The following is a 1,153,433-nucleotide window of genomic DNA, read 5'->3' on the forward strand; positions in this document are numbered from 1 at the left end:
GCACTCATTCCTGCTTCTCCTGAATGTGCATAAAGTATTGCTACTTTCTATACGGCATAGAGAAGGCTTTAGTTAATCAAGTTTCTTTTTCCACTTCCAGTCAGGTAGAGAATGCTCATGGTTTTATGTATAAGTAGGTTATCTCATCTTTGTTGGAGTAAGAGTACAACTATTATAAGGGAACTGAATTCCAGTGGAATTGAAAATGCAAAAATAAAGTCAAGCTGAAATCAAGAGCAATCAGCATTTGGATAAATGTCCCCCAAAATGTGGATAAGACTGTTTGAAATTTCAAATTTTCCTGTGATGACCTTCAATGTTTTGAGTAAAATATTGCTGCTGTTACAGTGGGCAGCAAATCTAGCAGAATGTTGTGAAAAGGCAAACTCCCCATCTAAGGAGACTGCATTATGGAAAGAGATTATTAAATCACAGCAACACCTTAATTAGAATGCAAAAACATTCCGAAAGACATTTGAAAAGTTGAAAGCAACCCTTGGAAAGGTCAATGAAAGCCAAGAAGGGAATCTATAAACATATGCAGTGTGCAAATAAAATAAATGTTTCATAAAAAGCAATCATAGCTATGTTGATCTAAGAAAATAAAATCCACAGTTGGACAAAACATTAATAGGACCAAAGGAAATAATTCAAAAGAATATGCAAACTTCTGCATTCTCATTCCATCAAACAAAAAAAACACAGGATGGGGAATAAGCAAGACAATCCCCAAATTAATCAGACGTTATGGATATGACATTTGCAGTTTTCCATCAATTTGAGAATGGTGGTAATAGAAACCTGGACTGGTGGTGTGCAGGCATCCCTTTTGCAGCCCCAGAACTCACGCAGAATGGTGGTAGGGAGGACAATTTGATCCTTTTTGTATGCAGGGAAATTTAAGGGGCTTTAAAGGGGACAGTGAGTTTTTAAGCCTTGCAAATGTTTAAGGCATTCATTTCAACCTGTCATCCTTTTGAAACTCCTAATCCCTGCTCCCAAAACTGGTCCTATCGTGCCTCCTTAATGGGTGTGGCCTTCAAAATGCCACCCCAAATCAAGTGCAGCACTCAGGTTGACAGATATTTTGCACCCCTTTGGAAGACTGAATGCATTTGTTAGAGGAAAGCATAATTGGTGCCAAGTTTGAACTAGTATTCAAGAACAAAGAAAATGTAGGTCTCTTGCCCTCCCCCTGAGCTTTGAAAATGCAAAGGCTATTATTTGTCAAACCATTTCTTGATTAGAATTTGACCAAAGGTCTTCTCAAGCAGTAATCAGGAACAAAACTACTTGAATGGAAAATAGATAGATTTATCTTTTTAAGTGTACCATGTTTCATTCCTAGGGAAATAATGGCAAGAAGTATGAATTCAATTATTTCACGTTATGATTCCTTTCACAGTCTGCTCTGGAGAGGAATAACAGGCTACTTTGTGTTTTCAGATCAATGTTATTACATAGTGAAGGACGAAGCAATCACACTAAAACTAGCTACCACATGACTCCTACACAGTTTACCACTACCCAAAGATTGCTCAGTCTTTATTACAAGCTAGATTAAATTAGATATTTTTGCACTAAAAGCCAAGTAAAAATTGCTTTATTTAATACTGCTAAAGAGGTTCAGATTCAATTGACATCCCAAAACGTAAGGTTTTGTGGCTAAAGTGCATACACACACACACACTATTGATTGGTAGAGTGCTCTGTGTAAGAGAATTTGTCACATCAATAGCAACTGAAAAATACTCAGGAGCTGTAATGTGGTTTAAATGAGCAGTTACTGCATCAATATAACAAGCATTTTCTGTGTTAGGCAGTAGGAACCTTTTTGCAAGCTGGTATTTGTTCTATGATAAAGAATTACAACTATTTTACAATGAATTTTGTCTTTTTAAGCAATCTCAGTATGGCTTAAAACTACCTTAAACACAGTAAAATCCCTGGCGAAAGCAGACATAGAAGTCAAAAACATGCCTGCACGCACAGACCATTTTGATATATAATTTTCATCCAAAATCTATTTATCCTTGGAATAGAGCTGGATAAAAGGCCCCGGTTAATATTTCTCACTTGGTTCATAAGTTTTTTGATGGGAGCAATTAAAAGAAAGGATGCTGATTCTAGATATGATTTTCAACATGGTGAGTAAACTTTGGTGCCTTAGTCTTTCGGTTTCCAAGGGGTCAGGCTGGTGATCATTTCTTACAGTTAGAGAAAAACTACCCAGGTCCCTTGTGCCTCATCTCATGGAAACAGCCTCAACCACACTCTCTGCCATAGCTTCCAAAAAGCATTGGGTTGCCTTGGTAGTTGCTATATATAGCAATGATTTGTAAGATAGCTTCAGGACAGCATGGCAACATTAGACTGTGTGTATCTCTCTCTCTCTGCATGTGAGGAAGGGAGGGAGGGAAGGAGGAATAGCTATTACAAAATTTATATAACAAATAGCAATATATTAAGGAGCCAATATAGTCAAGGCAGCTGTAAACATCTGTCTAGAAATAATTACATCATTTGTAGGCTATCAAGGAGCTTCTTCAGGGTTAGTCCTAAACTTTGGAAATCCCTATTCAAAAGATTAGGTTACATCTCTTTCCCTTATTTTTTTCACAAAATAAAAGCAAAAGATCCATTTAGATAGGTGTATGATGTATTTTTAATAGGGTGTTTTCATGTGATTCATGTTTTTAGTTGTGTTTTAATTTTATCACTTAACCTTTTCCTTGTTAGCCACTTGAGCTCCATCTGTTGGTGGAAAGATACTCTGCACATTTCTTTTCTTTCTTTTTTAATTATGTTGGAACAACAGCTGAATTTTTCCTTGGCTGTTAACTTTTAGAAGTTTTCTAAAAGTTTCCATTACTTTTAGAACTAATGGAAATAAATATATGTAAAGCAATAGCTGAAGGCAACTTCTGCTCACATCTTCTGCATGTAAACTTCTAAGAAGAATCTCGTTGACTGCTATAGGAAACAGAATGTGAAAGCACATCAGCTTTTTCTCTAAACCCACAGGATTTTTTAAAATTAATTATCAGTATTAATTTCTATAGACAATTCAATTCTTAAAGTAGACCAGACTGCTCTAGCCTCATGCCCTCTATATCTAACAGTCTGCAACTCTTATAGTTCTATGACTAGCGTGGTTAAGGATCACTCTGGAATAGCTGGAAGGCACCAGCTTGAGAAGGCTTGTTTAGAAACACACCACAAATTTGTGATGTTTATAGTTCAGTTTGTTGGTTACAGTGTCCCTGGATTGGCCTACCAATCCCAATGTTGTCCCCATCCCCATGGATCCAAGTTGACCTCATTCCCAGACCATGATTTATGCAGCTTTAGTCATCCTGATAAATCTAGCACTGGTTACTAAAACAATCCACAGATGCAGACTGCCCCACCTTCCTAAAAGAGACCCTTTGCATGAGAAAATAGATAAGAGTTTGCTGTATTAGATTACTTCTATATAGGTTTCTTATTTGAGAGTAGAGTACTTGCTAGAATTCTTCTATTGCACTTAACCTCTCTTCTAATAAATATTACTAACTGAAGCCCAAGGAAACTTGATCTTTATTTTTTCAGTCCAGATTATTAGGAGGAAAATCTGACATTTCGTTTGCTTTTTTCCATCTCTCAAAATACTCTAAAACATATATTGGAATGAAGTGGTTCAGGATAATCCATACTTAATACTGGCAGATCTTTCTATTGCCATAGCAAGGACTGGATTCTATTAAAGAAAGGCTTGTCAATACTATGGCTGAGACACAGGAAGCTTAATAGGACTTCCCACAGCTCAACTGGGTGCTTATCCAGTGTTTCCCATGTCTAAATATAATGCTTTATCCATAGTATGACCTCCTCTCCCCATGTTGCCTTTTCTTCAAATAACTGATTTTCATTCACATTCTGGAAAAGCAAATGGGGCCAGTGTGTGCCCTACTAAATTCTGAAAAAAACAAAGTGAAATTTCAGAGTATCAAGATATCTTTAAGATAACTGATTATTTTCTGATGACTAATAGGCAATTACTATGGTAATTCAGCTATACATGAGCAAGGTATCAGAATGAGAAATTATAGGTAGCTATTCCAGACTCATTTCTATGGTAACAAAAAGAAATGGACATTAAATAGCAGTTATACTGTGCCTGTACTTGGTAATTATAGATTTTTTATGCTCAGAAAATGTAAATGCATTTATTCACCGTCTTGTGATTATTTAGCTTTACACACTAAGGTGCTACATAAATAATGATAGTATATATACTGACAAATGCCTAATAGAAAAAGAGGTCCATCAAGAGCTTTGTTTTGTCATCCTTACCTGGCTATTCTCTTTTCTAAATATAAATTATTGCTCGTACATGAAATGAAATGAAACTAAAACTTGGATTAAACAGAGAAAAAGGCTTGCTATAGAGCTGAGTGTCCATCCTCAGCAATGGGAGCCCATTGGATGCTTTTGGCCCAGTCACTCTCTTACAGCCTAATTGAACTTGACGGGTGGGTCTTGTTGAGGTTTTTCCTACTAACGATTAAGACTGCTATTGTGCCTAATCATTTTGGCCGGGTTAAAAGGTTGTATTAGATTGTCTCCTCTCACGTGCTTCATGCAAAATAGCCTGGGGGGAGGAAACCTGCCCGGACTTGTTCTTACTTCCTTTTTTCTCTCTGCCGGCAATGTAGGCAAGCAAGGCTTGCTCCAAAGGGAGCTAAGTCCTTTAAATGTTTTGCTTTTGTTTTTGCTTTCTGTAAATAAATTATTTTTATAGAAATGCTTGGTGTGTGACTTTTTTGACCTCTCCTGGGCTAAAGCTTTCCCAGCATCTGCCAACAGGTCTTATGAGAATAAAATGAAAGGTGATCCCCATCTGAGTTGCCTTGAGATTCTGAAGACAAGGCGGAAACTAAATCCAATACAATAAAATAGAATACTAAGTCTGCCAATACTTTGCTATGATATTCATGGCACATTGTGATGGGATCTGGATGCATCAGTAACTGGATTACAGGTAGTCCTCACTTAACGTCCATTCATTCAGTGACCATTCAAAGTTACAAGGGTGTTGAAAAAATAGACTTGCCACCGATCCTTGAACTTGCCACCATCACATGACCTGCTGCCATGTGATAAAAAACTGAGTCAGCCCACATTTATGACCACCTCCCACTGCCCCCAGCTGACCTTTGGCATCTTCGCTTGCCTTCCCTCCCAGGCTCACCATCCCAGCCACATGCAGGGAGGCGCTACAACTCTGGGCCTTCTTGCTACCTGCAGCTCTGGGGCTGCTTGCACTCTCACACACCCTCCCACACCTGACAGCAGCCATCCCCACCCTGCCACAGCTCGCCAGCTACCCACACACCCTTGCGCACCTTCCCCAGCCCCACTGCAATCACACCCCCCACACTAGTCACCTGTGCACCCTCACACACCCTCCTCCAGCCCCACTGCATTTGCGCTGCACCAGCTACCTCTGCACCCTCACAAACCCTCCCCCAGATCCGCTGTATTTGCCCCACGCCTTGCCGGCCACCCGCACACACCCTCCCCCACCTGACACCAGGCACTTACCTCCCTGCCAGCCTGCTTGTGAGCCACCTGGGAGTTGCAGCTTCCTGCTGGCTTCCCCACTGACTTTGGTTGTTGGAAGGTGTCAGGAAGTTGCAAGAAGGTCCTCACTTAATGATCCATGATCCTCGCTTAATGATGGCAATGGGGACTGCAGGGATTGCCGTCACTAAGTGGTGTGGTCATACGACTGCATCGCTTAGCGATAGAAATTCTGGTCCCAATTACCATTGTTAACAGAGGACTACTTGTAGAAACAAAACAGAATTTTCTGGAGCCATTAAAGTGATAATTTTATATCTTCATACTTGGGACTCAGCTCTGGGAACATAATGCAACTGATTTCTGAATACATTTACACAAGATTGCACTTTAAATATCTAAAGCTTTCTAAACCAATGTTCAGGACGTGTTATTGCTTCTTTAAGGTAAAGGAAAATGGAAAGATGAAGTTTGCATGCTGATGATGGGTAACTCCAGATATCAAATTTTTCCTTCTCCCAACTCTTCTGATTCCATCTGAAAAATCAGTGTGGACTGGTTTGTTTTGATTGTTTGCAGATACTGGCATGCTCTAGGAACTGGGATATTTATATTTGTAAGTCTATAGAACTTTTTGAAGATTGGCAACCATTCAGCACATGCTCTCCCTGGCATTTTGAGCATAGAATATGGTCAGAAAATTCATGATTGCTTGCTGACCAGACACTGAATCCCTCACCGCTCACCCCTCACCTTTTCACCTTAAGATACATCCAAGTGCCTGCCATCATATTAAAGTATTGACTAAAAGAGAAATGGTGGGTTTGATGTGCAGAGAAGGAGAAGGAGAAAGAGAAGAATAGGGGCTTGGATTGTAGCTAGCAATGATTAGTTTTAAGGTCAATGCAGCAACTGTAATGTGAGTTATAAAGTAAAGGGGCTAGTAGCAGGAAAGAGAAGATGGGATATCTAAGCCTGTAACATGCTTCCAATCTTCTAGCTACAACCTTCTTAGATTTGCTTTTAGCAACTGTCAAATTTCCTATGTAATTCCATTTGAACTTAGAAATAAAACCAAATTGCCTTTCCAAAATCACAGCCCCTAGATTCCAATAAAAGCAAAAATTAAAAATGGATCCAATTCCATACAACAGAGGTAAAAACAAAGGCACTTCTCTTGTAAAGTAAGAAGTTGAATTTGTTAACACTGGTTCTCCATCATTTCTCCCCAACTAATTGGGCACATTGAGTACTTCCTAAGAATAAGTCTAGCAAATGACTGCCTGGAGCAACCTCCTAGCAGGGCATTTGCTCATCAGTATTCACTGTCTCTACCAGAATGTAAAGAAAGAGAAAGCACATTCTCCCAAGAGCATGTAAAGAACAGATAAAAGGGGAACAGTGACTCAGAAAGAAAGGAAAGGCTCACAACTCCACAGAAGGTTTTATCTCTTGCAGATTCCTCACCTAAGAATTGTATTATTTCCACATACAAGCAAGAGGATTCTGAATTATCATTATCATTATCATTATCATTATTATCATTATTATTTTAGTTATCTCCATCTACTAGGCTTACTACCCAATAGCAAATTCACTGCTAGCTAGAAAAAGATTGGACTCCTTCTGTTTTCTTTTTCTTCTTCCTTTTTGCTGAAGGTTTCAGGTTGGACACGAAGGGCATTATTATTCTCCCTTTGTGAAGCTGCCTTTAGAGGAACAAAATCTCTGAGCAACATACCATACTGACTATGGTAATACTGATTTATTTGCAGGCTTATTCCCCAGACTTGGCTGACATTGTTTCCATGCTTACTGCCCTGGAAAAAAACAGTTTTTTCTGCCTAGGAAAAAATAAAATAGACCAAGCTTAAAACAAAAGTGAGCTAGATCTTAAATTGGATGACTGAAAGGTTGTACTCCAAATTAGGTGGGATGGCTAACTTTGCTAAAGACAAAAATAAAATTCAAAATGATCTATGATAGATCAGATAACTGGGTTAAAAATTCCTTCTTTTCCCTTGCTTGCAACCACATATGCACGTTCATTGGTAAATGAAATCAACCAGATTTAGTTAGGAACAGAGAAGCTGAAATTTGTTTTCATTTTTCTAATAGAGAAAGTTCCCAAGCAACTGAAGTTCCCCCTTTATTTTAGCAAGAGAAACCAGCTGTGCAAAGGGCTAGGCCACTTCTTTTCCCTTTGTGGTTTGGATTCTGCCTTCCCCTGCCCCAGACTTGTCAGTCGTCTTGAAAAGGAAGTTCCCCATCCACATATACAGTGGGGGTGTATAAATATTTACTCATTTATAAGTCTTTCCCCATGACATTGTTTCAGAACCAAGGGAGTTCATTCACACCAGTTCCAGGACAAAAGTTTGTCTAATAACTCCTGAAAAACGATAAAGCATTCTTCAAACACCTAAAGGTTTGCTCAACAGAAGAAAGCCATGATCTGTGCATTACTTCTCCCTGAATGCTGGATATGGACTAATAGTCTTAAATAATAGGAAAGCAAATTCTGGCTGATCTTAGAAAAACATTTTAACAGAGCACTTTGACTGAGGCACATACTACCTGGAGAGATGGCAGGCTTCACTTTTTTTACCTTCAAGAAAAACATGCGTTGGGGATGCTTTAATTTGAATTCCTGTGCTGAGTGGCTAGTGTAACTTGATTGTCTAAATGACCCCTTCCAGCTCTGTGATTCCTGGTAAATCCATACAAAATCAAATGCCCTTTGCTCCATTTCCTTGCGTTCATCCCCTCCACTATTTTTCTGTATCTAATTGCCTCCCACCTCAGAGACTTTTTCCCATTTATTCTGTTCTAATATGGTTATTGGGCAAATATTGTCTATGACTAAGTGGATGAAAAAGGTGCTTAGAAAAGTTAGGATCCTCCGTTGCTGTTGTTTGAGATCAACTGCTGAGCACTGGGTTTTTTCCCAGCCCCACGACCTCTGACTGCCATGTTAGCATATACAGTAGAGATACACAGAAACCGAACTTCCCCTACCAGCAGATATTCTTAAGAAGTTTCAGGCTTGATATATGACAAGCCTATGTGCTATAATTAATACATATATTTTACTTCCCCAGTGTGTATCACTGTCACAGGAAATAAGTGAAAGCAATAATGAAAGAGTCTGGAACATAGCAGGAGCTGCTAACTGTTGATTCGGACTATAAAAGCTTTCAGAAGGAATAGAGGCTTTTTTTTTTTTTTTGCTACTGCCTTGACACAGAATTTCAAGGGTGCTTCGGCAGAGATCTGCCACTATTAAGAAGCACATTACCTTCCATGCCATCTGGGGGTCTCTCTTCTCTGCAAGGTGAGAATGACAAACTGGAACTAATCTAAGCTGAAGATGGCACCATTACAGCCATCTTGCTTGCAGGAACAGATGTCACTCCTTCAGCTACGTGGTGACAAGTTTAGAGCAAGCTTGGGATAAAGGAGAGTTCAACCCTGGCCCCAAGATGTGCAGCTTTTAAATCAAGGGTATTTTGTTGTGTTTCTTTGGCTTATCTTTTGTTGCTGTAGGTATCACAAAATATCCAGAAGGTATTAAAGCTAAACTGCTAGGAAATGTTGAAAGAGAAAGTCTGAGGAAAGCAACTTTCTTTCTTGAAGTAGCAGTCATGAAGGATTATGGAAAGATGTTTATTTGAGTATTTCACTGGTAGAAACACCTTTCATCAATCTGATCAGTTTAAGCCTATTTTCATAATTATATGTGGTCCATTACAAATCATAGATTGCACTTTCCCTTCAGTGGTTCAGGCCTGAGCCATGCACATAGCTTCATGTATGGTAAGACATGACTGCTAAGATGTGACCGGTATTGCTCTGTTAAATGTGAACATAAGTTAGACAACAGATGCGGTATATTGTCCCTTAATTCTCCCTTTAAATATGAGTGTGTGTTAGTTAATAGCCGTAGTATTATTTTCCTTCCATTTTCTTTCTTTCTTGATTGTATAGTTTTAGTAAATAACATTATTACTTTACTATTGTTTATTTTTGATGTTATGTAAATATATTGAGAGCTCTTGCACCGGTCAAATTCCTTGTATGTCTAATCATACTTGGCCAATAAAGTATTCTATTCTATTCTATTCTATTCTATTCTATTCTACTCTATTCTATTCTATTCTATTCTATTCTATTCTATTCCCAATGGTCTCAAATTAAGTTCCTTTTTTTGCTTTTTTGAGCCCAGATCACAAAATGCATTATATATTACATTGTAATTTGTTGTTTCTTAAATGGTCAGTTCTCATTCTTTGGGTGTCCAACAGAGTCAGCCTTCGATCATTGGTACAGGTGTGTCATTTATCATTTTCCAGTTTCAGCAAATGCCACAAAAGATGATAGGGTTATTCACAAACTGAATTTTCTATTTAGAAAAAGCAAAACAAAAGTTTGCCCTAAACAACCATCCCAACAGTTGGCTCAGTGCTCTCAGCATTAAGACTTTACACTTGCATTATTAAACTCATGTCTTTCAGATTATCTTACAAGACTTCTATCACTGGGAAATCCTTATAAAATAATATGCCTTTTGCTCCATTTCTTTGAGGATCATTTTTTTGGCATGAACCAATTCTCAGTAATACTGCAAGTACTGGTGTTCATTATTGTTATTATATTCAATTGTTCATTGTGCATTAGCACTGAATCAAATTATTTTTTCTTCTGTATTACAAAAAGCCTTCCTATGCAATACACTCAAAAACAGAGAAATGGGCATAGAATTGATAGAATTCTGTTTCTATGCAAGAATTGGCACTCCCAAGAATCTCCCAAAAGTAATAATTTCATAGTACAGGGATGTCCATTAAATGTAAGAACAGCATGAAAATTTGCCATGAATGACATTATAAATGATGCTCCTATCAACTCCATAACTGCTAGAAATGGTGTAACTGACTGACTTTGCCACAAATGGTGTTGTTATGTAATTTAGTTTAGTGAGGATACTTCTCACACAAAAAAATGATAAATCTAGGAACAGTGGAATTATGAACTGTAAATCACACTGAAACCCCATTTTAGCTGAGTTTTATAAGTAAGTAAAGTTTATTGTTGTAACCAGAGGTCGTAACATAAGAATGCAATAAAATACAATAACATATAATAACAATAAAACATTTTATCTGAGTTTTAGAATTCAGATTTCAAATTTTGACTCTCAAACAAAGTAAAAAGTCACCTTCAAGTGACACCTGATGCTTGAGACTTCAGAGACTTCATTGCAGTTATCCTAGCAAGGGTGTGGAGGCATTTTACCATTTCCTTCTTCTGGGATGTTTTAAATTTCCTAACCTGGCCTACAACCCTGGAATTCGCAGGTCATCTCCAGTCCTGTATGAATCAGGCTCAGTGTTGAGTGGCTTCTAAGCCAAGACAAAGTCAGCAGATGCTGCCACCTGCTGAGAACTGATTTTAAAATCATTCTTACCATCACAAAATTCAACAAATGAGTCCTTGCTGTGAATTAGTTAATAGCAATGGAATACTCACATTATCAAGATTGTAATATCCTTCTTCCAGTAATAGGCAGCATGGTGTACTATATTCATTTTAAGTTATTAACTGCATTAGGCATTTCTGTAAATGATATGGTAGAAATCAAGCAAATCTAATAATTTCCCATCCACTTCATTAGCAGTCCTTGTAGTTCAGAATGGCAGAATTTCCAGCATCTGATAAACAGGCTAAAATTATGAAGTGCTATTGGTTCAATAATTAAGAAAGTGATATAATTTCCTTTCTGTGACACCTTGTCTCCCCAGAGTCATTGACAACGATGGGCCAGATATATTTGACACATTTTGGGCTTTTTACTTGCAGTTCCCCATTAATTATTATAATCCTGAATACAAAGCAAGACAGAGAGAGATAGCAAAAGCTGTAAAGAACATGGGAATGGCATATAGGAAAGAAAATTGCTTGCCTACCTTTACAAATATTGACACAACATTATTTTCCATTATTCTATTCTATTCTATTCTATTCTATTCTATTCTATTCTATTCTATTCTATTCTATTCTATTCCAAGAGAATAATAGGCCCATCTCAGAGGCATTTGAGAATATAGAGATCAGAAATAAGAAACTGACCAATTAGCTGAAAGTCAATCTCACCTCTTCTTCAAAACCTTATATAGGCCTCATGCTATTTCAAAATGAGAGTCTGTGACTGAAACAATCAATGCTTCTTTCACATTTAAAGGTAATCTGTGCAAAAGGTTCTAGCCAAGCCTTTTCTTCAAGGTGTTAGATTTGATTTACAGGTGTGTTCTAGATGGCATGACAATTAGGTGGATTCATAACTGGCTCAAAAAATATACTCAAACAAGGTTCCTCAGTGATGTGTCACCAAACTGGAGAAATGTATCAAAATTCAGTCATGGGCTGGCTTATTTATTTATTTATGGCTAGGATGAAGAAGTAGAGGGAATGCTTATCCAATCTGCAGATAACACCAAAGTGAGTGGGATAGCTAATATGCTACAAGGCAGAAATAAATGGGTTTGGTCCACATCAAGAATGACTGGAAAAAAAAAATCCTCATGCTTTCTGAGAGATACTACGTCTTTTTCTTGAACATCTGAAGCTATCCCTTGTACTCATGCAGTAATCAGAACCATATGCTGAGTAACCAGCTTTGTTCAAGTAGAAGTTTTTATGACAAAATTTTTCTTTTGCCTTCCCTGTACACTTTAATAGCTTACAAGAGTTCAGATTCAGCTCAGTTTCCAGATCTTTCCCGTTTGGTGAGTTTATCCATTCACTTTAACTGAACCATGCAATGTTAATTGAGAACTTAGATTTAAAATGAAGAACTGTAGGTCAAATAACACAGAGTATCTGTATATGCTATTTCAGATGAAATGCTTATGATAATGTTCAGCCAAATTATCAAGTTATCAATAATTTGAGTCATATGATGTCATATGATGAAGATAGAGTGTTAATCATGCCTTGCAGTGTAAAAATTACTGAACTTTTTAGTAGCAGTTATTTCACTCTTATAGAAAGGTAATTAGGAAAACATATAGAATGCCATTTTGAGTAACTAGGAAAAATAAAAACTGAACAAAAGATGACTGGTTAGGATAAGGAAACTTGCAAACTGCAACACAGGATAGAAAAAAATGAGGAAAAAAAAGCATTTCTGATATTGATTTTTGCCCTACCTTTTGACATCATTCACCTCATTGATTACATTATATTATTTATGATCTGTGTTGATGTGAGGCAAATTTCCAAAACTGCTGACCTCTCACCACCTTTGGAAAATTGATTTGCATTTTTTCTGCCTGATTTCAGAGATGGATGAAATTTGCATTTTAACAATTTCATTCTGTGTTTGTAAGCATTTGTTTTCCCATTAGAGGAACCATCTGCCATGGCTCCTGTCTCCTGCAAGCTCAGTGATTGCCCAGTTTGAAACAGAAAGAGTAACTACTGTTTAGCTGAAATTCTTTGCACCCAACTAGTGCCTAGCTTGGATTAAACACTGATTGGCTGAAGGTGCTCTCTGCAATATCTAGACTCTCATAGTCAACACTAGGCTGAAGGTGTTCAAGGTCTGCAGATGATGAGGACAATATGAAGAAATCATGACTAACTTTTAAAGTATTTTAAATGGAATGATGATGAGGCAGACAACAAATTCTTATATTTAAAAAATCTAAACAGAAACTTAATCCTTTAGATTCATAGACTTGATCTATGACTTGACCTGGCATTTTCTTATGTCTCTTACATCAGCCTTTTAAAAACCTCTTTCCTATTTTCTGGCACTGCAAATAACTGCTATATAAGTTAAAAAAACTCAAGTATATCAGTAATCCTATACTAGATATCCATACCTGTAATTGCCAAGATAAACTCCATCTGGATTAAGCATAGGAGCGATCTTGAAGACCAAATGATCACGCAGAACTTTGGCAATTGGATGTGGGCTCACAAGAAAATCAATGATACCTAGGGGGAAAAGTATATTAATTTTTTCTTTATAAACACAAAAATAATGTATGTTTTTCAAATTATATTGAAATTCCATCATAATAGTTTACTAGATTTCATACAACTGAAAGGGCAATTTCCAGTTATCTTTATTAAAGATGTGCAAATTGGGTCTAATTCAATTCAAACATTTGAATGGCTTCAAAAAATCAATTGGAAAATCAGTCTCTCTTAATTCAGATGTCTGAATCAATTTAGACTAAATCTCTGAATTGAACCTGATTGGATTTAGATTGATCCATTAAAGCACAGTGCACATACATGGTGTTTGAATCCACTTGGATACATTCAGTTCAATGAACTAATCTGTCAAAGTGATTCATTACTACAAATCAGTCAAAAAGGTTATGCTTGCACACAGGTTTATACCAATTAAATACAAACATATTTTCCATACACTTTAACAGCTCATTTCTTACCACTGATACAAAGTAAGTAGTAATTGGCAAATTGACCACATTAAGTACTTCTGCATGTCAAACAGGTGGCTTGAGTTTTTACAAATGGATTTGTCTCTCAATCTATCAAGTTATATCATGGCACCCAGCAAGGATGTCCCTTGTCTCCTTTAATCTTTAATTTGGTTATTGAACCATTGGTGCCTTCTATTAGACAGTCTCAAAATATTAAGGGTGTGGTGGCACTTAACTCTAAATATAAGTTGTTCTTATATGCTAGTAATATTATAACTCTCCTTGATAATTATGCAATGTCATTACCAATGCTTATTGAAGTTGTACAGCAATATGGTTTTGCCATTAACTGGCAAAAGTCTAATGTGCTGTCTTTAGGATCTGTAGATTACTGTAAGAAATTGTTATTTGTAATTTGTACAGACTTTATAAAATACTTGGGTTTATATATTTCCTGAAATATATCACAAAACTTGAATCTAAAAGTATAGAGAAAATTGTAGTAAATATAATGCCCATTAAATCTTTGGGGCAAGATTAATGTTATCAAAATGAATATTACAACAAGATTAATGTATATTTTAAGAGGGATTCCTATGTTAAAGCCTATTAAATACTTTACACAGATGTATTAATGAGAATTTTGGGGGGCAGACTAAAGCCCCTTAAATATCCTTGGCCAAACTGAGGTTACCTAACACTGAAATTTACTAGATTTTCAATCATATCATTTGGCTTTTATTTTGACATCTATATTCTTTTGTAATGAGATCTTCTATGAATATTCTCTTTCTGGGACCTATTTGGAGACCATGTGTATAACACCTCTGAAATCTTGGCAACTTTTAGGGTCCACTAAACAGGGATCTTCACTTCCTGTCTTGAAAGCTGCCAGGCATATTTGGTTATTAATAGATAAGTAGTTATGTTTTGATCCCAAATCACAGGAGAAATTGATGTTGTGGAATAATGCAAATTTGAAAATAACAGGGAAATCATTTTCTGGAATGCTTGAACTAAATAAGGGATCAACACTTTTAATAGTTGTTTTTTAATGGTTGTTTTAAAGACTTGGAGAAGTTGTATGTGACTAACCCACAATATTCCCTTGCGAGGGTATACAAATAAAACATATACCAACAGTATGGCTGGACACTCTAGCAACCCCTAAAGTATCTGTAACTTTAAGATCTGTAAGAGGTGTGGATTCACTTGAATAGAACCCAACAATTCAATGCTATAAGGAATATTTATTTATTTATTTATTTATCCAATTTATATAACCGCCTGTAGATGATAAGGAAGATGATCTTGACAGACATAGGCCAGGTCCTAGGGCCTTCTTAAAGGCCATTAAGTTTGGGGTCATCCAAATCTCAGGAGAGAGGCTATTCCATTAGGCAGGTACACTGATAACATCCTACCAAATGACATTGTCTCACTGAGAGGACCACCCCACCAGATCTGGAGAGAGAAGCTGAAATCAGAGTGACAGGCTGTCCACCGTAACTTGACCCCATGCCATGTAGGGCATTAAAGACAACAATCAGAACTTGAATTGCATCTGGAAGTCTACTGCGAGCCACTGCAGCCAGGTAACAGTGGTTAAAAAGTAAAATGAAAGCTATTATTAACTATATATCTTAATTTTAGAATGAAGAATTAGAATATCCAATTCTGGAGAATCAGTGGAGCTAGTTGGTAAGAAACAATGAATATACTGCTTACAATTTAAAAATAAAAATAATTCATCAAAAATAGTTTGTGCTTATTGGATCCCTCAAAGAATTTTGAAAATGGAAGGGTATTGGATTTTTTAATGTTGGCATTGTAAGAAATTTGAAAGTTATTTAAGTCATATGTTCAGGTCTTGTCCAGCTATAGCCTTATTACAAATGTCAGTATAATTTTTGGAAGAAACATAGTTAAAGTTCTTAATGTGATATTGAACTATATTCCAAAAACATGAATTTGTTATCTCATGAAGAGCTTTGGTTCTGTTGAGCCTGGGGTGTGGCAAAGAGGAAAGAAACTTACCACCATGATTTTAAGGAATGGATCCAACATATGAGTCTGTTATATACAGTATTTTTGAAAAATGAGAAGATGAAGCAATAGGTTTGTTTATGGTCTACATTTAATAATAAATTAAGAATTACATTAATTTAGTGTCACTATCTATACTTAATGTATGATTTATTTTCTCTTTTTTCTATTAGTTTTCATTTTTTGTGACATAAAATTTATTTTAATCATTATATCTAGGGGTTCTTTTTACTGTTTAATCATTACTTTCTTTTTTCTTTGGTAGGTTTTTATATTTCGCTATTAATATTTTTTAAAGGCATAGTACATCTCTTTCATTCTTACCTTCCCATTATTAGGCAAACTTTAGATGTGTTAGATCCACTGGGTTTTATTACTGTTAGTGCCAGTGGATAATAGCTCCAGGAAAGTGATTTTTATGAGAATTATTTTGTAAGTGGAAGGAGGTAATTGCCCTCCTTGTCTGCCATGCTCATATATTCACACAATTAGCTTTCATTGATCCTGAATGAAATTGTGGAGACTTCTAGCCTTCATTCAGTCAACAATGAGAGTATTGAGAGAAACAAAGTCCAGAGTGAACAAAGGAAAAACAGAAACTTTTTCCAATCAAAAGCAAAGATAGCATGATGGCTAGACTCCTAGACTTGGATCAAGGAGACCAACTCTTATCTCTGCCATGCAGCTCACAAGTATGCACTGTGTCTCCAGCTTTCTCTCTTCCAAATTTATATTAGAAGTTTCATGAGTCAATACAATGACATAGATGCAACCTGGGCTATTTTGAAGAGTAGAATGCAAATGTAGAAGGTAATATTTATGCAGAAGTTGAACTTCTATCAATTTTTCATCCATAAATAAATGTATTGCTAAATTTTTGAAATAGATTGAATTAAAGAAGTCTGAATATGATTAACTTAATTTCCTTAGTGATGTTACTACGCAGAATATTCCCTCCTGGAAAGAAATAATGGAAGTTCCATTATATTAATAGTTTAAAATTAGAATGAAAAAGACCCAGGATACAAAAATGGGTATGACTAAATGGATTTCTTGGAAAGCTTTCCAACCTTCTTTTTTATAAGAAACAACAGTTGGTGCTAAATTAATCTGGACTGTATGACAGCATATTCAGAGACCCTTTGGCAGAACTATAGCATATGGTGGTGGAAAAGATTCAAAGCATCACTCTTGAAAAATTGACCAGTTTGGGCATAATGAGCACAAAATGAACTACTGCTGTGGCAGAAATAGAAGAAACTTCAGAACAACCTTTGTGAGCTTACTGCCTAAGCCATAAGCCATAATGTAGTTTGTCTGATTTTAGTTTAGCATGTGAAATCAGGCATTGTGGTTTGTAAATCATAATTTGTATCTTACTATGCTTATTCAACAAACCGTAACTAAATTTGACCCATTACTTAACACAACTGATGTAACTCACAACAGGTTTTTTTGACAACACATGCAGATAGAAAATGCTTACATATCTGTGTTAAGAACTATAGCCACATATAACTTCATATTATTTTTACTGCATTTTACAGATTTTTTTCTTTTTAACTTTCCTGTTTTGTTAATAGCAAAGTTGATAACTGTTTCTCAGAAAAAAAAATAGAATTCTCAAAAAGTCATTCTTTTAGAACAGCCTCATTATCAGTATAGGCAGACTTCAAGGTCATTAGATCTACTGTTTTGTTTTGTTTCGTTTTGACTAGAACCCTAACATTCGAAAAGAGACTGTAGGTTGAGTCATGGCAACTGGATTTCTTTCTTTTTGGTAGAAACATTTCGCTGCTTGGACAAGCAGCGAAACGTTTCAACCAAAAGGAAAGAAATCCAGTTGCCATGACTCAACCTACAGACAATTCCACCTGGATGACTGAGAATCATCGATATTCGAAAAGAGAATAAGAAAAACCACTCTGCTGAAAAACTGATGCACCGAAACAGGCAGTAAAATGTAAATAATGGGTTTTGAATTTCCTGCACAGGTCTCCAGTTCACTTATCCATTCAGTCCGTTTTTCCCTTATTTGTTTCCACAGTCTAATTTGGGAAGGGCTAGAACCATCTTGACTATATTAATATATCCACTGAAACCTGTGGGGTTAAGTAAATAAAGCATCTAATGCATTGGAACTGTCCAACCAAGGGCCAAAAGCTACTGGACAAAATATTTTAAAAAATTTAAAAAATCAGTTCTAAGAACTAGGAGAAAAAGAGATGATGATGATGATGATGGCGACTTTAAAAAAGAAAAACACCATGCAACGGCTTTTACTGAAGATGTCATCTTAAAATGCTTACAACAAAAATCAAGACTCAAATCCCAATTCTAAACCAAGATATAAGAGTGTCTATTAATCATCATCATAATGCATAATCTATATTTTCTGTATGTGCATACTTTGCATAAAATCAGCCAATCAGTAAAATTATTTTAATGGTTTTCTGTCAAGAGAAGATAATGACCTACCGACCAATAAGATGTATGTTTTTTTTTCGTTTGTAAAAGCTAGAGGAATTTGTTCTTTATGTTCATAAATCAATGCAAACTAAAATTTACATCTTCTATAATCAGCAGGAGGCATATCTTATATTTCATAAGACCAAGGTTAAATATCTGGTGAAAGCTAAGTCCAATTAATATAATTTGCTTGAAGGCAGATAGCGTGATAATATGGGAGCTTTAATTTTTAGTTGGTCCTTGTATTAAAATAACAGTTTGCTGGTAAACAGGAAGACTAATGATGCCAGTTGCTGTTCTTAGTGGCTAATAATTGTTTAATTTGTCCACTAATTGACCTATGCTACTATAGAGGCATTGAACCATGCTGCATGGCTGGAAGAAAACAAGGCCAGTATAACACTACCTCTGAGAATGACTTCTGGAAATGGAACTACTTGTTACAATATATTTTCCTTTCACAGATGAGCAGATTAATTAGCATGCCAATTAGTACGCTATTAAAGAAAATAACTATGTTCCTATGGATATGTTGTATTTTGGAATTATTGCTTTGTCCTGGGTCAAATGGAATGAACCAGCTGACTCAATGTGAAATATAAATAACTTATTTGGGTGGAGAAAGAAAGAAAGAAACAATATGTGTTCACAGACCAGTGTCTCAGAACAGCATATAGTTCTAGATGTAGACATTCTGATACTGGGCCAGCCTTGTTATACAGCATGGGTAAGAGAAATGCTTCAGTCATAACCATTAGCAGACAAGTGGATCAAACATTTGGGCTCTGCTTCAAGCAAGCAAAGGTCTTTGGCCAGTGTTGCACTGACATACAGTATAAAAACTCTCTCTACACAACTGTTTCCGCATTCTCCTGAGCAGAAAAACTGTATCTATATGCAAATTCCTTTTTGTACATAGAAGATTCCTCCTTTGGACTAAATGAAAAAATGCACACATGAAAGATACCAATGTACACGTACAAAATCTAAACTTAGATCAAAATTAGACTAAGCTGATGGGAGTTGAGAAAAGAAAATAGTTGTCCCTTGCATTGTATAGAATCAAGTATTAATATGTATTGGTCTAAATTCAGGAAGGATTTGTTATAGAAAAGTATTAATATAACTTATTCTTCTGTGTCTGTACCTAATTCCTTCTCTGGAGGCCAAATATTGAAGACGGTTCTTACCTTTCCAGTAGAAAGCAACAATACCAATCAAGTAATGATGGAGAAGACAAATAGTTGATCATTTCAACAAGTTTATGTCTAATAAACTGTTTTGTTAACTACCTGAGGTAATGAAGATTTTAAAATTAGTATTATATTTGGCCATTATATGGGTATCTGTATATCATGCTTGGAAGACACTTGGAGTCTGTCTCTCTCTTTTATCAACCTTTTTTACCACACTGAAATAAACTACAAATAACCTAAGGCCTGTATTATTGGTTGTGTATTATTTCACACCACAGCTTTTCTACCTAAACAGTAGAGTTACTTTGTCAGCCGCCACACCTTGCAATAATACTGACACTGGCAAAGACACTGAAAGACAGCCTTAAAAATATACATAAATATAATTCATCAGTACTAACACAGAAGAAAAATTTCAGAGAAATTCAGAGTGAGAAGACTGGCAAATTTCTTAAGCCAAGAGTATAATATGCTAGAGAAGAAATGGATATAGTTAGGTGATCCCAGAATGAATACTCTTTCATTCTGCTCTCTTTGTTTGGATTTAATTTGTATCATGGATATTGCCATCGCTGCTATTGTTTATTCAAACAATAGTTCAGTATGAATTGCTGCTAATTTCTTTCCCCACACGAATTTCAAGTTTGTCCTTGCTGTTTGTTTATACCACTAAAACAATGGAGTTTTGTGATATTTCAGGTTGGCTAAGTGGCTTTCTTCTCTAGCAGTCCTTTGTTTGTTGTTCCCTGATCTCTGCAACCTGCCCATGTCAAACTTCTCTGTTTTTTCTATTCTCTTCACAGTGTGAATGCCTCCTTATAATGTCTACACACCCTTTCCCTCAAGTGCCTCTCCAAGCCATCCACACAGCCTTCCATAAAGGTTTCCCCATCACACTTAAACTGTGTGCTGTGTGGAATTGCTTCTGTTCTCCTATTTATGCTTTAACCATTATCTCTTTATTCTTTTGTCTTTCCCTCTTGTACATTTCCCAGAGCAGAGTCCATGGCTTAGTTCCTATAAAGCACCATAGAAACTGGCAGGCTCATTACTAATTAAATATTCAGTGTGTGCAGATTTATTCTGGAGAGCTGTATGAATTTACAACTATGAAATGGTTTACCTTCACCTTAACTATTTGGAAAGCACGCTTTTGTACTGAAGACAAATATATATGCATAAAGCCAGGATTAAACACATTTCTCCCAAACATTTTTTTTTTCAAATGCAAATAAGCAAAGTGCTGTCCACTCAAATTACTCAATAAAGCTCTTTGCTGAAGTATTGCTGGTACTCATTCAAAACGAATGTTGATAAATGAGCCGTGTTGCCTTGTATAATGGATATTGACAAGTTCAAGCGTTATGCTGTCTTGGGAATTTTCTCTTGAAAGGATGATTACCTAAAAGAATCCATAATGAACAGTCAATATGGATGCTGACACTGCTTATTTCTGGGCTGAGAGGGGGAGGGCTGCCATCAAAATTGTATTTGAAATTACAGTTGAAACAATAGAGGTATAAATAAAAAATCAGGAGGAAATTTATAGAAGGAGGTGGAACAGAAGCTGAAATTCAATGTCAGTGTTTAACAGTATAATTCTATAATGTCTACTGAGAAATATGTCTTACTGAGTTCACTCCGACCTTAAGTATATTAAGCATGGCAATCAAAAAATCTTTCAGAGGGTTTCTTCACTTATCAAAGAAAGCACTATTTTTTAACACTGTAAGGGATATATTGTCTCACACGCCTTTCAGCTAGCAGGTTGTAACTGGTATGCAGGAACAGGTATTTACTTTCAGACTGCCATTTTCTTGGAGAAGGGGCTATTTCCTCAGTCTTTTTTAACTGTACATAGGTGGAATTCCATAGGTGAAATGAATGGGGTATATTCTTTAGCCTTCCCCCATCTGATGTCCTCTGGATTTGTTGACAATGTTCAGCCAATTTGGTGTCCTTTCAGAATTCCCCACCAGCACAGGGACTGATGTGCAAGATATCCAATCAGGGAAGGATTATGCTAACTAAGGGGGGAGAGCTTTTCAGTGTGGATAAAAATACATGGGGCAAAATGATGGTCTACCAGAAAAAGGGAAAAACTGTGAATTCAGGCACTTCAGAAACTCCAAGAGAAAAAGAAGAGCTTCTTAAGTGTGTTCTGGTTTTGTGATGCCATGGCACTTGTTTGTGTGTGAAAGCAGAGAAACAAAGAGCTATGTAGTTGGCAATAAATGTAATGCAAATACCTTGAAATCATAGGCAAGGCCAAGTAAACTAAGTTCATGTAAGTTTGCAACATGTAATCAGCTAATAAAAATTGGAATCAATTGGGAGTAAATATATTTTTAAGAAATAATTTATTATTTTTAGTATGAGTATTTCAAGTACATAACAGATTCTATTTAAAAATATTTCATCATTATTACGGAGGAGTGAATCTCTCTTTTGACAATGACATGTTTGTACATGGATAAAAAAAGGATAATATATGAGAACTAATTATTTTCGTTTAATGAAAATTTGGGATTATTTCTATTTATTTATTTACTAAGGCTTCTGTGACACTAAATTCCCACAGGCTCTAAGCAGCTTACAAAAATCCAAAGCATAGGGTTAAAAGTATCTGTCATATAAAACACTTAACCAAAGTACTGTGAAAGTGCTGCCTATGGGTGGGGGTAGCTAAATCTTACTTCCCCAAATCCAAGTTTTTACTGCTTTTCAGAAGCCAAATAAGGTAGCAGAGGATCATATATGTATATATGTATATAGGCGAACAGTTCCATAGAAGGGGTCCATAACTGAAAAGGCTTACCCCCAGGGTCCCTGTAAGTGTCATTCTCCCAAAGATGGGACCCTCAGCAAGTCCTCTCTTCTGGATCTCACTGAACAAATTTGGCAAATGACTATTTAATCAATTAAAATTCATGCAATTAATTGGCTACAATATTTACAGACATAAAAAAACGCACAAACCCATTACACATTCCCTTTGAAGTTAAACAACATTATGCAGAGAGCAGAAAAGAAGTAAGAAAATGAATGAAATTACAGGCAAGAGATAAGAAAAAGAAAAGGAGCCATATTTAAAACTAGATACACCAATAACATTCACTACACCTCTCCATATCCTTCTATCATTAAATACTACCTTTATTTCCATATTCCATATTTTGCTCTTAAAAGTTCTTTTTCAGCATCTCATCAACTCTATCCAACCACAACTTTCTTGGTCTTCCCTCTCCTATCAATACATTCACCCTTCCTTCAAACCTTTGTTTTTCTGTCTGACCCTCATTCATTCTCTCAGACCACTTCAGTGTACAGTACTTCCGGTCATTCAGTTTTATTTTCAGTCCACTTTCATTTGGTACCCACTGGTGATGACCACTGGCTAGTGGCCACATTTGTAACTTTATATTTCCTACAGCAGGTAACTTTTACATCATCAGAGGCAGGTGGAACTCAGTCTACCAGAGACCAACATAGGGGAGAAAACTTTTAAGCTGGCAGGTAAGAATAAGAAAAGAGTTATCTTCTTGTAAGAAAAAAGGAGACAGACAAGATAATTACATATGACAGGATGGATGATAGTCAGTCAAGGGCATATCAAGAAGCAAAGACAAATCATATGCTTCATGATCTATATTTTATTCATGACTTTGCTAGAATCTAATAAACTTTTTAAAAATATAAATACATAAACCAAGTGACTAAAGTCTTATAAAAAGATGATGCAAACTAAAAGTTTCCATGAGTAAGTCAGTATTTCTATATTATTCTTAAAACAATGTTAAAATGCTTCCCCCCTTATCTTCCCCAGGAACATTGTGATGCTATTTCATTATCATGTTTGGAAGAGATATCCATGTATGAAATATAAAAACACAGCTTGTCAGTTTTGAGAAGGACACACACACAGAGCTTAAAACTTGTAGGGCCTTTCATATGCTTCCGGGCAATGAGCAAGAAAGGATTAGGATCACAGCTACATATGCATGTCAGTATTAAAGGGCTAGATCACAGTAGCATTTTTTACATATATATCTAGTCTTAATTTCTTTATTTAAATTAAATACACTAAAATGTCCTGTGAAGCTTCCATTGAGGAAAACTCAGTATCTTTGCCTCATTCTTCCTTCCCATGAAGGGATCTGAGAGGGTGCAGAATATCCATAAAAATGTCACATTCCCTTTTTCTAGGGTATTTACATTGTTATTGTGCATTATTGTACACTACTTAATGACTGAGATGTTTTATTTGTTTAGTTGTTATTAAGCTATCTTGATGTCTCTTTGAGCCATGTTGTTATTTTTTTCTTTTTTTAATATATTTTCATTAAGAATTTTAATTACAGTAGTAAAAACTAACACAGACCAAACTTAGAGAAAGAAAATAGAATGGAAAGAATAAAAAGTGCAGTAAAAAAAGAAAAAGAAAAAAAGGAAAGAAAGAATATAATAAAGAAAAAGAAAAGAAATATATAAAGAAGTGACTTCCAACCTTCGTTACAACAAGTACAATTTTAATAACTCTTCACCTCTTATAAAGTTAAACAGATTTCTCTCCCTCCCATATCCCATCCCTTTATAAGCAAATCCATTAAACATTAACTTTTCAGTCCTGGTGTCAGCAAAAAGTTCATAAAGGGTTGCCAGACTATTGCAAAAAAAAAGGTATTATTTTAATCTGGGTCAAATAAAGCAATTTTATATTCCTTCCTTTTACTTCTAACAGTCTTAATCTTTAATTCAATCAAATATTGTCATAGGATTTTCTTCTTTTATCATATCTCACAGATTCCTTCAGGCTTTAACAAGCCTCTTTTGTAGATCCAATAAGAAAACATTTTCCAGGTCATTCTCTTGGTTCATCATTTGTATGTCCCTTTTAAGTTTTAAAATTTCAGCCAGTTTCTTTTGTATATTCAGTAAAGCATCCTTTTCCAAATCATTATCTTGGTCTGTTATTTGTAATTCCACATTCTGTCCTTTTTCTATCTTGTCAGGTAAAATTTGTTCCACATCTGTCATTCCTTCATTAACATCTTTTAGATGTAGTCTATCCATAGAAGCAGACATCATTACTGACAGGATTGCTACTGTAGTTACTAACTTCTGGCTCCATTCTTCAAAAATCTTCTTTAATATTTCCAGTGTTACAATGTTTTGTGTCATTTTGTAAGTCCCAGTATTAACTGACATCAGAGGTGTATTTTTTTTTCCTTCTGCTTAAAATCTTTAGTCTCCTCTAAAGGGATCGTTTTAATCAAAAGATGAAATTGCAGTCACTTGCTGACTTTATGCTGTCTACCAAGGAAAAGGAAGTTGATTGATTTAGATGTGTTCTGAGCTTTATTACAGTAGATCTATTATTTTTCATACCTGAGATGTCTACATTTCCAGTAAAACTAAAGGTGTTCCCTAAAGAACTAGATTAAAAGCAAAGGAAATGTGAAATAATGGGATAAAATAAACATATAGAGAATAAATATCTGAATTAGGTGACCAAAGATGGAAGAGTAATCTAGTGTAAAATAGAAGGATTTAAGGTAATTTCTTAGGACAGTACACTGAGAAATGTCCATAGTCTTGAATGCCTTTTTTAAATTTTGCAATCTGTTACAACTTTGATGACAGACTTGTTTTCTAATAAAGCAATATTTTAATCTGAGATTAAAACACTCAGATGTCAAAGTGGACAGAGCATGATAGGGATGATTAATTCCAGAACAATTGCTACTGTTTCACCCCCATGGAAATTTGATCAAGGCCAGAATTGTATCATTAGCATGGTGTATATAATCAATCCTAACCATTGTCCTTTTCTATATCTAAAATGGAGACTTTGCTAAACCCAAGTTATGAAGGACTGGTACCCAGGCCTAGGACAATCTAGTCTAAACAGGACAGAATGGATGTGGCAAATAAAATCCAGACTGACTGAGGCTAGCCAACAAGATTATTTAACACTGAGACAGTGGATACCTTGCTTACATCTGGGAATAGCAGTTAACATTGGGTGGGATTAGGTAAATCCACTGATTTTCTAATCTTTGAAAACCCTCTTTAAACATGTAACTTTTGTGAGATTACAATCTGCTGCCAAATTTTGGCATCATATTGCACTATCATCTGTGGCAACTTGATGATGGGCTGCAAGGTCCATCCCACAGACTGCAGTGGGCTGAATAGGTGGGCCATGGATTGACATTTCTTGACCTAAGTTTTTATAGTAAGTTCTATTTGTCTTCCACAAAAGATATTGGAGTAGTAAAAGTCTCCATCTTTTCAGTGGGCAGCAAGCTAGAGTACCAATTGAAAACAGATCTGGTTATTCCTAGATACAGAAAGTTACAGATACTCATAAGTTGACAGTGATTTTCCCAGTGAATTTAGGGCTTTTCCAAATGTTCACTGAGTGAATTGATGCCTCTCTGTGTATTCATATGGACCAGAGTTGTGTAGCCATGCTCAGGAGAATGCAGTGGCAATAAGAGGAGAGAAGTGTGAGTGGTGAAGTTATTTCTGCCAACTGCTATGAAATATTTTTGAGAATCTTTAAAGATAAAATTCCTTATATTTGCTTTGATCTTCATATCTTTTGGGCAGAATCTAATGTGATGACTGGGGAAATGCAAACTTGCAATTTTGTCTGAGATTCTCTCAAACTAGTGGAGTCTGAGGATGTGGACAGCATTCTCAGTAATATAAGCTCTGCCACCTATGGGCTGGATCCATGCCACTTGGCTCCTTTGGTGATCAAGAATGTGAATGGTTATATCTGGTGATCAATGCCTCTTAAAGGAAGAACGTACTTCACCCCTTTCTGAAGAGGCCATCTCTTGGTCCAGCCATTTTGGACAACTTCCAAACAGACACCAAAATCTTCTCTTCCTGGGGCAAACTCTGGAGGAGCTGATAGGGCTGCAGCTACAGAGGGACCTAGATGAAACAGTTTAACTAGACCCCTTCCAGTCAGCATTCAGACCTGGGTATAAGATTCAACTGGATTTGGTTATTCTGGTGGATTACCTGTAACAGGGCCTCAAGGAGAGAGAGTGTCCCTCCTGGGCTAACTGACCTCTTAGCAACATTCATGGTACCTTTTTGACCTCCCTGCAAGAGTTGTGGGTTGGAGGCATCATGTTATAGTTATTTCTCTCCTTTCTGAATGGGCAGTTACAGCTGAAGGTGATGGGGGAGGAGTGGTTGAACCTGTGATTGTCCCATTATGGAATGCAGCAAGACTCAGCCCTTTCCCCCAAAATATTTAAGATGGGGGAATAATATGTTGGTTTGGAATGAGATATACTCACTGTCACTCACACCTGTCTCTCTATTGGCCTACTGCAGTGCACTCTACATGAGGTTGAATAGCATTTGGAAGGTACAGTTGGTCCAGAATGCTGTGGCCCAAAAAAGTGGGGTGCATCTCAAGGCAACCCCCTAATACTTTTACCCTGAGAGCTATATGGATTGCCAGTTGGCTTTCAGGGACAATTTCAGGTGCTGTTTGTCACCTTTAAAGACCTACATGGATTGGGGCCTAGCTATTTGTGGTCTTCCTTTACATCTTTACATCCAATAACATCTAATTTTGTGGGCTTACTACATGTTCCCCTCAGTTAGAGGCTGTTACTCTTTGGGGCCATGTAAGTATGCCTCTTTGGTTGCTGCCTCCTTCCTCTGTGATTGGCCTCTTCCCTTCTGGCTTTTAGGAAGCTGGTGAAAACTTGGTTGTTCCATCAAGAGATTGGTTTGTTGTAATCGCTTCTTGGTCAGGAGACTGGGTCTCTTTTGATTATTGCTCATGTTTTTGATCATGGCTCCCAATTCCATAGGAATATTTCTAATGGTTGCCATAATTGTATGATTTTAATCCCAATGAAGTAGTGGGGAGTTGTATGCCACCCTGAGTCAGCAGATTGCATTGAACTGTGAGTCCCCCCCCCAAATGAATAAATAATCAAGAATGAATCAGTTCAACAATATATCACAGCGCTCCAGTTCCTGCACTGGTTACCAATTGATTTTTAAATTCAAGTCAGTACAGGACTTTCTCTCCTGAATGGATGTGGCCCGTCCAGTATGTTCCGCCTGAGAGAAGATGTTGAGTGTCCCCCCTCCATATTAAATGAATGGGATGAGGGGTCAGAAGGTAAGCCTTCTTGGTAGTTGTCCCTATTCCATGGAGTGGCATGTCACCAACGAGCCACAAATGTTTAGCCTTCTGGAAGGCAGTGAAGACAATCCTGTTCTGTAATTGGTGACACTGGACAGCCTTTTCACTGCCTCTGATTTGATGTGATTTGGTCTGTCTGGTTGGAGGGATTGTGACTATTTCCATGAAGTTGTTCTATACATCTGAATATATAACTACTGTATATTCATTGTAAACCATCTGAAGTCTCAGAAGTAGGTAGTATATAAATGACTTGCTAAATAAATAAGCAAGCCAATTGGCATCTATTAATGCACAAAAGTCATGACAAACAGAGAAGAAAAACCACTGCAATATCATACTGGATTTGTGATTTTGTCATGTATAATATAGTAAAAAAATATACAGTCATCTGAGTTTGTTTCCCATTTATTCTGGTGTCCATGTGAACAAATTTAAAATGCTCATTTTAAGAGAATTAGCTAGTGTTAAAGATAGTGTTATTTTCCAAGGATCTTTAGAAATATGGTAGTTTGGACTTTTATCCTTCATATTGTTTCAAATAATCCAATTATAACCTCAATCCTTACTCTGATCAATGTTTGTGGGCTTGTAGAAGGAAAGAACTCAGGAGCTACAGTATATGAAGAACTCCTAGTCTGAGAACTAATAAGACAATTAGCAGGAAACCCAGTTATTGCAGAACCTATAAAAAAGGAGTATACAGTAGACACTGGCACAAATTATTGTTGTATTATAAGCAGCTTCTGCCTCACCCCCAATAATTCCAGTTCTCTGTGGACTGGCTGATGCTCATTCTTTCCTTCAGTGGTTTGAGATTATGGATTATACAAATGGCTGTAAAGAGAGAGGCTGATTCTAACCTTTAAATAAGAGGCAAATCGTTTTTGAGGGGTTAACTGCTCACTGGGTCTTTGACTGGTATGCTGAGGGCACTCTCCAAAAAATACAGTGGGCAAGACAAAAATATAATTGATTTAATTTAATTTATATTTAAATGTTGTTCCAACTGAGTTAATTAAATGCAGTTAATCCAGTTTCTTCCCTTATATTTGATAATATTCATCTTCCGTACCATTAAAAATTCGGTAACAACTTTTGAAAAGGCTCTGCAGGCTGTACTATGGCTTTTGGAGAACATATATGGTTCTCGGTCACAGTACATCCCTAATTTAAATGGTGAATGATCACAGAATTATAGAATGTGTGAATTTGAAGGGATCTTTGGGGTCATCTAGGCCAACACTTGCTCAGTATAGGAATCTCCTCATTCATCCCTGACTGGTGATCACCCTGCCATATTTGAAAATGTTAAGTGAGAGGGACTCCACCATTATTTCAAGGTAAAAATGCCAAAAGCAGCACTGTGCTAATGTGATGCAAGCTCTGTCCATTTTGTACATGTAATGCAACTTCATACACAAATACAAAAGGAGTGGAGCTTGCATTGTGAGGGAACAACACTGCTTTCATCATTTTGATGAAAGAGCTGGATCCTGCAGATGCGTCTAATAGATAGCTATCATATCTTTCTTTAGTGTTCTTTTGCAACCTAAATGTGCAAAACTCCTTTATCTTCCTTGTCCTACATTCTAGTGTGGGACAAGTTGTCCCCTCACATAGAATGGTGGATTTCTGAAACTATATTATTGTTGTAGCAATATAAGGAAATGTTAAGACAACTTAAAGTATGGTTTGTGAACTGAGAATCCGAAAGTATTTCAGCCCAACATAAGGAACATTCCTGTCTTATACTCCAGTATGATCCCTGAATAACAACTTAGATCCTCCTTTGAACACCCTAATATGCATCTGATGCAGAAAAGATCTGCAGATCTATCTATCTATCATTTATCTTTATCTATCATCTAAGAGAATTCTGTTATCCTGTATATCCCAAGGGATACCTCCCAGGAAAGATCAATTTGATTGGCTTAAAAAAAACTGAGCTTGGACTAAATTAGCTGAAAGGTAGGTTTATTGTTTTCTAGTCAGAAATACACACACACACACACACACACACTGTATATATACATGCACACATGGAGTTAGACAGGCATTCATACACAGAAATGAGCATGAAAAATCCCACAGTATTTGAAAATGGATCTTGCCACTAATTTAATTTACTTAGCAACTACACATATACATAATGGGACGCGGTGGCGCTGCAGGTTAAACTGCTGAGCTGCCGATCGGAAGGTCGGCAGTTCGAAACCGCGCGGCGGGGTGAGCTCCCGTTGCTCGTCCCAGCTCCTGCTCACCTAGCAGTTCGAAAACATGCAAATGTGATAGATCAATAGGTACCGCTTCGGCGGGAAGGTAACGGCGTTCCGTGTCGTCATGCTGGCCACATGACCCGGAAGTGTCCTATGGACAACGCCGGCTCCAAGGCTTAGAAATGGAGATGAGCACCACCCCCTAGAGTCGGACACGACTGGACTTTACGTCAAGGGAAACCTTTACCTTTACCTTACACATATACATACATCAGAGTGGAATTTATATCCAGGAAAAGACTATATAATTATAGCTTGAAAGAACATGTCAGTCTCAGTGATACAAACTATATGAGGAGAGTGATACAAACTATATGAGGAGAAGTACAATCCTGTTGCTCCAAGACTTCATTAGTTCTTTTGCTTGCTCTGGTTTAAGTGGTAAATTTGGTTGTGTGAATTTTTGTTTTCTTAAATTTTCCAAATGCATAGAAATGTGCTTAGATAATTTCCCCCATCCATGTGAAATCTGTTGCTGTCCTTTTTCTCTTTTTTTGGCAGCAACTTTATTTTTTCCATGTGGAGCAAACAAAAAAGGAGTCCTTAGAGGACTATAGGATATAGGTTTTAAGGAATTAGGCAGGATTTATCTGAATCACTCTCAGGATGCCATGCACAGAATGGCAAGTTTGTTCATTATTATTCAAAGTTAGTCCCTCTAGTGACTTTTTGTGCTTCAGACAGCAGTAAATTTTTGCTGGATTATGATGCTCATTTTAACAGAATTAGCTAGTGTTAAAGACAGCCAAGATATTAACTTGGTAGAAATGAATAAGAATATGGATTAAATTCTACTTTTCTGTGCTATATAATATGGAAGGGTCACAACCTTGAGAAAATTAGTGTCTACATGATGGGAAGTAGTACATACGTTTTGAGTGAAAGGACTATCATGGCCTTGATACTATAGAAATATTGCATATCACCTCACCATGAGAATCAGCAATGTTCTTTTTTAATTTTTTTTTAGATTTTTTATCCTGCCTTTATTATTTTTATAAATAATTCAAGGCAACAAACATACCTAATACTCCTTCCTCCTCCTATTTTCCCCACAACAGCAACCTTGTGAGGTGAGTTGGGCTGAGAGAGAGGGACTGGCCCAAGGTCACCCAGCCGGCTTTCATGTCTAAGGCGGGACTAGAACTCACAGACTCCTGGTTCCTAGCCTGGAGCCTTAATCACTAGACCAAACTGGCTCTCATACAGTGCAAAGGCCAATATCAGCAAGCAATAGTCTTTAAATGTGTTGTGAATGCTTCCCATATATGCTCACATTCTTTGGATAAATTTTCCTATTCCTGCAGATCTTTTCTTGTTAAGTTACATGCCATGAAGAATCACTAAAGATAACCTATGGATTATTATTTGGGATGTTTGTTAAATAGATGTTGGTGTTCAGTGACATATATTTATTTCATTTTCTTTTATTTATTCATTTCTTTCACTTTTGTTTCTTTAATTTCTTCACAAGGCATTTTGAGGATAAAACCTCTTGAACTTGGCAACCACTCTTTGTCAACCCATGTCACTTTGATTCTTTAGTTTCCTTTTTTCAATGTTCCTTGGAGTACTTATTTATTTCCAATTGGTACCCTGTTTTCTACCTACTTCAAATGCAAGTATGTACCCAAGAGATGACCCACAACCCACCCTTTTTAGATAGACAGAATAAAAGCTTTGGCATTTTTGGAATCCTGCTTCCAGAAGGGAGGGGAAGAAGAGTTTTGCCCAACCAAAACCAGGAGATTTTCCAGCCTCTTCTCTTCTCTTCTCTTCTCTTCTCCTCTTCTCTTCTCTTCTCTTCTCTTTGTTTGTTTGTTTTACTTTGTCTTGAGACAAATGGGAGGGAGATAGCAGAGAAATGTGAAAGGGAAGCAAATCCCTTAGCAGAGGGTCAAGAAGAAAGAACACCTGGAAGAGAGAGTGTTGAAAGTTGTATGGAGACAAGAAATGATCACATGGATTTTGTGAGCTAGTTTCCATGAGAAGCAATGCTTGGCAGAGAAGAACTGTGGAAGGAATGGAGATGAACTTCTCTGAGGTTAGAGGTGAGGAGAGTTTGACTTGGAACCAAGAAAATATTGGAACCAAAAGCAGAAAGGCTACCTTGGGCAAAGAGGGGGAACTCTAGGTAGAAGAATGGCCTGTTTGGGGCCCAAAGTAAGCTAAGTGCTCCAGTCTAGAGGTTAAGAGATGTGACCAAGAAATCCCTAGGGAGTCAAGAAAAGCTAAGAGGAAGTGCTCCTAAAATTTGGATTGCAGATGACAATCTGTGTGAGCCAGGGATCAGACAGGACAAGCCAACTAGAGAAGTGAGCTGAGGAAATCCTATGCTAGTCTCCATGGCATCAATATTTTAAAAGTGTTTGCTGTTTCAACAAATTTGCCTCAGATGTTTGTATCAGAAGTGTATTGTCTGTGTGCAAACTCCATTCATGCATATTGCCCTGTAGTAACCTGTTTGAATTCCATATTCTGCCCATCTCAATTTGTGTCCAGGTTCCCCATATCTTTCTATGGGAGACTGGTATTTGAAGTGCTATTTGTGATCTTATCAGTGTTAAATGCCTTATTTCACCCAATTCTAATTGCTTGTGCATTTGACTACTTCAGGCTAAAGTAAAGTTTTTCTTTTTTTCCTTATTTTTAGTAAAATTCATTTTAAAATCATAAAATTTATGTGTTCATTTTCACCTCTTCAGAAGGAGACAGGCTGCTGTTCTCAGAGCTACAAGGGACTGGAGATGACACTACTTTAATCTTCCTTGGTCACCATTATTATTAGCACCATTACCATTATCATCATTATTACCTTCATCATCATCACCATAACCATCACCACCATCATCATCATGCCTAGTTTATAGGAGAGTAAGTTGGTATGAAACAGAAAGACCCTGGTTAAGGCATCAGAAGAGGAGTGGTGGCAGCAGGAAACTACATAAATCATAATCAGAAGTTACGTCATGAATCTAAACAGGAGGCTGGTGGGACTGAAGGGCCGTAGGTAGAAGGGTAGAGACCTCTTTTTCCACCATGACCCCTCACTGGCCATCCTCTACAGATTCAAACTAAGGGTGGCTGATGAGGTAAGGCTTCCTGTTTCTTTAAAGTTGGAGTGGCCATTTCCTTGCAAGAGAGAATAGTTTCCCTGCACCTGAGATACCTTTTAAAAAACTAGTTTAAAAATATAACAGCAAGGTGTTTAGATGCTAAGGTATTGAGATTCTAAGCACTAGCTAGTCTCCAATATGCCATTTGGATGAAAGATACTTGAATGTTATAGTGGTAACTGACTTCCTAGCAATCCTGAGTAACACTGACATTATATGCACATCATTTTGACTTTTTCCCCCAACTCTGGATCCTGTCAGATCAGCTCTTCTGATAAATGACACGTTTGGATATAATAGAGGTAGAAACTAAAAAAGCAGAGAAACCTACTGAATCTTTACATGGCACACATTGCTGGATTATGTAAGACATTTTGAATCAAATCATTTCAAATTCAAGACATCCTATTTTGAATGCAAAAGGGCTGTTTTGAGTGTGGAATAGGCTGACTTGAGCATTTTGGAAGTGTTTCAATGTGAAAGTTGCAAAATGGCTTTGACTTTGAAATTGAGTTCCAAACCCTTCCATAATATTCAAAACAACCTTTTTTACACACAGACACTATAACAAAAGAGTGTTTCAAATTCAAGAGAGTTGGATTTAGAAATGTTTTGTAAGCTATTAATGTTTTGATATATTCTCATCTTTAGGGGGAGCAGAAAAAAATGAAAGTGAAAAAAATGCCCTAATGCAATCATTCTTATTTGGACAACCCCCCCCCCTCTCTCAATTGAATGCCATAGTTCTGGTGCCTATTCCCATTTTGCTGGAAGCCTGTTACATCTAGGGAAAGAATACTGCTGACCTTTGCAGAATATATTTTAAAAACCACTGAGCACCTACAGTATACACATGAGCATGTATCCATCGGCTGTTCTTGACTCTAGTGCTCTAACTGTATAGCCGACTGTCTGACAATAACAGTGGTAAACTACTATAATTATCTACATGTGTCCTAAACAGCAATACGTTGCTGAATATCAGATACTTGCATACCAAGTCAGGCTATCCTGCAAGGAACAAAGGCTACTTCTCCTGGCCCTGGGGCCAGCTCCCACAATGGGCCTGGCAGCAAATAAATAAACACATCAATAAATCACTGAAATAAGACTGTAACTTTCTTATGCAAAGAGATCTTGGGAGATTTTAATTATATTCCGGGAGGCTTGAGAGAGAGGGAAGTTTGGATGCTCTTGGAGAGCAGCAGATCCCTGGTATCTGTTAGATACATGAAGTAGCTTCAGTAACAGAACATTTCCTCTTTGCTAGATCTTTGAAAGCATAATTTGTTACTGAATATTTTTATTCATGTTAATAGTTCTTAACATTGCGCTGTGCTATATTTTATTTGTCAACCACTTTGAGAGCATCAGTTGAAAGACGGAACAATGGTAGGCTGATATCAGTGGTTAAAGAATTGGGAGAATCTGCAGGCAGGAGGGCATAGAATTACTGCCAATCCTTGGGGGGAAATTGAACCTCTGAATACAGACTTCCAGAGTGAATTTATTGTGTTTTTCTTGCCCAAAGATATAGAATGCTAAGTGAGCAGAAAATACTCAGATTGTCCACTGCAGTCTGATATTAAACATCTGTCAACCAATGAAACTGGGAAGGCCTATGGTTCTTCAAGACGGGTCAAGGAATACTCCAGACAAAGGAGAAAGAGAAGTGATTTATTTAACAAAAGGCTAAACCTCAGAAGGCTTCTATGTCCACAGAATGCTGCCTGCATTAGAGATCTTTTCACCTGAAATTCAGATGAAAGTCACCCATGGAGGTTGCTCTAGCTGAGAGACTTTGCTGGTTGCCATATCAACTGGACTTCTTCATAGAAAAGATTTGCTTCTCACTGTCTAAGATGCATATTAGAATAAAGTATTGCTGCCGATCAGCTGTGCCCTTGTCAGCAGGGTTGAGTTTGTTCTTTTATTTACATGCTACAGTTCTGAGTTTAATAGAAATAAGGACTTGGTTGCCTTTTCTTTCTCTTTCTTTCTTCCTTTCTTTCTTTCTTTCTTTCTTTCTTTCTTGATATATTTTTATTGTTAATGGAATACAAAACAAGGTAAGAAAAAGAGTAAAATAGAACAAAAGAATAACTACTAAATATAGATTTTTAAAAAGCATGATAAGAAAATTTTCTAGTAACACATTCTCTCTGTCCCTTCTATTTGTGTCCCCAGCTGCTAACCACAGTTTAAATATTTATTCTTTACACTGAACATTAATGATTATTGTTGGTGTCTGCTTAAGTCCTAGAAATCGTATTCCAAATGTCTATAATTGCCTTGCTGGGTAATGTGTTGTATATAAGGAAGACATTCCTGCTTGAATTTCATTAAACTTCTGTTATGGATATATACTGTCAATTTTGCCATTGCGGCATACTCTCCAATTATGACCTCCAAGTCTGATATTGTCAGCAAAGTTTCTCTTTTCCAGTATTGTGCCAGATTTGTTCTTGCTGCTATCAACATACATGTTAGCAAATTATGGTATTTTTCATTTATGTTTTCTGGAATTATACTTGATAAAATATACATGGTTCCAGTTCAAATTTTATTTTTGGCATTTTTTTTAAAAAACAAATTTGATGTATTTCTTTCCAATACTTTTGAGGGTTTTTGCCAGGATGCCAATATATTATGCTACAAGCTATAAAGCGCAGAATATATATTTGCTATAAAAATAGTGTTTCATCGCAAGCCAGAGAACTCATTATGTTATGCCTTTCCTCAACTTGGTGACCTGGTCAGATCTACCAGACAATAATTCCCATAATTTCCAAAGTTTATATAGGTTGGAATTCTTGGAGATTATAATTTTACACATCTGGTAATCACAAGGTTGTAACAAAGGACACCAAACAGTTCTTAGATGATGAAGTAATTTCCCTTAAATTCTATATACAAGAACTCATCTACTATGGCATTCTTTCATTTATGTCATAAGAGGGCAATGTAGGACCTGGATGTTCTAAGTGATATAGGCAGTGACCCAAAAAATCCCCTTAGTCAGGCTGTGATGCGTTAGTCTCAGGAATGTCTTTTCAATGCACTCAGCGAATTAAATATTATTATAAGATTAATAATTTTATTTCTGTTGCATGTAATTTTAGTGCTAATTTAGCTCCTGCTAACAGTATAAACTGTTGACTTTTCAGGGGCCTTTAATGTATTTTTTTTTTTAAAAAAATGTGTATTTCACTGTTTGTTTTTTCCCATTTTACTAATTTTTTCTTACAAGCTTGGTATTACAATTTTCAAGGAGGAATATATATATATATATATATATATATATATAAAATAAGGGACGCGGTGGCGCTGTGGGTTAAACCACTGAGCTGCCAATCGGAAGGTCGGCGGTTCGAAACCGCGCAGCGGGGTGAGCTCCCGTTGCTCGTCCCAGCTCCTGCCAACCTAGCAGTTCAAAAACATGCAAATGTGAGTAGATCAATAGGTACCGCTTCGGCGGGAAGGTAACGGCGTTCCGAGTCGTCATGCTGGCCACATGACCCGGAAGTGTCTATGACAACGCCGGCTCCAAGGCTTAGAAACGGAGATGAGCACCGCCCCCTAGAGTCGGACACGACTGGACTTTACGTCAAGGGAAACCTTTACCTTTACTATATATATAATACTAATACAAGTACAAGTTTAAAAGAATATAGAAAAAAGATAGCAGAGATAATAATTATAATATATATTTTTTAAAATATAAGCAATAAAATAGGGGCAGATAGCCAACAAATCTCATATAACCAAACATTTCTTGTTTGGTGGAAACACTTTGCTTGTGGCTCCGCTGCTGAGATATATGGTACGACAACTCTCAGACTTCCCAACCAATATGTTAACATCTGCAAATTTTAATTCAAAAGATTCAGAGGGTAGACAATAAGCCCAGATTTCTGGAACAACAAAGTGGAAGTAGTCCTGGAAGGTTTTGGACTCATCCAACAGAAAAAAAAATCTATCTCCAAGGCACTCTTGTTCCTATTATTGAGGCTTCTTTGCTGGTCTATAAATAGAGATGTTATATACACATGGCCTCCCAAAGAGACAACCGTTTCCAGTGGTTGGGTCATAGTCACACATGAATGCTAGCTTCTCAATACACTGAAAAGAGATATAGGGAGAGCAGGATGCATGTGTAGGGCAATTAAAAAGAAAAGAATGAAGCAAACTAAAAATCAATTCAGCCGAACTCTGCCGGGGCAGGCCAGAAACAGAGGGTCAAAAGATAAAGTAAGAAAATAGTGTGACTGACATCAGTTGCAGGGAGGCTCTAGAAGACTATTGAAGGTGAATGGGAATAAAAATTCTCAGAAGAGAGCAACTGTCTAAGCTACCAGTATCATCAAGCCAGCTCATTCCACTTTACCGTACCATATGGGGCTTATCAAATCTAGGAGTGATTATATTAATGAAGACTATTATATGACAACATTGAAAGTTATGCATCAGTTGAAATGCTTTTAAGAAGTCCTGCAGAGGGTACCAAATGAGCAAGAAATTGAGCATGAAGGTTAAAATTGTTTTCCTTTGTGAGGCCAGAAAAGTAGCTTGGACATTCTTACAGCATACAGTCCAAAAGAAGGCAGTTTTTCTAATATCTCACTGAAGCCTCAGTAAAACAAAGTGCTGCATATATTACTGTTCAGACATTCAACATGCATAAATGTAGAGACCGGAGCGTATGAGTTCTGGGAATATAGCTGTTCCTTCCTGGAAGTGATTCCTACAATCGTGCAGCTGAAAGAGATGCTGTCCTGAACATGCATTCTCTAGCAAGAACCACCCAGTTGAATTGATGTCATCTTCACTGCAAACATCTCAGTAGAGCTAGTCCTTCTACAGAACATGAGGAAGTGATAACTTTAGGAAGCAACACAGAAAGCTAGGGGAGGGAGGTAAGGACGATGACTGAACAGTACAACAAAAATTTCTAGGGCTGGCCCAAGGAATATGTAACTCGACAAGATAGGAAGTCACAATAGCTGAGGTAACAATTTTGAATATTAATATCTTCTCTCATTATATTAGACATGCAAATGTATTCACAATGCAGATTTGACAGAGTAAAATCACTCTGTAACTTTACAAGGATAATGCCTTTTATAGTTGTTCTTCTTAGGCATTGGCCTGATTGTGTGAGGATTTTAAATCAAGGAAACAAGTAGATTTGCTCTGCCCCCTAACATACTCTGGATGTTCCACCACATCCCCATACCAGTGACCTTGTGATTGTGGCCCTTGATTTATCAGGGATGGGGATGTGAGGAGATCCTTCTCTTGGCCAAAAAGCAGCATTATCAAAGAATAAATTAATAAAAATAAGTTTATTGAATGGCAAAGTCCAAAAGAAGTTTCTGCTCAAATAAACAAGCAAATATTCATTCCAGATTTTGCTACTCACTAAGAAAAGGTCCTGGCACTAAGATATAGGATAGACACAGTCATAGGGCATTAGGAGACAGGCCCTGTGTACAGGATGAGTATGAGTATTTGGAGCCTCTTGGAGCTTCAAGCAAATGCCTGAGAACACCTTATATTATGAATCTCAGTCTTCTGCTGCTGGAGGTTTGAACATAGGATTAAGAAGGGCTAGTTATGTGTCCCTTTAGCAACAACTTTCTCCTAAACAGTCCATCAAGACTAGAACTATCCAATCTGGGATGCAATAATCTACATGCTTGCTACTAGAAAGGTATGAATGGAAGATCTCAGACAGCAACTTTTAAAAGGAGGTGCAACAATATGGGAAAGTTATACTAAGAAGCTGGCTGTCATTTATAGAATAAATGGATCCATTCTGCCAGCTATCTTGTGCATGTTGTGAAAAACAAAAAAAAGCAAAACAAAACCCAAGTTAACAGCAGAAGTTTATAGACTGATTTGGTTCTGAATATCTTTAACGCTGCTTTAAGCAAGATCTCTTGGTGATGGTGTCACTGGATAAAGGCAAAAACACACTTTCTGCATTTTTGTGGGCGTTTGGGGTCAAAGAGCTACACAGAGGGAACTGAGCCCAATTTACTTTCATATCCCAATCTGGAGATGCTATCATTTGAAGATTACAGCAGAGCCCACAGGTAGACAAATAATTAATTCAGTTCTTTTTTCCCCCACAGGGGACTTTCTAATCCCCTAGAGAAATGGAAATAGTTCTCAAAAATTAAATCTAAATCTGCACTGATCCTATCTCTCCCGTCAAAGCCCTATCACCTCTTGCCATCTTTTGTGTGACCTATTTGCTGGGGTTGCTTATAGAAAGGTAGCTACTGGACTGTGTTAGAACTTACTATTCAATCCCAGTGCTATTCCTGCTGTTGAACACAGATAAGAGGCATTTCTTAAAAGTAGCAAAGGTGGGGAATTGAATGACAGTTTTTGATCAGACTGATCACATTGCTGCAGGGGTTTGGAGGGAATTTTTGTTAGCTTTAGCAAATGACAAGAAAGTTTTCCTTAAATTTCTCTTTAATTGGCTATTAATTCAAAGGCTGCGACGTCTTCATTTAGAGCAGAGACCTGTACTCACCAAGCCAGGGACTTCAGGTTTTGTCAATTTCCCTGTATACTATAATACCTTGAAATGCAATGCCACTGTGATAGGTAGAGACTGAACTATGCATACTGCACTATGCATGGTTTGCTAACTATGATTTATGCAATAAACCAGAATTGGATGGATTCATAAAACACCCAATGCTAAACTAAATAAACCTCAACATGATTTAGGGCAACATATGCCATTGGTCAGAGTTCCATCGAAAGAGATATTTTATTGGTGAAACTTCATGACGGAGCAGCTAAAATGGACAGGGGTTTTGGTGGGAAAATCAGTGCCACAAGCCTTATCAACTGCACAATATTATGCCAGACCCAAACCCAGTAGAAGAAATTCCTAAGCATAACTTAAATGAGAAGAAAAAAATCAAAAGTTCTGGCCCATGAAGAGTACTGCCACAGTGAGCAAGACAGGTGAAGAGGAGAAAAAAAGGGGAGAAGAATAGAGATAAGGCAAAAAAAGAGACAATAGACATGCTAAAATTGTGATATCATCCAAGGCCATCAGTCAACAAAGAAGGGAGAATTAGTCAATTAGGGGGCTAAAAGAAAATTAAAACAGCCAGCTAGCCCCATCTATTGGCCCATGCACTGCTCCTCTTGCTTGAGGGTATGGTTCTTTTCCTTTTGCCTATTACCGGACTTCCAATACGCAAAACATAAAGTATCCCAATAGATCAGGGCTTTTTGCTTTTTCATGGGATGTTGGGAAGGGAAATTGGGAATGGTGATATTTTTTTATGCCAGTTTGCTGCTGAGAATGAAACGGTTCTGTGGAACTTGCAATGTAGGCTTGTCTCCTGGGATCAGTCTCTGAAGCTTTCCTGGAAGACTTTTGGGTTAGAGCAGAGAATGATGATAAATTCTTATTTATACTTCTGAGAATTTTTTTTTGTCTGCCCCTAAAAAATTTCTCTGAAAAGTGATCTGGAAAACCATTACCTTTATAAGAAGCTATACTAGAAAGTGGAAACGAAAACACTGAGAAAATGAAGCATTTTATTCACCTGCACTTCAGTGAAAACTTTCATATGAGATAGACTTTGAAGTTACATAATGTGAGATCCATTAAATATCACTTCTTTAACACGATGTTCTTCAGATATCTTGGACATCAACTCCCATAATTCTAAGTCAGTATACAAAAGGGCATCTGGAGAACATCTGGTTGGGAAAAAGTGATCTGTTAGATGATACTGTCCATCCTCCAGGTGGATCCAAACTTAATTTCAGGTTTTTTCCCTACCAGGTGGAATGAGGATATGTGCTAAAAATACACTAAACCCGCATGCTGTTTAGCAAAGAATAAATTTTCATTTCACGCCACTTGATTTAACTTGCTGTTGTGCAAAAGTGTAATGAAAAGCTATCTAAAAGTCACTTTGGGATTCTATTTCTTTATGATATGAGGTGTCTGCTTTGCTGTTCTCTTGCTCATTTGAACTGATGCTTGCTTTTCAATTAGATTATGATTAGCTGAAAGTGATCTATAATCATCCAGCTATAGTATATTTTATTTCCCCACCATCAACACATCCATCTAGATGTCAAAATATGTCCTAAAGTTATAAGAAGGTAAATATTATAGCCTCACAAAATATATTATAGTAGAAAATTAGGGTGTAAAGGTGATATTCCTTTCAGAAGAAAAGAAATAGCTAAAATATGCCATTAGGTAGTTGATTCAGCAATTCAGTGAAATTCCTAAAGATGTTGCAATTAAAAACAGTTGAAATCTCATGTTCATGTCACTAAAATGCAAGCATAGCCATACAATCAGTTCTTTAATTTGCTCTTGCTTGGTTATTTTTTTCTCCTTTGTAACATACTGTAAATAAAAAATCCAAGACTGAAAGGATTTAAAAGTAAGAAGAGACTGCTTTCAGACTTCGTCGTAGGAACTACTTCAGTTAATGTCATTGATAGGGTAAGTAATAACAACAGACTGCAACAAATAGTACTTTTAACTGGGTATTAACTACCAGAATACAGGTACAACTGAGCTGCTTACCAGCACTGAACATCTGTTCTAGCTGCTACCGCACTAGTTTTAGGTTCCTCTGCCAGCACAAGGCTATGGGTGTTAACCTATAACTCAGTCTAATAAAACTGGACTATGGGAAATATATATAAAGTTTTGCTTTATTTAAAAAAACACTAATATTTGACCATCACATAGATATTTGTACCAAACAGTCATGTCATGGCTGAAATAGAGGTGGTCCTATCAAAACAAAACAAAACTTTATTTTCTAGGCATGTTTTAGGTGCTGTCATACTGTATAACTCTTTATTTTTCTTCCCAAAGACCTGCAATATGAACACTTAGTAACTCACTTACAAAAACTGAGCTTCTTAGGACTGACCATTAACTATGCAGTCCCATGCATGCTTACTCAGAGGTCTCAATGTATTCACAAAATGTTTATCCTTCTCTCATAATAATAGAATCTGGAATCATCCAATGAAGCTGTGAATGGTCAAGAAATTAAGGGCATATTCTAAATTGAGTTTATACATCATGTTAAAGTGTGTTTTAATTACAGTTTTGTTGGACAACTACAAAATCCGGGTTAGTATTACAGTACATTAATGGATAGGTAGACAGAACACACTAAACTAGAAGCATTCAAATCTTATTATGGCTTGGTATGGACATATATAAGGGGACGCAGTGGCGCTGCGGGTTAAACCGCTGAGGTGCTGAGCTTGCCGATCGGAACGTCAGCAGTTCGAATCCGCGTGACGGGGTGAGCTCCCGTTGCTAGTCCCAGCTCCTGCCAACCTAGCAGTTCGAAAACATGCAAATGTGAGTAGATTAATAGGTACCGCTTCAGCGGGCAGGTAACGGCATTCCATGTAGTCATGCCGGCCACATGACCACAGAAGTGTTTACGGACAAACGCCGGCTCTTCAGCTTTGAAACGGAGATGAGCACCGCCCCCTAGAGTCGGACACGACTGGACTTAATGTCAAGGGAAACCTTTACCTTTACCTTATGGACATATATATTCAACTGTAGTGATGGCTTCTAACATGGGCCAAAAGTAGAGTATACAGACTGATCTGGTCCAGCTCAGTTCTTCTTAACAGAGATTACTCCTAGACAAATGTGTGAGGATTCCAATCTAAAACATTTTTTTCATGCTGCCATATATGAAAGCCTAAGTGTGTTCTGTTCAGCTAAAATAAGTGACCTATGGCTCAGAAACAAAGATTTAAGAACAGTGCTTCCAACAGCACTTAAAGCTATATGTTTCTCTAAGCTATTTTCTAAGACTCAGAATAGATATAGCAAAATATATATCATTATATACTCTGAACCTACACCTTCAGTGCAAAATTAAGTAGAAAGTCATATGTAATTGGATTTCAGTTTGGATATATGCTACCGGAATTCTATGAAAATATATCTATTCATTTTGTGCCTGTGTTAATTTTCGTGAGGAAGGTATAGATTTGCTCTGATTCTTCATCAGTCCTTAGAATGCCAATGACACACAAGGAGCAACTCCTCAAGAGACATTAAGCCCAATGGTTCATTGCCGATAGAAATCCACCACCTTGCGTTCATAAACAAGTCAAGCATGCAGTATTGTTGCTGACAAGCAAGTTTCTAATACACTTCTCCATGCTCATTTTTATTTCTCTTGTAAGAATTCTATGCTTTAGTTAAAAAAAAAACTTGCAATGACTACTCTCAGCCAATTTTCCTCCACATTCAACATAATGGATATGAAAAGCTTTGTCCTGTCATTCCACAATAATTCCCAAAATCAGCATAAAAATAATTATCCACATCTTCTCTGATACTTAAAGACAGATTGACTTCTAAATGGAAGATCCATTCAATTATCACAATAACAGCCCTTGACTGGTAGTGCAAACTAACAAGGCCATACTCTACCAGAATGGCTGTGTAATGTATGAGCCATTTCATATAATCTTATATAAGAGTGCCTCCCAACTCTAGCAAGGTCATATCAGCTGCAGGGTTTGTTTTGTCAGCAACAACAAAAATCCTCATTCAGTAATACGTGATTAAATACAGTTTATGCCCTATTTCCTTCCACTTGATCATATTGGTCTACCCAATACATTTTACTTTGTGGCAATGTTTGGATAGCTCAACTAGGAAGACAGAAAACTCTCTTATATGATGTCAGCTGTTGATTTATCTAGATTACAGTCATACACACTGACTGGGAACAGAATCTCCAGAATTTCAGACTGGGGTCTCTTCTAGGGCTGGTCCCGATGCCATGAGATGGCAGAAAGGTGTTTATTAGTTCCATGTCTCTTTGCTGCTATTTCCTGGTTATCTAGATTTTTGCAGCCCAAATCTTGGAGCCTTTTCCATCCCTTGCTGGAGTCTGAAACTGACACCTTCTGGATGCCAAACAGATGCCCTATTACTAAGCTACAACCCTTTCCAGTTTTAAGGAAATGTTTCTTTTGACTTTTGCTTGTATGTTGATTTAATTGTATGGATAGTTTATGGATTTTGAAGAAGCAAGACAGGAAGAAGATTGATGCTTGAAACTTTGGTGTTGAAGAATACCATGGACAGCCAAGAAAACAAACAAATGGATCAAATCAAGCCAGATTTCTCAGATGAGGCATAAATGACTAGGCTCAAATTACCCTACTTTGGACACATTATGTGAAGACCTAGCTTTCTGGAAAAGACTCTAATGCTGGGAAAGGTGGAAGGAAAGAGAAGATGACAACCAGCACAAGGTAGATGGACTCAGTTAGAATGGCTGTGGGTACACCACTGGAAGTGCTGAAGGACCAGGTTAGGGATAGATTGTCATGGAGAAAATCTACCTAGGTGGTCTCCGAGAATCAACATTGACTTGATGGCACATAATCAATCAATACTTTATAATGTGTAAGCAGGCTACCATGGAAATTATGTTAACACACTAAAATATAATTTATGATAAAAAGCAAAACAAACAGTAGAAAATTTCCTTTCAACTTCACTGTAATTAATTAGGTTGAATACCTATATATAACAGGAACATTTCAAAACTCTTCATGTGACAATTCCTTAAGATCATTTTAGTGTAACTACCAGAGGTAATATGAGTTCTCATTCTGAATGCAGACACACAGACTGTGCAATTAAGACTATAGCGATATATAAAAACCAGAAAGGAGCCTTTTAATGTTAGATATTTGTCCTTACCCCACATAAACATGTTTCTCATTCTAGGTCTTTCTAAGTCTTACATTACATATGGGCTGTGGGTATTATGAAAAGCTAGTATACACTGCTAAGAATTCTACTTACAAAGTGATTTAGATAAATAAATGTGAGGGTCATCATTTGTCAGCAATGATGATGGGATTTTTCAAGAGCCTCAAATCTCCACTGTTTAAGATTTAAAATGAAACAACCAAGCATATGATTTTAAGTAGTGGAGGCTAATAAATTTAATGGTTGGAGACAAATCCCACACAGGGATAAGAAGCTTCTGTTCCTGAATTTCATTCAAATTCTGACAGATGAAGCTATTCACCTTGGCACACAAAAGATGATGGTGTTTCCCCTGGATGGACACGCGACGTAATAAACACCACTTTCTGCTCTGCTCCAGGACGAAGATTCACTGTTGAGGAAAACAAAGAGCATTTTTAAAAATCATGAAATTGACACTTCTATGCAGGACATTCCTTTTCCCATATTTATTTGGCCTTAAAATAAGGGAGTTGAGTATTTTGAGGGGGAAAACACCCCAGTTCCTGAATGAGTTTGATTTGCGTATTTCTTGCTGCCTTGCTTCTTGCTTTTCCCTATGAGAAAGATGAAGGATAAACATCCCTGCTCCTTTGAGTCATAAGCTCTTGACTAAGACAGTTTTTTTCACCAGTTAAGTTTTTCTTCCTAGAGAAATTCAAGGAGTTCAGAAAACTATTGGTCCATAAAACCAAGGTGTAGAACTTCAGGGGGAAAATGATTTTGGCAAGCCAGATGAGAGGTTTTGTGGGCCACAAATGATCCATAACTAGAAATTCCCGACTATTGGTTTAGGCTGTCTAACTGCTGCTAAGCAATTCCTGTATATGCATGTCAGATTTCCAGGGCACCTTAGCAGACTAACAGAGCCCAGTCCTGATCCCACATCAACAGATTTGATGTGCTAATCATATTGTTTATGTGCAAAGGTGAGGCAGAAAAATAAATAGTCCTGAACCTTACTGAACAAAAGTGAGACAATATTTAATAACAATAAAGAATAATTTGCATTACAACTTTCTTTTCATTTAGTTTTTAAATATTTTTTTTCTTTCATGCTTCAGTAGGAATCATTTATGAAGGGAGATCTTTGTGAGAAAAAAAGTATTACTATATATTTAGATCCATGTTGGGAATCTTTCTCTTTTTTTAATAGTAATTTTTTAAAAGATAACTACAACAGTAAAAACTAATACAAACTGAAAAAAGAAGAATAAAAAGAAAGAGTAGAAGATACAGAAAGGAAAGGAAAAAAGAAAGAGAAAAGAAAGAAAAAATAAAAATATAGTGAAGAAAAAAAGAAATACATAAAGAAGTGACTTCCTACCTTCATCAAAATGGATAAACAATTTAAATAACTTATCACCTTCTCTTAAAATACAACAAAAGATCTCCTTTTCTAATATCCCATCTCTTATCTATTAACAAATCCATAAAGCATCATCATTTCAATCCTGATATCAGCAAAAGTCCATTAAGGGTTACCAGAGATAACAACATTTATCTTTTCCCAGTTAGTTCTGCCCATCCAATCCAGTCCAGCAGGATGGGCATGCTCTAGATCCCATCAGCCAAGGAATGTCGGCTGGCAGGGACCAGGAAGTGTGCCTTTTCTGCTGTGGTGCCTGTCCTCTGGAACATCCTCCCTCCTGATATTAGGATAGCCCTGACCCTGTTGGCTTTTCAGAAGGCCTTGAAGACCTGGCTCTGTGCCTGGGCCTGGGCCCCCGAGTGTGGGAAGGGCCCCATTTCATGGTTATGTTAACACCATGGCTTTTAAGATTGCTCAGCTGTATTTATATTTATAGTTAATTTTTGTTACTGTTTTTATTGTTTTATATTATTACTGTTTTTATTGTTGTTAGCTGCCCAGAGTCACTAGTTTGAGATGGGCGGCAATATAAATTGAATAAATAAATAAATAAACATATTTATTTTAACCTTGATAAAATAAACCAACTTTATATTCCTTCCTTTTATTTCTAACAAGCTTAATCTTTAGCCCTTCATGTAATGTCACAGAACTTGATATCTTTTCATTTTTTCTTTGTCCCTTCTCACAAAATTCTTCAAAACTTTAACAAGTCTCTTTTGTAAATCTGATATAGGAAAATTATCCCAGTCACCCTCTTGGTTTGTTATTTGTATATCCCTTTTAATTATTAAGACATCAGCTGGTTTCTTTTGTATGTCCAGTGTAACTTCTTTTTCCATGTCATTCTTGTAGAAATCCACTTTCAACTCAGGCTCACCCTTGTCAAATAGAACATCCTCCTCTTCCATAACATCTTTTAGTACATCTATCTATAGAGGCAGACACTCTTAAAATTAACTTCTGGGTCCACTGTTCAAAAATATCCTTCACTATATCCAGCGTTAAAATATTTTGCTTCATTCTGTATTGTAAATCGAGTTTAAGTGTTCTCCTCCTTTAATTGTAATCTTTAGGTCCCTCTAGTTCCCTCTAGTTCTAGTTCCCTCTAGTGTCTACAAACAGCCATCAAAAGGTTGGGAATCTTTATGATGGAATTCAAGGATATCTGGACCAGATGACATTTGTTCATCTCATTTCCCATTCAGTCTTATTTTAAAGTTTCAAAGGAAGAATATATCATTGGTTCCATGGAAACCAAAATTCAGTCCTTGCTTCCAACAAAACTCAATCACTAGTGAGCATGCAACAGGGTATTTTTGTTTTTTGAAAAACAGCCATGTAGTTAATAACACATTTTATCACCCCATACTAATAAATATACCCAAATGTATACCAACATTCCCAAGGGATTTATCTGCTTCAAAAAGTGATTTTGGATTTCTGATCAGTTTATTGTACAACTTCTGCACTCTTTTCCCAGTTTTCCAACTTTAAACATTTGAATAAATTTTATCCTTAAAAATAGTTTTCATAACAATCACTCTTTTTCATATAAAGGAAGCAAACACATTTTCACTGGCTTTTTCAATCTTTTTTGCTACCTTTAAATGAAAACAAGAAAAGGGTAAAGAACAACAAAAATATTGCTATCAAGAAATAGCATTCAGGGGAAAATAAATGATATCATATATTGTCTTGTGTTTACTGTTGCTGGCATATCGGGGTAGGACTTCATTTTCTTTATTTACTTGAGAGTTAGATAACAAATCCTTTCTATTTTGGGACAGTAGCTAGAAAGAAAGATAAGAAATGTGATAGGCAGATGCTGGATTGTACAAGATGTTTTTAAAACGTGGAAGGATTGGGGGAGAATGAAGGAGGAAAAGGGAAGATTTGTTTTGTGTCATTTCTGAAAGGAACGAAAGCTTCTGTTGAATTCATATACCTCCCCTGCACCATCACCATTCACTCTGCTAAGTAAGAAACATATCACCTCAGTAACAAACTGGTACTGAAACTGCTCTATCTGCCAGTCCTCTGAGAAGATCAGGTTGTCCACCTGCCAAAGAGAAACTGAACCATGATTGCAGGAATGACCTTTCATTAAAAGATGGAAACAGGAAGAATCATTGCATGTTATTTTCATTTAATTTATTTTTTTCTGCTAGGACATCATACAGTATGGTAGCTGAAAGATAACACTGGAGTTTTCCATCCAGTCATTTAAACAATAATATCATCCATATGCACAACCAACATTATACTAATTTTGCATTCATTATGTGCCATATCATTTGCTATCTTAGAACAAGCGTTCATACTGAATTTCTGTGGTGGCTTCTGTTTGCCACTGAAATGCTGGAAATTTAGGCTACTTTCTACCATTTCATATTAATTTGGCAGCCTGAAAATTAGAGGAGTCATTACAATGATCTAATTTAAGCTCCTGATGTGTATGAAGCTGACCTAATAGACAATTGATTTTCTTTCCTTTTGGTTCTGCTGACCGTGGGGAAAAAATGCAAATTGGGCATTGTATTTGCATGCTAATTTTATTGCACCCTTGTGTCTTCATAAGAAGATAAAGTTTGGGCTAATAAAAATAAAACATTTCTAGTTCTAATACAAGCAAATGTTTATGCAGGCAGGTAACAAATTGGTTTGTCATTTAGAAAAACATAGAGAATGCAATAACCATCTTTAGGCAAAACAGACTGGAGCTTTTGCTTAGCTTTTAGCTTTCATTTGCAAAAATCACTATAATGTAGGGCAGCATTTTCCAAACAGGGTAATAAGAAATTAGCACAACTGTTGCCTCATTCCTAACCACATACTGTACATAGTTATTAAATTCTTATGGGTGGCCAGAAGAAAAGACTATAGGAAAGCATAATCAATTTATAGAAATATATAGACATTTGCAATTTATGGATTAGGAGGCATCTTAGAAATGCATCATACCCATAGGGATCACTCTCATTTCAACATTTTGAAGTTACAGAGAATTCATCTCACAAATCTTTGTGACAATGCTGAGCACATAGCATGCATATAATTTCTTTGTTTCACTGTGTTTCCTTCCTTCTGTGCACTTGCATTGCGTAACATTTTCCAAGGGTATATAACATGGCAAACTACGATGGTGCTTTAAGTAGCTTTGTCCAGCAGCCTGAGATTTCCAGTCAAAATCAGTTGACCTGTTTTGATCCAGGAACAACAAAACAGCACCTGTACTGCTCGGCATTGTTTTACTCCCATCCTCCCTTTAACGTGGTCTGTGACTCCTCTACTCCTTCCCCTGCTGAATGTCCTTGGTGCAGAGGAGGGAAATCGTGCAAACAATTTCAGCATTAATACTTGACTGCATTTTCAGCTTAATAACCTGGAGAAGGGATGTTCTTGTCAAGCAAAAGGCCAACGATATCTTCTGCTTTTTGGCGTGTGAGTGTGTGTGAGAGAGAGAAAGAGAGAGAGAGAGACTTATCAAATATAGAAAGTCAAAAATGGCAAAGCAATTTTGAGCAAGAGGATTTTCTCCTCTTCCACTCTCGATTTGTTTGTTTTTAATCAGCATGAAGTCTTAGAAGCAAACATTTCTGCCCCTGTGCTTTCTGACACTGTCAAGCCCGATGCCCCTGCAAGGAGAGGGAATTAAGTAGCACACAAAAGCTTCTATGTTTATGCCTTCCCATCACAAACCAGCTTTTGCATTTAGATTATCCGTAGGTATCTGCATTTTTTTTTCTTAATACAGGTTCCCACAAAACGGAATAGGAAACAGGAATATGAGTGGCATGTTATTTGATTCCAAAAGGCAAGATTATAGCAACGCACAATTAAAAGAGCAGAAAGTGGTATTTAATGTCACCTGCCTGCATTCTCACTGTAGCAAGAAGTTTAGCAGACAGGTCCTTCAGCTGCTCTTTTACCTCCTTCCCTACATTGCTATTTATAAGTATAGATAAAGTATAGATAAACCTCTGTGCCCATCAGAGTGCCAATGCTAAGAATAAATGGAACATCAAATATGTCTCCTGAAAGGCATATATCATCCTGTTAAATTTGATGGATAATCCCAGAATGCTAGCAACAATTCCCAATATCCCACATATGTACGTGTCCTTCAAATAATGTGTGGTCTACACATGAGGGAGAGGGAAAATGCCTGAAAAGAAGGTTCAGGGTACACAATTCAAGCATTCCTCCCCACAGACACGATAGTTGTAAGTACCATTTTTATTGCAAATTACTCTTGCTATTAGAAACATCAATATTTTTAGGTATGCAGTTTTGCAAATTTCTTGATATTTACAATCGATTTCACTATTTCCTGTATGCTTGTTTTAGTCTTCAGCCGCTAATGTAAATTGTGTGTGTGTGTGAGAGAGACACACACAGAGAGAATTGAGTTTGTTATTATAGAATGGCTATACATTCATCAGGCAAGTGTGAAGCAACTGAAACTTGCCTCAGCAAACAACTGTATGCCACACAAGCAATGGATTTCTCTTCATTGAGATGAAGAGCTGCCACAATTTGTGTTGATGAGACGCTCAGCCTGTTTTGACCAATAAATGGCAGAGGCTCTGGGCACACAGAGAAGCCTCTTCCATCTATTGCAAGTGCCAGTCAAAGTAGGAAAAGCATTTAAACAATGGCTGCGGTGCTCTTAGCAGCAAGAGGAAAATTCTGCTTTATGAAGTACATTCACAGGGATTATTCATTTGTAGAAGAGAATCCCCTGCCTCCTTATATATCTGCATCAGAGGATGCATGTTTTGGAAGAAGTTCTTTGGACCTTGTGCAAGCCCAGCACTTCTCTGCTATTCATTAAAGTGACCTGATTTTTTAGGTTTCTGTAAAAAAAGTGCCACTACTGTAAGGAATCTACTGGTTAAAGCTCATATAACTCCTGCTCATATAACTCTTAAAGCAACAGCACCTTTTTAGCCTCCTGCAAAAGCCTGAAAAAGGTCAGGCTACTTTAATGAAAGCAGCCTTGCTCAAGGGAAGTCCAAACTGTCCATTCAGATCATTTTCAAAATGTGCACAGCTAGCTAATCTGCATAAAATGCATATGCAGGGACAGTATATTACTGAATGCCAATTTCTGAGCAGCAATAGCAGGACAGCGCAATTGCCATTAAGTCATTGTGTCATTATAGGAAACGAAACTCTGGACCTGATGGATATTTGGTTTAATATGCTTCTTCCCAGCATCTTGTGTTCTCATAGGATGATGATGATGATGGTGGTGATGGTGATGAGGATGATTTAAAACTTTATTGCAACCATATGGGTTGAGCAGCACAAAATCACACTTATCAACTATAAAAACATAATCAGAGGACTTGTTCAACCAGCAAAGGTCAGACAGGAGCCCAGCTATATATATGGTACTTAAGACATAACAATCACCAGCAGATAAAGGTTAAGCCTGATGGTAAAATACAAGCCAATACAACCAGTACAATGTTGGAACAATTCATCTCCTTCCTGAAACTGCACATCACACTGCTTTGTTTATTCCCATAGGTAAATTTGAAAAGTGGGAACCCACAACTTTGTTGATATGATGATGATTATCTGTGTCAAGATAGAAATCCCCAGAATTCCTAGCTAGCATAGACTTTATACATATGGAATGTTCAGTCATGCTGGCTGAGAATTCTGGGAAATGCAACCCAACATATCTGAAAGGGGACAGATTGGCAAAGGTTGGATTAACTAATTAGATGATATTGTGTAATAAATTTTTGACATTTCTCAGAGATGTTTCTTTCTGCTTTAGAGTTTAGTCACCAAGTCAACTCTAACACAAAATATCAAGGAAACTTAATTAGAAAGTCCATATGAAAAGGCCTTTAAAAATATAGATTCTGATGAACCCATTATCATGCACAAGCATATAAGCACACAGAAGCAGAGAATGAAAAAATATTAAATTATATGTCTTGAAAGCAAAGAAAGTATATTTCTACAAAGCAATTTTTTTTTAATGCCAGCCTAGGGAGAGCTTTTAATTAAAGTCAAAGGCAAGTTTAATTGTCTATGGGAAAAAATAATCTATCACAGCAAGGACTAAATTTATAAAATAAATGCATGTTGAAGCCCAAGGGCCTGATTCTCAACCACCATTTATTTAAGGGATGGGATAAGTTAGTAGAGAACCACTGTCAATGAGAGGTTGCACACCTCCTCTGTGAAGGCACTATCTATCCTGGCACATAGATTAGCCCTGCTGTATGTTTGTCGCCCTTGGTACAAATATTTTTTTTTTCTTCTTCAGCCACAAAGAGAGATAAGAATTTTGATACCAAGCAACTAGATTCACTGCCTGTAATCACTGTTGCTGTCTGGACTAATTTCCACTACAAAAGCATCCCCTGTTTATGTCCATGAACACCACTGGGGTAAAATGGTTGGAGTGCTGAGCAAGGACCTTGGAGAACAGGATACAAATGATTCCTACAGTCACAAATTCTTGGCTTAACCTACCTCCCTAGACTGTTGTGACAGTAAAATGGGAGAAGAAATCAGGTATACTATCTTGAACCTCTGAGAGAGAGTGTAGATTTACCTGCATTTTCAAATATAATTAATAAATGTTATTTTCTTTTGGAGGCCACTCATTCTGTGACAGTTGGCTTTATTTTATTATGCCATCTTCCTTGTTATGCCCATCAGTTCTGATGAATAAGTTGAACTGATTTGGTAAGCGGGCTAAAATGCCAGTGCCTTCTACCACCATACAATTTCCAAGAGAGAGAAAATGACAGTTGAACCAGTAACGGAAATAGCTCCAGTTTCAGCAAAGCAGACTTCTCAACACATGCCCAGTTTCTCTTTCAAGTATGCTACATGGAAATTGGCTGTGTACCAATTCAGTTGAGTTGTGTTTTACATCCAAGAAGTCTGATGAGTTGTATCCTTCTCTCTCTACCCTCATGTGACCCCCCAAATCTCTTTTGAATGACTGTGAGGCTCTGAGCAGAACTGGAATGTTTATAGGATGTCTGGACAAGGAAGCCAAATCCATGAAAGGAAGCCCTGTTTTATGAATGAAAATTCACTTCCCAGTTGTTGGGTGTAGCCTATTATTTGGTCAACAACCGAAGATCAGTTTTAGGATCAAATTTGCATAGAGGGACATAAAATCTTGCTTCCAAACCATGATATGAGTTATAGTTACAGGCAAATTGATTTATTGCAGCTTTCTCTTTGACTTACATAATCCTTTTGAAAAATGTGTGTATCCCCATTTATGAATCTTCTTATAAAACTATCATCCTACAGCTGTGTGGAGAGAAGTGTTTCTCTTAATTTTGATCTCTCTTTGTAAAGCCAATCTTGTGAGCCAAAGAAATCTGCATGCTATACAATACAGCAGAAGAATATTAATGATGTCCCTGCACATGAAAAGCTTTCTTTTTTCACAGACATAACAGCCCACCTCAGATTCACTGTAGCTTTTTGCATTGATCCAGTCTAATTTTTGGTATATTTTAAGAATATATTTCTTCAGATGATAATCACAATGCAATTTACTATTATTGGCACTGGAACATGCACAGATCTTTGGATAGTAGTATAAAAGTAGAGGTGGCACGAAACAGGCAGAAGAGGAACAACAGTACAATTTAGAACAGGAAAAGCAAGACTATTATCCTAGCCTGGAGATCAGGGACATCCAGAGAGCATGCACATACTCTGAGGAACATATCCCAAGCTCCAGAAATAGCCTGTCCTGTCAAGATCAGTCTGGAGGTAGTACATTCTGACTTGTTATCCATTCCAGGGAGTGAACTGACTCCCAGTCTCTCTGGGGCAATTATCTTTGTAGCACTTAAAAAAAAACCTGTTAGGGGTATTTTTGTTTTTCTGTTCTTTGTGGTCAGCATCCATCTGCTACTTTCCCTCCCTTCTGGACAGCCAATGTTTCAAAATTTCTATATAGGGATTTTGTACAGAGGTTCAGAACCAAGAGTACACAAATCACCTTTACCACTCAGATCTTGTCCCAAGGTTTCAGAGAGAGATGGAGTAGACTGAACATTGACACAAAGAGGGAGAAGAACATTCTTTCCCCAAAGCCCATGTTGATAGTTTCTTGGTCATCTATTCTGATGAGAATGATCCCAAAAGTTCAAGAAGCCAAAGCATGAATGTTTGAGTTTTGCATCTTGTACTTTATTTTTATTTTTCATGTCCAGACCTCTGGGTTGAAAGGAAAGGGAAGATTGAGAAAGTCATGGTTGGGTGCAGTTGATGAGATCCTTAAAAAGAGAGAGGTGAAAAGTTTAAAGAGAAACCACCAAATGGTCATGGAAGAAATGTGGGAGATTTTTTAAGGACAGAAGGGTCTGCAGTTGTGTAATGAACAGTGTTCATGAAAACTGCATTTAGTTAGATCTCCCTTTCTTTTATCTCATGACTTTGATATCCTTGGATTACTGATGTTGAAAGGGAATAGTATGATGGAGATATATGTATGAATGTATAACATACACTACTTTGAGTGAAGAAAAAACTGTCCTGATCCAGTCCACCTATGATTTAAGCTATGGAAATCTGTCACAGCACAGTCACACTTGAGATAATACATTGCCAAATACTTTCACCAAGAAAGATCTGAATACTTCTACTGTAATTATCAGTGTCAAGAGGACATGAAGCTATCATGCATGACTTCTTCTTAGAAGAATGCTTGAACCTTTTATTTATCTGACTAGAATGAAGAAACTAAGAATCTATTAATATTCCTTGATCCTAAGGTGTATTTTTCTTGCTTACATTTTGCTCTGAAGACCAGCCATCAGGATTTGTTCTCTGGATAGATGAAAGAACAAACATTTCTAACAGCTTTGATAAGGAGACAGGTTCTGTTGTTTTCCATTTAAACAGTGCTGGGTCATTTCTCAAGGTCATGAGGCAAAAAAAATGACCTTTGTTGGTTTGCTGCCAACGTGTCATAAAATGAAGCGCATAAAAAGCACACAGAAAATATTCCACTTTCCTATTCTTGAGTTGAAAATTCAGCACGTCAGCTGAATGTAAATAGATCAATGGCTCAGGTTTACTATGAAAATACAAGCAAAAACTGAGTATCTAGGCATCTTTATAATAAAATATAATTAATAAAATGTTATTAAATGGAGAACTTATGTATACCAACCTTATATTAGATACATGTAAACAGATTTTATCATAACAAGGCTGAAGACTGTGTTTTTAGAGGATCTAAGTTAAAAATTGCATTTTCTTCTACTAGAGCAATTTATATCTGAAGAGTGTTCTTTCCTATTGAGATCTTCATTGACTTGTATAAAAATACAGCTTTTAATCTCCAATCCCCACTGGCATTTTCATATAAGCACTGGAAGTGCTATTGGGCTTTAGAGATTCAATTTAATGAAGGAAAAAAGTATTTCTATTAAAGTGTATAATTTTTTTCCAGCACAAGATCTTTAGAGGAGCCAGAGAAACTGGATTATTTCAAGTTCTAGGGGGAAAAAAATCTGGCTACCCCATGCTCTTTCAGAGCTGCAACTTCACAAAGAAAGCTTAACACTGATGGTGCCTGCAAGGTGCAGGATAAGGAACCCTTAAATCCAGACTAATTGCAAAAAATGCCAGGCTTCTGAAGAAATTGAAATCCTATTCTGAAGGCTACGTTAGAGAACTGGAATGGTTCAGTTCCTGGTATGTGTCTGCATACGTGCACATGTAAAAGGATGAAAGGGTTAGAAATAGGTAAAATGAAACTGGCAAAGCAGGAACATGGCTGGATGCATATCTTGAGTGGTATAGAGAATACCACCCCAAGTATGCACCAAAGATCCAACAAGAAGAGAGAAGCTGTTGATCCTGTATTATTTCTAATAAATACACAATTCACTTGGGTTTAAGCGTAGCGGAGTAAGAAGATAGCTCTGAAGAAAATATGTGATAACCATTACCCAAATGGTAATCAGCTTAGCCCTAAAAGGGATAAATGAGTAAGGAAAAAACTCAGGGCTGGCCTGCCTTGATTCTCTTAGGTATAAGAGAGAAAAGAAGACTCTGTCAGACTTTAAAAGATTTTGTTCTTACACCATGTAACAATAAATAAGAGTTAAAGTAGTTTCTGTGCTGTCTGTTTCCTGACCTTACGTGCCTTGAAGGGCTGACTGTGTGGCTCAACTCCCAAAGAGCTCAAAGGAGATGGAAGCAAAGTCCTGGTCTCTAACACTTGCAGAGAAGGAGTGACATATTTGTGCCTTTATTGTATACACAAACACAAAGAGTTTAATGTTAAAAAACCTGCTTGTTTGAGCTTTGTTTCCTTTCCTAAGCCCTAGGAAGAACCTTGCCCTTTTCCTTTTGGTGCAGCTTGGAAAACTGAAGCTGTGCAGTGATAGACACTGTTGTGAAGATATTTAGCCCTGGAAGAAGAGCAGAGCATAGGAGTGGTCTGCAAACAGAGCAGGTTAGCTCACCTCTTTCTCTACTATGCCCAGGAACCATCCTCTTCTATGTCATAGGCAAAAATGCTACCTTCTAGTTCTTGAATAAGCTCTTCCCTACTTAAAAGAGAGGTTTTAACACAATGGCACACTTATGCTTTATTTATAATTTATCTCCCACCTGATTTCACAGAAACCAGATAGCTCATAAAAACAATCAGGTAAAGCGACAAACATTACAGTGGCACGTCACAGCTTTTCAAGGTCCCAAAGTTTGACCCTTCTAAACCTTGAAAATGTGGGGCCCAATTGAACCTCAAGGGCCCAATCACACAGGATAAACAGACCCTATTTGGAGAAGATGGTCCCATAGTTATAGCTATGTAGGTTTTTAGGTCAATACCAGCACCAGATTGTACTTGGAAATATACCAGCACCCAGTGCAGCATCTGAAATATAGGTGTAGCCTGTTGAAGCAGCTCTCATTCATCATATTCTGCATGAGCTGAAATTTCTGGGTAGTCTTCAAAGGCAGACCCAAGGTGAGGCATAGCAGTAATCCTGTCTTGAGGTAATGTGGGCATGAGTCACTCCAAAAGTGCTGCAATTACCATACTAGCTGAAGCTGGCCATGGCCTCCATGTCCTTGAAACTCTGAATTCAGATTTCATGAATTCATGAAACCTCAATTCATGGCCTATTGCGTCATGGGCAGTATCCAGAACTAGGCTGGTGGCTGCTGCCAGTCTTGATGGTTTATGGACAAATATCATCTCCAACTTGCTAGGATGCAATTTCAACTGGTTTTGTCCCATGCAGTTCCTTAGTGCCTCCGGATGTCAGGTGAGAATATCCATTGTATAATATATATGGCCTGGGGAGGAGATATATAATTGAGCATCATCAGCCTGAACTGATAAACAAACTGACTCAACAGTTTCATATACAATCCAAATAACATCAGTGAGCACTGGAGCTAAAGAACAACCTTATGCTGGATCTTTTTAGTGTAAGGATGTGTAAATATATCAATTTCAATTTCACTCAGTTTTCTTTTTTCAGTTCATTTTGGCCTGCTTCAATATCTTTTGGCAGATTTTTCTTTCCAGAGGAACACATTAGAGCTACATGCATTCATATAGCAGCATGTACGCTCATTTTTTTCTTTCTCTGCATGTAATATTTCAGTTATCTCTCCTTTTTGAGTTCAGCTTTGTTGCAGTGAGCTAGATAGCAAAATTACAATACATGTCTCTTTTGTTCTTGAAGTTTAAAATGTTCTTCCGTAGAACTTTTGCAAAGAAAAAAATAATACCTGTCTAAAACAAATGTCTTGAGACCTGCTCAAGGTCTCAAGGTATCAGTACAGGTTTTAAGTTGATCATGAATAACTTTCTAATAAATAATAATAATAATTCATTTCTGCTTGTGATATGTTGCATGTTTGTTTTTCAGGGTTCACATACCAAACCATCTTAATTCTCAAAGTATTATTCTCTCTAATTTGTCTCATACAGATGTCTGATACCTATGAGCATATGTGCAAAGTTCAAATAGTTTGAGGAGAACAAAGGCCCCAATGCAACATAATCAAGAATGAAAGATATATGAAAGCTCCTGGAATTTCTTCCTAAAAAGGTGGATTACGTTGAAGAAATAGCTACACTCTAAAACCTTGTATGTACAAATCTCCTGCTAAAGGTTCGGAACAATGTGGTTAATTGCATTTCTTCCCGAAGGATTCACAAGCTTTTCTAATAACTGGACACTTCTTAGATTTGACACACATGTATAATAGTTAAAAGTCCCATTAACTGGATGGTTAGAGGAATTTATCTTGGTTGTCATCCTCCACTGTTTGGTTTGCAAATCTATCAAACTGTGAGTCTTTCTTTCTTTCTTTCTTGTTTGGTAGCTGGGGTTAAGTTGTAATGTACGATTGCATGATCAGACCTAAATATCCAAATATATTCTGTGTACATTCTCCCTCCGATCTGAGAAACCTGAAAACCTAAGCTCTGTTTCTTGTCCTCATCTAAAATTGTGTGCCATTTTTCAAACCTTTTTATTGTGCCACTTACCTCTGTATTTTTGGTGGATAAGCTGCCCTTGAGTTCTTACATGTCTGTGTTTGGGTATGTCTGTGTTTACTGAGGGAACAGTTTCAGTATATTTCTCTCATAAATCAGTCAGTATGCAAATTTATGGTGGAAGGAGGATTGAGCCACCTGAAATGTTCTGAAAGCCTTACTTAGAGAAACACTGGTGCAGAATCCAAAATGAAACACACAAAAGTGCATAGCAAACACTGTAATGTAATCTAGAAAAGAAATGACTCACATAACTCAGAAAAAAGACAAGCACTATTTTGTCATTTAACCAGAGCCTTTCTATTGGTTGCAATGGTTTTATACAGCAGCGTAAGGAGAATTGGAGATCCCTTCTGCTTCATTTTCTCAAAAGTAGAGAAAAAGAGCAAAGCTGTCTTGTCTCCAGTCATCAACGTAAAAAGACGTCACCATCAAAATGTGACATGTGAAAAATAGCATTACAGAAATACAAGGGGACAGAGGACAACTGTATAAACCATGTTACTCAAGGTAAACCCTTCATATGGATAATAGTACAAAACTAGAACTAGACAAATGTTTTCAGGCAGTGTGCACTTTTGGACATTTGAATGTGCGATGAACAGCTCCCATAATAATGCTTACATGGTGGATATGACTACTTATAAAACATGAATATATTAGAGAGATAACTGATAACTTTGCTCACTGATGCCTTCCTAAATCCAACAGGTCTCTCTTGCCTTTTTTCCGGGCAAATGGGCACAATTCCCAACAGTGCCCCTTTGTATCTCTCACTGCCTCAGGATGATAGCAGACCTTAACTTTAAATTAAAACATGAGCCATGGCCACTCACAATGTCTCTGTGGTCCCTATGGACTACAGGTATATTCTTGCAAATGGAATTGATGCTGGAGGCCAGCATTTCACTTTTGCAGGATGCCACCTTCCCATTTATATATTTTGTGAATTGAAAATAATGTTTTAACAATTGAAGGAAGGTAGTACACAGATCCTGGCAGATGCCAACAGAGGGGACCATAAGACCTGAGCCTGGAACATCAGTCTATCTATTGTTATTACAGCAATGCATTGCAAAAATGTAAAAAATATATATATGCTTTTTCCTGTTTTGTCTAGACTGTTCAGACTTTCCTTTCCTTTCCTTTCCTTTCCTTTCCTTTCCTATGGCTTTGGCTTTGGCTTTGGCTTTTATTTATTTTATTTATTTATCCAATTTGTCCCCACCCATCTCCTCCCATCAGGGGACTCTGGGCAGTTTACAATAATCAATTAAAACAACAATCAGACAATAAATAAAATATACAGTATAAAATTACAGTAATAAATAATATAAATAAGAGTAAAAAATAAAGAGTCCAAGTGGCTAAAGAATCTAAAAGAGTCCAAGTGTGGGAGGAGTGGTCTATAGCAGCCATCCCCATGTAGATCTATTCCCCTCTCCACCCCAAGCGAGGTGGCAGAACCAGGTCTTCAGACTCTTCCGAAAGGCCAGGAGAGATGGGGCCAGTCTCACCTCTGGGGGCAGCATGTTCCACATGGCAGGAGCTACTGCAGAGAAGGTCCGTTTCCTGGTCCCTGCCAAATGAAGTTGTCTTAAAGACGGGGCCCGGAGCATGCCCTCTCTGCATGATCGGGTGGGACTGGCTGATATAATGGGGATGAGGCGGTCCCTCAGGTAACCTGGCCCCATGCCATGTAGGGCTTTAAAGGTGATAACCAACACCTTGAATTGGACCCAGAAGCAGACTGGTACCCAATGCAGCTCGTGCAGCAGCAGTGTTACATGTGCCCTTCTAGGGACACCAAAAACAGCTTGCGCAGCTGCATTCTGGACCAGCTTATGCTTCCAGATACTTTTCAAGGGTAGCCCCATGTAGAGAGCATTGCAATATGCTATATGAGAGATAACAAGGGTATGAGTGACTGTTCGAAGGGCCTCCTGGTCCAGGAAGGGGTGTAACTGGTGCACAGCATGTAGCTGTGCAAACGCTCTCCTGGCCACGCTGCCACCTGCTCTTCGAGCAGGAGCCGTGAGTCCCGGAGGACCCCCAGGTTACACACCGGGTCTGTGTGGGGCAGTGCAACCCCATCCAGAACCAGAGATGATAATGTCCCAGATACAGGAGAACCATTAACCCACAGGCACTCCATCTTACCAGGGCTCAGTTGAAGCCTGTTGTTCCCCATCCAGACCCCTACAGCCCCCAGACACCACGAGAGTCACAGCATCACTTACCTCACCCGGGATGGAGATGTGCAATTGAATATGATCAGCATACTGATGATACCTCACCCTTGGTGACAGATGATCTCGCCCAGCGGTTTCATGTAGATGTTGAAAAGGAGTGGAGAGAGTACTGAACCCTGTGGCACCCCACAAAGAAGGGGCCGACGGTCAGATCTCTCGCTCCCAAACACCATCAATTGAGAGCGGCCCTGGAGGAAGGAGGTGAACCAGTGCAGGACCATGCTGCCCACCCCCAACTCCCTGAGCCGCCCCAAAAGGATACCATGGTCGATGGTATCAAAAGCCACTGAAAGATCAAGGAGAGCAAGGATGGATGCACTGCCACCATCCCGCTCCCGCCATAGATCATCCATAAGTGCGACCAATGCCGTTTCTGTCCCATAACCGGGCCTGAAACCTGACTGAAAGGGGTCTAGATAATCCGTTTCCTCTAGGACCCTCTGGAGCTGCAAAGCCACCACTTTCTCAACCACCTTCCCCAAAAAGGGGAGGTGGGAGACTGGACAAAAATTGTCCAAAACAGTAGGGTCCAGCGATGGCTCCTTGAGGAGGGGGTTGTTGGCAGAGTACTAGAAAGCATTTGGCCCAGGAGAGATCAGAAAAGTCACACACCAGGCATTTCTATAAAAATAATTTTATTTACAGAAAACAAACATATTTAAAGGCTGTTTGCTGAGAGGAGAGATTTCTCTCAGCTGCATACTCTCTGCAAGCCTACACAGAAGGGAAACTGAAACTAAAAACAAGTCCAGGCAAGTTTCTCCCTTAGGCAATGCAACCATTAACATGTGAAAAGGGGACAATTAAATTCAACCTCTTTACCCGGCCAAAATGATTAGTTACCATAGTAACCTTAATCTGTAGTAGAAAACATATTAACAGGGGTGCACCAACGCCTCTTTAAAGGTAGCCAGGAACACCCCCTCTCACAAGGATGTATTAACCATTGCATGGACCCAACCACATGTCACCTCCCGGGCTGCTTTTACCAGCCAGGAGGGGCATGGGTCTAGATGACATGTGGTGGCATTTACTGTCCATAGGATCCTGTCCACTTCCTCAGGTCCAACAGGATCAAATTGCTCCCAGATAACTGGGTAAGCCCGTTCCCCTGGTATCTCTCCAGACCAAGCCTCATGCCTGGAGTCTAACTTGGAGCGGATCCGAGCGATTTTGTCCTGCAGATGCTCAGCAAACTCCTCTGCACGGCCCTGTAGGTGGGTCACTGAACCCACCTTCCCCAAAAGGGATTGAGTGATCTTAAACAGGGCCGTCAGACAGCATTCTGCAGACACAGTAAGAGTGGAGAAGTATTGACACTTTTGCTTTTTGCAAATCTGAAATAAATGGTAATGGTTTCTCAGGCTGCTGTTTGTAAATGTCACATAAGACATAAGGATCATATATATTCCATAAGTTGTTCCTGCTGTGCTTGCAAGTATTGAAGAAAAATCAAACATTTATCAAGAGTACATTGCAGCCCTCCCCTTCTTCCCTTTAAAATCAAATAGGAAAGTGATCTTTTGAATGTACTCACATGTCTAAGTGATAAGAGATAAGTCTTGACAGTCTTAGGCAGAAGATCCCATTCCATATTGGTGCACAATCTGGGAGTTGTCTTGGACTCACAGCTCCTGCACATGGGCTCATGGCAGCTGTGGCCAAGAGGACCTTCGAACAGCTCCATCTTGTGCACCAGCTGTACGTGTACCTAGATTGGGAGGCCCTTCAGACAGTCACTCATCTCTAGTTACCTCATGATTGGATTATTGCGATGGGTTCTACATATGTAGAGAGCTATGGAAATGGCCTTGCAGGAAGTATTCAGAAGCTATTACAAAAACAAAAAGGGCAGAAGAATTCCTTGAGCCCTGGCAAAGGAAGTAGTATTAGGAAGAGACTCAGGGTGCCTCCTCCCTAACTCACTGGGATTCCACAATTCATGTGGCTCCCATCCTGATGATGTTCAGGATGTCTTTAAAAACATGATTGTTCTCCCAGGCCTTCAGGTAGGGTGGTTGTGGAGCCATATTGGAGCTTTGTTATATGGGATATTGTTGTCTGGATGCTTTAGTTTTTTGTGTGTGTTTCTCTGTTTTGAATTGTAAGTCACCCAGAGTAATTTTCAAGACAGGCAGCTTTCAGATCCTATCCATCCATCCATCCATCCCAAGCCAACACAAACTGATTTTGGTTCTGGAGCTGTGCTAGGTCCAAGATCAAGTGATGTTAAAGAGTTGGTGGATTTCTATGACCATCTTCTTTATCTCTTAAGTTATTCTCAAATAAGGCCAGAACATTAGGTTTCTGTGTCCCCTCACATCAAAATCTCTCAAGGATTTTGATGTGAGGGCACATGGAGACATGGAGGAACCTAGGAGGTCTGTACCATATTCCCTTTTTAGGCATCTGACACCAGAATCCTATAAACATCTATTCAGAATATATTTTCACAAGCTCAGAAAGCCAGTGGTTGAATGTGTCACTGAAAAAGTTCAGCTTTCTGTTTGGAGACTATCAGCTTGCAAAACAGCAGTGACATATTAATGACATGCTTAGAATAAACATTTGTCCTTCACTTGCTGCTAATGTTAGCTGAAGTATTATTTTTCCTGTACATTTTTTGTAGTCTCTTCTTAAAAATGTTAATGAACCATGAAGAGGATGTGGAGACCACTGAGCCATTGCAGCTGCATGTTACCTATATTGCTTCATGATCTGAATATCCAAATGGCCAAGTGCTCTAATATTCAATTAATGACTTGAAGGAATGCAGAGAAAGAGAAAGCAAATGAAGGGGGGGGGGTGAGGATTGCACAAGATGTTGTTTCCATGAACTGTGTTAGCCTGGATGACTCACTCTGATGAAGGTTAATGAGGATAGTTCAAATGCTAGGATGTAATTAAATAGAAATAATTAAAGTAACTGACACTGTGGTAAGCAGCACAAATCAAAGAGAAAGCAAGCCTGAATTTTGTTAATCATTTCTTATTAAGACACAGAATGTAAGGATTAGAAAATGTTTCCAATTTTCAAAATAGTATGCAAGACTACCTAACTACTGTCTAAAAATAGATTTCATCCCACCTCCACCTCTTTGGATCCGTGTACAAAAATAGTAAAAAATGATGAAAAATTAAAGAGAAACTTCCATGGTATAATTATTTTAATATATTTTCCAGGAGCTATAAGATATTCTGGCCAAATAACATGCAGACCATCTTTATTCTCAATGGTGCTACCTAGGATGATCACCTGATCAGCCCAGAATATCTCAACTGTGACTGGACTATGACTTACCAGTTTGTCTACCATGATCTCCCATTTTGAAATCATATCCAGGCTAGAAAGTGGCCATCTACCCTTAGTACTCTCAGCTGGTCCACTGAAAGGCACCCCAGAAAATCTGTTTGATGCCAGTCTTATGCAAATAAGGTGGAATGACTAAGTAGATGAGGCAGATGCTAATTGGTGCAACTCTTCAGAAAGTAGTTTCTTACGCTGGGTCTTCCTAGAAAACAGTATTGTTAGGTATCTAAAGGCCAAAAATGGTTTGGATTTAACTATTCAGAAACTTCAGGAGATTGAAGTTAAGGTAGATGCCAGGCTTGAACCTTACTGCCTGCCTCGAAAGGGTGATTTGATTGTGGCATTGTGTGGCTGCCAAAAAAGAAGTGCTCAATTCAGCCATGTGCTATAAAGTGAATAAGTAACAGCTGAACTATGATCAAATCTAAGAGATATTAAAAAAACTCTATTGAAAAAGAAAGAAAAGGGCTACTTTAGCGTCAACCTGGTAACAGCTTATAACAGCTGTCAAATCCAAAGTTACTTCATCATTGCGTTGGATGACCATTGGCCATTCTGATTCTGGTCTGTCCTAGGTGGCTTGTTGTATACCTATACCAGCATGGGAGACATACTTTCATGTTCTATATGGAGAAACTCTTGCTTTACCTATCACCAAGCTATCTTCAGCATTGGCCTCCAGAGATCAAACACTTAATAAACCAATTAAAATGAGGCAAAACTCCTGGCCACAATTTCATTCTGGCAGAGCTAATGAAGGCAAACAGATTGACGGACTGGCATCGTTATTCTCTTATACAGACAATCCAGCTCACATCCCAGATAACTGGGGTACGGCTATGGTTATCTCCAGTTTTTTAAAAAGGTAGCAGAAACAATACTGCCAACTACAGATCTATAGGTCTATAGAATATAATTAACAAAACATATGCCAGATACCTGAGCTGGAAGCTCCTGCATCCAATTTGAGCTAAAGAATGTAATTGAGGATGAACAGTCAGGCTTCAGAGCAAGAAGATGTAGGCCACTGCCTGATTCTGCAGCATTTAGATGAAACATGTATATGCAACAAAAACACCCAGTTGTTTATTGCATCGATGAACTTTAGGGCAGCCTTGACTCAAGACTTCCACAATCAACAAACGGTTGCTGCTGCTGTTATATAACTGCCTGACAACATACGCCTCATAATATGATATAGTCAGCCTGAGCAAATCTCTGATCTGGTTTCAATAGCCACGGGAATCAAGCAAAGCTGCATTTTGACTCCTTTCTTGGTTAATATTTATATAAATTCCCTCATAAAATGCCAGCAGGGGATACATTTACATGTCCTCAAATTGGCAAATAAACATCTTCCTATCTTGCTTTATGTCATTTATCGTCATTAAGCCAGATCAAGCTCAGAAGGACCCTTAAAGCCCTTGTTCAACACTGCCAAGAGGAGCAGATAATTATTAAGTACCACAAGACAAAAGTCACATTTCTTCCCTATAACACCAAGATCTAGAGATGGCATACAAGACAATCATGATATAGAACAAGTTAAATGTCTAAAAAATCTCAGTCTTCCAGAAGAAAAACTGTATATGCTAATGATGCTTCATCAAGAAAAGTGTTGTAGCAATAGTAAGATTCCATAGAAAGCAGGCAGAAAATTTTATCTGAGCTGCTATAAGAACTTTTTGTTGTGCAATCAGTTATTCAGTAATTATATGGGATGCAATTAGGACTTCATTCCAAGTATAAACTCCTTGAAAATGTTCAATCAAGGTGGGGGGGGGGTTTCAGACCTGCCCCCCTTCATCCCCAAGATACATTTCAAATGTGGCACTAAGATTAGAGGCCAGGCTGCCCCAAAATAAAACTAAAATGCTGCTAGATATTCTGATAGATAGGTTTATCTTGGAATGAATTGGGATGTTGCTGCTAAACCACTGGACAATTTTAGATCTCCCGTATGGAAAAGCACCTCAATTATATTTCTATGGCCTTTCACCTGCGTATCTATTAACTCTAGAACTAGGTAAGGTTAAAATGGTCTTTAAAACTTGAAAAGGTTTAAAAAATATATTGACACCCCCCCCAAGATTTCCAGAAAAAATCATTCCAAAATCTTATCTGTATTCACTTATCCATCCTAAATATCAGTGGGCATTCCCCACAGCCTGATCAAATGCTCTGCCATAGCTCATTCAGAAGGCAGGCTTCATAAAATTTCAGTCCAGAGTTTCTGCCCATGTAAATCAGTGCAGATTAAGTCAACTGAACACATTCTACTATGCTATCTATTTCACTCTGATTTTCAGCTTAGTTTAATATAGTCTCTGTTAAAACTTTTCCAGTTTATTCAGCTGACTTTTTCATATAAATCATTTAACTGACTACACAGCATTGGTTTCTTAGTCCAGTCTACCCTATACAGCCTTCTTTTTTTTCCTTTCCTTCCCTTCCCTTTCCTTTCCTTCCCTTCCTTTTCCTTTTCCTTTCCTTTCTTCTTTTATTGCCTTCTTCTAGGTTTGTTTGTTTGTTTGCTGATAGGAGCCAACCCTACTTAGGTTCCAAGATCAGCCAAGATCAACCATCTGCTGCCATCTGCTGAGGGCTTTCAGGCTGATATTGGGGTTGAAATTCAATTCCATTGTAAAAACTGAAGGCACTTGTGTTGCTGGGGATTGGGTAGGATGGGCTGGGGGAGCAAAATTACTTTAAATGCAAGTCACAAAGGTTCTAGAATGTTGAAATTTGCTCCCTGTGAATGGGAAGGTAAAGCTGAGAAAGGGACAGTTGACACTCCTCTAAAATAAAGTTGAAATAGTTAAAAGCTGGGTTTTAATTTCATGAGTCATACTAGCTATAAAGGGAATAATCTCAAGTCAGAAGACTCTCAAGCTGTGAAAAGACTGAAAGAAAGGGAAAATAATGTCAGGATTTTTGCTCACATCCACTCAATTCTCTTTGTAGGATGACCTTTTTTCTTCATAGGAAGTCTTGGGCACTGTTAGAGTTAAAGAGAAAAACAGCTCTTAGAGATTCCATGTCAAAATCCATAAACCTGTGTCTTGTCTTGTGTACATCAAAGTGCCAGAGTATTGTACTCTATGTATTGATTATTTCAGATAAGGTATGATTCTATCCCCTCCCCCAAAGTTTTTTGTTCATTTGTTTGTAGTCTATTGTTATACAGTAGTTCTCAGAACTGTTTCATATACTGTATACATCAACCTTCCCCAGTCTGAACAATTAATTTCTAGAATGCCCTGAGAGTCTGACCAATAACATCTTCCTGATATAATTCATATTAATTGTGTACTGCCAATTATCAAAATTTCCAGTTACATGGATTGTTCAGTTGCACATATATAGTTACACCTCACAGGTAATGTTGGGTTGGGAAACTTATCATTCCCTCCTCCATTGGGAACCATGGGTGGAAGGAGGGGAAGTGCTCAATAGCACTGATTGGTGCCACATTTTGAGCAAAGGCTCAAAGCCCAATCTACAGAATGGGATGTAGAATGAGAATGAGATACTGATTTACCCTGGATTTCATTCACCCTTTTGCTGCCCATCCACTCACTTTGGAGAGGTCCTTTTAGAGCTCATCAGAATTTTCTTGCTTTTTTAGCATCTCAGTCATTCATTCTTTCATTCATTCTTGCATAGAAAATGAGAGTAAATGGGGCTGAATAGCAAAAGGAAGACCAACATATTTCAGTGCATCACCTCTGAAAAAGAGTATAATAAAGACTACCATGCATTATAGTTATTATGCAATATGCATTAGGAATACCATAAGTGCTCCCTCATGTGATATTATAATCAGAGAATATTTGAACTCTATCTAAATGAATACAGCATACAAAGGGCCTTTCCCCACTAGTGACCTGAAGCGTTCTCCACTCATGCTTGAATTTGCAGAAAATGATACAAGCATGAAATTTACTTTCCCGTTGCCAATCCCTATCTTACCTCTATTTCCTCTGTTTCCACTCCATGCCAATCACCTGACTTCCCTCCAGGGTGGCAAAGACTAACATATTTTACATACCTTGAGGCTGCCTTTGGGTGATTCTGGAATAAGGATGAAAATATTACAACTAAGGAAAACTTACATCTGTCTCAGTCATGGCAGAAAAATTATGTTGCCAAAGTAGATGCATGCTATGGTTAGGTGCAAGTAGGAAAAGGCCCCTAGACCTTTTCTTTATTAGCTTAAGGTTGGTTTGACAAATCAGAGTTCTTGCAAAACAGATCCTGCAAATAAACCGTGTATTTTCATATGTACGTATGCATATACATAATTGCATGTACCTATAGGAATATTCTTTGTACCTTCTATCTATCAAGGGACATGTTAATTTCTATTTGCATCAAGTAGGAAGAGTCTCACTTTCCCTTTCAGCTTTCCTCAAATGGCTGATATTCTGCCTGATTACTTTTCAAAGTATGCTTGTTATTTCACTTGAGGGGAGTTGCGGGGACTTTTCTGCTCAACTTATCTCTTGTCAAAGCTACTTTTCTCTAGAAAAAGTAGGTGTCAAAGATTTGCAACATTTGTTCCCGTGGAATGTATAATTCCATCCTTCATCTGATGTGATTTAATTGGGAAAGAAACACTTGGAGAAACAGGCATTGTTTTCCTTATCACTTTTAAATCCACCTGCCAAAAGATCTGCATAACTCAGTAAGAATAGAAACAGGTTTGACTTTTAAGATATATTTTTTTTAAAAAAAATGGTGGGCCCACAATTACTTGCTTATCTGGAGAAGACTGCTGCTCAGCAATCAAACACTCCAGACTGACTTAAAGGCAGGCAGTTGGACAAATATAGAAGTGTCATGAGATTTATTATTTTTCTTTATAACAATGTGCGAGAAGGAAACATAAAAGTAAACAGATTTATCATTCAAACTGTTTTAGAAAGTTCGACACAACTTTAATGACATTTTTGTCTTTCATATGAGCTTATTTTCATGGTGAAGTATAACATTTATGTCTTTGTAGCTGAAATACCCTGCTTCAGATCAAAATTCCTGACAGTATTAGAAAACTGAGAATCAGCTACAGTCTCTTAGGATGTTCCAGTCAGTCTGGGAGTGTGACTGATTTTCCAGGTTCAGAAATGGATCATGCCAGAATATATAGAAAGCAATTGTCTAAAGTCAAGTGATTTCTTTCATTGTGTCTCTTTCTTAAGAGCAGGAAAATATATACAGGACTACCTTTGCAAAGGAATCAAAAGAGTTGACAGCAAAAATGCAATCCATAATAAGAAGCTCCTAAATAAGCCATTCGATCTAATCACAGATAAACAAGATCATTTATAGGGTACTGTCAGGGAGACAGTAAAAGTATAAAGGCGAGGCAGTTGGGTTTTCTAGGTGATAAAAGAGAATGGAAAGGCTTAGCTTACTATTTGGGCAAAAGCCCTCTTTTTTTTTTAAATTCATATGGAAGGTGAAAACCAATGTAATCAAATCAAGTAACTGGCAGATCAACCCATCTACTCATTCATTTGCCAGTCTTAATCCAGACCATCTGTATCTCAAGAAGGAGAGAGTCCCATGGCTGGCATAAGTGTCTTATGCCCTATGGCTGCAATCAACCTATACTGTAGGTCTAAAGATGTATGCAACCACTCTCCTAATTTCATGCAATCCTCATCTTAAATTCAAAAGCCTGCTGCAAGACATCTTGTCAGTAGACCTCTATAGATATTCCTAGTCTGTGAGAGTCTTGGAGTCAAGTTTTCATTTTCAAATCTAGCATCCAGATAACTCGGTATCAGCTTTTCTTAAATATTTCTATTATCTCTGGAAAAAGTGGTGATAGAAAATGGAACAGTTTAGAGCATCTTTCTGCAATAGTGGACCCCCTAACTTATATTATATATTGAAACTTAGGGACAGAGAAAGGATCAGTTCACAAGCTGGTTACTGTCACAGCAAAGTTATGGTTGGAAAGATTATCAATATAAACAGCGTATCTCTATTTATGGACAGCATTTAAGGACCACATGTGAGAGCTGCTTCATTCCGATGTGGTATATACCAGTGATTACCATACTGAGTCATTAAGAAATCCTAGTATTTCCTGAGTAACAGATAACTTTCTGTACTACTGTAGCTCAGGAAAAAAAACCTGGCTATTTTCATGATAAAGATAGCTGAATATTTCATATAAAAATATGCATGTGTGTATGTATGTATATGTGTATACACACACACACACTCATACAAAAAGGAATCCCACTTATTGCAAATCACCTTTTGACACAGCAAGACATCGGTGACAGTGACCTTCCTCCTTTTTCATTGGGGTACAGTCTGTGTGATACCAAGAATATTAAAATGTTTGTTGTTATTTCATAAAAATTGAGGTGCTCTAAAAGTTCCCAATATGATATTTTCTTGTTTATTTGTTTTTGTTTTTGACAAGCTGAGCTAAGTGTCTCAAGCCTAGGACATTATTTATGGTTCAGAAGACTCTTCCCACAAAAGCCCAAGTCACAATCTGCCTAAATGTACTTCAAGCTCTGAATCTTTTAGAACTTCATTTCATGGCTATTCTATAGGGAGCTCTTGTGGCTGGTTTACAGGTTTAGGTTCTCACTCTAGTGCATCAGACTTGGCCAAATTAGTCACACTGCATTTTGTTGTTTGAGTGATAAGAGTCTTATTTGATGAGTTTCCAATATCAGAGAGACATCTGGAATGAGTTTTAAAGTTCAGTAAATACGGATTCATTGGAAAAATTACCTTGATGAGAATTAAATTCCTTTATCCAGTGATTCCTTCATTCAGGCACAATGGCTTCATATCTCACTATTAAATATACTGCATATTTAGTGAATCTGGATGCTATTATTTTCTTTTTATTCTTTCCAACCTGTTGGGATATTGGAAAGACATTACGTAAAGGGACTCATAACTCTGCCCATTTGTCTGCCCAGCAAAAGCAGAACTGAATTGGACCAAATTTGGTGAGAGAATAGACACCAACAAAATAAAGTCCAGGTTCAAAACTAAGCTGGATAAGGATAGAGACTGCTGAGAAAACCAATCACTAATGTATCCCATGGAAGAGACAGTTGGGAAATGGCTCAGAATGTTGTCAGCCAAGCCTCCTCTCTCTTCCCTTCCAGTCATACCATTTTTCAAAAGTTGAAAGATTTATAATTTTTAATTAACTTTTATTAAAGAAGTTTTTTACAAAGTATAAACAATTCAAATTTAAAGAAAAAAAGAAAGTAAAGAAAAGTAAAATAAAAGTGATCACTAAATAGGAAGGAAATGAAAGAAAAAAGAAAAGGAAAGAGAAAAAGTAACAAGATATAAAGAAGTGGCTACCAATCTTCTTTACAGCAATTACAAATGCATTTATATTCAGTATCTTCTCTCTAAGGTTGCATTATGGCTCCCTTTCCATATTCTACCCTTTCTAATCATCAAACCCATAAATCACAAGTTCATTTTTTCCATTTTCAGCAAAAAGTCCATAAAGGGTTTCCAGTCACTGACAAATGTAGTTGTCTTTTCCCTAATCAAGTAAGTCAATTTTGCCATCTCTGCAAATTCTGTCATCTTCACCAACCATCCCTTTGCCGTGGATATTTCAGAGTCTTTCCATCTTTGTGCATATAATAGTCTCACTGCGGTAACCATGTACAAAAACAATGAGAGCTGAAAGAATTCTAGAAGCTATGCTCTGCATGCTTTTCCTAACTTGTTATTTCCAACCCATCAGAATGTTGGAAAAAATTACATAAATGGACTTGGGACTCTCTCCTTCAGCAGGATAAAACTCCAAAAACTGAACAGAACAGGATCAAATTTAGTGTTGGGGGAGAAGACAGCAAAATGCTGAATTCAAAATGAGCCGGAACTGCCCAGGGATTACAGAAAAAAAAAATCTAGAATAAAATTGGTAAATGCATCCCTATGAGTGCATGAAATTCTATGCTCCTAGTCTGAAGAAAAAGATCTAGCGCAGTGTTTCTCAACCTTGCCAAATTTAAGATGTGTGGACTTCAACCCTCTGAACTCCCCAGCCAGAATGCCTAGATCCACTAGATCAGTGTTTCTCAACCTGAAGTTCAGGGGCAACAAGCTGTCACAGTCAGCATAGGTGGCTGCTGATTTGGATAGCAAGGAGAAAACCTAATCTGGGAGAGCACTAAGCCGTAAATCATAAATCATAGTACAAGCTAAAGAGAGCTGAGCAGTGTTAATTGGCATGCCTGCTCAAGAGGAGTGGGCATTAATTCCTCTAATTAGGGAAAGTCTGGCTAAATGAAATCATGTTCCACACTCCCTTCCCTTTGTTGGAAACAACTCTCCATTTACAGACCTGCAATTCTTTGGCTTCTCTTTCCTGATTTCTCCTACAAATGGATCTTTGGCATACAAGCCCTGGATTGTAACAGAACTGCTTTTCTCTTGCATTCAAGCAACAGCTCTGAGCTACAGATAAGAGACTGCAGATACAGCCCCTCAAGTCCTAGCATTATTTGCTGAGTTAATTTATTTACAATGTAGCCAATAAAACCATTGGAAATGTCCTAATGGTCTTCTGTTCCTTTGCCATTCAGCCTAGTGCAGGACAATGGGACACACGGCTGAGTATGGCTCAGAACATTCCTGATTCCTCCATTCTTAACCCCCAAACCCCCACACAAACCATTCCTTCCTGGCCATGTGATCCAAGGCAGAACTATTATTAAGGGTTTGGTAACAATTTCAGAACCCATGGTCTGTGCATTTTCTCTATCTTGTTTTAGATGGGGAACTTATATCCAGGATGATAGGATAGGTTTGCTGCCAGAAAAAGGATCCAGTTTGGCCTAGTGGTTAGGGTGGTGGGCTAGAAACCAGGAGTCTGTGAGTTCTAGTCCCGCCTTAGGCATGAAAGCCAGCTGGGTGACTTTGGGCCAGTCACTTTCTCTCAGCCCAACTCACCTCACAGGGTTGTTGCTGTGGGGAAAATAGGAGGAGGAAGGAGTATTAGGTATGTTTGCTGCCTTGAGTTATTTATAAAAATAATAAAGGTGGGATAGAAAATAAATAAAATAAATTGCAATAGCATTAGAGAAAAAGAGCATATGATCCACCATTCTTTATACGAATTGCTTGTGTAATGAAAGAAAAAGTGAAGGAGGGTTGTCTTTCATAGACACGAAGTTGAAATCTTCTCTTTTTCATGTTTAGAAGCTTTGCCAATGTTTGGCAACCACATATTTAAGTCCAAAATAACCCAAGGGGTTATAAAAGCTCTCAAAGACTTAAATCAAACAATAGGAGGGTTATTATGACAAACAGATACTGAATAACAACATTATATATTAGCAATATAACAAGAAACGTATAAAAAGGCTTGAATAGCCCTCATATATTCTGTAATGTTTGATTAACCAAATAGATTTGAAAAAGCTGCTTCAGATATACTGTATGCAATAAATAGATTGCCATGACCTTTGAAGGAACTGTTTTTAAAGCTGTTTAGCAAAGTAAACAATGGCATGTTTTTAAATTGGCATCCCTCTGCCATAAATTTTTAAACACTGTTCATAGTTCTTTTTATGGCTATGTAACATCACTGTTTATATTAGTAATGTAGTGGCTAATGCACCAGGCTAGAAAGTGGGAGACCGTGAGTTCTAGTCCTGCCTTGGGCACAAAGCCAGCTGGGTGACCTTGGGCCAGTCACTCTCTCTCAGCCCTAGGAAGGAGGCAATGGCAAACCACTTCCAAAAACTCTTGCCAAGAAAACTGTAGGGACTAGTCCAGGCAGTCGCCAGGAGCCAATAATGACTCAAAGGCATGTGCGCACATGGACACACACACAAACACACACACACACTAGGGCTGAGAAAGAATGGCCCACAGTCACCCAGCTAGTTTCCTTGCCTAAGGAAAGACTAAAACCTGGGTCTTCCTACTCCTAGTCCAGCACCTTAACTACTGCACAACACTTCCTCCTAATGTCCACAATGGGCTGTCAGGGTTTCTTGCATCTGACTGTTGTGCTGTCTGGCTATAATTAATTCATCCTGCAAGCTTTTCATCTTCCTCAGAGCTACCTCATTTTGTGCTGTGAGAAATGCCCACTTTAGGTCCCACAATGTTTTGTTCTACAGAAAGCTGTCACCTGACCTGAGCAACTTGCAAGCATGTTTCTCCTTCACAGCAGGTTCATATACCTCACAGTGTTTCTTAAACAATTGCTCCACATGGTTTAAGGTGGTAAATCCACCCATTGTAAAGCCCCTACAGAAATTGGCAAGTCACGTGCCACATCTTTTCCCATTCTGCAGTCGTCCTAGCAGCATCATATACTGGTTCAAAATCCTTCATTAGTCCAGAATCTCTGTAGGATGCCAAGTAGTATGACAGAACTGCCTACAATGTAGATTGCTCTGCAGTCAAGATATTGCTACCTGCTTAGTGGCACATACAGGTTAAAAAGTTGGATGCAGGTACTGATTGTAGATACTGGCATAGTTACTGGAGATCATAGAGTTGCTGCTGGCCTTTTTATAAAATCATACTAGGACTGAAAGTTTGCTGGCATGTTAGTACTAATATAAGATACATTACTAATTAGCTTTGCATCAGTAAAGGCAATGGCTGATTCAAGACATTTTGCCACTTCAAGGCAGAGCAACAATGTCATCCTTCCTCTCAAAATCATGGTACATAATACCAAGGCCAACTGAACTATTTTAACATTTGCAGAATAAAATTGCACACACCCTTCTCCTTGGCAGTGAAAAGATAATGGCATAACAAATACAACACTATATTGTAATGGCATCAAAACTTTGCTACCTGTAGCAGCTGCCAAAGACTGGGCCATTCCTGATGCAGATGCACAAGCCATAGTAGTAGTAGTAGTAGCAGCAGCAGCCATTATACCTGCTGAGGCTTCCTAATCCTCTGTCTCAGTTCCTCACTCCAAAGCAGATACAAAAAAATGAGAAGTAGTTTTATTGCAGAGAAGTAGTTCTGCATTTCGTAGCATACAGGAAACCTGCCCTATATACATGTCAAAGGTTCAAAGCATGGACTTCCTCCTGTCTTTTCAAACCATTGGATTTCGAAGTGTGCTTTTGTTTTATAATCTCTATTTTATTCTGTGCTAAGATAATTGGTCAATAAACTAACATGTACAGGATTAATCAACTAAGTTATGTGGCTGAATGACGGTCATAAATATAAAATTTATATAAAATATAAAGTTTAAAAAATCAGTGAACAGGAATTTAAGTTATGACTGTTTTTCATAGGATTCAAGTGGACTTTACATGCCCATCTAGCATTTTCACAGACTTCCTCCAGAAATATCTGCTATTTCTATCTGTTTTTGTGGTAATAAAGAATATGAACAGAAGGAGAGGTAGATGGACAGATTTTGATACAATATGGGAGCAGGAATGATTACATTATGATCACTGTTTTAAAACTAAGTATATACAAGATGAAACATTTTGCCTTGAGGCAGAACAATTTAATGATTAATTAATTCATTATTTCAATATTCATTATTTCATTTAATATTGTTTTGCTTTAGAGTTGTTTTGAAAGGCTTCTTTGCTGAAGCCTTTGAGGAAGTAATCTGTCCTTTTGAAGCCTTAGTACAGCCTTAGTGCAATAAAAGAGAATTCTTAAAAAGACAAAGGGAATCCAACTATTAGCTTTGTTTCATTTTTTAATAACATAAAGGAAGCATTAATTCATTCTTTACAAAGGATACTTCTGAAGCAGGGTTATTCTACCTAGGGTGCTTGTTGATAAGTTTTGTTAATGCTATCACACCTTTAGGTTATCATATTTTAGCCAAATATATGCAAAGTAGACCAACTGGAAAAAAAAAAAACAAAGCAGGCAGAAAAATGTTATTACATTCAAGAACTTTCAGATGCATTTCAGACAGATGGACTGATCTGTCCTTTTCTCACACATTTCACTTTTCCAGTCTTAACATCATTTCAACCTGCTTCCATGTCAGGTTGCATATTTTAATGCATGCATTTTCAGGTATATTTCTTCCAATATGTATTGTTTGGGTATCAATTTGCCTAATATACATATTTTTGCACATACTTCCCAGAATATAATGCATTTTTGTAATTATTTCAACAAATATATAATATTTGTTAATCTATTCAAGTAATATATGCACTGCAAAATTTGTATGTATAGGCACTGGGATTGCAAATTAAATTGGCATTAAATATAAAGTGAATTTATCAACAGTCTACTTATAACATGCACAGGTTGGTTTCTGACAATACTGTATGTCACTTTTTCAATACTGGGAGTACAGAATGAGTCAATAATTTGTAAAATGTACACATTCTCCTACTAAAGGATTGTAACTCTGGAAATCAGTGTAGGCAAAATTTCCCTGTGATTATGTCAAGCTAAACCTGAGATCCTAAATAGGGAAGAAGGATAAAACAGACAGGTTCAACTATTCCACCTCACTATATATTCATAGTTATCATGGAAGGATTGGAAGGGATTGGGGAGATCACCTAGTCCAACCTGCTGCCCAGTGTAGGAATCCATTACTACAGCATTCCTAGCAGCAGCATTTAACCTCTAGTTAAATACCTCCAGTGAATGAGAATCCACCACCTCTTGAGGCAGTCTGTTCCATTACTGTATTGAACAGCTTGTACTATTAGGTTATTTCTCATAACCTTTTTCTGTTTTCATCATTATGTTGTATTTTCACAGGTGATCAAACTGAGATTAATTTCAAAGTACTTAACTGGGTTGGTGCATGATCTAGTTATAGTAGGCAATAAAAAGAAATCTTCAGGGCAAAAATAGGGGACACAATTATTCCTCGTGGTATCCCAAAACAGTGTTTGTTTAAACAAAAGCCGTAGTGAATTTTTAATTGGAAGAACTCCATTGACTCCTCTTGTCATTGCAATTCAGCAAAAAAAGCCAATTCTCTTGAAACATCCCCAAAAATTTAAATCACTTTAACAGAAGAACAGAACTGCAATAATTAAATTTGTTATTCATTGTTTACTTTATATTCTGCCTCTGCTTAATATATATTTGGTACTGCTTACCTAATGAGAAAGAGTTCAGCTTTCTCAGCATAATTCAAGGCCTGTTTAAAAACTAGTCAACTGAGTGCTTATTAAAAGACTAATTCTCAACATCTCATGCACAAAAAGGCAAGTGTTTGCCATAGTCAGGGAATAGGGATATTATTCATGTTTACAGCCTCTCTGTGGTTGATTTTTAAAAAAACAAATAGCCGATGCAAGAGAAAAAGTCTTTCTGGGACTATAGTGTTAAAGAGAAGGTTTTAGCTCTGAGCTTTTCATGTTGAGATTTGAATCAAGCTTATACACTCCAGTATGACAACAGCTGCAGTTCACCTCACCAGCTTTCATCCCATATACAGCACAGGAAAGAGCATTTCTGATTGGGAACCTGGAAAACGGTTTCTATACTCTTCCGTCTGGTCCACAGTCCCAATTCAGCTTCTTCCTCAGTGCTATTTGTAGAAAACTCAGACATGTATTAACAGTACATGAGTTTGGGCCTCAATCTTAAATTAAAAAATCACTTGTGACTTCAAAATACACAAGCAAAGGACTGGGCTGTGTATCAAGGGGGGACAAAAAGTTTTACTTTAATTGCTCTATTTTTGAATGTATTAACATCCTTCCTAAACAAGGAATTCAAATCAGTATGGCAGTGCTTTTTTAACTTTTAAATGAGCACATATATGTACTGTATATAGATAGCTTTCTTTCCTTTCCTTTCCTTTCCTTTCCTTTCCTTTTTACAGTGCAAAATATGGTGATGGTGTTTGGAGTGACAATTGTGGAAACAGGGCTCAGGCCATAGCTTTTATGTCTGCTTTTTCTTCCCAGAAAACAATTAAACACTTATTAAGAAACATGTAAAAAAACATCCCAGGAACAAAGCATGTTTGAGGCCAGGGGCAAGCAACCTTTTCAGTCCAAAAGCCATCTCAGCTGGAAGATCAAGAGCTACCCAGGTGAATGTATCTATTCATATACAGAAATATGCATTCTCACCACTCTCCTTGCTAGAGCTCCTGTGCAGGGCTACTGATGAAAAGCAGTAACAAATCAGAAATTGAAGAGAATATTTGTAGCTCAGGGTTGAACTGTGGAGTCCTTGGTGCTTTCTGAGCCTTGTTTTCTTGCAGACAGTGGCTTGCAGTACACCCCCACCAACACAAGCAGGGCAAGCCATTGTATATCAACAGAGAGCAACCCCACTCCCTTTTCGCACTGAAGATGTTGCCTAGTCTGGCAATGTAATGTCTGCAAGAAAACTACAAGGCTCAGAGAGCACCAAGGACTCCACAAATCAGAAATTTTAAATAGCTTCCCTGAGTATATGAGGAGGAAGACTCTCTCTCTCAGAGAGTCTTTGGTGCAAAATCATTTATTTTCTATTGCTACTGCTAGCAACAAGAAACCATTATTCCTAAGCAAAATTTCCTAGGAGGAAATTAGAAATCATGAGGCTTTCGGTGCCAAATGATCTGATCTGCTTACTAGGGGTAGGGGAGTACCAGATCTGCTTCCAACCAGCTGGCTGATCAGTTGGATGGTGGGAAAAATGGAAAGGCACTTGGTGAGTTGTGTTATTTCATGCCAAAGGCCACCTATAGTTAGCAGGCCATAAGTTGCCTTCCCCCTCCCAAGTCCTAGTTACCTCAGAAATAATATAGGCAAGAATAATAGGCAAGAATACCTATTTCTAGAGGTAATATGTGTGTGTGTGTGTGTGTGTGTGTGTTTGCTCCAATGCACAGTTTGACAAATGATTTTAAAAGAAGGAGCTTGGATGTATAATGCTGTGCAGCTAGAAAGAAATGAATGTAGATTATAGCAGTGATAAAAACACATTCTGCCCATTCAGTTGAATTTAAAAAAAAAACTTTTCAAAAGCATAGTATTGATAAATTTCTCCTTATGGGAAAAGCAGACCGTTATTAATGATGTCAAGATTAAAAGCAGTCTTTTGAAGGGCAAATAAGGGTTATGATGTCTAGGTATACTTTTCTATATTTGCAAGGCATAGTATATCATTTGGAGAAAATAATCCTTTTTATAGACTATTTTCCCTTCATTTAAGCCAATAGAAAACAAAGAAAAATTTAAAAATCAATTTAAAAATCATTTAAAAAAATTATCCTTATAAAGGCATGTTGAGTACATATAAACTCAGGATTATAAAATAAGGAACATGTAGGGAAATCCAGAGGGATGCGGTGGCACTGCGGGTTAAACTGCTGAGCTGCTGAGCTTGCCGACCAGAACGTCAGCGGTTCGAATCCACGTGACAGGGTGAGCTCCCATTGCTAGTCCCAGCTCCTGCCAACCTAGCAGTTCAAAAACATGCAAATATGAGTAGATTAATAGGTACCACTTTGGCGGGCAGGTAACGGTGTTCCGTTTAGTCATGCCGGCCACATGACCATGGAAGTGTCTACGTACAAAAGCTGGCTCTTCAGCTTTGAAACGGAGATGAGCACCGCCTCCTAGAGTCGGACACGACTGGACTTAATGTCAAGGGAAACCTTTACCTTTACTTAGGGAAATCCTGGGGATAATTTTCAGGAATATATCTTTTTATTCTTGAAAATAATGTCATTTTGGCTGGGGATACTGGAGCTGAAATCTATCACATCTGGAGAACAATAGGTTGGGGGAAACAGTTCCATCCAATTATATATTCTCAAACTGCTTAGCAGGTGCATACGAAGTACCCTAATAAATTATTTGCTCCAGACACAAGAACATATCAACCAGATTTCTTCAAAATATAATAGCTTTCATGTTGAATTAAACATATAGAGGGTTTCATGGACATATATGAATGCATATATTAGTCTTGTCAGACAAAAGGGTGTTCACATACCCAGAATCAGTTTTGAATTGGAGCATAAATAAAAATTAAAAATAAATAATAAATAAAATATGCACACTGGCTCAATATATGGAAGCACTGTGTCCATTTCAGGATATACTAGGAATATTGAGTGGGTTAATTGCTTCTTGTAGTGAAATGTAGCCTTAAATATATTGCAATGTTTCACAGGACTAAGGAACATAGAAATCTACTTTATATTAAGCTAGTCTGTTTGTTCAGCTAGGTAAGTGACTATGTGATGGCTTTCCATGAACTTTGATAGGTTTCATTCTTATCGCTTCCTACAATACCTTTTGAAATGAAGATATTCAGGATCGATCTTATGATTTTCTTTGTTAAAACAGTGGGGGATATTATGTGTATCTAAAAGCAGCATATTAACCTTCAGAGTAAGAATGTCACATGAACATGTTTCTTAATTTCATCTGCCTAGCAAGATTTAGATACTTCCAAGTGAAAAAGAGCAAACATTTTAAAAAAATTGAAATAGGTATTTAAGCTCAAGTGTAGCCTTGCTGGGCTTATGTTGCACAACCAGCACTCACCTTCTTCCCTTCCTCCTTATTTTACTATAATTATAATAGGTTGCAATGACCTTGCCATCATCTAAGGGGGCATATTTTCACACACTTTAGCTACAGTGCTCTTCAACAAATTCCCCAAAGTTTATACTCAAGTGGATTTTCCTCCAGCATCTGACATGTACTTCTCTTTCTTTCATACCCTATATTTTATTTATCAATCATTTACTGCAGCCAACCACTGCAAATAAAATATCATTCTCCATGCTTGACTTGTTTTGTATAGCTTTTAGCATACAGAGGCAAGCGCATTACTTTACTATGTGGGTTAAAGAGAAAGAAACAACTGGAGGGAGGGAGAGATATCTTTTCAAAATCTTCATCAAGACCATTTGTGTAGAACTGCTAAAGTTAATTTGGTTTCAGTGAATTTTGTTTTGTAAATGAAATTGGTAAATAAGCAGTAATAAAATGAAAAACTTATATGAGTCTTCATTTTCAAAGATAAGGTGTTCTTTTTTTTTTAATCTGTTCAATTATATCTGATTCTCACAGACTGCCTGGACCAGTCCCTGCAGTTATCTTGGCAAGATTTCAGAAGTGGTTTGCCATTGCCTCCTTCCTAGGGCTGAGAGAGAATGACTGGCCCAAGGTCACTGAGCTTGCTTTGTGCCTGAGGCAGGACTAGAATTCAGGGTCTCTAGTCTGATGCCTTAACACCAAACTGGCTCTCTAGGTGTTCCGCTTAGAAGTAAATCCTACTGATTTTTTTTTAATTGTTTGATTGATGCAAGCTCCAAGCCAACTTTCTTTGGAGCAAACCTGAATGAACTCAGTAGGATTTAAATCACTCAGTTTGCACCAAAGAAAGTTGGCTTGGAGCTTGCAGCCTACAATTTAATCGCTTTGAAACCCTAAAGCAGTTTTACCTACAAAGACTGTAATCAACTCCCTGAATCCTGAGTGGAATCCTGAGTGGGCTTATTTGATACGATTTTTTTTTTTTTTAATCTGAGAAGGCATTATTATAGGCAAGCAGTTAATATTGCCAATAACATGTGACTGTACATATGTATTTACTTCAGCTTATTTATCAAATTCTTGCAAGATGATGCTGTCAAGGTAATGCATGCTATATGCCAGCAAATTTGGAAAACACAAGAATGGCCATCAGATTGGAAAAAATCAACTTATATCCCCATACCAAAAAAGGGAAACACTAAAGAATGTTCAAACTATCGAACAGTGGCACTCATTTCGCATGCCAGTAAGGTAATGCTCAAGATCCTGCAAGGTAGACTTCAGCAGTTCATGGAGCGAGAATTGCCAGATGTACAAGCTGGGTTTAGAAAAGGCAGAGGAACTGGAGACCAAATTGCCAATATCCGCTGGATAATGGAAAAAGCCAGGGAGTTTCAGAAAAACATCTATTTCTGTTTTATTGACTATTCTAAAGCCTTTGACTGTGTGGACCATAACAAATTGTGGCAAGTTCTTAGCGGTATGGGGATACCAAGTCATCTTGTATGCCTCCTGAAGAATCTGTATAACGACCAAGTAGCAACAGTAAGAACAGACCACGGAACAACTGACTGGTTTAGGATTGGGAAAGGAGTACGGCAGGGCTGTATACTCTCACCCTACCTATTCAACTTGTATGCAGAACACATCATGCGACAAGCTGGGCTTGAGGAATCCAAGGTTGGAGTTAAAATCTCTGGAAGAAACATTAACAATCTCAGATATGCAGATGATACCACTTTGATGGCTGAAAGCGAAGAGGAACTGAGGAGCCTTATGATGAAGGTGAAAGAAGAAAGTGCAAAAGCTGGTTTGCAGCTAAACCTCAAAAAAACCAAGATTATGGCAACCAGCTTGATTGATAACTGGCAAATAGAGGGAGAAAATGTAGAAGCAGTGAAAGACTTTGTATTTCTAGGTGCAAAGATTACTGCAGATGCTGACTGCAGTCAGGAAATCAGAAGACGCTTAATCCTTGGGAGAAGAGCAATGACAAATCTCGATAAAATAGTTAAGAGCAGAGACATCACACTGACAACAAAGGTCCGCATAGTTAAAGCAATGGTGTTCCCCGTAGTAACATATGGCTGCGAGAGCTGGACCATAAGGAAGGCTGAGCGAAGGAAGATCGATGCTTTTGAACTGTGGTGTTGGAGGAAAATTCTGAGAGTGCCTTGGACTGCAAGAAGATCAAACCAGTCCATCCTCCAGGAAATAAAGCCAGACTGCTCACTTGAGGGAATGATATTAAAGGCAAAACTGAAATACTTTGGCCACATAATGAGAAGACAGGACACCCTGGAGAAGATGCTGATGCTAGGAAGAGTGGAAGGCAAAAGGAAGAGGGGCCGACCAAGGGCAAGATGGATGGATGATATTCTAGAGGTGACGGACTTGTCCCTGGGGGAGCTGGGGGTGTTGACGACCGACAGGAAGCTCTGGCGTGGGCTGGTCCATGAAGTCACGAAGAGTCGGAAGCGACTAAACGAATAAACAACAATTTATCAAATAGGCTTTTTCTCTAACAGAAATGTAGGCCAATATACAGTTATTTTATTTTATAGGAGCAAATTAAGATGAATGATTAGGGTATGGTTGAGGTGTCAGACTATACCATCTTATCTTCCATTGGCATTGCTTCAAAAACAATGTGTAGCAATGTACAGTAAAATTTCTCAACAACTACAATCATAATTTAAAGTACTGCTGCAATTAAAAATTTAGGACCTATGTGTTTTCTTCTTATAGTGAACTTTCTAGAAAGTATCATTTCCTATAGTTCACCATCATGAATTGCATATAGGAATTGGGAAACCTTTGAATTGTATGCATTACTGATGTTCTGAGGAAATATACAGTATGCAGGTTATGGTATGGTCTTAAGTGGGAAATGTTGAACTAATAATATCACTTTATAATAATGAAGCATTCTGAAGAATATGTTTTCATGCATTACCTTCAAAGTGAAAGGACAATCACCATTTTCATAACTCTCCTCCATTTAACCAGCTATGAATATAAAACCCAAAATATCACTCTCCTCATTCAGGCATTATGCTTGAATACATAGAACAGTGATGGGGAACCTATGACACACATGTCGAAGGTGACATGCCATGAAGTTTTGGGTGACACCAACACCCGACAACTGCCATGACCCGGGAAGCCGCAGCCGACCCAGCCCAGTCCCGGCCGCAGTTGCTCGAGCTGCCTCCGACACCCCTGCTGCCCTGCCTTCCGCTGCCCCAGCTCACCTGGCCGTCTTATGGCTCCCTCTTGCACAAAGCCGGTTCCTGCAGAAGCTGCTTGCAATTTGTGCGCAGGGGCACCTTTGAGTGAAGAGGCGTGCTTTTGCTGGCCTCATGCAAAGCTTTCTGTTGTTGTTCAGGGGGGATGACATGCCAACAGAGTCAAGTTAGGCATTTTCTGAATTTTTGACACGCTGAGCCCAAAAGGTTCGCCATCACTGGCCTAGAAGCATGCACAGGAAGAATCTGGCTAACGTACCAAGCCAGCACTCAGTGTCCCAGACTTCTCTGGTGGAGTACAGAAGTTTGCAGGGAGTTTCTACTCACATTCACTGGAACCACCTGCATATAAGTACATTATGCAACCTACTGACTCATATTTAGCCTTATCTGTATTGATGGCCATAACAAACATCAAAGCATAGACGGCATTTCTTGTTCCTGTCCCATACTTAGGATCTTTCTTGGTGTCATTTCAAGTAGGTTAAGTAGGATTTTTCTTGGTGTCAGAATTGCACCCCAGCTCTGTCCCTAGCATGCATATATGTCTTCTACAGTATATACATTTCTGTCTCGTACAGGATCCTCCTGCACTGTAGGGCTTTCCAATACAATTGCAGTTTCCTAAACTGATCTCTGTGAATAATTTCAATCTATTTTTTTCCATCTGAGTTTGGAATGGACCCTTTAGATCATCAGTCCAACCTTCTGCTCAGAAATCCAAATTAAAGCTTCACAGGAGATAAGGTTAGTCTGGCAAGAGTTGTTCTCAACGAATTCACACTAATTTCTAACTAATTGATTGTTTTCATGATCTCATTATGATGTGCTATAGAATTTCTTGGGAACTGTTGTCATAAGCTGTAGGTCTTCAGAGCTGTAGGCCTTCTCAACAACTTTCCACAAAAAGGGCAGGCTGGAGATTGGAAAAAATTGTCCAGTATTGGTGACCTCTTGAGGAGGGAGCACACCACTAGCTCCTTCAAGCCATGCAGAATCAGCAAAGAAGCATTTACCACCAACTGGACCCAGCAACCTTCACCTCCCAGGAGGCCTTGACCAGCAGTGGCAGAATTCAACAAGGACCCTGTTCACTTCCACTTTCACTGGATCTCAAAGATAATACATAAAGGTTCAGCCAAACCAAAAGCAACATCCTTCACACCTTAGAGGATGCACTCCAACTGGCCATAAAAATAATAAATTCATTCAAAGGAAATTAGTATTTTCTGGCCATACTGCTATTATTCTCAAGCTTCAGTCCTGCCCCTTTGTCCTGGTTTTGGCTGTTGGTTGATGGGATACATATCCTTTTGTTGGAGAAGACTGAAACAAAATTTTGGAGGGCCTGAAGGAAACAATTTACTGCTCTTTCATGTAACTCAGATTGATCTGTCTTATCATAAGACTGGTCAAGAAAAAACATTTAGTAAAGATCTGAATAAGCTTTACAAAGAGGGCTTTTTCAGATATGTTAAAACAAAAGGAAGAGAAATGAATTAATATATCTCCTGTTCAGTGAAGGTGACAAAGTCTAAAAAACAAACAAACAAAAAAAGCTACTCAGCTCCTATTTTGTTTCAGTCTTCTCCAACAAAAGGATATGTATCCCATCAACCAACAGCCAAAAGCAGGACAAAGGGGCAGGACTGAAGGCTGAGAATAATAGGCCAGAAAATACTAATTTCCTTTGAATTAGTTTATTATTTTTATGGCCAGTTGGAGTGCATCCTCCACTCCAACTTTCTTCCGGCCCTCCAAAATGGTTTGAAGCGAAGCTCTGATCATCTTCTGCTAATCTTGAAACGCTAAGAACATGAAGAGATCATCATACACCCATCAGTGCTCCCTCCAGCCAACTAATTGTGCACCACAAAAATAGCAGCATTCAGTTAGCATTCCATACCCTGAATTACTGCCCCTTTCACCACTCCAAACAAAATGGAATTAATGCAAATTTCTAACATTTTTAAATCCATATTTTCAATACAGGGTTTGTTCTTTTGTTTATTTTCCAGAACATCAGAGCAATTACTAAAGGGAGAGCTACACAACTGCCAAGCATTCTTTCCTCCATTGCATTCAGCAGCCCTTGTAAGTAGTGATGCTGAAAGATAGTGTATCAGCATATTCTTCTCCTTAGGCTTTGAAAAAGCCAGATATACTTTCAAGCAACAGATCTGGGACACAGACCTTCAATCTAATCTAAGCCTAGTTTCTAGTCCTATAATTCAGGAATGTAGCAGGTCAAAATGCCTGGCCGAAGGAAAGCAGTTGTGTTGGCGAGGTCATAAGTTTTTTTAGGAAAGGCAGATGACTCAGCACAAGCACATAGGCAAAGGGGGAAAATGCTGGAAAGCACCTGTGCAGTGGCATGTATATATCCTGAATACAGAATATAAAAAGAAAAGCAGAGAAGGAGGGGGTTGTATTGCAGATGCTGCAGAACATGCTGCTGGAGAGGATGTCACCTGGGAAACATGGAGTGAAGTGGAGCCTGCAAGTCCAGAGATTCTGACCCTGAGACAAGGAGAGAGACGGGGAAGAAAATCCTGGAGCTGCTTGTGAACACATGGAGAAACTAGGAGAATGGACTGTGTTGTGTCTAAGGAGTTTCAGATACTGGACAGGGGAACTTCATGAGCTGTAAGAATACTCCAGTGCAGCAGCGCCTATGCCCATGTGCGGATGGCTCAGAAGAGTCTTTGTGCCATATGCTCCTCTGTTGTTCCCTTTACAGGGGACTCTCACTCACTCCATCCTGAAGACATTTCCATGCAGAGAGCACAACTTTTAGTTATTGTTCCTCTTATCTGATAAGAACCCAAATATATAATCCCAGGATTGCCAGTTTTGTGCCTCTATATGGACTATTTGTTTTACTTGTAGTTGAAGATCCTTACTTACTATGTTATTCTAATATTCTTGCACTTTTATCCCTGTACTTTTATATTCTATATTTCATTCTTAGTTCTTGTTATATATCTTATATCTATATATACCTGTCAATTGATGTATATGTATATTTATATTCACACTTTTTAGATTTTATGTTGCTGTTTTCTGACATTATTGCTATAATAAAGTGATTTGATTTGATTGATTTGATTTGATTTGAAAGACAGCATATTTGCAGCCAGGTGTTTTTCTCTGTAGCTGTAACCATGGTTGCATATTACTACTGTGGCTGGAATAAGGATTGGAGGATTACATTCAGAACAAGAAAGATGTTGAAGTGGGGGAGGGGCAGAAATGATTACCTTCAATCCAGGAGCCAGGAGATGGTTGAAGCAAGAATTCCTGCCAATAAAACAGATTTGCCCAGTTCCGCAAAGCTGTTGTATTGCAAAGAAAAAAAAAACAATCATGGCTTAAGTTTTAAAAAAAAAAGTTCTCAAAGCCAGCCAGTGTTGTGCAAGGGTACAACTCAGAACTGATTCAAAGTGACACAAAGCCCCAAAAAATTATTTGGCTGGTCTTGGGTCTTCTGCAGTTTGATTTGAGGAGGTTATCATTAGCTTCTCTGCCTCCAGCAGGAAAATGTCTTGGGCATTTTACAGATGGCTGACAGCACTGGCACATTAGTTCCATTAACTTAAAGATGGTATTAAGAGAGATTTAAGCATGGCTAAATCAGCTTAAATCTAGGTACTTTAACTCTACTGGATTATATACCACTGATAGAAGCTTAATGAAATCATAAGTCAAATTCCCTATAGAACACTATTGGTCACTTGCACGAACAATCCAGATCTCTGTAAGCTCTCCATAAATGAATATCTAATTAAGTTATGTGCTTCAACAAGTATGATAACTGCTAAGAATCTATTTCCCATTTTCATGTGATTTAGTTCAAGAGCTTAATGTGTACAAAATAAGTCATGAACTGCTGCCAAAACTGGATGCTAATTGAATGTACAATAAATTCAGTGATGACAATTGCTGTCCAAAGTGGTAAACAAGGCTGTAACAAAGTAGTCCATTTTTCAAAGTACCCACATTAAAACTTCCATTATAGATATCCCATTACAACAGGCCAAATGCTTGATTCAAGAAGAACAAGCATATATCAGAGTCTGTTTTGCATTCCTGTTATAAACAATTTATATAAAATATAACAAGCTGAACAAATATATGGTAACACTAACAGTTTGCACTATAGCGTGCATTAGACTCAGAAAAGCAATATACAAAGCTATAACAATGAACAAGAAAGTATGGAAAGGAATAGTGGAATAAAGTGAATACATAGATGAGAGTCAGGGTCTAGTGGCATATTAGAAACAAATACTTTATGTCCTTACTCATGACACTTTAGCTACTCTGTTAATCAGTTGTTGTTGTTGTTTATTCGTTCAGTCGCTTCCGACTCTTCATGACTTCATGGACCAGCCCACAGCAGAGCTTCCTGTCGGTTGTCAGCACCCCCAGCTCCCCCAGGGACGAGTCCGTCACCTCTAGAATATCATCCATCCACCTTGCCCTTGGTCAGCCCCTCTTCCTTCAGTTGGCTTCCCCAAATAAGAGCATGAAAGTAAGATGGTAGCCATGAAAGCTCATGCTACAATGAATTTGCTAGATTATCGAGTACTTGCAGTTTTCGTTAATTTGTCCTATGATAATTCTACATTACTTCTTCCATTTTATTCAATAACCAAATGGCAAGCAATGTTAAAGCCACATCTGCTCCAAACCTTTCCTTTGCTAAAGAGAAAATATGTTAGAAATACAGAGAGATTTGCAGTGTGAAGGATTGTATGTGTTTTTGCAATAATCTCCAATCTCTCTGGAGGCTTCTCAGCTGCATTAAGCATAGCAGGGTGTGTTTCTAATTCCTCCAAGGCAGAGTTAGGTGAACTAAAAGGCTTCTCTGGTATTAAGACAAGAAAACAATGTGTTCCAGTGGGATTGGAACGCATATTCCAGCATACACTGTGCCAAACAGCATTTTCAGTGCTGATTTACACTGCATTTATTTATTCATAAACTACATTATATACTCTATTTACTCAATTGCAAGCAATTCACAATGTGTTTTGAATCCATATGACAGTTCATCTACAAATAACATATTCCAACATGTTTTGGAAGTGCAATGTTATAGTCTCTGGAGGATTTAGGATTTTTCGTATTTCTCCCTCCAGTGGCAAAGCTCTAAGCTTGAAGGAGGAAATCCATTGTTGGGAACCTCTAAAATCAACATGAGAAGATGGATTAGGGGAGTGTCAAGAATGGCATGAATTGGCTCAGATCAGTACCACATCTGGCATGGATTCCTCTCCAAAAATTGGGGAAGTAGAAAAGGAAAAAACAAAATGTCCTCAAGTCAAACTCAACTCTTTGTGACTGTATCCATGCAGTTTTCTTGCATGGTGGTTTGCCAGCCATTGTTGCCCTCTGGGATTTTTTTCTCAAACTAACCAATAGCCCTAGAATTCCCAGAAGGCCCTAGCTGCCCATCGAGTACTAATTAGAACCAACTCTGCTTCCCTTCTGAAATGACAGAAAGCCAAGATCAGCTGTCATTCACTGAGGATAGATAGAATATGAATACACACACATACACACACACATCCCACACAAACCCGGCTATGCTACCTCAACGTGGTGCAGCAAAGTTCTTGGTAGGGATGAGTAAAGAATGAGAAGAGTATTCACTCCTAGCAGGGTCACCAAAAGCTCAGCCCAGCTGCCCAGTTAAAGTAAGCAGGCATCTGAATCAGGCAGCAGTGATATAGGAAGATGCTAGAGGTGGATGATCATTTTAGTGACAACAGCAAAGGCATCATTTCCTACCGTGCAAGAGAAGGCAATGCTAAACCACTCCTGTGTTTTACCTAGAAAAGCACATGGATAGACAAGATGAAGACAATGATGATATATTGCTGTTTGATAGATCCCTCAGGTCAGGACAAGCTCAACATTCTACTGAGGAAGAGCTGAAGATTTTTGGAGTACTGATGGAGTTTATGATGTGGCTCAGTTAAACCCTTGTGCAGTTGCTAAGGCCTTCTATCTGGTTGCTAATATTGCCATGTAGGAAAAGAAAATCCAAAGTTGCAAAGACAGAATTACAGTGGGGAATATGGAACATAAGAAGCATGAACGTGAGAAAACTCAACACAGTAAAAGATGAAATAAATCAATTTCATATTGACATCTTAGGTATCAGTGACTTGAAATGGACTGGAATTGGACACTTTCAGTTAGAAAAGTATATTGTTTACTACTCAGGATATGAAGAATAAAAGAAGAATGGTATTACTTTCATAATCACAAAGGATATGGCACACATATACAGTACAAAAGAGCCAGTGTGGTATAATGGTTAAGAAGTTGGACTAGGAGTGAGGAGACCCAGATTCTTGTCCTTCCTTAGGCACAGAAGTCAGCTGGGTAACTTTGGGCCAATCACTCTTTCTCATCCTAGACAGGGAAGTCATAAAACATCTATTTACTAATTCACATTGCAATTGGTAGATTTTGGTCCATAACTAACGAAGAGATTTATTTGGGAATAATAAGAATAATAATACACATACCAGCATATATACATTCTTGAGGATAGACACAATAAGATGTTTGCACAAGAATTCAGGAATTTCTTATATGATCATATCAGCATTTGTGGGGGCCAGAGAAAAGCCTTCTCAAATTGACTTATAGTGTTTATTATAGTATGGGGAGCTAATGTACATGCCTTTGATGAATATTGACTTGTACTAACTTTGCGTATATTTATGTTTTTCAGATCTAGCTCCTGCTAAATTAAGAGAGAAGAATAAGTGTGTATGTTTCACTTTCTGTCACTTGTGCATTTCCCCCAAAAAGATTCATTCTGTTTCCACATCAGTTTGCCAATTATTATTTATATATTTTATTAGATTTGGAAGACCACCCAACAGAATTGAAAAAGAAAAGGCCATGGTCGCCTGGACCAAATTACCAAATATATTACAAAATTCAGGGAAATACAAATAGCAAAATATAACTGTGTTCAGGGATTGTCTTGGAAAATAAAACTAAAGAATAGTTGGGGCAAGCCAAGGGAAAGCAAAAATGAGGCAGAGCTACCGGAAATAGTAGGAAACAAGATGAACTTGTACTAACTTGAAAGTCAGAACTCAGAGCTTTTTATAAATCATACTTTATGTCACTATTACAGTATTTCTAATTGTGCTTCAGATTTCCTACACAATTTTCTGAGACTTCTGGATAATATGCCATACCAAACTTGGGTTTCTTTCCTCTTTGCTTCTCTTGGTTCTGGCCACAGCCAGTATGACTCCATCATCTCTGCCCTTCTTCAGTGGTAACTCCAGTATATTTGTTTGCTATGTTTTAATAAGCTACCAGGACTTGAATCCAAAAAATACAATCCTCTTGTGTAAAACTAGCTCTTTATATAAGGAATTAAGTCCCTAAATACAGGCTGAGATACAAACGGAGAGCTCCTAGGAAAAACATTACATGGGCTGGCCAAGCTGGCTGCCTTTCCATGAGAACAGAACAGCCAGCAATAATTAGATGATGCCTTTTCTGTATAATACAGCAGAGTCAGCGGGATGATTTTGCCCACGCTTGCTTGATTGGCTTGCTGTGGCTCACAAGTTGCCAATGAACCCCAACCAAGTACCAAATAAAACCATACAATTAAACCATTGATTATGCCATACAGATAGCTTGCATCCCCAATTGCACATTTTCGGTTTATTTGCCATGTGCTCATGTACAGATGTTAAATGTTAACTTCCTGCTTGCTCCCTAATACATTACATTTGTGCAATTCAGATAAAACTCAAGAAATAGATGATGAGAGAGACTTGGAGGACTCTCCGAGCTGTTGAAGCTGTCTAGTCCCCAGTATGATAGACTGGTTTGGCAAAAGGGACTGAGAGAACATATCTTGCTGTTGCAAACCGTGGGAAATATGACACTGAAGTAATTAAGTTTTGCAACTCAGAAACAATCATTACAAATGTAATGATCTCAAGGATTCAACATATATTAAACAGCAGCAAATACAGACTTGATAAAGAAAAATATGAAACTGTAGATCACCTAATTAGTGGATGCAACAAGATGGCTCAGACTATTAGCAATATCGTGATAGTATAACCACTATGATCCATTAGAATTTCTACAAATTACAGCTTTCAAGTTTTCTGAATGTGGCATGAATCATAAAATTGAGAAAGTTGTTGAGAATGATAATGTCAAAGTTTTATGGTTTTTTTGCATACAAACTGTCATCTAGAACACAGCACATCATATATAACAATAATTGAAGAGAAATGAGTAATTTTTTTAGGTGGCTATACTAGGGGACAGCAGAACAAAAAAAATAATCAAAAAATATAAAATATAGTGTTCAAATTATCTAGATCCTAGAAAATATATTCTAAACTCATCTCTATAGTTATTGGTGCATTTGGCAGAACAACAGAAAACAAAATTTCATAGGAACTAAATATTTTGGTTACATCAACTGTGGATTTGGAAAAAAAAAACCTTACCCTTTGCTGGGCATATGTTATATTTTATGACATGAATTTCTAAGTTCTTGATTGGAGCTCAAATTTCCAAACACCAAAAATGTTATTCTTTTTGTTTCTTCTTTATACTGTGTTATTCCTTGATTGATAAAAACAAAATAACGCTGCATATTTCCAAAGCTATTCTTTGCAAGAAACCAAGACATGCATAAAGCATGTATACGTTACTTCCTGTGATAACTAGCGTTGTGGGAGAGAAAGAGACAGAGGGAGAAAAAAAAAAAACCAAGGTGTAGCTAACAGGATTTAAGTAGAGAATCAATAAAAAACAAAGCCTTTTTTTAAAAGAAAAGAAAAGTGTCATCAACTTTGCTACAAAGGGCTTCACCTTGTCAAGATTTTGGCATGTACACATTTCAGGAAACAAAGAAATCACCTGTTGCCATTCACTTTGAGAAATTTCACAACATTTCGGAAAATGTATAGAGACAAAGCATGTAATGTCACTACTGATAGACAGCACATAGAGAGAGGGCAATTTCTTGTTCTCTCTTCTGGTTTTTTGTCATGAAATAAAAATTGGTAATATTTGTGATAGTTCCTTTTTCTCAATCAAAATAGCAAAAGACTCATAGTTATCTCTGTCTTAGAGAAGAGCAATGAGAGAGGAAAATGCTTTAATTTGATTACATGTGTAATACATTTTAGCCTACTTTCTGTTAAAAGTAATGATTTCCATATTCTATAGGGGACAATATGCTACGCCTCCAGTTTTGAACAAGATGAGTGGTAACTGGATGGCAAAAGCGTATTTAAAAAGACAAAGACAACTTAGATGAAAAGAATTTAATCAGATACTGGCCTAAACGTGTATCTCTTTTATTCTGATTTTTTTATCTACCTCTAAGAGGAATTGCTAGACATCATTTACCTCATTTATATACAGAGGAATCGGCAAAATTATGTATCACCTCATACTTCCCCAACAAACCTGTCTACTTGATTTAAGACTTGGAATCTTAACTGTTGTTGAAAATGTTGATGCATGTGGCAGAGAGAACTTCAGATGCCAGAATGAGGTTGTAGGTCTAACAGGTATAAAAAGGTTTCTTGGACTGTAAAACTGAGCAAATCTTTAAAAGTAAACCACCAATAAATACAGAAGGAATACATTTCATATAGGATCTCTGAACACTGGAGGAAGATGTGTGACAGAAGGTGGAAATGCAAAAGGTTCGGTTAGATTAATGTTAGCAGAAATTGTGGTTAACAGGTAATTGTTTGCTTACATGCAACAGAAATTCAAATCTATAAAGGCACCTGAGATAATAAATTAATCAAAAGAAATGTACATATTTTAAAAATGGCCTTTAAGAATGTTCAGGTCTGTTATTTAATATTATTATAGCTATGTCATGCATTTATAGCCAGTTCTAATGTCATGGGCAGCAGTCTGGAAAGAACAAGGAACTGGGAGTCAGAAAATAAAGAGCAATCTAGATCCAAAGGAAAATGAGAAGATGGGATCAGAAAACAAGTTAAGAGTCCAGATCAAATAACAATTATCAGATAAACCAGAGAACGTACCATGAATGAGAAGTGGAGCCCTCTTGTTATGGTGTTATATTTTGTTTATAGTTCTGAATATTTTCTGAGCACCAGGGTTATGTTATGTTATTTTATTTGATGTTATGTTACTATTTGATGTTATGTTATGTTATGTTATATTATGTTATGTTATGATTTTATTTTATTTTATTTATTATGTTATTTTGTTTGCTTTTAATCTTACTATAATATGGTCTGTAAGTCACTTAGAGTCCTTTGGGACTATAACAATATAGTGTAAGCCCAATAAAATAAAATAATTACTTCTCATGAACTTCTATCATTGAAAATTATCACTCAGTTACAACTACTGAAGGGGCTCAAAGCATCATACTTGATGCTTTTGGGGGTAGAGCACCTACAGGCCTGGGGTATTAGATTGTGGACCCGGACCCAGAAAGTTATTTTCTAAGAAGATTGCCACAGCAGTGCAGTAACATACCACACAAAGGAACTCCACATGGTTCCAGAGCTACAGTCATCCTAACACATTAGCTGTTCCTTCCACAAGCAGCAGAAAGGGTATGGCTGCAGCCCAACCAGTCTTGCAGAATTAAAATAATAACATACAGACCAGAGAAGACTAAAGTTAAGCTAAGTGATTTACTGTTCCAGATTCAGTAGTTAGAACTATGTGGAAAAACAGGTTCAAACACAAGGAGAACAGAAAAGAGGCGTTATTCCTGAAGCTGCCTCGTCAAAAAGTCACATCAGAACATCCTCTGAAAGGACAACTGGAAGAAGCCACAGGTGTGGTAATTTAAAGACTTTTGGCTTCCTTCTTGTGTCTTTTCCTGGAGAACATAGTATCCAACCCAAATTTCAGAATGCTTTAAGAAGCAATCTTACAAGACAAGCTTTCCATCTTCTCAAATATGTCAAGTGTAAATTAATTTGGCCTGGCATTTCACAGTACTGTATAAAGAGGGTAACACATACTCTGAGAGGTTAATAATACACTTCCTACTAGGAAACGTACAATCATCTATAAAGTGGTGTTTGAAAGCCTCTCTTTTGGGGCTAATTAAATTGCACATTGGTATATGTGTCCTGTATCTCTGAAGGGCACAACTCCCTAAAGAATACAGCTAGGGAAGAGGAGGAAACATAATAATTAAGATCAAATAGCTTTCTTGTTTAATAGAGAGGCATGCTATATTCAGGTTAAAGTCCAATCTAGCTGCTAGACAAATATTTTCTTTAGTGCTCAGATTCATGTAAACCAGTATCAGCAGAAAAAAGATCTGTCCAATCTGTGATCCAATTCTTGTGATAAAAATTTTTTTTAACCTTCAAATCCTTACATTTGGTAACTAGAGTGGTAACTAGATATAAAAGAAACACATTTTGTGCATTCATGACTGTCATTTCCTATGTTCCAACAAAATGGTATTTTTATGCATTGGTTTCTAAGACTTGCATGACAAAAACACCAAGAAAACCCAGAAACTTCCAATTAAAAACAATAAAGTTATCAATTGGAAATACAGGTAGTCCTCATTTAGCAGCCACAGTTGGGATTGGCAAATCAGTTAAGTGAAGCAGTCACTAAGTGAAACCACGACTGTGCTTATGATTCTACTTCAGCTTTCCTTTGCTTTGCAGACCTGAAAAGGTTGTAAGTGTGAGGACTGGTTGTAAAGTTACTTTTTCATCACCGTTGTAACTGCAAACAGTTGCTAAACAAGGACTAACTGTATAACCAGAAAACAAACAGACATCTCCAGGAATGTACTATATTTTTTTAAGTAGTCTCTGAATAATGGTAGCCATCTACGGTATTCTACCTTTTATGCTAAGCAACTCAGAGCACATCAATGGATGACGATCTCAGGGTTTGAAAAGGAATCCACCTATACTCTGGCAGCAAATAAGGACAGACATTAGAGGGTAATGCTAAAGTCTGATGAGGTTTCAGAAACAATCTGGGAGGTGGTAACCATCATACAACAGTGCAATATGATTCTAATACCCAGTTCTGATTAGTATGATAGCTGTTAAAATTGGTATTAACTCAAGGTTATGACTTTGTCTTCAAATGCAGCCTTATTTACAATACAGGTTGCTTTTAACAATTATTATTCTTCAGATATATGGGACCTTCAAGCATTGCTTACTTACATACCAAAAAAAAGTATGGTACATATGGTGTACATGTGAATTCCTGAACCCACTCCCACAACAAACAATCACACACTGATCCAAAACTGCCCCCAAACAGACCCAATATGCCATCATAATCTGGTGGGATTAATAGGTTTATCACAAATACTGCATATCTGTTAGGGTATGTGTAACATTTAGAACTCAGTCCAAAAGAGAGAATACATTTCCTAAACAATGTTGTGCCCTTCAAAACAAATGTTCCCTCCTTCAGGAAATTTTTAAGAGGGGGGTCTTGCATAAGCAGTCACACTGAGACCAATCCAGTACAAAGAAAAAAAAATCATACTGACATTTACTCCAACATTCACAACTGAAACAATATGTGACAATCTTGGCCTTCTAAATATAATAAAATAGATAAATAGTCACAAACCTTCCTTCCTTGAACATACCTTTTTTTATCAAGAACTTCCATAATCTTACAGTGGAAACCTTAATTTACAAGCTCTCTCCCTGTATAACTCCCTTTAATCTGTAAGGACATTGAAAATGAAAACAGATATGGGAAAAAGGGAAATCTTCTGAAAGATCTCTGAACTCAGAAGGAGATTCCAACCTCAAATTAGTATGCCGAAGGATGCCAATAGACAGATAGTAACTGATTCAAAGAAGAAAGACCAAACAAATATGGAAGTATACAGAATTCTGTAAAGTACAGATCTCAACAACAAAGATACCTTAGAATATATTCCCTATTTACAGGAATCTCCATACTAGAAAATGAAGTTAGATCAGTGCCCTGGTCATTACCAAAATTACAGGAATTAATGGAATCTTTATAGAAATATAACAAGCAGAAAAAGAAGAATCAGTAAAGGTTCTAACCAAACTATGCCAGCAAATCTGGGAATGACAACAGTGGCTAACAGATTGGGAGAGGTCAGTCAACATACCGACACCAAAGAAAGGAGACTTAACAGATTGTGCAAACTATTGTACAGTATCTTTAATTTCACATACTAGCAAAATAATATTTAGGATTGTCAAACACAGATCAACGTCTACATGGAAAGGGAGATGCCAGATGTTCAAACTGGCTTTAACTTAGCTCTCTTGACAATATAATGTTGGGAAATGTGGAAGAAAAGAGAAGTGGGTGACCAGCAGCAAGGTGGATGGATTCAATTACAATATTGAAGCAATATCACATTCAATAGAGAAGAGAGGGTCTATCTATGTGATCACTAAGAGTCAACACTAACTTGATGGCACATAATCGATCAAAAGTTATGATATAAGTGTGAAGGCTTTGGATGACTATCTTATGGAAAGTTGCTCTTCATAAGCACATTTTCCATCTATGAGTTTTCTAACCCTTAGAAAACAGGTTGAGTTTTGGTAACCTCCTTTAGCTTTTTTTTAAATTGATTGCTCTTTTTATTGGTGATTGTATTGATCTAGAATTATACATATTTAACTGTAATTATTATCATTGCTGTCTACAGATTAAAATGTTTATATCACTCTCATTTTAGGTTCTGTCAAGCAAGGCTATTGTTTTGTCTTAGAAAGTATTCTTCTAACTTTAGGAGAAGTAATGACTAATAATTGTTCAAAGCCTCTCTTTTCATTGCTCATTTCAATATTATATTGGTTGTCTTTAAATCCAATATGAAACCTTGATAAAATGAATTTCAGCTTTTTTTGCATAAAATAATGTTACGGTCCTTTAAAATATCAGAGCAAACAATCTCCTTGGAAGCATTAATTACAAACAAGAGAATGTCATTTTCTAAGCTGTGTGTTTTAATTTTTTCTTTTACTAAAGCTTAAACAAATTCAAAATTCTCTCAGCCCTGTTATATGTAATTTCTCTCTGTGAATATGTGGTTGTATGTGTGTATCCATCCCAAAATAGAGGACAAATAAGTGGGGAAACGTTGCTAAGCGCAGCAGTAATTAGATGCTCCTTGTGTTGAGAGGAAAGGTGGTCCCTTGGATAGTTCTCTCTGTCTACATTTAGCAGACACAGCACCCACTCAGTTCGAGTCCAGGAGTGCTCAGAGTTTGCATGGAATTGACCTTAGCTGTCAGCATGGGCTGTCTTCTTCAGTGTCTGCACATTTGGCTTGAACATGTGTGGGGAGGGGGAAAAAATGTAAAAAAGCAAAGGCAGAATGAACAAGCAAATTCTCGGCCTCAGAAAATTAACAGGTGTCCAGAGATTGTCAGCCTAAAAATCGAGCATCCATGTTTAATTAAAGGGATAAGTTTAGCAGAAAATGCCACTCTAGCAACTGTCAAAATACATGATTAATTTGCTATAAAATTACTAGGAATGTCTACCAGAAGCAGACAGCTGGCAATCATGTATTTACAGAGAAGCTTGTTACTTCGAGCCACTGCCAATGACCCTGGACTTAGTGTCAGATGTTAAAAAACAAAAACAAAACTTACATCTGGTCAATTTGATGTGTTGGACTGGAAGATTATCAGAATAGCACTGAATCATAGCAGCACAAAGCAAAATAAAGCATCACAGTGGAGTTGGCTACTTTGCCACAGCGAACTGCAGCTACACACATTATCACAGCCTGCAAAAATATAGTACAGGTAGAAAGGATCACACACACAATACATTCTTCTATTTTGTGCTACCGCTCCTCCTTTTCAAATCAATTAAATTTTAATTCATAGAATTCCCTGTTATTTACTGGAATTTCATACAGAGTTTTTAATACTTCTGCCACTGAAATTTATATCAGATGAAGAAAATTATTTACCAGTTGTTATTCTCATTGTTAAAAACAAAATAGAGGATTCCTTTTAACTAGCTCCCTTAGTTTCAGTGAGATTTTTCTTCTGTTTTCTGTTTTTCAGTTAATAGTTTCTAGGCAGCTGAGAAAGAGGTCGCCCAGGTTCTGTACAGAGATAAAAAGTTGGGCTTCCTTTTTCACTGGGAAGATAATCTGCCTGTCGTGATTTCTCACTATGTTTTACTTGAATAAACTTTTCTCTGTGCCTCCTGAAAACTTGTACTGTGTTGCCTGTTTTCCATTGGCAATACATAGTTTCATAATGGGAGAAGCAGTTCAAACAAGGCAGGAAATAACTTCCTTGTACCGATCCAAATTTATCCTTTCTTGGAGCTACTCTCTACAAATGAACTCCATATGATTTGGTATATTTGTTTTTACACTGCTTTTCCATGCAACCAAATAAATAAGAAACAAATCAGTTCACAAACTGATTGTTGCTTATGGATCTATAAACGTAGTATTAAACATAATGATATGCAATAATAATAGAAAAGTTACAGTAGGAAATTAGATGGGCTTCTATTCATATATGCTGAAACATTCCATACCTGTTTCAGCTGAAACATTTATTGTCAGATCAAATCTTCCTGTTTGCCAACTAACCACAGATCATCAGTATACTATCTCTCTCCTTTGTAAATAAATTCACATTTGCATACAACTAATACTTATTTTATTGCTAAACGAGACGTGATTACCACTTTGCTCTTGCAGGGTAGATTGTGAGTTTGAACAAATGAAGGCCCTGCTTAGCTATTCCCTCTTTTTTCACTTCTTGCTCCGTCCCCCCCAGCTTTTTTTATTAAGGGAGGGAAAGCAACTATTTGTATAATTTTCGTAGAAAAACATTCATAGAGAAGAAACTAAGCAACTTACATTCTCCTTAACACAATTGCAATCTCTTCATTCTACAGTATATTTTGTTAGCTTTTTAAAAAAGTATGAGAATGATGCATTTGACTACATGTCATGTCAAGCTGGTTACCCAGATTTACTCTAATTTCAAGGAATACCTTGGTCATGGCTTTTCTAATACAATGTGTTCCTATATTTTGCATATATTCTTGCTAATGCAAAGTGCAATGATTATGAGCTAGCCACAAATATGTAGATATTCAAATAGAAGCACTTAATGAGTCCCATTAGATCTATCAGAGCGTTAGCTTTTTCCATTTGTACTTCAGTGCCATTACATTAGCATAGAAAGTAATATTCATTTGTCATACCCTCGACTTTACATTAGATAGCTCCATTTCCATAAAGGTGAAAGTTTAATAGTTCCACTCCAATGTTCTTACTTTAAGAATTTGGTGCAATCAGTGTGAATCACTTTTTAAAAAATGTTATTTTCAAGATGGCCTCTGAGCAACCAATCTGCCAGGGCTTCTATTCTCATCAACCCTATATAAGATTAATTGAGGGCAATATGAAGTGCTTCTTTGCAACTTATCATTCTTGACTATGCACAGAATTATCTATAGTGGCAAGATCTGCTTTGTGAAAAACTTGCTTGTTCCCCTTTACTGTCTAAATCATTTCAGGTTGTTAGCTCATTAGACCTCAGAGGCAAACCACTTGATTTCCATCAGTCCCAAATCCAGATCACTACGGAAGTACTGAATGATGGAGTAAGTTTCCACACATGGGCCATTTAAGAAAGGTATTGTATTTTAATATAATCCTTAAACTGATATTCTCATAAGTTCCTTGTGGACGACAATGTCTATATAGGTGAAAGGATAAAATCAGATCTCAAGAAGGAAGGAGGGATATTAAGAAAAAAGACAGATTTGAAACACTCATACAAAACCAACACCATCTGTTGGGGTGCATATATAAACTTTTACTTAGACATGATAGAGAGACAGAAAAAAACAAACTGTATGATAAAATGGATGCAAAATTTTAAAGTCATTGTATAATTAAGCAATTCTACAATGGAGACTTCAATACTACGTAACTGGCTCAAGATTGAAACCTTTATTGTACAACAAATACTTTGATGTAATCTACAGCAGTTGCTTTTTTCCTAATGTTATGCTTAATTTTGTATGAAAAAGTCAAATAATTTTATGCTTGTAGTATTGATATCCTAAGTAGTAAATACTGATAAAATATTTCTTTCTCTTTTCTTTCTTTCTTTCTAATTTTGTTGTTTATTCGTTTAGTCGCTTCCGACTCTTCGTGACTTCATGGACCAGCCCACGCCAGAGCTTCCTGTCGGTCGTCAACACCCCCAGTTCCCCCAGGGACAAGTCTGTCACCTCTAGAATAGTATCAATCCACCTTGCCCTTGGTCGGCCCCTCTTCCTTTTGCCATCCACTCTCCCTAGCATCAGCATCTTCTCCAGGGTGTCCTGTCTTCTCATTATGTGGCCAAAGTATTTCAGTTTTGCCTTTAATATCATTCCCTCAAGTGAGCAGTAATCTTTGCACCTAGGAATACAAAGTCTTTCACTGCTTCTACATTTTCTCCCTCTATTTGCCAGTTATCAATCAAGCTGGTTGCCATAATCTTGGTTTTTTTGAGGTTTAGCTGCAAGCCAGCTTTTGCACTTTCTTCTTTCACCTTCATCATAAGGCTCCTCAGTTCCTCTTCGCTTTCAGCCATCAAAGTGGTATCATCTGCATATCTGAGATTGTTAATGTTTCCTCCAGCGATTTTAATTCCAGTCTTGGATTCCTCAAGCCCAGCATGTCGCATGATGTGTTCTGTGTACAAGTTGAATAGGTAGGGTGAGAGTATACAGCCCTGCCGTACTCCTTTCCCAATCTTAAACCAGTCCGTTGTTCCGTGGTCTGTTCTTACTGTTGCTACTTGGTCGTTATACAGATTCTTCAGGAGGCAGACAAGATGACTTGGTATCCCCATACCACTAAGAACTTGCCACAATTTGTTATGGTCCACACAGTCAAAGGCTTTAGAATAGTCAATAAAACAGAAATAGATGTTTTTCTGAAACTCCCTGGCTTTTTCCATTATCCATCGGATATTGGCAATTTGGTCCCTAGTTCCTCTGCCTTTTCTAAACCCAGCTTGTACATCTGGCAATTCTCGCTCCATGAATTGCTGAAGTCTACCTTGCAGGATCTTGAGCATTACCTTACTGGCATGTGAAATAAGTGCCACTGTTCAATAGTTTGAACATTCTTTAGTGTTTCCCTTTTTTGGTATGGGGATATAAGTTGATTTTTTCCAATCTGATGGTCATTCTTGTGTTTTCCAAATTTGCTGGCATATAGCATGCATTACCTTGACAGCATCATCTTGCAAGATTTTGAACAGTTCAGCTGGGATGCCGTCGTCTCCTGCTGCCTTGTTATTAGCAATGCTTCTTAAGGCCCATTCAACCTCACTCTTCAGGATGTCTGGCTCTAGCTCACTGACCACACCGTCAAAACTATCCCCGATATTGTTATCCTTCCTATACAGGTCTTCTGTATATTCTTGCCACCTTTTCTTGATCTCTTCTTCTTCTGTTAGGTCCTTGCCATCTTTGTTTTTGATCATACCCATTTTGGCCTGGAATTTACCTCCAATGTTTCTAATTTTCTGGAAGAGGTCTCTTGTCCTTCCTATTTTATTGTCTTCTTCCACTTCTGCGCATTGCTTGTTTAAAAATAATTCCTTATCTCTTCTGGCTAACCTCTGGAATTTTGCATTTAATTGGGCATATCTCCAATTGCTTTCCTTCTTTCTTGGGCTACTTCTAGTGTCTCAGCAGACAGCCATTTTGCCTTCTTGGTTTTCTCTTTCTTTGGGATGTATTTTGTTGCCGCCTCCTGAACAATGTTGCGAACTTCTGTCCATAGTTCTTCCGGGACCCTATCTAGTAAGTCCAGTCCCTTAAATCTATTCTTCACCTCCACTGCATATTCCTTAGGAATATTAGTGAGCTCATATCCAGCTGATCTGTGGGTCTTCCCTAATCTCTTTAGTCTGATCCTAAATTGTGCAAGAAGAAGTTCGTGATCTGAACTACAGTCAGCTCCAGGTCTTGTTTTTACCGACTGTATAGATGTCCGCCACCTTTGGCTGCAAAGGATGTAGTCAATCTGATTTTGGTGTTGTCCATCTGGGGAAGTCCATGTATAAAGCCGTCTCTTAGGTTGTTCGAAGAGAGTGTTTGTTATGTAGAGTGAGTTGTCTTGGCAAAATCCTATCAGCCTATGTCCTGCTTCATTTTGTTCTCCCAGGCCATGCTTACCTGTAATTCCAGGTGTCATTTGACTGCCCACCTTAGCATTCCAGTCTCCCGTGATGAAAATAACATCTCTTTTAGGCGTGTTGTCCAGTAGGTGCTGCAGATCCTCATAGAACTGCTCTACTTCAGCTTCTTCAGCATCTGTGGTTGGGGCGTATATTTGGATCACTGTGATGTTAGATTGCTTGCCCTGAATTCAAATTGACATCATTCTATCGTTTTTTGGATTGTATCCAAGCACTGCTTTAGCCGCCTTACTATTAATTATGAAGGCTACTCCATTTCTTCTGTGGTCCTCTTGTCCACAGTAGTAGATCTGGTGGTCATTTGATGTGAAGTGGCCCATTCCAGTCCATTTCAGTTCACTGACGCCCAGAATGTCTATCTTTAATCTTGACATCTCACCAATAACCACATCCAATTTGCCCTGGCTCATAGATCTTACATTCCAGGTTCCAATGGCATGTTGATCCTTAGAACATCGGATTCGCCATTCACCACCAGCACCGTCGGCCGCTAGCCATCCTTTCAGCTTTGAGCTAGCTGCGTCATCATGTCTGGGGCTAGTTGAACTCATCCTCTGGTCCTCCCCAGTAGCATTTTGACCATCTTCCGACCTGGGGGTCTCATCTTCCGATGGTATACCTACATATCTCTGGTTGTACTGATCCATTTAGTTTTCACGGCAAGAATACTGGGGTGGGTTGCCATTACTTTCCCCAGGGATCGCATTTAATCTGACCTCTCTGTCATGACCTTCCCGTCTTGGGTGGCCCTTCACAGTTTAGCTTATGGCATCATTGAGGTGCTCAAGCTCCAGCACCACAACAAGGTAATGATCCTTTGCTGAAGTTTATTATTTCTAATACTTAGTCTTTTATCTAAACAATAGAATGTCAATAATTTTAATTAATACTGTACAAATATCATTGTATCGAAACAATATATGTATTAAGGTTATAATGTAAAACAATATAATAAGATGGGGAAAAAAATAATTTGAAGAAGAATAAACAACAAATCTTGGTTCAGCCCCCCCAAAAAACCCAACAATGATTATGTAAGAATGACTACTCTTTTTTAAAAAAAGATAATTTTGATTACAACTGGCAGATGTTATATCTTTCTCTTCAATTTCAAGTGGCATGCTATCTATTTATATATTTATCTTATCTATTTCTCACTTTTCTAATAAAATAAATTATTTTAGAGAATAACAAATTCATAGAGCCGGATGCTGGAGATTATTGGAGAGAAAAATCATGAGGGCCAGAGCTCCCTCTCCCTTCTCAGTTGTTTCTACAGCAAGGTTGATCCTCGTCCATTTGTCTATTCGGTCATGAACCCAAAACAGTCTCCAAAATAATGTATTTGTAAGGGTCTGCAGAACCTAGTCAGTCACACAGAGGACATATTAGCAATGCTCCCAAAGTGAAAGCCCCCCTACCATGGCCAAATAGAGGCTATATCTATTTTACAGAAATAAAGAGACTGAATTACAAACAGACAGACAATTACAAGGCAGATGTCCAGCAATTTCATACTTGGATACAGATGAAGTCATGGTGAGATAAGCATGCATGTTAGAAAAATATGCACTAAGGCAGTGTTTCTCAACCTCAGCCACTTTAAGATGCATGGACTTCAACTCCCAGAATCACCCAGCCAATACTGCACTAAGCAATTTCTTATCTCTAGTCTGCTATGTGCCAGGTTGTACTAAGTGCTGCTGTGCTGTGTACATAATGGCACTTAACTGTAACGAAGCAAACACAAACTTCCCTATTTTCCCACAAGTCAGAAGGGATCATTTAGGCTCTCCTGTCCAATCTCCCATTCAGTGAAGGTATCCAAATTAGAGCTTCAGTGACAGATGATTGTCCAACTTTGGGTGGAACACATCTGGTAAAAGGGATCCCAGTATCTCACTAGGCAATTTAGTACAATAGTAAACTGCTCTTAATAAACATTTTTCAACTAGTTTGCTTTTTTGTAACTTCAGGCCACTATTCCACACCCTGTACTCTGAGATGAAAGAGAATAGGCCGTGGCTTCCTTCCCAGTGGCAGGAATGTAACAAATTCCATTCACATCTTTCTTCTCAAGAATAAACTTACTAAGTTCTCCAAGTCTTTCCTGCAAGGATTTAGTTTTCAGGTCTTGGATCAATAAAGAGATTCTTGGCTCACTAGTAGTGCCTAATGGGAAGATTCCAGGCTGACCTGGAAAAACACTGCATTGGAGAGCCTCTACCAATATTGCAGCCAGACCTTCAAAGAACATGGAGAGGTTTTTTATCTTTTACAGGCAAAAGGACATCAGTGGCTTTACTGAAGCAGCAGAACTTGGACTGCTATGCTTCCTTTCCAGAATACAATTAGTGAGGAAGGATGATGGCTGCAGAAGATGCAGCTTAAAAACTTTTGTGAGGGTGAAATGTGAAAGAATTTTTAAAAAATAAGATAACCCCCCAACTTCTAAAACAAATTTTTGGGTGAATCATGGCTCCTAAAATGGTATTCTTACATTTTCAGCACATTGTGCTATTTTAAAATTTAATATTGCCCAAGCACACAGCTAATTATATCCATTCACAATTATAACAAGATAAGCTCTCCTTAGGGGTGAGATGGGCGGTGATAAAAATTTGACAAACAAACAAACAAATAAATAAAGCTTGTTTAGGAAAAAGGACTTCATATCCTATAGGTATATATCTGCAGTTTTTGAAGTTCATTTTTTATGGATATTTGCTTAGAAAACTTTAGTTCTGCTTTATTACATACAAAGCCTATCCATGTACAATATGAACATGTACAGGGAATACTGTATATCATATAATACTAAAATATATAGATAATATTTTGTTCATTGGTTGGCTGGTCTTTGGTTCTAAAAAATGAATCAATAAAAATTAGCTTATCAACAGATTACTGACATAAAGCAAATGCAATATCTTAATGAGATGCACTATTTGACTTTTTTTCTATTGTTATTAACACCAAGATTTAGAATGAATAGATGATTTATCACCTCACCTTCACTATTATCCTCATAATAATCCTACTGTAAGACCATTGCCATAATCACATGTCTGTCACCTCTTTCCTTAATTAACTGACTCGCTTTTATGTATTGCCAATGTAGGTTGATTTGGTCAGCCATGCACTAATTTTCCTGTCCTCCCAGCCACCACAAAAGAGACTAAGTGGCTTAATTTCCTTCCTTTCTTCCTCCTTCCCTCCAATTTTTTTTTTAAAAAATCATCATTTTCTTCTTTTCTAAAAGTTATTTTTGTAAAATTCTTTGGGAATATTGTAGAAAGTAAGGAAGATGACTTTGGTGGAAATATGCAAGACCTGTTGCCAGGGAGATGGGTTGTGTGTGACATATTTTAAGTCCACAACAAATAATATTCAGAAGCAGCTCAGTCAGACACCTCCCTAATTCACTGGAGTATAAGAAGAGGAAGGAGGTACAACACAATCAGACTTGCAGGATTCTGTTATTATAGCAATCTCAATAAAAGTAGTTTTAGCTTCCTGTGGAGTTGATTTCTTGGTCTGGTCTACAGATATTGATGAGGGACAAACTTTTCTCATAGAATGGTTTTGTTTATTCTTTCATTCTGTTCCATTTGGATTATATGGAAGAAATGCTAAAAATAAAATGAACATTAAGCACAGATTTTCAGAGCATTAAGATCTGTAAAACCTTGTTCAGTTTTACACAGTATATAAATCTCCTTTTATTTCTTGTTGTTCTTTTTTCATGGTTGTGCTGTTAAATATCCAATAAAACAACAACAATAATAAAAATAAAAATCATTCCATTTCCCAAGAGAAATTGGGAGAGACTCAACTATCCCTCCACATCAAGGCTTTGGTGCACTGCTGTCAAAATTGGTTTTGATGTTGTTATTAGTCGTTCCCGGTATTGCAGTAATATGTGGAACATGCTGTGAGACAAGAAAATGCTGGTGCCATTTTGCCATTTTCCAGAATTAAACTGGCACAAATACCAAAGGACCATATAGCCAAACACACAAACACAGAGTAAATGATGGACATCCCTGTCTCCTGCAAACAAGCAAATACAAGAAATGACAACAGCTGAGAAAAGGGGGGGGGGTGAGATAAATAGAAGCATAGCACCTTCAAGAAAATGAGTCTTTGTTTCTTTCTGAAGTAAAAGCATCAGATATTTGGCAGAAATCAATCTTGTTGATGGTCAAAAGTGTCTATTTAGTGGGTCAAGCATTCCAGACTGGTAGCTAAGATTATTAAGAGCAGACACACAGAAAAAAATGAAGGAGGAAGGGAGGCAGGCTTATTTGCAGGCATTTCTGTAAAGCTCCACTGTGTAATAATCACATCCCTTGCAGGCATTAATAAAATTAGTCTCATCACAGTGCTCAGAGAAAGAGTTAGGACGATTGTCTAAGAGACAAATAAAACAGGCCAAGACTGAAGGGACAAATGTTTCGTTTTCTGGCTAAAGTCTGTTACATCCATTTTGATATTAACCAAATTCACATCTATATCTTCTCTCACCTGGAGCCAAAGGATCTGGCTACAGGGACTCATGTCTTTATCCCCACATCAAGATCCACTCACCAGTTTTTTTAGTGTTTCACAGCCACAACTTCATGGATGTGTGTATGTGTGTATAAACTTTCTTAAACCTTAGCTTTCATTAGGCACCCTATAGGTGGTTGGATTTAAGTGTCCATACTGAGGATGAGTTCCAGGAAGAAGTTCGGGAGACTGCTGACACCAACAGCAAGTTTGCCTGAGCTCCTATCTCATTGCAGGATTGTTGATTGATTCGCTTAAGAATGTGGTTCTAAGGGATTTTGATCTCCATGCTCTGGGTGTTGGATCTGGAGTAGCTTAGGATTTTTTGAGTATCATAACAACCATGGGATTTTTCCAACTTGTTTCAGGCTACCCATATAGGGGGACCCACTTGTGATCTGCTTTTCATCTCAGAATTGATCCAAAGATGAGGGAAATTATAACAGTCCTCTATCACTGGCAGATTATTTCCTAGTTAGCCTATAGCTGGCCATCATTACTGACCTATGCAATGGTGGGGGGACCCATTAAGATTGTCCATCCTAGCTGCCTAATGGATCACCTTGGTCTACAGCAAGTCCTTGTGGATTTTCCCATAAATATCATAGACAGTTCATCTGCAGCCCTAGTTGATCTCTGGAATTTGGAGGCAACTAGGGCATTGGATGAAATTGCTTCTAAGTGCCCTGTCTTTGATTGCAAGTTCCAGGTTGTTTCTTCATTTACTGTGGAACTCTGGAAGACAAAGTGGCAATGTGGAGAAACTTGAGGAATGAACATAACCGAACATAGGAATGTCTATGTATCAGTACTAATGCTCTTATTGCAACTGTGGAATATTGTCCAGCAGATCTGTTTAAGATGTGTTGGATTCTTTTGTGGAAAGACAGATAAGAAGATCCACTTGTGGGTTGCTATGACAAGTTTGCTGAAAGTTTTGCTGATAAAATCATTTATTTGCATTCAGATCTTGATTCACATCACAAGAACCAAGAGCAGTAACTGGGGCAGGGTGCTGCACGGTGACCTGGGACTCCTTTAGGCTGTATTAACTAAATAGTGTAGACAGGGTTCTCTGCAGCTTGAAGGGATGGGACAAAACAATCTTGAACCCCAGCAATCACATCAGTGCCTTGAATTAGTGCTCATCCAGAAGGCTCTGGACGTGGTCACACTCCCCATGAAGGAGCAACTCTGTGGGATAAAATGAAGCAAGCAGGACAGCCTTCTACTATTTCACCAGGCAAAAATGTAGGTAGGATCAAATCATTAGTTGGAGCCTGTGACACTGTTTAATTTGTAGTAGATCGGGTTTTTTTTTTTACCTCAGCTATAGTTGGTGTTTGATGTTGAAAAAAAAAGGTGAAAGGTCTCCTATGCAAGCACGGGTCATGTCTGACCCTTTGGGGGAACGCCACTTTCGCAACGTTTTCTTGGCAGACTATAGTGGGGTGGTTTGCCATTGCCTTCCCCAGTCGTCACCTTCCCCAGCAAGCTGGGTACTCAATTTACCGACCTCGGAAGGATGGAAGGCTGAGTCGACCTGAGCCGGCTACCCGAGCGAGAATCCAGCTTCCACTGGGATCAAACTCAGGTCATGGGGAGAGTTTTGGCTGCAATACTGCCGCCTACTGCTCTGCGCCACACAAGGCTCCTGTGTTTGATGTTATGCTATTATATTATGTTTTAACTCATTGTTAGCTGCCCAGAGTTGCTATGGTGAGATGGGCAGCCATATAAATAATGATAGGAACCAGTACAATTTCAGAAGGAAATTGCTTCCTAGAGCTGGGGTGGAGTTGCCTTACCAGATGCTTCAGCTATTCCATTGAAAGCAATGTCCATCATCTCATTTATTTATGCTTGTTGCAATAAATAAATGAGTTCATGGGTTCATGACATTTGACTTGGGGTGGTGGTAGGATGGCTGACAAAGACAGTAACATCGTTGTATACTGAGCCGACAACAGGAATAAGAAAATGGGATTAGTGTAGAAGGACTACATAAACAAGAGTAGGCTTTGATATACAAAGAAGAACAGGTTGTCCGTGGGAATCCACCTGATATGGAAGGGAATGGAAAGCCAGAATATTTAGGAAATAGGAATTGGTAATTTTTAGATATTTAGGCAGTTTATTTCTATTAGAGATCATTCCCTTTTCCCAGATCAATGCTACATGGCATATCGGGCAGTAAGGGTTCTCCAACTCTTTCTTGGGCGAGTGCTTCGGCATCCTTCCATGTGATATTCAGTGCCTTCAGATCTTGTATTAGTGTTCTTTGCCATGTTATTCAAAGGCATCCTCGTTGTCATTTAGCGTCGGGGGGTGCAACTCATTGCCACTTTAGGGATCTGGTTGTTCTCCATGTGAAAAATGTTACCAGCCAGTTGGAGTCTTCTACGTGTGACAATGTTATGAAGTTTACACAAACCACTCCTTCAGAGCACCTCCTTATTGGTGATGTGGTCAAAATATCAGATCTTTAAGATTCGGCGGAGGCATCTCTGTTGGAAGACATCAGGCCTCTTGTTGATACTTGTTGATGCCTTCCAAGTCTCGCTGGCATAAGTAGCTGTCAGGATTACAATAGGTGAACATATGGAGTTTAATCTTCAGCAATATGGACGGCGAGGACCAGAACTTGTTCATCCTCTGAAAAATGGCTATCACCTTCCTAATGAGGCAGTCCCTCCAGGGGGGGGGGGAGCGGGAGCTTGCGAGTCAACAATTTCAGCCCTCCCCGCAGCCAAAGTGAGGGATCTCCCCACAACGGGAGCTTGGTAGAAACCATCCTCAAACATTAGAGTACAGGTTTTCCAATTAACGTAAGGGTTGTGCTCGGTTAGCCAGGGGATCCCCAAAACAACCAAAGGATTGCCCACTGGGGTAACTATGAACTGGATCAGTTCGATGTGTGTGCCCATTCGCAGCGTAACCTCCCCAGTAAACTGGGTGGCCGGACCTCCTCCCGCCGTGGAACCATCGAGCTGCTGAAAAATCAGCGGTTTAGGGAGAGGGGAGCAGGGCAAGTCCAAAGCAGCAACCAGGTTGGGATGGATTAAACATCTGGAACACCCTGAATCAACCAAAGTCCACACGTCAACGGTCTTGGATCAATAGGTCAACTGGATTTTTACACCTAGGATGGGGCAATCAGCACTCACCATGTTGGTATTGCGCCCATTTTCCACCACCTGCCCAGCGGCGCTGTTTAAGGCAGGTGGAAGGCGTTTCCCGCCGGCTGCTCCAGGGTGGCCAAAGCATCTCCTGTAAAGTATAGCTCATCCTCTTCGTCCGCGGTCGCCAGCGCCCCCGCCAGCCGGCAAGGGGGGTTAGGTGCCTTTTGGGGTACCTTTTGGGTTGGTTTAGAGGGACGATCCACTGCCTTAGCTTTTTGACAGTCTGCTGTGCAGTGGCCTGGTTTGCCACACTTGATGCACTGGCCCCGGGCAAAACGGTGTTGCCTTTCCTCAGCCCAGCTGGAGTCCGACTGCATCCTCGGCCCCTTTGCACTGGAGGGGGGCTTGTCTCCTTTTGTAGCTCACATAAAGGTGCACTGGGCACGCTCAGCCTTCCCAGCCAGACAGATCCAATCATGCAGGGAGTCTGGATCATCTCTCCACAGCGCCCATCACAACACCTCCCGATTGAGGCCATCCTTAAATTTCTCGATCAAGGTAGCCTCCGACCATTCGGGAACTTTCCCTGCCAAAACTTTAAATTCAAGGGCATAATCAGCAACCAATTTTTGTCCCTGGACCAGTTCATTCAGAGCATCCTTAGCCCTTTCCTTAGCCAGGGGATCCTCAAAATACCGTTTCAAAGTGGCTAGAAAGGAATCAAATGCGGTCAGTGCTGGGGCTCTTGATTTGCATAACTGGACATACCAGTCAGCTGCTCTGCCCTTCAGTTTTGTCGCAATAGCTGTAATTTTAGCCCCTTCTGAGGTAAAACAATGTCCATATTGTTGCATATAATTCATCGCATTGTTAAGGAAGAATGACAAGTTTGTGGGGTCACCATCAAACTTCACTGAAAAGTCCTTGGCTACCCCGCCGCTCAGAGGCGCCCCAACCGGTGGATGAGCCGGGGTAACTACCACCGGAGTGGAACCACGGAGAGCTGGGGAAAAGTCCCTTGGCCGGCCCCTTCCCCTCGGAGCTGGCGATGGGGTTGGTGGGATGCTGGGACCCTCTGCTGCCCCCAGACCGCCAACGACCTTTACCAGGTCACTCACTGTGGTTGAAAGTGAGCATAGCATCTACTCCATGGATTTGATCTTGGACTCAAGGACTCTGATTCTATCTGGCGTGGTAGAGTCCTCCAGCCCTGGCCCTTCAGGTCGCTGACTTCCCGACACTTTTGTGGACTCTCTTTCGGGAGTCAGTGGGCATCGCAGTTTCCATGTGGTGTGAGACATTCCCGGCCGGGGGTCTGCCAGGGCATCCCACAGGAACTGTTGGTGTTCGGCGAGCCCTTCGTCCGTCGGTTCCCTCTCCTCCGGGCTAGAGCTTGGATCTCTGGAATGGGGTGTGGGGTGGGATGGGAGGGGGCTCAAGTCCCTGCTCGGGAGCGCCGTCTCCAACAGCTGTCTGGTCGCCTCCCAAAATCCCGTCGACTCCTTCCCCAATTCTGCCTTGGCTAACTTCTTCTCTCTCAAGAAAATTCCTTGGTAGAGACTAGCGAGGTTTGTTCGTGGAATGATTCTCAGCTTTGTGTAACGATTGCCCTACTCAAATAAAAAGCTCAGACTCCAAATCTAAGTTTAAGGTCTGGTTTATTTAGAATAAGGTGCAAACAGAAAGAAAGCTGAGAATGAGAAAAGCGCGCCTAAACTCAAACTAAATAGCTCCGTTTCCAACAACGACCCCCCCCCCCCGTGCATATAGAACAATCCCACATTCCCAGGTGCTCCTAACGAGCTCTGCTGATCAACAGGCAAAAAGACCTTGACATTTAAGAGATAACCCAAACACATTCCTTCCTGGCACAGCCCTACACATCTCCCCGTACAAGGTTTATCAGCAGCACCCTCCCAGCCAGGAACACACATCAACACTCTGGCATGCGAACCGTTACGATGGAGCGAACATCGCAACGGTGATCATGACAGTCTGCCTCTGCATCACCATTCTGGGCGATCACACTACCTAGATAGGTGAACCTCTCTACTTCCTCTAACTGCTGCAGTCTGAGTACAATTCCTCGTACTGGAGCTGTGGAGCTCACATGCATGATCTTCGATTTCTTGGCACTTATCCTGAGGCCAACTTTGTTTGCCTCACCATCTAAGACACTTGTGGCATGTTGTAATTTCAACTCATCTTCCTCAAGCAAGGCTATATCATTGGCGAAATCCAAGTCGCCAAGGTGACTTTGGTCAGTCCCGTGGATGCCTGTCCCAGTGTGTGCTCCAGCTTGCTGCATGACATAATCAAGGGCCACAAGGAAGAGGAGTGGAGACAAGATACAACCTTGTCTAACCCCAGTGGTAATCTCAAAAAAGTCCGTATGACCATTCTCAGTCTTAACACAGCAGCTTGATCGTTGGTACAAATTCTTAAAGATGGTAATGAAGACTGCCGGTATGCCATATAGACACAGGATCTGCCAAAAGGATGCTATCAAAAGCTTTTGTAAAATCAACAAAGTTGATGGCTAATGGGTGCCAATACTCGATGCGCTGTTCTATGATATTCCTCAAGGTAAAGATTTGCTCACTGCAGGACCTTCCACAATGGAATCCAGCTTGTTCTTCTCTCAGGCGTTGATCAATGGCACTTCGCAGCCGCCTAAGGAGAACAGCACAAAATGCCTTCCCGGGCACTGAGAGAAAGGTAATGCCCCGCCAATAGGTACATTCAGAGATGTTACCTTTCTTGGGGACTTTAACAATGGCGCCTCTTCCCCAGTCTTCCAGGACTACACCACTTTGCCAACACTTATTGAACAGCTTTGTCAGCTCTTCCACCATGGCCTGACCACCATACTTTAGGATCTCTGCAGATATCTCATCCAAGCTAGCTGCCTTGTTGTTTTCAAGGCTTCTGATTGCAATCTTGGCTTCTTCAATAGTAATCTCACCAGTGTTCACCTGGAGCTCTTGTTGATCGTTCTCTTCATTAAAATTATATATACTGGTCAGGTCTGACTGTTATAGGTCAATATTACAGTTGTCTCATCAACAGCATAACATACTATATTGTGCCCTCATTTTAAGTTGCTTCTCCTTCCTTCCACAACTAGGAAATGAGGTTATTACAGATCTTTTTTTTTCCCCTTTCATTCTTTTGAGAACTGCCATAACATCTTTTTGGGAGAAATAATGGGGGGAAAAATGGAATCAGATTTGCATCCATTCATTTGGGAATTATTGGCCTCCATTAAGAAATGGTGGCATCTCATTTAAAGGGAAAGTCACAATATAAAGTTGTAGTGGCTAGTATATTCTCTTTTTAAATTTATGGCCATATAAAATTAGTGCTCCCTGAAGCAGTTCTCTGACTTATTTTTGTGGAATATTTGCTCATAATATTGTAAACATTAATTAAACTTATTTTGGATTTCAGTTTTGGCTACTGCATATAGTTTCCAAGTTGATTCCAACATTTCTGTAACATTCAATTAGTTTTTTTTTCCCCTAGGTTCATCAGATCACAGGCTGTCTGGTTGTTGTTTGTAATGTTATGATTGTGCAAGTGGCATTAAAGCATTTTTGATCTTTCAATTAAAAAAGGAGCTATTGAAGAGATAGACCCAGCTGCTATTTCTTGATAAGGAAGGAAAAGATTTCCAATTCAACATCAAGCTCTCTTTTTCCTTCTCCTTCACATTTTACCACTGCCCAGAGTAAAGAGAAATGCAGACAGAAAGCCACCCAGCAGTTTTGCCTTTTAAAGTTCTCCTGCCTGATAATGTGCCTTTTGAAGATAGACATTTTCAACCTGTAAAACTCACCTCTGATGGCTAATGTGACTTTACCACTGTGCTGGGTCTTAACTGCAACCCATTGCATGGTCTTGTGACCTAAAAATCCCCTCAGTGACGGCATTAACGAAAATTGGTAGGCTGTGCAGAAACTAAAATACCTAGAAGTACAACTTCCTTTTGCCTCTTAATCTCCAGGAGCTCTGCATTTAGTTATCAGATGGTTTAATCATCTGCCATGTATAATGACTGTTGGGGACACCAAGCACTTACATTAGTAGTGGCAGACTAATTTCTACCAATTTTAAAGGTTTGATTCCTCTGTTTACTTGAGAGAAAATCACTGCTATAAGAAGGGAAAGGTAAAAAGTGGGGAGAAAACAAACTTCCAAACTTCCCTGGGATTCAGGTGTGGGATTTGAATGCTATCAGTGTTGCGTCTAGACAGCAAAAAATAAAAATAAAGAGGAATATAAGAGTATTTATTTCAGTAATGGCTATCCTTCACAAATGATACTGTTTGACTGAACTGAATGTACTGATGTATTTTTTACTGGCAGTACTGTAAAGGAAGGACATGCTAATGTTAATTTATTGAGTAATTTTATTTATTTACTAACATATATATCCATCCTTGTTCCAAAGATTCCAGAAAGTTTACATAGATATGATAGGTAAAGGTAAAGGTTTCCCTTGACGTAAAGTCCAGTCGTGTCCGACTCTAGGGGGCGGTGCTCATCTCCGTTTCTAAGCCTTGGAGCCGGCGTTGTCATAGACACTTCCGGGTCATGTGGCCAGCATGACGATAATAAAAAACATCCACATCAATGTAATATAGCATAAGGAACAAATACCAAAAACTTGCACTGCAGTTCTATATTCCAAATGCCTTACTAAAATACCACCGACTGGAGTGTGGTTATGTAGTGCTGTTGGTTTTGTTAAGGAGAAATTGGATAATGGGGTGTACCTCTTTCCTTTAGGTGCATGGTACATAGAACTTTATATTCCTATGTAATGTTTGAGTATGTAATACAGAATTAAGGAAGCAATTTTTTTAATCACTAATGAGTTATACCAAAGGGTTATACTTTGTTTTGCCCTATCCTTGACATTGTGTAGAGGAGGATCATCTTTCTCACCATCAAACAAAATCCTTGAGAAACAGATACTCCTTAACTTTGAAATGGTTTCATCACCACCTGATATAAACAAATGCGCCTTAACCTTGATGGTCTCATTTTTGGCAGCATTAGACAAAGCACAGAGAGCCAATTTGGTGTAGCAGGTAAGGCATCAAGCTAGAAACCGGGAGACCATGAGTTCTAGTCCTGCCTTAGGCACAAAGCCAGCTGGGGGACCTTGAGCCAGTCACTTTCTCTCAGCCCTAGGAAGTGGGCAATAGCAAACCAGTTCTAAAATCTTGCCAAGAAAACTTCAGGGACTTGTCCAGGCAGTTGCCAGGAGTCAACCCTGATGGGAGGGAGGGAGGGAGGGAGGGAGGGAGGGAGGAAATGCGAAGCATGAGATAAGATGAACTTGCCTTTGGCAATCTTCAGTGAGGTGAGACCTTCATAAAGGGGTATGAATAATAGTGGTTGAGAACCTGTATAAGCTAGTCAAATCCTCCTGTGGGGTGGAAATTTGGTGCAGACCTAACTGGGAGGGTGCTGCATATTTGCTGGCTTTGAAGTTGTCCACCCACCATAATCTTTGGATTCCACGAGGGGCATAAGGTCTTTATTTCTTTGTTTTCTTGCATTCTTCAGTATTCCTGAATATTCTTTGATTGCTGTCTCATGTTATTTTCTTATACTGCCTGGAAATAAAGCCCTAAGTACTCATACTGTGTGGTCATTGCTTTTGAATCCAAACAAACTTGTGACCCAACCCTGCTGGGCTAGGGACAGAGCAATACAGGGGTCTCTAAATATTTCAGGTGGCAGCATATCCCAGAGGGACTGGGCTGCCAAAGGAAAGTCTTGCTTCTTTCCAGAATCCCTTTGATCTCATGTGGGGGGACACCAAAGTGATCCATTCTGGGCCTACGAAATGGAATAGATAGATTCTCCCTGGCGAAGATACTTTTTTCTCTCTCTCATATCAATTTATATAGCCACCCATTACACAATTGTAGCTCTGGGCAAGCATAGGATTTAAAAACTGTCAGCCCTTCAAGGAAGATAAGACTAGGAAGCCAATTGTCCTGACAGCCAGGAAACACACTGAGACTGGGAACTGGTCTCTAATGTTTATTGCTAATACATAACAGGAATCCTAACAAACTGAAGAAGCATGGGAAAAACCCAGACATATAAACCCCAAAGGTTAAGGCGGTCCCGATCTGTGTCTCTTTGAATGGCTGACCAATTCCTCAGTGCTACGCATGCGCTTAACAGTCTGGATGGGAGCCCCCTGCTCGCCCTCCTTACTCATTACACCAATGGCATGTACTGTAGGTCAGTACTACTTTTATTGTAAACTTATAGTAACAGAATCTTACATCTCTTAATATATTCCCCCACCCACCCACCCACCCTTTATCTTGGCGAAAACTAGGGATGGTCTTGTCTGAGACGTTTACCCGGGTTACATTCCTGACCTGGACTAACTCCTCTTTTATCTGACCATTGTCTAGGTAGCAGCTCTTCCTACTGTCCCTCAAGGCCATTCCCTCTCTCCTCTACAAAAACCAACAGATGACAAACAATAATTAATAGTAGGATGGTTCCTCAGTTAACTTGGCCCTAAATTGTTTATGGCTTTATAGGTAATTACCACCACCTTGAATTGTATCCCTGAGTCTTTAATTTGGGTTGGGCTATTTTTGAACCAATCAGCTTATTTTATTTTTACATATCTTTAGCAGGCAAGTTGGGCCAATTATGGTATACTCAAAGACTCAGCTCCAATAAAGAGTAACTGGTTAATCTTACTGCCAAAGATAGTGTCAGCCCTATAAGGTAGACCAGACTAAGAAACAGATACCAAGTGGGCCTAAAGCTACTTTTATCATAATAGCTAGAGCAACAGAATCTTGCAAATCTGAATGTGCTACCCTTCCTCCCTCTTTTATCTTCATGTGTGTGTGGCGGAGGGGGCGCTGTCTGAGGCATTTTTGTAAACCACTTTCTTGATCTGAGCTCAAGCTTCATTTATCTAAGCTTTGGTTTGGTAACACACCTGCCTTTTTGTCCTTCAAGATCATCCACTATACTCACTACAGATAGAGGGAAATTGCACCAAAAAGGGCAGGAAAACTCTGCCCTATCCCCATAAAGCAATGAATACCAGGGCTCTGATTGGTCCTCTGAGTTATGTACCCTTTCTCAGCAGGAGAAGGCAAAATCATCCCAACTATCACATATCTGCCAACAGATAGTTCCAGCTCTGCTGCTTTAAGTGGTCTATTAATGGCTTTGCATGTCTGTTATATGTCTCTATTGTGGTAGGAATTCTTTTCCTACAAAAAACAAAGCAAAACAAACCTTTTCTTGCTTTACATCCATTTCAAAGGACACCTTCTGTGAAACCTTAAGTTTAACTCCTTGCTCCTCATCCCAAATGGAAAAGAAGCCTAAATAGACATTTATACAATTCACCCTTTCTTGCTCAGATACATTTATCCTTTATTTATATTTTAGCCTTGTGCTCTCTTTTCCCATATCATTTGCTCTGATATTGCTTTCTTACTATTCTAGTCTGAATTGCAGCCTCAATGGAACAGAGGTTATCTTTGCTCTATAAAGCACCATGTCTTCTGTTGATATTAAACAAAGAGCCCTGGCATAGATTCAGAATTATTGCAGGCTTAATGTATCAACCAAAGTAGAGCACAATGTTTATTTGAAGCTGGATCAATAAAGTACAGTTGATTATTAATTGTCCACATGGGAGAGAAACTTTTGGCAAAGTTGCATACTTATTAAAAGAACAGTGCCTGGATGAATTTTGTACACAGCTACACACCTACAGATACAATCTGTGAATTGTTTCTTCTTCCATGTTCCCACATGTTATCCCTGTCTGCAGTTCAACCCTCCCATTTCGTCTATACCCCAAACAGTTAAAGACTTCCTTAGAATTTAAACTTTGCACAAACTGGTATATTCAAAGATAAGGACAGAAACACAATAACATATTTATCTGAGAGTAGCAGGATTTTAGGAAATAAAATTCACAAAGAGCATTACAGTGTGTTTGTCAACAGCTTGGCTTCTTTACAGCATTCATATTAAAGCAGAATTTTCGTAAAGCCATATTTGAAAATCTACAGCTCTTCCTTTTCCTTCTCTTTGATAGAGAGCGAATTTGTAGCAAAGAAGAATGGAGAAAAGTAGCACATTTCTCTTGTTGATAACACATCCTATTATTGTATCTTCCATCAAAAAAGGGGAGGGGGCTCTCACTCTAGGTATTTGCAGCAAGAATATTTATCAGAAAAAAAAGTAAGGTAGAAATATAGAGGTACTACCAAGTTTTGAATTTTATTTTTTTTTATACATATACTAATATACATTTAAGGATGTTACATAGAAATATAATTTTAGTTTAAAGGTTGTATTATGCTGGTAAAGAACAGGAAAAGATTATGCTGAACTGTATCTAGGAGCCTGTTTTCCATCTAATCCCGAAGGAGGGGGTCATTCTGTTTTGGTCTTTTGTTCATCCACATATCTAAAAATACATTCCAGGCCTTTGTTCTCCACTCAGTTGATGTATTCTCCAACTCTTGAACCAGCAGAAAGCTACACTGGCATGAAATTTGCTCCCCACAACCAACCGCTCTCCTGCCTCTATTGCCTGTTACATGATTTCCCTCTAAAGTAATGGGTGATAAAGTCTAACAGATATTATATCCCATGAGGCTGCCTTGGATGGGGTCAATAGTATTTCAATACCAGTATGGCTAACAAGACTTGGGGATGCAATGAGGGCATAGAGAATACAAGGAAAGTAAGTGTTGCTATGGCATGTTTGTGACATGGTTAGGTGGGGACAGAACTTAAGGCTAGGTGTGGAATAAGCTCTGTTTTTATTTATATTGGGTTGGCCCTCCTAGGGCTTAGGGATGTGTATGTGTTCTATACAATTTGGAAGTGTCGGGTGAGAGGGCAAAGGGGAGACAGACAACTAAAATGGATGTAAGCAAAAGTCTCCTGCAACCAATCTGCAGACAGAAGAGAAATGGGGATGTAGAAATGGGTGAAATAATGAAAGAGGGGTGGAAACACATTGGAAGTCATCAATTCAGTTCTCTGCAAGAGCTACCTTTGCTTCCTTCAGCAGTCACTGGGTGGGAAAGTAGAGATGAAGGAAGCTGACCTTTCAAGAAAATGCATGTTTACATTCAGTGATGGACTGAGAAAACAATTACCATCATGCAATGCTACAATATTGCAACATGAATTTGATGAAACAAATTAAAACCACCTAGTAATCCATGGCAGGACAGAAGAGATTAACACAGGAAGTTGCCTTAAATTCAGGTGGCCCAATATTGTCTCCTCTGACAGATGGGGGCTGCCCAGGCTTTTCCTATCAAATACTACCTGATTCTTTTAGTTGGATATTGAATATGGGATCTTCTACTTACAAAGCCAGTGGTCTATTCTGTATAGGACTTCTCATGAACGATTGACTGGGAACAAAGAAGCCAGAGAGATGAGCAAGTCTTCTTGCCTTCTTCAGAATCCTTTGCACATACACATTCTCTCCCCCCCCCTTCTTTATCTAAAAAGCAAACAAAAGAAATGTAAAAGAATAGAAGAGCTTTATGCTCATCAGGGTTCCTAAGAATGGGAGTTTCATTGAAGAGTTCTCAAGCTTTGGATGGATATAATTTAAAATTAAAATAACAAACTTAACTGTTTCAGGCATTTTAATTTTAAAAGTATAATTCCAAGTGCCAGACACTTTTTCATAAACACAAATAATTCAAAATGGCCATTTCTGTTTTTCTTGTGATTGTACTTTCTATCATAGATGCTCTTAATAAATTTTTGTCTGTTCATATTAAGATTTTGGTAGAAAGAAGGAATAACAAGAAAGCATCTTGCTTCTTTCCATTAGCATAATTCTAATTTTGATGTGTCTTTTAATTTAATAGCTAGACAGACTCTACATATGAACTGTGGAACTTTGGAACTGAAAATTAAAACAAGAAAACAATAGCATGGCACTCCTTATGGAGCTTTTCTGCAATATATAAAAACTGTCTTCCTAAAAGCATGTGTTCAAAAGAAGTCCAATGTATACCTTTGTTTAAGTTCCCAGTTACACTCCTCATTTTCAATTAGGCAGAAAGACAATTACAGTATGAAATACTGTGCTTTTTTTTGTAAAGAAAGGGGGCTAGCCAATGCTTGAGGGGTAAAATTAATAAAAGGTGCAGGAGAGAATAGATAGAACATCTGTCCCATTCATTCCAGCAGTTACCATTTGCAGAAGTCTTTTAAAGAAACATTGCAAGAAGTCATTCAAAAGTAGCTTTTCCCGCTGCTCCAAGTGATCATCAGTCTTCATTATTTCCAGAATTCTTGTCATCCAAAATCCAAAATTCTACTTGGATTTTGTAGTTCCAAGCTACTTAGATTTATTTCTTCAGAGAAACTGAGGAATTACAAATTCCTCATCCTTCTGGTTATGCTTATGTCCATGCAGAACATTTTATATGCGTGGTTTTCTGTAGATTCCAGATCTTAACCATTCCTGGAGGTGATCAAGACTCTGGCCAGAAGAAGGCCTTCAGAACAGAATGGCTGTCTTGTTAGTTTGGGGGGGAAAAATGAATTACCTGTTTCTAAAAGTGACTGAAAGGGCCTTTGTTTTCGTTATATAGAGTATCCACTTAATGCTTAACAGATTCCTTCTCCCCTTTTCATAGACAGATTTTTTAAAATTATTATTATGGAGCAAAGGGCATCACTGCTAGTTAAGTGAGAGGAGAATATTATAACCAGTTTGCATTTAAGACAAAGCAATAAGTTTTGGTTTTCTTTTCTCCTTGGTCTCCTTTTCTTTTAATTCGTATATAAGCAAAGGTCCCTTCTAGGAGGATTATCTTTTGTGCATGCACACAAATCATCAGGAGCCCTTAGAAGGATCCTGAAGCAATTCCTTTATTCTTGTTTCAGGAATGAATCCAAAATAATTTGCACAGCCCACCTTTGACTGTGCTTTGTATTTTTAGATATGTGGATGAACACAGACACACACACAACACACACACACACACACAGAGCATATATCCTTTAAGCTAGATTGGCAATACAGTATCCATAGGTGCCATGGCATCTGTACAACCCTTACTTCTGCCTATTTTCTATCAGAAGATGCACACAAAAATTATTCATAGGGGAAGTTATTCGGGAAAAAACTGACAGGTTGTATGCCCCATCCCCACTAAAGGAAACTAAGATATGACTACAAAAGTGGATTTTTTAAAATTTTGCAGCTATTTTCCCCTGAAAACATTAGCAGAGTATTAGACAGAATGGACTAATTCTTGCCTGCATATTGCCTTACTACAATTCTGCACAGAATGGTTATATTTCATGCCCAAAGCCCAGCACAGCTTCAGATTAGCTGTACATGAGTACTTACTGCTTTTTTTAATAAAAACTTTATTTTCAAAGTATAATTAAAATACAAAATACAGAATATAGAAAAGCTAGAGCATAGAACTAAAGAAGAAAGAAAAAACTATAAAAGTGCAAGCAGATAGAAAACAGAAACAGAAAGTGACTTCTGACTTTCTCCAATACAGATATGAATACGTTTACAAATATAATCTCTTACCATTGATTAAACTTTAGTAACATTATTTCTGTCATGAGTACTTACTGTTGGAAGAAGCACAGTTGATTAATAAATGAAATGAATCATAGGTTTCATAACGATGGTTCTGTCACCACAACATGCACCTAAATAGGCTGTGAGTTTGTTTAGTCTTTGTGTTGCGTTCTCTGCAAGGGGTTCTGCTGACTTCTAGATCACAACTGTATTTTAGATGAGCATATAATAGATAGCACTGACTATGCCCATATCCAGCAATCAAAGTTACATGCACAATGGTCTTTCCTCAATAAGGAGCAGATGACAGTGAAATAGCTTGATTTGTCAGTTTCTCTGACAGCCAAAATCACCTGTTTCAGGATATAGCATTGCTCTGCAGGCTCTCAAATTGACATGGCTGGCCTGGTTTCCTGCATCTCTGAATTATGGCCTCTGTGTGCAGATTTGATGTACATTTATTGAAATGCTCTTTCAGCCTCCATGAAATTAGAAAGCATGCATATTTCACACACACATACATGCATATGAATTATAATTATTGTCATCCTCCTTTCCAATAGAATTATGAAAAGTAACAGCTATGTTCATACCAACCAAGAAGACATTATGGAACCCCAAGCTAATAATTCTAGTTTCCTTACTGCTTTTTATTGAAAGTGAGTGACAAGAAAACCAAAAATGTCTTGAATTTTTAATTTTTATTACTATAGCAAGTCTGATCATAATTAATCTTGAGATGACTGCTGCTAATATAACTGTTGATGGAGAGTTGTATTGAGAGCGGGAAATAATAATTGCCAGAGCAGTGATCATGTTCATCTTTTAAAGAACTGCATACATTTTCCTGAAAATGTTGCATGCATAAGCATATGTTCAAGCTGGCTACAGCTTCAAGCAGGGGTGTCCACAGGGTATGGTCAAAAAAAGTCAAGATGGCAGCCGTGATAGTGGAATTGAAGCACATGCAACACACGTAAAAACAAGTAGAGTGATCCCTCCATCATGGTCACTATCCTGACTTTTTTAACCCATGGACACCCTTGGCCTCAGAATACCACAAGCCCAACAAACCCCCTTGAAGCACAGTACTAAAGGAATCATGACAGCTACTGAACAATTGGTTGGCAATGTCAGCACCAACTCTGGGAGCTGCAGCAATCTGCTCTGGAGAAGAAAGAAACCTAACTGTGGCATATGACATCAAGCTAAACAGCTCAAACTTGTCCAAACTGACAGTGTCAATAATTTATAGTCCAGGAGGAGAGGAAAGATTGTTAACAAAAAGCCTTACTTTGAGTTCTGAAGGGAGGGCACTCAAGAACAGAATGTATTAAGGAACCTTGATTTAGGAAACAATATCCAATATAAATCATAATATCACTATGTAGATTTTTTTCAGGGAAGTTTCAGAAATTCTCTTCAGAGGTAGGTTAATATGACCCATCCTGCTGAAGTACTGTTTAAGTACTGTGCACAATCAGCTATGTGAATGTCACATCTCCAGGAATTGGGAAAGATGTCATTTTGATATTGATGTATAAGTTCAAATTTAATTGAAGAACCATAAGAAGAGAGAGGGGGGATTTTGAAATGACGCATTAAAACTTTTGCATATTTAGTTCATAGTCAAAGTAAAGTAAATTATATTTGTTTTTAAACTAGTTCTAAATTTGTATCTCTTTATTTAGGAAGATGCAATTATACGAAAGAAGTTGAAAGCTACAGCAAAAAAAAAAAGACCAACAAAATAATTCCAAATTAATTTTAGAATTCTTTCCTATTTAATTTTGAATACATAGACAGAAGAACTTCAAGAGAACTCCATGGTTGTTCTTTGATCAAATGACATTGGTCTTATCTTTCTCTCAGCCTAGATTTCAACAGTCTTATGCTGAGTCTTCCCATTCCAGAAAAATAACTTGATTCCCTTGCTTAAACCACCACAACCATGAGTGCATTTCCCTACCCCCTTTGAGAGAAGTATGTGCATGTGACCAAACCAGATTTCATCAGTCATTAGTAAGTTCCCAGGGAGGTACCGGTATTTTAGGTTGGAAGGATATGGCATTGCCTATTGATCACAAAAGTATTCTCCCCCTTCTCCAATCAATGAGGACAATACATTGTGTTAGACAACCATGATAGCAACCAGAAACTAATCAGCGTATTACTATCTCAGCAAATTGTTATTTTGATACAGCCAGGGCTGAGTTTTACTAAGGATCCCTATGGAGGATTCACAGTTTCTACACAGAGAGAAGAAAAATGAAATCTTAACAAAAAAATAATAAAGCTTCTCTTCTACAACTAAAGTCATATTAGTTCCTGCCGGCTGCTGATCCTGTGACTTTTTTTCCCCAAGTGCTGCTACAATGCATGGGACTTATCTAATTACTAAAACAATACTTATTGGTTGCATTAATGCTTTTGCAATTTTAATAGCAAAATGAAAGCTGGGATTTATATTATTTTCTCTTTCTGATCAATTATTTACATAGAGACAAGTCTAGGTTATTAAGTATTTGTGAGCGTGAGAGCCCCGCTACACTGCAGACAGGGAAGATCAGAAGAAAGGCAGAGATCTTTCCTATCATCATAAGAAAACAGTGGGCAAGACAGACCTATCAACTAGATAGCCCCTCTGTATTGAACAAGGAAGAATAGATAACTTATTCCAGCCTATAGATGTAGGGCATTTCAAGATACTTCAGATTTCATGGGAATAGACCTTTCATATTGCAGAGAACATTTAAGTTAAAACAAGTGAAGGAACCAATAAAGCCAATACTATTATTACTATCACCTATCCAACCAAAGAGAAGATGTGAATGATACCTTCAAAAAGCAAACTACAGATCTTTCAAAGAGTTATGAAATAGGAATGATGAGGGACTTCAATTACTCTGACATTATTTATTTATTTATTTATTTATTATTCAAATTTCTATCACCGCCCATCTCCCCCCACACAGAGGGACTCTGGGCAGTTTACAATAAAATTAGTTGGAAGATAAACTCCACCAACATGATCATTTCAGAAGATTCCTGAGTTGTCTTGCTAACAATTTCTCCTTCAGATGGTAGAGGAAATTACAAGAAGATCAGCTATTTTTAAGTTGATATTAACAATTAGGAAAGATTTGGGGTTTGTCTGCCCTGTAGCCTTAAATTGCTTAACTTCTGTAGATGAACCAGCTGCAATTGAAGCCAGTTTAAGAAATCCTTTTCTATATTTCAACTCCTTCTTCCCCTTTGGCCATGGTGATGGCCTGGTGTTCTGTCTGGACCATGCTTACCGCAGACCCCCTAGTGGCGAATCCCTCTGCTTCTTTTACCCCTCCCACCCTTGCCAGAAAAGATGCACCAATCATTTTCCTTTCTGGGTCTGGGGGGAGGTGCCTTTACATGAGCCTTACCACTACCACCAACAAATCCTCCATGTATTTGATACCTTCTCACAATGCATCCACTAGTGGACTGGTAAAAGTAGTCATAAAAAGCACACTTTGACCAATTCTTCCTGTCACATGGGCTAGAAGGGAAAACTGGAAAATCTGTTCTCAATTTCACTTGGTGGAAGGTATAAGGGCAGGACCAGGGGAGGGAGGAAGATAGATCCAATGAATTTGTTAAAAAAGAAAAAAGAACACTGATCCAGATCCCTTCAAAAGGGGGCAGGGAAATTAAAGCTTGGTGTAGCTGAATACTTGTCTTGGATATCAAGAAAATAGAATTGAATAAAGGAACTATAGATATAATTCCAGGGCATGAGAAATGAATGCTCAAAAGAGGAATGTCTAAAAAAAGGATAAAGCTTACTTTACCTTTCTTTGTAGTTTGTAGGAATGCTATAGTTTTAATATATCTTAATTTTATGAAAGCATTTGACAAACCACAGCATTCTGATTTGCAAGCTAGTTAAGTGTGGTCAGAATGACACGGCAATTAAGTGGCTACACACCTGATTCAAAAATCATACCTGATATCATAGAAAGGAGGCAAGGAAACAAAAACTTACAAAAGGTAGGAAAGATTTTTAAAAACTGTGGGTGCACATACATATATACACAGACGTACACATGGAGGAGAAAGAAGAGGAATGGGGGAAGCTTAGCCTGGAGGCATAGATAGAAAAAAGGAGAGAAAGCTTAGCCTAGAAAGAGGCAACCCTAAGGAATTAAAAAAAAAAGAGGCAAAGCTTTTAAGATAAGGCAGATACAGTATATGAATTACTTAAGAGTAAGACAGAAAGAGAAAATATGAGACTTTTATCCCTGTAGCACTTTGTCCAGCTGGGAGGGGGAAAGGGCTAAAGGCAGCTTGAGGTGTACTGTAGAAGGAGATTTGAGGCCAGGAGATTGGCTGGCAACTTAGCCAACATGGATAAAAGAGAGGCTGGCAGTTTCACCAGTGAGGGAATTGCATTGTGGATCACCTGGGAAAAATTAAGATTTGAAGGGCCAAGAGGAGGGGAAGCAGACTTCTGCAAGCATACAAGCAGAGCTTAAGCAGACACAAAGAACAGACTGTGAAGAACTGGTTGGGTCTGAGATGCGTGCATAAAGCAAAAACCTAATGGAAAGAGCAAAGACATCGGGATGGAGGCAGTGAAGTGACTGATCTCCATCCCAATGAAACCAAATCAAGTTAGGATCTGTAACTCTGTACCTATTTTTTTTTCTTTTTACAAAAATAATATTTTGGGGGTGAAATAGTTGTTTAGAGGGCTGAGAAAAAACTGGCTGTAAGGAATACAGAAGTCTCTATGGACAGTTAATCCTTTAGCAGATCAACTGTCTTTTATTGCTAAATAAATACAGCAATAGAAAACTTTAGTATGCGTTAGCATGAGATGAGTTGACTTGGTACTAACAATAATCATAAGTATTAAACCTACTTCCGTTCCCACGGCAATATATCTGCTGTACTCAGTACTGTTACAACAGGCCATGCTGTTTAGCAGGTAAATTTATATACAGGCCCATCTCACACACGACTCTAATGCCCCTGTCTCTCCCTCTGTGCTTTTATGTGTAGGGCTGCAAACTGGTTTGAGACCAGTAAAGCTTTATGCTCTTATTTCACATGTTCTTTGTGAAGTGATAGTAATAATAAGACCAATTTGAAATCTATAGGCACTTTTTCAACAGTAGAATTTAACAGCTAACAAAGCTAAAATTATGAACAGTTCTATCAGATATTAAGGAACAACTGAAAATATAGTAAGACCATGCAGAGTTTTAAAGGGTTGCTTCAAACTGATGAAGCTTCAGACAAATCACCCATCAAAGAAGATTCATGAATCGAAGCTGAGACCAGCTTCAAAGAAGTGAATCAAATTAAGCAGCTTCAAAGCACTTTGTAGCCTTTTGAAGCACTTCACAGATTCACAGTGGCTTTTCTGCTTTATGCAGTGTTGCAACTTCACTTCCATATATGGAGAACCTGGGTGTGGGAGGAGAGGTTGTATGGTGTGATGGGCTCTTAACTTAAATAGCCAGCCAATGAGCTTAATATCTCATTCAACTCTGTGCCTCAGAACCTATGTGTGATAGTCAGGATGGCCTTGCTTGGGTTCCATTGATTTCTCAGTTCTCAACATCTTTAATGTGGCTACCTGTTGTCTCGTATGCTAAATGTTACACTTCTGTTCTGGTCCTGCAACCCAACTTGGAGTTCAACTCATCTCTCAGCATTTTGAATATAGGCTCAAAGATGGTCCAGCCAGTATGCATGATCCAATCAAATTTTACCTTTAAATTTGGCTTGATTAAGGCAGCTATAATTTGCAGCTATCTGCACCAACTGTTGTGGCACCACAGTAAACCCAGTCATGAGAGGCAGCAAAGTACCCCACCCTCAAGGGCAATCAGTGGTTATTCACTAGGATTGTGTTAAACTTGTTATTCCAGAAAAACAATCAGAAAAGTTAAAAAAAAATAGTTTTTGAACATTTTTTTTAAAAAATGGAATAGGATACTTTCTGCAATGGTTCAATAGAACTTGGGTACTATACTTTGCTGGATAATAGATGTTGCTGTGCTTTGTTTCCTAATTCCTGCCACTTCTACCTTACAAAAACTTAAAAGAGTGAGGAAAGGATATTTTTATATACTAATTTTATTAAAAGTTACAATTAAAAAGATAAAAAACTAATACAAATAAAAAGAATAAAAAGAAAAAATGGAAAGTGCGGAAATGAAAAAATAGAAGGAAAAATAGAAAGGAAAAATTAATACAGTAAAGAAAACAAAAATAATATATAAAAAAATTACTCCCCCTTTATCACAAGTGATTTTAGTAATTTTATTACAATAGACAATTTTAGTAACATATCACTTTCTCTTAAAGTACAACAAATTATCTCTTCTTTCCATATCCCATTTCTTATCTATAAACAAACCCTTAAAGCCTCATTGTTCAGTCCTGATCAGCAAAAGTCCACTAAGGGTTACCAGAGATAACATACTGTATCTATTTTAACCTTGATCAGATAAATCAACATTATATTCCTTCCTTTTGCTTTTAATAATCTTGATCTTTAGTCCCTTCAAATAATGTCCTAGAACTTGATTTCTTTTCATTTTTTATTTGTCCCTCTTTACAAAATTCTTCAAAGCTTTAACAAGCCTCTTTTGTAAATCCAGTATAGGAAAATTATCCAGGTCACTCTCTTAGTTTGTTATTTGTATATCACTTTTACTTATTAAGTCATCAGCTGGTTTCTTTTGTATGTCTAGAGTAGCATCTTTTTCCATATCATTCTTGTAGCCCATCATTTTTAAATCCACTTTCAGATCAGTCTCAATCTTGTCAGGTAAAACTTGGTCCTCTTTCATAACATCTTTGTAACAGAGTATCTATAGAGGCAGACACTCTTAAAATTAACTTGTGGGTCCATTGTTCAAAAATATCCTTCAATATATCCAATATTAAAATATTTTTCTTCATTCTGTATTAGTAAGTCAAATGTACATGTTCTTCTCCTTTAATTGTATCTTTAGTTCCTTCTGGTTCCCTCTAATGTCCAACCTTCAAAGTCTCATCCTATCATGATTTTTTACGAGAATTCAAAACAAAAGCATCTTCCCATGGGAAAGAATCTTATAATTAATTCCAAAATCTTATTTCAAATCCATCTGGACCCTTAGTCCATTTGTAACTTTCCAAAATCAAAGTTCTAATCACCATTTTGCTGTTTATTCCAAAATAATTTTTTTTTAATCCTTAAACTGGTATTTAAAACTTCTTTCACTAAGGATTGAAGGAAACTCACCCAGTGCTGTAAAACTTGTTGATCCAAAGGTTCCTAATAGCTGGAAAGCAATTTCCAAAAATAATTAGAAAAGGAAGTATGCAAACCCAGTGTCCTTTTGAAGGTGCCAACCATGGTTTGAGCAAAAAGATGGCTATTCCCTCATCTCCCAGATCTCTAAGCCCACAACAAGCAACTGTATGAGGCATTTGTGGGTGATCTCAAGTCCTCTCCTTGTCCGGAGGAGAATTATAAAGAGCCAGTCTACTTGCCAGCTCTTCATTCTGCCATGGTTGTTGGCTCCCCTTTTAGCAGAGCCATATTCAGTTTGCTATTTCTTCTTTGGAAGGAGAGTGAGGATGGGATATTTCAAAATTTATTTCAGGGAAATTGCTGAAGATATTAAGTGAAACCTGGTATAGTTAATGTTCTCCAAGCTTGCTATTGGAGAACATCTCTCCATTCTTGCTATTTTCATTTAATTTTAAATGAATTTCATTTAAATTATAAAAAAATAAAGCAGTTATAGGTGTTTTGATGCTTTCTGGATTTCAGACTTGCAAGATTGGTATCAGTCCTCCCAGGTAAACCAGACAGGAAACATGACCAGATGAGCTAATTCTACTTTATTGTAAGGCTACATTAACACAATCTTGCAAATCTGAAAGTTCAAATCTCCCACCCTCCCTATTTACTGCCTGATCAATTAGGGCAGATCCTTCCTAGGTTTCTTTCTCTTTTTCAATTATGATGATGATGAAAAAGTATTTTATGACCAATCCTCACATTTACAACCTTCTCAGGTCTGTAAAGCAAAGGAAAGCTAAAATAAGATCATACAGTAAGCATAGTTGCAGGTTCACTTAGTGACTGCTTCACTTAATGACCAAGTTGCAGGTCCCAATTGTGGTTGCTAAACAAGGACTACCTGTATACATACTGTATATATATTTCTTAGGCATGGCTCTGTAGCTGCAGGCCTGGAAAAATGGCAGTGAAAGGTCAGCCCTAGAGAACATGCTTTTCCATTGAAAGGTCAGCACTAGAGAATACTCTTTTCGATCTTTCAGCATGAGATTCATGGTAGAGTAAACTAGAAACAGCACGGAAGCCCTGGGGTGTATAAAGCTACAGAGGAGAATAAATAAGAAACCCTTTCATCACCCTGTCAGAAGAACAGGCTTCCTGGGGTTTGAAAAGAACCCTGAGCCTTAAACTATTTGCTCTTTAATATGCTTTTCATCTCTAAATCAGCAGGTGAGTTTTGGTTTGGTTGAGAGGGAAGAGACAGCTCCATGCCTCCTGATCTCAAAGCAACAGTCTCTTATCTACCTGTATATAGCCAGGCAACAATGTTACTCAGAAGAATAGGATGTTTATGCCCTCATTTTACACAGCACTCCATACTCCAAGTGACATTTTTCCCCCATTCTTGTGCTTCAAAATATAGTTCTACAGATTCCCATTGAGGAAAAAAGTAGTGCAACAGCCAACTAAATATTGATCTAACCCATTCCTTTCTAAGAGTGTATCTTCATTGTATCAATTTTTTACCCTTTTACCATTCTTTAAAATACAAATTTGATACACCTATATCAATGATAGTGAAGAATTCTCTTACAACAAGGTGTATAAATGCTGGTGGTCTAAAAGATTTGTTTAAGGAATAAAGTTCATTTTCAAGGCTCCATGTAAATTCTTTTATACAAATAAAATTCATACTTTTTTCCACTCTTTCCTATGTCATTCAAGCACATGGCATTGAACTATATTTCTATCACCTGTAACTATTTTAGCCTGTAACAGTTACAGGTAGTTCTTAAAGCCTTCTAATGCTTCTAATTAAGGTCAAAAGCATTAATGTTATCAGTGTGATTATCAGTTAATTCATCATTCATTTAAAAATAGTTTTAAAATCCAACAACCTAGTTTTCAGTTTGTTATTTATATTCCCTGATTTGTGCAATTTTTAAAAGATAACTTTCTAAAGAGAATAAAGCTTTGTTTCTTGACTTGGATATTATCTTAATCAGAACATTCACAAATATATATTGATTGGTGTGGCTTCTTTTTAAGCAATTGCTCATTTTAAAAAAGAGTTGGATAAAGTATTTTTAATCATTGAACAGATTTGGTCTTCAGCTTTTATATACTCTTCCATTTCCTACTGCTAAAGAAAAGCAGTGCAGAAAAGTCTTCAGTTTCATTTTTTTCCCCACAGCTGGCATAAATAATAGCTAGATATGTGCACAAGTGTAATCTTTTTCTAAACAAATGCCACAGTGACAAACAGGAGAGGGAGGTCGGGGAGAACAGTACAAGCTGGTGTTTTCAATTTAGAAACTATGCATTATTTACACTGCCATTATTCCACTCAATTTGAGTTCACGCTTTCATCCTAATTTCAGTATAATCAAAGTCAATGAATATTTAATCAGCACTGCTTCCAGAAATTGAGCAATTCCATTAACATAATGTTCCCAGGACTTCAATGCTGATTTTCCTCATATCAAAGGGTCTTTCACTTTGGTTCCTTATTCACTTTTTCTCCTTTAACTAGTTTTCATACAAAAAGATAATGGCAAGTCATAGCAGGTCACAAAGGAGTGGACATAAGACTAGTTTTTCTCAGCACTAATGGTGATCTAAGTCCTTTGCATGCCTCACATTCTAATCAAATTGTAGCACACAAGGATTTGGGAACATATGTGAAAGCTCCTCTTGTGTGCAACGTTTATCATGCAGATATCTTGTTACCCATGTTTATTTTTCATAAATGCAGCTTGGGTACTGCTTGGACATACTAATCCATGTCCATGCTGTCTGAAGCTTGTTGTACTATCAGGCAAACATTACAAAAAAGGTGTTTTCCCCCAAATAATTACCTGCAAATTGAAGGGTTGGTTTAGCTAATAATAACAGAATATGATGTTGAAAATCATCAGCAGGAAGTGCAAATAACTGTAGTCATGGCTGCTGAAAAGCATGGATGCCTTTGAAGATTAGAATTAAGATTAGCTTTTGCTTATGAAGCCCTCATCTTCATGGTGGTTACTTCTGCTTGAGGGAGGGGAATGTGTGCATGGGAGAGAAAGTTTGGGATATCCAGAAATCAATTTTAACTTGCACAGAGTCCCTAATTTTATAAATAAGGGACTCTGTGCAAGTTATTAATTCAAACAATTTTAGTCCTGGCTTGATCCTTCTTTTGAAATTTAACTTCTCACAAGTATATACAGGCATACTGTACTTATATGCATAGAAAGCATGGCACACAGCCACATCTACCATATAGGCGTGGAGGAAATCTCAGGATTGATTTCAGCTGGAATGGGCAACCTTAGGTTGATAAAAAGGAGAAGCTGGGTATTTCAAAGGATTGCTTTCTTCTTCTTCTGAAATGGATTGTCTTAAATTCAGAGCCAACTTCCTTTCAGGTAAATGCAGTATACCACATTTTTTTCTGTTATCATAACAAAAGGCACTTGAATATTTGGATGATATCCTAGCATATATTTGTAGGTGCTAGCTAACATAGAACACAAACTGGGAACAGTTTGTTTTTATTTTTTTATTTATTACTCATATTTAGCCACCGCCCACCTCCCTCAGAAGAGGGACTCTGGGCGGTTTACAATAAAATCCCACAGTTCCATATCTCTGAAGGGTTGAACATTTTTAATGACCCAAAATGGAATGGGAAAGGGCTGACTACAATGTATTATTGTAAACCGCCCAGAGTACTCTTTGAGTGAGATAGGCAGTGATGAAATTTGAAATATAAATAAATAAAAAAAATATACATAATTAATTTTGGTACAGGGAAATATGAAGTCCAACAAATATTTCCAACAGCTCTTATAATATGAAGGAGTCCACCCAAACAAATGTAGTCCACAAAAAGTATAACAGTAATGTGGTACTACATGCTGGTTGAACAACCTGACATTTGATGCACCTAGCACCAAAAAGCTTCCCAAAGATAAAGAGGCCATGTGTCCCGTACAATATCCAACATCCTATTGGCATTAGCATGCAGTCCTACCTAAGGAAATAGATTTGACACTCATCATTGGTCACTGCTTTATTGCCACTCTGTTAATTGTTTTCTTACTGGTTAGGTTTCATTGTATGCCTATTGATCGTATTTTTTTCACTAATTGGATGCTGACTTAATTATTATACTGAAGGGCTTTGCAAATTGTTCATTATATAGAAGTTATCTCTGAAACAAAATTAAAGCACAGACAGAACTCTCAATACCTGTAATTATTATTATTTTTATACATTCAAATATGTACATGATCAAATATACATGAATAAAACCAACTAAAATTCTCTGTACAGAAATGAATATATAGATCTCAAAGAAGGAAGATGTTTTTCTCATTATAGGAATAGATAATTCCCAGTTTACAGTGGCCTGTCTCAAGGCATGAAAAGCTCATTAATGCAGTTCTATGAGAGTTTTCACACCATGATTGCTTGAGGAATCAGTGCTTAGCGAATCCAATACGAACTGCATTTATCTGTACCTGACGGATTGATGTGCCAATTTGAAATGCAATTAGTTTCAGTTTTCACACTTCACTGAGTTTGCAGTGTAGTTTTTGCCTCAAAAATATATAAAAGAGCATATAAAAATGTGTGCTTTAGAATCAAAATACTTATAAAATGTAAATTTTGCAGAAAATGCAAATTTAGATACAAAATTTAATGCAGATTTTTACAAGACCAATGCAGAATAAGAAAGAAGGCCATATGAATGATTACTAGAGAATCAGATAGGGCCAGAAATGAGATGATCTATCTGTCTGTATTTCATACCTACAAAATCAGCAGTTACCTGGTGAAATGCAAATGATTTTGTAACAAATACATAATCTTACAAGAGATTAAAAAGAAAGTTCGAAAACCTCACAAACTTTTCCTGTGGTATGTTTGATTATCCAAACCTCATGTTATCTGTGAGAATATTTTGCCATGTGAAAGCTCAAGAAATTAAACTTTTTTATTCTTTCATTTCTAACCCAACAGATCTAATATTACTGATTCATCCTCCTTTCATATTCAGTGGTTCTTTCAAATCTGACCTAATTGAGCAGTATTGAAGTCATAGGGAATCTTTCTATGACTTTTGGATCTGAATCTGTAGGCTCAATTTCTTCCAAATATTAAAAACCTTTTTTTACCGATCTCTAAAGGATTCTTAAATTGTGAGTAATAAAAATATGAACCCAGTCTTAAAGATTCTTGAGCCCATCAGTCTGAATTTATCTCAATTTAAATTTACGAGTTTCCAATATTTAAGAACATAAAAGTTAGAACTTGGCAAAAATCCAAAGACCTCTATAAAAACCTTGAGACTTTCAAAAGCAAATTTTATTCGAAGTTTTCTATCTACTCTAAAGACATTAGGCTACAATAAGATAAAGGGAAAAAACTTATTTATCATGCTGCTTTTTTTTCCCTAACCAAATCTACAAAAACAATAAATGCATAAAATTCAATTAAATTGTTATGATGCAAATTCTCCTATTGCCATTGCATAGACATATCATAGTGTTTCATCATGATTTCTTAAGAAGTAAGGCTAGGTTAAAAATATGACTGTTATGCCTGGATCTTCGTAGGAGTTTCTTCTTTTTTAAAGTTGGGAGCAAAAACATAAATAACAGTTCATGTGAAACAAATAATTTTAATTTTTTTAAAAAAATTGTCAGTGGGGAATAACATCAGAAACCAATAAACAAAAGGTGTTAAAATATAATTATTTCTGAAAAATACAATATCTTACTAACAGAAATACAAATCAGGAATAGAATAGGAAGAAATGGGCAGAGGAAAGTTTAACAATTACTAAGTACGCAAAGCTATAATATGTGAATGGTAGAATACTCGTGGAAAATACTGACTTATTTGCTCATTTATACTTTCAGTTGAACAGACTTCATTGTCTTTTATATGCAGTTACTGGCCCCATTCAGAAGTACCTGGTTAATGATTATAATGTATGTAGTTTCAATTCATTTTGGAATACCCTTTCAAAACATCTTACACCACTTTTCATGAAAGGAAGCAAATGTTTTATTTTGACATACCTATATACCATTTTGTGTCAAGGGTATAGTCCTGCATGTTAATTAAAATGCTACTCTACAGCAAGTGAAGAGGAGGGAAAATAATTGGAATCATGAAAAACTGCTGATTCAGCCCCATCCAGTATTCTGCCACTGGAACAGCACCTGCTTCAAGCACTAATTCATTTTACCAATGTAATTACTTAAGTAATCACCCAAGCTGCTCTCCCATCACTTTATAGAAAGGTACTTCACACATATGAATAAAATAACCAATCAATTACTCTGGGGGTGGGGCATTATTTTTCTAAATTAACCTTACTAATTTAAATACACAATAGTATATAACGTACCTACAGACCTATTCAACTGAATACACTATAGAAAGAATCTAGCTGTAAACCATAATTTTCCAGATCCTACCTCTTGTCAATCTTGCTTCATTTCCTTTAAAAGGGTGAAAGAGGGCTGTTTATTGATAAAATAAAAATATGAAATGAAACTTTTGGCTATTTGCTTCGATTTTAATTTCTTAACAATTATCATGCAGCTGATGTTTTGGTTCATCCTTTTTCATACCTAAATTAAAAATAATTTCCATTTCCTTAGACAATTGAAACTGCAGATATTGGAGCAAGTACATTATTGTACTGTACAGTATGGCTGACTACAGGCAGTATCTAGGTACTGACGTAATTATTTCATCCCCTAGGGCCTCTTATCAAATCAACATGTGAGAAAAATTCCCCATGGTTTCACCTATAACATGCTTTCATCTTCCAAGAAATATTATCCACACCTGCATGTTACATTTATTTTTAAGTTACATATGCAATGAGCATGCACTGTGTGACCTATGCTTCATAGCTTCAATTTATTCACCAATAAGACATCTGGTTCAAAACACTTATGCCAATGACACTGAGTTGATCTTCTGGAACAATGCTTGGGTAAGATAATGGACTGGACAGAGAATTGGGACCATGAACTGACATTAATCCAGCCAAATCAGAGACAATTGTTGTGTATGCATTTATCTTGAAGCCAGCATTAATTTCAACTTCATTTGTTGAACAAGCAAAAAACATCATAGTATACTTATTTATTTATTATTCAATTTGTATAGCCACCCATCTCAAACCAGTGACTCTAGACCCTGCTTTCTTAGAGAGCCAGGGAGACGGCCTTGAAGCAAATATTCAGAAACAATTAATAAACAAAATACACAGAAGGATTTCTTAAGTCCTGCTAAGAGAGAGAGTATTTAGAAAAGACTCAGGCTGACTCCTCTTTGTAGTATAAGAGGAAGAAAAGGAGGATCAGATTTGCAAGAGTCTATTGTTATGGCCTATCTCAATAAAGTATACTTCTAGTCTTCCTGTGGAGTCAGTTTCCTGATCTGGTCTACCTTGTAAAGCTGACCCTTTCCTTCTATTTTTTTCTGTCATTGCTCAGCTGGTACCCCAAATGTTCTGTAAACCCTCACTGAAACAGTGCCATCTTGTAGGACCCAGGAGATGTGCATTCTCTATTGAGGGGCTGTCCTGTGGAACAGCTTCCTCCAGAGATTCAGATGGCCCCCAGATTTTTGGCCTTCTAGAAGGCCATAAAAACCTGGCTTTTCCATTAAGTGTTAGGTCCAGGTTGTTAGCACAGCCCAATATATGCATGTTTCAGATTGCAGGTGATATGTTAGATGCATTGACTTTTGTATTTATTACGTTTGTCTTTAATCATATTTTTGTTTTACATTGCTTTGTATTGCTAGGCACCCACGGGTATGTGCTTACAGTAAGCAGCCATATAGATTTTCTAAATAAATATATAACGTGTCCCTGTAAAATGATAAGGAAATCTCTTCCGTTTGTGTTTTTATTAGTTACTATAGTTATTCAATAGTTTAGAATTTTTTTAAAAAAAAGTGATGATACTGGTCACAATGCAAGATATAAAGGATCTCTTAACAATGGTATTTGCCTAATATGAAGTCACGTATTGAATCTTCACTCAATAAACAAAGCATTGCAAAAGCTTGCTTCATTATTGGCCTATGCTGTCTTGCATGCATCTGTTTCAGCCTTCTTCAATCTAGTGCTCTCCAAATGGGTTGACACAAGATGGAGAAACCCAATTTCCTCTTCAGTTTTTCCTCTCCTATTTTAGTTGCAACAACATTGTGATTATTAGGACTGCTGTGATCAAGAAAATCATGACATCCAACATCTAGAAAATACAATTTTATTTATTTATTTTATTTATTATTCAAATTTATATCACTGCCCGTCTCCCCCAAGAAGGGGGACTCTGGGCGGTTCACAATAAAATCCATAATTAAAACCATAAAAATATAATTATAATAACAGCCAGTATAAATAAAAATAAAATAAATACAATAAATGCAGAATCCAAGAAGCACAGATGTCATTCTTGGGGAGGGCTCTATGATACTAGTCAACCCCAGGAAGAACTATTGCCTCTCCCATCCCAAGCGAGGTGGCAGAACCAGGTCTTCAAGTTCTTCAGGAAGGCCAGGAGCAAAGGGGTCTGCCTCACCTCTGGGGGCAGAATGTTCCAGAGGGAGGGTGCCACTGCAGAGAAGGCCCGACTCCTGGACCCTACCAAGTGGAATTTCCTTACCAGCGGGATCCGTAGCATGCCTTTTCTGCATGACCGGGTGGGACCAGTCGATGCTATGGGGATGAGACAATCATGCAACCATCCATATTTGCTCGCATGAAGCATCATAAGATACCAAAAGATAATCACTATGCATTACTATCAAAATGTATCTCATAAATAAAACCATTAATAAAAATTATGTTGATAATATACAATCTATGCCATCAAGCCACTTAGAGTCAAAAGTAGATGAAGCAGGATAAACTTTGTATAACCAAAATACAAATCTGGTATAAATGTAAGTTGCAACCAACCTTTACAGCCATGGGTCCTTTAAAGCAGCGGTTCCCAACCTTTTTGGCACCAGGGACCAGTTTCATGGAAAACAAGTTTTCCATGGACTGGGGGGGGGGGGAATGGTTTCCGGATGATTCAAGCACTTCTTCTTTTTCCTGACCTTTTATTCTTTTTTCTTTGTGCCATTTGGAGATAGCAGCCAATGGGCTTGTTTTGTCTGACAGGAGGCAGAGCTCAGGTGGCAATGTGAGCGATGGGGAGCGGCTGTAAATATTCAGGCTGTAAATTTGCTCACTCGCCCACTGCTCACCTCCTGCTGTGCGGCCCAGTTCCTAACAGCCACGGACCGGTACTGGTCCCCAGCCCGTTGGGGACCCCTTCTGTAAAGCTAATTTTTTCATTATGAAGCAAAATTAGTTAATACTGTGTCATAAAAGAGTTACGGCAATCTCACAGTCTTAATTATTTATAAAGAGCATGAGAAATGAACTTGGTATATTTTACCTATAGAAAAGATCTGGGAAGAACCAAATGTTTCACAATTCCACCTTTCTAGGTGACTAGCAAAATTCTTTGTACTGAAATGACCTAGCTTTATTTTAAAAGCTCTGGGAATAAGGAAGCATTGGTTTGCCAGGAGCAAGTTGCATATGTTAATAACAGCAAGTTGCCAGCTTAACAAGTCTTGCTAACAGAATTTACTTCAGTCTTTGCAAGGAAACTTAAATGTAGTCATTTGCTGGGCATGTCTCAGTCTGTTTGGATTCAATTAATTGCTCAGCTGAAATGTGACCATTTTTGCCCCCTGCCAGAAACTGTTCCTTAATTACAGTGATATACAAATGTGATAAATAAATGAAGTGAGCTTCAACTTAGTTTTTCTGATATATCAGCCCAAAGGTTCAGAACTGTTGTACATGATTTATAAATTATTTTCAGCACCTATACAGGTAATCTGATTCCAGTATTTCCTGGGAGTTTATTGCACCATCAAAAGAACAAATTGCAGCACAAAAACTGATAGCAGAGAAAAAGAGAAGAACATACCAGTTTGGCATCCAGAGTCACTAAAAATACGAACATATCAACAGTTGGTTATAACTCAAGACATTAAAACCACAGATAAAAGACTTGGAAGAATGATTTAAATCTAAGTAGGAGTTTACCAGAGAATGAGTAATGACAGGGCCATGCAATCAGGTAGAGTTGTAGATTGGGTCAATGTCAAGGTTAAGAAAGGGAATATATGTTCCCTTCCCAGTGGGAGGGAACCAATACTTACTTATTTGGGGATGCACACATACCCCCAAGTTTATTTATTTATATTTATATAGCTGCCCATCTCACATAAAAGTGACTCTGGGCAATGTACAACACTTAACTAAATAACTATAGATACATAAAAAACAGTCACAATTAAAAATAACTATAAAAAGGCACACAAAACAAGAGGGGATGATATTCAGCTACTGTAAGAGAGCCATCACAAAATCTCCCTGGTTCCCTGGGACCCCAGGCCTGATAACAGCCAGGTCTTGAGGGACTTGCAGAATGTTGAGAGGGATGGAACTAATCTCATTCTGGAGGGACAAGATTCCACAAGGCGGGTGCCGCAGCAGATAAGACCTGCCTCCTGTGACCTGCCAAATGTAATTCCCTGGCAGACAGGACCTGCAGCATGCCTTCTCTGCCAGACCTCATGGGGCAGGCAGATGTAATCAGGGAGAGGCGATACCTCAGATAACCCAGGCCCATGCAATGAAGGGCTTTAAAGGTCAAAAACAGCACCTTGAATTGGACCCAAAAGCAAACTGGCAACCAATGCAGCTTGTGGAGCAGAGGTATAACGTGTACTGTTCAAGGGGCACATATAACTGCCTGCGCCACTGCATTTTGCACCAGCTGAAGCTTTTGGTTATTCTTCAAGGGCAGCCCCATGTAGGGCACATTACAGAAATCTAAATGGGAAGTGACTAGCATGAGTGACAGTGAGCAGAGCCCCCCGATCTAAGAATGGGCACAACTGGCACACAGTACAAAGCTGTGCAAAAGGTCCTCCTAGCCACGGCTGCCACCTGCTCTTTGAGCAGGAGTTGTGAGGATTGTGCACAGGGTCTGTCTGGGGCAGTGCCACCCCATTTAGCACCACAGATGGCATAGTCCTAGAACCAGAAGGCCCCAAAACCCAAAGCCACCCAGTCTTGCCAGGGTTCGGCTGAAGCCTGTTGTTCCCCATCTAGACCCTCACAGCCTCCAGGCACTGGGATAAGCCATTCACAGTATCACTTAATTTGCGTGGGGCAGAAATGTGTAATTGGGTATCATCAGCAGATGAGCTCACCTAGCAGCCTCATGTAGATGTTAAATAGGAGGGGGGAAGAGTACTGAACCCTGCAGCACTCCTCATAGCACAGGCCAAGGACAGGATCTCTCCTCCCCAGCCACCACCAACTGGAATCAGCCCTGGAGGAAGGAGGTGGACCAGCAAAATACCTCAACACATCTGAGTTCCACTGAGATTTATTGTATGTGAGGAGGCTCTAATCTGATCGCCTCAGCAATGGAGAACAGCACTAACACGCTTTCCTATCCTGAAAAGCAGGTTGGATGAATAACAGCTGTGAAAAGACACTAAACCAGAGCTGGCATTTATTTAAAATAATTACGTTAACAATAATTTATTATACATACAGTAGTATGAGAGAAGAAGCAAAGTGTAGCTTTCAGTGGTCTGTTCTGGAAGGCCATGATAACAGTGACAAGATTAAGTACGCAGTCCTAGGTATACCAACCTGGAAATAAGTTCCATTAAACTCAGGCTAACTTGCTTTTCAGTAGACATGAATAGGATACTTATATAAGGAAATGAAATTAATGAATATTTATTTATTTGTTTGTTTATTATCATATTTCTTTACCACCCATCTCATATTGCAACAACTCTGGGCAGTTTATAAGTCAAATTAGATATAAAATATTAAAATATCATTAAAACAAATACAGTATAAAATATAAATACACATAAATATAAGAAATATAAAATATAAAGTCCAAGATGGTGGAATAACGGTGTCATCATTGGCCCCAGCAAGATGCCAACCACCCCCATGATTGACTATCCCTCCTCCCACATCAAGTGAGGTGGCACAACCAGGTTTTAGCCCCCTTTCAGAAGGCTGGGATTGTGGGGGCCTGCCTCACCTCTGGGGGTAACCCCAGAGGGCGGGGTCCACGGTGGAGAAGGCCCTCTTCCTGGACCCTGCCAATCAACAATCTCTCATGGACAGGGTCCATAACATGTGGTGACCGAGTGGGATGGGTCAATGTAATGGGGGTGACTGAGTGAGATGGGTCAATGTAATGGGGGTGAGGTGGTCCCTCAGGTAACCTGGCCCCATGCCATGTAGGGCTTTAAAGGTGATAACCAACACCTTGAATTGGACCCAGAAGCAAACACGCACCCAATGCAGCTTGCATAGCTAAGGTGTTATATGTGCCCTCTTTGGAGCTCCTAAAACTGCTTGCATGGCTGCATTCTGAACCAGCTGTAGCTTCCGGATACTCTTCAAGGGTAGCCCCATGTAGAGCGCATTGCAATAGTCTATATTGGGGCATAGTTGGTGCACAACACAAAGTTGTGCAAAGGCTCCCCTGGCCACGGCTGCCACTTGCTCTTTGAGCAGGAGTCATGACTCCAGGAGAACCCCCAGGTTCCGTACTGGATCTGTCTGGGGCAGTGCAACCCCATCCAGAACCAAAGATGGTAAATTCCTGGATGCCGAGGAGCACCCAACCCACAGCCACTCCATCTTACCAGGGTTCAGCTGAAGCCTGTTGTTCCCCATCCAGATGCCCAGAGAGAGGGTGGTCACAGCATCACTTAAGTCACCTGGGATGGAGATATATAATTGAGTATCATCAGTATATTGATGATACCTCATCCCATAGTGATGGATGATCTCACCCAGTGGTTATATGTAGATGTTAAAAAGGAGTGGAAAGAGTACTGAACCCTGTGGCACCCTACAAAGGAGGGGCCATGGGCCAGATCTCTCACTCCCTATCAACACTGATTGGGACCAGCCCTGGAGGAAGGAGGTAAACCAGTGCAAAACCAAGCCACCCACCCCCAAGTCCCTGAGCCAACCCAAAAGGATATGGTCAATGGTATTGAAAGCCACTGAGAGGTCAAGAAGAGTAAGGATGGATGCACATCCTCCATCCCACTCCTGCCAGAGATCATCTAAAAATGCAACCAAACCTGTTTCCAACCAATATCCAGGCCTGAAACCCGACTGAAAAGGGTCCAGATAATCTGTTTCATCCAGGATCCTCTGGAGCTGCAATATCACCACTTTCTCAACCACCTTCCCTAAAAAGGGAAGGTGGGAGACTAGACAAAAATTGTCCACGATGGTGGGATCCAGTGACAGTTTCTTGAGGAGGGGGCACACCAGCACCTCTTTAAAGGCCAGAAACACTCCCTCCCTCAAGGATGAATTCACCACTGCCTGGACCCACCCACATGTCACCTCCTGAGCTGCCTTCACCAGCCAGGAGGGACAGGGATCTAATTGACAAGTGGTGGCATTTACAGTCCGGAGATCCCTGTCCACTTCCTCAGGCTCAACAGGGTCAATCTGTTCCCAGATAACCAGGTAAGTACACTCCCCAGGCATCTCCACAGGCCATGCTACACGCTTGGCATCCAACTTGGAATGGATCTGAGATATTTTATTTATTTATTTATTTAAATTTATCTAATTTATCCCCGCCCATCTCCTCCAGTCGGAGGCCTCTGGGCGGTTTACAACAAGTGATTAAAAAAATCAGAATAATACAAAAAATAAAATACTATAAAAATACTATAAATAGAAATAAGAATAAGAATAAAAAATCCAAGTGATGAAACATCTAAAACAGTCCAAGTGTGGAAGGAGTGGTCTATAACAACCATCCCCATGTAACTCTATTCCCCTCTCCACCCCAAGCAAGGCAGCAGAACCAGGTCTTCAGACTCCGCCAAAAGGCCAGGAGCGATGGGGCCAATCTCACCTCCGGGGGCAGCATGTTCCACAGGGTGGGAGCTACTGCGGAGAAGGCCCGCTTCCTTGACCCCGCCAGATGAAATTCTTTTACAGACGGGGTCTATAGCATGCCCTCTCTGCACGATTGGGTGGGACGGGTTGATGTAATGGGGAAGAGGCGGTCCCTCAGGTAACCTGGTCCCATGCCATGTAGGGCTTTAAAGGTGATAACCAACACCTTGAATTGGGCCCGGAAGCAAACTGGTACCCAATGCAGCTCGTGCAGCAGTGGTGTTACATGTGCCCTTCTGGGGGCACCAAAAACAGCTTGCGCAGCTGCATTCTGGACCAGCTGAAGCTTCCGGATACTTTTCAAGGGTAGCCCCATGTACAGCACATTGCAATAGTCTATCTGAGAGATAACAAGGGCATGAGTGACTGTTCGAAGGGCCTCCTGGTCCAGGAAAGGGCGTAACTGGTGCACAGCATGTAGCTGCACAAAGGCTCTCCTGGCCACGGCTGCCACCTGTTCTTCGAGCAGGAGCCATGAGTCCAGGAGGACCCCCAAGTTACGCACCGGGTCTGTCTGGGGCAGTGCAACCCCATCCAGAACTAGAGATGTTAATGTCCCGGATACAGAAGAACCATTAACCCACAGCCACTTTTATCCTCCAGATGCCCAGAAAACTCTCTGCATGGCCCTATAGATGGATTACTAGATCCCCCTTCACCAGAAGGGATTGGGTGATCCTAAACAGGGCCACCAGGCAGCATTCTGCGGATGCAATGAGAGCACAGAAATATTGACATTTTGCCACTCTTTCTGCCACAAGGTAGGCCTTAATAGTGGCTCTAGCTTGTGTTCGGTCAGGTTCAGTCCTTGTCTTCTTCCAGTGGCACTCTAGACATCTCTTAATCCTCTTCAGAACCCTCAACAACTCCGTACACCATGGTGAGTGTCAGGTTCGATGGGACAAGAGAGGTCACACAGGTGTGATCCTGTCCAAGGCCCCAGCTGCCTCCCTATTCCAGACATCAGCCAGGGCCTCTGCTGGACTGAGCAGCATATCCTCGGGTATAACCCCCAGCTCCCTCTGAAACTCCATCAGGTCCATCAGTCTCTGAGGGCAGACCAATCGAATGGGTCCTGCCTCCCTGCGGAGGAGGGTGGCATAGGAGAATCTCAAGGTCACCAGGGCATGATCTGACCATGACAAGGGGGATAGATGTAGCTCTCCCCTCAGATCACAGTGCCACTGGTCTGCAAGAAAACCAAGTCTGGTGTGAGACCACCGACTTGAGTTGGATCCTGAATAATCTGAGAATAATGGTGGCCATGAACTCCCAAGCTGCATCCGAGGCACACCCCAGGGACAGCAGGTTGAAGTTCCCCAGAATCACAAGTTTGGGAAACTCCACCGCCAACCCAAGACAGCCTCCAGGTGCTCAGGCAGAGAGACTGCTACACGGCAGGGAGGTTGGTATAGTAGCAACTATTGCAACTGTTCTCAGCAGCCCAAAATCAAAAACAGGGTCTCATAACCGGCTACTTGTGGAGCAGTGCCCCTGAAGGCCACTAGAGATTGCCAGATGACAACAGCCACCCCTCCTCCCCTGCCCTGGAGTCTCAGCTGGTGCCAAACCATGAACCCAGCCGGGCACATTTCCGAAAGGGGCACCCCACTTCAGGGCCCAGCCAGGTCTCAGCAATACCCACCAGGTCTGCCCCCTCCTCGATGATTAAATCACATATAAGGGGGACCTTGTTGTTAACCAACCTGGCGTTAAGAAGCAGCAGCCAAAAGCCAGGCCCTCCATGGATCTGCTGTCTAGGGCCTGGATCTGAGTACAGAAGGCCGGAACATGTCACCAGTACTAAACACCAGGGGCGTCTTCCCTGAAGATGGCCTGCCCTCTGATTCCCACCATGACACCCCCATCGCATCACCACCTGAATGGAACAACCCACCCTAAATCCCCCAGAGTTCCTATTTCTATTTCCCCCCAATCCTAGCCCTCCAGATTCCCTGGTTAGGGGTCCCTCCATCCAATCATACAACGGACATACACCAAACAATCACAGGTTGGTGGCAAGTTCCCCAGCACTTCAGCTTCTGCTCTCAGCACTGCAGGAACCCAACTATCACCCCCACATCCACCGCGCCCCCTTCACCAGCCTCTCTCACTAGCCAGCAGGGGCCACCCCACTCACTTCTCCTCCTCCCTGACTCTCAGTCAAGGAGAGAGGATCCCCACCTTCATACCTCATCTACTCACAGGCTCCCTCCCCATCTCTCACACCAGGGATGGAGTACCTGTAATGATTGCCTATCCTAACATACTCAGGCTTACAAGCAGGAGCTTAATAATGTCTGGTTTATTAAAGAATAGCATGCAAATACAAAGAAAGCTGAGAATGAGCAAAAGCGTGCCAAATACAAACTAAAAACCCTTGGTGCAAACGTAATCCCTCCCGTCGCCCAACTGTTTCAAATTCCCCACCCCAGGTGCTGGTAACGAGTTCTGCTGATCTCCTGGGAAGAAAACGTTGAACAGAGTAGATAACCCAAACACATTCCATTCAACTGAATACAGATAACAACCCAGGAGAATGAGTCCTCACAGCCCCTCCCAACCAGAACATGCATCAGCAACTTGACATGAGAAACGTTACGATGTACAATGCACATTGAAACAGTGAACATGACATACCGCCCCCCCAAAACAAAGTCAAAACATCAAGGAGCAGGTTTCAAAGGGTAAGCTAAATGAAAGCGCCTTACTAAAACAGGAGCGTTAACGTCGCGAGCAGACACCCACTCAGGGTGAGGAAAATGTTTCCAGTGGATCAGGTACTGGAGGGTGCCTCGAAGCCTGCGGGAATCAACAACTTCCTTGACGTCAAAGTGTTGTTGCCCATCAATCATGATCGGAGCAGAAGGAGGAGGTTGGGGATACCAGTGGGAAGATTGGTGGACAGGCTTGAGCAGGCTACAATGGAAAACCAGGTGCAAGCATTTCAAATTGTGAGGCAGATCCAACTTAAAAGTGACCAGATTTACAATGCCAATAATGGGGAAAGGACCAATAAATTTCGGGGCCAACTTTCGTGATGGCTGAGGACTTTATGAACTTGGTGGAAAGATACACCTGATCGCCCACTTTAAAATCAGGCTGCACAGCTCGTCGCTTGTCCGCATGCAATTTGTAAGCAGACTGGGCATCAGCCAAAGCCTGCTGAATCACCAGCCATGAATCAGCCAGCTGAGCAGCCCAATCAGATGCAGAACAGGGCTGGGTAGGAGGTTGTGGCAACTCAGGAATGGGCATGAAGTCCCGCCCAGAAACCACATGAAAAGGGGTGTGCCCCGTGCTTTGATGGACCGCATTGTTGTAAGCCACCTCAGCAAAAGGGAGCAAATCAACCCAATTGTCTTGTTGGTAGTTTATAAATGCCCTTAAAAATTGTTCAAGGGTCGAATTTAAAACCTCCATAGATCCGTCAGTCTCAGGATGCGAAGCAGTGGACAATGCCTGCTTGGTGCCAATCAATTTCAAAAATGATTTCCAAAATTGGGAAGTGAACTGTGTCCCGTGGTCTGTGACCAAATGGGAGGGGCTACCATGGAGCCGGTAGATGTGGATTAGAAAAAGGCATGCCAATTGTGGGGAGGAAGGAATAGAAGCACATGGAATGAAATGGGCTTGCTTGGAAAAGTAATCCTTGACCACCCAAACTACTGTCTTCTTCTGGCTGGGAGGAAGGTCAACAATAAAATCCATAGAAACCTCCTCCCAAGGGCGGGATGGGCTCGCCACTGGCTGCAGGAGTCCCTGCGGTTTACCCCCTTTTCGTTTTGACATGGCACACACAGGACAGGAAGCGACATAGTCTTTCACATCGCGCCTCAGAGTGGGCCACCAAAACTGGCGCCGAACTAGGTGCAACGTCTTCACAAACCCAAAGTGCCCAGCAACCTTATCATCGTGAGAACGGGTTAAGATTTCCGCCCACAACTGTTCAGGCACATAGAGGCAGTTTTGCCTCCAAGCTAAACCACTGTCAAAGGAAACATTGTCTCTGTTCGCCTGCAACCAAGTATCAGATTTCAGTGTCTGGAGAAACTGTTGTTGCAATTGAGAGGGAATCTGCGTCCTCCTCCCGGCCGGTGAAACCGGGGTCAGAGGCAGCTGCACACGGGTTTGGCTGCGAGTTACAGCCTGCAGACCCAGCTGTGGCTCCATCCACATAGTACCCATGATTTCAGTCGCGTGGACAGAATCTTGGGGTAAACGTGAGAGAGCATCAGCAAGGAAGTTCTTCCTGCCTGGAATAAACTTCAGCTGGAAATCGAAACGACTAAAAAATTGAGCCCAGCGAATCTGTTTAGGACTGAGTCTCTAAGGGGTGTGGAGCGCCTCTAAAATTTTATGGTCAGGCCAAACTTCAAAAGGGCATTTAGCCCCCTCTAAGAGGTGGCACCATGCTTCTAAAGCTGCCTTAACTGTAAAAGCCTCCTTCTCTCAAACATGCCACCATCGTTCGGTCTCAGAAAACTTCCTGGACAGATAAGCACAAGGCTTCAGGTGATTGTCAGAATCTTTTTGCAGCAAGAGTGCCCCAATTGAAAAATCAGAAGCATCTACCTGAACCACAAAGGGTCGAGTGGGATCGGGGTGCTGCAAAATGGGTTCAGCAGTGAAAAGGATTTTAAGTTTTTCAAAAGCTGCCTGGCATTCAGGTGTCCAATTGAGCACTGTCCCCGGGTTCTTCACCTTGCGTGTGTCTCCCAACCCCTTGGTACGTAGTAAATCAGTAAGGGGCAAGGCAATTTCAGCGAACCCCTGGATAAACTGGCGGTAATAATTGCTAAATCCGAGGAAACTTTGTAGTTGCCTCCGGGTACATGGGCGTTCCCACCCCAAGATCGCTTGAATTTTAATGGGGTCCATCTCAATGCCCTTGTCAGATATCCTATACCCCAGATAGTCAAGTCAGGTTTTGTGAAACTCACATTTAGAAAGTTTGGCATAAAGTTTGGCACTCCTCAGCTTGCTAAGCACCTGCCTAATGAGGCTTTCGTGCTCCTCCTCAGTCTCCGTGTAAATCAAAACATCATCCAGATACACCAGTACCCCTTGAAACAAATGGTCATGTAACACTTCATTAATCAGTTGCATAAACACCCCGGGTGCTCCCGCCAACCCAAAAGGTAGGACTTTGTACTGGAAAGAACCCAATGGACAATTAAAAGCAGTCTTCCACTCATCCCCCTCTTGTATGCGGATGCGGAAATAGGCTTCCTGCAAATCCAGTTTGGAGAAAACTTTGCCCTTTGACAAATGAGCTAACATGTCTTTTATTAGCGGCAAAGGGTACTTGTTTGAGATTGAGATGGCATTTAACCCCCGGTAGTCTGTACAGAGTCATAGCGTGCCATCCTTTTTGTCACGGAACAGCACGGGAGCTCCGACTGGAGAATTTGCCGGTTCGATAAACCCCCTGGCCAAGTTTTTATCAACAAAGTCCCACAGCACCGCAAGCTCTTTTTGAGTCATTGCATAAATCTTCGGCTTGGGCAGTTGAGCGTTGGGGACCAACTCTATCGCACAGTCGGTTTTCCAATGAGGAGGGAGTTGGTCCACTTCCATCCCCCCAAATACATCAGCAAACTCCTGGTATCTATCCGGTAAGTCCTCCAGAGGTGTCACACTGAAACGTGGGGTTGCCACCGCAGCCCTCCCCACCGCAGCACAAGGAACTCGGTCCGCCGTAGGGGCTTGGTAAAAACCATCTGGAAAAGTCAGAGTCCTGTGTTCCCAGTTTATGTAGGGGTTTCTTTGGACCAACCAGGGAATCCCTAGGATGACCAAGGGATGACCCACAGGTGCCACTACAAACTTTAACCCCTCACGGTGGCTACCTAATTGCAATGCCACCATTCCTGTGAAATGGGTCACCGCCCCCCCCCCTCTGCTGTTGAACCATCCAGTTGGGTGAAAGCCATGGGAATGTGAAGGTAAATCTGGGCTCCCGCACGAAGACTGTGGAGGTTTGGGCGTTAGTTGACTCGGGGTGCTCAAGGTGCTTAATGCACCCAGAACATGACAGTACCCCACTCTGTTGGCAGATGCTGGGAAAGCCTTTAGCCCAGGAGAGGTCAAAAAAGTCACACACCAAGCATTTCTATAAAAATAATTTATTTACAGAAAGCAAAACAAAAGCAAAAACATATTTAAAGGACTTAGCTCCCCTTTGGAGCAAGCCTTGCTTGGCTACATTGCCGGCAGAGAAAAAAGAGGAAGTAAGAAACAAGTCCGGGCAGGTTTCCTCCCCCCAGGCAATTTGCATGAAGCACGTGTGAGGAGACAATCAAATACAACCTCTTCACCGGGCCAAAATGATTAGGTACAATAGCAGTCTTAATCGTTAGTAGGAAAAACCTCAACACACTCATCACACTGAAGGGACCCCGACAGGGCCCTTCGCTCTTCACTCTAGGTGGCTCAGTTGCCCACTCAGGTCTTCACTCTGCTGTGATGCTTGGTTCCTTCTTCCCATGGACTGGGGGCTTGTGGGAGGCTTATAGTCAGCCTGCTCAGTCCACTGGGCCATCGTGGGGGATCACTGCATCGTTCAGTTGCCGCACTGTGCCTTTGCTGTTCCAGGGGGGTCCGTCTGGGCCCATGGGGCTGCTCTCTGGGGGACTCCATACTGGATCCGCAGGGCCACCCCAAGGATTCGCCATGCCCCCCAGGCTGCCGCATCACACCTCCTAGGTTTGCCGTGCTGCCTGGCTACCGCGCCATACCTCCACTGCTCTGGGGGGCTCCAAAACAAGTCTGCTGGGTCTCCCCCAGAGTTCTTCGCAGTGCCTGGCTCCTCTGTCACACCTCCTGTCCTTGTCACAGCCGCCCTCGCCCTCCAGCTACCATGCCATGGCTCCACTGCTCCGTGGCTCTGCGCCTCTAGGGAGCTCCATGGGGGTCCATCCGGGCTTGCTGGGCCTCCCTCCGCACTTCCACATAGGTAGAATTGGTAACAGGGTTCAATCGGAAAAGCACAAAAACTAATGGTAATAGCATGCATGATGTCAGCTTCTCCTGATGATAACCAAAGTGGAAACCCCAAAAGTAGAAAAGATGGCTGACATTCAAATTGTAGCAACTGCATTTTGTTATATACTAGAATCATAGGCCGCTCTAAGCCATTTTAACTCTGATTTGCTGAAATTACATTTGATTGAATTTATATAGCACATTAAGCCATAAATCATGATAAACCACAATGCTTAGAATGACAGAGCATGCTAAGCCACATACAAGCAAACCACATTTGGATTAGTATGATGTATGATAAGGAGTAGCCTGGAATGTGGGAGTAGGGGCAGACATTCGAAGTTCAGTAATATCAAGGGCTGAAATGTATTCCAGTTGCACAAGGATTATTTCAAAGTCTGCTTGGATGAAGAGAGAAACAACTGATGTCTGATTTTTGAAAACACAGAAGCCAACCACTGCAATTAAACTGGAATGTCAGCATAATTTTAAAAATAAGTATTTGCCTCTCTTTTAATGTAAACTATAAAAATAGTAAGCATGCAAACAGCAATTGCAACTGCTCTCATTTATATTCCTGATGCACTAACTTGGGATGGAATTGATAACATCTATTTTGATATCTTCCACTAATGTTTAATTCACCAATATGGGAAATAAATGCACTAATAGAAGATAGGACTGTTTTTAGGTCATGTTTTAGCTTAATTTGAAAACTCAGAAAAATTTATAATTGTCTAGATAATAAAGATCTATTTTGAATCAATGCCATGGTACAAAACCAATCTTTCATACTGATGTAATAAGTAATTTGTTGTTGCAATGTTGCATTTAGAATTCCTATTAATATTCCACTAAGATGCACAGTAAAAGAAAAAAAGAATGGATCTCTAGACTAATTAAAATATGTTTAATTTGCATGGAGCTCAGGGCATTGTTCTGACATTAAACATCAGTGTCAACTATATATGGAATTTCAACTGACAGTGCTTCATTTATGTGAAAATTAGCTTAAGTGTATAAAGAATGAAAAATTTATGATTATTTCTCATTTTAATAAATGCAGTGCTGTGCATTAATTTTGCCTTCTAAAACTATTTTGACAGTGATAAGGGAATCCTTAGTAAACTGCACTTCTGTTCCCAGCTTTTTCAGAATTCTCTTGCTAAAAATATTGTGCAATTTTTGTTTTAAGCTTTTAAAAATATTATACAATAAAGCTCATTTGGAGAATTTCATTTCTCCTCTTTTGCTTTCTTGCTTTCCAAGAAATGTAAAGCTTCAAAATCAGTCTAAACTATTCAGAAATGAGTAGCAACAGTATATTAAATGAAAACATTTATACTGACATTATTGATAAATGCAGAGTTCTAGCTCCTGTGGAACCCAACACAAGTACAGATTTAAGCATGATGTCTTTTCTGCGGAAGATGTTCATGTTGAAAGCATGAATATCTGCAGGAAAAAGAATCCTTGGAGTGGAAAGGCATCATGAAGAATCCTCATATAGCACTGTAAAGCATAGTCTTGTGTTATTGGCGGGGAGCGGATTTATGGGCTTGGAAGCCACTTGTTTAGTGTGTAAATGAGAAACTCCAAATATCAGGGCAGCAAGGTAGGATCAGAAGTTGAAAAAATATTTCTGGAGAAAGCAAGGCCAAGCCACTTCCGTACTGTTGCCAAGTTAAGTCACCAAGGTATAAGCTTGACTCATGGAAGACTATTTTGACTCTATTTTACAAGGTACTTAAGGCTGTAATATATTATATTATATTATATTATATTATATTATATTATATTATATTATATTATATTATATTATATTATATTATATTATATTATATTATATTATATTATATTATTATATTATATTATATTATATTATATTATATTATTATTATTCAAAAATAAGTGAACTTATTTTTAAATAGACATGAATTTAAGGGACTGATGATTATGTTCCATGGAATTAATATGGCCCACAGCTGCTCTGTACATAATGTTGTTGTTTATTTGTTTAGTCGCTTCCGACTCTTTGTGACTTCATGGACCAGCCCACGCCAGAGCTTCCTGTCAGTCGTCAACACCCCCAGCTCCCCCAGGGACGAGTCCGTCACCTCTAGAATATCATCCATCCACCTTTCCCTTGGTCGGCCCCTCTTCCTTTTGCCCTCCACTCTCCCTAGCATCAGCATCTTCTCCAGGGTGTCCTGTCTTCTCATTATGTGGCCAAAGTATTTCAGTTTTGCCTTTAATATCATTCCCTCAAGTGAGCAGTCTAGCTTTATTTCCTGGAGGATGGACTGGTTTGATCTTCTTGCAGTCCAAGGCGATCTCAGAATTTTCCTCCAACACCACAGTTCAAAAGCATCGATCTTCCTTCTCTCAGCCTTCCTTATGGTCCAGCTCTCGCAGCCATATGTTACTACGGGGAACACCATTGCTTTAACTATGCGGACCTTTGTTGTCAGTGTGATGTCTCTGCTCTTAACTATTTGATCGAGATTTGTCATTGCTCTTCTCCCAAGGATTAAGCGTCTTCTGATTTGCTGACTGCAGTCAGCATCCGCAGTAATCATTGCACGTAAAAATACAAAGTCTTTCACTGCTTCTCTATTTGCCAGTTATCAATCAATCTGGTTGCCATAATCTTGGTTTTTTTGAGGTTTAGCTGCAAGCCAGCTTTTGCACTTTCTTCTTTCACCTTCAACGTAAGGCTCCTCAGTTCCTCTTCGCTTTCAGCCATCAAAGTGGTATCATCTGCATATCTGAGATTGTTAATGTTTCTTCCAGCGATTTTAACTCCAGCCTTGGATTCCTCAAGCCCAGCATGTCACATGATGTGTTCTGCGTACAAGTTGAATAGGTAGGGTGAGAGTATACAGCCCTGCCATACTCCTTTCCCAATCTTAAACCAGTCCGTTGTTCCGTGGTCTGTTCTTACTGTTGCTACTTGGTCGTTATACAGATTCTTCAGGAGGCATACAAGATGACTTGGTATCCCCATACCACTAAGAACTTGCCACAATTTGTTATGGTCCACACAGTCAAAGGCTTTAGAATAGTCAATAAAACAGAAATAGATGTTTTTCTGAAACTCCCTGGCTTTTTCCATTATCCAGCGGATATTGGCAATTTGGTCCCGGGTTCCTCTGCCTTTTCTAAACCCAGCTTGTACATCTGGCAATTCTCACTCCATGAATTGCTGAATTCTACCTTGCAGGATCTTGAGCATTACCTTACTGGCATGTGAAATGAGTGCCACTGTTCGATAGTTTGAACATTCTTTAGTGTTTCCCTTTTTTGGTATGGGGATATAAGTTGATTTTTTCCACTCTGATGGCCATTCTTGTGTTTTCCAAATTTGCTGGCATATAGCATGCATTACCTTGACAGCATCATCTTGCAAGATTTTGAACAGTTCAGCTGGGATGCCGTCGTCTCCTGCTGCCTTGTTATTAGCAATGTTTCTTAAGGCCCATTCAACCTCACTCTTCAGGATGTCTGGCTCTAGATCACTGACCACACCATCAAAGCTATCCCCGATATTGTTATCCTTCCTATACAGGTGTTCTGTATATTCTTGCCACCTTTTCTTGATCTCTTCTTCTTCTGTTAGGTCCTTGCCATCTTTGTTTTTGATCATACCCATTTTGGCCTGGAATTTACCTCCAATGTTTCTAATTTTCTGGAAGAGGTCTCTTGTCCTTCCTATTCTATTGTCTTCTTCCACTTCTGCGCATTGCTTGTTTAAAAATAATTCCTTATCTCTTCTGGCTAACCTCTGGAATTTTGCATTTAATTGGGCATATCTCCCCCTATCACTGTTGCCTTTTGCTTTCCTTCTTTCTTGGGCTACTTCTAGTGTCTCAGCAGACAGCCATTTTGCCTTCCTGGTTTTCTCTTTCTTTGGGATGTATTTTGTTGCCGCCTCTTGGACAATGTTGCGGACTTCTGTCCATAGTTCTTCCGGGACCCTATCTACTAAGTCCAGTCCCTTAAATCTATTCTTCACCTCCACTGCATATTCCTTAGGAATATTAGTGAGCTCATATCCAGCTGATCTGTGGGTCTTCCCTAATCTCTTTAGTCTGATCCTAAATTGTGCAAGAAGAAGTTCGTGATCTGAACTACAGTCAGCTCCAGGTCTTGTTTTTACTGACTGTATAGATGTTCGCCACCTTTGGCTGCAAAGGATGTAGTCAATCTGATTTCGGTGTTGTCCATCTGGGGATGTCCATGTATAAAGCCGTCTCTTAGGTTGTTGGAAGAGAGTGTTTGTTGTGCAGAGTGAGTTGTCTTGGCAATATTCTATCAGCCTATGTCCTGCTTCATTTTGTTCTCCCAGGCCATGCTTACCTGTAATTCCAGGTGTCATTTGACTGCCCACCTTAGCATTCCAGTCTCCCGTGATGAAAATAACATCTCTTTTAGGCGTGTTGTCCAGTAGGTGCTGCAGATCCTCATAGAACTGCTCTACTTCAGCTTCTTCAGCATCTGTGGTTGGGGCGTATATTTGGATCACTGTGATGTTAGATGGCTTGCCCTGAATTCGAATTGACATCATTCTATCGTTTTTTGGATTGTATCCAAGCACTGCTTTAGCTGCCTTACTATTAATTATGAAGGCTACTCCATTTCTTCTGTGGTCCTCTTGTCCACAGTAGTAGATCTGGTGGTCATTTGATGTGAAGTGGCCCATTCCAGTCCATTTCAGTTCACTGACGCCCAGAATGTCTATCTTTAATCTTGACATCTCACCGATAACCACATCCAGTTTGCCCTGGCTCATAGATCTTACATTCCAGGTTCCAATGGTGTGTTGATCCTTAGAACATCGGATTCGCCGTTCACCACCAGCACCGTCAGCCGCTAGCCATCCTTTCAGCTTTGAGCTAGCTGTGTCATCACGTCTGGGGCTCGTTGAACTCATCCTCTGTTCCTCCCCAGTAGCATTTTGACCATCTTCCGACCTGGGGGTCTCATCTTCCGATGGTATACCGACATATCTCTGGTTGTACTGATCCATTTAGTTTTCATGGCAAGAATACTGGGGTGGGTTGCCATTACCTTCCCCAGGGATCACATTTAGTCTGACCTCTCTGTCATGACCTTCCCGTCTTGGGTGGCCCTTCACGGTTTAGCTCATGGCATCATTGAGGTGCTCAAGCTCCAGCACCATGACAAGGTAACGATCCTTTGCTGAAGTACATAACATACAAAGCCTGTATATTATGGAATTAACATAACAATTAAATAAAAAGAGAACAAGAATACATCTCTGTTTGACTCCCTTCTAAGTGAGCACGGATGCAGAAAACCATCACACTTACCTGCATGTAGGTATTCTCAGGGAGTGTTATGGGCCTGTCTAATGAATCAGACTCTGAACTGGAGGAGTGGGGCTTGACAGGTTCTGACTTTCAATAAAGAGTTTAGCACCATGCCAACATGTATGGAGCCACACATACAAGCTACTGTATGCAGGTGCTTTGGTTTACATAGAGTATTTACAATCAATCTTCTCTTACCATTAACCCTCATGGAGCTGAATTTAGAAGACTTTTCCCCCCCTTTTGCTATACAAATCCAGGTAAGTACATGTACCGTGAAGAAGCAGGGAGGAAAATGCTAGCTATTTTCTTTATGCTGCAGGAGAAATGAAGTGTGTTTTGTTAGTTCACAATCTGCTCAGGCTTGCATGTTCTGGAGCAGGGGCAGAACCTGCAGGTAGGTACAAAGAGCACACAACTATTGGGTGGTTTGCGGGCAACAAGGTAAACACTGATTAGTTGACATGCTCAGCAAGCGACGGATGTCAGCACAGATGTACAAAAGTGCAGGCAAGCTCAAGAATTAGTGCTATGAATGTTAGCTTAAAACTGCAAAGGTGCAGGGACACTGAAGTATTTCAGTTGCTACTGCAAAAGCCTGGGAAACAGATGGGTTGGTCATCTGGTGAGCCTTATTATCTCCTACAAATACAATAGGAGTGAATAGCTGCTGTTTATTTAGGCAAAATGTGGAGCTTTTACTTTCTATCAACATTATCTCAGAATAGAGGCAATCCAGGAACCTTCAAAGAGCTTTAATGGCTGGATTTACAAATCATGTCAATCCACTGTTTATTAACCTTGGGTTTGTTTAAGTATATGTAAACCCAAGGTAATAATTAACTAACTGGATGGATGGATGGATGGATGGATGGATGGATGGATGGATGGATGTTATTGCGGGTTGAGTCACAAACAAGCAAAAGTGTGAACCCCATCATTGAGCCCCATATTCCTGTAGTTTTACGTTTATCAACAGAGGGCAAGCACAGTATGTGATGGGTTTTAAGGAATGCTTGAGTATGATAGAAACATAGCTTTGTAAAAGGACAGGACAGGACAGTTTTCTATCAAAAAAGAAAGGTAGCTATTTCCAGTCAGTCAGAAATGCTCAACTGAAATTGAGTTGTTGCACAGGAGATTCTTTCTAAAACTTGTTTCTTCTACAAAACATTAAGCTTTTCCTAACATTCTGACAAAGTACATTATCCCCATTTCTTACACAGCCTCTGCCTAAGACTCCCTCCACTCCTAAATGGGGAAGCAAACTTGTACAAACCCTGGAAGGTTCTTGGTAATCCACTGGAAAGCATAAGCTTTCAAGGCATTTTCCAACGGCTGCTTTTAGCAGGGTTGTCAGGACATAAGCAGCCAGCTGCATACCCTAATGTCACCACTGCAGGTAGATGAAATGGTGGCGGGGGGGGGCTGTTGGGGGAAAATCTGTCAAGACTATAGGTAGAAAGCAGAGAAGGAAAGAATTTAATGGAAAAAGAGTTTGGGGGATAATTACAGGACAGGTATTTTTAATGGTTCTTGGCAGCCTCCCTAACTCTTGTATTTAAATGGCTTTTTTAATTAAAAAACAGCAGGGTTGGAATACTAATCTTTCTTGGCAGATAGCAGATGATGTTTCTCAAGTTTTGGAAAGTCTAAATCACCCTGAAGCCCATCCTGCATCTTAGCAGGCCAATTTTGTTGTACTGCAGTGCTATACAGCCGGGCTACGCAAAACCTGGGAGGCTTGGCTCTATGCTGTCTTGAGCAAAGCTGTTTTTCGAAGCCACTTCACAAAGCAACACAGGCCCCATTTCTAAAGAATGAGGGGAATCCGCCATGTTGCTTCCCTTTGCATGACTTGTATGGCCTCCTCTAAGGATTATTGTAGCTAGAAAAGATGGGTGCACACTTGCTGAAAATCTCTTCCGGCTGATGGAAGTGCCGAGGAGGTCATCAGAACAATGTAAAAGGGCCTCAGTGAGGAGAATCACATCCACACTACCCATGTAGAAGGCAAACAAAGTTGCCTCAGCAGCACAAAGCATCTTGTTGGGGAGACAGGAAACTGCCCAGCCTAGGCCTGTTATTTTAATCTACAAATGCTGCTTTTCACATGTTTCTCCCAAAGAGCTAGAAAGTATCAGGGTACCAAGTCTGCAAAATGTCCCTATTTCTTCTTTGTATATTAATTTACTTATTTTGCTTCTACTTATACCTTACCTGGTTTTGTTTTTGTCTGGTTGATTGGTCTGGTTTGATTTGTGGTTTTTTGGTAATTGATACAAAATCCTCTCATTAGAAATGTTTTGTGCACAGTTGCCAGCTTGAAATATGCAGTAAAACAAACACGTAACAGTCAGAATGAGGGGGAAATCCACCCCCTCCAACTGTCTTTGTAAGCTATTTAAATTGCAGATCAGAAGGCAAGGTTATCTGGCACTGTTGCATTTTCTTTGGATTCTTACATATTTCTTACATATTTGGAGGAGGAGAATACATATTTTCGTATGACAACCATTTCAAGGATGTCATATGAAGAGAACTGGGCCTTCTGCTTTATATTTATTTGGTGATTTCATGCCATTTCAAGTAACTGTATCTGTAGGCAAAGGGACTTTAAAGGAAAATTCAAACTTATTGTACTTAATGTTAACACCCATGTCGCTCTGAATTTTTTTCCTATGGCATATTTCTATGTAACACTGAGGGAAAAACAGCAGCTTCAAGAAAGGTTTCCAAAATACCTTTCCAATTATATTCAGCTTCATGTTGTGTTCTTTGTCTCAGTCTGAATTACATTTATTTAGCTCAAATGAGCAAGAAAGACTCCTAAAAGAAATCAGCAAAGAAATCAGCAAGAAAAGAAATCAGCTGGGAAATAATTTTAGACTGTCTTTCAACCAAACTAGCCCTCAAAAGGCTTTGGAAAAAAAAAAGCTAAACAAGTGATTTTATTTTTAAACAAATGATTAAGAACATTATTAATAAGAAAGCATGTTGGTGACAGTAAAGAAAAAGAGTGGGAAGGCATGCACCATTTATTAATCTAGTTGCAATGTGCAAATTCAGCAGTTCTGCTTGCTCTGTTGCTTGTTTATATTTTTCCCTCCACTTTACCCAGCAGATCTACTGCTTCCTTGTTTTTCCTCCTTTTGGTTATTTTTAACATCCCTTCTATGAGTTATAACCATCCTGATACACTTCTCATAAGCTTTGGTTATTAATCTGTACCATCCTTCATGGTTCATGTCTCATTCCATTTCTTATAGATATTTGTCCTTGGTAGAACTCTTCAGAAAGCTTTTTATGCAGCTACCCTCATTCCTTTAAATTCCTTTCATCTTTCTTATTTATTGGAGATATTTGCACTTGCACCTTCAATATCTCACTTTTAAGAAGCGGGTACCCATCTTGATATTCCTTCTCTTTGAGAGTTCTGTCCATAAGACTGGACTTAGAAATCCAGGGTGCAGATTCATTCAATTTGTTTCAGTATCTTGAACACTAAAATGACACAGAGTTTATTACTATTAGTTCTAAGATAGCTGATTTCTTTTATTCCAGGGGGTGGGGGGTAAATTCCATTTTGGTTTTAGTGATCAGCAAGATAACAGGATTCCCTTAAACCTTCAACACAAACCTGTAGTGATTGATTATTTATTTATGTGCTATTCTACTTCTTGAAGGAGTCTGAAAATAATAAAGACCCAATCTATTTATCTAATTACTTCTATGCATCTCATGCCCCTTTCCCTATTACATGGCACCTTGCTATCAATTAGAAGACAGCTTCATCTCCCACAGGATTTGGTCTAAATTTTCTTTATACTACAGCTTCTATGTCATTTCAGGTCTGACACTAAACAACTTACAGAATCAATACAACTGTGTAAATAAATAAAGCAGTACATAAACTATAACAAGCAGTACATATCATCCTCATAAAAGTTATCTTTAAAAGATTTGTAAGATGCCTGCCAAGCAACTTTTCAGTCCTAAGGAGGGGTATTCTTTTTTTTTCAGCACTGGTTCAGCTCCAAGAATTCAAACCTTTTTTAAATCATGAACTTCAATAGGAAGAAATAATAAGTATAATATCATTTCCCAAAGAGCTCTCACAGTAATGCTTTCCCACCATAATCAGCAGAAAGTAATAATTATACAGATTAAGTTGTCTTAGAAAAGTTTCTATCACAAATTGGATGTACTGTATATCAGGACAATGACACAACTCTCTTGAGGTCTTCAGAAGGTAACATTTCAGGTCTTTTTCTCGTACATATTTCCTTTATTTCCTTTCATACATTTTATTATGTTTTCTTCCATTCCTTCCACATTCCCTTTTCTGTCTAATACCTGAATTTGGATCTCTTTTATTAACCACTCATTCATTTGACATTCAAGAGTGCTGCCATAGGCAAGGCTGAGTGATGGTTTCTGTAATAGACAGTTCTTCTACAAGAAAGTTTAAAGGTATGCTGCCTTCATATTCAAGCCTCCACACATTAATCCCAAAATTAGAAAACTAAGTAATTGCTCCAATTTAAGTTGATTATCTTCAATGATGTTGTCAATCTAACTCGTTTGTCTGTCTTCCTTCTCAAGGACGTTCTTTCCTTCAGTCCAAACATATCTAAGAATAGATTCTTTCTATCCATTGAATTTAAGAGGGAAGCTTATGGGAACAATATAAAAAAAACCTCTAATTTTTAAATCTAGAAGAATATATAATAACAAGTATATAGTTTGAGCCTATGCAGACTTAGGTGATTGTTAAACTATTAAAATTAAGTTGACATGCTTAGTTTAAGGAATCAAAATAATTTGGAAGCTGCTGGTGACCAGTACATTCAGGAGGGTCCATTACCACATTCTTTTTTAATTAGAATTTTATTAGATTTAAGACAAAGATAAAAACTACAAAAAAGAAAAAAAAACTACAAAAAGAAAAAACTAAAAACTAAAAACTAAAAAAGAGTGAAAACAGAAGAGTTTTTTTTTAAATTACAAGAGGAGGTGACTTCTGACTTTTAACAGCAAGGATATACAACACATTTTCCATAATCAATCCCTTTCAGATGGACACTAGATAAGTAACTGCTTGCTGTCAGCCAGTGGACATCCAGATTTTTTAGTAAAAGTCACTTCAAAGAAGACACATTAATAAAGCTAATGTAACGAAGAAATGGTTTTACAGATAGCAAAACAGATCAAGGGAGGCTCAGGATCCATGTATAGTACGTAATGCTAAAAGTACAGGGTATTATTTTAATTATTTGCCCTCACCAGTTTACATATATATATTTGCCACCTAGTTAGGTCTGCTCCCTGAGAGACTGTTGCCCGTGCATTTTAAGGCACTAAGGAGAACTTGGCTTGAATGTCATCCCTTTTCCAACACCATCTCAACAGAGAGGAAAAAGGGAGGTGGAGTAGCAAGTTCTCCACTGGGCATTGATGAGCTCTTACTAGTCTTTAATTAAAAAAAGATAGTTTAGTATTCTTGTGCATGTTGTTTTTTTCAGCCTGTATCATGTAAAAAGCTAAGGTTCTTTCACTTATTGGAAAAAAAACCCACAGTCACTCAAAAGGGCACATTATTACATTTACGAACCTCTTCTCTAAGGCAACATAAGATGGTGTTGATTAATACAGCCCTCCTGCCCCAATTCCAATCAACTTTTCTTTCTTAATATAGCCACTAAGCAGGCCAGCATTACAACTATATCAGACAGATTCTAAAGTTTGATTTGTCACAGTCATTGAACAGCAGCATGTCGATAAAGCAATTTTGAGCAGCTTGCCATCCACCTGTTTCTCAAATGCAACCAGGCAAAAGAAAACTTTTCTGACTATTTGCAAGGAAAGTACTTCCAATTTAGAAAGAAATTACTATATACAATGCAAGTTGATGCCTTTTATACTACACCTTAAAGCCATCTAATATCCTTTAGGGATCTGTGTCTGTCAGTCACCCCAATTAAAGGGATTTTACATAAACTATCAATGCCACCTTGATTCAATCCAGAGCAGTGTCAAGGAAAATTATTTATATATCACTTTTTCCATTATACAGAAGACTTTGATCAGTAAAAGAGGACTTGTTAAACATATGATGTGGTAAGTTATGGTCCAACACATATTTAGGCATAAAGAATTTTCTTTTTTGGAAAATGAATTCAGTATTTGAGCATAAGAGAAGGGAGATGTATCAAAAATCAAAATAAAATGGTACAAAAGCTCACGGAAGTAATAAAAGTTAAGTATAAAATAAACAAATGAGGCACACCATATTTGGACTGAAAAATCTGGATGAACACTAGTTGGAAAGAAAGAGTTAAGAGTTTTCTGTAAATCTAATGTTTGCCCAGATTTATGCAGCTTAGATATGGTATGACTATACACATTAGCAGCAGTTCATAACACTAAAAGAGAAACACCATAAAATAAAAGAATATAGTTGTATACAAAGAATTACTCTGCAAGGCTGATATCATTACAGAACTCCTAAATCCAAAAAGAAAATCAATTATTTACACAATGCCTGGCATTACTATATGAATTTTTATATTTTTACAATGATGTGGAAGGAGCAAATTGTCTTTATTACTCTCTGCAGGCAGAGTCACCAACTGGGTTCACCCCTGGCATAAGCCATAATGTTGTTTGTTTGACTTCGGTTTAGCATGATGAGTAAATCAAACATTTGGGCTTGTAAACCATGAGTTAAGGCTTAGTGTAATGTGGGAATCTAATCATTGTGTCTTGATCCACATGCATATAATAATGAAAAGAAAAAGCTGATCCTCAGCTATATCTTATTTTTCAGTTTACTTGCTTTATCTCATTGAAGTACACATGGCTATTGGAGGAAGATCTGGGGGAAACTCTGCACTTCAAAGTTAAATTAAATATATGAACAAAGTAAAAGCATCAAAACGCACACTCACGTACAATATATAAAAATATTTATGTCTGGGAATACCCACCCACAGGACGGAAGGAAATTGACAATTACTTTCTTGGAACAGAGATATGGGAAGGCACTACCGAAGGGAAATTGTGCAGAAGGAGGACCTTGGAAGCTGTTGCCAAAGCATCTCAGTCTGGACAGGATTTTTTAAAACCAGCTTAGAGTCAAGCTGCCATGAGCACAGGACAGGAGCAACTTAAACAGTAAGTGTGGATATGCCCTAAGAAAGGTGCTGAAAAATTAGAGTGATTAATGAAGCTTTAACATAGTTAAGAGGCTTAGATCTAAAATGAGAATTACTGCTAAAGGATATGATTATGCTTAATCTATGATAAAAAAAGATGGCTATAAGCATGATTGTTAACTCACTGCCTCCTGTAGTAAACAATTATATTATCACCATAGAAAAAGATGTAAAGCCACTATTTCCAATCCAAAATTTATCTCACCCTTCTCCTGCATCCAAAGTTTTGTGCTTGTTAATATATGAAAAAAGCTGCATAATTAATAATACAACAGAGCGTTTCAAGATGTGACCTTGCTCTGTGCAGTTATTTACACATAATAAGGGCTGAAAATCAGTAAAGATCTGGTTCATTCATTGTGCTAAACCAAGATCACAAGTGGTTGGATTTGTACTGTACACTAAGCAGAAACTGAACAAACCTCATTAAGGCATAGTGTGATGGATGAATTTAATCAATCCTACTTTGATGGAGATTATGAAATATTATCATTTTTATCAAATGATTCGATAGCCAAGCCACATCTGTCAGTGAACAGAAAGAGTCTGTTCTGGAGTTCAAGAGATACTGATGACAGGTAAGGAAAAAGGTTTAAACATATATTGCTATCTCCCCACTCCCATGTTATTTGCATTGTAATAAATAGAGAAATACAGTTGGAAGGGGCCAATTAGACCATCAAGTTCATTTCTCTGTACACAAATTTAAGGTAAAGGATCCACAACAGATGGCTGTGCAGCCTCTGACTAAGCATATATAATATCAGTGAAGGAATAATTAAAAAAAATAGGACAAACTGTACATTTCAGATTCTATGTCCTATAATTGAAAATATGCCCAACATAATAAACACATTTGATGTACCAAATTTAATCAAGTTAGTATTGTGAAAAGTCTAACTGGAGGTGTTTTTCCCAGCTTCTCTCCCAGTTAGCAGTACCCTATCTCGATGCCAATAGAAAGGAATTAATCATTAAAACAATTTATTTATTAAATTTGTAGCAACATCTTTAACTTTGGTAGGATTGTACCCACCACTTGTGTTCTCAAACCAAATGAAGCTTTTTCTCACTTAATTTCAAGCCTACTCTAAAATTTTACATTTAAATGACCTCATACTTCATCTGCAATTTCTGTCTATCACACTCATTTAGGATAATTTTATGGACTTTAATTCATGCTGAATGGCAGTGTAATAAATTCAAAATTATTTAAATAATTTACAGCTAGTCTGGGGGGAAAAATGAAGATTTCCACTTAGCTGAAACTAGCTTAATGACAGCATTTCCTCTGCCTTAGTTGGGGGAAGACACGAAGTGTATGTTTACTAAAATAAATGACATACATTTCAGTGGCAGAAAGTGACAAGAAAGAGAAGGGATTGATCAGAGTGCTGTGTGTTATAAGGGACTGTGTATTCAGCTGTGTGTAGTCACTTGATCATCTTCTGAACAGCTACTGATTGCAAGGCTGGTGCCCTTAGAGTTGCCTAATGTGGGTGACTAAGCTGCTTCCTTTTGAGAAAGCAGAGGCTGTTGCAAATACTGTAGGAGGCATATAAGGCAGTCAGCTTTCTAAGCAAGCAACCAATCATTGAGAACTAACAAGAGGCCAGTCATGGAGTTAAGCAGAAAAATACCTAACCTGAGGGGTAGAGGGGATACAAATGTGCTACAGTATATAAAAACACAAAGAGAAAAGTCATGATAATTGGCCATTTATTTTTATGAGGAAACTAACATAAATTGAGTGGATCTGTTTGCTTGTTTGCTATATTTAATCACTTCCTTTCTTATATTGAATCATGTTCTCCCTCCCATGGATTGGGAATGTGACTTCTCAGGTCCACTGATAGTTATCCTTCCTGTCAATCCAGGTGGGGAGAAATAATATTGTTCAAAGCAGTAACAACTGTGTCACCATGAAATTTGAAGAGCTAGGCAAGAAGTTTAAGAATGGAATGAGGTCCCCTGACATCTGGATGACTTCCACCCTGTTGGCATTCCAGAAGGCCTTAAAGAACTGGCTGTTCTCCCAGGCCTTGGGGTAGGGTGGATGGGACCCCCTTGTTAAATATATTTCTCATGTATCACACATATTCTGATGTAGTTGCCTGGATTTGCCATTTTGTTTATTTCTGTTACTGTATTTCTATTTATTTTGTTGTATTTGTGTTGCTTTTGTATTTTGAGCCACCCAGAATTGGCCTGAAATTGAGTAGTGCCAAGGTGAAAGTAAACAAACATGGGAACTTGAAAGGGGAGGAATATTTTAGAAGAAAGACAGATGTCAGAAATGGTATTGATAAAAGGCAGAAGAGATATGTTTTTAGGACCATGGCCTATGTTATCTGGGTAGACTGAACTTCACAAGGTCTGGTAAGTAAGTATTTGACTGGAGCATCAGGTGGACCTTAAGCTGAATCCTATAGGACTTCAGATAAAAACTTATGCACTACAGAAGGATGTGGTCATGTTGCTGTAATGGGCCTTATTAAATTACTTAATGAGGAATAAGTAAGAACATTGGCTTATCGGGTTCATAGCCTAAATTCATGTTCGAAGTACAAAAATCAACAAGATGAACTCGAACTCTTAATAAAGATGGCAAATATGATTTAACAGGTATAATTGAAACCTGATGGGGTAAAGTCCCATGACTGAAATAAAGCAATTGAAGAATGCAGTTTTTTCAAAAAGAACAGAAACAATTGAAAGGGAGGAGTTGCACTGTATGTTAAGAGTATCTACACCTGCACAGAAATCCAAACAAATTAAATTGGCAATAGTGTATAGAGCATCTGGACTAAATTAAGTGGAGTAAATGAAAGCATAAAATTAATGGTATTGCCCTCAAACAAGGATAAGATGATCATGCTTTCCAGAATCAAGCTGCAGTTCTTTCAAAGAGACATGAAGTAGTAGTGATTGGAGACTTAAATTACCCCATCTGTTGGGAGACAAATTTTACCAAGCATAATCCTTCCAACTGCTGATAACTTTCTCTTTTCAGAGAGGGGAGATACAACACAATCAGCTGTCCTTGGCTAGATACTAACCAAAACTGGAAGACTTAGTCAATGAAGTAGAACTAGCAGGAATTCTGGGGAAAACAATCATATAATATTGGAGTTCTTCCTTTGAAAGAAAAAAAATTAAGATGATGACAAAACATATGGGCTTTAATAAACATGGAGCAATGATAAGTAGGATTCCGTAGCAGTAGAGACAAATGGAAAAAGAAACACAAGTTGTGCAAGCTTCCTAAGAATGGAATTCTAAAAACACAGATGCAAACAATTCCAGTGAAGCAATGGAGAGGAAAACAGTAGAAGGCTTAGTGAAGATCTGAAAACTCCAATGGATAGAAGGTGGTTTGAAAATCAAGCTCAAAGTATCTGTATAGAACAGTAGAAGGAAATTATATGGGTGTCACAAGGTTCTGTCTTTGGCTCTGTACTAATCAACATTTTATTCATGAGTTGAATGAAGAGGTGGAGAAAATTCAAATGACACAAAACTGAGTGGGATACTGGAAGATTGAAATAAAAATTAAACATTCTTGATAGGTTCTGGATAGGTTAGAGATACATGCAAGAAATAATAGTGAAATTTAACAAAAATGCAAAGTTCTTCACTTAGGAAACAGAATTAAATGTACAAATACCAAATAGGAGAAACCTATTTGGTAATTATTAATCAGAAAAAGATCAGGGAAGTATAATCAATCAAAGTGAATATGAGCCAGCATTATTATAGGATTGCTAAAACATTTTGCTTTACACTGCATTGGTCAGCACTGTGTCCAGTTCTGGGCATCATATTTTTAAAGGAATCTGACCAATTGGAACAAGGTTGGAGAAATGTGCAAGGTGCTCAAGGGACTAGAAATTATATCCTATTAAGAGAAATTGAAGAAAGTGGGAACATCTAGCCTTGAGAAAATTTAAGGTAGAGATAGTAATAGTCTTTTTGTCCCTGAAAGGATATCAAAAGAAGGCCAAGACAATTTTTTGTCATCCCAGAGAGAAGGAAGGATTTAAATTACAGAAAGACACATTCTGACTGAATGTTAAAGGGGATGGGGGGTGGGGAATCCTAACAGAATGTGACCGTGGGACTGTGACAGAATGGAGCAAGTAAAGACAATCTGCTATCTTGTCACATGATCTCTAAGACAGATAAATTACTCCTGTAGATTATAAATTCAGTTTTAGTAATCTAAAACTGAAACCAACAAGTTTTTTACATGCTAGAAAAGTTTATCATGGTGAGCAAGGAAGAAGAAGTTAAAACGGGCTAAGGAGCTGGCAGGAAGAGAGTTGGAGTGACAGGGAAGTAAGTAGCTAGCAAACCAAGTTGGATTTCAGCAGCTTTAGCTGTTAAAGTTCTTCAGGTTCCAGAACAGACCACAGATCACTGAAGATTCCTGCATAATCACACCAGAGAGAAGGACCAGAGATGGAGGTATCATGTTTACCCAGTGCAGAATTCCTGATGAAGATAATCTGAAGATCAATGTTCTGCTAGCCATGAGCGGTTGCTAGCAAAGTTTATCTGAAGCTCTTGATTAAGGGGAATTTAGAACTAGCTATACATACTTAGATATACCTTAAGATAAAGATACTGACAGAGCAGAAGTATTATATTGCATTCAGAGAAACAGTTAATTGTCAAGGACTTTAGACTTTGAAGAAGCAGGATAGGAAGAGTATTGACACCTTTGAACTTTGGTGTTGGAGAAGACTCCTGAGGATACTGTGGACAGCCAAGAAAACAAACCAATTGATCATCAAACAAATCAACCCAGAGTTCTCACTTGAGGTACAAATGACCAGGCTCAAATTATCCTACTTCAGACACATTTATTTTTATTTATTAATCAAACTTTATCACTGCCCATCTCCCTCTCAAGGACCCAGCTCTCTGGAAAAGGCTCTAATGCTGGGAAAGGTGGAAAGAAAAATAAGAAGAGGACAATCAGCAGCAAGGTGGATGGACTCAGTTACAGTGGCAATGAGTACACCATTGGGAGACTTGAAAGAACAAGTTAGGGATAGGTCATCATGGAGAAAATCTATCTATAGCGTTGTTAGGAGTCAAAAACAACTTGATGGCACATAATCATCAATTATATTTAAACAGCATTTCCTGCTATATCAGAACTAGGTAACTGGAATTTAATATTGTAATGGTAAAAGGTACCCCACCTCGCACATACATGTGAATTGCATTCACTGCCAACCCTGTAAGATACCCCCCTTACATGTGAACTGCTTAAAGTGCCCTTGTAATAAAACATTCTCAGCAAGATTAATTCACCTTGAGTGGTGATGAGGGGAAGAATCAGCCAGGAACCAGTGGTCCAGTAAACCAAATTGTTTATATTCACTGGACATATCTCAAAGATAGTATAACTAGCCTACTGACCTAGTACAAAGGGATAAATAATGAAAAGGCCATCTGGATAGGTTTATCAAAAACCTTCCAACATCATGCTGTAATTTCCACTGTGTCTGCCTTTTCTTGTCTTTGTAATGTAGTGGGCCAAAGGTATATAAGCTACAGTTCTGCTTTTCCTCAGGGCTGCTCAGCAAACTAACGATGCTTTACTGGTGTAGGGGTGTTTTTTTTTTTTTGCATGCTTAATAAATTTATGTTGTACCTTCAAAGTGATTTGCTTGTTTTAAGTGAGCCAGGTTTGGCCACCACAATATCAATTAACAAAATTGTCTGTCTGTGTGAGTGTGTGTAGGAGCCATATATAACAAGAGCCCTCTGCCTTGATTGATTAATGGAGCTGACACCCTTTCCTCTTAGGCAGTTGCACAGATCACTGCTTGGCTCTTTTGGACTGCCATCTTCTTTCAAGGCTGGGCATTTGGCTCAGATCTGGATCCATCTCTCCATTATCTGAGTCAGTACATATCTGTACCACTTCAATCTCATGAGACAAAAGAGCTTCCTCAGGCAGCTGCCTGCCTGCTTTTACCCCAGTGACACAGACAATCCATCAAGTTCTACTTTCAAGGCTCAGGGTCTGGAAACCCTAAGACTCTGATTTAGAGTGTGACCTTCTGTACAAAGCCCAGTGTGGTCCCCAAGCTGACAGAAGTTGTGTACTCCAGATTTAAGCCCAAATGAAGCAGAACACATTACAGCCTCCACTGTACTAACAGTGTTAGTGCTCTATAACAATAAACTATTCTCCGATTAAAAATTATTAACAACATGGGGGTTTGGGTTTAATAGTGAAATCACTTTAAAACAAGCATTGCCATCTGTCAAGATTTACACAAACAGATGCAGTAATCCATTGCCACAATATGATACGAAATGGTTTCTTTGGCCTACAAAAACTGAATATTAAGAAAACTTCTGAAGTTACACACAGCATAACCTACAACACACTCACTTAAGTATACCAGCTTAAAGAAATCTGAGTGGTCCTTCCCATCTGTGTGTCCAGTGGTTACACAAGCAAAGCTATGTACACATTACTTCACAACTTGTTCTGAAATCAAACTGAAATCACCAACACAGTTCAAATGCCTTCCTCAGCAACTAATTTGGATCCCAAAATAAATGACGCTCAGGAGTATTTAAGATGGGGATATCTAACTAAAAAAAAAAAAAAGTTTGAACAAACTGCAGAATAAAGCATTTTATTCATACCAAAACCAAGGTGAACATAGCAATATGAAATATAGCTCCCTAATGTCTTTTCAACATTAAGCACATCTCTGTGGCTTTTTTTTTAAATGTTTAGGTTGAAAAGCAAGCTGTTTGAACATAGGAACCCATCCTCAAAACAAAAGCAAAAAAACAAAGGATCTATGTACTTACAATATAACTCAGCTCCACATTTTTTCTCTTTTTCAAGAAAGTTGGCTTTCCTTGGAAGTTGGAACTTTCCCAAGAAAGTTGGCTTCCCCACTTCTGGGGAGGCATCGCAAGCCAAACACTCTCCAAAAGAGTGAAGACAATGACCGTGGCAAAGTCCGAAGAATCAGTGAGTAAACCAGTTCTTCAGAACCTCTTCAGACAAGGAGAGGACGGCAGATTACCCACATGTGCTCTGAATGGCTGCTCCTCACAAACAGGCCTCAGGACAGTGGTCTCCCACCACAGCAGAGCATTTTAAAGGACACTGGGTTCACTAACCTCACTTTCTAATCACTTCCGGAAATGGTTTGTTTAACTACCCTAAGGATATTAGAGATCTTCAGAACAATAAGTTTGAAAAGCCACCTAGTGAGTCTACCTTCCTTCCTGAACAAAAGAAAAATTAACTATAAGTTTAAGAATTTAAAGAATTGGAAGTAAACAGTAAAAAGTTAAATAAGATTTTGATCTCAGAAAGTTATAAATGAATTAAGGGTCCAGACAAATTTGGAACATTGAGACTTTTACTATAAGATTTGGAAATAATTAAATAAAATAAACAGCATTTGGTGGGAACCAAATTGTTTTGTCTATCTTAAGTTATAAGAGATTTGAGACTTTATGATTTCAGAAATTGGTCTGAAATCCAATCCCCCTCCCACTAGAGGGGGCTAAAGATTCTAGGCAGAAAAGGAAAAGGAAAAAAAAGTGCAAACTTGCCTTTGGTTTTCTTAGTATGGGGGTTTACAAGATGACACAAAATGCTATAACATTTTAAATACTTGAGATTTTCGAAGAATGGGGCCAGACATTAGTAGCTACAATGTCAGAAATGTCAGCAATGAGGCCTGCTTCTATGGATACACTGTGTCCAAAAGATGCTAAATCTGATGCTAAAATAGTAGAACCAGAAATACTGTATAACAAAAAAAGTGTGGAATACAAGATAGAGAAGGCCATTAAAGTGGAATTACAAATGACAAACCAAGAGAATGACCCTGATAAGGACTTTCTACTGGATATACAAAAAGAGTTGGTTGAAGTTTTGAAAATCAAGGTGGAAATACAAATGATAAATCTAGAGAATGAGCTGGATAATGACCTTTTTTACTGGATTTACAAAAGAGGTTTGCTAAAGCCTCAAAAAACCTTCTGTGATGGGGAAAAAAAACTGAAGAGAGACCAGATCCTATGACAACATCTGAATGAATTAAATATCAAGACTGTCAGAAGTAAAAGGAAGGAATATAAAGTTGCTTTGTTTGACGAGGGTTAACATAAAATATATTTGTATAAAGCTCTGGTAACTCTTTATGTACTTTTTGCTGACACCAGGACTGAAAAGTTGGTGATTTTTGGATCTGCATATAAATAAGGGATGGGTTATGCGAAGAAGATATATTTGTTTTTAACCTTATAGGGGGTGAAGAATTATCAAATTTGTTTTTACTTGTTGTGATGAAAATTGGACGTCACTTCTTTACATATACTTTTATTTTTCTTTATCTTACTTTTACTTTTCTTCTTTTTCTTTCTTTGCACTTTTTGCACTATTTTGCACTTTGCACTGTTTTGCACTATTTCTCCTTTTTCTGGGTATAGTTTGTATTTGCTTTTACTATTGTAAGTAAAATCTTTAATAAAAATTATGGAAAAAGAAAAAAGAAGAGGTTTAGGACCAAAATAGGCTTTTAAGTCTTGCGGGTGCTTTAAGGCACTCATTCCATCCATTTTTTTTTAAAGGAAAACATGGGCCATTTTTTCCATTATTTGTAAGTGCATCTCATTTATGACACTAAGCAAACTTTACTACTTTGGATGGAATAACTTTCTACATTTGATTTTTATTCATCTGCATACCGTACTCTCAGTAGAGTGACTGGCAAACAAAAGACTCAAAGGATAAAAATCCAAACATCCATAGCAGTAAAGTTTGCCACCCTCTCCAGAAGTACCCACTAAAGCCTGCCTCCATTTTTATCAGTTTGTGACTACGTTGTTGTCAAAGCTTGGGCATTAGATACAGCTACTAGAGCTGGGCTGCAAATATATGGGCAAGCACTAGGTGGAAACAGAGAGTTAGGATTTAATGTCTGTCTTTTCTGCCAGCTAGTGGTTTTCTGGAATCTTGCAGATAAGGTAGTCCTATATGAAAACCAAGTGCTAGTAATTTGACTAGGAAAAGTGAGACATTGTCATCATCATCAAAGCCCCTTGCTCTGATACTTGCCACCTACCTAGCACAACCATTTTGTTAAACGTCTTGAAACTGAAATCAATTTAAATAAGGCTGAATGCAGCAGTAGGAAATCAAATTTCCCTCTCTCTGGTTATCCTCCATGCCTTTGTTGTAAATCAGCCTAGTGTGCTTTCCCGAAGTTCTGTCCCCAGGCAAAAGCAGCATTTGCTTTTAACCTTTGCAAATTAAAACAAGTTTGGAGTGCACTTTGATTCAAAGCCTTGGCTCCATTTATTTTTGATTTTGTTTACTCAAGCAATTCCCACTCCATAGCATCAAAGTTTGGTATTCACAGTTAAGCACTGTTAATCTGCATGATGCATATAACAAAGCTTATGAAAGAATCCCAAATGGACAAGCATGATAAGAGATGGGACAAAGTATTTGGCAAGACTCCGAGTATATAGGATATTTTTGTATCCAGATTCTTTAATTACTTGCAGACAAAATATGACTAATAGGATGGCTTAAAAGTATTAGACTCCCCTAGTGGGATTTTTCTTCTGTGTCCTCCTCCCCACACCCCCATCCACAGACACACATTATAAAAAGAATATGGCAATAATTTATCCCATTAGTAAGAATTCCCTTTCCCTTTTTCTGTTCAACCACATTTTTTATTTGAAACTTATTTTGGCCACATTGCAACTTTTTGCAGCATTAAAGTACAGAGAAGTAGGAGCATTTCTATACCCATAAGCAGTCTAGACTTTGCATGGATTCCCTGAAAATGCCTGCAGATCCTCAAGGGCATTAAAAATTGCCTGTTGCTGATCCATCCTTTCCCCCTTCCCTTGGACAGGCAGATTCAAGGGCAAGAAGAAGTGCTGTGCTCCCAGAACTTAGTGAACACCTCTTCTTGGTGGGACCCAAGAGGCATCAGCAGGGGAGGGGTTTGGTACCTTCATTGTGCAATGAAATGAAGCCAGGGGAATTGCTTGTCCCAGATTAAATCCCAGGCTTCCCCCTGACAGAGAATGGGGCTTGAATGTTGGAGTAGTGCACTTTACACCAGCGTTCTTTACCGCCTATTCAAGGACTGAAGGAATGCACCTTAAAACAACTTGGAGGAAGAACGCTCTATGTCAGGAGTAGTTAGAACGGACAGCAAAATCAGGCTACCCAAGTGAAATGCAATGTCACAGAGACAGAAAGACCAAGAAAAAAGAAGAGCACAGAGAAAGTATTATTTGTAACTTGGCTATCCTCTGCTCTTAAGAACATTTGAGCCAGTGCCTGCAGGTCTTAGCCTGGCACCCATTCATTCATTGTTGAAGTCATGAAAAACTGGATGTATATTGGTCAGCCATGAGACCATATTCAGAGGATTGTGAATTGAGTTGAATTCCCACTTGTGTTGGTAGGAGAGGCATATCATTCCATTCATACAACACTGAGTGAAGTTACTGCTGGCCACATAAGTAGAAAGCCAAGTAAGTGAATAAAACCCAAAGAAATCCTAGTTTGGTCATCCCAAAAGAACTCTGGCTGACAAAGACTTTAATGAGGTAATAAATTATATTTTCCAGGACATATGCAGCGCCCAGCACTTCATTTGAGGCTCCAGCACTCCAACATCACGAGTCTGAAATTTGGTGACAATACAGCTGATTTTCAGGGGCAGTGGTGTCTGCAGGGGAGGCAAGGAGGGTCAGGCTGATGTCAGCAGTATTGTGGTATGGTGACATGAGCTCCACCCCTTTTCTACATGTGTTGTGACATTGCACTCAGACCTAGAAGGACTGGGTTTTATGGTATAATATCATGATGCAGTTCGAAAAGGGGGAGGGGGGGCTTGCAGCATGATGCTGATGAGGTCAATCTGATCCTGTGAGGTTTGAGTCTGACCTTGACTCTGAAAACAAAACATATCTTGAGCCAGAAGGGGAAAACGAAACTTATCGAGAAAGAGCTAGGGAAATAGAAACTAGTAGTGACTCAGCAGAGCGGGAGAATTTGGAAATGCTGATTGGGCAGAATCCAGAGGGAGGTTTGAATCCTTCAATTAGTGCACAAGAAAGGACAGCGGAGAAGCGCGTGAAGCACGTGAAGCAAAAGGCAGCCTGATTGGCTACAGAAGAGAAACAGCAGGAAAAGGATTGCATAAAAAGGCACCAGCGCCAAGAGCAAATGGCCAGAGACAACCGTTCTACTGCACCAACAGCTTCGACAGAAGAATCCTCGGCCTTGCCTGTAGCTGACATGGAATCTCTGCCAGCTCCTTCTACCAATGCGGACCTACCTCCTCTGCACCCTGATCCAGTTCCGAGTCTCGTCTTGTCGTTCCGGCCAAGCCCAGCCTTGCCTCCAGTTCCAAGTCTTGTCTTGTCACTCTAGCCAAGCCCAGCCTTGCCTCCAGTTCCAAGTCTTGTCTTGTCACTCTAGCCAAGCCCAGCCTTGCCTCCAGTTCCAAGTCTTGTCTTGTCACTCTAGCCAAGCCCAGCCTTGCCTCCAGTTCCAAGCCTGGTCTTGTCACTCCAGCAGAGTCTTGCCTAGCCTCCGTCACCAAGCCTAGCCTCGCCTCCATGCCGTGTCCTGCAATCAAACCTCAAGCTACCTCCTTGCCATGTGCTCTAGCCATGCCCAGTCTTGCTGATTCATTGAGAAAGTTAGCTGAGTTCTGTCTTGCTGTGTTGCCACAATCTCCTGCTACTCTTGATCTGGCAGCCTTGCCCCGTGTTCCTCCATTGCCTGGGTGGATTTGATTGAATTATATTGCCTATTAATAAGGACTCTTTTCTGTTGTAAATAGTTGGTTGTTAATAAAGATTTTCCTTTTATAATTCTGCCTGGCTGTCTCATAGTCTCAACAGGACAGATCCCCATCGCTACCCCCTATGGATACCATGGTTCAGTGCTGTGATTTTTAGGGATTCTCCCAAAGGAAATGGGAGGGCACTGTGACAAATTGCACCAATTTCCTAACAAATGATTGAAACTGCACTGTCAAAATGTGGTAATTTTGCCTTGAAATTTCAAAAATTAAGTCTTGGGGCTGGGATGGGTTGTAGCCTGTCCCTCCCTGTGGTATCATCACCTTTCTGTGATTTTACATGGGAAGGTTCCCAACCCTGCTATATATTTTCTGTACCAAGCAGAGGAATGCCTCAGATATGCAAATGCACAACACTTCACAACCCCACCCCATTCAGTTCACTGCACTTATCTGTCTTAATTTTGAATCACCCTCTAAAAACAATTCAGGTATTCTAAATGTTATTTATATTTATTTATCTATTATTTCATTTATACCCCACCACAATCAATTCAACTCTCAGCAGTATATCTCACCATCTAAGGAACAAGAGCTAGAATTAGAGGCTTCGGTATACACCTATCCTTTGTTACTTCCTATTTTTCATGGAGAATTTTGTAATGGGGAAGGTTGTGTGCTTTTCCCCCCCCCAATTCCATGGAGATTCTCTGCAGCAAAAAGCATAGAAGATAAAGACTCTATACTGCTCAGAGAGCCTCACTGAATAAAATCTCAGGTCTCTGCAAGAGTCGAGCTGAATAGAAAACAACTACCAATCCTCTCTTCCTTCATACAACCTGTGGACTGTCTTTTCTTTTGTGCCATAAGGTCTTAATTCAAGTTTTTAGGTCTTAGTTCAAGTTTTTCTGTTATCTTCTGATTTTGGAAAATGTATTCCTTAAAAAAAATAGTTCCTTCAAATCTGCATGTGCAGCTTTACTAATTGAAGATGTGGAACAAAATTTCTCTAATGTGGAATGATTTGTAGGATGGAATTGAAAGTATTTTATGGTTAAAATTCAACATAGATTACAAATTCATACACCTTCTTTTAATACAGTCAGATTAAAAGGAATCAGCAGATGAACCAATACATGCATTATTTCATTAACATTAATTTAAAAATATTTTTTAGGAGAAAAACAGAATATTCCTCAAACTGCAGCTTCAAAAGATCTTATTAAGTCTATGTAGACAACACCGCTTTTTCTCACTATTTCAGGTAAACAGTAAGGATGTGCTCTGGGTTGGAATAACGCCTAAATCCCAAGGCAGTTGGGGCAATTTAGAACAGATTGTCATGTACCTAAGGTGAAACAAATGACTCTATCTCGTCCTGGTACAAATCAAAACCCACTATGAAACTCTAGTGCCATCTGTTGCTTTGAAGCTCTAGTCCACTGCAAACTGTGATGGTGAAACAGCTGCATCCCCTCCCACCCAAAACTGTCAGTTGCATAAAACATCACAGAGGGTAGGAAAAGGTCTGTCCTGATGTAAGGATGACCCTTACTCTCAAATTACAATCTGTTGGAAAAATCACAATGTTATAGAACAGAAGGATGAGAAAGAACAGAGTAGTGTTAGGTCTCAGGGAGCCCCTGTTCTCAAAGGATGATTAGTGTTTTAGGGAACACTACAGGAGTAGTAGGAGCAGACAACAACATAGGTCCAGAGACCAAAAATGCAATATGAGTTGCCATCATCAGTCATGTCCAGTTAAAGAGTTGTGACCTGGTTTTGCTATCACCAGCAGAGAATCAAGTTAATGTGAGGCAGGTAAAGTTACTGTAACATCTGAGATCAAAATGCAGTTGACTTTATGAACACATGCATCTGGGATCTATTCAGTAAACTAAGGATGAGCAAATACTAGCTTAATGAGTTGTGTGAACACAGCCATGATACTATACATGCATACACACACACACACACATACATATACGTGCACACACACACTCAGACTAACTCAGAATATGTAGACTGGGTTAAAGGCAGGTTAATCTGTCTTCATAACAAGTTCTGAATTTCAGCTACTGTATTTTATTGAGGCTGCACACCCACAGAGAAAGTGGACACAATTATACAGAGTATTTTCTAGGCAGACCAGTCAGACAATTGTTTGTTTATGCAATAGGCTATGGGTTAACTATAGTTTATTAAATGAAACACAACATATTAAGCCATTGACCCTAGTTTAAAAACCAAATTGTCTAAGCTCATATAGTAGACTAAGCCACAAATAAGGTAACTACATTTAGACTCAGTATGTTATCTAAACCTAGCAAAAGGCAGATAAAGTCTGCTCAAGTTTTTCTGGGCATCAGTTAAGAAAGTCAGAAATGTGAGCAGCTCCCAAAGGCCACTGAAAGATGAGTTTCATACTTCATATTGAGGGTATTTTGGGACCTTGTTTCTCTCACTGACCTTATAACTTGTTGACTGATCTCTTATGCAGCCAAGGTGGGTAAGACAAAAGCAGACTGGCCAACATGCTCTTAAATTAATTAAAAACAATTGTGTTGATCCTTTTTGGTAAGGCTTGCTCTTGATGGTTTAGCCAGAACTAAGTGACAATGTACTGGTTTGGACCATACCTGAAAACTGTCAGGGTATTGGTCCAAGGTCTGTTAAAGATGAAGGTCTGGAAATACACTGGTGCTATAGAAGGAAATATCTCCAGGAAGAATGTGTTCTTGTGAATTAACATTGCTGGTTTGCCTGACAAAGTTGGTTAGCTCACCTGGACTGGAAGTAACCACTATAAGAATTAACACAAAACTGGATATGCACAACATAGTGGGTTAAATTGTGAGTTCATGGCTCAGTTTGGTGTACAAACTCAGCCAGGGTGGTTAATCTGCAGTTCAGTGGATTGTATGAACATAGGCCAGTGGATAAATTCAGTAAACTATAGGTTGGTATGTTGTGCAAACCCAGACATGCAGATTACAGGTGATTCTGTAACAGCTAGTGATGTGCAATTCAGAGGACTGACCAATAACAAAATGTACTACCCCAATCAGATTAAAAGTAAAGTCTCCCTTAAGTTGAATGCAGCTCCTGGTGATTTCCTGGATATGTCTGGTAGTTTGCTTGGCAACAGCATGGAATGAGTTTTTCAGAATGTTTCTAAACTTCCCAGCTGCAGTTACAGTCTGAAGATTTCCTGGTGATATGCTCTCAAGTGTTTAGCCCAGCCTGACTTTGCTTAGCTTCTCAAGCATCTAGGCTGAAGTTTGGCTGGACAGTTCCATCTGCTATAGGCAGAGTCAGGTTACCAGAATGTTAAAAAGAAATTGCATGCTCTTGGACAAAAGAGCATTAGCTTTCAAAATGAAAATAATAATAATAATGTGGAGATTTTTCATTAAAAAGGAAAGCCATTCTTGGTTGTCATATACAAAGGAGATGAAAATGACACATATGAAGCAGATAACAACCCCAAAAGTGGGAATATGTCAGTGGCTCAAAACAAAGAGCATATCTAGAAGACAGCAGGATCCCCCACAATATCTTGTATCTTTAAGACTTGTTGAAAATGGCAAATGTTACAGCATTGCCTTTCTACAAACTGCTTATTGGCAAATGTATCCCGTCTGAACAACCGAGGAGGACTTCTTTCAAAGCCAAGACAGCAGAGATTACAATTACATAGTAGACAACAAATTTCCTTAGTCTTGTTTGCAATAGTGACAGAGTTTATTAATGCAGTGGGATATTAAAGTAATACTTCCCAGTATCACTTAGGAATGTAATTGAAGGTAGATGAAGAGACCAGTGGTGCCATAGTATCCTTCCAGATCTCCACTCATTCAACAAGGTTAGTATCCCACAAGAATTCCATATGAATAGATGCTATGTCTTTTTTTGTCCCCAATAATGAAGAAGATGAAACAGAATAATCCATTCAACACAATTGCTGACATTTTTATTGGTCAAAGTGGGCAGCTCAGAAACATACAGATATAAAATATTTAACTTTTAATTTAATCCTACCTTCCAAGAATTTAGCCCAAGTGTTCCATTAGGAGAGCTCTTTCTTTTGAGTAGCTTTGGAGCTCCCAAAGAGCTTTCTGCCTTGAGTTCTTAGGTGGGAAATTATGCTAGTTGGCTGCCTGAATGCATAATCTCTAAAGCAGTATTCCTCAACCTTGGCAACTTTAAGATGTGTGGACTTCAATTCCCAGAATTCTCCAGCCAGCAGGTTGGCTGGGGAATTCTGGGAGTTGAAGTCCACATATCTTAAAGTTGTCAAAATTGAGAAACATTGCTCTAAAGCCTGCAATCCATAGGTCTTAGGAGTGGCTCAGATGCCAGATAATTTTTAGTTTTTAAATCAAGGTTACCTTTAAAAGTTAAAAGCCTTCCCAAGGCTAGCTTAGTTAGCAACTATAGCAGTGCTAACACCAGGACCTAGAATCAGGTCCACTGATAATACATGATGAAAGGGATAGAACTGGGCAACAATAATGCTTGATGATCTGAGTCTCATATTCCTTGTTTCTATACTATTGATGGTCCTCAAACCAACAAAAGTTACATTCCACGAGCATACTTAAATCATTTGCGGAATGTTGAAATCAGTGCTATGGGAAACTTGAAAATCAGAGGATATCATGATAAAGATGAACTGCACCAACTTCAGAAAAAGGATATCTGCAGGAAATGAAGAGGACACGGAAGCATGGATAATTGGACATATGAAGCCAGGAATGTCTACATTGAAAGAGTAAAAAAGAAATCAAGATGGTGGCCACAACCATGCAATCGAAGACCCGTGTGTGTGTGTGTGTGTGTGTGTGTGTGTGACATTTTACGTGCAGCCACATTTTACATGAGCTTTAATTGCATGGTCGTGGCTGTCATTTTGTCTTTTCTGACCCGTCTGTAAACACCCCTGCATGAAGCTCTACCATTAAGGGATGGTTCTCTGCTTTAATAATTATTCTCATTCACACTGCAGTAGAAGAGGCAGTTAAGGAATAATCTATGTGTTGACTGCTCTTACCAAATCCACAAGAGGCTGTTGTAAAGGATAACTCACGTTAGTGGGCATTATATGCCAACTATCCTCAGAAGGCTCCAGATTTTCCCCTTGAATCAAATTAAAGCTATCCCTCAAATCTATACCAAGCCAATTATTTAAATTGCCTTAATGTAAAGGAAGACTCAATATATTACTTGGACACAGAAGAAACAGTCCAAAGAATTCATGGAACATTTTTGTATGTTGTTTGATTGAAGGGGTTAAATTGACAACCAGCAAAAGATGCCTTATTTTGTGTCATTTTGTGGTAGTGTGGAAAGTTAAGAGAATATTATGAACTCTCCAATCTTTTCAAATTCCAGAACCTTGCAGATGTGCCCTCATTCTGACTTGTTGGAGCATCTTTCTGGGTCACAGCTTGGAAAAGTTACGATCAATATTGAATGGCACAAAAATATCTAGGGATGGGTACACTTCAAAATTGAGTGAAGATATGCTTTGGACCTAGCGTGAGCACAGCACAAGTCTGCTCTTCATTCAGACTTTTTCAGGTTTGTACTCTGGCCTGAAAAAAGATGTTGCTTTAAGGAATCTTCTCCCCAAATCTGATCCAATTCTGAAGCCTTACAAAAATACCATGACTTTAACAAATAGGAGAGAGGTGGTTTATTCCCACTTGTGTGAATCTAAAGCATTTCTTCCAAATAATGTCTTAAGTATGCAGATCTTTCTAAATATCAACATAAATATTCTTGTTTCATTTATAAACTATCCAGACTTCTAACAACTACATGATCCGAATAGTTTATTATCAAAATCTAATTCTAATGATCTCCTTTACTCAAGAACCTTAATTTCAGTAGAATAAAGACAAATTAACTTCCAACTTGATTTACAGTCTGATAGGTTTCTATTGCTAAAAGGGACTATTATAATCCAAGTTTGGCCTCTAGCATCAAAGAGCCTGAATAATTACTACATGATGGTCATAAACGTTTGTCTGAACTTGAGCCTGTCTATTGAAAGACAGCCAGCCTTAATTTAAGAACTCCATCTGATTGCAAAATCTGCTGCAACCTTTAACAAATGATTCCGCTAGCTAATTATTTGAACTCTACACATTTGCAATTCAAGCTGCCTTTTTATTTTAAGCAGTTAGGGTTTTCAGGCATTATTCCGGCAGCTTTTAAGAGTATTTCAAACACAACTGATAAATAAGATAACTTTTATTTCTCTCATCTATAAACAATAATTCCAGAAATCAGTCAGCATGCTAACATTTCATGGTCATCTATTGTAAATAACTTTCAAAGGCAAAACTGATGCAACAATTAATCTATTTGCAAAATACATTTGTACAAATTTCTGTGTCATTATCGAAATCCAGCTATTAAGAAAATCACATTATTTTAATACAAGGGAGGAATGCATGTGTGTATCCATTTTAGCAGTAAAAAATGGCTGACTGAACAAAATGGCTTCCCTTCAAATACTGTGCCAAAATGATTGTTCTGCACATTTTAAAAAGGAGACAGAGCAACAGAAGCACCTTAATAATTCTCACTGCCATTTCCAGACGTCTAATACAATGTTATATGAATAGTGCCATGATAGTGCTTAATCACTAGATGGCATAGGACTTAATTATATATGGGTACAATCAGGAGTATTCTATTTTCTATTCTGTTCTCTTCTCTTCTAGCATATGAGACTTAATAAAGTTATTTTCTCAATTGATCTACTAATCCTTTGATGGTATACAGAGTTAAGCACCATGATATCCCTGCCTTTAACAGATGCTGAAAATATGTCAAGATTGCTCCGGGATCAGCCCAAACATATTTTGACCCGAAAGTACTATCAATATCTAAGGGACCATATTATAATGATAAATAATTTGTTTAAGAAATATCTATTAGATTTTTTTTTAAAAAGAGAGAGAGAGAGATGAAATTTCTCCCACTAATCATTCTGGCTGCCATTCTCTCTTTCATACTCATTGATAAATTAAAATGGTATTTTTTCCCCCTTGAATTATCAGGTCTGCTACTGGAAATGGGGGGAAAAAACCAGATCTAATGCAAAGTAAAGACAGCCCAGTTTTGCTAATGCCATCTGCCTCAGAGATGCCAGGTTAAATACCCTGAAAGCTGTTCAAGCAGTGGTGATTTCTGCTTAGCTACTCCTTTCAGTAATGAATCCAGGTAAATAAACAATGGCCTAAGGGCATTTCTAATCATGTTGGTGATTAAACTCAAAATCATACTATTTATTTGGCTCCCTCTCAAAGTACATTGCAATCAAGCATTATGTATTTATTTGCTGTGCAGCCGTAGAATTAAAAATAAGAATGCCGTACAAGTGCCAACTGGGTTTTTAAAAAATGTGAAAAGCCATTAAGCAGTTTACAAATATTACTGCTTTAGCTTTTTAGCTGTTTGCTGACATTCTTGATTGAGAGATCTTTCCTTACCTTTCTTGCTTGACATGGAAAATGTGGGAATAGCTTTATGCAGCAGAATATGCATGCAGAATGAAATAATAATAATAAAGCAGTTAAAGGCTGTCACTTACCTTTTTAGAAAAAGAAAAAAATAATAATTAAGAAATTCAATTTAGATAGAAAGCCAAAATACCTGATCTAGCTGTAGTCTAAGTACAAGAATGAATGGCATGTAATCTAGAGAACACATATTCTGTTGCATAAAGCTAGTCTCACATCAGCCCAGCTCAAAAGGAAATGTAAAAAATATAAAGAACTCAAGTATAGGGTAGGGTTGTTGAGATTTGATCTCATTTCATTTCATTTCATTTCAGTGCTCTTAGGTGTGCAGGAGAGGCAGGTTGGTTAAAAAAGGGTCAATACCTGTGACCCAGGGAGGAAAGCTGAATAAATCAAGCTGAATAAATCAAGTGATACAAACTACAGAAGATGATCTTCTGAGTAAGAATGCCTCTGACTCTGCTGGTCCGTGTCCTAAAAGAACCAAACAAGGAAATCTAGAAAACAACAGAAGGAAGAGTATGCTGCAAACAAGAAAGTCAGGGGATATATACATCTAGCGGTCATGATATTTTATTCATATTAAAGATAAGGAAAGTGCCTGGGAAGTATGGAAAATAAGGAAAGAACTATTTCAGCAAAAGAACAGGACCTTGCAATTTTCCCTCATATTACAACTCTGTATTAAAAGTCTTAATCAGTACATACAGTACATGCATTCCATACAAACAGTAAGAGAACTGGACCAGCAAGATGTAAAATTGCCCAAGGTAGCTACAATTGCTTGTTGTTTTTGCTCCATAACCTGTCTGAGATATACACAGGAATTGTTCTCTTTTTTTTCCCAGGTTAAAGAAAATCAAGGTTGAATTTGTACAAGAATATCTACAGGATTTTAATCTCAGAAAGCAAACAAGGAACAGGAAAAAAATTCCAAATCAGGCTAATGGCATCAAAGGATTTTTTTTTAAGTACTGTAATTATTTCTCTTGTTGGAGCAATTTTATATCAAAACCAAATGCTCAGAGATAAATAACTTTTAGGTGAAAAGCACCTAACTACACAAAAATGAGTCATCAAGAGGCATGCTGATGCAAAACAAAAGAAAGTCAGAAGCCAGGGATTTACAAAGAATGAATCCTGTAAATGAAGTTATGTATTGCAAGAGATACCGTTTGCAGAATGAGTTCAACATTGACTCATACGGCTCTTAATAGGAAGTGGGGCCTCTTGTCATTTTTTGAACAATCTAGATCATTTTTCAGACATAGTTATGAGTTATAAAGCTCCAGCCTACCTCACCAATTGTGATTGCATTGTGACTGCATTCAGGCAGAGGGCAAAGGAACACTTTATTTAAACTGAAAAACCTGTTGGGAAAAAAAGTTGAAGTTCCATTCTACAAGTATATTATGTCCCCTGCTTAGAAAATAATCTTATGAGTATAAGACCATGGAAGTGATAAAGGAATATTTAATGCCTATGATCTGGGTTGCAAAGGGCATAGAATCCTTGGTTCTGCCACAGAAACTGATAAATTGCATAGTCTTGTGTACTTTGATGAAAAGCAAAACCAAGTATTAATGGAATGCCTGAAATCAATTTAAATAGTCCAACAGAGGGCAAAACAATGTAGCACCCGCAACAAGAAGAGACTGTGACCAAACAGCTGCCATAACAAGAAGACATTGTGATCTTTGACAGAACCTGGAAAAATAGGACTTGTGCAAGCTGCAAAAGAGCATTTATGGCCTGAAGCAAGCTGCAAGGGCCTGGAGTAAAATGCTAAACCAAACAGGTTTTTAAGAGAGGTTTGATGTCATGAGTACTGATGGTGAGCAGGAGGGGGCCTCTATCCAGGGGGGAAAACGCATGCGTAGTACTGAAGAATTAAGCAGCCATTCAAAGAGACACAGATCAGACCCGCCTTGACTTTTGGGGTTTATCTGTCTGGGTTTTCCCATGCTTCTTCAGTTTGTTAGGATTCTGTCTTATGTAGCAGTAATAAACACTAGAGACCTACTCCTCGTCTCAGCGTGATTCCTGACTGTTAGGACATTTACAGAAGATAAAGATAGTCCCTGCTTGTACTTCGGATGAAAGGATGAGAGATGGATACACATCTTAATTTATGCTGATGATTTCATTTTGTGTTCTGAAGATGAAGAGGATAGTGAGGAAATTATAAATACCTAAATGAAGAAATAGAGGTGAAAAAAAAATCTGGGAGACACCTCCTATTATCTCAGGACACAGAAAGAAAGAGAAGGTGGAAACTTCTTCTTTAACCAGAAACAGAAGATAACAGATCTGATGGAACATCTTGGACTGCCTGAAGCTAATGAAGTAGACAGGCCTCTAGAAGCACGTTTCCTTAAAGCAATGAAGCCAAGCAAGACTCAACAGTGCTGCAGTCAGGACAGAACCATCAGAATGCTCCTGGACACCTCAGCTGGAATATGGCCAGCAATTTGAGCAGCAGTAAGAATATTGTGCAGAAAAAGAAATATACACAAGCACACACAAAAGCTTGAACTGCAATCAAAACGGTATCTAAAAAGAACTGCAGATATGAGATTTAAGTTACTTGCAAACAATAATCCTAAACTAGTAGCTACATGGATGAAAATTGAGCCAAAGGTAAGGAAAATGGAATGACTGCCAGTGACAATCTTTTCTATTATGCAGGAGTTATCAGCTGGGCTAATAAGAAACATCCACTTGTAGCCCTCTTCGTTGAAGCTCAAGAATGTCAAGCGTTGACTTGGTTACACCAACTTCTATTGAATTTTGAAACTGATCAACCAAAACTCAACTGCAATGTATGAAAATAACAGGAGCTGCATTCTGCTTTTCCAGTCACAGAATATTATGCCAGGCCCAAAGCACACTGATGCTAAATTATCAGTAGCATGTAAGATATGTGCAACATAAAGGACTTGTTAAGCTGAAGTACAGCCTGCAGAAGAAATGGTGGCAGGTGTCCTCACTAAACCACTATTCATAAACTGGATCCAGCATCCACATGAAGTGATGGGAGTCATGAATTGGTGCATAAAAGAGATGGTTGGGAGAACCACTTCTGCATGTATTCCATGTATTCCCTTAGTTTGCTTTCTCACCCTCTTGGCCATCAGGGGCAATAGATGTAGCCAGAATTAGTATAGGGATTTTCCTCTTAAACGGACATTCTCAGGGCTATCATTATTTCAGTTCCTGCTTCTTGTTCCTGTAATCCCTCTCTCTCCCCTCTGGTAATGATATAGCTATTATGCTGGGGTGCACATAATCTAACAGACTATATGGCCTTTTATTCTTTTACTTAGCTAGTTTAAATATTTAGGTTTTCTATCTAAATTTAATTCCATAGTACATTCCTGAGAGCCAGTGTGGTATCTCCTCAGACTTGGGAGATATAGGTTCAAATTTACCCTTAGCTGTGGAAATTCACTTGGTGACTTTGAGCCAGTCAGTCTCTTTCATCCAAATCAGCCTGCAAGATTGCTATTTTGGGGGTTAATATTTGAACTTTGGGAGGAAAGCAGAATATAATCTGATAAATACAATCAACAAATCAATAAACAGAATGTATATCTTTCACCATAAATTCTCCAGAAATATTCTGTGAATTGCACTATTATTTTTTCTCTTTGCACCCATATTCTGCTTCTATGAATTGCACTATTTTTTTGTCTTTGCACACACATTCTGCTTCATAAAGCCATTCTTACAGAAATATATATTCAGTCATTATATATTCTTCTTGTCACTCAAAGCTTCCCTGTCTTTCCCTTACTATAATGGTAGCTTGTTCTGAAATAATTTGTATTTTTCCTCCTTGAAATTTTGTGAGTTTTTTCCCCCACCATTTTTTTTTATTTATCTCTTCTCATAGATTTTCTTTCACATAAGGTAAATGTCTATTCCTTACAATAATCCTGTATTCTGACTATATATCTTCAAGGTTAAATCCTGCTGGCACATCTGTTCTCTTTAATTCAAACATTTCACAGCGATAATTCATGTTCCACTCCACAAGCTGTACCTGGAAGTATCCTGGCTGGCTGGATTCTACTTTATCCAGCTTCCGTTTCCTATGATGTTGCCAATTCTATTCTGATGTCATCCAATTGATGTTATACAGCTGTAAAGTCTGTGTTTATGTTGCTTGAACAGGTGTAATATTGAACAAAGAATTCTCTTCACAAAACTGTATTAACATACCTTCTGAATATTGTGTTTATCCAATGCATGAAAAAAAGGTGAAAGGTCCCCTGTGCAAGCACCGAGTCATGTCTGACCCTTTGGGGGGATGCCGCTTTCGCAACATTTTCTTGGCAGACTATAGCGGGGTGGTTTGCCATTGCCTTCCCCAGTCGTCACCTTCCCCAGCAAGCTGGGTGCTTGTTTTACCGACCTCGGAAAGATGGAAGGCTGAGTCGACCTGAGCCGGCTACCCAAGAATCCAGCTTGCGCTGGGATCGAACTTGGGTTGTGGGGAGAGTTTCAGCTGCAATACTGCTGCCTAGCACTCTGCACCACATGAGGCTGTTAATCCAATGCATATCTTCTGGTAAGTCCAAGTCCCTCAATTTCTCCAACTTCTACATTCCAGTCATCCATTAACAGAACTATGCTCTTTCTAGATGTTGTGTTTTGCACTTTTTGTAAGCAGATATCAATCAGCATTCTCACACTGAAAGAAACCAATGACTTTGGATTAGCTGTTCATTCTGATGGCTTAGATACCTCTTGACCCCTTAGACAAACCTTGGATATTGCTTCCTCAATTCATTTTAACTTAATGAAGTAAACCTTCATTTTATTTTCTTGGTTTCTTTGAGCTCTCAGTTCACATCTTTCTAATTCACTTCTAGTAAATGTTTTATTATCAGTTTAGGATTAGTGAATGTGTTTGGCCAAAGTATGGTGAGCTTGATCAAGGAGGCTTTAAATTAAATTGTATGTGGGTTGGAGACAAAAACTCTGAATTAAATGTCTCAGATAATGATTTACACACTTCAGAAGTATGTGAAAGTGGTGCTGTAATAGGGCTTATTAAATTGTTCAGTGAAAAATCAGGAAGAACACTGGTTCATCAAGTTCATGGCCTTCATTGTTAGTGCATTAATGTCCAGCATGTGAAATAAACAACATGAGCTTGAACTCATGGTACAGGAAGTAAAATATGATTTAACAGATATTATAGACACCAGGTAGAATGAGACCCATGACTGGAATATAGCAGTTAAAGAAAACAATTTGTTAAACAGAAACAGAAGCAATAGAACCCAGGTGTTGCCCGGCATGTTAAGAGTTTTTCATCCACTCAGAAATCTTGGTTGCACTTTTAAGCATGTTAAAATAAAAAATTAACAGACAAAATATGTAATGAAAATAATATAATGAATGTATTTAATAATGATGAAGAGAATATCTAGGTTAAAAAAAAAGTGGTAAACAAATAACAATAATGTTGTTCATTTCTGTTATCTCCTGTCCAACTGATAAAATGTGGATGATGACTTTCAACAGCAAATTACAAAACTATCAAAGAGGCATAAAATAGCATTGATTACAATTACCCCATCTATTGGGAGACAAACTCTGCCAAATTGGTCTTTCCAGGAAGCTCTTGACTTGTCTTACGGTTCACTTTCTCTTTCAGAGAATGGAAGAAGATACAACAGGATCACCTATCCTTGACTTAATACGAACAAGTATATAACCAAAAAAGTGGAAGTAGCAAGAATATTGGGGAAAGTAGTATTTTAATGCTAGAGTTCTCAATTTGAAGGGTAACTAAAGCTGAATGAAGACAAAGCATATCTCAGATTTAAAAAGAGCAGATTTTAACAAACTCGAAGCAATGATAAATCGAATTCTCTTATCATCACAATGTGGTCCTGAATTTAGGATGATTCACGTGTTTACTCAGACATGTTCTTTATCTTTCCCCAGTAGCACTCAGGGAATCTCTTCTGTCATTTAAGTGGATACATAGCTGGCTTGAAAACTGTACTTAAAGTATACTACTTTTCAATATTTTTTATTAATTCCTTGGGTGAGGTTGTGAGATAATTGTGGGATAGTACCAGCTGAATATGAGTCAGCAGTGTACTGTGGCTGCAAAAAGACAAATGCTGTTTTAGGCTGGATCAACAGTATAGCTTCCAAATAACAGGAAGTAATTGTTCAACTTTATTCTGCTTTGCTCAAACCCCATTTTGAATATTGCATCACACCTGAAGAAGGATTCAGAGAAAGAGGAACAGATGATTCAAAGAAGGGCAATGGGGATGATGAGCAGACTAGAAACTGGTGAACCAAGATTGAAGAAATTAGGAATGTAGGACAGGGGACACAAGAGGGCTGTTTAGATACTTGAAAGAGTGCTACACAGAAGAAGGTCAAGATCTGTTCTGTATAATTCCAGAGTGAGGACACAGAATACTGGTTTAAAATTACATTTAGGCAGATTTCAACTGAATGTTAGAAGAAATTCCCTATCAGTAAGAACAGCTGAACAGTGAAACTGAGGTTAGCTTCCCTGCCCTGGATACATTCAAGTAGAGGCTAGACAGCAATCTATTGGGGATGATTTGGATTGCCATGTTGACAAAGTGTTTCTATGTAATGCCCTAAATGGCCCTTCTGAATTCAATGATGCTATGACTCAACAGATACTAACTTTTATCTTGTGGGACAGCTAGACCAAGTGGTTCATTCTCCTTCAATAATCCTACCTGAATCAATTGAAGTCATTCCATTTCCAATTAGGGAACTATAATCCTCTGATGGCTTACTCCCATTATCAGCTTTCCCTGCGGCATCTGCTATTCAGAGCTATAGTACCTCTGAACACAGAAACCCATTTCTTAGCGTTCTGTGTTTTGTCTTTGTTTTCCTCTGCATTTGTTGAAAGAGGGGATAGAGGAAGTGAACATGGTGTTTCAGCAAACACTGATCTAAAAGAAGGGTGGATAAACCATGAGCATAAGACCATATGCCCTCTTTCTTTCTTTCTTTCTTTCTTTCTTTCTTTCTTTCTTGCTTGCTTGCTTGCTTGCTTGCTTGCTTGCTTGCTTGTGTAGTCAATGCTTGACTGGCTGATCTATGTGAACATTTCTTCCTTTTCTTGAAGTTGAGGAATTGAATTCTTAGGAAAAAATGGTTTTTTGTTATTTTTTGAAGGTGAACGGTAGGTTAGGTTAATGTTGTTGGTACAGAGGGAGCTGATACCAGTATTAAGGGGGTTGGTAGAGATGCCAAAACCTTATTTTTAGGGTTTACTGGACTCTTTAATAGATGTTCAACAAATTATGGTTATTGTCCTTATGCTGGAGATGTACTGCAATCAAAGGAATATTAGGATACGGGTTAAACCGCTGAGCTGTCGATCGGAAGGTCGGCGGTTCGAAACCGCATGGCGGGGTGAGCTCCCGTTGTTAATCCCAGCTCCTGCTCACCTAGCAGTTCGAAAACATGCAAATGTGAGTAGATCAATAGGTACCGCTTTGGCGGGAAGGTAACAGCGTTCCGTGTCGTCATGCTGGCCACATGACCCGGAAGTGTCCTATGGACAACGCCGGCTCCAAGGCTTAGAAACGGAGATGAGCACCGCCCCCTAGAGTCGGACTCGACTGGACTTTACGTCAAGGGAAACCTTATCTCCTTTTTAGTTAGATATTATCATTGTGGTGAACCATGTCCTTGGGAGGAAATTCATCCATCCATCCATCCATCCATCCATCCATCCATCCATCCATCCATCCATCCATCCATTATAGGCCACCTAATCAAAATAACTCGAAGTGAGATGCTATAGGTTAAAACTGTCATTAAAAAGTTAAGGTTTAAAGATACTAATGTGTTGTTGAGTTATATTCCCCAAATTTGGAATTTGTCTATTTGTGAAGAAAATTGAATATGTCATGCTTGGACTATTGCAAAAGAGGCAATGTATTTTTCGAAGGCCATTTATATACCAGACTTTAAAGGTTGACTTAATAGTCAACCTGACTTAAACTCTCAGCCTTCAAACAGTCTCCTTATTGGTGGAGATGTAAGATCAGACAATATGATTCTGTAAGTCCTAGGTTAATTTGTTGTGTAAAAATTGATATATAATGATCTATCAATCTATTATTATTTTTACTGTAATAAATTCCTGACATTTAGAAACTTGTTGGAACACCTGGCTCTTTCAAAGGGCTTCTTGTGACTGGGGTGTGAGTTGGTAGAGGTACTTGGGTATGTGATGGTTCTAGGTTATGATGTCAGTCAGTCCTTTATTATAATCAATGACCAGTATTCCATGTAGAAAAGCATAAATGTTAAAATTTACCAGAATATATATATATATATAGTGTGTGTGTGTGTACTATATATAAATATGTATATATAGTATACCTTCAGTGGGATGGTAACAGCATTCCATGCCTGTCATGCTGGCCACATGACCGTGGAAGAGTCTTTGGACAGCACTGGCTCTTTGGCTAAGAAACAGAGATGAGCACCATCCCCTAGAGTCAGACACGACTGTGCAGGGAAAACACCTTTAACATACATACATACATACATATATACATACATATATACATACACATACTGTGTGTGTGTGTGATGTGTGTGTGTGTGTGTGTGTGTATGTATATATATAGTATATATATAATAAAAAAGTAAACAGACATGTTTCAATGTAATTGATGGCAACAAATTTTACAAACAATAAAACAATTTTTTCCTATACTTTCCATCAAGTACAGCTGATGGGAGTGCAATAAATAATCTAAGGTCAATGCTCTTCTAAATTTGGGAATAGTTATTTGATTTAGATAACTTGCTGGTCTAAAATAAGATTGGTTATTCCTCTACAAGAAGCCGACAAATCTAATTGCCTTTCTACATCGAACACACATTGTTTTAAACTATCCACAGACTTTTTGTAACCCATTATCTGTAATACGTCCCGTGAGAGGCCATAACTCTGTAATTTTTGGTGAACTGATCTTCTGCAAGCTGATCAAAATTATCCACAAGAATTAGGGAGGTTCTGGTAATATATGGCACTCTGGTTTTATTATAAATATTATGCCTGTTTAATTATGTTACTATTCCTAGATATGATTTATATGATTGTTTTATTATGTATCAGGCTGCTGCTGTGAGCTGCTCAGAGTATTGATGACTGAAGAGGAATAAAAGCATCTGTAATAAATTCTTATTTTATTCTTTATTTTTCTTTTAAGCTTTTTTCTTTTTCTCTTTCCCATTTTATTTTCATTTTTGTACTACTTAGCAGTCTTTTAAATATATTGTGTCTTACTGAATAGTTTGGAATGAAATCAATAGCTTCATGTTCAACTGCTATTGTTTGTATACTCTTATTAAATACAATAAAATACTTTTTCTTAAAAAATGAGAGGCTGATCTAATCAGGAAACAGATAATGGACAGATGGAAGGGCATTTTTACATATGGATCAGTTGTGAGGAGTGATTTTTCCCAAAGCAGGACCCAAACACAGGACGATGGGTTCCGTCTAGCCTGCTTCATACATTTTGAAAGTGGATGGAAATCAAGAAGGAGGCAAAGGAGACACTATGAATGGCTATCAGTCTGGAAGTAGCTTGTTGCCCTAATTTGAACTTTTAGAAAGGTGCTCAAAATGCCCTGGTCCAAAGACCTAGTGGAGAAGCAATCGAATGTGCCCCTGTGCTGAGGAACAACAATGATGGAATTTAAAAAAAAGGTTTTACATGATCAGAGGAAGGAGACAAAGGCAAATGAAAACTGAAAATGATTAAGTTTTCCCCAGCTTTGGAACTAACAGAGAGAAAGATCCCAGCCATATTATTGCATTGGTGGTCAGAAGGCAACTGAGGGGGAAGCAGGAGCCATGTCTGGGAATATGCCCAGTGTAGGGTGTGCCTCTCACTAAAACATTCCTTAGTTACACAAAATTGGGCTGTATGCCACCATTTATATGAAGCACAAAGATCACAATGAACCTGTAATATCAGCTTCAAAAGAAAGCAACAAGTTACAAATTAAAGGAAAAATCATAATCAGGCATCTAGCAAAGGGATATTAATTATATTTCAAAAAGCAGCACTCATAATTAATTTTCTTGATGTCCTTACAGATAGGAACAAGCTGAGACGGTGGTTTCACAATGTTTATAAATTACTACATTAATTAACAGTCAATCATTAGAGAGGAGATGAAGGAATATTCTTTGACATCATTCACTGCTCTCTAAGGGCAGACAGTATAAGAAAGGATTACAAGTTTTTGTTTTATACCTTGAGCTCCTCCCACCTTTCTATCAGATTTGTCCCTTAATATTTTAGCAAATAAATTTCTAACTGAAATTCTCCTTTCCATTTTATATCATAATTTTTTTCAGAGGCAGGAAGTCTATCATCAAAACAGTCCCTCTTTTGAGGGAGATGGGTGGTGACTAAATTTGATAAATAAATAAATAAATAAAATAAAATCACAATTGGGCCAAATATCCATTGATGAAGTCCAAAAATTGTATCAGCAGTCAAAGGATTTTTTTAACCATACCTCATTTGGCCTCAAAGTTTAGATCAGAAAGACTGTTAAGTAAGCATATAGAAAATACATCGAGGAAAAAGGCCCATCTTTAATTTTGTGTTAGCCTTTTCTTGCAACATAGAGCTCCAGATGTTACAAATAGGGTTCCCTGGTATCCCCTTCTATTCAAGTATTGTGAGAATTCAGACCTATGCAACCTCAGAAGGGTGGCTGTATCCTGTGTTCTTAAACCAAGTTTTATTATTTGCTCCTTGTTGCAGATGGCCAACTCCTAACTAACACAAAGCAAGTCTGGACTGGATTAAGTAATGTAACCACTATAAGGATTCTATGGGCCAGATGCATCTTCTTTCATTACAACCCCAAAATAAGCTCCGTGACAACTTCTGATTATTTTTTCCCCAAAGTTTGAATAAATATATGATTAAGATTGTAAAGATTTGTCTCCAAATCTTTATTCAGTTCTGATATACAGGTGGTCCTTGGTTAGTGACCACTCATTCAGTGACTGTTTGAACTTATAACAGTGCTGAACAAGTGATACTTATGACCAGTGCTTGAAGTTCCAGCTGTCGCAGCACCCATGTGGTCACGTGGTCACAGTTTGCAATCCTCTCTGCTGGCTTCCTACGAGCAAAGTCAATGGGGAGGCCAGCAGGAAGTCAGAAGTCACGGTTCTGTGAGGTCCTCACTTAATGACCCGCAGTGATTCGCTTAACAATGGTAACTGGGGACTGCCAGAACTGCCATTGCTAAGCAGCACAGTCACATGACGTCGCACTTTACGACTGCATCGCTTAGCAATGGAAATTCCAGTCTCAATTATCATAGTTAAGCGAGGACTATCTTTAACTTGAATAATGATGGACCAAAAATAACCAGTAAATATGAAGCTTCTCATCTAAAAGTCCTGGAGATATGAAATATTAACATAATCAAATATTAATTTCAATTCATTGCTCTATCAATATTTTCCACAAATCCTACCATTCCTGAAAACCACCACCATTCTTGTCTACCTACCCTGCCACTGTCTTAATAAAGTGTCTTTAAGCTTTCTAAAAAACATTTAATCTGAAGATTGCCAACCCCTTAAAAATGGCATTCTGAAGCAACTTTCTAATGAAGAGAGCTATTTACCTGGATATGTCCATTTATTGTGTTTTTTAAAGCCAATTAATTGGATTCAGCTACTGTGTTCATGCTATTAGTTACTACTGTCTTGGGAAAAGCCTCTTATTTGGTTCAAATCAAAATTAAAATGGGATTCAGGACCTCATGAATCATTCAATTTAATATTTAAATCTTATTTGGTTGGCTTTTGGGTCTCTTCATAAAGGATGAGTGCCCGATAGATTCATACAAGATGTGTGTATATTCAAATTTCTTTTAGCATTCAGTTCCCAACTCCAGGGAATTAAAATATGTTCTTGAATTAAAACTTTTGATTCATTTTAAATGTACTCCCAAATTAATTTTGGTAGTAGAGTAAGTATATTTTGGTAAATTTGATGAATGACCTATTAGTGTAGAAAGGCAGTGATCTGGCTCATTTCTCTTGCACTAAAGCCTGGCAAAGCTTATTGAATAACCTTATTGAATAAACCACAATTGGCTGGATACATGTTATACAATAAACCATAACCTGATATAAACCACAATGGCTAGGTTCATATAACATACTAAGCTTCATAAAACCAGACACATTATGGTTTGGTGAGATGTGTGAATTCTGCCAGAGGAACTTGTTGACTGTTGTAGACCTCTCAGTGTATTTTGATGTAAACCACCATGGTATCTTTCCAAACTACTTCCATCTCCTGAGGAAACAGTCTTCAGGAGACCTACTTCTAAGAGGACCCAGTCATGTAGTATGATTGTCTTTCCTCATGATCTCCTGGAGAGCTGTGGCTTCAGGTGACCTTCTTCTCTTCCTTCACAATCAGGCAGGGCAACTTAAGGATACCAGATAGCAGAGGAATCTGCTACCCCAGGCCAACATGATCTTTCTTAGAGGTGTGGGCCCATTTGCAGGGCCTCCTCATTATGCTGTTACTTCCAAGCTTCTTTGGGGAAGCTTAGTTCTCCTTGGATCCTTCTTTTTTCTATTTTTGCCCCCATCTTGTGGGTGGCTATCTTTGCAGTGATATTGATCAGTTTTCACATTGCTGAAATTTGATCCCCAGAAGCAATAAAATAGGTGTGTTATAGATTTCCAGGATTTAACATATCTGTTTTGCATTTTAAGATGCCCTGCAACACCACAAAAAGCAAGTCACATTGCTAGTCACTGCCCCAGACCTTTAGAAGCCAATGTATCTCTTTAAAATAAAGTGTGGCCTTCAGGTGAGAGTTGCCTATCCTTGATATAAATGATGGTACACAATGATCACTTGAATTTTATTACACAGCTGGTTTAGCTCCAGGTAATCCGCATACATGAAAATAGCTCCTGTGTACAAAATCAGTAAATTCACCTAAAAGATGGAAAGATATTTGTCTTGTTTTCAATTGCACAGTGACACACTCATTCGAAGAATGTCATAGCAGCAGCCTTTGTTAATATATACTCAGTGTAGTAGCAAGAAAAATAGATTTGATGAAGCAGAAAAGAAAACCAATTCAAAAGCAAATAAAAAAGAACCTTGCATCTATATATGAAGAGAGTGAAGTCAGTAATAGCCATGTAATTTATTTTGAGTAATTATTCCAGTTTTAAAATCCAGGTAATTTTTCTTCCTATTAGAAAGCCTGGAGGCAAAAAGCCTTTTGAAATATTGGAGAGGGTAAAATTTAAAAATTAGCTACTGAGCATGAAGTATGCAATAATTGCTCTTCATAACATTTTTATTGCCTCTATATTCTGTGAATTATTGCTCCAAATTCCTCTGTACCATTATGATGAAAAAATGGTATCAATAAAATTTGGTTGATTGATGTTAAGATTTTATCACTTAAGCCCATGAAAATCAGAGGCATGCCAAAGGGAGCCATTATTTTATGACATTTCTTTTTCCTTTTTTTTTCATTCAGAGCAGTAACAACAACGCCACTGTTCATTTCCTGGTGTACTGGTAAGTATCCTCACATCCAGGCCAAAGATTCACATGACCATGGGCTCAGGCTTTTAGGCAGAACTGTAACTATGACTCTAGGATGTCATGCACTAGTTCTCAAGTTCTTCTGATTAAAGCACTTTGAATCGGATGGGGGGAAAACGTAGATACGTGCTTAAATACTGTACATTGCCCTCCTTTCTCCCATCTGTTCTTCAGTGGAAGTGTGGGATTTTTCTTAGGACAGAGATTACTGCATGTAATGTTAGCATGGACAAAGCTAAACCAGAGATCAGCTAATCTGTGATCTAAATCTGACAGATATGCAGCAAAGCCCAGAGTATTACGATGTTTTATTTTCAGCCCCTGGCGTAGTATGCAGTCTGCCTGCACCATTACACCTTCACCATCTATATGATGTTTACCATTATTTGTTACCTGTTTTTCTCATCTGCCTGTTTTACGTAAACCAATAGCATCTATCAAAAAGAACTAGAAGTGTTAGCATGTACTTTCCAGAACATTGTATCCTATAAGAGATCAGACAAAACAAAGAACACAGGAAATTAAAAAAAAAAAAGATGAAGTCAAATTTATCTATTTATTTATTAAATTTATATCACTGCCCATCTCCCCCAGTGGGGGACTCTGGGCAGTTTACAGTAAAATAACACTAAAAACGTAGCCATCTAAATTACCATTAGGTAAAGGTAAAGGTTTCCCTTGACGTAAAGTCCAGTCGAATCCGACTCTAGGGGGCGGTGCTCATCTCTGTTTCTAAGCCTTGGAGCCGGCGTTGTCATAGACACTTCCGGGTCATGTGGCCAGCATGACGACTCGGAACGCCGTTACCTTCCCGCCGAAGCGGTACCTATTGATCTACTCACATTTGCATGTTTTCGAACTGCTAGGTGAGCAGTTACCATTAAGATATAAATAAAATAAATGAAAAATCCAAGTGGAGATGGAACACAATCACTAAGAGGTGCTATAGCGCCAGCCATCCCCAGGTGGAGCTGTTGCCCTCCCCCTCCCAAGCAAGGCGGCAGAACCAGGTCTTCAGTTTCTTCCGGAATTCTGAGAGCGAGGAAACCAGTCTCAACTCCAGGGGCAAGATGTTCCAAAGGGCGGGCGCCACTGCAGAGAAGGCTCGCCTCCGGGAGCCTGCTAGATGAAATTCCTTTACTGATGGGGTCCGTAGCATGCCCTCCCTGCCTGACCGGGTGGGATGGCTCGATGTTATGGGGGTGAGACGGTCCCTCAGGTACCCTGGTCCCATGCCATGTAGGGCTTTAAAGGTGATAACCAACACCTTGAATTGGACCCAGAAGCAGACTGGTACCCAATGCAGCTCGTGTAACAGTGGTGTCACATGGGCTGATTTTACAGCACTGGTAACTGTCCGCACAGCCGCATTCTGGACCAGCTGAAGCTTCCGAATGCTCTTCAAGGGTAGCCCCATGTGGAGCGCATTGCAGTAGTCTATATGGGAGATGACAAGGGCAAATAATGAATGGGCAACAGTGTGAAATGTAAAAAGGTTCAAACTTCTAAATAGTTTGAACTCTGGTGAACGTTACATTGGTTTATATCACATCTAGGGCTCTTGTGATAAATAAGGGGCATCCAGGGGTGTATCAAAAAATCAATAATCAGTTGCAGCTACACAGGTGAAGCCACCCCTTTATACATGCATCAACCCTGCACATGTATTCAAAGGGTTGGGACTTCAGTCATGTGGTTACAACTGCCATTTTGATTTTTTTTATCCCCTTTGTGGATGCTGCTAGCAACACAGAAACAGAAATGCCAATTCACATGCTCTCAAAATATAAAATCCAGATGTTATTTGTGCAATGGTATCTGAAATCTAGATTACATACTGTGTGAAACTGATTTAGCTAAACATGAGTTTGTTGAAAAAAATCACAATTGGCTGGCTTTGCATAGCATGGTAATACAATAGGGGTGATTAGTGCAAATGTATGCATTATCTTAATTCCCACCTTGCAGGGTTTAACCAGGATGGAGGCTTTTCTAAGTCTAAGCATGTCAGCCAAACCCCAAGTAGCCAACAATTTTGCTAAATGTAAACTGGGATTCATTCTAAAGTTAAATTCCAACATCCAGAGACTGCTTCACTTGAAATGGAGGACAATCCAAATACTAGCTATCCAACTGCAGCCCTACAAACAGAATTTACTTTATTAAAAAACCAAAAAAAAATCTATGCAAAAACACTTCATATTTAAATGAACACATTATTGAGCTACATTTTGTGCATTTAAAACAAAAACTGTCCTGAATCTTCTGTTTTTTCCGGGAAATGTTGATCTGCCTGTTTAAATGCTATTCTTCACCAGTGCAGCTCATTCATCTCATAAAATAATTAATGAAAAGAAAACCCTTCTTGTCATCTCTTATATCCCTTTCCCCCAATCCCGATAGCAATATACTTTAATATGCATCAGATAATGAATATTACAAATGATACCCAAGGTTAACTATAAAGAATTAAAGTATTTCTCCAACAAAATATCCTCCCCCAAAGAAAAGAAAAGAAATAATCATCCAGAATATATCAGAAAGCCCTTTTCCTTCACATCTTAGACTTGTGCTAATCTAATTTTATCAAATCCTACCCTGGATCTGCTAGGAAAAAGAATTTGGAATATTTATTATGTTATTTAGATGGATGTGAAAATGCCATTTACAGGAAACTTCTTCCTTGTCACAAAACTAAAATGAGCTACCTTTATGCTCAAGCTGAACTTTTTAAAAGCTGTAATAGATTTATAATTTGATAGGACTGGTTTATGCATAAGAAATGACAGTTCATAGCTTGCGCTAACTCAATACTTGTTTAAACATGGTTTAATGGATGATCCCTAATGGCTGTTTGCACAACACACTAAACAAAATCAAAGAAACCCTATTATGTCTTAGCAATCAACCTTTCTGTTCTTCAGCTGTAGGATTGTGAGATTTCCTTAGACCTTTCTCCTGAATTCTGCACCCTTGCACAACCTCCCTTTCCAAAATGAAACGAGAAACTAGAAAGTAGGTGGAGAAATGCACACTTAAAAGGGAGTGGGATCCATTTTATAATGAGGGAGGAGTTCCATTTTCAAATCCCCTATTGAAAGCATGACACCCTTAATTAATAGATTCTTCATTTCAGCATTATTTGCTTAAAAAATCACCAACATTGGCTACAATGTATTAATCCTTATTTTCATAAGCATTCTTAAGATCACTTTAGTCAAACTGATTCAGCTCCCAATGCATGTGAACTGATCTTTTCTCACAAAAGTAGGCATAAAAGCCCAGTAAAGTAGGGTTTTTTAGTCTTCTAAATTTTTCATTTGCCAAGATAGGCAAATTGTTATTCTATATCATTGTAATTATATCTAAGAACTGACAATCACTATGCATTCTTTCAGCAATGTAGAGATGGAATAATGATGTAATTTTCAAGCTTAAAATTACTACATTCATAGAAAAATCATAATTAAAGAAAAAAAACTTTTAAAGAACTAGTGATTTAATATTTAGCATCTAAAAGGTCCATGTTCAAATTTCTTGCTGTCTAAATCCAGTTTGTGATACCTTCAACAATATTTATAATTTAGAATCTTATAGAATTGTCATTAAAAGGAGCATTGACAAAAATAGTTCATGCAATAAGATTATTTTCCCCTTAAAACTCGTTTTACTTTGAAGATTATATAGAATAATAATGGCATAACATGATAGAATCATATTTTTGTACCAAATTCTGAAGGAAAATGGCAACAAAGCCATTTCAATAGTCAGAAGCACTTGTATACACTTTAGAATTGTATGACCATTTCATGGAAAATTAAGTTATTCCAGGTCAAGTCTCTTGTAAACAAACAACAAACAAGAGTTAAACTAAGAAATCACTATTCATCAGAATGGGAAGTTACCCACTGCTCTCTAATCTTTTGACTCCAGTACTTGTAGTATCTGGAAACCTGAGGAAACCAGAGTTGAATACTAACTAGCTGTAGTAACGAAAACTTTATATATGTTATCATTTCCAAAATTATATTCTGTGCTACTATTTTAACACACATGAAGCAGAATCATTTGTACAAAGTTTCCCAAACTGGTGTATGTGTATGTGTGTCGTGTGTGGGGCACAAATCTCCTACAGGGCATGAATAAATTACAACAGGGGAATGAAGATGGGATTTTTTTTTTTTTTTTAGAAAAAAGTATGAAATTATACTGAGTTTCAGATGAAGATCCAATGGATTGGGAAGAAGGATGGGAAGGAGGGAGGGAAGGCACAGCTGCAACGATCAGTGGGAATGTGGGTGGGAAGATGGACTCACAGGAAGATTGGTGGCAGACTGTGTGTAGGTGGGAGACGATGCCTGGGGTGTACCTGTATGCATGTGCAAAATGGTAGACAGATTTAGCAGGCATTTGGGAGGGGAAGTGTGCAAGTTTCTAAAAAATGAAAAAGTGGCTGCAATGCTGAAAAGTAGAAGAGATTAGCTCTTTGACATGAATCACTTTGAAAATTCAACACAAAATGAAGTGGAGGTCCTTAAAGACAGCCAATTTCAGTCTGGACAGAACTTCTTTGATTTATTTAATAGCAAGTGCCAGAACATCAGCCGAAAGATGCCAGAATGCACATACATTTACAAAGGAAAACTAATTGTGTCATCTGGTTGACTGAAAGTGTTCTCCGGTGTATCAGATGCTTATTGGCACTGGCACGGAAATAACCATCGATCCACATATCAAAAATCCTCTTTACCTTTATACTTTTCTATTTTTCTATAAAGAAGCTGAAAAGGCATTTGGATTTTTTGTGATGATCCACTTACTATTATCAAAATTGGATTTAAGGTGCAAGCTGATTCAGATTTCTGGGAGAATTCACCGTTACACGAGATATAATTTTATATAAAGGATTATATCCTATTTATACTGCACCATTGTTTTTTTGGTAATAGCAATCCCAAACTTAAAAACACTTTGTATTATAGAAGACAAGGAGTCAATCTTAGCTTTTAAAACCATGGTTTTAAACTGAGAATGAACACTGAATACTCAGATTACTTTTCTGCTTTATATTTGTTTAAATCAGTTTTCCATTATATTTGCATTATAAAATAATGGTTTTATTTCCCTCCATTAAGGAAAATACGAACCCAAAATCTGTTTCTAAATAACCCGGACTTAATTTATATATACAAACTATGAATTTATGATAAACTACCATAAACTCCATTTAGCATTTCCAATGGGAAAGAATTGTGGGACTTATGGTCCGGAATATCTGGAGAAAACCAGGTTTTCTACCATTGCTATACAATATTCAATATAAGTAACGATTTTAAAATAGCCAAATTCCTTATCTTTAATTAGTAATGCACATAAACAGATGGATGAAAATCCTACCACCCTTACTATTATCTAGCAAAACTACAGCCAAGAAAACTGCTTGAGTCAAGGTATGGCAGGCAGAAAGACGGTCTTGCGCTTGAAAGTAGTTTCACCCCATGAAGAGTCTTGAAAAGCTATCGCACTTAACGTTCTAACACATTTTTCAAAAACACTTCTCAAAAATATAATCAAATTATAACTTAAGTGTGTAGTGCCTCCCATACCAGGTTTATCATTTACATTTCCCTCTACTCAACTGAATCATTATTCAATCTAATTATAGTGTTCTGTTTAATTATCTTATTACAGGTATCTTCTCAAAATAAAGCAGTCTACCTGCATTGCTAAATAAGCCGTGTTCAGACATTGCAGGAAAAACAGCAAAAATGCAAGGCAATATGAACCCTTACTTCTCAGGTATGTGCCCTTAAGCAGATTATCAACATTCTGTAAATTCTTTTGTGGAAAGCCAATTCTAGTATGTACTTACCATGCATTGACCTTCTGCACTGACTGAATCAAAACTCCATTGCAAGCATTCAGTAAAATTGGCAAATGAGCCATTACAATAAAAATACAGTAAAAATATCAAGAGGCACTGGGGACAAAGGTACGGGTTGGGGATGCATGCAGCATACTTGGGCTATTTGGCTAGTTAGCAATGGTGGAAAAAGCAGGGTACCCCTAGTGGTTAGAGGTGGTGGTTTTTCTCCTTTGCTGGCTGCCACTAACATTCTTCCTATCTCTAGCCACCAAGACTACCAGAGCTGGTGGTATTGTAGAACCACTATTGGTCCCCTGGTTGCAGGGATGGTAGCAGCAGTTGTATTTAGCCAATAGAAAAGCACCACCACACGTTCAGCTCCATTACCAGGTGTCATAAAGAAACAATAATAAACACTGTTGAAAACACTTAGCGCTAAATAAATACAGTAAGGCACTGAAGAAATATGTGGCAATTTTCTTCTGTTGCCAACTGCAGTGGTGTGGGCAGTAGCTCCTTCAACTTGCCATGCTTTGGAATGAGAAGGGCAATTAAAGTCAGGGTACACGTCTGAGGTTCCATCTCGATCATGGAGTCAGCCCTAAGCAGAGACCATAATGGAAAGTCACCTGGGATATTTTAAGAAGTTGCCATTTTAATTGTGTGGGCTGCCCAGAGTCACATATGTGAGATGGACAGCTTGATTAATTAATGTGAAAAACTCTATAGTTGATTTATAGAAATATATGGAAGCCACTGGTATTACATTTTAGTATGTTCTATTACACAATTTTCTTGCATAAATCATTTTATTTTTCTGTTATACTACATTATGCCTTCTCCAGAGAAATTTGTCACAGGAGTATATGGTCTCCAGGGTTAACTTAAAATACATGCTAAGCAGAACCACAACTCAAACACAATTATTTTGTAATTAAAACTGGCTCTGTCTGAACTCACAACAGTGACACTGGGTACAATCTGGATCATGGGTGATTTGAACACTCACACTGCTTTTAACAGAACCTACACTAAATTAACCAAAGACAAGTATCCAAGAAAAATGTAAGAAATATGAAGGTCTTTAAATATTAAAAGCTAAGAAGTTCCATGTTCGAGAGAGGAAACAAGCTGTTTGTTAAAAATGCTGTTTGCGAAGTATGACTACAGAAGTATCTTTATTCCACGGAGCTTCACTGTACTCTACAAAATAACCCTCATACCTTTGTAAGAGCAGCAAGAGAGCTGGGACTTATAAAATCAATTGCTATGGACTCACAGTCACTTTTCTTTCTGCAACTAGTAAATGCAATGCTAAGTTACCATTAAATGGAAGTTGCAAGTTTAAGCAGATGAGTAGTTTCTTAGTAGCATTTAAAAATATTCCAGTATTTTATAATACAATTCACATTAAAAGTCAGTTTAGCCCATCGGCCCACACAAAATCAAGACCACCACCACCAGAGTAAAACACTAACACTTTATTAAAAATTCAAAATTTATTGCAAATTATATTTTGCTTCTCTCCTTTCTTCATTTTTACATGATTTATTGATATCCATGATTTTTTCACAAATATACTTGTTGACTTTGGAGAGTCTCTGTGCAATTTCCGTTTCATCCAGAGTTTCTTGTGCTATCCTGTCATACAAACATTCTGAAAAAAGAAAACATGGCATTTAGAAAGGAACTTCAACAAATTTAAAATACAACGAAAACTATTCAACAAATCATATGCCACACACAGGATGAGAGCAGAAACTTGCTGAAAGAATTAAAAAGTGAACAAGAGCGGTTACCCACATATAGCACTGATCTGAAAACTCCTCTGTAACATCAAATGCTGTGTATGTGCACCTATGGCTGATGAACTACTGTACATTTTCACTAGTGTATTTAAAATGTCTTTGCTAGACATTTTAATCATAAGCCACTCACTCTGAAGCAGCCCATGCCTCTCAGTCCAGGGAAAAACAAGCCTATAATTTAATTCTGAGAAAATACACTTTTTGTAAGAGCACTGAAAGGCCCCTAAAGAGCATTCTCTGGCCTTTCTTTAACCCATTGTTACTTGTAACACCTTACTCTTGGCAGACATTTCCACTTAATCAGAGTCATGCTAACATGAACAAGTGAGAGAGAAAAATCTATGGACCTTCTACCTCAATGTTGCTGTCTATGACAACATACTGCTTGTACACTTCATCTTATCTATCTATCTATCTATCTATCTATCTATCTATCTATCTATCTATCTATCTATCTAAAATTAATTTTCTATCCCTTTATTCTTTTTATAAATAACTCCAAGGCAGCGAACATGCCTAATACTCCTTCCTCCTCCTGTTTTTCCCCACAGCAACCACCCTGTGAGGTGAGTTGGGCTGAGAGAGAGTGACTGGCCCAAGGTCACCCAGCTGGCTTTCATGCCTAAGGCGGGACTAGAATTCTTACCTAGCCACTTTATAATTTTTAAAATATAAATAACAGTACCGAGGTTGGTAGAATAAAGTGGAACTCCAGAACTAATGTATGATCTATAGCAATTTCTTTGACAGATAAAGAAGTCCAAAAATTGTTTAATTATATGGAGATGCCCTGACACAGGATAATGTTAGGCAACAGCATCCATGTGAAAAAGTATGTGCTAGAAAGTATGGTAGAGTTTGTTCTTCCTTCCAAATTAAATGGTTCTATCAGAGGTAACAACATATTGTTGTGGTTGTCATAAAAGGGAAGACTAGGTAACTTTAGAAACTAAAACCATCGTTTGATTAGCTGACATTAAACAAATTAAGAAACAGTCTGATTTCTGAGACATGGCTTATAAAGCGATGTCTCATCATTGTCAGCTCCTTAGCACTCAACATACTATCTATTATGCTTTAATATATATTGCCTTTGTTACAGCTGTATAAAGCATGGTGAAAAGTGCAATTACTACCAGTACTAAATGGCTTCCAAAGTGATTAAACAATTTCTGCTGTTCTTAGTATTTTCACTCAGCAGCTATTTATTGCTTCATATGGTAAAAGAAATAGAGATTCACTTAATTAACGAGTTTTATAGCACTGTTAATTCACATTAAAGTTGTAACAATTAACTATTCTACATCCTTTGCATCTTCCTCTCACACCTTTCAGAAGTTTTGTAAAAGGCTATTTTTCAGTGACAAGATCTGCAATGGTTGCATGCCACATTTTTAATAACTTTTTTTAGAATAAACTGCACAATAGGGACTACTAAACAAGAAGACAGATTACATCCATTAAGACCTAACACCATCTTTTTAAGATGTATTTTATGGAAGCTATTCTAGAATCAAAAGAATAAAAACTATCTCAGCTACGGATTTTATGAGCACTTTGAAATTTGCTAGTATTTTTTAAAATGAGATTTGAAAAATAAGGAAAGAGATGACTTAAACAGTTATTTAAATTAAAACACTGAAAGATGAATTTGATTAAGGCGAAGAAGCTCCCATTCCTCTTCAGTACTACTGAATCACAGAGCGACTCAAGTCAATATAACTGGAATCCGTACATAGTAAGTTATAGCATTTTATTTCCACCATGAAGTTCCACCATACACCCACTCCATTCCAACGTACATGTATGGGATTTTGTCCAAAGCGGTGGGTGTACCGGCTTTGTAAGCAAACATTTTGTGTGTAACAAAACATCTGATTGCATCAGAATCACAACGTATCAGTAATGTTTACAGTACGTTGCAGCTTCAGGAACTTCTTTTCTTCTAATATGAAACACAACAGAAACACAGGGTGACAATTCTCCCTCTGCTTATTCTCCACAGCTAAGTGTGTACATGTTTTGAGTTTGAAACAGTTGTTTTGTATCCAGGTTGTTCCATGTAGCACTCTTCCTAACTTGTCTTATCCTTGCATGAATCTGGAATCCTCTGCATGCAAAAATATGAGCTGGTCCTGGGTTTATCCTGGAGTCTTTGTGCTCCCAGTATTTATTAGCCTTGTGGGTAGTGACCAAAATTCACCACTATGGCTATCCTTAAGTATCTGCCGAAACCAGACAGCTTGGAAGGCCTTGGCGAGCAGGTACAAAGGAGGCTGGTGTGGTGCCGATAAGAGGGTAGGGCCTGATCGCTACTTGCCTGTCTGTACCCAGTGGTGTCTGCAGGGACAGGAGGTGTCAAAAAAAGGCAAGATGTTAGAAGCCAAGTTGCGGTGCAAACCCTGAGCCTTATGTCCATAACAAAGGGGCAGGGCTTACACTGCAATGCTGCCCCATATATCTCAGCTTCTTTAACAACCCACTTCCTCAAAACTGCAGATACTGCTGTCTGTACTTGCTGGCAAGCTTTTCCAGGGATGGGTATAGTCAAACAGGAATATTTACCGTCTTGAGGAGAGTAAGGTAGTTGTTAGAAAAGTTCTGTGTCCTCTTGCATATTTGCTTGCTTTTTAGTAGGGCTATGTGAAACTCTGAAGGATTCAACAAACCCTTGGCTGACTCATCTTTTCAAAGCAGGTATGATTCCAAGCAGGGAGCTGCATGGCTCCAGCTTTCAAAGCACTTTGGAGATTCAATGACTTTTTCTGCAGCTTCTGGGATGTTTGCAGACAATATGCCATGTCAACCCCATATATAAAGAATACAGGGGCAGGGGAAAAGGGAGTGGCGATAAGCTGACATTGACATGAGTAGCTGGCCAATGAGTTTTATCACCTCATTACAGCCTGCCTATCAGAGTTTGTTTTGGGAGGGACATTCTAATGTTGTTCCATTTTTGTTCAACGCGTCTCTTCCAATAGGATTTGTTTGCTCTTATTAAATTTGGGAACGGAGAGAAGGGACAACTCTATTCTTCTTGGTTTACTTTTGTGTGCAATCCTATTTTCCCCCAAATCCCTATATAATTAAAACATTCATTCCTGTTACTTTTAATTCTCCCCACTCCCACATCCAAACAGCTCTCATCCCACATTCCTGTTTTCTGCTACTTCCTTTATCTTGAGAGGAAATAAGTGTGTGTTTGATGTTAGATTATTGTGTTGTGGTGGAATGTGGGGCTGCCACTGATTCCCAGGAAGGAGGGAATGCATTCCAAGCTAATAAGAGGGCCCACAGTCTAGAGAGTCTTGGTAGGGGTCAAAGAGAGTCCTAGACTCTCCCAGGTTATTTCCCCGTAGGTTAGTTAGGATAGTGTTAGTCTGGCAAGATTCTGTCTATATGGTGAGAACCATAAAGAACTAGAATGCAGAATACATTGACTCAGCATCATTCTTGTCCAGTCCCGACATCAATCTTGCCAGACTAACGCTATCCTAACTAACCTACGGGGAAATAACCTGGGAGAGTCTAGGGCCGGGCTACCCTGGCTCTCTCTGACCCCTGCCAAGACTCTCTAGACTGCGAGCCCTCTTATCAGCTTGGAATGAGTTCCCTCCTTCCTGCGAATCAGCGGCAGTGCCAAATTCCACATGTGTGGTGTGAAGCCTATTTTTGTATCATAGTGTATTTTTTATATAATAGTTATAATAGACGCTCCAAACGTTTACTTAATTGCATCAGTTCAATAAACTAATTTAATAAATTAATTCAATGTAAAATGAACCATGACAACAAGTATGCTCTAGGTTCATACTGGGAAAATACATTCTCTATTCTCTCAAGTGGCAGCTGTCATATGTGATATAGGCAGAGACAGCTTCTGTGTCGCCTGCATGAGAAGAGAGACTCAGAGATGGCAGCTCCCACCGGGCCAGCAGCAGCAGGTGCCACAAGTCTGTGGCGCAGAGGGAAGTAGAGAACTTTACTACTGGGAGGAGGACAATGTTGAGATGGAGAGAGCTCCTACCCATTCTTCTCTGAGCTCTCTTTCTCCATCAGCAGGAAGCAAAATTGCTCCTTCTAACTGAAACTTGCAGTGTCTGAGTTGTGGAAACTGCTCACTAAGCTCATGCAAGTAACACTACATGGGATCATCTCCAGCATGTAGACCATGATCCCCACTTTGCTATCTATAGGATTTAAGTTTGTTTCGAAATGAACGAATGAACAAACTGCAAGTTACAGGAATGGTCAGGGCAAGGATATCAAGCAGCTGAACACAACATCCATGGCTCTATGTGTAGGAAGGGAGTATCCCTTTGCCCTGGAGTTTCTGCAGGCAGTAGCATCATAGGTAAACATGAGCACTTCTCTGTACTAGCTCCAAATCAACCTTTCCTAACAGGGGAGACAGACCATCTTGCAGCATTGAGACTATAAGCAGGCAAAGGGTGGACAATCCCAAAGGGAAGTGAAATTACCCAGATGCTAGGGGAGATGCAGCCACCAGACAATGAACCCTTCAATCTAGTACAGTGTTCTCATCGAGCTAGCAGCTCTCAGGTATACCTAGTACTCACACTCCACTTCCAATTGAACAGTAGAGCCCTCTTTGTACACTGCGTGCAGGGAACAACCAAGGAAGGTGTTCAGTTGTTAATTCGATTTACAGCATATCCTGCCTTTATTTTGCTCAAATCACTGTTATTTTCCCCACAACAACTCTGTGATATAGATTGAACTGAAAAAGAGGGACTGGCCCAAAGTTACCCAGTCAGCTTTCCTGCCTAATGGAGGACTAGCATGTGTGTGTCTGTGTATAATTTTTTTAAAAAATTTAATTAAACCTACAGCACTATTGTTGTCATGGTTCATTTTATATTTAATTAAAAATTACACACACACACACAAACATATAATAACGGCAAGTACAGGAATTGTCAGGTCAAGGATATCTGACAGCTGAACACAACTTCAGTGGCACTAGAGGTGGAGGTCACATGAGGAAAAGATACACATGGCTTTGGTGGGAGAATGTTAGGATCCAGACGACGGGCCACTGTAGACACTTCTCTAACAAAGAAGTGATGGATGGGCCACACACGGCATGGGAACTGAGGTGTACCTTGAGCATTGTGAGGGTGGCTTGTAGGGCAGGATAAGCTCACCTCCATTAATGTTCAGATTTCCCATTAACCGAAGGGCATTAGGTTACCCATTCTCTCTCTCTCCACAGTTAGTCATCTTTTCATAATACTCAATGCTGCTGCTTTATGTAATCCGTACTATTGAAAATAAATTATGTTAACTGCATCATGTCCTTAATGGGGTCACTGCCTGATTGAATCCTGGATCATGACTACTGGTAGTACAGTTGGGCTTTGAATTCCTATTCCGTTTATATAGGGATCAGGGATCATGCACTATATTGTCTAAATTTCCTTTAATTAATATTTGTTTTGTATGGTTGTGGGTACATAAAAATGCTGAACATGCTGCCTAGCTGAATTAACAATACAGAATCCAATGAAATAGGGAACATGCTCTAGTATTTTTGTGCATTCACATCTGTGAGCTTAGTGTGGATATCTGTGGACCCAAGTCTATTGATTCTCTCTATGCATGGTTAGGATGTGAATTTTGTCGGCATAATTTTTAATAGATGGGCAGTTGTAGTGCTTTCAGGAAAACTGTTACATGTTGTTTTCAGTGATTTTTGTTGCATTTATTTAAAAGGTCGTCCTTGCTTAACGACCATTTGTTCAGTGATGGTTTGAAGTTATTGCGGTGCTGAACAAATGGTAGTTACTCCCGGTCCCCGAAGTTACAGCTGCTGCAGCGCCTCTGCAGTCACATGATCAAAATTTGGGCACCTGCCACCTGCCCACACTTACGACTGCAGGGATGCTTCTACTCCCCACACCTATCTCCCCCGCCCCCATCCTTGCCCTTTAGGCCACCTGCACTCTGCCACCTCTGCCGGCCCTGCATTCTGCTGTCCCTGACACCCTGGGCACTGCTGCCCTGCAGCCCTGCAAGACAGATGCTGGCAGCGCCAGGTCTTCTTCCCATGTGCAGCCTTGTTCAAATCATGTGCAGCTTTCTTGTGAGACTCTGGAATGCTTCAAAGCCTCATGAGAAGGCCACACACAATTTGGGCAAGGCCAGGCCAGGCATGCCTCATCAGCAGTGGGAGAAAGAAGACAGTGAAGGTCAGCTGGGGGTGGCAGGCCGAGCAGAGCATAGGGCTGGCAGAGGTGGCAGAATGCAGGGTGGCCAAAAGGGTAGAGATGTGGGGGAGATAGGCAGGTGGGGAAGTTGAAGAGGATGCAAAGGAGGCAATCCCTTACCTTGCCAAGGTTTGGGACTGGGAGACACCAAACCAGGAATGGCTTGGATCAGAGAAGGTCCTCGCCTAACAACCAGTGGGATTCAGTTAACAACGGCAACGGGGGGGATTGCCATCACTAAGCAATGCGGTCACCTGATATCACACTCTACGACCACATCACTTAGTGATGGAAATTCTGGTTCCAATTACCATCATAACTCAAGGACTACTTGTAGCTCCCTTCCTAAGCTGTATGCATCACTGAAGGAGCTGTGTATCCCACCTCTAGTGTAATTAGAAAACAAGACACCTTCAGACATTGCAGCCTTCTAGCAAGGCTTTGAAGCATTCCAAAGCCTCATGAGAAAGTCGCATGCGGTTTGTGGTTTGAAGAACACTCACATAATCAAAACAACCTACCTCTGACAATGCTTAACTTGTGAGGTGACAGAGGTGGCTTAGGAACAGCATCTTTCTTTTTTTTAGTGGCAACACCTGTGACACTTCTGTTTTTGAGAACATCAGTTCCCCAAATCATAACTGCTAAGTTTTTTGTATACTTTGAATCTCCTTGCGTTACTTGCAGCTGGTGCCATTTCTCCTCATCTACCCAGATGCCACTTCCAAGGTGAACCTGGAGTAGAAAGTGAAATGACAGATGGTGGTTACCTGGATAATTTGTTTCATGCTTCATAAGTAACAGACACAATGTTTAAAACTAAACATACTTATCTATAGTATCCAATGACTGAAAGTATTTAATATTAAAAACAATTTCATTTTCTAAACTTCACGGAAAAACATGAATGACATGAAATGATACAATCTTTCTGAGACTATTCTCAAACACAGGTCTGAGATACTTCTCTACATGTCCTGCTTAGAGAAGGATGTGGAAGTTTCTTCAGAACTATAGCATGTAATCAAAACCATAACCTCGTATGTGTTTTTTGGTGAAGAAATGCAAAAACCTCAGGAAAGTCCCTAGAGCATTAGCTTAAGACATTTCTCCAGGTACTCCTCGACTTATGACCATTCATTTAGTGACCATTTGAAGTTATGATAGTGCTGAACAAAGTGACTTGCGACTGGTCCTCACACTTATGGTGAAAGTGGGTATGGTCATATGAAACCTTGCTTAATAACCGCACCACTTAATGAAGAATTTTCCGGACCCTATTGTGGTCGTAAGTCGAGGACTACCTGTAGCATGGACTTATAAAAGTTCTTTCGAGTTTATATGCTTCTCATGAGATTCATCACATTACTTGATGAATATAGAGAGGAAGGCAGGCAACAATCAGCAATGAAGCTTTCCCAGTTAATATTCCTGCCTTTTCCTTATCCCATCCCCACCAATTACCCTCAAATGCACAAGTGGGAAGGATTCCTGAAAGGAGAGGAAAGAAGGCTGATCACAACCACCTCAAATGCCTGCTCAGATGGAATTCTGTTCCTCCTTAGAGGAATCTTAGAAATGACTTTCTTTTTAAATAGTATTTATTTATATTATTTATATTGCTGGTAAGTATTTCTGTAAGGATAGTTATCCTTAAAGGCAGAATATAAACATTTGCAATGAATATAATGGTAATAATAATACCTTCCCATTCTCAAGAATGTATTTGTCCATTACAGGAATAGCAGCTGGGTAGTACGTTGAAGTGTTTGCTTCCTCACTGAAAGCTGTCTGTACATCAGGCTCAGGTTCAATGGATTCTGGTGTAACCTTTTCAAGCTCTAGGGCAGGACCTGTAATATTTAAAAAAGAAGAGCAAATACACCAAGCTTTAATTTACTGTAGGATGCATTAATTCTATAGTCCATTTCACATACAGAACTTAAAATTGATTCTGATCTAACTTAAAATCCAAAGTCAGTAAAATACCACTTCTTTTTTCACAAATAAAGGATCATATTTTAGTAAAATTTTCAAAAAGATGGAACGTAAATATGAACAAGTGTTAAGGAATTGTGTATGAAAAGGAATGTGAGATTCAAAGCAAGTTCTTAAACAGAAATTGAGTTACACAGTTGTAGCTGTTTTAGATGTATTTTTTCGTGCTTACTGAATAGATGTATTATGACATATTACATATTACTACACAGATATTACATCTGTAATCAACGTTTTAGTTAATTGTTTTAAAATGAAAACGACAGAATCAACAATTGGAAATAATTGTCAAGGTCCAAAGACAAGATCAGCTATTTTCATGTGGTCAAGGAAGGTTAGGACCTGGTTACCTAATAAGTAAAGGTATACAAATATTCAAACTGAAGATTCAATTCATTGGCAATTGAATCTCCAAACTGAATCAAATTTTTGAATTGAATTGTTGACTTAGTTGTGGATACCTCCAATTTATTTAGATGTTTTGATGAGCTTTTTTGCATGTGCAAAACCCTTTTCTCTAAACTGATGATTTGACTGGCATAGGCCTACCCAAGAGTAACTTGCTTCCTATTCACTCAGAGTTCACACTGGTATTATTAACTTTTCCTGTTTGGGATAGCAGTCAATTCCATAATTGTAAAACCTGAAAAGAGACTGTCCATCCCAAAGATAGATAGGATGTATTGATGCATGAATGTTACCTTCAACTACATATACATCTTGTCACAATGAAAAATAATGCAGGCAAAAAGACAAATAAAATTGATGTAATTGTAAAATGAAAAGATTATCTCAGCTGCAACTTTAATGATAGCTTCTACTGCTTGTTGATATTTTAGTTATTTGTACATATGGAATTACAAATCTTTTTAAAACACTATGGTTAATAAATGCTACTATAATAATTCAGAGAACCACTGCAAAAACATGAGGTCCTAATAGTTAGAAGTGTCTGACCGAAGATGTTATAATACATTTTATTCTAAAGCTCAAGATATTTCACATTTCAATAATCAAAGCCTTTTCTAGGCAGCTGAACTTCACAGTTATTTCAGAAGCTACTAAGAGTTGCATTTACAGCACAGCGTGTTCAAATTAGACATGCAATTCCTTTTACTGTCTTTTTGTTAATTAGGGCTGCTTGCCTAATTTGCCATGCTTCATGCTTACTTTTAAAAGTTTCTTGCTCTGTAGTTTTTGCACTTTGATAAGCAAAAAGAAAATGTGCAGTTATGGAAGTTTTCTGAAAGTCAACACAAATGTGTTCTCTTAACACAGCAAATGCAGATGAGGGAAAACCCCTGTTTCAGTGAAAAGTTTAATTATTTTCAGTAGTGAAACTCCTGGACTAGAATTAGACAAGAAATATAAAATTTCCCTTATAGTTCTGCACTTCCAGATTTCTTTCATGTCAAAAGAACCAAAGAACCCTGCTAATTTAATAAGATGAAAAACCTATTTAATCCAGCATCCTTTGCTCCATAGCAACTGAATAGATGCCTACAGAAAGACCCCCTTTTTCTTCCCCTTTTCTAGTATGTGTTTCTGAAGCAGACTGGCTTGATGTTACTTTCCAGCTGGATTACACTCTGCTCTGAAGAATGAATAGGAAGCACCCTGCTCCTTGTGGTAGTTCTGTGTAGCTTCGAACCATGAATCAACGTTTCCCTTTCTTAAAGAAAAGGAAGCCCACATGGAAGGCATTAGTGAAGAAATATTCTTCTGCTTATGATTCCAGAGCTGGTATTGTGAATTATATTGCCTCCAGTATTTTAGGTACAGGCAGTTATCAGGACTCATAAACATTATTTTTTTTGCCTTCCTTAAGAAGAGCCTTTGCCATTTTAAAACCCTCAGACTGGAATTTCAGTATATACAGTAAGATAACTTTCAAATGCTGTATTTAAGTCAACAATAAGCTAAACTGTAGAGGATCAAGATGGTGAATTTCAATAGGCACTACATTCTATTGATTTCAATGTAATTTAGGAATATTTATCTTTAAGCACAATTCAGAGGAAAGGCATATGAACATACAGTACTTAATATATAGACTTATCCTATGCATAGCCTCCTTCACATCACCCTGAAACCCAGAACAATGCTTTACATAAATTTGGAGGTTTAACTGGATATCTGCTAATAAATAAATGCTGAGAACAGAAAGTAGCCTATGTACACTGGAATCAGCAGCTGTTACAGAGGTAGGAACTCTTAACTTTTTAATCCACTGGAATTTGCAACATGGCTCCAAAAACTAGAACACAAGTATTGTAACTTGCACAACAATGCTATTTCTCTCAGGTTAATCAGTTCTGAGAGTTTCATTCATGGTACTCAATTAATATCCCAACTCACCTCACAGGGTGGTTGTTGTGGGGAAAATAGGAGGAGGGAGGAGTATTAGGTATGTTTGCCGCCTTGAGGTATTTACAAAAATAATAAAGGTGGGATAGGAAATAAGTAAGTAAAATAAATAAAAATAAAATATTCCCTGTATTATTGTATCTGTGATTATAGATTATATAATTTTGCATCACACGTATGATTAAACCCTTGGAAAAAAGGAGATCCCAAAGGTGGAACTTTCCAGTGGGCCTAGCACAGTTAAATCAAAAGGATTAAGTAGGATATCGAGAGGATGTTCGAACAACTGGAAACAATTAAAGCAACTATCAATATATAACTAAAAAGACAAAGACTGCACCAGGTAAAACTGACCATTTATGTTCCAAATAAATGGAAAAGGTAGGAAATAGTTTAAGATATTAAATGTCAGAAGAATAAATAAAAATCCAAGGCATATTTTGGGGGGTCTGATGCTAGACAAATCTTTGAGTGTTCCTTAATCACAAATGGTAATCACTGAATCAGCAGTAACATGGTTCCCTTTTTAATGGAAAAACATTTTCTGATTTACTTATTAAACTGCCTCATTTACCTAAGAGTTAGAGTCAGGAGAAAAAAAAAACATGTATACATTGTGTACTAAAATGCAGTCATATATAAAGTGAAAATGTATCCCACCCCACTTGATTCATACTATCCTACAGAGATAGTATGAATCAAATGCCATCTTTGACACTGAAACATTCTTCTCAACAATGCCCAAAACAATTTAGGTTAATATTTTAGCCTAGGTTAATAGTTTAGTGTGAATGTTAATTTATGTAACAGTAATTATATTATTTTGAATTATTTGAAGTATATTTGAGGGACTGTCACATCTACCCATCTCACCAGATCTGGCAGGAGAGGTATGTTACGGATCCCGTCTACTAAGGAATTCATCTGATGAGACCCAGGAAGAGATTCTTTTCTGCCATGGTGCCTGCCCTTTGGAAGATAATTCCCCTGAAATTTAGATTGGTACCTACCCTTCGGGCCTTTAGGAAGGGCCTTATGACTTGGCTTTGCTATCTTGGATGGGGATCTGGTAGTGGTGGTGTAGATTTTGGTTATTTTTTGTATAGTTTTTTGTGTTTTAACTCTGTGAGCCACCTGTTCATGTATGTGAGATGGGCAGCTAGGTATATTGAACCAATAAATAAATATCTCTGTGTGCGCACTTGTGTAAATGTGTAGGTGGGTGCATACAGAGATATATGCATCCATACACATAGTATACATATATGCATCTATATGTACATATGGGAAATATTTATGTATTTTTCAAATTTCTATCACCACCCATCTCTCCCGAAAAGGGGACTCTGGGCAGTTTACAATAAAATCACAATTAAAACATATAAATTACAATATAAATAGATCTATAAAATATAAAATAGATATAAAATATAAAATCCAAGCAGCACAGATCTTGTTTGTTGGGGAGAAATCTATGATACTAGCCACCCCCAAGATGAACTGGTGCCCCTCCCACCCCAAGCAAGGCAGCAGAACCAGGTTTTTAGGTTCTTCCGGAAGTCCAGGAGCGAACGGGCCTGTCTCACTGCCGGGGGCAGAATATTCCATACCCATAATATGAAAAGTATAATATGAAACCACAAGAGGGAGCAGTAGCAAGATGATATTCCTATTTTGCAGCAGTCTATTTCGCATTGGGGCAGAACAGCAGAAACTGCTTTTGTGACAATCCCTACTTGGGGTGAATCACTGGCTACTGTACTGTATTTCTGTAATAATATCTGACACAATGGAATTAGCTATGGAACATAATAAGAGTATGATGCAGTCTTTCTACCTAATTCTAATACAACTTTTCTACCTGTTGTGCTTTACACTGCTGTAGCTAGTGCAACACTGTACAGCTGGTAGCTTTATAAATTTCTTAAATAAATAACCTATAGCAAGAAAGTGATGAACACTGTCCTGATACTTTCCTCCCATCCTCAGTCCAGTTAATGTGAAATGTGGAAACAACTTGAAAATTCTTTACAGTTCAGTATCAATGTAGCATAACCTTCTTCCTCCACCCCTGCCTTTCCAGTAGTGGCACAACTATGCTATTCAGGGGCTTTTCTTGAGTTCAGCTATAGAAGCACCAACTGTTTTTACTAGCCCAACAGAATTTTCAGTGCTACTGTAAGAGCTGAAATATGAAAAATGGCTTCCAGACTAGACTGCAATCCCAATGGAAATGTTTTCTATGCATCCACCCCTTTGAATGATCTATATTGCACACGCATGGGACCAAAGAGACTGAGTAAAGGAGATTGCAATGCCTATGCAAACTTACAATCTAAGCTTCCTATCTCACACTACACACACACTGGTAATCTGTACATACCATATATATTTGCATATAAGCCCATATACTGATAAGCCAACCCTTGAAATTTTCATATTTTTAATTTTCACAATTGGCTTAGCTGTGGGTGGCCATTTTTCATGGCATTTGGGATAAAAATTTGAGGTTAAAAAAATGTATCTGTGAGTATATACAGGATATATGGCACTTTTAAAAAGCTGAAGGAAAAACCTACCACATATACTCATGTATAAGCTCATCTGCAGATAAGCCAAAGCCAATTTTTTGGCTGTATTTGGGCATCTAAAATTCTCAACTTATCCACAAGCATATGGTACTTTCTAAAAATGTGTAGCTAGTTTTACCTTAGGAACACTTAACATTAAATGGCCCAAATTATCAATCAATCAATCAATCAATCAATCAACTTTATTCGGTCACAGACCAGCAAAGCCCAAGTTAAGTATATTCACTTCTCAATGGTATGATTTTGAAAGAGATAGGGAGAGTAGTAAAAACACAATTCTATTGACTATTCAATACTACAATAAACCAGAATGAAGAGATTTAGCAACAAAACAATTTAGGTTTCAAGATTCCTTTTGCTAAAGGATGTGAAATCACTCTTACTGTTCAGTTTGAAATGACTGCATATACAACAACATACTTGAGATTTAGCAAACTGCAAGTATCTGATTTGATACCATTTAAAAAATAATTTTAATAGTGCCTCTTATATCTAACAAAGAAGCAAAAGAAAATTAACCTTTTCATTTTACTATAACTAGACTTGCCTGATGATCAGCATTAGAAGTTTTAAGTTATAGAAAAAATATTATTTCACACAATACTAGAGAATCTCTATATTTCAAAGGGACAAATTAAAGTTTAAAAAAGAATGAAGTAGGAGATTATCCATCTAATTATCCATCTATTATGCAACATGCCATCATGTTTGGAAAGCAGACATGTAATTTGTATAATATTCCTCTGTGGGGAAAAAAATCAGGTGCTAAGAAAAAGATTTGTCTCAGTATTCAAAAAGGAAAAAATAACCCCAAAGTCACACAGGTAAGATCTGAATCATCAATAACTGATAGAAAAAGATGGTATATGAATATACATGTGCAATCTTCACAAATTGCATGTGGAAGTGCAAGGTTTAAAGCTCTATTAGAAGGCAGTATGAAATGAATGGCCCCATCCCAGGTTCCATTGGATTGGCTTAGAAAAAAAAATCAATCAATTAGTTTAGAAATGTTGTTTCTCAATCCAACTTTAGAAATAAGTAGTTCTTTGCTCAACTGGCCCAACAGCAGCGGCAATCTGGCTTCCAGGTGCTAGTTCATTCAGCTTCCCCTTTTCCCCAGATGCTTACTCTCGAATTATATCATTTAGATATTCACCTATTTTCACCTCCCACTGGACTTTTTAAGCTAAGGAACAAAGAGGATTTATGCTATTATCTGCTTCTGAACCTCGTAACAGGGGAAGGAAAGAACATAGTACTTGTGGGGAAGGCAGAGAGATACACCAAAGTTCCTAGCATCATCTAGGAAAAGTCCTGGTCTGATCATTAAGAGCCATTACTATTCAATGTTGACAGCTTTGGGCTCAACAGACCAGTGGCATGTCTCAATTGAAATCACTTTCCTTTGTTCCTGCATTCCACAAAAAAGGGAGTTCTTCTTTGTGTGCTGTGTCCTCCCCTCTGGTTGGATCAAGGTTCCCTCCTCTTTCTTTTTTATTCCACTTCTTGCCTTTGAAAGATTTATCACCCAGGAAGACAAATAAGTCAGTAGCAAATGGGAACAAAAAGAAATACATTATTTTCTTCCATTTCCACTTCCATACCATTTTGCAGCCTAGATAAAGTAAAGAAGAAGGGGTAAATAAAAATCTGCTTCCTTGGCCTGTTTTTCTTTTTTCTCCCTTACCTTTAAGAACCATTTTCTAATTCAGAAAAGTAAAGAAATGGGAGGAAGGTAAGGATAAGTAAGAGGAAATAGTCTTCATGCAAAGTGACTGTCCATACTATAGAAACAACAGATTAAATTTGCCAGTAGGATATTGTGATAGAACTTGTCTTTTCTACTTTCTACTTCTATTCAAAGGCACTCGCTGTTAAGATTAATAGCATATGAGTACAACTTAAAAAGCTCAAAACTGTTACATTATTCACACATAATGAATAAAACACTTAATCTAAATGTTTTTGAAAAAATAAATGACTTTACCTTCCTTGTTAGTCAAGTTATATTAGTAACGTATTATGCTAGTCACAGATTATCCTTAACTCTAAATATATATTAAAAATAATCAAATAACTGTTATATTTATTATGAAATATGAAGATTCACAGTTATAACTGTACTATAAAGAATAATTAAATCTATAAAAACATTCAAACTATGTTTTTCACAGTTGTAGTAACCTCTGAACATACAGTGCATGCCCTTGGCAAAATTAAGTACAGCATGCAGGTTTCCGTTATTCCTTTTTAAAAGATGCAAATGTAAAACGAGTATTAAAATTTACAAAATGGGAAATAGTAGCTTAAACAGTACACATAGGATGCAATCCACTGCAAACAGATACCTATTCGTGCAACAAGATTTTTCCCTCTCTGCTCTCCTTCATCTTTACAATCCTTAGAGCAGCTTTTAAGGGTTTATAATGAAGAGGGGGAATTTTTCCTACCCAAATTCTGTAAGTAGAAACTCACTGCGGTCATAAAAATACTTTCTGGATGCTACCAACAGCTTGATTTCTTTGTGAATATTTCAATCACCTTGAGCTAAAACAACTTTTGAACAGGTCCCACATAAACAAGCACTTACCACTGCCTAGTCTGAGAAGCAGGACATCCTGCAGCCGTCTGTTCAGATCTCTTAGCTCCTTCATTTCTAACACTAATGTCCCATACTCCTTTAACTTTTTTGCTTGTTGAACAAGCTGCCTTCTTGTTCTTTCAAGTTCTTGTTGAATGTGCCTCATTTCTTCTTGCTGTTGCTGATAGCTTCTCAGCAACTCTTCATAAAGAACTCGAGGAACTACAGCATCGTCCATATTGTTCATTCTGTCTGAAGTTTCCATAAATGTTGCCTCAGGACTGGAATTACTACTAAGACTCATTCCATTTTGTTTTTCAAGGCGCGCAACAACTGCTTCAATGCTTTTGTGCGTACCTTCGTTCTGTTTCTTTCCATCTTGTCTCTGTATGTTACAACAAAACACAGTATTAATACACTGTGTCATACAGCAATCTACAGATTTCTACAGTTAATGAAATTAGGAGGGCACTACAATCCTCAAGGGAAGAACATATAATTAATATCGGACCAACAAGTTTTAAAAAACAACAATAACCAGAAAAAGTAACTTTCATTACAAATAACCATCTAAGTGTTTAAAAATATGTTTATATGCTCATACAGATGCAGAGTTAAATGCATCTGACAGGAAATCAGCAATATTTTTCTGTACCAAAAGTGGGAATGCACTGATATATTTACCACTCCCAAGTACTATTTTTAAAATTTGTTTTACCCAAAGCCACTCTTCTTTTGGATTTTGAGAAAGCAGGAATGGCTCAGACAGCACACTGAGCTTCAAAGAGGCTCAGAAGTATTCATGACTATAACCACGGGTTATGACTTGGAAGGACGTAACGCTTATACAAACTATGGCTCAGCACTGTGAGTCTCTCTCAGTGCAGTTAAGATGAATTCCCAACCCAGTCAAATGTGGGGCAGGACTGGCAGGAAGAAAGTCAATAAAAATTTAAAATTTAAAATTAAATTAAAATTAAAGGACATACATCATTGTGCAGTTAACTAGTATGCACATAGGCAGCTTTCAGGTTTAAGAGAAAAGGGAAGAGCCTGTTTACATGAACTCTGAGCACTCTTGACTTTTTTTTTTAATTTGTACCATTTGTGTAGAGTACATTCAACATTAATCATTAAAAATGTTTAAGGTTAAATACTGTGTTGTATCACCTCGTCATCTGGAAACTCTAGATTTAGGTGACAAATAATTCCAAAACGTGTTAATAATATCCCAGAGAAGACACTGATGGAATGCATTTAAAAACACGTACCTAAAAGCAATGTTTATACCTTGCTATGTAAAGATAATTTTTACAATGATTTCCTAATTAATAGGGCATCAAGGCTTAAAATAATTAAGAATTCCACAATGTAAGGAAATTATTAGTAGAAGAAACATGGTATCTATTACTGTGCAATAATCAGCCAAACCTCTAGAAAGATATTTCCAAGTCAAATTTACCTACTCCCCTTTGCCTATCAGTACTAGTACTCGAGGCTCCTTGCAAATATAGATTGCCCCAGTTAAACATTATACAAAATAGATAGGAAATTAAATGGATATATACTTACAATACTTAGTTTTAAAATAATAACTACATGCTTTATTTGAAAACACGGTTATTTGCCTCAGGGCCATAATTATAGAGAAACAGCACATATGAAGCCAGTATATGTAAAAAGTAGCAAAGATAAGTCATGTTGTATCATTACAGTGTAAGTTTATTTTAGTTTAAAGGAAACTGAGAACATGTGGATAAATGAAGAATAAAGCTTATCTCAATACAGTGGCAATTCAATATTCAATACTGTCTTATTGCATTGTACATCTCTATATTACATATATATCTAGAGATATCATCAGTCTGGAGAACTGAACGTATTAACCTTATCAAGCTGAGCTTATTTTAGAACAGTGGGTTGAGGGAGCAGCTGATGGGGAGGGCTATAAGGAAACCATAATGCTTTAGTTTTGCCAAGCTTTCTTTCTTCTGAGAATTCTTTAGGAAAAAAATTAATTATGAGATGAGTTGGGGAATTCCTGCAACACTATACTAAGTATTAAAAGCCTGAGTTCTAAGCATGCTAAGATACCTGCAATATTCACGTTTGAATATGTTGAAGATGGGCAAGTTGAAGGTGCCTGCAATATTCAATGCAAAATTTTGTCTGGAATAGAGTCAATCTAGTTCCACAGTACATTTTGTTCTAAAAAGAAGAGATATCCATGATAACATGATATTAAATAGTAAGTGGAAGAACTAATATATACAAAGGGAAAGAATTTGTCAACATATTCATTGTGAAATGAAAAAATGCATAATTAACATTTTTGTCCATTCTTTAACACAAAACTGATTACTTCAGAGAATTTCAAAATATTCCAAACTTCTCAAAATGCAGTTATTTACTATCTACTGAAGAAAAAAGTACCAAAGGAGACACTCACTTCTTTGAGCAATTAAAAGCCTAACTCTGAAAACAACCAGCAATCTGACTGAAATAAAAGCAGTAAGTTGTTTTGCATTGCATAATGACATTCTCTGCCAACACTCTTAACAGACCACAATGTAGACTTATTTAAAAGCAATCCTTTTCTTTGAGAAGAATTTCTTCTTGCCTTGATAAAGACAATTCTTCACTTTTTCCTGTCTAGACAAAAATATTGCATTGTTGATAGTTTTCCAGAAATTGGAGTAATCAGTTTTAACAGCACAGTTTTTATCATTAAAATACAGGATGTTCCTTCATTTGGGGAGCATGATGATCAAGCTAAGCTTTTAGTGAAATACTTTGGACTTTGACATTATTCAGTATTATGCTATCAGCTGTAAATTTTGATATGAAGCAGCTGACCCTTCTCCAGTATTAAAATCCTTTAAATGTTTGAGAAACCCTCAAAAAGTCACAATTTATTAAAATTTAACTTTATTTCTGATGGCAAGAATAAATAATATTTTTACACACTATGTGGGAGAAAGATGTACATAGCTAGCACATTATAAATAATTTGAACTCTGTCACTTTCATGTCATTACATGAATTTTGAGAGATAGTCCAATGTGCCTATGACAATTTTGATGTATGGATATTGTTCCGTATGTGGTATTCTGCAGAAGATTGACATCAATTGACATTAGTCATGCCCAATACAAAGTTTTCTTTTTTGCAAAATTACGTTGATAGAAGATTGTATTTAAAGGGGTCTATCTGCCATTAGATTGGATACTACTGGAGGACCATTTTCCACCTCTTCAGACTATGCAAAGCAGTCCTGGACAGCTGAGGAATGCTTTAAAGAACATTTATGAAGGGACATGGGGTACAGAAGAAATGTAAGCTTCTTTGCTTCAAGGGAAATCTGCTCAATTGGAGCTGGAAACAGTTATTTCTCCCCCATGAAACTGAAAAGTTTTCTATATCATGTAGAGTGAATCTAGACAAAGGATAGTAATGAAATGAAAAGACATGCATAAAGTAAAACAGTAACTCAACCATAAATACGATAAATTTTTTATAATTGTACAAATGATGAATCAGTAATAATATACAACAAAGTTAATAATTTGGATAATAAAAATAATTTTGTCGTAACTGAGGAAAGGATATTTGTTTTAAAAATATAAGTTATAGTAACATGCACCAACTTCTTAGGCTTACCCAATGAATGAACTGCAGGACTGCTGAGAAGTTTCTGGTTCAATTCTGCCTATGCTGACCTTTTACTTCAGTGCATGATATTCTCAGCAATGAGAAATCCCTGCTCTTGACAAACTACTTAATAAAAAAGAAATTCCACTTTTTAGACAAATCCAGTAGCAAAATTTGGATTATAATTTGGTTTTCACCCTATGACAACAAAATATAGACTAGTACTAAAAAAGAGAAAAGCTATCCATTATGTAGCTGATCAGGAATATATTCACAAATATATTCACAAAGGTTGCTCTCATCTAGCACCATTCTCATTTGTTTGTTTTGTGTTTTAAATGTCATTAACACATACCTTGAAAAATAAAATGGCATGGCTATTAGATATTAACAAATCTAATATCTATTAGATAGATATTAACAAAGTGAAAATCCTTCTGTTGAATATTATTAGCATTTAAAAGAAAAGTTGAATGTGTAGCATCTGTATACAGAAAAAGTAAATAAACTATTACTGAGGCTTCACTAGATTGAACTGCAGAGGCTAGTATATATGCAGAAAATGTGAGTTACTGTATATATACCCAAGGCTCACAGGCCAATTCTACATCTCCCTGCTGCTTTGATACCAACCCTGCCAAAACAATGTTGCCAGGTTCTACACAGCAGCACTCAAAATTTGTTGGATGATGACCTGTGCTATAGACTAGACTTAATGAGCACCTAGTTCGCCATGTTAAGAGTGCTCTGTAACCCCCACTTATGATAGACTATGACCGTATTAACAATTTGATTCTGAAAATGTGAGAACAAAACAAAACAAAAATTCTGATGAAAATGCAGAATATTTCAAATTTGGGTGAAAAAAATCTAGTGATTGCTGAAAACAAAATTAAAAACTTAATAAATCTACTAAATATCTTATATGAAATAATTTATAATATACATTATACATATATTTTAAAGGTCTAACATGTCAATCTAGTATTTAACCAGAAATTAAAAATGACTGAATACAGTGATAGTCACCAAGTAGCTTTTTCAAGGGTGTGCAGGTTCTTTTTTCTTAAAAATAGAAATAAACATTAAAAAATTAAATTTAACCCAAACATCTCCAATTAATGCTATTTTTGTATTACTAGCTTTACATATGCTGTTTCTGTATAATGTTGCCATTAAGCTAGTAACTCTATGTTCCCTATGAAGATACAAGCAGCCATAATTTTCCATGTAAGTACTGTAGATGTGCGGATACTTACTTCCCATCCAACCTCAATGGAATTATGATGGGGCACACATATTCAAGGAACACCAAGTTCTAGTACTGATTAGACAGCTAACATTTCTCTCCTCAGTAACCTCACTTACCTCAATAGAAACATGGCTGAATATTGCACAGTGCCCGATAGCAGGCTAAATTAGGAAAGCTTTGATGTGTAATATGTAACTGATGAACCAAAACTTTGCTCTCCACAATTTTATCACATAAGCAAAACCTGGGGGGAAAAATCATATGTTATACACATTTTATACTGGCTACATCTTTTTTGTATGGTGCTTAAAAGATAATTTCATATGGAGTTCCTTGCAGTATCGTTGAGCATTCTCATCCTCACATTAGACAAAAAGTGTGAATGCTATAGCTATACAATTTTACACAAAATGGATGGAAAAAGTAGGGTTTCTCAAACTATGGGTTGGGATTCCCCAAGGGGATCCTAAGCAGCTTTGGGGAGGCTCAAACAGGAACACTCGTAATCTCATTCTGGGCTTTGCCTCTACTTTGTCTGCATCAGGCAGCTGAAGTATTGAAAAGTCTCAGAACTCCTGTGATATACACATTATTGAAACTAAGTACATGTAAATACATGTATTTCCTGCCCTAAACTTAACTGAACGAAATCGTTATTTTTATTCATATAGGGGTCACATGCATTTATCATTTAGGGAGTCGCAGCACTGCAGAGTCTGAGAACCCCTGCCATAGATACACAACTTTAAATATACGCTAATAAAAAAAACTAGAAGATATTTTGCAGGGATGTTTTCCTCAAGCTCGTGAATATGGCTATTAAATCTACTTTAAAGAAAGTTCCCAGATGGTAAAGTTAATATCCCTCTGAACAAACTATTATTATTCAATCATCTATATAATTTTCATACACAGACACACACCATTTATAATGTACTTCTTTAACTGTGTGAGGTAGCTTGTTATTCCAACCAATGATAGAGAACTTAGCCTGAGACTCAAATTCTATACAATCGTTGTGTGCCCCAGGTCTGCCTGAATCTTTTAACATTTTATGTTCATGGAGAACTAAACTGTTCTCTGATACAAGGCTACTGTTTTAGTCACTTGGTTACACTTCTGAATTCACAGAGTTCAAGTAAAGATGTAAGTTAAAGACATATGTAATGTTCTCAAATTGTTCTATATAGATAAGTGTAAAAAAAAATCCTGTCCATGTTATCTTCAGAAAATGCTTGTCCACTATAAAAATATTTACTCCTGAAAATGAAATGACATCACTACAAGAAATCTTGTTGCACAAGCTACTATAAAAACAAGTCATTGTTTCTTTAAAAAATTACACCTGTTTTAAAAATAAGTCCCAATAAGTCAATTTCACCAACCCATTAATTAACCTTTATTTGAAAAACAAATAAAGAGGGTTTGTCCAAAAACCCTCTTGGACAAAATAAAGGTATTTAATCAAACAAAAATAATTTCATAAGAATAAAAAGGAAAAAAGTAGACACTGAAACAATTCAGGACTCTTGGTTGTACAGTATTCACAACACTCCAATTTTAATCCAATATTTCAATGTATTTTTGCAAGTAAGTCCCATTGTATTTTATGGGACTTATTTTCCATTAAAAGTGCATAAAATTGCAATCTGCATTTCTGTATGCCAAAGAATGAAAGAATCCCTGACATTCTGAAATGGATTTGCTGTAGAATAAAGCACATCCAAAATTAGAAAAAAAGAAAGAACAAACCAACAAACAGGGCTTCAATACCTTACAGTGTCTAAGTTCCATATCTTCATCCCCATAATCTGTAATCTCCCCTGTTTCTTCTAGGTGATTGAGAGAGAGCTTGGGGATTTTAATTTTCTTCTGCATCACACTGTTTTCAAGGTCTGTTTTATCTTCTGCAAATTTACATAAAAATATTTTTTTTCACATTCATCAAACTGATTATTCAAATACTGTATGACTGAAGCCAGACCATTTAAAAAGTTCCCATGCTTGACTATCTTCCATGTGCAGTGAAACTCAACTGCTCCAGAAATTTTAAAAAATAGATATACTGCAGCCCTTACCTAGGAATTTGAAGAATATCTTCTAAAAAAATCAGGGCTTCCAAAGATTAAGAACATAGCTGAAATCCAAACTTAACCATACATTTTGTGGATGATATTGGACCAGTTATGCATTTTCCTTCAGTGCAACCTAATTCACAGGATTTTGAGATCTAAAAATGGAGGGAGACAGAATATTTCTCATTCTAAAAATATGCATTTTGTGATGGCTCCCACTTTTTCTCATTTCCTGCTCTTTCAAACACCATTATAGCAGGTTCCCCAAATTCAGGGATATTTGGAGTCTGGGATTTTATTTTTTTCTGCAAATGTCAGGAAAATACATTTCTCAGAAATTCTGACCCTTATAAACCTGTCATTAATAGTTCCCCTACTCCAAAGCCGGGAAGAAGGAAGAGAGACGCCTCCGTCCCTACAAACCCTCTGCTGCTAATACAGCAGCAGTAGCTATCAAGATTGTAGCAAATGTAGAGAGAAAGGATGTACAGTTCTTTCAGCCAGAAATTATGTCAACATATTTCGGTTATTAGAATTTCTTCAGTGCCATGCAACATATTGTTATTTAGGTAATGTACCTATATTAAGTATTTATATTTTTGTTTGTTGTGAGGTTCTCATTGAATTTTAATGAGTTATTCCAAGTAATCATGAATAAAAAGGACTTTCAGAAGTCCACAAATATTAAATAGCAGTCATTGTTAACTCCCCAACACAGAGTCACTAAATTAAATGTAGCTACTCTTTTTGCCAAAAAAGCCAGTCAAAATCAAACCCCAATAGTGAGGGGACAACCATCAGGAAGGCTTCTATAGAAGTTAAATTAGCAAAGCTGATCACAATTGAACTGAGAGATACAACAGGAGCAGTAAGACAGTATGTTGTTCCAGACATTAAAAGTAAGTAACTTTCTGGCTAAAGATAAATGTTTTGGGATGTCAATAGATAATACAAACATTACTTGCCCTCCTATTTGAGCACAAGATTTTCTTTTTCCCCTTCACATGTTGGCTAAGAGGAAAGCTGGGGAAAGTGTACCTGCTTTCTGAGACAAAATGTATCCTTTGGAGTTACTTGAATACATTTTGACATGCTCTTGCAGCTCAAAATATCTCAGATTATCTATATTCTAGAGGGCAAGAAATCATATTCATTGGGTATCAGTTAATCTTTTAGGAACTTTTTAAGTGTGGCTAATTCTGAAGTATTGCTGAGTGACAGGCTCTGCTACTCCAAAGATGCATGCCTATATTTAAAAATCCAGTGCAATTTATAATAATGAATTGAGAATTGCTTTGCTTTAGTATACTTTGAAAAATATTAAATACCACTAGAATAAATACATTGATCCATCTAGTTCCATGAATGTCACAATCCAAATTTACTACCAATGCACAAAAGCCTCATGGGAGACTGTAAAATAATCCAAATAGAACTGGGAATTCACATTCACCAAAATAAGGAGGAATAGTGTGACTGAATTCTTGTATATTACTGTGCTATACTACAACTACCAGTTGCAAGTTTCAATTTGTATTTTCTTATTACAACTAGTTTCAAAATTTGACCCTACAAGATCTGGAAATTATCTCAGAGCTGACATTCCTTTCCACATGGAATTTTCAACAATCACGAAATAAAGAAAATATTTAACATGGCTTTTTTTTCTTTCTTGTAAGGAAAAATGAACTACTTCTCAAAAAGTATACAGAACTTGAAAATAGGGTTGTTCAGGAAATGTAAGGGTGCGGAAAGGGATCGACAAATCATGGCCATTTACACCCTACTTTGGGAAGATGTTCAATGGAGGTGGCTCAAAGAACCTGATGTGTGAATCTCTTTTTAGACTGGTTTATGGACACAATTATATTCATCAAGTGTATCCTGATTTCCCTAAACTTATTGTGCATTAAGGAAGCTTCTTGTCTTTTACTACCCACACATCAATCAATAAGAAATGAAATTCTCCTAGATTCAGAAAGTACTCGAACTTTGGCAAAATCTATCACGAAAATCTATCATTGTACCTGTACTGATGCTTGCTTAGTTGTATTTCTTCAAGAACTTTCTGCAAGATAGCTAAGACAATTTTATTTGCATTTTTTTTGGTTCAAGTTTTCTTTAAGGGATTTTATATTTATTGTTCTACTAATCCTGATTTCTAGAACAATTGTAATTGATTGTAAGTAATCATGAATAAAATGAACCTTCAATTTTATTCCATACTATTTACTTCACATGCACTGTATTTATTACAATCACCTGTAATTAAATACAGTGGTACATTTTAGACTGTTCTGGTTTCTTTTGTGTGTCAATATTTTTTATTCTGGTCTGAAAATGCAATGTTACTATCTGAGAGATACATTTCTATCCTTGACCAAAAGGGGGGAGAAAGGATTTAATTAATCCACGTAACTTTTTTTTTCCTAATGGAGACTATGTTCCTCTTTAAACTGATTTACCCATTACTCTATACTGTCACTATTACTTATTTGTGAGTGTGCTGAAAGCTTCTGCTTCTGGAAAATTAGAATAGGTATATACTAGCAGTATCCACATGGAAGTACTTCAGAGTTCTTTATAGATATTTTTAGTAGAAGACAGGCTGTGTGGAATAGGGCTTATGTTCTTCTTCTAACACTCATAAAGGTAAGCATGATTGGTAAATATTAGTATACATTCTATGTTCTATATTGCAAGTTTAACAGCCCCTTCACAAAGATATACTTGTTGCACAGAAAAAAAAAACTCTTTTGGAAAAGGTATTTATTTCAGAAGCAGTTCATGGAGAGAGATAAACATATATCACTTCAAGTGGAAATATCTCAGTTGACATTTGCTACAAATGTAATGGCAATCAGATATAATTAAGATGACTATTCCAACTAGACTTGTACTATTAATTACAGGTCTTGTTGATTTTCCTTTGGCCTTGTAAGAAGATTCTGCTTAATACAGTTTCAAATGCAAATATTAGAACAACAGGAAGACCTTCTACTTTCTGCCTCAGTTTTTTTTAAAAAATAATCTGCTGTTTACATAAGAAACCAGGAATCAATTCCTTGAAGCAGGAGTGAAGAACCTGTAGCTTTCTATAGATGAATTGTATTTGTACCACAGTATTTCTCATTATTGAACATCCTAGCCTGAACTGTTGGAACTTAGAACATCCTGCTGTTCACCAGCATCTAGAGTCAAAGATTCCCATCTTTAGTTTGAAAAGGAAGGATTTACCCTGGAATTTTTAAAGTATATAATGCTTCTGCACTGTAATTATGGGGTTGTTTTTGTTCTGAGTGTCACTATTTCATTTTATTTCTCCGTCTGTTATCAAACAGATTGAATCCAATTTGATAAAAGGAAGCAAAACTATATTTCATACAAGTTTAGATTCCTTTACCAGATATATTTATATGGAGGTGGAATCACAAAAAAAGATGGAGTAATGCATACTATTAAAGTGGATTTCTGACTGTCTTTGCTCCTCCTATAGCCTTGTGCATGCCTCCGAATCTACTTCAGAGGGTTCCTCAACCTATTAAAGCATGTTTGCAGAACATACAAAACTGTACTAGCAGGACAGGGAAATTGTTCCACCAACAGCTTCTGCTTCCCTGGGAAACATATTCATATGGTGGCAACCTATAAGCTACTTGATTGTGTGAAAAACTCAATCCCAGAACCTCTACACTAGAACCAAAACTGAGATCTTGAACTTAATTCTAAGAGTACTATAAACCTTATACTTATGAAAGGGAAAAATAAGATTTCAAGAAAACGTTGGCATTTTTAAATAATTCAGCAAGAAACAGTAATGATTAGTGAACCTCAACTTCTACAAATTATTTTTTTAAAAAATAGTTTGGGGAAGGAAATACAAAGGATCCTTTCAAGTAATAAATCAGGAATTAATGGCAGGAAACTGAGTTTGAGAAATACAACAGAAGACTGAATGGTACATTAACTTAATACTTTAAATTAGTATTTATAAAGCTATGCAAATTAGAGTTTTATTAATATATTCTGACTGCTTTACAATGATGAAAGAAAAACATTTATACATTGGGGAAACAAGTGTGTTCCAATTATATTGTTAACTGACTGATTTCCCTCAACACCTACTTTAAACAAACTGTACCAAAGCATATATGGGAACATGCTATCAGAAAAAAAAGAGGATAAAGTAAGGGAAAATAACAGCCTACTGGGCTTTAAAGAATTTGAAACCCACCATTTATTTCATTGCTGAACAAGGCTCAATTGTTTAGTTTTCCACTTATTTATTTGTTAGACTTACATCCTGCCTTTTTTCCAAGAAAGTTTATATAGGAACTCCCTTACTTAATCCTCACAGCAACAATCTCTTTAGCAGGGTAGCCTCAGAGAGATGACCCAAACTCACCCACTGAGTTTCCATAGCTGAGGGAGACACAAAGTTCATCTCTCCAGTTTTAATCCAATGCCTTAACCATTACACTACTCTGACTTTCATTCTTCACAATGAAGAATGTTAGTATTTTAACATTTTGATAGCATAGTAAGAACGATGATCCGCCAACGGCAATCACAAATTCTGGGTAACTACTTATTCAAATTTATAGAAATCTGCTCATGAATATACTGTATGACAAGGGATGTTTGTCGTTCTGAAAGAAAATACTTGGAATGTATCAGTGGCTGCATCTTTTAAAAGCTTGGCACAGCCACTTCAAAGTCCCTTTTTAAAATTTTAGTATAAACACAGAAGACTGGGAAACAGCCTTGAAGCTGCAATATGAGTCTTGAGAAATATGCTCAAAGAAATATGCTTTGATGCTCTAAGCCAGGGTTTCTCAACCAGGGTTCCATGGAACCCTAGTGTTTTGTGAGAGGTCACTAGGGGTTCCCTGGGAGATCACAATTTATTTTTTAAAAAAATTCAAATTAGGGCAACTTCACAATAAAGAGGTGTGAAAGGTGAAAGGTCCCCTGTGCAAGCACCGAGTCATGTCTGACCCTTTGGGGGGATGCCACTTTCATGACGTTTTCTTGGCAGACTGTAGCGGGGTGGTTTGCCATTGCCTTCCCCAGTTGTCGCCTTCCCCAGTCGTCCCCTTCCCCAGCAAGCTGGGTGCTCATTTTACCGACCTTGGAAGGATGGAAGGCTGAGTCGACCTGAGCCGGTTACCCGAGAGAGAATCCAGCTTCCGCTGGGATCAAACTGAAGTTGTGGGGAGAGTTTTAGTTGCAATACTGCTGCCTACCACTCTGCACCACACGAGGCTCTGTATTAAAGAAGTTTTATTTTTTATTTTCAGTTTAAGAACACTGTTAACGCATATATACAGACCTACACGTGTAATGAATATCATTTTCTAACTTGTGGCCTATATTTGAGCCTGAATGTGCAGGGGTTCCCCGAGGCCTGAAAAATATTTCAAGGGCTCCTCCAGGGTCAAAATGTTGAGAAAGACTACTCTAAGCAATAGGTTTGGAGGGTGCTTTAAGTCATCTCAGAATGGCCCTAATCAACACCTGTATAAAGTAATATAGAGTATTGGGTGTTTAATCACAACATTTATCATAGATCAATCCCTGTATTTTAGCTCAAGTGAACATGGCTAACCTTAAATTCACTCAAGATAATTTTCAAGAATTTATACTGCATCTATTCCTGATTAGTATCAATCCATTCCATTAGAAAGTTAGTTCAAGACATATATCATCTGTACAAGAAACATTTTCTATTGAACTTTATATTAAGAACTAGAACACATGGTTAAGTGTAAAATATAAAATATATTAAAATATAAGAGAAGGTTGAACTTTTTGATTTTTATCAGATTTATAATTACATTTTAAAGTAATGAAACTAGCTTTTAGAAAGTCTTTCCAAATATTTGAATCATACTAAAGCTTTGAACAGCTCGTAAGTTAAAAGGCCATGGATATTTAATGCAATAAAACATGCTGCATATGTGCACAGTTTATAAGTGGATGCTTGAAGCCATTTAACACATTTCTTAGCAATGAAGTGAAGCTAATTCTAATTCTACAATGAATGTGACACCATATCACCAAGTTTTTCCTCATTCCCACATTACATTTTTAGAAGTATGCTAAATAGAAGATTAAATATTATCCTCATTTATCTATCACAGAATTATGATCACATACACTCCCTCCAAACCATATTTACTTCAAATTAGTATTCCTTGTCATTAGTTGGCTAAGTGTCCTTAAAAAAATAAGGCCTTAGTTGCAGATAACTTAAGCCTTACTGTTTTAATTGATTTCAGATTCAAGCCACAAGTTAAGCTATTTGCAAGGGCAAATAAAGCAACCCCTTTTTATCTAGCATCAAAAATTTGCAAGTATTCACCTGACATAGGAGCCCTCAGGAAAGTATTACACAGAGTAATGCCACACACATTTTCCAGTCAACACCCTTCTAACTACACAAGCAAGAGAACAACAAAAGCATCATTAGCAATTCTCAGTGTATGAACAGGGTTATCTTAGACAATCTCTGATATAACGTATAGGTCCATAATACGATTCAACCCTTGATAAAGAGGACTTGGTTTATCAACACAATTTGACTCAATTATTTCTGGAATCCATTGGGATCAAGACAAGTTAGGAGATGGAACATCTTGATAGATCTACCCAGTCTGCAGAAATGCGATGACACCATAAGCCCATCAACAATAAAAGATGCTTTACATATGCTTAGAGGCATAGTTCATAACTTGTGGTGATGGAGTAATATACTATAACATAAACTAGGGTTAAGTCTAAGTACTAACTCAGACTATAAGGCTGGTTTATTCTGATTTCCATGGTATATTTAATTATTTTCATATATTCTAGCTGTCAGAACTATAGGGTTTGAGATCAAACCCACTTATCCTGTGTAAAAGTAGGGGAACATAGATATGGATCTACCTAATTCAGTATTGTTGAGATGATTGGCAGCATATCTCCAGGCTTCCAGGGAGGAATATTTCCAGCCCTTCCTAAAGTTGCTGGAGATTGAATCTCAGACATTCTACATGCAAAACACAGTCATCACTGAGCAATGATTATTTAATATATGTATCTGGGGAGGAAGGGTTGTGATTATATGCATAAATACATACTCTATTTCTGAGAAGTTTATATTGTATGTGCTGTTAGAGACTTAGGTAACAACCCTATATGTATATTTGTGGGGCTGGGCCTTCCTTTTGAATAAACATGCACAAGGTTGCATTATTAATTTATAATATATTCTGGAATCTCGTGAAGACAAAAACATTTGTTTCATCAGGTGAATTCTATTTTGCAATGATAGCTAATACATTTATTTACTGTAACTTTGTTAAAGTTATCAAAACTAATGCTGCAGTTATGATCATATTTATTTCAGATCAAGGATAAATACTTGCCATTGAAGCTTGCTTACTACCTTCTCTTTTTTTCAGTGTCTAACTGTAAACAGTACTTTTCTGCCAGTAGACACCCAGTATTTTCAGTATGCAGCATTCTCATAAAAAAATGGTTGGTATATGTTAAGAACAGAGCTCATCATCAATATTTATAAGAAAATAGAAAAGTACTTTTGCCTTTTCTTGTAGTACTTAAAATTACAATCACTGAGTGTAATCTGAAAGCCCATTCAGGACAGGCAAACAAAGGGGAGGGAGTATTTCTTTATATATTTACTTTAGGAATGTTCATTTCCAAAATTATGAACAATGGTGGTGAACAATGGCTTAGATGATTTTGAAAGAGAATTATATTCACAGATCAGCTATGACAGCAATGTAGGCATTAATGTTAAGATGGAGTATGTCTTTAAATAACAATTATATAAGGTCATACTGCAGAGACTGTTACTTTCATGACCTGCTTAATGGTTTCCTGGAAACATTTGGTTCCTCATAACGGGAATAAAAGACTAGAACTTTGGACTGCTCCAAGCAGGGTTTTTCTTGTGCTCAATGCCCCCCATTTTTTTATGGCAGCCACGTCTCACCCTAACTTAATTCTGCCAATGACCATCTTGTTCTTCCTATAAAGATCACCCACACCACACACCCAAGTTAACCAAGTCCTTCCTAGGAATTCCATAGAGCTAAAGATTTTCTACTTCTTACCCAGATGACTCCTTCTTTTTCATAAATCTCCCACGTTTTACAGTCTTTGAAATAACCCCACGCCAGCATTCAGCGCCCCCCCCGTCAGCCCAGTGGTCACGTCCTCCCTTACAGCCATTTCTACTTGCACCACCCATCGCCCCTTCCCTACTCCAGCATCCGCAGCACCGAGAGAACGGGGAAAATGCCGAATAGCTACTCCCAGTATTCTCTTACGATGGAACAAGCCTATCCCTAAGGGAGAGGGATGGGGGCACTGTGAGAATCCCGGCCCACCCCCATCTAGGCCTCTGCAACATCAGGCCACCCCCGCCTGCTGCTCCCTCCTGGGGATACCAGAAACCCCTCCCTCAGTAGCAGCGGAACCAGCAGCAGCAGCAGCCACTCCAAAGGCGAGCAGGCCCCATCGTGGCGCAAGAAGCGGGGCTCCAGCCGCAGGCCCCTTCCTTCCTTCCTTGCTTTCGCAGAGGGGAAAAAAAATCTTCCCACCCCGCCCGGGTCCTCCAAAGAGCTGGGAGGTTTTAACTGGTCTGGCCTCCAGATCGCCTCCCTCCCTCCGCCCGCCGCCCGACCCCGCATCCCTCGGTGCCTCACCTGCCAGCGCCAGGATCTGGGCCTTGTGCAGCGGCGGCCGCTCTCCCCACTCGCCGGGGCTCTCGTCGCCGTCTTCGGGGTCGTGGGCCGGGCTGCGGTAGACGGTGTAAACCTTCTGGTTGTCGAAGTCGAGCCGGGATTTGGGGCTGAAGTCCTGCACGCACGACACGGGCAACGCATAACACACGTTGTCCTCCAGGAACCGCACGAAGGCATACATCATGGAGCGGGGCCGCGACGCGGGGAAAGGGAGGCTCACGGGCGAGCAGGCTAGCGGCGGGGTAAGAGAAGGGGGCCCGCCCGTCTCTGCTCCCGCAACCCCGGCTCTTCTGTTATTGTTCCTGGAAGCCTGGCTCGGCGCTCGGCTGAGCTAGTCTGGGCGGCAGAGGCTTCTCTTCCCAAGGCAGCCGGGATTCGGGCTTCCCGCAAGCAGTCGAGCGCCGAGCGAAGCGAGCCTCAGTCTGGCGTGCAGCTCCCAGAATTGCCCGACGCGGGCGAGAAATCCCGCTTAGTGCTGCCAGAAGTGGCGGCGGCGGCCCTCTCTCTTGGGCAGGCGGGGGGAGAATTTACTTTCGGGAACGTGGCTTTGGAGCTCATTGCTGCCGCTGCCGCCTTCTCCGTACCAGGCCCAATCTTTCTCAGCAAAAGAGAGCGAGAGAAGGCGGTCTGCAGACCGGTGCAGCGGCTGCTCTTCCATGCCTCCAGTTGCTGAAAGGGCCTTTCTCCCCCTCGTCTGGGTAGGCTGGCGTGGGTAGAGCCCGCCGAATCCAGTCCTCTCTGCCACACCATCCTATTTCGGGAATTGCGACAGGGAGGACTGGACAGTGAATTGGGGAAGGTCTCTCGCAGAATCTTCACCGCCATTCCCCAGGCGAAGGGAAGCAGACAGCTGTTTCTGCGAAGAGAGCCATAATAATGCCTCCTTTGGGCGATGCACTGGAGAGCATTTAGCCCTGCAGGTTGGATGGCAAGAGTGTGCAAATAACAGGAGGAGGAGAAAAGGAGGTGGAGGCGGCTTGTGAGCTCTGGGGACGACAGGAAACAAGCCACCTGACAGACTTGCCTCTGGGCAGGTGGCAAGGAAGTGTGGGCCCAGAGTGAATAGCCCTGAAAATCCCCAAGAATGGGTTTCTCTTGTCCTCTACCCTCAGCAAAGAACATTGGATCCAGGAGGGCCATCCAGTAATACAAGGAAAACTGGACTCTTGCAAATTTTGGCTACCTAGTGAAAGCAAGCAGGTAGACAAACTAGATGCTGCTTTTGCAAGTAGCAGCCATCTCCTTTCACCCAGACAATTGGGCCCAAGAAGGAGAGGCAGCAGCTGGTCTTCTCTGTCACTATAGCAGCCTTCTGCTGTCATCCCACTGCCATATAGCAAAGCTGGTTGAGTTCAGAAAAAAATGAGATAGTGGCCATGATTGTTAATACCCTGGCAAAGACACCCAACTTTCTCTGGGTGATCCAAATCTGGAGTGCATATTTTTTTCCTTGTGAGCCCACAAATCATCTCTCAGAAAAGGCTCACTTGGCCCAGTAAAGAACATTGACAGTTCATGACAATTTCACTGAAAAAAACAATAGTGCTTCATTTGCATAGCATACTTACTCATGGTTAACTGAACTATGCTTTATTTGGTGCAATTATATTGGGTCACATGACACACAAGCTGAATTTGCAGAACATACTAATGTATGCTGGCTAGTTTGTAGTTTAGTATACAGCATAAGCAGAGCTAAAAACTGCTTTCTGGACAGCCTTACTAGACCAAAGACTGCTATGCTTGAAAAACATAAGATGATGCATCTAGATCACACCAAAGACCTTTCTAATCAATATTCTTGGGCTGAATTCATGACTTTCAAAAGCCCACTGTATTGTGTGAACCCAGAAGTTGTCAGTTTTTGTCAGGAGAGGGTTAATACTAACCCCAAAGTCCTTGGGTTAATCATGATTCAAAGGCTGTGCAGTATGAACCCAGGAACCCCAATCCAACTGTTGGGCATATGCAGGGAGGAGGTCAATAGCATCACAATGATGGGACCGGGCAATTGAAGCCCTGCTCCTTCTTTACATGCTTTGCATGTATCACGTGCATCGAAAAGGGGAGCGCTTCCATCAATCTGGTCATACCCACCATTTTTACGCTGTTGACTACCCTGTGGATGCACCTACCAGCAGTAAGAGTTATGACTGATTTAGTAGCTGTTTTTGCAGATCCTTCAGGAATTCATGCTGATTATAGATGTTGAAAGGGACAATTAATCCTCAGGTAAGTAGTTCATATGATATGGGGAATTACCTTAATCCCAAAGAAGACGGCCTGGAACTAAATCTAACTTCCTGAGATTTAATTGACTAGACCATTTGATCCAATTTTCCTGTTGACCTGATGTGCTTACCATCCCACCTCCTAAGTTCCAGTTAAGTATTCTACATGGGAAAGTCAGATATAATCCTGTGGTTTTGAGTATATAGGCTCATCAGTAATCCTTACTCCTGCAATTGGGTTCACACATTACTCTAAATCAGTAGTGTGGTTTGATTAATTTTCATTTAGCATGTTGTATAAGCCCAGACAAATATGAAATGAATACTTATTACAGTTTGTGAACTAGATCTGTGAAATGTGATATTATCTCACTGGCTATGCATTCTAATCATTCATTCTAATTTGCTGACAGTCTGAAATACATACTTTAGGCCAGAATTGAATAATAGAGCCCTGAGTGAATAATGTTTAAATAAAACAATAAAAGACTACTGAAATTGGTGTGTGTGTGTATATATATATAAAGTATATGAAAGGTGAATGTCTGACCCTTTGGAGGGATGCCGCTTTTGCAACATTTTCTTGGCAGACTATAGCAGGGTGGTTTGCCATTGCCTTCCCCAGTCACCTTCCCCAGCAAGCTGGGTGCTCATTTTACTGACCACCTTCATTCCAAGGATGGAAGGTTGAGTTGACCTGAGCCAGCTACCTGAGAATCCAGCTTCTACTGGTATCAAACTTGGGTTGTGGGAAGAGTTTCAGTTGCAATACTGTCACCTACCACTCTGCGCCACACAAGGCTCTGTTTGTGTATGTGTGTGTGTCTCTCTGTGTGTGTGTGTATTCAGCATATTTTCTAGACTTTCAGAGAACTATTAAGGCATTCCTACAGTTTTGGTAAGTATTAAGGGGTACAGAGGCTATAAATGTATAATTTTCAGCAAAGCTAGAGAATTTCTGTTACGGCTAAAAAGCAAGCTTCTTCACTCACTGTGAAGAATAACAACACATCCCAGATCATTTTTATCATCATCTGTAAGGAATGTTTCATACCAAATGTGTCCCATCCCATCCCATATAGATATATTTTGCAAGTTTAAAGAAAACACTTTTTTAAAAGAATCCCACTTTTGACAAAGCTGGGAAACATCATGGCTTTGTACAACTATGGTAATAGTTACTTTGCAAAATGTTTGATTATGTAATAAAGAGTCATATATATCAATGATCTGAGCAGTTTAGATAAATTAACAACAAACAGATGGATAAACAATTGTGTGAAGAATATATGTTGACAAACAGAAATAAAATCCTTCATTTTGTAAATTAGCTCTAAATTTCCAAACTCTCAGTGGCATGAGCATAGACTACAAAATATTGTTACCTTAAATATATATATATATTTGGATAAGGACCACCAATAATTTTCTTGCCCAGATGTTTCACAATGCAATCTTTTATGCGCCTACCTATAAGCAAGTTCCTTTGGACTGCTTCCTCTGGACTTCAAGGAGAAAGATAACTCACCAGCATGTAGCATTTTATTATTCTACCTATACAATTATAATTGCAAATATGTTTCTATAGCCAACCCAGTTATATGTGAAAACAAGATATTAATATTTTGCAATATTAATTGCAACCTATAATTGGCAAGAAGTTAGAATAGGGATATAGGGGTAAAGAGGCTATCTGAATGTTAAATTTAAATCCTGAATCTGGTGGTGGGACTGCTAAGATATGACAAGAAATCAAAGAAGATGCAGTTAGTTTAATTGAGGAGGAGGAGGATCATGAATCAGTTTTTATAAAAAGGCAGACTATAAGAAGCATGATATGGCAATGGAGTGAATCCAGAACAAAGGAGTAAGGACTCTGACATAAAGCTAAGGCTTCATGCCTGCTCTGTGGAATGTATGATGATTATAACAATGGATACAATATGGAGAGTTTATGAATAGAAGAAGAAAACTTGGGAAGATAAGTGGCAAGTCTAGTTTTGGACATGGGAGTCTGCAGGAATTTTTCTGGTGGTACAAAGGTAAAGCTGCAGTGCCAAGTGTGTATAAAGAGTACTGCTTTCTATATTTGCATTTATTTTCTTTAAGTGTGATTTGTTATTTCACAGCTTTATGGGATTTGTTAGAAAGAGGATCCCATATTTTGAAATAGGGACATGGTACATCACCTTACACTGAATCAAACCGTTAGTCCACCTAGCTTGGTACTCACTATACTAACTAACAGCAGAGTCTTTGCCAGCCTCACCTGGAAAAGCAAAGTCTTAAGAGCTGCTGCATGCAAAGCAGAGGCCCTCTCAATGAGCTATAGCTTTCCTTTCATCTTGGAAACACTGATAAGCAATCAGTAGGGGTACTAATGGAGCCTATTAATGTACTTTGCCAGGGTTTGAAGCTCATTTAAAATCAGATTTTCTAATAAGAATGTCCATGAGATATACTAGAGAACACTTGAGTTCCTGCGGTGGGGTTTGTTTGAATGAGAAGAGAGCCTGACCGAAAGACCCATGGACCTCCAGCAATGGCAGAACACTGACTTGTCTGCCCAAGGAAGACAGAGGTGTAGCACTAAAGCCAGATTGGCATACATGACAGGGGGAATAGGGATATATGAAATAATTCCATACATAAATAATTCCATATGTGAAACAGCTAGTTTGGGGTTATCGATATCCAGACAGAAGGTTGTGCATTTTGTTGAGCCTGGATCTGAAACGTGTTTGGTCTAGCCATAAACTTGAGATATCTGTGTTCTAAGTAAGAGGTGTTTGGAGATAGAGCAGGTTGTGCTTTTGCCCAGATCATGACCTTGCAAATTTCTAGGCCATAATGTGTGTGTTCTGAATTCAAAACGCATTTTTCCATTTTGTTCCCTAAATGGAGAAGCCACAACTGGCTGCCTCCTGACTAGCTAAGGGAGATGAGGCTAGCTCCCTCCCCATTTGCTATGCAAGTAAGCAAAGGCATTTTTATTCAAGCACTTAATAACAGTTTGTCAGTAAATTGTAACCAATGGGGTGGGACTGTTTTTTATTGATGATTAATCATAATCTCTGTACCTTTATTTTTATTCTTGCTAACTACCTGATGCACCATTTTGGAGGGAAAGCCAAATATAAATCAAATAAATAAACAAACATCTGCCTTCCTCCATTTATATAACGTATCTTAGCTCTGTTTACAGCTTACCCTAGGTTCTATTCTCTAGAAGGCAATAGATAAGAGTTGGATGTCATTGCAGCCAAGTTCTTTACTATTCAAATCTTGATAAAATAATGTCTGAGCAATAGCATGCTATATTACTTCATCATCAAGACCTGCGCTACAGAGCCTTCACCAAGGAAAACAACGAAAGGAAATCTTGCCAACTTTCATATGGATCTCTCTCAAGCCTTAAGAAATTGCACTACAACTACAATCAACTTTAACTCCCCACCACTGCCACTCATTTTCCCTTAAACATTCCCCTTAAAAAAGATTGGATAAAAGCACTGGAATACTATGCAGAACTACCATATATTGCTCTACCCATTTCCCAAAGTGGGCTTAACAATAGTTAAATAATCCCTATTGCCAATTCTTATCCTTCCTCTGTTACCTCTGTTTCAAGTCACTGCAGACACTTGACCTCCTTCCAGGGTAATAGTGACAAAGCCTAACAAATTTTAGTTGGAGACAAGGGGAATTCAGCATACTGCTGACAAAGTACACAACAATATTGCCCAAGCATTTTTGTGCCATGATGAGGTGCTAGTGGGAAAAGAACTGAAAACACTTAAGAAAAGGCTTTTCTTACAAGACAAAAGGGGCAGTAACATTTTACTTCCTATCTCACAGTTCTCAGCTTCTAGAGGGGCTAATGAAAACTAGGGACTGGCGCTGTGTTTCCCCCACTCCCGTCCGTCTTGAATTTACTTCCCAAGCATTCAGTCTAGACTAAATGCCCGATTAGTTAGGTGGGAAGTAGAGATTTTCTTAACTACTTTGTATCTCATAACTTCTGCGATTACAAGTCCATGTGTACTGCATGGTTTTACAGGATACCTAAATGAATTCAACATCTAAAGTCCCTATTTGCACCAGGGACACTTATTTCCTATAGGCATATAGAGCATTTAAATTAGTACTGAATTATTTCCATTAGCCAGGAGTGATGTGAAAGATTTAAGAGTCTTTCTCCACTGCCGAGTTAAAGTTAGGGTTAGGGTTAGGCTGTCATAAAGAAATTTTCGTCTGCAAAACCAGACTGACTTCCCAGACAGCCAACTCTCTCAAACACTATTAGTCCCTCCCATCTACAACCTGCCAAACAGTGGATCAGTAGGCTTGGGAAGCAGGAGAGTTGGTTCTGACAAAACCTGGGACAGATCTCTGTAGTTTGGAAAGAACACTAAGCCTGCACTCAACACAACACACCAAAGAGCTGATTGGTGGCTTGGGCAGCTATGGGGTAAAGTGGGAGAACTGGCTGTCTCCAAACCCCAAGTCTGGGGAAGAACTGGTTCTTCCACTTCATTGTGTAACTCCCGTAGACAACAAACAGATTTCAGCAGGCTGTTGGGAGCTGGGGGTACACCTGTGTCATATGCTGTGGCAAGCTCTTTCCACCTGGAGAGGGGAAAAAGGTGGCAAAGGAGAGTATTTAGGACTTGAGGGGAGGGGACATCATCCTGAAGTAGTCAGAAGGCACTGGCTGGTTTCCACCACTCCACTGTCTGCCCCACTCATCACTGACAGAAAAGTTGTCAAAGCAGGTTTTATAAATCTTGAAACTGCTACAGGTTGCTACCAGCTTCAGGGAGAAAACATTAAAACTGGAACAACTAAGGGCAACGTAAGACTGCCTCACTCATGGGTTGTGGATGAAATGAAGACATAATGAGAATAAAACAGCATAGAAAAGTTGGCAGTGAGGTTTGTACCATGGTTAGATGCAAGTAGAGAAAGACCTTTATGCTCACTATTCTTTAAGAGTTAACAGAACAAATCGGAAGTGAAATTGGCCCATTATTTCTTACAAACCAATGGCTGGTCTAAGTTTGTTGTTCCTGTAACCAAGCCATAATACAGCAAATGTAAGAGCAATATTTATTTCTCTGCTGGCAAATATATCTGTTGCCATGGATATTATGATCTTTTAAAACTCTGGTCTTTTCAATACTGTAGAGTCTAGATGGTGATCGGATCTCACTGATCTTTTTCATTCAAGAAAAGTTCATAGGCATTTAAGGCTGATAATCCATTTCATTTCTAACACTTTATATAAGCATCTACAAAGCTACATTCTAGTGTTTTCAAGTTGAAATAAATGTCATTATCACAGCAGGCCAAATAACACTTCAGAATAGTTTTGATTAATATGAGAACTCCAGTGGAGAGCTTGAAGGGAGGCAGTCTGGAACATGAATAGGTTACAGTAATATTGAGAAAATCTCCTTAGAATTCAGAAATAATAGCCCTTAATAAAATTAGAATGATGTATTCTCAAATACCAATATCACCATATCACCATATACAGAATAAGGCAAAAACTTTTTAAAAACATGACATTTATTTATGTCTGCTAAAGTGAAATCAAAGACCCAATTCAGATTAGGGAATGATAAAAAAAAACAAATAAAGTGTTATTAATCAATATGTTCTTCTGCGTTATGCTGAAGGACCATAGGATTCATAGGAGTATACAAGGGATCAGGGGTATCCGGGGGTGTATGTGTCAAAAAGTCAAGATGGTGGTCTCAACCATGCAATCAAAGCCCTTCCTGGTTTCTATGTGGCTTGTGACCCACGTAGAAAAGGGGAAGGGCTTTGGTTTCATGACAAACCCACCACCTCGACTCTTTTCAGTTCCCCATGGATGCCCCTGCAAGAACTTTACATCCCTTTCTTTCACATTAGGGTCTGGTTGATTCTATCCCTTGCAGATCCCAATAAATAAATAGCTATTTCAGATCCCTGCATTGTATTATGACTTTACTCAGAAGCTATTTCATAATGCAGAGGAAGCAGAGACTGAGTGGTCCCCTGAATATTATTCAAAGAACTGTCAAAAGCAATCTGACTGACAAAACACAAAAATACAATAATGGACTGTAAGGAGAGAAAGGAAATGTTTAATTTATTTAGAGAACAGATTTCCTCACAGAAGCAAAGCAACTGACAGTAATTAACAGAACAAAATGCAAGGTGTGTATGAAATGCTCCATATATTTTCTAATGATACTCTCTTTTCACAATGGGAAAAGTAAGGAAGACAGAGTTAAATGAAGAGGGTGGGTGTTTGGATAATGGTGTGGAACTGCTGCAAATGTAAGTGGAAATTGGGATCCCTGGTTTAAATGTTCATTACTGCCTTGCATTCATTACGTAACCCTTTATCTTATTATTTTATCTTTCTGTTATTTTATTTTATTTTATTTTATTTTGTTTTGTTTTATTCCTTTATAGCTCTTCATTCAGAGGAGCTTGGAACAATTTGCTGTGGGGGCAGGGGGAGAGAAGTCTTAAAACCATGACAATAACACTAACAAGCTTAAAAAAAATAAATACAAGAATGGAAAGCAAAATTTTTTACACAAGAGAAGAGCAAAATGCCTAAGAAGCAAACAGTCTGAGTCGTTGAGTCTGACATATTACTTTAGAAAGACTTAGGAAACCAGCATGTCTTCAGTTCTCTTCCGAAAGAAGACAGTGGGAGGCCATTGAAACATAACTGAGACACCATCCATGAGATGGCTTTACTCCTGGCCATTCCACTCTCAACTGTTAGGGCCATGAACAGAATTGTCCAGATAATTTTAATGCATGAAATGAATAGTTCCTGGGAAAGCAGTCTTTTATATCTACCTCCTAAACTACTGAGAGTGTTAGCTACTAATGTCAATATCTTACATTGGCCCAGAGTTTACAAGGATCCAGTGCAGTATTTTCAGGATGTGTGTTATCTTATTTAGCCCTCTCACTTAACAACTGAACAACTAAGTCCTGCAACAGCTTCCAGATTGTCTTCAAGGGCAGCCCCACATAGAATGCTTTACAATAATGTAATCAAGTTGTTATTAGGACATAGATCACTGAAATTAGAATATCTTGTCCAGACAGGATTGTAACAGGGGTATCAGCTAAAGCTTGGCACAGGCCCTTCTTGGTGCTGAAGCCAACCGCATCTCTACCAACAGCTTAGAATCAAGAAAAATGCCAGGGTATGTGCCTGTGCTTTCAGAGGGAGCATACATCATCCAGTACAAGCCACCATCCTAATTACCAGGCAAGAGAGGAAGAAAAAGAACTGCACCTTTTAGTAGCGTGCATTTTCCATGAAACATGATTGGTTCTTCAGAGACTGATCAGGACCAAATAAAGAAATCAGAGCAGTATGTCCAAATATTCTGCATATTTAGGAATGCACTAAAAAGATGGAACAATCAGGCATGATCATGCTAGGATATATTGCACTATTTTGTTCAAAATATTGTACTGTAATATGACTTCCTATAGCTGGCATTGGGAAGGTTGCTGATAAATTGTACTTGCTACATTTTTCTAATCAATTCCCCCTCTCCTTTTTAATAACCCCTTAAAAAACAAATTGTAGTCTCTGTGCGTGTGGGTGGGTGTGAGAGTGCATATGTGTGTGAATGTGACAAAAGATTTAAAAAATGCACCAAGATAAAGCAGAAATTGGGAAGAGTTAAAACACATGGTGAAGTGTGTGTGTGTGTGAGAGAGAGACAGAGACAGAGACAGAGAGAAAGAGAGAAAGTGTAAAGAATTTTATATTTATCATTACAAAGGAGTTAGAAAATGTTGAAAAACACTTTTTGTGAAGATATAAAGGAATACATTTTTCTGTTGGCCTACGATTATATGAAGAGAAACACTTAGCATGTCACAGTCTGTAATATCTGGTGTCTTTCATGCTCATAAAATAAACAATAAAGTCCATTTAACATGGCATAATTAACTCCTTCTACCTGGTTGTATGTGCAATTAGATTTCTAATGCTTAATACAATTTGAGTACAAGTGGGCAGTAATTTATGATGTGTTCAGCAGAAAATACAGTTACCAGCCGAAAGTATTTCTACATCCACATGCCTTTTCCAGAATTAAATTAGATTCTCCTACATGAATATGCTATGTGCAACATCAGAGGTTTTGCTGATCTCTTCCAACTGGACTGAAAACTATCTGGCAATTGTTACTTCTGAGTGTATTGATTGTGGGTCATATTAGTTGCTTGGGAAGGCAGAACTAAAATGCTTGGGCAGGCAGAGTTCAGATGAGAAAAAAAAGAAAGTCCTTTTAGAATCAACTCTAGATGATATCCAGTTATTCCTACAGTAGATGAGATATTGAAATTAGGTTTGTGAAGTTCTTAATCTTACTCAGAGTTCACTAAAACCAAGTATTACAAATAATGTCAGTTATTGAACTCAGTATATATTCAGAAACAATAAAGAGAAGGTATTTCATTCACCACTGATTTAATTTGAATTTCAGGGCCACCACAACTCCGGAAATTAGACTTTTTGATAAAAGGCCATGATTTGAGTTACAGCCTATTTTTTTTTAATATGGAATAATACTTCAGCTAAAAGGCCTCCAAAACAAGGAATAGCATATTCATACAGTAAAAGGTACAAGAGAAGTACTGTAAACAATGAGCAGCCATACTGGCCATGAAAAAAGCTAGGTTGATGCCAAGACAAGATTACAAAGGGGTGTGCAAATCTTCAAGAACAGTGTGCAAACTTTCAAGTTTTCAAGTATACTTTCTCCAGGTAGGTATTTTTAAAAAACAGACAAGGGGATGAAGAAAGAAATATGACTGGTATTCAAGCTATGTCTTCATCACTTACAGTCTTAGAAATACAAAAGCAATCTATAGACATGCCAATTGGTTCCTATTAGGCAAAAAAGAAAGATTCACTGAATTAATTGCTAAAACATGGCATGACATCAAAAATCACACATCATAGTAGAACAAGAATGAAAGGAAGCCTCTTCAAGCTAGAGGATGACATATATCACATATACCTAAGTGCTAAAACCTACACAGACAACAATGCTTAGTGCAACCACATAAATTAAATGATGCTTAATAAATGCTCATATTAAAAACAAAATGTAGCTTGGAATACTGGGAAATTGCTACAATGAGAGAGAATCTTCCATTTCATCTTCTGCCTTCTCAGCAGGTACTAACCACCCAAGTGTTTGAACTAAAAAGGACATGGCTCTCATTTTTGTGCAAACTCATCAGATAAATTCCCACAAGGAGCTCTTAAGAGCAATCTGCCACTGGTGGCAACTGCCCCAAAGCTGCCACTCACAAATTACAGCTACATAGTCATTGTTGTTTAAATAAAATAAAATAAAAAAGTCCTCCAAGGCAGATCAGGTTGCCCTGCCTGTTGCTTCCACAGCACCCTTATGACAGCCTAACTGGATGGCAATGCCTCCCTTCGGACAAGGGCTCCAGCTCTTGCTCCTCTCACCATCCCCAGCCAAGCAGAATGTCCAGTCTTTGACGCATTACTCCTTCAGCAGTCAACCTAAGACAGCCATTGTGTAGACAGCACCCTTTTGTAAGAATCCTAGATGGGGGCAGTGCATCAGAACAAGTGAGTTCTCTCAGCCTATGCCGACCCATCCCAAATCTCTTCCCTCTGGCAAAGCTTTCCAGGGAAATGGGTGCAGCTGAGCAGGAAGAAAAGTCCACAAACGCCAAGTTGCTTCCCCGCAAGGTTTTTCAGGGTTGTTGTTTTTTTAACTGCTGTGTGCCTTTAGTGTGAGGGTTTTAAAAAAAATTGAAAAGATTTTAATAATTGAGGCATTTATTTTTAGCAACCTAACAGAAAAGAATGTGGCGATTTCTTTAAATAATTATGTCAAGGTTACTAGGTTTAATTATTGCTCCTATATGGAATGTCATACAGCCTTCAGTGTAAGGTTAGGCAAATGCAGCTGTGGAAACTAATCTTGTAAAATCTGCATTTTCCCATTTTGCAAGCTAAGTATCTTTAAAATCAATGATGTTAGTAAGATAGTAAGATATACTATCTTGCTCATCAGAAAAACATAGAGTATGCTGCCTGCTATTTAAATTCTCTACAAACATCAAAGACATATATTTGAATAAGCAATTTAATGTATATATTCTGATTCAACTCAGTATTCTAATCCTCTCCTACTTGGAATAGTATTCAGCAAGATGACTGAAGAGACATACACCATTCAGCGTATCAATTGGAATATTCTTGCAATATATTGTTCAGTAAGGATAGTGCAGCCCTGAAATTATGTTCTGCACATCATATTTTGATGCCTCTATGCACAGATTCTCACATACCCCTATCTCTTTCTGATGTCATATGCAAAACAGCACTCTGATATTTTGAAGTATATACCCTTTGCAGATACCATTTTGTCCACACAGATGGAAAAACAGAAATCAACAGGGAAAGGGCAAAGGAAAATACTGTTGAATGAGTTGCAACCTTATTGACATTATTAAATTCTTCTTTGCCATTTTCACTTCTTGAGAAACAGTACAGCAGCCTAAGTGTGAAGAGAGACTATATATAAATTCAATATAAATGTATAATTTGACCCCTTTTGTGGCCTAAACTTAGGAAGATTTGATTATGGGTTCATCAGATATCCACTGACACTTTACACTGTCTGATTTCTTTCTGTGTTTCTCTGATCTGAATATTTCTAGAAATAGGTATTTATAAAAAGTATGACGTTTTGATGTGAGGTTGGGCCTTTTAAATGCAATTTGTTACCATAACTGAGTGTCGGTGATTGTTGAAGGAATGTGATCACATCTCCTGAGATACAAAAATTTCTGTCAGAACCTGACAGCTCCCAAAAGCTGAGTCAGTTGTGATCAGCTAGGATGTCCTCAGAAAGGAAGGGAGACATATTTCTCCTCCCAGTTTAGCAATATGCTAGTTCCAGGAGGATTTTTTTAAAAAGTGCTTAGGCTTCTAGATCAATAGCTGTGAATGGCGCCCTACCTTTAAACTCTGCCAATACAGATGTGAGTGCATGCATCATCCCAAGCCATAACTTTAAATAAACTATGATTGCTAAACCATGATTTAACTAAAATGAAATAACTAGAGTGGGTGGCAATAATAATAGTGATAATGGTCATGATCATCATCTTCATCATCATCTTCATCATTCAGATTGGCTGTGTTTGCAAAATGCTCTAGATCTGAATATATAGTTTGCAAACCATATCATATTTAGCATATTACGTCATGGAAAATTCAGAAGTACAGGGCACAACACAGGAGAAGGAATCATACTTATTGCAAAGATCGTTGGGTGCCTGCTTTACAAGAAAGATGGTCTCTGAACAATGGGTAAACAAAGGTTTTTGTAGAAGTTGAAGGCTACAAAGCAGGAAATCCTAGTAATCTGATTTGATGGCAACTTTGGGGAAAGCTGGGCAGGTCCTTGTCCATGTACCTGGGGTTATTTCTACGGTTAGGCAAAGTGGCCCTTTCAGGAGGGCACAGAGCTGGCGAAGTCCATTGTTAAAGGAAATGGAATGTTGAGGTAAGCAGGCAGGTCCCTGACTGAGGATGGAAGGTTGGGGTTTCTCTATGCCTGTGGAGCCCTTGGGGCTCTCTGAGCTTGGCTGCTTTCTTGCAGATGTTTCATTACCCAACTAGGTAACATCATCAGTTGTTGTACCTACCTCTGTCTCTATTAGGGCACTATGTCTCTAAATAGGGCAATCTGTCATTCCCTATTTCTCTATGTTGCAATTCCCTTGTTACGGCTGCCCTTGGGATGTACTATGAGCTGCTGTGAGAGGCTTCTATTCTTTGGTTTAGAAGGAATTGAAGAGGGCTTTGTCTGAGGGCAAAGAGGGTCAATTTGGGTCTGATAGGATTAAGCAAAGATCCCTCCTTGGACATGAAAGTTGGTATTGGAAGGCATGGGGAAGACTTTTAAAAAGCTGGTCTAGCCTTGTTATTTCTTTTGCCTAGGTCAATGGCCTTTACAATATATATCAAATAAGAAACTTTTCTAAGTTTATATAATTATAAATGCTGCCATTGTAGCAAGCAGAACAAATATTAGCTATGCCAGCTTTTCTGTTTTGGGAATGGTGGCAGTGATGATGGGAAAGGCGACAAGAATTCAATTTCTTGCAGCAAATTCTATATTTATATACATAGAAATGTTTATACAAGCTATCAAATGTGGTGGGCTACAATTCTCCATGTGGCCTGGGCTTGATGATACTGTTGGAGTTCAGCACATCTATGTTATGGGAGAGAAACTGCAGTTGGGCATTTGACAACTGAAAAAGAAAAAAAAAGTCTTACTCAAAAATTCACAATCTTTTAAGAAAAAAGAAAAACAAGGATACAAACAAAACAAACATGTAAATCATTAATGAGAAGAACAGATTAAAAATCCAGCCAGAAGACATCAGACATGGGTATTTGCAAGGGATAATGGGAGCAAATGACAGGTGCAGGATGATGCCATTATGCAAATGTCACAGCTTCCACACTTGCATGAGATACCCTGACATAATTTTATTTGTAGCTCTCTTACTCTTTCCCCCTCTTCTTGATTGCTAGAATAATGTTATCTCCCGCACCACCAGTGGTGGTTTCTTCTCAGCACTATTGCACTCCCAGCAACTGCTAACATGCACATGCTGTTGGGTTAACCTGCTGCTGCTTGTCACTTTCCATCCTAATGCTGAGCTGCCATGTGAAGTCGCTAAAGAAATATCCTTTTTCAACAGTGCCAGAAACCACTCGTGGCCATTTGGATCCAAGTGGGCCACCCTGGTAAATGTTGAAATTTGCATGAAGGTTGCCTTTTTCTCTCTCTCTCCCTTTACAACTCTAATCGAATACACTTGGATATTTCTTCTTTTAGTGAAGTTTTTTTTTCTTTTGACCATTTCACAGACTTTAAAATAGACTATTATGAACATGTAGTGAATAGTCTGTACTATAAAAAACAAAGAATTCTGGCAGAAGGAAACCAATTGACCAGGGGCAAAAATAATAAAGCCAGTGCCAATAGCTAATATATTCAGTCATGCTATGATTTCCAGGGGGAGATGTAACCAGGCTTCTTCGATACATATTTACAATTTGTCAATCAATCAATCAATGTGATTTTCTTATCTAATTATGTTACAATATCTTGATGGAATTTAAAATTTTAAAATATTTTGATTTCTCTACACCAATCCTTCAATACTCTGAAAGTCAGGTAGATGTAAAATGTTGAAAAAGAATAGATTTTGCATTTTTTACTTATTTCTATTTTACTTTTTGTTGTTAAAAACATTTTCAGAATATTTAATCTTGATATGAAAGTTACGAGCCATATGAAACAAGGGTAGTCTGATATTAAGTAAAGGTAAAGGTTTCCCTTGACATTAAGTCCAGTCGTGTCCGACTCTAGGGGGCGGTGCTCATCTCCGTTTCAAAGCCGAAGAGCCGGCATTTGTCCATAGACACTTCCGTGGTCATGTGGCCGGCATGACTAAACGGAACGCCGTTACCTGCCCGCCGAAGCGGTACCTATTTATCTACTCACATTTACATGTTTTCAAACTGCTAGGTTGGCAGGAGCTGGGACTGGCAACAGGAGCTCACCCCGTCATGCGGATTCGAACTGCCGACCTTCCGATCGGCAAGCTCAGCAGCTCAGCGGTTTAACCCGCAGCGCCACCGCGTCCCTGATATTAATGTCTGATATTAATCTTGTATTAATAAAATGAACAATAATCAGTTCCTCAACAGTTTCAAAGAAGCCAGCCTCTGACAGTCTATAATGATAGTCATTATTCCATATTTAGGAAGCTTTTACTTAATGAGGGAATAACTTTGATTTTTGCTACCCTAGAGGAGGGGTAATCTGAGGGACATGCTAAGAAAGATAGAGCAAGAGCAAAAAATAGTGAAGGCAAAAAGAAAAATACAAAATGGCAGTGTAATTTAATTTAATTAATTCAATTAGTTCTTTACTGTCAATTAATTTCCCAAATCCAGCAGTGTTATAGATTTTAATCTAATCCTCAAGCACTGATTTTTTAATCATTTCTCAATTCCTATTAATTCTAATAATTTATGTAATCTATTTGATGTATTAAATTACTTGCATTAATAAATTAGTAACTTTAATGTTACTAAACTGAAATTTATGATGATATTCATTATTCTTTTAAGAATATTGTTATGATTACTCATTCAATATGTTGTTAATTATTAACACTAATTCTCAGAATAATAATATGTTAGTTTTAATGGCTTCTGATTTCTTTGCTTTCTCTCACACACCTATAGGAATTAAAAAGCTCAGAAATATAAGGCCAGACTTTAAAATTAGATTTGACCTTAGCTAGCCATGGTTGTTTTATGGTTAAAATTCCCCTTGTCAAGAATCTCCAAATGACAGATAAATTGAAGAATCAGAATTGAAACAAGTAAGTAAGCATTTATCAATAAAAATTAGCGGCAGTAGTACTTTTAATGGTGCATGAAGAAAGGGTTCCTGGGCTTGCTCTAAAGCCTAAGGGAGCCTCATGAAGCCTGCAGACTATAAACCACACACTCCTATTCTAGAAAGAAAGATCTTGAGTACAGGTAGTCCTAGATTAATGACAGTAATTGGGACTGGGAACTCCATTGCTAAGCAACGCAGTCATAAAGCGTGATGTCATGTGACCATGCTGACTTATGATGGCAGTTCCAGCAGTCCCAGTGGCTGTTGTTAGGCGAATTTTGCAGTGTCACATGAACGCCATTTGCAAGCTCCTGCTGGCTTCCCCACTGATTTTGCTTATTGGAAGCTTACAGTGAAAGTCACAAATGATGATCACATGACAGTGGGGTGCTGTGACATCATAACTGCAAGCTGGTTGCCAAGCACCCAAATCATGATCACATGACTTCAGGGACACTGCAACAGCTGCAGCTAAGAGGACTGGGCATAAGTCTCCTCATTCAGCACCATCACAACTTCGAATGGTCACTGAATGAGTGGTTGCTGAACGACGAGTACCTGTAATTACTTAAAATTAAATGTACATTTCTATAGCTATGATATCTAGATATACAGAGAAAGAGAGAGTTAGACTGAACATTATTAGAGTATTCTGATAGTATAAATGTGAACAGATTGCTAAAAAGGAAATGGATCGTTTTTGATATAAGGGTTATTTAGATTAGCAATGGCTTGTTACTGGTATAATTACCAGGGGTGTTTTAACATGAGTTTGCACTAGCTCAGAGTAGTCAATTTTGTCTCCAGGAAAGACCATAATTTTTGTAGGCCTTCAAGGGTTCTGTAAGACTTGTTTGTTTGTTTGTTTATAATGATATACCACCAAATTCAACCAACTTGCAGTAGTTTCAGTACAAATAAAACCAAACATATAACATCCAATTCAAATGTAAGACCAATAATATGAATAAGATAAAAATGCCAGGTACAGATGGTGATGATGACAATGACGATGACGAGATGATGTCAGCCTCAAGTCTATTGTGGCAACCAATTATTTATTTATTTTATTTATTAAATTTTATCACCACCCATCTCCCCCCAAAGGAGGGACTCTAGGTAGTTTACAATAAAAACGAAGTTACAATTCAATGCAGTTATAAAACCAATAAATGTAAATATAAATAGACAAAAATGTAAAATGTGATAGAATCCAGATGGACTGAAAAATTCTATAGGAATTCATGAGTCTAAAGGGCCGTTCTAGGGGGCTAGCCATCCCCAGGAATAACTATTCCCCTTCCTGCTCCAGGCATGTTGGCAAGGCCAACATGAAAGGCTAAATTACACAAGAAGAACAGAGGCGGATGAAAAGCAGTGGACCCATCCTCCCACGTTTCTATGGACGCCCCAAGATACACAAGCCGGGCATACCACTTCGGCCCATTGTATCATTACCAGGGACTCCCACATATAACATAGCTAAAGAGCTTACAAAGAAACTCAGACACCTCACAGAGGAGAGTGAACATTTGATCAACTCCCTACTACAGTGCCTCCAGAAAATCAAAAACATAAAAATAGAAGAAGATGAGATCATGGTATCATTCGACATTACAGCTCTCTTCACATCCATAGACCCGGCATTAGCGAAAGAATCTACGGCTGCAGTTCTGTGCAACACGCCAGACCTAGCCAAATACACCAAAATAGAAATACCCAGGATAATGGACCTCATCAACCTCTGCCTTACAACCTACTTTCAGTTTGATGGAGAAATATACCAACAGATCAAAGGAACACCCATGGGATCACCGATTTCAGGACTTATAGCAGAGATTGTAATGCAGCATCTGGAAAGGATAACGCTCCCACACATACAACCCAAAATATGGATCTCGTATGTAGATGACACTTTTGTCATAATACAAAAGAAACAACTGGAAGAAACCCACAAAACCATCAATAACATCTTTAATGGAATAAAATTCACAAGGGAGGAGGAAAATAACAACTCACTACCATTCCTGGACATCCTCATCAGTAGAGGAAATGATGGTAAGTTAGAAACACAAGTCTACAGGAAAGCTACCCACCAACCAAGTGATCCACTACCAAAGTAACAATCCAACCTCCCACAAGAAAAGCTGTGTAAGAACATTATTCAGATGAGCACTTACACACTGCAGCAACCCAGAACACCAGAAAAAAGAAAAAGAACATCTGCACAGCATCTTCCAACAAAATGGATAATCACTCAACTTTATCAAAAAGTGCCTCACCACCCAACCCACTACAACCCAACCAATGGAAACTATGAAAAGGATAACACTGCCATACATCAGAAACATCTCAGAAACCACCAACAGACTGTTACAACCATGTGGCATCACTGTAGCACATAAACCAACTAAAACTCTTCAAAGACCCAATAGCCCAAGAAGAAAAAACAGGAGTTATCTACAACATACAGTGCAAAGACTGTAACAGCCACTATGTAGGACAGACAGGCAGAAGACTAGCAGAGCACATCCACGACCACCAACTAGCAGTCAGAAGACACGATGAGAACTCCTTAATCTCACAACACATGGACAGACTCAACCATAGTTTCAACTGGGAAACTGTGAGCATCCTAAACCAGGCCAAATCCAAAAATGCCAGAGAATTCCTGGAAGCCTGGCACTCAAACAAAGCAGCCATCAACAGACACATAGAGGTAAACAACATTTACATACCATTCAAAAGAGACAATAGAAAAGCCAAAAGACCAGTACACTCCCTTGCCAGCAATCAACACCCAGATATGCAAAAATCAGCACTAGGATTAACACCAGATGAACCATCAAACAGCACAATACACCCTAATCAAAGAACAACTCAGGCAATCAACCAAGCAGCAAACAACAGCCCAATCAAAGAAGAGAACAACACTTCTACCAACACAAGCAGGGCAGGCCACAGTATATAAACTGAGAGCAAGGCCCACTCCCTCTTTGCACTGAAGATGTTGCCTAGTCTGGCAATGAAACATTTGCAAGAAAACAACAAGGCTCAGAGAACACCAAGGACTGCACATACTGTAGTCCTTTGTATTTTCAATAAACCATTGTTTTTGTAGTGCTAGCTCCATTACTTCACTACCTCTGATCTCATGAATTACATCTGTGTTGTATGCCTATATCAAGAGGTTGCATTCTCCACCTATTAGACTAGTTGTTCTGGTCTCCAGTATACTGTAACAAATTATTTATTTAAATTTATTGGCAATTTGTTTTATAAACTGTAATTTGTGCTTCTGATGACAGGTGTTCTGGTCTCTGTAACCATATTAAACAAACTCATGAAGGAGAAAATGTCTCCTATACCCTCACATAAAACACTGAAAAGCACATGGGGATGTCTGCTAAGTAACTATTTTTAAAGGCATCAGTTCAAACTTGCTGAAATACGGAAAAGTATAAAACAGTATAATTCACAAAGGTCTCAGTGTTGAGGCAAAGAGTGACTACACTGAAGTAAAATAGGGAAGAGCTGAATGACATTCCTGAAGTATTACAAACTTAGGTGAAATAATACATTTCTTGAAAAGAATAACAAAGAATAACAAGACATTAATGGCAGCTCTGAGTTTATTGTGAATAAGTGTAACTTTCCATTCTCTGGACAGCTGCTGAATGGGAATACACATACCTTTGTCTCAGTGCCAACATACGCCAACCAAAAAATACTCTACAGTGAATATACTCTCCATGTGACCTTTGTAATCCCATATGTTACATTCTATAATTAGAATACATGGCTATGAAAACTCTGAAGAGTCTTCATTAGGAGCTAGATTAATTTCAAATAAGTTTAACAGCACCTAGAGACATAAAAATCTGTATCTTTGGATTTTTCATCACTGTTATAGAGGGAAGAATAGTAAATATGATTTAAACTTCCTAAACGTGTTAATACATGTTGTTGATCTTTAAATTTCTAGAAATCAAAATTGAGAATTAAATCTCCCAAGTGAGAAAATGTGGAATGAAATAAAGATTTAAAATGAAGTACATTTTTATATATAGTTTTAACGAAGACCACAGGAAGCATATGAAAGCAATATATGGCATGGCAAAGTCAACAGGAAACTTGTGATGACAAGGGTGGATGAGGATATATTTGATGTATCTGTAGTTTGAAATTACTTCAGTTTTATCACCATATGTGCTTGCACCATTGTGTCCTATAAATTACAGACCGTATGTTGCCTGACATTTCATATTTTAGGGTTTTATGCAAAATACAGTATATTTAGATTATACAAAATCTACATGGGCTAATTTAAATTATGGGCAATATCTGTCAACAATTTAATTATAATGCAAACAACAACTGGACTACAATATAATTCCAAGCAAGTATGGGATTCCCATAGCACTGCAGACACTGTGAACACTGATTCCCATTATCCCTAATCATTGCCCATGCTGTCTGCAAGGCTTATGTGAGTTGGAGTCCAACAGCTTTTTCAAAGCCATACTGTTTTAGTCTGAGCTTAGGGAAAAACCGTTCAGCCCATTACATTGGATAAAAATACCTCTAGAGTATGTTTAAAGACATGCTAATTAGGAACATGTCTGCTTGGTTATTACAAAAAGGTCATGCTTTTATTGTCAGAATTATGAGCCATTTTGCTCATTCTGCCCAAAGGTGGGGCCCTATATTCCCACAAAAGTTGACTGCGTATTTTTGGTATTTCCATATATCTTACAGTGGTAAATGCTCACTTGAGATGTAATTAAAGCTGTCAAATCTATTTGGTAATATATGTTTTTCAAACATTTCCTACACATAAATGAAAAAAGGGCACCTATCAAACTCCGAAATTTAAGTATCTCATATAATACTATACTATGTGACATAGTATAGTATCCATTAGTAACCTCCCAGAGTCGCTTGCGAGATGGGCAGTGTAGAAATATGAGAAATAAATCAACAAATCAATAGATATAAAGCCACCATAATAATAATAGCGAGAAAAAAGAGAGAAAACAAACAGGGGAAATGCCAGCATCCAGAGACTGTAGTCAAGGAATCCCAATGATCTTACAGTCTAATTTCAGAACACAGAATGGGAAGGCAAGAGGCTTTAAAGAAGAGAGCTTAGAACTGGTATTGCATTTGTTCCTACTCTGCTGCAGATGCCCTCCCAAGCTGAGAAATGGTAGGTGGGTGCTAGAAGCAGCCCTTTTCAGTGGACTCACCACTGTAAACTCTGCTAGGCACATTATCATATTTTGATGCTAAACATATATATTCTCACTAGTGGGGTATCTCTTTGTGGCAACTATTCCCTGAAATGCCCTCTGCTGATATTTAGGCAGTTCCTACTGATATGTCCCTTATAAACCTACTGAAGACCCATCTCCTCACCCAACTTTTCCTTGTATGAATGTTATCCCCACACTTTTTATGTATACTGTATATGAAATGCTTTGCTGCAGTTGCACTAGTTTGTTTGCTTAATTATCCTTCTTCCTATGTTATTCTTACTGTTGGAAGTTGCTTCAATAAGTTTACATAAGAATCTATTATAAAATACTTGAAAGTACTTTAAAGCATAGGTAAATAAGTTGTAATATTTTGGTGTTATGATAACTAACACAGCCTTTACATTAATTGATTTTATTATTTAAATTAATTTATTTTATTTCTTGATATTACTTTTTCCACACTTGTATTTTTGGCTGCTATTTTTCATTTAATTTTAAAACTAATTCATACTATTTTGAAAGTGCTCGGGGGAAAACATTTTAAAGGCCACTAATATATCTATATGAATAAAATGGTCTGCTGATAGATATGTTCTATGGGTCTGTGGAGATGCCAAGGGAACGTTCTTGCCCTGTTATCTAGGAACAGTTTGATCCTGTTGGACCTGAGAAAGTGGACAGGATCCTCCGGATTGTGAATGCCACCACCTGTCATTTAGACCTATGCCCCTCCTGGCTGGTGAAGGCAGCCTGGGAGGTGACATGTGGTTGGGTCCAAGTGATGGTTAATACATCCTTGAGAGAGGGGGTGTTCCCAGCTGCCTTTAAGGACGTGCTGGTGCACCCCCTCCTCAAGAAGCCATCGCTGGACCCAACTATGCTGGACAATTTTTGTCCAGTCTCCCACCTCCCCTTTTTGGGAAGGGTGGTTGAGAAGGTGGTAGCATTGCAACTCCAGAGGATTCTGGATGAAACAGATTATCTTGATCCCTTCCAGTCAGGTTTCAGGCCAGGATATGGGACAGAAACTGCATTGGTCGCACTCATGGATGATCTCTGGTGGGAGCGGGATGGGGGAATGCATTCATCCTTGCTCTTCTTGACCTCTCTGCAGCTTTTGATACCATCGACCATGGTATCCTTTTGGGGCGGCTCAGGGAGTTGGGGGTGGGCAGCATGGTTTTGCGCTGGTTCACCTCCTTCCTCCAGGGCCTGTCCCAATTGGTGGTGATAGGGAGCGAGATACCCGACCCTCAACCCCTCCTCTGTGGGGTGCCGCAGGGTTCGGTTCTCTCCCCTCTCTTATTCAACATCTACTGTACATGAAACCACTGGGTGAGATCATCTGTCACCACGGGATGAGGTATCACCAGTATGCTGATGATACCCAATTAAACATCTCCATCCTGGGTGAGGTAAGTGATGCGGTGACTGCCCTTTCTTGATGCCTGGGGGCTATGGGGGTCTGGATGGGGAACAACAGGCTTCAGCTGAACCCTAGTAAGATGGAGTGGCTATGGGTTGATGGCTCCTCTGCATCTGGGAAATTGTCATCCTTAGTTCTGGATGGGGTCACACTACCCAGACAGACCTGGTGAGTAACCTGGGGGTCCTCCTGGTCTCATGGCTCCTGCTTGAAGTGGCAGTTGTGGCCAGGAGGGCCTTTGCTTATCTTCATGTTGTGCACCAGTTACACCCGTTCCTGGAGCGAGAAGCCCTCTGAACAGTCACTCATGCCCTTGTCATCTCCCATATAGACTACTGCAATGTGCTCTACATGGGGCTACCCTTGAAGAGTATCTGGAAGCTTCAGCTGGTCCAGGATGAAGCCGTGCAGGCTATCCTTGGTGCCCCTAGATCGGCACATATAACATCCTTGCTGCACGAGCTGCACTGGGTGCCAGTTTGCTCCCAGGTCCAATTCAAAGTGTTGGTTATCACCTTTAAAGCCCTACATGGCATGGGGCCAGGTTACCTGAGGGACCATCTCATCCCCATGACATTGACCCATCCCACCCAATCATGCAGAGAAGGTATGTTACAGACCCCGTCTGTAAGAGAATTTCATCTGGCGGGGTCCAGGAAGCAGACCTTCTCTGCAGTGGCCCCCGCCCTTTGGAACATCTTGCCCCCAGAGGTGAGGCAGGCCCCTTCACTCCTGACCTTCTGGAAGGCCCTGAAGACCTGGTTCTGCCGTCTTCCTTGGGGCGGGAAGGTGGGTAGTCATTCCTGGGAGTAGCTCATGCCTTAGAGCCCCTCCCACCAGATTGGAATTTTTATAGCCACTTGGGTGCTATATTTATTTATATTGTATTTTATATCTGTAACTTATTTCTATTTTTATGGGATTTTAATTGTTATAGTATTGATTTTATTGTAAACCGCCCAGAGTTCCTCTTTTGGGGGAGATGGGCGGAAACAAAATTTGAATAATAAATAAAATTAATAAATAAACTGTGGCAAAGTTCTCAAATTCCAGCTTATTTAGTTGGATGCTAGCTTATTCGTTTAGCACTTATTCAAATAAGCTGAAAGGAAAATAAGTATTTCACATAGAAAACTATTTGAATTGATTGAAATCCTAAATTGGGCAAAATCTCTGTGAATTATGTATGCATTCTCCATATCTGTAACACCTTTGTGCATGCATTAAAGATTCCTTCCAAATATAAGAATTAGCTTAGTTTTACTATCGGGTTTAAAATCTATACGAACAGAGAAAAGATAAAAACAGCAATCATAGGTTGGTCCATAAAAAACTCCAATTCCATACCATTGTTGGGATCAACCAAAAAGACACAGAAAAGAATGCGAGATTTTGTGTACTCCAGAATTTTTCCTCAAGCACAATGATACAAAATGCAAAAAATAAGCAATTACATTAGATATTGCAGATTTTAGGATGACATTTACAGACCTAATACACAGTGGAAATTTTGATATGTCAGTTTAAACCTTTCATTCATGGACAAGAAAAATGGTTACTTCTCTGAAGTTTGAAAACCCACAAGCCTTCCATCTCCATTTCTTTCTCTATGCAAAGAGCACAAAATCAAGAAAGCAACAGGTGCTTTCTGTTCCTTACATCCTAAGGATTTGATTTTAATCAGAAAAGGCACATTGTTATATTTTTAAAAATACAAATTGAAATATCACTCTTAACCAAAACTAATATCTGTTCACAAAAATCAGAGAATATATTGTGGCTGTTGCAGTGTGACAGGTCCAATTAATTACTTGATTATCAGCAAAACCAATATGGTATTATTTTTTTATTTTATTTTATATTATTTTATTTTTTATCCCGCCTTTATTAATTTTAGAAATAACTCAAGGCGGCGAACATACCTAAATACTCCTTCCCCCTCCTATTTTCCCCACAACAGCAACCCTGTGAGGTGAGTTGGGCTGAGAGAGAGGGACTGGCCCAAGGTCACCCAGCCGGCTTTCAGGCCTAAGGTGGGACTAGAACTCACAGTCTCCTGGTTTCCAGCCCGTTGCCTTAACCACCAGACCAAACTGGCTCTGCTAGCAAATTTCATAACTGTATGCTGCCCCCTACCTTAGGACATATCGTAATCGGAGACAAATCCAGCAGAAACATTCTTCCTTCTTTCTGTAACCTGTGTGCTGAATTCTCTCCTGCAGAGAAACCTCACTGCACTTCTCACTGGAGAAGAATAACCTATTTTCAAGTACATGCAAGGAAGTGATCTAAAATAAACTCAACTGCAGGCTGCACTTTCTCAAATACTACAGAAATCGTATTACCTAGAGAAATGTGATATTACATACGGGAAACAGAAAGGAACTAAATGCCAGGGGCTCTATAACTATATATTAACAGTTGGAATCAGTATAGATATCTATGTTCCTATAAATTGTGATCAATAGTGGGGAAACTGTTTTAAAAACCTGAGAGAATGAATCGGAAAGGATGGCTAGCACACACTTTGTTTTAAAATGGTGCAGGAAAAAAGCCAGGGTAGCTATTTATTTTTACCTTTCAAACCTCCACTTCAAAGGAAACACTTCCAGTAGCCTCAATGAGAACAATGCATGTTCCAGGAAATTAAAACAAAAACAAAAACAACTATTCTCCTGAAGCTAAAATAATCTTTGTCGACCTGCATAAAATGAACTTTTCTCTGCTGAATATTTACATCGTTGCAATTATATGTAACCATATAGCAAGATGAAGTTAGCTGGTGACCCTTCCTTCTACTCTTGCTTTTTCTCATATCTTGTATAATATTTTCCTTAGCGCTTCCTCTCCTTTTCTTTATCATACTTCTTAATAGTCCTCCTCAAACTGATGTCCTCCAAATATGATGAAGTCCAGACTACCATAATCGCCATCCAACATGGCCTGGGACTGGATGGAATTCTGAGGGTTTGAGCCCAGGTTATCTGGGATTTTCTACATTGAAAGCTTAACCTAAATGCCTGATTTTTCCCCTCTTTCTTACTGATTACCTGTATTATACAATGAAATCATGAAAATGAAAAATAAGAGAGTAATCAAATTAAATCCAATAAATTGTATAAACAAATATTAGTGACAGAGTTATAACAAACCATATTTACTTGCACTCTGTTCACAAGACTCTCTGAGAAATCTGCCTTCCATTTCAGCTAAATTTCATCATTTTGGTACACAGAGTTGGATTCAGTATAGTGCAAAGCTGAGCTTAATTCATGCTGAAACCGTGCTAAGAAAGTAATTTTCGTGATTCTCCCTTCAGCCTGTTCTGCCTCCTAGAAAAGTTTGCAGACCTGGAGTAATATGAAAGGTAGTTCTGAAGGTTTCTGAGAGGACAAACCATTATGCATTATGATAGTGAAATGGAAACACCAGAAAGTTGACAGAATTCCACAAACTTGTACAGTTGAATAGCTGAATTTCTATTTCACATGGAAATAAAAAGAAAGAAATCCATGTAACTGAGCACCTAAAGTCCCTAATGCTATGAACTTAAATAGCTTAATTATATATTTGAGATATGTTGTGTCAGAATAATTGTCTCAAGATCATTTATGTATGTTGGACCCGGGTTGCCCATTCTATGAATGATAGTTTCCTTCTGTTTATGGAAAGTGCCCAAAATGTAGTAGCAGGTCCCCACAATTTGTCTTCTTTGAAGCCTCCGGAACTACCTTGCAGAATTGCAATTTTAGTTAAAGTCTATAATAAGTCTCTAATTTGAATGACTTGAAAATACGATATATAGCATAAAAGTGAGAGCAACATATGAACCCAAATACGTTAAAAATTAAGGCATTCAGTAGTAATTTAGATGCTCATTTCCAAGGGAATGTACACCTTTTAGGCAAATGTGAGCTGAATGGAGAAATCGTATTAACACCAGCAAGGTTTCCTGTACAATTGAAGAGAAGGAAAATACAGAAGTGCTGAAAACATAAATAGTGGCAAGATGTTATCTGGGTATTTTTAACAGTTGCCTTACTAGTGTTATTGTTATTGTTGTTTCTGGGCTTTTTGTTGTTGTTGTTGTTAAACTACCCTGTTTTGATGAAATGAAAAGATATTTCAAATAAAATCAATAAACACTGGAGAGGGAAAGTAGAGAATATGAATTCATCCATGTATTTTATATTCTCCCCCTCACTTCTGCCTGTTAGAGTGCCTTACAAAAGTATTGCTTAGAGAGATGGGGGGGGGGGAGAACTTTGGAACCTCCAACTGAAGGGTATTCATATTGACAGGCAGTATGGACATTTATGTTTGGATTTACACACATTTTTCAACAACACTTGGAGGAGATAGATAGTCTGAAAAATTCCCCCAAGGGACAATACCTATCATATCTTCTGACTTTTATGGGCTATATTTATACAGCCCATACTAAACTGAAATTTTGTCATAGAATAGTTTGTAAAGAGAGTAGCTAATAAGGAGCACAATCAATCCACTTGCATGTATAAACCAGCTCCCAAATATTTTGATTACTCTCCTTCTAAACTGAGAACTCAATGCAAGCTTGAGGTATTACCAAATTGATGTGTTCCAACTCAGGAGTCGGAATCTTGCTCTTTTGCTTTCAGATCTTCAATTATTTCTGTGATGTTATTTTGTGGGGTTCAAACTGTCTACCGGGAATTGAACTCATGGATCTTTGCACTTTGGATGACTATATACAATGCATATTCCATTCTGAGAGTTTGTAGATGTCCCTTCCTACAACCATTGAGCACCAGAACCTGGACAGCTCCTAAAGCTAATGCACTGTATATAGCCACCGAAAGTGTGCAGTTCTGTGAGTTCAATTCTCAGTTGTTGTTATTGTGTATTCGTTCAGTTGCTTCTGACTCTTCATGACTTCATGGACCAGCCCACTCCAGAGATTCCTGTCAGTCGTCAACACCCCCAGCTCCCCCAGCGACAAGTTGGTCACCTCTAAAATATCATCTATCCATCTTGCCCTTGGTCGGCCCCTCTTCCTTTTGCCTTCCACTCTCCCTAGCATCAGCATCTTCTCCAGGGTGTCCTGTCTTCTCATTATGTGGCCACAGTATTTCAGTTTTGCCTTTAATATCATTCCCTCAAGTGAGCAGTCTGGCTTTATTTCCTGGAGGATGGACTGGTTTGATCTTCTTGCAGTCCAAGGCACTCTCAGAATTTTCCTCCAACACAACAGTTCCAAAGCATCTATCTTCCTTCTCTCAGCCTTCCTTATGGTCCAGCTCTCGCAGCCATATGTTACTACTGGGAAAACCATTGCTTTAACTATGCGGACCTTTGTTGTCAGTGTGATGTCTCTGCTCTTAACTATTTTATTGAGCTTTGTCATTGCTCTTCTCCCAAGGATTAAATGTCTTCTGATTTCCTGACTGCAGTCAGCATTTGCATTAATCTTTGCATCTAGAAATACAAAGTCTTCAATTCTCAGTACAAGGTTTGAATTCATAGAATAACATCTGGCTACCTGCATGTGAAGAGTGTCAACAAAGAACAAAGCTGGTCATGCACAGTGCCTCCTGGTAGGCAATCTAACTGAAAAATACCACACAGGTTATACACAGGAAATTCATTCCCCTCCAAGAAGGAATATAGTAAAACCCTGTACATCCTGGGGGATGATATAAGTATCTCTCTGCTCTGAGAACTTAAGGGAAGCCCACCTATATATACCTTTCTGAAAGCAAGTCTTTCTGTGATACATTTCAACTATTAAAAACAACTATAACATGGTAGCTTTTAATCACTTTTGCTGAGACAATCTGTTTTATAGTTCATACATGCGGTTTCTTGAAAAGCAGCCGTTTTCAATACCACATCATTAATATAATTAATATATTTCATTGCTTTTGTTCTGCCTCAGCTGCTTAAATTGAATGCAAACACAGAAGGATTTTGTTAGCTAAGTGAAGAAGAAATGTCAACTCAGAATCAAAATTTCTTCATTATGATTCTTGAATTTGATTGTGGCACTGAAGCAAAATGTATTTGTCAGGATAATGGGAAAAGAAAGGCAAAAGAAAGGAAAACAATAGGAATTCTTTGTTATTTTAAATAATTGAGTTGTTATACAATATGATAGATTTCTTCTGTTGAACCTTAATGGATAGCAGCACAATCAATAACTGGCTGTAACATTTTTGTTCTGCTTCATCCACTATAATTGAAAGGTAAGTCAAGCAGGACTTTGAAATAATTTATGATGTAACTTTTTGTTTCCTTTTTAGTTATTTAAAATTACTATTAAAATGAAGATGATGTTTGGGGGTCAAAATAAGGGTAATTGATATTATAATAACCTTTCAGCAAGATATTTTATACATCATGTAAGGCAAGTGTACAAAGACTAAAGACTGGGAGCTTCTTTTTCAGATCTGTTCAATTCAGATCAGGTTTTGTCCAAAAGAGTAAGTAGCTACTCCCAGGTTGTTAGCATATTCTCCTTTTTAGTCAAACTCAACTTCTGGTGATTTCAAAGACAATGGTTTTCTTGTCAGGTTTGACATTGCTTTCTTCCAGGATGTTGTTTCAAATTCTCAGATAAACCTATAGTCGTAGAATAGGTGATTTCCTATCCAAGTACTAACCAGATTGGACACTACTTAGGTTTTTGAGAACAGCCAGGGGTGATCAGGTGCAGTCACCTATTGTATACTAAAGGGAAAGTCCTCATCCTGGAAATGGTGTCAGATCTGAAGCCTATTTTTAGGATAAGGACATTTGTTTTTCTCTATACTAATATACTTTTGGCTAAGTTTTAAAAGGGGTTAGGCTGCCTCACTTCAGATCACTCCTGTCCCTTGCTGAGACAACATCTTTTTACGACTCAGCTAAAATAGTACACTGGAAGTAATCTAGATCTGTTCACCGAAACCTACTGAAACTATGCCCATGGCTTCCTTGAACTGAATTGAATTTCATTAATTTGATTTTTTATTTCAACCAAATTTCCTATATATTCTCATCTGCCCTTTTATAACTTCATTGACTTTAACCTAGACAATTTCTAGGTCTCACTCTGATTTGACTGAACTCATCTGAGCATACTAGCTTATGATTCATAACTAAACTTACTGATGCACACTGCTGATTACTCCTGCTTGGCTCATTTGCCAGGAGGAGTAATTTTAGGAACCAACTTTGTCTTTTGTGGCTACTTCCACATAAGCTAAGAAGTATAAGCAAACATCAAACTTGGCTTCAGAATCTGACTTGTTAAAGTAAAATAAACACAATATTTGGGTTTAATCCCAACATGGAGCTTTTTTATTCCTGGTAAATCCTGACTGTTCAAGTGCTCCTACCATGGCTGGCTCAAGACATTTGCTGCCTGAGGTGACAAAGTAACGCTCTTTTTCCTTCCATTTTTTCTACACAATTCAAGCTGATTGGCAGGTACATTATTATGGGGACACATCTGCTGAAAATTGGAACAGGCTAATGGGGGATGGAGTTCAAGCAAGCTATTGAACATGACACACGATCTCTCCTCCAACATATTGCTGCTGCTTGCAGGATTTTCTATCCGAAGCCTCACTCTGCTTAACAGAAGTGCTGGCTCTACTCCTCTTGTCAACTAACGGGACATCAAATCGCAGGCACTAGAAGCTTGTTTGTGCACGCTAAGCCATAGATGGCCTGATTAAATAGAGACTATTTAATCAGATGGATATATCAACAGTACTTATTACCAGAACAGTAGATTCTTTATCCTGACATTCCCATAATCTCCCCATCTGTTTGGAGAACTTGGTGAAATCTGAAGAAAAAAACTCTTACTTCTTTTGCACCATGTTGTGAAGTGTAAAACTGGCTGTATGAACAACACATTATGGAATGTGTTTTTGTTTTTGAGTAATTATCTCAATAGTATCCATTTAGATTTATTTATTTAGATGTGGGTGCCAGCTAATATCCTAAAAAGAGAAGAATGATTAATAGGATTGTAGAATTGGAAGGAAGGATTTAGTCTGAATTCAGCCTCCTGCTTGCATAACTTTTTCAAATGGTTTAAAATGCATACATCTCTCTCTAAAAAACAACCAACCAACCAAAGTATTTTATTTTACCCACTCCCAGATGCATCAGGTGAATTTTTTATTTATTGCTTTTCAACACAGCCTAAAATGTAACAAAAGGAGAGGTGACATATGATCAGCAGGTAATGTTAAGAAGCTCCACAGTGCTCTGAAAAACCAGATGGAAATTATTTCTGCTATAATGGATAGTGGTAGGACTCTGAGAGGCCAAAGAACAGTCCATTTGATGAGGTTTAACACCTTGGTGTGGAGAACGTTCACAGCCATCCTTTGGTGTTTTGCTCCAGCAGATAATCCCACTTGATGTGCAAAGGAAGCTTCTATCTCATAACAATAATATCCAATTGTTCAACAATTTCTAAACAAAAACCTCCAGAAGAGGATGCTACCTTTAGGGGAAATAGGAAATACAATTTCAGTGATAATGTTTGACTGCAGATAAATACATGGTCTGTATTTGTAAAGGTACCTAAACCTCCCGTTGCTAGTCCCAGCTGCTGCCAACCTAGCAGTTTGAAAACATGCAAATGTGAGTAGATTAATAGGCACCGCTTCGGCGGGCAGGTAACAGCGTTCTGTGTAGTCATGCCGGCCACATGACCACGGAAGTATCTACGGACAAACGCCGGCTCTTTGGCTTTGAAACGGAGATGAGCACCACCCCCTAGAATCAGACACAACTGGACTTGATGTCAAGGGAAACCTTTACCTTTACCTACCTAAACCTCATAGACCAAAAATGTTGATACCCAATAGCTCTAAAAACTGATATGCTGTGATAATTTATTGTAAGCAAGTGTTAAAATCGTCCTTGATCAAATCTAGGGATTCGGTGCTGCGTTATCTGTAATAACAGCAGTTCTGCTGGAACAGATTTTAATCCAGATCTTAATTCCTCATGTTGTTTCCCAAAATGGGCAACCAGATGCCTCCCGAATCCTCCCCTTAGACCAGTGTTTCTAACCTTAGCAACTTTAAGATGTGTGGACTTCACCTCCCAGAATTCCCCAGCCAGCAGTAAATGACACTTACTCATTTATTCCTATTCTTTGATTTGTGTTTTTAAATAAATTAGCAGTTCACCAGCTACTAAGATTACCCAAGAGCAATTGCCAAGACAATTTGTCAAAGGCTTCTTGAAAATCCAAGCATAACACACTGACAAGTATGCGATCTCCATCTACGTGCTTGCCAATACCCTAAACAAACTCTAAAGGTTTGGTATGCAAGATTTACTTTCTGCCACCTCTCCTGATTTTCTATTTTGGAAAGCTTGTTTCTCTGTGTGCCTGGTTAATTTTTCTTTGATTGCTGTTTCTACCAATTTGTCTGGGACAGGTGTTAATCTGACCTATAATGAGCCTATAATTTTCCCAGTTTCCCCTGAGTCCCTGTTTAAATATTGGTGTCATACAGGCTACTTTCCAGGCCTCAGGTACTGAGTCGGAACTGAGTGCTAAACTACACGCTCAGGCTAGGAAATCAGCAATTTCACATCTGAGTTCTTTAGGAACTCTCAAGTAGATGCCATCACGACCTGGTAATTTGTTACAGCATAGTCTTTTAAGACATTCTACAATATCTTCTCTTATTATCTCAGTTTGCTTTCATTGCTCCAACTCCCCCATCATTACAGGCTCAGATATCTGTTCTACATCTTCCATACTAAAGAGAGAAGCAAAGAATTCATTCAGTTTCCCTGCAATCTCCACATCCTCGAGATCCCTTTCACTCCTCTAACAGCCCATCTTCTTCTCTGCTTCAAATATATTTAAAGTTTTCATTTTTCTCATTTATGTCTCTTGCCATATGCTCTTCAAATTCTCTCTCTTGCTTTCTTAATTATTATTTATTTGCCTTACATTTTATCTAAAATACCAAATGCCTTCCACTTCAATGCCTCTGAAGTCCAGCTTCAGATAACTCCAAGGCAAACTTATAATTACCTTTTCTTTTATATGTATTGTTGCTCCATTACTAAACAGAAAACTTTTCCTATCTAAAGTCTTGGCAAGCAGTATATCTCAGTTGATTTATTATGAGTCCAAAATCAAGACGACAGAGAAAACAAAAGCTTTCCCTCTTTGATTGAGCAAGAGTAGCTTCTTGAGCTGGCAGCAGACTAGCTGACAACTTCAGCTAAATCCAGTCTGGACCCCAAAGAAAAGGAAAACCAAACTGTGCTTCTCAATGCTTCAATAATTCTCTCTCATGATCCTTCTTCAGCTTTTGGAGTGAATGAATTCATGCAGATAAAAAATATAGCGGGTAATTTGAATGAAAAAATTGGAGGATTTAAGAGTAGCTGTTGTAATTCTTATATTAAAGGCATGCAAAGTACATTCAGAAGATGTTGGGATGGAAGTTGAATTCTGATCCTTATTCACAAGATAAACTCTGAGGCAATCCAGTTTTAGAATTGTAGGGTTGTTTTTTTTAAGTCAACAGTGTTAGATAGTTGCAAAAGGAATTCGGAGTGCCTAAATTTGCAAATTGGCAATATATTTAATGAAAACAGAATTTGGCCCAGATACATAAGCAATGTCTAAAAATCCTGAATTACTGTCAGTACTGGAATGTGTTTGAGATAGTTCTAAGCTGACAGCATTTTTCTAAATAATTAAAGAATATTGCTAGGATGGAAATTAATTATTTGCAAGAACTCTGAAATAAAGAGTTGAAAAATATCTTGTATTACAAAATTGGTGTCCAAGGCTCTTAACAATATGAAGTATGGATCTAAAACTAGACTAATCTTAAGATCAGACTAATACATCAAAAGAATGTTCTTTATCTTTGTTGGACATTCCAGAGAATGTTTTAAAACAGTTGTCTATCAAGCTCACTATGCTAGAAGAACAAAATAAGTGAGGGCTCACTTCCCCATATGACATGGAATAACCACTATTGCCCTTTTCTGGTTTACTATCTATAGTTTTTTAATATGGTATCAGGAAGAACAATATGATTTAAATATGTAAATTTAATGTTTAATCATATACCTATAGTATGAATTTATCAAGTTATGAAGAATTATGGACTTACTGAGCATGAGATACAACAAAAAAGATTACCTGCAGTCTTTTTTACATTGCAACCCAAGATTTACAGTCTTTGATCAGCAATATATATTCATTAATGCTTATGGACTAGCTCTTTATCAGTGTAATGGAAATATTGAAAATTATTATTCTGTGTGGTCAAGATTTAATAATGTGTTTAAATATTGGGCTGAATGATTTTCTGCTTAGGTTATTTAATATCCACCTTTATTTTATATAACTTTTTTGTTATTTCCTCTATTTTTGGTTTCTATTTGTGTTTTTTGTTATTTTAAAATTCTTTAATTTCTTTTTCCTTTTCTCTCTGTCCTCCTCCTTTCAGTTCATTAAAGCAACCCCTCTCCCCCCCAAAAAATTACAGATAAATTATATAGGGAATAGGGAAGAAAAGGCCAGTGTGTAAGAATAAGCAGAAAATAACCTGGAAAAGATGTAGACTAAGCAAATCAGAGTAAGTCATACAGGTAGTCCTTGTTTAGTGACCACAATTGGGACTAGCAACTCGGTTGTTAAGTGAAGCAGTTGCTAAGTAAAACTGCGACTGTGCTTACAATCTTACTTCAGCTTTCCTTTGCTTTACAGACCTGCAAGGTCGTAAATGTGAGGATTGGTTGTAAAGTAGCTAAATGAGGACTACCTATACTGCTAAAGGACAATATGGTACCAGAGCATTGGATATTTAAGATAGTGCTTGATCAAATCTCATACTGTATATACAGTTTTCAACTAATGCTCTAGTACTTCGGGTTTTTTTTTAAAAAAATCAGTACTGGGTAAAGAAGAGAATCTAGAACATGACTTCCATAGTTTCCCATGTCTTGCTGATTCCTTTCAACTCAAACATGAATTGGGATAGTAGGGGTGGTGGCCTTTTTAGAATGGTATTTTCAGAGCAACTTTCTCCAATTAAAAAATGAAGCCTTTCAGTGAAATGGATTTCTAGGAGTTGAAATGATTTGCTGGCAGCTCTAAAGTTAGCATGTGTATCAGAGGACAAGGAGTGCTTTAGACCTTGTGGATTAAGAGCTTCTTTCACTCCACTTTAGGACTCCCAAATCTGGGTTGCAAAAAATCCAGATATTCCACTGTTTTTATGGCAAAGAATTTTCTGTGTTCCCTTGCTGCCTCCTAGTGGTCAGCTGGATTTCTGCAGGACATATATGGTAGTCTTAATGCACATTGAACATGCTAATATGTCCTTTCTTTCAGGACAGATCTCTTTTCTACTGGCAGAGAGGAATATCCCAGGAACTCTGGGAATTCCACCCCATATCCACAGGGCAGCAATCTCGATTATTCCTTAATTGTCTTTCATATTTTAAAATATTAATCAGTGTTTATAATAAAAGTCTTTGAAAGGTTTCTTTTAAATAAGTACAATGTGATAGTTAAACTACAATAGTTAAATTATTATTCATTCAAAAGCTGTTTTCACTGTGTAATACATTAACTTCTCAACAGTCAATTCCTAAATGGACAACACCCAAAAATCAAGCCTTGGGTGTTTAAAATACATTCAAATAATAAATGACAGGTTAGGGATTCCTTTTAAAAATACATTTATGTTTAAAGTATCTTTCGCATGTCACAAAATCAGCTTGCTATCTGATGCATGTGTTCGTGGTAATCAACAGACTATAAAATGCAAGTTTCTTTTCCTACCTTCTGACATATAAGGCTTGATTGCACTCTGATGTAGAATGTTGCAATGATCTAAAGTAAATAAAATATATTTGTTATCCTAGCTCTGCACAGTATACAGAGTTACAAAAGTGCATATTAAGCACAAGTGTTAAATCACTGTCAGTAGCTTTCTTCGACCATGTACCTTCCACAAACTATATGTTGTTATTCCAATTTCCAGAATTCCCAGTCAGATAGTTAAGGGATTCTAGGTTAATGAATCAAGGCAGAGGAGTAGGACTATATAGAAGAAGGAAGGGCAAAAACGAAGAGTAGAATGCCTACAGGCCTAGGAAACTGCATCAAAGAGTACCTTAGTATGGGCCAGTCTAGCAAAATTCTGTGAGTTGGTGAGCCTTTCAATCAATGAATCAATTAATGAATCAATCAAATTGTTATTATGCAGGGTAGAGTCATTAGATCAGTAGGGTAGAGTAATTAAAAAAAACATAGTGTGTGTGTGCATGTGTTAGCCCTTCAAGGTAGTCCAGACAAGAAGCACAGCCATGAATATTAACTCTATCTTTATTGTAAGGTTACATTAACAGAATCTTCCAAGACTGAAAGTATTTCTCCCCTCCTTTCCTTTTACTCTCCAAAGAACTAGGGAGTGTCCCTTCTGAAACATTTCCCACACCCTCCCTCCTTCTTTACGCTGAGATATCTTTTACATGCCGGTTGTCCAGTCTGCGGCTCTTCCTGTCTCCCATGGTCATTCCCACACACCATTACTTCCTCTCTCTGTGTGTGTATGTATAAATATAAAAATCTAAAAAATTGTAAAAATCTAGGAGCTATAAAAGATATATAATAATTATAATTATGATAATAAACAATCACCACTTAAATCTTGATCAGGAAATCTGAGTTTTGTGCTCCCTGTAGAAATGTGATAATATGGATTCCCCTACTCCATCTCATGGTGACACCTATCTTAGGATATCATAGAAATTAATGCAAAGTCTGTACAGTAAGTGAAAAACTCTATATAAGTAAATCATATTCATGTATTTGTATTATATTGATAGTGTAGTATTAGAAATAACAAGTTTTGCTTTCTTTTATTCTCCTAGCTACCCAGAAATGGAGCTCTCTTTCTGTTGATATAATGCAGAATAAAAACTCTTATTTAAAATCTGTAAATTGTATTAAAACTAAAAATTGAGTCTGCAAGTTACCTATGGTCATTTGAGACATCTCTTGTAGTGAGGGGGCTTGCTGATTTAATAGTACCTTACTGAAAAAAAATTGAGTATTTTTAAACGTAAAAAGGTAAGCAGGAGAAAGGCAGAAAATGTAAGTCTAAGACAGTAAATTTTTATGCTCAGCAGCTTCAGAATAGCATCAGCATAAAATATTTCATTGGGTAAATTTATGGTTCCGCAAACGTTTCTTTCCTTTAAATCATCCTCTTTGTGTCTTGATATCTGCAAATCACCTTAAAACCTTGATAAGTTGAAAGGCTAAATGTCAGAATGGGCCATCTAACATTCATTCTTCTTGATAAACATGGAAGAGGATCTATCATATTGTCACAGGGGCCTTTGGAGGAACCTAAGGTCTGGCAATTATGCATATGAACTGAGTATTTAAGTCTAATAATCAGGGAAGGGTGACGGATGGGTTATCCATTCTTGTAGGTCTAAAAATGCTTGCAAGAGCAGGATGGCCCCCAAGTGGCACCCACAAATTCTGGCCTTTCACTAATGCCCACATGTTGTGTCAGTATTATCTCAAAACCTCATTAGTTAGACAGTGACCTTTGTTGCGTGGCTATCAGGCAAAGGCCTAGAAGAGGCCAGCATTTGATTAGTACAGCAATTTGTTCATTAATTTCTGACAAGAATTTGCAAGTCTCAAAGACATTTCTTTCCTGAAAAGGTCAAGATCTAACCATGGCACAGGGCTAGATTTTGCAGTAGAGGGAAAAGCACCTATCTTGTAAATATAGCTAGAACACAAGTAACTATGTCATTACACAGCTCTTAGCTTGCTTTTCAATCATAGAAATATCCAAATTTGGATTTTTTTGTCTCCAAGGCAGACAAATTCTAGCAGTGCAATCATATGTGGGTGAGAGGTATGTCCCATTGAGTTCCACAGAGCTTATTCTTAGATAAGTGAGTATAGAGTTATAGCATTATATGATGAAAAATGTACCTGACAGTGAATTCCCCTAAATACTTTACATGCTGTCCTGGGAAATATGATGGTGCTTTTCAATCTTAACTCTACACAACAATGAACTTTTCTACTATATGAAGCTGAGGGCTAAGAACTAAAAGATGTAGCTGTATCTTTATGATATTAACAGACATTGCATCAACATTCACCCTTGTCTCAAACTTGTTTCCATTCTTACTAAGACAATATTTTGAAGTACTAGGAAATAACTTGGACATATCCAACACAGACCACAGAATCTGGCAATCTTCCAACAGCTCAAACTCTATATAGTTCTATAAACTCTTTATAGTTGTATAAAGTTGCACCAGAACAGGCCATAAGGCTGTTCACTAACATTTCTTCTATCTGGTGGTAGCCAGATGTCTCAGCAACCATTCAATAATTCTTTCACTTGGAAACAAAGAAAAGGACAAAGTGCCAAAACCAATACCCATTGGCTGTATTGAATGCTATTGGTAGATGTGATTACCTTGGCTGTGAATTTTATGGACTTTTATGATGATTTTTTATATGCTCTTGTATTGTTTTTTATTGTTTTAAATGTGTTGGCATTTCTTTGTTTTTTGCACGGACCAAGCCACTAGGTTACCATGGTAATTGAGTACTTTCTTAAGTATCGGCAGGGTGAAGAGGTCGAACTTAATTGTCCTCAGTTTGGGTGTTAAAAGCTGCATTGCCTGGGGAAGGAACCTGCCTGGACTTGTTTTAGTTTTGCTTTTGTAGCCTACCATCTGAGTTGCAGCCAAGTCCTCTCTGAGCGCATGTGAATGCGCAGCTTGAAAATATGTTTTTGTGCTTTCTGTAAATAAATTTATTTTTATAGAAATGCCTAGTGTGTGATTTTTCTAATCTCTTGGGCCAATTGCTTTCCAGCACTCTGACAAAATGGTTGTTTCATTTGGTTGTTTTTACATTGTCTTAACTGTATGTAAGTTGCCCACAGTCATATACATGAGATGGGTGGCTATATAAATTAGAATAATAAATAAATAAGGAAGTTTTAAGATCACATACACTTGCAGAAGGCAGGAACTAAATGATCCTTCAGGATTTCTGCAAGACTATAGAGAATACACTATGGGCCGTTTTATAAGAAGCTTTCTCTAGGTCATATACAGACAACCCACAGGCTGCACTTAGCCTACATCAGCTTCCTGTGTGATCCAAGTATTCCTGGCATCCCAACATTCAGCTGTTTAATAGGTACTAGGAGATACCACAAAACTCCATCAAAGTAACTTTTTCTGGCATCCCATAAAACAATATGTTGCTGGGTTGGTAGGAGTACTGTTCTGTTATAGCAGCACTGTGATCTCCTGCTGCTGACCAGTTAATTAAGAGGCTTCTGAGAGGTAGTAGCACTATATTGTAATAGTATGATAGCGTTCTATCAGAAATAGCTAGAGCACTGTAGAACAAAAATGCTACAATGCTTCTAGCTATCTGCAGATTAGCTGCAAAGTAGGTTTTAGAGAAACAAAAGTGCTTCCTTTTTTTCAGTATGATATGGGATGATGGGGGGAGATGCTGTATATGTATCTATAACAGTGTTTCTCAACCTTAGCAACTTTAAGATATGTGGACTTCAAATCCCAGAATTCCCCAACCAGCATGCTGGTTGCCAAGACTGAGAAACACTGGTCTATACATTCAAGTATATGCATGTATACATATGTTATCTGGACCAAAAATGTGGCAAACGGTAAACAGCTTTTTCTGAGCAACAACAGAACTCTGGTCAGGGCATAGAAGAAAACCATTAATGTACTTCTCAGGTTTTTAGCTATAACATCCACTACTGTATGAAAAACTCTTTGGATTGCTTTACCCTTCTGGCATGAGAATTACTGGTTCTTTTAACTTGCTCACTGTTTTTTGTTTGTTTTATAAACTATACATACATACTCTTCTGTGGTACATTATTCGGCTATCATATTATAATATCATGATGAAGGTGAAAGGTGAAAGGTCCCCTCTGCAAGCACCGAGTCATGTTTGACCCTTTGGGGGGACCCACTTTCGCAATGTTTTCTTGGCAGACTGTAGCGGGGTGGTTGCCACTGCCTTCCCCATAATATCATGTACTAACATGCAAATAAAGGGCTTCATAAACTTACAACAAATAAGGGATAAAACAGCAATCATTGCTAAGACATGAGGTGAATTTGATGGACAAAGGTATAAATTTTAGATCAGTCATCCTGCAAGTGGTGACAACTGAAGAAAAACAATGTGCTCAGAAAACACATACTGATTATGGTAGCTTAACAAAAAAACTTGGAGTAAAAATGGTTTTACGGGGAAAGTTCTGGGTTCCAATACAATGTAGAGCAGCTGGCTTGAAACATTATTTTCTGGAGAAACAGACCATTCAGTTACACTCTTTATTAGAATTCAAAAGCTGTAGTTATCTCTTTGGCAGGAGCTGATAAAACCTTGCTTGCTATTACAGGCATTGGGCAAAATGTCAGAAGACCAGGAGAACGTGTAGAGAAAATTTGACCCAGTTTTGTAAAATCATAAGGGTCAAAGTCTTACATTAAATCCAGTGGGAAAATCTGTACAAACCCCATTTGATGCACAATGTTTAATTCTGACTGAGATTTACTTGGCTATTATCATTTTCTAAGCTATCCCTGCTGAATGATACCCATCATTTGCTACATAAAAGGGAGTGACAATGGATCACAAAATAAATCTAGAAATTACTGTTCTAATATTTTTAGCTGACAGCTATGGTGTTTGAGAGAAATGCAAGGATAGTGACTCAGACTACATTGTGCATTAGGTTACTAATATTACGAAAGTAACAGAGCCTTATAGAAGACACTGAGCATAAAAAAAGATTTTAAAATTGTATTATTTCAGTAAAACAAAAACATAGGAGCACAGCAAATATCATAGAAATGTTACCTGCTATGGTTATTTATTTTCTGGAATGCTTATTTATATCAGGACATGTGGTATGTTTTTTATAATAGTGCCATAATGGGACAGTGTTCACTGTGGTAGAGACATGTTTGCCATTTCTCCATGATTCTATCCATTATAATAACATTGGACTTCAAGTCAACTGGAGGAAGCAGGATGACCTGGAACCAATTGCTCTAGCTTTGGATGTAGACCGGAGGAAGGAAATTAGTGTGGTTCTTTCTATAAGATCCATGTGCACAGATATAATGGTTTGGGTCCAAATTCACTGATACTAAGAATTTATTTATTAGATTTATATCCCACCTTTTCTCCAGGAGCTCATTTTATCTCTACAGTAGGGGACTGGATGCATGAGATTTGAACTATAGCCAACCAACTAAAATGGTACAATGTAGGATGGATTATCCCACTACCAGGTGGATTCACAGCTGCTTGAACAATTGTATCCAGTCTATGGTCCTTAATGGTTCTATGTCCCAACATGGTGGGAGGTATCTCTGGATTCTGTCCTGAGCCAGCGATCAACATTTTTGTAATGAAATGTATATTGATAAAATTGGGTGCTATCCACAAAATGTTATTCAGTGATCAGAAATGTACGGCTCAGCTCTTAGGTAAGAAAAAACAGGTACAAGATAGGTTATACCTGGCTTGCCAGTAGTCCTTTATTTGCTTGTTAAATTTCTGAAGCCACACAAATCAATAATGACTCTGTGTGGCATAAAGTATTAAGCACAATTTAAAAAAATCATAAGCACCAAAATTATAGATATCCAGAGAGAGCAATAAAAATTTAACCCGCAGACTCATCCACTCCATTCCCAAAAGGGCCCCACCACTCTAACCTGGGGGAAGAGCCAGACTTTGGAAGCTCACTTAAATAAGATCAAGGTAGAGGCCATTTTAATCTCTGGAGGGATGCTGTTCCAAAAGACAAGCACTATGACTGAAAACACTCACAATTTGTGAAAAGGATCTGGGCATCCTGGTAGACCACAGATTAAGCATGAGCCGCTGGTGTGCTACAGTTGCCAAAAGAAGAACAGGTAGTCCTTGTTTAGTGACTGACTCGTTTAGTGATTGTTCACAGTTACGATGGTGATGAAAAAGTAACTTGCGACCAGTTCTTGCTTTTACAACCTTCACAGCCCTGTAAAGCAAAGGAAAGCTGAAGATTGTAAAATTATAAAATTGTGATGTTTCACTTAGTGACCACTTTGCTTAATGGCTGAGTTGCCATTCCCAATTGTGGTTGCTAAATGAGGACTACCTCTAATGCAATTCAGGGCTGCATGAAAGAAGTATAGTACCAAGATCAGAGGAAATTCTATGTTGGTCAATATCCACTATACATGAAGGATGCCAAGAAACTGGAAAGAATGCAGAGAAGAACAGTGAAGCTGGTGAGGGGCTTAAAAGCTAAATACTATGAGGAAGAGTGAAAGGACTGGATATGTTTAACCTAAAAAAGAGAATGCTAAGGGGAGAATTCATTTATGCTTTATTTCTTTACATAAACCTTTGAGTTGTGGATGACATCACAACTTTCACAATTGTGTACATATGTGCAAACAATATAAGTTTACATAAAAATTGAGGTCAAGAAGGTGAAAGAAGATATGGAGGTTCTTAAAATTCCTAGTGCTAATCTACTAAAAAAGAAAAGTATAGAAACTCATGGTAAACCATTCTCCATGAAGCTGCATAGTCAGCTTCTGTCCTTAGGGTCGTTTATTTAAATGGAAAATGCTAAAGGATTATTATAAGTGAGCAAATGCAACCTGAAAGCTAATGGCATCACTTAGAATTTGAGCAAGTATTATACATGTTTTCCATCACAAAACAATTACCTCTAATTTTGCTATTTATTGCAATATTTGCTTAGAATATGCTTGTAATCCCATTATCTTTAGTTTTCAGTTTATTGATAAAGATTATTTCCTAATATAAAACAATCTCAAATATGTATAGTTGCCACTTTCTCATTCTGCTGCATGTATCATTGCAATGACTTGTGGCTATATGAACAAAGTTCGTATTCATGAAGCAGTTCAACTCGGAGTACAACTATACTTTTTGCCTGATTCCTGGTACAACTTTATGTCCATTTATGTTTTCTACAAATACATTCTATTTTGTAATGCTTATCTAATCCAGTACCCAAAAAGCAGACTGAATATTGTACAACATGTGCTAAGATTGCTTCATTCCTCTAGCTGGTTTTCCATTAGGCTAAGAAGCACAGAGTAGTAGGAACTCAAAGCTGCTCCAAAGGTTTCTTCAACTGAAGAGAAACTGGCCACAAAGCCAAACTAGTTTCTCCAGTTACATCTTCTCATAACAGCTGGAGCACTCCAGAAGTACTATTATAGGAAGAAAAAGGAGAAAAGCAGGTCTCCTTTATCAAGATAATACATTCAAACTGATTACTAGCTCTTCAGAATGCAGTTGTGTCTATGGCAAATCTGTGCTGAGAGTTTTAATCCCCTACAGGAGAAACTGTATGGAATATTCATATCAGTATAATTACACAGACATTAATGGTGCAATGCTGGTTTAAGTGGTGAATAATCTGCCTACTCAGGGTAGTCTTTGTTCATTCTGAACTATGTCACTTTAATCAATCAAATATATTTTGCTTAGCAAGACCATTAATATAAACACTCTCTCTTTTGAGGGAGATGGGTGGTGACAAAATTTGAAATATAAATAAATAAACAACAGCATAACAATAAACAGAAGAAAAACATGTGAAAGAATCCAAATTACAAAACACATAATCAATACAGCATTACTATTACTATTAATAATATAAGGCAAATGCCCAGATTCCTTTCTTACTTCATTGCAACAATGTATGACTGGCGCTATGAGTCACAGTGAAATGCTGCAGAGAACATGCTTCAAGTGGTTGAGATGCCTGTGACAGCACATGCAACTGAAGTTGTAATGGAAAGACATAGATTTGAGGTATACTATGACATTAATCTCAAATATAAGCTATAAACAGAGTGCAGATTTTTCTCTAGATGATTTGTATGCTTTGATGCTCCAGGATTGTGAGAGACTTCAAAAATCAACAACTGAGGTTCTAATCAGAACAGTGGGATACATCAAATTCGTTTACTAATGTGAAACTATTAAGCAACCTGAGTTAACTACCTCAGTGCAAATTATACACATCAAGCAGATAAGAGATGAACTTGAAAACATGACAAAGAAAAGAGATGTTCCTTTTCTGTCCGTTCAGTGTGCATAAATTAGCTGCAGTAGTATAATTATTTGCAGATAATCATATGAATTTCTCAAAAGAGCAAATGTAGCCCTTTGAAGCTGAAGGGAAGGGAGCATGTATGCCCAAGAATACAGTGGGGAAAAAAGTTGAAACATCCCAACCAATCTATCTAGAAAAAACAAATTTGTTGTTTTAGAATAGATCTGCCTTTTCTTTTTTAATACCCAACTACAGAAAGTTAGTGGAACTTCTCTATGATCTTTTGAATAGTGTAGGCCATACTGTATATATAAATAATAGAATAATACAGTTCCGCAATCAGTACTTCAAGTTAACATTCTTCAACCTTAAATATATATTCGGAGTTGAAGCTCATTAAGGAATTGAAAAGAATCCATTTATGCAAATTTGCATAAGATACAATTTACATTCCTAGTGATCCGTTCCATTTTCAGAGCAATAATGTCTGAAGCCAAAATTTCTTTCCCCTATTTAGTTAATAAGATCTAAAATTAATGGCCTGAAGCTAAAATCTAAGCCAAAAAAAATATCTTTCAGTCTGGTAAATAATTTTCCATTAGATCCACAGGGTCATTTAAGATAGCCTATTGTTTAATCAGAGTAGAAGATGATAAAGCAGCTTCTTGCAGTTAGAATTATATCCAGAGCACTCCTCATTGGGTTAGTAACATTTGCTCAAATGAATATTGTTTGAAGTTTTAGGACATAGTGGATTCATATTTTATTAATTAAAATACGCAGGTACAACTCTGAGAGGCAGTCCACAGAAACTCTCTAAATTGTACTAATTCATGTGACTGAAGGTAAACACATACATACAGACACACACAGAGAATTAAATGGGAAACAGCTGCATTAACTTGTGGCTCACACTCTGATGGAGTTCTGAAAGGCCTTGAAGATGCGGCTGTTCATGAAGGCCTTGGGTTAGGGTGAATGGGGGGCCCCCTTGTTAGATGAGTCTTTGTGCATGTTATGTATTGAGTTGTTGGATGCCATTTTGTTTATTTATATTAAATTGCACTGCACTTTTACTTTGTTATCCGTTTGATACTGCGAGCCACTCAGAGCAGTTTTTGAGTGCTATCAAATCTAATGCAATTAATAATTAATAATTAAATTAATAATTAATAAATTAATAAATAGCCTGTATTTAATCAATTTAATGTAACTTGTATTACATTTAAATTAAGTCAATTTTTTTTTTGTCCAGGCTCTTTCCTTGTTTCTTGTGGTCTCTAGGCCAAGAGCAGCTTGACCTCAAAAATATCTTTGTCATAGAAATAAACGTTCATTCCTATTTTTGTGTGACTGGCATGTTACACTGGTATCATTAGTCCTTTATCTTAGAAGCCTCGCTGTCTAACATTCACTGAACATTCGATAGTGTCCATGCCTCATTTAGGCTTCTCTGTTTGAAATGTGGTTGATTTCATAAGGGAATGCCTCTAAAAAATAATATCTTTTTTAAAAAATCCTGTTCCCCAGTGTGTTCAACTTGCAAGGATACTCTGTTTGTCTATATGCATGTCATAATAGCTCAATAATTGCTTGGCTTCCAACTGAGACAGCAGCAGTGGTTTCTAATTGTTTTCTTTGCCACCTGTTTAAATGGGAGAGGGAAGTCCAAAATGATAAGTCATGCCACACTGTTATTAAATCTGGGCTCTCTCTGGCTCCACGGAAGATCTGATTTGATGCCAGAGCTGGCAGGAGCAGAACCCCTGCTGCATTTCTTCTATCTTGAGCCTGAATCAATGAACCTGGCAATATATAAAACACATACATAAGCAGGGGCTTCTGTTTCACTGTTTTGCCATTCCTAAGCAATCCTACCATTTCCAAGGTGCTAGTAGACCTCTGTGAGCTTCTTTCTTTTGGCAGAAATATATCTGCTGAATTTGGCATTTGTTCCCACTTTTCCTTTTTCTCTGGACCTGGCAGCTGAATGACATGGATGCAGAGCTCCCCTTTTGGTTTCCAAACAGAAAATAATAATAATAATAATAATAATAATAATAATAATAATAATAATAATAATAGTAATAGTAATAATAATGTCTGACTCCAAAGATTGCAGGCAGGGCTACTGATTTTGTCTGGGTCAGCTTTGCTTTGCCAAAGTTAGCTGATTTGCCTCCTAGATACAATGGCTGTTGACCTTTACACAATTTGGGGGAAATTCAATGACATCTAGTGAGTTTGAAAAGAGAATAAAAGACACAGCAGACACAAACGTTGTCCTTTGACAATCTCACTTTGATAATATAAATAGTAATATAAATAGTTCTTTTGATTCTTATGAACTAATAATTTGATTTCTCCTGGGTGCACTAACTGAGCACAGCAGCAGGACTAATAAAATAGGCAGGCACCTTCTTTTGATGGCTAGGTTAAAGGTAAATAAGCAGAAGCATGCCAGGACCCCCAAGAAGCTTAAAATATGGCCATTGTTACCAACTATATACGACGTTTTATTTTAATTTAATTTTTTGAAAGCTAAGTTGTAGCTATTAAATATCATGGATGAGATTAAATTATCTAATTTTTCTTTTTGCTTGAATGAAAAGTTGTTAGCCTTATGTGATGAACTATTCCTGGGCAACACCTAAACAATTTCAATCTGTGGAAATATTTTTATGGAAATAAGAATTCTTTACTTTTACTTTTTTTGGACAAAAGTAAAGCAAACTATGTAACTGAAAATTATGTCCTAAAATTACCATCTTATATCTCTCTCTGTATTTGAAAGTAAAGTGGGATTACTTATAAGTAGGCACATATACGATTAGTTTAGGAATCTCTAGTCAACATCCTGGTCCTTTCATACATAGAACTCTTCCAAGTTTTTACAAATGTGTTCCTTGAAAACATATAACTAATACTGTTTTTTTAATTTTTGGCACCTTTCAGCTATTGTTTTAGTTTTTTTTTCTGTTGAACTAAAAGTATAGGATCATTTATGGATGAACTTAGAAGTTGTGTTTGACTCTGAGACAAATCAGTGGTAACTAACATAGATAAGTGTCTCCTACTTTTTATCAAACAACCTTCCCTTAAACCCCTCTACAAAGACAAAGGTAAATTTCTCTGCCTATTTAACTGAAGATATTCTGATGTAAGATGAAACAGGAATGCTTTTTGTGTCTTTACTTTCTAATTTACAGATTAATGCTTTTTGTTGATAGCTATGTGATCCACCCAGTCAGTAAGACAGAGGTTCAGAAACTTTTTGGACTTCTGAGCACATCCAGATTTTTGAGAGCATGTTGTGGGTGCCCTCCCAATTAATTGCAATGGTAGGTTTGACCCATCACAAAACACCCATATTCCAGAAGGCAAGCAAAATACTAGGTTTCAGTTACCCATCGTTTCATTTTTGTAAGAATGCCTGGGAAGAAAGCATGCTGCCAAGCAAAGCAAGGCATCAACCTCAAACATAGCCTGTATTTTCAACAGTGCTTCTAGGCACCAAATAAATTCCAGAGGCATTTATGTTTGAGGCTGGTGCTGTGCTGTGCTGTGCTGCGCTTTGCTTGGTAACATTGCCTCCTTCCCAATCATTTTCTTAATAATTATAAAAAAGCTAGAAAAAAGGGAGTGGAAGGAGCTCTATTCATATTTATTCATGCTTTTTTCTGATACTGTTACAAAATACAAGTATTTAGGTCTTCAACTGAGATAAATTTCCCACATCACCTTAAAATAACTTTCATTGTGTCAAAGGCAGTGTCTCTTTCCAATCTTTTAGTAAAGTGGAATTGGCTGTGAGATTATTAGTTTTATGCAGCATTGGGGACAACCAGTATTACTAAAAATAAATGTGCATAGCAAGTTCTCACGAAGAAGTAGCATCTCAAGAAGAAGTATCATTTTGCATTCCTTTCACAAGCTGTTCTCCAAAAAGCTACTATCGAGCACCTCCATTTTTACGTGTTCTACTTTTTTACAAAGTACAAAAAAACACTGAAAAGAAGGAACATTTTTGTTTGTATTGATTGCCACTTATTCTCAGCAATTTTCACAATCTCTGGAAATGCTCAGGAGGAAAACCACTTTTCCAAATAAAGAAAATTTTACATATTTAAACTGTTACTGCAAAAGATAGCATGCAAAAAAAAAGATTTTTTTTCTAGACTGTATTGTGGCCATCTGTGAATATTTTCAAGTTCACTCGTTTCCTTCCTTTGACAGTAGATGCTTTTACTCATTTTTTCACTTTCCAATTTCAAGCAAGATACATGACATCAAAGAAAACAAGCAAAACACAAAACTGAGACGATAGCTTCTTTATTTCTTCCAGCAAAAAGAAAGATAAAGGGAAAAGGGGGAAAAAGGCAAGAAATGATTATACCTCCTCCCTCCCCAAGGATGAGTAGACGATATTGCCGCATTACCTGCTCAAAGAGTGTGATAAGTTGAGCAATGGAAGAAGGTTCTCCAGCAGCAGAATCATGTAATGCTATTGAAATCAATGGCTGCTTCAAGTGCACAGAGATTTCTGGACTTATGAGTATACAAACCGAAAAAGAATGTTATGTTCAGTTTATGATTTCAGAAGCCCTCAAGCAGGATGTACATCAAGTAGGAGCATCATCCTTACGTTCCCCAGCAGCTGGTATTCCAAAGCATATTTCCTCCTGGACTGGAGTTAATATATAGACAACATGACTACTTTTAAAGGCACAGAACTTGACTGCCATCATTCTTGCTGCTAAGATATGGAATGCTTTCTCTTGAGAATTGCACTCTTCTTTCTGCTTTTATGCTTGAAAGTTAGAATCATAGAATTGGAAGGGAACATCAAGTCCAATCCACTGTTCAGTGCAAGAATTCAAATTAAACCAATTCATACAGATTGCCTCTGTTTGAACACATCCAATGAAGGAGAATCCACCAGCTTTCTGCGTAATTGATTCTATTCTTGAAATGGTTTTATAGTTAGCAAGGTTTTTCTAACATTCATTTCTTCTGGTAACTTAAATTCATTATTTGGTGTTCTGCACACTTTGGAATATAAAGAACAGGTCCTGATCTTCTTCTGTATTATATCCTTTCAAGTGTTTAAAGACTGTCTAATATCCCTGCTCAGCTGTCCTTTTTCAAGGCTAAACATACCCAAATTCTTCCATTTTTCTTAGAGGTCTTTGTTTCCAGTTCCCTGATCATCTTTATTGCCCTTCAATCCTGTTGCAAGTTCCCTGAATTCTTTTTAAAATGAAATGCCCTAACTGGACACTATACTTGGATGTGGTCTGCATGCTACAATTGGATTTGCCACCTTTGCAACCCTATCACCCTGCTGATTCATATTCAGTTTGCAATCAACTACTATTCCAATATCTTTTTTTAAATGTACTATTATCAGATCAGGTATCCCCCAACTTAGACCTTTTTCTGTTTCCTAAGTTTTGTTTCCTAAGTTCCTAAGTCCTCCAGGCTATGTGTTGCTTATAAAAATATATACACTAAATGTGGGAAAAATTAGAAGGTTGTTTTTTGTTTTGATTTAGTATAGTTAAAGGGTAAAACCACCCCAAACTCCAAAAATTAAAAAAAAATAAGGCTGATATTTTTGGCCTTAAGAACTCTGGGGAATGGATTCTGGGAACTATACAAAAGATGCTGATGAACCATACGTGACCCACATATGTTCTGCAAACCTGCTCTGTAGAACATGTGTGACCTGTTCTGGCAATCAAAATATTTTCATCCTCACCCCACACTGGGAAATTTTAGGCAATGTTCAGTTTCCCTTGAAAGTCAGTCTAAAATCTGTTATTTAATCTTTTTAATATTAATAGCCACCAAGCTGCTTTCATTCTGTTCATACCCCTCCATCCTCCATCGCCATCTTATCCATACACTGAGACCTGTCAACCTTGTTATGTAGATGTAATGGAAAGAAGGAGTAATCTTGAGGAACAGGAGGAAAAGCCACAACCAAAACAATGGTCAGAGAAAAGAAATCTGAGTCCAGCCTAGAATAGTAACCTGAGTAAGCGTCTCAGCCCAGTTCTCATGAAAATATAGGGAGGGAGTGGGGAAGCGTATTCAGACTTGCAAGATTCTGTTACTATAAACTTATAATAAAAGTAGTATTAGCATGCATGACTTTGGTTTCCTAGTCTGGTCTACCTTGAAGGGCTGACATTAGCTGGTAATGGGAATAACAACCTTCATTTCAATCTAGTTTTTTTTACCAGTCCAACTTAGCAGTGGGGAAAGACCCTTTATTAGATGTAGGGGGACAGCCCATTTTCTAATGATAACAAGTTCCCATTCGTAGCAGCTTATAATTATGTATCATATCCTCTGCTGTTATGTAGCCATGCCTAGGATGGCTGGAATTCTCTTAGATTATGCCTTGCTGAAAAGTTATTGGTCTTTCCCAAAGATTATTCCACCTCTACCAAACTGGACCTTGTTTTGATAAAGTTATACTACTTCTTCCCTAACTGTTCCCAATATAAATATAGAAAGGCACTAGATTTACTGTCATAATATAATTATTGTAATACAGAATAAAAGAATATCGTATGAAATTCTGCTGTCATATTCATCAGATATTTTTTTCTTGTTTGGATAACTCTAATGGAGCAACATTAATCTGAAATCCAATCATGAAGAAATTAAGGTAGAACAAATAAAATATGGAATTCAAGGTCTTTTAACAGAGGAGAAAAAGTCTTATATCCCTGGCTCCCTTTACTGTTGAGACTGCTGTCAATAAATTATTTTTCTATATTTTTAGATATACACAGATTTGGTCCATATAACCTAGGTAAAGGTAAAGGTTTCCCTTGACGTAAAGTCCAGTCGAATCCGACTCTAGGGGGCGGTGCTCATCTCCGTTTCTAAGCCTTGGAGCCGGCGTTGTCATAGACACTTCCGGGTCATGACGACTCGGAACGCCGTTACCTTCCCGCCGAAGCGGTACCTATTGATCTACTCACATTTGCATGTTTTCGAACTGCTAGGTGAGCAGGAGCTGGGATTAACAACGGGAGCTCACCCCGCTGCGCGGTTTCGAACCGCCGACCTTCCGATCAACAGCTCAGCGGTTTAACCCGCAGCGCCACCGCGTCCCATATAACCTAGATGGATATAATTACTACCAAAGAGGCAATTTTTTTTAAAAAAAAAATAGCAGATGCATATGGGGATCCACTGTGATAGCAATTGTGGAAATTATTTTGGCTCCACTTCATACATATGATGCCTTTGCTCTGTTGCAAGCCCAACAGTGATCCTCTCCTTCCAAGGACACAAACCACATCTTGGTCACAATCTAATACATTTAAGCAAAAGTACTTGAAGACAATTTACATAAATGTGTATTTGTGTTTATGTGCATGCGATTGTAAAAATATCAACCATCAGGACTCTGCTATGAATTAAGACTAAAGCACAGGAATTCTGACAAAAATGGCTGCCAAAACCGTTGTTCTGATGGAAGTTACCACCTCTAAAGCTGCTATATGACTCAGACTCTATCAAGTAGCGACTATTAAAAATATATACACATGCAAATGTGAATAAATATTTAATGTGTACTTGGCTTCTAATTCAAGGTACTGGTCACAATTATTTCTGTATGATTGGCCAGTGACATCAATGGGACTGTGTACAACTGTTGGAGTTGAATATTTTAAATCTCAGTCAATGCAGTGACACTGGGTACCTTAATTTAATTGTTTTGAATTTGAAAGCAAATTGCTATCACCAACAAAAAAACCCAAACATTAATTCTTAAGAAACGAGTTCTCTTTGTCAAGGTAGCTGCTTGAAGTAAATGCTGCCCTTCCAAGGGCTTTCAAATCAATTGTGCTACAAAGGTAGCTGCCAGGACTAATAAGACTTTTGTTTTTAATTTGCTGTGTATTTCCTCAGGATGTCACTTTTCTCATCAAGTAAACCTACAGGCAGTCAAACAGTTTCTGTCTAGAACAATACAGAATTAAATAACTGTTTTTTGTCTTGTAGAAGGATAAGTGAAATTCAGGCTGTTCTGGAATTATAATTTAAAACAAAAATCCCAAAGAGGAAACAAAACATTAACAACTGGTTAATTTACCCATGCTCATTTACCTGAATGTCATAAGCCTCTCATCCAAGCTTTTCTCTCTAGTATATTCTGTACTTAAATCCAAGATTCACTACCTCTGAGGTGACAATTTTCTTCCCAGTCTACATAAATTTTGGAACAAGTTATCTGTGGAACCACTTTTAGGTTCCAGGGGGACAAGCCACTGAAGATGATGAAGAAATATCAAGTAGAAATGCACTGGGATCATTTGATTTCAACCAAACCACTGTGAGTCTATGATTCAAGTTAATAAGCACCAGTTACTTTAAACCTTTGTTTTTATTTTAAATGCTGCAGCTTCAATCTTTAGCAACTCTTATGGCCCATGTTGTCAGTGACTCAGATTTCTATGAAACAGAAAGAGAGGAGGCGTTCTTTTAAAGAAGTAATGGTGCTCCTCTGAGTACCATAGATTTTTTGATAGAGAACATAAGGGAACCATATGAAATGAATGCTGTTGTTTTAGGAACAGCAGAACATTCAGAGACATTTGACTATGTTATTAGACTCTGGAAAGATCCAGGCAAACATTGATAACAACACATTTGTTATATTATCTATTATCCAATTATCTACTGGATGCCAATATTTGGCAAGTCTAAGGGTAAATGTGAAAAATCTGTTTCACGCTTACCCTTGGGCTTGCCTAATTATTTGCATCAATAGATGATGCAATGATCAACTACAGCTTAGAAACAGTATTTTGGGAAATGATAATCAATTCAGTAATTTAGCTTTACGGTGATATTTGCAACATTTTACTTCAGAGAATAAAACTGTAGCCCAATTTCTTGATTTCAAGGACTTCAGTATGAAATGGCTTTTTGTTTGCTATTATTTTTGTTTCTCCCTTGTTAGTTTAATTATCAAAGCTATTTCAGAAGGATCAAATGATATAGCAACACTATCTGGACAGAGAGCCTGAAGCTCTTTTCCTGCACTTCCTGAAACATCTCAGACAGGGTGCTTCTAGGTTGGAAAATCCATTTTATCTTTTACCTAATGATAATCTTTTGATGCCAGTAAGTTGTTTATAAAGAAGTGGAGGACTGGAAAGACAATGAATATAGCCTGTTATTTTATACTGTTTTTGAATTGACATTTTTGCCATCTATTTCCACAGCAAGCTCTATTGCAAGCTCTACTGCAGCAAGCTCTATTGCAGATAAAATATCTAGGCAGTTAAAACCAAAAACCAGCACTAGGACATGAAAACATTGTTTGTCTATCTGCACATGCAATTAGGATTAAGACAACTATTTGGGGACATGCATTTCATGTGTTCAGTGAGAATAATTAGTGCTATAGTGCAAAAGAATAGTGGATTAAAGCCTGGTCTAAAAGGGAGTAAACTGAATTGAAAGACAGATGCTCCCAAACTTCTTTGAAATGAACCTGAATTGACCACTGTTACGAAAACAAGAATGAAGCAATCTGTCTTAGGCAGCACTATGAGGTATAATAGAGGAAGACATAATGCGTGTGTGTGTGTGTTTTGGGGGGGGGGGTGGCAGCTTAGAATGTTGTATAAACAATTGTGGTTTGTAAATCATGGTTTATGAGTTAACATTTTGTATGAACTTAGCCAATTGTAATTGCTGCAGTAAACCATGGTGAAGAAAAGTCCTGGCTTACACAATGAATAATGGTTTGTTGATAGAGCTATAACTGGCTGAATTTAATTGATGTCTTGAGATATAAACCAATTTTATAAATCCCAGTGCTTTGGTTCACAGCATATGATCAGCCAAAACTGAACAAATAACTTCATCACTTAGCACATGTTTACCGAGACAAAAAAGTGATTATGCAGAAAAACATTTTAAAGTCATGGCCCTATCAGGCAATAACTGGCCCTAGTTTCAGGGAGCAAGCAAACATTCTTCAGCGCAAAAAAGATAAAAGATTTATCTGAGAGGAAAAGCTCATTCCCATCTTTGGGACAATAAGGCTAAAGGCCAGCTGGGTTGCAGCAGAAAAACAAGGATATATGAATTAACAATGCACCGTAAGCTGAATTTGCTGGTCTTATTTTGCTCAGTGCAGTGGCTGACGGCAAGCAGTAAAGGAACTGCTTCATGGCTGTGGCAGACTGGAGAAAGATTTTCTTCTTACATACCAGAAACCCTGATGCCAAACAATCCAGGGGTGGGGGTGGGAATAGACCTGAAAAGGGGCCAAGGCAATGAGAGGTGCCATGGTTTTGCTCAGCATAGAGCAGGTCTTCTTTTACCCATCAGTGGCAGAGAAGCATGTGATCAGCTAATTTTGAAACAACTTACAAATTTGTTATCCCTAGCACCAACCCAACCAGCTGGCTAGAAGGAATATGCAGCAAAAAAGGAAGCTGCTGATACAAGGCATTCAGATCGCAGTCTTAAGTTGCAACAAAACCTTTTGTTAGCTATAATAAAGTTGTGTCCAGTAGTTTTCTCACTTTCTAAACCAAATTATTTGGTATCCTATTTGCAATGTCTTTGCCTCTTTTCCACATGTTTCATTTAATGCTGCTGAGCAACCCCCCTTCCAGATAGTATTATTTAGAAGTGGTCCTTCTAACAGAAAGGCACAAAATAAGTAAGAAAATTACCACCCTGAGAGCAATCAATGAAACTATTGATGAAAATAGAAGTAACTCCAGAAGCTGATTTGTTCTTGGCTCACTCTGTGCTTTCGAAGGGAAAAAAATAAAGGAAAACACTGTTGTTCACACAATCCATCCATCCTTCAGAGCAATCTAAAAAACTTTGAAGGTATGAATCATCCAACATTGCTAAACTCCTGCTGGTGAAGGAGGTGTCTCCCCTTTTTTCTTCTCAAAGCTTCCTTCTAAAAATTATTTTCAACTGGGGGTGGAGAATGCCTTTATAAGTTCCTTAGAGGAAAGTAGAGATTGCTATTCAGCAGGGGTGCCAGGACCCATGAGAATGGATGCACTCATCCCACTTTTTCTGGATCATGAAGGAACATTTTCACCCTAACCTAACATCTCTTAATCTGATCTTCACCCCTCCAAAACACTTTTTTTTTGGCAGGGGGGGATCAAGTTATTAGTTATTATCAAGTTATGAACTAGTTTTCAGCTGCAACTATAAATCGTAAAACAAAGTTATCCTGCAGATATCCCTCTCTTTCAAGTACTAGAGACCTGACAAAAAGTAGAAATGAATCTACTGATTTCATCAGAATTCCAACAAATAGAAGAATCCCATTTTTGTACCCTACTATTATTAGAGACATTTATTCATGATAGCAACTCTTTCACTCTATTCAGTTTATACCCTTGAACATGTCTTGTCTCTTTTTCCTCCATATTCCATCAAAATTTAGAAGGCGATAACTGCACCAGAGTATCTTGCATTTAAATGTAAGATCTCCATGACCTGACAATATAAAGGATTAATTTTGCTTTATATAAAGATCTGAGGAGAGGAGACCAAGTATGTCATCTCAGGTGTTCCTAAAATATGCAGAATTTAAACATATCTTATATTAAACTTCATTTCCTTGTTTTAGATTGTGTCCTTTTATGTTGCTCCCATACATTTTTTGCTTAGGTTAGTCTGAAAGAAATTATCTCCTGCTTAATGAATAGACCAATTATTGTTCATAGAGGATGATACTGTCTCTTTAAAGGTTATTTGAAGGTTGATTGTTATCTTATTGCTTATATCTAGCAAATCTATTCAGGCTTATGAATGAATTTGACCTTTTTATAGTTACTGGAAGAAAAAAAAATAACAGAACAAAAGTTAATTTAGAACTGTACACTACAACACTTTTTCCCAGAGAAATGAAAGGGCATTCAAATCGATACTTGTACAATAACACTTCTGATGAATGTTTGTACCCAATTTTCTCATTTTGCGAACCTGAGATTGGAAATTTTGAATAGTTTTCAAAGACCATATTCTTTATGTGCTGTGAAGTATGTGGTATTGTGTTCAAACAATGCAAGAGGATAATCATTATAGAAGTATCACTGGGCCTGAAAAGGTCAGTTAGTTGGAAATGTCAGCTTTCAATGCAACTATGCTGGACCTTCATAGCCAAGAATCCAATTAAAGGGACATGCCAAGGTACATAGAAACGTAACAGTGACCCAGAATAATAATATGGTGTTGCCAAAAGCTTTAAGGTTTTTTTTTAAACATTGGGGTTAGCATGTACACTTCAGATTTCCTGTCTAGGGCAAATGAAAAACAATACTCAACAAAATCAAATATTACCATATCTACTATTCCCCCATCCCCATCTGTCTCTAAAATAAGACCTATAAATTCTAGCAAACATGCTAGAACTGGATTAAACTACAGTTCTTCATTTCATAGTAAAATAAGAGGAATTCAGGAAAAATAAAAGTGGACATCCAAGGATTATGTGGACTGCTATGGAAATCCCTGACCAAAGCAACAGATGGACCTATCATAATGAAAAAAATGTGTTGTATAGTTAACAACTGGAGCATCATTTTGTAGACAACCACGTGCTTTATAAAACTAATGCCCAGCAGTAAATTTCCCATGTTAAAACACACACAGACTCACAAATACACACACATGTGTGTACATTTTGCTGCTACTGTCACTTTCTCTTACACAGTTCTTTATCTGTTGGCATATTTAAGATAATCACATAAATTTTAGCTATGGCAGACACTTACCTTGTCATAAACAACTGAACAAAATGTTCCATTAAATATGGATTCCAACTTTATTCTTCCATCCAATGCAGTATCCATTGGAAGATCCCTTTCTATATTTATAGCCTCATTGCACCTTCTCAACTTAATGGGCTTCTCTGACATTTCCTAGCATACCTTTTACTGATTAGGCTGATATTTTCAGTCTTGTCATCACTTCCAGTTCCTACTTGGTGTTATCTACACACACACAAACACACACACCTCCCTCTCCCTCTCCCTCTCTCATATAATTTTATTGAACGTTTTAAAAACAAGAGTAAAAATTAATACAAACTAAAATACAGTAAGAAGGAAAAAAGAAAAAGGAAGAAATAAAGGACAGAAGTAAAGTTCAAAAAGAAAAAAGGGGAAAAAAGGTAGAAGAAAAATAGAAAACAAAGAGGAAAGATATAAAATGTGGCTTCCAATCTTCTTTACAGCAGTTATAAGCACAATTGTAGATTTACAGTACCTCTTTCTCTAAAGTTACATCATGACTCCCTTCTTTCTGTAATCTATTCTATTTAATCATCAAAACCATAGATCACAAGTTCATTTTTTTCTGTTTTACGCAAAAGGTCCATAAGGGGTTTCCAGTCAGCAATAAATGTAAATATTGTCTTTTCTCTAATGAAACCAGTCCCCTCTTTCTCTGGTAAACTAGTAGATAACATGCCAGAGTCTCCATGATACAGAGCCTTTCATCCCTTTATTTAGAGTACAGCTAAATCAGCTATTCAGATTTTCTAGCTAAATGTAATTTATTTAAAGAAGTTTTTCTTCTTAAAAAAAAAAGCATCAGTCTCCCGAAATCCTTTCGTAAATTGCTTTATTATTTTTATTTTTCTCTGCATGCTTATCTGCTATAAACTATTCCCACAAAATCTTCATAACCATTCCAATCATTTAGGCCAAATGAGTAACTGCCTCGGGCAGTAAGTGCTAAAGAGCAGAGATTAGGTGCTGCAGGTCTTCTACCAGATTGTGCCATGCTGTTTATGCTAACCTGCTGCACTCAAAAGCAGTGTTGGATGATTTCCTGTCATGAATGTTAAAGTAAGAGTGGGATGTGCATCATGAATTTTGCTTCAAGCAGCAAAATATTTCAGGCCAGCCCTGACTATCAAAATCCATGACCCATGTTTTCAGTGTAAGAATCTGATTTTCTATGATGCCTCATACAAAAAACAGACACTGTATGCCATGAATATTCATATACTTAAAATCCAAATATCAATTGATATTTGAGCTTTGATCACCCACTAAACCTTTCCTCCCTGTCCAATCATTCATATGCCCAGAATCAGTTGACTTATTTAACTGAATTAATCAGTTCATTAAATGCATAGCTTACCCTTTCACCAAGTGTTCAGTGTGTGCATTATACTATTTTTGTACACCCAAAAAAGTAAATTAATCATTAATCTTGCACGTTTCCTCAATTTCAAGGAAAGAAGTATTTAAAACTAAGGCTGAGCCAAAGGGATTTGTTTTTTTGTAAATATTTCTTTTGAGGTTGGGATCATGACCATGATCCACTATCTTGCCTGTTTTGACCACCTATGGACACTACTGGGAAGACATATTTTTAGAACTCATTAGAAAAATGGGAATCCCAGAACATATTATTGTTTCATGCAAAACCTATATACAGTTAGGAAGCCACAGTACAGACAGAACACAGTGAAACAGACTGGCTCCAGGTTGGCAACTGAGTGAGACAAGGCTGTACAACTCTCCCCTTATTTATTTAACCTGTATGCTGAATATATATTAAGGGATGCTGGACTGAAAGAAGATGAGCATGATTTTAAAACTGGAGCAAGAAATATCAATAACCTGAACTATGACGCTACTCTAATAACCAAAAATGCAAAGGATCTGCATGCTCTAGCAATAAAAATCAGTGGGACTAAAATTAAATATGAATACCAAACTAATGACAACAGGCACAACAGCTAGCCTTTGAACTGATAATGAAGATTTTGAAGTGGTGGATAGCTTCTGCCTTTTAGGATCAACCATCAACAGTAAAGGAACAAGCAGTCAAGAAATATGCCACAGGATAGAACTTAGTAAGGCAACCATGAAACCTTTGGAAAAATTCTTGGATATTCAGATGCCATAATATAAATATACAGTACCTACAAAGATCAGAATAGAACAAGCAACTGTATTCCCTGTGACACTCTATGGAAATGAAAGTTGGGCTCTCTTGAGAAGGTTCTAATGCTGGGAAAGGTGGAAGGAAAGAGAAGAGGATAACCAGCAGCAAGATGGATGGACTCAGTTAGAGTGGCAATGAGTGTACCATTGGAAGACCTGAAACACCAGGTTAGGGACGGATCGTCATGGAGAAAATCCATGTCGTCACTAAGAGTCAAAACTGACTTGACAGCACATAATCAATCAATCATGTATCTTCAGTCCAGACTTACTAGCACCAATGAGAAGCAATGTTACAACAGAATAAACATTTAGAATAGAATTATTGACCAAATATTATGAACAGAGTATTATTTGTCAAGATACATTTGGATTTATCATATGAAACAATTGAACAAAAAGTTGCTGTATTTGTAACAGAGTATTTAGGTCACAGCTAAGTTACTGTTTTTTAAAAATGGGGGGGGGAATCAACCATTGTTACTTTTTTTTCATCAAAGCAGAGCAGCAGGTAATGGGGCTGGTGATCACAAACAAGCCTTTGACCATCATCTAGGCATGACAGAACTCACTGAGCACTTCCTTTAACACTGGCAGTTCTTGTAACAGAATTAAAAATAAAACTGAATAGTGCTTATTCCTGTATGTTTAGCAGTACAGAAAGCAGGGGGAAAAAATTAAATGACATAAATTTGCTGTAAGACAGTAATCCTGGTGCAAGGATTCATGAGATACAAGGCAGCATTTGTATTCCGCAAAATAATGGTCTCTGACCAGATTAGTGTGACCCTAGAATCAACAGTAAGAAGTTATGATGGGTTGATGGCTGACTGCATTAAGTGTGTTGCATGAACCCAACCAGTGAGTACTGATTCATTAGTACTAAAGCAGTAGTCCTATGGGCACTTTTCAAAGAGTGAAACGTAAGTCCTTTTTTACTTGGTGTGACTTGCTTCTGTGTAAATATACACAATATCAGTGTTAACCATCCACTAGCCTTGATAACTAATCTCTTCTCCCAACTGACAATAGGTTGAGCAAAGAACATTGTCTCCAGAATTGCTGTTTTAAACCTTGCAAACAGATTAACATAACTCCCCACTCACTAATTTATTTGCTGTCTTGCTCAGGGCATTCTCCTTTTTTTCCTTCATTGGAGACAGCCTTTATTAAGAAGATATTTAGGGGTCCATTTTTAAACACAACAGGCTGTGAAGCTTTCACCAACAAACATGAACAGTAATAACTCAAGACGGTTTGAAAACCCAGTCAGGATCCCTTGACGTATACTTTGATCAGAATCAATGTAGTATTAATTAGCATGGATTATCAAGAAGAGTTAGAGCATGAGTTTCAGTAGAGAACAACTTTCTGTCACATTTTATTACCCTGTATCATTTTTACTAATAGGTATATTATAGCTTCATGACTTTGAGTTCATATTATTTTCATGCTTCAATTAGTAAGAAGCAGACAGAACAATCAAGACAGTAATGGGAATGGCTTTTCAGAAAATGTAAGTTACTTTTTTTTTGTTCAGACCACATTTTAAAGCACTTCTTATCTAATTTTATATGGCAGTTTCCAAAGCAATGATATTATGTGGCAAAGCAACCTTCAATCAACACAGTAGTACAGTACAGCCCTCATACCATCTCATTTTAGTCTAAGAGGGTGAGCTTATTATTTTCTAACCAGTGAAAATTAACTGAGCAATGCAGAAGAACAATATCTGTAACATAATTTAACAGGTCAAAATCAGAACTTAAAGCCAGCTGAGAGTTATCCATTTGTGAGCTACAAATTAATAAAATAGAGGTGATCTCTTAACTTCAACTTCAATTTTTTTAAGGAAGTGCACTAGATGTTCAAAATGTTACAGATATATTACTGTAAAAGCCTATCCATGGACTCCCTTTCATAGACCTGAATAAGAGTATCTGGAAAAATCATCACAAACTGAATGAAGCTCCAATCCAGCAGTCAGCTCCCCAAATTAAGTATTTGGCAATGATCCTGTTGAAGAAGCCCCAGAAAATAAATAACTTGTGGTGCTACTTACCTAAGAACCTACATTAAATTCAGTGATAACAAACAAACAAACAAACAAACAAACCATAAGACACAAGGTAATTCTATACTTCTTGCAGTAACCATTGTTTTCCTTGTCCATTCTGAGACAACTTCAATCAAAAACAATAGCTTCTGGATAAAGCAGAAGTATTTCTTCAGTGAGTCCAAAACCTATTCCTTCTGCCACATTCTGAATCCATTTCAGTGGTAGATGAGAAGTAGGTGTGGTTACCTCTCATGCTAAAGCTTATTTCTTGATATTTTCAAGACAAAAGAACATCTGATGTAACTCTAGGAATCTTCCCTGGAAAGCATTGGGCTTTCTTTTGTGTTGGAGAGGAGACCTCAGACATGAATGTAAAGTGGTCCTTAAGCCATGGAATATCTCCCTTTATCCCCTACAAAATTGCTGCCCTCTCATTGTTTCAAAGGCCTTAGACCGTGAAGAAATATAGCACTTCCGTATATCACAGAACAAAATGGTATATATAAAGAAAGAAAAAACAAACAGGCAGAACAGTATTGGAAATGAAAAAAAGTCTGCTTCTCATTGCTAGAATATTAAAAACTGGGGAGAAGCAGTTTGACTGCAACTTATTTGTAAAACAGATTGCCCACTAAAGGCAGAGAAGCAATGTGAATGTTAAGCACTTTACAGTGCTTGGGTCTGAAGTAAGCTTATGTTCCAATAAATAAAGGGGCGAACTAGACTGTAGATGTGATGAATATATATTTATTGGTTATACGATGAGCTGCAGAGGATACAGAATCCTTGATCCTGCCACACATATAGTTAAATTACATAGTACTTTGATAACCAAGTACTAACAGAATACCAGAAATCAGTCGAGGTATTTCAGCAGCAGAGGAAACAGTGCCCAAGCCTCAGTAAAAGAAAGTGATTCTGCAGTTGCCACCAAAGAAGTCATTATGATCTTTGACAGAAGTGGAGGACCCGAATGAGAAGGGGGTACAGAAATTGGGCCAGAGGTAAGATTCAAGCAGAACTACAAAGGGGTAGGACCCAAAAAGATCCTCTTATCTCCTCTCCAGAATAAAAGGACATACCAGAGCTTTCTACAAACAGAGAATATTGTGTTTTGGGACTGAGCAAACACATTGCTCAATTTATAAGTCGTTTTTTCATAAATAGTACTTTAGTCAAGGTGAAAGGCTGGCAGAGAGCTCACCGCGCAGACAAGTGCACGCTCTGGAAAATACAGGGAGAGGTCTTGGCTAATAGCTGGATACAGCCTAGGCAGTTTTGAGTTCAATCCAGAGTCAAACCACAGGAGATAAACTGAAACAAAAACACATTAAGAGACTGTTCAAATGGGGTGAGGGGGTGGGAGAATTCCCTGAAGTAGGCAGCCAGGAGTTAACCAGCCAAGCTCCTAAGGCAGTGATACATCAGTCACAGTTGGTTAGTTGGTCGCAGCATTCTTTTGGCCTTTCTCCACCTGCACCTCACTACGGCCTAGGCATGACTCGGCAACATCCTTTTACCACCATGTCCCCACAACACTGCCTTAATCTCTTTACAGTTTTAAGTCATTCTGAGCTGTACCAGCATTAAAGTAGTGTTTTCCCCCCTCCCAAGAGCAGTCTCGAGATACATAAAATCTGTTAAGTTTTATCACCCATTACTGTGGAGGTGACTGACTTTGACTGGAAAGAAACAATAGAGGCAAGATAGGGGTTAGATGGGGACAGCAAATCTCATGCTGCTATTGTTTTCTGCAGACTCAAGCATGAATGGAGAGCAGTATAACTTAGCAATGGGGAAAGACTCTTTGCTTTCTCTCCCCAGGAGCAGTACAGAATCCAAGATGGCTGTTTGGTCCCTGAGTCATGTGTTTACAAAACTGCTGGCTTCTCCTCCCTACACCACCCCTACGTCATATCATCCAGTCTAAGTTAATAGCAGGAGGGATATCCTGTAAGTCTTTGTTTGCTATTCTTGTCTGGAAGAAAAAACACGCCCGCGCACATACACACAAAGCCCCATTACGAGGCACCAGAAATAGCCCAACAGAGCCAGAACACTTTAAATAATACTGCTCAATATAACCAGTTTTTGTTCAAGAATGGGGGGAAATGTTCTCACTTTGAAAACAGCTCTTAGAACATTAGTGCTTTGTTCTGAGGTCCCAACACACAAAATGGCTGTTCTGTTGTACATTTCTACTATTTGCTCTTTCTTTGCGAATATATATATATATATATATATAATCTAAAAATAACTTAAATGAAGCCAAACTCTGTCCACTTAGTAGAGCAGTGAATATCCTGACTTGCTGTATCTTTCCTAAGAATTGGGAGACCTGCATTCTGTTCTTTCCTGTAATTCTCATGACTGATCTCTGGACATGGCAGAGAATGAAACTAGAACTTGCTGTATGCATAGTTGACACTCTGTCACTGAGCTATGTCCTCAACTATAGGTTTAAACAATGCTCTCTTAAATCTTAATAATGATGATTTATAATAAACCATCATCACATTTTCCCAGATTCTGATTGCAAACTGGGTATTTTTAGAGAAGAGAAAAAGCAATTCCTTCTACTGTTTCATTATCTGACTACAGCATCAATAGTTTGAATTCTCATAAACATTTTAGCATGAATTTGTTCCTCTGTTCTAATATAATAGAGCTGACAGTAGAATCTGAGCTGCAGGAATTACCTAGATAAAGGAACAAAAATTATATATTCAGTACTTAGTAGCTAAGTAGTTCCTAGTCTATCTAACATATTTATACTAGTACATATGGACTAGAGGTGGGAAATCTATTGTGCTCCAAATGTTGCTGAATGACAACTCCCAGAATCCCTAACCAGTATGACCAGTGGTTCATGATTACACCATTCACACATGACCAGCTGTAACTTTTCTTTTTTGAAGTATCTGCATTAGATATTTGAAACAGGATTTAAATTCCAACACTGACATATACCACACATGCAATTATTACACCTTTAAAGAACAGTCTCAATCCAGAGAACTCAAGAACCCATTGTCACACATCTGATCCATTTTGAAACTGAAAATTAATTCAAAATAGTTGTGATCTGGCACATATGCTTGGTCTCACCTAAAAGAGATCTCTCGATCTTAGCCTTAGTATCCAATTAAGAGCTATCAGTGTTGACTTCAGTATCAACATTTAAGTCCACACAGTTCCTTAGCTACAATGACAATAACAACTTGGAACCATTGCATTTACAGTAACTGCTGGATGACAAGAGTCATCCTACCTTGATCCCACAAAAATCATTCTGCTCCTTTGAGCACTTGCCAGAAAACCAAGAAATAGCTACACCAGAACAGTTAGTAACTTGATTAAACTCACCATATTAAATAAGTAATATTTAACAAAAGCCATATATCCCACTATGGGATTTTGGAAGCTTTTTTTTTTAAACAAAGTTAAAGTATCTTCCAAATCATGCTAGAAATTCTCCCTTGCCAACAGTATGGAAAAGTAATATAGGCTCCCTCTGATTTCTAGTAAATATTGAAGATTACTGTTGCAGAAAGTTAAACAGAATGTTTCTGTGATAGTTGAACATACCTTGTGAATTATAGTGTATCTACCCTGCAGACATACCACTAAGATAACCCTGGGAGGTTTACAGAAATATCAACACTCAAATTCACAGAGTAAAGGTCTGAAGAGGCAGCTCTGTGAAAGGATAACTGCCCCCGGCTTTACCAAGCACAATATAGCTGTCAGTTGTTATTATGTTAAAGATTTTCTGGGGAACAGTGCTTTTCATTTTGCATGTCAGGGAAGGGATAAAGAGACACATTCAGACAACCATCTCTTTAAGAAAACAGAAAAAAGACTGAGCCTTGTTCCTTACTCACCAGGGTTGGTTATAGTCAAGAGGTCAAGTTGCCGCTGTTGCTGAAAAACAAAAGATAAAAGGAGTTGCTGAAAGATAACTAATTTTACTAGGTCAGCTTAGACGTACAAAGGCACTGTTCTGACATTTGCAATAGAATTACTTACGAGTTACATGGTTCAACATTATGAAAGCCATGTGTGTCTAGCATAGATTTTTGAATGCTTTCTGGTTTGTGTTTTTAGAGTATTAGTAACTAAGTTGGTGAGGAACGTACACACATGCACCTCTGTTTAGATTTGTTCCTGCTTCAAACAAAGGAAGCATTTAACACATCAACAAAGGAGTAATGTGGAATGACTTACAGAATGGAATTGATGTGAAGGATTCTGTGGCCCTGTTCAAGTAGCCTTAATTAACACTCTTATTTTGAACTCTCTTTAATTTTAGCTGTATTTTCTGTATGTACAGTATATCTATATACGAGCATCTCTGTAGAATGAATGAAATGAAGTGAATTAAAAAGTGAAGGAAAGAAGCACTTGCTGCTTTCCCAGATTACTTATTTTGCAAATTTTATTGCAGCTCTTCCTGCAAATTGGTGATGTTGATTAGAAACAATTCCTGACAGGTGATTATTGTTATTATACTTCAGCCAAAAATTTTACATTCATTCATTCATTCATTCATTCATTCATTCATTCATTCATTCATTCATTTATTTATTTGATTCATTATGCCAAAATGCATATTCTAACCCTATCTAGATTTCCTGGGTAGCTATACATTACCTCATACCTATTTATGATAGTAGCACGCATGTCAAAGTAATCTGATGCAAATTATCAATTTTTTTACTACAAATTCAAAGCAGTTAATGTAGTCTGACTTCTACAATGATGAATAACGTAGTCTCCACTGCCACAACAATCCAATAGGGTCAACTCCTTACAAGTACTGAGTGCCAAAAATTATGCAGTTCTCACATACTAATAATTGTTTTAAACAAAGCAGAATTATTTTTTTTCAAGTCTTCATATATATCACAATTCTTACAGCTTTTTTAGCCTTAGACAGTTTCCAGCAAGCCATAGGACTACTCTCCAAGGATACCCCAACTGCATATAGGATAAATGCTGGGTTTTGTTTGGAATTTGAGGGATCCTTAGTTTCCCACCTCTCTGTACAGCCCCCAGGCCAGAAATACAGGGAGAGAAAATGTTTTAATATTTATTATTAGCTGCCTTGCAGAAATATTTGTTTCAAAATACGGCATAGAAACCCACAAATAAACAAATAAATAATCAACAATTAAAAACTTTATATACTTGTTTCTCCCCTTTTTATATTATCATATTAATGTTTAATTGCCATTTACTATTCTCTGTTAGGCCTCCTAATACTTACTGTTCTTTCTAAACTCTCTTGGTCCTACATTTATGTAGCACTGGCATTATAGAATACACCGTCCACTTTAATTTATCTTTCCTCATCTGTTCAATAATGTCTGTGTTGCTTTCATTTATTGTCAGGCCTATTGATCCTCTTCTAATCTAATTCTCATCATTATGCTGTCTCTATTCTTTTAGTGACACTTGGAAGTCCCTCAGGATGGAAAGCATGCCTTCATGAACACTAAACTAAAAAGTTCTCCTTTTGCCAAATTCTGCTCATTCTCAGTTTCATCTATGCAGATTGAAAGTTGCAGTATTTGTGCAATCAAAATGCTATCCAGTGAATGAACATAATTCTCAGATGCTATAAGAAAGCCATTGACAAGGTAGAGGGCTATGCAGCACTTCAGACTCAAAGGCAAAAAGGTGCAACCTGTCTGCAACTCCTAAAGCCAACTATGTCCTTTCCCAGGATCACATGGTAGCTGTGGAGGGCAGTCGCACAATCCAGAGAAAAGGTGCAGCTGCTTTCAGCAGTTGCACACAAGTGCAACATTTGCACCTACGTGAACTCCAAACCACCCTTTTGCCTTTGAATCCCAAGTCCTGCACAGCATTAGGACTCAGTCCCCACTTACAATAACAATAATATATAATTCATTGACTTGTTTTCTTCTGTAATGAAAACTCTGCCGTCACCTTGCTGACACTATCAGCACTAGGATTAACTTGCTGGTGTTATCAGCACTAGGCAAATTATAAACCAGTATTGATTGATTGCCATCAAGCTGGTGTTGGTCTCAGCAGCCACACAGATTTTCTCCAGGAATAAACCAATATAATATCTAATGTACTGCAAAATAAATCCAAGGTCCTTTCCCCACTGCCACTGCTTTCCCTAACTTTTCAAAAACACTTTCAATTTACCACAGTCTTCTTCATTTATGCTGACCTGAAAACACAGACAATGCCACAAGAGGCTGTTGGTTCTGTTAGAGATGTGGATCCAACAGCACTGACTCTTCAGGACCTCATGACTCACTGAGAACAAGGGAGCAGTAGGGTATAGATAGAGAGTTAAGGATTATAGATCTGAGTTCTTTGTCTGTCTATCACTCTGCCTGCTCTTTGGCTCAGAGATGGTTAATATAATTCTTTCTCCCTTTGTGCCAAGGCTAACACATGGAGCACATGCTCTTGGACTGTCCTCCTGATAGGATATAGTTAGGTGCTAGGCTTTGCCTATCCCTATAATGTATTTCCTGTAAATAAATCTCCTCTCTCTTATAATAATAGAACCTGCTTCATTGCTGAAGTCAGGCTCTCACTCTCAGGGCACTCACACAAATGCATCCTCTAGCTGATCTACTGAAAAGTGCCAAAGTCAACATCTGACTACTGCCCTGCCCTCCACCCATTATCTGTTTTGTTTGCATTTAAAATCTGTGTTCTGAGTTAGCACCATAGCCACCAGGAGTCACACTATCCAATTTACTGAAATAGAAATAATAACCAAAGCTATGTTGGCTCGAGCCAGTTTGGCTAAGGCACTGGGCTAGAAACCGAGAGACTGTGAGTTCTAGTCCCACCTTAGACACAAAGCCAGCTGGGTGACCTTGGGCCAGTCACTCTTTTGACTCTCCCCCACTCTCTAAATTCTGAGAATTAGGGGTCTACTGTTAAGTTCTTCACAATGCATTTGTGTCAAAGAATATTATATATATCAAATACCAGGGTTTACAGCTTCTTCTTTGGGGCAAGGGATAGATTAGACAGACTTCTATTCATTGTGAGTTCAGAGGGATAGTTCCAATATTGGTTAATAGCTTCATGCAGAGAATCCCAACAGACCTTGAAATGCATCTAAGTAGTAGAATATAAATCTGAAACAGCAGACTTAGATATAATTTAGTTTACATAAATCAATCACTGAATGCAATAGACAGCCTTCTGGACTTTTCAAAACACTTCATTATAGGTAAATCTCTGCAGTTTCTTGGGCAATTTCATACGGCACATTTATGAAACCAGAATAAGTACAAAGATGTGAAGCTATCAAATACAGAGAAATTAAGTTCAGCTAATTATGACATTATTTTATCTCTTTCAGTAAATATTTATGAGAGAGCATAGTTAATTCTTTCTAAAGTGAAATTTGGATTTATGCTTTGACCAAGAAAAAAAAGGCTGTATCAATCCCCCTTTAAAGCAGATAATCTGGTAATTTAAAACATAAAATATCACACTCAAGTCACCAACTAATCTTCTTTTTCAGTTTAAAAAAAATACAATTCTTTGTTCATGTAATGCAGCACCAATTCACACTTTCCTTTCTCTTTCTTATTAGTTGCAACTATATAATTTCATCATCTAAAATAAAGTAATAATGTTGTTAACACTTATCTGGGTTAAAACTTTTCACTAGTCTTCATTCTGTATTTTATTTAAACAGCACAGACACTTTAATTATTTACTATTAGGAGGGGATAGAGTTGAGAACTAACTACAAGATACATAGAGACTACTCATATAGGTACATCAAGCTCAACTCCTCCTGAATGTATGGACAAATATTTGGTGTCCTGCTCTGTTTCTGTAACAAATTTGTACCACCTCCAAGGATATTCTGATAATCTCTTTGATCATATCCATCCATCTAATCCATTGTCTTTCCCATCTACTTCTCTCAACCTTGCCAAGCATAATAATTTTTCCAGTCCATTATCCACTCGTGTCACATGTGCAAAGTATGTGAGTTTTTGCTTGTTGATTATTCCATCAAGGTACCAGTCAGCTTTCATTTCATCCAACTGTGATTGATTGGTCCTTCTTTAAGTGAAGGTAAAGGTTTCCCTTGACATTAAGTCCAGTCGTGTCTGACTCTAGGGGGCAGTGCTCATCTCCATTTCAAAGCCAAAAAGCCGGACAAGTGCCCTTAATAATCCTCTTCAAATCCATAATTTGAAGGCCTCTACCTTACTCTTTCTTGGTGTTCATTATCACCATTTCTTTAATTATTTTGAACTTTGATGTGATTAAAATATCCTTATCCTGTATGATCTTGGCTAGGTTTGTTATTCCCTTCCTCCCTAAAATTAATCCACTCTAGCATGCTAACCCTCTTTATCTGTTTTGAGCTCAAGAAAACAAACGGTCTACTATGTTAATTTCTTTACCATCATCCTTAAATTCACTAAGCATGTAGGTTGGTCTTATCTTTATCTTAGAAGTACTTATCATTATCAGGGATTCTTTTCACAATGATTGCTCTCTTGCATCTTTACTTCTAATTTTAAAAATGGTGTCATCTATATAACTTATATTATCAGTGTTTCAGCCTTCAGTTTTGATTCGAGCTTTCACGTCTTGAAATATTGATATTCTTGTAATATATTTCTTGTATATATTAAACAAATACATAATCCCATTTGTCAGGAGTTGTATATACTCATTCCATCTTCCTTTAACCTCATTAGCCTCTATCAGAAGTCTTCCACAATTATTTTTTGGTATTCTAACCTTAGCTGCAAAATTCCTGTGATTTCTCTGATTCAAAAAACCCCAAATAAACGAACAAACAAACCCCTCTCATTTTTCTTTTGTTGTATTTTTCTATTGGTTGATGTTCTTGGAGATATTGCTTGACGTCAGAAGTTTGTGTTCACTCATAATATATCCTGTTCATTGTGCAATGCTTTCACTCTCCATCATGATAGCTTGCTGTGAAAGCCACTTGGATATTCTGCACTGAAATTTCAGGAATAGTATATTATGCAATCATCTGAGTTGTATAATATACTATTTATATGTGCACCTGCTATTCCAACAAATATTAAAATAGTATTCAGAGAGAAAGAAATCACACTCTGCCAGAGACAGTAATGATTCACTGGTTTTTTAAAATACGTTTTAAAATAAGTAATCAGAGTCAAATTCTCCCTAAATGTATAAGGTTTTTTTGTTTGTTTAGATGGAATTGGAGAAATACCATATACACAGATAACTTGTTCTTAAACATCAAAGCGGACTTATTCTTGCAGTTTGTTTGGGAATTTCAGGGGCAGATAACTTTTTGTGTTTGGGGACTGCAACTGATATATTTCCCAGCCTCTGAAGTATTGTAACATGTTGATGTATTAAGCTGAACATTTCTTTTGGCTTTTTTTAATGAGTTCAGAGGGGGGACCATGCAAACCAATGTGTTTTGCTTTGCAGAGGCGTAACATGTCATTTTCTATCAATATTTTGACTAAATACTAAAATAATAAACAGCAAAATGTTATAGCGCCCCAAAGAGATCACTTTGCCACCAAATTTCAGGAGTGCAATCTGGGATTGCAACAGAGCAACAAAACAGGGGCTGGAACCACATGCCATGGGCCACTCAGCCTACAGTAGGCCAAGCTTTTCTTCGCTTTGAATATCTTTCTGGCCCATTCAAGAGTAACCCCAAAGAATAATTACTGACATTGAAAGAGTTCACTATATGAAGCCTGCTATAAGGAATAGCAAGTTTATGGTGGAGGACGAATTGGGAATGACTCATTACCACAGTGGTGGTATAACTCTCAAATAAGACAAATTTGCTGAAGTAAATGATTCTTAACAGACTGTGGAGAAGGGGGCTGTGATAATCTGGCTTAAATTATAAATATATTGTGGTAAGAGAAAATGCTTCAGTTATTTTTCTTAATAAGAGTAAATGAATATTTAATTCCTTACTTCAATGTGACTTTTGAATTTGCTTTAAGCAACCGTGCATGCTGAATCCTGGTACTTGGTGAGAAGAGAGAAAAACACTAAATTGTTTTTGTATATGGCACTTCAGAAACAAGATCAGTAAAGAATGTTAAAAGATAGCAGAAAACTACAAGATAGCAATTTATGTGGAAACATTAAAACAGCTGAGCAAATACAGGCTGGCAAAGAAACCATGAAGAGAAAGGGTAAACTTAGAAGCAGACTTTTTTCATCAGAATGGTATTTGTTTCTCTATGGGAGACAAATGGTTTAGTTCAAGCATAAATGTATATTACTACAGTCTACAGTGGAATATCACTCTCAGATTCAACAGCTTCCAAATATGAAGTATGTTGATGAAGTATGTTTTTGAAGAATTCTAGAGCGCACAGTTCTAATGGCTGTTGCCACTGCAATGTTTCTCATGCTGGCTGGGGAATCCTGGGAGTTGAAGTCCACACATCTTAAAGTAGCTGAGGTTGAGAAACACTGTGCTACTGTATATGATTAAATGTGAATTATAAGGCTCATGCTGTATTACCTGGGCAAAAATGTTCCTCTAGTACCTAGAGTCCTTTTTTTCCCCATTGGAATAACATGATGGCCCACTTATTCTTGAATCAGAATTTCCAGAAAAGCTGTCAGTGTGATTAAACTATGAATAATTTGTTTTATCACACTGACAGCTTTTCTGGAAATTCTGACTGAATTATGAATAATTGGCACTTTTAAAGTAGATGTTCAATTGCGTTACAATGAGATATTTCTTTTAGGAAAGTCTGTTCCATGGTGATGGTATCCATAATATAGGCTCTGTCCATTCTTCTGTTAGGCAACTGTCCTAATGCAAAGAAACTAGATTCATAAGCTCCAACTGATAACAATGAGATATCACTGTTAATCACTGATACTTTCACATGGGACTATGCATGCTACTTTCAATCAGTTGGACCCATGTCTTTCTAACCTTATATTTTTCCTTTACGTTGTTTACCCAAGTGAAACCATTATCTTACTGAAGTGGTTTCACTGGACTGAGTTACTGTCCTCTTTTTAAAAAAAAATGTTTTATCTTGTAAAGCAATTATAACTAAGGCAATTCCATTTCAAACCAGCTTTTAACCATCTGGCAGGCCTATGCAAGATGAAGTTCTACTTCTTATAGAGTTACTTTAAAAACATTAAAAGCTTTATTTTGGTGCCTTTAACATACATATTTTCCCACAGCCTGGAGTTTTATGAGATAAAATTACTAAGTCACAGTGTTATTGCTGTGTTTGTGACATCAATTACTATAATACCAATACAGATAACTCTAGTGACACAAACAGAATTAGACGTAAATGTGAGGAATAAGCAGTGGGAGCTAATAATGTCTGTGTTAAACAGCTATTTATTTCAAAGAAATAATAAACAGAATAAAAACAACAAGGGCCACATGTGGCGCTATTAACATTATAAAAAGAATCTATATAAGATATAGATTACTACCTCAGTGTGGAAGAACTGCTTCTCAGTTGTCAGCCTCTGTGTTATATTAAGTAATGCTAAATAACAGGAAAAGCATTCTGACAGAAAATATATAGATTAGGGAAGGCAATTATTAACCATTTAGAGCCTGCCCTTTCTTGGGAAGAGCGGGTATACTATTCAATGAATTTCTAATTAGAAACAAATTGCATCTGTCCATAGCAGTAATAGGATATTGACTCACCAACTGTTTGTTTATGGGTGTATTGATAATAGAAATAGGGATATTTGCACCATTTTGAAATCAATAGTTCAGATCAATTTATCTAAAACCAACAGAGGGCACTTTCTTCAAGCAAGGAGAAGGCAATCATTTTCTTGACTTCCTTCTCATCTGCACAGAAAATTTTTAAAGGTGTATTGACTCTGTACTTGTTACTTTAAGAGTTGTTTTTTACTGATATGAACCTACAATTTTCTCTCCCCATCCCCAGAATGATGCCCTGGGCACATCAGAATGATTATATAGGGAAGAATCACTCTCCATATGATGTTCAGGAAACTTTTTCTGTTATTTGCTTGGGTAAGACAAATAATTTTTTCTTCATCTATGTCTCATCAGACAACTATGTTAAAAGGGCATAACAAAATGTGTTCAGTCCCGGTGGGAACCACACATGTGAAAAAAAATGTTTTGCAGAAAAAAAAGTTGTCAACCCTTTGAGATAGGCCAGATCTGGAAACAGACGCTGCAAAGACTATTGGAACATGACTTCACTGTGCTGGTAAATTACGGAATCTTAAAAGCCTTAAAAGCAAAGTTTCCCTCTGCTACTTTTGTACTACGGAGAATCAAGGTGGGGTAATCTTACGTTTCTTTCTCACCCCCTCCTCTTTCTCAGGACTGAGCTGATCTTTACTTGACTGTTCTTACATTCCTTCTTCAAGATTATCTCCATACTCCTCTACAATAATTTGGCAAGTTACATAGAAAAATATGTTTTATTTTATTTATTTGGTGCCTTCAGGTCTGTGCTGACTCCTGGCAACTGCCTGGATAAGTTTTCTTGGCAAGATTTCAGAAGTGGCTTGCCATCACCTCCTTCCTGGACTGAGAGAGAGGGACTGGCCCAAGGTCAGTCGGTTGGCTGGCTTTGTGGCTAAGGCGGGACTAGAATTCATGGTCTCCCGGTTTCTAGCCTGGTGCCTTATCCACTACACCAAACTAGCTCTTAGAAAAATACATACACACTATATATTTTGAGGAAAAATGCATACAAAATTCACATGATCACATTTGTGGCTGTAAGGCTATTTAAAATGAATGAATAAAGATTATCTATCTATCTATCTATCTATCTATCTATCTATCAATCATGGGGGGGCAGGGAGAGAGAAACTATTAAATGGAAAAATGTCCAAGTACATGTGGAACTGAAATGAATCAGATTTATCTCTATATTCTGCCCACAGTCTCCTTGCATAACATTACTGGCAGAATTATTTCTGGTATAGCTTGATGTGTTCTACTGGTATATTTTTAGTGGTAATATCATCTCTGGCATTCAGCCAAATCCATATATTCTCTCAGCTGGTACGTCTTGAATACAGTATTGTTGTTATTTTATTGTCGTCAGAAAAAAACACCCAGAGCAGTAAGATTGGTTCCATCCTGTTTACCATTAGCTTTCTTTGTTCCTTACTTCTTCCGTTAAGTGGAATCATTTCTGAAACAAAGGCAATCAAGACGTTTGTCCAAAGTGTCTGCCTTATGTCCATTTACCACGAACGGGTCTGGACATATTCTATAGTGCTACAGCTGCATCACAGATTGGTTACTGGTGCTCTTCAATCACATTTGGTATATGGCAGATTTTAATTTGGCCTATCTTGATACTGCCATTTACTTTTGTAAAATGATATGCATATATCAAAAACAGGTGTCTGATCTATTTAAATTATTCAATATGGAATAGAAACATGGGAATGGAGTGTAGGGTGGGGGGACCACCATAGGCCTCAGCAGACAGTGTTTTTAAAAAAAAGGAGGAAGCAGATATTTGTGCCTTGACAGAAGGGGGGCAGCTCCAACCCTCCTTTCAGTAATTTGCTGTAAAAGGCAACAATGTATCCAGTTAATCAGGGTGCCTCAAAGGAACAGTTTTACACAGCATTCTAGCTTTTTAATTTTGAGAGATTAATCTATTGAGCAATCTTGTCTTGTACCATTTTGTCATAACATTGATTCGCTCACTGTGAAGCTACTAAGTTTCTGTATGTAAGACAATGTGATTGAAATAACTGCATAACGAAAGCCACAGAACAAGCAAAAAGTACATCTTCTTGCATACATATATTTGAGTATTTGTGGAAAGAGTAAAAAGAGGGTGAATTTGCTTTTTTACTCTTTGTAACTGTAATGAGCTTTGGGGAATTTCTTGAGCCTAGGAAGTTACAGCAGCAGGAAGACACATGCAAGTCTATTTGACAAACAGAACATCATACCTGTGGTTCTTAGTCTCCAAACTGTGGTTGATCAACAACTCAACAGCAGCCTGTGCTAGAATTAGAGTGTTATTAGCATTTATTTGCTAAAAAGCCCATACTGAAATTATAGCAGGGACAATTAAGTTCCTGAAGGAGATTAGAAATATACCAATTTGCCAATTTAGGTTTCTCCTTTACCTGATCATTTTTAATCCCTTTTTTTTTCTCCCTCATCTTTGGTCTATGACCATATATTTTAATAAAGTTAACCTTTCTGAAGATACCCTGGAGAATAAAAATAAACACAAACAATGATATTAATAACAAATGGGTTATATAACAGTTTCATATAGCACTGTTATTTCCATTCTCACTTGCCATAAATTTCCTTTAAATCCACAGTTGATTTATGGATTACATCAGGATGAAAAACATTTTAATATTTGAGTGGGAGAAGAATACAGTTTATAGCTGATGTAGTCATGATATAAAGTGAGAATGGCCTTAACAAACGAACAGACAAGGTAGGATGATTTTCTAGTCTTCTGGAATAGGAGAGGTTTGGGGAGCTCCCTTTCTTTTTTAACTGTGTTATGTTTATTTTATGGCTTACACAACTTTATGTGTTTTCTGTTTCAAAGCAGCAAAAAGCTTCAGTACCAAATTGCAACAATCACAGTCACGGGGCCCTCTGAGGGACATAAAAAGAGGGTCAGGATCCAAAAGTGGCTTTGGGGCCACAGGTGGCCCACTTGTTGTTTAAATATGCATTTCCATTGGTTTCTTGATTGATTACAATGGCTTTCAGGAGTGTTCCTGATCTTTCAGTTTAAAAACTTGATGGAAATACTTTTACCTCACTTGCTTGCTTTCAAGTATTGCAGATATATTTTATATTCTCAACCATTCTGGGGCCAGTTTCTAATTCTAACATTTTAAAATCTGATCCACAGTTGTTTATTTTACCTTACTCATGTTATATAGGCAGAGCTATTCTGCTGATAGTTTGTTTTGCCCAGGTCACTCTGCATTTTTTAAACAGAATAAATTCTGCAAGAGTGATAAAGCGTCAACGAGACAAATATAATCCAACCAAGGAGCTTTGGGGTGCACCAGATGACATGAACCTATCTCCCTTCTGCATTTGGGGGGGAGGCGAATACCTGAAGTGGTGTTTTAAGAATTGTCAGGGAGAACATTCCCGTCAATATAGATGAGTGATAATCTTCCATTTTTGTGCCAGGATCTAGTACCATCTTCAAGACTAGTACAGTGGCAGACATAAGTCATTGTGTTCCTATTAGCACTGTGGTATTGTCAACTGGATTCTTTCAGTAGCATAGGAGTTATCCAACCTTTTATGGTTTCCAAAACATCACCACAACAGCTCTATCTTCCAGCGCCATTTATTCATATTATTTTTTTTTTTAAAAAAAAGGTGTGTGTAAATTAAACCAGCAATAACTGGCTCTATCTAAAACAGGATGTTATTTCAGCTGTTGTAGCATAAAACTCTTGTTCCCTAGAACTGAGCTTCTCATTTATTTTACACCTATCAGATATACATGATTAATGCTGTGATTATTACAGTTTGCAAACCATTATTCTTCCCTCCCCCCCTTTTAAATAACCCTGCCCCTATATGGTAATTTTTCCCTATGTTTTTGCATGTGAGGTTGCTTGAATGGCTTCTGGGTTAAAATTGGATTTATCTGCATTCTGATGTAGTTGTACCAAAATAATGGGACAAAGAGGAAACACTGGCATGCAGTAGGTAGGCGCTGAGATATTTGCCAGTCAGTATACTAATACATATTCATTGCTGATTTTCCTATCACTTGAAGCCATTTTTCATCCTGTGCATTCAATAGAGCCATATAGAAATGCTGGCTTAAACTCAGGCTTCAGTACCCTTTGGTACAAGAACAACCTGAAATATTTTTCCATTGTTCCTCCCACCAATAGTTTGCAGGCTGCTTCTGATCCCATAGAAAAGCACATGCAGTCTGAAGAACAGTTTACAAATTACTGAAGAATAGTTTACAAATTACTGTTTGGAAGTACACTAAAATCTAGTTTATTTATTTCCCTAAAGATCTGTTGTGCTTTCATTTTTCTAATCTCAAAAATCAGGAATTTTTTTAAAATTGTACTTGATTGCCCTAAAAACAATCTTGTATGTTTAAGGATCCTAGATTCATTTACACATACTTTTACTCAGATGAAAAATCCAATGTGATTTTCTGGTCATGTAGTTCCAATAGGAAATGAGAGAAAAATCCAGCCACAGAGGCTCCCATGGGAAGTATATAGCCTATTACTTCATATTTATAGGGAATCATGTCAGTCACTTTTATATCTATTATTGATAATCATCTTCTGAAGGATTTTTTTTAAACCTCTAATAGTTCCTTTCTTTGGCAGAACTCAATGGAAACCAAAAGCATTTATGTTTATGTTCACATTTAAAAACTAATAGTTTATGCAGCGAAGACACACTACATTTCATCATGAAATTTCTGTGATTACTACCACAGAATGAAAAACTTCCAGAATGAAGCATATCTCTTTGCTGGCTGGTAGTTTTTAGGCTCATAAAATACTGTAAGTTGTCTCCATACATACCGGATGAATATCAACTTTAACTGAATACAAGCAGCAACAAAGTTCACCATTTTACACAGGAAGCAGCTGACTGCTCCCCTGAGGACAGCATGTTTTGTAGTTAGTAAAAATAGCTCTGATGTGTAAAGAGTAACTCGTGAAGTAATATCAGTCCATCATTTCAAACCAATTTCACAGCTGCAGGAAGGGTGAACAAAGTTTCCATACGTGAGTGAGCAAGGAAAATTTATCCTCATTCTGTTCATGAATTCCATTGTACCAGATATCTATATCTGGGATTTTATTATGAGAAAGAGAAGCAACACATAAGAACACAGTATACAATGTAAATGCTCCAATTTATAGAGTAAAAATAAGTGACAGATTTCTTTGTATTCCTATCAAGCTTAAATTGCTGTTCTGGATACTAAAGAGAAAGATTGATTTTCTTATCAAATGGAGCCCTGGCATATTACTTTAGGCTATAAATTCTGGGTGCTGACAACATGGGTCAATGCATTCATGACATAGACTGAAGGGAACAAAAACCATCAAAATCACTAGTCTGTGTTTTAGAGATTACTTAAAAGCCTGTCCCTTTTATTGATAATGTCATAGCAATACTATAGTAACACTGCCACAAATGATAACAATAAAGGGATGAAAAACATTCTGAAATACGCAGAAAATTTAATGTGAGCAGTATATCACAGCTGGGCATTTTCTATAGAGTGTCAATATGTTTCTACACAGAATGCCATTGGACCAAACATTATAAACTGAGCTTACATGAGGCTTGTGTAATGGTATGTGGGAATGACCTTGGGAGTCAGGGCAAGGAAACACAGCCAAGGGAGTGGTCAGATAAAAGGCAGCTTAGCCCGCAGTAGGACTATGGGTAGGGCAAGAGGCTCAGAAGAAACCCTCCTAGTTTTTTGGGCTCTAAAGGTGATGGGGTAGGGGGAGAGAAGTACTTTCAGACTTGCAAGATTCTGTTAATGTACCCTTACAATAAAGTAGAATTAGCTCATCTGGTCATGTTTCCTGTCTGGTCTACCTTGTAAGGCTGACAGCTAGCAATCGACAGTGAAGTACCACACTGTAATCTAGACTGCAGCACAGCCAATACAGCACTTACGTTTTTTAGGGGAAAAAAAAGATTGCTTACTATATATTTCTAATTAGTTAAAAAGTATGTGTGTCTTTATTGCTATGATTACTTGCCAAAAGTAGTTGACATGGCAGATATTTGGGCTCCAGTTGCCAGGTCTGTGATGGGGGAAAGTGCACTTTTATCACCTTACTCCAGTATGAACAGAGAGATCAGGTATAATTGAATTGTAACTGGCAGCTGCTCCATATATGACATATTTTCAGCATGGATGTAATTTTTAGCAGTGGTGTCCATGGGTGGAGGTCAAAGTAGGCAAGGTAGCAGATGTAGCATCACAATCCAAGCCCTTCCCCTTTTGTACATGCGTGTGACATAAACATATATACAAAAGATGTGAGGATTGCATCACAATACCTCATCTGTCACCTTCCCTGTTTTGATCCCCACTTCTCCCCACAGATACAGGTGATTGCTGGGCAGTCAAGTTTTCCTCCCACCAGCATGGCTGAATATCACAGATTTGCAGAATCTAATTCCTTATCCAGTATTTGGTTAACTTGGAAATAAACTTATAGATACAATGAAGAGAAGATATGCCTATGGCAGTATACAGAAGTCAAAGCCTATATATAGGCCTATCTTCCATAGTTTAAATTCTAGGTTTTTTATTCATGCCTTTTTGAATTAATGGCTACTTTAGCCATTCTCTTAACCATCTTCCAATTGAGAGGCACTGATCAATGTCGATATAGTGGTTCCTTAGGGCCTGGAAACTGCTATTTCCTACTTTATCAGCTTCATTCCTTACACTATGCATATGCTGAAAAATGGATATGATCATCTCACATATATCCAACTGCATGCCTTTACCTTCAAATAAGTAACTGTATATAAATGAAAAGTAAAAGCCAGATTCAGATGCTTTAGAGCTAAGAGAATGAGAATAACCTGGGCTCAGAGGAAGTCCATTCATCCTTTGGCATTTTGGTGAAGTGATCTACAGCAGGGGCAGTCATAACACAGAGCTTGCTGTCTCATTCCTGGCACTGAGGTTCTTCTTATTTGGGCTTCTAGAAAGAATACATCTAGACTCAGAACTGCAATACCTCAGGCTAGTCAGACTTTATAGAAAATGACACTAATGCACATACAGGGTCAAAGGCAGCCTTTCTCTCTTAAATGTCAGAAAATGTTCTATAGATATTTCTCTGATAGGGAGCATGGCCCATGATAATGGAGATTCATCTATGTTCTGGAGCAACTATATCAAGGGATAAATAGCTCTGACAAGTTAAATAAGATTTTAAATACGATTAAACCAAAACAAACAAGGCAGAGCCATAGCTTGGTGATAGGATATACATTTTGCATGAACTACACCCCAGACAATTCTCGGCATAGACTGATAAACTAAGGTGAAGGCCTAGTTTTGGTGGCTGAGGGCCACATTTTTGTTTGTTTGCCTGTTTGTTAAAATTAATTTAGGACTTACTGTACAGTTTTCATGTGGTTCTTGCCTCAGAATTACAGGAAACCACTCCACAAATTTTTAGTCAGTATCAGTCAATCATTTTATTTCAGTCATTGACCAGCAAAACAAAACAAAAGGGTCACAATTGATTAAAGTACAACAAGCTATAAAATCATGTAATAGTACAAGTAAAATTGTAAGTTAAAGTTTAAGAATTTGGGGCATAAAAATTATTATAGTAAAGTATGATACAGTTTATCTAAGGCAACTAAATAATTGTTTAAAATAACAGAATAGTAAAATTACCAATCTGAAATATATAGAACCATTACATTACTAAAAGCTATGGAAAAGTTGTAATTAATATTATTATTGTATCTAGAAAAAATGTAGTGATGTAATGTATAAGGAAGAATAATACATAAGGAGTGATTATGATTTCAAAACTAAACGTTAAAGTACAATTATAGTGACTATTTATCTATATTGCTTCAATTCAATTCAAATCTTTATTACAGTCATAGACCAACATAACAAGAAAGCTGTCAAAGGAGACTCAGAGATTGCATCTGGATCTGGGACTGCAGGTTCCCCCCATGAAATAAAAAGTCTGAGATCAAGATAGAGAAAAAAAAAGTGTTGAAGAATCTGTGCCAGTCTGATTGGGCAGCACTGGGTTAGGTTGGCTAATGACCTGACTGATAATATCAGGTATTTATATGATCTGAATAAGGGTGGACCAGCCAGTCACAGAGATCAGCTACATTAGACAAAACTGGGATTCAGTAGCTTGGAATAAACCAAATTGGCTTTGCCATCATTTTTACTCTCTGTTCCTTTCTATTGCTGAGCTATTTGGGGGAAAAAAAACCTATCAGGAAATACCAGATTTCCAAAAATTTGGTGATATGAAGCTGTAGTTGAAAACATGTGGTGGCAATGGAATGAAAGGGAAAAACAGGCAAAAATGAAACATATATCAGACCATCTTTACAAGTCAAACGGGGCAGGTAATTCTTAGACAGGACCCAACCATTCATGGAAGCACTTTTCCTAACAGAAGCATTTTTCCAAACAGTTTTTCTTAATATAATGTGGTTTTCTGCATGTTTCCATTTATATTCCATTTTCAGTTGTGCACTGTATTTTAATACCCAGAAATGGATGGATATTTTATTGATGTAATTTAATTTAAACCCTATCTTTTCGTTTTGGTGAATACTCAAGACATTTTGGTTCAGATATATATTTTGTCAAATTGAAATGAAAACTTCACATTATTTTTTTTTTACTTATCTGTATCTACAGTTCACATTGTAATGAATGCTGTATTATTAAGTTTATTGGGAAAAAGATTGTTCTAGAAGTAAGCTCAGTTAAAGTACAGGATACAGTTAATCATCTCAATTAGCATTTCTAAGAATTAAAACATATTTTATTTGGATACATTCTGAGATCAATTTGCTATCAAGTCACATAATGATTTCTTCTTGTGCAATTTTACATGTCCTCTCAGGCACAAACTTTTTGGCTCTGAAAAAGCCATTAAAGCTCTAATGTAAATAAAGCAATGACAGCAGGTTCAGTTAAATGCTTTTGTTTGTCTTGTAAAACAATAATTATAGGAGATGTATTGGACTTACTATGCAGATTTCTATTAGGGCTCCCTCTTTTGACAATAAAAATGCTTCACAAACTCAGCTGAAGCTAATCAGGGGGTTGTCATCTGCAGAATAAATACAATAGCGTCATATTTTGCTAATGGTTGTGGAAAAAGGCACTCAGACTGCATATGATTCTCCTTGTATCTATTCAAAAGCAGAGAATCTCTATTCAGAAAGGCAGAGAAGAGAATTTCCCACATCATTTTTCTTATGTCTGGATTTCTGAGATTAAAGGCACCAGTAGTGGAAAAGGGAAAAGACTCTAATAGCAGGGCTGGCTGTATCATTCAGTCATATCTTCATAGTGTGATGAATACTATGCACAGAATTTGTAGGAATTCCTCTTTTGTTTGGCATTTGCTCTGTTCCCTGATACAGATAAAAAAAGAGCTGATATGTGCAAACATTTTGGCAACCTGTTTTCATCGTAGCTGATAGAATTTGGTGGGTATAGCCATTGAAAGGAAGATGGACAAACTTGGGTAGGTTTTTTTAGAAGTTTTTTTTTAGTTCTTTTTTAATCTAATACATTTATATAGTACTGGAATTTATTTATTTATTTATATTTATATTTCAAATTTCGTCACCACCTATCTCGCATGAAGCGACTCTGGGTGGTTTACAATAAAACTAAAAAATAAATACAGATTAAAGTACACTAAAAAAATCATAGTCCTTAAATATTAATATAAATATAAAATATAAATATAATTCTTTTTTGGAAGGAGAAATAATAAATAGGCTTGCAGTTTATAGAGTTTTGTATGCATTTGTTAGAATGCATGCTATTTAATGTCTGTTGTTACCTATCATGCAGTATGCAGTTTATTAATATATTGCAAAATCCTGAGAAGGGTGAAGCCTGAAGAACCAGGCTTGAGTTCCAGTTCATGCATTCTTTTGAAAAACGCAAATTAATTGATTTGTCTTAAAAAGTGACTAAAATTACTTTTTCCCATCTCTGCTCTGACTTTATCCTATTTTCCTTTTACTGTAGCTTACAAAGTAGGAAACAGCGAATTTGCCAATTGATAATAGAGATGAACTCTGGAAAAACTCTGGATTTTTCACCTTACAGTGAAGAGCAAAGGAAGAAAGCCATGTAATCAGGTCATTTTTGTCAGCCCTTCTAAAATAGCTGTTTAGTTTTATTAGTTTAGTCACTTGCTATGATAACCTCTGAATAACGGAACCTTCTCTCAGATGAGAACTTGGCTGCAATGAGAAGGAAGAGATTAAAATGACTAGACAGAAAACTAGATATATTCTGTCCTTTTTATTGGGTCAAACCTGATCAACAAATTTGAAAAACACGTAACTAATTTATAGATTTTTGTCACAGGATTTAGTTATTGCCATTGGTTTGTATGGTTTAAACCTAGTCACACAGTTGGAGAGCAAACCTATTAAGAAATCTTAGCTGTGACAGATAAAACGAACCTGCTAGGGAGGGGGCAGGGACAACCTCCTCTAGATCAAAAGTAATTGGTCTAAATAGCAGGGCTGTGGAAAGCATTAAAAAACACTTTATTAATTAGTGGAGCTACCCTCAAAACATTTTAAATGGTGCCCTGATTTCACATGTGTGAATGAAAAATTGAAGTGGGATTGGCATAAACAGCACCCACTGGAGCAAGACTGAAGAAACTACTTCGTTTGTGGCCCAAATCTCACTCTTTTAGTACATGTTCACCACCACAGGATAATTGCAAAGGTTGAAGCTTGCTAGACAGCAAAGTTCCAGCTTCAGTCAAATTGAAATACCTAGGAGTGAGGAGTGATTGTTTCCTTTTTTTCTCTTGTCTTCTATCAATAAAACAATAAAACATTGTGGAAACTTAATAAGCTGATTAAAATTAATTTTATTAAGCTTGCCAACACAGTTCTGCCTCCTCTTTTAGGCTCAAAGGAATCGTTCTTGTTTATAATTAAAACTCTGAATGGATTGTAGATTTAATATCATCAATTTCTCAATCAGGGGACTTCATCACTGAAATTTATTCTTATAAATCAACCTCTGATTCATTCAGCTCACAGGACTAGTTAACTTTTTGATTCACTGAACCATATGAATTACAGTTTCCTCTTCCAAATGTCTCTTTCAACTAAAAGGGGTTGAGAACATCTTTGCTGATCAAGATGAAACAACCAGGAAACTAAACCGATTATTCTAAAGCCATTCTTGCTCAGTGCTTGCAAACAGTTGTACAATACTGTGCAACTATTCCTTTGGAAGGGAGGGAGGGAGGAAGGAAATGGAAGATGATGGCATCAGTTTTCTTCCTAAATACCATAATTAGGTAGGGGGTGTATAATAAAAACCTTATTTAAAAATTAACCATCTGTGATTAAAGTCTATCTTAGGATATATGGCTTAGAAGAGGAAACAAGATTATATAACTTTTTTTTTCTTTTTCTGCCCTGTCCCACAACAAAATCTTAAAAGGGAAAAGCTGTGTCCAAGTAGCATTTATATACCTTTCAATTAATATTCAAAATGATTGTAATTTGTTTAAACACCATTATATTCTTGCACTTTTGATAACACTAATGAGCATTTCACCAAATAAAATTATATAAAGTTGCATATGCTAGATCCATAACTCCCCAAGAGACATCTGAATTAAACCCCTAAACTACACCAGCCAAGTGTAGCTAATTCCCCCATTCATTTTAGTTGCAATGGGAAAAATTCCAAATAAATAGGCTCCATCCAATTAAAAGACCTGGGAACCAGTTCCCCACAACCTTCTGCCTTTACCAGCATGGCCCAACTTTGTAAGTAATGGCATGGAGAATGTGCCATTCCTCTGCCCTCCCTGCCCCACTTGGGATTGCACAGGTAAAAGTCATCTGTGTTTTAGATATCAATTGTTTCTGAGCTTCCATGCAGAGTAACAGTTAACAATGAAGGCCTGAGAGGGAGACATTTAGTCTCTGCAAAAGGAATCAAGAAAATAGATGCCAGAGAAAAGCTAATATAGTACATGTGTTTCCAGAAAGCTATTATAGAATGCTACTATCCAGTCTGATAAACCAAGAGAATGAACAGCTCCCTTCTCCCAAAGATTTTTCAATTGTCTGAGTTGGCCACAATTCCTTGCCACTTAGTCCTTAGTCCTCACCAAGTCATGCCTTGTGTTCTTCTGGAAATTGTTGAAAAGTCATCCCTCCATTTCTTGCAGCTGAATTTCAGTGGAATATTCTTCGGGGCCTCCAAAGGCTACCAAAATGGCGGTTGGGGTGTGTGTACAGAAGCAGAACAAGGAATTTGACTGATTCTAAATCCTCCTCTCATTCTGCCAAGCTGAAGATTCAAAGATCTGTCCCTCAGCACACATTTTACTATGCAATACTAGCAAGTGAAGATCTCTGCTATTATTGATGATGAATCCTTCTGAGACAAATGCTTAGTAGATGAAAAAAATTAGCACTGGCATAGACCCGACATCCTTTCAGGGAAGGGAGAGAAAGGTCTATTGGCTTGTGAGAATATTCTATTTTCCTGATGATTTTCACTGGTAGAAAACAAAGAAACAAACAAACTGAAGTCTCATTTTAGATGCTCATATTATTTGAGGTTTTTTGGAGTTGTCACTCTTTGTCTCTCCAAGATGAGCAAAATTAATGGAATGCTTTGAGTATCAGTGTAGCTTCTAACTAGGAAAATGCTCATATACAGTATATGAAAAGATCTGGCACAAAAGCATCAATAATCTTGAAATCCTCTCCAAAAGAATTAAATGCAATCTGGTTATTCAAGGAATATATTTATAAAAAAAGAAGCCAGCCTATTACCAGAACCTTAAAATTAGAAAAAAAATGTGTCTTTATTTGTACATTTTTAGCCTATTTATGTCCACTGTGTTTTCTGTACCTTTGTTTTACAGACAGTTCCTTACAACAGATAAACTACATGTGGCAAACGCTAAGAATACATTATATAGTCCAGCTTTTACAGGAGGTGAGCTACATAAATCATACAGTATATGAAGCTTATGGCATGCTTCCTGTAGTTATCTGAGCATACCTTGTAGTTATTAGGCTATACTATTCTTAATATGAAAAAATAAATTGAAATTTGATTTCTGTAGGAGTCTATATACCGTAGCATTTATTTCAGATATTAGCATAATACTAAAAAAATATAGTTCCCCTAGAAAAACTAAACCATACCCTTCATACTGTAGTTTTGATATGAACCTTTTGCAACATAATTGAAATATATTATATTCCTAGATTCACATGTAGACTTGAAAAGTAAATAAATGTGGATTTAGTTAAGGAAGAAATCAGAGAACCAAATGTTTATAATATTAGCTATAAATGAAACATATTTAATTAGGTTTCCCAGCTTTTGTCATCTATAGGCTTTTCTATTTTCTTCAGTGTTTTTCCTCCCAGCCTAGTTAATAAAAGATTAAAAATAGAAAAGCAAACATAAGGGAAAAAAATCATACAGCAGTAGATAGAGAGGGCAGCTTTGTGCCACCTTCCATTACACTGAAAAAATGACACCAATAAATCTAGTACAGAGCAAGGACAGCAAAAAGCTTGTGTTAGTATTGGTCTTGGCCTATTTATGTGCTCTGGGAAAAAGAAGAATGGTATGTGTTTCACTTGAGAATCATAAAACATATTGATAGTAGGAAATGAACTCTGGGCTTATGGGGCATCAATGCTAGTAGAAGAGTTAGTTTGATGCTCGTCAGCAAGAACAATGTCTGGGCTTCTGAGCATCACAATATTTTACTAAAATGCTTTTGGAATGTATACTTACATCATTAGCAACACTGAGTAGAAGAAAATCCACATCCAGTTATCAGCTCACTTTATTATTTCAGTCAGGTTAAAGATATAGTATTATTATTTCAAGGCAGACAAAAGGGACTTCGAGGTAAGCTTATATGTAAAAAGTTTCTGTGAGAGCATGTACTGAATGTATTATTGAGAAGCTGAAAAGATTATATAAATCACAGAGTTGGAGATTCATTATTTTTTCTGGCATCAAAGTTAGGGCTCTGGACCTCATCCTTGCTTGACGTTGTAGGAAGTGACCCATCTTAGACTAGGGTAGCCTTATGCTATACTTAAGAGACACTACAGACTTCCTAAGAGAATTGAAATCCACTGGCAACTTCCCTGACAATATCATTTTAGCTATTATGGATGTTGAGGCACTACCCACCAACATCTCCCACAAACATGGATTTCAAGCCATCAAGAATGTAAGTGATGTCAACGCAACACACCTTGCCATCAGACTGTGTGACTTTGTACTCACACAGAACTACATATCACTTATATGGGCCTTCTTATTAATATACTATACGTGAGTCTAATGTGAAGGCAGTAACAAGTACAATAAGTAAAATACAACCATTGCAAAGGGAAAGACAGATAGTATACATCTCAGGCTGGTTCTTGCAAATAGATATTTGCATATGTATAGTATATTGGAGGGACCATTAACTTCCATGATAACGCAGAGTTGTTTCCTCTCTACAAAGATTATTTCCTCAGCTTTCAGAATAATTCGAAGAGAGTTACATGTTCTTTGTAATTAAAAGTACTGTAGAACTGTTTGAAATCATTGCAATTTATTTATGCATTTGTGCCCACAAACATATATATCCATCACATTATGTTATGCAAAGTGCCAAAAAAAGTGCAAGAAATAGTGAGCAAAAAAATCAAAGCCAGGAGATGATGAGAGAAAACAAGAAATTTAATTAAATCTAGTTTACCTCAACACCATGCACTATATCTCTTCATACGTTTCTGTCCTTAAAAATCAGGTTCTCACACCTATTCATACTTGCTTTTTAAATGTCTTATCCCTCTCTTTCTGAGGATCTCCTCAATACTACTGAACCAAAAGTTTCTTGGTTTTTTTCTTCCTCTCAACCTATTCACTCTTTCTTTATATATTTGTTTTCCAACTTGATCTCCATTCAGTTTCCTGTCTATAACTAACCCACCATAATATACTTCTTTCATGCTAATCATTAATTATTCCATTCAATTGGCCTTCATTCAGCACCCATTCATTCTTTATTCTTTGGTAGCCTGTTCCTCCTGCATTCAACTTACTTTTTATCCCCTGGTTTTATTTTTTATTGATTAGGTAAAACAAACAATAAAAAAGCAAAAATGAAGAAAAGGGAAAGTAATAAATGTTCAGAGTGTACCAAAATCAGACCCCATAGACAAAGCCAGACCACAGAGACAATTTATTATATAATATACATGAAATATTTGAAATGGTTGCCATTATAAACACTTCCTTGCTTATTTACTGCATGACCTTTGAACATTCCTAAGTATAGTAACATTTTCTCTGAAAAAAAATTAATAAAACATATTGTGATTGGTCTATTAGACCTGACGTTTGATATACCCTGTATAGTTATAATCCAAAAATGTTTTCCAAGTTGAGTCAAAGCTTGTAGCAGATTTACTTTTGAAATATAATGTTATTTTGGACATTGAAGCATACTCCCACTTAGCCATTCTTCTGCAGAAGGTATGTGCTGACTTTCCAATAGGAAGCATATAGTATCCTTGCAGCAGTTATATACAAAGCTAGTTCCATACACTTTGTCTGAATGTAAGGTCTAGCAATATTTAACTTAAAAGTTAGATTGCAAAAGAAACTCAGCTTTTAGAATTAATTTCATTCTGTTATAAGTCACTTCCCAAAATTGTTGAGTTTTACAAACCCACTACCAAATATGGGGAAACATAAAACCTGATTGTTACATTTCCAACAATTTTTAGAAAATGAACTGTCCATTTAATAACCAATAGTGGAGTAATATACCAGCAGTAAAACATCTTGTACCAGTTTTCTCAAGTATGCTGCTTGGTGTGAATTTGACTTTTTTCTATTGAAATTCCTATTATTGGATATCAGTTACTGTATCTAAATTCTGCATCCATTTAATCATAGAGTTCTTAACTTGTTTGGTTTCTGAGTCATGTTTGACTAACAGTTTATAAATAAGACCCAAGAAATGCTTCAGATTTTCTGTTGTCACCTCGATCACCTCGACTGACCAGACTGTCGCTGGACAGAGTCCTGCTGGTTGCAACTTGCTTTCCATTCGTCTCAATTCCTGGCTTTTCTTCTCCAGGTTCGGCCAAAGTCCTTGACTATTGGATCTTCCCATCTCTTTGGAGGTTGGCCGATAGGTCTTTTTACTATTCTTGGATACCATTCAGCAACTGCTGTTGTCCAATGGCCATCCAACAGGCATGCAACCTGTTTTCGATATTCAACAATGACATCATTTATTCCACTTTGTGTTCTAATCTGGCTGCCTGGGATGTGGTCTCAGAGAGAAACTTTCAGCATGGATCTTTCCATAGCCCTTACTACTCTTGAAAGCTCTTCCTCTTCTGCCTTTGTTAACGATTATGTTTCACTTCCATATAGCACTGCCGATAAGACAGTCGAATTAAAAAGATTAGCACACAGTTTTCCGTTGATCTTCATATTCTGTAAGACTTCCTTAATGGAGTTGTATCTAGCCCATCCAGCTTTCTTTCTTCTAACCAGTTCTTCTCTTTGATTGTTGTTCATTTTGATTAGCCATCCCAGATAGACATAGTGGTAAGTTCATTCTGAAGCCTCATTTGGAAATTTGGAAGGTTCCCTGTCTGCATATATTTTGTTTTAGTGTGATTCATCTTTAGACCCACCTTTCTGCTTTTGGCATCAAGTTGTCGAAGCATTTTTTGCAGCTTTCAAGCATCCTTTGTATCAGTACATCGTCCAAAAATCTGAGATGGTTTATCTTCTCTCCATTTATATCAATTCCATATTCCCAGTTTATTTTGTGCATGATATTTTCCAAGCAAGCGTTGAAAAGCTTAGGTGAGATCGTATCGCCCTGCTTTACAACTTTCTCCACTGGTATTCGTATTTCGGTTTCAAAGAGAGTAATATTTGTGAAGCCGTTGGTATTTGCTTCTTTGAGCAGCGTGATGGAATCAGAGTTGATTCCTTGTTCATTGATTGCTTGCATTACTTCAAAGTTCATTGACTTTGACACTGTCAGACGTTTTTTCATAATTCACAAACGTGATTGCAAGTGGAAATTTATATTCTCTTGACCGTTCGATGAGCTGAGTAAGAGTGGATATATGATCAGTAGTGCTGTACTTGCTTCTGAAGCTGGCCTGCTTTCACAGTTGTTGCTCATCTAAAGTTCTTGTAAGATGGTTTGTAATCACTTTCGTGAATAACTTGTAGACAGTCAATAATAAGCAAATTGGCCTATAATTTTTGAGATCTTTGCGATCTCCCTTCTTGTACAGCAGGGCTGTAGTCGATTCCTTCAAACAGTCAGGAATTTTTTGCATCTCTACATACCTGGTGAAGCACTTCACCAGTGCTTTCCATATTTCATGACCTCCAGCCCTCAGTATTTCCGTTGTGATTCCATCTTTTCCTGGAGCTTTCCCCAGTGTCATCTGATGGATGGTGTGCCAAACTTCACTTACTAGAACAGGCGGTATATGCTCGGTGGCACTGGAATGTCCAAACAGGATGCAAACAGGGCCGTGTAGAATTCTTTGCAGATTTGCTCGATGTCTTGCTTTCCTGTCTTTTCCCTTCTGTTTTTATCTTTTAATGCTGCTATTGTTGTTTTACACCGTGCTATTTCCCGTTTGCACTTTCTGATGCCGCTTCACTTATTTGCTGCCTCAAGAAGTTTCTGCTCTCGGAAGTTCTCCAGATCTTCTTTCAGTTTCCTCCGTATTTTCTGTTGTAAGGTTTTCAAATCAGTCAAGCATCTAAGTTTTCCTTCTCCTTTTTGCAGTTCTTTTAAAGATATGCCACTTATTCCAAGATATTGCAACCAGCTGGTTAATTCTGGCCATTCCAAAGAGGACGTCTCAAAAGATTTAATCTTCGTTTATTAATAGTTAAATCTACACACACACACACACACATGAATTGAGCCAAACCACTTTCCTCTTCCTCTGCTCAAAACTTTCTTTTCTACAACACATAGTATTAAAAAAAAAACCCTTGCAGAATAACTACTGGCAGTCATAGAGATAATCTGAAAAGAAAAGAAAAGAAATCAAGCCTTTAAATATGCCCAGTTTCATTATTTCTCTGAAGGTTTAACTTATGTACTCCATAATAATATTGTGCTACAATTTATCTCAAAATGCCAAAGCCCTTTGTATCTCTAAAAAGCAAACATAAAAGAAACACCCTGTACATAAACAGTTTCTCTTGAGAAGAATGATAACATGGACAATGCTAAAAAGGAAAACCTTCACGGCTGAATTCAACATTTTCAGGCTAATCTATCCATTATATTTCAAGAGGAAAAATTCATAGGTTTCTACTCAAGGAGAAAATATTCCCAATTGGCCACATAATGAGAAGACAGGACAGCCTGGAGAAGATGCTGATGCTAGGGAGAGTGGAAAGCAAAAGGAAGAGGGGCCAACCAAGGGCAAGGTGGATGTATGATATTCTAGAGGTGACGGACTCGTCCCTGGGGGAGCTGGGGGTGTTGACGACCAACAGGAAGCTCTGCCGTGGGCTGGTCCATGAAGTCACAAAGAGTCGGAAGCCATTAAACGAATAAACAACAACAAAACCCTACTATAACAGAACCCTGTCATATTGGGAGTCCAATGGCACTGTTTAATTTATTTATTAAAATAAATTCTTCTATATGTCTCCTTCATAAAGTGCTATGGCATTCAAAGCATTATGACGTAGGTTTTGTGCTTACACAATATGACTTACTGTTTGATAATTATGTTTTTGAAAAGGAAGGCACATCTCTCCTGTTTATCAAGGCACTTCAAGCCCTTATAAGCATCCCATTGTGCCTTTAGTAATACTTCACTGCTGTATGCAAGTGTGTGTGTGTGTGTGTGTGTGTGTGTGTGTGTAGATGGGTGGGTTGGTGGGTCAGTCTACTGCTTTTTCTCTAATAAAGAGTGATGGATTCTGTAACAAACCTACCCTTTTCTTCAGAAGCCTCCATTATCCAGTTCACTAAACACAAGGGTATTTTGAAACAGTTTTGTTGTATGGCAGTGGAAAGACGTGGGGGAGAAAAAACATCTGATAATAGGCTGTTTTTACACAAAGAGTCGGGAGGTAAAAGTTCTGATTGAATTTTATCTTGATTTCACTAAATATTCATAAAGGCCAATTAGAAGAGCAGCAAAGTAGGCCACGAGGCCCCTTTCCATCATGCTGTCAAAGAGTGTCAAGCGGCAACTATTTGCCTTCGAACCCAGCAGTCAATATCTTCATTTAATCTTTATGTACTGTCCCTCTAAATCACTACCCCCTCCCAGTGGCTAGTTGGAGACAAGGGTTTTATAGCTTTTGTAAGTTTTATAGCTAGATGAAGACAAGGGGAGGGACAGGAAAGCCTAATAATTCTGAAAGCAGGATCCTTAACTTGTTGAAAGCCAAATGCAAATGAGAAATAACACCCTGAATCAAACCCTGGAATGAAAATATTTTCTTTAATGAGAAATGACATTGGAGGAACACTGATTACCATGAAGAAAAACTGCTTAAAATTCATAATCAAGCAAGCAAGTTTATTTTAACCTTTCATGACTAAACTGCTGGGTTACCATTTCATTTATTGATGATGCTTATCTTTTCTTCCAACCACTAATTTTAAAATTATAACTCTGAGAGAATACTCCATATTGGGTTGTAATTATGGGTTTCTCTGTGTATATGTGTACCCACCCAGAGACATACCCACATACCCAAAAGAGGAATACTGATGTTTACATTGAAAGGTTCCCAGGATTGTAAAATATTTAAGGAAAACTTAAATTATATTCTACAGATATTGTACACATATGGTCTATTGATATCATCTTTCTCTTTGCAACAGCACTCTTTGCTTGCTTTACTAAGTAATGCCTATTTTTTTCCTTTGAAAGCCACAGTGTTGAATTTAATTTAAAAATCCAATCAACCTTCTCTGATAACTCAAACAATGTCATTGCCATATGGAAGTCCTGTGACTTTCTAGTAACAGACACTACTGGAAAAGATGTTAGGAAGTTCTGACTATACTGATCATAAATATAATGAAGCAAAAAAGACTGAATAAAGCACCAATTAATATGCATAGCAACTTGCATAGGAGGGAGACCAGAAGATGGTATTTCAGTTTTGACCTGGCGGTATATGAAGTCTGAATTTTAAAATTATCACTTTTTTTTCATGTATTGCAGATGCTGTACAAGTGCAAACTAAGAGGTGAAAGACTAAACCAACACTATTATGAAAATAATGAAAACCTTTTTAGACACATGGCATCCAGCAATATTATGGCTGATGACGTTATTCCATATCAAAGGTTACAATTTCCCCTATCCCTGGTACAATAAAGTTATTGAATTACCAAGAATATAACCTACATGTCATGAGCACTGATGGTGAGCAGGAAGGGGCCCCTATCCAGGGGGGAAAACGCATGCGTAGTAGTGAGGAGTTGAGCAGCCATTCAAAGAGACACAGAACAGACCCGCCTTGACTTCTGGGGTTTATCTGTCTGGGTTTTCCCATGCTTCTTCAGTTTGTTAGGATTTTCTGTCTAATGTAGCAGTAATGAACACTAGAGACCTACTCCTTGTCTCAGTGTGGTTCCTGACTGTTAGGACATTACATATTTATTAATGATTATGTATTACATACTTATTTATTAAATTTATATCCTGCCTTTCCTCTAGTAGATCAAGGCAATGAGCATAGCATTCCCTCTTCCATTTTTTCCCACAAAACCCTGTGAGGTAGATTGGGTTGAGAAAGAGTAGCTGACCCAAAGTCACCTAGTGATTTTGTTTTTTATGGCTCAGGGTAGATTAGTATCTGGAACTCTATGGTCTTAATCCAATACTATAAATGCATAACCCAAAAGCCTATGGAATTTTCTAGATAATTTTTTTTTTTAAAGTTAAGATTTGGAAAGATTTCTCTGTAATAAAGCCACTTTCAGTAATTCCAAATAGTTCCTGTTCTCTACTGTGCTGCTTTGGATGACCAATAAGCAATTGAATCCCCTAGATCTCCTCTTCCATCCAGATGTAGCCCCAAATTTGCTGAAGGAAAAGCCAGACACTATCAACAGAACTGGATTACATGGTGCCATTTCTATAACTATTCTGAGAGGCAGTATGGTATACCAGTGAAGGTGCTGGATTGGTACTGGGGAAACCCAGGTTCTAGTCTACTGATGACCACAGAATCTCATTGGATGACTTTGGGCCAGGCATTCTCTCTCAGCCCAACCTTCCTCACAGGATTGTTGTTGCGGGGAAATAGGAGGAAAGGACAATATGTGCATCATCTTGAGCTCCTGTGAAAAGCAGGATGTAAGTCAAATAAATAAAGAATAAATATTGCTAGTTCTGCTGTCGCTGCCCACTCTACCTTAAGTATTCAAGTATTCACACTGGCACAATGAGTAGCAAGCTCTGAAGTTATTTTTTGTGCTGCTACTCAGCATGGAAAAGTGGGATTTCTGATCATCCTATGACACAAATTGTTGCTATTATCTATCTTTTATATTCCCTTTTTTATTTCTTTTTACCAGTATTTGGTCTCGGTTTGATAGTGGACTCAATGGATGGCTGTCCCATTCTCAGCATACTTCAAGGAGTGGCACATATGTTGGGGCCTAAGGTTGCAGAGATCTGATCTGAGCAGTCAGTAACAAGTAAAAATAAAGTAGTAACAACCATGAATTGGTGGTGGTTGTTTCAATTTTGTGGATTTTCTTTCAGTAATTTACACAAAGATGCATACTTATTTATATAATTTATAATTCTTACTATCAATTCATTCTGAATTCTTTATTTTCATAATATTGTGATCTTTGATTATTCTTATTTGTCTCTTATGTTTATAGATTATTAAAAACTTATATTATCATTACATTGATTCAAATCATGTTTTCTTAACTAGATTCTGGGTCCAGACCACAGAGAGTAGGAGCTATATTATGTGCAGCACCTGAACAATGTACACACAAAAAGTGTGGCAGTGGAAGAACTTCTCCAGAGTATGAATCTTCAGAAGAAGTAAGAGGAAAAGAAAACTGGATGCTCAGTTTGCTGTTTTCTACCTGAAATTGGAAAGGATTGTGCCAACCACATTTTTATTCTCTCTTGGCTTTCAGTCAAGCACATTAGCGTTGCTAATCTTTTGTTGCTTTTTTCCACCTCTTTTATCTTTCTCTTTTGACCCCTAAGAAAATTTTTCAAGGCCACTGCAGGCTTTTTTCCTCCTGATGCCTTTAACTTTATGCAGAAATAAATGCTGATGGAGCTTTGAGGGAATGAGGGATTTATAAAGCTCTTCCTAAAATTAGAGACTGATGTAATTCTTGAATAGTGCCAGTTTGGAATACAAGAAGGTTAGGTAGGTAAAGGTAAACATCAGTGTAGTAGGGTAGGAAAAGTCTGGAAGCATGTCAATCCTGAAATCTTATATCTGCTTCCTCTAAGTAAACTTTTATATTTAGTGGGATTTGTTCACAGGAAAGTAGGCATAGGGTTAGGGTTAAAACATAAATTCATGATTTTCATAGAAGCAGGATCCAACACTAGAGAAAAATACATTCTCTGCTACTTAAGCATATATCTTACTAACATAGATTTTGGTATGACAGTTTTTAAAAGCACAGTAGAAAATAAAGTGGCAATACTAGGGCACTGCTCTGCAACATTGCTGCCTTTTAAACTCACTGTGTTTCAATGTGATTCAGTCATCAATGAAATGGGTGCCTTGATTCTTCAGCTGAGACCTGAGGAAATTTAATAAATTAGATTCAGCTGCAAGGTTTCTTTCTTGCCTAACATGATGCTCACAGTGGATACTGCCTTCAAATCTTGAGTATCTTTTGCAAAGCAAAGACGAACGCTCAACTTTTCTCTTTGACATACTGTTAAAGAATTTTATATTCTCTCAATACCAAAACATACTTCAGAAGACATCTTGCAACTGGATACATCAAGGTTTTTCATTGCAGATTCAGGCAGAATTCTACTTCCACAGCAATTCGTTCTGTTGTCCAGTTTGTAGATGTTCTTCTGGCCACTAGAGGCCACTATGCCACCTGCCAAGGGTGAATGCACAGGTTTCAAGTGCCCTCCCTATTCAGTCCAACAAGGAAATAATGCTGTAATTAAGGGGAGGGGGAAAAAAACAGAAAAGGAAATGGCAGCTGAAGCAGTTTCATTGTGCCATTTATTATCTTCACAACAGCTGAGTAACCCAGATCAATGGAAGATTCATTTTTATATGGTGTGTGTATGGAACATTTATTTTCTGTCACTTTTCCTTCCCTGAAAATGCTGCCCCTTTCTATACAATGATGCAAAAAGTATTGTGGACTAACATCATGATGAAACCAGAATTATTCCTCCTGGGTTTTCTAGACAAGAAATTAGAAATACAGTAAATACGAAAAATTAATACTATGTATGGTAACTGCAGCAGATTATTGTATGCAAAAAGTTGGAAAAACAATGTAATACATACAGTGGAAGATTGGATTATAAAATTAACTGAACGTGTTTGGTCAAAGAAGAAAAATGACAAAGGATTTTTTTTAAAGACTGGGAAACTTATATGGACTTTTTGTTGAAAAAAGAAGAGACTGAATTGATGATTTTGGGATTTGGGTATTGAAAAGGGACAAAGAGGATGGGGAAAAGGTTAAGATGAGAATTACTCGACAGAAAAAAGGTCAGAAGGCATAATTGTATGTTTCCTTTTTTTCATTCCTTTCTTTTTTTGGTTTATTTGTTTTGTATACTTTTACTGTACTGAAAAATGCTAATGTATGTGTGTGTTTCTCTCTCTCTCTCTCTCTCTCTCTATATATATATATATATATATATATCTGCCTCTCAAAAAAAAATTTTTTTTAACAACCTTAGATGGACAGTTACCAGAGTTCTATCCATGTCATTCTGATTGCAGCTGTTCAGGGCCACCCTTTTCTCAGATTCAGAAAGTCTGCTGCTTTTGCTAATATTTCAGTTGATTTGGCAACTCCAAATTACCCTATGATGGTCCATAGCCTCCTTTCTCCAGAACATCTCCGGAGAAGGCTTGGATTAGAATACCCTTTAATATGCCACATTCTCTCCTACTGAGCCATAAAGGGCTTATTTGACTGGGCTAGCACAACTGGCTAGCTAGAACCCTGAATAGGGACAATTCACATTACAGTAAATTATTAATTCCAAGTCTAAAATTCTGGTTGACCAGAACCTTAACAGGTTAACCTTTTACTTGGTTTTACTTGGACGTACCACCATATTGTAAAGCTTATCAATAAAAAAACTTTGTTTTTAATTCAGACTGACTCACAATTTACATCAGCATCACATTAAGACCCATTTTTCCAGATTACTTTAATTCGCAGGGTAGAGAGAAAATGCAGTGAGCAAGCACTGCCTAAAATTAACTAGAATCATACACTCACATATTTTATATCTCATTCCATCCCATAGACTTTCTTCCTGGGAACATCCTTAAAGTGTTTCCCCAAACAGAGAAGTGGGTGTCATTGCCACATTATACACTAGGCCATAGCTTGCAAGAGGAAATTGTTTCAAGCAATAACTAAAGGGTTAAATGACATAGCAACCTAGAACAGGGCTAGACAGACGAAAAATCTATATGACCACTAGAATACCCAAGGAGAGGTTTTTTAAAAATTTCTTTACTGCTATCTAAGGATTATGAGAGCCAGTTTGGTGTAGTAGTTAAGGCATCAGGCTAGAAACCAGGAGGCCATAGCAAACCACGTCTGAAAAACCTTGCCAAGAAAACTGCAGGGACTTGTCCAGACAGTCTCCAAGAATCTGACACAATTGAATGGGTTTTTTAAAAAAAATCTAATCTAAGGATTATCTGAATTCTTGCCACCCAGGTATTGTATCCCTAGCCTAGCATCAAAAGGGAATTTCAGAATAATGGCCTGGTACATACGCACTATGCCACCAAGTTTGCAGAAGTTTTTCTTCCTCTTCATTAATTTAAACTTGGTGGCATTTTTCTTCATGACCATAACTAGGTTGCAATGGAAACAGCCATTTTTCTTAGCAAATTGTTGTTTTCACCAGTATCAAGGCCTACACCTAGAAGTTGACAATGAACAATAATTAGATTGAGGTAAATGGCAGGATTGCACAGGGCACATCTAACAATATTAGATGCTACTTTTTTTCCTTTGAGATATGGTTTTATAGTTGCTAATGGCAATCTAGTCAGGCATATTTGTTTTCAGTTGTCAACAAAGAGCTCTGTAAATAAGAAATGTTCTCTGAGCTTGGTTGTTTGCTTGCAGACATTTCATTACCCAACTAGGTAACATCATTAGTGTTGGGTAATGAAACATTTGCAAGTTAACTACCAAGGAGAAAAACCACACCCTGACCAAAACTGGCAGGGCAAGCTACTGTATATAAACAGGGAGCAAACCCTACACTGAGTCTCACTGATGATGTTACCTAGTTGGGTAATGAAACATCTGCAAGCAAACAACTAAGCTCAGAGAGCACCAAGGACTCCACAGTTCAACCCTGAACTGCATATAGTTTCTTCTATTGGAAGAGGTCCAGTAAGGCAAGGATGGACACAGCCACCATCCTGCCCTCACCAGAGACCATCCGAAAGTGTGACCAATGCCATTTCCATACCATACCCAGGTCTGAATCCTGACTGAAAAGAGTACAGATAATCCGTTTCATCCAAAGGCCTCTGAAGCTGCTGCACAGCCACCTTCTCAATTGCCTTCATGAAAGAGGGGAGGTTAGATACTGGATGAAAATTGTCCAGTATTGTGGGGTCCAGTGATGCCTTATTTGTTGGCTTAAAAGCAGAACCTAAAACATTATGCAAATATTACCAAAATTCAGCTTTTCATCCAATTCTTGTCTTACATATACCAACAGATATATGGGGTGTTAAAATCATTTGACACCAAAACCAAAATTATGAGGGATGATAGGAAAGTTTAGTAACAAAGTAGGACTCTGAAACAATGTGATATGGATACCAGTTTAGATCTTCTATCTAAACACCTTCCTGGGTCTTGATAGAACGAAAACAGTGAGGTGTTAACACTCTGCAATCAGAAGTATCCAGATTCTAAATCTGAGAGAAAATCTAATAGAACTACAATGCTTACTCTATTACAGAATGAAACAGCTGGATAGGTTTCTAATATTATACATTTCAATTTTATATATAAATTATATATAACTGGGAGCTATTTAAATGTCAAGAAGCAAGGACATGCAAATTACACAGATCTATACTCACTGGCTAGTATAATAGTTTTCATTCTTTGCTACAGTAAACCTTCTACAAAGGGAAGGAAATATTTAATGTTTGCCTTTGTTTTTTTCATCTCACAATTTTTGTTGTAATAGCCTAATATTTCTAAGGGAAAAATTCTGGACTGAACTAACTCCTTACTATTACTTCTGTAATTTCTTCTCCACAGTTTCTCCTTGGACATTTTTTATTCCAGTTACTTCAGTTACGTCCCTCTTTTGGGGGAGATGGGCGGTAATTAAATTTGATAAATAAATAAATAAATAAATAAAAACAACCTTAGAAGCAGCAGTATAGCCATCAAATCTGCAACATTCTTGCTCTTTGCCAGAATCTGCTTCAAAATAGGTCCTTGCTTCGATTCAAGAATCTGCTTTAAGGGAATGATGTCAAATTTAAGCAATGCCTCAAAGCCCTATAAAATAATAAAACTGCAATGGTGAGAGTAATCAAATCCAACTGCTTTGTGGTGTAAGCAAATACTCCAGTTTATACTCATCATGCTTCATGCTTAATTTATTTGTCTGTGTCTTCCAGATATTAGTTTTCCATAAACAATCTGTGCTGCACTAGAGGTGTACGGAGAAATATATTCAACAAAGCAAACACCAGACTGATCAATTATGTGGAAAATGTGAGGCAAGTTATAGAGGATATGAAAATCTCTAAAATAACTTCTGAGCTAATAGTCAAATTACAAGAGATATGAGTGATCCATGATTAGATCTCTTAATGCCTTCTTCTTTCATCCAAAATAGCAATGGAAACTGCTATTAGTTCACCATGGAAACAAGCAAGATACTTGCATTGTGCCCCACTTCCTTTCCATCATCCCAGAAGAGCTAATAGTACTTTCCGAAGAACAATTTTGATTGGGAAAACAGCACAGCAAGAAACAATTAAATGCACATTTATTATTCAAATTCTGTTCTTTAAAATTCTTAGAGGCCATTTCTAGGGATGGAGCCTCTTATGGGAGTGGATAAACAGGGTGAACATCTTCAAATGCTTTCACAGTGGGAGAATTAAGAAGGAATACTGAAAAAAGCTGTCCAAAATTGCAATATTCTTTAGTATAATTAGCAGTTTAATTGTAAACAGAAGAGTTTTAAAGGGAGCATAAAGGACTAGAAACATCCCAATGGGCCTGATTATGTATTCCATATTTGGTGATATAGAAGGAAAGGAATGGATAATCTATGATCCTCTTGATACTGTTGAGCATCTCTCAACAGCACACAAGCTATGAAAACAAAATATGTAATCTGGTCTTAGTTTTTAATCTTGCTAATATTCACAAATGTTGGACGTAAACTATACATTAAACAGCTTGTACAAGAACGTAATCATACAGAGAAGTTTCTCCTATGAAAATTCAGAGGGGAAATGTGGTGGGTTTTTCCCTTCATAATGCATTATGTGGCTGTGTTTCCTAGGCAATGAAACTTCCTATCCCTCTTTCATGTCATTCTGACACTGAAGCAGTATTTAGGAGCAGATCAGATTGCACTGTTCTGAAAAGAATGTGCTCAAGATTTGGGAGTCCTCTTGGACTCAAGGCTCCTGCTTAAACAACAGGTGGAAAGCATGGGCATGGGAGTCTTTGCACAGCTTCAGATGTGCACCAGTTACAGCAATATCTACTGTATACATAGATGCTCTGGCAATGATAGCTTACATCCTGATCATCATTCAGCTAGATGACTCCAATACACATTATGAGGGACTGCCCTTTGGAGATAATCCAGAAGTTGCTGTTGGCACAAAACATGAATACTAGTCCTCTGACAAGTCAATCCACCCTTGAGAATAACATCTATTTTACATTTGCTGCACTGATTGTCAATAGATCTTTCCTGATAATTTATATTATTTGTATGCAGGGTTTTTTTTCATTTTTGTTTTCCACCCAGAGTCCATTTAGATTGGGGTAGGCTATAAACATTGTTAAGTAGGTAAACAAGTAAGTAAATAGTACATTTTCTTTTCTGTCATTGTTGGGCTTTTGGAGGTAGGTTGATAGAAATGGTCACCACAGAATATTGTCTCTAGGAGTTACCTTTTTATGGTCAGATGTGACCATAAAGTGTTATGTTCATTTTAAGGTTATGATGTTTTATGATGTGTTTTGTTACTGTGAGCTGCCCAGGCTCTTGCCATGGGACAGCATACAAATGCTGATAAATTAAATGTGGGTGGATGGATGGATGAATGGATGGATGGACAGACAGAAAGAAAGATGAGACAAGCTCAGAAGTTGCATAAAGGCAATTCCAGGCTTCTCTCTGTGTGTGTGTGTGTGTTGATTTAAGAGCAGAACCTAAAACTTTATGCAAGTATTACCAAAGTCCAGTTTTCTTGTCAAATTCTTGGATTCAAATTATTATTTAATCTGAGTTGCCCAATTAATAATAATAATAATAATTTATTAAATTTATTTGCTGCCTGACTCCCAGCAACTCTGGGTGGTATATAAGGGATATATGAGATGTTAAAATAATTTGAGGGATAATAGAAAAGTTTAGTAACAAAGTAGTACTCTGAAACAGTGTGAGACAGACAGTTCTATCTTTTATCTCAATGCTTTCCTGGGTCTTGATAGAATGAAAATAGTAAGTATTTATCACTCTGTGATCCTCAGTGAAGTGGAGACTTGTCTAGGTCTTCCTGATCAAATCCCACAACTTAAGTATGCAACCTTAACTGTGTATGTCTCTGTGTATGCATATATGTATGTTGTGTGTGTTGTATTCAATGGTATCTATCTACTGCTAGTCCACTTAACTAAATGAAATTTGCTTCCTAGTAAATGTGCTTAGGGTTGGAGCCCACCTCCCTTAAGTTGTACCATGAAGCCTTTGAATAAAAAACTCTTTTCCACAAAACCATCTAAATCTGCATATGAGGATTTCCTACAATCAAACAGGGCTAAATTCGACATTCTATTGCAATTCCGACATCTGTAGGATACTGGCCTTTGTGGCCTATTTCCTGTATCAATATCATCCCTCTATTCTTCCTGCCCTTCTTTTCCTTTTGCTGTCAATTATCTCATGTCTGCCTGCTGCCCATCTGAGCAAGAGAGGAGGACCCCTGTGCCCGCCAGACTGTCTCATTCAGCAAACTCTCCAGTGTTAATGTCATCTTTATTTATTACTCAACACTTGCTATATAGCCTGAGTGCCTGAGCCCATCAACCTAACTCCAAATCCTCCCACCAAGGCCATAATTAGTAGTATGTTGCAAACAGGGAAGGGAATCTGCTATGAGTTGCTACAGAGACAAAGGGAGCATTGTACATTTCCAAGAATATATAACCAGGCGCTTGTCAATTGGTAGTTATTAATGGAGAGGCTCATTCATTTTTAACAAGCTTTATCATATGTACAATGTGCTTAGAAACATTTATATCAGCCAAGGATAGCATTTGTAACAATGTATAGCCAGGATAACATTTAAAAAAACAAAAAATGTGTCATTTTTAAGTATAGACATGATAAATTTGGAGCTACCCACAAATAAGCAAACTGAAAAATGAAGATACTGAAACATTGTACTTATTTCTCAGTTAGAACACAACTCTGGATTGTCAGACTTCATAGCTTGCTTTTTCAAAAAACACTGAAGTCCCCCATTATTGACAGAGAAGGCAATTTTTGGAGCAATGCCAGTCAGAAATGGAAGGAAGGAAGGAAGGAAGGAAGGAAGGAAGGAAGGAAGGAAGGAAGGAAGGAAGGAAGGAAGGAAGGAAGGAAGGAAGGAAACTTGTTACAATTGAGACTGTGAGTTCTAGTCCCTCCTTAGGCACAAAGCCAGCTGGGTGGCCTTGGGCCAGTCACTCTCTCTCAGCCCTAGGAAGGAGGCAATGGCAAGCCACTTCTGAAAAACCTTGCCAAGAAAACTGATTTTTTTTAAAAAGAGGACTATAATTTAAACAATAGGGCATGCAGAAAGGAGTTCTCACCCTTCTCCTTGAGTTGTGAATGCTTATAACACAGAAGAAAATACCTGTGGGAGAGAAACTGTCATGAAAAGATAGTAATTTGCAGAAACTGCTCGTCTCCTGAACATACAGGGAAAGTTGAGCTTGGTATAATTTATCAGGATTAGAATTTTTATAAGTACCTCACTTTAGGCCTTCAGACTCAAACTTTACACACTCTCCCATTGTGCTTCAATTATTAGGTAAGCAAGGGAAGTTGTAATGGGTAGAGCTACTGTGACTGTCTCCCATGTCTCTCCTTCACTTTATCACTGGTGATTATTGTGCCCTACACAAATAATATTGGTAGAACAGTTTTTCCAAGCAACTCTGAAAAGCAATGTTTATGTGGAAACACTGTCTTCATGTGCAGGGTAAGTTCTAGTTTTTTATAAGTGAAGAGCATATACACCTTTCCAAGGATGATTGGTCAAACTCTCACAAGAACGTTTCCATTGCAAAATCAGAGATCATGCTCCTGCTGCCAAACAAGCTCATCTTATGCAGGATTTCTAATGCAAATTCTAAAGGAGAAGAAATAATGTGGCTGGAGTAACTACTCTCTCCTTCTCTTCCCATGGGAAGGAGGCTAAGTCTCCTGTACTGGAAAAACACTGAGGTGACACCACTCATTCTTTCGTCTTCTGCTTTGTATTTTTTAAAAAATTATCTTGACACTTTTCAAATTGGAGATTTGAATCCACAGATTCAGCTGTGGAGCTGAAACTGCCTTGGTCAACCTGTTGACCAATTTTTGTTTGGGAATCATCAGGGAATTGTGATTGGTTTAATTGACCATGATATCTTTCAGGATGACCTGAGAGATTTGTGAACAGAAGGCACAGTTTGGCAGTGAATCCATTTCTTTCACTCATATAAATGTCAGATGGCATCACTTGAAGATATCTACTCCTCAAACAAGAGTTATTATATGGTGTCTGTCAATGTCCCATTTTGCATCCAGTATCTGCATAATATTTAATACCTTTTTTATATCTACATGAAACACTGGAAAAGATAATCAGGAACTTTGGACCCACATAATATCAGTACACTGATGACTCTGACATTTATTTTTCTGTAGCATCATCAGGTAATGGTGTGGTTTACCAGAATGTTGGCAGTTGACAGTGATTTAGATAAGAGATAATACTTTAAAACTAAATCAAGACAGAAGTGCTAATTGTTGGGATTCACAATTCCAGACAGTTGATAGGTCTTCCTATGCTGAGTGGAAATACATTCTCCAAAAGGGAGAGGATAAACAGTATGGAGTTGCTTTTAGATTCAAAAATCCTTTTAGTTTCCCATGCTGAGGCAACAACCTGAGGAGCTTTTTATCAGCTTTGATAGATAACATTGATTTCATCCTTTCTTTCCAAAAAAGAAAGGGAAAATATGAATTTAAAATTGTAATATAGGTGCTGTTTGACTACTGCAATGTTTTCTATCTTTGTGTCTATTGTGTAAAGTTCAACTGGTACAAAATTCAGCAGTCAAGTTGGCCTCTGGATTAGTTCAAAGAGACTATTTTACATCTATCTGTGCATTTCACTAGCTACAGTACAAATTTGTTTCTGGGCAAAAATAATAATAATTAAAAAAATGCTGGCTATTATCTTCAAAGCCCATATGGATTAGGTCTAGTACTTGAGAGTATCTCTTTTTTGATATGATTCCCAAATTCATGTCATTGAGATCATCTGAGGAGGTTAGTCTATTCTTGTTGAAAACTTCTCCTGTGGTGACACAGAGTCAAACTTTATTTGTAACAGCCTCCGTTTTTTGTAATGTAGCTTCATTTCCCTTATTTCTGCATCATTACGGAATCATCTTTATTAAAAGACTACCCCAAAATCCACATACAAACATACATTTTTCCCTAACAAATTTATTTTTGGATACAATTGTTTCTACCTGATTTAGCTACAGTAGTAGAATGCATTTGCATATATATTATTACACTACTTTTTCATTTATATATAATGAAGGCTATGTGCCCTTTTTGTGGACATCCTCCTGTTGCTAATGTATTCTGTGGGTTCTTCTCGCCTCATTTTGTGTATGATTTTTTTTAAAGTCATTCTGAGCATTATATATACTATATATATATAGATGGAGGAGGGAGGGTTTCAAACTCATATATGTATGGGTACCCTGGATTAGGGAAACTCATTGCCACATGTACTGTAAGAGCAGGAGCAGGGTATAGAGTGGAGAAGAAACCCATGGGATGTGGGTTCTCATTAATATGAATGTATTGGCTCTCTCTGTATCTATGTAGTACAAGGCACTGTCCAAAGGAAGCTTTGTGGCTGTTTTAATTGTGTGGGATCTCCTTTTTTCCTTTCCTGGTAGGACTCAAAAACAGTGCATGTTTTTAGTGTATGAAGTAATCTGCAAGGATCATGGAAAACCTGTAGTAGTAGTAGTAGTATTGCTGCCTGTGCTACAAGAGCTCATTCAATAGGGGCACTGGGTTATTGTTATGTGTACTGTGATGTGATGCAAGATGACATTCTTGAGGCATGTCGCCTTTGACACAAGCTCTCTGTCTCTTTTCATGTGTGGTGCCATATGGGCATCATTGCCAATGATTGGTAGGCACTGGTAATAGATTCATGGGTGCTGGGGTGATATATTTGTGCTATTCTGCTGTTCTTACTTATGTGTAATAATAAATAATAAATTGTAATAATAAATAATAAATTTTATTTATGGTCAAAGAACAAACATTTGTATGTTTCTCCCACTTCTCCTGGCCTGAACATGTATAGCAGCACATTAACTTATCTCCATAGTAATTGGCTTAGTCTCACTTCAGTTTGGCACTCAGTAAGACATGCTGATGTTACTGCAACTTACAAATACATAACTGTATCCTGGTTTATAACGTAAATGGGAAAATGTGTCAAAACAGGCCAATTTTCAGATGCTCACATTTCTAACGTAGTTTAAATTTAAATGAAAAAAAAAACCCAACGGTTTTATTCTTTCTCTGTATACGGCATTTATCCACTTATCCACTCTTGTAAATATTGACACCATCCTTTCTCTTAGTGAAACACTGTAATCTTTAACAATATTATATGCAGGATCCAGATAGTTTGGTTGGAATACAGTCAAACAGTTTGCTTAAAAACAAAAGAGAAATCTCATTAAAACCCCGCTTGGAAGACCTTGCTGCTGGATTTGTTTGCAGTGCTTTGCTTACGGTTTAATTCTATTGATTACACATTCCATTCCAAAGTGCCATTTGCCTGAAGGAGCAGGTGGTGTTTGCTGTTTCCATTTAACTGATATATTAGCCATGTGGTGCACTGCATCAGTGGGCAGTATTAATCAATTTATAGCAAGATGACAGAAAGAATCACTCAGGCAGCAGAACTGTTAGGGGGAGAAAAAGGACAAAGGCAAGATATGATGACCAGTAATGAAGAACTTGAGAACAGTGGGAAAACTCTGGGGATTTGAATAGCTAGTCCTTTCAGATGTCTACCTTTTCTTTCAAAAGTTGGAAAGAAATATCTCTAATAACCCTAAGCATCCACACACAGAAGGAGTCTCATGAAGTTTTAAAAGCACTGGAAAATGCTTAGATTTCTGAGGAAATTTGAGCAATGCTTTGGGTGCAGAGGGAGCCATACTTTTCTTTTTACAACTGTGTATAAGATCTCATAGAACAAAAGGTATGGTGTATCAAAATGGCTGCTCTCCTCTGTAGACTTTACTTAGGCCTAGACCTACAAGATGCAATCTTGTGAGAAAAGAAAATGTGTTTCATTATCTGAGTTCGTTATATGTCCAGCAAGTTACTCTTCTTTCAGCAGTTGTAATGATTGCCTTATCCCAACGAAGTCAGTCTCACTAGGGTTTAGTGATTAAAACTGATTTATTGAAAAGGATAGTATGCAAATACAAAGAAAGCTGAGAATAAGCAAAAGCGTGCCAAATACAAACTAAAAACCCTCGCCTCCAAGCCGATCCCGCCCCCACCCCACCATCGCAACCACCCCCTCCCGGGCCTGGCCAGCGTCACACATCTGCCTGGGAAAGTAACCTTGAATGCATGTCCTAACCCAAACACACATTCCTTCAGGGCAGCAGAAAGATAACAGCCTGGCAGAGCTGAAATTCCCCACCCCGCAGGTGATCGACACGGATTAGAAACATGACATGTGAAACGTTACGATGTATGCAAACCATTGGAACGATAAACATGACAGCAGTGCTCATGGGCTGTAGCTGTTTTACAAGACCATAAAGTCTGATGCGGTTACACAAAACAAAGCAAACCTTTTTTGCACAGTTATACTATCATGTAATGGTACTGTAAATCCCTATGGCAGCTAATAAAATCTGATTGGTAATGGCACAGCATGATGTCATAATGTTTAATAAATGATCCGTGATTAAATGGAATTAGGTGGTGAAGAAAAAACTTATTACGGCACTAATACAGCAGGAGAAAGGAGATTTTTGAAGATTCAATATATTTATATTGAAAGTCAAACCTTACAAAAATTCAGCATTGCCCCAAACAAGCATATACTTTGTACTGTATTTAAGGCTTATTTCTGTGTATATTAGTGTTTGTTTTGATTATTTACTAAACTATCTCACTTCAGTATAGTGAAGTGCCACAGTAAATGGAAGCCACACTGTATAAATAAAAAAATAACATCATGAGGAGCCTGTCCAAATGATGTAATAGTAAAGTGAATCAAGCACTTAATGAGAGCCAGGGAGTCATAATGAAATGGAGGACTATGTTGCATAACTCAGCACAATTAAGTTTGGACGGTTTTCATAGCTGCATTTTATAATATTTTTTTTTCAATTAGAAACCATTTCCTAACCATATAGCTGCCCTGGGTGCATATGCGTTTTTTGTGTGCATGTGTATGTGTGTGTGTGTGTGTAAGTATATGGGGTGTAGCAAAAGTCAGGCCCCATAGACAATTTATTATATAAATCACATCAAACATTTGAATTGGTTGCCATTTTCTTCTAAGCATTTTCTTACTCATTTGACACATGATTGTTCAACACTCCTAAGCGCAGTAATATTTTCTCTGGAAAAAAAAATAAAAACATACTGTGATTGGCCTATGGGGCCTGTCTTTCAGTAGACCGTGTGTGTGTGTGTTTGTGACTCTGTTATAAAACATAAACAAGCCCAAAGGCTGGGATCCAGGGATGTCTGGAACAGAAATAAGCTCATCATATATTTGTGTATAGTCAGTGTTGATTTTGGGAAAGTCTGAGGGCAGAATTTCCATTTAATCTGAGAAAAAAAACATAAACTGTCATCTTTACATATAATTTAACATACACAAATATAATAAAATTCTATGTGTTATTTTGTTTTTTCTTGGTGATATATAAGCAGCTAGCCTAATTCTACCATATCAGTAAGCAGAAAGGGCAGAAGACCATCCAGCTCAATAGAACTAGCTTATAATTAGTTGAAACAGTGAAGCACATTACTCTCCAAGGAGGCCCACTAAGCTCAATAATTATTTAATTGCATCACTGTATAAAATACTGGCGGGTGCAACTGGGGTTCTACTGAGTATAATTAATATATGGGAAAGGATAATTTTTCTTCATCTCTCTTTCACTCGGTCATCACAAAATTCCCAAACTAAAATGCATAAAATCTAAAACATACAATAGAGATGGATTTTCAAAATGAGTAACTGCAAGAGCCATAACTTAATAAAGCATACAAATCATGCATCAGTGGGTGAAATGTCTATGAAATCAAAACGCCTTCCATGATGGTGAACAGAACTGTGAGAAGAGAACTAGTGAGCTTTATATAATGATCACATGAAATCAAAATTTAACCAGAGACAGTCAAAACAATAGCAAACAACAATTAAAAGTCTTTATAAAAAGGCTTGTTTCAGGGCCCTTTCAATAGCTAACGAAGAAGGCAGGCCTCTCATTGAGGTGGCTACGGGATGTGTGGGTAACTCTCTTCAGATGATCTGAAATGGAATTACATCCCAAAAGAGGTGTTATCTTAATCTAGCCCCAACCACAGAAGTCTTTTAAAAAATAAGCTAACCTTCTATATTTTGCTTGGGAACAAACTGGTAGCCTGTTTTATGTCTATATGTGTAATATGGTCTCTCTGGGTTCTTCCAAAGACCTACTTGGCTACTGAGTTTTAAAAGTAACTGAAATTTTTGGACTAGACAAAAACTAGACAAAATTTGCATAAATACTAATTCATGAATAATGAAGCACCCACCTCCAATAATTCTGATTATCTCTCCCAATGGTTTCAAGCAGATACTGAAAAACACTGGAGATAGTACAGCCTTGTGGGACACAGATTATACAGTATATCTTGTTTCTTGTATGTGTAATTGTGTTAATAGATACAAGATATGGAGTGTCAGTTACAGGTACCAGATATATTGGTGCATATTTATAATTATTATCATAGCAGGGATTTTTAAAGGGGTGTGTTTTGCTACATTCACCTATAGCACTGTGGAATCTCTACAACGTGCTATGCAGACAAATATTGGTTGCCAAAAAATTATTCCAGGAATTCAATGCATAGTGTCACAATCAAAACTGTGAACTTCATTAATTGTAGGCAATGAATTCCATTTTTCTTTTTCTTTTTTAATCTTACATTAAAACATGGACAAAAGCATCACGTAGTTGTTATTTCTTCATATTACTGTTTCTTGATACTGTAGGGGTAAAGTACTAAAAAGAATGTAATGCTTACAAGATAAAGTTTAAAAAAACAACAACTGACATACTCTATTGCCGGAGTTAATCAATTTTCCTTTCCTTCAGGAAATAGGTGTGTCTGCAATATATGTTTGCTTAGTGTTGATATACTTACATGACACAAACACGAATAAACAATACAGGTTACTTGACTAAAACAATGACGGTTAATAATAGAGAAAACTTTTAAGCTCCATGCTGGGATACTTACATTCCCTTGTTATAAACAGTTACAGTTAACAGACATAATGCCCATTGGGATAATTACAATAGTAAAGACCAGGGAAGACAAATTCCAAGTGACTCTCAAAAGTATACTTATGTATCTCAAAATAGCCTAGAATAACTTATCCAAAATATATCCCCTCACAAACCATTTCCATGCACTACTCCTGAGTTGGAGTTCTTTCCCACTCGGTGTGTGTGTGTAACCAGTGCATGATAGGATTAATAATGGCTATAACTAGCCTAATATGCGTAAAGGAAAAACTGATTTCTCTTAGCAAATAAACAGGACATTTTGACCCAAAGAAGACACCAGAGAGAGCTTTACTACCTATCTATGTTACTACCAGCATGTTGGAAGAAAGATGAAATACAGAAACATAGGTATACTAAAGGTACACATTTCAGAAAAGATTATAAAAGAGATATGGAATAAAATCTAAATATTACCTTTAACTGGACAAAATGTAGACTTATGTGAATTATGATAAAATCTATAAAAAACTTATCTCGTGACAACCTTAAGTGTAAAATGAAAGGCAACTGAAAGGAAAGACATATTGCAGCTGGCTTCAATATATGGCAACAACATGCTGAAGATATGAACTTTTATCACAAGAACATATAGGTCTTTATCACAAGGTGGTGCACCTTAACTATTAGGCCTATGGGCTGCCAACCTCAAGGGTAAACGAAAATCTTACAGATCTTTGAACTGAAATCAGAATAGTCCAAAAGAACAGAAAACTGGCACATCCCAGACCTCTTATACAGATGCTGATAGCACTGAGCGAGAAGAGGAACAAAGGAACCCAGCAAAGATGGGGATGGAAATCAAGCTAAGCTCAGGCACCAAATGCAAAGCTGAAAGCAGGGATACACAACTGTATATAATAAATCTGTACCAGAGTTACCTCAAGCTTGAGGAGAGGTTAGATTGGAAGAAAGCAAACAAATATTTTCACATTTGCCAGCAACTGTCTCATACTGCTTAGTGCAGTACTGTAAAGAAAACCAGCTACTATTTCTGAGAAGACTCAGATGATGATGGTTTTTGCAAAAAAAAAAGGAAGCTGAGTGGGATGCTAGAGGGGTAGGAGATTGCACTGTGAGAAGCTTTAAATACTTTGGTTCAGTGTTTCAGGATTCAGGGTCATGGAAAACATACATGGACTTTGTGGTCCTATAGACTCAAACAAGCTCTTCATCAACTTTAAAATTATATACCATTCAAAATGCAGAGAATGCATTCCTGCAATTCTGAAACTATTTATTTATTTATTTATGGCTGCCCAACTCACTGACCATGACTCTGAAAGGCATACAACCAAAAATTAAAGCAATATCACAACTGTTAAAACAAAAAGTTTAAAACATAAATAAAAGCAAGATTGTGGGAGAAGAACATTCATCTCAACACAATTTGATGCTAGATGTTAAGCTCAGCTGCTTTGTAATATGGGTTTTTACCCCTTTTACAAGGGACGCGATGGCGCTGCGGGTTAAACCGCTGAGCTGTCGATCGGAAGGTCGGCGGTTCGAAACCGCGCGGCGGGGTGAGCTCCCGTTGTTAATCCCAGCTCCTGCTCACCTAGCAGTTCGAAAGCATGCAAATGTGAGTAGATCAATAGGTACCGCTTCGGCGGGAAGGTAACGGCGTTCCGTGTCGTCATGCTGGCCACATGACCCGGAAGTGTCCTATGGACAACGCCGGCTCCAAGGCTTAGAAACGGAGATGAGCACCGCCCCCTAGAGTCGGATTCGACTGGACTTTACGTCAAGGGAAACCTTACCCCATTTACAAGTACCTCCAAGTATTGTACTTGGAAATAGTGCAAGCTAAGTTCATAGCAGCTATGTTTTGACCACCACCTTGAGATAACAAATCGGTCAGTTGAAGAGTGAGGTGACAGCATGGTTGCTAATATTTAATTATGGGCCTATATGTCATTATTTCCCTACCAGTTTCAGTTATTTAAATGTCATTTTATTTTGCTGTCTGTTTTGTTTTGTTTCTGATCCTAGATCAAATAAATTGAATTGATTAAACAAAAACCAGAGCACTTGGAATCATCTGAGTATGGGTTGTACAAGCTTGCTATGTACTGTAGTAGATTTTCCTTTACGTTGATCTGTGGCCCTATCAATAATGTTGAATGCCCATACCTATCAGTCCTAGTTAACATTTTTGATATTTTTGATGGCAATATATGATGGAAGTTGCAGTCATACAACATATAAAACATGTTTATCCAAATCAGCAGCAAAGCAAACTTGCTTATTCTTCTCATAGAAAATGTATCTCAGGATGAAGTGAAGTAGATAAGGAGGGAGCTGTGAATATGTGTGCGACTGAGTACAGGCATGCGTAGTGTCTATACATGCCTGTTTGTAATGCAGAGTGGGAATGTGAAGGAATATGTTGTCCCAATTCCATATTTTTAATAGAAAACAATCAACCTTTCCACTGATTCTCAAACACCGATGTCTTTCTAACAAGTTGGTGAAACAAATAAATGCCAAAAGAGAAAACGAAAAGAATTCTTTTTTAATCCGTTCAATCATGTATGATTCTAGGAGACTGCTTGGACCAGTCCCTGCTGTTTTCTTGGCAAGGTTTTCAGAATTGGTTTGCCATTGCCTCCTTCCTAGGGCTAAGAGAAAGTATCTGGCCCCTCAGCTGGCTTTGTGCCTAAGGCAGGACTAGAACTCACAGTCTCCCAGTTTCTAGCCTGGTGCCTTAACCACTACACCAAATTGGCTCTCAGAAAATATGTAAATATATGTTAAAAGGCCATAAAAGTGCAAAGGTGCAAGAGAAATAATTAATTAGATGTATACAAACACACACACACTTTAGTAATCTCCTCACTCATCATCTAATCTTTGAAAATATACATGGCTTTGTAAGACTGTTGGGATTTATAAGAGTAGTAAAGAATGGATTCTAATTAAGAGATTTATCAGTAGAATAGAACTTTGTCACAGGATAATGAACTCCTGCTGTGAGATAAATGCAGAAGCAAAACTCATGTGGTTTATGAAAGTAAATAGTGAGGTGTTGCCAAGATGTTCATATTCCAAGTGGGAAAATATTTTCCTAATAGCAGTATTTTTATTTCAAACCTTTCAATTGTTGGGATTTTTTTTTACCTTGTGTGTTTCAAAAATTCTTCCAGTATAAATACTTAACAATCTTGGTTCTCATCTAATTCAAGTACCTATTTTAGTATCCATTTTATTTTTTACATTTATATCTTCTGGTTTAGCTTCTTAAATTTTGACAGCCACCTAAAGTATGCACCAGAATAATGAGTATAAGTGAAACAAACAAATATTTTGGCTTTTGGCTGGAATATGGGAGATATGTTCCATTCACTTCTACAGAAGGGGTAGAACAATTTCTAATATATAAATAGTTCATATAGTGGTGTGGCCAATGCACAAGGAGTACTATTAGAACATTTACTTCAGAAAAACTCAGTATAGAAAGGACTGGGGCTAGATTTTATGTTTCTGCCAGTCTTTGATTTCCATTAGTTCTAACTTTTTTTTTTCAGTCATTCAGTATTTGTCAGCTGCAATTACAAATTTCTGCCAGTCCATGTTTATTATAAACAATTGAAAATGCTTTGACAGCTTACCCCTGGAGCCCACATTATAATCCAACACTTGAACACTGCAGCAGATTCTGTGTTCTCTCATTCTGTAATTAACTTTAGACATTCTCCTTCATAAATTGGTATTCAAGAAAAGTGGAGCCATACTTTACAGAAATCTTTTAAAGAGAGAGAAGGTAGGCTTATAAAATGAACATGAAGATCCCCAGCCAATATTATCTTGACAGAGCTTCCTTCTATCACATCATGGCGAGCAGTTTAATGTCTCTGAAAGAGTACGTATATGTTCCACATATTGTTTTAGTGCTTCACAACAATTGTTTAAAATGGGCCTAATGTGAATTGTGGGTTGGGAGGACTAATTACTAGAAAGCTTCATGCTTGGGTGATTATTTAATCCTTGCTTCTTGAAATTGGTTGTAATGTAATCTAAAGAGTTAATAGATGAGTCATATTTTGAAATGGGAAATTTCTTCTCATATACAGTAGTTCATAAGGTATACAAATTCTTTGAAAATTTGATAGAGCGACCAGAATGGTTACTTCCATATACATATAGGCGGGGTTTGCTTAGTAAGCTAAACCAGGCTAAAATAGGATTGAATAACTTTTGGTTCAGGAGTCTTAGCTGTTATTTTAGCTTGTTGGGTAACCACGTAATCAACATTTATTTCAAAGGGAGGGGGAAGAATGTTGAGTTTTGTTTGGATTTTAAGTAAAAATCTTTTTATTTGGCAGGCTTGGGCATTAATAACTACACCGAAACATACACACATATAATATGTAACCTAAACATTTGTTGTTGTAGAGCAATATTTTAAATACATAATTCCTTTCCAAATATAACCTTAAGCTTTTTTTTTCTGCTTTAAAGTCAGTCTTGATTCTTGGCAGCTGCCTGGATAAGTCCCTGCAGTCTTCCTGGCAACATTTTCTAAAGTGTTTGCCATTGCCTCCTTCCTACAGCTGAGAGACAGTGACTGGCCCAAAGTCACCCAATTGGCTTTGTGCCTAAGGCAGGATTAGAACTCAAGGTCTTCTAGTTTCTAGCCTGGTGCCTTTAAGCACTACCCCAAACTGGCTCTTTTCATATTATGATCTGCATATTCAGTGAACCCCTGTTAGGATAGCTTCTGCTCTCTTGGTCTACACGTGTTCACAAAATGACAAAACATGGACCTTCTTATAAAGTTGGGCATAAAATTAAGGAGTTTAATGAATGTATGTAGATCATACATACAATTGTGGCAAGTTCTTAGCAGCATGGGGATACCAAGTCATCTTGTATGCCTCCTGAAGAATCTGTATAACAACCAAGTAGTAACAGTAAGAACAGACCACGGAACAACGGACTGGTTTAAGATTGGGAAAGGAGTACGGCAGGGCTGTATACTCTCACCCTACCTATTCAACTTGTACGCAGAACACATCATGCGACAAGCTGGGCTTGAGGAATCCAACGCTGGGGTTAAAATCGCTGGAAGAAACATTAACCATCTCAGATATGCAGATGATACCACGTTGATGGCTGAAAGCGAAGAGGAACTGAGGAGCCTTATGATGAAGGTGAAAGAAGAAAGTGCAAAAGCTGGCTTGCAGCTAAACCTCAAAAAAACCAAGATTATGGCAACCAGCTTGATTGAGAACTGGCAAATAGAGGGAGAAAATGTAGAGGCAGTGAAAGACTTTGTATTTCTAGGTGAGAAGATTACTGCAGATGCTGACTGCAGTCAGGAAATCAGAAGACGCTTAATCCTTGGGAGAAGAGCAATGACAAATCTTGATAAAATAGTTAAGAGCAGAGACATCACACTGACAACAAAGGTCCGCATAGTTAAAGCAATGGTATTCCCAGTAGTAACATATGGCTGCGAGAGCTGGACCATAAGGAAGGCTGAGAGAAGGAAGATAGATGCTTTGGAACTGTTGTGTTGGAGGAAAATTCTGAGAGTGCCTTGGACTGCCAGAAGAACCAACCAGTCCATCCTCCAGGAAATAAAGCCAGACTGCTCACTTGAGGGAATGATATTAAAGGCCAAACTGAAATGCTTTGGCCACATAATGAGAAGACAGGACACCCTGGAGAAGATGCTGATGCTAGGAAGAGCAGAAGGCAAAAGGAAGAGGGGCCGACCAAGGGCAAGATGGATGGATGATATTCTAGAGGTGACGGACTCGTCCCTGGGGGAGCTGGGGGTGTTGACGACTGACCAGAAGCTCTGCAGTGGGCTGGTCCATGAAGTCATGAAGAGTCGGAAGTGACTGAACGAATAAACAACAACAACAACAGATCAGGCAACAGATACCCTTGATATCTATGCATGTTTGTTGGACATATAGTACTGAAAAGATTCTGATCTCCAAGCAGATAAGAAAATCAAAATACTTGCTTTGGATCAAATTATTTCACAGCCATGTCTGAGGGCAAATATTGACTCATGAATACAGTTTAAATAGTTTATGTCTACATCTCGTTGGCGTAGTTCTTGGCTGAAAACTCCTGTTTAGTAAAAATCAACAACAATATTGTTTACATTTCATTTATTATCATTGTATGATATTACTTGCTCTCATTAAGACATTTCAAATTGTGAGCTCCCTATGTGGCCCATAAATCTGTCATTCAGAATGCCTGTATCTATTCCATTGTCATCACAAGGTTATACAAAATCAGCTGCCCTAAAAAAACAAAAGACTCTGACAGACTTTGCACACAGCAAGGCCTCCGTGACATCTTAGTGTCTGCCAACTCCTTTCGTGCTTGATTAGCTCTTGGTTACCACAGTGATAATGTCTGGAGGCGCTGATTAATGTACAATAATGGTACATCTTACTGGAAAGATAAGCTTATAGAAGATCAATTAAACACTAGCAATTTCACAGACTACAATTGGGAAGAAGATGGCTTGGAGCATTTTCTTGCAGGTATTTCTTTAATCAGTTTTGCTTTCCTGTTCTAGAATTTTCATGTAAAACAGCTGGAATTATACCAGAAGGAAGGAGGAATAAAATTCCAAAGAAGGGAAAGACGATGGTACCCTATTAAATTACAAGGTGAAATGGAGATGAATAGTGGCTAAAATTTTGTTTAAGCCAGTCTTCTACAATTGTCATTGACTGGGTGGGAATTCTGGGAGCTGTAGGGCCCCAGAATGAGAATGCTTCTTTAAGCTGTAAAAAGAGTACAAATTCTACTTTTCTGATAGTAAGGGCGTTTTTTTTAGTATATGCTCTGAATACTGTTGGTCCCAAATTAGGAATTAGCTAGATTTTGTCTGGCGTGATTCCCAATAACACAGGACACAAGAATTTTTCAGCAGCTACTCGTTTATTTCAGACAGTTTGTAATGAAGGAGGACCTCTCTTGAAGGCAGAACAACAACTTACATAGGGTTTTACACCAGGAAGCAAAGGTTTTCTCCCATTGGTTAGTCTCTCTTGCACCTGCACAGAAAGCTTACATACTGCATGTTATCACATAATAATCCTTAACATGTTGCATGTTTTTCTAAAATCTCCTCCCCTGGGCATGTTCCTTAATACTATAATGAAATTTTAGGTTACACTATGTTAAATGGTGGTCTCATTACTATGGTGATTGACTTCTCGATTAATTAGAAATTTATATCATCACTTTCCAAGTAAACCAGTGTCATTAGACCACTTTGGGACTTTCCATCCTGACAGGTACAATGTACAATAATACCGCAGAACATTTCAGGGCTTTCCACCTGACCCAGGTGCAACGCTCCACTTTATATCAGATTTACCACATTCTCTAGAAGCTTTGCTTGCATGCATTATTGCTTGGCTCTGCTCAACATATTTCCTAGCATATTTCTTAAGCTTTTATGTCCTAAATTATCCTGGACAGGCCATAAGCTATAAATGTCTTGTTCCCAAAAGGACAACAGGTCCACTTGCAAATGTTCCTAGCCTGTCCTAGGAGCTGGAGTTGCTTAGCCAACTAAGGTTAGGTCTGGTGTTCAGGTTCAGTTGTGACAGGCTGAACACTTGCACCCTGACTGACCCCTATTGCAGACCATCTCCACATATTCCCCTTCATCTTTAGCGGAAGTGTCAGTGTTCTGAGCCCCCATTGGGCTCCTCAATACATAGCTGACATGCATGGTACATTAAAAAACAACCCACAACATTGTTTCATGAAATTGCACTGTTGCCAGGGCTACAAAAGGACGAAAGTTAACATAGAATTTCTAAAACTGAATTCTTCATTTGGCCATTCAGAACAGAAAATTGTCTGCAGGAAAACATTGTGACCTTAGTGCAGCAGATTTCTTTAGTAATGGATTATAACAGTAAGTTTAGCTGCAAGAAAAGTAGCAGAAAGTTGTTCCTCTTCCCATTCCATTGACATAGGCCTCTTCTAGACTGAAGAGGCAACCCTTAGTTTTTCATGTGTAAAGACAGAAATGAGTTTACTAAAATGAAATGATTTACTATATTGTTGGTTAGATAAAGTCAGCCTGTATGATTTGTGAATTTTGAAGATTCATCTACTGCTTCTATATAATACTTTTAGCAAATTATGAAGTTAGGCAGGGCTTATAGATACTGCCCAGAAGGACTCCTTTTATAATGAGACCTGTGGACTAGTGTTGGAATGGATATGGGGGCATAAAAGTATGGGATATAATAACAATTATAGAGTTTGGCCAACATTCCTGTAACCTATTAAATTGCTGTGGACTGTTTGTAGATACCAATCTATTACTAACTATTTGCAGATATTTATAAAAAGGAGAATATAATATTCCCCTCCCTCCTCAAAATTATGAAGTGGGATCCAACCTCCATATTAGCATATCAGCATTAGAAATCCATCCAGCCTTCCATCTTGGCCTTCTCTACATCATGTTGAAACTTCTCTAGTCAAGGCTTTTAACAGGTGTTCATAGCTAGATTTATCCATCCTCTATTATTGTCCAAAGGCCAATCTTGGCAAAAGGATGTGGAACAGGTTAGGCCATTCATTTTATTCAGTTATCTTGGAAATGTTGCTTTTTTACCCATGGATTCCCTTTGAGAAGAGATACATTGCTTTAATATAGCAGAATATAAACACCTGACTACATTTAATATGGTGAGTGTGAACAGTAACTAACCCTAACCCTAACGCTTTAAACAATACTTAATATAAGCTTACTGTGGGGCATGAAGAATCCATGAAACTAACAGAAGTTTCAGAATGTTAAATGCTGGAATTCCATGGGACATACTAGTCCTAAAAACTCTTGTCCTATTATATCTGAACCAGCTTTTGTACGTTCCACTTGAAAGAGAACACTGAACTGTGGAGCTGAATTGACACCTCAGTGTAAGTTGTTTCCATCAATGTTTAATTTTCTACAAAGTGGAAAGATCATCCTAGCTGAACAGACAATAGGATAACATTTGTCTACAACAGTTATTTGTTTATGACACATTATTTATTTATTATTCAAATTTCTATTACTGCCCATCCCCCCATTATGACATGAAGGGCATTATGATGCTCTTGGTTAGTGATTGGAGGGTCCTCTATTTCTATGCAAGGAGTAGAACACCATCTCCTCATGGATGAAATGTCTTGTAGAAGGTACATATTACATATTTTTTATTGCAGCCTAATTGCTATAAATTAAAGGCACATGCCTGTTAAATGTCAATTAGATGGTAAAAACCAAAATAAATATACTGAATTATTGTTCCTGTTTCTTTATTATTTGCTTCCCATTAACTAAAAAAAAATTCAATACTGTCTGTGCTTCCTAATCATTCTCCATCCAGTTACTGGTAAGGTCTCATAACATTAAAAAAAAACCAAATAGTCTGTTTTTAATCACAAAATACAAAAATAAATATAAATATAAATGCTCAGTTATTTCAAAATATGTATTTTTAAAAACTGTCAGAAAAAACAAGAAATAAGGTGGGCCTAGTGAAGAGTTTTGCAACTTCAGAAGTGCTGGAGGTTTTTATTCAGAGGGGCTTTAATTTGTTTTCACAGCAGTTTGAACAAATTGAATTTGTTAATTAAAGTGGTGAAATGAAATGCTGAACATTATTGACTAGATGCTAATTACATTAGCAGAGATATGGAGGGAGGGAGGAGCTCTTCTTTTCAATAGCCAGGACAAATCATATTAAAAGAGACAAGTGATTGGTGTGAGACCAAATTCTGTGGGGAGAAAATGATTTACATATTGAGATCAAAATGTTCATCACTTGAGACTGTCATTGTACAATGCCAATGGAAACATGATTACTATAGTTTACTGCTGCACCTCTGTCTGCTGCTTGGAGCATTCATTGAGCAGAGATCATTACCTAATTAATTGTCATGATACATACTGTGCTAATCAACAGGGGCATTATTTTGAACCTACTGTCAAGAAAACCTGTAGCTTGCAGTCTAGGTCTGAAAAAAAATCAGGAATAGTAACAACCGTCTAGAAAGGCTCATGTGTTCTTTAATCTGGATCAAACTGAAAGTGCCAATACTGCTTTGCATCTGAGAGCAGTTCCTTTTTTTCATTTTTTGCAAACTATGAAAAATGGTAAAATGATAAAACAGTAGTGCTAAGAATTAAATAGTAAGGATTATAACTGCATACACTTATCAGATTTATAAAAGGGTTTATACCATAAGGTACAGGAAATTTAAGTCATTCACTGATTTCCAAAGCTGGCCAAGAAAACTCAGTAGTGCAACTATATTGTATTTTTAATTATCATAGCTAATGAAAAAACCCATATTTAAAATAAACAAACAAACAAACAAACAATCTTTTTCTGATATTTAGTTGCACTTGTTTGGACAACTTTTTTGCAAAGGTAATGGAACTTACTCATTCTGTCAATATAATTTTATACTATAAAGCACATGTGCACGAAATCATTCCTGAATTATCATGGTTTCACTGCAAAATAAAAAATTAATGTGGAAATTATTATGCCTCTACTTAACAGCTGTTGTGCAGGCAACAATCTGTTATTTTTTATCTATTCAGTCAAATGAATTTTTGAAAGTTGCCATATATTTTTTTTAGCTGAGTTCACTTTGATTTCTGAGACAGGAACTGCCTGTCTCAGCGAGTTATTCATTGAACTATTCATTCTGACCAAGATATTCCTCTGTGGGGTTTAGAAAGCATTGGGGTAGTTTCAAACTTTTCTACCTGAGCACTCCCAGAAACAGGTGCTGGTTGAATACTACTTTGCAATATACAGTAGCAATGGAGCTATGAAATTATTTTATTTATTTATTTATCATATTTTTATGGCTTTATTTTATCTCCTGTTTTATTTCATTTATTTATTTACTTTCATCAGCTACATGAAACCTTAGGAGAACCATCCAGCATTCTAGCATTGGGTCTCACTGTTATGTTGGTGATACCCACTTCTCTTTTTCAACCAGTTTCAAGAGGCTATGCAAATACTGAATCATTGGCTAAAAGTTACTGCATTTTCTGCAAAATCAGGTTTGCAGCTTTGAGCACTTACGGACATTTTTTTGCCTGTGGAGGATCAGGTGACCGTTATAGCCAAAACTGCTTTTTGCCCAGCTTCGTCTAGCATGTCTCTTTCAAACCCAAAACTATTCACATTGAATTTAAGCAATAGCAAAAACTTATTAGTATGCAATAAGTGCTAAATTCTGGAAGGATAGATGGATGGAGAGAGATACACACACACACGAACACGCACACACAGACACACACATAACATACATAAACCAAGAACTGTAGCACACATCAATTGATTTGAAGAGAAAGGATATCTTTCTCACGTCTTATGTTTAAAGGAAAGAAGAGATTTATTGCTGAATTCTGAAGTGTATATTTCACTTAGGAACTTGCAGCACACTACTACCTAGTTTGCTGCATCCATCCGGTTTGTAAACACAAAAAAGCTACAAGCAAAACCATAGAGTTAATCAATTAAAGGTTTTAAACACTCTCACGTGTTGATACTTGATGGGGATGATCATGGGAATAAAGAGACACATATATTTGCTTGTTACAAAGGGACCTATATTTTCTCTCTTCGTAGCATCTTCATATTTTCTTCCCTAGCACTGGAACATTTAATTTCTTCTCTTTTCTTTTTTTTACGAAATGCTATACATCCATGTCCCTGAAAAAGGCTCTCATATTGTAAATCAGAAAATGTGATATTCTGTAATCTGTTAATAAGATCAGCAAGATCACAATACATTGTACCACTTTTTTGCTTGGAGGGAAAGAAATAAATAGCTAAAAAGAGTACATTTAATAGCCTTTATTCCATTGAAAGAGCACAGTTTATACTTTTATTATTTTGCTGATAAACATGAAGAGTTCTACCAACTCTCTAAGGGGCTTGACTGTGGACTTACTCATATACAGATAGTATGGATTATTTATATAGCCCTTCTAACATATGAATAAAACATATCTTCTATCTTTGCATCCCCTATTTTTCAGACAAAGAACCAAAGCTGGAAAATAGCTGCTGGCCTGAAGCCCAGTAGAGTCTATCACTGATCTAGAATCAAAGTCCAAGAGCTGTATCTCCATATCCAATATTGTATGATATGTGATAATGACACTCAACTTTGTTTTATGGACACATCAAAGACCCTAGATAGGAATAAAAAAAGTTAGCACAAAAATGTCTTTACTGTAAATTTTAGATTAAAATGGATACAGTGAATCTTGTGTTTTAATCACATGTCCTCATCTTTATGTGTGTACAGTAATACAGGTAAACCAACCAATAAGTACTTTATCCTTAAGCTATGATGTGCTATGGCAATGATTATGGAAGGTAGCTGGAGAAAGACTGAAATTCCACCAAACAGTATAGCATTCTTATTCTTTAACTTCTGATTCAAATTCTTTTTTGGGTTCTGCTATGATCAAGGAGTTCACATTTGAGAGTTGGATGCCAAAATTGCATAGGTTGTTCCCTACAGGTGATTGATGTGAAATTAGTTTGGTTCTTAGATAACAGACTATGCTTTTTTATCAACAACCCTGAAGAAGTTAGTGATTGGGAATGCAGGATGCTGAGTCTTTATAGATTTCCTTGAGCCCATTCAGGGGTGTCCACAGGTAGGGTGGAACAAAAGGCCAAGATGGTGGGAGAGATCATGAGATTGAAGCCCCACCCCTTATAAAGGCAAGTGACATTGCACCATCTTAGCCTTTTCCCTCCTGTCCCCCCCCCCATAGTTGCCCCTGAATCCATTATAAAACAAAGATAAAAAGCAAAAGAAAACCTAGGTTTCCTTCAACTCTTTAAAAAGACATAGAAACAGGTATGTTAAATAAAAAGCAAAAGGTGAATTTTGGTTGCTAAGTTGGTGTGAAAATGTAAGAAGCTGATCTACAATAAAATCACTTGGAAGCGGGGGATGAAGCTAGCTGAATTGGCAAACAAACTTCTTATTTCTATGGAGGTGCTGGCTCTGCCAACCAATTATCCCTGGACTTTCCAATTCACTGCCAGACTCTTAGGAATGAGTATAGAAGCTATTCCAACACAGAGTTCCTTCCTAAAAACTTTGGTTTGAGAATAGGTTTGCATCTAATATCAAAGAAAAGAGGGGAAAGCAGAAAACTCTGATGGAACGTTAGTTTTCTTGCTATGCATATCTAGCCAGAAACAGTATTATTTTTATAAGTAAATGATCAATTAACTCTTTACTTCCATTTTATTAATGCAGCAATCTACTGCAGTGTCTAAACATGAGGAATTTAAATGATTTGTTAAATATCTATGATGGATTTTCTAGTGTTTCATGGAAAGACTTCATCTTGTCTGAAGATATAAATAAGATTATTGGATAGGTTTGACTGAGTGACCTGATTATGAAAAAGAGATCTTCATATTTTGGAAGTCCCTAGCCTGCTTACCAGAGGATGGGAACACTCCCATTTTCAGTGGGAGATAGCTGATATGCATTTGCTGTATGATTAAACCTCAGGCTAGCATATTTTCCTGGGGAAAAAAAGACCTTTTTGGAGTTGAAGTATGGGATAAAGATTCATTGTGACAAGCTTGGTCTCTTAGTAGCAGTGCAGAGACTCTACCAACATCTAGACAAGTGTTTCTCAACCTTGGCAACGTGTGGACTTCAACTCCCAGAGTTCCCCAGCCAGCCTTGGGAATTCCCCTCCTGGCTGGGGAATTCTGGGAGTTGAAGCCCACACATTTTAAAGTTGCCAAGGTTGAGAAACACTGATCTAGAGCAGCCTCCCTGTCAGGATACTGCTTGTGCATACTTTTTAAGAAAAGAAGGAAATGATAAGCAGAAGAAAAGAGGGTTACTAGGTATAGCAGGAATAAAATTATCTGTTTGATTCTAAAAAACCCTCTCTGTAATGTTTTCTTGCATTTCTTTGGATTCATAATGTATATGCTGTTCATTGTCCAGATAGATGAAGCACCTAGTTGACCTTAGATGATCTAGAAAGGCTTAACAGGATTGGAAATAACCAGGAAACACCTGGGCTGAACCACGAAGTCAGAAAGCATTGTGGAAGAAGGCTTAGCAAACCACTTCGGTGTTGCTGCCAAGAAAGGCTTCCTGGGTATCTCCAAGAAGTCACCAAGAGATGAGCTCAACTCAAAGGAGACTCTATATTTAAATCAATGTACAGGTATATGCCTTTGGTCTACTACACGAAAAAAGTAAAAAAAAAGTGCAATCTAAAAGTACAGTAAACTGTAAAGGTGCCTAACCTGTAAATAATAGTGAAATTTTATGCATATTTACTTCAATTTAAATTTTACTCTGTCCAGTGGATCTTACTTCCTAGTAAGTGTAAATACGATTGCAGCCTAATTTTAGCCCCTCCTCCCCAAAACTGGAAATTGGGCATATGAAAAGTCAACACATGGAACAATAACAACATAGAAAAACAGAATGGATAATATCCACTAATCCCAATTCTGTACATGCCTCCACTGAAGACCAAAATGACATAATTTAATCCTGTTTTTCTTTAAGAGGAGCACTATATCTAATTCAGACAAGAAATTGGAATTCCATAGGTACTGCATCTCTCCATTTGAAGTATGCTGACAATTGAGAACACAATTTACAGATGACATACAGAAAAAAAGAAGTTCAAGACCTAATTAAAAGCTATGGGTTTTAAAAATAAAGCATTAAGGATCTGCTACCTTCTTTTAAGCTAGGTTTAATTATACAAACCATTTAATAAACAATTGAAAGTACTCCATAATTTAAAGAGGCTATGATATAAGCATGCTTTTTTTTTTTTTTTGGCTGACCAATACTGGTTAAACTCCTTATTTTCAAAAGCTATCAGGATTACAACTACTGAAAGATAACAATGGCATCCTCTTAGTAAAGATTATTAATTTTTTACTAAAGGCATACAGACTGAATGTTCATGCCTGGCTTACTCAGGGTTAATTTCGCTTTGATTTACTCGATTAACACAATTGTCTGATTAGTATACTGTGCCAAATCACAAACAAACCATATAGTTGGCACAACACTCTAATTCAAAATGTGAATGGCTAGTTTGTGAGGCAGTTTTATGCTAACAAACCCAGAGAAAAAAAGAAAGCTAAAAATCCAGTAATACAGTATCAGACAAGTATATTGCTAATTTGAGCTTTCAGACTCCTTTGTTCATATCCCCAAGTACAGCTGGAAAAGACACTTTTCTAAAAACGTTACAGAGCCACTGCTAGTCATCTTCAACCATCCCAAGTTATCAAACTTGCTTAAGCAAAATTCTTATGTTCACAATGCTGTTTCATATGCTTCATATGCTGGAATAGCCACCAGCTATGAAATATTAAATTAAATATTAAATAATATTAAATGTCATAAACAGCATCCTCTGTTTATTCTTTTCTATATCCATGTTATGATGGTACTATTTTTTTTCCTTAAAAAAAATCCACAGAAAAATCTATTTAGACCAATAGGCAGAGCCATTGCAAAAAGTGGATTACAAAAGAGGGCTTATATTGTGTGACACTGCAAGGAGTTTTTTTCCATTAAGGAAGACCTCTTTGTAAAACGTCTTTATTCCCTGGACCACTTTCCATTCCTGATATTTGTTTTAGTAAACGACAACATTCTTAGTAGGATCCATTTGCTTACCACTTATATTATTATCGAAGTTAACAGTTTCTTCAACCACAAATCTGTGTTTAAAATAAGAAGCAACGTCAGGGCCATAACTAACATCTACATTTAATTAACTTGCTAGATAACTGCCTGCCATCCTTCTACATTTTAATGATTAATTTCAAGATAAGGACAATAATAAAATATTTTAAGAGTTGGAGGAAGTTCCTAAATTAAGATATACATGACTTTTAACACACATCACTGTTCTAAGGTTTGCTATAACTGAGTTTATTATCTGGTTCTTGTTGCTACATCCTACAACAAATACACCACTTTTTCCATTATAATCTATATCGGTACTAGAATTTACCTTGCCCTATGTACGATGTACTGTGACAACTAGGGAAGGCAATGGCAAACCACTCCGCTATAGTCTGCCAAGAAAACATCGCGAAAGCGGCATCCCCCCATAGGGTCAGACATGACTCGGTGCTTGCACAGGGGACCTTTCACCATGTACTGTGTCACACAGTGATCAACAGATGCTTATCAGAAGTTCAGAAAAATGGGCAGGAGGCTAAGAGGCCTGTTCCAATGCTGTTCCCCAGCAGAGGCTATTAAAAGTATGCCTCCTTTACTCAGCCATCAAGACAACCAATTAGCAATAGCCCCATTTTCCCCAAATCTCACTAGTCCTCTTTTTAAAACCATCTAAATTGGTGACAATTACAACCACCTAATTAACAGCCATCACACAATGGTAGCAGTAAATTCCGTGATTTAACTATGTGTTGTGTACAGTGATAGGTTCTTTTATTGGTCTTTTATCTCTTTGCATTCCATTTCAACTGATGACTGGAAGGTCTGACATTGTGAAAGAATAATTTAAAAAAACCCCTCTTTGTCCACATTTTCCACACCATATAAGATCTCATATAGTTCCATCATATTTCCCCTTAGATACTTCCTTTCTAACCTAAAAACAAACAAGCCTATATTTCCCCATAGGAAAGCTATTACAGCCTCCAAATCATTTGGTTGTCCGGTTCTGTAAAATTTCCACATTTACAATATGTGAAAACAGGATGGAATAAACTTTAACTGAATTATCCATCTCATTCTGTACACATAATTGTAGATAGCCAGATTTTGTTCTAAATGTGGAATACCTTTGTATTGCTGGCACACAGATCAAAGCAGTTTTAAAGAAGTAGTATTAATTGGCTGTTTGGTTTGCTATTCATATATTATGAGGTCTAAGGTTACTTAAATGCAAAATTCCAGAGGTTAGCCAGAAGAGATAAGGAATTATTTTTAAACAAGCAATGCGCGGAAGTGGAAGAAGACAATAGAATAGGAAGGACAAGAGACCTCTTCCAGAAAATTAGAAACATCGGAGGTAAATTCCAGGCCAAAATGGGTATGATCAAAAACAAAGATGGCAAGGACCTAACAGAAGAAGAAGAGATCAAGAAAAGGTGGCAAGAATATACAGAAGACCTGTATAGGAAGGATAACAATATCGGGGATAGCTTTGACGGTGTGGTCAGTGAGCTAGAGCCAGACATCCTGAAGAGTGAGGTTGAGTGGGCCTTAAGAAGCATTGCTAATAACAAGGCAGCAGGAGATGACGGCATCCCAGCTGAACTGTTCAAAATCTTGCAAGATGATGCTGTCAAGGTAATGCATGCTATATGCCAGCAAATTTGGAAAACACAAGAATGGCCATCGGATTGGAAAAAATCAACTTATATCCCCATACCAAAAAAGGGAAACACTAAAGAATGTTCAAACTATCGAACAGTGGCACTCATTTCACATGCCAGTAAGGTAATGCTCAAGATCCTGCAAGGTAGACTTCAGCAGTTCATGGAGCGAGAATTGCCAGATGTACAAGCTGGGTTTAGAAAAGGCAGAGGAACTAGAGACCAAATTGCCAATATCCGCTGGATAATGGAAAAAGCCCGGGAGTTTCAGAAAAACATCTATTTCTGTTTTATTGACTATTCTAAAGCCTTTGACTGTGTGGACCATAACAAATTGTGGCAAGTTCTTAGTGGTATGGGGATACCAAGTCATCTTGTATGCCTCCTGAAGAATCTGTATAACGGCCAAGTAGCAACAGTAAGAACAGACCACGGAACAATGGACTGGTTTAAGATTGGGAAAGGAGTACGGCAGGGCTGTATACTCTCACCCTACCTATTCAACTTGTATGCAGAACACATCATGCGACAAGCTGGGCTTGAGGAATCCAAGGCTGGAGTTAAAATCTCTGGAAGAAACATTAACAATCTCAGATACGCAGATGATACCACTTTGATGGCTGAAAGTGAAGAGGAACTGAGGAGCCTTATGATGAAGGTGAAAGAAGAAAGTGCAAAAGCTGGTTTGCAGCTAAACCTCAAAAAAACCAAGATTATGGCAACCAGCTTGATTGATAACTGGCAAATAGAGGGAGAAAATGTAGAAGCAGTGAAAGACTTTGTATTCCTAGGTGCAAAGATTACTGCAGATGCTGACTGCAGTCAGGAAATCAGAAGACGCTTAATCCTTGGGAGAAGAGCAATGACAAATCTCGATAAAATAGTTAAGAGCAGAGACATCACACTGACAACAAAGGCCCGCATAGTTAAAGCAATGGTGTTCCCTGTAGTAACATATGGCTGCGAGAGCTGGACCATAAGGAAGGCTGAGCGAAGGAAGATTGATGCTTTTGAACTGTGGTGTTGGAGGAAAATTCTGAGAGTGCCTTGGACTGCAAGAAGATCCAACCAGTCCATCCTCCAGGAAATAAAGCCAGACTGCTCACTTGAGGGAATGATATTAAAGGCAAAACTGAAATACTTTGGCCACATAATGAGAAGACAGGACACCCTGGAGAAGATGCTGATGCTAGGGAGAGTGGAAGGCAAAAGGAAGAGGGGCCGACCAAGGGCAAGATGGATGGATGATATTCTAGAGGTGACGGACTTGTCCCTGGGGGAGCTGGGGGTGTTGACAACTGACAGGAAGCTCTGGCGTGGGCTGGTCCATGAAGTCACGAAGAGTCGGAAGCGACTAAACGAATAAACAACAACAACAAGGTTACTTCAAAGCTGATATGTATAAACATTCACAGCAGTTAAAATGAAGCTTCTCCTTTCTCTTTCACACATGTCCACAGCTTATACTACAACTGCTTTTTCAAAGCTGTAACAGTATACTGCAAATGGTTATTATAATGGTATTCACTCACTTCCATGCAATAGAGGGAAACGAAAGTAATCGCAAAAAAAAATAATAGTAAAAATATATTATATAGTGTTATGAAAATTAGCTACTGCACACTAATCCTCCATACCTGGATTGCTTTAATTTTTAAGTATAAATAGATATGTTTCAGTAGCTTCTAAAATTACACATACCAAAACATCCTACATATTTTATTTAAAAAGGAAAAAATCCTTTAATATGTCCTCTGTGAGTCTGATTTTCAACTGTTACATTTATCATGAGGAGTGTGGAGAACTATTTTTTAATGTTTTCCAATTCACTGAATTTAAAGACACCAACATGTGTTCTGTGCCACCTTTATCATAAATGTATCTGTCAAACTTTCTTTGGGCAAAGATACAAGAGGTATGGAACTTTCTTACAGGAACATTAGCATCCTTAAGATCCAAAGATGAGCCAATCTGTTAGTTCTGTGCAAGATACAGATCCAAACAACCCATTTCCATTGCTAGGCTAACACTGCTACTGAGATCCAAATTTATATTGCATGACAGGAATAATCTCCAGGAAATGCTTGACTGTTACGTTCTCCAGGGGTTAAATCTTCTCAGAGCAACTTCTACAGAGCCAAGGCTACTGAAATTTGTTACTGTCTCACTTGAGACATGAATACTTTGGAATGCAAGCCTCTGTTATAAATCAAAAACCATCATCCTTAGAACTCTTGGAAAATATTACTCCAAATCAAGTTGAAGAACTTCACCCACAACTATTATATAACACTTAGGAAGAGAGAAAATTAAAGGAAGGGTCCTACAGCTCAGTGTGACCTTTATTAATCCAATTTATTAATGTCTTTGCAACTCAATTGCAATGAATCATATTATGCAGATTCTTGCTTGCAGTCCTTGAATTTTAAATGGACAGCTGCTAGGCTTGCAACTGGACAGCCCCTTCTAATTTGCTTGATCTGGCTCTTTCTTGGCCCTTAAAACCTTTTCTAACCCGTTATGCTAACATATGCTTTATAGATTATGAATATGGACAAAATAATGCTCCTACAAAATCAAACACTAAAGTTTACATAAACATATCGTTTTATTATAGTATACTGTTCTTTATAAATGAGGCCTCCTTACAGTACTTCCATTACTAAATTGTAGGAAAGACACAGAGATCAAATCTGTCATTATGTCAGCCTCATAAAAGACTCTCTGAAGTTCAAAATTCTAGTAGAAACTGAAAATAGGAATACTAGTTCCCTGATTTGTAACTATTAGATGACTAAGCACAGAACTCAAGTAGTATGCAACAGGATTCCTTATAACCTGAAGACAATACTATTTCCCTAAGATTTCAATATAAAAAAAATCATTATGTAGAAAACATGGAACAAACAATTAGCCTTTCCCTATATAAATAGGTGAACTTCCTTGTCAATGTTAAGATATCCCAAGACTGTTTTGTTGGCAAAAGTAATTCTTAACTGATGTTATTTACAGCAGTGTCTAATCTTAAATGTATGTGTAGTTATTTTTCAGCCATTTTAGTAATTCATATCAGAGAAAAAATTGTTTCAAAAATCGACAGTTCATGGTAAGTAAACTATGCCTAAATGAATACAGATCTCTATTTATATGTATTTGCTGAATTGTAAAAAATGCAGTAACAAAGCCAATACTGTAATATTGCATTTTCTGTTATTAAAGGTCAACAAGTTTATATGTACATTGACAACTGCAAGCAACTATACAAGTAAAAATGTTTTGCTTTTTGGTTTTAATCACAAATGCAGAGGCTTTATACCACAATTGAGATTATAATCCTATCTTCATTTACCTTCCAAGTAGATATGTACAGGCTTGTGGCATAATCTAACCTCTGGATTCAGTTAACTCCTCCATGGGATCCCAAGCCTTTCATAATGAGGACCTATGGTACTGTGGAAAGTTGGAAGGAGGTTATCATACAGTAAGTTTGATAGGGCAGGGGCTGGCTGCAGTGGGACCCCCAGGCTTCTGTCTCTCTCCCTCTCTCTCTCACACATACACAAAGCATTTTCAGCTTGACTTCAGGATGGGACATGGCAGACTGAACAGCTGTGCCCACAGGCTCAGCGGGCAAAACTGACAATGTGGCAGTTTTTTCGGGCTCAGGCATGGTTTTCCTGAAGCCCAGGAGTGTTTTTCCGGAAAAAGGAAAACACCTGGAACCACCCCATCTGTCCTCCGGACGACCGCTTGCAGCCAGAAGATTGCAAACAGTGTTCGCGTTCCACTGGTAAGAGCAGCTGGGAGGCTGGGACATCACCATTTCCAAGCCACGCTGTAGCCTTAAAGGGACATTAAGACTGGCCACCCCATTTCTAATTCACTGTACCCTACGAGAGGCTTTCTACAGCAAGGAGAAGCAGGTTCTCTTGGTGCTTATCATTATTTTTGGGATTTTTTAAAAAAAAATCTTTTTAAGTTTTGGACTTTGTTTTCCCTCCAAATATTAAGGAGAATTGAGAGTAAATAATTGTCTACCTGTTATTATTTTTGTACAAAATTTGAAGATATTACCATTTTCCTACATGTTGAATTGGCTGTTTTGAACCTTCAGTTTTCTGCTTCTACTTTCCCTGGGGAACTGTCTGCATATCTCACTTTTGCTTATGTGAACACATTTTGGAATTCTTTCATATCGACTTTCGCTGGTTAAGCTCCTAGGGGGCGCCATAATTTATCACGTGAGACATGGAGGATTTTAAACAGATTTTCTCTGACTTCCACCAAGATTTTAAACAGATGTTGTCTGATTCTTATCAAGTTTTTATGCAAGGCATTCAGGACATTGTGGAAAATATGAGGTCTAAAATGTGTAATCTGGCTGGGGATGTCATGGATGAAACTGAGGAATTTAACAGCGACAGAAATGTCTCTTCTAAGAGTGAGATCGGGACTTCTGTTGAAATGCTGGATGAAGATCAGATAGTCGAGCTGGAGAAATTTAAGGGAGAAAGTGAGTTGCAAGCCACAAGTGAAATTGATCTTCTGGTGGAAAGCCATGGAAAATAAAGGGTTATTATGTATGGGAAGTCTCCTGAGGAGAAGTCTGAGTTTCTCAGGGGGGCAGTTGGGCAGTTCGATTTTTTTAAGAAAAAAGCTTTGTGTGCATTGTGGGGATATGTAAATGCCCTGGCTTATTTTGAAGTGGGATAAGGGTTTAAGAATATTTATCTGGATTGCTTTTAGGGTTTGGCTGAGTTCATTTATCTTTAACGATTTGGATTAAGATGATTAAGTTATAATAAAAATAATAAATGTCTGGTTTTGGGTTTAATATGATTAAGATTATTAAAATTGTTGTATTATCAAGTACAAGGCAGACAATTTATATGCTTTTAGTTTATTATGGTAGACAGAAATGTATAGAATAGTAGTAGGAAGGAAATAATTAAATAAATGTTATCAGGAGGCTTGATTAGGGGAGATATATATATATACATACGTACATACACACACATACATGCATACACATACACATATACATACACACACATACATACACACACAAACATACATACATACACTCTCTTAATAAAAGGGGAGGGAATAACTGTATTTAGTGATTTTTACAATGTGCCAATGGAATGATTTATAGAAATAATGTGATTTTGGTTTAATATAGAGTAAGGGATTGATTATGGAATTTTTTCTATATCCTTGCTGTTAAAAGTCAGAAGTCACCTCTTTTTCTAACTTGGAAAAAAAATTCTCATGTTTCCTCACTTTTTTAGTTTTTTCTTTTTTCTTTGTAGTTTTTTGTTCTTCTGTAGCATTTATCTTTGCTTGAAACTTAATAAAATTCTTATATATATGTATATTAAAAAAAAGCATTCTCAGCTTCTGAGAACATATATTAACATTATTGCCTGGAGTGGGATTCCATGTGTTTTGAAAACAGCAATAACTTGTTTTGAGGAAAGTAAGTGCTAATATGGACAAACATTATTAAGATTACTTTATAGGACCATAGAAGTTTCCACTTCAAAATAATCCTTGGCACAACACTTTAATGCCAACCTCAAATACTGAATCCATAATGAAAGTCAGGTTAATTAAGAGCTGGTCTATAATTCCAGAACACATTTATATTCATATTGCAAGGGCTCTGATACTGCATACTGACATGCAATAAAATCTACATTTTCTGCAGGGATCTTTTTTGTAGGGCTGACTTTCTTATCAGCTTTCTAGCATAACTGGAAATGCACCCCTTAACAAGAAACAACACTAGTTTCTGAGTTCTTATGCTTATTTTGGCAAGTAAGATTCCTCATTTTGGCAGAGCTAACAACATATTATTTTTAATGCTGTTCTGAAATCTGTCTTGCAATTTCTCAAATTCTCTTCCACTCTGTAAGAGGCTCCTGTTTTTCTATCATATTTATTTCAAATTTCTCCTGTTCTTATTTTTGATAAGAGGGGGGTGCTACTACTAGTGTAACTACATTCCATGTCACTCTGAAGTTTCTGGGCCACACATACTTCCCAATCAGAAAAAGACTCATGAAATATTGGGGGGGGGGGGATTTAATTTAAGTATGGGAAGCCAAAGGAAGCTCTGGAGAGATGAGGGAGATATGATTATAAAATGAAAGAGCACTGAAACTCACATCCTTGGCCAGCTCATAACTGAACAAGTTCAGGAATACTACACTTCACCCCTGAGAATTTCATCTAACTTGTCTTCTCTTTTGAATCAATTTTTGAAAGCTAATACTATTTCATCAAACTGAATGAGAATTGTAGGGCAACCCATAATAATTTTTCTACACAACAAAATTATTTTGTGATACTGCAAGTGGTCTTAAATGTGCTTATTGTTTAGGCAGGACAATCTTGCCCCACCTATCACTTCAAAAAACATTGAGATATTCTTATCTCTAATTGCTTGGATTTCTTGAGGTGAAAACATATAACCCAATGACACAATTGCTAAATGAAATTATTTACAATTCTATTTGATTTTTTCATATTGTTTTTACCCAGTAAATCACTGGCAGAGTCACCCAGGAGAGTAGGAGTGGAATGGGTTGCAATACAACACAAATAATTTCATATGAAATTATGTCTATCATATAGGACAGCTGCATGTGATTTGTTGTCCCCTATTTTTGCATCTGCAGCTCATCCACGTGGAAAAACATTTCTATATTTAAGCTGGAAACTCTTTATTAGGCTGGCCTTATGTAATTTAAACCCTTACATGCTTGGTTTCATCATTAAATATTTAAATGAGTAAGTGCCTGCACCCAATATGACAAACTGAATTGGAAATGTTACTTTTTCATTATGACTACTTTTATTCACCAGAATATAAAACTTAATATAATTAGAGCTTCATAGCTAGGGGTGACAGACAATTTCACTTCACCTCAGCTAGCCACTGATTTATAAAATAGCAAATTATAATTAGGCATATCACATCCAGTTGTAAGAATCATTGTACTCCAAAAAAATGTTTAAACTTGTCAGGAAAATCTTGAAGAATAAAAACAAAAAACAAAATCTGGATAATAAATGTGCTTCCTAAACCAACTGCAAAGAAAACAAAGTAATTTCTGTTCTCTATATGGCTTGTATTTTTCTATTTAGCTATGCTCTGAGTGTGCCAATTACCAATGAGTTAGTTGCAGACTTGACTATCTTCCTAATTTTCAAGAGCTCTATTCCACTGATAAGAATCTTTGGTATATACAGTCCAGATCATCCACTGCTGCTCCATCCACTGATACTGAGTTAAAAGGACAATAAATCCTATTTGGCAACCTGGTCTCCTAAAATAATGGAGAGCATTTGGCAGCAAAGGCTGAACTGTAATTCAAGCTCATCTCCTCTGACAACTGGAGAGGGACACACATGGCTGCAAAGCTCATTTTGGAGTTTGAAAGCCATTAAACATCTTTGGCTGACTCTGACACCACGTAGTACAATGCCAGAACTTCAGTGCCAAGGGATACCCAAAGCGAGGGCATATGGTCTGACTTCAATTCTGCTGAAGAATTCAATCACATTAAAAAAAAAAAAAGAATGCATGTTTTCTTTATTAAAATTGCCAGCTCGTTTCGAAGGAAGGTTGATGATGCAAATATCACTTAAGGTATGTAGCAATAAGCTACAGTAAACTACTACAAGCATTGAGGTCTATGCATCAAGCAAAAGCAGACTGGGGACATTTTCCAACAGCCCTCACAGTGTATTTCTAGCTCTTTGAGTTATATCTCCTTCTTAATTCCATCATGAAATAATTTTGGTTCCCTGGATTTTTTTTCGCCTAGTATACATGCAGGCACAGATGGGCTTAAATTGAGGACCATGAGATAAGTACTATAACTTTACCAGGATAGGTTAGTTAGCCTTAGTTTATACTTTCCCAACTTAGCACCCTCCAGAAGTGCTGGAGTTGTACTATAAGGTTAGGACTGTTACAACTGTTCAGCAAAAATACCAACAGCCCTAGACAGCAGAAAAAAGATACAGCAGATTTTTTACTGTTCACACCTAGTACATATCCAGATTTCTGTATCCCACATCTGGTAAAACTAGGAAATATCCTGTATAGGTGATAAGCAAAATCAGTAAAATTGTAAAATTCAGGAACGTTTTATTTGAAATGGCAAGTTTTAACTTTCAAAAATGAAGCATATTGCTAAATTGTAAAAAAAACAAAAACAAAATACAGAGATTTCTTGAAGTGCATTAGAGGTTTAAAATAATATACAAAATAATTGGAATGAAAGAATTACTGAAAAAGAATAGTGAGACTGTAACAAAACTCAGTTATTTGCATTGGTTCATGTATGGACATCCAAAGAGCTAAGGAAACAGAACAAATACAATTTGGCACTGAGCCATTATAAGATGTCTGTATGTACTCATGTATAAGCCATCCGTGGATAAGCCAACCCTCAGATTTTTAACCAAAATACCATGAAAAATGTTGGTTAAAAATCTGAGGGTCAACATATCTGCGGATGGGCTTATCCACGAGTATATACAGTATATACTGTATATTTAGAAATATATCACCATATATACTTGTGGATAAGCCCATCTACAGATAAGCTGGTCATTCTTCAGCCCTAGGAAGGAGGCAATGGCAAACCACGTCCAAAAAACCTTGCCAAGAAAATTGCAGAGACTAGTCCAGGCCGTTGCGAGGAGTCAAAAACTGACTCAAAGGCAGTATTATCTACCTACCTACCTACCTATCTGGACCCTAAGATACAGTTCTATATTTGAGTTATGTAACTCTAAAGGGCTACATGATACGGCAGAAGATAGACCAATGTTTTGTGCCAGCGAAACACTAGCCTATATATCTAATCTGCTGGTGCAGTACTGATAAGTAAAACATAAGATGAAATGGTCTATGTCATATTCTTCAAGGCCTGAATACAATCCCAACAATGGTGAAACTTTATTCCAACAACATAGTGGGAAGAAAGAGAATCTTTACCAATAAACCCATCACAAAGGGGAAAAATTCTAGGAGCCACAGCATCCCTACAACGTATTTTTCCACCCACTTCAAAACCCAGTAAGAGAAAAAACAAATATTTTCCAAGCAGGAAAACAGGGAATCACCAGAATACATTTACATTTACATTCTATAGTAAGCTCCCATAGCTGTCATTTTTAATTTCTCTAAGGAGAATTAGTATGAGCTGTTTTCTGCTTTAGACTAGGTGCTATCAACTAGGAGACGGCAGGAGCAGAGGCAGACGTTTGGAGAACAGCTTAAATTTTTTGCAATATGTTGCCAGGCTCAATTATAGAATGCAAACTAGTAGTGATGGCACTTAGTCAAGTGAACTAATACCTCTGTCTTTCAAGACACTCTTTTCCTTATGGTTCTTATAAATGCTTTCAAATGGTACACTCCCCACCTAATGGGGGAAATGTAAATGGAAACTATTTCTTTATACCATATAAATGGTGTAAAGTTTCATTTAAGGCTTCTCCAAATGCAGTTTCAAATGGTGAGAGAGCAGGAGAGAGAAATTAGCTTTTTTAAGCAACCCCCCCATACCAATTTTTATCATCTCAGTCTAGAATCTCAAGGCAGAGCCATTTATTCCATTTATACAGAGGAAACATATATTTTGTATACCTATTTATAATTACACATGATTTCCCAATGTTCATTAGATTCTCCCAATGAATGCTTGCTTTGTATCTCATAACTGTTGCTTAAAATGGCAATAAGACCATTTCACATTCAGTATAAGGGGAAGATGCTTGTGCCTATTTCAACTAGAAGATAGTTCCTTATTTAGTAAACCTTCTTAGCTATAACCTTAAATTTAATATCAGTATCATGTATGTGTAAATGTTTTATAACACCACCAGTAATATGCATAGTAATTTATGCACCTATACAATTACAGAATCTCTGAAGTGCTAAAGGAAAAACAAAGGATGAAAAACTTCAGATATTTTCTTTTGAATGCCTGTATCAATAGCCCAAGATTACCTAAGTAATTTTATGATTCATTTATCCCCATCAAAAACACTACAGGCAGTCCTCAGTTAACAACCACCTTGTTCAGTGAGCAAACTTATGATGGTGCTGAAAAAGTAGATTTACAACCTACAAGTTCTCAAACTTATGGCTGTTGCAGCATCCCCACAGTCACATGATGCTGATTTGGGTACTTACAACTAGAGCACATTTATGACGGTCTCAGTGTTCTGAGGTCACATGATTGCCATTTGTGACCTTCACAGCTGGCTTCCAACAAGCAAAGTCAATAGGGAAGCCAGCAGTAAGTTGCAAGTTGTGGTTCTGTGACTTTGTGCTTAACAACTGCAGGTGATTCACTTAATGACCACAGTAGAACTGATGTTGTAAGTCAGGCGCAGTCATGTGATGTTTCACTTAATGACCATGTCACTTAGCAATGGAGTTGCCAGTCCCAATTGTGGTTGTTAAGTGAGGATGACCTCTATTTGTCTGCCTTAAACTACAAGGACCAAAAACTTGCTCTGTCTCTCTTCAAGCATTTCCTTCCACTTCCTACTTACAAAGGAATCCACTTCAGTCCTATCAAATAAAAGGAATCTCTATGCTGCCAACCACACATAACTTACTGTGACATCTGAACATAGGAACCAGAGATCACTTCCTCCCCTTCCTCCCCTTTCCCACTTTCCGCCCAAATTCTCCCATCTCTTTTATCAACAAGTCACTTGACAAGGAGTCAGGCAAACTGAATCTCACTGAAAGTTTCATATACTTAGGGGAAAAAGTCAAATTATGACGAAATATACCAGCAACAATTACTTTTCCCTCAAAATAAGGCTCTATTTATGTTCCATTTGTGGTGACATGTATAGGAATATTTTTAACAGCAAACAGTAGAACTTTTTATCATGTTGCTTCCATCTCGTGGTTGCCCTGTATAATAATGAAGTAAGTAATTTAATGTGTGTATCATTGCAGCCTAAAAAGCTGCCATGATAAGCATTAATTTTTCATTTTTTGACTGTAGATCTTGTAAAACTCTCATTTCATTTTCTCACATATAAGAATTTTTGAACTGGCTTGTGATCTAAAAGAATGACATACTTGGTACCCTGCCCATCACTGTGACAGTGTGAAATACCGTGGAAACATTGTTTACTAGGATTATATCAAAATATAGAATTCTAGGTGTAATTGCTCCACTAATAAGGAAAATGGGCCTTTGGACCAATGATCTAAAAACTCCAACAAATCTAGGAAACTCAATTCAGCTTTGGAAAACCTCTGAGGCCTTCTGAAGAATCGCAATAAGAATCGCGATAATGGTGCACATGATTTGGAGAATGGTGGGTGCAGCCACCTCATAAGGTTTCAGAAGGTCTCAGAAGCCTTCCAAAGGCTTTCCAAAGAGTTGCAAGAATGGTGCATGTGATTTGGAGAACGGCTCATGCTATTTGGAGAATGATGTGAGTGGCCTCGGAAAGAAGGCCTGGTGTGGCCAGCAGCTGCCTCGCATAGGGCCAGGCCAGGCCCACCTCGTCAGCAGCAGAGGAAGTCAGCGAAGATCAGTTGGGCATGGCAGGACCTGTGGAGGGCAGGGCAGTGGGGGTGGCTGAGGTTTTGTGCTGTTTGTTCAGCACACCGTAACTTTGAACAGTCACTGAACGAATGGTCATTAAGCAGGACTACCTGTAATCCTACTGTACAGGAAGGCGAAATAATCTGTTTAGCAGGTACATACAGGAGGGATATGCAAGAACAGGAGTGACATGTGCCATTGCTGCAACCTCTTCTGATGGTCTTGGGAGAAATACTTTTAAGCATTTTGGCATTTTTTTCAATAGTATCCAAAGTATATTATTTTCTCAATAATATCCAATGTATATGGAACTAACAATATAGAACTAAGTGAATCTTTGCAACATATCCAATCATTCATTTCATTCATTTATTCAATTTACAGTCATAGACCAAACTACAAAAAAATAAATAGAAGGGAGAAAAATTGTTTTGTTTAAAAGCTGACTAAAAGGAAATATAGGAAGCAATTAGTTTTTTTTAAAAAAAATCCAAGGGCCAAGTATTTCTCTTGCTGGATCAGAAGTGAATGTGGCTTCTTAAAGGCAGCAAAGCAAAATCTGGCCACAGCCAGCTATATAAGATTGTACTGATCAGCCAGTAGTTGAATATAAAAAAGGTCTGTTCATCCTGTGAAGTCCAGTAAAAGAGGTGCAACCATATAGCCAAAAGTCCAAGGGAGTGGCAGTTACAAAATATGATCATGTTCCAACTTGCTCACGATTAATTCATAAGCCTACCTCTCCAGGGCAGTGTTCTTACCAGTATATTATTACTGGATCTTGCCCAACTCTTTATTTGGCACAGAACATTATTAATTGTGTAGATCCATGCTCATTAATGTAATATAATTTATTTTATTGTTGTTGCGAAAGACAAAACAGCCTGGGCTTCATGAAACACATTTCTGGAAATAATCTCCAGTACTAGTATAAGTTCCAACCATATCCAGAAAGGTATAAAGGGGTTCTTAAGACGTTTTGTCTTACTTAGGTAAGTCAGAACCAGCAGATTTTACTAAGTCAGTGAAAGCTGTGTCTGTTTTATGCAGCACCACTACAGACTACACAACATATAAATAAGGAAAAGTATTTAAAAGAGATCCCAAATTACCAACTCCTGCCAAGTGGAAGTTGGAGAAAAGAGATGGATTTCAACTATATTCAGAGTTGCCCAGTCATGGCAAAGTCCTGAGAAAGTGTTGTGAACAGACAAATGTGCTATAACTCAAAGAGGCAGCAGAAGTTGACACAAGAGCTACAACATTTACTACCATTAAAGGACATTGCACTTTGCTGCTGTGAAGGAAACGATTTCATTACGGCTTTCACTTGAACAGCAGTACTGAGATTAGGTTCTTCAGAATAAGTGTATGCCTTAAACAGAATAAATCTATAGAAAATAAGTTTATATTTAGGACTTCAGTTCATAATGAATTTCATATATGTCTCCTGTCAAATGCTCAAAAATATTACTGCTTTTTTTTTCCTGACAGGATTGAAAAATGCTGTATTAAATACCCTTAGTGACACCCTCAAGAGGTATCCAGCCCAGTCTTGGTAATTTGAAACACTAAAATCAATATCACTTACTACAGGGCAAACATGCATACTGTAGGTTGATATTCTTCCTGCTGAGCTTTCTGAAATCTATTTCCTTTTCTTCTCTGTCCATCTCCCCTTTCCCCTCGCCTCTGTCCCACTGTGTTTATTCCTTTCCTAGTGCAAGTATCATTATGTGAACTGGTCTTTTCTGCAACTGCTGATGGACAAGGGAGATCTGTCAGTATGTGTGTTTGTGTGTGTGTGAGAGAGAGAGAGAGATTTTGTTTGACAGGATGATTTTTTTTGTGTATATGAAGATAGGAATCCATGAATCTTCTAAATGGGGTACCTTACATTACAGTTAGTTAATTTTAATCAATAGTTATTAATTCAATCAAATAAATTGACTCTTTCATCTGATTCCTATTTTTTTGAAGTATAGCCTCTGGCTATTATATACTCAAGTAAAATCTTGATGTAGCCATCTTCAGATGCAACAGACAACATTTCTGTCCAAACATCCCCCAAAATAGCTGACAAATCTATTGTACCCAACATAGTCCAGACAGGACTATGAATTCCTGTTTAACTGCATTAATTTGCATCATCTATATCAATGCATGTCATTTACATAATGATGTCATCAAGCAAATGGCACAAAATTGAGGCAAATAACACGCTTCTGGATTTAACAGTCATTCAGGAATAACAAGCATTGTTCCCCTGTTGGGTACTCTGTTTAACTGAGGTTTCACTGCAAATGCCTGTATTTCTAATGTTGATCCCATGGTAGTCCAATTCACTTCTGAAGTAGAGTTTTGCTTCTCAGGAAAGATCCTTTCCTCCGTGCACAAGTTTTAGGACCAGCTTAGGTATTTTTAGAGAAGTAGGTTTACATGTTCTTCCCAATCGTAATCTTTTCTACAGAGGCACTTGTTTAATAATTAGACAGTATTATCTGCACATTTTTCTGTCTCTCTTTCCTTTCCTCTCATCTCCTTATACTTCTATAGGTTTAAGAAAGAACCGCAGTCACAAGTGAATATTAAAAAATAATTTCCTTTTTTTAAAGCTATATCCCAAATACCTTAAACTTTCACTGACCGACTCATACTTTTTCCCTCACCTTGGCATAATTACTTGGTTGGAACATGTTACGATTTTCAGTTAGAAACCTTTACATATGTTTAGATTATGCATATGTGCTTAATAGGATTCACAGACAGACAAGGATATATATATATATATATATATATATATATTTGTTGTTTACTTGTTTACTATATTTGTTGTTTACTCGAGTCGCTTCCTACTCTTTGTGACTTCATGGACCAGCCCACGCCAGAGCTTCCTGTTGGTCGTTGCCACACCCAGCTCCCCCAGGGACGAGTCCGTCACCTCTAGAATATCATCCATCCACCTTGCCCTTGGTCAGACCCTCTTCCTTTTGCCTTCCACTCTCCCCAGCATCAGCATCTTCTCCAGGGTGTCCTGTCTTCTCATTATGTGGCCAAAGTACTTCAGTTTTGCCTTTAATATCATTCCCTCAAGTGAGCAGTCTATGTATACAGTATTTACAATGTACATTTTCTTTGGTGCAGGTCAAACTATGCTGTACTGAATAGCTGCTATACTATTATCCTAAGAATTGTTTGGAAGAGCTTAAGGGTCACAGCTGGATCCACAGCCTGTGCTTTCACCTTTATTATGGCTACTGTGAATGTATCAAGACACCGGTCTGATGGGCCACAGCAAAAGGGATAATAATAGGTACAATTGAGGGTTGCTGCTGTTTCGTAACAGTAGATGGATTTAGGTCCTATCTTTAGCATTAAATACTATCACTGACCTTGCCCCAGTGTGTACTTTTTTAGCATGCATTGCTGTGCAAGTGCATCAGCCTGTAGGAAAGTGAAATAAGGTTTTCAAAGTGATTTATGCATTAAGGGCTCAATCATGAATAATGCTGAATACATCCCTTGACTTTTATGAGATGTTTTAAATTTCACAGGTTCATGCATTTACTACAGTTCACTATGGTTAGTTATTAGAAATATTCGGTTAGGTTGGCCTGCTAGGTCATTATACAACAGTAATGCCTAGTATCTTTAAATAGTGTGATCACCACTGAACAAGCCTTCTCTAGGCACAGACAATTATGACAACTGCCATCTGGTTACAAATACTGCATTTGGTGCCAAGGAGTTTGACAACTGGTGAGAATAGATATGTGAGTGTCTTGCAGGTCTCGGTTTATTAGGGGCCATTCTAGGACAGGTTAAGCCCTGCTTTTGCAATGAAATCTGTCTTGCTACTACTTTTTCTAGTCCAGGCAAGCTCTCACCCAGAAAGGCAGCTTCTGGGAACTCAGGACCAAAATGAATGAACAAACAGGAAAATTTTACACAGGAATTTGACTAGGGGAGTCAGTGGGGAGACTTGAAGCAACATGAACAGCAAGGGAAGCATCTTTGTCATTTGTAAAGTGTCCATGAAATTTGTCTTTCTGCCTGAAGAGGGCCCAAACTACACCTGCTACAAGGGCAACCTTGTTTTCTTACTGGAAGAGGAAGTAAAGGGGCTTGAGGAGAGAATTTCTACACTATTAGGTATCCAGAAAAATGAGGACAGCTAAAGCTCTCCAGGAGGAAAGGAGAAATGAAAGAATACCATGGAACATGGAAAAAAAACCCCTCCCTTTGGCTGAGGGAAACACAGAGAAGCATGTAACCCAAAGAGGCAGAAGAATCAGGAGGCAACCAGTACCAGTGGAGCTCAGGATCTAGTTGCAGGCTCACCTTCTAGAGGATGATCCACAGCCACCTAGGCAAACCTTGTCAGGTAACACTGTAGAGGGACCCCATGGATTGAAGAAACCCAAGAGATACTTTAAGAAAAAAAAGAGGCCTGTCAAGGTGGTGGGTGATTCCCTGCTGAGAGGAACTGAGGAAACAGTGTTCAGACATTATATGACATCATGAAAAGTATCTATAACCTGAATGTGACAGAGAGGTACTGAGAGTATTTAAAACCACTTGTGCTATTTTTTTCCCTTCTGATTCATGCGGGAATGAATAACCCTGCCAGAAGAGACCTGAAAAGATATCTGGAAACTATAAAGTTTGGGCAAGAAAATGAAGGAACTGGGACCACAGGTAGTTTTTTCATTAATCTTAAATACTCTCAGTAACCTCTCTGTCACATTCAGGATATTGATACTTTTCCAGTTGAGGATCATAGTGCAAAAAAAGAAAACAGTACCTGAAAGTCAAACAACTGGCTACTACAAGATGGGTTTGGATACTAGGAAAAGGGTCTATGCTATCTTCAGAAAGTTCTCTGGGAAGAGACAGGATGCATCCTATAAAAACTGGGAAGGAAGTATTTATTAAGCAGCTCACCAATCTCATCAGGAGAACATTAAACTAGAACAAAAGAGAGAATGTAGCAAAAGACCAGAACTGAATATGCAGCCAAGGACTAAGGAAGGAAAGCAGAATACAAAAGGAGAAGCAGGAGGTCAGGATGGGGGTGCATAATTTTGCAGGACATCTCAACAGATGTCAGTAGGTAGTACTCAAAACCTCAGATGCTTCTGCACTAAAGCAAAGTATGGGAAATAAACAAGGAGAAGTAGACATCCTCTTCTGAAGACAAATATGATGTAATAGGCATCACTGAAGTTTGGTAGGTTGATATTAATGATTAGCACATAGCATGGGAAGCCCACAAAGAATTTGAAAAGCATACACCCAACAGAAAGGGTGGAAATGTTCTAAAGGATATAAAGAAAATACATACCTGCACTGAAATTCAGTGCTTGAACATCCTGTTCAAAATGTTTGAGTACAAAAAAGAAAAAGGAAAAATAAACAAAAGTGAGATATCATAAGAGTTTATCATAGACAGACTACAGAGGCAGAATGAAGCTCTTCTTTGTTAGATGACTGGTCTTTCAAAGAGTCTGTGACGGCCCAGTACCAGGATCTTAACTTGAGAAATTCTCCAGACAGTCCATTAGGAAGCTTAAAGAATTCATTTATTAAAATCTGATTACACAGGACAGTTGCAAAACTCTGAATAATGGTTTGGCGCCATTCAAATTAAATTATTCCCTCTGACATAGTCTCCCCTCCCTGTCTCACAAACAAGCCTGTTCTCACTCCTGATTTCCCCTCTCCTAGTTCCTTAGACTTAATTAGAATCCAGGTGTCTTATCAGCCCATCCCTGGCTCCAATGGCTCGGGAAGGAATGTGATTAACAATCCTCTCTGTCTGCAAAGCTGCAAAACCTGACACAGGTTTGCTATCACCTTGGCTGATGTGTGTAGCGATAGTTTCATGGCAGGCATGCAAAGCGAGCCTGACATTGTCATGCAATAGTAATAATGGAAGATTTTGGTTATGCTGAATCTTCTGAGAATCTAACTCTGCCAAGAATCAGAGGTCTAACAAATTCTTGTCCTCTCTTCCTGACCACCTCATTTGCCAGAAGGAGGAAGAAAGAATAAGGGGGTTTGTTATATGGACTTAATCCTTACCAACAGGGAGGAATTTATTGATGACAGTGTACCTTGGGGGAAAATTATAATGTTTTGAATGTATAATATCTAGTGGAAAGGGTTGAGAAGAGTCAAACCTACATACTGAACTTCAAAGAACAGATTTTTAAGAACTTAGAAAGTAGACTGGATCCAATGGCTTGAAATTCTGAAGGAGAAATGTATCCATGAAGGATGGAAAACCCTACAAAATGAGATATTAAGGGTAGAATCACAAACAATTCCTACAAGAAAAAATGAGAGAAGTTTAAAGAGGCCAACATGGATACATGCCAAATACTCTAAAATTCTGGAGAAAAAAAAGAGACAAGTATAGGAAATGGAAGAAGGGGAGCATAGCTAAAGAAAAAAAATGCAAGGTAATCAACTATAGGATCTGTGTCAGAAAGGTTAAAGCTCCAAATAAGCCAAGGCTTCTGAGAGATTCCAAACACAACATAAAAGGCTTCTTTGGATACATTAGAAACAAAAGGAAAGCCAAAGAAGTATAAGCATTGCAAAGAAAAACTGGTGAATTGGTAATGGATGATGGTCAGAAGGCAGAACTTCCTCACTGTTATTTTTTGTTTGATTTCTCTGAGAAGTGAAATGGAGTTCCAGGTGGCCATCATTGCTGAAAGAGGAATATGCATCATAAGATAGCCTAGGAGAAGATAAGAAAGAACTTAGTTAATTCAAGTCTACAGAGTCAGATGGATAACATCCTAGAGTACTGAAGGAACTAATGGAAATAACTGCAGAACCATTTTTGTAATCTTTGAAAATTCCTGGACAACTGACAAGGTGTCAGAAGACTGGAAAAGAACAAATGTCATTCCATCTTTAAAAAAGGGAAGGAGATCTCAGGAAATTACAGATCTATCAGCCTGATGTCTATACTAGGGTAGGACCTTCCACAAACTATCAAACAGTAAGTTTTTCTTGGGTTCTTGGTGTTCTCTGACCTTGGTTGTTTTCCTGAAAACGTTTCACTACCAGGCTAGGTAGCATCATCAATTCATTCATTCATTTATTCTTTACACTGCCCAACTCCCAGCAACTCTGGGCAGTTCACAATAAAAACACAGAGAATAATGAAATAATACAATGATAAGAACAAATATGGCACTAACCGGACAACAACTAAAGTAAACCCATGTTACCAGAAGGAGGATTCAATCACCCTTGCCAAAGGTTTGCTGGTTGTTTGTATATAGTAGCTTGCCCTGCCAGTCTTGGGTGGCTTCCAATAATTGTCCCACTCTACTCTGCCTTGATCAAACCCTATTTGAAATACTGTTGAAAAAGAACTATGACTAATAGGAGTTGAAAAAGAACTATGACTAATAGGAGTGAACTCAGAGGACAGCTACTGAGATGATGATGTGTCTGGAAACCAAACCTTATGAAAAATGGTTAAAGTATCAGGACATGTTTGTTTGTTTGGTTTATATAGCCGCCAATCTCATGTATGTGACACTGGATGGCTTATAGAATTAAAAATACAAAAAAAAAATAATCAAAATCATAACGACACCATTAAAACATTCAAACAATAAAAACTATTAAAACCATTAAAAACACATAACCTGTGGAAGAGTGCAATCAGTCTTGCTAACAGTACAGCCATTTTGCAGGCGCCACACCACTACTACCAGATCCCCAGGCCAGATGGTAAAGCCAAATCTTCAGGCCCTTTCAGAAGGCCAGTAAGGTTGAGGCCAGTCTGACCTCAGGGGGAATTATGTTTTCTTTCTTTCTTTCTTTCTTTCTTTCTTTCTTTCTTTCTTTCATTCATTCATTCATTCATTCATTCATTTTTATTGAGGATTTTACATAAAGTAAAATACAAATTTAAAGAAAGAAAAAAAGAGAAATGCAAGAAAAGAAAGAAAAAAGAAAACTAAAATTAATATTATGACTTCTGACCTTCTCTTCAACAGATATTAACAAACCTATAATCTCCCCTCCCTCTTATCTCTTCCAGACATCCCTTCAACACCATATTAAATTCTCATCTTTTTCAATCATTAAATTTAGAAATCATTATTTCACTTTTTTCTTCTTTTAGCAAAAAGCCCATAAAAGGTTTCCAGTCTTTTAAAAAAGCACTTGTTGTTTTCTCCCTGACCAAACTGGTCAGTTTTGCCATTTCTGCTCATTCTAACAGTTTTATGACCCATTCCTCCATTGTGGGAATTTTAATACTCTTCTAACTTCATGCATATAACAATCTTGCTGCCATTACCATATATACAACCAGTCTTCCATGAGTCTTTTCTAATTCAATATCCATAAGTCCCAATAAAAAAGGGGTTTTCTTATTCTGGTTTATTTATTTTTATCAAATTTCATCACCGCCCATCTCCCCCAGAAGTGGGACTCTGGTTGCTTTTTTTATTCTGGTTTACAAAAATCTCTTGCCTTTTGTACAGAGTTCAGCCTATACCTCTGTTAATCAAATGTCAGAATTATTCCTTCCAATTTGTCCCAATGAAATGGTATTCTCTTTTGCTTAAGTCTGTCTGTTAAATAGTTATATTTCTTTCTTTTTGGTAATATTCTGATTTGTATCTCTTTCAACAATACTACACCTGTGTTGTTAACCTGTAATTTGTTATTGAAATGTTGTTGAAGTACCTGGTCCCATGTCTTCTTTCTTACAAAGTGCACCAATATATCCCTTGGGACCTTTCTCATTTTTGCAATTGTAATATTAATTCTGTACACTTTGTCCAAATCTGCTTCCATATCTTCTTCATCCCAGTCCAAAAATTTTGATAAGTACTCCACAGCTTTCTGTCTAATATCTTCACCAGGCTCATCTGGCACTGCTCTCAACCTTAAACAAAATTCTTTCTCTCTTAATTTTACAAGAGCCACATCTAGATGTCATCACATTACCTAGCTTGGACTCTGACGAGGAGACTGATGATGCACAGCCAGTTCCAGAGTTGCTGGACAAACCACTGCCTGAGCAGCTGCAGGAAGAGGAGGCTGTAACCAGGAGACCCATCAGCCACCAGTCTCAGAAGATGAGGAATCTGAGCTGCCACCCCCTTCCTGTGCAAGGGTTCACCGTGCAGAGAGAAGCAGAGCAGAGGCGCTCTGCAAGTCTCCTTGCGAGAAAGGAATCTTGCCCTTGCAAATGAGCAACACTGGGGTTGCTTCTGTTTAAGAAGAACAGCGAGCTCAAGTCTCTCCATTGGCAACAACTGTTCCTTTACCCAGACTCCATGTGCCTTGACTCCCAACTTGAAATCTCATGACTTTGACTGTGGACCTCGACCAGCTGACAACCCTTCTACAACATTTGGACCCTTGGACTTCGCTTGACCACTCTTTTTGGATTCTGAACTATTTTGGATTCTGAACTCTCTCAAGGCAAGCTTGCTAGACTTTGGGGGGCTTGTTTTCCGTAGTATGTGTGTGTGTACGTGCACACATTTGCACTCACGTTTCCTTTGCCACTTGTTTATTTGCTTCACAAATTTCTCAGTAAAGTTTGCAACCGTCTCTCTCTGTGTTTGTGGGTACATCACCTGGAACAGGACACTAGAGCCCTTTTCATTTCTTTATTATTTTTCCTTTATTTTCCAGAATTTCTATTTTTTTCTTTATGCCCTTTAACTTCTCCAGTTATTCTTTAAAAGAGTCCTCAAGTTTTTTATCCATATTTTTTCCTTATTTGTAAATCTCTTTTCCGTTTTCTCTTCCAAATTATCCAACTTTTATTCCACTCCTTTAACAGTTACAACAAGCTTCTCCAATTCTTCCAACATTTTTGAAATCTCTTAATTAATTCCTTTTTCCATTTGTTGACTTTCTAAGCTCGGCTCCTTGATGTAGTCAATTCTGTAACTTTTACTACTTTCTTTGTAATTGCCATTATTCATGTAAAAAAAATTGTATGAGAAAAGAGATAGTAAAAAATATTTAAAAAATAGACTCACAATCAGCAATTTTATACTTCTCTAAGAACTGTATCTTTATGGTATTCCCCAAAAATTTGTAACGTCCTGTTTCGTTTCTCTATCAACTCTGTCATCCCTTTGTTTATCAAAGGCAGCCAATTCTCCTGTCTCAGCAATCCAAAACAACACTTTCTCCCAGAGGTATGTTTTATTTATTTACTTTGGCTCCTTTTAGCAAAAGTCTCAAATTAAGCCAGCACCTCAGCCCATTTTTAACTTGTTTAGTTCAAGCTCTCAGACAGCTTTTCTGCTTTCAGTTTCTTTTTTTACTATTTTGAGCCTTTAAGTCTTATTTCTTTCCATGGGTTGAAGGTTCACTCACTGGGCTGGTATTAGCCTCTCTGTTGAATTGAAGGTCTCTTTTTTCAGTAGATTCTTTTGCTTAACAAAAAAGGTGCTTAAGAAAGTAGACTCGGTGAGCCCAATGTCTGTTAATGGTCTCTGACTGAGGTTGGGAGCTTGCTCTCTGCCGCAGCTCCCAGCACTCTACTTAAGAGATGCTGGCAGCAACCCTTCAGTTCCGACCAGCTTTCTCTCAAGGAGCAACCTTCCATAGCACGTTAGGCAAAGGTGTGTTAGCTCACCATTGTTCTGCCCAGAAGTCAAGAGGAATGATGTTCCAGAGGGTAGATGTTGCAGCAGAAAAGGTTTCCTTCTTTTGTCAGATGACATTCCTTAGTGGATGGGACCCACACAGGTCCCTTCTGCTGGACTTAATGGGATGGGTAGATGTGATTGGGGAGAGGTGTTATAAGTTATGTCAGAATATTATGATAATACAATTATGGCACATAGCCTTTAAAATAATATAGCAAAAATTTCACAAGGTAGCTTTTGATTACATGCATATATATAATTCTTCAACAGTATATGGAAGTATTCATAGTTTTGTGACTGGTCTTTATCTTTATCTTTTTATCTTCTTGTTGGCCAATTATGTAAAAAACAGAAGAATGGATTTTCACAAGGTAAGATGTCCTTGGTTTTTACAGGAGAAACATTACATTTTGATATATGATATTACATTCAAAAGGTACGGAAATTACATAATTTCATTGTGATCAGACTAATATTATCAACACAGCAGGAAGTAACAATAACTAAGCTTTTTAATACCTTTCCTTTTCCCCTCCCCCCACCCCTTGCAAGTGATTAATTAAAAGAAAAAAAAAGTTAATCAAGATAAACTTCTGCACCTGGTGAACATAGGACTGAAAGTTTATCATGTCTAAATATGTTTCTCATACATTTACTGCAAATTAGTTTTTGAAAGTGAATTTCAAGGTCTAGTGACTCCGAGGTTCACTAACTCAGTTTTCATTAAGTTTTCACAAATGATCTACTGTAGCATTATTCTTTTATCGTGCTGCAGATTTAGGACCCACTATGAAAAGCAATTATGCTGTCAGAAAAGTGTATTTTGACTTATTAAAAAATTGAAAGGTTTCAGAAAACTATTTATTTTGGTTCTCATTGGATGTGCATGTTGACAGTATAGTGAAAGAAAACATTTTTCTGCAGCCCTCTTTTATTGGTTGATTTGAATCATACATCTAAGAGGAACTTAGAAAGCACTGATAGACAAATATTTGGGAAGAAAAAAGTACCAAAACTGAGACAAACAAATTGTGTTCCAAAAGTACTTTGCAACACTAAGTGATTGTAAGTGGCCTGAATTTTCAAAAAGGAGCAATATTGCCCCCAGAGATGTAAGGTAAGTTTTTATGGAACAATTCCTGTTTTTGACACTGCCTGATAAACATTTGTCAGCAAAGTATCTATATTATAGATTGAGATAATAATTGGTGAGATTTGAGCAAGGCAGGATCTTCTGTTTCAATCCGCAATTCTTTTCAACTTATGGAACATTAGGAAGTGGATAGGGATCTCAGCAGTATGACCCCAGTCAGCTTTTGGGTTGGATATCATGCCTCTCCTGGGTCTCAGCAGGGTGGGCAGGGCATGTGTGATTAAATTAGGGAGAGTGTTCACCACTGAAAGAGATAGTGGGGTACCATCTCATAAAGGATCTCCTTTCAGTTTGACTGCATTGGTCACTAGTTATCTACTGGATTACTTTTGGGGGGATCTGGATAGTGAAATTGTATACCTCCTGGTCCTTTTGGACCTCTTGGCAGCCTTGGTACTATTAACCATTGAATCCTTCTGGACTCCCTGGACTCCCATATTGTGATGGTTCCTCTCTGACCTGAATGAATAGTTCCAATCAATAATCATGGCAGCAAAATGGCTGAGTGACTGGTTGTTCCAATGTGGGACACAGCAGGGCTTGGTACTCTCTCCCATGTTATTTAACATATATGGAAGCTGCTAGGAGAAGTCATCTGTTAGTTTGGGATGAGAAATCATCAATATGCTGACAGTACTCAGCTGTACATCACTACCCCAGGCCAGCTGGAGATCCTATAGACAACTTGGTTTCTGGAGGTTGTTAGGATTTGGATGGAGAGAAATAAACTCAGACTAAACCCTAGCAAGACAGAATGTTGTATGCCTGTCAAGATCAGGGGTATTCATTAATATTGGTCCTGGTAGTTTTGCTTCTTCTGAAAGAACTGGTCCATAACTTGGGGATCCTTCTGGACTCATGGCTCTTACATGATCAACAAATGAAGAAGGTAGCCAGGGGACTTTGCCTACAGTAACTTCAGTTGGGGTACCAGTTGTGGCCTAACAGGTTCAAACCTAACAACATAAGTAGGTTGTTCACGTAATTGAATAGACTTTGCTGTCCTCTCAGCTTGTATTTGTTTTAACTTTTATGATACTGGATTGTAGTAACTTTGGGATACGTTACCTTTGATGTCTTGGCAACAATAACTCATGCCCTGATCATAAGGTACAATGTGCTCTACATGGGCTATATTTGAAGGTGACTCAGAAGCCACCTCTCTGATGAGCAAATGTCTTTATGACACACTTAAATCAAATGGTGCTCTATTATATTATTATAGATATGCTGATGGTATCTTTATTAACTGGACTTATAGAAAGAAAATCATACAGAGTTTCACAAACACCCTTCACACAGACTTTGGCTCAATCCTAACAAGACTGAGTGGCTGTGGCTGTATGGACCCCCTGGGTCAGGGATGTTAATCATCCTTGGTCTTGGAGGGGTCTGCACTCCCCCGTTCAAGACTGGTATACAACTTGGGGGTCTTTCTGGACTCACAGCTATTGCTCAAAGAGCAGGTGGCAGCTGTGGCCAGGAGGGCCTTTGCACAGGTTCATCTTGTGCACTAGCTGTGCCCTTTCTTTGATTGGGAGGCCCTCCAGTCCCTCATGCCCTGGTCACCTCACAATTGGATTATTGCAATGTGCTCTACATGGAGCTGCCCTTGAAGACCACCTGAAAGCTTCAGCTGGTTCAAAATGCAGCGGTGAGAGCAGTAATGGACACCTCTTGGTATGCCCATGTGTCACCACTGCTACACGAGCTGCATTGGCTGCCAGTTGGCCTCCAAGTGCAATTCAAGTGGTTATTACCTATAAAGCCCTGTATGGCAGAGGGCCTGGATATCTGAGAGACCACTTGTCTATAATATAATTATTATAATAATATGGCCCCTGTTTCATTTTGCTGATTTTTCTATTTAATTATTTTAGTCTGTGCTGTCTGTTTGATTTAATGTTTTAAGCTGTTTTTATGTTTTCTCTAGTTTTGTATGCCACCCAGAGTCCACTGGAGTTGGGCAGCCAATAAATTTAAATAAAAATAAATAAATAAATCCAAGAGCCAATGGAGGAACAGGAAAGAACACACATAGGACATTTTAAAGGCTTAAAAAAAAACCTGCAAGGGATCTCCCAGCCACTGCATACGTTAGAATAAAAAAAATACAGTTCCACAGGCCTTCTTTCTCTCTGGGAATTTGGTAGGGGACATAAAGCACTATTAATTATACGTCTTAACCCACATATCCTTCAGAATCCTGACCCAAAAATAATCTAAGTGAAATTCTTTTACATTATTAGTTCAAAGAATGCCAAAGATTATCATGGGATTAGAAAGTTAATTATATGAGAAGAGACCGAAGGATCTGAGTATTTGTACATTGAAAAAGAGGAAGTTGAGTGGGGAAGATATGATAGCATTCCACAACTATCTAAAGTTTTACGATATAGAAAAATGCTTGAACCTGTTCTCTCTTATCTCAGAATATAATATCATTTACCCATCAACCAATAATGATTGATAACCTTGTTTCCTCAAGCAGAAGTTAACAAAAGCAGATGTGAAATACTCTCCATGACAAACCAAAGACTGTGCCAAGATGCTATTTACCCCATTTTTCTCATGACATGTTTATAAAGTTAGAGAGAGTTTTATCTCCAACAAGATCAAGATGATGTGGAAAAAATTGGACCCTAATACTTCCTCTTAAAAAAAAAAAAAAAGAAATTTACATTCCAGAAAAAAAAATGAGCCCAACTGCTGTATAACAGGGGGTCAAGTTGACCTTTTGATGAATAAATAAGGAACGGGGGATCAAAGAGAATAGGAAAAAAAAACCAGACTTGGCATTTTGCTTATGTACCATAATGATGAACATATTTTCTCTGAAAGATTAATGAACAGAACAAGTGGCTTTTATTTTGCAAACTATTATTTCATTCATTATAGTTTTCTTTCTTATTGATTTGCTTTTCCAAAGTTTTCATTGGTAATAACATTGTAATAAAAATGAAGGAAAGGGTTGGATAAATTCTCTTGAGCACAATTTCCATCCTGACAGGGAATCTGTCACCATGAATAAGGTAAGAGTGCACCCTGTCAGGTTTTGTGATACAACTTAAATTCAGAACAAAACAAATTTGGGTACAGTTGGGCTTCAAATCTATGACAGCAGGACATGGAATAATAAGCTTAAGTGATTCCAGTTGAACATCATGAATTGTAACAACAGTTCAACAGTGAACGGACAACAGGGATTGCAGTCAGTTGCCCAAATTGCCTCTTTCAATTCCATGATTCCAACAAAAATTTCTTTTAACAAAAGACTTTTACTAATTGCCTTGAATGAGTTAAAATTGTTTCAAGGTTAGTGAGAGATTCACTGGCAAAAGATTGATGCAAAATGAGGGCTGCTGAACTTCAACAGCTGACACAGGCTTCTGCAGGTGCAAAATCACAGATGGTTGCATGTCATTACAGCTATTGAATTCACAAAACTTTGCCAGGTTATAAAAAGTACCATACGTGCAAAGTGCTAGAATAAGGACAGCTCTAGATTCCACACGCACCCCACACACACACACAAGTAAGTGTAATTTGACCATAAAAGTGAAGGTTCAGGAGAAAAAGTTGCTTTCCAAATCAAATATTTCACTCTGTTTATCCTGAAAGAAAATAAGGTATTTAAACAATCTTCTGATTTCATGAATGGTAAACAGGTCAGCTCACAGTTTCTGTGCAAATAAGTACATAAATGTTTACGGAAGGGCCATATTAAGATATAAAGATCACATATATCAAGCTTGTAGCACTTTCTTCTAGAAAACCAGCAGCTTATAGGATGGCTTAGTATTTCAACATGGCTTTGTTGTTATTTATTTGCTTCCAACTCTTCACTGACCCGATGAACTAGGCTTGTGTGTTCAGCTTCTTCTGATTTACTGTAAGTTCATGTCTGTGTCATCAGTAACAGTATCTTCCTTGTGTCTTCGTTTAGCAACTTCTAAAGCCATCCACTTGCCAACACCTCTGCGCATCTTACAAGGGTTAACAGCACTTAAACCAACATTAAAAAATATTATCATACTGAGGAGGAAAAAACTAAATCAGAACCACTGCACCTACTCCCAAATTAGCAGGATTGCTCACCATCCCAGCCTAGAGCCTGCAGGAAAACAGCAGAGCTGTACAGACTTTCAGGGAGATATTAATCCAAAGGGCAGTGTGGCAACATCTAGCCACCTTATCTTCCGTTGGCCTCTTTTGATTCCTCTCAATTTTTCTAAGCATCTGTGTATTCTCCAGTTATTCTTGCCTTCATATGGTGTCCAAAATATTCAGCTTTAGCTTGATTATAAATGCTTTGAATAAGCTGTCTGGTTTTAATTTATCTAGTATTAAAGGATTAGTTCTCCTGGCCATCCAAGATATTGATTCCAGCTTCACAAGTCAAAGGGATCAGTTTTTCTTCATTCAGCTTTTCTGATGCGTCAACTTTCACAGCCATATGTCAGGAAACCAATGGCCTTGAGGAAACATACTGTACCATTTTTGCCAGTGTTATGAGTCTGCGCTTCCACTGTTTTCTCTAGGTCAGCTATAAACTTTCTCCCAAATAGCAGATGTTTCATTATTTTACAGCTACAGTCTCCATCCTGGTAAATTTTTGAGCCTAAGAAGACTGTCTGTTACTACTTCAAATTCTTCTTTGCCTATTTGCTTTGGGTTGGCATTATCTCTTGACATAATCTTGGGCCTTTTTTTATTATTATTACTGAGAAGTAGAGTAGTTTTTGCATTTTTTTTTACCTTCAATAAGAGTTTCCTTAAGTCTTCCTTGCTTCCAGTCAGCAAAGTGGAAATCAGCATATCTGAAGTTGTTGATGTTTCTCCCAGAAATGTTAATTCCAGATAATAAATAAACGAAGAGAGGGAGAGGGAGAGAGAAATGGAATGTGTATTTTGGCTTTGATCTGATCTGATAGTTGATTTAATGATTTGATATGAGTGATGGTTTGAATGATTAGGAGATGCTGATGACATTCAATTCTATCTCTCCTTTCCACTTGAATAACAAAAGGCTATGAAAGTATCTGACAGTTGCCTACATATAGTGATTGACTGAGGGCTAACAAACTCAAGCTGAATTCAGAAAAGGTAGAGAAAATGTAGATAGGACCAGAGAATGAAGGAGGTAGTCTATTTTGGAGAGCAGTTAACAATACTTCTGAGGGAACAGGTATATGGTTGGTTGGTTGGTTGGTTTTTGGTTGATTCCAGTCAATAGAAACAAAAATTATTTTAATGGCAAGGAAGGTATATGCTGAGCTTCAACTAATGCCTCAGCTACAATCCTACCTAGACTGGGTTAGTGTGATTTCAGTGACCCATCTCCTAATAATCTCACAATTGGTTTATGGCAATGTGTTCTATATGGAGCTATTCTCGAACATGGTTTGGAAGCTGCACTAGTACAGACTATTAAGTGAGACTGATAATATAACACTGGTCCTGATAGCACACCTTGTTAAGTATTGTACCCACTTTATTTCTTTCCCTTTTGCAACAAAAATTGTATTAAGTTTGAAATAAAGATAAAAACTACAAAAACAACTACAAAAACAAAACAAAAAAAGTGCAAAACACAAGAAAAAAGAATTTTGGAGATTACATAAAGTGACTTCCAACTTTCAACAAGAATATACAGCAATTTCCATATTCAATCCCATACTCTATATGAAAACAAAATCCCATTATTTCTATAAATCCTTCCATTAGCACATATACAAATCACTATAACAATTGTTCCTTTCCCTTACAGAAAAAAAAAAGAAATATATAAATCTCTAAATCAACTTCCCTCCCCACCAAAAAGCAACATTTATTTAATTATTTCCTTCCTACCACTATTCTATATATTTCTGTCCACTATAACAAAAATCAAATTATAAAAACATATAAATTGTCTACTTCTGTAATTAATAATACTACTACAAACTTAACCCTATTAAACCTAAAAACCAAACAATTATTATTATATGTTATAAATACCTTATAAATCTTATAGATTGAACAAACCTTTAAAAAATCCAGTCAAATCATTAAAGAAAAATGGAATCATATAAGCCTTAATATCAAACCAAATACATATTCTTAATTTTTTATCCCACATTGAAATATACCAGAACATTTACTTGTCTCCATATTACACATAAGGCATTTTTCATAAAAAAATCAAACAGCCCAACTGCCCCCCTTAAAAAGTCAGACTTCTCAGCAGAAAGCCTCCCACAGAACAGAGCCATTTCATTCCCAAAACAATCCCTAAGAAAAACAAGCCAGTCCATATCTTGCAAGTCCTTAACCCCTTCATCACCAAAGTGTGTTTGCCACCTGGCATTTCTTCAGAGAGTCCAATCTGACTGTCGGTAATGAACTCTTCTTCTTCCTCCAGAATATCCTCAGCCCGTTGACAGATTTTAAAACTCATATTTTCTGCAATATCCTGAATATCTTGCAGAATAACTTGAAGGGTGTCATGGAAAATCTGTTCGAAATCACAACGAAGCTCAGAACAAAGCTTTGAGAAAATCTCCTTGAAATCCTCTATGTTTCAGGCAGTAGATTATGGTGCCCCTGGATACTTGACTAGGGCAGATAGGAGCTAATGGGTTAATGAAAGGCTTCGGAGAGTAACTGACAAAAAGGAAAGTATGCTAACCAGCAGCTGGGGCTCCCAAGGAAATTGGAACAGAAAACTAAAGACTCAAAATGGCAGCTTCAACATGTAGGAAAATGTTAAATCCTTCAAATTAGATACAAAAATAATAGCGGGAAGGTGATTATTTATTCTCAGTCTTCCTTAATGTTTAAATGGGAAATAAGCCAAAGTTTAAAAAAAGATTTTGAAATTAATCAAGAAATAACGATAAGCACCAAGAGATTTCGCTTCTTCTTGCTGTAGAAAGCCTCTCTTGGGGTACATAAGCATCCAATAAAAGAATTGGGTGGTTTAGAAATGGGGTGGCTTGACCTAGTGTCCTTTTAAGGATGGAGCGGAGCTTGGAAATGATGATGTCCCTGCCTCCCGTCATCTCTTACTAGATCATCACAAATGTTGTTTGCGATTCTCTGGCTGCAAGATGGCATCCTGAAGAATGAATGGGATGATTCCAAGCGATTTCTTTGTCATGAAAATGCTCTTGGGCTTCAGGAAGAAACCTGCCCTTGCCCCCCCGCCCCCAAAAGCCTCTGCTGTCAGTTCTTTCCACAGACCTTGCGGACAGCTGTTCAGTCGGCCATATTCCCACCAGAAGTCCCCCAAAGTATTGTACCACTTTAAATGGTTGACATTACTCTGTAAAGCTTTTAATAGTTTAGTACATAAGTATGTAAAACATGGTTGACTAATACTGTCAAGCCCCACACAGTTGGCAAATCATAGAAGCACAGATTTCAGAAAGGCATCTTTAATGATAGTCAGGATCTTGAAAATGGTAAGAGTAAGTCCCAAGTAGTTTTATAATGAGCCAATTAAGGCAGAAAGATCTGGGTTATGCTGCATCTTCTCACACAAAGTGAACTCCTCTTTTCCACCTGCTTCCCACAGTTTCTCACAAGTACCCCCTACCCCACGCACTGATTAGATGGGAAGAGTCTTCTCATAGTCCCACTGATGTGTATGATGGGAAGTGCAGTAGCCAGTAGTACAGCCTTTTTGGTGCCAGTCTCCCAAATCTCCCAGCCTTTTAATGAGCATTGGTACTAGCTTTCCCTTAGACTTAAGTTCTTACCTTGATAGTGTATTTTATAATTTTCAATAGTTAGATCCCAGGCAATATGGGGGTGTGGGGTGCCTTTGAGTCTGGACTAATCCCTGCAGTTTTCTTGGCAAGGTTTTTCAGAAGTGGTTTGCCATTGCCTCCTTCCCACGGCTGAGAGAGATTGACCGGCCCAAGGGCACCCAGCTGGCTTTGTGCCTACGGCAGGACTAGAATTCACAGTCTCCCAGTTTCTAGCTTGTGCCTTAACCACTACACCAAACTGGGTCTACATACTTGACAATTAATTATTAAAGTCACCATAGCCAAGTGGATAACAATCAGACACATTTTAAACTATAATATATTACTGCTACTGAAGTGACAAATTGTCTACATTGCAAGAAAACCTAAAAAGTTATAACAACTTTATCTGAGAATAAAAATATCAGCAAACACAGATTTTTAAAATTATTCTCACTTCTCCTACCAAGTGATTTATTGAAATTAAAATAGAGCACACATCAAGGACAAAGAAATATTGTGAAAATTATTGTGAGTTAGATGCTCACAATAGAGAACAGCCATTAAAAATCTAGTCATGCAGAGGCTAAACTCTGGCCTTTTGTTCTGATCAGAATCTTTGAAAAATGGAGAAATCGATGTATATACAAATGACAATGTGATTCTCTTCAAATAGTTGCACAGAAATGATAGGAAAATGAATCACCTATATTTATTAATAGGTCTGAAACAGAGCTATTATGGTTCCCAACCAAACACATAAGCACAAATTACAATCCCTGTAGTTTAATCAGATATTGTAAAGCTAACCATTAGTTTTCTTTTTGGAAGTGATGTAAATCTCTAGGGATTCTCTACTTCTCCAGGCTGCCTAATAACACTGTAATGCTGACAGCATACTGGGATTGGTGTATTCAATGAAGCAGCTTTTCTGAAGGATGTATAGATTTAGATTTGCTACCTTAAGCAGCAAATCAGTGGGCTAGTTTTTCATCCCCATTTTTTTTTACTTCCACATAGGATATCCTATATTGCTTGTATCTAAAAAATGGAATTATTCAAATTCAAAGTAAATTGATGTCCTTTCATAGGATATTGATAAATTTAGTTTATTTGTTATTGTGGCTAGCAATTATATCAAAAATTGAAAGAAAATAACATGGCTTCAATGATTAATAAATTAATAGGTTATCAAAATATTTTGAAGAATATATTTTATTTCTAATGTTTATTTTTAATTAAATTTAAATTTTACATGATGCTAATACATTTTAACTTTCCCATAACTTCTGATATAAACTGTTACCAGGACTGTTATCTTGCCATTCCTCATAGAATAATGATTTGCTACTTTTCATTGTCAAGTAATGGAAAATATCACAACCCTTCTCAAGCATTGCTGTAGACCAGATCTTATCATACCATCTATCCATTGAGATCCTATCTAGAGATTTGCATTTAGTAATAATTTATGTGGCTGCTAAGGATAAAAATTAGTTTTTTACTTTGCAGTGTTTTGTTCTGACCATGAAATATAAGCAGCAACCTAGCTTTAGATAAACCTCAACCTTCTCTTTAGTTACATATAACATCTTTTTAAAAGTTTCTTCCAAAAATCTGAAACTTTATCATATTCCCATGAAAGTTTTAAAAAATGTTTCCTTCAGTTTACAGACTCATCAACCATTGAATATTTACAAGATATGTCTGAGATTCTTATAAGAGTTTCATGCCACCAATGTAGGTGCTTAAGGTGCACTTCCTATGTATGAGCTGATAAGAATCCCTCATGCTGCTATACAGACTAACAGGTAGTATCTTCTCATTTTTCCCCTAAATTCCAAGTTTTTTTTTACCCCTATGGTAGATTTACCAAAATCGAATTCAGATAGGATCTGATATAGTTTGGACATTTAAGTTTTATGGTGTAAGGAAAAAATGACACAAATTTTTCTAAATTATATAAATGTCTATTTCCAATCTCCATCACTTTTTTATTTTATAATATGGAATTATCTGACAACACAAAAGTTGTGGCTTGCCTCCTTCCTTCCTTCCTTCCTTCCTTCCTTCCTTCCTTCCTTCCTATATTTATATTTATATTTATATTTATATTTATATTTATATTTATATTTATATTTATATTTATATTATATTATAGAAACAACCCTGGGCAGTGCACAAAACTGTAAAAACAACATAAACACCCAAACTGTAAAATGAAAAATTTAAAAACTGTACAACGACTCATGGCATCCTGGGGCAGCACTCTCTCTGTAATGGTATGCGGGAATGACCTTGGAAGACAGGAGGAAGAGCCGTAGACTGAACAACCAGCATGGAAAAGATGTCTCAACTCACAGAAGGGGGGTGACATGGGAAGTGTTTCAGAAGGGCCTCTCCCTTGTTTTCCAGAGAATAAAAGGAAAGGAGGGGAGAAATATGTTCACTCTCGTAAGATTTTGTTAATGTAACCTTACAATAAAGATAGAACTAGTACTCCTGGTTGTTCTTCTTGTCTGGACTACCTCACAGGGCTAACACTCCCATACTTCTACCAACCATCTTTCTAGGCTCCAGCTTCATCCTACCCCAATGCTTGTGGAAAGAGCTAGCTCTTCAAAGCCTTCCAGAAGACAAAGAGGATGGGGCAGCTACAGAGAAGGTCCCACTAGATGACAACATTTAAGGGAAGGGAACTGGTGGGATGGGAAGATACCCTTAGGGAGAGGCGGACCTGAAAATAGCCTGGTCCCATGCCATTTAGGGCTTTAAAGGTGAAAACCAGCACCTTGAATTGCACCCAGAAACTGGAAGCCAATGCAGGTCACATAGCAGTGGTATAATATGGGCAAAAACCCATGTACTAATTATTGTTCATCTTGCTCTAGACTGTATGGTGCTGACTTTTTACAAACATCCTTTATCACCATAATCCCCATAATTTCATCTGTTTGGCTCTGATTTGATTGACATTTGGATATACGATCCATGGTGTCAAAGAAGAGTTATGTTTCTCCACATTTGGTACATTACTTGTGTGAAATCATTATTGAGTTCACTTGTTTTATGAAGGTCTGATTGGAATAAAAAGGACAGGCTAAATTCTTACCAAGAACTGAGTATTTCCCACCTTTACCCATTGTTATGTTGGATCTTCCATTATAAAAGGAATAATGTACTAACTGAGCTGTTTGATAATATATAATAAGGGAGGATGCTACATTGTACATTGATCTAAAGCAAAATAATAAAATTTGCTTTTGCCAGTTAATAATAATGTTAACAGGAATATCTATCAGAAGAGTTTCAATTTTGGGAGTAACATCATCTTAAATGGTATATGGCCTAAATTACTAGAATAACTTTTGCTCCATCTTTCCATATCCTTTTTTTTTAAAGGAAATTTAGGAATTTTTAAATTGAGGAAATGATGAATTTAGATATTGAGTATCTTGTATTGATTACACTAGTAACTCCAATTTAATTAATTCTTAATTCCTGGTGTTGAATTATCAGTTGTAACAATTTTGATATAATGGTAACTATTTCAAGTAATTGGCTGGCAGATCCAGCAGATCCTGCTTGGGGAAGTGGTGCTTTGTGAAGAGTAACATCCATCCTAAATGGCATATTGTAATTTTGGAAATGCTTGTAGATCCAGTTTTTCCACTATTGGTATGAAGGGGCTCTCTCAGGGAATACTTTCCGTAAGTCATGCATCAACCACATAAGGGATCGAGAGACTATGGTGATCCATACAGATTTTTATAATATTTTGAAGTTTGTTAAGAAATGACAAACTATGGTTGTTAACTGAGCCTGAATGATGAGAAAGCATCTCCTGACACAGAAAAAAATGCAGTAACTTCTAGACCACTCCAGATAAAACAAAAGAGCTACAACTAACCTCTGAAGTCCAATAAATGTTTTCTCGGAACAACGTAAGTGGTTAAGAGGGAAAGGTATATATTCTCTAACTCACCCTTGAACATCAGGGAAAAGTGCTTAATATTGGAATAATCTGGGGGATATCTTTAGCTGCCTTTAAGGAGGAGGAGGGACTCTCAGTTACCACAGGGATATGAGATTTTGTGTTGTATTTGCACTCCTCTACTGAAGGTTGCCACATCTTGCTCTTTGCCATTTCCTGTCTGTATTATGCCTTGCAGTTAAGTTATTATTTTGCTTGGTTTGCTTAATAAACTAATTCAGCTTTTGCCTCATTTGTGTGGTCATTGCTTTCAAATTCACAAACCTTCTGCCTATATTTCAGTGTGGCAAAATACATCCTTATCTGATCAGACTCTGAACTGACCACTATCAGTCTTCGACAGCAGTCTGTATCAAAAGTTACAGATAAGGTTGTCTGCCAGCAATATTCCCTGTGTGCTTTAACTGAATTGTACTCTTGGCAATCACTAGTAGAAGCACCTGTACAATTGTGGAACTCCACTTGCTGTGACGGGATCCTCATCAATGTTTGGGTTCTGCTTTACAAATCATTATGTGTAATGGAAAAGAGGAATAGCTGTCTTCTCTATTCTTTTCTAATAACTCAAAGATTTGTTGATCTAATTCAAATCTTAAGCATGGGAATACTTTACTTGGATATCCCAGCAAATTACAGCTGATATTGTTATTCTCTATGAATATGTCAAAGTACATAATTTCATTTTTGCTCTATTTAAAATATACAGTATCAACTAGCCAGATAAATTAGTTATGATTATTATTTGCTGTTCCTGAAAGAAATGCAAAATTACCTATGTTTCTTAATGCCCTGATCCTGCTCTGACTGAAGATAATGAAAACAATTTAATGATTTCTAATGAATACAAGCTCATGATCTTTACAAATCTTCTTTCACCTAAAAGGTAATATTCCCATGAGTCAGGGCCCACCATTATACATATGGCAGGGCCATAAAATAGTTGAATCTGTACAAGAGGTGATTTACACAATAATTGGGTTTATGATAGCCGCTTGAAATATGTGCACATACAATATCCCTGCTCATGCACAGCCAATGACATGTGCAGAATTAATCTTTTTTGCCTCTCCATGCAAACTTTTGTGCTGGCATGCAGAAATCTCGCCACTGTCAGTAGTTGAAAAAGTCCAGCAGTCCATGTCCAGGAACTCCAATGGACATGTCAATTGGTCCTTAATTTAACAGTATCAGCACCATAAAAATTATTCAGGGAGAACAATGCTATCAGATCAATTTCTCCAACTTTAAAATATGCTATTTTTTGCTTTGCCCCTTTATATTTGATAAATGTCACAGCTTTTTCTAAAGCAGCTATGCAGCAGCAGGGACCATTATCCTATGATAATGAATGTTTAATATCACTGGTATACCAGTGGCATAGTGGTTATTATTTTTTTAACCATTGATTGGGTATGCATATCAAACAGTCCGTGAAGCAAAACATTTGAATTACTGAGGAAGTAATTGATGACCAGTCCAAATTATGACTTGGAATCTTTTGACAAAAAATAGACAAACACAAGAGAAGATATTATCAGGCCACAGGAATTTTTTTTCTTTTGAATCGAAACAGCATTTTCAACAAATTGCTTTATTGAAGTAAATTCCATGCTTAAATTATAAACTGATTTGCTCTTTCATGCCATCCACTTAAACAGAAGCCAGAGAAAAGCTTCAAAGCATACGAGGAACGACTCACCCTGGACTGTTCTCTTGTCAGTTCTGAAGCTTGTAATATATTATTCTGAACATGTGCAGAAAAATACCAATTAATAAGTACAACCAACCTCCACATATTGGAGATTAATCTTCATAAAGATTTTGATACAGGGATCCAGTGGGATCCAAAGATCGTGGTCATAAAAGTCAGGACAGTGTCATCAAAGCTCCTCCTGGTTCCTAATGTGCATTATGACCACCATCTTGACTTTTTGATCCACACTCTACAAACAACCCTTATGGGATCTCTTATGATATCCAGTCATCTGTTCTTCCATTGCTAAAGAAGCAAAATATTAGGGTCAGTCAATTATTAGAGCTGAAAATCAGCCTAATAAAATATATAAATACATACATACATACATAAGACAGCAAGCATAGTAAAATCAGTGTGACACTGGGGAAACCATTTCTTTGTAGCACTGTTAGGAGAATATTATGTGAAAGTAAATCTGAGAATTGTAGAAAAAATACAACTTTTTGCACTAATGCACTATTTTTTCTGTGTCAGCAAGACTTCTGATACAGAAGTCTGAGATGTTTTAAATGCAACCTTTGAATGATATTGACTAGAATAGAGGGCATGTGTAAACAGTGATTTCCCCCAAAATCTGATAATCTAGTCACCAACTAGAATGTCCACTCATGTTTTAGCTTTCCTATGAATTTCATCCTGTAGAATTGAAAGACAAAAATATTATCAGCACTTAAATCACCCACATGGTTAATAACAGTAATTCAAAAACCTGTGCACCAATTTTAGTGAAATTTTGCAAGCTTTGTCCTCTGTTGCTAGTGTGACTTTCCTAAAATTTTGTCCATTGCTATTAAAAAAAAAACCTGAAAATTTGGTTCATTCCCATCATATCCATTAGGCATTTGTTTTTCCCATGAGAAGGTAGAGCTGAGGTTTTTCCAAATCAGAAATGAGATGGATCATCAGTATTTTTGCAGTTTGACCATTTGGGTTAGACAATTTTCTCAGGAAACGCCTTTGAAACTGGGCAAAGCCTGCTCAATTCTAATAAACTATTTTATAGAAATTTCATGATGTGATTTGTTGCCCTGCATTACTTGGTTCTAAGGCTGGGGTATGTAAAGAAGAACACTCTAGTCCTGGGCTTGAAACAAAGGCAAAACTAAATCCTCCCCCACTTTTTTTTCATGAAACACGGAGATGAGGTTGAAAGGAGGAAAATCTGTTGTTTGTTGGAATATGTTGCCTAAAGTGATAGTTTCATGTTCCTTTATGGTAATATTGCCCCTGTAGGTTACCACATGGAGCATAATATTCAAGGCAGTAAAAAGAAAGTAGTGGAGAAAAAGAGGGTGACATTTATATTAATAGCATAAAAAGAAATGAATGCAAATGACATTATTGGTATTACCACTGAAGGGTGATCATATTTGTGTGCTTACAGTATATGTCTTCAGAATGAGATTATCATTAAAATGCAGTCAGTTAATAACACAGAAACGCTTTGCATTAAAAGGAAAGAAATAAATACTTGATGTTTAGGATTAAGTCAGCAATGGCTAAAATAGTCGAGTGCTCATTAACACACTTAGTGGTAAGGATGGTAAGATTTTAAGTGTTGCATCTCAATTTTTCTTGGAAAGGCATGCAAAATATTTTAAATCTGAAATGCATTGAGCTTGAAATGGTCCTCTTCACTCTAGCAGTCCATTCTGCTCCATTCTAAGTGTTGTTGCAAGTTCAGAATGATTTGTTCAACTCAAGTGTTCCAAAACTCAAAATGTTTTGCACAGCTTTATTTTGAAAATGACATGGGAAACCAATTAGAAGATAAAATAAGTGGGGAACAGATCAAAAGCCTACTTAATACAGAATACTGTTTCCATCTGAAGCAACCAGGTGTCTCTTCAGATAGCTACTGATAGAATAGTGACATATTGCTTCCAAATCAGTATATTATTTATTTCCACCATGATTAATCATTACTGCTACTTCTTTTCTCCCTGTATTTGCACAACTGCCCTTTAAAGTTTTCTAAAAACTTCATGCTGCATGAAATAATGCTTCCTTTTACTGTATTGTCTTTCATGAATTAGCTTCACTGAATGTCTCCAAATCCCAGTATTAGGAAGATGATGCTGAATTCCAGTATTGTATGAATGGGAAAAAAAACCCTTTTATTTATGTTCTCCATGTAATGCAAACCTTTATAAATCACAGATATTTTACCTTATGAATGTTTAGGGGCAAGGAGTTTTTAGAATTTTGTGTAAAGTAAGTTTCTGCATACAGATTCACAAATTTGATTGAAGTTGCATCAGCACATGAATAACATTGCTATGGCTCAATTTAGTCTTTCTGAAATATCGTCATTAATCCAGCTACCTAAATCTGTAAGCATCTGTGCACAAAGAGGATATTCTGCTCTCTGACCACTTGCTGAGTCAGGAAGTACAGTACATGCATACATAGCATGCACAGAAGAGAAAGTGCCAATCACCTGCATCACTTTCAGTGGGATTTTAATCTTCACTTTTAGGCTATAATCATGCATGTCATGTTGTTTTCATTATTTTTATAGAAGCAACTATGAATTCAGCTGCTTCTGGAAGGTATTAACTTTATTATATAAAGGTGCTGTGTTTCAGGATCAAATTCTGAAATACAGGCATTGCATGAAGATCCTAGCCTTCAGACAACATAATATTAGTTAATGAATTAAATGTATGCATGCATGCATGCATGCATGCATGTATGTATTGTTGGTATATTGTTTTTCTGCTACAGAGATTAAGGTTACTGTGGTAACAAATGATTTTGGCCGGGTGAAGAGGTTGAATTTAACTGTCCTCTTTTTAGGTGATAATAGTTACATTGCCTGAGGCAAGGGCGGCTTGCTTGTTACTTAGTTCCTTCTTTTTAGGCTTGCAGAGAGTATGCAGCTGAGAGAGATCTCTCCTCTCAGCACAAAGCCTGTAAATATGTTTTTGTGCTTTCTGTAAATAAATTTATTTTTAAAGAAATGCCTGGTGTGTGACTTTTCTGATCTCTCCTGGGCCAAATGCTTTCCAGCACTCTGCCAACATGTATGTATGTATGTAGTAATCTGGAAATGGAAAAGCATGCAGACTTTTAAAATTTTGCTATAAATAAGAAGGAATAGTCGGTGGTACCCATAGCAAACTATGATGATGTTGACAGGCATGTGTTGACTTCATGATGAAAAAAACACTGCCTTTTTGTACTGTATGTCACAAAGTCTGATTCAAGTATCAGACTGTTTGGTGCAGTGGCCAAAACTGGTAAAAGTTTTTTACTATCACCCTTATCAGAATCGTGTCATTGGTCCTCCAGTGACAAAAATGAATCAAGAAGGCCTCTACCTATGAACCTATGGATTGGTGATATTTGTACTATTAGGATTTTGCAAGGGTGTATGACTTACAGTGCTGATTAGAAAAAAAGTGATGCCACTAAATGCTTAGGGAAGTCTGGATTTTTAAGAGTAACAGCACAATGCCACAAGATGACCACTGTCAGATATCTGAAGAAAATTCTATGGTGTATTCAGAAGGCATTAATTCTGTATCTGTATTCTGTAACTTTATCAGGGAGGATTAAGAACAGTTATTATCTTACATAGTCAATACATTAAGGTGGCTGCAGAACTCTGTATAGACAGCTTCAAAAAAACTATTGAACTGGTTCAGTAACCATCCAAATTAAGAGAACTCCATGCAAACAGAGAAGGGAAAAGGAGAATGTATGTACGTATGTATGTATGTATGTGAGCAGCTGGAGACTGGGGTTCAAATCCCGGCTGTACCTACCTTACCAGTAGGGGTCCTTGGGCAAAGACCCCCTAACGCTTCACCTGCCTACCTCAAAAATATGAGAGTGACATGAACTAAGAGAGTTGTGCTGGCTCAGATGTCGCCCGGATTAACAAGGTCCACATCAGATGTTGGGGAACCAGGACAATCTGACGATAAGTGGGCTACTGGAACAAACCATACATGGACAAGACAAGAGAACCTGGAATTGATGGAATGCTACTACAACAGCAGACCTAATGAGAGGGGATATATGAAACACATGAGGGAACTATGGATGGACAGAAGACCCGCATCCACAGTAACTGAGAAACAGCTAGTTATCCAACGCTTCAACATAGTGAAGAGGAAGCTGCTCTCACAACTTGAGATAGACCAGCTACACATTATATACCAGACTCTAGAAGACCCGGAAGAATAGCTGGAGGTGCAGCCAACACCTGAAGCTGGAACATCACTGGCACTCCCTCCATTACAGAATACAGCAGCTGATATGAGGTAAAAGATCATGGATAAACTAGCTGCAGTCAACTCTTGAGACCAATTACCAAGGCTCAGTGGAGAAGTACCATCAGATAATATGCTAGAAGATGCCAACAGAGCCCTCATGACAATCCCTACTACCACTATAACTCAAGCCAATGAACTAGTATATGCTACAGCCGTTGCAATCCTGGAGATGCTTGGCTACATGATCCAGAAGAACAGGAGTACATACCCCACCTGGAAAATGAGGTTGGAGGCTAAGATCAAGGCAACTCGGAGAGAAGTTAGGCAGCTGGTGGAACTACAGAAGGGTATGGAAATTAAGGATAAGACTTGGCTACTGAAAAAATACAAGGGCCTGGCTCCATCTGAAGTCCTAGAGACTGCTAAACAAAGGCTCACAGCACTGGCTACCAGACTAAGGAGATACACTAGAGAAGCAGAGGCCAAGAAGATTAATGCCCTGTTTGCCAAAGAACCATCCAAGTATACTCCCAACTGCAGTGCAACAACACAGTAACAGCACAGCCATCAACAGCAGAAACTGAACAGTACTGGAAGAACATATGGGAGAAAAAGAAGACACATAACACCAGTGCAAAGTGGCTGCAGGACCTGAGAGCAGACCACAGAAATCTCCCAGAGCAGGAACCAGTCACCATCACAGTAGCAAACATCCAACAGTGGATCAAGAACATGAAGAGCTGGATAGCACCTGGGCCAGACATGATCCACGCCTACTGGCTAAAGAAACTAACAGCAGTGCATGAACACCTAGCAACACAGATGAATCAGCTGCTAGCAGCAGGCTCCCACCCAGATTGTCTAACACAAGGTAGGACAGTGCTGATCATAAAAGCCCCAAAAAGGGAACAACACCATCCACCTACCAGCCAATAACCTGCCTCCCCACAACATGGAAAGTCCTATCAGGCATCATAGCTGCCAAGCTGCAGGACCATATAGGCCAGTACATGAGCTCAGCTCAGAAGGGCATTGGGAAAAACACAACACTGGAAGCCAACTCAAGGCTGCTTGCACAAATGGCCATCAAGTGTGGCATATACCAAGGTGATGCACTGTCCCCACTGCTGTTCTGCATGGGCTTGAACCCCCTCAGCCAGATTATCACAAGAACTGGATATGGATACAAGTTCAAGAGTGGAACTACCATCAGCCACCTCCTCTACATGGATGACATCAAGCTGTATGTTAAGAGTGAACCAGACATCAACTCACTGATCCACCTGACACGGATCTACAGTGAGGACATTGGGATGTCATTCGGACTGGAGAAGTGTGGCCAGATGGTAGTAAAAAGAGGGAAGGTAGTTAAGACTGATGGGGTGGAATTACCAGCAGGCTGCACAGCAGACATACAGACCAGCTACAAGTACTTGGTATCCCACAGACACATGGGAAACACGATGAGGAGGCAAGGAAGACAGCAACAACCAAGTACCACCAAAGGATAAGACAGGTCCTGAAGAGTCAGCTCAGTGGGAAGAACAAGTTCTGTCCTAACTGCCAGGAAACACGCTGAGACAAGGAACTGGTCTCTAATGTTTTATTGTTTGTACATAACAGGAATCCTAACAAACTGAAGAAGCGTGGGAAAACCCCAGCCATATAAACCCCAAAGGTTAAGGCGGTCCCGATCTGTGTCTCTTTGAATGGCTACCTAATTCCTCAGTGCTACGCATGCGCTTAACAGTCTGGATGGGAGCCCCCTGCTCGCCATCCTTACTCATGACAAGTTCCATGCCATCAACATGTATGCCTTGCCAGTCATCAGATACCCTGCCAGTATAGTGAGCTGGCCAAAGGAAGACATGGAGGCTGCGATGTGAAGACACGCAATGTATGGAGGCTTCCACCCCAAGTCCAACACCTAGAGACTGTATACCAGGCAGAAAGAGGGAGGGCGGGGTCTGGTGAGTGTCCAAGCCACTGTCCTGGATGAGACCCAGAGCATCCAGGAGTACATCAGTAAGATGGCACCTAAAGATGAGCTGGTGAGAGAATGCCTGAGGCAGCAGCAGACATGGAAGGAAGATCAAGCAGAGGAAGTGCCATGGCAAGACAAGACCCTGCATGGGATGTACCATCGACAGATAGCTAAGGTGGCTGACCTTGGGAAATCCTACCAGTGGCTGGAAAGGGCTGGACTAAAAGACCATAGCATAAGAACAGGCACTAAGCACCAGATCCATAGAAGCAGGGATCTACCACACTAGACAGGACCCAAGGTGCAGACTGTGCAGAGAGGCCTCAGAGACAGTCCAACATATAGTGGCAGGGTGTAAGATGCAGGCAGGAACAGCATACACTGAACGGCGCAACCAACCCATTGTATACAGGAACATCTGCACAGTGTATGAGCTAGACCCTCCCAAGTGCAGATGGGAGATTCCACAGAAGGTCATGGAGAATGACAGGGCTAAGATCCTGAGGGACTTCCAGATCCAGACAGACAGGCAGGTACTGGCCAATCAACTGGACATTGTGGTAGTAGACTAGGACCAGAAGACAGCGGTGGTGATAGATGTAGCAGTGCCAAGTGACAGCAACATCAAGAAGAAGGAATATGAGAAGCTGGAGAAGTACCAGGGCCTGAAGGAAGAACTAGAGAGGATGTGGAAAGTGAAGACCAAAGTGGTCCCAGTGGTGGTAGGGGCACTCGGGGCTGTGACCCCCAAGCTGGGAGAGTGGCTCCAACAGATCCCAGGAACAACATCAGAGCTCCCTGTCCAGAAGAGTGCAGTGCTAGGAACAGCTAAGATCTTGCACAGAACCCTCAAACTCCCAGGCCTCTAGTAGAGGACCTGAGGTTGAGGAAGACACATACCACCCATATGGGTGAGAAGGGAATTTTTAATATATTCTTATGGTTTCTGATGTCATGCTTTCCATAGAGGAATAGGTAATAATAATAATAATAATAAAAAAAAAACAGACTACCAGCCTGCTTCAATGGTTGCAAGCTATTTGAACTGAAGACGTAAAGGAACTTATTTGGGTTAGGCTTGATAATACAGAGCTAAAAGTTTAAATATAAGTGGATAAAAAAGACAAGAAAGCAATAGAGTATTTCCAGCATAGGACCATAGACTCAACCCCCACAATCTACTTCTCAGCAATGATCAGCCTGTTGCTATTCAGAACAACAAGTAAATTATCACACATCACTCTAGACTGAGAACATCTCAGAACTGGAGGCTGTTCTTACTGCTGCCAGTTGGGCTCTGCCCGCACATCAACTAATATGTTGGAATTGCTAGTCCACCTCCACGATCCTGGTAAGAAGCCAGAACTTGACTTTGGCAGGGAACTTTGAAGAAAATATGTCTTGGCAAGCTGGAAAAAAAACAAGTTTCCTGGGGCATTATCATGAATCCATTGCATTACAAGTCTAGAGAAGCTTCAAACAGCTTTTCTTCCCACTCCTCAACCCTTATGCACAAGCTCGGAGGTTGGAGCATATTCTTCCCATATATTTTAATTGGCAGCCTGCTCCCCACCAACCACCATCACATGAGCAATATAGGCATGATCATCTTCTCTGTTTTTCTTGACCAGTGTTCCAAGATTCCTGACAAGGCACCATCAATCCCATACAAGATGTTAAACTGAATAACCACGTGGGAGCATGAATAAAAGCGATATGACTTATGTTTTCAGCATTTTGGCTTTCATAGGGAATAGTACTAAAGTTTCCTATGTACTAAAGAATTTTAAAAAGCTACCAGTCCTAGACCATAACCTATGAGTTTGGTATAGCTGAGTAAAAGTGAATATTGGAGAAGTCGTAGGCACTGATGCCTGAGAATTTCAATAGGTCAGCATTTTTAAGCAAACCAATTTGACTTATACTTCTGCAAACTTAGCAATTTCAGTTCTTAGTGCTGTCTCTCTCTCCCTCTCTCTTCAGTATCAGAATGCCTAAACAGTGCTGTTTTAGATTAAAAGCCATACAAAACGGTTTGAATTAATCTGAAAGCATGATTGGACAGATTTATGGATGAACATATGCAACATTGAAATGTATGGTAGTTTCCATCTCCAGCAGCAGCTGCAGCTTGCTTACTTGCCACTAAGTAACTTTTTTTTCTGGTCTGTTTAATTAAATAAAGGCTTCAAAATAGTTTTCTAATATGGAACATGGGGGCTTTTTGAATAGGAGATATTAAACATGACTGTCAAATATTTGGTTTTAAAAACAAAACAGTATTTTACATATTACAAACAGGGGGCAGTACCTAGCCAACTTTGGCTGCTCTTGGAAGCTAATCCATGATGACTTTGGACAGGACCTGGATTGCAGACTACCTGGGAATTCCAGGGCTTTTGGCAAAACTGGAAAGTCAAAAGAATCCTAGAAAAAGGCAAAACCAACCCACTTTCTGCCAAGAAAACAACATGGATGCAGTCCCCAGGACTGAGGCTCCACTTCAGGGTTCTTGCTCTTCCCTTAAATGTACTACCCTTGTCATGGGTTACTGCAGATGGGTTGTATCTACAGTAGACATCTACAACTATGTGATTTTGTAACTAACAAGTATTTTTTAACAGCTCTAAAGCACTAGGACAAAGTTGTTAGGTAAACTAAAATGGAATACTTTGCTGCATCTGTTCATAGAGGCTATTACACTCTATTCCTATCATGGATAGTAGCTGATATCCTAACACTCATAGACCTTCAAAGCAATCTGGGGGGGGGGGGGAGAGAGGGAGAGAGAGAGGGGGGGGAGGGTTATACACAGATACATGCATACACTGAGAGCCCACATGATGTAGCAGTTAAGCTGTTGGACTTGCATCAGTGAGGCCCAGGTTCTAGTTTAACTTGAGCTCAGAGTGACCATGGGAGCTGGCACTCTCTCAAAACAATCTGCTCCACAGAGTTGTTGTTGTAGGGGAAAATAGAAAGAGGGACCACTGTGTATGCTACCTTTAGCTTCTGTAAGAAGGGCAGGATATACTGTAAATGAACAAACAAAGCACTTCAATATTTTTAAAAAGCCTTCCAGATTTTGGATATGAAAATTATAATCAATCATGCATTGGTTCTGGTTCTTCTTTTGTTGCTCTCCCTGAAGACAAAAATACTAGTTTAGTATTTACTAGCCAAACAGATTAAATGCATGCAGAAAATCCCATACTTTTACAAATTTGCATAAACAATTTGGCTTTAAAAAAAGCATCCATAATTTTCAAATTCATTCAATGCTGGGTAGTATTTGTTGGGAACAAATGAAGCTACTGCATAACTTCATCAGGCTATGAAATTTCAAAATTACAGTACTGAAAAGCAGTGAGGAGCAAGAGTCGATTTAAAGAAGAGTTATAACTTTCAGTTAAGGACTGCATACCTGAAGGTCAAAACAAAGAGTGTGAGAAATTAGATGAGCATCAATCCACTTTTGTTTGGGGATGTCCTTGGAGGTTTGTGTATAATTTATTCTCTCAAGGGAAATTTTGCTCAAGTGCAGCAATTCTTCATTTCATTTGCCTGATGGACTAAGAGATTCTTAGGTGAGGGTAAGATGTTTTAGACATCATTTACATAGTATAGCATATGTTATTTTACTCATAAAGGATCAAATGTTGATAGCAGTGCTAGATTTATGCACATCTGTATGTACAAACATACAATTTTTATCTTACTAACTTAATGTTAGCAATAACATGGGTCAATCATCTTCATTTAGAAGCAGTCTTGTTATTAAATTAAGTGAAACTGCAATGGTATGTGGGAATGACCTTGAGGGATGAAGGGAAGAGATGTTGCTTAGGGAACAATAAGATAAAAGGGGGAGGAATCTGCAACTGGGTAACGGGCAGAGAAAGAAACTTAGAAAGGAGCCGCCCTAATGTATCAGGCTCTTAAAAGTGACGGTGGGAGGTTTGTATTTTCAGACTTGCAAGATTCTGTTAATGTAGCCTTATGATAAAGTAGAATTAGCTCATCTGGTTGTGTTCCCTGTCTGGTTTACCTGGGAGGACTGACAGAAAAACAGTAAACCCTGAAATAATAGAAAATTACAGAGCCACATTCAGTATCCAGATAAGGAAAGAAGTATATTTCGTTCATTAGAGCCACAAAGCAGAATACAAACCAAAGAACATGCATGATTAGACTCCCTGAGCTGCCCAACTTACGGACTCAGATTTGCTGTTTGTAGCAGTTATAATTACATAGCATCAATGCTGTAACTGTTCTCAGGTCCAGTTCAAAGTACCCCACGCGGCTTCAGTCTTAGGTACTTGCAAGACCTTCTCTCTGAAAAGTCACCCCATATGTACCTGTGGGGTTGGCTTGCTGAGGATACCCACCCCATATGAGAATAAGGATGGGAACCAAGAATGTGCTTTCTTGGTTGTAGTCCCCATACTCTGAAACTCCTGAGGTACAGAATGCCCCAACCTCCTAGCCTTTAGGAAGCTACTTAAAACTAGACTCTTCTGTAGAGCATTTGGGCCCTGATGGTATGCAGGATGCCTCATAGATAATTATTTAATTGCACCTTGGTTTTATAGTATTGTCTTTTTGGCTGTTTGTAACCATCTTGAGGCCACAGAAGTAGGCAATCTATAAATCTGTATAATAAATAAATAAGACAAAATTTGAAGAATTCTTATTGTTAGAGTCACACCAACCCAGTGATTTAGACTATACCAAGAAGTTTTCAGTTCAGATAAATGATGTGTTTTAAAGAAAAATGTTTGGTTAAAAATTAGTCATACGGTATAAAGTCTTCTTTGGACAGAATTTATTTATTTATTTATTTATTTATTTATTCATTCATTCATTCAATTTATATAGCCACCCATCTCAAGCCAGTGACTCTGGGTGGCGAATATCTGGATTGGTTCCATAAAATCTGCAACACCTATATGTATTTTTGCAGCTGCTTAGAGTTTTGCTAGGTGACTTCTGTATTGCATGAACCTCACTTCAAGAAGTTGTAAGCAAGCAGGTAGAAGTCAGTATACACTATTAAGACCTGAATGCTTACATAGGAGTTATAGTTTGCCATGGATCTGAGTGCTTCTTAATTCACTGCACATAAATGGAAGAGTCTTGGTGAAGCTGCAGTACAAAGCAGTGGTAGACTCATCTTTTTTCCCTGAAATGCTACATTTCCAAAGCTTTTCTAGGCTTCAGGGACTGAGATTGAGGCTCAGCATCTGAAGATTATATAGAGTTCATGTGAACTTCCTTGTGTGTTGAAAGAATGGCAGAACAGACTGCGGGTTCTCGCTGTATAGCAGTGCCCTATGTGCACATTCACTATGATCCCCTTCTGCCAGATCCATTGGACTGTCCATAGCAAGGAGCACTGTATGCCCAACAAGCTGCTGGCACAGATATTGAAGGTGGGATTGACAGGGGAAAAAAAGGGAAATAAGTGTTAATCTTGCATTCACAAGAGAAGCACTGAGCTAAGCAACAATAGCAGATGCCATCATATTTATTACCTCAGAATGTTTCTGAGTCCATTTATTGTGCCCTGGAGGCATTTGGGGATAATAAATATGGCTGCAAAATAGTTTTATAGCATGACAGTTAAATAATTCTAAAAGCATCTGAAACTAACAGTTTAAAAGTTCCTCAGAAATTTGGTTATTACTGAAATGCTACTGAGATCCTATGCTTAATATATGACAGAGTAATGGAAATTTGACTCATTTTACTGGAGAATAATGAAACCAGGATTTAAATGCATAATCTACATGATGCTTAGAAGAAATTACACATAATTATACAAATCTTCATACAGATGTTTAGACTAAATTTGACTTTTGCTCTACCACAATAACCTTGTATTTTTTCAAGAAGCATAATCTTCCCATTTTTAAAATTAAAGTCTGAAAGCTAGCATTCCTCCACATACCTATTTTGTCATTATTTCAGGCTAATCCTCAAATGCAGGACAAGAACAGTACTCAAATACAGAGCAATATATATTTAGCCTGCGGTGTTATATAACCTGTCAGTGAACAAGTGCACGACATAAAGTAAAGCCATGTAACCCAATTGAAACCGTTTGAATGGGAGGGTGATTTCCCTTGGGAACAGCCAACAGCAAGCAAGAAACTCAGCCTGTTAACTCTAACCTTTTCAAAGGGCAAAATAAATAAATAATAAAAATCAAAGGTAATCAAGGATTTTCCTTTAGAAGGGTATTCATAATCATATTTTGCACTTAAGAAGCCTTTTTAATGGTACTACAAAAGGATTCTATGTAAAGAAACTTTGCTTTATATAACAGGATTCTATCCCCCAAGTCCTTTTTATATGCAAAGCACTCTTGACACAAGTTAAACACTGATAGAGGAATATTCCCTTTCAGATCTCAAAGCTTCCTTTTTCAAAGTAGCACATGACAGTTTAGCCATATGTCTCTTATTAACAACAGAGTTTTTTTTAAAAAGAAAAGCATGAACATTCATTTTTTCATTCTAGAGTGATGATTGTTGCTTTTAAAATTCCATTAGTCCAAGTGCTTATCGCATAATCAGTTAGATGCCACCTTACTGTATATAGCTTATGCTGCTCCACAAATATTCACCTTCAAGAGATTAATTCTATCTTTACCATGAACCACCAAATTAAATCCAGCAATACTATTCAGATAACAATTGTGTCACAGGCTCAAAACAAAAATTAAAAGTGCACACAAAGCAGAAATGTCAAGCAGATGAACCCAGTCACTGTACAGTTCATCAAATCACATGCATAATTCATTTATCCATTCATTCATTTTGTACTTTACCTATCTGCCCAGAAGACACTCAAGTATTATTAAAGCATTATTATTTGGAATATATTCATACATAATCATTTTACACATGGGATACAGTAACGTTGAAACAGTTCTGAAGGACAGATGAATGTGTCCATGGCGCAGGATTCAGATATTCAAGGATATTTTCGTAAATCAAATGAGACTACAGGTGAAACCACACATATACTTTATGATAAAATAATTAAGTGCTCCATAAAATATTTTCTTTTCTTTTCTTTTCTCTCTGTCTTTTCCATGTAGGCCAGGTCAGGAAATACACTCCACAAGAAACACTGGAATGCTACTTCATAGATATAGGTTACAATAACATAATCTTCAAAGCCTGACACCATTTCCCTTCTCTTATACCAAAGAGAGTTAAGGCAGGGCAACTTTAAGTTTTCTTGTCCCATAATCTTGTTTTCCCAGACTGAGTTCGTGTTTTGCAAATGGTCTTCACATCTCTGCAGTTGTCTACACTATCCCTTTTTATACATATGAGTATCACATATAGGATAAGGAAGTATTATGTATGTTGCCCTGAACTCCTGAGGGAAAAATAGTTTATAAATCTAACAAATAAATCCAGTGCATATTCTCATGTATGCACACTGAGTAGAAATATACAGACTTTTACACAAACCATCAGTATCCTTCTCATACACAAAAGGGAGATGCTGGCAGTAACCTACTGTACTTAATGCTATTTGAATGAATTATAGAAACCAGCACCAGTCACTGATCCATTCAGTTCTGGAGGAATGTATTGTGTTCTGTAACACTTCCTGAATGCTCAAAAATCTGTCAGTTGTAAGGTAGCTGAGAAGGCAACTTCTGACTATCAAAAGAGGAACCATCCAAGCTCCTGCAATTTTCTTCTCTCATCCCACTCTCATAAACTTGAACTTACTCGACAAAAGCAAAAATACTCCTATACAGTTTTAGTTGAAATGTACTTTCTAAGCTTCTATGCACACAGAACAGAGTTGGCAGCTGTCTGCCAGTTCTAGACCAAGCATCCAAAGGAAGAGTTTAGTGGGAAAGAGAAAAACTCCCAGTCAATGAAGCTAAAACCCGCTCATCATGTGTGTAGTAAATGATACTTTTTGATAAATGGGAAACTCTAGAAATAAAAGCTACAGCAAAGTCTATATTCAAGATGAAGAAGTGAGGAATGTAAGAATTCCAAAGCATTTAGTGTTTTAAAGTGCTACAGTATGGAAGCCAATACAAATTTATGAGGAGTTACATGTGCATTTAGTTTGTAATTGAAAACGGTAGAATAAAAAGAAGCCAATTCACCAAGTTGCCAGGGTTATCCATAAGGAAAGCAGTCCTGATTTTAACATGATATTCCATGTCCACCAAAACAAAAAGAAAATTAGAACCCCTCTCTCAAAAAGAACACATACATTTCTTACTATAAAAGGAAGCTCGTTGAGGAAAAAGAATTAGCCCACCTTTCAGATAAAGACAGTATCTCTGTCTCTTTCTGTGTGTATAGGTGTTCAGTAAATAGGACAATGTGTGATACGGGTATTAATTCTGGAATTGAAATATTGAAAAGTTCAATTGTTAACTGGAAGGAGAAAAAGAAACCCTATCACAGTAGTTTAAAAACCGAACGAGCTCTGTGGTTGGTTTTATTGAAGAATGTGCCATACTTATTTTCCTTTAATGTTATTTTATGATGCTGGCTTGTAGAGAATGCAATTTATATTTATATTTATACACATATTCACACACATAAAAACATTGTAAATTTTGATATATTTTGATTTAATCTATGACTCCTGGATGAATCCACACTGGTTAATTATCCATTAGCTTTGACATTTCTCAAAAGTGAGGCACTGTAAAAACAAATTGATCAAAATACATTTTAAAATGCATAATTTAACATAAAATGCATTTATAAATAAACATATTGATAGAAAAAGAATAAAATATGTGGTTAAGTATGTAACCAAATGCAAATGTTTTTGAAAACATTATTTTAAAGAGATCAGTGCAAATATAGGATGAATTAATTTATGGAAAATTATATACAAAAGTGACATGGATTGGAGATCTATAAAAAAATCTTCCTGTTCCAATAGCTCAAAAGAATATGGTGAATAGCTGGTTTCATTCATGGGTTAAATCTGAACATTCTTATGAACAAAATAGCAACCATACCCATAATGTAGTTAAAAAGTTAGGGGTAGCCAAAATTTTGCCACATAATTTTACAGCACAAAAGACATTCTGCAAATCTAGGATACCATGCCAGAAGTAATATAGTTTTCCTTTCTCCCCTCTCAGCAGTGACTGAGCCATTGAGACACCAGATAATTCAGAATAAGTGGCAATGTGGTCTAAAAGTTGTTGGTTATCAATCACAGCTGTTCTCTTGCTAACAGAATATTTTGGTAAAGTAAAATATAAGTGAAGTAGTGGTATCTTCAGTAGTCATATCTTTATTACGGTCACTGACCAGCATTTTGTACCAATTTCATTACAAAAAGTTACAAGGTTCAGATTTAGATATATAGACAACATTTTTTTTTCATCCACATGCCTTTCATCTACATATCCTAGATAATTAATAGAAATAAATAAAATGGTTCAAACTACTAACTAATTAAGCACTTTTCTTCCTGAAAGCACTACTTTATTTTCAAAAACTGCTTAAGCTGGGGCTTTGCTTATCCAGCACAGTATGTTACTTCCAAAATCTTACTGTTCTATTATGCTTAAGCACAAACCCAAGCAAAAATATTATGAAATCACATTTATTTCTTCATATTATGCTGAGAAAATGGAAAAATCTATTTTGAAACATGCACCGTTGTTTGCAATAACTCATGGTGGGGTCCTTGATGTAAACAGGCATATCAGAACCAGCCAGCATAGTGCAAGTGCATAAAATCAAAAAGGTCTTAAAATCTCCCAAGGGTGCGAAGCTTTTTGTCCAATCCACACAAACCAGTGACAGAGCAGAATTTATATATCTACTTTTAAAGTTTTTTCTCTCCTTTATTTGTCATTTATATGAATGACAGGTTCAATAAACTGGTAAGCAGAATGTTTCCAGACAGCGAAATAGCTAAGAAATATGCATGCAGATGCACAAAAGCCAATAATCTTAATCAGTGCATTAATTTGCTAAACATTCTTCATTCAGTTACAAATATAATAGTATATAATAGTATAGGAAATGAAAGCGGGGGTTGATAACTATGGAGGACTGCAAACCGGTAGTTCAGGTCTGTAAGAATGGAGTCAGGACGGCTTAAGCGTGAGAAAAATAATAACGCTCAGGAAGTACATATTTCCAAAGACAGTGCGTGTCAAACGAGCATAGGAGTGAAAATAGTACCCAATGGATAACAACCAGTCTACCAAGCTTGGAGGACACTTCTTTTCCTAGACTATTTGGCAAATTTCTGATGCCCAGAAACCCTCAGGGGATATACTTTAATCATAAAACATGAGATCTATTTATCTTCATGCTTATAAAATCTTTGTCATTTCACTCAGCATCCACCATCTTAATAGCAGTGCAGGTCTATATTGTCACTTCAGGTCTGATTTTCATACAATTTCAGGAAGTATTTATTGATTTAACTGTAGGACTTCTCAAAGAGAGAGAGAGAGTAAAAAACCAAATATGATAAGCCTGAAAATATGTGTGCAGAATGATGAACGAGTTAGCAGTTTTTGAATACAATAACCTTAGCATGTCTTCTTTATATTTGTAATATAGTAAACTCAATGGACTGTTTTGCTTTGAAAGCATTATTTATTTATTTAGTTAGTTTATTGCCAGTCCCTTTAAACCAGATTTAAGCAACAAAATATTAAAATGTTTCTAATATTATTCATAAGATATTGTAAGAAAATGTTATATTGAGAAAAACCAAGTTTTGAAACGATTCGATTATATGTAAGGATCTGACAACGTATCTTCTGTTTCATGCATATTTTGTAATGGGGGAGTGATAACAGAATTACTTTTTTGTGTCATAACTGTGGAACATGTCTGTAGTTGTAAGAGCCAAGTTTCAAAAATCAGACGTGCAAGGTTGATGTCAGCCACCAGGAAATCAACTCCACAGGACAGCTAAACCTACTTTCATTGAGATTGGCTCTTATAACAGAATCCTGCAAGTCTGATTGTGCTGTACCTCCTCCCCCTTCTTATACTCCAGTGAATTAGGGAGGCGTCTGAGCCACTTCCGATGCAATCTCATTCTGGATTTAAAAAATGCAACAGTTCCTGCATATCTCCATGAAGGCAACCTCCCAGCTGTCTACATTATATTGAAACCTTCGTATGTGTTGATTCCCAAGCAAGCTCCCAGTGCATTTTTGGGTCCTGAGCCCCTAAAGAAAGCCCCAGTCAAAAATAGTTCTGCATACTAGCAGAATATTAGCTAAGTATTTGTTTGAATTCAAAATTAAAGGTGGAAATGGGAGATTCCCATATTTAAACTTCCTTTTTCAAACCCAAAGCATGGACAATTTAAGCCAATTTTGGCTCCTTTTTTCGTGAGAATGGAAGCATGAGGCCCCTGGGGGACAAGACATTCCCATGCTGAACTGCTACACTATTCTGTAACAACTAGGAGGCTGAGCTGCAGTTTCTGAGCCCTTCAACACTCTTCAGCCCTATTTTGTCTACTGGCTGTTTTTACTGGGTTGGTCTTTAGGGTGTGTGTGTGTGTGTTTTCTGTATTTTTCTTTTTCTTTAATTGTCCTATAACTACAGAAAACATTTTTCTAGGTATCTTAAAAGTGTGAATAATAAAGAATTGTAATTTTTAGAATATGACTATCTTCTCTTCTTTCAATCTGACGTCAAATGAGAACACATCTCCAGAGATCTCTGCACCTCCATAGGAAATGCTAAAATTTTTTACATAAGTTACATAAGTTTTACAGTTCCACAGAATTGCTCTAGCATAACCTTGACCAAAGACATCCTACTGGCAACTAATGCCAGTGAAAGCTCTGTTTTTTGTTATTAGACTCAGGAAGCCCTGACAAAGCTGAGGAAAAGCAAGTCTACGTGTTATTTATTCATATCTGTCTTCAGTACAGAGTCTTATAGATTTGGGTGGTCTCCTAAGACCAATAAATAAATAAATCCTATATGGATGAAGGGTACCACATGCAGGTATCTTTTACATAAAGCCATGTAAAATGAATCCAATTATAAAGAAGCACATAGTCTTTTGAACAAAATATTGGGGAATATTTTGCTGTATTTTCTCATATAATAAATATGGAAACAAATTCATGCTAATCTTTTCTGCATTGTTCCAATGTTAGTATACGTGCTGCAAATTCATACCATTCAACATATCTGTGTCAAAACTGGGCTTTTATATGAAGTTATACCGGCATTTGTATATATTTCATTAAGCAACTAAGCTATGTGTCATATCTCTGGCAGTAGCAAATAAATATATTCATCGTTCCATTAGCTGAGATGATTAATTGCTCTTCATGTTTCACCACCAAGACCCAGATATCCATAAGAAAACATTATGAGTGGTAAATGTTACTACTACTCACCACACTAAGTCCTAGAAACTCTCTGCAGTAATAGTCCATGTTCCTCTTCTCTAAGTTATCCAGATAATGCTGAAGACGAGTATAAGTATAAGGGTAGCAGTACGCAAACTGATATATGTCATCTTCTCGGTCAAAACAAAAAGCAAATGACATTACATAGTTCTTCCTGTGATCAGGGCAGCGGTAATAATACACATTTTTGGGTGGAAGTCTTTGCCTGAAAAATAAAATAAGACAAACTAGCTATCAGGGAGAATACATATCAGAAAATACATTAATTAAAATGCAACAATAAAGGCAAATGGAAACAAGATAATGACGTCCATAGATTCTGTAAGGCCAAACTTTGTGCAAATCCTGTGTTTATTTTGCATATGTTATTAAGAAGGTTACTAATTAAAAAGAGACCATCAGACAAGGGCTATGTCATTCGGAAGAACTTATTCAGCCTATTCTTAAATACTTGGTAATGGCTTTGAAAATAAGTTCCTTTCTTTTTCCCCAATCACAGAAAGACTTTATGACATAAAGTCCTCTAATATATTCAACTCTGATACAAAGAGAAGGACATTCCCCACAGATCCATGATTTGATTTACCAGCCTTGTCTCAGAATTAACGTCATGTAAGTGAATAGCTATGGAAAAAGCAGTTGTCATAGTGTAAAAATGACTACAGAACAAGACTAAATATGTTCTAAACCATATCATTTAGGCATGATGGAACCTCATGGGAATATGGAAAATTCAACTCATTTAAGGCAAAATAAAAGCAGTCTTACAAAATTATCATGTTACTTCGTATCTTGCTAAATAAGTAGTTTAGATGTGCTTTATTAAATAGTTATAAAAAGAGAGAAAAACATACTATTTCTTGAAATAGTATGTTGAAACAATGGGGAAATCAGTTATGGGATAACAGAAAAAAGTCACAGCAAGGAGATGAGCAAAGGTACATTTTCCGAACATGAAATTTGCATGAGAGAACCTTGTAATGGACAACATATTTAAATTTGTACCAGAATTCAGGATGATTATATATGGCTATCTTGGGTGTATGAGTCAAAATTTAATTCTCTAGGCAAGCTGGATGGAGGCATAAGCTTTCAACTTTTATCTGCCTGGACAGACTCCACAAGAGTCTTGGTAATCAAATACAACAAATTCTCCAGCCCTCTGGCAAAAGAATACTATTATCCTGTAGGCACTAGCTTATTCAATTAAGCAATATAATAAACAGGTCCTCTGTAATGATAACTTCTTTATCAGAAGTTCACTACTATGAGGCAATGATGGTGAAGAAAATATAATATGATTTGCAGAACACAGCAATACTAATGTCTTTTGCTGTAATGGTTCCAAGAAACCAGGCAACTGCAGAAGATCAGTTTTGGCCTTTCATTACTAATATGAAATGGAAACAAGAAATTTCCCATTGTAGACAATCACATATTTTATAATTAGCTGCAGTTAAGGACCAACCAAAGCAAAACTAAAATCTTCCTGACAAAATATAATAAAATATTATATTTTATTCAATGGAGATGAAATAAAATCCATTTCCTCTTGTTATTGCTCTGGCTTGTCAACCCAAAAGGATGAAAGAGTTAATTATTTATTATATTGATGTAGTACAGTCTAAGCATTCTGAAATTATACAACCTCTAATTCTCTCATTATTATTTAGGATCATAGAGACAAAAGGATTGAGGAAATTAATTTTCTATTTAGGTGATAGTAGTAGTAGTTATGTGTGTGTGTATGTGCAAGAGAGAAAGAAAGAGAGAGAGAGAGAAAGTGTGGGGTGGGGGGAGTTCTGATATTTGAGACCAAAGGCCTATCCAGTCTACTGTTCTGTTCTCACAGTAGCCAGCCAAATGCTCCTGGGGAGTTCATAAGTAAAGAGTACAATAGTTTCCCTTGATACTAAAATATATTGAGTTATCACCATAACCCATCCTTTGAAAAAAAAGGACAGGAGAAAAATCATTGCCAATAAGCAGTAGATATGGATCAGATCAAAGGCCTATCCAGATGAACATTTTTCCCCCTGCGGTGACTAACCAGATGCTTCTGGGGAGTCTAAAGGCAGAATATGAATGTAATTGCTGCCTCTGATTCTAACTAGCAATTAGCATGACACATTCAGTACTAACAGGTTTGTGAAATATCTTGTTTTTCTTACCAAATTTTAGGGCACTACCAAACACAGAGTCAGATCTGTGCAGGAAACCTTGCACAAAATGTCAACATCACAGCAGGGGGAAGTCAGGTTCTGGTGCAATGGAAAATGTCCAGGGACACTATCAACCAATCAGTGGGAAACAGCAGAGAAACAATTTGTTCCTCCCATGGACATGAAGCCACATCTAGTACTGCTCTTACCTTAATACAGTATATTATCAAATACTTCTAAGTGGCCTTCAAATCAAACAGACTGGACCTCAACAATCATTAGAAGTTTAACTGCAACCTCACTTCTAAAGCAATCTCTCACCTTCCTTTCACCATCCTCCCTTCCCCTCCCTACCAACAATGCCTTTACTGAAATAACGTTGGGATGGAAGGTATTATTCCATTCAGACACCATTCAGAGCTGAGCCCGACTCAATGACAGTTCAATGAACTGTATGCCATGCACCTGATTAGATGTACTGCAAACTACAAAAGCTTATGCAATTGTACTTCTGTTGGTCTTCAAGGTGCCACAAGACTCTTTGATGTTTCTACACTATTAGTTTACTATCCAATGATTTCTACAGGAGGAAGACCTGTTCTCTCTCAAGCGATATAAACCCCTATTCACAGAAATGGTTCATTTTAAGAGATCTTCAGTCTTAAAATAACTGTAATGGAACTCTAGAGGGTTAATCTATTCTTACCATTGTTTGTCAGGGCTAATCTGTTTCCAGATCAAATGTAGGAGGAAGGGTATTACAATATCAACAAGATATCTTTACATACAGCCTTGAAGATTTCTCTGCGATGGGACAAAGAAGAAATGAAGAGAAATCAAATCCTATCACAATATTTGAACTAAATATTAAAACTGTTAGAAGTAAAAGGAAGGAATATAAAGTTGGTTTATTTGATCAAGGTTAAAATAAGATATGTTGTTACGTCTGGACTTTCTGCTGACACCAGGACTGAAAAGATAATGTTTTATGGATTTGTTTATAAATAAGAGATGGGATATGGGATGAAGAGATAAATGTTTGTAACTTTATAGAGTGTGATTTGTTTATACTTCTAAATTTGTTTATACTTCTCATGATAAAGATTGGAAGTCACTTCTTTATATATTTCTTTTTTCTTTATTTTTACTGTTCCTTTTCTCTTATTTCTTTTTCCTTGCACTTTTTATTCCTTCTCTCTATTCTCCTTTCTTTAAGTTTAGTTTGTTTTAGATTTTACTATTACAATAAAAATTCTTAATAAAAATTACAGAGAGAAAGAAGAAAGAAAGAAAGCAGGCCTTACTATTGGGCAGAATGAGACATTTCTCTTAAGCATCAGCAAAGTTGTGGAGGAGAGAACTATATGCCCTAAGCTACCCCAATGCCTGTAGCTGTGGTGGAGGACACTGTCCAGTCCAATCAGACCTACAGTTGTACTAGGATTGGAAGCACATCCTTTCATCTCCTCAAGCAGTGAAATACCTGGTTGTTTTGTTTTGTTAGTAATGTACCAGATGGTTCTATTTACCAACTAATATAAGTGTACATTTCATTATTTCACTTACCAAGAAATCTTTATCATTTCATGGTAGATGCTTTGCATGCAAAAAAAGTTTCAGAGTAATTTGCTGGCATCTCCAAAAAAGTTGAAGAAAAATGCGTTTTTGAAACTCTGGAGAGTCATAATCAGTCAGTGCTTAGATATTGATCTAGATGGGTTAATAGTCTGACTCAGGAAAGGGCAGCTTTTTGTGTTTCCTATTACAATAAATGAATTAACTGCTAAAATATTTTTTAAAGCCAGTTGCTTTAGAAGTGAAAAAGTTAAGGATAGTTCGAGGTGATCTGTTGAAAAGCAGGGGAAAGAACTATCTTAGGTTGCTGTTGCATACTGGTAGCTACCCTGGAGGTGGTTTATGCCAGCAAACCCATGAATTGAGATTGGGATTGAGCTTACATGGGGCTCTGCAGCTGCTGTCTGAAGTCCTCTTTCTCCCTCCTTCCCTGAGCCAACTGTCAATGAACTGCCCCCTTTGCTACCCATTGCCAAGCGAGGTTCCAGAGGCAGGTCAGATCCCACAGAGCCTATCTCCTCCTCCTCATCTAGTGGTGCTTCAGGGACTGGTGTTCCCATACCAGTTCCTCCTAGTTTGACAGAACTCCTTCGCAATATGTCATAGTCAGACTCTTCTTCCAGGTTGCTGCCCCTGTCTCCATCGGGACTACCATTGCCATCATATGAGAGAGAGAAAAAAAGAGCCTTCCATGTGCCTCTTTCTGAAGACATATTAATAACAACACTGTGGAGACATCAGTTTTCAGGCTGACATACTTTTCTCCCATGTCAAGGATAGGAAAACATCCTCAGGGCTGTGTGGATTAGTCTTTAGAAAATTGTTCCAAACCATTGGATCCCAGAATTAGCTTACTGGAAGGGGTAAGGACTAGGTAGATGGAGCCCTCCACTGCAGATGTGACGGGAAGATCCCCAAGCAGAGCATGTTTTAGGGTGAACAGTGACTAGATCTGAGACCTATAGCTTCACAGTTTACAAAGGCCCTGGGTTTCTCAGCTATGCAGCCTGGAAACAGTACAATTAAAAAAAAAAAAAAGGAAGACTACCTCAGCCCATTCTGTCTTATTTAACTACTAAGGCTTGGGAAGCAGTGGTGGATGGATCTACTGTATCTATATCTTTCATCCCACATTTGATTACCAAATTAGAAATTACCAAACCAATGTAGCTTTATTCCAGCTGTGTTGCATTTTAAAAGTTCTGGAAAACATGCAAAGTGACATTCCTTATGATTAAAATCCATTCAGAAGGTACAGTTGCTTGGATAAGAAACTGCTGCCTTGCTTGTTGTTCTTCATTAAAAGGAAGGAAAACTGTGGACAAACTTTCTAATCAGACTATATGACTTGTGTGCATTTTTGCAAGCCAAGTAGCCAAAACAAGGGTACCTACTTTACTAAATGCTAAGCACTGGTCTCCCTCTCCCTAGCAATACTCTGAAATCAATGAAATGTCAAATGCTTATAGAATTTGGAATACTTCTGATTAAATAAGTAGTCATAGAGAAATATCTGTAACTTGGAACATTTCTAGCCATATGTTTCCTGGAAATTTTCTGCCATAATAAATATTCTCCAGTGTGATTTCCTAACTTTAGCTGCCACAGACTGTGTAGCTGCTAGAATAAAAAGGTTGGGCATTTCTGCAAGTCTGTGACAAGACGGGTGTGTGTGTGTGTGTGTGTGTGTGTGATATAGTCTCAGAAATGCACAATTAAGTTTTGCATTCTGAATCTGTCCCTGCTGGCCTAAGAGGCATTAGTATTCTACTGGCAGCTGCCTATAGGTAGTAATATTATTTTGTCCATAACCAGAGGGAACAATCAGACTAAGCCATTCTCTGACTATAAACCAGCCAAAGTAATTGGGTTTAATTTTAATTTTTGTAATAGCTTTAAATTAATAGAAGCAGCTGCTGCCACAGTGTGTGGGTGTCCTTTTCCAGCAGGCATAGAACTTAAAGAGGAAAAGAGTAAACAATGGTGTGCCTAGGACACAGAGGTTAATGCAAGAACTGAACAATGTCTTTGTTTAATCAAAAACTCCACTGGCCATAACTGTTGTGCCTTCTCTCTCTTGTTTCTCTGTCTTTCTATCCTCTTTCCTTTTTTAATTCACAGATAATCTCAGTCTGATTTTTTTTGTAAATCCAGCAGGAAAAAATTATCCAGGTTACTCTCTTGGTTTGTCATTTGTATTTCCCTTTTAACTTTTGACACCTCAGCCAATTTCTTTTGTAGAGCCAGAGAAACTTTTCAAAATCATTCTCTTGGTCTGTAAGTTGTAAATTCACTTTCAATAACATCTCTATCTTGTTAGATCAAATTTATTCTGCATCTGACATTTCTTCAATGACATCTTTTGGACATAGTCTATCCATAGAAGCAGATATCATTACTGACATTCTTAATATTATGCCTACTATTTTCAGATTCCATTCTTCAAAAGTCTCCTTTAGTATTTTTATTGTTAGAATGTTTTGCACCATCTTGCAGGCCTGTATATCTTCCCTCTACCTAAAACCTTTAGTGTCCAGTTTTTGAAATCATTAATTTTTTTTATCTATGTTATGTCTTGCAAGAACCAAAACAGGAACTAGTTCCCACAAGAAGCTATTTGTACTTTATAATTAATTCCAAATTCTTATTGTAAAAGTTTCAATATTCAGTATTTTATCTGAACCCTTAGTCTGTTTGTAACTTGTTTAGCTTTTTGCTGTTTATTTCAGGTTCTTTAAATTCTTAAGCTTATGATTAAAATTTTCTTTCATTCAGGATTAAAGGCAGACCCAACTGGCATTTTCAAACTGGTCATTCCAAAGGTCTCTAATAGCTTAGAAATAGTTAATGAGCAATTTCTGGAAGCTATTACAAAGTGAAGTTTGCAAACTTAGTGTCCTTTAGAAGTCTCCACTACAGTTACGAGCAAGATATCCCATTGTCTCCTGACACTCAAACTCGTGGAAAACTGCTGTCCTAAAGTCTCCTCATGGGGAACAGCCATCCAGAGCACATGTGGGCAATCTCCCATCCTCTCTTTATCTGGAGTGGTTCCAAGGTACTGGTCTACTCACCAGTTCCTTGTTTTTTTTGCCGTGGTCATCAGCTCCGCTTTCGCAGAGCTGTCTTAAGTTTGCCATGCCTCTCACGGAAGTTCTAGAATGGCCACATTTCAATAAACGCTGCATGATGAAATAGAATGGCTCACGCATGCAAAGGACACATGCTACTAAGAATGATGGGTCAGATATTGTTGCACGTAAGTCCCACAGATGTCCCTATGACAGATTCATTACACTTAAGCTTATGTTCCATTGATTTAGAGGGAACAAGGTACACCTTGAAATTATTTTTATTTATTTATAATTGTCCTTAAGAATTGTATTGGGAAGTAGTACAAAAATAATGCTAAAGGAACATAGAATATATCTAGCCTAACAAGTCCAACTTCAGCAAAGGATCGTTACCTTGTCTTGGTGCTGGAGCTTGAGCACCTCAATGATGCCATGAGCTAAACCGTGAAGGGCCACCCAAGACGGGAAGGTCATGACAGAGAGGTCAGACTAAATGCGATCCCTGGGGAAGGTAATGGCAACCCCACCCCAGTATTCTTGCCATGAAAACTAAATGGATCAGTACAACCAGAGATATGTTGGTATACCATCGGAAGATGAGACCCCCAGGTCAGAAGATGGTCAAAATGCTACTGGGGAGGAACAGAGGATGAGTTCAACTAGCCCCAGACATGATGACGCAGCTAGCTCAAAGCCGAAAGGACGGCTAGCGGCCAACGGTGCTGGTGGTGAACGGCGAATCCGATGTTCTAAGGATCAACACACCATTGGAACCTGGAATATAAGATCTATGAGCCAGGGCAAATTGGATGTGGTTATTGGTGAGATGTCAAGATTAAAGATACACATTTTGGGCGTCAGTGAACTGAAATGGACTGGAATGGGCCACTTCACATCAAATGACCACCAGATCTACTACTGTGGACAAGAGGACCACAGAAGAAATAGAGTAGCCTTCATAATTAATAGTCAAGTGGCTAAAGCAGTGCTTGGATACAACCCAAAAAAGGACAGAATGATCTCAATTCAAATTCAGGGCACGCCATCTAGCATCACAGTGATCCAAATATATGCCCCAACCACAGATGCTGAAGAAGCTGAAGTAGAGCAGTTCTATGAGGATCTGCAGCACCTACTGGACAACATGCCTAAAAGAGATGTTATTTTCATCACAGGAGACTGGAATGCTAAGGTGGGCAGTCAAATGACACCTGGAATTACAGGTAAGGATGGCCTGGGAGAACAAAACGAAGCAGGACATAGGCTGATAGAATTTTGCCAAGACAACTCACTCTGCATAACAAACACTCTCTTCCAACAACCTAAGAGACGGCTTTATACATGGACTTCACCAGATGGACAACACCGAAATCAGACTGACTACATCCTTTGCAGCCAAAGGTGGCGGACATCTATACAGTCGGTAAAAACAAGACCTGGAGCTGACTGTAGTTCAGATCACGAGCTCCTTATTACACAATTTAGGATCAGACTAAAGAGATTAGGGAAGACCCACAGATCAGCTAGATATGAGCTCACTAATATTCCTAAGGAATATGCAGTGGAGGTGAAGAATCGATTTAAGGGACTGGACTTAGTAGATAAGGTCCCAGAAGAACTATGGACAGAGGTTTGCAACATTGTTCAGGAGGTGGCAACAAAATACATCCCAAAGAAAGAGAAAACCAAGAAGGCAAAATGGCTGTCTGCTGAGACACTAGAAGTAGCCCAAGAAAGAAGGAAAGCAAAAGGCAACAGTGATAGGGGGAGATATGCCCAATTAAATGCAAAATTCCAGAGGTTAGCCAGAAGAGATAAGGAATTATTTTTAAACAAGCAATGCGCGGAAGTGGAAGAAGACAATAGAATAGGAAGGACAAGAGACCTCTTCCAGAAAATTAGAAACATCGGAGGTAAATTCCAGGCCAAAATGGGTATGATCAAAAACAAAGATGGCAAGGACCTAACAAAAGAAGAAGAGATCAAGAAAAGGTGGCAAGAATATACAGAAGACCTGTATAGGAAAGATAACAATATTGGGGATAGCTTTGAGGGTGTGGTCAGTGAGCTAGAGCCAGACATCCTGAAGACAGAGGTTGAATGGGCCTTAAGAAGCATTGCTAATAACAAGGCAGCAGGAGATGACGGCATCCCAGCTGAACTGTTCAAAATCTTGCAAGATGATGCTGTCAAGGTAATGCATGCTATATGCCAGCAAATTTGGAAAACACAAGAATGGCCATCAGAGTGGAAAAAATCAACTTATATCCCCATACCAAAGAAGGGGAACACTAAAGAATGTTCAAACTATCGAACAGTGGCACTCATTTCACATGCCAGTAAGGTAATGCTCAAGATCCTGCAAGGTAGACTTCAGCAATAAATGGAGCAAGAACTGCCAGATGCACAAGCTGGGTTTAGAAAAGGCAGAGGAACTAGGGACCAAATTGCCAATATCTGCTGGATAATGGAAAAAGCCCGGGAGTTTCAGAAAAACATCTATTTCTGTTTTATTGACTATTCTAAAGCCTTTGACTGTGTGGACCATAACAAATTGTGGCAAGTTCTTAGTGGTATGGGGATACCAAGTCATCTTGTATGCCTCCTGAAGAATCTGTATAACGACCAAATAGCAACAGTAAGAACAGACCACGGAACAACGGACTGGTTTAAGATTGGGAAAGGAGTACGGCAGGGCTGTATACTCTCACCCTACCTATTCAACTTGTATGCAGAACACATCATGCGACATGCTAGGCTTGAGGAATCCAAGGCTGGAGTTAAAATCTCTGGAAGAAACATTAACAATCTCAGATATGCAGATGATACCACTTTGATGGCTGAAAGCGAAGAGGAACTGAGGAGCCTTATGATGAAGGTGAAAGAAGAAAGTGCAAAAGCTGGCTTGCAGCTAAACCTCAAAAAAACCAAGATTATGGCAACCAGCTTGATTGATAACTGGCAAATAGGGGGAGAAAATGTAGAAGCAGTGAAAGACTTTGTATTTCTAGGTGCGAAGATTACTGCAGATGCTGACTGCAGTCAGGAAATCAGAAGACACTTAATCCTTGGGAGAAGAGCAATGACCAATCTCGATAAAATAGTTAAGAGCAGAGACATCACACTGACAACAAAAGTCTGCATAGTTAAAGCAATGGTGTTTCCCGTAGTAACATATGGCTGTGAGAGCTGGAACATAAGGAAGGCTGAGAGAAGGGACATAGATGCTTTTGAACTGTGGTGTTGGAGGAAAATTCTGAGAGTGCCTTGGACTGCAAGAAGATCAAACCAGTCCATCCTCCAGGAAATAAAGCCAGACTGCTCACTTGAGGGAATGATATTAAAGGCAAAACGGAAGTAGTTTGGCCACATAATGAGAAGACAGGACACCCTGGAGAAGATGCTGATGCTAGGGACAGTGGAAGGCAAAAGGAAGAGGGGCTGACCAAGGGCAAGGTGGATGGATGATATTCTAGAGGTGACGGACTCGTCCCTGGGGGAGCTGGGGCTGTTGACGACCGACAGGAAGCTCTGATGTGGGCTGGTCCATGAAGTCACGAAGAGTCGGAAGCGACTAAACAAATAAACAACAAGTCCAAATGAGAATCTGCGTATTTCTTTTAATTCCCTATTATAGTTAATTGTTTCCATTCTAAAAGAATTATTTCAGAGTAATTTTAATCAAGAAAGTCATATGCTGTATGACTATCATAAACATAACTATTATCATCATCCCCCCATGGATTTGTTCTCTGAGGAACATCAGATACAAAATAAATAGTAAATGAATCTGAACTCATTTGCGAAAATAGGAGAAAACCATTTAAGTCTTAAAGCATCTTGACTGTTCCAGGATGTAATTAAAAAAATAGTTTATGCTAATATTCAATTATCATGCACTCCTCATATGTTACATGTATCATCATATGTCTTTTTCTCCAGATTTTTTTTTCCCTTTTAACCAAAAACAGCCTTCTGGGTCTGCATGATTTAAATTCCAGTAACTGGGAAGCATGAATGAGAAAGTACTGTTACCCTCATTATTGCTTGTGGACCTCTCTAGACACCTAGTTGATTACCCAAACACTGGACTAGACAAGTCTTTCGTGTGATCCAGCAGGACCCGTTATATTTGTGTCCTTAGTTTAAGTTACTAATTTAAAAATTGCCTAAGGTTGTTTGTTGTTTAAAGTGTTTGAAAGATGTTGTAGCTGGACATCATACATAATTTGAACTTTATTCCCTGTCTTTTCCTTCATCACTCTTTTAAGACATTTTTGAATGTCATATATATACAGTACTAAATTATCATAGTCAAGTGCAATTTCTGGAGGAAACTGTATTTTGAGTATTTCTCATGGCAAATGTTTGTGGGGAAAAAGAGGCCAACTCTAGGCTTGCTCTCCTGTCTCTCTATGGTATACTGCCAGTACACAGTAGGGTCAGCTTTAATAGCCTCTAAGCTTCAATTAGACAATTAGACTTTTTCTCTTGTTTCTCATCTCCCTTATCCATCTGTTCATCTATTCCCATTCCCCTATTTTCTGCAAAAATAACATTTAATATCCATGTGAACTTCATTTAGGGTCCTCTCAGGTATATCTCTGGCAAATAAGACTGAGAAATCTCCCAAGATTGCAAAAAACTATGGCAATAATTTCATTATGCCTGAATTGCAGATGCTGATTTCACACACATCTGCATCGATATACTAGCATTATGGGGATTTTTGTAATATAAAAATTTTACTGCGAGGATCAAAAACTATCTACTGTTTAAGAAAGTGCAGAGTATTAAAAAAAATCCTTTTTATTAGAGCAGAATTGTATTCTGTATGATACAAATAGACCAGTATGTTCAGAGGGATGCACTGCAGTACTATAACATCTAGAAAACATTGACAATGTTTTTCCTCTATTAACAACTTTGAATTCTCATCATTTTCTTTTCAGAATGTCAGAAGGTGGGTCAGGATGGGAGCTGATACAGACACACGCACAAACAGCACTTAAGCAAATGAGAGAGTTTATTCTAACCACTAAGGTATTTATACTAATACAATAGTATGAGCTAATATATACAAGTGAAAATAGAATTTACAAATCTTAGTATGTACATAACTCTCTTCCTCTCTCTCTCTCTCTCTCTGTGTGTGTACACACACACACATACATGCACACACTTCTCAACCTTTCTCTTTCCCTTACTTTAGCTTGTGCTCTATTTTGGCTTTTTCTTCCCCTCCTTATCTCAGCCTATGAGTTCTCCTGGTTGTTTTGTTGCCAAACAAAGCCTTTATCTCACAAAGTTCCACTGTCTAGTATCTGAATCTCCTTAAACATGACACAGTCCATTCTCCAAGTCTCTCTATGTGTTCATAAGCGGCTCCAGGATTTTCTTCCCCGTCTCTCTCCTTCATCTCAGGGTCAGAATCTCTGGACTTGCAGGCTCCACTTCACTCCACATTTCCCAGGTGACATCCTCTCCAGCAGCATGTCCTGCAGCATCTGCAATACAACCCCCCCACCACGCTCCACTCTTCCCACCTCTTTTTATATTCTCTACCCAGAACATATTTGTGACACCGTACAGGCACTTTCCAGCATTTTCCCATTTTTGCCTACGTGCTCGTGGTCTTCTGCTAAGTCATCTGCCTTCCCTTAAAAAAAAAAATGACCTTGGCACAGATCCAACCACTTTCCTTTGGCTTGACACTGCCACAGTATTAATGCCATATGTTCATTTTTTGCTCATTTGTTAGTCTTACTAACAAGATCTGGTCAGTTAAGCTGGGATAAATCTTTGGGCCAAGCCCCAAGGTTCTCCGAAGTCAAGGAATTGGCTTATTTTTTATTTTTATAAATGAAGTTTCTTTTGCATGCTCTTAAAAACAGTGCTGCACTGATTGTGTCCTAAGGCTATTTGAAGCCTCCCAAGTTCAGGATTGCAGAGAAGTTGCTTGACTTGCCTAAAGGCTATATCAGAAACTGTGGAAACAGCATAAGCTGCTGCATCTTGGTCCAGAGGTAGCTGGGCCAATTGTAGAGCAAAGTTCAAGAAAAACAGAGCTCTTTTCTCCTATCAGCTATCACGTGAAAAGCAGGAGTGGGGGTGGATGGTCTAAAAATAAAAAGAGACATAATTTGCAGGAATGTTAGGGCACTGTAAAGGAAAGAAATGCATCAGGGTTTGGGATATTTATATTTCTTAAACAACATGGTTTATTGAAGTGCCCTTAATGTACTGTACTTGCTTTCAAGATGAAATTTACAGGACAGTTAAAGCAGGATGAAGGGATGAAGAGTGCCATATTTCACAGGAGTCAGCCCAAAGTTTTCAAGTGATGTGGTCTGCCTGTTTGAACTGATCAAACAGGGTCAATTCTCTCCAGGTCCCTTCTACACAAGATTGTCACCTAAAAGGAGCTTGGAAATAGGCACTTTCAGTCATCATCCCTGGGGTTTCAGGAGAGCTGTTAAGACCTGATTGTTCAATCTAGAGTGGAAGAGAGCATGCTGTGACTCAAGGTGATAATCTGGTGGGCATATGACTTGGTATATTTGATGTTAATCAATTTTGTTTAAATCATGATTAGGTTTATTATTTTTATTTTATGCTAATATTGATAGCTGTCCACAGCCTTCAGGAATGGGTGGCATACAACATAAATAATAGAATAATAGAATAAAATGTTTATAGTGTAAAAATAGGGAAGAACGGAAGAAAAGGAAAGAGAAAAGAGTAGAAAAACTGACAAACTGAAGAACGATCAAGCAAGAATGGGAAAGAGAATGCTGAAAAATGCATAACCTGGGTCAGACATCTAAGACACAACAAAAAATCTCAGCTGTCTGGAAACTGTATATTCTGTAGCTAGCTAAAAGCAGAAATTTCAAGGAATCAATACAGATAGCTGCTATACTGCAGAAAAGAATGACCATTATACATCCACAGAAAGTCTGCCTACTACAGAACACAGGAATAAAGACCTATCATGGTTTAAATCCTAGGCCTTTTCCTTCTGCCTTTTTGAGGCAATGGATTTTTGGCTATTCTTTTTCCAGTCTTTAAAGTTAGGACATCTCTTCCTAACTTTATGTAATTGTTTACATAACAACTGTATCTGTGCCGAGAATGGTAGTTTCCCACCTCACCAGCTTCAGCCCTTACAAGTTGGTTGCAATTTGTTCACCAGAAAGTATGCCATCCATTACTCAAAACTAGAACCAGGGCATCAGTAAGATGCAAATGTAAGTAAAATGCTATTTTTTAATCTCTACTTCCACCTCTATATCTTCTCACAGTCTCATCTATCTAAAAGGCTGTTAGACATTTAGTGTGATTGCAGTGGTACTTTTTAGTTCAGGATTGATATATATCATTGATTCCAGTGTTCCCCCTTCCTCCCAACTCCACGAAGAAAGCAACAAAAGTTTGCCTGATAATGATATCATCAACACAATGAAGGCCTGACCTCTGCAGCGTGGTAGAGCTCCTGAAGGGCATTTTGAAAACAAATGTTTGCAGAGAATTAGAAATCTGGAACAGGGCAGTTTAAGAGATGACTGTCCCTCTGAATTATTAAAAACCACTGCAAATTGCCCCATTCTGTGTTTGGTTCTATAACGAACAAATGGTTAAGCTGATATGGAAATGAATGAGAATAATATAAATAAAAAACCAACAAAAATAAATATGACTTTAACAATGTCAAGAAAAGTAAGTTACTGCATGAATATTTTCAGATGTATCCTGCTTTACTGATTCAATTTTCCCTGTAGCAGGTAAACAGTCTCTCGCTCCATCACATTCCTTTTCATAGAGTGTTACAACATCGCAGAAGGATACATGGATGCAATTACCTGCCAGTCCTACACTTACTCACACTTTTTAATTTGGATGTTCCCACAGGCTTTTTTGCTCAGCATTGTACTTAATGCTTTTGCATTTTTCCCCTTTATAATTATGGTTACTTCTTATCCTCACTGCAATTAACAGTTCTTTGTCACTAACCTGCACAAAGGATGACCTTAATTATAAAGAGCATTTACATGAGCAATTGGTATTTGTTAATTTTTAAATAGTGGCCTATTTATTCAGGTCTCAAATGGCAAATAATGAAAAGTTGCCATGTTTACTCAATACATCTGTATTTTTTCAGTGAGAATAATTATGAATAGCAAAGCTGTTTTTCTTCTTCCTTCTTTTAGAATTAAGTGAACAATGGATGGGAAGAGGGAAGAAAAATATGATGGTGTGTAGGACTGCCTGTTCTGAGGCTTGTGATATTATGGCTAGTTATGCCATCAGCTGGGGAGGCCTGTTCTACTTTCAAAGATTTCAGGACTGGAAAAGTAGAGGAGAATGACTACAGAAACAACCCAGATACAGCTCAATATAGGATAAGCTGGAGTATATTCCCTGTAAATTGGAAAGCCTCTATGAAGCGTTTAATGCAGTGTTTCTCAACATCAGCAATTTTAAAAGGTATGGACTTCAACTCCCAGAATTCCCCAGCCAGTTGCTGAGATTAAGAAATACGTCTTAATGGGATTGGGCTAATTCTTACTGTTTTAAGAAGATTAACCACTAATTATCTCCCATGGCTGGTGACAACTGAGAGTGAGAATTGCACAAAATATATGGTTTGAGTTCTTCTCTAGATGCCTAGCAAATGTTCTCTGATCATTTTGTCAATAAGTAACAATTGTCAACAATATTGCAACATTCATACCTATTTCATGTCAAATTCCATTCTAACTGTAAATAGTAAGACTATGCCAAGCCTCAACCCAACACTGACTTTGTCTTCCTGCCTCCCCCACTTATCTCTGCTTGTAAGGAAAGGAAAGAGAAATAAAAAGGAGAATCTTACTTTGGGTCTTTTTTTTTCTTTTTTTGTCTAGGAAAAAATATGCACTAATAAAAATTACAATGGAGGTTCCCTCATCAGGACTAACCAACATCTTGAATAGGTTTGAGTATGAGTTTTTTTTTATCTTCAATTTTTGTAAACTGCCTTGAAAAGATGAATAAAGCATTTGAAATTAATTTAATCAGTAATGTGCTTTCCCTGGAGTTCAAGGAAGAGAGACAGGAGACCAAAATGGTCTGGTAATGCCTCTACTCAACCCCTACTGCCCATACCAAGTGGCAGCAGTCTTAGCTGCTACTGGCTGATCTTGTCTGCACGTCCAAGCTAAGCAGGATCAGCCATTGTGGATGACAAAATATCAGGGAACACCATTGCTATAGGCTAGTTAAAGGAATTTAAAAAGAAACCACTGTTGTACTTAGCCAAGAAAACTGCATGGTCCCTGGGGTTAAGAACAGACAAACTAAACCTGAAACTATACTTTTATTGTAAACCTAGCCTTTCACATCCTAAACTCAATTTGGCATTGAGTATAATAAATATTAAATAAGAAGAATACAATATCTTGATTCTAGCATTTCAGATGGGCCTGAATAGTTCTGAGCCTTGAATATTATTTTTTTTAAAATTTTGGATTTTGTTGTTGTTGATTTGTACATACTCCCACAGAAAATACATTCTGAGTCAGAGAATGGCAGAAAAAATAAGTGTCCTTCTTGCACAAAATTGTCACTATTTGCATGGAGATACTGTAATGAATTCTGAGGGACGCGGTGGCGCTGCGGGTTAAACCGCTGAGCTGCCGATCGGAAGGTCGGCGGTTCGAAACCGCGCGGCGGGGTGAGCTCCCGTTGCTCGTCCCAGCTCCTGCTCACCTAGCAGTTCGAAAACATGCAAATGTGAGTAGATCAATAGGTACCGCTTCGGCGGGAAGGTAACGGCGTTCCGTGTCGTCATGCTGGCCACATGACCCGGAAGTGTCTGACAACGCCGGCTCTAAGGCTTAGAAACAGAGATGAGCACCGCCCCCTAGAGTCAGACACGACTGGACTTTACGTCAAGGGAAACCTTTACCTTTACCTTACTGTAATGAATTACCCATCCATGCTATAAAGCTTCATTGTGTTGTTATGATCAGTTTTTGGGAAGTCTCTATGGTACTTCAGATTTAGGCAAAAATATCCAAACTATGATCCTATTGAAATTATTTGCACTTAAGCCCTAAGGAAGTTAATGGAGCTTAGGTTCCTAACCTACCTTCAGTATATTATCAGAGTGATGTGGGGGAAGTGTTTGTTTCCTACAAGCAATAACTATCTTCCATCCACACTATCTTAATGACTAGATCTATAAACAGACAATCAGATTCAAAAGAGGGAAGCTTTTCTGCAAGTGGCTTGAAGTCCAACAACTGCTTTTGTTAGGACAAAGTCCAAAGGAGCCTTTTGTATAATGTAACTTTCAAGGTTTGCTAACACACAGCATGCATAAATTGTACCATTAGCCTTTCTTTGCATCCTAGTCTCCCAATCCCAAGGAAATAGAAATGGGCTGCAAACGTATATTTCAAGGACCATGTGCATTGTTCTGGTCTATTTCCAAACTGTACTGATACAGTGATTTTATGACTAATACAGCATTTCAATGTTGTTCTGTGGGTTTTTGAGAAAGATTCATAAATGTTTGTGTTTCACTAAATAAAAAGGCAGATGCAATGAAAGAAAAGTAACATATGGGATAAAAATGTAGAAGTAATGTTTTAAAAACTGTTATAGTGCTACTATGTATTTTATCAAGAGCAAGAGGACATTTGTCAGTACACTCACAAAAATGTTTGACAAAGTACTTGATGTATAATTCATACTACCATCAAGTAAAATATAGAGACATCTAAACTGTGGGCTGTAATATTTCAGTATGTGAAAGCTTCCCAAAACATACAAAATCCCATATTTGTTGCTGTTGTGAGCTACAAATGTGTATATCAAACTTTCCCTCCAGACATGTATTGTGACAGAATTTCTTGAAATATTTTCTCAGTTAACTACCAAGATGGAATTTCAGTAACAACGACTTCTTTTTATTATGCTGTGTTCTGGTTCCTGTCTACTGTGTTTACAATAAGACATCTATTATTTATTGTTATTATTCTGAAGGCTAACATAAAGCACAAGCATTGCATACATGTGTGTATACACATATACCATTACTCTAATGGCTTTTTTCACAAAACAGAAAACTACTATAGCTACGATTACAATCAGAAATGTGGCTGGGGGGAGGGGGAATAAAATGGATATTCAGCTATCATTTCTCTACTGCCTAGTTAAAAATCTTTTCCACTTCCCTTCACGCACACAAACACCTATATTTCTCTTTCTAGGTATTTCAAATCATTATATATTATTTCAAGGAAAGTAAGAGAATGCATTTGAATAAGTGAAATGGTAGCTCCTCTTGTATATTTCCACTTATTTCCTGAATTGGTGAACGTCATTTAGTTTCAAGTGCATATTTATCAAGGCAAACATGCACTAAAAATTGTGTGGGGGTGAAACCCCCCCCCCCAAAATATGTGATTTGGAATAATGAAAGTCTGTCAAGACAGTACGTATGCAGTAGCAGTGGGAAGGTTAGTCTTTTGACTCTTCATCCCCCTTAAATCCAATACTGAGTACTACCACAGGTTGCAAAGTATCTGTGCCTGCTCCTGAAGGCCCCTGCAACTTTCACTGAGTCAGCAATTTGCCAGTGATTCTAGTGGCTGTTGGCAGATGCTGGGAAAGCCTTTAGCCCAGGAGAGGTCAAAAAAGTCACACACCAAGCATTTCTATAAAAATAATTTATTTACAGAAAGCAAAAACAAAAGCAAAACACATTTAAAGGACTTAGCTCCCTTTGGAGCAAGCCTCGCTTGCCTACATTGCCGGCAGAGAAAAAACAAAAAAAGGGGAAGTAAGAACAAGTCCGGGCAGGTTTCCTCCCCCCATGCTATTTTGCATGAAGCATGTGAGAGGAGACAATCTAATACAACCTTTTAACCCGGCCAAAATGATTAGGCACATATAGCAGTCTTAATCTATTAGTAGGAAAACCTCAACACTCCCCTTTTTACACTACAGATTAAGATGCATAACCAATCTTCTCTGACAACTTTATATGTCTTTCCATTCACATTACTTTACCATTATCTCCCCTTTGGTTTAACAGAAAGCTACCATTCTTCTTCCTGTGTTTTTCCAAACCTAGGTTGTTATAATTCCAAGGCTTTTTAATGTGAAATGCCTTTTCATGCAGGCTTCAAAATCAAGCCTTTGTTTTTCTGTTGGTGTGAACAGCAACAAATCATCAACATAAATGCACAGATACATACAGCCTTGTTTGTCCTTCTTCATATATACACAGGGATCTGCTTTTCCTTTTTCAAAACCAAAATTCTGCAGTTTTTCATCTACTTTTTGGTTCCAGGATCTAGCAGCTTGTTTTAACCCATAGATTGACTTCTGCAGTTCACAGACTAGATTCTCCCCTTTTTCATAACCAGGGGGTTGCTGCATGTATAATCTGTGGTCTAAATCACCATAGAGAAATGCAGTTTGAATGTCATAGTGGTTAACTGACATTCCCTTGAGTGCAGCAACGTTTAACAGTAATCTAATTGATTCACCTTTAGTAACTGGTGCAAAAGTCTTGTCAAAGTCTAAATCTTTCCTTTGAGTGAACCCTTTTGCAACCAACCTTGCTTTATATTTTTGGATTTTGCCATCAGCATCCCTTTTCTGTTTGAAAACCCACCTACAACCCAGACAGCGTTCATTGGGAGGTAGATTTACCAGTTTCCATGTTTTATTTTCTTTCAAGGATGCTAATTCCTGTTGCATGGCAGAATGCCAATTTTGTGCAATCTCAGGTGGTAAAGCATTCACTTGTTCTAAAGACTCAGGTTCTGTGAATATGTGAAAAGCCTTTACTGTTTCAGCCTGAAAACGTGATGGAGGAATGCCTTTATTACTCCTCTGAGATCTGCGAGGTAATACAGGGCTTAAATTTTGACTCCTATCACTTTCCTGAGAAGCATCTATCTCATCAGACAGATCTTCAGTTTGCTTTTCTGGTTTAATGTCCCCATCAGGCAAAAGATCACTATCAGCAAGTCCTTGCTGTTCTCTTGTGGTGGTCAAATCAACTGGAGAGCTAGAATTTAATCTCCCCCAGTTTTGTTCAGCAAAAGAAGCGCTTTTGCTAATTATTAATTTCTCTCCCATTATGAACCTGTAGCTCCTTTGGCTTTGTTCATAGCCAACAAAGATGGCTTTCTTTGTTGTGGGGCCTCCTTTCCTTCTCTGCTGTTTTGGAATGTGAACCCATGCAGTGCTACCAAACACTCTAAGATGGCTTACCTTTGGTTTCACACCATAAAACAAATGGAATGGAGTGTCCTGAATCACAGAGTTATACAACCTGTTCTGTACATAAGTGGCAGTAGATATTGCCTCTCCCCAGTACTTAAAACATAATCGTGAATCTTTTAACATGCATTCCATCGCATTTTGCAAGGTTCTGCCCTTTCTTTCAGCAACACCATTTTGCTGAGGGGTGTACGGGTTAGAAAGAATTTGTTCTATCCCCTTTTCCACTAGGAACCTTCTGAATTTGTGAGAAAGGTATTCTCCTCCTCTATCACATTGGAGTGCAGATACAGGCCTAGGGAATTTTCCATTTGCCTATGTCACAAAACTTTTAAATTTCTCAAATGCCTCATCTTTATGTTTTAAGATGTAGATAAATGTGTATCTTGAGAAATCATCAATGATGGTCATTGCATACCTTGTTTGTCCAAGACCTGGAGCAAAAGGACCAATAATGTCAGAGTGTACAATTTCCAAAGGTCTAGTTGTAACTCTGTCACTGTGCTTACTCACAGGAGCTTTTAGTGTTTTGCATTCTTTGCAAACTACAGTCTAAGTATTTATCACAGGGTTTTATCTTTAGGTCAGCACACAGCTGTGGCATTTGTGCTATATACTTGAAATTAGCATGACCAAATCTCCTGTGCATCAGGTGTACACATTGGTCATGATATGGCGTGTTGCCAACTGCAGCCTTGCAGCTTGGCTTCCTTGCATTTTGCACAATGTACAAGGAGTCTTTTAACATACCAGTAGCACACAATTTCCCATTTTTTTGTATCTCACAACCATTTTTCTTAAATGTTATGATATACCCTGTTGCAGCCAATTGTGCCACAGATAAAAAGTTTGATTGTAAATTTGGCACATACAACACACCTTTTACAGTTTCTCCTAAGCAGGATAAATACAAGTCACCTTGTCCCATAATTTTGGTCACAGACCCATCAGCCAAAGATACACTTTGTCTTTCAGTTGTAGACAGTGACACAAAAGAGCTTTTACAATTACATAAATGACAACTGGCCCCAGAATCTAACACCCATACATCAGAATTACCCTTCTCAGCAACCTGTGCAATTTGGGTTGTCTGAAGAGCCTTCTTCTGTGTTGCCCTTGTGTTCTTCTTCTCTGTCTTTCTACTCTTGGGTCTCATGGCACAGTCTCTTTGCAAATGTCCAGCTGAACCACAAGTGAAGCATCGCTGGCTTGCTAGTGCTGTGGCCTCAGGTTCCTTTCCCTTCTTTTCCCTCATTTTCTGGTATTGCAGCTTTCCAGATGAGATGGGGGGGGGGATCTTTCCTCTCTCTTCTCCCATTCAGCGAGTAAGCACTGTGTAACATACGATGGGGTGAGGTCTGCTTCAGGCATAGCCTCCAGGGTACAAATCAGCATGTCCCACGTTGCATTTAGTGAGGACAGGAGGATATAGGATTTTGTAAGAGGTGTAAATTCCATTCCTCTCTCCTGCAACTCAACAAACAGCTGCTGAATATAATGCAGGTGCTCAGGAAGGCTATCTCCTTCTGCAAGGTAGGCTCTGTACAGCTTTTTCATCAGAGTAACTTTACTCCCTGCTGTTGCCTTTACATATAAGTCTCTCAAAGCGTCCCAAAGTTGCTTTGCAGACTGCATGCCTCGCACGTGGACTAGCTGATTGTCCTCAACTCCCAAGATAATGGTGGCTCTAGCCCGCTCATCCTGTCTCAGCCATTCAGCACTGGGATTTTGGGGGGTTTGCTCACCAATTGGCAGCCAAAGATTCTCTCTGCGAAGATACATCTCCATCTTCAGGGCCCGATTCAAATAGTTGGTCTCTGATAGGCGCTCCAGAGGCATCGCTGAGGGCTGGGAGGTAGCCATGGCTTCTTCCTTCTTTTGCAAGTCACCTCAGCTGGCTTCTTTGTCCTGCAGACCGGCAGTTGCTGGAAAATCTCTAGGTGGCTCCAAAGAAAATCTTCACAGGTCTTTGCTACCTGCCTTTAAATTGTGCATGAGGTGTGGAGTTGATCTCTCTTTTCTCTCTGGGTTTTACTGGGCTGTTTTACTGGGCACATAACCTGTTGGCAGATGCTGGGAAAGCCTTTAGCCCAGGAGAGGTCAAAAAAGTCACACACCAAGCATTTCTATAAAAATAATTTATTTACAGAAAGCAAAAACAAAAGCAAAACACATTTAAAGGACTTAGCTCCCTTTGGAGCAAGCCTCGCTTGCCTACATTGCCAGCAGAGAAAAAAAAAGGGGAAGTAAGAACAAGTCCGGGCAGGTTTCCTCCCCCCAGGCTATTTTGCATGAAGCACGTGAGAGGAGACAATCTAATACAACCTTTTAACCCGGCCAAAATGATTAGGCACATATAGCAGTCTTAATCTATTAGTAGGAAAACCTCAACAGTGGCATCCACCTGGGGGAGTCACAAAGGTAAGATGATGGCTACACCAGCATGATTGAAGCCCCGCCCCTTTCTATAGGCATGCAACATCAACACATGTATAAAAAAGGTGGGGCTTCATTTGTGTTGCTGCTAGGTTTTTTATGCACACAGCTTTCTGCAGACAGCCAAATATTCTGGCTGCTCCTTGATCCTCATAATTTTTGTTCTTTTCCTCCTGCTTGCCTGTGTGAGTTTCCAGTCCTTTGCACTGTAACTGGAAATACTGGTTCCCATAAAACACCCCTTATTCCCAAACTGCAGTTTTACAAAGTAACATAGAGGAACAATGTAGAGATTGTGGGCCTCATTGTTTTCCATTGGGAAGGCTTGTGTCCCAATAAGTTGCAGTCAATAAGGCTCAGTCAGTCCTGGTATTAAAAATCATCTGGCATTCAGAGATATCAGAATAATGTTTCATCAATCAAAATATGTTTAGCTTGTTTTTTGTTCTTTATACATTGTTCTGTAATGTTCAGTTAATAATAATAGCTTCTCTCAGTCCTTAGTCTACTTTTCATAGTATTTATTTAAAAGATTTGACTGTCTTAGTCCCAAGGAACTCTAGGTAGTAGTAAAGACCTCACTCTTTAACACCCACACACAAATTACTAGTAGTAAAGTCAGTGTTAACTCCTGGCGACTGCCTGGACTAGTCTCGGCATTTTCCTTGGCAGCATTTTCAGACGTGGTTTGCCATTGACTCCTTCCTGGAATGAGAGAAAGGGACTGGCCCAAGGTCACCCAGCTCACTTTGTGCCTAAGGGAGGACTAAAACACACAGCCTCCTGGTTTTTAATCTGGTGCCTTTAACTACTACTCTAAGCTGGCTCTCCTGCTAGTGATTTTTATTTATTTATTTTATTTATTGCTCACATTTATACAACCACGCATCTCATACAAGGAGACTCTTGGCGGTGTACAACAATTACAGATCAGGAGTAATTACTCCTCCTATGTTTTCTTGATTCTTCCTTGCCATGTAAAGTATTGCTCCTTCTTTTATTCACCGAATAGGATCGTATTTCCCTTTCCTTGAGTTATAAATTGTATATCATTCATAAATATACAGTAAGTAACTAACACTTTCAGTTCCTAATTCTAAGGTGAATAGAATAAATACACAGTGACTTCTGATAGACAACCATACTGTGGAATTGAATAATTTCCAAAAAATACTCAGTTACACAGTATGGTTGCTATTTCTACCTTCACAATGTAGTCTCTATATCATGTAGACTTTCAGATTATACTACTCTAGAATTCACAGGTTCTGTATTTGAGGATGAGAAACACAAATCTCCTAATTGTCACTGGATGCTGTTACTGGAATTAATGGGTTATGGTATGTATAGCGATGGAAATATTTTAGACCATAAAGGCACTTTGAGAATAGCTCACATGCTTATATTATTGTGAGGCTCTTTTTCAATTTGGCTATACTGAGCTTGCTATTCCATAAATGTTCTACAGTATCAGAATACTGTATTAGACTCAGATTTCCTTCACACTCTGGCAAAAAAGAAGCTGTTGTGGGAAATGAAGAGGCGAATAAAATGGCTGGCAATGTTCCAAGATATATGGAAAACCTGAAGGTTCCTCAGTGATGAGAGGTCCCCAAACTTGGAGGAGGACCATGCTTTGAGAGATGTCTGCTCAATGCAGGGGGAGGGAGAAGAGGTTTCAAAGACCAACGAAGTTGAAAGTTCTGCTAGCCAGGAGAGATTGCCAGCTAAGTTTATGTGAAGCCATTAATTAACTCTAAGGGAACTTAATTATGGCTTTACACATGGCTAAATTTTAAAATAGACACACATACTGACTTCAAAAGAAAGATTACTTTGCAGGCAGGAAAAAAGTTAATTGCTAAACATCAAAATAATTAGAGTCATAAAGTGATTTACTGCTTTTACTCTGTCATTTTATGGCAGTAAGTAAAAAGAGAAGGAAGGGGTAAACTGCAGTTTTATTTTTTTCTATTTGCTTCATTGGCACACTGCTTACAGGGCCATCTAGGTCACTTGCTGAGATGGGCAGCTATAGCAATTAAATAAATAAATAAATAAATAAAAGTCAAACTTCCAGAGAAACAAAGCCTTTTATATTTTGCAATGTTATGAAGAGGGGGAAAAAATGAACTGGTTCACAAGGCGGACCTTGGATGTGGCATTTTGTCAGTATACTCATGAGAACCCACACACATGACCCCATTCCCAAATGATGTCTGATTTAACTAATTCATTTAAAAGACCCAGGACCTCTGTCAATTCTTTACAGAATATTTCAATTATTCCACATTGGACCATCCACTCTACTACTGCTTTTACATGGAAGATAATGGGACTGACATCATTCTGTCTATATGCATATAGAACAGTTTCTTCCTGAAGCTTTATTTTTACTGAATAAAGTTAAATTTAAAGTTTATATTAAGTTTATATTTAAATTTAAAGTTTATATTTCATTGTTAGGCTCTGCTAGAGTTGAGTGCACTAGATTCATTATGCCGTATGTCCCTTGGCCCAAAAGTCTGCTTATTTGAAGTTGCATACCTACTTTAAGCTTGTATTTTATGCATCTGTACTTGGTGCTGGTAATAGTGTACCCTAGGCAATGAAAATCTCATGCCAGGGCCAGCAGTAGTCTATTGGCAACAAAACAGTGTTTGGAAGCTTCTATAGACAAACTGTGAAAATACAATTATATCAGTTCTTACATCAGTTTTGAAGCACTCTATAGAGCCACTGATTTGCAAAAACACTTTCCCTAACTTGGCAGATTCATCAGAATACAACACTGACTGCCCAAATAAATGGTAATTAGTATTGCTATGTTTTGCAACATCTTTTACATTTCAGGCAGCTACAGACATAGGTTTTTACATTTATAGTATTCAATAGTAATAGAAGAACATTCTGCCCTCTGCGCATGTCCCTTCCAAGTGCAAGTATACCTAAAGTTTGTCGGCTTCTTTGGTGCAGATTGCCCTGATCATAAAGCCAGGCCTCTCTGACCAGGCTTCCTCTAAGTTTTCTCTGTATGGGATTGTTTGGGTGGCTGGGTTTTTTTTAACCATTTTCTTGTTGTTTATTCGTTTAGTCGCTTCCAACTCTTCATGACTTCATGGACCAGCCCATGCCAGAGCTTCCTGTTGGTCGTCAACACCCCCAGCTCCCTCAGGGACGAATCCATCACCTCTAGAATATCATCTATCCGTCTTGCCCTTGGTCGGCCCCTCTTCCTTTTGCCTTCCACTCTCCCTAGCATCAGCATCTTCTCCAGGGTGTCCTGTCTTCTCATTATGTGGCCAACCATTTTCTACAGCCCCATTAAGATTCATTCTTCCTCAACCTGGCTCTCAAGCAGTATAGATTTTCTGAGTGTATGCATAGCTCTTCTGAGGTTAAAGCATTTTCCATCCCTTGGTCTTAAGATAAAGCTTGGTTTAAAATGCCCCAAACCAATCTACCCCTCTTACTTTCCTTTCTGCCATCTGCAGCCACCTGATACAGACCTCAGAAGATTCCCCAGGCTTCTATGAAAGGAAGCCTTCTCACTTCTCAGATTTTGTGGGGCACAAAATATTACTTGATCTGTTTCAGCAGCAGCTGAGATGAATTTTAAAATTCACTCTGCCTATGTCCCAATGACATAAATAAGGCAAGATACTTGATTTTTTCCTTTTGAATTCTGTTGTTGTTGTTGTTTATTCATTTAGTCGCTTCCGACTCTTCGTGACTTCATGGACCAGCCCACGCCAGAGCTTCCTGTCGGTCGTCAACGCCCCCAGCTCCCCCAGGGACGAGTCCGTCACCTCTAGAATATCATCCAATCACCTTGCCCTTGGTCGGTCCGTCTTCCTTTTGCCCTCCACTCTCCCTAGCATCAGCATCTTCTCCAGGGTGTCCTGTCTTCTCATTCTGTGGCCAAAGTATTTCAGTTTTGCCTTGAATATCATTCCCTCAAGTGAGCAGTCTGGCTTTATTTCCTGGAGGATGGACTGGTTTGATCTTCTTGCAGTCCAAGGCACTCTCAGAATTTTCCTCCAACACCACAGTTCAAAAGCATCTATCTTCCTTCTCTCAGCCTTCCTTATGCTCCAGCTCTCGCAGCCATATGTTACTATGGGGAACACCATTGCTTTAACTATGCGGACTTTTGTTGTCAGTGTGATGTCTCTGCTCTTAACTATTTGATCGAGATTTGTCATTGCTCTTCTTCCAAGGATTAAGCGTCTTCTGTTTTCCTGACTGCAGTCACCATCTGCAGTAATCTTCGCACCTAGAAATACAAAGTCTTTCACTGCTTCTACATTTTCTCCCCCTATTTGCCAGGTATCAATCAAGCTGGTTGCCATAATCTTGGTTTTTTTGAGGTTTAGCTGCAAGCCAGCTTTTGCACTTTCTTCTTTCACCTTCATCATAAGGCTCCTCAGTTCCTCTTCGCTTTCAGCCATCAAAGTGGTATCATCTGCATATCTGAGATTGTTAATGTTTCTTCCAGAGATTTTAACTCCAGCCTTGGATTCCTCAAGCCCAGCATGTCGCATGATGTGTTCTGCGTACAAGTTGAATAGGTAGGGTGAGAGTATACAGCCCTGCCGTACTCCTTTCCCAATCTTAAACCAGTCCGTTGTTCCGTGGTCTGTTCTTACTGTTGCTACTTGGTCATTATACAGATTCTTCAGGAGGCATACAAGATGACTTGGTATCCCCATACCGCTAAGAACTTGCCACAATTTGTTATGGTCCACACAGTCAAAGGCTTTAGAATAGTCAATAAAACAGAAATAGATGTTTTTCTGAAACTTCCGGGCTTTTTCCATTATCCAGCGGATATTGGCAATTTGGTCCCGAGTTCCTCTGCCTTTTCTATACCCAGCTTGTACATCTGGCAATTCTTGCTCCATGAAATGCTGAAGTCTACCTTGCAGGATCTTGAGCATTACCTTACTGGCATGTGAAATGAGTGCCACTGTTCGATAGTTTCAACATTCTTTAGTGTTTCCCTTTTTTGGTATGGGGATATAAGTTGATTTTTTCCACTCTGATGGCCATTCTTGTGTTTTCCAAATTTGCTGGCATATAGCATGCATTACCTTGACAGCATCATCTTGCAAGATTTTGAACAGTTCAGCTGGGATGCCGTCGTCTCCTGCTGCCTTGTTATTAGCAATGCTTCTTAAGGCCCATTCAACCTCACTCTTCAGGATGTCTGGCTCTAGCTCACTGACCACACCGTCAAAGCTATCCCCGATACTGTTATCCTTCCTATACAGGTCTTCTGTATATTCTTGCCACCTTTTCTTGATCTCTTCTTCTTCTGTTAGGTCCTTGCCATCTTTGTTTTTGATCATACCCATTTTGGCCTGGAATTTACCTCCAATGTTTCTAATTTTCTGGAAGAGGTCTCTTGTCCTTCCTATTCTGTTGTCTTCTTCCACTTCCACACATTGTTTGTTTAAAAATAATTCCTTATCTCTTCTGGCTAACCTCTGGAATTTTGCATTTAATTGGGCATTAAAAATTCAGTTGAATTCAGTTAGGTTGTAGGATAACCTGTGCTTCCATTTACACCATCCAGTATGGCTGCTAAAAATCAGACTTCTGATGATAAGTTTTTCCCATATTAACAATAAAACAATAGGATTTAAGGCTTTAGATGCGATTTTCTATTTACTCACAGGAATCTCTAATGCTGCTAGGTGATTTCAGATATTGAACACAATGTTTGTTTGTTTTTATAAAATATCCCAAGCCTTATAGTTGAACAAAATTAGCTTAACTTATTGCCACTTACAAAATTAATTAAACTGCTTACAGTCTATAGCCTGCTTATGCTAGTAAAATATCATTCTCCTGCTAACACCTCCTTCTGTGCTATTTTGGTTTTTCTTTGCCATATAGAGTAAAATAATGTTTCCTCCTCCTCCTCCTATTCCCTGGTAGGATTTCACTTCATTTCTCCCTATAGGTTTGTGCAGATGTATTTATTTGTAAAAAAATTATATACTGCATCATTAAGAATAATATTAAAATATCAAAGTTAAGAAGCACAGGGTAATACAGAACTTTGTGGACTTAATACACTTTCTAGAGGCCAGAATAGAAACTGCCAGAACATAATGGAACTGGCCATCCAAGTAGGAGTGGAACATGAGAAAATGCCCTTACATCCGATGTTTAATGATATGGAAAGATGCCAAGAAGTCCAAAAGAACCAGTAATGGTGCAGTTCCCTTTCCCTTTCCCAGCACAACTGATGCCACAGTGTGACTCAACTATTTCCAGTTCCAATCTGATCTAATCCCAATAAGAAAGTAGACTGAAAAAGATCAAGAAAATCAGATCTAGAAAATCAGTAGAAATCTACTTCCTGAAGCATCTTTCCAGTGTGAAATGCTGGAAACCAGCCTGTAATATATTTCATCTTCTGAATCCAACGTTGGTTTCTTCAGAAGCAATCCAATCATTTTCTCTTTTAAAGTGGCTGATACTGAAGGAAGAATTCACAGCCTCCTGGATTCAGCTATATATCCCCTTTTATTGGTTTAATAAGTCATGAAGGGCAAAGATCAAGCATACAAAACCAGTGTTCTTATCCTCAGCCTCAACAACAAAACTTCATCCAGTAACAGTAGACCAGACCATGCTTTGGAGTACTGGAAATGCCCTTAGTGCAGAGTCTACCTTGCAACAAATATAAATGACTTTATTTCAAAATATACTTGCCACAGTATGTTGTCACCTCCTCTCTAGATTGAAACAGTCCCCTAATAATCTATAAACATTATTCTGGACAATATCTATGTATTAATTCAATTTACATTGCAACTTTCTACTGAAACAACTACTTAAGATGACTAATACAGACCATAAAAAGAGAAGAAACTTACATTAAAATTGGTATAAAGTTTTTAAAGGTTAACACCAACACTTCACACTGTGACTGGTAAACAACTAGCAACCAGCATAGAAGCTTCAGTATAGGTATCATTATATCCTTTTATATTATATCAGTTAGCATCTAACACATTTTGTAGCTACAGCAGCTTTCCAATATTTTTCAAGAGTATCTTTTTGCAACAGAACCAAGAATCAGTGGAGAGAGAAAAGAAACCCAGCCATGTAGACTTATTAATGAAATCTCATCTATGTTTATTTAAATTTGGCATTCATTTTCACTCCAAAAAAGTGATTCCTCTACCATCAAAAGTTCAAGTAAATTATGAATCCATAATATATGATAAAGAAAAATGTAAAGTTACTATAAGCTAGGATGCTTATGAAATTATACCTTTGCTGAATTCTTTCAGCAAATAGTGTAGTTTTAAAAAATATATTTTATCTCATCTGAACACATTTGTTCTGATATGTGTGATCCTTCTCATTTCAGAAAATGTATGTTTATATAGAATAAGATAAACATTAAACTAAAAAGACAGTTCTCTGTTGATAAGTAAAATTATTTCTTTTATTTTAGAAATAAAATTTAAACAGGGATTCACAGAAATACAATTGTACAATTCTGTTCTTGACATTTTTCAAATATCATGCATTAGGTAATACATTTACTGGCATGGGACTTGTTCTTTTTCTTTGCCTTGTAACAGGAGCAAATATAACCAATTCTATGAGGGTGTTCAAATTGGATGAACAGTACTAGTAGAGCTTTCCTCCTCCACCACTCTGTCAAACTTTTATTACGGTGGTTTGAAACAACCCAGTTTAAAAGCTGGGTTTTGAAACTAGCTATTTATAGCATTGAAATATATATAAAAATAAGCTTAGGAGAGGTCAAGAGATCTGAGGGTATGCTACAGTCATTCCTGCCTCTGTAAATAATTGTTTATCATACAGTCCAAATCCCATTTGAAATGCTGATCACCTAACCTAGTAAATAAGAATATTAGCAAATAAGTTTTCCAAGTGCTAGATGTAATAAGCATATCTAGACTTCAATTTTGTAAGAATTTTATCATCATAAAACATTTGATATTAATTGCACTATACAAGTACAGGGTTTTTGTGTTTTTTGCATAATTGTATTTCATTGCAGCCATGCCTTCTGTTTGCCTACTCTCTTTTGCCAATTCTCTAAAATTATGATGATCATCATCACCATCTTAACGTACAATGTACCTACAAGCAAAATAGAGCAAATCAGGGAGTATTTTTGTTCTGGAAGCCTCATTTTGGTACAATATTTTTACTAACTTTAAATGAGTGTGTGCAGGCCTACTATATGTGAAGGACTAACACTGTAAAGACTAAGTAAAATTTTATTGATTTTTTCCCAAACTAGTATCTTGTTCTAGATTATCCTCAGGCCTCACACAGTTATCTTGGTGTTAATCAGGAATGCTAGCACTCTTACCATTTCCCTTGTGAAATAAATACAGTTTTACATACGTAACAAAAGCAATAAAAAGTTGATTAATTTATTTTGATTTTTCAGCAATATGCTACCCAACAGTTTTATGTTATGCTATGTGACATTTTGCTATTGATTTTAATTATTCACTTTAATTTAGTTTATGCCAACACAAAGCTGTCTACTCTTACATGCCAAAAATGTTGCTGCAGTCTCTCAGAGGAAGATAAAATGAGATAAATATATATGTTTCATTTATCACATGCTTCATATTATTAAAAACTCTTAGTACATTCACTTCTCATAAATGTCAACATTCTAGAACTTTATAACCAAATATACCAAACATACAAATAGACATTATGTTGGCAAGGGATTTAAATACAAAACCTGATATTATGAAAGGTTATGGCATGAAGCAATTTATATTTTTAGTTTTAATCTCTTCCCAATGATTAGGGAAGATAGACCATATGTTCCCTTCTCTAAAATGCATGGATAGAAAAAGGATGTTGTATGTCTCTTAAAATTCTACTTTTTAAAAAAAGGAAATTCAAGGTAAGGATAACAATTCAGGACAACAGTCTCTTTTAGAAAGGAACCATGATGCTGTTCAGTTCCTTGACTGGTGGGGCAAGGAAGAATTGGAAAAGTGGAAAAAGACATAGGAGAAGTTTCAAGTGATATTCTACAATTTGATTGTCAATTGATTTCATCCACAGATTTCATACACCTAAGTTTGGTTTCTGGTTCCCACTCTGTCAAAGTCTTGAGGTCCTTTGGTCATTTTTTGAGTGTTCAGAAAAGTTTTAATCTATGTGTTTGTTCTTCCACATACCTAGGACATTCATGCAGAATCCTGCTACTTATTTTGGAGTGGCATCTCTTTATAGCAACTACATAACACTTCTTAATCCTTCATATTATCTTATATGCATGGTTAGAAATATTGTAAAGGTTCCCTTAACAACCTTTGTTTACTTCTGTTTGGTGAAGTAATATGGACACTGGTAGAAAAAAGAAAAAAAATATCTTTATAAGGATAGATCTATAAAAATACTTAACAACTGTTTTATTTATGTTCACCATTTGTCTCTTTAAAGATGTAATAGCTCCATTGCCAGAATAGCACAGAAGAATACCATTACTGGAAGAAAGCAAAAAGAAACAATACTGTGTAAATTAGAAAGGACAAATAAATAAACCCCCACACACTTACTTTGCCTCTGGTGCAGTATCATTTGCTGCTAATAGCAAACTATGATAGTGTTGTTTTTTCAAAAAAAATGTTTAATCAGAGTGCTGTTTCTGCTTTATCATAGCATTTCAGTGAAGTGTGCTAAGATCTCTTCCCATAGGCAGGTCTGGTGGCTGTACAGCTCATCAGCTCATTTAGCCTGGGTGAGTAATGTCAGTTCAGGAAAAGAGAAAGGTTTCTGTCTTCAAACTTTCAATCTGCCTCCATTATCTGTGATCAAGGTGGAACCACAGGGGAGTGGAATTACTGGCAGGTCTAGGACAAGTGAAGAGGCAGTGAATCTATAAGACATATTAATCATCTTTCCCTTCGCTTTTCTGGCGCCAGCCTGTGCCTCCGACTCCCTGGCGCCAGGCAAATGGATTTGCTGTCCCCACAGGTACAAGCAAGTGCCTTTCAGGGGGCAAGTCATCAGAATAATAATTACTGACACTGCTGAGATCAACCCAAGCCAATACAGAAGGGAAAAGAAAAATATTATGAGAATAATGGATTTCCTGACTGTGGATATATAGCAGTAGGCTTTACAAGCATTGTGCTCCAATTAAGAATGCCTTTAAAACGAGATGACCCTAAGTATGTGCTGTGAAACAACGTTTACAGTATAGTTTGTATGGAGGATGTGAATATTTAAGTTCTTTAGTCTGTCATCTTAAATAAAATGCAACTTGGCTATCTCCTAAGATGAGAAGGCAAAAAGAGCAATTCTGCATCATTTCATATTCCTTTTCTGCTTTCACCAGCTGATATTATTAAGAACTTGACACAGAGGCTGGCTTTAGAGAGTGATGTTGGATTTAGGTTACCAGCCTACACATACTTACCAGGGACTAAGCTCTACTGAATTCAATTCAGTTTACGCATGAGTAGTCATATGTAGAATCCGTTTGGTGTAGTGGTTAAGGCACCAGGCTAGGAACTGGGAGACTGTGAGTTCTAGTCCCACCTTAGGCACAAAGCCAGCTGGGTGACCTTGGGCCAGTCACTCTCTCTCAGCCCTAGGAAGGAGGCAATGGCAAACTACTTCAGAGAAAAAACCTTCCCAAGAAAACTGCAGGGACTAGTGTAGGCAGTCGCCAGGAGTCAACAATGAGTCAAAGGCAGCCCACAAAAAGTCACATGTAGGTTGTACTACACAATAACCTTTGCTTATATCTCAGCAAGTTGCATTCAGGCAAACATTATCCATGTTTGCTTGGAAGTGCATCCCCCCCCAAAAAAATGAGATTCCACCAATACAATAGTAACAGTTTCCCTTAAAATCAGTCTTTAAGTATTATTATTTAGATGAACTTTTTTGCCATATCATCTTTAAAAACTCCCCAATACACAGCAACAGTCAGACAAGTGCACTTTATGAATTATATAACATTTATGTTAAATTTGTATCACAGACTCAGAATCAAATTTGCTAAGGGCCATTTTGACCATTAGTCCAACTCCCAACCCAGATCATGAATTAAAATTAAACCATTCCATGGCTATGTTTCTATGAACTGTGAACTGGAATCCTGCTGTTTGAACCAGCTCTTTATAATTGTCAGGTGGAATGCATATCATCTTCATAGAGAAGATTGAGTCAAAATATAAAATAGAGTAGTTTTGCTCATTCTTGTTTTCCTTTTGCCATTTTCTCTGAGAAGAAGCTAGCACATGAATTCTTTTATATTTCTTTTATCCTGAATGTATCTAAAGAATTCATTCCCTGGATAAAATCTATCTATGTAGTTGCTAAGAGTTATTACCAACTTCATCATCAGTCAATCAAAAAATTCCTTGTTGCTGTTCTTTGCCTCCTTCACTGTCCTCAGCACATTCTCAGCTTCAGCTTTCTTGATAGCACCTTTACATATCCAGGCTATTCATATGTACTCTCCCTTGCTGATCCCTCTCTTTCTACATCCTATATTTGAACATTCAATTTTCAGATTTTCATAAAGATAATCCTACTGCATGATCCCATGTCTTACCATATTAATGAGATGTAGCCCAAGGTATAAAATGCAAGTATTTTTCTATAATTCAAAATACAGCTCAAAATCAATATAAACCTTATTTATTTATTAGGCTGGTGCAAATCTGGATCTACTGTGCAGCCACTCAAAGGTTCAGCACAGTTGCTCCATGGTCCTCCTGTGCCTAGGAATAACTGGATGACTCATGTTTACTGGAACAATCTCAATTTGGGGGGAAGTATCTTGGCTTCAGGCACACCCCTAGAATCCAAGAAAATATCCCAATGTTCACTAGCTCATCCTGGCCAGGCAGCACCAAGATGAGCAGCAGGAGCTCACTTTGTGCAAGCAGCCACTTCTTTCATTCATGAAGTCTCAATATGCCTTCTGGTGGAATAGGAAATGGCCTCAGAAGAGAAGATCTATTCCATTCTCCATTTCCTGAGAGATAGAGGGTTCTATTGCTTAGGAGTATGTATGTATTTAATTTGTCACTGCCCATCTCCTCCCACCAGACCTGGAAATCATTTTGCACACAAGGTAAGATCACAATTAGGAATATGAAGTTCTGGCATTTACTGAAATTCCCATATAGAGATGCCTTTCCAAACATTAACTTCCAGCATTTGTGGGAGAGGGGTGGTGGTTATTTTTGCCTAAGATTATTAATGTTAATCCATAACTCAAAAATATGTAAATTTATACAAATTAATGTATCCTGGTATTGACTGTTGGAAATCTATCCACCCTTTTCGTTCACGCATGTGCATTCTTAGAAGACATTTTTGTTGTTTTCACAGCTTTCAGCAATTCTAGATCGACACAGGCCTAATATTTATTAGGAGTGTGCAAGGCAGCCACTATTTACCTTGACGAGATATTCTGTTCCACAAAAGCAACACCATTCACACTTCTGAGGGTGCAGGTGATGCTACTTGCCTTACCAAGACACTTTGCCTCAGCCTGAGGCTTCCTTGGCCAGTTTAATTTGCTGGAAGAAGCCTCAGAGTGATGTAGAGCTTTCTTTCTACTGAATGAAAGGGCAGCTTTGCTTCACAAAATCTCTCAGAATGAATGCTTTGCTTTACTTTGCATTTGCTTCGCCCAAGGGAAAACAAAATCATAAGTTGCTGTACAAAATTTTAAACCATAGTGTCATGGTGGGCTAAGCTTGAAGGGGGAAACATTGGAAATCTCAAATCTCTTCTCCCAGAGAACTTCTGAGTATACACCCCTGGCCCTGCCTTTCAGCCTTGAGGGAGATGTTTGGCAGCTACTGCTGGCTCCATCTATCTTCCAGAGGATGTCCTTACCTGGAGCCCTCTTCCTTAATCCCAGTGCTGGTGGAGTGGGGGGACTCCACAGGGAGGGGACTCCCACAGCCTATGCCCCTTATTGGCAAAAAGGGAAAATAAAAATGGCATTTATTCTATAGCAGTACCCCCTCAGGTCTGTAGTGGGAAGTAGACAACAAGGGAAATCAACCCCAGATTCTTTTGAAAGAGGACAATTATCACAAGTGATATATTTTAATTTTTTTTTTTAAGAAAAAAATGGAAAAAATTTTGATGCATTTTGTTGTCAACTGTAAAAGATAAAAAAAGATAACATATGGTTCTGTGGAATCACCAATGTGGAAAATAGAAAGTTGAAACTGAACAGACCATAAAGTAGTATTTGCTTTGTAAGACATGCAGTCACTGAGCTTGCACAAGAAAACTGAACATCAGAGAGGGCAGACAAATACATACAAATGAAGCATAAAACCTTAACATGGACTTCTTAATATACCTGTTGACCTATTTCTTAGACACAAGCAGATTTCCTGAAATAAATAATTCTTCTTTGCTTTCCTGGATTTCCTAATTTTTTATAGTGATGCCACCTTTAAGCAGAAGTTCAAGAGGAATTTACCTAGTTCCTTCTCCTCTTTTAGTTCCCAGATTCTCTTTTGGATTTTAAAAAGACCAAAAAAAAAAAGCTTTTTCTCTCCAAAAGGAGAGGGGCTTGGCTACACACATAGGTCCCTGCCTCAGTCAGAAAGATCATCCTTTATACCAGTGTCTCTCAACCTCAGCAACTTCAAGATGTGTGGACTTCAACTCCCAGAAATCCCAGCATGCTGACTGGGGAATTACTGGAGCTGAAGTCCACACATCTTGAAGCTGCTGAGGTTGGGAAACACTGCTTTAGACAGAAGGATGTTGATTCTATATCTGGAAAGTAGCTATTAATCTTGTGAAAGGGTGGTGGCAACACAATACATATTAATATTTGCATGTTAATATAAGAATATATTTTCTTTTCTCCAAGAAGTTCAGTTTAAAAATATTCATGTGAAATGTTTTATTGACACCATGAAAGTTGGTTTCAGCAGAAACAGTGCAAATGCATTAACTGATAAGCAGTTGATTCCATTATAAATCTTAATGGTGAAATTTAACATGAAAAAGCATCTGGCACTGATGTGAGTTTGAAAACCTGTATATTTGCAATTGTTACAAGATTAGTACTGTTTTAATGTATGTGTGTGTCTGTATCTCCATTTTTGTGATAAAGGGCCAAACCATAAACTATAAATATAGATTTGGGCACTTCAGTATCTATCGATCAGTGTGCAAATCAGTGCTTTTAAACAATGCCAAAACAAAAGATTATTTTAATGAGGATGGAGTAGACTACAATTCCAGTACTGAGTATGCACCTGTATTTAGGAGAAAGCCTGAGAAACCAACGAACAAGGCCTTTGCTGGAGTAAAGCTCTGCATGTTATTTTATATTACTAATATTCAAAACCTGGAAGGATAAATATTATGGATTTGGGCTTCCCAAAAATTTCTGTTCAAAAGAAATAAATATTTGCAATATAATGAAAATGTATTGAAAAATATTATTCTCAATAGTTTTTCCAAATAGCAGATGCTGTCAATTAACTTTAATCAGTACCAATATTTTTAAAATATATTTTGCAGTGTAATGTGTCACCTCTGGAAATGAGGGAACAAGCTGCTTTTCATTATCTTTCAATTGACCCAATCAATCTAGAAACAAGAGCACCTCCCAATTGTTTTATGTTTTCTATTTGCTGTTACATCTAAGAAAAAGGAAGAGAAATTTTGCTTAAATACAAAATCAAGAAAAAAGTACACTTATAGTTGCTACAGGAACAGACATCTGGGATAACAGCTACATTAATGGAATTAACTTCTGCTGTACGTTGCTTATTTCCTTAAGCAGAATTTACAGTATCTTTTAGAACTGCTTTCAGTATTTTATTCATCTGAATACTGGGTTGACAACTCATATCTACATTAAAAAGCTCAATGTGTAAGCAGTACACGAACATGGAGAGAACCAATTACAGTTCATGCATAAATAAATACAGATGGCCAGAATTATTCATTCTGTTTGTAAGACTCAAGTAAGTAGCAATGGCAGCTTAAAAAGGGCAGGGCTTAGTCAATAGGGAGAACAGCAGGATTAATTAATCTTCCAGATACAATTTCCCCCTCTTCCAGACAGACACTCTAGGGATACTATCTGAAATCAGATTAAGAGGCTATTTCCTCATACAGTAGTAGTTTTCATTCCCAAGTGCGTACAAAAGTAGATGCGTATTCTGAAATACGCAAACACTCTCCACAGGAAGCATGAAATAAAAACAAGTGGCACCTGCAATAAAATATTACGATACGGAGTGTTCCTGCTCAGTATTCCAACATTATCTGTGCCATCTTCTGTACTATTTAGGTCTATTCCCCTTCTGGCCAATGTTTTTGTTCTCCTGTCCCACAACATTCTCACTGGAGTGCATTCTCACTCCAGAGAACAGGTTCAATCCTCAATGAATTATTCCCCCCCCCCCCAAAGGATTTCTTTCCCAAAAATATTTGTTTGGGGATTTTTGCAACCCTCAGGATCTCCAAAAGCTATGATACTTCCTTGTGTATAGATGGTACCTGTCCTAACAGTCAGGAATCACGCTGAGACGAGGAGTAGGTCTCTAGTGTTTATTACTGCTACATAAAACAGAATCCTAACTAACTGAAGAAGCGTGGGAAAAACCCAGACAGATAAACCCCAAAAGTTAAGGTGGGTCTGATCTGTGTCTCTTTGAATGGTTGCTTAATTCCTCAGTACTACGCATGCGTTTTCCCCCCTGGATAGAGGCCCCTTCCAGCTCGCCATCAGTACTCGTGACAGTACCATATTAAAAACATATTGAAATAGGCTCCATCCAAACCCAATGGAAGGAACCTCCTAAGAAACTTCAGAAATAGACAGATGATTCTACTGTATACAAAATTAAATATAATGCAAAAATAACCCTTAGAGGGAGAAAAAGAGGTTGTTCCTATTATCTAATGTTAATCATCTTAGTCAACCCCCATTGCATGATGGCATTTAGCTGAATATTGGATGACAAGAACTACATTTTTTAAACTGAGGGCTAGTCAGCCGTCACTTTGCTTCATATTTAATTTCAGTAAAACCTGTATTGAAATTATTTTCTATTTATCAATAAAAAAGAGGCACGAGAATCAAGTCTGCCTGGAACAAATATTAAAAACAGAAAGCTTAAATGTAAAAGCATCACACTGATTATACTTTTTCTGCCCAAGTTTACTATATATATGCTTAAAAGCATTCTTACCCTTTTTTATGCAGAACTGAATTGAAATTTTATTATTGTTACCAACTGCAAAAATCTGGAGTAGATATTGTTAGAGTTGCATGATTTTCATAGCAAGATTCATAGAATTTTTTTTCATGACACTGAAAAAAGATTTCTTGATATTTTCTTTATTAACCAACTACATAGTAACTGCAGTAACATAGCAATGCTCAGAGCTAAGTCAACATGACTTGTCTACTTAGAAAATAAAAAATCTACATAAAAAGCAACAACCTCATGATACTTTGCACAAATGGCAGGTATGTCATTCCTCAAGCAAAGTCTTACCCACACCTATTCACATATTTCCTCCATATTTTCACCAATATCATATTTATTATCCAAAGCATTGATAATATGCCTAATTAAATCCCTTTTAAAGAAATAGTAAAAGTAGCGGGCAATTTCAATCAGTCTCATATAGACTGGGAAAATGCATGTTCTAGATAAGAGAAAGAGACCACATTTTTAGATATACTAAATGATTGTGCATCAAAAGCTAGTCAGAGTCACCAAGGGAAATGAAATACTGGAAATAATCCTAAATAGTATCCAGAATCTTGTCTGATCTAAAAGTTATTGAGCCAAATACTGATTGTAATACAGCTATCATGTCCCCTCTCAACCTTCTGTTCTGCAAGCCAAATGTACCTAAGTCTTTTAATCATTCCTCGTAGGACCCTGAAAATATGTGTAAAGGGATACTTATTAAGGAGGCTTCCTCCGAGTTCTCAGCCTTGCTACGAGTCTACAGTCCCTAGTATCCTGTGCAGCCCAAGTCATCAAGTCCAGTCCAGGCCTTAGATTCCAGAAGTATCCAGGGGGCTCTGGCCAGCCCCGCCCAGTGTTCCGGTGCCAGCCTAATTCAAGTGGTGTTCCAGTTTGAGATCATTCGACTTCCGCTTCAGTAGTGTCTTGCACTCCAGCTTCTCCTAGCCTGCCAGTCTCTGTTAGAGAGTCCTGCTCTGCTGCCTTGCTGCTGTCTCCTCCTGCAATCTTGCCGGTTTCCTTGTTGCTGCCCAGCTGGTCTTGATTGAACCCAGTTCTTCCTTGATTCTAAGGACTTCTTTATTGTAAATAGTTATTTAATAAAGAGTATTTTTGGTATTTAACCTGCCTGGCTGCCTCTAAGTGTGATCAGGACAGACAAGATTAGAACTGATAGGATGAAATTTCAAGGATGTGGATACAGATTAGATAATAGGAACAGCTATTTGACAGTAAGAGCTATCAATCAGTGGAACAGATTAGCACATGGAGAGATTTCTTCCCATCCACTGGAGGTTTTCAAATAGAGGCTAGATAGTCATCTTTTGGGGATTGTCATGTTCTCATTTCAATGTATCGTTAACATGGTAACGTTTCACATGTCATCTTCTGTTCCGTGTTCCTTCACCCGGGGTTTTTCCATTCCTTCACCCTCCGTTGTTTTGAGGGCTTGGAATGTATGTTTGGGTTTGCGCTCCTGCTCAAGGTTACTTTCCCAGGCGCGTCTAACGGCTTCTAGCACCTGGGAGGGGGAGCGCCCTGACGAGGGATGGGGCGGAACTTGCTCACAGGCAAGGCTTTTAAGTTTGTATTTGGCGCGCTTTTGCTCATTCTCAGCTTTCTCTGTATTTGCATACTATTCCTTAATAAATCAGTTATCTTTAAGCCCGAGCTTGTGAGACTGAGTGTTTGGGATTAGGCAACCGTTACATAAAGCTGAGAATCATTTCATCCATTTTCCGCTAGCCCCATCCAATCGTTGGATAAAAGGGAACGCTAGCGATGACAGAACCTCAGATTCGCGCAAGTGATGGAAGCGAGGAGGAGCGGGAGGCGGCCAGAATCCGGCCAGCGCTAACCTCGAGAGTGCAAAGAGCAGCACGTCGGGAGTTGCGGGATATCCAACTAGATGAGCTGCTGATATCCATGCAGGAGAGCCTCAGGAGTGAACATAGAACCGTTATGGAAAGAGCACCGGGGAGGGGGTCTCCACAATTGTCCTGGGAGCCCGAAGTCCCCTTGTCACCGAGGGTGGTGGTAACCAACCAACCCCCGGAAGAGCCGGTCACTCCAGCTCGTATGAGGGCATTAGAGGATAAAATGGATTTAATAGTGACAATCCTTAAGGATCTACCCAGAGAGGCAGAGCCCACCCCGGAGGATTGGGAGGAAGAGCCGTCACAGTACCCCAGGCATAGTACCCTATCAACCAGGGGGAGAAGCAAGACTCGATCAGCCCGTCAAGGGGGGGGGGCGAGAGGCAAGACCTCCTAGAGATCGACCACCCATGGGGGCTCGGCGTACGCTGACATTCGTGGAACCGCCACAGCCAGCTGAGCCGGCAAGAACCTTCCCACCATTTGGAGTGAAATTCGATGGGGATCCCACAACGCTCTCCTTCTTTATCACTAATGCCAAGCATTATATAGAAGATTGGGGCAGGAACTTTCGGTCAGAACATGGCAAGATCAATTTCATTGCCAACAAACTGAGAGGAAGGGCAGCTGATTGGTATGTGCAACTATGCCAGGCTGAGGCAACTGAGTTAGAGGACTTCGATGACTTTTTATGGGCACTTAAACAGCATTTCGAAGACCCTCTAGCCCAAGAAACAGCTAAAAATGACCTGCGGAAACTCTACCAAGGGTCCCTCTCAGTTGCCAATTATGCGTTGGAATTTAAAGCTTTGGCAGGGAAAGTGGAAGACTGGTCTGAGCCAACAATAATTGAAATGTTCAAACAGGGGCTAGAACCCGAAATCCTTCGCTGGGCACTAGGAAGAGATGATCCCAAAACGTTATATGGGTGGATTCAGTTGGCGGGCAGCGCAGAAAATGCCCTACAAACCTATGCCCATACCAAAGAGCTTAGACAATCGCGTCTTGCCAGAGGAGCGCGCACATCTGGACTTGCCAGCCGCCCCAAACCGAAAACCTGGGAAGAGGAAAGGGAACGACGGTTCTCCAAAGGTCAGTGCCTGAGATGTGGGAAAGAAGGGCATCGAGCCACGTCGTGCCCGAGACGCCGTCCAGAGGAACGACAGACGAAACCTACGGTAAAGTCGCCTGCTCCTGCTCCACCGCGAAAACTGAAAGCAGCCGTTGCAGAACTGGACCCCCCAGAACTACCCTTCGGAGAAGAGGAAGAAGAGTTGCAATTCGAACAGCCGGCGGGAAAAGCCTACCACCTGCCCTGAAGGGCGCCCTAGGGCAGGTGGAAGAAACCGGGCGTAACCACGATTCGGTGAGTGGAAATTTCCCCACACTGACTGTTAAAGTTAAACTGAGCTCAAAAACCAAAACTGTGGAAGTTTGGGCAATGCTAGATTCGGGTTGCTCCCATTCCCTTATGCACCCTGATGTCGTAGCAGCTCTGGAACTGCCCACGTTCCCTTTGCCAAGACCTATGATCTTCACCCAATTGGATGGAACTATGGCGGGAGGGAAAGCAGTCAATCATTCCACGGGACTGGTCGCCTTGCAGATGGGCTCCCATCAGGAAAAGCTGCCATTTGTGGTAGCTCCAGTGGGGGGGTCCTCTGGTAATCTTGGGGATGCCTTGGTTTGTGCAACAAAACCCTTTTATCAACTGGCTGCATAGAACTGTGACTTTTGCAGATGGATTTTACAAAGTACCCGAAAAGGACCTACTGGAAGACATGGAGGGTGGAGGGGTAGCGTATACTACTGTGCAAACGCTTCAACCTCTTGAGGGACTACCCAATCAGTATCAGGATTTTGCTGAGGTATTTGGGGAAGAGGAAGCAGATCGCTTGCCACCCCACCGAAAAACGGATTGTGCCATTGAATTTTTACCAAACGTGAAATTGCCTCACCCAAAAATATACCCCATGTCTCCCAAAGAACTCACTACGCTAAGGGAGTTCATTGACAAAAACCTGGCTAGGGGTTTCATTGAGCCTGCTAATTCCCCGGTAGGAGCCCCTGTCCTATTCAGGCCAAAAAAGGATGGGTCATTAAGGCTTTGTACCGATTTCCGCGGGCTCAATGCGGTCTCAATATTAAATAAATATCCTTTGCCCCTGATCAAAGATATGTTATCACATCTGGCCAGGGGTAAAATTTTCTCAAAACTGGATCTGAGAGAAGCCTATTTTCGGATTCGCATAAGGGAAGGGGATGAATGGAAAACAGCATTTAACTGTCCTCTTGGAGCTTTCCAATACAAAGTCTTACCCTTTGGGTTATCCGGAGCACCTGGGGTCTTTATGCAACTAATCAATGAGGTCTTGCATGACCACTTATTTAAGGGGGTACTGGTATACTTGGATGATGTATTGATTTATACTGAAACCATATCAGAACATATCCACTTGGTACGTCAGGTACTGGCTAAATTGAAAAAAGCGGAGTTGTACGCAAAACTGTCAAAATGTGCATTTCATCAGTCACAAATTGATTACCTAGGCTATCGAATTTCAGCTCAGGGCATTGAAATGGACCCTGCAAAAGTAGAAGCTATTGTGGCATGGGAGCCTCCCCGTACCAGGAGACAATTACAAAGTTTCCTTGGATTCGCTAATTTTTATCGGGCATTCGCCCAAAATTTTGCTGAAATTGCCCTCCCCCTTACTGAACTGTTAAAAACTAAAGGACAGGGGGATACGCGACGTTCAAAGAACCCAGGCGCGCTCCTTAAATGGACTCCTGCCTGTCAGCAAGCGTTCGAAGCGCTCAAACAAATCTTTACCACAGAACCAGTTTTACAGCATCCAAACCCCTCTAAACCCTTCGTTGTACAAGTCGATGCTTCTGATTTTTCCATAGGAGCAATTTTGTTACAATCTGACCACTCTGGCGCCTTAAAACCCTGTGCCTACCTCTCTCGCAAATTCACTGAAACTGAGAGGAGATGGCACATTTGGGAAAAAGAGGCTTTTGCTGTAAAAACGGCTTTAGAAACATGGCGACACCTATTGGAAGGCACTTCCAACCCTTTTGAAGTCTGGACTGACCATAAAAACCTGGAAGCTCTAAGCACCAGTCGAAAACTCAGTCCCAAACAGCTGCGCTGGGCTGAGTTTTTCAGCCGCTTCGACTTCACCCTTAAATTTATACCAGGCAAGAAAAACTTTTTAGCTGATGCACTCTCCCGCAGACCCCAAGATGCTGGCCCAGGGCCAACGGTCCAAGGCACCGTCTGGACCGACAAACAATTAAGTTTGGCAGCGGTGACTCGCAGCCAAACCCGAACGCAATCAACGCAACCTCCAGCCGCTCTGCCTTCCAGCCGCTCGCCGCGCTTGTCAATTCCATCCGATTTGCAACAACAGTTGCTTTTCCACCTTAAAACAGATACTTGGTTACAAACCAATAGAAACACTTTAACCTTCACTGACGATCTTGCCTGGCACAACGATCGCCTCTATATACCCGATGCTATGCGTAAAACCATACTCCAGCGTTGCCACGATGACAAGCTGGCTGGACATTTTGGCTATGTAAAAACTCTACATCTTGTTCGCCGACAATTCTGGTGGCCAACTTTACTCAAAGACCTCAAGGCATATGTTACTGCGTGCCCTGTGTGTGCCGCGATAAAGCGCAAAACAGGCAAACCCCAAGGTCTCCTTCAACCCGTTGCCACCCCATCTGTCCCCTGGCAGGACATTTCCATGGACTTTATCGTTGATTTACCCCCTAGTCAACGCAAAACTGTCATTTGGGTGGTCAAAGACTTTTTCTCCAAACAAGCCCACTTTATCCCATGCGCTTCTATCCCCACCGCACAACAGCTGGCACGCCTCTTCCTCATCCACGTGTACCGCCTCCACGGTATCCCCGCCCGTTTGGTGAGTGACAGAGGCACACAATTTACGTCACAATTCTGGCGCGCATTTTTAAAACTTTTGGGTACCAAACAGTCACTTTCCACCGCGTGGCATCCGGAAACGGACGGATCTACAGAGGCGGTTAATTCTACACTGGAACAATATCTCAGGGCTTTTGTTAACTACCAGCAGGACAATTGGGTCGACCTACTCCCATTTGCTGAGGTCGCTTACAACAATGCCGTTCATCAAACCACTGGTCAAGTTCCTTTTAAAACAGTTTTTGGACGTGAGTTTGTTCCTATTCCTGAACTTCCCCATCCACAACCGCTGCCAGCCTCCCTTGCTGACTGGGCGGACTCTCTCAAGGACTCCTGGTCTAATATTCAACAAGCTCTCCTTCATGCCCAGGCTGCTTATAAACGCCATGCCGATGCAAAGCGTTCCCCAGAACCATCCTTTGTTGTCGGGGATAAAGTCTACTTATCAACTAAGTTTATCAAATCCCCACAACCCTCTAAAAAACTTGGCCCTAAATTTGTCGGACCTTTTCCAATTATTGCTCAACTCAACCCTGTTACGTTTAAACTTGATTTGCCTCACAACCTTAAACGTTTACATCCTGTTTTCCACTGTAGTTTACTCAAGCCCTACCTGTTGTCGGACCGCTGGCATCCACAACCCATTCCACCACCTCCACTTATGATCGACAACCAGCAACACTTCGAGGTGACATCCATCCTCGACTCCCGACGCCAGCGCTCCGCTTTGCAATACCTCGTCCGCTGGAAACATTTCCCTCATCCTGAATGGGTTGCTGCTCCAGACGTGTTTTCCCCTCGTCTGGTAGCCCAATTCCACTCTGCCTATCCTGACAAACCTGCTCCATAATTTCTTTTTGGAGGGGCAATATGTCATGTTCTCATTTCAATGTATCGTTAACATGGTAACGTTTCACATGTCATCTTCTGTTCCGTGTTCCTTCACCCGGGGTTTTTCCATTCCTTCACCCTCCGTTGTTTTGAGGGCTTGGAATGTATGTTTGGGTTTGCGCTCCTGCTCAAGGTTACTTTCCCAGGCGCGTCTAACGGCTTCTAGCACCTGGGAGGGGGAGCGCCCTGACGAGGGATGGGGCGGAACTTGCTCACAGGCAAGGCTTTTAAGTTTGTATTTGGCGCGCTTTTGCTCATTCTCAGCTTTCTCTGTATTTGCATACTATTCCTTAATAAATCAGTTATCTTTAAGCCCGAGCTTGTGAGACTGAGTGTTTGGGATTAGGCAACCGTTACAGGGATGATGTAATGAACTCTGCAGTTTCCTGCAGGTCACTATGGCTTAATGAAGTCTTATAAAAATATTGCAAGTTAAAAAGGAAGTTTTACTTTTAAAATTTGTTTAATTCTAGTATAAATTTTCCAGAAATGTTAAGCTTTAGAACAGACTCTTATTTCGCAATAGCCTCATCTACCTAAATAGTTTGAGTTTTTATGAACTGCAAATGTTCTGTTCCAATCTATAATCAAATCCAAATGGAGCCATGATTGGAACAAAGACAGTGAATAGATATGTAACCTTGCCTTTATAATCATGTGATGCAGCAAATATCCACATTTTAGCTCCAAGCGATAAAGCATGCATATTATTGGCAGCAAGGAGTAAGTTTGACTAATAAAGTAATACTTTTAAATGATTCTTGAAAGCCAAAAATAATCAGTGGCTTATTTCACCAGTACATTCTAGCCAATTATGCAAATTGAAAAGGGATGTGCAATTTTAATTAATTTCCAAATATAGTTATGTACTGCCCTTCGTTGTACTGGATGCAACCAAAATAATAAGAACACTAAAGAACACTAAACTGAGAAAGAAAAATTTCATTTTTTTTTCCAGAACTGAATCATTCAGGAATGTCAGTCCTCAAAAAAGACATTCCATTACTAGTGTATCAAAACCAAAAAAAGATTTTCACTGACAGCAAATGATGCTAGAGATACATAAAAAGGACTTCAGGCACAGATAATATTAAAGAGAAGGTATGTTGATGTGGGAATACCTAAACCCTATCATGACTATGAAGTCTTCTTAGCTGAGCAGAGAATGGATACATAGGGCTGGATTACCTTGGTCCAGGAATAATTGCAGCTGGCATATCATCCAGAGGTGCTAAAAGATATTCTGTACCATGCTGGCCCCACAGCAAGATGCTTAGCAATTATAGGGAACTACAACAAACCAACTGTAGCAACTCAGGTAGCCATTAATCAGAAAATTATGATGACTGTTATGTCCACCAGATTAATGCACAATCATTATCCTTTGGATGGGAACTACAGCACACAATGGCTAGCCTGGATGTATGAACTAAAGTTAATTGGTCTATGATTCAAGTTGAACTTCCTCAGTTTGACTATGTTGAAGTGTTTAAAAATAATTATCTTTACTGTTTAAAAATAATTATCTTTACTGTTTAAAAATAATTACTATATGGTCTGTACAAACAGAATCATATGAAATGTATGCCCTGTCCAGTAATAGTAATTCAATTATATTAAATATTTAAGGAATCACAAACCTTGCAGGATCCAATAATACAGTACTTTTTAAAAATATTGGACTAACTCCAGAACATTTAAGAAGAGCTTTAAGAATGGATAGTACTTTTCCCAAATAGATCTTCCAAAATGTGAACAGAATTAAAATTGTCTTACAACCATCAGTTGGGTGTTCAGTTCTAATGTGTTCAGTGAATATTATTCCAAGAAAGTGTCATTTCTGTGCATACCAACTTTGGAAGGAGCCTACTGATTGAAGTAGGAACATATGTCCAGTTATGCATGTATAGAATAACTCAATTCATGTGATCATCCATATGCAATTCCAACATGAATCCCAGAGTAAAAGTCTCACTAATATCACTTTAAATAATTTTTAATCTTATCTTCTACATCTTTGGTCTAGATTTTTTTTTTTTTTGCTTATCCACTGCAGATTCAAAAATAGAGTACTTGCTGTTGTTTGAGCTGAAATAGAATCTAATAAATGCAATTTCACATCAAGAACCTGAGAGACAGAGTTTGATGTAGTGGTTAAAATGCTGGATTAGAAACTAGGAGACCATATGTTCTGGTCCTCCCTTAGGCACAGTTGTTGGCTGGGTGACTCTCAGTCCAACCCACCTCTCAGAGTTGTTGCTGTGGGGAAAATAGGAGGAGGGACCATAATGTACACCGCCTTAAATGGCACAAAATAAAGGCAGGATAAACATCTAGTAAATAAATAAAAAAGCAAACAGAACACGTTGCATAGTAAAATGCCTTTCATGTCAAAATAACACAGTGCTAAGATTATGATTCTTAAAACTTTAAATGGTTGTTATTTGATGCATTTCCTTTGCTAAATAATGTGGCACTTTTAATCTTAATAACAAGGGTAATGTTCTGTATGCTACAATACTGTGGAAAGATCTATTTGATAGCTAGTTTTCTGCATATTTTATATGGAAATCACCCAAATTAAATTATCTCAGATAGAAAAAGAAATTTCAGCAGAATACTATTTTCAATATAAATCATTATCCCCTCTAGTCATATTATAGGTACAGCAGTGTTTCTGTATTTATATTTTTTCATTAAACATAAAATGATTAATTCCAAAAGATAATTTACTTTTCCCCATCAAAATACCAACACGGAAATTAAATATTCTAGTGCTTAGAGATATTAAAGACTCATTTACTGAGAGAAGATTATTGTTTTGTGTGCATCATATTAAGTACATGCAGCTGGTATAGTTCTGCAATATTTTTAATGGCTTATGTATAATTGTTTGTCTTTTACCAAGTTTAACAGAGCAAGTCTCTCTCTCTCTTTCCACACAACACACATGAGTTCACAGTTATTTTAGGCATAAGTGAGTGTAGGACTGTATCCAAAACGACTTGAAACTAAGTTATGTTTGTATCTTACACAGAGCTAATCTCTGTGTAAGAGATTTCTAGCTTACATATCTAGTTAAAGTCTGAAGTATACATATTTAAATAAAGTTGCATTCCAAAAGAACTAATCCAAAATCCATATTAAAGCAAACTATTATTAGAACAACTGAAGAGTAACAAAAGAACATGTAGACCTAACAGATTCTACAAACTCTTAATTAGGTAAAATCTATTAAAAGAGGAAGGAGGAAACACCTATGATTGCTACGTACAGTGGTAGTACTAGTAATACTAAGACTACTAGTAGTATTTTTATTTTATTTGGGATGCGCTCATACCTAAGTGCAATACAAACCAACCACTGTTCAACTGCTTTTATTATTAGGAAGGTGTTTTTCCCCCAACATTCAATCAGAATGACATTAGAACTTCTCCTATGCCATTTTTATTCAGGTATCGGCTACATTCATTGCCAAATACCTATTCAAACTTTTTAATAAAATTCTCAGCAATAATATTGTATAAAAAGCAGAAGTCAAGCACAAAAACAGCCAGTGTATATTACAACCAAGTCCATAAAAATGCCAAAGTAACAAAATATAACTAACTGAAATATAACTAACTGAAATCATACCTGATATAAATGATGCTAGAAACGACTTACCTTTGCCTTTTTCACTAACATCTTTTTATTCAAATAACAGATAATTCATTGCCCAAGAGAGACTCAAATATTATTTATTTCTCACTGTTCAATTATATCTAAAAAGCCGCCCAGTATCGAAAGTCCTCCTCATCTGTCTTAAAGGACTAACAAGGAAGCTTGGCAATTCAAATTATCTCCAAAAGAAGGAAGAATTTGAGCAACGTAAAATTATATTAGAAATAATAGAAATTTGGAAAAAAATATTTTTTCATTATGATCCATATCAATTTTCAGTTGTTTGCTCTTCAGAATCAGAGGTCAGTATAACAGTTTGGTCTGTCACCAACTCAGCTCATTCCTCCAGTCAGAACTCCTACATGGCATTGCCAGAATCAGCAGAGCCAGGTAAAACTTAGTGCCAGACCTGACTCCACTATTCATGTTTTCTCTAACACCTGCATACAAACCATCACACATTTTGAGTTTTTTTGAAGAAATGCAGCTGGATGAGGTTAACATTATGAGTAAAGTTAGCATGAGCCATGTGCGTACACCTGCATATCAGAAATGAATTAGCTTCTCTTTTTCTAGTATGTGCAGTTTTCAGAAATCATTTGCAGCAAAAACAGATGGGCTTTTTGTCCCTCCCACCCCCAATTCATTTAAATACTGTAATCTAGATATTAAACATGTTTTGGCTAGCAAAGCATGCTATCCATTTTTCCACCTTGTGTTATAATACTGCACTAAAACACCAGTATATAATCCACTACAGTTCCAAAGATGGAAACAAGAAGCTGTTTTTTAAAAAAAACACTGTAGCAAAGGGAAAACTCCATAGTCTTCATGCTTTTTCCAATAGCATTTTGCTTTGTTTCTTTTCAAAGTTTTTTTTAATACCTACAAAGTTTTTAAAAAAACCTTTAATATCTATATCTCAATAAAAATGTGAATGTCACTTCGAAACAAAACCAACAATTATAAAAATATATTACTGGTAATAGTTGTTTACGTGTGTGGAACTTATCAAGCTGAGAATATAACCTAGAAGCATTTTAAAGTTTTGTTAGAGAACAATGATGGCAAATGTATAAGCATAAGTTTTTAATCTGTAAGCTCCATTATTGAGCACAATAGTTCTATTACTAGAAGCTTTTGCTCACACATTTAGAAAAGGCTCCCTCAATTCAGTCAATTGAATCTGGACATTTATGAATGGATCAAGGACAGAAATCAGACAATGGAAGCTACTCAATGCAAGGTTTTGTCATACTAAGAGAAAGAACTTCCCTTCAAGCCATCTGTTTCTCAGGGTTAAGGGAATTTGTGGTGTGACCTTCTATAATATTAGACCACGTACAGTACAATGGGCAAATATGTGTCATTCAATTAAATTACTGATAAACACAGCAGACATCTGCTCTGGTAAAGGTTACACTCTGCTTTACATATTTATGGCGTGCTGATAATTAAATCAGATACTATCATAATAAGATTATACTGTGATATTGCAATACCCCAAGTGTTTACTCATAATAGAAAATTACTTTGTCCTTATTTTACAATATGGAACTCTGCAAGTGAAAAAGGTAGAATAAACTGGGTGAATTACTTTCTAGACAGCCAAAATGCATGTAATCATTTTCATCTTCTAAACATAGTAGAAGTAATAGCAGTATTCCCTCCTACAGTATTGGTATTGTGGGATATTATAAAATATGCATGTATTGAATTTTTTAAAATGAACTTTAAATCATATCAAATGACTATCAATAAGGTTGAAAAAATGCACAATAAATGTATCAAATCGTATCAACTCAAATATAAGAAAAAATAATACACTGTGTGTTTTGGCATACATTCTCATCAGTCTTTATACAATTTCAAGTATGTCTCATAATTTCATATATCATTAAAGCATAGTCTTTAATACTTGTCCTAAACCTAGCTCTGAAATCTTTTGGATATTTTTATTTATTGGATGACAACATGGTTTTCTTCTTTATGGTTATGGAAATTAACTGCTGCAGCACCCACCCTTTGAAACATCATCCCCCTGGAAGTTAGATTGGCCCTGACCCTACGTACATTCTGAAAAGTTCGAAGATGTGGTTTTGTCATTGTGCCTGGGGATCTGGTTATGATTCAGAACCTGATAGATGGTTATATAGATTGGCACATGACTTGCACTTGCCTGCTTATTATGTTTTACAGTTTTAATTTGCTTTTAATTTGCTTTTAATGAGGTATTGTTTTTCTTGATATTTGTATTTTGTTTATTGGGAGAGGGGTTGTTGTGTGTATGTGCTTGTTTTAATTATGTGAGCCACCCAGGGTCACAAAAGTGAGATGGGCGGCTATAAAAATTGAATGAAATGAATAAATGATTGAATAAACAAAACTATTAAAAACAATTAAAATATTAATTTACTTAAACACATTTAAATATCCATTAGAGTTGATGTTATTCTAGAATAATTATTGATAATATAAATTTAAAAAAATAAGAATGATCTTTTTCAGTGCAGAGAAAGCTTTTGATAATTCGGAATGGTCTTTCATGTTTACAACTCTGAAGAAAATGAATTGTGGCTCCAACATTTTCACATGGATACAGAGTATTTATAAAGAAAAGTCAAGATAACAGTGAACAATTTTTTATCACAAAAATGTGCCATAATGAAAGGGACAAGACAAGGCTGCCCCTTTCTCCTTCCTTGTTTTTATTGGCAATAGAATCATTGGCAAAGAAGATAATACCAAGAAAAGAAAAATTCAGGAATTGAGCAACTTAGAAACTGAAATTATATTTATTCATTTATTTATTTATGAAATTTATATACTGCCCATTTCACTATAAAAGTAACTCTAGGAAGGTTACAAACAAAAGTTGTAAAAAGAATGATAAAAATACAAAAATACAAAAAATAGAAGATAAAAGAGGGAAACTAAAAAGCGGAGAGAGCATCTTTAAGCCGGCCACCCCCCCAGGGCTACCTATCACCCTGTGTTGATGATGTCACACAGTAATTCACCCAAAGGAATTTCTTGGATTGATAACAGAATACATACAGCAGTATAATTGGTGCCAGTATATTGGGTCAATAAGGATTCAACTCAAATGTTAACATGCAATTCAACTGAGGAAGAAAAGCAATAATCCTCCCAAATAATGAGGCTTAATATCACTGCTAAAAAGTTAAGTACCTGGGAATTTATTTAACTAAAACAATAAATACCTATTTAAAAATATTTTCCTGTATTCACAGATATGGAAAAATGGCAGATTTTTTTTTTAAGATGGAGAAATTATCTCCATTATTAAAATTATCCTGGTTAGGAAGAATTCAAGCCATTAAAATGAACACTCTTCCACGGTTAAATATTCTCTTCCAAATGATTCCAATAAAATTCGAAAATAAGGTGTTAAATGACTGATAGAAACAAGTAACAAATTGTACATGGTCTAATCAAAGATTAAGGATTAAATTTAAGATACTACAGGATTCAAAGAATGAGATGGTCTGGCGGCCCAAATGTTAAACTGTATTATCGATATAGCTGTCTAACTTGTATTACAGTTTGGATTATATCAGCCCATGATTGGGTTAGCTCTACTGAGGGAGTAGAATGTGGTTTGCACATATATCGTTGGACTGATACAAACAGAAAAACAGCTTGTAAGAGATTATGCAATAATAAGCAGCATATCAAAAAATTCGAGATAAATACAGGAAAAGTATCAGTCCAGATTCATCACCTCTTGGCTCATTACTGAATATTTGTTTTCATGAAGAGGAAAGCAGAATGAAATGTGTTCAATGGAAAGGTAACAAATTAAATAGATTGCAATATTTGATTATTAATAAGAAGATAAATACTTTTTCTCTTTGAAATGGACAGAAACAGTTTCAATATCTTTAAATAAGCACTATCATTTTAAAAGAATGCAAAAATAAGAAGGAATATTTAGAGACTTGACTGAATTTGAAAGCCTTATAACAAAAAATTCAGAGCATTTGCTGAGACTTATTTATAAATTGTTGGTGAAATATGACTCAGAAACTGGACAAGTTAAAGACTGTATGACTGAATGGATGCACAATTTAAATACAATAACTGATATGCAACAATGGTTATTCATACTGAATATTAGAGAAAATTGGTATATTACATTTTACTGCTGATATGTTACTTTGTTATTGATTGCTTAAATGGACAATTTGTTCTCTAAATATTATTGGAAATGTAATGACCAGGTTGGATTATATTTTCCACATTGTTGGCAATGTTGTAACAGTCAACAATTTTAGATTGATTGATTGGTAACTGGCAAGTAGAGGGAGAAAACGTAGAGGCAGTGAAAGACTTTGTATTTCTAGGTGCAAAGATTACTGCAGATGATGACTACAGACAGAAAATCAGAAGATGTTTAATCCTTGGGAGAAGAGCAATGACAAATCTTGATAAAATAGTTAAGAGCAGAGACATCACACTGACAACAACGGTCCACATAGTTAAAGCAATGGTGTTCCCCGTAGTAACATACGGCTGCGAGAGCTGGACCATAAGGAAGGCTGAGAGAAGGAAGATCGATGCTTTTGAACTGTGGTGTTGGAGGAAAATTCTGAGAGTGCCTTGGACTGCCAGAAGATCAAACCAGTCCATCCTCCAGGAAATAAAGCCAGACTGCTCACTTGAGGGAATGATATTCAAGGCAAAACTGAAATACTTTGGCCACACAATGAGAAGACAGGACACCCTGGAGAAGATGCTGATGCTAGGAAGAGTGGAGGGCAAAAGGAAGAGGGGCCGACCAAGGGCAAGGTGGATGGATGATATTCTAGAGGTGACGGACTCGTCCCTGGGGGAGCTGGGGGTGTTGACGACCGACAGGAAGCTCTGGCGTGGGCTGGTCCATGAAGTCACGAAGAGTCGGAAGCGACTGAATGAATAAACAGCAACAATCCTTTCCTAGAATTGCACAGCTGCCCTAATAATTAACATTACACTAGTTTTTTTTCCACTATTCTTATTCCTTCTAAAAAAAGCCCTTAAAAGGTTTCACAGAGTAACTTGATGCACACAATTAAACTCCTACATTCAGTTCAGCTTTAGAATATAGAGACTCTGAAATTCTAAGAGCTTCCTATGTTTCCTATATATTTAGTTTATAAGACTATTATTACTACCTCGAAATATTACTAAAGTAAAGACTTAAATTTTGTTTTTTTCTAATTTTTAATTTTTAATATTTAATTTTATTATTTTATTTTTTTATTAGGTATGTCTTATGTGCCATTGTAAAGTACAGTGAGACTACAGTGGTGAGTAAAAATCATCTTCATCATCTCTGTAACCCCCTAAAGTTGATCTTAATTCAAGATTATGATTAGGGTACTGGATGTTTTAGATTATACAGGTTTATACAAAAGTCTTACTGAAGTCATTGGGCTTACTCCTAGGTAAGCAGAAAGGAATTATTTCAGCTTCTGCAAAAAGTGTCACAGTTACAGTATGTGTACAATGTGTGACACACAGCTTTCATAAGAAGCAGAAACAACAGGATAATCATATAAAATAGTTGCCCCTGTGCTGACAGTAGATAGCAAGGGACTGGCAGTGTAATAAAAATATTAAAGAAATAAAAGAAAATACAACTTAGAAAACAATGTCTTCTTACTCAAAGCCTCTGAAGCATTTTGTCAAACAGATGCAGATATTCATGTGATATAGAGAGAGATGTGTATGTTTGTGTATATCTGTATGGAGAGGCAAATATATTTATACGTACTTTGTCAGATATATGTGCTTTTTTCATGAACCTGGAAGAAAAATGCCAATCAAGTTTTTACTCCAACATGGGATAAAGGAATTTGAAAGAATAGTCTTATTCTTAATTTCAGAGGAAGACAGCTTTGTCCTTTTAGAACAATACTGCTACAGTTAGTGTGTAGGTCTATGTGTCTGTGTGAATGTATGTGTCTGAATAATTACTTTTGAAGAAGTTTGCTATTTAGTCCAAGTGTTGATGCATCTGACCCTGGATGCCTTTGGGCAGTGTATAGAGGCAATCCAAAACAAAATATTTCCCCTATTTAAACAAACAATAAATCAGTCATCACGCTCAAAGTAATAACAAAAAAAGATAAAAACAAAACAACGCAAAAATAAAAATGGATTAGTGCCCAATTAAGGCCTAAGGCCTGCTGAAACAGAACGATTACGAGGGCCTTCCTGAACACGAGAAAAGTAGGGCTCAACTGCACTTCTGGATTTCATATAAAGGCTTGCTGAAGAATTCAGCTTGACATTGCCTTGATGCAAAACCGGTAGAATTTTGTACATCTCATTCCATAAAATCTTTCGAAAGGGATGCTTGAGAATGCACAGGAGTGCCTGCACACCAACTTTTTCCAAATTGTTAATGGAGCCACAACTTCTTCCAAGCTCACACTGCAGCTTTGGAAGCTGCTTCAGCCATGTGGAGACAGCCAGGGTCAGCTTCCCAAGCACCCAAGCAAGCCTAGAAAAGGAGTTTTACAGAAAACAGTATTCTTACAAACAGCCTATGTATATTTAGTCAACAAAAGCTTCTGCTAATTCAGTAATGCTGACTCCCAAATAAGTGTGCATAGTCTGTAGCCTTACTTCTATTATTTTTTTATTTATATAGTATTGATATAAACAAATAAATTTTGTATAATGAAAGCTAGAAATTATGCACATTTACTTGATGTCATAAATCTATTTTGAGAATTAATACTACTTGCTTCTCCATGTTGATAGGGCAATAGCATAATCTTTAAATGTAGGAAGTTATGGTAACCTCAGGAATTTATTTGCAAAGGTTAGATTAGATGAAGCCAATAAATGAAGATTTACTCTATTTCTGCCTAAATTTACAACAGATTGCAATTTAATAATTTGAGAAAACACGAAGAAACATAATTCTCCAAATGTCTCTGAAGTATGAGATACCTCAGCTTCCCCACTGACTGTTATTAGACAAAGATAGATTTCCTTTGAAATCAGCACTGCGGCCCAGTGCATTAGAGATTCAGTACATGACTGTGTGCTCAAGAACATTCCGAACAATCAACTAACATTAATTATATTATGAAGCAATTATTGTTACAAAGAGCTTAGGACTTTTTAAAATACTCATTTAGAAAGCAATTTTGCTTGTAAACCAAGGGGTAGGAGGTCATGGTAAAGCAGCAGTAGCAACACACACATACACACACAGAGTCAGTCAAATGCCTATATGTTAAGTTGGGCCATAAGGACAAGTTGGGATCCTGATGCCAAATGGCCAGCTGCCCAGCAGGATTCCTATCTATGCTCCTGGATCTAATCTTACAGCTGATGTTGGAGTCTCATTTCCTTTTTGTGTTTGCTTATTTCAGCCCAGGAAAGCTCAGAAGTTCATAGCCTCAATGGTGACTCTGAATTTGTCTCAAGTAATCTCTAGCTTGACACATTCAGGGCTTTTTCCTCAGAATAGCTGCTTGATGATTTGGATGTGGAGGGCATTACACTAAGCCCATTTCTTGGTCCACTTGAGACTGACAGCTAAATGGGGCAAAAGGGCCTATTAGAATGATCCATCCCATTTGTCCTTCTTCAGTTCTCTGGCACCACATACATCCTTCATGATTTCTCAAAGACCATAGAAAGGAGTTCCAAAATTACATCTGCAAGCTCCTTCAAAACTCTCAGATGTAATTGCCTGTCTGGTCCAGGAGACATAAACTTGTTCATGGCAGCCAGGTATTCCCTAACTATCTCTTTACTTACCTTGAATTTCTATTTCCTCCTTTTGCATGTTAGTTAGGGAGAAAATATTTTAACGTATTGATGCATTTCAATAAGATTCTTTTTTTTAAAAATCCTAAAGATCACAGAGGAAAAGAATAATATGTAAGTCCTGTTCAAACATTAACTCAATTCTGAACAGGTTTCTCTTTTCCAGCCGTATTTTACTACAGACATAAATAGTATGGAAGAGTTCATATCCTCCAAACCCTAATATGTATGCTTCCTTCCACACTATTTAATTACCATTACTACAACTTCCCCTGACCTGTTATTTGTAGGTGTTTGACCACCATAATTCCAAGTGTAGACATTGGATGTACAAGCTCATGACTCCGACGGTTGTACTCCAACACACTGAGAGATCACCAGGTTGGGCAAGGCTACTTTGTATCATTCCTACCACCATATGACTAAATGCAAAAGGAATTAAAATGATTTATAAATTCAAAAATGAGTGATGATGATGATGAGAAAGAGAATCTGAAAACTTACACTAGTACAAAGCGCAATATGGCAAAAATTATGACAGATTTGCCATGACTGTCTATTAACATGAGATCTCTCTCTCTCACACACACACACACAGACACACACACTCCTATCCTATCCTATCCTATCCTATCCATTGCTTTTTGCCATTTGCTGCTTTTCCCCCCTCTGCTTGACACTCTACTGGCAGCCATTAACCCTGACACGTGTGTTCCATTTGTTCATAGGAACAACACTTAACTGTAACGTTAATAACAATAATGGATTTTGGACTCAATGCTCTCTTTCCCTGTTATTCTGTGGCTACTGTGGTGTTCTATAATTGGCCTCTCTGCAGGGAACCAATGGCTTCCTTCTCAGATGATTTCTCTATAAACGCTCAGCTCTTGTTAACATATCTTGATAAATAACTCCCAGTACTCTAGAATTCTTGCTTTCTAATCCTCTTAAAGAACTGGGAATTATACATCTGTAACTCTGTGTAGGTGTGTGCGTATGAGAGAGAGAGAGAGAAAGAAAGAATATTTGAGAATCTGGATGAAAAACACATTGTCCCCTCTATCATCCTAGTCATGATATCCCTGAGTAGTTGTAATTTAGCTCCTAACTTGGTTGTCCAGTTATCAGCTTATTGTGGCGTCATTATATTGGAAACAATGGCACTCTGACAATTGATGGGTTTTTAAAGGAATTTAGACTAAAGGGATGGCAATATTATCAACTTCATTGTAAATCCAAGAACTGATGATTTGACCCATAATGCTAAAAAAGAGATATTAATTGTGAGCATTATGCCTTATAGTGTATGTTCATCATATAAGATGATGTTCATTAACAATATTGTACATAGCTGTAAAGCTTTATATTGTGAGCTCCTAAAACATTTTTACTTAAAAAAAAACTTGACCCTAATTTCTCTTTCAGCAACATACATGCAGGATATTCCCAGTTATCAGAAATCCTTCTAAAATTTCTGGAGGGATAGCTATGTTAGTCTTCTACAGCAAAAGCAACAAAGCATCTTAAGTTAATTTTTAAGATGCTGCAAAATACTTTGTCTCTTTTACAAATACTATACCAATTCTTTTTGTTTTTTATTTATTTATAGTATTTATATACCACCCTATTCCATACAACTCCCAGTGGCTAGAATTATCAACATTATTGTACAGAGAGAGTGAGGGAGGGAGCATAAACAGCAAGATACATATATTGTTTTTAGAAGCCCTTCTGATACAGAAGCAAAAGCCAAACTCTTCTCTTTCTTCTTAAGGGCAAGGTTGCTTTTCACTAAAGCACTGAAGTAATGTTTATTTTTTGAAAAAATACTTTTAGCACACATGGTTCAAATATTTGCAAAACACCCAGCTGCCCCAAAGTAAGTAAATTAGTACAGGAGAGGTAGGGGTGCAGATGAATACTCAAAAGCTGAGGTGTGCAAGTCCCTGTTTTAAGATGCTCTCAATTTTTTTGTAAATATTTTAATGGGGCACACTTTTTGAGTGTCTCTATTCAAACACTCACAAAGGCCAAAATAATGTGAATACACAGAGAAGGAATTGACTCAAATCTCGTTCCTCATTGGTTCTGTACCCACAGTACTGATTAACAAATGTTGAGCAGGACTGGAGGCATTATGTCCCTTTTTCCTTAATGCATGATTTCAGATCATGTGAAAAGGTTTTTAATCCTTCCAATCAACCAAGTGACAGAAGTGCAATCTTATGCATAAGCAGATGCTTATAGCATGAATCTCTCATTGTTAAGAAAATGGAACTTCCCTGCTTAAGATGAAAAATAATATGGTTAGTTCTTACCTATGGAAAAAAGGTAACTGTCTTGTAAAATTTACCTTTATTGATTGTTTACACACTATACGTTTTGTTCCAAACATAACCTGACAATCTTTCTACTATATGTGTCCTGACAAGCAGGAACCACGCCGAGACGAGGAATAAGTCTCTAGTGTTTATTACTGCTACAGTAGACAGAAAATCCTACCAAACTGAAGAAGCGTGTGAAAACCCAGACAGATAAACCCCCAAAGTCAAGGCGGGTCTGTTCTGTGTCTCTTTGAATGACAGCTCAAACTCTCTCTACTGCGCATGCGTTTTCCCCCCTGGATAGGGGCCCCCTCCTGCTCACCATCAGTACTCATGACAATATGGCTGTCAATATAAATACAACAGTTGTTCATTAAAAAAACTGATTAATATAAAAGCTGATTATAAATGCAGTTTGTTTCCTCATATGCATTCAAATTCATTTAGGACATGAATCATTTTTTAATTTACTCAGAAATATCCCCCAACCTGGATAACAATTCCCATGGCTATCAATTCTGCTAAATTTCTCGCATAAGGACATTAAACATATTCCTGACAGACTACTATAATTGTTTCTCAGCACTGTTTTCCTCAAAACTAATCATGATGGTTCAGCCCAGTTCTACGTTCTGCAGTACTCCAGTTGGAGAACTAGAGTCTGCAAGGTGGGCTTTGTGTACCAAAAAAATATCTTGTGCTCTTTGGTGATATTCCAAGATGGTCTCTCAACCCTCAGAAAGTCAGCAATTGCCAATAATGTTACCTCATGGGCACTAGGAAGTGTCCATAAACAACACAAGAATTTCAATCAGCATTACGGTTTCGTGCTCTAGGAAGGCAGAATTCACCTCTTTGGAAATCCTAGGTTTATTATCCACAGACTGTTGTGATGATCGAACATTTGTAAACCAAGTCCATGCAAGATTAACAGAAGTATTCCCCGATTTACATGGATTTTTGTAGCTCTCAAAATTATTTTCAATTAATCCATCTTTAGGAAAAGCTTTTTATATTTTATATCTATGTTGCTAAACTGAGCAAAAGCAATTCAGAGCATATTAGAGAGGGAGGAAAATATACATAATTTTTAAAGAGATTTTGTTTACTGCTTATTTTTGCTAGGTTATTTTATTTTTTATTTAAATCTCTGTGGAGGTCAAGAAAAGAGAAATACTAATTGCATATCATAGAAAAGTTTCTAATTTGTTGTTCAAGGTGTAGCTATCCTTATAGGGGGATAAAAAAAAATGTATGGCCTAATGTCTGGCCTAGCCCAAGAACGACACAGAATCAATTCAGCCAAATTCAGTTCTTTATTTGCTTACACTGTATAGACAGAATCTTGCCAGACTAAACCTGTACTACTCTTAACCTAAATGGATATACCAGAGAGGCTCTAGCGCATGGCTAATCTGAACCTTTTCTTCCTATGTTCCAACTCTGGGCTGTGCTGTCTCTTGTCTCCTCCCCTCCCCCTTGGAATGTGCTCCCTAAGGGCCAGCTGCATTACTGTAGTCCATCACCTAATGCATATTTAATTCATTATGAACTACTTTAATACTTTTGTTTACATAGAATAGACACTGATGCACAATGAAATTCTTTGTTGTCTTATCTTGTAGCTTGGTTCATAATCTGGCATAACACAATTTATGAAAGCCTACTTTGTCCTTCACTTGATTATAGAAACTTGGGTAGTCTTTGTATATAAAAAAAAAAGAAAAATGGCACCAACTTTCAAAAAAGTAAGATTATCTGAAATACAAACAAGAAGCAATATAGTTGGGAACTTCCAGTTTAAACTAGGGATATGGCCTATACAAAGACTTCATAAACAAAAAGGAGAGCATCTATCTCTATCTCTGTAACATCTATAGATATGATGAAATAATAAAATTTATCCTTCTGCCAGTGAATTCCAGATGGCACATATGGATTTCCCCACACCTCATCTTATCTACACAGCCATAACAAAGGTTAGTCTGAAAGAGAGAAACTGACTAGACTAAAATCACCAAGTAAATTCCATATCAGAGTGAGAATGAACTGGGATTTCACTGTGCCTCAATCAACACTGTAACTGGTTATACATACATATAATCAATACTGAGAGTATCATAATACAAAATTATGTTCAAAGTCTATAGACAACAGAATTATCTCCAAACCAAATTCCAAAATAATATCAATGTTCTCAAAACCTGGCAGTCACACTGTCCTGTTCAGACTGTGAGGCAGCCAGACAGGATTATTATCAAAACAACTATTATTAAGACAACTACAGTATTTACAACAAATAGTCAGTGTGATAAATGAGGTAATACTGGTTTATGATCAAGAACACCCAGGCAACAATGGAAGAACAGGCAAGGTTGCAGAATCACATTGTGGCAAAACCACAGGGCAGGATTCGCAGACCGGAGCTGCGAGACTGGATTATTCTAGAGAACGTGGCAAGGCTTGAACTGAAGGCGAGAGTCCGCAATCTGGAACACTGACCAAACTGGGCTGGCACGTGGAGGCTAGGCTGGGCTTGACTGGATATTCTAGGCAAGACTGAAAACTGGAAGCAAGGCTGGACTGGACTGGAGACTCTAGGTAAGACTGCAGGCTTGAAACAAGGCTGGACTGGACTGGAGACTCAAGGCAAGGCTGCGGGCTTGAAGCAAGACTGGACTGGACTGGACTGGAGATCCTAGGCAAGGCTGCAGGCTTGAAGCACAACTGGACTGGACTGGAGATCCTGGGCAAGGCTGGAAGCCTGGAGCACGATGAGACTGAACTGGAGATCCTGGACTAGGCTGAGAGATAGGAACAAGGCTGGGAACATGCTGGGAACGCGCTGAATGGTGACGGCAAGGTCTGGAACTGGACGTGAGGCTGAGGTTGTTAGAATTGGCAGGGAGAAGATCCTCTGTGGCAGTGTGTGCAGGAAACAGGTCCTCCACAGTAGGAAACGCAGGGGTTGATTCCCTTCTGGCTACAGACAAGGTTTCCAACGCAGGTAAGGACTCTTCTGCTGGGGCTGCAAGCTCAAAGGATTGGTTGTCTCCAGCAGCTTGCTCTTCGTGCATCTGCCTTTTATGCCAATCCCTTGCACATCTATTCCCTTCTGCAGCTAATTGGGCTGCCTTCTCCTTCGCATGCTTTTCTGCACATCTTTCGCGCACACTGATTGGAGGATTCAAATCCTCCTCCAAAGACTGGCCAATCAGCATCTGTAACTTCTCCCACACTGCTGAGTCATTTCTGGGTTTTGCTTTCCCAGTTTCTGTTTCCCCTCCTGATTCAGAAAGAGTTTCATTTTCTGAGTCAGAAGCCGGCTGAAACCTCACACACACCTTTAATATTGAATGCTTACCAATAAATGGTGTCCACAACCTATATCAAAATCTATCAATAGCAATTTCAAAACAGTTTATATGAAATCACTGAGATTAATGCATTTCAAATCCCAGGAGGTGCCCTTAGTTTAGTTCTTTTCTACTTCAGAGAATGTATGTTATCCAATAAAATTGAGCCAAATAAATCAGAGGAGTATTCCTATAGAGGCATATGCCACATTAATATCAGAGAATTTCTAGGTTTCTCAATTTGAATGCCAAAGTGGGGGAGGGATTACAGTATACTTTATTTTTTATATACTTTTTTATACCCCAGAGTTACTTGCTGAGATGGGCGGCTATAGAAATCAAATCAAATCAAATCAAAAAATAAATACTTCTAACTCCTTGATGATGATTGCTAGATAGACAGGCTTTTGTGAAGACACCCTTTCAATAGCCTTCAATAGCAGGGAAAGCACTTTGAAGTCCCCTGTTATACCATGGACAGGTTCATGGGCATAATATTACTATTAGTGGTACTAGATTATGGAAGGCCCTAAAATGGGATGTCATGAGTTGGGGAAGGTAAATCTTGGACAGATTCAGATGTGCTGCTATTCAGGTATCTCAGTTTGTAACCAAGAGATGCATAAAGTTGCTACCACTCAGATGACTGTTTTTACTATCTTTTTGTTTGGGGATAAAATAGCCCCTGCTTCTAGATTTTCTATGTTCATCAAAGGTAATGAGATAAAAAATCTTCTACAGACAAGAAGATGGTTCAATTTCAGCTAACTAATAAAAATATGAAAGGGAGAAATTACGATGATAGAGATGATGCAGCCATATGAATAGCTTCTCCGAAAGCTGGTCAGGAGAAATTACCTTAATCACATTCTGTTACACACTTTTATAATGGTTTGTAATAAAGCAGCAATGAAAATGGAATAAGCAGATTGCTGAGATTCTGATTTGTTTTAGAAGGAAAATAATCTCCATGGTATAGTCAGACATATGTGGAGCAAGAGATACAAATCAGTTCTATGTTCAGCTATTTCTTCCAGAAAAAAAAATGGAAGACCACCTGCCCTCTCAAATGATATACACCCAGATGTTTCTATGCTCTCCCCACCCCCAGCTTTATTTAGACAAGCCCATAAGATTATGTGGAACCTTTTCAGTCAGGGTTCAGACCAGATTATGGCAGCGAGATAGCACTGGTCTACTTGTAGATGACTTCCAGAAGACCCAGGATGGGGGTAGCGCACCCATCCTGGCCCTCATGTGTCTCTCAGAAGCTCTGAATACCATCAATTATTCTGGACTGCCTGAGGAGGTTAGGACTGTGGGGCACTGTTTCTTGTGGTTCTCCTCCTTCCGAGGTTTGTTCCAGTCAGTGTTGATGGGGGGGAGGTCTATCCTTAGGCCCCTTTTATGTGGGGTGCCTCAGGGCTTGGTTCTTTCTCCATTCCTATTTAACATCTACACTAAACTGCTGGCTGAGGTCATTCATTGGCATGATGTGAAATACTGTATCTCCAAATCTGGCTGGACAAGTGATGCTTTTGAGATGCTTACTGAGTGCCAGGAGGCTCTGAGGGCTTGACAAGACAAAGTAGCTTTTGGTTTTTAAGGCCTCCTGGATCTGGAGACTTTCCATCTTTAACTCTTGGTGGGGTAGCATTGCCCCAGCCAGGGCTGGTGCACAATATGAGGGTCCTCCTGGACTCATGGCTCCTACTCAAAGAGCAGGTGGCAACAATGACTAGGATTTTTCCCAGAGCCATCTTCTGTGCCAATTGTGCTCATTCCTGGACCAGGAAGCTCTGCTCATGGTCACTCATGCCTTAGTCACTTCCTGATTGGACTAGTGCAATATGCTCTACGTGGGGCTGGCCTTGAAGAACACTCAAAAGCTTCAGCTAGTCCAGGGATGCCACAGCACATGCTGTTTTGGGTGTACAAGGTTTGCCCTGGTTACACCATTAATGCACAAGCTGCACTAGCACCTAGTATGCTTCTTGGTGCAATTCAAGTGCTGGTTATCAACTTTAAAGTCCTGCACGACACACGGAAAGGTTACTTGTGAAGCTGCCTCTCCCTGATCATTTCTGGTTATCCCATCAGATCTGACAGGGAGGGTACACTCCAAGTCCCCTCTATCAAACAGTGCCATCTGCTGGGACTGAGGAGATATGCCTTCTCTGTCACAGGGCCTGTCCTATACAACAGCCTCCTTTCTGAGCTTTGAGAGGCCTCAACCCTCTTGGTCTTCTGATAAGCTGTGAAGACCTGGCTCTTCCCCCAGGTGTTGTGCTCAGATGTTTGCTGAGCCTAATCTAGATATCTGTCGCATTAGGTAGAGCAGACCACAGGAAGACTAGACCTATACTTTATTGAGAGAAGCTATACTAAAATAACCTTGCAAGTCTAATTGTGGCTTATGTCCCCTCCTTCTTATACCCCAGTGAATCAGGGAGGAGTCTGCCTGAGTCTCTTCTGAATACTATTTTGCTTCCCAGGAGCTAAAGAATGATTCAGTCCTCTTTGCTTATGTAACACTTCTTGCATATTTCTGTCAATATTGTACTCTCTATAACAGGTGCATTTGTATTTACAGTATGTTGTAATGCCTTAGCTGATGTATTATGGTTATGTTTTGCAGGATTAGTAGTAGTAGTAATAGTAGCAGCAGTAGTAGTTTGTTGTGAACCACCCAAAGTTATGCATTTAAGATGTGTGGCCACATACATTTTCTAAATACATTTACTTGAAACCATGAGGAATTTTCTACTTAGATAGATCAGTCCCACTTGTTAAACTAGTAAGCAGTGACTTTCTCATAGATTACTATCTTATCACTACTACTAAACCAGATTAGCCTATTATGTCCAGAAGGGAAATATTTGAAAAGGCAGCCATGTTATATGTATGCGGGTTTGCTTTACTTACTATATGAAATTTTAAAAAACACACACATCATGATAAAAAGACACCCTAATTGTCTGCATCTTGTGGACTTTAAAAGTGTCACAGCAATTTAGCCTTTAAAGGACTACATAAAATATTTTATCACATCTTTGCCTCAGTAACTTTAATAAACTATGCAGCCTTCAGGGACCAAGCTCCTTATAAATTAACTGCCTTCAACTTACTGAACAAGGGTCTTTATCTCCTGTCAGCTTAATTATGTGTTTAATTTTATTTTTTAACATTTTAAAAAATGACCCACACAAGGAGAAGCCTAGATTGTTTAATTAAGCAAATGAATTTAGCTACATCTAGTGTGATGAGGCACTAATTTGTCATAGCAATGTTTTATTCAAAGCTGAAATATCAGTGTATCCTTTCCTATCTTCCAACCCAATCCATATAAGTAAACTGTAAACTGGAGTGATAATTCTAGGTTTTAACTTCATTTCATGGCCTAATTATTTATAGCTTTCCCTATGTATCCTAACAGAAGAAAAGCAGAAGACAAGCAGGAGGAGGAAGATTTGGGGTATAATGCATGCAGCTCATTATTCTTACTGTAAAGGAAACAGTTGCAGGGCCAGTCCTAGCGTTAGGCAGAGTGGGACAACTGCCTCAGGCAGCAAATGGTGCAAAATGGGATAGAGTAGCAACATGTTAGAAGAGATAATTCTGTATGTCACAAGGTCTATATCTCCTAGTTTGCTACCTTTGGCTGTCATGAAGAATATCACCCTATCTCCAGTGTTGAAATTAGTCCTCAGGCAGTAAAGTATCTTGGCCAGTTCTGATAAAATGTTTAATTTCTCACATAGAGGTGTCAATACATACATGCACCAGCACAGATTGTTCAGGAATTATTTCCAATCTTTTCATCCATATGACTTCATAAGGTAGCTTACCAAAAGTTAAATTCTGATTAAATTCAATTTATTGAGAATCTACATGTTGCTAATCAAATATACATCATCCTATGAAGACTTGAATATTTAAAATAGTTTAACCTTTAGATAATGGGCAAAATCTACAACTTGTAGTGTTGTTCTTTTATGTCCTACACCTAAACCCCAAGCAAACTGGGATGCAGTTAGTTTCAATTCCAATACCAATTGTTTCCAAGTCAGATTCAGTTACCATAACTTCTGAACTGTGCAGTATCCTAATCCCAAATATATCTAGGCTTGGAAAGGCTCAGCTACCTTCTGATTGTGTCAGTACTGCAGAAATGAAAAGCCACAGAATAGTAAAGTAAAATTGCAGATTATATACTTCAACAATGAGCTATATATTCTGCTTCAGATTCAAAATGAAAGATCCTTGACTGTATACAGGCAAACAAAAATGAAGTGTTTTTTCCCTTCTTCCAGCATGGCACTCTCTAATTCTCTAAGCTTTTTCACATGTAACCTTACTACCACAAACATAAGCATTCAGTTGGTCTGTGCATAATCACAAGGCAGAGAACCAATATGACAATCAATATGGTACTAAACAAGTTTCCAGTTTATCCCTTACTATCATGAGATACAAGCAGCAAAAGATATCCTCCTTTTGTCAGACTTCTGGTTAAAGAAATTCCAGAGCTTGAAAAAGTAATCACTAAGAACATTTTTTCTTACTGTAATGAAATATGATACTAAACAGCAAAAAAAAAAAAATCAGTATCTTTTATGGCAAGGAAGAATCAGAAAGAACAGAAGGAGAGGTGGAAAATAAACTAAATTTATATTCTTTAAAAATCTCAGGCCAGTTTACAAAGCAAAAACACAGCTCACCCTAGAGTAACCCAAGAGTTTTGCTACTTCTATTTATATTTAGCATGTTTGTGTTAAATAAATGCCAAAGCTCAATTTATGATGAATTTATAATCTGCATTCTGATGGATTGGATGAAATAATTGGTAGGAGGTTTATTTACTAATTTATAATACTATATCTAGTAGTTATGAAAATTATGTACAGTATAATGCTAAACCTCCAACACCAATGTTGATGATTAGAGGAGAGATATCCCAAATATTCCCTCTGCTGGATTAAATCTGTAGGAAGAAGCTCTCCTAGTACAGCCAAGGCCCCTGCTATCTGCTATGACAGGGTAGGGCTTCAGATTTTATTTGGAAGAAACAATTCAGAACACACAGGAGCACAAATGCAGCACCTGTCTGTGACTTGTTAAAGCACCTGTATCTGTTTGCAGGGCAGTACAGCTGAATGGGAGCTTCACTCTAGCAGCTGCACCATCCCTTTTTTAAAAAGTTAATTTCAATGTTTTATTATTAAAATGCTTTATTACAACCAAATGTTCAATGCTAACCATTAGTCCAATGGATTCAACCCTTTTCTGGAGCATTATAGGAGGCTACCCCAGTGTAGATCCATCTCACTCCACATTCCATGGTCCCCACTTTCAATTTTTTTATTTATTTTCTATCCTGCCTTTATTATTTTTATAAATAACTCAAGGCGGGGAACATACCTATTACTCCTTCCTCCTCCTATTTTCCCCACAACAATAACTCTGTGAGGTGAATTGGGCTGAGAGAGAATGACTGGCCCAAGGTCACCCAGCCAGCTTTACAAATGCTTTACAAACTCAGATAATTGTTTGGCCCCTACTAAGTCCTTTATTTGTGGGTCTATCTGACTTTATCCCAGAGCAAGCTCATTAACCACTGAATAGTGGTTCCAATTTGGACATCCGTTTTTATTTGTATTAATAAAACAGCCCATATTCCTAATGATTGAGACATGGTTATCAACATCTTGATCTTTAAAGAAATTAAAAGGATGATCCTATGATCACATCAATCCACAAGCCTCCTGAGTTAAGGTATCTGCTATACAAGGCTGATATGATCAAGGGAACATTTGGCCAAGCAACAAGCAAGATTTAAAGCAGAACATTCTACTGTGAACCATACTTTGATTCTGCAACATATAGTTAAACAATATACTGATATTTTCTATAGGCAGCATTTACTGACTTTTAAGTGTACCTGTGAATCTATCGCTATAGAAATCTTATGGGGACAGCTTAAGGTTGCTCCCTAGATAAACAGTCCTATTTATAGTTTAACCTGCTCCTGCTTATTTATAAGCTGCATGCAAAACCAGGCTTGCTAGTAACATGGAACCCACAGGGACAACATATAAATTCAGGAAACGGTGCAAGCACCTTTGTTTTCAACTTTTATAACGATAGCCTCTTAGATGCTTGCAAACTCAGAATTCTTACTTTCCACAGATAGCTGGAAAAAAGGTTACAAGTACTATTTTATGTTGATGACTCTGAGTTTTTGGGAGACTCCAGCCTGCCTCAAGGGAGCCCTGTGGATCCTTTCTGTACCCATTTCTGCCCAGTGGATCTAGCTGCCCGAATAATTCTTGATAAACTTCATTTAGCCTGAAAGAAAAACCTATTGGATAAACTGCCAATTTATTAGCTTTTCCAGAACTTATGTTGCCTATGGGGCAAGATCAAGTTAGGGAGCTTCTTAAACTACAAGTCCTAGACTTTGAATGACAAAATGAATTGAATTAGTATCTAACTATGTTAGGTCCTGGAGCCTGAACATGTATCTGCAGACAGCTAAATACCTTAGCCCAAATTCCTTACCTCCCCCTCATTTTTAGACAGGAAGCCTGCTACTGCATGAATGTAGCTAAATTTTGTGTGGTGGTACATGGAATGCAACAACAGATAACAAGAAGGTGCCAAGAAAATTGGCAATCCAGTTGTAGTACATAACTTTTGTTGCTTTTGTTACTGCCTGTTTTTATATATCCTACATTCATGTTTGGAGTTCATAATTTCTGTGAAGTGTATTATGTTCCAAGCTAAAATAGTAAACATTTTCTATCTATTTATGAACAGTAGTAATATGTCACTGCAAAAAAAGAAAAATGTAATTTTAGGCTGCATCAATAGAAATAATTGCTCTAAATCACAGGAAGTAACAATTACACTTTATTCTGTACTGATCAGAATATATATTGAGTACTGTCTCCAGTTAACTGGGCGTAACACTCAAGAAGGATTGAGAGAAAGTATAAAAAGTTCAAAGAAGACCAATAAGTGCTATGAAGGGAATTGAAGAATTTGGAAATTAAACTTCACTAATAAGAATATAACAATGAATACTGTAGTTTATTTACGTCATTCCTACACATGTGGCCTAGACCTGAGCATCCCCTCATTTTTTGTTTGTTATCTATAAATGCACACATCAGGACTGTTCATTTAAATATCAAGTTTCTCCAATATTTTCTCTTTTCCTCTGTAGCTGGAAGATTGACTGGGCAGGTCCAGAGATTAGTTAATGTATGATAGAGTGCATGCATGATAGAGTGATCCCTGTTCCCTTCAAAGAGGTTACTTGTCCAGGAGGCCATTCCTGAACAAGAAAAGTCTTCTCTGAAACTCTGAATTGTGATAAATATGACCTTTGGGGGCAAAGTGCTTGAAAGGCTGAAGATATATCACAACTGTAAAACTCTGATTATCTGAACCCATTTCAGTTTATGTTTAAAACTGATTTTGGAACAGAATTGGCCTTATGATAGGTGAGAAATACAGTTTTGTTTCTCTCAACAACCTCCTCAATCAGCTCCATGAGGCTGGACTATAATATAAAAATAACATGTTGCAGTACTTCTGGTGCAAGGATCAATTTTATTGACTAGCACTAGAAGACTGTGTCTTGGCCCCTTGGGAAGCAAGACATTACTTAATTCCCAATGCTCTAACTTCCATATGAAGCTGCTGTCATTAAGAGGTTTACAATGAGATAGCAATGACATGCAGCTTTATTTCTCTGTGACATCCAAGACAGGAATAACCAGTGGCTGGATGCAGTGGTGGACTACATGAAGAAGAACAGGCTGGAGTTGAACCTTGGTAAGATTAGAGTTCAAAGAGTAGGTGCCTCCAAGTATAGACCTTCAGTGGCTTACCTGATGTGAACAGGATAGAGATGACTGGGGATGTGACAGTTAGAGAAAGACTACAAATGACCCTCCCTTTTTTTTTTGCTTGGAGAAGAAGAGAGCTTTTAACTTCATGCTGAGCTGTTTCCTATTATTAAAATTATTATTGTTGCCACAGATGCACTTAACTAGAAAGAAAATCCCACTGAAATTAGGAGGATTTGTTTCTGAGTAAACATACAAGGATTACTCAGCATATCACTCAGAACTTCATAGTGAGCCTTTTTTATTTGGGTTCTTTATCTCCAGACTATTGACAAAATTTTCCTAAACTCCACTCTATCTTTCTCCTGTCAACTGATATAAAAATCTCAAAGATGGAGTTTTTGAAGGTAAAGACCTTTGCCTCAAGCAAGCTGACAGAAGATTAGAAGAATGATTAACAGAAAAGTAATTCAAGCTTAAGATAAAAAATTGACAGTTGTTGCCATTTTCTTGCCAGTCTAGTCACTTGCATTTGCTCCTGTAGACCAAACAGAGAAAATACAGTTGAAAAAGAAAACTTGTAGAAGAGAAGGATAAATCAAATTCTAAGCTTCTGAGGCTAATTGTCAAAATACAGTACAACTATATTTCCTTCCTCATTCCCCAGAAATTTCTCATTTAAGTGATGTGGAAAATCAAATTCACAGATGTATAAAGAAACTTGCTGTTACTGTATATACAAAGTATTTACACAGAAAAATGTGTAAAGAAGCTCATAATTTTTCCAGTAGGAAGTTCTTATTTTTTTTACATGCTGTAACAATCTTTATTGCTTCTTCTGTTAGTTGAGCAGTGCTTCACATATCTCCAGATCTGTTTTGGAGTGTTCCTATATAAGTAGAAAGCAAGATAGTCTGCAGTTTAAGCTTTTAAGTACTTTGTTTGAGGTATAAAATCAGAAATAAACACCCAGGGGAACGATAAAGTTTTTATATTATTTTGATGCTTTTCTTGGTAAAAATTCAGTGATATAGCAACTAATTAGACCTGCTTAAGAACAAAGCTTTGACTTTATTTGCTATCTGGATCTTTAAGTCACAGTGGGTTTTCATTTGACATAAATGTCCTTTCATCCAAATGCTCTATACTGAATTTAGAAAACTATATATGTATGTATGTATGTATATGTATATGTATATGTATATGTGTGTGTATATATATATATATATATATATATATATATATATATATATATATAAAAAAATAAAAAATATCTTTAAGCTTGAATATAAGTAAGAAATATTCATACTTCGACTTAAATGTTGTTTCCGTGTACATACTGTATATAGTGATTAGGGGCAAATCTCTGACTTACGAATTTCAGCCAAAGCAATTACATGTTTATGTAGTAGTAAATCTTCCTATATCAGGCTCTTTCAACCAGGAGTCAACAGTAATTTACAAATCTCCTGACAATCTAGCCCATCTTTTCAGCTTGACTTGGCAGCTGACTCACAGACAGGTCTTGGCTAAATAAGAATCTTTACTGCAGACTAGAATCATGCCAAACAGATCAGCTGACAGCCCACTGCTAGTAAGAGTATGTAAATTACTTTTATACTTGTGGTACTTCAAATTAGTTTCTTCTTCCCACAAACTGCTGGAGTCTTAACATAGTATCTAATAGCCTTGAAACCAAGTGGTTGTTGTATGTTTATAAAACTGCCAGTTCTGGTGGAGAACTACTGGCTTCCCTATCCACCCTTTCATCCCATTTCAATTGGATTTATGTCTACTTTTTAGGATTAGAAGCAAACTTCCTAGGACATGCTAACATGAATAGAATCTTAGTATATACTGTTATACCATTGTAGCATGTAGCTAACTGTGGCTGATTTCAAAAAGCTGAGGACGACTGGATCTAATTAGTACTTGGGTGGGAAGGCTATGAACTAGACCAGAACGTTGAAAAAATACTCAAAAAATGGCAGTGTGAACTACTTCCATACTGTTAACAAGAAAAGTATCTTCATACTGCATATCTAAGACGTATGGAAATATGCCATATTTATTATTTATTTATTCAAATTTTAGCTAGATACACACAAAAACTGTACTGTTATTCTAAAAAAAAGTTTAATATACTTTAAAAACAAACTCCAGAAGAACGTAGAAAATTCTGAGTTGGTGCACATGTGTAACCTGACCCTGATCATTGGCATCATCTACCCCACCACTACATTAAATGCAGCTGCTATCATCAAAAGGTTGCGCATCTCCACTGCTATTCATTGCAGCATGAAAGGGAAAAGGCAAAAAAATGTCACTTCCAACAATTCCTGAAGCAATCCTATGTCATAAACCAGCAGCACTCATTCCAAAGTCATAAGAAATCTCTTATGACTACCAAAGCTAATATATTTTTGCTATTTCACTCCAAGATCTCATTAAACTCATGCAGGAATGACAACATCTGGCAAAAGTGGAAAATATTACAAGATTTTGGCCATGTTACAAATTTTAGCTACTTTCAAAATATTAAACTCTCCATATTGCCAATAATTCAGAACTGAAAAACATTTGGAATGTATAAATGAGGGAGGTTTGAATACCCTGTAACTGCTCTAAACTCAGGGTGTTTCTACTGTTCATTTAAAAAAAGAAAACAGTGAAGTGCTGAAGGAAGATTGAGGAGATCCAGGTTCAAGTCCATACCCAGCCATGGAAGCTCACTGACTTTGAGCCAATTACACTGTCTTTGCCCACCCTATGTCAAATAGTTGTTGTAGGGGGAAAAAATGGCAGGAAGGAGTGCCAAGTATGCTACCTTGAACTCCTGGAAGAAGCTGGGATATAGTTCTGACAAATAATGAATCATCATAGTGATATAAAGATTGTGTAAAGGTCAAACTCATTCTGCTCCTCCCAAAAAGCAAAGCTTTCAATTTAGGAACGGGGAGCTGAGATTACAAAGAATAAATTGTAAACTTTCTCTTCACTGCCAAGAGTCACATGACTGTGGCAGTCTGAAACTCTAATAGATTAAGGTTACAATCTTCATTCTGAACTACAAGCCTCATTATCCTAGCAAAAAGTTTTCCTCAGAATATATTTTTCCACTGAAAGGGAGGCCTGACACTCCCATCTTCGCTAAAGTCTCATCTGCCATCTAATTCCTTTCACCAAGGTATAATTTTTTCCTCCTTGGGGGAAAAAGAAGGAGCAGGCATCAAAAAGCAATGGGATGCAAGTGGAACTGTGTATGGGAAATTTTCAAAGTCAACTGCACTTGTCGAGCTTCTGTTATAACTTGCATCCCTGCTTGACTTAGATATTTAAGTATTTTTGTACTTACTATGAACTTTTATATGGCTTTTCAGTACTTTTCTATATTTTTGTTGTGCCGCACTTAGCACAGCAGCACTGTAGCTTTAAGAAAGCTATATCGGCTAACCTTTATTTTCCTTTTAAGCATCTCCTTTAATTTGATCAACCAGTATGCATTTACAATGAAGCAGATGGTGTATGTTTAAAGGAGATGGTAAAGTTTAAAACAGAGACTCTGAAAGACATCTGTTCTCTCTGTGCCAGGCTCTTCTCTCTAACAGCAACAAGACACTGTTAATGCTTCTGCACCATGCCGCCCAGATTAAAGCACTTCTAATCATTTAGATGCTTCAGAAGGTGAATCAAGGTGATATGTAAGTAGGGATAAAATAACCATGTTGATATCTGTTACACTCAGAATGGCAGAGAAGGCTATTCAGCAACAAAAATATGTCAGTACTGAGGTATGATATTCTGAGAAATATACCAGGTGACCATAGAATCTTCTCAAAAAGAAGGATCAATTGGTCCTATCCTGATTTGGCAAGGGAAGCATTAGGCACCAGGCAGACACCATGGACAACAAGTGAATGACTTGTTCCAGGAAAGTATGGGTGGCCTGGATTCTTTAATTTTTCCCAAGCCTGTGCCTCTTCGCTGAGGTCTGTAAGGCCTGAAAGCTCAGTGAGACAATCTGTGCCCTCACCAAACCTCAGCAGTCAAAGTTAACTTACGATGATTCTATACACTTCTGGGGGTCCAGTTCCAAAGTGCCACTTAAAAGCCAAGTGCAGAACCTATACCCCCCACTCGCAAAGTTGCATACCATAGGGTTAAAGGGAGATAGCTACTCCTTCTCCAGGGTTATTGTCTGGACTGTTACACTAATATGAGATGCACCTCTTTTAACTAGAAGAGAACACAGCAGGTAAAAGAAGAGTCTTGCTAGCTTCTCTTGCATTTGAAAGACCTGTCACTGTTCATTTGTCCTTTTCTTTGAGGCAAGAGGATGGGGGTGATAAATATCTGCAATAAGCTTTTCACAGCTCCATCACAATCACCCCCACTCTCTCCTCCCCGCCCCCCCTTGCAGAGTCCCAGTTCCTTATCTTCAGGTAAATTGCAACCAGCTGAAGAATAAAAGCGTCCAGAGGGAGACCTTTCAGGGAGGAAAAGACTAGTAGTGAGATGGTTAATCACTCCCTCTCCACTAGCTCTTTTCTAACTTCAGACTGCTCCCTTCAGTGGACACCCTGCAAAAGATAAGAGGCATTGATACATAAAATAAGCTTAATGTAAATGTTTTTTCTTAGACATATTAAAGCTGTGTGATTACACTACAATAGGCTGAATCCACTGTAGTATTGTATAGTTAATAAGAATAACTTCCATAAATTGTATGTTGATATTCTTTACACTTCAGTGTACTAATTATAGGAATGGGGAAATCTGTTTCTGCCCATGTCATTTTCACATCTTTTCATTCCTAACTTCATGCCATTTCTTCATTAGCCTCCATATTTCTTTCAAAAAGAACTTCTTTCAAAAAGATAGATACTTCAATGTGTGTTTAAATGTGAAACACATCTTTTAAATAAATATTTTGATACATTTAAATACTGAGAACTGCATTGCAGCATTTACGTAAGACTGAAATCCAGTGGACAGTTAATTTCTGAACTCAGAATTAATCCAAGAGGTACAGATCAGCTAATAAGGTATAGAAATTCACAAAAATTGCTCAAGCATCCCTCACAGTGCTGTTGAAGTGAAAAATTCTCTTCATGAATGCTTAGGTAATCTTGGCAATATGGCATAGAAATAACATAAGGTAAGAATTATAGAAAATTGAGGATCATAGAACTACCTAACAGTATTAATTCAACTTTATTAACAAACTGATATAAGACTATAGAGGAAATTAATCACATCCAGATGCATTAAAAAAAAAACTTCAGAAATAACAGGGCACTAATCAGATGCAGAATTCTACATACATTCCACCACTCAGAAATGCTACTGAATAGGTTAGGAGCAATGATTTGCAGACAGTTTCTAACAGAATACTACTAGTCAGAATACACATACCGGTACATTAGAGCTTTGAACCAAAAATACTTGATGGAATCTACCACATTTGATATTCTGGATCTGAACTTATCTCCTTCCTACTGAAAGTTAACTTGAATGTTCAGATAAATTATAATAATAGCAGAAGGGGCTGCTAATTGTTAGAAAATACTCTAAATACTCTAGGTTCCCAGCTCTGAAATGAGATGATTTCATAAATCCAAAAACACAGTATCAGTTCTAGAAGTCATATTTAGGCATTCCCAGGTATGTATAGATATAAAACAATATATCTGCAATGTTACTTACATTTTCACAAACTGAGGGCAACCTGGCAGCTTCAGTTAGTTTGTCCCTCTCACCTATATCCAGCTCCCTTTTCTGCCCTTTTTTCTTACTTTCTCTTTGGGTTCAATTTGATATTAATGTGAGCATAACAGAAGCTACTGATATTATTGTTCACCTTGCTGTTCTTGCTAGGGTCATGGAAGAGATACAAGAGCATTTAATATTTAGTTTCAGTGAGCAGAATCCTAAGAAATGAATGTAATGGCAATCATAAGCATCTGGTAGAACCTACAATGACATCAGAATAGTGCCATGTGTCATGACATCACGCAAATGACACAAACTATGTACCTATGTCATGACTCAAGTATATCTATTAATGTGATGATATCATGATGCACGTGACATTATTTGCCCCGGTGCTCCCCTGCAGAAATCTGTGGTGGCAATTGTGTTGCTGGTTTGGCAGTTCCCAACTTCAAAGTTTAAAGCAGTGGTGTAGAACCTGTGGCCTCCAGATGTTGGTGAACAACAGCTCCCAAAATTCTTAGCCAGCATGGTACGAACTGAGCTACATTAGGAAGAGAATGACAGATTCTCCAAGAGTAAGGATTGGATAAAAAGGAAAGACTCCCTCAAAATCAAGGCTGACATCTGTTGATTACATGGAGGTGTCCATGTTGTTTTCTTGAAAACAATAGGGAAATAGTTTGCCATTATCTTCTTCCTGGATGCTTTTTCAACTTCTCAGTCTAGCTTATAGGCTTGGAATTTGTTGGTGATCTCCTGTCCAAGTGCTAACTAGGACTGGAAGCACTTCTTTAATTCCAATTACTCCTAATAGCATTCCTGTCTAAGGTTCTATCTGTGCTCTGTTTTTAGCTCTGCCCCAATACTGGCTATACTTTGAAAAAAGTTTGCTTAATTTGTATAAATTGTCATTTTCAATTTCCAGTTCACGGTGATGTCCAGCATGTGTTTGGCAGTTATCCATCCTTTAGATCCTTTTCCAATGCAATGGACAAAGTTGGCAGTAGATGCAAGGGCTGGGTTGAAAATAACCTAGGATGCCTGATCCTGCTCTTCTTTGACCTGTGGCTAATTGCTTGGAACATAATAGGACAAATGCTTCCTTATTATGTGATATTATCACAAAACCAAATCTAATTATGAAAAATGCTGCCTCCCCTTAATTGGAGTCTTATACAGGGAAACTAGTACCTACTGCAAGCAGCATTGCAATTTCAATTGCAGTTACTGCTCAGATCTGAACAGAAGAAATTGAAAAACCTCCCATTTTCACTTTTAAAAATGTTCCGGAAATAACATTTGCTTGTCCCTGAAAGAAACTGCCGCTTCCATATGCTAAGAAGATAAGCCAGTGAATAATTGTAGCCATAGCTGTGTCCTATTTGACACTCAAGTGTCTCAAAGATGCAGCAGACAGAAGGGATGATGCGGTAGAGGATTCTCACAGGTGTAGTAAGGTCAAAGAAAATAAGCCATCATCATCTGGCAGCAAGTTTGGGGTAGTCTTGTAGGTGTTGGGCTCTTTTCCAGGGAGTGAGCTTCAGCAGCTAACCATGGTGATCCCTGACACCAGGCTTGGAATTTTTCAACAGTGATTTTTTTTTCTAGAAAGTATGTATTTGTAGTCTATTAATATCTCTTCAAACTGTACATTAATATGACAGTAACAATGCCTGCTTTCTTTCATCATATTTAAGCCATACTCTGATTTGATTGGTGTGGCATAGCAATTTGAGAGGTATCAGTACACTGAACATACCTCCTAATCCATGAGTTATGGGCAATTGTTTGTTAGCTTGCAAAGTAGTCTCCACATGCTTGGAGTAAAACTGGGCTTTGGTTGGCATTTGTGGCATACTGGCCAAAATGTGCCAGAACTGACCAATCCTATCCTTATTGTAACAGAGAATGCTGCACAGAGCACAGATACAACTACGGCTGGTAATCAATCTCTGCAGGAACATCCAGTGATGTGCATACCATATGGAGGATTGCATCTTGTAATATAGGAGAAGTAAATGGTAAAGAGCCTGAGTTAACAACACATGATCATATTTTGCTATGTTTTTTGCCATTTTCCTGCAAAAACACCCATCGGGGAAGCTGGATTCACTTAACAACTGCAGTGATTCACTCAACTACCTGGGATTCACTTAGCAACCACAGTGATTTGCTTAACAACCACCGTAAAAATGGTCACAAAATCGGGCCCGGTCACGTGGTGACTCAACTTACAACTGCAACAACTTGCAATGGAACTTCCTGTCCCAATTGTGGTCGTAAGTCAAGGACTACCTATAAGGTTATACATGTTACTTTTGCACTGAAAGGTAACATGGCATATTGGCACAGTTGGAGCAGAGGTGATGGAATCCCAAAAGTAAAGAAATGGGAACACATTTCTCCCACTCCAAAACCACTCATGGGAGTAGTGTTCCTATGACTATTATACTTCTTCAAGGAAGAAAGAATGATTAAAACAAGTCCCAAACTAGATATTTTTTTCCCCTATTCAATTGTGTCCGATTCTTGGAGAATGCCTGGACAAATCCCTGCAGTTTTCTTGGCAAGGTTTTTCAGAAGTGGTTTGCTGTTGCCTCCTTCCTAGGGCTGAGAGAAAGTGACTGGCCCAAGGGCACCCAGCTGGCTTTGTGCCTAAGGTGGGACTAGAATTCACGGTCTCCAGGTTTCTAGCCTGATGCCTTAACCACTATACCAAATTGGCTCTCTAAAGATAGAATAATGTCATCTAATAATTAGACAAATTAATCACAATAAATTTATTTTCATCTATAATAATAATAGTATGCCAGTTATTCCAAAGAAGAGAATACAACTTTAATTGTTCAAAGACAAAACTGCCCTATCTATTACTCCTCTAATCATGATTGAAAGTTTTTTACCTATATTTTTCTAGATTGTTTTAATACTGTAACAAGGACAAATATGTTCCATGCACTTTAAATTAAAGCTTAACTACATAAACCTTAAACATATCACTAAATGGATATTTTTGCCTACTGCAAAAGATTCTTTAGCTGCAAGAAATTTTATTTACTCTTGCTAGAGTTTTCTGACCAGCCACGCTATTGAATTAATCTCCCAGTGTGACAAGGTTTTACATCAGATGCCTTTTGAAGTTTAGTTTTATCTATTTTGATTTTTAGTTTTATTTTAATTTTTGTTAGTAACTGACTAACCCTTCCCTTAGAATTAACTCTTACATCTGGTAGTGGAAGGCTCTCAGGAGCAGTGAACAACAGAAATGTAAGAATGGAAAAGACAACATAGTGGACACCCTGTCCTCAGTCCATGTTACTGTGGGAAGTATTAAGGTGATGATGATACGTTGAAGGCAAAACAGGAAAACAAAAATATGTATGCCTGAAAGATATTAGATAATAAAAAATCAAATGATACAGTTAAAAGGATCATGTTACCACCAGGGATAGAACAGGATTCACACAACAGATTCTGTTGGGAGCTCTTTGGGGCATTCCTATCCCAACAGACTTTGCCGTGGTACAGACAGTACACACACTGAATACATACTAATTTTTCTCTTTCCTTAAATTAAACTTCTACAAAGAAAAAAAGGGTACTACTGAAAGTTACATAGATCAATGGTAATTAATTTAAAAAAGAATTACAAAATTTTCTTTTCTAAAAAAAGTTCTAAAAAATCAAGGAAAACAGGTGCTGGACCAGAATATTACCATTTTAAAATGTTCAATAAAATTTGCCTAAGAATGTAATTTAATATGACAAAAATAAATCTTGGGTCCATGCATTGCCACATCTTCCTTCTATTTAGACTTCAGCTTCAGTGCCTTGTTCCTGATAAGTCTGGGTGCTTCCAAATGAAGCACTACCTATCAAAAGACTTATACAGATTTCCACTTTACATCATTTATAATATTTTTTCTGGAAAGGGAACAAAGGAAGGATTGGGAAAGGAAGGATTGAGAAGAAATTATGGGAAAGATGGGGAGTTTGCAAATAGTGGCATCAGGATCCACTGTAAAATGCTATGATGGGCAGGGTGATTGCACAATAAAAGGACCTTCTAAATCAGTGTTTTTCAAACTTGGCAACTTTAAGATGTGTGGACTTCAACTCCCAGAATTCTTCAGCCAGCATGCTGGAGAATTTGGAAAATACTGTTCTAAATCAAGGTTCCTGTCAGCTCTTCACGGCAGGTCAGGTCAGGTCAGGAAACAGACTTCAGGGTTTAACTGGAGCTCTAATTTTTTGATATAGGCTGTAATAACAGAATCTTGAAAGCCTGACTCTGTTTTCCCTTCCCTCCCTCTTATACCCCAGTGAATTAGGGTGGAGCCAATCTGAGTCTCTTTCTCATGCTTTCTCTGTCCCTGGGCTTAACAAATACTTTTGTTTTCATAACCATTTCTGCATATTTTTTCAAGGTTATCTCTGGGGTTCTCCATAATTCCTTATTACTGGCTTCAGGAAACTCCAATGCCTATTATGTCAAAATGAGAGATTATAACCCAGGAATAGTTCAGGAATTCAGGTAGATATATACCCAAGAGGATCTAAATAGTTCATCTCCAAGACATTACTCAGGAACTGGGCAGATCACACTTACCAGAACAGCCATTTGGATACCTATCTATAACATAGCACAGAATATTGCTAACAGAGATTCAAACAATAAGTCAAAGTATGGACCTGTTACTTTGTGAGGTAGGAAAAGGACATTTAAAGGTACACTCAAATATGTTGCATAGACAAAGCAGCAAACTTATACTTCCAGAATCTGGGATCTCTGAATCCAATACAGCTACCTTCATCCTTTCCTGCCTTAGCCTTTCAAACAATTACATGACCCCTCTCAGGAAACCACCTTTCATATACAGCATTTTGGAACACACAGAAATGTAGCCAAATCAGGATGTGCTGTCAAATGGATATACACATCAGCTCACTAATGGAAATGTACCATATGCACTCATACTGCTTAAACCCTTCACTTAAGGACTGGATGATGCTGCAAATATTAAAACTTTTTAATAGACAAGAATCCCAATAGTTCTGCAGCTTAGGTATTGCCTTTCAAAAAAGGAATGAATAGACTGTCTCCAATCCAATTTGAATCATTGTTCTGACAGTTAATTGATTTGTTTTGATTCAGAAAAGTCAATGCAACTTGAAATTTCACTTCGATGTATCAGATTAGGTCAATCCGATTTACCAAATTGATTAGGGAAAGCTGTCTCAATCTGACTTTCCAATTTGATTTAGAAAGTCAATTCAGTTCAGAGATTTGACTGAAACAGCTTCAAGCTAAAACTCCAGATTAAAGCTTCGCACAGCACTAGTACAGATATACAGTAAGAGATACCTGTGACTCATGATGTAACTTTCATCCATTATTTGAGAATGGTCTTTTGAGTAGCAAGAAGACATCCAACTTCTCTATAAAAAATTATTTGAACCTTTTTTTAAATTCCACCTGATGGTACATGTGCAAATGTAACTGAGCAATGATTTCTATCTAGCAGTGTATTGCTTTCACTAGATTCTGCCTTGGACATGATGAATTCAAAGTCAAAGTTTAAAAGTGGATGCAAAAATCCCCAATATCTATACAACACACTAACAATCCCACTAAAGCAAAGGTAAAAAGAAAAGAAAAAGTTGTGTCCTATTATTGCAAGCAGAAGTGGTTTCTATGAAATGTCAAACCCAATTTCATGATCAAGTATCACTTGCCTCTCTCAGCCCAGGCCAATGCACATTTATTGAAGTAGAACCTTTAAGACAGATGAACACCTGTAGTTTGTCAAATATATTTCTGAATTCAGAACCCCTCAGGCTAGAAACCCCCATATTTCAAATAAATAACTCTCTCACACAGCCATGTTCTATCTCTTCAATATTTTTTTTAAAAAAAAAACAGCTACAGGAACAAAAATGACTCAAACTTTAGATGTCACAGAATGCAATAAGATACCAGCTGTGTCTTTTGCTTCCTGTGTTGGATGGCTCATTAGATTCATCACTAGGAGACAACTTAGTGATAATGTCAGTTCTACTATTCTTTGTTTTCCTCAAATCCACACCAGGAAATCAAACCAGAACTAATGAGTTAATTGTCTCCTCTGTTAAGTGTCCTGGTGCTTATCACAGAAAAATGCATGCTCTAATGCAGTCTTTGGGTTTCAGGTATCTCTTTAACCATTTTAAATGAGCCAGACCTTAGCGTTGCTTTGTAATATCCGATTATAAACTGTACTTTATAGTCTACTGAAACTAGTAATGACTTGAGGTTCACATTTCATTCTCTGTTATGAAGTGAATATTGTGAGGTTCATGAATTTAGTCTGTACTCCCAACTGCATAGCATTTTTACCATTAGTTTAAAAAATAATAACTGTTTCTGATCAATTATTTGAATTCTATCTTACAATAATAAAATAATAGAAGAATGTACACTGATATACACTTTAATAATAGTGTGTTGGATTATATGTATAACAAATTTCAACTTTCCAATATGTTGTTTAATTAAATGAAGGGGAAAAAAAACCCACTTTTATATTTTTCTGAATCAATAGATCAGCATGTTAGATGTACAATATGTAAATAGCTGTAGAGTGATGCCTTACTGATTGAGGAAACAGCAACAACTGAATTACTATTATGACATTTTTCATTAGGAATTCCCATTTATGTTTAATTGTACAATATATGGCAGGGTTTCTCAACCAGGGCTCCGTGGAACCCTAGAGTTCCGTGAGAGGTCACTAAGGGTTCCCTGGGAGGTCACAATTTATTTAAAAACTGATTTCAAATTGGGGCAACTTCACATTAAAGAGGTAAGTTTTATTTTTTATTTTTAGTTGAAGAACACTGTGAATGCATATATACAGGCCTACCCATGAAACTAGTATAACAATTTTGTAACTTGTGGCTTGTATTTGAGCCTGAATGTTCCCCAAGGCCTGAAAAGTATTTCAAGGGCTCCTCCAGGGTCAAAGTTGAGAAAGGCTGATATAAGAAATGAAAGCAAGTGCCACTGTGTATTAAAAAATGTATAGAACTCAAACCTGCAATGTAAACATTTGACTTTGTATTTATTTATTTAAGAAAAAGTATACTTTTGCTTCCCACTGTGGTCATAAAGAATGCCTTAACATTTGAATTTAGAATGAGCACTCTAGGAAAGAGCTAGCGTTTCTGAGTTAAAAGTCCTTTAAAAACCTGGGAAGACATGGCCAGCAAGTGAAGACAGCTTGTTTTACACCATTCTGATGTTATAATTTGACTGGTAATTAATCCATGTTACTATGATAATCTGAGAAACTGTTCTGGGCAGAAAAATAAGAAGCAAGTTTAAAATAAGAATATCATGTCCAGAATGTATTAACCAAATTAAATATTTGACACTTTTTGGCTTTGCTTAAGATACTATCACTAATTAAGACTGTTTTTGGCATTGTAATAGTCAATTCAAGCCTTAGATCACATTTCCAGCTAACACGCTTGTCAACAGTTAATATCCTATGGATATTAAAATCTCAATTTGGGTATTCTTTATCTGAAGATACTGTATATGTTATAACAGAAAATGCATCAGATAATTGTTAAAAAGAAGTATAAATATCCTTACCTTAGGGACTGTGAGATTTTCAGAGTACTGCTTAGTGATGAGAATGCAGTGCTAATATTTTACAATATTGAGAAATCCTTTTTAAGTATAAGCGGGCTCTAGAAAAACCTCTTGCCATCTATTCTGCTTTCAAATGCCAGAAGGCCTCTTACCCCAAGAATATCTTGAATCAGGTTATTCTGGCCCTATCCTTTTGCTTCTATCTATGGTATTTTAGTAAACCTGTATCATAGTTTAAGCGCATAAAACTCTTCCTTGATGAAGTAGATGTATCCAAAGGAACAATCAATTTTTGGTGGCTAACAAAAGCCACAAAGAAGTTGAAGTACAGCCACTCAAAAAAAAAAGCTAAGAAAACAAAGCAAAATTAAAAAGTGAAATGTATATTCCACAAAACTAATGTTGTTGCTAAATCGCATGGTTTGGGGTGATACTGTCTCTACCTTCATTCACTTATCAACACTGGTATCCAAGCTGTGCAGATTGTGCACTCAAACTTCTCTGTGTTCTCCATTTTTACAAAGGGCTGATTGCATGCTCAAAGCTTTCCACACAGAGATGTCTATGCATAAATCCTCGTGCATATGCTCTAAACAACACAATTCCATTTCACCCCCTCCAAATGCTGATTTCTATCCTATTTGACCATCTGCAGAGCTTTTGTGCAGCTGAGTCATGAGCTGCAGAGGATCTCTTTAAACAGGCAAACAGTACAAGAAAATCTCTATTTCCTGCACATTCACATCACTGTTTTAGCATTTTTTTTCACCCTGTACGTAAGACTGCTTGAAAGTTTTGACAAGCTATATTTGTTTTATGTTAGCATTCATAAAAGGTGTGAATACGATTCTGAACTTTTCAGTACAAAGCAAATCTAAACAAAGGGAATACTCAAATTAAAGCTCTTTCTTTTTTTCCAAGACACAGCAGCCTTTTCTAAGCTTTATTAGAAAATTATCATGCCAGCTGTCTCTTTTCCTTGACTGTTATTCACACAATATGCCTCTCTCTTGTTTCTTTTCAGCTTTGTACATGTATAATAATGAGTTTTTCTGGAATGGAAAGCCCAGTGGAATATTAACATTGCAAAGAGCAATTCTTCTACTTAATTTCACCAAAGTGCATCACCATACAATACAGTGTTGTAAAAATGAATATCTAATAGGGACTCATTCACAGAAATTAAAGAAAAAAGTTATTCTGAATATATGTGTCTTTCATATGTGTACCATACCAATAATTAAAAAGTTAAATATTTAGGAAATTAAGTTAAGACTATTTTGCATGTAGTCTATACCTACCTGGGAGTAAGCCAAACTGAACTCAGCAAGATTTACTTCTAAGTAGCAACAAAGGATCATGCCATTAATGGATTGCCTAATATAAAGTGAACAATACTCTCTTTTCATGAATCAGAATCTGTTTTAATTAAGAAATTTAAGCCAATGTGTTTTCCTTGATTTAGAACAATAATATAAAAGCATCACTAGTGCTATGTCTTGAAATCAAAGAAATCATTTTGTTAGTACTATGCTCATCACAAGTTGCCTTTTTTAAAAAATCAAAATGAGTTCCGTTGAGAGAAGGTTCCAGAGGAGACACAGGGTGGGTTAACTATCTCCTCCTATGCTGCTTAAGTGTTATCTCCTTGAAAATCAATCAATCAATTAATTAATTAATTTGATAAAGCTGCCCACCTCACACTTTAGACTCACTGCAAATAACGGCTTCAGGGGTAAATATCACCTGTAACGAACTGTTTTGAACAGGAAAATATCCCAAGGGAAAGTATTTAGTATCGCCAGTAATGTGATGCCAATCCCTATCCCTGCAGTTACCTTGAGGAACAAGCAAATAAGGGAAAAAAGGGCCATTAATACAATAATCTGGCCCTTTCAGATACTAGAAGGCATTGGCAGCAGATTCTACTGTTACATTTTTATCTTAACGCAGGTATATTTGTACTGCCCAGAATTAATGAGCTCCAAGAGCAGTTCCACAATTAAAATAAATCAATATAATATAATACAATTCAGCAATATATCAATGTTATCATACAGAAATTTCAATAAAACAAACCAACCATGCACAGACTATGAAACTATTATACTATGGATACCTAAGAACTCTGATGAAGATTAATATGAATCTTGGACATGTCCACTAAAACTTAGAACAAATTGCTTACCTGTAACTGCAATTTTAAAGTAGTTATCTATGCATTGACATAACTGGCCTCTGCACATGTACAGAGCATCATTTGGAATATTATTTAGCTGAGATTTTAGATGGGAAAATGTGTCCCATTGTCCCATGGTTCTAACAGTTCCTTCTACCATCTTGTCACTTCTTTGATCTAACATATGAAAGATCAAACTTAGAACAAATTTCAATTAAGAGGGAAAAATGGCTTACCCAGGGATGAAAGAAAGGATATACAAATACAAAAATTACAACTTCAAGAACCATTTTTTTGTCTCTAAGCTTCATAGAAATGAGAATCAAGTTATACTTAGCATATCCACCAACAAAAGATGGATAAGAAAACTACTCAATTGAAGGAGGCACCTGCTTGCATTTTTGTTCCAAACTGGTAATAACAGAAAAGTTGTAACCAAGTATCTGTCCAAGAGTAAAAGCTGAAAAGGTTTGCCAATTCATCCAATACATATCTTTTTAGTTCTCCTAAGTAGCCCCCTGAAGATCAGGCATCAACTCTTCAGAGCTTTCGACATACCCAATAGTTCAATGGTACTGATGGAGGGTTCTCTCCATCTCATGCCAAACTCCTGAAGAACTTACAGTGTGTTCTCCACTGATGTGGGATGCTGTCAAGAGTGTTATGAAGGGCTTGAGAGGGGAGAAGCTAGCACTTTTGAAAATCTGCCTCCTTGGATCACTACTGGAAGATCTTGACTCAGCATAAAAATTGTGCCTACAAAGTTAGTAACAGCCAGTTTGGTGTAGTGGTTAAGGCATCAGGCTAGAATCCAGGAGATCATGAGTTCCCAACTCAGGCACAAAGCCAGCTGGGTGACCTTGGGCCAGTCACTTTCTCTCAGCCCTAGGAAGGAGGCAACGGCAAACCACTTCTGAAAAACCTTGCCTAGAAAACTGCAGGGACTTGTCCAGGCAGTCTCTGAGAATTGGACACAACTGAACAGATTAAAACAAAAAACAAAGTTAGTAGGAGAAATATGTAACCAACAAAGCAACTGAAACTGAGCGGTGTACATATATATGAATGCATTGCCCATCATAGCAATCATCGTCACCATATGGTTGAGCAATTGCTTAATGTCTGTGACTATAGACGCTACGGTACAGAATGTTTATCATGCAGAAAAGTCAGGAATGCACTCCCATCCAATAAAGAAAACTCCTAGAATGGAGTCTGGAATTGACCCAATAAATTGAATAATGTGAGCCAGGACAATGGAGACTACACCTAACCAGTGTGAGAAACTGACATCGCTTTGGCTATGTTAATAGTTGTCAAGCCCCACATAGCTGGAAAAGATCAAGGAAGCAAGAACTACACAGACTTCAGCAAGGTATCTTTAACACTAGCCTTGGGATAAATATAAAATTTATTTATCTCAAAACTGTAAGAGGAAATTGTAAGAGAAAGTTCCAACCCTCAATTACAATGAATATATTAACATGAGGTTTCTTAGAATGATGTAAAACATTTCTTAAATTTCTTGCCACTTGGGCTAAGTGCTGGTTATACAAGAAGCTGCCAGTGGACTCACTTTCAATCTCTTGATTGTTTATATCTATTCTCCCTTCCAGTGCCTCCCCACAATCTATCACAATACAAACAGTAAGAGGAAGAAAAAGAACAACATGGTCTTGCCGCTTGAGGAAGCCATTGGGTTAATTTGTTTTTATTTAGACAGAACTGGATTATGCTGTTTGGAGATGGATGGATGGATGGATGGATGGATGCATGCATGCATGCATGCATGCGTGCTAAAACCATACTCGCATATATATCAGTTTTTGACATGCATGTTTATAAGCATGCTGTTGCCTAATGTGAGTAAAAGATCTTAATCTTACAAAGACATGCAGGTCATATACTTCCAGTAAGCTACAACTGAGTAAAATGTTGGAAATAAGTATTACTCAATGTACAGAGTCGGTATTTAGAACTAAAGCTCTTATCCATGACCTACCTTTCTTGCTAGGCCCATTGGAAATAAGAACTTTTCTCCAATAAGATTTTAAAACAGACTTCTCTTGGATTAGAAAAGCATTTTTAGCAAGGAGGAACTTTGATGAGGGAACAAATAGTCCTCCCTCCCCTTACTGAGGCTGTCAAACTAGACCTTAAGTATCTCCCCTCCAAAAGCAATGAGATTTAAAATATACTCAACTGATTTTCAAGATAGAGTGATGCGTGTGTGAGAGTGTGTAGGTGTGTGTGCTAATGAAGAGTATTTTCAAGCTTAATTCTGAAAGCAGGGGAGATCAGAGCAAGGGCAGGGGGGAAGTATTTGTGTGACTGATTAGAAAATGTATCATGGCCACGGGTAAGCAGATCAGAGATTGTAAACTTGCAGAGGTACGATCTTATCCACTGTTGAAATATGTTCCCTGAAGCACTTACCCAGATCCATTTTTGCCAACAGCCTAAAATAAGTTCCTCACCTTGTTTTAGTGTATGTGATACATGTGGGTGTGTGTGTATGAAAAACATAAAAGTATTTGTGTTCTCATGCAAGTCACTCTCACCAAAAATTGAAAGCTATGATTCCAATGCCAGTCATTGATATTCAGCCATACTAACAGAAATCCTTTTAATAAAAGAATTAGAATTTACATCATTTCAGCCCAAGCATGATAAGTATAACCATAATGTAGAATTCTTAAACATACTGTTTATCACATCCACTGGAATACACAGAGCAATACTTATGAAAACAAACTCAACTTGCATCTGTTGGCAAAGAGACCACAAAACAGTCACTCTTCAGTTCTCAAATGCCTTCTTAACAGACCAATAATTTCTGGATGTCATGAAAGAAGCCACTAAAACTGCACAGCATATGGACAGTTTATACTGCAAAATAAATTGGAGGGTGAAAGAACTCTGCACATAACCTCTGGAAATCATTTTTACCCTTGAATGGTTTGCCATTACAGAATTATGTGGAAGTAGACATAGATATAAACCAATTTCAGTTTATGTAGATTCTTCCTTTGAAGCATTGACTGCTACAAAAGTCTGAGTTTTTTCTAAAGAAAAAGAAAATGTTTCTCTTTAGAAGACTAAGCAGTCACATATTTTTGAACTAGTTAAAAATTCAGTGACATTTCAGACCAGTATAGAGAAGGAAAAAAATAGAAGGACACTGAATAAACCATTATCACAATCTCAGCACAGAAGTTCACTTCAATGTTCACACTTAAAACAAAATCTAATTCTATAACTCTGTTTCAATAAGTGTCCTTCAAGAGCTTTTTGCTGAGGATTCCCTGCTGCATTTCCACAAAGACTAGTTAAAATTGCAATTTAATTTCTATCACATTCCTCTGTCTTTAAATATCTGGCATTCTTCTTTAGGAGACAGGCACATAAACAGATCCTGCCTGGACCTTTTTCAGTCAGGTTTCAGACCTGGTTATAGCCTGAGACAACACAGACTGCACTGACTTTTGGTCTTTAATTCTGAATGGGGTTGCGTTCCCCCAGACAGAGTTGGTTTGTAATTTGGGGGTCCTTCTGGGCTCACAACTCCTACTTAAGGAGTGGATGGCAGCCATGGCTGGGAGTAAATCTCCACAAATCCACCCTGTGTGCCAACTGCACCCATTTCTGAACCAGGAGACCCCACACACACCTCCTGTTTGTCTATTGTAATGTGCTCTATGTGGAGCTGCCCTTGAAGAAAGCTACAACTGGTCCAGAATGCAACAGCATGGGCAATCTTGGGCATGTCAACGTATGCCAATGTAATACCACTCTTCCATGAGCTGCACTGGTTTCCAGTGACCTTCCTGGCACCATTCAAGGTGATGGTTGTCACCTATAAAGCTCCACATGTATCTGATTGTTTCTGCTCACGCCACCAAACTGGACAGTCTGTATAAGGCTTTATAACAGCCAGGACCTTGAATTGGGCCTGGAATTTTACCAATAGCTAAAGCAGCCCTCACAAAATAGGAGTTATTCTCCTGAACTGGCTACCAGCAGTCTGCAAGCCAGTACTGCATTCTGTGCAGCTGCAGCATCTGGGAATCTTAAAGGATAGCCCTATGTGAAGCACATTGTAGTAGTATAATTGAGAGATAAGGGGGTAGGGGGTGATACATCAGCAACCCTCCTTTCCCAATTGGCCCTGGCACTCAATTTCACATAGAGGACCTTACATCCAGCCACCTGAGGAACAATGCATCCAATTAGTCCAGGTTTCTTATGGAACATTAATGCCACCCCTCCTCACCTACCCTGGAGTCAACCTTGATGTACATAAGAAACCAGCTGGGCCAATTTCAGAAAGAGGCACCCTTTCATCCTTATCTAGCCAAATCTCAGTGATAAATGCCATGTCACAGAGGAACAAGGTTTTATTACAGATGGACATGGCATTTAACATAATCTGCTTGAAACCATGGTCTCTAGTACCCAGGACCTTGGGTTGAGGCTGGGGGACTGCAAGTTTCCCTGTTCTCCCTTCCCTGTAATGAACTGTATCAGACTGTTCCAATTATAGTTCCTAGCATCACTTCAACAATCATGATTAAGAAAAAAGGACAATGCCTTTTGCCATGCCCTCAGCTTAAATAATAAGCTCCCCACAATTAACAAAAACTAACAGACTGATGAAAATTGTAATACCAAGAAGCTATTTTCACACATTCATCTCAAAGCCAGTTCTACTATACTGTATATAAAACTGAAATAAAGAAATGAAACTGAAGGACATGTTAAAATCTTCAGCTTTTCAAAACAGAGGTTTTTACATATAAGTTTGTACAGTAGATAAATTGCTTGCCCCTCCTATAGATCCATCAGTACAATGGACAGTAGAACCACAAGAGGCAGTAACAGTCATAAAATTTAATGCAAAGAATGTACTACATGCAAAATAAATACAAACAAATATAAGGCAACGAAGATGAGAGGCATGTCCTCTCTCCCTAAATGACAGGACATCTTGGATCTACTTGATTTTAATTCTAAAACTATCAGGCAATAAGCTAAATTGATCTTAATGGAACTTTTGAGTAAATACGGACCCATTCGGCTAAAGAATTCTGATTGGCGGGGTCAAGGAGGAGAACCTTTTCTACTGTTGCCCACACCCTGTGGAACATCTTGCCCCCTGAGGTGAGGCTGGCCCCCACTCTTCTGGCCTTCAGGAAGAGCGTCAAGACCTGGCTCTGCCAACTAGCTTCGGGATCCAAGAGTGATAGGCAGCCCTGGGGTGGTTGGTGGCTTAAAGACGCTCTCTCCACCTTTTCGTTTCTCTTTTCTCTTTTTCTCTTTTTGTACTTTTTCTATTTTTATAATGGTTTTATAACTTCTATTTATAAGCCCCCCAGAGTCACTTTTATAGTGAGATGAGTGGTGTATAAATTTATTAAACAAACAAATAAATAAATAAATAAATGCCAGTAAATATTAGATTACCACTTCAACAAGTTAAAAAGATACTGTTGTTGCTATTGTTTTTTTTTTTCTTTCTTCTTCTCTCTCTCTATTTTAATTGTCCTTACACAATGCAAATTTCTCAGGGAGGATATAGTTTTCCTGTAGTTTCACATCACCAAAACTGCTGGGATAAAAATATACCAGGAAAAAAAAGGATACCTTGTTAATTCAGTAAATAGAAAAGGAACTTAGTAATTGACAATTAAAAAATACAATTATCTTTATCAGAAAGAGAATTATTAGGACCCAAAGTTTCACCACAGGCCACATTCAGAAATAACCATGGAGTTAGATGGGTTTGGTGCTCTCAGGAACCACTAATCACTATTGGAAATAAAGCTGGATTAGACTTCCATAGAATCACTGATGAATATAGGTCTCCAAAGATAGTTTACAGTATGTTTTATATAGATCAGCAATATCAACCGGCCACATCATACTATCCACAATGACCTACTGTAACAAACCTTATCCTGCAGGAAATAATTTGCTTTCTGAGATGACTCAGTAATCTTTATTTCACAGAAAGTTTATTTTTTTAAGAACCAGGACAAAAAAAAAATTTCAATGATTTGTGTGTGTATGCATATTGAATTTTAAAGAGGGTGTGACCATTTTTCCTTTAATATGATTGTAGGAGATATTTCGCATGTTCTACAGTATGCATTTACTGGAAGAGAAAGATTTGAAGACAATCTATTCAGAGAACAAAGACTTGAACCTCCGTGACCTCTTCCACACTAGTATGTCTGAGTTTGTGCCTGCGTATGTATTTTCAGGATATGCAAAACATTCCAAGTTCTAAATGTTCCTCCTTTTGAATGGCCATTTTGAGTGTTCCTGGCTTAAAAAAAACCCATCACCACCACCACCACCATCCTGGAACTTTGTGCCAAACTTAGAATAAAATTAGACATTTTGTTCCATGTTGTTTTGAACATTCTGATCCCATTACTGTTCCAACCCCTCCCCCCGCAAAAAGTCCTCCAGGCTATGGACACTTGGATTATACATCAGCCAATAAAATACTGCACACTCCATCCCTGCACCTATAGGCTAGACTTACAGTAGTTGAGGGGAGTAAAGGGTAAGAGCGATGATGAGTCAGAGCCATTTTAGCCACATCTGTCTGGTAGGTAAGTTTACAACTGCTTTAAAATTCTTTACTATGGAGAAGTGCATCAGCTGGGTTTTCTTTATTCAGACATGGTACATGTATTACAAACTGGTTTGTTATGTTATTGAACTTCCTGTTTGCCAAATAGAACACTATATTGGTTTATTCCTTGCTGCAATTAGCAGGCAGATCATTCCCGTGGGCAATTTTTCTGTAGGTTGCCTGGTTGGTTGGTAACACTTAGCACAGACTGTCATGCCATCTACTCTTAAGTTTTCATTCTTTTTTGCAGCAGAACATTCAAAACATGAACTTTATTCATTCAAACCATTCCAGTGGAACATTCCAGATAGGACTATTCCCTCTGAAATAAGTAACTTTTTTTCTTCTGTTCCATGCATGCTCCTTAATAAGGTACTAGTCATAGAGTAAGTTCACCTAATCCTTTGTAAAATGTGGTAGCTAATATCATTAATTTTCATACTGAACAAAAACCAGTATACTTCCTTGAACATTTTCAACAATCACACTATTTTCTTATATGCCTTGTATAAAGACATTAATTCCTAGGAAAGACCTTTAAGAATCTGAGATTTTATTTTCACATACCAACATCTGTCTGTGCAGCTGTCATCTGACAAGTTTTTCTAGTAACAGATAAATGTCACAACTTTAACTAAGAGAAGAGTGAACAAAATAAAATATCCACGAAGAACAGTGCTGAAAGCAACATTAATGTGTACAGTGTTCCTCATTTATAACCACAGTGAAATTTGTGGAACCTTGTATTAACAAGATTAAAAAAGAATACTACCACTTTAACAGTCCATTCCCGTCCATAAAGGCATTAAAAGGCATTTTCATTTTGCAGCATAAAAGCACCGTTTATTTTTCCTTTCTTGACCCTAGAGTAAATACAGAGAAAACACAAGTACTTTCAGCATGTGATAGAAAGCTGAAACTCTAATGGAACTTACACTTCAAAGTCACTAAAGTGCTTTTGAAAATGTTTCCTTGGTAGTTTGAATTAGACACTCATTGTTCTAGGGTTGTAACAGTTATTCATTGTAACCCTCCTTCCTCTCCTTGTTTTAATAGAATTCATCCCCTTACTGGGATAAAAATAAATCTTCACAGAAAACCAATCAAATGTGACAATGCTATCTGATTTTTCATAATTACATATACATTCGGCATTTGAAGTTATAACAGTAAAGTAAGACATGTTCACATGTCTCTTCAACATATCCATTTTAAACCTATTACAAACAGAAATGATTTTTCAGAAAGGGAAGATTAAAGATGACCAGATTTAACTATACAGTCAAACAGCCAAAAATGTAATTTCTCCTGAGAATCTTAAATAAGTTGTTTAAACCTCAGCAAATAGTTTATACCTCAGCAAAAAAGCAAGTAAAATATCTTGCATTTTTGTAACTAAATATATGACCCAAAGAAAAAATTAAAAATAATCAGAAATGATATATAAGACACTTTCTTAAAAACAAAAAGCTAAAAGTGTAACACTAAAATTATCTTCAGTTTTATTAATAGTTAAAAGGATCTAATATTTTCTTTTTTAATGAATCAAGCAACCTGGGTGGTACACTGAAGGAAGTAAAGTAGCCTGGGTTCCCCCCACCCCCCACCCCTGGTCAGGAATCCTTGGAACTTTCAGACTTCAATCAGATACTACTTCATCATTTTATAGGGCCTAATTTGCATATATGTGGTTTATTTTTCATGTTCTATGTCTCCAACAACACATTAAGATAGGCCAAAGAGCAGATTAGTTTTTGGTGTGCTGGGAAGGGAGGACCCAATCCCCGATGGCCTGACCAGGACAAAAACATTGACTTAAATAAAAACACTAAATCACTGTTTAAACTATGATTCCCTGTCCTAAAACAAACCATGGTTTATTTAATGACATACATTAGTATATTACACTTTCTAAGTTTGTGTAGTTACCATGCAACGGTGTGCCAGAGAAGATAGCTAAATTGCCCTGCTTTTTTAAGCCAGTATTCCATCTACTTTTAAAGTAGGTTTAAAAGTGGGTAAGTGGTTCTTCCAAATCTTCCTTTTTATTTTTATAAAAAAGAAAATACGTAATGACTGTGTGATTCCCTCCTTCCCCTTCATCTTCAATATGCTCCTTATATGCCCATGAAGACTGAATATAGAAAAAAGAAAGATACTGTGGGCTAATTCTGTGTGGGAAGCCAGAAAGAGGAATTAACTAACTGGGAAATGCCAGGATTGGGATGACATGCTATGCTATGGGTGAGTTAAACTAGCCTATAACAAACCATCTTAACTACAATCAGAACTCTGCTTGAGGTTCAGACAATGTACCACAACTAACCACAATATGGCCTTGTATGTCATGTAAACCAGTTTTTCAAAAAAAATTAACAAATCAAATTAGGGCTTAGTATAAATGTGTGAGAACCACATCATTAATTATAGTTGTGAAATAATCATCTGCCATTTTTATTTTCCCTCATTTTATTTACCATCTTTTCTCTTTAAAAAGTTCTTAAGAACTTGAAAGCTTGCATGTAATATTTTCATCTTAGATAGTAACCTAATATGGATTTTAGATGAGTGAAACATGACAGATCAACTTAAAAAAAAATATCCAACACAGTAAACTTGGATCTGATGAAAACCTGTAGCAAAAAGACTAGTACATTTGACCCAATTTTTATGTACAGAATCATTAATAAATCACTAGATTACTATATTAACAATTTTGAGATACTCAAGCAGAACTAATTTTTTTCAATAAAGTCCCTGTGATAGCTGAGGGTAGAGATACATTTAAAATGCTACAAATTTAAACCCATGTACTTTTTTTTTGTCTCTCAAGATAAAATTATTTCTGCAAACCATATTATTATCTCTTTGATATCTGAAAAGGAACCAAAAGGACTCATTCTTAGAGGGGGGGGAGTTGGGTAGTGCTAGAGAAACAATTTAACATTATCTTCTGCTGCTGCTGCTGCTGTTTTTGTTTTTGTTTTTGTTTTACTTTCACTCTCACCAAAAGCCCTGGAATTTTTGATGTTCTTCCAAGTGCAGATCTTGCCTATTTTCTGAGACCAGGTAAGGTCAGCTATATTCTGCCATCTCCTAAGGCAAGTGAAATGGTAATGATTTATTTTTAGAGCTGTAATTTTCCTGTAACTTCAGCACTATATTGACTTCAAAATCATAATGCAAGTTGTGTGTGTAGGAATCTATAAATCAGTTGGGTTAAATTTCAATTAAAGTGGTTAAATCTCTACAGCTAATCTGCATTTAGGTGGGATTTTTTTAACTAACTACCTAAACCTCCAAGGGCATTAAATCAGGAACTTTGGAGTGTTCCAAGGCCTGATTTAGTATCCACCATTTAATGCCGTTTGTGTGAGTTAAGCACACAACTCCTTACACTAGATTAAAAAAGGCATACAATATTTTAAAGAGACATTAGGTGACTATCTATTCTAACATGCCCTAGTGAGAACAGGTTAGGAATAAATCCTTCTTTCCCTGGTTTTTTAAACAAAAGAGTGAGATTGTGACTGGATTTACATATTGTACTACACCATGGTTTGTTTAGAAATAGAAATAGTGTAAGGAGTAATAGAACATAGAGATAGAAATTTATAGATTAAATAAGAATAGAAATAGAAAATAGATAGCAGAATAAGAGTTTATTTTTGTACAATAAAATAGTATAGTGTAAAAAAAGCCCATAAAGTCTGTGTTCCATACCATATTAAGAAAAACCCTAACATCCACCCATTTCTTATACCTGCTATTCATAATTAAGTGTAGACGATTCCAGGAAATGAGTTTTAAAAAATTAATCTCCATTTTCCGTATGGACAAAAGGGCTATTTTTCTTTGATATTTTACCAAGTTAAAACCTACCATGAATACACATATTATGCACATACAAAAAAAATAGAAGCCTTTAATTAGGAGACTTTGCTGAAATAAACAAAGAAGAGAAGAATTTTCCTCTGGTTAAAGCAAATTAATCCCTAGTGGATTCTAAAGGCCAATCTTTTTCTGACTTGCCCCTCTCAGGAAAAAAAAATCACTCGCTTCTGGTAAAGTGATTTTTAAACTTTGTCAATTACACATTGACAGAAAAAGTATTTAATCATATTCTTATCATCTCAAGGTAGTACTGAAATCTGACAGCTCTGAGAGTTTTTAAGTATTTATCTTAGTAGAGACACAAGAAACCCCAAATAAGGCCATTAAGTCCTCCTCCTCCTCATTTGGGACTTTTAAGCAAGAGTATGAAGGTATTTTGCCTCTCATCAACACTTTCAAAGCTCCTCAAATTAGGACCATAGAAAAGCAATGGAGAGACAAAAACAAAATTTCTAAACTGGGAAAGCATTTACTGCTGGCAGCAAGACAAAGATAACCTGTAGATTTGTCAAAAGAGTTCACGGGATTTTGCTTTACTTCTGAAGATCAACAAGACAACAAGAAAAAGAAACCCACTATCAAATGAAGGACAGTTCTGGTAAATTGAAAAGCATGTGCTATCCTGGTTCACCTAATAAATGCATTTTGATTTTATTTTTTTCTTTGGGGAGTAATACTTAGCCTGGTTGACTAGGTCAGCCGTGTAGTGTGAACATAGCCATAGAGTATCTAATGTTTCCTGAAATTCTACATCAGTTTTCACTGGTTAAAACTCACTAAACAATTTTAACAGAAAAAAAATTATGAGATTACCCCATGACCATGAAATAATTTAAACCTAGATCTGTTTTATGTAAAAGAATTCAGGCTATTTTTACTGCTATTTAAAACATTACTTTAGCTTTCTACAAGGTACTTTTTTAAACCAAACAGGTTCAAGGGAAGAAAAATACTCAAAAATTTAAAAAGGAACATTTCCCACAAAGGTACAATTACCTATCTAATGAACATTTCCTTTTGAATTGCATTTATAATTGGATCCTTAAAAGTATCTTAAGAGGTTTGACACAATCTGAACTATATTCTAACTATCCCAAGACTTGAAAAACTTATTTATGTATTTATTTATTTATTTTTGAATTTATTAGCCGCCCAACTCCAATGGACTATGGGTAGCATACAAAACTAGGAAATAAAAACAGATAAAAGCATCAAATCAGATGGACAGCCCAGATTAAAATAATCTTATAAAAACAAAATCAAACAAAACAAAACAGGGGCCCAAGACAAATACTAAAACATCAACCCCAGGCCTGGGACCAAAGCCAGGTTTTCAAAGCTTTCCAGAACCCTAGGAGAGAGGGCGCCATCCTTATCTCTCGGGGATGTTGTTCCAGAGGGTGGAGACCATGACAGAGAAGGCACACTGTCATGTTCACTGTTTCAATGTATCTTAAACATCGTAACGTTTCTCATGCCATGGCGCTGACGCGTGTTTCTGTTTGGGAGGGAGCTGCTTTGAAACCTTGTACCAAGCTCTGTATGTGGAATCAGGGGAATGGAATGTGTTTGGGTTATCTTGCCTGTTCAAGGACTTTTCCCGCAGACCATCAGGAACCATTAGGAGCACCTGTGGATATGGACTGGAGAAGATTCAAAGGGGGAGGGATTTCATTTTCACTGAGGGTTATTCGTTTGAATTTGCCCGCACTTTTAGTATTCTCAGCTTTCTTTGTGATCCTGCATGCTGTTCTTTATTAAATCAGATATCCTTGAACTTCTGCCTGTGAGTCTGATGATACTTTAGAATAGGCAATCATTACATAAAGCTGAGAATACTAAAATTTGTACCGTTAGCTCCTACCAAGATTTATTGCTTGTGAGGGAATATGGTTAACGATGGCTGAGTCAAAATCCACGGCCGGCAGACTCGAGAAGCCAACTAGCTCAATGCCCGAGTCGACGGTCAAGAGCAGAGAATCAGATGTTACTACAGAACCACTGAAACCCTGAGACCCTTTGAAGGAGGGCTCAGACTCCGAATCCGATTCGGGAGAATCCAATAATGGGGGGGAGATAAAGCAGGCACCGCAAACTGAATCGCTCACCGAATTGATTGCCTTGGATGAGGTGGGGGATCCACAACCAGGGACATCAGAGATGTCCTGGAAGTATCAGTTCCCACTGATCCCCGACAAGGAATCCACCACAGTGTTGACCGAAGGAAGATCAGGCACCCAAGGGAGAAGGGATTCTCCGACCCCTGAGAGGCTACGAGTGATGGAGGCGAAGATGGAATTGATAGAGTATTTGTTAAAAAACCTCTCTATGACAATGGAGAGTCAGGGGAGACGAGGAGATCCTATCCATCCACAACCATCCCCCATCCAGACTGCCAGCACAGCCAGGGAAGCAGAAAGTGCAAGTTCCTAGTCAATTACAAAAGGACTATCAATTACAAAAGCATCGAGCTAGTTGGCTCCTCGAGTCTGCCGGCCATGGATTCTGCCTGTGAGTCTGATGATACTTTAGAATAGGCAAACATTACACACACTTCTTTGGTCCCACAAGATGACAGTGTTTGATGAAGAGGACCTGGAGTGTACCGACTCTGCCAGAACATACTAGGCGGGCAAAAACTATTAGAGACAAGTGGTCTCTCAGATATCCAGGCCCTCTGCCATACAGAGCATTTTCATAACCAGCACCTTGAATTGTACTCAGAAGCCAACTGGCAGCCAATGCAGCTCACATAGCAGTGGTGACACATGGGCATATCGAAAGGCACCTGTTACTGCTCGCGTTTTGAAACAGCTGTAGCTTCCGGGTGGTGTTCAAGGGCAGTCCCATGTACAGCACATTGCAATAATCCAATTGTGAGGTGATCAGGGTAGGAGTAACTGTCTGAAGGGCCTCTGGCACACAAGATGAACTTGTGCAGAGGTCCTCCTGGCCACAGCTGCCATCTGCACTTAAAGCAGTAGCTGTGAGTCCAGAAATACCTCCAGTTGTGCATCAGTCTAGAATGGGGAAGTTCAGTTCCATCCAAGACTATTAATGGTAACATCCCCAACCTCGGGGGTCCAAACTGCCCCAGCCAGTTTTGTTAAGATTGAGCCGAAGTCTTTTCTACCCCATCCAGACCCAAACAGCCTCCAGACATTTGCCAAAGGGTTGAGATGTAGGGCTGGGTGGATGGTGGATGGTGTCATGTAGATGTTGAACACGACAGCTCTGAACATCAAGCTCTGAAGCATCCCACACATGAGGGGCTGCAGACACAATCTCTCCCCCCAGTAAAATAATTATAAAATAATAAAAATAATTGTGTGTGTGTGTGCATAATAATAATAATAATAATAATCAGCAGAAAATAGGCTCTATGCATTCAGAAGCTTGGTAAAATGTCAAAGTAATGATGTAAGAAACAGTGTAAACAGCAATTTAAGTTCATGCTCTGTAAAATAAATAACAGATTAAAGCAGAAGTTCACAGAAGCAAATTTAATGTGACATGCACACCACACAGGTACTGGCATCATGTTACTGTTTTAAATGTTAACTATACATGGATCAAGGAAACAATCTTTACATATTGTTATTTATTTTTCTTTATATAGAGGGAAAAGAAAAGAAGAATGTCTGCAAAGAACTGTCCATTGTTAACACTGTTTACTTAAAAGTGTATCTAGAGGCTGCAAACATATCCATAGTTACTTATGAATACACATGAACAGAAATGCTCTGATACTGTTTATTTTTTTTTAAGAGAAAGCTAAAGTGAGAGACAATAGGTTCAAATAATTTTAAAAAAACATTTTCAAGTTCTTCAGAATTTAAAGAGTTAAATCACTGCTTTAGATAGTGTTTCCAAATCAATAACAAGATACACCTTCTCTTTTTCTTTCTCTTTCCTAAGTAAATATATTTATTTCAGTAAATGAAGCCTTTATTACACAAGCTTTTGTGTAATATAAACACAAAAGCTTGTGTTTATATAAATTGGTTTATATAATTAGGGTTTGTGAGCAGGCTAGGGAGACAGAGATTGTAACGGTTGCCTATTCTAAAACACTATCAGACTCATGAACAGGAATTCACAGATATCTGATTTATTAAAGAGTAGTATGCAGGATCACAGAGAAAGCTGAGAATGATGAAAGCATGCCAAATTCAAACTAAAAACCCTTGGTGCAAATGAAATCCCTCCCCCCCGTAGAATCTTCTCAAGTTCACAATCCGAGGTGCTCCTAACAGTTTCTGATGGTCTGCGGGAAAAGGCCTTGAACAGATAACATAGCCCAAACACATTCCATTGTACTGATTTCACAGACAGAGCTTGGTACAAGGTTTCACAGCAGCTCCCTCCCAAACAGAAACGTGCGTCAGCGCCATGGCATGTGAAAGTACATTGAATCAGTGAACATGACATACTGCCCTCCCAAAAGAAAGATTACATTAAGCAGCAGGCTTTAAAGGATAAGCAAGGTGGAAATGGTTAACCAAATCAGGAGCGTTAACATGGTGAGCAGACACCCATTCAGGATGAGGAAAATGTTTCCACCTGACAAGATACTGCAGGGTGCCTCGAAGTTTGCAGGAATCAATGATGTCCTTGACTTCAGAGTGTTGTTGGCCATCAATCATGATTGGAGCAGGAGGAGGAGGTTGAGGGTGCCAGCATGAGGAGTGGTGCATAGGCTTAAGCAAGCTTCAATGGAAAACAGGGTGCAAGCATTTCAAATTGTGAGGCAGGTCCAATTTAACGGTAACTGGATTGATAAGCTGAACAATAGGAAAGGGACCAATGAATTTGGGAGCAAATTTTTTAGAGGGTTGAGGTGATTTGATAAATTTAGTAGATAGCTACACCTGATCCCCAACTTTGAAGTCGTGTTGTAAGGAACGATGCTTATCAGCTTGCAACTTGTAAGCAGCCTGAGCATCAGCCAAAGCTTGTTGAATTACCAGCCAGGAATCAGACAGTTTAACAGCCCAGTCAGATGCAGAACATGTTTGGGAAGGGGGCTGTGGCCGTTCAGGGATGGAAACAAAGTCGTGCCCAGAAACCACGGGAAAAGGGGTTTGTCCGGTACTTTGATTGACAGCATTGTTGTAAGCAACTTCAGCAAAAGGTAATAACTCCACCCAATCATCCTGATGGTAGTTAATGTATGCTCTAAGAAACTGTTCAAGAGTGGAGTTCAAAATCTCAGTAGAACCGTCAGTCTGAGGATGGGATGATGTGGACAGCGCTTGTTTGGTGCCAATCAATTTTAAAAATGATTTCCAAAACTGTGAAGTAAACTGTGTCCCGCGCTCACTGACCAAATGGGAGGCAGTAGATGTGGAGGAAAAATAGGCGCGGCAATTGTGGAGCTGACGGGATGGATCCACATGGAATAAAATGTGCTTGCTTGGAGAAAAAGTCTTTTACAACCCAAATAACAGTTTTTTTTCTGACTGGGAGGAAGATCCACAATAAAATCCATAGAAATCTCGTCCCAAGGACGGGTAGGACTGGCCACTGGCTGTAAAAGCCCCTGTGGTTTCCCTCCTTTCCGTTTTGACATGGCACAAACAGGACAGGAAGCAACATAGTCTTTTACATCACGTCTCAAGGTTGGCCACCAAAATTGGCAGTGAACTAAATGCAAGGTTTTGACAAAACCAAAGTGTCCAGCAAGTTTATCATCATGGGAATGCTGCAAAATAGCAGCCCTTAATGTTTCAGGCACATAAAGGTGATGTTGCACCCACGGCAGACCGTTTTCAAAAGAAACAGTGTCTCTATTAGCTAGCAACCAAGTGTCAGATTTCAGTGCCTGGAGAAAGTCCTTCTGTAACTGGCAAGGAACTTGCACTTTCCGCTTCCCAGACTGGGCTGGGGGCGGGGATGCCCGTGCACGGGTCTGGCTCCAAGTGACAGCAACCAAGCCCAGTTGTGGTTCAGTGAGAACAGTCCCACCACATCTGCCACCTGGTCAAGATCCTGAGGTAAACGTGACAAAGCATCAGCCAGAAAGTTCTTCTTTCCCGGGATAAATTTTAACTGGAAGTTAAAACGACTGAAAAACTGAGCCCAGTGAATTTGTTTAGGACTGAGATGCCGGGGGATGCAAAGGACTTCCAAATTCCTGTGATCTGTCCAAACCTCAAAAGGGCATTTAGCGCCTTCCAGGAGGTGACGCCAGGTTTCTAAAGGGGCTTTTACAGCAAACGCCTCCTTTTCCCAAACATGCCAATGGCGTTCAGTTTCAGAAAATTTCCTGGACAGATAAGCGCAGGGTTTTAAGTGATTTTCAGAATCCCACTGTAACAAAATAGCCCCAACTGAGGAGTCAGAAGCATCAACTTGGACCACAAAGGGGCGTTCAGGATCAGGGTGCTGTAGAATAGGTTCAGCAGTGAAAAGGGTTTTCAACTTTTCAAATGCTGCCTGGCATTCAGGCGTCCAATTCAGCACGGCTCCAGGGTGTTTTACTTTGCGTGTCTCCCCCAAGCCCTTGGTACAGAGTAAATTAGTGAGGGGCAAAGCAATCTCAGCAAACCCCTGGATAAACTGGCAATAATAATTACTGAACCCTAGGAAACTTTGCAATTGCCTCCGGGTGTGGGGACGTTCCCAACTTAGAATCGCCTGAATTTTTTCAGGGTCCATTGCAATGCCCTTGTCAGACACTCGATAGCCCAGATAGTCAAGTTGGGTTTTGTGAAATTCACATTTGGAGAGTTTGGCATAGAGTTTGGCATCTCTAAGTTTGCATAACACCTGTTTGAGGAGGTGTTCATGTTCATCCTCGGTTTCAGTGTAAATGAGAACATCATCTAAGTAAACCAGGACCCCTATAAACAAATGAGCATGTAAAACTTCATTAATCACCTTCATGAAGATTCCAGGTGCCCCTGCTAACCCAAAAGGGAGGATTTTGTACTGAAACAATCCTAGTAGGCAATTAAAAGCAGTTTTCCACCTCTCCCCAGCTCTTATGCGAACGCGGAAATAGGCTTCGCGAAGATCGAGCTTGGAGAAAATCTTGCCCTTTGACAAATGAGCTAACATTTCCTTCATGAGAGGGAGAGGGTACTTGTTGATAATAGAGATGGAATTTAACCCTCGATAGTCCGTACAGAGTCGAAGCGTGCCATCTTTCTTTTCCTGGAATAACACAGGGGCCCCAACTGGGGAATTAGCAGGTTCAGTAAATCCCCTGGACAGATTTTTGTCAAGGAAGTCCAGTAATGCCTCAAGCTCCTTCTGAGTCATCGGATAAATTTTTGGCTTGGGCAATTGAGCATTGGGAACCAACTCTATTGCACAGTCAGTCTTCCGGTGGGGGGGTAGCTGATCCGCTTCCATCTCCCCAAATATGTCTGCAAAGTCTTGGTATTGATCAGGCAAGCCTTCTACATGTGCCAAGTTAGGGCGCGGCGTGGCGATCGCAGCCCTTCCAACCCCCGCACGTGCAACTATCTCCGCTGTAGGAAATTGGTAAAATCCATCTTTAAAAGTCACAGTTCTGTGCTCCCAGTTTATATAAGGGCTTCGATAGGTCAACCAGGGGATCCCCAGGATTACCAAGGGATTGCCAACAGGTGCCACCACGAATTTCAAAGTCTCATGGTGGCTGCCCATTTGCATTGCCACAGTTCCAGTGAAATGGGTTGCACACACACCCCCGCCATTGAACCATCCAACTGTGTGAAGATCAAAGGCCGCTGGAGGGGGAAGCTAGGCAGGTCCAAAGCAGCAACCAGATCAGGGTGAATTAGACACCTGGAACACCCAGAGTCCACTAAAGCCCATACCTCTGTAGTTTTTGTGCGGGAACCCAATTTCACTTTCACTGCTAAAGTGGGACAGTCAGCACTCACCATAGCATCTTCGCGCCCATCCTCCTCCACCTGTCCACAGGCCGCTCTTCATGGCAGGTGGCTGGCGTTTCCCGCCGGCTCCTTGAAGTCGTCCTCAGCCTCTTCCGAAAAGTAGATTACTTCCTCAGCGTTGGCTGTACCTTTGGCTGCTGTCATCCGCAGCGGGGGGGGGGGGGGCAATTTGGCCGGCGGCTTCCCTGCTTGCTCTCCAGCTTTGGCTTTTGAGCAATCAGCTGCTTGGTGGCCCTCCTTTCCGCATCGGAGACACTGACCCCTCGCGTAGCACCGATCTCTCTCCTCATCCCAAGCTCTATAGCTTGGCCGGGCAGCAGTCGTAGCACTTCAGGGTCCCCTCATGGTGGCGGGTGGTCTTTCAGATTTTCTAGTTTGCATGAAGGTATGCTGAGTGTGCTTAGCCTTGCCTGCCAGACAGATCCAGTCCTACAATGACTCTGGGTCATCTCTACATAATGCCCACCGTAGGACATCCCAGTTGAGTCCCTCTTTAAACCATTCTATCAGGGTTGACTGAGACCAGTCAGGGATTTTCCCAACTAGAGCCTTAAACTCTAGGGCGTAATGAGCTACGGACATTTGGCCCTGGGTAAGATCCTTCAGCGCCCTCTTAGCTCTTGCCTTGGCCAGAGGATCCTCAAATGCAGCTTTAACCACCACATTAAATCATCGAAATAATCAAGTGCAGGGGAGTCAGTATGACTTAACTGAACATACCAATCAGCCGCTCGACCCTTCAACTTGGTGGCAATGGCAGTTATCTTAGCCTCTTCGGAAGGGAAGTATGCTCCAAACTGCCTCATGTAACTTTTAGCATTAGTTAAAAAGAAAGATAACTTGGTTGGATCCCCATCAAACTTGACAGAAAAGTCTCTCACCCCCACTCCTGTTGGAGCGGAATCGGCAGCTACTTGAGTTGGGCCCCAGGTTACAGTAGCTTTCCCTCTTTGGGGTGGGGACACTGGTGATCAAGCCCTGCGGGGTGGGGATTCATCCCGGAGCCGTCTCCGGCCCCGCTCCGCCGGCGGTCCGGATGGGAGGATGGGGGATGGTTGTGGGAAGCTGGGATCTCTGCGCCTCCCCTGCCCCTCCAATGACAGAGACAGGTTTCTTAGCATGTACTCTATCGATTCTATTTTGGCCTCCATCACTCTTAGCCTTTCAGGGATTTGAGAGTCCTCCCTCCCTCACGTGTTAGGCTTTCTCTCTGTTGACACCGTAGTAGAGTCTTTGTCTGGGGTTAGCGGGAACCGATACATCCAGGATGCCCCAACGTCCCTGGCTGGGGTTCCTCTACTTCATCCAAGGTGATCAACTCTGTGAGCAATTCGCTGGGTGCCGGTTGCTCTGGCTCTTCCCCATCGTTAGATTCCTCCACATCAGAATTGGAACTCAATCCATCCCGGGAGTCTGAAGGTTCTGGGGTGAGGCTCAGTTCTCCGCTCTTGACTGTCAACTCGGGCATCAAGCCAGCCATCTCCTCAAGTCCCCCGGTCGTGAGCTTGGACTCAGCCATCGTTAACTATTTTCCCTCGCAAGAAACTGATCTTGGTAGGAGCTAACGGTACAACTTTGGTGATTCTCAGCTTTATGTAACGGTTGCCTATTCTAAAACACTATCAGACTCATGAACAGGAATTCACAGATATCTGATTTATTAAAGAGTAGTATGCAGGATCACAGAGAAAGCTGAGAATGATGAAAGCGCGCCAAATGCAAACTAAAAACCCTTGGTGCAAATGAAATCCCTCCCCCCCCCGTAGAATCTTCTCAAGTTCACAATCCGAGGTGCTCCTACCAGTTTCTGATGGTCTGCGGGAAAAGGCCTTGAACAGATAACATAACCCAAACACATTCCATTGTACTAATTTCACATACAAGGTTTCACAGCAGCTTTCTCTCAAACAGAAACACGCATCAGCGACATGGCTTGTGAAACGTTACGATGTATAAACTACATTGAATCAGTGAACATGACAGAGATGTTTGTAGGAATGGCACAATGAAAGAACAGCTAGCCATCAAAACCATATTACCTCCCTGCCTCCTTGTCTTTTATAGTTCTCAAAAGCAAAATACTTCATTAAAAATTGTGACATCTGATGCTGTGGTCAGGAAATGAATTTCACAATGTCTTTTTTTCTTAAAAGCAACCAGGTTGGGAATCATACTGATCTCAACCATGGTTTAATTTTCTTGCAAACTGCACTGAATTCCAACAATGATACTGATATAAATATTTGAGGAGAAAATTCCAGAATATAGGGGCATTTGCAATATAAGTTCTCATTCTAGCTGTTTGGAGTAACAGACATGTCAATTATCTACATATCAAACCATGCGTGGACTTACTTAATTCACACATACTCCCTATTCCTCAACCCATATTGCATCTTAATACTGATTATATTCCTTTATTTTAAACTGTCTCCCGTTTACATGGATAGACAATACAGAGTCATGGTTCACCATGTGGCAACCAGAGTTACACATTCATTGACCAGTTCAAAACACTTGCAGCCGATATACAGTTGTGGGAAAAAGGAAGTGCACCCTCTTTGAGTTCTATGGTTTTACGTATCAAGACATTATAAAAATCACCTGGTCCTTAGCAGGTCTTAAAATTAGGTAAATACAACCTCAGATGAACAACAACATGACATATTACACTGTGTCATTATTTATTTTTACAAAAATAAAGCCAAAATGGAGAAGCCATCTGTGAAAAAGTGAGTACACCCTTACTGCTTCCATAGGTATTAAGAGGTTAAGTAGCAGCCAGGTGCCGCTAATCAAATGCCCTTGATTAATTGACCATCAGCAAGTGTGCCCACCTCTATAAAAGCCGAAGTTTTAGGAGTTTTCTGGTCTTGAGTATTCAGGTGTGTGTTAACACAATGCCAAAGAGTAAACACATCAGCAATTATCTTAGAGAAGCAATTGTTGCTGCCCATCAATCTGGGAAGGGTCATAAGGCCATTTCCAAACAATTTAAAGTCCATCATTCTACAGTGAGGACACTTATTCACAAGTGGAAAACATTCAAGACAGTTGCCAATCTTCCCAGCAGTGGACATCCCAGCAAATTCACCCCAAGGTCAGGCCGTGCAATGCTCAGAGAAATTGCAAAAAATCCAGGAGTTACATCTCAAACTCTGCAGGCCTCAGCATGTTAAATGTTGAAGTTCATGACAGTACAATTAGAAAATGTCTGTACAAGTATGTTTTGTTTGGAAGGGTTGCCATGAGAAAGCCTCTTCTCTCTAAAAAGAACATGGCAGCACAGCTTAGGTTTGCAAAGTTGCATCTGAACAAATCACAAGACTTCTGGAACAATGTCCTTCGGACAGATGAGACTAAAGTGGAGATGTTTGGCCATAATGCACAGCACCATGTTTGGTGAAAACCAAACACAGCATATCAGCACAAGCCTCTCATACCAACTGTCAAGCACAGTGGTGGAAGGGTGATGATTTGGGCTTGTTTTGCAGCCACAGGACCTGGGCACCTTGCACTCATTGAGTCAACTATGAATTCCTCTGTATACCGAAGTATTCTAGAGTCAAATGTGAGGCCATCTGTCCGACAGCTAAAGCTTGGCTGAAATTGGGTCATGTAACAGGACAATGATCCCAAGCATACCAGCAAATCTACAACAGAATGTGTCATGAGTAAGGATGGCGAGCAGGGGGCTCTCACCCAGACTGTCAAGCGCATGCGTAGCACTGAGGAACTGTTCAGCCATTCAAAGAGACACAGATCGGGACCGCCTTAACCTTTGGGGTTTATATGGCTGGGTTTTCCCACGCTTTCTCAGTTTGTTAGGATTCTTGTTAAGTACTACTAATAAATATTAGAGACCAAGTCCTCGCCTCAGTGTGTTTCCTGGTAATCAGGACAGAATGGCTGAAAAAGAAAAGAATCAAGGTGTTGCAATGGCCCAGTCAAAGTCCAGACCTCAGCCCGATTGAAATGCTGTGGCGGGACCTCAAGAGAGCTGTGCATAAACAAATGCCCGCAAACCTCAATGAACTGAAGCAATGTTGTAAAGAAGAGTGGGCCAAGGATGTGAGAGACCAATAAAGTCATACAGAAAACACTTACTTCAAGTTATTGCTGCTAAAGGTGGTTCTACAAGCTATTGAATCATAGGGTGTACTTACTTTTTCACACACAGCTTCTTTATTTTGGCTTTATTTTTGTAAAAATAAATAATGACACGGTGTAATATGTCAAGCATTGTTGTTGATCTGAGGTTGTATTTGCCTAATTTTAAGACCTGCTAAGGACCAGATGATTTTTATTATGTCCTGATACATAAAACCATAGAACTCAAAGAGGGTGTACTTTCTTTTTCCCAAGACTGTGTGCTGCAAACTCAGAATATGTTTTGTTTGTACTGTCCTTCATACACTAAACTAAACCCTGTATGCCTCTAGATTTCTTCCCCCTTTGTAAGGAATAAAGAAAATCTGCACAGAAATGACCACCTGGCAATTGCTACTACAGGGGGAAATGGAAAGTGGTATCTATGCAGCAACTATGTTTGACCTGGTCCTAACACTATGCATCCAGGGAATTATGCACCTTGGTATTGTGTAACTCAACAATTATACTTTTCCTCACCCACATTAGCCTAATATTTTCCCTAGTTTTCTTTCTCAATTACACATTTTGTTTTATTCTTTCAAGCAAGTCATTATTTCCCCATATACTGCATTTGCTGATACGCATATAGTTCTTCAGTTGATCAACAGAAACTGCATGTGTTTATATATAAAATTTATCTGTTCCAATTTTTAAAACAAACTTAATTTCTTATAAATATTAAGATGATTAATATGTAGTGTTTACATAAAATAGGTCCCATGTTGCAGGATTTCAAAACCAGCCTCACTCACATATTGAAAATTATATAGATTGTGTTGTTGTTGAGAAAATGAAATTATGCAGGCATTTTTGAGAAACAGTAGTCTTGGGGATTGCATGAACAATACTTCAAATTCTACTATTGCTGTGAAGTTGTAATTCCACATTTTAAAAGCTTTAATTGGAAAAACTTCACAGTGCAATAGTTTTATTCCTTAGCAACACGGTCTAGGGAGAAAACACACTGGGTGTTCTGCCTACCACACCTGAACTGCTTAATTGATTAATGTTAACTGTGTCAGACCTTGAAGTTGGAAATGAACTTTTAGCCAATATTTAAACATACATAGCCATGCCCTTATTTCAACTTTTGTAAGTCCTGTGTCCAACCGCTGGGCAATATTAGGCATGTGTTTTGCCACTTGGAATAGCTTTCTTAGGAATCTTAACTGTATCCTTTCCAAGTTCTGATAATTAATTCCTGGGTTTGATTAACAATTGGGATATAACAATTGGGATTGAATTCAATATTCACCAATTCAGTTCAGATCTTACATATTCGTATTATACAAAACATTCACACTTTATTCATATATGTAGGCTACTCACATATCCTTTTTATATACACAATCTTACAGGCCTTTCTTGCTTTTAGTTCCTTACAAGAGTAATTTAAATGCAGAACAATCAGAATGTTCATAAGCATTCTACTACATCTCCAGAGCAGTTCCAAGTTGTGAATGATGCTTCTGTTTGATCACTAATTAACTCCTACAAATATCTAAAGTGACATCCATAATGTGGACCACCAAGAAAATTGTGGCACCCCCCCATACTGAAGTATCCTTTTGGAGGTACCAATTAGCACAAATAATGTTTGAATGAGATCAAAGAACAGATCCATGTCTGATGTTAGACCTATATCTGCCCAAGAAAGCTGGGTTGAAGCTCCTTGCCATGTAGACTGGTATTATCTTTCCTCCTATCTTAAACATTTTACAACATTCTCGTATCACTGCTGCTCTAAAATCAGCTGAAAGACTGTATTTATGAACTGGCAAAATTGTCTTCATAAAAACAGCAAAACCAATTTCCACAATTACGATTTTTATTAATGCCTAATATTTTTGAAAAATTACTTTTTTTTCTTTAAGGCAATCTGAACTCTTCAATTAATACAAGAGCTACAAAGCATATGTATTAAGATTATCCCTGAAGGAAAGTACTGGGCTCTAGTAACATTTGGCTCTTTTTGAGAATTCATTTCTCCCTTGTTTTCATGCTTCATTCAGCGCCTACTCTCTTTGCTTTCTTCTTTACCATCTGCCCTCTTTCTCTGGGGGAAATTGCCAAGAACCTTGACTATGTCATCAACTGCCATCATGTAGAAGAGACTGCCATAAACACTTCCACATATCCCTGTGGTTAACTGGAAGACAGTTTGCAATAGATGTATTAAAGGACCACTATTTCCAAAAATGTCCTAGTATCTTTTAAATAACTGTTGGTGGATGTAACTTTTGCCAACAAATATCAGTCATCCCACGTATTTGGCAAAAATACTTTTATGGTTTTTTTTCTAATATACTAAAAAATAAAATTACTAATATTACTAAATGCTAATTATACACATACATAAGTTTTACAGTTATTATATTTCAATTTCAAAGACTGTAATTGTAGTTCAATTTAATAATTCAGCTCAAGAATTTAATTTAATTTAATTTAATGCCAAATATAAATGTGTGTTACAGCCTTTAAATCTCTCACACACACATTAAAATGCTCCCTTTTACTCATTTCCTGGCCTACCCACCTATCCTTGATGTTTTACTACTTCAGCAATGCAATTGCCCATCTTTCATTCTTTTTCATCCTATTCAGCAGGTGAAATATTGCTACATCAATAAGCATACAGAATCTTGGTATTTATTAAAACAATTCAGAGGTCGCCCAAATACCGATGACTCTGGCAGCTTACATTTAAAAAAAGAAATAAATAGAAATGATATGGATCCTAGCATCCAGAAGGCCAAGTCTACAGTATATAACAATAAAACATCCTACAGGAGCTCAACCACCACTCTGTCCCGAGGCCTTGGAGATGAGAATCCTCTTTACTTCAGTGTCTGACAAACACTAGATTCCTTACATGTCCCAGAGCTCACTGGGATAGAGAACAGCTGAGATCACACATCTCATTAAGCCATTATGTGATTTGCTTAATTTAGATTTAGCACAATGTGGTTTGTAATGATGAGGATGTTTGAATCCAGCCAATTCTAGCTTATTCCCTAAATCACGGTTTTAAAAACTCTGGTTTAGTGCAATGGTATGAACCCGATCAGTGACAGCTACCTACTTACCCCCTTCTGCTCCTCTAGGTTTTGCAGGTGCTAGAGCAGCATTTGGGCAAGTAAGAGGTGAAAGATAGGAAGTGCAGGTGCCAGTTAAGATAGCTTGGAAGCTCAAAAACATGGGGCTCATCCTAAGAATAGATTTGGGGGAGCAAATACAAGGATTTGGGTAATTTCTATAAGACCAAGTTTAAAATATAGAAGAATCCTAATGCATTCCTAATATGGAATAGTCCTTGTAGCATTATATCATTCTTTTTCTTTTTTGCCCTAATGACCAAGAAGTTCTCAAAGACAAATGGAAGCCCAATTGGCTGTCTTCCTAACTAGTCCACATATAGGAGCCTCAATCATTCATTCATTCATTCATTCATTCCCAAATTTGTACACTGCCCAACTCCCAACAACTTACAACAACTAAAACAAGGAAGTTGAAATAACATCAATTAAAAAGAAGGGAAAAAGATAAAAGATGGCAAGAATGACAGACTGGATAGGAATGAAGCAAGGGGTCTCAATCTCCCTTGCCAAAGACCTGGGTGAAGAACCAGATCTTCACAACCCTTCTAAACAACAGAAGAGTTGAGCCATCCAGATCTCGGGGGGAACCTCATTCCAGAGGGCAGGCACTGCTACAGAGAAGGAACACTTCCAGGATCCTTATAGATGGCATTGTTTAATTGAAGGAACCCAAAGAACACCAGACCTACCAGATCAAATCAGTCAGACAGACAGATACTATGGGAGACAGGCAGTTCCTCAAGTAACCAGGCCCAATGCTATGTAGTTAGTTGGTTCTCACATTTTTTTTCTCATCCTCATACCTACTTAGTGATAAGTTACAAAGCCCCAGGGATATAGAAGAATGATTCCCATCAACTCTGAGTCAATAAGGGGTTTTACGTGGGGTGGGGGGGGGAGGGTGTCATGGATATTACTGCCTTTCATCTGATTTTCCCATATATAATGACTATTAATCTCTACTTATCTCAAATAACATTTTCTACCAAATGCAAAGGCAGAAGACATACATGCTAACCACTTGCAAATGTATCAAGTCTACTCACAAAAAAGAAACTCTGAAACAAGCAGTTTACAGCTAATCAAAATTCAAATGCTGTCAAAACAGATCTGCCCTCTCCTGATCAATAAAACATGAAGAAATGCAGGTCTTTATATCTATACTGCTTTTCTATAAATCTGTCAAATAAAATGCAAACAATAACCCACCCGATGTGAAGAGAAAACAAGTTTACCGACATCTATAGAAATTAGCATCTAAGTTACTCCACAGGAAACTCTCCAGCACCCAAGATACTACAGGAAAAAATACTACAAGAATATTGCAACAGATGTAATAGATGTCAGAGTAGAACTTGACTAGAAAGACAAATCCTTATTTAACAGGCATTCTGCCAAATGAAATAAAAACGAGAAATGCTAGCGACAATTTTACCAAGGCTGCCCTGCAAATATAAAATAGAAATATAACTACACATACACACACATATGCATACACATACATATACACATGCACATGCATATGAGGTGGTACAGATTTCTTATCCAGGGCCCCAACTTTTAAAATATTAAAGTCTTTAGGAATTGGAGTTGGGGCCCTGGATAAGAAATGCATCATACCTCCTTTATTCACTACTCACATTAATGGAATAATGATGCTTCTGAAATTGCCCCCTTTCTAGAGTGAAATCCAACTAGGTATTTGCAGTTTAAATATCTCACTTGCATTTGGCAAAAGAGAGATTGTAATAACACCCTTTTATAGTTGTAGCAAACAATGGGTAGTTTTTTTTAAAAAAATTCTTCTTTGGGAAGGGGACCACTATGAAATTGAGAAAGTAAGTAAAGCACAGTGTTCACATAATTTCACTTCCACCTGCAGCTCTGATTATCTTTGCAGATACTTCTGGAATGACCAGTCATAAATTCAGTAGAATTTTAATATTCTGCTTCTAGACCAACAGAAAGCCTAACTCTGACCTCAGTCTACACTGAAAGGGTCAAGAGTTTTAGGCAGCATTCTCTAGTATCTGCAGGAGTCATTGGTGGCACATGGGCCCCGTAATTTACCCAGCTATCTCATTATCATTTCAGCAATGATGATAAGACACGCCGACCAATGAATAAACCGAACTATGTTTGCTGAACCACTCAGAGAACTCCTATTATATTATTCTGTTGTTTTAGTTTTTGAGCCCATTTTGGGGTACAGACAGAACTGCCCTGGAACAAACTAAAACCTAGCGTGGATCTCATGAGCTCAGAACATTGCAGTCACTGATGTTTGTCCTGATGATAACAATAGCATCTCACATCACATACACCAAAAGGAATACCCATTTCTGAAGCAAGTCATTATTACAGGGAGTTATCTAAAGTTCCCTGCTCCTTTTTTGTTATTTGAAATGTAAATTGTCTACTACTGCTATTAAGATATTTCTCCATTACAACTATTATTCCATAAGGAGAAGCTGCTATTCTATAGCTGCTAATTAGAGTTTTCCATAGGAACTTTGTTGGGATAACTTAAATGATGAGTAGTCAGTTGCTGCTTTGAAAAGACAAGCACAACATGAAATCTAATGTCTCCAATGAGACAAACTCTTGCTGAATATGAAGAGTTACAGCTATTCTCTACCAAGGGATAATATTTGCTGACTTTAGAAAACACATTTCTCACTGAACAAGTCATTTTTATCTCACTTTTTAAAATTTGCAAAACCTTGTAGAATCAAGGTAACGGCAATGCAGAGGTGCACAGGGCATATCAGTAGTCTACTGTGGTCTGTGCAATACAAAAACCTAATGCTTAAGAAGAGGGTTTCCATAATGCAGATATCCTGTTGCAATTATAAGTGTAGCCCAAACTTTTTCCAAAGTTCAAGACTAGCATATAATGAATTCACTACTAGGAAACTCTTATTCCTAAGGTATGCAAGCTACAGCACTTTCATAAAAGAGAAGTGGAAACCTGGTGATGGGGAAGACTAGCATTGGTTATGAGAATACGGTACATGCTTATAGGTCAGTCTCAATACTGCCATGTTACACCACCATACCAGGAGTTGCACTGATTACCACTATGTTTCCAAGTACAATTTAAGATGCTGGTTGTTTACATACCCAAATGGCTCAGGGACTGGGTACCTAAGAGACTGACTTTTCCAGATAAATTCTGCCAAAAATGCCTGTTCAGGGTCTCTACCTCTCAGGAGGTGCAACAGAAGGGGGCCCAATGGTAGCATTCTGTGTAAGCGTTCCCTATTATGGAACAGTTCACCCGCCAAGGCTGGAATGGCCCCCACTCTTATGGCCTTCCAGAAAGTTGTAAAGCTTTTCAGGAAGGCCTTTTGAGATTGATTCTGGAGTCACTGATGTCAGACTCAATTTACTGTATGATTGCATTGTTTTATATTTTACTGTATTTATTATATTATCATTACTGCATTTCACCACATCTACTATAAACTGCATAGTCTGATTGGATTGAGGTGGTGTAAGTAAAGGTAAAGGTTTCCCTTGACGTAAAGTCCAGTCGTGTCCGACTCTAGGGGGCGGTGCTCATCTCCGTTTCAAAGCCTTGGAGCCGGCGTTGTCCATAGGACACTTCCGGGTCATGTGGCCAGCATGACTCACGGAACGCCGTTACCTTCCCGCCGAAGCGGTACCAATTAATCTACTCACATTTGCATGTTTTCGAACTGCTTGGTGTGCAGAAGCTGGGACGAGCAACGGGAGCTCACCCCGCCGCGCGGTTTCGAACCGCCGACCTTCCGATCGACAGCTCAGTGGTTTAACCCGCAGCGCCACCGCGTCCCGTCAGAGGTGGTGTATACACATCATAAATATTGCAGTTTATTTTTTTCCTAAAAATGCATAGAAGCAACCGTTTTGCCAGAGTAAATGTTATATTTTCCAATTTACCTATATTTAATAAACCACAATGTTAATCTGTTTCTCTCATTTTGCTGCAGCACAGTGACAATGAGTATGGAGATAACCTTGAAAAAGGAATGCACGTTTGGTCGCATAAACATCAGCCTAGCCCTGAAAGAGAAGAAGGGGTGAGAAACAAACTCAAGATTACCCTGCCTTAACAGTTTGTGATACACTATGTTTGAAATCTTTCCAAACTTAATCAATACATGCTAACAAATCCAATAGAATTTTGGATAGAGTTAGTGAATGGCACTTAAAGAAGCTCTTGGTACCTCTGTCATCCTGGTCAGATCATGCTCTGGTGCTTTTATGCTGATCACTGATCTGAAACTAAGTAACGGGTAGAGAGTTAAAACTGTCTGTCCCAGACACCTGAATGGATCCAACTAAGGGACCAATACCTCTATACGGAGGTGTTAGATAAAGATACGTAAAATTAGGGAAAAGCAAGACACTCTGACCCCAGTGCATTGAACACTCATCTTATAGCAAGTGCATATCATTATAGCTGTCTTTCATTAAAATAAAAAGTAGAGTATTTTGCTTGGATAGGTTTTATAAGTAAAAGTGGTATTTAAATAATATGTAAATAGTACAGAATAGTCACAAGGTAAGGACCAATAATGATTTGGGAATGTTTTCATTAGAGAGTCAATGTGTAGATACAAGATTTTTCTATGACAAAATGTCATGGTTCCTGTTCCAGTATTCCTGAAACATCGTAACAAGTCTCCATGCCATGTTGGTCCTGACATGTGTTGCTGAACAGGAGGGGGCTGCTATTAGTTCGTACCAGGCAGAGATAGATGATGCGAATGCAAAGGAATTTGTGTTTGAGCTATCTTGCCTGGCCAAGGTCGTTACCGGGAAATTGCCAGCAACCGTTTGAACACCTGCAGAGGAATGAAGTTGCACTGACAATGGGGGGAGGGGTCTGGGATCGCTTGTGGTTTAATTGGGAGAAATCCCGCGTGTTTGATATTCTCAGCTATGCCTGTGTTTCTGCATACTATTCACCATTAAATTAGATTTCCATAGACCTCTATGTGAGTCTGGTTATTGATTTGAATAGGCAGTCATTACACAAAAACACTGTTCATCTGTAAACGTTTCTACGGAGTAAATGAAAGAAACTGCTCATTAACTATGACTACTTGGTTTCTATTTATTTACAAAATCACTGCTTCTTCAGGGATCAGTTTCAATGTCCTAAAAGAAAAATCTATTTTTGGATATAACAGGTAGCCATTTATTCTGCAGAAGTTAAATAAATCAAGTTATTTATCATGCCTAAAGAGGACATCGCTAGGCAGGATAACCACATATAAGTTAAGTGGAAGAGTGTGATATACTATAGTATACAAACATACATAAAGAGAGATAAAGTTACTATGGAAAGTAGATGTTTTCTTAATATTTAATGGAGCATAACATTTCTGATGCAAAGTTAAAATATGCATGAGGTGTCAATATTGCATTCCACCAAGCACAATGGCCAAAAAACTAATTTTATGTGTTTACTTTTATGTATTTATTCTATTTTCCTTATCCATGATTTTTTATTTTATTTTCATTTGCAATATTTGATATTCCCTGAGACTTCATATAATAGTAACTAGTCTGATTAAGACTGTGTTTCTACTTATTTTACTTACTTATACATACTGGAAAAATATGAAGAAGAAAATAAAATAAAATAAAATAAAAATAATAATAATAATAATAAAAAATAAAGTAAAGTAAAGTAAAGTAAAAAATGCCTATGGTTGGTACAGAATTTCTGCCTGATTTATCTATTCTTTTCTAAAATATACCCTAGTATACATATGGCCAACTTGCAAATACATGTTACTGAACAAAAGATACAAGAATGTCACTTTTAAATATACTGGAAAAGGCTGAGTTTTCACTCCCTTTTGGAGTCTTTTTTACATGGTTTATATAGATTTATATTCCAATATGGAACCACACCAAAAGAGTAACAAGGAATATACAGTGCATTCTAAAGTTAATTGGGAAATACTAGGACATACTATAGGAGCAGAAAGGTCAGAAGTTGACACACATTTGCTTAACATGTCTATACTTAATTGGGCTTGAAACTCTCATACAGGATTTGAGGAAACAAAGAGAAGAGAATACTACTTCACATACCTGCAGCTATAATAGCATACAGATTTATATAATAAATCAGTAACATTGTCTCATAGGAGAATAAAATAAAAAAAATTCTTTGCTAACTGTATCTAATAGCCCAGTTAATAAAGCTTTTGGTTTGGTTCCCATTCTCAAAACAAACCAGGTAATTGTCATGACCTCGTTGCAAGGCACAAAGAGCCTCACAACGTCGATCATGATCATTAAGAAATAGAGGAAGGAGATAATCAAACTAGGGATTAACACAAGCACCCAAAAGCACCGACACCCATGGACCCATAGGCAGCTGAAAAGAAGGGCGTCGGAGGAACGGAGATAAGCCGCACCTGGTGCCCCGGAGGACACAACCGACGCTGGGAGACAAAGGAAGACACCGGGAAAACGCCCAGGCAGCCATCAAGGGTCCCATCAAGAGGGATCAGGACAATGCAGGGTGGGGAAGCCCGGGGCAATACAAGAGGGTATAAAAGGGGCACCTCCGCACCACCAACCCTGTTCCCGTTTTTCATTCTGTCAGCCATCATTCCAATAAACCAGAAATCCTTAATACCCATTAAGTGAGTCTGTGTCTTATTGTGAAGCGAGACTGACCCTGACATAAAAACGGGAACCCCAAAATTTTTTTTACCTAGCACCTATCCAACAAGCTTGTGAGGGACCCAACTAGGTATGGAAACCCAGGAAACGAGGCGGTGCAACCCTTCGGCACCCAGCGACGAGGCCCCGCTCCCGCTGGGCGGGATGCAGCTGAGGTCCGGGAGACGTAACGCCCCGGTAAGTATGGGACCCAGCTGGGGGGAAGCGGTGGGGGAGGGACCCGCCCCGGCGCCCCGGAGCCCGCGGGGCACCGGGGGCGAGACGAGGGGACCCTCTCCAGACTCGCAGGCAACCCCGGAGGAAGCGCAAGACGAACCGCCACCCTGGGCGCACGGAGGTGAGGGCGCGCCTGGCACCGCGGAGGGACCAAGGGAAGGTCCGTCCTACACAACGGCCACCGGCGAGGACGAGCGGAGTGGCGAGCACCCCAGCGGGAAGCCGTGGACGGCGGCGAGGCTCGACGCGCTGGAGGAAGGGATGCAGGCGATGCGGCTGATGCTACAACAACTGACGGCAGCGCAGGGACCCCACGGCGGAAACAGCACAGAGGCACCCCCAGACGAGCGGCGGCGGGGCAAGCGTGGCGGCGGCGACGGCGGAACCCGGCCCAAGGAGCCCACCCGACGACCGGAGGCGCACTGGGACAAGAGATGGAGTGGATACCCAGCGGACGGTTGGGGGCCAAGGCGGAGCCTGACCCCAGGAGCCCACCCACCGATCGGAGGCGCGCCCGGACGTGAAATGGCGGGACAACCTCAGCGGCGGCGGCGGTGGCGGAGCTCGGTCCCAGGAACCCACCCAACGACTGGAGACGCACCAGGACGAGAGGCGGAGGGCCGACCCGGCGTACGGCGGCGGCGACAGCGGAGCCTGGATCCAGGAGCCCGACCGAGGGAGAACGCCCCGCCCTCCCCCCCGGATGGCGGGTCGACGGACTTGTGAGGAGACCCAGAGAGAGGCACAAACACCGCAAGAAGACTGGAGACAATCCAACCCACATCAGCCCCCGCAGAGCCCGAGACATGGCACAGAGGTCATCGGGAGCCAAACCAGGACAGCTGCCAAGGACTTTGGCATAAAGTTTGACGGGGACCCCTCTAAACTCTCCTTTTTCCTGACTAACGCGAGATACTACCTCGAGGAATGGGGTCCCTGTTTCAGAACTGAAAGGGGCAAAGTCAATGCCCTAGCCATTAAGCTAAAAGGTCGGGCCGCTGATTGGTACGTCCAGTTGTGCCAATCAGGTGCGCAGGCGCTGCAGGACAGCACAGAATTCCTGCAGGCGCTGGAGCTACACTTCAGGGACCCCCTGGAGCAAGAAAAAGCGAAAAGGGCGCTGGAAACACTCAGACAAAGCCCGCGCTTCGTAGCAGAGTATGCCATGGAGTTCCAAGACCTAGCCGGAAAAGTGGACACCTGGTCTCAATCGACTCTGATTGAGAAATTCAAACACGGGCTCAACTTAAACGTTTTCCGGTGGGCACTTGGCCGAGACAACCCCAACTCCCTGACGGGATGGATCTGGCTGGCGGGGGAAGCAGAGAACGCTCACGACATGTTCCTCCACGCAAAGAGGGAAACGCAGCAGACGGAGGCAGCGAGACCCCCACGAACTAGCGCAAGGCAGGGGAAGGTGAGACCCCAACTATGGAAGGAGGAACGGGACAGACGCTTCGCTAAAGGGCAGTGCTTCACGTGCGGCAAGGAAGATCACAAAGCAGCAGCATGCCCCAAATCGACACCCAGAGAGAGCCCGAGGAGGGCACAAACCGCACCAACCCCAGCGCCAAGAAAGCGACCAGCAGCGAAGGGGGAGTACCGACGCAGACACGTCCCCTACAGTTCAGAGGAGGAGGGAAGCAACCCCGACAAGCCGACGGGAAATGACAACCACCTGGCCTAAGGGGCGCCGAAGGGCAGGTGGAGGACAGTGACAGGCGCAATGACAAAGGGGTGAGTGAGGAATGCCCCATCCTCTACGTCCGTGTCACCCTCACCCATGGGGATAAAACTGAAAAGGTCTGGGCACTAATTGACTCGGGCTGCTCCAAAAGCCTAATGCACCCAGACCTGGCAGCCGCGCTTAACCTCTGCTGCTATCCACTTCAGCACCAATTGGTGTTCTCGCAGCTCGATGGATCTGCAGCGGGAGGGGGCCCAGTCACCCAATACACTGGAGAAACCGCGCTAAGGCTCGGCAGCCACAAGGAAAAATTGGCTTCCATCGTGGCACCGGTGGGGCAACCCCTACTCATACTGGGGATCCCATGGCTCGTGAAGCAAAACCCAGTCATCAACTGGAGAACCAGAGAGATTAAGTTTGCTGACGGGCGCTACCAAGCACCTTCGGGGAACAGGGTCCCTCGAGCGGCCATGGGGGGGGGGCAACAACGACGGCGGAGCACAGAGAAACGGCAATGCCAGAGGGACTGCCAATCAAATACACAGATTTCGCCGACGTTTTCGGCGAGAAAGAGGTGGACAAACTCCCCCCCACACAGGAAAATGGACTGTACCATTGAACTGGTCCCGGGGGTACCCCTACCCAAACCCAAAATATATGCCATGACCCAGCGGGAGCTGGCAGCATTACGGGACTTTGTGGACAAAAACTTGGCGAGAGGTTTTATCGAGCCTGCAAACTCTCCAGTAGGAGCGCCAGTCCTCTTTCGGGAGAAAAAGGACGGGTCACTGCGGCTCTGTACAGACTACCGCAGATTAAATGCAGCAAGCATTTCAAATAAATACCCCCTACCCTTAATAAAGGACATCTTGTCCCACCTGGCGAAGGGTAGGGTATTCTCTAAACTGGACATAAGGGAAGCCTATTACCGCATACGGATATGGGAGAGGGATGAGTGGAAAACTGCTTTCAACTGCCCATTGGGGGCGTTTCAATATAAGGTGCTCCCATTCGGACTGGCAGGAGCACCGGGGGTATTTATGCAGTTAATTAATGAGGTCCTGCGTGACCTCCTTTTTAAGGGGGTTTTGGTTTACCTCGACGATGTATTGATCTACACGGAAACGGAACGTGAGCACGAACGCTTGGTAAAAGAAGTGCTCAGAAAACTCCGCAAGGCAGAGCTGTTTGTTAAGCTCTCCAAGTGCGAGTTTCATAAGAAACAAATTGACTATCTAGGGTATAGGATTTCAGCTAAAGGAATAGAAATGGACCCAAGCAAGGTCCAAGCCATACTGGCGTGGGAGCACCCACGCATGAGGAGACAACTTCAAAGCCTCCTCGGATTCACTAACTTTTACAGGGGGTTCACACCAAGGCTGGCAGAGACTATTTTGCCCCTAACTAACCTGCTTAAGACTAAGGGCTTGGGAGACACGCGCAAATCAAGAAACCCGGGGGCGCTACTAAACTGGACAGCTGATTGTCAAACGGCATTCGAGAGACTGAAAAACCTCTTTACAGCTGAGCCAGTGCTACAACACCCTGACCCCACCAAGCCTTTTGTGGTGCAGGCAGATGCCTCTGACTTTTCCATCGGAGCCATCCTGCTCCAAAGGGACTCCGACAACCACCTAAAACCCTGCGCCTACCTTTCCCGTAAATTCTCCGAAACAGAGCGGAGATGGCATGTATGGGAAAAGGAGGCGTTTGCAGTAAAGACAGCTCTGGAGACATGGAGGCACCTGCTGGAAGGGGCCACTTGCCCCTTCGAGGTCTGGACAGACCACAAGAACCTGGAGGCACTCAGCACGCCAAAACGGCTCAGCCTGAAGCAGGTGCATTGGGCGCAGTTCTTCAGCCGGTTCAATTTCACGCTGAAATTCATACCGGGCAAGAAGAACTTCTTGGCAGATGCCCTCTCCCGACGGCCACAGGACGACACACAAGCCTCTGATATCGTGGGGACAGTATGGACCGAGAAACAGCTGGGCTGCCCAGCTGTCACGCGCAGCCAGACAAGGAATCAGCGCACGCCAGCACGAACGACAGGGAACGATCGGAGCCGCTGTTCAATTTCACCGAACTGGCAACAAAGACTCACACAAGCACTACAAACAGATACATGGTTGCAAAACAACCGACACCATGTATCTTTCAAGGACAGCATCGCCTGGAAAGAGAAAGCCTTGTACGTGCCAGAATCTCTGCGGGGGGAAATCTTACACAGATCGCACAATGACAAAACTGCGGGTCATTTTGGGTTCGTAAAAACCCTTCACCTAACGAGGAGGCAATTTTGGTGGCCTAACCTTAGAAAAGACGTGAAAGACTACGTGGCCAACTGCCCCACATGTGCCACCACCAAATGGAAAGGGGGGAAACCACAAGGACTGCTACAGGCAGTAGCCAGCCCCTCCCGCCCATGGGAAGAAATTTCCATGGATTTCATCGTGGACCTCCCACCCAGCCAAAGAAAAACAGTGATATGGGTGGTAAAAGACTATTTCTCAAAACAGGCACATTTCATCCCGTGCGCAACTATCCCCTCCGCACAACAACTGGCACGTTTGTTCCTAACACACATATACAGGATACACGGCGCCCCCTACAGGTTGGTGACCGACAGAGGCACACAGTTCACGTCAAAGTTTTGGCGGGAATTTTTAAAACTAATTGGGACTAAGCAAGCACTGTCCACTGCGTGGCATCCACACACGGACGGATCTACAGAGATCCTAAACTCGACCCTTGAACAGTTCCTGAGGGCATTCATAAATTACCAACAGGACAACTGGGTAGACTTACTACCTTTTGCAGAAGTGGCCTATAATAACGCGGTACACCAGAGCACTGGCCACACCCCATTTAAGGTGGTCTACGGAAGGGACTTTGTACCGATACCAGAATTGCTGCAACCTGAAACCTCGCCCTGCTCACCAGACGACTGGGCGGCACAGCTGGCAACAACCTGGCCAATCATCCAAACGGCCCTAGCAGACGCACAAACCACGTACAAAAAATATGCGGACAACCACAGGGCGGAGGCACCGAACTACAAAGTGGGAGATAGGGTCTACCTCTCCACTAAGTTCATAAAGACCTCACAACCCTCAAAAGAAATTGGCGCAAAATTCATCGGACCTTTCAAAATCACACAGGTAATCAACCCAGTTACTTTCAAACTGGAACTGCCCTACAACTTGAGACGGGTCCACCCAGTGTTTCACTGTGCACTACTGAAGCCAACAAGCACATCCAAATGGCATACAGAAGAACCTCCGCCCCCACCCATAATGATAGACAACCAACAACATTTTGAAGTAAAAGAAATACTGGACTCAAGAAAGCAAAGAGGTATGCTACAATACCTCGTGAAATGGAAACATTTCTCACCCAGAGTGGGTCCAGGCACGACACGTCATGGCAAGACAACTAGCAAGACAGTTCCACGAGGCATACCCAGAGAAACCAGCACCATAAGAACATCTTTGGGGGGCAGCATGTCATGACCTCGTTGCAAGGCACAAAGAGCCTCACAACGTCGATCATGATCATTAAGAAATAGAGGAAGGAGATAAACAAACTAGGGATTAACACAAGCACCCAAAAGCACCCACACCCATGGACCCATAGGCAGCTGAAAAGAAGGGCGTTGGAGGAACGGAGATAAGCCGCACCTGGTGCCCCGGAGGACACAACCGACGCTGGGAGACAAAGGAAGACACCGGGAAAACGCCCAGGCAGCCATCAAGGGTCCCATCAAGAGGGATCGGGACAATGCAGGGTGGGGAAGCCCGGGGCAATACAAGAGGGTATAAAAGGGGCACCTCCGCACCACCAACCCCGTTCCCGTTTTTCGTTCTGTCAGCCATCATTCCAATAAACCAGAAATCCTTAATACCCATTAAGTGAGTCTGTGTCTTATTGTGAAGCGAGACTGACCCTGACATAATATGCTATGATCTACCTGTCCTGCATTGCCTGTAAAACCAAGATCCCATGTCTACCACACAGTTCTATATATCATTTGAATTACCCCATATAATCTTAGTCAAAAATGGCTGCCTCTACTGTGATCCATCCTTTATCAGCAAAGCATTCAGTTGAGCTGAATATCCAGTGAGATGCTATGAAAACATGACAGGGAAATCACCCATCCTTGCTAGAGCCAAATACCAACACTGACTCATTCACAAGGTCAGTCCATGCTATAAGAACAAACTGCTTTAGAAGGAAAACAGTGAAGTGCATATAAAGAGAATAAAGATGACCAGAGTTTAATTAACCCCACAAAGGAAAAGGGAACAATTCCAAAATATCACAGGGAAATCCATAAAGACAATATTAACTGAATGTTAACTTACCATTTAGGCCTGCTTGTAGATTTTACCATTGGAGCCATTCCATCTCGATAGAGGCTCTTTGTTTTACTGAAGTTGACAATATTGAAAATGACCCTCTGAAAGACACAACATGAGAGAAGAATCTCAGCTGTATTGTAAACATATATTTCACATAGGTTTCTAATGTTAAATCTCCATAATTGAATAATGCCTAGCTTAAAACACAAACCATAAGGCAACCATTTACAAAACCCCTCCAGACCTGTGCTTCTACATTTAACATTTCCAGCCTTCTTCTTAGAGTACTTGGGAATCTGCTTCTGGCATCGTATCTAAATTGTCTACCCGAGGACTGAAAAACATTTTCTAGTAAGTGAGCAATTACTTAGGATGACAATGGTTCCACGTAGGAATCTTTCAAACTGCCCAAGATTGTTAGAAAATTCTGCTTTGACAGTTGCTGTTGGTATTCCACTGGTAACCATTCCAGTGGGACAGAGAAAGGGGGAGAAAATGAAGGAGAAGGAGGATGGTAAGCAAAATATCAAAAATAGAACATATATTACTATGAAGCCTCTTGTGCATTTTTCACCAGAAACAAGATAGATTAAAAAAAAAACTCATGGGAGCATATTTTGTATCTACCATATAATAGAAACACTGTGTGGATGGACCCAGGCCTTTCTCTCTAATAAGACCCCACAGATTATGACAAAAAGGGCATAATGTTCTGATCAGAAACATGCATAATTATGCAGTTACTGGATACATGAAAAAAATTAAGAACTACTGACACATTTCAGCAAGTAACCATTAGTAGGAGTAGTTTCTTCATAAGAAATGAGCAAATTCCTATTGTCTAGTAACAACTGCTAAATCAGAGATATAACCATGTGCATTAAAGTAAACTGATGACAAAGCAATCTTAGGGGAGATAATTCAGGCAGTTGAAAGGAGAAAGGAAGAATTGGCTAAGATGATGTCCTGGGTTATTTTGTATAGCAAGGAGATTGAGTGTTGATTCCAGTGATTTTTCAGTGACTTCCAAACAGCCCTTCCATTCATGAAATATTTAACTGGGATCTGACTAATGATCTGGAGGAGAAAGGAATATTTCTAATTATGTTTATTTAGTGAATTTTACCTTTTTTTATCAAATTAGATCAGAAGTAATATTTTTCATATTATGTAATATTATGTATTTCTGAAGTTTACATTCCCAGAAATAGCAGTATGGTAATCTATGATGTTTATAATCAATACTAAAATTGAATTGATTCCAAACTGACAACAGGAGCACTGGGGAGGAAGACTGCTGTTTTAATTTGACTTATATTTGTAAATGCACATTAAGTAACAGCAAAGGGTTTAGTTAAACTTCATGTTCTTCCTGAATAAATTGGGGGGACAGGATTTTCACAATAGTGACTTTATTCTTTGGATACAATTATGCATATTTTTAGAAACAATTATGAAAAAAAAGTTCTAATTCTGCTAAGTGTGAAGTGACTAACAAAAGACAGCTGGCAGAGACTGAGAATAGTCCCATCTCAATCAAGTGTTCTCCCTCCTCTACTAATAATTTGGGTAAATGCAATCAACTAGGTAAAGCAGAGTGTGTGTATTTAAAATTGTATAATGCGACAATTTCATCACTTTCATAGTGAAGTTAGCAAAATGCTGCAGTCCCTTCGATAAGCTATGTGCCACCTGAATTTTTTTTCATAGAAGTGATTAACTTTATCAAACTATGTCACAGGATTAATGGAGCACAGAAACCTGAGGCACTAAAATATTGAACTATGGAATATTCTCAGTGGAAGTTAAAATCTGCTATGTAGCCCATCCAGTGAAGTGTGTAAAATTTAATAACTTCAGTACATACCATAACCAGAAAACTATGCAGCCTACTCACTAAAGTATACAAGCATCTCTTGAAGTGAAATAGTGCAGCACAATGTTGTGATATAGTAAGCAAACATTTTCTGAGTAAGTAAATAAGCTTGGTGGTACATGTTTGTGTAACAATAAGATTGCTAATGGCTCTGTTGAAGTGTTTGTTCCAGGGCAGAACTTCCTGCTTGGCCCTTTGTCAGCATAGGCTACTCAGCGCTTCCTGATGCTGTCATTCTCCTCCCACAGCCAGCCCACTGAAGAGACACCCCAGGCCAGTGTTTTCCAGCTTTGATTCAAAACTGCAGTTCTCCGACCCAAGCTGTTTTAAGCTCATCAGAGTGGATGGTCTCTGGCATTTCGTTCCATTTTAGCGGTAGCCCCAGTTCTCATTGGCTGCACTGCTTGCACAACCCCACCCACCCAGCAGCTGGTCACTGCCTGCCCTGCCATTTCAGGTTGGGCTGCCAGACTACTCTGTTCTCTGTTGGCCAGCTGTTGTTGTCCTTTAATAATCTTGTGCTTCATCCAGTGATCGTCCATTAAGTCAGTGAACTATGGTCAGCCCAAGAATCTTCAGTCCTTAAATTTCACAGCGGGCACCCTTTGGGGTTCTACTTAGATTGGGTGAAGCATGCTGCCCTTGCTTTCTCCCCCCTTCCTCGCAGTACTGAAAAGCTTCCCTTCTCTTCCCTTTATTTTTAAACAACTTTAAGTTGCAGTGTAGGAATGGTGCTACTTTGTTTTATGAAGCTGAACTGTCAGTTCTTCCTTGCTACAATATTTCCATGGACCTACAGAGGAATGTAGGAACAAAGGAACAACCTGTTCCCCATTGCTATGATTATTTACTTCATGTTGTTTTAGTTTTTCAATGACCATCCTGCAGCTGCCTAGTTTATATGGTGTTTTTATTTTGCCTTTTATTCAAATTGTAATTTTCCATATGTGTTATTGTAAACCACCAAGAGAGACTTGGCTGTTGGGTGGTTTAATATTTTAAATAAATGAATAAATAAATAATCTGGACTGATTGCAAGCTAGCTTGGAATTTCTGAAATTGGCTTAAGAAACAGACCAAAGCAATATGAGAGACAAGCAGTTTAGGCCACAGTGCAGAATTTTCCTTAGTATGAAAAGATTGAGGACATTCTATGATATCAATCATATAATACTTATTCCATTTATCTTATATTAAGTATAAGATTCCTTTCTAATGCTGATATCTACTAAACAGTAAAGTTCTAGCCACTGAGTTCAGTAGGTAGAATGAAGAAGACAGCATTGTCGCAAATATAAGGCATAGCATTTCAACTAAAATAAACTGCAATACCCCTTGCCCTTGGTTCTTGAATATGCACATATTTAAATATCTTTGTACTAACCAAACAGATGGCTGTCCCTGAATGGAAATAAGGGTTGTCCAAAACAGTGTGATGTTAGCCATCCCCATATCTCTTTCATTATTACAGTGAAATTTCTCAAGTATTTCTTAATTCCAAAAATAATTTCTTTTTCAATTTTACTTTTCCAAAACAATCAAGAACAACCATTATTTCCATTCAGGGACAGCCATCTGTTTGGTTAGTACAAAGATATTTAAATATATGCATATTCAAGAACCAAGGGCAAGGGGTACTGCAGTTTATTTTAGTTGAAATGCTATACCTTATATTTGCAACAATGCTGTCTTCTTCATCCCACCTACTGAACTCAGTGGCTAGAACTTTACTACACAAAGAACCCTTTAAGCTGGGGACCAACTATTTATCTGGGAAAAAAATATTTTACTGTTGAAACAATGTTATCATAAAGAATGACTCTCCGTTATAGCTTTTACACTACTTCATTTTATAGTGATGCACAAAACTGTAATTGTTGGCAGCTATGAAGCTGTATTTTTCAATGGGAAACCAAAAGAACTGATATTAACTCTTCTTTGAAACAGGGCTGGAGTAAGTGATTTGCTACCCAAGAAAGAGTAGCTAATAACAATAACACCATTCTTCAGTCACTGTACATAGTAGCTAAGGGTGGCCAAAGTATTTTGACACCGGTGGCAGAACATCCAAAGCCCTGCTCTCTTATAGTAAACTTCTCCCAGATCTCAGGAAGGTCCAGCAATTCATCTGAATAATCTGAGAATCCGGCATGGGAAAAAATGTTATCAAAAATAGATTTGTTCCCAAGTGATGTGATTTAAACTTGGGTTTGGGGGTGGCAGATGAAACTGGGGAAGACTGCGGTTTGTCTTTCTGGGTATATATGTGACTTATATTGAAGTACATATTGACATATTGAAATCGCCCTTATTTTCCCTATTAAATGTAAGAGTGTATGCAGAAACACATGCTGTTTGTAGGCTTTTTAAAATTTTATGTCTCAGGAAAGAGAGAAAGAATGAGAATACAGTAAAGAAATGAGTGACTTCCAGTCACTATTTATATGATCACCTCTGCATAATTTACCAAAACTAACCTTTTCTTAACTACGTGTTTGTTAGTCTCAAAAACATAAGAGTGACAAAAAACAAGGAAAGCCAAGTGATTCTCAGCTAGAATTAACTTGTATTTTTATCTGAATACAGCATCTAAACAAACTAGTATTTGGTTTAATATGCCTGCATAAGCTGACAACAACAATTACCACAATCAACAGCACTTATCAAAGATATTTTTGCAGCATCAAAACTAGTCTGGCAGTGGGCCAGGTGTGCTTGTTTCTATACATATCTGCATATTTCACACATAAATACACCTATTTGTGCTTTATTTGATGATGAAATGGAGCTGCAGGTGCATAATAACTCTAATTGGTTAACTCAATATCCTGGTTTCTTCTTCAAGTAATAACAGCAATACAATATCACTGCTTCTTTTCTACCAACACACTTTTTTTAGGTAATGATAAAAAAGTCCAAAGTGGGCTTAACTGATAACCCCCCATAATAAATCATACAAAGGCTTTTTTAAAAAATCATAGGCTGATTGAGTTCTGCAATTCCAAAGAAAGAGGTATCTGTAATCCTATTATTCCTACTAAGTGTTCATCTATTAATCTAGATTGGCCAATGGTCTGACTGAGTACTCTGGTTCACCAGAAATGCTGTCTGTCATTACTTATGACATACTGCTGACTATACAAGAAATATTTCACATTTCTGAACAAACTTACCAATAAAGGCTTATAAATGCTTTATGTTACATTTTTCTAGTTTAAAAGTACTGATTATATTTAATGTCTAGTTTAAAAGTAGTGACTACATTTCCCCGGTTGAATACATTATAGTTTTTGAGTTTAAATACTTACAGCATGTAGTACTCTCCTATCTGTTTACAAATATTAACTGTTCATCTACTATTAATGCAAGAAAATACATTATCAATTGTCGAGGGAATTGTATCGGCTCTTAGCTGATATGTTATCAGAAACACCTGTTCCTTGTTATGTACAAGTTGCTAAAGTACTGCATAGCTACTAACTAATTTAACAAAGCAACAGAAAAGTAAAGTGCACAGATTTTTCCATTATCTGGACTTCCTATTAAATATGCTTTGAGAAAACAATCTTATAGATTTACTTCTAAGTCAATGTAGGATTACATTTTAAGAGGAAGAAAATAGTACCAAAAATACCAAAAGTATAAGATGAAGAACAATGGATACTTTTAGACCATTACCTTTTGAATTTCTACGTATCAACACACAAATCAGGTAGATTTGTGAGTTGGTATGTAGAAATTCAAAAGGTAATTTGTTTTAATAATTTGGTAATTTGATTTCCTTGAAGACATATACAACAGTCAAATGAAAAGTGATACCTCCAATATTATAAATCACCAACAGATGGTACTACTGATGTGCTAGAAGCTCTGACATGTTTTTTAGCACCTGTTATTTCACTCCAGTTGGTAGGAAGTTACTGTAAGAAACGGTTATGTTGCTATTAGTTCCTGTCAAGTGCTTTAAGCAATGTGCCATGATTGATTTTTTGACTGCCAAAGGGGTATCTCCAATTAAAATTCACTGCTAAATACAGGTTATATGTATGTGATGACTGTACTGAGTACTGTGTGTCACTGGGCCAAAAAGTATAAAGATATGAACCAGGAAGAGCTGATTTGTGCAATCAAGAACAAAGTGATAGCAACTGTTGAATTTCACATGAGAAAGGTTGAAAACTGATTAAGGACAATTGATGGATCATTCAATGGGAAACTGCTGTCTAACTTGGCATTTCTCAGGAATGAATAGGTCATGATGCCCACTTTCACCATTGTTATTCATTCTCATACTGGACATTTTGAATACAGATTTAAGACAAGATAAGAGGATTGCTAGAGTGAATGTTAAAAACAAGTATATACTAAGCTAAGGGCATTTGCTGATGACTCATTTTTAATTTTGGAAAACCCCATAGAAGGAATAGAAATATTATTGGAAAAAATAAAGGAATTTGGTGCATTGGCTGGATTTAAAATTAATAATGAGAAAACGAAGATGTTAACAAAAAAATATGAGATGGAAGATCAAAGAGAATTGATAGCAAAAAACAGTTTTCAGATTGAGAATAAAGGAAAATATCTCAGTATTACTATGACTAACATGAACTGTATGTTATTTCAAAATAATTGTGTTAGGTTATGGAATGAAATTAAGAAAGATATGTTAAGATGGGAAAAGTTACAATTATCATTGTTGGGAAGAACTTCTGTGGTAAAAATGAATACTACCTAGAACGATATTTTTATTTCTTTTTATAGTAATTTTATTAAAAATTACAATAGTAACAATAAAAGCTAATGCAAACAAAAACAAAAGAAAAAGAAAAACAGAAGGTGCAGAAAAGAAAAAAATAGAAAAATAGAAAAGTACTACTGAAAGGGGCTTCGCCCTTCATCACAACAAGTATTAACAATTTTAGTAACCTATCATCTTATCTTAAAATGCAACAAATGATCCATTCTTCCCATATCCCATATCTTATTTATAAACAAATCCTTAAAGTCTCATCATTTCGGTCCTGATGACCAAATAAACCAACTTTATATTCCTACCTTTTAACAATCTTGATCTTTAATCCCTTCAAATACTGTCCTAGAACTTGATTTTTTTTCTTCTTTTTTGTCCTTTCTCACAACTATTTATGTAGTACATGGAATTTGACATCTGGACAGCGTTAATGGATTCTCTGTGCCCTTACTATGGCCAAAAGACTGATATTGAAGGATTGGAAAGATAAATGTATGGCCCCATTTATTCAATGGACTGAAGACCTGACTGCACTTGCTACTTACGAGCGGATTGCCTAGAGACATAGATTTTGTATGGACAAATATAATGAAATACGGGACTCATTTATACAAAACACAGTAGGTCAATACACACACACACACATACATACACACAAAGAGAGACACAAACTAATTAAAAAATAATATTCAGATAAAACCAGAACTTTTTTATTAGGGCTTATGGATACCCAATTAGAAAGGACTCATGGACGATTGGTTTTATATATGGCAACTGCAGCAAGGCTGCTATATGCACAAAGATGGAACAACACAGAAGTACGCACAATGGAGGAGTGGACTGTGAAGATGGCAGAATTTGCAGAAATGGCAAAATAAACTTTTATCAAAGATTGGAAAACTTTTATGGACTTTTTGTGAAAATGGACGAAAATGAACTGGTGATTTCTTGATTTGTTGATTAAGTAGGGTTGATTATGGGAAGAAGGGATATATATAATTCTAAAGGGCAAGAAATGGTAAAAGTTTGTTTGTAACTGCGGTAAAGAAGATCGGAAGCCACTTCTTTAACTTTCTTTTTCCTTTTTTCCTTTTTCTTTCTTATCTGTACCGTTTCTAGCACTTTTATCTCTTTCGACTTTCCTTTTATATTTTATTCTTGTTTATCTCTTAATTATGTAAAAACTCTCAATAAAAATTCCCTTCTCACCCCTATGAGTGGTGTGTGTCTTCCTCAACCTCGGGTCCTCTACCAGAGGCCTGGGAGTTTGAGGATTCTATGCAGAATCTTAGCTGTTCCTAGCACTACACTCTTTTGGACAGAGAGCTCTGATGTTGTTCCTGGGATCTGTTGGAGCCACTCTCCCAGATTGGGGGTCACAGCCCCAAGTGCCCCTACCACCACTGGGACCGCTTTGGCCTTCACTTTCCACATCCTCTCTAGTTCCTCCTTCAGGCCCTGGTACTTCTGAAATTTATCTTTTAATTGTGTAAAAACTCTCAATAAAAATTATATATATGATATAATATAATATACATGTTTGTGTGTGTGTGTGTTATATATTAATTAGATACTGTATGTTATATATAACATATATATTATTATATATATATATATATATGTTTTATATATATATATAATATATGTTATATATAATATATATAATTAATAATATATTATATATATATTATATAAGATACTATACTATACTATATTATACTATATTATATATATATATATATATATATATATATATATATATGTATGTATTAAATAAGGAATGAATAGGTCACATTTTTTATGTTTTTCAATATCAGAAGATATGTTCAAGATGCATTCTTCTCCTGATGGCAGAAACAAAAGCTTCAAGAGTTTAATTTGCCAGCAACTCTTGTCAGACTATGAGATCAAAGGTAAGGAATTTCTTCAAAGCATTGTGATAGCCAATGAAACATGGGCTCATCATTATGACTGAGAAACAAAGCGTCAGTCCATGAAATATCATCACAAAGCTTCACCTTCAGGGGGAAAAAAAATCAAAACCCAGGATTTGGCAGGAAAATTCATGGCTACAGTTTTTTGTAACACTAATGTTGCTATTTATATGATTTCCTTCATCTGGCACCATTATCAACTCAGAGTGCTATACTGTAATACTCAGAACTTTGAAGCAATGATTAAGCAGAGTTCAGAAGCACAAGAAAGAAACGCTGCTGCAACACACTAGGCCTCATGCCTCACAAACCCCTCAAGATGCAACGGAAAAGTTGGATCTCACAGTTGTGTCCTTTCCATCATACAATCCAGAGGTGAAGAGGTGGAAAGGTCTGTCAGGACCTGCTTGAAGAGACAAAGCATGGAGCTCCTTTGTCATGGCTTTAAGAAGTTTGTCCATTGTTGGCAGAAGTGTGCAGTGAATGGTGATTATGGTGGTGATTATGCGGAGAATAAAGTAACAAAAGAGCTTATTTGAAGAATTATTTTTCTGTTTCATTTATTAAAATATCCCTATTTAAAATAAAGTTTTGGAAGTGAAGGCTTTACTTTTCATTCAACCCTAACATATTCAGATGATCTGCTGAACATTCTTATGTATTTTTAGAGGGAAAATATTTTTTTTTGTATTTTGGTGATAACTGCCCTATGCTTAGTACAAAAAGTCTTAGTAAAAAAAAAAAACCCTCCCAGAATGTTTAATTCCGTAATTTATATTCTAGACCTTGGCAACAGACTTTGTGACATGGTATAAGCATAGTCATACATTAAGTACAGTCATGCATTAAACTTCTGTTTCCACATAATTAGAGACAGTCTTTCTGTTTAGGCATCCATATTCTTTCCAATCAATATTACAGCTGCAGGTGGATAGTAACAGCTGGCTGCTTTAGAACTTTACTTGCACAAATCTGCTGGTATCTTACATCCTCAAGAGGAAGCAGCTGGGACTGATTTAAGTTTTCATGCTTAATGGTAAATATTATTATACAGGGAGAAGCAACACTATAAAGTTTAATAAGAAATCGCCACTAATTCAAGTATTTAATGCTTCCTTGAAAACTAGTGATCAGCAGAGTCCCATTTTTCATTTATTTATAGACAGAACTTCTATTGTACAGAAGAGAGTTTCATTGAGGTTATTTTTTCCAGTCATAATACTGCTTGGTTAGATAAGCACTTGATGCCATACTCCTTGACAGCTTTTACAGCCAAAGGTATGGCAAACATTTCATAACTTAATTTCTAACATTTTCTGACAATTCCATTTACAGTATATAGAAGTCTTGCTACTACATGCCAGTGTAGAAAATTACTACACAAGAACCCAAAGCAACCATACATATATATGAGTATGTGTATGTATGTATGTATGTATGTATGTATGTATGTATATATATATATATATATATATATATATATATATATATATATATATATATACACGTACATACACACATAATGCATATATTCTCAATCTATAGAAATGTGGGGCTTAGCACACTGAATTTGCCAGGTAGAAGTGTTTACTATAAAATTTAATTCAACAAAAACTATATAACACTTTGTATTCTTCATATATGGCACCTTTTTGTTATAATTGTTGGAAGAAAAATTGTATTTTCACTAATGATTTGCAGCAGCCTTTCTATAAAATCTCATCGATTTTTAATCAGTCAATAGTTCCCCTTTTGGTCTTTCTACTAAGAAACCAATGTCATGGCAAGCTGAGAAATGTGATACATAAATCAAAGCAAGAAATCATAATTTAATATGCCTAATTGTGTCAGTTTGTAACATGATCAATGCATGGTATAGGACTGTCATGTCTGATGTCATGCAGAAATGTTTTATCTATGAGTTTTGGAATTTACTCTTATTTTTTAATTCATCTCTATTCTTTGTGATCCCAGAACAACTGCTGTTAATAGATCTGCTTTTACCATTGCTACTTCCCAGTCTTGTCTGTTACTGTCACCACATCTGACAACTGCAAGACAGCTGCAGTCTTCTTATTCACAATGTTAACACCATGATTGCATCGGTGGACCAACAAATACTATTGCACTTGATGACAAAGTGCTGCTTAGTTCTGTCCTCCTTATATCTCTACCTTTTAACAAGAAATTATTTCCTTTATTCAGCCAAGTTAAGTAGTCCCAAATTTGAGCTAAATTGCACAAAAAGATGTTCTACAGGTAGTCCTTGGGTTACAACAGCAATTGGGACCCAAATTTCCATTGCTAAGAGATGCTGTCGTAAAGCATGACATCATATGACCGCGTTGCTTAGCTACAGCAATCCGGGCAGTCCCAGTTGCTGTTGTAACCCCAGGACCATGCAGGTTGATAAGCAGGAAGAGATGGGAGTCCCAGGCAAGCAGACTGGCAGGTGAGAGCTGCAGGTGAGAGCTACAGGAGAGGGCAGGGGGCTGCTGCGGGCAGGTACTCTGGAGCGTGGGTGTGTGCATGTGTGCCACAGGCACAGGTGAGTGAAAAAGCGGCAGGAGAGGGAGCAACTTCCAACTTCCTGCTGAATTCCCCATTGACTTTGCTTGTGGGAAGCTGGCAGGGAACGTCGGAAATCACAATCACATGACCACAGCTCACTGTGATATAATTGCAAGCCAGGCACCAAGCACCCGGATGCAATTACATGACTGTGGGGACACTGCAATGGCTGGAACTCCAAGGATCGGTCATAAGTCCCCCACATTTAGCGCTGTTGTAACTTTGAATAGTGGCTGAATGAATAGTTGTAACCCATGGACCACCTGTACCTAGGGATATGGAAAGCACTGCAAGAGTGAACCATTTTAATCTTGAAACTCTGCATCCCATGCACAAAATAGATCATGAGGAATTTGAGAGTTTTATTTCAGCCACAGAACAAAATAGTATGCTGTGTCATATTTGGAATCAAACACAACCATTTTCAGCAATACTGTTTTGAGGCTTCTGTGCAGTACCTGCCTGTCTCGTGAGTTTTAAGTAAGACATATTATGGTTCCCGTCTCTGAGGGAATGCTGTCGTGAGAGGACAAAGTCCTCAGTTATGGCTCTTCTTCTCTTGGCCACCCACCACACTCTGAATGAGAGGGCATTCACAACGATAAACAACAGAATGATAACCCATCACTCATGCCTATCCTGCCCCAGGCCAGACACACACAAACATGTGAGAGAGGTGGTTGCAGCAGGGAGCTCACACACACACACACAAGCAGGAAAGAAGTTCCAAAAGTCAGGCAAGCTTCCCTTAATAGAGTCCCAAAGTTTCCAAGTCCAAAGCAGCAGGCAAAAAAGTAATTAGGGTAAGGTCCAAGGTTCAAAGTGTCACCGAAGATTCACCAGCTGGTCTGGGGTCCAAAATCAAAGTCAAGGGATTCAAGAGTCAAGGTTCAAGGCACACAGAGTCTGGCTTAGTGAATGGTTGTTTCTAACTGAAAGGCTTGGGATTGGTGCTTTACTTGAAGAGAGCCAGCACCAGTGTTGCTCATTATAGGAGGACGCAGATACTCTAGTTACTCTCTTCTCCATGTGTCAAGCCCTTGAGCTGGGGGAGGCAACAGCTCAGACTGATCTTCAGAGGTCAACAGCGGCTGCTTCTGGTGATTGCCCACCTCAATTGCCTACAGGTCCTCAGGTAGTGGTTCATCTGGTAACTCTGGAGCAGACTGCTCATTGTTGGTCTCCTCACCTGAATCTGAACTTGCAGTGACAGTGCCTGAATAATTACTTGATGAAGGAACTTCTTTTTCTTCAAATGACTCTCCCCTTGCTGTACTTCCTTACTCTGCTACTGCATGGAGATGGAGAACTATCTCCCCTATCCTACCTCTAGAGTAGTGTTTCTCAACTTCAGTGCTGGCTGCTGCTGGGGAATTCTGGGAGTTGAAGTTCACACATGTTAAAGTTGCTGAGGTTGAGTGCTCTACAGCACTGGCAGCCACCTGCCCACTATTTACCATTTGGCTATGGCCAATAGTGGGGATGGAGTGCTCTCCCTCAGACTACAGTCCCCAATTTAGCTAAGTCAGTTGTGGAGGTTGCACACAACACACAATGGATGTGTAGATGGAGGCAATGGTGGTAGGCCAGCAATTCAAAGCCCAGTTACAATACAGAACCACTTGCCACTTCATGCCATTATCTACCAGTCCAGAAAGCAAAGCACTGTTTTTAAATATATTCTTTGCTTTGGGGAAGATAGATTTTATATATAGACTGGAAAAGAAAGTAGTTAAAGGAGGTAAATTCAGAGCTGTAAATGTGCACTGCTGTTTTTCATACACAAGAACTAGTTTAAAGACTGCAAATACAACGTTGGCTTGGATTAGTTTGCTGAGTGTGTATATGTCTTCTGTATATGGACTTTGGTCCTGGAGAAGTAAGCTTCAATCTGCATTTCAAACTAAAGTAAACCTTACATTTCAAAAGACATTCTCCACCCCATTGAGAAATTGTCCCTCTAAGGGACAATTAACATGAAATGTTCCAATGGGGCTGTGCTCAAAATAAAACATGGTTTACATTTTATCTATAGTTCTAGCTCCATCCTGACAGGGATTTAAAAGATTATTTGCTTTCACACTATCTGATCTGCCTTTCTAGCTCTTGACAAAGATATTAATGTTCAACTTCCTTGCTGCATCACAGTATGCCTTAGCCAAAATGTTACTAATTTATTTCTATTGCATAATTACTATTTCTCTATTCACTTTTGATTAAATCCTTTAAATAAAAACATTGAATTAAAGGCTAAAAGTTGAAATGAATATTATCTACTCACAAAAGTAATCCTACATTATTAATAATTTGACCACATTCCAACTTTTCAAACAGCAGTAAGAGGAAAAGAATGAATTTGGTCCTTACCTCACCAAGCTAGAGGGCTTTCCAAAATTACTCCCCTCCTCTCAAATTAATTTTCATCTCACAAATCCAACCTGCTTAGAGAGCCAGGGAAAATGCAGCAAGTAGTGAGTACCAATATGCAGGGCATATGCAATCTCCTTTCACTAGAAAGGGAGATCTGGTGTTGCATCTGGATTACATATACTGTATCTTTATCATGCTGTTCCCTTTCAATCAACAGGCATCACCCAGGGATGGCTGTACATCTCAGCATTCCAGACACTTAATATCTTACTCAGAAATTGACTTCATTGGTAGAAGGTTCATGGACACAATTCAGCAAGATTATCCTCTATATTGGGGACAAGAATGAAGTAATATATAAACATATTTGTCCATTACAGTGCACAGAAATTGAAGCCCCCCTATATAAATCTGTAGTCCTTGGTTGAAATTCTAGTTTTTTTCCTCCTACCTTTCTGAGTCAACTGATGATCACTATCTTGATGGGCTTGGAATGCATCATAAAAACTGTTCCTACAAACTGAAAAGAGACTCTGTTTAGGGCTTTTTTTTTTTGAATGAAGATTAGGAATCTGGTTTCAAAGCCTCAAAAAATAAAAAAAAACATACTTCACAGATGTGCCTAGGGCTGCTCTGAGAATCTGTCAGTTTTTCATCTTTATTAATGCAATGTACAATGCATTTTTCTATTATAGAGATAGCTAAGATAAACCCTTTTTTTTTTCATTTTTCAACAATAATAAATATAAGCCAAACTATCCATGGTTGTCAACAATATTTTAGAAATGTACCTGAAAGCTTACTGGAAGCCAGTGCATCTCATACAGCAGTGGGAAGTGTAACCCATTAAAGTTAATGATGGAAAATCACTAGACCTGTGGGGGAGGTATCCTAAAACCCACAGCCACGCAGTCTTCTCAGGGTTCAAGCCAAAGCTGAGTGCATCCTACTGAGATGCACACAGCCAACAGCCACTGGAGAGCACCTCAGCAGCATCACTTGGATGGCCCAGGACAGAAATGTACCACTGAATATCACCAGAATACTGATGATACTTAACCACATGCTGACAGATAACTTTTGCCAGAAGCAAGTCAAGCCCTGTAAGCCCACAAAGCCAGGGCCTAGGGGTGGACCTCTCCCCCTAGCACAACTGGAACTGGCCTCAGAGGAAATAGGAAGACCACTGAAAAGCAGTGCCTCCTACTCCCAACCCCCTCAATCAACCTAGAAGGATACCATGATCAGTGGCAACAAAAAACACTGACAGATCAAGGAGGGCCAAGGTAGACATACTACCACCATCATGGACCCACGAAAAGTTATCTACACGTATAATAAATATCGTCTCAGTGATATACCCCAGTCTGAAATTAAACTGCTATGGATCCAGATAATACACTTCCTCCAGAGCCCTTTGGAATTGCAGGCCTACCACCCTCTCAACAACCTCACCCAAAAAGGAAGGTTGGAGACTGGACAAACATTCCTGAGAAGGGGTGAACCACTTCAAGGCAGGTGGATTCCTTCACTCTTGCAGTGAGGCATTTACCACTGCTTGAACCCAGCCATATGTTCCAGGAGGCCATAACCAACAAGGAGGGACATAGACTTTATACACAGGTGGCAGGATTCAATATTGTAAAGACCTTGTCCATTTTCTCAGGAGCACCCAGATCGAACTCCGCCCCAGTCACCTCCACTACCAACACAGCTGGAGTTTAACTCTGAGTAGATATGAGCAACTTTATCTATCAGATGTTTGGCATAATTCTCCCAACAACCCTGCAAGGGATCCCTTGACCCCTGCTTTTCCAGAAAGGATCAGGTCACCCCAAACAGAATTTCTGGATGGCTATCTGCAAATACAATAAATACATATTGCCCTTATTGTCCTTAATGCCAACTGTTACCTGTGCTCAGTTGGACTTACTCTTTGTTTTCCTGCCTCCAGGCATTTATTGTGCTGCTTAATCTATTGAATCTCCTCTGAAAACCAGGGGGCCTTTGGGATCCATGCCCACAGAAATTCCACACAGGTGCAATGTGATCTAAGGCTGCAGTCGCCTGTTCATTCTAAGGAGAAACTAAGGCTTCAGTCAAACTCTGCACCAGAGCTTCAGGAATTACCCAACTGCCCTCTGGAAACCCATTAGGCATCTAGACAGGGCCATTTGAATAAGTCCCTCCTTCCTGCAGTGGGGAGCTGTCACAGCTAACAAGAAGTGATCTGTCCATGACAGATGACAACATTCTCCAACTCCAGATAACATCATCACTGTTCTGAGAGAGAGAGAGAGAAAAAAACCAGATCTAACTAATGACGTCCACTGTGTGTCGAGCCATTAATTATCTGAATCAGGTTCATGGTTGCCATGCTGGCCATAAACTCCCAAGCCACCGCCAACTCCAGGCCAAATGAAGGCAAGCTGAAATTCCCAGAACTATAAACCTAGGGAACTCTACCACCATTCTAGCCACAGAGCCAAGCAGCTGTGACAGGGAAGCTGCTGTGTAGCAGGAGGGGTGGTACACAAGCAGCAATCCCATCTGATCCCAATGGCTGAATTTCACAAATAGGGTTTCACATCAGGTTGTCTATGGAGCAGTGCCCATGAAAGCCTCCAGAGTCTTCTGGATGACAATGGCCACATTCCTACCCCTAACCTGGACTCTCAGCTGATACCACATCTGAAATTCAGCTGGGCACAGAGGGGAATCCTCCCACATATACCAAATCAGATCTCAATAATTCATGCCAAGTCAGCCTCTCATCCATGATTACATCATGGATGAGGGAGGCCTTATTACAGACTGACCAGGCAGTGCATGTGAAGCCCATGGCCACTGAAGCTTGAATGACCATGCCTCAGGGTAGAGCACAGGGATGGAATATGGCACCTGTAATAGACACCAAGGCCACCTTCCCCAAGAGTGCCCCCTCTCTCCCCCCTTATCTCCCCATGCCCATCGCCACCATGTTTTTCCTGCCTGCTATTCCCTTACAGAACCCATCACCCTACCTTTCATTCTCCTTGCTCCAAGTCAAAGATCCTCATCCCACAATATAAAATATGAGATGCAATATGAGATGGTGGGGATGTGTTTGTACAATCACCAGAGGTCAGGCCCAATTCAGTACCTAACTCTCAATCCATCTCAATACAATGTAATTATAAAGGCATCTTCATGATATTTTGCAATATTTATTATACAAATAAAGATAGTAGTTAATAGAATAACAAATTGAACTATTATTTTCAAAGATACATTATATTTATCAAAGTCTGAGTATATATTTTAGTTTTTCAGAAAGAAATACAAATGCATCATTTTCAAGACTAAAGTATATCAAACACTGATACACACAAAGCGCCAAAGGAACATTACATTGCATAGACATTTTTACTGTAACAAAGAACAAAGTCAATTTGGTTGCCTTTGCTTTTTCACCCCTTGGGATGACCTTTCACAATAAGAATTGTCAATGCCTTATTTATAATGGCAGATCTCAAGTTTGATTCTGGCAGGTTTTGATCACTTTATGGCCCAAAAGCTTTCAAACACAGAAGAATCTGATGCCTATTTGGCATCCTGTTGTGTGTTTAAACCTCAAAAGCAACTTTTGGTCCCAGAAGTGAATTGCTGAAGTAGTGTAAACAAAACACAAATGTCACAAAATGATGAGTATTCATACAAAATATCTTTGTCAGAGAGATGACAACTCAACATTCCCTGAAAGGCATCTGTAACAAATTCATGCTCTGAAAATAAAATTTTGATTTACAAAGCTGAAAACAAACAAGTAAGAAATATCAATAATTCAGATTATTTGTTCATGAAACACACAAAGATGCACAAAAAGAATCAAATATCAATTATTTATGTATACTCATTGTACTATGACAGTAGCAGTTTAGAAGTATACTCCTGGGCCACATTCGCATATGCAATAGAAGTGGTCACAAGAATGACAGGCTACTTTCATTAGAGTTGAATCTATTTCTGCATTTTTGCAGGTACTAACCTTACTCTTTTATGCCAATCATGGTGTTTGCTGCCATTATTGATGATCAAGTCTGATAATTACAAAACCAGTTCCTTTTATATATTTGTCGTTTTGCCTAATCATAGTGAAGTTATCATATAGCAACCCTTGCATCGTTAGCATAACAAAATTACTGAGGGGGGAAAAAGCTAGCTCAGATAAGCATTGTTCTTACTCTGAATTAAGTCCATTTACACTGATAAACCGCATTTGCTACCCAGGGGTGTCACCTAAATTAAGCCACTTCTAGTTCTAATGATCATGTGTGATGTTCTAGCAAGATCACCCATAGGTAAGCACATACACATGTATGGTCTGCACATGTAACCTCAGACACACACAAAATATGTAGAATAACACAGGAGATACTGAACCTCTTGCTGAATGAAGCAGACATGGAGATATGACACCTCTCAGAGAAAAGCCAAAACAAAATGTTAAAGTGGGTTGAATGCACTGGACTGAATCATCTAGATAACACCCTTGCTATTGTCAAAATAATTATGCTTCGTACATTGAGCTGCAGAACTGACCAGTGTTTCACAAAGAAAAGGTGTAAAAAGAATATGTTATAGTATCTGTGTATTTGAGCCATTTACAGAGCAAGAAATATAAAACATTCTAAGATGATGACCTACAGAAGCAGCAAATGCTTTTTTAGACCTGGCCCTACCATTAGGCACAGTTGAAGAGGCAGTGGCCTCAAAAAGAAGGGACACAATTGGGACACAATACTGGGTCGGTTTTCCTCTTATGGAAAAGCAAAGCTGTGTATGCTATACAACTTGTCTTTAACCCTCTCAACTATCTTGTTGCCCATAGGTATGGCGTTGATACCCTATGATCAGTAATGATGTACTATTTAATTGCCAAATTCCATTTGTTTCTGTATTAGGAACTGAGAGAAGGGTGCCATTTTATCCTTTCCCTCAATAGGTTGAAAAAATGTCTTGGGCTGGCCTTGAGCATTTCTCTGTATCGACATGCTTTAGATGAAAGAAGGGTAGGAAGCAGTCTAGAGTTCACAACTGGGTCACAGAGGAGGCTCACTGCTGGCAGAAGCTACTGGATACGGAAGGGCAGGCTAGGACTGTGGAAGTAGGGTGCTGCCTTCAGACTAGCAGTTCCTAACGCTACCTAAGCATTGCTCTTCTGCTGAAAGCTGTACTTAGCACTTGAGGTTTTACATTATGGCAAGGGGTGAGGTAACCTTTGCCTATTTCAGGCCCGTATGTTCAATTGACATGATGGGCATTAGAGTGCTATGGTGAGTTGGGGATGAGACAAATTCACTATAAGATTTTTTTTTTCTGTTACCACTGAATGTTAATATATATTTGTTTTTACATAATTACTTAAATGGCCTTCTAAAGTATTTTTGAAGTGAGAGTAAATCAGCAGATGCGCAGGAGGGAGAATCAGGAGGGAGAATCAGAGAGATAAAATTGCGCTTACTGGAACCCCTAAGGAATGCAGCATGTTGTTGCTTTAGGGTACTAGAACACTTTGTTTTAGCGCTACTGCATATATATTTCAATATCATTAGTTTTAAAAATACACAATTGAATGGGCATATCAATACAAATTAAAAGATTATTTTTAAAATGTACCTACAGGTAATTCTTGGGTTACGACCGCAATTAGGGCCAAAATTTCCATCACTAAGCAATGCAGTCGTAAAGCATGACTTCATGTGATGCATCACTTAGCAACAGCAATCCAGGTAGTACCCGTTACCATTGTTAAGCGAGGATCACACGGGCCATTAAGTGAGGACTGATGGGAAGAGGCGAGAATCCAAGCAAGCAGGCCAGTGGGCAAGAGATACAGGTGGGCAGGCGAAAACTATGGGCAGGCGCCATGGGTGGGTGCTGCGGATTATGGATGGGGTGGGTGGGTGCTGCAGGTGAGCACTACAGAATGTGGGTGGGTGGGCATGGTGGGTGGGCGTTACGGAGCACAGGCAAGCAGGTGCCGTGAGTGGGCGCTACAGAATGTGGGTGTGCAGGTGCCACAGGCAGGTACTATGGAGTGCAAGAGGATGCCATGGGCAGGCGCTATGGAGTACAGGTGAGTATTCTAGTACTTCATCTCACAATTCAGATATACAACTAATGCTAACTTTCACTTTATTTTTTAACTCTATATAAAATTGGATTGTGGGTTTCCATTTAAGTGGTGTAATGGGTTAAGGATCCAAAAAGATCTCCTGGTGTACAGGGGAAATATCAGAAGACTGAGAAGAGCTACTGATGTTCCAAACTTTAAGAAGTATAGGAAACCACAGACGCATCAGCCTGACATTAGTACCTGAAAAAATTCTACGAAAGATCATCAAACAGTAGGTTTGCGAGGACCAAGGTGATTACTAGAAGCCAGCCTGAGTTTGTTAAAATACAAGTCGTGCCAGACAAATCTTATTGCTGTTTTTGACAAAGTCGCTAGATTAATAGATTAATAGCCCAAAGGAATGCTTGAGTCTGTAATATACTTAAAGTTAAGTAAGGAGCTTGATAAAGTTGACCATGTCCTCCTTCTTGATATAATGGAACAAAGTGGGATGGTTGTTCCCAGTACCAGATTTATTTGCAATTGGTTGAACAACCATATCAGTGTGCGGTCCATAATGGATCTATGTTTACATGGAAAGAAGTATGCAGAGGAGTACCTCAGGGTTTGCTTTTCAACATTTTCATAAAGGACTTAGACGAGGGGATAGAAGGGATTTTCATCAAGTTTGAAGACAACACAAAGCTGTATTTAAAATTTGTTTTTAATTTATTAAAAAAAATGAACTAAAAAGAATGAAACAAAGATTACTACAAGAAAAAAGAAAAGTGCAAAAGTGCAAAAATACAGAAAAGGCTATTACATGGTGGCTTCCAACTTTCTACAACAAAGGTATATATAACTCATTATCAATCTCTTACTCTAATTTAAACTAAGATAAACATTATTTCCATAAAACATTTCCATCTCTATATGACATTCTCCTCTAAAACAAACTATCTCTCCCTCTTAAAAAAATAAAAAACCTTTTCTAACATAATTATTTGCCTAATAAGCAACTACTCAAATATCCTACTTTACTAAAATTTTACTCCTCTCTGCCTACTAAAATAACAAAAAAAAAAAATACCTACATTTGGTTAATGTCCTTTTACCCAAGGTAAAATCATTATCACCAAAACAAAAACATCAGTCTAAACCTTTAAGAGACCATCTTGATAAACATATTTAAACAATTGTCCGACTTCAAAATAGACTAAGGCATTTACATATCTCAGTATTACGTACAAAGCTTTCCCCCTACAAGTCTCAAATTCAGCAGCCAGCCTTGATTCTTGGTCTCTGTTTTCCAGGAACACAGCCCTTTGCACCCAAAACTCTTCTTTCTTCAGAATCAAAGTTAACTCTCCACAGTCCAATTTTTCTCCCTTCACTTGTTGACTTAGAAATGTTAATCCTCATTTTCTTCTTTAAAGAAGGAGTACTACTCTCAAAATAGTTTTCACTCTTGTCTACTTTTTCAAGTTGTTGGTAGGCTTTAGACTCCACAAGTTGTCACGATGGGCCCCCCAGGACCATCCTGACATGAGCAGCCATCAGGCCACCCCAGCCAGGCGCCAACAGGAAAGCACTTATCACCCCATAGATAGAAATCACTGGCAGAAGGAGGCTGAGGTGTGAAACGCAGCAGACAGGCTTTGTGGATTCACCAATAGGCAGACACGGCAATTCAGCACTCTGGGCAGATGAAAGCGAACAGTTGTGCTTTTACGGGATTCGCACGTAAGAGTGCAGATGGAAATAAAACATGGCATCAGGGGCTTTGGGATGGGAGGGGGTATGAAGGTACTTATACTGTTACTCATGTGTCACTAAATTACTCGAATCTTTAATGTGTTTTGGATGCTGATTCAATAAAGACACTTTTCATACACGCATTGTGTCAAGAGTGCTGTGTCATTGGGTTCAGGCTGGGACCATGACAGAAAGATTCGAGTCCCTAGCTGCGACTTCACCCAAGGCCCCAGCGCCTGCAGAGGAAGGGTCGCCGATGGAGCGACTGAGACCCGCGGAAGCCCTCCTGGCAATGGGGAGAGGTGCCGGGGAAGGCCTTCGGACCCCATTGAGTTCAATCAGAGGGGTGGAGGGAGGACAACCAGAGGAGTGAGGAAGCCAAATGGAGACTCCAACCGCCTTTGGGACCACACCGCTCCCCTGGACAATGACCAACTACACCCCCGCTTGGGCTCTAAATGTAAGAGAAGGAGAGTCGGTGAGGAGGCGGCTCACTAGTGAAAGCGGCGGTGAGTCCAGATGACTAATGGGGTGAAATGCAGAGCACTGGCATGACTGGGTGGAAGAATGCTTGGGCTGGTTGCTAGAAGGCTTTGAACAGCTCCGGCAAGAGATGAGCGCGAGAGTGGCCAGCGGAACCTCGGCAGGGAGTTGGCCAGCGGTGAGAGAGAAGGCAATCCCGAGGCGAATGGGAGGCACAGAACAGACAGGAGGGAGGACGGGGTCCCCCTCCATGACCTGACGCCTGCCAGAGCGGCAGCCCAGAACCAGAGAGTGGAGGACCAGTAGGATTCAGAGACCTGAAAGTGAAATTTGTAGGAGACCCGAAGTAGCTGGCTTGCTTCCTGACCCATGTGAAGGGCTTTATGAGGGAGCGAGGGGGCTTCTTCCCATCGAGAGAATCCAAGGTGAGGTACGTGTCTGCCTACCTCACAGGGGAAGCAGCAGACTGGCTGATTGAATTGAACAACGCCGACACACCAGGGCTCGGGGACTTTGATGGTTTCATGAGTGCCCTGAGGGAAAGATTTGAGGATCCCCTATCCAAGCTAAGGGCCCGAGCCAGCCTATTGAACATTAAGCAAGGGAACCGGTCAGTGTCAGAGTACTCCTGGAATTCAGGAGGCTGGCTGGCAAAATGACAGATTGGCTAGAGTCACTGAAAGTTTAGTGTTTCCAAGGGGGGCTACAAGGGGAAATCCTGGAATGGCTCCTGGTGAGAGGAAACCCGAGAACCCTGAAGGAGTGGATTTGCTTGGCTGGGGAGGTAGAAGACATGCAAGCTAGAGTCAAGAAGCAGCTGCGAGGCAAAACAAAGGGAAGTGAGTGACTGCACTGGCAGCTATGCCAGGGAAAGGGGGAACCCGCCAATCGTGGGAGGAGGAAATAGAACGCCGGGCATGCAAGAGGCTTTGTTTTAAATGTGGCAAGGAAGGGCACCCCATTGCAACCTGCCCCCAGCTCGCCTCCCTAGCCAGAACACTGATGGAAAGGAGTGGTCCGAAGACCCCAATTGCCAAGGGTAAGGGGGTACCAGCCACTGCCAAGAGCAGGCAACCCTGCAACACCACCTTGGAGGAGGGAGAGTCAACGGACGACAAATACCTACAGGTGGGAATCAATGGGGACCTGTTCTAACCCACACCAAGGGACAGGCTGAGCATGACCAGCGCATGGACTGGAGGGTAAGTGGAGACTGCCTAGCAATACTAGTGAAGATGAAACTGAAACCCCGGGGGGGGGGGGGAATAAAGAGGCAAGCCTTACCAGGCTCTTGGACTCAGGATGCACCCAAAGCCTCATCCACCCTGACTCAGAAGCTGAGTTGCAACTGGGGGTGAAAAAACTGAAGAAGCCCATCAATTTTGTGCATCTTGATGGGACAGAGATGAAGGGTGGCCCGGCAAAGTACTGCACTAAGCTGGGTCAGATGTGGGTGGGGGATCACTGAGAGACTCTGCTGTTCATAGTGGCCCCCATCTCCGACTAGCCGGTGGTGCTGGGGCTGGCGAGGCTGGGGGCATGGAATCCACAAGTAGACTGGACTACGGGGGTCTTGGTTTTGAAGGAAAGAGAACTGGAAGAGCCAGAACCTCCAGGGAAAGTGGCAGGGCGTGAGCCGGTGGGCAGCGCTGCCAGCGGAAAGGAGGAGACCGTGGGGTAAGGTTGAGTTCATCCCCAAACCGTATCGAGATCTCAAGGAGATATTCGGGGAAGAGGAGTCAAATCAGTTTCCGCCCCATCAAAAATCAGACTGTGCGATAGAGATAGAGGCAGGAGCGAGACAGTACCAGTGACCCATAAGGAGACAAAGACACTGCAGTTGTTTATAGAAAAAAATTTGAAACGGGCTTCATCCAGCCAGCCACTTCCCCGATGGCTGCCTCCGTTCTATTCAGGACCAAAAAGGATGGGTCGCCGAGGCTCTGCACTGATTACCGTGAGCTAAATGCCATCTGCACATCCAATAAGTACCCCTTGCCACTGCGGAAGGTTGCTAGAAGGCTTTGACATGCTAGCCCACCTCTCAAAGGGAAATATTTTTACTAAGCTGGACTTAAGCGAAGCATGTGGTTGTTCAGCAACTCATGTGGTTCCTGTCATGAGTAAGGATGGCGAGCAGGGGGCTCCCATCCAGACTGTCAAGCGCATGCGTAGCACTGAGGAATTGGTCAGCCATGCAAAGAGACACAGATCGGGACCGCCTTAACCTTTGGGGTTTATATGTCTGGGTTTTCACACGCTTCTTCAGTTTGTTAGGATTCCTGTTAAGTACTAGCAATAAACATTAGAGACCAGTTCCTTGTCTCAGTGTGTTTCCTGGCTGTTAGGACATCAATCCTAACAAACTCATACTCCCATCGAAAGAGGGAGGAACAAGAAATTAAGGAGATACGTTTGGAATGTCTTCAGAAAACCAAGAAATGCTGCTCGCCATCCTTACTCATGACAGTTCCCTATTGACTTAATCGGGAGCAGGCTGCTGGAGACGACTGATCCTACAAGCCTGCAGCATACTCAGAAGAGTCCCGACCAGCATTGGAGATGGTGTCTGTTGCTGAAGAGGAACCAGCGCCTTTGCTTTGCTCCAAAGAGGACTTGCTTCTGCTGCCATCGAGGATCATTCGCTCGCCGAGCAGTCTCATTCTTGCTTCCAGCCTTGAAACTCCATGATCTTCCAAGCAGCTTCTTTGTGCCTTGAAAACTCCAGCACTACCTTGTGTCCTCGCTCCAGTCCAACCGCTCTTCATGTGCTCAGTCATGTTCAGGTACTGCGAACCTATCTTGTCCTGGATCTGTGTTCCAGCCTGGTCCGGGGCTTCCAGCCAGGTCCAGTCTTATTCCCAGTTTCCAGTCTTGCTTCAAATTTCCAATCCAGAGAACCCAGCCTAATTCAAGGCTGCCAGCTGAGTCCAGTCTTGTTCCCAGTTTCCAGCCTTGCTCTAAATCTCTAGTCCAGAGAATCCAGTCTAGTTCAGGGCTTCCAGCCGAGTCCAGCCTTGTTCCAAGTTCCAAGCCTTGCTCCCAGACACCTGTCCAGAGAATCCAGCCTAGTCCAGGGCTTCCAGTTGAGTCCAGCCTAGATTCAAGTTCCAAGCATTGTTCCAAGAACTCCAGTCTCAAGAAACCAGCCTAGTCAGGGTCTTCCAGTCGAATCCAGCTTTGTTCCAGTTTCAAGCCTTGTCCCCAAGCCTGTAGTTCAGAGTACTCAGTCTAGCCCAGAACTCTCAGCTGGATCTAGCCTTGTTCCGAGTTTGAGTCCTGTTCCAAGTCCTCAGCTCATTCCTGTCTGCTGCTCGTAGTTCTGCTTCCACGTCCATTGAGCTAGTGATTCAGCGCCAGTACCAACCAGTTCTGTTCCAGTTCGAGAACTGTTGCCTCCAGCAGCCTTGCATTCCAGTTGGATCCAGTCAACCTGTCAGTGGAAGGTCCTGTTCCCTGCCCTGCTGTGGCCCATTTGGGTTTGTTTCACCATGTTTTGCATATCAAGGACTTAATTATTGTAAATAGTTATTTAATAAAGTGTGTTTTTAATAAGACCTTGTCTGGCTGCATAGTCTGAACAGGACAGCTGGTTGCCAAGCACCTAAATTGTAATCATGTGACATGGGGATGCTGCGACAGTCCTAAGTACAAGGAATGGTCATAAGTCATCTTTTTCAGTGCTGTCATAACTCCAGATGGTTGCTAAATGAATGGTCAGTAATCAAGGACTACCTGTATTATGGTCCCTTTCATAATTATTCTATTTTTTATTCTATTGGTTTTATTCCACACCACACAGAGTCAGTTTAGAGTTGGGTGGTACCTGAATTGAATAAATTAAATTAAGTTAAATCCAGTTAAATAAATAACCTAAAGAAACTTGCAAATTCCTAACCTCCATAAAAATAATGAGATATTGACTTGTGTTCCAATATAAACTACCTTTCTCTACCTTAAAGTGGGATCGATTTTAGACTGGGATATATCCTTGAACATCTGCATGAACTATCATTTCAATATCTTGCTCCCCTGGGAAGAGATTACCTTATGCTGTATTTTGCATTTTTCTTTCTCCCCTTGAAAACAGATGTGGGGGCTGAGCTGTAGGAGTTCAAATATAGCTTTGTGCCTCGAATATGTGTACAGAATTTCGGTCTACTATTTCAATATTCAATGGGGATCATGTTACAAACAAGCTGAGATGCTGAATACAGATAAATATCTTATCACCTGTCTTACAAAGCATGCCTATTAAGAATACAAGATTATAGAAGCAGTAAACCATCTATTAAGTCAATCAAATTAAAACACTTTCAGAAATCACACACACATACAAATCCCTTTTCTGAAAGAAACCAAAAAGAATTTTAGCTGGTAATCATTTCATGTATCCCTTATTATAGTTTTTTATAGCCTTCATTAATAAAAGCTTAATTTTACCTTTTTACTGAAGATGAAACATTCATAGGCTACTGTTTTTAGAAATTTATCATCTTCTTTGTTTTTTAAGTTTTAAAACATATATCCTAATTATTCATTCATTCAATTATCCATGTCATACAAAGGATCCCCAGATGCTGTACAGTATTAAAATGGCAAATACACCTAAACTAGGACACAGCTAATTCAAACCCAGCAAGCAAATGAGTTCTTTTCAAGGTCAAGCAGATTGTGGCCAGAAAGCTAGAAGAGTAGGAAGTTCATGTTAAAATAATGTCTCTCATGTGTTGTTCTAAAGTCCAATTCCAAAGTTACTGTTGGTTCAGCCTCTGCTTTGTTGGTTAATTTTCCCTGTTCCTAGATTATTGTCATACTGTATATAATCTCTTCAATATTCTTGAATATATGCTTATAATCAGTATCACTTTTTTCAGATAATTTCAGCCTTTTTACATACCTTTTCATTTAGCAAATTGTGTTGAATTTGGCTTGGGAATGTTAGAAGCTGCTCTGAACAAATCATTTTGTTAGTTTCATCCTGCCCCCCACATACTTTCCAAACTGATATTTGCTGATCAAACAATACAGAATAACGCTGTGTCTAGATGCAACATAGAAGCTATATTCATAGTATTTTGGGGGTTGATCACACCGAAAGTAAATACATGGGTTGGGTTTGTACAACAAGCTAGGCTATAATTTGGTTGACTGGTCAGAGTTCAATGTGTCAGAGGGTGCATCTGATCATGCTATGATTTTTTTTTCCCCTTGACTGGATAACTCGAATGTACTCTGTGTGTAGATTGCAGATAGTCCAGAATGTGGCTGCCCAGCTGCATAAAACATACTTGGAATACCAATGCTAAAGGAAATTATCTGGTTGCCAGATTAGTTTTGACTCATATCCATGTAATTTTTCTTCATTATATAATCCTCTCACTTCCATCAATTGTCTAAGATCGTATGGATGGATTGTAACCCATACTGATATTATGAAGTTTTGTGGGGCATCTCTATTCACATGTTTGTGCAAATACCCATTATGTCAATCTGCATGGCTGGATACCAAGATTTTCCTTCGTTAAAATGTGGCATGAACACAGTAGATTTATATACTATTGGGGACTAAGTTTAATACAAGAACTAGCTTAAACTCGTAAAACTCACAAATCATGGGCAATAATCAGTAGGGGTATGTGAAGGAAATGGACTCTTCCTTCTGACTTTGCTTTGTGCAGCAGAGGCAACGCACTCTGTTCTGTGAAACAATGAGTTGAAGCTAATGGTCTTGGCTCAAAAATGGTGGTGCCTGCTCATGTGCTACTTATGGGTGAAGAAGTCTCTTTGGTTGGTTGGTTGGTTGAGGCAAAGTGTCATGGATACATTTGGGAGAGGGCATTTTACTTCACAATTTTATCATGCTTTATTTCATGTTTTGTCAAAATGCCCTTTCAAAGCTGTGCACACCACTAATAATGAGTACAGATGATAATAAACATGGAAACAATTTAACACACCAATATAGCTTGCACATCACACATACAGTTCTAATTTAGGAGAAGCAATAATCTTAATTACAGAACACTAGATAAACACTGATAACTGGAACTTTAAGTAGAATACAGAGACAGAAGAAATAGTATATACCAAATAAGGGTGCAAAAAAGATATTAGGGATTCAGTTGCTAATAGGTCTGGGGAAATTTGGAGCGCTTGTGTAGAAACTGGTAAACTTAGAGGAAAAAGAAAGATAATGAAAGCAAGAGTTATTATAAAGACGAATTCCACAGATATAGTAAACATAAAAAGTTTCCCTTTCAGTGTATTTGCAGAGAATAAAGGATATAATGACTACAGGCAGCCCTGCAGATTTTTGAACTTTTGGATCTAGTTTAATCAAGATAAAACCGATCTGTCCACAAAGAGTGAAGAAAATGTCTTTCCCAAACTATCAGTACTTCTGACAATAATGAACTGATCAACTGGAAGATTAACTATCAGGGCGTTTAGAGTGGTTTAAAAGTAGAACTAAATGTACTTAAATGGTTACAATTGTTCTCAGACAAATTTTCCATGGAGTCTGGGTTTCCAGTAGACCCCAAAGCACTGGGATCAGAGCTATCAGCTTATGCAGAGGATGTGATTACCATTATGAATAATTCCGGCCCTAGAAACAGGAGTTGGGTATTGTAGTAGAGCAGAGTAAGGATGTGCCCTTGGCTTTTGTCTCAGTGTTTCGCTTTGTGCAAGGGAGGCAGTGTAGTCTGCATCATGAGAGGGCTATTAACTTTGATTAGTGGCCAATCATTAAAGAGCGGAGCTTCTGCACAGAAACTAACTTCTACTTTGCAAGGCAAAATGACACAACACTCTGCTGCTTTGCTTCACAATCCCTTTTGAAGATCCACATAATCCTATGGAAAAGAAATCTTGGGTCATTTTTGTACCAGTCAATATATTTAAGGAATCAGCATGAAAAAAAACTTGCATTTGGGATTATTTGATGCTTGTTCAATAAAAGACCAAATGCTAAACCAAAAAAATACCTCCAGACAAATCCCTTCCAACAGAAGGCTGTGTAAGATCTTTTTTTCAGAAGACTTTGACTCAAAACTAATGTTAGTATGTTGATGGCTTTTTTAAACTGCATTTATCTTCCCCAAATACCCAAAGGAACTCTATGATTCATCTGCATCAAGCCAGGCAATCAAATTAATTTATAAGTTGAGAATGGATCCAATTTTTATGCCTTGGTAAGCAAAGAATCAGAGCAAAGCCTAAAACTTCAGTTCTCAGTAGCATCAAGACTGACTCCAGTTAAACCAAAGAGGATATTAAACTCATGTATTAATGATATAATATAAGGAATAAGGATTTGGGGGCAATTTATAACACATGAAATATCATCAACATATAATAATAACTTATGTTCTGTGCACCTGACCCCCATTATTCTGATACTATTTTTATAATTATGGGGCAAGAGGTTCTAAAGCCAAATTAAAAATAAAGAGAGTATACCTTGACATAAATTAAATCAATAAGAAAAAATAATATGGGGGGGTGTTTTTTTTCCAAATTTTATTTACAGAAAAAAAATGCAAAAAAACTAAACAGACACAAAAAAACCTGTACTCCATTAACAAAACCATCTTTAAACTTAAAGAAAAATGATTAATATAAACTAAAAGAAAAAAGCAACCTCGAACAAACTAAAAAAGAGAGAAAAGGGGAAAAATCCACCTTATACGTTATATTTATCAAGTCACTGGTTTACTAATAAATATGCTATTATAATATGATCAATTCAAAGTATTAAAATAAAGTATCACACAATCTCTGCCATAGTAATACATATTTCTTCATCCTTTGATTAGTAGAAAATATTGCCTTTTCCAAAACAGATGATACATTTCTAAAAGCCATTTCTTAACACATTGAATATATCACTTTTCCAATTTCTCAGTATGATTCTTTTAGCTACCCTCCATGCTCAATACAACCATAATTCCTGATAAACAGTCAGGTTCCAAAACTTTGAGCTATAAATCAACATCACATTAACATCTTTAACATTTAAAGATTTTCACATAAACCTTATAAATATTAACACACTATTCCAAAAAGATATCAGACATGACCATATCATATGGGTCAGTGAACCCACGTATTTTTTACACCTCTACATAGAAAATCTGATGTCCATTCTTTCAAATATATTATTTGGGGAGTCTGATACAGCCTAAGTACAATTTTTTGTGAATCTCAGACCTGTGGATATATTTCACCATTTTTAAGGACATGAATCAATTCAAGGGGCATTATCAGAGATTCAGTTCTTTAGTCCTTCTTTAGAATAGAATAATAATAATAATAATAATTGATTAAATTTATATGCCATCCAACTCCCAGCAACTCTGGGCAGCAATGTTAAAACATTTAACCAATGTTAAAACATTTAAAAACAAAGAACAATAGGAAAAAAAGACACACAGAAACAGCACAAAACAGAAGAACAACAATGGCAAAGAAAATGAACCCAGAAGGAAAGAGAACGGAAGAAAGGGGCATCAGTCATCCCCTCCAAAGCCCTGGGTGAAGAGCCAAGTCTTTAAGGCCCTTTGAAACACCAGCAGGGTGGGAGTCATTTCAATTTCAGGGTGAGCTTCATTCCAGAGGGAAGATGCCTATACAGAGTGTACAGAGAAGGTGCACTTCTGGGGGCCCAATAGGTGGCATTGTTTAATCAATGGATCCCAGAGTGCACCAACCCTGCCAGAATGAACTGGCTGGGCAGATACTATGGGAAAATATGTCAGGAATGTCCACTTTAAAAATATTTTTGAGCTTTTGATAGAGATATGTTACAGGTTTTACTTCTATCATAGATTCCATCAAATAAGAGAGTCTATCAGATGCCTCTAAGACAGCCAATCATACTATTAATAATCACCTGTGATTTAGGGATTGAATAGATCATATCAAGATTAACATATACAAATTGTGAGAACCCCAAATAAATCAAAATCTGCTTCAGAAACTCCCAGGAGACCACATCAAAGGCTTTCTCAGTGTTCACAGGAAGTATAGCAACTGGCTCTTGTCTATTTTGAAGAGAATTTCTTCAAACAGAGCAATAAGCTTTATAACAGCATGTATGTCATATGCTTTAGTTTTAGATATAAAAGAATGAAAAATCAAGAAATCTAGTTAAAAATAGTTTCCATGTGCACAGGAAAGAAAAGGATTACCAGAAAGCAAAATATCTACTAAATTAAATTCAGACACTGTTGTTATTTGTTTAGTCGCTTCCGACTCTTCGTGATTTCATGGACCTGCCCATGCCAGAGCTTCCTGTCGGTCGTCAACACCCCCAGCTCCCCCAGGGATGAGGCCGTCACCTCTAGAATATCATCCATCCACCTTGCCCTTGGTCGGCCCCTCTTCCTTTTGCCCTCCACTCTCCCTAGCATCGGCATCTTCTCCAGGGTGTCCTGTCTTCTCATTATGTGGCCAAAGTATTTCAGTTTTGCCTTTAATATCGTCCCCTCAAGGGAACAGTCTGGCTTTATTTCCTGGAGGATGGACTGGTTTGATCTTCTTGCAGTCCAAGGCACTCTCAGAATTTTCCTCCAACACCACAGTTCAAAAGCATCGATCTTCCTTCTCTCAGCCTTCCTTATGGTCCAGCTCTCGCAGCCATATGGCACTACGGGGAACACCATTGCTTTAACTATGCGGACCTTTGTTGTCAGTGTGATGTCTCTGCTCTTAACTATTTTATCGAGATTTATCATTGCTCTTCTCCCAAGGATTAAGCGTCTTCTGATTTCCTGACTGCAGTCAGCATCTGCAGTAATCTTCGCACCTAGAAATACGTCTTTCACTGCCTCTACGTTTTCTCCCTCTATTTGCAAGTTATCAATCAAGCTGGTTGCCATAATCTTGGTTCTTTTGAGGTTTAGCTGCAAGCCAGCTTTTGCACTTTCTTCTTTCACCTTCATCATAAGGCTCCTCAGTTCCTCTTTGCTTTCAGCCATCAAAGTGGTAGATTGCAAACATAGAAGTTAGAAAAATAAAATAATAAAAATAACACTACTGTGATAACATTAAAAATAAAGCCTCAAAGCCTAATTAGCAGTAATCAAACATTTCAGCATACCCTGCTACCTTTACACAAATTAAGAAACTATTAGTATGATTATATATGTTATTGTTGTCAATGTTACATAAACCAATGGAAAAGAAAACAAAGAGTAATGAGGAGATCGTCTTTACAAAGTCCAATTTAAAATAGGGAAAAGGATGGGGGGAACCATAGCTGTAGAAGAGATCACAATTCATAAATTTTCTCCATATCCAAGGTCATATAGAAGAACATAAAAATGTATAATTCAGAGAAAAAGAAGAAACAAGAAGTCCCATCTGAAGACAAGTAAATGTAATAGCAAAGCACTAAAACGAATAAAAATGAACCCTTTCAATAGGAGCTTAAAGAGTAAGATATTTTTCAATTTCTGCTTCATTTTATTAAATGATTTTTGGATACCATTTGATAATTTCAGAACAAAAATGGCCCCTAACCTGATGAAGTATTGAAGTTTCTTTTCTCAAACAATATTTCTTGCATTAAATATTTTTCTGTATTGTTGGATTTCCTTTGTTAAATTAGGGAAGAGTAATATGAAGTGATTAATGTCCCCATTCTATTACACATACAGAGCCAGCTATCTTTAAAATTTTGTTTCTTGTGGAAAGTCTAAGGAACCTCACAATAAACGGCTTATCAATCTTGTGAAAAGGAGAACTTGCCACCTTCTCAACATACAGCTTATACCTTCTGATACAGCCAATACTTCCTAAATTAAAGCTTTAGTAGAGTGAGCTGACTGGCCTTTCTTAGCTTCCAACAGTATGTAGATTAGCCCAGCAACAATGGGATTCCAGAAATGTTATTTTGTCCTGAACGGTCTTAACCACTTTTAATAAATCAATTATAGATGAAACAATTGACCTCCCATAATCTTCCAACTGGGATACTGTGTTTTCATCAGCATTCACTCTTGAAGTTGTAGTATTAACAATGTCTTGTAATGATTTTATATTTTCTCTCCTCCTGAGGACAGCCTTCACGTCTTTCTCAGCAGCTGCCTGGATAAGACTGTGGTGGAACTTTCTTGGATGCCATTCAAGCAGATGACAAACAAGCTCTATTTCCAATAATCAAAACACACTGTCATCACCTGTATATAGCTCCAGTAATAGCAATTAACATAGCAAATAAACAACTATTAGAATATAAATTGTAGAGGAATATCAGAGACTGCAAATAGTTATCCGACTGCAGAACCAGCTTGATTGAGTCTAATATGCTGATGGCTTTTATCATTTTGTGATTTTTATTATTGTGATTGTTTATGAATTAGTACTGCAATCTTCTCAATTATGAATATCTTAGTGGCTATTTCATCTATTGCTATATTTATATATCTTGAGTGTTGCCTATAATCTTTTGAAACACAAAATCATAAGAAAGAAATAGGTAATTATGAAAAAGCAAATTTAAGGTGCAAATATGCTCAAGGGGAAAATTATACCAAAAAACAATAGCAACATTACAATACATAAGATATTTTAATTTTAATAAAGACTAAAATTAACTCAACAGTTAAATTTTCCATTCGTATAAAGCCCAGAACTGCACTATGCTATACAGATGCTATATAATACTGATTCTATGCCTTAATGTAATGTGTATTATTTATTATGTGGCTGATAGAAAAGTACAAAAAGTAAAATTGTATGGACAAATTATTGTATGCAGGAATATTTTTATAGAGGATATAACTACCTTGACATTCTAATTTACTACTTTTGTAGTGTCAACATCGGTTTTTAAGAACTCTGAACATGTCATATGCACATGCCAGCTTACTTGAAGGCAAATTAATACTTAAGCTGAATATTTGGAATACCTTATTTCATCAGATAAATATAGGAAATCAAGGAGATAGTAATAAACATGGAAGAAGAAAACAAGATGGAGTGGCTCTGGGCTTCAGAAACCAACTATCTGTGGGACAATGCAGGGTTCACCTATGGAAGGGTTGTAGTCCCTTGGAAATCACTGGTTGAAGATGCTGTTTGCCCAGCTTTGGCTGGTACATCAGTTGCAACTGTAGAGTAGAAGGCACTAGCTACCATCACTGATGTCCATGGTTAGCAAACTATGTGATACAGTGTCCTGGGACACTGTAACAAACCTACAGAGGCACTGCAGAATGTTTTAAATGTGGAACTATTTAATAAACAGAACTGTTAGGTATTTCTTTTGGCCCAGAGACCCCATGAAAATGTTTGAGAACCTCTGACTTAGGCCTTTGTAACCTTGCAGATGGTAACCAGGAAAGCACAGAATCACCATTTAGCACCATTATTACGGGAGTTGTGGTTGCTGGTTTGTTTCCAGGTGCAAATGAAGGTGTTGTGATCATTTAAAGTCCTGCATGGCTTGGAGCCTGGCTATCTCTGGGACTGCTTGCTTAAACAGTAACTTCCCACTGAAGAAATGCCTGTAGAGGATGCTTGATGAGACCCCCTCTCCTCACAAAGTGTAGTAAAGAAGGGTCTTGGAAGCAAAAATAGTCTGCAAGAGCTCTTCTCCTGTGGATTGCCCTCTTACAAGATATAAGAACCAGATCAGTCTTGGGGCCAGTATTATTCAGCATTTTTTTTAACGACCTAGATGATGGGATTGATGGGCTGCTTACCCAATTTTCAGATGAGACAGAATTTGAAGTTCTTGTCAACACACAAGATGTCAGAATAAGACTGCAGTCTAATATGGACAGTTTGGAAATCTCGGCTGAGAGCACAAGATTTAGGGAGAAAAAATGCAGGTCATACACATACAAGATGGGGGATTCATGGCTTAGAAATGCTACATACTATATGAGATGTAGTCTAAAAATGGCTTCCATATTAAATTAAATTCTATGTCAGATTTGCTTTTAAGATATGAAGTTATTCTAAACATTGAAGCATACCCCCACAACTTAGCCATTCTTCCATTGATGAGATAAAATATCCTTTCCAATAAGACATAAAATATCCTCATAAAAGTTAGAATATACAAAGCCAGTTCTGTACATCTTGTGAGTATATGGTTTAGTAAAATTTAGTAAGAATATCACAGACAAGAAATTCACCTCTTAAGGTTTGATTAATTCTAGTATGAATAATTTTCTAGAGTTGTTGAGTTTTGCATCATTACTAGCAAATATGAAAGAATGATCCAACCTCATCATTACATTCCCAACAATTTTTAGGAAACAAACTATCCATTTAACAATCAGGACTGGGGTAATATCCTAACAATAAAACATCTTATACCAGTTTTTATAATACTCTGTGTAAATTTAATATTCTTTTTCACTGAAATTCTCATTGTTGCATATCTATTACATTTACATTCTGCATCCTTTTAATGATACAACCTTTAACCTGTTCAGTTTCTGAGTCATATTTCACCAACGGTTTATACATATGGCCCAGGAGATGCTCTGAACTATGTGTTATAAGATTTTCTAATTCAGTCAAGACTCTAAGTATTCCCCCTTGTTTCTGCAGTTTTTTTAAAACAATACTACTTAAACCAATCAGGTGGATTAAGTCACTGTGAAGTAAGAATCTCAAAAGATTTTATTGTTGTCTTATTAATAATCAAATTTTGTAATCTATATGAATTATTATTTCTCCACTGAACAAATTTCTATGTGCTTTGCCCTTCATGAAAATAAACATTCAATAGCAAAACAAAAAGGAATAAATAGAGGCTAATTCTTTTCCTGTATTTATCCCAAACTTTCAATGCATTACTTATTATTTATTTCTTACATATTTTTGTCTCTATTTCTATCAATCCAGAGATTTCTGTAACCCATCTCATAGTAATTGTTGATTGTATTTATATTTGATTTTTTTTAATTGATAGAATTGACAGAAATAGAGAAAAAAATGTAAAACATAGATAAATAATAAGCAGAACATCTCATTGTCCTCATGAAAAACATATACAGGTCAGGAAGCCACAGTACAGACAGAACTTGGTGAAACAGACTGGCTCCAGGTTGCCAAAGGAGTGTGACAAAACTACATGATCTTCTCTTCTTTATTCAACCTATATGCTAAACATATATTAAGGGAAGCTGGATTGGAAAAAGATGAGCGTGGTTTTAAAATTGGAGGAAGAAACATCAATAACCTGTGCCATGCTGATGACACTACCCTGATAGCCGAAGATGCAAAGGATCTGCAAGACCTAGTACTAACAGTCAAAGAGCAGTGTAAAAAAATGGACTAAAATTAAATATAAAGAACAAACTAATAACAGGTAGAACAACCAGCTTTAGAATTGACAATGCAGATACTGAAGTGGTGGATAGCTTCTGCCTGTTAGGATCAACCATCAACAGTAAAGGAACAAACAGTCAAGAAATACACTGCAGACTAGCACTTGGTAGAGCAGCCATGAAGGCCTCGGAAAAGTTATTCAAATGCTGTGATGTTTCTGTACCTAAAAAGATCAGAACTGTGCAAGCCATGGTAGTCCCTGTGATATTATATGGAAGCTTTAAAGTGGCAGGATAGGAAAACAATTGACACCTTTGAACTTTGGTATTGGAGAAGACTCCTGAAAATATTGTGGACAGCCAAGAAAACAAACTGATGGATTGTTGAACAAATCAATCCAGAGTTCTCACTCGAGACATAAATAACAAGGCTCAAATTATCCTATTTCAGACACATTATGCAAAGACCTGGCTCTCTGGAAAAGGTTCTAATGCTGGGAAAGGTGGAAAGAAAGAGGAGAAGAGGATGGCCAGCAGCAAGATGGATGGACTCAGTTACACTGGTAATGAGTGCACTCATTGGGAGATTTGAAAGAACAGGTTGGGGATAGATTGTCATGGAGAAAATCTATCTATCTGGTCACTATGAGTCAAAGACTACTTGATGGCACATAATCAATCAATTAATCAATTGTAATTCTTAATTACTATATTGTTAGATATTTGCATATTGTTGCTTGTAAGATGCTTACAGTCAAATGGCTGAACAGCATAAAACCTTTCAATAAATAAATAACCTATAAGAGAATGTGAGTAAACCATCCACTCATTTCTCATTTAAAGCATAGTGGCCTCCAAATGCTGTCCAGCTCATAACTGATATTGCAAGAGCAAAAGTGGTTATAACCTTAAGATACTGACTGCTTTATTCACACTATATCCAGTGAGATCCCTTTTTAAAATTTTTATTAATGGAGATCTGAGGTTGACATGGATAATCACATTAGAACTGAAATCAGATACTGTATGCTATTGTGCATTAACAGCCAGAGTTATCCTTGCAACCAAAAAGAAAAAAAAAGGATAGTAATAAGCTTTGTTGATTACATTATTGAACCAAGCTGAGTAAGTGGGGCTGTGACTGAATACCACACTTTTTAAAAGGCCGTATCAATTAATTATTATTATTTTAGGAAATGAAAAGAAAATTAAGATTAGCTGTTCATTCTAATAATGAATGAAAAATTTTGTTAATACGCACATTTATATAAATTTAATTGAATGATTAATTGGTGGACGGGGCATGATTAATCAGCTAAGCATTCTTCAAGCAACTAGCAAATAAATAATTTCTAGAATACATAGCATTATAGCAAAGCCTAGAGGAACAAATACATTGCAAGTCCAGTAAAGTGGAACAGATATAGTACAGAAGATACAGAAACAAAACAAACAAGAACGTGATCAGACACTTCAAGCAGGTCCCACTTTGTCATCTGAAAGTCAGTTCACTCAGCTTAGCAGCATTCAATTCTCAATAACATTTTGTTCTGGGTCTCTGTCAAGTTATTCTAGGCTGTGAAATTGTCAGGCATGATGGATGACTATCATCCTTCTGCTATCTTTTTGCTTGTTCCTTAGAGATTTGCAGCTGCTGTCTGCAAGATTCTTTTCTTTGTTCCTTTCGTGCACAACATGCCAAAATGAATAACAGTAATTATGAAAGAGCCTACACTACAATTATTTTAGTACATAACTTTCTATAGACATCTGTAAAAGGCAGGATATTCAGGTTTGATTAGTAATGATAGCTCTCCCTGCTTTTATACTAATGTTCACAGATATTTATTTGTATGTAATTTTCACATAAACCATTGCCTTTGATTCCTCAGTGTTTTTGCCTTAGCTATTCTATTATGTGTGCACACCCAATTACAAACTGGGTATCTATGTTTATATCTACATCCATCGCTATCCTTTAGCCACCTGCCAGTATTAACCTACATATTATCTGTATATATACTGTATATATTTCTATAATACTGTAGAAAGAGAAAGACATTAGAAATAGGACACTCTACTGACAACAAAGTAAACATATATATTGCATGCCATGTTTCTTGAAGTAAATACTGTCCTGTTGTAACCGAATACTACAGCTTATGGTTAGGATAATTAATTAGCATTTTTAGCTCTATACCCTACTATATTACATGGTTAGGCAGCATAGCATATTGTAGATGTGGTGCACCACAAAAGTTAAAGCAGACCAAAAATATCTACAGAGCACTGGACTACCTACCTTGTCCAATGCTACTTGATCATAGGCTAGTGCAAATGACAGAATATTAAGTAAAAGACTGTCCAATAAATAGTGAGAGTTTATATGAGAAAACTACAAAGCATCAGTCAGTAAACAGATACTCCATGAACTGGCTTTTTCTATTTTCACACAGAGAAATTATTTCACCTCAAACAGTAACATTTTGACAGGACATATTCCCATATGTAAAATTGCGAACAAGAATAACTAATCGGGAAGGGCCACTGATCAGGAAGGACAATATCTGGCCCTAGAGCTACATGAAGACCCATTTGCATAGTGCCCCAAATCACAATGCTAAATTCAGTAGAAAACATTTCATTTTTAAAAAATGTATTTTTTATGTTTTTCTCCCCAAAAACAAGAGTGGGAATGAGAGGATGAAGAGACCTCTGAGAGAGAAATCACTCTCATTTCTAACCACCATCATGGCCATTTTGCCATCACATTTGAGTGGTACAACTTCAGGGATATGGGAGGAATTAATAAAGGAATGGGAAGTGTTTGTCTCCCAAAGGCCACTTTCAACTTCATCCACCCTTAAACCCCCCTCATAATATATCCCCCTCAAAAGGACTGAAAGGTTCTGGCCACACCTCCTGGTAACAACATTAGATGGTTTACTGTAGTCCTCCAGAAGGTCAGGAGCCAAGCTGAGGCTTCCAAGTGCTCAAAGTAGCCAACAACTCTCTTAGAGCAATACAATATTTTGTACAGAGAAGGTCCCAGATTTAATTCCTGCTTCTGCATTTCAATTATTTTGATTAGGATAAGGAAGAATAGATGAAACAAAGTAAAAAGCTCAGTGATGATAAAAGGATTCAGAGATTCAAACCTGGCTAAAACAAGTTTGGGCTCAAAACACTGTTTTTCACTGTCAAACCTGACACAAGTCTTGAGAAGACTATGCTGTCCAAATGTTAGGAGACTATTTCTCATTAAACCAATGATTTTTCTAATGGTCTAGGAACATCAGCTGATTTTTTAAAAATTTTATTTTCTACAAAAGGGAAATATTTTTTAAAAATTAGTACAATGAGATTGGAGTAAGCACCACTGTGGAGAGGTTTGAGAAGTCATATTCATACCATTTGTTTCTATTCCTTTTTCACCTCCCATGACCACAAAGATGATGTGCCTAGAGACTTTGGTATCACATGCTTTTCTAGGACTTATCTTGATCACAGATATTGGAAGAAATAATAAATTCTCTGTAGTAATTTGACAAAACAGGAAGAGTTACTTGACCCAGGGAGCTTAGTTCTGGGTCTTTGGGAACTCAAACTTATTTTGAGTTAACTGTGTCAGTTAACTCAAGTTTGGGATCTGCATAACCCATTACCATCCTGCTATTTGACCCAGTTATGATGTGGTACCTTAATGTGGAAGTACAGTTTGGCTAAATGTGGAATTGAGCAGACAAAAATAACATTATCAAATGCTAAAAAGAATTGCTCCACCAACATCTAAATTTATTTATAATTTATTGTAGCCTAACCAACTTATAAAAGGAAAAATGTCATTTTTCTCCCATATTCTTATCTTGTGAAACCTGCCATATATAGGTAGGGGAGGTTGGTGGGCATTCTATCATCTATAAAACTCATATTTTCAGGTAAATCTTGATATGAACTGTAAGTCTAACTATACAGACCCCCAGTTATGTATTCTTTTTGTTTATATTTTATTTTACACAAGAACAGAAGATACACCCAAATCAAAATATGGGCATATAACCAATATAAGTTTACTGTAACAATAATAAAGCTGTAAAGGGTCTTGGGTCAGATTACATTTTTCAGACTTTTAAATATGTTTCTGATACTGACATTTTTTCATTGTGTTACTCCATATAACAAATTGATACAAATTGATGTAAATTGATTTGATGACTCCTCTACTTTCTTCCATGTAATTTACAAGTCAGTGTTTCTAATATGGAAAATTTCCATACTTTATTGTACCAACTTCCTGTTTAAATACCTTCTAATAACTTGCAAAATCTAGAGATAATAGCTCTAGCAGCAGGTAATAAAAGTGTTATTAAATTTTTATGTTTTAATAATTTATCTGTGTTTAAAAGCCAACAGGGGGAGGGGAATTTAAGGATATTTATATATTTCTATAAATATTTCATACCAAAACTGACAGTATAGAATTTGCTACACCTCTAACATATCCACCTAAAAAGCTCCAAATATCAGTAACTTTCCAATGTGTTTTATAGTTCCTTTCCCATATTGTAGTTTATCATAATTTATTTCTAAGGCTTGAAGTTGTACATCCAATTGAATGCTTACGCATACTAGTTCTAATGAAGTATATGTTGGGGCAGAAGTGCATCCTATATGTACAATAAATAGCAACGTGTTTACACTGAACTGTAATACTGTTAATTATATTTTCTAAGGTACTGCATTTATGGCCACATTTTGCTTTAAATTTAAATCTGCAGCAGGAAGAGGAGGAGAGACAATTATTAAATTAACTGTAATGGAGTTATAAGCATTATAATGATAGTATCAATTCAGCTAACTACTGGCACTCCAAGACAGATTAATGGCTTATCTTTACAAATCTGCCATTTGCCCTTCCTACATAGAGTTGCTGTTCAGAAGATTTCATTCTAATGTTAGCACCAGAAGAATTTCCCTATTGCCATAAAATGTTCTTTATCAGAATTAGCAGAACCAGGATTCTAAAATATGATGAGTTGGATTCATGGAAAAGTGAGTATAGGATTCCTCACAGTATGGGGTTTTTCCAGCTACCATCAGAGTTCAGGACAGCTGCAGCTACAAATCTAACTTCTTCCTTAGAGTACATCATTCATTCTCTCCCACACATACAAACAGATACATAAACAAACAAACAAACAAAGTTTCTGATGCACGAAGTGTTGCAAGTTGGCAGCTGAAAAGGACATATGTTTGTAGTGAGGTCTGTAAGTTGTGAGTGACAGCACAGGCAGCAACAGCTTGACATGGATAGCCTCCAGTGAAGAGGGAGCTGGATCAATGCCTCTGGCCAACAAGGAGGAGTCGTCTTGGAGGCTGGCCAGCTGCACTGGGGGAAAATGGGTGGCCAGGCAAAGTGGTGTGAACACCAGTGAGCTGGTGATCAGACCTTCAGCCACTGATGAGGGACTTGAGTAGTGGGAGCAGAGTCAGGCCAGAGAATGATCTGAAAACTAATCTGAACCCTGCAGCAGCCAGAGCACAGGCTGCTGAGGTAGGCAGTATTTTTTTAATTCCCATTTGGTGTTCTATAAACTCCATCTTAGAGAGGGGATTAGTAATCATTAGGTGTTAATCACTAGGTGCTAGGACCATCTATGGGATTCTTAGCTGAGCTACTCAGACTATTTGGTTCCAGACTTACCCAGCACTGGATTTTTGTTTTTTATGTGTGATGCCTAACAGACCTTAGGAAGCAGCAGCAAGAAAGGTAAGGTAGGAAACAGACCCATTTCAGAAGAGATTCTGAAACCCAGGGTGGGGAATAAGCATGAGAAAGAAAGTAACTTTAAGTTATATAGGAAAATTATTTTTGTAGGCTTTGAGCCAGTCACTCTCACTCAGCCCAAGGAAGGAGGTAATGGCAAGCCACTTCTGAAAAACCTTGCCAAGTAAACTGCAGGGACTTGTCCAGGAAGTTTCCAGGAGTCGAAAACTGACTCAAAGGCACAAGCACGCGCACACACATACACACCAAACATATACTGTATATAATACACTCTGCCCAAAATATTCAACAAGTAAATCCCCCATCTCAAATTTCTAACAACTAAAGGCAGTAACTTCATCTTGGCTGTCTTAACTTAAGCAAAGACTCTATCACAGATGCTCTATAGTACTCAATCAGCCCCGTTTTCTGACTGCAATCTATTAGGACGGGTTCAGTCCAAGTTCCTACAATCAGCCCTCTAGGTTCTATGGCATGTTACAAATGTTCCCTTGTTTCTGAAGGCTGTTCTGATAAAATTAGAGATGAGAATATGGATAAGTATGCTTAACTACTAGTTAAAGCTATCCTGTTCTCAGCTGAAGTAGCTCCTTTAACAGGAGTGTCTGCAGGATATAGTCAAAAAAGTAAAGATAGCATGCACAACTCTGGATTAAAAATATTTTTTCCTTTCAATTGATATAGGATATTCAATTAGATATTTGCTGAATCATAATTTGTATTACCTCTGCATGTTGAAGGGGCTAGATATGTCTTTTGTAGACAGTGATGTTTTCATTATTTCTATGCCTGGGGTCTGATTTTCCAAAATATTTTTATTTGATTTAATCTTATTTTTATCCACAGGTTATGACATGCACAATAACCTCCTGCCACAGATATATTAGCTTCAGTCAAGGTTACTTTCAGATGAACATTTATATTTAATTCATTCATACTTATATGGAATCTATACATCATTACTAGCCCAGCATTGCTATTCACCTGCCTGTTTGCTAAATCAAAGCCACTGAGCATTGCTCAGAACTGCTGCTGTTCCCTCTCATTCAAGCATCTAATGTCTGGAAGAAAAATTCTTATGCTCGCATTGAGACTGAATGGGATGAGGGGGGTGGTTATAACTAACAGGAGTACTACTCAAATTGTGCTGGAGTAAGGATTGCATTGGCTTTTGAGTTGTATGCCAAGGCCCCAAATTGTAAAAATTGATAGCATCATGACAAAAAATTAAATACTAATATTAATCACTTAATAAATTAATGCAGTTAAATAACCTTTTCATATATACACTCTTGAACAAAGACATATTATGCATGTATGACTGTGCTCTGTATCTGGATGAAGCTTGAATTCCAAGGCAGAGCAGAGTAATTTAGAAAAAAATTCTGTATTTTATCCAAAGAGAGATGGATGGCTCTAATGTGCCCTGTATGAATAAGACCCTCCCTATGGCTCTAATCCTGATATGTTGCCTCAGAGTCCTCATGATAGCAGATTCATGGCAGTTATGCCTAAAACATGAAAACCTTTCAGCACTTATGTAAAATATCATGGTGGGGAACAGAAGGAAAAGGAGGAAAAATTGATTCACTTATTAACATGATTATCCTCAAATCAGAGTGCACCACAACATTCTGGATGGGAAACCAGTTCATAGGGAGAGAGCCTCTGAAATTGCATTACCCAGAAGTAAGACAAACCTGAATTTAAGATGGGATCTCCCCAAAAGGCAGAGTAGATTAGAAAAAAAATAAACATCTAGTTTCCCAACCTTGTCAACATAAGGTTGGAAACACTACCTAAGGTTGCAAACCACTCCCTAAGATTTCTCCATGCACTTACATGTTTAAATATATGCACTCTAGAAAAGCATCAGACAGGATCGAGGGAGGGAGGGAGGACTGTAAAATAAAAATGAGGCACCATATTTTTATAATTGATTCACCACCTGCCTATAGTGATTGTTTTATTCCACAAATAAATTACTTCATCTCATACATATCTTCCCTCCCTCCTATCAGAAACCACAAAAGAAGAAAACAGGATAGTGATGGGACAAGGAGGAGGACAGCTATGCTAGGAAAGAAATAAAAGAGAAAGGGAAGACTAAAAGTGGAGACCAGATGAGGGAAAGCAGGTAACAGGGAAAGAAAGAAAGAAAAGAGAAGGAAACCTTGTTTAGTCACTACAAAAAGGGTTAAGTTCAACAGGAAAGAAACCCCTTCCAAACAATAGCTCATTTTCAAAGGCAGCCTTACTCTTCAGTAGCAATGTCTATAGCCCTTTGGATCTTTTGTCTATTTCTTTCTTTTCAAGGACTTCTAATTTTATCAGCAAATGGAAAATAGCCATCCCAGTTCAGATGTACTATCTTCCTATTAGGAGATACAACCACTGACTGAACAGTGCAGAACTGGCTAGTGAGAATTCGACAAGGGCAGGATAGGGCAAGTTTCAGTCAAATTTAGAGCACAAATGACTATGGACGGTTTGGGAATACTAAGGAGATGATCTGAGCATGTGATTACTAGCATCCATAAGTGAAAACAAGACAATATGATATGTCTATAATAAGTCATTCTGGAGTCCAGCAACATCTGCAGTGGAGGGGGGAATCAAAAACAGCCAGATGGTACGTGGAATGTCATGATGCAAGCCCTACCTCTTTTGTACATGTGTTGGTATACAAATTTTGGACCCATCCCCCTGCAGATGCCACTGCTGGAATCATACAAAGGGTTGTGCTCAGACCTGGAAAATATGGAATTACTACTGCCATAAAGGACAGCCAGCAAAAAATTAAGATGACGCTGCCACAAGAGTGGCACTGAATAAGCCTCCAGTCTGCCCCTCCTAAATGTGCATGCAACATCAATGCATGAATAAAACTCTCCTTTTGCCATCTTGCTGATTCTGATATTCAGACATGTTGACAAGCAGTGAAATTAGAGGGCAAAGCAACATGCTGGCAACCAGGAGGTGACATGATGAGGGGTAAGGGAAAATGACTGCGTAAGCAAGCAGATATTCTGTGGCAGTGGGAGACCAAGATGCTGCAGACTAAGTTGTGCATGTCTTTTCTGAACTTGCATGTAGGAGGGATGAAGACGAGAAATGAACATCCATCCTGAAATCTTCACTGAAATGAATGTTCTCTGAAGTGATAATTGACAGGTTTAAAGCTTGTTGTTTCTGCCCCCCACCAACTGCTCCTTAACTCAGCCTGAGCCACCTTCTGGCAGAAATCATCATGCCCTGCCCAGGGACTCACACAGGTGCCTGTCAGAATTCATTCCAACAACATTTTTACCAAGAAATTGCTCTAAAAGTTATTAGCAAAATTGCACAAGTAACAAAATTGTTTCTCGGCTGCAAAAAGAAAGAAAAGAGTTCTACAAGGACAGTGTATTTTGCAAGCACCAATATAAATCTAAATGAACACTTTCAGGTGTCCGTGATTAATAGTCTCTTCAATTCTCTTCCTAGAAGTCTTTCTTCAGTTAACTTCTCTCTTCCCAAAGTCACTGGAAGCTGTGCATAGGTGCCAAAATTCCTGCCCATTCTGAATTACCTTAATTTCTGAATCCAAAGAATCCAAATACTATTTTTAATACTACAGATGCACGGTAGTAAAAAAAGATTAACGAGAAAAATATTTTTAAATGGCTATTAACATGAAATGTATCCCCCCCTTGCCCAAATAAAAATGGTACCATCTACTAACATAGGGAGTTCACAGGAGTTGGGCAGCCAATAAATTTAAATAAATAAATATTAATAATAATAAATGGAACAAAGCAGAATGTTTACATTAAAAAACACTTTTTCTATGATGGTTTGGAAAGTCAGCAGGAATTTGATTTGTAGTTTATAGTGTAAGAGCAATACCACTTTCTGAAACACCTGTACTTTGAAAATCAGTTAAAATCAGGAATGAGTGTTTGTAGAAATGTAGCTTTGTTCTTGATAACTGACTAAACAAAAATCTTTTCCATATGAAAATGGAAACATATAATTATACATCTTCAGCAAAGGATCGTTACCTTAAATAATTGAATAATATTATGCCAGAAAAACAAGAAAATATGCAATCTTTAACTGTTTTAGATTCCAGGTTATATCTGCACATTCTGCAGATATGTTTTTTCTGTCTGCAAGAAGATTCTTTTAAAAGCCTGTCAGAGCAGAGTACCCCAATGTTAAAGAAAACTGAAAACATGTATCTTGATCAGTAAATAACACTAATAATGGTTTTCCCTATTTATATATTAATTAGGTAAAGTATATATATATTTTCCTCAGTGAGTGATTTTTTAAGAAATAAAAGAATAAAATTAAATGGGCCAAAATAAACTGTAAAAAAGTATTATTTTAAAAAAATGTTGCATAATGCAAATATTATTTTCAAACTATAGATATTGAAACACTGCTACCAATGGGATATGTACCATGAAATTGTTCTACAGCCTACTTTTGAAAAATATTACAAATATATTTAAGGTGCAATCCAATGGTCTTTTGGAAGGGCTCCTGTCCTCAGGGTAAAACCACATCTAATCCTGGAACCTGTTCCAATTGCTCCATAAACAATTGTGGTTGCAACACAAGAGAGTATAATGGATTTCATGACTAGACAGTGTGTAGAACCCTCAGTCCCAGGATCTGTCCTCAGATTGGCAGTATAATTCAGCTAGAGGTGTCAGAATCAGTTCCAGCTCACTCAAAATATGTTCAGCTGGTCTTGGTACCAGTGGAATTTATACTGATGATCATTGTTAGAATTGTCTGGAAAAGCAAGTCCAATTGTAGAAACAAATGCATACAAAATGTTGTCAAGGAATAAAGAACATTTAAGAATTGTTTACTTCTGTCCAACTTTAAGAACACTAATAAAGTTTTTCCCTTTTCTAAGACAATTTTTTTTTACATATTAATTAGGTAAAGTATATATTTTTATCTTCAGCAAAGGATCGTTACCTTGTCATGGTGCTGGAGCTTGAGCACCTCAATGATGCCATTAGCTAAACCGTGAAGGGCCACCCAAGAAGGGAAGGTCATGACAGAGAGGTCAGACTAAATGCGATCCCTGGGGAAGGTAATGGCAATCCACCCCAGTATTATTGCCGTAAAAACTAAATGGATCAGTACAACCAGAGATATGTCGGTATACCATCGGAAGATGAGACCCCCAGGTTGGAAGATGGTCAAAATGCTACTGGGGAGGAACAGAGGATGAGTTCAACTAGCCCCAGACGTGAGGACACAGCTAGCTCAAAGCCGAAAGGACGGCTAGCGGCTGACGGTGCTGGTGGTGAATGGCGAATCCGATGTTCTAAGGATCAACACACCATTGGAACCTGGAATGTAAGATTTATGAGCCAGGCCAAATTGGATGTGGTTATTGGTGAGATGTCAAGATTAAAGATAGACATTTTGGGCGTCAGTGAACTGAAATGGACTGGAATGGGCCACTTCACATCAGATGACCACCAGATCTACTACTGTGGACAAGAGGACCACAGAAGAAATGGAGTAGCCTTCATAGTTAATAGTAAAGTGGCTAAAGCAGTGCTTGGATACAATCCCAAAAACGATAGAATGATCTCAATTCAAATTCAGGGCAAGCATCTAACATCTCAGTGATCCAAATATACGCCCCAACCACAGATGCTGAAGAAGCTGAAGTAGAGCAGTTCTAGGAGGATCTGCAGCACCTACTGGACAACACACCTAAAAGAGATGTTATTTTCATCACGGGAGACTGGAATACTAAGGTGGGCAGTCAAATGACACCTCGAATTACAGGTAAGCATGGCCTGGGAGAACAAAACGAAGCAGGACATAGGCTGATAGAATTTTGCCAAGACAACTCACTCTGCATAACAAACACTCTCTTCCAACAACCTAAGAGACGGCTTTATACATGGACTTCACCAGATGGACAACACCGAAATCAGATTGGCTACATCCTTTGCAGCCAAAGGTGGCGGACATCTATATAGTTGGTAAAAACAAGACCTGGAGCTGACTGTAGTTCAGATCACAAACTTCTTCTTGCACAATTTAGGATCAGACTAAAGAGATTAGGGAAGACCCACAGATCAGCTAGATATGAGCTCACTAATAAGGAATATGCAGTGGAGGTGAAGAATAGATTTAAGGGACTGGACTTAGTAGATAGGGTCCCGGAAGAACTATGGACAGAGGTTCGCAGCATTGTTCAGGAGGCGGCAACAAAATACATCCCAAAGAAAGAGAAAACCAAGAAGGCAAAATGGCTGTCTGCTGAGACACTAGAAGTAGCCCAAGAAAGAAGGAAAGCAAAAGGCAACAGTGATAGGGGGAGATATGCCCAATTAAATGCAAAATTCCAGAGGTTAGCCAGAAGAGATAAGGAATTATTTTTAAACAAGTAATGCGTGGAAGTGGAAGAAGACAATAGAATAGGAAGGACAAGAGACCTCTTCCAGAAAATTAGAAACATCGGAGGTAAATTCCAAGCAAAAATGAGTATGATCAAAAACAAAGATGGCAAGGACCTGACAGAAGAAGAAGAGATCAAGAAAAGGTGGCACGAATATACGGAAGACCTGTATAGGAAGGATAACAATATCAGGGATAGCTTTGATGGTGTGGTCAGTGAGTTAGAGCCAGACAACGTGAAGTGTCAGGTTGAATGGACCTTGAGAAGCATCGCTAATAACAAGGCAGCAGGAGACGACGGCATCCCAGCTGAATTGTTCAAAATCTTGTGAGATGATGCTGTCAAGGTAATGCATGCTATATGCCAGCAAATTTAGAAAACACAAGAATGCCCATCAGATTGGAAAAAATCAACTTATATCCTCATACCAAAAAAGGGAAACACTAAAGAATGTTCAAACTATCGAACAGTGGCACTTATTTCACATGCCAGTAAGGTAATGCTCAAGAGCCTGCAAAGTAGATTTCAGCAATTCATGGAGTGAGAACTGCCAGATGCACAAGCTGGGTTTAGAAAAGGCAGAGGAACTAGGGACCAAATTGCCAATACCCGCTGGATAATGGAAAAAGCCAGGGAGTTTCAGAAAAACATTTATTTCTGTTTTATTGACTATTCTAAAACCTTTGACTGTGTGGACCATAACAAATTGTGGCAAGTTCTTAGTGGTATGGGGATACCAAGTCATCTTGTATGCCTCCTGAAGAATTTGTATAATGACCAAGTAGCAACAGTAAGAACAGACCACGGAACAACGGACTGGTTTAAGATTGGGAAAGGAGTACGGCAGGGTTGTATACTCTCACCCTACCTATTCAACTTGTACGCAGAACACATCATGCGACATGCTGGGCTTGAGGAATTCAAGGCTGGGGTTAAAATCACTGGAAGAAACATTAACAATCTCAGATATGCATATGATACCACTTTGATGGCTGAAAGCGAAGAGGAACTGAGGAGCCTTATGATGAAGGTGAAAGAAGGAAGTGCAAAAGCTGGCTTGCAGCTAAACCTCAAAAAAACCAAGATTATGGCAACCAGCTTGATTGAAAACTGGCAAATAGGGGGAGAAAACGTAGAGGCAGTGAAAGACTTTGTATTTCTAGGAGCAAAGATTACTGCAGATGATGACTACAGACAGAAAATCAGAAGATGTTTAATCCTTGGGAGAAGAGCAATGACAAATCTCGATAAAATAGTTAAGAGCAGAGACATCACGCTGACAACAAAGGTCCGCATAGTTAAAGCAATGGTATTCCCAGTAGTAACATACGGCTGCGAGAGCTGGACCATAAGGAAGGCTGAGAGAAGGAAGATCGATGCTTTAGAACTGTGGTGTTGGAGGAAAATTCTGAGAGTGCCTTGGACTGCAAGAAGATCAAACCAGTCCATCCTCCAGGAAATAAAGCCAGACTGCTCACTTGAGGGAATGATATTAAAGGCCAAACTGAAATACTTTGGCCACATCATGAGAAGACAGGACACCCTGGAGAAGATGCTGATGCTAGGGAGAGTGGAAGGCAAAAGGAAGAGGGGCCGACCAAGGGCAAGATGGATAGATGATATTCTAGAGGTGATGGACTCGTCCCTGGGGGAGCTGGGGGTGGTGACGACCGACAGGAAGCTCTGGCGTGGGCTGGTCCATGAAGTCACGAAGAGTCGGAAGCGACTGAACGAACAAACAACAAAATGATTATACATTCATATACTGCATGTTTGCTCCTACTAGAAGAGAGGTTTTACAAGAAACTGAAGTCTAAAATTAAGAAATAAGAAAATACTAGGTTTATCATTCCTTTAGTTATAAATGCATTTACAAAATTTACAAACGGAAAAGCACATCAAGACAGAGTCCCTATTTCAGACAGCATTGGATTTGTATTTTTTCTTTCCTTTATTAAACAGGGATCATCCAGCAGAGACAGGTATGCAAGTGAGATCTTTTAGCTAGAGAGAATTTTAAAATTGCATCTCCCAGAACAAATACAGGTAGTCCTCACTTACCATCTGTTCAGGGACCATTCTAACTTTTATATACAGTATATATAGTAATTTTATTAAACAAATTACATCTAAGAAACAAAAAATCACATAATTTTTTAAAGATTTTATATTTCTCTGACAAAATTCTAGAGTCCACAGGGAAAACAAGGATTTCTAATTAAGGAGGAAAAGAAGCTTTCAACTGAATTATTTTTAATCCAACAGCTGTTCTCAGTACAACACATGAAAACTTCGTGTATGTTGGCAATAAACAATTTACTCTATTATCCTAATCAACACACTTCTGTTGAAATAGCTGCTGAAAGAATACCATTTTATATATATAAATGCAAAATGGAAAGAGATGAGAGAATTTTCAAAAGTTTCACAAGGTACTCAGAGTGAAACTGAGTGAGAAACTGTAGAGATAATGCTGTCAAAACGCTCTTGTATCTCAAGCTGAGTACAGGATTAACTGATCATTTTAGATTCCCAGAAATTAATATGGCTCCGGGCAGTGGAAATGAACATTTCCCTATTACCCAAGAAAAGAAACAAAAGTTCCTGTGGCAAGTACAGAAGTATTTATCTGTTATTAGGTATAAAATAATGGAAATAATACTTTCTTAATCAACCACTATCTGAAAGAGATAAAATAACTTAGTAAAGCAAGTTGGATTTATTATTTATAATTATTAGTTGCACTAATCAAATATTTGCAGCTCAACAACAGTTGAAATTGTGGTTTTAGTTTTATCAAGAAACACATAGTGTATAGCATTTATTGATTTCAAAGTAGCATTTGACAACATTTGAGCAGTACTGCTGGCAACAGAGTACCATCTAAAATACAATGAATCAACCAAGCCCTTTATCAGACTATAAACTGTTGGATTACATATGGAATCCAGCATATGGAAACCAAAGTTAAGTCTTCTCCATTTAAATTGGAATTCATCAGGGTGATATCATTTCACTACTTTTATTCAATATATGCATGGATCTTATTTTGAGAAAAACATTGGATGAAAAGGCCAATAGCATTGTTACATATCTATCCAGTTTGATCATTACAGATTTAACTTTTGCTGACAATATGGCCGTGCATCTAGACCTGCAAGACATTTTAGCAAATGAAACTGGCAAAATAAGGCTTCAAATAAATGCCACGAAAACCAAATATCTCCATGCTTCATCTAATTCACCCAGCGAAGCAATGAAGATAGGAAATGAAATGACTGAACAAGTAGATTTTTTTTACATACTTCAAAAGTGGAGTAAACAGAAGTTGTGGAACAGAACAAGAAGTTTCATCTGAACTGAAATGAGCATCCAATGTTTTTAATATTCTTTCCAGCCTCTGAAAATAAAAAGACATAGGACATAGCTCAAAAGTCCAAATATACTGTGGAACAGTACATAAGACCAACTCTTCTTTATGGCAGTGAGACCTAGCCTCCCAGAGTTGAAGACTCTAAAAAACTAAATGTTTTGGACTAAAGCTGCCAACATTGCATCCTTGATAATCAAAATTCTAATAATGATCTCAAATGAAGTTCACAGAAAGTGTAAAGTAGTGGCCATCTTGAACTTAATAAAAATCAGGTGATGGAAATGGATCAGCCATGTGTTAAGAATGCCTGACAACTGACTACCAAAATTGGCTTTCACCAGCTTCAATAAACCTACATGGAAATACCCCTGTCGTGGAGTTCACATTACAATGAAAAGACTCGTTCAAAATGAAGCAGAAGCCATTGTACTGAAGCCCCTAAACCTTGGTAGGAAAGAGTATAGTAGAAACTGGCAAACTCACTGACTTACAATCACATGCAGTGGAAACAAATAATAAAATAAATGAGAGTACCTCCCACTCCATGAAGTGCCCATACACAATAGTCATGTCTATTGACAATAAGCAGCACTCTCACTAAAAACATTAGAGACTCGCTAATCAATGTGTTCTGTGGTTTACATACCTAAAGTGAATGTGTAGGTCACTGTTTTATAGAATAGCATAATTATGGCAGGTCCTAGTTTAAAGTCACTGACACTGAAATACAAAGAATAAAAGCAAAGTATGGGGTGGGAGGCATTTCAGCTAGTCCTTCTTTAAATGAAGCTGAAAAATGTCTATTTCAAAAGATTGTGACACCCTCTTTGAATTGGTACTACGAAATTGCAATACTTAGAAGAAATGAAAATGTATTTAAAACTACTATAAAATGGTGTGCTTCATGAAGAAAATGGCTTTTAAAATAAAAGAGCCACAAAACAGCTGAGATTGAATAGAACTTTGATTAAGACAGATGCGGGGCGGATGTGTTATTGTCACCTATAAGCATAGATCTGATAAGGGGCCTTTCTTCAAAGGTACCTGAATAACATATAGAAGTTGTGTACAAAAGCAAGGATAGAGAAATAAACTAGTTCACATACCCCATTTACTTCACAGTTACCTATTAACAAGAAAAGATGCAGTGAATTCACCAGGCTGTGATCTTTCCATCTGATCACTTTATCATCTTTTACACGGATCTTAATTCCATATATATTTATTTTAATGTTTTTGTAATTGGTGACATTTCTAAACATATGGAAGTCTTTTTAGAACCTTGAATCATTTATTTATTTATTTATTTTTATCCCGCCTTTATTATTTGAGAGACGTTTATTTTCCCATAACTCTGAGAAACATTTACTTCCCCATTAAGTGAGTAAAATATTAACTGGGAAAGGAATGAGGAAATGCATTATTCTTAATAAAAAGCTATATAGAAAAAGTGTTTAAAATGACTCCCAGATTAATTTAGTGTATATTAATGATGCATTCTATAAAAACAGCAGGATATCAAATGTTATTTCAATAAAATTGCTCATACCACTATGAACTTTCATGAACAAAATGGAGACAATTTTTTTTTCATTTGAAGAATAAAAACTTGCCCTGCTTCACTGACATAGATCTTGCTGGTCACTGAAGGATAGCTAAAATAATTTCCAAAACTGGTAGAGCTATTTGGTGAAAGCTGTTGTATTCTCCCTCTGGGAATCAGCAACAACATATACAGAGAAATAAATGCACATACTTAGAATCAGGAAGTTTAATATTTACTAAGAGGTTCTACATACAAAAGCAGTGATAACAATTTTGTTCTATTTTGCAACATACAACCCACACTAGGAAATAGACTGTAGTGAGCTTCCGGTAAGGAATTATGGTGGACTGAGGCAGAGAAACATTACGACCAAGAACGCTAGCTGGAGGCTGGACGCGAAATTTATCTCGATCAAAGAGAGGTTGTGAGATAACCCACATGTACTCCAGATGGCTGCTCCTCGTAAGTAAACTGCAGAAACAGAACTTTTTGCAATCAGCTCAAGACTCTAGCAGCCAGGAGTCATAGGATTCCATCTACACTCACAACCATTACTGTAGCCTATACAGACAAAAAGTCTAGCCATCCTCATTTCTTAAACATTTTTGGAAGAAATTAATCTACAGATCAAAAGAGATTTCCTTTGTGGCAAAAGTAAGATTTCTTTCAGTGAATTTAACCTTTTTTTCTGGATTACAAAATTAAAAAGAGACTTTAAGGATTTAAAGATTCAAGAATTCTTTCCAAAAAGCTTAACAAAGAGATGATTTAAGGAAGTTTAAAATGGATAAAGGGGACAGCAATTTTTCTATTTTTATTATTTTTATTTTTGATTAAAGTACTTTTGCATAAACTTGAATTAAACTAGATAAACCAGATAAAGGGACCTTCATGAGAATGCCTTGTATTTACTATTAAAAAGTGCATGTAATTGGCAGATTCTACATAACAAAAGATAAAGGTATGTGACGCATTGTTGCTATGGTGATGTGGATTATGTCGTAGCCTGAAACTATGGAGTACCTCTAGAGATGAAAGTGTTAAAGCAGGGGTGTCCAACCCATGGCCCATGGGCCGCATGCAGCCCTGAACAGCTAGTAATGTGGCCCCAAAACATTGTACCCTCGTTTTAATGTAAGTGTCCATTTTGTCCCGTTTTTTTTAAAACCACCTATCAGCGCACACTTTTGGCAGCCTACCAGAGTGCGAGCATGGAGGGCAGAAAAAAGAGCCCAGAAGCGCAAGAGGTGATTGGCTCCCACCCGCAAGCAACGGGAGATTCAAGGCAATAAAAGGTACTCAGGAGAAGAGCTGGTTGTCTATCAAGCTCCCAGAACCACCTCAAGCCTCTGCTCTGGAATCTCCTCAGAAGTCCTACCTTGCCAATGTGATGGACCCTGGCCCTTCACCCTGCCTCATTGTTGCACCAGAAACCGCTGCTGACCTGCACCTCGCCGCTGCTGCTGCCGAGCCTGTCACCGGGGTGTGACAGGCTTGGTGCTGTCTTGCTGTTGCTGCCCCCCAGCTTGCTGCTGGTGCTTATGTCACTGTCACTGCCATCTCTGAGTCTGCTGCTGGCTTGTATCCTGCTGTTGCTGCCTCTGAGACTGCTGCCATGCGGAGTTCCACTTCAGAGCCCAGCTGTAATTCCGTGTCAGTCCTAGTGCCTGCCTCTTGCCCTCCTGTGCCAGGGAAACTCTGCTGCTGCGAGGTATCAGTCTCCCAGATCAGCCTTGCTCTGCCTTGCCTTGCTGCTGTGAGATCCCAGCCTGACTGCCCCTTGCATTGGGAAACAACACCATAGGGACTGATACAGAATATTACGTAAGTTTAACCCCATCCCGTTTTTGCAACCCAATGTCCCATTTTTGTCTCAAGGAAATCTGATCAACCTAATTTATGGCCGATCCCTTTCAGCTAGATTGGCCCTCCTTTCCTCCTTTCCAGGGCTGCCCGCACTGCAGCTGTCCAGGGAGGCAAGGCCAGGGAGGGGTCCCCACGTGGGGAAGCCAGGGCAAGCCTGCCCAGCCCTCTCCTCCCAAAGGAAGGGTTTGGGAGACACAGCGCTGGAGGTCCCCTTGGGGGAGAAAGTGTGAAAGTGTGCATATCAAAAGTAGAAAAAGGGGAACTAAGCCACATTGCACATGACAAATTTAGCTCCTCTATGTCCCTGACATGTCATTTGGTGCTAGAAAACAGCTTTTGCTGGATCTTTAGCAGTCCAAATCAAGAAGTTTCAAGGGGAGCCAATGATTTCAATACTATGGGTCTGATGTTGAAGAAGGACAATTACACAATAAACATTTAGTCATGACCACGGAACATGGTCTACGGACAAACGCCGGCTCTTCGGCTTTGAAACGGAGACAAGCACTGCCCCCTAGAGCTGGACACGACTGGACTTAATGTCAAGGGAAACCGTTACCTTTTAACAATTTACAATGGGCTTGTTGTGTTATTTCTTTAAAAACATATTTATTTATTATTTATATTTATTCCAGCATGGCTTCAATGTCATTTCAACAAAAAACGAAAAGAAAAATTGCAGATGAAGGAAGAGTATTCAATGAAAAATGGACAGATGAGTACTTTTTTGTCGAGACAAATACTAAGGCACTATGCTTAATTTGTAGGGAAAATGAGTCAGTTTTCAAAGACTACAATTTGAAACAGCATTATATGGAAAAACATGCTGCCAAATTCGACACGTATCAAGGAATTTGTCGTAGAGATAAATTAGCGGAACTGAAAAAACTTCTGTCATCTCAACGATGTTTTTTTTACAAAGTCACAACTCAAAAGGACTCTATTACAAAAGCTAGTTATTTGGTAGCAAATCTAACTGCAAAAAATTCAAAACCATTTACCGATTGTGAGTTTATTAAGCAATGTATGGAAAGTGTGGCAGATATAATTTGTCCTGATAAAAAAAAGTGATTTTCCTAAAATCAGTTTGTCTCACCAGACTATAGCCAGGTGAACTGAAGAAACAGGAAAATCTATCAAAAGAGGTTTGAAGAGTAAAGCTACTAATTTCAAATTTTATGCTTTGGTGATAGATGAAAGTACTGATGCTACAGATACAGCTCAACTTGCCATTTTTATTAGAGGTATTGATAACGAATATAATGTCACTGAAGAAATGGCTTATTTGATGCCATTAAAAGATACAACTAAATCTCTTGATTTGTATGAAGCAGTAAAAATGACAGTGAAGTGATTTTCTTTAACCATTGTCAACATGTCTGGTATATCTACTGATGGCACCCTGGCGATAGTTCGTAAAAGTGAGGGACTTACAAAATTGATAGAAGACAATGCAAGTGCCGCTGGCAACTCACATTTGATGAAGTATCACTGCATTCTACATCAAGAAAATTTATGCATGAAAGCTTTAAAAATGAATAATGTCATGCAAATTGTTATCAAAGCACTGAATTTCATAAGGGCCAAGGGACTGAATAATCACCAATTCCAATTAAGGAGTTCCTTAAAAGTATGGATGCTGATTATGGGGACATCTTTTACTTTTCTGAAGTATGATGGCTAAGTCGGGGTAAAATGCTGAAAAGTTTTATGATTTGCAAAATGAAATCAAGTCATTTATAGAATCAAAAAGAAAATTTGTGCCAGAACTTGAAGATGAAAAATGGCTCACAGGTTTAGCATTTTTGGTGGATGTGACTGCTCATGTAAATGAGTTAAATATGCTTCTTTAAGGTAAAAACCAACTTATCGCTGCAATGTTTCAAACCATAACAGCGTTTGAAATTAAACTTAAAGTATGGCAAGCTCAAGTTATGGAAAATAATTTTATACATTTTAATACATTAGCTAAACACAGTCCTGTGAACAGCGAGAAACATGCAGCCTTGCTTTTCGGTTTGATACAGGAATTTGAGAACAGGTTTCAAGATTTCCGGAAAAATCATCAATATTTTGGTATATTTTTGATTCCAATTTCAATTGACATAACTACATTACCTCCGAATTTTCAAATGGAATGCATAGAGTTGCAATCAGATATTCAACTCAAAGAAAAAAATGATCATGTCTCTTTACTAGACTTTTATAAGACCTGCCTTCCCAGAGAAAAATATCCCTTACTTCACAATCACGCCTTATTCATGACATCACTTTTTGGCAGCATGTACATTTGAGAGCAAGTATTTTCAAGGATGAAGCACACGAAGAATAAAATTAGAATTAAAATTTCTGACAAGCACCTTGAGAACTCACTGAGAATTGCAACCAGACATTGATGCATTAGTTTCACAAAAGCAAAGTCAAATATCCCACTAGTTTTAAGTTGCCCTCTTTTTAAAAATTTTATAATAAAAAATATAAAAAACAAAGTTTTATTACTTATATACATTAACTATCTTATATATTTTATGTGTGGCCCAAGACAATTCCTCTTCATTCAATGTGGCCCAGGAAAGCCAAAAGGTTGGACATCCCTGTGTTAAAGTCATAGAAAGATAAAACAGGAAAAAAAGGGGGGAAGCTTGCCTTTTACTTTCCCTTGTTTGATACACTTTCGCTTTTGGATTATAATATCATAATGACAACCAGACAAGGGCAAGACAGGGATGGAGAGGATTGCTAGAGCAACCTGTAGAGAAAACAGTTACACCAGATTAACTTCAGAAACTATTTAAACAAATAGGCAATAAATTAGAAGCTTTTGAAAAAAGAATGGATCAAAGGCTTGTAAAGATGAAAGAAGAGTTGAAAGACGTTAAAAAGGTGGAAAGTTCTATAAAACAAGTACCTGGAGAGATAAAACAAATTAATGACAAAGTGGAACTTTTAGAGAGTAAGATAGAAGTTATAGACAGTTAGAAAGAGAATTAGATAATCTGGCTCTATTGGAATTGAGAGAGAAGGAATTTTGTTTGAGATTTAGAGTCATCCCAGAGGTTTCTGATTAAGATATTAGAGAAAGAATTATTAAAGTCTTGGCAATTTTTTTGGATTGGAAGAGGAAGATAATAGAGACAGAAATTGATAAAGTTTATAGAATAAATTATAGATTTGCAGGAACAAGAAATGTTCCAAGAAATATTTTGGTGCATTTTATCAGGAAGAAAACAAGCGATCGAGAGTTGTAGCATTATTTTAATACAGGACTGAAAATGGATAATACAGATATAATTGTTTTAAAAGAAATTCCTATCCAAACTTTAAGCCATAGAAAAGAATATTCTTTTTTTACTATGTAAAGCACATTGAGTGAGGCAAAAAAGCTTTGAATTTGCCAATAAACCAAGGAAATGGCTGGCATATAAATTGCAAAAAGAAAGAGAAAAGAAAATTATATTGAAACTTCAAGAGGGAGATACTGTATTAATGGATAATGTGGCTATGCAAAAAGCATTTCATCAGTATTATTCCAATTTATATAAAGGACATCACATCTCAGTGGAGAAAATAGATGAATATCCTAGAGAACAAAATTTAGCAAGGATTATAGAGAAACAGTGACAAATTATGAATGGAACTATAACAATAAAGGAAGTGTCTGAAGCTATAAACAAGATTAAACCAGGAAAAGTGTCTGGACTAGATGGATTACTGGGTTTGTACTACGAGTGTTTTGAGGATGAACTTTTACAACCTCTACAAAACACGATGAACTCTATCTTACAAGGAAGAATGATGTCAGAGACTTGGAAAGAGGCCAATATAGCATTAATACCAAAAGAGGGACAAAACTTGACTTTAACAAACTACAGACTGCTATTACTGCTGAATAATTATTTTAAGTTGTTTACAATGATCTTAGCTGAAAGACTGAAAATAATTTTGCAATAATTTATTCATGATGGTTTTTACCTAAAAGACAGTTAATGTTAGAACTATGTTGGACACTTAGGAATATTTGGAACAACATAATGAAAAACAAGCTGCATTGACACAGAGAAAGCCTTTGACAATTTGAACTGGACTTTCCTGTTTAAAGTTCTGGAGACATGAATTTTGGAGATAATTTTAAAAATGTGTAAAATTGGTCTATACTTCACAGAAAGCACAAATAATTGTTAATGGAGATCTAACAAAACCATTTGAGATACAAAAAGGAACAAGACAAGGCTGCCCATTTTACCCTCTCCTGTTTATTCTAGTTCTTGAAATACTAAATAGAGACATAAGACAGGATGAGAGGATTTTGGGAGTAAAGATTTTAAAAGACATTTATAAGTTAAGAGCTTTTGCAGATGACTTGGTCTTGGTTTTGGAAGATCTGAAACATTAATGGGTAAATTAAAACAATTTGGTGTACGAGGTTTTAAGCTTAATAAACAGGAAACGAAGATGTTAACAAAAAATACAAAAATAGAAGATCAAACAGAACTGATGAATAAAATGGGTTTTAAGATTGAGAAGAAGGTAAAATACTTGGGTATCACTATGACAAATATGAATTATATGTTAGTTCAAAACAATTATTGGGGAGAATTTCTGTGATTAAGATGAATGTTTTACCTAGACTGTTATTCTAGGTAAGAAAAAAATGATCTTATGATTTATGGCTTTGATGATTAGAAAAAATAGATAATAGAAAAAAGAGAGCTTTTCTTTTTTGTAACCATAGAGTAAAAGGTAATTTTGTAATTGTACTTATATTTGCTGCAAAGAAAATCAGAAGCGATTTCTATTTCTTTACATTCTTTCTATTTCACTTTTTTAATCTTTTTTCTTTTCTTTCTTTACTTTCCATTAGTTCTTGTTAGTTTTACCTTTTATTCAAAACTCTTAATAAAAAAATTATACAACCCCCCCCCCCTAAGAAACAGACTGTAGTGTATAACAGAGATGAGGAAACTCAGACAAATTTAGGATTTCTGTCAATCATAAAGGGAATTTGCTTAGGGTAGCTGAAAAATATTACAGAGGATAGTAGATATTGTACCTAACTCACACACATATGAAAATTCAATAAGCATTTCCTCCACCTTTTTGCTCAATTAGGCATAAAAAGGTAGAAGAGTAATAGACAAAGCACTTAAATTTGTAGCACCTCAATAAATATCTCCAATTCACTGAGGAATCATTACTGAGCATTTTTAGTACTATATCTAGTCATATTATGTTGCCCACACTTAACAAGCTTGCTAATTAAGTTGTCACTGATACTCTGTCAAGTGCTTTTTGAGATCAAGATATATTATGCCTACAGTTTTCCCATAATCTACTAAAATTACCCCATTAAAAATTAGACTGGGAAGACTGGAATTAAGATAACATAAAAGTTAGTATGTTATATTCATAAGTTATATGTATATAATATAGAAGTTAATATGTTATATATAATGTTACAGATTTTTTTTGTATCCATTAAAATAATGTGTGGTATATTTTCTAGAAAAAATAAATCAAGGAAGTAGATTTCTTGCTCTGCTCACACATAGTTTTCTGTTTTAAACCAAAATTCTGTGACAAAAAAATACATTCAAAAAATGAATTTATTCTTCTTTCTCCCACCTTTTCCTTTATTGTTTCAACATACTGGGGACAAATGTCTCATCTAGATAATTATTTCCTCTTATAAAGGGAAGGAGAATTAAATGTTCTTTTTCATCTTAATGTACTGTTCTTTATGAAAAAGTGATTATATTTATTACTGTTCAAATAAATTGTAAAACTACTGATCCATTTATTTGAATACACAAAACCAGTTTAGGAGAAATCAGTTTAGATATCTATAGAGACAATACTTTGACTCATGGTGGCTTGTCTTTCTTAGCTTACTGCCTGGAATCCTTTTAGGTGGATTTCTAGGGACTAAAGTTGGGACATTGCATGTTTCCTAAAACTAGGTACTGTACAAGTATATTCCAGGTGTCGTTCAAGCCTGGTCCCTGCAAAGGGAATAAGGTAATAAATGAAACACTATTTGAAGCCATGATCATTTGGCATTCCCTTTAGTTTCTAAACAGTAGTATATGAAATCACATATGACAGGTACATTTTTTCTTCTACTTTTAAAGATTCTACTTTTGTTTTAACACTAGCAATAGTGAAAGATAATCTGTACAACCAGTAGGAGAATTCTGTTACTGCTTGTTCTTATCTGAATAATCACATTATAAAGTCGAGTGGTTACCAGAGTGGAACTCCCTTGCTAACAAGATTTCAGGAAATCTTGGTACATTAAAATGTTATTTTAAGTAAATTATAAGGAAGAGTGCACTTTGCAGAATTAAAAAGTACATTATCTGCTATTCCTTTGGGAATGTTTCCAAAGTATATCTAGTATAATTACTTTATTTTTTATATAAACAGCCTATATATAGGAAAGCATTCTTATACGTCAGCAAATTTGTTTCCATATCATTTCAGACTTTGACAGTTTTCCCCTACAGTGCAATTTTCTTTGGTTGCATGGCCAGAATGATAACCTTTAGAAAGAAGTTAGAAAGAAAGAGTTAATACTTATCTACCTGATGACTGGAATCAGAGAATACATTATTTTACACAAATGCTGTATTAAAATATATTCTTAAGATAGTTTAGAAGTGTGAAGTAAACGAAATATAAGCTAATTTAATTTAAAAAAATCTGTAACAACCGATTGTATGTCATGCAAAGGTTTTTTTTCTACAAAATAACATTTTTTTAAAAGATCTGACACACTCTCAGTATAGTGATAAGACTGCTGACATCTGGATGTTTGAAGCCCAGGAGTAAACATTTTTACAGACCATTATATCCTTGGCCAATCCCAGGTAACTCAATGTAATTGTGAGGAACCATGGCATATAACTGAAAAATAATGCCCAATGAACAATAAAACAAAACTATATCAACTCACAGAAGTTCATTAAGCTTTTGAACAGTGACCAGCATTTACCTTCATGGGAATATTTCAGTAAGTTACACAGAAAAGTAAGAATGCTTCCACCACATTTCTACTTCCCTTTCAATAAAAAAGAAGTTCAAAGCCAAGTTTTGGTCATCTTTACTCTGCTGATCTTGAAATACTCAGTGCTCCCTCCAGTTGACCAGTAAAAGTGTGCAAATAATGTCACTCAATTAATGACCCATTCAAATTTTTAGTTCTTCCTATGTGTGATTTACACAGAAAAAAAAATGAGTAGATGTTCTAAGTAGGAACAATGCTATGAAGGCCTTATCATTTCATAAAGACCTAAATGCATTGCCCCATTTAAGGTCCCACTGGACCTCTCCATGCATTTGTTACCACTAACTATAGTGTGCTTGATTGCCTGCAAGGGCTGGGGATTAGGTTTTTGTAACGGCGATTTCAGTTGGTAGTTAGAGAGGCCAGGCCAGTGGCCATTCATGTGGAGTACCATAAGATTTGGTTCTTACTGCCCCTTCCTTAACTACTACTCTGATTTTAATGCCTGGATATTTTATGCCTCCCACTTTAAACTTAATATGGCCTTTTATCCAAGTTTGCTTTCTTGAATACTTCCCTTATCTGTTGACAGTTTAACCACCAATCCTTAAATAGATGGGTTTATAAATGCTGCTATTGATGGGTGGGTAGATATGGACAGATTTCTTTTATAAATGAAAGATATCTGCCTTTTTTTTCTCAGATGCCTTTAGAAATCTTCCCATCATCAAGCATCATAATTATAAAAATAATAATGAGCACAATTTTATTTTCATATTTTTTAGTCTTTTCCTTCAAAATGAACATGAAGAGAATAAAATAATGACTGGAGTTTACACAATATTGACGCACAATATGAAAGACAATATGATTTCTTTGATTTTGGCTGTGTATGTTGCATACATTTAACCATTTTTGTTGTATAGTTTATTAATTAGAATTACATGTGAACAAGAAGATGACGGTTTGATTCAGGATCTACTTACTCTATATTAATGATTTGTTTGTCAATTCTGAAATTAAACAAGAATATAATATGTAGACAAGTGCTAATGCCACTCAGATATTAAAATATTGAAAAAAAGCTAAACAACTTGGCAAACTCTGGATGTTTGGAGCTAACTCACAATCTCATGTGATTTATCATGCTTCCTGGAGAGATAGGGCTTGAAGACTAATAGATATAAACAATATCAGGTTGCCTACCCTTTCCAGTGGATTTTCTAGTAGATTGCCTCCCAAGATTTTCTAGTGGATCTTGGGAGGCAGATTACAATCAGCATTGATAATGACAACAATTTACACTATGTTTAGATTTTTAGAGGCAATATGATGCACTGACTAGAGTATTGGATTAGAAGTAGATATACCCACATTGAAATCTCCGCTCAGGCATACAATTAACCTTTCACTAGACACAATAACTTGGCCTATCCTAATTCAAAGAGTTGGTTTTATAAACATAAAATGAGGAAAACTAAGCGTGCTGCTTTGAGTTCTTGAAAAAACAGCCAAATATAAATAAAATAAACAAGAAATAGATCACATCTCCAAAACACAAAGGAAAGACAAAGGAGCAACAGACATTTAAAGTAAACTAAAAATTAGTATTAGAAGCCAGCTGGGTGACCCTGGGCCAGTCACTTTCTCTCAGGCCAGGAAAGAAGGCAATAGCAAACCACTTCCAAAAAAACCTTGCCAAGAAAACTAGTCCAGGTAGTCGCCAGGAGTCAAAAACGACTTGAAAACAAAAAAAGAAAAAGAAAAATTAGAATCTCCTTTAATGCCCCATCAGTGACTAAAAGTCCTTAAAAACATTACATATGTATTAATGGATTTGAGGCTAAAATCAATTCACCAAAAAATTGAACATTGAGTTTATTGGACTCCCCAGTGTATTAGAAAAGATGGACATTATTTTTGTTGGAGATGTAAAGAAATTTAGAATTAAATGACCCATATGAATTGGTATTGGGAATTATTGGAATTCTTTTGGAATAGCATTTCAATGTAAATAAGTACATTTCATGGGGAAATCCCTAAACATTAAAGATGTTAATGTGATGCTGAATTATATTCCAAAACTCTGGAATCTGACAGTCTTTGAGAAATTATGGTTGTACTGGGCATGGGGGGAGGCAAAAAGAATTATATTGAGAAATTGGAAAAGTGGTATTATTCAGTATGTTACGGATTGGCTCCTGGAAATATATAATTTATCCATTCTGAAAAAGGCAATATTTTCAACTAATCAAAGAATAAAGCAATATGTTCTTCTTCGGTATAGACTTCATGGTATTTTACAATAATACAATGGTACTTTTAGGTACTATTTATCTTTTTGTATTTGATAAAAATATAGTATTAAAAGGTATGTTTGTAAACCAGTGATATCCATAGTATATGTTTAACATATATTTTAGATATTTAGTGTTGCAATTTCTTAAGTTTTGTTAGGGACTTTAAAAGTTTTTTTGTGTCTCTTTTTTTCCCCTTTTTCTTCCTTTTATTTCTTGGCTTAGTTTTGTTTTTATTTTCTAGTTTATTAATTGTTTTCAGTATTGCATGGCCCTTTTCTATTGGTTATCTTTTTACTCTGGTACTGGTGTTTTGTTCTTATAAGAAAATATAAAAAGAACTATTTCCAGAAAATAGGGAAATAGGGACTGACCATGATAATTAAGAATCTTCAAATCACTAAATCTTACTTATTAATTTAGATTAGTTATACCAAGTAACCTATATAGTGTTGGAGGTGTGAATATTTCTGAGAGCAGAAATGATTAGTGAAGTAGGCTAAATAACTGTAACAGAAAGGAGATTTTTTAAACAGGAAATACATTATATGGACAGGCAAAGCCTAGTACCTAGGTAGGTATACCCTACTGGAATAGAGTCAAAACAGCATATGATCTACTTGTGCATATACCTGGAAAGAAGGATGATTACCAACGATTACCAATCTGTTAGACAAAGAACAGACAAAATGATAGACAAAGAAGGGACACAGGGTAAAATTTTAACTCTGTACCACAGTCATATTGCCCCATATAATCAGTAAATTATGAAGAATCAGTGCCATTTAATTTGGCTCTCTAGCACCTAACATCATTGCTGTGAGGATAAAAGTACCTGAAGCTGAACAACTATTTATCCTGCAGTAAATCTAGGAGTTTGGGACAAAAACCATAAATTTATAAACAGTCTGGGTTCACACATCATGCTAATCCATTAATTTGACATGTATTTCAAGCCCTGCAAGGCTGGCAAACTCAGGAAACAAAAACATTTTGAATTTCTGGAAAAAACTTTATAGCTAGCAGTGTAATGTAACAATCTTGAAAGCACGTCAAAATAATCCTGCTCAGCTTATACCTAGCATAATTAAAGCCGAGTTGCTCTGAGTCTCTTTTTTATGATTCCCCCCACCTCCCCTGGGCTGAGGTATCTCTTTTGAATGGTCCTATTTCCTCACCACAATGTATGATCCCAACCTCTTGTGATTTTGTAAGTGATATGTATAATCTAGCCACATATGTTTTATGCAGCAAACAATGATTTAGCATGTATATTTATTTGATTTAGATAGTACCTGACTCCCAAATTACTCTGGACTCATATTTGCACTCTCTTGTGTTAAAACAGTCTTGCTTCCTCCAGTAGATAATAAGATTGTACTGTTGAGCAACTTGTCTCAGAGAAAGGATAACATTAGACTATATTTTCATTTAAATAGCCAGTATAGTATTAACTAATTAAGTTTCAGAACTTAGCTAATTTAATTGATAAATATTGCTATGGAACACCTTTTTTGAGTCAAATAGCCATTCTCAATTTTACAAAAGGAAATTATTCCCAAATGTTTATATTATATCAACTGTGAGATGTTTGAAGGAAAACTTTGCTTTAGGGTGGATTCAAAGGAGATACTTCCTCAAAACTGCTTTGTGAAACAATGCAGGCCCCTCACTTCTAAAAATGAAATGAAACAACTGCATTGTTTTTCTTCTTTCTCAACCAGTTATTAAGGGAGGTAAGAGGATGTGGAAATTACCAGACCATTGAACTATTTTGTCATGCAAGCAAAGTTGTGCTTAAGATTTTATAATGGAGAGAGGAATGCCAAATGAATAGGCAGGTTTCAGAAAAAACAAGGGGACAATGAGATCAGACAGCTAAGTAAAGATGGATAATGCAATGAGCAAGATAGCTCAAGAAATTATCTTTATTATATTAACTACAACATCTTTTTGGTTGTATAAATTAAGCCAGAACATGGAATACAATACTGTATTGTTAATGAATGTCCCATAACACCTGATCATTCTTCTGAAGAATCTTTACAATGAAAAAAAAAGTCACCATAAGAACTAAATTTGGGGAAACAGCATAGTTCAAAATAAGCAAGGGAGTGATAAAAGGATGCATGTTATCCTCATAGAAGCAAGTACAAGAACAGCAGGATTGCAAAAAATAACATTTGGAAACAAAATTGGAACCATTATTACGATGTCAGAACAAATTCTAGAAGCCATGCTCTGCTTACTTTTCCTACCTTGTTTTATACTGTTATGACTCAAGTTTTATTTATTTATTTATTTATTCATTCATTTGATTGATTGATTGTATTTTTATCACTGCCCATCTCCCCCATACGGGGGACTCTGGGCGGTTCACAATAAAACAACTATTGGTTGTTGTTTTACTTTTGGTTAGTTTCTTAACTGAATTGATCAGTGCAGACAAACAGACAGAATATTCATATTGTGGAGTCCTTGGTGCTCTGAGCCTTGTTGTTTTCTTGCAGACATTTCATTGCCAGACTAGGCAACATCTAGAATATTCATATGTTACAAAATTTAGGAAGACTGCAGTCATGAAAGGTATTTTAAAAACATTCTTCTCTCTCTCTCTCTCTCTCACACACACACACACACACTTGTGAGAGACAGTGATACCACATAGGGACCACCTTCCAAACCTTCCAATTACATCTATCTTAAATACACTTCATGTGATTCACTATGATGTCATATCATTTTTATCCAATAATTTGCTTTATGAAGAAAAAAATGCTATTACGTGGTTTGTGCCAGCATTGTCAGTTTTTGCTAAAGGAGTCATGGACTAAACTACTTGAACAATGTCCCACCAAAAAACTTTTCTGCCCTTAGTCACATATTCACCATCATATTGTGTAGCTGTTCTAGTTGTGTGTCCTGTCTCCCATTTACTTCTTACTGTTATTATGGGGATCAACACAGCCATCAACATTTTGTCCAAACCCCTTACCCAAAAGAAAAGGAAAGGGACCTCTGTAACACTAGAAACAAAGTTGTCTGTCAAGCTGAACCTGGTGAAGAATCCTCAGGCCTAGGATGAGCTTTTAACATGAGCAAATCTACTGTGCATAACATAATGAAAAATGCTAATAAAATGTGTAGCGCCATGATGCATTCTACCTCTTTGTCTGCCATGATAACTATGCACATTAGAAATCCAGCTGTAGAAAATATGGAGAAAATGCTTTCACTATACACAGAACAATAGACAAAGAAGAAAACATGTTTGAGTAATCTAATGCTCAAGAATAAGGTTCTAAAATTTATAAGCACATTTGTCAATGTCATGGGCCCTGTTCCAATGTTCCTAGAAAACACTGTAACGGGTTCCCATGCCATGGTGCTGACACGAGTTGCTGTACGGGAGGGGGCTGCTCCTGTTCCTTGTACCAGGCTGCGATGCGAGGAGTGAAGAATGCATGTTTGGGTTATCTCACCTTGTCAAGGACTTTTCCTGCAGACCGGCAGGAACCATTAGGGACACCTGCAGGGCATGGAATTGTGTTGACTTTGGCAGGAGGGACCGGAAGCCATTTGGGGTTTTATTGGGAGACATCCCGCGCTTTTACTATTCTCAGCTTTGCTTCTGATCCTGCATACTATTCATTATTAAATCAGATATCCATGAAAGCCTTGTGTGAGTCTGATAGTGATTTTGAATAGGCAATCATTACATAAAACTGAGAATCGTCAAAACCATTAGCTCCTACCAAGAACCACTTCTTGTGAGGGATTATAGTTAACAATGGCTGAATTGCAAAAGAGCACCGAAGGACCCGAGGAGCCCACCAGCTCAGCTCCTGAACCTGGAACTGGGAGTGAACGGCAAGACACTTCCTTGGAGCCGTCTGGTGCCCTGAACCCTCCACATGAGTCACTGGATACAGAATTGGACTCAGGGGGGTCAGAAAGCAGTGGGGTGTCGAGAGGAGGACCAGCACCCATGGAGTCCACTAGTGAACTAATTAATCTCGGATGAGGTGGATGACCTGCAGCTGGGGACGTCAGGGACATCCTGGAAATACTGAGTCCCGCTGACACCGGAGAAGGAATCCACCATGATGTCGATGGATGGGACGCCAGGAGGGCAGGTGAGAGGGGATTCCCCAACCTCCCAGAGGTTGCGAGTGCTGGAAGCAAAAATGGAATCCCTGGAGAGTTTGTTAAAGAACCTGTACATGTTGATGGAGAACCAGGGGAGACGAGGGGAGGATACCCATCAGCAGCCTTCTCCCATACCTCTAGCTGGGCTGGCAGCTGATCAGGGAAGGAAACCTACCAGGGATGGGTCCCCGCCACACAGAGCCCGGCCTTCCGTATCCCCGCCACGCAGGGCCAGACCTTCTGTCACTTGGAGTGACAGCCCACAGGCGGCTGCGGGACCGGGTCCAGCCAGGGGAGGAGTGAGAGACTTTTCAGTAAAATTTAACCCGATGAAGCTGTCGTTCTTTCTGACCAATGCAAAGAGTTATATGAGAGAATTTGGTTCATGCTTCCCCACAGAGGAATCCAAAATTAATGCAATTGCTACCAAGCTCAAGGGTAGAGCAGCAGACTGATATGTCCAACTACATGATGCCGATTCCCCTGCGCTAGATAGCTTCGATGATTTCATGTGGGTGTTGAAGCTGCACTTTGAGGACCCACTGGCTAAGGAGCGTGCCAAGAAGGTGTTAAAGGAGCTCTCCCAGGGACAGATGTCGGTGGCTGATTATGCGTTAGAATTTAAGGCACTGGCTGGCAAAATCACCGATTGGTCAGAATCAACTCTGATCTAATATTTTAAAGAGGGCCTTCACAGGGACATTCTGAGGTGGGTATTGGGTAGAGATGACCCCACCTTGCTGTACGATTGGATTTGCTTGGCTGGGAAGGCTGAGAACGCCAGGTATACCTTTTTACAAACCCGTAAACCTGAGAGAGCTCACCCAACTGCCAGAGGCCCCAGGAGTGAGGCTACAACTGTTAAATGGAGCCCCAAGCCCTGGGATGAAGAGCGCGTTGCTATGCCAGGGGCCAGTGTCTTCATTGTGGGAAGGAGGGACACCGCGCAGTTGAATGCCCGAGGGCCAGAGCTGAGTCCAAGCAGGGGAAGCCACTAGCCAAGTCACCACCAACCACACATAAAATGACAACAGTGAAGGGAGAAATAGAGGCTGAGGATTTGGTGTATTTCTCCAGAGAGTCAGAGAGCGAAATGAAGGAACCAGCAGGAAATGCCAGCCACCTACTGTGAAGGGCACCAGCAAGTAGGCAGAGGATGATGGGCACAAGGATTCCATGGTGAGTGATGATTGCCCCACTTTGATGTTGAAGGTGAAGCTAACATCCCAAACAAAATTTACCAAAGTTTGGGCTTTGGTTGACTCTCAGTGTTCCAGGTGTTTGATTCATCCCAATTTAGTCAAGGCGTTGGACCTTCCAAGCTTTCCTCTAAAGCACCCATTAATATTCACCCAGCTGGATGGCTTGGAAGCTGGAGGGGGTCCAGCCACTCATTTCACTGGGGCTGTGACAATGCAAGTGGGTAGCCACCTAGAGACTTTAAAGTTCATGGTAGCCCCAGCGGGAAGCCCTTTGGTCATATTGGGGATGCCCTGGCTGAAACATCAAAATCCATATTTTAACTGGGAGCACAGGACTCTGACTTTCAAATATAGATTTTACAATGGCCCCACCGAAATAGTGCCCACACTAGCCAGAGTTTGTAAGGTGGGGGTCAGCCAGGCACTTTCCATACCACCAGGACTGGAGGAACTGCCTCCCCAATATCGTGACTTTGCAGACATGTTTGGGGAAGTGGAGGCCGATCAGTTGCCCCCTCATCGGAGAACTGACTGTGCCATTGAATTGGACCCAAACACCCAATTGCCCAAGCCAAAAATTTACCCCATGACTCAAAAAGAATTGGATGCTCTGAGGGACTTTATTGATAAGAATTTGGCGCGTGGCTTCATTGAGCCTGCCAACTCCCCAGTGGGGACACCAATATTGTTTCAGGAAAAAAAGGATGGCGCGCTGAGACTTTGCATGGACTACCAAGGGTTAAATGCCATTTCCATTGTGAACAAATACCCTCTCCCTCTCATGAAGGACATGTTGGCCCACCTATCCAAGGGGAATTTTTTTTCCAAATTAGATTTGCAAGAGGCATACTTTCAAATTCGCATAAAGGCAGGGGATGAGTGGAAAACTGCTTTTAATTGCCCATTGAGGTCATTCCAATACAAGGTTCTTCCCTTTGGGCTCTCAGGGGCACCTGGAGTGTTCATGCAATTAATCAATGAGGTACTACATGACCATTTGTTCAAGGGGTGTTAGTCTATTTGGATGATGTCCTTCTTTACACCAAAACATAGGAAGAGCATGAACACCTCCTGAGGCAAGTGCTGAGCAAGCTTAGGGAGGCACGGCTCTATGCAAAACTGTCTAAATGTGAATTCCATAAAACACAGCTTGATTACCTCGGCTATAGGGTCTCTGCATGGGGGATTGAAATGGATCCAGCCAAGATACAAGCAATTTTGGCTTGGGAACGACCTCGCACCAGAAGGCAATTACAAAGTTTCCTGGGGTTCACCAATTTTTATAGACAGTTCATCCCGGGGTTCGCGGAGATAGTGCTGCCTCTGATTTATTAAAAACAAAAGGGCAAGGCGAAACCCGGAAAGTAAAAAATCCTGGGGCTGTGATGCACTGGACTGACAGCTGTCAAGCAGCATTCAATAGGCTCAAACTGCTTTTTACTGCTGAGCCTGTATTACAGCACCCAGATCCCGACCGCCCCTTTGTGGTGCAAGTAGATGCTTCTGACATCTCTATTGGGGCTATTCTGTTACAAAAGGACCCAGAAAACAAATTGCGGCCCTGTGCTTATTTGTCTAAGAAATTTTCCAATGCAGAGCAGTGCTGGCATGTTTGGGAGAAGGAAGCATTTGCTGTCAAGGCAGCTCTAGAGACTTGGCACCACCTGCTGGAGGGCGCCAAATTTCCTTTTGAGGTATGTACTGATCATAGAAACTTGGAGGCTCTCCGTACACACTGCAGACTTAGCCCTAAGCAAATCCGTTGGGCTCAGTTTTTCAGCCGTTTTAATTTCCAGTTAAAGTATTTCCCGGGGAGGAAAAACTTTCTGGCTGATGCTCTTTCTCATTTACCTCAACATGCTGACATTATTTACACAGTTTTAACAAAGCCTCAGCTGGGTATGGCTGCTGTAACCTGAAGCCAGTCTCGCTTCCAACAAACACCACCTCGTAGGCAGAAAGCAAAAGTACCTAGTCAATTACATGCTGAGTTCACTCAGGCTTTGAAATCTGATACTTGGTTGCAAGCTCACAGAGACAAAGTAACTTCTGCTGACAGCTTATGCTGGGTGGAAAATAGACTCTATGTGCCTGAGTTTTTACACGTGAAAATTTTACACTGTTCTCATGATGACAAAATGGCTGGCCATTTTGGATTTGTAAAAACCTTGCACCTTATTCGCCAATTTTGGTGGCCCACGCTTCGCAGGAATGTAAAGGAATATGTGGGCACTTGTCCTGTGTGTGCCATGTCTAAGCACAAGGAAGGCAAGCCACAGGGACTGTTACAAAAAGTGGCTGACCCCACCAGATCCTTGGAGCAGATTTCTATGGATTTCATCATGGATTTACCTCCCAGCCAAAAGAAAACAGTCATTTGGGTGGTTAAAGACCTTTTCTCAAAGCAAGCCCATTTCATCCCTTGTGCTTCATTGCCAACAGCCCCGCAATTGGCCAAGCTCTTCCTATATCATATCTACCGGTTACACGGTAGCCCCTCCAACTTAATTTCCTATCGCAGGACCCAGTTCATTTCTCAATTTTGGAAATCATTTTTGAAGTTGATTGGCACCAAACAGGCTTTGTCCACTGTGTCGCATCCTCAAATGGATGGTTCAACTGAGATTCTTAACGCTACCTTAGAACAGTTCCCTAGAGCTTACATTAACTACCATCAAGATGATTGGGTGGACTTACTCCCCTTTGCAGGGGTGGCATACAATAATGCTGTGCACCAAAGTAGTGGGAAAACCCCTTTTCAGGTTGTTAATGAACACGACTTTGTACCTAAGCTCGGCAGCTGACGGGGGCACCCGAATGTCGAACTCATGGCCAATCATTCAACAAGCTTTAGCTGATGCCCAGGCCGCTTATAAAAAACATGCTGACCTGCACTGCTCCCCTGAAGTATTTAAAGTTGGAGATAAAGTTTATCTGTCCACCAAATACATCAGATACTCCCAACCATCCAAAAGGTTGGCACCCAAATTTACTGGGCCCTTTCCTATCGTTGACATCATTAATCCCGTGAGTGTGAAGCTTCAACTTCCCCATAATTTAAAATGCCTCCATCCTGTCTTTCACTGAAGTTTGCTGAAGCCTTTTCATGCCTCGCACCGCTGGCACCCATCTCCACCCCCACCCCCTCCAATCATGATTGATGGACACCGGCATTTTGAATTAAAGGACATTATAGATTCCAGAAAGCTTCAAGGCTCCCAGCAGTATCTTGCCCATTGGAAACACTTCCCTCACCCTGACTGGGTGCCTGCTCGTCACATTAATGCTCCTGACTTAATCAACCACTTTCATCTTGCCTATCCTAACAAACCACATGTTTAGTTTGTTTCCTGCTATTAACCTTTTTTTTCTTTTCCTAGTCTTCTTTCTTTCAGGGGGGCATAATGTCATGGGCCCTGTTCCAATGTTCCTGGAAAATATCGTAACGGGTTCCCATGCCATGGTGCTGACACGAGTTGCTGTACGGGAGGGGGCTGCTCCTGTTCCTTGTACCAGGCTGCGATGCAAGGAGTGAAGAATGCATGTTTGGGTTATCTCACCTTGTCAAGGACTTTTCCTGCAGACTGGCAGGAACCATTAGGGACACCTGCAGGGCATGGAATTGACTTTGGCAGGAGGGACTGGAAGCCATTTGGGGTTTTATTGGGAGACATCCCGTGCTTTTACTATTCTCAGCTTTGCTTCTGATCCTGCATACTATTCATTATTAAATCAGATATCCATGAAAGCCTTGTGTGAGTCTGATAGTGATTTTGAATAGGCAATCATTACAGTCAATGCATTTGGGTTACAAAATTTGACATAAAAACCCACAACCTTTTTTCCACCAGTTCCACATCTCATGTTATGTGGGATATGGGGGATGAAACGTAACCTAGCATAAAGTGAGAACGATGCTGTATCTTTGCACCACCAGACTGTTTTGTTAAACAAACCATCCAGTTTCCCATAAGTCTTTTTAGGAAGGAAGAATATGTGGTTTGATCCTCTGGCCAGGACTAATGGAACACTATTTATTATAGTGTGCAGACAGTGATGCTTAACACAAGAAACATATGAAGGAGATTACAGTGACAATAAATAACAGGGGCAAGGAAAACACTTTTATGGTGATACAGAGGCAAGTCCTTAAATGTTTTATACAACTAGGGTTTAAAGCATCCTATAGCAAATTCTAAGCCTTGTATCAATGCAATCATGGCAAACCTGTTATTTTAAAAGGCTTCTGAAGAAATGACAAGTGTAATGAGTTTGCCCTTACAAGGTTAGATGTTTTGCAGTCACAACTAACTTTACGATGAGTCCCTGCCAGCAATCTGATCCTCAAGTGACAAAAATACCTTCCACTGCCCCAATCATATTTAGCATATGTTAAAGCCATGTCCCACTAATTTTTAACTATACAGTAACTGTAATGTTCAATAAATACATTAGTGGCATTATTAAACTGTTCATTTCCAAAGCAAGTGTGTATATGAAAAGTAATTCTGCAGCATCCCAATGCTTTAACTCCTACACACCCTATTCTTGACAGTTTCATTTTCATTGTCAAATCTCTCTGTGATATAAAAAGCCAGCCAGTGTTTCCAGCTACAGCTCTATTAAAATAAAGAGCAAAATGTGGCATAACCTGACACAATGAATCAATCCACACAATTAAATATCTGTATTATCTTTTATTTATATAAAGTATAAAGTATTTTTCATATGATTTTCTGTCCCAGGCCTCTACTTTACATCTGAATATTCTAATTATAATTTGAGCTTTGGTGAGTAAAAAAGCCCCAGTAGACTATTGATGCCTGCTTATCACATCACTAATTCTCATCTGTGTACTTACAAAGTCCCATTTGAATATGCTTTTAATATTTTTTTAAAGAGGAAAATAAAGAGAAAGAGCTTAATTAGAACTGCCTGAAAGTAAGTTTTATAACTTACAAATGAACAATCAAATGAAATCATGAATAACTAAAGATGGAGTTTAAGAAAGATAAATAGTAGATGAATATGAGAATTAAAAAGTCCAATCCAGAATTTTAGGCCAATATTAGAATCACTAAATTCACTGTTACTCTGAATTCCATGCACCTGCACTACAACACTACCCATGGGCCAGTGGAGTTACTATATTCACGTGGAAAAGAGCTAAGGGGTAAGAGAACAACTAGGAAGAATCCCAACTAGCTATAAAAATAAAATGTGTGAAGTAAAATCAGAGAAGGAAAAGAATGGAACTTTAGAAGAAAGTTGTAATTTGGAGAACGAGCTGCTTTTTCTGAGTGAGGTAGGATACATACGCGTCTGAGGAAAAAAAATGATGGGATAGAATGAAATATAGTGATCTGTGCAGTTCTACATAAATGCTTAGCATCTAATTCAAGGTTTAATCTCCTGACTGATACTCTCTGACAAAGGGACTCAGTTGATTTATTCTCATTTTACTCAGTTATGTTGGATGATATGTTAATACTTCACGGACTGCAGAGAACCTTAATTTGTTTCTGCTGGCAGTAGCATCCCCCACAATTATTTGTCTCTTTATATTTATTTTTATAAATATCTCTTAGGATATCATCAGAAGGCAGAAGCATAAGTGAAGGAAGCAATATTCCCCAATTTCTTCTTCCTCTACAGCATCCTCAGGAACAGTCCCCCTTTTAGGGGGAGATGGGTGGTGATAGAAATGTGAATAATAAATAAATAAATAAATAACAGTGATAAGAGCCACCGTTTACATATTTAAACCCAAAGAATTTAACATTAACATTTTACAAATTTCCATACATTTATCTGGATACTACCATAGTAAAGAAGATGCAAAGAAAAGAAAAAGATATCACAATCTGACTTTGCAGATGTGTTAGTAATACTTAAGAAGCGTTCAGTTTCCTGCTGTTTTCTAACAAATAAAATCTGTACTGCATTCTCCAGAGGTTGAATTTTCTATAATAGCAATTATTACAATAAGGTACAAACAGCATAGAACATTACAACTGTTTCCAGTCTTCTTTACTATTTCCATGTCAAATATAAACATGAAGAAAATGATCTTGGATACACAAAATATGAAGCCAATGTCAAAATTTATAGAAGCTACCATTAGTAGTTCATTCCAACAGATAGGAAATAAGCATGTTAGTGCTTAATCTTTTTAATACATATGTTTCTTTTTTAAAGCATTATTCATTATAAAGCTGAAATAATTGAACAATGCAAAATAGTAACTTTAAATGTTAGGGAAATGGGAGACTCAAAAAGAGCTACAATTAGCAAATATATATGGTCAGTTAACCCATCAATAATTATATTGCAGGAAACATACCACTTAGGATTGCTTAAGAATAAATATTTAATTTTTTTTTGCTGAAGATATTAATAAATCCAGAGGAGAGGTCATTTTAATTAAAGCCAATGTAGGTTTTAAAGTAGAAATGATCCAGAAAGAGGGGAGATTTATCTTTCTTAAAGAAAGGTTTGATATAAAAAATGCTAGCCTCTATTTATGTCCCAAATCAAAATCAAATTGGCTTTATAAAAAATTAAAATAAAATGTTTGGAGAAATTTGGATGGGAAAATCTAGTCTGGAGTGGGGATTTAAATATTATTGCAAGAATACCAATGACAATTCATAAGAATAAAAGACGATCTTTAGTATTCAGGAAGCTACAGACACTAGTGCAAATGTATGGCCTTACTAATATGTGGGGGACCATGAATTCATCATCATACTTCTTATTCTGATAGGCATCAATTCTTTTCAAGAATAGATTATACTTGGGTTTCCTCACCTTTAACCACTTATTGGAATTGCACACTAAGGAAAGTAGATCCAGTGTAGAATGACTCCAACTCCAAACTCTAAAAGCAGTTCAAAAGGATACTGAAGGCCCCTGGGAGCTCCAGTAGTGCAAGAAGAGGTTGTTGTTGTTTATTCATTTAGTCGCTTTCGGCTCTTCGTGACTTCTGGACCAGCCCACGCCAGAGCTTCCTGTCGGTCGTCAACACCCCCAGCTCCCCCAGGGACGAATCCATCACCTCTAGAATATCATCTATCCATCTTGCCCTTGGTTGGCCCCTCTTCCTTTTGCCTTCCACTCTCCCTAGCATCAGCATCTTCTCCAGGGTGTCCTGTCTTCTCATGATGTGGCCAAAGTATTTCACTTTTGACTTTAATATCATTCCCTCAAGTGAGCAGTCTGGCTTTATTTCCTGGAGGATGGACTGGTTTGATCTTCTGGCCATCCAAGGCACTCTCAGAATTTTCCTCCAACACCACAGTTCCAAAGCATCGATCTTCCTTCTCTCAGCCTTCCTTATGGTCCAGCTCTCGCAGCCATATGTTACTACTGGGAATACCATTGCTTTACCTATGCGGACCGTTGTTGTCAGTGTGATGTCTCTGCTCTTAACTATTTGATCGAGATTTGTCATTGCTCTTCTCCCAAGGATTAAACATCTTCTGATTTTCTGTCTGCAGTCATCATCTGCAGTAATCTTTGCACCTAGAAATACAAAGTCTTTCACTGCCTCTATGTTTTCTCCCTCTATCTGTCAGTTTTCAATCAAGCTGGTTGCCATAATCTTGGTTTTTTTGAGGTTTAGCTGCAAGCCAGCTTTTGCACTTTCTTCTTTCACCTTCATCATAAGGCTCCTCAGTTCCTCTTCGCTTTCAGCCATCAAAGTGGTATCATATGCATATCTGAGATTGTTAATGTTTCTTCCAGAGATTTTAACTCCAGCCTTGGATTCCTCAAGCCCAGCATCTTGCATGATGTGTTCTGCGTACAAGTTGAATAGGTAGGGTGAGAGTATACAGCCCTGCCGTACTCCTTTCCCAATCTTAAACCAGTCCGTTGTTCCGTGGTCTGTTCTTACTGTTGCTATTTGGTCGTTATACAGATTCTTCAGGAGGCAGACAAGATGACTTGGTATCCCCATACCACTAAGAACTTGCCACAATTTGTTATGGTCCACACAGTCAAAGGCTTTAGAATAGTCAATAAAACAGAAATAGATGTTTTTCTGAAACTCCCTGGCTTTTTCCATTATCCAGCGGATATTGGCAATTTGGTCCCGAGTTCCTCTGCCTTTTCTAAACCCAGCTTGTACATCTGGCAATTCTCGCTCCATGAATTGCTGAAGTCTACCTTGCAGGATCTTGAGCATTACCTTACTGGCATGTGAAATGAGTGCCACTGTTCGATAGTTTGAACATTCTTTAGTGTTCCCCTTCTTTGGTATGGGGATATAAGTTGATTTTTTCCACTCTGATGGGCATTCTTGTGTTTTCCAAATTTGCTGGCATATAGCATGCATTACCTTGACAGCATCATCTTGCAAGATTTTGAACAGTTCAGCTGGGATGCCGTCGTCTCCTGCTGCCTTGTTATTAGCAATGCTTCTTAAGGCCCATTCAACCTTACTCTTCAGGATGTCTGGCTCTAGCTCACTGACCACACCGTCAAAGCTATCCCCGATATTGTTATCCTTCCTATACAGGTCTTCCGTATATTCGTGCCACCTTTTCTTGATCTCTTCTTCTTCTGTTAGGTCCTTGCCATCTTTGTTTTTGATCATACCCATTTTGGCCTAGAATTTACCTCCGATGTTTCTAATTTTCTGGAAGAGGTCTCTTGTCCTTCCTATTCTATTGTCTTCTTCCACTTCCGCGCATTGCTTGTTTAAAAATAATTCCTTATCTCTTCTGGCTAACCTCTGGAATTTTGCATTTAATTGGGCATATCTCCCCCTATCACTGTTGCCTTTTGCTTTCCTTCTTTCTTGGGCTACTTCTAGTGCCAGAAGAGGACATTTGCCTAATCTAGATCTTGACAAAAATCATCCAATGCCATCCCACACCCAGGTCAAAAGCCTGACCAAAAGAGGTCCAGATAACCCACTTCCTCTAGGACACTCTATAATGAATTTCCACCACAGTCTCAGCAACCTTCTTTAAAATGGAAGGTTAGAGACCATACAATAGGTTACCAAAATTGGCCAGATCCAGAGATTCTTCCTTTCCACTGCATCCCTCTATTCCTCTCCTTTAGTCCTCAGGAATGCTTTCTGAAGAGTAAAATTAGCCAGAACTTGATTACCTAGCAGACTAGACACAAAATACATTTCCTCAAATACACTTGAATAATGCTTTGTTCAGAAAATATGGTTGATGAACATAATGTTTCCTTTCTCAGGGTCTATTAGTTATTTAAGAAAGGGACAGATTCCACTACCACAGTCCATTCATATGAAGCTATGAGAATTATCCATCCTTCTCCCCAAGAGGCTGCTGAATTAGAATTTTTAATTGATTACTTCCAGTAACTATTCTGTCACTAAATTGTTTGTCCTGGAATAAAAACTGACATTGCATATTAATACAGTATTAATTTTAAGATAGTGTATTAGGGTGTAGTCTTCAGGTCCCTAGAAGACAGTTATTGTTGTTGTTGTTTTCAACAAACAATGGACTGTGGAACAAATACGGAAGACAATGTGCAGGTGGCAAAAAAAATCTTAACTTCACATATATGATGAAAGCATACAAACTGACAAGATATTTGTAGGGAATATAAAATATAAGTTGGATTATATTACAATCATTTAACCCAAATTTGCCAGCCCTGACTGCTAGTGTTCTGCAAGGATTCAGTCAAGATTTTTTTTCTCTATTGGAAACAATCAGGCCTGAATCTGGGCTCTTCACATGGAAATCATGTGATTTAACACAAAGCTACAACCCATTGGATATGTCAATGAAAAGAGTGAAAATTAGCAGTGGCAGTAAAAAGGAAATCTCATGGTAATACATTAGGAAAGCAATTAAAGCAAGATAACTAGTATTAAAATTATTTTTTATAAATCTGAACAATGGGTACAGCTGTCTCATCTTAAAAATAGATTGTTTTAGTTAATGTCAGGTTCCCTTCCTATCCTTGCTACATACACCTGCAAACATGTCCCATTGATCTCAGTATGTGACTTACTTCTAAGTAGACAGTTATAGGATTATATTTAAGTGCAAAGAATGAAACAAAGCAAAAATAATTAGAATATAAAACTGTATCCTCATTTACTTCATTGTTCTTTATTATTTAAAATAGCTATTCTTTTCTTGCTTTTGACAAAACAATAACTTAAAGTAACAGGCACTTCAACCGGAGGAATGTTTTGGAATATACTTTAGAAATACGTTTCAATATTCAGGTTAAATAATTCCTATTTCTGAACTACGTTACCTAGTATCTTAAAAGTTTCTTTAATTCTTTACACAACCAGATATTGTAGAGCATAAAGGAATATCTGATCATTTGTGGGAACCATTTGAATCTTTTTTTCCAAATTACACATCAGAGTAAAAACATAAAATCCTGCTTTATATTCGTCTCAATCTTTTCTAGCTCTCTCAAGATATTTTTTCCTACCCAGTCCAAGAAATCCCAATTTAATCTTTGAAAAAAAAATTAAACACTTAGTTCCATGAACAAGAATTCATGCCCCCACTTTGAATATGATCCTAAAGAAAGATTTTTTTTTCCTAACTCTTTTAACTTTTTACCTCATTTCACTAAAGGATTACGCATCTATCCTTGTTCTTTACAAAAGGCCTTTAATGATGTACTGTAGAGGTCCCTAATTAAGATTCAAAGCATAAAAGTGTGCAGGAGCTGATAACCCACAAAACTTAACAGATCTTCATTAACATTCAAATGCTTCCTCCATTTGGATCAAGATTGTAAGACTTTTCCACCTCGGTGGCAGACACTAATGATACTTGCAAATATGACTAATGCCTTCATTGGTGAAATATTAATGCACTACAATAATTTTTCTACCTGAGGTTAATGAACATGTCACATGCTGAAAATGAGTTGTTTGAAAGTAAATTACTATAATCTATATTTAGAAGTCACTGCTTTTAAAAAGAAAGTCCATATTATATTTGATGACACTTAGTTTTATCATGAATTCTGTTATTCGCATAATGAGGCTTTAAATTGCGCTAATGTCACTAAGGATACTGGAGAAAAAAATAATTTCCCTAGAATATCCAATAATTCAAAGGGTGAAGGCAAAGTCTATGCCCAGTTACCATAAACAATAATAAAGTAATAGTTAAAGCTAATCCCCACCTCAATATTCTGAATTCTAACAGAAAAAGAGCCAATCTAAAAGCTTAGGAAAATATTTTCTTCAGTTGTGACCTTTTGGCTTTTTCTACACAGGCATTTCAAAACAGTGGGCTTAAATGCTTCTATAACATTTCTCCCGGAATAACAGATAGAATGATGTCCTCTGTGGACTAACCAAGGTAAGGGAAATTCAATAAATATACCTAACCAACCAAAAGGAAAAATTTGTATAATTATATTTTTGCACTACTTTTCTAGTGCACCCAATTTTGAAAGTGTAAGTAGAAAACAGTTTATAAAATATTTTTTATGGAATTTATAAAAACAGGTTTTGACTAGGTTCATACATCATGCTAAGTCATAGTATCACTGCTACAATTTATTGAATTTTATTGATGAGCAGCTCCTTGAATCCAAAATGGAAAAGGTGCTTAAGGGGGGATGTAGGGGAGATCACTGCATCCCTTAAAGAAGGTATAAATTTTCCTGGGGTTACATGGCTCTGCACGGTCCCAGGAAAACATGCATTTGAGTTCAGGAGGTGCCGCTGCTATGCAAGCTCAGGAAAAGGCACAGCTTCTTTAAGGGTATGCTGAAGGTGTAGCAAGCACACCCACGTTCTGCTGAAAGCACATTTTCTGCTTTGGGACCAAAGAGACCCATATCCTTGCTGAATTTGCACAGCAAGCTAACTTATAAACAAACCACAATGTCTAGGTTTACATAACCCACTAAGGCTTCTGTTATGTTTATTATATCACCTGCTTGTTTCATCTTACTGCACCATTGACAAAATCTGCATGTAATTAAACTAAATGATAGGCTGACCATACGTCCTGTTTTGAACAGGACAGTCCCGTTTTTTTAACATTTCCAGAACATCCCATCATTTTAATATAAATGTCCATTTTGTCCCGTTTTCTTAAAGTTCGAAGTTCCTGCGAACCTGTCAGAATGCAGTCTGATTGTGAGTGGAAGGAGGGGGAACTCAGCAGAAGCGGCAGAAAAGAGCAGCAGAGCTCAACCCGGCGGGAAACCTAAAAAGAAAAAAAAAGGATCAGCTGATGGGGGTGATCAAAGGGTGAGCCAATTGGCTCCTGCGTTGAAACAGTAGGAAGAAAAGAATGTAAAAGCACAGCCAGAGGAGGAACGGCTTGTCAGGGACAACCGTTCACTAGATTCCAGCCCAGCCTTGCCTCTTGCAAACGAAGGAATCTGAAGATCCCCAGCCCGAGAAAACTGGAGATGTTCCTGCCTGCCGATCCAGCCCATCACCCAGCCCAGCCCCGTTTTGCCATCCCAATGTCCCGTTTTGCCATCCCAATGTCCCGTTTTTGTCTCAAGGAAATATGGTCAGCCTACTAAATGAGAAACTATGTATAACCTGACATCCATGTTAGGCCAGAACAATCTGACTTCATGTCTTCATGTCTATTACAATATTTGTGTTCCAATTCTAGACAGTGAATTGGAAGAAAATATAATAAACCAACTTTTGGGTTCTTCAGCAAAATGAAAAAGCAATTTAAAGAAACAGATTATTATTATAGAAGAAATGTGTTCTTTTTCTGTTTAAAAAAAACTTGTGCATGTGATACACCCATAAAAAATAGCTTCCCCTTTCTCGGTCCTTGAATTAGTTATTGAATAATCACCTGGCCAGGCAATTAATAATCACCTGGCCAGGTGGCCTTGGAGCTTGGATGTTGGAAGCTCTTCTATGTGCAGTAAACACACTTTAAAAAAAGAACAAAACAATATCAGAAAATGAGTAACCGTGTTTTCTCCACATCCAGAATTTCAAACTAAGTTCTGTTCTTCTCCCTTTAATGTTAATTCCAGATGGTCATCACTGCTCACCAATCAAAATGATGTAAAATTGAACCAGATGGAATATTTTGTTTGACATTAGTCACACTGCCTCTTCCAGAATGCAGTGGAGCCCACAGTCAGAAGTTCAGAACAGCAAGAAATATAAGAAATAAACTAAATCCATTTTTTCGTAAAGGAAAATATAGTTTTTAAACCAGTCTAACTAAGATAAGAGCCAGTTTGGTGTAGTGGTTAAGGCACCAGGCTAGAAACCGGGAGACCGTGAGTTCTAGTCCTACCTTAGGCACAAAGCCATCTGGGTGACCTTGGGCCAGTCACTTTCTCTCAGCCCTAGGAAGGAGGCAATGGAAAACCAATTCTGAAAAACCTTGCCAAGAAAACTACAGGGACTTGTCCAGGCAGTTTCTGAGAATCAGACATGATTGAATGGATAAAAAAGAAGAAGGTAACTAAGATAACCTCTTCTCCTTCGGACAGGAGTCAGGAAAATGAAAGGAGCAAACAGCTAAAAAAGTATCCTTTGTCAAGTTCTTTCTGTACTGCCCCAAAGACAAAAGATAACAGTCTAATCATAAGGATCACTCTAATTTGAGAGCAGATTTAGAAATCATTGAATCCAAGACATCTGCTTCCTTCCCTTGCTTCCTTTCTCAGCAAAGCTTTTATAAGAGTAAATTCCAATTGATTCCCCCCACCTTTTCCCACCTTTTAAAAAAACTTTTGTTTTGGTAGGAAGAGAATTTTGTGCAACATATTAAATCAAGGACAGGACAAATTAGAAGCAGCCATTTAACTGATCTGAATAATTTAGAGAAACAACCATGCTACTCTGGATTAGGGATTTACACTGAATCAGTATTTTTAAAAAGTATCACAGATGCAATTATTTTGTGTGAGTGTAGCACCCGCACACTGGCTCTGGTGGATATGTGGATAATAATAAACTGTAAATGCTTCCACTCTGTATTTGTTTGCATGATTATCTCAGACACAAGGAAAGGCAAAAGAACAGAGGTGCAGTACTATTGTTGGAATATTTTTTAATCCCCAAAACATGAGCCAATAAGGTAGTTCAAAGATTTAGATATCTCTTGGAATTGGCAGAATTCTATACAGCCTAATATATACAAATATAAATGTGAAATGAGCATTTATTGGTAAGAAAGTACAAAGTTCAAAACCCTAAAGAGGAGTGAAAAACATGCATCCTTAAATAGAACTCAATGGCTCTGCAAGCTAAAATCTTGGGAAATGAAGATTACAACCCGTCAAGTAAGAAAATACTTTGTATTTTCTCACCATTACAAATGGATAAGCATTCAATGGCCTCTAAATATGCTCATTTAATGCTTTTTAAAAAGATACTGCTCCCATAGGTATCTTCCTTCCTTCCTTTTTCAAATAAAAAATATGCTTATATTTCTTCTTAGGCATGGGCAATACTGTTTGGGCCATATAAAGACACACACTCAGAGAATGTTTACTTTTTATATATGGAATATGTTTTCTCACTCTACTTTGTTTTAAGAGTATAAGAATAATTTGAGCCCCACATCTGTATAGTTTGGAATATAGAAAAAGGAAAATGTAAAAAGGGTCGCCCTTATAGGGTGAGTGCATATCCTCATATTAAACCCTGGGTGGTACAATTCAATCTCACTTAGCATTATTTTTAGAAAACAGACTTGAAATATACTATTACTTCTCTGCTGGCACATAAATGTACTTTTAATATGAGAATTCAATAGGGATTTGAAGCAAAGCAGCATATAGGAGTTGTGAATACATTATATATACAAAAAGAATTATTACACTGAGAATTCAAATTATAATCCAGCAGAACCGTTAAATAATTCAAGAAGGCACCTATTGTGTTATGGGACAACATGGAATGAAGACAATCCTTTAATATTCAAAATTTTAATAACAATTCATATCTCTTTTCTAACAAAGGCCTAGTGATGCACCATTTTGGAATCCTGTGAAAGAAATACTCCTGTTTATTACAATTTCCATGGAGCATTTATTATAAATCCAGATTCAATCAAGAGATACCAAGATTTAAATTTCTATCAAATGACCCACATCATTCAGAGTACAGTAGTAACAGTAGTAGTTTTAAAATTCCTCATTAATGCAAATAATTTCATTATAATTTCTGGAAAAAATATTTTAAATTAGGTACCATACACCATTGAAATAATATAACTTCAGATGTATTTGCTTTTTCTGCAGAGTTCTCTTGGTAGGAGTATGGTTCCTAGTTTTTTTTTTTGGTGCTTTTTGTTTTCAATTTGATATAACAACTTTCTGGACAATAATTAGTTTTTATTCATGGGGTGTTATAATGATATTTTGAAGCAGGATAATAAACACACAATAGAATGTTACTGCTCTTAGATGAGCTGTCTACACTGAGAAATGTTGTCACTCCACTTTGACAGATTAAGTAATAATTTTACCTATCATGGGAAAATATAAATGTACCAGTACAAGAATTATAGTGGGTACATAAGCTTTCAGCATCATAAATGGCACTTTTTCTTCCCTTTGAAAAACTTCCTAATTTATTCCATTGATTTTGAAACTGTCACTGCTTATTTTTAGTAGACATATTTTCAACTTCCCATCAGATGTGAAATACAGAATAAATTGGTATGAAATGGAGACACTCTCAATCAAATTGTCATTATTCTAAATGATTACTTATGCTCAGGTTGCTTTCGTTTAGTAAATAATTTCATTGTGTGTATATATGTGTTTGTGTGTGTCCATTCATTATAGTCACAGGAGGCAATGGAAATTCAAAACAATACCTCTTGAATTTAATATGCTAGGAAAATGCTTAATAGAATCATTTAGAGGATAATTAAAGGCCTCCTGATACACTTTATGGAAGTATGAAATAAAGTACAAAATGAATAGAACCAAATGGCAATATCTATAGGGTAAGTACTAAGTCAAAGTGGGCAAAATTTCTAATTTATACAAAGAAAATAACTAAGACTTCTCTGATATATTATTAAGCAATAAAAATATAATAGTATTCTTTTCATATAGAATTGATCAAAAGTCTGCTATATAAGTGTGAAACCAGACTCAACTTGAATATGGCTGCTTCATAGAGATTTTGATGGTTCTCCAAAGTAAAGTGAAATTTCATCTGAAGTGATTAGAATGAACCCTCCAAAGCTTTGCAGTATGAGGGCCACAGAAAGTCATGCTTCTTTTGCCAAAGTATCAAAGTACTTGGGGGTGGGGGGACGTGAGGCTACTGTATTTGGAAAACACCAGGAGACAGTAGAAAGAAGAGAGTTATGTCACAATCTTTCAAATCAAAAGTGTGGGTTATCAACTACAGTACTTTAAAAAGTGCATCATGTTTTCTACAGAATTCAACTCAGCTTAGTATTAATGTATTGTCCACCGAGCTACAATTAAAATTAATTCCTCAAAAATAATCCAGTCAAATCAATGAATCACAATTTGGCAATATAAATCACTAGACACTGTCTTCCCAATCTGGATGAAACTGCAGTAAGTAGGAAAATGTTTAAGGCTCCATTATTCTCCTTGCTGTGATCCTAAAACTGTAGGCCTCTTCCCTTATCCTTATTTTAACTTTTATCTTTTCCCAAATAAAAACAAAAAAAGTGTTAGGCTAGAAAATTGCCAGCAAAGTTGGCAGTGCAACAAAGCAAATTACAGCACTGAATTTTTGTTCCAAAGGCAACATTTTAATGATGGGGGGGGGGGGTTCTTTTTATTTAAGATTAACTGCCCAATGTTCTGGGAGTTGGTTGGCATATAAATTTAGATACTTCTTTACAAATGTTCCAATATCTTTGAATCTTTTACTTCAGCTTTCCTTTGGTTTACAGCATCAGAAGGATATGACCCCAAACAGCCAGATGAGCCCACAGGTTTCCAGAACTCAATTCACAAGGAAGCCAGGTAAAAGGGCAAATCTTATAGCCCTTTTTCCCCACTCCCCCATCCTTTGGAATGCCCACCCCAGTGCTGGGATAATAATTAGCAAGAATAGAATTGATGTTTGCATTTATATTCATTGGAGATGAAGGGATTACAAGAGTATCAGTAGGCACAGAATGGGGAATACACATCAAAAAGAATGCACTAGTGCCGGCTGCTAGCATAGTGTGCTCGCGGCTGCAAGCCACAAGCTGCTTAGGAAGGAAGCAAAAGCCTTTAGTGTGAAATTTAATAGGATCCTGTCAGTGTCAGGCAGCAGCAGCAGCCAACAGAGGGTTCTAATCAACTAATTAAGGTCACAGAGATGAGCTTGTTAAATTGTGGTTAGCACTTTTTGGGGATGCACTATGCTGCAGAGAAAAGCACCGCAGGAAGAGATAGTTTGTTTAGGCAATCTGCTCTGCAAGAGTAATGGCAGTAAAATACCAGTATCCACTGGGTTTTTCTGTAACTCAATTTCTTTTACTTTAATTTGATCCAAGATAGTTTGCATTTTTTTGTTGACGCTTCTTTTTTATATTACAGTTACGGTAAATAAAATGACTCTCATAACTGCCTTTCTGGTGTCCCAAACAGTTTTTAGGTCAGTCCCTTTTTCCAAATTGATGTCAAAAAAATCTTTTAAACTCCTCTTGCAATCAACCAAAATATTTTCTCTTTGTAAAATAGCTTTGTTCAATCTCCATCAAAAAGCCATAGAAGATCTCTTTATTTTCAAGCTTACTGGATTATGATCAGAGAAAGTCTTTGATAAAATATCAACCTTATATTTTATTGGCTAAATTATTTGAAATCTATATCATGTCAATTCTTGAAAAGGATTTATGTCTTTGTAAGTAAAACGTACATTCCCTTGCCAATCCATTTTTGTGTCGCCAGGAATCTACTAATGCCAAATTGTCTATCATGTCAAAAAGGAACTGTGGGAGTCTTCCTTGTTTAAGCTTAATTTCCTTTTCAGATGTCCTGTCCAATTGTGGGGAAGTTACACCACTCCAGACACCAGCTTTTATATGAAAAAGATGACAAATCATTCAGAAGATGTCTAAAAAATTGGGCTTCCAATAGGAATGGCAGGGGCTTCCAGTGGGAATGGCGGATTAAACAGCTGCATCCGTGGGCGGAACTGACACCATGGTAACTTTTCTTGGGCTCAGGCAGGTCTTCCTTGATTCTCCGGATCAAGGAGAATTCCAGGAATTACCCCGTCTGTCCTCTAAAATGGCTGATTGTAGCCAGAAGATTACAAACTGAGCTTCTCATTTGCCTGCTAAGATCAGCTGGGAGGCGCAGGATTTCACCATTTTCCAAGCCACACTGTAGCCTTAAAGAGACACTAAGTCAGCTACTCTATTTCTTAAACACCAATTTGCATTTTTTTTGTTTTCTTTTGTTTAAGCATATGTACTCCAAGAGAGGCTTTGTACAGCAAGGAGAAGCTGGCACTCTTGGTGCCTAACGTTATTTTTGGGTTTACTTGTTAATAAAAAAATTCTTTTAAGTTCTGGACTTCTTTCTCCTTCTAAAGGAAACTAAGACTGAGACTAAACAGTTGTCTTCGTGTTAGTATTTCTGTGTCAAATTTGAAGATATTAGCATTTTCCTACACACTGAATCGGCTGATATGAACCTTCAGTTTTCTGTTCACTTTCCCTTGAAAGCATCTTGGATTTCACTCTCACTCTGTGTAAACAAGCTGCTGACTTTTTATTTTCGTTCATTAAGCTTCTAGGGAACCTACTGCATGAAACATGGGGGATTTCAAACAGATCTTTTCTGATTTTCACCAGGACTTCAAGCAGATTTCTTCTGACTTTACTGTGCTTTTATGCAAGACATCCAGGACATTGTGGAAAATATAAGATCTAAAATGTGCCTTCAGGTTGGGGATGTGGTAAATGATATTGAAGAATTTAAGAGTGATAGAAATGTTTTCTTTAAGACCGAGAATGGAATTATTATCAAGATGCTGAATGAGGATTGGATAAAGGACTTGGAGAAAACCAAGGAAGAGAGTGATCTGCAAGCCATTTGTAAAATCGATTTTCTGGTGGAATGCCATGAAAAGAACCTGGAATTTTTGAGGGGGGCAGTGTCATGTTCACTGTTTCAATGTACAGTATACATCGTAACGTCTCACATGCCATGGCGCTGACGCATGTTTCTGTTTGGGAGGGAGCTGCTGTGCAACCTTGTACCAAGCTCTGTATCTGTGTTCATTACAATGGAATGTGTTTGGGTTATGTTCTCTGTTCAAGGCCTTTTCCCACAGAGCATCAGAAACCATTAGGAGCACCTGGGATCGTGAACTTGGGAAGATTCTATGGGGGGGAGGGATTTCATTTGCACCGAGGGTTTTTAGTTTGCATTTGGCGTGCTTCTATCATTCTCAGCTTTCTTTGTGATCCTGCATACTATTCTTTAATAAATCAGATATCTCTGAATTCCTGCTCATGAGTCTGATAGTGTTTTAGAATAGGCAACCATTACATAAAGCTGAGAATCACCAAAGTTGTACTGTTAGCTCCTACCAAGATTAGTTTCTTGCAAGGAAAAATAGTTAACAATGGCCGAGTCCAAGCTCACGACCAGGGGACTTGAGGAGATGGCTAGCTTGATGTCAAGAGCAGAGAACTGAGCCTCATCCCAGAACCTTCAGATTTCCGGGAGGAATCGAGTTCCAGTCCTGAGGTGGAGGAATCTGACGATGGGGGAGAAACAGAGCAACCAGCAACCAGCGAATCGCCCGCAGAGTTGATCACCTGGGATGAAGTGGGAGAACCCCAGCCAGGGACGTCCCAGGCGTCCTGGAAGTATCGGTTCCCGCTGACCCCAGACGTAGAATCTACCAAGGTATCAACAGAGAGACAGCCTAACACACGAGGAAGGGAGGAATCTCAAACCCCTGAAAGGCTAAGAGTGATGGAGGCCAAAATAGAATCGATGGAGTACATGCCAACAAACCTGTCTCTGTCATTGGTTGGGGGCAGGGGAGGCGCGGAGATCCCAGCTTCATGCAACCATCCCCCATGCTCCCATCCAGACCACCGGCGGAGCAGGACCGGAGACAGCTCCGGGATGAATCTCCACCCCGCAGGGCTCAACCACCAGTGTCCCCTCTCCAAAAAGGGAAAGCTACTGTAACCTGGGGCCCAACCACTCAAGCAGCTGCTGATTCCGCTCCAACAGGAGTGGGGGTGAGAGACTTTTCTGTCAAGTTTGATGGGGATCCAACAAAGTTATCTTTCTTTCTAACTAATGCTAAAAGTTACATGAGGCAGTTTGGAGCATACTTCCCTTCCGAAAAAGCTAAGATAACTGCCATTGCCCCCAAGTTGAAGGGTCGAGCGGCTGACTGGTATGTTCAGTTAAGTGACGCTGACTCCCCTGCACTTGATTATTTTGAGGACTTCATGTGGGCATTAAAGCTGCATTTTGAGGATCCTCTGGCCAAGACAAGAGCTAAGAAGGCGCTGAAGGATCTTACCCAGGGCCAACTGTCTGTAGCTGATTACGCCCTGGAGTTTAAGGCTTTAGCTGGGAAAATCCCTGACTGGTCTCAGTCAACCTTAATAGAACGGTTTAAAGAGGGACTCAACCGGGACGTCCTACAGTGGGCGTTGTGTAGAGACGACCCAGAGTCATTGTACGAATGGATCTGATTGGCCGGCAAGGCTGAGCACGCCCAGCATACCTTCATGCATGCTAGAAGATCTGAAAGACCACCAGCCACCATGAGGGGACCCCGAAGTGCTGCGACTGCTGCCCGGCCAGGCTATATAGCCTTGGAAGAGGAGAGAGACTTGCGCTATGCGAGGGGTCAGTGTCTCCGATGCGGAAAGGAAGGGCATCGAGCAGCTGATTGCCCAAAAGCCAAGGCTGAAGATCGAATGGGCAAGCTGCCGGCCAAATTGCCCCCCGCCCCGCGGCGGATGACAGCAGCCAAGGGTGCAGCCGACGCTGAGGAAGTATTCTACTTCCCGGGAGAGGCTGAAGATGACTCTAAGGAGCCGGCGGGAAATGCCAGCCACCTGCCATGAAGAGCGCCTGCGGGCAGGTGGAGGAGGATGGGCGCGAGGATGCTATGGTGAGTGCTGACTGTTCCACTTTAGCAGTAAAAGTGAAATTGGGCTCCCGCACAAAGACTACAGAAGTCTGGGCTTTAGTTGACTCTGGGTGTTCCAGGTGTTTAATTCACCCTGATCTGGTTGCTGCTTTGGACCTGCCTAGCTTCCCGCTCCAGCAGCCTTTGATCTTCACACAGTTGGATGGTTCAACGGCAGGGGGGGGGCAGCAACCCATTTCACTGGAACTGTTGCAATGCAAATGGGCAGCCACCGTGAGACTTTAAAATTCATAGTAGCACCTGTTGGCAATCCCTTCGTAATTCTGGGGATCCCCTGGTTGACCTATCGAAGCCCATATATAAACTGGGAACACAGAACTATGACTTTTAAAGATGGGTTTTACCAAGCTACTACAGCGGAGAGAGCTTCACATGTGGGGGTTGGAAGGGCTGCAATCGCCACGCTGCGCCCTAGCTTGGCACATTTAGAAGGCTTGCCCGATTGATACCAAGACTTTGCAGACGTTTTTGGGGAAATGGAAGCAGATCAGCTACCCTCCCCCCCATCAGAAAACTGACTGTGCAATAGAGTTGGTTCCCAACACTCAATTGCCCAAGCCAAAAATTTATCCAATGACTCAGAAGGAGCTTGAGGCATTATGGGACTTTATTGACAAAAATCTGTCAAGGGGGTTTATTGAACCTGCAAATTCCCCAGTTGGGGCCCCTGTGCTATTCCGGGAAAAGAAAGATGGCACGCTTCAACTCTGTACGGACTATCGGGGGTTAAATTCCGTCTCAATTTTCAACAAGTACCCTCTTCCGCTCATGAAGGACATGTTAGCTCACTTGTCTAAGGGCAAGATTTTCTCCAAGCTCGATCTTCGTGAAGCCCATTTCCGCATCCGCATACGAGCTGGAGATGAGTGGAAAACCATTTTTAATTGCCCACTGGGTTCATTTCAGTACAAAGTCCTCCTTTTTGGGTTGGCAGGGGTGCCCGGAGTCTTCATGCAATTGATTAATGAAGTATTACATGATCATTTGTTTAAAGTGGTCCTGGTTTATTTAGATGATGTTCTCATTTACACTGAAACCGAGGAGGAACACGAATGCCTCCTCAAACAGGTGTTAAGCAAGCTTAGAGATGCCAAACTCTATACCAAACTTTCCAAGTGTGAGCTTCACAAAACCCAACTTGTCTATCTGGGCTATAGGGTGTCTGACAAGGGCATTGAAATGGACCCTGCAAAAATTCAGGCGATTTTAAGTTGGGAACGTCCCCGCACCCAGAGGCAATTGCAAAGTTTCCTCGGGTTCAGTAGTTACTATTGCCAATTTATCCAGGGGTTCGCTGAGATTGCTTTGCCCCTCACTAATTTACTCTGTACCAAGGGCTTGGGGGAGACACGCAAAGTAAAAAACCCTGGAGCCGTGCTGAATTGGACGCCTGAATCCAGGCAGCATTTGAGAAGTTGAAAACCCTCTTCACTGCTGAGCCTATTCTACATCACCCCAATCCTGAACGCCCCTTTGTGGTCCAAGTTGATGCTTCTGACTCCTCAGTTGGGGCTATTTTGTTACAGAGAGATTCTGAAAATCACTTAAAACCCTGCGCTTATTTGTCCAGAAAATTTTCTGAAACTGAACGCCAGTAGCACATTTGGGAAAAGGAGGCGTTTGCTGTAAAAGCCACTTTGGAGGCCTGGCGTCACCTCCTGGAAGGCGCTAAATGCCCTTTCGAGGTTTGGACCGATCACAGGAATTTGGAAGCCCTCCACACACCCCAGCATCTCAGTCCTAAACAAATTTGCTGGGCTCACTTTTTCAGTCGCTTTAACTTCCAGTTAAAATTTATTCCAGGAAAGAAAAACTTTCTGGCCGATGCTTTGTCACGTTTACCTCAGGACCTTGACCACGTGGCAGATGTGGTTGGGACTGTTCTCACTGAACCACAACTGGGCTTAGTTGCTGTCACTCAGAGCCAGACCCGTGCGCAGGCAACCCCACCCCCAGCCCAGTCTGGGAAACGGAAAGTGCAAGTTCCTTGCCAGTTACAGAAAGACTTTCTCCAGGCGCTAAAATCTGACACTTGGTTGCTAGCTAATAAAGACACTGTTTCTTTTGAAAACGGTCTGGCATGGGTGGAACACCACCTTTACGTACCCGAAACTTTAAGACCTGACATTTTACAGCGTTCCCATGATGATAAACTTGCTGGGCATTTTGGTTTTGTTAAAACATTGCATTTGGTTCGTCGTCAATTCTGGTGGCCTACCTTGAGACGCAATGTAAAAGACTATGTCACTTCCTGTCCTGTTTGTGCAATGTCAAAACATAAGGGGGGGAAACCACATGGGCTTCTGCAGCCTGCGGCCAGCCCGACCCGTCCCTGGGACGAGATTTCTATGGATTTTATTGTGGATCTTCCTCCCAGTCAGAAGAAAACTGTCATTTGGGTTGTAAAAGATTTTTTTTTCCAGCAGGCCCATTTCATTCCATGTGCATCCATCCCATCTTCCCCGCAATTGGCATGCCTATTTCTCATCCACATCTACCGTCTCCACGGTAGCCCCTCCTGTTTGGTCAGCGACCGAGGGACACAGTTTACTTCCCAGTTTTGGAAATCATTTTTAAAATTGATTGGCACCAAACAGGCGCTGTCCACCTCGTCCCATCCTGAGACTGATGGATCTACAGAGATTTTAAACTCCACCCTTGAACAATTTCTTAGAGCATACATTAACTACCATCAGGACGATTGGGTGGAGTTACTGCCTTTTGCTGAAGTGGCTTACAAGAATGCTGTCCATGAAAGTACCGGGCAAACCCCTTTTCGTGTGGTTTCTGGTCACGACTTTGTTCCCATCCCTGAACTGCCACAACCTCCTTCCCAAACATGTTCTGCCTCTGACTGGGCTGTTAAGCTGGCTGATTCCTGGCCAGTGATTCAACAGGCTTTGGCTGATGCCCAGGCTGCTTACAAGTTTCAAGCTGATAAGCATCATTCCTTGCAACACGACTTCAAGATTGGGGATCAGGTGTATCTATCTACCAAATTTATCAAGTCACCACAACCCTCTAAAAAGCTTGCTCCCAAGTTCATTGGACCTTTCCCTATTGTTGGTCTTATCAATCCAGTTACTGTTAAATTGGACCTGCCTCACAATTTGAAATGCTTGCACCCTGTTTTCCATTGCAGCTTGCTCAAGCCTGTCCACCACTCCTCCCACTGGCATCCCCAACCTCCTCCTCCTTACTAAGTAGCCCCCACCCATCCTACAGATTAGCTCTCAACAATTAGGTTTTGACAGGTGGCTAAACCTATGAGTCTAGCCATCTATCAGAACTCATCCTTCCCAGCCCCAGCTGATCCCACACTAAGAACAATGATTGGTACTGCTTTTCCTGCCAGCAGGTGGCACATGGCAGGAGGGGGAACACAGTCATGGGAATCCAACAATCACTTTCTTTTACTTGTCCCACATTAAAACTATAAGCCCAGCACCATTTGGCTATCATATTACTGAGGCGGAATAAGGCTTGGGAATGAGGGCAATGCAAAGTATGTTGACATACTTCTCTGACATCTCAAGGACAGGCAGAAATCACTTTAAAGTGGCTGTGAGAAAGAGCTCTGAGTTTGGGGAAATACATCTTCCAGTCACAAGAGACAATATTTCTAGATACTCTAAATCTAAGAATGTGACAAATTTTGTCTAATCCAGGTCCAGACTGCTCACAAATGATGTTCTTCAAGTAGTTATTTTACATAAAGGAAAGATATTCCAAGTCTGATGTGCTTCAAGATATTCTAAATTACCCTTTTCCCTTAAGGAATGAAAGTTATAATTAGTTTTTATTCATTAAAGTGTTATGGTCCATTTATTATAGTACTTTGTAACATTTCATTAAAAAGTGTCAATTGTATGCCAACCTACAGAAACAGGAAAAGTTTGTCTCCTAAATATAATATCAGAAAATGAAACGAAGCACAAACTACTTGGGGAGATTATCTGTCAATGGCTGCATGTGAGATCAACATACAATGTTCCAATCCACTCAGACATCAGAAACTTTTAGTACTGGGGCAAACATGCAGCTTGCTTCCAGTTTATATCAGCTGGGAGGCTAGTAGCAAATATGATAGACTATCAGGGCAAAAGCAAACTGATAATGAAACAAATGCTATTAACCACAGACTAACATCTTTGTCTTTCTCTGTGCACACGTATTACTTGATTTCTATAAGGATTTATCTGGAGATCCCCTCTTTTACTCTGTATAACATATCACCTTCAGGAAAACTGTTATGTACTGTAGGTATGCTATTTGGTTGGGGCAATCATCTCATCCACTTAAGTGGCAAGCTGAAACCTCTATGTGCATTTGAAAAGAAATAAGCACCCTAAATTAAGGGGAGACAGTCTGTCTGTCTGTCTATTTCAATCATTGCCCAGCAAATTACACTTTACCATTCTAGTAGACAGCAGGTTGAAGTGCCTATCCACAACTGAAACTGTGGATATGTGACCCATAATTTCAATTTTGTCTTTTAATATCTGACCAGAGCTTTGCAAAGCATGACACAAATGAACAATGAGCAGAACAAAAAGACAGACAACTAGAAACAACACTTAATAAAATCTGTCATGTGCATATCATTTATGGATACTTCAGTTTTATTTCCCCTTCCTTTCCACTTTTTAAAATGTATATAGCTCTGTTTTATAATGCATATTTTAATTTACTGTAATTTTACATGTTACATTTTACAATACTTAAAAGTTTGTGATGGTTTAACATAGGGACGTATACATTTCATTTGTGCTACAGTCTGAAGGCAAAGTAGCAGAGAACCTAACTGGTCAAGAGTTTATACATGTGTTCTGCTCTCTGCTGTAAGTGGTGCCTCATGTCACCAGGAGGATAATAAACAAACAGGATGGGTATTTGTAGCAATTTTTCAAGAAGGGACTAAGCTTCAATATAGAATATTATGTAATTTGCATGCATATGCATACAATAGAATAAACCTCGGAATTTTGCATGTTGCTTAGCAAAAGCATATTCTTAGCATATTCTGCACAGAAACAGAGCACAGTAGTTCCAAGAATATACAGGTAGTCCTCGGGTTACGATGGCAATTCGGACCAGAATTTCTGTCGCTGAGTAATGAGGTTGTAAAGCACAACATCACATGACTGAATCACGTAGCAATGGCAATCTTGGCAGTCCTGGTTGCCGTCGTAACCCCATCATAAGCCCAGGACTGTGTGGGCTGTTAAGTGAGGAACTCCGTCATAACCCTGGCGTAACCCCATCATAACGCCTGGTTGCTGTCATAACCCCATCATAACCCCAGGACTGCACGGGCTGTTAAGCAAGGAACTCATGTGCCAGCGACATGGGAAGAGGCAGGAGTCCCAGGCAAGCAGGCCGGTGAGTTAAAGCTGCAGGTGAGAGCTACAGGAGGGCAGGCAGGTGCTGCAGATGGCGGGTGGGTGGGTGGGTGCTGCAGGGAGATGTTACGAAGCACAGGCAGGTGGATGTAATGGTTGCCTATTCTAAAACACTATCAGACTTATAAGCAGGAATTCAAAGATATCTGATTTATTAAAACCATCTTTAAAAGTCACAGTTCTGTGTTCCCAGTTTATATATGGGCTTCGATGGGTCAACCAGGGGATCCCCAGGATTACCAAGAGATTGCCAACAAGTGCTACTACGAACTTCAAAGTCTCACGGTGTCTACCCATTTGCATTGCGACAGTTCCAGTAAAATGGGTTGCTGCCCGCCCCCCGCCGTTGAACCATCCAACTGTGTGAAGATCAAAGGCTGCTGGAGGGGAAAGCTAGGCAGGTCCAAGGCAGCAACCAAATCAGGGTGAATTAAACACCTGGAACACCCAGAGTCAACTAAAGCCCAGACCTCTGCAGTTTTCGTGCGGGAGCCCAATTTCACTTTTACTGCTAAAGTGGGACAGTCAGCACTCACCATAGCATCTTCACGCCCATCCTCCTCCACCTGCCCGCAGGCGCTCTTCATGGCAGGTGGCTGGCATTTCCCGGAGGCTTCTTAGAGTCGTCTTCAGCCTCTCCCGAGAAGTAGAATACTTCCTCAGCGTCGGCTGCACCCTTGGCTGCTGTTATCCGCCATGAGGGGGGGGCAATTTGGCCAGCGGCTTCCCCACTCGATCCCCAGCCTTGGCTTTTGGGCAATCAGTTGCTCGATGCCCTTCCTTTCCGCATCGGAGACAATGATCCCTCGCGTAGCACCTATCTCTCTCCTCATCCCAGGCTCTATAGCTTGGCTGGGCAGCAGTCGCAGCACTTCGGGGTCCCCTCATGGTGGTGGGTGGTCTTTCAGATCTTCTAGCGTGCATGAAGGTATGCTGAGCATCTCAGCCTTGCCTGCCAGACAGATCCATTCATACAATGACTCTGGGTCGTCTCTACACAACGCCCACCGTAGGACGTCCCAGTTGAGTCCTTCTTTAAACTGTTCTATTAAGGTTGACTGAGACCAGTTGGGGATTTTCCCAGCTAGAGCCTTAAACTCTAGGGCGTAATCAGCTACAGACATTTGGCCCTGGGTAAGATCCTTCAGCGCCTTCTTAGCTCTTGCCTTGGCCAGAGGATCCTCAAAATGCAGCTTTAATGCCCACAGGAATTCATCAAAATGATAGAGTGCAGGGGAGTCAGCATCACTTAACTGAACATACCAGTCAGCCGCTCGACCCTTCAACTTGGGGGCAATGGCAGTTATCTTAGCCTCTTCGGAAGGGAAGTATGCTCCAAACTGCCTCATGTAACTTTTAGCATTAGTTAAAAAGAAAGATAACTTGGTTGGATCCCCATCAAACTTGACAGAAAAGTCTCTCACCCCCACTCCTGTTGGAGCGGAATCGGCAGCTACTTGAGTTGGGCCCCAGGTTACAGTAGCTTTTCCTCTTTGGGGTGGGGACACTGGTGATCAAGCCCTGCGGGGTGGGGATTCATCCCGGAGCCGTCTCCGGCCCCGCTCCACCGGCGGTCCGGATGGGAGGATGGGGGATGGTTGTGGGAAGCTGGGATCTCTGCGCCTCCCCTGCCCCTCCAATGACAGAGACAGGTTTCTTAGCATGTACTCTATCGATTCTATTTTGGCTTCCACCACTCTTAGTCTCTCAGGGGTTTGAGAGTCCTCTCTCCATCACGTGTTTGGCTTTCTCTCTGCGGACACTGTAGTAGATTCTTTGTCTGGGGTTAGCAGGAACCGATACTTCCAGGACGCCCGGGACATCCCTGGCTGGAGTTCTTCCACTTCATCCCAGGTGATCAACTCTGCGGGCGATTCACTGGTTGAGTCCCTCTTTAAACCGTTCTATTAAGGTTGACTGAGACCAGTCAGGGATTTTCCCAGCTAAAGCCTTAAACTCTCTTTTTTTTCTCCGGTCCTGCTCCGCCGGTGGTCTGGATGGGAGCATGGGGGATGGTTGCATGAAGCTGGGATCTCCGCGCCTCCCCTGCCCCCCACCAATGACAGAGACAGGTTTGTTGGCATGTACTCCATCGATTCTATTTTGGCCTCCATCACTCTTAGCCTTTCAGGGGTTTGAGATTCCTCCCTTCCTCATGTGTTAGGCTGTCTCTCTGTTGATACCTTGGTAGATTCTACATCTGGGGTCAGCGGGAACCGATACTTCCAGGACGCCTGGGACGTCCCTGGCTGGGGTTCTCCCACTTCATCCCAGGTGATCAACTCTGCGGGCGATTCGCTGGTTGCTGGTTGCTCTGTTTCTCCCCCATCGTCAGATTCCTCCACCTCAGGACTGGAACTCGATTCCTCCCGGAAATCTGAAGGTTCTGGGGTGAGGCTCAGTTCTCCGCTCTTGACCGTTGACTCGGGCATCAAGCTAGCCATCTCCTCAAGTCCCCTGGTCGTGAGCTTGGACTCGGCCATCGTTAACTATTTTCCCTCGCAAGAAACTAATCTTGGTAGGAGCTAACGGTACAACTTTGGTGATTCTCAGCTTTATATAATGGTTGCCTATTCTAAAACACTATCAGACTCATAAGCAGGAATTCAAAGATATCTGATTTATTAAAGAATAGTATGCAGGATCACAGAGAAAGCTGAGAATGATGAAAGCACGCCAAATTCAAACTAAAAACCCTCGGTGCAAGTGAAATCCCTCCCCCCATAGAGTCTTCTCAAGTTCACAATTCCAGGTGCTCCTAATGGTTTCTGATGGTCTGCGGGAAAAGGCCTTGAACAGAGAACATAACCCAAACACATTCCATTGTAATGAACACAGATACAGAGCTTGGTACAAGGTTGCACAGCAGCTCCCTCCCAAACAGAAACGCGCGTCAGCGCCATGGCATGTGAAACGTTACGATGTATACTGTACATTGAAACAGTGAACATGACAGTGGATGGATGCTGCAAGCAGGCAGGCAAAAAAGTGGCAAGAGCAGGAGCAACTTGTAACCTCCTGCCAGCTTCCCCATTAACTTTGCTTATGGGAAGCCGGCAGGGAAAGTCGCAATCACATGACCATGGGGACACTGAGACAGCTGCAATTTTGCAGACCGTTCATAAGTCCCTCTTGTTCAGTGCTATCATAACTTTGAATGGTCACTGAACAAGTGGACGTAACCCAAGGACTACCTGTATCGGATATTAGGGTTTTGCACTGCTTTGGAATCAATTCCAGAAAGATGCTTTGGAGTTTATGGGAGCACTAATATAGCACCAATCTGCAACTCTTCAAGAGGCAGCTGGCATGTGACATTCATTCTGTTACGTGCTCCATAGTACCTTTTTATAACTGAATATGAAGTGCTGCACAGTTCTATTGGATATTTCTTCACAACCCTACCTTTTCATAAGTTTCATAAATGGAAAGCTGCCTTATACTTTTAATCCATCTTGCTTAATATAGGTTTGCCTAGGAGCAATTCAGGTCTTCAGACTGGAGCCTTCCCAAAGATGAAGAACCACAGCAATTTTCTCCATCTTTGGTGAGCATTCTGTACAGAATAGCAGCAGAATGTGTCTTGTAACAGTAGGAATAAGAAGGTTGAGAACTCTCTTTACTTTCACAGTAGTGCTCAACCACATTAATAATTAAATATAACAGAACTTCTGCCTTACTTCAATTAGAAACATATATATGTTGTTGAAATGCAGATTTTTATGGGTCAATCCACATTTCATGATAATATCAATAATGAACTAGATTAAAATGAACAAATTGATGTTTAAACAAGGGGTGTTCCTGGTCAGGTAGAGGGACTGTATTTGGATGGAACTGTATTTGAATGGATTCAACCTCTGTTGGCCTACATCCTTAACACTGTTGTAGATGTCCATGTATTTTCCAGGCCTTAGGATAACTAGATTGCTAAGCAGGAGAAGGTGATGCTTGCACTGAACATGTAATATCTGCTCTGAAAAATCTGCCAATAGCTTATTTGGCACAAGTTAAGGTTAATGTTGGTGTTGACTCTGACCTTTAGTCAGACCAAACGACAGCACCTAACCAACCGTGTCTGGTCTCAGAAAGTTATCAGGATCAAACTCAGTTGCCATTTGAATGAGAGAACACCAGGAAATGCCAGGACTATAGATTAGACTGAGAAGTTAAAAAAAAAAGTTAATGGCAAACCACTTCTGTGTTCTTGCCAAGAAAACTACGTTACTGTGTAGATTCAATCACAAGGAGCTAAGTTCAGCTGAAGGAAGTCTTTATTTTTACTGACAAGACAATCTGGAGCACCAGATTTCCATTATGAACCTGCCCAACTGTTAAGAACAGCAAGAGATGGCCTTTTGAAGATACCCCCACTGTCACACTTTCTGGCACATGGGAGATGGTCTTCTCCTATACTATCCCCACTCTCTTTAGATTTAGAAAATCTATGAAGATATGTCTTTTTCACTAGGCTTTTAATTATTAAATAATTTTAGTTTCAATTTTACTGTTAAATGAATGTGTATGTTTAACTCATTGGTTTTAAATTTTATTAATTGTCATGAATATTTGCCTAGTAGAAAGCTGAAATATATTTTAAGTAAAATGTATTATTGCTATATGCTGGAAGAAAAAACAGGATATAAATCTAGTAAATGAGTAATTTATTTGACTTCCATCAACTGTGAAGTGGCTTTTAGCCTCATCTTGCAGCTTATCTCATATGCTTTGCTTTCTAAGTAATGCACAAAAAAGTACCTTCAGAACAAAATTCATTTTTACCCAAATTCTTGATAAAACACCAATTTCAGGGCAGCCAATATACTATGCTTTTTAGAGCAAAGACCTGTGCTAAAAGAAAGGAAGAGGCTCCATTCAGAAGAAAAATAAAACTTTCAGCCTTGCTTCAAATTCTATATATCTCATCACAAATACCTCTCATAATTAATAAAATGCTCTATTACATTTTCAACTCCCCTCCCCCTATATTTTCCTTAAAACAGACCAAGATGACTACTGTCCATTTATTTGCAACATTTATAATAATTAACTTGATCAACATATATTGGCAAAATATTTTTAATTGCTTAGAAGTAAAGAATAAAATAATAAAGTTACAAATATGAAGTCACATGAAATATGATATATATGTTTGTTTCTACCTTTAATTTTTGGGAAGACTCACTACTGTCAATTACCGCTGTGCTAAAAGCCTAGATTCTCGAATGATTTTTATGGGGGAGCAATCGAGGGAAAACTAAAAGACAAAAGGAACAAGAAGCTTCCTTCTACAGACAGTACGTACATTAATCATACATTTGCTATGACCAAAACCGCTGAAAAGCAAGGTCAGTCTTTTCTTACAAAATGAACAAAATAATAGCTACAATTTTGCCTTATATCTTAACTTAATAGAGTAAGGATTTGCTCTTTTTAAAAATGCAAGTTGGAAATGAGGGGATTATGGCTCATCAGGAGAGTAACTAACTACTCCTTCTCTCCCCCTTACTGGAACTCAACAATGAACTGTTTTCCAGTTCAATCGGTTTTGGAAATATGATGAAGGTGGGAATAATTCCAATCCAAAAGCAGGTTATCGGTCTAATATAAACAGTTCTTAGTCTGTTCTTTCTCCCAGTTATATAAATTTGGAATCTGTATTATCTATGATTTCTCTATTAAAAGGAATTATAATTTAAAATACGTTTTCCATTGAAAATGGAGTGAAAAATAATGCTTCCTTTTACTCTGAATATTAATCATAGAAAAGTAAATAATGTTAAGACTGCTCTTATAAATACTACAAACCAAAATTCAAAAGAAAATGTTTAACATCACTACTTAATATTTTGTTATTCCTTCTATGCTAATTATTGATGAATGGCCTTTTGATATCCACAATATTTTGAACTAATGTTTCCATGGTTTGAAACAACGGGGCTATTGTTTCAGTTTTAGCTACCTCAAAACTTAGTTAATGAGTGTCTATAACTAATTTTAAGATTCGAAACAGTCTTTGAATAGAAAGTATACTAATTTTGTTCTAAATTTAAGATATAATTTTAGGTAGCAATTTATAGATCAGTTAGACTAATGCTGTTCACTGATCTGTACCCATCAATATATGGCACTACAATCATATATGATTTGTCCATACAGGTAAGTAGCTATTTCATCACCATCAGCAATGCCAGTGGCATTAGTTGTTTAAACATAGGTTTTTGGATCTAACAAAAAGCTTTATTTGCATTCTTTAATATTAAAAAATAGTTTAACTCTTTCTCATGCAGTATGCATTTTAAAAATATATACTATTCAGATTGAGTTAAACATCTTTCTATATTTCAGCCCTTTGTTATTAATTCACAATACAATTAGCTACTGAGGACTAATTTAGAGAAATTTTTAACTTCTCTAAACATTTTTACTATATAGTAATATGATACTCTTAGTAACAGCTTAAATTTAACAGCTTAAACTGCTCATCAACATTCTAAGTGCCTTCACTTTATAAGAGAGACAAGATAAGATCTATTTAACAAATAAACAAAAATATTAGTAAAGGTTCAGAATTTTGAATGTCAATTCAATATAAATATGGCCAATCTAGGAGCAATGATTGAATGAAATTTGAAAAGAAGCTTCTGTCTACTTTAGAAATGTTTTAGGAGATTGAGATCTTCAGATTCTGTAAAGTGCAGAGTGTTTCTCAGATTAAGCAACTGGGATAAACTACCTGATCGTTACACAATGTACCACCTCATGAACTGTTTTTATGAACATTGTTGATAAATTTCCCTCAATTTCCCTATGTAATTTAAGCCTAACTATATTCCTGAAACATTACCTACAACTGATGTCAGTGAAGACTGTCAGAAGAGCCATGAAGTCCTGGATGAAGGGAGAATGAGACCCCTTGCTTCATCGTGTTGCCATCTTTTATTTTTATCTTTTATGTTTTAGTGATTTGATAATAATTTCTTCATTGATTGTTGTGAGCCACCCAGATTCATTGAGAGTTGGGCAGCATTAAGTTTAATAAATCATTATTACTACTTATGACTGATGACTTGATGATTCCAGTCTTTCTTTTAAAAAAAGGAACTTTATTTAGTCACAATGTGATTTTAGGCTAGTTGGCCCAACTTAACTTACAGGGCTGTTATGGGAAAAAATTGGAGGAAGCACTAATTTATATAATATTTTGCTTGTGAATGAAAGGTGAGATATAAATCTAATAAATCAATAACATTTCCTAAAGTAATTGTTGTTCAGTCATTAAGTCATGTCCGACTCTTTGTGACCCCATGGACCATAGCACGCCAGGCCTTCCCGTCCTCCACTGTCTCCTGGAGTTTATTCAAATTCATGTTCATTGCATTGGTGATGCTATCTAACCACCTCATCCTCTGCCGTCCCCTTCTCCTTTTGCCTTTAGTCTTTCCTAGCATCAGGGTCTTTTCCAATGAGTCCTCTCTTCGCATTAGGTGGCCAAAGTATTTGAGCTTCAGCTTCTGTATCTGTCCTTCCAATGAACAGTCAGGGTTGATTTCCTGTAGGATTGACTGATTTGACCTCCTTGCAGTCCAAGGGACTGCAAGGGTCTTTTCCAGCACCACAGTTCAAAAGCATCAATTCTTCGGTGCTCAGCCTTCCTTATGGTCCAACTCTCACAGCCATACATTACTGCTGGGGAAACCAAAGCTTTGATTATTTACTTATTTATTTTATTATTCAAATTTTGCTACCACCCATCTCCCCCAAAAGGGGGACTCTGGGCGGTTTACAATAAGATTAAGACTGTAATAATAACAATTACAATCTATAAAAACAATTACAAATATAAAATGCAATATAAATAAGTATACAATCCAAGAGGTTAAAAATTCTGATCAGGTGGGAGGGGCTCTAAGGTATGAGCCAACCCCATGGATGGTTGCCCACCTGCCCGCCCCATGCAAGATGGCAAAACCAGGTTTTCAGGGCCCTCCTGAAGGTCGGAAGTGAAGGTGCCTGCCTCGCCTCTGAGGGCAAGATGTTCCAAAGGGCGGGGGCAACTGCAGAGAAGGCCCACTTCCTGGACCCTGCCAGATGGAATTCTCTTATCGACAGGGTCCATTATACAGACCTTTGTTGGCAAGGTGATGTCTCTGCTTTTTAATATGCTGCCTAGGTTTGCCATAGCTTTCCCCCCAAGGAGCAAGGGTCTTTTAATTTCATGGCTGCAGTCACTGTCTGCGGTGATCTTGGAGCCCAAGAAAATAAAATGTGTCACTGCTTCCATTTCTTCCCCTTCTATTTGCCAAGAAGCAGTGGGACCAGATGCCATGATCTTAGTTTTTTTAATATTGAGTTTCAAGCCAGCTTTTGCACTCTCCTCTTTCACCCGCATCAAGAGGCTGTTTAGTTCCTCTTCACTTTCTGCCATTAGGGTGGTATTGTCCGCATATCTGAGGTTGTTGATATTTCTCCCAGCAATCTTAATTCCAGCTTGTGATTCATCCAGCCTGGCATTTCTCATGATGTACTCTGCATGTAAATTAAATAAGCAGAGTGACAAAATACAACCTTGTTGTACTCCTTTCCCAGTTTTGAACCAATCAGTTGTTCCATGTCTGGTTCTAACTGTTGCTTCCTGACCCGCATGCAGGTTTCTCAGGAGACAGGTAAGGTACTCCGGTACTCCCATCTCTTTAAGAATTTGCTACAGTTTGTTGTGATCCTAAAGTACTAGAGTTTATAGAGGAGTTTGTTGTGATCCTAATGTAATAGAGGAGTTAAATGTAGAAATATTATGAACTTTCAGTGAATCCATCTGGTATATTCTCAAAATTACAGAGATTGCCTATGTTATTGTAAACAACCTAGTGAATTCAATCACAATTTTGAGCTTGTTCTGATTTACATGCAGGTCGCAGCCAAAAGATTCTGAGGAGGACATCTGTTAAAGATTTGTTCTAGAAAAGCAGTGTAATATATTACATTTCCAAATTCACAATTCAGTTTTTAAAAAGCCAGTCAAAGTAAAGGCTAGGCCTCAGCAAGGCAAAGTCAAATGACTAGTGGTCAGATTTCTGATTAGATCAGATGGATCAAGCAAAGCAGAAATCACATTCAAGAGAGCCAGTTAAATGAAACAGAGTATAGATTCAGACCAGGTAAGGTAAAATAAGATAAAATAAAATAAGTGAGGTAGATAGAATTCTGGATAGCTCTGAATTGAATCAAGCTACTTAAAACTTCTTCAGGAACTGAGATTGAGCTTTGTCTCAAGTTGATGAGTGGAGCCAACTGTTTTAGGAGAAATGGACTGCAATCAGATAGGCCTGAGTTCTACTGTGGGTCAAACTGGAGACCTCCAAGTCTGAGATACGGAAAGAAACCTCTAAGGTGCTTGCAACATGAGCTCCTGTGGTACTGAAACTGCTGAGATAGTGGAATATTTGAGAACATTTCTGCCATATATGTATGTATGTATGTTTGAATTCTTCATAGAAAGGGGAATGAGATGCGTTACAGTACATCAAATTAGTTTCTCCACCTATCTATATAACCGAGATAGAAAATTAAGTTAAGAATGGGGTATATGTTCCATATGGGAATACAATGTCAACACCACAGCTACTTTTTACCTTCCCTTAGTGAGATACTATCTGACTGTATACATTACAGTTTGGTAGAATAAGACAATTAAGCAAAGCTAGGACTGACTGAATTGGACTCAATCTTAAAACAACCCTGACAGATGTATATGAAGCAATTTTCTTTTAAAATTATGAAATATATTTTGGCAGCTTGTACTACTTCTCATAATGAGGGCTTTTTTTCTAAAAATGCCAGCGTTTCTGTCATTAGAAAATCCATGGTTTAGCATCTTTTAAATAAAGACTTTAGATTAAGAAGAATTTCTTTTTCTTAATCTATTTCCTCTTGATTTCACTTTAAATATTTCAATACTTCATCATAATAATCTGAGCATACCCTTGAGTAATTTCATTTTAGTTCTGGGCATCACATTTAAAGATGGATAGCTATGAATTGAAAATAGTTATTTTCTAAACGCTGAGGCTGAAGACATCAAATACAGGCACATTTTAAAGAAAAACGACCATTAAAGAGAAAATCAATATGTACTTGTGCCCCAAATATTATCAGACAAATTCTGATGATCCTTGGAATCATTTTTATTTGGCTGAATGAATGAAAGAAACTCAAGTTAAACTATAAAACCAAGTTAGATTAGAAAAGACCACCCAACTATTTTTCCCAGTGTAGTACTAAATGAATAATTTAATATTTCAAGAAAATAAAAGCAATTCTACCTCCTACAGAATTAATTTTACCGCTGATCAGGCAAAAAGTAACTTTATTGAAATATACAACAGAAATCTAATCTACAAAGAAGAAAATACTTTACCACACATAAGATAAAGCAAAAATGTGTTTTGACAGTTCTCTAATGTGCTAAACTAACACTTATCAAGGATACTTTAATCTGTAATGACATTATGCCAACACCATATTAAATTCTGAGAAGGAGAAAAAATGTTTATGTACTTCATAATCTTCGAAGATTACCTTTATAGGTAAAGAGTGAAGATATAATTTCAGATGAGAAAAATATGGTCTATAGTATAGAATCAGATATTTTAAATTGTATTAATGGGCTTGGGGGAAAATATGTTATTTATGGAACTGTGTGATTTGTAAAATTGGCTGTATGCTCTTATTATTATTGCAATGAAAAGTCTACTGGATTATTACATATATTTAAGTGAACATTTCTGCTCCAAGGACCTTGTAGTTTTAATAAAAAGAATGCAATAAAACAAATAATGAACCTAGAATAAAAGAGAAGATTACAATATAATAGATAAAACATTTAGAAAGAAAGATGCAATATTAAGGGGAAGCTTATGGCAAATGTTCCTTTAAAAATGCTTTATTATTACTGATAATGTCAAACTTCTTGACAAAAACTTGCTTTTCTGATCTTATAATTCAAAATGTACTCATTTCTTCATAATACAAGACGACTTTATGCAACTCTGTAACCTATCATATTATAAGAATCATAATCATCACAACACTGCTATCTGAACTGTATAATTCTTTAAATTATAGCTCTAATTTATTCAATAAAAGTGGTTCTTGCCAAAATAAACCATGAAGTACTGAAAATAGTAACAAGCACCAAAACAAAAAACCTAGTGTCAGTAATAGACAATATTGGACAAATACAGTATATGGTCACCTTGTTATTGCAATGAGCTCTACATCAGGCCAATCTTGAAGACTACTCAGAAGCTGCAGCTGGCCCAGAATGCAGTGCCACAGGCAGTTATGGGAGTGCCATGGCACACCCATGTAACATCATGTACTGGTTGCCAGGAGGCTTCTGGGGCAATTCAAGGTGCTGGTTATCACCTATAAAGCCTTTCATGGCATAGGGCCTGGTTATTTGAGGGACCACCTATCCCTCACAATTTCTGCCTTCTGGGGCAATTCAAGGTGCTGGTTATCACCTATAAAGCCTTTCATGGCATAGGGCCTGGTTATTTGAGGGACCACCTATCCCTCACAATTTCTGCCTTCTGGGGCAATTCAAGGTGCTGGTTATCACCTATAAAGCCTTTCATGGCATAGGGTCTGGTTATTTGAGGGATCACCTATCCCTCATAATTTCTGCCTGCTGCACACAATTTAACAGAATTGGCATTCAACAATGCTACTTGTTGGGCTCTAAGAAGTGGGTCTTCTCTGTCATGGTGCTTGTTCTCTGGAAGACCATTTCCCCAAGATTCATATGGCCCTCATCTGGCCCTGTTTAAACAACCCTTATACTGTAAATTAGCCCTGAGTCAGAGTTGGTGATGGATCCCTTGTGTGATATTTTACTCTTTTTAATTATTGTTGATTTTCTCTGAACTTTCTCTTTGGATAATGAGATTTTTTGTTTTTTGTTTTTTAATGTTGCATTCTGTAAGCTGCCCAAAATCATAATGGATTGAAGCACCCTAAAAAATCTCATTTATAAATAAATAATATTAAAATATTAAGACTATATAGAAAAAAAGTTATTACAACATGAAATACAAAATTATCAGTATTAAGAATTTCTATAGTCTTTTGTTTGATTGATTGTTTTGTTTTCGTACAAGTTCACTGATGGAATGGTGAAATGGTGGACTTTTCCTTCTTTTTAAGAACAGGTGAAACAAGAGTCCAAACAGGTTATCCTTCTACTCCAAGATAGAGGGAGAATAGTGAAACAGTGGCTGGTGTCTTTCCATAGCCTTTTTGTATCACTGCACTGCTGGAGGCATCAGATGGGAAGGTGTCAAGTATGATAGCAGGTCAGAGCAGGGAAGGCTCCCACAAACTATGTCAGTGGAAATCTCAGTTCTTTAAAGAGCAACCCATAGAAAAAGAAGCAGTTGATGCTGGTTTTCATGGTATGGATGTGAGGGATAAAGCAGCAGGAAAATCCACCAATGCTAAATAGGATCTGGATAGAACACCAGACCATCATCGCAGCCAGTAGGGAGGAAGAGGTTTCAATCCAGAAGAGTATTTCTTATGCCAGCTTTCTTTTCAGCAGCTTAAGGTTGCAGCTGTCATGGCTCCAGTTCTAAACCCAATAAATCAGCACTCTCGACACAGACCATTTAGGCACATGAAAAAGTCTTTATTGGGCAAGTGACAGTATAAATACCTTCATCCCCCCTCCCAATCAAACCTCTGGCACTCCCATCAAAACTTCTGCCGCCCTGCTTCCTTCCCTGTCTGGCACCTCCCGGTGCAAATTTCCTGACAGCACGATCGTGCGCTTTCGGCTGTCCAGGTGCCAAACTAATACGTCTCGGTGTTGGGGATTTCACAAGGCAGGTTTGCAATGTTTTGTGCGTTTGCTCTTTCCATTGCTGATCTCTATCAGTGGGCTGATGTGAGTTTTCTTTAGCAGCGGCCACTTTATGTCCAGCTGGCTCCATGTGGTCTGGCACATTTCGTGCCCCTGCCCCTTCCTGCTGCTGACTTGCTTTTTTATGGCAGGATGGTACCCCAGGGGGGCCGTCCTGACAGTAGCACAAAAAGCCCTAAATATTATTCCCAAGAACTTTCTGCCCTGCTATTCTTCCTACTCCTTGCTCTCTCCACCCATAAAACTTGCTTTCTCTAACTATGAAAGCACTTATCAAAACAAAATAACAAAGCAGAGTTCTTTGTTTGCCTCTACAGATTAGGCACAGAGGGAATAACAGGTGAATAGAGAAGGGGCCCACAAATCAAGGAACCCACTTAGGGATTCTTACTGAAGTGTTTGAAATAAAACATACTCATCATTGTAATTTACAGTAATAGTTACTATTACAGTTTAAGCAGCAGTATTTCATGGCATAGTATAAATCACTACAACATGCCTTTTATTATGACCCTTCGAAATCAGTAGCCTAACTGATACTCAGATTTGTATTTTACAACCTATTGGATTAGCCCATTAGCATAGCATGTCAAGAATCACAGACTCAAGATTTTAATATTTTAATTATAATAAATAGGTTTGCTTTATCATTACAATGCATGGTTTTTAAAGTTGAAAGCAATATTATGAGCTTGACAGCAGAGATCAATCTTATAAAAAATCAGTAAGTAGTATTAAAAACCTATAGCAATCAATATGCCACCAAAGATTGTAACAATTTAAGAACGACACAAGAAATCATATTAGAAATACACAGGCAAAACAGCTTGAATAAGATCTTAAATTTGCACCTTTCTTCTTCCACCTTATATATTACAGGTAGCCCTGACTTAACAACTACAGTTGGGACCAGCAACTCAGTCACTAAGCCATGCAGTCATTAAATAAAACATTATGTGACTGCACCCGACTTACAATGTCAGTTCCGCAGAGGTCATTAAGTGAATCACCCATGGTCATTAAATGCAATATCACATGAACACGACTTGCAACTTACTGATGGCTTCCACCTTGACTTTGCTTGTCAGAAGCCAGCTGTGAAGGTCGCAAATGGTGATCACGGGATGCTACAACCATTGTAAATGCACGCCAGTTGCCAAGTGCCTGAATCGTGATCATGAGACCATTGTAAGTGTGACGACTGGTTGTAAACCTACTTTTTCAGTGCCGTCGTAAGTTCGAATGGTCACTAAACAAGGCAGTCATTAACTGAGGACTACCTGTAGCATGATTTTTCTAAATTACCCTACTGTGAGATACTCTACTGCCAGTAAAGTGCCTAAAGTAATTAAATTTGAATAATAGATAGATAAATAAATAAATAAAGCCCTGTTCAACAAATGCAGTAGAACAGGTATTCAGGTATTTCTGATAAAACTACACTAGAGAATTAGCAGTTGAATGGCAAATATCAAAAAGAATGAAGGAAATATAGGAAATATAGCAAAGGTAGCAACATTCAGCCATTGCATGCCACTGAGAAAATTTTTACATAGATCAGATATGGGATTAAATTTTGATTTCATAATTTATGTCAATTTTATTAAAGATGTATAACGTACATAAAGATTATATGATATGTAAAGTAGAATTATCTGTTTAGTAAGTGGGATCCTGCAAACAAAATAATGATGATTCTATATGCATCTTGAAGATTTAATGAGGGATGAGATTTCCTACTCATCATTATGATATTGTCAAATTTTTATCAACAGCCAATTCAGTTATTCAGCAAAATTCCAAAGACACGGAAGTTATGTTTTCCTCATAATTCTCATTCTTCTTACTTTAGCACGTTAGTTCTAATACTTGCAAACCCAGTGATTAAGCCGAGTGTACAAGATTACATTATAGATTAATTCTGCGACATTAAGAGTATCCTCTTCTTTCAGCTCCATATTGATTCAGTACAGGTACTGAAGATAACAGTTTAAAAATCAGGATCAAACTATTGCTTTTTAAATTCCTGTTTCCTATGCAATATTTGTGATGGAAACATTTCAATATAATTTAAACTAATAGACAGAAACATTAAAAAGCTAGAAGTAAAGGGCTTTTAATATCAGTTAATATAACTGAGACATGTATTATATATAAGTGAAAAGGATGCATATACTACAATTTATAACTAATGAGCATCACTCTCTCTCTCTAATATTCAAAATAAAACATAAAACATAAAAAAGATAAAGCCCAAAATATTTTTTTTCATAATTGGTTATATAAAAATAGTTTTAGACTTATTATTAGCTGAAGAGAGAACTATTAAGTATAAACAATTCTTCAAAAGTTACAACTTCCATATGCAATGTTATATCCATAACCTACCAACAAAAATGTGAATTGCAACATTACACTAAGTATAAGCCAGTTCCTTTTGTAACAATATTCATAAAGAGTGACTAATTTAAATGTATTGTGTTTAAGTGACAATGCAGCCATAGATATAGCTTGTCTCTGAAAGTATCTATTGATATGTAAAGCAAAGACATTAGCCAACAGCATAATGATCATCCTTCAAGTAATCATTTCTGTTTCAATTGCCCAAATAATATAATATTTCACAATGTTTTCACTTGAAATAGCTAGTGATATAATCATATTGTAAGTTTCTTACACGAAGCTCTTACAGGTAGTATACATCATGCTGAGAAAATTAGTTAAAGCAGAAGAAACTAAGTAAAATTCCAACAATCTTCTAAGGATATTTCTTAAAAGAGTGTTGTTACTTTGATTTTACTCTAAAAATATGTCCTTTATTAAAATCTTCAGTTTCATAAAATTATTTAAGGATCCTATAAGACTATTTCACACTTCTTATGAATGTTTATGTTTTGCTGCAAGCCAGCAGCAATTTCCCAATTATTTGTGGTTAAACTTTGAAAATAAATATTTTGGAACAACGCATGTTTTTTTTTAAAAAATAGCAGGGTTGTGGGGGGGCGTTTCTTCATATTTAGAGAAGTGGGAGAAATCATTTCCCATTTTTTAAAAAAATCATCTAAATCACCATGAATGCTCTATATGATCTGGAAAATAACTGTATATGAAATGTTACATCAGAAGAAAGAATGCAAAAATGTGTGCACAGCAATTTTGATTTCTTTCAACATCTACAATCTGCTGTAAAACACTCAGGTTGTTGACATAATCTGCACCAAAAGTACACATGCATTCACATCCCCAACCAATACACCTCTAAATTCGCCACAAGCATTTCTTATACATTTATCCATAAATACATTAAACAACTAAGGGCGCATCACACGTTCTTGTTTTACTCACTGTTCAATGTCAAACTATTCTCTAAACTTCACAATTGTTCTCATGCATGCTTTACTTCCATAATGTACTATTTGTTTATCAACTTAAATGGGTCCTTAATGAGCTTTATTTACTACTATAAAATTCAGCAACTAACCTTAAACTGCACAAAACTTTCAAGCCTATCTTCTGCTTTCTCTGAATCAACAAACATAAAATAAACTTTTTTTTCTCATATTCATACATTTCTCAATAAACTGCTGAACAGCGAATTCAGGTCTACACAGTCCCTGATCTGCACTTGCCAGATTTTGCTATTGCTACCTCTTGTATACTCTCAATCAGACTCTAGCATCTTCCCAGGCACATTTAACAAACTAACCCCCCTGTAAATTTTGCATTCATATGTTACCTTTTCCTTTGCATAAGGAATAATAATGCCATTCTTCCAATTGTCAGGCGCAGATTAGCCTTCAGACCCATATTAAACAAGTCACACAGTTGTTTCTTGAGCAAACTACATTTGTAATTAAACATTTCTTCAGTATGTGCTCCTGTAACTATACTTTTTTTTTTCTTAACACTCTCACACTACTTCCTTTTCAACATTGGGGGGGGAGGGCGGGGGAACATTAACATTTATAGCATTTGTTTCAATTTCATTCTTTAACATATCATTTCCATACAGATCTCTAAAATATTCCTTCCAGCAGTCCTTCACCACTTCATCCCAAATCATTTCATCACTTCTATTTTTAATTCCATTTACTCCATCCAAGACTTCTTGTTTCGCTCTTCTCACTCACTTCCAAAACAACTATTTCTATAAAAAAAACACTTTGTTTTCTGTCTTTTGTAATCTTAATTGTTCCTTGATCTCTTTGATTATATTCTTTGCAACTATCTTTTTCTCTAAATACACATTATATACTTCTCTTGTCTCATCTTTTGCAGTTTTCTCATGTGTACTTTTTCTCATACAAGCTGCATCCTTTTTCATAACTCCACATACTTCTGTGACACTTTGTAACACAATTCTTTTCACTCTCTTCTAAAGGCTTCCACATTCTCTTTCTTAAAATCTACTTTCCATTTATTCTAATCCACCTTCTATTACTTTTTTATTCAGGATTCATATTTTCTCTTCCTACAATCATTCTGTTTTCAATCTTGTTTCTTTCACTTCCTTCCATTTCTTGCATGTCTGTTTTTCCCCAAGATCTACTTATGATCAATGTTCTGCCCCACATTCAGAACATCATATCCTTGTATCTTTCATTGTTTCACACTATCTTATACCAAAAGCTATTAAATTAATTGGATTTATATTTATTCCTTTGCCATGTATACATACATATTAATAGACTAATGCTTAAACCATGTATTGAAACAAGTCTTTTTCTAAACTCAGTCAGTGGATTCCTACTTCCATGTGCTCTCACAAGTCCTAGATGATACCAATCCACAATTTCTGATACAAATTTTACCTTTTTCATGAAAAATTAAATCTATACCTTCAGTTGCCTGGACGTATTCATAAACTATTCCATAAGATCAAACTACTTTCATTCATATCTATTTCACCCTTTCCCCTTTCTCTTAGTTTTAACAGGCACATGCAACATATATATTTTTTCTTTCTTTTGTTTCATTTATTAATTTGTGCTGTCTACTATTTACTCTTCTTACATGCCAAGTCGCAATCTTTCACATGGCATGGTCATCAGCAGACAGTCCCACAGGTACTGATCTCCACCACTAATCACAGTTCTGGTAAGTTGAGACTTTCACATTATACTTTTTGATAAAATAGAGAACATATAGCAAATATTATCAGTTTCACTCATACCTGAGCCACATGCCCTCCCTAACAGTAAGAACAGCATAAGTCACTTTGGGCAGATTTGTTCAGTATATCACAAACACAATCAAAGTCCAATTTTAATCCAAGCATACCCATACTAATTTATGCAAACTAGGATCTCTAACAAAGAGACTACCTTGCATGCCAACATACTGCTGTTTATACCCCATTAAATGGGAATTTTATGCAGTATACTGACACACAACGAGGATGCGATTCTTAAAAAATATTATTACTTGCATGGAATGTACAACTGATTTTAACTAGTTTTGTGCCAACAAACAATATATTACCATTGCTTGCCATAACCTTTATCATTTTATATAGATATTTCTGCTGCATACATGTCCACCCACAAAGTAGATGTTAAAGGCTGTATTTTTAACCATTTTGTTGGTTCTAATTTTGCTCTACTTCACTCTTGTATTTTCATGCATTCTTATTCATATTCTATTTGCCTGCAAACTAAAAGAATATAAATAAAGTTTGAAATATGACTCAGTCAGTTGTCACTGAGTATGATGTCTTTTGATAAACTCCTTAACAGTATAATGTCATTTACCGAAAAGAGTCTCAGAAGAAATTTCCTGAGAGTGCTCTATTAAAATTCTATATGCATGTAGCTCTTTCCAGAAGAAAGGTAGTTTAGAATAATTAATAACACAAAGAATAAAACATAAAACTAAACACATAAAGAGTATCACAATCAGAGCTAAAGTTAAAATCAATATAATTAAAATCAGAAGTATCAAGAGGATATTTTAACCTCTTTCCTAATATAGATTATCATCTACAGGTAATCCTCGCTTAACAACCCTAACTGGGACCAGAATTTCCATCACTAAGTGAAACAGTCATTAAGCAAAATATCATGTGACTGCACCACTTAGCAATGGCAGTTCCAGTAGTCCCAGCTGTGGTTGTTAAGCGAGGACCTCACACTTCTCCTGCCCTTCATGAACTGCCAGCTCTGTCCCACTGCCTCCTCCCCAGCAGGGTTCAGCAACTCCCTTTGGCAGCTGAGGCTATGCCTCCCTGCTGTGCTTGCCTCCAGGACATACACGGTGAGCATGACAGGGTAGCAGAGACTCATCTGCCTAAAGATGCTCGTCAGACCTGGCCAGGGAGCAGGGAGCGGGATAGAGCCAGCAATGTAACATCGAAAACCGGCTGTAACTACCGTCTATTCAGTGCCATTATAACCTCAGTCTCTGAATGAATGGTCATTAAGTGAGGACTACCTGTATCAAGTGTCGAGAGTAAAGAAGATGACCTTGATGGAAATATGCAGGAACGTTATCTAGGCAAAGGGGCTGAAACATTTTTTAAGTCCAGAACCATGAGATAACATTCAAAATGGCTTAGGCCTCACTGGAGTACAAGGAGGAGGAGGATGTAGGAGGATGTATAGCACAATCAGACTTGCAAGATTCTGCTATACATCCAATAAAGAGTAGTTTTAGCCTTCCTTGATTTCCTGGTCTGGTCTATCTGGTGCGCTGACATCAGGCCACCTCTATATCAAGGTTTAACCTAAAGACAGCATTGAAAATACCTAGCTATTTCCTGTAAGAACTGCAGTGCAATGGCACCTTTATCAGTTTAGCTAAATATGCAATACTGGATACTGTTTAATAACAATGATTTGGTCCAAAGATGGATTCTTAAGCAGGAATCTCACCACTGTCTCATCTTATGGCATTTCTTCCTTCTGAAATTATTATTTATTTATTAGTTAAATTTATATTACCACCAATCTCTCCCAATGGGGGACTCTGGGCGGTTTACAATAAAAGCAATAATAAAAACATCTAAAGCTTAATCACAATCTAACAACATAAATAAGATAATTGTCCTGACAAGCAGGAACCACGCCGAGATGAGGAATAAGTTTCTAGTATTTTATTACTGCTACAGTAGACAGAAAATCCTACCAAACTGAAGAAGTGTGAGATAAACCCCAAAAGTCAAGGCGGGTCTGTTCTGCATCTCTTTGAATGACAGCTCAAATTTTCTCTACTACGCATGCGTCTTCCCCCCTGGATAGGGGCCCCCTCCTGCTCACCATCAGTGCTCATGACAATAATACATATAAAGTCCAAGAGGAGATGGAATAGCAATTGATAGGGGTACTGTGGCGCTAACCACCCCCAGGTGGAGCTGTTACCCTCCCCATCCCAAGCAAGGCGGCAGAACCAGGTCTTCAACTTCTTCCAGAAGGCCAGGAGCGAGGAAACCCGTCTCAACTCCAGGGGCAAGATATTCCAAAGGGCAGGCACCACAGCAGAGAAGGCGTTCTCTGTGGTATTAATCTCCTAGTACGTTTATAAATCAAGCCATGTAGAGATCTGATATGCAATAAATGGAGCAATGGGCTTAATAACCTTATCGACTTCATCAAAATACAAGCACTAGTAGAGACAACTGGATAGTGTGCTGAATACCTCAAGTATACAACTGCCAAAAATAGATTCAAACCCTGCATGAATCTAAGCAGTTTCATCTACAAAGATATACACAAACTGCTCACAATGGAACTCAGATTATACTAATGCAACTGCCAGGGTCTTCAAGGGCTCCAAAAAGTTTGATGATTAGGCTCTATAATGATGTCTGTCATGTGCAATCAAATCCACCCCTAAGCCTTTACTTGCTTCATCACCCCAAACTTTCTACCTATCACATAGCATAGTGGGCATCAATATTTAAGATAAAACACCTGAGAAATATCCTAAGTCCATGTATCCTGGTAGACATACAGTTATCTAGTCTATATGAGGATAATTGTTTCAAAACTTTATCTTCCCTGATTTTGTTCACCATTAAAGAGAACTCATTTTGTTTAGAGAGGCACTAGCATATCTGTAGCAATACAATTCTGTCTTCCTATAATCATTCACATACCTTTGGAAATAGAGAAGTAGCCTGGAAAGTAACACCAAATTCTTTTGGAATTATGTCACCAGGAAATTTGGCACCTATATGTATAGCTGTTTCCTTTATAGATATCAGGCTTAAAGAAATAAGAAGAAATAATAACAGCATCAGGATAAGGGCAATTTTGTATACAAAAGAGGTTATAATATCAAAGAAACTAGAAATCTTTTTAAAAAGAATCACAATACAGGTCCCAGAAATAATGTATCGTTACAGATATGCTAGTGCCTCTCTAAACAAAATGAGTTCTCTTTAATGGTAAACAAAATCAGGGAAGATAAAGTTTCGAAATAATTATCCTCATATAGACTAGATAAATGTATGTTCTAGCCATAGTAAAGAAATAGAATTTCTACATACACTAAACAAGTCTGGTCTATTAGACTTTTGTTCTCCATGTCAGTGACAGTTCAGGTTAAAATACATGATGTAACTGGCTGATACAATTTCGGGCTCCTGAATAGCTGCAAAAATCTGCCTGGCCAATTCAATCGTCAACATTTTTTACTATTTATATTTTATTTTGAATTCTAAGACATCTTGAGTGCCCTATGAGTAGAAAGGTAGGGTATACACTGAAATAATATAAATCATTAAATAATCATGACCTAACAAAAATGATTATTTTCAGAAACAAAGGAATCTAGAACACGTAATACGTAATACATAGCAGGAAAGAAAATAACTAATGTAGAGTGTGATGAAAGTGCTAAATTAGGCTTCTTAAAAGTAAAATAAAAGGTGAAAGGTGAAAGGTCCCCTGTGCAAGCACTGAATCATATCTGACCCTTTAGAGGGACGCCACTTTCGCAACATTTTCTTGGCAGACTATAGCGGGGTGGTTTGCCATTGTAAAGTAACTATTCCTTAAAAATTCAAATTTTGAATTGCAACGTCTACATAGGACCAATGAAGAATTATTTACTGCAGTACTTAACAACTGCTTATGATTTTGTCATTATAGAGTTTGTTGCTGTAAAGCAGAACATAAACATTTTAAAATTAATGCATTAAATTGAAATAGAATTAGAGCAATCTGTCATGTACAATAACAAGAGTAAAAAAAAAAGATCATGCAATACTGTCAGTACCAATCTTTTGACAGCAGAAATTTATACTCAGACTACATTTTAAAATTTCACATATTCTAGACAGCAGCGCTTAGTCATTTAGCTGATCTCAAAAAGCTAAGCAGATCTGGCTAGTATGTGGACGAAAGACCACCAGGCAATAAAGAGACTGTGGATTAGACTGGGAGGTTAAAAAACAACATGGATATACCTATAAATTAGTAATGGGTATCACCGCTTCTCCAGAGAACACCATTGACTCAAGCACTTTTGTCTACATATTTATTTAAACTTTTTAAAAAAACTTCTAAAAGGTGAATGACATGGCACGTCTTTTTGCAGAAACCATATTAATTCATATGCTATTTGTGCTGCTTATCATATGAAGCAAAGCTTTTGCTCCTCCCCATTTACTCAAATAGGGGATGCCACCGGAGGTAGATGCAAATCAGCAGAAGTATTAGGCTCTTTATAAGGCAGCTCTGCAGAGCCTTTCTTTTGTCCTGTTAATAAATGGGAAACCAGAAACTACCAGTAATTTCAGCTGAAGTAATAGGAATGATTGTGTGAGAAATATCACAAAATTCTGAATCACTGTAGGACATAATTGAATGTGGTTTTAAATCAAGAGTACTTACCTTTATTTAACATCCGAAATGTTTTATTTACATCAAGATACACAGTAAAAGTCCCCTCAAAATCTTAGCCAAAATTCTGCTGAATAAAGGTGAATTCCCATCTACCTGTGCTGGAAGAATCAGTTGATTGTTTAATCTTGAGCACTTATTTAACAGGTTATTTGTTTAATCCTGTGCATTTATACCTATGGTATAAATGGATTGGACTCATTATCATTGACTTTAAGCTGGTGGTTATGAATCAGTTATCAATTTAGCCTCAGATAAAGACTGTCATCATAAACATCAGCAAATTCAGATTGTTATAAAAATGTAATTGAACCTTTGCCAAGCAATCTATTCTGAATCCTTATGACATAGATAGGCAGGATTCAGATTAAAAATCAGAGGAACTAGTTTCATTGTAAAGCCAAGCAACTGCCTGCTTATATAAAGACTCTTCCCTTTAACACAGATATTAAATTCTATTCAACATGGCAGCAGAACTGAATAAATTTAAAGGAAGTGAGGAAACTGTATTTGCAGTTATTGTTTATGCAACTGCATCACTTCGCATATATAAAACAAGTAGGAGGAAAAGAAGGGAATGTAATCCAGAAATATAGCTACATTCCAGTGTACCACTAATTCAGTCCTCCAATATTTGAGAGGGATTATAAACAGAATTTACAATCACCTGCAGATTTTCATCTAATTTCAGAGTTCTCCACCTGGTACAATTGAAGTCCAATAAGCTTATCTAACTATTCTTATTAGCTCCTAACTGAACAGGAATTTGACTCATAATTTTCCATATTCTAGTTAACTCACTCATATAATAAGTGAATTACTGAACAATATGAAATTAGTTTAATAGGACAATGCTGCCTAACTCACTGAGTTTTAAGAGGATTTATCTTCAGATATTTGTACATAGGGTTGCAGCCTAAATGAGTCACATTTATGATGAAAATGGAATGTGACAGAAGCAAAAATAATTGAGTGCTTCTCCACAAAAAAAGTGTGAGGTATGATAGGAAAGCTGCAAAGAATTATAAGCCTGAGGCAACATGAAGTGTCAACAACACAGAACATCCCTGATACAACTGCAGCTGTACTTTTTGGCTAATTATTGGACAGTCCCATGTCAAAAACAATTTACTTGGATAGTTAAATTAAAAAGTGCTTCAACTTTTTGCATTCCCTAGTTGTATGTTAACAAAGCTAGTCCTAAAATATATGGTTTGTGTCATTTTCCAAGAGAAAAGGAGGACAATATGTTTTTAAGTTGCATAGATTTCATATATGCCATCAGTAAAAGATGGAAGAAAAAGATTGTAACATTTTTATGAAGAAATAGATCTGTAAGAGCTCAATAGCAATATTATTTATACAAGAATATGATACATATGGAAGTTTGCTTAGAACTTTTCTTAAAAATCTAGACTGAATACTTTTATAGCTTGAGAAATATATAGGCAGACAGGCAGACAGCCTGATCCATGTTTACTCTGAAGTTGCTGTTCTTATTTCAAGGAATTTATTCTAAAGTAAATGTGTTTAGAATTATCTCAATAAATATCTCAAACGAAGTATGGAGGGAGCTTGGTTTGTAGTAGTTTACTGACTGTAAATTTTAAAAAGTAGTAATTAATGCAAAGTAACAACATTCTGCTAAATTAGTATGTAATAATTGGAGAGATAAAGTATATTTTAAGGTGAAATGAAAGTTCAAACCATTGTATCTCTGTATTTGTAGTGCAAAAATTAGATAACACATTATTAACACCTAAAGTAGGGCAAGAAGCTACTTTGAGTTATACTTTAGTTCCTAATGATGTTATGAGATACTGTGAACAAGATCTTCTGAAAATATGTCTCCTCAATGAACAACTAAATCTAAATATAGTTTTAAGACTTAAGTTAAATATATACTTGCAATCTCCAATATACTTACTAGAATGTAAGCATACATGAAAAAACATTTGCAGATAAAAACTCTGAATACATAGAAATATATTTCTGAGAATAAGTTTATTTTATTTATAGAACTCCAGAACATGTATATGAAATATTCTTCACTCTAATATAATAAGCAGGATTTCAGTTATTGTAAATGTTACTCAAGTGGCTGCCTGGGGAGTTCCAAGAATTTCATTGCACATATGCAAATATAGCAGATGATCTGCCCTTACTCTACCAGACATTATGATGTTACTCAAGCTGACATAAAATTGCTAAAAATATTCCTTATTCCTTTTTTTTGCAATATAAAAAGTACAAGAAATCATGCTAGAATGCTCTTGAAAAATCTTAACACTTTTCCTTGTAGTTCCTTGTCAACTAGCTTTGACATCTTGATAATCAATAAAAAGGAATAGGAGAAGATAAGACAGGGAAGGCATTTCTCTCCCCCTGAAAATTACTGGAGAAGAATGAGCCCAGCCAACCTTAATCTGGAAACAGCTACTGTAAGTACCACGAGCTGCAGTTTCAACAGGCAACAATGGCAGCAGAAAGGATGAATGTAACAACGCTGGATTTTTAGATGTTTCTTCTGAACACTGCTTTGAAATATCTCTACCCCCTTAACTATGGGGATGCTAATCCTGGGATTGCTGGAACAAAATGGTAAAACATCTGCAGAAGTGAGCAATATAATTGACTAATGGAGCCAGGGTCATAGACTGAAGGAATGCATCTTGCTTCTGGCTAATTTTCAGCCTACCACCTCAACAGGGAGAGTAGGACAGAAGAAAGAATATAGACTCCATTCACTCACACATAGCAGTAAGCATGTATCATGGTTACAAGCCATAGCAGCTAAAACCAAACAATCCAAATTACACCTTAGCACAATGTGTCACCCAGCCAATATTTGAAATCCTCGTCCATGTGCATTAGCTATTTATAATTTTGGAAGTATAACTATAAGAAACCTACAGATGAGCAGTTGCCATGCTTAATATGCCAGGCTATCTGCATACTGAAAAGAGATCAGAAATACAGTACAGGTCCCACAATTCAGCTATCTGCCTGACTCTTTGGAAGATTCTATTTCCATAATTTTATGTAGCTATTTCTTGCAAATGTTGATTTTTCTTATATTCTACAATTATCTGTAACAGTATTCCAGATGTCTCCATTTTACTTTTACAAAATTAATAGGTGGAAAGAAAATAAATTCCAAAACGTCTCAAAGAAAGTTTTAAAAAAATATCTTGAACCTACAAAACCTGTAGCAAAACTAGTGGCAAACAGAATTTCGAAATTAAAAGCTTAATCTCTAAATTCCAAGACTTCTACAACAAAAAGACTTCCAATCAGGCTTGAAAGTATATATTCGTACAAGAAATCACGTAAAATGCAATTACCACAATCTTTGGGGGCAACAGATTCAGAATTCTCCATAATTTAAAGAGGCAAATTTAGAAAAGGAGGAATCTGTTGCTTCCCGGCCATAATCATCTGGGCCCAAACCTTCTAGCTCATAATAGTCCTGAGGGTAAATTCCTTTATTAACTTTTCTGAATCATGGAAAAAAATTTATTTGTTGATAAATAAGAACAAATCCCTATATTAAACTCAATTGAAAACTGTTATGACAACAAAGTTGGTTTTGATTACTGTACATTAATATTAAATATGTGTTTACATCCATTAGTGAGCAATGACCATATTAAGGAAGACATATTAAGAGAACTCATTATCCTTGCTTATTCCAGCACAGAAACTATTCTGGTAAAATGGTAATTAATGGAGATAATACTACTTTAAAATATTTCAAAACAAGAAAAAAGTGTTGAATGTATCATTCATGCAAAAAATTGATGTTTTAACATAACATGTAAAACATGATGCTAGTCAACTACATAAAATTAGTTCATTGGCCTTGTTACCCTCATATTTATTTCTTCCTTTTTAATGCCTACAGAATACATAGCCTTATAGTGTTCCTAAAAAGAAAAATATTTTACATTTAGATAAAATATATCTCAGTAGTGTATATCTGGAGATATATTTAAAACTGTGCTGAAACAAGTTCCTAAAATATTATCTAAATTTAAGAAAAATAGTCTGCTTTCTCAGAAACAATCAATAGTCTCTAACCACATTTGTGTGACAAACAAGGCATGGCTTAACATTAATCCTAGTTAAGGCACTCACCAAATAAATAGATTCCAGATGACACAGCAAATTACAGCTGCCCATGTTGCTTGTTTGTTTGCAAACAGCCCCCACTTTGAAAATACTCTTGGGAATTAATGGCAACCTAAACATAAGCTAACCATTAGTCAGGGTTCAGAGGATATGCTAAGCAGTGGCTGATGCTGCTTACTCAAGAACAAAACATAGTCACAGATTATGGTTAGGGGACATTCTATGGCCATAATGTGGCCATACTGCTAGGTTTGGATAAAACAATAAATCAAACTATATTACAACTTAATACAAAAATGAGGAATCTAGTGCCCCAGGAACACATGATGCATATTTTTGTAGGCTTTCCAGTTTCAACTGATCAAATTTAGCAGCATAGTATTAGTACTTATCTCTGACGCATATTCAGATATAGTAATTAATTCCTATTTCTTCATCTATTTAGTAATTAACATTAATAGTTATTAACACAACATATTAGAATGTTCAGAACAATACTTTAAATTGAATTAGTAATATTATCTCCATAATGCAGAATAGTCCAAAACTGAAAGATCATTATTTGACTTATGGAGGACTAATTTTTATGCCTTAGAAATAAGTCACATATTCTGTTAGTTTAAGTATTAAGAGGCATGTAACTCAGTGCTGTCACCCTGGAATGGAGACAGATAACCAAAATCAGACAGCTGTCCTTCCTTCCTTCCAACTGGGAATGGAATGATATAAAAGGATAAGGATACAATCAACAATATTGTTTATTGTAGGAGGTTTCCAGTGAGGAGAAATGGCGGAAGGACAATCCTAGCAAAGTTCCATCACTAGGATTTACAACATGGTGATTTATGGTGCCTCAGGGTATTATTCTGAGTCACGCAGCAAGCTCCAGGAAGGAGTAGCTGACAAATTGCTCCCTCTGTCTTCTGGACAGCTGGAAACAGCCAAGAGAGAGGATTCATGATTGGTGAGAGCCAGCTGGGAAGCGAGAGAACCATTTTGTAGGAGCTACTTTTGAAAGTCCTTATAAGGGGAAAAGAAAAAGGACAATACTTCTAACCACCTCATTTCTAAAAGTAATTTGTATTATTCTAATTGAAGAATATGAAGAGGCTATTCATTATTATAGAAAGACTTTTTCTCTTGGTGAACCTTCTATTATTTTGAGGCTTCTTTAAAATTCATATGTAATTTAAAGGACTAACAATCTGAGCAGCAACTTGAACTATCCAGTATCTCACAGAAGCCATATTTTCCTTTGCTTCTGCTTTCCTTCTTATTAGTGCAAATAGAGATATAAGTTGATATAATTAATTAAATTAAATTAAATTAAATTACAAATACTAGAAAACAGGTAAGAAGGGTGTCTGGAGAGGATTGGATGAAGGTTACGTTTGAAGAATATACTTTTAAAACCTCACAGACTATTATTCAAAATGTGAATCAAACATTGGAATTAAAATTTGCTGATTTTGAAAAAAGACCAGAAATTGGAGAAGATAGAAAAGAAAATGGAAGGAGAAATTTTAAAAAGTTAATGACAGAGTAGATGTGCTAGAGACTGAAAGAGAAAATGAACTGGATAGATTTGCATTATTAGAACTAAGAGACAAGGAATTTTGTTTAAGATTTAGAGGAATACCTGAAGGTAAAGAAGAAGAATTGAAAGAAAAGATTACACGAGTCTTGGCATCATTAATTGATTGGGAAGAAGATAGGATGTCAGAAGAGACAGAAAACTTTTTTTGTATAAACTCTAAATATGTAACTATACATAATAAATCAAGGGATGTATTAATAGAGTTTTCTAGAAAAAAAACAAGGGACTTGATTTTGCAAGCACCTTTTGATGCTAGGCTTAACATTGGGGGAGAAGATATAATTGTACTTAAAGAAGTACCAGTGAGAATTCTAAGAAAAAGAAAGGAATATGCTTTTTTGACAGATATACTGAAAAAGAATAAAGTTTCCTTTCACTGGGAAAGACTAGAGGGGTTGAGCTTTACATTTCAACAAAAAAGATTTAAATTGACCTCAATCCCTAAAGCTAAAGATTTTTTAATGAGATATGGAAAGGATTTGGAACAAGATGTAGGCAGAATTAAAAGAAAGGAAGGTGTAGTATATAGAGAATATATAGAGAAGAAATGGCCTCTACTTTTAAAGATTCTAAGGAATTACTTGCATAATATGGATTTGAAGTGTCTTACTTGGAATATGAATGGAGCAAATGCTCCACAATAAAGGAAAAAGGGTTTTCATTATTTAAATAAATTAAAACATGATGTAATTTGTTTACAGGAAACACATATAAATAAAAAAGATATTAAGTATTTAGGAAATAAAATTTTGGGGCAAGAATTTGTTTCAGCTAATTCAAAGAAAACTAATGGAGTTGTAATTTATGTTAAATCTCATTTGAAACCACATTTATTACTTGCAGATGAGCATGGCAGGTATGTAGTAATTGAAGTAGAAATATATGGAATTAAAATGATTATAGTAGGAGTATATGCACCAAACAATGACAAAAATAAGTTTTATATGAAATTATTGGATGAATTATCTGTTCTCTCATATTCAGGCTGATGTTTGATGGGAGATTGGAATGGTGTTACATCACCATTGATGGATAGGGTATCTGAAAAGCAGATTAAAGTTAAACAAGGAAAATTGCCAAAAGCTTTTTTTGATTTAATTGAAAATTTAGGATTAGTCGATTCTTGTAGACATAAAAATGAATGGCAAAAGATTCTATACTTTTTATTCGGAGAGATATAAATAATTTTCAAGAATCGATATGATATGGATTTCAAAGGATTTGGCAAATAAAATTTCTAAAGTAGATATATTACCAAGGACACTTCCTGATCACAATCTTGCAAGTATGGCAATAAAGAAAAAACCTAGATTTTTCAGATGGAGATTGAATGAAGCTATTTGGAAAAAAGAGGAGGTTGTTGAAGACTGTAAAAGGAAATTAAAAGAATTTTTTGAGATTAATTTAGTTAACGAAATAGATATTAAAACTGTATGGGATACCAGTAAATCAGTTATGAGGGGGCATTTCATTTATCTTAATCAAAACATATGGGAAAAATCCCAACAAAAATTACAAACAATTTTAGATCAGATTAAAATAAAAGTTGCAGAAAAAGCCATCTGATAATAATATTGTTTATCAACTGAAATTATTGCATCAACAAGTCTCAGTGTTAATGGAAAAAGAAACTGAAACAAAATTAAGCTATGTTAAGCAGAGATATTTTGAATTTGCCAATAAACCTGGAAGATGGTTAGCATATAAACTAAGAAAAGGAGAAGAAAATGATTACTAGAATTCAGGAAGGTAATGCAGAATTAGTGGATAATAAAAAAAATTAGAAAGCATTTTATAATTTTTTCTCTAATTTATATGAAAGCAAGAGATTTCATTGGAAAAGGTTGATTAATTTTTGAACAAACAAAAGTTACCAAAGCTCTCACAAGCACAGAAATTAATACTTAATAGCCCTATAACTACTCTTGAAATAGTAGAAGCAATAAAGAAAGTTAAGCTAGGAAAAGCACCAGGACCTGATGGAATACCAGCAAGGTATTATAAATGTTTTATAGATCAGATCCTCTTACCATTTAAAGAATTAATGAATTCGATTTTGTCAGGTTCAGCAATGCTTGATACATGGAAGGAAGCAAATATTGCACTTATACCAAAAGAAGGATAGGATTCATTATTGATAAGGAATTATAGGCCAATATCACTGTTAAATAACGATTATAAAATATTTGCATTGGTGTTAGCAGAAAGGATGAAAGTAATCTTACAGGAAAACATTCATCAGGATCAATGTGGTTTTTTAAACAAAAGACAATTAAAAGATAATGTACCAGTTGTGTTAGATATTATAGAATATGTACAATACCATATTGCACACAGGATTGATGTCCTGACTAAGCAAAGACCACGTCGAGATGAGGAGGAAGTCTCTAGTGTTTTATTTACTGCTATTGTAGACAGAATTCCTACCAAACTGAAGAAGCATGAGAAACCCAGACAGATAAACCCCAAAACTCAAGGCAGGTCTGTTCTGGGTTTCTTTGAATGACAGTTCAAAGTCTCTAAACTACGCATGTGTTTTCCCCCCTGGATAGGGGCCTCCTCCTGCTCACCATCCATGCTCATGACAAAGAACTAGAGGGAAAACATGGTAATTTGTTTCTACACATGATTACTGCAGCAAGAATACTTTATGCCCAACGGTGGAAGGAATCACAAGTACCAACAATAGAAGAATGGACAATTAAATTAATGGATATAGCACAAATGGCAAAATTAATAGACTTAATAAGAGATAAAACTGTTTCTAGATTTACAGACATATGGCGACCTTTTCTAGATAACCTGCTCGTAACAGAAAAAAATGAAGTTATGATTATGGGTTTCATTTAAAACGTTATTTATGAATAGAAATAATGGTAATATTGGATAAACTAGTGGAAAGAGATTATAGTATTTTAAATATATCTATAATGGGGATAGTCGGAAACCACCTTTTATTTTATCTTATTTTATTTTTTATCTTATGTTTGTATTTATAATCGAGGTTGTTTTTTCTTTTCTTAAATGTTGCCTTTGTTTTGTTTGTTGTTTATTGTATTTATCGTATGTAATGTTTTGTATTTATTATACTTTGACATAAAGTTTGAACTGAGAAACAATGTTGTTTATTGTACATGCTGCTACTCCTACTAGTGTGAGAAGTAACAGGGAGGTCATTCCAATCGTTTATCAAAAGGGCTTCCAGTGTAAGGGACATATTATAATTTGCAATATTCCTTTCATCTTTCTTTCTGTTGTAGAACAAACCAAATGTATATAATCTGCAGCCTTGCTATGTTCGGGGCTCTTCTGTGGTTCTTTGGCAAGGAGCCTAGTGATCACTGCTTTATTGTGCATGCCAATAAAAGTGTACTTCGTTGCATCTACAGCACCTCCAATCACTTTGGTTTCTTATTTAAAGCAGTTAATTCAGGAAATAGAAACTGTTTCTCGCATCAGACTACTGCTATATACTGAATTCAGGGCTAATTAAAGATAATTCATTTATCTACATAATTCCTGTAGCATGGAGGGAGGGAGACCCAGCATACTGAAATACAAACTGAAAATCAGTACAGTATGTATCTCTACAGCACTTAATGTTCACAAGTACAGTGAACTGTAGAGCGCATACTTAAGAACAACACTGAATGTCATCACAACTTGTCTCCTGTTTGATTTAACTGGCTTCCTGGTGTGCATGTGTACGGCATGGAGATTTCCTCTCCCAGGTGTGTATTGCAGCACCAAGTTCTTTGTCCAAAATTTAATAGGAGACAAATTTCTTCAGAAATCATTCTGAAAAATTTCTGATATTATGCAATTGCTTAAAGTATTTTTATATTAAATACATCTACAGTTTTTAATTTTTCCTTTAAATTTATAATGACACTTGAAGATAAAAAGACATCACTTGTGATCTTTTAAAGAAAAAAATGACATATAGGAACTTCAGCATTCAACTCTCCCATTCTTGAAATACTGCTTGGGTTCAAATGTTAGATTTTCAATCTTAGATTGACATTAACAGTATAGAAGGCTGCCACCATAGTTTCATACCACACACCAAAAACACTAAAGGAACACTTTTATTTAACTACCTACAATAAGTTAAGTAATAGAGTACACAGCAGTAAAACTACACTGCCACTCCTCTCATCTGTAAAAAAATAAAAAGCACCATTTTTTGAATAGGTGCTACACCTGCCATCCATATTTTTAAAAGACACTAAAATAGAAACCAAATTATAATATGGTAAATTACAGATTACATTAATATCTATTAAGTACATTTGTCCCAGCAGATTTCCATATCCCCCACAGCAAACATTTTACCTCCAACAAAAAAACAGCACTGAATAAATTTTTCTTGAAGATTGTGTTTAAGAACCTCTGAGTCCAGTAGTTCTGAGAGAGTACATCTACGGAAGCAGAAATGTCACCATTTCTCCATTTACAAATCCTAGTTTTATTGGACAAGCACACACAAATTCAGTAGAAGTCCGTCTAGACCAGCAATTTACTATTCAGATGGTTCTCACTCAGTTTTAACATGTTTCTGATTTGCATTAGTAAATATCAACCGATTTAGATAAAGACAAGGATACAAGAAATTAAATTTCCATAAATATCATCAAACACAATAATTAAATGAGTCTCTTTTTTTCCTCATTAAATCATGGAATGACAGAGTTTGAAGGGCCCTTAGACCAACAAATCCATTCCCCTGATCAATACAGGAACCCAAATTAAAGTATCCCAGGCAGATGGTTGTCTACCCTCTGCCTGATCACTTCCGATGGAGAGAAGTGATCAACCACCACTGTAACTGTCGAACCGTTCTTACTGTTGGGATTTTTTTTAATATTCATTTATTTATGCATTTATTTCATTTATTAAATGTATTCCTGGCATTGTGAAACTTTCAGGTTTACAGTAATTAAGTGAAACAAGTGTTGAATATCCATATTCAGTGCTGCTCTGGAGAAACAGTGATGATATGAGAGTCAGGCTTATATGTATGAGAATTTCTCTTCTTTATTCTGAAGATGAGTATGGGCTATGTGAGGGCACTCCCAGGTGAAAGTTGGGAAATTCTTAAAGATGGAATAAGACGCCCAGTTCAGCCTTGCTCTAATGAGAGCTAAAGTAGCAGGAGTAGTAGTGTTTGGAAAGTAGCAGGAGTAGTGGTGTTTGGTTGCTGTCTTTGGATTCATATCTGAAATATTCAGTGAGTAGCAAGGAAAAAACGTTTTTTTTCTCTGTGCCAGTATTAAAATGGAAGCAGAAAGTGGGGATTGTCCCTGGAGAGAAGGGGCACAATTTGAGGATCATCAGAGGATGTCAATGACTGCAGATCATTTTTTCTAGTCTTTCCTCCATCAATTAGGTACTTAGTGATATGACTTTTCATTTTCTTACCCCAGTGATATTGATGCTAAATGCCAAAACAAGACTTGGTTCACTCATAACTTGCATGAATTAAGGAAACAACCTCATGTTATAACTGAAACCTGGGTGGATTTGGTGAGGATTTGACCTGGCTCTGTCCACTTGGTTTCTCAATGCAGCATCAACCTTCTATTCAAGCAGTGAAGCTCCAAGATTTGAAGTGATGCTTTAAGGGCCTTTTGTACTGTCTGAGCATCTCTATGGAAGCACAGATATTTCCATTAGGATTGCCTCTAAAGTAACAGAATAAGCAAGCTAGGATAAGCTGGTGGCCAGTAGTAATGAAAGTTTTTTTCTGTGTGCTCTTGAAAAAGACCCTTGAGTCCAACATGTATCAGGCCACACAACATCATTTAGGTACTTTTGGGTCAAGTTCTGCTTGTTTATGTGTTTTGCACCTTGTGTTTGATTCTTAACTATTCAGCACATTTTCCTAGTCAAGCCAGAATTGCTTTCTGCTTAAGATTTAAGCTTTACAAAAGAATTCAAGATAGTTCCCATATGCTAGGTGACCTGCAATAAATTATTTGAAAGAACTTGGAGCCAACTAATAATTTATGTGTCTTTCTGTGTCTCATGATTCATCACCACAATACAACTAGATAGCGAACTGTGAAGCCTCAACTTGTGATAACCATAAGTTTTTTCGTATGGAATATTTTTATTAGAATTTTCAAATCTACACACACTTCACTCTTCCCTTCCAGAAGAAACAGCAAAGTGGAAGAAAAATTGTGGGAGATCAGGTTAGAGATAGTTGTGTTTGGAAGAGAAGGAAAGAATGAGTTAGGAACAAAACTAAATAAAGATGAGGATAGAGGATCAGATAACTGGAACAGGAAGAAAGAAGAGAGAAAATCCCAATCTGAGCATTACAAAGGGATAAAATTCAGCAGCCAAACAGCAAGATCAGTGGTAAATTGTAAAGTAATGCACTGTTTTCTACATTGATTCTTTTAAGAGATTTATACCATAGTTGAATACAGCTTGGAGTATAAATTTTAATCTTTGGCAATTACTGAATATTAAACTCAGGTGTGTTTTGTTTTATTTTGCAAATGAGAGTTCTTCACAAATTCAAAAAGTCAGATATCTGTAAATTTTATTTAGAAAAAGACAATATTTAATTTCTTTCAGTATTTTTTCAGTATGAATTTTTAAAGAATTTATAAGTATACTAATTCCTGTAATTCTAATATTAACATTCTTAATTAGCCCAGTAATGTGAAAACTTAAGTCAACGTTTCAAGATTCACTAATGAAGGTCCCACTAAAGAATGTATTATAAACAATTGTAGTAGGTTTCTAGCAGAAATTAAAACTGATAGATTAATGAAGAATCTGAAAAACAAATTATATGAACAGACTGCAATGACAGCTAAAGCATATTATACTGACCACAAAATAAAGGAGCCAGTGCTTCAGGTCAAATGGAATCCAACTCACTGGCAGCCATAAATATATGGCTTAAGTTCTATAGTTTTGCATAATTTCATAATCTATTATTTGACAGCAGATTGAAAACCAATAAAACTGTGTAGTGTCAGAGCTTGCATTCGCACTCAACTTTCACTGATAATTAAAATAACTTATTTGGAAGGCTGTGATTTATGTGCTTCTGGGCAATATTTGAAAGCCTATTTAATTAGTGATATTTATATTCCTCCTCCTAAACTTAAAGCTCAATTAAAGAAGGCTGGGATAAAATCTAACATTATGTATTTTGATTTATCAAAAAAAAAAAAAAAAAGGCAGGAAGCATTCTTGTTTATTGCAGGAGATCAAATGCCAGAATGGACCTAATGATCATACACTGGAAACTAAATTCCCATTAGTAATGGAACTCAATGAAAATAAATGTTTTCTTCATAGGAAATTCAAGTATCTATTTTGCAGTTTCTGCCTGGCTCAGTTAAAATAGACTGGACTGGAAATCCTGATGGAGTAGTTGCTGGAGGCTATCGTGATGAGTTCATTTTTTTAACGATTGCAGTTTAAGTATGGTAGACTATCATTTGGTTTTCAAATCAGTTTTCCATCTAGTTCACTTCTTTCATTTTGGTCTAAGAACTTACAGTGACCATCATCACATTCTGTATTGATACTACAGGTGTTAATGTAAATAACAGAAACACTTTCACTTGATTTTAAAATAGAAGAAATATTGAGGTTAATACAATATAGACAACCCATTTAACCAATAGGCTTTTAAGATTAATTATATTCCAACAGCTTAGCTGTGATCTAGTGTTTTTGGAGCAAACATTTTATTAGGAAATTATACAAGGAACTAATTGATTCCCTCCCTTGATATTGAGGCTAGATTTTATTTGTAGGAATCTAGGTCAAATCAAAATGGTAGTACCCACAGTTTACACTTATTTGCTTATTTTAAAAAATCACCCACTCCTATGTCATGACTGAGGCAGTCTGCAAACATACAAAAATGGTCACTAAAAGACTCCTTATCATATTTATAGCAAATTTGAATGGGGGATAATTTTTCTTTTAGATTTGCAGAATGTAAGCTCTCACTATCTCACAAAACACATCAAAATGAAGTTGACTGATGGTCATTGCTTCTGAAGAACTCTATATATAAAGACTCTAGAAACTTTTGGTAGTTGTTGTCCTCTTCAGGAGACAGTAGTCCTCTTAAGGAGACAGGGATTTTAATTTTCCACTGTTCTTTGCAGCAGAATACTTTAAATGTTTTAAGTGTTTGTTCTACCAGAACCCAAACCACCCCAGGCACTTTCTGCTGCACTCAGTAGAGTTTTGTAGTGCAAAAAGTTTGCTTTTAATTCAATCATTTCCTATGAGAACATTAAAAACATTTTAAATTTCTTCAATTTGGGGAAAAAATTCTTGGGAAATCTTTCTGTAGTTGAGTGTAGGAATACTTCACATGGAATACTACCCCATATATTTTTGTGACCCTATGGCAAAAAGCAAGGAGACAGGGATTTTAATTTTCCATTGTTCTTTGCAGCAGAATATTTAAAATGTTTTAAGTGTTTGTTCTACCAGAACCCAAACCACCCCAGGCACTTCTAGTTTTGTTCTGTTGAAACATATGACACTGAGGTTGAGTGGGATTGTTCTGTCCCAAGCTCAAAACAGGATGCTTTTATTGCTTCATTCATAATCTCCTCTATTCTGATTTTCCTTCTGATGTTGCATTTGCACATTTGCCAAAATGGAACCCTATTACGGCAAAAGTTGTTCTTTCACTAATCTATCAGCTCAAGATGGGGGAGGCACCCAGGATTGATTACAACTCCACTGAGCTTATTTAATTAAATCAACATTGGTGGACTCCACCATTAGTCTCTCTATTCACTAATTTACAGTTCTGGTATAATTTTCTCCAATTGGAAGAGTACAACTCTAGTGCCAGTTAACAAAAAAGGTCAACTCAATTATCCAGGAAAATATAGAATCATTAGTCTGCTGTCTGTTATGGGGAAACTTCATGCTAGGTTCTCAAGTATTCCTTTCTGGCTTTTGTAGGCTTATTTATTGATTTCCAAGTGGCATTTAGAGGGAATCTTTCTATCTCTGATCTGTCCTTGCTGCTTGTCTGCCTTACTGAAAAATACACAAGAAATATGATGGAGAAACAAAAAAAGCCCTTCTGATTTCATTCCTAGAGTCAAGCTATGGTCAAAACTAGTCCTATGTTTATTAGACAAAGTTATGTACTCCTATTTAAAAATAGTCCTGAAGATTATTATTTGGATGGGCACTGGCAGTTATGAAAAGTAGTGTTTTGTTTTATGCAGATGATGTAATTATTAGAGTAGTGTAGATCCAAAAAAGGATGTTTTGATTTGATGAAAGTTTGAGCAAACCTCCTGCTTGATAGAAGCAATGTGGCCCTATCGCTTCTAAAAGTGGAAATCACTTGGGGTTTTTTTTGCAGAAGGGGGGGGGGGAAACAAGCAATTTCTATAGGCAATCTCTCCTGTGCCTGACACATCCCCACCTCACAGAATGGAGAGATTGGAGAGGAAGGGCTTGCAAGAGAGTAAGCAGGCACACAATGGGGAATACACATAGCATGCTCGGGGCTGCTGGCACCACCGCATTCCTTTTTATGTGTATTCCCCATTGTGTGCCTGCTTACTCTCTTGCAAGCCCTTCCTCTCCAATCTCCCTGCTCTGCAAGGGGGGAAAAAAGAAAAACAACAGGTCAGGCGCAGGACAATGCATACTGACTATAATGGCAATTAAGTGATTGAGGAACACTGCGAAGGTTGTAAATGTGGACATTTATTGTAAAGTTATTCTTTCAGCACCATCGTAACTCTGAACGGTTGCTGAATGAGGCAGTTGCTAAGTGAGGACTACCTGTACTTTAATAAACAAGAGAAACAAAGAAGCCATAAGCTCAACAGTCTGGAAGGTAACTGAATTAAATATTCAATAGGGGGTCAATCTTGGAATGAGGAAATAGGTCCCATAAACAGGACATAAAATTATTGGTCATCAGGTGGGGTGGGGGGGACAGACAACCCCCATATAGGAATATGAAAGACAGAAATAATAGCCAAATACACTTTCAATGATAGGCTAAACTCTGGTATTTAACTCTGGTATGAAACAAAAACTAACATACACGTTGAATATAGCAGGAAAATGGATCCACCTATATAAAGAGGAAGAAAATGCTCGAAGGCCATAATTTAGCATGTTACATGATCCCAAAGCAGAGGGTTTTCAGGAAGCTCCAACTACTTGCTGAATCATCAAGCCAAAATTTACTGAGGTTGATCGCACTATCCCAATAACTGAAACCTGGACACAGTTGGGTGACAAAAGTGAGAGCCAGTTTGGACTAGTGGTTAAGGTGCTGGGCTAGAAACCAGGAGAATGAGAGTTCTAGTCTTTACTCTCCATTTTTAAAGGCAAAAGCAAATGGTTACAGAATAAGAAAGTTACCATTCTGTTCTTGGGGGTACTGAGACTAGATGTAGCAAAGAGCCAGTTTGGTCTGGTGGTTAAGGCAACGGGCTAGAGACCAGGCGACGGTGAATTCTAGTTCCACCTTAGGCATGAAAACTGGCTGGGTGACCTTGTGCCAGTCACGCTCTCTCAGCCCAACTCATCTCACAGGGTTGCTGTTGTGGGGAAAATAGGAGGAGGAAGGAGTATTAGGTATGTTTGCCGCCTTGAGTTATTTATAAAAATAATAAAGGCAGGATAGAAAATAAATAAATAAATAAAATGTGACCCAGATCCCTGAAACAAGCCATTGCTGGAATAAAGAAAATAATGCCAGATGAAGGATGTCTGCAAACCAAGGCTGTTACAACTACCCAGGGATCACAAAAATACATCAGCTGTGTGAAATCCTTTTACCTTAAATGGCTAGAGAAACAATGAAATGGTGCAAACATCACTTTAAAACAAAAAACAAAAAAGTCCCTCAACCACCTACAAAACCTATGTAGCTGAAGGGAAGAAAACACTAATTTTAAAAAAAATAGTTTGGGGGGTTTCAAACCAGCAGCATCTTACATACTAGGCAAAACTCTGAGTCTTTGTGCTCTTTTATCAGTAATGATAAAATGAAATTCTAGAACTTATTAGACTGCAAAAGAGATGGCAAAAAAGCCATTTTTATTTTAGTTGTGTTTAAAGCTTTAACACTGCATACATAAATTTTATTTTACTTGTATAGATATGTACATATGTTCATGTATATATGAATATATATATACATTATATATATATATATATATATGATTAAGTTTCTGTCTAGGTGTGTGTGTAAATACATATATATATAAAAGTGTATCTGTGCACTATGGAGGAAAAGATTTAGCAGTTACTTTCCAAGAACATAAAGGTAGGAATGCACAGCAGCAGGTGAATTATCCAGGAGGAGGATCTGGTAGCTTGCACACTGGACTGAATACCTTGCAAGCTGTTGCCAAAGTGTCTTATTCAACACACATTTTTCTTGAACTAGTTTAGACTGAAGCTGCCATAAACATAGGAGAGAAGCAGCTTAAACAGTTAAGCGAAAATATGCCCAGAACCAGAACTCCGTCTTCAGACTGTAAGATGCAGTCTCAGATGTTTGTTCATGTACTTTATGGAATTCTCGGAGGTCAACTCCTTGACACTGGAACTTTGAAGAGAATAACAGTGGAGAAGATGTACTTTGGGTAAGACACAGGGGTATTGTGAGAGAGATCATGGATCTATCACATTTCTCCTAGTTCTCCTATATCTACAACCCTGCAAGTAAGCTATGGCAACTGGGGAGCTGTTCAACCATTTCCAGGTCAAAAGCCACAATTACCATTGAGTATTATGCCAGGAACCACATTTCAAAAATGGGTAAGTCTGGGTCAAAAAATTTACTTGATGTAATAATTGCAATCAGAAGTCTGAAGCGTGCGCTCCTTTATTAGACATTGTCTCCTCATCTTCATTACTTCACCCAAGGAGCTGTAGCTTTTCTAAAACTCCATGGAAGCTATTTGGTTGACTGAATTCTGCTAGCTGAACCCAGAAATCAGGATGTATGCTCAGATTCCAGAAATAGGAAGCTGTTTGAAGCAGGAAGCACTGTGAATTTTTTTCTTCTTTCTTGCCAATGCAAACCAGTTGGGCAAGGAGAAAGACAATGTTATGAAAGGACAGGCATGTTTGGAACATTTATTCCTCAGCAATGCAAACTGTATTTGTGGTAGAGAAAAGAGGGCAACAAAGGATAAAGGACAAACGAGAACTGGGATTGGTTACACTGTATGCAGGTGGCATGTAACTAATTACAACCAGAAAACACATGAGTGGCAGGAGAGATCTGTAGAAAGAGGACAAGAGAAGAAAGTCAAGCTATGGAAAGGGCTAGGTAAGGTTAGGTAGGTTGGTTGGGCAGGAGTCACCTGAGGCCAGAAAATTCTAGCAGTCACTCATTCTTTACTGTTGGAATGCCAAAACAGTAGATTAATTCCTTCCTCCTAGTTTTAAAGGAAGGAAATTCTATTAGGAAAATAGAGAGGAAAGAAAAGTTGCTTCAAACTGAAACATATTCAAACTCTGGCATGTCTTTCTGAACACACAACAATGTAATTTTTTTGTCTTGTATCAGTATATGTTAGCTATAATTAGATCAGAAAATACACAGAGAGTTTCTACTGAATCACTATTTGAGAAGGGCCTTCCAACTGGTAGGAAGATAAAGCCATCAGTATTGCAATTAAATTCAGCTACTATTTCCCATCTGCGTAATATACAGTAGGAACAAGGACATTTTTGCACTCTTTTAGCTTCATTAAGCTGAATCTTTTTTTAAATTAATTTATCTAATACCATCAAGGGTAGCATTTGTTTTGCAACCCATCACATCAAAAACTGTACTCCCAAAGCTAAAAAAAAAATCATGTGAATATTAGAATCTCTGAACAATGAAAACTTAATTACTTATGACTCAGTCTGTAATTAAAATGTATCATTATAGCAGATTTACTTTTTCCCACATTTTGGACAGTAATCAGTTGTCCAATGCAAAAATGCATTCAATGATATAATATATTTGGGGGGAGTGGTATATGAAAAATCCTGCAAAATATGTTATCAGGTTGTCTGTCATAGTTCTGAATGAGAAAAAATGGACATTTAAAAATTCGCAAATAGAAATGCTTAAATTTTAGTGTTGACTTTTTACCCCCAAATTTGCAAGTACTTTATGTGTGCATTTACTTATTTGCTACACCTGTTAGTACCTTTGTAAAGAAGCCATGTCTTTTCCTGGGTTCACACCATAGCCATGCAGTCCCAGGAAGATATTGTTTTCAGGTAAGGAGATGCTAACAAGATGTAACAAGGTTGTCACACCCTGTCACCACCTGCTTAATGCCTCTTTAACTCAAACATGTACGTTCTTAGCACCTACCACCTTTCAAAGTAATATCATATAATACTCGATTTGATTTTCCAAACTCTGTTGTTTGCATTTTTAAAATCACAAAGTAATGAATAATCTGATTGTTAGTTTTGGATCTTCATCATCTTATTCTGATTCATGAAAGAGCCATATTGAAAAATAACAGGCAGTACATGACTCTGTTGGTCATAGCAATAAACCATGTTTTTCTCATTGGAAAAAGCCTAGGAAAGCCTGACATATGTGTGTCTCTTCTTCAGGTGCAGATATGAGGGGAAATTTGACTTCACTTTTATATTTATCAGTTCATATCAATTTGCTTGAATGAGGCCAAACTGTTTATGAAGGTTCTTTCAATAATTGTAGATAAGATTAATCACAGACTGGAATTCAGGTAACACATCAAAATATAATTAATCTAAAATGGAATTGGAAGTTTCTGACCTCCAGCATGCAGCTCTTTCATTAAGCAAATGATCTATTATGTGATCAACTAAATACCTCCTCTCTATTTAGTTAATCTAACAATAGTTAGATGAATGATCACAGAGGTAAGCTATGTGCATATCTTGGGACCCTCAAAAGCCTGAAAAAGGCATTGTTCAGTCTAAATTGGGCTAGATGCAAAAGAAATGGAAATAATGCTGATATTTCATATCATTTCTAGACCACCTTGGCAGATGAATAATAAATACAAATCCCTGGAATTTATTTATCTGTTTTGGCTAGAATGGAAAAGACTAAAACCTTTTCTCTGTAAACAAACCAAATGGTTTGCAATTTCAAAAAGTAAGAAGAGTTGAGATATCAAAATATAAAGTTAAGAGCTTTTAAGTAGAAATAGTCTCATGAAATGTTAAATTATTTAGCAAATTATTTAGGTAAAGGATGATGTGCAATAGACAGTTATGTTTCATTCAGAAACCTAAATGCAAATACTTCTTTTAAGTGATTATCAGTTTTGAAAGAAAGAAAATGAGGCAAAAAAAAAGGATGCTTTTCTCATTCTACAGTGAGAAAGTCTCTATATGCTCTGCTATGTAAATGAACAATCACCTCTCAAGAAACTGGAAGGTGATGGTATGGTTGATAGGGTATAATTGAAACAATATATGAGAGAGCATTTTGACATTTGTATGTAGTAGCCTTGACTAAACCTCATTTCATGGCTGTCGTAAGAAAATAAGTTAAAGGAAGAATTATAAATCTCAACCATTCATCTCACTGAAATTGCCTTCCCATCCCCCACAAGATCACAAGTGTTACAAGTTCAGCTGCTTCATCACCTCAGGGTCAATGTGGGACGGCAATTCTCTGAGAATAAAACAATACTGAAAGACAAAAGCAGTGGTCCACAGCATTTGCTCCCTGAGGAAGTGAAGAAATCCAGAAGGAGGAGGGGCACAGATTACTTTGGGCCCAGCAGTAGAACAAGTCCTTTTTCCTTTCTTGCATTCCATTCTTGCTATGCCTAAACGCTCTCTCCCCCTTATATTTGGAGACCAGACTTCTCTCTCATCAAAATCTTATCAAAATCTTCTCTCTTATTTTGTATTTATTTTATATTTTAACTGTTTTAATTGTAATTGTTTTAACTGTTTTATAGTTTTATTGTTGTAAGCCGCCCAGAGTCATTTGCTTAGATGAATGGCTATAGAAATCAATCAATCAATCAATCAATCAAATAAACAAGCAAGCAAGCAATGCCCCAAATGTAAGGGCATTATCTTTTTTTTTTCCATATCAAAATTTACTTTAGGATTTTAACTGACGATATACTTATTTCCCCCTTATTGTCACAGATCTTAGCAGCTATTTGGACAAGTTGCCCTCTTTATCAAAGTAAATTATTAAATTTCCTTTAAATGCTAAAATGGGGGGATACATTTGCAGTATTATGCAGATACTGGTTCTGAATAATTAAAAATAAAGACACTTTTGTACATTATGCCTTAATTTCCAACTGTCTAGAGAGCAAAGGAAGAGAAGTGTTTTGCATGTAGTCCTTTTGTCTAGTGCAATCTTTTATATTTAAATGGCACATTAAAATGTACTGTATTAATTGATTTAGAATCAAAATTAAGAGGAAAATGATAATGCAATGAAATGATTTCAGAACTAAAATACCAAAGTAAATCATTAAAGACTGATGGTCTTGCTGCAGATCAGCACATAGTCTAATGTGTTCTTTGCCCACCTAGAAAGAAATGTGTATTTTCCCCATTTTCAAAGCAAAGATCCCTTTAATAATTGTGAGGGCAAAGCAGCCTATTAGCTGGTTCCCAACACCCGCAAAATTTATTTTGGAATGCTCTATTTTTCTACCATATCAAAAAAAAAAAAAAGATCCTCCAATTCATTCAGGCATTAGGACTGAGATACAATTGTCAAGAGTCAAGGCACCAGGCTAGAAATCAGGAGCCATGAGCTCTAATCCCGCCTTAGGCATGAAAGCCAGTCACTCACTCTCAGCCCAACTCACCTCACAGGGTGGTTGTTGTGGAGAAAACAGGAGGAGGAAGGAGTAATAGGTATGTTTGCCGCCTTAAGTTATTTATAAAAATAATAAAGGCAGGATAAAAAAAATCTAAAAAAAAATCTCCCCTTATGACCAGATAGGTAAAGATACTCTAAATCAACTACATACTTCTCCAAGGTGTTCCATTTTCTTTTTGGTTGGTTTCTAGTTTAAAAAAATGGAAATATATATACATTTTTAAGTAGTAAACTGAGAAGTCAAAAATCAGCTAAATCAGCCTTGGCAATGTGTTTACAACTAGATAACTGTTTAAACTTAGCCTGGATATAAATCAATAAACAAATCAATATAAATCAATAAACAAAAACTGATTGTATCCAATAATTGCAATCAGTATGAATTTGAATTGATCAATCCAGTTTTTGATGTAACAGCCAAAATCCAACATAGAAGCATCATTAGCTCATATTATGGTTCAAAAAATAAAGGATGTCCTCAAGCAGATAGATTTTGAGTAACTTTCTATTTCTGAAACAGCTGAGATGACATTAGAATAAATGCAGATTATTCTATCACTTCATCTAGGGATATAAGCTGGTTCAGACAATCCTTAAATGTGAACCTTCACTATCTTTTTTAATCACTTTGCCTGACAAAGAATTCCAGGACACTAAAAAAGCTTTGCACACAATTTTAGAAACCTTCAGTAAACTTAATAAAGTTATTGCCCTAATAAGGATCAAAATAAATATGTTAAACTACACCTAACTTTCACAATGGCCTTGAAGGAATAGGAAGACTATAGAGAAGTGTCCTCAAAGTCAGTTACAATTACCCGTGGTGCTCCAGACTCTGGTCAAGCAGTATATCATTAAATCATCGGTCTCTTGCTGAAAGAAGTTACTTTGCTAGTCTCATATCTGAAGGATTCCAGCCCAGAAGTTCCTATTGTTGGTTGCTAAACTTTACTATCTTCCACTGATATGCAAGTATAGTTAAAGCTAATAATTATCTAATCCTAAAGCAACATTCAAGACTTGCTGCAGTATGAGCCAGACACTGTGTCTGAATTGCAATGTTGCAATGCATGTTTTGCCATTTTTTGGATGACAAATACTGGACATCCCTGAAAGAATATGCACACATGTTTGCTAATGTATCATTTTCTCAGTTTTACTAGTAAATATCTAAATTGCTATGCAAAATCTGCAAGTTATGTTATACAACCTATATTTTCTATAGATAAGTGTGACTATATAAAATAATAAGGCGTGCCTTTTCAGCCATAGCACCTGCCCTCTGGAATATTCTCCCCTCAGAGATCAGGATGTCCCTGACCCTGTTGGCCTTTCGTAAGGCCGTGAAGACCTGGTTATGTGCCCGGGCCTGGGGCCCCAAGTGTGGTAATCGTTCCATTTCTTGGTTGTACTAACATCTTACATTGTCTACTTGGCAGCCATGTGTGCTTATTTTGTATTGTAACTATTTTAATTGTAATTGTTTAATTGTTTTATGGTTTTTATCATTGTAAACCGCCCAGAGTCACTTGTTGAGATGGGCGGCTATAGAAATTGAATGAATGAATGAATGAATGAATGAATGAATAGTATAATCTTAAACAGTTAAAGGTTATCCAGGTCTTTTTACTTCTCTCTTTCTTTTGTAATAGGCATATGCAGCTGTTTAGCACAGTGTATAAGCATGTTCTTTCTGCTCTGAAAGTGATTCGTACTGCCTAAGTGAATAAGCCAGAAACAGATAGTAAAAACATTTACTCAGGACTAACGTATATATTACATACTCTGCTCTGCATAAAGGGCAATTTATGCCATGAAATAATAGTAAACTCATTCAAATGCAATGCTAGTTTAATACTTACAGTCTAAAGCAGCAAGAATAAGATCTTAATGTAATGAGAAAAAATACAAAGGGCATAAAGCCAAGTAGTTTGTTAACTTAAATATAGAACACTGGGTATTTACAAAAGCCAAAGCAGAGATGAAACAGATAATTGAAGTATCTTCAGAGACCACAATAAGTGTTAAATTTTACACAAATGTCTATATAATGAAAGAATGAGATTTAGCAATATTTTTAACAGGGAAAGTATACAGCTACCAGTGAACAATAGTTGACCATAAAAAAGAATGTCTTCTTAGAAAACCTATCCAAACCTGTTGGTTGACTCAGTTTAATATATTTTTAACATGGTTTGGAATACATTAAAATTTAAATAGAAAAAATATTTTTGTTTTTTTTAAAAATGAACCCAACATAAAAATGCTGAATATCTAATAAATTAAATTCTTCTACTACAAACTTACCCAAAGCATTGTTTTCCATATTCACTTCGTACAAAAACACAAACCTTTATTCACGATGTCTGAAAAATCTTGATCTATCACTAGATGGCAGCAAAATGTTAGCATTTTTTATATCTCTTTCCTGCCATCTTGCGGTCATCTGATCAGTTAGCCCAGACATTACTAATGTTAATCTATTCTCCTTGCAACAGTCTGTTTTAATGAACTATTCTGTAGCCCTATGGCAGACCAAATTGTATTTGTCTAGCAGTAAATCAATGCATCTTCAGCAAAGGATCGTTACCTTGTCGTGGTGCTGGAGCTTGAGCACCTCAATGATGCCATGAGCTAAACCGTGAAGGGCCACCCAAGACGGGAAGGTCATGACAGAGAGGTCAGACTAAATGCGATCCCTGGGGAAGGTAATGGCAACCCACCCCAGTATTCTTGCCGTGAAAACTAAATGGATCAGTACAACCAGAGATATGTCGGTATACCATCGGAAGGTGAGACCCCCAGGTCGGAAGATGGTCAAAATGCTACTGGGGAGGAACAGAGGATGAGCTCAACTAGCCCCAGACGTGATGACGCAGCTAGCTCAAAGACGAAAGGACGGCTAGCGGCCGACGGTGCTGGTGGTGAACGGCGAATCCGATGTTCTAAGGATCAACATTGGAACCTGGAATGTAAGATCTATGAGCCAGGGCAAATTGGATGTGGTTATTGGTGAGATGTCAAGATTAAAGATAGACATTCTGGGCGTCAGTGAACAGAAATGGACTGGAATGGGCCACTTCACATCAAATGACCACCAGATCTACTACTGTGGACAAGAGGACCACAGAAGAAATGGAGTAGCCTTCATAATTAATAGTAAAGTGGCTAAAGCAGTGCTTGGATACAACCCAAAAAACGACCGAATGATCTCAATTCGAATTCAGAGCAAGCCATCTAACATCACAGTGATCCAAATATACGCCCCAACCACAAATGCTGAAGAAGCTGAAGTAGAGCAGTTCTATGAGGATCTGCAGCACCTACTGGACAACACACCTAAAAGATGTTATTTTCATCACAGGAGACTGGAATGCTAAGGTGGGCAGTCAAATGACACCTCGAATTACAGGTAAGTATGGCCTGGGAGAACAAAACGAAGCAGGACACAGGCTGATAGAATTTTGCCAAGACAATTCACTCTGCATAACAAACACTCTCTTCCAACAACCTAAGAGACGGCTTTATACATGGACTTCACCAGATGGACAACACCGAAATCAGATTGATTACATCCTTTGCAGCCAAAGGTGGCGGACATCTGTACAGTCGGTAAAAACAAGGCCTGGAGCTGACTGTAGTTCAGATCATGAACTTCTTCTTGCACAATTTAGGATCAGACTAAAGAGATTAGGGAAGACCCACAGATCAGCTAGATATGAGCTCACTAATATTCCTAAGGAATATGCAGTGGAGGTGAAGAATAGATTTAAGGGACTGGACTTAGTAGATAGGGTCCCGGAAGAACTCTGGACAGAAGTTGGCAGCATTGTTCAGGAGGCAGCAACAAAATACATCCCAAAGAAAGAGAAAACCAAGAAGGCAAAATGGCTGTCTGCTGAGACACTAGAAGTAGCCCAAGAAAGAAGGAAAGCAAAAGGCAACAGTGATAGGGGGAGATATGCCCAATTAAATGCAAAATTCCAGAGGTTAGCCAGAAGAGATAAGGAATTATTTTTAAACAAGCAATGCGCGGAAGTGGAAGAAGACAATAGAATAGGAAGGACAAGAGACCTCTTCCAGAAAATTAGAAACATTGGAGGTAAATTCCAAGCAAAAATGGGTATGATCAAAAACAAAGATGGCAAGGACCTAACAGAAGAAGAAGAGATCAAGAAAAGGTGGCAAGAATATACAGAAGACCTGTATAGGAAGGATAACAATATCGGGGATAGCTTTGACGGTGTGGTCAGTGAGCTAGAGCCAGACATCCTGAAGAGTGAGGTTGAGTGGGCCTTAAGAAGCATTGCTAATAACAAGGCAACAGGAGACGACGGCATCCCAGCTGAACTGTTCAAAATCTTGCAAGATGATGCTGTCAAGGTAATGCATGCTATATGCCAGCAAATTTGGAAAACACAAGAATGGCCATCAGACTGGAAAATATCAACTTATATCCCCATACCAAAAAAGGGAAACACTAAAGAATGTTCAAACTATCGAACAGTGGCACTCATTTCACATGCCAGTAAGGTAATGCTCAAGATCCTGCAAGGTAGACTTCAGCAGTTCATGGAGCGAGAATTGCCAGATGTACAAGCTGGGTTTAGAAAAGGCAGAGGAACTAGAGACCAAATTGCCAATATCCGCTGGATAATGGAAAAAGCCAGGGAGTTTCAGAAAAACATCTATTTCTGTTTTATTGACTATTCTAAAGCCTTTGACTGTGTGGACCATAACAAATTGTGGCAAGTTCTTAGTGGTATGGGGATACCAAGTCATCTTGTCTGCCTCCTGAAGAATCTGTATAACGACCAAGTAGCAACAGTAAGAACAGATCACGGAACAACAGACTGGTTTACGATTGGGAAAGGAGTACGGCAGGGCTGTATCCTCTCACCCTACCTATTCAACTTGTATGCAGAACACATCATGCGACAAGCTGGGCTTGAGGAATCCAAGGCTGGAGTTAAAATCTCTGGAAGAAACATTAACAATCTCAGATATGCAGATGATACCACTTTGATGGCTGAAAGCGAAGAGGAACTGAGGAGCCTTATGATGAAGGTGAAAGAAGAAAGTGCAAAAGCTGGCTTGCAGCTAAACCTCAAAAAAACCAAGATTATGGCAACCAGCTTGATTGATAACTGGCAAATAGAGGGAGAAAATGTAGAAGCAGTGAAAGACTTTGTATTCCTAGGTGCGAAGATTACTGCAGATGCTGACTGCAGTCAGGAAATCAGAAGACGCTTAATCCTTGGAAGAAGAGCAATGACAAATCTCGATAAAATAGTTAAGAGCAGAGACATCACACTGACAACAAAGGCCCGCATAGTTAAAGCAATGGTGTTCCCCGTAGTAACATATGGCTGCGAGAGCTGGACCATAAGGAAGGCTGAGCGAAGGAAGATCGATGCTTTTGAACTGTGGTATTGGAGGAAAATTCTGAGAGTGCCTTGGACTGCACGAAGATCAAACCAGTCCATCCTCCAGGAAATAAAGCCAGACTGCTCACTTGAGGGAATGATATTAAAGGCCAAACTGAAATACTTTGGCCACATAATGAGAAGACAGGACACCCTGGAGAAGATGCTGATGCTCGGGAGAGTGGAGGGCAAAAGGAAGAGGGGCCGACCAAGGGCAAGGTGGATGGATGATATTCTAGAGGTGACGGACTCGTCCCTGAGGGAGCTGGGGGTGTTGACGACCGACAGGAAGCTCTGGCGTGGGCTGGTCCATGAAGTCACGAAGAGTCGGAAGCGACTAAATGAATAAACAACAACAAATCAATGCATAAGGAGACAGATACAAATTTTGCATTTTTTCCTAACATATCAACATTTTAAATTCTGTGCTTTATTAAACACAAGCCAATTTGGTGTAGTGGTTAAAGGCACCAGGCTAGAAACTGGAAGACCATGAGTTATAGTCCCACTTAGGCACAAAGCCAGTTGGGTAACCTTGGGCCAGTCACTCCTTATCAGTCCTAGGAAGGAGGCAATGGCAAACCACTTCAAAACCTTGCCAAGAAAACTGCAGGGACTTGTCTAGTTGCCAGGAGTCAAAAACTGACTTGAAGGAACCAAAAAAAAAGGTACATGCAGCTTGAATTCAAGAATTAAACATTTCTAATCAATTCAACATTTTTGTATTTCTATAATAAATCTGAATTTCTACATTTCATCCCTTTGTTTCTACCCTGTGGTTTAGAATATAATGAAAGTGGCATTATAAAGGTTCTTAAATCAAAACAATGCAGTCCTTATATTCACTAATCAAGGCTTGAAACTGTATATTAAGCAGTTCCAAAAGCATATCTTTCAAAGATCAGACTAAGCAGTTCTGCTTTACAGTTGCCTTACCTCTGAAAATATCTTATCGACTAGAGATCCTCACTGGGATGATAATGTAGTTTGTTTGAGCTAGAAAATGATTGGGTATAAATTTAGTTTGCATCCAACATACTCGCAGTTGATCCCTATCTCCAGATCAGAGCAAGAACATCCAGCACTAAGTTCAGCTAGCAAAAAAATATAGCTGGATGTTCATCTATCCTGTAATACCAGCAAACATCAAAAACAGTTAACTGACCAAAAAATGGGACAAAAGGCAAGCAAAAGCAGAAAGAGACACGAACAGGCAAGAGATAAAAGGGCAGAGGACTTTAATATCACCAAGCTACAGTATTTATAAAGACGCAGGACTTTCCAGAGGCCACCAGTATGAGTAATTAGTATGGACAATCTCAATGGGAGGGCCTTTGTTTATTCCAGCTTGAACCCTTTTACATAACAGTAGCAGAATAGAGACAGAACACTGGGTGAATCTTCCTCTATTCTGCACCATGGAAGAAACAATTTGGTGAACATGGATGATATATCCAACAGTTTGCTTTTGCCATTGCATGTTGCATGAACTGAGCCACTGTGGCTTGGATGCCATGGTTTAGGGCTTAGTGTGTTGCTTATTCAATGGATCGTGGCTTAATGTGTTATGTAAAATAAGTCATTAATTGCTGACTGTTGTATCCAATCATTCCAGAAAGATAGATTTTATTTCCAAGGCCACACTTGTGACGTACCTGACTCCATTACTGCACAGCTAGATTGCATGTCTCTCACGTAGCCTCAGGGCATGACTTGTATTTCCCTATTCTCTTTGTACTCACTCCCCCGCCCTGATAGAACTGCTGAATAAAAGGAGGTGGGGGCGTGGCACCAGGAGGCAGTACCAGCAACCTCCTGAGATGTAGCGTCACTCACCACACACAAAAGAATCCTGTGCCTACCGTTGTTTTTTCGACCTCACCCTTGCGAGGGAATCGTTGGCTCATTCCCCCCCAGGGAATCCCATAGACCGAAGGGCGAAGGACTGGTCGCGTGACGCGACAACTGGGGGCTCGTCCGGGATCCCTTCGGTCTCACGGTGTGATCTCTGTCTAGAGGTGCACTGCCTTCACTCTCGTTACTACGCACCTGGAAAAGGCTCTGCAATCGTAAGTAATGGGCTCCCCACTCTCCAAAGTTTCGTCAGTTCATAGGGACGAACTTTATGATTTAGTGAAGAAGGCTAACTCTTGTCAAAAGGCTAACGGTACGACCATCTTTCCCATTTCAAAAAAATCGGTGACTCAACTCCTACTGTACATGGACAGACACTGCCCTGTCTATCCTTCAGAGGGGTCGCTCAAAGCATCCACTTGGGAAAGGATAGGAAAATATTTTCATGATACCCCACGAGCACCCGTGCCTATTCTGACTGCCTGGAAGGCTGTTATGGCGGCCATCAACACTCTTTACCCTCCCCCGTCTTCCCCGGAAACTTGCCCTTCTCCTCCCGGCCCAAAAACCCCACCCCCTCTTGCCGCCCATCTCGATGCTGCCTCACCACCACCCCCTCCATACCCAGCCGTTCCTCCTCCCCCTTCAGCTCCAACCCCCGACTCCCCTCAACACCACCCCCTAGGAGGCGCCATCACTGAACTCCTCTCCTCCCCCCTCTCATTGGAAATGGAGAGTCCCTCTGCCTTTCCCATGACCATCGGCCTAGGGGCGGCGGGAGGAAATTTGTATAACAATATTGAACTTAAGGTTTTGAAACAAATCAAAGATGCTGTAACCACCTACGGCTTGCACTCTCCTTTTACTAGGGGAGTTTTAGACTCTTTAGTTACTGCTAACACTGTTATGTTATTGTATGATTGGAAAATGCTTTTTTCTATGCTTATGACCCCGGCGCAATACGTTGTGTGGCAATCTGAATACGACAAAGGGGTGGAAGTAGAAATTAGAAGAGGTCTTCCCGCAGGGGTGACCGCAAATCAATTATTAGGAAAGGGACAATTCGCAACCTTAGTCCAGCAACAGAACTCCCCCCGTCGTTGTTTTGCTATTATTCACATGTGCGCCATGAATGCTCTCAAGAGAGTGGATGATTCCGACTCTCAATCCACCCAAACGTTTTTGAAAATAATGCAAGAACCAAATGAACCATATGCTTCCTTCATAAGTCGCCTTCAGATTGCTTTAGACCGACAAATTGATAATGCCACGGCTAAACATGAGCTGCTAATGAAACTTGCTTTCTCTAACGCTAATCATGACTGCCAGACCATTCTGCAACCCGCAGTCAATCAACCGGGTGTAAAGCTTGCAGACTTCCTGCAACTCTGCAGAATCGTTGGTACCACCTCTCACAAAGTGAGCGCTCTCGCTGCCGCCATTACCACCTCGCTGCCTTCTACTAACCCCTCCCCTCAGCTCCATTCCCCGGAAGCCCTCGCAATCACTCGTCATGGAAATTGCTTCAATTGTGGGAAGCCGGGCCACTTTAAGAATCAATGCCGTGCACCCGGGGGAGGTGGGGCGCCCCCTTCCACTCAAAGGGGGCCGCCCCCCCCCTCCAAACCTAAAACTCCTTGTCCCAGGTGCCGCAAAGGCTATCATTGGGCCTCGCAATGTCGCAATAACTCCTCCCCTCACCAGCCTTCGGAAAACTAGATCGGGGGTTGTCAGCTAACCCCGCCCCAAAGGCTGAATTACCCATCACCAGCTTCCCTGTGGAGTTGGCAGAGGATCTTTTGTATGACGATCCGGGGGCTGTCCTTTCCCTTCCTCTTGTTGTCACGCTGCATAAACCCCTCCCTCCTCTTACCCCTGCTTTGCTTATTCCCAACTCCTCGCTTACGCTTGAGGGAATGGTTGCTGCTCCCTATTTGTATGATTCATCAGATTTGACACAAATTGCTCTGGCAGGAGTGGGAGATAGGTGCTTTTCCTTAAATAAAGGAACAATTGTCGCCACGCTCATACTTCTCCCTTCTCCTGATATGCCATCATTGTTTGCCTTGCAGCAACCAGTCCAAACCTCTAAACCCACCCTCCTTGTCACACTAAATGGTCGCTCTTTCGAAGGCTTGATTGACACCGGCGCCGACGTCTCTGTCATTCGTTCCGCTGAATGGCCCTCCTCCTGGCCTATCGCCGAAGCCTCCTCGGTGCAAGGAGTAGGCGGAGCACAGGCCGCTAAGGTCAGCTCTCATTGGCTTTCTGCTGTGACTGCTCATTCTCATATTACAGCGTATCTAAAGCCTTATATCTTGCCTTTGCACTGTAACCTATGGGGCCGTGACTTGCTTTCACAGTTCCACGCTTTTATTCAACTTCCCTAATGGCTTTACAGGACCCTTCAGGGTCTCTCTCTCTCTCTCTCAAAACCTCTGTGCCGGTATGGGTTGATCAATGGCCACTCACCAAAGAGAAACTGGACGCCTTACATATCTTGGTCCAACAGCAGTTAATTGAAGGCCATATCGAAACCTCCACCAGCCCATACAATACTCCGGTATTTGTCATCAAAAAGAAGTCTGGCAAATGGCGCCTCCTACAGGATCTTAGGGCTATCAACACCATCCTTCAGCCCATGGGACCTTTGCAGTGTGGACTTCCCAACCCCAACTTGATTCCGGAAGGACACGACCTTATTGTAATAGACCTCAAGGATTGTTTTTTTTCCATACCTTTGGCACAAAAGGACAGAATTATTTTCGCATTTACGGTACCGGAACTTAACAATTCAAAGCCTACTGCTCGGTACCAGTGGAAGGTCCTCCCACAAGGCATGTTGAACTCACCCACAATGTGCCAATTTTTTGTCGATAAAGCATTGCAACCCTATAGATCCCAATTTCCGCATTTTCTTGTGTATCATTATATGGATGACATTTTAGTCGCTGCTGAGGGCCCGAAAGGGACAGTTCAAAAAACTTTTCCTATTCTTTTAACCACCCTAGCAACGGCAGGGTTGCACGTTGCACCAGAAAAGGTCCAGTCTCGTTATCCAATGCAATATCTAGGCCACAAAGTTTTAGCCTCCACTGCTGCCCCACTTCTACCTATGCTCACGCTTCCCCAGCCGACCACCTTGGTCCAATTACAACAATGTCTGGGGGTCATTAACTGGGCCCGCGCATACCTTGCTTTAACTACACCCATGTTATCACCTTTATTCCAAGCGCTAGTGGGTTTGACAAACCCAGCTGACAAGGTATACCTTACAGAACAACAATTGCACGCCCTACAACAGGTCAATGCCGTCCTTACGACCCAATGGGTGGACCGTGCGCTCACTGACAAACCACCCTCTCTTGCCATTCTTTCAACACATCAATTATTAACTGCCATCATCGTCCAAACGTCTGATAACAAACATCTACATATTTTAGAATGGCTACACTTGCCACACACACCTAAGACATCCATCATCACCAGAGCAGCACAAATGGCCTCTCTTGTTGAGAAAGGCCGGAAGAGGATTAGAGCCCTAATGGGACTGGATGTTTCCACCCTGTACATTCCCCTTAAGGTTACTCAATGGGAACCCCTCCTACAAAACTCCACTGCACTGCAGGATGCCTTGGAGGACTGGTGTGGCCAGGTGTCATGCCATCTTCCCCCTGATCCTCGATTGCAACTGTTGCGAACAGTACCCTTCACACTAACCTCGCCGTTCGTTCAGCAGCCACTCAAGGAAGCCCTCACTGTTTTTACAGACGGCTCCAAAACCATAGGGGCTTGTACATGGCAAAATAATTGCAAATGGCATAAACGCCTAACAGGCCCACAAGCATCTGCCCAACAGGCTGAGTTAGCCGCCTTTTTGCTAGCCTTGTCTCTTTTCCCAGAACAGCCTTTGAATGTTATATTAGATAGTATGTATGTCACTCAAATGGCTGTGGCCATGTTTGATGCATATATTTCCCCTGTTACCCCCCCCTCTCTCATGACGCTTTTTTTGCAGCTTCAAACTCTCCTGAAGGACAGAACATCCCCTTTGTTTGTAGCGCATATTAGAAGCCACCAACAGCTACCCGGTTTCCTGTCCGAAGGCAACCACATGGCAGATGAGGCTTGCAAAATTATGGCCTCTTCCCCTCTTCCTCCGCCGCTTTCAGCAGGGGACAGCCATGCTTATTTCCATCAAAATAAAAAAGCCTTGGTGCGCCAATTTGGCATTACATATCAAGAAGCTACCGCCATTCTTCAACAATGTCCAACCTGCAGTTTGCAGGCAAAGTGCATCCCTGAGGGAGTTAATCCCAGGGGTGTCCAAGCTTGTGACACATGGCAGATGGATGTCACTCATTATCCCTCTTTTGCACCTTGGAAGTATATCCATGTATCTGTGGATACCTATTCGGGATTCATCCTGGCAACTTTGCAAAGAGGAGAAGCCACGAAAAACGTAATCAATCATTGTATTCGCACTTTCGTCACATCGGGATGTCCCAAAACTTTGAAAACTGACAATGGCCCTGCTTACGTCAGCACTCCCTTTGCTGAGTTTTGCCGTAAGTGGTCCATTACTCACAGATTCGGTATACCATTCAACAGCCAAGGTCAGGCTATTGTGGAAAGGGCTAACCAGACCCTAAAGAATGCCCTTGATCGGCAAACGGGGAAAAAGGCCTTAGGCCCCCCAAGCCTCCCGATGTTACAAAATATCCTTAATCTCACCTTGTTTACCTTGAATTTCCTTAATCTTACCGGTACCCCCCCTGCTACGGCTGCATCTCGACACTTTTCCAAGCCAGTAGTTCCCTCTTCCCGTCCCCTTGTTTATTTTAGGCAACTGCCCAGCCCTGAGTGGAAAGGCCCTGCGCAACTCGTCACCTGGGGAAAAGGCTACGCTGCTGTGCAACTTCCTGATCGAGTGCTCTGGGTTCCTGCTCGCTGCATCCGGCCATTTCATGGGCATCCTCCTGACAAGCACCTTCTTGACCCTCCTTCTCTGTTATCTCTCTTCCATCTCTGCTCCCCTCACAACGAACCCTAAAACAACCTCTCTCATTCGAACCCATCGTTTACGCTACCCTGCCACTATTGGCCGCAGCTCAGCATCCAACGCCATGGAATGTCTTCAACGCTCTCCCATCAAAAGAAAAGGCACCTTCTGGCGCTGGTTTCGCAACAACACTCTTCTCCAAGATGGCGATTCCTACTCCATCACTTATCACTTTCGCCAAACTACCCTTGCTATCACCAACGTACAGTTGACCGATCTAGGACAATATCACTGTGAAATAACAAAATTAATTAAGGGGTTCGCCACCTCATCTCGCCTTACGCTCACCTTATTTTTACTCTCCCTTCCTGAGCCCGCCCGTTGGCAGGGACGACGCCTACTGGCATTTGACGCCCAGGGATCGCATCGCCCTTACAATATCACCTGGACAATCCGCGATGCCTTGGGACAGATCCTGAATACCTCCTTTTGTTATAGCCCAATTATATCTTGTTTCCCTAACCTGTATTTTGACTTTTCAGAAATGCTTTTAGGAGTGACAGCCTACAGGAGGCTGGACGGCTTCCCAGAGCCCAGCCACTCCACCGTTAAAAGGTATCCCCTGTATGTGTGCCCAGGACATGACACCAGCCCTGATCACGTGCACGACTGCGGAGGCATAGCAGATTACTTTTGCAAATCTTGGTCCTGCGTTTCCACTGGCTACATCTACTGGACCCCTCCATATAAGACTGATTACATCACCCTCACTCGGTTGAGAAAGGACATTAGGTGCACCGCAACCAAAAAGAATGCGGCAGGACAGGGGGGTTGGAATAGATGTAATCCGGTTATTGTACAATTCACTGCTGCAGGAAAAGCTCAGGGGAATGCCTGGGACTCAGGTGTAAAATGGGGAGGTCGTATATATGCCGGATGGCCCGGGTATCATTACGGCAACATATTCTACATTCAACGACAGGTCACTCTCCCTCAGTCCCCACCTGTTGGGCCCAATGCCGACGACATTCACTCCACCTTTCTTAAACCCCTCACCAAACAAAAAAACCCCCTTGTCTCTCTTCTTAACTCCTCCTTTTCCCTTGTTCACACCGCTTCTAACACATCTCGATGTTGGCTTTGCTTGTCTTCCTCCCCACCATTCTATGAAGCAGTCGGTTCTCCTGACCCTATCCGAAACTCTACCTCAGCCGCCTCCTGCCGCTGGCAAAACACCACGTTGACTATCACCTCTATAATAGGGCAGGGCTGCTGCCTTGGCCGTGTTCCTGCTAACTATATTCAATATTGCCTTAATTCTTCTCATGATCACTGTGCCCTCTATCTTCCAAAAAATCGCTTGAACATCAACGGTCACACCGGCCATGGTGGCTACGGTGTACTCTACACTACCTCTGGTAATATCTCTGCCCGATTGGCAGGGCAATACTTTATCCCTGGGAACAACTCTGTTTGGGCATGTTCTTCTGGCCTCACCGCATGTGTATATGGTGATACCTTGTTACAAACTAACGCCTTTTGTATTCAGGTGCTCCTACTCCCCAAGATTTCTATCTATTCCCCTGACGAACTTCTCTCCATTTTAGAGCCCCCTCATTATCCCCTCAAGGCTAAGCGCGAAGTAGTGACTGCTGTAACTTTATCAGTCCTACTGGGCTTAGGTGCGGCCGGAGCCGCCACTGGTGTGTCCGCCCTTGTTGTCAATGATCAGAACCTGCGTCACCTTAGCGTTATCATTGACACTGACCTTCGCGCCATCGAACAATCTATTGTGGCGCTACAAGATTCCCTTACCTCTCTATCCGAAGTGGTTTTGCAAAATCGTAGGGGTCTCGACCTTCTGTTCCTCAAACAAGGGGGACTGTGTGTTGCTCTAAAGGAAGACTGCTGTTTTTATGCCGACAACTCAGGAGTAGTATTGGACTCTATGAAAGAGCTCAATTCCCGTTTAAAAACAAGGGAATTGGAGCGCCAACAATCCATGTCATGGTATCAAAATATGTTTAGCATTTCTCCATGGCTAACCACACTGTTGTCCGCTCTGTTGGGGCCCCTCCTGTTATTGATTCTCGTATGCACCATAGGCCCCTGTGTGCTGGGTCGCGTTCTCCGCTTCTTAAAGCAGAGACTTCATACATTGGACTCAGAGGTATCCGAGACAAAGCTTGCTGTTCAACACCTGGTCACTGCTGTAGGTATGGAGAAAACACCACTCTTGGGATGGTCCTCCGATAGTGAATCAGAAGTGGAAAAGGACCCCCGGTCACACTACCCCCCGAGAGAGGACGCTGGGATGGGTCTCCTTGGACTGAAGAGTCCCTGGCTCCCCGACTCAGACCCTCTGGGGGAGGAACAAAATTAAATAAAAAAGGTGGAATTGTGACGTACCTGACTCCATTACTGCACAGCTAGATTGCATGTCTCTCACGTAGCCTCAGGGCATGACTTGTATTTCCCTATTCTCTTTGTACTCACTCCCCCGCCCTGATAGAACTGCTGAATAAAAGGAGGTGGGGGCGTGGCACCAGGAGGCAGTACCAGCAACCTCCTGAGATGTAGCGTCACTCACCACACACAAAAGAATCCTGTGCCTACCGTTGTTTTTTCGACCTCACCCTTGCGAGGGAATCGTTGGCTCATTCCCCCCCAGGGAATCCCATAGACCGAAGGGCGAAGGACTGGTCGCGTGACGCGACACACACTATCCAAAAAGAATTCTGTATCTAAAAAGAGGATTTTAATAAAGAGAAAACTCAATATAAAATATAAAGAAATACAGCAATGACCGGGTTTGACCTGTGATCATTGTTGGATCCTTATTCTGAATTGCTGTATTCAGAGTCACTGGATCTGTGATTATTGTTAATGGAGTAACTGAAAGAAATGGCAGATGAGCCAGGGATGGGGTAGGATGATGATAGTGATAGCCTCCGAATGATTCCCTATTTAAGCCTTAAAAGCAGCCAAGGATAGTGTAGGAGAAGCTGATACGAATGAAATGTCAACGAGAGAGTGGGAAAAAAACCATACTATTATCAGGAATAAAGACCCTAAACTGAGATTGCCTGAAAGAGAGTAAAAGTCATGGTGAATGGGCACAACTATAAACTGCAAATATTGATGTGCCGCCCCTCCAAAGTAAGATGAGAAAATGATAGAGCAACTAAGGGTGATGGAAGAGGAAACACCACAAAATATTCTAATACTACTCAGTTCTCCTGTGCCAAGATTTTAGTGTTTTGTATACTTTGTTTGCTATTGTACATACTACAGAGCATACATGCAAGCATAAGGTTAAATAGCTTCATTGGCTTGCTATCCCATAGCGAATATTATAACTATTCATTTTTTTTAATTTAAAAAGAACTGTACCACCTGAAGTTAAACTTGAGAAGACCATCAGTAATTTAACTACTGAGGTGGAACAGAGAAAATAGCACATCAAACATCTTTCTCAATCAAACCAAAGTTCCACCTGGTCATGCTTCCTATTTCTCATAATCGACATTCAGGTATTTCTGAAAAGTTCAGAGAAGACTATAAAGATATAGGGTTAGGTTAGGGTCCCAGACTGTTCTTATCTAAAACTGGTTCCACTTAATTATCCTTCCAATAATAATGGAAAGAGGACAAAAGATTTGTCCAAAGCCATTTTAAAGCCATCTAAGCCTATGGTCAACACTACCACCTTGTGGAAATGAATTCCATAAAGTGTTTGTTATATGAATAAATATTTATTTTGTCTAAGCTGGATTTACTTTCTAATAGTTTCATTAAGTAACCATCAATTTTAATATTAAACAAAAAAGAGTTTTACTTCTCTATCTTCAACACATAATGCATAGTTTAATAAACGAGATAGGGAAGTCCTCTCCTGATCTGATACGAGAGGAGATATTATTTATCCTTCTGCTAAGAGTTCTCTCCTAAAAAAGAGTTGCAGTAAATTGCCACAAGTCGAGTTGAACCATGTGAAACATACATCTGTCCAGCTGAAAATTTCTAAAGCCTTCCGGAAGGTTTTTCCATTCAGTGGATCTCTAGGGAAATAATACAAGGAAAAGCAGTTTCCTTCTTGAAGGCTAGAATTCAGAACTGAAGAAATGGGAGATACAGAGAACACAAACATAGATGTCCTTCCTGGAGCTGAAATTTTCTGCCAGAGGTAGCAAAATCAGAGGACAGATCAATATACAGCAGCCTCTAATCAGTCCGGAAGTAAACTAAAGAGTCTCAACAGCAGATAAAATCTGAATGAGAAAAAGAAATCAAAGACACAAAGCATAATCAAAGAAGTCATATTCCAGCTAACAGAGCAAATAGCAGTGCAGATCTGAAATTCAACAGAATAGTAAGAGCTGAAGAATCAATGTAAGACCACAGTCTGGGTGAGATGTACAATGATGCTTCCAGTAAAATGAGTCTCAATAAGAAGCTTTTATAAGCAGTTTTTCTGGTCACTTTTCAAGTTTTTGTCAACTTCTCAACTTTTTCTCAAATCAAAGATCATCTTAAAGAGTTATTTTCAAGAGTCTGTCTGTTTTTGAGGGGGTGTAAGCTGCACCACTGGTTTTCTACACACAGCTTTGTGTGTTCACAGAAAAGCAGGACAGTTTGATATTCTTTTTCTGAATCAGATGCAGGATGGTTTGAGATGGTACTTACTTCATAATTAGATATTCTCAGATCATATGGTGATTCCTCCCAATCTTCTTCCTCCAAAAGGAAACAACCAACTAATTGAGGAACCAACTGTATTACTATGCATGTGATTAAGGTTTCAGCATAAGAAATTATTTTTAAACAACTTTATTTATTTAATTTATACACCACCCCATCTCACTATGGAAGTGACTCTGGGAGGCTTACAAATAAAAGGTCATAAAAAATTATAAAAGCACAAATTGTACAAGAAATATTAAAAGAGAAAAACTAAAACTAAAAGGCAGAGAGAGCGTCTTCAAACTACCAACCACTCCCAGGGCTGCTTACCACTACTGGATCCCCAAGCTAGCTGGCAGAGCCAGGTCTTGACGCTATTCCTGAAAGCCAGAAGAGTAGGGGCCAACCTCACCTCAGGGGGCAAGATGTTTCACAGGGCAGGGGCAATGGCAGAAAAGGCTCTTCTCCTAGACCCCACCAGCCAAAATTCTTTAGTCGATGGGGTCTGTTAACATGCACTTTTCTGCCAGACCAGGTGGGATGGGTTGTTGTAATTGGGATGAGACATTTCCTCAGGTAACCTGGGCTCATGCCATAAAGGGCTTAAAAGGTCATAATCAATACCTTGAATTGGACCCAGAAGCACACTGGCATCCAATGCAGCTCGCACAGCAGAGGTAATACATGTGCAGCCCTAGAGGTGCCCATAACTGCCCATGCCACCTCATTCTGCATCAGCTGCAGCTTCCAGATAGTTTTCAAGGGTAGCCCCATGTAGAGTGCATTGCAGTAGTCCATAGGGAGATGACCAAGACGTGAGTGACTGAGAGAAGGACTTCCTGATCCAGGAAAGGATATAAATTGTAAGATATAAAAATGAATTCATTTTAGAAAATGGAAAACAGGAAAAATAAACAAAGGCAACAATCGCATACATATAATTATAGATAAAATTGATATAGTCAGGCCAACTAAGTTAGCTACATGTTATCTGCTTGAACATATGTAGTTTTTTACAGAATGGATAGTTTGAAAGAGTGGACTCCTGCTTATATATAATTATTATATAGGGCATTCTTCTGTTTTTCTTATTTCTGAGAGAAATAATCTTAAGAGTATTTTAGAAAACAGATAAAATGGAAGTCAGCACCTTACAGAAGTATTGCTGCTATTTTATCCAATGAAGTGACATACTCCATTTCTGATATCAAGATTCTATCCAAGAAATTAAAAAAAATACTTACAATAGTGGCTGAACCTAGTGTCTCTAAACTTCAATGAGAAAAGACTTAACAGTTTGCATTGAATACATTATTATGTGAAAAGGGTTTATGTATCAGATTTACAGTACATATTTTTTCTTTAAGAAATTCTTGTCTTGTAGAGTTCCCAGCATTGAATCAATCTACCAGATACTTTAGGAAGCACTATTAAACTTGGGCCTTTGGCACAGTCTCACAACAAATTTAACTGGACACACTAAAGCTACTTACAAATCCTGCTTTAGGCTGGAACCTGGGATATAATGTTTTGGAAATCCAGAGTAACTGAGAAAGTACAGGGAAATGATGGTAGTAATTAGAATGTGGTTGAGGGTCTGAAGGATGCTGAGACCCCAGTACAGAATTGGAGTAACTGCAGAGATGTAGTGCTGATCAACATCCCTGATAAAATGTGGCAGCAGTGGCAGACCACAAACTGGGGAGTGCAGAAGATATTCAGAGGCCACTAGCGGTCTAGCAACAGGGGGAGGAATATGGTGCTAAATTTCCAACTCCACTTGGACCAGGAGTTTGTCTCCCCGGCACTGAAGGCCTGGTTAATTCCCACCACTGGAGGTCTGGGAAGCTTCAGGCTGGCAGTCACCACTTTGTGTTTTCCCACTTTTCTTTATGCAAGAACCTCCTTGCCAGCACAGTAGACAGGACTTCCAAAGGAATGGTTAAATTGGCTGCAGGAGGTCGTGGATGGTGGCAGCTGGTACAGGACTGGCTTGGAAATGTGACTTCTCCAGTTTGACTTTGTTACAGGGACTTTTTGCTACACTGAGATCACTCCAAAAGAGGTTTGGGAGGAATGTGGCTCCCTGAAGCTTGTCCTTCTGATATAATCTGAAAGTGTGGAAGCTGGATTCCACCAACAAGAAAACCCCTGCAGTTGCTCCTGACACAAGAACTCAGAAATTTCATTGTTTGGGACTTTGGATGGGGACCAAGTAAGCTATACCATGAGTGAGAACAACTGGGTGCCTAGAGATCCAATTTAGTGTACAGAGTAGACAAGACAGAAATATGCAGGAACCATTACCTAGGCAAAAGAGGCTGAATTTTTTTTTTAAGTCCAGCAATATCATCCAGAAACAATTCAGGCAGAATGCCTCCATACTTCACTGGATTATAAGGATTATATAAATCAGACTTGCAAGATTCTATTATTATACCCAATCTCAATAAAAGTAGTTTTGACCTTCCTGTGGAGATGATTTCTGGGTCTGGTCTACCTAGTGGGGTTGATATTTAATGAATGCCCCCTATTTCTAGTGAGAGTAGGGCAGAGCAGCAATTGGGTCAGAGGCTAGATGTGTGTGTATAGTGTGGATGGTTGCAGGGTGAATTGAGATAACTGAGCCACTGAGTTAGCCCAAAGTCACCTGGTTGACTTTTGATTTGACTATGATTTTGTGCTAGAGGATGGAGGGCTTTTCAGATCAGGGAGCCAGTGTATAAGGCGGGGTGGCAGGGGATGCTGTGAGAATGGGATTATGGTTGTAATATGGCGGGAGGCTAAGAACAAGTCAGACTTAGGGAAGAAGAGTTTGATATCTTCAAACAAACTGCCTTCCAGCTTTCCCCCCTACCAACAGCCAGGGTTCCAAATACTTGGAGCCCAGGAATTTTGGTTGTTCCTTTTAAATGCCAGGTATGTCTGCAATAAAACTATCTTTATCCACAATTTAATCATGGATGAAAAGGCAGACCTGACTTGGATCACTGAAACTTGGGTGGGAGAGGAGGGCAGTGTCTCTATCTTGGAAATCTGGCTGCTTGAATTTCAGGTTTGGCACCAGGCACGGTCACAGGGAAGGGTAGGGAGGGTTAGCTGTTGTCATCTGTAAGACTGCTGCCAGACTCTGCAGATAACTGAATGTGAGAGCTTATTTGTACATCTCCTTCTGAAAGGCCAGCAGGGTTAGCTGATTGTGTGCCAGTCGCCCTGTAGCTCAGAATCATCCCTGCCAGGGTTGTTCAACCTATTGCTGGGGTAGTGGTAGATTTCCCCAAAATGGTAGTACTCAGGGACTTCAACCTGCCTTCCCTTGGCAAGGGAACTGGAGCAGCCCAGGAGTTCATAGTCCACCCTGACAATCACGGACTTGATTCAGCTTTTGAGGACCCAACATATATGAAAGGTCACACAATACTTTTGGTTTTTGAATTAGGGCAGAAACAACTTCAATGACATAATGGGTTCTAATAACAAAGCACTCCAACTTTAATGCCCCATATTTATTTTCAGCCACTTCCCACTTATTTGACTTGCATAGCTCCAAAGACAAGAGTATTAATATAGGGGGATAGTTGGCACAACTATCTATCAGATGTGATCTCTCAGATTTAAATGGCTCAAGCTCCTGAAGACTCAGAGGAAGAGCTCACTTTCTGGAAAGGAAAAGCAGCCAGGAAAGGAAAAGCAGCCAGTACACTTGATAATGTGTTAATTACTAGCAACTTGATCATTTGCTACACAAACCTTTGTGTTTCCTCCTTCCCTGATAATGACCACTTCCCCCTACAAGGCTCTTTTACCCTTCCATTAAAAGCCATTTAGGCTTTCACCCTAAATACCTTGGAAATTTCAACAACTGAGAATTTTTTCTACCCTAAGTGTTCACACCAGAACCTGTTTATACTAAATTCCAAAATTCATCCAGAGCCCATTAACTGAAGCAGGCTATGACTGAAGCCAGTGCAACACAGATCACTTTTTATAATTTCCAAGATTGTATTAGATCATTTTTTTTAATCAGTTCAATTGTGTCCCATTCTTGGAGACTGCCTGGACAAGTCCCTGCAGTTTTCTTGGCAAGGTTTTTCAGAAGTGGTTTGCCATTGCCTGCTTCCTAGAGCTGAGAGAGAGTGACTGGCCCAAGACTAGAACTCATGGTCTCCTGGTTTCTCGCCTGATGCCTTAACCACTACACCAAACTGGCTTTCAATGTAGATTAATGTAGGAATACATAAAGTCTACTTCTGAGCTGGTGCAAAGACCCTCTAATGGGCTGTAAGAATAACCTTGGGAGACAGGAGGAGGAGGAGCTGCAGCCTAGACAACAGTCAGACAAGACATATCTCAGCCCACAGAAGAAGTGGGGATGGAGAAAGCATCTCAGAAGGGACCCTCCCTAGTTCACTGGACAGTAAAAGCAAGGGAGGGGAGAAGTGCTTTCAGACCTGCAAAACTGGTATCAGCCCTTCGAGGTAGTCCAGACAAGAAACCAAAACCATGAGTACTAACACTACCTTTATTATAAGATTACAGTAACAGAATCTTGCAAGTCTGAAAGCACTTCAGGCAGTTCATCCATCAACATGGGGTTCAACAGTGCCGGCTCAAGGGTACATGGTGCCTCTAGGCCACACTGACTGATGGTGCCACCTCCCGCTGATGCAAAGATTTGCATTTTTAGAATGATTCGGAAGGAGGGGTGATACAGGCACCCTCTAAGCTTTGGTGCCCTAGGCCAGGGTCTACTCGACCTTAGCCTAAAGCCAGCCCTGGGTTTGGTCTCATCAGTATGTTAACGAAACTCAGCTATACATTTTCCTTATTCTTACAACTCCTTGCTTAAGGATCTACACTGGTTGCCAGTTGGTTTCCAGGTAGAATTCAAGGTGCTGGTTGTCAATTGCGTGGCTCCAAACCTTGTTATCTGAGGGATCATCTTCCCCCATATTTCATCTGACCAGACTGAATAGAGTCAACTCCCTCCAGGTCACATCCTGTCATGTTTGCCATCTAAAAGAGCCTTAGAAGAAGACTTTTCAAATAGCTGTTTCCTATACTTTGCAACTCGCTTCCTGCAGCCAGCCATCCTTGGGAAAGTTGTTAAGACCTATTTGGTCCACATAGCACAGAAAGAGGGGATGTTCTGATTGATAGTGGGGTTACAAGTATATGATTGTTCATTTTTTTTAATTTTGATTAATCCTTTTTCGTATTTTTGTGTATTTTTATCAGTTTTTTTTAAATTTTATAATAAGATTGTTCATCACCTGGGGCTTTCCAGGATTGGGCAGTATATTAATCTAATTCATTGAACAGAAACATCACTGAAACATCCAGTATTTTCCTTCCATCTTGTTTCTTCTTTACATCAGGATACATACATAGAAAATTGGGGGTGGGGGGTTAATGGCTGTGCACAATGATGATATTTAACCTTCTGTCTCGAGCCAGTCTTGATATAAACTGCCCTCCTTGATGGAATCAAATTTAGAATGAAGTCTTTATGTTTGTATGTGAGTACACACATGGCTTGTAATGTACATATAGTAGATGCTTATATGCACACATCTTTTCTAAGACAAAAAGCAGTATTGGGGAACATATTTTGTTAGTGCTCCATTGAGAAAGGAAAGGGCAAATCTTGTCCAAACAGAGGCCCCTCAATAGCTATTAATTTATTTTAAGAAAAATAATATGTATTGTTGTTTATTCGTTTAGTCGCTTCCGACTCTTCGTGACTTCATGGACCAGCCCACGCCAGAGCTTCCTGTCGGTCGTCAACACCCCCAGCTCCCCCAGGGACGAATCCATCACCTCTAGAATATCATCCATCCACCTTGCCCTTGGTCGGCCCCTCTACCTTTTTGCCTTCCACTCTCCCTAGCATCAGCATCTTCTCCAGGGTGTCCTGTCTTCTCATGATGTGGCCAAAGTATTTCAGTTTGGCCTTTAATATCATTCCCTCAAGTGAGCAGTCTGGCTTTATTTCCTGGAGGATGGACTGGTTCGATCTTCTTGCAGTCCAAGGCACTCTCAGAATTCTCCTCCAACACCACAGTTCAAAAGCATCAATCTTCCTTCTCTCAGCCTTCCTTATGGTCCAGCTCTCGCAGCCATATGTTACTACGGGGAACACCATTGCTTTAACTATGCGGGCCTTTGTTGTCAGTGTGATGTCTCCGCTCTTAACTATTTTATCGAGATTTGTCATTGCTCTTCTTCCAAGGATTAAGCGTCTTCTGATTTCCTGACTGCAGTCAGCATCTGCAGTAAACTTCGCACCTAGGAATACAAAGTCTTTCACTGCTTCTACATTTTCTCCCTCTATTTGCCAGTTATCAATCAAGATGGTTGCCATAATCTTGGTTTTTTTGAGGTTTAGCTGCAAACCAGCTTTTGCACTTTCTTCTTTCACTTTCATCATAAGGCTCCTCAGTTCCTCTTCGCTTTCAGCCATCAAAGTGGTATCATCTGCATATCTGAGATTGTTAATGTTTCTTCCAGAGATTTTAACTCCAGCCTTGGATTCCTCAAGGCCAGCTTGTCGCATGATGTGTTCTGCGTACAAGTTGAATAGGTAGGGTGAGAGGATACAGCCCTGCCGTACTCCTTTCCCAATCTTAAACCAGTCCGTTGTTCCATGGTCTGTTCTTACTGTTGCTACTTGGTCGTTATACAGATTCTTCAGGAGGCATACAAGATGACTTGGTATCCCCATACCACTAAGAACTTGCCACAATTTGTTATGGTCCACACAGTCAAAGGCTTTAGAATAGTCAATAAAACAGAAATAGATGTTTTTCTGAAACTCCCTGGCTTTTTCCATTATCCAGCGGATATTGGCAATTTGGTCTCTAGTTCCTCTGCCTTTTCTAAACCCAGCTTGTACATCTGGCAATTCTCGCTCCATGAACTGCTGAAGTCTACCTTGCAGGATCTTGAGCATTACCTTACTGGCATGTGAAATGAGTGCCACTGTTCGATAGTTTGAACATTCTTTAGTGTTCCCCTTTTTTGGTATGGGGATATAAGTTGATTTTTTCCAGTCTGATGGCCATTCTTGTGTTTTCCAAATTTGCTGGCATATAGCATGCATTACCTTGACACCATCATCTTGCAAGATTTTGAACAGTTCAGCTGGGATGCCGTCGTCTCCTGTTGCCTTGTTTTTAGCAATGCTTCTTAAGGCCCACTCAACCTCACTCTTCAGGATGTCTGGCTCTAGCTCACTGACCACATCGTCAAAGCTATCCCCGATATTGTTATCCTTCCTATACAGGTCTTCTGTATATTCTTGCCACCTTTTCTTGATCTCTTCTTCTTCTGTTAGGTCCTTGCCATCTTTGTTTTTGATCATACCCATTTTTGCCTGGAATTTACCTCCAATGTTTCTAATTTTCTGGAAGAGGTCTCTTGTCCTTCCTATTCTATTGTCTTCTTCCACTTCCACACATTGCTTGTTTAAAAATAATTCCTTATCTCTTCTGGCTAACCTCTGGAATTTTGCATTTAATTGGGCATATCTCCCCCTATCACTGTTGCCTTTTGCTTTCCTTCTTTCTTGGGCTACTTCTAGTGTCTCAGCAAACAGCCATTTTGCCTTCTTGGTTTTCTCTTTCTTTGGGATGTATTTTGTCGCCGCCTCCTGAACAATGCTGCCAACTTCTGTCCAGAGTTCTTCCGGGACCCTATCTACTAAGTCCAGTCCCTTAAATCTATTCTTCACCTCCACTGCATATTCCTTAGGAATATTAGTGAGCTCATATCTAGCTGATCTGTGGGTCTTCCCTAATCTCTTTAGTCTGATCCTAAATTGTGCAAGAAGAAGTTCGTGATCTGAACTACAGTCAGCTCCAGGCCTTGTTTTTACCGACTGTACAGATGTCCGCCACCTTTGGCTGCAAAGGATGTAGTCAATCTGATTTCGGTGTTGTCCATCTGGTGAAGTCCATGTATAAAGCCGTCTCTTAGGTTGTTGGAAGAGAGTGTAAATGACAAAAAGCAGTATTGGGGAACATATTTTGTTAGTGCTCCATTGAGAAAGGAAAGGGCAAATCTTGTCCAAACAGAGGCCCCTCAATAACTATTAATTTATTTTAAGAAAAATAATATGTATAATAATATTATATTCATTATAATACAGTACATACATTAATTCCTTCCACTAGTAATGTCAGTGGAGGAGCAAACAATCCTTTAATACAAAGGGATTAAATCTGATGACAAATTTGACACAGTCTGCAGTAAACATGACTGTGCTGGCAACACATGATCATAAATCTGCCAATTAAATAGTGAACAGCTATCTTACTCAGCTCTGGTAAAACTTTTTTCTTTAAAAAAAAACTGAAGATAGATCTGTGGTGATTCAGTCAAGATTGAGCCACCATGGATAACATCAGGGGGTGTACTCTTCTACTCTTCATTCACCATTACTGCCCTCATATCTTCTTTTGTAACCACAGGGAATGAAAAGTAAAACAAAGGCCATTAGTAGTTCTTACTGTGGTCCATTTTTGCAGACCTGCTTTAGGGTTTTGCCTCTGTTCCTGCAGCTAGCTTATAATGTAAACGTCTGTCAACCTTTCATTTCTGTTCAAATGACATGGCTGACTACGGGAAGTTAGCTCAGCCCCAAATAGCACCAGGGCTTCTTAGGGCTAAAGCTAACTATTTATCCCCAGTCCTGAAAGGTTGTAGCTGTTTGCAAACCAATCTCATGACCCAATTTGGTGTATTGTGCAGACAGGACCAAATGTATTAGGATTTTTGCTTGGTTGTTTATTTTGTTCTGTTTTGTTGTTACAAACAAATAGCAGATGGGAAGAAGTGAGAACGGTGCATTTTTTAAAACTTACTAACTGTGAAGGACAACAGAGAAGCACAACTCCAGCTGTGTGGAGGGAAACTCTTGAATAATGTGCTGGGTATAGTGCTGCTATAGAGAAGATCCCTCCATCCACTAAAAGCCCAGGATATTAAGCACAAATATGAGTGCTAGGTATTGCAGACCAGTTATAAGAAGATGTAAGAATATTTATAATGTGTAAGAAGTTTCCCATCTTCTCTTTTCTGCCATATGAGTTGTAAATATTGAGAATGATTAATACAATCCAGCTTTTATTTATACAGCTATAATATGATCCTAATTTGTTTTGTCTCAATCTTGGGAATTCTGTCCCTTGAACTACAACCCCTTAACTAAAATTATTGCTTTCCATCCTGTTCCTCTATAATCTACTGTTCCAATGAAAGTAAGGAACAATTTTTAACCTTTCAGTAAGAGGACATAACCCAGTAATTAACTATTCTTCCCCCGCCCATCTCTTTATAAAAGCAAAAACAGTTAAGACTTTGCCAAAGAAGCCATAATTTACATGTTCAGGGGAAAAGAAACCAGGAAGAGAAACACTGCAAAACAGTGTAATTTTATTTAAATTAGTTCAAAATGGTTGCCTTCTTTATTCAAGCAAGGATCACCATTTAATCAGCTAAAATAGAGTTGCCATAACCCAGCCCCTAAATAAGGATAATTTGCATAACACACAAATAAATTGAGCTGATAATGGTGGTTAATTTGCATAATTTCTAACAAACATTTCAGCTTTGTTCCTTCTTCAAATAAAAAGTGATGTACATGGGACAAGAAAATGTTCTAGCTTTCCATCTATGCTGATAAGGTCTACATTGACTAACTACGTAAGGAAAGCGATCTTGGGGTCACAGTGCATACCTCAGTAAGTAGCATAGCAATGAAATGGCAAAATCCATTATTAGAATATATTAATAGACTAGATATATATTTAAGTATTATGCTGCCATTATATAAATATATAGTGTAATCATATTGTAAAATTTTGTAATAGAGAGCACAGAGCTTAAAAAGATAGAACATAATCAAGATGTTCCAGTTGGGGTGAAGCCCAATTCCAGTGCAGTTCAAGACCATTCAGGACAGATTTTTACTGAGTTAAAGCAGGACAAACTCTTGTTGTATCAGTTCAAAACCCTGTGCAAAACTCCAGTTTGTCATACTGAAGTTATGTTATGCTGCAAAGGGCAATACTGCAGCAGCCATGGCAAAAGGTGTGTGTGTGTGAACATTTTGAAAATCCTTTGGCAATTACCTTTGTAAAAAGCCTTGGGAGGAAGAGAAAATACTAGACTACGTGATCAATAGATCTGTCCTCAACTCAGAGTGTACCTTGTAATCAGACCAGTATTGATTTCCCTCCATCACAAACTTCTGGATGTGTGATGAGATCATGGGAATATGCCTCTCAGGCACTGATTGAGCAGTAATAGGGGGCCAACAAGAGAGATTATGGATGAGCAAGGTTGGGATACATCTCAGTCAAACTGCAAATACAAAGGATTATACTGTAGAATGCTGAAGAATTTGTTTGAGCAAGTAACTGATATGATCAAAAGACACCTCCCCCCAAAAAAGAAAGATACAGTATGAAATGCATTGTGCAATGATGCATAGTGCTAGACTTGGACTAAGGAATAGCTATTAGGGAGGCACAAGTGTTGCTGACACCAGAAGAGATGCCTGGGAAAGCACCAAGACAGTGCTTTTCGAAAATATTATCAATCCTTCCCTTCCTCCAAACATAATGAACCAGCTTGTTCCATCTCTGTCTAGAGACTTAAAGCAGATATTGCATAGTCACATAGTGGAAAAGGCATTTATATTCTCAGGTTGAGCCTGTATCTACTGAGTTTCTCTAGGAAATTCTGGACAAATTCTGGACAAAAAACGAGTGTTATGGCCCTGACCACTTTCTTAGTTAAAAACAGAGGAAGGAAATGCACCTTTCTGAAAGGGTGGGGTTTTTATGCTATAGGGGGAAATTCTTCCAGCAAAGACTGAGTTCCATTTTCCTAAACTATACTCTGGAGCGTGGAATGAGAGTAAGGACAGGTCAGGTGTTAGAAACATGCAGCTGCTGAACTGACTTTGAAAATGGCCATTTCCCAGCACGAGTGATCCATAGTAATGTACCATTGACATATGATTGTCATTTGTCACTGACACATAAGTAAGTTGACTGGGGAAGGCCAGATGTTAGGAGATGAAGAAGCCATTTGTGGAAGAAAGTGGTTAAAAATATAATGCCTGATCCCTTTAACGTCTTCTTCCTTTTTTTCCCCTCCCATATAGCTGGAAGATCCATAGTTTCCTATCAGTAAATGGCTGAAGAATGTTTGGTTTGTTTTTTAAAGATCTAGGTGGGGATAAATCAATATTTATTTTGTCTCTTGTCCAACATGTACAGCAGGTTGCACCACATTTATTGATATGGCTGATCTAACCACCTGCTCCCCTGGGATAACTACTACCTTTGAGTGCTGGCATTGATTAGCCATTTTTTTAATATCCTCCTAGATTTTTTTTATATCCTCCCTCCTAATTGGAGTTTGTACCACCACAGGTAGAGTTGAGGACCTTACCCACCTTTTTATCTATCTATCTATCTATCTATCTATCTATCTATCTATCTATCTATCTATCTATCTATCTATCTATCACATTTATATAACCGCCCATCTCACAAAACATGACTCTGGGAGGCATACAATAAAAACACATAATAAAAAACTAACAATTAAAAAAGCATTCTACAATTAAAAACAGCAGTCAAAGTTACCAATGACAGAGTAGCAGAGAGAGCTATCGCTATAGGCAATACAGCCAACTCACTAATTCATCACTTCCTTGAGATTCCCAAACCTGATGTCATGAGTAAGGATGGCGAGCCGAATTTCTTGGTTTTCTGAAGACATTTCCAAATGTCTCCTCTTTAAATTCTTTGTTCCTCCCTCTTTCGATGGGAGTAGGAGTTTGTTAGGATTGATGTCCTAACAGCCAGGAACCACGCTGAGACAAGGAATAGGTCTCTAGTGTTTTATTACTGCTACATAACAGAAAATCCTAACAAACTGAAGAAGCGTGGGAAAAACCCAGACATATAAACCCCAAAGGCTAAGGCGGGCCCGATCTGTGTCTCTTTGAATGGATACCTAATTCCTCAGTACTACGCATGCGCTTTACAGCCTGGATGGGAGCCCCCTGCTCGTCATCCTTACTCATGACACCTGATGACACAACCATGTTTTAAGGGGCTTCCATGAACTCCAGAGCTACCTCAGATCCCAATCCTAGAGAAGGCAGATTGAAGTTCCCCAAAACCATAAGCCTGGGGAACTCCACTGACAATACAGAAATGGAATCAAGGAGCTCAGGCAGGGAGGTAGCTACACAGCAGGGAGGCTGGTACTGTAGCAACAATCCCAGCTGATCCCTGGAAGCCCAACTTAATGAACATGGTCTCACATCCAACAGTCTTGGAGCAGCGCCCCTGAAAGCCTTTAAGAGACTCTCAAATGATGATTGCCATACCATCACAACTGCCCTGAGGTCTCGGCTGATGCTACACCCAAATCCCAACTGGGCACATTTCCAAAAGGGGAACCCTCCCTTCTGGTCTCAGTCAGGTCTCAGTAATACATGCTAGGTTGGGCCTCTCATCCATGATTAAATCACAAATGAGGGAGGCCTTATTACAGACCAATCTGGCATTTAGTAGCATCAGCCAGGAGCCAGGGCCCATGAATGTCTGCTGGCTGGCCATAGGGGTTGAGTTCTGAGCTGGAACATGGAACCAGTATAAGACACTGGGCCCACGTTCCCCAAGAAAGGCCCACTCCTAGTCTCCCACCATATCTACCCACGCACATCATCACTGTCATGTTCTGACCTGCCCCAATGTCCTCCAAGGCCCCAATATCCTCCAATCCAACCCGCCCAGTTCCCAAGGCTGAGGATCTCCATCTGTCCTCATGAACCATCCTGGGGAAGAGAAGTTGAGTCCCCTGAGGCATTTCAGCCTTCGCTCTCAGCACCATCAGGGTTATCTATAAGCACCTCCCCCACTCTCATAACGGCACAGACAAACCAGCTCTGCCCAGCTGTTTTCACCAGACTGGTCAGGGCTCCCTTTCAATTACACATACCCTAACCAATCCCCCCCATTAGCTCTCACCCAGGGAAGGGGGGATCAGTCCAATTCCCACCAGAATCACTCAGTCCACAGCTAAGACCACCTATCCGGAAAAGGAGGGACTGCATTAAGCACCTAACTGGAGTTTGCACCGCCACCAAACAGTTGAAGACTTTACCCACCTTTCTTTTATAGCTAGCATTCCTTTCAAAGTCCTGGCTGCACTGTGAAATTCAGACTTAGCCTGAGCTGATTATATTAAAATAAAACAAGAGGCAACTTTATAATAGGTGGAGGAATACATTTGCCAAGTTTGACTAAACATAGATTACAGTGCATTTTTGACCCTATCATTTGTTAGTGATGGTAGTGGCTTAGAAAGAGTTGAGATGAGATGATCACAGCATGTTTGCTATCGATGTGGTAAGTTTGCAATGGGCTTTATCTTCAAAGTAACATCTTGGATTTCACAATTAATACAATTTCAGTAGTTGAGGCATCCAGAATACCACCTTGGCATTGGTTGGTACTCAGAAATTGCCAATTTCAAGTAATTGAGGGCTGAAGATGTGGGCAAAGTGCTTGTTCAAACCTGAGGATTACTAGTCTGCCCAACTCTTGCCCTTCTTGGCTTGATATACCACTTATATTCCCTCCCTCCACAAAAAGGTAAGAGATTTACTTCAAGAAACCATTCTGTGGAAAATGTATCAAAAGTTGAAAAACTGATGGATTTGTAAAAAATGTATTTTATATTGCCTCAAATAAGAAAAAAATTACATGTCTATTTTGCTGTCCAATTGCATTTTATATTGTCACAAACAAGAAAAAATGTACATGTCTGGTGTTTTTTTCCAATTACATCAGTTTAAACTGAGGAAGGAAGGAAGGAAGGAAGGAAGGAAGGAAGGAAGGAAGGAAGGAAGGAAGGAAGGAAGGAAGGAAGGAAGGAAGGAAGGAAGGAAGGAGGCAGGCAGGCAGGCAGGCAGGCAGGCAGGCAATTTAGTCTAATACAGCAACATAAATATTACAACGGGCAATCCCAGTCATGCTTTTAATATATGATCACATACTAAAAAGACTGATTTTCTCCATGACATATTCTGCATGATATATCCAGCTTAAAATCTAAAGCTTGATAGGACCGGAGTACTTTTTAAGGAAATAAAAGCAAAAGCATTCAAAGTTGTTCAAATTTTAATTAAGCAAACCATTAGATCAGTTAAATATAAAAGAAAGTATAAAATATTAAGGTAAAACATGTATTAATGTGAGATTTGCATTTTTATGAAGTATGAATCACAACGAAATGAAAATGCTTCTAAATTTCAGTTAACTCTTCTTTTAAAAAATCTTGTTTCCATGGCAATGCCAGCAGTAAGTTTGCATGAGATGTAAGATATGGATTTTTTTTCCTTTTATAAAACAATTTAGCTGAGAACTGGCAACACCATGGCCTCTTTTCACTTTTCTAATATGCCTGAAAGGCACAAAAATAAGGCAACAGAAGTCACAGAGAAAAAAAAAATGCAGTTCAGTCCTTCCTTTTATTTTTTAGTTTGTGGTATGTAAACATTCACATTTAAATGCAAACATTTTGCCTACATTCTAAATTGTCAGATAGAGGTCTTGTCTCTTCAATATGTACTTGCATAGTTCAATTAAGGAAGCTTTTAACAACATTGAAGATCATTTCTTGCAAAAAGGATGACTATAACACAAGCATTCAAATCTTTTTTTTTCTTTTTTCAACCTAGATCTAAGAAGAATCCCTCAATTCTCTAATGAGTAATCAGAGATTGAGGTTTCTAGGCTACAAAATCTTGTTGTAGCAAAAGAAAAAAAAAAGATAGAAACCTAACACCCAAATCAATACTGTATCACTCTCTCCACAGGCAAGAGATGCTGGGTCAGGAAAATCATAAAAAATTCATAGCAAAGATAGTCAAGTCATCCATAAAGCAGAAAAAATAATGCTTTATCTAAAGATCCCTTGAGCAATCGAAGACACTTTACAGATTTCATCGTGGATAAGTGCTGGTTTGTTTCATCGATGTGCCTTAATACTGTTCCTATCTTATTTCTGACAGTAAATGAGGATGTTTTGATCTATATTTACTATCTTTCTTTTTTCCTGTATTCACTTCTCAGCTTCTATATTAGTTGCTCATGGGACAATTCCAAGTAACTGCTTTTAGCCAAAAAAGGGAATAACTCATCAGTGAGGAAGTTCTTCTCTGTAGAATTAAGCTATTGCTATATTCCTCTGTAGCAGAAGCTTGCTTACAACAGTCAAGAAGCCCTTTTCCACTGTGGGACTTAATTTTTCACACACACACACCGAACCTTTCTCCCTGATAAACTCAGTGTTCTGAACCATGAAGAAAGATTATAACATAGTTCACAGAATGATTTTAGGGTGATAGGAAATCTGCGACAGCTAATAATCTATAGAGATAATTAGACCCAGTTTTGGATTCTTCCCTTTTACTATTAAACTTAGATAAATTTACTAATTCCCTATAGTTAGCTCACAGAAAAATAATCTTACTGTAAATAAATCCCATAAAAATGAATAGAAATTTTATGAATTAGCAAAATTCTAATAATTACAATATGATCCAAAAGAATAGCTGTCCTCTCCTATAAGAGAGTTCTGAGGTACCTTATAAATTAAAAAAATATATTAATTAAAAAATTAATAAGAGTTTGTGGATTACATCCAACTTCCTCAAACTCATTGTTCATTTGAAGTGGATTTTATTTATTTATTTAATCATTAATCAAATTTATATAGCCACCCATCTCACAAGAAGTGACTCTGGGTGGCATACAAAATTAAATAAAAAACAATACATATATAAAACAAACATTTAAAAAGTATTAAAAAGTCAACAATTAAAAAATTAGAAGTTAATTAAAATTTAAAAATATATAAACCCCAGGCAGAGAGAGAATGGGTATATCCACCTCAGCAGTGGAGCCATTTAAACATGTCTCCGGCTCCCTGGGACCCCCAGGCCTGGTGACATAACCAGGTCTTGAGGGACTTCCAGAACGTCAAGAGGGATGGAGCTAACCTAATTTTGGGGGAAGGGGGGAGAATGCTGCATAAGGCAGGTGCTATAGCAAAGAAGGCCTGCTGCCTGGGACCTATCAGACATAAAGCTGTGCAAAGGCCCTCCTAGCCACGACTGCCACCTGCTCTTCAAGCAGGAGTCATGAGTCTAGGACAACCTCCAGATTGTGCACTGGATCTGTGGGGCAGTGCAACCCCAGCCAGCACCAAACATGGCATAATCCTAGAATCAGTAGCCCCCAAAACCCAGAGCCACTCAGTCTTGCCAGGGTTCAGCTAAAGCCTATGGTTCCCCATCCAGACCCTCATAGCCTCCAGGCACCGGGATAAGACATTCGCGGCATCTCTTAATTTGCCAGGGGCAGAAATGTATAATTGGGTATCATCAGCATACTGATACTTCACCCCATGGCAACGGATGAGCTCACCCAACAGCCTCATGTAGATCTTAAAAGGACAGGCAAGAGCACGAACCCTGTGGCACCCCACATACTAGGGGCTGAGGGCGGAATCAGCACAACACTGTACTGCCCACCTCCAATCCTCTGAGGCGATCCAGAAGGATACCATGATCAATGGTATCATAAGCTGCCAAGACGTCAAGTAGGGCAAGGAGGGATGCACAAATCCCGCCCATGCCAAAGATCATCCAAAAGCATGACCAATGCCATTTCCATCCATACCTGGGTCTGAATCCTGACTGAAAAGGATCCAGATAATCCACTTCATCCAAGGCCCTCTGGAGCTGTTGTGCAACCACCTTCTCAACCACCTTCCCCAAAAAGGTAGCAGATCAGGTGGTATACAACTAATTCTAGGTAGTTACTATAGCTGTGAAACTAGGCTCAGCCATTACTATGAGTAATTTAAAATAGAAATTTAAAATTAGACCATCTGAAAAGACATTTAAAAAGCAACTAAAATCTGTCTTGAATATAATCAACATTTCTATAATGTTTTCTACAATTTTCTCTTTCCATTTTGCTTTGCCTTTATCACAGTATCATTCTCTGACTGAATATGTTCTGAACAGCAATTGAAAGGGATAGTGAAGGGGGGAAAACTAAAAATGCATATTCTTCTAGCACTTCTGGTTATTCAGAAGCAGCAAAATAACATTCAGTGCAATTGCTAGAAAGAAACCTGTGTGCCAGCCTCTACTTTGCCAAAAAAGAATGTAGCAGCAGAAGTCCATTCCATTTTCAGGATGGCAGACAGGCAATATTAATTGGAAAGAATATTATAAAGAGAATGAATGGGAAAGTAAGAGAAACTGGAAGTGCTATACAGTGCGCAGTGCAGCAGTCTTTTCTCTATGCTAGGTATGTCCTGAGAAGTGTTAAGTGTGGCTTATTTATGAAATACGTTACAAGTTCCTAAAGAGAAACTAAAATAAATGCATCACATCACTGGTAATTATGAACATCACAATATAGCATTCTTTTTGTTTATAAGAATTCACTTCTGACAGACACATGTCATCGTATTGGAAATTAGATACACCTGACTATTTATATTCTATTCATCAGAGATCAGACTTACAATCAGAAATACAAAATGTGCTTATCTTTTTAATAAGTTGGCAGTTGAGATGTTCTTAAAAATATTAACAATTAAGCATATAAATTTAACACAATGTTATCTATATCTATCCACATTAATTATATTCCAAAGACTAAAATTTGTTATGGCAGTATCAGACTAGATCATATTCTTTCCCTTTTTCTGCAAAAAAAAAAAGATTAAGCAAATAAATCTAGTGTGGTTTAAAAAAAGGATAATGTAATTGTTGTTCTAAAAACCAGAAACTATACTGTAGGTATGTATGCATGTATGTAGGTGTGTAGGTACTGCATGTATGTATGTATGTATGTATGTATCTGTGTGTGTATATACACACACACACACACACACTTATGCATGCACTTTTGGTATATGAAATAAGAATTCATTCACTGACTCACAAAGGATTCAAAATTGAGTACTTTGTTAATAGTCAGATAACTAAAATGGTTATACATGTTTAAAGAAAAATTGAAATGGACACAATATTTAATGCTTAAGAATTAAAACATGATGTCTCCCTCTCAGTGAAGTATCCAGCAGATCACTAGATATGCTATGCATCAAAAGTCCCTTTTCACATAATTTTAAAATGTTTAAATTTAAAAGCAGCATTTATTAATGTATACACAAACAAAAGCATAAATTTTTGTTGATACATAACACTATAATTTACATTGTTTCTGTATGTACTCTCTTATACAGGAACTCCCTCCCTTTATATAAAGTCATTGACTTGACCAACCAATATATAAAGGCTTCGACTTGACCGAGGAGCAGTAGTGTGCAGTAGGGGGGAAAAAAATCCTTTGCATAGGTAGTAAAACATTAAAAGGTGTAAATGCACAGGATTTTACTTTCATGTGCTTTTTTCCAATTCTGCACCAACCTCACTCTCCAAAGTCCTTATGAAAACATTCAACAATTTCTATAGAAGTGATAAAGCACTAATAATCCATAGTTCCTTATCCTTCATACCCTTTGGATATTCTTCTTTTCTATACAAGTGCTTACTTCTTATGCTTAAGGTAACACAGAAACCTCAGCTTAGGACTTCTTCTGTGACACCATTATTGTTCTGGAAGGGGCAGCCTAGTAATCCGTACATGAAAAAATGCTCTAGTAAAAAAGGACCCCTTCACTGCACCTATCACCACTGAGGAATCTCTATGTATAATTGACAAATACCACTGTAATCCTCCATTGATTAAATTTTGAGGAAATTCCCTGAGGACTGATACATCATTTATATATCTAACTAAGAATTATGGCTTTACTAAAAAGCACATGCAGGGTTGAACCTAGCTAAGATGGTCCTTGAACTTTATGTTGGAGGACTATCGTAGGGAGAGATTTTTGCCATGGTAAACATCAAATCTTGCTTGCCACACTTCCCCTCATTGCTCAAGACAGTATCAGAAGTAAAAATTCACTCCTTGCATGAGTGATGGCATGTTGCATTGGGACAAATCATTCTAGAAACTAGTCCAGATACACCATCAAATAACCAAACAACCACATGAAACTTTATTTTGTAAAGCAGGCAGCTTGTAAGTAACAGTAAAGTTTCTCTCAAGTCAAGCTCACCTCCTGGTGGACTACCTGAACATGTCCATCACAAACAAGAAAAATGTAGTATTTGCATTCTTTATGCTATATCGACAACAATGCATCTAAAATAAATATGTATATTATATCAAAGTAATTTAGATCAAGTTATTTAAATCACACAATATCTAGGCCAATTGTTCATGTTTTTATATGTGCAATTATGTACACACACACACTGCCACCTACACATACATATATGGCTTTTAAGAAGGTGTGGCATGAATTGTATTGTAACTTGAATGTTGAAGAGGATTTTGAACACAGCACATGATATTTAATAATCTTAAATAATTTTCAACCATTTTATGACTTGTTCAGGATAAAGAAACCTCAAAAGTTCTTATGACACAATACAATTAATGTAAAACACATATGTGTTAATGCAATAATTTGAAATATTTGTTTAATATATCTAGAGTGCAGTGTCTGTGGATTCCCAAGCTGAGATACTGTTAAAAACTGATTACATTCATGTACAATTCATTTTAACGGATATTTGAGAGATGAAAAAAAGAGATTACATGAAGACACATTACAAAAACAGAGTTCACAAATCAAAATTAATAGTGAATCCATTTTTCATGTACACAACCGCCAAAACAAATATCCTGTGAACTCTGAATATATATTATATCTCTTCATATCTCAGTGTCAAGGAGACAAGTTCTCCTTCATTTCACAGCTGTATAATTTGATCATTGTTGACTATGGTATAAAATGGGAGAATGGCCCATCATACACCATCAGACGTTTTGATAACATATTCATTTTTTTCTTCTAACATTGATAAGATAATCATAAAATATGATATTACGAGTGTGTAAAGATGGTTTGCATGTAAGGTAGAAATGGGGGATGGCAAACTTGTTATAAAGCAATTCATTTTAATAAGTAAATATTAATTAAATTAATATACATTTATTTTATTCCTCTGACCTATTTTTTTATTATTTTATTGGTCTGCTCTGCATTGTTTTTGGAGTGCAGTTTCTGGCATACCCCCATCAACACACAAATGCACACATGAATGTAAGTCACAATCACACATTTATTGTCAAGATGGGTAAAAACAGCATTGTACAGGACTTTCCTTGCATTTATATTTTTTTACCCCTAATCTTCAGTTTGCTGAGGATCATCATAAATTTAGTGTTATCTTACTTTTGATTAAATGCAGTACATCAGGTACTTAAAAGCCTATAGATGGTAAGCAGAAAGATACAGTCTTTGGATTGGTACTATATTTATACATTAAAGAAATGTCCATTAAAAAAAATAGGAATAGAAATGTTATAAGAATAGGAAAGTTATCCATGGAGAATTTCTGACAAAACCTATAATTAAGGTATTTTAAAAAAGGAATTTAAGAAGGAAAAAGCAAACAAAAAATAGAAAGAAGTATCTCTCTTGAAAGCAATACAACCAGCAATCTATTTGCAGCTATGATTTGTACAAGCTAAGAAAACAAGTCCTTAACTACAGAGACTGAAGCATGTATGCATTTCATAAGACTAAGATTTTCACACCTCACATAAGTACCATTTTTCTTCCCTCCTACAGGAAGTTTTTGAGAAGCTCACAACAAAATAATGTGATCTTCCCATTATGTCCCAAGCTAGCCAACTAATCATCTATTTGATTGAACTTTATTATAATACGAAAGGAGACAGCTAATCTATAAATAATAATAATAATAATAATAATAATAATAATAATAATAATAATAATATGGAGTGCTGATATGCTAAATGATACTTTCTCTAAAATAAAGAACTTTATATACAAAGAAGACAGAACACTCACTGATTTATTTTATGTTCTGTTCCATTACTGAAGACTTCTTATTCTGGTAACATACATTATCTCATCAAATCCCTATATGATTCTTTTCTTACTATTTGTAGTTCCTTAGGAACCAAGTATAAAGTAAACATTGTGTCATCAAATTCTAACTATTTGGCTCTTGATAGTTCAGATAAAAGAAGACTTAACAGACATATAGTATGCTTAATTTCACATGCTAGCAAAATAATACTTAGGATCATCCAATGCAGATTAGAGCCCTACATGGAAAAAGAGATGCCAGATGTTCAAGAAAAGGCTAAGAAACATGAGACATTGCTGATGCATGCTGGATGATTGAGACAGCTAAAGATTACAAAACAGAAGTCACTATGTGCTTCACTGATTATATAAAGGCATTCGATTACATCAACCACATCAAGCTGTAGAATGTGCTCAGAAAAATGGGAATCCCAGAACATCTCATTGTCCTCATGTGAAACTTATATACAGATCAGGAAGCCACAGTAAGGGGAGAACATGATGAAGCAGACTGGCTTCAGGTTGGCAAACGAATGAGATAAAGCTGTATACTCTCCCCTTATTTATTCAACTTACATACTGAATATATATTAAGGGAAGCTGGATTGGAAAAAGATGAGTGTGGTTTTAAAACTGGAGGAAGAAACATCAATAACCTGTGCTATGCTGATGACACTATCCTGATAGCTGAAAATCCAAAAGAACTGCAAGCTCTAGTAATAAAACTCAAGGAGCACAAGAAAAAAATGGGGCTAATATTAAATATAAAGAAGACTAAATTAATGACAACAGGTAGAACAACCAACCTTAAAACTGACAATGAATATATCAAAGTGATGGATAGCTTCTGCCTTTCAGGATCAACTATCAACAGTAAAGGAACAAGCAGTCAGCAAATATGCCACAGACTAGCACTTGGTAGAGCAGCGATGAAGGCCTTTGAAAAGATATTCAAATGCCATGATGTCTCTATACCTACAAAGATGAGAATTATGCAAGCCATGGTAGTCCCTGTGACACTCTATGAAAGCAAAAGTTGGTCTTTGAAGAAGCAGGACAGGAAGAGTATTGATGCTGTTGAGCTTTGGTGTTGGAGAAGACTCCTGAGAATACCGTGGACAGTCAAGGGGGGAAAAAAAGGATCATCAAACAAATCAATGCTGAATTCTCACTCAAGGCACAAATGACCAGGCTCAAATTATCTTACTTGGGACAGATAATGTGAAGATCTAACTCTCTGGAGAAGGCTCTAATGCTGGGAAAGGTGGAAATAAAGAGAAGAAGAATATGGTGGCAGCGAGATGGATGGACTCAGTTCAGTGGCAATGAATGCACTGGAAGATCTGAAATAACAGTTTAGGGACAGTTCATCATGGAGAAAATCTATCTATATGGTCTCTAAGAGTCAGTGACAACTTGATGGCACAAAATCAAAATAAAAAAAATCAGTTCAAATACAAATTTTCCCTTATTTTCAGTCTTATGCTATGCATCTACCCTTCACATGCTTTGAAAAAAGATCATGCTACAAGAAAGTTGCAACCAGGTATCTAAAAGCCTTGATATTTTATTTTTTTTAAATTAAATATTTAGCACAAAATAGTGTAAACAGAGAAAAAACACCTCTAAATACATTGTTTAGAATTTATAGGAAGATTTGTATTTCACCTGTAACAAAATGGTTGTTTGGATGCTCCGATGAAATACTGCTTCTAAATTTTAAAATACTAAGTCAATAAAGCAGGATAAGAAAGATTCCTGAAAAGAAATTCAAATGAATTCAATACATTCCACACACTTTGTGTAAATAAGAATATCTGTTAATTATGGGGTAATCAACATGGAAACTATTATTTCAATATAAATGAACAACTAAAAGACAAAAACTAATTAAAAGAATATGCAAAGTACATATACCAAATCCTTTTGGAGTATGATAAACAAAACACTCAACAGAAGCATTTTTTTCCTCCTGAGTAACAAATGATAAGGAAACAGAGGGATCAAGAGTAGGAACTGCTTTGTAAGAAACTGGGAATAATAAGCTAATAATAGTGATAGTTTAGGCTTTCAAGGAGTTCTTTTGCCAAAGTAATCCAAGCAATCATATGAAGGAAAGACTTTTCTCAACTTAATACAGTATACATAATCTTATCAATCAATCAATCAATCAATCTTATAACACAACTATATTAAACAACCAGTAAATTAACTACTTACCTAATTTACAAATCATTCGTTATTTCTCTAACAATAATACACTTAAATCTTCATGTAGATGGTGCTTACCTGAGATTCTTTTACATTTTCAACAGTGAAGTTGAACCAGACTCGAAAACGTGGATTACATGTGTCTGGTCTGATGAACAGATCATATTCAAATTCAGTAATATGGTCCACACGTCCAAGGTTCCCTAGAAACATTTGTAATCAATTTGTGAGGTTATGGTTTTCACAAAATCCCTCTATGGTAATATCATGGTTAGTCAACTAGCTTACCAAAAGGCCTAATAAAATTGTATGGACAAAGCTAACTCAAATGTACTAGCTGACTATATGAGCACATTTCATTTTCTAAAATACAATAAATGTGTGTCTGTAGTTTTAGGGCAGATAACTGGCTTCATGACTCTAGCTGTCCAATATTTGAAATTGAAAGGCACTTCCTGTAGTTATTTTAGCAGAAAAATGACAATAATAAAAAGTTGTTTCTGGTTCATTTTTTTGAACAAAGGACATTCTTTCAAAAATGGATGTGTCATTGATAAAATAAAAGCCAAGTCAGGACTACTTGAACCAATGTGTCTTTGTATCAGTGCTTTTACTATTATTACTACTACAGTTATAAATAATAATAATTAAAAAATGGCATGCCACATTAAGTTTTTAGAATGCCTCGCAATAAACTAAAATGGGAAATGTTTTATAACCTGATTTAGAATTGGTCCAATAACTCAGTGTATAATGGGAATCAGGTGGAAAAAAACTAGCAAAATTTCTGGCTTCACATAAGATGAAATGTGCTAAAAAAAAAAAACAGGATGGGAGAGTAAGCAAAAACCAGCAAACTGCCCTGTTCCATAAACTATAAGATGCTTGACATATGGAGCTTCCCAGTGTCAGACAGCTCCCTTTCTCCAAAACTCCTGATTTTATTACAATTTCCCTACAGCCTTAATAATCCCCTTTTGCTTCCTCTGCTGGTATTAGATTGACCTTTTATTATTCAGTCACCCAACCTTATATATAGAAATTTATGGATGGGAGACAAAGTCAACTGACACTTCTTTATTTACAATTTCCCCTGTTCCCCACCCATCCCTCAAATGTTTTTCCATTGCTTCTTCCATATTTTTTCTTATCAGGAAAGAAAAGTAGCACAATATCATTCATTGACAGTGCTAGGATTTTCCAGTTTGGAAGCACCTTGGATCTTCTTGTATTATTAGTATATACTGTACGTTTTTGTCAAAAACAGACATACTAAAAACAGAATCTGTACAAATGCAGAATTCTGGAATATATCCTCAGTAGTAGCAGAATGTCTGAGAAATTACATTTATATGTCCAGGATGTGTTAGATCATTTCAAATTCTAAATTATATAATAAAAACTTGTGCAACATAACTATAATAAAGGGGTTTTTTTTCCTGTTAGGAGCAATAATACAGCATTCAAAAATGGGGATCTGCAGAACATTTCCAATCACAAATGTTTTAAGCATCAAATGCTCATTTTGAATTTGAAATGGGTTGTTCTGATCATTACAGAAGTCCCTTGATTTTCAAGCAAGTATTTTAAGCTCAAAACAGGTCCATTTCAAATTTGAAATTATTTTAAAATAATCAGCGCAATCCAGAAATGTTTTGAATTTAAATGGATTGTATACCCCTGGTCAAAATTTCCAGATGCCTGCATAGTCACAAGGTACTGCTTGAGGCACAAAGTTTTCAAGTAATTTTTAAACAAAATGCTCTTCAACTTACTCTGGGATTTTAAGCCTTTTGTCTGAGTTTTCATTTCACAATTTAGTTATAATGAGACCATAGGGAAGCTATTAGAATCATAATAAAACAGCCAGTACAGTTTTCAGCCCATGCATTCTTGAGATACATATGTGAATGCATCTGAAAAGTATTGTTTAAAAAATCATGTCATGCTTTAGAGAAGTAAACTTAAGACGACGTCTTAATCTTCTAATATAATGGAAAATCATTATTTTAAAGGATTTCTAAGATAATATTCAACAGCTAAATATTTATTTAAAAACATCTACTTTCACAAAGCAGTTATATTAATTTTTATTAAAAATCATAGAGAATGACTTTTAGCATTATTCGCTCATCAGATGCTGCTCACATTTGCATTAGCTTTCTATGTAAGATTAATGTTTTATTCCAAGTATGATTATAAACTAATGTAAAACTGGATATCATTAGAAATATGTATATAAACAAAAGAAAATAAAAAATACTACCATTTCAGTTCTCTCTCAATATATTTTCAGCACATCATAAAATATTAAAATAAAATGAATAAGAAAGATTGTATTTCAGGAACAACAAAATCCTGTTTCAGTTAAATGCTAATTGGAGTTTCTATATGTGCCAAACAATTCCCATAAAAATGCAAACAAATTAGATACATTAAGCAATCTCAAAATCTTCTTAAAACACACATTGTGCTTTTCTACAGAGAATTTTAAAATGAAAAAATAGTCCTTGAGGGTCTTAGACAAGCCTCAGGCAATATAAAGGAAAAGGTCAAATACACTGCTAAAAAGGACTGTTATCTTCAGAACAACAACTTATCAGCCAGCTTGCAGCCCTGCTTATTTACAGTTATTGGTCCCAGAGGAAGTGCACTTCAACACAGGCCACGATTACTTTGTAACGAGTTTGCCAGAAATGGTAAAGCAAACTAATTTGTAACAATGTGCTGTCCCTTATATACAAACTTTTACGGATACTATTTTTTTTTTTGTCCAGCAATGAATGACTAACTCTGGTCTCTCAATAAGCAGTGAAAACAGAATTGCACTTAAAAGACCAACTCGCAGTCACGAATGTGCTGAAATATCAGTAATTATCTCTCTCAGCTACCCATTACACTATTCATGACTATGATCAATTCCCCTGTGGTGGTTACACAGAATAGACATTTCAAAGGATGATTTGCACATGTAAATTAACACCATTTGGAAGAAAATAGGTTGCACCTGTCACAGATTAGTAAAGAAAGGTCAGATGCCCTCTTTTCTACTTAAAACACCCAAGTATTATGTGCCTTGCTTGTAGAATATAATTCTGGGTTGACTAAATATAGAAGAGTAAGCACCACAATGAACAAAATTATATAAAGAATTAAATCTTAACTAAAAAGTCTCAGTAATCTATTCTTCAAAATAAGCAGCAGTAACCAGAACATTGTCAAGTAATTTTTCAAAAGTATTATTTTTGTCAATATATTGCCAGTTTTCACTTTAAGCAATAAAAATATCAACAGCCAATAGAAAATCACTAATAACCATATACAAACTTTAAAATTAAAAAAAAAACAGAATTAATCTATGCTTTCAAATATACTTAAAATTCATTGAACTTTAATTTATATTAAATAAGAAATCCTGAATACTGGCTTTTTCATTGAAGATAATACAACAAAAAGTTATTTTAGAGATCTATAGCTCTATTCAAAGGAGCCTTCTTGGAGAGCCTCTCTCTCTTGAATACCAATCAATTTTTATTTGTATTTGATAATATAAAAAACCTATGCAAAAGGAAGAGAATCAAATATATATATCCAAAAATAAATATGGCAGGAGTGCTGCCCTTGAAGACAGTATATACATGCTTAAAATAAGTAGTTTTAAAAAAACATGACCACTGTTAAGTTTTCGATCATATCCTCTTCCGTGAGTGCCACATATTTTTGATGCATAAAGTACTTCCTATGCTGGCTCAAAAGTGCTCATTCAGACACAAATACAAAGAGGCAGTTTTATAGCACGTTGGCTGATTTCTTTTGTTTTTCTCTGACCCCGGTGATTTGTGCCTTGGTAACCGCTGAGCTGCTGAGCTTGCCGATCGGAAGGTCGGCGGTTCGAATCCGCGTGACGGGGTGAGCTCCCGTTGCTAGTCCCAGCTCCTGCCAACCTAGCAGTTCGAAAACATGCAAATGTGAGTAGATTAATAGGCACCACTTCAGCGGGCAGGTAACGGCGTTCCGTTTAGTCATGCTGGCCACATGACCACGGAAGTGTCTATGTCGGCTCTTCGGCTTTGAAACGGAGATGAGCACTGCCCCCTAGAGTTGGACACGACTGGACTTAATGTCAAGGGAAACCTTTACCTTTACCTTTTTAGGAAAGAAGTACATTCTGAAGGACACACTACTATACAAGGAATTGGTGCTGTGGAAATGTACTCCCCTGGCCAACTGAACTTTTTCCTTATTTCTCTTGTCCCATAACTGTTTTGGGAGTCTGGCAGATTAATTTTCTCATCCTTATCATATCTGATATGTGAGGGGTCCCCATCTTTGGAACAGTTTACTATTTGATATCCAGTCTTCTCCATATTATTGGGCTTTCAGAAAGCTGAAAAGACATAGTTATTTAAGAAGGTATTCGGGGATGTGGAGGTTTAGAATGACGCTGTCATGGCTTGTGGGGTGTCTATGTGTTGGATTTCTTATCTTTTTTATTTTGGGGTTTTTTTTATCCCACCTTTACTATTTTTTATAAATAACTCAAGATGGGGAACATACTTAATACTCCCTCTTCCTCCTATTTTGCCCACAAAATAACCCCGTGAGGTGAATTGGCTGAGAGAGAGTGACTAGTCCAAAGTCATCCAGCTGGTTTTCATGCCTAAGGCAGAACTAGAACCCACAGTCACCTGGTTTCTAGCCTGGTGCCTTCACAACTAGACCAAACCTTTGTTGTGGTGTTCTGCAAGCCACTCAGAACCTATTAGAATGTAATAGCATTGAAGCCTCAGTAAGTAGCTAAATAATAAATACATTTCTTATCTATCTATCTATCTTCAGCAAAGGATCGTTACCTTGTTGTGGTGCTGGAGCCTGAACACCTCAATGATGGCAGGAGCTAAACCGTGTAGGGCCACCCAAGACAGGAAGGTCATGACAGAGAGGTCAGACTAAATGCGATCCCTGGGGAAGGTAATGGCAACCCGCCCCAGTATTATTGCCATGAAAACTAAATGGATCAGTACAACCAGAGATATGTCAGTATACCATCGGAAAATGAGACTCCCAGGTCGGAAGATGGTCAAAATGCTACTGGGGAGGAACAGAGGATGAGTTCAATTAGCCCCAGACGTGATGACGCAGCTAGCTCAAAGACGAAAGGACGGCTAGCGGCCGATGGTGCTGGTGGTGAACGGCGAATTCGATGTTCTAAGGATCAACACACCATTGGAACCTGGAATGTAAGATCTATGAGCCAGGGCAAATTGGATGTGGTTATTGGTGAGATGTCAAGATTAAAGATAGACATTCTGGGTGTCAGTGAACTGAAATGGACTGGAATGGGCCACTTCACATCAGATGACCACCAGATCTACTGCTGTGGACAAGAGGACCACAGAAGAAATGGAGTAGCCTTCATAATTAATAGTCAAGTGGCTAAAGCAGTACTTGGATACAATCCAAAAAACGATAGAATGATCTCAATTTGAATTCAGGGCAAGCCACCTAACATCACAGTGATCCAAATATACGCCCCAACCACAGATGTTGAAGAAGCTGAAGTAGAGCAGTTCTAGGAGGATCTGCAGCACCTACTGGACAACACACCTAAAAGAGATGTTATTTTCATCACAGGAGACTGGAATGCTAAGGTGGGCAGTCAAATGACACCTGGAATTACAGGTAAGCATGGCCTGGGAGAACAAAATGAAGCAGGACATAGGCTGATAGGATTTTGCCAAGACAACTCACTCTGCATAACAAACACTCTCTTCCAACAACCTAAGAGACAGCTTTATACATGGACTTCACCAGATGGACAACACCGAAATCAGATTGACTACATCCTTTGCAGCCAAAGGTGGCGGACATCTATACAGTCGGTAAAAACAAGACCTGGAGCTGACTGTAGTTCCAATCACGAACTCCTTATTGCACAATTTAGGATCAGACTAAAGAGATTAGGGAAGACCCACAGATCAGCTAGATATGAGCTCGCTAATATTCCTAACGAATACGCAGCAGAGGTGAAGAACAGATTTAAGGGACTGGACTTAGTAGATAGGGCCCCGGAAGAACTATGGACAGAAGTTCGCAACATTGTTCAGGAGACGGCAACAAAATACATCCCAAAGAAAGAGAAAACCAAGAAGGCAAAATGGCTGTCTGCTGAGACACTCGAAGTAGCCCAAGAAAGAAGGAAAGCAAAAGGCAATAGTGATAGGGGGAGATATGACCAATTAAATGCAAAATTCCAGAGGTTAGCCAGAAAAGATAAGGAATTATTTTTAAACAAGTAATACGCAGAAGTGGAAGAAGACAATAGAATAGGAAGGACAAGAGACCTCTTCCAGAAAATTAGAACCATCGGAGGTAAATTCCAGGCCAAAATGGGTATGATCAAAAACAAAGATGGCAAGGACCTAACAGAAGAAGAAGAGATCAAGAAAAGGTGGCAAGAATATACAGAAGACCTGTATAGGAAGGATAACAATATCGGGGATAGCTTTGACGGTGTGGTCAGTGAGCTAGAGCCAGACATCCTGAAGAGTGAGGTTGAATGGGCCTTAAGAAGCATTGCTAATAACAAGGCAGCAGGAGACGACGGCATCCCAGCTGAACTGTTCAAAATCTTACAAGATGATGCTGTCAAGGCAATGCATGCTATATGCCAGCAAATTTGGAAAACACAAGAATGGCCATCCGATTGGAAAAAATCAACTTATATTCCCATACCAAAAAAGGGAAACACTAAAGAATGTTCAAACTATCGAACAGTGGAACTCATCTCACATGCCAGTAAGGTAATGCTCAAGATTCTGCAAAGTAGACTTCAGCAATTCATGAAGCGATAATTGCCAGATGTACAAGCTGGGTTTAGAAAAGGCAGAGGAACTAGGGACCAAATTGCCAATATCCGATGGATAATGGAAAAAGCCAGGGAGTTTCAGAAAAACATCTGTTTCTGTTTTATTAACTATTCTAAATCCTTTGACTGTGTGGACCATAACAAATTGTGGCAAATTCTTAGCGGTATGGGGATATCAAGTCATCTTGTATGCCTCCTGAAGAATCTGTATAACCACCAAGTAGCAACAGTAAGAACAGACCATGGAACAACGGACTGGTTTAAGATTGGGAGAGGAGTACGGCAGGGCTGTATACTCTCACCCTACCTATTCAACTTGTATGCAGAACACATCATGCGACAAGCTGGGCTTGAGGAATCCAAGGCTGGAATTAAAATCGCTGGAGGAAACATTAACAATCTCAGATATGCAGATGATACCACGTTGATGGCTGAAAGCAAAGAGGAACTGAGGAGCCTTATGATGAAGGTGAAAGAAGAAAGTGCAAAAGCTGGCTTGCAGCTAAACCTCAAAAAAACCAAGATTATGGCAACCAGATTGATTGATAACTGGCAAATAGAGGGAGAAAATGTAGAAGCAGTGAAAGATTTTGTATTTCTAGGTGCGAAGTTTACTGCAGATGCTGACTGCAGTCAGGAAATCAGAATATGTTTAATCCTTGGGAGAAGAGCAATGACAAATCTCGATAAAATAGTTAAGAGCAGAGACATCACACTGACAACAAAGATCCGCATAGTTAAAGCAATGGTATTCCCAGTAGTAACATATGGCTGCGAGAGCTGGACCATAAGGAAGGCTGAGAGAAGAAAGATCGATGCTTCAGAGCTGTGGTGTTGGAGGAACATTCTGAGAGTGCCTTGGACTGCAAGAAGATCAAACCAGTCCATCCTCCAGGAAATAAAGCCAGACTGCTCACTTGAAGGAATGATATTAAAGGCCAAACTGAAATACTTTGGCCACATAATGAGAAGACAGGACACCCTGGAGAAGATGCTGATGCTAGGGAGAGTGGAAGGCAAAAGGAAGAGGGGCCGACCAAGGGCAAGATGGATAGATGATATTCTAGAGGTGACGGACTCATCCCTGGGGGAGCTGGGGGTGTTGACGACCAACAGGAAGCTCTGGCGTGGGCTGGTCCATGAAGTCACGAAGAGTTGGAAGTGACTGAATGAATAAACAACAACAAACCCTAAAGTTTGTGTTTCGCACCCAACTAGGGGCTAGAATATATAAAAGATAGGTACTGGAGATTCCTGTTTAAACTCAAAATAAGCCAAGAAAGATACTACACCCACCTTCCAGAAACTCATCAATGACTGTCAGAGGTCCACAGTGACTGAAATGCCATAAGCCTGCTTTTCTATCATAATGTATACTCAGTAGTGTGTAATATGCTTAGAGATAATCTTAATGGCCTTGCACTGTCATTATCTGGAAACTATTAAGAATCTGCCTGCACAGCTGCTAGTACATGGTGACATTAATGGAATGGGAGAATGTAAGATGAACGCTTGTGAGGAAAATAAGATACAGTGCTTAATTCTAGACATAGTGAGCTTGAGACAGTGATCAAATTTCTAAGCAGGAATATAAGAAATACAGCTAGAAAAGCAGAACTGGCTTGGATGAAACTTTTTTGGTATGGAGGTAAAACTGCATGCCAACACTGGGCGGGGGCGGGGGGGTAGAACATAGGATTACATGAGTTCACCCAGAGATGATGTATTGTAGTAGAAGCTTCAGTTTATTTTATAAAGTCAACCAAAACCTTCTCTCTTGCTCCTTAGTGCTCTACTCGGATGCTTAAGATGGAAGGTTTTGCAGCGCGCTGGACCGAAACATAAATCATGCAATTATGTCTATATGGCATTCAAAAAAATCATATTAGTGATTCTTTTGACAGTAGATCACAGTTTCCACATGTTACTTTAAATGGACCACTCTGGTACCTCTCATTTATTCATTCCAACTGAAAATGCTATCTGGTTAATGTGATATTCTTCACACCCTTCATCTTGCGTAAATCCCTGGTATTTTTTTAAAGTGACATTTAAAAACATATTAATATATTTTGGTCTTATGATTAGACTGTTTTCAAGTGAATAGCCTTTCCCTGTTATTTTGCTTTACCAAATATATAAGCATTTTTTTTAAATTTCAGTGTATTTCAGGTTTTGAGGCAAATTAAACATTAATCTTTCTCTGCAAATGTCAAGTGATATTTAAATGTTTTCCTGACAGATAAATGATTATTAATATTAATGCAATAAAATTACAGTTTTGTCCTTTTTTTGATATTTACAAAAATACTAAGAATGTCAAAATAATTCTTAAGAAAAATAAGTTATCGGTTTACTATCAAGTCCCTGTTAGCATGAGAAGGAAAAAGCAAATCTTAGAAAATATATTCATTACATGGGGGGGGAAGGGGGAAGAGTGAAATTAATTTTTTTATAATTTATGTTTGTATATATAATTTTCATTGGACAAAATTGTAGTTTAACTTCAGACTTATTTTGGAAATCCTAATGTGATTAGTAAAATGAATCACTGTCATTGTCATACTTAATTGCATTAAATGAGAATAAACTGATTGTGATGGTTGCCTTAATTCCAATAAAACGCTCAGACTCAAATGACAATTCAGGTTCTGAGTTTATTTAGAAAAGGGTGCAAACAGGTAAAAAGCTGAGAATGAGAAAACCGCGCCTAAACTCAAACTAAATAGCACCTTTACAAACAGCAGCCCAGCCCCTCCCTCATATACAGTTCACCCCACATTCCCAGGTGCTCCTAACGAGCTCTGCTGCTCAACGGGCAGAGAGACCTTGACATTTCAGAGATAGTCTAAACACATTCCTCCTGGCACAGATCAGCACATTTTCAGTACAAGGCTCGCAGCAGCACCCTCCCAGCCAGGACACGTATCAGCACCATGGCAAGCGAACCGTTACAATGCAGAAACATCGAAACGGTGAACATGACACTGATCAACAATATATGTAGACAAGGCATAAATTAAAACTCCAGACTTCATATAGATTTCTACAAAATACCTAGAGATATACGAAGATTAAATTCTGATAATCAAATCCAGCTTAGAAAAAAAAGTTACCTGCCTTTCACCCACCGTTTCACCCTTTTGATAGGCTAGATTTATTTCCAATAAATAAATGGCCCTATAAAGCCAATTTACTGTTTAGGGACAAAGCAGATTTAGTATGAAGGACAACACAGGAAGGCAAATTATTGTGAAAGTAATATCATTACTTTTATAAAAGTAGAGATAAAATTAACTTAAACTAATCTAGTTTTAATTAATTGCTCTGACCCTGAGTCACAAATAAAACACTTATAGTACTTATAAAAGAAGGACCATATTATGATTTCCTATACAGGTAGTCCTGTATAGGTACACCTGTTTTGCATACTGTATGTGTGCTGTTGTGATGGATTCTGTTCAGGGGGTTGAATAATTTTGAGACTGAAGAAGTCATTATAAGTTGCATTTTCCGTTGAATCTGGGGACACCACTTGAAGCACTCATTGTGTTGAACTATTTCAATTGCTTTTGTTTGATTTGTTCATTGCAAATAGTTGAAAGTCTGTACATTTTGACAATCAACCTGATTTGCAATGGGGGTTGAATAATTTCGATTACAACTGTATATAAAGAAGTGACTTCCAACCTTCATCACAAGTATAAACAAATTTAGTGACTCTTCACCCACTTGAAGGCTACAAACATTTATCTCTTCATCCCATATCTCATCTCTCATCTATAAACAAATCCATAAACCATCGTCTTTTCAGTCCTGGTATCAGCAGAAAGTCCATAAAGGATTACCACAGAAATAACAGCATATCTTGTTTTAACCTTGATCAAATAAACCAACTTTATATTCCTTCCTTTACTTCTAACAGTCTTTTTCTTTAGTTCATTCAAATGTTGTCGTAGGATTTTATTTCTCCTCATTTCTTCTTTGTCCCATCACACAGAGTTCTTCAAGGCTTTAACAAGCCTCTTTTGTAAAACCAGTAGGAAAAAATTATCCAGGTCTACTCCAGTAGGGCTGTTTTTATGTTCTTGCCACTATACTGAGACCTGAGCAGAGACAGTCAGGAATAACATGCTACTTGGAAGTGGGTATTTACGCCCCAATAGCCCAGTTTCTCCATTCATTGCTAATGAGTATCAGCTGTATCTAAGTAAAGCTAAGAAATTCTATTGTAAATGCTTCTGACTGAGAGTCGTCAAATTTTGGAACAGCTTCTGTGACCACCTGACATTTTGCTTTAACTGAAAGCCTTGTTTGATCTTCTAAAAACATTGCCCTATGCCAGGACCTATTTCTTGCTGCTCAATCTTCTGAACTATGGTTGTCAATGCTAAACTTTTTGTCTCGGCTTCTCCAGATTTTGCACATACTTTGTTTAGTAAGTTTGCTGTAAGTACTTTTTGCTGGATTTTGCAAATTAGGCAAGAATGGGGGGTTTTTTTAACCTGAAATGCCTTGCAAATAAGTGACAACAGGTGATCCTTGACTCCAATAACCATTTATAGAGGTTAATGGCACAAATCCCTGAACCATACAAGACAGTTCTGCCAGACGGCTGTGTGGATACAATTATGCTAATGAAAAAAGCATTCTATTGATTTTATTCCATTGGAAATACTCAAATATCTCCCTACACTAAAACCAATGAGACTTGAAAGGGTTTAACAATGTCAGACTATGAGCCATGTTTTTATTTTATAATATCATATAATTTATAGATATGAAATATAATGGGTTGAATCCATGCCTCCGAAAATATAGTTAGAAATTGACTGTCTCAACCTATTTCCTTTCAGACAAGAATCTTCCAAAATATTCCCTGAACACTAGGCAACCCTGTTAAGGGAGACTAGCTGTGGTCCAGAGGGAAAAGGAGAAATAAATAGAATAGAGGTGGGATTCATTTGGACAACTCTGGGATCTGGCAGAATCAGTTACCAAATACTTTTAGTACAAGTGTAAGTTGCATAATCTAACTGATCATGAAGAGTTCTGACAAACACAGCTATATTTATTTGCATAATTCTGTAACTTGGATTGAGAATTGAATTAGATCAAGAGGCAATATGACATTCAGTAACAATTAATTTAAAACATTACTAAGCTATTGCCTTCATGCCCTATTTATTGGCTTCCTGGATACATCAAGTTGGGTCCAGTGAGAAACAAAATGTTGGACAAAGCAAATCTTTGCTTTGCAACCCCTTTGTTTTTCTTGCTTGAGCCAAAAGTACTTCTTTAATGCTGCCTAGAAAATTGGATAGACATAATCACCAAAAATTGAGCTCAGCTGAGGGTGACTTCACCTTTTATGAAATTTGAAAGCTTTAGAGAATTTATAAATGTCATCGTTTTTGAAAAAGTTCATAAAAAACAATAAACGAAGAAAATATGTATATGTGATTTGTTATTTTATTCAGGAAGAGTATGGAAACTAAATTTCAATTGTCACTCAGTGAAACATTCTACTATTAACCTCCATATCTGATGGATTCAAACTCAAGGGTAAGGTATATAGGTTGGGAACTAATGAGGTAGCTGTATTGCCTATAACACTGAATCCTCTCTGCTAATCTGTTAATTTATTTTATTTATTTATATTTCAAATTTCGTCACTGCCCATCTCCCTCAAAAGAGGGACTCTGAGTAGTTTACAATAAAACTAAAAGTAAATACAGATTAAAATACAATAAAAACAGTACCTCTTAAATATAAATATAAAATACAGGATGGCAATATTAAAAGTTCTTACTTTATTTATTTATTTATCTGATTTATCTGATTTATCCCCGCCCATCTCCTCCGGAGGCCTCTAATAGTAACACTGATGTTTTATGATAGTAAAATGCTTTAATATTGTTTACTTAAGATTTTTTATTGTATGCTGCCCAAAGTCACATTTTGTGAGACAGGCGGCTATGTAAATATGATGAAAAACTAATATGGTTTATTTTTATTATTTTGTTTGAACCAACAGAGCTTAACAGGAGGGAATAAGGGTGCTCATCCTTCAGATACTGAGGATGGAGAAAGAACTGAAAGAGGGTATAATGGTATGTTCAAAGACTGAGACATGTTCACATGTCGACCACCTGGACATTCCTCATTTATCAGTTAAAAGAACAGCCTCATCATCAATTTACACAGAGGCCATAAGTAATAGATAGAAAGTCTCCATCTTGGCAGCCTGGGAGATAAATTGGATTCTAGAGTGAAAGCAATCAATTTGCGGAGACTTCTGTCACTTTTTCTTATCTGTTAAAAGAAACTTCGGGAGAATCTTCCTCTCTACTGAAGACTTTGACAGTATTAGGAAGATCAGAACGGGTGGGCTAGAGGGATACAACACATGAGAACATAAGTTGTGGTGGCTGAGAAGAGGCAAAAAAAAAGGAGAAGGCACTGGGAAGATCAGGGGCATGTATAGCAACAGGATCTTCCATGCTGGGACCCTGAGCCTTACTGCAGAAACCATCGCAATAAAGAACAGATAAAAAGGTTAGCATAATAAAACTTCAGTTTAACAAACTAATGAGGAGTATGTCTGTTAAAGCAGAATGTTTGTTAAATATCTGTGAGACTTTGTGTGTGCGTATTTGACATATTTTATGCATGTGTAAAATAGGAATTGGATTTTATGTATTTTACTCATTATATACATGTATAAAATGGTGAGGAAGAACTAGTCCACTGCATTCAGAGTCAGATAAACTTAAGCCTATTTCTCAATATTTGAATATTTAAAGTAGGGAACATAAATGTTTCAAATAAATAAAAATATTGCCCAATGGTAACTGGAACACATTTCAACCTCCAATATGAAAACTGTATTTATATGTTCAAATATTGAGGTTAAATCCATATCTCAGGTTTTATTAAAGGATCCACTATATACCCAATGCTGATTAGAACTCATAACTACAAATTTTAATCTCCCCCACAACCACATCACTGCTATTCTTTTCAGTGATCAATTTTTGGATGTATTAAGGTCAATGGCAAAATTTCTATACATAGCTTAAGCTTTTAAAAATCGGCTCATCACGGCTTTGATTATTTTTGGTTTTCATGTAATTTTTATTATGCATTTTAATTGTATATGTTTTAATGTTTGTTGGTTTGGTCTCAGACAGTAAATTAATAAATAATAACATCAACTGCCCATCAAGCGACTCCTTCAGCCCCACCTCTCCATTCATTTGAAACCTATTCTTTTATTTTGTTATTTTTTTCCCTGAAGGCTGTATTTCCTACTGAATAGGAAAAAGAAAGTGCAAGGATAAAAAACATAAGGATGGCAGAACATATACAACTCACAATTCTAACCATATAGCACATGCACTTGAGATTTTGTTCTCTGTTCCTAGAATCTAGTATCAATTCTACCCAGTTCTGCTGGCTAGAGAGAGAAGACCTAATGGTTTAGGTCAGGGTTTCTCAACCAATGTTCCATGGAACCCTAGGGAACCCTAAGAGGTTCCTAGGTGTTCCCTGGGAGATCAAAGTTTATTTTAAAAAATTATTTCAAATTCAGGCAACTTCACATTAAAGAGGTAAGTTTCATTCTTTATTTTTAGTTTAAGAACACTGTTAATGCATATATACAGGCCTACACATGAAACGAATATAATTATTTTGTAACTAGTGGCCTATATTTGAGCCTGAACGTGCAGGAGTTCACCAAGGCCTGAAAAATATTTCAAGAGTTCCTCCAGGGCCAAAGGTTGAGAAAGGCTGGTTTAGGTTATAATTCTATGGTCACTGAGATATTCTAGGAGCAATTAATAGACATTTCTCATTCTAAGAGCAGAGGGAGAGGGAGGACAAGGAGGAATACCCCACCCCTTATAGTCCTTGCAGAAGAGACAAAATCCTAACTTCTTCAGTGATATGAGGGAAAGAAGAAATAAATGGTTCTGTGGACAATCCTTGGAAGTTCCAGGACAGCAGCATTCAGAGCATACACAACATGTGTGTCCCAATTGGCTTCTAATCTATTATGGCTCTAGAGCTTGCATACATTAATATGCTCCCATAGATTTTAATAGGATAATTTGTCACATAGATTTTTTTCTACTTTCAGGCCAGTGACATCAAGTCCTTACCAAAGAAGATTAAGATTATTCAATTAATCACATATATCAGGGAATCTATAACTCCTATCAGTGTCTGAGTTAAAAAATACCAATAGGAACTCTGGGAAATATAATTATTGAGGGATTATAGGGAGATAAACAAGTTGTAGTCTCTCTCTTTGATCTTAATAACTGACTGGTTCACAGTTCAGGATGTTATATTGATGTCATTAATTTCTTTAAACTATAACCTTTTTTCCTATCAAAAGGCATTCAAAGCTGCTACTTCTGATAGTTTAACAAAATCTCACAAAATCTAGACCCTTGGATAGATACAGGGTAATAGATTTACATAAGCATACTTTATCAGTGATGCTATAGGAGAGAGAATCAGGAATTATTCATGCCAGAGCTGGAAGCTCTTTTCTCACAAAGTAATTTGCCAGTCCAGGTCTTTATAGAAAGGTAGAATAAAAATCTCTGCTGACTGTATAATAAAACTCCACAAAAAGCTATTACACAAGGGGAAAACTGAAAATTCTAACTTGGATGTAGTCTGCCACCCAAGAAAATCAACTCAGTTGAAAAAGAGATGTTGTTGTTGTTTATTCGTTTAGTCGCTTCCGACTCTTCGTGACTTCATGGACCAGCCCACGCCAGAGCTTCCTGTCGGTCGTCAACACCCCCAGCTCCCTCAGGGATGAGTCCATCACCTCTAGAATATCATCCATCCACCTTGCCCTTGGTCGGCCCCTCTTCCTTTTGCCTTCCACTCTCCCTAGCATCAGCATCTTCTCCAGGGTGTCCTGTCTTCTCATTATGTGGCCAAAGTATTTCAGTTTGGCCTTTAATATCATTCCCTCAAGTGAGCAGTCTGGCTTTATTTCCTGGAGGATGGACTGGTTGGATCTTCTTGCAGTCCAAGGCACTCTCAGAATTTTCCTCCAACACCACAGTTCAAAAGCATCTATCTTCCTTCGCTCAGCCTTCCTTATGGTCCAGCTCTCGCAGCCATATGTTACTACGGGGAACACCATTGCTTTAACTATGCGGACCTTTGTTGTCAGTCTGATGTCTCTGCTCTTAACTATTTTATCGAGATTTGTCATTGCTCTTCTTCCAAGGATTAAGCGTCTTCTGATTTCCTGACTGCAGTCAGCATCTGCAGTAATCTTCGCACCTAGGAATACAAAGTCTTTCACTGCTTCTACATTTTCTCCCTCTATTTGCCAGTTATCAATCAAGATGGTTGCCATAATCTTGGTTTTTTTGAGGTTTAGCTGCAAACCAGCTTTTGCACTTTCTTCTTTCACCTTCATCATAAGGCTCCTCAGTTCCTCTTCGCTTTCAGCCATCAAAGTGGTATCATCTGCATATCTGAGATTGTTAATGTTTCTTCCAGAGATTTTAACTCCAGCCTTGGATTCCTCAAGGCCAGCATCTTGCATGATGTGTTCTGCGTACAAGTTGAATAGGTAGGGTGAGAGGATACAGCCCTGCCGTACTCCTTTCCCAATCTTAAACCAGTCTGTTGTTCCGTGGTCTGTTCTTACTGTTGCTACTTGGTCGTTATACAGATTCTTCAGGAGGCAGACAAGATGACTTGGTATCCCCATACCACTAAGAACTTGCCACAATTTGTTATGGTCCACACAGTCAAAGGCTTTAGAATAGTCAATAAAACAGAAATAGATGTTTTTCTGAAACTCCCTGGCTTTTTCCATTATCCAGCGGATATTGGCAATTTGGTCTCTAGTTCCTCTGCCTTTTCTAAACCCAGCTTGTACATCTGGCAATTCTCGCTCCATGAACTGCTGAAGTCTACCTTGCAGGATCTTGAGCATTACCTTACTGGCATGTGAAATGAGTGCCACTGTTCGATAGTTTGAACATTCTTTAGTGTTTCCCTTTTTTGGTATGGGGATATAAGTTGATTTTTTCCAGTCTGATGGCCATTCTTGTGTTTTCCAAATTTGCTGGCATATAGCATGCATTACCTTGACAGCATCATCTTGCAAGATTTTGAACAGTTCAGCTGGGATGCCGTCGTCTCCTGTTGCCTTGTTATTAGCAATGCTTCTTAAGGCCCATTCAACCTCACTCTTCAGGATGTCTGGCTCTAGCTCACTGACCACACCGTCAAAGCTATCCCTGATATTGTTATCCTTCCTATACAGGTCTTCTGCATATTCTTGCCACCTTTTCTTGATCTCTTCTTCTTCTGTTAGGTCCTTGCCATCTTTGTTTTTGATCATACCCATTTTTGCCTGGAATTTACCTCCAATGTTTCTAATTTTCTGGAAGAGGTCTCTTGTCCTTCCTATTCTATTGTCTTCTTCCACTTCCGCGCATTGCTTGTTTAAAAATAATTCCTTATCTCTTCTGGCTAACCTCTGGAATTTTGCATTTAATTGGGCATATCTCCCCCTGTTGCCTTTTGCTTTCCTTCTTTCTTGGGCTACTTCTAGTGTCTCAGCAGACAGCCATTTTGCCTTCTTGGTTTTCTCTTTCTTTGGGATGTATTTTGTTGCTGCCTCCTGAACAATGCTGCCAACTTCTGTCCAGAGTTCTTCCGGGACCCTATCTACTAAGTCCAGTCCCTTAAATCTATTCTTCACCTCCACTGCATATTCCTTAGGAATATTAGTGAGCTCATATCTAGCTGATCTGTGGGTCTTCCCTAATCTCTTTAGTCTGATCCTAAATTGTGCAAGAAGAAGTTCGTGATCTGAACTACAGTCAGCTCCAGGCCTTGTTTTTACCGACTGTACAGATGTCCGCCACCTTTGGCTGCAAAGGATGTAATCAATCTGATTTCGGTGTTGTCCATCTGGTGAAGTCCATGTATAAAGCCGTCTCTTAGGTTGTTGGAAGAGAGTGTTTGTTATGCAGAGTGAATTGTCTTGGCAAAATTCTATCAGCCTATGTCCTGCTTCATTTTGTTCTCCCAGGCCATACTTACCTGTAATTCGAGGTGTCATTTGACTGCCCACCTTAGCATTCCAGTCTCCTGTGATAAAAATAACATCTCTTTTAGGCGTGTTGTCCAGTAGGTGCTGCAGATCCTCATAGAACTGCTCTACTTCAGCTTCTTCAGCATTTGTGGTTGGGGCGTATATTTGAATCACTGTGATGTTAGATGGCTTGCCCTGAATTCGAATTGAGATCATTCTGTCGTTTTTTGGGTTGTATCCAAGCACTGCTTTAGCCACTTTACTATTAATTATGAAGGCTACTCCATTTCTTCTGTGGTCCTCTTGTCCACAGTAGTAGATCTGGTGGTCATTTGATGTGAAGTGGCCCATTCCAGTCCATTTCAGTTCACTGACGCCCAGAATGTCTATCTTTAATCTTGACATCTCACCAATAACCACATCCAATTTGCCCTGTTTCATAGATCTTACATTCCAGGTTCCAATGGTGTGTTGATCCTTAGAACATCGGATTCGCCGTTCACCACCAGCACCGTCGGCCGCTAGCCGTCCTTTTGGCTTTGAGCTAGCTGCGTCATCACGTCTGGGGCTAGTTGAGCTCATCCTCTGTTCTTCCCCAGTAGCATTTTGACCATCTTCCGACCTGGGGGTCTCACCTTCCGATGGTATACCGACATATCTCTGGTTGTACTGATCCATTTAGTTTTCACGGCAAGAATACTGGGGTGGGTTGCCATTACCTTCCCCAGGGATCACATTTAGTCTGACCTCTCTGTCATGACCTTCCCGTCTTGGGTGGCCCTTCACGGTTTAGCTCATGGCATCATTGAGGTGCTCAAGCTCCAGCACCACGACAAGGTAACGATCCTTTGCTGAAGAAAAAGAGATAAAGAGTTTTATCTTCAGTATGAAGAGCAATTCCTTAACAGCAGTGCCAAGCTTGTTGCAACAGACTTCGAGTGTGCGAAGGGAGACATCTGGCCTGGCTATCTTTCTTCAGAAATTCAGTAACAACTAATTTGTTCCTTGCAGTAATAATGCTCTCTATACTTTCTTTCAGGGTATCCTGATGCTGCTCGGTTGATTCCCTATCCCTTGTAGACCTTAAGATTTTTATTCTGTGAAGGTTGACACATGATTAAAGCTATTCTCCCCCTGTCCTCACCTCTACTCCTGTTTTAAGCCCTGCTACATCTTTTAAGACATTTGTTTAGCTCTACTACAGCTCCTGACTAGTGAAATGAAGGGAAGGCCCTAGACCTTCCCTGCTTCACATATTCAAACATGTCTTAAAACTTCGTGTTCTATGTTCTTCATCAAAATAACAGAAAAGTATCACATCTGTGTTTAGAACTAGTTAAAATCTCTCCTTCCCCTGATACTTATAGGGCTGGGCTCCAAAAATATATGAAATATTAATAAAAAGCAAGCAACTGTACCATTAAAAAAGTAAGCTGTTTATCCACAACACTGCTGAAACTAATCAGATGATTACTATTTACTGTTAGTGTACATACACCCAGACACATACTACCTCACTGCTTATTTATGTGAAAGTTCATAGAAGCCACAAACAAGAATTATGCAGTTGCTTGTAAATAAACTCCATAAGGTTTAAATACTACAGCAGATGTAAAGAACTGTAGGAGGTATGCCCACAGATATCTCCCTTGGTGCCCTCCAGACTACACTTTAATTTTGTTGTTGATTTAAATAATTACATGAAAAGCTGGCATACTGCAAATAAGTAACACCTCTAACATTATCTTCATTTCAAATATGCCTCTAACTCCCACATGGGACTCAGAGACAGAGTTTGCTGATAAAAATGGTTTGTGTTTTGTTCTGAGCTCTGAATAGTCAAAATTGCTGTAAATGGAATACGCTGAGCTCAGAGCATTTTCCACATCTCTAATGAAGGTATGTGCGTACATGTTTCCTTCTCTCTTGGACCTTTACTATCCATGATGAAAGGTGAAAGGTCCCCTGTGCAAGCACCGAGTCATGTCTGACCCTTTGGAGGGACACAGATTTCATGACGTTTTCCTGGCAGACTATAGTGGGGTGGTTTGCCAGTATTATCCATGTTAGCAAGACACTATTTTTACAATTCATTAAAATATTTGCATCCATTTTCACTTGCAACTTTTCTTAAGATTTATATCAAATCTTTTTTTTCCCCAAGGGAAAATGCATTATGAAGTATTTTCATTAAAGATAGACTTCAACCACTCCCATAAAACAGTGGACATATTTCTTATAAATATTTGTTATCCTAATAAAGATACTATTCTGAGAATAGTAAATACTATTCTGAGAATATGTTAAATATTATCTAATGGGCCAAAGTGACTGCAAATATTTTATAAGTAGAAAAATTCACATTCACATTTTATTTTCCTAGTATTTTTATGCTAAATAATTAGTATTGTCCAGAGTCAACTTCTTTAGCAAAGTTACACATAAAAAGACAGACTGTGGACACTTACCTTAGGTTTTGTTTTGTTTTCCTGTTTTCTGTGATTATTTTTTTGTTTTTGATATTGTACTGATTTACTTATCATGTATTTTGTTTTAGATGTTGTATGCCGCCCAGTGTCCTTTAGAATGGAGTGTCATATGTACTATAAATAAATAAAAAAGTGGCTTAATCTTTCTTGCAATATATATATATATATATATATATATATATATATATATGAAATAGAATTTGCATATTTTGAACCTGTAAATCCTTTTTTATAATAATTTTATTAAAATTTACAGTTACAAAGATAAAAAGCAATACAAGCTAAGAAAAATATAAAAGAGTAAAAATAAAAAAATAAAGTGCAGAGGAAATGTGTGTGTGTATGTGTGTGTGTGTGTGTGTAAAATAAAGAAAATAGATATATGAAGAAATAACTTTCCTCTTCATCACAAGTACAATTTCAGTAACTTATCACCTTCTCTGATACTTCAACAAAAGCTCTCTTCTTCCTATATCTCATCTCTTATTTATAAATTCTTAAAGCCTCTTCATTTAATCCTAATCAGCAAAAGTCCCTTAAGAGTTACCGGAGATAACATATATGTTTTAACCTTGATCAAATAAACCAATTTTATATCCCTTCCTTTTGCTTTTCATTTTGTCTTTGTCTCTTCTCAGAAAGTCCTTCAAAACTTTAACATATCTCTTTTGTAAATCCAAAATGAAAAAGTTATCCAAATCACTCTTCTGGTTTGTTATTTGTATATCCCTTTTAATTATTAAGACATCAGCCAGTTTCATTTGTATATCCAGTGTATCATTTTTATCCATGTCATTCTTGTAACCTTTCACTTTTAAATCCACATTCAAATCAACTTCAGTCTCAGTCTTGTCCAGTAAAACATGCTGCTCTTCTATAACCTTTTAAATCCAGTTTTATGATAGCGGACAATCTTAAAGGTAACTTCTGAATGCATTGTTCCCAAATATCCTTGAATTCATCCCAGGTTAGAATAATTTGCTCCATTCTGTATTAATGGGTTTCTTCTTCTTTAATTATAATCTTTTAGTTCTTTCTGGTTCCCTCTATTGTTCAACCTTCAAAGTCCCATCTTATGTTTTTTTGTCTGGTCAGCAGCATTTTCCCACAGGAAGATTTCTTATACTAAATTTCAAAATCTTCATTTTTAAAAAATAAAATTCCAACAACAATATATTCCCACAGGAAAGATTCTTGTAATTAGTTTCAAATTCTCATTTCAAATCCATCTGGCCCCTTAGTCCATTTATAACTTTCTCAAGTCAACCTTCTAATCACCCTTTTGCTGTTTATTCCAAAATAGTTTTTTAAGTCCTTAAACTTGCATAAAAGTTTTTTCATTAAGGATGGAAGGAGACTCGCTTGGTGTAATGGAACTTGCTGTTCTGAAGGTTCTTAATATCCAAAAAGCAAATAACAAGCAATTTTCAAAAGTGATTAAGAAAGGAAGCATGTGAACCCAGTGTCCTTTTGAAGGCACCAAACGGCAGCTTGGGCAAAGATAGCAATCCCTCAGCTCCCAGAGCTCTAAACCCATTGGAGACCACTGTCTTACAGTCTCCTCGTGGGGACCTACTGTCTGGAATGCTTGTGGGCAATCCCAAGTTCTCTCCTTGTTCAAAGAGGAATTCCAAGAAGCTGGTCCATCTTCAGTTTGCCATTGCTTCCACGGAAGTTTTGAACCTGTAAACTCTAATATATCTGGAATCAATGCCCCTCATTATTGTGCTTCATCATTCCCATTAATTAAAATAAACTCTATAGTTAGTGATTCTTGAGAGAGTATATTGTGAACAAAAGCAGAAATCTATATTTCTGAATCTACAAATCCTAGTTTAATTGTACAAGTTCAATCTCTCTTTTAGCAAAGGATGGGTTTTTTGTTTTGCATTAATACTCCTGACTTGCCTCAGCTAATCTCACACAATTTGGACAACTTTATGGATGCAGGGAAATACATGTCTTTATAGTTCTTAAACATGACCTAAACTTCAGGCTTTTTTTCCTCTCAGGACTGCAGTTTAGGCCAGTAAAGTGTTTTCTTCCCCAATTCCACCCCATGTGTTTGAGCTCTGAACATATGGAACAGAGCCCTGGTGCTATTTCTGAAAAAGAAAAGCATCTGTAGGAAACTATATTTGAAACAAGGATGGGGGTCAATTGGCAATGTTTTTGCCCTTTTGTCCTACTTCTCACTGCATTTGGCCACTCAAATAACTTTACTGATGTGGCCACAAATTAAGTTTATGATATGTATTACCTTATAAATTAAAAAGCATGTTTTAGGGACAATATCAACACTTGCTATTATGAACAAATAAAAATACTCAAGTATTCTTAATCGCTTTATTATTATACCTATAAATATTAGGAGTCGATTGAAGGCTATTATTTTAAAGCTTACAAGCTGGAGAAATATAATCACAGATATAGTAAAACTGACATTCAGAAGCAGACATTTTAAGAGAGAAAAATGACTTAAGTCCATTCCTCTTCTAGTATGTTTTTAATATTTTGTAATATTATATTAATCAACTATTGGTGAAATTATCCAAATAAAATCAACTCAAGGTTTCTTATTGGTAGAAGTCAGCATAATTATTCCAAACAATATAATTTAATGGTATTTTCCAAAAAGGCTATGACTAATCAGATATCAGACCAAAAAGATGAAGAATGTCTGTACATAAAACAAATCCAATGGCAACAGGTGCTTAGGACCTTCTCATCCTGAGAATCAAGATAGAAAAAGTTTTCATTGGAAAGAACTTCCTCTTGTATTCCTCTTGAATGGAAGTAAAACAACATCATATGAATAATCAAAATTAATTCCTAGTTTTGCAGTAACAGAAAGAATGATTATTTGTTGGTCAAAGAGCCCCATAAAGTCAAAAGTTTATCTTTTAAAAATATAGGCTTATTCTCAGCATGTATTGATTTATGTGATTAATAGTACTGAAAACACTTTCTGACTAAATTTAAAACCTAGTAGCTATCTCCAATTAATCTGATAACTAGCAGTCTACTTACCACTTTCAAAGCAGGCATCAAAAAGAAGATGACCTTTTTTTGTCTCTCCATAGTAACCTGGTGGAACAGCAGTATATTTGCTTAAGTTTCCTGTAATAGTTTCATCTATTCCTATGTCGCTACCTGTTGGAATAATAATAAGGAAGCTAATTAGATACAATTGGGAACTCAATACAAAATAAAATAAAGTGGTTCTCTTTATTAATGATTTGCAAAAGTGGCAAAATCTAAAACTCATACTTTTCAAGAATACCAGCTGAAAATTACTCTCTCCACAATGAGATCAAAGAACAAAATTTATCTGACAACAACATTAATGCTCAACACTTCCACTAATAAATCACTTGATTTTATACTTTGTATGGGATCTCATCTACTGTATCTATGTGAGTTGTATTAGTATTTGAGAAAGCCAAAGTGTATTTAAGGCAATCCACAGCCTCCCCTTATGAGGAAATTTCACAAAGCACGATGAATTTTTTGGAACTATACAATGTTGATGTATTGAATAAATCAGCCAAAAAAAACAACTGATGTTGATTTTTCAACATAATAGCTGTTCTGCTATTATGACACTATGGCATAGTATCATAATAGCACAACAGCAGAGCTCCTGTCAAGATATTTTCAAAGCATTAGTGCACTATATAATAAATAATAGTAAATGTCACTACTGTTCTAGAACAGGGAATGTTCTAATGCGCCCTACTGTTCTAGCTCACAAATGAGTGTTCATGATCCAGAGTAAAATCTTGTATAGTTACAATCAAAAATTAAAATGTTATTAAACATATGTAACATACCTTACTTTACAGTGCTGTACACTTAACCCTGTTGTAATTACCCATTGCCATATTAAATTAAATTTAGCCTGGTTGCTTTCGATTTTTTAAAAAATATATTGTTAATATCAACTCTAAAATTCTCTAAAGTTTACATTTAATTGAAATTAATGGCATTTAAATGAAGAAATCAGATATGCAATCCTACTTATTCCTGTCCACTGGTAATCCTCATTGGACATGTTTTGTATTTGGAAAAAAGGGATGGTGCTATTACTTGAAACATGGATATACTTAAATTACAGTTGATCTGAATGGAGTTTACATCTGAGTACACATCTGAGTACACATGTAAAGGATTATACTGTTAACACGATTTTAATTATTAATTATATAACACTCTTCTGTTGAGGGACCCCAGAGCAATGTACAAAAAGTATGAAAGTAATATTTTGCAAAAACAGTTCAATAAAGGGTATTAAAACTGCCATAAAGTGAACGTAACGAGAATACAACGATTTAAAAACAGAATTCAGATACAAACAGCATAAAAGACAGTATAGTCCTGCAATTGCTTCCAGAAATGGCTCAGATGGGCCCAAAATCACTGTTAAGTTGGATGTACTTAGAAATCTAAATTGTAATTAGATTAACAATGAATAGGTGAATAAACATATCTTCACTTGATATTTAAATCAAGACTGGGTTGTGGGACAACTGTACTGCTCTGGGAAAGAGTTCCATAACTGGCACTTCAGAAAAGTCTCCACTCCCAGATAATGCAATGTAAGTCACATCCACCAAATGGTCTCCAGAGCTATCTTAGTCCTTCAGTTGGTTATTAAACGAGACAAACTTTTCAAAACTACAATGCATTTTTTTTCAAAAAATTATGTAGAATTCTAGTTCCAAATGCTTATAAGTAGCTCTTGAGAAGTATTTGCACTACTTTTCAAATAGGTAAATCAAATTATTTCAATATTCTTAAAGTATCTGCAGTCATAATATATTTAAATGGGCCAACATGTAAAGAACAGAAAAGCAATATATTAATGGCAAACCACCCCGCCCTATAGTCTGCCAAGAAAACGTCGTGAAAACGGTGTCCCCCCCAAAGGGTCAGACATGACTCAGTGCTTGCACAGGGGACCGTTCACCTTTTTTTTCCAGAACCTGTAAATTCCTCTAAAGAAAAGGCAAATAAGCAAAACCAGTGAACTATTTTTTAAATAAATAACTTTAGAAGTACAATCTTTAACTGGCCCCTCAATAAAGTATACAGGTAGTCATTGAGTTATGACGTTCATTCAGCGACTGTTCGAAGTTATGGCAGTGCTGAACAAATGGTACTTAATCCCCACACCCCAAAGTTTATGTATTTATCAGATTTTTCTGCCACCCATCTCCTACCCAATGACTCTGGGTGGCTTACAGGTAAGTTGCAGCCTTTATGGCACCCCCACGGTCACGTGATCAAAATGTGAGCACTTGGCAGACCACCTGCACTTACAACCACAGGGGCACTTCAACTCCCCCACATCTCTGCCCTTTTGGCCTCTCTGCACAGTGGCATGCCTTGACAGCAGTGGCACTGGGGCTGAAGTAGAGGTCTGGGACCCTTAGCAGTCTCAGCTGGCCACCACCACCACCGTTCTCCAAATCGTGCCTGCCATTTTTGCAATGCTTTGGGAGGCCTCAGAAACTTTCTGAAGGCTTTCCCAAGCATTGCGAGAACAGCGTGCACTATTTGGAAAAAGGCATGCACTATTTGGAGAACTGTGTGAACGACCTTGGGAAGAAGGTCTGGCGCGGCCAGCAGCTACCTCACAAAGTGCATCCTGTCAGGAGGAACACAGCGAATGGCAGCAGATGGCAGCAGGGCCAGGAAGTACAGGACAGCACAGCTGGCAGGGTGGCAGGGCTAGTGAGCAAAGGGTGGCAAGGCCGCCAGGCCAGCCAGGCAAGTAGAGCACAGCCAGGCAAGTGAGCAGAATGCAGGCCAGCATGGCAGACAGAGTGGCAGGGTGAGTGGAGCACAGGCTGGCAAGGCCAGCAGAAGCGGCAGAGTACAAGGCAGACAAAAGGGCAGAGATGGGGGGAGACTGGCAGATAGAGGGAGTTGAGAAGGAAGCAGTTCCTTACTTTACCAAGGCTCGGGGCTGGAAGGGACCAAGCTGGGAGTAGCTTGGATCGGGATGGGTCCTTGCCTAAAGACCAGGGGTATTTGATTAATGACAGCAATGGGGAATGCCGAGACTGCCATTGCTAAGCAATGTGGTCACACGATGTCATGCTTTACAACTTAGCAATGGAAATTCTGGTCCTGATTACCGTTGTAACTCAAGGACTACCTGTACAGTTCTTTCAAAAAGGATCCTTTAAAAATTTGTGCATATGAAAATACAATTGATGAATTAATGTTTAAAATTAAATTGATAATGTTTAGCCTTTTAGAAATAAAAGTTCTCTATAACTTCCAACATTTAACAAATATATAACAAAGATTATTAGCATAAGATAACACTTAATGTATATTTTATATTGAAACTTTTTCACATAAATGTATTAAAATTAATATTACCCATAAATGATAAAAATGCCTTATTAGTTAAATCTGACCTCTGTATAATAAAAGGTATACATACCTTGAAGCAAATTATCTCAGTAAAAATAGTAAATTATAATTTACTAGTGATGCAGAGCAAATGGAGAGGAATAAAAGCAGGGCTATATCATTGCTTCTGCTAAGAGACCAGCTGCCTTTGGCCCTCTCTCAATCTGAACTGTTTCTCCCAGCTGGTTATTATGTAAACTGTAATTTACGGAACAGGCAACTGAGTTTGTTCTTTTTTCATACTCCCATTCCCTTTTCCCTGTGAGTTATATTTTTCAGAAGACAGAGACTATCACTTTACTGATTTATGTAAGTTCCCTCAGAGCCATTTTTGTTAAGAGTGAGCTAAATACACTGAAAACAAATAAATACTGTCATGATGACTTTCATTAGAAATCCAGATTCTACACAATCTAATAAATCCTATAATTATTATATTAACACTTGAATTAGGATCTTACAATGTGATGTTTCTGTGAATTTAGGCAAAATAAAAAACTGAACAATTACATGAACTTATGAAGTTGTATTATAAGGACCATATTACAGATTATTTAGTAACTACAGTCTAATTCTTAGTTGGCAATATAGAGCCAGTGGGCATCGAGCAGTCCTAGAATCTCACCTGCCTAAAGCTCACTGGGATTCTCTGTCCTCCTGATTTTACTTTAATTTAAAAATTATTTTTATAGTTGGCAAGCAGTAAAGCTCCAACTCCAGCAACGCTTCTCTCCTCTTTACTCTCCCCGTGTACCTCCAGAGCTCATATAGGTCAAGAACATACTTCGGAAAGGGAAGAAAAGCAAGAGAACAAAGACCAGAAGGTCAAGGTTCAGTTTGTAGCCACTCATCAAACACTCTGAAAAAAGAAAAGGAATGGCTTGATAATCTTAGATATGGGCTGTAGGGATGTACTATACCATCACTTTTGAAACTGGTGGTAGAACTGGAATCATTGTAAAATATTATCTCTCAAGCCTATTTCTGCCAGATAATCCACAGAAAATATCTTGGTCAAAGGTATTAAATTCCATTGAGTAGTCTATCAGAAGCAACTGGTACAAACATATCCTCTTTGCTAGCTCTCAGTGTAAATTGTCTTCTGTAATATTAAAGGAGTGACTCCTATATTTCCAGTAGTTTTTATTAATAATCTATCTTCAGGAATATGAAATATGATTAAAAGCTTTTCAGAATGGGCATCCAAACGGGCTTCTTCAGCTTTTCTTGGTCCTTGAGATTACAAAAAAAAACTTTTTGGGACTCACAATAGTACTACTGGATGTCTCTACTCAGATACAATAATAACAGCAAAGTACAATTTATCTGCCTCTCTCAAAGTCCTGGCATAGGACAATACAGGCTGTAGCCCATGTTTGATCAAATTCATTCCAAGTCTTCTTCCACAAGTACTCTATCAGCTTTGCTGATTTATTGCCCAGGTGGCTGTATAAGAAAGTAGTGGACACTCCAGAGCAATTGTAACAAACACAGAAATAGCTACATGTATTACATATATCCCAAAAATATATTTGTAAAAAGGCACTAATTTTTTACAGAGATACCTGCCTCTGTCAAAAGTTAAAGGTGTAAATCTTATGTACATTGAATATAAGATTAGACAAAACATGTTTAAGAGTACACAGTGGCAATAACTTCATTTGCATGCAGCGGGGCTTACTTTTACAGATATACAAAGGACTGTAGTGTTCCCAGTTAGATATTTCAAACAAGCCCTAGAAATCTATAGATTTGGCTCACATATTGTACTAAGCCATGGTTTGCCATAAGCTATATTTTGTAAACCACACCACACACAAGTACAAAACCAAGCAAATCACATTTGTGCAGTGCGTGAGTTTGGCTGAAGTATGGTTAATTAGTAATTTTACACAGGACCTTCAAGAAATACTGAGAAATCAACTGCACTTGATCAATATTAGTATCAACTGAGCCAAAATCAGCACTGAACCCTAATTTTCAAATATCCTCCTCAGTGTTCAAAAGCTGAGGTGGGAAGAAGGGAAATATGCAACTTTAAAGAGTTTGCTTGCAACTGCTGTAGAGAAGATTGGGAGTCGCTTTATATATTTTTCTTTTCTTGTTTCTATTGCATTTTCTCTCTCATACTTTTCTCACTTGACTTTTTTCTTTTTTCCTTTCCTTTATATTTATCTTTTATATCTGAGAAAATTTTTAATAAAAATCATTATAATAAAACCTTAAGGTTTCATTTTTTTTTCTCATTCGATACTAGGTTACCTCAAATCAAAGCAAACCTGGTCTTTTCTTCTGCCATAGCAAATCTGTGAAGCTTACGAGCAATTTGGTTTTCCATTGATGGAAACTTTTGTTCATCCCACCTTCTGGGCTCTGCACTTGATTAGCTTGTTCCTAGTTCTCTAAATAATAGGAAGACATTTCTCCCTTTCCCTCAACCAAAACAGCTTGCAACCATGGTTTGAGGTTTTGGGAAAATGCTTAGTTGGGAAAATGCTGACATGATTTCCTTTCACTTTTACAGTTTTGAAGAAAATGTTAAATGCATGAGGAAAAGTTACTTTGCAGTTAGAAACCTTCCTCATAGCAACTGCTCCCATTTTGTTTACAAAAGACCAGACAGATACACAGTGCGAACTAAAATGTGGCAGGGTGCAAGGTATTTTCTTTCCCTTTTATGTACACAGAGAGTAAGGGATTTTTGACTCTCTTCTTGGTCAGCTGGAAATGAGCACTGATTGGCTCATGATGTCCCCTGCTTCTTTTCAATATTCTGAGGTGAGCCAAAATGAAGATGAATACGGGTAAGCTTCATATAGTACTGCTATACAAAGAACTGGGAAGCAGAAACAGTAGTATGAGCTGCAATGATGAATATGGAGGTAGAATAACAGACGATGGAACAGAATGACAACCCCTGGAAGTGAAATAATAGAAGTAGTAGTCAAATAATGGCCTAATGGAAACAGAATGATGGAATGAGGTTCAGAGCCCCTGAGACTATAGTGATATTCAGAATGAGAGGCTGTTGTGTAGGGATGCCAGCACCTGCCTGTAAAATGACAATTTCAGATCAAGCTGGACTTTGGAAATAAAATCTTGCACCTAAAAATTCAGCACTGATGTCTTGGAGTTATTTCTATCTTTACAGAATACAAAAAATTACATTAAAAGACTAATATTAATATTCATATATATTTCTTACATCAGAATTAATAGTGAAGAAAAGATGTATTTTCCAATGTTCACCTCAGTGTATACTTAATGATAAAAATTAACATTAAAATTAATCATCTTCTGCTTGTTCTGTATTATCAATTTATTCCAGATGTACTTCAGATAAAGCTTTTATTATGCTACTCTCCTACTTCATTCATAAATTTTATGGGGGGGGGAGAAAGGGGGTGCACATGTTATCCTATTCTATGTATAAACCTTGCTTTCCCACTTTCTTCCATCTTTTTCTTTCCAGAAAGGAAAGGTAGAATTGCTGCAGAATGTTTTGATTAGCAGTAATTATGACCCTTTGTCTGAAAGCACTGAGGACCTCACATTGTCTAGCTATGATTCCAACCCCAGGCTAGTCATTCTACTCATATTAATCCCAAATTTCTGTGGCCTTTTCCAGTCCTTGGAAAAGGGTCTGGCATGACTACTCCTGTCATTTTTCCCTTTCAACACTGCTTAGGTTAGGTTACGTTATTCATCCAGATATCTATGCCACTTTTATGAATATATTCAGCAAACAAAATATGTTTCATTTCATTTTGATCCCCATGCCCTGTTTCATTCCCCTTCACTCTCCAGATACCACCCCTTGCTTTTATCTGTAGTTTTTTCATGGTCCTCGAAAAGCTCCCTAGCTTCCAAACGACATTTCCTTTGTGAGGGGCTTCAGCTCAGTATGCCCCAATATACCTGGAAGTGTAAGAGCCTTTTTCCCCCTCAAGCCAAAGAGGCCTGTTCTTCCTTTATACTGTAAGTAGATCCCTTTCTCTACCTACACGCCCAGCAAAGGGTCTGCTATATTTACGTCTGAAGAAATAACGCTTGTTTGTCTTACAGCAACAGTATTTGCACAAAATATAAGGTCATTCCTTAGCACTCAGAGGCTGAACTGCCTTTCTGATACCTATTCTGAACGCCATTCCTTCCCCCACCCATAAATGTCTATTCCCTCCCCCCTTAAAGACCCCAGGCAATTCTCCCAATTCTCGCCCCCTCCCCCCGAGAGCTACTGCAATTACTAACCCGTTTCTGCTGTACTGCTTCCCTCCGCCATGTTTGTTTTCATTCCTATTTTCTCCCCCCTCCCAGCACTAGACGCTGCTGGAACGTCACCATGGCAACCTACGTCACAGCCTGGGAAGTTCCTTATTCCGTCTCCGGAATGCGAATAGTTTGTATCAGGATTAAAAGTGCTAAGAATTGTGGAAACTGCTCTGCGCTCGTTCCAAGCTACAATACTGTAGCCTAGTATTCCTAGCTTCGTGTTAAGCGAAATTTAAGTGGCTGGAAAATATTGATAGACAAGGACATGGACATTGCAAAGCTGTAGATGGATAAGTGGCATTTTTATTCAAAAGTAAAATCAACTAACTTCAGTTAGGATGCACCCGGAAGTGGACCTCGATGGATTAAGTGATAATTATGTCCAAATAAGAACTCATGGGGCCTGGCTACCGTTTCTTTTGAGTGAAAGTTAATGTTATGAGAAGGAGCTACCTCTACCTGAAGAATGCACAGGCTTATAAAATTGAAAGTATATGCAGAAAGGTTTTGTAGTCTTAGCTATTCCTTTCTGAAATAAACAGGACATGAGAGAGAGCACAGGCAAAAGTATAAGTCTCATCTTATTGTGTTTTATTTAGACAGATGACTAAATGAAGGCTTGCTTCACACCCTTAAAAAAAATGCTCCATTTTTATTTATATTGTTAAAGTTTTCTTCAGAATGGATTATTTCCTCCTGTTCTGTGGGGATGGGAACTGTGAGAAGGAGTGAGGGGTGTTGGCTTCCATTACCAATGGCTTATTTTCCATGTGTGTTTGCACACATGCACATGTATGTTTTGCACAACATGTCCCTAAATGGTTTAAGATCTATCATCTGGCTAGCTGGTCTCTAGCTTGATTTCTGGATGGCTTGAAATAGTTTGGTTCCTGGGTGGCCTTTTCAAATTCACTCAATGGGTTCTGGGCTGCAGGTGGGGGAAGGGAGGGAGGGAGTGGAAGAAGCTGTCCTCTCATTTGCCATAAATCAGTGTTTCTCAACCTTCCCAAGTTTAAGATGTGTGGACTTCAACTCCCAAAATTCCCCAGCCAGCATTCTTCCTGTGTCTTTATTGTTCTGTTTATGCAATGACCATGAGATTGTCTAAATCTGAGTCTTCATCCTCCCCTCCAAATATGGGTATCCAAAACTTTTTTAGCAAAAGGAAAAGCAGCAAGACAGAAGACAGCAAGCAAGCTGCCTCATCTTGAGGAGGAAGTGAGTAAGAGCAGCACTGCTTACTTGTTGATGCAGCTACAGGGCCAATTACTGGGGGTCCCACCCAGGAGTAACTGATCCCCATGGACAATAATGACACTGGACTCTTTTGCCCTTCTATCAAACATAGTCCTCACCAAGGATCAAAGACAGGGCTTGCTAGAGCATCCCTGTGTATTCAGTACCTACTATGGTTTCTGGCTGGATACATCTGGCACACAGGCCTTTTGTCTGCTGTCGTTGGGACAGTACATGTCATGGCTCTGTTACTCCAGTGTCAGCCCTTTGAAATAGGCCAGGTCAGGAAACAGACTTCATAAGGATTATTGGAACTCTACTGTTGCAGTATATAATAATCTTGAAAGCCTGACAGACATTGCTCTCTCCCCCTTCCCTTTATACCAAAGCAGGGCAATTTTGAGTTTCTTTTTTACTCCCTCTTTCCTTTCAGGCTAAGCTGGTATTTATATAACAACTGTCAAATACTTTCTTTAAGGCCATCTCCACCTAAAGAATGCATTGTGCAAATGTTATGTTCTTTTTTTTACAGATGGTCTCTCACGATAAACAGGAAGCATCAAGCAAAACAAAAAGCATTGAGATTCAACCACTCCTACAAGGTTATCCAGAGGCATGCTACAGCTTCCTGGCACAGAACTGCAGTGACATCTGTGGCAGATTTTCTGCATATAAGGAGAAATCCAGAGCAGAACATCATGTGTCTTGTTGACTGCATCATGCAAAAGCAGGTTGCCAGGAACCATGCAAGGCTCTCATCTATCCTGGCCAGCATTATCTTATGAAGGACTTGTGACATGACTCTCTGTGGTGGCAGTAGCACCTCTGAGAATGTCAAGGCCCTCTCTGAGTTCCAAGCTGATGCAGTCAGTGAGATACTGGAGGAGCACTTGGAGAAAGCATTGAGCAATTCTCAATGGAGCTTCAGCTGTGGAGCATCAGCTTATCTGCATCTGTAAGCAGGTGCTCCAGGATCAGATAGTTGAGGACACTAGTAACACAGTATAGTAATACTACATTAGGTATGCAGTTTTTGGACACTGATAGAGGAAGGTACACTGCCGGTGATGAGTTCCTCAGTTTTGGCTCCATGCTGCAACAAAATATGCATACCGTTGCAACTTCCATTCCTGAAGTATGCCTGAGGTTTATCCTCAATAGGGGTAAATTTCTGAGTCGGGAATATAATGGCTGCAAAACTATGGCTAGGGAGCAGAGTGAGGTGCAGGCAATCATAACACGTGAGACTCAAACTTGTGGTACATGGTCTGAATGCCTTACCCCAGGTAAGGAATGCCATTGGCACTGTTAGGATAATTATATTCTCAGAAAATGCAAACAGGAGACAGATGGTTCCAAGCTAGAAGCAGGTTAGTGATGTTGTTGATGTGCCTATTGTGCCCTGAGCTAAGCAAACATCACAAATAAAAGGAGAAATTCATCCAGGAAAGGGATAAGACTGAAGAAGACCAGGAGGAAATAAGCATGGGATTATTCAATTGATGAGTAGCAAAGAACAAGATCCCAGCAAAACAGTAGCTGGTGAGATGCATAATTGATTTCCTGCTCTCTACAATAATTCCTGCTGCTGCAGTTTGTCATGCACTGCTGGCAGCAGAGCACACCTGACACCAGGAGGGTCAGGAAGTAACTCATAGGTGCATTGTGTGCAAATACATTAATGATGTAACCCTTTAAGCCCTCCATATCCTGGGCTTTGCCCACCTTATTCATCTTCATTGAGGACTCTGCTATCAGCTGGCACTGCAGTACTACACTGGTGAAGGGACGATGAAGGAAAGAAATTGTGACAGCCATGACAGCTTGAGTCAGATGCCATTGTTTCAATACTTCTGCAACAGCACCTGCTCTCAGCCGCCTTTGTTACAAAGGTTGAGATGGGGCAAGGCAGTAGCCCAATCAGAAAGTGCAATGACAGGACGGTAAAGTGTGCTTTTTATTGTGCCTGGGTTCTTTGGTGACCTCGTGTGATTAGTGACACAGCTGAAGTTGCATCTCGCCCTGGGACAAGAAGTCTGGGAGCAGAGACTCCGTTCTCAGGAGGATAGTTGAAGCAGTGGTGTAGCAGGACCTCTGCCTACCCCTTTTTCTTTAACATGAGAATATGACCATGGACTCTTTGCAGCCCTGCTTTTTTGCAAGTCCTGGCTGACCACAACAAGAAAGAAGAAAGTGAGGGGGAAGCAGCATAACCCTGTGGGAAAGAAGTGGGCAATGGGATATCAGTAGCTGTAACATAAAGATACTGATATAGTCATGCTGTTCATCACCCAAAGAATACAAAGATGGATGGAAGGATAAAAAATGTATATATACGGAACAGTTCTCCACTTGGTAAGATAATTTACTGTCCCTTTGAATTCAGAGATAGGGAAGAGAATCAACACAAAAGGATCAAGTAGGCCCTTAATGTACTCCCTAGTAAAAAAAATTAAGAAACTGAAGTATATGTGTGGTTTTAAGTATCTGAAACCCACTAACAACAAACATGACTAATGAAGCTGTGAGAACTGAGAAAGAATCTAGCTTCTTTGGTTGTGAGTTTTGTTAGGGGTTTGACACCACACTCAGGGAACAGCTGAGTGAAACTAGAACATTGGTCAGTCTGCATGCACAGTGACCAGAGTCCAGCCTGGATTTGCAATGGGTAAGAGATAGAGGTAGCAGACATGGCTGACCATTAACTTTTGCCTCTGAAAGGGAAATGAGAAAACATAGGGAAAGGTGAGGCATGAAGCTAATGTGAAAATGGTAAAATTGTTGTGTTTTGTAATTCCAGTATTCCAATGTAACATAAAAAGGTCTGAGTGCAGGTGTAGGTAACACATGCTGTTAAGAACTGTGGTGTTCAAGAGAATAAGCAGGGGAGGGGAAGGGGTAGAGCAAGGAATGATGATCAGCAGTCAAAGCTGTTCCCCCAAATTTATGAGAACAAAGCTCTGTGGAACTTCCCCTTTCTCACTTTCTTCCTAGATAGAGTATTCCTATTAAGATGGGCAAAACAACATATAAGAAAGAGAAAAAAAAGGAATGATAATATTTGGATTAATTTTGCAATTTGGAAGTCACCAAGTCCATTTTGGATAGAGAAAATATTTCAATAAATCATAATAACTGTATTCATATGATGTAGAATTTTGTTTGATGGGATACAAAGACTCCTTATCATTTCTGTTTCAAGTCCTCGATAAAAATTCCATATGTTAGTGCCATCCATATTAATCAATGAAATAATCTGCAAGTACATGAATACACCTATATCAATATCCATGACAGTTCTCAATATTTAAAGAAATATATAGCCTACACTTTAAGAAGAATTATTACAAAAGTATTAACAAATAGTTTTTAGAACTCATTGTCTATGTACAAGAAAAAAAACTGGAGTATATCTAAAAGATACAATAATTCTTACATCTGTAAGTTATCCACTGTATTCTAAAAGCTCTGTGAGATTTTAGCTAAGGATCTGAACCTACACTTCATGCTCTGTTAGAAAGCAATGACAGTACATTGTATGTATTATTTTAGGATTATTACTTTAAGTGGAATAAACTGAAATATATTGGATCTGTTCTATTCATATCCATCTGTTTCAGAGGTTGCAAGGTTGTTATGGTTGGATCACTGAAACTAGACAAAGAAACAGGGCGGTCTGTGGGAGGAGTAATACCAATTACATGTTCAGGTAGAGGCAATGCTGTATAACAAAACGAATGTGCAATTCATAGAATGAAACCTCAGACCCTTAGAAACTGATTAGGAGCATCATAGCATTAATTCAAGTACTGTATAGGCAACAGCTTTCTCTGAAAACAAGTAATGTAAGTTGTTATTCTAATACTAATTTTTTAGAAGTATCCATTTTGTTTCTTTTTATGTAGAAAGCATATATAATTAAATCTATTTAGTTTATATTTAGTTTATATTCATTAAATATTCCTTCCAAACTAGTAATATGACCTATCCAAGGATAATCAGAAAAATGTTATATGATTTTAATCATTTTATTTGAGTTTTGAAGCTTGATGTGAGATTCGTTGGTTCAATTTTAATCTATTATAATAATAAATTTGTCATAATATATTGACAGTGTATTAATAAAGGCGGTTACATAGCAATCCTCTAATTGTTTGTTGCTGGAATAATTCAAATAATTTTAGGTAGGTATATTACAAAAAAAATAGCCTTTAAGGACACATTCTTGCATTATAAGCCCAAAACTAATTACTAATTATTGTGATTTTTAAATCTTTCCTTTGAAATATTCCCATTACTTCAGACAAACTACTCTAAAATAAACATTTGTGCAGACTGTGATTTCAAATTCAAAATCAGAATTAAGTTACAATGGCATAACTGGATTTGTATTTTAAACATTAGCACATTTTGCTGGAAAAAAAGTTCCACTAAGTTCAGTGGATTTTAGCCCCAAATATTTATGCACTTCGTTGCAAATAATTATCAAGATTCATTATATTATAAGTAAATATTAAATATGTACATTTTGCCAAAGAAATGTAGTGTATTACAGAGTAATTCCATTAGATAAGTTTATAGCTCCACAGAATTACTTATGCTATAAATACATGTGAAACTATGGAAGATTTGGGTATATGGCTGTTATTATTTTGTAATTGAGAGAAAATTTGAATATTTTGAAATATCAATAGAAATTATTGAAATTTAAACATATCCATTTCATGCACAAAGAATGAGTATATATATAATACTTATTGTAAAAATGCACATATTTCAAACAAAGGTCCATATAAGACCTATATGTTTGATTCTTATTATTAAAACTACTTGCAGCTTTTTCTTGGGTCAAAACCAATCTGTTCAGCACATCTGGGTAACAGATCATTAATTAGAAGCTGATATTCCTTTTACCTGCTTTTCAACAAGTTTCATGCCACATTATGTTCTATGAAATTCCTAGTGATTCTTTTGCTAGTATGTTTTTTTTTTAAAGGACACTAGCATTTTTCAATCATCAAGGAGAACTATGTATATGTAAGAGGCAATCTTCTTTTCATAATGGCTGGATATTTTTTAGATAGGTTTGAACATCTATAATATTTTGCTTGCATTTATTTTAGGTAATCACGACTGTATATTCTATCTGTTTTTGTATCTCCACAGTTAATAATCACGTACATATTAATGAACTTGTATAACCTACATCATGAATTACAAATTCATGTTTGCTTTTAGTACTTTCTGTATGGTATATATTTGAAATTCTTTTCATAATGTACATTTTTAAAATGCTCTTATGCCAGGAAGATAAATTGTCCATATGGATTTTCATTCTGTACATAGGGAGTGAAATTTACATTCATAGGGGTGAAAAAAATAAATTCTTCAAGGGAAGTTACCTGGTGACTTCATGGACTCATCGTTGTAGGGTTTTTTGGTAGAATATATTTCTTACTTTCTTCTGGGAATTTTTTGCAACTTCCTGATCTGGCTTATGGTCTAAAATTTCCTCTTGGTTTCTCATCCAACTACAAATCAGGGCCAACCTTGCTTAGCGCTCTCTCAACCCTAGGAATAAGATAGTGGCCAACCAATTCCGAAAATGTTGCCTAGAAAATGGCATGACATATAACTGCCAGGAGTCAGGACTGGCTTAAAAGCACAATACAACAACAACAACATAAATAAATAAATAAATAAATAAATAAAAATGCTAGGTGTGGGTAAAAACCATGCCTTTGTTCCAGTGCGGGACAAAAAGAATATCAGAGGCACTATGAAGTATGGAAGCCAGTATGCATACGCACCATACTTACACAGTGCTCCATCACTACAGAATGACAGCAATAGCAATAATATATGTGGATGATAAAGATGTATAAGTATTAAAGAATGGGGATTCTTTTCTATATGTATGTAGGGCTAAAGGGAAGGGAATATAAAATTAGATTATATACACATTAATGGCAAAGTAAATTGTATTGCAGCAAGTAAGTAATTGTATTGCAGTACAATATATGTTCACATAATCAGTTACAGGATTACAAGTAAATCAGCTTATATTATTTGTATTTGTATGTACATGTTAGTGTTTATCATCATCACAGAAATGATGACTCTACTGAAATACCCAAGGACTCTTAAATTCCTTTTCATATTTTTAAAAATTTACAAATAGTTATTTCACTTGTTATACATGGACACTGATAATTCTGTTTTTAAAGTTTAAATAAAAGATATTTCTGCTATGAAACAATTATAGCCCATTTTTACTAGTTCTCATGGTTAACAAAAATCACACCAGCTTCTGGTAACTGTAAATGCTAAAAGTGGTTTTAAAAGAATATTAAAATGTCATTAAGTGTATTTTCTTAGTATATTAGACCCTTTGGTATACTCCCTAGTAGTTGCTGGGAGAGTTGTAAATTGATCTCTGATACTTCCATTTTCTAAACAATTGCACTATTTAGTTCTGAGTGTTAATACGAAGTGTCAAAGTAAAGGAAGAAAGAAGGGGGGAAACAACTAAAAGGGTTTCACCCCAATGGCTTCAAAAAGAGAATTATGAGAGTTTTTATGAAATACTCTCCCTTTCAGAAATTTTTGAATATCCTAAAAAGAACTGAAAACTCTTTTTTAAACCAATCTTTTCTTTTGTTTACTAAGCTGTTAAAGAAAATAATGACTTTATATTTCTATGTTCGTACATTTACTAGTTTTATACTGCAGCCATGTAGAGAAAACAAATTGAGATATCAATAGAAGAGAATATCTGTAGCTCAGGATTGAACTGTGGGGTCCTTGGTGCTCTCTGAGCTTGGTTGTTGGCTTCACAGATGTTTCACTGCCCAACTAGGCAACATCTTCAGTGCCAGCAGTTTTGTTTGCTAAACAAAACAGCTGCAAGCCAACAACCAAGCTCAGAGAGCACCAAGGACTCCACAAATTGAAATATGCTTGATGCCACTCAACCCTTACAAATGTACCTGAAAGCAAGTCCAACATTGTTCAGTGGCATATATTTACACTCAAGTATGTGAGCATCAGGCTTTAGTGTCATGTAGAGATTAGTCAAGCTTCTGCTTTTTAAAGTTCTCAAAATATTTTCTTCTAAAGCAGTGTTTCTCAGCCTTGGTAACTTGAAGATGTATAGACTTCAATTCCCAGAATTCCCCAGCCAGTGGCTGGGGAATTCTGGGAATTGAAGTCTACACATCTTCAAATTGCCAAGGTTGAAAAACACTGTGCTAAAGGCTTTTCCATATTGCAGCCTTTAACTGTTTGACTGCAGTAGGTAAACTACCTGGAAATGAAGATGCCTTAAGGATTTCAACCCCTCTTACTGCTTTTGTCCAGACTCTGCTTACCAGGGCCCCTGACTGGTGGATTGCCCTGGCTCTGTGCTCCTCCCATCCTGCAGGGACTGCAAGCCCCTATTTATTACTTCCCTATACAGGTGGGTCTTTGAGGACCTTGGTATCAACAATTTCATACCAGGGTTATCTATTGGTTGACATGTGACCACATGGCTTCCAGTCACAAGAAAGCATGCATATGAGGGTCGGTCTTATTGATTCCCTGTGTTCCACACCCTTCAACTTGCTTTTCTAGCCCCTGCACTGATACCCACTTCTTTTCCTCTCAGACTCATCACACAACTAACGAATCCCCAGAGGGTGGCAGCTGTTGTTTTGCTTGCATTACATTTTTTCATCTCGCTCGAAAGGCTTGAATAAAACCACTTCCAACAAAACCTACCGGGCTAGACAAAGAAACCCTTTTAAGGACTTCAAGAGCTTGTATTTACAGATTGTTAAATTTTGAGAATAGCTCTTCCTCACAAGCCATGACCCATCAGAGGTCCCCAGAGGAAAATCCTCCAACACTGGATTCCCCCCTCCCCGTCTCTTAGAAGGTAAATATGAGGAATGAGTCTGCAGTAGGAAAAAAAAAAGCTTGAGCACATTACGATTGTTCACAAGCTTGTCCTACTAAGATCACTAAGGCTTGACCTGGAAAAAAAAACACCCTTGCAATCCTATATACATGTATTCATCAGTAAATACAACTGATTTAAAGAGAGCTTGCTCTCAAGTAAGTCAATTCAGGACTATCACCAGCCTTTCTTCCTCTGCACTGACACACATGGCCCTGCAGAAAGATTCCCACAACCACATTATAGTTGTATTTATTGCACCTGTCCCATTCTAGGTCCTCTGCCAAATACTGTACTCACAATCACCTCTCCCGCTATGGTTGCAAATCTCCTACATTAGGAATACAGTTGGTCAATATCACTGTAGCAGGACTTCCCAGTTCCGCCTAAGAGTTACATGCTGCAAATAGGCCGTTTCTCCTCTACAATGCTCTTCAGGTGAAAACTGCCATCCCTGAAGCTCATCCTTTAACATAGTCGAAGGGGGAATAATAACACTTTTTACTACTTTTGCCTCGTGTCCCTCCTTGAACATGGGCTATCTTTCCCACTTTTCCCTCCTAGACTGGACAAACAATGCGCTCCGATTGTCCAAAACCCCCACACTTGAAACTGCTGCAATTCCTAGCTTGAAGATCCAGATCATGTGTCAACCTTCAGAAAGTTTGGTAGCCTCCGTGCGGGTGTTCTCTCTTACTCAGACATTATTACAGTGGATTGGATTCCGCTGACCTGAGCTACCTTCTCAAATCAACATCTACCTGGGGGGCGGGGGGAGTGGTTTTAACTTTGCATACATTCTCTTTATTGTCCCAAGCAAACTGAAGCCATTTAGTGGCCTGCTAGAACCACCTAATGGAACAGAGTTTAACACAGCAGAGGAGTTGCTCAAAGAAAAAGAATATTATTTTAAATAGCTTCAATGAGCATGTCAGAGAAAACACAGGTTATTGATCTTACACACTCAGCCCTCCCAAGCATAAAGAATTACATGCTTAGACAAAGTAGGTTTAAGATAAGTAAAAAGATTCTTACTGACTTTATTGTTGATTCAGTTACATCCATCTTTGGTGGAAAAATGATGTTCCTTGTATCTTCTGTTCTTTCTCAACTTAATTCACCCTAAACTCTCAGCCCTATAGCTGCCAAGAGCTGCGTGAAAGAAAATGGAGTTCCAGGCCCACCACATGGTGCCCAGAGATAAAGCAGCACACAGTCATGTGCTCTGCTCCCGGTGAAGAAGGAGGAAGAGAGAGAGAGAGGAAGTGGGAGTGGCAACAAATAGCTTCTTCAATAGCACGGAGAGTTTGCATCCTAGAGCAACCATCCATATGCTAATGAAGCATGCTGGATTTGCCAGGACTTCTAATACAAACATGAGCTTAAAAGGCAAAGCATTGGCCACCCCTCCGCATCTAGTGCAGCAAGGCCACTTTTGTCAGGACCAAAATGCAGCTAGAATCTATTCTGCTCAGGTTATAATCTTGCAGATTATGGTAGCGCTTCTGTAATATTGCTGGATTGTTTCGATTTTTCTGTTGGATGCTCTACCAAACCCAACAAGTTGTGTATAAAAGCATTAGAAATATTTATTTCCCTATTTGAGAATCAGTTCTGATCGTGCATATTTCTCTTGCCATCTTAAGCCTGCTTTCTATGTCAAATTTTAAGAAATCTGTATTTGACAATTAGCATTTTGCCAAAGCTTCCCTTTTCTCCCCACATGGTTAAGTTTTCTACTTCTGAAAATGACTAATGCAAGAGAGAAAGTAATCAGAAAAATGAAATGGGATAAGGAAACGCATCGAAGAACCATCGTTTACTCACATGTGCATATTGGGAATTGTCAACTTTTTTTTTTTTTTTTACTGTGGGGTTATCAATGTTGTAATGCAACTCTATATGAGTCTGTTCATATTCCCATATACTGTATGTTGAAGAATCTCCTTTCTGACCATCCTTTTATAAATTTTGAAAAGAGATGTTTTAGAAAGAATGGGGCCACTTAGCAGCTTAAGCTGTTAGGTCTCCTATGACTTACATGATGAGATTTCCTTCTGTGTGAATCTACTAACATAAGTACGTCTCTGGGTTCCTGGTGTTCATACCATGTGCATTAAAATGAGTGAATGTTTAATTGGCAGGTAACCGACCCTGTCAAGGGTGACTTACCTGTGTTTAGGATTACAGCCTGTTAATGTGTCCCTGCTCCTGAAGAAAGTGGAGGCATTCTTTGGAGCCCTTATGGGACTTATTTTCCTATTTCCATTTTTCTTTGCAATTACAGTTTTCATCCTTGGGTTTTAATTTTTGTAATGAACAGAGCTGAATCCAAAGATTTAGTTCTTTGTGAAGTGTTAGTTTAAATTCTGAAGTCTCCATCTCTCCTCTCAAACTTGGTCTTATTTTAAAAAGTAAACTCTTAATTTTTGTTCTTGTTTTATTTTTAACACCTCAGAGTATTGGACAGTGACAGGAAGGCGCATATTCAAACTGCCATGAAATAGGTTGTGTTTGCCTGATTCCTTGAACTATGATGAAGTTAGTCATGGGTACAGAATTCAGTTTTCTGGACTCACAGAACACATTGGACCGTAAATTATGCAGTACCTGATTGGCACAACGTGATGTGCTAAAATACAGGCAGCTAGTTTAGTAGATCATGCAGACACAGACGTTTTCTTAGTGACTTTTTGCTGGTCACTATTTGTCCATCTAGCTTACTTCATAAGGCTGTGGTGAAGATAAAATGCAAGGAGAAAACAACCTTATATGCTGCCTTGAACTCTTGGACAAAACTGAGTTATCAATGTAAGCTAAGGTAGCAAGCCTTTAAAAGTCAATTAACAGTTTCCCCAAAAGATAAATCTGTAACTTGTTGCTGTCCACCTGTCTAATTTATGAAATGTATAAGCACAGAAGATATTAACAGTCAACTTTTTAGATTAACTTCCATGGTAATTCAATTATAGAAACTATCAATTTATAGTAAGGTTTTAGAAAAATTATATTTTTAAAATACTCACTGAAAATTGTCTTTATAGCATGACTAAAGAAAGGTGCAAACCAAGTAGATACGACTTTTAGAAAGTTAATTACAGCCTTTGATTTAGAATTGATAGTATTGTATCTAGTCTACTTGTCCATTTTAATTGGTATTCCATTTATTGTGCTCATATTTCATTTTTAAGAACTTGTAGATTGTGTGCAATTATACCATTCTAAAAGTGGAAAAACTTATCAGCTCAGGTGACCCTGCCTGGATTTAGGCACTACAGACTACCTTGGAGAAGGAAAAGAATGGAGAAGTCCATTTCTGTGTCTCCTTCCTGCTAATATAACATTAGATAGACCTCCATTTCTCAAAACAGAAAAACTTCAGTTCTGTGTAACTGTTTTTCTATATTATGTATTTTACCTTACAGATTATTTTAATATTTGTTTCTATTCTAATACTTGTTTCTAAGTTCTTTTAATACTTGTTTATATTGTTGTCACTACCTGAAGTGACAACTGAAGATTAATTTATACATTTAAGTAGTATGACTATAAAGTTAAGAGTTCATTTTTCCCCACAAAATTCAGGATTCTTTGATGACAAAGCAGTTTATATGTGCAACTTTAGTATGAAGAGTCAGGATTAAGATAATTTACCATGCAGAATTTAAAGAATTTTCTTAAAAGGGGAATAGTTCTTTTTGAATGATGGCTTATCTGTTTCCCTGGCGGTATTGGCACAAGGTGAAGGAGAAAAATAAGTTACTCATTTTCTCATTACCACTTCTTATATTGGAATAAATTAATGTTATAGTGACACTGGGCCAGCCTATATAGCTGGTTATGATACAAATAATTCCATTCATGCATGTGGGCATACTGACATACATTTATCTTGCTTTAAGCAGCAGAATTATGATTTCGGTAGATTAACATGCATAACAGTTCTTTAGCAAAATAACTGTTAGAAAACAGATGCCTAAATTGGATGACTTCCCCAAAATGGATGCAATTTTAAAAATATTGGCTGCAGTCCTTGAAACACTTTTTCTCCATCAAGTTGAAATAAATTTGATATCAGTGTTTTAGCTAATAACTGCCTCTCCTTTAGTTATCAAGAGCAGTAGTTTCAACATTTCATACATATGAGGTTTGAACCATTCATGAATTTTTGTTTAATTTGAGGTAGGGTTGCCTATCCTGCATTTCTCCAAGACTTTTTGAGGAGATTCCTCATCAGCTCAGTTAGTTTTTGCTAAATAAAGTGAGTAGAGTGGATGCTGGGACAGCTTAAGATAAAAATTTTAAAATGTGTCTTTTATTTTGAACACTTCTGCTTCAACTCTGTCTGCTTCCTTCTTATCCCATGCACCTCCAAGGTCTCCAAGGGAATCCACTCCTGAGATTCTGTCGTCATTCAAAAGCTACTTCTTGATTTCTGTATTGCTATTAGGCCTGTATGCATCGGTAGGAATTGCAATTCTTAGGCTGAATTGAGACATAATATAGTTCCTTTAAATTTTGTCTAGCGTGTTTTTTTAAGCCCAGCCCCTGTGGCTATAAGGGATAGTTTATGACATAGCATGTCGTATGAACCCTACCATTTGTGGTTTATTCAATGTGTGATACAGGAAACCGTCAAAATTCTGCTCCAACCATGTTCTAAAAACAGTAGCTTTCTCTTTTTGAATAGTGGAGAAGTACAGAAGCATTAACTTCTGTATTTATTTGATAAATAAAATTTTAAAAACTTCCAATTTTTAAAGAAATGGCTTATGATTTCTGTATTTATTAGATTTATATCTTGACTTTCCTCTATTTAAGGGCACTGAAAAAACAGCTAAAACTTTAAAATGTAATTAAAAACAATTCAGAATGTATCAAAATTCAGGATATTGAATAAGGGTGGTTCATTTCAGCTAGGCCATTTTTTTTCCTTAGATTAGAATAGGTGGGCAGAAAGAAAGGAAAAATAAATAAAGAGGAAAAATGTCTGAAAATGTCCAATGTCTGAAAATGTTCAGCTTCCACAGAGATTTAGTTTGGTGACTGGAGATAGCAAAATGATTTTGTGTACTATTAAGGAGTGCCATTTTCCATCTTAACCATCCAGAGAGGTGGGCATCAGAGCCTGGTAATATGTCAGAAACATTGTTGGGATGGAGAGATGATACCACCCACCAGTAAATTAGCTACTCCTGTCATTTGTTAGTGTCTTCTTTTGCCTGACGTTGCATTGCCAAAACTCTGTCTCACTTCCACAATCTGCAGATAAAGCCCTAAGTAATACAACATTTCCAACACAATTTGAGTTTAAACTTTGATTTGAGAATACAATAAAGCCTGAAATCACTGTTTTTCCTGGTTCATTCATATTAATCAAAGTTTCACAGATTTGGATGTTGCAAGAAATATGCATTATTTATGTGGGGGGAAAGTAGCTTGTGTTCATATTTTTTAAAAGTGTTGTTGTTTATTCGTTCAGTCGCTCTTCGTGACTTCATGGACCAGCCCACACCAGAGCTTCCTGTCGTTCGTCAACACCCCCAGCTCCCCCAGGGATGAGTCCATCACCTCTAGAATATCATCCATCCACCTTGCCCTTGGTCGGCCCCTCTTCCTTTTGCCCTCCACTCTCCCTAGCATCAGCATCTTCTCCAGGGTGTCCTGTCTTCTCATTATGTGGCCAAAGTATTTCAGTTTTGCCTTTAATATCATTCCCTCAAGGGAACAGTCTGGCTTTATTTCCTGGAGGATGGACTGGTTTGATCTTCTTGCAGTCCAAGGCACTCTCAGAATTTTCCTCCAACACCACAGTTCAAAAGCATCGATCTTCCTTCTCTCAGCTTTCCTTATGGTCCAGCTCTCGCAGCCATATGTTACTACTGGGAATACCATTGCTTTAACTATGCGGACCTTTGTTGTCAGTGTGATGTCTCTGCTCTTAACTATTTTATCGAGATTTGTCATTGCTCTTCTTCCAAGGATTAAACATCTTCTGATTTCCTGACTGCAGTCAGCATCTGCAGTAATCTTCGCACCTAGAAATACAACGTCTTTCACTGCCTCTACATTTTCTCCCTCTATTTGCCAGTTATCAATCAAGCTGGTTGCCATAATCTTGGTTTTTTTGAGGTTTAGCTGCAAGCCAGCTTTTGCACTTTCTTCTTTCACCTTCATCATAAGGCTCCTCAGTTCCTCTTTGCTTTCAGCCATCAAAGGATGTAGTCAGTCTGATTTCAGTGCTGTCCATCTGGTGAAGTCCATGTATAAAGCCGTCTCTTAGGTTGTTGGAAGAGAGTGTTTGTTATGCAGAGTGAGTTGTCTTGGCAAAATTCTATCAGCCTATGTCCTGCTTCATTTTGTTCTCCCAGGCCATGCTTACCTGTAATTCCAGGTGTCATTTGACTGCCCACCTTAGCATTCCAGTCTCCTGTGATGAAAATAACATCTCTTTTAGGTGTGTTGTCCAGTAGGTGCTGCAGATCCTCCTAGAACTGCTCTACTTCAGCTTCTTCAGCATCTGTGGTTGGGGCGTATATTTGGATCACTGTGATGTTAGGTGGCTTGCCCTGAATTCGAATTGACATCATTCTATCGTTTTTTGGATTGTATCCAAGTACTGCTTTAGCCACTTGACTATTAATTATGAAGGCTACTCCATTTCTTCTGTGGTCCTCTTGTCCACAGCAGTAGATCTGGTGGTCATCTGATGTGAAGTGGCCCATTCCAGTCCATTTCAGTTCACTGACACCCAGAATGTCTATCTTTAATCTTGACATCTCACCAATCACCACATCCAATTTGTCCTAGCTCATAGATCTTACATTCCACGTTCCAATGGTGTGTTGATCCTTAGAACATCGGATTCGCTGTTCACCGCCAGCCGTCCTTTCGTCTTTGAGCTAGCTGCGTCATCACGTCTGGGGCTACTTGAACTCATCCTCTGTTGAACTCATCCTCTGTTCCTCCCCAGTAGCATTTTGACCATCGTCCGACCTGGGGGTCTCATCTTCTGATGGTATACCGATATATCTCTGGTTGTACTGATCCATTTAGTTTTCACGGCAAGAATACTGGGGTGGGTTGCCATTACCTTCCCCAGGGATCGCATTTAGTCTGACCTCTCTGTCATGACCTTCCCGTCTTGGGTGGCCCTTCATGGTTTAGTTCATGGCATCATTGAGGTGCTCAAGCTCCAGCACCACGGCAAGGTAACAATCCTTTGCTGAAGTTTTTAAAAGTACATACACATAATTCTGAATTTTTATACTCTTTTTGTGAAGTAGCTTATCTGAACATTGAAATCTTCATGCTATATCCTTTTCAGTGCTTATGTATCCTGGAGCAATAACTGAAGTTTTAAAATAGTATCTTCAATTACTGATTTTACTTTGAAAAGCTAGTTGTTCATAGCTGTCAACTTATTATGCTAAACCATAGTTTAATCTGTCAATTTATTATGCTAAACCATAGTTTGATTTGTTTGATTTTACCATTAATACAGAGGAAACTTTGGTGAAAAGGTAGGTCTTCAGTAGATAGCTAAATTATAAAATAGCAGACATTCCTTGAATATCAGGGAAGAGAAACATTCCAAAGGACACATGCATAACTGAGAAGGTTCATCTATGAGAATGACATGACAGTCCACAATTTGTGATACTCGTGTTATGATCTCCCTGGGTGAATTACTAGATATCCAGAAGCTGGTAGATACCTGATCCAGCAGTTGATTGATAAGTTGTGTAGTTGCTTCAACAAAACAGTAACATGCACAAGGAACTACTCAGCAATCTGGCCACATTTACACAGCTGCAGTTTTTGGACCACATAGAATGCATTATAGTAATGCAAAAGTGAGTTTACCAGTACATGGGCAATAATAGCTAACCTATTCCATCCTGACCAAGAATGCTTCTGATGTCTGTTTCCTTAAAATTCCTGATGACTGGCATTTGTATAGAGGTTAAAAAGTATTGGGGATAAGACAGTTGTCAGGGTGCAAAGGCACAGTCATCCAGTTTTATCCCTAAAACTAACCCTGAAAGTAGAAACAATAAAAAAACAGTGTGCTGGCTGGGGAATTCTGGGAGTTGAAGTCCACACATCTTAAAGTTGCTGAAGTTGAGAAACCCTGCCATAGTCAATAGTATTAACACCTCTCAAAAGAATCAGCAGTATTTTTTCTGCAGGAGGTTAGCCTTCTGGGCAACTAAGATTGATTCAGTCCACATACCAGGTCTGAAATGCATTAATATAATTGGCTCCTGCAGTGGTAGAGATGTATTTATATTTCATATTTCATCACCACCCATCTCACTAAGAGTGACTCTAGGCAGTTTACAATAAAATTAAAATAACTACAGATTCAAATTAAAACAAAATTCTTCATAAAAATATAAATATAAAATATAAAATCAAAGATGGTGAATCCAAAGATCTTTCCCTCATACCATTACAGTTCCATGCATGAGATGGCCTGTACTCAGACTGCTTTGCACACCCCTACTCACAAGTTAGCTGCAGAGGGATTGACAGTCATACTACATTTTCCTTCAATATATCCTTGTGAAAAGTATGTTTTTACCGTTCATTACAGTCAATTGAAATAGGCTGTTTTTTATTCTGATTCTAAGACTTCCCATAACAAATCTCACTCCAGACTTTGGTAAGTTATGCTGACACATGTAAACTCAAAATATCTTACAAAGACTTATAATCACTGTGAAAAAATGCAGAATATTATTAAAACATGGTTTATTTCAGTATATATTCCTCATTTATATAAATATAGGTAATTTGATGTTCTGTGGTCTTGAAAGGTTTAAGAAACACTTTGGACCTGTGCCTCTCAGCACTGGACTTCACTGGACTTCAATCTTTAATATAAAATACATGAGTTAATTACAGTATATCCATTTGTAGTATTTTTAATATATATATTTATTTATTCATTCTCAATTATTGTTCTATAAAAGCTAACACAGTTCTTGGTAACCTGTAGCCAGAATTGTATCATCCACACACAAGAGGTGAAGTATTGGGGGATCTTCAGGATTACAGATGTATAAAATTGTTTAGAAAAAGAAGACCTACGAGGATTGGATATGCTCAGTGAGAACAGAGTGCTGACTGAATGATTGATTTTGGGGTGGAGAGAATACATTGGCAACAAATGTGAGGAGAAAATTCTGAACAGCAGCTCAGAATTTTTTTGTTGTACCTCCTTCCTTTTTCAGCTTGGATTTTGCTTTGGAAATGTATTTAGGAGCTAAACAAATTGAATTTTGGTTGAATCACCATATTAGACATTCTTTAAAGTTGACTAATTTCTGTTTTTAAAAATCCATTTATTTTGTAGAACTCCGATATTGGCATTGTTACCAATTTGAAGATACTTCAAAAATAAAAATGGCTTTTTAACCTAGTGCAGTGGGATAATAGGTCTTCTAGTGTTACACTTTCTGGAAGAATGCTAAAAATAAAGCACTTCTAGTTTTTATTAGATGAGTTTAAAGGTCTCTTATTGTTCAATGTCAGAAGAACAATTAAGTTTTATCTGGGTAGAACAGGATGTCTCTAGACAAAGGTAACAAAGCATGCCTTGATACTACTAAGAGAGAGTGCTTGTTTTGAAGAAACCTTGTAAAATATGAGGAACATTGCCAGAAAAAAAACATAAATCTATTTCAGCAATGTGATTGTTCAAAGGAAGTTAATAGCATATAACAGTGCTGAATTTTGCAGTGGTATTTTCAGTTGGTTTCTAGTTTTCTGTAAGTAAAGATGCTAATTGTCTAAATTGCTAGAAAATTCACTTCACTGTTTGACATTTTATAAGCTTTGAAGTTCCTAGTTTACATCTTACAAAGTCTAACCTTTTTATGGTGATGGAGGCAAAATAGAAATAAGAAAATGAGCTCTGGAATTCCCCTTTCTGAGGAGCTTTCCCCCCATTTTAAAAAAAGTCTGTAATACTATTTTGATTTTGCAGTATTTTTTTTCCTCAAGTAATTCTTCTATTAACTTTTATATATGGTGTTGGTTTTGATGGGGTGTTTTTAAGTGTATGTGATACTCTTCGAACTTTAATCATATTTTAGTACTTTAATTATGTAAGGGATCCTGAAAAATGTTTATCAAACAAAATTATAGAATACTCTCTCTTCTGACAAGATGGTATTATTCTAAGGACTGTAACATTCATCCTTGGCAGGCATCTTATTAAAAAAAAATACTAGTCATATGCTCTGTTACATAATATGAGCCCCATTGTTTATATGAGTTTTTCAGCAGAAAGAGACAAATAGGAACATTTCAATATTTTGCTCTGTCAATAAGTAGTTAAGTTTTACTGATATTTTTAAGTTCTTTGATATAGGAAAGATAAACTGCATAAATTGTAGTACACTGTATATGACAATACTTCTCAACTGGTGAGATGCATATTCCTGATCGGTTATAGGAATAATCTAGGTGGGATGCAAAGTAAAGGTAAATAGTTAAAAAGTTCTTAAAACCTACTGTAAATATAGGAATGGAATGCCTGTAAATATAGAATTGTCCTTGCGAATTGTCCTTTGTTTTTTGCTTCTGTCATGGTGAAACCCAGACTTTTATGAAAGGTTGAGCACCACTGTTATATGGATGGTGCTTTCTTTTGCAGGCAGATTGCCCTTCTTAATGTAAATTAAGAGCTGCTATGCAACCAGTTTGACAAATGGAAAAACTATGCATAAGAACTATCAGTATAGGCTCTCTTTTTTTTTTGCAAGTGCTTTGCAACATGGAAGAGTGTGCTTTATCTGTTTGCTGAAACAACAACACAACAGTTGTTTGTTGACAATCATGCATGGGCATTAGGGAAAAAAAACACATGCCCAACGGTAGAGAAGTGTATGTTCGCTGTTCTTACGACATTTGTAGTCTCTGTTGTTGAACTGTATCCATCATTTCCTTTTGCTCAGTTCCCTGTGCAAGCAGGCCATGCTGGAAAAAGTATGCTTGCTTGCTTTATTTACTTTTTGCAGGGATTTTTAAAAGTTTACAATTTTAAACATTTCTCCCTTGGAATTTTCTCTGTAGTTGGGGTGATAGCATTTCAGTTCATTGCACGGTTATTTCTCCTGCATACAATTTCATGTGTTTTAAAGCAGCAGTAGATCAAGTATTACATGCTAAAAAAACTAGAGTTTAGAATTGTAAGAGTTGTGTCAGGGTGTTATTTGATTTTACTTCAAAGTAGTATTTTGGTGACTATTTTGGTACTATTTATTTGATCTCTGGTACAAATAAGCCCTCCTTCAGGACAGACAGACAGGAAGTGGAATTCTCTTCAGAAGATACAGTAATAACCACCTATTTGGATTGCTTAAATTCATGGAGGATAAGGCTGGCCATGATGGTTAATTATGATTAACTTCAAGATCAGAGGCTGGGGAACATAAGTGGGATGCTGCTGTGGCATTTGCACTCTGCTTGTGGACTATTCATTGCCACTGATTAACAACTCTGGAAAAGATTAGATTTTGTTCTGACCCCAAAAGAGCTTATAATACAGGGGAAGCTCACTTTAATGGACTAATTGGGAGAGGAGTGTTTGCTATTGAGGTTTGTCAGAATATGGCATTGCAGAATTTATGCCACATGCAATAACCTCACATAAAAATGGAAAATACATCAATTTATGTAATTTCCATGATGCTGTATGCAAATGGCATGCATTAAATTGTTGTGAATGATATAAAGGGAAATTTGGTCAATTCCACACAAAGTCCATCAAGGTCCAGTACAATGAATTTTCACTGTATGTTAAAAATGAGAATGCTGCTCTTTTGATAGAAATCTGTTGCAGTCATGTTCTACTGTGTAGAATACCATATGGTGGCACATCAGTGGGTTGTTATTGTTTGGCTATGATAGCCTTTCAATTCATTTTCTTAAATATGTGATTTCAGTCTGCCTACCTCCACACTGTTTTGGATATATTATAAAGCAGTTCTCTTAACGAACAGGAAAATGGAGATATTTTCCAAAATTGCATTCCAGCAACAGTGTTGTGTTTTTAATGTGTCACTTCAAAGTTTCTGGTTGAAGATACGTAAGTACAGAATTGGAGAAAGAGGATGCAAGTTTATTTTAAATGTGACTGGTCATAGTAATACAGGCAGTATATAGTTTACATAAAGATATAGGAGAGCCAGTTTGGTGTAATGGTTAAGGCACCAGGCTAGAAAACAGGAGACTGTGAGTTCTAGTCCCACCTTATGTACAAGCCAGCTGGGTGACCCTGGGCCAGTCACTCTCTCTCAGCCCTAGGAAGGAGGCAATGCCAAACCACTTCCAAAAAACCTTGCCAAGAAAACTGCAGGGACTTGTCCAGGCAGTCTCCAAGAATCAGACATGATTGAACAGATTTAAAGAAAAAGAAATAGGAAATGATTGGGATCTTACTTTTATTTCAATAAACACAGGTCGTTATTCACTCAAATGAGATTCTGACTCAAGTGAAACTGTAGTAGATCTGTATTTCCATCATCACATCATACCATCATACTCCCATTATTTTTATACTGGAGATTCAGAATTTTTTTAATGTAAAATACATCTTCAAATGCTCCTGAGTAATAATAAGCAGTATATAGGTAAAGGAAGAGAATACATATAGACTAAAACTAGATAAATTTCATAGGAACAGAAACCAGCCAGCAGGAATAAATGGACAGCTTTAATAAGGAAGAGAAGAAATACTACAGCAGCCCCAAGACTGTGATGACTGGAACACTTGTGCATTCATTCAATTATGACTCATATCCCCATGAAACTTAACTTGTAAGTCCCTTGGTACACCTCAGGCAGGGGGAAGACTTATGTGGCCAGATACTGGTTCATCCCAGGTCACCAATTGCCTCCTGCCTCTTCTAGTTCCATGCTGCGGAGATAGCAGTCTAGGTGAGGGTGCAGGTTGGGATCCCATGCCTCGATCAGGTGAGGATCTCCTGGAATAGGCCAGTGACCCTTCCTCCTGCAAGTCCAGCAGATGGTCCAGGGTCCATGACATATACTGCAGCATTTCTTCCATGGCCGACATCCTGGCTTCCAATCCTCAGAGCGGCTGGGGTGTAGCCCCTTTTTCACTCTCCGTCTCCTGGGAGCTAAGTCTCCGGATTCTCACTCGAGCTTCAATTGGTTGGTGCGAACCTGTTTCAATTCCTCCTTCGGCTCCTGCAGTCCAGCTTTGTTCTCTGCATGGTGACCACTCTGACTCCCTCAAGTCTGGCTGCCTCTTTGTTACGTCCCAAGGCGCCGCAGCTCGGGACACTTGGGTCATGTCCAGGGTGATGAGCTCAGTCTCTAACTCTGTAGTGTAGTCTTTTGGGGCCTCAGGGCTTTCCTCAGTTATGTTGCCCTCCAAGTCCCTGCTTGGTTCTCCCATCACTTCCTCTCCCTTGGCATAGTGGATAGTTTCATCAGCCTCTCCAGAGGGTGAGGATTCCCTCGATCTCGGTCTTGGCATCTTGGACATTTTCTTCAACTCTCAACTGGTTACGAAAGTCACCAGGTAGAGTGACAGGTTTAAAGATTCACAACTTTATGTGATGACTGGAACACTTGTGTATTCATTCAATTACGACTCATAAGCTTCTGCTTATAAATATACTTTAATGAAGCGTAGCATTCAGTACAGAGAAAAAGTTGCAAATGGAATTCCTGCACGTTTCTACATTTTAAAATCACAGTAACTTCAATTTACCCACCACTGCCCCCTTAGGTATGTTCTCCTTCTCCTGCCAGCAGATGGCTATAACGGTTCTTCGCAGATGACCTTGGTCCAAAGAGCAGCTAGCCCAAACAAGATGATTCACACTCCAACCATGTTCCCCCTCCCTGTTGGTCGACTCGCAGGTTGACACTGGTTGCTGCAAGATGGATGCGAGTCTGATAAGATGTTCTAGGAACATTTGATCGGGGAGCATGACAAAGACCTATATTAGGATTACTACTATTTAATTTCTGTATATATTATGTAGAACCAGTGGTAAGAAATATCATGGTGAAGTTTGTATATGTCACCAAATGACTCCGGGAATGAAACTAACACAGGTAATGAAGACCTCCAGGTGAACCTCTCCCAGAGTCATTCAATAAAAACGGGAAGGAGGCATCTCCTCTGTCCCATTTCTGCAGCCTTCAAATCCTGCTGAACCATCTACTCCTCTAGTTTTCAATAGATTTTTTTTTGCCCTTTGTCCATTAAAATAATAGAATAAAGATGTTTACTCCTTTACTAAACTTAATGGGAGAGACTGATAACTCATTTATAAATCTTGCTGCCTTGAGATGGTATCATAGGAATATGACTTTAAAATTAGAGGAATGGCCTGTTAATACTAGCCATGCTAGCTGAGTGGTAACTCCACTTTCAAAGGTGATATTTCTTTGAATTTCACAGGAATATTTGCTGGAGAGCTTGGCAACATAGGATGCACTGTTGGCACAACTCTCCTTGGGATTCCCAGAAGAAAATTGCTAGCCAGACTTGGAAACAAAATGCTATAACAGAGTTTTGCTTATTGTTTATAAGTAATCCTTCTTGAAATCATATCATAAATCTTCTGAATCTAATTACTGATTGAATACAGTATATATAAGTATTAGGTACACGTGACAGATTCTTTGCATATGAATATTAAAATAGTAGCAATGAAGGGCTCAGACAATTGGTTGAGTTTGATGCAGTGACATTGAACCAAATCTTAAGGAACACAATGCATCTGAAGACGAAATAGCAGAGGAAAGGAAAGATGAAAACAGGTAGACAAGAAAGCAAACAGAAATTGAGCCCAAAATATCTAATAAGAGAAAGAGAAGTATAGCTGTAATTTAGCAGATTAATTTTAATTAATGTGTAGTTCTAAGTTGAATTATTTTTGTGGAAGAATGTCTGCCTTTGACAGCATGTAGTGTAAGAGAGTTTGATACATGAACATGAAAGAGGTCTTACTCTCTTAGAATTTTTAAGACCACTGAACTGTATTCACATATGACATACAGTAACTGTGTGACTTGCTTTGTTCTGGCTTACCATGTTCTGTGAACCCAATCATTGTGATTTGTAAACTGTGATTTATGGCTTAGCTTGTGGTGCAAACCCAATCAGTTGTAACATAAATCATGCTTAAATAACCATTTGAACCCAGTATATGATCAGGTGTTTAAGTGACATTGATTGCTTACGATTAAAAACTGAAAAACAAAAACAAATTTAAAGTGACTTAATTATCTGAACTTCGAAGGTTCCTTTTGTAAGTTTGCCCTTGTTTTCAATGATCATACTTAGATTCGTGTAGTATAATTTCAAACTATTTTTAAACTATCACTAATTTGCATATGATTAATATGCAACATTTATGTAATAATATGGCATACTTCAGTGCTACATTTAGTAGACATCTACTGAACTGGAATAGAAACTGTTACCATTACAGAGAAGGAGAGCTGCAGGTATATCAGTGTGTCTTATCATAACTGAGAGTTTATACTTAGTAGACCATATGCCTGCTCCGGATTAAAATTTGATGTTATTTGCTTGATTTTTTTAACGTGTTACAAGCTGCCTAAGGAAAAATGTTTTGAAGTTAACCTGTAAGAGTTAATTCCAACTTGATGGCAGTTAATCAGTCAAATAAATCAGTATCTCAGGTTCCTCTTAGAGATCTGATTTGCCAGATGACCCCACAGATAATGCTTGGAAAATTTTCAGACTATATGTAGTGTCACCACCTTTTTGCTGACACTGAAAACCCATAGATCACATCACCAAAATACAGCTTGAAGAAACACAAATTTTGATATGTGTGGTTCCCCCCCCCTTTTTTTTTTACATAGTAGAATAACACCTATGCTTCTGTTTAACCCCCACACTAAAAATACGGAAAATGAAGCTGAAAGAATTGTATTACTTGCCCTCATAGAAGTTGCCCACCCTTGCCTTTGATTCGGAAATCATTCAGTGGACTAAAAACTCTTACCATAGATTGTGCATTGCTAAATACGTAACTATTTTCTAGTGTACATATTAAGCCTCTGACATCTTTCAAATTCTTTGACATAAAGTGTGCACAAAACAGAAGAAAAATATTGTACTGGAAAGTAACAGGTCCACATGAGAACAGTGGGCGCCCAAGGTATTTCATTTTTTATATTAGGGCCACAAAAGTCAATATGCTAAGAACCTCCTACTAGCCAATCTACAGAGGAAGGAAAGTATTTTTAATTTTAAAAACCCTAAAATTCCGATAACAAATAATGGAATCAACTGTTAAGAACATGGTTTTTGCAGCCTAATTGCTGCAGTGAAGAGTGACAGAACCGATTTGCTTTGCTTGCTCAGCAGTGGATTCATTTCAGCAGAATCTACGAATAGCCTAATAGTTCCAGAAATATACTACTATGCCAGTAAAGCTCAATAACAAGCCAGCATAGTTTCTGCATTTGCAGCCTGAAAGCTCAACAACTGAGCTGTAATATACACGCATTATACAAGGCACACTTTTGTAGCCAACCAGAGCAAAAAAAGGGCAGAATAGCATTACTTAACAGGAGCAAAGAATATAAAGACATCAGTAAACTTGCCTACCTGGCAAGTAGCACTCTTATGTTCAAAAGGCTTCTCAAACTCTAAACATGTATTTAACTGGCTCTTCCTCTCAACTAGCTCCAGCAGCTGGGAAGGAACCTATGCCTTCAGTTTTATTCGTTACCGTTTCTTCAATTCTCTGTGGCTTGGAGGAATTTGAAAGGAAACAAGTTGATTGGATGCAGAAAGAACACAAAAAGAACAAAATGCCACTGTTTTGTTCTGAGCTCAGGATAAGCAGAGTGTTTTTCTTCCAAGCTCGGAACACTTAAAATGGCTTTTTCAAGCTTGTTAAGTTTTGCACACACCTATCTTGAAGCTTTTGTCATAAACCTGTGTTCTTTCCTATTCCCTACTGAAACTAAAGCTAAGTATACATTTTTTTACCACTCCCCTTTGTTCCCTTTGTTGTTGCCACTCTGTCAAACGTTAGGTTTCAAGCTCCTTGAGGCAGGGACCTTACATTTTGTGAAGTGCTATGCTTAATAACAACGTGACAGTGCTGTAATACAGCATTTATTAATAATGATAGTAATATACCATTTCTCTAGTCCTTTGCATTATGTTTACCTCCTTGAATTAGCATACTATAATATGGCCTTGCTGTTCCACACAGAGGTATTATTTTCTGCCAGCTGCTGCAGTCTGAAAGGATTTGTTATTGTTTCATTTGGGATCACAAAGAACATAGGAAAAATGACAACTAAATTATTTTTATCTTAAATTAATATCATTTAGCCTTCAGCTATCAGTTTAATCCATGACTGTAAATGCCAAGCAAGAATTTGGAAGTAGCGTTAAAAAAGATTGGATGCCCAGTGGAACAGTACAGTGTTATGCATGCCTACTCAGTAGTAAACCTTGCTGCGTTCAGTAGGGCTTACTTCAAGGTAAGCATGCGTATGGTTGTACTCTAAATAATTTTTAAATGCCATGTATTTTCTGAGGAGGGCATGATTATATTTTAACAATATGAGAGGTAAAAGATTGCATGCTACTTCTTCATTTCGAACAACACTTTATCATTTATGTGTCTGAAGAATCAAAGCTTTATCCTATTCAACAGCAGTCTCAAGATGTTCATTTTGAATCATTCCACACTGCCCACCTGGCGGTTAGAGAGTGAACTGTTACTTTAAAGAATAGTTTAAGTAACAACCATGTTTGGGGCAGCAAGCTATTCTAGCAAAGAGCAGTACATGTTACAGGAGTGAGTCTATTCGGTATGCTAAGAGGGAAAATGCAGCTCACTGACTAGATATTTTAATGTGTTAACTCCAGGGAGAAAACATTGTTGTGTGCAGGAAAATTGACATCCCCTGTGCAGATAGAGGACTGGACTTGCAAAGGATTCTCTTTCTGTTTCTCTAAAACCAAAATCTGTGGCAAGATGTTTGAAATCACCAGGACGCTTAGTGCTGCTTTGTTAAATAATGAGGTAATATTTTGTCACATCTTCTGGGCAGTATTTTTCCTTTTTTTTTTCTTTTTTCTTTTCCTTCTCCATTTGCTTAGAAAGAATTCCATCCTCAAACTGAGATTTAAAAGAAAAGAACAAAAAAATAGATACCATCCTTCGCTTTATTTTTAAGTACACTCCCTTCAATCATTTTGGATAACAGGATTGTCTTTTATTTGTGGTTTTAATCAGCTGCTGTTGCCTAGGACATTATACCACGTAAGGCACAGAGTAGGTAGTTATTAACGCTGAATTGGCTTCAAGTGCAGTCCATCTGGGCTGTGTATGAGAAAGCTTGCTGGCGGTTCCTGATGTTAAGATACCCGCAATCTTTGGGATGTATGCATGGTGGAGAGGGACACAGTGCTATGAGATCACTTCTTTTAAGGGAAACTGTCATTAATGAGTCCAGAAACTGCTCATTTATGGTAAGAAAGAAGACAGAGGGGAAAAGCAGTCCTGTTTCATTTTATCTTGAAAATGGATTAGCATTGTGAGTCCAGTTGGGGGGGGGCTTGCATGAAATAATAGCTTTTCTTATTGATGTTTAAAAGATTTAGAGAAAATGTGGATGTTTACAAATTCTGTCACTGTTGATGATGCAGTGGGCAGCCCCCCATCCCGAAAGATGAATAGTCCTATCGGAAATGTGATAATAAGACTGCTCCCCCCTCCCCAATAGAATTATGCCTGTGTACGAGGCCTCTATAGACACTCACACATTTCTTCTTGTTTTCTTTAGCTTTATTTTTATTTTACCATTTTCTTTGTCTAGTTTTCAATCGTAGTGCACAATATATGGAACATATGGCTTTTTTAGACTGGCCAGACAGCTAATTTTTATACTTTCTAGTATTGCTGAATTTTTTCAGACAAAAAGCTGAATGTTCTTGATGTCCTAAATCATTATTTGGTGCCTAAAGAAGTATGTTGATATGGAGGAAAGGGTGAAAAAAAGATTTCTTAATTTCCTGCTTAATTTTTCTTAACCCCTCAGTGAGGTATTAATTTAAGATTAGCATTACAAATGAAACTTTCTCAGTGAACATATACAATTGGGGTGCATCTCATTATGTCCTTGAATTTATTCTTCATTTGTACTTATTGATGTTTCAGTTTTGAAAATGTTTAGTTAACTTATCTTTTATTTTAAAAAAGGAATTGAGTTTAAATCTGTGAAGGAAGGTAATGCAAGCTAGCAGTTATTTAACCTATTCACAAGTATCATATTAACTTCTACATTTTTCAGGGGGTTGACTTGATCCTTTTAAAACTCAGCTGTCTATATTTTGTTATTTTTATTATTACTATTGTGCAATAATAATATGATTTCAATGGAATATAAACTCATATTGTGGCCCATGTTAATGTTTTGCTTTAATATTTGGAAAATGTGCTTTTCACATTAAGTGCTACTTCAGACAGCATTTAAATTATATTTTTAATACATGAACATATAGAGCGTACTTTTTATATAGAATTGTTGATCCCAGTTAATATGGGTATATTATAATTAATAATCTAAGTTATATGCTCAAAGGAGGAAAATCATCTTTTTATTATCAATAAAACTTGATGAAAGCAATTTTTAATAAGTAGAATTTGTATCATGATTATAATTTGTCACTATATGGGTGGAGTTGGTGGAACAACTTGCAATTCTAGTTGTAGCTGGACTTTAAAATAGACTTAAGAGTATGTGACAGATCATTTTTACTCTTAGCCTTATATCAGATGAGAACAGTTGTACCTCTATTTTAAAAACAACATTTTCATTTTCTACGTGAGGACACTGGCCTTATGAAATACCTAGCGACCTACCTACCTATTGTAAATGTCATTTATTAAATATATGAACTGCTATTTCTATATCTGAACATACTTTATATAGTTAGTGTAAGTCAAGAATTTAGTGAATTTTAACAATTTAAAGATAGTTACAATAGACAGTAAGGGATTTTTTTCATATTTTAAGTCTAGAGACAAATAATTAAATATGCATTTGTCTGGAATTATAAGGTGGCTAAAACAGTCTAGATTTAAGATGTATATTGAGTATGAAACATGATGGAGGTGTAACATCTATAGGTCAATGTGTTCATACTCTAGGTGTGGCCTGAATTTTCCCTCTGTGTATGTTGCATGTGTGGGGAGTGGGGAGTAAAATCCATGCATTTGTAATGTTCTTCAACTGTCCCTTAATTACTAGACACAAGCTGCAGTTCAGAAATCTGGTCTCTGTTGTTGTAGAGGTCACCAAATCATTAACATTGTCAATCTGGCAGTAGCTAATTTCAATAGCACCTGATGTTGCAACGCCTCCTTTAGTTTCCCTAGCCAATCGCATCTCGCATTCGGCTGACAGATGGTCCCATAAATGGATGTAAAAAGAAGAAGCTGCTAGCCAATTTCATCAAGGCTCTATTCAGTTGCTATCTACATTCTAAATTCAGGGGGCTTGAGCACAGTGCTTGGGTTTTGCTTTTGGTTTTCTTCCTTTTGCTGCATCATACATCTTCCCTGTATATTTTGTGGATTTTTTAAAAAGATACAATAAAGCATTTAATTCCCTGAAACCATATCAGATCTTTAGAGGAACTGAAGCCTTGCAAGACCCATTATTTGCCATTAAGAATGGTTATGGTAGGTATTAGTAGTTTTTAAAATTTATTTGTTACAGCAGTCTTTCATAATTTGTGTATAGAACATATCCCTTTCCCCAAGTCTGCGTTTTGATCAGTCTGTGTTATCACATTAGTTTAGTTTGCTCCCCTTGGCTTGCTTGTTAAATGTCTTTCCCCTGTCATTTCACAGCTTCCCTTTTTTTTTTCTTTTTCACATATGTAAATACTTGCCTAGCTTTTAATAAAGGGTAGTAGTGGTGTATTTTACCATTTAATGTTGGTTATATTTTTTATTTTGAATATACCCAAGATTGCATGGGGCCAGCAGAAATGCTGAAGGAGGGGGCTGGGGTGGTTAAATTTCCCACATTCACATGCGGGTAACACATATGCAAAATGGAATCCTTCAAAAAGAAATTAAATAGGAGGCAGTGCCTTGAAACAGATACTGTTTTGGTTTGGTGTACTGTGCAGTAGACATGGTAATTTTTTAAGAGAATGATTTATAGGAGCTTCCATAAATGCTGCATATTGTATTTCAAAGAGTTTCCTGTCATGACCTCATAAAAAGAGGAGGCGGCTTGTATGTGTACCCGCGCCTAGTATATGCCGATGTGTTGCATCGTTGGGCAGGAGTTCTGTAAGAAGGAATGTCAGCTTTTACATAACATTCTTTTTGCTTTTGACACTGTGAGGGGCTGTAAGGGTCCATCTTTGTGATCACAGATGGAGTGGAATGGCTTGAAAATGGTAAGTGAATGCTAGGAACACATTGCTTTGGGGCTTCGCGTGGCTTGTGAATTGTGCTTGCTTAGGATAGCAGATTGTGAACTATAAATAAAATAGGCTATTTTGGCTTTTAATGAGGCCACTTGAGCATGCAATGTGTCTGTGCAACTATTGTATACAGACGAGTGTCATGGCACTGAGCGCTTCACCCGGTAAGCATGCATTTGGATGATCTCTGCTGACAGCCACGGTGTCTTTGTACTAAATGCCCAGCATATGATGCCCTTTAATCTTCATTTGTGCTACGCAAGTGATAAGTTGAACAGAAATCTAATGACTGCATGTACGGTTTCCTTAGAATCTTAAGGCTACCGTGAAACAAGGGTGCTTTCTTTTCCATAGAAGGAAGTTAAATCCGTTAATGTGATAGTAGTATTTCTATTTTTAGCATATTCTTCTGGCGGAAAAAAAAATCCAAAACTACATGATTTGTTCCCTGCTCCCACACCCTTTCTTGCTGTTACTGCTGTTCTTATAGATTGTGCAAAATGGCTAGATCAAATGTAGACTTTTAAATCTTGCAGAATTAAGCAAATCATGAGGATGGAGGAAAGAGTAGGAGAAAGATGGCATTAACATTCACCTCATCCCTCCTACTTCTGTTCAAATTAAATATCTTGCAGGTGCTCCCCTCCCCCCTCCCCCCGATATTTATTATAAACTCAGAAACAAAGCTATGGTCTTTTGCCTATTCTTATAGGATTTTCTTTGTCTAGCTGCTTGTTTTGATGGGTGTAAAACAAATAAGATTAGACTGAGCAGCCGAACTGAAAGCGATAGCTGGAGGAAAAGCCAGTGAAAGGTTGCCCGGGAAACAAGCACAGGGGAAGCTGAGTGGGGGAGCAGGAGGCATTCATGTGGGAATACTGCAAACAGTGAAAAAAACAAATTCTGGGTCTACCTCAATTATCTTTGCTGTTCTTTGTGGCAGTCACAACTTTAATTATTCTATATAAATAAACATTACATTTCTTTCTCTCTTTTTATATTGATATATACAGATATATAGGTATATACTCACACATACATATACACATACATATATACGCACATACAAACACGTATTGTAACATAGTATCTGTTCTTTTCCTGAGGGTAGGGGCTACTTAACCTGTTATTACTGGTACAAAATTCTGTAGGCACAAAAATACATTGAAAACAGGAAACAGTGCACTATAAAGAGTGACGCTGAATGGAACTAGTTGATCTGCAAATTCATTCTCATAGTATTCATCAAATGTCAGTTCAGGAACTGTACAAAAACTTACTTATAAGTATAGAAATATATGAAAGTGTTGTGATTTATATGCGGTATTAAATGCCATGACTTTATGGCAGAATTATCAGGTAAGGAAAAGTATGCTTTGTCATATATTTATGCACAGGACAGCATTTTTTTTAAAAAAAATGCTGAACTTTTTCTATCCCATTTAATTTTTATAGTATCACTAAACTATATCACACCCATTGTGCTTGGTAAATTTCACCTTCAACTTGGTATATCGTAATCTTGCAAGATGGACTTCAGTAAAATGCTAAAATTTGTAAAATATCCCAAATTCACATTGTTTTAAATCTGTTCTGTAGAATGCTTTTTCCTTTTTCATGGAAGAGATTGGCCTTCTGTGTCAGAAAAGAAAGTTATGAAGGTTCTGTGTATCTGATAGCTGATAATTTTTTTACAGAAATACCTAAAAAACATTTTAATTTGTCTAATTTTCATTCTGCATTTAAATTATCCAGCATGTCCCTCACTACCTTCATCTCTGAATAGTTGCAGCAAGCGGTTCTATTGTTTTCTTACTCTTCATATTGCTTTTAGCTCTCTCTCTCTCTCTCTCTCTCTCTGTCTTTTAAATCTATTTGGCAAAACTTTGCAGAGTTTGGCTTTTCCTCTTTAACCCTGCTAGTCCCAAGCTGTCATATTTTGGGGGTCCAGAAATTAACAGGTTCTGGATATTATGCAAAAAGAATTTCTTCAATACATAAAACCCTATGAAGCATCTGTTGATGCAAGAAAATTTCTATAAAATCAATGAATTATTTACTATTATTATTGCACTAAGACATTTATTGAAAAACTGAAATGGGTGAAACGTAATAGTAATTAATGTATGTTGTTGGTGAGTTAATCGGCAAATTCTTCCTATTGCTCTATATTTAACTAATGAAGTTGGGATGTGTATGTGGAGAGATGTTCTTCCTGCCAGGTAGGCATCCTTTCTACAGTTTATTTCTCCTTCCCCCAGCCCCCCCCCCCATTTTTTGTAAGCATGTTACTGTTATTTTAGCTCTGTTAAGTCAAAGAAGGACCAAATAAACCTGTATTAGAAAATTATTTTTAGAAATATACTCAAAAATAAATTGCTTCAAAGGAGTGGCATGGTTATATTCTGTTCCTCATAGGCATACAATAGTTCTGAAAATCAAACCTGAACTTCGCTAGAGAGTTTTACTCTTTGGGTATCTTAATATATAGCTCCTGGGCAATTTTCATTCCTTTTTCCATACTTGTGGCCTCCATGAATTATGCTTTTCAAACTTAGAAATACTTAGTGTAGAATCATTGTGGTGAGGAGTTACCCCATATGTTACACCGTGTCCTATCTTTGCTTGGCTTATGGAGAGGCTATGGTTCTAGGCTATCATGATGACTCATAAAGTAGCTTGATATATAGGCACTAGTAGTTAATATCTGGCATTTCATACAGATCTTGAACCACATAATGGATGAGCTACATTGAATACAGTTGTAATTAGTAACCTATATGTATAGCGTGGAACCTCTCCGTTTCCTTATTGTATGGCATTTACTATGTGATTATACGCCTTTGACTTTGGGGCATCTGACAGAATACCCTCTGATACACTGGCAAATACTGCAATGCAGTATTTTTTTCAATGTCATTGGGGTTTGTGGGGAGAAAAGTGTTACTAGAAATAATATGCTGGGCTGAATCATTGATGGGATCAATTTCTGTAAAATTGGCCAGTATGTTTTGGAAAGGGAATTATCCATCTTCTGCTTCTGCTCTTCTCTCAGAGATATGTGAAGACTGAGTGGGGTGTGTGTGCCTCTGTGTATATGTATGTGAACATGTGCACGCTGTGTTTCTATTGCTTAACTGAATAATAACGCTCAATACACTAGATTGTCTTTTAAAATGAAGCTGCATAAAATATAATTCTGTAATTTAAACAAAATGCTCAACATATTTCACCACTTTTTAGAAGGTACCAGTCCTAAAATTAATGCAATTTGCATTATCATAAAAAAACAAGTTTTTTTTTAAAAAAAACATGTATTTACTGTGCACTGGGCATGTCAGTAATACTCAAATGTATCACACGTTTACATTTTCATTTTATTTAATCTGCAAAACACTTCTGGGAGCTATAGATTTTTGTAGGTCACTAGCTATAAAGAAATCAGGGACGATACATTTATATATTATGACACAAATTGGGTTAACTTAGCTATTAGGGAAAAATAAAAGGTAAAAATGAAGAACTGTAATTGTTTAGTCCATGAAATAGAGAAGAATGAATTTTGACTTGGGTTAGAAAAGTGTGTGAAGCTTTTGCTTTTCTTACATTAAAGGACTGATCATTATTTACCCCCTTCCTTTAAATGATACCTTGAGGAAACAAAAACAATGATTGGTGAAGCATTTTGGCAACATAATGTAAATGCATTGGTTTTTTTATGAAAAAGAAAACCATGCTATATATGGAGAGGATATATTTAACATTAATTACAGTTTGAACTAATGATTCTGCAACTTGTATATTCATTAAGACTAAGGCAATTTATTTTCTTTAATAATTACAGTAGATTGCTTTAACTAGTGCACAGTTTTGTGCCTGTGGGATCCTGTAGAAGTAAAGGGGGAACTGAAAATAATACCTATCCATTGACTGAAATTTGTAACATAAAGTAGTAGTCTTAGAGCTGATAAATATTGAAAAGGAGAAACTCTAAATTAAATTAGATGAAAAGGCAGTGAGAATGTTGATGAAATAAGGTCAACTAAAGGTTTTGTGGTTTTTGTTTGTTTGTTGTTTGTTTTAGAAACATTGTGCAAAGCTGGCTTTGCCTGTATTTGGGATCAGGAAATATATAAAATCCTGAAGTGCTCCTTTCTTGGTAAGGTGAATACAATGTCTAGTACCCTACTATGATGTACAAATGAGATGTCCATGGCCAGGATTCTTAAGAGGTACTTTGATTTGAAATAATCTTGTATAAGTAAAGCAGTTTAAAAGAATGCAACCGGCATATGCATATCTACGTAACAAGGATCATTAAATTTGGTATTACCACAGTGTTTCAGGTGATATTTCAGTCAACCTAAATTTTGATAGTAAAGAGGAAGTTCTGTTGTGCTTTGACAATAATGCAAATAAATATGGAAATTGAATACTCATTAAGGCTTCAAGGAAAATCCGTGCAAAGCCTTTCTTGTGTGCGCTGAAGTCTGAGTTTTAACGCTGGACTGTGATACCAGTGGAACCTTTCCTGTTGCCAGAGAGTTTAAATTGCAGTGCCTTAGGTATAATTGTTTATGACTGACATAGTATTTAGACACTCTTTTCTTATATTACTCCACTGTGAACAGACATTGTCCAAAATATCCCAGTATGGGAAATTAGAAAATCTTCAAGTGAAATAGTTACTTCAGTTGCACTTTAGCAATCAGAATACTTCACTCTGCTTAGGGATTTAGAAATACATCGGCCATGTAAAAAAAAATTTCTCTGAAGTTTCAGAGCATGTTTATCTTATGAGTTGTATCTGAAAATTATCAAACCAGTTTCACTGAAGTATCCTCTATGATCAGGCTTAGTACTTATTAAACTCAGCTGTAACAGTCTTCTTTAAAAGCTTGTAAAGATTAATAAGTGATAAAATCTTTCCCATATCTTCTGTCCAATTTTTTTAATCTTTCTTTAGAGGCAAAGAATAAAAATTATAATTTCCCCATGCCCTGCCCCACCCCCAGTTTGTTCTAGGTCTTATTGCCTGTGGCTAAAACCCAAAATGTATTTGTTTATAGAAGATTATAGGAAGGATGAGTTTCCAAAGTCCAACGTGTCTAATAATTCCAGGTCATATAAGTTATAAAATAACTTGTTCTAAAAACAGCTTTTTCAAGATAAATGACAGTGCTTCTAGTGTTCCTGGAAAACCTGAATGTTCTTTTAAAAATGCTAAAGCATCGTGATAATTAAGGGTGGAATATAACATAAGCATAACAGATAAATATTGTTTAATTCTCATTGACCTTGATATTTACGGCATATTCTAGTCAAGACTGAATGTAAAAACAAATATGTTTCAGTGTTGTATTCACTCATAGACCTGTAATATGAATTTTAATTCCTTCTAGAGTCAGATAAAAATCCCCACTGACACCTTCAGAAATCTGTTCCAAAATCTATTTTAATCTTCAGGTTATTTTAAAATGATCAAATATCCAATGTTATGCTAATATAAAAGTAAAATGCCAAGAAAGAAGGTTGAACCATATACACTGAAATTACTGAATCACTTTTACCAGTATTTGTGATCTGAAAAAATCAGATACACATACAAAGAATTAAGTCACTATCAATACTGCTTTAGATTAACTGCCAATCTAAATTTAAAGAAATTTAAGAAATTTAAAAGAAGCTTCAGATACTACAACTTCCGTTCCCATTGTTGTATTAAAAATAGGATTTATGAATTATGTTTTTTGGTACAGATTAGAACACATGTTACGCCTGTAAGCATCATTTAATACCAAAATAATTAAAAGCAATTGTTAAAATTTCACTTCTAATTTATCTACAGATTTTTGAGATTATTTCTGCTTATCTGTATTAAGCATTATTTGTATTTTTTTCCATGTTGACTTTAGAGTTGTGTGAGCAGTTGTTTTCAAAAGCTACATCTCTTAAACTAAAGCCAACTTGAAGGTTACATATATTTGTGATATTGCAATGGTCTCCTGTTTGGCCTATACTTCTGCATAAATGCGTACACACAGATTTGTATCTGATGTTTGATTGCATACAGACTTTTTACTAATGTATGTCAGGGGTATACGCTAAGAAGTGCATATTTAGAAATATGTTCCATTGAAATCAATGAGGCTTATTATTAAGTGAAAATGAATGTAGGATTCTTGCCTTAATTTTTTTTTCTTTTTCTTCCTTTAAGAGCAGCTGTTCCATGCAATTAACTAATGGACAGATCAACACAATTAAAAACCTATAGTACTAATTGAAACAGCCATGACCGTTGAAGAAAATAATTCAAGTTCTGCCCAATATCATATGGTTTTAAAATACTTTTTTTAAAAAGTCACTACAATGTCTCCTTATATTGAAATAATTTTAGGAGTAGTTAATGATTGGACATCATATTTGAACATTCAAAAAAGCATGGTATATATCAAACTGAGAATCCTGGAAAATGAAGATATTTTAATATCCCTTTCTTCTAATCCTAGATATGATTTGTAAGTTTAATATTTTATCGACTGGAAAACAAAAATTATCATGGTGTTTGTTCTTACTCAAATTTAGTTAGATGTGGATAGATGAATTGTGAATTAGCAGCATAATGAATAGATTTAATGAAGAAGAAAACAGTGGTTTTTTAAAGTATAGTTTTACAGTTTCAGTTTGATTTCTGACATTGCTATATGTATGGAACAAAAATGAAATGAAGGAATATGAAGGAATATGCATTCTTTCACAGAAAAATAAAACAGAATTTCCTAAAAACAATAAATAGTATACAATGTGGAATGTTCTTGACCAGTTCACTCCACGTGTACATGCTGGAATCATCCACAAAGGGTGGGAGGTGACCTCGTCCAACCCATATTCTGAAATAATAAAAATGACTCTATCTATTACTGTCACATTCTGCATGCGTAGACCAGGCTTGAGTTACTTCTTAGCAGATGGAAGTGGCAAATAATGGCACTGCAATTTCCCTGCATTTTTCTTGCTATATTCCCTCTCTCTTACTTAAATAAAATGTGTAAACAACTTAAGAGAAATTAGAATAATGGACAATAAATGAATGATACTTGTAAGTTGTTTCTGATTGTCTCTAGCCAAAATTTAGTTCTGTTTTTTTACATTTTTATCTATTATTTTATGGTGTGCAGCACCATAACCTTTCAGAACACTCACACTGATGCAGAAGTTATTCTGTATTTTATTAACTCAGTTTGAAATTCTTATAGGATGAGTTACACATATGGAAGAAATTTCATATAGTTACCATTGCAATAGACTCCAGATCTGTAATTTGTACATACAATTTATCTGAAGTTAATCTTTTCAACTGTTATAGCAGTTCAGTTCCCTCAGAATTAAATATTTGCTTTGATTATGTGAACTTAATTTTTAATGTTTCAGTATTGTTAAGATTAGGGTTTATATGTCAGTTCATATATACATTTAGGACCTCTTAGGTGTGAAAATATGCAGTTTTCTACTAATCTTTATTTTGCAATAAGTGTACCTGTTTTCTTCTATTGAAAGATATATTAGAAAGCTTTATTTCTAATACAAATATCTGCCTCAGTATAATTCAGTAATGTTTAAAGTTTTTATATTTGAGGTTTTTCATGTATTGCTTTAAATGTTACAAAAAATGTACTTTACAACAGTGAACTCTTTTATTCATATGCAAACATAAGTTCCTATAGATAATACCTGCCAGTTTAGCAAAATGCAACCTATTTTGTCATTCAGAAACGAAAAAAATAATACAGTTAGTAGCAATTACAAATCTTTTGGTTTTCCTGTAAATAATTTCTGTTCTTTGTCCTTGGATTTAGAAGTTTGCTAAACTAATTTATCTTTAAGCCATACCTATTCCATAGGTCACTGTTGTTTTACCTATAGAATGAAAAAGGATTTTTAAGCTGATGCACTAATTGTACCTATTCCTGAAAAGTTCACATCTATCCATGCTGATATGACTCTCCGATTGCTAGCCTAGGTAGTAGCAGTGTGCTTTTATAGTGAAATAACCCGCCTGCTGGCTAGATGGCAACTTCTTGTGCAGTGTTTCTCAACCTTGGTAACTTGAAGGTGGATGGACCTCAACTCCCAGAAGTCCCTAGCCAGCATGCTGGCTGGAGAATTCTGGGAGTTGAGGTCCACCCATCTTCAAGTTGCCAAGGTTGAGAAACACTGTTCTAGTGAGAGGTGGGGTGGAATTCAGGGGAGGACAAGTTAGAAGGGTGGGGGTTGTTTGTTTTTTTTGTCCCCAGGCATTAATTGGTGCAGGGATTCAGAGATGCAAGGATATTAAGATCAAGTTTTCTGACTGGGCCTGACAGTCAGATCCAATCCAAAAGTTGTAGGAGAACTGGAACCATAACAGTAAAGTTGGGGGGGAAAGTATGGCAGATGCCTGGTCTTTTCACCATTGCTTTTTGGAATCTTTTACATCTGCTTTCATTCCTTGTACTTCTAATTCCCTGTTGGTTTGATCATGATTGCTAGCTTTGGTATATAAATTTAAGTCTCATATAACTTGGTGAAGCTAACCTATTTTCTCAAGTCCTTACTTTGTTGCCTTTATTAAAACATAAATCCTTTTTCTTTGTTATTCCCGTGTTAGGTTTGTAGTAGCACTATACACTTCAAAACCACTTGAATATGGTAAGCCTGGTAAAAAGGGAAAACTCTGGTTTTTAATCTTTGGGTGCAAAAGTCTCCTGTTCTGTTCTGCCCAGATTCTAAGTGAGGAGAGTATCTCTCAATTCAAGAACTGGAGGTGACAACGTAAGTACTTGGCTTCTTTCATCTGCAGAAGAAGCTACACCCAGATCCCTGGAACTCATGTAAAGTGGATGAGAAAGTTGAGGGAGCTGACAGACTTGTGTTTGAAACAGCCCTATGGCCCACTTCAGTTCACCTAGAGATAACTAAGAATCTGCAACACCTTCAGGTAGTACCGAATGTGAGAAATAAATTTCTGGTGTTTGTCCCTAGAAGCATATGACTCACATTTTATAATACCTGAATGGGTTTCTAGTTTCTGTATAAATGACAGACTGTGCGGATTCCTAGCTAGTATTGTCCAACTATCCTTATTCTACAGAACGTATGGGTAGGGTTGAATGTTTGGATAGGTTCCTCCCTTTGACTGTCCCTTTTTTAACTCATCTGTCACCATATATCATTTAGCATCTCTTGGTTACCTGGCTGTTTTGCTAGTAGAATTCTGGAAGGATAAGTCAATTGTGAAAATTAAAACATACTAAATTTTTGAGGGTCACCTTATCCATGGGTGGCACATTTTTCATAGTAATTTAGTTAAAAAGTTGAGGGTCAGCTTACCCATGGATGGGCTTATACATGAGTATATATGGTAACTTCATTCAATAGGGTTCAGTTGTTAAAAATAAAAGATATGTTCCAAGTGTCTCTATAGAAAACAAAAATACCAGTAATAGGAATGTTTGATCTCAGAAAGCATTTGATGTCATATACAGGCATCTTCTTAAGTACTTTCTTAATTTTAAGATATTGTCTTCTCTTCCTTTTAATGGAATTTCTAAAGCTTCCATCAATTCATATTTTTTCTTAAAATCTAATTTACTAAGCAAGGTAAATGTATTATACAAATTTCCACCCATCTTTTCACAGATTTCAGATTCTTTAAAAAAGTTGTTGCTGCTGTTGTTGTTGTTATTGCTAGTAAGAGGCAGCAGACATCTGAGCAGTCACTATTTTAACCACCATTTCAGAGTCTTCAGTTTCATGAATTTTAAAGAACATAATAAAATGTTCTAGTGGTCACTACTAGATAGTTTTTCTTTTACCTTTGTATTTTACTAAAACAAATTATCAGCACCTGATTGTTTATATAGTCAACAATAATTTCCTGTCCTAAGTAAATTATTTTAATCTTACGTGAAGTTAGGATTTTTTAATCTTTAAAATGATTTAATGTTTTACTATCCATTGTTGAATGCTTTTGCATTCTTTCCTCTTCCAGTTCCAGTTTATCTGTTATACTCAACTATAGATTTTTCCTCTATTTGTTCTGATACTGCAAAACTTTTATTTTGGCTCTTGTTAAGTGTTGTATACTTGAGTTAACTCATGAATGGAATCCTATTCCCATGTCAATGTGTGAACAGGTAGGATTTGTTATCGTTCAAATGCCAACTCTTTGTGACCCACTGAATATCAGTTTGCCAGGATAGTCTGTCAGTAACTGTTTCTTTGAGTTCTTATAAGCTTATTCTTGTGTCATCAAAAATAGTGTCTAGAAATTTGGTCTTCCATCAACCTCACTCTTAATTATCTTCAATTTTTCCAAGCATCAGGGTCTTCTCCAATGACTCTAGCCTTTGCTATTTGATGTCCAAATTATTAATGTTTCTAGTGAGTAATCTGGTTTTACTTCATCTGGTATTGAATGGCTTGTTCTTCTTGTAATCCAGTGTATTCTCAACAATTTTCTTGAAGGGCATCGTTTTTTCTTCCTTCAGGTTTTCTGATGTCCAGGATTCACACTCAGTATGTTGCATTTGAGAAAATCATAGCTTTGACACTGTGTACCTTTACTGTCTTTGTGATGTCTCTGTACTTCATTATTTTGGTCTCTGTTGGTCATGTTCTTTTTCCCAAATAGATATGTCTCTTTATTTCATGGCTACAAAAATATAAATCTAGTTTTTATGAAGCAATAAAATTTATCATAAAATCGTTATCAATTTCATGAAATATCTGAGGGTCTGGTTGATAGGTAAGGCTCTGACCTTGGGGGAAGGATTCTGATATTGAAAGCCCAATGATTTATGAAGAAGGAATTGGGAGAGCCCAACCTTAGCAACCAAGAGGGGTATGGTTGGGCAGGAGTGCCTTAGATTTCAATAATCCTTTGGCCCCAAACCTGTGTAAACCTTTTCAAAACAAAATGGCAGGAGATAAACAGAGTTGTAATAATTGTTTCATCTTCATTTCCATTTTGTTATACTAGAGATAGACTAGTCTGGGGATTTTTGGAACACTCAGTGCTACATTTAGTTGCTTTTCTATTTGATTGATTGATTGATTGATTGATTGATTATAATATGCCCCTCATCTAATTCATAACATTCTAATATCATTAATCCAAGTCTAGTTATTTGCCTATCTGTATGTCCATTGTCTTACTAAGTAAATAGAGTCATATTACCTTTCTTCCAAAGAGAGGTCATAGTTGCCAGAGCAATTCTACGAATCCTTAAAAATTATTATTATTATTATTATTATTATTATTATTATTCACCATATATATCCTGTGATTGCTTTAGGGATGATGTTGTTGTTGTTGTTGTTATAAGACATTTGCATTATATTAATTTGACCATACATGTGCAACTTACATATTGTACTATTTTGTAATGTTTTATGTTTGCACACCCTTTTTATAAGCATATTCCAGAGGTTTAATATGAGATTTCCATTGGAAGTAGTACAGTATTTGTTCATTTGTCATTATTTTTCTCTCCATATTTAGCACATCAACCTAGATTTAGTAATATTTCCTTTATACCTGGAACAAATATAAAAATCATCCAGTAAACTAATTATATTAGATATTGTTTCTTCTGGATCTTTCAAAGCTATCCTGACATGGAGCTGCACTCAAAAACTGCTTTATTCATTCATAACTCCTCTGATAGGGGTTGACAAGTTAAATTAGTTGCTAATATCCTGTATTATAATCAAAAGATTTGAATACATAGTGGATCTTCAGCTATCTTAAATTTAACTAAAATTTGAAAGGTCAGAATTACTCTACCAAAAGGCTTGGTTGGATCAAGAAATAAAGTGATCCCCACTTCTTTTGTAGCTTTGATTTCATGAATAATATTATTTTCATGATTTTATGGCAGTTTGTGCCTTTAATTAAAAAAACCCTGTGTCTTCATAATGTTTGTATCCTGATTAATCTCAAGAGCAGAATTTGAGGGCACATTGGGCTATGAGGGGGATAGAATCTCTTGTATACAGTTTTATTGAGAGAAACAGTTCTGCCAACAGAAAGACCTTTTAAAATTTCCTCCAGATAATATAAGGCAGAAGAGTATCAGTGACCCTAATTCTGGATTGCTTTTTAGAAATGTGTTACTTTGTGCATATAAAAATTGACCGCTGGGCTTTTGTGCTTGCATAAAGTGTGTTTTTCCAAGTTTTTCTTTTCTGCAGTTTCATTGCAATATAGTTAAGCTGGAATGGAACCTGTGCAGTTAACAAAGCCAGCTGTGTATCAATGAAATGTTAACTTTTTTTAACAATCTTTTATTGCTGCCATATTTCTGCTTCCTAAGGTTTTTTTTTTAATGAAATCTTTAACCTTGTATTTAAATACAGTAGTGTTCTGAAGTGAGAATGACCCCCTGGAACCTTTTCAGTTACTTATCCTAGTGGTTGATACAATAACTTCTGACAATAAATTCTGTGGATTTTTTTTTACAACAACTATAGAATTATGAATGAATTAAATATGAAACCTAAGTATGTCTCGTATGTTCTGCCATTGTGTTTAAAGCACATATGTCCTATTTTGTCTTGCTCTGAACACATTTTTTTCATTACTGAAGAGGCAGTTTTAGTGTTGCATCTTGCAAAAATTACAGTATAATCTAGGCATTTACATTAGAAACTTTCTCTGGTGTCTATCATTAACATGCATTCCGTGTCTTGTTCACAGCAGGAGGAAGCTCCTACCAGCTTTGGCTGATCTTGAAGAGCTAAGCAGGATCAGATGTGATACTAATAACTGAATAAGAGAACTACCAGGAAATACCAGAACTATAGGTTATCCTGGAAAGTTTAAGAATAAATGAATATGAATATGAATATAAAGGCAATAGCAAAACATATCTGTATTGCTGTTAAGAAAACAATTTGTACATGTCCACGGAGTCACCAACTATCGAGTTTTACTTTTTCTGTGACTTGCTGGTCCGATAAATGTTCATAGTCCTCAGTTGATGTAGTAAGACTCCTTACTTCAATAGTTTCCAACCTTTTCCTTTATTCAAGCCACTACTTTATTATCAGAAGGTTATGAAAAGGACCACATTTATATTTTGCCTCTCATGTGGGAATTTAAGGCAGTGTATGTAAGTGTTGCTTCCTGTCATCTCCCCTGTGAAGTAGATTGGGCTGAAAGAGAGTGACTGGCTGTATCTATAGGAAAGTCCTATGCAGTTACAAACAGCATCACAATAATAATTTGTATTGGGGGGAAAAGAGTTTTGTAGGTTGTCATAGACTGACAGATTTTTTAACTCATCAGGTTTGAAGACTCCCAATCTGTTTTACAGTATATGTGGAATAAGGTTGGAAGAGAAGGACTTGTTTGGTGAGACTTTATTGGTGGAAGAAGATAATTGAGTTAGGCTGCTGTAGCCAAAAAGAGTAGCTTCTGTTTTGTCTGTATTTTGTGTATTCTCTTGAAAGCTTCCCAGTAAACGTAGATGTGTTCAAAGTGACACATGAGAAGCAGCTTCCATGTATTTCAGAAGCATGGGAATACTCAGATCTTGTTTGCTCATAGTTCCAAAGCATCTCTTCCAAAGAATTTGCACATCCCTGATATGTCTATATTTGCGCTTGTGTGCAAGTGCACGCGCACGCACACACACACATTTTATCAGGTATGCCCTTTTATAAGCATACCTACTTAAAAATGAGACTGCTTTGTAGCAAATCAATCCATTAATCAGTCATGCTCATTATCATCTATAATGATTATAAGCAGCTGTGCAGAATTTCCCAGTGCTGTCCAAAAATGTCGGAGGTTGAACCTGGTACCATATATATGCAAAGCACCTTAACTATTGATCATATGTTACCTTCTTCTGAACAGATGTTCCAGTTCCCATAGTTTCTTTTGAAATGGTAAAATAGTAGGGCCTATGAGTGATCTTTCTGTCAACTCTAGTTTGCATTTAGAATAGGGTTAGGTTGTATCTTGCCACTTTTCTTTGATGCCAGATGTTGGGATTAATAAAGATAATACTATAATTGCTCAGAGGAAAATTCAAACTTGGACTGTATGTTGAACCTGTGTTAGTTGGGGGTATACGGTATTTATTCTGACCAACATGGATTTTCACACTGGTGTGCTCCTGGTTCAACCATTGTCCTTGAATATTTAAATGATTGCTATGTTTAGGAACAAAATGCCTCCCTGGAGAAAGCAAATTTGGCCATTGTTACATGTCTTTTTCATAGCAAGCAAAAACTATTTATTTATTTATTTTTATTCTTCAAATTTCTATCACCATCCATCTCTCCCAAAACGGGACTCTGTTGCAACACATATGTATGTGGGACTTTCCTTTTAAAAAGTGTGTGGAAGCTTTAATTTGAATAAAATGCTGTCACCAGAATAATTTCTGATGTTCAGTTTTAATCTTATTGTTGGTTGATTGATTGAGCTGCCTACTCACCAAATGACTTTTAAGAGTGTTTTTTAGAATTGGATAGTGATATATAAATGGTATAGTTAGAAATAAATTTCACTATTCCTCCTTTATACTTTAATTATTTGGATTGACTGTTAAAATATGGAAATAATTTATATTACTATAGGATTGTTTTTCTTTTTCCCCAAAAGGTGCTTTAGCAAATAAATAATTCTTGTCTTGAACTTGAAGTGGGGAATGAAAAAGATTCAGTTTTACAAACCAGTTTATTATATAAAATGTAATATTTGGGGGATATTGGATTTACCTGTAGGCAAAACTCTCTGAAACTTAGTTTTCCCTTTCATTTTGTGTTCATGATTAAATAAATAATAGCAAATGTAATTGTGCCATTTAGATGGTATAATAAAAACTGTAGTTGACAGTGTAACCTGACAGTTCTATTCTTTAAGATATATGTGCTTAGGTTCTTGATTGCTTCCAGAAAATTTTACAGATACTGGCCTAGTTTTAAATGTTATTTATTCATTCATTTATTCCTTACACTGATGCACAATATTGGCCTGGCTTTTGATAAATTATTAAAATGCAGATCAATAACTAATACAGCATACAAAGAAAATGTCACAATTCAGTAAAAAATAAACAATTTCTCCAGTGTTTTCAACAGCAGAGATTATAACTACAGAACTTTATATATATGCACTCAGAAGGATGTAGGAATTCATGAGATCTCATAGTGTTTAAACTTGACTAGATCATTAAACTTTTGAATTTATTTTGTAAGAGGTTTCATTCTTCATGCTAGTTAGGCATGAAGAAAAAGATGGAGGTAAAGAACAGCACATATACCTTTTCCCATGATTTAATTATATACTTCTTTGTGTTCCACTTTGCCTTCCACTGTTCTTGTTGTGAATGTTTTGGCACAAGATAAAAATTGTAAGATCTGTTCTTTTAATCTTGCCCCTGGATCTACCACTGATAAAGTAAAATGAATAAATACAGGTAGTCCTCTTTTAGCAACAGCCTTAGACAGTGACCAGTCATAGTTACAACAGTGATGAAAAAGTAACTTTGCAACCAATGCCCACATTTGCGACCTTCACAAGTCTGTAAAGCAAAGGAAAGCTGAAGTAAAATTGTGATGTTTCACTTAGTGATCTATTTGCTTAATGACCAAGTTGCTGGTCCCAATTGTCATCACTAAATGAGGACTACCTGTAGACAAAATGTGCAAGGAGAAGCATAGATTGCTAGCATTTTTAGCGATGTACTTTCTCAAACTCTGTTCCTGGAATAAAATAATTCCTGGTATCAAATTTCCAGGAAGAAAAAAGTATTTTATTTGGGTTTCTAAAAACTGTAGTCCTAAAGAGCTTCTTGTGATGTCACATATTCTGCAAATAAACAGAAGAAACATTTCTGTGAATATGCAGAGAACAGCTGCTTTCCAATTGTATGTTTGCCTAGGCCATGATAGTTGAAACTATTACAGGGATTAAGTTTAAAGTATGAATTGAGTTACTTAATGAATGTTCAAAATATGTAACTGAAAGTGGGGTATTTGTCAGTTAGTCGGAAAATTGGACTTGGAGTATATTTAGGATTCAGTTAATCCAAAAATTAAAATAACTGTAATGTATAAAATGTACAGCATCGATAAACCCATGAGCCTCATCCTGATACACGGCTTCAAAAGGTGGATTGAATATGAATTGGTGATCATGGTAAAGTTTTTGTGGCAGGACGGGTTATGCCATATTGCAAGCACCTGGGATTGCTTTCCTCCCTTTGTTACTCCTACATTCCTCAGAGTAAGGATGGTAGGACTGCTGTTAAAAAGCCCTGTATTGGAACAGCTGTGTGGTAGGTGGGTATGGGAGAGAAGGAGGAGGTGGTAGGAGGCAGTGAAGGAAAAAGCAGTAAAGGTTTACAGAAACGTGAGAGAGAAAGAACAGAAGATTCTGTCCTCTGAAAGGAATATTGTATTTAGGAGCAGAATTGTAGTAGAAGTGTTAGTGTGTAGTAGCTATTGCAGTAGAGTTTAGTAGTTATAGCAATAGAATATTACAGAAACAGTCATAGCTTAGTGATATACTTGTATTAGGAATGAGCACTGCTTAGAGTAGTTGTAGTAATAGAAATATACAGTAGGTCAGGAGTTAGGAAACCATATAATGTATTAGTTGGTCACTTAGATAGGCAGAGCACTTTTATACTACAAATAGTTGGTTACAGGTAAAGTAGCCCCCAATATAAAAAGGGAGAGCTGAAGTTCTCGTGTGCAGTGTCTTATTGGGGAATGTCTTGGGTGAGTCTGAATAAACAATCCCTTGGGTATCAAACAAAAGTGATAGTGACAGTTTTGATGAAACATGATTTTTATGGGAAACTCCAGAGATCAACATGGGTGTAACATTTTGTACTAGCAGAAGTTTTTGATTGACACATAAGGGCAACTTTAGATAAAATACATTTCAAAAATTAAGCTTGCAGGTAACTAGCAAATGTACCACTATGTATGTGTGTGCATGTCATTATTAATGAGGAAAAGACGCCACTAGCATATCAGCCAAGGCTAGTAAAATTGCTTCTGGATATGGACTCCACCTGAGTTGAGTAGTCCAAATTCATAATTACTCCAACTTCATACCTGAGCCTTCAGGGAGAGTGTGACCACCACAATCCTAGAATTATGACCTCCTCCTGAGAATGAATACTTCCATCTTACCTGGATTCAGTTTCCATTTAGTTTTACTTATTACTGTCTATAAAAATCAGCATGTGGAATCGTTTTGATAGATTTGAGTATCACTGCTGTATTAACACTGGTTATCTCCAAATCTCCTGATAAGATTCTGTCCCATGAGTTTCATGTATATATAAAAAAGCACTGGGGACAAAAATGGCTTTGAGGGACTCCACGTACTAGCTCCTGTTTTGCAAGGTGGAAGCGCCTGAGTTATATCATCTGAAACCTTCCTAACGAATAGGAACAGAACCACTGCATAAGCAGTATCCCCAGTTCCTAAAACAGATGGGCAGTCCATAAGGATACCATGGTGATGATACTGGAAGCTGTTGGGAATCCAGGAGAGCCAATATAGTCTGCTGCTTCTCTCTCTCTCCATCCTCATGCTGACCAGGGCAGTTTTATTCTAACACCTCATCCTAAAGCCAATTGAAACATGTCTAGTTAATCCATTTTACCTTGGGCTATCTGAAACTTGGGGAGCCACCACCATCTTGGGGCATTTTGCCCAGCCATGGAATGTTAGCAGCTGGTCTGGAATTGCCATAAAGTAAAACTCCCAGCCCTTAGTCATTAATAATAATTAACAAGCAAAGTCCCAGAGTCACTGGCTGAGATGGGTGGCTATAGAAATTGAATAAATAAATAAAATCTCAGAGCATTTGGGGCAACTGTGTCTATTGCCCTAAATATTCCTTATTTCAGGATTCATCTAGGGCATTGACAGAATTGCCTGTAGGTTCAGTATTAGCACCTTCTAAGACTGTCTGGAAACCGTTCGATCTAACAATTGTTTTTCTGCCACTGTGGAGATGAAGAGTGGCTTTAACTACAACCTTAACCATCTATAGTACATCCATGACAATAGGGGACCCACAAGCAAATTCACTTACGGGGTACCATTCCATCTACAGTAAAAGACAAAATGAGTATGTGACCAATATGCATTGGCTCTCAATTCAATCAGGATAAACTCATAGCCATGGCTGCTATGAATCTTGAGCTGCACCAAACAAGCCAGACCCATGTTTTTCAATTGTATTTAAAACTGTATCGTTGATTATGAGACAGCCAGTTTGGTGTAGTGGTTAAGGAATCAGGCTAGAAACCAGGACATTGTGAGTTCTGGTCCCACCTTAGGCATGAAAGCCAGCTGGGTGACTTTGGGCCAGTCTCTCTCTCTCTCAGCCCTAGGAAGCAGGCAATGGCAAACCACTTCTGAAATCTTGCCAAGAAAACTGCAGTCGCCAGGAGTCAACACTGACTCGAAGGCACCCCCCAAAAAAATCTTGATTATACTGTTCAGACTTGCTTTAATAACTTGGGAACTATATTTTCAGTGTATGAATATTGATTATTGTCTTATGCATGCAGTTTTAAGACTTTCATAATACTTTTCTTCATAATATAAGATACATGTAATGTATTAAAATAAAATATTAACTAGTAACAAATAAGTTTAGATGTTTACAGTTCAAGTTGTTTTTATATGCATAAACCTTTTGTTTGGTTAAAAATGAATTATTTTCTCAAAAAATGAATTATTTTCAAGTAGTTGAAGGATTTAAAGTGAACGTATCAGTGTATTATTTTCATAGATTACAATATTATCTCCTTTTAAAAAGTTGTATTTCTGATTTATGACATTTTGGAACAAGAATTCAAATGATAGTATGCTATATTTTATTATTTTAGAGGTACTTTTCAAAATGCTAACTATTTGCCCAGTCTTAACAAAGCACAACAGTTTTCTAAGTCACCACTGAGTGTCATAAATTCAGCTGTGCTAACAGGTGGAGTTCCCCATAGATTTCTTGAGGCCTTTTCCCCTAAGGTTGAATAAGTATTTGGTGCTTTTTTCAGTGAATAAATCAGATTTTTAGTTTCATTGGAGTTTTGATTTCAAATGTAGAGGAATAAAATATTACATTTCTTGGCATTTAAGAAAAAAAATCATATAACTCAAACCATAATCTTTCAAAACCTATTTTTATGGTCTCAAAATATTATGCTGCAAGCCAATGTGGGCATTCATTTTAGTTTTTTACCTCATGAAAGTGGATCTGTCCAGTTTAACTATCCAGTCTGATTACTTGAAAGTTACTAGTTTATTTATCTTAAGGGCACAATAGGGATTGGAACCTTGTTCTGTGCTTAAATGTTCTGAAGTTGAATCAAGGGAGACAGATATGTTAACACAATGGGACTATTAGTAACAAAATAGAAAGGAAAATGGGTAGATGTTCTTTAACATAGTATCACTGCAATTGACATGGGTAATTCCTCAAATTAGTCAGTATAATTAATTTGGACTGTGCCAATCAATCTAAATTCAGTAGTGATGTTGTGAGAGTATATATATTCCATTCCACTATTTTTTGCCGTTTTTTAAAAAGTCCACAGAACATTTATAACTGCTCTTAACTTTCTCAAATATGTAGAGTTTTATATATAATTTTATCTAATACACTATATGGACTTTCATACATAGCATGCATCATTTTAAATACAGTTACTTTAAATGCAGCTATTTAATTTACTTAAAAATCTACTTCTAATACACACATTTTCATATGTGACTTTCCAAAAATATTTTATTAGGAACATTTACATTTATTAAGAACATATACATCCAAAATACATACCTTTTGTGTGAATTTTTGAGCACACAGTGATCAATATTAGAATCTTCTATCTTTTGTTGCAAGTCTATGCTGTGGCAGAATCACAGCTTACAACTTGCTACCTTAGCAGTTTTATTTTTTGCAGGCTAACATCTTTCTGCACTTCCTGAAACTTCTCAAGATCACACAGATACACACTTCTTATATAGGTGAAAATGGACCAATCAGCTGACTGAAGTTTGTTACTTACTGTAACAGCATTAGCATATACCTTTCGATATGTATACGTTGGGTGGTACAGAGAATCAAGACATTTATTGATCTTTCACTCTTTTCAACCTAGAATGATAATCTTTTCAGCTGATACCTGAACTGAGAAACAGTACTGTTTTGTATTTCTCTTTACATAACAAACAAATGCCAAGCTTTTCTGAAAAACCCAAACACAAGACATTTGGTGATGCTTTCCATTTAGTTAGATGAGAAGGAAAAGCTTTGCTTGGTAAATTATGTTGAGATTGCTTCTACCTCATGTTCTATATCATTGACTTCTGTACAGCAAATGCAGAATTCGGCAACAATATTATTGATAGTTAATCTTTTAAAATTATGGGTGCATAGGAAATAGTAAATGTGCGTTGTTTCAAACTCAGAACAAACTACCACATTCCAAAGGGTCTGCTAAACAATGTTAGTTTCAGATTAAGCAAAATCCAGAAATTCTAGAGTGGTTTTACAGAATTGGGCAATCTTCTCTTCCACTTAGCAGCTCTTAGCATGGCATATCCTACCAGCCTGCCCCTTGCCCCTCCCACCAAGTCTATCCAATGGCTTTCCTTCCTTTCTTCCCCTTAGTCATTGCTGCCATTAATGTCCCAGCATGGCATATCACAGTGGATCACCTGCTCCCTGACCTTCCCACCACTTTCCCTTGCCTCCCTCCTCACAGTTGCCCCCACTGTACTAATCTGTTCACCTGTTTTACTGTCCTGCTCTCAGCAATAAAGAACAGGCCCCCAGCATAATATATTCTACCTTATGCCTGCCCACCAAACTTCCTGGTACATTCTTTTCTGTCCCCTGCCATTTCTCAGCCATTGTCAATGTCTTTATTTTCCCCTGCTCTTACCCTTCCTAAACTACTTCTGAATATCACTTCTGGGACATTTGAATTTGAAAGAGCTGTTACCATTATGTACCATCAAGTTAGTATCAACTGTTAGCAACCACATAGGTAGATCTTCTCCAGAATATGTCCCCAACTAGCCCTTCAGGTCTTCCAACAGTACATACATTCAGGCTATCCACTTTCCTGCTGGTCTTGCTCTTTCTTGTTCTCTTCCCTTCCACCTTTCCCAGCATTGTGGACTTCTCAAGGGAGGAAAGTCTTTGCATAATGTAGCCAAAATATGAACCCGGTCATCTGTGCCTTGAATGAGAACTCTGAGTTGATTTATTCTATGATCTGTTTGTTTGTTCTCTTATTTATCCATGGTATTCTCGGAGTCTTTTTCAACACCAAATTTCAAAAGCATCAATATTCTTTCTGTCCTGCTTCTTTAAAGTCCAACCTTCACTTCCATAGAATATCACAGGGAAAATCACTGCTTGTATGAGTCTTATCTTTGTAGGTAAAGACTCTATCATACCATATGAATATCTTTTCCAAGGCCTTCAGGGCTACCCTACCAATTGCTAGTTTGCAAAACATTTCAGTAGAAGAGAATATATGTAGCTGAGGGTTGAACTGTGGAGTCCTAGTGCTCTCTGAGTTTGGTTGTTGGCTTGCAGACATTTCATTACCCAACTAGGTAACATCATCAGTGCGAGTGAATGTGGGGTTTGCTCCCAGTTTATATAAAGTAGCTTGCCCAGGGCAAGGACTCCACAACACATTTCTTTGCTCTAGTTCCTTTATTGTTGATAGTCAGCCCTAAAAGGCAGAGGCTATACATCACTTTAATATCTTAATTGTGAGTTATAAGACCTGTTAGTTGCTAGACATGTTGTTTGATAGCTTGATTTTCTTTATATTTAATCATAGTCACATTTTTTCCACTGTGCTCCTTGATTTTCAGCATTAGAGTTTGCAGATCTAATAGACTGTGCATCTAATAGACTTTCCCAGCATTGTGGACTTCTCAAGGGAGGAAAGTCTTTGCATAATGTAGCCAAAATATGAACCCGGTCATCTGTGCCTTGAATGAGAACTCTGAGTTGATTTATTCTATGATCTGTTTGTTTGTTCTCTTATCTATCCATGGTATTCTCGGAGTCTTTCAGTTTCAGCCATCGGCGTAGCGAGGTTATTGATATTTCTTGCTCCAGTTTTAAAACCATACTCATCCTCTTCCAATTCAGCTTTCCTCAGTATATATTTTCAACATATAGCTGAGTAAATAAGGAGAGAGGATACACTCTTGACTTACTCCTTTGCTAACCTAGAGCCAGTCTGTTTTGCCATGTTTTGCCCAGACTGTGACTTCCTGTCCTTTGTTTAGCTTTCTCATCAGGACAATGAAATGATCTGGGATTCCCATTTTCATAAGGACATTCCAGTGCTTGACATGGTCAGTACAATCAAAGGCCTTTCTATAAAGCACATATTAACGTATTTCCGGTATTCTTTGGCTTTCCCAGTAATCCAGTGTGCATCAGCAGTAATGGTCTCATGTTCCTCAGCCTTTTCGAAAGCCAGTTTAAACATCTGGTACCTGTATCTCCCTTTCCATGTAGAGCTCTAATCTACTAACATGTGAAATTAAGGATATTGTATAACAGTTTGCACAGTCTATTAGATCTCCTTTCTTTAGTATTGGTGTATAGATTGACCTCTTTCAATCTGTTGGCTGTTATGTTGTTCTCCAGATTTGATGACATCATCCAGTACTATATCATCAATCAATCTATCCATGAGTTTTTCTTGATAAAATACAGGAGAGGTTTGCCACTGCCTTCTCATGCAGACTATGAAATGATGCCTTTGCCATTGTCACTAAAGTGATGATCTGACTCCAGCGCCTCGGTATCACTGCAGCCTGATATACGTTTATTATAATTTAATTTACTGTTAATATTGGCACCTTCAGTATTAATTATGCTTTATAGAATAAAATAAGCATCTGCAACTGCTGTTCTGTTACAAAACATTGACGAGGGAGAGAAACATGTAGGGGGCTCTATGCAGAGAAAGTATTTTTGTGAAGTGAAACGAGGCTCCCTTGCTCTATTCCTTTCTTGTTTCTTGTAAAAAGGAATATCTATTTTCTGTGCCCAAAACTTGGCAATTCTATACAGAGAACACCAAAAATGTTTCCCTTTGAGAATGGGGGACTTCTGCTTTGTAACAGCTTCTTCACTGTTTTTCTATCTCCACCAGTTTTCCATTATTTTAATTCCAACAGTCAGCCTACTACAGTATTTCACTTAGCATGTTCAGCCCTTTTTTAGGTTGTTTAGATTTGCCAACCCTTCCTGTCTTGCAGTAAAAAAATAAAAATAAAAAATATATAATTGAGGATGAGGTTGTTTTATAATTCTATAAAATTTGGTATTTTAACTATAGGTACTTCAAGAATTATTTTGCTTCTATGAGGGTAGATGGTAGCTGCTTCTTTTCTGGTATGTTTTATATAATCTTTCATTTGCAAATCACTCCAAAATAGATCCTAGAATTGCCCTAGGACAGCCTATTGAATTGTTTTCTTCTAATTTAAGAAAGTGTGATGTATATTCTAATATGTAGTCAGTCTATAAACTGGATATTCAGTTTAGATATATGGTATGTATCTTATATGAGAATATACTCTCATATGGAGGTGGGGGTGGTATCAGTATTCTGTTTAAAGGCAATGTGAAAAAAGATAGACTCTGTATTTTTTTTATCTCTCACACAAAACATTTTGGTCAGCTACCTCCTCCAAGGCAGAAGGACCTGCTGGCTGAAATTGTTCATATATAATTAATTCCAGAGCAAGGGTTTGCTTTCAAAATGTTTTAAAATAAGCCTGTTCTAAATCTGACGGCTATGCCTACCCCTAAGTTTGTCTCCATTCACCCTAATATTTTAAAAGTTACCTGCAAATTTACCCTTTTTTCTTCATTGCTGCCAAAAACAAACAAGATATGCTGCCCCTCAGAAGTTCTTTTACATTGTCAGTGCTGGGTAGCATAGATAACAAAAGAATAATCTTGAGTCAAGCACACATCTTGCTCAGCTAAACAATCCTTTTTCCATTTGAGAGTATAAAGAAAAATTGCAACAATACGTCAAACCAAAAGTTCAAATGTGCCTTTGCAGGAAAAAGCACCATGCATTGATGCAGTAACAGTGCAGTCAAGAATAAAATTACACATACCTAAGATTAGCAGGTCAAGCAGCACAGAGTTTTCCTTGTGCATTTTTAAATGCAAAACATTCCACCTGCTTTTCTTTTGAAGGCTACAGTTTTCAAAGAGTCCAGCTTCCTCACAAGAACCTTGTCCTAACAGTCAGGAACCACACTGAGACGAGGAATAGGTCTCTAGTGTTTTATTACTGCTACATTAGACAGAAAATCCTAACAAATTGAAGAAGCATGGGAAAAATCCAGACAGATAAACCCCCAAAGTCAAGGCGGGTCTGATCTGTGTCTCTTTGAATGGCTGCTTAACTCCTCAGTACTACGCATGCGTTTTCCCCCCTGGATAGGGGCCCCCTCCTGCTCACCATCAGTACTCATGACAACCTTTACAAAAAACAGCAGTAGTATATTTTCTGGGCATGATGCTGGAATGATCATGACACTGGCATGATGCGAAGGTAAAAATAGCCCTCCTTTTTTCTGTCTAAGCCATGTGATCTGCTGGCCAAAGAATAACTTCCATGGCCTTAGAGTCAGTGTATCAGAGTAGGTGGCCATAGCAGTGGAGCCAAGGGAGAGTGGAGAACATAGGAAGATGCTAGATTAATTCCACTATAGCCCCAATGGTGCTTAGTGTAAGTAAACTTACACGGAGTCTCCTGCAGTGTCAGCTTCACTCAATGGCTGTTGCCCAAGAACTGAAACAGCCATGTGAGTTATATGAAGTCTCTTCTACTGTGATCCTCACTCACCAGATGCTTTAGATGCTGTACTGGTATGAAGTTGGACTGCCAAAGCTCTGCTGCCCGCAGAGCCCTACTTCTGGAGTCCACCCAAAGACCTCTCTTAGAAAAGCTTCAAGGCAACAGAAGCAGAAAACAATGAAGGGTACTTAAGAGATTTGTTGTGAAGAATGGCCAAAGAGCAGAAACTGCCTCAGCCGTGGCTCTCAATTAGTAGGGTAAAGAAAACTTACTGATGAGTCCATGGCCATTTTGTACATCGGTGCCAACAGATTAAGCAGCTTTTCATTAGGTTATTCATTTCATCAGAGGAAGTAGAATTTCCCTGAATATGAATGTGATATTTGCATTGCACATTATATTAAACATTAACTAGTTTATGTTATGCCTATGTTTTCTTTTTTCTAAAATGCATTGTTTGTGTATGTGTGTGCATGTTCCTTCGATTCAGTGTTGACTTCTGGCAGTTGCCTGGACAAGTCCTTGCAGTTTTCTTGGCAAAATTTCAGAAGTGGTTTGCCATTGTCTTCTTCCCAGGGCTGAGAAAGAAATACTGGCCTAAGGTCACCCAGCTGGCTTCATCCCAAGGTGGGACTAGAATTCATAGTCTCCCAGTTTCTAGCCTGGTGCTTTAACCACTACACCAAACTGGCTCTCCTAAAATGCATACCCTGTACTTTTTCAAGGTTCCTAGCTCAGATTTTTGATAATTGTGTGATCAGAATGCGGATGATGAAATAGGGTCCTTGTTAAACTCAGAAGCATATTTACTGGTTATTTTTCCTCTGGTGTAAAAATGTTAATGAGAAGAATTAGATAGCAAAGTTTTGTTTCATAGCAAAATAATAATGAATATATTATAGTATATTTTGTGTATCAAGAAATGCACAATATATGGTACATACAACACCAAAAGTGGAGTTCTTATTCTTCTCTTTCTGTATGCATTCTGTTTTTTCCCTTGTGCCCATCCCCACGTATGGCCCAGATGTCTTCCACAGCATAGTTGTGGGTATGCTTTTCCAATCATCACAGTTCAAATTCATATAATCCAGTTTTCAGGAAGGAATCATGTTGTTTGAAGAGTGTGAGGTTCTTCAAAGAATTAATGTTCAAATCATAGAAATCATTTTAGAGTTGTATGTGTGTATGTATATGTGCCTGATGTAATTTTTAAATTTTAAATGCATGACAAGCTTCTGACAGATATATGTCTGGGTATTGCTTTGCCATTCTGGATCCCTTCCGGTTTGGGTTTCAGCTTAGGCACAGGGCAAAACCACTACTGGCAATTGTGCAGCTGGACTTGGATAGGTGGTGTGCCCCCCCCCCCCACCTTGTTCTGCTAGGTCTCTTGCTCTAGAATGACATACCCAAGATCAAGATAGTTTCTTCACTGATCTGATTTACAAGATCAGTGAAGATTGCTTTTCTGCAGAGCCTTTGGAGAGTAAAGTGGCACATAAGGCTGAGAGATCTTTACATGCTGTGTTGCATGTCATAGATACAAATTACAGTGTTTAATAAACTTTACCCTTTTGAGTTGTATAAAGAATACTGTGTGATTTTTAAACATACATATTCTTAAAAGACCAATAGTTTATTTATTAAGTCTTATTACTTATTGTTTGTCAATCTTGCAAAAATCAAATTCTTTTTTTTGATTCAACAGAGATGAAGTTTAATTGTGCAATATTGGCTCATATATAAATGCTGGCTTACAACAAGTCTTGCAAATTTTATGACTTTTTAAAAAAAATCTGATAATTTCTCTGATAAATTGTGGGAATACAGTAGAGGTACTGTATCTTGACTTCAGCAAAACATTTAACAGTGTATCCCATGACTTTCTGATTAGCAAATTAGTTAAGTTTGGACTACATGATAATTAAATTGATATATAGTTGAATTGAAAATCTTACTCAAACAGTGATCATCAACAGTTTCTTCATCAGACTGGAGGGAGATATTTAGTAGGTTGTCACAAGGTTTAGTCTTGGAGACTATAGTCTTCAACATTTTTAATAAATAACTTATAGAAGAGGTGGAAGGAATGCTTATCATATTTGTAGGCTGGGATAACTAATTGGCTGGGATAACTAATACCCTAGAAGACAGAAATAAAATTTGATAGGTTCAGAAATGAACCAGAATGATCAAGGAGCTAGAAACAAAGTACTGTGAAGAGAAATTGAAGGATATGGGAATTTTAGCCTTAAGAAGACTGAGTGGAGAGATGACAGCACTTTTCAAATACCTGAAAAGCTCTCATAGAAAGTATGCATCATTTCAGAGTGCAGAACAGAGTAACAGACCTAAATTACAGGAAGGCAGATTACCACTGAATGTTAGGGGGGAGGAATGCTCCTAACAGTAACAGCAATTCAGAAGTGGAATCAATTACCCGAAGAGATGCTAAGCTATCCCTCAGTAGTGGGATTAAACCAGAGCCAGAACAGCTAACTGTTGGGGATGCTTTGATTTGGTTTTTTGCATCAAATGGGGGTTGGACTTGATGGGCAAAATGTTGCCTTCCAACTCTAATACTTTGATTCTGTGATTTGTAGTTTCAGTTTTATTTAATAAAGAATCGAAAGAAACCCTTGATGGCCAAAGTAGCTGAAGAATACAGGTGTTTCAGTGATGCAAGTAAGTGCGCTTGATAAGACTAAAAGGCTGTTGCTTCAAGCTCACAACATCACAATAATAGCTTTCTTAGCTTGAATGGCCCAAATAAACCTGTCACAGTACTAGGTGTTGCAGTAATTAAACAGCTAATATATTTTTAGTTTTTCAGCTTTTATCTCTTTATGGAACTCTTCCACTTAAATAGAACTGTAATTTTAATCACAGTTATTATACCTTAGATCATAATTAAATTTGTACATTACAAATGCATCATGAAAAGAGAAATTAGCTTTGCATTAACAAAAATAAGGAGGGGAGGTTGTATTTGTCTCTGCATCTTAGTATATGCTTTCTGCCAAAGATAGCATGACCTATTTTATAACAATAGCAGAAGAAACAAGCTGATTTTGTTGTTGTTGTTGCTAACTCTCTTAAATTGGCCATGAACGCTGCCTACTTGTTCACTTGTAAGTATGTTTTTAAAATACCAACTGTATCTCTGAGGACTGAAGGGATATTTTCCACCTTTTCTTTCTGCATAGATAATTAGCACCATGGAGCCTCAGGTGTCAAATGGCCCTACATCCAATACAACCAATGGTCCTGCCAGCAACAGCCGAAATTGCCCTTCCCCTATGCAGACAGGGGCAGCTACAGATGACAGCAAAACCAACCTCATAGTCAACTATTTACCCCAGAACATGACCCAAGAAGAGTTCAGGAGCCTTTTTGGGAGCATTGGTGAAATAGAATCCTGCAAGCTTGTAAGAGATAAAATTACAGGTAAATTTATTTATTTATTTATTTGCTTGCTTGCTTGTTTCTGTTACTATATTCTCTTGTAAGATGGTTAAAAGTACATGCTACCAAATCATATTTTAGAACATAGAGATTTTGTGCCTACCATTCCTTATTATCCTTCTCTTATTTGTACAAACCTCAGTGATGTGATGTGTTGGATATCATATATGATTTAATATGTGGAAAAGGTGGAAGTGTGATCTGAAGGAACTTCTTGGGTCTATATGAAACTCTAGAGTTGAATGAAACTATAATATCCAGGTAAGCAGACAGGTAGTACAGTAACAGGTATATGATGGGAAAGTATACCTTCACTAGATACTGTGAACATTATATTGTGTAGGCTAGGTGGTGAATTTGTACCCCACAAAGCCAAAACTATATGGCCTTGATCTGAAGAAACAACTATAAAGTTGCAAACAGCAACTGACTTATCCAATGCTACCTAGTGAAGTCATGGTTTCATCTCATTTTTAAAAGATTAGCAGCATTTTAATATTTTTTTTCTTTTAATAGAGTAGGATTTGGATTCTCTTTTAAGTCATCTGGCTTCATTCTACTTATAATTGTTTTGCTTCAGATATTGTATAACTGAAAATGTGGATCCTTTGTGGATTGTCATAATTATGGATTATTGGATAAAGATGTAATATAGTCATTTCACTTTTCTTAGGTTTCATAAAAAGGTTACTCTGTTTAGTGTCACCTAGGTATAGATTGTTGAAGAGTTACGTTAATATGTTCATGTTGCCAAATTACCTGTAGCAGGAATGTACCCCAAAATTCTACAGACTTCATAAAACAGTTAGTAAATCTTATTTTTGCTCTTTTTTATTACTGTCATTTTTTTTACAGTAATCACAATTGACAATAGTAACATCTGTACTGAACCGGTGACATTTTTGTATCTAGAAAGCATAAAAGCTTCCTTAGGTAAGCAATTATAGAATTAATTATTTGGTGGGAGAGTCAGGAGAATGTCAGGTATCAGTCAAAATGCTGGTAAACTAGGATAGTTCGGAAAAGGTTTTTGTGAAAAGAAGGTGCTGTAGAGAAAGTTAAATTGTGTATAGATCTGGCTTGGTGAATATGAAAGCAATGACTATGGGAGGCAGAAATAATATTTGAAGGCACACTGTTGGAACTGAGAGCAAAGGTTAATCTGATGAATGCCAAAAGGAAGAAAGCAAAGAAATGAAGAGAAAGGGAAATACAATTTAGGATGGAAACTTTAAAAATGAAAGTTAGAAATGTGAAGTGCTTCTGAAATATGATATAGCCTGTATAAGAAGAAAGATGCAGATATGCCAAAGGAAAGACTAATTAAGGGAAACGTGATTGTGTAGATAAGAGGTATACGGGTAAAAAAAATCATGAAGTATAAACTGTGGACTAGAGAGCTGCATGTACAGAATTTCCATATGCACTGAGGCTTAAAGCTCTCTCACACAGACTCATTTCACAAACTCACACTTCACCCCAAGAAGGACTTCTGAAAATTATACCATTCATTCAGTAGTCAAGTGAAAAAAGCATAAAATGGTCCAAATTGTCCACAGCAATCTCTTAGTTCCCAGTTATAAAAACTAATTAAATATTTCTGGGGACATAAGGATATTTAAAGTTTGCTCAAATGAAGGAGGGACTCCAGCATCACCAGTGCTTGAAAAAGAGCATATAATTTTATTCATTTATTTGATTGATTGATTGATTTATGTGGCCATCAACATATTAAATTAATAAAAACTAATATTAACAAAAAAAAAATTAAAACCAACAATGGTTACCGAGGGTGAACCCAACAAAACAATATCCATGCTTTTATAAATCAGTTCAAAGTTGGTAGGAAAAACAAAGAAAGTCACCACTATATTAGTGTAAATAGTGGGGAGAGTTGTACTTTCAGACTTGCAAGATTCTGTCAGTGTAGCTTAACAATAAAGTAGAATTAGCTTATTTGGTTGTGATCCTTATCTGGTTTACACCAAAAGGTCGACATCGATCTTGCAAGTCTGAAAGTACAATTCTCCCCCCTGTTTCCTTTACAGCCTGAGAGACTAGGGAGGGTCTCTTCTGATCCTCCTTCCCTGCCCACTATCCAGCTGCAGGCTATGCTGTCTCTTATCTGACTGTTCCCTTGACAGTGTCTCTTTGCCTAGTCTCCCAAGGTCTTTCCCACATACCATTACAATGCCTTATATTGGGACCAGGAGGCATGCTTTCTCTGTTGCAGCACCTGCACTCTAGAAAGGTATCGCCCTGAGATCCATTTAGCTCCCACTCTGACCATGTTCCAGAATTCTTTAATTTCCCAAGCTTTCTTTCTCATTCCCTCACCTGATTTCGGTCTCCCTTTTCACTTCCCATTTTTGAGAAGGTGGGTATAAACAGCATCCATGGGGGTGTGAGAGCAAGAATATATGTTCTATATCTGGAAGGAGGAGTCCGTGTAAAAGGGAGAGGGACAGAGAGTCAGGTAATGATGAATATCTTCTTTTAAAGATGAGGTGTACTCTCTGAGAGGGGGATGGAAATTATGTTTTAAAAATCAGTTTTATACAGTGAATTACATAGTTAACCCTATTCATTTATTAATCTTATTGCATGGAGTTTATAAACAGTGATTTAAATGTTTATATTTTCCAGTTTGGCATAATTTTTTAAAGGAGTTGCTTATGGCCATGTCTACCTTTGGGGCCTAGATCTGTTCCCTCTTGGGATCCGATTTACCCACTTTTGGAGTGCCGTTTAGCATAATGAAAGTTGCACACCCCTGCTGTGCATAGTGCTATGGCTCAGTTTGTTCTTACACTTGAAAAGGATATCTGAAATGTCAAGATTGTAATTGGTACTTTGCAGGAAGAAACTGCCTTTTATTGTCAGACTACAGGTCCATCAAACTCACTGCTGCCTGCGTTGGCTAACAACAGCTTCAGGAGCTTCATATAGTGTTGTTTTCTTAAGCTGTACCTAGAGATGCCAGTGACTGTATATGGGACCTCTCCCATACAGTACATGTGTGAGCCACAATAAATATGAAACATGCCAAGTAGAAGCTGTTAATTTATGTAACTTAAAGATTTATTTGTTTACTTAACAAACTTATATAGCTGCCCATCTACCAGAAGGAACTCTGGATGGGGAACAGGATAAACACATAGTACACTAAAAACAAACAAAAAAAACCCATTGCTTTTCTTGACAATGAGCTGCCCAAAGCGTTTTGGTTATTGGTGTCATGAGTAAGGATGGCAAGCAGGGGGCTCCCACCCAGACTGTCAAGCGCATGCGTAGCACTGAGGAACTGTTCAGCCATTCAAAGAGACACAGATCGGGACCACCTTATCCTTTGGGGTTTATATGGCTGGGTTTTTCCCACGCTTCCTCAGTTTGTTAGGATTCTTGTTAAGTACTAGTAATAAATATTAGAGACCAAGTCATTGTCTCAGTGTGTTTCCTGGTAGTCAGGACAATTGGAACTCATTGGGCCAATGCATCTAGGTAACCAAGAGCTTCTAAAAAACCAAGGTAAGGTTGCAGTTGATGTATAGTATAAGTCAGCAGGCAGTGGGCTACAATTCTATACAGTTTGAAAAAGTCAGACTCTGGGAAAATTGGCAACGCTTTCATTGGCAGAGGTTTGAACTTGTCATGAACCATTGATTCAGCCAAATATTGGAGATTTCTGGGCGGGGAGAAGGACAGAAGTTCTTCCAGCAGTCAAGTATACTGTCAGATAACATGCTGTTCTTTTTTATATTTTTTTCCTTTTTTGCTTCTTATTATAAAGTACAGTGCAACTTGACTACTGCATGCTTTAAAATTAGAACATGAGATGTCCCAAGAACAATGATAAATGATCACTTACTGTCATTTTCATTGGAATGTAACACTCCAGTTTTTAAAGTATGAAGCTGCTAAATTATACCTCCATACATTGTACTAACATACAGTATAAAAAGTGCATTTGGCCACTTAGTTCAATAGTGACAACATATCTCAGTGAAAGAATTGCTCTTTTTATAAGCCTCTCATGATTTTTTTTTTAATACCACAAAGTTCCTATGAAATGGGAGAGGGAAAATGGGAGAATTCACACCAAACCCGAATATTAGGACTGTTGTTGTTGTTTATTCGTTTAGTCGCTTCCGACTCTTCGTGACTTCATGGACCAGCCCACGCCAGAGCTTCCTGTCGGTCGTCAACACCCCCAGCTCCCCCAGGGACGAGTCCGTCACCTCTAGAATATCATCCATCCATCTTGCCCTTGGTCGGCCCCTCTTCCTTTTGCCTTCCACTCTCCCTAGCATCAGCATCTTCTCCAGGGTGTCCTGTCTTCTCATTATGTGGCCAAAGTATTTCAGTTTGGCCTTTAATATCATTCCCTCACATGAGCAGTCTGGCTTTATTTCCTGGAGGATGGACTGGTTTGATCTTCTTGCAGTCCAAGGCACTCTCAGAATTTTCCTCCAACACCACAGTTCAAAAGCATCGATCTTCCTTCGCTCAGCCTTCCTTATGGTCCAGCTCTCGCAGCCATATGTTACTACGGGGAACACCATTGCTTTAACTATGCGGGCCTTTGTTGTCAGTGTGATGTCTCTGCTCTTAACTATTTTATCGAGATTTGTCATTGCTCTTCTCCCAAGGATTACGCGTCTTCTGATTTCCTGACTGCAGTCAGCATCTGCAGTAATCTTTGCACCTAGGAATACAAAGTCTTTCACTGCTTCTACATTTTCTCCCTCTATTTGCCAGTTATCAATCAAGCTGGTTGCCATAATCTTGGTTTTTTTGAGGTTTAGCTGCAAGCCAGCTTTTGCACTTTCTTCTTTCACCTTCATCATAAGGCTCCTCAGTTCCTCTTCGCTTTCAGCCATCAACATGGTATCATCTGCATATCTGAGATTGTTAATGTTTCCTCCAGAGATTTTAACTCCAGCCTTGGATTCCTCAAGCCCAGCTTGTCGCATGATGTGTTCTGCATACAAGTTGAATAGGTAGGGTGAGAGTATACAGCCCTGCCGTACTCCTTTCCCAATCTTAAACCAGTCTGTTGTTCCGTGGTCTGTTCTTACTGTTGCTACTTGGTCATTATACAAATTCTTCAGGAGGCATACAAGATGACTTGGTATCCCCATACCACTAAGAACTTGCCACAATTTGTTATGGTCCACACAGTCAAAGGCTTTAGAATAGTCAATAAAACAGCAATAGATGTTTTTCTGAAACTCCCTGGCCTTTTCCATTATCCAGCAGATATTGGCAATTTGGTCCCTAGTTCCTCTGCCTTTTCTAAACCCAGCTTGTATATCTGGCAATTCTCGCTCCATGAACTGCTGAAGTCTACCTTGCAGGATCTTGAGCATTACCTTACTGGCATGTGAAATGAGTGCCACTGTTCGATAGTTTGAACATTCTTTAGTGTTCCCCTTCTTTGGTATGGGGATATAAGTTGATTTTTTCCAATCTGATGGCCATTCTTGTGTTTTCCAAATTTGCTGGCATATAGCATGCATTACCTTGACAGCATCATCTTGCAAGATTTTGAACAGTTCAGCTGGGATGCCGTCGTCTCCTGCTGCCTTATTAGCAATGCTTCTTAAGGCCCACTCAACCTCATTCTTCAGGATGTCTGGCTCTAGCTCACTGACCACACCGTCAAAGCTATCCCCGATATTGTTATCCTTCCTATACAGGTCTTCCGTATATTCTTGCCACCTTTTCTTGATCTCTTCTTCTTCTGTCAGGTCCTTGCCATCTTTGTTTTTGATCATACCCATTTTGGCCTGGAATTTACCTCCGATGTTTCTAATTTTCTGGAAGAGGTCTCTTGTCTTGTCCTTCCTATTCTATTGTCTTCTTCCACTTCCGCGCATTGCTTGTTTAAAAATAATTCCTTATCTCTTCTGGCTAACCTCTGGAATTTTGCATTTAATTGGGCATATCTCCCCCTATCACTGTTGCCTTTTGCTTTCCTTCTTTCTTGGGCTACTTCTAGTGTCTCAGCAGACAGCCATTTGCCTTCTTGGTTTTCTCTTTCTTTGGGATGTATTTTGTTGCCGACTCCTGAACAATGTTGCGAACTTCTGTCCATAGTTCTTCCGGGACCCTATCTACTAAGTCCAGTCCCTTAAATCTATTCTTCACCTCCACTGCATATTCCTTAGGAATATTAGTGAGCTCATATCTAGCTGATCTGTGGGTCTTCCCTAATCTCTTTAGTCTGATCCTAAATTGTGCAAGAAGAAGTTCGTGATCTGAACTACAGTCAGCTCCAGGTCTTGTTTTTACCGACAACTGTATAGATGTCCGCCACCTTTGGCTAGAAAGGATGTAGTCAATATGATTTTGGTGTTGTCCATCTGGTGAAGTCCATGTATAAAGCCATCTCTTAGGTTGTTGGAAGAGTGTTTGTTATGCAGAGTGAATTGTCTTGGCAAAATTCTATCAGCCTATGTCCTGCTTTGTTTTGTTCTCCCAGGCCATACTTACCTGTAATTCCAGGTGTCATTTGACTGCCCACCTTAGCATTCCAGTCTCCTGTGATGAAAATAACATCTCTTTTAAGTGTGTTGTCCAGTAGGTGCTGCAGATCCTCATAGAACTGCTCTACTTCAGCTTCTTCAGCATTTGTGGTTGGGGCGTATATTTGGATCACTGTGATGTTAGATGGCTTGCCCTGAATTCGAATTGAGATCATTCTGTCGTTTTTTGGATTGTATCCAAGCACTGCTTTAGCCACTTGACTATTAATTATGAAGGCTACTCCATATCTTCTGTGGTCCTCTTGTCCACAGTAGTAGATCTGGTGGTCATTTGATGTGAAGTGGCCCATTCCAGTCCATTTCAGTTCACTGACTCCCAAAATGTCTATCTTTAATCTTGACATCTCACCAATAACCACATCCAATTTGCCCTGGCTCATAGATCTTACATTCCAGGTTCCAATGGTGTGTTGATCCTTAGAACATCGGATTCGCCGTTCACCACCAGCACCGTCGGCCGCTAGCCGTCCTTTCGGCTTTGAGCTAGCTGCGTCATCATGTCTGGGGCTAGTTGAACTCATCCTCTGTTCCTCCCCAGTAGCATTTTGACCATCTTCCGACCTGGGGGTCTCATCTTCCGATGGTATACCGACATATCTCTGGTTGTACTAATCCATTTAGTTTTCACAGCAAGAATACTGGGGTGGGTTGCCATTACCTTCCCCAGGGATCGCATTTAGTCTGACCTCTCTGTCATGACCTTCCCGTCTTGGGTGGCCCTTCACGGTTTAGCTCATGGCATCATTGAGGTGCTCAAGCTCCAGCACCACGACAAGGTAACGATCCTTTGCTGAAGTCCATTTTATTTAGAAACTTTGAAAAGTAGATAGAAAATGCTGATGCTGTACATCAGACAAATTGTAGTTATGGTAGAGGATCTGTAACATAACAAAATGTCTTAATTTCAGAATATAGGATAAAGAAAAAAAGTTAAGACAGTAGAAAGATATTTTGCTTCATTTTGCAGGAATGTTTAATAAAACTAGAAGTTCTAGTTGTAAAGTGTTTTTATTAAATTCTTCATTTACACTACCTAATTAATACTAGCATTTCAAATTAACAGTGAAACTAGTCCCGGCTGCATCATTTCATAGCTACAGTGTATTTTCTCCAATAATATAGTTGTGGATTTAATCAGCTGTTCCCTCAAAACAAAAACAAAAAAATAAAATTCTAGCTAAGGAATTACCTGGAACAGAGAAGTAGCAATGTTTGAAGAAGGCATCAGAATTCTAAATTACAGTCTGGAACCAATGACTTTAAAAGTAAATTATTTTTAAAGTTATTTTTCTATATTGATATGAATTTGTATTTCATAGTCAATGAGTCTAGCAGGATCTGAATTTGCTTACTATTAAAGCAGCCATGAAGGTATGTGTAACTCTTTGACCAATGGTGAACTATTGAGGATACTGGCAACTATAGTTCAGTAACACCCAGGGAGCCAAATTTGTCCATATAGAAGTTAGGTTTTTAATGAAAATGAATTACATACATTTCTATACACTTAGAAGAAATATATTGCTTGTTCAGATCAGTGTTTCATAATGCTTCTGTGTGAAAGGTCTGAAGCTGCCAAGGCTGGAAGTAAAAACCAGTCCTTCTGGTCCTTAAATATACTTCTCAAATGTAGAAACTTTGTCTCCAACTGGCCCCAGGAGCAAGGGAACCCTTTCAGAAATGGAAGATAAGGGCATGTAGAAGAATGACCCATGTGATATTTTCTCTCAGTTGCCCATAGGAATTCTGAGGATTGCAGATTCCTCTGCAAGTATATAGAGAGCTTCAGGTAAGGAAAGACTGTTCTAGGCAAGTAAACTTTTCAGATTGTTCTATTTAATATATTAATAAATTATTACTTAGATAGCCTAGATTGTAATGACAATGTATTATTCAGGAATATTTTCAAAATACACTAAAAAGAGTACTAAAGAAATCACTCCAGATTGGGTGAATTTGTCAAAAGATAGACTGAAAAAGTTAATTCCAGTACAAATTGGACTCAGAACAGCTTTGCTGGGCTCAGAACAGCTTTGGCTGAAGTAAAGATCTTGGGATCATAGAGATAAGATCAATGAAAGTATTTATTCAGATATGCTGTACTAGGTAAAAAAGAACAAATTCCATGTTTAATGTTATTAGGAGATAGAAAATAACTTCTATCACCTGTACGAGAGAGGTGCTGTTCTGTCAAGTGTCAAGGCAGTGGTCAGGTGCTCAGACAATTGGTTCTTTTAGATCCAGAGACAATGATTACACCAGTGAGTAAGGAGACTAAGCTTTATTATTAATTCAAGCAAACAAATTTAAACAGAAACACAATTTAGGCAGATTAAACAGAAGCACAAGAAAACATAACATGAAAAGCATAACATACCAAGCCAGATGATACCCAATCTCTCATCAGCTGTCAGAAGCTCCCAGCAAATATACCCCAGGGTGGCTTGATTTCCAGAGTACTCAGCCCTAAGCCTGTGCAGAACCTTCCCAAGCCAATTTTGCACACAGCACCCGGTACCAGGGTCTGTGGCTGAGCTCCCAACTCAAGAGGCAATCCTAAAGTTTTTATCCAAATCTCATGAACCTGTTTCCATGATACCAAGACTGCGGATCTGACCTTGACTGGATAGTTCCCAGGGTCTGGGCACCTGTTTATGACATAATTCAAGAGCCTGGGAAGCTATACAAATAAGCTAGTGCTAACATAAATAATCTTGGGGTTTTCTTTTCTCTCCCCCACTTTTCAGGCAAGAGTAAAAAACAAGCAGGTTAGACATAGCTTAAAATGAACTCTAAACTTGTATAATTTTCTTAATATGAAGGAGAAATCAAAAAGATGTCACTTCAACTCCTTGAAATATAATGGTCTTCTGCATTGCCACTACAGGTGCAGCTATTGAAATCCCAAGCAGAAAAGGTGCTTTGGAGAGTTTATGGGGAGGCTTTCTGTTCCTGGTGTCACCTTCCAGAAGAAGCCATGCCTTTTCCTGGACTCATACATATTTGAATTAATGAAGCAAGAACAAGATGCAACTCAAACACTTATTTTCTTGGGACCACACAGCTGCCAAACAAGTTCAGAATAAGGTGCAGCTTCTTTAGCAAAGTGCTGACAAATGCAGCAAGCATGCCTTTCAGAAGCACCTTTTCTGCTTTGAATCTGAATAGCTGCATATTAGTCCTTGTACTAATGTAAGTTGTAGTCATAATTGGAATGTTATGTACAGGTCTGATTGCTTTATATTTGATCTTAAAGGTTTATGTTCCACATTTTGACTTAGGGTATACATTAAAATCACCTTACATAAAATTTGTTTTACATAAAATAAAAGCATGATAAATGGATATTTACAGCTTTCCATTTAGTTCTAGCATAAGCCTTTGTCCTAAATCCTGTAAATTTATACTTCTTGTCTTACATAGCCTGTATCTTGCAGTTAGGACCCTTGCTATTGCTACTGATTATGAAGATTTGTGTGAACGTCTTCAGTGGCAGTGTTTGTCAGAATAGCTGGTTAGAAATATAAATAAAAGTAGAAATGATTAAGTATTAATAATGCAAAAAGGGAAACATAATTAAAAATAAAATAATTGTTGAATTGGAAATCCTATTTTTTTTCATAAAAATATACAACTTCTTGTTAACATCACACATGATTTCTGAGGCCTGGAAAATAGCTAATCTTATCCTGATATTTTAAAAGGGATTGGGGGTGATAAAGGAAACTGTAGTTCCTTTACCTTAACATCTGTTCTTGGCAAAGTGGTAGAACATATTACTAAAGAGAAAATAAGCAAACACATAGTAGAATGAGCTTTGCTGAAAAGGAACAAACAGCTGCTGCAAAGTTACTCTTGTCCCATTGACAAGGTAGACAAGGATGACCAACAGATACTGTATATTTGGGCTTTGAAAAAGCCTGAGACAAAGTCTATCACCAAAGGCTCCTGAACAAACTCACCTGTATTTGGGTAATAGGACAGGTCGTTAAAAAAAAAATCATGAAAATTGCAGCTGGTTAAAAAGAAAACAGCAGCAATAAACAATCAGTTCTCACACTGGGGAGATGTGCATATTGTGTTCCTCCAGGGAGTAGTGTTGGGATTGGTGCTTTTTAAAATGGATATAAATTATTTGTAGTTAGGACTGAGCAGTGCAGTATACAGTTTGCCAATGATACCAAAGTGTTCAGGGTGGTAAAATTAAAAAGGGATTGTGTAGTGCTCCAAAAGGTTAATGTTAAACTGGCTGAATGGGTTTCAAAAGGCCAATTGCAAAAAAGCATAATGTGCAGCATGCTGGCACAAAACATTCGAACTTCAGCTGAATGGGATCTGAACTGACAGTGATGATTGGGATGGGATCTTGGCATTACAGAGATAATTTGATTAAAGTGTTGAGCCAATTTGGAGCTCCTGTAAAAAGGAAGAATTCTTAGAATTTTTGGTGGGGGGGAAGTGCAATATAATACAAGGCCCTTAAACAAATCTGTGGTGAGGCCATACTTGCAGTTTCACCATAGATTTGTTTAAGGGCATTATATTGCACTTGTTTCCCTAATAATTCCAATAATTTTTCCTTGCGCTATTATGTACAGTTCTGTTCACTTCTCCTTAAGGACATTGTGGAACTAGAAAAAGTACAGAAAAGACAATTAGAAGGCTGGAGCAGCACTTCTGCAAAGAAAGACAAAGCTCTATAGCTTGGAACAAAGGTAGATAAGAGGAAACATGATGGAGATATATCAAATTCTTTTCTCATGATGTTAGAACTTAAGGTGATCCATTGAAACTAAATGCAGCAAAATTCAGGTTTGACAGGAAGTTCATTTAGTTAAACTCTAGAATTCTTTGGCAGCATCTGTGGTGATGGCAGCCAATTTAGATGGTTTTTACAGGAGGCTGGACAGGATCATGGAGAATCAGTGGCTACTAATGCTGTTTACTACCTCCTGAATCATAAACAGCATGCCTTAAATACCCATTTCTGGGAAGCAATGTAGGAAAGGGACTACCATTTTCTAGACTGGGCTTGTGAGCTTACCAAATGAATTGCCATTTGGTGAAACAGAATGGGGCACTGGGAGTTGTTTTAATGCTGGTTTTATGGTTCTTTTGTGCTTTATTTTCTCCTTGTGAGCTACTCGGGGTTATTATGTATAAGTTAGGTGGCTATATGAGCTTTTTAAAATAAATAATATAAGTAAATCAAAACTTGGATTAGATGGGCCTATAGCCTTACTTGAGAGCCAGTTCAGTGATAAAGGCACCAGGCAAGAAACTAGGGGACCATGAATTCTAGTCCTGTCTTAGGCATGAAGCCAGTTGGGTGACTTTGGGTCCTATTCTCTTAGCCCTAGGAAGAAGGCAATGGCAAACCCAAAATTGCTGCCAAGAAAATTGCATGGACTCATTATTGTAGTTGTCAGGAGTCCAGACTAACTCAAAACACTGGGGCACGGTGGAGGCCTTATGTATTTAATTAATATATTTTTAAGCCATCTCAGTCAACCAGCACTACTGTTCTGGTAGTTATAAAAATGCAAAAGTCATTGATCCATATAACCCCACTGTAAAATGCAATCCACATCAAACTTCCTTCCATTTCTGAGTCCCCATAGTACTTTTTTCCCAAATACAATTGCTACTCTGTGACTATTTGCAAATGCAGGAGCTTTCCTCTATGTTTACAATAATATCTAGTGCCTCTCGCCAGTGCATTGTGCTCCAGTGCATTGTGCTCCAGAAAAGGAGGTGCAGTTAGAAAGACCTTGTGTTTTTTTCATTGGGGTCGCAGCATGAGTATGTCCCACCATAACACTGCAGTTGCAGTAGAGCCAGAAAGCTGCCTTTTTATTCAGATAGATTTTTTTAAAGATAACTACTTGAGAGCCAGTTTAGTGTAATGATTAAAGTGCTGGGCTAGAAACCAGGAAACTGAGTTCTGGTTCTCCCTTGGGCATGGAAACCAGGTGGGTAACTGGGCTAGTCACTCTCTCAAGAAAACCCATCACACAGGGCTGTTGTTGTGGAGTAAATATGAGAAGGAAACACTACTATGCCACCATGAGTTGTACCAAAAAAAGACAGTATATAAATCTAATTAATACTCTGGTTTCTTTTCAGACCGATGAATCTAATAAATGCACCACTCTACAGTAAGCAGAAATGCACATTGCTTTATGCAGGCAGTAAAACCTGTAGGCTTAGTAATGTTACTGAAGTACTTTAGTAACTACTTTTCAAATTATCATGGCTGTGTTTGTTTCTGGAGTTCCAGCATATAGATGTACACCTCTACTGGAATGGAAGTTTGTAGAATTTTGTAATTATTTACTACTGCTCATTTGTTTTGGTACAGATAAAATATAACCTTAGAAGGAAAAGCAACTGTGGATTTCTTTCCTGCAGATTCTCTCCCCCCCACCCCATGTTAAAGAAAATGATGCAAAACAGCGTTTAGCTGTAAATCCATTCCCACCATTGTAATAATGTTACAGTGTTCAGGGTTGCTAAGTTCAGGCAAACCTAATTTGAAAGTGCAAGAAAATTTATGTCACTGAAAAGGCTACTGTAAAAGTAGGTTGGGAAAAGCAGTATAAAGTGTGAAACAGTGCAGGTGAATGCTTTGGAAGAATGCATTGTGTACGGTACCACTGAACCATTTATCACAATACAGGAATAAAACACTAGTGTGCATTCCCCTGGAGAAGATAGGCAGGAAGGAGGGCATGCAGAATTTTACAATTCTTATTATTTCAAATGCAGCTCATTTAGAAATTTTGTCTAAGTGTTCTTTCAGTATTACTGTTAGCTTAACTTTTACATTTGTTCTGAGTTTTGAGTAAGACTACACACACACACACACACACATACACGTATATACAAATATAAATTTCAAAAGGAATCATTGCAGCTCTCATTAATTTCATCAAAAACAATTCTCATTAAGTTCATACAATATTTCTGGTAGTGCTTCAGGGATTATTCTGTATCTTTCTACTGAAAGAAGCCCAAAGTTGTGTTTGTTAACCTGTTCCTTTTCAAACTTCCTCAGTTTTGGAAGTTAGTTTTTGGTCCTCCTCTCCGCCACAAAGAGAAAGGTGAACCAAAAGTATTAATAAGCAGGTAAGATTTCATTTAATAGCAGCAATTTGAGGGAAGCAGCAGTGTTTATTTTTTTGCATATTCCTCTTAATGCTTAGCTTTTTGAACTGCCAACATATAATACTAGGCTAATGACATATTTTAAGAGCTTTGATAGATTTGGGGCATGTTTCACTAACTGGAACTTATTTTGTCCTACAAGTATTTGTTCTTTTCCAGCAGAAAGTAGATCTGGTTACACATCTTTTTCCTTCCAAACTAATTGCAAGCTGCAATAATTACTTGTTGCTTCATCTTTTTCTAATATATATTTTCTGTCCTTTGTTTTTTTTCAGTCAGCTTGGACTATTACTCTCATTTGCTTACAACTTCCATTTCTTGGCTTATTTCCTTTTGGCTCTTTCTTTACTTAAATTGAAGTATCTATCCCACTCAGAATATTGCTGATAGTTTTGTCTTTTTGAGAGTCTGATGTTGTTTTTCTCTGCAGTATAACAATACACTCTATGGAGAATTTTAAGACATAAATGGAAAAAGTGATCATTCAGTGAACACTAACTGACCTTGTTTCCCTGGCAACTCCCATAGAGTCATTGGACTGTTATTCATTCTTTATTTTTCTTTTTTCTTTTTCTTTTTTTAAGAAAGTAGTGTGACTTGATGTAACTGAGGGGGAAAGTGATTAAAAGCTTCTTTTTGTTGAACAGATGGTTATTTTTAACAATACCTTCTCAGGGATAGGTAGAACATCGAAATTTAAATTACAGATCCATCACACATCAGATGTGTGCTCTCTTGCCCAGTTTTGTAAACAAGACTTGCATTTATTAATATAATCCAAAATTACAGTCATTCACTCTATCTTGGAAGTAATTAAGTTACATACCTGGTGCATTTAAAAAAGCAATCAGAGATGTTACAGACACACTTCTACTTCTCCTGGGGAAAATGTTTGTAAATGTTCAGTGATATAGTATTGGTTTAGCTAAGTCTTGATTCATAGAGAATTGTGAACCATGACACCTGTTGGTCACAAATATTCTGGCAAGTTTGAGCATCTACAGATTTCATCCTTCCCTGTTAGGGCAAACCTGGATATTATGCTAAATGTATTTTAAGCTTTTAATGTAAAGGTAGTTTCTAAACAGAATTTACTGTTGGAGTGTGTGGATGTGGATCTAGACTGCAACGCATAGGGGTTTAACCCTTCCTCCTTCTGCCCCCACAGCTCCAATTTACGTTGGGAAGGAAGTTCCCATTGGTGCCATGGAACCTTCCCACCTGAGTCAAATTGCAACCACAAGGTAGGGGGATTTTTATAAAAACCATAGCAGTGGGGAGGAAAGATCCCTGCACATGCTACTTGATTGATTTTTATCCCCTATGGCTGGTGGCAATTGCTGTTTAGAACTACACTTACACTAAGACATGTGCAATGTAAAACTAATCAAAGATGTTTCTGACTATCAGTAAGAGAAGCCAGGAATATGACTACAGTTGTATGTATGTCACAAGTTCTTAAAACAGACTTTAAGTCTTGCAGGGTTGGACTGTTTTTGTTATCAGAAGTCATCATTATAAAATAAGAAAGAAGGAATGCAACCCAAATGGCATTCCTGACTATACTGAGAACTGACAGTTGAAAAAATTAATTCATCTATTATCTGGCACCCCAATCCTATATTTTTAAAAGCATTTTAAACAAGTGTTCCAATTAGAAAATGTCTTTGGCTTTTATACACCCATCTTTTCATCTCCTGTTGTGTATCTGGCAGATGAGTAGCAGAATCTCCTATGTGCATTTGCACACAATAATCTCTAACTAGAATAAATAAATATTTATTTTCAGTTCAGGTTTCAGTAATTTGCTCCCTCCCATTTGTACTAAGAATGTTTAGGGAATATAGCTATAACTGCAATATTCAGATGCATGTAAGAAAATACAATTGCAAAAAATATATAATGTGCAGAGAAAAAGAAATTTGCAAGGAATATAGTCAAAGAGAGAAAGGAGTGGTTAAGATTAGAAGAAGCAAAGAAAACAAAGCATTTGAATGAAAATAAAAAATTGTTTTGGAAGTGGGTGAAAAGGACTAAACAAATTCCCTAAGCAGAGGAAATGGAATTAAAAGAAAGGTGGTGACATTATTTGGGATAAAAATGAAGTGAGAATGCTAGAAGAGGTATTTTAAAGATTTGTACAGAAATTATGGTGCTATATTAGTAAACAAGAAAAAAATAATGAAAAGGAAGTGACAAATGTGAAAATATTGAAATGGTGAGGCTGCAGATATACATGGTGTCACAGAAGAATGTTTAAATATGTCTGCTTATGGAGTAGCTGCATGACTTGTATCTGTATCTGTGCCTCACAATTGGAAGAATACTATTTACTCTCTGATACAAAGAGAAAAGTAACAAGAATGTCAAAATTACCGTGGGATTAACCTGTTAAGTGTGCCTGGAATCTGCAGAATTCAGATTGAAGGGGAGGTAACAATGAGCAAAATCTGAGTTGAGAATTTATGCTGGGTAGAGTAGGTAGATCAGATTTTTGTTCTTCAAAGGGTCACTGAAAAATGTATAGAGTGAGAAAGAAAGTTTGTTGTACATTTGTTGATTTAGAGAAAACATTGTCAAATAACTTGGCTTGAATTCTGAAAGGGATCTACATGAGTGTAAAGTTTAAAGGCTGATTGCTGAATGTGGTAATTGTGATATATAATGGAGCTTGCATGAGAATAAATGGTTTGCTTTGCAAACAGTTCAACACTGAACACAAAGACAAGGATGTGTAATGTTTGAGTGCACCCCTTGAGTGTTTAATGTAATTATAGGGAAATATATCAGAAATTCTTCTGCTGGAGACAGAGGTATGTTGGCCAGAAACATGAATGTGTGTGTACTTCTGTATACAGTCAGTGCTGGTATTGTTAGATGACAATCTGAATGATTTTCAGCAAATGTTAGATTATATAATGCCATGAGGGGTATGCATCTGAAAATAAATGTATCAAAACCAAGACTGTTTTGTTTGACAGAAAAAATAGAATGAATGATTGCATCTTATACATAAATAGCAGGTAGATGAATGTGTGTACCTTGGTAGAATGTTTACTAAAGATAGGAAAATGAACAGAAAAAAATAGAATGTGCAAATGCTAGTATGTGTATGTGATTAGGATTCATAAGGCCACCTCAAATGGAGTTGCAACTCTAGACAGCTTTTAAGTAATAATTAGGATTAAAATAGCTATAAAAAAGAAAAAAAGTAATAAGTGACAGTAAATTTATAAAACACATCAGGAAGAATTACATTAAGAACCCATTATAGAACATACATAGAGAAGCAGATCACAAGCCAACCCATTTGGATGTTATGTTTCATTAGAATCAAAACCTGTCATGATTTGATGGTTCCATTTCAGCCAAAGCAAAGTTTAGAAGAATCCCAGAGTGATCTTACAGGGCAAGTAGAACAGGATGATGCTTGCCGTGCCCACTGACCCTACTGCTCTAGATGGCCTGTGTGTTGACACATCGGTTCCCCAGTCTTCCCAGTTCCTTCTCCTCTCTCCATCCCCTGCCTTTTCTCAGCTCCTGGTGCCACTACTGTTGTCCACGCAGGCCAGTGCCAGTGAAATATCTCTATCTTCTTTTTTTTCCCCTTTTAGCCCCAGAAACCCCTTATGTCCAGAACAATGCTTTGGGCTGTTTCTGGAACAAAACAGTCCTGTTCCATTCCATACACACACTAACACTTTTGAAACATGCATGCTCCAGTTCAAGCACAAATTACCCAAATCCAGCGGTTTTGTACAGATGATTTGTTGCAAGGAATGAATGTTGGACAAAAGAATTTAAAATAGCTGTATATAAGAGTGAGCCTCTCCCCACCTTGTTATATGAAAGTAGCAGTTGGGTATACCAGGAAAAACATAAAAGCAAGTTGGATGCAGTGGAAGTGGTTGTTTAAGAAGTGTGTGCATGTGCTAAAACAAGAAAGAATCAAGAATGAATGAATGATAAAGTGTATTGAATACAAGACTGACCAAAAGGGGTTAGGTAATATAGAGATAATGTATGAGGATTTGCTTATTCAAAAGGAAATAGCATGATAAGGATGTACGTATGTGTGTTGAAAATGCTGAGATTAGTTGGTGAATAATTTCTCCATTGCGTTTAGCCATTGGGAAAGGATTTGTAATGACTTTTTATTCAATTGTGTCAATTGACTGTTTAAGGATTTTAACAGTTTGTCTTTATTCGGTATAAATCCTAAATATATATATAATATAGGGAGTAAAGCTGGCAGGAAAATGTTTCTGAATTGAATCTATAAAGTTGAAATTGCAAAACCTATTTTGATTTTAATTATAATGTAATTTCTTGCTGGACATTTTTGTATGCCTTTATTTCAGAAATCTAGTGAATATTTTCAAATAGAGCAATAAAACAAATATCCCAAAATACCTGAAAGCTTTTGCAGATACCAACTTGATTAGAATTGAAGAATTGAAGAAATAGGAAAGTTTCACAAAAAGACAAGTTTTCCCACAAAGCTTTTCTAAAAAGGGGGGGTTATTACATATTTCCTTTTATTATTATTTTTCAATTGTTCGTAAAACAGATAAGAAGTGAAAAATATCCTGGTTCACAATTGGATATACATCAGATCAAGAAATAACACAACCCAGAGAAAGGATAAAGAACTTCTTTGCCAAAATGGCAAATCTTAAGTTTTCTGTCCATAAAAAGAAATAAAGGTTTTTTAAAAAAAACCATAAACTGCTGAGTGACAATACTTCAGATAAAGAAACTAATGAGCTGTAGACTTTCTCCCTTCCCTTACTAACAGTACAGTCTTTCTTTCTGTAAAATTAGTATTTTCTGTAAATGTTTGTTATAGTGGAAGGTATCCACAATATGTAACTCTGCTCACTACATTGCTGATGCTTTCTTCTATTTTGAAATTGCTTATTAAACTAGCAAAACATAAGAGATACAACCCGAAGAGTTAAGCAAGTTGTAGTATTTGTAACAAAAATTGAAACATGTTAAAAGTAAACTCAATATGTTACAAACACAACCTTCTGTGATGAACAATACTTTTTGGAGTTATACAAGAAAACATACTTTTATAAATGAACTATTCTGTACATAGCCCATTTTATAAAGTAACAAAAATCTGTAAAGTATGTTAAGAATTTAACCTTACATATCTATCAGTTAAAAACTTCTGGAAATTTTATAGCTGTATTTGCCTTCTGGTTTTTGCTAAGTGAAACAAAGTATTTAATACTATTTCATGCTATTTAAAACAGAATTTTTTAGGAATTCCACAGCTGGATGTTTTTCATCGGTTCTTTTAGATAGTCCCAGAATGGTGTCATTTCTATTTATATATCAGCAATAAAATAATTCTTTTGAAGATTTTTAATCCACTGTTATTTAGGCATCTACATAGTTTTTATTCATTTTTCCTCCTATAATTTTTCTTTTCTTCTTGTTTCAGTAGAAGTAGATAAATAACATTCCAAGATAACACTAAGGGTACTATTTCTACCTGGGGACTGCCTTTTTTTTTTTAAGTGGGAGGGGGAGAATTCAGTAGGGAATGGACATTCATGATGTGAATGGAATGGACTGGGAGCCTTTAAGTATCAAAAAGTGTCACCCCTTAATTTTCCAGTGGCAAAGGTTGATGCTTTAGGAGTTTAGAAATATTAATAAGTAAAGAAAATCCCCCCCCCCAGCCCACTCCCACGGAGATCTAAATCTGCCCACTCCTGGAGTGCATTGAGATTATGAATGAGTACCAGGGACCTGATGAAGCCTGAGTTGCCCACTGCGACATAGGTGGTCTCAATATTCTTTCCATTAGCGTCTTAAGACAAATAGCATGTGTTGGAGGGAAAACTCACCTTTAAATCTTGTATCTTGAAGTTGCCTGTATTAGTAACTGCTTTAGCTTTGTTAGTTCATCTATGGATAAACAAAAGTAGCTGAAATGAATTGAGAAAATTTAGGATGTCAGCAAAATAGTGCTCACAGGGAGAAAGGTCAGCTAGGAATCCAAACAGAGAACTTTGCTTTCTAATTCTGTAGTGTGTAATTTCCTCCTTGTATGGCAGAGAATAATCCTTGCTCCTTCTTTATTAATTGTCACATATTGCATGTAGTGGTTGGTTGCTGTACTTTTTAGTTTTTTGTTTGTTTTATTGCATATTTTATGAACTTGTTAATACTTCAGTGCTACTTAACTCTGTAAGTATTTCTATAAGGAGGGGAAGAGAAGATGCTGCATATGCTGAAATCTATATTTGCTAATCTATTTTTTTAAATCCAAAATCTCACAGTTTACCAACTGTTACATGGTAAACTGTACCAACAATTACATGGGGGGGGGTCTTTTTCTTTTCTTTCTATTTATATTGGCAAGCATTTGTAGCCATGGTACATGCTTATATGTTTTTTCTCTGTGTCTTGATTTGTTTGCATTATATTCTCTTTTAAACTTAATGTGTCTAGACATGATAAGCAGGACCAGCTTTTCCATTAATTAAATAAAGCCAATTTAGATAGTTGATCTAGGTTATCATGAAATATTGATACCAGTTTAATCTATTGTTAGTCTGTCAGAAGAAAGATAATTCTTTTTTCATAATTTAGCCTTGAATATTATTTACCTAAATTTTAAAATTAGTTTTCAGTGCCTCGTACTCAATAGTAGTACCTTCTAATTTCACTGGAAACTACTTGCAAATCACAATGCCTTGGATTGCAGCTATAGTTATTTATTTCCAAGGAGAGAAGTCCTAGAGTAGCTGTACCTCTGGAAGGAATAGCTCTTACCATGTTGCTATAGTTGTGTGGATAAAATGTAAAGTGTATGGTAGCAAATGTATGTGGCAAAGAATTGTGGAAGCCTCCTGAGTTTGCACACTAGAAGATCTATCATCATCATCATCATCATCATCATCACCTTATCAAAACAGGAAAGGGAAATACACATATCTTAATGAGTGTGTTTGGAATTGTACATTCTGTATGTTTTTCTCTTAAATAATTACTGATCATATTGTGGTGAACAATCCAGCCCTAAAGCACCAACAATGGAAGAGGGTCCAAATGATTGTTTTATTAGTTCAAAGCTAGCAGGTTAAGTGAATCATTGGGTCTCTTGCACCCAGACAAGCCAAGAGCAAAAGCCTTAAGGTTGCACAGATCTTATGCTGATTAAAGTTAAGCATGCATATACCGTACACAAGCAAAAGATCCCAAATACAGAAATAATTGTTTAACTGCTGATAAAGAAATAAAATAACCACAAATGGAGATGCAGGTATCTCCATGATGTTTAAACACTATAGACCAATTCTTTGAAATGCATCATAGAAACTTTGATATACTGGAGGTGCCAATGCTCTACCTGTTGTTCTAACAAGCTGTACTGTACTGTTGTGCAGAAGGAAGAGAAATAAAGAAGTGCCTTGAACCTACTTCCTCTTTTCAAGGCTTTAAGTCTATAACCAATTAGTCACAAATAGATACAGTAAAGAAAATTCAATTCTTAAAGGTATTACAAGAGAGATACAACAAAAGGCACATATGTAATAATATGTTTGTAAGAGTAAGCATATGAGTGCATAATTGATTCAACCTGAATTCTTAGCATTTTCTTAAACTAACAGACCATTTCTTATTTTATCAGTAAAGCCAGGTCAGGTTTGATGGGTGCTCACAGTGTTCATAACATTCTGGAACCAAAATTGAAATACCAGGTTTGTCCGACTGTTTGTTGCACTTTCAAATTTTGCTTAGAGTTTTAATAGAGTAGTAGTCCTCCCATCTACAGCAGCATTGAAGTCTCCTTGTATTCAAATAAAATACCTTTAAGACTACTTTGCCATTAGTCCTACACAGTGTGGTAGCATATACTATTATGAGTGTGTTTGCCATAAAACAGTAAGCATTGTGACCAGCCATCTATACAAAGTAGATCTGAAGAGAGATTAGTACTGTGAATATTAGGTTTTATTTTCTTTTAGGTTAGCTGATGGCCTTTTACACTATTTATTCATTTAGTTACGCACTTTATGATATGTTTTAACTGTCCAGAAACAAACATTCTCTGGGGAGATGACAAGGCTCTCCCATTCATTTCCTCTCTCTCCTCTATATATGTCAATGCAACAATAAACAACACTGGGGGGGCAGGGGGAGATCTCACAGTCTCCTGGTTTGTAAGCCAGCAGCTTAGCCATTACACCAAACTGGGTCTTATATTGTTCCTTGTGCTTTTTTCACCTCTGCTAGCCTTCTGTCCTTGGCCTTTTGGCACTGAAGGAGCCATTCTACAAGTGCCGTCATTGCAGAAGCAAACTTCTGCTCAGATAGTCACTTGAAGAACTTATCTGGCCACCTATCTTATTTACATGAGTTTGTTTATTTGCTTCCTTGCCATGGGGGAGATCACAGTATTTTCCTATGACACAACCATGTTTTTACTAAACAGATTCATTGCAGTTCTTGTCCTATTTGTGAGCCAGCATTTGGAAGCAAGGTCTTAGAATACTACACTCCAAAGCTTCCGTAGCTTCTTCAGTTTTCTCTGAAGTGTCATAGAAATCACCTGGCAACTTTCTTACTTCTTCTCAAGTGCATTTGAGTTCCCCATCTCAGATAAGAAACCATCAGGTCTCTATTACTTATCCATTAGGTAAAGGTAAAGGTTTCCCTTGACGTAAAGTCCAGTCGAATCCGACTCTAGGGGGCGGTGCTCATCTCCGTTTCAAAGCCTTGGAGCCAGCGTTGTCATAGACACTTCCGGGTCATGTGGCCAGCATGACTCACGGAACGCCGTTACCTTCCCGCCGAAGCGGTACCAATTAATCTACTCACATTTGCATGTTTTCGAACTGCTTGGTGTGCAGAAGCTGGGACGAGCAACGGGAGCTCACCCCGCCGCGCGGTTTCGAACCGCCGACCTTCTGATCGACAGCTCAGCGGTTTAACCCGCAGCGCCACCGCGTCCCATTTATCCATTAGCCCTAGCAAAATTGCTCAGTAGACAGCCTAAACCTCCAGAAATACATAGTCAGAGAAGAAGGAAGAAAATTAAGCTCTTGTTGTCTTCCTGATACTAGCTATGACAACTATGGATCCCTTTCAGACTTACATTGTTGGATTGAGTCTCCGTCAGGCCCAGAAGGTAGAAACTTCTGATTGTCCCCCTCTAGGACCTCAATCTCCATTTTTCCCCAGATTTCCCAGGATTTCCCCAGCACCAGGATTTTATTTATTTATTTAGCAAATTTATATAGCTGCCCATCTCAAAAAAAGTTACTGTGGGTGGCTTACGAGCATAGTAACAATTAAAACCATATTACAGTGTAAAACACATCAAGCATAAAGAACAGCAAAAATGGAAAATAAACACCAAGATAGCAGGAGAACAACCATCATTTAGACTCATACAACCACTTTTCAGGCTTGCCATGGGATCCCCAGGGTTGATGGAAAAACCACATTTTCAAGGCTTTCCAGAAGTCTAGCAGAGATGGGGCTAACCTTACCTCAGAGGGAATGATGTTCCAGAGAGCAGGGGGAACATACCTCTTTCCCTGTCTCCGTATCCAAATCAAAGCCATCACCTTGTGATCTACTGTCTTTGTCAAATGCCTCTCCCCAATTTCTATTTGCTCCATGTTTTCTACCAGCCTTCCCTCTCTCCTAGGATTGACCATTAACTTCACAGCATCAACTTCACCAGGATCTCAGTCAGCTGTCATAATTATTCATCTAAGCATTATGCCTTTTTGCCTAATTCCGATCATGTTGGGAATGATCCCATAACTGGCAATTTCCTACAGCACTGCTCTCACATCCCCAGAAGTCTTCTGATCTTCAGGATGCCTTTTGGTACAGAAGTCTACTCCAGTCCTGCTGCATTATCCACTGTCAGAAATTATAACTATATCTTCTGATACCTGTTCCCAGAATATTACGAATTTCATCGACTCTGAGATGTTCCCCATTCACCATTCATAAGGTTCAGGTTGATCTCTCAGAATGGGACAATTATGCCTCTGACACATTTTCAGTCAGCTTATCCATTTGTTTCCTCACCTTGTGCTCAGGTTGAGAACCAGGCTTCTAGCTCTCCTTTTGAATGATACTGTCCCATTGTGTGCAGATTTGTTGAATGGTACTATGTCTTGGAGAGAATCCTCAGCTAAACTAGTCACAATGCTATCAACTTCTTACTATATGGTGAATCTCTTTAGCATGAAAGAAAGCTGTCTATTCTTTTTCCAACATTGTAGTAGAAATGCTTAAATTAGGTTCCCTCAGTCAACAACATTCTGCATCCATGGACAAGGAAGCAGGAAGTTGTAAAGTTTTCCGTCTCTGGATATATTCTTCTGGATCATTCTCTCTTCACATAGCCAACTATCAGTCATGTACTATACACTGTCATGTTTTGTGGGAGAAGGTATTTCCATCCTTATCCCTTTTCTCAGATAGCAAATTGTCCATGTTTTTCAGGCAGAGGCATCACAGTTTGCTAAATAGGAGCTTATATAAAACTAAGAAGGCTGGCAGCAGAATGAGTAACTAAAGAGGGGTTGGGCCTTAAACAAAGATATTATCTCCTTTATTTCTCTTTTTTGCCATGACTGGTTCTGTTCCACTGGGCTTATACTTGAGGCCTGGACTATGATAGAGGACTTTTGATGAAGTTGACTTGTTCAGTAACAAAACTTGAGCATGATAATACAAAAAAGGGACCTGTAGCAGTTTTACTTTATCACCTCCCACACTTATCTGTGGTCTTGCTCCCATATTTACCTAAGACCATCAGCTTTTCTAATGGAACATTCATACAGTATTGTATTTGTGCTGTTCTTGATTTATCTTAGTATTGCCCCTCCATTTGTTACAATGCAGCCATAGTCAAATGTAATGGAATGCGAGAATGACCTTGGAAGACGGGGGTGGGGGAGAAATAGGGAACAATCAGATAAAAGGGGAGGAGCCTGCAAGTGAGTAACGGGCAGAGAAAGAAACTCAGGAAGGATCCGCCCTAACTAATCAAGAGGTAAAAAGAGATGGCAAGAGATTTGTACTTTCAGACTTGCAACATTCTGTTAACGTAGCCTTACAATAAAGTAGAACTAGTCCATCTAGTCATGTTTCCTGTCTGGTCTACTTGGGCAGCTGACACCAAAGCACAAGATTCAATGTGATGTTTTTGATTTACGGTGTTCACTTATACCCCCCATTCAGGACTGCTGGGTTGCTTTCGGGGTTCATGGGCCCTGTAGGTTTTCTATTATTTCCAAAATGTATCATGTTGAATTCTGGGCTGACACCATGCTAAATCACCCACTTGGTTCTGAAACTGTGCCAAGAAATCTGCCTCTTCCCACATGTCCTTATAGAGATCTGCACTTCTGCTCTCTATTCAAGATATTCATCATTTCCAATAATGGATAATAGAGCTACAGTGGTTCTCTACCATCTTAATTTGTCTTGAGGGTCTCATGCTTCAGGGCTGATACTATTCTTCTCCTTCTGCAGCAAGGAATGTCATTTTTATTGATTGATTTGTACGATTCCTAACTTTCATATATCCATAGTGTTCTAGCCCTGACCTTTCCTTCACTTCATACTTGATAGCCTGTGCACTGGTTTCATATTTTATTATTTGGTTTCACTGGAGTCCATATAATATTTTCTAAGTGCATGGCACCAGATACAACATACTTTACCTTAAAGGTATCATTCTTCTTATCTGGATGAAAGACTTTTAGTTGGACTAGCACTGAGTTTTCTTCTCCCAACTCTCAGTGGTTTTTTTCTGCTACCTGACTGGAACTCCAGGTCAACTGTAAGGGACCCTTTCACATGACTTATTAAGTTAATAGTTCATTTAGTTCATTTAGTTGATGAATCAAGGGAGTCACCTTTCTCCCACCGTCATGGCTCTGTACAATGCAGATTTTCTTATGCAAGGTCTTTGCAAAGGAGTGAGGGCTGCCACTGTCCTCCACTACTGGGCCACATGGGAGCTGCAACTTTGTTCATTTTCCTGGCTTTGAATGCACCCTTTTAGAAGTATGGTACTTACACAACATAGAGTTCTCTGGCATCTTTATTTAAGACTATCTTTCCATCTCACTTTTATTAGGATTCATTTCACTGCTGATTAGTTACAGATAATCTCATGAAGACTGTAGCCTTTGTAAATGTTAGTGATTTGGAAGATATTCCATGCCCTGTAGGCTTCCTCCAAGATCAAACTTTCCAAATTGTACTCCAATTGTATCAGATAGGGTTCTGTTGTAATCTAGATATACTGTGAAGGAAAATGTGATTTGGTTCACATATGGGTGTAGACATAGCACTTTCTGGGAGCACCTCAAAACAAATGGGTCTACTTCCAGGATCATGCACTAGCTGCCAAGGACACCTTTTTCTCTTCAAATACAGATTGCCGCACATCAAGAGTATCAGATTAAACAATGCCACAGTTGTCAAGTACATAATCAACAAGGTGGCACAAAATCCTCTCCGCTTGTATATCTGATTTTGCAAATAGGCACTGGTGAATTGTACGTTTCATATAGATCTTGCTAGTCAGTAAGCTGGGAAACGGTGGTGTCCTGGCGATTAGCTCAGCGCTGCCCATGAATGGAAACTGTATCCCATAGTAATAATGGTGAATTTAGTGAGTACAATAACATAACAAAAGGGAAAGAGAAAAATAACAAAAGTTGACTTCGTACATGATAGGCAAAATATTTCCTTTGATGGATAGAAATACCTGCATATAAAACTTTCTCCTTGAAGCCTTGTGGTTTTGGAACTGAGCTTAAAATTCAAAGAGCGGTATGTATATTTTGTAAGTGCTTTTGTTTTTTCAGAAAGGGTCAATTGTTCCTTTTCCCGACCTCCACTGTACTGAATGCCAACATGGAGGATACATTCCCCCAAACCATATTTAAATTTCTAAAAATGTATCTGCTATTATACTGTATGTAGTCTACAGTGTCCGGGATCTTTTCAACCTTGCATTTCAATTATTTGTTGTCAAAGAGTATGTCTGATTACCTGCACATCTGGTAAAACAAAGACAGACAGTTATGTGAGAGATTATAAGAAGCTAACACAGCCTTTACTCAAAGCAAGGGCTGGTGAAGGAAGCCTTAACTCTGTTTGGGTCTTCTTAAAATTAAAAAGCAGGCTGTGGTTGGCACATAGGGAGTGAAGGTCTTTTCCTCTGCCTCATAAAAATCAAGCAGGCTGCCAGCAAAGGTATCTATCATTGCATGCTTTTGTCTTTAGCCCACAGTATTTCTGTATTGTACTGTATATGCAGAAGGTTTGCCTGCTTTATGTCCAGCACAGCGTAATGTGGGAGAAATGGAGGACTCTTTCTATCTGCTACCACCTCTCTTTAAAAAAAAAGTTTAAATTAAAATAACTGATCACAAAATTTGTACAAAAATGTTCTTAGTCCAAAGGAACAGAATGATTCCAGAATAAATCACACATTTCAAATTATAATGTGAGGGGAAGGGGACTTACATGCTGATTAAATCATACAGTTACACATACAAAATAAGAGTCCCGGGAATTTGTTCAGGTACCTTATTTAGACAAATTCTTAGTCTTGGAACATCAGTTTTCCTGTTAAAGCTATGGACCACACCCTATTCATCCAGGTTTCAAAAGAAAACATGCTGTCTGATATGCAGTACTTTATTATTTTATTTTTATCCCACCTTTATTATTTTTATAAATAACTCAAGGTGGCGAACATACCTAATACTCCTTCCTCCTCCTACTTTCCCCACAACAGGAACCCTGTGAGATATGTTGGGCTGAGAGAGAGTGACTGGCCCAAGGTCACCCAGCCGGCTTTCATGCCTAAGGCGGAACTAGAATTCACCGTCGCCTGGTCTCTAGCCCGTTGTCTTAACCACCAGACCAAACTGGCTCTTTGCTACATCTAATCTCATTACCCCCAAGAACAGAATGGTAACTTTCTTATTCTGTAACCATTTGCTTTCGCCTTTAAAAATGGAGAGTAAAAGAAATCTCCACAAATCCTTTGTCCTGTAATTTATGAAGTAACATGTAAAATCCCAGGATTGTAATTCCATAATTATATAGCCCCGCACTCACTGCAAGTCAGTAATACTACTCTAGATCTGTAGAAGGGTGAGTGGGTTTGATTTTTAGTAGTTTAGATGAAGAGAAATTCTATCTAAGCAATGCTTTCATTGTATTCTCTTTAATGTTTGTTAAAATTTAAGTATCTCCTGTGACTAAAAAACTTCAGGCCCTAAATTATCTCCCATATAATCCTTAATTAAACTGAGGTATCATCCAAACTGTTAGCTTACAGTGATAACTCCTTAAGACTCAACTCTTCCTTAGTTCTACATTCTGCTGCTGGCCGTCTTCGTTTTTACGCTAGCAGGGAGCTTCCAAGATGAAGCACACATTTAATTTCTATGCAAGAGGTTATTTCTCATTTCCTCACTCAGGAAAGAAACTCTGTGGGCTGCTGGAGGAAGTAAAGAGCACTCAGTCTTCTGAAAACTTACCTGGAGGAGACACTTTGTAGCTGATGATAATTAGACAAGAGGTTAAAAACATGGATTTTGAACTCTCAGAGTTACTTCCTCTGCAACAAAATCAGTTTGACTAGGACACAAGATGGGTACCATACAAGTCTACTTAATCATGTTCCCCAAACTGTTTTTTTCAAATACTTATGTGAATCTGAAAAAGAGAAAGAGCGAAAAGGTTATGATCTAAGGGTCATTCTGCTGCCAAGTAAAAAAAAGCAGGTGGGAAAGTTTCTGAACTACAGATTGACCCAAAAGGATAGAATTAAATACACCTCTTCTCCATTCTTGTAATCCCCATATAGTTTCATTATATCTTAATCTGGCAAAGTAAAGCTGCAATTAAATTGAGATGTTTTTGTTTTCCAGCTCAAAGAGACAAGAGTGAAGCAGTTTTGTGTGAAGCATGAGATTACTGATATATCACTAAGTTGTAATATGATAAATACTGCAGTTAGTCTATAACGGTATGCACATTGCCCTCAGATCTGTAGAAACACACACATATAAATATATATGAGTATGTGAAGAAGCTCTTTGGGAACAGCAGTTTGACTTGACAAATCATTAAGAATTAAGCAGATCTCAGTCTGACCTTTTCCCTTCAGTTATTAGATGAGGAATGAAACAACATGATAAGAAAACATTGAGTATGCTTTTCATCAATCACCAAATAATTTAGGCAAATGTATAAATAATTTAGGCAAATGTAATTGAATTATATGTTCCAAAATCAGGCTGTAACCACAAACACTTTTACAAAGAACATTAAAACTTCTGAAGCTTTTTTTGGACAGGATGGCAAACTGTCAGGCCCAAGGGGCTATATCAGCTTTCTGGATTTTTTTAAAGTTTAAGAAAATTTTCCTGACCCCGTTTTAAATATTAAATTATATAACTCATTATTTTCAGTTAGATTATTAGTAAGTATTTTTCTGGTTTGGGGCCAGTTCATTCTCTGAGTATATCAGAATATTTCGGCAGATGAGTCACAAACATATGCAAGTAAAGTACACATTGGGCTATTTCTGATATACTGTAGTGGATCTTGCAAACCTTCTGTCTTGTTTACACAATCTTTTTTAAGCAATAGCTGCATAAAAACAGACAAGTACAAATACAAAATGATTAATTTAGAAATTCTGTAGATCAGCCTACCTTGCCATTGTAACCTATGGAGGCGTTAGGAGCATTAATTTGTACCTTGTATTCTTCATAAGGTGATCATAGTTTTTAGTTTGAAATTGAAATCATGTTGTATGGTTGCTAAGTTAGTATTATTATCCCCATGTTTAAGGAAAAGGCTGAGACATGGCATTAGTTTACTAACATTTAATTTTGTATTACATATACACCAACAGATCTTCAAACAGTGGCTAAAATTGCATTTGGTGAATTGAACCCAGCTGTCACACAGACAACAATCTCTTTTAATTGTAATAGTCTTTATTGATACATATAAGCACACACATTCAGAGTATTCAGTGTACATATACTATATACATATGTGCTATTAAACAATAAATCCTAATTATTTTAGCTGGGGAACAATCAGTAAATTGATTTGGAATACAAGTTAGAGAGAAAAATGTGAAGTCGAAAATAGAAAAAATCAGGCACAGAACCAGGGGGATTGGAGTGAAAGTGTGGACAGACACCAACTTGGAGGCAGAAAGTCTGACCCTGCAAGTTCAAAGGGTTACCTTTCCCAGGGTCCTGTTGTACTAGTCTAGAAAGCTGAAAGAACCTGGCCAAGAAATAAATTAAAGCAGTGAGAATAGGTGACCACACTTAAAAGTTCTGGTGTCCTTTCTTGCCCTTCCTTATTTCAACCCTCACTGCTGTAACAGGCTTTCACATTGTTACCCCTGAGAAATTTCATGATAGTGGCCCTCCTTCAGGCAGGTGACATAAAAATTTGGCCTTTGAAGCACGAGGCAGCTATGGCTCTGGGAAAAAATAAAAATTTATCTCAGTTCTAAACTAATCTTACCTTGCTAGGGAACCACAAATAACTCCTCAAAAGCAATTGGCTGGGGCTTCTCTATATGCTTACAGTCTGTGTGCATTTCTCTGGAGTAATGGGAAGGAAGGGCAGAGTTTTAGGGTTCTGGGAAATTTACTTCTAGTTAGCTAAGAATGTAGCTAGGTTCAAATAGAATAAAAAGGTGAATATCAAATTGCTAGCCTTGGGAAACCACAGTTAAAGAACTTGAAACAAAGGCTGGCTTTAGAAAAGGGAGATCCTAGAATATTACATTATGGATGAAGTAGAAGAAGTTTATAATTCTAAAAATACTTGAGTTTAACTTGATAAACCCATTAGCTGTGAAATTCATTCATAACTGGATAGCACGTTATTAGAAATATTAATAAGGCTGATCAAATACAGCTAAGCAGCCAGGTCACTCCATGGAAGTATGTTTATCACATATAGGAATTGACTACTAGGAGTCAGAGTGACCTTTTCACCTTTTGACTGACTTTTCCAGAGTCCAAAAAGGGGAAATAACTTCTTAGAATCCATGTTTCATACTGAAATGCAATATTTTCTACACTTACAGAACTTCTTCAGAAAGAATCTTCAGCAAAAAGTTTCAAGCCAAGCTTCTTTATTTGTAGCTCCATCTCTCAGCCACTGTATTACATTGGCTCTCTTATGATGAATTATGCTGTCAGTTTGAACATGAAAACTTACCCTTTCATCTTGTCTGGATGCAATTTCTATTGCCTTGTCCACATTTAATTCCCAACAGCAGTCAGGCATTTTGTAAAATCAGACAGAAAACACAGAGGATAGTATTGGCATCTCATTCTGAATGTCATTCTCTTCCTAAAGGACTCATAAAGGAATAAAATGACAATCTTAAAGATGACATTGCACAAAAGGAGACAGTATATAATCATCTATCTCTACACAATGGACTACCTTTTCAGATTAAAAAATGCTCACTTATGACTTGGCCAGATCTGGCAAGGCACCCATATTTTATAATTAATATAATTAAAAACTGCTGAACCAAACCAAATTGTAACACATAAATATAGAATTAAAAGGACATTGGGTTTCTCTCAGAGAGGATGGACTACATGTGGATGTACAGCTATTGTCATTTTTCAAAACTGAGCATATTGAGATAACAGAAGGAAAAATTAATGTGTAAGTATGCATGTGCACATATATACTCTAAAAGAAATACGTGTGTTTGTAAGCACATGTGAGAGAACAAGCAAAGGGGAAATTATGGTGAACGAGATCAGTTTTTCTTAGTTAATTTTTCTCACTATACTACAGGGCCAAGGTGAGTCCGTATTTGTGTGAATCCTGTCATTAATTAGATCATATTACCAAACTAAGCTGTTGGTTCTGGATAAAAATGACCAGTAAAATGTAAACACAGACACTACCAATAAAACAAAAGCTGTTGAAATTGTGTTGGCTGCTAAAATCAGCTTCTACCACCCAAAAACAAAAACAATTTTACTGTTTTGCTCTTTTCTACTTCACCCCCTGAACACAGTGCAGAGAGTACAAGCTAATAAGCTACGCTGGCACATAATATTCTGATGTTTCTGATCTAAATATTTGTGTTGTCCTTGTCAAAGCAGCAGTTAATTTGTTGGCTTTTACATTTTAGTTTTTCATCTTCATACTGACTTTTGGAAATTATGTTCTGCTTTGTTTATGTAAACTGCTTTCTTGTTGAGGGGCAGTATATGAATGTTCCAAATTTTAAAAAGCCAGTGGAGGTTAAGGAAGTACAGATCTCTTAAGGGTTTTCACTGGTAAGGTTTTGGCTTTTAAAGATTGTCTGGCTTGAGCATAACATTTTTTTCATTTTCGGTTGAACTTGCATCGCTGTACAACCATTTTTTTAATTCTGTCTGCTAATTAAAATATCACACAGCTAATGAATTTATGCATGTAATCCTGCTGCTACCTGTTTCTTGTCATCTGTTCTTTTAATGTGATTCTCATAGAAAAAAGCTTTAGTAAGAGTGATCACTTAAGGGTTTTTTTTAATTTATGCAGTTTTTACAGTTTTAACTGCCCTGTGGAATCTAGAAGAATCCGCATTATCAAAAACAAAAGCTCCCATAATTTAAAAAAATGTTATTTTTTTTAGGAGTTCAGATTGTACAGGTATGCTTTCTGGATTGGGATGAAATTTTTAGGTTAAGAATCGTTACCAGAGAAAAGAATTTTAATCCCCCATTTGGAAATCGTACACATGTTCTACAAAGAATACTGAGTCCTTTTTTTTGTTTCTTATGTTTCAACAGGGCAGAGTTTAGGGTATGGATTTGTTAACTATATTGATCCAAAGGATGCAGAGAAAGCCATTAACACTTTAAATGGACTCAGACTCCAGACCAAAACCATAAAGGTAAGAGAATACCAAGAGTGTTTTGCTGAATTACGGAAGAGCGTAGTTAAGACAGTGCCTGGCTATCTCATCAAAGTTGCATTCTTCACCATTCAAAGGATGCAAACATCTCTTACTTTCAAACAAAGAAAAAGTGTACAGCAGATTTTTTTTTTCATTCTTTTCAAAACGCAGCTGTTTTCTCCTTTAAAAAAGGAAAGGAAAAATAAAACCTCTATAAATGACTATCAAAGGATTCAGGGTAGGTTGTCAAAGCATTAGAGAGTAATCTATAAATGAATCTCAGGAGATAAAACATAAAAAGGATGTTGATAAGATGGCCATTATATGGAGTTTTGTTGCCTATGCCAATTAGTGTTGATTAATAACAGGCATCCTGTTGTCTATCTGTCTGTCTGTCTGTCTATCTATCTATTTATCTAACTCTACCTGAGAATAATTGGCAGTCAACTACTAGTTTTTATAATTTATTAATTTCATATAGTGCTCTGATCATGCCCAAATATTCTTCAGAATGAGATTTCTTTTCCAGAAAGCAACAACAAAAGAAAGAGAGAGAGAGAGAGAGAGAGAGAGATCTTGATGTTAGAGTTATCTGCATGCCATTAGCTTCTCTGTACTGTGGATCTGTGTGGGAGAAACAGTAGTTGTTTACTGTAATGTCCTCCTGATTGAAGAGACTTACCCTTTATGTAAGCTGATTCATTAGAAACTTGTGTATCTATGCTGTTAAGTACAATGTAATAAATTTTATGTGTGCAGACACACAGTATTTTTACTGCACAGTTTCAGTGTAATAGTATACTAACATCAGTGTATTTTACATTTTTTGAAATTGGTTTCTATGCAATGCCCTGCATTTACAATAAGTTTTACATAAAATGAATTAAGAATATTTTGAGTTTTTTATATATTATCAGCTGAGCACCAGAGGGTAACACTGAGCTGGAATATTCCTTGTCTGCTTCCAAATGAAAGATAGAAATTGCAGAATTCACCTAGCCTGAAAGCCTACCAGCAAGAATAAATATAAACCACAAAAAGATAGATGGAAAATAAAACCAATATTTTAGCATGTGTCTTAATATTTAATCTGAAGATCAAGGTAGTGGTTTTAGAGCTGCATTCATTTTGTGCAGGAGTGTTTTTCTTGAATGCTTGGCTATTCTTTTCCTGAATTTAAAACGCTTTCTGTTTTTATTTTCAGAAAGTTATTGTTGGCAGAATCCAAGAATTTTAGAATATATTGACAAAGAAATGAAGTGAAGATATTAATACTCTTGTTGAAATCCATAGTTGCTCATAGAATCAATTTTAGTCCTGTTAATGATGACGGAGGTCAAAATTGTGTAATTATGACATGCTCTATTTTTCATGTTTTAAAATGCGATACATAACCTTGTTTGCAAGAAGCAACTCTTTCTTCAGTACTAATTGTAATTAGTTTCAGGTATATGCATACTTATGTTTTGTGGCTATAAGTATTTTAAATGAATCATAAAACTAGAAATTTGAGGTCATGTATATGTAGATTCAGGAAAATTAATAGCACTGTTTAAGTCTGAGGATTGAAATGAATTTGAAAGTAACATTGACAGCTATAGTGGGTTGCTCTGATGAGTAGTATATTAAAGATTCAGTGTTTTAACATTTCACCCAGCTTGGTCATACGTACCAGCACTGTGCTCTTATCTATTTCTGTGAAGCCTGATCTGTCTACATCTATTAGGATTATGTTCTTGCTTGTTTTTTTTTCACACATTTATAAGAGTTTTCTTGAAACTTCTTTTTAATCAGAAACAAATATAAATCCTAATGCTTTGTTTGTGGTCAGGTTTGAAATTAAGTCACAGTGAGACATTCTGAATTTGTATTCTGATTTCCAGTCTTAAATTCATCTGCAGTTCTCACATCGGTTTGAGTATCTTAATATCTGGTTTGTGAAATAACAGGCTGTCTATCTTAATATTCAGTTTTAAGTGGGCTACCATCACCCTGAAATATAACCATTTAAAAATAATTCCAGGTGTGACTTGAACTTGCTAATTCTGTGTTATACTTGTTGTTACTGCTACTTTGCTTTACACTTACTCATGCATCAAGATACTTCCCTAACAATGCACCAAATACAGGATCTTTTGGTGTTTAAAAAAAAAAAACAGGCTCTCCTCACAGAAAAATATATTATTAGGTAGAAGGAAGCTAGCCTATAACTTCTTAAAACACTAGTTGTTTATTCAACAAGAGATTAGTGTGGATTTGATTATTTTATAAATAAGCTATGTACTTAGTAATTATCCTTGATGTTTTTATTATATATTGATAAAAGTTAATAGTGCTAATACTAAAAAGTGTTTTGTTTTTATTAGTGAAACATGATTCCTTTAAGTGGTAAAGTTCTATGTAGATCAACAATTTAAAAACTGCAATGAATAAGGACTGAACACCTGCTTAGTTTATTTTATATGGTACTACACTCAGTTCAACTATGGTGGATTTAAATTAAATATTTGTTTTAAAAGGATAGTGACTCATTTGTTCATAAAGTCAGTATCCAACTATAATATCTTCATTTAAATTTATTGCTAGATGATATAAAGATTAATCGCATTATTAATCATTGTGGATATTTCATGGTTAATGCTGATCATAACTACAAATATCAGGTGATATTCAGTTGTTCTTCAATAATTAATGGTTTTAGCTTGGATTCAAATCTCTATTTTGGTGAGCAGAAGAGTTTATTCCATTCTTTGAAGGGACTGTAATCGAGCAGGCTTTCTGCTGGAGGCAGAGAAGTAAATCTTTGTGATTTTTCCTCCAGTCTTTTGCATCATGCTGCTTCAGAGAGTCCCAAATACCTCCACAGCAGCTTTTCAGAAAACTGCAGAAAGAAAAGGGAATAGCCAGGATAGAAGTTCTCACTGTACTTTTCATTTGAATTATCATCACTAGTCCTATTGCATTGTCACCAAAAAGGAAGTGCAAATAAAAAGTGCTCTTTTGAGTTGCTCTTTTTTTTTTTCAATGTTTATGAATTAATGATAGCTAAGAAGATGATGTACAAGAAGTAAAATTGGCAAAACTGAGAACATAGTTTTCAGGCATTTGAAATGTGGGCATCTGTAATCCCAACATGTTGTATAACATAAGAAAGTAATTTTTGAATAGATTTTTCTCTAACAAATTGCATCATACTTTACTTACTGAGTTGTATAATGCTTTTTTCCCTTTCCTTCTCTGTTGCTCCTTCATCATATCTCCCTTCACTTTCATCTTACTGAACTACTTAACGTGCAACTTACCTGAAAAATGACTATATCACATCTGTATATCATAAAATAATGCCTCTGGCACACACTATATTATAATAATGAGCACCCTTTTTAACATTGGTTCCTTGGCCTCTTTGTTTTTTAATAACCTCCATACGAAGGTATAATTAGATCTCCTATCTCAGGGTCAAGATTACAGTGCTAGCGGTGGACCCTGTTCTGTGTATCAGATAAGAAAAATAGTTTTAGGATTAGGTCTTGAAGCTGTGCCTAAGATATCATGCTCTATTTTTCCTTGTCAGATCTGGTGCTCAGAAAACCCTGAATTCTTCTCTGGAGATAAGTGATGGACTATATGCGGGTTAACAAATTCCTAGAAAAATGTGACATACTTTGATCAGTAGATAAACTAATCTGAGATTGGAGTACAATCTATTCTAGATGAGTTTATGCTCTTTCTGTGTATCAGATTCATGGATCAGAACAAGAGTGAGAATGCAGAATCCAACATCCTCTTGGAGTGTCAAGGGCTGCTGTTGCTAGAAACATCTTTGCTCAGCTTCAACTGATGTACTAGTTTGCACCTTTTCCTGGAGAAGAAAATTCTAGTCAGTGTTTCTTTTCTTAATAATCTTTCTCCCATTTAAATTTCTGTAATGCACTCTATATAGACTGCCTTTCAAAGAACTAGCAATGAAGGTGTTGGACTGGGACTGCTCACCTGTATGATTTTGGATCACTTACTATTTCTGAGTAGGTTGCTATGCAGGGCACAACAATGAGGGGCAACCCTGTCAGACTTTCTCCTAGTAATCTGTACAAGAAATAGTAAATCCAAAGAACAAGTCTTTCAGAGTTCTGACTAATAATATTAGAAAAAAGGTAAAAGTTACAGTAAATACAGGTAGTCCTCGCTTACCAACCACTCATTCAGTGACCATTCCAAGTTACAATGGCACTGAACAAGGAGACTTATAACCAGTCCTCAAAGTTGTGGCCATTGCAGTGTCCCCACAGTCATGTGATCATGATTTGGTTGCTTGGTAACCAGAATGCATTTATAATGGTGACAGCATCCCATGGTCAAATGATCACCAATTGCAACCTTCACAGCCAGCTTCTGACAAGCAAAATCAATGGGGAAGCAGGCAGGAAGTTGCAGATCACATGAAGTCACACTTAATGACCTGTGGTGATTCACTTAACAACAGCAGCCAAAACTGACATTGTAAGTCAGGCACAGTCACGTGACATTTCACTTTATGACAGCATCGCTTAGCAATGGAATTGCTGTGGTTGGTAAGTGAGGACTACCTGTACTTTCTTTACAAATGAGGCACAAGTATATAGATAATTTATGGTCTTTGTTGTCTGTGTGCACTATTATGATGAAGGGGGCTGAAAATCTATTACTTTTGTTGAAGGTGGGGCTCTCCACACTTGTTCATTGTTTTGATAACTGCTACTAGACATCTGATCATTATGAAAACCAACTTTCACAAAAACCATTTGCACAGTAGCCTGAGGAAAAACTGGAGGTATGAATGAACAAGTGTTTGGAAAATGCAGCTCTTACGTATCTGGAAAACTAGTTCTTCCCATATAAATATTACATAGTTTAAGATCTTCTTTGGAGTCTCTAGATTCCCTCTTAAAATCCCATCAACTGGATAGGTTAGATTATAGATAGGACCCACTCTCTGAAGGCATCCTGAGTATGAACTGTTTCTTAAAAAGTGAAACAGACACTTCTTAATTTAGTTTTCAACAGGCTGTTAAATCTTGTTTCTTTTGTCTTTAAAAATACATTTTTAAATATATTCGCCAGGCTTTTTTTGTTTCAAGTTTTAAAATTATTTTAAAGTCTTAATTTGTAAGAGGAGGGAATCACTCTTGACTGAAATGGTATTCAGGAATACTTATATGAATAAAAAAATACATGAGTGCAAGAAGTGATAATAAAGTTATCTATTTGTTTTCCTTTATAGCATACTGTCTTTTATGCTTCCATTTATCTGAATTGCATAATTTTACCCTTTTTAAACTTTTTGAAAAATATTTCTGCTATTGGTCTTGTATACTTAGTTACAAAAGGTAAATATCAAACAAGGGTGGTGGCCAGAGATTGAACTTAATTTTTTGGAACGGATGAGAGTTGTACTGTGCAGGGCTAAAATGTTCCCTTTTCTCAATTTGTGGGGGGACATTTTTTCTTAACAAGTTTTGTTATGTTTCCCACTTCAAAATGGCAGGAAGTTAACACTAATTTGTGACAATTGTACCGCTGAAATGTTACTATGCAGAGAGAAAAAAGGGACTGCAAAAAGGGGGTTGGAATAGTATTTTGGGGGTACCATGGTCAGCCGTTTAAAAAACTCTGACATTTGGTTCTTAAGGTCTTTGAGATCTCATTACTGACTAAAACAGAAGAATTACAGTAGGGTTACATTGACCGTACTGAAGTGATAGTCAATATATAGTTCCTTTTTTAAGAGCTCCCCAATGGAAATGTATTGTATAGATCAAGCAACCTGTAGCTGCAGAAAGGAAAGGAAATCTCTTTCTGTTTCTTCATTTGACAAGAAAGTGTGTGCTCCAGCTATAACTTCTAGTTCCCAAATAGTGTACCCCTTCATTAGGTCCACAGCCTGTAGTGCAGCCTTCCCCAATTGGGTGCCTTCCAGATACGTTTGACTATAAGAGACGTCATGCCCAATCCAGTTCACCTGGATGACTGTGCCATGACTTCCGTTATATTGCCACACTTTGATGCACATTTTCTGAAAGTACCGAAGCCAGTCAGTTTGCTGACATCAGAATGGAACCTTCTCTTCACTAGTTTTAGAACCAATAGGAGTCAAACCAATTATTTTGTCATAATAAGTAAATAATTAATTCAAATGCATTTATTTATTTATTTATTTCTAACAAATCTGGATGGTAACTACAAGTAAAGAACATTAACAAAAAAGCAACCACACTAGGGGGGAAAAAGCAAATTCCACTGTACTACAATTAGTGGGTTCAGTCAGCAGGGTTTGGACCACACAAACTTTAAGGGGATGCTGTACAAAAAAGCATGTACAGCTACAGAGAAGTCATGCCTCCTGGATCCCATAATATGACATTGCTTTAATGGTTTCAGAGCATGCCAACCCTGTTCAGTCTTATAGGACGGGCAAAAACAATTGAAGAAAGGCAGCCCTGCAAATACGCAGACCATGTGCCATGAAGAGCTTTACAGATAAGCATCAGCTCTTTCAGTTGCATCCAGAAGCTCACTAATAACTTAAGTTCAGTGGCTTTATGTAGATATTGAGTAGCAGTGCTGATAACTTTGAATCTTGAGGAAGTTACAGTGCAGGGGCCTTAGGCTCAATCTCTCTTCCCAGCCACTAACACTAAATGGAACCAAACCTGGAGAAAGGAGGACCATCACTGCCAGATCATGCCCCTTAAGAATGGCTGAGTAAAATTCATTTAATAAATATAGAATGACTGGTGGGAAGGTCTGTCCTACTCATCATATATATTGTGATTGCCATTTAGCTGTCTGGGAATCCTTCCTCCCAAAGACCCACACACCTTTTTTTTTCCTTTACCAATAGAAGCTACAATATCTAGGAACAAGAAGTTTTATGGACTTAAAAATCCAATTTTTTCTTTGTTCTTAGAACAACAACATACACAGCAAAGTATGGATCAATGTACTCTTGCGGGGGAGATGGGTGGTAGTAAAAATTTGAGAAATAAACAACAATGCTGCTAAAGTGATGTTACTATGCAAATGTATCCCTTACGTACTTGGTATTTTGATTTCTGATGCAAGTTTGTTTGACACAAGCATGGTATTTGCTTGATGACATCATCAAACACACTTCATTATTTGCCCCACCTCATCCCACAGACAGTCCTGGCACCAAATATAAATAAATCACTTAATTTAGTATTCAGAAGAGTTTTCCTCACAAATCTAATTGTCCAGAACTTTATACCAGCCTTTCCCAACTCAGGTGTCCTGCAGAAATTCCCCAGTCAACATGATCATTACAGAAAACTCTGGGGAAGTCCAAACATCTGGAAGAGTGTTCATCTTGGAGAAGTCTACTTTAGGTATATTCAGGCATTCTTCGTTGTGTGATGAAGGAAAGCTAAGATGCCCTTAGCAGTCCTCTCCTCTCATCATACATATGACACGACAACCTTCATACTTGAAGCTTCAAGAGTAGGGAACCTGTTGTCCCCATTTTCAAAAGTCTGTCCCATCCAGTGCATCAGGACTAGTCCATTGGGAATGCAACAAGAACAGAGAACTAGTGAGCTTACCATATATCTCAATATCTCGCCATTAGTTTAAAGATTGTCTATTATTTATAGCAGATGTTTTAAAGATTTGCAAGTATAGAACAGAATGATCATTAACAAAACACCAACATTTCAGTAACCATCTGAAATGCTGGTGTCTTTTGGAAGGGCTATTCAAAATTCAACATTTGTTGTGAATGGCATTTAAATGTAAACATGAAAAACATAATACAGAAACCATCCACAATTGTTCGACTTAAATTCCTGTAAGATGCAGTGTAAAGAAATGAATAATAAAAAAGGTGTTATACCATGATACTGTCATTCAAATAGTCTTCTATTTCATGTTACTGGTATTCAATTTGGTATGCTGTAATTTTAACTTCTCTGGATATCTCTTTCAACTATTATTCCAGGAATCTCCAAACTGTAAACAAAATAAAGTCTTTGTCATTCATGTTTTAAAATTATAGACATATTAAATTGGAAATGTGCAACTGCTTCTATGCTTTAAGTCCTTTTTTAGTCCACAACCTATTAAAATCATTAGCAGACAAGAGAACCTGAGAGGATCCAAACTGAAATTTCAGTCACTTGATACAGAAAGTTGATGTACCTTAAAACATCACTATGAATAGAAGGTCATACAAATTAAAATGGACCTGCGGCTTAGACCTTAATTATAACGTGGAGAGGGACACTCTTTCAAAGAATAAAAGACCTTGAAAAAGACCTGTGTAGTAGAAGATAGGCAGCTGAATGTCTCTCTTCAGATATACATTTTCTGTATCAGAAATTTAGGTTACAGTGCTATCTTTGAACAATGATACACGATCAATCTCTTGAAAGCCCATATATAGATTTGTAACATGAATCCATGACCTCATGAAGGTCTCCCCTAAAAAAATAGTACTAGTCTCAATTATTGTGATAATATCAGTAATTTCTACATAGGTTGGATAGATATAAGAAAAAGAAAAAGCTTCCATTCTGCTATATAAGGTCATGCTTTTGACTCAGCCAAACCCATTTTTCTCCTTGTTTGATGGAAACATTTTGATTTTAAGTTATTTTGCTAGTAAAACTTCACTGTTTTGCTGTTATTTAGAAAATGTGTACATTAATTTTCCCCCCAGTCATGCTCTGTTTTAGGGTTCATATTATTACATCATGTAAACATAATAAAATTTCATTTTGCTTCTAAAATAGTACATTTTCCAAAATAAATTAATTGTAGATACGTAATTGTTCTCATTTAAGAATATTTTGTTAACCTTCAGTCTTGAACTTCAGTTGCAAAATCAGAACAGATTGCAAGATTGTTAGTGGTTTAAAACATGACCATTTGTTAACGTAGTGAGTTTTTTTGCATTTCCCTGTTGTAAAACAGATGAAAAAGCATTCTTGTACCTTGCACCAAACTCTGTAATATTGGATACATCCTATTCCTGGTACCAAGGAAAGTCATACTCTGCACTGGCTAATAAACAAGGGGAAGCTAATTATATAATAGGCAGAGAGTTTTTCTTTTTCAGGAGCACTTGCCCTAAGAATCACTAATAATTAGGCATATCTTACCAAATACTAACATTTTCTAGGGAAAAAAAGATAGCCCTTAGCTTTACATACCTGCTCATAATGCTTTAGTCACCTCCCACCTGGATTACTGTAATGTTCTCTACATAAAGATGCCCTTGAAGAGCATTCAGAAGCCGCAACTGATCCAGAATGCAGCAGTGTGGGCAGTTTTTGGTGTTTCTCATTATGCCCACATAATCCTACTGCCCGGCAAGCTGCAGTGGCTCCCAGTGGGCTTCCAGGTGTGATTCAGGGTGATCATTGTCTCCTAGAAAGCCCTACATGGCATAGGGCCAGGCTAATTGTGGGACCGCCTCTCTCCCATGTCACTGCTCACCCTTCCAGATCTAGCCGGGTCCCTTCCATTAAATATTGTTGTTGTCTTTTTATGAGTTGGGATTGCTATTTGTGACCTCAGGCATCATGGTGGGTTTGTTAAATTGCTGGTTTTCATTCTTGTATGCCATCCAGAGTCACTTGGATAAGATAAGTGGCCATACAATTTTTAAACAAATACATTAAATAAATACACCCCACAGTATGTCTGTTTGCATCTTAGTCCAATCACCACTACTGCAGTAGGGGAGGTTGTGGCAAAAACTCCTTGTAACGCCCAGTTGTTTTCATTTGGAACAACACACTATTCTACTTTTTCTTCTGATACTGCTACTGCTTCAGGATGTAGTGAAGATTATTAGGGAAAGAACCAATAGCATACTCAACATATCACTTGACTTTCATGAACCTAGTTTGTCCTCTTCCTTTTTTATCAGTACTACTGGCATCAGTACTTCCCAATTTCACCATCCTGACTTTTCTCTACTTATTATCATAGCATGATTTTTTTTTTAATCGTATGGCATAGCATTTTAGTGTTGGTGCTGCTTTTTCTTGCTGGGAAATCCTTGTGAGGTCCAGCAGCCAGATGTGTAGACTATTTAGCCGTGACAAGTCACGTTGCCTGGGGTGCATCACAAGGAAGCTAGTCTGCATTGCACCGAGTTGGGCTGAGAGAGAGGGACTGGCCCAAGGTCACCCAGCCGGCTTTCATGCCTAAGGCGGGACTAGAACTCACAGACTCCTGGTTTCTAGCCCAGAACCTTAGCCACTAGACCAAACTGGCTGTGGCTGCTGGACCTCACAAGGATTTCCCAGCAAGAAAAAAGCAACATGAACACTGAACTGCTATGCCATACGATTAGAAAAAAAAAATCATAGCATGATAAATCCAGCTGTAAAGGTATCATTCTTACATTACTGAATTTTTTCCTGGTCACACAAATCATATACTAAGAGGCTTTTGAAATATTCTCAAATGGGGTATCAGCTGTCTTTGCTTTCCTCATATCTTTCAAGGACTTTCCCTTAACTGTTAAATGGACATTGGCAGCATTATCAGCCTTTCATGCACCAATGAAAAGTTCTTCAATATTTTCTTACTCTACAATTAAGCATTTAGTTTATTCCACACTTTTTATATCTTCGATACCTGATGCTGCTGCTGATCAGACTGACAATGCTGCTGATCAGACTGTGCATGGCACAACCAAATTTAAGACCTTGTGCCTAAATTTCCCTTCCCTGAACACATTGTTTATTTTTGGCTAAAAGTATCATGTCCTGCAAGGCAGGCAATCTCAGGAAAGAAGAACCATTAAATTTCTGGAAGAATCTTTATTGCTAGTAGGATCGAGTTATTGTCCTGTACAAATTATACCTAGTGTAATTTAGGTAAAGTTACTTTAAGTCCCTTCTCATGCTTCCCCACTCCCCTGAAGTCAGGAATCTCTTGACTGTCTTGCTGTTCCTCTGTGTTCCCAAGGTCTGTTAAGCATTCCATCACATAAAGCCATTTGTAGAGAAACATAAGAAAAGAACCAGAGCTCTGTCTAAAATCCTTTCTTTTCAAATCATAATAGGGTAAGTAAATTGCAAATATATAGTAATCCACATTACTATATATTTTGGATCAATGTGGATCAGCAAGTAAGAATTTTCTGTCTATCAGGGTCAGGATTGAAATAATGGTATCATGAGCCACACTGTTCTATATCTCTGAACAGTTTGGATCCTTATTCCATGTGCTCTGGGGTGCCTTGACTGCAAACATCCTAGAAAGTGAAATTTGTCATTTGTCATGTTGTTTGTTGTTTATTCGTTTAGTCGCTTCTGACTCTTCGTGACTTCATGGACCAGCCCACGCCAGAGCTTCCTGTCGGTCGTCAACACCCCCAGCTCCCCCAGGGACGAGTCCGTCACCTCTAGAATATCATCCATCCATCTTGCCCTTGGTCGGCCCCTCTTCCTTTTGCCTTCCACTCTCCCTAGCATCAGCATCTTCTCCAGGGTGTCCTGTCTTCTCATTATGTGGCCAAAGTATTTCAGTTTTGCCTTTAATATCATTCCCTCAAGTGAGCAGTCTGGCTTTATTTCCTGGAGGAAGGTTTGATCTTCTTGCAGTCCAAGGCACTCTCAGAATTTTCCTCCAACACCACAGTTCAAAAGCATCGATCTTCCTTCTCTCAGCCTTCCTCATGGTCCAGCTCTTGCAGCCATATGTTACTACGGAGAACACCATTGCTTTAACTATGCGGACCTTTGTTGTCAGTGTGATGTCTCTGCTCTTAACTATTTGATCGAGATTTGTCATTGCTCTTCTCCCAAGGATTAAGCGTCTTCTGATTTCCTGACTGCAGTAATCTTCACACCTAGAAATACAAAGTCTTTCACTGCTTCTACATTTTCTCCCTCTATTTGCCAGTTATCAATCAAGCTGGTTGTCATAATCTTGGGGTTTTTTTGAGGTTTAGCTGCAAGCCAGCTTTTGCACTTTCTTCTTTCACCTTCATCATAAGGCTCCTCAGTTCCTCTTCACTTTCAGCCATCAATGTGGTATCATCTGCATATCTGAGATTGTTAATGTTTCCTCCAGCGATTTTAACTCCAGCCTTGGATTCCTCAAGCCCAGCTTGTCGCATGATGTGTTCTGCATACAAGTTGAATAGGTAGGGTGAGAGTATACAGTCCTGCCATACTCCTTTCCCAATCTTAAACCAGTCCATTGTTCCGTGGTCTGTTCTTACTGTTGCTACTCGGTCATTATACAGATTCTTCAGGAGGCATACAAGATGACTTGGTATCCTCATACCACTAAGAACTTGCCACAATTTGTTATGGTCCACACAGCCAAAGGCTTTAGAATAGTCAATAAAACAGAAATAGATGTTTTTCTGAAACTCCCTGGCTTTTTCCATTATCCAGCGGATATTGGCAATTTGGTCCCCAGTTCCTCTGCCTTTTCTAAACCCAGCTTGTACATCTGGCAATTCTCGCTCCATGAATTGCTGAAGTCTACCTTGCAGGATCTTGAGCATTACCTTACTGGCATGTGAAATGAGTGCCACTGTTCGATCCTTTGAACATTCTTTAGTGTTTCCCTTTTTTGGTATGGGGATATAAGTTGATTTTTTCCAGTCTGATGGGCATTCTTGTGTTTTCTAAATTTGCTGGCATATAGCATGCATTACCTTGACAGCATCATCTTGCAAGATTTTGAACAGTTCAGCTGGGATGCCGTCATCTCCTGCTGCCTTGTTATTAGCAATGCTTCTTAAGGCCCATTCAACCTCACTCTTCAGGATGTCTGGCTCTAGCTCACTGACCACACTGTCAGAGCTATCCCCAATATTGTTATCCTTCCTATACAGGTCTTCTGTATATTCTTGCCACCTTTTCTTGATCTCTTCTTCTTCTGTTAAGTCCTTGCCATCTTTGTTTTTGATCATACCCATTTTTGCCTGGAATTTACCTCCGATGGTTCTAATTTTCTGGAAGAGGTCTCTTGTCCTTCCTATTCTATTGTCTTCTTCCACTTCCACGCATTGCTTGTTTAAAAATAATTCCTTATTTGTCATAGACTATAGCAAATCCCTCTCATTGTTCTCCTTGTTCATAAGGCAGTGTGGAATTTTTTTTTTAAATTACTTCTGTCTCAAAGGTATGAAAACATGGTATCAAATTATTTGCAGTATAAGTTCAAAAATTGCTTATCTTTTTAATAAAGACTGTGGAGATAAATGAGTCATTTTCTGTCATTTTCTGGGTTGACTCAGTATCTGTTTTTAGAAGGGAAGAAAATATATAAATCTATCAATTCTGTTTTGGAGAGAAGAATGTTACTTGTTATATTCGTGACTAAAACCTCTCCTCCCATACTGTTACATAAGTGTATAATTTATACACTTGTGAAATTGTATATAAATTATTTACAATAATTTGTATATAAGCTTGTATGGAGATACTTATTATTAGATGAACACTTGGGTTGTATATCTCAGCATTATAGTATGCCCAATGATTTCTAGGAATATAGGGAAAGTATTTTGGAACAAAGCTTTTTTAAGTTGGTTGAAGATTAAATACAAATATAATATTCAGAAACTGCATACTAGGCCTTTTTCACTGTACGCAATCATGTATTTTAAAATTTTCAATTATGAAAATGAAATAACTTTCACTAACATTTATTTCTATTTCTCTGTGTCAGTAAAAATATATGCGACACAGTACACTGATACATACATAGCTATAGATACATTAGGATTTTGCAGGCTATTCAGAGGGGCAGGCACTTGCCTTCAGTTGCAATTCCAGCTAAAAGTGGCTTTGTGTATAGGTAGTCCTTGGTTAATGATGGCAATTGGGACTGGAATTGCCATCGCTAAGTGACACGGTCATAAAGCACGTTATGTGACCACGCCACTTAGCAACAACAATTCTGGCAATCCCTGTTCCTGTAGTTAAGCGAATCACTGTGGGTTGTTATGCGAGGATGTCACAGGGTCACCATTTGTGATTAACTTTGCTTGTCAGAAGCCAGCAAAGAAGGTCACAGATGGCAAACTTGGGATGCTGTGATGTTGTAATCATGAGCCAGGCACTAAGTGCCTTGATTGCAATAACATGACTGTAGGGATGCTGCGATGGCCAGAACTACAAAGACTGGTCATAAGTACCGCTCATTCAGCACTGTTGCAAGTTTGAACAGTCACTGAATGAGTGGTCATTAAGCAGGGACCACTTGTATGTTCAGAAGATCAAAAAAGGGCCTTAACATAGCCATCTCAGTGTTCTGAGTAGTGGGTTCAGAATGGTACTTAGCTCACTCTTTGGAGAACCCATTTGAATTATTTGCCCAGCCCAGACACAGGCATATCACTAACACATACACAAGGATTTTAAATGTTTTCTGATTTGTGTAGTGCAGTAGTGAGTATAGTTTCTTGCATGTATTGTTTTACTAGTTATTATATAAAGTTGCCAGATACAGCGTGTCAGTTTAATACAAATATATGGGAAAAGATTTATCTGCAAAGAATCAGCTATGAAAAACAGTAATTCCAAACTAACGTATGCTAGGTATATTCAGATTATGCCATACACGGTAAATCTTTTAAACATCCCCAGTACATAAAGGTAAATTACAAAGCTATAAATTTCCCCCAATGTAGGAAAGTATATCTCAATCTACTCTACTTCAGTTACTTTATTTTGGTCCTTAGAGGCCCCTGTGTATGTGTTGAAATTATTTCCAACTTTCCTTTTGTTCTCAGAATTTTTTTCTTCTCAAGTTATTGTAGAAGGAGCCTGTAGAATCATGTGAAGTTGTTTTAAATAAGTGGTCAGAATACAGTTTGAAAATAGACTTTGACTTTGTGTCATTTAAAGTTTTTCTCCAAAATATAATACAGTATTTAACTGTATCTTGTTTAACTCCTAGGTTTCCTATGCCCGTCCAAGTTCAGCATCAATCAGAGATGCTAATTTGTATGTCAGCGGCCTTCCAAAAACGATGACCCAGAAAGAGCTAGAACAGCTTTTCTCGCAATATGGGCGCATCATCACCTCACGAATTCTGGTTGATCAAGTAACAGGTTGAAAACGATTTTTGGTTTATGAATGTCTAAATTTGCATTTATTTCTTTGATACGTTTACTTAACTCCTGGAAGCCATTATTTATAGTTAACAATCAAGTGCATATTTTGACTTCTCAAACTATATAAAAGTCATCACATATTTCAGTTTTATTGATAAAAGGATGTCATGTATCAGCTTTAGTCCTAGTCTACCATTTGGAATTCAGTCAGTGGTCTGAGAGATTTTACAAATGTATCATCAAATTGTGGTCACCAACTGGAGTGAAGTTTGGCTTTCAGTGAAGGGCTGGAATGAATGTGTGAATTACACTTTTAAAAGATATGGGAATATCTGATGTTCTGTCCTTATATGGTGAAAACAGCCATATAACCACATCTATTTTAAAACTTTGCATACGTTACAGCTTATATGACTATATAAATGTTCTACTATATTTGAGAATCAACTTACATAGTCAGTTGTATTATCTCTAGTAGATGAGCACTTGGAACTTTTCTTTTACCCTCCTTTGCTTATTTAAATCCCATTTTCCTATTCCAGGTGTTTCTCGTGGTGTGGGATTTATCCGTTTTGATAAGAGAATAGAGGCAGAAGAAGCCATAAAGGGACTTAATGGCCAGAAGCCAAGTGGTGCTACAGAACCGATTACTGTGAAGTTTGCTAATAACCCCAGTCAAAAAACAAGCCAAGCCCTCCTTTCCCAGCTGTACCAGTCCCCCAACAGACGCTATCCTGGACCACTCCACCATCAGGCTCAGAGATTCAGGTAATTGCCTCTTTGCATGTTTATCCTATCCTATTTATTATTGTTAAACAATTTACTTTTTCAAAAAGACTCCTGTGGAAATGGATGATTTCTCAACTGTAGCCAGAATGTAACGTTCAACCAAAGAATTACGAGATCCTTCGCATAAAAGTTTTTTTTAAAAGAAACATCCTTCCCACAAGGATCTGATTATCACAGATTGGGAAGCAAGCACTAGATTCCCCTCCCCCACCATCTAACAGATAACATTAGTATAAAAATATATTTGTTGTTTATTCGTTTAGTCACTTCTGACTCTTCGTGACTTCATGGACCAGCCCACGCCAGAGCTTCCTGTCGGTCTTCAACACCCCCAGCTCCCCCAGGGACAAGTCTGTCACCTCTAGAATATCATCCATCCATCTTGCCCTTGGTCGGCCCCTCTTCCTTTTGCCCTCCACTCTCCCTAGCATCAGCATCTTCTCCAGGGTGTCCTGTCTTCTCATTATGTGGCCAAAGTATTTCAGTTTTGCCTTTAATATCATTCCCTCAAGTGAGCAGTCTGGCTTTATTTCCTGGAGGATGGACTGGTTTGATCTTCTTGCAGTCCAAGGCACTCTCAGAATTTTCCTCCAACACCACAGTTCAAAAGTATCGATCTTCCTTCTCTCAGCCTTCCTTATGGTCCAGCTCTTGCAGCCATATGTTACTACGGAGAACATCATGGCTTTAACTATGCGAACCTTTGTTGTCAGTGTGGTGTCTCTGCTCTTAACTATTTGATCAAGATTTGTCATTGCTCTTCTCCCAAGGATTAAGCGTCTTCTGATTTCCTGACTGCAGTCAGCATCTGCAGTAAACTTCACGCCTAGAAATACAAAGTCTTTCACTGCTTCTACATTTTCTCCCCCTACTTGCCAGTTATCAGTCAAGCTGGTTGTCATAATCTTGGTTTTTTTGAGGTTTAGCTGCAAGCCAGCTTTTGCACTTTCTTCTTTCACCTTCATCATAAGGCTCCTCAGTTCCTCTTCGCTTTCAGCCATCAACGTGGTATCATTGGCATATCTGAGATTGTTAATGTTTCCTCCAGCGATATTAACTCCAGCCTTGGATTCCTCAAGCCCAGCATGATGCATGATGTGTTCTGCGTACAAGTTGAATAGGTAGGGTGAGAGTATACAGCCCTGCCGTACTCCTTTCCCAATCTTAAACCAGTCCGTTGTTCCGTGGTCTGTTCTTACTGTTGCTACTTGGTCATTATACAGATTCTTCAGGAGGCATACAAGATGACTTGGTATCCCCATACCACTAAGAACTTGCCACAATTTGTTATGGTCCACACAGTCAAAGGCTTTAGGATAGTCAATAAAACAGAAATAGATGTTTTTCTGAAACTCCCTGGCCTTTTCCATTATCCATCAGATATTAGCAATTTGGTCCCTAGTTCCTCTGCCTTTTCTAAACCCAGCTTGTACCTCTGGCAATTCTTGCTCCATGAATTGCTGAAGTCTACCTTGCAGGATCTTGAGCATTACCTTACTGGCATGTGAAATGAGTGCCACTGTTCGATAGTTTGAACATTCTTTAGTGTTTCCCTTTTTTGGTATGGGGATATAAGTTGATTTTTTCCAGTCTGATGGCCATCCTTGTGTTTTCCAAATCTGCTGGCATATAGCATGCATTACCTTGACAGCATCATCTTGCAAGATTTTGAACAGTTCAGCTAGGATGCTGTCGTCTTCTGCTGCCTTGTTATTAGCAATGCTTCTTAATTCAACCTCACTCTTCAGGATGTCTGGCTCTAGCTCACTGACCACACCGTCAAAGCTATCCCCGATATTGTTATCCTTCCTATACAGATCTTCTGTATATTCTTGCCACCTTTTCTTGATCTCTTCTTCTTCTGTTAGGTCCTTGCCATCTTTGTTTTTGATCATGCCCATTTTTGCCTGAAATTTACCTCCAATGTTTCTAATTTTCTGGAAGAGGTCCCTTGTCCTTCATATTCTATTGTCTTTTTCTACTTCCGCGCATTGCTTGTTTAAAAATAATTCCTTATCTCTTCTGGCTAACCTCTGGAATTTTGCATTTAATTGGTCATATCTCCCCCTATCACTGTTGCCTTTTGCTTTCCTTCTTTCTTGGGCTACTTCTAGTGTCTCAGCAGACAGCCATTTTGCCTTCTTTGTTTCTCTTTCTTTGGGATGTATTTTGTTGCCGCCTCCTGAACAATGTTGCAAACTTCTGTCCAGAGTTCTTCCGGGACCCTATCTACTAAGTCCAGTCCCTTAAATCGATTCTTCACCTCCACTGCATATTCCTTAGGAATATTAGTGAGCTCATATCTAGCGGATCTGTGGGTCTTCCCTAATCTCTTTAGTCTGATCCTAAATTGTGCAAGAAGAAGTTCGTGATCTGAACTACAGTTAGCTCCAGGTCTTGTTTTTACCGACAACTGTATAGATGTCCGCCACCTTTGGCTAGAAAGGATGTAGTCAATCTGATTTTGGTGTTGTCCATCTGGTGAAGTCCATGTATAAAGCTGTCTCTTAGGTTGTTGGAAGAGAGTGTTTGTTATGCAGAGTGAGTTGTCTTGGCAAAATTCTATCAGCCTATGTCCTGCTTCATTTTGTTCTCCCAGGCCATACTTACCTGTAATTCCAGGTGTCATTTGACTGCCCACCTTAGCATTCCAGTCTCCTGTGATGAAAATAACATCTCTTTTAGGCGTGTTGTCCAGTAGGTGCTGCAGATCCTCATAGAACTGCTCTACTTCAGGTTCTTCAGCATCTGTGGTTGGGGCGTATATTTGGATCACTGTGATGTTAGGTGGCTTGCCCTGAATTCGAATTGAGATCATTCTATCGTTTTTTGGATTGTATCCAAGCACTGCTTTAGTCACTTTACTATTCATTATGAAGGCTACTCCATTTCCTCTGTGGTCCTCTTGTCCACAGTAGTAGATCTGGTGGTCATTTGATGTGAAGTGGCCCATTCCAGTCCATTTCAGTTCACTGACGCCCAAAATGTCTATCTTTAATCTTGACATCTCACCAATAACCACATCCAATTTGCCCTGGCTCATAGATCTTACATTCCAGGTTCCAATGGCGTGTTGATCCTTAGAACATTGGATTTGCCGTTCACCACCAGCACCGTCGGCCGCTAGCCGTCCTTTCGGCTTTGAGCTAGCTGCATCATCATGTCTGGGGCTAGTTGAACTCATCCTCTGTTCCTCCCCAGTAGCATTTTGACCATCTTCCGACCTTGGGGTCTCATCTTCCGATGGTATACCGACATATCTCTGGTTGTACTGATCCATTTAGTTTTCACAGCAAGAATACTGGGGTGGGTTGCCACCTTCCCCAGGGATCACATTTATTCTGACCTCTGTCATGACCTTCCCATCTTGGGTGTCCCTTCACGGTTAACTCCTGGCATCATTGAGGTGCTCAAGCTCCAGCACCACGACAAGGTAACGATCCTTTGCTGAAGATAAAAATATATACTTTACCTAATTAATATGTAAAAAAAATTTGTCTTAGAAAAGGGAAAAACTTTATTAGTGTTCTTAAAGTTGGACAGAAGTAAACAATTCTTAAATGTTCTTTATTCCTTGACAACATTTTGTATGCATTTGTTTCTACAATTGGACTTGCTTTTCCAGACAATTCTAACAATGATCATCAGTATAAATTCCACTGGTACCAAGACCAGCTGACCATATTTTGAGTGAGCTGGAACTGATTCTGACACCTCTAGCTGAATTATACTGCCAATCTGAGGACAGATCCTGGGACTGAGGGTTCTACACACTGTCTAGTCATGAAATCCATTATACTCTCTTGTGTTGCAACCACAATTGTTTATGGAGCAATTGGAACAGGTTCCAGGATTAGATGTGGTTTTACCCTGAGGACAGGAGCCCTTCCAAAAGACCATTGGATTGCACCTTAAATATATTTGTAATATTTTTCAAAAGTAGGCTGTAGAACAATTTCATGGTACATATCCCATTGGTAGCAGTGTTTCAATATCTATAGTTTGAAAATAATATTTGCATTATGCAACATTTTTTTAAAACAATACTTTTTTACAGTTTATTTTGGCCCATTTAATTTTATTCTTTTATTTCTTAAAAGATCACTCACTGAGGAAAATATATATATACTTTACCTAATTAATATATAAATAGGGAAAACCATTATTAGTGTTATTTACTGATCAAGATACATGTTTTCAGTTTTCTTTAACATTGGGGTAATCTGCTCTGACAGGCTTTTAAAAGAATCTTCTTGCAGACAGAAAAACATATCTGCACAATGTACAGATATAACCTGGAATCTAAAACAGTTAAAGATAGCATATTTTCTTGTTTTTCCAGCATAATTGTATTCAGCTGTTGAATGGCAATTACATATAAATAGTTGAATAAATGATAATGGTTAAATTTTGTATTAATACAGTGTGTGAAAACAAAATGACAACAAAATTCTTCTGTGCAAGATCAAATTTTGAGATTGTAGAATGTTACTTTTCTTCATTACTAGCACATCTAAAAATGGCATTAATTGATTGTAGTTTATAGCTGCTGATTGATTAGACCCACTAGATGATGTTGAAATTCCTTCTTTGGAAATGGAGCATTATTAATAAAAGTTCCATTGAGCAATCTTGCCATCTGTGAGACATTAACCCAGGGACCCTCCTTCTCTTTTCAGGCTGGACAATTTGCTTAATATGGCCTATGGCGTAAAGAGGTAATTAGAATTCCAGATTGCCAGATGTCCATGTTGGCACAGATTGGTGCTATAATTTTTTTTAATCACTAACTTTATTTTGTTTTTAATTCCTTCTTTTTTTCCACCAGCATGCCAATGTTTTCTGTCTTTTCATTTGGACTTCAGTTGGTTTTCTTTAACAACATGCACAAGCACGTACAAAAAGTATGTGTAAACCTTTTATTTCATGTTTTCTGTTGTTACAGGTTTTTTGAGATGGTTTAGGTGCAACAGATACAAGTATTATGATTCCAAAAGTGGTCTGTTTAATGTTTAGGAGGGTGGGGTGTCACGTTTCACTGAATCAGAGTTTATTAATAGACATTTATTATAGCAGCGTACATTTATAATTGAAAATATGATTAAAATTAATATTGGCTAAATATTTTCAGGGAGCCCATAGCTTTACTTCTTACTTTTCTTAAACTGTAACTGTATGCACCTTAATCAGATCCAAGTTTTCTTTGTTACAGGTTTAACAGTGTTTCCAGTAATTTGGAGCTTGTGATTTTTCTTCTTTTGGTTAACAGTTTGCTTGTTCTGATTTTAATTTTACATTTAATTCAAATGTTTTAAGGTCATATTAGTATGATCTTTTTGTTAATAATCTATTTATATATATATATATATATATATGTATGTACATATCAGCACAGAAGTTAAAGGAATACAAATCACACAATGGAAGTTAAAGATATACAAATCACACAATTATTTCTAATATCTGCTGCTCAGAAATGCTATATATCTACTGACAATGGGCCTTACCAAACTTCTTATGATTGTATGACATTGTGTGTACAAAGCTTATGTCAAAAATGCCAATTTTCAAGATCTCTCTTGAAAAAGAAGTCTAAGTATTATGGAAATGTGAAATATTGCCCACAAAAAATACGTATGAAGTCTTCTAGCATGCTACACTGTATGTACAGTGTAGGAACATCCTTACACATAGGATGTTTTCCAGGTTGTTTGGAGAACAACAAAAATTGGTAAGTACAATTTTTAGCTACCACAGGCATGCCCCCAGATGAACACAATTCATTCAGAAAATTAGCAATATCTTTCTCATTGGTGATTGTATAAGGTTTCATAGTTCAAATTAATTGTAATTCTATAATATATAACCTGTCTGGGTTTGAACTGAGTTCTGCACCTTGCATAAAGGGAATAGTGTGGTATGTATGTATATTTATTTATTTATTTATTATTCACATTTCTATCACCGCCCATCTCCCCCTAAAAGGGGGACTCTGGGCGGTTTACAATAAAATTCACCTTAAAACCTAACATCATAAAATCACCAATATTAAAATAATAAAAATATAAAATATATAAAATATAAAAATATAAAATATATAAAATATAAAATATAAAATATATTTGCTGAACAGTTGTTTCCTAAGTGGCAAGAAATGAATGACAACATGTCTTTATAGATAGCACTTAATGGAAATAGGCAGTGGCTTAGAAAATAGGGCTGTGCTAATCTTCAGAGGGGTGATTTGATTCAAAGGAGCTTTGATGTGTTGCATCAGGTGACTTTGAAATGATTTGGAGAAGTTCAGTGGCAGTTCAAAAATTCAATGGCTTTTCTCGCTTTGTAAAATCTCAGAATATTGCTGAAACTTTTCTTCTGTATATGGATAAAGCTGAGGGAGCAGCCAGTGAATTTAGTCATCTTTCCGAACCATGGGGTTTGCTGTTTGGGTTTCATTTTAGTGCTAGAATTAGGTTAGCAGGTTGTGTGGAAGGCCAATGTTCCAGAGAAAGAGAAACTTACTCTTCTCCTTTTTAAAATCAAGATAGCTTTAAGACTTCCCTGAATCAAGCTCAGCTTGTTTTTTCTTGGCAGCAGGATGACAATTGTTTGCCATTGCTCCTTCCGGGTTTTTTGTTTTGTTTTGTTTTTACTTCTGAGTATAATCTATGGCCCTGGTATTTCCTGAAGGTCTCCTAATCAAGTACTAACCAGGTTCTACCCTGATTTTTGGGCTGATTGGCATGGTGCTGCCATCTACAACTCCTGCCTTTCCTCAAATCCATACGATTTTCCTTATCCTTTTATCACAGGTTTATCGTATACTTCCTTTCAGTCTGTATCCTGTTTGTCCGCAGGTTTTTAGCTCTTTTAGTCACCCTTTCTTTCTGTTTATTACCCAATTCCATTTTTTTAAAATACTGTATTTTCTTTGTTCCACCCCCTTTTTTTCTTGTCTTATCCTGATGAGTAAGTTTTATTATGAGATGTTGTGATTGGCATGAGACTACTGCATATAACACACATCGTGTAGAAGTGTATTATGTTCACAGTAGTGATAATTGATACACTTCTCAGCCTCTAAAAAAAATGGTTGCTCAAAGAAGATTTAATGTGTCATTCCAGAAGAGTAGAGTGCCAGGGAACCATGCCAACAAACCTGCCAGCCCAGAAAAGCATGTGGATGGAAAGTGGTGGACTCTTTGATCTTTTGTAAGAGCTTTTTCAGCAGTTTTTGAAACCTACTTTGAAGTCAGAGTAGGCATTATCTTAATTTATTCTGTATAATTTCTCTATATGTGCTTGGGTGGACAGTTTGGAAGTCCCTATGCTAATGTTTCTCAACCTTGGGAATCTTAGGTTGTGTGGACTTCAACTCCCAGAATTCCTGAGCCAGCCATGCTGGCCAGGGAATTCTGGGAGTTGAAGTCCACACATCTTAAAGTTCCTGAAGTTGAGAAACACTGCCCTAAGCTCTCCTTTTCTCACTCCCATTTTTGCCTAAAATAACATGGGGAGGGGTGGGGGATATTTAAAACTGCATTGCAATGTAGTGCTTGGAGCTTTTCCTGAAACCCCAGGGTTTCCTTTCCTTATTATTGTGATCCCATTTGGAGAAGGAGAACAAGCAGAAGTTGTTTTGCTGATCTCCATAGAGCATATGAACTAATCTTTAGACAAATGAAGTCTTGCGGCCTTCAGACCCCAAATATAAATCAAATCATATTACTCTTTGATTCAGTTGGATCATGCCTGATTTGCAATAGAAGTGAGTCCTAACAGAAATCAGTAATAAACGGCATACTTTCATTGAGTATTTATTTGTTTGTTTTATTTGCTTGTGTGTATCCCATTAATATATGAATAATTAACATTTGTAAATGTAAGCAAACATTTTATAGATGTAATTTTGTTCAATACTACAAGAAAGGGCAATAAGAGAGATATTTTGGTTCTTATCTCTTCTGATTTTTTTAATATATACTTGCAATCTCAGGACATTATTTTATGTTGACATTATTATCTGCCCAGATTGTCCAGGAATGGGTGACATGCAAGCACAATAAACAAACAAATAAATAATCTAGTGTTAGATTCATACCTTGTTGATAATTGCATGCAATTCAGCTCCCACCAAGAAATAATACATTAACCTCGTTCAGACAGCATCTTAAGACATACTTTGTTTTTAGTTTAATGCTTTAAAAGATGAATTGTTTGGATTTGGATTTGTTTTCTTTCTTTTTTGCCCTGCATCTTAGCAGTCCTTAATAAAGTTCTTCATATTGTGCTAAGAACTGCTGGGGATCTGGAATGGCCTGTGTATGTACCATTCTATGGACATTGACTCCTACAGGGCTGATAAAACTCCAAAATGGGCTGCTATGAGTGAGTGAACCATATCTGTACCTGATCATCCTGCCGTATCTGGTCATACAAATCTTTTGTGTACATATGGCAGATACCCCTTTGAAAAAAGCACTAGTAGCAGTAGCACACTAGTTTCCAGGGAGCAAACAAAAAAAAAAACTAGTCAACAGCAAAGTTCTGAAGAGGAATCTTAAGAAATTTCCCCTCTAATAAAACTATGTAGTTGGCTAATTTAAGAAGGGAACAAGACAAAATTAAGCATTTCTATTTGTGCTGCCTTGCATAGTGATGACCATTCAATTGTGACTTGCAATGCTTGTAGCATGTTTGTATTTCTGCCTGAAAATAGCCTGGCATGCATACAGCAAGGACACACTTACAATAATACTTGAAGAATATGTAAGAGAACTGGAGCTGCAAATGGCTGTAACTTAGCATCTAAAAGAAGGTAAAGATTTTTCAGATGAAAGGAGGTAACAGGAAGCAACTGTTCACAAAAAGGAAAATCAGAGGAAGGAACCAAGATAGTAATCCCCCCTCAAAAAAAAGGACATAGAAGATAGTGTGCACCATTGGAACTCAGAAATTGCTATCAATCCTTCATGGGGGAAACTAGATGAAAGCTCACAGGAGGAACAGCAGCAAAAGAGATTGGAGTGCTGTCTGCAAGACAAGAAAAAGCTGGACGAGAAAATATACTGGCTGGATCTGCTGGCTTGAGAGATATACTGTCTCACAGAAGCAGAGATTAGGGATAAGACAAAGCAGATGCCAAAATTAAATAAGCACACTGACAAGTCTCCCTGTCATAAATGCTTGAGAATGTTGAAAAACTGCAGAGCTGCAAGCATAGATGAGTTAACTGGAGAAATGTTAAAATATTGTTTATGGAGTGGCTGTACAACTTGTTTAACATGTGTGAAAACTGAATCATGATTGGAAGAATTATGTGGTTGTTTTTTGTACAAAGAGAAGGGTAACAAGACTGATTGTAAAAGCTACAAGTTGTTTGTTAGTTAAGTGTGTCTAGGGAAATTTTTGGCAGATTCTGACTGAAAGGGTACCAGAGGTGGCATTGAGCAAAAATTGGAAAGTGTACTACAATTTTATATTAGATAGGTGGTGTGCACACTTAAAAAGTGTGTGTCGTAAAACAAGAAGAGATGGGATTAAGAGCGAAGGGGCAGTTAATGAATGTGGATTGAATACAAAAATGAGTTATCAGTACCAAAGAAATATATTGATGTTATTTGGTCAAAGAGGGAGAATGATTGAAGGAATTTGACAGGCTGAGAGGAAGGGTAAGACCAAGAGTTGATGAGATCTTCAAAAGAGAGATAATAAGTTTAAAGAACAAATTGATTAGTGTGTGTTTATATTGGAAGCAAGGATGGTTTGCAAGGATAGAAATGTATGGAGAGGTACAGGGAATGCTGTTGGTGTAAATTTCTTTTATCTTATGTTGTACCTCCATTTTATTCTTTCTCTGTGCTTTGCATAACATTACTTTTCCCAAAAGGAATAGCATGGTGAATATGTATGTCAGCAAAGCACTGGACACACTTCTCAGTTACATTTGAAGTAACATGTTTACTCAGTGTGAACATGCTGGTATGTCTAGAAAATTGTGCTTAGAAAGTGCTTATCAATTATTCCTCATGAAACTGAGGACATACTACAGGGTTCAGTTTTGGGGCACCACTCTTCAACATTTTCATTGAAAGAAAACTTGTGAAATTTGCCTCTGACAACAAAACTGGGTAGGATAGCTAATACACTTAGGGGCAGAAACAAAATTCAAAATTGTTAAGTTAGAGAAGTGGGCTGGAAATAGCAATGAGAAGTTGAGTCAAGACATGTAATTTACAAAAAAAAAAAGACAAATGTGCACTGGGAACATTTGGCTTGATAGCAACATTAAAAGGATCTTAGATTTGAAGATCAGAAAATAAAAATCATGCAGTAGTAATGACATAGCAGCTAAAAGGTGATAGCAATTTTATGCTCCATCAATAGAAACAGCCAAATCAGATGATCTAATAATCACATGGTATATTATTAAGAAGGAAGCAGGGATATCCAGATCAAGTCTACCTTCAGCCATAGATGACTTTGGGCTAGCCATATCTCTCAATATTGCCTACTTACTTGGGTTTACTTGGGTTTTCCATCGTTAACCAAGTTCCACCGGTCATTAGCCGAGGACCCACACCAATCCAAGACATTCTGGGCTTGGTCCCTCCCAGCCCCGAGCCTCGGTTCTTTCAGTGTAAGGGACTGCCTCCCCTTCAACTCCCCACAATTGCCTATTCCCCCCCCCCCCATCTCTGCCCTTTTGGCTGCCCTGCACCCTTCCTTGCAGGGCGGCAAGCAGCCCCAGAACCATGCAGGTCTGGGGCTGTTTGCCACACTGCGGCTCAGGGGTTCTTGGCGCACCACGGCTCTGGGGCTGCAAGAAGCTCCTGAGCGTGGCACAGTGTGAAGCCACAGCTGCCCCGGGAAGCCTCAGCTGCCCCAGATCAGCCCAGCAGTGTGGCATGGTAAGAAGCCCCAGCTGCCCCAGGAAGCCCCAGCCTGGCCCAGCAGTGCGACACAAAGCCACAGCTGTCTCAGGAAGCCTCAGCCTCCCTAGTCCGGCCCAACAGCGTGGCATGGTGTGAAGCAGCAGCCACCCTGGGAAACCCCAGCCTAGCCCAGCCCAGCCCAGCAGTGCAGCGCAGCCACAGCTGCCCCAGGAAGCCACAGCTGCTCCAGCCCAGCTGCAGTCGCCCTTTCCACCCTGCGCTCCACCGCCCCAGCTGACCTTCGCCATCTTGCTCCCATTGTTGATGAGGCATACCTGCCCTGCCCTTCACGAGGCAGCTGCTGGCCACATGAGGCCATCTTCCCCAGGTCTTGTGAGGAAACCGCTATGTGCAACCTTGGAAAGAAAGCTTCATGCAGTCAGAAGCTCCCTCACAAAGGGCCAGGCTGGACATGCTTGGTCAGCAGCAGAAGCAAGAAGACAGTGAAGGTCGGCTAGGGGAGCAGGGACTGCGGAGTGCAGGGGCCAAAAGGGCATAGATGGGGGGGGGGAATAGGTGGCTGTGGGAAGTTGAAGCACCTCGTATGTCTGGGTGGGCTGCCAAGCACCCAGATTTTGATCACATGACCGTGGGGGCACTGCAACAACCATAACTTTGGGGACTGGTTATAAGTCCCTTCATAACTGGTTGTAAGCATCACCATAACTTTGAACAGAATCTGAACAGATGGTTGTTAAGCAAGGACTACCTGAACTTCCGTCTTCTCCATTAACTCTGCTTGTCACAAGCTGGTTGGGAACCACACAAATGGCGATCAAGTGACTGCGGAACACTGCGACAGTCATAAATGTGAGGATTGGTCACAAAGCTGTTTTTTTTTTACACCATCATAATTTTGAACAGTCACTAAATGAAGCAGTTGGTAAATGAGGACTACCTGCACAGTATCTACATTTAAAGGCAAAATCAAAATCAGAATACCTGCTATGAGCTTTCTGATGCCTTGCAGCTGATCCGTGGATAGAGTTGAGTTGAGTCTCTGAGATGTCAGGCTTAAGTGCCTTAATATCCAGACTGATGAATGTTGAACTAATACATTTTCTCCAGTTCCCAGACTGCAACAACTCAGCCATACAACAATCATACCTGATTTTTTTGTCTCCATGTGTAGCCAGCTAATACCACAGCTAAGTATAGGTAGGTTTCAATGGGAACAATTCTCGTCACTTTTTCATGCACTCTAGTTTTTTGTTATTTCTGTCATATATCCATGTTATTTGGCTTTACTCGGCCATATATTGGTTGTAGTGTATATATGATTTTGATTGCTAATTTATATCTTATTCGTTGATATTAGGCTTTACAGTTAAACTAAAAACTTAATTTTTGTTGTCACTGTGTAGTCACTCTTGAAAGATTTTGCTGGCCCATGGTTATCTATAGCACTTTATTCCCTCAACACAATATTTTTCACTTAGGTCAACATTTGATAATTATTGTTAAACTACATATGTATTAAAATATATCTAAAAGAAGCTGGTTTTGCATTAAAATAGTAAACTCTACTAAAAGTAAACTATTTAGAGGAAAATAATCTCAGTTCTCTGTCACAATGCTTATATTTACGGTTATGCTACAGGAATAAAAAGAAATCTTCTGGGGGCCATATTCACAGAATTTTTTTTCTATTTAAATATTATTCATGCCATTATTGGGGTGCTACTTCTTTAAAAAATTGCAATGTGTTTTCTAATTCTTTATACTTAGGATCACAGCAACTGTTCTCATTGATGCAAAGTAAAAAGAAGGTTATACAGCACAATTTGTAGTTAATTTGAATCATGAATGTTTGTTGTTCAGTCACAAATAAGGAAGATATTGCCAGTTTATTGTACAACACTGTAGTTACTATGAATGACTCTTCCTCTCGTAGAGGTCTGTACTGTATGGGACCAAATGTGGTATGGGACAAATGCTGAACTAGCCCTCAGGAAACCCACATATAAATTCCCATCCCATTGAAGCTAGTGTCTCTGGACCAACTGCTGTCTTTTAGCCTACTGCATTTTACCAGGAGTTTGAGTTTAAAATAGAAGAGATGAGCTCCTGGAGGAAAGACATGATATAAAGATACAAAATAAAGATACATGAATTCTGAATATGCTGGGAATGTTTTCAAGAAAAATTACACCATTATTATGCAGCAAATTTGCCACAGATAACTGTGTTGAACCTCAGAACTGACAGTGTATGTTTAAAGCTAAATTCAGATGACTAAGCTAGGTGATGACCAATTCAAAGCTTACCACATGATGCTTGAATTTATGTGGGCAACAACTGTGTTTAAATATCCCGAATACACTGTCAAGCTTTATAATTATCACTTTTTTACTCCCTTGACTTCTTGGCAGCTGTGGAGATGTTTAATTGCATGATTAGATACTATAGGTTACCTTATTCTTATGTGGTAAGTTTTGAAGTAGACAACACAGAGCTCCTGGACAGAAAAAAAAATCATCTAAAAATTATGTATGATATACCGTAGGTATCCATGAACAGCTCTTCATCACTTCAATCTAAGAGCCGTTCTAGATACTTGAAATACCAAATGTTATTATGTTGATGATATAGTAAATAATACATCTAGGATACAGTAGAAAACAAGCAAGAATCAGTTTTAGTGTATGAACACACACATGCACACATATTATTCTAAGTGGGAGAATTTCTCTGTTATATAAATTTATGCTACATTTGGTGGGCGACCAGTTGAAAAACACCATAGTTCTTTCTGGCCTCTTCATTGTTTCCAGTACAATTTACCATTGGGTAAATTTACAGTATGTGTACACAAATATGCAAATACACTTTCAGCGTGCCATTTTCACAAATAGAAAACCATTTAGTGAATTTTGTTTTATTATTTGATAACAAACTATCGTTTTGAGTAGAGGTTGTCAGTTTCACCATATTCTCCGTGGGGTGTATTTAATAATACTTGGATATCTGGGTGTTATATATGATGTCTATTATTCACAGGCTTTGGGGAAAGTTGTGGAGTTTAGTTTCATGAAAATTCATACTTGAAAACTGATCTTTAGGTTAGTATTCCTTTTTGTCTTTTTTTCTTTCTTTCTTTCTTTCTTTCTTTACGTTAATCTGGTAGGTTTTCTCCAATCACAATTGATGGGATGACAAGCCTTGTGGGAATGAATATTCCTGGCCATACTGGGACTGGATGGTGTATTTTTGTCTACAATTTATCACCCGACTCAGATGAAAGTGTGCTGTGGCAGCTGTTTGGCCCCTTTGGAGCAGTCAATAATGTCAAGGTGATCCGCGACTTCAATACCAACAAATGCAAAGGGTTTGGCTTTGTCACCATGACCAACTACGATGAAGCTGCTATGGCAATTGCCAGCCTTAATGGATACCGCTTAGGAGACAGAGTATTGCAAGTTTCCTTTAAAACCAACAAAACCCATAAATCCTGAATTTCATATCCTTAATAATAATTATTATAAATATATATAAATATATAAATATATATACAAACAAAAAAACTCTTCAAGGCTTATACTCAACCATGGACTTTTATAAGCCAGTGTTGCCTAAGTATTAAACATTGGATATCTTGTGAACAGGAAAAGGATTTTATAATGCTTAGAAAAAAAAAACAAAAATCTTTGATGCATTGAATGTTCTTTCATAGCTGTTGTTGTTGAATATAATATACATAAATAACAATGTGCAGGGATTTTTACCCGGCCAGCTAGTTTTACTACCTTCCTTGAAGGTGGATCTTTTTAAGATGACCATTCACTCATTTGAAAATAAAAAATGAAAAACCTAAAATCATTTTTACAAACCACTGGAATTAACAGATTTTGCTCTTTTTTCCAAAATGTTTGATTCAATCAGATTGGTAAACCCCCAGCATAAATTAAAGAGGAATAATAAAAATTGCAAAACAAAACAAAACATAATTTTACAACTTTTTATTTTTCCTTTTTTCTTTTATATCGTGTGAACTAAACAGTCTTCTGTTAGGGATAGGGTAAAAGGGGGGATACCTGATGACATAACAGTTTAAATAACATTAACAATGTTGCCAAAGAGGTGGTCTCTTTGCTGAAAATGGGTTTCAAGAAAAATCTATTTTTATAAAATATAAAGAATTTTTACAAGAGAACCTGGATTTGAGAAAAAAAAATATTTTGACTGGCTAATTTAGGGGAAATTGACAACTTTGTCATGTTCATACTGCACTGGTAACTTTTTAGAGATCAAGATGTGTGTTTTAAACTGGATTAAGTAGATTGTTTTTTGAAGGATGGGCTACAAACAGATGATCTTCGTACCTTTTCATAGCATGTAATAAAATATTAAGTACAGAACAGGAGAGTGTTCTTCCCAGGCACACAGTTACCCACAGTCAAAACCCAAAAGCAAGGAGATAAGTTGCAGGATGGTTTTTCTTTAAGTCATCAGTATGGGATATCAGCAGAACAAAGTTTTGGGGAAAAAAATTAATTTTAATCAAAAACTTCCTTTGTTCGAGCAGTAGGTGCTACAAATTATTTACATATCTTAGTATCATAGTTAAATGTAATGTGTTTAGAGGGAAAAAGTACATTTGCTTTACATTTGTTAAGGATTTTCAGATTCACTTTCTAGCCCATGCTGATAGAAATTGGGCTAAGTTGGCACATTCGAAACACTCTTTATGTTGCTTGAAACACTTATTTATTTAATTGCTGATGTGACGCATATGCCAAAATCAAATATTGCTAGTTTGGCTAGTCTACTTATTTGTTTACTTAACCTATGGGAAGAAGCATATTATTGTGTCATTTTGTTGTGTGTGTGTGTGTATATATAATATAAATATATATATATATATAAAGTTATTTTTTTTCTTTTGTTAACTTATTCTCAGTTGTAACACTTTGCTAGTTTTGTTTGTATATGTCTTAAAATGTTTTCTTATGATACTTAAGTGGCAAGAGGTATCAAGGTAACTTGTGTAGAAATATTGTTTGATATATTGTCATGTTTGTTGTGAATATTTTTTTTCTTACCGCACAATAGAAAAAAAAAACCCTGAGTCTTTATTTTAATGTAATTCAGATTGGGGAAAACAGAGCTAAGGGAACAAAATGACTGAGGGAGAGCTCTCCCACGTCCAGTGCACTGATCCTTTTCGTATGTTTGTGCTTTGTATGGTTCATATATTTAAAACAAAAGAAGTCATGCTCTTCCCTGAGTACTAGAAACAGTTACTCGCTATGCATAATCTAGTTGATAGTTAAATTTGCTATTGCTTTTCTTGTCTTGTTATATAAAAACTTTTCAATACCAGTTTAGTCTTAATGGTAATAAAATGTTACAGTTCTTTATAATTGGTGCTTACATTGTGTATTTTTTTCCCATGCTTATACTCCCGAACTGCATGTAGATGAAGCAGAATTCGTTTTGTTCTACAGAGAAGGGGCAAATATTTTATAGACCATCTTCAAAGCAGAGGCTGCACCCTAAGTTGCATTGCTCATTTACATTTTCAAATGAGTTTAGTTTTCAACAAGCAAGCAAACAAGAAGATACCCTCATTCAGTATGTGGGGAAAAGCCTTTCTACATCATCTGCTATGAATGAACACAGTTTGCTGGGAAACTTTTGATGCGATTTCTAAGCATTCATGGGGAAAGCATGTCCAAATCTTTTCTCTACAATATGTTTTAATCTATGAAAGAAAAAGAAATCTTTCCTAGGACCAGGCAGTTGTATTTTTTAGCTATAATGTAAGACTTCATGTTTAACTTCCCAGTTAGATCATATTTTGAGGGAAGTATTGTAAACGTTTTTTTATAGTCTTGTTGTGTTTCAATTATTTGTATTTAAATTATCCAGACAATAAACGAAGGTGTGTAGAATGGCTATGAACTTGCCAAATTTTTAAATGTGTTCCAGGTATCTTAATAACAACAGTTGCATCATATTAGTTCCTAACCCAGGAGTTTCTTGGCATTTAATTGTGATATAACAAGTAGGGCTCCCAGTATGTTGCATCATATCTGTAATTGTTTGTGTTATGACACAGAAGAATGGGTAGAATAGAGCTATGTGTGGCACTTATATCATTTTCCTCATTCCCTCCCTTCCATATCCTCTTCTGTCAGTTGGGTCTTGCATTCTCCTGTCCTCTAAATTCCCAGCTCATGGCTCTTCTCTGTTGATTGACCTTCTCTTCAGAACCTTCATAAAACTTCATTTCATGACTTTTAAGTGTTTCAGATGAGGGTGGAAAGATGGTCCTGGAAGGGAGGCCTAAGCCAAAAACTCACTATTTTTTTTTAAAAGTGTTTAGTGTACCTTGAGAAGGGGCCTGAACATCCTGAGATCCTTCCGTATCATTGTAGCGACATCCTGATCACGCACCTGCTTTTTGCAGTTAGATTTTGTTTGGTTGCAGTTTTTGAAACCAGCCCTCCTTTGCCATGTATGCAATGAACTTACAAATACTCTTAACTAAATCTATGTTCTGACCAACCATTGTAGTGAAGTACACCTGACTGCAGAACAGGAAGAAATTACTTCATAGATGTTGCTGTTGTATGACCTACTGAATGGAAACAAATATACATTAAGATTGGAAACAGTCTTTCAGGTTTGTCAAATCCAGCTGTCAACAAGGCAGAAGAAAAAGGAGGAAATATAAAAGGTGAAGTCACATAAACAAGAAATATGCTTAGATTTGGAGAATACTATATGCTGCTACCATCAGTTATGAGGTTTTATTTCTCAGCTGGCTGATCTCCCTGACTTAACCCTTTCTAGATATAGTGGGCTTTTTAAAAAAAAATTCCATAGGGCTTCTCCTTACAAAGAATCTAGGCATTGATATAGTAACTATTGAACAATGATAGGAATGCAGAATTCAGTATGATAAACTATTTTATAATCACAATACTTAAATGGCCTTAGATTCTGAATTTAAAATTCTAAAATGTAAAGTATCTCTCAAGCAAGATGGGTAACTTTTTAGTGCTCAACTGCCATAGGATTAAATTTCCCAGTGCTCATAGCACCAAGAAAACAGCATTCTCTCCTTACCACCATCTTTCACCATGAATCTGCCTACTTCTCTCACCCACTTTGCTGCTCCATTGATTTTTAAAATGTACTGTATACATTATAATAGCTGAACTGGAATTTGATCTGAAAGCATGCAATGATTAATAATAGAAACTTCTTGAACCATCTTGAAGGCTGGAGTAGCAGTTTGCAAGCCACTCCAGCAGGATTTGTTCAAGGAAACTATAGAAGAGAATACATGTAGCTGCGGGTTGAATTGTGGAGTCCTTCATGTTCTCTGAACTTATTTGTTTACTTGCAGATGTTTCATTACCCAACTAAGTAACATCATCAGTGCAAGTGGGTGTGGGGTTTGCTCCCTGTTTATATACCGTAGCTTACCCTGCCTGTTTTGGTGGGGGTGTGGTTTTCTCCTTGGTAGTTAACTTGCAAACATTTCATTACCCAATGCTGATGATGTTACCTAGTTGGGTAATGAAACGTCTGCAAGCAAACAACCAAGCTCAGAGAAACATTTCTTATTTATAGACTTCTTTGTTGACAACTGAAAACAAATCTGTCTGACTAGATTACCATTAGCAACTATAAAACCATAACCCAAAGGGGGAAAACATAGCATTTACTTGTACTAATATTGTTAGATGTGCCCTGTGCAATCCTGCCATTCACATCAAGCACCAACGGCTCCACGGGGAAACTATAACCAACCATTGAGTCATTTAATAGAGTGACTTTGACAGCTACTGTCAAAAGCCATGTTTTAATGACAACAGAGTAATTGCAGCTAACAATAAAGGAAAGAATAGTGGGCATATGTAATGGACCACAAAACAGGTTTTTGCCAGATTGCTCAACCATGTTTAAAGCTTATTTAAGGATTGGTTGGATTCCTGAATGTTTTTAAATAATGCAGTTAGATGCATTATTTGTCATAACGAAGCAGGTGTGTTCTAGAAAACAGCAAATAATCCAAAGGAGTTAGCAAATGAATATAGTTGGAATTCTTGGAGTAGAGAATGGTAACTTTAATGTTATGATCCAGTGAAAACCTAACATCCATCATAATAATTCTTAATAAATGTAATAGTCAAAATAAAGCTAAATAACACGTGAACAGATTTTGAACTGTTGACTGTATATTTTGAAAAAGTCTGAACCCCGTGAGAAAGAGCAATCCCTGGCATCATCTATTAAGCAACTCTCCAACATCAGCTGTTTACTTCTGCAAGGTAGAAATCTATCATACAAGCAGTATAAAATCTGTTATTTTCCCTTACGCCTCAGGGTCCTGTTAAAATCAATATCAGATTCCTGGTCCACAACTATAGTTGTTCAAGTATTCATCAGTGCATTCACATAATCCTAGAGACCGTACCTACATAGAACCAAATTTGGAATGTTCTGTGTCCAGGCAGTCTCCAAGAATCAGTTATAAATGAATGGATAAAAAAAAAAAAGAGCTGAGATAGTGTACTTGTGCAGGAAAGCATTTATTGTGCTTAAACAGGGCAACACTATCTCCTCCCTTACTGTGGCTGTGTTTGTATTCCACCTACTCAAACTATATAACATGGGAAGAGGAAAGAGTAATTTGTGCGAATGCACTAAAAACAACTTGAAGAATCAAGTAAGTAGCTTGCCTTTTTTCAGAGTTTCTGTACATCACTGAGATGGAAGAATCAAAATCTATTTTGGCAGACAAAAGAAGATGCATTCTGAAAATGGACAAGTCTGCATCAGAATTGGCCCACATATGAATATTAAGGATTGCACCAAGTTGTTTGTGAGGGAAAAATGCCTTACTCCTACTTGTGTGACTTCTCACCAAAGAAGAGTGAAGTAAGTTTGTTAACTGGTATGTGAGGTACTTTGTATCCTAAATACAATGTCCAGTTACTGAAACAAAACTAGAAACCAGCAAACTAGTTCATTTTCCAGAAGGCACCTGTGCATTGAATGTAAAATACTTAATATGTGACACTCCCAGAAATAAAGACAAGAATATTGCAAAATAAGAGTCTTACTCAAATACAAGCATGACATCACTAAAGTCAATATAAATTTATCTCAATGTATAAGTATAGCTGATCCAATTGTAACAAAAAGGCATGATAGGCAGAAGTGGTAGCCATGAGTCAAGTCATTTTGATAATCTAGAACCCAGGAAAATATGTAACCAAAAGTTCACAGGGTTTAAACATGGGTTTGGTAAGGAGTACCAATAAACCTACAAGCCAACTGGTAACACAGTGATGAGTAAAAGACCTTTTTAGATGGAAGGGAAAGGCATGCAGAGGTGTTCATAAAATAAACATTTGATAACAAAAACACAAGGAATCAATAGAAACAAATACAACCCTGGATTTCCTAGACACGGAAATTCAGGAAATCTAGAAGAACAGGTAGGCATAGGTGGCAACCGAGAAGAACATGTGTGTGCCCTGAACTGGAGGCAGTCCTGTTGGGAGGCCTACAAATTAGATTTGATGCCGTTCCTAGAGTCAACTATTTAGCTAACAAAAAAGAAAGATTTAATGACTCCTGGCTTGCACCATGAGACTGCCAGAGAATACTGTAAACATTACTTACAAAGGTCAGGAAAAAAAAAAAACAGAGCAAGAGAGATGTACTGCCCTAAGCATGGTAGGGTTGGTTGGGTTTTCTCTCCTAAAAGTTTTAGCCCTAGGACTTTTTTTTTTAAAGTCTTGGTAGAAGTGTTAAAATCCATATGTGTGATCTAGAGAGTCCATGAGGAAGAACAAAGGATATTCCACTGTTCTTGCAAGTGGATTTTTTTTCCAGAAACCAGTGATTTAATAATTGGATATTATTTTTAACTTTCTTTGCATTTGCCATTTCCAAAAAGCAGTACCCTATCTTGAATTTTTTTTTTTTGCTATATAAATTTATTTTTTCCCCTTTGTTTATAACTTTAGTTGCTTCTAATAAAAAGATAAATAAAAAATTTTGCTCTATTCGTGTTTTTCTCAGGTCTTTTCCTAATTGAATATGTGCACCTCATAAAACTACTTCATGGTCCAACTTCAAAAAATGGAATAGTGTGTTAGATGATGGTGTGTTGATATTCAGAACTTTTGGTAAAGATGATGTACATCTTTTTGCAAGATACCTACCATAATTGTGAGAATCATTCATTTTATGTTGGGAAATGAAGTTTTCTTTCCACAGTTTACAGCCCTATTAAATAACAATATTTGTTGCAGTGCAAAAGTAGAGAGTCAAAAATAGAAATAAGTTGTATGTAACTAATGAAGTTTTGATGTGAGTCTTTTTATGAAATAGAAACATGTCCTTTATAGAGTGCTGTCAGCAGTGATGAGACCATTGCAAGCGGTAGACTGTGTTTTTGTCCATAAATGTAGCTAATGTTCTTTTACACAGAAAAAATAAAATAAAAATAGAATTGGACTAACTGCTCCTAATAATGGTCAGTGTTCTACTCTAAACAGTAGTTCCCAACTAACTTGATTTCCTTATTCCATAGATGTCACTGAAAACTGAATCCTCTGTCTGCAGATTTCAGTCCTTGTGGTCAAACTGCATACTAGGCTTGTTTGTTTGTTTGTTTAATTTTGAAATACATGCACAGCGCTCCAGTCCAGGTCAGGACCTCACACTCACCAAGGAGAAAGATGAGCAGGTCAGTTACATACTATATACTATATTCCTCATTTCAGCTCAAATTTTCAAATCAAACACTTTTTCCTTCCTCTACCGACTCCTGCTTGCTTTCTTTTATCATTAAAAAAAATCGCACTATTTTGTTTTCTCTGCATTGCCCTATTATGGGTTAGAGTAACAAACGTTCAAATATTGGAGATCTGTGCATAAAGAGGTGTAGATGTGTAGGTTTACTCATCCTCAATGTCTTCACTGTAAAGTACGTTTAACATTAAAAAGTATTTGCAAGGTCATTGAAGACAATATTAATATAAAATTTTAATCTTTTACATGAGATGTAAATGATTTGTGAAATCTGTGAAAACAATCATTGGTAACTTGGAATAGATTATCAAATTCTCCATTTATTTCTTAAAGAAGATTCTGAGGAGGCCCTAATTTTAAGTTCTTCCATTATGAAAATACTTTGCAACTTCCTGCCACGTCAATTGCCAATCAAAACAGTCATACCTTCTTAACTTTTTAGTGAAGATCTCAGGTTGGATCCAAACATTCACTTCTTCTGGTGGAAGAAGGAAATCTTTACACTGGGATGTGGCAGTGTTTGCAGCTGAGAGCTGCCCTTCATCCTCTGAGGCTACAGAGTGTAGCTGGTGATGAAATTATTTCCGCAAAGTTTCAGCCCTAGAGAAGTTAGGTGGAATTTTAAATGGTATTTTAAGTACCATTTGGGAGGACACAAAACATTTTGGGGTTGACCATGGATAGCCAACCCCTACTTTGCATCCAACAGTTTGCCAAGGTGTTAACATTCAAAAATATGTGGTGGTGTTTCTCGAGCTGTTTCTCCATCAATCCCAAGAGAAGCAGTTCTGGTTTCTTTTGTAAATCCACTTTAAGAACCTTTTGAATATTAACACATATTTGATCCCAAAATTTTTTAGCCTTCTCACAAGTCCACCAAAGATAATAAAAAGTTCCTTCACCAAGAGAACATTTCCAACAGACATTCATTGTCTGATTCTTTGTAAGCAGGATTTATTTTATATGTTAAACAACTCTAGCCTTTAGCTATGATAAATTAAAAGTAGAGTGTTTAAAAAAGATGTGTTATAGTGCCCACCAACCAGCCTTAAACATTGCTTATAAAATATATATATTTCTGAGAAGACTGCTTGCTAATTACAATCACAGCTCACTATGTTTAGACAAATTTTTAAAAGTTCCTACTAAGTTTTAAATTAGCCTTAGAAGATTGCTAAACAAAAAGTATCTATACTGTTCTTTCTTATCTCCAGCATTGTCCAACCAGCTGCTTTATTTCCTGTCTTCCTAGTTTGTTCCACCTGAACAGATCCAGCTATTATCATTTCACATTGACTGACAATTTAGCTGCTACAAGTCTATCTCTGCTTTTCATTTTTGCTAGATATCTACTGGTCTTGTTCCTGATACTCTTTCTTAGGTAAGAACGCTGATTTTAGCAATGATACATAATTAAGTTAATAATTCAGTTATTTTATGTTTAAATGTCTTAGTTGAATGCTACCAAGTTACCGATATTTTTAAAACAGCAACAAGTACATCCTTTATCACCTGTGTTTGATTTTCTTCAAGTGTGGACATTTTCACACTTCATGCTCAAGACCCACTTCTGCACTGGAATTTCCTACCTTCATTTGGTTTTTCCTCTGTACTGTCTAATATTTTTCTATTCTCTAATCATTTTTCAATTACTTAAATATGTTGAACTATTATTAACATTTGTAGTAATGTGAGTTACTACAATTTGCCTACATTGAATTGTGTAAAATATATGCAAATCTATTATAGGATAGATAACATCCTATATTATCTATATGATTTTATAATTATAATAATTATAATATAATATATTGTTATATACTTATATACTTATCTGATGATAATGTCGTATAATATAATTATTAAATTATATTTTATAATTTTTTATATTATCTATATAATCTATATAATTTTAAAATGACAAAATAGTTTACAAAGTATCATTAGGTAGAACATAGTAGTACATTCTGAACCTGAAGATGTGTTTGTAACATTTTTTTGAGATGAAAACTGTAATTTACTGTTATATTTTCTTTAATATATTCATTGTGGGCTGCTGCTAAAGACAAAGCCATTGCAACCTTTTGGCATGATAGTGTGGCAGAATAGCTTCAAAAAGTTTGAAAGAACATTTATAATGTTTACAAAAAGCAAACAATCTACCTTTTTATTTAGTTCTGAAAGATCTCTGTGAAGGTGAAATGTCCCCTGTGCAAGCACCGAGTCATGTCTGACCCTTTGGAGGGATGTCGCTTTTGCGACATTTTCTTGGCAGACTGTAGCGGGGTGGTTTGCCATTGCCTTCCCCAATTGTCGCCTTCCCCAGTTGACACCTTCCCCAGCAAGCTGGGTACTCATTTTACCGACCTCGGAAGGATAGAAGGCTGAGTCAACCTGAGCCGGCTACCCGAGAGAGAATCCAGCTTCCCCTGGGATCAAACTCGGGTCGTGGGGAGAGTTTTGGTTGCAATACGGACGCCTACTACTGTGCACCACACAAAGCAGGTAGAAAGGTCCCCGAGTCATTTTCTGACTCTTTGGGGGATGCCGCTTTCATGACGTTTTCTTGGCAGACTATAGAGCAGGGTGGTTTGCCATTGTCTTCCCCAGTCGTAATTACCTTTCCCCCAGCGAGCTGGGTACTCATTTTACCGACCTCGGAAGAATGGAAGGCCGAGTCAACCTGAGCCAGCTAAAATTTGTGGAAAACTTGAAAAAGTTTTAGACTTCCATTATAATATGCATTATTAAAGAGTAATTTTCTTAGCAACCTTCTTCACAGCAACATCTGAAAAAAGCTAATGCTCAAGCTGAAAATATGACACTTATTTACAAGTGAATTTCAGATTTACAGCAGTAGCTTTGAGTCCTGAAGGCATGACTAAATTTATTTACTCATTAAAATAAATACTAAAAGACCAAATTTAAAATCAGGATATATAGGTGTGTGTATGTATTCGAGTTTTAAGTCTCAGTATGAGATTTTTTAATTTTGTAGGATAAGGGTTCTGTCACAAATATACAGTGTTTCACCCACCCGTCACCATCTGCTGTGGAGAATTAAATGTACAAGTAACAAATGAAATCCTACAGCGTTGATGTAAAAAGGTCTTTATTTGAATTTAAACAAGGCTGTGGAAATCAGCAAACACATTGCAAAGTATTGTAAAAACAACAACAAATGTGTTCATCTCTGGGTCATTCTAACAATGATCTTTTTCTGTACTGGATCTGCTGTAGCACTTCTGTTTGTCATGAGTACTGATGGTGAGCAGGAGGGGGCCGCTATCCAGGGGGAAAAACACATGCGTAGTTTAGAAGTTTTGAATCTCCCTTTGAAGAAACTCAGAGCAGACCTGCCTTGATTTCTGGGTTTTATCCATGAGGGTTTTCCCACCGCCTTTCAGTTTAGCAGGATTTTTGTTCTAGTAGAGTAGAACAATAAACACTAGAGACACAAGCTACCGTCTCAGCATGGTTCTTTGCTCCAAGATAGGACACTATTTGATACTAATTTTTGATGTGCAACAGACTGGTATCAGCATCTAAATACAATTTTTGCCAATGCTTTCAAATGGTATTTTCAAACATCACAAATAAACTGTATGAATGCCCCAGCAGTGTTAAAAAAGATTAAGAAGGTAATCTAGCACTTGTGATTTTAGCATTAAAATAATGAAACTTCTCACTTACTTGGGGTATTATTCAAATACAGGTGGTACTCATTATCTATAGTTTCATGTATCAGCAATTGATAAATAGAGTATAGACCTTGATGTATACATAAAGGTTAATGCCCTTATTTTTTGTTAGTTTATGATTGTGCAGGAGTAAATGGGCTTTTGCACATGTATATATTAGGGTTTTTTTTAAGGGCTAAGCATCTGCACAATATTTGCTCCCTCTCATCTAGCTGTGGTAGATCTTGTTGGGTCAGATTAATTGTGATACTGCATGTGGCTTCCTTGCAGCAGCTGGTCTTCTTTGGAGTGGCTCGATACTGGTGGTTCTTCCACAACCTTGGTGGGAGGGTCTTTCGACCATGCAGCTAGATATTAGTGCTGCCCATCCCTCCAATGAGATAACGTAAAGCTGTGTGGAATGGAAGAGGCGCATACTATTATTTCAGCAAGAGGGAAAAACATAGATGACAAATGGGATTTAACTTGGGAATACCATCTAAATAAAGCCAACTAGTATTATCTTGCAAGAGGTGAGAAAAAGTAGAGCACTTCTTTTAATTAAGTATTCTTCAAACTGTCCCTGTAATTTACAACAAATAACTTGATTTTGCTTAGCTATGTTATAATTCCTATAAAACGAAGATTAAGTATACGTGATCAAAGCTTGCATAGTTTAAAGCTAATCAGGATGAGATTCTATCTGAGATTCTAATTGTATGAAAATAATAATAATGCCACTTCATATTATCTCCCATTATATGCTGTGCTGCTTAAGCTAATAAGGCTATTAAAGTTTGTTGAATATGCCAATAATCATTTTATAGATCATGATATAGAGAAAAACAATATAATATAGAAAAAAAGAATATGACAGGGGAACTAATTACCCTGAGAAGTGATGGACTCCCCTTGATTGGATATGTTTAGGCAGAGCCTAGACTGCCATCTGTCAGGGATGCTTTAATTTGTATTTCTGCACTAAGCAGAAGTTCCATTTGCTGGCCTAATGGTCCCTTTTCGCTCTATAATTCTATGGAAAAAGCTGCCATATCATTTCAGCTATTTTTTTTTACTTTCTTCAAAATCGAATAGAATCTATACATATATCCTGATATTACTGTTGTACATATTTCCCATGTTCTTAGCAGGAAATACCACTGTTGTTGCTGAATCCTACCAAAAAAAATGGGGGGAGGGGCATTACCATCCTCAGGCCCCTTGGATTTCCACCAAATTATGGTACTGATGGTAATTATTATAGCTCCTTTTTCTTGCTCTTAATTCCTTTACCCCAGGTCATTCCCATATACCATTACTCTAACTGAAAGTTTTCCAAAGGCATTTGGATAAGCACTGTTAGAAACCAAATGTTGAGCAGGCCTATGATTTGACATAGTGAAGCAACTGTCTGGTTCTTCTGGGCTAAAATCACTATTTTAGAAACTAGGCTCACCCAGTTTTATACATTACATGATAAAAGTCAATACCTGTCACTGGGTATACACTTGATAGGGACTTAGAGCCTGTTTCAACCCTCTGGGCCAGCATAGCAAATAATATATGTCTGAGATACTAATAGGTTTGCACATACAATATTTCATAAGGTTTGTATTTATTTGTTAACAATATTTATAGCCAACCCATTATTCAGCTAATTTTGTAACCAGGTACAACCCATAAGAACAAGTCAGAGCAATAAAACCAAATAAAAGAAATAATAAATCACTCAATAACAAATAAGTAACACTAACAGAGTGACACTTCAGGGACGAGAGGCACACTTTGACTGTGATTGCTAAGTCCAAATGAAAAATGAAAATCCAGTGCCAAAAAGATTTTTGGCAGTAGATTTTGCCACATCAGGTTTAGAACTCCCACATAAAGCATTCTCCAATATTCCCACATAAAGCACCTCTCTCAGCTATGGGATGTTGAAATCCCCATTGCAGATCTTAACGTTAGAGCAGATACATTTTGGGAGAAGAACTCCCGTAGGTATCGGAGTACGAAACCGTGAAACATCTTTATTAGAACCTTGACATTCAACTGATAATATATAGGCAGCCAAGGTTCAGTTAGTGGCTGGAGTACTTGGAGAATTCACCTGAATGGAAGAACAGGAACGAAGAAAATATAAACAAGCATCCATTATCAACGGACCCTATGCTGTAGCTCTACAAGCTCTGGGATTGAATTTTTGTGTATTCAACCATAGCTGTGTTGCTGAGTTTTTCAGATATGAGATGGCGGGCAGATAAAATGTGGATCTTTCACTCCAAGAAATAGCTGTAGAATTCTACTGTGCCAAATGGGTGAGGTTTGGGGGTTTGTTTGTTTTTTTCATTTCTTAAAAATACTTTACTGATTTTTTTCAAATTTCATCATAAATATTAAAAAAAAGAATAAATATAAGTAAAAAAATCTGGAAGACCTGTCTACTCCCAAATCGTTAGAACTGAATGGGGAGAATTTAGGCATGGATCCTAGCTTCGTTCCTGTGAACGATTTGACATTTTCATGGAATAGGGTCTTCCTGGGGAGAAGTTATGGAGGAAAAACCATGTATGGAGAATAATTGACAGAAAGCACACACCCATCTGCTCTAATGTGGGATCTATTTGGATTCAACCTACGTTTGGAAGGGGAAACATCCCCTTTTATAATCCATTTCTGTTTCTCTACTTTATAAATCCTCTGAACATATTAGAACTTTCAAACCAAATGCCATCTCACTAAAAAACTCATCCAACATTTTGATTTCAGGTGTTGTGTTCATTCTTTGTGTTGGGGGACTCTTTTGCAAGACACAATGGAACCTCCTTTTCACTGGCACTACCACTTTAATCCCTTTGCCATTGGCGTCTGCAGAATCCTGAGGCATCTGCAGAATCTTATTTTTTTCAACATTCATCACGATATACATACTAAATGGGCAGAGCTTGGACTGTGACATCATAATGATCACTTCTCATATACCTCCTCTTATCTCTGCTCTCTGCCACCACCACTCTCTTCATTACCATGGCCAACTAACTGGGTAGAGAAATTGCTAATGTGAGAATGCAGGAACAGATGGTGACACCAGCTCAATCACAAAAGTACAAATATAGAATAAGACATAGCAGCCCAAAGTCAAAGCAAATTCCATAAAAAGACCAGATATCAGACATCATGGATGTAGGGTAGCAGCTACGTTGGCCAGGAGTTAGTTTAACCTAGTGTTGGTACTGTTCATTGGAAAATCGGGGAAACAGGGCCTCTTAAGGTGCAGGTAAGTCCTAGTTGTGATCAATCCAGGTTGTCTAAAAATTCTGCATGCCTATTCCAGAATACTTTAAAAGAGAGCATTTTTAGCTGAATACATATTCAGAAGATTTAATCTTCATCTTCTCCAAGACACGTGGTACTTTTATCTTAACATGAGAGCTTAAAGCATTTCCAGATATAGAGCCAACTCTCAAAACCAGCTGTTCTCCTGAGACATCTAATCTTCAGTGAAAATTCCTCTGACAGCAGGAGCCGTTGTACCACTGTTCCAAAGGAATGCATATGTTCACAAAAGCATTTTCCCCTATGGTTGCTTTGTGTCTCAGTATAGCGCTGCATAAACCACCATAAATAATACTGAATGCATTTCAGTGCCTAAGTATTGTAAGATGATCACTCTGTCCATTTAAACTATTCTGGGTGTTTCTTCTATTTCCTTGGAAAAACTGTTTTCATTCTGCCTTAATCTGAAATGGGAGCCTTAGATTTTTGCAAACATTTTAAGGAATTTACGCAAAGTTTCTGCCATAATTATCACCCTTTCAAAAAGTGATCTTACAGCCATGGTGTTTTTCGTTTGCCTTTTTATACACTCTTTTAGCTTACCTGTTGGGACCTTCATAGGTAAAATAATGTAAAACAGCACAAAAAGTAATATGAAAATAAGCATCAGGTGAAAAGAACAAGCTTAGCATGAGTAAAACAAATTAAGCCATATGGGATAGTTTTAAAAGAATGAAATGAAGTCCATTGGCACTATCCATTATGCATCACTACTACAATGTTTCTCTCATCTCTTCACAGGTAAGACAAGCAGTCTTTGCATACAGAAACAAGGATCTCTCTCTCTCACACACACACACACTGCACACTCTTGCCATGCATACCACAAGTGAGGCCTATAGCTGCAGAAACAACCTGTGAGAAATCATAGGTAGGTGTGAGATGGTGCAAGTGCCTGGGAAAGTGGGCGAATTTTCACTGAAATTGAATTGAAATTCTATCAAAATATGGAAGATGACAATGATCAAAATTTGGGAAGTGCAGTGCAGCTTTATGCCAGGCAAATGATGTGCAGACCAGGGTTTTGCTCATCAGTAAGTTACTGAGAAATGAGGACAACATGGTAAAGTGAATTTCCAAGAACTTTGGCATGTTTACACAGATATGGCATTGAAGATTGGATACTGTATCCAATAACAGCAGGATATGATGGAAGGAAGGCATACATGAGAATAAATGCAATGAAATAAATGATTTCACACTGAGTAGAGAGGAAGACAAGGTGAGAAGGAAAGACAATGTATGAAACCAGGAGACCTTGAGTTCTAGTCCCGCCTTAGGCATGAAAGCCGGCTGGGTAACTTTGGGCCAGTCACTCTCTCTCAGCCCAACTCACCTCACAGGGTTGTTGTTGTGGCAAAAGTAGGAGGAGGAAGGAGTAATAGGTATGTTCACCGCCTTGAGTTATTTATAAAAATAATAAAGGCAGAATAGAAATTAAATAAATAAATAAATTTCATAGAAGTAAGGATGGTTGGCGAGGATGGAAAGGTATGGAGATGTACAGTAAATTGAATTGGTATAAAATACTTTAAACTCTTTATTTTATGCCACCAATTTCTTTGACTTAGTATTTCTTTCTACATTTTGCAGAATGTTGCTTACCTCAAAAGATATGTAAGAATGTGTGTACTTGAATAAGTTTACTAACAGTAACTATACTTACTGTAAGCATCAAAACCTAGTAACTGCCTTCTCCTGGCTTAATGGAAATGTTCTGGTCTGAACAGGAGAGTGTCTTTGGTCTGCAGGTTAGAGAGTTGCAGTGTACTGTATATACAGGGAAAAATGACTAATCAGTCAATATCTATGGCTGCCTAACTCGCCAATTGTGACTGCGCAGCTTACATAAGGAGTAAAATAGAATAATAGAAAAATGAAAAGAATAGCCAACAAAAAATAAAAACAACAGAAAGCATAATACAACCAGGGCTGATCACTGTGATAATCACAACCATCACAAAACCCAGCAGCTTCCTGTAGATGTTGAAAAGGAGTGGAGAGCCCTGAGGAACCCACAAAGTAAGGATCTAAGGCTAGAACTCTTCCTCCCACCAACTCCAACTGGAACCAGACCCAGAGGAAGGAAAAGGATCACTACAACACTATGTTTTCCATTCCCAACCCGCTAAGCCTGGTCCAGAAGGATACCATGATCAATGGTATCAAAAGCCACTGTGAGATTGAGGAGGGCCAGCATGGATGCACCACCTCCATCTGGGTCCTGCCAGAGGTCATCAACAAGTGCTCTCAATGTCAGCCCTTCAAAGCAGACCAGAGTAGGAAACCAGAGTCATGAATGTGAATACTACTTTTATTATAGGGTTACAGTAACAGAATCTTGCAAGTTTGAATGTGCTTCCCCCCTCCCTCCTTTTATATTCATGAGAACTAGGGAGGGTCATGTCTGAGATGCTTTCTCAAATTATATTTCTGCCCTAGACTCAGATTTCTGTCACTGACCGTTGTCTTGGTTGCGGCTCTTCCTCCTGGTCCTCAAGGATATTCCTACTGCCTATTACAATATATATCCCAGCCTGAAACACAAGTGAAAAGGGTCCAGATAATCCATTTCCTCCTTCTGAAACTGGAAACTAACTACCTTCTCAGCAGCCTTCCCTAAGAATGGAAGGAGACAGGTTAAAAATTGTCCAGCACTGCTGGATCCTAGGATGGTTTCTTGGGGAGCTGATAGAATACCACCTCTTTAAGAGCCAACAGAACCACCTCATCACAATCATCACCAGCTGAATCAAGCCACACCTTGTCTCTCAGAAAGCCCTGACCCACTAGGAGAGACATGATCTAATACACAGGTGACTTCACTTAACAGCCCCAAGGACCCTGTCCACTTCTTCAGGACCAACCATGCCAGACCATGCCTGAGTCAACTTCAAAGGATCTGCACAGCTGAAGTCCATCTCGGGTCAATCCAAGCAATTTTATCTGACAGATGGATTGAATAGTCTCCACAGCAGCCCTGCATAAGTTCCTTTGGCCCTTCCCTACATTATGAATGTATAGTCATAGCAACAGAAAGCACAGAGGCACAGGTTGTTATATTTTAAACTATAAACATTTGTAGAAAGATCTGAAGTAGGCCTGCAAAATTTGTAAAGGGGAAAGGGCTACATTGATAAATTAAAAATCCTCATGGGCTGCAAAGGAGCACCTGGTGTGCCAGTCAAATGTTTGGTGGCTTGTAGAGTGGCAGCAGCACTGGAGCTGGCTGTAGCAGGGAGGCTTGGAGGCACTCAGCAGCACATCTTTCAGGGCAGCAGTGAATCTATCACTTTTTTTAAAATGCTGGTGCATCGCACAAAGCTGTTGGGCAGGCTGCATGTTGTGCAGACATGTTCTGAAGTATTAATGAATGAACATTTGATACTATCTATTGACCATGGTTCTTCCAAAGTCTCTTTCCTTTAAAAGAAGCATGTAACAACTAAAAATACATGAAATGCATTAAGAGAATTACTGATCTGTGAATATGCATTCTATCTCTTTGTACATTAGTATTAAGGCTGGTAGAAGAGGTCTGGCTTAGTAGGTGCCAGGAAAGACCCACTGGAGCACTGGTTAGGGAACACTGTCAGCTCCTGGAATACAGTAGTGTCCCTGTTACTCTTCTTCATTACTACTATAGTTTTTTCACTTGTCCTGCCTTTTTCAGGTTCGTTGGTTTGTTTATTTCAATAATTTTTTTACCACCCAATCTGAAGATTCTGCATGGTGTGCAATATAAAAGTGGCATTGTTGAATGCCTGAAGTGAGGGGGCCAGGTACACCTCTGGTGGCAGTGTATTCCGCAGTGTGGGGACAATCTCTGAGATGGAATTCTGATCCATATTCCTCTTTCCTCTTGTTAGGATGGGACCTTCAATATACCCTCTCTAGTTGTCCTACATGACAGGCAGGCAGTCCCATAGTTGTTAAAGGGGCTTCTTGTGGTTATTGGGGGGGGTGACCCTTCCTAATGTAGTTTCTGCTTCTGCTACTCTTCTTTCCCCCAAAAGGCTCTAAAAGTTGCAAATTTGCAAACTGGGTATACGACAAAGGATTTAAAAATAGAATAAAAGACTTCAGGAATGAGTGTTCAATCTGGAGAGTCAATGCAAGAACATAATATTCTCTGCAAATCTGAAATGGATAAAAATAGTACAAACTTTACTTTCACCTGCAATGCATGCAACTTTAGGAGTAGAAAAGAATGCTATTGGAAAAGAGTGCCTTGCAATAACAGAAACTGCATGTGGATGTTTGAATTGGAAGTGAAGTGTTATAAGACGCTCTATCATACAAAAGTACCGTCCTCGGGTTATTTAGATGACTTGCATATTTTGGCTGTTGAGATTTTTGAAGAAAGAATAGTATATAAGATATCTGTATATTTAATACCTCCTGGAACATTCCTTAGTTTGAAATAAGGCTACCTTTCTCAGGCTGGCATCCTTTAGATTATTGGACTACAAGAAATTGTGGGTGTTATATTCCAGCATGCAAAGTGCATTAGGCTGGGAAACCTATCTGCCTTCAAAATAAAAACCATAGGTTCTGGCATTAAGCCAAAATGTGTTCCTTATACAATGTTCCTTTATGTTCTAAGATCCTTGTGAAACAAAATCTTTGAAAAACAGAAGCCAAATCTGAAATAAGTCACTTTTTCTCAAAGTTAGGCACTCAGCTGAGATGAATTTGCCCAGCCCCAAGTACTGAAATGGAACACATTGTCTGCACAATATAGTGAAGGATGTGTCCTCCACCCACGCCTACTTCCTATACAATTAGCACCAGCCATAAATAAGACAGTTAAGTTACCTCCTCTTAATTCTTTAATTAACTCTGAAACTTCAGCATAAAAGCCATGTTCATATGACATGCTTAGAAATAAGTGCCAGCACATGTGCAATGCTAGCCTTAAGCCCCAACAGTCTGCTCTTTAAATGAGGTTTAGGATCACTCAAAATTCAACCACTTTTGAATCCCTTTAACCTATATGCAGGGATGGTGGGGTAAAAAAAATATGGCAGTTCTGACCATGAAATTGGAGCTCCCCCTTTGGTATGTGAATCAAAGTTGGGCAAACATACAAAAGGGCGGGGCTTTGTGCAGTAACAACTGTCATCTTGACCCCCATGTTCCAGGGTTGCTGTAGGTTACAACGTTCAAATAATAAGAGTGGTATAAGATCGTGGTTATGCTGAATTTAAATGATATGGTGCATGTAAAACTTCTATTAAAATAATGAAGTGTGGGAAGATGAAAAATGGCACTGAGAAGAAAAGGAATTCGCTATTTATAGCTTTATAAATAAATAAGCTTTATATTATATTATAAATAAATAAATTATAAAAAATAAGCATTGTATTATAGAGAGCCAGTTTGGTGTAGTGGTTAAGGCACTGGGTTAGAAACTGGGAGACCAAGAGTTCCAGTCCCGCTTTAGGCACAAAGCCAGCTGGGTGACCCTGGGCCAGTCACTCTCCCAGCCCTATAAAGGAGGTAATGGCAAACCCCTTCCAAAAAACCTTGCCAAGAAAACTGCAGGGACTTATCCAGGCAGTCTCCTGATTGAACAAATATCCCTATCCCTATCCCTATCCCTATCTATCTAGGGAAGCCCAAGTTTGGGACCTTGAAGAGTCTCAAGTGTGACCTACAGGATTAATTGTCTAAGCAATCTGCCTTTTACAGAAAAAAAAAAACAGGCACATTTCACCTGCTGATTTTGAAGATCTAAGGCAACAAAGGTTGTGAACTGGTGCAATTAAGGAAACTAACCATCCAAAGGTTTCATAGCCATACTTAAGGAAGACCGGCACTTTCTAAGGTGGCTGTAGATTATAAGAATAATTTGACAAAGAAGGATGATCACCATCTATCTGGAATAGAAGAGACTTCACATAGCTTGCAGGATTCAGATAGTTCTCTGGAGCTGAATTGAAAGACCAGGTAGTATCAAGCAACAGGGGAAGCAGAGCACATTTTAGTCATTCAGTCTAAGAACAGATAAATTAAAATAACTGACCAGTATTTGATATATTCCAGCCTTCAGTTTTTATTTTTCAAAATTAGAGACAAGAGATTAGCAGATACTGAGAGTTACCCAAAGGCTCAAATTAGCTTCAGCCAAGTTGATACAAAAGCTGTCTGATTTCTCTTCTGTTTTCCATTGGCCAAAGAACTATGTATTTTATGTAAGTTTCAAACAATTTTGATTAACACTTAGAATTTAAATTTCCAGAAATGTGAAATGTGGTTATCTTCCCAGCAAGCTCTGGAAGACTCCTGCTACAAACGAACACCTCTCTGCACCCAAGAAGACACAGTTTGGATGCTGGTCCAAAGATGCCTAGCCATCTTGCCTAATAAAGAGTTCTTGGAAAATCAAAGCTTGCAACTATTTTGTAAAACTTCAGATGGGCTAATACATTTATTATTTCTATAGGTTATGGATATCATTGTTCTCCTAGCCAACACAGCTGTTCCTGCTTTTTATGATTACCTGAATAACAATTTCCACCCAAGTATTGCATCTGAGATTTCTAGCATATATTATATTCAAAATATTCAAAATCCATGTATATTTTATTTTATTTTATTTTACACACATACTATCTCTCTCTCTCTCTCTTCATACATACATACATACATATATATATATAGTGTGTGTGTGTGTGTGTGTGTGTATAAACACTATAATTATAAGATTGTGATTGTTTTGAAAGCTGGAGTAGTATCATTTAAATTTAAATAAACCTATGGCCATGAAAAGTACTTGTTACAGATCTTGAACTGAATAGGATTTCAAAGTGTCTAAATATATAGCAGGTTGCTGAGTTATTAATAGTGGGACTTTCACATGCATTACTCTGTTTCTCACTTTTTGGAGTGTCTAATTAAAAGAGCGATTGAGGAATTGCTGTTCACTGTTAAAACACTGCTAGTCGAAAGGTGCAAAGTAAAAGCTCCTTTCATACCTTTGAAACTGTAATGGATTCTGTCTATCAGAAATCTCAGATGTAAATGGAATTACTACCAGTCTTTACTCACAGTCAAAAAAATAGACTAAATGAAAATTAAGCAACAGAGAATTTACACAGACGTTTTCTCAGAAAAGCCACAAAATGTATCAAGGCTAAAAAGCTAAAACAGCATTTTGCAAGGAAACAGATGCTTTTCTCCTACTTCAGCTAATTTTAGAATGTGAAGTGGTGGTTTTAAATTTCAAAAGCGGATTCAGATTTCCTTGTATTTGGCATATATCAGGATTTTATCTCTACTGGGATTCTATTCAACTCTGCATTGCAAAAAGAATGCAGGTCATTGCTCCCCGCTGATTGTATATCCCCCACCATGAACATGCAGAATCAGCAAGCTCATCTCTCGCTTATGCATATTTATGCATTGGTCAGGACCAGGTGTCACAGTTGTGCTTCCACATACCAGGCTTCTGAAGTTACTGTCTCTCTTTTATTATTATTTTGTTTTAATGTGACTGAGTGCAAGAGGGAACCTGCTGATTCTGTATGTTCACTGCTGTGGAGAGGAGGAAAAATCAATATGAGAGCCAAGTCCGGCTACAATGGTGTACTGCAAAGTGTAACATTAAGCTGTTTCTGGATGGAAACAGAGCTGATTTATTCTTAACGACTTCACTTTGCTGACTATCAGTTTTTTGTTTCATTATTCAAAGGCAAAGACTGAGCCAGCATTTTCTGAAAGTGCCAAGCCCTCTGGAGTGGGAGCAAGTGAGCACAAACTATGTCCTTCAGATGTCTCATTTATTGGATACATATGATTCAGAGAGCTCTTTGTTCTTAAAATGCATGAAGAATGGGACTCCTATAAACCTGCTTTTAAATATTTTTTTCATATTTTCAGACATTTTTCCTGTTGGTATTTCAGATTTACACTTGAATTTCTAAGCTTTTTCCTTGGATTGCAAATACCCATTAAACACACATGCATGGGCACATGCATAAACACACTATAATTCATTTCTTATGAAAAATCTCACTTTCCACAATAACCTGTACCAGCCGATTCCATATCCCAAGAGCTTGGTCCAAAGCACTTTCAGACATAGTTATGCAATTTGCAGAACCCTGCCTGCAGTCTCAGAATAAGATGCTTCGATCAAAAGCTACTATTTCTGAATTCCCATTTAATGGTGTATGTTTTGTAAGGGACTGGTTGATTCTACACAGTTTGAGAAAGCCAGACTCTTTGTTTGCAGTTTTCCCCATTTCCCACAGCTGCATCATCCCCAGGTGCCCTTTGAGAAAATAGCAGGCAATATGGATCTGGCACCTCCTCTCACCGTTGCTGTTTCCAGCTGTGCTAGATCCTTCTTCTCTTCAATGAGGCCATCAGGACGAAGTGTCTTAGGAGGCAGAGCAAGACGGCCATCTGCTCTGGATGTAACAATGTCACTTGAGAACCTGTTTCCTTCATAACTGGCCCTTATGGAAATGACAAAACATTAAGATCTGATCCCATTGTCCCATGTCCCTATAGATTAAAAGCTTAAAGGCATCAACCTCTTGATTCGTATTAGAATGTAAGATGCTCTGACTTTCATTGTGTCAGCCTTGTGAGGTAATCCAGACAGGAAGCACACTCAGATGAACTAATTCTACATTATGTTAAGGTTACATTAACAGAATCTTGCAAGTCTGAAGGTACATTTCTCCTCTGTCACCTTTTCAGCCCAAGAAACTAGGAAGGGTCCCTTCTGAGATGTTTGCCACACCCACATTCCTGCTGCGGGTTAAGCTGCCTCTTATCCAACTGTTGCCCTGGCTGCAGCTCTTACCCCTTTCTCCCAAAGTCATACCATTACACATCGACCCTGACAGGTAGAAAATTAATATAACAGACAAGTAGATACTCACAACTTTCATACTCGTATGAGTGATGAAATGCCCTCTTATGCAAAGAATATCACTTGCCTTCAATTTATTCCTATACATTGTGCTTTACTGGGGGGAGGGGGATGGAATTTAATATATTAATGCATTTAAATTCTACAGGATTAAAATTGCATCTTTTATGGCATCACGGGTATCAAGAGTGTCAGTGTGGTATTGAACCCAATCATGTCTTGGCAAATTGTCCCAGTTATCTTGAGGTTGTGCAGCTTCCTGAGATATGGTAATGTATTAAATAAAAAATATTTTCAGTGATGGAAAGAATGAATAATGATGCCATTTTGTTTCTAATGAATATTCCCTAGCTAAAGCTGCACACCTTGTAATACTTAAAGCAGATTAGCTACATTTCTGGTGTTTGACAAGGCAATTGTTTTACTGTCCAAGTACCTAGCATCCCATACATGGGACTGAATTAGAATTTGCAAAGCCATGTTTTGTCTATCTTTCCTTAGATATTCATGATAACTATTTTTCAAATGATACTGAAAGTACCTACAGTTACCTGGAAGACAATGTCTGCAACTATGCTCCAAACCTCAGCATTTCACCCAATTACACAGAACTTTGAGTATAATGGCAAGATAGAGATAAATATCTGCTGTATTTAATGCTGCTGTAATTAAAATTCAGATTTCCCAACTGGATTAGTTTATAGTGCTGTTGTTAGTGTCACTTTTAACTACGTATGAGCAGAACAGGATCTTGAGTAACTGAAATTCCACAAGCAAGTTTTATAACTTATAAAAAGAAATGATATTTCCCAATTATAATATATTTCTGAACATAGCTCAGGCCCATTAAGATTGATTATGCTAAAATTGCTTGATCATTAAGCCATAGAAGTTCTTTCAAAGGAAGAATTAAACACTAAATAAAGCAATGTTTTGATAGAATCATAGATCTGGAAAGGGCCAAAAGGTAGACTAGGATCCCAAATCAACTACAATAACCACATCAAGCCTATAACAGCATCAACACTGATGTATGCTTCACTGAGTTCTTCATACCAGGATTAGGAATTCATTGAATTACAAGTTCACATGTAAGAGAGTATCATGTTTTTGTACTTCCAGCAAGCTATTAGTCCTATAATTCATGTGTGTGTGACCAATCCACTGCAACATGAAGGCCTCTTCATTTAATGTTATAGACCATGAGCCACTATGCTGGTCTGGTGCTGGTTGGTAGATAGATGATTTTCATCTTCCCAGTCTAAGACAGGGAGAGAGTGACTAATCCAAACATGAGCGTACACACGCACACACACACACATTTAGTTACAGTATAGAAGCAGAAGTAATAAGCATGCTGATCCAGTGCTTAAAATATGCCACAGATTTCTGATTTGTTTCTAAGCAAAAATGAAGATCTGTCAGAAACAGCAGATTTTGGCTATGTTCACACAACACACTCTAAGGTTGTCAAAAACACAAAATAGGGCAAAATATTCAGCTATCTCAGTGTCCCTCAGAAGCCACGCCTGCCCTTTAGAACAGAGTTTTTTAAACTTGGCAACTTTAAGATGTGTGGACTTCAACTCCCAGAATGCTGGCTGGGGAGCTCTGGGAGTTGAAGTCCATACATCTTAAAGTTGCCAAGAAAAACACTACTTTAGAACATCATTCTTCTTAAAATCTGTATAGCTCCACCCCTACTGTCCTTTACAAAGGCCTTAAAAATCTGGGTATTCCAGTTGGCTCTGGGCCAGTGAACTCCATCAGAGTGTTATCTGATTTATGTTTTTGTCTTCCTTGGTACAATGTTTTATTTTGGTTCTTTTGTTTATTATGATGGTGTGTTTTTAATCTCCTCTGTATACCACCTTGAGTTGCTTGATGATTGGGCAGCCCTAGAAAACCCTCAGTCATCCTGTAAATCAGCCCTTCCAGTTGACAGGATAGCTGGGAATTCTGGAAATAACAGGCACAACTCATATGGGAAGCATTAAGCCTGAAAAAGATTGGGTATGTAGAAAGATAAGATGTACTTCCTATTTATTCAGTTTTGACCTCTCCTGGCTCCATGGTTAAGAAGTTATCAGTATCTCTTGGCATGGGGGGTGGAGATTTGTTTCTCCCTGCCTAAAAGAGGCACTGATAAGACTTCCACTGAAGCCCTTCCTTGACCTAGAGGTCTATGCAATTATAGGCCTACTCTCAAACATGCCACTGCTAGGAATGGTGACCGAAGAACTGATGGCCTTGCAATTATAAACCCTCCTGGAAGATAATGATTTCTGGATCCATTTTAATCAGGCTTCCTTGATGGATGACCTATGCTAGAACTTGGATGGTTCAGTGCTGAGTTGCTAGTTCTCTGGGATTTCTCATCAGCTTTTTATGTCATAGTTCTTGGTGTCCTTCTGGAGTGTCCAGTGGGATTTAACCCTTGAGGCACAGTTTTCTAGTAGTTCCATCCTGCCTGCTGAGCCACAGTAGTCTTAGAGAACTGCTCATCAACCCAGGGTCCATTAACCTATGGTGTTCCAATGGGTTCCTTCTTGCCCCCCATGCTGTTGAGCATTCATATGAAATCACTGGTGAAGACTGTTCAGAACTTTAGAGTAAAGCACCATCACAATGCTAATAACATTGAACTTGATTGCTCCTTACCACTCATCTTCAAAGAAGCAATTTCATTATGCTCAATGTGAAAAAAGCTCTTCTTCCCTCTTTGCTCACTGCTCTCTCTACACTCAGAAAGTTGGGCTTTCAATTGTTAATAAATTTTAGCACTAATTTTCATTTCTAATTCTTTTTATATGCTATATGCTATTAATTTCAATTCTATATTTTATTATATGCTTCAGTAGAAAGGTGGGATATTACACACACACGCACGCACACACACACACACACACACACACATATACATATGCATATATATGACTGCTATAGATCATTATTTCCATTGACACAAATTAGGACTATGCAGATCCTTTAAATGAGGGGCTTTGAAATGATCCAGAGTATGTACCTCTATTAATTACTGAATTCCAAATTCAGGATCATATTGATAAATTACCATGAACACCAGTTTTTTAAAAAATTGAAAATAATTTAAGTGGCATATATTAATTGCTAAGATTCTGTTCCCAAGGGGTGAGTAAAATATTTAAATTGTATTTTTCTAATCCCAATTTAATTATCTGGAACTGCATTAAATTGGTAGTGGATTGCAGCCTAACATAGCTAGTCTGATAAACCATCATTTATGATTTGTTTTATTTTTATTTTAGTTATTCTTTTAAGATATTATTTGGTTAATACAGTATCCTAAATTATCTAATCTCCTTAGTTAATAGTGGATTGGAAGTGACCATGTTGTCTCTTTACAAAATAAAGTTGTTTTATAGTAGAAAGCAGGACTAAATAGATTGTAAATCCTAGTGCAATTTATTATTCTGCCAATATGTATTACAACAATATTAAATATATGCAGCTACACTTACAGGTTTTATTTAAGTCCAAAGGAGTTGGCTTCTTGCACTTATGAGACTTAATAGTCTCATTTTACCATTGGGCCTCCTGAAAATCCCTTGAGAATTAAAATTCTCATTAAGTCCATGAGAAAGCAGAATTTAATCAAATGAATTCAAAAGCTCCCTGTTTAAAAATATGCAACTATAAATTGAATGTCTGTAGTAGCTGGCACAGCTCTTTGATGGCAGCTAAAGTCTTATTTATTACACTATGAATGCAAAACAGAAAAAATTGAATTCTACATCATCAGTAGCTGCAGTCTAGATGTGTTACTTGCCCATGAAACTTTTCTGATTTAAAAAGCGCCATCATATGTCACCTTTCCAAGTTCTAAGGAAGATCCTAAACTGAAATTGGAAGATAAATATTAGAAATGTGAGTCTTTCTGTCATGACTTAAAAATGTTACAATTGCTTTGATAGCTTATAATTTGTACGTCATACTTTTCTCAGTTCAGCAAAGACTATAAGAGAACACTTCCCATAAATATGGGATATTTTTTCCCATTTTATTACTCTATATACAATATACTTTTACTTTCAAGAAAGAAAAGGACGTTATTTGAGTGGAATGCTTGAGGCCATAAATATAACATTGAACCAGTTGTTATTGGAACAGATTGCCTGATATTAAGATATTGTTAGGAGCCAGCTGGCCAGTTCTAAACCACCTTGACCTCAGACTCTTCTTTACAGCGGACATTTTTTTAAGAGCACACAATCTTTGTGCTATTTAACACTGGTCTGTAAGGAACATAAGAAATGCACATTAGTATTGGAAAGTAACAACCCTGCTGTTTACAAAACTCTGATTAACAACTCTGACTGCCAGGCAAATGACTGCATTTTTGGTCACAGATGCTGTACATGGTTAATAGAATTTAAATTACAAATTAAAAACATGCAGCCTGTCTCCCCATAACGAAAGGGAAAGCTGCACCTGTGTTATTTTTTCCTGTCACACAGCTTTTAATGTTAGAGAACCTCAGTAGATACACAAACGCACATTAGATTTAGTTGTCAAATACGTCAACGAATTTGAAAAACTCCACAGTTTAAAGAATGATTCCATTTTGGCCCAATTAGTCTCAGAGGTATGTATCAAGTCAGCCAGTGCCAGAATGTGAAATGCATGCATCCTGAAGCCTATCTGGTTCAAGAAAGGATATACCTCTTTAGCTCATAAATTAGCTTTCTCTCTGCCTTTCAATATCTATTTTAATTTTCCTTTAATGTTTTAAAATAAAAAAGCTTCTGTATTGTCCTTAAATATTCTCTTAATTTTGGTTAGTTATCTTTTCTGCCTTGGGTATGAAATATTCATAAAATAAAGCAACTGCAAGTAATTTTTAATTTAATAGAGTTAAGTCATTTTCTCTGTTCGCTCGTCTGTATGTGAATTTTCAGAAATGTATATTTTTCAAATAAATTACTCAATACTATAATTTTTCAATTGCTCCAACACTGATGCTCCATAAAAATTTCCTGTTGAAACTGTAATTTATCTCTGATAATGAAAGCTGGGAGCTGAAAGAAGCAAGTCAGGACAATAGCTAGATTTGCACATTGTGAAAAAGCCAGGGTTTATTTAGTTGAATGAACCACAGTTCCAAGCCATAAACAACAGTGTTGCGAAGCCATAAACCTTGGCTTATAAACCACAGCAGATGGATTCACACAATGCATTAAACCAAAGTAAATCACATCAGGGCTGATACTGTTGGAAAAAGGACACTCCATATTTTAGAAACTTGCTTTCTAGTTAAACTCACAACCATATACAATATACTGTTCTCTTATCTCTCAAAGGCATATCAGGGATCACTAAATTGTTATCTTCTAGGAAAACTAGCCTTGTGTGTGGCTATAGTAGCCTCTTGTGGAGCAACCCTACATACATAGTAAATACTGCTACAAGCACTACAGTCTCATCAGGATTAGGAAATTATATCTAGCAAGGTGGGATAGGAAGTTTCCACTCTTAAGACGCCAAGAGGCGGTGAAGGAGATGTAGATTCTGCACCAGTGCCATACAAGGATGTGCTTGCTTATTATTTATGTGCTGGCTGGCTGGCAAGCTCAGCTTAGTGGGTTACTCATGATGCAGACCAGAGACACAGTAATATCCATATATGCAGGCAGTCTCTGTATTTGAGAAGCAATCTGCGCATCATGATATACAGACATTAAAATATATTGTGCATTGTAATTTTATTACTGGAATGAAATTTGAGCTAAGGGAGGAGAGTCTGAAGAGGCTTATTCTGACACTGCAGACTATTGAAGCTAAAATTAATATTCAGAGTACAGATCCATGTTCCCTTGGCTATATTTTCTGTCTGTCAGTCCGGATCTCACCGGGAAACTACAACCGCCATGCTCTTGGCAGAAAACTCTGTTTGTTTCCAATTAAGGAGATACTGGGAATGTCTTGACTACATCTACAAGTTTTTCTTGTTGCTAGCTATGTTCTCCATTTTCACTGGTAAAGATACTGTTTTTTAAAAAAAAATGTGCAAGAAGAAAAAAAGAAAATCAAAATATGGCTCATTTTCAAGTTCAAAACAAAGTTCAGAGTGGTACAAATTCATAATAGAATGTAGATTTTATATTTCAGACTTCTCCAACTGTGAATTTGCTCCTATTGTTAATAGCTAGTAGCTTGTATGTGAGATTCAGATCATACTTTACTATATTCCAGTTGTCTGCTACACTTTCAAGGGAGAAGAGAGATATGTTGTCCTACACGTTGTGATGTCTCTTTAGGTGGAAAGATGGTTCTTCCCAGGATATGGGAAGTATATTGAAATATAATTACTAGTAAGTACTACTGAACCTAGTGGGATTTTCTTTCAAACAAAACTATTTAGGGTTGAGGTCCACCAGCTAACTCTAGACCTAGATCATACAACTGGTTGATAAAAATAGACTCCTATTCTTTCTAAGCAGGGTAATATGCAGGAAGTGAGGGTCAAAAAAGATGTTAGCCACAACCATGTGATTGCAGCCCCATCCCATTTTTACATGCAGCTACTCGTAACAAAGAGGCGGGGCTTCAATTACATGGTTATGGCCAGCACCTTGACTTGTTTTGAACCCTGCAGACACTCCAGATTCTAAGGAAGAACCCATGCTTAAATAAGTAGAATTCTTATTAGAATTCTAATTGGTAGATTTCAGAGGTGTATGTTCCTCTCAGAGCATCTCCTTCTGAACTGACAGGCTTATTCTTTTCCTTGTGGGAATGTTTTGACTCCTGCTGAGACTCTGTTAGAGAGACAACAATACACTGATATGCTGTCATGCTCCCAGGAAAACTAGTGGCTGAATAGCAATGTTTAAAATGGGGGCAGGGGGAATATAGTAAAAAAGAAAGAAAGTTAGTATCAGCCCAAGGATGTGAAGTCAGCAGAGTATTGTTTAGTTATATTGAGAACATGATACTCCAAAGTTCTGTCTAGTGTTTGTTGGTTGGTTGGTTGGTCAAATTTATATAGCCACCCATCTCATAGGAAATGGCTCTGGGTGGTGTACAATAATCAAATAAAAACAGTATATATATAAAAACAAGCATTAAAAATATTAAAATCAACATTAAAAAATTAATTAAAACAGAAATGTATACAAACCCTAGGCAAAGAGAGAATGAGTACATCCACCCTCAATAGTGGAGCCATCTCAACAGATCTCCAGTTCCCTGGGACCCCCAGGCCTGATGGCACAACCAGGCCTTGAGGGACATCCAAAATGGAGCTAACCTAATATTGGGGGGAAGAATGTCCCAAAAGGCGGGCACCATGGCAGAGAAAGCCTGCCACCTGGGGCCCACCAAATGTAGGTCCCTGGCAGATGGTATCCACAACATGCCCTCTCAGCCAGAGATGGGCTGGGCTGGGCTGGTATGATGGGGGACAGGCAGTCCTTCAGATAACCCGGCCACATGCCATGAAGGCTTTAAAGGTTAAAACCAGCAACTTGAATTGGACCTGGAGGCAAACTGGCAACCAATGCAGCTCCTAGAGCAGAGGTGTAATATGTGCTATCCTGGGGGCACACATAACTGCCTGCGCTGCTGCATTCTGCACCAGCTGAAGCTTCCAAATACTCTTCAAGGGCAGCCCCAGGTACCGTACATTATAGTAGTCCAATCTGGAGGTAACTAGGGCATAAGTAACTGTGAACAGAGCCTCCTGATCTAGGAATGGAGCACATAGACCATAGATCAGGAGCACAACCCGAAGCTTTGCAAAGGCTCTCCTAGCCACAACTGCCACCTGCTCCTTGAGCAGGAGTCGGGAGTCTAGAAGGACCCCCAGATTATGCACTGGATAGATGAGGCAGTGTGACCCCATCCATTACCAAAGTTGGCATAATCCTAGAACCAGCAGGCCCCAAAACTCAGAGTCACTTAATCTTTTTGTGATGACTGCCCTACTCAGCTTACCATTAAATTCAACTCATATGTGGTTAAAGTAGAAATATCTTTAATGGAGTGTAGTGTGCAGTACAGAGAAAAAGTTTCTAATAGAAGTTCCCGCACTTTCTCCAAGTTAAACAGCCCAATGAACTCAATCCCCTTCCCTCCTTCAGCATGCAGCCCCCCTTCTCGTGCCAGTTTGTTCAGTTCTCTGCAGATGTCTCCAACAGCTTGGCAGCTTGGCCTTGTATGCCAGAGATAGCCTAAACAAGATGCTTTCACATTCCTGGCTTGTCCCCCTCCCACTTCTACCGACTCACAAGTCTTGACACGTGTTTACTTCATTCATGCATGCAAGTCTGATCAGATGTTCTGGAAACGTTTGATCTGGGAGCATGACACTTTGTTTTCTTAGTAGTAGATGAATTTGCATGAAAAGAAGCAATAGGATGATCTTAAGGTGATCATAGAAAGCTAAGCAGGGTCTAACTACCTTGTACTTGCATGGGAAACCACCAGGAAATCTTAGGGCCATAAGCTAGATGGAGATGTTGAAAAAATACCCCAGAAGGCATCCAGGGCAAACCACTGCCATATTGCTGCCAAGAAAACTACATGGATGTATCCATGGACTCCGGAGGAATCCAACCCAACTTAACTCAAGGGAGTCTTTACTTTGTTATTATCTTCAGCTGAGCTTTTGAACAACAACACCATCCTATCAGCACACTAACAGAATATTTTTACCCAGAAACATTTGTGTCTTTAAAGAAGTATGGAGAGAAATTTCAGAATGTTATGTGACATTGCACACAGGTGGTCTTAAAAACACTCAAAGTTTAGCAGAAAGTGTAGGGACACAGATAATAACAATCCTTTACACTTCAGTGGCAAATTGGAAATAATTTAATAATGAACTTGCAGACTGAATTTTTGTTCATTGTTATTGTTGTTAGTAGTTATAATTTAATGGCCACCTATCTTAAGCAAATAACTTTGGACAATAAAAAATGCATAAATGCAAACATAATGAATACCAAATACAAAAACCAAAGCCTCATACATAATCTTAAGTCTCAAATTCACTGATATCAGGCTCCTCTAACAACCTGGCCCTGATGCCTGTAGAGAATCATACAAAACCCATTATCATTTTAGAGCATCCAGGTACTCTAGCAAGGTCTTAATTGTTTTTATTTTATTTATTTAATTCACTGCTGTAGCAAATCTTTTAAAAATATTTATAGGGAAGCAGTACATTGTAAACTAGGACTCTGGTGGAACATTCAGACAACTCCCCAACATGGGGAGATCCATTGGGGGTGTTCTGTATGCGTGTGTGTATACATATATGTATGCATAAAATACAAAATGTATACCCAATATTTACTGCTCAAAAGCAATTGCGTGAATGATCCTTACTGTTTTAAACACATACAATTATCCATGATGTGATGACTCAAATGTGGCTGATCAAGAACCTTCAGGACTATCCTATCATGTCTGCTGAGAAAAAAATGCACTGTAAATTCAAAACGGCTTGTTTTCAGCAAAGTAGATTTAAAATTGCTAGCAGTATTTTCTCTATTGACTTTTATTACACTGAGATTTTTAAGGAGTGCCTTTCAACTTGTTAAAAATAAGCTAATGTAAGATGGATCCTTGTTGAGCTCCCTACTCATGATTAAATATTACAAAGTTTGAACCAATGTTCACAATAAAGTACAGATGTTTCAGCTTCTTCCCTCTCAACTTTCCTATAATTTTTAACTTGTTTTAAGACATATAGAAATTAGTATAGTTCAACAAGACCTTACTAAATGAACAAACCATGACTGCATTATCAAAGCTCTGACTTTTTTGTGACAATGCACATAAAAAGGAGCAGGGCTTCAGAGCCACTATTTTGACTTATTTGACCATCCCAAGGTCACCCTAATACCACTTATTAGATTCAAGATTTCAGTAGCATTCTTACAGACAAATTATAATTCATTTACCATATTTATTTTTAATGTAAACTTTAAAACGGGGAATAACCAAGCCAATACCAATATGCTGAATAAAGAGGTATTAAACAGGACAAGTTCTGAAGCTTTGTATAAGCCTTCCTATGATTATAAGCATAGCTTTTACTAAGTATTTGCATACTATGTTTAGAATGTATTAATACAATATGATTTTACTTATTCATATTTTATTCTTCAGATTTAATAACTTTTCTAAATTTGTGAAACATTAAATTGCAAAATGCAAAGCAACAACAACCCCAACAACAGTAATAACAACATTTCATGTTATTAAAATGTATACCCAGTAATTATTGATCTGATGCTGTTCTATATAAAGGTGGCATGCTTGGTTGCATAGAAATATTTGAAGGTCATTAATATACATGTGTTATTTTGCTGAGTCTGAATTGGAAGTGCTAGATTATTCCTATTGTCTAACAAATTAGGAAACGTGACAGCTAATGCCATGAAGCCCTGATGGATGATTTCTTTCCCCATCTTCTTATTAATTTCTGTCAAATTAAAACTAAAATACCATTGCAAACCTTGAAGAACATAATATGAAAATCAAATATGAATAGCTATTACAAAAACACAGTACTCTTGATTGCTCAAGGCAGAGAGAGAAAGAAAGAAAGAAAGTTAAAGTAAGAAAACTGTGGAACTCATATTGGATATATTGCTAACTGAAACTTGGAGCCTAATCATAACATTCATATAGTGGAAAAATTCTAATTTGGGGGGCTATTGATTCCCATTACCACTTTAAGTTTTTTCCTCAAAACAGAAACTAAAGTGATATTCAGTATGCTGCTAAATTGCCAATCCATCATTTAACTCTGAGGACAGATTAATAATTTTCTATCCTGTTTCAGACACATTTCATAACCAAGGTATCCTGAAATTTTGCACATCCTTGAGATGACCTTTCTACTGTCCTTATTTCACCAAATATCACAAGCAATGTTTTTTCCATTCCAGCCACCTTCAGGATACATAGATCTTGATATTACTTTGGAGCTGCTATGCTATAGAGGGCTCTGTAAATAATTGATGACATGTAGCCCATTCATTGTGAAATTCTGAAGAGTCTTAATACTGGGAGAGCACATACATCTTTAATGCATTTTGTATAACTCAAATTTAACCTTTAGAGAAGGTACATGCTTCTTTTGTATGAATCCCTAAATCAGCTTTTCTAATCTAACACTGGATAATCACATATCCCTCCCATAGCAGTAGCCAAACTCATGCTGTGAGTTTGACTTACAAATACAAAGCACTGCAGTACAAAGCAATTTTGGTGTAACCTGATAGAATATGCAACTAGGTTTAAATATTCTTTGTTAATGGTTTAATAATCAGTCTCAGTTACACTAGTATGGGTAATTCTTTATTTTTTGTCACAATAGGCATTCGTCAGATTACTATCGCAATATTTCACAAAATATTTGAAATGATATTGGTGTCCATAAAATATAGTTTATTCAGCTGATGAAATTCTCAGATTCTCCCATTGACAACTGAACAAATTAAACAGAGTGGCTGAATGAACTGACATGAGTAGCTGAATAAAATGAGAAAGCATATCCAAGGAAATGCAAAATCTAACCAGCTAATGCAATTACTGAGATGGATCACATCACTAGATGATTAGAAACAGGGCCAACAAGGAATCTGGATCATTTCTAAGCCATCCCACTCCTGAAATACTCTAGATGGCAAACAAAACAATAGTTAAAACAAAATTCAACTAATACAATAAAATTCAAAACCATCATGGTGCCCTACCCCCATCAGCATGAGCCAAAGGTATGATCTAATAAGACTGTTGCAACCTGGCCAAGAGGGTGTGAGCTGCATGTATCTCCAAGGGAAGAGAGTTTTATAAAATGAGAGAGAGCGCTACTGAGAAAGTCAGCCACTTCAACTCATCCCAAGTCCTCCAGAAAGGAAGAGACTCTCAGCAGGCTACCTCATGATAACCAAACTGGATGGGCATATTCTATTCTGGCAACACATTGCCTGATATAACTTGATGCTGTTTGGTGTAGAACTTCAAAGGTAACAAGCAGCATCTGAATTGGGCCTGGATGCCTACTGGTAACCAGTGTGGCTACTTTAAAATTGGTGTTATTGTACTCTGATGGGACTGAATTCCCAGTACTCTAGCCCCTGTGTTTCACAAGCTGTAGCTTCCAAATCATCTCAAAAGGCAGTCCAATACAGATTATGTTGCAGTTGTACAGCCAAGTTGTGTTTAAGCATGACTCACTGTTGACAGGACATCCTGATTCAAGTAGGGCCATAGTATGAACCCAACTGGGTGAATTTCACACAGAAATATATTCCCATCTTTGCCCACCAGAGTTTCAGTAATGCACACCAGCTCAGTCTGTTCATCCATCATCATATCATATGTGGATTTATTGCAGTCCAACCTCACATTTACTAGGAGCAACTAGAGGCCAAAGTACCCAACAATTTGCTGACTGGGACCTACCCAGTGCCCCCCCCACTACCCTCTAACCCTCATAGTCACAACTTCAGTCCTCATTTCCTCACCTAGAAGGGCTGAATTAACCTCCCAGCTCTTTCTGTCCTTGCCTGCCCCTACCTACCATACAACTTCCATGTGCAAGCATCTCTGCTGGCCTAACCTGGTAGGTACAATCAACAACACTACCTCTAATCTACCTCAGTCATTCACTCAACCACACAGCCCCCTCACACATGCTCTCTATTTCTCCACTTCACATACTATATCCCTCAGTCTTTCCTAAGGCATACAGATCTAGCTTTCATTCCTATACCACCCATCACCTATTTCCCCCTGTACTCTCACTCCAAAAGGGGTGGGGGATTCATCTTTTACCCTTACACAGTGATTGTGATCCTTTTTAGAAATGGTAAGAATCTGACTACTTTTTAAGTAGCTATGCATCATTCATTATCACAATTTAAGTACAATGTTACAATAAAATTACAGCATCAGTAAAATACAGTGGAGGTGGATTTGACAGACAGGAACAATTTTAAAATCAATTCAAATTATTTAATTGTCACAAAAGAAGGCTCTTTCCTCTCCAGGGGAAAACAGGAAGAGAGATGACTAACTTATAGTCCTTTGGTATCCTGGGCAGATGCTAACTTGTATCAGTAATATTATTTATTGCACCAAGAAACAAACTGGTAATTAACATGGCCCTACATAATAGTGCTGACTAACCCCTCGCCATCAGACTGAAGAGTCTTCAAAATGCTCCAATGTAGATATAACTAAGGCTTGCATAATCATAGCCAAATTAGTTCTCAGGGATGATGGCAGGTGATACCTTAGCCAAAGCTGGGCAAAGAATTACTGGCTACTACAGCTATTTCAACAACCAAGTGCAAATGCAAATCTGAGAATATCTTCAGACTCCCAAACTGAATACTACTCAGCTAAGATTCTAGTAGTGAACATAATTTTGTGGACTGAGAAAAATATGTAATACTTAACTGCTAATGAAATCTGGACCTACAAGTATATTGGATAACGGTAGGACCCACTGGGAAAGTACTGGGAAATTAATTAGTGTTTAGTTCTTAATGGCGATGCTAAACCCCAAACAGATAAAGGGCTCAAAATACCCTGAAGAAATTCACTGTCAAGGAATGTATGTTATGTCCTGTACGCCTGTTATCATTGATGGATATATACAGTAAGTAAAAGTAAAAGCTATAAGCATAATTGTTAATTTCCACTGAAAATTACTATGGCAGCAGAAAGGACAATGTTACAGACTTATAACTGCAATTTTATTCCTCTGTTTTTCCATCTATAGTTTCTTTATACCAGATTTCATGATCAGACTTGCCAATATGCCCAGAAAAGATAAACAGGAGGAAGGAGAAAAGCCAGGCTTATACAGAAGAGCACAATACAGTGTGTGTTTGTGTGTGTGTGTGTGTGTGTGTGTGTACAGGCATGAGCATATGCCTATATATGTGCATTTTTTCAGATCCTGCCCAATATGTTCTCCTTGCCAAAGATAAGTTGCAAAACTAATTGGCAAAGGGAGAAGGAAAACTGCAATAAATTGTATAAATATGCTCAAGGCTTCTATGACACCTCCATCTGGATTTACAACTGATAATTATGAGGAAATTTCAGGGGTCTTCAACTTTGTACTGCCAAATGCCATGGGATTTCTGCATACATGGATTAAAGTGTCACCGTTACTTTACCCATTCCTTCTCTTCTTGCTTCTGCAATTTTCAAGTTCTGAAAAACAAAGTTAATGTGTTTTGAATTTTAATTCAGTGAACTTGAGCACATCTGTATAGGGGATCCACCTGCAACATGGGAGACATTTTCACATGGGCTTATACAGTTGGAGATATTTCCCAGTGCTAAAGTGTGAATCCCACAGAAAATGCTGTACTTAAGGTGCACAGCTCTTTCATGGGCTTACAAATCCTCCGCTATCATCCATGGTCCCAATTCAGTATGACTCCAATTATGTCAAAAGAAAAAAGCAAAAACAAACAAAACAGAAAATAGCTCAGATAAGTGTAGCTTCAGTTTATACAAATCACAAGAATAACTGAACAACATTCAGCATATTATTAAGAAATGACTCATTCAAAATACATACTTGGAGGGGGAGGACAAAAATTTACACTCTGAAGGACAGTCAGTAAATTATTGTCCCATCAGTGGTGATGCTAGAGAATATGCTTCACCCAAGGAAGTGAGCCAAACCACAGATGAACACAACCTGGGAAATCTCTAATCTGTTTTCTGTTTCAATGTTTTGCTTTGTATCTCACATGCACCCTTCCCGCTCATACATCCGAGCAAATATTTTCCCTCAGCTGCCAGTGGTAGTTGTGTCTCACAATATCGCAGCTTCATACTAGATCACAAATGTACTTGGGGTATATTAAAAAATGCAGGTGAGCATTGTAATCAGCATCAATACTTCTTGGCTGGATAGGACCCAACTATAGTGGAGGGTGAAAAAATGCCTTTGGGTCCTTTGTCACCTAAGAAAAACAAAAAATAAAAATGGCAACAGCTGTTACAGTCCACATATTAAAATGGTCCATCTTAGGAAACTAAAATGGATATGAATTGAAATGAATTTCACTCAGTGTGTTTGATAACCTTGTTTCTTAAAAATTTAGGCTATTGAACATATGAGACCAGTTTAAACATGAGTTTAAAAATATGAGCCATGCTGCATTAATAACAGTAGGGCACGCAGCAAATCATTAATGAATCCAGAAAGCATTCTAGAAATTATTTTATAGATGTGTAACACTGAGGCCAGAACTATCAATGAATCCATGGTGAAATATGCAAAGCAGATCTTTTAAAGGAAGTGAATGGAGTTTTTTAAAACATTACCCCAATCCCACACTTCTTAAAATAAATATGCACATCTGGGATTCTCAGTCTAGAAAGAAAGAAAGAAGTCACACAAAATATGACAGTGATGTTAGGTGAGGCTGTTGATGTTCTCTTCTGCTGTTTACTTCTCTGATCAGTTTTCTAGGGTTGATGTGTTAGAATAAACAAGAGGCTTTTCAGATCAGTAAATAATGTCCTTAACTTTGGAAGGCTCATTTCACTTCACTTGTTCTTTTTGTGTGCCCAGGTTTTACTGGTGAAGTATCTCATTACATTACGAAGTGTGTACTCTGTCGGTTAAAGTAACAACCCAGCTGAATAAGTTTAGGATTACAGATGCTCAGTAATGAAAGAATAGAATGCCATAGGCTTACATGGAACCCACAAGCAGGATTTATGAACAAGGGATGTATTTATTAAATGCCTTACCTTAAAAATATTTCTGATCAATTGTCCAAATTCTTTTCTTTCTTTATTCTTTACATTTTATTTGTTTTACTTCTTTATTAAGGATTAGAATAAAAAAGCATTACGAAAAATGGTTTCTACAATTAGCAGTTGTTTAATAAGCTTTCTGGTAAAAAAAAAAAAAAAAAAAGAGGGAGATTATTATTTTAATCCGGACTGGCAGGATTATATCTGCTTTATGAAAGATAAAAGGGTATAATCTTGCCAGTCCTGATAACATAATGATCTCCCTCTGTTTTTTGAGCAGATGGATTTTTGTCAAAGACCTTTTTAAGCAGGACTACTGACCAAATCTTATCAAGCCATTTTTTGAATAGCAAATTAGCCCACTCTTTCCACTGCTGCACAATGATTAACGGAAAGCAGGTGGAGAATAACAGGATCTGATGCCTGATTTCTGAAGATGGGCATGAATGACAAACTAAGACTACTCCTGCTATACTGCCCGCCCAAATGAACAGCTATGCCCCTGCCCAAGTTATGGGTTGCTGATGAATTTCCCCAGAGTTATTGTGCCTTCCTTGGGGGAGGGTTTGATAGCAGCTCATGAGTTCATGAAAGTCACAGCAAACTTGGACTTGTTGCGGGTTGTTAAGGCCCAATTCATGTGGAAAGCCACACATTAGCTCTGGGTTTTCTCTCAGAGCAGATGAGATGTGATCAGAGGGTGGGGGACACTGTTGTCAATCCTACATCATGGTCAAATCACTCTCTGGTTGCCAAACAGCTAAGTGCCACTGATTTCCAGAGATGATGGATCCATGCAACTGTGGTTTCCACAGGGCACTTCAAAAGTATCCTGTAGGCCCTTCTATGTAGTGAAGCAGATATTAAGTCCCCTTCTCCTTAGAATGCTGCCACTAGGGACCTTAAGGACAAGGCAGCATACTCCCAAAGATAAGGTCAGCCCCTTCCTTGCTACTGATCTGGATGACAATAAAAATTTAGATCTTGTGGAGGTCCTGGGGGAGGGGGGAGAGGTATTGAGTTGCTCCTGAAGAAGTGGCTTCAGGCATTGAGGAATATGGCTATATAGTGGCTATGTTTGAGACTTAACTGTTATGACATTAGTGCTTTGATTATTATGATGTATATAATATTTTAAACCTAAAATTGTATAAGCCATTTGGAGTCATTTTGAGTGGAGCAGAATACAAGCCTCAATCAGCCAGTCCATGAAAGAACATTCCTACAGTTCAATGATGACAGACTACAGTATCCATGATCAGAATTTCCAATCTTTTGTTAGTCTGCTGATACCTTTTTAACTGTAATAATCCAATCATGTAAAACTTTAAAAATGTCTAAGTATTAACTAGGTCCCAATAGAAATTATGTCAAAATAAACACATTATCTTTGCTTAATACATACTTCAGATGGTTGGTTGGTTGGTTGATTTATTGGTTTATTTTGCTCTTCACTCATATTCAGTTTGGATAAGATAACATGCATTTATAAAGACTTGTCTATGCAGTCCCACAGAAAATCTTTAAATATAAGAATCATCATCTTCATGAGTAATATAAGCCAAAATTACATATAATTGTTGGCTTATCAGGAACAAATCTGGGTGGTGGTGTATGCTATTATATTGCTCCCACTTGGGTTCTTCTCAGGGATATCCACAGGGGATAAAGAAAGTCAGGATGGTGATGCTCATAAAAAGGGGCACAGCTTCAATTGCACTGTTGCATCTGCCATCTTGATTCTCTTTACACCCTCTGAGGACGCTCCTGCTTCTGCTTCTTTGACAGTATTTAAAAGGCCAAGAAGCCTCTGTTTGCGGTATGTTTAACACTACGCCTAAACTGGGATCCCTGCCTTTCTCTCTCCTAACAAACCAGAACGTTAAGCCATGAAATATTATGGAACAAAGCCTGATTTTACTATGTCTTATACTTCTCAGCAAATACAATCCTTCTCAACTTATAAAAGGATAAAATGCCATGTTTAATGACATTTTATTCTAGCTTATCTTGAAGCTTACACAGATACTACTAAGACTACAGTCAGATGACAGGATGCAAACTGTGTGGATGTTGCGTATTTAAAAAGGTATAGTTTGTATCCACCCCACTCCCCAAGTCCTGCTATGCTGCCTCATTGTGGTGCAGTGGGGGAGTCCTGATATGGATGAGCAAATAATGGCAGGATTGTACACCAAGAAAACCAGATGGTTAGAATAAAACTGTGCATGTTTATTTGGCAATAATTCCCACAGAATTCAACACTCCATATCAAATACATTCGGGATTGTATACATTCCATTTCCACAGGACAATCTGGGGACATTTTTATGCAGGGAGCCAGGGATTTCTACCCAAGACTACTGACCACTTTAGGCAATCTCATTTCATAGAATCCTTTAGGCAAAACAATGAATCCTGAACTTGCATTATCATATAAACTCATAATATACAGTACATCAGATGTAAAAAAAAGAGGAATAACTTAGTCTCAAAATAGTCTAATGATCACCCTTACTATGGACCTGAAGGCGATGTTTTCTCTCTAAATTTGTGCAACTGAGTTTTCCTAGAAATAGGTACTAAAACTACTAGCTCATATAGAGATAGTTAAAGACTGATACATACCTGGTTTTCCTTCTTACAATAATTTCCTATTTGGAGCAGTATAATAAAACAGGAAATGCATGAATGACCACTTAATACAATATACCTATCATATGTTCTTCTGGTAAAACATTTGATTCTATTATGGCTGCATTTCAAGAAGATTAAAACTATGCCCATTTTTTGCATGGAAGAGGTTTCCAGTAAAAGCTTCCATAATATATTTATGACATATCTTATACTCTCTCTAATGTGCCATCTAACTATGCAATCCCATTAAGTCCTAGAACCTGAAATGTCCATGAATTTGATTAGAGAGAGGGAAATCATGAGATTTGTACATATGCCTCTTTAATAGGATTTTCTTTGGAACTAATCAGATAGGAACTTATTACTGAAAGCTAAGATTATTTTTCCAAGAAATATGTGTACCATCAGGATCTGAAATTTCAGCCTCAATTGCATCTTTCCATCCCCTGCTTAGGTTTACACATAACTCTATTAGATTTGCTGATGACATAATGAAATGACACTGCTGTGGCCAGAACGCAGAGGGCTGTTGCTGTTTTATTACAGAATATCCCTGGTGCCTCACGTAGACAGATTCAGAATTAGAAATGTTAGACAGGAAACCTTAAATGCCACAACTGGAGGGGGAGGGGAAGTCTCTCTGTTTTTATATAGGACCTTTGTTAGCTTTGACTCAACATTTGTTCCTTGGCACTTCCATGATATTTATGTGAATCTTCTGCTTAGATGACAAAAATTTTACAGCTGCCTATAAAAGTCTTTAATGCACTCATGCCCCTCCCTTGTCCCATTCTGTGATGAGTGTCAGTCAATGCCTCTTTCATGAGTCAAATATCATATAATCATAATAATGCTTATGAATGTCATTTCTCTCTCTCTTGAGCCATGAGTGCTTAGAGTTTTATATTATCATGAAGTGCAGTTGCTTCTTTCAGGCACTACAGTCTTGAACTTGGAATTGCTAAACTGTGCCACTACCTTTCAAACCTGATACAGGCTTGATATTAATATTACCAAAGAGCTTAACTCTTATGAGATAGGAATTGCAATGTGTTTAGAATTTTTTGCTATAGTTTGATCCTATGATTTTGACTGGATTGGCTTGTTGCAAATACAAACTAAGTGAAGTTGCAGCCCAAAGAATGTATACTTGTAAGTAACACCAGTTAATTGCATAAACTTTACCTTTAAGGAGCCAGACATGTTAGTGTAAGAAGGTTTTCCTTCCTTGAGTCCCTCAGCTGTGGGCTGGCATGTCATGTTTTCACAGTCCAATTATGTCTTATGTTATGCCTCCTGTGTTTAGGCTTGCTTATGTCTATCTGTGCCTATCCATTATTTATTTTTTGGTTCTGTTCCATGAGCTAAAGTAGAATGAGAATTGGTTGATGGAAGCTATGAATCTACCTTGAAGTAGATGCAGATGTTGTAATGAGAAAATAGGCATATCTGTACAGAGACAAAAAGATATGGTTGTTTATTTCTTTATTTGTTAGACTTACATCCCTTCTTTCCTTTAGAAAGTCTAGATGGGGTATATAGCACATCCTCCTCTAATTTTTCCCCACAACAACTCTTTGGGATAGGATGGTCTGAGAGAGAGGAGGTAACCAAAGTCACACAATGAATGCCAATGGCTGTGAGTGGACTTGAAGATGGGTTTTTCTAGTTCTAATCCCTTAACTACTACACCACGCTGGCTCTCACTAATATTAGTTATTAATGTTAAAATATTGTTTTTAATTAGAAAATGCTAATTGCACAACTGGAATATTCACTGCAAGAGAACAAAATTTCATGCAGACAAAGAAGATAAAATACTATTATGCCAAAAAGGTATAATAGAGAAAAATACAAAATGTGATAAATTGGGAAGCCTGATTGTTCCTTCAAGCAGCAAAATGCTATTACCTGACAAAAAATAAATGAAGGCTATTTTTCTTTCTATTCTGTGCAAGGTATATTGCTGCACTCTTGGATCATCTACCATTTGCATATTAGTTCAAAAAGAAATATATTATCATTTTGACAATTCAGCTAGGCAGATCAAGAAATTCAGTGAAATATAAGGAAAACTTTCTCAGAATGGATAAATTCCACAGCATGGAAGCAAAAGAAGCAGCACAAATATTTAAAAAACGGGAAATCAAACACTGTAGTGAGCGCTCCTATTGTTACCTAATTCAATTTTAGCACCATCCTCTTTATAAATGGAATGGAACCTCTTCTCTGGTGAAGAGCCAGACTTGATTGTTTGCTTGCTTTGTCTGCATTTCACTACTTAGGAAGTCACCCAAGTATAGGTAGTCCTTGAGTTACAACCACAATTGGGACCAGAACTTCCATCACTAAACAATGCAGTTGTTAAGTGAGCAGCACCCAATTTTATGACCTTTTTGCCACAGTTGTTAAGTGAATCACTGTGGTTGTTAAGTGAATAACATGGTTGTTAAGTGAATCTGGCTTCCCCCATTGACTTTGCTTGTTGGAAGCCCCCTGGGAAGGTTGCAAGTGGTGATCATTTAACCCTGAGATGCTGCAACCATTGTAAAAACATGCCAGTTGCCAAGTGCCCAAATTTTGATCACATGACCAGGGGGATGCCTTGATGGTCGTAAGTGTGAGGACCGGCCATAAGTCACTTTTTTCAGCACCATTGTAACTTCGAATGGTCATTAAACGAATGGTTGTAAGTTGAGGACCTGTACCTCAAAAGGACCATTGAGCCTTGAACTAACTGACTTGAGAAATATATAGATCAGTCAATATCTAGTCCTTTCTACTGTTTGAGTTACCAGAATAATATTACATCCTGATGTTTTTATTCACTTAAAAACATTACAAAAAATTAGTAAATCAAGTACAGTCTCAGTGTTTCCTAAAACAAAGTTTCTCTGAGAGATCTGATAGCCATTTGTATTAACTGAGGCGTAGAGTATCAATCCCCAAGTAACGAAGGAAAGGGCTGGAAGTCTGCTATGTTCAGTGAGCAAGTGGCACTGAACTGTAATGGCAGAGACAGAGAGGAGAAAGGAATGGAGAAAGTGGAATCATGACTGGAAACAAATCAATTGCTAGAGCAGCTGATGGAAAGTCAATGGTGCTGGTCACTGGGGAAGATTCTGGAGCGTTTAGAGGAAGTGAAAAGCCAGTGGAGTGAGACTGACTTGGAGCTGAAGCTAGGTGGACTTTTCTAGAAGTGAGCTTGTCCCCTAGTATGCATTGGATGGGATTTCACTCATATATTCAATTTGAAATATCATAATAAAAATGCCACTGCTACTTATTACATGATATTGATTATTATAAGATGCAATGAAAAGATGGAAAAGACATTAGGCTTAATTAAAATCAATTCCACTCTAGAAACAAAAGCCTCTAATGATAATGAAATCCTACTAGCTATGAGCTGAGACCCACATTTAAACTGCAACTTTGCTGAAACGTGGAGACTTTTCTAAGAGTCCCAGCCCACTAAAATGCATGGTAATAACATTTCTTGTGCATTTTGATAGTGAAACTTTCACAATGCAGAACTGGAATGGGAACAAACGATTTAACTTCACATCCATATACATTCTATATACAATTTCTTGTAGTGTGCTTAATGTGTTGGGTGGTCCTGTATCCCACTTTATTGAAATCCACAATGCATTTTTCGTTATGATGAAATGTATCCTATTTCTGTTTAAAATATAGAAATTATCTTCATTTCCTTTGCATATGCATAGATACATATGATTTATGCATATTTATGTCCTCCTTTTTCATAATGTGTGACTAGACATTATTTAGAGCATTCTCTGTATTTATGTGTATCAAGTTTTGGTGTTCTTAGTTTAATGGGTGAAGATGTTTAAGAAGTACAGTAACAACAGTGATCTCAAAGTGCTTCTGAAACTTCACTCAAAGTGTAGGCCATGTTTCTGAAAAGTATAGTTTTCCATGTATTATCTCTTACTTTGAAATACTTTACTGTATTTTATAAACAGAGGTTGGCAACGCTGTCAGGTACCAGGAGCTATATCCTAGTAATAATAATCAGAGTTATTTTTAAGTAAAGATGGTTAATATCAGTGGCCAATACCAAACGTGGATTAATGATTAATGATCACAGTACAAGACATCTTCATCCAATTACATAAACATTAATTTGCTATGAATGGTGAATAAGTACTCAGATCTCCCAGAACTGGCTTTCAGTAAAAGGATTTCCCATACAAACAGGTTTGTTTGCATTTATCTATTAAACACTGGTTATCTTCTCTTAGTCTGCTGGTAGGAAATGATTTAAAAAAGCAATTTTCAACTAGGGGAGCAATAACTTTGACGGATGCATATATAAATGTGCTTGAAATTTTAAGGGAAAAATAGAAACATCTGTCAAATCTCAAGGAGTATACCATTGGGCTTGCACGACGTGCTAACATATATTGTGGTTAGTTTTAGCTTAATGTGTTGTATGAACCCTGCTGTTATAAGTTAACAAAAAAAGCCATGGCTTAATGTAAGTTTCTTCCCTTTGTTTTCAGTTCTGTTGTGAACTGCAAGGGTTTTCTCTGCCTCATCAAGCACCTTCTGGTTCAGGAACCTGGAAACTCTTTCAGCTGGTTTCAAAGCTGCAGACTTTGGAGAAGTAGAGGTGTGACTGGAAAGAAACAATAACTGTTTGTTTATCCTTCATTGTACTTTTGGCAAAATGATGCCATTTGGACCTAAACCTTTCTCTGCTTCCTAGTACAGGCTGGGAGAGGTACTTACTACCTACTTTTTCCTCATGCTTTTTTATCTCCTCCCTCCCAAACTAATATACACTGCAAGGCAAAGATGTTTCAGTGAAAAAAAGAAAAGTAAGTATGATTGGTTAAGCATAGAAAAATCAGTCTTTTTAGTTTAAGCTCAGACTATGCACAGTCTGATGGTGGGCAAACATTCCCCCAAAATGTAAATCCTAATTGCTGATATGTTATTTAGAAAGCACAGTTTTGGGTGTTTTTCACACAGGGAAAAATAAAGTTAAACATAATATCAGTACATTTTATGGTCTTTACACTACCCAGCCACCCCTTATTCTCTGGAATAGTTTCTTTTCTTTCAAATCAAGTTGGGCAATTTTTTGTTGTTGAAATGTTGTTATTGCATTCCAGTTCCAGCTGTAACCGCCCCACTCTCCATGCTGAAACCCAGAGGAAAAGAACATAATTTTGTTGTTTATGCTGGGAGCTGTTGAGCTGACCCACATTGAAGTATAACTTTGTCACTCTAATGAGCCCTTGTGGAAGGGAACCGTCTCCAGTACATGCAGCCCCTGAGAACTTCAATTATTTTATCTACCAATCGTACAGATTAGTGACACCCTCCAAAGGGGAAGCTGTTGTTTTAGATTAGTCAAGTCAGATCCTCCTTTGAGATGTAAAATGACTTAGCTGCTTATCCTTGGGAAACCTGGGTAATTCAAAGATTAATCAAGAAGGCCTTGCCCTTTTTAGAGCAAAAGGCCATTTTCAATAAACTATTTTCCTCATGGAAGCATCAATGCTTCCATGTCTCTTCCACCCCAGAGTAAAAGAAGCTGTAATTGTCCTAATAAAAGTACTTTCTAGCATCAAAAGACAGCAACTGTCACCATATAATTTCTTGCCCGGATACACATTTGTCCAGGGACAGGAATAGCTGCTGCATTCCTAACTCAAGAGAAGCAAGTTAATTACCACTAGTTAAACAAAGGCTCAAAGGACTTGATGGAACAGCTTTCTCGCAGATTTCCCCACAACATATTCCAGCCATCCAAATTCTCAGTGCCATATGCGACTTGGCTTTCAAGTCATTGTGGCAATGAAGTAGCACAAGTTACACCACCTGAACTGCTTCATTAGTCTGATTCTACCTCCCAGATTCCTCTTTTCAGCAGTCTGCTGCTTCGGCAAGTGTGAGAAACGTATGAATTCCCTGCAGAGTTATCCTGAGTCTTTTGTCCTTCCAATCAAAGCAGACGGCACACTTTTTGTTTGTGCTTTACTCAGGAGCTGAAGAACACAAAAATAAGTAAAATAAGCCTAATTATGAATAAACTGGGGAGGGGGCGAAGAGTTCAAAGAAAGAAAGAAAAATGCTGTTCAGATTCAATTGCTATTATAATTTTGAGAAATCCACTTGATAATATAAATCTATTGGGCAGAAAATAACCAAGGTTCTGGAGTTCAAAACTTTGTAGTTTATCATAAAAGATCCTATTTCCTCCCCTTGCCATATCCCTTAAAATGTGATTGAACAATGTCACAAAAGGGGAAACAAGGCCATTGTTGAGGAAGCAACACTTTACTGATCTGCATCCCATAAATTATGAGAATAGAATATGGTGCCTTGTAAAAACCAAAGAGTTCATTCATTATGCCTTCTTTTGATTGACTATTTGTCATCAAGCCAGTTTCAACCCTTAGTGACCACACAGATGAACCTTCACCAAAATGATCATCCCTTCTTAGCTTCGTCTTCACTTACCGACCAGCTGCTTAAAGGCCGTTCAAAATTACGAAGGTACCCAAAAGTAGATTTCTGACTGGGGCCTGAAATTATGACCGTCACAAGGCTTCTGCGTTCATGTGACCTGGATATGGCTATCCTGGAAGCGGTGGCCATTTTGGGTCACATGACTGCCCTTTGGTACCGGGAAGACCTCCGAGCTGACAACGCTGGACTTCTGAGGCAGCAGGACCAGTCATGTGGTCGCACTACTTCCTGTGATTTAGCAGAGGGAGCCTTGTGTGTAGGAAGGCTGTACAGGAGCCTTCCTATACAGGAAAGGTAAGTACTTTTTCCATGCAGTACTGTATTTATGCTTGCTTTTAATTTTTTCCCAGTTTTTGTTTAAATTAAGTAGAGATTTGTATGGTGCCATGCATGTTCTGTCCTCTGCTTGTCTCATTTTTAATTGTATTCAACAATACTGTATGCTGATTTACAGTTTTTAAAACAGCTGTTTTATAAAACTCAGATTTATATACAGTACTGTACAGTAACAAAAGCTGCAGATTTAATTACAGCAGGAAAAAAAGTTACAGTACTGTACAGTACCTTTAAACCTGTTTAGTACTGTATTGTAGAACAAAGATTCCAATGAAGACTTTACAGTAAAAGTTTTTAATAATCAACCAGTAATATTAGCTGAAAATAACAGTACTATTAACTGAAAATAATACTACTTATTAGTAGTAGCCACAGAAGCATTTCCATAGTCATGTTTTGGTGGAAAACGTATGACTATCACACTCCACCCCCCCCACAGTACTGCAAGTAACTCCTGGTTTGCTTAACAACCGTGATATTCACTTAACAACCAAAGGAAACCACAAGCCCTGATCTTGAATCACTTAATGACCGCTGTGACTCGCTTAACAACTACAGTAAAAAAGGTTGTAAAAGCAAGTCTGGACTCACTTAACAACCATTATGACTTACAACTGAAAACCTGGGCTCAACTATGGTTGTTAAGTGAAGACTACCTGTACCTAGATTCCAGATTTTAAAACATTTATTTCATCTCAATTTACAATAAAAATATAATGTCAGAGATGTTATTTCCATGGCAAAGCAGTCTGGGAAATGTAAGAATGCGAGGCAGAGAAAAAGTGCTGTCTAATGGTCTGATGCAATGTCCAGCAATGTCTGATGCAATGTCCAGCACAAAACAGTCACAAGACAATGACAGAGCAGGCTGATGCAAGGTGACATTTGATTGGCTAGCAGCCACATAAATATGGAAGCAAAGCATGGGCATTCTCTCTCTCATTTGTGAAAAGTCCTCCTGTTTCTCTGCCAGTTTGTTTGACAATTTAACTGCTGTATTTGGATATTGGATTTACTGTACACTGGACTATGTTTATTGGATTATGGACATTGGTTTCTCTATGGAATTTGTATCCTTTATATACCAACAACTTCTAGAGTGCTATGCATAAGCGTTATTGTTCTTTGCACATTTTTCTGTAAATAAACGGGTAAATAGTGCACCACAAGGACTGATACTTTTTTAACCCCAGGGACACGACGCTTAGTGGAATTCTCTCCCCAACATATAAACCTTACATTTCTTACAAGTAATTGTATTAATATTCCATTTCTGTCATAACCAAAGCAAAAAAGGCAGGACATTTTTTAATTCTGCACTTATTATCTCAACTCATGCTTCTGTAGCATGAATCTGCTGTCATGTTTGATTTAAATCTGTCAAGTTAATCTTGATAGTTCCTAACATGTGTGTTTCCTTTATACATATAGATAAGAAGGTATACACAATTTGAAAATGATTTAGAAAAATTGCTTTGGATCTCATTTGAGTCCAGCACACCTCTGCTGTTCATTAAAGTAGCCCCTCTTTTCTCAAGATTCTGCACGAACTTGAAAAGATGTGACTGTTTTAAGGATTGGATTTATGAAAGTTAATGCAACCCTTAAAGCAGCCATATCTTTTTTTTTCAGGCTTGCAAGGAACCCTGAAAAAGATAGACTTCTTTAATCAACAGCAAAGAGGTGCTGTACTTACACGAGGTCTGAAATGCTTCTTCCATATAATGTTTGAAGCATGAATAGCATTAACGCCCCAGTTTCTATGAAACCCACAGGCCCAAGTCCTCAGGTCATTATCTCTCCAAACTATTAGAAGAAAAGTCAACTATAGTAGAGATTCTCAAATTATGAGCCACAGGTGACTGGTGATGCCTGAGCTCCATTCACAGGATCTACAGAATGGTTGTAAAGAGCATTTGTAACAGCCTTGCACCTGAATCTTTTTTTTTTAATTTATTTTTTGGTGCCTTCAAGTCAGTGTCGACTCCTGGCAACTGCCTGGAAAAGTCCCTGCAGTTTTCTTGGCAAGATTTCAGAAGTGGTTTGCCACCACCTGCTTCCTAGGGCTGAGAGAGAGTGACTGGCCCAAGGTCCCCCAGCTGGCTTTGTGACTAAAGCAGGACTAAAACTCATGGTCTCCTGGTTTCTAGCCTGGTGCCTTAACAACTACCCCAGCTGGCTGTCTTGAAAAATCATTTTTAACATAATGGAAATCTAGCCATGTTAACTAGATCTGGATTATCAGACAGGTTAAGACCCTGATCTAGAACTTCTGGTTTTTATAATATGATGCTGGTGCAATCTTACTAATTTTCCCTAAAATTTAATCAGTTGAAGGAAGGCTACATTACTATGCATATATTTTTCATGTAGTTGATATGAAGAACTAAACAAAACTATTAAGTGGTCCACTAAACCACCTAATTAACAATATTTCACAAACTTTGAAGATCTAAAGAAAATGGGGTTCCCATAAAAGTTGGTGGGTTCCACAAGTCAGTAGAAGAATCTCTCTATAATTTCACCCACATGGGAGCTACCATGTATTTATCATATTGTCCATTAAATGTGTGGAAAATGGCTTGTCTAATAGATAGGTTGCTGGGCTATGAGCAAGGCAAATAAAGCCAGCTGGGTAACCTTGGGCCAGTCACTCTCTCTCAGCAAAAGGCAATGACAAACTATTCCTAAAATGCTGCCTAGAAAAGTTCATGAACTTGTCCATGTAGTCACAAGGAGTCAAGTCTGACTCCAAGATCTCCACGCCCGCCAAAATTATATAAGCAGTATTAAATATTATGAAGTTTTGGAAGTAAACTTGTAGGCATTCAGAAATATGGTTGGGAATTCTTTTGCTCTAAAGCATTCAATCTATTATGCTACTTATTCAAATAAGTCCCTTGAGGGGACTAAAACATTAGTAATTTTTCCTGATGACATATAGTTTCACCAAAGAACTGTGCCACTACCCTGATCTGAGAATAGGCTGACAAAATGGAGGAAGTATTTTATGAAAGCTAATCCTTCTAAATACAAGAACTGAATAGAAATCTGCAATTAAAGTAACAATTAAATGTAAGTGAAGTAAACATGATGTTTGCATTTAGGCACTATTATTATTACCCACAGTAATAAGCATGATTATTATTGCTGGGGAGTGTCTTAGCACTATAGTTAAGCAGTAGTTGTGTATGTATCAGCAATATATGAAATCTACCAAAGAAAAAAAGGTCTATCAATAGAGGCAAAGTAATCAAAAGCAAAAAGCAATAGTTCTACTATATTCTGGAATATTATCTCCATTTCTGAATGTTGCACTTTAAGGATAACAACCGATTGAAATGTTCAGGGGAAATATTAAAGATAGTAGTATGAAAAACAAATCCTCTGAGGAAGAAACCAATGATCCTAAGTTTGGAGACCAAAAGACTAAAGTGAGCATTGCATCATTTCTTAGTTACCCAAAAGACTGTCAGTCAGGAGACTAAGAAAAAAATGAGCTATTTCCATCCAGGCAGCACCCTTTAATCAATCCTGCATGTATTTCCATGATATTGTTGCCATTTTAGTCACCATGAAATAAATGCTGAGAAGGAAGGATGGTCTGGATCATTTGCCAGCTGCCCAACTCTGTACTCTTGTATTGGTCAGCTGGAGGAGATGCTGATTGGCTCATTAGGAGCTCTAAGAGTTGCAAGGATGACAACAGTGAGGAGACTTGCAAGCTGACTCAAAAATGTATTTGAAGGCTTGTGAGATAAAACCAGTGATATTGTGGAAGCGCTCTTGTTCTCTGAAGCTTTAGAAAGCAGGAGTAGATGGTTCCAATAGGTCTGAATTAGAGAAGGCTTTCGGGAGAAATTTATTGGCGTAGCAGTTGATAATGGAAACCATTATCTAGAGAAGTGATAGATTCTCCTCACTGGCAGTCTTCAAGCACAGTCTGGACAGCCTTCTGTTGATGACCTTTTAGCTGGGATTTCCTGCATCAAGCAAGGTGATGGACTAAATAGCCTACAAAACCCATTCCACCTCTGGTGCTGTAATGTTAATATGGAGGTGGAGAAATGTCAGTGCTAGTCAAGTGTCCTTTTTAACTGAAATCAGCTGAGTTACATTTCTGGCAGCTGCTGGGAAAACCTGAAGAGATCAACTATCAAAAAGGAGGGGCAGGGAGAGAAGAGGTAGAAAATATATTCAAACATCTATTCTGTCAAGGACATCTGTAACACAAGGCACCTGAAGTAAGCCTTGCTGTCAAAAGTGTAAGAGGCAGAAGGCCTTTCTGTTTACATTTGTTTGTATTCCATTATTGGTTTTTCCTCCACCTAAATGAATGCCCTCTGAATTTTCTCTTTTACGTGCACTGCAGTTAAATGACTTTTACCTGATAAATATGGAGAACTTGATGACTTGAAAAAAAAAATCCTTCCGTGTCAATTTGGCAGTTCATATTCATGCTGAGATTGTATCTAATTTTGAAAATCTTCACACTTGTGCCCTGCCATCATGTGTAATCTTTTATGCATGGCTACTTCCGCTGCTGCTGAGGCAGTTGCTATGCAACAGATGAACCTGCACCATAGGGCCCTGACATTAGTAAAAGCAAATTGACCACGGGAGCACTAATCTAGCATGAAAAGCAGTTGGTGCCATATATTTCCTTGAGAAGAATTACCTAATCAACAAGCAAAACCTACTTTCAAACGTGAGCTGAATTACCTGGGCTTGGAGTTCCCTCATTCACATCTTCTTTGTCGCATCACATTATTATCAAGTGCTAAAGCTTTGGGGCTAAAAAGATAGGAAGAAGCTTTTGGTGCTTCCTGGACATTATCTGTTGATTTCATGTGCTCCTCTCATGTAGCGACTGAAAACAGCTTCTTTTTCAAGGTCACCAATAGTCTCAAATCATTATGTTTAAACAGTCCTTAGGAATTTGAACACCTTTCTGCTATTAAGGATCCTCTTCCTTTCTAGCTTACTCACCTGTGAGAAACTGCTGCACTTTGCTGAGGATCACATCTGGCCCATATGGAATACTGTCTGTGCTTGTTGACAGGCCCGCAACTAGAATCTGTGTCACCCAAGGCAAACATGAATTCCACGCCCATTTTGGCGCCCCCCCAGCACTCAGTTTTGTGCCCCCCCTGCTTGGTGTCTGGGGCACATGCCCCGCTTGCCCCCCCCTAGTTGCAGCCCTGCTTGTTGAACCTCAACATCAATATCTACCGTGTTATGTGCAAGAATTATAGAGACATACCAGATTGTCTTCTAGAAAGGCTGGGTTGTTTTTTTTTAAGATCTTTGCTAAGTAATAAAAGAGCATCATTTAGCTCCAAGCAAACTTCCCTGGGCAACATTTTCCAGGTGTGATTATTGAGTTGTAAAGGCCCTCTCTCCAGTCCCAGATTTGGGGTATTTGATTATGGTTGACAGTTCCATGTCGCATTTGCATCTCACACCCTTTGGACTATTTCAGTTAAGCCCTAGTACTTTGAACTGTTTCTTGGAACAAACCAAAAGCCTTATAGTGATTTGAGAGCTGACAATATGTGATCTTTTGGCCATGCCCATTTGGGAGGCAGGAAAAAAAAGCTTAATTTTAATCTTTGGTCATGCATTTTGACAATTTGAAGTCATACAGAGTCTTTACTTTGTTATTTAATTATTTTCAAATGTTCCCCTGCCTTTCAACAGTTTCCTTAGAGCAGTTTACAAGGAGGAGAAAAACTAAAACATACTAAACAAAGTTAAATAGTTTTTGGGTTTCTAGTCAATCCATTATAATAATGTGCTATCAGAATGGTATATATGATACGGGATTCCAGTTAATGTGTAAAAAGGTAGAAGACAGGAACTTGAAATGCAAACAAGCATGGTGGATGATACAAATTTTACCTGTGCACTACAGTGCAATTGAGGCAAAACTGTTTGAAGATTCTGCTTTGGGAAAATAATTGTTTTTCATAAGCAAAGATCTACAGGGTGGCCCCAACAGGCAGGTACTTAGAGCCACTATACTTAGAGCCACTTAGTCACTATGAGCATGGCAATTGTGTACAGCACTCAGAGGTTAGGAGAACTTGTTTAGATTTTAAAATATACATTTTTGTTATATTCTGGATCACTGAAGTATTTGTTAACTTGCCTCATTTCAGTAAAGGCTGTTAAGGAAAGTATAACAATGCTCCACTGGCTCATCCCATTCTATCCACCTTCTTACTTACATATCATCAATATGTCCAGTTATTAAAAGTGTTTCTAGAGCTGTGTTTCTCAACCTTGGCAACTTTAAGATGTGTGGACTTCAAATCCCAGCATGGCTGGCTGGGGAATTCTGGGAGTTGAAGTCCACACATCTTAAAGTTGCCAAGGTTGAGAAACACAGCTCTAGAAACATTTCTCTTGACATTCATGTTATCATGGGAATGTGGCAGGAGGATGAAAACATATTTATTGGATTTATAACCTACTTTTCATTAAGGTGCTACTTAGGCCTCTGTTCTGCTATATTTCCTCACCACAAGCCTGTATGGTAGGTTGGCCAGAGAAAAAGAGGAGCCCAAATTCATTCAGGGAGTTTCTATGGCTAAGGGTAGACTAGATTCTGGGTTTCCCTACTCTAGTCCAACACCTTTACTACCATACCATTGGCTACCATTCCTAAGCCTATCTTTCTCAATCTGAAATAATGTTCTGATTGGAGAGCAGTGAAGGCTGGAGGGAGTGATAGAGGCAATTCCTTTTTTCTAGTCAAAATCAGCTATCACAGCCCCCTGCGCCCCCCCAAAATACTGAACCAAGGTAAAATTGTATTCTTAAATTCAGTTAGATGCTATGAGCTAAGAACTTGGACTACAGTGCTTAAGAGACTAAAAAGAGATGATAAAACCAGAATGATTCGCTCTCCTTACTATTGACTTTGAACTAATGTTGGTCATCCTGCCCTCCTTATCAACTTCCACAACTCAGTTTTTGATACTGAGGTGTTAGCCAGTCCAATATTTAGTTATCAAAACCAAAGGTAATGAATATGTATTAATTTTCCTTTGGCTTGCTAACAGCTTTAGTTACCAGTTATCACTTTTTATGAATATTAGGCTCTTTCTGACCATTCATTCCCCCCTGCAAAAAAAAATGGATTTAATGTTAGAGGACAACACTGACATCAGTTGGAAATTGCTGTGAAATCATTCATAGGAATTACATTATTCACTTATGAATCCAGTTCATGACATTATGTTATTTATTTAAAATCACAGGTATTGAGTTCATTTTCCCAAGTGATACTATGTCTTTTCCCAACAACAGGTTTATCTAAACAGAATAAGAAAATAATTCAGTAACTATAATATATGTTCATTTTAAAAATAACATACTTTCCCACTTCAGGAAAGCATCCACAGTTCACGCATTCAGGATAAAATAGCTATCACTTCTAGAAACTCTTTAAAAAATTGAGTCGAATTGAAATCACCACAGTTGTCAGTTTGTAAGATGGCTGCTGATAATGTGTCATTATAGGTCTGAGACTGAAGGTCAACTTCATAGTATATTAAATGTGGAGTTGGCAGTTACAAATTTTTAGAAATAATATTTGTGATCCTTGATCTGTTTTGGGACTGCGTTGGAAATGCATTAGAGCTGTTTTATGTCTGGGTCCCAGTGAAATTCATATTCCAGTGTTTTTTAGGAAATTTGTTATTGTTCCCACTAGGAATTACTTCTGAGTACATATGTACAAAATCACTTTCCATAGAAGCCAGCTCGACTTTCAGAATGTTTGTTACAAGCTGCGAAAAGAGGCAGTCTTTGCAAATCTTATGGTTTGTTTTAGTTGATATGAGTGTTTCTTTAATAGCTTCAGACAGAATGCTATTGCTGTGTTGACCTCAGAGAATGAAAGACACCAGAAAGGTAAGGAAACTGCTTTTATAGGGCTAACATCTGTTAACAAGAGAGTTCAAGCTTTTCACCTCAATGAACCCTGCATGAAGAATAGCACTTAAAAGCTTGCATATTCCCTCAGCAACAGATGCCAGTCCAGTAAAGGGCATTATTTTACCCCTCATATCTTCATGTTCCTTTAATTCTTTCATAATAAGATTACACTTGAGTCTAAAACAGAAGGCCTGCATTTCTGAGCTGGAGGATCATTACTGCTTTGGTTCTGGAGAACAGGAGAAGCAAAACTGGCAACTCAGTACATTAATTTGAATCCAGTGATATGAATGAAATACAGACGCTTATGAATCAGCTTTCCATTGCAGTGAATCTTTAGAGTAGACAAGCTATTGAATTAGAAAAGGAGCCTTTTCAAAAACAAACCTGCATAATTCCCTGTTGCTGTTGTTTTTAATTACTTGTCCTCCCCTGTGCCCAAGATTAATGAGCCTGGATTCTACACTTTTCTAGAACTCCCATCATATTTCCTCAGTATCCTAACAGCTTGGAAAGTTTTAAATCCACTTAGTGATTTTTTTTTTTTTTTTGCTAGTGGTTGCCAGGCAGGCAACAGAATGGAAGGATTTGTCTCTATAGACAGCAATAGTTTAGATACAGTTGCATCTAAGCATGTTGAAGTACAGAACTGTGGTGAACATTATGGATCTTTGTGGCTCAAAAGCAGATATCCAAAGGACTTGGGAAAATGACTAAGCATTTCCTGCCTTAATCTCTGCTCTCCTTCAGCATATTCTTAACTTCCACGTGCAAAACAAAACTAAACAAACAAAATTACTCGTTCATTTAACGCATCCAATGAACTGCCTCTCTAGCACCACTGCTGTTTATTTCTTAGATCCTGCCAAAACCAAAATAGTCAGGGTGACTGACAATTCAGCATGCTATGTTTGGGATTTAGCAGTACAATGCTCATTAAGTGTAACCGAGATTCAGGCAGCTTCATCTCCACTCTGAATATTTAACCCTGGCTATCTGTCTTTTTCAGTCAGTATAAACTGCCTTGATCAGTGAAATAAATAACAACAAAAACTCTTTGACTCTTAAAGTCAAATTTATTTTAATATATGCATCTTTAATGTATTTTGGCCCTTTGAATATTTCATTTATATCCTTCCACTGCATTTATGCTTTAATCTACTGCATGAGAACTGGGTAAGTTCAAAAGTGTTAAAATGGATTGGTCCCTTCAACTTACATGCAGAATAACATTTATTAATGCTTTCCATGGTTTGGGTATTTTAGGAATAAAACATTTCCCTGCACATGGTCAGCTAGACACATCAAGATTTGATTTAACTTTTTCTGGTGTGCTTTTTCTTATACTTTCATAGAATTTCTTTACATTTTAGAAACCTGTCGCCTGAGTTTACCACCCCATTTATGACATGTGTGTAAACAAGACATGCTATTCTAAAGAATTCCAAAACCCACTTAAGTATGACCAGTAACTACAATGGTTGTATTCATAGGACACACAGGATCACAAATTAGTCAATCACATGCTGGCTAATCACATGTTTAGCCCAACATGTGATGTGAACCCAGTGTTTGTAGCTTATGATTCCATAAAATTTGAAGATTGACTTAACCCATTGAGTAAACAGTATTTCAGATGACCATGTATATATCGTGCGAACACAGAAATAATGGGGCTGTATAAAAGTAAAACAGAGTTCTAATGACTTCATGGATAGATCCATAAAGTGTTCTTAGGAACGATACAGAAGTTATTTGTCACTCTCTTCTTCTATAACATGTTTTCAATTTTCCCGGCATCCCCAGAATTCTACGGCAGTCTCCTATCCAAGCCAAACAAACCCAACCTTGCACAGACAACAGACAAGGTTGGCCAGGTGCTAACATTTGCTATAGCCAGGTAGTAATGACATATCATATAGTACATTCGTTACTATCTGTGCATTAAATGTTCTAAAATAATATGTTTTGATTTTTTGTTGTTGTTAGTATATGTTGTTTAGTGTAAGGATTTCTTATTGCAGATTAAAATGTGTCAGAGGTCTGTGTCAGAACTCAAGGTTAAATTAAGAGTAATTTTCTCAAAAACTAAATTTTAGATGGTACCTAAAAACTAGATTGTCAGAAGAAGACTAGATTAGGAAATCCATAGGACTCAAAAATATATGATAATCTATACCTCATAGCAATCATATATCTTGGCTTAGAACAACATAAGATCAGCAGTAAAGCAAAAGCTGGAGTAAAATCATTATGTTGATAACCAGACTTGCCCTTCTACAACTGTACAGAATAATTCAGCTTGTAGATGGGCCAGGATAAACAAAGGTGCCACTAAAGGAGAGACAATTTTTATCAATATGCCCTTTGACTAACACTTCTTCACACTACTTTCTACACTTTCCATAGTGTCCCCAGAAATTAACTTCCTCCTTTCTCCTTCAGCAATGTCTTATGAATGGAGCTCCACTTATGAGTTACTTGGATCTCAGACCTTTGTTCTTAATCAGTTGTTTCATTTCCAACATCTTAATGCATGTTGCTTTGTGGGGGAGGGTTTTTCTTAAATGTTGGATAAACATGTTATAGTTATAAATACACCAATTACAAATGCATGCAAAATATAGTTAAGATACAAGAGACCCACATATTTCAGTAACTATACCTATTGTATTAATTATAGCAGATTCTAAGTCTGAATTAATTTTTTCTAAACATTTTACATATTTGTTGACAATGTAGAATCCTGATTGAAACCCCTTCTTGCCAGAAGAATAGCATGTATTAGAATAGCATTTTTCTTATTAACTGCCCCTTAACATTTTCCCTATTAACTGGGATTGAAAATCCCAGGCAGAAAAAATAACAAATGTGATTTTTATAGGATTGTACCAACCCTTTTCACCCAATCCAATACAGTCAAAAACTAACTAACCAAAATATTATCCTGGAAAGCAAACTAAGTTAAATCATCTACCATTAGACTTAATCCAAAAATGCCCAATTCCTGTGGGTGATCTGCATTCACATGCAAACAATCTTCATACAACACCTATATTTAAGTTGGTAGTATAGAGAGCCTATTCCATAGCATGAAGTTCCTGTAGAATCTCTGGACTTCAGTTGATTATTTTATTTGTATGGACTATTTTCTGTATTGCTCAGGAAATCTGATTTTAATTTGGACCAGACTTAGATTCTATATTATTTGGAAGTTACAACATCAGAATATTGTTGGATTTCAGCAGCATCTCTTTTAACTTCTGTTGAGTCTAGTGTTTGAACTCTAGGGGTGCTTTAGTGAAGTAGAAGAAAGTATCCATTGGTTATCAAGTTTAATTTCTGCCATGAATTAAGAGCCTCTTTTATGTTCAACGTAGAATTCTTCAAAATCTTTAACATTCCAAAATTGACATTAAGAAGCATCTTGCTATAAGTATCAAGGACATAACCAAGATCAGCAAGTAGAATAATTCCAAAGAAATCTCACGGAAAAGGAAGACTATTAAAGCTGTATCCAGGTTCAAAAACATGTAATATTTACTAGATTGTAGCAGAAATGTAAACATGTCATGTATTTTTATGTATCCATCCACACACAGATACATATATATTTCTGCATATGATTATTTCTTTCCATTTTCAAAACAACAATATCTAACATAATAATCACATTTCTCGTCAACTGACTAGCTATTGCACTGTATTTTAACCAAGTGTACAGTCTTTTATAATGTTTGGATGCAGCAGTCTTTGCAGGTATGGGATGAAAAAAAGCTTCAGACTGAAGCAGGGGGACGTGGCAAGGAACAAACACCATATATTCATATATCACATTTAGGCACCATTTGTTCAACCACATTTTGTTGAACAAGTCACAATTGTTAACATGCTATGCCATAAGCCATGGTTTATAAACTACAATGGCTCTAGTCACACAATGAGCTTAGTCAAAATGAAAGTTCATTATGGCTTAATGTGATATATGAACCCAGTTAGAGTCAATAGCAAACAAGACACTATTTATTTAGAAAATGTATACAGCTGCCTATCTTAAAAATGTCACTTCAGATGGCTAACAACCATTGTTCAAAAAACAATATTAACACCTCTTCTCATGACCAAGTTAAAGTGATCTAATATGACCCCAAACCTAAAAAAACCTTAGTTATAAGACTATGCAAGAACAAAAGTGAGGGATAGAAGGTTGGGTCAAGACAGTCAACACTTAGCAGACAACTTTAATAAGTCGGCTCAAGCCTCATACCTACTGCAAGGAAAATATTTTGTGCACAAATTTCTAGAGCATTGATAGAGAAAAGCTAAATAAAAAATAATTAATACCTATCAATTTCCAGTTCGAATTATGTGATGTTACTTATGATTCAGGAACAAAACTGAATCTCAGATATATAGATCTACTTTACAAAGTAAAAAAATGAACCAGCTAGAAACCAAATCTTATATGAATTATATAGGGCAGAACAGCTATAATTATAGATGGTAAAGGTATTCATCTGTCACACTTATATGCCTGGGCACATTACATTAGTTGATATTTGTTAATCAGCGTATTACATTTAATGCATTGTTTTAACTACATGCTAAACATTTAAGAGTATCACCTAATTAATTTTGTTTGGTTATTTTAATGTTGTTTCTATTGGCAAGATCTAGTAGGAAATACTCACTAATTAGACAAATATCTTTAGGGGAACTTCCTATCAACTATGTCCATTAATACAGGCATCTAAGAGTAGGTAGGTAGGAAGAATGTCCAGAAACAAAATTTTAGTTAATTAAATTGATATATAGATGCAAAACATTTTTCCCATTTCAGCAAATGTTGAATCATGTTTCCCTGACACCCATTTAAAACTTTTCTGAGTAAAAGATAATCCTAGCTCCTAATGGACAAAAGGTAGCTCCTTCCTATGAATTGTACAGCATAGTAGACAACAATTTTGTCCATTTCTGTTATTACTGTAGTTGATGCTAGTGGGTTTTCCTGAAAGTAAAAAGTCAACTATTATGACCGTAGTGAGAATTTATACATGAGAATAATTTATACACGAGAAGCTATATTCTACCTGTGTAAACATGGTGAGGTAGAAATAGTCCACCTTGGTAAGGTCTGATCCAGATTGCAACCTCATTATCATGAAAAAAAGAACATGAACTAAATTCTAGATCATTATTCATAATATTTATAAAAATATATTTCCCGTCATAAATATGCATATAGATCAGATCTTGTGAGATTTTCTGGAATTACACCACGAGCCATTTTAGAGCAGAACAATTCTGAATGGGGAATTGATGGCTCAGTCACTTTTCTAGAATATTCTTCTCTAGTAAAATTGGATTATTTGACTGAGAGTCAAATTACTAGTTCCAGAATTCCTTATGAATGAGGGAAGTCCAACTAGCAGGAATCAGAAGAACAAGAGATGAAGTCAAGTAATGATCAGTAGTTCTGGGTCCAACTGGATTAATTATCTATCATCTATCTATCTAATCTGTCTAAATTTGAGGGGAAAAGCCAAAGTTGGGGAGCAAAAAGATTATTGAGTATCAAATCTTACTTCCACCACATGTCATTTACAAAAATAAGTAGACAACCATGTGTGAAAGAGGGGCCTGAGCTGACATCTTTATAAACTAACTAATTGATGAACGATATCCTAACAAGAGGTTCCAATGGTTGATCATGGTTCAGTCTCCCACTTTAGCAGACATATGCAAAAGAATAAGCAGAGATCAAAGGCAGAGGCAAGCTTAGTTTACATCTCTTCCTTCCACTTCTAATATTCAGATTCTTTGTCACCTGTATGTTGAGAACAGAATGAGTAATGATTACCACTGTGATGGAGAAAGTGTGCTAAAACTCAGAAAGTCTGAGCTGTTATGTACAAAGCTAATACATTCAGTAATCAAGCCCCCTCCCTTTTTTCAGGAGGGCTTGGGAGCCACATTATATGTGCATGTTATAGTAGTTATAAAAATGAGTATTTTGGTATAAGCCCCACATGCAGATCAAACTGACAGGCTCCTTGGGGAATAAACCCCCATCATCTTCTGAACGCAAGACAAGCATAAAACTACTGCAGCAGCAGGAGGAAAAATATCAGCTTGAAAATAATTAAACAGCAAGTCAACCACCCATAATGATATTCAGCAGTGCACATTAGGGACAGTTTGCTGGGAATGCACAAGAGCACTCCAGTTGTTTAATTAACATTGAAACGGCAGTTCCACAAGAACTAAAAATCCTGTTAATTTATGTGTCTGTTAATGATGCTCATTTAAATACTGTCAACTTTTCTTGGGTTTAATATTCATGATTTCTAGTCATTAAAACACCAAGGCTCAGTTTGAGGATTCATCACAAAACAAATTGTTTGATACGACTGGGAAGATGACTGTATATTAAAGTTAGGGTGCTACTCTTAAGTGTAAATTTTGCAGCACTTCAGCTAAGGAAGTCCCAATGACTGTCTCTAAAGAATCCCATTGTGCTCACTTTGCAAATATAATAAAATAATGGGGGTTTCAAACAGAAGCCCAATTTATTGCATTAAAAATATTTCCATAACAAGAGTTATCTTTCCAAAATGGAATGCTTTTGCTCCATGTAAATTTGTGTATATAGTAAGATTCCATATGCAAATTTCGTTGGAATATATGACTGGTGAGTTGTGTCCAATAGTACTTTTGTAACTAGAAGGAGAGTGGAATTCTCTGCTCATGGAAGAGGGGGATGATATTTGCTCACACCTTTGACCCTTTATATCTGTTCCAGTAAGTTGTGCAGCTCTGGAAGCTGCAATGCAAAGAAAAATAATGATGTATCCAACCTTTCTATAATACATATTCAAATGAATTTGAATTTTAAAAACATGTCATTTTTCTGATCTGTGCTAATATTCCTAACATTGGAATCATAGGCATGTCTATATTTCTAAGAGTATAGAGTTTGCAGAGAATGTCAACCAATCTGTGTTCATTTTGTTGCCTTTCTGCTAGTCCTTACCTGAGCATTTGTATCTACAAACGTCCTTTGTGTCTACCTGCAGGTCCCACCCCATTCATCTGAACTTGCATGGATTGTGATTTTTTTTTTTTTAAAAAGTCTCTTCATCTCTCCTCCACAAAAGTAAACTAAAATAAAGAACTTGCTAATGTTTCCCTCTCCCCCAACCCCTGTGGTCCATGTATTTATTTACATTTGTCTGACTTTTTGCAAAACATTCCTTATATGGATAGTAGTGAGGGAAGATTAATATTTTAAAAATATAAATAAAAGCTCTAGATGTAGCAGTTATGTGCCCTTGGTGGCACAGCAACAAATCTGCAAACAGAAGCCCTTCCAGATAGCTGCAAACTTGTTGCATCATGCTACAACCACAGAAGTTCCTCCAAACAATTTGGAGGGGGGAAATGAAGAAAGTACAGTTGTAAATAATCCTCATATAAATGGATACTACATCTGGAGAAGAAAATGAATGTAGATAGCTGGAATGCCCTGGTTTCAGACAGAAATGTAATACAGATATGGGGAGGCAGAGAACATGGCAAGAAATTCTCCCACACAAAACCGACCAGCCTTATTGGCATCACAACTATGGCTGGGATTTTGGTGTAATAACAATGCAGTGCATGTTGCAGACTTTGAAGACTAAATTGGCTTTTTTTTTCTTTGTGAAATTCCAAGGGAATGAGTAACATCCATCAGACTAGAATTGGCACAGCTTCTGTGTCAAGAAAACAGGTGGCAAGCTAAGAAAGATGGTTTAAAAACTTTGTGATCTCCCCTCCTTGTCTGACAGCAGGTCCTTCACTAGATCAAAAACTAGAAGGACTCCTTCTCTTCTAAGAAGGAAAGCGAAGAATTTCACTATAGACCAGGAACTTGCATGAAAAATTAGGGCTCTGCAGGTTCAAAGGTGGGGGCACTCGAATAGCACCTGTCTGTAACTCCTTAAAATAGCTGGATCTTTTCCCAAGGCTGCTCTCTTCAGCTGCAACACCATCCCAGGAAAAGACATATTTGGATCAAGGAACTGCGGACAGACACACCCACTGCACCTCAGAAGGATCTCTTTGCATTGCATTGAATCTGAAGTGCTACAAAGCCCTATTAAGAATAATTTAGGACAACCAATGCTTTTTTTGTCTGAGCTTTGTGTACATGCAAAAGTGCTACATTTACATGTAGGAGCTCAAATAAGGACTAAAAGAAATAACCATGAAAGAGGGAAAAGAAAGGAATGATGACAACTCAAGGCAGCTTACATGAAAACAATTAAAAACAATCAGAATTTAAAAGGTATAAAAATTAAACTATTCTATGGGGAAAATAGGAGACCAATCACTCGGAAAGGACATCATGTTTGGTAAAGTCGAGGGCCAGCAGAAAAGAGGAAGACCTTCAATGCGATGGATTGATACAATCACAGCAACAATGGACGCAAACACTGGAACAGTCAGGCATATGGCGCAAGACCGAACAGCATTTCGTTCTGTTAGACATAGGGTCGCCATGAGTTGTAAATGACTCGATGGCAACTAACAACAACAATGGGAAAATATTTTTTTTTAAAAAACAGTTTCAGCTGTGCCTCCTCAATGATCTCTCAGTGGGATCACAAATGCCCAGGACCTGTTTGAAAATGTAGGTTTCCAAAGTCTGCCTGTCTGTCTATCTGTAAAATTTTTATTAAGAATTTTTATTATAATAGTGAAATCTAATACAAGCTAAACTTAAAGAAAGAAAAGAGAATATAAAGAAGGAGTAAAAAGTGCAGCGGAAAAACATGGTTTCCAAAGCCTTCCTAAAGCAAAGCAGGGATGACTTGGCTTTAGGTGGTTAAGAAATATATCAGTTCTGGGCATATTTGTTCATAGGTCAGTCTAAGATCATTCAGAGTTGCTTGTCTTTATTTTACCTGAGTAGACTCCAAAGGTATCTAGCCAGTTTGAAGGTTCTTCTGAAGCCATTCCTAGAAGTATGTCATCACAGAATAAAGACAATGTATCACACATTCTGATAGTACCATTGATATTCACATTCTGTTTTCCATTCATAATTTACATTTCATCTTTCCTGCAAAATAGCTCCAGGAGCTGCGCAGTTCTTCTTTAACTCTGGGCAGTAAGTTGACCCAAGGGCTAATTACTACTCCAAGGCCACCCAGTAAGTTTCATGTCTGAAAGAGTTTCCAAACCTAGATTTATTTTTTTCAAGGGCAAGGTCTACCTTAGCATTGCTTTCAGTTTTGAGGCACTATACTGGTCCTTTTCCAAGTGTAATCGCTGTGCAGTCGACACACCTCAACTAATGCAGTGTAGTAATTGCTGTCTTTATAACACAATCTAGCCTCACTCTCACCAGTGCATAGTATCCAATTGCAGGAGATGTGGGTGAAACTGGAAATGATAGCAATGTTTTATCATTTGTACTAATAGTATTTGCTCATGCTGCAAACCACCTGTGGCATAACAAATGTGGCAGATGCCACAAGCCACACTACCATATCAGATCATATCAGGCAATTTCATGAAGCCTAGTCACTCCATGCACAGCTGCACAGTTGTTCAATAAAGCAGGCTTAAAAATAAAAAAGTGAGGTTTTTCGCGGTTGTTCATTTGTGTAGGTGTATGATGGAAAAGTAGCTTTTTAAACCATGCTAATTCTTTCCTCTTGCCTTTAATTAACATTAATAAATAAGAGTCAGATATATGGGAATATACATAGCTTGGTAGCACAGAAATACTGCAGTCACCCCAAGGTCCACAATAAAGTAGTTGGGATAGAAGAATGAATATCGAGGGAGAGAAGAGTTGCTCTGGAGTCAGGCAGTAACAAATCAAATAAACAAATACATAAATAAATAAGGTTACCATATGTGTTATGCAAAAATCTTGACAATCACAAGATGGCAGCAAAAAGATGCAGAAAATGGTGAAACTTACCTGCTATCTTAGTCATTCAGATTTTTGCATACCTTTTATGATAGGCCTAGAACAGTATTTCCCAACCTTGGCAACTTTAAAATGTGTGGACTTCAACTCCCAGAATTCCCCAGCCAGCCTTGGCTGGGGAATTCTGGGAGCTGAAGTCCACATATCTTAAAGTTGCCAAGGTTGAGAAATACTGGCCTAGAGTAATAGCATGAGTAGTGTGAGCCATCATAGTGGCAAGATGGTACGCTTATCATCTTATCATCTATATAAATGACCATATTGTGTTTCATTCTGCAAGAATTCTGCATAATGAACCACAGAACTGCTAAAGAAGACTTCTGGTGCACCTAGATGAGTCTTTTAGTATGCAATTTGTAGGTATTTCCTGAGCTCAGTGAACATAATATTCATTTCTAACCATTTTGTGTTTTCTCTTTATTTCTTCCACCTTTTTCTTACCACATTTAGGACACTTCTACACAGCCACTTCTTGTCTCCAATCTATAAAAAGCCATTTGAAGATGGCCTATGACTGCATGTGTTCCTACTAATGGAGAAGTAAATCAGCCACAAGCTCCAGAGTTTAGCACTACTTGCTTAGGATGATCCATCTTACGGATCTGAAAGATTTCCAATGGTGCTTGCAGATTCTCCCAGCAATCTAGTAGGAGTTCTGTCAAATACCTAGTCAAATATTTGGGGCCAAAAGTGACCAGAGCACTTGACAAGATTGTTCTGTTTGATGAAGGAGGTTGCCCCAGCTGCTTTTAAGGGGGAACAATATATCCTTCTAAAAGGATCATCCCTGGACCCCGCTAACCTTTTAAGGAAAGTTTGTTGAGAAGGTGATATGTGTTAGGGTTTTTGTGATTTTTCATGGTTTGAGTAGGAATGGAAGCAGAAAGACTCTGGGGGGCAAACTCCTGCCTCCTCACCTTTCACTCTCTCACAACAGCCTAAAATCATAGCTCCCAAATTCAGCTGTTTTGCTGCTGAATTTTCACCACATGATTGGAAAGGCTGGGGTCACAAACGAGATGCTGGGAGGGGTGCATGCAATTTGTGGGCCATGGATTGTACAACCTTGATTTCAAACCTTAAATCTTAATTCTGGTGGAGTGTTAAACTACCAGCTAGTCTCCACCAATTGAAAATTTGTTTTTCCTAATAAAAAGGAAGCTGGCAACGGCTGTTCCAAAAAGAGTCAGAATTCCTGACTAACAGGGTGAAGAAAGGAGCTCCACACAGAAATCGCAAGGTTGTATTAGTACATTTTACCTACAGCCTGCACCTCAATGAAATGGAAATATATAATTAAATAAATCACTAGACTCTCCTTGATGATCTTTTGTGAAATCTTGTGTGAAAACACTGAAATATCACTAGATGTCAAGCAATTTCGAGGGAGAAGCTCAAACAATTTTGTGGAATTATCTCATCAGAAACCGAGCTGATACTTTCTAAGCCAACACTGAATGTGACCTTATCCCAAAAAACATCCATTTACCCAGTAAATATCTATTGTTGCCTCAAGGGCAAGGAATAAAATTAAAGACATCCCAAAGTAATAGAAATTAATATTGATAGAGATTTAGTATAACCATCCATCTAAAAGATTTTATTGGAACAAAGCCTTGGATATCTACAGGGAAATGTTAAACACTCCCATAGATTACTGTGTTGGGCTGAATTTGCAAAATACTTGGGAATTAAACCACTTCCTAATGAGAGATCAGCATCAAAGCAATTTACCAAACAAATTATCTTTTAGTTATTAATTTGGTGGCAGTGTTATATATTTTAATTAACCAGAGGGACCAAGAGCTGTGGATATAAATACAATGGTACTTAAAATACAAAACACAGTTTTTTAGTATTCCAAGGGATCATTGGTGGAAGCAGCTTCAGAATAAATTCAAATGTAATCTTACCTCTCTGAAAATACGTTTCTATTACAATGAAAAGTTTATTATTTATGATTATCTTAGTGAGAGTATCAGATTATGACTATTTGGAGGAGGTAAAACTTTCCTATTCCCTTGTGGCCTATATTTGCCTGTCACGCTGTTCACTTACTTGGGTTCCTTAATGTATTAGTTTACTCCAACCATTCTATACTTTATACAAACAACTGTGAATAAATTATTACTTCCATGTAACAAGTGCTTTGTCATCTGTCCAATGCATTGTGATGAGTCTGAAACAAAGTAATACTTTAGTCCTTTTTTATCTTGTCTTCTGAAATAGATTATGAAGGACATAGCATGTGAAGTTTTGTGACATAATCCTACCATCTGTTGTGGTTCTAAAATGGTGCATAGGATAGAAGACAACAAATCTGACACAAGCATGCTTTTAACCTAGCATTGGGACTTAACACAGAATATGATGCTAGTATATTCTGTTAGGATTAGTGTATTTCTTGAGATCTGTATATAATCAAGCACCATAACACAGAAAATTAGTATTGTAGCCATTTTTGATCAGTCACAATGAAGATGTCTTCTCCAAGCATCAATCAACTGTGGTGCCATTTTATAATTTATAGCAGTAAATTTCATAGAGTTGTGATATTTGGCGAGGTAAGCAGATGAATCCAGAAGCAGATGGATAAGGCATAATTTGTATATCATGTTTAGAGATAGTGTTTAGTGAGATGATATATCCAACTTCTCTCTAGGAGAAACATCCAATATTTATTATCATTATTATTTACCACCTGACTCCAAACTAACTCTAGGCTGCTCACAATATAATAAACAATAAAAGCACAATACTGAACAAAACAATATGGAATCCAGTCAGTCTACCCAACAAAGGGATCCATCCATCTTAACCCAAGATGGAACACCAATAGAGTGGGAGCCACATGGTCTTCAGGGGAAATCTCATTCTGGAAGATAGGTACTGTTTCAGAGAAGGTGTGTTTCCTGAATCCCAATAGATTGCATTGTTTAATTAAAGGAACCCAGAACCCGGAACACACCAGCTCTGTTGGCATGTACCAGCCAGGCAGAAATCATGGGATAGGTAGTCCCTCAAATAACCTGGCCCTATGCCATATAAGGCTTTGTAAGTGATGACCAGCACCTTGAATCACACCCGGAAGCATACTGGCAACCAGTGCAGCTCACAACACAGTGGTGTCACATGGACATACCAAGGCACCTCATCACTTCTGCATTCTGCATGTACTGCTGCATTCTGGACCAGCTGAAGCTTCTGAGTGGTTTCTAAAGGCAGTGCCATGTAATGCACATTGCAGTAGATAATCATGAAAAATGCCTCTATGAATCCCACTATATTCAATAATTTTCAGCCAGTTGTTGCTATTCCATTCCTGAGTGAGATATTTATATATGGCATCTCACCTCCAACTGTTTCCAGATGATGCAGTGCATAATCCATTTTAATCTCGATACCCACATAGTTATGGAACAGAAACAGGGCTAAATTTTGACAATTTCCCTAGAATATTAGAAAAACTTGTAAAATTAAAATTATAGTAATATAATTTTCTGCCATTGTATTTATGGGCAAACAGATCTTCAGTAATCAGTCCTGTCCAGCAGTACCTCAACCACCCATCTTTTGAATTAGCTGTTAGTTTGCTTATTGGCAATGTGTAATTATCAGTAAGTGAGACCTATAGCAACCATAGTTCATTCTACTTAATCACATAGTTTTACAAAGCTCCTGTAACTTTGCTTAAGACCTTTCTTCTAGTGCATGAGATGCATGTGCAGAACCTTCTGAGCATTTCAACTATGTCTGTAGCCAGACAGTGAGCCCAAGATGTGACAAACATCCTTCCAATAACTTACATTCAATTTTAAAGCATTGCTCCTCTTGAGTCCTTCAAATATCATTTTCCAATTCGTTGTGAATGTCCTACCTTTGCAACAATAAAAAATTAAACATAAATATAAAACACATATATTTTTGCACTGTGGGAAAGAATGGAGAAGCAGCAAGAGCTAGAAACAGGGATTCAGAATAAGAAAAGGCTGTGAGAACAAATCTGACACGAAGCTGCTACTTGTGGTAACTCTGGAAGCAATTGCCTTTATTTTACAACCACAGAGACGTGTGAGAAAAAGCTCTCTGTTATCACTAGCTGCATTCAGTGCTGAGCTTTTTATTTCTAGACTCTTATGAACTCAGTATCTGGCACAAGCCCAAAGAAATCCCATCTGCTTTAGCATGTGGTAGGAGGTTAATGGTGACAAAAAGTCACACTTTATGAGAGCTTTTCTCATTTCTTCAGTTTTCCTGACAAGTGGCTTTGCCAGCTTTCAAGCCTCCTTTTCTCACAAAGGGCACGGATGTTTCATTAACCCTTTTCACTCCACAAGATGGCTTATTCAATGAAGAACACTGCTGCTGCTTCTTCAACCTTCTGCTTTTACTGGCAGGGCTGTCAGGAGCTCTTAATTTAACACAGTTTGGGGAAAGACCATTTCTTTTCTTTCTTCAAATGCCAAGGTGAAGCCCAGTAAACTTCTCACACTGCTTTGTGCAATGCTATTAAGGAGGGAGAAAAAGAACTTCCATTATTGGCAGGTCAAAATTCTTTCCTGATGTCAAGCAATGTGTTTCCAGACTGTAACCATGCTGACATTTGCTGTCGGCCTTAGAAAGCCAAAGCATTGAATGGACTCATAAATGACTTTTTGACTGAGTTCAATCTTGTTCCTTGTGAATTTCATTGCTTCACTTGATACAAATTATTACTGAAGGTTTTCTGGAGCAAATATTAAACTTCAACAAGTTTCCAGTGGTATAAGTACATGCTAGGAGTAAGAAACCCATACGTATTTGTTTCAGGACATATTTTGAAATGCAGAAGTTTGTCAGGAAGGAAGCACAAGCTCCTGTATCTGTGAGCAAGAAAAGATGTGACAGAAGATTGACAACTTTTGCTGCATGCTATGAGCACCTTCCATGTGCAAAAGATGGGGGTTGTTCAAATGAAAAGAACTTCAGAGGACTTGCTTTGCAGTAGTGCTTGCAATCAGCATTGTCCATGACAGAGATAATTTTCTGAAAAAGGACATTTCATTATCAAACAATCAAAATTAGAATGAATTTACATGAGAAACAAATTAGTTTGTTTCCATTATCTGTTTCCTTTGATCCTTTACATTTAATTCAGCGGGGTTTCCTATCTTATTTTGGAATTTGCCTTTTCGGATTGTAGTAACTGATCAGTTTGGGCCTCACCACTCACAGCTTTTTCTTTGTATAAAAATGGGTTATCTTTATCAAATGGAACAGGAAAGGTTTCTTTAACCTTATCTACCACAAAGAGTGACGGAAGGAGTGTTTCCAATAAATATCTCCTTGTGTGTTTAATGGGTAAATACTAGTTGACGATGCCTTACCTATGTTGACTGGGCAAGTTACAATATAATACCTGCTGACCTTTTATAGACACCATGAACATTACATGCAGAATGTTAGGGACAGCCCCTGTTTTGATGGAACACATGATACTATATACTTTTCTGTAAGTCCTGACTCCATGCCCTAAATCTCAGTGAATACCATTCATTTTATCAACCAAGTCTAAACGTTCCTAAAATTCCCCTAGATAAGGGGTGGACGCTTTATAATATATATGCTGTATATGGCCACCAGTTCCATTTCCAGGTGAGATGTGTTAACTTCAGGCTCTATTCAGGCCCAAACACAAATAATAAATATATTTATTGGATAAAGTAGCCAACTAATAATGAAGAATAACTGTCCCTTAGTCAGCAATGGTTCCATCAGAGCAAAGGGAAAGCATCCCCTTTACAATGGATCAGTTGGTTTTGGTTTCCCAAACTGTCAACACAGGACTGTGTTGTGCAAGGTACCCGAAAAATTTCTATCCCAGTTCCTGATAATACTGGTAATCTCAACCTGGGGGCTGTCTTGCTTTTTTTATCTTCCCTCTCAATCATAATTATCATGGTGTGATATGACTTTTTTAATATAAGCCTGAGGACAGGGAATTTGAAAGTCATTTTTTTAAATAAAGAGGAAGGTAAAATTATGATAATCATAAAAATAAATAGAATCATAGGATTAGGTCATCAGGTCAAAAACCCTGCTTAGTGAAGGAATCCAAAGTCATTAGTACTAGTTCTATCTAATTTCTAATTCTAGTCCTATCTAAATTTCTAACCTAATATGACTTCCCAGATTTTTTTAACCTATGCATTTATTCTATTCACTCATTCACTCTTTCATTCAGTCTCATCCTACCTTCTTTCTGTTCTCTAACCGTACTCTTCTGACTCCATTCATCATGCCTGATGCCACTTATTTTTCCACTTCTTCACCTGTAACACGTAGCCTTGGGGAAAAAATCTTTCTTTGATCGGCCACTTTTCTGTCAGCCGGTCCCAGGGGCATCTGCAGGGGAGGGTCAAAATAGTCAAGACGGTGGCTACATCCATGCTGGTGAAGCCCACCCCTTTTTTACATGTAAAAGGGGGGCAGGACTTTGATTGCATGTGTGCAGCAACTGTTTTGACTTCTTTACCTCCCCCTGAAGATACCCCTATCTGGTCCTAACAGTGGGTAGCAATGTTAAACGGATGCATCCACTTCTTATTTAATTTCCCACAGTTTTATTCTTGCCTTCCATAGTAAACATCAAGTAAAGGGATAGCAGAGCTGCTATCAATAATGGATTCAGCCAAGGTGCTACAGTTCTGTCCAAGGATTCTCACCAGGCCTGGCACAGACAGCGGATCCCACTGGCCTGGCTCAGCAAAATCTATTAGCCTTGTATTAAATTTTACAGTGCTTCACATTCTGGTTTATATTACCATGGGCAGAATTATACTGAGCACACAGCTCAGTACAAGTTCAATCGGTGACATCTCTCCACCTTAATATAAGATAGGCCTGATAATTAGTATGCTAAAGTGAATTTTATCAGACTGTACACTTAGGATGACACTATCCGACCTTGAAGATGTTTTCGTAATCCAACCATCCTTATTCTGCTGCCCATAGATATGGTGAGACTATAATTCCCAGAATTTCCAGCCTTGCTAATAAAGGAATTCTGGAAATTGTAATCCCAGTACATCTGGACAGTAGCAGGTTGAGGAAAATGAATATAATCCAAGGGTTATCGAGGTAGACAGCAGAGCAAAGAAAGTACTATAAAGAAAGAAAAATCGTATTTACAGCACTAATAACTTGCTACAAATTGCTGGCTTCCCAAATCAGTTTCCAAGTATGTGACTGAAGCTATAAACAAAGAAAGAAGTGCATTTATAGAAATGCATCAACTTGGATCAGAAAGAGCCTCTCTCACATGTATACATATACAGAGAGCCTATCCAATTGTTGTGATCAGCAGAACTATTCATTCACTTGTTTCCTACAAATCACACTATACAGTCTAGATCAGAGGTTTTCAAACTGGGTTCTGCAGAATCCTAGGATTCCAGGAGGACATGAATGGGTCCATGGCACTAAAGGGGGAAAATGCAAATGCATTCAGCCATCCACCCCTGACTCAATACTGTACTATTAGGGGTGTCCATAGCAATTTTTCTAAAGTACAGCAGAAAGAGAGAAACTGAATGACATTGAGAAGCCCCACCTCTCTGGAACAGGAATTCCTTTTTTTTTTTTAATGAACAGGTTCTTCAGCCTGAAAAGGTTTGAAAACTCTTGATCCAAATCATAGCAAGATGATATTAAACTTGCCATAGAAATGCTTAGCATCAACTAGTCAGATCTCATGATGGAAAGGATGGTATTTTTCAATCAGTGGTTCCATTTTTGCTAGGAAAGGAGCGGACACAAAGTGCCAAACTATTTGTATCTCACGGCCCTAAGCATATGAGTATTTAGGAGCTGCCAACATTGTTGCAAATTATGAAACAACTCTGGGATTGCTGCTTGGCAGCAAAATTTAATGAAAAAGCCAAGAGACCAGCAACTGAATCTTTCAACTGCAAACCATATAGACCTGACTAGGTCATGTTCATGATGATATTACATACAACAGAAGCATCTGTCTGGGAATCCAAAAATAGGTAGTAAGAATACAACAAACCGTAGATTGAAAATATCTGTGCCTCGCCCAAGTCATTTCCTTGCCTGAGGCAAAGCAGCAAATAGCTCTCAGCCTGTATCTTGAGGTGCAAAGTACCTAAAGTCAGCCAGGTTATGTCTGCACATGAAGCAAAAGAAAACAAAAGAACACCTATAAGCAACTGCTCCTTATCTGACAGTTGCAAACAAATAATTAATATTTTGCCTCTCTTTCACTACAGCATTGCCTGAGGCAAGCGTTTGCTTCTACATGATGGGGCTGGCCCTGAATAAAGGCTTCAGAAGGAGGTTATTCTAGAGGCGTGTGACCCCCAAGGGGTGGGGCTTTGATTGTATGGGCACATCCGCCATCCTGACTTTTTGACACATCTGCCCACCCTCATGGATGCCCCATATATATGGATAGAAAAGACATATTTGCTGACCTGGACTACACAAAGTAGTAACAACTTGGGTTGTTACTACTTTGTGTAGTCCAGGTCAGCAAATATGTCTTTTCTTTCACTTATAACTGAAAGGAGCTCCAGTTTTTTTCTCAAAAGGCCTTTCATATATCTCAGTCATGATATAGTCTAATTTATGTAGAAGAAGCAATTTTGACAGTTTGTCTTGGAATTACCTTTCACCCCCTATATGATGAATTGCACCTTGAAGACAAAATCCTAGTTGATGTTGTTTATTCGTTTAGTCGCTTCTGACTCTTCGTGACTTCATGGACCAGCCCACGCCAGAGCTTCCTGTCGGTCGTCAACACCCCCAGCTCCCCCAGGGATGAGTCCGTCACCTCTAGAATATCATCCATCCATCTTGCCCTTGGTCGGCCCCTCTTCCTTTTGCCTTCCACTCTCCCTAGCATCAGCATCTTCTCCAGGGTGTCCTGTCTTCTCATTATGTGGCCAAAGTATTTCAGTTTTGCCTTTAATATCATTCCCTCAAGTGAGCAGTCTGGCTTTATTTCCTGGAGGATGGACTGGTTGGATCTTCTTGCAGTCCAAGGCACTCTCAGAATTTTCCTCCAACACCACAGTTCAAAAGCATCTATCTTCCTTCGCTCAGCCTTCCTTATGGTCCAGCTCTCGCAGCCATATGTTACTACAGGGAACACCATTGCTTTAACTATGCGGGCCTTTGTTGTCAGTGTGATGTCTCTGCTCTTAACTATTTGATCGAGATTTGTCATTGCTCTTCTCCCAAGGATTAAGCGTCTTCTGATTTCCTGACTGCAGTCAGCATCTGCAGTAACCTTTGCACCTAGGAATACAAAGTCTTTCACTGCTTCTACATTTTCTCCCTCTATTTGCCAGTTATCAATCAGGCTGGTTGCCATAATCTTGGTTTTTTTGAGGTTTAGCTGCAAGCCAGCTTTTGCACTTTCTTCTTTCACCTTCATCATAAGGCTCCTCAGTTCCTCTTCACTTTCAGCCATCAAAGTGGTATCATCTGCATATCTGAAATTGTTAATGTTTCCTCCAGCGATTTTAACTCCAGCCTTGGATTCCTCAAGCCCAGCTTGTCGCATGATGTGTTCTGCATACAAGTTGAATAGGTAGGGTGAGAGTATACAGCCCTGCCGTACTCCTTTCCCAATCTTAAACCAGTCCGTTGTTCCGTGGTCTGTTCTTACTGTTGCTACTTGGTCATTATACAGATTCTTCAGGAGGCTTACAAGATGACTTGGTATCCCCATACCACTAAGAACTTGCCACAATTTGTTATGGTCCACACAGTCAAAGGCTTTAGAATAGTCAATAAAACAGAAATAGATGTTTTTCTGAAACTCCCTGGCTTTTTCCATTATCCAGAGGATATTGGCAATTTGGTCCCTAGTTCCTCTGCCTTTTCTAAACCCAGCTTGTACATCTGGTAATTCTCGCTCCATGAACTGCTGAAGTCTACCTTGCAGGATCTTGAGCATTACCTTACTGGCATGTGAAATGAGTGCCACTGTTCGATAGTTTGAACATTCTTTAGTATTTCCCTTTTTTGGTATGGGGATATAAGTTGATTTTTTCCAATCTGATGGCCATTCTTGTGTTTTCCAAATTTGCTGGCATATAGCATGCATTACCTTGACAGCATCATCTTGCAAGATTTTGAACAGTTCAGCTGGGATGCCGTCGTCTCCTGCTGCCTTGTTATTAGCAATGCTTCTTAAGGCCCACTCAACCTCACTCTTCAGGATGTCTGGCTCTAGCTCACTGACCACACCGTCAAAGCTATCCCCGATATTGTTATCCTTCCTATACAGGTCTTCTGTATATTCTTGCCACCTTTTCTTGATCTCTTCTTCTTCTGTTAGGTCCTTGCAATCTTTGTTTTTGATCATACCCATTTTGGCCTGGAATTTACCTCCAATGTTTCTAATTTTCTGGAAGAGGTCTCTTGTCCTTCCTATTCTATTGTCTTCTTCCACTTCCGCGCATTGCTTGTTTAAAAATAATTCCTTATCTCTTCTGGCTAACCTCTGGAATTTTGCATTTAATTCGGCATATCTCCCCCTATCACTGTTGCCTTTTGCTTTCCTTCTTTCTTGGGCTACTTCTAGTGTCTCAGCAGACAGCCATTTTGCCTTCTTGGTTTTCTCTTTCTTTGGGATGTATTTTGTTGCCATCTCCTGAACAATGCTGCCAACTTCTGTCCAGAGTTCTTCCGGGACCCTGTCTACTAAGTCCAGTCCCTTAAATCTATTCTTCACCTCCACTGCATATTCCTTAGGAATATTAGTGAGCTCATATCTAGCGGATCTGTGGGTCTTCCCTAATCTCTTTAGTCTGATCCTAAATTGTGCAAGAAGAAGTTCGTGATCTGAACTACAGTCAGCTCCAGGCCTTGTTTTTACCGACTGTACAGATGTCCGCCACCTTTGGCTGCAAAGGATGTAGTCAATCTGATTTCGGTGTTGTCCATCTGGGGAAGTCCATGTATAAAGCCGTCTCTTAGGTTGTTGGAAGAGAGTGTTTGTTATGCAGAGTGAATTGTCTTGGCAAAATTCTATCAGCCTATGTCCTGCTTCATTTTGTTCTCCCAGGCCATACTTACCTGTAATTCGAGGTGTCATTTGACTGCCCACCTTAGCATTCCAGTCTCCTGTGATGAAAATAACATCTCTTTTAGGCGTGTTGTCCAGTAGGTGCTGCAGATCCTCATAGAACTGCTCTACTTCAGCTTCTTCAGCATTTGTAGTTGGGGCGTATATTTGGATCACTGTGATGTTAGATGGCTTGCCCTGAATTCGAATTGAGATCATTCTGTCGTTTTTTGGGTTGTATCCAAGCACTGCTTTAGCCACTTGACTATTAATTATGAAGGCTACTCCATTTCTTCTGTGGTCCTCTTGTCCACAGTAGTAGAGCTGGTGGTCATTTGATGTGAAGTGGCCCATTCCAGTCCATTTCAGTTCACTGACGCCCAGAATGTCTATCTTTAATCTTGACATCTCACCAATAACCACATCCAATTTGCCCTGGCTCATAGATCTTACATTCCAGGTTCCAATGGTGTGTTGATCCTTAGAACATTGGATTCGCCATTCACCACCAGCACCATCGGCCACTAGCCGTCCTTTCGGCTTTGAGCTAGCTGCGTCATCACGTCTGGGGCTAGTTGAGCTCATCCTCTGTTCCTCCCCAGTAGCATTTTGACCATCTTCCGACCTGGGGGTCTCATCTTCCGATGGTATACCGACGTATCTCTGGTTGTACTGATCCATTTAGTTTTCACGGCAAGAATACTGGGGTGGGTTGCCATTACCACTATATTAGATATAGTCTAATTTATGTAGAAGAAGCAATTTTGACAGTTTGTCTTGGAATTACCTTTCACCCCCTATATGATGAATTGCACCTTGAAGACAAAATCCTAGTTGATACAACTTTTTAAAAATTAACAATTCTGTGCTCCTTTGCAGGACCAGCACTGCAGTTCACAAGGGTAACTTGAGAGAGGAATATGCCTGACTTCCAAAAAAAAACAGATCTCCTTTCCTATATAACTAAAAGAGGCAAGCGAGGGCTGCTTTCTGAACAAAAAATGATAACCTGTGACTTGCTGCTTCTCTCACACAATCTTTTATAAAATGGAATTGAATTTTATGGGGGCATAGTCTCAGTGCAAAAGGGACATTGTTAAGGATAAAGGGATCTTGATTTTTTTTTCTCCCCAAAACAAAACACTAGGGTTTTCTTTGACTCTTCATTGTTTTGCAAAAATCTTAACTGTGTTCAGTGCCTCTTGGCAGTTTTGGGCTACATATTTTAAAGGTAGGTTTCTTTCTCTTTAGGTTTATGGCAGTGTTTTTCAAACCTGGCAACTTTAAGATGTGTAGACTTCAACTCCCAGAATTCCTCAGCTAGCACTGGCTGGAGAATTCTGGGCATTGAAGTCCACACATCTTAAAGTTGCCAAGTTTGAAAAACACTGGTCTGTGGGACCCTAACCCTAGGATCATGTAGTTAGCAAGATGAGCCACCATGGAATTGGCAATCTTGAACCACCACCCCCATGTGCTTTGGATTAAAACCCACACGTCCCTTGCCACTAAATATACCATCTGAAGTTCACATGGGCAGAAATCCAAAACATCTGTAGGGAAGTATGTTGTCTTCCCCTTGATGGAGCCAAATTTATTTGTTTTCCTGACATCATTCCGAAAGGGAAGACATTTTCACCTTATTTTTATATTATTCATTGGGCCTTTTTTAGTCCTTCCCTTCCTTCTGACACATTCAGTCTTCCTTCATGTGGGAGGAAAGCACAACACCGCTGCCCCCACAGTGTTCTTCTTGCCACACCTTCAAAACCAGGCCAGAAAATTTGTGCAGCTCTCAGAGGTTGCTGTGGGGGAAGCTTGGAGTTAAGAGCAGAGGGAGGGGAGGGGAGGGGAGGGGAGGGGAGGGGAGGGGAGCAGGATGAGCAGTGTGTCCCTCTCCTCTTAGGTTTCTGCTCTCCAGCAACGGTCTGGTTGCCAGAGAGGTTCTGTTCCATGCATTCAATTGGAACCCTGCAGATCACCTCCCTCCCTCAGGCTCCTCCTCCATGCAAATCAGAATATTTGCATAGGCGATTGGATTTCTGCTGGATCACACTGAGATGGTGGTCTGTTGTAAAAACATGTCCTCAACAAATGGGTAGCAGGTCATCTCAGCATCAGGGCAAGGAGGATGTGTAGATGAGGCCTTAGGGAGCTTCACACAGGGTCCATCCAAAACATGTTTCAGTGTTTGAAATTATTAGCTAAATCCACATTTTTCATTTGAGACAGTAAAGCTAACTGGACTAGTATTTGGGGCTCCCTATATATTCCTATTTTCTAGGATGCAGACTTCAATGGACAGATTGGTCCTTTCATTTTGGACTTTATTTTCTTGCTCTTATTCTCTTTAAAACTCATGGTCTGTTTTATCCCCCCTCCCTTACCCCTGCTCCCTGTTAGAACAACAAAGTACGTATCACTACATTGAGCTGTCTTGTCTGTAGTGGGCATTTCCTATGACGTTTTGAATTGGCTTCCTATGCTGGCTAACTTTTAGTGTGCAAAGGAACCTGGCCTCATCCTACCCACTTAAGCCATTTTGAAACCTGATCACCTCCAATGCCACATCTCCATTTAATAGATTATTCTTGGAATAGTCCTTGAAACATCATTATTTGTTAATGTGCACTTAAACAAAGGGCATGCATCAACTTTCCACTGGGTGGGGGTGGGGGGGAATGAAAAATTGGCAAGTGGGTTTAAGAATCCATTTACTCCATTAGCATATGCCATATACATAAGAATCAGGAATGAAGGATTTGGAATTTGTTCCTATCACTATGTATTTTATGCCAATCCTTTAAAAGATTCTAACTCTTTTAGCAGGCTGAAAGTATTCTGTCTTACTTTTTTAATTATTACAGTCTAATATGGAAATCATGTTTTATTCATGAGTGTTTTCATCCTCGGAAACTGAGAGCATTTTGGTCTTTTGGAGGTGACAAGAAGTCCATGTTTATGGCTTTCATTTTTCTATATGAGAGTGGAGTGGGGGGCAGCAATGAGGAGAGGGGCTCTGTGTCTGACAAATCTACTTTCAGATTGCAAAATATGATTTTACCTAGTATCCCTTGACTACTTTGAAGGAAGGATGTTGAGTTTTATAAAGTAGTTTGATGTTCTCTCATTGCTAAGAGGAGTGCTTGAAAACTTTCATGGAGTAAACAAAAGAGGATTTGTTCATGCCTTCTATACCTTCCTAATTTAATCTTCTTTCAACAAATCTCTGCTCCAGTTTCCTAGTTCTTCACACTTCCTGCTTCATTCTACACTCTAATCCAGGGTTTCTCAACCAGGATTCCATGGAACACTAGGGTTCCATGAGAGGTCCCTAGGAGTTCCCTGGGAGATCAGGATTTATTTAAAAAATTATTTCAAATTTGGGCAACTTCGTATTAAAGAGATAAGTTTCAGTCTTTATTTTTACTTTAAGAACACTGTTAATGCATATATACAGGCCTACACATGAAACAAATATAATAATGTTGTAACTTCTGGCCTATATATGAGCCTGAATGTGCAGGGGTTCCCCAGGGCCTGGGAAATATTTCAAGGGTTCCTCCAGTGTCAAAAGTTGAGAAAGTCTGCCCTAATCCCTTTTCCAGAAGTTAAATTTCAGTTATTATTATCTTTTCTATCTATTGCATTTGTTGTACAAACAATGGCACCTTCCTCACCTTCCCTCTCTTCATTTTGGTCCCTGTTCTAAGTTTTGTATTATTTTTTATAAAATAGTACCAAGCGATGCCCCTGTAACTGACCTACTGTCCCGTGCCGTCGAGGGTAACCCATTCCGGCAGCATCTCATCGGTGGGCGTCAAGGTGAGGTTGCGGCTCGGTTCCTCCCCTGCCTGGCGTCCACTGGCCCCTTCTGTGAAGGTTGGGGTGCCGACACTGGTTCTTGGGCCTCCGCCGCGTTGCGTCGGGAGATGGGTCATCGCTGCGTTCTTCCCTCACAGGAATACCTGGAAAGGTGCTAGCGAGAAAAAAAAATTTTTTTGATTCCCGTCTTTATGTGATGAGTAGCTTCTCCCCAATAAGGCGCAGACTCGAACTTAGGCTGGCTAAGGAAATCTGGTTTATTGAGAAGGATACGGTCACTAGAGAAAGACGGGAATGAGCACGTGTTGGGCTCCTTCCCTTTATATACACGTGTGTAGGCCTTGCCCCTTTCCCCCCCCCTGTCCATGTGTCCGTTCCCGGCCCTCTTGATGGGTGATTCGGGTGGGGCCGTCCAACTGCCATTATCCTCCTTCTGTGTGCACCCAGGTGAATGCCCTGGGGCCCTTTGGAGTGGCTGGTGATTATGTTGATGGCCGCCCGGCCTTGGGCGTGCCACCCGTGCAATCTGTTCTTGAGGGGGGCAGCCTATGCATGCTTCTTGCCCCTCCCTTCCAACAGGAAGGCATGATCACGTTGTAGGGCATGTATGCCTTAGAACAGGGCATGACACCTACCTTGCTATTAATGGCATGTGCTACAATACATTATTACTTACAGGCTGGTTATTCACAGTTTCTAGGGATGGCAAATCGTTGGGTGAAGGAAGAATGGTTGCTATCACTACCATTGTTCACCTTTCTTCTTGCTCCTGTCCTCAAAAACCAAACATGACTTTTTTGGTTAGATTTCTATCCCACTTTTCCTCCAGAAGATCAAGACAATATCTGTAGTTTGGCATCCAGAGTCCCTTAAAGGTTTGTGGGCTCAATAAAGTACTTCTGCTTTCTTCTGTAACTCTTGAATCACTGCTGCAACACTTCATTGTCTTTTTTTAGTTTATCTCTTCATGCCAGATCCTGTATTGCCTTCTTGTATTTTCCTTCCAAACGGCGCATAAAGATCTGAAGGAAATACACAAACACAATGAGGATTTTAAAGAATTAGTAAGCTTTTTCCCATCAGAGTACTCTTGAAAAAAGCTATTTGCAATTGCTGTAAGATGTTAGTTTAGTAGTAAGCACTTTTTATTACTCCAGGGAGATTCCACCAAAGAGTGCAGAGTTCTGCCTATGAAGTTGCTTTTTATACTCTCAGAAGCAGTCCAATTGTACTTAGAGGTTTGGATTTTTTATCTTTCTTCTGCCACAAAGTTACGTTGAAGTATCCTGCATCAGCGGTGCCACCTCAGTTATATCCCTTTCAACAAGATCCCACTTCTGACACCAAATACATTATGCACTGAAGTTGTCACTTAATTCCACACATCTGGCTGGAGAACTCTGGGAGTTAAAATCCACACATCTTAGAGTTGCCAAGTTTGAAAAACATTGGTGTATATGGTCTCTCATCTAATTCAGGAGGCCATCTCCCTAACATAACAGAATCTCTAAGGGCCAATGTTTTTCATTCAGGTATGATTGTATCTGAACACCCACTCCATTCCAGGCTTGCTTAGTATGAGCATCCAATGAGCATCTTATTAAAAATGCATGTAGCAGTTGATGAAGAAAAACAGAAAGAATGCCAGAATTTTCAGCAAGCTAGGCTAAGGGTATGATAATAGGCTAGAACAGCCCTTGACAATAAACCTCTTGTTCCTTCTAATTAGGCCAACTGATTGTCCCCAATACTCATTTCTTAGTAGAAGCAATGTCAACAGAGTTCAAATTGGACTCCATTTGACCCACATGATAGCCTGTCCTGTACAGCAGATCTTCCTAGAAGAAGGATGTAAGACAGTTGGCTCAAGTGATGGCAAAAACATTTAGCTTAGTCTACTCTCTCTTATCAGAATCCAACCAGCATATAAATCGTGGCCACTACAGTAATGTTGCCAAACTCTGCATAACTGAATGATAGAAAAGGGCAGAGAGGCAGCAAGACCATTCAGCAGCAAACAACAGCAATGGTTTGTTAAAAGACTGGAATAAAAGAGGTCTTCAAAAGGAATTAAGCAAATCAAAACAGTGGAAGGCAGCAGAAATAGATGAAAGACAACAAAACACCAAGCAAAACCATGAAAGAGACATGCCTAAAAACATAAATAATGTGTGCACAAGTATTTACCCTGCAAGGAAGGAAAACTCGGGTTTCCTTATTTAAAAAAGGAGGTGAAGTAAAACAAAAAAATATCTACAGGTAATAGAAGCCACAGAATAGAAAAAGAAATCCTTGCAAACCAGACACTCCAATGGAATCCACGTATGTGCATGTAAATCCATGCAAGTAGCAGAATGACTTTTTAAAATTTTTAAACATGTTAATACAAAAGGTAGGGATGTAATGAAACTTCACCTCTATTGTCAATGGAGGCAGTACTCAACTTTTCAAGAACAATTCTAGGAGAATGGGAAACGCATAATTAGAAGTTTACAAAAAAGGTAAAATTTGGGAAAAGCATTATGCCTTCCACAGATGAACCAGGCATGTACAGCAGGTCCTGGGTTTAAGAACAAGTTCTGTTCCTAAGTCTGTCCTTACGTCGAATTTGTATGTAAGTCGGAACAGTTATTTAGCATTGGTTAGTCAAATGTTTGTCTTAGTATATAGTATATATTTCACCTTTCTATGCATATTAAAACACTTAAGAAACACTTCCAAATACACTAAAACATCTCAAACATAATAATACACAAAGTAGTATTGTGTATTTAACCCGAAACATTGTACTTAACTCAAATTTTTAATATAATAGTCTTCATGGCAGTCCATTCTTAACCAGGAGTCATCTGTAAACTGGGACATTCTTAAACCGGAGACCACATCAAGCAATTGGAAACTTGCACCTATTGAATATCTGCATGGAGTCATATCTCCGCAGCTCAGTGTTGACTTGAATTATGAAGCAAATGTAGGCACATGGACTCTGACTTGTAAAGTCATCATGGCATATGTTATAGAGCAGTATTTCAGTTTATACACCACTGACTACAGGTAGTCCTCACTTAACAACCATTCATTTAGTGACAGTTCAGACTTACAGCGGTGCTGAAAAACCGACTTATGACTGTTCCTCACACTTATGACTGTCGCAGCATTCCCATGGTCACATGATCACGATTTGGACACTTGGCAACCGGTTCACATTTATGACCATCACAGCAACCTGTGGTCACATGATCGCCATTTTCAAACTTCCCAGCTGGCTTCTGGCAAGCAAAATCAATGGGAACCACGTGATTCACTTAGCAATCACGTGGTTCATTTAATGCCCACAGTGATTCATTTAATGACCACCACAAAAAAGATCGTAAATGGGTTGGATTTGCTTAATGACTGCGTCAATTAGCAACCAAAATTCTAGTCCTAATTGTGGTTGTTAAGCAAGGACTACCTGTATAGCATAATGTTCTTATACTGGAGTTTCCTGGGTTTTTATAATCCAGGTGGAAATTGAATTGTATTCTCACCTTTAAATAGAAAGTTGAAATATACTGTCTGTGTGTGTGTGTGCAGGTGTGGGTGTGTGTATGAATATATATATGAATGAACCAATTAGGGAAGAGTTGTTATCAGTGAATCCTGAGGCTTTAGATGTCACTACTGGAGTGTGATGGAAAGAATATTAGCCAGAAAAACCTGCTCGTGCTTTTCAGTGCACTTCTATTTTCAGCAACAATAGCTACTTCTGCTCCCCATCCCTTGCTTCTCCCATGCTAGCAATGGAATTAGCATAAGCCGAGTACAATTTCCAGCCCAACATATTGTTGTTTTAGCCATTCTTATCAGTGGGAAGCAGCCACATTAATGCAACAGTAAATAATACCTGGTGCTTGAAAGGCAGTGAAATAAAAAGCTCAAGAACATACTAAGCAAATTATTCATTGCTGAACGGGAAAGAAAATTTTCTTCCTGATTTCCACAGTTGATCAACTTATGCCTTGAAGCATTAGACTTCATTGTGCTAATCATTATTTTAGCTTACATAGCTGCAAACTTTATTAGTGTTGCCCAGTGACTTTGCTACTTTGGGAATTTAATCAAACAGTTAGAGTAAATGGAGCTATTTGCTTTATCCCTAGAGGCAGACATTTTTTATATAAAAAAGAAATCCCACTTCAAATATCATTGCAATAAATATTAGGCTCTATACTCCAGTGAATTTCAAAAGATTTATATTATTATTTTTTAAAACTTCACGTGCTTTTACACCATTTCAGCCTTTGCAATTTCCCAGCAGTTTCTTCTAAATTCTCACTCACTCAGGGGCATTGTAATATTGAAGGATACCAACCTCTGGATTTTACCATATTTCACCTTACAGTACAACGCTTATTCCATTATAATATTACAACCAAAATCAATGATCCGATGGCCAGAGCTGACCTGGATTTTAAAAACGCCATGTTTCACTTTCCATTTAATAATTAAATCCATTTTATAATTAAATCCAAAAACACACTCAGAAAGGGATAGTTCTTCCTGGGGACCTCTTAATGCAAGGCAAATATTTGGCATGGTGATTCCTTCATGGTCACATGAGCTATAGATGCTTAGAATATATTTTGAAAAATATCTGGAGATGTATGGTGATAGACTACAATGGAGCATTTGTTAGAATATTTATAAGATTTATTTATTAACTAGGGCAGGATCTACACTGAAGCCTCTTTCGTATTTGAGGCATCGCTGTGGTGATATTGATTCATAACACAGTTTGTACTCTGTGGGCAGATGACAATGAACACAAAGGAGGTCTGATGTGTACACAATAGAAGCAAGGGCCACATCATAACAGACTGTAGGCTGCAATTGTTTTTGCCACAACTATGAATAAAATGTTTAACTCCATGTATGCACAAAAGCTGAAGGTGGTGGGCAACTACTATCACTACTATCACAACTGCTGGTCAGGCCACTTTCACAGAAAACAAGAGGGGAAATGCGTAGCAGCAGTAGTGGCTGCTCATAGAAAGGCATACAATTGTGAACAAGGAAACCAGTGCAGTAGCTACGTCCAAGTGGTGTATTGATTCTACTTCTTGACTTTCAAACTCATCCTCCATTCTTGCATGTCTTCTTCATCCTTGGTTTCCCTCCCCATCTGGAATATGAATAAATTTGGGGCAGGTTGTAAAATAATAAGGGGAAATAATAGCAAAAGGAAAGGTTTGAGAGTGCATCATATGCCATGTGACTGTATCAGATGTCACTATGACAGGACAAAACACTATACTTGATGAATCATTTCTGCAGTGTTGAAGAAAGTGGATGGTATCTCACCTGGTCAATTTCCTTACAAATCTCACTGGGTAATTTTTATACTTAATGTGAGACAGAACTCTCCAGACTATTTTTACTCAGATGGGTCAATCTAGAAAAGATCAATTATAGCCAAGCAAAATTGTGAGGGTTCAGATGGGCAATGGCTAGATTAACTATTCTGCATCACTTCTCTTTGGAGATTAGCTTGTGCAAGAAAATGTATTTAAAGTGTCGGGTGGTCCAACATATGTGTCCAGCAAGCAGTGCTTTCTTTATAATTCACATTACAAACAAAGGTGTTATTCCATTTGTTGGTTCCTCTCTACAGATGCTTTTAAAAAAGTTCCCATCTAGCATGTATATAGTAATGTTCTGTACTTCTGAGCAGCTTTGGAAGCCACTTTTTAAAAAATGGTTTTGTGTTCTGTTATCTTTGCAGAATAGAGCAGGGTTGTTGTTGTTGTTGTTTTGCATGTTTGTGTGTTCGTTTCATTTGAAGCAAATCTGTCATTTCCATTATTTCCAAATTATTATTTAATTTCAGTATCTAATTCCATGCTGACATAATTCAAAGTTTCTGTCAGACTTTCAGATTCCATTATTAGACCTCAACTTTATAGAGATATGCTTAAATACGTTCTTTTTCTTCACTCTCTTCTACCTCCCATTAGTTGTTTTCCATGCTAATTTCTAGCTTTTTCATCATCTTAAGTGTGAAGTAATTATTCTGCAGAATTCACATGGCTTTGAATCGCAAATCAGCAATGTTTTAATCCCCTTCTATGTGCCACTTCATCTTGCACAGATTTATTTTTATGACCAGATCCACAAGGAGGTCAGGTACCTGATAATTATCATCCTGAACTTAGTCTGCTTTTGCTGAAGTTGATTAGTATGTTTCCAGCCTCAGTGGTAATCACTCTATCTTTGCCTTTGCTTGCCAATTCACACTGCCTTTCTGGCACAACAAATAATTTCTTAGTCCAAACTAATCCCCACTCATTCTTTTGTCTTAGTGACATAAAGCATATTTTCCTTGTTACAAAGGACTGCCAGGCACTGTTAAATGTCTTTTAGGATTTAGGGAAGGAAGGAAGGAAGGAAGGAAGGAAGGAAGGAAGGAAGGAAGGAAGGAAGGAAGGAAGGGAGGGAGGGAGGGAGGGAGGGAGGGAGGGAGGGTTTCTAACATTAAGAAATGATATCAAAGAAAGTTTTTGCAACAGTTATTTTTTTCTATCAGAGGATTACCACAAACCTACAAGCTACTCCAGGTACCCCAAATATAAAAGCCACTGAAATAATGAAAGTCAGCACAGATGCTCCTTTATATATATACATAGTGGATATACCACACTAGTAAATATCATAATGCAATCACACTCTGCAGGCTATTTCTTGGATCAGGATGAAGGAATTTAAATTGGAAGAAGGTAGGTTGACTTAGATCTTAGAGAGCGGGAGCTTTCAACTGAGGAAGAAAATAAATGTTGGCTGCCACGCTTGCTTATGTTTGTCAATTACAGTATTATATATATTGCCATCAGCTTACCTTGGCTCTCCTTTACTAAAGAACAGCAGGACTGTGAAGGCTCTTTTATGGTTGCTCAGCTATTAAAATAGTAAATATATGGGAAACAGTGTACAAATAAGAAGATTGCACAAACACTTTAAAAATCTTTTTTATTCCTGGGAGAAAAGAACTGGCATAGATCTTTGAATCTCAGATTAGTCCTGTGATGTATTACTTTACCATCCATCCTCAAAATGCCGTGATTGGAGAGTCCTAAAATTATTTACAGCTCCTGATGCTCCTGAAGCTAGGGCTTTCAGACACAAACCCACATCTCTTCTCTTCCTCTCTTCTCTCCCTCTCTGGCATTATTCTAACATGAGAGCCTTGGAGAGAAATGTATCAGATTTTTTTAAGATGCATTGTCTGCATCTCCTTAGCCTTCTGAATTGCTGAAGCACTCCAAAATTAGCAAGCACACAGATTCATATACAGGTACATGTAGTGTATGTCAGGCTTCACATTTGGGCTCAGAAGTAAATTACTGCTCTCCCAACACTTCACCTTTAACTTCTCACTTTGACTTGGCAGAAAATTTATAGGCATGACTCAGCTAGATGTAGAACCTCTATTGCAGGCAAGAATGAAGCTATATATACAACAGTTGACTGTCTACTGCAGGACAAAAATTTCTGGGAATTTGATATCTTCTCAAGGGCTTTTTCCCCACCCTTCTGAATTATTGGATACTTGTTCTGGTGCTTAATAGCTTTGAGGTTGAGCACTTGCAATATGTTTAGATAACTGCTATCTCTATCCTAGGAACCATAGGTTCTTGTCTTACTATGACCCCTTGCAGAATAAAATAGATGTTTTGCTGATATGGCTAAAATCACCCTAAACTGTGCAAGTTCTACTTAACATAAATAACTTCCTAAATGCAATTATACCCATACAGCTTACCTTCTGTTTAAGCAAATTGTGTGTTACCTCACAAAGCTGAGGAGTAAGGCAAAAAGGAATCTTGCACCAATATATTTCCTACTAGGATATGTCTTGGTGCATATTGTTGGCTCAATCATGGGAAGTCAAGATCTGAAAAGGTTAGAACACTGTGCCTGAAACCAGACTGGTTCATTATAATCACAATTTCACAGGTATCCCCCCTTCACCTGCCTATAAAGTCATCTTTATAGCTTAAGCCATCACAGTGCACAGGTAGAAGGAACAGTTGTAAGATTTGAATCTTGGTCCTGCAATATACTGTATATGGCTTGAATATTACAGTTCGCAATTGCTGTTTTTCTTTTTGTACTAGCAGCTTTTCTAGTATCTGTGATAAAATGATCATGTTTTGGCCTTGAATCTTTGCCTGCAAGCCTCCTAGTTCTGGGACTGGTCTGGCAAAGATGCTCTTCTTATCAGGTTGCTAAAGGGACTGCCAACTCATTGCCACTTTTGCCTCCAATGTGTCAATGACTTCTATAAATTAAATTTAGTTTTTTAAGGCACAAGTTATAAACTTCAGGTCACCTAATTCCTTTTTTTCCTTTATCCTAATCTAGCCATCTCCCGTTGTCTAGTCATGGCATGCAAGAGGACAGAGATATACAGGATAAGGATATAGAAGGTATACATGAACCTTCACTTTATTGACCAGCTTGACTATGTGTTGGATGTTATTCATATGCATAGACTGTAGATGTGAAAGAAACACCTGTGAGGATCCATCTGCATATGGATTTGCATCTATTTAGGGTGTTCTCCCAACAGTCATATATTGATATCCTTTTTAAAAAAACAGCATTTTCATAGGAATTAATAAATAACCTTTGATTTTTCTCATTACAAAGCAAAGTGAATTAAAGTATAAAGTCTCCTTCAACTTTTGGGATGCTTTTATGACTTCCCAGCCTAGCCTCCAGCCCTGGTATTCACTGGAGGTATCTCATCCAGTGCTAACCAGGCTCAACCCTGCTTACTTGCTGAGTTCAAACAAAGATAGCCAGGTGTTGCCACCTGCTGAGACAAAGTGGATTATCTAGGAGGATATTGCCTAGAAGGGCAGATCAGGGTGAAAGAAGGGTTCCCAAAAGTATAAAGCCATCACTTCTTTGGTGCCCTGTTTCATAGGAAACAGCTTTTCAATTAGTTCACTCCAGACAACCAGGCTTCTCCATTCTGAGAATTTGGTTAGGCAGCTGTCCCTCCTCTGCATCCTTAGAATCACAATCAATACCCTATATAGTACTTCAGAGCTGAAAAGCCATCTTAGCAGCTTGGCACTACAGTAGAAAAGTCCCTTCTTTTCCCATCAGTAATGTACATGGCATGTGACACAATATATCCTGGCAACAGAATGCACTGCTCATTTGGGGAGGTTTAGCATAATCAGTGATTTGTTCCCTGATGTGAACAAATTGTTCACCGAATTGTTTTTGTAGGTGGTGCAGAATAGAGGAAGGATCGCCTGAAGTCCTACCTTCCTTCTCTATTCCACTGCTGTTATGTACATAAAAGGGTTAAAGCTGGAATAACCACAGGCCATACACTTTGGTGCCATCCATGCTAATTACCCACAGTCCTGTTTCGGGTGGCTCTGGAAAGGTCTGACCCTTTTCATAAATAGAGAAAGAAATAATGTAAATTCTTGTCTGATGTTCTTGTGTGTGTGTGGCTTTTGCCTACCTTTTGTTTAATTTTTGCCAATTAAATGTTTTTGATGTTTGCTGATGTTCAATAAATAAACATTATGCTCTCTTTTTGGCTAGCTGGTGTGTGTGCTTGCCCAGACCTGGATATACTGTAGGAATTGACTAAGAGTGTGTTGGGTGCAAACAAAACTGGATCTTACCCAAAGTAATTTTCCAACAGGTAAAATCCATCAATCGGAAAATCCTATGATAATTTAGATATCAGCAGTGTGCAATATCAGTTTTTTTTCCTCTTGCTAATGTGGTGGAGTGTTGTGGAGTTCTATAACCATGTCTTTGTTGCATTTTGTTGCATTTTCTTTGCATGCTACGCTTTCTTGGAATACATACCAGACTAAAGGCATCACTGGAGCATAATAGGACTTTCTCCTCTCCCTTAGATTCCCCATATGGTCCTCCTAATAAGCTCTAGAGAAAATGCAGGGAGAGGGAGAATCACCCTTTCATAGCCAGAACAGTTTCTTCTGGTAAAAGCAACCCCTGGATCCACTTGAGGGAGATATTGCATCATCAAATGTTCTGATGTTTTCTGATTGGATACCATTTGATCATGAACATTTTTGCTAAAGCCACATAACAATGATGGTATGTGATAGTACAGCAGATGGCATGGATGTCTGCAGAGTATGTTCAAAAAAGTTAAGTTGGTGGCTGTGGTGGTGTGATCAAAGGTCCACCTCTTTTGTTTTATGCATCATGTGCACATAACAAACAGGTGGACCTTTGATTACACCATTATGGCTGCCATCTTGATTTTGTGGACATACCCTGCAGGTCCCCTTGGAAGGTAGCCATGCAAGGCAGCAGATCTACAAGACCTTTCTGATATTCTGGAAGTAACCTATGCATTCGAATGCTTTTATTGTACTCAGCTTGGCTATTTCTCATGCCAAGAGAGGTACCTCTTAGCAATGTCTGAAGTATTGCAATATATCCTCAACTTTGCTCTTGATTCATTGAGAAAAATATATCTATTCTGATATTTCTCTGGGGCTCTAGAGTAGTTTCCTATATAGAAAGGGCATTTTGTTCTTTGTTTCATTTTTTCTTTGTTTAAAAAGGTTGATATCATAAAAGACAGAAAAATATAAATGCATTGGAAGCCTCTTACTTGAGAAAAAGTTAACCCTGGGGAGGAATGTCCATCTATAAATTAGGCATGGAGTAGGAAAGCTAGGTATTCTTTTTTCTTCTCCCTCTCTCTAATAATACTGAAAGTTAAGAGTCCTATTTCATCATTCTATATCTAACAAAATTCAAAATGTGAAGCGCAAGAGAGCTGCTTCTATCCTCCATCCTTCCTATCTGACTTGGAAGGGCCTGTTCTAAAGTCTACTCATGTAAGCTCTCTATGTGGTTTAGAACAATGTAAAATCAGGGCCGTACATTATGCAGGAAGCCTATAACATCAGCCCCATGTGGATAAAGAAGCCTCCCTGCTGTAGAAGTTATCTCTCCAACTCATCAAGCACAATTGAACAGCAACGAGCAGTCCAGAGCCCGTGCCTCTTGTATGTTGATTAAAGACCAAATTAGAATGCCTGGACAGCATTCAAGTAATCCCGTAAAATGGATCAGCAGAGTCACAACACAGAAAAGGAAAGGTTTCTGCACAATACTTGTAAGGATATGGAATTTACTACTTCAAAATCTTATTATCATCAATAGTTGAGATGGCTTTAAATAGGGTTTAAACATGCCGGAGATACTAAGCTATTTTGGAGCAGTCATGTCTACAGAATTCCAGATTCAGAAACATTAGTAGGACACCATGGGAAACAGAATGATGAACTTGATAAGCTGCACTATATCTTTGGTCTGATCCATCAGATGTAGCCATTGTGAGAATTCTCACCCCCTGGTTTTTCCTCCTCATGCACACTTTTCATCTTTAAAGTTCATGGTAAGTCTAGCTGTGATATGCTTTCTAAATTCATCCTTTGGACAAGCAAAAGTTAGATGGTAATTTTGTGGAAAATGTTAATATCTCCATATGCCTACAGTGAAGTGAAAGGAACTGACTTTTTTTCTGTCATTGAGCAGTTATTAATAGGGCTAACAATTCACTTTTTCAAAAAAAAAATATTTAACAGAACACATTATTAATGTGTTCCATAATATTGGGCCTATTTGACTCATTGTCAGTTTATTTTAGATAAATCCAAAACCGCGAAAGGGAGGTGCCAGGAGCTGCAAACAGCTTTCATTCTCTTGATTGTTTCAACTCAGGCCATACTGGCAGTGCTACAGAAGGCACCATCTGGCACAGTTGATGCTTGAAAATAAGCCATTCTCTTCATTCAGATCCTCAAGCCTATAGTCCACAGCCCCAAAGAAGGTATTTCCTCCAGCTACTTTGAATGGCCAGAATATGGATCATTATTTGTAATTATTTATAAGATAGTTTGGTTGATAATAGGTGAGAAGAAGAGAAGTGACATAACCAAGATATAGTCTATACCATAGAAAGAAATATCTCAGTCTTGTAGATTTTCTTTGTTTTTAAATAGACACTTCAGGTCTACCTGCAGGAGCTACGTGCAAAACAATGGCAGGGTTGGGCAGGAAGTTCTAAAGATTCTAAGTGCCTAACGATTCTCTGTTCTCTATCAATGCTTTCTGCCTACCTTTCTCAAGCTTTCCTTGCTTCAGCTACCTAGCCAGGGATGGGGGAAAAGGGGGAAAAGTCCTTTTATTTCCATTCTTAAACAATTGGGAGGTAGTAAGCGTTGTGGATCTACACCAATTCATCTGGAGATCTACCAGTGAAATCAAACCATCTTCAATGATTGGTCTAATTAATCTAGAAAATTAAAAGCTCATAAATGACCTAGCTACCTCTGGCTTATCTGTGAGTGGAAAGACCTCCACAATCTTAACTAATATAGTATTTAATACTTGAATGGAGTACCCTACGGATAAGCGGGCGGTGATATTACAAGTTTGTCATAACCTACAAAAAACAAAGTTCTGCTATCTTTTGGAAAATATTGGAAAGCAAGCAACGAAGACAGTTGTAATACAATGGATTGGATCCAGAACAAAATATGGAAACAGAAGAATAAAAGAAGGGTTGCTAAACAATGCTAAAAGACTCTCTAGTCCAGCACTAGCTGATTAGATCCAACTGAGAAATTTAAAAGAAGGCCATGTGGGCAATAGCAATTTTCCCAGCAAAGTGGAATTTTAGTAACACCACTGTTGATTTTGATCACTATTAGCCCTATTTTCCGTGATTGTATTTTTGTACTACTTGAGAAATCTAAATTAATTTCCAGCACCATATTTGATGGCAGCAAATTCATTCAGATACATTTGGTGTAAAAAAGTTCTTCCATTTGTTGGTCTTGAATCTCCCTGCATTTAGCTCCAAAGGATGAACCCGCATTCTAATATTATGAGCAAGATAAATAAAAGCTTCTCTCTATCCATCTTTTCTAGGTATGGATGATTTTAGATATCAATATTATGCCAATTCCATTTTCTAAATTGGAAGCTCCAAATATTATAATGTTTCCATATAAGACAGCTAATCTATCCTCTTTCTGGCTGTTTTTTTCTGAGCTCTGGAATTTTATTTTATTTTGGTGGGGTTATAACCAGAATCAAACACAATACCACAATTTAATAGACCTATATATTGCCTACAGCTATTTTAACAGCTTTGTTTGGGATGTAGCTGTTATTGGGGCTTTCTTACTAGAAAATTATAGATAGCAAATTTCTTGGCTTGATGTCAACTGTTACTATATTGGCAGAAGTTGCACACATCTGTAATAATGTCATTATAACGTGATTGCTTATGGATGCATTTTTATTTTAATTAAGAAGTATCCGGCTGAATAATCTTCTGCATTTTAAAAGGCAGATCTAAGTAAAATCCATTGTTATTATCTGAACATTGCCTGAAAACTGAGCACCATCAACCCTGCAATGAAAATATGGTTAAAAGAACAAGTGCATTTTCTTTTAGATCTCTTGTCTACTAGTTCTCTGTTTCAAAAATATGTGCAATTTATTCATCAATAGCTTATAATATGGCATATTTTGAGACTAGTATATTATATACCATAATATACCACTATTAGTCCTGGGAAAGGATAGACCTTACAGTTTTAATAGCCTAGGAATGCTTTCATAACTTCAGCTTTAAATTTGTAAAAATTAAGTAGTGCAGACTTTGCTATAGTAGATGTCTCACATGAGCCTCCTACCTATGGTTAATTTAACTAAGGTTTACTCAATTAACCAGAGTCATCCATGGAGTCAAAAAAGTCAAGATAGCAGTTACATTCCTGCAAACAAGACTGTCATCTTGTTTATGGGCTGGATCACATAATGTGTTAAGTTAGCTTGGGTTGGTTAGTTTGTAGGTCAGTATATCATAGGAACTTATCCACTGTGGGAATGGTTCTGTTCTACCTCTCCAGCATAATTAATGAGTTTCAAAACAAAGCTTGGGTTTTGCATTTGTTTAAGGGTGAGTGCACAATTGCACACAAGTAAGACCTATTCCTTTCCATGAGACCTAACACCATTTAACTACATATGGGATTGGTGTCTACAGTTGCAAGTATGAAGAACTAATTAGTGACTCGGAGTTCACAAATTACCATCTGTGCACACCCATGTTAATGTAACCCCAGACAAATAGCTTTCCCTTTTGCATGAAGCTCAGATTATCCAAATGTGTTCAAGGTCCCCCAGGCAATTCACATATAGAAGGTTCCTACATTTCATATTTCACTCCAGGAACTGCTTTATGACAAATGACAATTCGCATTCTAGGACATTTGCATGCTGAATATAATTTACTCTTTTGTGCCCTCTAGTGGCTTCCTACCAGTTTGTCTGTTTCTGTGTATTTTTAAACCCTTTCTCTTGGTTCATTCGTGGGTGATTTGTCCTGCAGCCACTTTTGAGCAGGTTACATCTCCTTAACTTCCTTGGGAGTTATACATGGTCAGCTAAGAATAAAATAGTTTCTGAAAACCTTTTCTTTAGGGAAGCATGATCCCCTTCTAAGGAGGAATCAGTTTTTCTTAGACCTGAAATTCTTCTATCTGCTTCCGAAATGCCATGTGGTATTGGGTGACACCTTTCTTATTTACAAGGTGACTCTGGGTTTTTGCTATTTATTGATCTTTCTTCATTTGGTTCACAGAGCAGCAATTAAACTGTCTTGCTTGACGACTGGGCATTACGTTAGCCATAGTTTCTTTAGATTTGCCCATCAAACTTTACCAGATGTGCCAGAGAAAAATGGAAAGACAGAGAAAAGCATTTGGGAACAAGGTTCCTGTCTTGCCATTCGCAGCTGTACTTCTTCATTCATCAGCCGAGGCAACTTCCTGCTTTGCTGAGGTTCTGTTCCATGGGGATATGATCTTCACAACGGGCATGTGAAGGCTGTGTACATGGATCTTCCAGAATCTGTCAGAAGTGAATGCACACAGGCTGCAAGGGGGTGAAAAAGTCAAGATGGTAGCTACAATTGTACAAAGTTCCACCCCCTTTTTATATGTGTTGTGATACATTAAGGGGGGGCCTTTGACGTGTGGTCACTGTCACCATCTTGATTTTTCTGAGACCACTCTGCAGATCCCCCTGCATGCAGGTGGGACAAGGGGAAAAGGGAAAGTGGTTGAAGAGAAAAGCAAGCATGTGAATGTAAAAATCACATTCTTCTTAAGCCCCATCCATTTTTTTTTAGTATGCAGATTTCCTTCCTTCCATTTTAGTTCTAAAACAAAACTCCTGAAAGTAATGTTGATATATATTCCATAAATTGGTAGTGGCAAGGAAGTTGTTTTGAAGGTCAGAAAAACAACATGCTTCTTTCCAATAGCAGAAAAGTAGATGACCATGTCAGCTATCCTGGGAGTAAAAGTTAACTTCTTGTTTCAGCAGCACACAGTCACCAGTGACTCGGTCACATGGGGAGCAGCCCTCTTGGTTGACTCCAAGCCCCAAGTTGCAGCTTTTGCAACTTGGGAAAGTAGTCTTGGATGATGTGTCTAAAGCAACTCACCTGTGGTTGGAAGAATAAGAAAATTCATTCCAATCTTCTTTTTTTATTATTTTATTTTAAAATGTCCCTATCATCACAAAACAGTTTTGTGCTGAAATACATATGGTATTCCTTGCTAAGCCTACTAGACTTTCCTGTGAATGTCATAGAAGCCATGCTCATAGGAAGAAAGGTAAGATTTAAAACCGCAAAATACAAAAGCCAAAACAAAATAGGGCAAAATGGACAATTTTATCTTGAAGAACCCATAATGAAAGTTACATTACGATCCTTGCTATACTCTATACATGCACAATACCATTTGTCTAACAATAATTTGCATCTTTCTTTATGTATGGAAACTGCATGCTGTTTTAACAAAATCAAGTGAATATGTACACATCTACAATATGTATGTTAATGCATTTCTTTTTTGTGGAAATGAAATCTGATCAGTTGCAATTCCCTGCTAGATAATTAATGCAAATTCTGCTGACATGGTGCATTATCTAAAATATGCACAGAAAGATGTATCACCCTGTTTTCTTCTGCTGCTATGATTTAATGTACCAGGATATGCAGAGCAATCTCTGAGACTGGATGACAAGAAGAAAAAAGCAAAAAAAAAAATCTAGCTGATCTTTTGCATTTAGATGTATTTTATAACTGACTACAAAGAAAATCAATGTCCATCTCATGAATCTTGTTTGTTCCTCCTTCTAGAGGAGCTGTGTAAAAATAGCCACATGGAAGCTTTGTAAAATCCCATGTGATTCTTTACAAACATTACTGCTACATATAAAGAACTTGAAGACCTTGACAATCTACCAAAGGGTGCCTTTGCTACCTGTCCTGCCCTAGCTAGACGAAGCTTGCTAACAATGGTGCATTTATGAAAAGTATGTGACTGATGTAAATTTTATATCATTTGCCTAAATTAGGCCTTGACTAGACAAGCTGTTCATCGTGTGACACTCTTTTTAGAATATACCACTCTAACTGCCTGGGGTGGAAAACAAAATGTTGGCTCTCCTGATTCTGTATGCAGAAACCCACAAGGGAAGCAGTTCAATTTTACTTCAACAATAACACAACAGCATCCTTACTGTCACCAAATGAATATGATTGCTGCAGTAGTATCATTGCCTTGCTACTGACTAAAAGTGATTAAGGACCAGTATTATTCTGCTAGTATGTTTCAGTAGGAGTTGGAAGGCATAGCAGATACGTGGAAAGGAGTTATTATCTTCCCCTTCTAATCAACAGGCAAAGGGCATGGAAGGTCTGAATGCAATCTGTGCTGGAACTGGGTCTGTGAAATGGGTAGAACATGGATTTTTCTCCCTGCAAGGAATTCTGTGGAATTGGATCAGGGGTGTAGCATGGGCAGACCAGGAAAATATTAGAACTGCAGCCTTCAAAGCTCTTGTGGTTCCTAACAACATCCAAAGCAGCGGGGGAGAGTTACATTGGCAACTTGCAGGGAAGCATTGGGAAAGAATGGGGTCTTAGTCCTAAAAGAAAAGAAGAAAAGTAATCCTCCCTCACTCCTGCCTTGCTTACAGGGTCCACAGGACTTTCAGCAGAAGCTCCAACACCCAGACTCTCCAAAAAGACAGTTCAATTTGCCATGTGGAAGACCTGGGATTCCTTTGTCTTGTGACATAGCAGCCAAGTTCATTATCATGTTCCTTGTTAATAGAAATGCCAGGTGCCCAGATCCCAGGTGTTTTGCTGATCTGTTCTTGTCATAAATTTGACTACTGTCCTGAGCAGCAGATGAGATCAATTGTGCCTGATATCTGTATCCCATTTTTTCCTGATACTGAGTGTTCTCTATGTAGAATGTATTGATTTATTTAGCCTTTGCTTCTGGGTTTGTTTTGGTTTTGTTTTAAGAAAGAGGCAAATTTGCATGCAAACCACCTAAGGTGACATGGATCATCCTTGGAAGACTTCTTTGCTCTCATGAATGCTTTGCATGAGTTTTACATGGATGGTTTTGTTTATTTGATTAAATTGTGCCCATCTAAAAATGGCAAAGAATAAAAACATGGGGCAGGGTCCATCACTAACTGCAGGGAAAGAAAGTGTCTCTGCAGAGATTATAGCTGTGGGTGGAAGGATTAAATGCCTTCTCTTTTGTGCTTTAGACGTGATAACAATGGAATGTCCGGGGCTGCATTACTGTTAAATAAATGAACCCCACAATATGATTGGCAAAGACGCCTTTAGGATGAAATCCTACACTCTGTGGGTTGGCAACCCTGGAGCTTACAAGAGACAAGAGCTCTTCTCTTCTGAGAGTGGAATGGAGAAGATTGCTCACCCTTGTTGGCAGAGAACCTACCTCAAGTGCTTCCTCCCAGCCTTCATGGAAAGTCCTTCAGCGTCAGTAGCAACAAAATGGAAGGATTGAGAGGGAGGGAGGGGATTATTTTCAAAAGCCCTAGGAAGGGATGAAAATATTGCAGCTTACTCCTTTTTGCCCTGATGATGCAAACTGTAACAGGGCTCTAGATAATCCATCTACTGCCTGTGCCCATTAGGACTGTCCATTAATCTAGTCTGTAACTAGCCCCTAAATCTCTCTAAATCTAATGGGACTATTTTCTGAATAAAAGCAATTATGAACAGGGTGTAAGTGTATTCAGTCTAGTGGTTTAACAGTAGATGTATGGAACAGTATTGCACTGGTAACTCTCTCTCTCTCTCTATATATATATATATATAGTATACAGTATATATATATATAGTATATGTACACACAAACACACATATATCTGAAGGAGGGGCAATTTTGTTAGAAGGTAGAAACTGTTTCTAGCAACAGGGCACACTCCATCAAGGCTGTCTCCCACATAATAAATCTCGCAGGAATTATTAAGAGATGTCTGAGAATACAGATGGAGAAAGTCCTTACGGATATGCCAATTGTCTGCCCTGCAGGGGACCCGATCATTTATTTATTTACTTTTAATTCCAGCAGGCATTTAAAACATTGATTTCTTCTGCTTTAATAGATGAGAATCGTTTTACTGTGCTTTTGATGCTGCTCGTTTTATTTGTGAATATCTGTAGTATATTTTTATGGCTAGCATTGTTGAACATATGCATTGGAATAAATAGAAGACATAAATAATCGGAAATAAATATTAAGTACAGATCAAATGAAAAGAATTCCAACTTGAAGCATAATATTGCACTGCCTGTAGTTCCAAACCGCATTTTATGTGCTGTATTCATTGTATTCATCAATCATGAGCCGACTGCTAGAGAAAGACTGCTTTCTCATACATTCTCCAAAACAATCATGCTCACAGCCATAGGGATGCATCAGTGGTGAATGGAAGACTGATCTATCTGCTAGGTAGAAAGCAGCTGTTGTTCTTGCTACTGGACAACTTAAAATTAAGCCTAAAGAGATGCATAATGCCCACATAATCCCGTTTTTTCCTTTCTTCATCATCCTTGGTAACTTTCCTCAACCTGATGCTCTTCAGCTGTGTTAGAGTTCAGCCCTAGAGCCCTCCAGCAAGAGAAGGCTGTCACTGGATCACTCTCTCCAGTGTACAACTGAAGATATTTCTGAGATTTTCAAGCCTCTTAGGTTATATATTTTCTTTTGTGAAGCCCATAGCGTGTAGAGAAATGAACAGAATAAATTATCAGCAATTTCACTTGACCCATACCGAAGAACCTTGAGAACTGTTTAAGTTGTCAGCAAATTCAGGACTCATAAAGCTAATCATCTGTGCTATCTAATTCAGTCCAGTAATTCCAGGTTTGGTGTATATAATGTTAAATATTCACTTTAAAAGGAACTATTAACATATGAGTTGAATGTTTTCTCTTATTATCTTGCATAGTGTATTTGAAAGAATTGCAAAAGCATATAAGAGCTGGATCACATGAAATATAGAGAGTCTATAATCAGATGTTCCAATTATTTTGAAAAAAAAATATGCATGGGGAAGGGTATTTAATCTGATTGAAGACACAGCAGTTGTGGAAACAGTGATTAACCCTTCCCTTAATCTTCTTCCCAATTATAAATTCCCTCCCCCAAAGCAACTTTTAGATAAAAAACAAAAATAATGTACAGATTGCAGAGGACACACACACACACACTTTATTATACAAAAAATAATAAAGTTCTAATAGCCAAGCTATATTTCTGGTAATCCTTCTTTTTCTTTTAGTTGTGCCATATTCCTGGGTTTTGTTAACCTTTTCTTCTGCTCGGCTTTTTACAACCCACAAAGGGGGGAGGGCATGTAATTCCGTAAAATATCTGCATTTTTAAAAGAGAGAAGGAGCTTTCTTTGGGAAAATGTTGGTGTGTAATTTTTCCCATCTATTTTTTTAAGGCCATAAAGAAAAAAAAACACCTATTTGTTCTGCATTGCAACAATGCCAGCTGCATTCAATCAACTAAAAAGCTGCAAGCCATAAACCTTCCTCCACAGCTATAGAAGAAGCGGAAAAAAAAGGCAGGGCCATAAAAATTCATCAGGATAATGTAGAGATGAGACGCGTTTGAATCACCATCCCTGCAATCAACCAATCACTCATCTGTGGCATTTACAGCACATCTCATTCCCCTGTTCCTTAAGGACAATTGATTTTCCTGATTCCATTAGCATAACGGCAAGGAAAATGACTGCAGTGTAATATTTCTGGAAAGTTCCAACAAGTAAGCTGTGTGTTGGAGTGTGACCACAATAATAAGCTACCTAGTAGCTAGCTACTCTGTGTGCCTCTCTCACTGCAGTCACGGTATCACAACTGAGTGAAAAGGACACAACGGAAACCATTTAAGGTCCAAGCACAGAAAAAACGCTATCCACCCAAAGAAGATCAAACAGAAACCAATTTAGGCTAATGGTTTATAATGCCCTTTCCTGTGCATTAGCACTTTCACTTCCCCGTTCCTTTCAAGAGGGGGAGGGCTGCATTAAAGATAGAAAAAGCTGCACCTTCAAGAATACACATTCCGTAACAATATACAGAAATCATTTGATGGATCCCACATCCTCAAGAACATCTGTAATCCTCCAGAGAATTACTTGATTACCAGCCCTAAGCAGAGGTCTACTCATTTTTCAAATTTTCTCTTGAAAATAATAATTAGCACTCCTTTGTACAATAGGCTTATCTGCGGTGAACTGAACCATGGTTTACTCCATTAACCCAATTTCCAGGGTTTGCACAACATGCTGAATCATAAATTAGCCACATTGGCTGGTTTGTGGCTCAGCATGTCATGTAAACCCAGTCCTATTATCTTTAGTCCTTCAACATCATGAAACTTTACTGGTGATCATGCACTGCCTAATTTAAAAATCCATGTAAACAGATCTTTTTAAAAAATGTAGGTTTATGTTTGTGTTTTTTTAGCACAATTTAGGGACAGTCCTTCTTTGAGCTGCATAATGTGAAACATCCTTTAGACTTCTGAGTTCCTATCTGGTATAAATGTGTGAGTCCCTTTATGGTTGCAAACTCAGTGGGTTGCACATGTTCAAATCAATTTTTAAACTGATTTCAGAGTTGATCCAAGTGCTGCCTGTAGAAAGCCTGTTGACTGTTAAAATCAGGAAAGACCATACACTTTAACTATTGCACTGACAGTGAAAGTTGTAAAAAATGGCATTCGGTATTATTTGTTCTAGAATTACAAGAGTTTTTCTATGAGCCAAATTTATCCTCCCATTTGGTGGGGGGGCAGTTTCTTTTTCCCTTTTAGGTTGGATTACATCATACAATTTGTACTGACTCTGCTCCCTCTTTGTGCTGGCAGAACTTTGTCTTTTATTATCTTTCTGATTCCTTGCAAAATGTCTTATTTAGAACTTTTTAATTCAAAATTAATTCTTTACTAATCTCTTGCATTCCACTGTTGTAGCCCAAAGGATGTAGTACTACAAAACCTCCCTATGTATCCCTGTTACTAGAGGTCAGTGGAGTCTGTGACTGAGGCAAAGTGCTAGGCCAATTCACTGGCAGGGATTTATGGGTTTATTTTTCTGAGGTTTTTGAAGGAATGGCTCAAGTTTCTTTTTATTGGGTCAAGGCTATTTTAGGCATTGCAATTTAGTTTCCATGTGCTTCTTGCTTCAAAATGATAGAAAACTGAAATGTGCAACCACAGGCAACTCTAGAAGATACCAGATACTCTCCTGGGGCCACCAGGTATCCCCCATTCCTGTAATTCAAAGGGCATATTACTAAGTTTTCCTGTGTCCACTCAGGCCTTATATAGGTCAATCTATCTGTTTCTTTAACCAGTTCACTTGCTGACGAGGATTTTAACCTCAGTGCTGTTCCCTGAATTCAAACTTAACTATGAGGACTACCATTTGATGTGCTAATGGTGCTGAAAAAGGAATGCAGAATTCTTGACAGGATTAATAGACAATCCAGGACCAAAGTTTGTATAATAAATGAGAAAAGAATATGTTCCCCAGCTCTGTAATAACTAGAATTATTTGCAACTGAACATATTTTATTAATATTTTTATTATTGGTCTCTGGGTTCTGAAGCTTTTGCTGTTCTTGTTCAGACTATTTCAAACAAGCACAACCAATATGGAGTCTGCAGGCATCTCACCTGATATCTCGTATTGCCCAGCTATCTATCATCTGTCTGTCTGTCTGTCTGTCTATGATGTATCTATCTATCTCTTTTTCTCCCCCCCCCTTCTCTCACATGGGCATTCTTAGAAATTACAGTAGTGATTAGGAACAAAATGGTAGCAAGTACACTCTCTCAGCACTCTTTCAAACCCTTACTTTTCAATTGAGTTTTTAACTTTTTTATCTTTTACTCTTTTATCTTTTGACTCCTCTCCTAAACAATTCTTTTTACCACATTAAATACTATCCCATTTTGATATTAATAGAGCAATTACCTCTGGTCGTGAGGAAATAAATTTAACCACTTTGACTATTCCATCCTTATGTACATGAAGAAACATAAAGTTTTGCAGTGATGTTTCCTAAATGCCCAGATATGGGGAACAAACAGCTGGCTGCAAATGCTATTTCAAAACTCTCCACCATATCTGTGAATGGTCTCTCTGAATTTCTCCAGGGGAAGGAAAAATTCTCAAACAATTTTTTAAGGGCAAGACTTCCTCTTAACACTGACAGTAATTCTGCTATTGAAAAGGCCCAGTGGGAGAAATTCCCTCATGACGTATTTCGTTGGGTGTAACTGAATCATTGGAGGCTGCAAACTAAGAGATGATTGTATAGTAAAAGATAACACACACACACACACACACACACAGAGCAGCTTTTCATAAGCAAGTAACTCCAAGAATACACTCATAATTTCTCCAAAATTATTTTCTCTGAAAGAAATTCTAAAGCAAATCTTCTTCCATAAAACTGAATGAAAACTGGGAGGAAAAAAAATGGAAGAGCATTGATCTCCCCAATGTTACAATAAAAAGAGTATTTTTTTCCAAGGTTACATGTAACCAGAGAGCCAGTTTGCTATAGTGGCTAAGGCACCAGGCTAGAAACTGGGAGACTGTGAGTTCTAGTCCCACCTTAGGCACAAAGCCAGCTGGGTGATCTTGGGCCAGTCACTCTCTCTCAGCCCTGGAAAGGAGGCAATGGCAAACCACTTCTGAAAAACCTTGCCAAGAAAACTGCAGGGACTTGTCCAGGCAGTCGCCAGGAGCCAACACTGACTTGAAGGCACCAAAAAAAAAGAAAAAAAAGTGTACCCTAGAATGTTGTCATAGGGTTGGAATATACAGTTTGGTGCAAACTGCTATGATTTGCTGCAGAGGTGTGTGATGGAGTAAAGTCTGGTGCAAAGGTCTAACTGGAAGATGTTAGGGCAGGAGAAAAGAACCTCCAAAAAGAGAAAATATACTGTAGGTTAGAGATTCAGGGAAAGATAAGGCAGCTGCTGTTAGACGGTTTGAAGCCAGTGAAAAAAAAGTAGAATTAGGGACTTCCAGAAAAGGCGGGAATTTATCCCAAGGAATGAAGAGGCAGAAACCAAAGAGGAGTTAGGAAAGGTATCAAAGTAAGCCATGTACGTACGAGAAATACACGCAGGAGAGAAAAAAATAGAGCAGAAGAAATCCGATGTCATGGCTAGGAAAGAGAAGAAAAGGTTAGCCTAGCAAGGGCAGCCTTAGAGAAAAAGCTTTAAAGCCAGGGACAAATAAGGAATACTTGTGCGACAGCAAAGCTAAACAAGGAGAAAGCATAAAGGCTTTCTCCTGAAGCATTCTACATAGCTGTGGATTCATTCCCTGCAGCTGATAAAGGAAGAATTGTAGCTTGTAGGGGGCAAAAGGAACCAGGAATATCAGTCAACAAAGGTCAGCCCACAGATCACAAGAGCAAGAGAAGGTTGCCAGTTTTCACCAGCAAGGAAATCGCCCAGTGAACTGGCTAAGAGAGGACGGAGGCATGAAGAGCCAGCGAGAGAAGCAGGTGGCCTTCCTTGGCTCAGATGGGCCAGGAAGGAGAAGATCCAAACAAAAAGGAAGGATCAAGCAGCCAAGAGGAAGACAGGAAGAAAACTGCTATGTTCCCCAGGTGATGTCTGGGGGTGGTGGGGTGTTGCTTCATTTGTTTAAATATACAGGTAGTCCTCACTTAATGACCACAATTGACACAGGTTGGTAAGCAAGGACTACTGGTAGTAGGCTTGTTTAAAGTGAACTGCTTGGGGAAATTTGAGGAAGCCAGTTTCTTGAACTTAGGACAGCTTCTTTGTTAAAGCAGCAATGACATGTATGTTGTAGATAAAGGGTTTTTGAGATGGTTCAGTAGCTTTGAATCCAAAAGTGCTGCATTTCTTGAAGAGTGAAGGTGGGGATCAGGTGAGTAGGAGTAGATACAAATCAAACCCTCTTGGCCTTGTGCTTGATATGCAGAACTGGGAATGAGTTACTTTGGGTCCAAATGGAAGTACTGATTAATATCACAGCCCTAGTAGAACACATTATTAAACTAGTTACTGAAAACTGTACTGTGTAGCCAGAGATAAGTTGCTGTCAGAAAACTCAGGTGAGTTAGGAAATAAACCTAGGAATTATTTCAAAAGACCCATGAGAAGACATTGTTAGTTAAGCCTGCAATAGGAATATCTGCATTGTCAAGTTAGCATTCAGAGGCTCTGTCAAAAGCAGGCAATGCAAAGTAAGGTGTTCCATTTCGTCTACTTAAGTCATGTGGTTTGAGCCTTGGGATCTATGCCATATTGAATTATTCAGCTGGATTGAAGCTTTGCCATACTTTTAAAAAGAAAGTAAGAGCGGGTAAGCAGAAAAGCTGTAGGCTTCTAATCCTAAGTGCCAAAGCAGTGAAAAGCTTTAGCCATTTCTGGAATGACAACTTTGGCCAACAGTGAAAATGTTCTGATCTTCTTTACATTTCTTTTACTTGCTTACATTTCCTACATTTACTTTACATTTTACTGTCCTTTCTGTCACTGGGATGACACCATACCTCTGTGATTTAACTCTGAATAGAAAAGCTATTAGGGGGGTGGCAGGGAGAAGTGAGGAAAGAAGTCATTTTAAAGGGCTCTCTGGCAGACACAGTTTTCAACAGCTTTAATAAATGACTGCATGACTGCAAAGGCTTTAACCATTTTTTATTAGATGTTAAATTTGGGGCATAAATCCAATCCAATTTAGAAAAGAAAGAGGTTGGGCTACATATAACTGCGGGTAAAGGTAACTAGAAAAGAAATCCACTTTCAAAAATTCACCAGCTGATGAATTTGAAAGAAGACATTGCTACCCAGGGTTACCATGGGGAGATTAAAAACAGGTCGAGATGGTGGCCACTGCCACAGGATTGAAACCTTGCCCCTTTTTTTATGTGCATTGCTTCAGTCATGGTGATATGGCGATCATCTTGACTTTTTTGTTTTAAACCCCCATGCCCCTGGTTAGTGTTTTGCATCAGGGGATAGGAAAAGGAACAAAGAAGAACAAATTCTATGATGGATGGAAGGGACAAGAATGAAGAAAAGAAAGAGGATAAAGGTATTTTGTTGTTTACTCCAGCAGTCCTTCTCCTACTGCTACCACTGGAGATATCAAATCTGATAGTCCTATCAACACAGCTAAACTTTTAGCATGTGATAATCCTGCCCTGCCCCCAGACCATTTCAGAGAGTGCCTTCTTGAACTGTTGTTCAAGATTCTATCAGGGATGAAGCTGTTCGAGCCAGAAAGATAGAAGTTTATAGCCAGAACCACAACAAATCAATCCACTCTTACCTGATAGTTTAGAATTGAAATTTGGTATGAGCAAACTTTCATATTAAGCCATGCATCTAACCAAAGATTATTTTGCTGATATGAATTACAAATTGGCAACTATCGGGCTTAAAGGGAAACTTAACTCCTGCCTGCAACAAATTTCAGCTGGTGCCCCATTCCCAAATCTGCCAGTGGCTAATGGGTGAAGAAGCACACATTCCTCATTTGGTATTTATTATATTCCCAGACTAGCAGTCAATCATGGATTGTATCCGTACCATACATAAAACTAGATTCCTGCACACAGATGAATGTTGGTTCTCACATAAAAATGTTTTTCCCCTCTATCTTTTAGCATCACATGTTATTTCCCAGCATTGCAGACATTGTTTGGATTGTTTGGCCTTTTGTGTTTGGCAATGTATAAACAGTGTAAACCAAACTGTAAGGTTTTGTTTTTCCTCCTTTGCTGATTATGTAATTCAGACTTGCATGATCAGTCATAAATATTTTCTGTTGGGTTCAGTGAAGTATGCAGAACCTCATTAGCACTGCTTTCCCTCCCTCCCACCTCCCTCCCCCATGTTTCCATGCCTACAAAACTTGAAGCTATCCAATTCACAACTGGTGGTTTTGCATTTGTTTATTTGCAGAACATCAGAAGCATGTGAAGAGTGGGCATGTGTGAAGGGAACTGTGGAATGAGCAGCTTAAAACTGACTTTTTTTTTTAAGATAGCCATAAACTAGTAGTTACAAGAAAGTCAGAAGAAGATGGTCAAGATTTGGGAGAGGAGAGAAAGGAAGAGAATGTTATCAAAACACAAAATGATCCTAGTACTGTAAGGATTTTTAAAGCCTTTATCTCTGTTACAGTCACTGTAATCAGGCGTGCAGTACAAGCAGACTCCACACCTCCATACCCAGCCTTCCCCTCTTCTCTCTTTCTCCATTGCAGATGCAAGTAAGGTTACCCCAATCCCTTCATAACCCTATTCACATATTATACACATGGATGGCACTCACACATGGAAGGAGAAGTGGGGCTGAGCTGCTGCCTTTATTCCCAACAATCATGTCCCGCCTTAACATTCTTGTGTGTATAAAGAAACACCACAATATTGATGTAGACATACATTTGGCCTGCTTTGTTTGTTTTAATCTCCCACTTTGGTTGCAATGCAGTTTCCTTCCTGAATTTTAATGATCACAATGTACACTTTTTCCCAATAGCTTTTCCCATAGTTGCCCAAGTAGAAAGGCAGGGTGTAATTCAAATAACTGAAGGCAACTTCCAATATCATTCGTTTATCTCTTACTGTGAAGAGGTGGGGGTAAAAGTCCATTAGATAAATAAATATGGAGATGGGACCCAGTCAAGCTACAACCACAAATGTTTTGGAGTGGAAAAGCAGAACACAAATCATTACATATTGACAAGGTGAATTTGATATGCTTCCATGTGTGGCAGCCTTTACTAGTTTACTTCAGGTAAGATCATAACATATTCTATAAATATCTTCTTCCTCCTCACCACAAAGGTTCACTGATCAAGAAATATAGCTTGACAGTTATATGGAGACCTCTTGGTTCAAACAACAGCGTCTTCTATGAGACCCCTTCTCCAAACTGGCTGGAAATCTATATATAGTTTCTCTGATGCATCTATTTAAAACACTTCTTCTCTGACCATCTAAAAAAAATATAACAGATGAAGAAATGTATCTTTTCCTGTTGTTTGTGTAGTTTTGTCAAACGTTTCATGGAAACTGAACTCTATGATTTGTTAATCCTGGGTAGGTTTGGAGCTTGCCAAAGCTGTTTGGTGCTTTGTGGGCACTTCAAATAAGACTTGCCCCTCAGATACTGCTCAGATGATGTTGCTCTCAAAAATCCCACCTAGCCAGCTACTTGTGCATTGGCTTTCCCATAAACAAGGACCAAGAGTGCTCTTCACATTCTTGCTCATCTGGAAATTGCACATATGAAGGCGATCCTCCTGCAGTTATCCCACAGGGCCTTTCTAAAAGCTGGGGCTATAACAAGAAGAATTTTTGAGGGTGCTCAAATAAGCACTCTGTTCATAGCACTTATACAGTCTTAAGAAGATCCCGGCCACCTGTGCTGAATCTCAGCCTCAAAGAGGATGGCATTATTTGAGCAATTCCAGTAGGAAGCAGGGCATATGAGCAAACCTGAAAGGTCACTGCTGAATACCCCCAATTTGAGAGGACTTCAGTAGAATTCCAACCATAGATAGATGGCAACCAAATGAAGATTAACTGTTTATGCTGAATGAAGAATGAGGCATAGGACTTGGGATTTGAACTTATTTATTTTTATTTATTTATTATTCACATTTCTATCACCGCCCATCTCCCCCCTTTTGTTTCAAAAGTAAACTTTCATCAGCCAAAACAATGATAATGCTAGTGAGATATCCTTAATTTTACTAGCCTGAATTTTCTGTTGTTAAAAGCAGAGTTGAAGATCTTGGTTGGGCCATAAAGTGAGGTACAAACAGTTCTGTGATGTACCTTTGAGTACAGTTATTATATGTTTATTTATTGGAAATACCTTCTAAATTCCATTAAGGAATTTTTCTTGCTTTATTGATTTTCTCTTGCTCTAGTTTCATATTTCTCTACAAGTATGCCAACAATTTTCACTAAGTGATTTTTTTCCATTTAACATCAATTGAAAGTTACTGATTTTCTTCTCCAAACAGCAATTGTCAATTATTCTATGTAGTGCCATGCAGTGATACAGATATTTCAATTCTCACCCTAACCTCAAAACACTTTGGGGCTCTTTTTCAGTCCTTGAAAGGAGTTCCTGGATGGACTGAGGTTGTTTCTTTATGGGGTATTCAGGGTATAGAGGTATTTGCATAAAATGGTTAGATGTGTGTAATAAGAGCAGATCAGAAGTTAGAAAGGTTAGGTAAGAACCCTTTCCCTTTTATAAATGTCATAGTTTAAGATGATAGCCTGCATTTATTTTTCAGCATTGTACCTCATTTTATGGTCCAACCAAAAATTTTAAGTCTGCTTTTAGCAATAAACAGTTTAGGATTATGGAATTCAGGAAAATAGAAAAGTCAGGATTACAGTTTACTCTTAAAAATAGATTAGATAGAGATAGATTAATCAGCTGGTATCAAAATTACTTTGTTGATATAAAACACAAGATTAACAACAATACTTTGCTCTCTAATGTTTATCATTCAAAATATTAAACACCATCTAAAAATTGTGAATTCAGTTCTGAGTGAGAGCTGGTTGTCGTAGCAAAATTGCATAGATGCATAGAAGACGGATATTAATTTGAAATGAGATGGCTGCTATTTTCTGCCTACCTCAGGATCACTTATTCTCGCTAGCAGCAACAGTAGTTTTCTAAAATTTCAAATAAGCACTTCTTTTAATTCTTTTAGCCATACACATTAAGTACCAAAATAATTCAGTCTACATCGTGCTATTATATCCTAAACAATATAGAGTAATCTTATGGGATAGAGGGGAAGTGCTGAAATGGGCAACCTTTATATACCCCAGAAACACTGAGATTGATTCCCCTAGATCAGTGTTTCTCAACCTTGGCAACTTTAAGATGTGTGGACTTCAACTCCCAGAATTCCCCAGCCAGCATGCTTGCTGGGGAATTCTGGAAGTTGAAGTCCACACATCTTAAAGTTGCCAAGGTTGAGAAACACTGATCTAGAGGAATATTCCACACAGTAGACAATCTTTCTTCCTTGTCAATTAATGTAGCAATCTTGGTTTATATATAGAAAGAAAAATCGTACTATCAACAGTGGTATCAGCTGTTAAACAAAAGCATTGAAATAATTAAATATTACAATCTTTCACCCCAGAATTCTGTTAACATAGCTCCTCCATATTAAAAGAAATCAAAAGTCTATATTAGTAATTGGTGATACTGGTGATACTCTATTCTACATTTCAATCTATTGTTATACTGTAGTGTTGCTTCAATATAATTATTTGATCAGAGTTTTTTTACACAGTCATTTCTATTTACTTGTATCCTATGTTTGTTCCAAGAATCTCAGAACAATGCTCGCATCTTTATACTCATGATGCAGTCCAATCTGGACCAAAGGTTTACATATCTCTCTAATGCTGGCACAGAAGTGTTAGATGTTGTTACCATTTGACAAAAACTAGGTTGAAGAAACATAGATATGTTCTCACAGGCTAACAGTAGTCTCTCTGTCATTACAGAAGAATGTTTGTTTGTTTGTTTATCATATTCATATGTTAAAGGCCCATTGCATTATGGTTCTACCCCAGAAACCATGTTGCTAAGCAAATTTCACTATCACAGAGTTGAACTTGGAAACATTCGTACCAAGATGACAAAGCCTCAAACAGTCTCTCTCATGGCTACAATCCAAGGCCATAATTCATGAATGGTACTGAAACTTAGCCTTTACTTTTTTGTGATAAAGCTTGCTGAGCTGCTACACAAATAAAAACATACAGCTTTAAATGAATAAATCATGCAAATACATGCTAATGTATACATAAATTAACAGAACATAATAAGGAGAACCAAGAAAGCAGATTTTAATTTTTTTCCTGCACTTTCAAAATATGTGCATGATATTTGCTTTCAGAAGAACAAACTCATTTAGACAGAGTTTATACAGAGCCAAACAAACACGAATCAGCACTGAAAGCTAATTTTATGTTCAGCAAAGAAGGAAGATCTGCTTCCTGACTCAATAGGCAGAAACCAATTAAATTAGGCAAACTTGAAAACATGGAAACAAATCTGTTCCAATACAGAAAAGAAGTTTGGGGGGAACTAAACTTGTGCAAAGGGAGCCAAGGGGGGTCTGGCAAAAACAAATTCAATTCCGGAACATTATCATGGGACGTAAGATGATAGCAAGCGTGGTGTATTGTAACACCTCTGAAATGAAACACATGGCATTTACGTGTCTGGGAGTAATTTGAAACCAATTGTGCTTTAGAAATCTAATACTGTTCTCTTGGAGAACTGGAATAATAGCTGAAGACTCTATAACAGTCAAGTGAAAAAGACTCAAATGCACTCATAAAAGGGTCATAATAGGGAAATGTTGAACATCTGAACAATTCCAATTTTGTATTTGCAGATTCTGATTCCCGCTGAAATCAGCAAATTAGAATGAATGCAAAGGATGTCTATTTCACTGAAGTATTTCAAATATTTTAGAAATATTTATTAAGTTTGATACATGGTTTTGTATGGAATAGAAACAAGTCCTAGCTGAAATATGAACAGTTACAATTACATTAATTTGAGAAGTACATTTGGGACATCCAAAATACTAAGCTAAATAAAGGGTTAGTTTGTTTTTTAATATATTGGAAATCCAAACTTCAGTTCTTATGATACTATTAAATAGAACAGTGAACCTAGTATATATTATCATGCAATTTCTTAGAGGCCCCAGTTGTACAAAAGTAGGATTACCAAAACAAGAAACTACCTCTTTTTTTTTCTTTCCAAAACAATCTAATCATCAATTACTTCTCTTGCAGATCATGTTTTACATCAGACTTATTAAAATGTATGAGTTTGTTTGGGGTGCAAAATAAACAATCAAAATCACTCAACAATTTAAAATATAAACTATTATCCAATCTATCACTGCAAAAATGCTACCAATTTAACAGTCCATTTTGCGATCTCTGGAGATGTCAATAGTTATTATAAATGACTTTCCAGTTAACTACCTGTTTGGAAAATAGAGGAGACTGGAATTCCCAGCTGTTCCAGTCTGTAACTTCAATGTCTACCTCATTCCACTGAGTTTGATAAATAATATATTGTCTGCCACCCAGGCTGCTAGGCAGTGGCTCAATCAAACCCATTGGAGATCTTGATCTCTCTGCCATGTGTTAGAGGCAATGTTGAAACTAGAAGGAGAAATAAGATGGCATTTAACTTTGATTCTCTCATTCCCACTTGGAAGACCACCAGGATTTCCAGAATAGCTTCCTGGGTGCCTGGGAAAAACAACAATAGTACTAGAAGCTGGAAAGAGTAAATGGATTAAGTTGGAATATATTTTTAATTTCAAGTGTTTACTTTTATGTATACATAGATCTGTTTTTCTGTGAGCATATAAAATGGCACGCAACACACTGCTTCATAGAACTGCAGTCAATACATACACTCACACAAACATTGGACTTATATGGCATTCACCGCAATTCTATGAAACAATGTTACGTGTCATTTGCTAAAAAAATCACCTAACATTTCTACTATCTTCATTGGAGCTATTGTGTACTGTGTACTGTGTACTTTTCAATCCAACACTTTCCAGATTCATTGAAAACGCATGTTGGCTGGGAATGTGTGCAGGGGTTCTTAGGGGAAATGCTGTAGACCACCACCAGAACAACAACAACAACAACGAGACTGTTATCTTCCCTATGCTGCCAGGAAGGCTTTTATTATTAAAAAAAAAGCTTTACAAACTTATTTCTTAACCTCCAACTTAACACAAAATCACTAAACGCATACTGTATGTATACCATATGTCTATGTGGCTATACCTGTGTCCTATACTGTACTATAGACATTTCTGTTCTCCTTTGTTGCCTTTAGCCACCATTAGTTAGTTGGCTCCTGTTGCTGTCAGCTGCTGTTCTGAACTTCTGATGGAGTACTGGCAATTGCTGAAGTCTTTCAGTTTGTGTTTTTTGGGAGGTGAGGGGAAGAAGGTGGCTGATGGCTGGTTGTAGGCTCTCAGTGTCTTTGCTGGAGTGGTGAGGCTGCTGGACTCTGCTTCCCTTTCAGCTTGTCTGCTGTTGGTTTGCTAAAGTCCTGTAATGTGAGAATGACCTCGGGAGACAGGTGGAAGAGCCACAGTCTAGACCAGCGTTTCTCAACCTTGGCTACTTTAAGATGTGTGGATGCTGGCTGGTGAATTCTGGGAGTTGAAGTCCACACATCTTAAAGTAGCCAAGGTTGAGAAAAGCTGGTCCAGGCCATTGCCAGACAAGCAGCAGCTGAGTCTGCAGAAGGAATGTGGGTGTGGCAAACATCTGAGAAGGGAGCCTCCCTAGCGTCTTGGGCTATAAAGGTGAGTAGGCGGAGAGATGTACTTTCAGACTTCAAAGATTTGTTAATGTAACCTTACAATAAAGTTAGAGCTAGTACTTCTGGGTATGCTTCTTGTCTGGACTACCTCACAAGCCTGACAAGTCCACAGCCACTCCTCCTTCACCATAAGTCACCTGCAAAGCTGGCATCTGCTCCATTCTCTTGGCTGCAAAGTCTACTCTCTGCTCTCCCACACAATACCAATTGTCCTCCAACACACACCCGCAGTTAGGTGTTAATAGCATTTTCCTTTTGACACTGGAAACCAGGTGTGGTCCAGTGCTCCTCAAGCTGCCTTAAAGTCCCAGGAGGGAAAGTAAAGAGAAGGAAGAGCTCATGCTGGTCCCTGCTAGGCTTTCCTTCCATGAAATGGTAAATGCTCTTTATTTTGTCTTTTTAAAATTTTATTTATGATACTTTTAGCCATTTTCCATTCAAGTAACCTGAGTTGAAACACATCTGGAGGACAGTCATAGAAAAGGTTCAGGTGTTATGACCCCTTGAAGAAGCCAGCACCATATTTCATTCCTGTAAAGCACTGTATTTCATCTTCAAAATTCAAAAAAGGTTTATTATAGTCTTAAATGGACTACAATAAATCTTACAGCAATGGTTTTGGAGCCTCCACAATTAATAAGGAAAAATATTTTATGGCATTGCAAAGGGAAGTTCCTAACTTGGATGGGGAATTGCAGAGATGACCTTGGAGAAACTATGCAGAAGCAGTTACAGAAACAAAAGCATGTGTTAAGCCCAGGGACAGTGAAAGCAAGAGAAAAAGACTTAGATTGGCTCCACCCTAATTCACTGGAGTATAAGAGGGAGGGAAGGGAAAACAGAACCAGGCTTTCATCAGTGTTTCTCTACCTTGGCAACTTGAAGATGTGTAGCAGTTCCCCACCCATAGCTGGCTGGGGATTTCTGGGAGTTGAAGTCCACACATCTTCAGGTTGCCAAGGTTGAAAAACACTAGCCTATATCAATAAAGTACAGTTCCAGTCAAACTTATGAAGTCTGTTTCCTGACCCTGTCTACCTTGAAGGGCTGGCATCAGTCTTGAAAGCTTGACTGTGTTTTCCCCTCCCTTATACCACAGTAAATTAAAGTGGAGCCAGTACGAGCCGCTTTCTCTGTTTCCCAGGCTTGTTGTTTCTGTAACCATTTCCGATTGTTTCTCCAAAATCGTATCTGTAGCTCTCTATAAATGACACAACACAAATAAATAATCCTCCAGCTCAGTCTAGCAACAGCATGGACTCTGCAGCAAGATTTGGAACTAGTCCAGTTTTTCCAAAACTGATCCCATTTCCTGACCTCCAAGATTGAAAACAAATATGCATAATAAACCACCATTATTTGTAAGACATTGGCTTTTCAGAAATACATTGTTCCAGAGGGTCTGTATTTTGCAAGGTAGTAAAGGCAAACAGGGACAGCACTAGGGTACGTTGCCAGCCAACCTCCTAACCCCAGAGACTTGCCTGAGGCTTGTGTTCCCACAGTGTGCTAATTTACAAATAATTGAACCCTACTAAACTGAATTAATGCAATTGCCTGAGTCTGCATAATACATCACACCATAAACTAATCATACTGACTGCTTTTGCACAGCACACTAAACTAAAACTACTCTGCTACATTTTGGCCTGGTATATTGTGCAAACTGAGTTAACAGATAGATACTTCTCCCTTAACAGATTGCAAGAGAGCCAGTGTAGTGGTTAAGGCACCAGGCTAGGAAGCAGGAAAGCGTGAGTTCTAGTCCTGCCTTAGGCACAAAGCCAGCTGGGTGACCTTGGGCCAGTCACTCTCAGCCCTAGGAAGCACTAGGGTGGCAAACCACTTCTGAAAAACCTTGCCAAGAGAACTGCAGGGACTTGTCCAGGCAGTTGCCAGCAGTCAACACCAACTTGAAGGTACAAAAATAAAAAACATTGCAACCATTTCTTTATTTATTCTCTTTCTTTCTTTTATTAATTTACTTGTTATTTATTTATCTGAGATGCAAAATTATTATTATTATTTATTAAAGTTGTATGCTGCCCAATCCTCAGTGACTCTAGGCAGCTCACAACAATCAAAGAAATTATAATCAAAACAATAAAAGATAAAAATAAAAGATGGCAAGCACAATGAAGCAAGGGGTCTCAGTCTCCCTTCACCCAGGCCATCTCAGCTCTTCTAAACAACAGCAGAGTTGGGGCCATCTGGATCTCAGGGGGAACCTTGTTCCAGAGGGCAGGCATTTTATTTATTTATTTGATTGATTGATTTCTATAGCTGCCCATCTCAACAAGTGACTCTGGGCATTGCTACAGAGACGGCATGCTTCTGGGGTCCCAATAGATGACATTGCTTAATGAAGGAATCCTGAGCATGCCAACCCTGCAGGATCGAATCAGATGGGCAGATGCTGTGGGAGACAGGTGGTTCCTCAAATAACCAGGCCCTATGCCATGTAAGGCTTTATAGGTAACAACCAGCATCTTGAATCCCACCCAGAAGCAAACTGGCAACCAGTGCAACTTGTGAAGCAGAGGTGTTTCATGGGCATACTGAGGCATGCCCATTACTGCTTGCACTCTGCATTCTGAACCAGTTGAAGCTTCCAGGTGGTCTTCAAGGGCAGCCCCGTGTAGAGCATGTTGCAGTAGTCAAGCCATGAGGTGACTAGGGCCTGATTGACTGTCTGAAGGGCCACCCAATCTAGGAAAGGGTGCAACTGGAATACCTGATGGAGTTGTGCGAAGGCCTTCCTAGCCACAGCTGACACCTGCTCATCCAGCAGGAGCTGTGAGTCCAGAAAGACCCCCAGATTATGTACCAACCTTGAAGGGAGAAGTGCTACTCCATCCAAGGTCAAATCTCCACTTGACCACTAGATGGCAGCAAAGGACTAGTTTCTGTTGTTGTTGTTCAGTCATTAAGTCCAGTCCGACTCTTCGTGACCCAATGGACCATAGCACACCAGGCCTTCCTGTCCTCCACTGTCCCCCGGAGTTTACTCAAATTCATGTTCCTTTCTGTATTTCTTTGCTACCATCTAATGATACTTTTTTAGCTTCAAAATGGCAGTCCTACATTCACAATGTCTCTCAACCTCAGTGAGAGCCACGATCGACGAGCAGGATTTACTTCCATAGTTCCTTCCTCCAACCTTATTTCAGTGTCAAATGTGGCAGAATGTTTCTGGGAGAGTAAACTATTGGGAATACTGAGTATTAGTTTGTTAGAGGTTCATTTAGGCCAGATGTTAACAGGACATTTCATTACAGCTAAAAGGAGCTAAAAACAAAAATATTAGACCTGTCTGGCAGAGGCGTTGAGAGAACACATCCCAAGTGTATTTCTTTCTTCCAAATGGCTGTAGTGAATCTATAGTATTACCTAAAATACTGATTCACAATATCATCTGTTTTTAGGCACAAGTGCCATGTATTTTATTTTGCTTCATTGCGGTAGGTGTTCAGATCTACTTGAGAACATTTATGGTGCATTTTATTAGGGATCCAGAATGTAGAATTGCAGCATTTCAATTATACCCCACCCTGTTGCTATGATGTTTGCAGATAAATTCTTACTGGACACCTCATAGCTACTTCTTTTGAGTACAGTAGCCAAAAATAGATTATTTATGTATTTTGCTTTAATAGCAAATGTAAGATTTTTGGCAAGGTTGACAACATTGCCCTCCAAGTTCATAAATATTTGTCTGCACAACAGCAGCATTTATCTCACAAAGGCAGACAGACCAGTTCGGTTTTGACATGTTTCCTGTTTATTTATTACCCAAATAACAAATGGCCTGTCAGATTTGCTGGGCCTCAAAGATTATCTAGGTCTGCTGGCACAAATGATTATGAGAGCCAGTGGTTAGGGTGCTAGCCTACGATCAGGGAGGTTCAGATCCTGGTCTGTCTTGGAAGCTCACTGGGTGACTCTGGGCAAATCATTATCTCCGAACCCAGCCCAGCCCACAGGCTTCTTGTGACTGGGGGGAAGGAATAAGGGGCTCTGTGTAGAAGAGGGGGAGACATCGCACAAATAAGTAAGTTGGAAATGGTGGCAAATTACATTTTAAAACTGTGCAAGAATGCATTTTTGAAGGGAAGGAAGGAAGGAGTGCAGATTTGATTTGTCAACCTACTCTGGCTAACTTTTTATCAAAGTGCATGTCTCTAGTAATTTAGAAAAGCCATAGTTACAGAATTCAATAATAGATGTATGTTTACTACATGACCATTAGAAGGCTCTGTTTACATTTCATTTCAAGAGCACTCTAATTGTATATTAAGGCTTTTCATGCTTGGAAAATTAATTTAGAAGAAGTACTTCCAGACCTCACCCAAACATGGTACCTCTGCCCTATTCATTAAAGCAGTCTGTCTTTTATCAGGGTTCTGCATGAGCTTGAAACTCCTTAATTAAGACTTTAAGAGTTGAATTCTTAAAGCTGATGCATCTTTTCTCAGCTGATGCAGAAGCTGGGGGGGGGGTAGCTCGAATGCAAAGCAAAGTGGGGGTTTGCTCACACAAGATCTTCCATATCATTTTCCAAACATGTACAGCAGTATTGCATATTACTGAAGTTCTTCGCAGGATCAACTAAGTGGACTAAAAATATTCACTATAGTGCTTATCTTGATAGAAAATGCTTCAGGCACTCAGGAAAATTTAACAATAAAGTTCATATTTTAGTAGAAATTAAAACCGGGCCAAATACCTTCTCATGGGGCTTATATGCACTGCCTGATTGCCCCATTGCCAGAACAGGACAGCAACCCCCGAGGGCATGAATGGAGGACATTATTTTATATTCATCCCCCTTCCCATCACACATGCAACCTCCAGGTGCATTTTCCTATTGCGGTTTTAAACAATTATTCCCCCCCTTATGTCTCATCAAGCACACCTGTCCATTCCGGTTGGTGGACTTTACTTCATTACAGGTGAGCCCCAGAAATTCATTGGTTATTTCACAGAGGCAGGAACATCTCCTCAAATGAGTCAATACAGGTAGTCCTTGCTTAACAACCACAATTGGGACCAGAATTTTGGTTGCTAAGTGAAGTGGTCATTAAATCCGACCCAATTTTACAACCTTTTTTGCGGTGGTTGTTAAGTGAATCACTGTGGGCATTAAGTGAACCACATGGTCATTAAGCGAATCATGGGGTTCCCCATTGATTTTGCTTGCCAGAAGCAGGGTGGGAAGGTTGAAAATGGTGATCACATGACCATGGGACACTGCGGCAGTCATAAATGCGAACGGGTTGCCAAGCACCCAAATCGTGATCATGTGATGGTTGTAAGTCTTTTTTTCAGCACCATTGTAAGTCTGAACTATCATTAAACAAATGGTTGTTAAGTGAGAACTACCTGCAGTTACTATGGTCCCTAATATTTTCTAAAGCTTACCAGGAATCCTATTAACAGTGCAATTGTTATAACACTTGCCTTTTTAAAAGGAGATTCTGGTTTGAAACCCAGTACAAACATTTTTTTCAGTTGCCATTTTTCTTTGCCTGACCTCACTATTTCTCCCTGGGATTCCCCCTCCCCACCCCACCCCACCCCACCCCTGGTGCACTGTTTCATGGTTTTTCAGTCACTTAAGGTAGAAAAGTTTCACCCTCAGCTCCCAAACAACCTATAGATTTTTGCTCCTGGAAGAAAATGGATATAAATTGAATGAATTAATGAATAGGTACTAGAGAATTATTACTCCTGTAAATAATTCACCAAGTTTCTCAATAACCAGTATCACAGTTCTTCCTCCCTAGCATGGATCCTAGCTCTTTATAAATCATAATCTTTTTTTTTAGAGACTGGGAAAATCATGGGATTTAGTAGTTCTAGCTATACCCTTACAGTTACAGTTACTGGCCCTTAGTCTGAAATGCTTAAAAATAAATTCTCCAACAGTGCCCAAAGAACTGCATATTTTTAGCTTCTAAAAAAAAACATCAGCAGTATACTTCATATTACAACAATTTATTCTGCAGTATGATTACATGTTAGCAGCCATCCCTGATTAAGATTTTAAGCAGGAACTAGCAGCAGTTATGTTGAATATGGTTTTTACTGGATGAAGCACAATATCATTGATTGGATGCCAATTATATTCAGCATTAACTCCAACTCTTTAAAAATATCACAAAGGAAGTGGGTCTGGTAGCATCAGATATTTCTAATTGCATGGATGAACAGCGCATGTTGTGACTTTGGATTTTACAGTCTGAAAAACAAAACATAGTGGGTTGGAACAAAATCATGAATCCCATGCATTATTAAACATTTTTCTAAATGACAGTAGTGGCTTCTTTTTGACCTTGCATTGTTCAACAGGGTTAAAAACAGAATGCCACATCAAATATTTGTGGTAACCAATGATTTTCAGAGGTCTGATAAATTCTCTGGAGAGGCATATTTGCTCTTTTGCACAGAGGTGTTTCTAATACTTTTTAATTCAGTATTTGGTAAATTCAAAAACCACAGTATGGCTTTCTGATTAATAGCTTATAATTTTACTTTCATAATTGCAGGGATATGCATCTTGTTTTTGTAATATATGGTTGGCTGACTGTGGGCTCCAATTAATGAAATATGAATTAAACAGTAAGCACAAGGCATGAGTATTGCTTAGCAGTAGAAATTTTGAATAAATCCCAGTGCAGACCAACTGGACAATTGTATTTTTGCTGAATCCTTTTGATATTTCTATTTTCTGTTTCTGCCATCTGCTAGCATCATTTGGTGTTCTGCCCCATGTTACATGTTTGTAACAATATCCCTATTGTGTATATTTTTATTTGGAACATGAATACCCTAAATGCAAGTAACGCTGAGAGAAGTCCTATACAGCTCCATAGACAACACTGCCATGGGTCTGTATATACAATGGGATGCCATGTTCTAAGAGAGCCAGATTTTCCCTCATTTATTCCTGTAATTGCTTCTCTCAAGCCTTATGCCAACGTAGTCACTATTCACCTACATATTTTTCAAGCCAAGTGGGCCTTGACCTCTGTTTTGTTCTAATTTCTGTAACCATAGTGAGTAGCTTCTTTGTTTCTTTCAAGAGGAAATCATAGCTAGTCAATGATCTTGAAAAAACTAGGTTAGAAAATCTGAAATGGAACATTTCAGACAACAGCTTCTGTTTTCACAATCCTCGTATTAAGGTCAGAAACAGAAGATAAAGCAGTTTTTGCGAATAATCACTATAGATATATCTACTTACCATTTCCTACAATAGGAGAGCAAGCTGAATGCAAGACCTTACCTTTAAAACACCAAATAGCACCGTGGGACAGTTTCATGTTATTCTCACAGCAATTCTTTAAGTAGGAAAGGGTAGGAGACAGGCTCTCTGCAACATAAGCTGTGTTTGTAGGAGCTATAGTTGGTATATTTACAAGTTGGTCAAAAATTGGATCCCTGCTTGATCAGGATTCACAGTCATAGGGAAGTTTACAAGCATAGAACAATCTAGCTTGCAGGGATGTTGGGAGGAACTTTTGCCTTCAAACTCAGGTTAGCTGTCATGGGTATAATTTAAAATTCCTTCTAAAATCTATCATGCAGAAACAGGAAATGTTTTCAAGCCAGGGGGCTGCACCTTAAAGAAAAAAAAACACACATTCTGATGAGATGACATCACCGAGCAACAAGGGCCAAAGTATTAGCCTCTTTATTTCATGTTGGCTTTGGGCAGTTTTTAAAAGTAAAATAGAGGCATCAAGCTTATCAGAGACTTAACATACCCATTTTGCTTATAATTTCCTTTTTGAAAAGAGAACAGAATGTGCTGAAAAAAGAAAAGATTGGTACCAAAATTTGGTGGCTTACCACCAATTTCTATGGAACAATATTTGGGGCACAAAAGGCCTTAATTCAACCAAGTGTTTTGATGGCTGACTGGGAATTGGTATCAGAACTGTCTAGTCCTGCCTGCCTGGATGACTGATGACTAAAAAGAAGCTGGCAAATTACTAGAAGACAGTGTTTCCAGAAATTGAGTTGGACAACATGTCTAAGTTTATCATGAATCAACTCCATGTTTTACTCATAATGGGTATCATGGCAATCCTTTTGGCTCCTAAAGTTATAGACGACTTGCTTGAGCTTTCGTTATTAATATTAAGGGTGTGCATGAAATGAAAAATGTGTTTTGAAGAAGCCCCTGTGGCTCAGAAGTTGGACACTTCTAGGAAAGTTGCAGTTCTTCTGAACTGAAACCTGGGGAATCCTTTGATTGATTTTGGCTCAAACCCAAAACAATCTACAGGAGTCTTACAAGGTGATTAGAGCAAGACTGGTACATTCCACCTGCCTCTCCCTTCCTCTATAGCAGTGTTTCTCAACCTTGGCAGCTTGAAGACATTGTGGACTTCAACTCCCCAGCTATGCTGGCTGGAGAATTCTGGGAGTTGACGTCCATACATCTTCAAGCTGCCAAGGTTGAAAAACCCTGCTCTATAGCATGTCCTATGCACCTACCTGTCTACCAAGTTTCCTCCTTCCTTTTTCTTACTTTGCCTTAGACATGCTTTACCAGCACTTCCCCAAAGTGTGACTCAAACCCAACATTCCCAATCTTACCTTCTTTTATCTCTCCTTAGCTGCCCACCCTTGTTCTCTCTGCCACCACTGATGCTCAGCCAGCCACCCACCCCTCTCCTATTCTTCCTGCACATTCCTTTCCCTTATCTCTCTTTAGCCACCACCATGCACACCACCACTTCAAATGACATTCCACGTCTTTCTCTATCCTGGAACCTCTCTGCCCCAGACCAAACATGTAAATCTCAGTACCAACTCAGAACTGGCTGTTCCGTGCAGGGAATGCTCTGTGCATGGAACACTTTGCACATCCTCCTACCAAAGAATTTAAATAAGGAATTAATTTTCTATGTATATAATAATAGGCATATGCCCATTCAAATATTGCCTGAGCTCCCTTCTTGTAAAATTCCTTGAAAATATAAAGGAAATATCTTACTTTTTGTGTTGTGCCACGGTGAGTATCAATAGCAACTGTCTAAATTCTCAAATAACAGGGTAATGGAAATGTTCCCAGGTGTGTTTTAAAACTGTCAGTTCTTGACTATCTATATTGATACTGCATTGTAACTCACTTTAACAGCGTCCATGCATACGTGCATGCATATCCATCATGTTATTCCCTTTCAGGATAAGAACATAATGCTAAGTGCAGAAAGTGAATAAGAAATAGTGAGGAAAAAAAAGCAAAAGACATGAGATAAAAAAGTAAAGAAATATAGCTAAATCTAGTTCCCCCCAGCAGCATTCACAATCACTTTCCATATCAGTATGTCCTTGCACACCATCCATGCTTGGACCACATCCATGCATTGCTTTATGCACTGCATTTTGTTCCATAAACTTCTCACTCCTTTCTTTTTTTAGGATTTCATTATCTCCATCCAATGATGACTTTCTTGGTCTTTCCCTTCCTCTTGGCCCTTTTATTCTTCCTTCACAAATTTGTTCAGTAATTTGATCCTCTTTCACTCTATATTATCAAATCACCTCAGCATACTTCTTTCATTCTTATTTCATTCTTATCAAACTCATTCATTCAGCACTGATTCATTCTTCACTCAGTCTCTTCTTTTTTACTCTAGACACTTCCTAAGTCCCCCATTCCCACAGCATTCAAATTACTTCTGTGTTTCTCCCAACTGTTACTTCTATATAACAAAATGGACAGAGACAAGATCTTATACACAGCTATTTTCATTTCTTTTGACATTCTTCACTATATACCACATATTACACACTGCTTTTTTAATCAACATGGCATGCATTAAAATTTCTCCATCCATTTTTCCATCGTTAGTAAATATTCTGACAAGTTCCACAGACTCATTTTCTTGCTCTGTTTTTTTGTTTATTGTAACTTGCAGTCGTTCACTCCATTTTCCCTGTTAATTAGCTTAGTCTTTGGTACATGAATTTTCAGATCCATAACTCCTTGTTGATGTTAGATACAACCTATCTAGCTTTTACTACAAATCATTCAAGTTCTCAGCCTACAATCCAGTGTTATTTGCATAGAAAAGTACACATAAATTCATGTTTCCAATCAACACATGTCCAGTGTCACCACAAGCATTACTTATTCATTTTATCTATAAATACTATAAACAACCATGGGAACATTACACATTCTTGCTTTCTCCCTGTTCAAGGTTGAGCAATTCACTAAACATTCCATTTATTCACACACATGCTTTATATCCATGATATATTGTTCTTATTGCATTCAGCAATCGACAATCAACTCCATATTCTCACAGAATGTTCCATAATTCAACCCTGTTGACTTTATCATATGCTTTCTCTAAATTGACAGACATCATAAACTTTCTTTCTCATATTCATCCATTTCTCAATGTCTCACTGAAGAGCAAAAATCTTATCTGCACAGCCTCTGTCTGGCATAAAGCCACGCTGCATTTTCTTCATTGTTCATTGTTACCTCTCAGACCTGTTTTATTTGAATTCTGCCAAATACTTTCTCAGATATACTTAACAAACGAATACTCCTGTAGTTTTTGCACTCATTCTTTCTACCTTTCCCTTTATTTATGGGAACAGTACCAACATTCTTCCAATCATCAGGCAGAGATGCAATCTTTGCATATACATTAAAGAAGTCAAACAGCCATTCCATAAGCAAAGCACATCCAAATATTCCTCAGTTAGACCTCTACACCTGCAGCTTTACATTTTTTCAACATTCCCATAGCATACATGACTTTCTTTCTTCAATTTTTTTCTCAGACACTAATATTTGTAGTATTTGCTTCAATTCTTTGATTTATCAGCAGTTTTCCAGCAATCCTTCACTTCAGTTTCATTTCAAATCCTTTTTTCAGTTTTATTTTACTGGTGACTCTGTTCAGCCTTCACCCACTGATATTTTATTTCGGTCAAAATCTCTCTGCATTTTCTCTTTTTGTCTTAATCATGCTTTGCTCTATTTGATTACATTCTTAGCAACTATCTTTTTTCTTGTTGTGCAATACAAGCATTTATTTAACTCACTGGAAAATAAAAAAGATATAAGGAATATGCTTTAAATTCAAGGTATTTAGAACAAAGATGGGCATGAAGATACAGGAAGACTGACGCATGCTGCAAAGGAAATTACCTGAAATGCATTGTTATAAAAATAGGTCAGGTTTCATTGACACATGACATTTGGTGTTCATAGATGTACAACCTGACAATTTTCAAAGTTGAACTTCATGGAACCTCATGGAATACCCAATGAAACAGAACAGTTTTGCAGGTATGAGACCTTCTAGATGTTGTGTGTGTCAACTTCTGTAGCATATTTAGTACTCATGAATGATTTATGTTCTAGCCTAATAACACCTGAAAGCCATGGGTGCCCTACCACAGTTTTAAGGGCTATATGTTCCTTGTCTCTATACCAACTTCTCATCTCTTATTCTTTTCATTCCTCTAGCATTATAGTAATGCTCAAGCAAGGCTGGCAAAAGTGCTTGAGATGAAGGACAAGATAGCACTTTGTCCTATTCCAGGGACAGAAGCTGACCAGAGAGGAAGTTGAACCTTACTTTAGCAATACCAATGGGACAGCATCCTAAGAGAGATACAGTTTGATCCAAGTGGCTACCAACACCTCAAGGTTGATCCTGCTTCCAGGATCCATTGTCTAAGATGGCCTCACATCACCTAAAGGGTGCCCAGCCCTATAATCAGGTTCAGATTCTGTGAGTATGCATCTGGTTGTGATTTTCTTTATGTGAAAGGAATCCATGGATCACCAAAATTTTGAAGCCGTGGAAACTATTGTACAAACTCATAAGCAGTCTTTCAAGGAAGAGGGGAGAAAATGCCCTAAATCTTATGCTTCAGTAACCTCACAATATTTTAGCATTCTTATTGCAAGAATTTATTAAAAAGTGTTCCCTCCGGATGTGTGGAGATCCATTTCCAATATTTTCAGGACTGGCCATGCCAGTTGGGGAATTCTGAGAGTTGAAATTTCCATAGCTGGACAAAGCACAGCCAGGGAAGGTGATCATGAGATTTTGTTCAGGAACACTGAACCAGCACATGATTTACTACAGCAGTTCCCAACCTTTTTGGCACCAGGGACTGGTTTTGTGAAAGACAATTTTTCCATGGACTGGGGGGTGGGGGGGATGGTTTCAGGATGATTCAAGCGCTTCCTCTTTTTCCCGACCTTTTATTCTTTTTTCTTTGCGCTGTTTGGAGATAGCAGCCAATGGGCTTGCTTTCTCTGACAGGAGGCAGAGCTCAGGCGGTAATGCGAGCAATGAGGAGCAGCTATAAATACTCAGGCTGTAAATTCGCTCACTCGCCCACTGCTCACCTCCTGCTGTGCGTCCCAGTTCCTAAAAGGCCACAGACCGGTAACAATCTCTGGCCCAGGGGTTGGGGACCCCTGAGCTACTATATATTCAGCTTACTATGCAAACTTTGATCTTCTGTACCACAAAAGTGCTCAAATCCACCAAGCTAATATACAGTCAACCTGCTGATTTAATTGCATATAAATGTGAAAAACCTGCGTTTAGGCCAAGAACTCTCCTTTAAAGCAGAGAGGAAATGCCCTAAATCTCATATATCACTAAACCTCCCAACATTTTAGCTATCTTATTGCACGAAATTAGGAGAAAGCCTTTCCCAACCTGGGAACCCAAAGTGTATGGAGTTCCATTTCCAACATTTTCAGCATAGTGGGTCAGGAAGTTTGTATCATTCATTTTAGTACAGTAATAAAAGGGGTTTATTATCTAGGAAACAAACAAATCCTTGATTCTCTGTGAATGAAGCTTTCTGGAACTAAAATGCTTGGTTTAAGTCTCTAGTGTTTCAAAACATGATGAAAAATAGCAACAACTTTGCCTCCTATAGATGCAAGGCAGAAATAAATCAGAGGAGTGATTTCTTTTGTATTTACTTCTCTCCTCTCTCCTTACTGGGAGAACAAAAATGAAAATGAACACCTAAACTTGTAAAGTAATACAAAGCTGTCACCACCAGCATGCTTTTGAATGCTTCAGACCCCAGATTCACTCAGACTTTTTTGAGCACTTGGTGGATAGGTTTTTTTTATATAGAACTTTATTATTTTTTCAAGATATAGTTAAGATACAAACAAAAGAGAATATAGAACAGATAGAAAACAAAACTAAAGAAAAAAGAACAAACTATAAAAGTGTCAGTAGAAAGAAAACAGAAGAGGAAAGTGACTTCCGACTTTCTCCAATACAGATATAGATAAGTTTATAGATCTAATCTCTTACAATTAATTAACCTATCTTAACATTATTTCTATTAGAGCAAACCATTTAATCTCTAAAACCCAAAATCAAAATATATGTTTTTTTCTATTACAAGCACGTAGTCCAAAAGTGGTTGCCAAGTTGATATAAATGCAGAAACAGAATGATCTTTTATTAAAGCTGTTAATTTAGCCATTTGAGCCAAGTCCATTAGTTTAACAATCCAATCTTCAACCGTAGGTATTTGTGGATCTTTCCATCATTGTGCATATAACAATCTTGCAGCCATGATCATGTATAACAGCAACACTCCATGTTGTTTCTCTAATTCCTTTTCCATCAATCCCAAAAGAAAAAGTTCTGGTTTTCTTTGTATATTTAGCACTTGGATAGTTTTAATCCCCTGATGAACTTTTTGCTTTCAGCCATGAAGAAAGTCCTCACAACTGATTCCGATCATGGGATGTGTGATAGGTCCAGTCTTTTACATGGCTGTTCCTCAGAATGTACCTGGAAAGGTATGTTATTTCAATATATGGTCCCATACCCACTTTTTGTGCAGTAGGGTGGAGAAGGAAGCAACCAAAAGCTCCCCATTCAACTGTAGACCTGCTTCTGTTCTCACTTGCCTTCCCCTAAATGCATGCTTTATAAATTACCCTAAAAGCAGAATTTCTTCACCAAAGAACATGGGGGAAAGGAGAAGTTTAGGTGCATAACCAACCTGGAAATACTATAATTTGAATGCAAGGTATCAGTAAATTGGGAAAGACACTTATGGGGTACCCGTGTGTCTAGCCAAGGACTAAGTGTTGGCAGGAGCTTCAGTGCCTCTCTCTGCCTTTCTTTTTATGATTATTCATCCTACATCCAGAGAATGTCTCCAGACAGAAGCACCAACTGAGACAGGTGCAGTTATCCCAATTTCCTGCCCTAATCCCTTTGGAAAATTGCATTGTATTTCTATCTAAACTGTAATTGTTTTAAATACACCATTTTACCTACATTAAAATGTGCGAATCTGACTTAAATCTGTATACTCTTTTGTATTCTTTATGACAGTTTCTCTTTTGGGGTGGTATAAATAGCCATTCTAGAGGCATTTGAAGGAAAAATGATGGGGCAGATGCTCCACAGGTAACCAGCCTGGACCATTACTTTTCAGCGTTTGTAACTGAAAGGATGGGGAGAAAAAAAGAGGAGGATCCCAATGGAGGATCTACCAGAATCAGCAAGACATTTTCTTCCTATCTACATCCAGCCCATGTCAGTTTAGACATGCCAGGAAGTTCTGCAGCAGCTTCCCAATAAACTATTCCTAACACTGTACCCAACACAAACAAAAGAGGCTTTCCACAACCAAGATGGCCCTGGGGAAATTACCCCAGAATAGAAGGGAGCAAATTGTCCAGAATGGAGGATGTGAAGGAGGATTACCCAAGATAGCAGTGGGAGGAATGTTGCTCAGGAGACACTTTGCTAACCACCTAATCCAGGGAGGCATTTTGCCTGTAGATCCTTTAAATTTTGTGCTAAACCTGGTAAATTTAAATACTCAAATATTAACATTATTAACAAATAATGAAATTATTTTTAAAAATACATGTAAACAAGCTGAATGCCAACATGAAAAATGTTGCACATCCTAAATCTGCTGTTGAAGTTTCCCTGCCCTCAAAACAGCCATTGATGATTTAGAAGGAAGAACTTCCAACTGAACAGGCACAATAATCCTAGAGACTGGGAATCCTTTGTCATGTGTGTTGAATGAAAAGTGTGGGGTGAGGAAAAAACATTTCTTTTTGGATTTTGTTGAATGATAGAGCCTTGAGGAAAATGAAGTAGCATAAATGCCCTCTTATCATTGACTCTATTGGAAAAAGTGTGCATTCTATTTATAAACACATGAACACACATGAAGTCTTATTTATTTATTTTTTATTTATTTATTAAATTTATATCACCGCCCATCTCCCCCAATGGGGGACGCTTAGCAAAATTAATATATGGGTATTGTTACCCTGTTTAAAGTATACTAAGTGGAAGTGTATTTGGAGATGCTGAAAACTAGAAAGAGAAAAAGGAAATGAATTACTCAGGTTTATACACAATACAGCAGTGTTAGAGCTATAGCGTAGCCAACAAATCCTTTGATTATAATAAATGGAAAAGAACCCAAAAAAGGAAAATGTGATTGGGGGAGAATGCTGAAAATAACTAAAGATAAATCAGGTTTGGACCAGTTACTCAAGCAGCACAAGATTGCTTTGGGGAAACTAAGTTTTCAAGCACTAGCAATGAAGTAGCCCATGATCTGCAAAATACATCTCAGAACTGCAGTGATACAGAGGATGGAGAGATAAACAGGTACAATTCACCCAGTGTAGGTGTTGAGAAAAGCCAGATATCTCAGGGAGGTGGAAACTGTGTGCATTCTATTTATAAACACATGAACACACATGAAGTCTTATTTATTTTTTATTTATTTATTTATTAAATTTATATCACCACCCATCTCCCCCAATGGGGGACGCTTAGCAAAATTAATATATGGGTATTGTTACCCTGTTTAAAGTATACTAAGTGGAAGTGTATTTGGAGATGCTGAAAACTAGAAAGAGAAAAAGGAAATGAATTACTCAGGTTTATACACAATACAGCAGTGTTAGAGCTATAGCGTAGCCAACAAATCCTTTGATTATAATAAATGGAAAAGAACCCAAAAAAGGAAAATGTGATTGGGGGAGAATGCTGAAAATAACTAAAGATAAATCAGGTTTGGACCAGTTACTCAAGCAGCACAAGATTGCTTTGGGGAAACTAAGTTTTCAAGCACTAGCAATGAAGTAGCCCATGATCTGCAAAATACATCTCAGAACTGCAGTGATACAGAGGACGGAGAGATAAACAGGTACAATTCACCCAGTGTAGGTGTTGAGAAAAGCCAGATATCTCAGGGAGGTGGAAACTGTGTGCATTTGTTACTAATTTCGATTACTAAAGACAGCTGTTCCAACAGCAATAAAGATATTTATAATTAATTATTTAGAAATTGCTCTTTTTTTTTTACTATTACTCATTGTTTTGTAAAACTTGTGTGTCTTTTTCTGCAGTCAAAATGTTACATATTTGTACTACCTTTTCCAATGTACTTTTACGCAAATAGCTGCCCCTCTAATCAATAAGAATGCACTTAAGCTGCCTCACATATAAATAACTGCCTACTATCATCTCAGCAATTGAAGTCACACTGTCCCAAAGGTTTAGAAACCTTCCAGCAGGCAGGCTTAATATATGTGGGGAAGCAGGGGAGAGGGTTGGAAATAACTCTTTTTTCTCTAGGGATGGGAGAAAAGTTTAGATTATTACTTAAGACTCTAAAACTTGGTTTGGCATAAGAGACCCAAGTTTTGCAAGCAACCTGACACCAATTTTATAAGGGATGGAAATGCTGGATAAATTATTCTAATCTTAATTTAACCTACTCTTCTCTATATCTTGACCAAAAAATACCCTGCTATTTTATATAGCCTAGCAAAAGGGCTATGGGTATCAAATTGTTTTGTGTTTGATATTTTCCTAACGCAAACACTGCTTTATTGGTCCTGGGTCTTGCATCTCAGGCTGTGTGGCAATACACTAAGCTTTGCTTATCTCGTCACATGGCATTGGTGCAAGCTGCTATGGAGACAGAGCACTCCTGAAAGAGCAAGGGCCACACTGGAGAGTGGAGCAGCACCTGTCTCCACTGCAGCTGGATTGAAGAGCAGAGCCCCTTAGCTCACCAAATTGCCAGTCCTTCACTATTCAAGAAATGAAACTTCACACAACTGTGTGGAATGCACATTGTATAGACTTCAAAAGAACTAATTCTGTAGCATTGATTTAAGCAGTAGAGTCTATGTTTCTTAAACACACTTAATCAAATGCTTTCTGAATACCAAACTATACTCCTTTTTTCAGATTAAAAGCAGTTTGTAAGACAAATACTTCTAATTCTTTAGCTCATTCCTAGCGTGACTCATCCTTTGGGCTTCATTCAACAGTGAAGAGAGAATCACCAGTCTTCTCTGAGACTCCAGAAGACATTATGAATCAATAGATGAGTTTCTATGTGCATCTCTGAATGCAAGATTCAAGAAAGAATGTGCACATATAGTTGGGGTCAGTGGAGTGGGGATAAAAAGTCTTCTAGAAAATAGCACATGGCTCCTGGCATTTGGCTCCAAAGTAGGTTCCTGGCTAAGTTTGTATTTAACAGTTGCAGATAGTCAGTACTGACAGGTTTTCCTAGACAAAAATGGGAAAGCTATAGCAGCTGACTATTGCTGTTAGCATACAGGTCCACTCTTTTGAAGAAAAAACATGACAATATTAAAAAAAAGACATCCACACCCTAGATTTCTCTTGTCTTGTTTTCTAAGTGTACTTTAACAGATTTGGGCCCTCTTCCTCTTACTGCTTTGCTAAGAAACAGTGCCATGCTGGACTGTCTTTATGTCTAAAAACTATTCCTAATCTCATCCTCCCAGAGAATAAGATTATATTTTCAAAGTTCTGACAGGAAGAAGTTGACGTTACCTGGAGACATGGTCCTTAGCAGCTTCAGTACATTTCTTTATTGGGGAGAGAATCCTGCTAGCGTGTGATGGAATATTTATTTACCTTAGGATCTTTTAAGTATGTGCATGTGTGTATTTCTCATCAGCAGCAAGAAACTGTTGATCTTGAATTGAAAACTCACCAGAGGACAAGGAAAAATTGAATTAGGGGGCAGACTTTTTAGCCAAAGAAGCTAGAGTTCCTTATATCAAGGAAAAACATTTGATATATATTATTTCCTAAGAAATTGCCCACCATTATAACAGGAAGAATGTATTGATACTAGGGTAACCAGATCTGGACTGCAAAAATCCAGACAACCACCAGATGTTAGCAAAGGGGCACGTACTGTAGACCTCTCTTTGCTCCCATCTAGTGGTCATCAACATTTCTGCAGCCCAGATCCGGTAGTTCTAATTGAAGTAAAGTCTCCTGGCACTGGGTTGGAGAGAGATGAATACTGAGGTCAGTGTAGTTTAAGGACTGCCTTCCCCACACATGAAATACCCAACTGTTGAGATATTTCTTAGGGACAATTATGGAATTAATTTTTTTCAACAGTAACAGCCTGATTCTGGAATGCATTTGACAGAGAGGCTCAGCTCTTCCTGAGCTTGATGTCTCCTAGACGGAGGGGAATGACATTTCTCTTTGCCCAGGTTTTTTCAGACCTGGAATTATAATTTTGTTCCCTGCTTTTAACATGGATGCTAAATGCTAAATTTCCCTGGTATTTTGCATTGATATTTTTAATTAGTGCATTTTATTGTATTCTTTGTTTGTTGGATTTATACTCTGCCTTTTTCCTAGGAACTCAAGGCAGCTTACATGAGGTTCTCCCTTCATTTTATCCTCCCCCAAAACAACAACCTGTAGGGGTAGATTAGGCACAGAGAGAGAGAGAGAAAGAGACCTGCCCCAAGTCACCCAGCGAGTCTCCATGGCTAAGAGCAGACTCAAACCTAGTTCTCCTTAGTCCAACACTTTAACCACTACCCACACTGGCTGTTTTATTAGCTCCTTTAAAGATGCTACCTGAACATTAGCACTAGCAGTACGAATACACTGAATAAAAATGGTTTGGAAATAGGGACAGAAAGCAATTGCTTAATTAGTTACGAGGACAAAGCAACTTAAGTGTGTGTGTATTTTGTTCTTTTTAAAATTGCGATGATTTGGGACCAGCTTTCTGCAATGAATACTGGGATCATATCAGTTTGTGTAATATCTGAAGAGCAGATACAGAAAACAGAACTGTGGAGCACTTCAGATTCAAAATCAGAAATGTGCTTCAGAGCATGGGGGCAGGTGGGGTATACTACTATAGCAGCTATCTGTAACTCTTTAAATCAAAGATGTCTTTTTCTGGGGTCACATTACAGCCACGCAATCCCAGAAGGAGGTCTGTCTACTTCTAACTTCAAGAATAAAGCCATGGACAGCCTTAGTCAAAAATATACCCATATGCCCACCATTAATATCAATCAGGTAGTAGTTAAAAGAGATGGGTTTTGTGAAGGTAGCCTGTCTGATTCCAAAACGGAGTTATGTTCATGCTCCCACAATTCTTTAATAAGGCAACCATGTGTTTGCCAAGGATAATGCAGTTGCCCTCTGCAGCTGCAGTGTGATCCCAGGAAAAGGCTGCCGGTTTAACAGACAGGCACAGTTTTTCAAACCAGCAGTTCCCACCACCACATACTCCAAAGTAGCTGTTTGGAATCAAATCCAAAGTGTAGCACAATCCTAGAATTCAGTTCTGCTTGAATTTTAAAAATACTAAGAATACATTAACTGCATCCCTTCTTTATACTTAGTTGAGAACAGTCTTATGGTGCAACTATCTATATATATATAGCCTACTAGATCTGGGCTGCAAAAATCTAGATAGCAACAAATAAATACTGAGCACTGTAACTCTTTGCCACCATCTGGAGATCATCTGGAATTCTGTTACTCAGATCTGGTAGCTTTGTATATACCAAGTCAAAAAGCATTAGAACCCTGTTTTGAAACTTAATCTTCTTTGCCATCCAAAAAAGTCTGAAGATTTGGGGCCTGGGGCAGAGTTTTTCTACTGATTATTTCCTTCCAAAAATAATCTGCTTTGATTCCTACTCAAATGTTGATTCCTAGTCAAATAAATGTACGATGCTAGACCAAAGCAGGGAAACCTGTGTTCCAGTCTTGCCTTAGGCATGAAGCCAGCTGGGTGACTTTGGGCCAGTCACTCTCTCTCAGCCCTAGGAAGGAGACAATGACAAACCACTTCTGAAAATGTTGCCAAGAAAACTGCAGGGACTTGTCCATGTAGTTGCCAGAAATCATGAAACCCACCCAAAAAGACCACAAAATCTGGGGAAGTGTCAGCACTGAAAAATCTAGATTTCTGAAGTTTCTTCTTAGTATGTGTTGATCCATTCAGAGAGTCAAATTTATGCCTATTTATTTTGCTTGACACGGTTCCAAATCTGAACCCTGCATCCATGAAGCCATTCCATCTATACTCCAATATATGAGGACTTCTGAATCAATAACATAGGATTCATAGCTAAGGCAGAAGTGGAATCTAAAAGCTGTAGAGAGATGCTCTTCTCTAGCCAGTTCAATATGATATATCAAGTTGCAGACAGCAGGAATTATTTGCTACAAATAGCTTTACTACTGACATCTTCAATAATTTTGCTAGGTAGAATTTAGGGCAACAATTCATTTAGTAATATTAAAATGGAGAATAAACAAATCTTGGGGAAGAAAAAATATACATACTGTAGCTTTCCCTTAGAGTTTTAAAAGAAAAAAGTGATATTTTATTTTCTTACATTTTTAGGGATTTTTGTCACAGCTCCTAAGGTCACCTTCTTGACAGTTTCCAACAGGGGTTTATGTTGAACCATTTACTCTGACATACAGCCCAATGATTTATTATTGCTTAGTTCTTAATACTCTTCACTGCACAATCCAATCTAAAAGACACACATATTTTTCAATTCAGGGACTTTTTTATTTTATGAAAGAATCAGCTTGGCACTTGGTGAAAAATGCTAGACTTCCACTTGATCCTAATTTCTTTAAGTATGTTTTTAAGATACAATGTTTTATTTTCTGCACCATTCCTTGCCAAATGATCTTCCTCCCATTTTACTTCCATCACTTTTATTGTACTTGCATTTGAAAGGAAGATGAGTAGGAGTGCAATGCTTGATTCATTCATTCATTCATTCATCCATTCATTCACAGCCTAACTCAATGCACTGCAGGATGAAGGTCTCTTCATCTTTTTCAACTGCTTCAACATATGCAAGCCATTTCCAATTAACATCTTTGAACTGAGTTACAGTACATCATCTGCCCTGCCTGTCTTTGGGATTTTTTTGAAGGTTTAAGAACTATCCAACCAAGGACTATTGTTGCCCCTCATTGACCCATTCATCATACAATATGGCCAGCCCATTGCCATTTTCATGAGGTTGCTCACTTCATTATGTCGCATACCATGTCTGTTGGCAGATCCATATATTTTTTGTCTCATCATGCTATGTTAAGCATTTGCCATTCCATATTTTTTTGTGTAAATATTCAATTTCTGTACTGCTTTTGCATTAACATCCAAGTTTTTGCAACCATCTATCAGCACAGATAGTATACACTGATTAAATAATTTCACCTTTAAGCAGGTTTGGATGTTGTTTTTGAATAAAGCATGAAATTGTCCAAATGCTCTCCAACTTAATTTAATTTCTTCTAAGATATCATACTTCATGGTAATCTTTTGACCAAGGTAGATGTAGCTGTTGACCTTCTCTAGTTCATTATTTTCAGCTTATGGCAAAGGTTGGAAGTATTTGTTGAACATGACTTGTATCTTCTTCAAGTTCATTTTCAAGCCTGATAACTTACTGCTGTCATTTCATTCTGTTATTCATCTCTAAAGGTTTTTGGCATTGTTGGAGAAAAGGACAACATCTCTGGCAAAAGACAAGTGGATAATATATTTATCATTGACCTTTATAACTACTTTGAACCAGTTCAGTCACTTGTATGTATCTTCCAGGCTTGTTGAGAATAGTTTCAGTAAAATTGGATCACCTCCAAACTCCTTTTTGTGTACTGATGGTGGCAGCCTTTTCAGTAATGTGGATGGTTGCTGTGGCATTTCAGTATATTGATTTCAGGAGGCTGCTAAGGTTCCTTCACATCTTGTCTCTGTTGAGCTTCTAATATAGCACTCAATTTAACAGAGACAAAGACTTTTTCAAAGTCAATGAGGCCTAGGCAAAATAGTATCTCATATTTATTGCAATGTTTTGTAATGTGCTGAATCATTTGTGTATGACCTGCAATGTCAGATCCACTCCCGAAACCAGCTTCTTCTCTTGGTTAGGTAAAGTCCAGTGTTGTTTTGATCCATTTTTAAATAATTTGTGTGAGCAGCTTGTATAGAACAAAAAGAAAGTTTATAGGTCTGTTGTTTTTACAGTAATGTGTTCTTGATCATCTTCCCTGTGTATGATAATGACTCTGCCATATTCCCATAATGGTGGAGTGTTCCTTTGTTGTAAGTAGCAAATAAATAATTCTGTCGATATTGTATATGTCTTGCTACTAAATTGTATGAGAATATCTCTGATTATTCCATCCTGGCTAGCTCCTTTTCTGCTGGAATTATGTCAGGGTCATCAGCATTCAGATAATTCTTGATGTCCAGTTGACCTACACTATCAGCATATAATTTAGAACTCTTTGATTCATTCCAAGACTTCTTGCTGATTTGTTGTGATTGAGTCATCCAATTTCTTGATCTTCCACCCCCTGTAGGTTCCGGTTTCATCTTCTTCAGGCTTTTGTTCTCTTCAATGGTTGTTTATATAATCTGACAGTTGTACTTTCTAATATTTTCTTTCAATCACTTTCAAATGGTCTTGTTTAGTTCAGTACATTCTACAGTGTCTCTGGGTCACTGTTCATGTTTCCATTGTTGTTGCTTCTGCATCCTAGTCTCTTCTGATAGTTTGCTTTTTCAACTGTTTCTTGGTACTGCCAATTCCATTAGCTGTTGATAACAGAATTTCAGTTATTCAACAGGTGGCTACAGCTAAATTCCCACTGTTCAGCTCATTGGGTGTGCTGAAATGATGTGATAATTTCAGCTGGAATGCAACTTTCTGACTCTTGTGTATTTGATGCAAGTTGCTGCATTTTACATCAATTTTTCCACTCCTATTGGATGTTGATTTATAATATTATATATACTAGTCAATGATAATTTTGAAGTGATGATTCTTCTTGCTCAATAGATGCATAATCTGTTCATAGAATTCTGTGATTTCTTAATTGCCCTAATTACTTATTAGTGCATATACCTCTATTAGTTGAAGGGCATAGTGCTGAGACAATTTAACAGTTAGGCAGGCTATCTGGTCTAAAAGGCCATTGAATTCAGTGATGCTTTCCTTTAGCTTTTTGTTGATAATGAATCCAACACTTAGTCTGCTATAGATGATTATACTTGCTGTAAAGCAGTCCCACATCTTTACTTATTTCACATAATCCAACTACATTGCACTTGACTTGTTCCGGCTCATACACTAGTACTTCAGATTTTGATTTATCTTAAGAGGATCTAACATTTAGTATTCCCATTTTTAATGTCTGAAAGCATCCTGATCAAATCTGGTGATTCTTAGCCACTCTGCCATAGGAAGTGGTTATCTGTCCTCCAGAGAATGAGGGCTCTGTTTTGCCGTTGTGAATCATTGAGATTTGTGGACCATAATCTATTACATTGGTCCAGTGTGGACTGATCGATTTCATGGCTTATGTGTTGCATGAATCTAGCCTTTGTAGTTTGGAAACTATGGATTAAAACTTGGCATTTTGTATAAACCAAGTCAACTGTGGTTTATTTGCTGAACTGTGGTTAAAAAAATTAGCATTGTAAATTCAGTCAACAACCTACAAACAAACAACATTAAGGCATACTATCAGAGCTTTGCAGCACTTTGCATTCAAAAGCAAAAAGTTGCTTTGGAACAGCCTGGGTGTGAACAAAGTGCCTATCTACAACTCCTTAAACCAAATGTTTCCTTTCCACAGTCACATACTGTATATAGCAACATCACCTTAGACTTCTTTGTTTTCAAAGTACCAGCACATTCTCCATTTTCTTTTCAACTGGCTAGATAATTATTTATTTCCCAGAACAACTTCAGCCAGACCTGATGTAGCCAGACTTCAAGGGCAGCCACTTAAAGTAAGGAGGGAAGAGGGAATGTGTGAATGATCACTTTCTCAAATTATATTTTTACCAAATAATAAACAAGTGTAAGTAATAAGTTTATCTAATTAGAATTGTGAAGTAATCATGTGGGAACATTCTCAAATGTGGAACCTCAGCACAGACCAAGCCCAGGAAGGGGCTGCACACCAGCCAGTGTTCAGAGGTGTCATCTCTGTAGCAAAGAAGAGGGCATCTGGCCCCAGAAGGGACATAAAGGTATTCTTCGCCTATACCATTTTTCTTTTAACAAATTATTTAACTAAGAATTATATATTCTTATCTTGGCTGATTCAGTAAGTAAATAAATCATTTTAGTTTTCACCCCATTTGCATATTGTCTCCAAATCCCAGAACATACTGCCCACAACCCCCAGTGGCCACCTAAAGTGACAATTATGGGGGCAGCTGCATGATCCCAGGAGGAGGTGCGGCTGCCGTAAGGAGTTGCAGACAGGAGCCATATTCACAACTATGCTTACTCCCAAGCATCATTTTGCCTTAAAGTCCAAAGTGTTCCACAACTGTCCTTAGTATAATGCATGAATTAGAAATGTAAGGAGTCTTAAAATCTATGCACACCTGGATATTTACTCATTTAGCCTCTTACCCAGATTCCCAAAATGCCAAATTCTCAAGCATGAAGACAATGCTTTTTCTATGCACCCAGGAATATGAGGTACCCAAAACACACATAAAGAGCCAGTTTGGTGTAGTGGTTAAGTAGGAATTCTAGTCCTGCCTTAGGCACGAAGCCAGCTGGGTGACCTTGGGCCAGTCACTCTCACTCAGCCCTAGGAAGGAGACAATGGCAAACCACTTCTGAAAATGTTGCCAAGAAAACTGCAGGGACTTATCCAGGCAGTTGCCAGGAGTCAACACTGACCTGAAGTTGCAAACATCATTAATCACTTGCTTGCTTACATACGTACTAAAGGCCACCCAACTCCAACAATAACAATTAAGAAACAGATCATAGACATCAAAAAGAGAACAGAAACCAAACAAAGCAGCCAAAAAAATAACCCATGGGGGCTCAGCAGCCACCCTAACCCAAGGAGAGCAGCCAGGTTTTCAGAGACTTTCAGAACATCATAATATGGGAACCATACAGATCCTGGGGATACAATTGCAGGTTGCAGGCACTGCAATAGAGAAGGCACTTTTAAGTTTCTTTTAAGAATTACATGCCCAGTTAGGATCTAGAAAATTGCCTGAGTTAGATCATTCTGACTGTATTTCGACTGACAGTAGAGCCACCAGATCCAGGCTGCAAGAATCCAGGTGACTGGCCGCTGTATGCAGCGGAGAGCTACCAAAAACTTTAAGTCTTTGTTCCCATTTAGTAGATGTCCAGATTTCTGCAGTCCAGATATGGTAGCCCTAATTGATGCCACATAAGGGCTCCTGACTGCGATAAGAGAAAAATGTATAGTTAAATTAATTTATCGTAAGAACTGCCTTCTCAGCCATGAAATTGTCCAGTTGCTGATACATTTCTCAGAGGCACTTCCTGATGCCTATCCATCTGCTGAAAAGAGGCCAGTGGTGACCTACATTAAGTGTTCTCAGCAGGAAAACCCTAACTATACCATGCATTTCATAGAGAGGATCACCTTCTGCTAATAAGTCTAATGCCTTTGGGGCACCAGGTAACCACAATGCCCAAGCTTTTTCAAATGGAAGCAGAGTTAGAGATTTCTGTATCTCTTTCCTGCCATCTAGCATTGGTCTAGAGGTTTGCAGCTCAGATCTACTAACAATGATTTTCCAAGTTTCTGGATTGAGGTTTTTCCCAGCCTCACATGGCTATGCCAAGACATGAACTTAAGATCTTTTTCAGAGAAGGTATACGTGATGACCTCCCCATCCTTTTCTTTATATGCACATTCCTCAAACTTCTTTATTTTTGTAATTAGGCACAAATAAATGAAGAGAATTAGGCTTTCCTTCAGAGAAATATCTACTGCTAATGGATTTGTTTTTGTTAAGCAGTTATGCTTATGGCTGAGAAAAGTGCATGTTTTTCCCTTTCCATAAATTGCTGTGGCTGCACATATGTCAGCTTCAACCTATAATATAATGCTTTTTAAAATCTTGGTCACTACTAGAGCTTTTGTAAGCATTCCTACAGGCTGTTTAAACCATTTGGTGCCATTACCCCTCCATGTTCTTAGATCCCAGGCTGCAGCTGCTTCTTTTAAACTCTACCAGTCATTAGCTGGTACGTTAAGTAGCTAATGATGCTCTTACAGGATCTGCTGCAACACACAGGTGCCAGGGAGTAAACATTTTTAAAAGGCATTTTTGTGGCATGTCAATTAAGAGCTCAAATTTGCAAATGCTCTCCTGAGTAAGGTTAGTCACACGTCCAAGCCTGCCCTTCACTCTGTTTGAATGTTTCTTTGCAGAATTAGGTCCTTAATGAGCAGAAATCAATATCAGACATTGGACTGAAAGCTTTGGCAAGGAATCTTATAAAATCTAGCAAAGTAGAAGCATATGGTCCAGCAAGCACTTGCTGTTCTGTATTTCCTTTTGATAAGAACATTCCTCTTGCTAAAAGTGTTGATTTGCATGCTGCTGGTAGTTGGAGTTTACCCTTTGTTCTATGATCTCATTGTTTTTCCACAAATTGATTGATTTTTTTTAAAAAAGAATATGCCCAAGCACAATGCATTCTCCCTTGCTAATTAGCCACATTTAAGAAAGATTAATTAGATGTATGTAAATTATTGAAGCCTTAAGCAGCTTCTGGAGCCTCCCTTTTCTCCTGGGTCAGGTGGAAGACCCCAGAGGTGCTGATGCATAGCAAGGTTAGGTAAGCAATCCTCATCTTTCTGTCCACATCTGTCAGACACCTTTGTGGTCCTTCTGGCGCCAGGAAATCAGACACCAATCTCCAAGCATGGAACTAGAGAGACAAGGGAAGCTGCCAACTTTAAATTTGATATCACAGCAGGAGGTGCCATTTGCTATCCCATAGGAGAACAATTCAACTCCTTTGTCTTTCATGCTCATATGATAAACAAACTGAAGGTGATGTAATTCCTAAAGCTGTTGCTTTGGGATTTTTAGAAAATGGGATTTTTTAAATCTGATTTCAGTTCCACTTGCTTTTCCAAAGACCAAGCACTAAATAATTGATTCAGTGGATCACCATAAAATGTGTGCTTTAAGACTGCAACATTGCAATCCTGTACACATTTACTCAGAATTAAATGCTGCTGAGATTATTAGTATTTCACGCATGCATAAGGTTGCAGGTGTAGCCTATTCTTAATCTAGAACAAGCACAGTTCACAGAGTGCCATGGTTCAGAGCCTGCTTTTCTGTGGCGCAATTTCACGTGAGTGAGGCCCATTTAGGAAATGTTTAGCAATTTGAGTAAGGGTTTCCCTACCCACCTCCTCAACTTGGCATCACCATAGGAGGCAATAGAGTGGTTGTATAATGCTTCCTTCTCCTAAAGCATATATTTGTCACCAAGGGTACTTCGTAGTATTCACTGAATAAAAGAGAGAATAACATTAGTCTGTATGAGGCATGCATGCGGGGTACAGTATCAGTGAATCTCTGACCCTTTGAGCCACTGTTTTTCTCTGAAGTAAAAGATCATTTTGACAAAAGGCTGACCTGCAAGTCCCACACAGAAGACCTTAGTTTCATGACATAGCAAAGTCCACCATTCATGTGGTAGGTTAGGCGAAGTCTTAGACTGGAGAGGCATATTTCCTAAAGCTTTGGCAGAACATATTTCCTAATAGCTCCAGTTCTTTTGCATTTCCTAAAGCCCCAATCTGATGAGAGAATAAAATGCATGCCTTTTATCCCCTATTAATAAAAAGGAATTTTTTCACAGCATTTTTCCCTGACATTTTTTGACATGCTGATATAATGGTTTTCGAAGCACATCCATATCCTAATGGGTTAATACCAGCTTCCTTTGAAAGCTGTTCTTCTTAACTATCTGGCCAGGTTGGTGCCTTTGCTTATGTTACTGTTTTCACAATAAAATCTACCCACATTGCATTTTCATATATGAATAGCTACACTTTCCTCAGATTCCATCCTGAGGCAGTGAGCTACCAGTTGTCATACTGTTCACCTTTCTCAGCATTATAGACATCTCCAGAGAGCCCAGTCTTCACCTAATGTGTCCAGACTATGATAATTTGAGCCTGGTCATTTGTGCCTCAAGTGAGAACTCTGAGTTGATTTGTTTGATCATACATTGGTTTGTTTTCTTGGCCATCTACTGTATTCTTAGGAGTCTTCTCCAATACCAACGTTCAAAAGTGTTAATAGTCTTTCTATCCTGCTTCTTCAAAGTCCAGCTTTTGCTTCCATAGTGTCACAGGGACTGCAAGATTCTGATTTTTTTTTTTTTAGGTATAGACACAGCCCGGCATTTGAATGTCTTTTCCAAGGCCTTCATTTCTACTCTACCAAGTGCTAGTCTGTAGTATATTTCTTGACTGCTTGTTCCTTTATTGTTTATAGGTGATCCTAAAAAGCAGAAGCTATCCACCACTTCAGTATATTCACTGTCAGTTCTAAGGCTGGTTTCTGTACCTGCTGTCATTAATTTCATCTTTTTTATATTTAATTTAAGTCCAATTTTTTCACTGTGCTCCTTGACTTTTATTACTGGAGCTTGCAGATCATTTGCATTTTCAGCCACCATCAGCATAGCACAGGTTGTTGATGTTGGTTCCTCCAATTTTAAAACCATGCTCATCTAATCAAGCCTTCCTCAATATATTTTCCTCACAAGCTAAAACTAAAGAGATTTTATATATAAAGGCACACATATGTACACACAGTAAACAATGAAAAACTTAGTTACTACATAACAGATATGAATCAAGCATTAGGTAGAAGTTTAATGTTGCAGATGCAGATTATTTGTTAAGTGAATGGTTGTCCTAATGTCACCACTGGCCTTTTATCTAAGTCCAGGGGGCAGCCAAATGATATCAGCACCATGGATAGCATTTAATGTCTCAACAAACCGCCCAAGGCCTGAATAAGTGCTTTCTTATATAGGCCAGATGTTCACTCTTTCTTAGGCCAGCTTAGGGCTAAAACAAACCTTTTCAACCAGGGTTTATCAGAGTCCCTAAATTACATACTGGGAGGAAATTTAATTGGTTTAATTAAGAAAGTTTATTTCATGGTAATTCAGTTTTGTTATGCTGCAAGATTTAATGTGTCCTTTGGTAGAATGGATTTGTTATAAATATTCATAGCATTTTTTTTCTTAGCACAGCCAAAGAAACTGTATGAAGAAATTATGTATGGCTGTAAAGAAAAAGTATGGAATAATGTTTTTAAAAGTTAGGAGGATGTCTGCTCTATAATCTATAAGGTCTGCCTCCATACCGTTAAGGTTGTTTTTGCTGATACAATTATCTGTCTCAAACATTTTACTCTTACTTCATTATCTGATGGACATTCTATAGAAATAACATTGAAATGAAAGTATTCATACCTCTGAGTGCAGTTTTTGTCACCCTACACATGAAAGCCATGCTTGGACCAAAGAAAAGAATATTCTGTCATATTTCAGTGCCACAGTTAAAAACGTATCTAGCTAAAATTAGCTGGGTCCTGTTCTGACCATACAGTATTTTTTCTTTATACTGTCATATGTTTATTTTGCCAGACCTGCACATGTAGTAAAATAGATGTGTGTTGTTATATGTGTTCAATAAACCTGATAATGGAGATGTGAGGAACTGATGTTTCCCTAAAAACCTATTTGATGTTAAATGGCTCTCATAAGGGAATAAAGTTTAGAGTTTATTATAGAAAAGTTTTAGGGGATTCTATTTTAAAAATGCTTATAAAATTATACTAAATTAATCTAAATTATGTAACTTACTGTAGCTATTGAATTTTGCAGTTTGCGTTCTGCTAAGAATCAAGTGCAGCAATAATAGTGTGGGATCCTGAATCACCAACACCTGAATACTAGAAGTCTCAGGGTGGGGGCAATAGATGGAGAGAGCACCATGGATGTCATCTTAAGCTCCTATACAAAAGTGAGATATAACCCAAATCTAATAAATAAATGTAGCAAAGCAATTCACATGTTCTTCAATGATTTGCTCATGTCGTATGAATGGTATGAGGAACCCCTGGCCTCTTTACTGGAGGAAAACCTGACCTATTCTTTAAGCCAACAAGGTGTACAGTCCTCAACAACCATTCATTTAGTGATGGTTCGGACTTACAATGGTGCTGAAAAAAACACCAGTCCTCACACTTACAACTGTCGCAGCATCCACACGGTCATGTGAACATGATTTGGGCACTTGGCAACTGGTTCACATTTATGACCATTTCAGCATCCCGTGGTCATATAATTGCCATTTTCAACCTTTCCAGCCAGCTTCTGGCAAGCAAAATCAATGGGGAACTGCATGATTCGCTTAACAACCATGTGATTCACTTAACGCCCATTGTGATTCATTTAACAACCACTTCAAAAGGGTCATGAAATCGGGTTGGATTTGCTTAATGACTGCTTTGCTTAGCAACAGAGCCCATATACCCTTAGCCATGAAAGCTTATTGGGTGGCTTAGAACCAGCCACCATTTCTTGGTGCAATCTCTCTTAATAATTTGTTCTTGTGGGGAAAAAATGGAGAAAGTGCTATCTAAACTTACTTGAGCTTCTGGAAGAAAGAGAGAGCATAAAGAAATTCTTTTGCTATACACCACATACAGAGAGGGAAGCCAGGTTTTTTTTTAAAAAAAAGTTGTTGTTTTAATACCAGTGGAAGATTGATAATTAAGCACTTACACAATGGGACATTATTGGAAGGGCAGATCAATCCTCCAGATTGCTGACGCTCTCCTTCCCTCACCCCCCCCACCCCAAAAATTCTCCTCACATAACATTTGGCCTTTTCTTAAAAAAAAAAGTTTACACTGAAATAAATGGAAGGATTTTGGAGGCGGGGGGGATAGGTTTGCAAGCTTGTAATTGGAGAGGAAAACCTAAGGCCCTTCAACATAGGATTAACACTCAGAGAGAAAAACTCCTATGGGTACTAATAAGACTTTTTTTCAACACTTAGGGATATTTAAGAGATGGAATAGCTGGAAGGAAAAATGAGTTAGAGAGAAGGGAAGAGAGAGAGAATAGGGAGAAAGACAAAGGTGAGGAGGCAGACAGAGAAAAGAGGACAGCGGAAATGGCTAGTGAAGAATGTGAAAGGATGAGTAACTACATATGCCTCTCCACTTTCTGCTTGGTCTATAACCTTGTTCACTATAGAACCTGGTTCCTGGAATGTTTACTTACAGAAATGCAGCTTCCAATGTGAAGGGAAGGTTTACCACCCATAATGTAGGTCCAAGCGGGAAGATGAGACCCTGAATATGTTATTTTCAAATCATCTAACTCAGGTCTGAGGCAAGATATCCTGATGTTAGCTGATGTAAATAGCTCCATATGATGCGTATGTGATAAATTTTCCTCTAATGTTATTACTTTACAGTCTCTCACCCAAATTTTCTCCAGGGAAGATGCAGTGCTGTTTGTAATTCATGCCAAACAATACTCACTCCTGAGATGGCAGGACATTTTTTTCCCCTCAATTGGTTAAATTAAGAAGAACGATGATCTTTCCCTAGATTACTAAAATCCATAAATAAGCTGTCTTGACAAAGTATCGCTGCCAATTCATAGCAGCCAATTTGTAAGACAGGAGATTGGATTGATGCAAAACATATTTTGTTTAAATCTTTGATGCATTTATATGGGCATTTTAGGCAGCATAAAGTTAGACTGAAAATAGATGTTCCTGATACTAGGTTTGTACACCTTAACAAAAAGCAGCTCAAGCCAGCCAACCTTAAGAAGAAAATATGTATCTGATTGACAATAGACAAATAGAGCTTCCCTATTATGAGCATTCAAGAGTCAACAGGGAAGAGTAACAGTGAGGAAAAAACAACACTTTTCACATTGGGGAGAATACTTGTGGGGAAAGGAAGGCAAACTTCATGACATCAGAAACTTTAAGTGACCTTAAATGTTAGGTCACTTAATTAGAATAGAAATTCAAGATCTTTTGTCAAATCAGATACAATGGCCTTATATTATCTCCCATCTATGCAATACATTTCTTTATTGGCATTCATAATTTTATGCTTCAGAATAGTCATACTAGACCAGAGTTTCTCAACCTTGACAACTTTAAGATGTGTGGACTTCAACTCCCAGAATTCCCCACATGGCTGGCTGTGGAATTCTGGGAGTTGAAGTCCGCACATCTTAAAGTTGCCAAGGTTGAGAAAGACTGTACTAGACTGACTTACATAGGCATACTTAAAAAGCATCTCCAACACTATTATCTAAATTAATCTAGTGCTATTAGTCATTATTGTTCAGGCAAAATGTAAACAATTTTAAAAACAATAAACTTGGTAGGGGAGACAAATGGGAAGGACTAGTATTCTCCTAGAATACTACAGATCTGAAAGAATAGGAACCCATATATTTTGAAGAACTGGCATAGATATTAGCAGTGTTACATATGGGTGCACTAATGTGGTCAAAACATTATTAGATATTGACCAGGGATGCATTAGGAGCCTTTAACAAACTATGAGACAGAGGCTATGGTAGCAATTCCATAGAGTTCTCCAGCTATTTCTTACATAATTCCAAGGCAATGAAAAAAATGAAAATTAGGCTGCCATGGAAGGCATTTTCTCTTACTATGCTTGTCTTCAAGAATAATCTATTACCTCTCCTATGTAGGTCATGGCATATATGACTATATGTGATTGTCCTTCATCTCTCAACCATGAACAGAAGCAATGATTTATCCACTTTTTGTTGTTTATTCACTTAGTCGCTTCCGACTCTTCGTGACCTCATGGACCAGCCCACGCCAGAGCTTCCTGTCAGTCAACACCCCCAGCTCCCCCAGGGACGAGTCCGTCACCTCTAGAATATCATCCATCCATCTTGCCCTTGGTCGGCCCCTCTTCCTTTCGCCTTCCACTCTCCCTAGCATCAGCATCTTCTCCAGGGTGTCCTGTCTTCTCATTATGTGGCCAAACTACTTCAGTTTTGCCTTTAATATCATTCCCTCAAGTGAGCAGTCTGGCTTTATTTCCTGGAGGATGGACTGGTTGGATCTTCTTGCAGTCCAAGGCACTCTCAGAATTTTCCTCCAACACCACAGTTCCAAAGGATCAATCTTCCTTCTCTCAGCCTTCCTTATGATCCAGCTCTCGCAGCCATATGTTACTACGGGGAACATCATGGCTTTAACTATGCAGACCTTTGTTGTCAGTGTGATGTCTCTGCTCTTAACTATTTGATCGAGATTTGTCATTGCTCTTCTCCCAAGGATTAAGCGTCTTCTGATTTCCTGACTGCAGTCAGCATCTGCAGTAACCTTCGCACCTAGAAATACGAAGTTTTCACTGCTTCTACATTTTCTCCCTCTATTTGCCAGTTATCAATCAAGCTGGTTGCCATAATCTTGGTTTTTTTGAGGTTTAGCTGCAAGCCAGCTTTTGCACTTTCTTCTTTCACCTTCATCATAAGGCTCCTCAGTTCCTCTTCGCTTTCAGCCATCAACATGGTATCATCGGCATATCTGAGATTGTTAATGTTTCCTCCAGAGATTTTAACTCCAGCCTTGGATTCCTCAAGCCCAGCTTGTCGCATGATGTGTTCTGCGTACAAGTTGAATAGGTAGGGTGAGAGTATACATCCCTGCCGTACTGCTTTCCCAATCTTAAACCAGTCCGTTGTTCCGTGGTCTGTTCTTACTGTTGCTACTTGGTCGTTATACAGATTCTTCAGGAGGCATACAAGATGACTTGGTATCCCCATACCACTAAGAATTTGCCACAATTTGTTATGGTCCACACAGTCAAAGGCTTTAGAATAGTCAATAAAACAGAAATAGATGTTTTTTCTGAAACTCCCTGGCTTTTTCCATTATCCAGCAGATATTGGCAATTTGGTCCCCAGTTCCTCTGCCTTTTCTAAACCCAGCTTGTACATCTGGCAATGCTCGCTCCATGAATTGCTGAAGTCTACCTTGCAGGATCTTGAGCATTACCTTACTGGCATGTGAAATGAGTGCCACTGTTCGATAGTTTGAACATTCTTTAGTGTTCCCCTTTTTGGTTTGGGGATATAAGTTGATTTTTTCCAGTCTGATGGCCATTCTTGTGTTTTCCAAATTTGCTGGCATATAGCATGCATTACCTTGACAGCATCATCTCGCAAGATTTTGAACAGTTCAGCTGGGATGCCGTCATCTCCTGCTGCCTTGTTATTAGCAATGCTTCTTAAGGCCCATTCAACCTCACTCTTCAGGATGTCTGGCTCTAGCTCACTGACCACACCGTCAAAGCTATCCCCGATATTGTTATCCTTCCTATACAGGTCTTCTGTAAATTCTTGCCACCTTTTCTTGATCTCTTCTTCTTCTGTTAGGTCCTTGCCATCTTTGTTTTTGATCATGCCCATTTTTGCCTGGAATTTACCTCCGATGTTTCTAATTTTCTGGAAGAGGTCTCTTGTCCTTCCTATTCTATTGTCTTCTTCCACTTCCGTGCATTGCTTGTTTAAAAATAATTCCTTATCTCTTCTGGCTAACCTCTGGAATTTTGCATTTAATTGGGCACATCTCCCCCTATCACTGTTGCCTTTTGCTTTCCTTCTTTCTTGGGCTACTTCTAGTGTCTCAGCAGACAGCCATTTTGCCTTCTTGGTTTCTCTTTCTTTGGGATGTATTTTGTTGCCACCTCCTGAACAATGTTGCGAACTTCTGTCCAGAGTTCTTCCAGGACCCTATCTACTAAGTCCAGTCCCTTAAATCTATTCTTCACCTCCACTGCATATTCCTTAGGAATATTAGTGAGCTCATATCTAGCTGATCTGTGGGTCTTCCCTAATCTCTTTAGTCTGATCCTAAATTGTGCAAGAAGAAGTTCATGATCTGAACTACAGTCAGCTCCAGGTCTTGTTTTTACTGACTGTATAGATGTCTGCCACCTTTGGCTGCAAAGGATGTAGCCAATCTGATTTCGGTGTTGTCCATCTGGTGAAGTCCATGTATAAAGCTGTCTCTTAGGTTGTTGGAAGAGAGGGTTTGTTATGTAGAGTGAGTTGTCTTGGCAAAATTCTATCAGCCTATGTCCTGCTTCGTTTTGTTCTCCCAGGCCATGCTTACCTGTAATTCCAGGTGTCATTTGACTGCCCACCTTAACATTCCAGTCTCCTGTGATGAAAATAACATCTCTTTTAGGCGTGTTGTCCAGTAGGTGCTGCAGATCCTCATAGAACTGCTCTACTTCAGCTTCTTCAGCATCTGTGGTTGGGGCGTATATTTGGATCACTGTGATGTGAGATGGCTTGCCCTGAATTCGAATTGAGATCATTCTATTGTTTTTTGGATTGTATCCAAGCACTGCTTTAGCCACCTGACTATTAATTATGAAGGCTACTCCATTTCTTCTGTGGTCCTCTTGTCCGCAGTAGTAGATCTGGTGGTCATTTGATGTGAAGTGGCCCATTCCAGTCCATTTCAGTTCACTGACACACAGAATGTCTATCTTTAATCTTGACATCTCACCAATAACCACATCCAATTTGGCCTGGCTCATAGATCTTACATTCCAGGTTCCAATGGTGTGTTGATCCTTAGAACATAGGATTCGCCGTTCACCACCAGCACCACCAGCTGCTAGCTGTCCTTTCAGCTTTGAGCTAGCTGCGTCATCACGTCTGGGGCTAATTGAACTCATCCTCTGTTCCTCCCCAGTAGCATTTTGACCATCTTCCGACCTGGGGGTCTCATCTTCCGATGGTGTACTGACATATCTCTGGTTGTACTGATCCATTTAGTTTTCACGGCAAGAATACTGGGGTGGGTTGCCATTACCTTCCCCAGGGATCGTGTTTAGTCTGACCTCTCTGTCATGACCTTCCCGTCTTGGGTGGCCCTTCACGGTTTAGCTCATGGCATCATTGAGGTGCTCAAGCTCCAGCACCACGGCAAGGTAACGATCCTTTGCTGAAGGATTTATCCACTAGGTCTTCATTATTGCTCTCACTAGCAGTGGCCTTGTTTCCATGAACTATTCAAAAGCTACTCTGTGAAGCTAATTAACTATAAAATAAAATTTCTGCCTTCATTACAACTATTAAAGTAATTTTAGTATACAGAACTGCTGAGTTCAAAAACACACCATCCTTCCTGTCAATAAGGTACCATTACATGGAGGGCAACTTTTCAACAGTGAGATTGTGCAGGTTGCAAAAAAACTATATGGAAGAAATTATTCGAAGTTGAGCAAACACCTCTTTGCTATTGATTAAAGCAGCCTATCTTTTTTTTCAGGCTGTGCCATGAAAGGATATGGCAACTCTGAAGAACTGACTCAATACAGTTAATGTAGCCACATCTATTTTTCTGGCTTATGCCATCTGAAAAGTGATGCTCTGCTTTAATTAATAGAAGAAAAATGATGTGGCTCATATAAGATCCAAAGCACTTCTTCCAAATTGTTTTAGAAATATGCTCAGCCTGGAAAAGTAACACAATTTATGTCAGTATAGAAATGTATGATTATGTCAGTATAGAGACAATGGCTGCAGTTCGGAGAGACGTTCTGGCAGGATAGCTATCTATATGAATGCCAGTTGGGCCACTTCCTGTCCTATGGAATGAAGAGGGGGCAATTTATTGAGGAAGACTTATGGACAATTTCAACAAAAGAAGAGCAACAAAGGAATCTGAGGGCAGTGACATTAAATTGTAAGGCTCAAGCAGTGGTCCAGGGACATCACTGTTCTGCTGTGGAGATCAGTGCAGTTGAATTCTGGAGGAATTAGGAAAGGCTGTACTATAGGATGACACCAGTTGCTGCTTTAAACCATCAGCATTTCCAGGGACATGATTATATCCAAAGTAAGCAATAAATATGTATGTGTTAACAGCTCATTATACCACAGTGATTTTTTTCTTTTTAGTGAAGTGCCTATACACACACACACACACACACACACACACATACACACACACACATACACACACACACATATGCCTAAAATATAAATTATCTCCCCTTACCATTTGTAATCCTTTGCTTGTGGGGTAAATAATAGTTACCATTTAAAAGAAAGACATTCTACATACATCCATAGAAGCACTCTAGCCTTTCTGGCTCTGTGTGTGTGTGTGTGTGTGTGTGTTTGTGTGTGTGTTTATTCCAAGCCTAAACCCCTGTGACACAAGTAATCAGGAGAAAGCTTCAGTAGCATCCACTGATTGCTTCCTGTTCCCCCCACCCACCCACCTCCACATAGCTTTGCAGATGGCCTCTAAGTTTATAGATGTTTGTTAAGCATATTGTCACTTCTTTCCCCAGATACTTTTTCATTGTAACTGAGAACATTTTAACGTGTTGATTGTATTGATTCTCCCCTCTTTTGAAGCAGAAATAGCAGGCTGCTCTATTTCAAATGAAATTTCAAGGACATAAAGACTGCTAGAATGGAAAAAACCATTTAGTCAACAATCCTGCTCACTTTATTTTTATCTCAGCCAGGCACAGAAAGAATCAAAAAGAGTCCTAGTTTCCCTCACCCACCCTATATCCAAAGGCAGACTCCTGATACATTTCAGTGCCTGGATAAACTGAAAGGAACAGAGTTGAGAGTTCATAGATACACATGAAGCAGTCTACCCTAAAGTAATTTGATATCATTGTGTTCAGTTTCTTTGGAATACTCACCTTTTCAGCACAAAGTGTAATATTGAACTCCATACTAAGGAAATCTGAAGTCTTTATAAATTATAGGCATGCTTTCTTTGGATGTACAGTAGATTTCCCCCTATTTTCTGGAGCACTTCAGTATCATCTGTTTAGGATCAACCACCACCTTAGCCCTTGCATGCACATTCCGTACTGAATTACTGTACTCTCAAAGACTGACAGAGGCATGTGTGAACTGACCCAAGTGGAAAATTTACACCACTGCTGCAGTCAGATGTTCAGAATATTCTGTAAGTGTACATTAATGTGGGCTATCACAAATTCAACAGTATGTCCTTGACGCACAGATGGTTGCAGATGCACCATACTACATAACTGTTTGGTATAGGACTATCTCCCCTAAACCTCCAAAGTTACACTGAGGAATGATTGATTGATCAGCTGCATGATATCCAATGTAACCCAATTTTATTCCAGTTTTATAAGTTCTGGGATTGTGCTATGTTTTGGGGTGAATAAGGTACATCTGCCACATGTACATCTGCCACAGCTTCTCACCATATTTTTTGTCAAGGTAGCCCTTCCAGTGAATTAAAAAGTCTAATTTCCTCTTCTTGCTTCTAGAATCCAGAATAGACTCCACTTTGTTTTCCTCTTCCCTGTCAACCAGAACCAAGCAATAGGGAGGCAGAGTGCTAGTGATAAGGAGGTCCTTCCCTCACAAGGAGACAGTGGTGAAACAGCAGGTATATCTTCATAATAGCAGGTGATTTTAAATGAAAAGCACCAGGTTATCTGTGGGGAACTCTGCCAGCTGGCCAGCCTGCCATGAACAATTCACACTGAGTAGCAAATCTAAGGATGGTCATGTATCCCCTCCCCCCACAAAAAAAACTTCTCCATCAGAGAACAGGATATAACCAACTGGACAGCAACCTGCAGGGCTGCTCCTAGCTGAGGTAAACTCTGTTCCAAATACTGAGTTAAATGTACAATGGCATTGTGCAAGCCCCTGATCCATGATCTGGCAAACGCAAGAAACAAGAACCACTTGGATTTCTGGAAAGTTTTATTGCCAGAAAGGTAATGTGACAGAATCTTGAAAGTTTATCCAAATAATTCTGCCATATGACTTACATCGAGTCCCTTTCTCACACTTCCTCCTTTTGCTGGACACAAGAATCCCTTGTGTAATAGCCCTATTTCCTTCCTTGTCTTGCAGTCTCCTCTGTGTTCTATTAGGCATTCCCTTGCACCTATATATGCAAAAAAATCCCTACCGATGGACAAATGCTACATTTTCTTTCAGTTGTAGAGAGATTAAAGAAATCCATTTTGGCCTTCCCCCAAAATGATTGTTTATACAGGAGTGCCTGAGTCTATATAGACGACATGTAAATATGATTGCATTACCATAAGCCACATGCACCATGTGAAATGACAGAGATAAAACTTAAAACCCAGACTGCAATACTTATCCATGACCTGCTCATCTGCTTTTCTGCTATTAACAAACCAAGGGATCACCATCTTTAAATTGCAGGCCTTAGATTTATTTGTTTAAAGTGCTGAGTAGCTTTCACCAGAACTTCCTAGATCCATTATCAGCAGCTTTGCAGAAAGCAGTAAGATGTGGCTTCTGCCTTTTTCACCCCCTCTCTCAAGGATAAAATTATTCTGTGTGGAATATAACAGAAATAGTCTGAAGGGAAGCCACAAATTTAAGTGAAAAAATTATCTTAAACATTGCATGTTATGGGCCTCAAAATTCAAACTAGATGAATGGAAAGGAAGAGAGAAATAAAGACAATGAGACAAATAAATAGCTCCTGATAGTGACCAAATATTGTGGCAGAAGAAAATCTGGGTTTTCCTTTCTCTGCATCAATTCACTTGTGCAGGCCTTGGACTTGACATGGCAAAGGACATGCCTGCTCATTCCCTGTTCAGAGTCACATTGAATTGTGAGTCATTTCTTACTTCAACACATCTGAGGGCAAGTCCCACACAGTTGGGACTATTGGTATAAGCAAGGACAGCCTGGTCGACAGATCCAAAGTAGGGAAGGGGAGAGTACAGAAAAGAAAGTATATAGCTACTCAATCTGAAGAAAGAACTGTGGGGAGGAGGAGGGGTTAAAAAATTAGGGTCGCTTTACCTACCTGTAAGATGACCATCAACAGACCAGAGTTATAGCCTATGAGAAAATGTTGTTCCAGGAGTGGCTAGGTGTTGGTAGAAGAAATAGTATAAATACGAGTGGTTACTGGGGGAGGCCAGACCTCCGTCCCTCATAGATCTTAACAATCACATATAACACAATTGCTTATATAGGAATATCACACTTACAAAATTCAGTAGTTCCATTTCCTTAGGATGGCATGGTTACCAAATTTCTCTAAGAGCCAAAAATTCCCAATAAAAAAAGTTCAAGAAAGCCAGACTTTCCATCTTCCTCTAAGCACTGCATAATGGCATGAGACTGCAGTTACTTTAGCCACTACTTGAAGCCAGTGGCTGAATTAAAATTAGGTAAATTCTCTACCCTGGTCTGTTCTTTTCACTCCCATCGAACTGCTGAATGTTCCTGTTAACACTGTACCTAAAAACAAAGAATGGAGTGGTTGACCTTCTTCTAAAGAGTCCTGAGTTTCCACGTTATCAGCATATTGTCAGATATTGGCTCCTTGGAAAGCTACAGAGATTAGGGATTGTATCTAGTGGTATATTCCATTAGTAAATCCCTTCCATCCCTTGTAACAATCCCAATTCATTTTAGCCATCACAAAAGCATTTTTACAATTCATTGCAGTTTGATACACCTGATCACAGGTGTACTTGTACTTCAACTGCACTTGGCTGGGAGCCGCATTATACAGAAGTGAGGTTTGTTGTTTATTCATTTAGTCGCTTCCGACTCTTCGTGACTTCATGGAGCAGCCCACGCCAGAGCTTCCTGTCGGTCATCAACACCCCCAGCTCCCCCAGGGATGAGTCCATCACCTCTAGAATATCATCCATCCACCTTGCCCTTGGTCGGCCCCTCTTCCTTTCGCCTTCCACTCTCCCTAGCATCAGCATCTTCTCCAGGGTGTCCTGTCTTCTCATTATGTGGCCAAACTACTTCAGTTTTGCCTTTAATATCATTCCCTCAAGTGAGCAGTCTGGCTTTATTTCCTGGAGGATGGACTGGTTTGATCTTCTTGCAGTCCAAGGCACTCTCAGAATTTTCCTCCAACACCACAGTTCCAAGCATTGATCTTCCTTCTCTCAGCCTTCCTTATGGTCCAGCTCTTGCAGCCATATGGCACTACGGGGAACACCATTGCTTTAACTATGCGGACCTTTGTTGTCAGTGTGATGTCTCTGCTCTTAACTATTTGATCGAGATTTGTCATTGCTCTTCTCCCAAGGATTAAGCGTCTTCTGATTTCCTGACTGCAGTCAGCATCTGCAGTAATCTTTGCACCTAGAAATACAAAGTCTTTCACTGCTTCTACATTTTCTCCCTCTATTTGCCAGTTATCAATCAAGCTGGTTGCCATAATCTTGGTTTTTTTGAGGTTTAGCTGCAAGCCAGCTTTTGCACTTTCTTCTTTCACCTTCATCATAAGGCTCCTCAGTTCCTCTTCGCTTTCAGCCATCAAAGTGGTATAATCTGCATATCTGAGAGGTAAAACAAACATTAAGTTAAATTGAATTGAATAAAGTTAATCTTATCCCCCGTTGGGGGAGATGGGCGGTGATATAAATTTAAATAATAAATAATAAATAAAATAATAATACCCGAAGTTACTTGTCATGTATGGAATAATTTTTTACCCTTGCTTAGTGGTTTGAGGGTACCTGTATTCTTGTAATCTCAGATTGTGTTTCCTGGTATTAGATACCATGTGGTAATTTTTATGCTAGTGATTCCCCACAGTCAATGTGATACTACTTGCTTGATACTACTTGCTTTTTCCAGGTGGCTTTATACTGGATACAATCCTAGAACATTTTCTAAACTGTACAATTTTTTTTTCAAAAATCTATTCCAAGGCTATATTAAAGTACAGATTTTGGAAGAGGATATATTATACCTCTTCATTTTTTTAACAAAATTTAATTTTAATTTATATTATTTCAGTTTTGAGGCTACCCTACTGCACACTGGCTCTAGGCATCTTACAATTTAAAAATTAAAAGAAAACAACATATATCAAAGAAAAAGAATACAGCTGACTGGAAGGCAGAACCAAAAACCAAATGGGCTCAACCCCCATCCTAGCCAAGGCATGGTAGAACAACCAGGTCATCAACAATTTGCAGAAATTCAAAAGAGTGGGAACAGTATGGACCAGTACAATTACCTCAGTTAACAATGGTAATTGGAACCAGGAAATGACGATCATGTGATCCGGGGACACTGCCACCATCATAATTGCATGCCAGTTGGCAAGACCCAAATTGCAATCATGTGACCACGGGGACACAGTGACAACCCCAACTTCAAGGACCAGCTGTAAGTCTCCTTGTTCAGTGCTGTCATAACTGTCGCTGAACGAATGGTCATTAACCAAGGACTACCTTTACCAATAAAATACAATTCTTTAAAATTTAAACTCCTGTATTTTTCAAACATTTCTCAAGAACAGTAATATTTTTATTCCAACAACAATTTGCTCCATGCAATATTTGCAGTGCATAGACTGCATCTAAACTGAGAAAAAATACTTTCTTGTTTTCCTTGTTCGTTCCTTTTGCAACAGCTTTGTGTATTTACAAAGATAATTCTCATTAACATTTATCTCCTTTGTTAGACTGTATGTAACCTAAGTCGCATCACAAATGAAGACAAATGCAGGCAAATATTCTATATGAAAAGCTAGCAATTTTTAAAAGTTTCTGTCATGACCCCAGGTCCATTTTCTATAGAGAAGTTGAATTCTTATGGAAGAATATCAGCCAAACATCCTAATCTTGTTATGTTACCTACAGCAACTTCCTCTGTGTTGCTTGTTTGAGAATCCTAACTCTAAAAGACTACTACCAAATACCAAAATTGACTGGGCTGGAGCTGGACTTTAGTCAGAGCTAAAACAGCTTTATGTTGCTGCCTCATTGTTAGGTCACAGCCCACCACCTGGAAGTGCTTTTCCAAGTTCTGCCCCAGTTCATAGAATTTTGGGGCTAATTCGTATCAGTCGTGTGGCACTACCGTTTTTTTTCCCCCATGACCCAGAAGAAACCAAGAACTGTGCCAAAAGCAACAGGATATAAATATCCCTCCAGAAAAATGGTAGAAGCTTCCTATTTAAGGTCTCCTCTTCTTTCTTTTTTTCTCCCTCTTTTTAAAGGGTTACTTTTTACTTTAGAGCATGTTTCCCTCTGGTCTATAAGAGATTCCAATCTTTTAGAACACCCCTATCAACAGCACCAAATTTAATTCAATTTTCAGGGCTATGGTGTCTTTCAATCAATTGGATTTTGATCTGAGAAAAGTACTTAGAATAAAAGCTCCAAACCACATTTATGTAAAGTCCAACAGAAACAATGAATGCAGGAAATTTTAAAAATACTTTCAGGAAAAAAAAACACACTTCATTTAGAAAGACTCCCTGGAGTGAGACGCATATATTTATTTATTAGATTTATATCCCTCCTTTCAGTTAGGGACACAAGGCAGTGTACTTAATTAGTCCTCCTTCCTATATTTCCCCACAACAGCCCCCTGAGAGGTAAACAGAGACGAGAGAGAATGACTGGCTCAAAGTCACCCACTGAACTTCTAATGCTGAGGGCACACTAGAACCTGGGCATCCCATTCCTCACCCAACACTTTAACCACTATGTCTCCCTGGCGCCTGGTGACCATATGGAAACATCCATATGGCTTTCCTTGGCAGAAATATGGGAACTGTTTGCCACTGCCTTCTTTGGATCTTTTTTTTTTTTAACTTTTCTATCTAGCCTACAACCCTGGCATTTCCTGGTGGCTCACCATCCAAGTCCTAACCATGTCTATTGGCCAGGTTAACTAGATACTGCCACCTGTCTGTGGACACACTTAATGTGCATTTTTTAAATTCTACTGACTCAGTGTGCAATTGCTAAAACACCCCTGGCTTCTTCAGGATACAAAGGCATTGTTCCACATAGTTAAAGCTATTAACCATGGAAAATTTTCATATGAGTCCATCCTCAATCTTTTGCAAAATGTTTTGATATTTTTTAGGGCACATCTGGATCCAGTTTGTACCCCAAGGATCACAAATTGCATCACAAAAACTGGGTAGCAAAATGACAGAAGTGAGCCAGTTTGATGCCATTTTGAGGAGTTTAAGGTGATTGTGGGAGCTGCTTGCATTACAATTACCTCCCATCCTATTTTGTCCCAAAACATTTAATCCCGCCCCTTTCTGTGATATCATAGCATTATCACATGGCACCCTCTGGCCTTCTGGGAGATCAGGAAGCTGAGTTGTGGCTCCAGACCATCCAAGTGTTGCCCGGTTCGGATCTAAACAAATACAGCGCAGCACCAGTTGATGCAGCTAAGAATGTTTTCTCTATCCACATATTTGTCATGCTCAAACATCCCATAATAATATATTTTTTTTAATCTCAGAAAACTGCATTATTTTCAGTCTCAGTTAATTTGCAGAAATAGCTTCACCAAATCTACAGAAAGGAAATAAAACTAGGCAATATAACTCACTTTAATCCCTTTATGTTTTGCATGATTCAGTTTAAGAACAACTAAGGACATCAGGCTATTCAACCAGTTTAACATTATCCATATTGTTTTGGCTTCCAAACATGTCTTTGGGTTAAATGTTTCAAAAGTGAATACAAAGGGAGGCGACCACATTTATTAGTTTATCACAGAGCACATCTTGCTGTTTCCAAAGCACATCTTGCTGTTTCCAAAGCTGCTGCTGACATCTATTGGCAGGAGTCTAAAATAACACACTCTATGTGAATGTTGTTGTCCACTAAGTATTCTATTTTCTTGGGGCATCACATGCAGTACATTTTTCATATGTGTGTATACACATTGCACACCTTAAAACTGAAAAAAATGGGGGGGGGGAATCATTTTAAGGTTTACTACACCATAGGCACATCCAGAAATGATGAGGCTTATGTATACCCATAACTGAAATATCCCTAATAAAAACTGAAATGAACTCATATATGAAGATAGTGCAGAGGGCGAGGCACACAATAGTCCTATTTTCTTTTTTCCCTCTGGAAGAAATACAATCAATGTGCAAATAGCAACTGTCATCACTTGACCCAGCTTCAGGTACCTCTTCAAGCAACACTTACAATAAAGGAGTCTGATCTGCATCCTCAGCTTCTCACTATTTAGGCTTTTCATGAATTCATTTAAAAGAAATGTACAAAACAACTTATTGGCTTCCTGTTTGCTTCCTAGTAGAGTTTAAGGTATTGGTTCCACTGAAATGCTGGATGGCTTTCAGTCAGAGTATCAGAAAGAACCATCTCCATCAAAGTGAAGCTGCCCGGAATGTTTTTTTCATCCCTGAGACCCCGTAAGGTGCCCCATCTCCTAGAGATGGGAAGTACATAGAAAATAGAACCATCCTAATTGTGGACATCTTTCTCAGGTCCTTTGTGAGCGGTCTTTAAAGTGTTTGTAACAACTGCATTGCTGCCACTCCTTGCTTTTAAAGGACCCACCTGTTTTATTGTTGGTATAATTTATTTCATTTTTTTCAATTTAATGTCACTCTTTTTATACAATAGTACATTGCTTGGGCTTTCATTGTGTGGTAAGAAATAAAAGTATTTTCAGAAAAGCTTCATCAAATAATAGATGGGGGAAGGTCTGTCAGGCCCGCAACTAGGCTCTGTGTCACCCAGGTCAAGCATGGATTCTGCGTGCCTCCCATGGGTTGGTGAGGGAGGTGTTAGCAAGTTTTATTATTCTATTATACATTAAATTAATAAAACATTCAGTATACAAATACCATTTTGTCATTTTGGCACCCCCCCCCCCAGGTGTGAGAGAGCTTTTATTTTACACTAATGGGGTAGGTAGCACTTCCCAAAATTTTCCACCTGGCTTCTGAAGACCTGATTGGCAGTTTCTGTTCTCCATGTTGTTAAAAGATGAATGAGCCATTGGTTTCCAAAGAAGAAAGATGATCTCTTTTTTCTTTTTCTTTTTTTTTTTCATCATGCAGCACCTTCAAGAAAATTCTGGGTCACTTGAACTTCAGTTTGGAATTATTGCAGAAAGAAAGCCTGCAATAATACCAACAAAATGTGCACTTGGATAAGAAGTGTCTTTGAACATGGTTCATTAGCCCCATTCCAGAGAAAATGAAAATGTTGCCAGAAGAAAGCAATAGCTTAAAGTAGTCCCAAGGGATCTTTGCAAGATTTTGGCAGCAAGAGGATGAAGTGGAACCTTGCCAATGTGAAGATCTGTTCTCAGGAATGTTCATCAATAGTCTGGTGGCTTATTTTGTTTTACAAGAAGATAAAAGAATTATTAGACTAACAAAACAGAGAAAATGGACTAGAGACAGGCTCTTCCCCCAGGGCTTGGGTTAGAATTAGAGGCTGTCCTGTGAGTTATCTGGTTTTCAAACTGTTGGGTTTTGGTTTTTGTTTTTTAGACATTTAGGATTTTAACTGTATTTTTTTAGGATTGATTTTACTATATTTCACCCAGAGTTGTTATAGAGATGTGTGGCCTTATAAATTTAAATAAACATAAAATGTGGTAATCCTTTTTTTAAAATCCAGTCAAAAAGTACATAGAGTCAAAGACTGTCATGACAATAAAATGTCAAAACCTGAATCACACATTGATTACTAGAGGGACTGCAAAATTGTGCCAAGTACTTAAAGCCGGTGTTGTCATTGCCAGCAACATCAAAAGTTCTTACCCAAGAAAGGAACAAGTATGGGGGATATTATTGAAAACATCTCATTCTGAAGTGCTTACAAGCGCCATGGGGTACTTTCCTGCCTTTGCCGTACCCACATATTGTAAGCTACTATACTATAAGTATATCTACCAGATTGAGTTTATACAGTATGAAGTTGTCAGAATAAGCACATTATTAAGAGGATTAGCAAGCAAATGTTGGAGAATTTTGCCCTTTCATTTTTGCCTTTCCAGAATAGTGTCCAATGGGGAATGATACATGGAGAAGAAAATGCTTAGACTTCAGTACATGAACAAATCGTGCATTTTGCCATCCTAAGATGCCTTGCTGACACTTCTAATAGATCCAAAGCTGCTATTTTTTGATGTAAGACATACCTGAGTTTTAATTACACATCAACCAGATAACTGTTAAAAGGAAGGTACTGTATTTGGGGCAGGTGTTTTGAAGGATGAAAAATACATTTAGGAAATATAGGTGACTTAAACAATATGTTATCTAATATGCTCCAAAAAGATCATAAGCCAATTATTTCACAGTCCCAAATAGTTTGAGATATATAAATTTCAAATAGATTTAAAATATAATTAAAATGAATGAATTTGGGTATTGGAGAACAATGTATACTTTTTTTTTTACTTCCATTGCTTTGAAGCCAAAGAAAGTTATTTCCTTCCTTCCAGAAAAGATACTACCTGGGTGTTGTTCTTTCGATGTAGATTAATATCCACAAACTGAAAGGAAACAAAATGTGTATAAAGTTGAACAGACGGCTTTGCCAATGTTATGAATTGTAACGCAGCTTTGAAAATGTTATGAAAGGGAACGGTATGCTAACAAATTGCAGTATTCATAATCCATAAAAGAGTCTCTACAGAGAACATTAGTGCTGCAGAAATGCATTAGAGCAGATTTTTCACAACAAGCCCCGTCATTTACTTTCGTTTGCCAATGAAAATGAAACTGTAGAGCCTTGTAGAAATGTCCAGTTATATAAAACATAAAATGAAAAGTTAAATTGTTTAAGAGCCACTCATGCATTTATCCAACTTTGCCATGATTGCTTTTATGGTTACCGCTTAAAATCCAAACTAGCATTAGTTTGAAGTTGGAACTCTAGCAAGTTATATACATGGACAGGTCACATAAAAACTACCATACAATGTTCATAACAGTTTATAAAGAACCAAAGAAATACCCCAGAACAACTTGACCCCACATTGAATTTATGGTATATTTGGGATAAGTAAATATTTCTAACTTTTGAAAGATGAAACAGGAAGTCATGCACTTCAACTTACCTTCTGAAATATTAACGATCCAATGCAACTTCACCTTTCTGTGTAAAATAATAGTAGAGCACTTAGAAAAGATGCTCCCCTGCCAAGAGAAGGACTAAGTCATAGCCTTACTTTACACACTGTTTTAATCTTAATCAACTAAAGTCAAAGATGCCAAAATCCCGTATTGCACTAGGCCATAAAACATGGTTAAGAAATCATAATGGCCAGATTAACAAATCATGTTGTTTTGAACTGGGGCTCTGGTGGGTGGGGGAAGAGACATTAAAGCTTAGGGTAATTTGTGATATGGGAACCTAACCATCATAGAGTTGGATTATTTTTGTTTAGTGAAATGAGTAAATCCATTAAGGCTTGTAAATTATGGTTTATGTCTTTGTTATTTACTTACCTGGATTATAGGCTGCTTCAGTCATAGTAGATGGAGAAGCATACATACCCAATGCAATACTAATACGCAATACAAAAAACACTACATAAAAATAAAAACCAAAATAACCTGGCCACCATTAACAAACAATTCATACACAGACATTCTCCTGCAGAGAGGAACTAGATAACCTATCAAGTCACGAAGGGCTACCAAAGCAGCCAGGTCTTTTATAGCTTTTTTAATAATTCAGTAGTGTAGCAGGTGAACTCTGAAGGAATGCTATTCAAGATGGGGGAGGGCAGTGACTGAGAAAGCCTTTCTTGATGAATCCTGCAGATGACACTCCCTAAGAGAAGGGACCTGGAGACAGCCTCTCTTCCTGATCTGAACAGATAGGATGAAACCATTAGGACCAGGGGATCTCTAAGATACCTAGGTCCTAAACCATGAAGGGGCTTAAAAGCAACAACCAACACTTTGAAATGCACCTAGCAGCAAACTTACTGCTTGGAACAAGGCACTTGGAACAAGATTTTTACATGAACTCATAATTGCTGGAGAGCCTGCATTTTGGACCAGCTGAAGCTTCTAAGTGAACTTCATGGGCATCCCCATGTACAATATGTTGCAGTAATCTGAATGAGACATAATTAATGCATAAGTGAGGGTTATGCATAACTGATGCATAACATGGAGCTGTGCAAAGGGCCCCTTAGCCATAATTACCACCTGATCATCAAACAGGAGCTGTGAGTCTAGGACCTCCATATAATGAACTGATTCTGCCTAAGGAAGCACAACTCTGTCCAGAATTAGTTAACTTTATTAGGTCCCTGACCAGCATTATGTTCAGAATTAAAAAAGAGCAATGACTCCCATCTCTAACCTTCATAGGCGGTCCATAAGGTTACCTTGATCAATAATATCAGAGGTCACTGAAAGGCAAGCAGGATAAGGAGGTCAAACTTCCTCTATCCTAGTCCCTAGGGAGGTCATTCACAAGACTGATTAATATAAGCATGGCCCCATACTGGATCCAAACCAAAAAGGATCAAGAACATCTGCTTCCACCAGAGAGCTCCATGTTTGCAGACCCATCACCATCTCGACAACCTTCCCCAGAAAGGAATGGTGAAGACCAGCCAATAGTAATATAAATCTCTTGGGTCAAGCTATGGCTTATAAAGGAAAAAGCATAGCACCTTCAAGGTAGGCAACCCTACCTTCTCAACCAAAGAACTGTTCACATTGCCTGAACCCAGTCTCCTGATATCTCCCTGAAGGCTTTTACCAAACAGATATGGCAAGCATCCAAGCTGCAAACGGTGACACTGATATCCCAGATAATCCTGTCTCCTCAGGACTCACTGGCTTGAATTCATCCCAGATAAGATGAGTTTACAAAGCAAGATGCAGTCATCTCTACTGGACTTGTCCAGTTAGTGAACCTAACTTCAAATGAACCCAAGCAATTTTATCCTCTAGATTCCCATATCTGCTTAATGGTCAAGAGGGGTTTATAACAGTATCCCACCACCTCTGACTTATGTGCAAAATTACCACAGGTTTTCCACTATGGAAAAGGAGATCTTTACCCTTAAAAATTATTCAGTTACGCTTTCAGACAAACACAATATGTGAATATACAAAATACACATAAAACTAACCTACAGGTATGCAACCACAGTTCATAGTCCTAGAGCAAGCTTCTGGATCTCTGTGGAGAAGCCATTGTTGTAACAAGCCAGTACACATGTACTGCTGGAAAGCTTGCTGCATAAGAAAACAGACAAACCTAAAGGGATAACAACTTATTAGTTTACAGCAGGGGTCCCCAAACTCTTCAGCTCATCCAGCCCTTCTTTAAGTTTCAGACTGTTCATCAATTCCTAAACATTTGTTATATGAAAATAATTTAATAAATACTACTTTAACTAATAATAATAACAACAACATCAACCACTTGAATAATCCCATTGACCTTTGGGGGTCAATATTGACCACTTTGGAGAACCCTGGGTTACAGATAAAATGGTAACATAGTAGATTAAAATTCCTTACAGGTTATCTCAGGAGCTAAAAGTGGATTTGATGAAAAGGTTAATTAACTTACCTTATCTGTAACTTGCTTTTGGTGGTTAAGGCAACAGGCTAGAGACCAGGAGTCTGTGAGTTCTAGTCCCGCCTTAGGCATGAAAGCTGGCTGGGTGACCTTGGGCCAGTCTCTCTCTCTCAGCCCAACTCACCTCAAAGGGTTGCTGTTGTGGGGAAAATAGGAGGAGGAAGGAGTATTAGGTATGTTCACCTCCTTGAGTTATTTATAAAAAAATAAATAATAAAGGTGGGATATAAAACAAACAAACAAACAAATAAATACTAGCCTAAACAAAAGCTATTCATTTGAGTTAAAGGAAGGCAGGGAAATGAGGGAAGCTACAGTTAAGCAGAACATTTAAATAGATACCTGACCTACAATGTGTGAACAGTTACACAAGAGCCATGAACCTCACATTGTTTGTTGTGAAACATTATAGTAGCCTGTAAGCCCAGTTTACTGGTCCAGAGCTTCGCTGGATGTGAAAGTCATGTATTAGCATTCTGCCAATGTTTTTATTTAATTTTTGTCACATGATTGTTCCAACTTTCCTCTAAAGAGTTCAGAGTACAATATCTAGGGCAGGGTTCCTCAACCTTGGCAACTCTAAGCTGTGCATACTTCAACTCCCAGAATTCCCCCAGCCAGCATTGCCAAGGTTGAGGAACCCTGATCTAGGGCAAATCAGAATCAGTGATTATGATTGCAGATCTGGGCTGCAAAATCCAGATAACAACTAGGTGACAACATAGTTAATGTTTTCTGTATCACAGAAAAGATTTTTGCATACCAAAAGTCAAGTTATTTAATGAATTTTATGGTTGGGGTTTTCAAAAATGAGACTCCCCATTTTCATTGGCTTTGGGCGGTTCCAGAATACCAAAGTGCAGTCCATCTCGCCCTTCTGTCCTCTGAGAAATGAAAGTGATGGAGCATTTAAGATCAGCTGCAATAGGAGATGTAAATACTAATAAAATGGAGCAAATAGCCTGCAAGATTTGGAATTATGTAAGTGCAGAGCAGACCACGGAGTATTTTCTCACTGGAAATGGGTCAGAGGTCACTGTTCATTACATAGATATTACCTTCAAGATATAATCTTGGCCAGATCTGCTGAAGAAAATGATGCTTCACCTCACTGAGAACAATGGGAACCGAATGCTTAGATATGCATGGAATATACACCGCAACCCAAACTCACATAACTTTCTCTAATTTAATTTTAGACTCCAAAGCACAATGATTTTCTACCACCTCTATCCAGTTAAGCATCTAAGTAGTAGGACTCTGTTCTGAAGCACTGAATCAAAAGAACAAAAGGAGGAGGAAATTAAAATAATCCTTGCAGTACTGAACTGTTACATGCATCAAGAGATCACTGCTAGTGGCAAGTTCTATTGCAAAGAAATTTAAATGTTTATATTCTGCTCACTAAGGCCAAAGAAAAGGAGGGAAGAATGTCATCAGCTATTTCAAGGTTTTAATATTGTGGTTTTTTTAAAAAAAAAAATCATACTCTAGTGCTATCTAATTCAGGATATAATACTTGCAGGCCAAAATGTAGCAGTCACTGCTGTTAATGATGGAGAATCAAATACAGTGCAGGATTCTTTTTATCCCTTCCTCTCCAAAATGTGGAGGGACATGGGGGCCCACAGGTATGGACAGAGGTCCACGTGGGTGTCCACAGTATATGGTAAAAAAGATAGCAAGATGGCAGCCACAACAGTGTGATTGGAGCTCTGCATGTTTTTTATGTGCATCTGAGATGGCACATAAAAACAGGGAGAGTCTTGATTGCACTAACATGACCATCAACTTGACTCTTTTACCACTTCCTGCAGACAACTCTGCTAACGGATTAATTAGCATTTGGTGTTTTCCAGTTTTCCTCTATTGAAACCTTCTGCAATCATTGAACTACAACTCCATAATCCCCAGTCGTTTTGGAAGTGGTATGCAACTCACGTGGGCTGTAGTCTAACACATCTGACATAAATGAGAAAACTACAGCTGATACAGTCTTTTCTTGGTCCTGAATATAATTGAAGTGTTGAGAAGCAGACCATCTGGGAATTCTACAGCCACAGACTTGACTGGGATATTAAAAAAAAAAAAAAAAACCTTGAAGGAAGGCAGTGATAAACCATGTCCATATTACTGCCAAGGAAATTACATGGATGTGCCAATGAAATCATGAGAAGTTGAACTCAACTCAAAGGAGACCATCTTTTCTTTAACTTCTTTAATGTCTGGAGAAATCTAAGGGAAATATTGATTTCTTGAGCACAGTCTTGAAACACCAGCAACAAGCCAGAGCATCAATCCCTCAGTTCTTTAAGCCAGCTTTCCCCAGTCTGGCGCATTCCAGGTGAGACTACAGATAGCTGGGAATTTTAGGAGCTGCAATGCCAACAGATCTAGAAGGTTCCAAGATGAGGAAAACTGATGTGAGGTGTAGGCTTTTCAGCGTACTTTTTCAGTAAGAAATTGTCTTGGCTCTTCTGTTTACTGTGTATTATCCAGCCTAAATTCAAGGAGTAGGGTCATTGTAAAGCACCACAGATCATCTGTTGCCTCACATCTCAGGCTTCCTGTGATCTCACCTCCCTATCCAGGTATTAAGGTTGGTAAGTCATGAAGAGTCAGAAGCGACTGAATGAATAAACAGCAACAAACAAGCTTTCTCAATGTGCTCTACTTCAGAAAGGAACTGGGGAACAACAAATCCCAGGAGTTTCTCAACTGTGGGGTCTCCTTTAGGAGATATTCCCTTCTTTCTGTCTATTTACCATGGCTTTTAAGCACCACTTTAAAACACTATTTTATTTCAGGCTTCCACAGAGACTTATTGGGTTCAGTATAGTATGTAAGCCTTTGATGTATATTCCTGGTGTGGTAGTTATATTTTTTTTTCTTTTGATGCCTGTGATGTGTTTGTTTTTAATACTGCTCTGGGTTTTGTTAGTTTATTTCTTATTGGACTTTTAATTTTGTTGTCCCTACTTTGGGAGCTAAAGTTGAAAACTAGGATGTCAATGTTTTAAATAAATAAAATATAATTCAGTTCTAATTAGTTCTTCTGCAGGATTCCTTATTACTGAATTCAAGGAATAAGTGTCCAAGAATATCAGAGCCAGATATTGGGGAGGGGGAATCTTTATAGCACAAGAGAAAACTAAAATATACTACTTCCATAAATAATGGCAAGGAATGAAGGGTAAGTAAAGTATATTTTCACTACAAGAAATTTAATCCTCATAACATTTGTTCTAAATGATGTAAAATATGTGTGGAGGGTTATAGTGCTATGGCCTAGATTCTGTTCCCATCTGATCTTTTTCCTCTTTCACTTCATACTGCTTCCTTGCCCATCTATAGCCACAAGGTTATTATTTAAATAATTTGCTGGAAGAAATAAAAATGTTTTTTTCTATTCCAGTATTTAAAATAGAGATAGAGACCATGAAAAGCCCACATTTGGCCATACTTCTTTTTGGACATTCTGATAACACAGACTGTTTACAATATTGTCATCTACAAACGGATAGCTCTTCATGCATCCTCTGACACACACACACACGCACACACATCCGTGGCTGCAAGGAAAACTTCTTAAATGGATTCAAAGTCAAGCATCATTTAAACAGCCTTTGATACACATGTATTATAATAAGTAACCGTAAACTTGCTTTACAGAGATCAAGACAAATGCCCAAACAGAGAACATACAAAAACACCATAAGTAAAACTGTCTTATACATATTAAAGGAAAAATGGCCATAAAGTTGTTGTAGGTAGTAGAAGATATACATTAATCTTTATTGCAATAAAACAAAGGCTTTAAAGGGAGCATATAAGTTTTAAATCTTTATCGAACACTACCATTAAAGACTTACAGCCCTTTTGTTTAAATTTAAGCATCCTACACCAGAGTTGTTATTTCACATGGAGCATTCTTTTGGCATGCTCTCCTAAGGTTACCATCCATTGTTTCTTAGATCTTTTACAGCACTGAACTGCCTACCCTTCTTCAAGTCCTTGAGCATTTAAGTGACATTGGAAGCTGCTATTTTAGGCTCAGTACAGAGAGAGAGCTTTTGTAGAGGTCAAAGAAGATACATTCAGAGGCTGGAAAATAGAGTGAGTTCAGTTCAATTCTATCAGGCTGTTAACATAGATAATTTATTGTGCAGTGTCTGGTATTAAAGAAGAGTACATGCCAGATGGAGCCACCTGTCACCTGAAGTATTGAGGAAAAGTAGTCTAGTTTGGTGACAGAGATTATCAAGCGATGTATAGCAGTGTTGGCTAAACACTTACTCTCCAAGAAGATTATCAAAGTAGTGACATCTCCTTTGGGTCAAGCTTGTCTCCTGTAACTTAGTGGACAATATAAAAATGATTTGTCACGGCTTCTTTTTCTTGTTTACGTCCTAATCTAGTCCACAGCCATGGAATTTGCTGGTGATTTCCTGGTCAAACCCTTCTTAGCTTCCAAACCCAGATAAAGATGGCCAAGAATTACTACCTGCTGCAGCTCCAGTAAGATATCCTCAAGCAAGCTAGGCATATCACATCTGGGCTGCAACAATCTGGATGACCACTAGATGGCAGAAAAGAATTTAGAGTTTTCTGTACCTCTTTGCTGCCTTCTGAATAGCTCTATTTTCCATCTGGTTCTCTAATCTATCATCAGAAGGCTTTGATATAAAAATAAAAGTTGGGTAGTGGCAACCATATTCTATGAAGAACTATATTTCCAAAAGAATCCATTCATTGGGAATTATATCACATGACAGTGGTGGGAAGAGTTGAAGGTAACTGTTGGCAGGATTCAAGCCAGAAATGGATGGGGCCAAAGCCCCATTCTTTTTTTTACACACCAGGCTGCCAGAAAATGGATATATCCCTTCTGCCAGAGATCTAAATTGATTTGTTCTAAGTTTCTCTTGAAGCGCTGTTTTGTTCTATGTTTAGGCTAGAAAATGAAAAATTGGAAAGCAAGATACTGCTAAAAGTTGAGAACTGCCTATTTTTAATCCCTAAATCTAGAAATAGGTGCAATAACTAATATATAGAAATTGATACAAAAGGCATATTGTAATCCTACTACTTCTTCCAGTGGGCAATTATCTCTTTAGTTTCTTTAAATCTTGCAACTTTTCTAGGCTAATTTTACAGTAATTAATTCCTTTTCCCCTATGCCTTGAGAGAAAAAATGAAGAGATCAAAGTTTTCTGTTCAGATCATCGATCCTTCTCAATTGGCTTTTTGGTGCCTTCCTACCAAAACATGTACATTTTCCCCTCCATTAAATCAGCTGCCAATCCATCCATAACACAAACTCCAAAGTTGAATAGGTATGGAATTGCTCTCTCTACATTACCGGGAAAGGATATCAATCTTTCTCCCTCATAAAGGAATTATGCTGAACATTTATCTTAGTCTGAGTAATAAAATGTTTTTTTGCAAAAATTCACACTCCATGTTAGCCAGTGCTAGTAAGTCAATGTGACAGCTAGGGAGAATTTTGTCCTATTTTTTCCCAAGACATGGATGTTGTGCATTTAACAAAAACAAAAATAAAACTCTAACGTGGCTGAAGAAATGATGAATATCTTTGTGTGTGTGTGTGTGTGTGTGTGTGCATGCACATATATATAGTACTTCTATAATTTCAAAAGCAGATTGTTCTGTTCTGTTCTGTTCTTTTCCAAACTTTTAATTCATCACCTGCAGGTTAATGCACTAATTCAGCCAAAATCAATAGCTCGTTTATTTGAATATATTAAAAAGTCAACACTTAGGGCTTAAAGTCATGTTGAGGAAACTATCAAAATAAAGAGCAGAACACCCAGGAGAAACTGTCAGCAATCATTGGGTCCACTTTATAAAAAAGAGGACCAACAAACAAAGGAGAAGCAAGGATTTTTATACACTTTGGGGAGCTGTGAAGTGGGAAATCCAGGGGATCTGATCTACTGACACATTTAGGGGGAGTAGGACAGGTTTCTTGCTATGGAAGAAGCCTGCCTACTGTTACGTATAAACCGCTGGAGAGTTCCATTTGTAAAGGGATGGATTGTTGAGATAAGCAGGCACCTGTCCTTGATTGGGAGGGAACCTTTGTGGTTTCTCACCTTGTTAACAGGACTTCCCTTGGGATGAACTCCAGGCAGGCAGGTGAGGACTTTCTATTCTTTTTAACCTTGATAGGCTTGTAACAGGGTTTGCCTAAAGGTGGGAATGGGTGTTCCTGGGCCTGATGGGATCGTGCACAGTGCAGGGTGGGTCCTGTCCTTAGTTACATTCACAATCAGGAGAGAGGAGGGGGAAAAGACTGCTTTTCCCCCTCCCAGTCAAGGTCAAGTGCCTGCTTATCTCAACAATCCATCCCTTTAACAATTCTACTTTTTCCACCACAGTCAGTACTTTCAGAAGTCATAAGAAATGGAGCTATATGTGCAATCTGCCATCTACTCTGCCCAACCCCTCCACATTCAGCCTCCATATGTTGCAAATGCAAGAGATGGAGCATGACACTGAGGAGGAAGATCAGACTTTATTGCAAGCAATGATCATCAGGTTCCAGTTCATAGGAGAAAGAGGAACAAGAACAAAAGAAAGGGAAGGACTTTTATAGAAGTTACGACCTGGCGAGGGGGAAATTCTAAAGCTCTGATTTGCTGGTGGTTTCTCACAGCCGTAGTGAGGAGTCAGATTTTACTGCCTATAAAAGAAAAGAAGAAAAGTCGCATCTTTCAAAGGAGGGATGTTAATGAGCAGTGGAATGTCGGGAGACTAAACACATGTTCTTCACTAAGAATGGAGGGTCTGCAGTTTCTACCCAGACACAGGATTGTCTTATTCCCTTATTGGGTCTGCAGGAACTGAGTCTTTACCATCTTTCGTTGGTTTCATCCCAGTGAATAATAATCGTTTTCTTTTGGCTTGACAGGATTCAGGAGGCTTTGTTTTAGAGCAGGAGTCATCTCTTCAGGTCTGATGGGAATCTGTAAAGTGGGAGGGTGACTGAGCTGGGCCCTTATCTTGTTTGTGAAGTCCTTGGTGTGATCCTCCATTTTAGTTTGCCACAACATATACAAAGTACAAGCACAATCTCTCCACATTATCTGGAACTCCCATGAAGCAGGGTCCCAGGTTGCATGGACACCTAAAGATACAGAAGTTGGAGAGAGTGAGGGGAAGGAGCCAGAGTGCACACACCATTCTCTACTTTCTTTAAGCCTTGAATATTCTGATTCCAGAATCTAAGAACCAAGGTAGAGAATAAGTGAGATACAGTATATGGTTCCATTTTAAATATCTTTTGATTGAAAGATATTTAACACTGGCAAAGCTGTGACACCCAGACAGGTTAACCTATTCTTCTTATACCAGATGGACCCAGGGAATATTCATTCTGAACCTTCTCATGCTACTGTTCACCTCTGAAGAAAAAAACTGTTATTTGTGCCAATGGCTGCTTTCCTCTTGGTGGTGATAACTTTAAAAAGAGGGGTGTTCATCTGGATTGCAGTGCAGGAGGAACCACTGAAGAACCATCACCCTCCATGTATCACAACTCCAGTTTTCAAAACCAGCATGAAATGCGATATTGTGTTTCAACTATTGTCTACTTTGGCTGTACTTATTTATTTATTAAACAGATTTCTAAGGCCACCCAACTCACACATGGTGACTCCGGGTGGCTTATAAAATTAAAAACCATAAAAACACAATAGACACCCCCCTCCCCGAAGTGGCAGCAAACACATTCATACCAGCCATTTGATTGGCTCCAAAGCTTGGGGTCCCCAGGCCCATTGACAGAACCACATCTTCAGGGCCTTCCAGAACAGAAGCAGGGAGGGGGCAATCTTATATCTGGGGGAATGATGTTCCAAATGGAGGGAGCCACTACGGAGAAGGCTCTTTTCCTTGGTCCCACTAGACGTACCTCCCTAACTAAAAGGACCCACAACATGCCCCACCTCCCCACTCTGGTGGGCCAGGTGGATGTGACTGGGGAAAGGTGGTCCTGCAAATAACCTGGCCTCAAGACACGTAGGGCTTTAAAGGTGATAACCAGCACCTTGAATTGGACACGGAAGCAAACTGGCAACTAATGCAGCTCCCGCAAAAGAGGCGACACATGGGCAAGTCTAGGCTTGCACAAAACTATGTGGGCAGCTGCATTTTGAACCAACAGAAGCTTCTGAATACTTTTCAAGGGCAGCCCCGTGTAGAGCACATTAACAATAGTCCAAACAGGAGGTGACTAGGGTATGGGTGACTGTGAGAAGGGCCTGTTGGGTGAGGAATGGGCACAGCTGGCACACAACACACAATTGTGTGAAGTCTCTCCTGGCCACAACTGCCACCTGCTCTTCGAGCAGGAGTCATGAGTTAAGGAGAACCCCCAGGTTACTCACAGGGTCTTCCTGGGGCAGTGCAACCCCATCCAAGACCAAAGATGGTAATTATCTGGAAACCAGAAAGCCCCAAACCCATAGCCATTCCATCTTGCCAGGGTTCAACTTCAACCTCTTGCTCCCCATCCAGACCTCAAGAGCCTCCAGGCACTAGGACATTAACTCACCATGGGCAAAGATGTACAACTGAGTATCAACAGCATACTGATGATATCTCACCCCATGGTGACAGATGATCTCACCCAGCGGCTTCATGTAGATGTTAAACAGGAGCAAAGAGAGCACCAACCCCTGCAGCACCCCACAAAACAGGGACCGAGGGCAGGACCTCTCACCCTCAGTCCACACCAACTGGAAACAGCCCTGGAGGAAGGAGGTAAACCAGAACATCACAGTGCCCCCCACCCCCAAACCCCAAGGATACCATGGTCGATGGTATCAAAAGCCGCCGAGAGGTCAAGTAGAGCCAGGATGGTTGCACGCCCTCCATCCCGTTCCCTCCAGAGATCATCAAAAAGTGATGACCAATGCCATTTCCATCCCATATCCAGGCCTGAATCCTGACTGAAAGGGGTCCAAATAATCCATTTCATCCAGGATCCTCTGGAGCTGCAGTGTGACCACCTTCTCAACAACCTTCCCCAAAAAGGCGAGGTTGGAGACAGGACAAAAACTGTCCATCAGCATGGGATCCAATGATAGCTTCTTAAGGAAGGGGTGAACCACAGCCTCTTTAAAAGGCTGGGGCACAACCCCCTCCTCCAGAGATGCATTAGTCACCACCAATACCCACCCACACATCACCTCCCAGGTGGCTTTTATTAGCCAGGAGGGACATGGATCCAACACACAAGTGGCTGAGCTCACAGTCCCTAGGATCCTGTCCACTTCCTCAGGAGCAACAGGGTCAAAGTGTTCCCAGATAACTGGGCAAGAACCTACCCCAGGCATCTCCATTGGACCATTATCCATGCTGGCATCCAACTGGGAACGAATCTGAGTGATTTTACTTGTCAGAAAATCTGCAAATTCCTCAGCACACCCCTGCAGGTACACCCTTGGGTGTATGAATCCTCCTTACCCAGAAGGAGACAGGTTACCTTAAAAAGAGTTGCTGGGCAATTATCTGCAGATGCAATTCATGCAGAGAAGTATTGCCTCTTACCCGTGTTTGGTCAGATTCGTTCTTTGTCTTCCGCCAGTGACGCTCTAGACATCTCTTGATCCATTTCATCCCTCTCCATTCCTCCATATACCACAGGTCAGGAGAGGTCACATGGGCACAATCCTGTCTAGAACCTCAGTCACCCTCCTATTCCAGGCAGCGACCAAGGTCTCAGCAGGACTACACAGCAGATCCTCAGTTATAACCCCTAGCTCCCTCTGGAACCCAACTGGGTCCATCAGTCGCCAGGGGACAACTGATCTAATAGGTCCTGCCTCCCTGAGGAGGAGTGTGGCCCTAGAGAAGCTCATAGCCACCATGATCTGACCATGACAGGGGGACCAAAGATAGGTCCACCGATTCCAGATCACATAAACAATGCTCCGACAAAAGCACCAAATCAGGAGTGTGACCACTATTCCTAGTTGGGCCCTGGATGACTTGGGACAGGCCCATGTAACTCCTGAGCTAGCTCCAATCCCACTCCCAGGGAAGGCAGGTTGAAATCTCCCAGAACCATAAGCCTGGGAAACTCTACTGCCAACGCTACGGTGAGGTCAAGAAGCTTGGGCAGGGAGGCTGCTATGCAGCAGGGAGGCTGGTACAGCAGCAGCATCCCTAGAGCCCAACCTAAGAAGGAGGGTCTCACAACCAGGCACTTGTGGAGCAGCGCCCCTGGTAGCCATCAGAGATTCTCAGACAAAACAGCAACACCTCCTCCCCTGCCCTGCAGTCTAGGCTGGTGCCACACTCAAAAACCGGCCATTTAAACATACACAAGTGGACCAGGCTGTGAAAAGGAATACATTTCTACCAATTTCACATCTTTAGAGTTAATGAACAGAACACATATTGATAGAGACTAGAAACAGCCACAGAACAGTTTAAAAGCTGAACTAGAAAGGTGGTATAATTTAACTATTTTAATGGTCATTTCTTGCTCTACATAAGAGGAATTTCTGGTGATATTTTTCTTTTTCTTAACAAGCAAAAAGATGTAATTTCCTTTGACAAAACTCCTCTTAGAACTGTTGTACCTGGATAAAACTGTATGATGGAATTTGTTGTCACATGTGCTGGATGGGACTGATTATCATTCTGAATGCATGGCAAATCATTTTCTTCTAGGTTGGAGCAGTTTCATGCACTATATAGCGGGAAACGTGTGCCTCTTGGCAACATAAAGTTACAGCCAGTCCAGATACTCTGGTTATTTCCACATAATAAGTAAATTCACCAGATTCTTTTCTGTACGTTCTGTAAGTCTTTATAAACATCTCTTATGTTCATGACCATCTCTTAGTATATAAACCCAGAAAACAAAATTGAGATAGTGGGCTCTCCTCCCCACTTTGCTGTCTTTTCCCTGGAGCCGTGAGCAGGCGAGCAAGTGAGCGAGCGAGCGAGTGAGTGCCATGAAGGTGGTATCAGCTCTTAGCAATCACACAGATAAATCTCATCCAGGATGACCAGGCCCCCACCTTGCCCCTCAAGTCTTCCAACAGTGTGTACATCGCCACTGTAACTGGGTCCATCCTCTTCTTCTCTTTCCTTCCACTTTTCTCAGCATTATAGAGTTCTCAAAAGTGCTTGTTCTTCTCATAATGTATCCATAATATGGTAATTTGTGTCTGGTCATAAGAGCTTCAAGTTATAACTCTAGATGTACAAGTCCCAAGTCAAGCTAAAGCACAAGAACAAAGCCAACCATTTTCCATTATATGATCTTGACTCACCATTTTCAAGGAGAACATCAGGAATCACTTTGAAGGCAACGAAGAACTTCAGAGAGCTGTTTAAAAAGACAAGGAGCAGTATTACAGTGCAGTCCCAACTACATTTCCCTTCTTACTATTGACAGCTTTAGCATTCCAGTCTCCAAGTATGAGCAGTACATTTTGCTCCTATGTTCTGTGGATTTCAGATTGAACTTGACCACAAAACTCATCAAATTCCTTTTCTTCTGCATCAGTGGTTGGAGCATAAACCTGGATAATTGTCATATCAGAAGATTGTGCATAAAGTCTAATTGATATTATTCTGTTATTGATTGCATAATAGGCAAGTACTGTCTTTCCTACAACCTTCCTGACCATGAAAGCAATGCCATTTCTTCTTTGTATTTTTGTCATGAGTAGTAAATGGTATGATCTGACTGAAAATGTCAAATTCCAGTCCATTTCAATTCTTTGGTGCCTACGATGTCAATCTATCATCAATTCATTTCATCTTCCACTCTGTTTAGCTTTCCCACGTTCATGCTTTTTACATCCCATGTTCCAACTGTAATTCTTTCTTTGCAGCTTTGAACTTTCTTTTCCTGCATGACAACTTCAATAACTAGACATCCTAAAGCTCTTGCCTAAAAGGAACACAAGAAGGTAATTACCTTTGGAGTCTCTGCAGCTACATTTACAGAGTACATAAAGTTTCTCACAGATGGAATTGCTCCCTAAATAATACCACTTCTGGTCCCTCAGTTTACTAATTTATTGGCTTATAAATTGAGTTGGATCCAGAGGAGCACCTACCACAGTTCTGCTTGCAGTGAAGGAAGCATATAGCAATGTGATCCTGTTCCTCAGGGATTGGTTGCAGGGCAGAAGGGGGCTGGGAATGTTTCTGGAACAGCATAAGGGACAATGCAGTGGCTATCAACAGCTACTGCTTCACAATTCCTTCTCTATTGGGGAATTTCCCGGCATCCCAGTTCCTTCTGTTAGCAAGGAAGTGCTCATGTAATGAACAATCCTAACACAACATGTAATGATAAAATAAGCCTTACATTAAGACAATGTACTGATGGACCTTAGTCAAGATTCAGTCATTCTTGCTCACATTTATTCTCCATGTAATACTTCTGTTACAGCTCAGGGGTTTTTTTTTCTTCTTTTTTTTTTTGGTACTCTGGTTGCACAGCATTTTAAAGATTGACTAGAATTAAAGACATCTGTATTTGCATACAGATGCAGCTGGTTAGACTGACATTTACACATGTAAATCAGATGTTCAGTTGTCATGCACATTTCTAGTCAGAGCCAATGTTTAGGGGTGGAAATCCACATACATCTCCAAAAGACTCTCCCCACGTCTCCAGAATAATATATTCATTTACATGGCATATATAATATCAGGACCATGCTATTTTTCCCCCATCACAGATGAATGGGAATTGTTGAAAACAGTATAGCAATGTGCAAAATTTCACCTCCACAGAAACTGCAGCATCTGGCAATCCAAAGTGAAGTCTGGAAGGGTTTTTCCTAATTTCAGCCTTGAACTCATCTGTTGTTTTTTTTCCCCCAAATCATAGGCAATTAAGATTAGTTGATATTGTGTATCTGTGTGTTTACGTGCTTGCCTCCCCCTTTCACCTTCAATTACAACAATGTGGAGAGAATTTTTATTGTTCGAAATGCCTCCATACACGCACATATCTGTATCATTGATGGTTCCTGAGTATCTCTGCCTTTGCTTTTCTGCCTAATGTATCACATAAGTATCTAGCCACAATAGGCTTAATTGCTAACTATCTTTCTCATATGCCTTCCATGACTACTCCCTCATGACATTCATCCCCCCAAAGTTGTAAAATATCTTATGAATCAATCTGTGGTCTTTGATTCATGAACTATACATCTCCATAAACAGCAACATTCTCAAGAATGCTTATAATGGGTGTGTTTACAACTCTCCCCATTTGAAGTGAGATGGAGATTCAGATAGTCAGATCAGCACACTGGCATTCATACTTTACAAAGGCTAAAAATCGTCCATTACAAAATGTTCTCCTTCCATTAACATAGGAGCCCAGATTCCTGTGTACTCCTAATCAGGTGTAAGACAATTGTTTATCAATGATGAGATAGATAGATAGATAGATAGATAGATAGATAGATAGATAGATAGATAGATAGATAGATAGAGATTCCATCTCTGTCACCCAATAGAAGAACCCTGCTGTTGAGCTTCTGAAGTTCTTCACTCTTTTACAGTAGAAGTCCAGTGACTCACTATAACCTGTTAGTCAGATCCTCTCCAAATATTGGAGTATTCTTAGGTGAGTTTTTCCATAACAAGACTGTGAGTGTCAGCCCCACTAGATGGACCAGACCAGGAAATCAACTCCGCAGGAAGGCTAAAACTACCTTTATTGAGATTGGTTATAATAACAGAACCTTGCAAGTCTGACTGTGCCGTACCTCCTCCTCCTAAAGTTCAGTGGGGAGGTGTCTGCCTGAGCAGCTTCTGAATGTTATCTCGCTGTTCTCGACTTTAAAAAATTTTCAGCCCCTTTTGCCTAGGCAATGGCTGCTGCATATCTCCATCAAGGTCATCTTCCTTACTATCTACAGTGAAGTAGATTGCCCTGAAAGGTAAACACTAGCCCAATGAAATCCATAGCAGAATGGGAATCTGAAGTTGCATTTTCTTCAGTCTGATACCATACTTTGACTAGGTTTGGACAATACACTGAGCCACACACTAGCCAACTACATTTAGCCTAACATGTCATGTGAACTCAGCTGGTTTAGTATACTATGAGAAGTCAAACAGCTGGACTATTCGAACAAATTCAGTAACCATGCCATGCAAACAAAGCCTCAATCAAAAGGAATAGAAGGCCTTGGTCTTTCCAGAATGGAAGAGAAAGATCTTGCAGGAAATAACTGTAACTTGTTCTGTTACATTGACAGAAGCCAATAGTCTTTGTCAGGGGCTTCATATTTTATTCTGCCTTGATGTGGAGCAACTTCCATTCCTTTTGTAATCTACATTTGGATATACAAATACACTTATCAACAGACAGAACTTAAGAAGCACATGATATGCCCCATAGAACTACATGAAACAATATTCATATTCAAGGCAGAAAAAATACCAAACATTAAGGTGGATTTTGATAGAGGAAGCATTTGAAAACTGAGTCTTAGACGGTGGCCTCAGCTGTCTTCCTTTATTCACAGTTATTTGAAAAAGTTTCTGGCTTCCAGCACTATTTTTCATTTATTTGGTCAGGACTTCAGTTCCAGAATATTTCTACAGGAAAGTGGTTTCATTATGGATAGATAAACCTTGTACCTTTTTGATTGACCAGGATGTGTCTGTGCCCAAATATAGACAAGAAAACAATCTTGTTACACTGCAGGGTACTTTTGGTGATATAAATTTAGACTGTGTGGGTGGCTTGTTTACAAAGGTGTGATAGAATGACAGTCTCCTAAACATAAAATTCCTAGAACATTATTATCAAAATATCTATGGCTACAAGATATGCAGTGAAACTCAGTAAACCAATTGGTTTCTAAAGGCCAAAGTAGATGTGATGTTAATTACATGAAAGCAGATGTGCTTTCATTAATGTGCATATCTTTAAAATGTAAATAACTATGGGAAGGAAGTTAACTCTTCCCTTTCCTTCAAAGTCCTGAGGCAGTTGGATGGCATGATGTCTGTTGAATCATGACATTACTGTTCTTCCCGGTGTTATTAATCAGATTTCCCCTGCTTTCCTTCCCAAAAAAATGGCATTAAAGGCATAAAACAAATGCTTTTACCCTTCTCCTAAATTTTAGCAAGGAGGCATCAGCTTCAATTCCAGCATTTGTTGCATGGCCTTTACCCCTCCATGGAAAAAACCAAAGCTAACTGTTGATGTCAAACACATCTGTGATAGGACCTGCAGAACATGCCTAAGGGTATGTACGGACCATACAGGAGTAGGTGGTCTTGCAAGTAATCTGGGCCTAAATCATCTACAAGGAAGCCCTTTTCTGCATGCCCAAAAAATACGTATCTGCATCTTTAGAATGCTCTCTGCATCTTTATAAGAGTATTTCCTGTAGATTTTCATAGATATACATCATATTCCTAAAGAGACAAATATTTCCTCAGATAGCTGGAGCAGGGTTTTCATTGTAGGGGTAATGCAATCATTATAATATGTAATAATTAGCAGGTTGACAGCTGCATTTTGCACCTGTTAATACTTCTAGATGTTCTTGAAAGGTAACCTCACGTAGAGTCCATTGCTGTAATCACTTCAGGAATGGCTGAAGCTGATGCTTTAAATGCACTTCTTGCCATTGCTGCATTTGGAAGTCTGTGGGCAACATAGGACTAAACAGCACTCCTAAAAGGTAATTTATCCATCATCCTTAATTTATCCACCATTGTGCTCCAATCCATAGCTTGCTAAGAGTCTCTCACCCCCCCATGACGGCTATTTACATTTTTAATCACATTTGCACAGGTTACTTGTGGAACTGTATCTCCTTGAAGATATCTGACCATCCTACTAGGTTAGATATGGTGGCACACTCCAGGTCCCCTCCCTTAAATGTTACCACCTGATGGGACCTCAGAGGCATCTCTTCTCAGTGGCCACCCCAGCCCTTTGGAATAGCCTCCCACCTGACATCCAAGGGATCCCTACCCTTTTAGCCTTCCAGAGGGCTGTGAAGACCTGGCTCTTCCCCCAAACTAGGATGGGGGTTGAGCTGGAAGCTGTTTGGCCTGGTGCCTGAGGGGAAGAGTACTTCTGTTTTTCACTGTGTTTTTATGGATTGTTGTGAGTGGCCTAAAATCATTATATGACATGGGCAGCCATTTAAGTCCTGTAAATAAATAAATGTAAATAAATAATTCCTTTACATCACTCATATGTACCATCTAGTTGGGCTCTAAATCTGCCATTTCTGACAGTCCACATCACTGTATATTATAAATCACCATGTACACAAGATGCAATAGTGTGGAAGAAGGATCAGGGCACTGGCTGGATTTTTTTTTAGTCTTTCTGATCAACTAGAGGAAGTTCTCAATGTTTCAAGGTCAACAGCAATGAAGATGAACATGGGTCATCTTCAAATTGGTTCTAGAGAATTGACAGTGAAAACTGTAGTAGTGTGAAAGTGCCCTGAGATAATATAACAGATTTTGGACTCCACCAAGGTGACTAAGGGACGCGGTGGCGCTGCGGGTTAAACCGCTGAGCTGTCGATCGGAAGGTCGGCGGTTCGAAACCACGCGGTGGGGTGAGCTCCCGTTGCTCGTCCCAGCTTCTGCACACCAAGCAGTTCGAAAACATGCAAATGTGAGTAGATTAATTGGTACCGCTTCGGCGGGAAGGTAACGGCGTTCCGTGAGTCATGCTGGCCACATGACCCGGAAGTGTCTATGACAACGCCGGCTCCAAGGCTTTGAAACGGAGATGAGCACCGCCCCCTAGAGTCGGACACGACTGGACTTTACGTCAAGGGAAACCTTTACCTTTACCTTTAAGGTGACTAAAACTAAGATATATTGTAAGTGGTTATTATTTTGAAAATAGACAAGCCACATTTATTAAGAATTCACCTATTTGCATACTATTTTGTGGCATTTTACTTGGCTTCTTAGTTCCTATCTAACAGTTATATTGGGGTTTTTGTTCAGGGACACACTGTTATGTTTCAGCTGCATAGGCTTCTGAGAACCAGGCATTTCTATTAGTCCATGCATTAGTCCATGCACTGCAGTCCCACATCAGAAGTAAGCCTTGTTGAGTTCAATAATACGTAGTCTAAGTAAGACCTATTATAAGAGCCAGTTTGGTGTTGACTCCTAGCACACACACACAAAGAAGACCTATTATACAGGATTGCAGCCTACATCTGAGATCTTCATAGGACTGAATTGTTATCCATTAAGCTCTGTATTAACTTTTGCTCATAGTACTTAACAGGGTCTTCTGTGACCTGGTTTATGTAAAAAGAAGTCCTTTCAGATTTCAGGTAGTTTAGGAACTGAAATTAAAAATTAACAATTTGGAATAAGTTCAGAAGAAAATGGAAATCCAATGCAGTTGATATAATAGCAATGTGAAATTTCCAAATATGGTGCCAATTTCTTCTTAATCAGTGAACCTTTATTGTCCTTGGCATTTTATTTGTAATAGAAATTATGAAAAGTAGTTGGAGATTTACACAGGACTTGGAAGCTTTTTTACCTTTTTAGTCAGTTTCTGTTCCTAGAATGAGCTACTGTGTTACAATGAATAAGATTAGGATTGGGGAGACCTAGATTGTAGTCCACCCTCCGCTATGGAAACTCACTGGGTGACTGGGTCAGTCACTGTTAGTTAGCCTAACTTATTTCTCAAGTTCCTGTTGTGGGGATAAAATGAAGCAAGACCCTGTGTAAGCCGTCTTGGGCTTCTGGAAAAAAGGTAGGACTTAAATCTAAGAAAAATAAAATAATATTGGAAGAGTATTATGGGCCCATTTTGCCTAAAACTGGGAGAAAGGAAATTAAGGTTGCAGATTTCAAAAAGTCTCCCATCTTTCTTCTCCTAAAATGTAGATTGTAGCATACATTTTAAGAGCAGTGTCACGAGGCATGGCTCAGTATTCAGCACTTTGCTGCCAGGGTCAGAGTAAGGTGGCTTCTCCTTCTATTTCAGATGCTAAGTCTAAATGGAAGAATAGTTAGATCTTTTTTCAGAACCAGGAATTGTCCACCACAGCTAAGGGCAGCTTATCTGACTAAGGGAACACAAGGCTGCCCTCAGCTCTCTCTTCCAACCCTTAGCAAGTCCCCTGAGCAACCCCTCCACTGTAAAGCCAGCCCTGGCCGAAAAAGATAAAAGTGCAGTCCTACCACAAAACTATGGGTGACATTCAGTGACTTCTGATATTTTCAATTGTGTAGTTCTGGACAAGCCAGGAACACAAAACAGGAGCTGCAATGAGCAGTTAAAGTCTGGGGCTGAGGGTGGGGGGTGGTAAGAAAACAAATTGCTTATTTGATTTCCAGATAATTTTAAAAGAGGAAAAAATAGTTATGATAGCAGCAAGTAATTGAATTGTAAAGATAGAAGCACAGATGGATAACAACTCCCTTTCTCATTTGTTCATGAAACTTCCTAAATGAAATTCACAACAAAATGTGAAAATCTGCAAAGCATCATTAATTTCAAGGGATCAAAGTAAGATTTTAAACAGGAACTATGAAATTGTTTCAGAGTGTATGCTTCTGATGCCTTTCCTATTTCATCTAATTAACAATAAAACAGATGTCCCGTGACACAATCATTTTTTTTCCATCCAGTAAAGCTCATGACAATCTAAAAATGCCAGTCCTTTCACATGTGTAACTTAAATGTCACTGCAGACAGTTGATGCAATTTGAAGATAAAAGCAAAGCAAATTATTATTGTTGTCTAAATAACTGCAGGGGGCCATCAATTCAAGGTGTGTGCCTCTGGAGAAAATGAGTTTTGTTCTATGCCGTTATTTTCCTGACAGAAAACAAATTAAATCAGTGCTGTTTTCTTTTTCACTCATTTTTCTTTTTCAGCAGTGGCTGCTGCAGAAATCTACTGTAAAAGGAGTACAGCTTTTGGGGGCACAGATTCCCTCCAACATTAGGCATCTGCATTTCATTGTGTGGCTGCACCGATTAAAATGCCAGTTAAGTCAGGATGATGTCATGCATCTCATCAAAAGCAGGGTCATATTTTACCAGTGTAGCAAACTGCTGAAACATGCACCAGAAGGCAGAAGTTGCACAGAGCTTGTTCAAATGGGATCATCCTGCACCACCCATTCGATGTAGGCTGAATTGCTTGGATGATCAGATTACTACATCTGAAACTGTCCTTGTTTAGATGCCTATTCTTTATTGATTGGAGATTATCATTCACTGTGTACCTTGTTCCAAAATGTTCCCCCCTCTCTAATACTGTACTTTTATTTAATGATGACAGGCAAAAAAAGAATATATTCTATCATCCAGCATCTTTAATTCAAGCCTGTAGCTACAGAAGCCATGAGTCATCCCCAGATTTCTTCTGCTCTCCCTAAATTTTAACTTACATTAAAAAGATCAGACATTCAGGGTGGGGGGGGGCTTCCATGTGACACCATTCCTGCCATCTTGCAGATTTTGACACACACCCTCCACACTCATACAAATGCCCATGTTTGCTGCCTTGCAAAAAGTCTTCCTCCTGACTTCTGGAATTATCTTGGGACTCTTCGTTGCCAGTCCAAACATACCCAGTTGACTCTTTGGCTCTGTTGGTCACAATCCATTTCCTACCAACCATACTGGGCACTTCTTGGCCACAGTCCTCCCCCAGCCAACACACCAAGTGATTCCCTGCACAGGTGGAACCATACCTCTTGCACACACACCCAAGCTTCAAGGATGGCTGCCAGCAGAGCACCAGGAGATGTGGGGGAAAACCTTGTGCATTTTTCTTTTACTTGAGCCTTTTGTCTTAACTGGAATACTTTGTCTCTCATTCCCATGGTGTCTTCTTAGGTTGCCTCTTTCTCATGAGGAATCTTTCTGCCTCTCCATAATTAAACTTTGGGATTTGCTACCATGAGATTCAGTGCTGGCTACCAGCTTGGCTGCCTTCAAAAAAGGGTTAGACCACCTCATGAAAGTCATGGGGATCAATGGCTATTAGCCTTGATGGCAGTGTGACTGCTTCTTGAGGCCATCGTGCTGGGAAACTAGTGAGCTTCCTTGAGCAGTTGGTTGGCCACTGTGACTGCTGGACTAGATGGGCTAGAGGTCTGATTCAGCTGGGCACTGCTTATATTCTTATGCTTATGTTCGTTTGATTTAAAAGAACATAAGCCTCATTTCTCCCTTCCTCTTGAGTAACTGCTTCTCTTAATTTAAAGCTCTTACCAATTTTTAATACCTTGGACTCTCCATTTCTTAGCCTTAGCCTCTGGCTAACTGTTCCTTTCTTTCCTAACAAACCCCTGCCAGATTCTACCAACTGTATTCATTTCTCCTACTTTACTGCAACTCTCTAAGTTACATAAGTAAGTAAGTAAGTCATAAATTAAGTAACCTTGCATATCTTTTCAAGATCAACTAAGATCAGCTCACTACTACCACCTTCGGCTCGGATAAATGTGGTGTATGCAGTGAAATAAGCTCCCTAAACATACTCAAGTTCAGGTTCTTAGAATCATGGGGTTGAAAGGAGCAAATCTGACAACTGAGTCCAACACTTTGATTATGCAAGATCAAGATTAAGGCAACCATATAAGTGTCTATCCAGACACTGCTTAAAACAGAGCAAAAAGCGACCCTACCACTTCCTTGAGTAATTGAGTCCCTCTCAAACTTTTATCATTAAGATGTTTTTCTTCATTTTCAAAAGGATTTGGCTCTTAGTCTGAAACAGAACCATGTGAAATGGTACTTTCTTTGCCTCCATTATGTAAGGGTTAATCTAGTTAAACAAGCATACGAACTGAAAATCTGGTAGAAAGCCGTATCTCATGGTTGAAAGGTTAATTAATCTATGCCATAGGATTTAGAAATAATTTCCCCCAAAATTATTTGCCCACATCATTATTTGCTTATACTGACAAATTTGGTTTGAGGAAATGAAATGGAGAGCAATATCTTTGTAGAGCAATTCTGAAATTCTAATTGGCCAGCTGGCTAAAATAATACGAACCGTGGTAGTCATGCAGAATGTTAATCTAAATTATACATAAGTTTTTATTTCACACATTCATGCAAACTTTGGAAGACCTATTCAGACTATAAATATGACATTTAAACTTTTTGAAAAATGTCAGTACCTCAGTGAAGCATATAGTACTTTCCTAGAAATATTAGCTTTATCTTATGACTTACCCTTACAAGGTCTCCTTTATTGTATATTGGTTTCTGATGTCACAACTGGCCATAATATAACAGTGGTCAATAAATCTTATCCTAAACAGGGTAAACAGACAGGGAGCCCAAGACTTACTTAGGTGTTTGAGCTGATGGGTTGACTGAATAGGCATTTTAGCACAGTCTTTTGCTGCCCTCTAGTGTTCATATGAATTCTGCATTCAGTGATGATAATCCTGTCTTCCCCACCCCAATTGCAATTATATTCTACCAGATTAACCAAATTAACTCAGAGGTAAATATGGTAATGCCAGTGTGAATGTATAGGCTGGGAAGCATATAGGAGACTTTGAGCATTTCTGAAGGCCAAACTATAGTAGAAATATTTCTGATTTCAATACATTTATAAGCAGATTACACTGGGATTTTTTTTATGTCTAGTCATTGTTTATTTGTTGGTGGGGTTTGAATGTATGTTCTGCCACTTGAACATAACATTTACAGACTCGATGGAATGTATAAATACAATATTAAATGATGCTCTGCTGCTATTAACAATATTTACAAGTAACACATGTCATACAAGGGGATGACCTTAGTTTTATTTGTGAAATAGTTCTTAGAAATCCACAATAGTCCTGAAAGCACAGTAGATACTTGAATTGTCCTCAAAAAGCACAGGAGGAGGGGTGTTGAATAATTTACATGAAGTCAGCCCTGTAATGTGGACACTATCTTCCCCAAATAGAGTCTCCCACCAGTGCCCACAGGCAGGGCAATCTCTTAAGACCTTTAACAGTTACTTGCTTCTTCCAGCTTTATAACTCAAAGACGTATACAACTAAGAGTTTTTCAACTAAGAGTTTTTCAACCAGATCCCCTAAAATGGGATGGGGAATCTTTTTTTTACCTGATGACTGGTCTTCAGATTCTTATTCTGCTAGATGGGAGAGGGAGCTTTAGAAGATGTCTCCAGTGATACCACCAAATGGGCAGGAGTAGCACACTTTCAGACTGTGCCTGTCTGTCTGTCTGTCTGTCTATGTTTGTGTTTGTAGGGGTTAAAGATAAAAATAGGTACATGTTGCCTCACTGAAGTGCACTCATTCTGTTTGTTTTTTGTTTTTCCAAAACAGCAACAATAACAGACTCTAACCTGGTAAGGATTGCTCATTCAGCCACTGAATGTGGGTAGCACAACCTGTAGGTTGTGGAACAAAGGCTGAAGCCATTGAGTGAAAACCCAGCCAGAACCACAACATTTCTAGGCAGTTTTTTCTAGGCAGTTTTTCTAGGCAGTTAGAAACAGTGATTTTTAAATAATAATATTAATAATAATAATAATAATAATAATAATGCAGCCAGAAGACTGATATATAGTTATCTTATTATACATCATTTCCAGTACTTGCCACCAGTTTTCAGGATCACTTTAAAGGGCTGTTTTAAACCATGAAAGCTATGCAGAACTCTCCTATCTAAGTGAGTTTTCTCATATTTCAAAAATAAGAATACTTAGAAAATAAGAATATGTTTATATTCTTATTTCAATCTCTTCCATTAGAAATTCCAAATAAAATATGATTGATGTGGTAGAAGATTGAAAGCTTTTGTTTAAATTCTAAGAAATCAAGAATCAACAGACTGATTTGATATCAGCCACAGAAATAGAAAGGGAGGGGGTCAAATTTTAAAATCTACTAGACAACCTGTAACCCATTGGGTCATTGTTTCAGGGATATTTCCTAACCAGATTCCTCAATGCCTTCAACAATGGTAGAGCATCTAATGTACTGGAAAAGTTCTTAAAAATTCAGAGAGATATTCAGAGATGTATCTGCCTTGAAAGCAGCCAATGCTGAATTGTATAGCACAGTCAAACATCAGGAATTTGACCACAGGAAATGTTTTATGACATTTTGTATTATGTCATTTGTTTTACAAAATTTGCCAAATTTCAGTTCCACAGGAGTCATGTGTCCTGGATTTTGGATGCATTCTGTAAGTTAGCCCATTTGAGGTACCTTGGTTCAAAAATTGTTGCCCTAAAGTGCACCATTTCACCCAATTAAAGGTTACAAAGTATCAAAGAGACACAAGAGTTTTAGTAGTATATAGATTATCAAGCAACACAATTAAGTCATTGGATCCCATTTTTTATGATTAACCAGTGGACTAATATAGAGAATATATCAGAGTCTGACAAAATTCTATACTCTTCCAGTTTATTTTTTTTTTTCAAAAATATAATAAATAATGCCTTTACCAAGGTAATGTTTCAGATTTGGAAAAAAAAATTAAAATTAATAGGCAGCATCTCCCCTTTAGCAAATCTGATTGCCTTTTTTGGGGTGGAGAACCAATATGAATTAGCTCAATTAAAATTATTCCAATATTATAACTTTTATAGGATAAATTACTTTTATTCAAATATTGGACCTGATGGTAAAGAAAAAATTGAACAATGTACTGGTTGCCAGAATAAGAGCCTTGTGTGGTGCAGAGTGGTAGGCGGCAGTATTGCAACCGAAACTCTCCCCACGACCCGAGTTCAATCCCAGCGGAAGCTGGATTCTCTCTCGGGTAGCCGGCTCAGGTCGACTCAGCCTTCCATCCTTCCGAGGTCGGTAAAATGAGCACCCAGCTTGCTGGGGAAGGTGATGACTGGGGAAGGCGACAATTGGGGAAGGCAATGGCAAACCACCCCGCTATAGTCTGCCAAGAAAATGTCGTGAAAGCGACGTCACCCCAAAGGGACAGACATGACTCGGTGCTTGCACAGGGGACTTTTCACCTTTCACCTTTCACTGGTTGCCAGTTACCTTGTTTTTTCTGGTACCAACTAAAGACTGTACTGGGTAGAAAAGAAGTTAGGAATTCCACAACTCACGCATATGATATCTTCTAGGTTTTGTGTCTGAGGCAGGACTAGAACTCACAGACCCCTGGTTTCTAGCCTGATGCCTTAACCACTACAGCAAACTGGGTCTCCTTACTATTCTTACACATGGATAAATCACGCAGGGTTAATTCTAACAAAAGTTCTTTGTGTATTCTTGGTGATATTGGTAAGGCCTATGTACACGTACGTGTTACTGAAATGGAGACTTAGCTAAAGTGGGCATGGAAGCTTTGGAATAGTAAAGGCAACTTATTCAAATGGCTCTTATGGAGAGAGAAGGTTTTATAAAGAATATTACAGATTTTATGACGAAAATATTTTTCCTCCACAACTTTCTCCTTACATCAGACTTTTGTTATGATCCAGAATGTTTTGAATCTTTTAAAAATGCACTCTACAGAGATCTGAACAAAGAAGCAATATGTATTGTTAATAAATAGCGTTTAACACCAATAAGCTATACATATATTCAGAATTAATCAAAAACCAAGTGCTGTATTTAAAAGAAAATAGGTTTTAAAGAAAGTTAATATCACATGCCAGAAAGAAAGGAAAGCATTTCAAAATCTTACTGATTTTAGGCCTTTTTGCCTAAAATGAAATAGGCAAGGTATAAATATTATTACAAAATTTGAGGAATGAAGTAATAGTTTCATTTCAGGAGGATAAAGAATAGTTTGACTATTGGGTTCATCATTTGGTGAAAGAAGAAGTCCAGAGATTTAAAGTAATTTCAGAAAGTGCTATCCAGTTTCCTTGAATACATTTTGTACAGGATGTACCACTTTCCCAGGCAAGTGGCTGTGCTCAGGGTCAAATTATAGGCACTCAGTAGAAGCCACAATAATGTCACACGTATCATGATTTATCACTGTACGTAATAGTTTATTCCCTTTCTCTATCACTGTTATCGTCCATCTTCCTTTTTCTTTTCTGATTGGATGCACCAAAAGTTTCAAAATGCTTGAAACCTGTAGTTCAAAGACCTTTTACTCTCTTCTAGAAACTTCTCAAACTATCAGTGTTATACTGACTGCTCTGTAAATCTATATTCTGTTTTTCCCTTTTGAAAGATGTTTAAGGTATTTGTTCTTCTCCAGCTGCCCATCATTTCACTTATCTTCCATAGACTCTTAGTTGTAACAGGTCTGAGAGTCTCTTTCAAGTTCTTTCATCTTCCTAGAATGCAATTCATTGGACCAGAGAAGCTCATTCAAGATTGTCAGGCATTCCCTCTTCTCTCTGTAACATAAAACTTCAAACCTAACGTGAAATCCTGCTTCTTGCAATTACTCCACAGGAGTAAAATTCACTTTGTAGAAGTCTGAGCCAAAATAGGTAAGCGGTTCCATCTTTTCTTTCTTCACTTTAGAGCATCTTGTTGTCTACAGTGAGCAACTGGTCTCTTTTCAACTCTTCCTTTCTTATTCTAACGAGGAACATATCAAAGTAGTCCTTTTCTTATCTTAGTAGCCTTTGACAGTTCAAACCCATTCCAATTTCTGAGCTTCCTGCCTGCTGATCTGCCAATCTACTTCTTTGGTAAACTGTCTCTCTTTCCATCTCCTATATTTATCCATTTTTATTTCAGATCGTTGCTAAGCTTCTGCTATCTCCTGTGCATCCAGTTCCACTGGAATCGTTTGCCAAGTCATGCTTTTAATGAATTCTCAAACATCTTGGACTTTCCCATTGTCATAAAGTTCCTAAGCCTGGTAGTTCCCAGGAACATTTTGCCTAGAATTAAGGAATGAGAAGAAAAGAATTCTTTGTTTTTGTTTTGTTTTTCTTTGTGAGATCACATTCTGATTTCAAATTCTTCTGTTTTATAGGGGAAGCTGCCTGTCAGAAAGAGAAAGGGTGACAAAGCTGTCTTGGGATGAGAACTGTTAATTTACATGCTAGGACTGGTAAAAAATCTAATCCAGGTGAGGCATGAGCTGATGCCAGCTATACTGTAACAGGATTAACATTTCAAATAAGGGTGAAGGCACAGATTCCAGGAAAGAAACACTGACAGATACAAGGCACAAATCCCTTTCTAACAAGAATTGGTTAGGGGAAATGTGTGACAGTCTATCATCTGTGGAATCAAGAACACAGAAAGGAAACCGTGGAGTTTTAGCATAGACTGATGGCTTAATAAAACGCATCATTATGGATTTGTTAGCTAGAGGGCTACAGATCTTGACATATGCTATCCTGAAATGCAGTTAGTCAACCTAATCCTTAAGATTACAAGATTAGTGTATGTTATAATGATTAAACTGTCTAATTATAAAAGAGTACAAGTAAAAAAGAGGAAAATGAATGATTATATAATTATATAATTCATTTGTCATCATTTATCCTTTTTTGTCAGATCGAATACCAGAAATTCTAAAATTGTTTTAAAATGTTATCAGAAGGGAGGGGTATTATTCTTCTCTTGAGTGTACTCCTTGTAAATATTAGTTTTGATTATTATTATTGTTATTGTTATTATACACAACAACGTGAAATCACAGCTGCCATTTCTTTAGCTGGCCTTCATTCGCACTGAGTTCATCTCAAGCACCTAGGATGTCATAATGTATCAGCATAGTATATGTGCCGATCCAGGCAGTGTGGCCTTTCGTAATTGACAAATGGAAGTTTTGTCAATGCCCAGGTTTTCTGAGTGCCGTCCAAGGCTTTTTGGCATGGCACCCAGTGTGCTGATAACCACTGGGACCACCACTGCCAGTTTATGCCATACTCTTTCAACCTTGATTTTCAGATCTTGATACTTTGTGATCTTCTCCAATTCTTTGTCTTCTATTCTACTATCCCCTGGTACTGCCACGTCAATAATCCACACTTTCTTCTTTTCAACCACAGTTAAATCTGGTGTGTTATGCACCAAAATTTTATCAGTTTGTATTTGGAAATCCCACAGTATTTTAACCTGTTCATTTCTGACTACTTTTTCAACTATATGTTCCCACCAATTTTCCTTTACTGGCAGATGATAATTTTTACAGATGTTCCAGTGAATCGTTTTGGTGACTGTGTCATTGTTTATATTCAGTTTGTGCAATCTTCTTGCATGAACTGAGTATATGATCTACTGTTTCTTCTGCTTTTTTGCACAATCTGCACTTTGAATCATTTGATTATTTTTCAGTTCTGGCCTTGACTGCATTAGAATAGTTTGCTCTTGAATAGCCAAAATTAAGCCTTCAGTTTCTTTTTTTAATGTTCCAGTTATAAGCCATTGCCAGGTTTTATCTTTACCCACTTTACCCTTGATTTTTTGTAGAAATCAACCATGTAATGCTTTTCCTTGCCAGCATTCTGTTCATGTTTTTATCACATTATTTCAATATTCACATTTTGTTTCCTATACATTCAGTAAGTTCCAATTTTTAGTTTGCATCAGTGCTATTTCTTGACTGTCTTTTACATAATCAGCCAATGTACGCTTTTCTTCTTTGACAGTTTGTTTGACTTGAAATAAACATTATTATGGTTGGTCACATAGTCAGCCAAATGTTTAGACTGGATTTGGCATTTTTGTCCACCTATAGAGTCCTTTCCAAGGCCTGGGATAGGCAGATGTATCGTCTCAGGATTATTATTATTATTATTATTATTATTATTATTATTATTATTATTATTATTATTTACTTTTGCCTTACTCTTGATTTGGGTAATTTTGTCTGCTGTTTAAGTGACTTAAATAATTTGGATTGGCTGGGTGTTTCACATAATGTTAAAATCTAGGAGAGGGTGGTTTCTGATTATGTGAGGTGGGCATAAGACTGCCAGAGGAATATCCCAAGGGCAAGAACAAATTTGGGTACTTCTGGACTTGGAGGATACCGTATGTATTCACTTCAGGGCAAATTAAAAATGGAATTGGGCAAGGCTCATTCAATTCAGTTTCACAAAAGATGCAGGAGGAACTCTAAGGAAGCCCGTTAGATGCCAAGATCAGGTTATGGAGGTAATGGCCAGTTCCTAGACAGATAAGAATTCAGGAGATGGTTTTATAGGCAGCCCCCTGCCAGCTTCTTCCCTAACAGTGAAGAGATCCACCAATTCACCAGGTAGTAAGAAAGAAAAGTCTGTTGTAACGCATGATGGGAGATATATAGTTCTGCCCACCCAATCTGGTCCAGCGGGATGGGTATGCTCCAGGTCCCATCAGCCAAGGAATGTCGGCTGGCAGGGGCCAGGAAGTGTGCCTTTTCTGCTGTGGCGCCTGCCCTCTGCAACATCCTCCCTCCTGATATTAGGATTGCCCCGACCCTGTTGGCTTTTCGGAAGGCCTTGAAGACCTGGCTTTGTGCCCGGGCCTGGGGCCCCAAGTGTGGGAAGGGCCCCATTTCATGGTTATGTTAACACCATGGCTTTTAAGATCACTCGGCTGCATTTATGTTTATATTTAAATTTTGTTACTGTTTTTATTGTTTTATATTATGACTGTTTTTATTGTTAGCCACCCAGAGTCACTAATTTGAGATGGGCGGCAATATAAATTGAATGAATAAATAAATAAATTGGTTGAATGTGGGGAATTAGTATAGTTGCTGGAATTCTTGTAAACTCATCACTTTCTCTATAATAGGTCTTAAAGAGTCTTAGGGGGACTTAGGGAGAATTGAGAATGAAAAAGAAATTACTTGGTTACTAATTATGCTCGGAAAAAGAATTACTTTCTGTTTTAGGCAGAGGCCAAGAGCCTGATTCTTTACTGGTGGCAGCAGAGCAGATTATGGTGCTCCCATTTCCCCCAAGAATATCCCAATTCAGAGTGGGGGATGCATAGTAGGGGAACAAGGGCCAGTGATACGGCGATCACAATTTTTTTTATGGCCATTGTTCCTCTCTTCCAGATGCACTGGGCATTTTGCTTAGGTCTCTTTACTGCAAAAAAAAAAAGTTTCCAGAGAGTAGCCAAGTCATACTGTGGAAGGTAGAGGGATGCCAATCACTAGTTGTTAGATCCCCTAGCAACATCATCACAGGTAACAGCAAAAAAAAAAGAAAAAATTACCAATGAGAAAAGGGGAAACCTCAGCTCTAATACTGGTACTGAGATAGAAAGTTCTCCATGACATTTCAGTGAAAAAACCTATTAGACCAGCAAGGTTTCAGGTACAAAAATAAATGCAATCTCCCATCTCCTGTCCCACAAAAATTCAACCACTTCCATACAATGCGCTAGGATATGCTGATTTTTGGTAAGACAGTTTTATTCACATAAAATATTACTTTTTGTAGAATTACAGAGGCGTTTAAAGATAAGTTACGGCAAACTGATTGTTTTATTATTAAAGTTTAGGCTATTGTAAATGGTAGACTCTGCTGAAACAGGTAAAATGCATGACAAAAGTATAGATATTAAAAGCCTATTTATTATAGCATTATTTCACTTTTTCTGCTCCTACTATCCTTGCTTTTATTTTCATGACTCTCTGAGGTAAATTTGTCCCTAAGGGTGAATCCCTAAGCCACCTCGTGATTTTCATGAACTAAGAGGATAGCTGAAGCCTTGTCCAACATATCGCTTTTAGATAGATCTTGAAGCGTATAAACCTCAAAGCACAAGTACGGAATTTATAATTGGAATTGTAGTCCAACTTGTTTGGAAAGGAACAGATGGTGTTGGTGAAAGACCTTAGGATTTTCAGGCACACTGAATTTTTATCCTCTGTGATCTTCTTGCTGAATTATCAGATTTCAGCCACACAGTGGCAGCAAAATCCAAAGGCTGATTTTATAATCACGCATACCTGAATGCTACTCCAAGAATTCTTTGACTAATATCTCCCTGATCTCCCAAATTGTGACATTAGCCACCCACTGAAATGCCCCAACCACATTTTACTCTTAATGTAGAGCTGCTGAAATCCTTACTCAAACTGCTGGATCACTGATAGTTTTTCTATAGTTTGTCCCTTTCCAACTCTGAATGGGTAGTACCTGGGGAAGAAGTTATGCACCCTCTGCAGAAAAACTCACTATAAAAAAAAATGATACAGCAATGCAGGGAAAGGAGAACCTTAAAATAGGGCTCTTGTAGTTGCATTCCAAGGAAGCTCTTAGCCAACAATGAATTTTTGAAATTTTGGTTAATTATCTGAAGAACACTCACAAAATACCCCAAATGATCTGGGCACTTTTTAATTGTTTTTTTGGTGGTCTCCATAATTAATTGTTTCAATGAAAATATCCCAAAGGTGTCCACTGAATTCTTATAACATTTGTAGGAGGTCTAAATGGGAGAAGCATAAAATGTTCTGGCCAGTTTATCTGCTGGATGAGTGAGATAAGCATTGGAACTAACTACTTTTGTGGGACAGGCAGTATGTGAGATCATAAAGATCCAAGAATGTTCAAGTCTCCTAAGAATGTAGTGGATCACACCTATGAAATCCTAGGGGCTTAGTGAATTGCCATGTGATCCTGGAAAATATATGCTTGGTTTTAAGGAGTTGAAGAGAGGTGCAACATTTGCATCCTTGCATTCACAAAGTGCATACAAAGTGCTGTACTGCCCGAATTATTGCTTCATGTATCAGTCAAATACTTATTCCAAGTTCATGAGCTAGAGAGGCCATTTCCAGAGGACATCTTTCCAATAATAGTAACATCAGTATTAGTTTCTCTGGATTTCTCAGAAGCTTCCAATGCTATTGGCTCCAGGACCATAAGAAACTCTGCTTCATGCCCTATTTTCATCAAAGATCTGAGTGTCTGGGACAGGACTTTTACAGCTGTGGTATCTAAGTTATGGAATTTCCTACACAGAGAGGCACGATTAGCTGTCTCTTGATAGCTATTTCTTTGTACAGTCAAGCCCATTGGGGAGTTCCCTGTCTCTTTGGTTTGATTCGGTTCTCCCACCCGCCATCCTCAGTGATTTTAATACCTCCTATCCAATATGCATGTATAGGTGGATGGATTAAATCTGCAACTTGCTTTTTATTACAAAAATAAAGCCCTAAGCAGGGCACATTATACAATAAAGCCACATAAAATCACATCATTAATACAAAGAATGTGAAACAGTAGGACAGCAAGAAGAGAAACATGGACAGAGTATTTAATATCTAATGCAACAGCACCATTTCCACCCAAAGCCTGGATGAATAAAACTATTGCCAAATATATCTGAACAGGGAGAGATCTCCACAGTCAGGGCAACTACACTGGAAAAGCCCACTCAGAGGTTATCGCTTAGCAGATCCCTAGCAAATGCAGCACTGTCAAGAGGGCCTTCTCACTGGATCTTAACATTCACAGGAAAAGGTATTCTATAGGCAGCATATTTGCCTTAGTATTAATTGGTGATGTCAACACTCTGAGCAGGATTTAGCTCTTTATATAATAAACCACATAGAAGTTTAAGGTGCAGATTTCCTTCTTCCAGCAGAGTTCCCAGAAACAGCCAAATTTCTCTGATCCTCACTACTCTTCAAGGTTCATAATACCTGCCTTCCTCTGCATTTGACTCCCTTGTTACTAAGTTTTTGATACTAGAGATTGCTTCAGAAGCATTCATCTCTCCCTCTCTCACATGCATTAGGAGTTTATGGTAAAATTCCACTTTCTTGCCCCCTTAACCCAAAACCCAAGATCATCACAGATATTTTTCACTCTCTTACACAAGCTGTAATTTTAAAATGATTTTTAATAATTAATGTACTCGATGCATAATACGTTTAATAATCATGATTAGAATAGAAACACGTGGAATGATTCCTTGTTCAACTGAATGCCTTCAACAACCTGCTGAAGATTGTTACCCAATCCATACATGTGCATGGGCCCAGTTAGTCACATTTTCTCTCATATCCCACAGCTGAGTTTGTCATTCTTATCATGGACCCAATTTAAAAGAAAAAGAGGTGTTTCATTTCCTAAAATGCTGAAGACTTTTTCCACAAGGAATTATGGCAAGATCATTGGTATAAAAAAGTCCTGGCACATGAAGAATCATTGAATCATAAAGTTGGAAGGGCTCATTTAAGCTGTCAAGGGCAATCCACAACTCAGTGCAGAAATCCAATTAAAAAATCTTGGCAGGTACAGGAATCCTCTGTCTGAACACATCCAGCAAAAGAGAGTGCACTATCTCCCTGGGATATTGGTTCTCCTGTCTAACTACTCTTGTCATCAGGAGGTATTTTATAACATTTAATCAGCATCTGCCTTCCTGTAGTTTAAATGTATTATTCCATGTCAGCACCTTGGGATGATAGAAATAGGCCTTGACCAACTTCCATGTGATATCCTTTAAGTTATTTGAAGAACGTTATCCTCTCACTTGTTAGTCTTCTTTTAAGGCTAAACATTCCTATCTCCTTCAATCTCCTTCAAAGTCCTGTAAGATAAATCTCCAGTGAGAAATCTCACTGTCCTTCTCTCAATCTGTTCCAATTTATCTGAATTTTTCTGTTGCTCAGATCACAATACTTTAGGGCAACGTTTCTTAAACTTTTTTCTCTCAGGACCCCTTCCCACTTTTAAAAATTATAGAGGACCCCAAAAGAGCTTTTGTTTCTATGAATTATATTTATCAATACCTGATCAATGATTGATTATGTGCCATCAAGTTGTTTTTGACTCCTAGCGACCACATAGATGGATTGTCCCCATGACGACCTATCCCTAACCTGGTCTTTCAGGTCTCCCAATGGTGCACCCATCACCACTGGAGCTGCGTCTGTCCACCTTGCTGCTGGTCCTCCTTTTCTTCTCTTTACTTCTACCTTTCTCAGCATTACAACCTTTGTATTAAAAATTAAAATTGACACCTTTGCTGCTGCTACTGCTTCTCATTCTTGTTTGATGGGATTTTAATACTGTATTATTTTTCAACATAGGCTGGCAAATAATTTTGATTTTATGGACCCCTGAGAAGGTATTGGGGTACCCTGTCCCCCAGATTCCTAGGACCACACTTTAATAAACACTGCTTTAGGGAGATCTGACAAAGACAGAATAAATTGGAATTTTTACTTTCCACAATATCAAAGCTACATTTCTGTTGATTCTGCCTAAAACTGCATTTGCCCTTTTGGTAGCCACATCACATTGCTTTTGCATATTCTGTTTCCCAGCACTTATTATTTCAGGATCTTTTTCCCAAGTACTATTGCCAAGATAGGTATTCCCCACTCTGTACCTCATTGCCTGCTGATGATCTGATGGTTTGCTGATGATGATGATTTACTGCTAACATCTTCTTTTTTCAGTCCAGACTAGTTCTCGCCCAGAGACGCAGCTTCTAGAAGCTCATGACTAAGCAACAGGGACAAATGTGGCTATGGGAGTTGGCAGAGAAGGCTCCAAGCAACACTGACAGTGAGGGAAGCATCATTGTGACCTGCCAAGTGTGTGCAATGTCTGTCCTCCTGCCTGAATAGTATCCAAACCATACTTGTGGCAAGTGCAAGCATTTTTTTTTTAATTAGAAAGGAATTGAGAATTGCTACACAGAAATGCATCAAGAGAAAAAAGACGTTCCTGGACAGGACAGTTGAATCTCTCCAAGAGGGGCCGAGAAGTGAAGAGAGTATCACAGAACAGGGATAGACACACACATCCTTTGGCAGAGGCAAACATATGGACTCATGTGACCCAAAGAGACAGAAGGTTCAGGAGACACTCAGTACCAGTGGAACTTAGGAACCAGTACCAGGTTTTCCCTTGAGAGGATAATTCACAGCTCCCTGAGCAAATCATGCCACAGAACACTTGGGCCCCAATGGATCAAAGAAACCCAAGAGCTGCCCTGAGAAAGAAGAGGTATATTGTGGTGGTAGGTGATTCTTGTTAAGGGGAACAGCAGCATTTGTGTGCAGACCTGATATGACATTATGGGAAGTGTGCTGTCTTCCAGGTATCTGTGTGAAGGACCTGACAGAAGGGTTACCAAGTCTGTTAGAATCCACCAAACTAACCTTCCCTCTTGATTCATGGGAAGACAAATGACATAGCCAGAAGATACCCTGGAAGAATCCCTGGAGACTATAAGACCTTGGACAAGAAAATGAAAGAACTGGAGCACAACTAGTTTTTAATCATTCCTTCCAGCTGAAGGTTATGACTCAAGAAGACAAAGCAGGATCCCTGAAGTCAACAATTGGTTACACAGCTGGCCTGGCCAAGAAGTGTTTGGATTCTATTGCAATGGCCTATGCTACCTTCACAAAGGACTTCTGGAAAGAGACAGGATTTACTTTATAAAAGCTGGGAAGAAAGTATTTGGCAGATGCCTTGCCAAACTCATCAGGAGGGCATTAAAGAAGGGAAAGGATGGCAAAAGCCCAGATCCAAATATGCAGTCAAGATCTAGGGCCAAGAAAGTAGAACACAAAAGGAGAAGCAGGAAGCCAAGATAGTGATGCAGAATCTCACAGGACACTACAGCAAAGATTCCAGTATGTGGTACTCAAAATTTCAGATGTTTCTACATCAATGCACAGACTGTGGGAAGTTACAAGAAGAACTAGACAGCATATTAAAAAGCAGAGACATCACCTTGCCAACGAAGGTCCATATAATCAAAGCTGTGGTTTCCCCAGCAGTGATGTATGGCTGTGAGAGTTGGACCATAAGGAAGGCTGAGTGCCAAAGAATTGATGCTTTCGAACTGTGGTGCTGGAGAAGACTCTTAAGAGTCCCTTGGACTGCAAGGAGGTCAAATCAGTCAATCCTAAAGGAAATCAACCCTGACTGCTCATTGGAAGGACAGATACTGAAGCTGACGCTCAAATACTTTGGCCACCTAATGCGAAGAGAGGACTCACTGGAAAAGACCCTGATGCTGCGAAAGACTGAAGGCAAAAGGAAAAGGGGATGGCAGAGGATGAGATGGTTAGATAGCGTCACCATCTATCCCATCACCATCATAACCACCCAGAGTTCCTCCGCTCGGAGGAGATGGGCGGTGATAAATTGTGGAAGTTTATTATGGAAATTTATTATAGACTGCTTGGACAGGGAGAAGATGCAGATAAGGCTTTCTGGAAGAGACATGCAGTAGTGATAATGGGGGCGGGCAGTAATTATCCTGACATCTGCTGGGATTGCAACAAATTCTTGCAACAAATTCTGACAGCTTCTATTGTCAGAAAGTGGAAGGAAGAGCAAGGGGGTCTGGTAAATGGAGCCTAATCCTTACCAACAGGGAGGACAGAAGAAGTGATGCTGACTGGCGTCCTAGAGAGAAGTTATATTAACCTTGATATCCAGAGGAGGAGGAACTGAGAAGATTCAGGCCTATGTACTGGACTTCAGAAGAGCAGAGTTTGATGAATTCCAAGATGAAATCCCATGGCTTAAAATCCTGAATTTTTAAAAAAAATGGGCAGGAGGGGTGGCAAATTCTACAAAATGAAAAACTGTAAGCACAACTGCAGACAAGAAAGAAAAATGGAAGAAATCTAAAGAGGTCAGCACAGGTGTATACAAAGCTCTCTGAAATGAATAGAAAATAGAAAGAGGGGAACATAGCCAAAGAAGAATACAAGGTAGTCTCCAAAAACAGTATGAACTTGGTAAGAAAAATTAGAGCTCAGGCTGAGCTGAGCTTGCAAGATATATAAAAAAATAACAAAAATCAGTTACGTTAGAACTACATTGAAATGTGTTAAACATAACAAAAAGGGTATGTTAGAATTATAACAGGAACCCCAAGAGAGTGTACATCTACTGAGGAGAAAGAGGTGAAGTGGCAATAGGTGATGGCTAGAAAAAAGAACTTAAATCCTATTTTACATCTGTCTTTTCTCCTGGGAAAATTCAACCCTAGCTGATCATAGTTATGCCACTTGGGGATAGAGGGAGCTGCATTGTAGGACAGACAATGACAGGATAAGAAAGAATTTAGTTAATTTAAATGAATTCAAGTCTCCAGGGCTAGCTGGATTACATCCCAAGATACTGAATGAACTAGCACTAGTAATTGCAGAGCCACTCTCAGTAATTTTTGAGAACTCCTGAGTTCTGGTGACGTTCCAGAAGACTGGAGGAGAAGACATCCCTGTCTTCAAAAATGGAAAGAAGGAAGACCCAGGAAACTACAGAACTTGAACTTGATGTCTACACTGAGTAAAGTCTCTGAACAGATTATCAAGCAGCATGTTTGTATTTGAATAGACATGCTACAATTTACAGGCCAACCTGGGTTTGTTACAAACAAATCATGGAAGACAAACCTTAATTCCTTCTGTGATAGAGTTACTAGCTTATCAGGGGAATGCTGTAGATTGACTCTACCTGGACCTTAGCAAAGCCTTCAGCAGAGTGCTTCATGATATTTTCCTTCCCAAAACAGTAAAGTATGAGCTAGATGTTAGATGGACTCTCAGTTGGCTGAATGACCATATCCAAAGAATGCTCATTGATGGCTCCACATTAGGTTGAGGGAAGTATTGCATAGAGTGCTAGAGGGCTAGATCTTGAGACTTGGGCTGGTCAATTATCAGTTATATAGATGAGGGACTTGAGGGGACACTTAAAAAGTTTGCCAGTGACACAAAACTGGGAGGGGTAAAAGAGAGAAGAGAGTTGTAAGAGACAAGTTTCAAAAAATCTAGGCAGGCTTAAGCAGAGGTCTGAAATGAATAGAACACAATTTAACAGGAAGAAATGTAAAATTCTACATCTGGGTATAAAGGTATGTGTGACAAGTATAGGATGAGGAAGGCCTGGTTTGTCAGTAGTACACATGAAAATCATCTGAGTGTCCTTGCTGACAAGTTAAACGTGAGCCAGTAATGTTGCAGCTGCCAAAAAGGCAAATGCTATCTTGGAGTGCATTACCAGGAACACAGAGTCCAAATCACAGGAAGTAATTGTCTATTCTACTCTGCCGTAGTCAAACTGCATTTGGAGTACAATGTCTGGTTCTAGGCACCACAGTTCAAAAAGGACAGAGACAAATTGAAACCAGTTCAGAGAACACTACCAAGAACTTGAAGGATCTGAAAACAACACCCTATGAGGAATGCTTAAAGGACCTGGGTATAATTAGCCTACAAAAAAGAGAACTAAGGGAGACATGACAGTAGTCTTCAAAGTGATGTTACTCTATTGCCCCAGAGGGCAAGACCAGAACCAGTGGATTAAAACTACAAGGAAGGAGATTCAGACTAGACATCAGGAGGAACTTCCTAATTGTACAAGCTGTTAGCTGGTAGAACAGGTTGCCACATGAACTGGTGAGTTCTCCTTCACTAGAGGACTTCAAGCAGAGGCTGGATGATCATCTGTCAGAGGTACTCCAGTGAATCCTGCCTTGAGTAGGGTTTTGGACTAGATCATTCCTATGGTCCCTCCCAACTCTATAATTCTGCTTGTGCTTGTGATTTCTGTTGCCCAAGTGCATGACTTTACATTATCTCTGTTAAATGTAACTCAGCCCATTTTAGCAATGTATTAAAACCATTCTGAAATTCATTTTTTGTCTTCAAGAATATTAGCTAATCCACATAGTTTTGTGTCATTTGCAAATTTGATGAGCATTCCCTCCACCTCATTATTCAAGTCTTTAATAAAAATGTTAGAGGGGAGGGCTCATGACTAAACCTTGTGGCATTCTACTCGAAAATTCATGCCAGTTTGATGAGTAGAGTTTGAGCATGTTGGTTCTTATCCTTAAATTCCTAAGTATCTTAGGATCCAGATCTGTACATATTGATCAACCTCGCAGATTTCATCAATATATGAATCACTTAGTACCGAAAAATGAGGTATATATTTCACAGAAAACAGATGACAGATCTTACATTCCCATGGTCCTCCATTTAGTATACACAGTCCCTCAATTCGATCTGAGCTAAAGTTAGAATTATTCCTAAAAGTGGTAAATGGTAAGCCTTTATCTGTGCTACATACATGGACTGGATTTGCCTCTGGGTTGGTGCAGGAATAGGGACAGATAATTTCTTATTCATATTTGATGAAGTTGTAAGACCACACTTGTGTTTTGAATCAAGTCTTTGTCAAAGTCCCTTAGCTGTCCTACAGGCAGATCCCAAACATAGGGGGAGAGGTCCACTTATACAAAATAACACAAAATAGATTGTCTTCTTAATGTTTTCCTTTTGATTATTGTGTTTGTAAGCCCTGGGAAATCAAGAAAAACACGTTGCACAAAGGGTTAGCTGATCCAGTTGGGTACTTAGACATCTTAGAGAAAATGACTCATCAAAATGCATAGCCATAGCAAAAGTATAATCCGATATGTGGCCTCTATTTCTGAAACCTCTGCACTTTGTATTATCTTACAGAAAGATATTCTTTTTCTGCCTTCCATACCTCTTCATTTATATGACTTGTTATACTTTGTATTACATTTGAAGATATTTAATAACAGTGATAACACAAAGGAAGTATATAGGAAAAACCCTACTTGGGGAGAGAGTTCTCTGCATTCTGTACTAAAGTTGGCAAACTTCCTTGAAAAGAGTCAGGATATAAATGTACAGATTCATACATGAAATAAATACCTATATTTCCCAGTGGTTGTATGCCTCATATCTTTAGATGTCTCTACATTTAAGAGCTCACTCCTTTTTTCATATCTACAACTGGGAATTTGACCCAAAAGAAAGAAAAGCACATTTACTATACGGTTAAAAATGAAAGTATATTTCTTCTTGTGTGTCTGTCCGCAGCCTCGTATTGCATTGTAAATCAGCCTGTTACCTGGTGGCTTCCATATCTGTGTGGACTGCAGCTTCCAGTGTTCTCCAGTAAGCATGGCAAGATATTCCCAGTATATCTGGATGGTGCCAGATTGGAGAAGGCTGTTATAAATTAAAAACAGACTGAATGGTAAAAGATTTATTTAACCAACCTGTCATCCTTGCAGGTTTACGTGATTCAATAATTAGAAAAAATAGTATCCAAAAGATGAAACGAAGGAAGGCAAAGAGGCACACACAGTTAACAGCAAATAGATATTTTAAAACACCCTACAGGCACATTTTTAAACTTCAAGGCATGTTTTTCCATCACTTTTTGGAGTGTAATGTATTTGTTTACCTGTAGTTTCAGAACATTTGTATATGATTCCAGTTCCTTGATGCACACATTGGACAACTCAGTTCAAAACATTTGTACTGAAGCAACATTTGTACCAGAGCATAACTCTGGGATCTAAGGATGCTCAAGCTAATGCAATATAGTTAGGACTGGAGTGATATCCATTGAAAAAACAAAGCAAAACAAAAGCAATGCAGCAGTGGTTCTTAAGAGCTTTTACTGTAGTCTTCTGTGTAATTATGATACACAGTTTACTACCTGTACAAGTTGATTAAAAATGGAAAACTGGTATAAGCCTTCCTAATCCTTGTTTTATTGTCATCTATCATTTTTTATAGCTACAACTAAGCACAATGTTATAATAGCAAGGGTCACAAACGTTATAGCTTCTGGCATTTCATCAACAGCACTTGGAAAATAAATGTCCCTGAAAAACAAGAACAGGGACTCACAATTAACACTCTGAAGTGTTAATTAGAACTTTTTTTAATATTTATAAAAAGCATACACCCATCTCTCATGTGATCAGGAGTAAGCAATTTGTTTAGCAGCAAGAATCACACTGGAAATTACATCATTAGTTACAAATAACTTGCTGTGGTTGATTTATTCCAAAAGTATACAGTTGCATTCATGACTAGACATTTGGTTTTAAAACTAGAAAATCAAATTTTGGACTGAATTCCAGAGTGGGGAGCTGCTTGTACAACGATGGTCGCACAAAAACACAGTAAAGATTCTGCATAGAATGTAAGGATATTGATTACAGTAAGTTAAAACACATTTAATTCTGATATCAGCCATGATAATTTCATAGAGAAATGGCTTCTGTTCTTAAAATGGATTGATCTGGTGCTTTTTAAAATGGCTTCTAAATTTCATTGCATATTTATTCTAATAAGTATTAATGGAGATCATTTATCTATTAAGAATATCCTGCTACATGCAGCAAAATACATTTGCCACCTTTCCTACTAAGTTTGATGGGTAAACAGGAGTTTGACAGTCTTGTAAATCTCCATTTTAAACAATTACTTTTTATATTTTTTTTCTTTTGTAAATGCATTATAAATTTTAAAAGTGTTATCTTTTTTTTAAAAAATACACTTCTGGTCTTATAACTATTATGCAATATTTTCTTTTTAAAAATTATTTTAGTTGTTCCAGAATGCTCTAATTGCTGATCCTTATCATATGTGAACACTTATTCCATGGATCAAATGATGGTGGACTATAGGTGCTGCACACTATAATGGGAAGATGGGAAATCTGCCTCCCTTAGGCTGTTATTGAAAACATAGTCAATTATGGAGGGGGGATTATGTAGTCCAGTTTTTTTATCTAGAAAACCACAAATTCCATGTCCTTTCTGCATAATTTTCAGACATGTCAAGAAAAAAAATGCAATACATTAATCAAGCTTTTTTTGGACTGTACTATTCTAGCCACAAGTGAGGGCTTCCATGTTTAAATACCCAGCCAGCCAGCCAGCCACCCCCGCATGCTTTAAAGAATTTGAGCATTTCTCATGCATGTACACACAGACATAAGTTTGTTTTAAAATTTTGAAATATGTGCATATATCTTGTGTTCGCACTTACTGTGCATTTAGCAATAGCAGTCATACAACTAAAACCTTAAAATGCAGGGGTAAAAAAAATTGTTTAAAAGTATGCCCAGACCCAAAACTGAGGAATGGAAAGATTCTTAACAAGAGTTCCTTGTTAATTTTAATGGATAATGTGATCTATGTGACTCCCTTCTTCAGCTATCCCTGGATTTGTGGGAGGCCGCTGTGGCAAAGAGTATTTGCATGATTGTGGCTAGTGCTAGTAAAAAGTTTCCACATCTTGGTTACAGTGTGCCCGGTGGCGCTGCAGGTTAAACCGCTGAGCTGCTGATTGGAAGGTCGGCGGTTCGAAACCGCGCAGCGGGTTGAGCTCCCATTGCTAGTCCCAGCTCCTGCTCACCTAGCAGTTTGAAAACATGCAAATGTGAGTAGATCAATAGGTACCGCTTCGGCGGGAAGGTAACGGCGTTCCGTGTCGTCATGCTGGCCACATGACCCGGAAAATGTCTACGGACAACGACGGCTCTAAGGCTTAGAAACGGAGATGAGCACCGCCCCCTAGAGTCGGACACGACTGAACTTTACGTCAAGGGAAACCTTTACCTTTACCTATCCTTGGAAAGAGTTCAGAAATTGAGCCTGGGACAAAATGCAGTACCTAGGCTGTTGACAAGTGCCAAGTACTGGAAGCATATGATGTTCTTATTGAAAGATCTGCTCTGGCTACCAGTTACTACCAATTGTCAGTGTTGACCTTTAAAGCTCTAAACAGCTTAGGACCTGAGAATCTATGGCAGTGTTTCTCAACCTTGGCAATGTTAAAATGTGTGGACTCCAACTCCCAGAACTCCCCAGCCAGCCACTGATCTATGGCGTCACCTTTCCCACTATGAACCTGCCTTGTCCTTACATCAGCAGGAGGGCCCTTCTGAAGATGCCCCACTGCAGGAAAGTCAACTGTCCAGTTCATGGAAGGGCCTTCTCCTGTGTTGCTTCTGAATGGAATACAGTCCCCAGGGAGTTACTTTGGCTCCCATCCCATATTTAGGAAGATGATAAATCACACCTCTTTCACCAGACTTGTAATTGGTAATTAAATTATTTGAATGCTTGTTTTTAATTTGGGTTTTGATTTTAACTGCATTAATTTTGCTATGTTTTATGTTGTGTATTTCTATGTTGTAAAATTAATACAGCCTTGGGTGTTGGAATAAACAGGAAGGTGGGATATAAATTCAATAATAAATAAAGCTCTGCATCTTCCACTTAATGTGACAAAGAAACCATTATTTTGTTCCCTGAGTGAAGCAAAAAATAGTATCTCTGAGTGTAAATAAAGTATGTCTCTGCTGAGAAACCACAATTACTCAACAGAAATCTGGGATCAGGGCCCAAAAGGTTTCACAAAGGCAATTCTGGGTTCTCAGATCTGTCCTAAATTTCTTTAGGAATCTACTTCCATGGTTGCTCTGCATCCCTTCCTTTTAACAGTGTAGTTGTTCAAGTAGTGAAGAAGAAATAGGTTCATTTTGGATGGTGAATATCATTTTGCTACTAAATCGTTAGTATATTATGCTGTGGATTACAGCTGATTTCTATTAAACACAAGGGCAGATAATAAACTTCCTGGGCATGCTTTATTCTCAGTACACAGCCAGGCAGTGAAAATGCAACTCAATAGATTAAGATTTAATTAACAAGAAAGTTTGCAAATGTTTGGCACACTGCCTCTCCATTTTACAAATTATTTATTCTTGCTGTGTTGAATTTAATTCCGCAGCCTGCATTTTAAACAAAAGTATTAGTTTGTGCTGGCTGAGAGAATGGTGTTCAACTCCCCCTCTGAGGAGAAAAATATACTATTACCTAACTTCCTTCCACTCCCATAAATGAGAGATCAGGAAGAAATATGCAGACTACAACTAGAAAGAGAAGCAAGACTTGATCTGTGGTTTGGTGAGCCTATGACTTGATCTAACCCTTGTGACCTGTGAAGGAACTGTCATCGTTTTCAATGCCACATTGTTCTTTCTCCAAACGATTGCTCCACATTGGCTGTGTTCACATAGCACACATAGTTTGCCTAACCATTGAATACTGAATAAACTGCAAGTGGCTGAGTTTATGCAGCACACTAAACCATAAATTGTGGTTTAGCAACCACACTGGGACAGTTTATGCATTAAGCTCCAGACAGATGAAACACAATTTGGTTCAACACATGGTGCAAAGCCAATGTGTCTCCACATACTGCATCTTACACCAAGAGTTAGCATGCAGAGGTGATGCCTAAGAGAAGGGAAGAAGATAGCCCATTCTTCTCACAGGCTGGTCTAGAGTTGTTGCGGGAAAGCCCACCATTATAGCATAATCCTGAGAAAACAGGGGGTCTGACAGAGGTAAGACCAAATCCATTGCACCTGGCAACTTCCAGCTGCAGTTTCATGGGGTGGGTTGCCCTCTATCTTCAGAGGTAGATCCAGTTCCACCTGTATCCTCTCTGGATTTTTACCTGCACCTGTCCAACCTTGGGCCCTGGGAGAGTGTATAGAACCTTGTCCCATGGCCCCATCACTTCCAGGGACCTTTCAACATTAAGCTCCACTACTAAGCTTTGGACTGCCCAAACTGGTAGGGGAGAACGGGGGAATGATTGTGGGGCATTGGCAGGATTGGCTTAGCAGCATTTAGGTCCCTTGCAATTCTAAGCTGATGAATGCTCCTGAGCTTAAATATATGAAATCTCTAAGACTTTAAGGTGAGACTAGATGAAATTGGCAATCACAAACCTCTGGGTAGCTGTGTCATTGAGAAGTTTGTCAAAAAATTGTCTAGGGAAGCTGAATCAATGCATTCCACTTATTCTTTTCCTGCTTCCAAGGCAAGGCAACAGGAGTGTGTGCAGTGGGATCAAAAAAGTCAAGATGGAGCCACAACTATGTAACTGAAACCCCTCCCCTTACGTGCATTGCAGGGCACATTAAAAAGGGCGGGGCTTCAGTCACACAGCTGTGGCTCCCATTGACTTTTTTGAACCCACAGGGACACCGCTGGAAGGCAACGAAATGTGGAGCGGGGAGGAAACTTTCTAAGTTACCAGTGCTTTAGAAAAAAAAGAGAGTTGTGTGTTTGCTTTTATAGGTAAGGAAGTATTCCATAGCTCCACTCTCCACAGCTGAGGCTCCCACAGAAGTGTGCAGACACAGCACCAAGATTTCACCTAATGTTTCCAAACCATTTTACACTTTCAGCCATTCCCTCTACACAACCCTGTCACTTTACAATCCAACAGGCAATTTGTCTTTTTTTGTTTCAGTTAAACTGGGATTAGGAAACTCAATCAAATTAGTTCACTTTTAAAGCTCTTCAATATGAACCCAATTTATTGTGGCAATATTACATTTCAATCACTTTTGGAACATGAAACTCTTGAAGTTTCCCTACTGATATTAATTTAGCCATTCTTGGGGCTTGAGATAGGGGTTAAAAAATTAATTTCAAAGGTAATTGATCATATTGAACCCATACTGTACATGGGTTGCAATCCTAAATATACTTGCCCACCGGTAAGTTCCATTAAATTCAAGAGCCTCAACCCCTTTGCCTGGGATTGCTCCTTCTTGCTCTTATTCAAATTCTCTCTCACACACACTAAAAATATTTCAGTGGCGTTTTAAAATATATAGAAAAAAGGAGAGAGCATTGCAATCGACTAACTGCATTTTGCCTCTTTCACTATACCATTATTGCTGTGGTTGTATTATTATTATTATTATTATTATTATTATTATTATTATTATTATTATTATTATTATTATTATTTTCTCCCAGTAACCTCCAAGGAATTCCCATTTCCCCCCACCCACCACATTATATTAACTGGTTATAGAAGCAGAGCCGTCAGTTTCAAGCCAATGTTTACACAGTTATATTTGAAGTGAGAAAGTAAACAGTCCAGCTGTGCTACAGAACAGTTGGGTGGGATTAGGTTTCCATACCAACCAATTTTAGAAGCTTTTACCGTCTTAATTCAACCATGCACTGAACTTGTTCTTTGTGAGTAATAGTTTTCCTGGGCCAAACACTCCACAGGATAGAGAGAGAAATCCATCCTATAGAAGCATTCTCGTTAGGGACGTCCAGTACGAGGTTCCTGCCAGCTCTTTTACTCCACAGCCTTATCTATCCACGCAGAAAAAAAGGGAGTCCCGGGTTGCTGCTGTTGTTTTCCTCCAAGTCCGAAATGAATTTTTAGACCGTCGGTCTTCCTTCCTGTGAAGGACAACTAGGACCGACTGATATATAGTGCCAAGGACTCCCAATAGTAATGGCCAGTCGGCACTGTAAATTAGCTTTCAGAAAAAGGAAAAAAAAAAAAGTCCAGGCAGCTGGCTTGAATAAAATTGCCAGCGTCCTTTGTCGGTCAGTTTCAATCTATAGGCCAAGAGCAGGGAAGCCTCCTGGTCGAAAAATTCAAGATATGTTCCTGTCTGATTGAAAATTAAAAGGTATAATGTAAATTTCAAAATGCGGAGGAGGAGGAATAGAAGCTCTTAGTGCTAAATTCGATTCAAGTAGTATTCTAGGTTTAAATTGCCAGGATGTAGTCACCATGATCAGTAAAATAGTATTTTACAGAGTTGTGCGCAAATGAAACCCTATAGTATAGTAGGAGTTATGAGAAATAAATCCTACTGAATGTAAAGGGGTTTATTCCCAGGTAAGGGGCCCAGGGCTAACGTTGCAGAAGAGCGAAGGACAGCATAATCCACACGCACTTTCAGCCTGGCAGGATCTCAGTCCTTGGGTTCACCACCCTTTAGGGACAAAATGGACCTATCTTTGAAAGATATTTCCAAAACCTTTGCAATAAGAACGTTGCAACTATAACATGATGTGTATTTGAGCTGCGGATGTGGTTACTGTATTACTGACCGAATCGCCTATTTTAGACATAACCGGTTTAATCAACCCTGCCAGGATTCCCGAATACCGTCTGAAACCGGTCCTTCGTTCGCTGTAAGTTGGCATTGCCTCACATTCACGAGGTAAGGCTAAAATACTGTCAAATAAACGAAACAGTAGAAGTTATTGCTAAGGCAGGTTTTAATACAAAATAATATTTATTTCTAGGTTTTCTATGAAATGAAAACAGAAGGGAGAAACAAACCAAAAAAAAAAACCTGTTTGAAGCACCAAGACGTTTGTTACGCTGAAACCAGACAGCATTTTTCCCTTCGGATCATTCATTAAATCCGGGTCAACCACGGCCTTTGGATCGAGTCCAAAGGATAATTACAAATATATTTACTTTTTAACCTTATTTACACATTATATTTCCTCTGGGAATAGACAAAACGAAGCGTTAATTTTTTTACAATATGTTTAATCTCTATGATGATGTGTTTTGAAAATGAAAACAGACTAACCGTTTCGTTTACCGTTAATAATAACTTCGCCTACAAATTACATTAATAATTTAAATTTCCATTTTTATCATTATGCTATACACTTGCTGGTATACAGATACAGATAGAAGTATGGATGCGTCCAGAGGAAAATATCCATGTTTACGGCTATACGCAAAATATAATAATGAGGGATAACTTTAACAGTAAAAATGCATTTTCTCATTTTGTTTAATCAACACACCTAGAGGTTTGCCAAGTTCCACACATTTGACCACTTGTGGTTGCAACAAATAGTGAAATGACACCCAGATCACTTAAAAATCAGGCGAAACCATGGTTTGGGGAGGGACAAAGTGACTTTCCATTATTACTCACAGAAACCGACAGTAGAATTCGGCATCATTGGTGTCCATAGACACGTTACACATTTTGGGCTATAACATTTTGCAAAATTCTGCCCTGCCCTAAAATCAGTGGCAATATGTCCCGCTCGTTCGGCTGCCGACAAGACTGCGCCTTCTTCTCCTTGGTTACTCCGCGAAAGGGTGCTGTAAGGAGTCCGCGCGCCTGGCCCCCCAGCTCCAACTTGGAAGAAATCACTCCGCCGCTTTACTTTCCAGGGAACTTACTTCTAACTGACGCGTTTCGCATCTGAGGGTAAACGACTTTAAGACCCACTGCGATCCCCGCGGGGAATAAAACTCTCGGTTAGAGCCGGTCACTCTCCCGTTGCCTTCCGAGGATTCGCTGTCACAGCGTCTCTTGCGCACTTCTCAGATGTACGCACATGCACAAACATATATAATATATATTTCTATCTCTCTATGCATATATATACACCCAGAAACATCTAGCGGTGGAGATCCGGTCATCGGCTTTGCGGTCATCGGCCTACTGCTTGTCTGGGGCGCTGTTCACCAACGGCCCGTACAGCCCGTTTGGGTACGCCTGCTCCTTGTGCACGCTGGCGGCGGCGGCGGCGGCGGCGGCGGCGGCAGCTGCCGCCGCTGCAGCTGATCTGTCCCGCATGAGGTCGCTGAAGGCGTACTCCATAGGCGGCCGGAAGCCCAGCGTGGGCATTAGCCCCGCCGTGGAGTAAGGGGTCATGAAGGCCAGGCCGCGACTGTGCGCCGCTGCCGCCGAGTAGGCCAGGCGCAGCGGGCTCAAGCCCAAGTGGGTGCCTAGAGGATAGGCACCGGCCTCAGCCGCTGCCGCGCCGAAATGAGTAGCGTTGGGCTGCAGAGGCGAGAAGGCGGAGCGGCTGCCCAGAGTGCCGATGGCTGGGGTCATGGCGCCAGCCAAAAGAGGGCGGTGATGCGAGGTGCCTCCAGCCGACGAAGGCTGCAGGCCACCCAAGGTCCCCGGCGCGTCTCCAGCAACCCGCGCCCAAGCTTCGTCGCCCGCCTTGTCGGGCCCTGCCGAGCTGAGTCCAGAGGCGGCGGAAAGTCCTTGGCCTGGGCTGCCGCCTGCTCCCCGGTGGTGATGGTGGTTGTTAAGGATCTGCTCGATGGCCTGCACCACGTCCCCGCCGCAGCCAGCCAGAACCAGCTCTAGCACGCTGCGTTTATGCGCGGGAAACACGCGCGTCAAGATGTCCAACGGCGTCCGCTGCTGCCGGCTGCTCCCCGCCACAGCGGCCGCGGCAGCAGCGGCCAAACCAGGCGAGGGAGCACCCGCTTCATCCCGTTCTGCCTCAGAGCACCCGGAATCGGAGCCCAGTGGGCTGATGGAGCCTGGGCTCTCCTCCTCGGCCCCGCCGCCCCCGCTGCCATCCTTGGCGCCTTTGGAGACTGGCGAGCTGAGGGAGGACTCGCCGTCGCCGTTCTCCGAGCCCGAGCCGCAGCCGTGACGAGTCGGCTCCGGGGATGAGGTGCCTGGAGCGCCGTCCGTCCCATCCGGCGACAACGGCTTGCTCTGCTGAGGGGTCACGGAGCGGCTGGTCAGAAGCGTCTTGGGGAACAAGTCAAATTTCTGCAGCTTGACTTCTGGCAACGAGAGACAGAAAGAGCGAGCTGGGCCAGGTTCCCCGTGCCAGCGTGTCCCGCCTCCGCCACCCAAGTGCCGGATGGGGGCCCATTCAGCACTTCACCTCGACAGAAATGGAAAAGCGAAGGGACTTAAGCTGAGCGCTTTTCGGCAGTCCCTGATGGTTTACAGCAACCAAAGAGCTTAGTTCAGTGACTACTCGTCTTTCTGTACCACGTTAACACCGTCTAGTGGAACTTGCACACCTCTAGTGTAGCCGTCCACCCCAGCCTGATTTCATCCGCTATTCTGTCCATCCCCACCTTCCGCTGCCTCTTCTGGCTTCAGGCCTGCCCTCCCAATCTGCTCCCAGCCCCCGCCATATCTTGCCGTCTTCTCTTTCTTCCCCTCCCCAGATGGCACCTGCCGGGAGACCGTCGCCTCACCTCGGTGACCTTCCTAAGGAGCCACTTTAGGATACGAAATTAAATATCGTCACTGCAGCTAGGGCGCCTCCTGGCAGGGCTGAATCGTTGGGGTCGCTAGAGGGCGCTATCTTCTCCCTCGTCTCTCGCCTCTTTGGCTGGGACTGCCGAGGAGGGCGCCCCACAAAACATCCGAGGAAGACGTTCCCCGACCTGGTCCCCTTAGATGCATCGGAACACAGATCCCGTCATAAGCGGGCTGCTGAAGAAATTCTTGGAGGTCTAGAAGGCAGCCAGGTTGGGCAAGGCTCAATTCGAGGCTGACGCCAGCTGCGGCAGGCCGCTCTATTTTCGAGCGGCAGTTTACTATGTGGCAATGCTAAGGGTACTTACCTGAAGTAAATCCAATGGCGTCCAACAATTACAGGGACAGTAAGTGCAAGCCAAACGGGTGTGGAAGGAATTGTGGATGCAGGGGAGGAGGGAAGGGAGCAAGAAAGAGAAGGAATTGCTGGGAGAAAGCAACAGTGTGAGCCCTTGATGCGTTTGACACGACAAACACAAGTGGGACTATAAACTATAAACTGACTAATATCTCATTGTTAAACGCAGTGGCTGTGTTGTTGTTGTTTAACTCCGCCAGGAACCTGGGAACTCATCATATAGATCGGTGATGGAATCCTGATCGGCTGCAAACGCTGAGATTTGCAGTCTACAAATTGTGTTAAAGGGCGAGCTATTGATGGCTGCGTGGAACGGAAGCGCATTGGGCGTGGGACGGAGAGCGCGCGGGAAAGAGTCCAGACGGACTGAGAAGGAGCGAGAGGTGGAACTGGGGAAGATGGACAGAAGCATCAAGGGAGAAGGGACTCGTTTTTAAGCACGCGCCAGGTTGCATAGGGGAAGATTAGGAAGTTTCAGAATGAATAATACCACGAGCAAGATTAACCCCACGCTTTCCTCCTCTGAGCTCAGCGGGAAATGGGTCCCATTCTAAAGTCCGTGCAGACCTCCTGAAGCCAGGGGGTTTTAAACAGGGCCCAGGAACCCAAGCTGGCTTTCTCAGGAGAACGCTTCAACAGGACTTCCCCCCTGTCCAGTTTACTTAGGGGGAAAGAAAGCCTACGTCCCACGCCGATGGGGAGACGAGCGCCTTTCAGCTCGTCGCTAACGCGTCAAGGTTGGGGTGCGCGCTAGCTCCTCACCTGAACCCCCCGAGCCTCCATCCGCGCTGCACACCGAGCCGAAGACTTCATAGGCGGGCCGCGGCGGGATGATGCCGTTGGCCGCGGCCAGGGCCAGCCCCTCGGCCGTGCCATAGAGCAGCTGCAGCTCGCGGGCCTCGTTCTCCTCCTGAGCCTGCTGCCGCCGCAGCGCCACCTGGGCGGCCATGACGCGTTGCCGCTCGGCGATCAGCGTGCACTTGGCGCACAGGCAGTCCTTCCAGCGGCAGTAGCGCTTGTGGCCCTTGAGCGCCGACACCACGCCGTGGTTGCGGCAGCGAGCGCACTTGGGGGTGCGCGGATACTTCTCGGCAGCTCGCAGGAGCAACGGCGGGGCTCGCAGAAGGCTCCCAGCTACGCTCACCGGCAAGCTGGCCGCCGCTGCCGCTGCTGCCGCTGCCACCGAACTGGGGGGCACCGAAGTTGGCGCCGGGGGTACATTGGGCATTTCAGATCTCAGTTCCATCTTGACCGAGAAGGGATGCCGTGGCTTCCAGGGAAGGCGCAGAGGTGCAGTGCCCTCTCCCCACCAATGCTCCTTTTAGTCAAGCTCAATACGACTTCCGCGGGTTAAATAGGGCTGGGGAAACACCAGGAACGACCTGTCGCCCTACGAAACTTTAACGGCTTGCTCAGCCCGTCTAATAGCCTGCCTGAATCCCTCCAGCCACTCTAAAGCCGGCAAAATTACAGAAATTAAGTTTTTTCTCTGAAAAGTCTGAAACGTCTCAATCCTTTCCTCTCAATCTCCCCCCTACCCTAGAGCGCATCTGCGTTTCCTAACTTCGGCGAAGTAAACCGGATTTACTCTTCGAAGAAGTAAACAAACGACGCCCCCCGACCTTTTTTGTTGCTCCGTCGCAATCCCCCATAGAATGAACGTGGCTCCTAGGGTAGCGGAAGTCTGGGCTTCCGTGCTTCCCCCGAATCAAAGCCCCAAAGCTCCGAAACCATCGAAATGGCTCCCCAGCCATTCCATCTCTTCTCAGCGGCCCGGCAAAGCAGAACTCGCCCCTGCTCACTCTCGCTGACTTATTCTCTAGCAAGAAGTTACGGTGCAACCCGACAGTATCCGCTCCCTGCCACGATCGGAGCAAAGGGGAACAGCTGCGCTCCCTCGCTTGCCAATGTTACAAAACACTGTCCTGACAGAAGCGCGCCCAAGCCCCTGGAGACGCAACAGCCCCAACGCCTGTCCAAGATTTCAGCTCCTCACAATCGCAAGCAAGCCAAACCAGCCGTGTCAGAAGACAGAATACTCCTCTGACCCCCGCCAGGTTTCAGACTTCAGAGTGCAACAATTTCCAACTTCCTGATGCGCGCCGGCAACCCTTTCTCAGCCGCCCTCTAATTTTCTCACTCTACTCTGTCCCTTCCTCCAGCCACGGCCCCACCAGCCACAGCTGCCTTCTACAGGCAGCCGAACCCAGTCCGGACCCCCCTTTCCTCAGCCCCAACTTTGCATGTGCGACACTAAAGAGGGCGAGAGTTGCCAAGAGATAGAAATCTTCGCCGAACCGCCCGCGAGCGCTTGCTCTATTGTTGCGCCTTACGTATCCATTAGACAACATTTGACAACAATGTGGCGCCTGCCATTGGCCGAGAGAGGAACGAGCTTTTCTGATTGGCCACTCGGATGTCTACAGTGTCCACCCGAAGCTTCTTTCAAATAAACTGTTTTAAGGGGGGGGGGGCTAAAAGGGTCCAAAGGGGGAGGGGAAGATTCATTGGGGGAAAAAAACCCCACAGCAAATAGTTTCCATTTCTCCCCCCTTCTCTCTCTCTCTCTCCCTCTCTCTTCCTCTCTCTCGCTCTCTGTAAAATTTCTCTGTTACCTTGTTGTCCAGGCGTTTGTTAAATCCATTGAAAACAGTAGTTACTTTGCCGCTTGATTGTGCGCTCTGCACCTCACATTTTCCTGGGGTGTCACTTGTCAAGGGTGGGGAGAAGGACGGAAGATCTGATAGAAAAGTGGCCACTAATTTGATGGCCGTCTTCACGGTTTCGTTTTAGAGCACAGACTAATTTTTGCTTTTCTCTTACGCCTTCTACATCTGCAGGTTCCGCGGCTGCCCTGAAAGGTAATGTCGGTGAGGTACAGTATTACATTTTATATTTGGGAAAGAAAAGGGGAGGCTAACCGACGACGCTATCTATTACATACTTTGGTCTCTTTCCTTCTCTCAGATTCAATTATTAATTGTTTGTTTAACTAAAAATGAATCAAGATTATTTCGGACTTTCCAGTGGGACAATTAAAACAGGGAATCGATCCGTGAGCAATTACGCTCGCTACCACTGGATTCATTCGCTTTTTAAAGAATATATTGTTTTTGTTGTCGACTATCGTTTGCCTGACGTGAGGTGCCTGACGTCACACTCCTTGGACTTGTTTGTTTTGAAGAAGCCACGCAGATCAGTGGTGAGTCCATTTCGGGCAAGCAAGGCATCCCATTTCCAAGTTAATATAGCCTGAGAAAATAGGCTGGACAACTTTGTCGGCTTTTCCCCGAGAGAAGGTAGCTTCTAAATTTTGGTAACAAGTGTGTTGGTGCAGTTTTACTTTTTTCCTTTCTAGGCCGGTGAATAAATGGCATTTCCCGCTCCCAAGGAAAAAAATGGTCAGCAAAACCTGTACTTGTATCTTACATGTATTTCCAAGAAAATTGTAAGATTAGCAAGGCAATCTCTAATTGGCATACTTTGGAAATCTTTTACATATTAACCATCCCGAAGTAGCAAAACTGGAATAATCCTTTCCTTACTAGAGGTGACAGTCTATCTTTCCGGAGAAAAGCTCCTGGCAAATTAAAGCCTTAGGAGATTTTTTTTTCTTTGCAACAGTTACATTCGTTCTACACGCGTGTTCAAAGGAGCAAAATCTCCCTCCTCAAACATTGCTAGAACTCGCCGAGGTTTAGTTAAATTAATGTCTTAACTCATGGTTAAAAGCTCCTTCCCCTTTCCCAGAAAGGTGGCAGCGTTAGATCTAGGCTGAACGCCCCTTTCTGCGGCCCGAGGGAAGCGAGGCGACGTGGGTATGGCCAAGAACTTGCTCGGCGCCCTGGGGCAAGAGAGGGAAGCCTTTGGTTCCCAAGATAGGTTTCTCCGCAATCGGCCGAGTGAGAAGGCAGGTCCCCCTTTTTGCCTGCTTTACCGGAATCTACTTGCCCGGAATAATGCGCGTCCCCCTCCCACTTGGCTTCCCTTCCCAAGTGGGGGGTTCGCATTATTCCGGAGTCCCCCTCCCTTATTTTTCAATTGTTACCGAGCAGCTTGAATGAAGCTGGCCAACACAGAAGTCCCGCTTTTTGCAGACGAGGCTGTTAGTCAGGAAAGCTATATTCTGGCCATTGGAGGCAGAGAAATTTTAAAAACAGTACCAGCAGCCTGGGAACTAACAAACCAGTGCCTCAGTAAGTCTAGTGGTCGATTGGTTTTCTTCTCTCCCCAAAACAATTGGAAGAGTTTTAGAGGAAGGATCTCCTATAAAGACAGAATCTCTGAAATGGTCTGAGCATTTTGCTGGGATCCTAGTTTCCAAGTGATTCGTTGTTCTGGTTTCTACTGGTGTTTTGAGTCAGGAAATGTGATTTGTTTCTGTTTTAAACGTGAAGGACTTTTGAGAAGGAAGAACTTGGGTATGTACCTGGAACCAACATCTACATAGCTCTGTTTCTTTTGAGAGAGAGAGGGAGAGAGAGAGAGAGAGAGAGATGAATGCGTCGAAGGTAACAAAAGCTTGCCTAGATTTTTCTCTACCGGTCATACATAAAACAAAAACTAAATCCAAAAACCTGAGACCTAAACTGCATGGAATAAAAATGCTGACTATCTCCTATTTTACAACAAGAAATATTCACAGTGAACAGTGTCATTTTGCAACATGAATTATGATACAGTTAAGTACAGTTCTGTGATTAAAAAAAAACAGGGATATCAAAGACTGAGACTGTGCTTATCTTCACCTGATCAACAGCAAAGCTTCCACCAATAGGAAAAATTATGCCAGTGACTAGGCCCTTTGCAGAAATAACTGGTCCTAGTCCTGTTGGTTTATTTATTTTTATTTATTTTATTTTTATCCCACCTTTATTGTTTTTATAAATAACTCAAGGCGGTGAACATACCCAATACTCCTCCTTCCTCCTATTTTCCCCATAACAACCACCCTGTGAGGTGAGTTGGGCTGAGAGAGAGTAACTGGCCCAAGGTCACCCAGCTGGCTTTCATGCCTGAGGTGGGACTAGAACTCACAGTCTCCTGGTCTCTAGCCCAGCACCTTAACCAAGAGACTTCCTGATTTAACTCCAGATTATTTCATAAAGGGGTGTGAAACTATAGATCAACATCTATTTGAGCACCTTCTTTCATGCCTTTCCCCATTTTAAAAAAATGAGGCCGCCATGAATTTCAGTCTTTTAAATCCCAAATGCTATAATTATCTAGTTGGCTGACCAGATAAATCTCTACTACTGTGATAATTAACTATTTGCATGTCATATATGCACAGCATGAATTTTGCTTATCTGTATAGACATCTCAGGTTAAGAATTAATTGGTTGTTTAAGCCTTATATTTTGTTTTAAATTAATAAAAGGCAAGGGTTATTATGTCTTTCTAATCAGTGTCCAGATACTGAATAATCCGGTAAGCATATTTTTCCATTTCCCATTTAGCCTTGCTTTGTGATGGATGGATGGATGGATGGATGGATGGATGGATGGATGGATGGATGGATGGATGGATGGAAGGAAGGAAGGAAGGTTGGTTGGTTCCCTACCCCAAAGTGTGAGTAATTTAAAACCAGGACCGAATTTTAGTATGTTTCAAATATGCGCTATCTGGGGCTAATGAAGTCAGGCTTTATACCACCACAACAACGGTTGGGCCATGCTAGACGTCGTGTGGAATTAACTAAGAAAAGAGTCCGCCCCATTCATTAGGGCAACACACTAAAATCAAGATTCGCTTCTTAACAAACATATTTTGGAACTGGGGGAGAGATTGGGAGAGACGTATTTCCCCCAAGATCTGGGAGGAACTCCCGAGCTGCTTGCCCCCGCCCCTCGGCTCGCGTGCCACTTTCATGGACTGCTGGACCTACTTCATTTCTCCAAAAGATCGATGAACATCAAGGAGGGAACCTCCGTATACACTCCTCCCCCCTTCCCCCCCCCCCATTCCGCTTCTCGGGCTGAGTCCCTTCCCGCGGCGGTGGCCGCGCCGCTGAGGCTGCAGCTAACTTGGCGTTTGCTTCTCTTTTTATGGGCTTCAAGGGAGCCTCAAAGGTCGCCGCTTCGCTTCTTAGTTGGAACCTTCGCCAGGAAAGCGCCGGCAGCTCCGCCTCCGGTCCCCTCGAGGCATCAGGCTCGTGGAGAGACCCGCCAAAGTTCCCAAACGAGCCAGCGATTCCCGCCCCTGCAAGAGGCTTTCTGGGAGGCTCCGCACTCGCTGCTTTTCCAGCGCCGTTTCTGCAGCGAAAAAAACCCCTGCGGCCGTCCGCCGTCCCCAGAATGGAAATTCCCGCTCTGCGCATTAAAGGCAGGGCTTCGGGAGACTCAGAGAGGGGGCCCAGGGCCCCTTTCAGGGTCCACTTTCTTTCTTGACACGCATTTTTTCCCCCTCCGTTGTTTTTCGTTTTATTTTTCCAATGAAACACAGGCCTCCCTCGGCTCTTGTAAATGCTTCAGATACTGGGCCCTTCCCTAAGTGGGGCCCGTGGGAACCCCGCCCCCCGAAATCTCCTTAAACAGCGCTGATTCCACGGAATGCCCAGTTTCAGAGTAACGGTGTCATTGCAGACTGGAATCCGAACCCCTGCCCGCAGACTCCTTGTGGCTGGCACTTTGTGGTGCCGCATCCTTTTACACCAGTCCGCAAAACGTGGGGGTTTTGGGGCGCATGGTTTCTCCCCAGGAAGAGGCCAGCTCTCGGCCATCTCCGCAAAGAAGCTTCAAGCTATGCTCCAGATTCGGCGGCAGTGCTCTTCAGAATCCATCCAGGCTGGCTTACAGAGTCTGGGATTCGCGACTATTAGAAACATGGGGCAGGGAATCATAAATCCTAGAAAAAACAGACAATATGTGTGTTCACACAACACTTTTGGCTAGGCCGGTTGCTAACTTAGCGGCGGCATTTGCAAGAAACGCGAAATTCGCCAAGTTTCAGTCTTGGCTAGTTGCTTCCCTCTCCCCTTTTCGTTCAAGGGACATATAAAGTTGTACGAACGCAAGCCATTTGGTTAATGTACAGCTCAATGTGTTGTGCGAATCCGTCAAATGGGATTCTGGCTAATTCAGTAACGGAGTTAAACATGTGTGAATCTAGCCTTTATTTTGGGCTGAACTTCCCCCTACTGAGTGCCTTAAGAATTATACAGAGAGGCCAAATATCATTTAGAGCGCTCCGAGACAGCTTTAGGGCACAGGTTATGGGGCGAATGTCGGCAGGCGACTCCGTCGAGGCTTCCCAACCTCGAAGCCCCGAGAGACCGCCTTCAGGCTGAGCTCGTTCGCTCGCTCCTCGCGGTCCTGCAGCAGGGAGCCCCGGCAGAGAGCAACAGTAACTGCGCTGGGCCTGCGACGGAGGGGGGGGGCAGGGGAGAGGCGACACCTTCGCCCTTTCGTCCCCCCTCCCCGCCCCGATGCTCCTCGCTGGGCTCCCCGCGGCCTTGAGCCGGAAGGATCGGGAGCTAATTCAACTTGAGTGCGAAGGGAGCGGTGGCAAGGGAGGACGTGTGGACGGCTGGCAGGCAACCCTGGCGGAAGATGGGCACCTTTTTCTCAGATGGAGAGAGCCAAGGCCGGCCGGCGGAGGCGGGGAAAGGGGCGCGCGGAGGAAAACAAAGCCGGCCAATTAAACCAACCCTAACCCCAACCCTTCTCTCTGCAGCTTCCCAGAATTACTGGAGATCCTGCCGCAGCCGGGTTGAACGGATCGGGAAAGTTAACCAGGAAAAAGGGAAGGGAAACCTCAATCACCTACCCGCCCACCCCCCGCCCTGTGGGCCTTAAAACGATTTTTCTCTCTTCCAAATAGCAGAACATGAGTCGAATCCCTACTATTAATTATAATTCCCATTAATAATCAGCATAATCATTATTGGCACTATTTCTGTTATTAGCATTATATTTTCTATTCACTGCTCCCAAGCCTCCCAGATGTTGCCGTAATTACCAAGCATTCAAGAGCTTTGTGAATGTGTGGTTTCTTTCTATTAAACAGTACAGGTAATTAATTATGGCCGTTAAGCAGATATACTTGTATACTTCTTGTATAATTTTTTTTCCTGCTCTCGGGTATTACATGCAGTTGGAAACAATTTTACTTTGAAGAAAGTCTTGTCCCCTGGACTTTAAGCACCAGTGACTAAGTGGTATATTCATTACTGGAATATAGCTGCTGCTGCTGCTGCTGCTGCTATTATTATTATTATTATTATTATTATTACTATTACTATTACTATTACTATTACTATTACTATTATTATTATTATTCTGCCCCAAACATCAGGCAACTATTTCTCTCCTTTAAAGGTACACCTGGCTAGGATTAATCGGAACACATTTTAAAACCCTCCGGTCTCCCCTCTCCAGTACAGATGTTGATTCAGATAATTCCAAAGGTGCCGCTTCCTATTTTCGCCAAAAGTTTCCGACGGTGGAATCAAACTCCGATTTGCACGGACCAAATCTTAATTAAAAGATTATTTCTACTGTCTAAAAGCGAGGGTAGTTCTTCCCCAAGGCAGGAGGCGGGGGAGGAGAAAGAGAAGACACCGAAGGAATATAGTTCTCGCTTGGCATATATTCATCCGGCTCCCTTCAAGGAGCCGCTTCGCCAGAGCTTCCAATAATGCTAGCGATCTTTAAGGTTTCAATTGTTCGTGGGGGTTTTGCCACTGACTTTTTCATTATTTACCTACTGAATCAAAGTAAGCAAATCCCATCTGTTTTCCCTCCTGCTATCAGCTTCACTTTTAATTATCCGCCCAGCAGCCTAATAGAGATGATATTAAACTAAATCTTTTTGACATTAAAAGTAATTATCCCCAAACCAATATTACAAGAATGAAAATTACCCAACCCACCCGCCCACCTCCCTAGCGTGCTTTCTCCGCCTAAATAAAATAAAATAGACGCTCCTTCCCGTCTCTATTCAAGCTTGGAACTTAAAAGTTAAGTTGATTTGACATGCAGGCGAGATTGGAAACATTTAAAAATATGATTAAGAATGACCCTTTTTAAAAAGAGAAAAAGTCCCGTTTAACTTTGGGAAAACTCTCCCTGTTCCTTCCCAAACCAGGGAGTGGTTGCAAGCTAGGATGATTTGGAAAGGGATCGACTTATGCAGGTGGGGTGGAAAGAGACAGGCAACCTCCGAGAGGCTGAAGAATTTTCTGCTTTCCTTTGTATTAGAAAAATCTCCAATCAACAAAGCCTCCTTAAACATAAATTATTATTATTATCCTCATTCTCGTCCTCACCATCTGAACACTAGATTGGCTTTGTGCAAAAGCCATATATGCGATGTAGACTAATCTCAATGAGGACTAGAAACTGGTTCACCTAGAATTTGCCCTCAAATTAAGGGCTTCGGAGCCCTGCGGAGCCGGGAGCTCTCCACTAGGCGCTTCCACCAGCCTTCAGTTTTTTTCCCAGCATATATTGGACAAACATGATCCTCGCCCACAAAAGGGATCCCTTGATACCCGCGGCTCACGTGCCTTTGGAATCGAACCAGCGGATCCTCCTGTGTATCATTTATGCCGGTGGGGGGCAGGGGGAGGGAGGGTTGAGACCCACAGGTGGTACCTGTTAGGGCGCACTGTGGAGGCAGCGGGAGGGAGGGAGAGGCTGAATCCTCCGATCGAGAAGGGGAACTCTCCGCCTACATTTCTCCGCAGCATCAGATCTGCCCAAATGTATCCTCCTGGGTGGCTCTTCAGTTAAAATCCAGCAAATCGGTAAAGGGACTGGTCTGCTGCACTGTCCAAAGATTCACCTACCGGCCTTCCCTAATCTGGTGACCTCCAGAGGACTTGACCTTCAAGTCGCAGAATTTCCAGCCCCCAGCAGCAGCTAGGCGTCCGGCCGCTTCCTGCCGAGGCAGAGAGATTCCAGCCCAACGCCCTGCTTCCAGCAAGGGACGGCTAAAGTCTTCCGGGAGACGCTAGGCTGGCCGGCAAAGCCTTCCGCATCTTTTCTCCCAGAATTGGGCTTCTGAACCGGGGCTCACCGTCTGTTTAAGAGACCTTCGCCCGCGGTCCCTCAGCCAGGGATTGGCATCATCTCGACTTGTTCCAGCGAATTCCCCAAGTCATTAATCTGTTGTACAAAAAAAAATGGGGGGGGGGGCGCAGGGGGGAACCTTCTGTTTTTTACGTGATCTAGGCGGCCCCTTGACTGGATGGGGCACATTTTGATACAAGTAAATGCCCACTCCCCCCCCCCCGCAACTGTTATACCTTATATGAAACTGGGAGAGCCAGTTTGGTGCAGTGGTTAAGGCACCAGGTTAGAGACCGGGAGTTCTAGACCTGCCTTGGGCAGGAAACCAGCTGCGGGTGATCTTGGGCCAGTCACTTTCTTTCAGCCCTAGGAAGGAGGCAATGGCAAACCACTTCTGAAAAATCTACCAAGAAACCTGCAGGGACTTGACCAGGCAATCTCCGAGAATCGGACAGGATTGAACGGATTTTAAAAAAATGAACCTGCATCATGTTTTTCTCAATCTTTTTTTTTTAAGAACTAAAAGTAAAATAAAACAGTCTCGTCATATTTCAGTAATTCCTGCGTCGTTCCATTTCACCAGCAGCTATAAAGAACTGAGCAAAATATATTATCACTTCGCACCGATCTTTAAAAAAACACTGGTAGCTTTACCTCGAACAATCTCAAAAATAAGCGTTACTTTAAAAGAAAAGAAAAAATGTATCCAGTTGTTACCACAGCCTCAATATCTTTTTTTGTTTTTTCCCTGGAAAGCTTTCTGGAAACTGGGATTCGCGCCTCGGCGTCTCACACAACATTTACTGGCACTCCTGCTTTGGGGACGGGAGGGGGCGTGAGGGTCAACCCCTTTTCATTGCGCAGGTATTCAGTGTATTCCCTTCCAAACTTGTTTTGCGGGGAGGGACCAATAGAAGAAGGGGTGAGAATTATAAACGCGGGATGATGTTGCTTCGACCCTTGTATAATCGTTGATTGAGGCTGACTGAATCTTGACTCACCCCCATTCCAGAATAATTAATCCCTGCCCAAGAAGACGAATTCCACTAGAGAAAGCCTTCGGCGTGCTTCATGTCAATGAACTCCTGCGCTGCATGTCCTGTTCTTAATCAAACCTTCGCTGGTATGAGGTTACAGCATTTTCTTCTGTGGCTGTTAAATTTGCTCAGTAGGATTTAAGGAATTAAAAAAAAAAAAGGAAAGCTTTATTGTGTTGTTTTGCTTTGCTTTTCGGTCACTTAGGTGCTCCTAGATCCCCATGGTCTACTGTTGGCTGGCACCCGACAGCAGAAAAGCCTCGCGGGGAGGGTGGGTTCCGGGGGCCCAGGCCGCCCGGCTTCTCCCTCTAGCAAAGCTTTCTCTTCTACCTCACCTATCAGCCCTTCCATTTCCGAATAGCCAGTGCGAGCCAGCCCTCCTCCTCCTCCTCCTCCTCCTCCTCCTCCTCCTCCTCCCACGCTTTCCGCAATTGTTGCCAGCCGCCTCTCCGATAAATGTGCGTGTTTTCGGAATGTTGCTGATTGTAAGAACTCGAATCTGAAAACGGAGTCCTCTTCTCAAAAAGGGATCAAGAAAGCTTGGGAGAAATGCCACCAGGACTCAGTGGGTGGCTCACGGGCAATCTACCGTTATCCAAAATCTTCACTTTTGTTACTTCCTATCACATTTCTCCAACTTCCCCGCCCAATAAGAGAAAAAGCGCCCCTGCTTGGGAACCTCCAACAGCCAGGCTCGCGGCCCGGGTTGCTGCTGCTGCAGGTCCTCGAGGCCTCGGCGAGCACCTGCCGCCACGGGCTCGTCCCTGCCCTTGACACTTGGCTATGGGGGGGGGGGGGGGTTGGCGTTGGCAACCCTCCCCAAGCAAGGGAGGTTGGGCTCATAGTGCGGCCTGGGGCCCGTCCGGGCTCGGAGTTTGGTTCGTGTCCGTGAAGGAAAGAGCGAGCAAACTGGCCACCTGCGGAGGTGTAAGACTTACAAGCCCCATCACCCCCAGCCTTCGCGGCTCCAAGGAGAAGCCCTAAAATGCACGGTGCCAGGAGAGGTGGGAGAGAAGGTGCCGATCGGCTTTCACGGGAAATGGCTGGGCAGCAGAGGGTCGCTTTCCGACGCATCTGGAAAGCGCTCGGCTCGGCTCGGCTCGGCTCGGCTCGGCTCGGCTCGGCTTCGCTCGGCTCTCAGGCGTCCCAGTCAGAGCAGGGAAGGCTGCCTTTTCCTCCGGCCGAGCCCAGAACTTCCCCCTCTCTCGATAGGAGCCGGTGCCGGCCGGAGCTACCCCTCCGAGGCACTTTGCCTCCTTCCCTTCTCCGAGCAAGTTCCCACCTTTCGCCCGCCCGCCTGACGGCCCCCGCCGCGCTTCCTCCCCCGGTTTCCCTTGAAGACCTGCTAAACTGAGCTAATTTTAATTGCATGTTTCAACTTTGCTAATTAAATCGAGGGGGCTAATTAAAAGTGACTAAGGAACAGTTTTAACGCAACCGTGTTTTTCTCTCTTTGAGCCGCCGCCCCCCGTCTCTCTGCGCAGCTCCTCCAGAGCTCAGCCCGGCCAGCTGAGAAGTCCCGCCGCCCCGACGAAGCACCCCGAGCTCTGGCGAGGCTGCGGGAGCGCCCCGCCCGACACCCCCTTGGCGCTCCGGCCCTCGGCTGGGAGGAGGTGGGGGCGTTCTTCCAGCCTCCTCTTGCCCGGAAAGGTGCAAAGGTGGGCCTCTTTGAGCGGGAGGATGGTCGCGAGGGGCCCTCCGCTCGCCCTCACCTGAGCTCGAAACGGCCCCGCGGGGGAAAGTCCTCCGCCGTGCGCAAAGGCGGGCCCAGGTTGACGGAGCCAAAGCGGGGCGAGGGGCAGATCCCGGAAAATGCATGATCGGGCTGGTGGGGGACGGGGAGCGGGCTGACCGCCTCCAAAAGGAACAGAGCAAGGGAGACGCTCAACCGAAGGGAGAGCCGTAGGACCTCTCCCCACTCCGAAAATCCTTTGCTAACCGGCCGGTTAAATCGGGGTCCCCAGGTGGACGGCCCTTTTCCTGCAAGCTTTCCCACCCATCCAACAACCGCTCTCTCCTCTCCTGTTCCTTGCCCTAAAGAGGTCTCCACGGAGGCATCGCTTAGCCCCGGCCAGGCCGCCTTTCTCCCCTTTCTTTGCACTCCTAGAGCTGCAAAAGTCAAATGTTCCGGAGCAAAATCATTGCTCCTTCCATAAAACGCATACAGAAAAATCTGGAGCAAATCTGCACAATCCGGACTGGCCCCTAAACCCTGGGGGAGGGGGAGGGGTGCACCAGGTACCCGGATAAGCGTCATGACAACGAACTTCGTGGGGTTTTAAAGACAAATTTCTGATCTCTGCTTTCAATTTGCATTTTTCCTTTTTCATCTTTTAACCAATTCAACAAAAATCTCGGGTCTGTACAATACAAAGTCTTTTTGAAAAATGGACTCAGAAGCATTGTAACCCACTGTGGCATGAGAAACCATAATCCACACCTCCTCCTAAGACAAGAGATGTGCACAGATTGCTTCCAGCCTTCCAGCAGAACCCTTTACACAGCACCGCTCTGCTTAAACCCCTGCTTCATTGGGGGGGGGGGCTATCCCAATTAATCAGCCCCCTTTCCCCTCTTGGCAGCTGCCATCCAAAGGCAAGGTCAGTTCTAGCAGTGAAAACTTTTAAACTTGGAGGGCCTGTAGGGAGAGGCCTTGAGATGTAACAGGTAGGAGTGACACCCTTTCAGTGGCACTGAAATTGGCATTAAAGATCTCCCTAATTCGAATAGCTCTGGACTGCATCCAGAACTAGTTTCACCTGAAGTCCTTTGACTCTGGGAAAGAAGAAAGAAAGAAAGAAAGAAAGAAAGAAAGAAAGAAAGAAAGAAAGAAAGAAAGAAAGAAAGAAAGACAGACAGACAGACAGACAGACAGACAGACAGAAAGAAAGACAGAAAGAGGGAGGGAGGGAGGGAGGGAGGGAGGGGAATCAAAAGGTGCTAGAGGTTTTCTTGGCCTCCTTCTTGTCCCCATTCTCCACCTCCCCCCCCCCCCCACAAGTAGGGAGAGCTCTTCTCCCTCAGCTCCCCAAATTCCTGTCCAGACATTGCAGGCTGTGAGCCCCCTTGGACTGCTCTGAAGGCAAACTTAGCCAATCTGATGAGAGGCTCCCCTTCCCCAAACAAGCAGGCTCACCTTGAAAGACAAGGCTTCCTATAGAATCGGGCCCTGCGCGCTAATTGAGGGATCACCACGGAGGCAGTGGGGAGGAAAGGGCCTGACCAGCATTCCCACAGCTATTGTATGGATTTTTAGACTCTTAAAGAACCGTTCCTTTTCTCTCTCTCACTCTCTCTCTCTTTTATATTTCCCAGCCCCTCAGGCCTGGATTAAAGTGACAGACAATTTTCCCTTCGCACCTTATTGATGCTTAAATGCACTTTGAGGTAATGTGAATAGGGCGGACTGGGAGGGGGCGGAGAAGGAGGGAAGGAGTTGCTCAGAGAGAAGAGAATAAAGTGTGTGTGTGTTTGGGAGAAGTACAAAGCTCTATCCACACTTGAAGGTGGAACAGAAGCAACAGTTTGGGTACAAAGTATTACAGCAAAGGCTGGGAACGGGCTGTGGGCTCCACCACTGTTCACTCCCCCCCCCCCCCCGCTTTTAGAACTGCACTAAGCCCTTAGATGCATCTAAAGCGGTCAAAGCCAGGCATTAAGACAAGTCCCCTTGTCAAGATACCCACCTGAAAGAGCCCAGTATATTTCTTCTGCTCCCTTAACACTGCAAGGAAAAATCTGAAGCACCAACCCAGGAACCAGGCAAAGCCTTAATGCAGGGGGAGGCAGGAGGAGGGAAGCGGGGGAATTCTCTACACAGAAGAAAGACTCCTGTGTCTTCAGCCCCCAACATCTGTGGCCACAAGCATGCAGGGTGCAGAGGTGGGAAGGGTGAGATAAATAGGACTCCAAACAGCTGCTATAATTGTCTGTGCAGGAAGGTCATGACAGCCCATCACCTACCAGCTTTAAACATTTTTGGTAATAAAGTTGGCAGGCTGGGATCACCATTTTGCCCAGGGATGGGCATTTGGGACTAACGGCATCTATTCTACAAGAGTCCCACAATCCTTCTTCCAAATGCCAAATGTGCCACAAACCCCAAAAAAGCTGAAAGGGAGAGAGATGCCTTCATCCAAATGACAATGAACATTTATTGGAAACAAGAGGCAGAAGGGTACAGGGCACTGGGGGATGTACAGTCTCTCATAATTAAGCTTATTATCCAGTTGGGGGAAAAAAACCTATGATTGCCCAGGATATCTACAAAACCTTTCCAAGGGTCCACTTTCTCTAGCAATTTTAAGTAGCAAATTATCCTTTCTATGTTCTGGGGCCATGAGTTCTATGGTCTAAACTATAATGAGTTCATTATACCTTGAAACACAACCACCTCTTGCTTCTTGTTTATTCTAGTAGTGATGCAGATTTAATTATTAGGAGTATGCTATTTGTAATTTCCATTACAGGTAGTCCTCAACTTACAACCACAATTGGGACTGGAACTTCTGTTGCTAAGTGAGGCAGTTGTTAAGTGAGTCACACCCAATTGTATAACCTTTTTTGCCATGGTCATTAAGTGAATTACATAGTTGTTAGGAAATCTGGCTTCCTCCATTGACTTTGCTTGTTGGAAGCCAGCTGGGAAGGTTGCAAAGGGCGATTGTGTGACCCCAGGACGCTGCAACCATCGTAAATACATGCTGGTTGCCAAGCGCCTGAATTTTGATCATGTGACCACTGTGATGGTCATAAGTGCAAGGACTGGTTGGTTGTAAGTCACTTTTTCCAGTGCTGTCATAATTTCAAATGGCCACTAGACAAATGGTTATAAGTTGAGGACTACCTGTATATGACACATGTAAACAGCCTACTTTATCTACATGCCCTCTCTCAATGGACTTCATCTCCTCTTTTTAGGCTGAAATTGTTCCCTACTCCTGATCGTGTTTTGTGCCTTTCTCATGGTATCATATACTGTTTAAGGTGGGAGGGTGAGGGAAAAGATAACATCATCATATTTTTCTGATGTTATATTAGTGGATGCTTACTTATTATCATCCTACGTGCAGCAGTCAAGGGCCACCCAGTATTGAGGCTCTGTGTGATAGGTAGGTATTTGGGCTTCCCTGATTGGAATTGCAACTCCAAATTGTCTCATGAAAAACAATCATAGAAGGAGGATTGTCTCCAGTTAATGGTTTATAAGAGAAGACTGCTTGGTATCTTTGCCCCCTCATCCTCTACAAGGACTAGTGTTTGCCCCAGATATAAGAAAAGAGGCCTGTATACATCCAAGTGTACAATTATTGTTAGTTTATGCAGTCTACACTTTAAAAACACAGCAGACGCTAACAAAAACAGAAATCATTTGGCTTAGATGTTATCTTCAATAACGACCCCTCATAAAGGCGTCAAGTATACCAGTTGTCTCTTTTCATTATCAAAAGGTGTTGCCAAATCAAGAATTGCAAAGCTAGGACACCATAGGTTAGTGAAGCAATGTTAGGACATTTCTTCCTTGCTGTTGTTTTTTTCCAAAAATGAAACCAAAGACATCAACAGAGACCTGAAACATCTGGTGGTTTGAAGCTGACCTATTGAGAAACTCAAAATAGGGGCTGCCTCCTCATCTTATCATGCAGTACAAATTGTGTAATCAGCCACCCCAGGTAGGCAATTTTGTGGCAAGCCGAGCAGAAAACCAAGGGAAAGCGGCACTTCCCTCATTTATGAGAGGCTCATTAGCTGAGCTCTTCACGATGCCTAATGATCGGAGCCTTTTTAGATGATATTTTATACTATCCCAACCCTTCTCTTTAACTTCAAACGTGTGTTTTGTTTTGTCTGTAAAAGGATCCAATGGGTTCCCTCGCCCACTCTTGCTCGCTCGCTCTCTGTTTTGCGTTGTTTTATTTTTGCTTGTTTTGTTTTGTTTCAGGTAAAGCTCGATCATTAAAATTCAGCCCCCGTCTCTTGCATCTGCTTCGTCTTTGCCAAATGAATTGCAGGGTGAGAGAAAAGCGATTGCATTCAAATCACAGATGGGGTGCAGGTTTTGGGAAGAAATTTGAGAAACACCATTGTCCCAAATCAAAACTCAGTCCCTTGCTCCACAAAGGGGGTTGCTTTAAGCTCTTTGAGTGCTATGGCACTTGTTTTTTAAACTTTCAGGGTTTCACACAATGGCCTGCCACCTAAATGTCACAACCGCTCTAATTCCAAGTGTGTCTCTCTCACTACAAAAAAATGGGTGGAGGCAGCAAAACGGAGGGAACGAAGTGAGGAAAGAGCAGAATCATATCCAACCTTCTTCTTCATTGCCAGGCAATTGTCTTTTGTGAGCAGGAAGCCAGTGAAGATGACTTAAGCTCAAACTGGACAATAGCTGTACCAGGAGAATGGTTTTGCTTGGCGTCCCTGGAGAACAATGAAGCTGAAAATGTTTAATTTATGCCAGCTAAATGAAACATACAAAGTGTTAACAAAGAAACAGGAATTCTGAGCATGTTCAGGCTGCGTTCTCTAAACAGTAACTTACCAAAAGCAGTTCCACTTATCTAGGGTGGGTGTCAACCTTCCAGACTATAATGAATGCTGGTATATCAGTTTAAAAAGAATTCCCCTGTAGTTCTTGTATTTGTTGAAGAAAAAGTACAGACATATGTAATGAATCTGTATGTGCATGGCCACGCACACATAATTTAATACAATAATTGTTGTGCAGATTTATCTGTTTGTGCATTGTGAGGAATTGGGCCATAATGGCTTGTCCAACAAACCACAGTTCAAAATCTCCTGACTTAGCATGATACACAAGCAATGTTGCCAGTGCAGATAGTTGATTTGCAGCAAAAAGGAAGTGGAGAAATTGTCCCCATTAAAGCTGGGCAGACAGGTCTAGAAGCTGAGGTTTGGAAACACAGATTTCATGAGTTGCTCAAATTCAGATAGAAGCAGGACGCAGCACTTGGTATCCTAGATTTTACCTAGATGACCTTGGCTGATCTCCAAAACCAAATAAGCTGTGGTTTGGTTGAGAGATCCTCAGAAAACACCAGGGCTGCATAGTAAACTGTGAAGTCCTAAAAAACGTTACCCTTCTTCCATATCATTGCCAAGAAAACTACATGGGTGTATCGATGAAGTCACCAGTAGACAGGCCCAACTCAAAGAACAATTTACTGATTTCTCCAATTTTTTTTTCCTGGTAGCTGAACTAGATCATTTTTTTCCCCTGAGAATCTGTAGCTCAGCCTTCCCCAGCCTGGTGCCTTAGATGTGTTAGGATGGCAACTCATTAACTTCTCAACCAGGAATTCTGAGGTTTCTATGTTACATATCTGCAGGGAAAAAGGCTACTGAAGATGTATTGCCAGTCAGAATAGATAGCACTGAGCAACTCAGACCAACATCTTAGTATAAAGTAATTATCTATGTTTCCCTGTGCCTGGATAGTTTGGCTTTTTGTGGATTATAGTTTGTGTGGATTGCTTCATTCTGAAGCCTTCAGGGACAAAAAGAGACAAATAAGATTTGCTGTTGGTTTAAGCAGTCAAGTTAATTTAAACACCCACCTGTGTCAATTTTATGTAACATACCTTTTATTCAAATAGTAATTATTGCCCCTAGTAGTTAGAATTTTCAACTTCTCCAGGAATGTGATAGACAAACACCTCTGTATGTTCTTAAATGAAAAGTATAGGCTAGAAAAAGCAAAAGGCATCACACCCTTCTTTAACAGTAGGTCTTTCCAAAGCCAAGAAAAACTCAGCTCTTCACAAGTTATGTACATCTTTTCAAATGCATATATAGATTTGCATGTATAACTTGTTCTCATCTGATAGGCTTGAGGACGCAATAATGGAAGAGAAACTTGATCTGATAGAATCTAGAATAGCTTTTCCTGACTCATTGTCCTCCAAATGTTTTAGATTACAACTCTCACCAATCCCAGGAAGACTGTGTGCAACACAAAGCACATTAAAATTAGCTCTTATTTTTATAATATTCTGTCAACATGCTGAAATAACTCGTCCATGGACATGTGATTTTCACTCTTTAGCTACCTTCTAAAGAGTGTCACTCTGAGAGAAGCACATGGAGGTGGCATACCATGTTTTGTTGCCTGAGGATGCATGTCAATTAACATTTTGCCACTCACTCAGGTCAAGGTGCACAAACCATGCAAGTTATCTGAGTGTAGGGGAAGGAAAATCTCACAACTACTTCTGCTCAACCTTGGAATTAATTTTGCAGTAGCCAATTAGCTAAAATAACTTAGAATTTGCTGCCCTTTCATGACATCCCTAATCTGGTGCCTGAGGCAGACCATCACTCTGACAAATAGTAGACTGGCTCTCCTTGTGGGAGAGAAAAACAACATCAGCAAGGGCATTATTGATACTCAGAAATCCTTGCAGTTGCATTCTAGGCTCTTCAGATATTAACTTCATTCTCAGGGTTTTGATACCTTTGCAGACACTGAACATCTATATTTCCTTAGGAATCTATAGAAAATGTTCACATCTGTGATACAGATTTGATGTAAAGAGGTTGAAGAAGCTTGAAAATCTCTCTCTCTGCTTTAAATGAGTAAAAAAAATCACTTAACTCCCCAAATATGACTTAGAAACCCTAAAACAGTTTAAAGTGTACAATGTTACAAAATCACCCACAAAGTTGAGTTGCTCTCTCAGTCCTGAAGAAATTTGCATTTTTCTGGCTGCATCTGGCTGCCCTCTCATTGCAAAAGTAATAGATACTGCTATGGAGAGACTTGGGGTATCTACATGATGTGATTTTCTTTGCAAATAAGGGGGCATTATTCTATACTTGGTAGAACTGTTCTATTCATCAATGAGATTCCCTTAAATCAAATAGATATCTGTAATCCTAAACTGGGGGGGAGGGGGAAGCCTGCCCTCACATTGGAGGGGGCAAATGTCTAGAACTGCTCTTCTAAGCGGATTGCTGTGCTGCACATTCCTGAGGGTGAACCGGAGGCATCTCATCCCCCAGCCCTTTACTCTCCAATGCAAACAGAAGTGGAGAAGATGAGACACCCTTATTTGGGGCACAGCTGTTTAAGATGTAAAGACCCTTTAAGCATTTGGGAACTCCTGCTTATAGCTCTGAGAAAGTAAACTTTGAATGACCCCTCAGGTTAGTTTAGTCTGAGATCCCAGAGCTGAAGGCTGGGTGGAACCAGCCTATGGGTCTTCCTGCCAACAAAGGAGGGGTGTTGTATCACTTCCCCTGGAAATGTACATGATCTTTAGGATGGGGATGGGCAGCCACACACACACTGCTGCATTTAAAGAAATCTTTTCTTCCAGTGGGGCAGGTTGCCCAGGAACAAGATACAACTTGTTGAACGGTTGTGCAACACACAAACTAACGCCTGCTTTGTCCAACCCATACAGTAAGAAAACGAACAGCTTCTTTTCTAGTGGAGTGTTTTTAATTCACACACATACACACACACGCACGCACTTTAGGGATATACTGGAGAAGGAATTGCTTGACCATGAGTATACAGTAAGTTAAATGATAAATACATTTTCAGCTCTTATCTGCATAAATATGGATTTTACATTGTAGAATAGTATTCTTTACACCATATCAATAAATAAGCTTGGTTCCAATGTTTCTCCTAACACCCATCTTCTTTCCACCCACTCAGGTAGCTTTACAGATCTAGCTGAGATCATGCTAGCTGAAACCATAGTTGCTCTGGATTACAGAACTAATATGCAAAAGGACATTTTGCTTTGATATGAGCTTTTAAAGATGACTTGCCTCTCCTCACGTCATTCATAAGGATCTACTTGTTTCTGAACATTCCATCCACATCTGCACTGCTGCACATCTGGCTATTGTGGAAGTACCTCTCTTTAAGACAGCATTTATGTGGTACAAAGAAAACGAACAGTAAATCCAGTCAGGTGAATAAAAAGCATTCAGTGGGAGTGTTTCATTCTGGCTAACTGTCAGTGATGATTCATAGCACAAGTAAGATCAACAGTATGAACAAAGGCCTAAAGAAAGACAAGAACTTTTTGAAGTGAGTTAAGGATTCCATGGATATATTGATTCAGTGTCTCATATTTGCTATTATTTCCAAAATGGCAGTCACATTTGTATCTTCCTCTGAAGATGGGATCAACATACTCCAACAAAAAAAGTGCAAAAGAGAGTATGTGAAGTTTTTCCAATATATGATGCTATTACATTACGAATATCTTACTCCTGTAGTGGGATGATTGCAAAGAAATTTTACCAAAATGACAACAACCTTGCATGATTGTACAATTGTGAGACAATTCAAAAAGAGCGATAAAAATGTTTAAGGAATCAACTCAGCACTATCATGGCCAAAAGGAAATGTGGCAGGTTTGGCAGGTTTAGCAGACTTGCTAAACTACAGACACACATGCTCACAGATACAATCGTTTTTTTAAAAAATCCCCCAAACAACCTAGTAAAGACCAGATAAAAGAAATTTGAGTCCCGGTCAGAAATGTAAATTGAGAAGGTAAGTCAGACATGATACTCTCTAGTTCTCATGAAGATAAAGCTGGGGGAGTGGGGAATGGGATGTATTCAGACTTGCAAGATTCCGTAAATGTAACTTACTCTGTTACTGTAACCTTTTAATAAAAGTGGTATTAGCATTCATAACTTTGGTTTCCTAGTTTGGTCTATCTTGTATGGCTGACAGATACAGAATACTAGGTGAGAGAGAGAATAGAATGGTTTCTAGAGGAGACCATGGTTGGTTGGTCAACAAATTGCCACACTACCTATTATGAAGGCAACAGGTAAATATAATTTCCCATCCTATAAGCACACTTCTGTGTGTTCAGACATAGAGGTCAAGTCAGTAACGCACATATTGTATGATGTGAAAGGTCCCCTGTGCAAGCACCGAGTCATGTCTGACCCTTTGGGGGGACGCCACTTTTGTGACATTTTCTTGGCAGACTATAGCGGGATGGTTTGCCATTGCCTCACATAAACTCACATATTACTAAACTGCCATTGTAGCATTCCGGGTATCTGGCACTCATAACCCTAATCGTTAGAAATCTTAATTGTCTTTTTGATCAAGAGGTTGCCAACACCTTTCTACAAATTCAGACATGGGCAAGCACCAAAAAGGTTTCTAAGTTCTTAGCAATAATGTAGAAAACTATAAAGATGAACTTGGAGATGATATATAGAGCAGATAGCAGATTTATAGGAAGAGAACATTAGAAAGAAACTTAATTCTTCCTTATTTCTCTTTGGTTTAAGAGTGAGTGAGGGAAGGAGGCAAACACTTTCAGGCTTTCAAGGTTCTGCTACTATAGCCCACTGCATATCAATAGAGTTCCAGTACATCTTATAGAATCTGTTTCCTGACTTGATCTACCTTGAAGAGCTGACAAATAGCTATGGCTTGCATAAGTCAGTTGGTGCCTCCTTTCAATGTGGTTATCATTATTATCATCAACAGCAAGTGAAAAAAGGAGGGAATTTTTGTTGGGATGGAAGTATATAGAAATTCAGTTTATACTGAGTCATATCATGTTATCTGTCTATCCCAATATTATTTACATTGACTGACAGCAGCTCTCTACATTTTCCAACAAAGGTCCATTCAAGCCTTTGTCTTCTGCTTTAGGTCATGGCAATCTGATTCACATACTGTATATCCTTTTGGATTCCCACCAAGACCAAAACAAGCACACAGTTGTATATGGAAGTCTCAAGCTTCATTGAACTGCACACAGCCACACATAAATTGTGTTTTGTCTAAGCAAGGCATCTAAAGGCAACAATCAGTCATGGCCCTTAAGCTAGACAATGTCTCATTCTTATTTACTTTCCTATCTATATGGTAATAAACAGCTAATTATCTTAAAGTTAGAAATGCAGTAGGTTAAACTGTGGCAGTTTTACATAGGTGGAAAATCTATAATTATCTCTAAGTTTGTGTTCATGGGACAGTTTGGGTCTTTTTCCACTGAGTTGGCAGAAAACTATACTGGCATGACATTTGTTGCCCTCTTTGCCAGTTCCCACTTTCCTTCTTTTGCCTCTGTTCCCAGACTCTGCAATTGACTTCCCTCCAAGATAACAAGACCTAAAGATTTTGTTACCTATTTAGGATATCCCTGGACAGTGTTGGAATAAACAGGAAAGTCCTATTTTAACACAAGGACAGCTAAGGACAACTTAAAGCTGTCTGATCCAAGGGCTGGGAAGAAACAAAGTCAACAGCATGGGAGCATGGCACGAGGACAGGCATTGCCAATGCATGTTTATATTATTGTTAGGCACAAGACAGTGTGGCTCCTTGTTCCACTTCTGTAATTACAACGGCTTTGCAGGATTAGGCTTATAGACATGCAGTATATTTTTTGTTTAAAAATTAGTAACAGAGTTAGAACAATATACTTCTGCTGAAACGTCTTCAAATAGACATTTCAATATAGGAAGCTGATTACTAAGGCTAAAAATACTTGTATGTTGACTTCTAAGGTTCACTTACGTGAAGTTCACATCTATTTCTTTAACATGCATGCATGTTTGAGGGGAGGATAGGGGACATTGTAGTTGGAATGGTTCCATCTCCAACCAACTTAATTCTTGGCTGCACATCTGTATTGTGTAGCTAAGAATGTGGTGAAAATGGTGTTTCCAGTTATACAGACTTAGTTTCAAATTTCTAAGACTTCTTTCACCTGTACTCATGATCTTGGACAGTTAATCACTAAAAAACAGAATAGAAATTCTATAAATAAATCAAGGCATAACTTTATATGCAGCTTTCAAATCTATGTCTACTTTCAGAGACACAAAATATTTGATAATGGAAGAAAATCCTGTTAATTGACAGCAAACCTTTATATCAGAAACTCAGTGAAGAAATCTATTTCAGACTTGACCTCTGTAGTGCTATGGATCTGTGATGTTTGTTTCATTGTTTCCTTTGAAAGCATGGAACTTTACTATGTTCAGTTTGCTTTCTCCATCATCCTTGGAGCATTATGTCCATTTTTGATCCAGCATCAAAGTGCTCACAAGTCTTTCAACGTGTGTGGTTTTTAAAACAAATTAGGCACCAACTCACTGACTAAATTGTTAAAACTTGTTCATGCAGGGCATAGTTATAAAATGCACTACAAGAGGTTGTGATGGCCACCAAGTTAGATCGTTTTTGAAGAAAATTAGATTTATGGAAGTTAAGACTATTAATAGTTATTAATCATGATGGCTATATAGTAAGGCCAAAATCTTACCAATTGTTGGAAAAACAAGTGAATGCTGAAACAATCCTTTGATTTGCTCCATCTTACATTGATCAGAAATCAGATCAATAGCCTACAAATAAGTGAAAGTGCCACTTTCAGAAAAACAAGCAGCTTAAGGGTTCTCAATATCTGTGAAGAAAAGAAGAAATTAAGGCTATGCAGAGATTGACTGAATCGTTTTAATGGTTGGATCTAAAGTTCTGGAAATCGCTCAGTTCAATGATCTAATACTATAGCAGTCTGTTCCAAGTTGTTTTCAGTTCTTGAGCATAATTTGGAAAAAAGAGAATTTTGTTCTCACCAAGATTATTCCTGTAATTAAAAAAAATCATAATCTCTTAAAGATAAGACTAGATTTTGAAGGCTGACCATTGATGGTGTTTCTGGATCCATGGATGAAGAGCAGCACCATAAGTCTCAGGGACTGAGGAAGAAGACTGGAGAAGCTCTTCAAAGGGAAGGATATATTCCTCTGTTCTAAAAAGGATACAACAGATGATGGCAATTGGAGGCCTCCTCCTGAAGAGTCCAAAGCAGCAATCTGTTGCCTCCCTGTGGCACATGTTCAGGATATAATGGAAAGACCCCCTGAACTTTTAACACTTTCCTACAAACGTGTATTCTTTACTCTAGCTTGATTACATTCTTTGCAACTATTTTCCTATGTATTATGCAATGTTTTCCCCTTGTGCTCATTTTTGCACCTCAAATTTCCATGTCTACTTTGTATTAATTTGGTTGGAATCTACCTTCATTAATCTACCTTCTTTTTCATACAGGGCTTGGACCATCTCTTTCTAAAGCTATTTTACTTGCATTTTCTTTCATTTTATTCTTTGTCCATTCTGCCCTCTCCAGATCCACTATTGATAACCATGAAAAAATGGTTTGTCCCATATTCAGAACTCATCATCCTTGTATCCTTCACTAATTTTCTCAATCTTCCATCACACACAATCAAATCAAACATGCTTTCTACATTAATTGCTTTGCCATGCACACATATGAATAGATGTATGCTTAAACACACATTTGAAACAGCACAGGGTTTAAACATTAGTCTACAAACACATAAAAAAATCAGAACAGAATTTTATCCGGTACATAATTTGTCACATTTTTACCATTCCATAGAGATTTTGGGATTTTAAATATATATTGAGCTTTTTTTCTGCTTTCTATATTCTAAATTGATCAACAGAGAATTGCAGAAATCAGATTTTGTCCCCTGAAAATAGGGACAAGACAATAATCTGATTTCTTCAATTATTTGATCAAACATGGTTTCCTTTTTAGAGAAACAGTCTTTCCTAAAGAATAAATAATTCCCAATTGTGCAGAATCACAGGCATATATGTGATGAACTAGAGGGATAATTTGCCAATTTGCATGTGATCATTGCTGCTTATATACAAAAAGAAGTTGTTCCTTTATTCTCAGTTTGACCTAAAAATATCATTGCTGACTGTGATCCAGAAGGGCAAATCAGTATAAAGAAGCACAAATACAAAGCTGATTTGCCTCTTGGTGCACATCTGCATGAAAAAGAAAGGCTGATATCAGGTGCCCCTCTGCTCTACACCCCCATCCCATTTAATAGAAAAGTGATGATTGAGCCATAGGAATGAGACTTGAAACAGAATACAGCAAAGACAGACTAGAGGTGGAGGGCAGTCCAGCACTGAAGGGAGTACTAGTTGAAGGCAGCCCCCAACTTTATTACTCTTTATTATTCATTGGACCCAGCAGCACTGGGGTTGTCTGACCAATCACTCTTGGATGAAATTGTCATCTATGCTATTTCAAATAAATTCATTCATACTTATTAATCAACAATTTCAATTCAGACTTCAGTCTGAGTTTGAGTTTGGAAGCAAAAACCATTCATTCATTCCTATGGGATGGTGTTTGCTATGAAAGGATCAAGAGAACTGTGATCCCATTAATTCTCCCATATTAGTGGCTTTCAATATTATCAACAATTTACCACTTGTTTAGTTCTTTGCCTGGTTGATGGAACCCCCACTCGGCAATGTTTCCACTCCTCCTACCAGATTGGTTTCACAGAGCTTTATCCCATTCCATTTTATGATGTATATATTGCAGGATAGATCATCCAAACATTTGTACTGAGATATTACCAGTATATTGATGACACCCTGCAGTGTCCCTCTTTTCCATCAGGTGCAGGTGAGCCAATGTTCAGTTGAGGTTTAGTACAGTAATGGACTAATATACATTGAAATACAATGAAATTTAGTTCAGATAATGCACTGTTTGCAGTGGATAGTCCACCCAGTTGATCACTTTCACTTGTCCCTTGTCATTAGAAGCTCAACTCTTTTCTAGTCAAGAAGCTACTTTTATTAGCTTCACCCACTATGCCAGCTACACCACAATGCCAGTTTCTTTATGAAGACGGCTTGCACACAATTGTCTATGTTTAAGAGCTTCCCATTTAACTTAATGCAATGCTGAATCTGTATCTTCATGTGACTGAAACACCCACTTGTCTTTAAAAGAAGTCCAAAAATGAGAAACTGGGTGTTTCAGTTACATTATGCCCACGTCGCAGTTCATTTTAAGGCATCATTTAAATAACTTGCATTCCTTTATAAAGCCCAGAATACTTTGGCACCAGGTAAATAGAAGGATGACCTTCCAGCTTAATTCAGTTCTATTTCTTTACCATCCAATTTCAAGGAAGCAATGAGTATTCTTGAATCTTGCCTAAGTTTGATAAAGGGCTGGATGCTGAGGAATAAGTTGAAATTAAATCCAAAGATGACAGTGGTGCTGTTGACAAATAGAAACTAGACTAGGGACTGAGGTTCAGCTTGCTTTGAATGGGGTTGCATTCTCCCTAAAATAACAGGTTTGCAGTCTGGAAATACTCCTTGATCCCTAGCTATCACTGGATTTATAGGTGGTGACTGCAACATGGAATGTCTTTGCATAATTACATTTACTAGTGAATGATCTGTGTCCTTCCTGAACCACTCAGATTTGGTAGAAATTATCCATGTCTTTGACTAAGTCACTATCTCTGCAATACGCTATATGTGGGCAACCCTTGAAAAATATTCCTGTTGCAGTTTGTGCAAAATACTGCAGCTAGGAGCATATGATGCTTGTACTGAAAAGACTGCCGTTGTTGTCAATTGTTTACCATGCATAATGTAAGGTGCTGGAATAGCCCTTCGTCTTCTTATATGAAGTCATTATTATTCACCCAGGAGATCTGTGTGAATGACCAAATGTTCCATCCATTAGAAAGTTGATAAAATTTCTTTTCTGCATTTCCTGTATTAATTATTGTCTAGAGAATATCCATTGAGACAAGGCCATATCAGTATAATAAAGAATATGGTGATGGTTCTGCAGTCATCTCGCCCAACATTTTGCTTTGTTTGGAAATTGCCAGGCCCCAAGCCAATTGAGATTGATAGAAATTGGCAGTAGGCCACAGCTAGTTATAGTGTTTTTTTTTTCTTTAGAGCTTTAAAATTATGCAGAATGGTGAAGTTGTAAACATTCTTGAATAAAATTATGTTTAGAAGGCAGGCTACATATTTTAATATAAATGATTTAGTTGTGTGGGACTAGTACCATACTGGATCATAGCTTATAAGTAATTGTATACTGTTATAATCAAATTATAATTAAAAAAATTAAGAGCATATGGGCCTCCCTCTCATGTCATCAAACACTTTAATAAACACAAGAAAGAGTACAACACTCTTCACCACTGGGCTAGTCAGCGTCTCAGATATCTAGATTAATATTATGTTCTTATTCACACAGAAGAGTAAAACTATATTTACTGCATCTTCTGTGACAAGCATAAATTAGATACTATAGAAACCCGAGTATTTCTACAGTATCAACTGTTTCTAGTTACACATTTATTTTACACTTCTAATTTCACAAGGTAACATTAAAATGTACTTTTTAAAAGGCAGTTTCATAAAATCTAACCTGCATTAAATGAACAAAAAGGAACATACATGAAGACAACGGAATAGACATACTTGGGTTTTGCATCTGCTTCAATATCAATTAAACTTAAAAATAAAAAAGCCAGGAATATTAGAAGTTGTACTTGCTGCCGCCAAAAGGACTTCCCAATTTTCCCATTATACTGAATGGGAAAAGGAACTCACTGCACAACTGCATTAATTGACAAAAATAATTCCTTAAGATTTAATACTAATGCATTCAAGATATTAATGATAATCCAGTTATATGAAAGATCTGATGTTACAAAAGTTGAATCCAAGATATAATGTACAGTAACCATGTAACTGTTGGGTGCAGTAATAGCTTGCATAATGAAAATAAGGAGGTGGTGAATCTGTGCGTACACACACACACACACACTTGATTGACTGATTATGTGCCATCAAGTTGTTTTTAACTCCTAGCGATCACAGATTTTCTCCTTGATGATCTGTCCCTAACCCGGTCCTTCAGTTCTTCCAATGGTGCACCCACAGCCCCTGCAATTGAGTCACTCCACTTGCTGCTGGTCATCCTCTTCTTCTCTTTCCTTCTACTTGTCCCAGCATTAGGGCCTTTTCCACATTGCATAATGTGTCTGAAGTAGGATAATTATGTATGTGTGTATGTGTATTTATAAAATAGAAAGGAGGCACATAATAAATTGCCTATAAAATACTACTGATATGAAAGGATCAAACAGCAGTATGGCTCCACATCTGCAAAGTATTTTTTTTAATCACTATTTTTTAAAAATGGTAACAAATATTAAAAATCCAAACATGGAGAACTGAGCAATCATTATCAATATTTTATTTCAAGAGGAAGATATAACTTTGCAGCCCTCCAAGAAGATGACTCACTGATTCAAAGAGAACAGCAACAGTAGATGAGCACTTTTATGTGGCCAAAATGATAACTGGATTGCACAAAGGAGACTGAAACCAATGTCATGTTGGATTCTACATTACCAGCCACAAAGTATTAACGTGTCCACAAATGCTGATCAAATTGTGGAAGGATATAGGAAACTAATTGTTTGAAATATGGAACAGTGATCATTTCTGACAACCATCAAGACATTTGCCTTAATTCACTGAAAACTCCCACTCAGAAGAACCACATATTGAGCTAATCTAGAGCCTAGTCTGTACCTCAGTTCAGGACCTCATTTTTTAAGCTGTGACAAATGACACTTTTTTTTCTCATCTGATATAAACAAATACTGAAGTTAGAATGGGTAAAAGAGAAGCATGGGACAGAATGGATCAGAAGGAGATTAAAATTTACTTTAAAAACTGATTAAAGATAATGTCTAGCTAAAGCAACTTTCCCTGATACTTGCTGCTCACTGAAGTTTCCCATGCTTCTGAAAACCTGCCAACAGAAACAACCCTTCCGTTCCCAGATGGTCACCTCTGTATCCAATACAATGCATATTGACATTTCAGCAAAAAGTATATTTAAAAGGAAAAATAAACAACGTGAAAGGGCATCTTCAATATCTGCTAATTAAAGTTACAGTCTAAAATCCATTTGCTTCTACAATAATGGGACTATTTGGTTAAGATGTGTACATCACAGCCTTGTTATTGGTGATTAAATAGTTTTTATGCATGCTGTAAAGCACTGTGAAGCCCCATTGATTCCCCTGAAAAAATTAAGCATGCCCTTTTTTCTAAATGAAATCCATGGGACCTATACTCTTTACATAAGCTAGGTTCCATTCTCCTACTTATGTATCAAAAAAAACTTTGTTATCTCCATTTTCAACTTGTAGGTAAGCAGTTGAGTTTTTCCATTACCCTTTTCTTCCCTTGGCAATTTGAGAATTTATTTATTTATTTGTGTGTACTGTAGGTGATTAAAACATACCACACATACAACAATTCCAGTTGACACAAATACATTAGTTCTTCTAATATATGTCCTATGTGAATTCACTAACAGAATTTTATAAGACTCATATTCCTCCACTTCTACACCTTTTCCATATTCGATAAAAATAATATATCTGTACCCTTAAACACTTAAAATAGTTATACTCTAATTTCATTACTCCACTCAAAAGAGAATTAGATGAAAGAAATGCATAAATTTTGTTTCCAATTTGTATTAATTCTTTCAATAGGGTGGCAGTCTGCTACAATAAAGAAGATATGTCAAATGGAGAAATAATGGAAAACCAATATATTCTTTAGAAGCTGAGTTTTCCACGGTGCTTTTGTATGTCACAGTCTAGGCCTAGAGTCTGTAGTTTACTATTAAAAAAAAAAAAAAAGCTTACAAAACTATTTTGATGTAGCTTTAGGCAGCGTGCTGATCTGAATGCTCCAAACTCTAGGACCAGCCCCTTGGATAGAAGTACACATTTCTCAGGGTCCATAATCAAAATCTGAAAAGAGAAACGTTTCTTAATACACTGTCATTTTACATTTTTATTGTTTGGTGAAACAAACAAGGTGCTTAAAAACTGCAAGAAAAATAATACAAACCAGTGTCAGAATGGAAAAAAGCAAAAAGCAAAATGAAATGAAACAAACAAGAGAGGGGGAGGAGAAGAGTCCTGTAATTTCTTCTACAGTGATGAGCAAAGAATTTTTATGTCTACTATTTGTGCTGCTTTGGAAGTTGATAGCCAATACCTGTTTATTTCTGAACTGTCAGCTGGGTACCAGTCATTCACTACAGTCCCTTTTTTAAAACATTATTTAGGTACTCACATTATCAGCAGTTCAGCACATTGCAATGTAATGGAAAATACTCCCCAAACTGAATCTGGACTGAGATCCAAAGCAAAATAAAAATAAAAATCAGTAAATAAATATCTTGCATATATGTCAAGCTATCTTCTCCAAACAAAACCTTACATCTTATGAAAGAGTCAGAAAGTACAGGGGAAAACAAAAACACCCTCTGCTTTCTACTACTACAATACTATTTAATCTCCAAGGATGAAAATGTCCCATTTATTGTTTTTTCTGCCTTTTAAAAAAATTAGGTGGCAAAATCGAATTTCAAACACAGAAAGAAAATGCACATATATAAGAGCACTGGTTTAGCAAGATATCAAATATACAGTATTCTAGTGTCAAAAGTACAGGCAGAAATGTCCAAGAATTCTTGGTGAAAAAGGGGGTAATTGAGGAGTAAAAATTCTACTGGACAATCACTCACATTTTAACAGTGCATTAATTATAACAAAAGCCAGATGGTAAGTGAGCAACAGACTCATAGTGTTCAGTGTTTGTTGCAGAGTATTTTCTCTGCTCTTTTAAATGAGGTTGAAAACACATACTCATGTATGGGAAATTTTTAAGGAGCTATGTTTATTCATTCTTCCCAGCTTCTTGAAAGAGGCAGAGTTGGGACATTGATCTGACTTAAATGATAGGACACAGTGATTTGGATAAAGCGTTCGCCGTGCCTTATTCGTTATCAAATAATTACTTAGTCCTCCAATCTGGCTTTGTCTATTCTTTTGCCTCTAGGAAAAGCGTTTCTTGAGGGTACAATTTCAACTCCAATAATGATTTATTTGGATCCAGCTGGGTTACCTGTGAAAAGAAAAAAGAACAAGAAAACCTGAAAATAAAAGTATAGGTAGCTTTCAGTTATCTTTTCAGAAACAGACTAATAAACATTCTACAACTAGTTTGATCTGTTTGCTTGTTAGTTGGCTGGTAGGTTTATGAGAGTCAAGAAATAACCCTTTGCAGCAAAACATACAAAATCAAAATAAATACTGTTAGCTGTATCCCTCATCTTACCTGCCAAGAGCTTTCCTGCATTTTTTAAATAGGATCTAAGAACATTTGGAAACACATCTCACTCTGACGAATGTATTGACATTTTTATACATTCAGAGGACAGAAAAGACATTACAGTTTATAGAATATACAAACCAAAGTTATTCGCTTAATTTAATTGGGTTCCAAGTGCATATATGAGATAGATCATGTAATTATTTCATTTTGCAAAGCACTGCGGTATGAATTCATTATTCCATTCCAATTTTACAAAAATCTTATTCTATGCTTATATTTTCCTGCATTTATTATTAGGACTTGGATTAAAGGTGCATCGCTGGAAACTCTACTGTATGACAGAGATTTTAACTGGGTATCTTCGGTATTCTTGCAAATCCAGGCTATACGATTTTCCAACAGTTAATATTTAGTGTGAAAGTGCACAGCGTGCAACCTGAGCCATTCCAAAAGTTTCTGCTGAATTCTAAGTATAAATGTTACAGAAATGAAAAATTATTAATTGCAAGGGAAATGATAACATGAATTGCCTTTGATTGATTTAATGTAGTTTACGTTTAAATGAAACCACATTATATATATTGGTCTTGGCATGATACTCAAAGGCTGTGTGATCCTTGCCCCCCAAATGGTGTACAGTCCTGATGCACTTAAAATACATCAGAATACAGGAGAGCTGTTACAGTTTATTACGTAAAGAATTTGCAAGCTATCTTGTGCTACTGTATTACATATCTACATTTTTAAAAGATGAACATTGACCAGAAAAAAACTCCCCAAATCCACATTACAGCTGCATCTTTATTAGGTTAAACTAAGGTTACAAAACAGTGTGTAAATCTATGAATTCTCAAGCTTGGCCAAGACAGAAGAAGGGAGAAAAGTATGCTTAAGTCATTTCTACATTTTGCTATAACATTAGATGGAATGTAGCAGCAGTCTGAATATATGGAAATCGGGTCATCAGGTGCAAAGATTCACCCTGGACCCCAAAATCTGCTTGGATGAAGAAATATTATTTCTCCACCATTTTTGAAAATATAAAGTTTTCTAGCCTTTTTTAAACCTTTAAATGAAATACACAATATCTTTGGTAGATGGAAAACAGAAGGAGAAACTACAGTTAAAATTGATAGTGCTAATTATATTTTATGTGCCAAGTGCATATATTAATGCCACAAGAAGTAAAATGCAGTTTACTGAAAAGTTGGAGCATCTTTTGTGTTACCAGCCTCTGTAGACAACAACCTAGTTTCTGTATGCACAAACGCAGTTATAGGTAAGTGTGTCCATTATAGACTTATAGCACAATATTTATTATTATGCCATTTAATGAGATTAACCTTTGAAATCTGGAATCATATATCATTGATCCCTTAAAACATTTATATTATCATTACACTGTAAAGAGAAAGATAATTATAAAGTATTTTAAGTTCCACTGAAAAACCATCTATAATAGAGTCTTTTCTATAAAGAAAGCCTGGTTTCCAGAAACGATGTGACTTAAAAGAGCTAAGCAGCTATGATCACATAAAAGATACTACGTTTTTACACAACAGCCAAAATGCTGAGTTGGAGTTTGCAATTACAGGGAGGAAGCTCTTTGTTTCCTAACTGAAGCCTTAACATTTCATTACTATAGTACAGGCTCATTCTCCGGACAACAAGGGTAGTGCACCTGAGAAAAGCAATTCACTGCTTCTATTTAGTTCAAGGCTGTAGCTAATTAAATCCACTCACTTTCCAAATCCCACAACGCCTGTATTGCAAAATCACCGAAAGGTAAGTAAAATGAGAATGTCTTCTGTGTATCAGGCAAAAACTGGTTCGAAATGCAAGACTGGGTTAATGAACACTATCCTCCAGACTGTAACCAGATGGAAACCTATTTTTCATTTGAGTGTGATTAACGATGCACATCCTAATCAGAATTCTTGGATTTGCAAACTCCAGTTACCCTTAATAACAACTATGAATGATGTCCTTTTCTCAAATGCTTTCAACTTCGGAGATTTACTTGCGTACCTGTGCTAGAAGGAGATTTGCTGTCTTTCACCTTGGATTTTCAGAGTGCCTGCTGATTTTTTTTTAATACACCTAGGGACCGCATAGTTTGCAAATGTTTACACCATTACCCAATTAACTAACAATATGGCTCTTACATCTGTCAACAAATAAAGCTGTTGTTGCTTTGTTTTAGCTCCCTGGCATTTGCTGTTCATATAGGTCGTCATTGTACTTAATTATCATGCTAGATCCCTTCTGCAGCATTTACTTTGTTATTTGTGGTATGTAAATATATTGCTTTAGCATGGAAAATAGAATCTTTTAACATTTGTCTGACCAGAAGAAATGTCTTAAAAGGTATGCAACTCCCCCACCCCCACCCCTCAAGCAATAATAAAAATGATAAAAATATTTTTGGGTCTATTCAACCAATACCCAGGGTGACCGTGAAAACGGTCTTAAATCAATTAGAAAAGAAGCCAAGAGAAAAAGTCCAATCTCAGGCCTATTCCTGATTTTGGAAGCAAAGTAGGATGTCAACAAGTCTTTGTCATATTGTGACAATATTCTTATAAATGCTTTTCAACAAGTCCAGTTTCATAACATAATCCATAGCACAACCATGATCTCTGCATACATGGGCATCACATTAACATCAGCAATTAAGGACATTTTATAATTTTACATATATGAATGAGATGTGGTTTCAAAGAAACTACAGTGTAATTCCTTTTCTGTAAAAATTATTTTTCATATTCTAACCAGCCTTGGAAAATAATGCAAGAAGGATACTTTAATTGCTACCTCTGCAATTTATTTAAGCAGCCAGCTCCTGCTCAGTCTGGAGACTGAGACTGTAATAATTTTGCCCATTTAACTGGTAGTAAGCCCTGAATAGGCATGAACAGCATTGTGCTATGAGAGATATTTTAAAGATTTTAAAGACTGCATTTATTTCTGAATAATAACAGGATTCTGTGGCTGCATCTGGACTGGTGGGAACATTGGAAATTTTGTAAAAGCATCAAAGCATCATCATAATCATTTTGCTATAGAAGCTGTCAATTCACAAAATGGCTGACATGATGGCAAAGACAGTAACAAAATACCCATTCTGAGAAGAGCAGACTTGGGAGGCTAAAAGGTAAGTAACTGGCCCAAGTATCTGGTCGCAAACCAATATTCTGAAAGAAGAAACTTTCTCTGAATTCACAATTCTCAGAACTCAGGAAACATATAGTCTCTGTTAGCCTCTGTCATTCACCAAATCATTGACTTTTCTCTAAATATTCGGCAGGCATTTGGAAAAGCCACACTGACTTCCTCCCAAACCCCTCCTCATCCCCTTCGGAAGGAGCCCTTCCTCCTTCCACTATATCGAACCACCATCAGCTGTCCTTTAAGTCATACCCAAGTGCTCCAGCTTCCTGTGGCTTTCCACTTCTTAAGAATGTCTCTAGTTCTATGGGATCCTGGGGAATGAAGTTGGTAGGCAAGCTACAGAGTAGCCACTTATAGCCTGAACTGACTGACAGTTAAATGTTCCATATACAAAGTGAAATGACTACCTCCAATGCAAGCCTTTCAGCCTTGCTCCTGCCAACCCTCTCTTTAAATATGTATAAAATAGTCTCCCAAGAATGGTTTAGCCATACCCTTGCCAATTTTCACTTTCTCAAGGTAAAGTTCAGCACCTATTGTCTTTTTCCTCCAGCATTCATTGTGTACCTATCCTCCTGACCAATGATAAAATAGCTTCAGAATTGCCAATCATAATCATTAGGTTAAAGCAGCAGAAAACACAGAAAATGCCACTTAGTAGGTATGGCTTTTTAGCCATTTTTGACCAGTAAGATAGATTCTTATAAAGCCTAAGAGATCTTGACAAAAGACTTTTGGATTTGATTTACTACATGTAGGTACAAATATAAGAGATATTTGGTTTAGGAATTTTTTAAAAAATCATGAATATTATGCATAATGTTATTTCCTTTCCCTACTCAGTTTTTGAAATTGTTTTAATAAAGCTCCTTCTACTCTGTTGTTTAACACAGTTTATTATACATAAACATTTATAAGCACATCTGTATCACTTGACTGTTTACTAGATATATAGCCTGTTACTCACTCTGGCATGGGGGTGTGCGAGTAAGGTGAAATGATGGCAAACAGCCCAAGGCAGGTCATTTTAAGCAATGATATGAATATACTCATGTCAAACATGAGTTACAAGGATCATAGTCATCACCTCCATTAACACCCAAGAACAGGATCCAATTCTCAAGCAGGCAAACTTCCTTTGCTTTTTTGCACATGCATGAATTACTCTGTTGAATTTAGTAGACAAAGAATCCTTTAACTTTCATTCCTAATCCCTCTTATCAAGGTATAAGTGCTGTGAAAATCACTTAAAATGCACACCTGGTGAAGGACCAGGACTTTAAAAAAATCTTATTATCAATGTGACACAAATAGTAAATCTAGTCTGTGTGACAAATAAATATTCCTTCTGTGTAATAGAATGTTGTAGTTGAGCTCCAATATACAAAGTAAAAATATACACATTAGAAATACTAATATGCCAATGGTTTATCCATGCTTAAGAAATTCACTAAGTCTGAAGAATGGAAGAAAGGAAAGACAGAAATGTGGCTCCCAGAATTTTAACTAGTATTGCTGTTGAAAGTGTAAGATGCTGATTATTAAATAAAAGGGCTGAATAGCATGGTTTGAAAACAATTCAGAAGAAAGGTTTTGGATTTGCAGGAGCAGAACACCTAATTGCTATACATTAAAGTAGCCCTTCTTCTTCGCGTTTCCTTGTGACTGTGAGAAAAGAACATAGTAATCACATCTTTAAAGATGTGGTTGCTTTAAAGAATCAACTCATTAAAGAGCTATTAAAGTAGCTGTATTTTTTCTCATACTCATGTGGAAGCCTGAAAAAAGGTGGCCTGCATTAATCTAAAGTGTGCGTGTGTGAGGTTGGGAGTCCTTCTGAATCATTTTGAAGCATACACAGCCCTACTAAATAGTTATACTAAAGGTGTGTTTGCTTCCAACTTCAGTTCAGAGTGCTTGCCTTCGAAGTGCTAAACCCAGATTTCTGAAGAAGATACGTTGCTTATAGTATCTGTTACTTATAATAACTTCCCCCTATGTTGAAATCTGCAGGGAAGGCTCATCTTCAATTTCTTTTGCTAGAACAAGCTGAGTAGAACTTCTGTGGATGCTGAAATGCTCTTCCCATTTATCTTGGCTAGCTTTGATGCTATTACTATGTGAACACCAGGTTAAAACTTACTTATATGTTTTATAGACAATGAAGAAATATCACCAAAGTGGATATTAGTGATTTGCAAGATTTCTGGAACAGTTAAAATATCTCAATAACAAATCAAGGGGTAAGGGGGTTAAAGAATTAAAACATGTTCCTTATGATCTTAAGAGGAGAATCATTTTTAATATTTATATATTTCTCAAATTTCGTCGCCACTCATGTCCCCCAAAAGAGGGACTCTGGCAATTAAATTGCTGTATGCTGCCCAGAGTCGCCTTGTGTGATGGTGGCCATATAAATGTGAGCAATCAATCAATCAATCAATCAATCATTCATTTTCATGTTTGCTAGACATTGCAGTGTTTTAAATGGGCTGGCTATTAACGTCACTGGGCTGAAAAGGTAAAATGGCTTAGAGGACACTTACCTATAAAGTATTTTTTCATGGCCTTTTGGCTAAGATCAAATGGATGCATGATATTGGCTTGCCCTACTGTTGCTCACTGTACAGGTAGTTTTATTTTTATTTATTTATTTATTTGATTTCTATAGCCGCCCATCTCAGCAAGAGACTCTGGGCAGCTTACAACAATAAAACTATAAAACAATTAAAACAATTACAATTAAAACAGTTAAAATATAAGATAAATACAAAATAAATATACATGGCTGCCAAGTGAGCAATGTATGGATATTAATACAGCCAAGAGACGGGACTATCCACACGCTCGAGGCCCCAGGCACAAAGCCAGGTCTCAAGTTATGACTGCAATTGGGACTGGGATTGCTGTCGCTAAGTGATGCAGTCATAAAACACAATGTCACGTGACTGCATTGCTTAGTGACAGCAATCCAGGCAGTCCAAGTTGCTATGGGAACCCCAAGACATGCGGGTCATTAAGCAGAAAGCGGGGGGAGTCCCAGGTAAGTAGTACAGGGGTGCTGCAGTGGGGTGGGGAAGGCCCTGGGAGGCCTGGCACAGACTGTGTGCGAATTGGGGGAGGGGTGTTGGAGGTTTGGGTGTGTGCATGTGAGCACAGGGAGGCCCAGGGAAGGAGGGTGCAGCATGGTGCACAGGAAGATTTGGGGGGGACTTACCAGAGCGACTTGCAACCTTCCCTGCTGGCTTCCCCATTGGCTCTGCTTGTGGGAAGTTGGCAGGGAAGGTCACAAATGTGATCATGTGACTGTGGCATGCTGCAACCATTTTAAGTGTGAGCTGGTTGCCAAGCACCTGAATTACTATCACGTGACTGTGGGAGTACTGCAATGGCTGGAATTTTGAGGACCAGTCGTACGTACAACTTGTTCAGCCCCGTCACAACTCTGGACAGTAGCTGAACAAGTGGTTGGTAAGCGAGGACTACCTGTATATTTATATAGTGTTACAAAGGTCAATACAGTTTAAGGATGTAAATGTACTTTTAAACTGTATATTAAACATTATGTGAAGAATTATCGATTGATCAAGGATGGAACTCAGTAAAAATTACTCTTCAATTGTGGAAGCAAAGCATGTCCCCAAATTTATAATCTTCAGTCGCTGATATATTTTTCCTTTCAGTTTATTATTCTCTATTGATATGATTTCTTATATACAAGATAATACATTTTTGTTTTTTCTTCTTCTCTGCCCTTTATTAAAACAATAAAAAGCATTTCAAATAATCATACTGTCTGGTTTAATTTGTTTTACATTTTCATGTTTTTGATATATTTTATTATATTTCATGACATATTTTGTTTTGGGCTACCATAATATAATTAGTTGAAAGAGGTTAAAGAAAATTAATGATAGCACTAATAAAGCAGAACATGGCAAAGTACTTGAAAAATAAATTAGTGATTTAAATTGAAAATATCTCATTTGAAAGATCACAACACTAGGCTACACAAAGACACTGTGGGCTAACTTTGCCAAGAGCATGTGGTATACAAATATGATGAATATGCAATTATATTTTTTAAAAATTAAATACAATCTATACAGCAACACTTTAGTAGAAAAGAAACTAGCCTTTTGATAAAGCCCTTCAAGATTCAAGAGAGATGCACTGAGATCAAGTGGATTAAGTTAGGTCCATTGATTTTAACAGGTGAACTCTAAGATCCAATCCTTTGGGGGGCAGAGTAGAGGCCCATGGAAAATCATGAAAGAGAGTCCTTGGAAGATGCTCCTGGCTGTCTCCACATGCATGTGCAGGCACTATCCCTTTGCTTCCTTTTTTCCCCAGGCTCTTTTCAAAGGATTTGCATGGTGCTAGTATATCATTTTGGCTTGCATGAAGAGTTATCTGCAGATGCTTTAAATACTGCTATCAGAAATACTCTCTTTCAAAGGAAACAGCTCAATCTCAAATCCAGTATAATTCACTTTGGTTCACAGCTTACTGAATTAATGGCCTACACATTCAGTAATTTAATTTTTCTAAATAAAGTTCTTAAATTCTGAATGCATTTAAAATGGACTTTAAATCCATTATACCATTTCTTCCAGGAGTTGCTAAAGATCAATATATTATGCATTCATTTTATGGATTTCTGAATTATTTTTACTACAAATTCATTTGTGTTTTAAGAAATGGAGACAATTTTTTTTTTCTTCAGTTGTCTAAGTTTGAGAACATTTTAAGTCATAAATTAATTCATCTGGCTGTTCTGAACTATGAAAGATGCTGCACATGAAATGTTTATAATCAAGCTGAGAGCCTGAGACAAAGAGCACTGAATACAGATTGCATAATAAAAAGGAGGTAGCTATTAGCTTAAAGACACCATTTATAATTATCGGTGTGGGGAAGTGTTTCTCAAGAAGATTCAGAGTGGTGAACACAAGATTCCCAGATGCTACAATATAACTGTCTGATGTACAGTTTAGACCAACAACATGTATACAAAAATGCCTTAGTAATTTACAGATTCTTAAGCAGTTCTGACAGCGCAAGCCCTATCGGAATGAACAGAGTTTGGGCTATAGGATCACTAAGGATCAGAGCCTTATTAAGATGCATTTACTTGTCCAATTACCAAAACAGCAGGAGATCATTAAATTTTCTAGTTAGCAGACATGGCAATGTTAATTTCTTAATGTTGCCAAGGCTATTTCTTGGCATTTTGCTTCTACACTTTCTTGCAAAAATTCATAAAATAAAAGCTAAGCATGAGAAAACAGAGTAGCTGCATTTGAATAGAATACTCTTATCTTGATGATAGCTGTTTGTGGTGTTCAATATTCATGATTGGTCATTTCTTAAGAAATGACCACTAGACAAAGAATCCTACCCTGTCTCAGGTACTTCACAGAGTATTCAGGAGACTATACTTCTTTTCAGGTTTGGAAGTAATTACAAAAAAAGGTGAACTAAGTTACTATCCTCAGTGGAACTTGCAATGTAATTAGATACAGAAAGGATAGTGCTAGACTATGATAAAATATGAAAAAAAAATGAAAAAATGTGGAAAAAAGCAGAAAGAATTTTCCATTATTTTTTGTCACTAGAAGTAGATGCTGGATCATACAATGGAAGTGACTAGCAATAGCTTCAAGATGGAGTCAAAGGAAGATCTTGCATTACCCAATGGATAAATATAACTCACCATCATAAGAAGATAGCATGGCCGATGATATAGATGAATTTTTAAAAAAGATTTAGACACTTTAATGGAAACAAGATAAATGACAATTAGACCTGAATGTTTATGCTCAAAATCAGAATTTGAGTACTAGATAGTGGCGACAAAAGGAAGGAAGGAAGGAAAAGACAGACAGACAGACCATCATTTTTATATCCAACTTTTAAGCTTCCAGAGGAAACTGAATTGTTGTGGTAGAATGCTGGTCTAAAAGAACTGATCCAGCAATGCATCATTCCTATGTTCAGAAATATGATACATGTTGCAACATGGTCTTTTGCATCTTTCTGTGTCCATCCCCCTCTGTAGTACAGTTGGTATTCAAAATACCCAAATGAACACCTGCTCCTATCCAAGTCTTTTTAATCCCTCACCTATATTGTATAGTCCTGCAATCTGGTCCTAAATCAACCTAAATCCTTCTCTTGACTAGATGCACTGTACTCTCTTCAGTTAAATTTATTTTAACTGCTATTCTGAAATTGAAGGGACAGAAATAGATTCTTTTTCCTTATCCTTGTTTATTTAAACTGCTGTTGGAATTGACTAATTAAAGGGATTTTTAGAATCGTAATACTCTAAACAAAACAAACTGGTTCTGAATTATTAAGCAACATTTTAAATGCATTTGAATAACCTTAAGTAACTTAGGTGCCAACTGATCCTAAGCTATAGCTCAGATAAATAAACGTGAAATACTGTAGAAGTCTTAACTTACTAAGGCCTCCAGATACAGTAAATAAAGAGCTTAAGTCTCCAGTATACAGTACTCTCAAATAAATGGATTTCATTACTTGCATTTAAAAGAGGAAATGCAGCACAGAAAAAAAAATACAAGGTTTAATTTTGATTACAAAAGAAACTTGCAGGTGCAGGCTGTTAAGACATGCCAATGCTCTTGTGAGATGTTAAGGGCCTCTTGTCTTGTGTTTCAAATGCCATGCCATACAAAACCCAGTGCCATAACTCTTTTCAAGTAGTTATCAAAGATCTTGTCATTAAAGGATATCGCTAGAAAAATCCAAAGGAAACAGTCAAGTAATACCTTTATAAGGAGAAACTAAAAGGTCATGAAGTAGTGAATAAGCTTTAAAGTTTTCAAAACCTTGCTCACTTTTCTGTCTTTTCAATTGGTCCCAATAAAGACATTATCTTGTTTCTTTTGCACTTTGCCCTGTGTGTCAACACTAACTTCTATTATGTTTGCCTGCTTATTTATTACATTTATTTATATAATTTTAAAAGTAATCCCATAGAGGGTTTTCTTTCATTACATAAGTCAATCTAAGCAACCCCATTCCATTTTCCAAATATATCAATCATTACTTGGAGACTTCCCCAGGACAGAGGCTAATTCAGAGGACCTCTGTACCTACTCCATGCAGATAGCTCCTTCAGAGATCAGTCTGCTGCTTGACAAAAGTAAAATGGATCCTAGAGTTGTAGGAACCAAAACTGATGATGTAGTAGCAAGGGCTTTTCCTACAAATGCATTCTCAGTTGAGATGAATGGTTCCTCCTACTTTGTTTGGTGAATGATTGACAGCTGTGCCAATTTTGTCACAGCCAGGTTAAAGTGCTGTCCACCAATCCCTGAGCTGACAGAAAACAAGCTGTCCCCCTGGTGATCAGTATTCTATTACAGATATGAAGTTGGCAAATGGTACTATTCTTATGTAAGGTGAACAAGGTAAGTTAAGGTCAGGGATTGATGGATTCCCTTGGGTTTTGTTCTCTCCACTCCCCAAAATCTACTATCAAGTGAGAAAATGCCCAAACTACTGATAAGAATGATCAAATATACTACTTCTAGTAGTAATCTATTTGATTTGTACCCTTCCTTGCTGTGGTAAACACACAAGTTAGTTAATAAAAAATCATTTTGTGGCAAATAGATTTGCTTAAGAGCCAGGATAGACATTTCTCAAGGATTGAATACAAAGAATATTATAGAATAATCTAAACAAAGAGTATTATTAGGACAGTCAATTTCTGTTTGAGGTCCATTTCTAGGTTTATTTATTTATTTAAATTTATTGGCTGCCCAACTCCAGTGGACTCTGGAGATGACTGTGTGAGATCCATTTACAACTAGTGTGGAGATGAATTCCTTTCAATATCATAGTTCTCCCTTTTGAAACGTTTTTTCCTTTGCCATTGAGAAGCTGGCTCTCACATTCAAATCTTAAAAGAATTATACAAGAATCCTCAGACTGCTTCTTAGTGAGGGACAGACCTAGATTACAAAACTCATGCCAGACATGGAGCTGTAGTGATCAGAGGTACAAATCTATGGGCTGAAAAGTAAAAGACAAGAAACTGTAATCAAATATTTGAAAAAATGGGTAAAAGCTGCTTGACAGTACCTTGAATAGTAGGGGACTTTCCTTTGCTGGAGGTATTTAAGCACAGACTAGATGGTCATCTCAAGAGAAGCTACAGCACATCATACATTATAGCTTCTGCATTGAGCAGGGGAGATGCTTATTTCAAGATCCACACTCAGCTTCATCATCTTAAGCATGAACTACTACTGGATACATAAATGGAAAAAGTATTCTAAACACATCTATTTACTTACATCTCTCCTGGGAAAGGTCCCTAGTAGCTTGAACTCTTCCCAGGGGTACCCCTTGGAAGCTACAAAATCAAAGACGACCTGCAGCTTGCTACTGGCCAGGAAACGCCGTTCAAAGAATTCTCCACTGGGTGTTCGGATACGCAGTTTACTAACTGATTCGGTGCTCTCCTGTTTTGGCTCGGGAGGCAAAGACTGCTCTAAAGAGAGCCTTATAGCCTGATGAAAGAAAGAAAAAAGCCATTGAGAGATCAGTAGCTACTTTCCTTTATAATTCTATAATTTTGTGAATAAGAATGGCATTACAAAAAATAGGCTGACAAGAGTACAGCTTAATTAATTTTTGCTCATAAGCCTGCCAGAGGCTGAACAGGGTCATATCTCCAAAATGTTGGATTTCTTTCATTTCCGTGAAGCTGCCTAGGCTTCTGAGAGGGCAAGCAACCTCCTCTTTGATTCAGGTTTTGTAGCAATTTCAAACTTCAACAGTACATCAGGTTTTTTCATTCTATTCATTTTGAGGGCTGAAGAAGAGGAGGGTCAACTCTACACTTTTACCTACTAGACTTCCCATCTCCTGACAAGGGGTGTGTGTGTGTGTGAGTTGGCTCATTGACCCATTCTCCTTGCCTTTTTCAGAGGTTCAAACCTAGGAAATAAATTTTGGCAAGATTATCATTTGCAATTTTGTACAAATGGTTACTAGCTTTCTAAATAATGATTGGCAGGCCCTGACCCTCAACTGTAACTGCCTTTATTTAAAGTAGTTTATATCTCCAGAGCAGGCTAGAGCTTTGCCTGTGCCATGATAGTAGCCAAAGTGTCAGGCTTATAATTCCAAGATCTTGCTCTGCTATGCCTATCGCCAAGCACTGATACTTAAATGACACCACTAGATTAAAAAATGTCAAGATAATACTCATGACCACACAATTAAAGTCTTACCCCTTTAAATATGCAAATACACATACAAAATGGGCAGGGCCATCTTGACTTTTTTGACCCCCATGGATGCTATTAGATACCATGGTGGAAAAGATCCTTCTCTTTGCCTAGATAAAGTACAGGGTAAACTCCTCTCTTTTTATTTCTAATGTTTAAGCCACTTTTTCTTTTTATAAGAAAAGTTGTTCTTCAAGTATTAGGCTGTCTTCCTGTTTTTGAAGTTCATTTCCACATAACAGTTCAATAATTTACATCTCAATAACATATTCATCTTTATTCACTCCTTAATAACAGCTGAAAAACAACTAATTAAAATAAATCCTTCTCTTATAACACATTATTAAACCTATAGTTTACTGCATAGTGGTGATAGGTAATTTAATTGTTGGACAGAAAGGACTTAGGAAATCTTGATTGAGTGAATAATTGTAAAGTGCCAAATTGCTCTTTAAAGCATAAAAATCAAAACCATTAAATATTTAGACAGATATATTAATTTATTAAAATCCTGTAACCTTCGCACATTTTTTTAACAAGAGAGCAAAGTTCTCAACATTTAATTTCTCTATACATACATCTGCACTGAAATGGGTTACCTAGTTATGAAAACATAAGATACATCAATGAAATAACTTCAAGTCAAACTACTCTATTAGTGCTTTTAAAACAAATACATTTCTTTAAAATATTTTATGTGTTTTGAAAATGTTAATGAATTTTTCATTGCCCAAACTTTTTCAGATTCCTCTGTTGGGCTAGATTCAGACTTAGCTGTATTTAATAGTGGAATCATTGAAATCAAGCAACGGAACTTAAAAAAGACTATACAACTTAAGCCTGATTGATCTTCAAGTATGGTTAAAACTGGATTCAACTCAATGAGTTTAAGATTTGGACAAACCTAGATTTGAAAGGAAAAAGTTAGAGTCATTAAAAGCAGTCAAAAATCAACAGGACAAAGCATAAATACCAGCAAAAATGTGTACTAATTAGTACAGTATGCCCAAGAGCTAGTATATGCGCATACTACCGGTTGGAACTTCTGTCTTTTCACCTCCATCCTTTTGATATTTTTCAAGCTTCAAAATCATTATACCATACAAGTAAATACATATGAACAAGAACCAGAACAACTGTAGAAAATACACTCTGTGCAAAGGCTCATGTATGTCATTGTCTCAAATGGGCCAACAAGCAACACATAATGGACACCTGGTCTGGGGGTTAATCTGTTGCTAGGTGACAGGCATCATATGTAAGTACATGCATCTGCATTCTACAAATCCAATAGCTGGCAGTAAGGAGGGAGAGAAAGAGGGAAGCTTCTCCCTTTCTTCCAGAGACTTTAATAAAATCCACTGGAAGCTCATTGGGTGAGTGATCAGGAAAACAGGAGTTTGGCAAGCAAACTATACAAGGCAGATGAGAAAAGCAAAGCAAAGGAGAGAGGAAAAGACTGCTGTCTGCTGCTGTTCAGTTTCCTAAGTGCTGCTGATAGATTGTTTTTCATTTCCTGAGTGCTGCTGACTACCTGTTGTGTCTGATTGGAGCATGGCCCTTGTTGACCTAGTTGAGGCAGCTCAAGAAGGCATATAAGGAACCCAGTTTCCAGAAGCAGCTTTGAGAAGCTCACAAGTTCAGTGAGCAAACAGGGAAGTTTTCATGAGAAGTTGGCTAGAGTAGTCAGCAGGGGAAGCTCAAAGCAATATGGACAGTGAGGGAATCATGATCATGATCTGCAAGGTGTGTACAATGTTTGTCTTCCTGACTAAAGAAGATCCAGACTACATCTGCAAGTGCAATCTTGTTTCCTTATTGGAAGAGAACGTTAAAGGGTTTGAAGGGAGTGTTTCTTCACCACCACACAAATGAGAATTTCCTGGACAGGATAGTAGACATTCTCCAGGAGGGGCAGAAAAGTGAATACATAGATCAGAAAAACTTTGGCAGAAGCATGTGATCCAAAAAGGCAGAAGGATTAGAAGGCTTCCAGGGGTAACTGTGGCTCTCCCTCTGGAGGATGATCCACAATTACCTGAGCAAACTTTGCTTTAGAACACTAGTAAAAACATGTGGTCCCCTATGAACTTAAGAAATTCAAGAACCACCTTGAGAAAGAAGTGTAGAGTAATGGTCGGTGGTTCTCCATTCAGTCGAACTGAGGCAGCTATGTGCAGTCCCAATATGATGTCAGGGGAGGTGTGTTATCTTTCAGTTGCTGAAATTCTTGTAACCTCAATCTACCCATCTCAATAAATCTTGCTAAAGAGAACATCGTGAAAAGCATGCTTGGAAAAGAATCACCTTAATTTAGGCAGCTGCCAAAGAACTTGACATAAGGCTTGCAAAAGATACCCAGGCCCTCAAAACCAACAAAAAAGAGCTATTTGGACATGTTAGCAATAAAGCCAAAGAGGCTATGGGTCCATTGTGAGAAAAAGTTGTGAATTGGTAATGGGCAATGGTTGATCACAGAACCACTTGTAATAATCTTTGAGAAGATAGGCAAGATTCCAGAAGCCTGGAAAACAGAAAATATCATCCCTGCCTTCAAAAAGGGGAAGAAGGAGAACCTAAAAAATTATAGACATGCCAGCATGACATCTATACTGGGCAACCTCAGACTTGTCATCAACAGAATGCAAGGCAACTTAGAAGTCTTGAGCTTTAATTGGCTTGTCATAAATCTCTCTGTAGACAGCCAGTCTGGTGTAGTGGTTAAGGCATCAGGCTAGAAACTGGGAGACCATGAGGCACAAAGCCAGCTGGGTGACCTTGGGCCAGGCACTCTCTCTCAACCCTAGGAAGCAGGCAATGGCAAACCACTTCTGAAATCTTGCCACAAAAACTGCAGGGGGTGGTCCAGGCAGTTGCCAGGAGTCAACAATGACTCGAAGGAACCAAATATCTATCTATCTATCTATCTATCTATCTATCTATCTATCTATCTATCATCTATCTATCTATCTATCTATCTATCTATCTATCTATCTATCTATCTATCTATCTATCTATCTTCCCGTAAAAGAGACCTCTGGGGCTGACCCTAGGGCTGAGAAAGAGAAATATCTCAAAACATTATTTAAAATGAGCAGATAGATATTTTGGGCTCAGTCTTATCTAAAAAAAAGATGATTAGCCCTTCAGTCCTGCATCTTAGGAAAAAGAGGTTCGAACAGATCTCAGGGGCCCCATCTTAATGAATTTAGCAATACATGACACTGTCTCAGTAGCCAAGGCAAAAATAAGCATACAGATAACCATTGGCTAGGAGGCATAAATAAAGGCTTGAATAGATAATAGGATGCCAGTTTGGTATAGTGGTTAAGGTGCCTCACAGGGTTGTTGTGGGGAAAATAGGTGACAGGAGTATTAGGTATGTTCGCTGCCTTGAGTTATATATAAAAAAGGTGGGAACAACAACAACAACAACAATGACACGCCTGTAAATTATAACAGTGAAGTCAGTCTGCAAGCTGGAAGAAATTTAAGGCAGAGATACTGGGTTATCAAAGTAACAGTCTGTGCGTCATGACCAGAAGGATCTACAGTAGCCAGTCCAAAGTCAAAGCTGGAGGCCTATCCACAAGACAAGGAGCAGCTGCACTTGGAACATCAGGTTGCAGGAATTCAGGGCAGGATACAGGACCATTGTTTCCAACAGGGGAAGATGGTGTGGAGGATGATGTTATACAGCCAGAGCTCCTGGCTTTGCCTAATTAGGGGAATTAATACTTTCTCCTTTCAAGGAGTCATGCAGATCTCCACTGCTGAGCTATCTTTAGCTGATGTTGTGTTTTGGGGCTTGGTACTCTTCCAAGCTCAGCATCTAAGTTAGAAGCCAACTGTCTTGAGTCTGAATCAATTCTGGAAAGTAGCTGACAACTACTGGTGATTCTGTTCAGCTTCAGATCAAGAGACCATGATGTAGCATGTTTATCCAAGCATGTTTGTGAGCCCTTGAATAAACATGCTACAATTAACAGGATCTAAACGAATTTGGGTTTGTTGCAAACAAATCATGTCAAAGTCACCTTATTTCTTTCCTTGACAGAGTTACTAGCTCAGCGTAGATCAGAACAATGCCATAGATCTGAGTGTATCTAAGTGCACCTCAAGCAAAGCCATTGATAAAGTCTCATGATGTTCTCCTTAATAAAATGATAAAATGCAGGCTAGATGATAGTCATTAAACAGACTCACAATTGGCTGAATGCTTGTTAATGGATGTGTGCCACAGGGCTCTGTACTGCATCCTGGGCTGTTCAACATTTTACCGGTTACTTGGATGAAGGAATTGAGGGAAAATTTATACGTTTGCAGGGGACATAAAGCTGGAGGGATGGCTAATTTGTTAGAGAAAAAAGAGATATTAAAAAAAATATCAAAACAGGTTTGAACAATGGGCTGAAATGAAATGTAAACGTATGCATCTGAATAGGAAAAATCTAAGGCACAAATCTAAGGTGGGGAAAACCTGGCTTGTGAGTAGTACATGTGAAACGGGTCTGGGCGTCCTTGTCAACCACAAGTTAAACATGAGCCAGCAGTATGGTGCAGCTGCTAAAAAGGCAATAGCTATTTTGGTATGTATTAACAGGAATACAGACTTCAGATCATGGGAAGTAACTGTTCCAATTTACTCTGCCCTGATTGAACCCTACTTGGAATATTGCATCCAGTTCTGGGCACCACAGTTCAAAAAGAACAAGCTGAATTCAGAGGAGGGCTACCAAAAATGGTAAGGGGACTGGAAATCAAGCCCTGTGATGAATGGTTAAAGGATCTGAACGTGATTAGCCTACCACAGAGATGATCAAGGGAAGATATGTTAGCACTCTGCTATCTGAATAACAGAAGCACTGTCATGCAGAAAGAGTGTGCTTATTGTCAACTGTACCAGAAGGTAGAATCAGAATCAGTGGGCTAAAACTACAAAGAAGTTGGTTCAGGTTAGATGTCAGGAGAAATTTCCTGACTGCATGAGCTGTCAGATGGGGAACACTATTGCCACAGGAAGTGGTGAGTTCTTCACTGGAGAACTTCAAACAAAGGCTGGATAACCATCTGTCAGAGATGCTCTACTAGATCTACAGCACTGAGCAGAAGCTAGACTAGATGAAATTGAAGGCAGTACATACATAAAATTAAAGATTTTAGTCTTTTAGTCCTTTTACCTGCACAGGGGTCTTATTTCAATCTTTTATAAATTGCTGAATTTTGTTATCCTTTTCTATTTTCTCTTCTGAGGCAACTGCTTTCTATCATTGTATTTTGACATTTACCTTTACTATATAACAAATGCAATAGTATTTACTGAACCCAAGCAATTATACTAGAAAAAACAAACAGCAGCTCAGTAGACCTGTTTTCATTATGTAAAGAGTAACTCCCCCTCCAAAGTAACTAGTCTCTAAAGCTTCAGTATAAAATAGGTATTTACAATGGATATTCCATATCAGTGAACACACTTACAGAACAACGAAGGAAGAGTAAAGTTAACAACTCTTGGATCTGTACTGCAGATTTAAAAAGAGAATGATTCACTATGTGGACAGATGAATGACTGGATATCAAACAAAAGCTGAATGAAAGGACATCATGTAAGCAAACTGTGTTGTACAGCAATAGACTATAGGTAATATGTATACTTGAACATAGGGAATGTTAGTGCACAGCTTTGTGAATGATGCTTTTGTATGGTATGTAAATATATCTTTTTTTCCTTTTCATTATAGCTATTTGCGTTGAGGAGGGGCCCAGTAACAGGTAAAAATGAAGACTTATTCTACAGCTTTCTATAAAAAAAACTCTGAAAGGACATTCTATCCCAAAGGCTGGTTAAACAGCATAATTTATGCTACAGCAAAATTATACTATACAAGAGTAAAATTATGCTACACCTATATTGACCTCAGGTGAGACTGGCCCCAGCCTTGTTGGTCTCCCAGAAGAGCCTGAAGACATGTCTTTGCCATCTGGCCTGGGGATCCGGTGATCTTGGTTGAGAGCCCACTAAATGGCTGTATGTCTAGGAAAATGAAAGATACTCTTCCGCAGATTGTGTTTAATTGTTTTAAACAGTTTTTTAAAAATGTTTTAATGATATCTGTGGTTACTTTTTGGTTGTTCTTGTACTGTTTTTTTGGATTTTTCACTTATAAGCTACCCAGAGTCATGGCAGTGAGATGGGTGGCCATATAAATGTAATAATATAAATTAACAAACCAATAAATATTGGCAAACCTCTTTGGAAGAGATCACCTACAATATGATTGTGGGGGTATAGATAAACAATTAGCTTGGATACTCATTTCTCCTTTGTCGGCATTCCCAGGGGATGGTGGGTGAGAATGATGAAACTTGTATGGTGATGGAAACCAAAAGACTCATGAACTTGTGTGCAACATCATGATACAAGTATAAAATGGTGTCACAATGTGCATTTTATCACTTGACAGTTTATACTGGACACCTCCAGTTTCCTTCATGGTAGAAAACATTCTAATAGGAAACACTTGCTTTTCAACAAAAAACATCAGAGCTACAGCTAGTATGAAAACAATTTCCCTTGCTTTACACATTATACAATTGTAATGCTACAATCTTCAGCAAAGGATCGTTACCTTGTCGTGGTGCTGGAGCTTGAGCACCTCAATGATGCCATGAGCTAAACCGTGAAGGGCCACCCAAGACGGGAAGGTCATGACAGAGAGGTCAGACTAAATGCGATCCCTGGGGAAGGTAATGGCAACCCACCTCAGTATTCTTGCCGTGAAAACTAAATGGATCAGTACAACCAGAGATATGTCGGTATACCATCGGAAGATGAGACCCCCAGGTCGGAAGATGGTCAAAATGCTACTGGGGAGGAACAGAGGATGAGCTCAACTAGCCCCAGACGTGATGACGCAGCTAGCTCAAAGCCGAAAGGACGGCTAGCGGCCGACGGTGCTGGTGGTGAACGGCGAATCCGATGTTCTAAGGATCAACACACCATCGGAACCTGGAATGTAAGATCTATGAGCCAGGGCAAATTGGATGTGGTTATTGGTGAGATGTCAAGATTAAAGATAGACATTTTGGGCGTCAGTGAACTGAAATGGACTGGAATGGGCCACTTCACATCAAATGACCACCAGATCTACTACTGCGGACAAGAGGACCACAGAAGAAATGGAGTAGCCTTCATAATTAATAGTAAAGTGGCTAAAGCAGTGCTCGGATACAACCCAAAAAACGACAGAATGATCTCAATTCGAATTCAGGGCAAGCCATCTAACATCACAGTGATCCAAATATACGCCCCAACCACAAATGCTGAAGAAGCTGAAGTAGAGCAGTTCTATGAGGATCTGCAGCACCTACTGGACAACACGCCTAAAAGAGATGTTATTTTCATCACAGGAGACTGGAATGCTAAGGTGGGCAGTCAAATGACACCTCGAATTACAGGTAAGTATGGCCTGGGAGAACAAAACGAAGCAGGACGCAGGCTGATAGAATTTTGCCAAGACAATTCACTCTGCATAACAAACACTCTCTTCCAACAACCTAAGAGACGGCTTTATACATGGACTTCACCAGATGGACAACACCGAAATCAGATTGATTACATCCTTTGCAGCCAAAGGTGGCGGACATCTGTACAGTCGGTAAAAACAAGGCCTGGAGCTGACTGTAGTTCAGATCACGAACTTCTTCTTGCACAATTTAGGATCAGACTAAAGAGATTAGGGAAGACCCACAGATCAGCTAGATATGAGCTCACTAATATTCCTAAGGAATATGCAGTGGAGGTGAAGAATAGATTTAAGGGACTGGACTTAGTAGATAGGGTCCCGGAAGAACTCTGGACAGAAGTTGGCAGCATTGTTCAGGAGGCGGCAACAAAATACATCCCAAAGAAAGAGAAAACCAAGAAGGCAAAATGGCTGTCTGCTGAGACACTAGAAGTAGCCCAAGAAAGAAGGAAAGCAAAAGGCAACAGTGATAGGGGGAGATATGCCCAATTAAATGCAAAATTCCAGAGGTTAGCCAGAAGAGATAAGGAATTATTTTTAAACAAGCAATGCGCAGAAGTGGAAGAAGACAATAGAATAGGAAGGACAAGAGACCTCTTCCAGAAAATTAGAAACATTGGAGGTAAATTCCAGGCAAAAATGGGTATGATCAAAAACAAAGATGGCAAGGACCTAACAGAAGAAGAAGAGATCAAGAAAAGGTGGCAAGAATATACGGAAGACCTGTATAGGAAGGATAACAATATCGGGGATAGCTTTGACAGTGTGGTCGGTGAGCTAGAGCCAGACATCCTGAAGAGTGAGGTTGAATGGGCCTTAAGAAGCATTGCTAATAACAAGGCAACAGGAGACGACGGCATCCCAGCTGAACTGTTCAAAATCTTGCAAGATGATGCTGTCAAGGTAATGCATGCTATATGCCAGCAAATTTGGAAAACACAAGAATGGCCATCAGACTGGAAAAAATCAACTTATATCCCCATACCAAAAAAGGGAAACACTAAAGAATGTTCAAACTATCGAACAGTGGCACTCATTTCACATGCCAGTAAGGTAATGCTCAAGATCCTGCAAGGTAGACTTCAGCAGTTCATGGAGCGAGAATTGCCAGATGTACAAGCTGGGTTTAGAAAAGGCAGAGGAACTAGGGACCAAATTGCCAATATCCGCTGGATAATGGAAAAAGCCAGGGAGTTTCAGAAAAACATCTATTTCTGTTTTATTGACTATTCTAAAGCCTTTGACTGTGTGGACCATAACAAATTGTGGCAAGTCCTTAGTGGTATGGGGATACCAAGTCATCTTGTATGCCTCCTGAAGAATCTGTATAACGACCAAGTAGCAACAGTAAGAACAGACCACGGAACAACAGACTGGTTTAAGATTGGGAAAGGAGTACGGCAGGGCTGTATACTCTCACCCTATCTATTCAACTTGTATGCAGAACACATCATGCGACAAGCTGGCCTTGAGGAATCCAAGGCTGGAGTTAAAATCTCTGGAAGAAACATTAACAATCTCAGATATGCAGATGATACCACTTTGATGGCTGAAAGTGAAGAGGAACTGAGGAGCCTTATGATGAAGGTGAAAGAAGAAAGTGCAAAAGCTGGTTTGCAGCTAAACCTCAAAAAAACCAAGATTATGGCAACCAGCTTGATTGATAACTGGCAAATAGAGGGAGAAAATGTAGAAGCAGTGAAAGACTTTGTATTCCTAGGCGCAAAGATTACTGCAGATGCTGACTGCAGTCAGGAAATCAGAAGACGCTTAATCCTTGGAAGAAGAGCAATGACAAATCTCGATAAAATAGTTAAGAGCAGAGACATCACACTGACAACAAAGGCCCGCATAGTTAAAGCAATGGTGTTCCCTGTAGTAACATATGGCTGCGAGAGCTGGACCATAAGGAAGGCTGAGCGAAGGAAGATCGATGCTTTTGAACTGTGGTGTTGGAGGAAAATTCTGAGAGTGCCTTGGACTGCAAGAAGATCCAACCAGTCCATCCTCCAGGAAATCAAGCCAGACTGCTCACTTGAGGGAATGATATTAAAGGCAAAACTGAAATACTTCGGCCACATAATGAGAAGACAGGACACCCTGGAGAAGATGCTGATGCTAGGGAGAGTGGAAGGCAAAAGGAAGAGGGGCCGACCAAGGGCAAGATGGATGGATGATATTCTAGAGGTGACGGACTCGTCCCTGGGGGAGCTGGGGGTGTTGACAACCGACAGGAAGCTCTGGCGTGGGCTGGTCCATGAAGTCACGAAGAGTCGGAAGCGACTAAACGAATAAACAACAAATGCTACAATTGAATAAAAAGTTAAAATCACTTACTTCACGCTCTTCCTCCTGTTCTTTTCTAATCTGCTCCAAGCGAAACTGCTCTGCAATTTCTCTTTCCTGTGCTTCCCTCTGCAGAACAAATGATAAATTAGCAAGTTAGTTCAAATACAATTTATCATTTACACAGCATTCCTCACAGACACAATACTGATGATTCAGAAAAATATATTTCCTATATCTATTTCTCTCACCTAGAAAACAATCCTTCTTTTAAACTCTAAAACTGTTCAGACTTGGTCTCCTAAACAACTGTTGAACATCTTTCAGAAAGGGAAAGTCTTCATAGTTCTGCATAGCTTTAAGATCCTACTCCCAATATAGTTATTGAATTGGAATCATGCGACTTGTCTTACTTTTACCCCAAGTGATAATCAAAGTATTTTTATAATTAAACCGTAATAATATTACATATGACTCGATAATTACTTTTACCTTATTTCTTCTAATTCCACAGAATTTTATATCAGAGTTCTTTTCCTGTTTGATTATGGCAGGACTGAACATTATTAGGCAGAGTGAGATAATCAACACAAGGAGACAATTTTGGATATCATGGTAAGGCAATAAAGAATTATTTGATTTATTACAATGGTATTTTTCTAATGTCAAAGTGAAACTTGCTTACTTTTCATAAGGTTACTTATCAAAGTAGGAATTTTCTGAGACTTTGGGGGATATGTAAGCTTACGATGATAGACTAAAAGGAGAAGTTTGCAATTTTGTGTTTACTAGAATAACTTGGTTTTCTAGAAAAGCTATAATAATTAGTTGAGAAAAGTAGTGCCAAAAGCAATTGCAGCCAAGCAACTTTTCTCATTGAAAAAGGCCCTGTCCAGTAGGAATGACACGTCATGATAATTCTCCAACAGAAAAGCTGCATTTTTCAGAATGTCAGTGGGCTAGAGACCTTCTTCTCCCCCCCATCACAAGTACAGGAGGTCACTGGTGGCTCACTGAAAAGGGTTGGGAGAGGTACCAGACCCTGGGATACTAGTAACATCATGGGTAACAAAAGATGATCTGGATTTATAATTAACCAAACTATTTGTTTAAGATTGCACACTTTGAAATATTCTGGCCAGAGCATGATACATACTTTTGCTCTGTCAGCTTCCAGGGAGATTCGATAAGCTTCATCCTGTTCTCTCTTCACATTTTCTCGGGCCTCACGTTCATCCTAGGATAGGAAAAAGACAGGAAGGTAAAAAACTAGTTTGGTACTTCCAAATCAATATTCACCCCAGTACAAATATCTGGTTTGGAGCCCATCTGTCCTTTGCTTACGGTATACTAAAATTTGAGGAACACAGGTTGAAAGAAAGGAACTGGATAGTTAGTTAGGTGTAAGAAATTACTTTACGAGAAATTTGATCCAGGTTTTAAAAGAACACACTAGATTATTTCACATTAAGAAATTTCCCTGTCTTGATTCTGACACAACAATAATGGGCTACAGCCTTTTAGTTTGGTGTGACTAGTACATATTTCTGATGTAAACAAAATTGGTTATCATCAAATCTTAGAGTTGGGATATGGAAGTTCCCAACTTGCTCCTACTAAGTGAACCATATGCCATGTTGGAATCAACTAGAATATCCCTGACAGATGGCTGCCAGCCTTCGCTTAAATACCTCAAATAGAGAGAATCAATCATCCCATACAGAAGAATGGCCAAAAATGCTGCTGCCTCCCAACCTCCTTTGGCTGCTGATAGTTTGTGCCATTTTCTGCCACTTCTGCTGTTCCCTCTTTCTTGGTAAATGCATTGCTGTGCTGCAAGAATACCATAGCATACCCTGGCTCCAGCATCTTCTTTTAACGCTAAAGCAAGGAGCAGCTTTCTGGAATGCATGCTGACCCCAGTACATGCTCTGAGAAAAGCATCAGAGGGGAGAGAGGACAGCTGGTCCAAAGAGCCATACACCCACTCCAGTAACTCAGTTTAAAAATACCATTATTTGAGGCACTGCAGACAAATGTAATGATACTTGGAATGTCAGTGTACCCTGTTACTTTGCCCTCTGCAAAAAAGAGAGTGGCTGCCCAGATAAATACCTGTGCATTAAGTCTGAGCCCTAAGATAAGTTGCCAAGTGTGATTATACAAAATTAGACACAAGCACATTGCACACACACACACACAAAGAAGGCCTTTACTATAGTCACCAGCCTAAGTTTACTTAGGGGAGGGCAATCAGAATAGGAACTCAGCCACCATAAAACAGAACTTCCAATTCAGTCAACCAAGATCTGCTTCATTATTGGCTTGCAGGAATGAGACAAAAGGTTTTTTCTCCCCTGAAAACATTTGGATTTCATGCATTATTTAACAATTATTATTGCTGTTAATGACTGCACATGATTCAACTTTGTGCTGAATTTTTGTTGCTATGCTTATTGATTTTTTAAAATTGATTTTATTTTTAACATTTACTCTCCCTGGAAGTATTTTATTACTTGCCTTCTAAGTTCCACTGAGAATCAGTGATATGAAATTGGCAAACTTGGGAAAATTAAAATACATCCTCTGCTCAGCTTTAAAACAAAAATATCTTGCTTTCATTATGCACCCAGAACTTTGGACTCAATGAGAAAAAAAAGTTAAATACTTCAACTAGGTGAGGAGTGGAAACTTCGGCGGGGGGGATACTGAGGGTGATCAAAGATAATGTGGCCCTAAATTTATCCCAACTGGATTTTCTAATAAAGGTAGGTAACTTTCTCTTTCAGACAAACAATTCAACATTTCAGGAGTTCCTCTAGGTTTAATTCTTCCTTTTTTGGCATTATTCTTTAGAAGAACAGACCATAAAAGGGACGTCAGGAATGTAAAGATATATTATGCATGACTGCCTTGCTATGGCACAAAGATGTGAAATGACACTGCTGAACTTCCATTTTAAGTTAACAGTTTCTTACTCAGATGTACCTTCTCATCAAGTTCATGGTTAGACAATGGAACATTGTTTACCCAAGGCAGAGATTTAACTATCTAAAATATTTGCATATTTTTTTAATGGTATGTTTTAATTAAGGTTAGCGTTGCACTGCACAGCAAGCAATTTGCAATGCAAGACTTCATCAGTATACAACAAGATTACAGACAAAATGGTGATACTCTTTTGTACATGCAAAAATAAATATTTGCATACTGCAAGCCCAAGCTTTCCTTCCAAAGTCCCTTAGTCCCTTGGAGCTTTAGTAAAGGACATGTCTCTTCCACTGAGCCTTTACAGTAACAGAGTAAAGCCACCTCTACGAAAGTTATGCAGCAGCCCTTCGCCTTTTCCATTTTATCATCTTCAGGTTGCCACATGGATGGTATTCATTCATTACAACAACTTTCATCACTTTTTCTGTGTAACTGATCCATTTTTAAAAATATATTCTTAGTGGAGCTTACAAACATTGGGTAAGCAGAGCATAGCAACAGTCTCTTTTTACAAAATAAACGGGCAAGTTATGAAGCATTAAAGCTAGAATATGGATTCTTCAAAAACTGACTTTTTATTTTGGTTACCTTCTGAGTTCAAGGAGGCTATTCATGCATCCCATAGGCATCTGAGATGTGGGTGATCTGCACATGAGAGAAGTCCTTTGTTGTGGTCACACCTAGGCTTTGGAACTCCCAGTTGAGGAGAAACCATTTGGCTACCTCACGCATTTCATCATCAACTGAAGACATTTTTATAATAGCTAGCTTCTGGTCTTCCAGATTTTATAATGTGATTTCAGGTTACACTATCTCTTGATTGGGGAGCAGATTTGCCTTCTTGTTCTTTGTTTTAGTTATTCTTTAGGGGTTGGAAATACTGACCACAGCGCTATTAACTTTAATTTTTGTGTAAATGGGGAGTTGCAATGCAGTAGTATCTGATTTCAAAAGAAAACTTCTCAAAACTGAGAAGATTACTAAGAAGAAAGATAAATGGGAAAAAGGATCAAATCAACATTTGAGGATTATTAAAATCCATAACAATAAAAGTCTACCAGAGAATGTATATATCCTGTTCAGACTATGAGATGGCCAGGCAGAATTACTAATAAAATTCTTTATTGAAATAACTATTTACAACAGCAAAAGTCCTTGTAATAGATTAGGCAATGCAAATCAATTAAGTCCACCCAGGTTGTAAAGGACACTCAGGCAATACTGCAGGTTCAGACTGTGGCAAGACAGCGAGGCAGAACTCTGATTGAAGCTGCAAGACTTGAAGGAGCTACAGTGCATGGCAAAGGGGAGGCTTGACATGCAGATCTGTGAACGGGCACACAGGTTGAACCCAGCTGGAACACAGAGGCTAGACAAGGCTGGGCTGGAGCATCTAGGGAAGGCTTGGATCTGGAGGCAAGGCTGGACTGGGCTGGAACGTCTTTGCAAGGCTCGGCTCTGGAGGCAAGGCTGGACTGGGCTGGAGCATCTAGGCAAGGCTTGGATCTGGAGACAAGGCTGGGCTGGACTAGATCGTTGAGGCAAGGCTCAGATCTGGAGACAAAGCTGGACTGGACTGGAGCATCTAGATGAGGCTTGGGACTGGAGGCAAGACTGAATCATGCTGGAGCAACAAGGCAAGGCTTGGAACTGGAGGCGAAGCTGTGCTCGGCAGGAATGGTAAGGAGAGACTCAACTGGAGAGGCTGGTGTAGGAAGCAGGTCCACAATGGCAGAAGGCGCTGGCTCTGGTTCCATGCTGGCTACAGGCAAGGCTTCCGACTGGTGCAAGGACTCTTCCGCAGGTGCTATGAGCTTGAAGGATCAGTTGTCTCAAGCAGCTTGCTCTTGGCGCACCTGCCTTTTTAAGCGATCCTTTCCGCACCTTTTCTCACCTGCAGCCAATCAGGCTGCCTTTTGATTTGCACGCTTCTGTGCTTGTCTTTCTTGAGCTGATTGGAGGATTCACTTCTCCCTCCGAAGTTTGACCAATCAGCGTCTCTGGTTTCTCCCGCTCTGCTGAGTCACTTCTGGGTTTTATTTCTCCAAGTCCTTCCTGATAAGTTTTGTTTTCCCCTTCTGACTCCAGATAAGTTTTGTTTTCAGAGTCAGAAGCAGGCTCAAACCTCACAGTATACTCCAAGTCAGAAAAGATGCTATGAAGTCTCCTCCAGCATAACAAGTACTCTCATGAAAACTACTGAAGGGGGAAAAATAATTTTTTTTGCATGAAAGAAGCAAATTTGCATGTAAAACAGATTTTAGAAGAATCTTATTTTTCTTTTGGATAGACTGGATGGGAAAAAGCTTTCTTTCATATTAGTAGAATGTGAGATCATCCAGTGAAATGAAATAGTGGGAGACTTAGCAATGTGAACTGCTAGCGTACATGAGGTGGATAGAGCTATTATAGGCATGTTTTGTTTGTGGGATTCCTATAATCTTGATTGATTACTGCCAAGTCTCAGTGAACACACAGATATATTTTCTCCAAGACTATCCACCCTCAACCTGGTTCTTAAGGTCTTTAAACACTGAACCCATTGCCACTATAACCGAGTCCATCCACCTCACTGCTACTCGTCCTCTTCTTTCCTTTCCTTCCACCTTTCCCAGCATTATAAACTTCTCAAGAGAACTAGGTCTTTGCATAACGTGTCCAAAATTATGATAATATGAGTCTGGTCACTTCTGCCTCAAGTGAGAACTGTGGTTTATTTGTTCCATGATCCATTTGTTTGTTCATGGCTATCAATGGTATTCTCAGAAGTCTTCACTACACTTCCTATCCTTCTTCAAAATCCAACTTTCACTTCCATAGAGTGTCACAGGAAAAACCATTGCTTGCACAATTCTGATCTCAGGAGGCACAGACACATGCTGGCATCTGAATATCTTTTCCAAAGCCTTCACTGTTACTCTACAAGATTCTATTGCAGCGTATTTCTTCACTGCTAGTTCCTTTATTGTTGATAGTCAATCCTAAAAAGCTTTCTATAATCGGGCCATTGTGGAAACCGAACTAGATAGGGTTTTGGTCTCATCTAGCACAGCTCTTATGTTTCTAAATGCAAGTAAGAAAAAAGCAGTCTGGAAAAAATACTGCCATCTAACTAATCTTCTGTTTTCGTTTATACTATGAAATCATGGAAAACTGCACTTGCTCTACAAGCCATCCTTTGTAACAGAGACCAAATTAACATTTAATTGGCAGCTTCAGTGTGAAGTATTTTTAAAAATAAATTAAATTGACAGCAAGATATGTTTGACAAAGCTTAATGGGCAAGCTACAATTATTTTCATTTTTTTAATGCAAAAGAAATCCTCATATTTTAAACACTTTCATTAAGGGCAGGCTCATAATATCTTTCCCTCTTTTGTGAGACCATTCTTTCCCCTCTGAACATGTGTGTAGAAATATCAGCTACTTTGGGGTTTGAAGTCTCACATCGAACAGATTTACTTTTTAAAAAGAAGAGGCTGAAATTTTAAAAAGGGGAGGGGAGCATCAGTGTTTCTTCCACTCATGGCTGGAGTAACTTCTACAGCTCCACGGAATACACTTCTTCATTTAAACAGATTGCCCCTGGAACAATTCTATGGCCTGAAAGAGCATCACTCCTATGAGGCATTCTTGCCCAGGTTAAAAGGAAATTCTATCAAGCCACTGAAGGCAGCCTAAGCACTATTTGAAATTGCAGCAGAACTACTTTTTGTGAAGAAGTATCCATCCTCGGCCACCTCATCTCTAAAAGAAGCCCATCTCATACCC

At 38.4% G+C, this 1,153,433-nt stretch overlaps 4 protein-coding genes across 15 annotated transcripts in view; 1 reads left to right on the forward strand and 3 right to left on the reverse strand.

The window, feature by feature from the left end:
* Window positions 1–204,133: 204,133 nt before the first annotated feature.
* On the reverse strand, window positions 204,134–756,447 carry LOC134493401 (BEN domain-containing protein 5-like). Of its 7 annotated transcripts, XM_063297909.1 has the most exons (11): window positions 756,400–756,447; window positions 748,753–748,875; window positions 725,355–725,479; window positions 544,386–544,480; window positions 419,717–419,933; window positions 301,522–301,561; window positions 226,927–227,060; window positions 220,260–220,635; window positions 212,415–212,563; window positions 211,232–211,445; window positions 204,134–204,329 (listed from the first exon to the last, which is right to left on the reverse strand). In XM_063297909.1, the coding sequence occupies exons 1-11, from the start codon at window positions 756,440–756,442 to the stop codon at window positions 204,172–204,174; spliced, it is 1,674 nt and encodes a 557-aa protein (XP_063153979.1). In that variant the 5' UTR covers window positions 756,443–756,447; the 3' UTR covers window positions 204,134–204,171. The 7 variants fall into 7 exon arrangements, with proteins under 7 accessions (XP_063153979.1, XP_063153973.1, XP_063153972.1 ...); XM_063297903.1 differs by lacking the exons at window positions 301,522–301,561; window positions 419,717–419,933; window positions 544,386–544,480; ... (1 more) ...; window positions 748,753–748,875; window positions 756,400–756,447 and adding exons at window positions 227,232–227,383; window positions 235,946–236,009; XM_063297902.1 differs by lacking the exons at window positions 301,522–301,561; window positions 419,717–419,933; window positions 544,386–544,480; ... (1 more) ...; window positions 748,753–748,875; window positions 756,400–756,447 and adding an exon at window positions 235,946–236,291.
* A 26,983-nt stretch (window positions 756,448–783,430) lies between these two features.
* On the forward strand, window positions 783,431–880,588 carry ELAVL4 (ELAV like RNA binding protein 4). Of its 3 annotated transcripts, none has more exons than XM_063297910.1 (7): window positions 783,431–783,672; window positions 815,195–815,435; window positions 848,038–848,141; window positions 863,079–863,232; window positions 863,778–864,003; window positions 868,704–868,742; window positions 878,086–880,588. In XM_063297910.1, the coding sequence occupies exons 1-7, from the start codon at window positions 783,625–783,627 to the stop codon at window positions 878,411–878,413; spliced, it is 1,140 nt and encodes a 379-aa protein (XP_063153980.1). In that variant the 5' UTR covers window positions 783,431–783,624; the 3' UTR covers window positions 878,414–880,588. The 3 variants fall into 3 exon arrangements, with proteins under 3 accessions (XP_063153980.1, XP_063153982.1, XP_063153981.1); XM_063297912.1 differs by lacking the exon at window positions 783,431–783,672 and adding an exon at window positions 786,106–786,336; XM_063297911.1 differs by lacking the exon at window positions 783,431–783,672 and adding an exon at window positions 786,880–787,067.
* A 209,769-nt stretch (window positions 880,589–1,090,357) lies between these two features.
* Window positions 1,090,358–1,093,545, reverse strand: DMRTA2 (DMRT like family A2). Of its 2 annotated transcripts, XM_063300127.1 has the most exons (4): window positions 1,093,068–1,093,545; window positions 1,091,850–1,091,872; window positions 1,091,503–1,091,524; window positions 1,090,358–1,091,451 (listed from the first exon to the last, which is right to left on the reverse strand). In XM_063300127.1, exons 1-4 carry the CDS (start codon window positions 1,093,543–1,093,545, stop codon window positions 1,090,358–1,090,360), a joined length of 1,617 nt encoding a protein of 538 aa, XP_063156197.1. The 2 variants fall into 2 exon arrangements, with proteins under 2 accessions (XP_063156197.1, XP_063156198.1); XM_063300128.1 differs by lacking the exons at window positions 1,091,503–1,091,524; window positions 1,091,850–1,091,872 and having other exon boundaries at window positions 1,090,358–1,091,448.
* Window positions 1,093,546–1,121,445: 27,900 nt separating this feature from the next.
* The window catches only part of FAF1 (Fas associated factor 1), a 203,682-nt gene continuing 171,694 nt past the window's right edge, over window positions 1,121,446–1,153,433 (reverse strand). Inside the window, exons 16-20 of one of the 3 annotated variants that reach the window (XM_063297914.1) lie at window positions 1,147,828–1,147,908; window positions 1,146,723–1,146,800; window positions 1,135,921–1,136,136; window positions 1,124,100–1,124,206; window positions 1,121,446–1,123,044 (exon numbers count right to left, since the gene is read on the reverse strand). In XM_063297914.1, the coding sequence (XP_063153984.1) occupies window positions 1,124,123–1,124,206; window positions 1,135,921–1,136,136; window positions 1,146,723–1,146,800; window positions 1,147,828–1,147,908 (459 nt within the window). In that variant the 3' untranslated portion in view covers window positions 1,121,446–1,123,044; window positions 1,124,100–1,124,122. Of the gene's footprint in view, window positions 1,124,235–1,135,920; window positions 1,136,137–1,146,722; window positions 1,146,801–1,147,827; window positions 1,147,909–1,153,433 lie in introns of all 3 variants that reach the window. The other 2 variants (XM_063297915.1, XM_063297913.1) reach the window with 2 other exon arrangements.

Source organism: Candoia aspera, chromosome 3, assembly GCF_035149785.1.
Source record: "Candoia aspera isolate rCanAsp1 chromosome 3, rCanAsp1.hap2, whole genome shotgun sequence".
NCBI classification, from domain to species: Eukaryota; Metazoa; Chordata; class Lepidosauria; order Squamata; family Boidae; genus Candoia; species Candoia aspera.

Bases quoted from the DNA above. Each gene is read 5' to 3' on its own strand.
- DMRTA2 (XM_063300127.1), bottom strand. From the start codon at position 1,093,545: ATGGAACTGAGATCTGAAATGCCCAATGTACCCCCGGCGCCAACTTCG. The intron at 1,091,873-1,093,067 runs GTTCAGGTGAGG...CACCGAGGTGAG, and splicing joins CGCGGATGGAGGCTCGGGGG to GCGACGGTCTCCCGGCAGGT. The intron at 1,091,525-1,091,849 runs ATCTGGGGAGGG...CCCATCCGGCAC, and splicing joins ACGGTCTCCCGGCAGGTGCC to TTGGGTGGCGGAGGCGGGAC.
- ELAVL4 (XM_063297910.1), top strand. From the start codon at position 783,625: ATGTTTGAAATCACCAGGACGCTTAGTGCTGCTTTGTTAAATAATGAG. The intron at 783,673-815,194 runs GTAATATTTTGT...CTTTCTGCATAG, and splicing joins CTGCTTTGTTAAATAATGAG to ATAATTAGCACCATGGAGCC. The intron at 864,004-868,703 runs GTAATTGCCTCT...TTCTCTTTTCAG, and splicing joins CATCAGGCTCAGAGATTCAG to GCTGGACAATTTGCTTAATA.
- LOC134493401 (XM_063297909.1), bottom strand. From the start codon at position 756,442: ATGAAAACAAACATGGCGGAGGGAAGCAGTACAGCAGAAACGG. The intron at 748,876-756,399 runs GTTAGTAATTGC...TTATTCCAACAG, and splicing joins AAGCAGTACAGCAGAAACGG to GTAGCGACATAGGAATAGAT. The intron at 544,481-725,354 runs GTAAGCACCATC...TGTGTCTTTCAG, and splicing joins AAAATGTAAAAGAATCTCAG to AGGGTCATTTTCAATATTGT.